We start from the raw sequence: 1153433 nt of genomic DNA on the forward strand, positions 1-1153433 counted from the left end.
AGGTGCCCCAATAGTAGACAACAAGGATGCATGCCTTGGCCTCATCCGAGATTTGAACCTGGGACCTCTCGTACCCAAAGCAAGATTCACACCCTTAGACCAACAAGTCTTGCATGCTATGGCTGAACCTTTGTGACTGAGAGACATCAGTCTCAGCAAAGTCAATAATAATAAGATGATTTACAGCAATGGACGACTGAGCTTTGACTTGATGCCCAGACTATGCTGACTTGTAAGAAAACAAAAACTGTTAATTTCCATGCTACTGCCTCTAAACGCAGGGTTTCCAGAGTTTGTGTCTCTAGAAAATGTAGCCATGCTTCCTCAGAAACACTAACACTCAAGCCTGGGGAAGGAAGCAAGAAGATGACTCCCACATTAGGTGATAGGCACCTGTCCCATCACTTTGCCACAAGCCATGCCATGAAGGTAAAAGCCAGCTCTGGAGAGCAGGTTCTCTGCCAAGTACTCACCGATGACCCTCTTCACATTTATTCTCTTGATCTATCTCCCACTCTCCCCCACCAGCTGTCTTTCTCTCTGGCCCCAGTAAGTGTCTCTTACTCTCCTCATTTTTGTTGACCCATTCAGATCCCATTTTTAGTTCACCCTCCCATTCCTACCTTTACTGTACCCCCAGTTTTTAAAACATTCTTAAGTTCAGCAACCAAACCAATTCCAGGTAAAGGACAAACTCGTGGCCTGTTACCTCCACAGAGCACATCACCAGCCAGACCAGACACAGCCCCTATGAGGAGAGGGGATAATAGAGCTTAAGGGTATATATTACCCTAACTACACCTCTACCCTTATATCCCCTACAGCGCAGCACAATGTCTTATACATATGGGTCCTTGGTAATTATTTATTAAATTGAAATGTACCTAGTGGTCCTCTCCTTTACTGTATTTTCTTCCAATTTCCCAGGATAGAAGTGATTCACACTGTCCTAGGATTCTCAGTGCACCCATCTCATGAATAAGGGCCAAAACTAGACCTCTAGTGGAGCAGACGTCCTGTGGCATGCTTTGCTCACCACTCTCCAACAGATGAATTCTCATGTAGGTGCCTGAGGTCACACAACTAGCATATGGCAGAACAAGAATTTGAGCCTGGCTCATCTGGTCCCAAAACCTGTTCTCGTTAAGACTGTGCTGTCTTCATTCATCTACATGATGTGGTATATGGAGGGTAATATCCTTCCTGCCCCCAAATGTCTCCCATACTCAGCAGGCATTATGCCCTGTCCCTGAAGAAGCTTTCAGGACTATAGTCATCAAGAGACCCCACCGATCCACCTAGGCCTGGGACTAGGGTGAGATGAGAAGTTGACTCTGCATGTGCATGACCCTCCTAAAATTATGTACCATAGAACTCTCAGTCACCTCACCCTGGTGCTGGTCCTAGATTCTCTTCAAGGATCTCCTTTTGCTATACTTAAAAAACACTATTTGAAGATACATAAAATTATCTCATTGGAGTGACATCACCCATATGACTAAGACATCCCTCATTTGTGTCCTCCTCCCACCTCAACAACAATTTGGCATCCATCCACAGACAGAAGTGTCTTTGTAGGAGCTGTCAGATCCAGCACCATTTGCCAAGGAACCAGGAGGACACACCCACCCAGGCATCAGATAATAGGCATAGAGACCTCCTTCCTGGCTGTGTACCCTGCAGTGACCCCAAACCAGTTCCAGTCCCTCTCAGCTATGGTGTGGGAGCCCCTGGAAAACAGTCTTAGACAATTACCCAGGGAAGAAAAAACCTTTGTGGAAGTCCAGGTTTCCAGTGAAGATGTTCCAGCATACCATTGGAAAGAGGGAAATACCAGTGTGAATGCATTAGAAAGGGTAAGAGGAACAGTTTGTTTTACCTGCATCATCCTTTCCCCAAGACGGCACAGCTCAAGGCCAAGAGACATCTTGGCCTGTGATTTCTCCTGTGGGGAGAAATGAGAGCATGTGAGTGAACACCTGGCTTCCCTAGCTGTGCAGGGTGCTGGCAAGGAGGTCCATTCCTCTCTCACTCCATCCAGAGACTTGAGTCATAAGCTTCATAAGTAGGGTGCAGGAAGACAGTGGGAAAGCAGCAGTTGGGAATCGTGGAGAGCATTAAAGGGATGTGATCCTATTAACAATGTCAAGGACTCCATCAAACCTATCCATAATTGCTGGAACACCTGGCCCACACGTCCTCACAACTGACACATGAGCATCCTCAGTGTTCCACGTACCTCATCCACACACACATACACCCACCCAGCGGCCAGCTCTCAAGACATACTACCAATGGCAGTGAGAGCAAGCTTTGGCAGGTGCCTAGTGAGCAGACACAGAAAGTCAGCCCAAATCTACAGACCAAGGAGACTCCATAAACTTGAGCCTTAGTACCACCTTCGGGAAAACAAAGGGGAAGCTGTCAGCACTTGATCTCCTCCCTTGTAGCCAGACAGAAGGCATATAAGGTTAAGAAATCTGCCACAAGAGGGAGCAAGAAGTGTGGAGTAGGTATATCCATAAAAGATCTGAGAAAGCCTCAGAAACCCTAGTAGGACTAATAAAAGGTATGCCTCTCCTGAAGTCAGTTAGTAAAGACAGAAGGTGGTGACTGTTACCTCAAATGCAAAGACAGCAACTCAAGACTTCAAGGAACATGAAAAATCAATAAAACATGACACCACAATAACCTTCTAGTAATCAACCCCAAAGACATGGGCATCTGCAATTTGTCTAATAAAGAATCCAAAATAGTTGTTTTAAGGAAACTCAATAAGCTAGTAAAGAACACATAAAGACAATTCTATGAGACCAGGGAGGAAAGCACTCGATGAGGAAAGAATAGTCTCTTCCATAAGTGGAGTTGGGGGAACTGGACAATCACAGGCAGAAGAATAAAACTGAAACCCTATCATGCACCTCTCACAAAAATTAACTCAAAATGGATTAAAGATTTAAACATAAGATCTGAAACAATAAAACTCCTAGAAAGAAACATAAGGAAAAATCTTCTTCACATTGGTCTTAGCAACAATTTTTTTGGATATGACACCAAAAACACAAGCAACAAAAGCAAAAGCAAAGTAAACAAGTGGAACTACATCAGACTGAAAACTTCTGCACAGCAAAGGAAACAGCTAACAAAATGAAAAGGAAAACCTAAAATATATTTGCAAATCCTGTATCTTATAAGGGGTTAATATCAAAAATGCAGTAAGAACTAATATAACTCAATAGCAATAATAATTATAACCCAATGTAAAAATGAGTAGAGGATCTGAAGAGACCTTTTCCCAGGAAGACATACAACTGGCCAACAGGTATTTGAAAAGATGCTCGGCATCACTAATCATCAGTTAACAGAAATCAAAACCATAATGAAATACCAACTCATGCCTGTTACAATGGCTGTCAAGACAAGACACACAAGAAACAACAAGTGCTGCCAAGGATGTGGAGAAAAGGGAGTTTTTGCGCATTGCTGGGGGGATTATAAATTGGTACAGCCACTATGGAAATAGCAGGAAGATTCCTTTAAAAATTAAAAACAGAGCTACCATACAATCCAGAAATACCACTTCTGGGTATATACCCAAAAGAAATGACATCAATATCATAAGGAGATATCTGCAATCCCATGTTCACTGCAGCATTATCACAATAGCCAAGATATGGAAATAATCTAAGTGCTCATTTACAGAAAAATGGATATAGGTATAGGTATAGATATAGATATAGATATAGAATAGATATATAGAGATAGAGATATATAGAGGTAGAGATATATAGAGATAGATAGAGATATATAGAGATAGATATAGATGATATAGATATAGATATAGATATAGATACAGATACAGATACAGATATAGATATAGATATAGATATAGATATAGATATAGATATAGATAGATATAGATATATAGAGAGAAAGACAATTCTATGAGACAATATATAGATAGAGAGGGAGAGATTCGGCCATGAGAAAGAAAGAAATCTTGCCATTTGCTACAACATGGATGGACCTTAGTGGCATTATGCTAAGTGAAAAAAATCAGAAACAGAATGATAAAAACTGTATGTTCTCACATGCAGAATCTAAAAAAGTCAAATTCATTGAAACAGAATAGAACGGTGGTTGCCAGGGGCTGGGGATGAGAGAAAATTAAGGGATATTGGTCAAAGGGTATAAATTTCCAGTTGTAAGATGAATAAGCTCTGGGGATCTAGTGAACAGCATGATGGCTATAGTTACCAGGACCATATTATATACTGAAAGTGGCTATGAAGCTAATCTTAAATATTCTCACCATAAAAAAAAAAAAAAGAAATGGTAATCATGTAAGGTGATGGAGGTGTTAACTAATCCTAATGTGATAATCATTTCACAATATATGTTTATCACATCATCATGTATATCTTAAACTTACACAATGTTGTATATCAACTATACCTCATTAAAGAGAGAAAAAATTCTCTCATTCCTATAAATTTATTTCTACTTTTTATCAGTTTTGTATATGTGCACAGTAGCCCCAAGATAAGTAGCAAAAGATATTCAGCATATTGCTTGAGCCAAGGTGCTGTCGAAGGAAAGAAGTCAAACCTTACAAAGCTATTTGCTATGGCTGATCCTATAATAAGGAATGAAAGTAAGAGAATATCAAGTGTCCAAAATGGGATAATTTTTTTCACTTTCCTTTACCATACCATTTAGTTTGCAGGGATTTTTTTAATAGTAAGCATGTGTTATATTTATAATGATAATATATAGTCAGGACTCTTTTTTAAAATAAATCTATATTTGCAATGGAAGAGTCTTGCCAACTAATCCACAATTTTTTTTAATGCTTATTTATTTTTAAGAGAGAGAGAGAAAGAGCACGAGCGGGGGAGGGGCAGAGAAAGAGGGAGACACAGAATCCCAAGCAGGCTCCAGGCTCTGAGCTGTCAGCACAGAGCCCGACACAGGGCTCGAATTCATGAACCGTGAGATCATGACCTGAGCTGAAGTCGGACAGTTAACTTACTGAGCCACCAGGCACCCCTCCACAATTCTTTTTGAGCTAATTTCTACATTGTAACTGACCTGGGGGACTGACTCTGTGGCAAGCCTGAAGACATGGGCCATAACGTCACAGAGGGAAGAACTTCTGTGGACTTCGTGGGATTCAACTTGGATTCTTTGTATACAAGTGCCCTTCCCCAGCACACACAGGGCCAATTCTCATGGCTTTAAATAAATTTTCAACTTGCCAACCATTCCTAAATTTGTCTCTGCAACCCAGACCTCATCTCAGAGCTCTAGATTCTGTATATACAACTGCTTATCTAACATTTTCATATATATATATATATATATATATATATATATATATATATATATATATATATTATAGGCATCTCAAAATTAATATATGCATTACTAAACTCTTGAATTTCCTCACAAAACTGCTCCTGTCTTGATGACTTCCATTGTTATGGGCTGAATTGTTCACCTCCCCAGTCAGGTTCTTACGTTGAAGTCCTAACACTTAGTACCTCCAAATGTGACCATATTTGGAGACAGTATCTTTAAAGAGATAATTAAGTTAAAGTGAGGTTATTAGGGTGGGCCCTAATCCAAAATGACTGGTGTCCTCGTAAGAAGAGAAAATGTGGACACCAACACTTACAAAGGAAAGATGACATGAAGACATGGGGAGCACAAGCCCATCTACAAAACAAGAAGCCTGGAACAGATTCTGCCCTCAGAAGGAACCACCCCTTCCAGCACCTGGATCTTGGACATCCAGACTCTAGAACTGTGACAAAATAAATTTCTGTTGTTTAAACCATCCAGTCTTTGGAACTTTGTGACAGCAGCCCTAACAAACTAATATACTATGTAAGCAGTTGGTACCACCAACCTCTAATAGCTAAAAGCCAGAAACTAGAGTCAGTCCTGAGATGCCTTCTTGCTCAGCCCCACATCCAATCTCTAACCAAGTCCTGTTGTGTCAACCTACAGAATACATCTCAATCTGTCTACTGATCTCTACCTCCATTGCCACCACTGGCCCAAACCACCATATCTATTGACAGGAACCATATCAGCAGCTTGATGACCAAGCATGATTCTTGTCAGTCACCTCTAGAATAGTAGGAATGGACTTCTGAGGGGAAACCTATAATTTCCTAAAGCTAGCTTAACAGGATAGGGGTGGTTAGGGCCAGATGTTAAAGAGGCAGGTGTCACAACTCTTGGCGGGTCCTGTGCCAGCAGCTGAGTGGGCCTCGAGCTTCTGACCAATTCTGACATATTTAGGCTTATTCTGACCCTCAATACCTGCCCCATTCTTTGAGCTTGACCTCACTGTGCAGACTTCAGATCCAGAGCCCTCAAGGCTTGCACACCCATGGATTCTTCCTTGCCCATCTACCTACCTGTCTGTCTTCTGGTTGTCTTCGTTCTGCTCATACCCTCAGCATGTGAAGGTAGCCAGCACTGCTGCCAGCCCTTCAGTTCTGCCTCCACCACCAGCTCCTTCCCAGAGTTTCTGGGCCTGGGCTTCAGCCCTTCGGTTGCTCCTCGGGCTCAGCACTTCCACCTATGCAAGGCATGCCCTTTTATTGATGGTTCCCCAACACCTATAAAAGAAAGGTCAATCCCCTCCTCTGCAACATGGTACACAACCACCTGGGCCCTGCTTACCTCACCAGCCCTGTCTTATATATCCCCCCTCCCCATTAGGCCACTCATTTCACACTTCCATGTTTTGTTCATGCTGTCCCCCCTGCTTCAAATGCTTGTCCTTCACTTTTACTCCTGGCTTCTCCAATTTGTTCCTTGAGATGCAGATCAGATGACCACCTCCCTCCATATTCCATCCCTCACCCTTCTATACCAGTTCTAGATGCTCCCTCCTCCTGCTCCTGCATTTCCTCTTCTCTCTGACTTTACCCATTATATATTAGGTATTTGTTTATTTTTTTCACCTTCATCACTCTACTGTGATTTCTTTGAGGGCACAGACCACTTCTTACTGACCCTTGTATCCCCAGGCCTAGCATAACTCCTCACACACAGTAGGTGTCAAATAAGTGTTGGTTGAGCCAAAATAGCCTGATTCAGAGACCAGTGAACCCTGTGTCCCAGGCGCCAGCCCACAACAGGGTGACACGTTTCACCCTCTCCACAGCAGGGTATCTGGCTGCTGCCTTTCCTGGACCAAGTCACATGATAGCTGCTACAAATGAAGTACACAGGTAATGTAGCCTAGACAGCTTTTTAAAGTTTCTCAAGGAAAAGAAAATTGTGAAATGCCCCACTGGGGCCAGGAAGCAATCTCTCCTAGTCCAGACTTGCGCCCAAAGCCAGCTGCTTGGGCAGGGAGATAACGGGGCCCCATGCTGAGCTGCCACCAGCAGACTCAGAAAAGTAACAAATTGACAACATTCAGGAAGAAGATTCCTCATTTCCAATAGTATCATCTATACCCTGTGGCATAAAGCACCTCCTGCCTTATTAACGTCTTTTACATTTTTTAGTGCTGAATCCAAGGTGAAAGGGAGGAGGGGGAGAAGGTACGTCTGTACCAGAGTCCTTTAGGAACCAGGAAAATGCCGTGGCAGAGATGAATTGTAGACCCAGAAATAGCATTTTTTGGATGAAATGTATAATGTTCACTCTTTCAAAAAAAATGTTTAATACAGCCCAAATGACATCATATCAGGTCAGACAGAGCACAAGGAAGGAAGAAAAATACTAAGCATGAGAAGGATTTAATATAGACAGGAGCTTTCTAGAATGGATTCCACACTGCACACACTGAAGACCAGAAAGAAAAATCTTCATCAGAAAGGGTGTCTCCCCTTACCACAGTTAAATACCAGCTGGATTTACTTAGGTTTTTATCTGCTGCGTTTCCAATACTAACATCAAAACTTGAAGAAGAATATTTAGCTAGTGTAGTCAAGCTCCCCCCATAGATATGCTTGCAAAGTAGTGGGGGGAGGACCTTATCATATTCACTAAGCCCAGTATAATTCACTCACACAGAACCCCATTCCCATTGCCCAAGACTTCGGTTCCCACGTTCCCCACCCCTGAAATCATAAGCAGCCCAATGTGTCACTGAATTACAGAATCCTAGAGATTAACATGTCTCCATTAGTAGTCTCTTGGTTGCAAGTAACTGTAGCCTACTCAATCTAGTTTAAGCAAAGAAAGGAGAGGGGGGGATTTTCTTTTAAGGCCACTAAGCTATCTTACAGAATCCAAGAGGAAGAATGCAGCCTTTCTCAGGAAAGAACTAGAACATGCAACTGGAAGTCATCATGATTTCGATTCCATCCCTCCTCTCTGATTTTCTCTGCAAATCTGCTTCACTGTCCTATTTCTGAAGAGTGGCATTTCCTGATCCTTACCCACAGGACAGATTGTGCAGCCCACAGCTCCTAAGAGAGCATGTTGCAGCTCCACAAGGAAACTAGGTAACAGGTTGTCCTCCCAGTTCAATTCCAAACTCCTAGAGAAGGGAATCTGATTGGCCTAGCTTGAGTTAGGTACCATCTCTGTCTCAATCAGCTGTGACTAAGGGGCTACATCCTGCAGTGCATATGGTTGCCTTGGGGTCACCCGGAGCCACTAGGAGCAGTTCCCAGGGTACTCCAGGGTAGATGTGTTTGTGTGCTAAGGTCCAGAACCAGCACTGTACAGTGAACCACTGTATCTCACCTAACCCTAACAGTGTGGATCCTGTCCAATCTCTGCCCAGAAATCTGAACAAAGTGAAGAAAGACACGGTGTTTGGAAAAGTGATGCAGGAGAAGGAGACTGAGATAGAGATAGATAAAGAGATAAGGTATAGGCATCATGAGATGCCAAGAAATGAAAAAGTAAGACAAGTGTTTTGGCATGGTTTTCAAATAATCGTTTATCAATAAAGAAACCACAACCATGGCTGAAATTTTAGACAGCTAAACAAGGGAGGTGCAGCCATGAAGAAACAATTCACACACAGAAACATGTGGAAAACTAGGAAGGGCAAGGAGGATATAACTGAAGTGTTTTCATCCACTGTGTTTATACAAAAGCGCTTATAATTTTGTTTTCCTTTTTCTACCTTGATGAAAAATTCTTGATTTTCATACTACTGTAGAACCAATAAATTCTGGTATGTATAGCATTACTGTTAATGATTCACATTTCTATTTTAATAAAGTTGAATCATGTGTAATTGCCATTTTCACACAACAAAACTGACAAATATCAGCAATTTCAAAATATTTTTCAAAATAATACATACACATATTTTAAATTTTTTTAATGTTTTTATTTATTTTTGAGACAGAGAGAGACAGAGCATGAGCAGGGGAGGGGCAGAGAGAGGGGGAGACACAGAATCTGAAGTAGGCTCCATGCTCTGAGCTGTCAGCACAGAGCCCAACACGGGGCTCAAACTCACAGAGTGTGAGATCATGACCTGAGCTGAAGTCGGACACCCAACTGACTGAGCCACCCAGGCGCCCCATATATTTTAAACAGAACTATGGATTTATCAATACTGGGGACTACTACCACTGCATCCCTAATTCAGCTTCTCAGAGACAACCATTTTTAATTTTTCAACAGTTTCTTCTGATGGCTTATTTCTAAATAATATTAGTCTATTCTTATTTCTTTTTTTGTTATTTTATTTTTTTTAATTTACATCCAAATTAGTTAGCATATAGTGCAACAATGATTTCAGGAGTAGATTCCTTAGTGCCCCTTACCAATTTAGCCCATCCCCCCCTGCCACAACCCCTCCAGTAACCCTCAGTTTGTTCTCCATATTTATGAGTCTCTTATGTTTTGTCCCCCTCCCTGTTTTTATATTATTTTTGTTTCCCTTCACTTATATTCATCTGTTTTGCCTCTTAAAATCCTCATGAGTGAAGTCATATGATTTTTGTCTTTCTCTGACTAATTTCACTTAGCATGATACCCTCCAGTTCCATCCACATAGTTGCAAATGGCAAGATTTCATTCTTTTTGATTGCCAAGTAATACTCCATTGTATATATATACCACATCGTCTTTATCCATTCATCTATCGATGGACATCTGGGCTCTTTCCATACTTTGACTATTGTCGATAGTGCTGCTATAAGCATAAACACGGGGGTGCATGTGTCCCTTCGAAATAGCATACCTGTATCCCTTGGATAAATGACCAATAGTGCAATTGCTGGGTCATAGGGTAGTTCTATTTTTAGTTTTTTTAAGGAACCTCCATACTGTTTTCCAGAGTGGCTGCATTCCCAATTACATTCTTATTTCTTGATATTTCTATTTTATACTTTATTGTCAACTTCCTCCTGTGGATGATATGAACCATCTCAATGCCATCAAACATATCAGATAACCTACCAGTTCCAGTAATTTTCCTGGAAACATTCCTACCAGAGACTTCCATCTCTCTGCTCAAATTTCACCTGGTGCTCTCTAGATCTGCAAACTAGCCGCAGTGCTGGAACTTCTCTTCCCTACCATCCTAGGAACTCCCTTTGTCTCTCTCCTGTGTTGCCTCTCCCCACACTGACCTAATGTTCTCCTCATTCTTAGTTTCCCATCTTGTTTTGTGGAACACACATCCAGTAGCTCTCTGAACATCATGCAAAGGAGATACGTTTGTAAGAACTTGTATGTCTGCAAATGTCCTTCTATCTTCGATCTTGATTAGTGGTTTGGCAGAATATGGAATCCTAGATTGAAATGTATCTGTCCTAGAATTCTGAAAGCTTTGTCTTCCTTGTAAGGTACCTACTGATAAGTTCCATGCCGTTTATGTTGTACATAACCTGCTTATTCTCCTAAGACAATTTTAAGCCCTTCTCTATATCCCTGATGCTCTGAAATTACTTGAAGATGTACTTTATAGTCAAACTCTATTCATTTATTTTGTTGGGACTTTAAAACCAGAAGCTCCTATCCTGGAAATTATCCTGTATTATTTCTGTAAAATTTCTTGTATTATTTCTTGGATAGTTTCCTCTCCTCCAGTTTTCTCTCTTGTCTCTTTGGGGCTCCTATTAGTCAAATACTGACATCCTGATCTGGTTCTCCAGTTCCATCTTTTCTTTCCTATTTTCCTATTTTCATCTCTTTTATTTTTTATTATATTCCTGAGAAACTGTCTTCCACATTATCTTCCTCGGTGTTGTCTTTGAACTCACTTATTGAATATAATATGAATTTTTATCATATTTTAAATCCCAGGAGTACTTCCGTGTCATATCCCTTCTTATCTCTCTAAGAATACCTCACATTACCTCTAAGGATATTTAATTATAGGAAGGGTTTTGTTTTTTTTTTTTAGGCTTTCTTCTTTCTTTCACATTTGTGTTTCTTTGGAGTTACTTTTTCCTGTTTGCTTCTTTGGGTCACTATCTTTTCTGGGAGAGATTTTTTACAGATGTCTGCTGATCCAACTATTAGTTGGTTGTCCAACTAACAGTAAAGTCCTAAAAAACTGAATGGAAGCTCTGTGTGTTTAGATGCAGTTTGTTGACTTCTGGGCTTTATAGCAGGGGGTCAGGTGGTGACCTAGCCACTTTGTGTGGGGGATTCCAAATATCAATGTCTGGAGATCTGTTTTCTCTTGTATTCTTTGTCCTTGTAGGTTTGTATGTTTTTTATTCCTTCTGTCATTTCAGTGAGATTTGAGTAGGAAAAAGAAATAAGTATATAGACCCATCACCTTGAGCTGAAAGTGCTCTATTACACTTCTGACCAGTAATCTTTTTCTTTTTTCTGGGAAATAGGGAGTTCACATGTATCCTTTGTGTCTCCAATACTGTGTTTTTGCCTGCTGGTGAATCAGCCCTCAAAAGTCAAGAATGTCCCTGTATCTTTTCCCCCTGTGTCTCTGAAGCCATCTCTCTGGGTAGAACCCACTTGTGGGTTCTCGCTGGTTTTTCTGCTTCCTTGAATGCAGAGAATAGTCAGCATCTTGAGGAATTTACTCACCATATCTTCCTCCTTCCTGCTTTAACTGAAGCAGCAGGGATATACTTGCCAGAACACACCTATTTATTGCCTGTACAGTTACCTTGATTCTCACAGTCCCACCTAGTCAACAATTCCAGTGTGACTTTGAGCCTGTCATACCTCATGGGGCCTTCTTTGCAGCCACCCCAAACCTGACAAGGAATATAGGCTTCCTATGGAGAGTAGTATGATTTGGGGGAGAGGGAATGAGAAGCATCTATTTTAAGGTGACTTTGGGGGCACCTGGGTGGCTCAGTCGGTTAAGCGTCCAACTGGATTTCAGCTCAGGCCATGATCTCACAGTTCGTGAGTTTGAGCCCCATGTCAGTCTACAGACTGATATCGAGGAACCTGCTTGGAATTATCTGTCTCCCTCTCTCTCTGCCCCCCCTCCTTCAAAAATAAATAAACATTAAAAAAAAAAAAAGACAACTCTGGGTTTTGCCCCAGCTTGATCAAATATTCAAACTCTCTGAGACTTAATTTCCTCATGTGTGAAATGGAGATAATATAGTGAACTAACATTATGTAGTGAAATAACATTTAACATAGTGAAATAACACTTCAAAGCATTAGTTGATAAGTGGCTGTATAGTGTACAGTGACTACTCTCCCACCGATGTTCTGCAACTAAAGGGAAGGATATCCACTGATGTAGCAATGGTTACCTTTGGGGACAAATGTGCTGCATTCTTCACCTTCTAAGGTCAAAGGACACTTCCTGAGTGTAAGACAAGAAAACCTGTAAATGGAGATACCATAGAGGAAGCAGATTTGGCCTTGTACATCACAGCAAATGAAAGAGCTCTAAGATGGAGGAGAAGGAAACGAGTTTGGGAAGAAAGAAGGAGACATCCTCTAGCAACCCAACTCCCCACCTCTCATCCCTGGGGCAGGGCCAGGCTGTGCAGAGATGCTCTGAGAGCAGAGGGGGCTGGGCCCTGTTCATCCTAGAGCTCTTAAAGTTGATGGGCAGCCTTGCAGAGATGACAGTAAGAGGCTATGGGTCTGGCTATAGGAATCCCAGGAGTTTCCATGGGTATGAATGGAAAGCAGAAGTTTGCTGAGAATGAGCACTTGTGAGCTAGCCTAGATGTAACCATAGCATAGTCAGGTAGGCCCCATAGCTGAGGCTGGGGAGGACAGATCAGAAGAAGCTCTCTACAACTAAGCTCAGGGTGACAAGGCCAAAAGTGAGGCCAAGTCAGCAGAGGAAGATACCCCTGCTCCCAAACTAAGCACAAACTGAGATGGGAAGAGAGACAAAGAGGAGCATCTGCAGGAGATACCTCATCAGTGAGGCAACCACAGGCCATATGCCCACCAACTCGATGCCACCAGGTCCTGAAGGCTCCTTTAACCAAAATGCATGAGTATGGGGGCAGGGGGAGCAGCAGACCTTGAAATGGTTACATTTTAAACCAGGAATGACCAAAAAAATAATATGTTGGGTTGAAAAGAGTTGAAATCCTGCTAGATTACATTTTTTTCTAGCAGCAGGAACAGGGATTTGCAAACTGTGTCCAATGTTAGAGAAATTTTTAGTTTCATTTCTTCTCATCTGAGTCTTAGAGGCTATTGGGACCATAAAAGTTATGGCCATTGCATTTGCTTCATATAGTTCTTACTGTGACTAAATGAGGTTCCATCCATGAAGTCCCTAACACTTGGCTTGGCACATAAAAAAACTCAAAAATGTTAGTAACACCCATTAGCCTTTGCCTACCCCTTCTAGAGTTAAGACTAGTGAACCTAGAAAAATAATGCAGGAAGCAAACACACTCAGCCTGGGAGCAGTGCTTACCCTGCTCGCTTGTATGCCCTAGGCAGGGGAAGCCTCCCCCATACTGATACCCCTGTCCGCATATTTATTTCCTGCAGAGCAGGTCAAGATGGGCTTTTGCTCTGATCTCCTATGGACTAATGCTTTCCCTCTGCCAACCACACTCTGAGTTCTCACTTTACCCAAAACACCACCACTTAAGATCATTGAATCATCCTCTCTTTTTTCCCTTTTCAATATGAAGCCTAAGGTACACCTACAGTCACTCTTCTAAGAATGTTAGATAAATAATGCAGTTTACAAAGACGCTCTATGTTCAGTTCAGCTGACTTTAAAGAGAGATGATGTGGAAAGACCCCACTAAAGAAGGACAAATTCAAAATATCTGTGGCCAAAATGAGGCGGTCCTGTCGAGAAGTTCCTTCTACCATCAGGAGGGCCCTAATTTCATACCCATGTAACAAGTTGATTCCCTCATTTTATAGGCCTTCAGCTGGGTCTGCAATCTGATATATCAATTTCTTTCTTCTAGGAAAAGATGAGCTACTAGGCAGCTGAAGATGAGATTTTTAAGAGAAAGTTAAAGGAATTTTATAGCCTGCTTTTGTCATCCATACCACCCCATGACAGCTGACCTCCTAAATACTTATTAAAATTAATATTGTTTGAGCAAGTCAAAAGAGAAGAAAAAACTCTGCAAGTCTATGCATAACATAACTCTCCCCTACACACAGCCTGGGACCATACACGATAGCATCACATCATGGGCTGCAATGTTGTTGTGATGGAAAGAACATTGTGCCAGGAATGAATAAACTCTGTCCAAATGGCCTTTTAGAATAACACTCCCAGTTTTAGAATCTGATGGTTCATTCATTCCACCTCTGTAATTTACCAGAAGCATCCACACACATAATATTACCATCTGGTTATTGTGACAATGATTTGGTAAAATCTCAAGTCAAACCAGCCCTTGCCCAAGACCCAGCAACAAGCCTGCAGTTGGCCCCTGCTATTACATACATAATACATCAAAGGCTTTGGTCCCCGATCCATAACTACAAAGAAGCCATGTCAACATGTACTGGGGTATACAATCAGTTAAAGGGCCCTCTTGTGCACTTGTGCAACTATAATGGTACTGCTCATACATATGATACATCATAATTTACAAAGGCACTTTTCCCAACCTTATTCCAATTAATCCTTACAACATTATAAAAGTAGGTACTGAGGCACCTGGGTGACTGAATCAGTTGAGCATCAAACTTGATTTCAGCTCAGGTCATGATCCGAGGGTCACATTGTGTATGGAGCCTGCTTAGGATTCTCTCTCTCTCCTTCTGCCCCTCTCCCGTGCTCATGCTCTCTCTCTCTCTCTAAAATTAAAAAAAAAAAAGGAGGTATCATTATCCCTATTTTATAGGGGAGGAAACTGGGGCTCACAGAAAATAAATGACTTGCCCTAAGTTACAGAGTTAGTAAGTGGTAGGGCCAGAATTTGCACCCAGGTCCCTGCTGTTGTATCTGCATTTGTTCCAGCAGCCCCTGTGGATTGTGGTAGGGCATAGTGATGTTATTCCAGTCACTCACTTTTGCCCACGACCTTCCCTACTTTTCAGGCAGCATTTAGGGCAGTCGGGCTTACTGCATTGGAAAGGAAGGGCATAAAAACCAAAGAACAAAAAAGTGAGTTTCCAGTTTTTGAGGTGAAAATAGAATTTTGGAACTTCTGGTAGAAAAAAAAAACAGCTTTAGATCTCAAAATCCTGGCTTCTGAGTACAAAAAGGCAGCATTTTGTACTAACAGTACAATTAAGAAGACATGCCTGAGGAAGAGCAAGTCAGTTCCCCAACCCAAAACTCCACAGGCCAGAAGGAGGCAGAGAGATGGAGAAAGAGCCACAGATTAATAAAGAAGTGGGGGCCGAGGACCCCAGTAGGGCTTCTGGATCTGAGAACTAGACCTTGCAGTGGATAGACTCTGAGGCGGGGGCTCTCCGTGATCTCTACCTCCTGGTACTCATCCCTCTGCATAATCTCCTCCCCTTTCGTGTGAGCAGGACCTGTTACTGCCCTCCAATAGAATACAGCAAAGGTGACAGAATGTACGTGATTATGTGTATGTGACTGCACAGTATACAATTTTAGTGCTATCTTGCAAGGATACACTGTCCCTGTTAACTGAAAAGCCAGCTGCTGTGCTGTGAGCTTCTCTATGGAAATGACCATGTGACAAGGAACTGAGAGCCTCCTCCAACCAACAGCCAACAAAAATCAGGCCCTCGGTGTGGCCGCCTACAAGGCACTGAGTACTGCCAAAGAGCATGCGAGCCTGGAACAAATGCTCCCCTGACTGAGCTTTGGGTGAGAGAGAACCCTGCCCTGGCAGCACCTCAAATGCAGCCTTGCAAAGGACTCAGCTAAGCCATAGCCAGACTCCTGACCCACCAAAACCAGGAGATAATACCTGTGTCTCGTTCTAAGCCTCTAGGTTTGTGGTAATGTTTGTTGTGCAGCAACAGAAGACGAGCACAGATTAGTTCAGGGATCTGTGGAAGAAGGGATGCATGCCATTCACAGGTAAGACCCAACAGGGTAAGTGAGGTCCTTGAGAGTTTCACAGCCCCACTGTGGTGCAGACCCAGTGGAAGAAAATGGTGGAGGGCATGTCTGAGCAAATAGGGCCTGGCATGGCTGTCCCTGAGTCTTCCTCACCCCGGAGAAACTCCAGAATTCACTCAAGGGGCTCAAGAATATAACTGAGGAGGAACAGCAGACAAGGAAGAGCTTCATGGTCAGAACACAGAAGGCACAGGCCAATGACACAGACATCTCTGCAGGTGCCGATAGTTCAGAATGCCAAGAATCACATCTGGTGGGTGCCTGGGTGGCTCAGTAGGTTAAGCATCCAACTCTTGATCTCAGCTCAGGTTATGATCTCACAATTGTTGAGTTTGAGCCCCATTATCAGGCTCTGCACTGAGCCTGCTTGGGATTCTGTCTCTAACTCTCTCTGCCCCTCCCCCCAAAAAAATAAATAAATAAACTTAAACACACACACACACACACACACACACACACACACATCTGGGATGTGTAACTTTACAAATCCCCAAAGCCAGCATGGACTCTTGCTGTGACCAAGACCTAGAGCTCTCCATGAAGCTGAGATATCTCCAACTCCCTGTACTTGATGCCACTCCAGGGACAAGGTGGGAGCTGGGGCAAAAAACCTGAACAATTGTGTTTAAACTGGAAATGGCTGCATCTACCTGGAAATAATTAGGATGCATGTTCTACCATCAGCGGAGGAGGAGGATAAGTAAACAACCTGATATTCCAGACTGATGAGTTTTAGAATAGCAGAAAAGGAAGAGGTCTTGGGGATGTGCAGGAAAGGTCAGTAGAGGCTTCCTGGAGGAAGTGACACCTGAGTTGAGATTTAAAAGATGAATTAAAGTGAGATTCTATGAATATAAGATTCCAAACTTCTACGGTTCTATGAGTTTAAGTTTTCAAAGTTCTGAGATTCTTTTTTGCTGAAGTCTGAAGATCAAGAGCTCCCTCCTGGCATTGTTATCTACTGGGTCCTGCTTGGGAGTGGTGGAAACACAAACTAATATATCTGAAATGTATCTGAATCAGACTCCTATTCCTCCTAATTTCCCACATCTTTGTCATCTCTGCCTGTAGGGCTTTCCTCCTTTTTTAATTTACTCTTTTATTTTAATAAAAGTTTCACATGCACATAATTTCAAGAGTCCAATTGTTTTGTAGGACTTATACGAAAAATAGTAGTTGCACACAGTGCCCTATCCGTCCCCCTTTCTCACCACCCAAGGGAACCCACTTTCAACCTTTACAAGACTGTTTTGGCCTTTTTCCTCTCCCATCTGTAAGTAACATACTGAGGTTGCTCCTTGATTTTTCAGATGTTCTATCCACTATACCCTGACATGGAAACTGAGACTCCTGCCACTCTCTCCAATCCACCACACACACACCTACTTCCTATCTCCATTCACTCAGTAGTGTTACTATATGATTTAAATTCACTGCACTCAGTGTTTACATTATTATGATTATGCAATGCTATTCACAACTGAGTCATGGGGCTTATGAAATATGGTTACTTTACTTTCTAATACATTTTGTTTTCCCTGGAGTTTATGATTGTCTTGGTCTTTCATTTGCTAAGTTTCCTATACCCTTATCATTCATTCAGCTGTGAACTCTTCTTCATATATGTAAATCTCTTCTCAATATGTTTAAACTCATTAGGCATTTTATCATTTTTTTTTCAACGTTTTTTATTTATTTTTGGGACAGAGAGACAGAGCATGAACGGGGGAGGGGCAGAGAGAGAGAGGGAGACACAGAATCGGAAACAAGCTCCAGGCTCCGAGCCATCAGCCCAGAGCCTGACGCGGGGCTCAAACTCACGGACCGTGAGATCGTGACCTGGCTGAAGTCGGACGCTTAACCGACTGCGCCACCCAGGTGCCCCATGCATTTTATCATTTTTATCTTCTTGAGTAATTGTCTCCAAGTCTTCTGACCCACTTGGGCAATCCAAACTGTTTGCATGACTGTCATCTAGGGAGTTCCCTTCACCATAGACCTGAGGATTCCTTTGTTTCTCTCCGGGGTTGGATTCTCTGTTTCTTATATCCCAGTTTGTAATGTCATATCCCATTTCATCATTTTTTGTATACACACATACATGTACACACACATACACACACATCCTTCCTGACTTCATGTACTTTTGCTTCCAACAACCAACACCTATAGCTCTTTGGAGGAGAACTACCCTTGGGTTACTAGAGGTGCTTTGCCTTAAGCCAGAGATCTAAGTGCCTTGGAATTTTCATCACTCACCCAACATGCCCCAGAACAGCTCTTATCCATTGATGGACTAGTATGGGAGCATGCAAGCCAGCTCCTTTGTTCAGGTTGGGAAAGCTCTCCTTAGTTGCACAAGAATCCACACCTCAGAGTCTTCAAGGCGGCCCAACCTGAAATACATGTCCTCCTTTGGTTTAATCCCTTGGTTTGTTGGAACATATCTTCCAGTATGGAAGACCTATGGTTTGAAAAATGTCTTACGCTACCGGCACACATAACTGACTGCTTGTCTGGTGTGTTAGTTTTATGTGTCAACTTGGCGAGGCTATAGTAGGCAGTTACTTAATCAAATGCTAATCTAGATGTTGCTGTGAAAAGTGTTTTATAAATGTGTTTAACATCTACAATCCTTTGACTTTAGATAAAAGAGATTGCCCTCAATAATGTGGGTGAGCCCCAGCTTACCAGTAGAAAGGACTTAAGAGTAAAAACAGGTTTCCTGAAGAAGAAATTCTGCCTCAAGACTGCAACATTAATTCCTGCCTGCATCTCCAGCCTGCCTTACAGATTGCAGACTTACCAGCTCTCCCACAGTCACATGAGCCAATTTCTTGGGGGAAAAAATCCATTTTTATATTTGCATAAATACATACAATTATACACTTATATACCCAATAAGGGAAATAGTGCCCATTGGCTCTGTTTCTCTAGAGAACTCTGATACTACTGGGCATCTGAGTCATCTAATGTTTTGATGGTGTTGCTTTATCATCCTATGCTACCTCCCAGTGCTGCTATTGAGAAGTCCAATATTATTCAATTCCTGACCCCCACTATAGAACCTGATTTTTCTCTCTGAATCTTTCTTCATTCTTACTGTTCTGAAATTTTATGGTGTGTCTTAGAGTCAGCTGATTTTCTCTCATTGTGTTTGACACTCAGCAGGACTTCTCAATTTGAATACTTGAATTTTTAATTCTTCAAAATTTCCTTGAGTTGTTTCTTTAATGATACATTCTTCTTTGATGTCTCCATTCTCTCTTTCAGGGACTTTTTAGTTTCTGGGTGTTGGACTGGTCCTCTAACTTTCTTGGATTGTCCCCCCTATCTTCTGTTACCAGACTTTTTCTTCTATCTTTGAGAGATTTCATCATATTTTTCTTCTTATCCTTCTATTGAGCTTATAATTTCATTTCTCATATTTTTAACCTCTAATAGATACTTGTTTAATAGTAATCTTTTCTTGCTTCGTGAATGAAACAAACTTTTAGTTCTCTGAGGATATTAGTAGTAGTTGTTTTTCACACTTTTTCCTTTTTTTTTAAGTTTATTTATTTATTTTGAGAGAGAGAGAGAGAGAGAGCACAAGTGAGGAAGGAACAGAGAGAGAGAGAATCCCAAGCAGGCTCTGCACTGTCTACAGAGCCCAATACAGGGCCCAAACTCTCAAACCATGAGATCATGATCTGAGCTGAAATGAAGAGCCAGACGCTTAACCAACTGAGCCACTCACCCTCACACTTTTTCCTACTGCAGACAATTTACTTGAAAGTGCTTGCATCTCTTTGTTTTAATCTCTCTCTTACATGTAAGATTTCTTCATACTATGCATATCTGAGACCAATCTGCTTAAGAGTGTGACTCTAAAAAGGTGACGGTAAGTCCCAAGTGTGTGACAGAGTTCATGAACCATCATCTTCACAGTAGGGTGATCTGGCTAGGCTGTTTGTCAGGGACCCTGATGTCAGTGTCTTTAAATCTTTCCACTTATCTGCCAAGCTTACCTTCTGAAATTTTGTATATCCCTAACACACACTATTTTAGAGATAACCCATCTGAGATAGCCCTGACTAGAATGCAGACTAGAATGCAATTAAATCTCATTAATTGAGATTAATGACCTCTGATGTTCTCTCCCTCCTATGTATCTGTAGAATGTGTTATCCAATCAATGACAAATACCAAAAAGGTGATAAGGGACACAAGAAGTACATCTCATCTCTGTAGAGCTATACCAGATGACAAAATGAGCCTAAAGAAAGGGAAGATGGAAGCTTCAAAGCAGCTGTGATGAGGAACAAATCCTGATTTGAACTCTAGTTCATGCATGCTCTTCCTCTAGCGACCCCAAGTGTATTGGGAGGAAATATGGGCTTTGGCTCCACAGACCAAGGATAATTCCTGTTTTACCCACTTCCCAGACATGTGAGTCAAGGCAAATTACTTAGTCTCCCCAAGCATTAATCTTTCCTTTGGAAATCCAGGTTGGGAGTCAATCCAGTTGTCCCCAGGACCCTAGACTTCCTCTGCCATTAGCCTAATCCATTCCATGACTGTCAGCTTACTTGCCTCTCACCCTGTGCTAACCATGGCTCATGGTTGACAGGGGCTGGGTCACTTACCACTGGGCTACAATAGGCAGCCCAAGACCTTGAACTCAGTGAATGCTGAACCAATGTTCACTCTCTTTCCTTTTATTTCCCGCTATGAACTAGGGATCATAATCTCTTCAGAAAACTTAATTTTTCAGTTTGCTTCTACGTAAACAGTGTCCACAGAGCACAGGAAGAAAGTCCAGAAGAAAAACAGAGAGAAGTTGATAGGCTGAAAGGAAAAAGCAACAACTGGAAGAAATTTGAGAAGAAAAAAAAAAATTGCACATGACCAAAACATGATTTAAAAAATAATAATAAGGAAGAGGATTGGAGGAAAGGAAGACCAGAGGATGCAGGTAAATTTGGATTCTGGAGAAGAAAAATAGAACATAATAGAACTATATGATTACAAGGATATAACATCTCAGTCTGGCTGAAAGCAAGGTTCTCCTTTATGCTGTCATATTGGTTTTGCCCAAAACTCTCCCTTTTAGTTAACTGGTCGTACCCCACACTCCCCCCATGCAGTATCTTCAATGGCTACCATTTCCTTCCATGAATCTATCTTCCTATCTCTGCCATAGTTGATTAAGTTAGTGGTGGACATCCATGGTCTAGACCAAAGACAGCCCTTCTCCAGAATGTTTTTCATTAATGTAGACTTAAAGAAACAAAACTCATGTGCTCTCAAAAGCCATTTCTCACCATGTGGAGAAAGCCCATCTGCACAGAGAAGCAGAGAAGGAACACCGGCCATGTTCAAGACCATGGATCAAATCGTTGCTGAAACCCCATTGTTCCCCTTCCCTTTTCACAGTATAACGGTTCAGTCTTAACTGATGTACATGACCCAATTCCTCCTTTTACCCAAGTCTGCTCAAGATGAGTCCCATCACCTGCAATCAAAATGGTCTTAGTTAACAAGACATATGTGAAGACTGTAATAAAAGCCTGCACTATTCATATACTTAGAGACATTTTTACATGTGCAAAATATCTTCAATCTTGCTAAGTCATTAAAGCAGGGTTAGGTGGAGAATGCTACTTACCCGTGTTTGTTACCATGACTCTCAGGAAATTAAACTTAGCAAAAACCCATCCTCTAAAAGTCCATGTTTCCAACTTCAGATTGCCCTTCCTTCCCATTAATGCCCACTTCAGTCTCCTGCACCACCAGTTCAAACCTTAAAGGGATACCATTTCTTTCCTCTTCTTTGACATCAAATCCAAAATAATCATCACTTCTAGATTCTACAAGTTTTGAAAGATTGTTCCTTCTCATAGACTGATACCCAGCATCTGTCTTCCAAATACTGGAGGTTAAAAAAAAGATACACTTCCAGTTTCAGTCAAGATAGAGTAAGTATAATCCAGCCTCCCTTTCCCACTGAATGCAATCAAAAATCCTGGACAGAATACATGGAGCTTCTATCTGAGAACTCTGAAAAGTAAACGGTGGCAGGTAGATTGGGGAAGGAAAACAGAACTCAAAGAACCACCAAAAGAATAGTGAGTTTTTTGGTTTCATCCTTTAGTGTCTTTGAGCCTAGACTCAAAGGCAGTTGGAAGACTGGAGCTGAGCACCAGCTGAGGACAGAAAGAACTCCAAGGGAAACGATCTATATTTCTGTTCTGAGGCGTAAGAAAGCAAGCCCCTACAGATCTGATAGAGTGGGTTGGCTTTGTTTGTTTTTTTCCATTCTCACTTCCTAGTCCATAGGCAATTTCATGCCAATACAATAGATGGGAGCAGTAGCCAGGTGGGCACCTAAAACTCTGAGAGAGAGTCCTCTCTGACCAGAGAAAGTGGGGTCTCCATAATATGGGGAGAATCCCCATTGCTTTTTTCTCTACCTATTCACTTATTTCATGACTGTGGGCAGTCACAGGAAGTGCATGGCAGAGTGGGCAGCTTTTCAGCCAGAGGTGTAGGAGAGGAAGACCTTGGGAGCCAACTAATATCTAGGGAGACTCCAGCCACAGGGACAAGTCCTGATAGGCCTAACTTCAGCAAACCATTGGTCTCATTCCTCTTGACAGTAATTGGTTTAGGAATGACATGGAATGCAAGTCTGGCCAATGAGATCTGAAAGGAAGGCTGCTGATAGTGAGGGCAGAAGGCAAATCTTGGTAAACGTTTCTCTTCAAATGGGAGAGAATAAGTCCTGATATTAGGTGTCATGTCCATGGACTAGAGTCAGAACAGCTGTGCTGGAACTACCATTGAAACTGACAGAAGACAAAGCTGATGCTCTGAGATTAGCAGAATGGAAAAATGGAAAGAACCTTCAGCCATGGAATTAACCAGTCTGGAGCTGCCCTGCCTGTGGGCTTCTTCATATAAGGGATAATAATTTTTCCCAGTTTTTGAGTAAACTGAGGAAAGATTTTCTGGAACTTTCAGTCAAGTTACCTTAGAGTTATACCTTATAAGATACATACAAGGCAAAAAGATTGCTAGACCAGGGGCATAAAGTCAGATCCTCACCCAAACCTGCCCTCATTCTACATTGTTCCAGATTCATTCTCTGAACCCTGGAGCAGAGCATTACTTAATCTTCCTCAAGGTTCAGAGGATGTATTAACTTAAGGAAAAGTGAGAAGTCTGTATCTGGAACACAGGGGGAAACTCCTCCTCGTCCAGACCATTCACAGATATTTGCAGCATCCTTATATTGGTTTCCTGCACAGGCAGCAGGCCCTACCCACAGGTGATAACCTAACTACAATAATAGTAGCAGTACAGAAATAGTAAGGTCAGCTCTCCAAGGAAAGGTAGAAGCATCCTATGTGTTTGAAAAGAATTTACTATGTGGATTACACATGTAATAAAGTTTTAACCACCATTTTTTGTTTTGTCAAATAGATGTTTGACTGTTTAAAGAATTATATAGGAAAAATATCCCATGAATTTAAAACACCCAGCTATTTACATCCATCTATATTTTTTCCAGACTCATCAAAGCACAGACACCATGTACATGAAATCTGTAAGAGTGACTATTCTATTCTGCATTCTGTTTTGCTTGCACTTAGCATGGTGATGTATGCACATTTTCACATATGTCTCCGTTTTAGCGGTCACAGAGAATTCTGATATACCATGCTTCTCTTAGCCATTCCCACTCACTAGGCATTTTGGTCACTTTCCATCTTTCCTTATAATGAATTTGATGCCATAAATATCTTTGTATAAATGACTTTTCTTTTCATTTGAATTATTACCTTAGGGTATATTCCCAAAAGTGGGATTACCAACTCAAAGGGTATGAATGCTTTCATAGTTTCCATTACAAATTGCCAGCTTGCACTTCAGAAAAATAGGGACAAATTACAGATTAGCCAGTAATGTGTGTGAGTTTTCAACACAGAAACTAATATAACAGGTCTTATTGATCTTATTTTTGTTGTTGTTAATTTAATATTGGCCCTCCATTGCTGTTCAAATCTGCATGTCTTCAATTACTATTCAAGCTAAACATTTTTCATGTTATTTTCCTATTTGCAGACAAAGAAATAAAAAGACATTTTGCTACAGCAAATCTACCCACTAGGATAATATGGAAACATTATAAATTGTAAAGGCAATACTAATGAAAGATGTTGCCTGTCATTCTTTATATGTAAACAATATCTTCATATTTTTTGATAAATGTTCACAAAGTGTCCAGGTCTTATCCATAAATTTGCATAATTCTGTATCTATTTTGAACCATAAGCCTTATTCATAATGATTAAAATGATTTTATAAGTTATTTCATTTAGTATTTTCTTTTGCTACCAAAAGTTAAAACTCTTTTGTAATTGATTTGATTTGCCTTGTTTCTGATGATATCTTCTATTGCTTTAAATATCGCAAATATATTTCTCCTCCATTGTAGAAATAAATATGCTATTTCATCCTCTTTTGATTTTTTTATGGCTTGTTTCATGGTCATTTGTAAGGTGCAAACCTGAGGTAAATTTCATTACTGCCTGGACTTCTGACATACATGGCTAAATTCTTCCCTTACAACATTAACTGAGAATAAGAACACCCAGCCATTTAGTTCTGTGTGTGGTGGGTTGGTACAGAGCAGCTCAGAGTTCAGGATGCTACAGTTCCATATGCTTCACCCTTCCACAGGAATCCCTACTGACCAGAAAGAATAAGTAATGGTGTTCATAAGCATCTTGAGATAGAAAAAAATGCATGCGTGCACACACGTGTACACACACACACACACACACACACATACACACATACACACACACACACACACACACACACACAGGGGTTGTTTTGTAATTTTTTAATGTTTATTTATTTATTTTTGAGAGAGAAGGGGAGCACAAGCAGGGGAGAGGCAGAGGCGGGGGGGGGGGGGTGGGGGGAGACACAGAATCCAAAGCAGGCTCCATGCTCTGAGCTGTCAGCACAGAGCCAGATACGGGGCTCAAACCCACAAATCATGAGGATCGTGACCTGAGCCAAAGTCAGATGCTTAACCAACTGAGCCAACCAGGCACCCGCCACACACATATTTTAATGTATGTCTTTCTGCATAATTTCTTATAATTGCATGTGAATCTACAATTATCTCAAAGCAAAAAGTTTAATTGAAAAATACTTTAAAATTCATGAAAATTTTGTAACATATTTTCTTTTAAATAAATAAATTTCCGGATTCACACCCGGGCTCTCAACAAAAGTCCAGAAGCTTGGAGCATGGCTATTCTTTACCAATTCTGATATTCTAGGAAAAAGTCCCCAGGTGGTGGGGTCTTTATCCTCAGCCTCCCATTATTTGAGGAGTCAGCTCTCAAACATTGCAATGTTAAGGCCAAAGGTAGGTTTAAAAGTGCTGGGTTTTAACCAAATTGCCAAATATTAAGGACCACAGCAATCTTGCTTGAAAGCCAGGTACCAGCTCTCAAGTAAACAACTTGTAGCACAGAAAATTAATATTTTAAAGCTGCCAACAGCTTCTTGCCACTGCTACAGTTGAGGCTTAAGTTTTGAAGCTGAGGAACTGTCATTTTGGTAACCAAGTGGATTTTGCATCCTAAAGTTTAAGCTGGAATTTGTCCTTGGGCACAATTTCTTCTTCTTCTACTTCCCTTTCTTCTTTCTATGGTGACCTTTTTAGTCATGCAGACAGAGATAAAGCAATTTCTTACCCCTTTTTCTGCAAGCAGCCCTGAATTGGTCAGGGCTTCAGATGTTAAGTATTCTGTTCACTAATGAAAATTTGGTTTACTTTTTAGCAGGACTGTGCCCTTACAAATAAATTATTTTAGAATATGAATTTAAGCTGCCCAGTCCCTGAAAATTACTGCTTGTTCGTGAAAAATATTTCCTTTCTTTATCTATCTCCAGTGTTTTTCCCCAGTAGATTGCCAGGCCAGCAGAAACATCAGGCCTGACAGTCTTCTCACCGTGAGGAGAGCATACCCGGGCTGAGCTTGGCAATTGCTCCCCAGCCTGGACAGTTGGAACCCTACACTTGGGGTTCTGCCCCTGCTACCATTGTTGCCTCTATCCCAAAGGCCCCGGGCCCTGAAGCAATCCAGCCATTAGGAGTACAGGTATGATTCGGAATCCCAATTCCACCACTGAATCCCTGTGTCACTTTGGACAACTCACTTTACCTCTCCTGACTCAGTTTCTTCATTTTCAAGACGGGAAAAGTAATACCTACTAGAGGGGTGCTATGAAAATATTAGTTTGCTCCCCCTGTCCCTCATCCTGGATTCAGGGGCTCTGCCATTCTTGTACAAAGAAGCTGGTGCTATGAAAATATTAGTTTGCTCCCCCTGTCCCTCATCCTGGATTCAGGGGCTCTGCCATTCTTGTACAAAGAAGCTGAAGTTCAGTTGGCCAAAGGGGATGATGAACAAGAGAAATGACCCCTCCTGCTCCATCCCCCACTGGATACACCAGCACAACCAGTTCTCTGCAGCAGCCACCTAGAAGCTCCTAAGTATGGGGAGAGCCCGGGACTACCTGCAGCCAAGAAATGCTGCATTGTGTCTGGAACCTCAGCTTGTCTGCCTTCCTTGTGATCTGCCCCTCCTCTTAGGTGCACAGAATTGCAGCTGACTCCAAGGCTGACCTTGGTCTTCCTCACATCCTGGCCAAGGAGACATGAGGATTCCTGAGGGGTACATAGCCTCTGCTCAATGGGTCACCCTTACTGAGCTACCTGTTCTAGCCCCTGCTCAGGTGGCCATCTTGGGCCAGAACCAATACCCTTAGGCTCTACCCCTCACTATATCCCTGGATCATCCTTCTACTCCTTGAAAGAGGTCTCCCCATTCAATAGCCCCCTACACTACCCTCAACACACACACACACACACACACAGGACCATACCCAGATCCCCTCAGATCCCCTCTACCAGTACTGTGTGCCATTACCAAGATTCTCTCCCTGTGTGCTTTGCTTCAAAAAGCTCTCATCCTGCAGCCTTCAGAGAATGATCCCTGGGCTGCTGGAAACTTTATCCAGACACAAGTATAAACAGAATGTCTGGGAGTTTATGCCCCTGGGCTGCCTGAAGCCAGTACATGACTGGTGCTATAGGAAAGCAACTTCTCTTCTCAATGAGAGGCAAAATGAGGGATAATTTGTGCTCCAGAGTACTGCAAAGGATCAAGCCAAAGCAGAAACTTCGCCTAAAATCACACTGTCCAGCTTCCTCTTCTTCCCTGTCCTGCTTATCCTACTCCCTTACAAGTCTCCCCAGGGAGCACTTCCTTAATAAATTGCTGGCACACTCCCTCTCATCTCAGTATCTGCTTCTGGGCAACTTAAGACACAACACTAGCTTGTCAAACACTCTCAAGAGACGCAAGGCCACCAGGTCTGAGCCATTTAACTGAGTGTGTTCTCAGGTATGTGTGTGAGAGAGTGAGAATAGGCATGTTGGTATGGAAGTACATAAGTATATAGGTGTGTTGCTGGAGAATGAATATATACATATAAACAAGTGTGTTTGCCTGTATTTATATGGGTCCGGATGTGTGTGTGTTTCTGTTTGCCAATGTGACGTAGCTGAGGAATGTGTGCGTACCACTGTGTGTGCATACAAGAGATGGTAGGTGCATGTACACATGCATGTGTGCTTGTATCTAGCTCTCCTTTGTGGGGGTTACAAGCAGAAGTAATTTAAAGCGTCTGAACATCTCCACAGCCAGCAGAACCTACATCTTTCTAACAGGCCAGCAAACAGTTGGGTCTTGGGCCCTTGAGTAACATAGCTTCCATTCTCAGTTAAGGAAACATCAGATCTACTTCCACACAAAGTCCACTGACACATCAGTGAAAGACTTGGAGAAGAGGGGTATCTGTGGTAAATGAAACCTGGACCACCAGGAAGCTAGGCCCACCCCCACATCATAACAGGGTTTGGCATACAATTTCCTACTTAGTATTATAAACCAAGACAAGTTTCTCATCCTCTCTGTGCCTCAGCTCCCTCATCTGAAAACAAAGATAATGGTAGCATCATTAGGCAATAGTAGTATATTTACTATATTCATTTGTTAGGGCTGCCAGAACAACATATCACAAACTGGGTGGCTTAAACAACAGAAACTTACTGTCTCATAGTTCTGGGAGCTGGAAGTCTGAAATCAAGGGTTGGTTCCTTCTGAGACCTCTCTGTTTGGCTAGTAGATGGCCACTTTCTCCTTCTGTCATCACCTCATCTTCCCTGAATGTATATCTATGTGTCCAAATTTTCTCTTTTTATCAGGACACCAGTCATTTTGGATTAGGGCCCACCCTAATGACCTTACATTAACTTGATTGTCTCCGGAAAGACCCTATGTCCAAATAAGATCACATTCTAAGGTACTAGGATTAGGACTGAAGACACAATCCGATCCCTAACATTTACCTTTTAAGGCTGTTATGAGGTTAAAATGAGTTAGTTTTTGGAAAGTGCTTAGCTCAGTGCCTGGCATATAGTAAGCCCTATGATACATTTTGCTATGATAATGATGCTGAATTATATCAACTTCAGAACTTTTGTGCCCTGTAATAATAAGACAGAAAAGGGGGTGCGTAATGCTTGTAAGAAAATTAAAAAGCTTTGTAACACACAAAAGGTGAAAGAAAAGACAAAACCCATCAAAAATTATTTACTCTCTGGTTATTGTGAAACCAATTTCCACCAGTCTGTGGAGTATTTGAACCTAGTTTGTGTGCCCCAAAACTGAACATACCAGGTGGGTAAAATGGACCCACTGTTCAACTCTTTAAACAAATATTTGTACTATCACTCTCCAAGGTTCACTTACCCACTGCCACTCCAGATAAACAAGTGAAACCAACCCAGACTGAAAATCATCAGTAAAGAGACAGAAAATGGAACCTTGTATCAAGACATCTCTTTTCTTTGTTAACTCACAGCCCTGAGATCACAGAACCCAAGAGAAAAGAGAGGAGATCTTTGAGTGCATTGTTGAGTTGCAGGCTCAGGGAGCTTCCAAGATAAATACTATAATGGCATGTTTATATTGTGTGGGCCAGTCAGGAAACACTGCATCTACTACTGGCCAAATAGAAATGGAAATTACTTCCTCCAGGACCCCCTAGTGGGAACACAGCAGCTAGGCTTGCTAAATGAACCACACAGTGGTGGTGTCCAATGGAAGACCTCTGAGCTGAATTCCAGCGTGGGTCATTCCCAGCTCCACTTCTGACCACTGACCAGCACCTCCAATTTGCCCTTGTGGGCCTGGGGTGGCATCTGCACCCACAGGCTGGGCCGGGCCATCATTGTTGCCTCAGCCAGCCAGCTATTGCTTCAAAGGGCTGGGTGAATGTAAATACAGTTATTTAATCTAATGCAGTTATTAATGTAAATGGGTAAATATTACAGCAGATGTATTCAGTTCTAAGTAAGAGAAAATCTAACTAACTGATTCAAACAATGCAGGCATTTATTTTTTGCTAACAAGAAAATGGGAAAAAGGTGATCATAGAGTTGGTCTGACAACCTAATGATGCCATCGAGGAACCAAGAGTGCCTGTGTTTCCATGTTCCCATCTTTGACTTGCTGGCTTTTGGCCCCCATGCTTGCAGCCTCACAGTTGCAGGATGGCTGTTCCTGGTAACACCACTTCTTCCCTCCGTCTCTCCAAGCAAGGAGTAGGAGCAGCTTCCTGCCATTGCTAATTTCTGGGTTGTTTCTTCCATCCACTGCTGGTCTTCTTAGCAACTCTACCCTCTGCTTAAACAACTTCCTGCATTAAATTCTTTCTGTTGCAATAACCAAAGTGATTTTGTTTTCTCAGTTAAAACCTGACTGCCCATGTGGTTAACACAGCAACAAACTCATGTCCCTAAAGAGTTTTAAAAGTACATACCTGAGGGGAAAACAAAGATAATTTTTAATAAAAGTTAACAAAACTTAAAGTAGACAGTAAGAAAATAATATTGAAAATGAAGCATGTGATCATATGACAATGGTAGTACCCTTGACAAGTTGAGAAGGTGGAAGGGGCCAGCACCCCTTCTAGCTTATTCAGTACAGGGCACTGGGACAAGGAAGGAGTGTGGCTCAAATTTAGCCTTGCTTCACTCATTGCACTATGTACCCTACAAGGGGCTTTTCTCAGGGAAGGGGCACTTTTTTATAACTTACCCAGAGGTGTCCCTAATTTTCCTTGGCTAGCCTTGGCCCTCTCTAGAGTTGCCAAAAATTATGAAGAAAAAAAAAAGGTGGGGGGGACGCCTGGGTGACTCAGTCGGTTAAGCATCCAACTTCAGCTTAGGTCATGATCTTACAGTTCATGGGTTTGAGCCCCACATCACACTCTATGCTGACAGCTCAGAGCCTAGAGACTAGAGCCTGCTTTGGATTCTGTGTCCCTCTCTCTCTCTGCCCATCGCCCACTCATGCTCTGTCTCTTTCGCTCTCAAAAATAAACATTTAAAAAAAATAAGGCCTACCTGACCACTAAAGAACTTTAAGGTTTTTAATGCTTTAGGAACACAAGGAGAAGGGACTATTAAGAAGGAGGTTCCCTGTCCAGAGGCAAGGCTGGGGTATTAAAATATGGAAAGCCTATCCTCTGGAGGAGCAGAGAGCAGCAGTGACTACTGCAGCCCTGCTGGAAGAACCCCTGTTACAAGGGGACCCACACCTTTGACAAGTGGCCTGTTCCCCATAGCTGCAGCCTTCTTTTCATTTCTTTTCTCTGTCATTCGGGAGGGCGGCCTTAGAACTTAGAAAATCAAGTTTGACCTCTGATGGCTTTAATAACAGCCCCCACCCCATGAAACAGCAGGACTCCAGAAACCCAGAAAGACTTAAGCACACACAGTTATTTCTGGGCATCCTCGAGGGGAGCGTGCAGGTACTCGTAAGTTGGTCTATGCAGTTGCCACCAAGCATCAGCCCTTCCTTCCTCTGGACCCCACATCTCATTTGTCCATATCACCTTGCCCACAAAGCTGCTTGCATGAGCCTCACTTCTGCCAGCCCATGGAGGAATGTCTCCCTCTATCCATGCCACAGATGCTATGACAGGTGATCCCAAAGCCACCTTCCAGAGATGCCCTCACAGTGCTGGGCCCCAGAAGTGGGAGAATGATCTCCTCACAGCTCTGTGCCTCTCCTCATCACCTGGGTCCCAAAGCAGCTTTGTCAGCACCCAGAGTCTCACCAAGTGGCCCCATCAACTCTTGGAGTACCTCCATCCCCACCTCTGGGCCTGGGCAACCTGGAGGAACCTGGGCACCAGCAGGGACCTCTGTGTCTTCCAGGGTTTCCCCACTCTCAGCCTACAGGGCCTCATGCCCAATATACTGACCTGAACTTTAAGCAGATACCAGACCCCCACTCAATCTCCCCCTCTTCCTTTTTACATCTCTTGCCACCAAAAAATCCTCTATGCTCTTCCAGTTACAAAGCAAAAATTCCCAGATACTGATATGTCTAAGAGAGAGAAATAGTACTATCTATATCAGCAGCCAACAGAAGACTTTCTGGTATACTTGGCAGAAGTATGCCAAGGAGGCCTCTCCTCAGCAGGGGAGGGTATTAAGCAGGGGCTCTGGAGAGTTAAAAGAAATATTGTAGTGGCACTTACTGCCTCCTGTTTGACCTCCATGCCTGCAGGTGGCGCACAGCAATGTCCCAGAGCAGGGGATATGCCCCGGCAGGTGGCCAAGAGTCAGACAGCCTCTACAGGGAGAATGGGGTTTGGAAGGTGGCTGTTCAGCTCCCTTCCCTCTCTGCTCTTGTCTCTCCTCTCTCCCCTTTCCTTTCCTTTGCCTTCATTTTTGCCTGCTTCTCCTTCCTGCTCTTCTACCTCCCTCCTCATTCCACTTTCTCTCCAGTACTACTTGTGGACAGAGCACTTTTCTACATGCTGTTAGAAGTGAAAAAGAAATAAAAGACACTGGTCCCACCCTTAGGGATTAATGAGATTACCAAAAAAAAAAAAAAAAAAAAAAAAATCTGCATGCAGAGCTAAAGCAGAAGGGTAGGACTGGGTCAGAAATGGCTGTGACCCTCTGAAATGTTTCTTCTTTGTTCACCTGTTAAAGCAGCCTTCGGGAAAGACATGTCCCAAAGAGATAACCCCATGGGATCCTTCTGGATCAGTTCAGAAGACAAAGGAAGAATTTTGGAACACTTGTTGATGTCTGCTCAGTGACACAACTGAATTTATCTAATAAAAAATAAGAAAGCACACAATTTTCTGTAAGGAACTCATCTATTTCTTTTTTAAAATATGATAATGTCCTGTTTGAATATGTTTTTAAAGTCTTTAGAAGCCTCAAGCACCATAAAAAGTAAGAGAGGGAGGGAGCCAAACCATAAGAGACTCTAAAAACTGAGAATAAACTGAGGGTTGATGGGGGTGGGAGGGACAGGAAAGTGGGTGATGGGCATTGAGGAGGACACCTTCTGGGATGAACACTGGGTGTTGTATGGAAACAATGTGACAATAAATTTCATATTAAAAAATAAAAATTAAAAAATTAGAAGCATCAAGCACCTTATTGTCAAAAACACTATTACATATAAGGCCCAAAAACTGTAAGGAAGACCACAAATATTGTAAATAGGAGTTTAAAAATTCACTCAACAAACTTAAGTTTGTATTCAGACAGAAGGGAGCTGGACATGAGAAAACTACTCCTTTCTAATTGGGAAAGGTCATCCTAAGGATTTCTAAGGTCAACATAGAGGAGTGCTCCTCTTTTGTACCAAGAAAGACAGAGGCCTATAAAGTACAAAGTTATTTTCTCCCTTATACAGAGGCAGGGATCTGGGCTCTTAGGGAAAGCTAAGTGCTGGCTGAAGGCATGAACCTTCCCAAGCTGTCTAAATACTATTGAGACCAGTGTTCTGGCACATCCCAGACAAAGCAAGCAAGAGTCAATATCATCTATCCCAGTCTGAGGGGAGGAACCAGGAATGGGTAAACAGAAGCAAGTTGGTTCTTCCTATGTTTTTGTTTCTTTAAATCCTACCCTAAACACGATAGTCTATCTAACACACATATATCATATTAATAAGAATCAACTCTGTAGTGTTTCTGGCTTAAATGCAGCTTTGGAAAAGGAAGCTGAATTCTCTTTCCGCTTCCCATGGCTATGGGAAGCCTAGTTGTGGACCCCTGTGATTCCCAGTGGGTACCTGAACTGGAAACACCCAGCTTCAGAGGATGCCTAGAATTATTTGGCTAATCTACAAGTTAACAGTAAATAGCACAACTCCTACCTAATCAAGGCATAGGGTGGGGGTCAAAAAAATAGCTGCCTAATCGGACCAATGACTTAGACAAAGCAAAGGGGAAATGGATAGCAGCACACATTTTCCTGTTGATAGCCCATAGCTGCTTCCACCACGCCTTTGGATTAAGAATGATGGACAGGAGAACTATCTTCTGCCAATTAATTCCAGAGTATAATTTGTAGCCTGGGCCCATCCTGGAAGATCCTGGGCTGCTAACAAACCATGACACTGCTTTAATTTCTCCTTTGCCCCCACACTTTATTAAAACCTGGAGTGGGTTCCATCAAATATCCCTTCAAGGGAAAAACAGAGAGAGGCAGAGAAATGGAGCAACATTTGTCTCAATGCAATATGAAAGATTAGAGTTTGCTGGATAAAGGGGGAGAAAGGAGGGGGTAGGAATTCTTGTGAAACACACGCACGCACAGGGACACACACACACACACACACACACACACACAATTTCTCTTTTGCAATGACCTCCTTATGCCCCATCCATCAGCCTGGGGTTGGCTTATTCTAACTAGCAGATTCCTTTATTCTGTATAACAGGCCCATCAGACACAATCTGCATGCCAATTACTGGCACAGACCCCTTGATACCAAAAAATGGAAATTAGCTGTCAAGGAAAGGCTTCAGCCGGCCAGGTCTCTTTCTTGCTCTCTATTTCCAGCTCATATACACACTCACTCTGCTCAGCGCCTGGCTCTCACCAGGGAGTCCCCAGTGGAAAAAGTCATCTAAAAAATACAAACATATTTTATTGTTATTAGTATTAGTTGCTGACTTTCTCAGTACAATGTGAAATTCACCAGTGGGCAAAAGCTGCTTAGGGCAGAAATGGGTGAGAGAGGTTGATTTCTGATAATTGCATTTCTTTGGGAGCAGATCAAGGCGTCCCATGAAAGGACATTCAAAGAAATGTGAGGATAAGGGCAAAAGAAAACAGACAAGGAATGGGATTCTGTAACCAAGATAACAATCAGAACTTTCACACTTAGGAATGGGCCTAGGCAGAGTTGAGAGGACAGAGGTGAGATGAGCTCCATGAACAAGCTTACATTACTGCTTTGCATCCTAATAAACTGTCACAAAGCCAGGCTGCGGCCAACCTGGAGGGCTTCCTATGGACACAAAATCACTCCAGTGTGTTTTCAACCCAACCTAAGCAGGCTGCCCACAAGGTTTCTGTCCTTATGCTCCCAGAATCTCCAAAAGACCACATCTTATGATAATTCCTCTTCTCTTTTTTCCAAAGTGAGTCACAGAGCAAGGGAGCTTGTTTTCCACAGTCCAAGCTGTCCAGGATCCATGTTGAATCTCATTTGGTGGGATAATGTAATTCATCTGGATCACTGTGACCTCAGAGTGGTGCCCTGGAAAATTCAGGGCACTCCCCTTCATTCAGGGACATATCCAACTTAATACCAGAGAGGACCCTATCCATAAAATTTTTAGTGAGGAGTATCTCTGTATTAAAATTTTAGTTGTATGTATCCATCCAACAACATTTTTCATTAAATATTTTCATTATCACACAAGTGTTCAAAATCTGGATTCCTTCACTGACAATTAGAAAATATCTTTACTTCTACACAAATTGTCTCTTCCTCCCATGCATTCTGGGAGTTAAAATTGTCAGCCAGGAAAATCTGCAGTTTTTTAATGCACAGCTTTCAGAACATGATGTAAAAACAGCTTAATTTGCCCAACTGAATTCCTACTATGTTCCTCACACCCAAATGTACAGTAAACATTTGTGGAAACAATGAATGAATGAATGCCAGGAGCTCAGGCAGGCACTGCAAATAGGTTGGTGAAAAAGACACATACCCTGACCTTGAGGAGCTCAAGGTCAGACCTAGTTGAAATTCCCCGTCACTCATTTCCTGTCCCTGTACATATTTTGTAGTTGGTGTTAACAAATGAGTCTCCTTGGCTTCCCCCAGAGGATTGCTTATGTGTTCTCTCACTCAAATTCTCTTCTTCAAGCTCCTAGTTTTGAGTTACTGGATTTACAAAAAGCTATTTACTTTCTCATCACCCAGAGGGCTCCTGACATCAAAACAAAAGCAATTTGGTTTAGGATCTGATGACATTTAATGTTCTAACCACTCCCTTCACTTCAGGGATGCTTCAAGGATGCATTTCTAGTTTTCCTCCTACTTCTCTGACTACTCCTTCTCATCCTCCTTTGAAGATTCTTCTTCCACTCCTTAAATATTAGTATCCCTCTGGGTCTGTCCCAGGTTCTCCCTCTCTCTTGTATTCAGGCTCTAGGACAACAGAAAAGGCAAGGAGACTCAAAGCAGACCCCCAGGTCTTTGGCTTGAACAACTGGACAAATACAGATCATTCTAGTTGGGCATCTTTGGTTGCTAGGAACAGAAATCCATTCAAACTAGCTCAAGAAAAGAAGGATTTCTATGAGGACACAAAGCATCTCAGAGGAATGCAGAAAACTTCTAGGCCTAGGGAAGGTGAAACCAAGGCCACTTCAAGACTCTCCTTCTCTCCCGTTAGTGGCTCCTCAGCTTCTCTAACTACCTCCACTCCCTTCTTGTCCTCCAATCCATTACCTCTGAGTTGCCCCTTTTCCCAAACTTCATGTACCCCTTTACTGCCATCCCAGACAAAATTCTACCACAGTCTTTCTGCTCCAGTGCCTACCATAAACTGAACACTTACTTGGTATCACTTAGATTCCCCAGAATGGCATCTGACCAGCCCAACTCACTTTTTGTGCTCCAGGCAAGCTTATCAATGAGCTGCCCTTAGATGAGGTGCACATCCCTGTGCCAATCAGCTATGACTGGGGCAGGGTCAGATGGCCTGCTGTCTATGTAGCAGGGGCTGTGCGTGAAGGAAGGTTCTCTAAGAAGAGAGTGTTGGTGAAGCAGTTATCCCCAAATGTGCCAAATACAGTGGTATTATTAAACACAGAGACTAATTCTACAAATATTCACTGCGAAAATGCTAAATGCACAGCAAGAGAAGAGGGTTGAGGCTTAAAGGTATGCCATTTTAGAGGAAATAGACTCAAAAGGACCAGCAGAAGTAGTTTCCATCACTTTAGATGTGGCAATCTAGGGAGAAGAGAGTTTTGACAAGTGCATTGGTTTTTTATTGCTGCTATAACAAATTGCCACAAACTTAGTGACTTAAAACAATGTAGATTTATTCTTTTACAGTCCTAGAGGTCAGAAGTCTGAAATGAGTCTTATGGGGCTAAAATTAAGGTTATCAGCAGAGCCGTTTTCCTTTTGAAGACTCTATAAAAACACTCCATCCCTTGCCTTTTCCAGCTTCTAGAGGCTGCCAGCATTCCTTGGCTCATGACCTAGCATTACTCTGGCTTCTTTTTCCATTATTATGGCTCTCCTTCCCTGAACTGGATTCTCCTGTCTCCCTCTTCTCCTTATAAGGATCCTTGTGATTACATTGGGACCACCGAGAGAATCCAGGATAATCTCCTCATCGCAAGATCCTTAACTTAATCACATCTACAAAGTCCTTTGTGCCATGTAAGGTAACATATTCACAGGTTCCAGGGATTAGGACATGGATATCTTTGGAAGGTCATTATTCTATCTACCATATGAAGGATATAGTGATCACACAGGACCAACACTGCCACTGGTCTGAGGAAAAGACACTGAATCCAGGCACAGTCCTCATCTGTATCCTTAAAAAAAAAAAAAAAAAAAAAACTGGTTTTTACAAAATGGAAGGAGTGGAAATTAAATGTGAAGAGATTAGAGGTATACAAGTGGTAAAGAAAAGGAGGCAGAAATGCTGACCACTCCTTTAAAAAGTCCAGCATGGAAGATGAAGACTACAGTCTGAGGGAGAATCAGGCCAAAGGAGGATAAAGAATGACACAGTCATTGAAATATGAAAGTTGGAGGCAAAGATCCTTCTGAGTCATGAGGAAGCAGAAACAGACCAAGTCTTGGGGTGCTCAGGCTCAAAGGTGCTTCCATGGAAATGCCCTGGAGGGGCCACAAGAGGAAAAGAAGTTCAACGTGATTCTTAGCATATCCAGCTAAGATGAGATGTTGACTCAACCTCCTTGACTCTCCTGAGCAGGCCTAGAGGTCTGGAAAAGGAACAAGCAAACATTGGAGATGGCTGGGTTGGAGGGTCAGCAGGATGACTTCATGCAGAATCTGGAAAGTGAGCTAGGCAGGGCTGCTAGAGAGAGCATAGGTAGAAAACCAACAGCAGAAAAAAAAAGGGGGGGGGGGGGTGCTGGGTACAAAGGGCAGAGAAGCCAGAGAAGGCTAGGCAGTAGAGAACTGAAGTGGGAAGGGAGATAGCAGCCTAGGTAAGGGTTCTATCAACACTTGTTGAGTGATGGCATGCATGGAAGAATGAAGAGCCAATCTATAGTTACAATGCTGCTTGTCTGCTGAGTGTGATGTAGGACATGGGGCTGAAGAGGAGGTGGTTGTGATTAGATGCGGGAGGCTGGAGATGAATGTGTCACATCACTAACAAGTTGCGTAGATGAAGGTTACTGGCCTTCTTGGATGACCCATATGCTTACCACAGTTTAATAAGCCCATGACCACCAGGAAAGAAGGGACTCAAGGTTATTCCATCACCTTTGACCAAGTTTTCTATCATTATTTAGCCCTATATCTTTCTCTGCTGGAGTACAGGGTGGTTATAAAAGACATCTTGAATGACTCAATTCAAGTAAACCTGAAATACAGTCTCCACTTGCCATGCAAATGTTTATCCAAGCTTGTCAGATGGACATTGGCAGAAAGCACACTTCTTCCCCCAGAGAAAAGAAAGATGTCACTAAAATTATCTTGGACTCCATAGGTGACATTAGTATAGCCAGACTGCAGAGCATCAAGTGCCAATTTACATGTTAGCTTCTGTTGTGCTAAATGGAAGAAATCATACCCTTGTTGTGTCAATTATGTAGGTGAGAAAACTCCCCCTGCCACGGGCCTGGCGCTGGCTGCACGTGGGCCCAGGGGCCACTTATCTGCTTGTATAGGTGGATTCTTTGCTGCTTGGCTCTAGAGGAAAATGCATCTTACATAAGGTGCTGCTCCATAGATAAGTCTGTTGTTAATATGCCTCAGACTGCCTTTGCCATGGCTATTATCACGGATACATGCGACGTACATCTTTTTTATCGGTGTGTATTGTACTTGTGGTAAAAAAATTAAAAAATAAAAATGGAAAAGAGACCACAGGATGTCATTTGTTATTTTTAAAAAAAGAAAAAATTTTTTGCTGCAGATTCAACCCATACCACATATTATCCCCGATGAATAAAACTGGAACATCAAACATGCATTAATCAAATTTGTGGGTTTTTCAGAATGGACTTTTCCATAGTTTAGTGTGAGTCAGCAGGTACTTGCAGGGCATTATGCCTGAGCTGAATGAACTTGTTAAATGCTCCCTGTTATGATTCTGTCCCATCATTATTGTTTTAAAAGGTAGAGTAATTTCCTCCCCCCTGCCAAAAATAAAGAGGATTTGATGATGAACTCTTTTAGCTGAGAGAATGGAGGAGGAGACATGGGGGCCCAGTGTGAATCTGGGCCATTTCTTCTTTAATATCCAAGAACTCATCAGTCTAGGGAAACAGAGGCAGCTCAACCTGACATTTGTTCCAATAAAAGCTGACTGTGCAGCAGAGGGAGCCCCAGCTGTACTGTTAGGGAACCTCTTCTGAAGACCCTGACCTGCCTGGGGGCTTCAGAGTTGTGGGAAACTGTTAAAAGGTGTTTTCCGGCAGTGATAAGATAATAATGCATTTTCCCATTTTCCTGGACCCAGGAAGACAGACACTTGAACAATAACCTGTGATGAAACCACCCAAGGAAGCCAGGGCCAGGAGGCCCCTCAGTGAGTTCAGAGTAACCATGTCTCTGCACCTCTGTGTCCCTATCTATGAGAGGCCCAGAGTGGAATAAATGACCAATGACATCCCCGTGCTGACTGTATGTGGACAGTGCCTAAGGGCCATATTTCACCACCGCTCTAGTCCTCTCCATACCATTTCTGGGCTTCCTTTCTCGGCAAGGAGCAGCTGAGGTGCTAGCTGGGGATCCCACTTAAGCTCTGGCTTAGCCCTCATCTCAAGAAAAGCCCAGATCCCAGACTAGAGTTGATACTAAGAGGAAAGGGTCTTCCAAGAGGCATAGAGACCCCAAAAAGGTGGGTCTGAGGACAATGGGTAGAGACTGAAGAGTCTGACATTCTTTCAAAAGAAATGTGAACCCTGGGTGTGGTCTGGCTGAGAGTTTTTTTCATCACTTGCCCAAGAGGGTGTACACTGATGGTTCCAGTTTCAAACAACATGCACAAGGGCCCAGGGAGGACACAACAGGCATGTGGAGGGGACATTCTCAATGCTCCACCAGATCCTCTTAGATCTCTTTCACCATTTCTGTATACCTCTCTCCTGGCTTCACCATGCTTTTGCCCTAATGGCCAGCAATCCACTTCTGGAATTCAGACCCTTCACATGGAGGTCAGTTTACAAGTCCTAGGCAGTACTGAATGCTGAGAAAGAGTCTTAGATATTTTCCAGAGCTTGACCCAGACCATCAGAATTCTCTCTTGCCTATAATTCATGTGTACCAGCACTCTCTAACCCTCTCACCTCTTTGGGAATACCATGACCCAACTGGCTGCCTGACAATCAGTGAACCATATTTATGCTGCCTTCTACATGACACTAGGCATAAAATGGTTAAATCAGGAACCCTAGTATCCCCACCACAACCCCACCACCCACACCCTCTTCCTTACCCTCAACTGCTAGGGCCTGGAAGCATATTTAATGGTGTCAATCACACAGAAAGTGCCATGATACCTGTGTTTTGTCCCAGACCCAAGATGAAGACTCTTCTATCCAATGTAATATTAAATGCCCCTCCCATTGTAGATTGTAGCAGCAGAGAACACTAAGCAAGGCAAGGTACCCAACATCCAGGCCCCAAAAACAGGCTGAGTGCTCAGGTTCAGGTATAGAGGCCAAGGAATGAGAGAGAACAAGAAAATAAGAGAATGGGAGTGAGCATGACACACACAACCCCTCCACTCACCCTTCTTGTCAGGCTGGCAACCATTCATTCCACAGTGTCCTGAAGTTAAGAACCCTGCATTCACTCATTTGAAAATGGAGTAATTGCCTATGTGCCTATCCACAGAAATTAGCAAATAAAAATTCAATATTTACAGATTCACTTTGAGTATGTACAGATACAAAGGAGCTTTCTGCCAACAGTAAAAGTAACTAGGTCCAATGTGAGTCCAAAATTGAACAAATTATACCAACTACCTCTTGGTCCACTGGATAAGGATAGCTCATCACCTTGGGGCCCTTGGGGGACCCTTCTTGTTATGCAAATTAAGGCCATATATATTTGGAAAGAGGATGCTAAGACCCCATGGGGATATAAGGTATATAGTACCTCATCGTATAATGCCCTGGAGGAGTGTAGCAGGGCTATATGGTGCAGTGAAGGCAATACCCCTGCTAGTGCCCCTAGATCTGCAGGAAGATGAACTCACCAGGGTAGTTAGAAACATTAAAGCAAGAGGATAGAGTTTTTATTTCAAGTTGGTAATCAGGCTCAAACGTAAAACTCTTAAAACAAAAAATCAACCTTCCAGTCTAAATAGAGTGGATCATGAAAGAGGCCTGGCACAGGCTGGAAGAGAGAATAAAGACTATTTTATTGGTAAACCATTCTAGGGGGATCTACCAGTTCCCCGAGAACTTTCTACCAGCCCTATACCCATTGTCCTTAGAGGTCGACTGAGACCGCATTCCAGAGTGCCAACCCACGCCTCCACTTCCTCTTAGCCCCGGCATAAGGTCCTAGATTGAAGAGCTACCCCACATAAGTTTAATACTGATTCAGTCAAGCTTCTTAAATCCAGAATAGCAACCACTTGGCAGCCCCTCTTCCCCAACTTCCCCCAGGACTGAGGGGGAATGCTCCTCCGAGTCTGGTCTTCTCTTGCATCTGGGGGAGAGGAGCAATTCGTGGCTGCTGAGAACGAACTGAGAGAATGCCTGGCACTCCGTGGCAGTCCTGGGTCCCTGGCTGTCCCCATAGCACCCTCCCCTCCCCCACCCCGCCCTCTCGTCAGCGCTGTGAAGCGACCATCTCTGCTGCGCCAAGCCCCACAATTCACACAGGAATCCACGTCGCAATCCGGGGCACAGCATCAGTCGGTCTGCATTACCTCTCCATAATAATCTCATATATCAAATCTGGGAGACCCCGGCTCTGCCTGTGAGCGACTCCGTTAGACGCTGAATATCATTATCAGAGCCCCTCGCTCCCTCGGCTTCGTATGCAAACTCCTGAGCTCCCTGGAGTCCTTCCCGAAGAAAGTGCCCTGCTCCACGGAGGACATTTGTTATTTTGCGGGAGAGGTCGCTGAGGCTCCACGGAGACCGAACGAAATTAACGGCAGCCGCCAGTTGGCGGCAACCAAAACCTACAATGACACCTAGTGGCCTCTCTGGGAACTGCAGCCGCTCTGGCGGGTTGCTTGGAAAGCCGCTCCGAAAGCTGAACAATGCCACTGGTCTAGATATTCACGAATACCCAGAAAGAGGACTGAGTGAGAAACAAATATTCACTTTTCAACACCCCTTTGGTGATAGATAAACCCACATTTAATGCTAAATATCTTAACATGTCAAACCGCGCGGGGCGGGGGGGGGGGGGGGGGGGGGGGGGGGGGGTTGGGTGGGCATATATTGAAGCCATAACTCTTTCATCCCATCTCAGGATAAAGCCAGGTCATTGAGAAAGAGAAATGGAGGAATCGAATCAAATGCATAAGTGGAATCCATCTTTACATTGCACATCTCTATGACTTAGAAATCAGTCCTACACATACTCACACAAATGTGCAAAGATAGCCATCGCATCAGTGTTTGGAATGAATGAATGAATGAATGAATGAATGAATGAATGAGAAAGAGAGAAAATAACGTAACGGCGCCATGTATATATGTTAACAATATGTATGTAACAATATGTACAATATACATGACAAGTCATACATATATACACAGTATACGTGATATGGCATTTTTTTTGTTATCATTACCGAATTCAATTTTACCTTTATTTGGAGTCTCCATTGCTCCTGATAGCAGAAAATGTAATCATGGTCTGTCCTGGAAGAAGTCAGGCATTTTATATTTCAACTTAGTCAATGCAGTTTTCTTTCCTCACCTTGGCTCTTAAATTTAGGGGCCTATTTCATCACATTTTAAGGGGAAGGTGTCTGTTCCCCAAATCTCCAAATGGAGGTTTATCACTGACCCCTCAGTCCCTGAGTCCCCAAACTTGATCTGGAGAGTTCTATAACCGCTTCATATATGATATCTAACCTCCAGGGGAGGACACATAAGGCTTCCCTTTTAGACACCCTAACTTTTTCGTTACTTCTTCCCCATCTTTCCTCTTCCTCCTCCTCAGCTTGATCTAGTCTGGGGATGGGAGGAAGGGGGAAAACTGTCAATATATAATCTTCTCTATCTTTTCTATTTTATAACTAAGATGAGAACTTTCTAGCTTAAAATCCAAGAATTTGGCATATTTCATCTGATTCCACTGTGACAGCTTCCTTAGAACGAGTATCTCCCATCTACCTTCTTAAATCCTGAGTGGAGGAGGGATCCAGAGTAAAGGCAGTATGGAGTGGGAGAACCATAACTGGTGATACTGCATGTATCATCCCATCTCAGAGAGAAAAGGATCTAGAAGGAGACACACCACATATTAACAGAACTTCACTGCCTCTTCTAGAAGACCTGAATCAGTGGGGCCCCAAACACTGAGACAGGTTGCAACACTTAGAAAACCTCCTGGAGTGAGCCCCTACTGTGTGCTGTACCATGTGTCTGAGCTCTAAATAAGAAGTGCCTCAAGTTCATCACAAGCTACAGAAGGAGGAGAAGCAGCAGAAAGTCTTCTCCCCCTCCCCAATGGAAAAAAAACAACAACAACAAAGACTTGTTTAATCAGTTTACAGAGAAAGAAGAAAATTGTAGAAGGTTATGGAGACTCCAGTCACATGTCCCCTATTCTCCTACCCTGAACCAAGGAAGGCAGGAGACTCTTATAACCCAGATGTTTCCTTTGATAGGAATATAATCTGGTGCAACACTGTCTCACAACTTCACTGATACTTGATCTCCTTTTCCTGTTCCCAGTGGGGCACGGTGCTGCTTGGGAGAGATTGTTTGTTTGTTTTTTACTACTTTACCTTCATCACAATCTGTGTACTTTTCAAACTGGAATTTTATTGCAATTATAGAAATGCTTCAGCCATTCCCTCTCCTACGTTCTCACTAGTTTTCTCATTCAGGAACTCTTCTTGGATGTGTGTTGGAATTTCTCAACTACCTTCTGTGACTAAACATCTTATACATATTTTTCATATTTTTATCTTCTGATGGTATATTATATGAAATTTCTATCTTTTGATTTACTCGTCTCTCATCAGTTATTCTAGCCTGTTCTTTACCCTATTTATTGTAGTTTTTTTACTTCCAATAGCAGTGTTTTTCATAATATTCATGTTTCATAATCCCCTGGTCTCCTTGCAGAGATGCTATTCCCTCCTTACCTCTTCAATATATAACATGATGCTAAACTTAAAAGTAATATTCAAATAGTATAACTCACCCATTGACAGGATATAAAAGGGTTGAGTTGTTGGACATTTCAAAGGATTTGTGAGGAAGATGTCTCTGAAGTGCTCCGAGTTTCATTGCCCCCAGGGAAGGGTGAAAGGGGAGCAGTTTATCTCTAAACCCCAACTTTAGGGTTCCATGCAGAGAACCCAATATGTGCTCCTTGCTGTTGGGGAATAAAGGGGATGGGTGCCTGGCTCAATTTGAGGAGGCCAAGGGCCTGCGAATGCTGAGTAGATGGCAGCATCTGGGAAAACCAGACACCAAGGAGGAAAACACAGCTGTGTACTAGTTCGGGTTCTCCAGAAAAACAGAATGAGAGAGAGAGAGAGAGAGAGAGAGAGAGAGAGATTATAAGGAATCAGTTTACATGATTATGTAGGATGAAAAGTCCCAAGATATACAGACTGGAGACTGGCAAACTGGAGACTCAGGAAAGCAATGGTACAAGTTTCAGTCTGAGTCCCAGTCTGAAGGCAGAAGACTGATATTCCAGCTTGATGACAAGTGAAGAAAGAATTCTTTCTTACTCAGCTTTCTTATTCTATCCAGGCCTTCAGTGGATTAGATGAGGCTCACATACTTTGAAGAGGGCAATCTGCTTTACTCAGTGCACCAGTTAATCAAATGTTAATCTCATCCAGAAACATCTTCACAAACACACCCAGAACAATGTTTTTCCACATGTCTGGGTATCCCATGGCCCAGTCAAGTTGATGCAAAATTAACCATCACAAGTCCACCCCTTGCCAATTTGGCTTTCACATGCCTCTCCTTAAAACATGCTTTATCTCCAGGGGTGCCTGGATGGCTCAGTCCATTGGGCATCCAACTTCAGCTCAGGTCATGATCTCACGGTTTGTGAGTTCAAGACCCATGTGAGGCTCTGTGCTGACAGCTCAGAACCTGGAGCCTGCTTCAGATTCTGTGTCTCCCGTTCTCTCCGCCCCTCCTCTGCTCACGCTCTCCCTCTCTCTGTCTCTTTCTCTCAAAATAAATAAACATTAAAAAAATTTTAAACATGCTTCATCTCCAAATAAAGATAATAAAAGGTCATAATGCCATCCAACATGATATAACTATTCTGCATATAAACAAAACCACACTCTTTCCCCAGAAGAGATAAAGTCCTTGAGTAATGTTTACTTCTCTTTGATATCCCATAACTTAAAATACTATGGGATATAAGGTTAACATTATTTTAATACTGATATACATGATATAAGGTCAGTATATCTTATGTTGCATGATAAAGGAATAAGAGAGGGAAGATTAAAGGTATTTCTTTTATATATTCACACACCTATAAACATTCATAACAATAAGGAGGAATAATTGTGATAGACTCCTCATTGCTGTATCTGGTCATGTGGTCATAGCTGGTATTTACAACTACCTTCTTCCGCTATCCATTTCCTTTGCCTTGTTCTTTACCTGCTGAGGTGACTCAAACCCTCATTCCTAAAAGGTCTGGACTGTTAGTGGTCCTGACTGGACTGGATTGTTGTGGTTTTCCGTTGAGTTCAATCATAGCACATGGTAACAATAGGAAACACCCTAAGGGATCTCCTATATTCCATACATTTCCTTACCTCCACTGTGGAGTAGGAGTGTAATTTCCTCTGGTAGTCAAAATCAATCACCCAGCATCACAGTAACTCCTTTCTTTGCCTGTTGATTCAGAGGCATGAGGACTATAGAGTAGCCAGGTGGCAGGCTTAACTTCCAGGTCAAGAGTCATTGTTTTATCTCTTTGTGGAGGCTTTCCTCCTGCTGTAACTAAGACCTCTAGGCCAGCAGAGCATAACGTCATGAGAACAGGAAGCCCAAAAATTTTGCAAGTGGGTCACTAGAGGTGATAATGAGTGGTGCCACTGCCATTTCCATCTCTTGATTCTTGGACCTGTGAGCCTCGGCTATGGGAAGAAGGGTACTACTTTATACTGGATATTGACTCAAAGCATAAAGTCTTATGAAGAACACTGTCCTAGCCTTGCAAAGGTATTGCCATCTAGATGGTACCATAACTGAGTCTTTAAAAGACCATTCTATAGTTCCATCAAGCCATGTGCTTTGAAATGGTAGGAAACATGGTAAGATCAATGAATTCCACATAAGCATGGGTTCATTGTGGCATTTCTTTTGCTGTGAAGTTCCTTGATCAGAAGTAATTCTGTCTGTGTGGAATATTATGATAGCAGATAAGGTGTTCTGTAAGCCCATGGGTGGTGGTTTTGGCAGAATCACTGTATACAGGGAAGGCAAATCCAAATCCAGAATAAGTGTCTATTCCAGTAAGAAAAAAGCTCTGCCCCTTTCATAATGAAAATGATCCAATATAATCAACCTGCCACCAGGTCACAAGCTAACCACCCCAGGGAATAGTGCCATCTGGGGACTCAATGTTGATCTCTGCTGCAAAATTGGGCACTAGCAGTGGCCACAGCAAGGCTGGACTTGGTGAGTGGAAACTCATGTTATTGAGCCTATGCATAACCTGTATCCCTGCCACCATGGCCACCTCATACATGAGTCTATTGAGTGAAGACAGAAGTGACTGGGGAAAGAGAACAGAACCCACAGAATGGATCATCCTATTAACTTGATTATTAAAATCCTTCTCTTCAAAAAAAAAAAAAAATCCTCCTCTTCCAAAGGCACCCTTTGTTGAGCATTCAATGGGACACAAATATCTTCATGTTTTTTGTCCATTCAGAGGAATCTAACCACAGAGCTCTTCCCCCAAATTTTTTGTCATCAATTTTTCTTTTTTTTTATTTAAAGTTTATTTATTTTTGAGAAAGAGAGAGAGAGAGCACAAGCAAGGGAGGGGCAGAGACAGAGGGGGAGAGAGGATCCAAAGCAGGCTCCGTGCTAACAGCAGAGAGCCTGATGCGGGGCTTGAACCCACAAAATAGTGAGATCATGACCTGAACCAAAGTCAGGTGCTTAACCGACTGAGCCACCCACATGCCCCTGTCACCAATTTTTCAATCATGTTCCTTCCAAGTCCCTGACCATCCAGCCAAACCATTGGCTACAGCCCATAAATCAGCATATAATCGCACATCTGGCCATTTCTCCTGCCAAGCAAAGTGAACCACCAGGCACATTGCTCAAAGTTCTGCCCACTGGGAGAGTTTCCCTCCACCACTGTCCATCAGGGATGTCCCAGAGAGGAGTAATAGTGCCACAGCTGTCCATTTTTGTATAGTACCTACATAATTATAAACCAGGCTCATGTCTTCACTTCCTCTGTCAACTGATCACAGGAAACTCCTCATAAGGCCAAAGGTTCAGGCTAAAAGGGAGAAGTCAATGTTCCAAGAGTGGGGATCACGGACACTTGGGCTACTTCCTCATATAACTCACTTGTGACGTTAGGGCCTGCTCAGGCCCAATCACATGTATATGCTACTTCCATTTCACGATGGAGTGCTGTTGTGTCCAACTTTATGGCTTGGTGTGTCAAATGATGCCCAGTTCATGACTGACAGTTCAGGTCACATGGTAACTTTGTTGCCCATGGTTAAGCATTCTGTCTCTACTAAATCCCAGAGCAGGCCAAGAGCTCCTTCTCAAAAAGAATGTAGTTATCTGCTGAAGATGCCAGAGCTTTGCTACAGAATCCTAAGGGCCTATGCAACGATTCACCTGTAGGGGCATGCCCAAGGCTCCAAACAGCATACTTACCTGCCACTGACAGTGCAAGCCCCATTGGATCTGCTGAAGCATATGGTCCAAGCAGCTGAGAGGCTCACATAGCAGCCTGGACCTGTTGCAGAGCTGTCTCTCATCTGGGCCCAACTCATAACTAGCAGCTTCTTGGGCCACTTGGTAAATGGGCTAGAGTAACACACTCTATGAAGAATATGTTACCTCCAAAATACAAAGAGGCCCACTAGGGAGGTGCCTGGGTGGCTCAGTCAGTTGGGCGTCCGACTTCAGCTCAGGTCATGATCTCTCGGTCCATGAGTTCGAGCTCCATGTCGGGCTCTGTGCTGACAGCTCAGAGCCTGAAGCCTGTTTCAGATTCTGTGTCTCCCTCTCTCTCTGGCCTTCCCCCATTCATGCTGTGTCTCTCTCTGTCTCAAAAATGAATAAACGTTAAAAAAAAAATTTTTTTTAAAAACAAAGAGGCCCGCTAGGCATTATGCCACAATTATGGTTGTAGGAGAGGCCAGATGCAACAATTTTACCCTTCACCTTGGAAAAGATATCTCAACAGACCCTGTACTACTGGGCCCCTAGAAATTTCACTGAGATAGAAGGCCCCTGAATTTTAATCAGATTTATTTACCACCCTCTAATACATACATATTTTACCACTAAATTTAGAGTAGTTGCTCCTTCTTGTTCACCAGATCCAATCAGCATCATGTTATCAATGTAATGGACCAGTGCAATATCTTGTGGAAGAGAAAGGTGGTCAAGATCCCTATGAACTTCCTTTCCTGGTTGTGGCACTAAGCGGTGAGGAGGTCTTCTCTACATTCACAGCCACACTGTCCATGCAGGTCTTTAGATGCAAGAAGATGGCCACAGCACTGGTGCACTGCTAATGGAGCAATGGCCTCATCAAGTTGAATGGACAGCCCCTGGAGATGATATAGTCTCACACACTGCAATACAAGCTACTGGACCTTGTTCTGCTTCTGGAAAAGGTGCACTTTGCCAGAGTAGACATCTGAGTCCAAGTGAAGGGTGGTGGTTACATGGCCCAGATGGATTTACATAATCCACCTCCAAAGCCTCAGTGGCCTATTATCAGAAGTACATGGATGAGGCTTCCAAGAAGAAGATCAAAGACATCCTCATCCAGTACCACCAGACCCTGTTGCTAAGTGATCCCCAGCACTGTGAATCCAGAAAGTTTGGCAGTCCTGGTGGCCATGCTCACTATCAGAAATCCTACCGATAAGCCCATCATGAGAATCAGGGTTCAACTTTATAACAAACAACTGTCACAGGGGAAAACAAATCTCTGTGAACTAAATTATGACACAGGGCTGGAAAGTTGATATACCCTTGAGGTAGGATAGTGAAGGTGTATTGCTGGCCTTGTCAGGCAAAAACAAACTGCTTTGGTGATCTTTACTAACAGGTATTGAGAAAAAAGCAATGGGCAGATTAACAGCTATACACCAGGTACCAGGGGATGGGTTGAGTTACTAAAGCAATGAAAACACCTCTGGTACAGCAGCTGCAACTGGAGTTACCACCTGGTTAAGCTTATGATAATCCATAATCCACTGCCATTCCCCAAGATCCATCTGTCTTCCAAATAGGTCAAATAGGTGAGTAAAATGGGGCTATAGAAGGAATCACCACCCCCGCATCTTTCAAGTCCTTGATGGTAGCACTAACCTCTGCAATCCCTCCAGGTACTTGGTATTGCTTTTAATTTACTGTTTTCCTAAGTAAGAACAGTTCTACTTGGCCTTTCCCATCCTAATAGCCCCCATTCCACCAATGATGGAACCAGTGTGGGGATTCTGCCAGCTGCTAAGTATATGTATTCCAATTATGCATTCTAGAACAAGGGAAATAAACACAGGATGTGTTCATGGACCCAATGGGCCCACTATGAGTCAAATCTAAATTAAACCTCCAGAGGAGGTTCCGGAAGATGGCGGCGTAGGAGGACACGGGGCTCACAGCGCGTCCTGCCGATCACTTAGATTCCACCTACACCTGCCTAAAGAACCCAGAAAACCGCCAGAGGATTAGCAGAAGGGAGTCTCCAGAGTCAAGCGCAGACTAGAGGCCCACGGAAGAGGGTAGGAAGGGCGGCGAGGCGGTGCGCGCTCCACGGACTGGCGGGAGGGAGCCGGGGCGGAGGGGCGGCTCGCCGGCCAAGCAGAGCCCCCGAGTCTGGCTGGCAAAAGCGGAGGGGCCGGACAGACTGTGTTCCGACAGCAAGCGCGACTTAGCGTCTGGGAGGTCATAAGTTAACAGCTCTGCTCGGAAAGCGGGAAGGCTGGAGGACAAAGGGAGGGAGAGCTGCTGAGCCCCCGGACGGCAGAGCTCAGCTTGGCGGGGAACAAAGGCGCCAGCGCCATCTCCCCCGCCCATCCCCCAGCCAAAATCCCAAAGGGAACCAGTTCCTGCCAGGGAACTTGCTCGCTCCGCGCAAACACCCAACTCTGTGCTTCTGCGGAGCCAAACCTCCGGCAGCGGATCTGACTCCCTCCCGCTGCCACAGGGCCCCTCCTGAAGTGGATCACCTAAGGAGAAGCGAGCTAAGCCTGCCCCTCCTGCCCCCGTGCACCTTGCCTACCCACCCCAGCTAATACGCCAGATCCCCAGCAACACAAGCCTGGCAGTGTGCAAGTAGCCCAGACGGGACATGCCACCCCACAGTGAATCCCGCCCCTAGGAGAGGGGAAGAGAAGGCACACACCAGTCTGACTGTGGCCCCAGCAGTGGGCTGGGGGCAGACATCGGGTCGGACTGCGGCCCCGCCCACTAACTCCAGTTATACACCACAGCACAGGGGAAGTGCCCTGCAGGTCCTCACCACGCCAGGGACTCTCCAAAATGACCAAACAGAAGAATTCCCCTCAGAAGAATCTCCAGGAAATAACAACAGCTAATGAACTGATCAAAAAGGATTTAAATAATATAACAGAAAGTGAATTTAGAATAATAGTCATAAAATTAATCGCTGGGCTTGAAAACAGTATACAGGACAGCAGAGAATCTCTTGCCACAAAGATCGAGGGACTAAGGAACAGTCACGAGGAGCTGAAAAACGCTTTAAACGAAATGCATAACAAAATGGAAACCACGATGGCTGGGCTTGAAGAGGCAGAGGAGAGAATAGGTGAACTAGAAGATAAAGTTATGGAGAAAGAGGAAGCTGAAAGAAAGAGAGATAAAAAAATCCAGGAGTATGAGGGGAAAATTAGAGAACTAAGTGATACACTAAAAAAAAATAATATACGCATAATTGGTATCCCAGAGGAGGAAGACAGAGGGAAAGGTGCTGAAGGGGTACTTGAACAAATTATAGCTGAGAACTTCCCTGAACTGGGGAAGGAAAAAGGCATTGAAATCCAAGAGGCACAGAGAACTCCCTTCAGACGTAACTTGAATCGATCTTCTGCACGACATATCATAGTGAAACTGGCAAAATACAAGGATAAAGAGAAAATTCTGAAAGCAGCAAGGGATAAACGTGCCCTCACATATAAAGGGAGACCTATAAGACTCGTGACTGATCTCTCCTTTGAAACTTGGCAGGCCAGAAAGGCTTGGCACGATATCTACAGTGTGCTAAACAGAAAAAATATGCAGCCGAGAATCCTTTATCCAGCAAGTCTGTCATTTAGAATAGAAGGAGAGATAAAGGTCTTCCCAAACAAACAAAAACTGAAGGAATTTGTCACCACGAAACCAGCCCTACAAGAGATCCTAAGGGGGATCCTGTGAGACAAAGTACCAGAGACATCACTACAAGCATAAAACATACAGACATCACAATGACCCTAAACCCATATCTTTCTATAATAACACTGAATGTAAATGGATTAAATGCGCCAACTAAAAGACATAGGGTATCAGAATGGATAAAAAAACAAGACCCATCTATTTGCTGTCTACAAGAGACTCATTTTAGATCTGAGGACACCTTTAGATTGAGAGTGAGGGGATGGAGAACTATTTATCATGCTCCTGGAAGCCAAAAGAAAGCTGGAGTAGCCATACTTATATCAGACAAACTAGACTTTAAATTAAAGGCTGTAACAAGAGATGAAGAAGGGCATTATATAATAATCACAGGGTCTATCCACCAGGAAGAGCTAACTATTATAAATGTCTATGCGCCAAATACCCGAGCCCCCAGATATATAAAACAATTACTCATAAACATAAGCAACCTTATTGATAAGAATGTGGTCATTGCAGGGGACTTTAACACCCCACTTACAGAAATGGATAGATCATCTAGACACACAGTCAATAAAGAAACAAGGGCCCTGAATGATACATTGGATCAGATGGACTTGACAGATATATTTAGAACTCTGCATCCCAAAGCAACAGAATATACTTTCTTCTCAAGTGCACGTGGAACATTCTCCAAGATAGATCATATACTGGGTCACAAAACAGCCCTTCATAAGTTTACAAGAATTGAAATTATACCATGCATACTTTCAGACCACAATGCTATGAAGCTTGAAATCAACCACAGGAAAAAGTCTGGAAAACCTCCAAAAGCATGGAGGTTAAAGAACACCCTACTAACGAATGAGTGGGTCAACCAGGCAATTAGAGAAGAAATTAAAATATATATGGAAACAAACGAAAATGAAAATACAACAATCCAAACGCTTTGGGATGCAGCGAAGGCGGTCCTGAGAGGAAAATACATTGCAATCCAGGCCTATCTCAAGAAACAAGAAAAATCCCAAATACAAAATCTAACAGCACACCTAAAGGAAATAGAAGCAGAAGAGCAAAGGCAGCCTAAACCCAGCAGAAGAAGAGAAATAATAAAGATCAGAGCAGAAATAAACAATATAGAATCTAAAAAAACTGTAGAGCAGATCAACGAAACCAAGAGTTGGTTTTTTGAAAAAATAAACAAAATTGACAAACCTCTAGCCAGGCTTCTCAAAAAGAAAAGGGAGATGACCCAAATAGATAAAATCATGAGTGAAAATGGAATGATTACAACCAATCCCTCAGAGATACAAACAATTATCAGGGAATACTATGAAAAATTATATGCCAGCAAATTGGACAACCTGGAAGAAATGGACAAATTTCTAAACACCCACACTCTTCCAAAACTCAATCAGGAGGAAATAGAAAGCTTGAACAGACCCATAACCAGCGAAGAAATTGAATCGGTTATCAAAAATCTCCCAACAAATAAGAGTCCAGGACCAGATGGCTTCCCAGGGGAGTTCTACCAGACATTTAAAGCAGACATAATACCTATCCTTCTCAAGCTATTCCAAGAAATAGAAAGGGAAGGAAAACTTCCAGACTCATTCTATGAAGCCAGTATTACTTTGATTCCTAAACCAGACAGAGACCCAGTAAAAAAAGAGAACTACAGGCCAATATCCCTGATGAATATGGATGCAAAAATTCTTAATAAGATACTAGCAAATCGAATTCAACAGCATATAAAAAGAATTATTCACCATGATCAAATGGGATTCATTCCTGGGATGCAGGGCTGGTTCAACATTCGCAAATCGATCAACGTGATACATCACATTAACAAAAAAAAAAGAGAAGAACCATATGATCCTGTCAATCGATGCAGAAAAGGCCTTTGACAAAATCCAGCACCCTTTCTTAATAAAAACCCTTGAGAAAGTCGGGATAGAAGGAACATACTTAAAGATCATAAAGGCCATTTATGAAAAGCCCACAGCTAACATCATCCTCAACGGGGAAAAACTGAGAGCTTTTTCCCTGAGATCAGGAACACGACAGGGATGCCCACTGTCACCGCTGTTGTTTAATATAGTGCTGGAAGTTCTAGCATCAGCAATCAGACAACAAAAGGAAATCAAAGGCATCAAAATTGGCAAAGATGAAGTCAAGCTTTCGCTTTTTGCAGATGACATGATATTATACATGGAAAATCCGATAGACTCCACCAAAAGTCTGCTAGAACTGATACATGAATTCAGCAAAGTTGCAGGATACAAAATCAATGTGCAGAAATCAGTTGCATTCTTATACACTAACAATGAAGCAACAGAAAGACAAATGAAGAAACTGATCCCATTCACAATTGCACCAAGAAGCATAAAATACCTAGGAATAAATCTAACCAAAGATGTAAAAGATCTGTATGCTGAAAACTATAGAAAGCTTATGCAGGTAATTGAAGAAGATATAAAGAAATGGAAAGACATTCCCTGCTCATGGATTGGAAGAATAAATATTGTCAAAATGTCAATACTACCCAAAGCTATCTACACATTCAATGCAATCCCAATCAAAATTGCACCATGATTCTTCTCGAAACTAGAACAAGCAATCCTAAAATTCATATGGAACCACAAAAGGCCCCGAATAGCCAAAGTAATTTTGAAGAAGAAGACCAAAGCAGGAGGCATCACAATCCCAGACTTTAGCCTCTACTACAAAGCTGTCATCATCAAGACAGCATGGTATTGGCATACAAACAGACACATAGACCAATGGAATAGAATAGAAACCCCAGAACTAGACCCACAAACGTATGGCCAACTCATCTTTGACAAAGCAGGAAAGAACATCCAATGGAAAAAAGACAGTCTCTTTAACAAATGGTGCTGGGAGAACTGGACAGCAACATGCAGAAGGTTGAAACTAGACCACTTTCTCACACCATTCACAAAAATAAACTCAAAATGGATAAAGGACCTGAATGTGAGACAGGAAACCATCAAAACCTTAGAGGAGAAAGCAGGAAAAGACCTCTCTGACCTCAGCCGTAGCAATCTCTTACTCGGCACATCCCCAAAGGCAAGGGAATTAAAAGCAAAAGGGAATTACTGGGACCTTATGAAGATAAAAAGCTTCTGCACAGCAAAGGAAACAACCAACAAAACTAAAAGGCAACCAACGGAACGGGAAAAGATATTTGCAAATGACACATCGGACAAAGGGCTAGTATCCAAAATCTATAAAGAGCTCATCAAACTCCACACCCGAAAAACAAATAACCCAGTGAAGAAATGGGCAGAAAACATGAATAGACACTTCTCTAAAGAAGACATCCGGATGGCCAACAGGCACATGAAAAGATGTTCAACGTCGCTCCTTATCAGGGAAATACAAATCAAAACCACACTCAGATACCACCTCACGCCAGTCAGAGTGGCCAAAATGAAGAAATCAGGAGACTATAGATGCTGGAGAGGATGTGGAGAAACAGGAACCCTCTTGCACTGTTGGTGGGAATGCAAATTGGTGCAGCCGCTCTGGAAAGCAGTGTGGAGGTTCCTCAGAAAATTAAAAATAGACCTACCCTATGACCCAGCAATAGCACTGCTAGGAATTTATCCAAGGGATACAGGAGTACTGATGCATAGGGGCACCTGTACCCCAATGTTTATAGCGGCACTCTCAACAGTAGCCAAATTATGGAAAGAGCCTAAATGTCCATCAACTGATGAATGGATAAAGAAATTGTGGTTTATATACACAATGGAATATTACGTGGCAATGAGAAAAAATGAAATATGGCCTTTTGTAGCAACATGGATGGAACTGGAGAGTGTGATGCTAAGTGAAATAAGCCATACAGAGAAAGACAGATACCATATGGTTTCACTCTTATGTGGATCCTGAGAAACATAACAGAAACCCATGGGGGAGGGGAAGGAAAAAAAAAAAAAAAAAAAGAGGTTAGAGTGGGAGAGAGCCAAAGCATAAGAGACTGTTAAAAACTGAGAACAAACTGAGGGTTGATGGGGGGTGGGAGGGAGGGCAGGGTGGGTGATGGGTATTGAGGAGGGCACATTTTGGGATGAGCACTGGGTGTTGTATGGAAACCAATTTGACAGTAAATTTCATATATTAAAAAATAAAAAAATAAATAAATAAAATAAAATAAAATAATGTAAGTAAAAAAAAAATAAAAAATAAAAATAAATAAATAAATAAATTAAACCTCCATTAGTCACATGACCTCCATAACTCCCTACCCTTGACTGGTAGGACACAATGACATTTTGGGTCTCCTGGAGTTAATTCAGAGTCAGTATCCAGTATCCTGGGTCAATTCAGAGTCAGTATCCAGTAATCCCCAAAGCCCTGATTATTTCCTTTCTCCAGTGCACAGTTGCCCTCCCAGAGGCTATAATTCCCTTTGGGGAAGGCTGGGAGGAAGACGAGTAGTATAAATTTTTGGTTGTATACCAAAGTCCTTCCTAGAGGGGATCTAGCCTCCCCTTCATTCACAGGGTTCTGGGTTTATAAACTGGCTCACATTTGGGAATTGATTGAGGAGCTGTGACTCTGTTTTTATAATTCAGGTTAAACTTGTTCACTTAAAAGTTTTCTTATACAGATCAAGTAAACATTTAGTAGGCTTCCCACCTACTTCTAGGAATACCACGAGCAAATAGCCAATGCCAGAGGTCAGTACGAGTTGGACTGTTCTGATTGCTGCTTTGACTCTGCTGTCCACTACAGTAACCACACTCACCTTGCCTTTGGCAGTTGAGCACCACCACTTCACCCCTGCCACCCCAAGATCCAATTACTCCCACTGTATTTAGGTTTCCCAATTTCATGACTACAGCTCTCACTAGGCCTGGTCTACAGAGAAGAGCAATCACAGAGTTCTACAGCAAAATGTATGTCTTCTGTACCTTCCCAGTGTGAGTGAGTAAATCTTAAATGACAGATCCACTCTAACATTCTAATCTCCCCAAGCTTTTGAATCCCTTTACGTTAAGCCAAGACAGGTCAGTCATTTCTAATTTGCTCACTGTGGGCCGCCTTTTGGTCCGTTTATGTCAACCAAACAGTTACAGACCTTCCTAACTCCTTGAGCTGCAACATAAATGCAGTATCTCTGCTTAGTGCATCTGTATCAATAAATCCCACATGATCCAAATTAATGTTCCTTCCACTATTACCTCACACCCTCCATTCCCACACACATTCCCCAGATTTCTGTCTACACAAATTAGAAAACTCAAGTAGTTCTTTTGGAGTATAGTGCATCTCCTTATGGGTCACACTTTGCACCTCATCTTTAGGGACTGGTGGGATTTGAGTCTAGTTATAGGTCTAGACACAAAGAAGGGAGGTGGAGGTGGGGCCTAAGGAAACTCACCATTGTCACCATTGTCTGGCAACTGCCTCAGGGGAGGGGAGGCCATTATAGTTTCCTCAGACAAGGCAAAGTTAATTCTCTCAGTAGGGAATCTCTACCACTAGAGGTGGGAAGGCAGCTTCTACTGGGGGGCAGGGAGGCCTCTTCCACAGGCAAAAAAGAGTCATCAAAATTTAGGGGCTCAGGGTGCCTGGACGGCTCAGTCCATTAAGCGTCTGACTTCGGCTCAGGTCATGATTTCGCAGTTTGTGAGTTCCAGCCCAGCACTGGGCTCTGTGCTGACAGCTCAGATCCTGGAACCTGCTTTGGATTCGGTGTCTCCCTCTCTCTCTGCCCCTCCCTGTGCATGCGCACCTGCTCGCTCACTCTCAAGCTCTGTCTCTGTCTCTCTCTCTGTCTCTCTCTCTCTCAAAAATAAATAAACATTTTTTTTAATTTTTCAAAAAATAATTTAGGGGCTCAAATTCCCCAGCTTCATCAGGGACTTCATCCCACACACCTCCAACCCAACTTACAGGATCCCATTCTTTCCCAGTATGCCCTCACTTTAATACCCTGCAAGGCTGGGAGTTCAATTTACATTATAATTCAGCCAATTGCAGGGTAAGATTCTGCATTTGATTTTCAGCAATTTCAACTCTTCAGCTATAGTAGATAAGAGTCTCCTTCAGGGCACACATAGAAGTTTTCAGGTGATTTACGTGGCATTTGAGCTGGGGATTCAAATCCCTGAGTTCATCCTTTTCTTTTGCCACTTTGTCCAGCAACATTAGAAGCAACCAGCCAATCTCATTAGATTTGTTATTTTTCAAAAAATGTTAGAAAGTATTATATACACAGTTACCCAGTTCCTTGATTAGTGGATGATTAAGAGCATCCAATAAAGATATTTTGTATATCTTTATTGCCAACTATGCCATGAATTATCAGTGTTCTCTTTACTAGAGGAAATAAAGTCATTAGCATCTTTAAATCTAATCAGATTAGAGAACCAATTCCAGAAACCCCAGAACCAATTCAGAAAACTCATCCTTAAAATTCTTTTCTTCTAGAACCACTCTATCAAAATCTGTATTGGTCTGGGAGATAGATGGGTGAATAGATATATAATAAGGAATTGGCTCATGTGATTATGGAGACTAAGAAGTCCCAAGATCTGTACTTGGCAAACTGGACACCCAGGACAACACTGGTGTAAATTCCAGTCTGAGTCTGAAGGCAAGAGAAAACTGTTATCTCTGCTTGAAAACAGGCAGAGAGAGAATTCTTTCTTACTCAGCCTTCTTATTCTATTTAGGCCTTCACTGGATTGGATGAGGCTCACCCACATTGGGGATGCCAATCTGCTTTACTCAGTCTACCAATTCAAACGTTAATCTCACTCAGAAAAACCTTCACGGACACACCCAGAATAATGCCTATCCAAATATCTGGGCACTCCCATGGCCCAGTCAAGTTGACATATAAAAGTAACCATCTAAAGCTGGAAAAATAAAATTAATTGCCTACATATTGGAGTTACAATCTGAAAACTTCAACAGAAAAGCTTACAAAGAGCTCACAAAAGTGCCCATAAAGAGTTTAGCTTTAAACCTCAGCCAGTCCCAGGGAATCCAAACCCAGCTTTCAACTGTTCCAATCACGTAAACCCTTCCCTGAGCCCCTTCTTGAAATCCAGTATCAGACAGGCCCACAATGGCAGCAGGAGAAGGAGGAAAAAGTAAAAAAAGAGAGATGGAAACAGACCACATACTTCCCCGAAGTAAGGGACCCCACCTGCTAAAGACAAAAGAAGGTTTCACCCTCATATATGTTCAAAGTTTTTATTACTATCTGGGAATAGGTGATTTTAGTTATGAACTGAATTAAAGTGATTGAATTAAAGTAACGATAGAGCTTTCTATCACCGAAGAGTGACCAAAAATGTCATCGATTGACAAGGAAAAAAACTACCCCCACTAGATAAATTTTAAAAGAGGGTGGGGGACACTCCATGAGTCAGTAGATTTTCAAAGCGATTACTTCCATCTCTTGTGTTATGAATTTTTCTGTTTGCTGAGTCTGTGAAATATTCCTCATAATGGATTCCATCATGTCCTTTGTCATTTTTCTTTTATAGCTCATTCTGCATGGGAGTGTTTTCCTCGAACAAGTCGTTCCACGGTAGGTACTTTTGCAGCTGCCTTAGCCCATTCTTCCCAGTTTGCACACCTGGGACCAGGTCTTATGTTCTGGAGTTTCAAGTGTTTGCTCTCAGCCAACAAAATTCCTGGTGCCACACTCCTGTGCAGAAACAGCCAGTTCTCATTTTTTAACAAAGATGTCCCTTTTTCTTCCTGCACCCTGGGCAATAGCACATTTCTGGAGTGTTTTCAGTCACCATTCACTAAGTAGACAAGACAACCAGCCCCAGCCCCATGCAGTGAGCACAGGTCCACTCTCCTGCCAAGTGTGAGGTACACTCATTTCCATTCCCACATGAGCTTTGAAGCCCAACCTATGTATACCCAGTTCCTTATACACTTGGGCTACACTTCATCAGCTTACTCCATAGATTTATTCTTCACTATTGGTCCACAAAGACCACGTGTGTGCATGCATGCATGCATGTGTGTGTATGTGTGAGAGAGAGAGAGAGAGACAGACAGAGAGACAGAGAAAGATAGAGAGTCCTCTGTGTTTGGAGGAGGTTACAGAGAGGGTTTGTGTGCTCACTCTGCCAACTTGATCATATTTCTTCAAGTCATGCCTCAGACACTGCTGAGCTACTAGACAAGCAGGTTGTATATCCCAGCCCAAGTCACCTCAGTTCAGCAACATAGCAGACAAGCCCATTTCTACAAGTAACTACATTTTGCCTTAGTGATGGGAGGCACTTGCTTATTACTGGCTTTGGCAGAAATCCCTCCCTCTCTTGTCCTGCCTGCTCAGAAGAGCGGACGCCTCTCCATGACAGCTGACATAGGACAGGCTGTTCCACATTCTGGAAAACACAGTGCCAGAAGCTCCCCCAAGCCCTCCCACACACAATAAGGAACTTCAGAGGTGACTCAGAACTTTCAGGTAAAATCTCAGACGCAGACGCTGATACCACATAGGTCGGCTGGCTACTCCAACAAGCTCGGAAGGCTCTGAGCCTCCAATGCTCTCACCAGGCTCCTATTCTTTCCTGCAGCTGCACCATCAGCCCAGCCTGGCTCAGCCTGGCTGATCAGCCCAAGCCTTGAAGCTCCAACAAACAGGGTAAGAAAGACAAGAAGAGGGGCCTGAGCACTCCCACTGGAGCAGGTAGAGAGTCCAGACCCAGAGAGGCAACATGGATGCCTCAGGAACCACATCTGCTTGACATAGAATCAGCCCATGGAGTCACACCCCTCAGGCCTCAGCAGCCATACACACCTTCCTTGAGAGCAGAGCAACTGGCCAATCAGCAAGAAGTTCAGCTGACTGGAATCACGGAGTACCAACTATCCACCAGACATTGCACTAAAAATTTTACATATATTTTCTCATTTACTATCTACCCACCATGATTGGGGAGGTAATGTTAGCTCCATTTTCCAGATGAGTAACTGAAGCTCAGAGAGGTTAAGTAACTTGCCCAAGATCACACAGCTATTAAGTGATAAGAGTCATAATTCAAACCCAGGGAGTCTGAAGCCAAAGCAGTGCTACTGGTCCCTCTGCTCTCACTGCCTCTGGCAGTGGGGTTCTCCAGGATGTTGAGCTAGTGCACCCCACATCGGTTCTCACGGAGAGGTGTCTGCTCCTCTGGGAGGGACAAGAAGACACTGGGCCTCTGTCTAGGCAATAGGGAGTAAAGGAAGGCTGCACCATGGAAAGCGAGAGACATTCTCCAACCGTACAGAGTCAGAGCAACAGGACCCCCAAGGATCCCATTTACCCTGGGGTCCCAATGTTCACCTGCAATCAAGACTCCCAGGTGTCTCATGTTGGAGGGCACCCCAAAGGTCCAGTGCAGCCCTACCCTTGCAAGGCAGTCCAGATGCCCCCAGCTCTGCCTTCAGGGGGAATATGGGCATTTGTGCCATTTAGGGCTTGGAATTAGGCAAGATGCCAGGTAACCCCAGTGGCCTACTTCTGTGACCCAGTCTCCCCCATAGCTGCCTGGTTGCAGGTCCCTGGCTTCTCTGACCTGCACTGCTGGCAAATGCACAGCCTGCATTGTGCCAGGCAGCCTTTGCCCACAAAGGCACTCCGGACCTTTTGGGTTCAGCCCAGTCCCAAAAACCTACATGGCCCCTGATGTGGAGAGTGCACACTCCCTGAAAATCTTTCCTAGGTGGTAGCTTTATACCAGTGACAGTCAGTCCCCACTTGGAATGGCTACCTGATGTTGTTCTGGGTTTCTCCAGCAAGCAGGTGTCTGTCACCGGAGGGTACCCGAGCAGCCCATGTGCGCCACCACCCCCCCCACCCCAGGCAAAACAGTCCACATGCCTCCAGCTCCACCCCCAGCGGGGAATTATGCACATTTGTGCAGGTGAAGGCCTGGAATTTGGCAGATGCCAAGTAGTCCCCCAAATCCTGTCCTGTAAGCCAGCCTCACCTAACGTTGTTCTGTCCCAGGACCTGGCTCCCCCGTCCTGTCCGCGCATGCACAATCACAGACCACAAACGGCACCTTGTTAGCAGACCCAGCACTTGAAGGGGGCACCCCTAGACCCGTGGGTCTCCAGCAGGACCCCACCAACTAAATGGCTTCAGGGTGTCGACAGCCCACAGCCTGAAGATATTTCTGAGGCGCCATTTGAAACTGAGGACGGCCAGTCCCTGCTCGGACCAGCTGTCTGACGGTGTCCTCGACTCTTCCGGCATTTAAGGCCCCCCAAGTGTCTCTTATTGGAGATTAATCTGACCTTCCCACGTGGCCCCACCGTGGCAAGGCAGCCCACAAGCCTCCAGCTCTGTTCCCAGGGGAGCTTGGAGCCTTGTACCCTCCACAGCCCCCAGCAACCTTGACTGGGCCTACGCGACACTTGCCCTGTACCAGGAACCTGGCTCCCCTGACGCGCACGGCTCACACATGCCCAGTAAGCACCGGTCAGCTTGCCCAGAGCAGCCCCGCCCCTCGAGGCCTGTGGAGCTCAGGTCGGTCCCAAACTAGGGTAAAGGGAGCCCAACTCCGCAAAACTTCTGTGGGGCAGCTGCTTTAAAGGAACAACAGCCAGTCCCCATTTGGACTGGCTGCCTGCTAAGGTCCCCGGCTTACCAGTCATCAAGGCTCCCAGATGTCTTTCAGGGAATGGTAACTCGGGCAGCCTGGTCAAGCACTCTAGCCTCCTCCAGCTTCTCTTTCAGGGGAATATGTGCATTTCCGTAGGCTAAGGCTTGGAATTAGGCAGATGCCAGGTAACCCCAGAAGCTCCATCAGGTAACTCAGCTTCTCTCTACAGCTGCCATGTTTCCGGTGCCTGCCTTCCCGCACCTGTGCAGCTCCCGCATGCGCAGTACACACCCCATCAGCCCACCCAGCGCAGCCAGGGCCCTCCAGGCGTATGGAGCCCAGACAAGCCCCAAACCACCTGCGCAGACTCCTGCGTGGAGGGATCCCACCCCCGAACATCTATCAGAGGCAGCAGCCTTAAACTTGCAACAGTCTGACCCATTTGGACTGCCTGATGGGGTCTAGGAGTTTGGCCACAATCAAGGCTCCCAGATATGTCTTATTGGAGGGTACCCCAACTGTCCAGAACAGCCCCCACCCTGGCAAGCAGTCCAGATGCCTCCAGCTCTGCCTTCAGGGGATATATGCACATTTGTGTAGGTTAAGGCTTGGAATAAGGTAGATGTCACATACCCCCAAGCACCTGCTCCCGTGATCTGGCCTTTCTCTACAGCTGCCCTATTCCAGATGCTTGGCTCCCCTGACCTGCAAGGCCTGGCATACTCATTTCAATCCCATCAGCTTTGGGTAGTCTGGGCACTCCAGGCCTGTAGCACTAGGCCAATCCCCAAACCCCTGTGTCCAAGGTCATACAGCAAGGAACCAGCTACATCATCAGGACAAAAATGTATCTCTAAACAGGAGCAGGCTCCAGTTTAGTGTTTCTGAATCCTAGGCACCTTCTCAATAGTTACAGTCTTTTGTTTTCCCTTTACTTTGTTGTTGTTTGCTTGTGTACTGAACAGCAGATTAGCAAACTCCCGTCCTCCCCCACCCCTCCAACCTTCCCCAGGAAATCCTTCTTCAAGTCATCCAAGGACCCCGCATCTGTCCTTTTTAACATTCCCCCAAGTGACTCTAGCATTCTGGGATCTGCTACTCCAGCCGCTCTTGCTCTCCTTGATTCTTTCCTCCTGTACCCATGCTTTTGGAAGGAATGGGCTGCCTCTTCTACTCTTTCCAGCTCCCTTCAGAGTTCCAGGCAGTGGGGCCTTCAGCCCCCACATTTAACACAGCCCTCCTGCCAGACCCATTGGCCTCTTCTCTCCACAGCACAGGATGCTGACAACCACCCTCTCCTTACAGTTCACCTCCCTCAACTTCTAGAAAACTACAAAGATAGAGAGAACGAACTGACCACCTCAGTTCTCTGCTCACACCTCTTAACCTCCCTGTACACAGACAGCCCCTCCCGCTGCAGGGATGGGCTCTGTGTCCTGTGACTGCTGCTCTCACTGCCTCCTGGACACATGGCACCCCAAACCTAATCCCAAAACAAACTCATCATCCTTGCCCCAAGCACAGGCCATTCCACCTTCCCTCTGTCATTCTTCCAGTTTCTTAGACCCTGGACTCGTGTAATTATTCTTCCTTCCTCTGTCTCTTTCATTGGCTAAGCCCATTGACTATAAGTAGGACCAAATACATAGTTTGTGGGTCTCCTGGTGCCTGAAGCAGAAAAAAGTCATTAAAGGCACATAAGAAGCTTTTTGCTTTCTTCTGTGATATTTTTCTATGCTTGTCCTAGTGGTTTTTATTTGCTGTTTAATGTGTTCTAAGTAAAAAAATATTATAATTTTTAAATATTAGCCAAATTTTACTGTTCATTTTTACATCGCAAATACCAGAGCATTTACCTCTTGCATGGAATCACCGAAATGACACAATTCCTCTTTCCTGGCTTGTCCCCAGACAGTGCCAGGAGCTGGCCAGAAGAGGCAGACTCAGGAAGTTTGGAAGGACAGGATCCATTAAACCTCAACTCCTAAAAGCATTAATCTTATGGGTCTTTTTAATACATGAGTATAATCAAAGATACTTTAATTGGAGTTTGATATTTTATGTGGCCTTGTCTGACTCAGGGTTTCAATTGGCAGGGTCAATCCACTTATGTTGTCCTTGAAACATAAAATTCTTTCTAACTGAGGTATTCTTGTGTATGCGTTTCTGTTTACTTCATCTATGCAATAGAGAAGACAGTAATACCAACATAATACACTTTTTTTATCTTCTCTTAGACTCCATTATTTAAATGCACTCTGCATACCATTTTAGACTCATGGCTTCTCAGATTTACCCTATGTCAACTTGGCTTGCTCTATGACAGTAAGCCGACACTCTTATTTCTGATGTTCAAGTTGTCTTAACTTTGCCAGTGGAAGCCCCTTTTAGATTGGCTCCAATGTCCTTTTGATTCCATTAATTTATTTAAACTCTCCTGCTTCCTGGTCTTGTTGTTCAGTTCTTCAAGTTCACCTTGAACTTTCGAAGTACAGAATCCGCCATTTCTCCCAAGGTGTTTTGGAGGGAAAAGAGAACTACAGACCAGAATGTGGAAGCTGAGATGCATTGTTGGGTGACATGTCTCCCTGGCCACTTCAGCAGACAAAGAGACAAAAGGGTGTATTTTTAGTTTACTATTTTTATTCTTTTAAAAGCATGAGTTCATATTGATTTTTCCAGCTCAGTTCTAACAATAAAGTATTCCTACTCAAATCCTTTATTCTACAATTGTATATCCTTTCTTTTATGCTAAAAAAAGTCTAGATTCCTAAAAAAATTAATATAATTGCTTATTTTCTTTGAAAAGAAAATAATTCTAAAATAACTTTACAACATTAATGTAAATTATCAAATTACCTAATAAAGTTCAACTTTTCTAATGCTTATTTTTTTGCTTGTTTTTAGGCCACATTCCACTAAAGATTTGCAAAAAACAAAAAAAAAATGTTTGCTCTAGAGTCATTTATAATCTCTCACTCTATTTGGCTTTGTGAGTCCTGGCACAGAGCTTTGATGCAACCATTTTCCTTCATTTTCTCTCTCTTTTTTTTTTTTAATGTTTATCTATTTTTGAGAGAGAGAGAGAGACAGAGCACGAGCAGGGGAAGGGCAGAAAGAGAGGGAGACACAGAATCCGAAGAAGGCTTCAGGCTCCAAGCTGCCAGCACAGAGGCTGACGTGGGGCTCAAACCCATGAACCGCAAGACCATGACCCAAGCTGAAGTCAGACACCCAACCAAATGGGCCACCCAGGCGCCCCCATTTTCCTTCATTTTCAATCTGAGAGCCCTAGCATTAGATTAGCCCACAGACCAAAGCTCTTAGTAGGTGGAGACTGGTAGCCACAAGGAGAAAGAATGTCCTCTGTAACACAAGATGATGGAGACACCTCTAGCAGTGTAGTAGCCAGAATTCTGCACAATGACTGCATTTCACCATTATCTGTCCATCTACAATGGCTTACCCCATAGGGATAATATCAAGACTGGTACACATGATTTCTGGCTGAAAGAACCAATTCTGCCTCCTGTTAACTAACCTATCCAATCTACATTATTTTCACACATTCTGTTGTTTCTTTTTCTTTTCTTGTAAAGTCCTGTTCTAATCTCCTAAGCTTTTTAATTTATCTTGCTCCTTTTATGAGCTACAAGCTCTCACTTCTTTTATAATGTTCAACGTTCCCTTACCAACCTAATACACGGTGTTATGTATTGTTACCTCAAGGTTTGCAGTGAAGAATCAAAACCAATTAGCGGTGTCTTAAGCCCAGAACTAGTCAAAGCTTTTAATTTTCTCGCAAAAGGATCGAGTTCTTTATGATTATCCAAGAACAGTACCTGTAAATGCAGAATCTTGAGATTTTACCTGAAATCCTTTTTGACTTATGGATCAAAATTCAGACTTTATTTCATATACATTATTATTGTCCTTATTTGAATTATTGATCAACATAGAGTAGAACTCCAAATTCTCCAAAGTCTTTGGAAAACACAGTTACCAATTACCTTCATTCTATACAAAATCCAAATTTGCCAAAGCCAAATAAGAACGTCATGAAATACAACTAGATATAGTTCAATAAAGTTTCAATTAAAAAATACATAGCCAGATATATCAAATTATATCACAATTTTTTGATGAATGAAACAACAGATTATTTCACCTTTAAACCATTCTCAGAAAGTTTAAGTGGAAACTTTTTACAAATTAATAAAATTTCCAGATTGTGTAGATTCTCATAGAACCCATTCATAAAAGATATCACTGTTTAGAAATGATACCACAGGGGCGCCTGGGTGGCTCAGCTGGTTGAGTATTCTACTCTTGATTTCGGCTCAGGTCATGACCCCAGGATGGAGCCCCTCATCAGGCCCTGTGGAGCCTACTTAAGATTCCCTCATCCTCTCCCCCTGTTCCCCTCTCCCCCACTTGCATGCTGTCTCTAAAAAAATAAAATTAAAATCATTAAAAAAAGAAATTATAGCACACTGCTCCATAGGACATTAACTAGTTAATGTTAGAGGAGACATCAAAATTCTGCCCAGAATCAAATATGTCATGCCCCAGATTCCTGACTTTGTAATCTGTAGGAGGGACTTCAAGTGAATCACAAATTCTTTGAATTTAGGATAAAAAGATTGATTATCTGGTTTCAGTTATCAATATTGTTGATTCCTCTTTCAAGTTTTGAATGGTATTTAATTAAAAAAAATGATTTTGGAATAAATGTGTTTTTTTGGGGGGGAGGGGTGATTTTTTTAAATGAATCATTAGCCAAAGGAAAGAACCGGCCCCACTTCTGGCATACACCCTGCTGATACCATACATGTCTCCAGAACCTAGGTTTTTTGCTTTTAGGCAGCAGGGTTAGAACCATCCCTCAGATCCAGCTGCTGCCTATCAGTTCTTCAATTTGCAGCTTGTCTTTGCTAACCCCAAATTAAGCTTCTTCTGCAGAGTTTAAAACTTTGTTAGAAAAAGGAATAAAAGAAAGAAAGGGAAGGAGGGAAAGAGGGAGGAAAGGAAGAAGGAAAAAGATGAGGAGGAGGGAAAGGAAGAAAGGAGGCAAATCCTTATATCTGACAAACAGCTTATCTCATAATTTAAAACTGAACTGCTTACAGTCACCCATATTTAAATTTATAGCATCTACTTGCTGCCATCTATCTGCTAACTTAAAACTCTTCACTTAAAATACAGTAATTCTTCACCCCATTGGCAATCCTCCACAATCTAGGCTTAATCTGAGGAGAGGGCGCTATTCCATTTTTATCTATTTCCAATTGCAAAACTCAGACGTGAAGGTGAGAGAGTGGAGATGGAGAGTTAACTTCATGACATGAGCCTCACCTGGGAAGGCCCTTCAGCCTTGTTAATGTAGGTGGGATGACCTCAGAGGGCCCTAGTTCTGGGGGATGATTTCCTAAGGCTAGAAACCAAAGATGATGTTTGTAGACTTAATCTTACACTGAGGCATCTCCAGGAAATGTGGAGACTTGGGGCCACTTCATAGATGACTGGTCTAAAGGACAGGAGCAAAATGTAGATGTTATTGAGGTTTGTGCCAGGATTTTTAAAGTAGTCATTATAAATTTCCACAAGGGAGTCCAATGGAGGGACCAGGGACAAGTATCTCCTCCACAGTAAGAGGATTTGTGTTTTTGCTCTTGGGACTTTTTTGCAGGTACCCAAGAAGGCTACTGCTCAGTTTTTCCTCCATGGTCCTTAACCGGGTTTTACAACCTCTCCTGGGCTTGCAACCTCTCACAGGGAGGCAGGAAGGCCTGCATCTTCCTTTTGGGAGCATCCTGCTCTCACATGTACATGCTCCCAGTTCAGGCAAGAGTGGGTTTTCCAGGACTTGAAGGTCCCTGGAACCCACAAGACAAACTGTAATTTGGGGTCAATTCTTGTATGCCAGTTTCAAATTTCACAGACTAGGTGTCACAGTAGTTTAACATGGCCTCACGGGGGCGCCTGGGTTGCTCAATCGGTTAAGCGTCCAACTTCGGCTCAGGTCATGACCTCACAGTCCATGAGTTCAGTGTTGGGCTCTGTGCTGTCAGCTCGGAGCCTGGAGCCTGCTTCAGATTCTGTGTCTCCCTTTCTCTCTGCCCTTCCCCTACTCGTACTCTGTCTCTCTCTCTGTCTCTGTCTCTCTCTCTCTCTCTTTCTCTCTCAATATAAAATTAACATTAAAACATTTTAAAAATAACATGAGCTCATGAACAATGGCCTGAGGAACACTTAAGAAAGTCAGTCTAATTTAGGGATAGGCTAGAAACAGGACACACAGAAGAAGAAACAAAAACAAAACAAAACAAAACAAAACAAAAATCTCTTTTTTTTAAGAGATAGGGAAGGACAGCATAGAAGAAAGAGGGACACCCAAGTAGGGAAGGGAATGCCACATGGGCAGAGAGAAGCCCCTAATGACATGCCGGAGACAGAGCCCCAGTGAGGAGATGGCGTCCACTATATTCTGAATCAACTAATGACAGCGGAGGTTTGTTAGAGGCCAAGCCCATGAAGTTTTGTAATTGAGTTCTCATTCTGGGAAACTTGTCTGAGTTTTCCTTTCTCAATCCAGGAAACTCTAGGCGGTTGGCTGAGTGGGAACACAAGAAGAAATTTTTCCAGAACTCAACACAAGGTGGCGCCAGACACCCGTGAACTTAATGAGGTCCCCTTCCAAGAGGGCTCCAGAAGCTTTGCAAAAGTTCCTGGAAGGGATCAATCAATTCAGACCAGATTCAAAGGAACCTAAGAGCTCTGCACCCACAGAGAGCCTAAGAATAAAATGAGGCATATAGAAAATAAGAAAAAGTATACACATATATATTATACATAGAGGATATGTATATTATATATATACATAACACATATAAAAGATAGGGAAGAGGCTAGACAAACTGAATCTACAAAGCCTCTGTAAAAGGAAAATAAAGGCATGTCACTGGGAATCCCTGGCAGGACAGGAAACAGGCAAGATGGAGGACTGGAAATGGAGAGCAGCCAGTGAAGAGGCTGTTGCAGATGTCCAGGCAGAAGAGAGTTGTGGCTTGGGCCAGGGATTGGTGGTGTTGGAGAAAAATGCCTTCTGACTGAGGTATTTACATTTACTAGTATTCTTCATTGATATGGTGAGTCAATAAGCCCAACATGACTACATAACAAGACTCAACTGAAATGCATTCTATTCATCTTTTTTTGAGAATTCACTGTATTAGCTTTGCTTTTTTTATGTGTTATTATGGACTCATGACATTTCAACTCTGCCAACTGATGTCAGCCAATATTCTCATTCTGATGCTCACACTGTCCCAACTTTGGCTGGTGGCGGCCCTTTTAGATTTCAAACGACCTAGTTATTTAAAGCCAGAAGAAATCTGGCCCAACAAGGTGATAAGTGTTCTGAGATTGCCTCATACTCTTCTGCCCCAGACCAGACATGAAATCAGACATTGTTCCAAGAAACCCTGGCTCCTTTGGGGAGAAAAATAGCATTAAAAACCATAATGCAGGCATTAGTGTGCATTATGGGGTAACATTGCTACTGGGCCATTTTGATGGGGAAAAAGCCAGAAAAGAAAGAAATTTGGGGGCCCCTGCCGGCTCAGTCAGTTAAGCATCCTACCCTTGATTTGGGCTCAGATCAAGATCTCACAGTTTGTGGGCTCGAGCTCACATCAGGCGTCATGCTGACAGCCCAGACCCTGCTTGGGATTCTCTCTCTCCCTCTCTCTGCCCCTCCCCCCGCTCTTGCACATGTGCACACATGTGTGCACTCTCTCAAGATAAAAACTTACAAAAAGAGAAATATATTTTTAATAAAGTGTTTTACAAAGGCATGACTGTGTATTGATATGTTCAATTCAGTTCTAACAATACATTGCTCCTACTCAAATTTTTGAGTCTACAATTGGCTTTCTCTTTCACCAATCCTGAAATCTAGGTTCCTATCAAAATAAATATAACTATCTACTTGCTGTATCTGACAACTTAAGAGAATATCTCCAAAAACAAACCAAAAAAAAAAAAAAACCACTATCAATACAAACGGTACAAATACTAAATAAAGTTTTCGTTTTGGAGAGGATACTCCTCAAGAGTTCTTCCCAAATTACTCCGTTCTAGAACTAATGGTAATCTCCCTCCCCTGCCCACCCCCCACCCCTGGCTATGTAAGGATGTAACTAACAGTTGTGGTTCAGTTGTTTCCATTCACTTTGATTTAGAGGAGGCTGCAACTTGCCCCCATCCCCATTTTCTGCTCTACCTTTTCATTTTTCATTAGACTTCCACACCCCCAATATGCCAGATAAGTCACTTAAAAATAATAATTACTATCATTATTTGATTTTGTATTATCTTATTATTCGTCTTTCCCCCTTCCCCTGTGGAAATGTAAACTTCATGGAGCGGTGGGTTTTGTTCACTGGACTCTGGCAGTTCCCTGAGGGCAGGGTAAGAAAGCTGGGTTTGGGGGCACGTGGGTGGCTCAGTCGGTTAATTGTCTGACTTCGGCTCAGGTCATGATCTCAGTTTGTGAGTTTGAGCCCCAAGTCGGGCTTTCTGCTGTCAGAGCCCGCTGGAGCGTGCCCTCTCTCTCAAACATAAATAAACATTTAAAAGAAAAAAAAAGAAAGAAAGCTGGGCTTGATTCTGGGGATAGGGGCATTCCATGGGGTTGAGAAACACCAAGGACTGCAGATGGTCAGTCTTCCTGTTCTGTTGTAGTTATAAACTGTGCCCTTTTCACTTCTTAAAGTTTTTTGTTTTTTGTTTTTTGTTTTTTTTAATTTTAAAGGGAGAGAGAGAGTAAGCAGGGGAGAGGGACAGAAGGAGACAGAATCTTGTTTAAAAAAATTTTTTTTAATGTTTATTTTTGAAGGAGGGACAGAGCGTGAGTGGGGGAGGAGCAGAGAGAGAGAGGGAGACACAGAATCCGAAGCAGGTTCCAGGCTCTGAGCTGTCAGCACAGAGCCCGACGCGGGGCTCAAACTCACTAACCGTGAGATCATGAGCTGAGCCAAAGTCTGTGAGCCGAACGAAGTCAGACACTTAACCAACTGAGCCACCCAGCCTTTTATTTTAATCTTTTTATTTTAATTTTTTTTTTTAATTTTTTTAAGTTTTTAAATATTTTTTTTTAAGTTGGGGCACTTGGGTGACTCAGTCGGTTAAGCGTCCGACTTAGCTCAGGTCATGATCTCGTGGTCTGTGAGCCCTGCGTCTGGCTCTGTGCTGACAGCTCGGAGCCTGGAGCCTGTTTTGGATCCTGTGTCTCCCTCTCTCTCTGCCCCTCCCCCACTCATGCTCTGTCTCTCTCTCTCTCTCAAAAATGAAAAAAATTTTTTAAAAATTTTAATATAATAAAATTTAATATAATATAATAATTTTAATATAATAAGTTTATTTATTTTGAGAGAGAGAGAGAGAGCAAGCATGCATAGTGGGAAAGAGTAGAGAGAAGGAGAGAAAATCTCAAGCAGGCTCTGTACTGTCGTCACAGAGCCTGACATGGGCTTGAACTCATGAACCATGAGATCATGCACTGAGCCCAAATCAAGAGTCAGATGCTTAACCAACTGAGCCACCCAGGGGCCCCAAAGAGAGAGAGAGAAAGAGAGAGAGAGAGATTGAGAGTTCCACCACTCTCAGCGCAGAGCCCAATGCAGCACTTGATTCCATGACCCTGGGATCATGATTGGAGCTGAAATCAAAAGTCTGTTGCTCAACCCACTGAGCCACACAGGCAGGCCCAAAGATTTTTTTTTATTTTTAAGTAATCTCTATACCCAATGCAGGGCTCAAACTTACAGCACAGAGATCAAGAGTCGCAGGCTCTACTGACTCAGCCAGCCAGGTGCCCCTCTTTTCACTCCTTAAAGTGTCACAGTTCAAAGAACCAGGTGATGGGGGTAAATGGATTGGAGGGGAGGAGAGGAGGCCTCAGGAGTCAGGATATAAGAACTCCAGGGGAGAGGGAATGACCAGCTACAGAGGAGGCAAGCCCTCTCCTATTGGGGACTAGCTCAATGTCTAGTGCATGATTGCAATAACCTCAGGGGGTGCATGTTTGGGAACTGGAAAGACAACAGAATAATCAGGAGAAATTTCTCTATACATATACGTGCCAGCAGGAATGGATACGCACTGGGACAAATTGTGAGAGGGACTCAAGCAGAGGGAAATCTTAACTGATTTCTGGATTCTAGTCCTGGACAGGTGACAGAGGGACAGCAGCCCCAGGGTGGAAGCAGGAGGAGGGAGAGTGACGACCAGTAGAGTAAGATGGCCTTTATTTTTACAAACTGAAAATATGTCTCCAATTTAGGCTAAATATAAAATCAACACATACTCTTCATGAAAGAGTCAAACAACACAGAAGCATATAAATGGTACAAAGGAAAAGATCTTCTGTAATGTCATCTTTCTGGAGAGTCCACCTCTGGCTACTTGAGACCCCACTGGGTGGAGAGGGAGTTGTAGGCCTCTATCTTGTAGGGGAAGCTATCTGGTTGAAACAGTTAGATTGTCCCCACCTCTGGGCTGGCTGGAAGGCGCCCAAGAATTTGGCATGGAGACAAACCAGCTCTGAGGCTCCAAAGCTGGGAGGGGGTGGGGGCTAAGAAGGGAGGCACAGGTCTTGCCCATCAAACCTTTTACTTCTCAAGAAACTTCCCTCTTTATTCCTTCTCTAACCCTGACTCTTTTCCTCACCTGGTAGGGAGAAGGGCAGGAAGAGGATTCCAGAGGTGAGTCATGGATGAACATGCTGGAAGGGGCTGAGGTCACCTTGAGTGAAGCTGTCTTAGGCAGGAGAGGTACCCAAAGGGATTTCCTGTAGAGCAAGGCCTCCAGGAAGATCCAGGATCACCCTGACCAGGTAAAGCTGTGGCCGGCTGCATCAGTCAGGGTTCTCATGAAGCCAGAAGCTGCCTGCTCTCCTTCCCTGTCCCATCCCCTACCTGAGGTCACCCCCACAACTCCTGACCAACGGTGGTCTTCAGGAGCCTCTCTGGACACAAGGTCGATAATGTAACTAGAACCCCAAAGACCACTTTTTTGGAAGAAGCCAAAAAGATTACCAAGGTGACCCTTTTTTATTTTTAATTCTATACTTTAACAACTCTACAGGTAAAGGGAACACAGCAAACATCACACATTATTGACATCCTCCTGCATTCTCCTCTCCTCGTACACGTACATTTTACCTGCCTTTAGTGTGCACACATTATTTACTCTTTACAGTATCTCATGAATCCACAGCATCCCATTTTCCATGGGCCTGGGGCCTCCCTCTAGGTCATGTATTGTAGAGCTGGCTGAGCCATTCACCTCCGCACAGGCATTTGGCTGGAAGCGAAGTCAACACTGTTGTGCCCATCCTTCCTTTCCTCTTCAAGGTTTCCTTTAGGAAAGTGGGATCTCCAAGCCAGCAGGTGTGAAGAGTTTTTACCATTCTTGTTACACTCTTGTTATATTCTGCAGAGAAGGTGAAACAATCACAATGTACAGTGTTGCCAGTTTCCCAGAGCTCTGCAAGTGCTGGATATACATATATATATATATATATAGTGGTTTAACGGTTGTATAGTGAATTCCCCCATTTCAAGTCACTTTCTCCAGGTCATTCGGTCAGTGAGTGGCAGACAGATCCAGTTCTAAGAGGCCACGTCTTCTCACCCCAACTCAGTGCTCTGTCTGCCAAACCACTCTGCTTCTGACAGTCGCTTCTAGACGTGGACCCAGCAGGCTCTTCTTGCTTTTCTTGTCCTTTGTCCATGGAGGAAAACTGAGCCACAGCCTTTCCCTTCCTTATTTCTGTGCCATGCCAACCAGCTTCTCAGTTTCAACTGGGCTCTTCCAAAGCCTGCTAGATCCAGGTCCTGAAGGGTTCCTCCGAAGACAGCATGGCAGTGGCACAGGCTTCCACCTCTTCCCTCCTGCAGCTGATTAACTTCTGGGGTGAATTGGTTATTTTCTGAAAAAATAATTTTCATTAATATTCATTCATTATCATGTCATAATATTCATTATGGTAGAATATTATACTACTGCTACATTATAGTAGCAATAAAGTAGTAGTCACAATCATAGAGAATATTGCAGAAATCTCAGCTATTTGATTAATTAACTTTCAAGCAGAAAAAAAAAAAAAAAAAAAGATAATTTTTAACCCCGGGATCAGGGGTTTCCAATATTTACTGAGATCATCCTCCAATTCACAGACCAGCAGATCTCTTGGGGCCCTGCTATGTCCATGCTCATCTCTCTGGGACACTGCCCCACAAAAGCCCAGAATGTAATTCTGGTCAAAAAGTCTAACCTCCTTCCACCAGAGAGCTCTGAAAATAATGACCTTGTGAGATGCTCGACATACAGCATGTGGCAGGGTGCCCAGTCCAGAGGGGGCGCTCCATAAATGGGAGTCCCTTCCCACTCATATTCGTGTTGTTACCATCTTCTCCCAGCGCTCCAATACGTATTCCTAACTGGCTGTAAAAGTGCAGGTGTCAGCATTTCAGAGGGACTCTCCCCACTGCTCCACCAAATTCACTAGGTTCTTCCACAGTTGTCTCCCACGACCCTTCCTGTCGTCACTCCAAGGAGGAGCACATGGGCACAGCAAGTAAGCAAGGGGTTCCTCCACCTCAGTGCCCAGGAGAGATCAGCTTCAGGGAGCCAGGTGCCCTTGATCCTTGTTTGCAAAGAGGCGGCTGCAGGGCTCAGTCCTAGTGTTCACAGGCATGCAACGGGGAAGGACAACGTACAGGGTCCACCGAGGGGGGAGTGCTGTGTGGAGCCCACCACCAATTCCCTGCTGCTGGTCCAGTCAGATCCTTAGGATACTAGCTACCTAAATCTGCAGCGATTACATTTGATTATTTAACTCTAGAGCAGCACTGTCCAATGGAAACATAATTTGAGCTATATAGACACCTTAAAATTCTCTAGTAGCACATTTTAAAAAGTAAAAAGGAACAGGTGAAATTAATGTTAATGTACGTTCTTTTTAAAATAAAATATTATTTTAATTTATGATCTATATAAAAATATTAATGAAATGAGTTTTCAAAGTCTATTGCATATTTTATATTTACAGTACATCTCAATTTGGACTAGCCACATTTCAAGGGCTTAATAGTCACACATGGATTGCGGCCACCATGTTGGAAAGTGTAGTTCTAGAACATGAAAGTAAAACAGCACAATCGCAGAAGTTCAGAAGGTATGAAACTCTCCTCCTGTAGGCTAGAACAGACTTTCAAGCAAGGCTCAGTTGATTTGGTTTTTAATCTGGATTAGTTTTCCACATTTAAAAATCAGATTTCCCATAAACATTTAGAGTTCTGGTTCTTCATTTAAAACTTGGAGATCCAGTAACACTGGTTCACATTCCCTCTCAGCAACAACATGCCAGAGCTGAAAAACAGCTGCCTTCTTTAGCTGGGACATGTTTGCCATGGTCCCCACCATCTCTCTCTGTCGAATTATGTTCACTGCAGTGCACTTTTTTTTTTTTTTGTACCTGTCTGGGCCCCAGAGGCATCTGAACACATAAATTCCACTTTCTACAAAGCACACTAAGCCAAACTTGGGATGGCCCACTGAAGAATGACTACCTTGGGGCCACCTTTATGCATACCCATATTCCTGTGGAATGGGACAGCAAGAAGAGAAAGAATAAAGTCAGTCATAGAAAGGAAAGGAAGACTCTTTCGCACCAAAGTCTCCATCCCTATGAAGCAATTATGGATGAAAGGCAAGGAAAAGAAATAATACTTTAAAATAGGGACTATACACTGAGCATTCTTTTTTTTTTTTAATTTCTTTAAAAAAATTTTTAATGTTTGTTTATTTTTGAGAGAGAGAGAAACAGAGCATGAGCAGGGGAGGGGCAGAGAGAGAGGGAGACACAGGATCCAAAACAGGCTTCAGGCTCTGAGCTGTCAGCACAGAGCCCAACGTGGGGCTGAACCCACAAACTGTGAGATCATGACCTGAGCTGAAGTTGGACGCTTAACCGACTAAGCCACCCAGGCACCCCATTTTTAAAAATTTTTTAATATTTATTTATTTTGAGAGAGACAGAGTGTGAGTGGGGGAGAGGCAGAGAGAAAGGGAGATATAGAATCTAAAGCAGGCTCCAGGCTCTGAGCTGTCAGCACAGAGCCTGACACGGGGCTTGAACTCATGAGCTCTGAGATCATGACTTGAGCCAAAGTCAGACGTTCAACCCATTGAGCCACCCAGGCGCCCCTGAGCATTCTTGATATAATTCTCTTTGCATATATATTTTTGTTTTAGACTGTTACTTGCTGATATAAATTTGAATGGAAAGAAAATCTTAATGGTGTATTTTAGAATTCAACCATCACCAACCGTGAAATTATAGATGTAGACATGAAGTGTTTAATCCAAACAGATAAATTAAACACTTACAAACTCCATAGGGCTTTTTGAAGAATTGTCAAGGATTTCCACTTGGTAATTTTCCAAAGTTTGATTAGAAAGATGTGTGGGTTTTGCAAAGATGGCTGGAAGTTGCTTTTTAGTACTTTAGAAGATTATCACTAAGGCAAATGTTGAAGTACAGCTAGGCTGTACTAAAGTCAAGGCTGCGGTAGGAGAGAGGGTGGTGGTGACATACAGCTCCAGAATCTGTTTGGGATTTAATGAACACTAGTGATTGAGTTCTCATACAGCACTATGGGAAATATACATATACTCAGAGAAATTGTTCACTGAAAACATCTAGGGAGAAAAAGAATAAAAATTAAAAACCTTATGGAAAGGAATGTGCACAGGAACAGACACCAGAATGATGTAGGGAGGATGGTTAAGAACAGAGAAGGGAAAGGTAGGCAAGGATAGTGGTATCTATCTCCCATGGATAAAAGTGGTCATATTCTCATAGAATATCCTTATTTCTGGTCTCCTCTAAAGTTGTTTGGTTTTCTCCAAACACTAGTTAAAAAAAATTTTTTTTAACATTTATTCTTTTTTTTCTTTTTTTTTTTTTTTTTTGAGAGACAGAGCGTGAGTAGGGGAGGGGCAGAGAGAGAGGGAGACACAGGATCCAAAGTAGGCTCCAGGCTCTGAACTGACAGCACAGAGCCCAACGCGGGGCTCAAACTCACAGACTGTGAGATCATGACCCGAGCCAAAGTCAGTCACTTAACCAACTGAGCCACCCAGGCACTCCTAGAGTGTGGCTCTTAATGCATTAGAATTCCTAGGACTTCTTGCCATTTGAGGGCTCTTCCTGTGTACCTGAAATTCTATAAGCAACTGGCCCTTTGCTCTGTCACTCACTTTGGGTCTTGGAAGGATCCTATGTCCCTCATCCTGCAGTAAGGACAGACCTCTGCTGGGCTGCTGAATGTAGACTAGAAGAAGAAAAATGAGAGAGTGTGTTAGGAATGGAATACCCTGTGAGTAGAGGGTGAGCATGAGTAACAGAGTTGAGAGGAAAACCACAAAAGATGGTTTGATGGAGTCCAGCCGAGGAAGGCTAAATTTTTTACCACATGTGGAAAAGAAGAGCTATGACCTGCCTCAGACAGGGATGCTATCCTACCGTTATCATTTTGGATTGGTCCAGGACCTTCTCTTTCACTCCACTTATGGTGGAGGAGCACTGATCAGACCAATCCTCCTACAGATAACAACTTTAAAAATTGGTCAAAACATGGGGCATCTCGATAGCTCAGTCAGTTAAGCATCTGACTCTTGGTTTCGGCTCAGGTTATGACCTCATGGTTTCATGGATTCAAGCCTTGCATCAGGCTCTGCACTCACAGCACAGGGCCTACTTAGGATTCTCCCTGTTTCTCTGCCCCTCCCTCACTCATGCTCCCTCTGTCTCTCTCAAGATACATAAACTTAAAAAAAAACTGATCAAAATATAAAATCAACTTCCTTAGGTCACTGGAGAGCAACGAACAGTTGACACTTGAAAGAAGATAACATCACTGGGTGAGTTTCACATTTTTTACAGTTCCCCGACTGAGGGCAAGTCTCTCTTGGTGCCATGAACAGTGACAGATATGGACGCAAACACAAAAGTTAGATGGTGAGAGGACCAGAGTTCAGTGTTAATGGACTGAACATTCCAGCTAAATGGCAGAGATTATTGGAATGGATTTATTAAAAAAATAAAATTTTAAGACCAACATATGCTGCTACAAGAGACACACTTTAAATATGAGGATATGGATAAGTATAAAGTAAAATGGATAGAAGATAGGCTGTTCAAACAGTAAATAACAAAAAGTTATACAGATATCAGGATAAGGAATATTGCCAGAGATAAAGCAGGACACTTTATGATAATAAAAGTCTCAATTATTGTTTATATATTTTTTAAAATTCATTTTTGAGACAGAGCATGAGCAGGGAAGGGGCAGAGAGAGAAGGAGACATAGAATCCGAAGCAGGGTCCAGGCTCTGAGTTGTCAGCACAGAGCCCAAAGCAGGGTTCAAACCCATGAACCATGAGACCATAACCTGAGCCTAAGTCAGATACTTAACCGACTGAGCCACCCAGGTGCCCCTAAAAGTCTCAATTATTAAGGAAGACATGACAATTATAAATATGCATGCACCCAAAACAGAGCATCAAAATACATGAAGGAAAAATTGACAAACATAGACACATCTACTCTCCTAGTTGGAGATTTTGTTGTCTCACTCTCAATAACTAATAGAACTATACCAAAATATCTGAACAGTATGATCAAATATTTTGACCCAATTGATATTTATAAAACACTACTCCAACAACTGCAGAAGACACATCTTTATTTTTTTGAGAGAGAGGGACAGAGAGAGAATGAAAGAGCACGAGCAGAGGGAGGGTCAGAGAGAAGGAGAGACGGAATCCCAAGCAGGCTCCACACCATTCCTGCAGAGACCTGATGCGGGGCTTGTGCTCAGGAACTGTGAGATCATGACCTGAGCTGAGATGAAGAGTCAGACGCTTACCCGACTGCAGCACCCAGGCACCCCCAGAATACACATCCTTTAATGGTCCCACAACTTTGAGCCCCTAGGGTTCTTGCTGAAGGGGAATAGGCCGGCCCTGCCCCCCTGTGTTTGCTATACCACGGTGCCTTCCTGTTTGGCAGTGAACCACTTAGTCATTCAGAGTGGGCTGGTGGGGCGCTGATGAAATGCACATTGGTAAGCAATGATGGAAAAGGGAAAATGAAATGAGTCAATATATAAAGACTTAGAACAGTGTCTGGCACTTAACTCTGCACCAGTGTCAGCTAAAGTTAGGTCTACGTAGAAGCGCTAGAAAGAGAAAGAGCTGGTGTTAGGATGACAGGGTGGAGGGTGTGGTGGAGACTGGGTCACAGGGAGGATTACTTCCACGTGCAGGGAGAGCATGGCCTGTGCTCGCAGGGTCATGCAGATATCATAAGAGTAACTCCTTCCAGAGTGACTCCAGGCTAATAAAGAACCATAGGCACTTCTGATTCTAGTTGCCTCTGAGAAGCTGACTGCTAACTCCCTCCTGCCAGGAGAGATCTGTGAGAAATCCCTGAGGTGACAGGGATGGGTTTGTTTTTGTTTGTTGTTGCTTTGTTTTGTTTTGTGCTGCTTTAAGTGTCGAGGTCTAGGTGGCATGGGGGGGGCACAGGAGTTAGCAAAATGGCACATAGGGAGATACTGGAGGCCTGCTTTGGCTTTCCTACCACCCTGGCATGGGCATAGGACCTACCCCCATTGGAGACTCAAACCTGCCTTGGCAAGGAGATGAGAAAACAGGTGGGGACCCCTAACCATGGGTAGTCTCTGGCCAGGTCCAGACTGTCCCCCAGCCCCCAGCCAAAGGCAAAGCATGGTCCATGCTTCACACACATGCACTATGCCCTGAGAACCAATGAGGCTCTTGGCATATGAGTTGAATATGTTGGGTTGGAACATGAATGGATGTAGCTGCTGTTTTAATTATGGCAAGGGACCAAGAATGCTCGCAGGTCAATACAGAAGTGTAAGATTGTGCGTGACTCTTGAAATGCCGAGCATCCTGAATGGTGTAACACACCTGCTCTCTTGGCTGTGCCAGGTCCTGAGGGCAGGAAGCAGTGGCCTGATGGGAGCCTGAGGAAGGCCACCACTCCCCAGAGAAGAAGGTTCTCTCTCAGCCCCTCTAATTAGAAGTGAATTCTAATTCACCTGGGTGGCTCAGTTGGTTAAGTGTCCGACTTCCACTCAGGTCATGATCTCACAATTTGTGAATTCAAGCCCCACATCGGGCTCTCTGCTGTCAGCACAGAGCTCAGATCCTCTGTACCCCTCTCTCTCTCTGCCTGCCCCCACTCTTGCATGCTCTCTCTCTTGAAAATAAATAAACATTTTAAAAAAAGAAGTGAATTCTTATAAATCCTCTTCTCTCCTCTTTGTGCAAATGCTTGTAAAGCCACAGAATGTGTGCCCATGCCAGACTCATCAAACTCCATCTGGTAAGCGTCATGCTGAAAGGAAAAAAGAATATCATTACCAAGGTGTCGGGAAGCACCACCACGGGGCAACAGGAGTGCCGGAGCAGCCGGCCCATTTTCCAGATGGAAAGGGGCACAACCACGAGGATCAGCATGAAGCCAACAAACCCAAACAGGGCCAGCGCCAGGGGGAGGGTCTCTCCTGGAAATGAGAAGATAAGAACAGGCTTAGGAGACAACAGAGAAGGTGAAGTCCCCCACCCTGGCCTCCCTTGCTTTTTCCTGGAGTTGGCTCTGCACATCGGCCAGGACGGCAGATGCCAACATCCTGAGATTTGACATCTGCCTTAGTGACTAAAATTACCACCATTAAAACCATTTTTCTTAGAATCCAGATTAAGGCGTTGTTTTCAGAAAGCCCCAGGGAAGATTAAAATCTTTTTCTTGGGAAGGGAAAGGGAGGAACATCATGTGTTAGGCCACTAGCTGTGTTAACACGTACCTCGGCGCAGCTGCCGGGAGGAAGGCAGAGTGCCAGGACACCGGCAGGATGAGGGGGAGGTGCCGAGAGAGAACAGCACAGAAGGGAGCTGGTGGTAACTGAAAACAAAATGTGTTTCACAATTTGCTCTTGGCATTGACTTACATTATGGAGGAAAATACTGACCTCAGAAAACAGTCACATTATAACTACGATATATCGAGCCCCTGCTATCGTTAAGTGACTTACCCCCAGTCACACAGCTAGGGCTGGCTCCGAAGCCCAGAGTCATTGTACTGAGCATGCTCAGTACATGCATCAGAAAGTGCCAGGTGTGAGCATCTGCAGATGCAGAAGGGGTGATCGGTTATGTTCCCACCTTTCTGTTCTGCGTGATGTGGAGCAACTCACTGGGCCCCTCTAGGTCAGACCCCTCACCCACGGTGTGAAGGGTGGCACAGCCAGCGAGGCCACAGAGAAGGCTGTGGTATCAGGTATATGGCTGGGGGCACTGTGCTCTGTTTCAGTGATTTTGTAAAATACTTCGGCAGTACACATCAAGAAATGAATGTTCATACCCTTTCATTTACTCCTCTGAGTGGATTCCAAAGAATAATTTCAAGGAAGGAAACAGTTATATGCAGAAAGCGGTTCATGGCGACATCTGGACTAGGGCAAACAGCCCCATAACCAGTCTCCCTCCGCACCTCCCACCACCTCCATGTATGCTCTGGTGTGTTTTGTTCATAGCACATACCACCAAGTGAAACTATCTCATTTGTTCACTTGTTTATAGCCCATCTCCCCAACTAGAGAATAAGCTCCCATGAGGGCAGGGGCTGCCCTGCTGTATCCCAGTGACTAGGCCAGTATTTGGCACATAGTCAATGCTCAGTAAGTAGTCACTGAATGAATGAATGAATCAATCAATCAATCAATGAACATCATCATCAAAAGCAAATGGAAATAACCTAAAACACAGAAATAGATCTAAATACCCCAAAATAGGAGACAAGTTAATATATTATGTGACATTGGCATGGTAGCTTAGGAATTCAGCTATTAAAATGGGAATTGGGATATACACAAATTTGTTCACTACAGCCTGATTTCTAATGGCAAGACTGGAAAGCACAGAATATATAATATACATTATAATATCATATATATTATATATATTGTTATATATATTTTGGCACACTGATTAATTCACTTATTATACATCTTCTTTAAAAATGAGGTAGGTCCAGATGCCTGAGTGGCTCAGTCGATTAAGTGTCCAACTCTTGATCTCAGCTCAGGTCATGATCTCACAGTTCATGAGTTTGAGCCACACGTCGGGCTCTGCACTGATGCAGAGCCTTTTCTCTGTCCCTCCTTTGCTTGTGCTCTCTCTCTCTCTCTCTCAAAATAAATAAATAATCTTTAAAAAAATGAGGCCTGTCCACATGTACTGACATGAAAAGATGTTCACAATATACTTCTAAGTGAAGACAAGTAAGGTACAGAATGGTAAGCACAGTACAGTCCCATTTTTGCCTATGAGTATTGGCATCACACAATGATTGGAAGATTCAACCACAAACTTGCCAAAGGAAACCTGAGTGGTGTGGGGGAGAATGGAGAACATGTACCTCTCACTTTATACACTTCTTTGTTGTTTGGATTCTTCACCAAATTTGAATCATATGAAAGTACTAAATTTTTTTAATTTTTTTTTTGTTTATTTATTTTTGAGACAGAGAGAGACAGAGCATGAACAAGGGAGGGGCAGAGAGAGAGGGAGACAGAGAATCTGAAACAGGCTCCAGGCTCTGAGCTGTCAGCACAGAGCCCGACGTGGGGCTCGAACTCACGGACCTTGAGATCATGACCTGAGCTGAAGTCGGACGCTCAACTGACCGAGCCACCCAGGCGCCCCAAAAGTACTAAATTTTTAAAATAATTATTTAAAGATGAAAATGTTACACAAAAATGTCATTTGTGGTGCTTGAGTGGCAGAATCATGGGATATGGGGTATTGTTTTGTTTCTTTTCAAAGGATTTTTTTTTAACACTGTAAGTTTTAGACTATAAAAAAGTCAAGGGAAAAAAGTTAGGTCAAACCAGGGGATTCTGCAGACTTTCCATCAAGTCCCTTCCAGCTGAAAGTAGCGGTGATATACAGTGGGGTGCCTCCTTGCAAGGTCAGACTCTCATACCTCTCTGGCACCCTCAGCCCACCCTGGTTCACAAGTGCTTGCAACATCAGGCCTCAGGCCTAGGGAGCTTTCAAGAGGAAAGTGTTCTAGACAGGTGCTCAAGTGACCCCAACAAGCCCCAAGGTGAAATCTTGCTTCTAAGAGAATTACAGGAAAGTATACTTTCACCACAGAAACCCACCCAGCTCGGGGGCAGGTCAGTGAAACCTAGGGCAAACTCAGAACTAAAGGAACCCAGCAGACAACCCGCATCCACCAGGAGGGGCCTTCACCTATGTAGGACTCCAGGAAACAGGCAAGCCATCCGTACCTTGCACCTTGACACATTCTGCCTGGCTGAAAGGGCTGTGTCTCCCGATGGCCTTCACGAATGTCTGGACCTTCACACAGTATGCAGCCCCTGGTTCCATGGTTTCCAGGTGCACCGGAATGCCCCTGCTCCTCACCACTTTGACATGTTCCTTTAGGAGACCAGAAAACAGTTATACCCTGAGGGAAGCAGGACAGGACAAGGCAAGAAGAGCCAAGGAAGTAAAGTTCTAGATATTTCCTTTCTGAGATGCATATAAAATGTTCCCTCTCATTTACTCATTCATTCATTCTCATGTATTTATTAAGTACCTACTATGTGCCAGGTACTATTGTAGGCACAGAGACATAGCATTGAACAAAATAAAGTCCCTGCACTCATGGAGCTTACATGGGGGACAGAGACAATTATAGGCCACATGGCAGGTGGTGATAGAGCTGTGAAGAAAAAGGAAGTAGGGCAAGGAGGTAGAATTATGAGAAGGGACTAAACAGAGTGGTTAGGGAAGTTCTTTCTGACAGGGTAACATTTGTGCAAACACCTCAAGTTCAGAAATCTGACTGAGCCGGGGGACTTGGCATGGCCAGTGTAGCCAAAGTGATCAGTTCACAAGAGCACTGGAGCCAGTAGGATATGCTTCCTCACCCATCCATCTATTTACCCATCTGACCACCCATCTGTATACCCCTCTACCTCCACCCACCCGGTGAGGCCTGTGCTCCACATTTGTACCTGTAGAGGCTTGTCTGGGCCAAGCCCCAATGACTCAGAGTACATGCTCCTCTCTCAGCACTGGCCCTGCCAGTTTCCAAGGGTGGGGAATGGGCTCCATCCCAAAGAATCTGAGGAAACTGCATGCTCCCTCCTGCCTAGGCCCTGATCTATCCCCATACTACTCCCTCTGCCTGGCTGGCAATGCCATGTCCTACCACTGAGCCCTGACCCAGCACAAGTAAATACTGGAAACCATTGTTATTGTCTGCCCCACCTACACATGTCACTTTTCAGGGGAAAACACCCAAATTACAGCCCCTGTTGAGTAGATGGTAGGGCATGTGCCTGGCCCCCAAGATACTACTGTGAGGTCAGGGGCACCCTCGGACAGCTCTGTTCATAGACTCTGTGAAAGCTCTCTACTGCCTCCTATCCAGATTTATAATGAAGGCTGTTTCCCTCATGCTGCCTACAGTAGCCTTTGTAAGTCATCTTGGATGGGGGTCTCTGGTGGGTCTGGCTATCCCTTAGTTCCCACTCGAGCTCTAGCCCTTCTGCTGCTTCTGTTTGTTTGGCCATTCACTCTGGGAGTGCCAACATCCCACCCAACCCAGTCTGCAGCAATTATCCCACAGTATGATGGGGCAGTGCCCCATCTAGGCATTCTGGGTGGCCAACTGGCCGCTAATTAGACAGGTTTATTCACAAGCCAGTTCCTGGCTCTCTGCCCCAACTTCTGCACCCTACCCAGATACACACCCTTAAGAGGATTGTGCCAGTCTCATATGCTTTTGAAATCATCTATATAATCTAGAACACTCTGGTCTGCTGTACCTAAACATACCAGGGAGAATGGCTGAGGAGACAGGCTGATGAGGAATGAGAAAGGCACTGAAAGATATTATGGATCGTACTATGTTAGAGTTTAGAGCAAAGAGGCAACCCTCACACCTCAGCAAATCTGGCCCGAGAAGGCTCCAAGCCAAAGCGTGGGGTGGACCAAAGCAATTCTTTCAAGAGGAGGCTCTAGGATTGTCAGTCTACTCCCATCTCTCCTTTCCCATCCTCCACCTAGGCCTGTTCATGCTCGGGCCACCCCCAGACAGTGAGCACTTTAGGGGCCGGCTTTCCTCGCCCACCTCTCAGAGGTCTGTGACTCCATCCCTGAGGCCCGACTCCAAGGCCAAGGCCAGAAGTCTCACCTTGGCACCAGGCTCCCTCCTCCAGTAAGCCACAAGGAACTCAAACTGGGACCCCAGGTCTTCCAGCTTAATAACCAGATGGAAGCCGTCCTTGGTGACATCCATCCCAGGTGGGGTAAGGATGGCTGTTGGCAAGACAGGGGGAGAATCAGAGCCAGCCCCAGACAGGACTGATTTCTGTCCTGAGAGACCAGAACCAAGTCATCAGTAGAAACATGCTAGGGTTGTAGGGAAGGGAGGGCTGTGATGTCACTTCTCAGCACGCAGAAACTGTACCATCATCTGCCGTGTCTGAGATTTTGCTTGCCATGGTTTCAGGTACTTGTGGTGGGGAGGGAAGCAGATGATCCTCCTTTTGATATACAATGAGAAGGTCAGTAGTTAACGCTATGTCACAGTGTCCGTGTCATGCACCTCATTCCATCTCATCCCTTAGGCATTATACCATCTCATATCACTACAAGAAGAAGGAGGGCCAGTATGGCACATTAAGGTGCTTTAAGAGAGGAGAGACCCCATTCACAGAACTTTTATTACAGCATATTGTTGTAATTGTTCTTCTGTTATTAGTTATTGCTATTAATTACTTACTGTGCCTAATTTAAAAATTAAACTTTACCATAAGTATGCACATATAGGAAAAAACATAGTATATATAGAATTTGATACTATTCTCAGTTTCAGGCATCCACTGGGGGGCTTGGAACATATCCCCTGCAAATAAGGGGGACCTCTGTATACCAATACTCTCTTGTACTTAGCAGGTGCTCAGTAAATGCTTTTTGAATAATGAGCAAAATAAAATTTTTTAATGACAAAGACTTACTATAATTCTTTTTCACTCTTCTCCTTGACCATAATAAAGTCCTCTGCTCTGTTCTTCAGAGGCATACATACTCAAGAAAAGTGACTCAGTACTCAGATAAACACTTCTTTCTGTTTTAAATTTTTATTTTATTTTTTTAAATCTTTATTTACTTTTGAGAGAGAGAGAAAGAGACAGAGTGTTGAGCGGGGGAGGAACAGAGAAAGAAGAAGATACAAAATCTGAAGCAGGCTCCAGGCTCTGAGCTGTCAGCACAGAGCCCAAAACAGGGTTCGAACTCACAAACAATGAGTTCATGACCTGAGCTGAAGTCGGACGCTTAACCGACTGAGCCACCCAGTCACCCCTCTGTTTTAAAATTTTATAATCCATGTTCTTCTTTTTACTTTTTTGGCAGAAATTTCTCCTCACCTTGACTCATCTAAGTGAGCAGATGCTATTTCATAATGCTTGCCAAACACCTGCATGAATTCAGTTCCATACTGAACAGTTGGGTCCATTCTTTGCCCCCCTGGAATGAACATACCCGGCAGGGACATGTGTATCACTGTAACTCAAATAAATCAGTGATATATACTGGCTGCTGATGACTTTCAAGCATCAGGAAATCAGCAACCTGTGGACGGGTTAGCCATTCTATTCTTGGTCCAAGAATTCTTCATCTCGTATTCTTACTAGGGATGCTGGAAAGTCAGAGGGCTTTACAAATTCCAGTAATCAACTCCAGAAATTACAGCTTAAACACAAACTCCCATCTTTCATATGGCTGGATCCCAAACAGGGCAGGAGCAGCCCCTGTGGATTCTTACCCATCAGCAGACCAAGGACAGAAGGGTGCACATAGTCAGCCTCCTGTCCCTGGCCGCTGATGACGGATCCATACTTGCCTATCAAATCTAGACACTGCATGACCACAAGGGCCACCCCAATGGTTGGCTTTGGCTTGGGAAGTACAGTGGTGTGTGTTCTGGGATAAATCCCCCTGCACTGAGGTCAGTGGATACTCAGAGGAAAGGCAGTTCCTAGAGGGAGTTTTTGGAGAGCAAAGCATTTCCTGGCATTTGAAGAGCTGCCTGGATAGTGGACAGGAGAACCGGGAAGTCAAGGACCAACTGCAAAACATAACCAGTTCAGAAGCTTCAGTTTTAAGTAAACATGATTAATATCGGATCCTCTCTTCTCCAAATTTATTGAGAATAGAATTAGAGAAAGTGACCTAAAGTCATTTCAGTTCAGAGGATAATTTTTTGACAGTGTTGAGGCAGGAACCTCTGTCCTGTACATTCTACATACTTATCTCATTTCATCCATCCAGCAAGCTTAGGAAGGTGGTACAGGTGACGTAATTGAGAAGTCAGAGAAGTTATATGACTTGCCCATAATTACATAGTTAGTGGCAGGAATTTGAGACCATGCCTTTCCATATTTCTAGACTCTTGTGTGGGGATATTTAGTCTCTGTATGAGTTGATCTCAAAACTAGCTATATATGAGAACAACCTGAGGAAGTTACAAACTCCCAGTGAACAAAATGCACACTAATTATTTAAATCAGACTCTCTGGGGATGGGCCCCAGACATGTGGTTCTAAAGCTCTGCTGTGACTGGAATGTGCAATCAAGGTTAAGAACCTCTACTCTCAACAAGGCTTCCCCTTAACTGGGGCGCCTGGGTGGCTTAGTCGGTTAAGCATCCAACTTCGGTTCAAGTCATGATCTCACTGTTCATAGGTTTGGCCCCTGCATCAGGCTCTGTGCTGAGAGCTCAGAGCCTGGAGTCTGCTTCTGCTTCTGTGTCTCCCTCTCTCTTTCTTCCCCTCCCCCACTCACACGCTGACTGTCTCTCTTTCTCAAAAATAAATAATCAATGAAAAAAAAATTTTTTAAAATAAGGCTTCCCCTTAAGAGTAAGAGAGCTTTTTCAGAAGAGCCTTAAAACAAGATTTTTCACATGCCTGGGGAGAAGTTAGGGTGACCCTTTTCAAAGGCAAAAGAACAGATTTAATACCCCTTTCGGAGTCATGATTCCGTCCTAAATCTGTAGCTAACTCCACCTATGCAGCGATCACAGAGGATGACATCTTCTACCTTCTGGTGCAGGTATAGAGGCTCCTTCCTGTTCCTCAGCTGCTCCTGCAGTAAGACCTTTTCCTGTTTACACAGGGCTTCTCGAGCACAAGTTGTTACTGCACACCATTGCCCACATAGTTTTATAAGCATTTTCTTATCTCCATCTGACCTATGCCTTCCTTTCCAACAATAGCTGCCAGTCCCCAGCGATGGTCTTGGCTATAGTCCCAGGATTCTAGGAGCTGGAGAGAGGTGGTGCTGGGTGCTGCCTGGGCACTGCACCCTCCAGTGACCCTCAGCCTCCGCCAGTGCCTCATACTGGGATCCCACTGCCCCCACGGTATCTGCTCTCAGTGCCCGGGGAAAGAGGCCTGGGCAGAGAAGCCCACATTTTGCACCAAAATTCCTATTGATATCCCATTCTGGGGGTCTCACTCCTGCCCGCACCTCTTCCTTTCTCGTCTCTCTGGCTCTCAACTCTGGGCATCCCCGAGGTAATAATAATAATAATAACACTTACCAGTAGCTGAGTGCTATGATAGGACAGCACTGCCCTGAACACTTACATAGTACACCTTATATGGTCCCCACAACTACCCAGTGAGGCAAACTGTTGCCCTTCTTATGGGTGAGAAGGCAGGGAGCCAGCTATCAAGTGGCTGAGCTAGGATTTGAATCATACCACTCTGACTCTAGAGGGCCAACTTCCCTTTCAAATCTGTCTTCACCTTCCTCAGCCCCTTCTACCTTGGCCTCCCTCATGTTCTGATTTCTACCCAATCCTTCCATGTTCCCCACCACCTGCAGACCCTGACAGAGACAGCCAGGAATGACTTCCAAAGTCTCTTCCAAAATGAGAGGGCATGTGGGAAGCAGTGGCAATTTTTATTTATTTATTTATTTATTTATTTATTTATTTTAGCGGTTGACAATTTTTTTTAATGGACCAGTTAGGGGGCATCTGGGTGGCTCAGTCGGTTAAGCATCTGACTCTTGATGTCATCTCAGGTCATGATGGAGCCCTGCATCGGCCTCTTGGCTATCAGCTTGAGATTCTCTTTCTCCCTCTCTCTCTGGCCCCTCCCCCACCCACACATGCACACCCACTCTCTCTCAATATAAATAAACATTTACAACAAATAAATAAATGGACCAGTTAGGACTGTTTGTGTTGAAGGCTAATTTGATGCTAACAAGAATTCTGAAACTCTCAGTGAATTTGGTTCCTGAAGGGGAGGCCAATGGGGATGGGGGAGTAAGAAGAGAAGTGCCTTACTTGAATTTCGATTGAAGGGAGGCTTCAGGGTGCTCCAGGCTGAGGTCTCTGACCCCTGGGTGGCCCTGACACGGAGATTGTACGGCACAGTGGCAGTGATGTCATCAGTGATGTCACACTCAGGACCTTTGGTGGGTGAGCACCAGCTGCTGGGGATCCAGACGTGGCTCATGTACAGGCTCTCGTACTCTCTGGCCAAGGAGAAGAGGACATCGTGTCATACCAGTCCCTTCTACCTAGGCTCAATGATGGGTGCAAGTAACTGCCTCACTGACCTGCTTTTTATGGATCAGCAAAAGAAGCATTTGCTCCTTTCTCCAGTTCCTCCATCCACCTCCTTCACCCACCATCCATACTTTCTTACTCCTTTTATCACGGGACAAGGGAAACCTAGGCATAAACCCCAATCTGTCCTGGCCTCTCCATCTCCACAGCACCCCCTCAATCTTGACTACTTTCATCCCTGGCTTTGCTGTGGTCTCCTGACTCAGCTTCCACTTCTGGTGTTCTTCAAACCATTCATCACTCAACAGATCGTAACATTTCTCTTCTTAATGGCTTCCAAAGCACTTAGAACAGAATCCAAACTCTTCCCTGGGACCTGTAACACTCTCTGGCCTTCTCTGCCCCTAAACATGATGTTCCCTCTACACTGGCCTCCTTGCCATTCCTCCCATGCTGAGCTCTTATTACCTTAGGACCTGTGACTACCTGTTCACTGTGGCTCAAATGTTCCATCCCTGCTGTTCACAATGCTCCTCCTGTCCTTCAGGTACCGGCTTAAACATATCTGAAACCGCCTAGAGCAGTGCGGCCCGATAGAACATTTTCCATATCGGTGTTGTTCAATATGGTAGTCACTAGCCACATGTGGCTATTAAGAACTTGTGATGTGACTCGTATGACTGAAAAACAGATGCTTTAATGTGATTTTAACTGATTTAAATTTAAGTAGCAATCTGTGTCTAGTGCTACCACACTGGACAGTGTAGACCTAGTGTATTTGATTCTTTACCATTTTACTGTCTGTCTCCTCTTCTAAATGGAAGCTCCCTATACCTAGAAATCTTGTCATCTGTACCCCTGAGCCTAGAGAAATGTCTACACACATAGGTGTTCAGTGTGTGTTTACTGTTAATGAAACATATTGAGAGCCTTCTGTGTCCCTGTCTCTTCTCAAGAGCTCTCAGAGCCTGGGCACCTGAAGAAGAGTAGATCCTGCCTAACCCCAGGTCCTGCTAATCTTTAGGATCATGATTTGTTTTGGCTCCTACAGGCAAGATCATAGTCAGGAAAACTGAGGCCTCCCCCACCTCCAAAAGATCTGTGACTCCAATGATTTATCCACCTCAAGTCAGAGCCAAACTCATTTCTTAAGATTTTCTTTAGCATTGGACAGTTGGCTCACTGTTGAAAAGAAGCTCTACCAGAATGTGTTTATACACACTTGTATTCCCAGAGAGCTCACTGTAAAATCTACAGCACAATTTCCCTTGCTTCTTCAACTGTCCCAATGCCCATGCAAACAGAGGAGGCAGATCGTGGAAAATAATCTATCCCTGGGCTCACCAAGCCTCCTTCAGCTCTGGCATGACGACTGTATCTCCAGGAATCAACTACTCTTTAAGGGAGAAAAATTAAAAACAAAACAAAACAAATCAAACTCACCCCTGGTACTCAACGAAATAGTATATTATTTCTCCAGGCACCATCACTGGGCTCCATGTCAAGAGATGCTTCATGTTGGTTGATTGTACAGAGAGGTTCTGAGGGGCAGGCAGGATGGCCACTCCATCTGGGATTGAGGTAGTTAGACAGGCTGACACTTGAACTCATATCAGGGGAATGTCACAGCTTCAAATTAGTATCTAATGAAAGGCCTCACATGTCAATAAAACTGAAACAATTCTAATTTTATCATACTTGCGTTAATGCTAAATTGTTGCTATCGTCATTGTAATTCTTCCTTTGGTGATAAATGGCATATTAAGAGTAATTATAATGGCTGATATTATTAAGCACTTACCATGTTCTATCTAGGCCATGTGTTACATTGTTACATGATTATCTCACTTAATCCTCATGATCATACTGTGAAGTAAGGACCATTGGTTTCTCCACTGTATAAATGAGAAAACTAAACCACATTATTTACAACTCTTATGTCAGATCCACCTAGATGCAGGCCTTGACTCTGCCACTGACCATGTGACTAAACCTATGCAGGTTCCTGCCCCTTTCTCATTACTTCTTTCCACTATTGCCACTCGGGTACCAAAGCACATCCCTTCACATCCCCCAAAAGTCAAATGGGGAATCAGCTGCCAGCTGGGAAATACAGGCTCAGGTCTGCTGTGGAAGGAATCCAATCCAGAAGGGCACCAAGCCAGATGGTAGACTCCACTCCAGGCAGACTGCAGGCCCCTGAGGCAGCTGGGACACAATCATCTGCTCACACAGGTGTGTGGTGTGCCCAGGGTGTGCACACAGTGGGTCTATGGTTTTCACACAGAATCAAAGAGACCTGTGAAACTGAAGCTGCACTCCTAAGGAGGTGGGCAGTCCTGGGATTCATCCCTGCATGCAGCCAAGGGTGCAGTCTGGATCTTCTGCTGTGGTTCTTCTCCTCCCACTTTGACACACCTCTCTTTTAGTCCCTAACACCTGCCTCCCTTTGCTGTTACAACCACAGTGATAACATCAGTAGCACAGTGTGGGGGGAACTGGGGCCCTCACCAGGGGCCTTTTCATCTCTGTGCTTGTGTCCAGATTGGCACCTGTTGTTCATTATCAAGCCCTGTGACCATGAGGGGAAGGGGGGCTGATGCCCTTGCTTCTCTAATGTAGGATCCCAGTGTTACACCTCCATCCTACTCTTGGCATCCACGATCTGCCCTGCAAGGAAACACCTGGGGTACCCACAGGAAGGCCTCTTACCCTCCCCACTCAATTTTGCAATCACCCCAGGGATGAAAAGAAAAAGAGCCAGCTGCAGTGGGGTGGCACAAGAGGGTGGGGCATGGTTCTCTCTGACATCCTTCCTCTGCTAAAGTATTCAAAATATTTCTCTAGTCAGATATATAGGTATCACATAGCTATGTAAATATACAGCTATAATTCATAACTTTAAGACTCTCAAAACTGAAATCTCCAGGCAATGGTTTCCCTGGAGAACACTACCAAATTTTTTTTTAATTAACACCAATTTTATACGACCTCTTCCCACAAAATAAAAGAACTTTCCAACTTATTTTATGAAGCCAGTATTACCCTGAAACCAAAATCAAAGATAGTATATATTTTAAAAACAAAAACAAAAACCAACAGAACAATATATCTCATGCACTTAGATGCAAAAATCTTGAACAAAATACTAGCAATCCCAACTCAATAATGTATAAAAAAGATTATACACCATAACAAAGTGGAATTTATTCCAGGTACACAAGGCTAGTTCAACATTTGAAAATCAATTAATGTAATCCACCATATCAAAAAGCTAAAGAAGAAAAATCCTACAGTCATATCAATTGACACAAAAAAAGTACTCATAATATCTAACACTCATTCATGATTTTAAAAAGAAGACATCTCTCTTCATGTTAAGAACAGCAGGAAGGGGCGCCTGGGTGGCTCAATCATCCAACTTTGGCTCAAGTCATGATCTCAAGTCATAATCTTGCAGTTCGTGAGTTCAAGCCCCATGTCAGGCTCTGTGCTGTCAGCTTAGAGCCTGGAGGCTGCTTAGGCTTCTGTGTCTTCCTCTTTCTCTGCCCCTCTCCCACTCATGCTCTGTCTCTCTCTCTCTCAAACATAAATTTAAAAACGTTAAAAAAAAAAAAAAAGAACAGCAGGGAGTTATCTCAATTTGATAAAGACCATCTACAAAAAACCTACTCATAATACCTTACTTAATGGTGAAAGACTTCAATGTTTTCCCCCTAAAATCAAGAACAAGGCAAGGATGTTCATTCTCACCACTTTTTTTTTTTTTTTAATTTACATCCAAGTTAGTTAGCATATAGTGCAATAATGATTTCAGGAGTAGATTCCTTAATGCCCCTTACCCATTTAGCCCATCCTCCCTTCCTCAACCCCTCTAGTAAGCCTCTGTTTGTTCTCCATATTTAAGAGCCTCTTATGTTTTGTCCCCCTCCCTGTTTTTATATTATTTTTGCTTCCCTTCCCTTATGCTCATCTTTTCTGTGACTTAAAGTCTTCATATGAGTGAAGGCATATGATATTTGTCTTTCTCTGACTAATTTCACTTAGCATAATACCCTTGAGTTCCAACCATGTAGTTGAAATCACCACTTTTATTCAACATAATACTGAAAGTTCTAGCAACTGTCATGAATCAAACAAAAGAAGTAAAAGGCATTACAGATTGGAAAGGAAGTAATAAAACTCTCCCTGTTTGCAGATGACATGATAGGCTATGTAGAAATTCCCATGGAATGAGGGTGTCTGGCTGGATCAGTCAGTAGAGCATGCGACTCTTGATCTCAGGATTGTGAGGGTGAGCCCCACATTGGGTGTAGAGAATACTTTAAGAAAATAAAGGGGTGCCTTGGTGACTCAGTTGGTTAAGCATCTGACTTTGGCTCAGGTCATGATCTTGCAGTTTGTGGCTTCAAGCCCCACACTGGGCTCTGTGCTGACACTACCGAGCCTGCTTGGGATTCTCTTTCTCTCTCTCTCTCAATCTGTCCCTCCCCCACTTAGGCACTCTCTCTCTCTCAAAATAAATACACTTGAAAAAAAATAAAAATAAAATAAAGTCTTAAAAAAAGAGAAGATCCCACAGAATCTGCAAAAACAAAAACAAAAACCTCTTACAACTAATAACTGAGTTCAACAAATATTATTATAGGATACAAGATAAACATAAAAAATTAATTGTATTTCTATATATTAGCAATGAACATTTATATACCAAAATTAAAAATGCTATTTACAATCACTCAAAAAAATGAAATAGTAATAAATCTTAGGTATAGAACATATCTAGGATCTGTAGAGAGAAAACTCCACAATGCTGGTCAAGGATTTCAAGGCCAAACTAAATAAATGGAGACACATACTGTGTTAAAGGCCTGGACAATTCAACATAATTAAAATGGTAATTTTCCCCAAGTTCATATACAGATTTAATGTAATTCCTATCAAAGCCCATCAAGGATTTTTGTAGATAGAGATAAGCTTTATCTCAAATGTATAAGAAAACAATTTTGAAGAAGAATAAAATGAGAGGAATAAATCTACCCAATTTCAAGACTTACAGTAATTGAGATTGTGTGGTATTGGCCAAAAAAAAAAAAAAAAAAAAAAAAAGACACATAGATCAATGAAACAAAATAGAGATCCCAGAAATAGACCCACACAAATATACTCAACTGGTTTTTGGCAAAGGCACAAAAGTAATTCAATAGAAGATGAATAGCCATTTCAACAAACAATACTAAAGCAATAGGACATCTGCAAGGCAAATAATAATAATACATCTCAACCTAAACCCTGCACCTTATTTTAAAATGAACTCAGATGGACCATAGAGGGGTACCTGGGTGGCTCAGTTGGTTGGGCATCAGACTCTTGATTTCGGCTCAGGTCATGATCTCACAGATGGTGAGATTGAACCTCGTAGGGCTCTGTGCTAGGATTGGAGCCTGTTGAAGATTTTCCTCTCCCTCTCCCTCTGCCCCTCCCCCTCTCACACACGCATGTACATGCACTCTCTCAAAAAAAAGGATAGACTGAATGTAAAATGTAGACTCTAAAACTTTTAAGAAAAAACAAAGGAGAAAATTTTCAGGGCTAGGCAAAGAGTTCTTACTCTTGACACCAAAACCTAGATTCATAAAAGGAAAAATTTATAGCTGAGCATCATCAAAATTAAAATCTTTTTTTTTTTTTTGGTTTATTTATTTATTGACTGATTTTGAGAGCGAGACAGCAAGAATGAGCAGGAGAGAGGCAGGGCAGGGGGCAGGGTGGGGGAGAGAGGATCTGAAGCATACTCTGTGCTGACAGCAGAGAGCCCAATGCAGGGCACGAACTCACAAACTGTGAGATCATGACTTGAGTTAAAGTCAGACACTTAACCAACTGAGCCACCCAGGCCCCAAGATTAAAATCTTTTGCTCTGCAAAAGAACCTATTAAGAGAAGGAGGAGACAAGCTACAGAATGGGAGAAAATATTAGAAAACTACCTATCTCACAAAGGACTCATGTCTAGAACATGTAAAGAACTATTAAAAATCAACAGTAGAAAAGCAAATAATTAGAAAATGGGCAAAAGACATGAAGAGACATGTCACTGAAGAGAATGTACAGATGGAAAATATGTACATGAACAGATGTTCAACACCATTTGCTATTAGGAAAATGCAAGTTAAAACCACAATGAAATAGCAACACACAGTTATCCAGATGGCTAAAATAAAATAAATAATTAAAAAAAAAAAAAAGACAAAACCAAATCCTGGTGAGGATGCAGAGAAAGTGGATCACTCATATATTGCTGGTGGTGATGTAAAATGGTATTTGCCATTCTGGAAAATACATTAGCAGTTTCTTGTAAAACTAAACTTATAATTACTATACAACCCAGCAGTTGTACTCTTGGGCATTTATCCCAAAGAAATTAAAACTTCTATCACAAAAGATCTGTACACAATGTCCATAGACAAACTGGAATCAACCTATATGTCCTTCAAGAGCTGAATGGTTAAACAAATTATAGAATATCCATCCATAGAATACTAAAAGGAACCAATTAGTGACACACAAAACAACTTAGGAATCTCCGGGGAACTTTGCTGAATAAAAAAAGCCAATCCCAAAAAGTTACATACTGTATGATTCTATTTATATAACATTTTGAAATTATAAAATTTTAGAAATGGAGAACAGATTAGTGGTTGCCAGAGGTTAGAAACAGTGGGGAAGTGAGGGTGGTAAGAGGGAGCTGGGTATAGTTATAAAAAGGCAACAGGAGGTATCATTGTGATGTCTGAACTCTTCAGTATGCTGACTGTGGTTGCAAACACACAAACGTATACACACACTTGTCCACACACACATAAACTAATGTGTACAAGTAAAACTGGAGAAATCTGGGGCGCCTGGGTGGCTCAGTCGGTTGAGCGCCGACTTCGGCTCAGGTCACGATCTCGCGGTCCGTGAGTTCGAGCCCCGCATCGGGCCCCTGTGCTGACAGCTCAGAGCCCGGAGCCTGTTTCAATTCTGTGTCTCCCTCTCTCTGACCCTCCCCCATTCATGCTCTGTCTCTCTCTGTCTCAAAAATAAATAAAAACGTTAAAAAAAAAAAAAACTGGAGAAATCAGAACAAGACAGAATTGTATCAATGATGTCAACATACTGGTTGTGATATTATGCTACCGTTCTCCAAAATACCACTGGGGGAAACTGGGGTCCCTGTATTATTTCTTTTATTTTTAAGTTTATTTATTTATTTTGAGAGAGAGAGAGAACACATGTGTGCATTCTCATGTGAGCGGGGGAGGGGCAGAGCTAGAGGAAGAGAGAGAATCCAAAGCAGGCCAAGTTGTCAGTGCAGAGCCCAACACAGGCTCCACCTCACGACTGTGAGATCATGACCTGAGCCGAAATCAAGAGTCTGACACTCAACTGACTGAGCTACCCAGGTGCCCCAATCCCTATGTTATTTCTTAAAACTGAATGTGAATCTAGAATTTCCTCAACACAATTTCAATTAAAAAATACAACCATAATATCATGACATATTAATAGTATTAATTCTGATTATATGAATGACAGGATATATTTTAAAAGATCATGATGGGTGCCTGGGTGGCTCAGTCAGTTAAGCATCGGACTTCAGCTCAGATCATGATCTCACAGTTTGTGGGTTTGAGCCCCGCATCGGACTCTGTGCTGACAGCTCAGAGAGAACCTGCTTCAGATTCTGTCTCCCTCTCTCTTTCTGCACCTCCCCTCCTCAAGCTCTGTCTCTCTCAAAAATAAAATAAACATTAAAAAGAGAGTTTATCATGATGGGATAAATTCAAAATGAAATGCACCTAAGAAAAATGTGAAGTTCTATAATTAGGTCCAGTCAATTAAATCAGTGAGGGAGACCTGTTTAGGGAGGGTAACCTGATGATTAGGTCACTTAAGGATTTAAGCAACACACTCTGAGGTTGAATTACCCAGTATGTCTTTCTTCATAAGAAGGCACCTAGGGCAGGAAAACAGCAAGAGATGTCCCAACCTTTAGGTGGTTCCATTGTGTTAATGCAATAATTTGCACTTGTGTGACTCTCTTCTACCTGTGGAACTTCACAGAATCCATTCACAAATCCATTGTGGGCAAAATAGTCTCATTCCTGTATCAAAATGAAAACTGCTGCTTCTTTTTGAGCCCTAAAGGTAATGTCTTTAATATCCTTATGCTATTTGTATAGTGTATTCCAAATATCATCTCTGTTTTGCCCAGGTTTATATAACACATGTACACTGGGTGTGAGATGGAAAAACAGTAATGCCCATGAACTACTGAGGCCAGGCAACATTTAATAGAGTTACATAGAAAGTACCATGGCACTGCATGAAGAATGATTCCTTTTCTGCTAGGACACTAACCAGGAAATAGGAAATGACTCTATGAGATGGAAACTCAAGCCAAAAGTGATTCTTCCCACCTTCAAAGTGTTAAAAAAAAAAAAAAATCCTCTCCAACTGTTACAGAATATGGTCTTGAGAACACAGTTAAGGGGAGAAAAAGAAAACTTTGTTATCCACACAGCATTCTCCTTTATAAGAATTGTCCTCAGTCATGTGTATTGAAGTCAAGTCTCTGAAGAAACCAGTTAAAAAAGACTCTACCTGATGTAAATGTGCAAGTGCAAAAACAAAGAATACAGTTGACCCTCAAACAACAAGGGATTGAACTGTGCACGTCCTCTCATACACAGATCTTTTTTGATAAATACAGTACAGTACTACAAATGTATTTTCTTATCCTTATGATTTTCTTAATGGCATTTCTTTTTCTAGCTTACTTTATTATAAGAATACAGTATATAATACATGTATTATATGAAATGTGTTAATCGACTATTTATGTTATTGGTAAGGCTTCTGGTCATTAGTAGCCTATTAGTAGTCAAGTTTTGGAGAGTCAGAAGTTATATGTAGATTTTCTATTGCACCGGGATTGGTATGTTGTTCAAGGCTCAACTGTATAGTCAAGGAGAAAGTAAGAGTAAACTTGGAAGTGTGGACAGGACAAAGAGATAAGCCACATTGAGGAGGGTGCAAAGTCTGGAAGAATTCGATCTCTAGCCATGATGGATAGGAATTTGCGCCAGAGTTGGAGAGAGATCCTGGAACCCTCTGTATAATCTTTTGGTTCCTTGTAAATATTTATGCTTTTTTTGCATAAAGAAATTTAGCATCTTAAAACAACGCACGTTTATTATGTTACAGTTCTGTAAGTCAGGAGTCTTACACAGGTCTCACTAGGCCTATGAGTTGGCAGGACTGCATTCTTTCTAGATGCTCCAGAGGAGAATCTATTTCTTTGCCCTTCCAGCTTCTAGAGGCTGCCTACATTCCTGCTCATGGCCCCCTTCTTCCATCTTCAAAGCCAACAATGGCTGATTGATTCCCTTTCATGCTTCAAATTTCTCCTTCCTTCTCTTCTGTCTTCCCATCTCTCTCTCACTGCACCCAGAAAAGGTTCTCAATTTTCATGTATTAGATTGGGCCCTCTCTGATAATCCAGGATAATCTCCCAGTCTCAAGGTTCCATAATATTAATCACATCTTTAAAATTCCTTATTCCATGGAGGGTAACCTACCGCAGGTTCCAGGAATTAGAGCATGTACATCTTTGGAGGACCATTTTTCTGCTTACGACATGGGGCTTACACTACAGAGGATATTGGCTCTATAAACGACACTATGCCCTAAAATTCCTCCCTCAAATACAGTCAATTATTATAAGAAAATTACTCTGTATACGAGCAGAAGAAGAAAAGGCCAAGGCTGAGCGAGGACATGGCTGCTGAGCAGGCTGCTGGCATCACTCGCTGCTGCAGTAACTGGTGCCTACAACCCAGCTTTAAAAGGTACGCAAACAAATTCATGCCTCAGGAAAGTGATAGATTATTTCATAGTCTTAAAGTATGGTCTTTGGATCAGCAGCATCACATTACCCACAAGCTTATTAGAAATGCAGACTTCAGGCTACAACCTACATTTTATTGAACCGGAATCTGCATTTTAACAAGATCCCCAGGTAATTCATACTCACATTAAAGTTTGAGAAACATGGGTCTAGAGGCTATTCTCAACCATGGCTGCCCCATTAGAATCATGAGGGAGATGGTTTGATTTTGTTTGTTTAAGTTTTGTTTTAAAATAATTTCAGACTTAGAGAAGAGTTGCAAAATATAGTACAGAGAGCTCCCATATACCCTCTACTTCATATACCCTTCTACTTCAGCCATCCATATGTACATAAGCATAGTACAATTATGAAAATCAAGATATTAACATTGATACAATATCATTAATTAAGCTTCAGGTTTTATTTAAATGCCACCAGTTTTTCCCCTAACGTCCTTTCTTTTTTCCCAGGAACCAATCCAGGATCCCACATTTAGTTACCACATATCTAGTTAGTCTCCTCCAGTCTGTTCTTGGTCTTTATCTTTATGACATTCCCTTTTTTAAAGAGTACTACTCAGTTGTTTTGTAGAATATTCCTCAGTTTGGGTTTTTCTGATGTTTTCCCATAATTTGACTGAGGTAATACTTTTTGGCATGTATTCACAGGGAGTACATGATGTTAGTATGTCTTATTCCTGGTGGTGTTAGGCGTCTCTAATGTAAAAAGTACCATTTCCCCCTTTGTAATTAATAAATAACTTAGGGGAGATACTGTGACACTATGAATATTCTGCTTCTCCTCAAACTTTCATCCATTAATTTTAGCGCTTACTAATGGCTAGTATTTGCAACAATTACTGCTGGGATGTTCTAGTTAATGGTGATTTTTCCGTTTATTAATGAGAATTCTGTAAGGAAGAGCTGTTCCTTCTCCTCTATTTATTTATTCATTTATTCCTTCGTTCAACTACTTATATTAGTATGGACTCATGAATATTTATTTTATTCTATTGTTACTTACTTTGTTACTCAAATAATTCCAGCTTTGGCCATTGGGAGCTCTTTCAGATTGGTTCCTGCGTCCTTTTGACTTATTCCCACTCCTCACTCTCTTTTTTCATGTTATTTTTATTAATAGAATTTTTATTTTTGGAATTATTTTAGATTTACAGAAAAAAACTGCAGACAGTACACAGAGTTTCTATATATCCTTCACCCAGCTTCCCCAATACTATCATTTTACATAACCATGATATATTTGTCAAAACTAAGAAACCAACATTGGTGCATTACTACTAACTAAACACACTTATTTGAATTTTGCCTGGTTTTCCACTAATGTTCTTTTTCCAATCCAGGATTTAATTAACGATACTCATTTCATTTAGGCCTCCATCCTTTTTGGAGCACTTTCTTACCACAAATGCTCTAGACTTGTATTTTCTCTGCCCAGTCCTGGAACAAACCACTTCTCTCAGAAGGCCCATCCAGGGAGTTTTGAAACATCCCAATGGCCAGGAAGCACCCTAGATTAATTAAGTCAGAATCTCTGGCTGTGAAACCCAGGCATTTAAGAGCTCTCCAGGTGATTGCAATGTGCATTTGAGTACCACTAATCCAGACCTTACCCCCCCACCCCCCGCCCCGTTGCCAAAGAGTAGTTGAAACTATAATAGTAAAGTCCCAAATGCCAAAGACTTAAATGTATTTCCCAGCAGGCCTTTAGGTTTCCTAAAGACAAGAGACTCCAATTTGTCCATCTATAATCAGCGCCTTGCCCAGAACCCAGCACATAGTGGGTACCAGAAGTGCCAAGTGATGAAAGCTAAGTAAGTGAAGCAAGGCTTGGCTCCCTTCATGAAATTAGCCTCAGCCTGACTTCCTTTTTCCTAATCCCCTATGTTGCTTTGGATATATTTGCTGTTAAGTAAAGGCTGCCCACCGCAAAGCCCCTGGGCAAAGTTTCCAGGCAGAAATCCTTGTTTCTCCTCCCTACAATGATGCCATGCTGGCTTCCTCCCACTGGGTCTGCTGTCAGCTCCCTTCATTTGGGTTCCTTTCTGCCACTTTCACCTCCAACGGTCTTTATGGCAAATGCTCAGAAAAGGTAGTACCATTCCTTTATTCCCTGTATTTTGTCCTCCCTTTTCCTGGTGTGCTTCAGTGTCTCAGCTGCTTCTGCAGAGAAGTGCAAAGGGCACAGGCTCTGGAATCAGCCAAACCAGAGTCAAATTCCAATTCTCCCACTTACGAGATGCATAAACTTGGGCAAATCACAGAACCTCTTTGAATCTCTGTTTCCTAGGATGTAACATGGGGATAACACCACCTACCTAACAAGATTGATGTGAGAAGTCAAGAGAACATTTTTGCTAATCTGGAGCACCGTGTGTGCTCAGAAATGGCCAGTGTGATTGTTGTGGGCATTATTAATGTTGTTGCTGTTGGTGGTAGTAGTAGTAGCAGCGGCAGTAGCAGCAGTAGTAGTATGGGAGTAGTAGTAGTGGTGGTGGTAGTAGTGGGAGGGGGAGGAGGAGGGGGAGGAGGGGGAGGGGGAGGAGGAGAAGGAAGGGGAGGAGGAGGGGGAGGAGGAGGGGGACAAGGAGGAGGACGAGGAGGAGGAGGAGGAGGACGACGAGGAGGACGACGAGGAGGACGACGAGGACGAGGAGGAGGAGGAGGATGAGGAGGAGGAGGATGAGGACGAGGACAAGGAGGAGGAGGAGGAGGAGGAGGACAAGGAAGAGGAGGACGAGGACGAGGAGGACGAGGACAAGGAGGACGAGGACGAGGAGGAGGAGGATGAGGAGGAGGAGGATGGTGAATAGACTGTACTAAACCCCTGACTTGTGCTTGTGCAGATAAACCACAGAGTGACCTCTGGAAAGACCAGCAATTACCTTTACCTCATTATAATAATAAAATCTCCACCCAAGGAGGAGCACACGGTCCATTTACCTAACATACACTGTATGTATAGGCATGTTGCCTTAAGGTGCATGTGTGACCTTATGCCCACGTCTATATACCATGACAAGGCCTCCCTATCTGAATATTCATCCTAACCCTAAATAAAAGGAACCCATTCACCCTTGGGAGTTACTGCTTTTGAAGCCATTCCCCCATGATCTCCTTATCTGCTGCAAATACAAGTTTTCTTTGTGCAACAAATGAAGCCGGTGCAGTTTCTGACTCCTCAAGAAGCGAACTCACATGGGTTCAGTTACATAACTATGTATGGTGATGGATGTTAACTAGATTTATTATGGTGATCATTCTGCAATATGTACAAGTACCAAATCATTATGTTGTATACCTGAAAGTAATATAATGTTATCTGTCAAGATACCTCAATAAAGGGAAAAGAACCTGGGGGGAAAAACGCTGAGCTTTCCCCTTCTCATTCGGCCTTCCCATCTTCTCCCTCTGGCTTAGTGCAGGGAGTGTTTTTCTGGCAACTTGTTCCACCAACTGATCAATCAGCTAACCGACCAATTAACCAACATGTTTAGCCTATGCTAGGAGGACACCAGAAAAGATGCCCAGGCCCTTCCCTCAGGTCAGTGCAATTAACAGAAGTAGCCCACCCAAGTAGAGTATGTGGGGTCAAGGGTCAAAGGGGAGAGTAGTCCAGCAAGAGTCTGAAAGAAGAGCGACCCATCCAGAAAGATGATAGGAGGTTGGGCCGGAGATGGTGTTTCTGGTGGGAAGCATCATAAAAGCCAGGAGGAGGAAATGAGGGTGTTACATGTCAGTGTGAAGACAGCAGCTGCCTGTAGTTTGTATTTGTTGTCAAGGAATAGTGAGAAATAGACTTGAGGCCTGAATATGCTGGGTCACGAAATAAACAGCAGATTTGAACACCATGTGTTGAGCAACTGGGACACTGGGAGCAACTGGGACACCATAAATCTGACGTTAAAGCCGATTCTAAACATTTGCAAATCACCTTAGCAGTAAGTTGTTGCCGAATTGAAACTAAAACAATTGGTTCTCAGTTAAAAAAAAAAAAAAAAAAGACAAGACAGGAAGTACTCAAGGCTCCTACCAACACTGCAAAGTGCCCAGTACCTTGGAGCATTAAAATTAGAAATTTCTCTTAAAGGTGTTTTGACATGAAGAAACATCAAAGACTAAAGAGCTTCAATTTTGGAACAATAAAGCATGTAGGTACAAGCAACCAGGGGTGGAGCAGAGAAAATTATGTAAACTGGTAGGGAAAATGCCCCAAACCAAATTTTTTAAAATGCTATGGAATATCCAACTGCTACTCTTTCTGCAGTGATCAGGAAAGAAGTCCAATTTTTGTAAGTCTTATACCCAATATCAAGGTTGCAAAGTAAGCCTTTTTATTCATGTGTATTTTGTTAGAATCTTTATCTTACTTTAACCTGTCCTTACAGATAACATCTCCAAAGCACACAAAGACTGAGATGACCATGTTGTGCCTTTTAAAACCAGATGAGATAAATAATAAAATGCATGGAGCTCTGCTAACCTTTAAACTATTTGTTCTGACATTTTATTTTTCTAGATTGTTCTGTGACCATTCGGAAAGAGATTTCCAACTAGAATGCTGGCTTTTGCTTTGTGATATGGGGATGAAGGTTTAGGAAGTGAGAAGCCTTTTTATAGAAACAGACATAAGATGCTCTACACATATATTACAACTCCAAATTCTGCTGAAGTTATTTTTCACCTTCTTAACCTATATTTGAATCCCAAGCTATTGGCTATATTCTAATTCGTACTTACCAATGAGCAAACATGGAATCAAGGTGTAGAAAAACCACATGATAAGACTTGCCAAAATTTCTTCTAGAACCGTAGAGGGGGTCTGTATTTGGTCAACTCAGCTTGACCTGGAACACCGTTTCTTTCCAGAATGAAGCATTCTGTCCATCTCAGCCATCCTTGCTTCAGAATGTAGATGTTGGAGCTGAGGTCTGAATTGCTGTGAAGCCTGAATTGTTCTAGGAGGAGCCAGCCCAGACAGCTCAGAAGGGGCGGGCTGTGCAGCACCCTCCTTTCTGTCCAAACCCATATATTGCATCAGAGGGAGTGGTCTAGGAGAGCTCCAGAGAAAAGATAACTCTGACGAGCTTCCATAGAGGCCCCACTGGTGGTGAGCCAGCAAGATTGTTTTACCCTCTCATCAAATAGCTATCCTCTTCCAAGTCTCCATCTTGTGAGTTCATTCAAGCTGAGTACTTATTAGCTCCTTGTGCTACATACTTCAGAAAAAGTAGTTAAAATATTTTCTTTCTAATATAAAATTTTTAAAAGGTCAGAAGGTAAAGAATATAGCTTTATATTTGCTTCTATTGGCAAAAAGAAAACCTGGAAGGAGATACAGAAACTAACAAGATTGGTTACCTTGGGGCAGAGAGAGAGGGAATCGGGAAGATGTAGGAGAAAAATGGGACTGACTCCTTGCAATATATTTTGTATGTTTGGGGGCTTTCCTTGGAAATTTTTTATTGTGGTAAAATACACGTAACATAAAATTTACCTTCTTGATCATTTTTAAATGTACAGTTCAGTGATATTAATTCAAATTGTGCAACCATCACCACCATTTGTCCCCATAAATCTTTTCATCTTGTAAAACTGAAACTCTGTATCTTCCTTCTCCTTAGCCCCTGGCCACCACCACTATACTTTCTGCCTTTATGATTTTGACTACACTAAGTATCTCATATAAATAGAATCACGCAATGACTTGTCTTTCTGTAACTGACTTACTTCACTTAGCATAATGTCATCTAGGTTCACCCATATTGTAGCATATTGCAGAATTTCCCTCTTTTTTAAGGCTAAATCATATTCCATTGTATGTATATACCACAGTTTGCTTATGCATTCATTCACCCATCAGTGGACATTTGAGTTGCTTCCACCTTTTAGCTATTGTGAATACGCTGTTATGAATATGGGTATAGAAACATCTGAGACCCTGCTTTCAATTCTTCTGGGTGCTGTATCTTTTTATACTGTGTGATGTATACATTAGTGGGAGAACATGGGTTTTAGAGTGCCACAGATTTTGTTTCCAGTTTCAGAATTTATTTGCAATATAACCTTAAGAAAGTTAATCACTTATTCTTTCAACAAACATTCACTAAGGGCCTACTGTATACTAGATCTGGGAATTCAATAGTTCCTGCCCTAAACCAAAAACTTACAAACTAGTGAGGAAGATAGGTATGGAACAAATAATAAATCAATATTGAAGATGAAGTGACAGAAATATAGGAGCATTAAGGTAAAATATCTAACCTAGCCTGGGGGATTAGAGAAGTCATCATGAAGGAAGTGACTTTTAAGCCGAGTAATAAATGCTGAAAAAAATTAGTGAGGCATGGTGTACTTAGGAAACTACAAGAAGTTTCATTCAAATGGAGAGCAGCAAGGCTGGGTAATGGGGCTCAAAGGCAGACAGAACCAGGATTCCAGACAGCTTTGAATGCCTTGTTGAAAGGTTAGAGTTCATTCTGAGAGCAATGAAGGTCAAAGGAGGGATTAAAAGCTCAAATCTGACCATGTTATTCCCTGCATTTGAGCTTTAAAAAGTTTATGACTGGAGTGGAGAAAACAAACAATAGAAGGGGCCAAACTGGAGGCAAGAGGACAAGGAGTAAACTATGTTGGTCAATGAGATGAGAGATGTTGTTGGCTTCCATTAGGTTTTCCTAGGTCTGTAGACAGAAGTGACTAAATTCAAAAGATGAAGGAGGTAGAACTGACAGCTCTTAGATTTAGAATGGATTAGGAGGGTGGAGAGGGAGAACATGACTTTCAAGTTCTAGGTTTGAGTAACTGGGTGGATGACAGCACCTCAATTGAAATAATGGAAAGGAGGAGGGAGAGGTGGTTTAAAGCCAGGCAGGGTTGAGGGTGGTACAGTAAAAGGTTGCATGTGTTAAGCTTGATACACTGCAACTTCAGATGCTTATGGGGCAGCTGCAGTCTAAGTATGTTAACGATCTTTGTCTCAAGTCTATGGGGGTGTCAAGGGTATGGCGCCATTTCCCCTACCTTCAGCATTCCAGTGGTAGCTGAGACCAGGAAGTGGGTGAGAACATTCAAGGAGAGTATGTAGATTAAGGAGACATGTGGATGTGCTCCTGGAGAAGACTCACATATAAGAACCAGCACAAGAAAAAAGAAACAGGGAGAAAAAATAGGTCACAGAAATAGCCCTGGAACAAACTATGGTCCTGGAAATGATGAAGGATGGAGAAATCAAGGGGGAGTGCAGAAGCGTCACTGAATTGATCGTTGAAAAATGTCCCCTGGATTTAGCACCAGGAAGGCCATTGTAATCTCACTAAGAGGAGTTTCAGTGGAGAGCTTGTATCAGAAGATAGTTGTAGGTTGAGAAGTGGATGGGAAAAGTAGTACTCCTTTGATGTGAAGGGGAAGAAAGCAACTCCATAAGCCTCATGTTTTCATTAACACAATAGACAATATTTTACATAGTAGTTGTGGGATTAAAGAATACAGACAAAACAAATTAGCCCAGTGCCAGGAAATCAGTAGTCTTCACAAAGCTGTATTAACCATTTGTAATATTAATAATGTTAACAATAAACACAGGGGTGGCTGGCTGGCTTAGTCAGTGGCAGATGTGACTCTTGATCTCAGGGTTGTTGGTTCGAGCCCCACATTGGGTGGAGATTACTTAAAAATAAAATATTAAAAAAAATACAGTAAATAGTTTACTCTAATTAAACTAGCCCTTTAGTTAGCTCTGCTAGCTAGCCCTTTCCAGCTCCCCATCTTATGGTTTGGCCCCTGGATCAGCAAAGAAAGGCTTCCAGTTCAAGATCTCTATTAGAGGGTAGTAGTTAAAAGAATGGGCTCTAGAGACACAATCGATTGGCATCTGGGATCTGCCACTTACTAACTGTTTTTTAGGCAAGTCATCTAAACAGTGTTTTAGTGTCCTCAATTATAATAGTACCTAATTCCTAGCACTGTTGTGAGGACTAAGTGAGATGGTACACTTAGAATAGAGTATAGCAAAGTAAGTCTACAGTAAATATTAGCTATATATATATATATATATATATATATATATATATATATATAATTTTACTACATCATGGTTTATAATATATATATATAATTTTACTACATCATGGTCAAGAACACTTGGTGGATACTCTCCTTGATCACAGCAATGTGAGTCAGTGGTCACATCTGTGTCCTGACCTCTGGTCACCAGCTGATTGTACAGTCTCTCACTGCTCCCCTGGCATCTGATACTGGTTCCCTTTGCCTTTGGGTCTGGACACACCCCAACTTGGGAGTGCTTCATATATGCTGGCCTCACCACCTGTCCCCAGTTTTATCTTTGTTCTCCCAGTCCTGGTTTCCTAATTCTTCTATCCTAAATCCCCTTCTGCCCACAATCTCCATGTGTTAAAAGCTAACAATAAAAGTCAACCTGTACTGGGTATCTACTATGTGCTGGGAATTGTCTTAAAGACTTTCCACAACCATAAACATTTCCACGTATTATACAACAGACTTGCGAGGTAAGATTTGATTTCCAACTTTTCAGATTAGGACAGAGGGCACAGAGAAATTTATTTACTGTATATCAGAAAGCCTGTCAGGGATGGAGACAGGAATTCCAACCAAGGTTTGCGTAACTCCACGTCCCTGTCACTCACCTTACTGTCCTGTAATGTGTCTGAGGAGCACAGTGTGGTGAGTGATCCCAGAGATTAGCAATGGTTTTAGGGAATAGACAAATCTCAATAGGGAATCCTAAGGATCTACCAATTTAGATTTGGGTCAGAGAGATGCATTCAGTTTAGCATTCCAACTGGGAGAATGGCATGAGCCAGGCCCAAGGATTGAAAAGTTGCAGGGAATACAGGAGAATGGAAAGGAAAAGGTAAGTAAACAGAAAATGAGACAGAAAAACACTTATTTACTTATGCTGTGGGGGAAGGAGAGTTATTCATCAGACTTTGGGTCTTAGGATAGTTAAGCACTATGAGTCCCTGTTAAGATGCCTGTCTGCCATGCTGACAAGGCAGTATTGCCTACCAATCCTTCACAAGCCACTGCAAGGAAAGTCTCTGTCTTGGGCTCAGCACACTCAAGGGACACTGAGGGCTAATGCTACCTGCCTGCCACAGCTTTTGAATGACAGTCTCTTGTCAGGACTGGTTCATGACTCAAGGAACTCAGACCATCCACCTCTGCTTGGGCCTGCCATTAGCGAGGACTTCTGGAGGGCTGTGCTTCACCTAGTTCTTATCCTGGCCTAGACTAGATATCCCCACTCTGATCTTGCCTTTCCTCTTCAGACTTTGAGGTACTTCTTTCTATTCCTTCTCATTAGCTGGTTGTGGTCTCTTGTCTATGCAACATGCCCAAGCCAAACTATCCTTTAACCTGTTTCCTGCACTTCTCAGGTTAATGTCTACTGCTTTCCAGAGTTGAAGGATCATCTAGGTCTGAAAACGAACTGCTGGAAAAATAAAACTATTTCCTACTATAAGCAAGTACAGTCTAGAAATAGGAATTTTTTTGTTACACTATTTGCCACTCAACTATTTGATACTTAATTATGGAAGAAAAGGAAAGGAGATAAGTTTTATGGAAAGGTAGAGAGGCAGTGGGTAGGGATTAGGAGGTTGATGGTCAAAGAAGAGATCCCTAAAAAGCCCTCTGAGTCCTGTAGGGCAGGGACTAGAATGAAGCAAGGGGCAGTAGGGTGCAAAATTTGAAGCACTCACTGTTAAGGTTGTGTAAGATAGGTCCTGGTGCCCTGGCATAGACTGCATTATCAATTACTTCATTCCAAAAACCATTCCTTGACCTTCTTGGCACAGAGTAGTTCCCTTTTCCGGGATTTCTAAGTATCTAAGTCCTGTGTTTTTAGTACATCTAACATTTAGTTCTAATCCAGTCTCAATTTTTTTAAGTTTATTTATTTTTGAGAGAAAGAGCGGGAGAAAGGCAGAGTGAGAGAGAAAGAGAAAATCCCAAGCAGGCTCTGCACTGTCAGTGTGGAGCCTGCTGTGGGATTTGAACTCAAGAATAGTGAGATCGTGGGGCACGTGGGTGGCTCAGTCGGTTAGGCATCTGACTTCGGTCAGGTCATTATCTCACGATGCGTGAGTTCGAGCCCGTCAGGCTCTGTGTGGACAGCTCCAAGCCTGGAGCCTGCTTCGGATTCTGTGTCTCCCTGTCTCTCTCAAAATTACACATTAAAAATTTTACAAAAAAAAAAGGTGAGCATCGTAATACAATTTTCAAATGATTATGGTTACTGTATTTTCACTCAACCACTGGTATAACCCCAGTGAGTTGTCAATGATTCTATTAAGTGGAGCACACTGTGCTCAAAGGTCAATTTTTTAAAAAAATGTTTATTTTTAAGAGACAGCGCAAGCATGAGTGGAGGAGGGGCAGAGAGAAAGGGGGACAAAGGATCCGAAGCGGGCTCTGCGCGGAGCCTGATGCAAGGCTCAAACTCATGAACGGTGAAATCGTGACCAGAGCTGAAGTCGGACATTCAACCAATTTAGCCATCCAGGTGCCCTAAAGGTCAATTTTTTTTTTTTTTATTAGAGGCTTCCTTTAATCACCCTATGTAAATTAACACCTCACTCTTACTCTCAACCCCCACAACCTGATGATCTATTCTTTCTTTAGAGCACTTCTCCATCAGGCATCACTAGAAAGGTAAGTTTTATGACAACTTTTAGACAACTTTGCCTATTTTCTTCACTATAACATTGCTAGCTCAGAACTCTTGATACTTAAGCATTCAAATATTTGTGGTGAGTTGGTTAGATGGATGGATAAATATCTCCAAAAGCTAAACACTGACACACAATCATACACAGATGTAACGGTTCAAAAATTATTTTTTTCATCTTGGCACCAAGTGATTAGCATATGCCCCAAGGAAATCAGTATTTGTTTTCTGTAACATCCTCGTTATCTATAATCTAGAAAACATATCAAAACAAGTAAAATTTGGCATTACACTCTCCTAGAAACAACAGGCTTGAATATTCAGGGATTACAAATTTCTTCCAAAGAATTCAAGAAAATCAATTAATAATCATTCCTCCAAAATAGAGAACACTTCAGTCTTATTCTGGAACCCACCCGTCACCATAATTTCCCAAAGGCTATCTGCAACTTTTCCAGATACAAATTTTTGTAGAGCCAGCCCAGAAATTTATTTAAACCAACTAGATAATCTTTACCTTAGATGTCCATTTTGTCTATTTATGTTTTCCTACTTCAGTCATTGATTCCAAAAGGTACCAGAAAACATGAAATAAAGGAAATTGGCTACTCTTTTTGTCTTCTGTGGTTATAACTACAAATAAAATTAGCAACATTACAAAATGCTGAGTCCAGCTTTACCTAGTTTTAAAAACAGCTTAAAAAGTAATTTGAGAGAAACATTTAAAAACAAGCCAGACCGGTAGGTAAATTAAATGTGCTATGCCACTGTAGGCAACAGGCCAATTCTGAAATATTTGATAATGAAAGCATCAACATACTGGCCAACAAACATTTTTAAAAGGGCACTTTGGCTTAAAACATTTACCTCTATGAACACGGCCAATTATAATCGAAACTCCTTCTGTCCTTCAAAATCTCACAATTTCATTTTAGGTTCTACTCCTTAAACAAAAAAGTCTTGGCAAACGGTGTACACTTTCAGATCAAAAGAACATCTCGTTAGTAAACTAGAAAAATGTATTTCGGTTCCTTGGTCACTTGGTTTAGGTCGTGTAACAAGAAATTAGGGTGTGGAGTATGCATAGCATACTGGTCTGCACGTGTTTAGAAGATGAGGGAGTTGAATCAGATAAACTTGCTGAACCAATAGAACCAGCTTATGAGAACACAGAAGCTTCCTACTTGCCCAGAGTAGAATCAAATAATGGTTTTCCCTAGCAGTAATGTTGTATTTTTTTTAAAAAGTCCACTGGATGCTCTTCAGAACATAAAATGAAGATGTCATTTCTCTTGTATCAAATGTCCTTTAAGGAAGAAATGACTACAGTTGTAAAACCATGATATTAAAGATGAGTTAAGTTAAAGCATGTTGTAATACTACATTTCTAATTTGCTGATTTGGACATTGCATCTAAGGTGTTTCTGAAAAATGAGAGTTTCCAGATTCTAAACCAAAAAAATCCATGTTACAGGAAAGATAGGGTCTAACAAAAACTACATTTGGAAACATGAACTGGGGGGGGTAAAGGTTGGGAAGTAGATTAATAGAGTTTTTTTGGGGGGGGTTTGTTTTTTACCAGGTACATCAGTAAACACAAGGGGACCATTCACATTAGGTTCTATCCAATAGTCACCTTGTGGGAATTCGACTCTAGGATTGCCAGCTTATTATTCAAGGTAAACCAGAATTCTGAATTTTATGTGAAATTCCCCAATTTTTAAATGTTAACAATTACTGTTTAAAGCACTGTGTGGGCTATATTCCTATTTGGCTGTACCCTGAACAGGGCACCTGGCCAAGATGTGGGAAAGGGGTAGTGATGAAATTTGGACTTTTCAACAAGGAAAAAGGCTGGGCTTGCATTGATGGGGCAGGGGAAAGAGGTTTCCTAATTCTCACAAAAGTACTTAAGCTGACAGTAGTGCCCCTACTTCTTTGCAATCTCTGGATTAGATGACAGAATGAGAGCATTAAAGCTGGAGATAATTTATGTGCCACAGATCTATAAGGATGGTCTTTTCCTAACAACCCAAGTTACTCATCTGCTAGGCCTTTTTCTTCTTCCAGCAATAGCAATGGATTAGTCTTCCTGTTTTCAGTGATATACCTGTGACACTGTCTTGAATTACACTACGCACCTGTGTTACTGTTCATAGTAAAAGATACATTATGTGTTCATATATATCCAGCTGAATCCTAACAACTTATGACCAATTAACAGCTACTGCAAAAAGCTATTCATTATTGAACTTATATAAAGTTCTGAAATAAGTTCTTCCAAGATTTTGGAGAAGTTATTTATAGAAGTGGGTTGGGCAGGGTTATGTGTGTGTGTTATCTGTGTTTAAATTGATGGCCAAGTGTCTCCTTCTATGTGGAAGAAAATTTCTGTAATACTGCTCTTCCCAGAACTCTCCTTAGTCTAAAGCAAGCACACAGAGGGCAATGTGGTATGATACAGGATGTACCAGGCTGGGAATAAGGAAACCTGGTTTCCAATAAAGTCCTGCTACTAGCTAGCTATGTACATGTTTTCTAAGGTTTTTTTCCTTCTTCTTAAAATTGCTCCAAATAAAATTCATGCTTATAAAAACAGCCATTGATGTAAAGACTGGTTTAAGACTTTTAAAAAACTGAAAAAACATTTAAGTACAAAATTCCACAGTTCCCAGTGAGGTTTTCATCCCATAATAACAAGAGCACACAATAGATATTATTGGCTCATCATCTCCCTGGCATTTGCAGGCCACCTGGTGCAAATCCACCTGGTCTTGAGAAACTATAGGACTTGAAAGAAGAAAAATGTGGCAACAGAAAAAGATGAATGATGATACCTTTTATATCTGTGTGGAATAGGTTTTCTCTTGTCTGCTTTGACAAATGGGAAGAGTTATACAGCCTGCTCTGCCTGCCTCACCTACTGGATGCTGTTCAAGCTCTGTTTTGTTGAACAATCATGTGCCCAACTCTGATGAGCTGAAGATGAGTAAACGCAGTGCTTCTTAACATGGTCATAGGGGCTATCTGGGAACTCTCTAGTTATTATAAATCTGACTGTGGCACATAAATGTGCAATCTACTTCCAGTGTTACCCCATTCCTAGCTGCTTTCTCAAAATCTTAACATAAGCTCAGCAGAGTTTGCTATAAATAGTTCGTGACTGTGATACAAAGTATTAATTGATTAAAAAAAAAAAGACTGGGGGAAAATGGAGAAAAAGAAAGCATTGTCAAATGTTTAAAATTAAATAAAAAGTTGTTTACTACCTAGTCATATTTATAACCACTTTAAAACTATTCTCAACTTCAAGTGATTTTATAGCAAAAAAGGTATGTATACATGACTTTTATTTCCATTACACTTGTCCACTAATAATCTTAATAAAAAAGGGAGACTGACAAAGAATGAAATATGAACTGAAAGGCTTTTAAAAGCAGATGTGATGAAAATGAAATATTGTACATCGATGTCTTAATTATATTTGCAGACTCCTGTTACTTAGTGGGAGAAGCCAGGGCTGCCACCCAGTGGCAATGTAAGTCTTTAAATGATTTTAAGATTTAAAGAATAAAAAATATTTAAAATAATTTTAAAAACACAAAACCAGAAACCTCATGAATTGGACTTCAATTTTAACATCAGTAATTTTGTTGTATGAAATGCTTATCTAGAACATACTGAAGAACAGAAACATTTATTTGCTTAGGAAGCACTGGGGAGTTTTTGAAAATATCGTATGATTTCCTAGTTAAGTTATATGGCTTTAGTAAGCATTTTAATTAAAATATTGAAGGTTACTTTGCTTAAATTTAAATTCCAGAATTAATAATGTGGGGTTGGGGAGCTAAGACCACAAAATACAGCTGTTTTCTTTCTTCTGTGACCTGCAGAAGTAGATTCAATACTCCAGAGTAGTCTCCCAAAACTTCTGCTTGTTAGTAAACAAAAACCTAATAGAAACCCCTGCAAAAGTAAGATTTTAAAAATAACTTTCTCTAACCATTTGGCACATTCCATTTTTTCCTCAGGTATAATCAATTTTAGTATCTCAGTCGACAAAACTCAAAGCTAAAAGGAGGAAATGAAAATAGTAGAAATACCATGCCTGGTAATTACTGATGTTCAGAGGTGGGAAGAAACCAAGTAACTCACTGCCTCCTATTTTCCCAACATTTGGCCACAGCTTTTTTCACACTGACATAGATATAAACATACCCCAAAACAAGATGCCTTGGTAAAATAACAACAGAGAAAGAATAATATAACACTAAAGCATCCACTTAGAGTTTGAAAAGCTAAGTATCTCAGACACTGTTTTATTCTCCTGAATAACCAGTTAAGAAAGAAGCACCCTCTCAAAAAATCTTAGAAATTCAGAGATTTTTGTTTCCAATAGCTGTAAATTAAAAGTATACAAGACATATTTTCTAACCTATATCCCATTTGTTTTGCTTTACAATGAAGACAATAATTTTTTTTTAAATGGAAGACACAACATCCTTGATATTTACAATGGCTTACGACAAATACCTGAAAATAATTTCTAATTTTCCATTTATTATTGCTATTTAGTCACAGAAAAGATCAACATTCTCCATGAAATTTATTTTAGCATATGCCATATAATGATATAATAATTTTATATGAAGAGAAACCACTGCGGAAATGACTAACATGGTCCCTTACAGGGAAATAAAGGGAAAAAAAAAAAACCAATAAATTCTTCCATATAAAGACTTCTGATCTGCATCATTTTCTCAAAATATAAAACCTTAATATTAGAAGCAAAAAGAAAAACAGCAAAGAAAACAATAAAAAAGAAGACCAAGGATAAGGAATTGCTTTGTGCAGATGCTTTGCATATGTAGTATATATGTATGGGCTGAGTTATAATAAAAATACTTATGTATTATAGTCATTCTCATGTAGAGTTAGAAAGCAATTTCCAATCAAGCATGACTGGACTGACATTTTCTCAGTCTTCAATTATGTGACGAATTATAGCTGTGTAGCAGTCACTTCTGGTCAGTATTATCATGACAAATGCTTGATAAGATACAGTTTTTCTCCTTGTTCACTTGTAAAAATTGGTGCCTTTTTGTAATGTTCTACAAGTTCTTCCATGGTGCTGAATTTACGCTGCCCAATACAGTAGACAGTCTCTTTTAGTTGAACTTTAAAATGCTTGTTTTTCCCTTGTGCTTTTAGTGATACAGAGAAATCATTTGGCTAAAAGAAAAAAACAGGTAGGGTAAACATTATGAAAGACATCTATTACCATTTTTATATTAAACTAATAATAGCTAAAATCTGAGCACTTACTAAGGCTCTAATTAAATTATTTACATAGATTATCTCCTTTACAACTTCTAACAAACCTATTTTAGAGATGACAAAACTGAGGCCAAGAGAAACTAAAAATCATCCATCTAGTTAATAAGAGAGCAGGATTCAAACTCAAGCAGTCTCCAAAGTCTCTTAAATAATATGCTCTAACACCCACCAGCAAATCCTTTAGTTTAACATCTGGGACACAAGAGCTAGCTTTTCTCCTATCAGACTATTGGAGCAACACATGAGAAAATGTGGGCTAATAGTAGCTATCCTACAGACTGAGATAATGCTCTGAATTCTCAGACAGTAAGACACTAATGAGAAATCATAAACTCAAATGCCTACAAGGGGAAAAAGACATGTAAACAAGTCAGAGTGGACAGACAAGGAGGAACAACAGTCCATGGCCAATCCAAAGGCCAATCCACTTAGCTGTGATTGCTGCTTTATAGGAATATAGGCAATTTTGGCAGGCCCTCCAATTTCAAAAGGAAGTCTGTCATCTGAATTTTTATAATAAATCTCAATATTTAAATACAAATTCAAATGTTTAAAAATATTGCTCAGGTCAAAGAAAATATGCCTGTTTGAGACCTTTACTTTAAAAATTCTACTGGTAAAATGGTGTATTTTGGCTAATATCAGTGCTCAATTACCCACCACAAGAAAATACATAGTATTCTGCAATCAAGCTACTTTCTGAGTTTTTTTGTTTGTTTGGTTTTTTTAACCTAACACTTTCCTGAACAGTCTAAAAGCCTCCATTTATATAGTTACTGCCAAAGTTTCGAACAGTGGGCTTCCTGGAAATACCCTATTCGTATGGTTACTCTTACTACCTGCTCTAGGGTCACTCCCTTCCTAACACCTATTACCCACTGCTTGTCCTAGAAAGCAGGACCAGGTCAGGCATCTAACAGAAAACAAATCCCACCACTCTTCCCTATCATCAATCCTGCTCTTCCTGAGGGGTAACATTTCCTGAACTTTGTATCAAGCAGTTCAATTAGCCTTGATTTCTCCCTCTTCTTTCCTCCCTCCCTCTTAAATATAGACACATCATATGAATGTGCACACACTCACACCAGACAGGTTTTCTTCTGACTTTCAGTCTTTTGCACAATCACACCTTCACCTCTGTACAACCAGATACACAGAAACAAAGCCAATACTAATGATCTGAAAGTGGAAAAGTAGTGGTATCCTTTTAAAAGGGAAAATAAAGACCATTTTAAACGGAAATAAGTATCATCAAATTTCTAATACCCTAACCAAGAGCCCATATAGCTATTTTCTTTCAATTTTTGTGGTTTTATAGTTTTACTGTTTTACTAGTGCTAGAATAAAATTATCTTTTATTGCAAATGCATTTCAAATACACTGAGTATTAAAATAGGTTTTTCAGGTAAATAATAAGTGAATTCCAACTTCCAAACAACCAGTTTATGAAGAAACTTAAATTTCAATTGTTTTAATTTATGGATTTTCTTTACTAGAAGGATGACAGTGCATCCAATATGCAATTTAAGACATGTTTTCCTAGTTTAGTCTACTGCATTGCTTTACTCTGAATGAAGAATCCAGGGTTCAACTTTCTCCATTTTTCAGTTTAATGCGACAGAAGGTATTTCAGAAATGCAAGACCAACAGACTTAAACAAGGCCGAATAATCCAGTGAGGTATCACTGCTGGGCTATATTTTATTCAAAATAAGGTTGGAAACAATACTGACTTTAGCTTTGGAACATGTTAAGTTTATGTCCCAACTTACTGCCTGGCTAATTTTAGGGAAGCAACTGAACCTCTCCAATTTTCTATTTATTTATTTTTTACTACTCAGAGCTCTATTTCCATTTACCTTTGAAAACCAACTTACCGAAGATTCACTATCACGAATGAGGAAATCACCTTCATGCCCTCTTTCATTTAATGCCATTTCTGCTTGATGCCTGGTGACCTTCCCATAATACCATGGATTGCCAGCAAATTTTCCAGTGAGTGAAGGCCTAATGTAATCACATTGCGGAGGTGATGGTTCCAAACCTGAGGTTAATGGATTATTCTGCATAATGGTAACATAGTTTTTTGGCACCAGACCAACCATTCCATTGATCTTCCTGCATTTCCACCATTCAGGGTCATTTTCAGGTTTTTCAATAACATCCATTACATCTCCTTTCTCAAAATTAAGTTCTTCATCATTGGACGAACTGAATGGGTAAAGAGCCTGTACCACATGCAACACTTGCCCAGTATTTAGGTTATTGACAACTGCTGCTAATTTCTCTGACAGGGAACCCACATGGTCACCCAAAGGACTGTCGCCTTCCTCAGTTACATAGTTTGAAGGGAACCATCCAACTTGTCCATTGTAGCTACCCCGCCACCACCCATCACTGCATTTCTCCATGACAATAACCTTTGTCCCTTTTATCAATGATAATTCATCTTCTCTCTCTGCCATGTAGTTAAATTTCACATAAGCAGGCATATTGAGGTCATAGAGGCGTTCCCCTGGGTCAACAAAGCTTTCATCAGCAGGAGATGCAGAATCTGGCACACTAGGTTTTCTTTTCACTTTTCCAATGCCTGTTGGTATAAAAAAGAGTAATAAGAGATTATAAGACAATGATAACCGAAAAACCCAATTCATTCATTATTAAAAAATATCCTCAACTCTGTAGTTCTTTTAAGCCTTTAAAGTTAGATAACAAATTTCTTTCTTCTTTTTTTCCCCTTTCTTTTTACATCTCCATGACTTGTTTATAACTGGAGGTTTGTATCTTTTGACTTCCTTCATAAATTCTCTTTTCATAACCAAACGTGTAAATGAAGTTATTGTATGACAGTTTACCTTCTCATCTTTTCTCTCACCAAAGGTGCTGAAATAATTGTGTAACATAATGACAGTTTTCCTAAATTAACAAGAATTCTTCCAAATGTAAATATAGATTATTTCTCTCACATCTACAACATAAGTAATGAAGGCTCCACCAAACCCATATTATTGTTTTATTTTATTAATCTTGATTCTACAATTAGCTGTACTGAAATAGAACAACAAATTACAACTTGATATGCAATATAAAATTGTAGTTATGTCTGGGTACTCCTTCCATTTGCTTTCTTAGTTCCCAGATCCATGTTTCCCTATTTACCTCATTATGTTTATTTTAAAATAATATATTATTTACTTGTTTGTTTCCCTCACACTATTCACAAGTATGCTCCTAAAGGACAGGATTTTTTTTTTACTTTGTTCACAAATATCACACCAAGAATCTTAGACAATGTTTAGTACATGGTAGATGCCTAATATATATTTGTTGAAAGAAGTGGGAAAAGCACCAAAGAATATTATCACCCTAAATATATGCTACATCAACTTTGGTCATGCATTTTCACTGCTGATCATTTCTTACACATAATTTTGTGTTGTGTTTTTACTGACAGAACTGAGGCATTTAAAAAGTTTCTCAAACCTTCTATCTTAAAACTCTTTATTACCCTCTTTTTCTTCATGCAAGTTTTCAACCTCCGATCCTTCTGGGTTCTTAAATACCATTGTTCCTGCTGCTTTTGGGACTCTTGACCATCCTTGCTTTCCTCCTTCTTATTCCCTTCTACTGTCTAAAATCAAACTCAGACCACTTCTATTCCAAAATAAAGTTACTTCAACTCTGCTACTCCTCTTGAACTACACCATTCTTTAAAGAGGTGTCTCCCTGGGGTGCCTGGGTGGCGCAGTTAGATAAGTGCCACGACTTCGGTTCAGGTCATGATTTCGCCATTCGTGGATTCGAGCCCCATGTCGGGCTCTGTGCTGACAGCTCAGAGCCTAGAACCTGCTTCAGATTCTGTGTCTCCCTCTCTCTCTGCCCCTGCCCCTGCTCGCACTCTGTCTCTCTCTCAAAAAAGAAAGAAACATTTAAAAAAATTGTTAAAAAGGTGTTTTTTCCTTCAACTTAAAAAAATTTTTTTTAATGTTTATTTTTGAGACAGAGACAGAACACAAGCAGGGGAAGGGCAGAGAGAGGCAGGGAGACACAGAATCCAAAGCAGGCTCCAGACTTTGAGCTGTCAGCACAGGACTGACACGGGGCTCGATCCCAGGAACCATGAGATCATGACCTGAGCTGAAGTCGGATGCTTAACTGACTGAGCCACCCAGGTGCCCCTCCTTCAACTTCTTTACCACTCAAGCACTCATTCCCTAACCCCTTATGATCTGGTCCTTTAATCTTTACCATTCTACAAAAACCACTCATTAAACCATTCTTATAAAAACTGTGTCATTTCTTTACTGCCAAATCAGTACCTTTTTAGAGTCCTCATTCTTTTCAAACTCTTTATGTGGCAACTAAGATCACAGATTACTCTCTCTACTGTTGTCTCTTTTAACTTCCCTAAAAGCCTCCTGCATTCCCTAGTGACTAAATATTCTTGTGTGCATCTGTCCGGGCTCCTCTAAACCTTGTTATAAAATTGCATCATACTTGTTTCTTGAAGACAGAAAACTAGAAAACTAGATCTTGGTACCTTTGTATCTCCAGTGCCCACACTAGTAATAGGAACAAAGTGAATGTTTGCTGAATGAAAAAGTGAATGATTTCTTATAGTTGAAAAGTGTTTCCCAAGATACAGTGCCTGGACTTCCACTCTACTTCAAAGAAATCTTATACTTTCATCTTCCACAACTTCTATATAGAAAACTCCAAGGTCTCTTTGCAGTTTTAAGCTCTTTCTGGAATTCAAGCACCACAATTCAGACATTGCTATACATCTACCAGATTGTACTCTTAGCACCTCAAGTACAACACTCTTTTCCAAATGAAACTAGCCTCTCCCATACCCATAAATCAACTCCCTCCCTCCCAACTTCCTTACTTGTGGTATTCATGATATCATCCTGAAAAATCCTCACATCAGAGATTTCTGACAGAATAGGGAATTAATTCTAGGGCTCCATCCATCCAAAAAACTAATTAATGAGCTGGCAGATACTGTCAGAATAAACTTCTGCAGCACTCTGGAATCTAGTAAAAAAAAAAAGAACTTAGAAAACCCTTACAAAAACTAGGGCAAGGCTTAGTGAAAAAAGCTGCTGCTCTGAAGTAAGAGAATGCTGTGGCATTTCAAATTGCCTGCCCACAATGGCTTTGAGGACAGCAACTGGCACTTCTAATGCCAGAGGGAGCTTATTCTCAAAGAATTGTGATTGTGAGTTTCAACCTGTCTGGCAGCCACGTGAAGGACTGGCACAATGGCTTGCCTTGGTTTCACTGGACCTGGAACATTCCCATTCTTTTACTGAAATCATTTAATTGATGCAGCACGTTGGGGTAAGGGACAACGACCAGGATAAGGAACAGATAGACTGAAGGAAGGAAAAGACAGAACAGCACCTTCAGAGGCCACACACGACAAAGAATACAGACTTTACAAAAACAGTTTAGGGAAGTCACTAAACAAGCAAACAACAACGCACAATTAGAAGCAACATCAAACCCTAGGAAGGGGGTAGAATCTGATACTAGAAAACTGTCAACCAAGAATTCTATAATTAGCAAAACTGCTGTTTAGAAATGAAGGAGAAATTAAGACACTCCTACATAAACAAAAATTGAAGGAGTTTGTCACACTAGACTTGTGCTACAAGAAATGCTAAATAAAGTCCTCCAGGCTAAAATGAAAAGACACTGAAAAGTAACCTGAAGCCATATGAGGAAATAAAGAACACAGTAAAGGTAGCTCCATTCATAAATATAAAAGCCAGTAGTATTAGACTTTTGACTTGTACATCCTTTTTTCCTATATGATTTAAGATACAAATGTAGAAAATAGTAATTTCAAATCTAGGTAAATGGGCACACAATGTATAAAAATGGAACTACAAAGGAATAGTTTTGCATACCAGCTAAATTTCCATTAATTTAAACTTGACTGCTAAAAAGTTAAGATGTTAATGGTAATCCTCACGGTAATCACTAAGGAAATACTAAAACATATATAAGAAAAGAAATGAGAAGGGAAAATGGTACATCAGAAAAAAAAATCAATTACAAAACAAGACAGTAATACAGGAAATGAGGAGAGAAAAGGCTTAAGACCTGTAGAAAATAAAGAGCAAAACAGCAGAAGGCCTTCCTTATGGGTAATTACTTTAAACATAAATGAATTAAAATACTGGATTAAAGGGACAGACACTGGCAGAATGGATTTAAAAATAAGATCCAACTCTATGCTATCTATAAGCACTCACTTTAGATCCAGAGATACAGACAGGTTGGAAAATGAAAGGATGGAAAAAGATGGTCCATGACAATGGTAACCAAAAGAGAGCTGGGGTGGCACAGCTGTCTGTTAGTATCAGACAACACAGACTTCAAGACAAAAGTTGTTACAGAAGATGAAGACAGACATTATATATTGATAAAAGGGTCAATCCATCAAGAAAACATAGTAATTACAAATATTATACATGCCTAACAAGAGAACCCCAAGACATACAAAGCAAAAACTGACAGAATTAAAGAAAGAAACTGACAGTTCTACAATATAGAGACTTTTTTAAAAGCACAAGAATGCAAAAATCATGGCACTAAACAGACTGCATAAAGGACACTTATTTACAATATGAGAGCTGAAACAAAAAAGGCAGAGCATCACCTTGTTCAACCTCAGCTGACAACATGTGCATCAGGCAACTCAAAATTTCTGCCACTCTGCACAAGTCCACAAAGGCATCACAACTATCGATTTGAGGGCTTATAAATAAGTTTTAACAAGGAGCCCAATTCACAAATATGGAATCTGCAAAAACAGGGTTAATCTATACTAGCAAACAATATAGCAGCATATTAACAGAAGTGTACATCATGATAAAGGGTGATTTGTCCCAGGAATGTAAGAGTAGTTCAACACATGAAAATCAACATTATATACTACATTAATACAACAGAGGGAAAAAACCCACATGATCGTCTCAACTGATACAGAAAAAGCAACGGATAAAATCTAACATCCTTTCACGATAAAGAGTATCAGCAAACTAGGAATATAAGGCAATTTCCTCAATATCATAAAGGGCATCTATTTAAAAAAACCTACAGTTAACAACACACTCAATGGTAAAAGACTGAAAGCTAAGATCAAGAACAAGACATGGATGCCCTTTCATCCACCTCTATTCAACACTGTACTAGAAGTGCTAGCCAGGGCAATTAGGCAAGAGAATGAAATAAAAGACATCCAAACCAGAAAGGAAGAAGTAAAATCATCTTTATTTGCAGATGACATAACCATATACAGAGAATATCCTAAAAAAATCCACACACAAAAAATGTTACATTAAACAAATTTAGCAGAGTTGCAAGATACAAAATCAACACACAAAAACCAGTTGTATTTCTGCACAGCAGCAGTGAACAATCTGAAGAGGAAATTGAGGAAACAATTCCATTTATAATAGCATTAAGAATAAAATACATAGGTTAAATTTATTAATCAAGGAGATACAAGACCAGTATACTGAACACTACAAAGTACTGCTGAAAGAAATTAAAGTAGACTAAATAAATGGTAAGACATTCTGTATTATGGACTTGAAGGCTTAATAGTTTTACATGGCAATAACTAACCAACGTGATCCACAGCTTCCATTTAATCCTTACCAAAGTTCCAATACTTTTTACAGAAATGAAAATGCTGATTCTAAAATTCATATGGAATTGCAAGGGACACCAAATAACCAAAACAATCTTTAAAAATGAAAATAAAACAGAAGGATTCACACTTCCCAATTTCAAAACTTACTACTCAGCCAAAGTATTCAAAACAGTATGCTACTGGCACAAAAGGACAGACATATAGACCAACAGAATAGAGGTGAGAGCCCTGAGATAAATTCCTACATCTGTGGTCAACTGATTTTCAACAAGGGTGCCAAGGCCATTTATGGGGGAAAGAATAGTCTCTTTAACAAATGGTGCAAGGAGAAACGGATATCTACATGCTAAAGAATGAAGTTAGACTCCTATTTCACAAACAAAAATTAACTCAAAATGGATAAAATACTCAAATATAAGAGTTAAAACTTTAAAATCCTCCAAAGAAAACACAGAGGAAAATCTTCATGACCTGTGTATTAGCAATGAATTCTTAGATTTGACCCCAAAAGCATAAGCAATAATAAATAAATAGGGCACCTGGGTGGCTCAGTTGTTAAGCATCCTACTTCGGCTCAGGTCATGATCTCACAGTTCATGAGTTCGAGTTTCACATTGGGTGAGCATGAGCCCCGCTTTGGGTAAAGCATGAGCCCCAGGTGAGCCCCATTTCTCTCTCTCTCTGCCCCTTGCTCACTTGTGCTCTCTTTCTTAAATAAACAAATAAATAAATAAATATTACAGTCTATATCCAGAACATCTAAAGAACTTAGAACCTAGCAACAAAAAGAACCTATTTCGACAGTGGACAAAACACTTGAACAAACATTTCCCCAACAAAGATATACAAATGCCCAAAAAGCACATGAAAAGATGTTCAACATCATTAGTCATTAGAGAAATACAAATCAAAACCAAAATGAAATACCACTTCACACCAATTAGGATAGCTATAACCAAACCAAACCAACAAAAAAGGAAAATAACAAGTGTTGGTGAGGATATGGGAAAACTGGAACCCTTCTTACACTGTTGATCAAAGTATAAAATGTTACAACTGCTGTGGAAAACAACGTAATGGTTCTTCACAATGTTAAAAACATAATTACCATATGATCCAGTAATTCCACTCCTAGGTATATACTCAAAAGAACTGAAAACAGATATTCCAATACTTGTACCCAAATGTTCATAGCTTCCCTATACACAATAACCAAAAGGTAGAAACAACCCAAGTGTCCATCAACAGATTAATGGATAAACAAAACACAGTACATACCCATTTAATGGAATATTATTCAGCCATAAAAGGAATGAAGCACTGATATATGCTACAACAGATAAACCTCAAAAACAAAAGGCCAAGTGAAAGAAACTAGACACAAGATAACATATTTTATGATTCCATTTACATGAAATAGCCAGAATGTAAATCCAGACAGACAGCAAGCAGATTATCAATTACCATGGGATAAAGAGATAGGGTAATGGGTAGTGACCGCTTAATGGGAATGGGTTGTTTTTTTTTTTTTTTTGGGGGGGGGGGGGGAGTCATAAAAATGGTTTGGAACTAGATATGATGGTTGCACAACACACTTTAAAAAGATTCATTTTGTTATATGATTTATACCTCATACAAATTTTCTTTCTTAAAAAGATTCCTGCATCAAATCCTTATTCCCTTTCTGCCAACACTTTCTATTCCCACTATTTGCACACTATTTCAGGCCCATTTTGTTGTGCTTGAGTCTTCAATACCCTCTAAACTAGTTTCCTTACTAATCCAATCTGTCCCACTTCTACCCATCATCCATCTAACTGTAAATATAGTTGCAATCAGATGATATTATTGCTCAAAAGCCAACAGTGGCTCTTCATACCTATCAAATTAAGAGAAGTACTCTTCCTAGAATCTATAGCCCTCTCCAGAATGTCCTCACCCTTCCTTTCTAGGCTTATGGTACAGAGTAATGAAAACAGCATCGACTTTATATGAGCCTTTGGGTTCAAATCCCAGCTATACCACTTACTGTGGAAATTTGAGCAAATGATTTCATTTTTCTGAGTTTAGAAATGGAGAAAACACCACTTACCATGATAGTGTTGTAAGAAGTGAATAAAATAAGGTAAAGTAAGAGCACAGTACAGATATAAATGTTAAATAAAAGATTCTTCCCATAATGCCCTGCAATTATCCTGTATCTTTCTTCTGCATGTTGCTGCCCAGTTCTCCCAGTACCATTTGCTAAAGAGACGGTCTTTTTTCCACTGGATACTCTTTCCTGCTTTGTCAAAGATCAGTTGGCCATTCATTTGTAGGTCCAATTCTGGGTTCTCTATTCTGTTCCACTGGTCTATGTGTCTGTTTTTGTGCCAATACCATACTGTCTTGATGATTACAGCTTTGTGTAGTAAAGGCTAAAGTCTGGGATTGTGATGCTGCTGCTTTGGTTTTCTTTTTCAGTATTACTTTGGCTATTCGGGGTCTTTTGTGGTTCCATATGAATTTTAGGAATGTTTGTTCTAGCTTTGATAAACTATCCTAAATCTTAATAAAAATGGGTCACTTAAGTCCCCTGAATAAATAACATTTCAATCTTCCTTTGCCTTATTTGCTAGTTTCTTCCCAAAACCTTATTAAAACTTCTCCCTATCAAAAACTTACCCATTCAAGAAGTGCCATTTCAAATTATTTTATTCATTTCCCATGTTATGTTTTCCAACATACTTCATTTCCCACCATCATCCGCCAATGATGTAAGCTCTCCTTTTTAAAGCACCCAGCACCCTGTACTTCTGAGGTACTTGTATGACAGCATACAAGTCTTTTAAGCTCATCTACTAGTCATCAGCTTCCGGAAAGGAGCATTCCATGTCTCAATAATCTTCTGCATTTCCTATGCTATTTAGAACTGTGTGCATACCAGATACTCAATAAACGTTTGCTACATTGATTAAAATTGAAGAGTGATATATATCCAAATTTTAAACTTGAAGCTAAAGGCTAGTTTCAAAATATTTTTTTTTAATTCTGAAAAAGATGTCTAAGACTAATTATACACTGTCAAAAAAAGAATGAAGAATTTTTGGACAGACTCATGGAAAACACTGAAAACAACCTATTTTAATCTCAGAGGCCAGAAATATTTCAGGGAAAAAACCATAAGCTTAGAATATTTGTTTTTCTATGCAACACAAAACCCTCTGTCTCTCTTGTGAGCATTTCTTCAACCTCACACTAATGCTACAGGCATATAAGCGCTTCAATACCCAAAAAAACTCATGCTCTTGAAAGACTCTGAGCCTTTGCCCACAATGTATTTTATTTCAAACACTTGCCACCCTCATTCCTCAAGACTCAAACAAGGTATCTTCTTCTCACTGGAAATTTTCCCTCTCTCCCCAAAACAGAACAGATATATTTCTCCTTTGTGGCATTACTGCTCTTTGTAAATATTTTTACCACAATGTTCAACCCTCTGTATACCCATATTTATTTCTTTGAGATCAAACACCATGTTTTTAATCACCTACTTCCACAGTCTGGCCCATATTAAGTGTTCTATTAATGTTCATCATGGGAATGACTGACAAATGTATGTATAATCGAAAGCTTGCCTTTTCCCCCCTCTGCTTCCAACTCTTTGGGAAGAACCTGTTTATTATTGCCCTCTCTCTCTATTTGCTAAAAAATGGTCCTTCCGATTTCTTGTTAACAATGAGAAAATGCATGGAAAAGTACTTTACAAAATTATACAAATGTAAATATCAGTTTCTCTTAATTTCTCAACTATGTTATAATCAGCAATAATGAGATCATTCCACAATAAGCAAGCTCCCTCAGATCAAGGTATTACCTTTTCTAAATTCTTCTCAACTTCATAGTTAGTCCTACACAATCCTCCTAATCTTAGTCTCTTTTGTGTCAAATCCTACTAATCCATTGCTTATCTGACTCTAATTCTTCCTCTACTCTTTAGTCATAATGGGTACAACTAGGAAAAGTCTAATGAAACCCTAAATTTAAATTTTAGTCCTGCTATTTACTGGTCAATTTGATCTTGGTCAAGTTATTTAATTTTCTTTAAACTCCAGTTTCCTGGTTTGTGAAATGGTGGTGTGTGGTAAATACCTACTGCATGAATTTAAAAAAAAAAAATTTTTTTTTTTTAAGTTTATATGTAAAGCACTCAGCACAGTGCATAGCACATGGCAGGCACTCCATTAATCAATAGTAGTTATTACTCCTAGTGCTTCTGGCACTTAATTTTTCAAAAACACTTATATATTTATTATTGCATTTTATAACTAGACCTGGCCAGAGTTGGAAGGGAATGCTCAGGTCTCAGCACTAAGGATGTGCACAATTCTGAGGCAGTCATTTTTGATGTGGGAAACAAAGGCAGAAGGAAATGGCAGATAAAATTAAATTTCCTTATAACCTGCAGCCTACTGACAAATACTTGAGGCTGGCAGAGTAAAAAAACATTTCTCCAGGAACTCCCTACTATCTTAACGTTAATGCTTTGCTAAAAAGAAGAACAATGCTAGCTTGACAAAAAACAAACAAACAAACAAAAAACCCTAGGCCTCCAGTATCCTTTGAGTCTTCTTTAGCAGAAGAAAATCTCTTTGGAAACGCCCTTTTGACTTTACCTCCCCCAACTCCCAAGTATATAACCAGTCACGGTCCCAGGGCAGCTCTTTCTGCCCACAGGTCCAGTCCCCGTGCTTTAATAAGACCACCTTTTTGCACTAAAGACATCTTCAAGAGTACTTTCTTGGCCATCAGCTCCAAACCCTGCCACCACTCCAAAACTTTATCAATTTTTATCATTAGCTTTTTTAAAAATAAAACCAAAAGTATTGGTATAGCTTCCAATCTTCCCCTCACTCTTACCCACTGGTCTTACTTCTTTCCTCCTATAGTACTGTTTCTTGGCCAAAACAATGTATTATTAACAAAGTTTTTAAGAATCTAATTTTTAAGAATCTAGTTGAGCATTGTGAATATTCCAGTCACATGACAACTGTCCTCTTCCTAAGGCAAATCTTTGTACCCATAACTACGTTTATGTAACCTGGTTTGCAGATCCTTGATACTGCAATACTGGATGCCAGTATTTGGAAGCATCTAAGTTTTCTCAATACCACAGTTCAAGTATGTATCTATCCAAAGTGGACAACTATGTCACATGTTTTATTTGGCCAGCACACACACACATGAAGTAGCTATTTGCATCCTTTCACTTGAACTGCAAAGATCTGAATTAATGTTATCATGAACTGCATTGAAATTCTTTAGCACCCACATTATCACAGCAGCTCTTGATAAGTCTTTTACTGATATAAAATCCTGCCAAGCCAGGTTCTCAGCAATCTTTTTAATTCCTTTTAAAATTTTTACTTTGGGGAGCCTGGGTGGCTCAGTCAAGTTGGGCATCCAGCTTCGGATCATGATCTCACGAGCTTATGGGTTCGAGCCCCGTGTCAGGCTCTGTGTTGACAGCTTAGAGCCTAGAGCTTGCTTTGAATTCTGGGTCTCCGTCTCTCTCTGCCCCTGCCCCGTTCATGCACTGTCTGTCTCTCTCTCAAAAATAAACATTAAAAACAATTTTAAGTAACTAAAAATTTTAAATTAGTTCAAATTAATTAGAATTTTACATTAATGTCTGTCCCGATTCACCTTGTTTATTTCTCAGTTTTTACGTTTCAAACATATATCTGAACCCAATGTATTATTTTTCCAGCATTAGCTCTTCTTTATTTTAAGCATGTCACTTTTCCTCCATCTAAATCACTGACTAAATAAATGTTCAATAAAAGGAAGCTGAAGAAAGTACTACTGATCCTTCTAATTCTTTAAGGAACTATATAGTTCTGTTCTTATGTTCCTACTTCTTCAAAACTAGTTCTCTTTCCCTCATGGATTTCCCCCTGATTTCTATCACACGTAAAACTCATCAGTGGTTTACCAGGATTATAAGACTTTCGGAATTAGAAGGGACTTCCCAGGATCATCTAGTCTTGCCTAACTCTCTCCTTCACAAATAAGGAATAAGAAATCAGGGAAGTTTAGTTATATACCTTCAACCACATGGCTAAGTAAGGGGTACATTTGGGAGCACAACTAGGGAATTCTAAATACATATAAATGGTGTTCTTTTCATTACAAGTTTATCTGACAGAGAGAGAGAAAAAAGTGCATGTGCCCATGAGCAGGGAAGGGACAGAGAGAGAAGGAGAGAGAGAGAGAGAGAGAGAGAGAGAGATTGAGAGAGAGAGACTGAGAGAGAGAGAGAGAGAGAGAGAGAGAGAGACAGGGAGAGAGAAAGAATCCCAAGCAGGCTCCACACTATCAGTACAAAACCCAACTTGGGGCTCAATCCCATGAACTGTGAGATCATGACCTGAGCTTAAATCAAGAGTCCGATGCTTAACCAACTGAGCTGCCCAAGCACCTTTCCCATTACAAATTTTACTTAAATTTTTGTATTTTTATCTGTTCATTTCATCTATATGAAATAAAATAAATTATTGTTTTTGATTATTCTGTTTTACCTAAAATCCTGAGCCCTCTTTTTTTATTCTAGCCACCACACAAAGATACACTGTATCTTCTACTGCAAAGCAAAATAAATTCAAGCTTTGGCTTGCTGCAGGTAATGAGAAAAGGAATACCTTGGTTATAAACCCTGACCCTCAGTCTACAAACGTTTTTAAGATTATCAACTTTCTAAGACAAAAGAGTAAATGATGATGTTATTATTGAATTGATAGTATATAATGAATCACCATCTTAATGATACAATATATTCTTTTTATACCATTTCTATAGTTGATTTATGGTCAACATCATTTACGACCAAACTGAGACATGAAATCCACTGTATTATCAATATTAAATAACCACTACCATCTACCTCCTCACCATGTTAAGTTCCATGAGAGTTAGTATTAGTTTTTCATTCTATAATTTTTATCTGGCTTGCAGTTGGCTCTCAAGAAAAATATGTTGATAAATGAATGAATAAATTAATAAGCTTTCTAAAAGGAAAACTAATCCAAAAAGTGGATCTAAAAATGTATTAACTTCCCAAAAAGTAAACAAAGGAGATCTATTCCAGAAGGATTCACTTGGCCACCAAAGTTAACTGAAGAAACAAATGAGTCTTAATAGTACAATTACAGTATTCTTTTCAACAAAGTACTTGCTCCTTTTCCATTTTGCCCTTTCCCTGAAATCTCTCAACAGGTTACTCTTTGTTTCCCTAGATTCCTTATGCATAAGAAACTTCTACAACAACTCCTCTGTTCATTTTTCTAGAAACACCAAGCAAATGTTCAAAGAGATCAAATCAAGTTCACTATCGTAAGATCATAAAAAGGCCATCAGCAAATATACACATTAGGCTCTTATAAGTTAGTATTAGTATTACTTTATAAAATGAACTCAAAAACAATCCCAATAATTCACCATGCTTTTCAGTATTTTCATTTTCTTTGGATGCAGCTGCTCTCCAACTCATTTCAAAATAGAAAATCTCACATTTACCAAAATAGCAGCTTCTAGCAATCTTACATTGATTAAATCAAAACATTCCTTTTACTGCTGCTTTATTCAATATTATTTTCTACACTGTTTCTCTAAAATCTAGGTAAAAGGTACTAAAACAATATCATGTTAATTCAAATATTGAGGCTGAAGGAACTTGCTCACCTAATCCGTTCGTTTCTTCACATTTTTAATATGTTTACAATTTAACACTTCAAATGTCTATGCTAAGTTCAAAGTTACCAAATTAAAACTGCAAACTCATTTATATCCTTTTCCTACTTATTATTTAAACATTGGAACTAAAGCATTTTAAAACTATTTTACTTATCAAGTCAAAACTAATATTTTATGAAGTATCACCATTTAGCTTATGTATCATAGACAATACAAAGCACCAGCCTATTATATAAATGCACCTGGTTCTCTCCATACAGTATTTCTTTAAATTCACTAAAGTGAAATATCTAACTCAAAAACTACAAGAAAAGTATGGATTTAATAAACAGATGAACTTACTGAAAAAATCTTTAAAGACGTTTAACCAATCCATTTTGAATAAAAACCCGTGTTCTCTTTTGTCAGTCTGTTAACACAGCTCAGGATAATTTCAGTGAGCTTCCTGGTCTGTTCTGCAACACTGAAACTCCCCACACCCAATCCATGTGACTTGGCCCACACCCAGGGAATAGAAAGCCTTTCTGAGGCTTCTCTCCTTCCAAAACTCTTTCCCCTCTGAACTAAAACAGAACCTGTAAAACAAGTATATCATCATGGCCACAAATGTTACCTTATTATTCAGCCTTATTTTGGAAGAAGCTTTAAAGCATGTATTTTCAGTAGTTGAAAATATATTCATGAATTCACGCTTTCTTTTGTTTTCTCCTTTTCTTTCTTAACTTTCAAACAAAGTCTCCACCAGCATAATCATTGTCAAACAAAACCATTAACTACATGGGACATTTAAGTTACCAAAAAGGGGGTTAGAAATACAAAGAGAAGGCAATCTGATACAAAAGGTGGATATACATCATTATAAAGGAGAACTAAAAATCATTAATATAAAACAAATGCTTTCAAGTACCCTGCAATATAGGCAGCAATAAATGTAATATAGTAATAAAGTTAACAGAGATATCCTAGAACTTAAAGTCTTGCCAAAATTATCTTAATAATATCAGAAAATAGTATACAAGGTTTCCCAGGAGTGTTAACAAATAATAAAAATTCTATCTAGTTAGGCTTTTTATATACATATATAAAATTGTTTTTTTTTTTTTTTTTAATGTCTATTTATTGAGAGAGAGAGAGCATGAGCAGGGAAGGGGCAGAGAGAGAGGAAGAGAGAGAATCCCATGCAAGCTCCATACTGCCAGCACAGAGCCCCATGCAGGACTGGAACTCATGAAACAGGAGATCATGATCTGAACTGAAATCAAGAATCGGACACTCAACAGACTGAGCCACCCAGGTGCCCCTATCTAGTTGGGCTTTATAAATTTATATGCAATAGTATCTAAAAGTGGGATATTTTTCTTCTTTGCTCTATGATATTAAGGTTTTTCACAATCTTTTGTTTACACATCTGCTCTAGTCCCAGGATATCAGTATCCTTTAAAAAGGAACAAAAAAGTCTATCTAGGTGTAGCCCTAGTCCTTTCTGTGTCTTCATCACTATGAGGCATACTTTCTTGATAGAAGTTACCTTAATTTTCCCCAATACTTCTGATCTACATGCTTTAAGTAAGTGTCCAATATTTACAAAATCAGAAGTATTCCTGATTCTAACTCTGGTGTCTTCAGCTAGTCAAGGAAAGTCTTCTGATTTTGTCTTCCACTTAAAAAACGAATACTAAAAACTAATAAGGGTGCCTGGGTGGCTCAGTCAGTTGAGTGTCCGACTCTTGATTTCTGCTCAAGTCATGATCTCATGGTTCATGAGTTCCAGCCCCACATGGGGCTCTGCGCATGGGATCAAGCCCTGTAATGGGCTCTGCACAGAGTGTGGAGCCTGCTTGAGACTGACTCCCCCCGCCCCTCTCTCTCACTCCCCGCCCCTGCTTGTGCTCTCTAAAATTAAAAAAAACCTTAATTAAAAAAAACTAATAATAATGGTCTCATTTGTAAAACCTTAAAATCATAATAAAAGGTAACCTCAGATACACAGTTAAAAGTTACGGTGAAAATTCAGATTAATAACTCGTTATTAAACTACCTTTAGAATACTGGAAATGTTATTATCACACAAACCAATATTCTAACATTTTATATTTACTTTGAGTTATACTATATTTTAGTTTTTGCTATTTGTCTTCTATTGCTGATAACTGAAAGAACACTCTAGTCTAGAATAACAATTATGTTTAAGAAATAAAATATAAAGCAGTTAGTCAATAATATTTCATATTTGTTAATCATGCCACATTATTCCCAAACTATCTCTGCAAGGAAAAATTTTACTTTCTCTTCTACATATAGACAAAGGACCACTAAGTAACAGCATGTTTGCCTGAATACCAAAAATGAAATTCTGTCCCTCCCAATTCCTTCCTGTCAGCTAAGGAGAGTTTAAATTAAAAGAAAAAAGAGGCCAGTCCTCATCTGTGCATATTTCCTTCCTATCAGCTCAGCCAAGCCCAGTGTGAAATGGGTTCCATTATCTCTGGTCCTAATGGAGGGCTAGTAAAAACAAACTACAGTTAGAGGCAAAAAAGAAAAACAAAATAGGAAAGACATCAGTTTGGTATATGCTAATCTACAGTAATGATTCACAATTTAAAACTCTCATCAAATGGAAGAATAAAATGATGGTTTGTTTTTGAGAGCAAAATTCGAAATGTAAGCTATTAAAGGTTAAAATACAGCAATATGCCAAGTTAAATAAGTTGCCTTAACGCCATGGAAGCAATTCTAAATCTCCCTCATTTATCCTTGTCTCACTTAAATGCAGAATCTACCTACACTCCAACAGGCACTCATGATTCAAGGAGTACAGGCTAGAAGTCAGTTCTGCTATTTAGCACCACTCTGGTTTGGCCCTTGAACATCAGCTAGATTTATAGAAAATACCCACTAACACTTATGACCTTTAACAGTCTTCTGACTTGAATACCTGCTACAAGCCAAACTTACCTGGCCTACCTGAAATTCTAGTCCTGGTCTTCTCTGGTCAATTCTGCCCAATGCTGCCAAAATTCTGTACAAAAAACCAAGCTCTAGCATCCATTTAAAAGAATGTATTGTTGGGGTGCCTGGGTAGCTCAGTCAGTTAAGCATCTGACTTAGGCTCATGTCATGATCTCATTCATGGTCTGTGAGTTCAAGCCTCGCGTTGGGCTCTGTGCTGACAGCTCGGAGACTGGAGCCTGCTTCAGATTCTGTGTCTCCCTCTCTCTCTGTCCCTCCCCCATTCATGCTCTTGTCTCTCTCTCAAAAATAAATACAAATTAAAAGAAACTATTAAAAAAAAAAAGTATTGTTGGTGTTTTAATACAAAATAACTTACCTAAGGTATCCTTTAGGTTTTTTACAATAGATGCTTTCCGAGCACTGTTTTTCCTTTCCACATAGTTAGAAGGCACAAAACCCGTTTTATTCATGGAGTTTCGAACTCGCCACCAGGATTTAGAGTCATCCAGAAGCCATAATCTCTCATTCTTCTTAATGTCCAGCTCTTGTTCTTGTTGGGCCACATAATCAAATTTGGCTATTACCACCACTTCTTCTGCCATCTTTCAGCAGCTTCAGCACTGTAACCACATAGAAAACATTTTTTATGAGGTTTAATTAATTAGTAGTAGTATACATGCTTTTCAAATGAGATACACCAAAACCCTAAGAGCCCTGAAAGGATTAAAGGAAAAATATGAAAAAACACAAAAAAAACAGGCAATACTAATACTAATCAAAACAAAACTAGTGTAGCTATATTAATAACACACAAAAGGACTTTAAGGCAAACCATTACCAGTAATAAAGAAGTTCACTACAAAAACTAGTTCAATACATAATAGAAGATGTTATGAAATATATTTAACAGCTAAACTTATATGTACCTATTAACATAGTTCCAAAATAGATTGATAGAACCACAGGAAAAGTAGACAACTCCATTATCACAGAGGACAATTTTTAACATACTCATCTCAGTATAAATCAAGGAGACAAAAAAAAATTAGTAAGGCTAGGTAAGAACTGACATCAAGGGGTGGCTGGGTGGCTCAGTGGTTAAGCACCAGACTCTTGATTTCAGCTCAGGTCACAATCTCACAGCTTGTGGGATGGAGCCCCGTGAGGGGATCCATGCTTGATAGCGCAGGGCCTGCTTCCTATTATCTCTCTCCCTCTGCCTCTTCCCTGCTTGTACATGTGCACTGTCTCTCTCTCTCTCTCAAAATAAACTTAAAAAAAAAAAAAAAAGAACTGACAGCAAAACTATTAATCTGATCTAATAAACATACACATATATTACTTCCAAAGATAATACAAATGGAATAAACATACAAATTGATCAAATGTTAGGCAATAGAGAAAGTCCCAGTAACTTTCAAGTACTTGGTATCCTACAACCATATTCTCTGACAACCATAACAAAAAGAGCTTTTTAAAAACCTCCTGTTTGGAAACTTCTAAAACTTTGAGTCAAAGAAGAAATTATAATAGAATTGTGAAAATATTTAGAGAAGTAAAGTAATAAAAAGACTACATAGCCAATCTGTGGGATGCAGCAAAAGGACTATATATAGAGAAATCCTAGTTGTAAATAGTTACATCAGAAAAATCAGAAAATCTTAAATTAATGAACTGAGCATCTGTCTTAAGCAGTTAGAAAAGTAAAATATAAAGTAGAAAAAATGAAGTAATACAAATAAAAGTAGAATTTAATGAAACAGAAAACAATGTTATAGGAGAAAGGCTCAATAGAATACAAAGGTAGTTCTTTGCCATGACTAAAAATGGACATAGTTTGGCAAGACTGATAAATGAATAAAGGAAAAACATACCCAAATACCAAGAATGAAAAGGGAGTCCTAATTATGGATGCTTCAGACATTCAAAACACCTGGCAATACTATAAGCAACTTTATTAATAAATCTGAAAACTAAAATGTGCAAATTTATAGAAAAATAAAAACTAAAAAGGTACTAGCATTCAATCTTAGTCATTAAGAAACCTTCCCATAATGAACATCCTGATGTTCATTAAAACCACACAGTTTTATAGGCAAGTTCTATTAAAATACAAGGAATTGTAATTCCAATTTACACAAACTCTTTCAGAAAAAAGAAAGGAAATTTACAAGTCTAACTCACTCTTGAACTTACTAGTTCAGCTCCCTACTTTCTTCAGAGAGATTATCATACATGAAAAGCTATCTCTGGCTTAGCAAGCAAATAAATTAAGCTTTTGGGTTTGGATATTGAATAGCATTCTCCTTTCTCAACAATGAAGCAAGTTGTTCAATGTTCTCAAAGAAATGCATTTTAATCTAGAATTCAACATTCACTAGCATTCAAGTGTAGATAGTTTTGTGTTTATAAGGTAGATACTTTTTGGGGGGCAATGCAAGGCCTCAAAACCTACCATATATTCTTTGGAAAGAATGACTCAAGTATGTAAAGCAGTGAAATAACTAATAATGCTAAAATAAGAGGATGATGTGGTATTAAAAAAACAATGAACAGGGAGAAATCAGAAAAATCAATTTGTATTCCTGCAACTTTTCTGTATGAAATTACTTCACTTCCAAATAAGTTACAACCAAGTCTAAATAATTACTAGCACATGATGCAAAAATATACAGCAATGAGTGATAAATTTTCTGAGGCAATAAAAAGCAGAGGATTTTTTTTTTTCGGGCATACTTAAGCACTGACTCTGATTCCTTCCCTGTGGGAACCTGCATGTGCGCACGCACGTGCGTGCGCACGTACACACACACACACACACACCCTTATAATTAATCTATAAATTTAATGAAATTTAATTGCAGGTCCCAGTGGAATTTATTTTGAAATGTGACAAACCAAGTTTAAAATTTACTTAGAAGAGTAATCATATAAAACCGGCAAATGATATTTTATTAAATTTAAGAGTTGGTGTGATGGCGCTGTAGGTTGTATACCCAGAACTTTCTCATTTCCTCACAATATCTCAATTATCCTTCTAATTGTCACCTCACTATTATTGTTTTAGCCATGCAATTGGGGAGGACTGACTCTAGCTTCAAAGCTCTATTTGGGTTAATCAAAGTCATTCCTTCCCATCAAAAGGATAATAATAAGGGAATTCTATAAACACTCCACACACATAAATTTGACAACTTAGAGGAAATGGACCAATTCTTCAAAAAATACAAATTATCAAAACACACTCATTATAAACTATATAATTTGAATAGCCCCATAACTATTCAGGAAATTAAATTCATAATATAAAACTTTACCCCCCAAAAGAAATCTTCAGGTCCAGATGACTTCACTCAAGAAATCTACCAATTATTTAAAAAACTTACACCAGTTCTACATTATCTCTTCTAGGAAATAGTAGAGGGAGAAATATTTCCCAATTTATCTTTGAAGTTGGTATTACCCTGATGTCAAAACTAGACAACAACAGTATGAAAAAATGACCAACCAATATCCCTCATTAATATAGATGCAAATATCCTTAAAAAATATATAAGCAAGTGGAATTCAGCAGTATATAAAAAGAATTAATATGCCATGATCCAGCAGGGTTTTTTCCAGGGATACAAAGCTGGTTCAATATTCAAATATTAAACAGTATAATTCACATTAACAAGCCAAGAAAAATCATATGAGCATATTACTCAATGCAGAAAAAGCATCTGACAAATTCAATACCCATGATAAAAGTTCTCAGAAAAACAGAAATAGAAGGGAACTTCCTCAACTTGATAAATGGGATCTACAAAAAACCTACAGCTAACAACATACTTAATGGTTAAAGACAGATACCTTCCTCCTACAATCAAGAACAAGGTAAAGATATCCACTCTCACTACTCTTATTCAACAAAGTGTTGTAAGTTTTAGCCAGTTCAGCAAGGCAAGTAAAGGATATAAACAACACACAGATGAGAAAAGAAGAAATAAAACTCTCCTTATCTGCAGAGGACATGACTGATAACACAGATTCTAAGAAAGCTACCCAAAAAAACCCAAAAAAAACAAAAACAAAAAAACTCCATCCCAGTACTAACTAGTGAATTCAGCAAGGTCACAGGACACAAGATCAACATGCAAAAATCAACTGTATTTCTATATTCTATGAAGGAACACATGGACACCAAAATCAAAAATGCAATACCATTGGGGCGCCTTGGTGGCTCAGTTGGTTGAGCTTCAGACTTTGGCTCAGGTCATGATCTCACGGTCTGGGAGTTTGAGCCCCGTGTTGGGCTCTGTGCTGACAGCTCAGAGCCTGAAGCCTGCTTCAGATTCTGTCTCCCCCTCTCTCTCTGACCCTGCCCCATTCATGCTCTGTCTCAAAAATAAATAAACGTTAAAAAAAAATTTTTTTTAAATGTGATACCATTTATAATTACTAAAAATGGGAAAAAAATGAAAGTGGTACAAAGCTAATAAAACATGAAGGAGACTATATGTTGAAAACTATAAAATGCAGATGAAAGAAATTAAAGAAAATCTAAAAGTGTTTTTGAAATGGAAGACACAGAGTAAGGACACTAATTTTTCCCAAATTGATACACAGGTTTACATAATTCTTATCAAAGTCCCAGCAAAATTTTTTTGCTTATATACACAGTATTATTCTATAATTTGGATGGAAGGGCAAAATAACTAGAATAAGCTAAAACATTTCTTGAAGTCAATATAAAATGATTTGGGGAAACTTATTATATAGATATAATAGTCAAGTTGTATAATATCAGCAAAGAAATAGACACGTATAACAATGGAAAAGAGAGTCCAGAAACAGACCCACAACAAATATGCCCAACTGGATTTTGATCAGGTATAAAAATTAATTCACTGGCTGGGATATAGGGGAGTTTTCTCAACAAATGTTGCTAAAGCAAAAGGACATTAATAGCCACCACCCAACCCCTAGCAAAAAAGTACAACACCTAATCTCACATCTTATACAAACACTAACTCAAAATGAATGACAACCTTAGATGTAAAACTATGAAATTTTAAGAAAAATATATCAGGATACAGAGCTAGGCAAAGAGTTCTTAGACTTGACACCACAAGCAAGATCCATAGAAGGAAAAACTCAACAATAGAAAAACAGAAGTAGAAAATGAACAAAAGACATGAAGAGACATTCACTGAAGAAGATATATAGATGGCAAATAAGGACATAAAAAGATGTTCATCATCATTAGCTCTTAAGAAAATGCAAATTAAAACCACATTGAAATGTCACACACACCTACCAGAATGGCTAAATTAAAACAGTAACAATACCAAATGTTGATAAAGATATGTTGAAACTGAATCACTCATACACTGCTGATGAGAATATGTTAAATGATACAGATGCTCTGAAAAACAGCTTGGCAGCTTCTTGTAAAACAAAACATGCAACTACCACACAACCAAGCAACTGTACTCCAGGGCATTTATCCCAAAGAAATGAAGTCTTACATTCACACAAAAACTTTTACCTAAATACAAAACAACTTTATTTGTAATAGCCCCAAATGGTAAACCACTCTTGTCCTTCAACAAGAGAATGGTTAAATAAACTGTGGTACATTCCATACCATGGAATATAATTCAGCAATAAAAAGGGGAAAAAAATAACTGATATATGCAATAACCTGAATGTAACTCCAGGGAATTATGCTGAGTGACCAAAAAAAAACCCAAATTAACAAAAACCAAAACCCAAAAAACACCAATCCCAAAGTTACACACTGTGTAACTCCATTTATAGGATATTCTTGAAATGACAAATCTATAGCAATGGTGAAGAGATTAATGACTGCCTAGGGTTAAGAAGGGAATGGGAATTGGGAGGGAAGTGGGGGTGGTTTTAAAAGAGCAACATCAGGGATTCTTGTGATGAAAATGTGTATCTTGACTATATAAATATTCATATATTGAATGTTATACTGTACTATACTTCTGCCAGATGTCACCATTGGGAGAAACTAAGTAAAGGAGACACTGGATCTCTCAGTAAGTTGTAAGATTTCTTATGACTGCATATGGATCTATAATTATCTCAAAATTAAAAGTTAAAAATAAAATACATTGATTAGAGATAAAAAAGCAAAACAAAAAATATAGAAATAATATTTTCACACTCCTGATGTAAGGAAGTCTTTTATTACCATGATTCCAGTATTAGAAACTACAAAATGAAATTTAAACTTTTTTACAGCAAAGGACAGTACCTACTGCTGCTGTAACAGATTATCATAAACTTAGTGACTTAAATTACCTTACAGCTCTGAAGGTCAGAAGTATGAAATGGGTCTTATGAGCTAAAATCAAAGTGTCAGCAGAGTTGTGTTCTTTCTGGTGGCTGCAGGGGAAAATCTACTCCTTGCCATTTCCAGCTTCTAGAAGCTGCCTGCATTCCTTGGCTCATGACTGCACCACTCTGGTCTTTAGTGTGATCCTCACATCTATTCTGCTCACTTTAACCTTTCTGCCTCCCTCTCATAAACACCTTTATAATTTACAGTGGCCCCATAAAGGTAATCCAAAATAATCTCCCCATCTCAAAATCCTTAACATATGCAAAGTCTCTTTAACTATATAAGGTGACATATTCGCAGGTTCTGGACATTAGAATGTGTACATCTTTGAGGAGCCTTTATTCTACCTCCCACCAACATCAAAAAACAAAGTTAAGAAACTAAGTTTAAAAACTGGCAAAGAACAGGGGCACCTGGGTGGCTCAGTTGGTTAAGCATCTGACTTCAGCTCAGGTCATGATCTCACAGTTTGTGAGTTCGAGCCCCGCGTCAGGCTCTGAGCTGTCAGCACAGAGCCTGAAGCCTGAAGCCTACTTTGGATTCTGTGTTTCCCTCTCTCTCTCTGCCCCTGCTCCTCCACCACTCTGTCTCTCTCTCTCAAAAATAAACATTTTTTTTTAATTGGCAAAGAACAAAAAAGCAATTATGGAAAAGAAAGGAGTCAAAAAGTACTGTAAAAGATCCACTTGAATGTCCTTACATAAAGAAATGAAAACTAAAATTGAGGCATTAGTCTTTACCTATCAGAGTAACAGAAAATAGCCCAAGTTTATTCAAAGCTCCCAGAATGTACAAAATATGCCTTCTACTACTTACTGGAATTGTAACTAAAAATTGATATAAAGGTTGTATCTTTTAATTATGGACATTTTCAACACATACATAGTAAGGAATAGTATAACGAACCCCCCACCTATCACCCAACTTCAATTATCAATATTCTGCCTTTGTGGTTTATTTATCCCCCCAATTTTTGGTGGGAGTGTGGAAATCCTATGATCTCACCTATAAGTACTAAGAGATAACACATACCCCATAAAAATTAGCAACTAATCAAGGGGCTTTTACCTTTTCTGCCATGGGCCTTCACCCCATAGCAAAAAGAAAGTTAAGTCTAGTAAAACCTATTACTCCTACTCAGAATAAGGTTTTAAATGCATAAAAATACAGAAGATTGCAAATACAATAAACTATATTGAAATTCAGCTATCAACATATTTTTTTAAAACTTGTGCCGTTAAAAGCACCTCCAATGATTCTTTCATTTCACTCAGTTTTGCTAAGTGTATTTAAATAAAAAAAAAAAATTTATAGTTGGTTTGAACCAGGATCTAAACTAAATCTGTATACTGCACTTTGGTTAATGTTTTAAATCTCCTTAATCTATATGACACAGTTCTCTTTCCCCACTATTTCCATGCCATTTATTTGTTGAAGAACCTGGCTTCATTTGTTCTAGAGCACTTCCCACATTGTGGATTTGACTGAGGTGCATCCTCATGGTGTTCCTTTATCTTCCCTATCTCCTATAAATTGGTAATTTTATCTAGAGGCTTTACTCCCCTGACCCACCCCAGGTTCTATTATTGTTTTTGCAGGAATACTTCAGAGATACTCATGTGTACTTATTGGCATAAAACTGGAGGCACCCTATATCTGGTTGATGTTTAAAATGAATGGTGGATTCATAGTATCAAACTGATTCACCTATCATCAAGCTCCCCATCAAACCTTTACCTAATGGTTTTATCAGCCATTGATGATCACTGCCCAGATCTACTATCTCCAAAATGATGATTTGCTAGCTCAACCTGCTTTAGGAAACTGTGAATGTTTTACTAAGAACATTTATGATTACGCTAATATACAGACCCTAACAGGAAAGACAGAATATATGCTTCTGTGTGGTTAGAACACCAACTGGATATAGTAGGAATATCTGCCCTTTGTCTTTGACATAACTCTTTCCAGTCATGTGTCTTTTTAACTTGGTTATTACATTTTAGGTACAAAAGTTTTCAAGAAAAACTTCACAATAATTGTCAAAATTTTAAATGCACATTTCTTTGAATCAGCAACCTACATACTACAGGAAAAAACAATGCAAGTATTTAAAGTTATGTAGAATGTTTGCTGTTTCACTGCTATGAAAAAGAAGGAATGAAATGTACACCAAGGGGCACCTGGCTGGCTCAGTCAGAAAAGCATGCAACTCTGGATCCTGGGATTGTAAATTTGAGCCTCATGTTATGTGTAGAGATTGCTTAAGGATAAAATCTTTAGGGGAGCCTGGCTGGCTCAGTTGGTTGGGTATCTGACTTCGGCTCAGGTCATGATCTCACAGTCCTTGAGTTCGAGCCCCGCGTGGGGTGGTGCTGACAGGTTTGAGTCTGGAGCCTGCTTCAGATTCTGTCTCTCTCTCTCTCTGCCCCTCCCCCACTCATGCTCTCTCAAAAATATATAAAAACATTTTTAAAAATTAAAAAAATAATAAAATAAAATAAAATAAAACCTTAAAAAAAAAAAAAAAGAAATGCACACCAAGAGTGTCTATAAAGTACTGGTATGGTAAAATGGCCAATAAATATTAAGTAAAAATGCAAATTCCAAAACAAGAGGATTATAATTCTACTTTGAAAAAAATTCCAATTACAGATGTTTGTATAGGCATTAAAAAGTTCTGGGAGGGGGAGGCCTGGATGCCCTTAGTCAGTTGAGCACTTTGGCTCAGGTCATGATCTCGCCGTTTGTAAATTTGAGCCCTACATCGGGCTCTCTGCTGTCAGTTTAGAGCCTGTTCCAGATCCTCCGTCCCGTCTCTCTGCCCCTCCCCTGCTCATGAGCCTGTGTGCTCTCTCTCTCTTCCTCTCTCTCTCTCTCAAAAATAAACAAAAAACAAAAGTTCTGGGAGGATATATTGCAAGCTGTAAAAGTGATAGCCTCAGTCAGTGAGTGGTAAGGTGGGTAAAACTTAGTCCGTACGCCACAGATCTGTGTGGTTTGAATACATATTACTTTATTTTTTCATGTTTTATTTATTTTTAAAGGAGAGAGTGCAAGCGGGGGAGGGGCAGAGAGAGAGATGGAGACAGAGGATCCAAAACAGGCTCTGTGCTGACAGCAGCAAGCCTGATGTGGGGCTCAAACTCTCAAGCCGTGAGATTATGACCTGAACCAAAGTCGGAGGCTCAACCAACTGAGCCACCCAGGCACTCCTACTTTATTTATTTATTTTTTAATGTACTATAAAAGATAAAACTAATGGAAAACTACCTAATAGGAACTGGCAGCCAAAATACAAAGTAGGGGTGAGGAAAATTGGGAAAAGTATGACAGAAAAAGCAATGTAAGAGAAATAAGGGTATGAAGTAAATTTGCTTTATAGTAGAACCACAACTAACACCTAAATAATTATAACATAAAGCAAAATAAAACAAAAACAAAAAAAGAAAATAGACAAAAACAAACAAAAAAAACCACTAATAAGTTAAATTTTCTCTGAAGATCATTTCTTCAGTTAGGTAAGAGTTAATTTGAATTTAGAATCCAGACAGTAGGAAAAACGATGTTATCTTTAAATATGACAAAACATTGTGATATTTACACGTTTACACTACAAGAGGGATAGCTATTTGAGGCCAACTGAAAAAGCAAAGTAATGCTTCCTATCTCATGTCTACCCTGAGGCATAAACTAAGAGTAGAATGGGTAGAAACATTTGCACTATTTTAACAGCCATTTCTCTCTTGATCTCTTTTAGCCAAGCTTAGTTCAAATCATATAAAATGAATATAATGTGAAAACAGGGAGTAAATTCACAAACTACATTTACCAAACTAAATGTTTCACTGGAGAAGAGGCTGTTTCTCAATTAGAGGCCTTTTGTGGGGCACCTGAAGTTGGCTTGGGCACTAACTCTTAATTAATTTTGGCTCAGGGCATGAGCTCACAGTTCATGGGATCCAGCCCTGTGTCAGGCTCTGTGCTGACAATGCAGAGCCTGTGTGGGATTCTCTTTCTGCCCCTCCCCTGCTCACATGTGCTCTATCAAAATAAATAAATAAACTTAAAAAAAAAATAGTAGGAGCACCTGGGTGGCTCAGGCAGTTGAGCATCCTCTTTGGCTCAGATCATGATCTCGCTGTCCGTGAGTTCAAGTCCCACAGTGGGCTCTGTGCTGACAGCTTGGAGCCTGGAGCTTGTTTCAGATTCTGTGTCTCCCTCTCTCTCTCTGTCCCTCCCCCACTCATGCTCTGTCTCTCTCTCTCTCTCTCTCTCTCTCTCTCTCTGTTAAAAATAAACATTAAAAAAAATTTTTTTAAGTAAATACGTGGGTGAATATAGTAAGATTATTTTTTATCTTCTAAATGCTTTAAAACATGCATAGCTCTTGAGAAGGAATATTATAATACCATCATGGGGGTTCATATGTATAATTCATATGATAATTATTATATAAAGTGGGAAGGGCAACGGGACCTATTTGGTTGTAAGGTCTTACGTTCTTTTTTTTTTTTTTCCAGGGAACATTTTGCTTTTTATTTTTATTTTTTTTTCAATATATGAAATTTATTGTCAAATTGGTTTCCATACAACACCCAGTGCTCATCCCAAAAGGTGCCCTCCTCAATACCCATCACCCAGTAAGGTCTTATGTTCTATTTGAAGTGGTAAAATATAAATTCTAGATATAATATGAAAAGTCAAGTATACATAGAATATTATAATCTTTAGGGCAATCACTAAAAAAATTGGACAAAGATATAACCAAAAACCAAAAGATACAATAAAATGGATACTAAGAAAGTATTCAAATAATCCAAAAGAAGAAAAACCTCCACAGTAAACAAATAATTAAACACAAATATATCAATAATTACACTAAATGGTCTTACACTAATTAAAAGACAGAGAGGTAGTTAGATTCAATTAATAAAAGACTATTAGAACCCCATTTTAAATATGATAGCATAAAAGTAAAAGATCATGCAAACAGGAATCAAAAGAAAGGTAAAGCTGCTATATAAATATCTGACAAAGTAGATTTCTGAACAAGAAAAATTACTGGGTACAGAAACAAGAGATAATGAGAAAAAGGTCAATTCACCAAAATGACACAACAATTTTATATGTATATGTACTTAACAGAGTTGCAAAATACACAAAGCAAAAATTATTAAAACTGAAAGAAGTAAACAAATCCACTATTCTTGGAAACTACAACTACTCTCAGTAATTCACGGAACATGTATAAAAGCAGCAAAAAAAAAAAAAAAAAAAAAAACCCAAGATTTAAACAACATCATCAACAAAGAGAATCTAACTGACTTACATAACACTATACTTAACAGCAACATAAACATCTTTTCAAGGGCACATGGAATATTCACCAAGACAGATCATATTCTGGACACTAAAATAAACCTTAATGATTGTAAAAAGAATTGATATTGTACAGCATACATTCTATGACCATGACAGAATTAAACTAGAAACCAGTGACAGAAAGATAACTGGAAAATCTCTAAGTATTTGGAAATTAAACACTACACTTCTAAACAATTCATGTTATCAAAGAGGAAAACTCAAAGGAAATTAGTAAATATTTTGAACTAAATAAAACTGAAAACACAACATATAAAAATTTTTTAGATGCAGCTAATAAAGTACTTACAAAGAAATTTATAGTATTGTCATTAATAAAATGTTAGAAAACAAGTCCCAAATCAATAATGGAAGTTTCTGCCTTAAAAAACTAGAAAAAGAGCATGTTAAACCCAGAGGAAACAAAAGGACATAATAAAGACCAGAAATCAGTGAGACTGAAATAGAAACTAGAGAAAAACCATTGAAACCAAAAGATGTTCTCTGAAAACATCAAGAAAATTGATAACTCTCTAGCAAGAATGACCAAAAAGACAAATTACCAATGTAATGAAACATAAATGAAAGAAACCTAAAACTAAAAACATAATGAAATACTGTTGCTATGGTCTGAAGGTTTGTGTCTCCCCAAAATTAATGTTGAAATCTTAACCTCCATAAGGTGATAGTTACTATGAAGCAGGGCCTTTGGGAGGTGATTAGGCCCTAAGGATAGAGCTCTCACGAATGGGATTAGTACTTTTGTAAAAGAAATCCAATACAACTCTCTAACCCCTTCTACCATGTGAGGATACAAGAAGCTTGCAACATGGAGGAGGGACTCACCTGACCATGCTGGCACCCTGATCTCAGACTTCCAGCTTCCAGACCTGCAAGCAGTAAGTTTCTGCTGTTTATAAGCCACCCGGCCTACCGTATTTTATCATCAGCCCAAACATAATGATACAGAAACTGGTACCAAGAATTGAGGGTACAGCTGTAACAAATACTTAAAGATGTGGGAGTGGCTTTCAAACTGGATAATGGACAGAATCTGGAAGTACAGGCTAGAAAAATTCTACATTGCCAAGAACAGACCATTAAGGGTAAATTCTTCTGAAGGCTCAGAAGTGGGAGACATGTAGGGAAAGCCTCAATCCTTTTAAGAGAATCCCTAAGTGGTCATGAACAGAATGTTGACTGAAATACAATGTTAAGAAAGAGACAACGGGGGCACCTGGCTCAACGGTGGCTCAGTTGGTTGAGCATCTGACTTCAGCTCAGGTTATGATCTCACAGTTCATGAGTTCAAGCCCCGCGTCGAGCTCTGTGCTGACAGCTCAGAGCCTGGAGCCTGCTTCGGATTCTGTGTCTCCCTCCCTCTGCCCCTTCCCAGCTCATGCTCTCTCTCTCTCTGTCTCTCAAAAAAAGAATAAACATTAAAAAAAAAAAATTTAAAAAAAAAAAAAAAAAAAAAAAAGAGGGAGACAATAGACCGAAAATGGAGTCCCTCATACTAAGCCCCTTGTCAGAAAACTAAGACTCAATACCTAGCATAATTGCAGTTTCAGTCTCTCCCAGAAATGTAACCTTTAACCAGTCGATCTGAAATTACCCGGTCAGCACCAGTGAGGTAATCCACCCAAAAGACCCCTTCCATTCTCCACAGGAAGGTGGCCTCTTTGCTAGAAACGTCCTTTTCCTGCCTTTCTCTACCAATAAAAGGCTTTAATTTTGTACAGCTCTTTGGAGTTCCTTTCTATCTGCTAGATGAGATGCTGCCCAATTCATGAATCATCAAATAAAGTCAGTAAGATCTTTACATTTACCCAGTCGAATTTGTTTTTTTAACAACAGTAAAGGCCAATCTGTAACATCTCAGACAGAAATAAGGTAAATGTTATTGGAAACTGGAGGAAAGGTGACCTTTGTTAGAAGATGGTAAGGCGCTTGGCTGAACTGTATTCACATCCTAGTGTTTTGTGGAAGGGTAGAACTTGTGAGGATGAAACTGGCTATCTGACTGAGGCCATTTCTATGCAAAGTGTTGAAATTGTGGCTTGGTTTCACTTGAGTGCTTACAGTAAAACATGAGAAGAAAAATATCTTAAAGATATAATTGTTAATCAAAAGGGAAGTTAATTTAAAAGGTAGAAATTCTCAGTCTGCTGTACTGCCAAAAAGAAAAAAAAGAAGAGAACGAGCGAGAGAGAGAAAACACTTTCAGAACAGAACACTACGAGTGTGGCAAGAGATTCTTTGATAGAGATTTGTAAAGGTGTGAACATGGGATTCAATCAGCCACCCCAGCAGGAAATAGCCAATATGAACTGGAAGGAGACAAAGATGAAAAAAGACTGTCAGTGTTCTTAGATTTAATAGGATGCGACATACAGATATGCCACTGCAAATGTGAGATACTCTTCAAGACAAAGGAAGAAGGACCCAAAAGGTGATTCAGAGATCATTAAGGCCACCTCCCCTTAGGGGAGGGGAGGGGAGGGGAGGGGAGGGGAGGAAAGGAAACACAACAGTACCAGGTGTCAATAAGGATGCAGAGCAATGGGAACTCACATTGCGCTTGTGGGGATGCAAAACAGTATAGCCACCTAAAGGGTAACAGTTTGGCAGCTTCTTATAAAGTTAAACATAGATTAACCATATACAATGTCCTTGAAACAGACTCAAAAGGCTATGTATGACATCCTGGACTACAAAGCGTGAGGGGGTGGGGCCTGGGTGGCTCAGTCGGTTAAGCTTCTGACTTCAACTCAGGTCATGATCTCACGGTTCCTGGGTTCAGGCCCCGCACTGGGCTTTGTGCTGACAATTCAGAGCCTGGAGCCTGCTTCAGATTCTGCATCTCCCTCTTTCTCTGCCCCTCCCCTGTTCGGTCTCTGTCTCTGTCTCTCAAAAATAAATGTTAAAAAAATTTTTAAATATATTAACAAAAAAAAGCATGAGGGGGTGAAAAACTGTTCTGTATTTAGATTGTGGCAGTGATTATGTAACTGTGTCAAATCTCAACCACACTCTAAAAAGTGTGAATCTTCCTGAATGTAAACTAAAATATTTGGCAGAAAATATTCACTGCTCAGTCTGATACTTTAAATGGACTTGTTTATATTCACATATGATTCTGTATCATCATGCAATATACATTCACTAAGTTTTGCAGATCTTCAAATGTTGACATTTTATTATAAAATATCATTGCATTCATACAGCCTCTGGAATCTCCAGAGTAAAAATGGAAATTAACATCTCTGTATAATGAAAATAGTCTGGTCTTGTAGACTCTTTAAAAGGTATGTTAGGAACCTCTAGAGAATTGCTAATCTAAATATAGTAATAATAACATCAGGCCAAACACCTAAAAATATATTCTTCCCCAACCTACTTTTATACATTTATTGGGTATATTTATATCTTAATGACACTAAGTCTGTCAAATCATGTTACCAATCATATTGTGTGTGATATGTAAACTATGAGGAAGGGTACAGTTTGCTATGTATATAGGCCATGATAAATATGACCATTTTTGGCAAGGCAATTGTTACATTCTGAGGAGAAGTATGGAATTAGCAAGTGATAGAAAAAAATTCTAAAAAGAAATCTCTCATGCTAATACAAATGCAATTTTAGACTCTCTTATAGTTTAACACATAACTTGACAATTTCCTGTTTCTGATAAAAATCAGCAGAGTGACAATACCCAAGTGACTAACTCCGGAAGTTTGGTTGGGTTACAGATCTTTCAGTAAACAATGAAGGGGGAAAAAAAAAATCCCCAAATACCTAACTTCAATATGCTGTAAGTAATGCAAAAAGACAAAGCAATTCATAAAATGATTTTATTCTATTCAATGTTTTAAGCCCTACTATCTTGTCAAGTAATTTTGATTGTTAAACACTCTTACAATGAAACAACACAGGTAAGAATCCCATCATGGGGAAAATAAAAGATTATAGGCTAGTCCGAAATAAAGGCTCTTAAAAAAAAAAAAAAAAAAAAATCAGGACTTTTTCTTTTTAAACAGGTCAAATAAAATGCCACCTTATTCTATTTAGTTTTGGAAATATCACTTTGAACATATCCCCAATAGAAGCAAAAAAAAAAAAAAAAAAAAAAAAAAAACCACAGGCACTAGTTCTGTGCATACCAAAATTAATTCAACAAATATTTACTAAGTAGTTTTTACAGACTAACAGGACACTGAGCTAATAAGGCCTGAGAGTAAAGAAAGGTATACCAAGCAAAACATGTTCTCAAAAAAATCAACTGTAATTCTATTTTTCAACAACTTATTTAATTAATGCTTTACTACTCCCTATATGATTATTTTGTCAGCTATCACAAAATTTTACTTATTACTCTGAATTATAAGCTGTATCAAGATCACCTTAAGAACATATCACCATTTTACACTCTGAAGAATATTACATTTTATATAATCTAAATAAGAAACCATTACACATTACCACTAAAGTGAAAGGAATAATCTTGCTAATATTACTAAATGATAAGTAATTATGGTATAAATCACCAATTATGAAAAAAGTAACATAATGAAGAATTTACTGGCATAATTAATACAACAAATGTAAACACATTAACTGATCTAATCCTTATTGTACTACATGGCAATTAAACCTAAATGGGTTGATAATCAACTATACTCATGTTTTTAATATGCATTTTTTAAACTGTGATACATATGATGGGCTGAATTTTTTCCCCTCCAAAATTCAGATGCTGAAATCCTATCCTCTAGTACCTCAGAATGTGACTGTATTTGGAGATAAGGTCTTTAAAGAGGTAATTAAGGTAAAACGAGGTCATTAGGGTAGCTCCTAATCCAGTAGGACTGGTGTCATTATAAGAAGAGCTGATTACCAGGGCACCTGGGTGGCTCAGTCGGTTGGGCATCTGACTCTGGCTTAGGTCATGGTCTCATGGTTCGTCCGAGTCTGGCTTAGGTCATGATCTCAAGGTTTGTGAGTTCCAGCCCCACGTCGGGCTCTGTGCTGACAGCTCGGAGCCTCTGTGTCTCCCTCTCACTCTCTCTGCTCCTCCCCCACGTGTGCTCTGTCTCTGTCTCCCAAAAATGAATAAATGTAAAAAAAAAATTTTTTTTAAGAAGAGCTGATTAGGACACACACTATGCAAAGACCATATGAAGACACAGAGAAGACAACCATCTACAAGCCAGAGAGAGGCCCTCAGAAGAAACCAATCCTGATGACAACTTGATCTTAGACTCTAGCATCCAGAATTTTGAGACAATAAACTTCTGTTAAGCCACCAATATGTGATACTCTGAAGGGCAGCCCTAGCTAACTGATACAATACACATAAAATTTATCATGTGAACCATTTTTAAGTGTCCAGTTCAGTGGCATTAAGTATGTTCATCATGTTGCACAATTATCACCACTACCCATCTCAAGAACAATTTTGATCTTGCAAAACTGAAATTCTATACACTTTAAATCATAACTCCCCTATACAGCCAAACTACCAAGTAAAATTAAGTGTAAGAATAACAGTCATTTTCAGACAACCATTCTCATAAAATTTAATTCCAATTTACACTGACTTAGGAAACAACCAGACAATATGTTCCAGCAAAACAAAGGAGTAAAGCAAGAAAAAAGAAGACACAGAATCTAGGAAGCAGGAAAACCAATGAATAAAGGCAAAAGGAATTTCCAAAATGCTAGCAAAAGTAAATTAAGATCAGAAGCAGATCTAGAATAAACAGTCCAAACTGGAGGATTCCAAAAAAAGAAAAAAAACTGGTAAAATTATCTGACAGATTAGGCTATTTATAGAACTGTTGGAATATGGGAAGGCTTAGCTATAAGTTCAAAGACAACAAAGAAAATTTTAAATGTAAACCATATAAATTTCTTATAATTAAAAAAATTACACAAGAAGTAAAATTTAATCATAGTAGATGGGTCAGCTATAAACAATATGTATGTGTTTTATATAGTCATAATGAAAATCCCGAATATGAATATACAATTTTAACTAAGACAATAAGGCTAAGAAAGGTTAAGAAAATAAATGGGGCACCTGGCTGGCTCAGTAGGTACAGCATGGGACTCATGATCTCAAAATTGTGATTTCGAGCCCTAGCTGGGTACAGAGATTGCTAAATAAATAAATAAATAACCTCATTAACCTTAACAATCAGTAGGTGTCTAAAATTAATCCATCAGGAGATAAAACAATTACATGTTTTTTATTTATCAAAGTAATACATGAATATAGTTTAAAATGTCAAATAGTACTATATGGCCTCTAACAAAAGTTAACAGTCCTTTGTTCTCCTCCTCCTTTTTCCTCCTGCTGGTCTCAAGAAGTCAACACTTTCAACTTTTTACACTGTTGCTTCTAAAAGAGCACAAAAAATTTTTAAGTGATTACTTCTTGAGGCAAGGGGGTAGAAAAAGGAGAGCAAAGGTCTGCTATTTTTGTTATTAGGCCTTTTAGCACTATTTGACATTTAAATTTTTTTTATATTTATTCATTTAAAAAATTTTTTTAATGTTTATTCATTTTTGAAAGACTGTGAGAGACAGTGCAAACAGGGGTGGTGCAGAGAGAGAGGGGGACACAGAATCCGAAGCAGGCTCCAGGCTCTTGGCTATCAGCACAGAACCCGATGGGGGGCTCGAACTCACGAACTGTGAGATCATGACCTGAGCTGAAGTCGGACACTTAACCGACTGAGCCACCCAGGCACCCAATGTTTACTTATTTGAGAGAGAGACACAGAGAGAGAGAGAGAGAGAGAGAGAGAGAGACACACACACACAAGTGCAAGGTGGGGGAGGGGCAGAGAGAGGGAGACACAGAATCCAAAGCAGGCTCTATCTAGTCTCTGAGCTGCCGGCACACAGACCGACATGGGACTCAAACCCATGAATGAGAGATCATGACCTGAGCTGAAGTCGGACGCTTAACCGACTGAGCCACCCAGGTGCCCCAGCACTGTCTGACATTTTCATCTATGTTCATATATTACTTTGATAATTAAGAAAAAATTAGAAAACCTCACTGATCCGTTAAAAATCAAACTTAAGTCAACCAAAATGGTGAATAGCTAGCTAGCTGACATTCAAGCTGTATGAGCATCCATTTTCTCTTCTTTTCATAGTAGTGTTTCAGCTTCCTTCTCAGACCCTATCCTCTCCATCCCTGCCCCCATCCACCAATTCTATATTGACATTCTTTAGGTGGAGTTCCAACCCAGGGGTAGTATATGCAATCAAGCACAGCTAATCAGAATATTAAATCCCCTTATTTCCTGTGACTAGTGAAGAATGGGCTTAAAACAAGTTGTTCATTCAGAAAGTTTCTTAGGATGTCTACAGAGGTTACTGGGAAAGCACTCTCTCTTTTCCCAACAGACTTAAACCTGAAAACAGAGTAAATGTCACTATACAGAACCCGACAATGAAGCTGAGAGGTGCACAGAGATTAGATTCTATTTTTTGAGCCTCCAATTCTAATTATTCCTCAACCCAGAATCTATCCCTGGATATTTCACTTCATAAACCAAAATTACTTTTCTGTTAAAACAAACAAATAGGGCCAATATACGATAACGAGCACCTGAACTGAAAGAAAAAAATAGAGTATCAAATTTGGTTTTTTGAAGTTTGTTTACATAATCTCTACACCCAGCGAGGGGCATGACTCACAGCCCCAAGATCAAGAGCATGCTTTCAAATGAGCCAGACCGGCATCCCAAGAGTGTCAAATTTAAAGGAAAAAAAGCACACTCTGTAAGAAAGACTTCAGAAGTAAGAAAAATGCAAAAGCAAGGATAAAATAAACTAAATGGACATTAAGAAAACCCTAATAGCAAGTACAGACATTCCCAAATTTAACAACTCTGTGTGTTATGTGTAAACACTCTGGACCAGGTTTAATGAAGGCTAACACTGGACTCTTTCATTGCCTGATTGTTGCCTCATAGCTCGCATGCATGCTCCCAGAAAGGGCCTGTCCCAGTTGGCTCTGCCTTATCGCCACAGCGTCCCCACCTGGCTGAAGTTGATGTCTGCCGACGTGAAGGAACAGATCTACAAACTGGCCAAGAAGGTCCTGACTCCCTCATAAATCAGTGTAATCCTGTTGCACAAGTACATTTTGTGACAAGCAATAAAATTTTGAGAATTCTGAAGTCCAAAGGACTTGCTCCTGATGTTCCTGAGGATCTCAACCATTTGATTAAGAAAGCTGTTCAAAAGAATCTTGAGAGGAACAGAAAAGGATGTTAAATTCCCACTGATTCTGATCGAGAGCTGTCTTCACTAGTTGGCTTGATATTATAAGACCAAAGGAGTCCTCTCCCCGCAATTGGAAATACGAGTCACCCACAGCCTCTGCCCTGGTTGCATAAATTTGACTATGTACTCACGCAATAAAATCATTGTCTAACTAGAAAAAAAAACTAACACTGAAAACGATGTGGATCTTATGAACCAAACCCCTGATTTAACCAAGCTTTCACCTGTGTATTATTTATCTTTCCAAGGCTCTACTATGTGCAAGACACAGTATGAGCTATCCAGCTTACAAAGATAAGTCTGTCCTGAAAGAGCTTACAAGCTAGTGGAAAAAGTTCTATTTCTTGCTAATACTACTTCATCTGTAATGCTGACTTACATTAAACTTATTCTGCTTACATGAGCATCACAAACTATGCCAATTGCATTTGTAAACTGGGTCTAATATACTGCGAATATTTATATACATTTAGATACACCTTTGACTAAGCCAGTAAAACCACCTGTCTTCACTTCTAGTTTCCAGATTCTACCAATTTTAAAGTATAATATAAAAACAAATGGTCTGCCTTTAACTCCAAAGGCCTTAAGAACAAAAAGTATAATGGTCCTAAGGAGGCAAGCTAGGTACCAGTATAAAAAAGACAGATCCAGAGAAGCAGCATAACAACTTTATACCCACTAGTTCTAAGACAAAAGCTGGGCATTCTGGTTTTATTCTCTTCCCATAAGTTAATGCCAAAAAGGGAGCCACTAATATTTGGAGAACGATTTTTCTACTCACTTGTGCCATCAACTGTGGAGGTTCTGCGAAAAACAAATAATCTTCCTGAGACACCGAAGTAGGGATTTCATTCAGTCTAGACTGTCTCTAACCCCTAAGAGCTGGGGAGAAAGACCCTCATAAACAAACCTGTCCTTTACCTAAGGGGAATGGAGCTCCACTAGGTGACTGCACCCTCAAAAACAAAATGGCAGTCAGAAACTAGAGAACAAAGGTCATGATAATAAAAGTAGATTTAGGTTAATCTCTTACATCTTTGTCACTATTATCTCTAAATTGATTCCATATTTGGCTATGTGGGCTGTAAAAGAAAAGGAATGAGAGGTTTAGATTTTCTAGATTTTCTAGAACTCACCAGCCAAGTTGACAGAATCCCCAAGAGGTTTTGGGTGAAAACAGCTTTAAGGGGGGGGGGGGGGGTGGCGCACATGTTGGTTGGGTATCTACTTCAGCTCAGGTCATGATCTTGCAGTTCAGGAGTTTGGGCCCATGTCAGGCTTGCTGCTGTCTGCGCAGAACCTACTCCAGATCCTCTGTCCCCACTCTCCCCCACCCTGTTCTTCCCACTTGCACTCTCTAGCTCTCTCAAAAATAAACATTTAAAAAAAATTCTTTTAAATGTTTATTTATTTTTGAGAGAGAGAGAGCACAAGCAGGGATGGGACAGAGAGAGGGAGACACAGAATTTGAAGTAGGCTGCAGGCTCCAGGCTCTGAGCTGTCAGCACAGAGCCTGACACGGGGCTTGAACCCATGAGCCATAAGATCACGACCTGAGCCGAAGTCGGATGCTCAACCGAGCCACCCAGGCGCCCCAAAAATGAATAAACATTTTTTAAAAATTATTAAAAGAAAAAAAGAAACTACAGCCTCTGAGATCTGTTTCAAAGAAAAAAGGAGTATAGGAACCAATCCAGGCCTGAGAACAGAAAACCCCACACCACTCTCACATTAAGTGAAGTAATACTCCACAGGTACTTGCAAACTGTTAGATTACCACATACAAAGGCCTAGGTCTTGAGGGTTAATTCTCTTCCACCATCAGTGAGCCATCTAGCTTCCTCAGGCTATCCCTAATCTGCAGGGCTGGGAGTTGTGTCCTAGGACTATTCAAATACTAGTTTGATAAATAAGGATCTTCCAAGTCCAGGATCTGCACCTGAAAGTGACTGCCTCCTTCAACTTTGTACCCTAGGCAACGTGCTTGCCTTGCTCTAGTCTCAGCTCTGCTCTACTGCTCCTAGAAATAAAACATACTTAACAAACAAGAGTTGCCATTAAACTGCCTTGCCATTAATTATGAGTCAAGGAATGTCACATTAACTTCCTTGAAACTCCATTTTCTTATTGGTAAAATAAGAGAACTGAATCAGATTGTATCAAAAAGTCTCCTGAGTTATATCAAAACTATGATCATATCAAAACTATTAACTAAATTTCTCCTTAAATTATCTGGACTAAATAAAACCAGATCTGTATTGTGTTTTCTAATGTTTTCATCATCTTAGCCCCTTGGTATTCTAGTCTTTACTCTTTAATATACTCTTAATTACCAAATCTCTTTTAAGTGTCATTCCAAGTCATGTTTCCAAAGTTGTACATATTTCCAAAAGAATACACACAGCACAGGGGACAGTGAAACTATCATTTCCCCATGCTATATAGTACAAATAAGGTTTAGATTATACCATCACATTTAGGAACCATATTCTCCTAACATATACTAAAACATGTATGTAACGTGAAATTCAGGACATATTTAACATGCAATTAATCATAATATGAGTATTTTCACATTAACTGCTATACTTAATTCTAATTCTCCCTCATGTTCTCCATGTGCTTATGTAATTTGTATTCAAAAATATTTTCAGGGCTTTACCACTTAAGCCTTACTATTAAAATTGGCTTATATCTTTATCTTTTGGCTTATGCATGCAATAGGACCTACCAGAGAGTTACAGAGAACCAGTACACTATCACTTAAAATTCCTAGGGGTGGTGGAGCCTGGGTGGCTCAGTCAGTTGAGCATCTGTCTCTTGATTTCTGCTCAGGTCATGATCTCATGGTCGTTAAGATCGAGCCCCAAGCTGGGCTCTGTGCTGGTAGCACAGGGCCTGCTTGGGATTCTCTCCCTCTTTCCCCGCTCCTCACCAGCTTGTGCTCGCTTGCAGGCATGCTTTCTCAAGATAAATAAATAAACATTAAAAAAAAATTACTAGGTGTGAAAATGCTTCCTAAAGTACAGTACTTATCTACTCCGTAGACACCTCACATTTATCCCTACAAAGTTTCTGCTTCTGTGCTCTATAATTCAGTAAACAGTAACACTATCAATCTAGTTATCTGGATTAATGAAACCCTATTCAGTCAATCCCTGCATCTCAATTGTTGTCCTTTTTACCTCCTTCATAGGACTCAAATGATTCCATGTTATCTCCATTCTCACTACCATCACCTTAGTAGTAATGAAGGCATTTGCCTCCTTAAGGTGTCTCTTGCTTTCCAGTCTTATCCGCTTCCAGTTGGAAGCATTTGGTTTTCTTCTTAGGAAAAAAAAGTATCAGAAAACAAGAATTCCTTCTTTTATGTATCTGCTATCTAGACTTAAAAACTAAGTAAAAGGTCTCATATGTGTTTATTTTGAGGTATAATCTGAAAAACAAGGGAAAAAAGACTAAGAACTCTGAAACTATAATGAAACTCCCTTTTGTAAAGCTATGAGAAGATTCTGGGAAGACGGTGGCATAAGAAGCCCTCCAAATTTGGTCTCTCCACCTAGACAACAATTGTACTAGCAGAATCTGTCTAATTGAACTATTTTACAATTTTGGAGACTACCCCAAGGCTTGAAACTTCCAGAGGAAGTCTTGGACTATGAACTTTGGTTAATTTCAGTTAGCTCAGCAATGGCTAGTAGTAGCATCTTCCACTCCCCAGGCCCATGCCACGTAGCTGTACATTAGTTCCAAGAGCAGCTTTCAAGAGTCAAAATGAGCAATAAGGATCCTGTCATCCATATATCAGGGATCTGTGTTCTGACAGTTGAACAATGCTTCTGATCACTGAGGTGCTGACAGAGGCATATGCGTGCGCGCGCGCACACACACACGCGCGCGCGCGCACACACACACACACACGCGCGCGCGCCAATTATGTAAGCCCTTTTCCCTCAGGCTGAAGAAAATCTAATCCACAGGGCTGGAGTCTTTTTTAACCTTCTCCTTTCAGGAGCCAGACACTAAATAACTAGTAATAGGGGTATTAAGAAAGTCACCACATATATCCAGAAAAAGGCACAAGCTCAGTGAAGACCTGAGGAAAGCTTAAGTTTATACTTCAAAGTGGTTCCTGGCACAGAGACAGTTTATGACAATAAAAACAAAAACCCAGGAAACCCTGGGGAAGAGATGATCTGATTTTCAGACTTACCACATTATTAAATTCACACATTCAGTTTTCAACAACCAATGTATCAGAAGGGATACAAAGAAACATGCAAGTATGATCAATTCAAAGGGAAAAACCAATAGTAACCATCCTGGAGAAAGACCAGCTGACAAACTCACCAAACAAAGACTTTAAACAAGTATCTTAAAGATGCTTAACTAACTAAAGAAAGTAAAGAAAATGATGTGTGAACAAAATAATAGTATCCAAAGAAATAGAAAACCTAAGAAATTCTCCAGCTGGAAAGTACAATTACAAAAAGGAAAAGTTCACCAAAGGGATTTAAATACAGATTTGAACAGGTGAAAGAAAGTATCAGTGAGCACGGAGACAGGGCAATTGAAATTAGCAAGCCTGAGGAACACACACACGAACACACACACACACACACACACACACCAATGAGAGAATAAAGGATCTGTGGGACACCAGGAAAAGAACCAACAGATGCATTGTGAGAGTGCCAAAAGGCAAAGAGGGACACTAAGGGGAAAAGAGATTATTTGAAGAAATAATGGCTGGGGCGCCTGGGTGGCTCAGTCGGTTGAGCGACCGACTTCGGCTCAGGTCATGATCTCATGGTTTGTGAGTTCAAGCCCCGCGTCAGGCTCTGTGCTGACAGCTAGGAGCCTAGAGCCTGCTTCGGATTCTGTGTCTCCCTCTCTCTCTGCCCCTTCCCCACTCATGCTCTGTCTCTCTCTGTCTCAGAAATAAACATTAAAAAAATTAAAAAAAAAAAAAAAAAACAAAAAAAACCAAGAAATAATGGCTGAAAATGTCCCAAATTCGGTAACAGACATGAATTTAAACATCCAAGAAGCTCAACAAACTCCAAGTAGGATAAACGCAAGAAATCTATACTGAGATATACTATAAATGAAAATATTAAAAGAGAGAATCTTGAAAGCAACAGAAGAAGTGAATGATCACATAAAAGGGATCCTCAATAAGATCACCAATAGATTTCTCATTAGAAACTTTGGAGGATGCAGGGCACCTCGGTGGCTCAGTTGGTTAAGTGTCTGACTTTGGCTCAGGTTACGATCTCATGGATCATATCAGGCTCTGACAGCTCAGAGCCTGGAGCTTGCTTCGGATTATATGCCTCCCACTCTCTCTGCGCCCTTCCCCCACTCATGCTCTGTCTTCTCTCTCTCAAATATAAATAAAAACATTTTAAAAAATAATAAAAAAAAAAGAAACATTGGAGGAGATAAGACAGTAAGTAGAGTTGACCCTTGAACAATGCAAGGGTTGGGACCCTTTCGCAGTCAAAAACCCATGTATTCTGGCTTCCCCAAAACTTAACAACTAATAGCCTTCTGCTGAACAAGAAACCTTACTGATAACATAAACAGTTGATTAACACATATGTTGTATGTTATATGCATTATATACAGTATTCTTATAATAAAGTAAGCTAGATGAAAGAAAATGATAAGAAAATCATAAGAGAAAACACATTTACAGTTCTGTAGTATAAAAAATCTGCGTAATAGGGAGCCTGGGTGGCTCAGTCGGTTAAGTGTCCCACTTCGGCTCAGGTCGTGATCTCACATTTGTGGGTTCAAGCCCAGCAATGGGCTCCACATGGACAGCTTGCAGCCTGGAGCCTGCTTCAAACTGTGTGTCTCCCTCTCTCTCCCTCTCTCTGCCCCTCCCCTGCTTGCACTCTGTCTTTGTCTCTCAAAAAATAAAACATTAAAAATAAATTTTTAAAAACCTGCATAAAAAGCAAAGGAAACAATCAGCAAAACTAAAAGGAAACCAACAGAATGGGAGAAGATATTTGCAAATGACATATCAGATAAAGAGCTAGTATCCAAAATCTATAAAGAATTTATCAAACTCAATACCCAAAAAACAAATAATCCAGTGAAGAAATGGGCAAAAGACATGAATGGACGCTTCTCCAAAGAAGACATCCAGATGGCTAACAGACACGTGAAAAAATGCTCAACATCACTCATCATCAGGGAAATACAAATCAAAACCACAATGAGATACCACCTCACACCTGTCAGAATGGCTAAAATGAACATCTCAGGCAACAACAAATGTTGGCAAGGATGCGGAGAAAGAGGATCTCTTTTGCACTGCTGGTGGAAATGCAAACTAGTGCAGCCACTCTGGAAAACGATATGGAAGTTCCTCAAAAAATTAAAAACAGAACTACCCTATAACCCAGCAATGCACTACTAGATATTTATCTAAGGGATATAGGTGTGCTGTTTCAAAGGGGCACATGCACCCCGATGTTTACAGCACTGCTATTGACAATAGCCAAAGTATGGAAAGAGTCCAGATGTCCATCAACAGATGAATGGATAAAGAAGATGTGGTATATATTTACAATGGAGTAATACTCAGAAATCAAAAAGAAATGTTGCCATTTGCAACTATGTGGATGGAACTAGGGGGTATTACGCTAAGTGAAATTAGTCCAAGAAAGACAAATATCATATGACTTCACTCATATGAGGAATTTAAGATGATGAACATAAGGGAAGTAATAATAATATAAAAACAAGGAGAACAAAACATAAGAGACTCTTAAATACAGAGAACAAACTGAGGGTTGCTGGAGGGGCTGTGGGTGGGGAGATGGGCTAAATGGGTAAGGGGCATTAAGGAGGACACTTGTTGGGATGAGCACTGGGTGTTATACATAGGGGATGAATCACTGGAATCTACTCCTGAAATCATTATTGCACTATATGCTAACCAACTCAGATGTAAATTTAAAAATAAATAGAAATTAAATTAAAATTAAAATTAAAAAGTAACAAATCTGCATTTAAGTTTACCTACACAGTTCAAATCCATGTTGTTCAAAGGTCAACCATAGACTGACATATTCAAAATACTGAAATAAAAAACTGTCAACTAAAATCCAATGTTCGACAAAACTGTCCTTCAAGTTCTTGCTCAGAAAGGAAACAGCACAGATGAGAAGGGAAGCTTCTCTTGCCCTCTCCCACCCAAATCCTCCTCTTCCTGAACCTGTACAGTTTAGGTAGAGATACAGAACATGGGTTCTGGGTGGTGGGGGCAGACAGGAACAGGCAAGAGAGCTTCCCGGAGGAGAAGACTGACAGGAAGAAACATGGATTCTACTTTTGTGCGCTGCGCCCCCAGTCTGCTTATCTGTTCCATCTGCAAGGACTATTTCACAGACCCTGTCACCATTAACTGTGGACACAGCTTTTGTACTCCGTGTCTCTGCCTCCTGTGGGAAGATCCCCAGCATCCTACCTGTTGCCCTGTATGCAGGGCAGTATCTCCACGCATGGACTTCAAAAGCATTATTTCTGCTGAGGGACAAGCTCGGGCTAAAAAAGAATCAGTTGCCAAGCAGTTACCAAGGTCTGCCAGGCAGGTGTGTTGGATGCACCAAGCACTAAAGAATATCTTCTGTCCAACTGACAAGAGCCTGCTGTGTTTGCAATGCTCTCATTCGCCAGGGCATACCACTCACATACACTGTCCAGTTTCACAGGTCGCTGAGCACTGCAGGGAGAAACTTCTGATGCAAATGAAATCTATTTGGAAAAACAGAGAAATCAGAGAAATATAAACAAAGAGTACAACTTACTTAGAGTATGGCAGGGTTTTGTAAATCTAAGGATGGTGATGATCAAGGCTGAATATCCTAAGGTGTACCAATACCTCCACAAAGAAAAGCAAAAACATTTAGAGAGCCTGGCAATTGAAGGCAAGATAATTTTTCATCGACTCTGGAGAAATGTAGCTAGAATGCTTCAAATGGGGAAACTCCTGAAAAGAATCTATGAGGAGCTGAAGGAAATGTGCCTCAAAGCAGATGTGCACCTGCTCCAGGATTTGGAAGACATCATAAAAAGGAGTCAGTTAGTGCAGGCGCACTTGCCCCAGCCTGTGGACCCACAGCTCAGTGAGTGGACAATCACTGGGATGTCTGAAAGGCTTAACAACTTCCGAGTGTATATTACATTTGATGATAACATAAGGAATTACCGTGTGCCTCTGTTTGAAGACCTGAGACGTTTGCAGTGCTGTCCTGACCAAGACCTGCGCCGCAGTCCAGCGAGTTCACAGTATAAGCCTTCCTGGGCAGCTCAGGCTGCCTTCACCTCTGGCAAATATTACGGGGAGGTGGATGTGGGAAACTCTCAGAATTGGATTAAAGGACTTTGCAGGGAATCCTGGACAAAACACCATGACTTGCTGCTCAACTCTGAGGGTATCTTTCTACTTCTGTGTCAACGTGGATAACCATTGCCGTCTCTTCTCTGCCTCCCTGCCACTGTGCCACTACATTCCAAGACCCCAGGGCTTGGTAGGGGTGTTTTTAGATTATGAATTTGGTATAGTAAGCTTTGTTAATGTTGCCAAAAGTTCCCTCATTTGTAATTTCCTTTCCTGTTCCTTTTCCTTCCCTCTCAGACCTTTCATTTGTTATGGACCCAAATGATCAGGAACAGCTCACAAACCTGACCAAGGTCTTAGCAATTTTAATAGCTGGGGAGGGTTCTATCCTGGTGACTTCTTGAGTGGGGAAAATCACTGATACCTCATGGTCTTGAACTTCATTTTACCTTCAGGAGATACATTTGCTGTATTATTTTTTAAAGTGGTGACACTGTGAAAGATGTACATTTGTCTTTTCTATTTTATTGAAATAAAAGTAATCGCTTTAAAAAAAAAACAAAACACTGTCCTTCAAAAGTGAGGGAGAAATTAAGACATTCCCAGATAATACTAGACAATAATTCAAGTCATATTAAGAAATAAAGATCTCAATAAAGGTAAATACATGAGCAATCATAAAAGATGGAATTATTGAAGGGAGCCTGGGTGGCTCAGCCGGTTAAGCATCCGACATCAGCTCAGGTCATGGTCTCACGGTTCATGGGTTCAAGCCCCACATCAGCTCTGTGCTGACAGTTCACAGCCTACAGCCAGCTTTGGATTCTGTGTCTCCTTCTCTCTTTGTTCCTCCCCTGCAGGCACTCTGTCTCTCTTTCTCAAAAATAAAGATTAAAGAAAAAAAATTTTAAAGATGGAATTATTGAAAATACAGTCTGCAACTCTATTTTTTTGTTTTTGGTAAGATTTAAGACACTAATAAACAATTTTTAAAAACACTAGTCTAAATTACTATTATTGTAACGTTGGTTTGTAACTCTACATTTTTCCTTTCTAGAGAATAGATGAGACTAATGCATTAAAGCCCAATTTCTGCCATTTGCAATAATAATTGTTTCAATACACAATGTTTAAAGATGTATATCATTTCATCAATGAATGGAAGGGGATGAGAATGAAGCTTATAATAGCAAAGTTTTTCTGTTATCAAAGTTAAGCTGGTGTAAATTCAGCAAAAGTAACAGGATATAAAATCAACACAAAAATCAGCCGCATTTCTAACACTAACAATGTTAGTAAACACTGTCAATGAACAATCTGAAAAGGAAATTAACAAAACTATTTACCATTTACAAGAGCATCAAAAAGAATAAAATCTTTAGTAATAAACTTAATTAAGGATGGGAAAGACTTCTACAATGAAAACTACATTGTGAAATGTAGAAATTAAAGAAGACATAAGTACACAATACAAACAGTTAACCATAATGTAAACTATGGACTCTGGGTATTATGATGTGTTAATGTAGGTTCACCAGTTGTAACAACTGTACCACTCTGGTGGGGAATGCTGATAATAGAAGAAGCTATGCATGTATGAGGTAGGGAGTATACAGGAAATCTTGGTATCTTCCCCTCAATGTTGCTGTAAACCTAAAACTGCTCTTAAAAAAAAAACACCCACAAACCTCAATTTAAAAAAAAGAGTAGAGGGAGGAGCCAAGATGGCAGAACAGCATGGAAGTTTTTTGTGTGTCTCGTGTACATGAAATACAGCCAGACCAACACTAAACCATCCTACACACCTAGAAAACTGATTGGAGGATTAACACAACAATCTGCACAACCTGAACCACAGAATTCAGCAGGTATGCGGTGCAGAGGTGAACTTGGGGAGTGAGGAGCAGGAAGGGAGGTGCTTTTGCGAGTGGAGAGAGGACGGAGACTGGCGGGGGGGGGGGGGGGGGGGGGGGGGGGGGCGGAGGGCAGAGAATATGAGAAAAGCACCTCTCCCCAAAAGCAGCTGGAGAGAAAGTGGAAAACTGGAAACAGCCGCAGGGGCTAAACTAAAAAGGGAGAAAGGAGAAAGGAGAAAGGAGAAAGGAGAAAGGAGAAAGGAGAAAGGAGAAAGGAGAAAGGAGAAAGGAGAAAGGAGAAAGGAGAAAGGAGAAAGGAGAAAGGAGAAAGGAGAAAGGAGAAAGGAGAAAGGAGAAAGGAGAAAGGAGAAAGGAGAAAGGAGAAAGGAGACGATTTAAATTCCATTAAGACTGTAAACAAGGGGAGCGCAAAGGCTGCAATTCCACAGCTTGATACCTGGCGGTGCTCTGGTGGGAAGGGCGAATCCCCAGGAACAGAGTGGGGTCCGGGAGGTTCTCAGGCCATACAGGGAAAAGCGGTTCCACTGCTGGAGGGCATTTGGTAGAGACTGTTGAAGCCACCTGATCCCAGCAGACCCCAGAAAACGGCCACATTCGCTGGTGCTGGAACAAGGTCGTTAAGGGTGAAGCCTGGTGCCAGATGTGTGTTGTGATTTTCCATAATCCCTGAAACACTGCTGCTACACTATCTAGCAAACTTTTTCTGGGGCGGGCTGGCACCTGGCCACAGTCTCGTGGCACTGGCAGCAGCAGGGTCCAGCAAGCATTCCTGGGTGCAGCCAACATTCAACCATTGCTCATTCAGCCATTGCTCGGTGAGACCCTTCCCGCAGAGGGGCAGAATGGGTCAAAGCCACAGTCCTTCAGAAGTAAGGGGGCGGGGAAAACAGCCGCATCTGAGACAAAACTCAGGAGAGAGGTACTGCCTGGCGCCTGGTCACGGACAGTGAAAAAGCAGGAGTGGACGAAAGGTGAAGACAGCGGATGAGTGTACAACTGCTGATCCGGGAGAACAGAGCTCCAAAACTAGAGACTGGGCAGCTGGGTGGTGCCATTTTCACTGCTCCCGCACATGCGCAAACGCACCTACAGCACCGCAACACTCTACCCGCAGTAGGCTAGCAGCACCATCTAGTGGAGAGCGGAGCCATTAAACTGAGCCCCGCCCAACTGGGCCAACTTCGCTCTTCAAGAACACAAGTCTCACTGCCTGCCTAGTTTATGGACTATGAAGCGCTACACAGTCTGACCTCTAAGGGAAAACGAAGTAATTTCGGTCGTACTTCAATCTGTTAGCAGGTTCATCTATTCAATTTTTTTTTTCTCTTTTACACTTCTTTTTCTTGAATACAGAAAGAGAAAAAATTCATTTTTATTTTCAATTTTTATTAAAAATATTTTTCTTTAATTTTTATTACTATATTTTTATTTTTGTGTAAATTTTTTCAAATTCTATTTTACTTCCATCATTTTGTTAGTCTACTTCAGTGTATTCAACTTTTCAAATTTTCAAACGACTTCCTTTTTTTTCTATTTTGTCCTTTTTTCTCTTTCTCGTTTCTTTTTCTTGAATACAGAAAAAAAAATTCATTTTTATTTTTAATTTTTTTAAAAATATTTTTATTTTTTTCTACTACATTCTTCCCTTTGCGTACATTTTTTCAAATTCTATTTTACTCCCATCATCTCATTTTAGTGTACTTCAGTGTATTCATTTTTTCAGATTCTCAAATGACTTCCTTCCACCCCCCATTTTTCCCTCTAATCTGTCAAACCACTTTCAACACCCAGACCAAAATACACCTAGGATCTAGCATCATTTATTCGATTTCTGTGTGTGCGTGTGTGTTTTTAATATTTTAATTTTAATTAAAATTTTTCTACCTCATTAATTTCTTTTCTCCCTTCAAAATTACAAAAATGAAGGAATTCACCCCAAAAGAGCATGAAGAAATGACAGCCAGGGATTTAGCCAACAAAGATACAAGCAAGACGTCTGAACCAGAATTTGGAATCATGATAATAAGAATACGAGCTGGTGGGGCGCCTGGGTGGCGCAGTCGGTTAAGCGTCCGACTTCAGCCAGGTCACGATCTCACGGTCCGGGAGTTCGAGCCCAGCGTCAGGCTCTGGGCTGATGGCTCAGAGCCTGGAGCCTGTTTCCGATTCTGTGTCTCCCTCTCTCTCTGTCCCTCCCCCGTTCATGCTCTGTCTCTCTCTGTCCCAAAAATAAATAAACGTTGAAAAAAAAAAAAAAAATTAAAAAAATAAAAAAAAAAAAAAGAATACGAGCTGGAGTCAAAAATAGATCGGAATTCTTTTCTGCAGAGATAAAAGAAGTAAAAAACAGAATGAAATTAAAAATGCGATAACTAAGCTGCAATCACGGGAAGAATGCAGCGGCGGCAAGGATGGATGAGGCAGAAGAGATAATCAGTGATACAGAGGACAAACTTATAGGGAATAATGAAGCAGAAAAGAAGAGGGAGATTAAGGCAAAGGAGCACGATTTAAGAATTAGAGAAATCAGTGACTCATTAAAAAGGAACATCAGAATCATAGGGGTCCCAGAAGAGGAAGAGAGAGAAACAGGGGTAGAAGGGTTATGTGAGCAAATCATAGCGGAAAACTTTCCTAACCTGGAGAAAGACACAGACATCAAAATCAAGGAAGCACAGAGGACCCTCATTAGATTCAACAAAAACCGACCATCAACAAGGCATATCATACTCAAATTCACAAAACACTCAGGCAAGGAGAGAATCAAGAAAGCAGCAAGGGAAAAAAAGTCCCTAACCTACAAGAGAAGATACATCAGGTTTGCAGCAGACCTATCCACAGAAACTTGGCAGGTCAGAAAGGAGTGGCAGGATGTATTTAGTGTGCTGAATCAGAAAAATATGCAGCCAAGAATTCTTAATCCAGCAAGGCTGTCATTCAGAATAGGAGGAAAGAAAAAGTTTCCCAGACAAACAAAAATTAAAGGGAGTCTGTGACCACTAAACCAGCCCTGCAAGAAATTTTAAGGGGGACTCTCTGAGGGGAGAAAAGATGAAAAAATATATATATATATGTATATCGATATATATATCGATATACATATATATATATCGATATATATATCGATATACATACATATATATATATATGTATATCGATATATATACATATCAAAAGCAACAAAGATTACAAAGGACCAGAGAACACCACCAGAAACTCCAACTCTACAAGCATCATAACGGCAATAAATTCATCTTTCAGTACTCACTCTAAACATCAATGGACTCAATGCTCCAATCAAAAGACAAAGGGTAACAGAATGGATAAGAAAACAAGATCCATCTAGATGCTGTTTACAAGAGACCCACTTTAGACCTAAAGACACCTTCAGATTGAAAGTAAGGGGATGGAGAACCATCTATCATGCTAATGGTCAACAAAAGAAAGCTGGAGTAGCCATACTTATATCAGACAATCTAGACGTTAAATAAAGACTGCATCAAGAGATGCAGAAGGGCATTATATCATAATCAAGGGGTCTATCCATCAAGAAGACCTAACAATTGTACACATTTATGCGCCAAATGTGCGAGCACCCAAATATATAAATCAATTAATCACAAACATAAACTCATGGATAGTAATACCATAATAGTAGGAGACTTCAACACCCCACTCACAGCAGTGGACAGATCTAATGAAAAAATCCACAAGGAAACAATGGCTTGGAATGATACACTGGACCAGATGGACTTAACAGATATATTCAGAACATTTCATCCTAAAGCAGCAGAATGCACATTCTTCACGAGTACACATAAAACATTCTCCAGAGAAGAGCACATACTGGGACACAAATCAGCCCTAAGTAAGTACAAAAAGATCGAGATCATACTGTGCATATTTTCAGACCACAACACTAAGAAACTCGAAATCAACCAAAAGAAAAAAGTTGGAAAGGTAACAAATATTGGAGACTGAAGAACATCCTACTAAAGAATGAATGGGTTAACCAAGAATTTAAAGAGGAAATTAAAAAGTATATGGAAGTCAGTGAAAATGATAACACCACAACCTAAAACCTCTGGGACGCAGCAAAGGTGGTCATAAGAGGAAAGTATATAGCAATCCAGGCCTTCCTAAAGTAGGAAGAAAGATCTCAGATACACAACCTAACCTTACGCCTTAAGGAGCTGGGAAAAGAACAGCAAATAAAACCCAACACCAGCAGAAGACAGGAAATAATAAAGATTAGAGCAGAAATTAATGCTACCGAAACAAACAAAAAAAAAAACCAACAGTAGAACAGATCAATGAAAACAGAAGCTGGTTCTTTGAAAGAATTAACAAAATTGATAAACCACTAGCCAGTTTGATCAAAAAAAAAAAAAAAAAAAAAAAGGACCCAAAAAAATAAAACCAAGAATGAAAGGAGATCACAACCAACACAGTAGAAATAAAAACAATAATAAGAGAGTATTATGAGCAATTATATGCCAATAAAATTGACAATCTGGAAGAAATGGACAAATTCCTAGAAACATATACACTACCAAAACTGAAAGAGGAAGAAAAAGAAAACTTGAACAGACCCATAACCAGTAAGGAAATCAAATTAATAATCAAAATCTCCCAAAAAACAAGAGTCCAGGGCCAGATGGCTTTCCAGGGGAATTCTACCAAATATTTAAGGAACAGTTAACACCTATTCTCTTGAAGCTGTTCCAAAAAATAGAAAGGGAAGGAAAACTTCCAAACTCTTTCTAGGAAGCCAGCATTACCTTGATTATAAAACCAGAGACCCCACTAAGAAGAACTATAGACCAATTTCCCTGATGAACATGGACACAAAAATCCTCAACAAGATATTAGCCAACCGGCTTCAACAATACATTAAAAAAATTATTCACCATGAGCAAGTGGGATTTATACCTGGAATGCAGGGCTATTTCAATATCCACAAAACAATTAATGTGATTCATCACATCAATAAAAGAAAGGACAAGAACCATATAATCCTCTCAATAGATGCAGAGAAAGCATTTGACAAAATACAGCATCCTTTCTTGATAAAAGCCCTCAAGAAAGTAGGGACAGAAGAAGCATACCTCGAGATCATAAAAGCCATATATGAACGACCCAGCGCTAATATCATCCTCAATGGGGAAAAACTGAGAGCTTTCCCCTTACGGTCAGGAACAAGACAGGGATGTCCACTCTCGCCACTGTTATTCAACACAGTATTGGAAGTCTTAGCCTCTGCAATCAGACAACACAAAGAAATAAAAGGCATCCAAATCAGCCAGGAGGAGGTCAAACTTTCACCCTTCGCAGATGACATGATACTCTATATGGAAAACCCTAAAGATTCCACCAAACAACTTCTAGAACTGATTCATGAATTCAGCAAAGTTGCAGAATACAAAATCAACGCACAGAAATCAGTTGCATTCCTATATGCCAAGAATGAAGCGACAGAAAGAGAAATCAAGGAATCGATCCCATTTACAGTTGCACAAAAAAACAGAAAATACCTAGGAATAAATCTAACCAAAGAGGTAAAAAATCTATACACTAAAAACTATAGAAAGCTTATGAAAGAAACTGAAGACGACACAAAAAAATGGAAAAAGATTCCATGCTCCTGGATAGGAAGAACAAATATTGTTAAAATGTCAATACTACCCAAAGCAATCTACATATTCAATGCTATCCCTATCAAAGTAACATCAGCATTCTTCAGAGCTAGAATAAATAATCCTAAAATTTGTATGGAACCAGAAAAGACCCCAACTAGCGAAAGTGATCTTGAAAAAGAAAACCAAAGCAGGAGGCATCACAATCCCAGACTTCAAGCTATACTACAAAGCTGTAATCATCAAGACAGTACGGTACTGGCATAAGAACAGACACTCAGATCAATGGAACAGAACAGAGAATCCAGAAATGGATCCACAAACATATGGCCAACTAATCTTTGACAAAGCAGGAAAGAATATCCAATGGAATAAAAACAGTCTCTTCAGCAAGGGGTGCTGGGAAAACTGGCAGCGACATGCAGAAGAATGCACCTGGACAACTTTCCTACACCAGACACAAAAACAAACTCAAAATGGATGAAAGATCTAAATATAAGACAGGAAGCCATCAAAATCCTCGAGAAGAAAGCAGGCAAAAACCTCTTTGACCTTGGCAGCAACTTCTTACTCAACATGTCTCCAGAGGCAAGGGAAACAAAAGCAAAAATGAACTATTGGGACCTCATCAAAATAAAAACCTTCTGCACAACGAAGGAAACAATTAGCAAAACTAAAAGGCAACCAACAGAATGGGAGAAGATATTTGCAAATGACATTATCAGATAAAGGGTTAGTATCCAAAATCTATAAAGAACTTATCAAACTCAATACCCAAAAAACAAATAATCCAGTGAAGAAATGGGCAAAAGACATGAATGGACACTTCTCCAAGGAAGACATCCAGATGGCCAACCAACACATGAAAAAATGCTTAACATCACTCATCATCAGGGAAATACAAATCAAAACCACAATGAGATACCACCTCACACCTGTCAGAATGGCTAACATTAACAACTCAGGCAACAACAGATGTCAGTGAGGATGCAGAGAAAGAGGATCTCTTTTGCATTGTTGGTGGGAATGCAAGCTGGTGCAGCCACTCTGGAAAATGGTATGGAGGTTCCTCAAAAAACTAAAAATAGAACTACCCTACGACCCAGCAATTGCACTACTAGGCATTTATCCACGGGATACAGGTGTGGTGTTTCGAAGGGACACATGCACCCCAATGTTTATAGCAGCACTATCAACAATAGCCAAAGTATGGAAAGACCCCAAATGTCCATCCACAGATGAATGGATAAAGAAGATGTGGTATACATATACAATGGAGTATTACTCGGCAATCAAAAAGGAATGAAATCTTGCCATTTCCAACTACGTGGATGGAACTGGAAGGTATTATGCTAAGTGAAATTAGAGAAAGACAAAAATCATGACTTCACTCATATGAGGACTTTAAGGAACAAAACAGATGAACGTAAGGGAAGAGAAACAAAAATAATATACAGGGAGGGGGACAAAACAAAAGAGACTCATAAATATGGAGAACGAACAGAGGGTTACTGGAGGGGTTGTGGGAGGGGAGATAGGCTAAATGGGTAAGGGGCACTAAGGAATCTACTCCTGAAATCATTTTTGCACTATATGCTAACTAATTTGGACGTAAACTTTAAAAAATAAAAAAATTAAATTAAAAAAAATTAAATTAAATTAAAATTTAAAAAAGCGTAAGAGGCACCTGGGTGGTCAGTCAGTTGAGCGTCCAACTTCGGCTCAGGTCATGATCTCACAGTTCATGAGTTCGAGCCCCACTCTACGCTTGCTGTTGTCAGCCAGAACCCACTCTGGATCCTCTGTCTCCCCCTCTCTTTGCCCCTCCCCTGCTCACGCTCTCTCTCTCTCTCAAAAATGAATAAACATTTTTTAAAAAGAGGAAAAAAGAAGACATAACTAAGTGGAAAAACATCCATGTTTATAGATTGGAAGACTTAAAACTGTTAAGATGTCAAGATGTCAAGATGTCAGTCAATACTATCCAAAGCAATCTAAAGATTCCATACAATTCCCAGAATTGCAAGAAAAAAATTAATCTTCAACCACTGCATGAGTCTCTAATTTTGTTATATTAAAAACTGATAGACAAGAAGTCAAAAAATAAATAAGGATATAGAATACTTGACTAGTAAAATGAGTTAAATCTAATCTGACAGCTGTATAGAGAATCTTTCAGCAAACAAAAAAATAAGGATATAATTATGTTCAAGCAAACTAAGAACACTTTCAAAAATTGATCATGCATTAAGAGTCACAAAGACACAAAATAATTTCAAAGAACTTATACCTAAGACTATACTCTCCACCCATAATATAATATTGATATTGCCAATAAAACATTTTTAAATGTTTGGAAACTTAAAAAGGGACTCCTAAACAAACCAAAAACAAAAAAAGAAAACCACACTAGAAATGATAAAATAAGAACTGAGCAACAATAAAAGTACTACATTATCAAAATGTGTAATTCAACTCAAATTATAGCCTTCTTGTACATGTAACTAAACAGCATGAATGAATATGCTTAACTAAGACATTTTTTAAAAATATTTATTTTTGAGAGTGGAAAAGGGGCAGAGACGGGGACAGATGATCTGAAGCAGGTCCCCACTGACAGGAGAGAACCCAAGGTGGGGCTCGAACTCATGAACCGTGAGATCATGACCTGAGCTGAAGTCTGACGCCTAACCAACTGAACCACCCAGGCACCACTTAACTAATACATTTTAAATCAAGAAACGAGAAAAAGACAACTAAGTAAATCAAAAGAAAGCAGAAGTGTATTAGTCATGTTTTTTTTTTTTTTCTATATTTATGATGGTCTGACATAGCAGGGTCCTTTGGACCCAGAGAGGGACTCTCCCTCCCAGGTTTACCTAATGCCTAGATGACAATTTGCCTGAGAGCACATTTCTGATACATAACCAAGTAATCCAAAGCCTATACCCCCTACCTATCATCTCCTTTCAAAAATTCTCACATACTAAACCTGTATTCCCACTGTTCTAACTCACCCTGGGGCCAGGTACTAGACAGCCAGAGACAAATCCTATCACCCAGAGCTATAAATTATTCAAATTATCCAAACCTCAACTTGCTCAGGCTTGCCTACCCTGCCTCATCCATTCCTTCCCGCTTAACCACAATAAAGGCTCTGGACATGCTTTCCCCTTGCTCCTTCTGCCTCCTGACCAACCTTGGTGCTTCTCCATGTGGCACCATGATGTGGCAGGGAATGCTGTGTCTCCAGTTGCTAGGAAACTGAGAAAAACCTTCTTCCTTCTGACAGTCATTTCTATTCTGTGGGCCTTACTCTACCTGATTAAAACATCCTGGTTATATTTCAAGATAATCCCAGAGAAGGGAAGAATTTCTCAAACCTAAGAATCAAAAATTATTACCTAAAAGGAAATAAACATGGAAAAGATTGAAAAATGAGTACATTAAATCCTCTTCTTTCCTTCAAATAAGTTGAGAGACTTAATCTACACTGATTTTAAGTGCAGAGTTTAATAAGGGGTGCCTGGGTGGCTCAGTCAGTTAAACATCCGACTTCAGCTCAGGTCATCATCTCACAGTTTGTGAGCCCAAGCCCCATGTCAGGCTCTATGCTGACAGAGCAGAGCCTGGAGCCTGCTTGGAGTTCTGTGTCTCCCTCTTTCTCTGACTCTTCCCCACTCACACTCTCTCTCAAAAATAAATAAATATTTTTAAAAATAATTTTTTTAAAAACAGTATAGAGTTTAATAAGTCTTTTTCTGGAGTGGGGGGGGGGGTGATCAAACCATTTTATTGAGGAACTTTGGAGAAAGGTTCAAGGGGAGGAGGACAAGGAGATCGTTATGTCCCTGGCCCAGGCAGATCTTCCCAGCTTCGCAGTCGCTGAAAGATCTAATGAATCTTAATAAATGTACAAAATACATTTTGTGTTACATTTGTGTAACTTATACCACAATGAAGCTCTAAAACATTTTTATCGCTCAAAAAGTTCCCTTGTGCCCCTTTATAGTCAATCCTCTCCCCCTAGCAACTACTGATGGGCCTTCCGTCACTATAGTTTGCCTTTTCTTGAATTCCTTATAAATAAAGTCATACAAGTGACCATATTAAAATTTAAAACTCACGTTCCTCAGATCCTCGTTATCAAAAACATCAATTTACTTTTTGAAAAATATAATAAAAAAGCTTACTAAAACTGAAAAAATTCTAGTAGGATTAGGATCACTGCAAAATACACACAGCAACTTATCAGACATAAAGCTGATCAGGTGGCGTAATGGGGTTGGGACTCTAGCACTGTGGAAGGCAGCAGAATTTACACTTACTTAAATGATATTGCCTTCCCTATCCAAAGTGTCCCTCAACAGTACCTCTGCCCAGAACCATCATCCAATGGCTTCAAAATGCTTGCTTTATCAAAATCCATCTCAACATCACCCCAAACCAAAAGATCTATTTAATGGTGAAGCATATGACCATGGCATCCAGTGGTCCTACCACATATAACATCACCAAGAAACTGTCAGACTAATAAAATGATGGAATGGTATACTAAAAGTTCAGCTAAACAGTCACCTTGTTGGTCTCCTAGGATGCAGTATATGCACTGAACCATTGGCTATGGTGTTATATCCCTAATATCTAGGATACATAAGTCCAGAAACCAAGGGGCACAAGTTGGATCGACACTTTCCACCATCAATGCCAGTAACTCACTTGTGGAATCTGAGTTTCCCCTTCCCATGATTTACAACTTCTCATATATTAGAAGTCCTGAGGGTACTGCTTCCACCAGAGGACAGTGAGGGTTCCATTAAACTAAAAAGGTATGACCACTACTTGGTCATTTTGGGCTCCTCATGTTGATAGACTAGCAGGCAAAGGAAGGAAAAACTATACTAGCAATGATAACTGACTCCGATTGTCATTAGGAGTTGTACACAACTGGGGTAGGGAACAGTCTGTCTGAAACTCAGAATGTTTCCATACTTGGTATTACAGTAAACAGAATGTTGCAGCAACCATGGCTCAAAAAGGGTAAGGCAACTAAAGGCTCAAATCCCTCAAGAATGAAAGTCTAGAAGTCACAAGCAACTTAAAGTAGCTGAACTGCTAGCCTAGCATAAGGGAAATAGAGAATGGGTGGTGAAAGAAGGAAATTATGAATACTTATTCCTGCTTCAATAACAGATGCAGCAGCAGGCAGTACTAGCTTGCACCAGTAACCCTTCTTAAATTTCTGTTGAAGAGCCTGCAGTGAATTAGATCCAAGTAGATCTGAGCAGAGCAAGAAGTAGATTTGTGGTAATTTGCTAAACAGCAGTAGGAAACTAATACACTAGCATCAAAGGATAGGCCAACAGCAAGAGGTGGATTCTGTCAGAAAGCTCTTCTATTTCACCTTCATGCTGTCGGTCTCTCCTTTGATGCTAGCTCTAACAGTAGTCTCCTACTGCTGTGTAACAAATTGCCATATATTTAGTGGCTTAGAACACAAATTTGTTATCTTAAAGTTCTAAAGATAAGAATTTCAAAACAGGTTTCACAGAACTACAATCAAAGTCTGCATTCCTTCAGGAACTCTAGGAGAAAATGCATTCCTTGTCTATACCAAACTCTAGAAGCTGCCTATATTCCTTGGCTCTCAGCCACCTCATGACAAATCTCTGCTTCCATTATCATATCTCTTAGACTGACATTTTTGCCTCCCCGTTATAAAACAAAGCTCTTTGTGATTACACTGGGCCCACCCAGATAATTCAGGAAAATCTCACTATCTACAAAGTCTCTTTTGTGACATATTCACGGGTTTAGAGGATTAGGATATAGACATCTTTGGGAGATCATTATTCTGACCACCACACCTGTCATAAGCTCAGGCTAATGGTTCCAGGTAAGTTTTGACTTATTCCCCACACAGAACACACTGGGATTCGTTTGCTTTCTGCTCTGGGGCTCTTTTGAGGCCATGAAGTGCGACAGCACAAGGAACCAACCCACTTGGCTGGCTCTTGTGTGGAATCTTAAAGTGGTGAAGGCAAAAGATTTTATACTACCCCAGGGCAACTGCCAACTAATGGAGAACAAAAGCAGGCAACAGTTTACTCCTGTCCATCCATGAGGAGACAATTTGAGAAGCACCTATATTCTCAGAAGTTCCCACTACAACTGAGCCCTAGTTGCCACAGCAGTTGAGTAATTCAATAATACATTCTTGTACTAGCTTTCCTTCTTATTTACCCTGGTCCTTTATTCTTGTTCCCTAGGATCACCTGTCAAATAAATTACCTGCACATAACTCCTTGCTTTTAGACTACTTTAGGGGAGATGGTGGGGAGGAAAACTAGTGAACACAGTTAGGTAAAGAGTTTTAGACACATCGATGGGAAACACAATGATTTAATAAAATGAAAGCTATAGGGGCGCCTGGGTGGCTCAGTCGGTTGAGAGTCCAACTTTGGCTCAGGTCATGATCTCACTGTTCGTGAGTATGAGCCCCACGTCGGGCTCTGTGCTGACAGCTTGGAGCCTTGAGCCTGGAGCCTGGAGCCTGCTTCGGATTCTGTGTCTCCTTCTCTCTCTGTTCCTCCCCTGCTTGTGCTCTGTCTCCCCTTCTCTCAAAAATAAAGATTTTTAAAAATTTAATTGATAAATAAATAAATGAAAGCTATATGCAAAGTAAGGGATCTAGTCTTGATACTATCATTCTAAAACGGAGTCAAATCTCTTCCCCAAATTTTATTTATCAATTGAAAAACAAATAGTTTAACTTCTATGATTATAGTTCATTTCACCTCCAATTTTTTTAATGATACAATGTACAGCATTAAGATTGCTTAAAGAGGACAAGAGAAAGACAGAGTTGTGAGATTATCACCAAAGAGGCCATCCAAGGAAATTTTTGAAATAAGCCAGTCAGAAGGTAATGTGGTTTGGATTTGAAAAGCAACAGAGAAACCAGAACCTTCATATACTGCTAGTGGGAATGTAAAATGGTACAGCCAATTTGGAAAACAGCTCAGCAGTTCCTCAAAGTCTAAACATAGTTAACCTTTAGCCTAGGAATTCCATTCCTAGTTATATGGCCAAGATAAATGAAAACATATATTCACATAAACACTTATAAAATGAAGTTGGACCCTTACCTTACACTATAAACAACAAGAACTCAAAATGCATCAAAGACACAAATAAGCTGCAAGCATAAATCTCTTAGAAGAAAACAAGGCAAAAGCATCACAACACTGAATTTGGCAGTAATTTCTTGGATCTGACTCCAAAAGAACGGGCAACAAAAAAAATAAACTGGACATCATCAAAATTATACTCTTTTGTGTATCATGTAATGGGAAATAATATTGCAAGTCATACATATGATAGGGGATTAATATCCAGAATACATAAAGAACTCTTATAACTCTACAGCAAAAAACCAAACAATCCAATTAAAAAATGGGCAAAGGACTTGAATAGGTATTCCTCCAAAGAAGATATACAAATGGCCAATAAGCACAAAACAGGATGTTCAACATCACTAATCATTAGGAAAATGCAAATCAAAACCATAATGAGGTAACATATTAGGACAACTATTTTCAAAACAGAGAAAATAAGGGTTGGAAGACATGGGCAAATTAGAACTCTTATGCACTGCTGGTAGGAATGCAAAATGGTGCAGTCACTGTGGAAAACAGTTTACCATTTCCCCAAAGTATCAAAAATAGAGTTATCATATGATCCAGCAAAAAAAAAAAAAAAAAAACAATGAAAGCAGGGTCATGAGTAGATATTTACACACCCATATTCAGAATAGAATTATTCCTAATAGCAAAAAAGCAGAAGCAAACAAGTGTCTATCGATAGGTGAATGGGTAAATAAAATGTGATGCATACAATCAGTGGGATTTATCACTAGCCTTTTAAAAGAAGGAAATTTTGACACCTGCTATAATATGGATAAACTGTGATGACATTACATTAAGTTAAATAAGCCAATTATAAAAGGACAAATATTGGATGATTCTACTTATATAAGGTTCCTAGAGTAGTCAAATACATAGAGACTGAAAATAGAATGTTGATTGCCAGGGCGGGTGCTGGAGGAATGAAAGAATGGGAATTTAGTGTTTAATGGATAGAATTTCATTGAAGATGAAAAAGTTGTGGAAATATATGGTCATAATGGTTGTACAACAGTGTGAATGTACTTTAAGCCACAGAACTATACACTTTATGTTATGTATATTCTACTACAATAAAAAAAATAAATGTTCATAGCAGTATTACTCATAATAGTAATAGTTTCTCCCATAAAAGGGAGAAACAACACAAATGTTCATCAACTGATAAGTAGATAGATAAAATGTGGTATATCCAGGGGTGCCCGGGTGGCTCAGTCAGTTAAGCATCTGACTCGGTTTCAGCTCAGGTTTTAGGAGTTCAAGCCCTACACTGGGCTCTGAGCTGAAAGTGAGGAGCCTGCTTGAGATTGTTTATCTCTCTCCCTCCCTCTCTCTCTGGCTCTCCCCCACTAGAGCTGTCTCTCTCTCAAAATAAATAAATAAACTTTAAAAAAGTGGTATATCTATACAATGGAATATTATTTAGCAATAACAAGGAATGAAGTTCTGATACATGTTTTAACATGGATGAATCTTAAAAACATTATGGTAAGTGACAGAAGCCAGTCACAAAGGACTACATATTGTATGATTCCATTTACATGAAATGTCCAGAATGAACAAATCCATAAAGACAGAAAGCAGATTAATGGTTGCCTAGGGCTGGGAGTAGGGGAAGCTAAAGAGTGATGACTAATAGGAATGTGGTTTCTTTAAGGTGTGATGCAAATGTTCTAAATTGTGGTGATGGTTGCAAAACTCTGAAAATACTAAAAGCCACTGAATCGTACACTTTAAATGGGTGAATTGTATCTCAAAAGAGCTTTTTTTTTCTTTTAAGCCAACAGACCAACAAGTGACTGAATGGAATTGTAAAATGAAGCAAAGGGATAAATAAAAGATAACTAAGAGAGGACAGAAACACCAGAGTTTAAATTCTTGCTCTGCCATTTATTATCTGTGTGACACTGAGCAAGTTACCTAAACTCTCTGAGCTTCAGTAACATCTACCTATGGGTGGCTATGAAAACTAAACAAAATAATACATAAAACACTTAGTATAGTAACTGCTATATGGCTGTCCTTCCCTCCCTTATCCTCCTACCTAATGCTAAAAATTCCACCACCAATTGTATGGATATAAATTCAATGATACTTATTATGTGAATTTTACAATTAGGAAGCCATGTCTCCCCTGGGTAGCAAATAACCTAAAAGTCACCAATTATATTTTAATGGCAAAGCTATTTTATTTTATTTTAATTCCAATATTGTTAACATATAGTATAATATTAATTTCAGGCATACAATATAGTGTTTCAACAATTCCATACATCACCCAGTGCTCATTACAAGTGCACTCCTTAATCCCCATCACCTATTTCACGGATCCCCCTACTCACCTCCCTTCTGTTAACCATCAGTATGTTCTCTATAGTTAAGAGTCTGTTTCTTGGCTTGTCTATTTTTTTTCCCTTGCTCTGTTTTTTTTTTTGTTTGTTTGTTTATTTATTTTTGAGAGAAAGAGAGAGCACAAGTGGGAGAAGGGCAGAGAGAGGAGACACAGAATCCAAGGAAGGCTCCAGGCTCTGAGCTGTCAGCACAGAGCCCAAGGGACTCGAACTCATGAACCATGAGATCATACCTGAGCCAAAGTCAGATGCTTAACCAACCGAGTCACCCAGGCTTCCCTCATTTGTTTTGGTTCTTAAATTCTACATGTAAGTGAAATCATCTGGTATTTATCTTTCTCTGACTTTTTTCACTTTGCATTAATGCTTTCTAGCTCCATCCATGTCATTGCAAATGGCAAGATTTCCTTCTTTGTAATGGCTGAATAAAATATTCTATTGTATCTATATACCACATCTTTATCCATTCATCAGCCAATGGACGCTTACATGACAAAGCAATTCTCAACTGCTAATTCACAGCAAGTTAAAACCCAATGCAAAGGAAAGATAAATTTAAACAGCTCTTTTCACCAATTATCTCTCAACTTCTTTATGTCTCCCCTTGTGTCTTCTTTCTTTACCTATTTGCCTTCTACCTTATCCTTTATTCCAAAGTTTTATTCTTAGACTGCTACTGATCATGAGAAAGGCAACATCTTACTTTTTTCCATTATAATAGATGTTAAGATATGAATATATTTCATATATAATGACTGATGATACAAGATATGATATAGTACCAAACTCTAATCAGCTAACCCACCCAAGTACCCTAAACAAAAAGATGAACAAACTTTAAAAGATGAGAATAAAAAGGAATGCAAGAAAGCTTCCATTTTCCCTTGTGTTAATGACTCTCATACTTGTTCAGCTGGAGATAGAATCCTGCAACAATTGGAATTTCTCCATACTATCCACAAGTGAAGTTCCACCACCAAAAAGAGTCAGATGCTTTAAGCTGGTATTAGTGCAATCTGACATATTAAACTATGCTTCCAATTTAAATATACTCTACTCTTTATTTAAATATACCTCCATTTAAATGTTAAATAATAATTTATTCAAACTATCTTAAAGGACAATGACTTTCCAAGGGGCATGTGCATTATAAATGCTTCCAGAATAAGACTGAATAAACCGATATGGTTAAGAAAAATAACCATTGTGATGACACAATTCCTACTAAAAACATTTCAACAAAAGTTCTTAAGTGGTATCTCTATATAAACTTTTAGTACAATTTTAACTTACTATAACATTTAAGAATATAACTCTAAAGTTGCTACAGAAGACCAGTACTTTTTTCTCCCTCTGCAAACTCCTTAATGCTCCTTAATCCCTAACTGTACTGTCCCATTGTATTTTACTTCAAAATGTTTATTGGACATGGTGCATGAATTTAAGTATATTAAGTGTTTTTAATACAATATATTAATAATCCTCACAACAATCTTAAGAAGCAGGTATTAATATCACCATTTTATAACCTTAATGAAAGGTTAATGAAGGTTCTAACACTTTAGAACCTTCAAATACATTATCACAAGGAATAGCCATACTAGAAGCACCCAAGCTAACCATCACTCTTTCCTAAAACTCTTTTCTGGTTTCCTTAACCCTATACTAAATTGGTTCTCTTCCTCCTCTCCACCTACTCCTCCTGGTCTCTATTTGTGGCTCCTCTTTTTTCTCCCCTTGAGTCATTTGCTCTTCTCAATGTATACCCTCCCTCCCAACAGATCTTCTATTTGTGTGTGTGTGTGTGTGTGTGTGTGTGTGTGTGTGTGTGTGTGTGTGCGCGCGCGCTCAGAACGGGCAAGCATGAAGGGGGGGGAGGGTGGAAAAAACGGGGAGGGGGAGGTTGAGAGAGACTCTCAAGCAGGCTTCACGCTTAGTGCAGAGCCTGACACAGGCTCAATCCCACAACCCTGGGATCATGATCTGAGCCAAAACCAAGAGTCAGACGCTTAACTGATTAAGCCACCCAGGTGCCCCAGATCATCCATTTTTATGGCTTCATCTTATCACTATTGGCCGGCTGACTCCCAGGTCTGTAATTCCAATTGTGTTCTCTAATCCAAACTATTATTCCTCAACATTTCTTCTTTCAATACCTCAAATTCAACATGCAACAATCCTAACCAGTTATAATCTCCAAAAAGCCAACTCTTCTAACCTTCTTACTCACGTCTGGTAATCACAAAGCATCATCATCCCATTCACCCAGACTCCCCCCCTTAAGTCACACAGCAATTTCTGTTGTGTTTTCCTTTGAAATGTCCCTCATTCATCCTTTTTGGTTCCACTGATACAGACTCCACTAAAACCCAAGTCCTCAGCAATTCATCTAAATTATCATGAGCTCTTCGTTATTATTCACTCTGGTCTCTCCACTTTGGTTTGTGTATAATAAATAGTCTTTCATTCATACAACACACTTATGAAATGACTAGCGTATGCTAAGTACTGGCTGGGCAGCAGAAATTGAACAGTGAGAAAAAAAGACATCTCTTTCTAGCAGAGGACACAGGAAAAGCAAACAAAATGTTCACATAAAAAATTATAGATTGTGACAAATGCTATGATACATACAAACACATTGCTTTCGTAAGGGACAGAACTAGAAGGGCTACTTCAGAAATTTAGTTAGAGATGGAATTTAGCTGACATTTTAAGATGAAAAGGAGAGAGTCATGTAAATATTTAGAGTTCTCTAAGCAAAGGAAACCACAAAACACATAGGTTCTAGGAGGGAAAAAGCCTGGCGTGTTTTGAGAAATGACCTAGTCTAATGTGGCTTGAGAATAATAAAGGAAAAAGTGATACAAAGTAAGGATGAAACAGACATAGGCCAGTTTTGTTCTATGCATTAAAAAAAGTCCTTAGGGGTACCTAGGTGGCTCCCTCAGTCAGCTAAGTATCCGACTCTTGGTTTCGGCTCGGGTCATGATCTCACACAATTCGTGAGTTCAAGCCCCACATCAGGCTTTGTGCTGACAGTGCGTTGCCTGCTTGGGATTCTCTCCCTCTCTCTCTGCCCCTTCCCTACTCACTCTTTCTGTCTCTCTCAAAAATGAACCTTAAAAATAAATTTTTTTAAATAAAGTTCTTAAACAGTTTTAAGCAAGAAGTTCTAATCTAGTATACACTGTGACAGAGACTGCTAGTGCTCATTAAGATCTGTGTTCTCCTTTCCTTCATTAGCACATTGCTATACTACATTTCCCAGTCACCCCTGTAGTTAGGTGGGATCATGTGACTCAGTTCTGACTAATGGAATCTGGGTGAAAGTGATACATGCCACTTCCAATATGGGGACTAAAAGCTTCTTCTATACTCCCTTCTCTTTTCAAAACAACCCCAAAAGCCACATGGTGGTAACAGTGATGACTTAAAAAGATATAGGAGCCTCTTTCCCTGAATGACTGCATGGAACAGAGGTATCCCAACTCCTACTCCATTACACATATACACTAGACTGTAATGTGAGAAAGTAATAGAAACCTCCACTGTGTTAAGCCACAAAGATTTGTTGCTCACTAGGGCTGTTAGCATACCATGACTAATACAGAAATCTTAAAAACATTTCTCTGCCTGCTCTATCAAGAATGAGTTAAAAGGAAAGAAAAACCACAACTGATACATTTCTGTCAAGACTCAACAACCACCCAATGAAAAAACAAAGAACTTAAGACATTTCTCCAAAGATATATAAATGGCCAATAAACATAGTACAGGATGCTCAACACTGCTTATCATTAGGAAAATGCAAACAGAAACCACAATGAGCTAAAACCCTATACCCATTAAGATGGTTACTATCAGAAAAAAGAAAGAAAGAAAGAAAATAACAAGGGATTGGTAAGGATTTGGAGAAATTGGAATCTTTGGGCACTGTTGATGGAAATGTAAAGTGTGCACTGTTGGTGGGAATGTAAAATGGTAGAGATCTTTCCTACAGATATAAATTTGTAAAGCATCCACCTATTGATACTACTTAAAAGTCACAGGACTGAGTATAAGAGGGAAGTAACTCCAGAACAAAGTTCTAAAATGCCAATATAAAAAACTAAGCAAATGAAAGATATCATTTATTCAACTCCAAATTCCTTGCAAATTTCCTAAATTAAATATGCAGACATCAGGTATTCTATTAATTTCACTGTCATACAGCTACCAATGCCTTCTTACCTGGTACAATCTGGACTTACTGCTCTTTTATTAGATAATCAGCATTCAGGGAATCCTCTTTACTATCACCTTAGGATTCCCTTTGTCTCTCTAAATCTGATTTCCTGTTTCCTGTATCTTTCACCTTCTCTTTTATGGAGGTTTTCTCCTTCCTTTTGGTGGGTAGAACAAATCACACATTAGCTTTCTGAGAAAGGAAGTAGGGAAGAGAAATTTGTGGAGACCTTGCATGTCTGAAAATGTCTACACTCTAAACTTATGCTTAATTTGACTGGGAAAACAATTCTAACTTGGAAATCATTTCCTCAGATTTTGAGAGCACTGCTCACTACCTTCTGGCTTGTGAGTGTGCAGTTGAGAATACTGAATCTTTGTAATGACTCATTTCCCCTACCTCTGGATGTTCTTTGTTCTATGTATTTCAAACTTTCATGAGGACATACCTCAGTGTCTATGTGTACTAGCTAGTTATTGCTCCTGGCTTCAAACCTAGTTCTCTACTCTGTAATGTTGGGAGGCTGGAACCCTATAAATCACATATCTCTTTTGCTAGCTGACTCCCTATCAGACTCTGTATTCTCCATACAAGAAAGACACTAGAAGACTAAAGGAGGGAACAAGGAGATACTCCTTCAGGTCAGCATCAACCAACAACCATCAACCAACAAACTTCACTCTGGCAACAGCAATGATTCCAGCAGCAGCAACTGACTCCAGTTAGCAATTTTTTTTTTGCTTTTGTGCTTTTCCTGCCATTCACAGACCACCCTAAAATACCTTTACTTTCTGAACAGGTAGCAACTCCTCAGAAGTTTCAGTTTCGGCTCCTCCGGACCACTCTTCATGCTTCTAAATCCCAAGATCTTCTTCCAGCCCTAGAAGCTAGTAATTTACTTCTTATAGTTACTATCTGTATGATACCTGAGTATTCCTTTAGTGTCTTTTCAGTTCTCCAGTTATCTAGTGTATTGGTTTTTGAGGGCTGCTATAACAAAGAAACACAAACTAGGTTGGCTTACACAAATATCCATCTCACAGTTGTGGAGGCCAGAAGTCCAAAATCAAGGTACTGGCGATGTTCTAGGTAACTAGGTAAGGATCTGTTCTAGGACTCTCTCCTAGCTTGTGGTAGCCTCAAGCATTCCTTGGCCTGTAGATGGCCATGTTCTCTCTATGCCTGTCTTCATCCAAATTTGTCTAAATTCCTCCACTGTTATTAAAGAATGCCAATCATATTGCATTAGGGCACACTCCACTCACCTCATTTTAACTTGATTTACCTCTGTAAAGTCTGTATTTCCAAATAAGGTCACACTCTGGGATGCTGAAGGACTAGGACTTCAACATATCTTTTTGAGGTGACACTATTCAACCCATAATATAGCTAAACAACTCTTTATATTAAATTCTGTTATAAGTAATGTGGTCTCCATTTTCCTGACTAGTCCCAGATTCAAGGTATACATTTATTTTCATCCATTTTCCTGAGTACCAAAAGGCCTCTCAATTTGTAAAATGGGGTTCCTCAACTCTGGGGATTTTTCTTCATTATTTCACTGATAATTTTTCTCCACTCTTTTCTCACTGGCATTTCTGTTATACAGAAATTCACCTCCTGGACTGACCTTTTATCTTTTTATAACCTATTTTCCATATTTTCCTCTATTTTATTAAAGATCTCTCTTTCAACTTCTTCTGTTTTTTCTTACTATTATGCTCTAATTTTAAAGAATTATTTTTTGTTCTGACTGTTGCAAAAAAAATTTTTTTCCAATTGATCTCATGTTAAAAGCTTACTTCATGCACCTGGTGATCCTTGATTGTCTGCTCATATTTAAAACTAGGGCCCTAGAGGCAGCCTGGCTGGCTCAGTCAGTAGAGCATGTGACTTTTGATCTCAGGATGGTGAGTTTGAGCCCTATGTTTAGCATAGAAATCACTTTAAAAGAAATGAATAAGTGAATAAGTGAAATAAATGAAATAAATGAAATAAATAAATAAATAAATAAAGGTCCTGGGCTGGAATGGTTGCAAGTAGAGATCATCATTCAGGTCATCATGATCTAAAGCCAAAAATCAAAACAAAACCAAGTAAAAATTTGCTTGGGTTGAGTGAATTATAATTATTAAAAGTTAATAATGGGTTCTTTCCATCATTTTAGAACCTGTGGAGGCCTGCTGGGAACAGGACTCCTAAAACGACAAATATATCTGGAAGGCTGTGGTCTAAGGCCATTTTTGCTGGCCATAAGCAGGTTCTCTGAAATCAGAGGGAACACACAGCTCTTCTTAAAATTGAAGGTGTTTATGCTCAAGATGAAACTGAGTTCTATCTAGGCAAGAGATGTGCTTAATGTACAAAGCAAAAAACACAGTGACTCTTAATGGCAAACTGAACAAAACCAGAGTAATCTGTGGAAAAATAACGTGCTCACAGCAACACTGGCATGGTTCATGCCAAATTCTGAAGCAACCTTCCTGCTAAAGCCATTGGCCACAGGATCCAAATGATACTATACCCCTCAAGCATTTACATTTACTGAAAAATAAAGGTGTAGATTTGTTCTCGTTTAAAGAAAAAAAAGAGTAAATATGGAAAATGAACCAGACCACAAAAATGTCTAACAGAGCCTCTGTGCCAAGACTACTGAAGAAGAGCTGAATAAGTCTTTCAATCTTGAACCTTCAGTTTCAAAATTCTCTTACATGGATCTAGACAAGGAACTGGAGTTAAAAAATGATGTGACTGGGGCAGCTGGGTGGCTCAGTCGGGCATCCAACTCTTGATTTCGGCTCAGGTCATGATCTCATGGTTCATGAGACTGAGCCCTGCATGAGAGTCCATGCTGACAGTGAATCCCTGCTTGGGATTCTCTCTCTACCCCTCCCCCACTTACAAGTACATTCTCTCTCCCCCAAAATAAATAAACTTAAAAAAAAATAATCTGACTGATGACAAGGAGTTTGATATCCCTTACAGCTGATACTCCTCCAACATTGGAAAGCATAATCAGTAAGACTGATGATGAAGAGGAGTCTTTTATTCTTGAGGATCTTACATTGTTAAACATTGATACTACTGATTCTCACTCCTATGATACTTCATCTGTAGCAAGTTCAGATAGTGGTGACAAGACAAACTTAAAAATGAAGAAGAAATTACCTGATTCTTTTTCACTCCTTGGATTAGGCAACATTCACTACTGAAAGGAATTTCTGCCCAGATAGGGTCTGTAGCTAACAAAGTAGATGCGGGCTTGCCTACAGCAATTAGTGTCCAATCTAATAGCAGCACATCTCATGAATTGGCTTAATATGTGATCAGAATCAAGCTTTGCAACTAGGAAGCACTAGTGTTTTAGGACAGTATGGAACCATCTCTGCCCTCAGTATCAACAACGATTACTCAAGACTTCTCTGTGGCTTTGCTAAAGGACCTACCATGATGTGGGATTTGGCCAATGGAAAACTTCTAAGATCAGTAACAGATGTTCATCCTCCAGGAATAGTAATATTGCATATTAAGTTTATAGATGATCCAACTCTTGCAATCTATAATGACAGCAGAGGCTGTTTTTGCATTGACATTAAAGAGCAATGGGAAAAAGAACATGTGAGTCTAGGTGTCTTTTAAGTGGTTCCAAGGGTGAAGTTTGCTGTATTGAGCCTCTCCATTCTAAGCCTAAGTTGAAAGATCCAGCTCATCACACAGTTTTTTCCTTATCAGCCATGGCATTCTTTTCTTAAAAAATTTTTTTAATGTTTATTTACTTTTGAAAGAGAGCACAAGCAGGGAGGGGCAGAGAAAGAGGGAGACACAGAATGCAAAGCAGTCTCCAGGCTCTAAGCAGTCAGCACAGAGCCCGACACAGGGCTCGAACTTTCAAACCATGTGATCATGACCTGAGCTGAAGCTGGACGTTCAACTGACTAAGCCACCCATGTGCCCCATGGCCATGGCATTCTTAACAAAGATACTGGTCACTGGATTGAAACAATCCCTGAAAGTGTGGATGACTTTTCCTTATGGATGGATGTATTCTTCCAGTGTTCCATAGCTGGCCTGGCATTTTGTGGCAGTGCATAATTATGTGAATCCCATGCTTGCCTTCTGCAGAGGAGATGTTGTTCATTTTCTATTGGTTAAGAGATGAAACTGGAGCAAGATATGTTACTAATAAGCAAAAAAAATCTTCACCTATACTATGATTTCATCAACCTTACTTGGATAAATTCATGCACAGCTGTACCCCTGAACAGACAAGTTGAACAGACAAGTTGATTGACCAGCAGACTTAAGAGGAATTGGAAACAGTGGAGATCTCAAAAGTTCAGTTGGTCTGTTAACAGCAGCCATTTCAAATCACCAGCTACCACAGGAAATGTCAGCCAGGCACTGGCTTTGGTTGGAGAAGGCTTGTTATCAATCTACCAGTAGCTATGGTGGTCAAATCTTTCATTTGGAGACAAAATCTGTTTATGTGATGATAAGCTGGAGAGACTGGGTCATCTCCTGAAACAAGACTGTCTTACAGAAGTCTTAAGCTCTTGCATGGTCTTTCTGTGAAGGAAAACGAAAAGAGTTGTGGGATTATCAGGGGATACCAGTAAGTGAAAGGCTATTGTTCCAGATCAGATGGTAGAAATCTATACCACTATGTAGAATGAGCTCTGAAAAAGTGTCCAGACCAGGGAAAAATCTAAGTGATGGAGCAGCATTTTCAGGACAGGATGCCTGTCATAGTTGATTACTGCTTGCTACTACAGCGGAAGGATCGTTTATTTAGCCAGATGTAAGACAAATAGAATTCAGGGGTCAAGGAGTGTTTTTGGAGTGCTTGAGTCATGTATTTTAAGTGATAAATTGGCAGGGATGACCCCCCCGGGTAATGAAAGATTTGATTGTTAACTTCCAAGATAAAAAATTCATGGAAAATGCAGAAGTCCTCATTGTACATATGGGTATCACCAGCCTAGATATTCAGCAGGTGTTTAAGAGAAAATTTATTAATATATGGAACATCATTCCTTTATTGATTATACTTACCTGACTGATTTGGCCTCACTTGCCTTCCATCAACCCCAATTATTTACTGAGAACTTCTGGTAAGATGTTTCTTAAACTTGTCTTTGTCAATGTATTTCTTAGGACTGTTCTTTAATTAAAGCTAGATTATGAACTCTTACAAATCATGAGTCTTCTACTTCTTTGACATCCCACAGAGCATTTAGCATAAAGTTTACATTTGGTACTTGTTCAATATGTTTATTATATGTATATATATGTGTATATATAGTAAAGTAAAATAAAATAATAGTAAGACCCTAAAAGCTGATTGTGAATTACTTACAGTTTTTCCTCTGGGGCTAGTTAAAAGAAGCATCCTGTAAGTTCCTACCTGATAGCCAGAATTCTGGGAGCCAAAAAGGAGAAGAGGCCTTAATAAGGGTCCCAACATTGAGTACATTTACTTCAGGTAATTCAGGTGTTTTCCATGGGACACCTCATCTTCAATTATGTCTAGTGCCCACCCCTCTCTCAGAGACACTATTTTGTCCTTTACAGAGGATAAATCTTCAATCTCCTGCTGAAGCAGGAAGAGGACAGGCACTTAGCTATACAAACTGATGAAGCGATCTAGGTTTAAGCAGCTTTTTTTCCTTTTTTTGGTAATACCTTACTGAGATATAACTCACATACTATACAATAACCCATTTAAAGTGTACAATTTAATGGTTTTTAATATATTCAGAGTTGTGCAACCATCAACACAATAAATTTTAGAACATTTTTACCCCACCAAAAAGAAACCCATACACTTGAGCAGTCGCACAAAACACTACTTAGCAATCAAGTGGAACCTGGAAATGAATTTGCATTTATAATAATCCTTATAATAATCCTTTGATTAGGTATCATCCCGTATTACAGAGGAGAAAAAAATGAGGCTTATAGAGGTCTAACCCCAAACAAACAGTGATGAAGCCTACAGTGGAATTTAGGCTGACTCCAGAATCTCTAAATTAGAAAATAAGATGTAGAATATGAGCATATTTTTTAAAAGTGAGCATGAGTTTGTATATTCACAGAAATAATTCTGGGGGCGCCTGGGTGGCGCAGTCGGTTAAGCGTCTGACTTCAGCCAGGTCACGATCTCGCCGTCCGTGAGTTCGAGCCCCGCGTCAGGCTCTGGGCTGATGGCTCGGAGCCTGGAGCCTGTTTCCGATTCTGTGTCTCCCTCTCTCTCTTCCCCTCCCCCGTTCATGCTCTGTCTCTCTCTGTCCCAAAAATAAATAAAAAACGTTGAAAAAAAATTAAAAAAAAAAAAAAAAGAAATAATTCTGGAACATACAAAAAATAACAGTGATAAATACTAAAACAAGATACCATTTACAGGAATTAAAGATAATTATACAAGCAATCTGTGATGAGACTGCTCATATAATTAAGACTAAACAGGGGCACCAGGTGGCTCAGTAGGTTAAGCGTCTGACTTCGGCTCAGGTCATGATCTCACAGTTGGTGAGTTCAAGCCCCACACTGGGCTCTGCGCTGACAGCCTGAAGCCTGGAGCCTGCTTCCAATTCTGTGTCTCCTTCTCTCTCTGCCCCTCCCCCACGCTTGCTCTCTCGCTGTCTCTTGCTCTCTCCATCTCTCAAAAAATAAATGTTAAAATTTTTAAATATAAAAACCAATTAAGACTAAACATAATTGAGTTTTTTGGCAGTGGAACTTAAAGAAAAAAACTTTTTTTTTTCCTACAACAATGTAACCCTGTTTCTCCCATTTTGACATGTGGCTCAAATGAAGTCTCCCTCTCATTTCTGGCATCAGGTAGAAAAATACATATATATACATATGTGTGTATATATATATATATATATACATACACACACACACACACACACTTCTATGTGTATATATATTACTGCCTAGAACAGCCTCTTGCCTAGAGCCAAAACTATTCTGCCAGTTACGATTTACCAACTAGAGAGGGCTGATGAACAGGGCTCATTTTTTTTTTAATTTTTTTTAACGTTTATTTTTGAGACAGAGAGAGACACAGCATGAACAGGGGAGGGTCAGAGAGAGGGAGATACAGAATCTGAAACAGGCTCCAGGCTCTGAGCTGTCAGCACAGAGCCCAACGTGGGACTTGACTTCATGGACCACGAGATCATGACCTGAGCTGAAGTCGGTGGCTTAACCGACTGAGCCACCCAGGCACCCTGAACAGGGCTCATTTAAAATAAGACTTGAGCCTATTGTCATTATGACAACTGTCCCTCTTCCCATTACTAAAAGTACTGATGCCTAAATTCTGCATTTAAGTGACAAAGACAAAGAACAATGTATCTATGTATATATTGCATGTTCCATGACTTATTTCTTCAATATTTTGCTATCCTACTCCTTGAGATTTTACATTACAATTATCCCACATCTCTGATAATTGAGTAGAACCTACCAATTCTTAGTCATAACTTCCATGATGTGCACTAGACTAAATTAAAATAAACAGCTTCAGGAAGTTCCAAAATTGTAAACTTAAGCTTGAGTGGGAGTAAAGTAGTAGTCTAGAAACAGCTTTATTAAAGGAAATCAGAAACTTTATAACAAGGGACGGGGTAAGCCAACTTTTCTCTAAAGGACCAGATAGTAAATATTTTGTGCTGTGTGAGCCACACACAGTCTCTGTCACATATTTTTCTTTTCTTATAACACTTTAAAAATGTAAAATCATTCTTAGCTTAGGACAGTACAAATAAGGTTTTTGAGAGGTTTCAATCAAGATAGTGAATTTAACACTTAATTTTTTTTTGAAGAAAATTAACACAGAAGGCAAAACATACAGGAAAGCAAACAATAGCAACAAATTTTTGTAACCAAAAAGAGACGACTGGTAACTACCTCAGCGAATTCCAGAAAGGTGAAGCCTAACCCAGTAATTGAAAAACCCAATTTATACCTTGGAAACCTCAAAGGAGTCAGGAACTAGCAGCACCTGCTACTGCTTAAACTAAGAAAAGAGGGAGTTAAATAAGGAAGACTGTGTGAAAGCTAAGAAGTGGTTAAAAACTTAGAAGTTTCCTCCCCAAATCTACCTGATGGTTGGCTACCTAACTCTGAACTGGAGGATCACCAGATATAATTAAAGATCTGTGTACCCTACCAAATGTGGGGAATGAGAAACCAGTCCCTTACACCAAAAAAAAAAAAAAAAAAAAAAAAAAGGCAGTCAAAACTTTAGCCTTCAAACAGAACTGTGTTTTCCCTTAAGAAAAAAACACCTTCAGGGTTTTCTCAAAAAAAAAAAAAAAAAAAAAAATGGCTCACTTGGACCACCATGCGATAAAGTTCAAAGTCTTTAAGTCCCCATTAATTCAAGCTTTCAATCTCACGATAACATCCAAGGATTACTGACACCTGAAGCAAACCTCCAACATAAAACTTAGACCAATTTAGAAGAGAGTCTCCAAGAACAAACAAGAAACAAGGGGGAAAAAAAAAAAGACAAAAACAAAACCAAAAAAAAGACATTTTATAGTCTCAGAAATTAGAAAAGAAAATGTATCTATGAAACTAGCACAGAATGCTCCTTATTAAAAAAAAATTTTAAGAGAACAAAGAGTTCTTGGGAAATCAAAATCTTGCTTGCAAAAATGAAAAATTCAACAGAAGGCTCAGGAAATAAAGTAAACCTCTCATATAGAGCAAACAGAGTAAGAAATGAAAAATAAAGGAGAAAAACAAATACTGAAGGAGTAGTCTGATATACAAATAGACTAGCAGAAATAAAATTTTCAGAAAGAAAAAGGAAGGAGAGGAAACCACTGTTACAGAATAAATTGTTTCCCCCTCTCCACATCCATCTTGAAGCTCTAACTCCCAATGTGACTGAATTTGGAGAAAGGGCTTTTAGGAGGTGTCATAAGAGTGGGGCCTTAATCCAATTGGACTGATGTCCTCAGAAGCGGAGCAGGAGGAGATAGACTACTCTCCTTACGGAAAAGCCTTGTAAGGACATAGTGAAAAGGCCGGTCTACAAGCCAGGAAGAAATCTCATCAGAAGCCAACCTTGATAGCACCTGGATCTTGGACTTCTTACGCTTCAGAACTGTGAGAAAATAAATTGCTGTTGTTTAAACCACCCAGCCTCTGGTATTTTGTTATGGTAGCCCTAGCAGACTAATATAACGATCAATGAAATAATTCAAGAGAATTTCCCATAACTAACAAACATAATTTTGCAGATCTGGCTGGAACAATGAATGTCCAGGAAAACGCACAAAAATACATGTACACCAAGTCACACCCTCATGAAATTTCAGAATACAAGAGATACAAAATTCCAAAAAAAGCAAAAAACATTAGGATCAGGAATCAGAATATCCTCGAAATTCTCAAAAGGATCGCAAGCCAAAAACAATGGCGAGGTCTTCAGAATTCTGAAAGTAAATTATTTCCAACCTAAATTCATCACTCACCAAAATCACGTGGGAAGACCAAAAAAAAAAAAAAAAAGATCTTGCATTCATTCATGCGAGATCTCAGCCTTTAACAGCAATCTACTGTGGGGTCAAAGTAGGGGTCAAAGCGACATGATTCACAGGAATTAAGAGATTTAACACAGGAGAAAGGCAAGGGGGATCACTAGCCTTATGGCAGAGACAGAAATCACCAAAACTGCCATGGACAAGACAGAAAGCTGCTCCAAGCAGGTTCAAAAACTGGTAGACAAGAAAATAATTATACTCCCAGATACATACACAAAAGAAATGAGTGTGTATGTCCACTGAAAGACTTGTAAGTAAATGTATATAGCAACTTTATTCATAATAGCTTAAAAAAAAACTAGGAACAAAGTATCCATTAATGGTGAATTTTTAATTGTAGATTTCATCAACAGAATACTACCCTTGGTAAGAAAGACCCCACTACTGCTGCATCCAACTTCATAAATGAATCTCATGAGCACAATATTAAGCAGAAGTAGTCACCCACAAAACATGTATAGTGTATGGTTCTATTGATATATTAAATTCAAAATCAGGGGAAAATAACCTGTAATGATACAGGTCAGAAGAGTAATTAACTTTTGGGGACAAGAAATAATGATAGGGAGGACATATGACTGAGCCTTCTGGAGCACTGGAAATGTTCTATACTTGACCTGGGTGATGGATGTATGTCTACAAATATAAAAACTCATTGAGTTATACAATGAAATTTGTGTACTTTGCTATTTTAAAAAATTTAACCATATTTTCTCTAAAAAGTTTTTAAGGAAATTAATGACATTTTCAATTGCATCCCGTAACAGGAATTAATCAAAAGGGGAAAAAAATTAAGGCTTTATACACAAAGATCTGTATTTCACAATTATTTACACTACGGAAAAAAACACCTGGAAATAACATTTAGTAAATGAGTGCCACACAAATGCTGGACCTCTCTGGTGTGAGAGAGAAATTATTTGGCCTCTTTCTATTAGCAGCAGCCAAATTTAATACTAATTGACCTAAGGGAGCCATCTGCCCATAGGGAAGAGCATGTTCACAGGTTCCAAGACCAAAAAAAAAAAAAAAAACCAAACCCAGCCTGGCAATAGAAGGCCCAAAGAGCAGCCTAAAGGAAAGGGAAAATGGCAAGAGATGCAGCTAGAAGTGGGCAAAAGCCAAACAATGGAAGGCCCTACAGGCCTTTTTAAGAATACAGAAGGGCACCTGGCTGGCTCAGTCAGTGGAGCATGTGACTCTGGATTATGGGGTTGTGAGTTCGAACCCCACAATGGGTGCAGAGATTACTTAAAATCTTTAAAAAGAAAAAAAATATGGAAAGGAAATGGGAAATAAAAAAAAAACACAGAAAAATTAAAGTGACTTCCCTAGGCAGCAGAATTGGGGGGGCGGGGGGGGGGGAGCGAATGGGACTGTACACATAGTATTCTAAATGTTTCTAAAAATAAAAAATGTTATCAAGAACATGTAGTACCTGTAAGCAATCAAAAATTTCTAAGGAAATTTTTCCAATGCTTGTTTAATTAATAGAATATTTCTGTTGTAAATATAAATTTTTATTTTGCTAGAATACTCAAAATACAGGGCATATTAATTCTTTGTTATATCAATTATTTGAGTTGATCTAAATGTAACATGATTTGGAAGTATGTACTGAAATTTTTGGAAGGCCAATTGTTAAAACAACAACAATAACTAAAAACCTTTTTAGACATATCCATTTTTTAAAAGCCATATTCTCACTGCTTTATTCAATTGGTCTGTTTGAGGAAAAGCAGAAATTATTCATACCATACTTCCATCCAATTCAGCAATCCTTAAATACAATTTCAGGAATACAGAACAAGATAGTATTTCAACAGTTTATTTTAGCAGATTATTTATTTTTAAATGTTTATTTATTTATTTTGAGGGGGGAGGGGCAGAGAAAGAGAGAGAGACTCTCCAGGCACCCGACAGCAGATAATTTATTTACACAAATAAAAAACATGCAATTATAGGGGCACCTGGGTGGCTCAGTTGGTTAAGTGTCTGACTTCAGCTCAGGTCATGATCTCATGGTTCGTGAGTTCGAGCCCCACGTTGGGTTCTGGGCTGACAGCTCAGCGCATGGAGCCTACTTTGGTTTCTGTGACTCCCTCTCTTTCTGCTCCTCCCGTTCATGCTCTCTTTCTCTCTCTCTCTCTCTCAAAAACGAATAAACACTAAAAAAAAATTTTTTTAATAAAAAATAATTTAGAAAACAATTATAAACCAGGAAATAAAAGAAAAACAGCTTCTAACCTGTTTCAAACCAAAAGAGGAAAACATTCCCTCCAGAGATATTTCACCTGACAGTTTTCTGTTCTACATTACACCGTTTAACTCTCACTACATAAATGTAAAAAAAAAAAAATACCAAGGCAACCCTATGCTGATGCTATTAACAGAAACTTTACAGCCAAAAGGAGAAAAAAATGTCAAGAACAAATATAAAAAAGCTTTGACTCCCGAAATGGAAATGTTTGCAGAATACTTTGCTCAATAAGCAGATTGCTCAATAATCTGCTTCCTGACAGATGAACAAGATGACAAAGTAGAAAAATGTAAAAGTGTTGCTGTTCTAAGAATCTAAAAGAGAAAAAGAACATTTAGCTAGATCATTAAATATAGTTATGTGATAAACCCTGCAGATTTCCTCCAAACCATTGCAATGTTCACATTTACTCTGAAGACACCCAAACATTCCGTCTCTTTGAATCAAGAGAGTCAAGTAAACTAACCTTCAGTAGTAATAGTTCTAAGAGATCCACTCACTTTTTAATGAATCACGGACTCCAACTATAGAGATGACAATATTATTTTTGTTAATGCTGTTAATACAGCTAACAAGCATAGAAAAAAAACTTTAAATCAGTTTTAATGATTAAACAATCCAAGTCATAAAGACTCCACTGCCCTTACATACAGGTTTTGAATCTAAATGAGAAGGCACAAAAACACAAAGTGCAAAGTAATGTGAAGCAAATAATACAAAACTACATTGCAAAATATGTGAAGTAGTATAACTTCATAAGAAATTCACAGAAGAGCACCTCCGTGATTTAAGTGTCCAACTTTGGCTTAGGTCATGATTTTGAGGTTTGTGAGTTCATGAGTTCCAGCCCTGCATCCAGCTCTGTGCCGGCATCACAGAGCCCGCTTTGGATCCTGTCTCCCTCTCCCTTGGTCCCTCCCCCACTTGTTCCTTCTCTCCCTCCCCCCTCTCAAAAATAAATAAACATTAGGGGCGCCTGGGTGGCTCAGTCGGTTAAGCGTCCGACTTCAGCTCAGGTCACGATCTCGCGGTCCGCGAGTTCCAGCCCCGCGTCGGGCTCTGGGCTGATGGCTCAGAGCCTGGAGCTTGCTTCCGATTCTGTGTCTCCCTCTCTCTCTGCCCCTCCCCCGTTCATGCTGTGTCTCTCTCTGCCTCAAAAATAAATAAAAGTTAAAAAAAAAATTTTAAAAATAAAATAAAATAAAATAAAATAAATAAACATTAAAAAAAATTCACAGGAAAAAAATTTTTTAAAGAATACAAAGAACTTGGGGCACCTGGGTGGCTCAGTAGGTTAAGCTTAACGGCTCTGATTTTGCCCCAGGACATCATCTCACAGTTCCTGGGCTCAAGCCCCACATCAGGCTCTGCACTAAGACTGTGTGATTCTTTCTCTCCACCCCCCCCTTTCTCGTGCTCTTTCTAAATAAACTTAAAAAAAAAAAAAAAAAAAAAAGAGCACTTGGGTGGCTCAGTCAGTTAAGCATCCGACTTTGGCTCAGGTCATGATCTCCTGGTTTCTTGAGTTCTGCCCCGAATTGGGCTCTGTGCTTGTGCTGTCAGAATGGAGCCCACTTCAGATCCTTTGTCCCTCTATCTCTCTGCCTCTCCCCTGCTGGCACGTGCATGCATGCACACTCTCTCTCTCTCAAAAATAAACATTAAAAAAAATTAAAATTGAATTAAAAGAAATACACAGAAGTTAACTTAGGAAATCAATGTTTGGGTTTCAGCTCTGCCATCATCACTAGATGTGTGAATTTTAGTGTAGTTATTCTGTATGGATTTCATTTTCCTTACCTATAAATCAAATGGTTGGAATTCCAATGTTCCTGCCATATTGCTTCATATCATGACACAAGCCCACATAAGATTAAAAAAAAAAAAAAAAGGAATGATAAAACAGTAAGGCTATGGGTTCAAAGGAAAGCAACAACACAGGGAACAGAAAGTTCTGGAAGGCTGCACTGACTTCAGGACCAAAAATTAAATTTCAACAAAATAGGATTTCATTTGCTACTTTGGTAATAATCTGGGGGGGTTTGAGGGGATTTCTTTTAAAGAATAAGAAGGCTATGGATAGGCAATCAAATTTTCAACAGATACGAAGGCAGACAAACACAAAGTCTAAATGAGAATCAGAGATTGGTTTAGTTAGGATGGACAGCTCCCAGAAAGAAATACCACTGTCATATGAAAAAAAGTAGGCTTTGTGCAGACTATTAGAAGATGAGGAATTCTGAAGTATACTCTGTAGGTAACAGGGAGCTATTGCTGGTTTCACAGTGACGGACGTGCTGGAAGCATTATTTTAAGATTAAGGCAGAAGGCAGAACATACTGAATAGAGAGAAAAGGTAGGCAGAAAACCTAGTTAAAAGCTAGTGGAAAGGAAAAGATACACGAAAGAAATTTCCAAAAAAATGGTGGATGAAAATTTGCCAACGTTATATTAATGAAAGATGTCAAAGACACAAGGTTTGTGTCTGGATAGCTGAAAGTATGGTATACCAAAACAAAGGCAGCATATATGGAATCAGTAAAATGAGGATCATCCAGATAGAATCATTGCCTTAAACAATCTTTAAACATCAGTTGTCTTCCTAAAACAGCACAGCCAAGTACTTATAAGGAATTTGTTAAATGCTTAGTGATTTCACGGAGTTTCCTCCAATTTTACTTAGCAACTAAATAATCACTTAATCTCCTGATGTAGGTAGAGAACATTTGGTATCTTTCCATATTATAAAGGTAAGTAAATTGTGAAACTTGTTAAACTGTGATACTACGATAGGAAAAAATGGACTGTATCCTGTATTTATTTTTTAATATTTATTCTTTCTGACAGAAAGAGAGAGAGAGAGGAGAAAGAGAGCGGGACTGAGGATCAGAAGCAGGCTCTGCACTGACAGCAGTGAGCCAGATGTGGGGCTTGAACTCATGAACCGTGATATCATGACCTGAGCCACCCAGGCCTTTCCAACAAGTGATTTATAACAATAATCACATCAAATCTACCTTGAGCTTTTTGGCAAGAAAGCTCTCAAAGGTCCAAAAGAAAAATAAACCCATAGGCATAAAGTATCATTCAGTATCTAACAAAACATTCTGTGTATGTGTGAAATTTTATTTACATGGACCTGAAAGCACTGGTGAAGCCTGGATTAAAAGATAATGTGCAGAAAAATAAAGCGGAAATTTAAAATGTAATACGTGAACAAGGACAGCTAAGTCTTGAGTACTCTGCAAATAGTGTTTACAGGTATTATAACTATTTCCTCCAGATCACAATTTTCCCAAAAAAGAAAATTCGAGTCTGTGATCAAGATGGAATAAAACTACTATTAAACAACCAATGCTTATTTCTTGAGTTACTATCAAACTGTGAATGGGAGCCTATTTAAGAACTGAACATTACTGACAATTAGCAAACAAACAAAACCTTCTTGGCTTATTTCCCCATTTACTTTGTGACCTTGATGAAGACTGAGATTCTAAAAAAAGTGCTTTCCAAATGCTTAACAAACTGTATGGTTGGTTTTTCATAAATTTACCAAAGTAGGCCTTCTAAAAATGAATACCTCTTGCAACATTTACCCGTTTTGATCAGACATTGAGCTTCTTCGCTCACCATCCAAGACGGGATTAGAAATTCTCAACTTCATTCTTTCCTAACTCCTACGGTTTCTTACCAAATCTAACGGGTAAAATTATTTTTAGGTGACCAGCTCATCCGTTCGACATTAACTTTAGCTCCTATAATGTTACAGTTCTCAACCCTAAGAAAATCCAGCTTCCCAAGCTTCTAACTGCAAATTTAACTTTTATGGAAGCGCCCAAGAAAACAGTACAAAACCAACTATTGAGATAATTTCTTTCTTTTACCGGGTATATTACACTTCAAGTCAAAAGCTCACAGCGCAAGCAACAAGCAAACGTACGTATGTACAGCAGGTCCACACAGTTAAAATAACCCAGATTTCCCGAGAACGAGGGAAACGGCGGGGGGGGGGGGGGGAGGGGGGGAAGGGCACAGGGCGCATCCCAAGGATGTCCACCCTCAACACAGGTTGCGGCTCCTTCCCCTTCTCTAGCGCTGGAGATGAGCGTGCCCCTTCCCTCCTCTACCAGGTCCCTACCTTCCCGGCCTCGGATTACGCCACAACAGCCAAGAGGACTTTTTAGGGAGGAAAAAGAACCGGGGGAGCGCGCACGCCGTATACTCGACCTCCCAGCCTCGCAAGAGCGGCCGGCCAGAGCGAGGCCTGGGGCTGCGCCACCCGGGGCACTGACCAGAGGGTCGCGCGGAGCCGCGGTGCAAACGCCCAGGCCCGGCCGAGCGGCCTCCCCGCCCCCTCCGGCTCAGCTCCGGGCCGGCAGACGGCGCCCGGGGAGCTAACTTCGCCGGAGAAGAGGAAGCGACGCAGCGAGTAACAGGCTGTGTGGACGTACGGGGGAAGGAACCGCTGTCTGCCGTCTGCCTGTCGGCAGGACTGTCTCACCTTCCCTCTGCCGGGTCCGTGCGGCCCCAGCTCACCTGAGGAGGGCACCGGGACGCCGCCGCGGCCGCCGCGATGGCCGTTACGGCACGAGGCCTCCGCTCTGCCGCCGCGTAGCTCTCGGGAGAGGGGCGGGAGGCGCGCGGCGAGCGGGCGGGGCTCCAGCACCGACTGGCCGGGAGGCGACGGGCGGATCCGCGCGGGCAGGAAACCCCCTCCCGGCACAATCCGATAGGCTCAGTCGCTCCCTTCCCTCCTATCCCTGAAGCGATGGCTGTCTGCGCCGCGCTCGGATTGCTCATGTCCGCATGTCAATCAAGCGGTGTGTAGGGCGTGGAGCTAGCTGAAGCAGCTCCGCGGAGAGAGAGCGAGAGGTTGGGAAGCGCTTGGCCTGACCCTGACTCTTGTCGCTTTTGCCTCTTAGGTTGCTCTGGCTGATTACTTTGGGCCTTTCTTCCTCAGTGCCACATTAGGGACTCCATAGCAGAAATTACTGCTTCCCAAGTTAAGCCTCAACTGTTCTGGGAACTCCCTTCTGGTTTCGGCACCTGAAAGAGGGTCTTGCCAGCAGATTTTTAAGGGCGGGGAGCAAAAACGAAAAACAAACCAAACGGCCTGAAATGACGACTTGAGAGAAAAATAGAAGACGTGTGGTTAATTTGAGCCATAAACCGAAATAAACTGAGGCTGAGGGCCTTGCAAGTGCCCTGGTGCGTGGATAGCTTTCCAGTCTCTGTGGTAGCCATTCTGTGAGGAGGACAATGACTTTCGGTGCCAGGTGTGCCCATTCTTGGGGACCCAGCCCCAGCCACCTGCCGGGTCATCAATAAGTTGGTTCTCCCCACGCCAGTACTACAGCCCCTCGCCCCCAGCGGGCATTATTCCTCCCGAACTATCTCTGTGGCTCCGCTTCCTTGACTCCTCAAGGAAGCTTGCTGTGTTAGGTACCTTTCATGAAGCACTGGTATTTTCCCCACCCAAGCTGTTAAAAGAGTTTGTCCGTATCCGTACCTAGATGGTAGACTCTGTTAAGTCAGGAACCATGTCAGTATTGTTTTTCTCCACTGCCTAGTACTTGATAAATCGTTAAGTAAATATAGTTTAAGTAAAAATTAATACATTTTCCTATCCCTTCTTTAATCCTGGCCCTGACCGTAACTCCCAAGAGTTCACACTTTTCTGCATTTAACTTCAAAATTATTCATTTGAGTGCTGATATGTATGGTTTGGTTGCTATTATTTAGGATCACAAGGTCAAGCACAAACCACCTATTGACCCCTTCCTGGCTTCAAGTTGGCTCCAACAAGTAAACCATGAAACTCTTGACAACAGCTATTCTATGTCTATGTCCCATTATTAGCATCCAAAATGAATAATGGAAGTGAATTTTAAATTTATTCTAAGGGTCTAAATACCTTTGCATATTTTATAGTGGCTATTGCAGTTATATCCCCTCCCAAAATTTGTATGTTGAATCCCTAACCTCCAATGTGATTGTATTTGAATATAGGGCCTTTAAGGAAGTACTTAAGACTTTTTGAGATGGTAAGAGTGGGGACCCAATCCTATAGGATTAGCGTTCCTATAGAAAGAGATAACAGAGAGCTTGCTATCTGCACCATGAAAGGACAGTGGCAAGGGGGCCATGTGCAAGCCTGGAAGACAGCTGTCCCCTGTAATTGACCATGCTAGCATCCTGATGTGGGACTTCAGCTTCTAGTTGTTGGTATTTTGTTATTGGAACCCAGGCTAACACAATAGTTTTATTTGTTGATACATCTTATAAAGTTATGGATTGAGATACTATTATACTCAGCTTCATTTTTGAAGCTGGAGAAAGGATTGTTCAAAGGTTAAAGCTGTTCCTCCAAAATCATACAACAAACTATTAGCAAAATGTGGCTCAGTTCAATTCTACTTACATATTTGACATGTGATGCAGTTGGAGGTGTTAATACAAATACTACAGGTAAAGTGGTTCTTGCCATCAGGTAGCTCTGTCTTAACCACTGCCTTAAGTGGGGAAAATAAACCCAGAAAAATATGCTGAAGTCATAAGTTTAGATTTTATTGTGTAAGGGAATATGTATGTCTTGAGTTCTGTGTGTCACCTATTTAAACAATAGAAGAAGTAAGAGAAAGAGTTTTTTAAAAAGGATTTTTGTTCCCATAAACATGTTTGTTTTGTTTTGTTTTTTCCTTTTAGTGGTCCTTCTTCAAGTTTCCTCATCACCCATTCTTACCAGGACATCTTAAAAAAAAAAAAAAAGAAAAGTTCAAAAAAATATGAAAAGGAGAAAAAGTTGAATAAAAATGATGATGAAACAAAAATAATGATGAAACAAAAAAGCATTGGAAAAGGGTAGATAGGCAAAAATCATGTATGAAATTGCATTATGGTGACTTAGAAGGAATGGAGTACATGTTGTCATGGGGTGGGAGTTGTCCCAGAGACTTCCTTTCACACACTCTCTCTCCCCAACTTCCAAACATAAACATGCGCATGGCTTCTTCTTCCTCTCTTTTAGCGGAACTCAACCAAAAATGGGAATCACCCCTGCTAATTAGTGCTGAGTGGACCAGGCACTAGCCAGAATCAGATGACAATAAAATTTGGGCCAAAACATATGACCTCTGGACTGGAAATGGGGCTTTGGAAATGTAAGCAATAGCAGGTCTAGGATAAAAACATGCAGGCAGCTCACTTCATTAATCCCAAAGGAAAGGATTTGGGAAGACAAGGAAGGGAAAAACAAGCCTCCGTATCTCAAGACCTTTCCCAGGAGACTTGATAGCTTATAGTTAGAAATGATGAGACAATGATCTGCTTGAGCATCACTGCTGGGTAGGACAGTTTAGGACAACAACAATGAAAAAAAAAGCCCTACCTGCTAATCAATAAGAAGTAACTAATCACAAGCTTGACTGTGAAGTATAGAAATTAGGGGACCCTGGTAACTAAATTTAATATCTGGACTGAGTATTGTTATGCCTTTACAGGAATTACTTCAACAAAAATTTATTGAGTCCTCTCTGTGGTAGGCACTGCAATAGGTGCTAGAGATCTGAAGATCAGTCTTAAACTGAAAGGAGCTCAATCCAGTGTCAGAGAATGAGCTTTAAATATATTTATTATTAATATAGTTAATACAGCTATAGATATGTACAGGGGAGCATTAAGCCACAGGGAGAGTTGTGTGGTCAGGCTAGTCAGGCAAATAAGAAGGCAAAGAAGAGAAGGGTTTTCCACATAGAGGGGCCTGCACTGAAAAAGGTATTACACAATCAAAAAGGTATTACACAACATTGCTGGAGCTGAAGATGACTAGAAATGTAAGCACTAGCAGGTTATAGAAATTAAGGACTTGATTCTATAGATGATAGGAAGCCATCGAAGGGTTTTTTTGTTTGTGATTATTTGTTTTCAGCACTTTAAAATTTCATTGTGTTGTTTTCGGGCCTCCATTGTTTCTGACGGAAAGCTAGCTGTAAGTTTCATTGTTTTCCTGTATGTCTTCCCCCCCCCCTCCCACCCCCACCCTGGCTGCTTTTAAAGTTTTGTTTCTAGGTTTTTCAGCACTTGCACTATGTTTCTAGGTGTGGCTGGTTTTCTTTGTATTTATGCAGCTTAGAGTTCACCTATTTCTCTAGATCTGTGGATTGCTGTTTGTTGTTGCTGTTTCCTTTTATCAAATTTAGAAAACTTTTGGCCAATATTTCTTTCTGCCCCTTTCCCTCTCTTTTCTGAGACATTTACATTTATGCTAGACTTCTTTGTCCTTAGTACCAGTCATTCTAGGCTTTGTTCATTTTTTTTTTTTTCAAATCTTTTTTCTTCTGTGCTTCAATTTGGATAATTTCTTCAATTTAGATAATTGAGATCCAGTGTCTGGTAATTCCTGAAAATCTGAACATTAACATTTTCCCAAAAGCACAGTGACCCTATTAATGACTGTGGGTTCCTTTGAGGAAAGTTTAGAGACATATTAGTCAAGAAGACAGAAATCACAAGATACTACAACAGGGAGAATCTGGTATTGGGTACTGAAGGACTGAAAAAGCAAAAAAGGGAGCGCTGCAGTAGACCAGAAGGATAACTGTACAGAGCAGCTATGGCCATTAGGGCAACTGAAAAAGAAGGGTCAAGGCTGGACTATAAGGTCTCTGACACTCAGAGGAATGACCCAGCTGAGCAGTAGCTCAGTTCCCTGAAAGGATGCTGTTTAACTGGTCCTCCAACCGCTGAGAGGGATAAGATGAAGCTGGTTGGGGATGGAGGAGTGCCAAAAGAAGCTCAAGGCTGAGATCAATTGCTGCTGCTGAAGCAAAGGACTATTGCTTACCGCTGGGGTAACAATGACAGAAACTGCAAACAAATAGAAAGGTGGAAATCCTTTCTCCCCTTCTGTCCTCCAGTCTCCCTTTAATGCCTTTTATTGGTGGGACCTAGTGAGACACCAGCTGGCACAGGAAAAATGTTCTTTGCAGGGTCTGAGCCTTTGCATCACAGAGGAAAGTACAGAAGGGTGAATCTGGAGCTAAGATACCTCAATAACAATATCTTAATAACCATATTAACATTTGTTGTGCTAAATTAGTAAAAATTGCCCAAATTAGACCCAAATTAATACTTTTACAGACTTGTATGTTTTTATACTTGTATGCTTATATGCTTTTACAGACTTGTATGCCCCTCTGAAAAGAATTTCAAGTTACCATGTTATAACAATTTTCTGCTATACTGTGATTCCTGTTACTGTCTTTAGTAAAGAGTACCTTTACGGCAGCTCACATATGTACTTGCTACAAAATCATAAACAAGGACAGTTTTGGAAAAGATTTGTAAAACTGAGGATAAATAGACCCTGCCCCCACATTACGTCTCCCACAATTAGGCACAAAAAGGCATAGACCAAGTAGAGCTGTCAAGAATCCAGTCTTCTCCCTACTTCCATTTTGTGTGCATTACTTAATGTAGCCTTAGCAAAGAGAAGACAAATTTCCTATTTGAAAGTAGGACAACCACTATGGTCATTGAAAAAGCAACACTATTCCTTTGTTCCCTCTTTCTTGCCTCAACTCAAGCTTCCTTACCCAACCCAATCACCCCTAGTTTTCTTTTTTCTTTAAATGTTTTTTTTTTCCAAATGTATATTTATTTTTGAGAGATCTCAAGCAGGGGAAGGGCAGAGAGAGGGAGACAGAAGATCTGAAGCAGACTCTGTGCTGACAGTGGTGAGTCTGATGTGGGGCTCAAACCCACAAACCATGAGATCATGACCTGAGCCAAAGTCAGACACTCAACCAACAGAGCCACCCAGGCACCCCTCACCTCTAGTTTTCTAATATAAATAGGTGACAAAACAGGGCTTGGTATTAAGCATTTTACCTTATTGTGTACTTTTCAAAAATGAATATTTTTGAATATTGAAGGATTTTTGTTGAACACTTGTAGAACATTGGGCATGAACATTTTTTTAGGACAACAGACGTTCCATTCAAAAGGGGTCATTTCCTCAAGTCTTCTGTTCTTTAGTGATGAAAGTTAACATTCTCCTACCACAATTACCTTTTGTTAATAACAGTAAAGACACTGGGTTCATGATGTTTCACATATTTATTAATATTTGTTTTTGAATATATTAGACTAGAATTTTCTACATCTGCATATATTAATTATATATTATATAGCACTCTGTCACTTATACAACACAAAACATTTATAGGTAAACATTAAAATGGCAGTATACCTATGAATAAGTGAATGTTAACAAAATAATAATCAAGTCTTCACTTGATGGGAGAGTCTAGGATTTCCTGATAATCCTGCCTTCTTAAATTCCTCCAATAAAGTTTATAACCAGCAAGGACAAAAACACTAATCATAATGATTACCCCTCCAAAAACATCATAGACACTAGGAAATATGTGTAACACTAGAAGCTGCAAGACCATAGCTACTACAATCTCCAGGTGTTGCACTGTGCTGACCAAAGCTGGATGGAATTTGTCCAAGGCATAATAAACTCCTAAGAATGCTGCAGTAGAACAGACACATATGGCAATGAGATAACTCCAGGTTTCTCCATCTAATGGGATGATGGGTTCTTGAAGAACAAACATAGTAGATATTCCCCAGATTGTCCCAGTCCAACCAAAGGTAAATAGTGCAGTCCACATGCTAATCTTCTCTTTAATGGATCTGTATACTATCATGGAAAGAGCAGTGGTCAGTCCAGCCATCACAGTCATAGTATACCCAAAGGCTTCTTTCCAGGCATTTAACAAAGAATTGTCTTCATCAACAATGTTGGGGATCATGACAAGACAAACACCTAAGATGCTGCAAACAACAGTAGCCATGTCAACATAAGCCATTTTCTCATCCACAAGTAAAAAAGCTAAAATGGCACTGAAGACTGTGGTTGTGGCTCTCCACATAGTGGTCCCATTGCTGGGAGGAACTATTGAAAATGATGTATAAGCACAGGTGATAGAAATGACATTGCATACACCATAAAAGAAGAGTCGTAATCTGTATCCACTGGGTCCAAAGGGCGCCTCCTGGTAGTAACACACAACTAACACAGACAAGACCTGCAAGACAGAACGGATAAAAATCAGTTCTAGAGATGGAACTTTAGAACGGTCAGAAACAAGCCTAGTGATAAGAGCTACACATCCATGAGCCAAAGCAGATCCAAACAGCACTATCCACATTTTTCTGGATTGAAAAATGTTTTTTTCTGCAAAGCTCTGGAACTGTCCAATATCATCCGTCATTGGGTCTTCCGTTGGTGGAGGTCGAGTATCCATGGTTCCAAAGAAAGTTCTTCCTTTTCTTTTCATTTCACTCAGTAGGCCTTTCTTTGGATTTTCTTCCATAAAATTTCCATAGTCTTCATTGATTTCTTCATATCCATCATCCCCAGGCTGGGGATAATGAGAAGTATATTTCACCATCACAGTGTTGGGATGTATTTTCACCCGTTTTTTAACTGGATATTTTTTGGAGGGAGAAGTATCCATTTCTTCAGATAAGCAATTCTATTTAAGAAAAAAAAAAGACAAATGTACATATTCATTCAGTGGAAATTTAATTTTAATTTCTATTATAATCATACACACCAATTTAGTAATAGAAAGTAGAGGTTGTTAGCAGGAGTTTTTAAAAAAAGTAATAGGAAGAGAAGATCTGGCTGTGCCTTATCAGATGTAAGAGGCCCAATGAAATTGTCTGCACTTTTTTCACTTTTATTCTATGTCTGCCCCTATTTCTCATTCTGCTTATTCTTTGTCTCGTGCAGCCCATTGCTTATCTTTACACCTCAAACAACTGATATTTTCCCATCTTTTCGTTCCTATGTGTTTCTCCACTCATCCAATAAGAAAAACACAGAAAAGTAAATAACAACTTAGATAAAATCTTTCCTTTCTACTGTGTTCCTTGTCTATTATAAATTTTAAGTGGATAAGTCCAATGTTTTTTGAATAATCCCTTCTGTATAATATCACATTTACCTCTATATTACTAATTATAGTCTTTTAGACATTTATTCTGGGCTCCCCATACATATTTAGATAGACAAAAATTAGAAAATTAATAAAATGGGGGTGCCTGGGTGGCTTGGTCAGTTAAACATCTTACTCTTGACCTCAGCTCAGATCTTGATCTAGGGATTATGAGTTCAAGCCCCACGATGGGCTCCGTGCTAGGTGTGGAGGCTACTTAAAAAATAATAGATAAATAAATAAACAAACAAACAAATAAATAAGTGGCTTTAGTGACAGTCATGCATTGTTGGTGTGTATTACATCTCTGATGAGCAATTGGTTAATATGTATTAAGATTTTGACTGAAACTACTCTTTAACTCAGCAATATCACTTCTTTTTTTTTTAAAGGAGCTTCAAGGTTTGTTGTTTTTTTTTTTTTTGTTCACTGTTTATTTATTTATTTTTGAGAGAGCACAAGTGGGGAGAGGGGCAGAGAGAGAAAGGAAGACAGAGAATCTGAAGCAGGCTCCAGGCTCTGAGCTGTCAGCATAGAGCCCAATACGGGGCTCGAACCCATGAACTGTGAGATCACGACCTGAGTCAAAGTTAGACACTTAACCAACTGAGCCACCCAGGCACCCCTCAGCAATATCACTTCTAAGATTTTATCCTGAAGAATTGACCACAAGATGCTTTTTATCTTATGTGTTTAAAAAAAGGAAAAATAATACATTTTTATATGTGCTTATATAACATACAGAAATTATGGAAAGATACAAAGTAAACTAAGAATAATTAGGGTAGAACAAGGAACAAGAATGGAGGAAAACATTTTTACTGTATACTTTTTTGTATTTTTATTTTTGAATCACAATAGTGTTCAAAAAATTAGATTACAAACTAAAACAAAATGTTCTGCTATTTTAGAAAAAGAGCATACAAAAAATTATGGAAAAAAATGTATGAATAGGAGGGTTCATTGTAGCTTACCCCAATGTCCCTTCATAAATTAAAATACTATGCTATACATCCATTAAAAACAAGACAGATCTTTATTGACACTGAAAGATGTCCATGACATTTTGTTGAGTAGGAAAAAAGCTTGTTGTAAGGATTAAATGAGATAATGCATATAAAAAATTTGGCACAGTGCAGGCACATCATGAATCCTCAATAAATGTTGACAAGAATTCAGTTTCCTTTTACCTATAATTAACTCTCTTAAAACACTAGGTATCTTCTACATTGTTTCTTTCCTCAAGACTTGTATCTGTTCACTCAGTTCTCTTTTCTGTTCATTCTCTCTCTCTTTTTCTAAGAACAATTTCCTATTTCCTTCCCAATGATTTCTCCCTTCTAAAAAAAAAAAAAAAGAAAGAAAGAAAAGAAACCTTTTTATTTTTTTGTCCTTATAACATACTCCCTGTCCTTGCCAAAAACTCACCAGTTCCAGGATCTTAAACCATGGTCTAGAAATCAAATCCTATTTTGTTCTTTGACACCATCTGGGTAGCCAACTGTCTCATTCCTCTTTACTCTTTTCTCTTCTAAACAACACCATCTTCAGTTGGAAGAAGTCATTTTAAAAAACACCACCTGTACATCCAAGTTTTTCACTTTCCTAGCCTGGACCTCCCACTTACAGTCATTCCTGCATATTGCTATCAAGCCAATATGATGTTCTTTTCTTCCAACTTTTTTTAAAATTTATTTTGAGAGAGAGAGAGAGAGAAAGAGAGAGAGCACACACAAGTGGGGGAGGGGCAGAGAGAGAGAGGGAGGGAAAGAGAATCCCAAGCAGGCTCCACACTGCCAGCGCAGAGACCACTGTGGGGCTCGAACTCATGAATTGTGAGATCATGACCCAAACCAAAGTGAAGAGCCAGACGCTTAACCAACTGAGCCACCCAGGTATTCCTTTTTTCTTCCAACTTTTATCATGTTGTGACTTCAGCTTCAATAATCCCAAATTGAATAGTCTTCATCTCCCACATAGATTTTCCTTCCCTAACCTCCTCATTTTTGTTTGCGATACCACCATTTCTCCGGTTCCCCAAACTAGAAACCAGGGAATACTCTCAATTATCCTTTTTGCTGTTATGCTTCCATTTGGTCATCAATCTTACTGTTCTTGTCTTTGAAATATTTCTGATTTTTCCTTTCTTCTCCAATTCCATTTTACCTTTGTGATTCTGGATCAGGTTATTGTGAATTCCTATCTAGAATATTGCAACAGCATCCTAACTAGACCCCTTAAATCCTAACCCTTCTCCCTTAAAATCCGTCTATATTATACCACTGCCACTTTAGTCTGTCTTTAAAAGATTCAAAACAAAACAAAAATTTCCCTTAAGCTTTCCCCACTTAAGAACCTACAGTGATTTTTTTTTTCCTGGCTACCTCACTGAATCTCAACTCTTTTGCTTGGCTCTCCAGACCCTACCTCATCTAGCCCCTATCAGTACTTGACTCCTTAACACACATACTGCTGTGATCAGTCCAGTGCCCTCCCTGACCTCACTCCCTACATGTACATGTCTAAGTCTTTATACTCATGAGTTTCCTCTGCTCCAACTTTCTAAACACTGCTCATTTTTTAAGAAGGGCCAGTCCAAATTTTGCCTTTTAGAAACAAGCCTTCCCTGGTCACTCTAGCCTCTTATTTTTTTCCTTTCTTGTTTAACATCTGCAGTAGTTCTTCTAATTTTTGTAATCTAATCATTTTATTATTTAGTTGTCTCAACTCGGTGGCATTTCATCTCCAGCTACTGTACTCAAATTTCTATCTTAAAATCTCCTTTCCTTGCGGGGCACCTGGGTGACTCAGTAGGTTAAGTGTCCAACTTCGGCTGAGGTCATGATCTCACAGTTTGTGAGTTCGAGCTCTGTGTCAGGCTCTGTGCTGACAGCTCAGAGAGAGGAGCCTGGTTCGGATTCTGTGTCTCCCTCTCTGTTCCTTCCCACGCGCACCCTGTCAAAAATAAAGATAAAAAAAAGATTTTTTTTAATCTCTTTTCCTTGCTAGTCAGCAAGTATCTTGATGACATCTCTGTTAGAACGCATAACTTCTCATGTGCTACCCATTGTTAAAGTTTTGTCTTATATCCATTAAAAACTTTCCCGTTCCCATTGCAGGCCAGATTTATAGCTCCAGGGGCACGGACAGGGAGAGAATGTGTTCTGCCATTTTGCTCCTTCTCCCATTCCCTCCCTTTGGAGTCTGTGGGACGGTGGTGACTCTGCCTCTGGGACACCTCTTCCATCTCCCTATTCTAGGCTCTAGCTCCCCTGGTATATTGGCACAGGGAGAAAGGAAAAGGAAAAGAACACATGTTTTATATTGGCTCCAGTTTTGTGGCTTTTTGATGTATAAACTTGGCTGTGCCGAACTACATTCCCTAGTTATTTAATCGAAACTAATCTGGGTGTTGCTGTAAAGGTATTTTGCAGATGTGAGAAAAATCCCTAATCAGTGACTTTAAGCTAATCAAAAGAAAGTGTACTCTGTATGGGCCTGACCTGATTGGGTGAGCCCTTTAAAACAGGGCTTAGGCTTTTCTTGGGTTTGGATATTCCAAATATTTAACTCCCTTAGGGTTACAGCCTACTCTCGATCTTCTTTCCTCATTGCCAGTGGGCAAAGCTTCAGCCTGTGCTCATGGGATTCCAACATGTTCTTGATCTTCTCTTCCTGACTGCCTGCCCTACAGACTTCAGACTTGTTTATCCAGTCCCCACAATTATATTAGCCAATTCCTTGTAATAAATCTCTTACTGATTCTGAGTCTCAGGTTGAACCCTGATTCTGACAACATGTTGGAATTCATTCTTTGATTGTTGTCTTTGTTTCTCTGTTAGCTCTGATAGGTCACTGATACTTTCTAGGTTGTAGGTATCCAAATTCAGGCTATCCTGGGGAAATTTTGTAGGGCCTCCCCAGTGCATAAATCCCTGATGTGACAGCACCTCCTCCCCTAGGGCTTATGGCCCACAGATTTTTGCTGCTAGGTCCTCTTCCCTGGAGGACATCTCTCTTGGGCAGGCACCAACAGTATTTACCGGAAACACATACCCTTACCACTCAGTGGAGTGTGCCGCTGTCCCCTTCTCTCCAACTTTATTTCTCTTCATTCAAACAAGCAAAGGGCAAATTAAAATGTGCTATCTAAGCAGACTTAGAAATGGAGAATGAGAAGGCACACTCAATCATCATACATAATCATCTGGTAACCTTTACCCTCAGTCAGCTATAAGAGGGGACTTGCCTCTCCTTTCTCCCATTAGGAAAAAGCATAACGTTTTTCTTAAACCAAAGACCATAAAGATAATATGATCCCTGTGACAGATAGTATTTTTCAAAAAGAACCACAAATCTAGTATCTCCTATATTACATGTTTGGTTGTGTTTTGTTTTTTTTTAATGTGAATTTGACATTATTAAATAGAGAGGTAGGGTCTATATCTCCTCCCATTAAAAGTAGGTAGGCTTCCGTGACTGTTTCAACCAATAGAGTATGGCACAAGTGGCATATTGTGACTTCTGAGGTGAGGTCATAAGAAGTGAAACCGCTATGCCTTCCTCTGGTAGCTCTGAGGCTACCAAGGTGTGAGGATGCTCAAACTAGCCCATGTAGAGAAACCATATAGAATGGTTCTGAAACTATATAAAGAGAGAGAAATGCCTGGCCACGCCCCAGCCCCCAGCTGCTCTAACCCCTTGCTGTTCCAACTGTAGCCACCCATCTGATTTCAAGTATATAAGAGACCTTGAGTCAGAATCTCCCTGCCAAGTACTTTCCAAATTCCTGATCTACAGAAACTATGACAGATAATAAAATGATTGTTGTTTAAGTTACTCAGCTTTGGAGTGATTTGTTACCTGTGGTAGATACCTGGAATACCAGTTATCCAGTGCCTTCCCCAGTATTTTAAGGCATGGGAAGGAGTAGGGATCTCAGTGATAATTAAAGGAAAGGACTCTTATATCTGGCCCTAACTGATGGACTTTCAAAAGTGGAGCATTTTGCCCTCCATTGTAAGATCATGGACACTAATTCCAAGATAAAAGTTTTATTCTACATCTTATTAGGCATACATTAGTGTATTTAACCTTAGTCCACCTGCATACTTTAAACTATTATTCACGTGGTGAAATTTTTGTTCATTTCTATTCATGAATTAGTTTATGACAGATATATTACTGGTATCTGTCAACACTATTAAATTTATATTGTGTCCCACTGATTCAAAAACCATCTTATAGGGGTGCCTGGGTGGCTCAGTCAGTTAAGTGTCCGACTTGATTTTGGCTCAGGTCATGATCTCACAGCTCATGGGATTGAGCCCCACACTGACAGCGTGGAGACTGCCTGGGATTCTCTTTCTCCTTCTCTCTCTGCCTATCCCCCGGGTGCATGGGAGCTCGCTCTCTCTCTCTCTCTCTCTCTCTTCCTTTCTCTCTCAAAATAAATAAACAGTTTTTAAAAAATACAAAAGCCATCTTATACTAAAGAGATACATAATAATCTTCTTCAGTCTCTCTAGTTTTGATTTAATTATAGTTTTCATAAAAAACAGTTCTTGAAAAGAACCTGAAATCCTGACTAGTTCTTACATTTTTGCACATGTAAGTCAACATGTATTCACTTCAATCAATATTAATTGAGGTACCATAAATTCAGCATCATGCTAGGCTCTATAAATATAAAGATAAAATAGGCATGGTTCCTGCACTCAGAGAGCTCATAGACTAGTGGAAGAGACAAGTAAAGTCAAATTTATTATTTTAATAAGTTAATAATGCAAGCAACTATATGAAGTTCAGGGAGAGGCTGGAGCACATACAAAGGGCATCTAACCCAGATAAAGGGGAATCTTAGCAAGTTTCCAGGTGAAAAGGATACCTGAATTGGGACTTTATGCATATGTGACAATTCGTCAAGTAAAAAGGAGGAGAAAAAAATTTTTTTCTAGAGATAAGAAATTTAAAAGTCAGAAAAGTTGTTTTTTAGTTCTGGCTCTGCCACCAACTAAAGTAATAATTATTCTATTTCAAGAGAAAGAGTTTTAGATGGTAATCATTGGGATCTTTTGATTCAACTCTCTTTAAAATCAGTTTGTGTTTTTTTAAATGTTTATTGATTGATTGATTGATTGATTGACAGAGAGAAAGACAATCCCAAGCAGGCTCTGTGCTGTTAGTGCAGAGCCTGACACAAGGCTAAAATGCTTGACACAAATGGATTAAAAGGATGCACAGTTTGGTGTCTGCTTGAACAATGGGGACAAATCAGTGTGGTCAGCCTGAAACCAATATTTTTTTCCCTAAGAGGCTCTGTTTCCTAAGCTACATTCCACAACATAAGGCCCATGATTAATTCTCTCCCAAGGTTGAGAAAATTAACACTGACATCCCTACTGTCTTGGTAGGAATCCTTGGGTCAATACCCTTATTATACTTTAAGCAAATGCTACTTGGTAGTGAGAGTTTCTTTCTTTAGTGACCAGACTGATCCCTACAGTGGTAAAAAGTATTAGCTATAAAACTGGCAACTACAATTTGATTATAATATTAGTGGTTTAAATGTAGGTACTAATGTAACATTTGACACATATGAATAAAATTGGCTTTTAAATAAACAAAAAGAACTAATAGGTTAGTACCTTAAACCTGAGCAGCCTCACCCTACAATAGCTTATTAACCCAATTTGCTTTGACAGTCTTGCCCCTGAGTGAAAATGATCACCTAACCGATCACCTAAAAGGGAGGACACAACAACTACCTTTCCAGGATATCGTGAGACATTAGGACATGCACAGGTTCTGTGCTGTTAAATATACCTCCTGAGAGAAGCCATTCCTCCCTCCAAAATGATGATGGGGGCCCATGTTCTGAGGCCCCAAAGGCTGTCAGCATGATTCTACCCATCCTTAGGCTGAACCCTGGCTGGCATAACTCTTAACACCGCTCTTTGAATAAGGATTCTTCTCCCTTCCCCACTGCAATTCCTAAAGGTCAGGGTGGCTAGAGGCAGCATTTAAGTTTGCTTGTAATTTATTAATACTCCTTGAGCCTGCACCTTTGTGTGCAAAGGCACACTGCTTTAGAGAAAAAAGAACTTGCTTCTAAACTCCCATCTCTCAAACTAGAAAATCACTTCTTAAACTAATAGAGTTTGAGAGACAAGAATATTGATAATAAGTGCAAAATAACAGAGTAGAAGATAAAGGACATGCCTTTTCTTGCATCAGGCACACTTAGGAAGTGAAGAATTTATCAGAAGTAATTGCCTTTCTTATAAGGTGTGATAATATTCATGTTGCATGTAAGTAGCAAATAATAAAATCAAATCATGAAACTGAACAGTTTATGAAGATGTAAAATAGGGCCTACAGGAAAAGTTAATTGTATAAGACTTCAATCAAATACTCAGGTTATATAGGAGCCCACCATAGGCAAATTTGACAGAAGAATAAATAATAAAAGAGGAGACATAGAGTCTCCTATAGTATAGACATATACTACAGTCATATAGTAGTCTCCTATGGTGAACCAACTGAATATTACCTCTATAAAAATATAAAAGGAAATTTCTGGAGCAAATTCTGAAAATCAGATGTATTACTTAGGACATATATACTATATGTAGTGGCAGAACTTGTAATAAAAATATCACTCATATTGCAACAGTTTATTGCTTGACAAAAAAAAGTCCAACGACCTCTCACTTAGGAAAACAAAATATAAGGCAAATAATCATTTCCCCTTTTGTAATACTTAGATTAAAGCATCCTTGCAATGAGCTATCAGAAAGAGACTAAGAAGACAAAGAAAACCTTGATCTAGCCAGACACCACAACAATATTTCAGCGCTCTAACAGAAACAATCAAAATAGGATAAAAGCAAGAATGGAAAATCAAATAGAATAAAGAAAGGCAAAACTAATGGCTTTAAAATCTAGTGAAAACAGAAGGAAGAAGGAAAGGTGGAAGAAGTCAGTGACAGTAATAACATCAAGAGCCAGGTATACTGATATTTACATTTGTATAGATACCGTGCTAAGCACTAAACATGGGTTAACTCAGCTTTGAGAGGAAGTGAAACCTTAGGAGGTTTAGGAGTAGGGAAGCATTGAAGAAACAATTAAAAATTTGGAGAAAGCTAATGGCCTACCTCACTTTGAACTGAAAGAACTTAAAAGGAGGTAAAAGAAACTAATTTGGTAGACATTACTGAATACACTCCATGTGAAGGACACCAGGTAGGCTATGTGGCACAGAGCAGGTCAGTAGGTTCTATTGTCAAAAAGAATTTGTGCCAGAGGGTTGTTTAGAACTTTTTCACACAGTACCCAAAATTAGTCTCTCCTCCCTATTCTGCTCTCCTTTCCTCTTCCCAATTCCCTCCCTCTTCCCCTACTTTACATTCTCAATTTGACTCCTGTATCCCACAGGAGCCCTGTCTGACATTCTAGCCTGGAAGTAGCTGTTTTCATGCAAATAATCTCAAGAAAAATATTTATCTCATTGCCTTAATGACAAAGTATTATCGCCATCAGGATCACATTCTGCTTTCATAGTAGACAAAACTATTTTCATTTTCTAAAAATCATAAGTTTTCTGATAGGTAATAGGAGTGATGATGACAAAATATCTGTATGGAAAGTAGGAGAAAAATCTCAATCACAAGACCACTTCTGCCACAGAGAATCCCACCCGAAAACTTGGCTTCTTGCCATCCAAACTAGTTGTACACATTTTCACTCCTTTGGGCCTTTTCCCTGTGCCACTTGGTACTCAGCCTCTGCCTCCTTTTGTCATTTTGTTCTCTTTGTGTATGACAATGTTAAGTTTTAAAAAGTAGTGGTTCCTGGGGCATCTGGGTGGCTCAGTCAGTTAAGCATCCAACTTCAGTTCAGGTCATGACCTCATGGTTCCTGAGTTCAAGCCCCGTGTCAGGCTCTGTGCTGACAGCTCAGAACCTGGAGCCTGCTTCAGATTCTGTGTCTCCCTCTCTTTGCCCCTCCCCCGTTTGCACTCTGTCTCTCTCTGTCTCTGTCTCTCTCTTTCTCGAAAATAAATAAAAGCATTAAAAATTTTTTTAACTTATAATTTAAAAAGGCAGGGGTGGGGCAGTGTGTGAGGGAGTTGTGGTTCCTCCTGTGTGGCTTGGAGGTGAGGGGGGAGGCAGTGCTAGGCACTGGTATTTTTTAAAACCTCCCTAGTTATCCGAATGTATAATTTCCTTGTGCAAGAACCACCTGAATAAATTATCCAAGGGCCCTTCTGGTTTTAAGATTTAACGAATGTGTTACTGCATAACTGAAGAAGACAGTAGCACAGGGCTAGAAAGTTACAACAAATCAAAACAAAACAGATAGTGAAGCCAGACTGCCTGGATTTGAATCTTAGCTACAGAACTTATTAAAATTATGACTTTCAGCAACTTGTTTTAACCTCTTTGCCTATTTCTTCTTCTGTAAAATTGTGATAATAATATTACCTCATAGGGTAGACTGAATATTAAATCAGTTAATACAAAAACTTGGTATCTGACATCGAGCAAGTGCTCAATTAATTTTAGTTTTTCTTTCACATTATTCTATCTGCCTGGAATGATCTGGTCCTCCTTTTTGTCCTTGTCTATCTGTTGAGTTCACATCTGTGCTTTAGTGGTTTGTCCAAGTGTTACTTCCTCCTTTGCAGTCTTCCTTGACCTCTCCCACCTTTGTGCCCTCACTATCCCTGCATTCATTTGTTTCTATCCTATCTTTCCCACCAGATGGTACACTTCTGGATAGCAGACTTTCATGCCATTTTATCCTAAGCTCCTAACACAGTAGCTGGCACATCCTGGCACTCAGTAAATATTTGTTGGCTGGAATGAAATGGATTTGGAAACCAAGAGGGAGACATGGAAAAGAATAGGGAATGATGTTAAGACTACTGACATCTCAAATAGCAAAAGCGAACTTGAGAAAGAAGAACAAAGCCGGAGATGTCATGCTCTCAGATTTCAAACTATAGTACAAAGCTACAGTAATCAAGACCCATATATGAATGGAATAGAAAAGAGATCCCAAAAATAAATCCACACATATATGGCCAATTAATCTATAACAAAGGACACAAGGGTATACAAGGGGGAAAGGCAGTGTCTTCAATAAATGGTAATGGGAAAATTGGACAGCTACATGCAAAAGAATGAAACTGGACCACTGTCTTACACCATATACAAAACCAAATTCAAAATGGATTAAAGACTTGAATGTAAGACCTGAAACCATAAAATTCCCAGAAGAAACCATAGGCAGTAAACTCTTTGACACTGGTCTTAGAAATATCTTTTTGGGGGGCGCCTGGGTGGCGCAGTCGGTTAAGCGTCCGACTTCAGCCAGGTCACGATCTCGTGGTCCGTGAGTTCGAGCCCCGCGTCAGGCTCTGGGCTGATGGCTCAGAGCCTGGAGCCTGTTTCCGATTCTGTGTCTCCCTCTCTCTCTGCCCCTCCCCCGTTCATGCTCTGTCTCTCTCTGTCCCAAAAATAAATAAAAAACGTTGAAAAAAAAAATTTTTTTTAAAATAAAAAAAAAAAAGAAATATCTTTTTGGACTAGTCTTCTTAGGCAAGGGCAACAAAAGCTAAAATAAAGGGGATTACATCAAGCTAAAAAGCCTTTGTACAGCAAAGGAAAGCATTAACAAAACAAAATGGCAAACTCCTGATTCAGAGAAGACATTTACAAATCATACAACCTATAAGGGGTTAAAATCCAAAATATATAAAGAACTTATGCAACTTAATATTTTAAAAAATAGGTTGAAAAATGGGCACAGGACTTGAGTAGACATTTTTCCAAAGAAGACATACAGATAGAAAATAGGCACATGAAAAAATGCTCAACATCACTAATCATCAGTGAAATGCAAATCAAAACCATGATGAGATATCACTCATACAACCCACATATAATCAGATTAGCTATTATCAGGAATGCAAAAAACAGTAAGTGTTGGTGAGAATGTGGAGAAAAGGGAACCTCGAACACTGTTGGGAATGTAAATTGGTGCCACCACTATGGAAAAACGGTATGAAGATTCCTCAAAAAATTAAAAATATAACTACCATACAACCCAGCAATCCCACTTCTGGGTATTTATCTGTAGAAAACAAAAACACCAATCTATGTTCACTGCAGCATTACGTACAATAGCCAAAATATGGAAGTAACCTAAGTGCCCATTGATAGATGAATGGATAAAGATGTGGTATATATATATATATATATATATATATATATATATATATATATACACACACATATACATATATATTTATGTATATGTAAATATATATATGGTGTGTATATATATATATATATATATATGGTGTGTATATATATATATATATATATATATATACATATATACCACAGAATATGACTCAGCCATTCAAAAAGAATGGAATCTTACCATTTGTAAGACTGGACCTAGAGGGTATTATGTTAAGTGAAATAAGTCAGATAGAGAAAGACAAATATGATATGATTTCACAAATCTAAAGAACAAAACAAACCAAAACAAACAGATTCATAGATACAAGAAACAAACTGTTGGCTACCAGAGAGGGGAGGAGTTCGGGGTGGTAAAATAGGTAAAGAGTATTAAGAGGAACAAACTATTTTATTTATAAAATAAATAAGTCATGAGGATGAAAAATACAGCATAGGGAATATAATCAATAATATTATAATAACTTTGTATGGTGACAGATGGTGGCTAGACTTATTGAGAGGATCAACTTGTAATGTTTAAAAATATCAAACTGCTATGGTGTATACTTGAAACTAGTAGAATATTATATGTCAAATATACTTCAATTAAAAAAAAAGGAAAAAAGACTACTGACATCTCTATAGGATCTCGTAGGCCCAGATATCCACTCAATCATTAATAGTCTTGGGTGACTGAAAGCCTTGCTTCCCTTGATAACACTACAGAAATTTTCCCTATTTTCTGCCTTTACCCTCTGTATTAGTGAGGGTTCTCCACAGAAACAGAATCAATAGGATGTGCATATACAGCCATATGTTGGAGAAATTGAAGGTTCAGTTCCAGACCATCCCAATAAAGCAAATACTGCTATAAAGCAAATCAAACAAATTTTTTGGTTTTCCCATGTGTATAAAACTAATGTTTACAGGCACCCTGGTGGTTCAGTCTGTTAAGTGCCCAACTCTTGATTTTGGCTCAGGTCATTACTTCATGGTCAGATCTCACATTTTTAAAAAATGTTTATTTGAAAGAGAGAGAGAGTGAGCAGGGGAGGGAGTGTCTCAGTGTTGATGGCTGCTGACAGATCAGATGGTGATTGCTGAAGTTTGGGATGTCTGGTGCAATTTCTTAAAATAAGATGACAATGAAGTTTGCTGCATCTGTTAACTCTCATTTAACAAATGATCTCTGTAGCACGTGATGCTGTTTGATAGCATTTTACCCACAGCAGAACTTCTTTCAAAATTGGAGTCATCCCCTCAAATGATCCAGAGACTAAGTTTACGTGATATTCCAAATCCTTTGTTGTCATTTCAACAATTTTCATGACATCTTCACCAGGAGTAGATACCATCTTAAGAAACCACTCCTCTGCTCATCTATAAGAAGCAACTCCTTAGCCATTCAAGTTTTATCATGAGATTTCAGCAACGCAATCTCATCTTCAGGCTCCACTTCTAGTTGTCTTGCTATTTCTACCACATCTGTGATCAACTTCCTCCACTAAAGTCTTGAAACCCTCAAAGTCATCCACAAGGGTTAGAATCAACTTCTTCCAAACTCCTGTTAATGTTATTTTGACCTCTTCCCATGAATCACCAATGTTCTTCTTTTTTATTTTTAGTTTATTTATTTATTTTTGAGAGACAGAGAGACAGCATGAGTGGGGGAGGAGCACAGAGAAGAGACAGAATCCCAAGCAGGCTCTGCACTGTCAGCATGAAGCTGTATGTGGGGCTCGAACTCACAAAATCGTGAGATCATGACCTGAGCCAAAACCAGGAGTCAGACGCTTAACCAACTGAGCCACCCAGACACTAATTTAAAAAATATTTTTAACACCAACAATGAAGCAACAGAAAGAGAAATTAAGGAATCAATCCCATTTACAATTGCACCAAAACCCATAAAATACCTAGGAATAAATCTAACCAAAGAGGTGAAAAATCTATACACTGAAAACTATAGGAAGCTTATGAAAGAAATTGAAGACACAAAAAAATGGAAAAAGATTCCATACTCCTGGATAGGAAAAACAAATGTCAATACTACCCAAAGCAATCCACATATTCAATGCAATCCCAATCAAACTTGCACCAGCATTCTTCTCAAAGCTAGAACAAATAATCCTAAAATTTGTATGGAACCAGAAGAGACGCTGAATAGCCAAAGTAATCTTGAAAAAGAAAACCAAAGCAGGAGGTATCACAATCCCGGATTTCAAGCTATACTACAAAGCTGTAATCATCAAGACAGTATGGTACTGGCACCAAAACAGACACTCAGATCGATGGAACAGAATAGAGAACCCAGAAATGGACCCACAAACGTATGGCCAACTAATCTTTGACAAAACAGTAAAGACTATCCAATGGAATAAAGACAGTCTCTTCAGCAAGTGGTGCTGGGAAACCTGGACAGCGACATGCAGAAGAATGAACCCGGACCACTTTCTTACACCATACACAAAAATAAACTCAAAATGGATGAAAGACCTAAATGTAAGACAGGAAGCCATCAAAATCCTCCAGGAGAAAGCGGGTAAAGACCTCTTTGATCTTGGCCGCAGCAACTTCTTACTCAACATGTCTCCAGAGGCAAGGGTAACAAAAGCAAAAATAAACTATTGGGACCCCATCAAAATAAAAAGCTTCTGCACAGCAAAGGAAACAACCAGCAAAACTAAAAGGCAACTGACAGAATGGGAGAAGATATTTGCAAACAACATATCAGATAAAGGGTTAGTATCCAAAATCTATAGAGAACTTATCAAACTCAACACCCAAAAAACAAAGAATCTAGTGAAGAAATGGGCAAAAGACATGAATGGACACTTCTCCAAGGAAGACATCCAGATGGCCAACCAACACATGAAAAAATGGTTAACATCACTCATCATCAGGAAAATACAAATCAAAACCACAATGGGATGCCACCTCACACCTGTCAGAATGGCTAACATTAACAACTCAGGCAACAACAGATGTTGGCAACGATGCGAAGAAAGGGGATCTCTTTTGCATTGCTGGTGGGAATGCAAGCTGTTGTAGCCACTCTGGAAAACAGTATGGAGGTTCCTCAAAAAACTAAAAATAGAACTACCCTACGACCCAGCAAATGCACTACTAGGTATTTATCCAAGGGATACAGGATGCTGTTTCAAAGGGACACATGCACCCCAAAGTTTATAGCAGCACTATCAACAATAGCCAAAGTATGGAAAGAGCCCAGGTGTCCATCAATGGATGAATGGACAAAGAGGATGTGTTATATGTATACAATGGAGTATTACTCAGCCATCAAAGAGAATGAGATCTTGCCATTTGCAGCTGCATGGATGGAACTAGAGGGTATTATGCTAAGCGAAATTGGTCAGTCAGAGAAAGACAAATATCATATGACTTCACTCAATGAGAACTTTAAGACACAGAACAGATTAACATAAGGGAAGGGAAGCAAAAATAATATAAAAACAGGGAGGGGGGCAAAACATAAGAGACTCTTAAATATGGAGAACGAACAGAGGGTTACTGGAGGGGTTGTGGGAGGGGGGATAGGCTAAATGGGTAAGGGGCATTAAGGAATCTACTCCTGAAATCATTGTTGCACTATTATGCTAACTAATTTGGACGTAAATTTAAAAAAATAAAATTAAAAATATTTTTAAATTTATTTAATGAATGTTCTTAATGGTATCTAAAATGACATATCTTTGGGGTGCCTGGGTGGCTTAGTCATTAAGCATCTGACTTTGCCTCAGGTCATGATCTCACTGTTTGTGAGTTCAAGTCCCACATTAGGTGAGCATGTACCCCGCTTTGGCAAATCTTTTCCAGAAGGATTTCAATTTACTTTGCCCAGATCCACCAGAGAAATCTCTATGTATGTCATCTATAACCTTATGAAATGTATTCCTTAAATAATAAGACTTGAAAGTAAAAATTACTCCTTGATCCATGGGGTTCAAAGTGGATGTTGTGCTTTCTTTCACCGTACACAAAAATAAACTCAAAATGGATGAAACACCTCAATGTAAGACAGGAAGCCATCAAAATCCTCAAGGAGAAAGCAGGCAAAAACCTCTCTGACCTTGCTCACAGCAACTTCTTACTCAACATGTCTCCTGAGGCAAGGGAAATAAAAGCAAAAATGAACTACTGGGACCTCATCAAAATAAAAAGCTTCTGCATAGCAAAGGAAACAACCAGCAAAACTAAAAGCAACCGACAGAATGGGAGAAGATACTTGCAAACAACATATCAGATAAAGGGTTAGTATCCAAAATCTATAGAGAACTTATCAAACTCAACACCCAAAAAACAAAGAATCTAGTGAAGAAATGGGCAAAAGACATGAATGGACACTTCTCCAAGGAAGACATCCAGATGGCCAACCAACACATGAAAAAATGGTTAACATCACTCATCATCAGGAAAATACAAATCAAAACCACAATGAGATACCACCTTACACCTGTCAGAATGGCTAACATTAACAACTCAGGCAACAACAGATGTTGGCGAGGATGTGGAGAAAGAGGATCTCTTTTGCATTGTTGGTGGGAATGCAAGCTGGTACAGCCACTCTGGAAAACAGTATGGAGGTTCCTCAAAAAACTAAAAATAGAACTACCCTACGACCCAGCAATTGCACTACTAGGCATTTATCCACGGGATACAGGGAAGGGACACATGCACCCCCATGTTTATAGCAGCACAATCAACAATAGCCAAAGTATGGAAAGACCCCAAATGTCCATCCACAGATGAATGGATAAAGAAGATGTGGTATATATATACAATGGAGTATTACTCAGCAATCAAAAAGAATGAAATCTTGCCATTTGCAACTACATGGATGGAACTGGAGGGTATTATGCTAAGTGAATTTAGTCAGAGAAAGATGAATATCATATGACTTCACTCCTATGAGGACTTTAAGATACAAAACAGATGAACATAAGGTAAGGGAAACAAAAATAATATAAAAACAGGGAGGGGGACAAAACATAAGACACTCTTAAATATGGAGAACAAACAAAGGGTTACTGGAGGGGTTGTGGGGGGGTGGGGAATGGGCTAAACAGGTAAGGGACATTAAGGAATCTACTCCTGAAATCATTGTTGCACTATATGCTAACTAATTTGGATGTAAGTTTTAAAAAATAAAAATAAAATTAAAAAAAATAAACTAAAAAAAAAAGTGGATGTTGTGTTAGCAGGCATGAAAAACAACATTAATCTCGTTGTATTATCTTCCATCAGAGCTCTTAGGTGACAAGGTGCATTGTCAATGAGCAGTAATGTTTTGAAAGGAATCTTTTTTCTTAGCAGTAGCTCTCAATAGTGGGCTTAAAATATTCAGTAAGCCATTGTATAAACAAGCGTACTGTTGTCCAGGCTTTGCTATTCCATTTAGAGAACACAGGCAGAGTAAATAAGCATAATTCTTAAGCTCTCTTGGTTTTTTGGAATGGTAAATGAGCACTGGCTTCAACTTAGAGTCACCAGCTGCATTGGCCCCTAACAAGAGGATCAGTCTGTCCTTTGAAGCTCTGAAGTCAGGCATTGACATCTCCTCTCTAGCTATAAAAGCCTTAGATGGCAACTTCTTCCAATAAAAGGCTGTTTTCATCTACAATGAAAATCTATTGTTTAGTGCAGCCACCTTCATTAATTAATTAATTAACTAGATCTTCTGGATAATTTGCTGCAGGTTCTATATCAGTACTTGCTGCTTCGCCTTGCACTTTTATGTTATGGAGATGGCTTCTTTCTTTAAACCTTACGAACCAACCTCTGCTAGTTTCAAGATATTCTTTTGAGAATAGCTTCCTCATCTTTCTCAGCCTTCAACGAACTGAGGAGAGTCAGGGCTTTGCTCTGGACTAGGCTTTGGCTTAAGGGAATGTTATGGCTAGTTTGATCTTTTTGGTTTTTAACATTTTTATTTTTTATGTATTTCTGAGAAAGAGTGTGAGCGGGGAAGTGGCAGAGAGAGAGGGGAGACACAGAATCCGAACCAGGCTCCAGGCTCTGAGCTGTCAGGACAGAGCCTGACGCAGGGCTCAAACCCATGAACAATGAGATCTTGACCTAAGTCGAAGTCAGATGCTTAACCGACTGAGCCACCCAGACACCCCATGGCTGGTTTGATCTTCTATCCAGACTACTCAAACTTTCTTCATATCAACAATGAGGCTGCTTTGCCTTAACATTTGTGTGTTCACTGAAGTAGCTCTTTTAATTTCCTTCAAGAACTTTGCCTCTGTATTCACCACTTGGCTAACTTTTTGGCACAAGAGGTCTACCTTACAGCCTATCTTGGCTTTCAACATGCCTTCTTCACTAAGCTTAATCACTTCAAGCCTTTGTTTGAATTGTTTTTAATGTTTGTCCGGAAGATGGCGGCGTAGGAGGACGCGGGGCTCACAGCGCGTCCTGCCTATCACTTAGATTCCACCTACACCTGCCTAAAGAACCCAGAAAACCGCCAGAGGATTAGCAGAAGGGAGTCTCCGGAGTCAAGCGCAGACGAGAGGCCCACGGAAGAGGGTAGGAAGGGCGGCGAGGCGGTGCGCGCTCCACGGACTGGCGGGAGGGAGCCGGGGCGGAGGGGCGGCTCGCCGGCCAAGCGGAGCCCCCGAGTCTGGCTGGCAAAAGCGGAGGGGCCGGACAGACTGTGTTCCGACAGCAAGCGCGACTTAGCGTCTGGGAGGTCATAAGTTAACAGCTCTGCTCGGAAAGCGGGAAGGCTGGAGGACAAAGGGAGGGAGAGCTGCTGAGCCCCCGGACGGCAGAGCTCAGCTTGGCGGGGAACAAAGGCGCCAGCGCCATCTCCCCCGCCCATCCCCCAGCCAAAATCCCAAAGGGAACCAGTTCCTGCCAGGGAACTTGCTCACTCGGCGCAAACACCCAACTCTGTGCTTCTGCGGAGCCAAACCTCCGGCAGCGGATCTGACTCCCTCCCGCTGCCACAGGGCTCCTCCTGAAGTGGATCACCTAAGGAGAAGCGAGCTAAGCCTGCCCCTCCAGCCCCCGTGCACCTTGCCTACCCACCCCAGCTAATACGCCAGATCCCCAGCAACACAAGCCTGGCAGTGTGCAAGTAGCCCAGACGGGACACGCCACCCCACAGTGAATCCCGCCCCTAGGAGAGGGGAAGAGAAGGCACACACCAGTCTGACTGTGGCCCCAGCAGTGGGCTGGGGGCAGACATCGGGTCGGACTGCGGCCCCGCCCACTAACTCCAGTTATACACCACAGCACAGGGGAAGTGCCCTGCAGGTCCTCACCACGCCAGGGACTCTCCAAAATGACCAAACGGAAGAATTCCCCTCAGAAGAATCTCCAGGAAATAACAACAGCTAATGAACTGATCAAAAAGGATTTAAATAATATAACAGAAAGTGAATTTAGAATAATAGTCATAAAATTAATCGCTGGGCTTGAAAACAGTATACAGGACAGCAGAGAATCTCTTGCCACAAAGATCGAGGGACTAAGGAACAGTCACGAGGAGCTGAAAAACGCTTTAAACGAAATGCAAAACAAAATGGAAACCACGATGGCTCGGCTTGAAGAGGCAGAGGAGAGAATAGGTGAACTAGAAGATAAAGTTATGGAGAAAGAGGAAGCTGAAAGAAAGAGAGATAAAAAAATCCAGGAGTATGAGGGGAAAATTAGAGAAATAAGTGATACACTAAAAAAAAAATATATATATATACGCATAATTGGTATCCCAGAGGAGGAAGAGAGAGGGAAAGGTGCTGAAGGGGTACTTGAACAAATTATAGCTGAGAACTTCCCTGAACTGGGGAAGGAAAAAGGCATTGAAATCCAAGAGGCACAGAGAACTCCCTTCAGACGTAACTTGAATCGATCTTCTGCACGACATATCATAGTGAAACTGGCAAAATACAAGGATAAAGAGAAAATTCTGAAAGCAGCAAGGGATAAACGTGCCCTCACATATAAAGGGAGACCTATAAGACTCGTGACTGATCTCTCTTTTGAAACTTGGCAGGCCAGAAAGGCTTGGCACGATATCTACAGTGTGCTAAACAGAAAAAATATGCAGCCGAGAATCCTTTATCCAGCAAGTCTGTCATTTAGAATAGAAGGAGAGATAAAGGTCTTCCCAAACAAACAAAAACTGAAGGAATTTGTCACCACGAAACCAGCCCTACAAGAGATCCTAAGGGGGATCCTGTGAGACAAAGTACCAGAGACATCACTACAAGCATAAAACATACAGACATCACAATGACTCTAAACCCATATCTTTCTATAATAACACTGAATGTAAATGGATTAAATGCGCCAACTAAAAGACATATGGTATCAGAATGGATAAAAAAACAAGACCCATCTATTTGCTGTCTACAAGAGACTCATTTTAGATCTGAGGACACCTTTAGATTGAGAGTGAGGGGATGGAGAACTATTTATCATGCTCCTGGAAGCCAAAAGAAAGCTGGAGTAGCCATACTTATATCAGACAAACTAGACTTTAAATTAAAGGCTGTAACAAGAGATGAAGAAGGGCATTATATAATAATCACAGGGTCTATCCACCAGGAAGAGCTAACTATTATAAATGTCTATGCGCCAAATACCCGAGCCCCCATATATAAAAAACAATTACTCATAAACATAAGCAACCTTATTGATAAGAATGTGGTCATTGCAGGGGACTTTAACACCCCACTTACAGAAATGGATAGATCATCTAGACACACAGTCAATAAAGAAACAAGGGCCCTGAATGATACATTGGATCAGATAGACTTGACAGATATATTTAGAACTCTGCATCCCAAAGCAACAGAATATACTTTCTTCTCAAGTGCACATGGAACATTCTCCAAGATAGATCATATACTGGGTCACAAAACAGCCCTTCATAAGTTTACAAGAATTGAAATTATACCATGCATACTTTCAGACCACAATGCTATGAAGCTTGAAATCAACCACAGGAAAAAGTCTGGAAAACCTCCAAAAGCATGGAGGTTAAAGAACACCCTACTAACGAATGAGTGGGTCAACGAGGCAATTAGAGAAGAAATTAAAATATATATGGAAACAAACGAAAATGAAAATACAACAATCCAAACGCTTTGGGATGCAGCGAAGGCGGTCCTGAGAGGAAAATACATTGCAATCCAGGCCTATCTCAAGAAACAAGAAAAATCCCAAATACAAAATCTAACAGCACACCTAAAGGAAATAGAAGCAGAACAGCAAAGGCAGCCTAAACCCAGCAGAAAAAGAGAAATAATAAAGATCAGAGCAGAAATAAACAATATAGAATCTAAAAAAACTGTAGAGCAGATCAACGAAACCAAGAGTTGGTTTTTTGAAAAAATAAACAAAATTGACAAACCTCTAGCCAGGCTTCTCAAAAAGAAAAGGGAGATGACCCAAATAGATAAAATCATGAGTGAAAATGGGATTATTAAAACCAATCCCTCAGAGATACAAACAATTATCAGGGAATACTATGAAAAATTATATGCCAGCAAATTGGACAACCTGGAAGAAATGGACAAATTTCTAAACACCCACACTCTTCCAAAACTCAATCAGGAGGAAATAGAAAGCTTGAACAGACCCATAACCAGCGAAGAAATTGAATCGGTTATCAAAAATCTCCCAACAAATAAGAGTCCAGGACCAGATGGCTTCCCAGGGGAGTTCTACCAGACATTTAAAGCAGACATAATACCTATCCTTCTCAAGCTATTCCAAGAAATAGAAAGGGAAGGAAAACTTCCAGACTCATTCTATGAAGCCAGTATTACTTTGATTCCTAAACCAGACAGAGACCCAGTAAAAAAAGAGAACTACAGGCCAATATCCCTGATGAATATGGATGCAAAAATTCTTAATAAGATACTAGCAAATCGAATTCAACAGCATATAAAAAGAATTATTCACCATGATCAAGTGGGATTCATTCCTGGGATGCAGGGCTGGTTCAACATTCGCAAATCGATCAACGTGATACATCACATTAACAAAAAAAAAGAGAAGAACCATATGATCCTGTCAATCGATGCAGAAAAGGCCTTTGACAAAATCCAGCACCCTTTCTTAATAAAAACCCTTGAGAAAGTCGGGATAGAAGGAACATACTTAAAGATCATAAAGGCCATTTATGAAAAGCCCACAGCTAACATCATCCTCAACGGGGAAAAACTGAGAGCTTTTTCCCTGAGATCAGGAACACGACAGGGATGCCCACTGTCACCGCTGTTGTTTAATATAGTGCTGGAAGTTCTAGCATCAGCAATCAGACAACAAAAGGAAATCAAAGGCATCAAAATTGGCAAAGATGAAGTCAAGCTTTCGCTTTTTGCAGATGACATGATATTATACATGGAAAATCCGATAGACTCCACCAAAAGTCTGCTAGAACTGATACATGAATTCAGCAAAGTTGCAGGATACAAAATCAATGTGCAGAAATCAGTTGCATTCTTATACACTAACAATGAAGCAACAGAAAGACAAATGAAGAAACTGATCCCATTCACAATTGCACCAAGAAGCATAAAATACCTAGGAATAAATCTAACCAAAGATGTAAAAGATCTGTATGCTGAAAACTATAGAAAGCTTATGCAGGTAATTGAAGAAGATATAAAGAAATGGAAAGACATTCCCTGCTCATGGATTGGAAGAATAAATATTGTCAAAATGTCAATACTACCCAAAGCTATCTACACATTCAATGCAATCCCAATCAAAATTGCACCAGCATTCTTCTCGAAACTAGAACAAGCAATCCTAAAATTCATATGGAACCACAAAAGGCCCCGAATAGCCAAAGTAATTTTGAAGAAGAAGACCAAAGCAGGAGGCATCACAATCCCAGACTTTAGCCTCTACTACAAAGCTGTCATCATCAAGACAGCATGGTATTGGCATACAAACAGACACATAGACCAATGGAATAGAATAGAAACCCCAGAACTAGACCCACAAACGTATGGCCAACTCATCTTTGACAAAGCAGGAAAGAACATCCAATGGAAAAAAGACAGTCTCTTTAACAAATGGTGCTGGGAGAACTGGACAGCAACATGCAGAAGGTTGAAACTAGACCACTTTCTCACACCATTCACAAAAATAAACTCAAAATGGATAAAGGACCTGAATGTGAGACAGGAAACCATCAAAACCTTAGAGGAGAAAGCAGGAAAAGACCTCTCTGACCTCAGCCGTAGCAATCTCTTACTCGGCACATCCCCAAAGGCAAGGGAATTAAAAGCAAAAGGGAATTACTGGGACCTTATGAAGATAAAAAGCTTCTGCACAGCAAAGGAAACAACCAACAAAACTAAAAGGCAACCAACGGAACGGGAAAAGATATTTGCAAATGACACATCGGACAAAGGGCTAGTATCCAAAATCTATAAAGAGCTCATCAAACTCCACACCCGAAAAACAAATAACCCAGTGAAGAAATGGGCAGAAAACATGAATAGACACTTCTCTAAAGAAGACATCCGGATGGCCAACAGGCACATGAAAAGATGTTCAACGTCGCTCCTTATCAGGGAAATACAAATCAAAACCACACTCAGATACCACCTCACGCCAGTCAGAGTGGCCAAAATGAAGAAATCAGGAGACTATAGATGCTGGAGAGGATGTGGAGAAACAGGAACCCTCTTGCACTGTTGGTGGGAATGCAAATTGGTGCAGCCGCTCTGGAAAGCAGTGTGGAGGTTCCTCAGAAAATTAAAAATAGACCTACCCTATGACCCAGCAATAGCACTGCTAGGAATTTATCCAAGGGATACAGGAGTACTGATGCATAGGGGCACCTGTACCCCAATGTTTATAGCGGCACTCTCAACAGTAGCCAAATTATGGAAAGAGCCTAAATGTCCATCAACTGATGAATGGATAAAGAAATTGTGGTTTATATACACAATGGAATATTACGTGGCAATGAGAAAAAATGAAATATGGCCTTTTGTAGCAACATGGATGGAACTGGAGAGTGTGATGCTAAGTGAAATAAGCCATACAGAGAAAGACAGATACCATATGGTTTCACTCTTATGTGGATCCTGAGAAACATAACAGAAACCCATGGGGGAGAGGAAGGAAAAAAAAAAAAAAAAAAAAAAAAAAAAAAAAGAGGTTAGAGTGGGAGAGAGCCAAAGCATAAGAGACTGTTAAAAACTGAGAACAAACTGAGGGTTGATGGGGGGTGGGAGGGAGGGCAGGGTGGGTGATGGGTATTGAGGAGGGCACCTTTTGGGATGAGCACTGGGTGTTGTATGGAAACCAATTTGACAGTAAATTTCATATATTAAAAAATAAAAAAAAATAAAAAAAAAAAGAAACCAATTTGACAGTAAATTTCATATATTAAAAAATAAAAAAATTAAAAAATAAAAAAAATAAAAAAAAAATTGTTTTTAATGTTTATTTATTTTTGAGAGAGAGACAGAGACAGAGCACAAATGGGGGAGAGACAGAGAGAGGGAGACAGAATCCTAAGTAGGCTCTAGGCTCTGAGCTGTCTGCACAGAGCCTAACATGGGGCTTGAATTCACAAACCGTGAGATCATGACCTGAGCTGAAGTTGGGTGCTTAACCAACTGGGCTACCCAGGCACCCCTCGAGCCTTTGTTTTAAAGTGAGAGACGTGCAACTCTTCCTTTCACATGAATACTTACAGGCCATTGTAGGGTTATTAATTAACCTAATTTTAATACTATACCTCAGGGAACAGGAAGGCCTGAGGAGAGGTGGGGGAACAGCTAGTCAGTGGAACAGTCAGAATACATATAACATTTGTTAAATTTGCCATCTTATATGGACACAGTTCATGGCACCTCAAAACAATTACAGTAATAACATAAAAGATCACTGATCACAGTTCACCATAACAAATATAACAATAATGAAAAAGTTTGAAATATTGTGAAAATTACCAAAATGTGACACAGACATTAAATGAGCAAATATTGTGGGAAAAATGATACCAGTAGACACAGGGTTGCCACAAGATTTCAATCTGTAAAAAATGCACACTAAAGAAATGTGCAATAAATTAGGCATGCTCATATACATTTGAGAGATTTATTTTAAGGAATTGGCTCATGTGATTGTGGTGCCTGACAAGACCAGTATCTTCAGGGTTGGCCAGCAGACTGGAAACCCAGGGAAGAGTTGCAGTTCAAGTCCAAATGGTCTGCTGGCAGAAGTCCCTTCTTTTCAGGGGATAGTAGTCTTTTCTTTTACGGACTTCAACTGATTGGATGAGGCCCACCCACATCATGGCAGGCAATCTACTCAATTCCACTGATTTTTTTTTTAATGTTTTCTTTCATTTGTTTTTTTAAGTAGACTTCACACCTAGGGCAGAGCCCAGCATGGAGCCCAGCACAGGGCTTGAACTCATGACCCTGAGATCAAGACCTGAGCTGGAAAAAAAAAAAAAAAAGACCTGAGCTTAGATCAAGAGTCAGACACTTAACTGACTGAGCCACCTAGGCACCCCACAATCCCACAGATTTAAGCGTAAATTTCATCCAAAGACACCTTCACAGAAACATGTAGAATAGTCTTTAGCCTGCCAAGTTGACACATAAAATTATCACAGCCTCATCCTCTGGTTGTCCTCCACATGCACAAAAATTCTGGCTATTTCAAACTACAGGAAACTCTTTCAAAATGTCATGCTATTTCATGCCTCTGGATTTTTACATATGCTATTCCTCCTTTATGGAATACTTTTTTCCTGCTTTTTTACCTTGTAAATTCCTGCTTATTCTTCAAGGCTCAGATGAAATACCACCTTCTCTGCAAAATTCTCTGGCCTACCTCTTACCTCCATCTACGTTATGTGCCCACACCCTCATTCTTTCATTATACCTTCAATAATAGAATTTACTGCACTGAATTACAACTATGTTTTTGTCTTTCTTTTCCACTAGACCCATGAGAGTTTTAACCCCACAGGTATTAAAATTAGGCATTTCTAATTTTTATATTTTCAGCACCTAGCACAGTGCTTGGCATCAGACAGGAGTTCAGTAAGTGCTGTTGAATGAATTAATGGATTATTTTTTTTTTTAATGAAGCAAATTTTGTTAAGAACAAAGTTAAGTAACATATTTAAATGAATTTAAATGGCTCATGTAACTCATGTAAGGAACCGTATCCACTAAAACACTTTACTGTCCTTAATAATATTTCAAGAATACACATTACAGTGTGCAGTTTGTCTATTAAGATAATTTGTTTTTTTAGCTTCTCTACCTCTGGCTCTGTTTCTGCTGATACGTCTCCCATATTTCTTTAATATTAAATTTCCCAGGCATAACTGGAGGTGTTCTTTAAGTAATATGTATCTCCTTTTCTTAAATAAACCATTTTCAATCACTGAGGAACGGTGCTGAAGAAACATGTCTCTCAGCATTTCCAGGCTGAACTTAGCTGCTATGTCCCTGCTTCCCAGTGCACACCTCACAGCTTGGCTCAGTCAGGTAAGTCCCACCCCCACAAACTCACTGCAGTCCCTCATCAGGCTTCCCTGGGCCTGTCAAAACAAGCTTCTGACTCAGAAGCTATTTATCACCATCAGATCTCTACATTAAAAAAAAATTGTATTCTTATTATAAAAGCAATATATTTTTATTGTACAAAATTCAGAAATGTGGAAAAGCAAACAAATAAAATAAAACCACTTGTAATCACCCAGAGATAATCACTGGTCCTTCCAGGCCTTTTTCTATTTGTGAACATTTTTTTTTCAAAAAAAAAAAAAAAAAAAAAAAAAAAAAGGCATCAAACACTATATCCCAGTGTATAACTTCCCCCATTCTACTTATCAATACATTGTAAATATTTTTCCATGTCACTAAATATTCTATAACATCATTTTTAATGGCTAGTTAACAAGGGTGTTGAACATAATAAGTCACTCATTAGCTTTCTGAGCGCTAAAAGGCAAATGGGATGACCACTGTCGCTGATTCTTTGTGCAGGGATACATCCATAACCATCATGGGAAAAGCCACATACGTGAAAATGAACAGAAAAAATTGTGAAGTTTTCCCACTGAATGTAAATGAAGAAATAGGTTTTGGTGGCTAGGGGAAAATTGTGAAAGAACAAACTGGAGATAAATCAAGATTATTCATGTTTGCTTCTTTGGTCTCCATTCACAACATCATCTATGGAGAGAAACTAGCTGAGACTAAAAGTAAAATAAAGTGTGTCTTCATTCATATTTTGTGTGTTTATTTAGGATCAACACACTGGTTTTGAAAGGATTTGCAGTAATCATTCAATGAGGGTTAAAGGAAAAATAAAACCACAGGAAATATCAAGCAGAGACACTTCCATACACCTGGGATGCACTCTTTTGGATTGTTTGGTCCTGAATATGGCTCTAGATTCTCTAACTATAATGATAGCTATGTTTATTTAGCCCTATCTCTGTGCCAGGCATGTGCTAAGAACTTTATTTCTCAATTAAAGGTAAAAAACAACTCTATGAAGTAGGTATTATAATTTCCATTCTACATATGAAAAAATGGGTTCAGAAAGTTTGGGTGACTTGCCAGTTAGTGAGTGACATAACCAGTTAATGATATGGACAAAATTCAGATCCAGATCTGCCTTCCCAAGCCCTTTCTTCTGTACTACTCTGCAAAGTAACCATCCATGGTGGGCAGAATAATGCCCCACTCACATCCCCACCAAAATGTCCACATCCTAATTCCCTGAAGCTTTGAATACATTACCTTATATGACAAAGGGGAATTAAGGTTGCAAATGGAATTAAGCTTTTAATCAACTGAGTTTAAAATAGGGAGACTAGCCTGGATTATCTGATTGGGCCTAATGTAATCACAAGTGATTAAAAGTGGAAGACAGAGACAGAAAAATCAGAGATGTGACAACAGAAGTAAGGTCAGAGAGATGCAATGTGAGAACTCAGCCTGCTGTTGCTGGTACTGAAGACAGAAGGGGGTCATAAGCCCAGGAATGTGGACAGCCTCTGACAAGCAAGGAAATGGATCCTTCCCTAGATCCTCCAGTAAGGAATACATGCTGCCAATACCATGGTTTTAGTCCAGTGATATCCATACTAGACCTCTGACTTACAAAACTGTAACATAATATTCCTGTAGTTTTAAGCCACCAAGTTTGTGGTAATTTGTTATAGCAGCAAACAAAACTCATACAACCATCATTCTGTGTCTAAAGATCCAATTGTATTCTTAGACAGAAGACCCACACATTTAGTACAAATGTGAACAAAAAAATTGCCTGCATGTAAACCCATGAGTTTTCCTACAAAATAATTTTTGATCTTCTTAAGATCTACAAAAATGTTGGATAAGACTACAAAGTTCTAGGTCAAGTGACATGGATAAGATTATTTTGTCCTAAGATAGAAACTACTTGCTGCTTGCTTGCCCCCTGAAATACTGTCTGAAATGTCGTGTTTTTAAGAACCACATCCGGGGCACCTGAGTGGCTCAGTCAGTTGAGCGGCCGACTTCGGCTCAGGTCATGATCTCGCGGTCCGTGAGTTCGAGCCCCGCGTCAGGCTCTGTGCTGACAGCTCGGAGCCTGGAGCCTGCTTCGGATTCTGTGTCTCCCTCTCTCTGACCCTCCCCTGTTCATGCTCTGTCTCTCTCTGTCTCAAAAATAAATAAATGTTAAAAAAAAAAAAAAAAAAAAAAAAAAAAAAAAAAGAACCACATCCTCAGGGCACCTGGGTGGCTCAGTTGGTTTAAGCATCTGACTCTTGATTTTGGCTCAGGTCATGATCTCACAGTTCATGGGATGGAGCCCCATGTTGGGCTCTGCACTGACAGGACGGAGACTGCTTGGGATTCTCTCTCTCCCTCTCTCTTTCTCTCTGCCCCTCCCCAACTTGCATAAATAAATAAATAAATAAATAAACTTAAAATAAATAAATAAACTTAAATAAATAAACTTAAAAAATAAATAAATAAACTTAAATAAATAAATAAACTTAAAAAAAAAACCCACATCCTCATGGATCATCTAAAAAAGAGTGAATTGGGGCGCCTGGGTGGCTCAGTTGGTTGAGCGTTCGACTTCGGCTCAGGTCATGATCTCACAGTTTGTGAGTTCGAGCCCCGCGTCGGGCTCTGTGCTGACAGCTCGGGGCCTGAAGCCTCCTTCTGATTTTGTGTCTCCCTCTCTCTCTGCCCCTCCCCCACTCATGCTCTGTCTCTCCCTGTCTCAGAAATAAGTAAACATTAAAGTTAAAAATAAATAAATAAATAAATAAATAATAGAAAAGTGAATTATAAAACATCTCTTTTTTTAAATTTTTAAAAAATCTTTATTTTTGTGAAAGAGAGAGAGGCACACAGAGTGTGAGCAGGGGAGGAACAGAGAGAGAGGGAGACACAGAATCCAAAGCAGGTTCCAGGATCTGAGCTGTCAGCTCAGAACTGACAAACTGTCAGTTTGACAAACTGCAGGGCTCGAACTCACAAACTGTAAGATCACGGCCTGAGCCAAAGTTGGATGCTTAACCGAATAAGCCGCCTAGGTGCCCCAATTATGAAACATCTCTTAATGGTTGAGCTAACTGGCCTCCTGGATGTAGTTATTAAATGTTGAATCAAAACTTTGGTTGGATGCTATCAAATAGGATTTTAGATTAATAACCAATATTGGAAAACAAGTCTAACCAATTCTGGAGGCAGCAAATCTGCATTTGAATTATGCCCCTATCATTTTCTACCTGTGCATACATCACCTAATCTTTCTAAACCTCAGTTTCCCCATCTGTAAGATTGGTTGATATTACTGACTTGAAAAGATTATTAATAAGGATTTAATGAAAATATAGATGAAAAGCATCTAGAACAGTTCCTGGCACATAACAGGTGCTCAATAAATACTAGCTTTCTTGTTTCCTATTTGTCAAATACTATGAAGATTTTGACATTAGCATAGAAGAGAGGCTTATTTTCCTCTCTGCTGTTTCTATAGCAAGAAGGTTATTATATACAGGTTATGAATTGCTAGATTAAGAATTTTTTAAGGATAAAATCATACATTCAGGGAAGTATGCCTGGAGGCCCAGCTTGAAATCTGCTCCTCCAGTCCTTCTACAGATTTCAGAAACTTCAGATTCCTTGTATTATATCTCTTTCTGATTTAAAGAATTTCTGTTACTTGTGACTAAACCCTGTCTCATACGCATATACATTAGCATACCATGTAATGTTTAAAATTGAATCCCATCAATCAAGGAACCTTTTCTGCCTATTCTGCTCTTAACAATACTTATTTTAACACAGATGCTAATAAAGCATTAATATTTTGAAATTTATGGAAAAGTATTCATTCACACATAATGGTGGTCTAATGAATCAAAAACTGAAGATAATGCCTTAAATTATTTTCTTGATGGCATAGGATGATATATAACAGTAATTCATAGCAGACAATTTGTCTACATTTTGATCCTCATGTGGTTATTGTTTGGGGAAAATAGCCTACAATTTACCAAGAAAGCTAGAGTAGATATTTGAAAGAATCAACCAGAATTGGTTGGCAGTCAGGCATAATAATAAGATTTCCTTGAAGATGGGTAGACAGCACTTTGAGCTGATACTGAAGAAATACATGTCAATTATGGTAAATAAGGACTTAGGGTTGCTAATTACAGGACAGAATCTGAATAACTCCTTCAAGACATTTTCTACTGGGAACCTTTTAAATTTTATGTGATTAGTTAGATAGTTCTCTGGAAATGCAGTTATCAAGATAATTTGATTTCTTTTAACTCCCTTGCACACTCTATCTACTCTCTCAAACACTTTTTTTTTTTAAGTAGGCTCCACACCCAGCATGGAGCCCAATGCAGGACTTGAACTCACAACCCTGACATCAAGCCCTGGGATCAAGAGTCAAATGCTTAACCAACTGAACCCTCCCCAGGTGCCCCTCCCCTAAGCATTTCTACTCAAATCTTCATCTAGGCCCACCTAGCAAATTCCATGCCAAGGGGCAAATATTAAAATTCACTCAGGGGGCGCCTGGGTGGCTCAGCTGGTTGATCGTCCGACTTCGGCTCAGGTCATGATCTCACCGTCCGTGAGTTCAAGCCCCGCATTCGGCTCTGTGCTGTCAGTTCAGAGTCTGGACCCTGCTTCGGATTCTGTGTCTCCCTCTCTCTCTGCCCCTCCCCCGCTCATGCTCTGTCTCTCTCTCTCTGTCAAAAATAAAAACATTAAAAAAAAATTCACTCAGACCTCTGATTTTTTTTTCAATGTTTATTTATTTTTGACAGAGAGACAGCACAAGCAGGGGAAGGGCTCTGTGCTGACAGCAGAGAGCCCATTGTGGGGCGTGAACTCACGAACAGTGAGATCATGACCTCAGCTGAAGTCAGATGCTTAACCAAATGAGCTACCCAGGTACCCAGACCTCTGATTTTTATTTATTTATTTATTTATTTATTTAATTTTCTAATGTTTATTTTATTTTTGAGCTAGAGAGAGACAGAACGTGAGCAGGGGAGGGCCAAAGAGAGAGGGAGACACAGGATCCAAAGCAGGCTCCAGGCTCTGAGCTGTCAGCACAAAGCCCTAAGTGGGGCTTGAACTCACAAACTGTGAGATCATGACCTGAGTCAAAGTTGGACACTTAACTGACTGAACCACTCAGGTGCTCCCAGACCTCTGATTTTTTAAAGTGCTCTTTCTGAAAAGGCTCAGAGGCACAGAAAAGTTAGAAGCTGCCATTGTATGACTCCACCTCCTCCCACATTCATGCTGGGCAGAATTTGTCAACACATCCCAAGTGTTCTGGATTGTGCACAGCCTAAGGTGGCTCCTTTAATCTGCCGCATCCACTCCCTCAGCAGATTCAGGTCCATCTAAAGGGAGCATGCCAAAGTCAGGATCTCCTTTGTGGCCCGGGAGTTCCATGAATAAGAGAGAGAGAGTTCTCATTAATATTTATGTTCCTAGCACACATAACACATTTAATAAATGCTCATAGGGGGAAAAAAAAAAGGTCAGTCCTGAACTGCATTCTACAACTGCTCCTAGAACTCTGTCCCATCTTGCTATCAGTTCTCAGTCTCACAGGTCTGCTGCTCATTCTACTTCTGTCCTGATTTTACTTTTGAGATCGTCCTCACACTGTTATCTTTGTCATTTAGCTGCAATTTTGACTCTCTGTGCTGGGACACTGGCTCTACATCACTGAGGAATCCTTCATGGTCTGGGTTGCCCTTGAGTCTATGTTGGCCCCATGCTGGCCCAGAATTGTCAGAACAACCCAGCAAGGATTCACCTGGGAGAAGGGACAACGTCTCTGCAGAGTTCTTGGGTTGAGAGAACTTTCATTTGTGCTATCTCATTGAAGAGTTTTCAATCTAAAAATAGGAAAGCCCTTGAACCTCATTTTTCATACCTCCTTGTAATTTGAAGCTGATCCTGAACTATCCAGCAAGGAAGAAATAAGGAAATGGCAATAAGATCAGATTGAATGAATGGAGTAAGCATATTCATGGAAAGACTGGCATTAAGTATTTGGAATATAAAAGACCAAAAAATTATTGGTGTTACTATTTTTTCCATTTTCATAATGTTTTGGTGGCTAGAATAAGCTATACTTTGAATTCCCTTAAGGGCAACAAGTATTAATATATTAGACATAGCTTTATGAAATAAGGGTAGTATCTTCCTTTATTTCAAAACACTTCAGTCATCATCTAAATATTTACCAGAAGTTTTATGACATTTTATTAAACTCTGTGTTAAATATGATTGCTTAATTAGTACTTTTCATTTATACTAGCCAGAAGTGATTACCTCCCACATTTTAGATTTTTTGGAGTAAAAAGATACATTTTTTTAATGTTTCAAAGTTTTTATTTAAATTTTATTTACTTAACATATAGGATATTCATTTCAGTAGAATTTAGTGATCCATCACTTACATACAACACCCAGTGCTTGTCACAAGTGCCCTCCTTAGTACCCATCACCCATTTAGTCCCCCCCCCCCACTATCCTCCCCTCCAGCAACTCTGTTATAATTTTAGAATGGACTTTAAATTGGCTATAAACTTGAGTATTTCCCATATGATTTGTAGACATGACTATATGGTGGAAACTCTTTAGGTACCCTAAAAATGTTATTTGGGGGGTTGCTGGGGATGAATTCTGGTCTTTATGTTCACATTATTTACCAGTAAGAAACATCTTGGCTCAAAAATTAGTAGGATATGAAAGTCTTTCATGCTACACATAGGCATCTTGTTCTTGAGGGAAAATAATTTACTTTTAGAGTCTGAGGAATGGCAAATTTGTTGCATTCTGGAATCTGGTATTAGTTCTCTCACCTTGACAGCCCAGCCCTTAGATAAGGCTCAGTTCTGTACTACTGGAGCAATAGCTAGCTTTTGTTTCTATAGCCACTGACTGCACCTCCTGACCCTGATAACCATCTTACAAATGCATCTTCTTGCTGAGAAAAATCAAAGGAAGAAAATCTGGGTGGCTCAGTTAATTGTCCGACTCTTGATTTCAGCTCAGGTCATGATCTTGTGGCTTGTGAGACCAAGCCCAACGTCAGGCTCTGCACTGCCAGTCCACAGCCTGCTTGGTATTCTCTCTTTCCTAGCTCTCTGCTCCTCCCCTTCCCCTCAAAATAAGTAAATAAACATTAAAAAACAGAAAGAAAGAAAAATCAAGGGATGAATGTGGAAGAATAAATCCAATTGCCCTGTCACCACTATACTTTGCTGGTGACAGGTCAATGAGGTGACAATTTCTGTGAGGTTCATTCCCTGCAGTGCTAATAAATGCACAACAGCACCAAAATTGCATGACAGCTCACCCATTCCAGGCTAGAAATAGATTTGAGGCACACAGACTCAACGATAAGCTCTTCAGCATGTTAGCTAACATAAGCTCAACAAAGAGATACTTAGGCATGAAAGAAACCTTATTCTGCACTGAAAAGCAGAAGCTGCCCAAGAGGGTGTGGGTTAAGGCTGCTTTGATAGGGCTAAGCCAGGCTGAAGCCAGGGGTATAGCAGGATGGGCTGGGGATGAAGGCTGCCTAATTGAACTAGGAAAGGCTGTGGACACTGGATTCCAAAGGGGGCCCGACTGGGAGGAGCAAGGGAGCTGGGAGGAAGTGAGCTAAGGTGTGGGATATGAGAACATAGGAGAGAGACCTGAGGATTTTTCTGGGCTATGTCAGTCTAGGATATATATCCTAGACAGTTTTTTTTCCTGGAGAGAAAATTACAGCTAAGAGACTTGGAGATAAGGTGAGGTAAAGAGACAGATTTGATGGGATGGGTGTGGAGTCGGGGCGGGAGATAGAAAGGAGAAATGGGAGAGATGCACCAAACAGGAGGCTTAGCCCAAGTTTGAGCTGGAGACTCTGGACAGTTCTAGGGCAGAAAGTTACTGAAGGGATGCATCGGGGATTATCAACTGTGCAAGAGCTGCTAGGAATCAACAGCTAGCTCTGGGAGGAACAAGTGAGAAAAAGAAAAGAACTAAATAAGAGCAGACAGTGGAGGGGAAAAGGGGTGGAAAAGGGGAAGTAGGGAAGGGAGTTATCAATCTGGTAGAGCTAAGCTAAACATGCACCTGTTTAGCAACTGCACCTGTTGCTGTGTAGGCAAAATCAAGGTGAGGAGCCTGGTTCCTCTATACTCAATTGTGGTTGATGACTTTAGTAGGCTGTAATGAACTATGCACACCAAGAAAGGAAAAAGTTAACTGAGATTGAAAGAAAGCCTTATTTGGCAGTTTTCAAACAAGCAGGTTGATTTGGCTTGTGTGAAGGCAATGATGCCTGATTTGGAGCAGAGCAATTTATGTTGCACCGTTTTAAAATCCAGTCTGGCACACTCTGATGAATATGTCGGCTGGCAGCTAAGAACTTGCTGGAATGTAAGAGTCTTTCACCATTTCTAATCGACACTTCCCTTTCCAGGAAAGAGCTTTTCTAATCTCTGAAGCAGTGGACCTATCAATTTGCATAAACTATGACATTCTCAGGAATACTGAGAATTTGAACACTGTGAATTTGAAAGATGAATTTATCCTCTACCACTTACTTTTCTACTGTCTTTAAAAAAAAAAAGCAGCATCAGTCTGCAGTGAATCAGCACCTTTAAAAATCACTTGTGCTGAGTAAATCTGTTAAGAGTGGCAGGGAGCCATCCTTAGAAGGGGGAGGGGCAGGAATAAAATGATCCTTTTCCATTTTTGTACGTGCCTAAGTGGTTAAACCACCAATTACATTAGATGCTAATTAAATGTAAAACAGATTTTAGGGCTGTTCTGATTTGCTTGAAGTATGAATGCTTGCTTATCCTTCACCTAATTCTCATGAGGAAGTATCAAACAGTCCAGGTGAGTTCAAAGAAGCCTACCAACCCCGCCCCACCCACCCTCCCAACCCCCACCACCACAGGACTTGCACCAGTCCCTGAACAAAAAAAAAAAAAAAAAGGAACACCAAGGATCAACAGAGTCTACTCTCAAATCCCTCAAATGCTACATACACTACCTGGTCACATTTGCCCTGTTCTTGCTGCTGTTTATCCACGAGAAAGCCAAGCCTGAAATCCCTCTTGAGGCTAAGACATATGAAAATACCACATGAATCAGATCAAAATTTCAAAAATTTGGTTTCATTTAATCATATCTGATTCTGCACACTATAGACATCACTCCATGAAATTACATCAGTCATATATACCATATACTATAATTCATTACACTCAAATAAGAAAAAACAATTAGGAAATGGGACCAGGGGTGCCTGGCTGGCTCACTCAGAAGAGTGTGTGATTCTTGATCTCGGGGTCATGAGTCTGAGCCCCACATTGGGTGTAGAGATTACTTTAAAAAAGAAAAAGAAAAAGAAAGGGTGACCAAATGTCATCTTGCTCCAAACCAAACCAAAAATCATATTTTGAGTGAAACCTGACAACACCTGGTTGGTTAAGCTGCATACCTAGATTTATTAAAATCACTCCCTTAAATGTCTATTAGAGAACACACACACATATTTATAATACTACTGCAAAGTTGAAAAGAGACTTTGCAAAGTCTCATCATTAGCAGAGACGCTGTATATGAAGGACAAGCATAGTATAATCTATCTCAGTAAGAGTTACTTTTACCAGCAACATGTATCAAAATTTTAAATGTGTGTACTCTTTGACCCAGGAATGCCATTTATAGGAATATATCCTAAGGAGATAACTAGTGAAATATATAAAGATGGCATGCAAGGATATTCATCATGGCTTTCTTTACACAATAAAAAAAAATTGAAAATAGCCTCATTAACCTTTAATGGGGGACTGGCTAAATGAAAACATCAATGCAATATTATGCAGTCATCCAAAAAGAGAATATATGCATACCTGATGACATAAAAAAAAAAAAACAACTTCATGTCACATTGCTAGTAAAAAAAAAAGGCATAAAAAACTATTCATAGTATGATTTTTTAAAATATAAAACAATTTATACTGTGGATGGTAGAACTTCAATTTTTTGGTACTTAATACTTTTTAAAAAATTTTCTAAGTATGTGTTTACTTCAAAACCGGGGTGTAGGGGGATCAAGCTATTTTCATCAGAGGAAAAAAAAATCATTATTCTATATTTCAGTCAGACCAGAATAGTCACCGAGAAAGCCAAATGTAGCTCTTGTGTGTCTGTCTGTACCTTCTGTTGGAAGCAAAACTGTGGATAAACAGTATCACAGAATTTGAATGGATAGCGTCTAGAATACAAACCAAAACAGAAGTGAAACACTACATAAACTTAGGAGGATGCCTTTATCATACATAGTGTTTGAAAGTAATTCATTGTGCACATTTGTGTGTCTATTACCATATTTTCATGGCTAACAAAAAATAATGATGATTCCAAATGGCAACAAATAATATAACTACCATTGGTTTTTTTTTTTTTACATAAGTTACCACTCCATAAGTCTTTGTGTTGGGGAAATCTGACCTGAACAGATGGACCTCATGCTGTTTTCTAAAACATAAACAGATTTCTGATCTTCTGGACCAGGAAATGAAGTCAGCACTAAAACAACAGACACTATCATCCATCTCCTAAATTCAACTTCAATTTCAATTTAAGAAGCTCCTAATAAAAGCAATATTTTCCTCTTTAGAAAGTGATAAGTTTTTGTCTTAATGGAATGTGTTCTTGACATAGTAACAAAACATAGTGAGAGATTAGTGGCACTGGAGATAGTGGTTGACTGAACCCTGAACCAAACCAATTTTGGAGAATTCCTTCATTGTGGTTTTTGGCCGGTGGTAGCATTTGGCTGTCTCCACCCTTCATTTTCCAAGTTTCTCACAGAAGGGGCATCCCTGAGGACTGCCACTCTACCTGGTTAAATCTTCATCTCATTAGCTAAAGGGCCCTTTTTCCTTACAACATCTTCATAGGAGCATTTTCACAAATAGATGCCCTTGGAGACTCAAAAAAGGACTCTCTGTCAAGTAATTAGCAGCGTGTCAGAGTTTTTGGGGTTTTTTTCCTGCTCTACCACTTTCCAGCTTTGTGACTTAAGGCTGTGAGGAGGCTGGTGGGGCCAGCAGGAAAGAGTCTGAGGAGGAGTTGGGGCCAAGGAGGTGGCCCATGAGGCCAGGGTATTGGTTATATAACAGGAGAATGAACCAATAATTAAATATTGAGGATAATGGGGGCCAAATTTCTCATCATCAGAAAGGAAATTACAAATAGACTGGAATGAAGCCTGTGGTATTTAGTGGAGTTGGAGATATTAGACTAAACTCATGGGTTTTAATATAAGTAGATGAAGAGATATAGAAATAGATATAGATGCATGTGTTTATGTGTTTGTAAGTTTCCTGGCTTGGTCTGCTAGGATGGTCTAAAAGTGATGACACCCCAGTGTTAATAACCACACCTAGCACCTAGATCTTGCATTGTCTACTAAAAGGAACCATGGCTTCCTGAAGAAATAGCTTTTGAAATGACTGCAATGGTTGGGTAAGAAAAGTACAAGATAAGCCTGAAACATCTTACACCAGAAAGTACTCCAAGATTAAAATAAGAGATGTCAAAAGAACCCAAGAACCAGCTTGAGTGAGATTTGAATGGCCAAATCTCTGACCATTTATTTTAGCATTGAAATCAATAATGACAGTCTGTTATAACCCATTGAATAAAACAGAAATCTACAAATCATGCTGGTGTAAATAAGTGAATTAATAAATAAATAAAAAGGAAGAAGAGAAAACTCTTCCTTATATAATAAAATATCAACTAATGAATAAAAAATAAATGTTGGGGGCACCTGGGTGGCTCAGCCAGTTAAGCAACTGACTCTTGATTTCAGCTCAGGTCTTGATCTCAGGGTAGTGAGTTCAAGCCCTGCATTGGGCTCCACACTGGGCATGAAGCCTACTTAAAAATAAATAAATAAATAAAAATAAAAATTGCAAGTACTGTTTCTACTGAATGCATAGGGCTTTTGCACCATCATACAGTTGAAAAATTATAAGTCAAATCATTTTTAAGTCAGGGACCATCTGTATATCCTCTACTGCATCTCCAGTGGACAGACAGCATTGACGCTGTTTGAACACCTACAATGACAGGAAGCTCACTCCTTCCCAAGGCAGCCACCTGGGAGTCATACTGATCGCTAGAAAATTATTTTTTTAACATTGTGTCAGAATCTTTCTCCATATAATTTCCAGAGGCTGTACCTATGTATTTCCTCTGGGGTCACTGATCAATTCCATCTTCCACATGACAACATTTCAATATCAGGAACTATTTCCTGCCTTCTACCTTCCCTATTGCAAGTCCCCCATTATGAGTTTTCTCCAAACTGAAAACCTCTTTTTTTTTTTCAATTATTTCATGTGTAACCATGGTTTTCAGTCCTCTCACCATCTTAACCACTCTTCTCTGAACATACACCAGGTTTTTATAATCTCTCCTATTCAGGAGACTCTGTTTCTATGGGGGCAGCCTGAGATCACACCAGGTATTCTGGCAGCCTCGTGCATTCATATTTATTCCTTCATTCAGTCAATATTTACTGAGTGCCTATGACGTGGAAGGCACTAGTATAAGACATTATGAGAGATAAGATTAGGAAGACACAAGCTTTCTCTTAAAATGCATGTTAGTTTGGGAGAAACAATATATAGTTACAAATGCCACAAAACAGACACAGAAACTTCTATACACAGTAAAAGGAAGGAACATCAGAGTTAGACCAGAGTCTAACATCAGAGTACTAAAGGACAATGCTAAAGTCATGACAATGCCACACTAGGCCTATTTTGTTTTGGGATAGTAAGAGAATTGATAAAAAGCAGAAGGTTGGGGTTTAAGCTACATTAAAAGAGAAAATTCCAAATTAAGAGAATTATCATACAGATCCAGAAGACACAAAAAGTTTATATAGTCCATTTTGCCATTGAAAACTCTGACAAAAGAATCAAAAATCATTTGTCCAGAGTGATTTACATGCAGCTCTATAAAGGCAAAATAAACAAATAAACTAGACTACTATAGGCTTATACCAAGTGCTTTACATGTAATGTTTTACTTAATCCCACAACAACCCTAACAAGGTAGGCACTAATATTATTTGCTCTTTTTTTTTTTTTTAATTTTTTTTTTAACGTTTATTTATTTTTGAGACAGAGAGAGACAGAGCATGAACGGGGGAGGGGCAGAGAGAGAGGGAGACACAGAATCTGAAACAGGCTTCAGGCTCTGAGCTGTCAGCACAGAGCCTGACGCGGGGCTCGAACTCACGGACTGTGAGATCCTGACCTGAGCTGAAGTCAGACGCTTAACCGACCAAGCCACCCAGGCGCCCCTATTATTTGCTCTTAAAAAAAAAAAAATTAAGTGAACCTCAGCCAGGTACAGTGACTTGCCCAAGCTTCCAAAGGTGCTAAACATGACAGCCAGGCCTCACATCCAAACCCTCAGCTTCCAGCCCAACTTGAGGCCATCAACCCCACAAAGCAATCTCTGGCGAATCTCTAAACACAAACTCACAATGCTCCTGGTGAGTTAATTGGAGAAGCCTCTCAGTAACCAATTGTTCCTCCCTGTGTTTAAGAACACTTTAGGTGCACCTGGGTAGCTCAGTCGGTTAGGTGTCTGACTTCGGCTCAGGTCATGATCTCATGGTTTGTGGGTTCGAGCCCCATGCCGGGCTCTGTGCTGCCAGCTCAGAGTCTGGAGCCTGCTTTGGATTCTGTCTCCTTCTCTCTTTGTCCCTCCCCTGCTTGTGTGTTCTCTCTCTCAAAAATTAATAAACATTTTAAAAAATTAAAAAAAAAAAAACACTTTCTACTGGGGGCACCTGGACAGCTCAGTTGGTTGAGTATCCAACTCTTGGTTTGGGCTCAGGTCTATGGTCCCATAGTCATGGGATCAAACTCTGCGTTGGGCTCCATGCTCAGCATGGACCCTGCTTGGGATTCCCCCCCTCTCTCTCCCCTCTGCCCCTCTCCCTTGCTCACACTCTCTCTCTCTCTCAAAAAAAAAAAAATTAAAAAGAAAACACACTTTCTACAGGACTCTGTTAGAGTCCTTGCCGTATGGTATTGCTGTGAGTTGCATATGTAACTTATGAATTATATAATCACCAATAAAGTGTTACTGTTCTAAGAATTCAACAAATGTTGGGAGTCCTCTGGCATAGCTGGCCTGCTTTGCAGAAAGTCACCCTCTTAGCAGAGACTTCTAATACTGGATCTGATTAGTTGTGGCGCTGAGCTTTGGTAATCATACTCCTGCAACCTGACTCTATCTTCTATCTCCTAACCCTAATTTAAGGGAATCCAAGAAGTAATGTGAGTATCTGGCTTTGGTTCACCACCACCCTCGGAAGCCTTACCATTGGGATTCTCACTCCCATTTAGAACAATGGCTCAGCTAGAGTTACACAGAGACCAGGGCAAAATAAATGGGAAATTACCTAATATTTCTTCGTTCCTTCGTCAAGTTCTTAAGGTCAAAGTTCAGTAAATCTGCTAATATTTTGGGATCTTAGATAAAAGTAAAGAGATACAAACCAAGTGATTTTGATACAGTCAGAAAATGATTAAATGAACTTCAGTAAAGATGACAGGTATATGAATTAAGTTCCTATATAATTTTAACTATGAAATAGTGTTAAGTGCCCATTGATCACATACAATTCTATTACAGCAATGACTGTAAGAGAAACCAGAATTAATAAACAATCTAACCTGTGTAATGGTATATAAGCCAAAATTTTAAAATTATATATGTATATTAAAATTTATAGGGCAAAATAAACTTTTGGTCCTCAGAAGAAAAAAAAAAACTGTGACCTCAACTTATCTCTGACATTTCCTACCAAATAGAAGGCTATTTCCTGTGTCTAGACTAGAAGGTAGATGGATGAAAAGTAAGAAAGGAGAGATACTACAGTGATCATCATTTTCCTTTCCATACCTAAGCCAGGAGCCAGCAGACAGTGACTGTTCATGTAACACTTTAGTTACTTGGAGAATCATTACTAAGGGCAGGATGGAAAAAAAAATATGTGTGGTGATAAGGGTACTTTGCCTGATTTTACAATCAAAATAATGCAGGAGAAACATGAAATAAGAAGGAAGATATAGTAGTGGCCCATAACATCCTGGAACTATGATTTATCAGAGTGTTTAAGAAATACCATCCATAGTGCAAGGTGGCCTCACCAAGGAAGATGAAACAAGACTCTCATTGCCAATGAAGTGCTTAAAAGCATTCAGGGGCACCTGTGTGGTTCAGTCAGTTCAGCGTCCAACTCTTGATTTCCTTTGGTTTGGGTTATGATCTCACAGTTTCATGGGTTTGAGCCTGGAGCCTGTTTGGGATTCTCCTTCTTTATCTGCCTCTCCCCTGCTCGGGCTCTCTCTGTCTCTCTCAAAATAAATGAATGAATGAATGAATGAATGAATGAATAAAATAAACGTGAAAAGGGGTGCCTGGGTGGCTCAGTCAGTTAAGTGTCCAACTTCAGCTCAGGTCATGATCTCATAGCTCCTGAGTTTGAGCCCTAAGTCAGGCTCTGTGCCGACAGCTCAGACCCTGGAGCCTGCTTTGGATTCTGTGTCTCCCTCTCTCTCTGCCCCTCCCCCACTCACACTCTGTCTCTCAAAAAATAAATAAAAACATTAAAAAACTTTTAATAAAAAGTTAAAAATGTATTATAAAAAAATAAGCTTAAAAAAAGTGTTCAGAATAAAAGGCTTGGTTAGTTAGAGTATGATTAATGACATCATCTTTTCCTCACCAACAAATTCCAATGCCAAACTGGAAAATTATATTTCTACTCAGGTCACCAGGAGGCAAAGACTATTCAAGCATCTAATAATCGGGGGTTGGAGGTGTGTCTAATCCTCATGATAACCACAAACTGTCAGATTGCTAGATAGGTCAACAACTGCTGAGATTAGCTAGGTCTGAAGCATGGATAGCAAAGCTATCCAAGTTAAAAGGTACTGGAGAATTCAGCTATTCACACCTGAATTAAAATATTGTGAACCTTACAAAAAGTCCAATCAAACTTAAATTTAATAATTGAATTATTTACATCTTTACATTTTCTCATTAATTTTGTGTCTTTGAAAATACTCTAATTTATGTAAGAATATGGAAAAAGGTATGATTAATCAATCTCCCTGCCAGTCTCCCAAATACTATTTTCTCTTGTGACTGAATTCACTAACTCCCATTTCTATTAGGTAAAGCAAAAATGTTAACCATATTAGTTAAATGAAACCAGTGTGTGACCATTGCCCCTCTTCAGGTTGCTTGGCCCCTCTACTTACAGCTACCCACCTCTTGGCTGGAGCTGATTGATAGATCTACCAACACAAATAAACAAAACTTAATAAATCCTACTTAGAAACAGAATTGGTGATATCTAAATATAATATGGTTTTAAGTTCTACTCCTTTGAAAATTTAATTGTGCTCTTTCCCTCACCAGAGAATACTTTTATAATCTTGGGTTGGGGAACTAGAATAGTGTTCTCAGTGTAACACCAAGGTGAAAAATCACAAAGAAAAAATGGACTGGTTTGACTCCATGAAAATTTAAATCATCTGTGCAAAAAAAGAAACCATAAAAAAATTTAAATGATTAATTAAAAACAACAATAGCAACAAAGGGTTAACATCTTTCATACAAGATGGGCTCTTAAAAACTCAAAAAAAATTGCACAAAGCCCATGAATAGGCAATTCACACAAAAAAATACACATAACCAATAGACATATGGAAAGATGTATATATGCACATTTCTATAAAAGAAAAACAAGAATTTAAAAAAGAGTGAGATACCTGTTTTGCCTCTTAGGTGAGTAAAATAGGAAAAGCTGATTATCTCTGGCATGAATGAAGAATCTAGAACATCATGCACTATTTTTGCAGGGCAAATTGTTATAAGAATTTTGGAGAATAGACAATATGCACCAAAATGTTAATTTTGCACCAAAAGTATTAATTCTCTAGCCTATAAATTTCATTTAAGAATTTATCCTAAGGAAGGAATATCATTACACAGATGTATATTAAAAGAATATTCAATATGGCACTGTTTTTATTATGCAAAAGTTGTAAATAATCTGAACTTAAATAGGATGTTGATTAATTCAATACTTACATGTATCAGATAAGAACATATCTATAGCTGTGTGTTAAAAATACCAGAAAAATAGATACAGTATGATTCTATTTATGATACACCAAATTTAACATGCACATTTTTTCACATTCGTAAAATTAAAATGCATCTTACAATTGACAGCATCTTGGGGCGCCTGAGTGGTTCAGTGGCTTAAGCGTCTGACTTCGCCTAGGTCATGATCTCCCGGTTCATGAGTTCAAGCCCTGCGTCAGGCTCTGTATCGACAGCACAGAGCCTGAAGCATGCTTTGGATTCTGTGTCTCCCTCTATCTCTGCCCCTCCCCCACTCATGCTCTGTCTCTCTCTCTCTCTTTCTCAAAGACAAATAAACATTAGGGCACCTGGGTGGCTCAGTTGGTTAGGTGTCCAACTTCAGCTCAGGTCCTGATCTCACAGCTCGTGAGTTCGAGCCCCGCGTCGGGCTCTGTGCTGACAGCTCAGAGCCTGGATCCTGCTTCGGATTCTGTGTCTCCCTCTCTCTCTGTCCCTCCCCTGCTCAAACTCTGTCTCTCTCTCTCAAAAATAAATAAACATTCAAAAAAACTGTAATTAAAAAAAAACAATTGACAACATCTTACATTCAATGAAATGTATCATTATTTATAAATTTAATAATCTGGAAGTCTGTATTCCAAACCAATATGCATAGTTACCTGTGGAGAATGTCTTACTAGAGGGTTTTATTTTCTATTCTGATGTTGATCTCATTTTTTATAATCAGCTACATCTTAGGATTTATTCCATAATAACAATAAAATTATTTCCATTTTGCTGTTCTAAAAGGTTTTTAAATCCCAGGAAAAAAAATAATACAGAATAGCTCATCAATGCTCCAATAACCAATCTTTTGTTTTTTGGAAAAAAGTTATTTTGATCCATGACAGATACCAAAAAATAGTATTTTTTAAAAATTTTTTAACATATTTGACCAAACTTATGTGTGCACATTCTTATGAATTTCAATGACATCAATTCTTAATTTGGCTAAAAAGTAGACTTTGTCATATTTTCCTTCTTATACAAAAAACAAAATACAAAAAGAATAGCTCCTTTTTTAAAAGATTGCATACTAACAGTTTAAAAATACTACAGGGGCACCTGGGGGTTTCAGTCAGTTAAGCATCAGACTTTGGGTCAGGTCATGATCTCATGGTTTGTGAGTTCTGTGCTGACAGCTCAGAGCCTGCAGTCTGCTTTGGATTCTGTGTCTCTCTCCTCCTCACCCACTAGTGCTCTATCTTTGTCTGTCTTTCAAAAATAAATAAACTATTTATTTATTTATTTATTTATTTATTTATTTATTTACTTATTTATTTTTATTTTAATGTTTATTCTTGAGAGAGAGAGAAAGAGACAGAGAGAGCATAAGCAGGGGAGGGACAGAGAGAGAGGGACACACAGAGTCCGAAGCAGGCTCCAGTTTCTGAGCTGTTAGCACAGAGCCTGACGGGGCTCGAACTCACAAGCCGTGAGATCATGACCTGAGCCGAAGTTGGACACTTAACCAACTGAGCCACCCAGGCACCCCCTAAAAATAAATAAACATTAAAAAAAATGTTTTTAAATACTACAGACTAGGGGCAGAAGCCTCTGACTCTTGATTTCAGCTCAGGTCATGATCCCAGGGTTGTGGGATTCTCTCTCATAGGGCCCCTGGGTGGCTCAGCTGGTTAAGCGTCTGTTGATTTCGGCTCAGGTCATGATTTCATGGTTCATTAGTATGAGCCCCGAATTGGACTCTGCGCTGACAGCCTGTTTGGGATTCTCTCTCTCCCTCTATCTGCAACCCTGCCCCTCTCAAAATAAATACATAAACTTAAAAAAAAAAAAAAAAGAAAAGATTCTCTCTCTCTCTTCCCCCTTTGGCCCTCTCCCTGGCTTGCTTTCGGTCTCTCTCAAATAATAATAATAATAATAATAATAATAATAATAATAATAATCATACAGACTAAAAAGCATTTTAAGGAAAAACACTTTCATTAAGTATCTAGAAATTAAATACATCATGTTAAAGAGCTCAAACTGAGTAATATGTTACTCCTCATAGAGGACATGTGCATATGTGAGTTAAAAATAAAGAACTACTTCTTACGAAGCTATCGTCAATAGAATTTTACATTTAGCAATTAATTTACTAAAAAGGAAGTATAACCTAGAGTCTAAAATATAATCTTTTATAAAACCATAAAATATGGCAGATTATCTTTTAATACAGAAAAGTGAATACTGATATAAATGCCAGAAATTAAAAGAAAATAATATGTATATATATACTGTGTATATATAGTGTATATATATATATGACTACATAAAAATTAAAATTTTCTATGGCAGCTTAAATACCATAAACAAAGTTTAAAAATAAAAAATCAAGAAAAAATTGCAACATATGTAACAAAGTCCTCATTATACAAAGAGCTCCTACAAACAAGAAAAAATACAAGCACACCAATAGAAAAATAAGGCTGGAAACTCACAGAAGAAACAATAAGCATGACCTATACAAACATATGGAAAATATGTTCTTTTTGGCCTATCCAATTGGAAAATACTTTTAAAAGAATGATAAAACCTAATAACCTAATTTTGGTGATAGTGTGAGGATACCAACATTCTAATTCAGTATTTATAGTGATATACACTAATACACACTTTCTGTAGCACAATCTGGAAATAGTGTTCTTCCAATACATATTTCATGAATACTTATATATCTAGCATTGTTGTAGATGCTGAGAACATGATAAAGAATGAAACAGGCAAAAGAGGAGACAGGAAATTACTGAACAAATAAATGAACAAATCAATGTGTTTAACTGACACATGTGTTAACCCAATGTGTTAACCCATTGAACTGACAATTTCACTTCTAGGAATTTGTTCTAAGAGTAGAACAAAACAAGTGCACAAATGTTTGACCAAATATGTTATTTGCAGAGGTGCCTGAGTAGCTCAGTCAGTTAAGCATCTGACTCTTGATTTTGGCTTGGGTCATGATCTCATAGTCAAGCCCAGTGGGTGTCAGGCTCTGTGCTGGGCCTGGTGCCTGCCTAAGATTCTTTCTCTCCCTCTCCCTGTACTTCTCCCCGCTTGTGCTTTCTGTCTCTAAAAAAAGAAAGAAAGAAAGAAAGAAAGAAAGAAAGAAAGAAAGAAAGAAAGAAAGAAAGAAGTAAAAACAAATATGTTATTTGCAGAGCTGTCTGTAATAGCATAAAACTGGAAATACATAAATATTCATAATTATGGCATTGTTTAAATCAATAAATTATGTTCTATCCACATAGTGCAATATTATGCAACCCTTAAGAATGATGACCTAGTTTTTATATGTATTGTTTTGAAAGATATTGGTGATAAATTTTATAATGCAAATGCAACCAACAGAAGATTGATCCATTTAAAATGCATGTATGTTCACCTAAAAGAAAATCTGTTTACAATGGTTTTCTCTGGTTTCTCTGGTTTTATGCATTCCTCTACTACCTAAATATCTTACAATAAGCATACATTTTATGAGAGAAAAATCATAGATATTGATGTTTTAAAAAATACATTATATAATCTTTATTGAGTCCACAAAGTATATACCACCAGTATATTTGAAATTGTCAGCATTATGACACATCTTAGTCATATTTTCTTCAGATTACAGCTTTCCGTACGATGTTATCTAGCTATTGTTCTCTATTAAATTTTTCATTAATTCTTTTTTTAAACTTCCCTTAAGATTTTTTTGTATATCAACTTTACATCTTTTTAGACTATCTTTGTTTCAAATTAAAATATGCATAAACACTTAATTGCTCAGCATAATACCAAACACTTTAATCCACAGGCTCTGTACTTTGGAACAGATGATTATGAAAATGGTTCTGCAGAGTTGAGAAACACCAGAGATGTCAGAAAATAAAGATGGATTACAAAAAAGCTCTGGAAAAAAAATGTAACTTGCAGCGTGCGATGGCATTGAAAACAGTAAGTGTATTTACATGTGCATTGTATTTGCGTGCATATACACCTACTTGAACCCTACAGATGCATACGTGAGAGTTCATGTTTAAGGTCGCCGTGAGTACTTGCATGTAAGTAATCAAACCTGTTACACAAATGCTTTATCTGCATCCACAAAAGGGAGCTACATTTGCCTTCACCTTATCTTCAGGAAACCAGCATTTAACCCATCTACAAAGGGATTCAGTGTCGGCCAGGCTCCACTCTGGCACCTGCTTTGGAGATGGGCTATTTTTGGCAAAGGTGCAGAGTACAAGGGTACAGGAAGCCCTAGCCCGAGAAGTGAGCCAACGAAGGCGCTTGAGGCACTTACTTCAGCACCAAGGACACGGGCAACCCCAATCAAAGTCCTTTAAGGCAGAATTGCCAGCGGAAACCGCCTCTCTCCAGTCGCCCCCAGCCCACTCCGCCCAGTGCGTCACTATCTCCGGACCCTCAATCGTCACCCGGAGGCAGTCTTTCCGTCTCGCTCTTCGCCAAACCCCGCGAAAGCCTGGATGGAGATGCAGGGCCCCACTCGCCCCAACACGAGTCTCCTTCCGGCTGGACCGCGCGACCCTTCCATCCTCTTCCTCCTCTCAAAAGAGGCCAAACGGGCGCAGTGTGGAAATTCTTCAGCGCCCAGAGGCCGGTCAGGGAGGGTTCGTGGTTCCCTCCCCGGAGCTGAGCAAGCTGAATGGACTTGCCCTGCTCCTCTAGCCAGCACACCTGGCCATAGCCCGCCCTTCCTCCAACTACGCCTTGCCTTCGCCTTTCGTTGTGGAAAAATTTCTACAAGCCATCTATTCTCCACGAAAATTTCAACCCATATGGACTGGCATTCCAGAATCACACACATAAGAGAAGAAAGAAAACTACCAATTCTTGGCTGTTTCTAAAACCATTCAGCATTTTTTAAAGTTTGGGTTTGAAACTGATCTCATGACGCCACAGGGACTCACTTGGGTGGGCTCCCGGGCCAGAGGAAAGCAACTACCCTAGCCTTTATCATGGAGGTTGGGGAAGGGCCCAATAGGTGCGACGGTGGCAGAACACGGGGGGCTCAGGGGCCCTAGCTGACGCTGACCCCGGCTGACCCCGTGTCCCGGTTCTCCAGGAGAGCAGTGAGGGGACCGCGGCCTTTCTGACGTCCAACAGAGCCCCATACGAAGGTTGTGAAGGAGGGCGGGGTGCCTCGCCCTGGGCCCCGCCCAACCCCAAAAGAGGGGCTCTGCCCCCTAGGTACCATGGCTAAAAGTGGGTGTATGGGGTTCGGGGTCGGCTCTCACTCCTTTCGGGTGGGGCGGCCTGGCAGGCAGCGTCAAGGTGCAAATCTGACGCTGCCGCCTGGCTCCGGGCCCGGTTACCTTCGTTTCACTGCGAAGAAGGGGCGCGCGGCGCTCCGGCCCGGGATGCCCGCTACCGCGCGCCTAGTCCAGCCTCTAGGACGGCTGTGTCCGCCGCGCGCTTCGCCAGGAAAAAACGTGGCCAGGGCCGCTGAGGCCGCCAGGCGGGGCGTGGAGAGGGGCGCCGCGGTGCGGACACTGCGCCTGCGCTCTCCGCTGCCCACTCCCCCGCCCCCAACGCGGCCAGGGCCCGAGCTGAAGACCGCCGGGACGCCCAGGATTTGTGCCTGAGCTGCGCGACTTCCCCTACCCGCGCGATGGGAGGGTCCAAGGCGCCGGGAAACTGCCTGCCCCGGACCCCTTTAGCCCACGCCCTTGGAGACGGCAGGATTGAAGCAATCGCTCGTCAGCTGGGATGACGTGGTCTTCTGGAAGGGGGCAGGGAGGCAGCCTCGGTCCATTTCCACCCATCTGTTTGTGTTTAGAAGTAGCTAGTCGATGCCTCGGTATTTAAAATATATGTCTAGCGTCGGTAAATCGTGGTCGCGAAAGGGCTTTGGGCATCCCTGAGTCCACCTGGCATTTTACCGATGAGATCTCTGACATAAGGGTCTTGACACTGCTGAGCTGGTTCCTGGACTCACGTTTATACACCCCATCCCGTGCGAAATGAATATAGTCTCTTGGAAACATACCTAGTCATAAAAGCAATGGTCTAGATGGGTCAAGAGGACAGGCAGGAAGGCAGTTACTACCCTAGGCCAGGCAACAAAGAATGTGGACTGAACCAAGGTGCTAGCTGTGGGAAAAGACAGAACGTGACTGCTGGTTTTTCTTCTGTCTCCCCAGATCCACTCTCCGTCCTGCTCTGTGACTCAGGGCTGACCTTTATGAACTACATCAGTTGTTGTTCAATAGCTTTCACTTGGTCTTGGCCAATGGGAGGCATCTGCGGGACATCACAGGGCAGGATAGTATTCAGGACCGCTCCCCATCTCCCCAGAGGGCCCTTCTGTTAGCAGTGGCTGTATTCTTTATCTGAAAGCCATTACTCCAATCCTGTGGCCCTCTCCTACAGTTCTCTCTGGATCTGGTTATCACTCACTGCCCCTGCCCCTTCAGGAATGGGGCTAGTAATGGCTCACAGAGGTTTCCTTTAACCTTTCCCACACCTTTAAAAGTCCCTTCCTTAGGGGCGTCTGGGTGGCTCAGTTGGTTAAGCGACCGATTTAGGCTCAGGTCATGATCTCACAGTTTGTGAGTTTGAGGCCTGTGTCGGGCTCTGTGCTGACAGCTCAGAGCCTGGAGCCTACTTCAGACTCTGTTCTCCCCCTCTCTCTACCCCTCCCCTGCTCACGCTCTGTGTTTGTCTCTCAATAATAAATAAACGTTAAAAAAAATTTTTTTAAAGTCCCTTCCTTAAATCCTCAACTACCCATGGGTGTGGCATGATCTTTTTCTTACCATTCCAGGACACTATAATTGATTTTATACTTCACTGTGGTTGGGAACATTCATGAGAAAACAAAACAAAACAAAAACAAAAAATTGTTAAAGAAAAATGTGTTTTTTAAAAGGTGAGATGTCTCCCACAGTCATCTTGACAGTTTTTTGGGCTCCAGGCAGCCATCATGCTAGGTGGTCTCCCCAGTGGGTCCCCCAGTGTGAGGGCACCAAAGACAATTTGACTAGACTCAAGAAAGGAATTCAGACCACTCATAACCAATGTGTTCATGAAGAAGCTGGGGATCATCTGAGTGTCCAGCATAATAGAACTTTTGGATGCCTCTTGATGTGAAGAGACAATTCAGATCTTTATGGAGCAAGTGCTGGTGCTCTCCCAACTGCAGCTGAGTTGCTTTTGAATGAGTCAATATTCTTAGGACACTTAAAAGAGTCCTGGGCACAGTGTCTGAAAAATGTGTTTATGAAGGAGCTGCTGAGTGAGGCAATTGTCAATGAGAGTATCTGGCCGTTTCTGTAGAAAACCCAAAGAATGCTCCCAAAGAGGGGAGAAATAAAAAGCAATAGAGTAACAGTCATTACATTGCCCCTAGCACTCCATATCAGGTTGGTCTAAATCCAGGGCCTGATCTTTTCTCTGGCTTTTAAAAGCAATCAAATTGGTTTAACTAGTTTCTTTCCCCCACTCCCCTTCAAAAAACACAGACAAAACAAAAAAGGCACTATTGTCGCAAAACTTACCCAAAGAGAAAGAACCCCAGGAGTAGCTGTTTGCAAACAGAATTAACATCCAAGTAAACACACTATTTGTACTGAATATAAATGACACCAGAATAGAAAATTTAACATGTATTTTCAGCCTTTCACCCTTTCAAAGAGAAAGGATCCTTTGTTGTTCAGAAAACAGCCTGGACATTAATTGCACCGATCTAGATAAGGAGAAGAGTTACAAAAGCAAAGAAGCCTCAGAAGGCTAGACCAATCTACAAAACTCAGCTAGATTTTATGTTTCTCTTGGAAGAAGGGGAAGGGAGGAAAAGAGCCAGGAAAGTTTTGAGTCTTGGAGTGAGAAAAATGAGGATGTAGAGTGAGCCAAGTTTAGGAGAGAAGATTTCTGAGAGATTTGAGAGGGTAAAACTAGGTATTTAAAATAGCTGCCTTTCTGAATGACGCTGAAAGATACTGAGAAACAAGGGAAAGGATTTTTAGATGTTTCTTTATATGTAACAAATTGATTTCTTTCCTGCATTGAGGGATTTTTCTTGCAAGTGTCAAAAACTCAAACTCAAACTGACTTAAGAAAAGGAATATTTGTAGCTTAATATTTGAAAATTACATATCTGTATAGATAGCTTCAGGTATGGCCAGAACCAGAGTACAAACAATGTCATCAGGCTATGGTCTCTATTCTCTTTGACTTCAAAGAGTTTATTCACATTTAGTGATTTCTTCCCACCTTCCCACCTTTCCCCAGTGTTCAATTTATGCCATCCTTATAGATAACAATTCAAGTAGAAACAGAGCATTTACCTCCGAGTAATTCCAACAAAGTCTTGGAATTATGTCTCATTAGCATTCTGGATCATATACCCAGCCATATGCCTTAGTCTGAGCACAAAGAATGGAGGAGAGCTCATTCTCCAAAGGAAAATCAAGGTTCTGTTATCAGAAGAAATCATATAGTGACGGGCAGGTGAAAAAGGACATGTTTACTACAGGTATTTCTCAAAGAAACTTCAGTTAAGATCTATATTACTTTTCAATTTTTTTTTATACCAGACTAGTGTTTCTTTTGAAAAGAAACATGTTGACATGAGCAGCAAATCAGCTTAAATGTTCTTTTGACCTAAAAAATAAAGTGAAATGTCTTGCCATTCCTATACGAAGAGGTACTAGAAAAGATTTTTTTAGTGTATTTTGTTCTGAGTTTCCATACACACATAGCCTTTATTTAAGTACAGAGGTCACAGTGCCCGGATGGCTCAATAGGTTGGCATCTGACTCTTGATTTTGGCTCAGGTTATGATCTCATGGTTTGTGGTATTGAGCCCTGTGTAAGGCTCTGTGCTGACAGCGCAGAGCCTGCTTGGGATACTCTCTCTCCCTTTCTCTCTGTTCCTCCTTCATGCTCTCTCTCATTCCCTCTTAAAATAAATAAATAAGCATTTTTAAAAATAGTAAAATAAAACAAGTGAAGAGGTCCTTTTTCTAGTCCCAGAAACAATTCAGATCCCTCAAAGTCCAAAGAAGTTTCTAGAGTTTCTGATTACCATTGTAGAAATACTTGCTTCTCCCATCAGCACCACTACTTCAATCTTACAATCAGACACAAATCTCAGTACTTATAGCACTCTGGGCTAAACAACTAAGATTTGGTTTGTATACCCACGCAGGAAGGCACACAGTAACACCAAATTTAAGGTGCATTCAGACTTCTATCAGCCTCAAGTACCTGGCACATAACCACACATCTTGAAATAAGTGAGGCAACTTAACTGTCACAACGTATAAGCACTTGCCTTAGTCTTCAATTTATATATAAAATTGGGGCACCTGAGTGGCTCATTTGGTTAAGCGTCTGGCTTTTGACTTGGGCTCAGGTCATGATCTCACAGTTTGTGGGTTCGAGCCCCATGTCAGACTCTGTGCTCAGAGTGCGGAGCCTGTTTGGGATTCTCTCTCTCCTTCTCTCTCTCTGCCCCCACCCTGCTTGTGTGTGCTCTCTGTCTCTCTCTCAAAATAAATAAATAAACTTTTAAAAATTATGTATAAAATAATACATATCTGTTTTCCCCAATCAATTCTTTCTTCATTATCATTTACTAATCTACTACCATATTTGTTCACTTTACCACTTATTAGATCTGTGCTTTAGATTCTTTATCAGGTAAGGGGGATAATAGTAACTACCACATGGGGGTATCGTGTAGATTAAACTCATATATGCAAAAGACTTAGGACAGTATCTGGCACCAATAAGCACTAAGTAAATGTTTGCTATTATGATAACAGAGGCCAAAAAGTAAATCCCTCTAGATATGTAAAATGAGTGAAAAAGTTTAGATGGAGATTATGTCTAAAGAACATGCTGTATAAAGAGAGTAGTTGCTAATTCTGCTTCAGAAACCATAATGAAATGTAAATTCAGTGTTAAAAGATTTTGAGATTTTTTTAAAAAGGGGTAGAAACCTTGATTTTTTGTGTGTGAAAATTTCTGATTATTAAAAATGCAAATACATTCATGATAAAAACACCCAACAAACTAGGAATAGGAAGAACTATCTGAACATAATAAGGACCATATATGAAAAACCCAAAGTTAACATTATACTCAATGGTGAAAGACTTTTCCTCAGGAATAAGACAAGAATGCTCACTGTTATCTCTTCTATTCAACATAATACTACAAGTTTTAGCCAGAGCAATTAGGCAAGAAAAAGAAACAGCATCCAAATTGGAAAGGAAGAAATAAAATTATCTCTGTTCATAGACAGCATGAGTTTCTATGTATAAAACCCTAAATATTCTACCAAAGGAAACTGTTAGAACTAATAAATGCATTCAGCAAAATTGAAGGACACAAAACCAATGCTTAAGAATCAGTTGCATTTCTATATACTAACAATGAACAATCTAAAAAGGAAATTAAGAAATAATTATATTCACAATAACATCAAAAAGAATGAAATGCTTAAGAATAAACTTAACAACAGAGACAAAAAACTTGTACACTGAAAATTATAAAACATCACTGAAAGAAATTACAGACAAAAATAAGTGGAAATACATCCCATGTTCACAGACTATAAGACTTAAATTAGTAAGATGTCAGTACAACCCAAAGTGATCTACAAATTCAATGCAATCCCTATCAAAATCCCAAAGATGTTTTTGCAGAAACAGAAAATTCCATCCTAAAATTCATATGGAAACTTAAGATATCCTGAATAACCAAAACAATCTTGAAAAAGAAGAACAAAATTGGAAACCTCACATATCGTAATTTCAAAACTTACCACAAAGCTACAGTAACCAAAACAGTGTGGTAGTAGCATAAGGGAGACCTACAAACCAATAGAGTAAGATAGAGAGCCCAGAAATAAACTCTTACGTACATGGTCAAGAAAACAGTGCCAAGACCATGCAATGGGGAAAGGACATCTTTTTAACAAATGATGTTTTGAAAACTGGATATCCACTAGCAAATAAATGACATTAAACCATGTGCAAAATTAACTCAAAATTGGTCAAAGACCTGAATATAAGAGCCAAAACTCTTAGAAGAAAACATAGGGCAAAAACTTTATCACATTGGATTTGGCATTGATTTCTTAAATGACCAAAGAAATAAATCAAAATGAAATGTCTTTTATGCATCAAAATAAACTGTCAATAGAGTGAACCAAAACAACACATGGAATGGAAGAAAATATTTGCAAATAATTTATCTGAGAAAGGTTTTTAATTCAACAACAGCTAAAAAAACTGATAAATTATCAAAAGACTCGAGTAGATGCTTTTTCAAAGAATGTATACAAGTGGCCAATATGCACATGAAGAAATGTTCAGTATCACTACTCATTAAGAAAATGCAAATCAAAACCATAATGAGATGCCACTTCACAACAATTAGTTATAAAAAACAAAACAAACATACAAAAGAAAATAGCCAGTATTGCCAAGGATGTGGAGAAATTGAAGCCCTTGTGCATTGCTAGTAGGAATGTAAAGTGGAACAGCCACTATGGAAAGTAGTGTGGCAATTACCCAAAAAATTAAAAATGAATTACCATATGATCCAGCAATTCTACTTGTTGGTACATACCCAAAAGAAATGAAAGCAGGGACCTGACAAATATTTATACCCTTATGTTCATAGCAGCACTATTCACAATAGCCAAAAGGTAGAAGCAAATATGTAGTGACAGATGAATGAATCAACCAAATGTGATACATACATATAATGGAATATTGTCCAGCCCTAAAAAGGAAGAAAATTCTGACCCATGCTACAACATGGATGAACTCTAAGGACATTAGGCCAAGTAAAATAAACCAGTCACAAAGGACAAATTTTTAAAAAATGTTTATTTATTTTGAGAGAGAGAGAGTGAATAAGCAGGGAAGGAGGAGAAAGAGAGAGGGAGAGAGAGAATCCTAGGCAGGCTCTCTGCACTATCAGTGCAGAGCCCAATGCAGGGCTCAAACCCATGAACCATGAAATCATGACCTGAGCAGAAACCAAGAGTCAGGCACTTAACTGACTGAGCCATCCAGGTGCCTCACAAAGGACAAATATTGCATGAATCTACTTACATAAGGTCCTTAGTCAAATTCATAGACACTATTTCAGAATGGCAGCATCAGGGGCAGGATGGGTGGGAAAATTTGGACTTAATATTTAATGGGTATAGAATTTCAGTTGGGAAAGGTAAAAAGTTCTGGAAATAGAGTGTTGATGATTGCACAACAATGTAAGTATACTTAATGCCAAACAAAAAATTAAAAATCACAGGTTCCAACCCTAGTGGGAGGCTGGAGACCTTTCCTCTGAGAATAAAGAGGAATGTTCCCTGAAGAAGACAAATCTGAAGGTCTACTCTGGGGGATATCAGGCACAGCTGAGGATAGGGAGATCCGTATGGAAAACAGAAGGATGTGAATGTTTACACAGTGAATATTGAAACCACCCGCCCTCTCTCCCTCTCAGCCCCCAGAAGACTGGGAGCCAGGTCTGTACTGTCCCAGAGACTAGAAGATCTTTCTCTGATTATTCTGACAAGCTCAAGAGAAAGACTTCAAATTCTGACATAGGGATTTGCTAATCAGTTGGCCCTACTAGACCACTGCACAGCGAAATCCACAACTGACAAGCCCCAATTAATGTTCTTAGAGTTTCCAGTCAGCTTTTTATGGCCCATCCTTAAATATGAGTGGAAGCCAAAGATCACCACACATCTAAGGAAAGCCTCAGATAGATCAAAAGAAACAAACACATAAAGATAACTTAGAGGAAACAGAGCCTATCCAGGGAAGAAAAAAAAAAAGTTTTTGATTATCAAATTTCTCAGATGGATATATTACATCATTAAAATAAGAAAAAGATGTATTTATAAGCTTTTTTATTTTTGAGAGAGAGAAAGAGAGAGAGAGCACGAGTGGTAGAGGGAGAGAGACGATCCAAAGCAGGCTCCATGCTGGGTGTGGATTCCCACATGGGGCTCAATCCCATGAACCCAAAATCACGATCTGAGCTGAAACCAAGAGTCAGACACTCCACCAACCGAGCCACCTAGATGCCCCGGAAAGGAAGTATTTACAAAAAGATAAAGGGTGTATTTGTAGAAAAGGAGCCTTAAAATTTTAAATGTGATAGTACAAATGTTTTAAAAACTTAATAAAAAGATTGAAAGAGCCAGTCTCCCATGATACGGAAGCAAAAGGACAGTAAGATGGAATGTTGGTAAGAAAAGATAAGAAAATTAGAAGGTCAAAAAACCTGAAAAGGTAAGAAGATTAAAATACCTGCTCAGGAAGTCCAACAGCCAAATAAAAAGTCCAAAAAGAGAGAACAGAGAACACAGAGGGAAGGAAATAATTCTTTTTTTTTTTAAGTTTATTTATTTATTCTGAGAAAGAGAGAGAGTGAGTGCACATGTGAGTCAATGGGGAAGGGGCAGAGAGAGAGAGGGAGAGAGGCTCCCAAGCAGGCTCCGTGTTGTCAACAAGGAGCCTGACCCCAGGGCTCAATCTTATGAACCATGAGATCATGATCTGAGCTGAAATTAAGAGTCAGATGCTTAACTGACTGAGCCCTCCTCCTCCAGGCACCCTGGGAAGGAAATAATTCTTGAAATAATTCAGGATAATATCCTACTTTACAAAGTGAAAGGGCCTATAAAGTACCCAGCACAGTACTCTAAAATAGACCCACATCAAGGCATATCTTAGTGAAATTTCAGAACTCTGGGAACACACAGAACATCTTGTATCTTCTAGAAAGAAAATAAACAAAAAATTTTAAATAGGCCATATTAAAAAAAAAAATCAGGAATCAGAATTCTTGGGCTTCTTAACAAAGCCCCTGTGATGTGCTCAGAGCTTCCAACCAAATTTTCAGTGCTCCGCTCTTAAATAGTTAAAAACACAGATGTGAGTTAAAGACAGAAGCCAAAGGAAAACTGTAAATGATGATAGCAGCAGACTGAGTCCAGTCTAAAAGTCTAAAACTCCCTCTCCTCTCCACTACTCCCTGAGAAGCCACAGGGATGGATGGAGCAAGAGCCAAAAACCTGCCTGGAAGCCTTCCCCTTACTCTTCCCTTAGGCTCCACCTCTGCAATAACCACTCTTCTGCACTCATTGCCCCATTCCCCCCCCCCCCCCCCGTCACACTGTCTTGACTTGAGGGCTTCAATCATGCTACTTTTCTTGATAGCAAACATTGTTAATTATGGCTCTGCCAGGGAAATAGGCAAAGATCCCAAGAGCTCAGGCCTTGACAGCAGGGAGCTGCACTTCTTTGAGGACAAAGAATCAGGCTAGATTTAGTGACAAATTCTAAATTGGTATAAGACTTTCCCATTTTCTTGAAGCATAATGCTCCATTGATTGCAAGCTGAGTCATATATTGAGCCTGCTTCTCACACTGTCAGCGGGAAGTGTAATTCCTGAATGACTCCCAGCAGACATTTATAGATTTTTCAGTCTGTTGAGTTATAAAAGACACCCAAAGTCTTTTTTTTCCTGAAGACCTTTAAATAAATTTTGATCTCAACAGTTAAGTCATTGAACATAATTATATGCAACACACTGGGAGTAATCTGCATAGAAGCAAGGGTTGAGGTAATGAGGACAGAAAAAATATCAAGTATGTGTGTACAGAAACAAGAGAGCTGAGGACTAGAGTTTCACCTTCCAATTTGCTCTTGTTTGAGACAGAAGGAGGAAATAACCATCCACAGAAAGAGAGGGGGCAAAGATGGGAATAAGAACCTGGTTAGCTTACCAGGACAGAAATTAAAGAGATTACCTGAAGAAACAGTAGTGGGCAGAATAAAATATGCTGAGGAGACCAAGAAGGAATGTAGCAGACCTAGTCAGTGCCCTATCCAGATAGTTTCAGGTCTTATAGTTACATGATAGGACTCCTGATTCCAATTGTCTAAGGGCCTTTGGCTGCTGGAAACCACTCTGAGCCATCAGTATCAAGCCAGAAACACTGGGGGAATTGATGCTTCTCTGTCCTCATTCCAATACAGCAACTATCAACCAATGACTGACTAGAGCAGATGTATAAACACCCCAGATCCCACATCTCTTACGATAACTTTGGGCTTATGCTCTATGCCAATTCTTAGAGTGCCCAGGCAAGATTTAGTTTTAGTTACTCACAGTGGTTACTGACTTGATAGAGCACCATTTATTTTGGCTTCCTTCCTTTTTCTTTCTCACTTCCCTACACTTCTACTGGTACTTCCTGGCATCATCTCCACATGACTAGAATAAGAAACAGCCATTGATAAAACAGCATGAAAGTCCTTGAAAGATCAAGATCAGTAGAATACAATAGACAGAAGCCATACTGCTGGATTCTAAGGGGATGGCTGGAAATGAGGAATTGGAGACAAAAATTGAAAACAACTCCTTCCAGAATTTTAGCATTTAGACAAGGGAAGGAAATGGAGGAATTATTAATGGGGCAATGGGATTGGGGGGAAAATGTGTTTGCATCTATCTAGGAGAGATCCAAAGCATATTTTTTAAACATTAAACTCTGGGACCATTTATGTCTTTCTGGAAGCTCCCCTCCCTTTCTAGGTTCACTTTCCACCTTTCTTCTGTTTTTATCATCTCTGGCTAGCTCCTCTTCTTCTTTGCCCAGATTTAAGTGTTTGTTTTTCTAAGGATTCTGCACCTGGTCCTCTCCTCATCTTTCTACATCCTCTGTCTGGTAATTTAATCCTCTTCTATGACTTAAACATCCACCTATAGAGTATTGATTTCCTAAACTTGTATCTTTAACCCAGACCCCTTTCCTGGGCTCCAGACCCATGTACTTAACAGCTTACTTTAAAATTATTCCTATTGGGGCACCTGGGTGGCTCAGTTGGTTGAACATCTCACTTCGGCTCAGATCATGATCTCAAGGTTCATGGATTTGAGCCCCATGTCGGGCTCTGTGCTGACATCTTGGAGCCTGGAGCTTGCTTCAGATTCTGTGTTTCCTTCTCCCTCTCTCTCTCTCTCTGCCCCTCCCCCACATGTGCTCTGTCTCTCTCTCTCAAAAACAAATATACATTAAAAAAATGAAATAAATTATTCCTATCTATCCAGAAGACACCTCAAATTAATCATGCAAAAATTGAATTTGCTACCTTCCCCTCAAATCGTTTTTTATTTGTATTTCATTGGTGGATGTACTACCTTTTATCTAGTTACTTATATCAGAAAAGTGGGACTCATCATGAACCCCGCTCTGTCTCTGATCAATCAAATCGGTCATTAAGTTGAATAAGTCCTTTCCTTTTCTTCAACATCTCCCAAGACTACTGATTCCTTCCATCTCCACTGTTCCTGCCTGAGTTCAGGCCATTATCATCTCTTGTATGGACCATAATGGTCTCCTAAGTAGTCTCACTGTCTCATTGCTTTTAGTCTTGGGGTGTGTGTGTGTGTGTGTGTGAGAGAGAGAGAGAGAGAGAGAGAGAGAGATCTTTAGATGGATGAGAGGTGTTCATGGTCAGAGTTGGGGAAAATTGTGCTAAGGACACAGCCTGAAAAATATCAGACTTCTGGGTACATTTGCATTTCCCTTTCAGTAGATTCAAAATAAGAATCTGCCCATGATCACCAAAGATAATGACTCCATTGGAATCTTTTCCTGGGGTTAGCCCCTGTGAATCAGGGTAGAGATAGGAAAGACATACCCTGGTATTTTGCGTCTATTGGTAACAGCCACCCAGCAGAGGGCCCAAGATTAAGAAGTAGAGCTGAATGAGGGTCATGATACAGACACAGAACGCTCAAGGTATAGGAACCCTTCTAAGACAAACATCTTCGAGTTTAAGGCAAAGGCCAACATGGCAAGACACAAGAAGAGGATTTCTTTCTCTTAGGAAATTCTTATTTACAAAGTTTGCTCTGGACTGGGGAGGCAGACATTCCCATCCCAGCTCCCACACAGGTCAGCAATAACATCTCCTAAGACAGTGGTCTTCAACTGGAGGCACGTGCTGCCCTAGAGGCCCATGAAGACTTTCCAAGGGGTTCAAAAGCAAGATGATTCTAAGAGAAGAATTTTCAGATCCTCAACTGTCTTCTTCTGTTCTAAATGATTGCTGTGGTTTAATATCCTGCACATTCTCCTTTCCTACCTACTATTTTATAGTTATTCTTCTCCCTCTTTACAAAAGAAAGGCACACTCCTCACCCATCCTGAATCCCACTGTGGTTCCCCCCAAAAAAGTATGCATGTGTTGTGTTGTGAAGAATTTGATTTTTTATTTTTTTTATTATTTTATTTTATTTTATTTTATTTTATTTTATGAAATTTATTGTCAAATTAGTTTCCATACAACACTCAGTGTTCATCCCAAAAGATGCCCTCTTCAATGCCCATCACCTACCCTACCCTCCCTCCCACCCCCATCAACCCTCAGTTTTTAGGAGTCTCTTATGCTTTGGCTCTCTTAGGATTTGATTTTTTGGTGTTGGTGCTGAGAAAGTGAACCATTGGATAAAAGCTTTCTGTGAGCCAGTTGTTTCCTATCCTTTCTTCAACAAAATTGAAGGATCTAATCAAAGTTATCAGCTGATATCTCAACAAAAATAATTTTTTATATCATATGGCTAGTTTGGGGCATACAATTTAAGAGGAGTTTGAAGCATTCAGTGACATTTGTTAATAACAAAATGCCTTCCATTTCCATCAACTTATTTTATTTTACCTTTTAGAGAGAAGAGAGAGAATATGTGCACGTGATGTTGGGAGAGGAGCAGAGGGAGGTAGAGAGAATCTTAAGCAGGCTCTGTAGTCAACAAGAAGCCCCACTCAGGGTTCAATCCTATGACCCTGGGATCATGACCTGAGCTGAAATCAAGAGTCAAAAGCTCAACTGACTGAGCCACCCAGGTGCCCCTCCATCATCTTATTTACACAAATAAGATTTCCCAAGGCTTGGGGCACCTGGCTGTTTCAATCAGTGGAGCGTTTGACTCTTGATCTCAGGGTTGTGAATTTGAGCCCCATGTTGGGTGTAGGGATTACTTAAAAAGAAAATCTTTAAAAAATAAAAAGATTTCTCAAGGTTTATATATAAACAAAAAATGTGATTGATGCTGAATGCTGTCTCATTCAAGCAATAAGTAATTTTCAGCCATGCACTCATGAACCAATTTTTAATTTTTTTTTAAACAGGCTCCATGCCCAGCATGAAGCCCAACACAAGGCTTGAACTCACAACCCTAAGATCAAGACCTGAGCTGACATCAAGAGTTGAAGGCTTAACTGACTGAGCTACCCAGGCACCCCCATGAACCAAGTTTTTAAATAGCCCTTCTCCTCATTATAATAGACTTCTTCTGATAAATTTTTATTTTTATGTTTAATATTATTTATCAAAGTTTGTGATATTTTTTTATTTGATTATGTGCTTATAGTAATTGTAATGATGATTCAATCCAGAAGCAATGTTTAAATAATTTAAGTCTAATGGTCATAGCAAATATTTTTAAATTCAACTTCCATTTATATACATAATTTTTGTCATGAAGAAGTACAGTATTGTAATCAATAAAAGCTTTTCAAGTATAAAGATATATTAGGATGAAATTCTGTGTAAAAAGTAAAATGGAAATATAAGTTAAAGGAGGAAAAAAAGGGGGGCACTGGGTGGCTCAGTTAGTTAAGCAGCCAGGTCTTGGTTTTATCTCAGGTCATGAACTCACGGTTTGTTGGTTCGAGCCCTGACTTGGACTCCACACTGACAGTGCAGAGCCTGCTTGGGATTCTCTCTCTCTCCCCCCTCTCTCTGCTCCTCCCCTTATCTCTCTCTCAAAATAAATAAATAAACTTTGAAAAAAAGGAGGTAAAAAAGAATGATTTAAAATTTCCCCTTGATAAAGAGGTTAATCATATATGTCTGAAGCGGATATTAGTTGAAGCAGGGTACCTAGTTGCTTTGGTATTTAGATTGCATTGGATTCATTTAAAAAAATTATATAACCATTCATTTTAAAATTCCAATATTCATAAAGTACCAGAAAGTATATCCTATGGAATGATTAAACTTTTGATAAACATTTTAAAGATCAACTTAAAAATACACAAAGGAATGCATAGTTTTCAAATTCTTTTAGGGAACTGAGGAATAAAATTCTTTGACTACCACGGAGTTAAGATTCTGCAAGCCAAGACAATTTCTATTTTGTTTTGTCTTAAATTAAGACCCAAGACCCAAAACCACCACCATAAAAGGGCTCCTGGTCCTGCTAACTGCTTGTTAGTACCAAGGATAAGCTTCTCAGCATTGAGCCAAGCTCATAGAATTCTATCTGCCCATTTCACATTCCATCACTTGATATTTGGCCAGCCACCTCTCTTCCCCTTACGTTCCACTCTGCCTCTTCTGTCGGCTCCAAACTAGAGCTATACAGGATCCTTGCAATTCCCCAAAACCTCCATTTCATACCTCTGGCCTTTGTTCAAGCTGCTCTCTCTGCCCAAGATGCCATTCCCCTCTCCCTTCCGTTCCTCTTCTCTATCCAACAGTCAATTTCTCCCATAAATTGTCATCCATAACTGACCTTAATTTAGGGTGACCAACCATCCAGTTTTCCTAGGACTGAGAGCTTTCCTTGGAATGAGGGACTTTCAGTGCTAAAATCAAGACAGTTCCATCCTGGTTGGCCCCTCTGTTATTACATGTTCAAGGGACTCACAATTTTTCTCAGAAAAGTGACACTAACTTTAGGTTGTTAATTTATGTTTTCTCCCTTCTGACAGATTTCTCACCTGTGGAAGACAATCACTCTTCCATATTCCAAGAGCACTTTCCTAGGATAATACAATTCAGATGCTTTAAGCATTTAAGTTACTATATTCCCAATTACCAGCTCTCACTGCATTTCTTTTCATATGAAATTTATTGTCAAATTGGTTTCCATACAACACCCAGTGCCCAGCTCTCACTTCAAAAAGCAGTTATTTTTGTGATCTTAAAAGAAACACTCTCTTCTAATTAATTAAACTCATTAAATTTGCATATTCAGTTCCTACCAGTGCATGCCTTAGATCATCACTTCAAAATAATTTGTCTACAAAGATCGGGCTCCTAATCTCCCAAAAATAAGTTTGAGAGAAGCATTATAAATTTTCTGTGAATGTATGAAGATGTGTTTGGGGGAGGTGGAAGATGGAGGGTTGAGTCTAACCCTTAGGAGAGTTTCCAGAATTTCCCCAGATCAGAATGTGGTCAGGAAGAGAGAAACCATAGAGACATACTACCTGACCAATTGCCTCAGTATCCAATCTGTACAGTAACCATAGTAACACCTATTTTATTGAATTATTGAAAGGATTAAGAGAGGTAGTGTAACAACTTGATTAGGAGCACAGATTCTGGAGCTAGGCAACCAGGGTTTGAATTTTGTATTTATAGCTTACTAGCTATGTGACCTTAGGCAAGTCACTTAACCTATTTATACCTCAATTTCTTTATCTGTAAAATGGTGATAACAATAGAAGCTTCTTCATAGGCTCATTATGAGAATTAAATGAATTACTATGTGCAAAGTGCTTAGAACAGTTCCTGGCACATAGGAATTAATGCATTAGTGCTTGTCAAGTAAGTGTATGCAAAGTGCCTGGAACATTAACAGGCACCTAGGAAATGGAAGGTATTGTTGTATTTATAGGCATTCTTTCTTAGAATAACTGGATTCAACAGAAGTTCAACAAATTGCTGAACCGTGAGAATAGATTTTCCAACTCTCCACTGAGAGTCTTTTGTTCAAATTATTTAAGGCTCACTGAGAAACCACTTTGAAAGGACAGTTTTGTTTTTGTGTTTTTTGGTGGTTTTTTTTTGTGCATTAATATAAAATCTGACAAGTGACAACAGAATTATTTTAAATAAATTGTTTTATATTCACAAGGCTATCCCTGAAGTTTTCATTGCAAGTGTTTGATTTCCGTCAATGTTCTGCTTGTCCAGGAAGGAAAGCCAGCATATGCAACACGGTTCAGGGTCCAGGTCAGCAGGCAGCCCTCCTCAGCAGGGCTCCCCTTGGTGCACAGGACTGTGAAACCAATTTTGGATTACCATGGTAACTAAGGGAGCATCTAGAAAATTCTCCAAATGAAACATTCATTCAGGGCTTCAATAGGCATGGCAGGAGCAGGAAAGGGAGAGGGCCAAAAAGGTACTGTCCCTGACCCAACCAAGTTCACAAGTCTGTTGGAGAGAAAGAGTGTAAAATAATCATTACCTTAGTTTCCTTGATTTAAAAATGCTTTTTTTTCCCTTTACACCTTAACACTTCTGAAATCATGTGTTGATGGATGAGTTCATTTAATGTCCTGGGGTCCTCTGACCTAGATATCTATTATTAATTTAATAGATTAAAAAACATCTTACAATCTATAGCTTTTTGGGACTGAAAAAATTTGGCATACTAGTGTGCCATGTGCTGCAACTGAAGCTCACACAAAGGATGGAAGGGGCCAAGCAGTGGGGGAGGGGAGAAGCAGCATGAGTGAGTGTAGTCCACTCCCTGGAAAGCTTTTTGTAAGCATCCTTGATTCTGAATTATTCGGATACAGAAAAAGATACTGGATTCTACTAACAGGATGCAGATCAAATTGCCTTCTCTTCTTCTCTATCTCTCCACCTCTGTTAAGTAAACATGGTAAACCAGCCTCCCCTTATGACACGCAGGTGGCAGAAAGACCAGAGAATCAAGGCTTGGTAGTGAGTGGCAAGGGAACACTGCCAACTTTTCAAGAGAAGGCAGAAGTTCAGAGTTCTATGAAGCATCTCCTGATTCAGGGGTGCTGGCATTTAAGCCAAAGTTTAAAAACATTGAGCAGGCCAAACAAAGCCCACTTGTGGGATAGATTTGGTCCAGCAGCTAACAATTTGCAACCTCTGCTAGCTAAGAAATTTGGACGGACATTAAGCTCTGAGTTTCAACAAGCTCTAAACAGGAAAAAAAAAGTTTTGGAGCTATTAGGAAACTGGGAATAGGCAAATGGCTCATCAGACTTAGGGGTCATTAGTCTGATTTCTAATTGCACAGATGGGGAAACTGAGACTTGAGAAGAGAAGTGCCCACGGGCACACAGTTTCAGGCAACAGGTGGCACTTGCAGCAAGAACAAGGAGACTCTTGAAAAGCAGGCTCTTGAAAAGCAGTACTCAGCAGTGGACTAGCTGGCATTTTCTCCTCTCCCCTAGGTCTCCCTTTTGCCTGTATGTTTCTGTCCTCCAGTTTGCAACTGTGACTGATACATATGTTCTCCACTGAACTCTGGATTCTCCCCCATTGGAATCCTGGGGACTGTCCCGGGCTTCATCTGGAGTCTCTGAACGGACTTCTTGGCCAGGAGCTGGCACTACTTCTGAGCCTGCTGGCACTGTCCCCCTCAATCCCCACCTGTTCCCAAGGCTTCTCACTGGGCCTGTCTCTAGCCCCCGCTGTGCTGGCTGTGATATACAGCTAGTAAGGGCTACAAATAGGGCTTGATCTCAGTCTGCCTCCATCCACTCAGACACGTGACTTCCCAGGATTAGTATTTCCCTGCAGAAAGAAAAGGTAAATTTGAATGTCATTTTGTGTGTGTGAACTATAAAGTGAATTTGAGAGCATTTCAATTTTGCTCTGTTTTGCCCTTTTTTGCCATCTTATAGTAAGGCCAACATACCCATTAGACAGAGCAAGTAAAGCCTATAGGATCCATGATACTTTTAAGGGTCCATGAAAATTTTAATTCTCTTTTAAAATAAAAATAAAATATAGTAATAACAAATACATAAATATACATAATGCCATTGAATTGTAAACTTAAAAATGACTAAAATGGTAAATTTAATATTATGTATATTTTACCACAACAAAAAAAGTAAATCCAGCCTGCATTATATTAACCTTTATTCCAACAGTCTTTTTTTTTTTAATTGAGAAAGAGTTGACACACAGGTGTGTGTCAGGTGTAGTTTCAATACAACATAGTGATTAAACAATTTTACATGTTATGCTATGCTCACCCCAAGTGTAGCTACCGTCTGTTACCATATGTTAGTATTATAATACCATTGACTCTCCTATTCTGTACCTTTCATCTCTGAGACTTATTTATTCCATAACTGAAAGCCTGTATCTCCCCCTTCCCTCTGGCAACCACTAGTTTGTACTTGCGTATCTTTCTGTTTGTTGGTTGGTTGGTTGGTTTGACAACACAATCTCAAAATATAATTTTTAAAATTTTTTATGGGGGAAGGGGCCCCAAAATTCAAAAGTGCCCAGGGCCCATGAAAGTCATAAGTCAGTCCTGCTAGTAGCAAGTAGTTGACTAATTCATATCAATGATAAGCTTTATAGTTTTGTTTTTGAAAAAAATTTTAAAGTTTATTCATTTTGAGAGAGAGAAAGAGCATGTGCACAAGAGCAGGAGAGGGGCAGAGAGAAGGGGAGAGACAGAGAGAGAGAGAGAGAGAGAGAGAAAGAGAGAGAGAGACTCCCAAGCAGGCTCTGCACTGTCAGTCACGAGTTTGATGCTTAACTGACTGAGCTACCCAGGCACCCCGATAAGTTTTGTATTTAAGAACCAAATCATATGCACTGAACTTCTTTCACTGGTCCTTGGCTTTGAGCACCTAACCACAAATGTTACATGTAGGACCCAGGTTCCCAACCTCTGCCATCTGGTGACAGCTACAGAGATTATTCAGGTGAAATGGTGAGTATAGTGGCTCAGAGAGTCTTGTTAGTTCCAGTCTCCCATATATGGTCCCCCCATATAGTACAGTCAAGACAGATTCTTGGAGATGGTCAATTTTACTCCAAGGGGCATTTTTAACAATTTTTTAAAAATTAGCACAGCACGAAGGACACCTGCTTTGTTCATGCGGTCAAGCGTCTGACTTCTGCTCAGGTCATGATCTCACAGTCCTGGGGTCAAGCTCCACGTTGGGCTCTCTGCTGACAGCTTGGAGCCTGGAGCCTGGAGCCTGCTTTGGATTCTGTCTCCCTCTCTGCCTCCCCCACTTGCACTCTGTTGTCTCTCTCTCTCTCTCTCTCTCTCTCTCAAAAATAAATAAAGATTTAAAAAAAATTTTTTTAATTAACATCGGGCGCCAGGGTGGCTCAGTTGGTCAAGGGCCCAACTCCTGATTTTGACTCAGGTTATGATCTCACGGTCGTGACATCCAGCCCTGTGTTGGGCTCTGTGCTGAATATGGAGCCTGCTTAAGATTCTTTCTCTCCCACAAACCATGAGAGACCCTTAGAAACTGAGAATAAACTGAGGGTTGATGAGGGGAGGGAGGGAGGGGAAAGTGGGTGATGGGCATTGAGGAGGGCACCTGTTGGGATGAGCATGGGGTGTTGTATGGAAACCAACTTGACAATAACTTTCATATTAAAAAAAAAAAAAAAACAGATTCTCTCTCTCCCTCTTTCTCTGCCCCTTCCTTGATCACCCACACCCACACTTTCTCTCTCTCTCTCTCAAAAAAGAAAAGTTAACAACCTCTCTCTTGGACTACCAAAAATCTTTTGGTGGTTATTCCTGACTTGACTTTGCTCCCATCCAACCCAGTATGATCTTTGCAAATACATCTCCCTGGAATAAGGATATTCAGTGACTCCCAAAATTTTCATTATGTCATAAAGCTTGATGGGAAGCATACATTTACTCAGGGCAAGTAAATTGAACCTGCTTTACTTTGGGCTGGAATTGTGCTAGCATGCTTGGTACAATTAATGTATTTTGAGAAAACAAGTGGATTTTTCTTCCAGATGCATAGTTTGTATTGCAATGAGGTCTTTCTCCCTTGGGGGAGAAATCATGAATATGCACTTGGAAGTGAAAAGGCATGAGGATCCCTGAAAGTGTCTCAGCAGAGTTTCCCTGATCCTTTTGGAAGGGCAATGTCACGCCAGCCCCAGAGAAATTACTGACAGTAAGAGAGGGGTAGGAGACAATGAAGAAACATCACATTAAAATTCAATGGAAAAGGAAAGCTTGTCTTGAACAAGGGTGAATGACTCAGCAAGAAATGTGTTTCCTGGATTTTAGTTACTGTTCTCTATAATTCCCATATTAAATAAAAAAGCAGATTCTCATTATCCACTTGAAGTAATTCCACTACTTACCAGATGGCAAAAAAGCAACACATTCCTTAGAATGTGTTTTAAATCCTAAAATGAAAACACTGCTTAGGATCACAAATGCTTGGCACATTTTGTCATTGAGAGGAACTTGGCCTTTGGCAGAGAGAAAGAGATTTTGGTTTTGAAGTCAATTTCTGCTTGTTTGTTCATCTCTGTAGTACATATCTAGCATTTCACATTCCTACACTCAATCCCCTTTCCTCTGGTGACAGTTACCACCAACCTTCCCCACTCTCCAGCTTTCTTGGGAAATAATAAATATACACCCAGCCCACTCAATTTATTTATAGGCTTATTAAATGTCTACTCTGTGCTATTCTGGACATAGGGTCTTACACCAGTGAACAAATCAAAGTCCTTGATGAAACATTCAGGAATTCAGGTTTATGTGGTATAGGTGGGCATATGATCTGGATTATCCCTTAATATAATCTATCCCCTTAAGTACCCATTTAATAACTGGCTCAGAAATGTGCAAGTGTCCTAGATGGGGTTCCCTCTAAGCAGAGCTTGAAGCAAGGATTCAGATGTAAAAAAGACAGGGAGTGCTCTCAGGAGAAACATGCAAGGGAGTGAGGGAAGCAAGATAGAGAAGAGAAAGAACCCAAGCAGAGAAGTAGTTTCAGATAAAGCCTGAACATTCAGGCCTGATATTTGGCCTGATTTTGTATGTGGAAGGGGAAGCTTGCCTCTGGAACACAAATTGTACTACAGAGTTGTTTCTGCCGTGAGTCAAGGCTGGCTGCCCTTTTGTAACTTCTTATCTGTCAGTCATTGGTCTAGAGAGAGGCTGTGTAACCTTCCAGGCATCTTTGGGCTAAGAGGTCCTTATCAACCAAGGGCAACTCTCATTAAGTCAAGGTCACAGGTTTTAGCTGTTAGCCACAGCTCTGAAACAGCTATAGGTGGTGGGAAGAGAGGTAAGGAAGGAAAGGGGTATACCAGCTGACAGAGTGGATCTGGGTGGAGCGCCAAAACCATCTACTACTATATTGTTCCAACCAGGCTAATCTTAGACAGTGAGAGTCTACTCTGAAAGTTTTTTTGGAACCATTGGGAAAATAATCTCTCCTTTCACTCATTGTGAAATTAGTAGGCTGCATGCCTGCAACTGCTTAAGCCCACAAAGAGTCAACTGAGAGGAAACAAGCTTAGGGAAATAAAGACAGAATTCTGAAAACATTGTTTGAACCTCACAACCAGCTGTACAATCAGGCAGATGGCCTTGACTGCAGGTGATGTCCAGTTAGGCAGGAGTCCCAGGAGCACAAATATTTGAAGGAAGAGCCAAGAAGGAGCACTTATGGAAGATGTTGGGAGGCCAGAGAAGTAAGAGCCAAATATAAGAAGAGGTTTTGAGCTTATGTCAGTAAGGCTTGCATAAATTCCTTTGGGGAATTAGTTTTCTGAAATATTTCAGGATGGCACATTTCCCCTTTCTCCAGATCTTTTGGAACTGTGAAATGGACATGTTTATTTTTGCCTCCAAGCCAATCCTTCCTTCTTAGAGATTTTGATGCCTTGTTTAGCTCCTACTTCTCCTGTAATCCCACTTCCTCTGGTCACATTTTCTTAGAACCAATGAAAATGACCTAAAGGCAACCAAATTCCCTGGTAATTTAAGCTGAGAAGTCCAGTGACTGTCTCTGATGGACACTTTAATTTAAAAAGCCATAGAGGGGGCGCCTGGGTGGCTCAGTTGGTTAAGTGGCCGACTTCGGCTCAGGTCATGATCTCGTGGTCAGTGAGTTCGAGCCCCGTATTGGGCTCTGTGCTGACAGCTCAGAGCCTGGAGCCTGTTTCAGATTCTGTGTCTCCCTCTCTCTGACCCTCCCCCATTCATGCTCTGTCTCTCTCTGTCTCTCTCTGTCTCAAAAATAAATAAACGTTAAAAAATAAAATAAAATAAAAAAAAATAAAAAGCCATAGAGTGTAGACCAAAATCAGCACATGGACAAACCAGCACCACAACCAGTAGAAAGGTAAAATAGTGGGAGAAGAGGCACCTTGGAAAGACAGAAGAAACTGGTCCTCACAGAGAAACAGGTTAATAGAGCAAATACAAAAAAAGCAGATACTAAGAGTCATGCAACTTCATGAAAACTAGAAGGGTAGCTTCATGTCCTGACTTTCTGTTTTCAATCCTGTGTCACAAGTACAGCCTCATTTCCTGCCCCCAGATGCTCAGGACATTGTCCATTGACCTCTTACAATAATGCATCCTTCATATAAGCGAACTCAAGTGACCTATTATGAGTCCTGTCTGAAATATGTGACAGAATGCTTATCACAACTATGTAGCCCATTAAATGGAGGTGTATTACATTTAGACAGTATCATAGATTGATTTATTGGCACCAAGCCTTCACCTTTACCTGCATCCACACCCCTTGCCATATGACTTCAAAGTTCCTCTCATTAGAGGCAGAATGTGTTTCTCCTTACTGTGTGAAATGCCTCTTGACTTCCTTTGGTCAAAAGGATATTAGCAGACATTATGCAAGCAGAAGCTTAAAATATGCTTATGCAGTTGGGCCTGCTCTCTTGTACCTCTGCCATCACCATGAGAAAAACTGTCCCCAGAGTGGTTGGCTTATCAGCCTGAGGCCCAGAGTGAACACATATGGAGCATATCTGAGCCCTACTCTTAATGAGCAGATAAGCACAGGTGAACCCACAGCTTGAAGCAGAGGGAGCCAACTAAATCCAGTCTAGATCAGTCAACTCCCAGACACACAAGCAAGAATAAATGAATTTGGGATGAGTTGCCACAAAGAATTATTGTGACTGTAGCTCACTGGCAGGTACACCGACAATTCCTGGAACATTTCAGCCCAATAATGCTATTGTACCTTTCCTACACTTACTGAAATTTCCTTGGCCTTCCATTCAGTTCACAGGGGACCTGTGTGGTGGGCCCAGCTTTGTGCATCAGGCTTCATAATATCCCAGCTGTCACGAAGTTCCACTGGACACATGAACTTTAGTTCTGCTGCTCACTCTAAAAACATCATTCTTCAATCTCATGACTCAACCCTAACAAGGTTGGTGGAGCTTATCTATAGCAGGTGCTAAATTTTGGAGCCTAACAGGAAAGCAGTGCCAGCTACCTTCTTTCTGCCACAGCTAGGCCAAGAGATAGTTAAGAAGGCAACCAGGCACTGATAGCTAATTTACATAAATTACTTTATTTAATCCTCATAATAAATCATCAAATCTGTTATATTATCTCTATTTTCCAATTTGATATTGAGAGAGCTTGAGTGGTGTGCCCAAGGTCATCCAGCTGGTTAATGGAAGAATGAATCAGGACTAAGTCTTCCATATTCTAGTTGGTGTTCTTTCCTCTGCATATATCCTAAATCCCAATGTGTCCAGTGCCCTTCAGTACACATCAGCTTAACCTAGCTAGGAGAGGACCCTGTAGTCATGGATTCTGATTTTCTCACTTCAGAGGGAAAATTAAGTGAGATTAAGGTGGAAGAGACTGGGGATTAGAATCCAAACCTCATGATTGAAATTGAGGACACATTCAGGGCACCAGGCTACCCCCAGCTCTTAGAAGGGACTAAAATTCTTTTGCCAAGGGAAAAGTATTTATTTAACAAGGGCAGCCACACTGTAAGAGAAACACAAAAATCGCCTGGTGATTGTCCAGTATATCCCAGTTTATGGAGCATTTGTGCATTGAAGATATCCTTTGAGGCTCCCACCAGCCCTGGAGATCACCAATTCCTGTGCCCTCTGCCAATTCTCCCTTGACTCTTGAAGTGATTCTGTGTCCTATTCAAAACAGAATTGAGACAGGATGAGGGCAATCTTCTGTGCTGACCTGTCAGTTCTGCCTCTGTATGTAAGCAGAGAGAGGCCCTTCTCAGAGGCTGTAGCTGCACTCACTCAGCCTCTGTTGGCTCTGTATTTCTTGCATTTCAAGGAGCTGCCAGTAGGCTGAGGGCCAGAAGAAGATCCCATTAAGGAATATGAAACATATGCTTCACTGCTCCTTTGTTGCTGTCAAGAAGACCGAAGAATTAACCATAAGTGAATTTCTGGAAGTGAACAAGGATAGTGCCAGAATCAAGAGTGCAAAAGAAAACTCCAATTAAAAAAAATTATAATATCCAAACTTGAAGAGACTATAGAGTTTCAAGCTGTTGGCCAACTGGTTACCTAGCAATGACTTCTCTCTCCCTTCTTCACACCCCAAAGTTTGAAAATGTTACTTTTGAGACATATCTTCCAAGTATTAGCAATATTTTTTCAACACTAGTTAGTGATGCATAAGAAATTCGAATAAAACTTTAAAAAATTGAAGTTAGAGGGTGCCTGAATGGCTCAGACATTTAAGCGTATAATTCTTGATCTCAGCTCAGGCCTTGATCTCAGAGTTGAGTTCAAGCCCCATGCTGGGATTGGAGCCCACTATTAATTATTATAATTAATTATTGTTATTATTAATTAGCAAATAATTGAAATTAGGATTCACCAACTGTATTTTTTAATTTATTTTTATTTTTTTAATGTTTATTTTATTTTTGAGAGAGAATGAGAGACAGAGTGTGAGCAGGGGAGGGGCAGAGACAGAGAGTGAGACACAGAATCTGAAGCAGGCTCCAGGCTCTGAGCTGTCAGCACCAGAGCCAGATATGGTGCTCAAACCCATGAGACATGAGATCCTGGCCTGAGCCGAAGTCGGATGCTCAACTGACTGAGCCACCCAGGCAACCCTCTCCAACTGTATTTTTACTTTTCTTAAATACAATGTCAAAGGCTACCCCCTTCCATCCAGACAGCTGGGCCATTCAGCTCTGGTGAGTTTCTCCTTTGTGAATGTCATGGTATGCCATGGTGAATACTACTAAGGTCCCCTTCAATGCAGGATTGTTGACCCAACTGCTTGAAGTGCTGTTGGCAAACAGTCTTTAGTCATCAGTCCCTTCAGGAATTGTCTCATCTGTAGAGATTAGCCTCAACCAAGGTCAGTTCTTCAGGGCTGGCCATGCCCAGTAAATAAAGATGCAGGAAACAAAATTCTGGCCACTTAAGCCTAACGTTGGAAAATTCTGAAAGGCCATCCTCACTCTGAAACTCTCTTTGAAGGAGCCAAGGCTACTGTTGGGCTTGCAACATAGTTTGATTTCTCCCTGTCAGCTCCTGCTTCCTTCCTATTCCTTCAGCAGGAATTGATCCCAAGGGCACTTCCCAGTAAACAGCCAGCACACTAACCTCCCACTCAAATCTGCTTCCTAGAAAATATAATTTGAGATAGTAAACTGTTCCCATATTTTTTCAACTTTTAAATAGACATTTTTTTTTTTTACAGCAGGTTTAGATTCACAGTAAAATTAAGCAGAAGGAACAGGAATTTCCTATATACTCTCAGCTCACCACACACATATCAAAATCTCCCCCACCCATTATCAAAATCCCACACCATCATGGTTCATTTGCTGCAAATGATAAACCTGCATTGACATATTATTATCACTCAAAGTCCATAGTTTATATCAGGGTTATATAGGTTTTGACAAATGTATCCATAATTATAGTGTCCTACAAAGCAGTTTTATTGCCTTAAAAAGCCTTTGTGCTCTGCCAGTTCATCCCTCCCTCCATCCTTTATCCCTGGCAACTACTGATATTTTACTGCCCCCATAGTTTGCCTTTTCCATAATGTCATACAGTTGGAATCATGCAGTATGTAGGCTTTTCAGATTGCCTCTTTCACTTGATAATATGCTTTAAGCTTCCTCGATATCTTTTCATGGCTTTATAGCACATTTCTTTTTAGTCCTAAATAATAGTCCATTGTCGGGATATACAAATCTCACTTATTCATTCATCTACTGAGGGGCATCTTGATTGCTTCCAAGTTTTGGAAATTATGAATAAAGCTGCTATAAGCATTCCTATGCAGGTTTTTTTGTGAACATAAGTTTTCAACTCATTTGGATAAATACCAAGGAGTATGATTGCTAGATCATATGGTAAGAGTATATTTTGTTTTGTAAGAAACTACCAAATTGTCTTCCAAAGTGGCTAAACCATTTTACATTCCCAATAGCATTGTAAGAGAGTTCCTGTTGCTCCACATCCTTGTCAGCATTTGGTGTTGTCAGTGTTCCAGATGTTGGCCATTCCAATGGGTGTGTAGTGGGATCTTTCTGTTGTTTCAATTGGCTTTCCCCTGATGACATGATGTAGAGCATCTTTTCATATGCTTATTTGCCACTGTATATCTTCTTTGGTGAGATATCTGTTAAGATCTTTGACCTGTTTTTTAACCTGGGTTGTTTGTTTTCTTACATTTTTCTTAATTTGGGTTGTTTACTTATTCTTAAGAATTAAATTTAAATGTAATTTAAATTACATTTAAAGAACAGTCCTTTGTCAGATGTGTCTTTTGCAAATATTTTCTCACAATGTGACTTGTCTTCTAATTCTTTTGACATTGTCTTTTGCAGAGCAGAAGTTTTTAATCTTAATGAAATCCAGTTTATTGATTATTTCTTTCACAGATTATATCTTTTGGTGTTGTATCTAAAAAGATATCACCATACCCAAGGTCAAAAGGTTTTCTCCTCTGTTATCAGTTAGGAGTTTTATAATTTTGCATTTTATATTTAGGTCTGGTCCATTATGAGTTAATATTTTGTAAAGGATATAAGATCTAGGTTTTTTGTTTTTTGTTTTTTGTTTTTTGCCTGTGGATATCCAGTTGTTCCAGAACCATTTGTTGAAAAGACTATCTTTTGTTTATTGTACCACCTTTACTTCATGTCAAAGATCAGTTGACTATATGAAAGTCTGGGGGCGCCTGGGTGGCTCAGTCGGTTGAGCGCCGACTTCGGCTCAGGTCACGATCTCGCGGTCCGTGAGTTCGAGCCCTGCATCTGGCCGCTGTGCTGACAGCTCAGAGCCCGGAGCCTGTTTCGGATTCTGTGTCTCCCTCTCTCTGACCCTCCCCCATTCATGCTCTGTCTCTCTCTGTCTCAAAAATAAATAAACGTTAAAAAAAAAAATTAAAAAAAAAAAAAAGAAAGTCTGTTTCTGGCCTCTCTATTCTGATCAATTTGTCTATTCTTTTGCCAATATTGCACTGTCTTGATTATTGTAGCTTTACTGTTAAATCTTGAGCTTGGGTAATGTCAGTCCTTCTTTTTTCTCCTCCTTCAATACTGTATTGGCTACTCTGGGTTTTTGCCTTTCCTTATAAACTGTTTGCTTATGGTTTTAAATTTAAATGTATTTTTTCCAGCTTTATTGAGATATAACTGACATAAAACATTGTATAAGTTTCAGATGTACAATTTGATGATTTGATAGACATATATATTGCAAAGTATGTGCCGCAATAAGGTTAGTTAATACATCCTTTGCCTCACATAATTAGCATTTTTGTTATTTGTTGTTTGTTGGAATATATTTGACATACATTATATTAATTTAAGGTATACAACATAGTGATTTGACAAGTTTATACATTATGCTATGTTCACTACAAGTGTAGCTACCATTTGTCACCCTACAGTCCTATTACAATATAATTGACTATATTTCCTATGCTGTACCTTTATTCCCATGATTTATCCATTCCATAATTGATAGCCTGTATCTCCCACTCTCCTTCACCCATTTTGCCCAACTTCCTACCCTCTGGCAACCTCAGTTTGTTCTCTGTATTTAAGGGTCTGTTTCTGCTTTTGTTTGTTTATTCCTTCGTTTTGTTTTTTTAGATTCATATATAAGTGAAATCATATGGTATTTTTCTCTGTCTGACTTATTTCACTTAGCATAATACTGTCTAGATCCATCCGTGGTGTCACACATGGCAAGATCTCATCCTTTTTATGGCTGAGTAATATTCCAGTGTCTGTGTATGTGTGTGTGTGTGTGTGTGTGTGTGTGTGTGTGTGTGTGTGTGTCTGTGTGTGTGTGTGTGTGTGTGATATCTTCTTTATCCATCCATCTATTGATGGACACTTGGGTTGCTTCCATATCTTGGCTATTCTAAATAATGCTGCAATAAACATAGGGGTGCATATATCTTTTTTAATTAGTATTTTTGTTTTCTTTGGGTAAATACCCAGTAGTGGAATTACTGGATCATATGATATTTCTATTTTTAAAGTTTGAGGAACCTCCATACTGGTTTTCACAGTGGCTGTACCAATTTACATTCCCACCAACAGTGCATGAAGGTTCCTTTTCTCCACATCCTCACCAACACTTGTTATTTCTTGTCTTTTTTTAAAGTTTACTTATTTATTTTTCACACACACACACACACACACACACACACACACACACGTGTGCACATGAATCAGGGAGGGGCAGAGAGAAAGGGGGAGACAGAATCTAGGTTCCACACTGTCAATGCAGAACCCAATTCAAGGCTGGAACTTAACACTGATGAAATCATGACCTGAGCAGAAATCAAGAGTCAAACACTTTAACCAGTTGAGCCACCCTGGCACCCCTTTTGTCTTTTTTATTCTAGTCTTTCTGACAGGTGATATTTCATTGTGGTTTTGATATAGATAGATAGATGATAGATAGATAGATAGATAGATAGAGATAGAGATAAAGATAGAGATGTAGATATATAATATATTGTATGTTTTGGATGTTAACCCCTTATGGATATATCATTTGCAACTATCTTCTCCCATTCAGCAGGTTGACTTTTCATTGTTCTCTATGGTCTTATTGTTGTGGTTCTTATGATGAGAACATTTAAGATTTATTCTTAACTGCACCTTTCAAGTATACAATACAATATTGTTAACAATGATCACCACACTGTCCATTAGATTCCTGGAACTAATTCATCTAAGTTTGTACCCTTTGACCAATATTTCTGCATGCCTCCCTCAGCCCAGCTCCTGGCAACCATCAATCTATTCTTTATTTATATGACATTGATATTTTTATTTATTTTATTTTTTAATGTTTATTTATTTTTGAAGGTGGGGGAGGGGCTGAGAGAGAGGGAGACAGAATCCGAAGCCAGCTCTGAGCTGTCAGTGCAAACCCCGACATGGGACTTGAACCCATGAACCATGAGATTATGACCAGAGTTGAAGTTGGATGCTCAACCGACTGAGCCACCTAGGTGCCCTGATATTGATGTTTTTGGATTTCACATATAAGTGAGATCACACAGTATTCGTCTGACTTATTTCATTAAGTATTCATCTATATTGTTGCAAATGGCAGAATTTTTTATTGCTGAGAAATATTTTATATATGTGTACATGTGTATATACCTGTGCCACACACATTTTCTTTATTCATTCATATATTGATGAACACTTAGGTTGCTTCCATGTCTTGGCTGCTGTGAATAATACTGCAACAAACATAAGAAAGCAGATATCTTCTCAAGATAGTGATTTCATTTCCTTGCCCATTTTTTAATTGGATTATTTGGAGGCTTTTTATTCTTGAGTTGTATATTTTGGATATTAACCCCTTATCAGATATATAGTTTACAAATATTGCCTCCATTTTTTAGGTTACCTTTTCATTTTATTGATTGATTCTTCTGCTGTGCAGAAGCTTTTTAGTTTGATGAAGTCCCACTGTTTATTTTTGCTTTTGTTCCTTTTGCTTTTGGTGTCAGATCCAAAAAATCATTGCCAAGCCTGATGCCAAGCTTTTTCTCTATGTTCTATGAGTTCTTCTAAGAGTGTTATGGTTTCAAGGCTGGTGGGTATGTCTTTAATCCATTGTAAAGTAGTTTTTGTGAGTGGTTTAAGATAGATATCCAATTTCATTCCTTTCTTTGTAAATATCCAGTTTTCTTAACATCTTTTATTGAAGACAGTATCCTTTCCCCATTGCATATTCTTGGGTCCCTTTTCAAATAGTAATTGAAAGTATATGTGTGGATTTATTTCTGGACTGTCAATTCTGTTCCATTGGTCTATGTGTCTGCTTCTATGCCAGGACCATATTGTTTTGATTACTATAGCTTTATATTATAGTTTGAAATCAGGAATTGTGATACTTCAATCTTTTTTCTTTCTCAGGATTGTCTTGGCTGTTAGGGAGTATTTTGTGGTTTCAAATGAATTTAGGATTGCTTTTTCTATTTCTGTGAAAATATCATTGTAATTTTAATAGAGATTTTTGCTTTGAATCTATAGATGGTTTTGGATAGTATGGACAGCTTTTTTTTTTAAATTTTTTTAATGTTTATTTATTTATTTTTGAGAGAGAGAAAGACAGAGCAAGAGCAGAGGAGGGGCAGAGACAGAGAGGAAGACACAGAATCCGAAACAGGCTCCAGGTTCTGAGCTGTCAGCACAGAACCTGACGTGGGGCCGAAACTCAGGACAGTGAGATCGTGACCTGAGCCAAAGTCAGACACTTAACCAACTGAGCCACCCAGGTGGCCCTAGTATGGACATCTTAATAATATTAACTTTTTCAATGTATGAACATAAGAAATCTTTCCATTTATTTGTACCTTCTTCAATTTCTTTTATCAGTATCTTATAGTTTTTGGTGTATAGAACTCTTATTTCCATGGTTAAATTTATTCTCTTTTTTTGAGAGAGAGAGGGGGCACAAGTGAGCGAGGGGCAGAGAGAGGGAGAGAGACAGAGGGAGACAGTGAGGGAGAGAAAGAGAGGCAGGGCTCACCCAAAGCACTGCTCAAGCTCACCCAATGCAGGACTTGAACTCATGAACCATGAGTTCATGACCTGAACTGAAGTCTGAGGCTTACCCAACTAAGCCACCCAGGTGCCCCTTTGGTTAAATTTATTCTTAAGTAGTTTATTGCTTTTGATGTTATTGTAAATAGGATTGTTTTCTTTATTTTTTTCAGATAGTTCATTGTTAGTGTATAGAAATGCAACTGATTTTTATATGTTGACTTTAGATTTTATTGAATTGGTTTATTAGCTCTAATACGTTTTGGCGGACTCTTTAAGGTTTTCTATATATAAGATTATGTCATCAACAAATAAAGACAAGTTTACTCCTTCCCTTCCAATTTGGATTCCTTTTGTTTCTTTTTCTTGCTTGATTGCTCTGGCTAGGACTTCCAATATTATGTTGAATAAGAATGGTAAGAGTGGGCACACTTGTCTTGTTCCTGATCTTAGAAAGAAAGCTTTAACCTTTTACCATTGAGTATGATGTTAACTGTAGATTTGTCATATACAAGCTTTACTGTGTTGAGATATGTTGCTTCTATACCCAATTTTCTGGGAGTTTTTTTTTTTTTATCATAAAAGTATGTCGAATTGTGCCAAGTGCTTTTTCTGCATCTATTGAGATAATTGTAAAATTATTGTCTTTCATGCTATTAATGTGGTGTGCTGGTTTGGACTGTCTTGTTTTCATTTTCATTTGCTTCCATATATTTTAAAATTTCTTCTTTAATTTCCTGTTTGATCCATTCAGTCTTTAGTAGGATTTTTTTTTAACCTCCATGTATTTGGGGGCTTTCCAAATCTTTTCTTGTGGTTGATTTCAAGTTTCATAGCATTGTGATCTGAAAATATGCATGGTAGGATCTCAATCCTTTTTGAGGCCTTGTTGAGGCTGTTTTGTGACCCAGTACGTGATCTATTTTGGAGAATGTTCTATGTGCACTCAAGAAAAATGTGTATTCAGTTGCTTTTGGATGAAAAGTTCTAAATATATCTGTTAAATCCATCTGGTCCAATGTGTCGTTCATAACCTTGTTTCCATATTGATTTTCTGCCTAGATGATCTGTACATTGTTGTAACTGGAGTATTAAGTCTCCTACAATCATGGTGTTATTATCTATACATTTTTTAATGTTTGTGATTAATTGATTTATATATTTGGGTTTTCCACATTAGGGGCATAAACAATATTGTTAGCTCTTCTTGATGGATAGACCCCTTAATTATGATATAATGCCCTTCTTTATTTCTTGTTACAGTTTTTGTTTTAAAATCTTTTTGTCTGATACAAGTATGGCTACTCTGGCTTTCTTTTGATGTCCAGTAGCATGATAGATGATTCTCCATCCCTTCACTTTCAATCTGCAGGTGTCCTCAGGTCTAAAAGGAGTCTCTTATAGGCAGCATATAGATGGATATTGTTTTTTAATCCATTCTGATAGCCTATGTCTTTTTATTGGGGCATTTAGTCAGTCCATTTACATTCAGAGTGGTTCATCATTTAAAGATATGGATTTAGTGTCACTGTGTTATCTGTGGGTTTCATGCTTGTGATGTCACTGGTCCTTTGTAGTCTTTGCTACTTTCCACTCACAGAGTCCCCCATAGGATCCTCTGTAGGGCTAGTTTAGTGGTCATGAACTCCTTTAGTTTTTGTTTGGGAAAGTCTTTATCTCTCCTTCTGGTCTGAATGACAGCCTTGCTTGATAAAGGATTCTTGGCTGCATATTTTTCCTATTCATCGCATTAAATATTTCCTGCCACTCTCTTCTGGCTTGCCAAGTTTCAGTGAACAGGTCTGCTACTACCCTTATGTGTATACCCTTGTAGGTTAAGACCTGTTTGTCCCTAGCTGCTTTCAGAATTCTCTCCTTAATTTTGTATTTTGCAGTTTCACTATGATATGTTGTGGTGTGGACCTGGTTTTGTTGATTTTGAAGGGAGTTCTCTGGTGCTCTTGGACTTGGATACCTCTTTCCTTCCCCAGATAGGGAAGTTCTCAGCTATAATTTGTTTAAATAAATCTTCTGCCCCTTTCTCTCTCTTCTTCTTCTTCTGGAATTCCTATGATATGGATATTATTTCATTTCATTGAATCACTTAGGTCTTAAATCCTCCCTTCATGGTCTAGTAATTTCCTTTCCCTCTTTTTTCAGCTTCATCATTTTCCATAATTTTATCTTCTGTTTCACCTATTCCCTCCTCTGCTTCTTCCATCCTCACTGTCACTGTATCTAGTTTTTTTTGCATCTCATTTATAGCATTTCTTAATTCATCATGACAATTTCTTCAGTCTTTGATATCTGTAGCAATAGATTCTCTGCTGTCTTCTATGCTTTTTGTAAGCCCAACTATTAGTCTTAGGACTGTTATTCTAAATTCTTATTCAGATATATTGTTTATATTTGTTTTGAGCAATTCTCTGACTGTCATTGCTTCCTGGATTTCTTTTTTTTTTTTTTTTTTTTTGAGGAGAATTCTTCCATTTCATCATTGTGGCTAAGTTTCTGTCTTTTACGTGTTTTAAAGGTGTTTTGCACCTGTGAGTACTACAATATTGAAAAGGGGTCATACACTGCCCAGGGCATGACTCTTCAGAAAGTGTTTTTGGAGTGTGTTGTGTGCCCTCTGTTGTTGTGTATTTGGCTGCTCTATCCCACTGGTCAGTCCTCTACAAAGCTCCTCCTTGCTCATTGTTGTGGATTGTTTGGATCTTCTACCAGGTGTGTTTGGATTTGTTCATTGAAGTAACCCTGGAAAAAAGGAAAGGGCAGGGAACTTGATTCCATACAAAGAGAAAAATGAAATGGGGGGGGGGGGGAGACTAAGCAGAGAATCAAAGAAACTATAAGGCTTAATCCAGGAAGAGAGAAAAGAAAATAAAGAAAAAGGAGATATAGAAAGGGTATAAAAAGAATAGAGTAAAAATGCCTGATTAAACAAAGAAAACAGAGAAAGAAAAAAATATACATATATAATAAGAATTGACCAAAAATCAAATCAGAAAGTATGAACCTGATTCCAAAGGAAAAAAAAAAAGAAGAGGGTAGAAAGAAAAAGAAAAGAGAAGAAAAGGAAAGGAAAGAGAAGAAGAGAAAAGGAAAGGAAAGAGAAGAAAAGAAAAGAAAAGAGAAAAGAAAAGAAAAAAGAAAAGAAAAGAAAAAACAAGAAAGAAACAGATTAACATACACAACCACAGGACAGTTGTCTGTTGGTGCCTGGGACCTGTCACTGTGTTGGCCCTCTGGTTCACTCAGTGTCAGTCCCTCTCCAGTAGATAAGCAGTTGCCAGGAATGGAGGGGCGGGCTTTGGTATAAGCGGTCCCACCTCCATTGGCAGGGCCACTATCTTATTCCCTGAAGCCCCACCGTGTTGGGGATAGGGAAAAAAATGGCGACACCCCAATCTCTCTTCCCTGGACTGGGTGGATCAAACCATGCTGTTCTGGCAGCCCTCACACAGGAGCACCAGCGGTCAGCTTGCCCTGCTCCACTTCTCCTGCGCCTCCTATGCGTCGGGGATTTAAATCCCCAAGTCTTAAGGGGCCTTGCACTGCATGACTGCATGGATTCTGTTCTGGTGTAGCACCACTTCACCCAGCCGATAAAGGGCCTTTGACTGGCAACTTCAGGGTCTTTTGTCCTTGGGGAGGAGGCAATAAACCCTTTTCCCACAGTACTCGAGGAAGGGACTGTTCTCTCTCGGTGCACCTCTGAGATCACTACCCCACCCCAGAGCTGGCTGCCTACCCACCAGGAGCATGCACATGGTGGCGGCCTCGGTCTGGAGAAAGTCGTGCACCCCTAAAAACTCTGATATTCAGCTCGTAAGGCTGTTTGCAAAGTAAAAAGTGACACTCTCCGTATTTCTCCTTCCCCAGTCCATGGCCTGGAGAGGTTTTTCTCTTGTACTAACACAATACCGCAGTCCACCGCCTCTCTGTTTTGCTCTCCCTTTTGTCCTTCGCCTCTGTGCCTATGCTGTTTTATCTCCCCCAATTCACGTACACGAACCTCTGTCCTGCCAAGCTGTCTCCCTCCACCTTTGGAGATTTTCTGTCACTCCACAGATTGATTTCCTGGGTGTTCCAAGTGTTCTTGCCTCAATACAGCTGTGTTTGAGGGCCACGGAAATCCCAGTCCCCCTACTTCTCTACCATCTTAACTCCTCCTCCTCCTCTTTTTTTTTTTTTTTTTTTTGTTCTTCTTAATGTAGATATTTATCACTGTAAACTTCTTTCTTATCACAGCTTTTGCTATATACCATAAGTTTTGGTACATTGAGTTTCCCTTTTCATTTGTCTCAGGTATTTTTTTATTTCCCTTTGGATTTCATCTTTGACCCATTAGCTGCTCAAGAGTGTGTTGTTTAATTTTCACATATTTGTGAATTTTCCAGTTTTCCTCTTGTTATTGATTTTTAGTTTCATACCATTGTGATCAGAAAATATACTTGACTCTTTCTGCCCATGGATACCGCCAAGTAAGCATTGTTAAAGCTTCCCCTCCCACCCCGTCATGTCTAAGTCAGAGTCTCCCAAAGAGCCTGAACAACTGTGGAAGCTTTTCATTGGAGGTTTGAGCTTTGAAACAACCAATGAGGGTCTGAGGAGCCATTTTGAGAAATGGGCAACACTCACAGACTGTGTGGTAATGAGATCCAAACACCAAGCACTCCAGAGGCTTTGGGTTTGTCACCTATGCCACTGTGGAAGAGATGGATGCAGCCATGAATGCAAGGCCACACAAGGTGGATGGAAGAATCGTGGCACCAAAGAGGGCTGTCTCAAGAGAAGATTCTCAAAGACATGGTGCCCACTTAACTGTGAAAAAGAGTTTTGTTGGTGGCATTAAAGAAGGTACTGAAGAACATCATCTAAGAGAATATTTTGAACATCATGGGAAAATTGAAGTGATTGAAATCATGACTGACTGAGGCAGTGGCAAAAAGAGAGGGCTTGCTTTTGTAACACTTGATGAACATGACTTTGGACAAGATTGTCATACTGTGAAGTAAGCAGAGCTCTATCTAAGCAGGAGATGGCTAGTGCTTCAACCAAAGATATTGAAGTGGTTCTGGAAACTTTGGTGGTGGTCGTGGAGGTGGTTTTGGTGCAAATGACAACTTTGGTCGTAGAGGAAACTTTAGAGGGCAAGGTGGCTTTGGTGGCAGTCAGTGTGGTGGTGGATATGGTGGCAGTGGGGATAGCTATAATAGATATGGTAATGATGGAAGCAACTTTGGAGGTGGTGGAAGCTATAATTATTTTGGCAATTACAACAATCAATCTTCAAATATTGGGCCCATGAAAGAAGAAAATTTCGGAGGCAGAAACTGTCCTCTATGGTGGTAGAGGCCAATGTTTTGGCAAACCATGAAACCAAGGTGGGTATGGTGGTTCCAGGAGCAGCAGTAGCTATGGCAGTGGCAGAAGGTTTTAATTACTGCCAGGAAACAAAGCTTAGCAGGAGAGGAGAGCTAGAGAAGTGACAGGGAAGCTACAGGCTACAACAGATTTGTGAACCCAGCCAAGCACAGTGGTGGCGGGGCCTCGCTGCCACAAAGAAGACATATTTTAGACAATACTCATATGTATGGGCAAAAAACTCGAGGACTGTATTTGTACTAATTGTATAATAGGCTATTTTAATTTCTGTTCTGTGGAAAGTGTAAAACATTGCAACACATAGTTTTAATGTAGGTTTTTTTTGCACCCATGCTGTTGATTGTTAAATGTAATAGTCTGATCATGACGCTGACTAAATGTGTCTTTTTAAAAAAAAAAAAAAAAAAGAAAAGATACTTGGTATGATTTCAGTCTTTTTAAATTTGCTAAAACTTGTTTTAAGACCTAACATATGATCTCTCCTGGAAAATATTCTATATGCTCTTGAGGAGAATGTGTATTCTACTGCTCTTAGATGTATGTTTTAATATACGTGTGTTAGATCTATTTGTTTTAAATTATAGCTCAAGTCCAGTGTTTCCTTATTATTATTTTTCTGTTTGGATGATCTTTCCATTGGTTAAGTGGTATTGGAATTCCCTATCACTATTATATAATCTGTTTCTTCCTTCTGATCTGTTAGCAATTTTTTTTTTATATATATTTAGGTACTCCAATGTTGGATACATATATAATTGTTATATAGTTTTGATGAATTCATCTCTTTATCATTATATAATGACCTCCTTTGTCTCTAGTTTTTTATTTACAGTCTGTTTTGTCTGAAATAAGTACAGCTATCCCAGCTTTCTTTTGGTTTCCATTTGCATGGAACATCTTTTTCCAACCCTTAACTTTGAGCTTATGTGTGACCTTGAAGCTGAAATGAGTCTTTGGTAGGCTGCATTTAGTTGGTTTTTAAAAGTCTATTCACTCCTGTATCCCTCGGGTAAATTCCTAGCAGTGCTATTGCTGGGTCATAGGGTAGATCTATTTTTAATTTTTTGAGGAAACTCCACACTGTTTTCCAGAGTGGCTAAGTGAAATAAGTCATACAGAGAAAGACAGATATCATATGTTTCATTCTTATGTGGATCCTGAGAAACTTAACAGAAGACCAAGGGGGAGGGGAAGGAATAAAAAAAATAAAAAAAAAAAAAAAGTTTAGAGAGGGAGGGAGCCAAAACATAAGAGACTCTTAAAAACTGAGAACAAACTGAGGGTTGATGGGGGGTGGGAGGGAAGGGAGGTGGGTGATGGGTATTGAGGAGGGCACCTGTTGGGATGAGCACTGGGTGTTGTATGGAAACCATTTGGACAATAAATTTCATACTAAAAAAAATAAAAAATAAAAGTCTGTTCAGCCATTCCATGCCTTTTGATTAGAGAATTTTATTTATATCTATTTAAAGTAGTTATTGATAGGTAAGGATGTAGTTTTCCAATCTTATTAGTTGTTTTTTTGTAGTTCCTTTGTTCTTTCTTCCTTTCTTGCAGGCTTTTTTGTGAATTGATGATTTTCGATAGTGGTATACTTTGATTCCCTTGTGTTTATCTCGTGTGTACCTACTATAGGTTTTTGTTTCATGGTTACTCTGAAGCTTACTTGATATATTTTGTATCTATAATAACCTATTTCAGCTGATAACAACTTCAATCATATACAAAATCTCTACCTTTTTACTACCCCCTCCATTTTATGATTTTGATGTGACAATTTATATCTTTTTACATTGTGTCTCTATTAATAAATTATTGTAGCTATAGCTATTTCTAATACTTTTGTTCTCTAGCCTTCATTCTAGAGTTAAATAGTTAACACACCACCATAGTACAGTATTAGAGTATTCTGAATCTGATTATACACTTACCTTTGCCAATGTTGTATATTTTCCTGTTACTAATTAGCATCCTTTTGTTTTCAGTTTGAAGAACTCTTTTAATCACTTCTTGTGTGGCAGGTCTAGTGGTGATGAACATCCTTAGTTTTGTTTGGGTAAGTATTTATCTTCCTTTTATTTCTCTCTCTCTCTTTCTCTCTCTCTCTCTCTTTCTTTTTATTTAAGTAGACTTCACACCCAACATGGAGCCCAACATGGCACTTGAACTCACAACCCTGAGATCAGGACCTGAGCTGAGATCAAGAGTTGGAATTTAACCAACTGACCCACCCAGGTGCCCCATCTTGCTTTCATTTCTGAAGGACAACTTTGCCAGGTAAAGCATTCTTGGTAGCAAGTTTCTTGTTTTTTATTTTCTGTTTTCGCAGCACTTTGAATATATCATCCTGCTCTCCTGCAAGGTTTCTGCTAATAAACCCATTTATCGCTTTATGGGGATTTCTCTTATAGGAGAGAATTATTTTTCCGCTTGCTGCTTTAAAAATATTTTCTTTGGGGTGCCTGGGTGGCTCAGTTGGTTAAGCATCTGAGTCTTGATTTTGGCTCAGGTCATGATCTCCTGGTTCATGAGATTCAGCCCCAAGTCAAGCTCCAGGCTGACAGTGCCACGCCTGCTTCAGATTCTCTTTTTCTTTCTCTCTGCCCCTCCCTTGCTCGCGTTCTCTCTCTCAAAATAAATAAACTTTTTTTCAATTAAAAAAGTAAAAATCTTTTCTTTGTCTTTGATTTTAAACAGTTTTATTAAAATGCATCTTTGAGAAGTTTGTTTTGGATTGAAATTTTGGGGTGACCCATTAGCTTCATAAACTTGGATGTCCAAATTTCTCTCCAGGTTGTGGGAAGTTCTCAGCCATGATTTCTTTGACTAAGCTTTCTATCCTTTACTCTTTCTCGTCTCCTTCTGGAGCTTCAACAATGCATAGATTGTTTATCTTAATGATGTCCCATAGACTTTCTTCATCCTCCCCCACCTTTTTTTATTGTTGTTGTCTTTTTAACTGGATAATTTCAAATGATCAGTCTTTGAATCATTAATTTTTTTTCTTCTGCTTGGTCCAGTCTTCTGTTGAAGCTTTCTATTAAATTTTTCAGTTAGGTAATTGTTTTCTTCAACTCCAAAATTTGTGGGAGTTTTTTATGTTTTCTATCTATTTGCTAAACTTCTTATTTTGTTCTTTTAAAAAAATTTTTTTTTTACTTTTATTCATTTTTGAGAGACAGAGACAAGAGCGAGACAAGAGCATGAGAGTGGGAGGGGCAGAGAGGGAGACACAGAATCCGAAGCAGGCTCCAGGCTCCCAGCTGTCAGCACAGAGCCCAACACGGGGCTCGAACTCACAAACCATGAGATCATAACCTGAGCCGAAGTTGAACGCTCAACTGACTGAGCCACCCAGGTGCCCCCTTATTTTGTTCTTATACTGTTCTCCAGATTTCATTAAATTGTTTATTTATGTTCTCTTGTAGGTCTCTGAGCATCTTTAGAACAATTATTTTGAATTATTTGTCAGGCAATTCATATATCTCCATTCCTTTGTGGTCAGTCACTAGAAGTTTATTGTTTCTTTTGTGGTGTCATGTGTCCCTGATTCTTCATAATCTTCATTCATAACCTTGCATACATGTCTGCACATTTGAAGAAGCAGTCGCCTCTTCTAGAATTTCTGGATGGACTTTGGAAAAAAAGACCTTCACTGTGACAGGGGCACACTGGAGCATGCTGTGATTGCAGGTTTAGTTGTGAAGGGTATGGGGGCATGTGGCAGCTCCAGGCCCAGGGTGGCATGATGATAATGGCTCAGGCAGCTGAGGTCCACAGCATCAACAACTGTGTGGTCTTTGGTGAATGCTGTGGGGAGTCCACAATGCCTGTAAGGACTGTTGGGTACTTCTAGGTCCAGCAGTTAAAGATCAGAGCAGGCACTGGGGATGGCTACAGCCAGGGATGTGCACTTGCCTGTCTGGGCCAGCTATAGGTGTCTATGTGGTGTCAGGGGCTGGTTGCAGACACATTTATAGTGGCAAGGGCCAGAGCCAGCAGCAAGGACCAGAGCCAACTTCAGGTATATAGCAGCTGTCAGCATGCACTTCTGTGACCACAGGGACTCACCACAGGCATTACACAACAGTGGATGCCAGTGACAGGAGTTGGGCCAGTGATGTACAAATGCACAGCTGGAGGGGCTAGCTGCAGATGATTCCAACAGTTCAGGCCAGTGACAGGAGACAGGGTTTGATCTGAGCCAACAAGCAGCTGTGGGGACTCTGGTTGTTGACCTGGACTCCAACAGCTGCAGAGTCTTGCCATAGATGCATGGCAGTGGAGGCTAGTGACAGGACACAGACCAGCAGGGGCAAGTACATAGCTGGAGGGGCCAGCTGCAGATGAATCCAGCAACACAGGCCAGTGACAGGAGATAGGGCCAGGTCTGGGTCCACAAGCAGCTTTGGGGGCCTTGGCTGTCAGCATATACTACTGTGGCTATAGGAGTTTGCCACAAGCAAATACACAGTGGTGGAGGTCAACCCTAGGGTCTAGGCTTGCATCTTACACTCATGGAGCTGCAGAAATAGGGGTTGACTACCAGTGTGGATCTTGGACTGGGAGGGTTCAGGTAGGGGGTCAGGGGAAGGAGTGAGGAGGTATTCAGGCAGTTGATGTCTTTGAATGTGAAAATCTGTGGGGCAAAAAACACTGAAATCTGCAAGGCATTCTCAGTGGCTGTTCTGGCCATCGGTTTCTTCAGTCACATAAGCTGCTGGAGTCCTCTGCAGAGCAGGTCACTGGGAATCACAGTGTCTCCCACTGTATGGCTGTTACTGGTAGCCCTTGCTCTTCTTTATTCCTAGCCATCTCTGTATGTTTCAACTTTTTTTTTTTTTTTAATATATGAAATTTACTGTCAAATTGGTTTCCATACAACACCCAGTGCTCATCCCAAAAGGTGCCCTCCTCAATACCCATCACCCACCCTGCCCTCCCTCCCACCCCCCATCAACCCTCAGTTTGTTCTCAGTTTTTAACAGTCTCTTATGCTTTGGCTCTCTCCCACTCTAACCTCTTTTTTTTTTTTTTTTCCTTCCCCTCCCCTGTATGTTTCAACTTTGACAGTGGGGTGAAACTGAAATGGGTCCTTTATGTATTGCCCCAAAAGGCTGGGGATGCTGGTTGTTCATCCCACTCTCCCTTTACTGGAGAAAAACTCTTTCTAGCTAGAGAGTTCTCATTTGGCACTGAGCAGTGCTGGTCTGGAGGATGGGATAATGTAGGCAAAATGAATCTGTTCTTTCTTCTCTTTTTGTGTAGTTGTTCTCAGGTTTTTTGTTCCAATCTTGCTTAAGTTTCTTTTTTAAAAAAAATTTTGATGTTTATTTTTGAGAGAGAGAGAGAGAGACAGTGTGAGCAGGGGAGGGACAGGGAGAGCAAGAGGGAGACACAGAATCTGAAGCAGGATCCAGGCTCTGAGCTGTCAACACAGAGCCTAATGTGGGGCTTGAACCCACAGACCTGAGCTAAAGTCAAATGCTTAACCAACAGAGCCATCCAGGCACCCCTTTTTCTGAGGTTTCTTAAGTGGATTCCTGAGCTCTCCCAGAGTTATTTTTGTCTGCAGACACTTGTCTAATTGTTGATTGGGAGGGGTTCAATACTGGGATTTTCTACACTGTTACCTTGATGACATCACCCTTATAAAATTTAGAATCAATTTGTCAGTATCTACAAAATAACTTGCTGGAATTTTTATTGGGATTGTGTTGAATCTATATAGCAAGTTGGGAAGAACTGACACTTTGACAATATTGTCTTCCTATCCATGAACATGAACTAGCTCTTAATTTACTTCGTTCTTTTGGATTTCTTTTTTTTTTTTTAATGTTTACTTATTTATTTCTGAGAGACAGAGGGGCAGAGAGAGACAGGGAGACAGAGAATCTCAAGCAGGCTACATGCTGTCACTGCAAAACTTAATATGGGGCTTGAACTTACGAACCATGAGATCATGACCTGAGCGGAAATCAAGAGTCGTATACTTAACTGACTGAGCCACCCAGGTGCCTGCCCCTCTTTTTGGATTTTTTTCATCAGAGTTTTGCAGTTTTTCTTGTATAGATATTATTCATGTTTTGTTAGATTTATGCTTAATTATTTCATTTTTGGGGTGCTAATGTAAATGGTATTGTGTCTTTAATTTCAAATTCTACTTGTTCATCACTGACATGTAGGAAAGAAATGGACTTTTGTGTGTTAACCATGTATCCCACAAACTTGTTATAATTGCTGCTTAGTTCCAGGAGGATTTTTGTTGTTGTTGACTCTTTCATATTTTCTACATAGATAATCATGTCATCTCTGAACAAAGTTTTATTTCTTCCTTCCCAAGATATATGTCTTTTATTTCCTTTTCTTGTCTTATTGCATTAGCTAGACTTCCAATATGATTTCAAAAACCAGTGATGAAAGGGAATATCTTTGCTTTTTTCCTGATCTTAGCGGGAAAGCTTTGAGTTTCCTGTGTAGGTTTTTTATAGATGTTCTTTATCAAATTAAGGAAGTTTTCCTTCTATTCCTAATGTGCTGAGAATTTTTTAATCATGAACTGGTATTTGGTCATATGCTTTTTCTCCATTTATGCCCATCTACAAGCCAAAGAAATGGACCTTGGGGGAAAAAAACAAACAAAACTTTGCTGACACCTTGATCTTGGATTTCTAGCCACCAAAACTGTGAGAAAATAAATTTCTGGTGTTTAAACCACTCAGTTTGTGGTACTTCATTATGGCAAGCCCTAGTAAACTAACACAGGGGCTAATCTTAAATACCTTTTAAACTGAAGACACTCACTCATTGGTATGTTATCAATGTTCCAGTTGTAGTGTGGTATATTTTGCATCTTATATTGTCTTTGTGTATATCGATATCTGACATTCAATCAGCCAGAAAGTTAAATACAGAAATTCTGACAAATTCTAGTTCATAGAGATTCCATAAAAAAAAATAAATGTTGTGTTACTAAGTATTTCCCCCAAATCCATGGATGACAATAGAATTACCTGCTTACAATTGTTCATGTGTAATGATTGCTAAAATATTCCACAGACTAACATACAGATCTATATATTTCAAATCATCTTTCCACTACCCACACACTTCTATTGCCAGGTTCTATAGACAACTTCATATGGTAATCAGCCCTCTAACCCAGTGCCTTCATATCATGAAGCCAAGTGAGTCAGCATTTTGGGCAATAGGAGATTTTAGGGAACCACTTCTAACCAGGACAGCAAATAATAAATTGCTACATATGAAATTGACTGATGAGCATATAAATACACTTCACTAAAAATTCAAACTAAGTGTTTCTCCAAATCAACTTCCTCTTAACCAGATCCCCAACATGCTCATGACTATTCCAACACTAAACAATTCAAGAAGTATAACACAGGAGAATCAAAAATGGAAAATCATTCCCTTATTTTTGTATGGTTTACAAAAATATATCTCCATAAAAACATACTACTAGGGTCCTTCCCAGAACTCTGGAAAAGGTCTGTACATGTCAGGGTGCCTGAAGCTTAAGCTCTAATGATTTCACGATAAATCTGCCTTTGCAGATTTGGACTTGACCCTAATGCTGATCTCAGGAACTCACCACATAGTCCTCTGACCTACCCACTCTTACTGCCTTCCTAATTTGCTGGTCTTTTCCCTCTCAGATGAGCACAAAATTTCACCATAACAATATCAAAATAATGCATACTTCAAGAGTTTCTGTCCTGTATCCATGCCCAAAGCCTGTTCTGATTAGGTTTATGTTTTTTTCCTGAGTCTCTAGTTTGCATTTTGATCACCTCTCACTATTGTCACTGTAGGAAGTGACACCGGTGTTCATAACTTTAGACACTTGAATAGAACCTGAAAGAGAGAGAATCATAGAGAAGATAGAGTCTAGGTCACCAGGGATGGGAAACAATGACTACAAACACAACAGCTTAAATCACAAGGAAAAGCTGGCTGGGTTTAAAAGATGATCTCTTTTTAATTATTTTCTTTTGATATTAAATGTGCTTTGTGTGAAAAGTAAAAATAGCACAGATAGGTTTAATATGAAAAGTAAGATTCGCTCCCACTCTGAAGCCCCAATCCCTTACCCCGTAGTTATTCAGTTAACCATGGTTAGTGATTTCCTCCGTGTGTTTATTTGAAGGATTGGTTTTAAGGGAAAGATGATGACTCTGGCTTGAGACACATTAAGTTGAGGATTATGATGGTGGCAATGTTCCAAGAAACAGCTGGATATTTTAAATAGGCAGTTGGAGAAGTAAGAGCTAATGAGGTAGATCTGGAATTTTTCTTCCTGCATTGTTAATGGTGTGAAAGTGAAAGAACTGTGAGGGAGAGAAATGAGAGATAGGAAAAAAGAGCACAATTCTCAACCATAGGCAACACCTACATTTCAGAAGTGGCCAATGGAAAGTAAGGCTCTTGAAGGAGAGAAAAGCAATGGTAGCAAGTCAAGAAAAAGTGAGAAATGCTTTTGAGTTTTAGTGACATGTAAACTCTGTTTCCCTGTGAAAATGCAATATAAATATAACTGGCAGCCAATATTTCTACTGACAAGAAACCTTATAGCAAACAAAAATGAATTTTGTGCTATATTTTACTACAGAACTTTCTGCTGCTTGGTCTTGTTCAGCAATCTACTGTAAGTTTCTACATGCTGGACTTTTGACCTCTTGTTTCCAGACATGTGGGAACCACAAGCTATCCACTTGCCTCAGCTTTCTTTTCATTTCTGCTCTCTGGCCATTGTGAAAACATCTCTCCTGTCCCATTGTGGTAAGCAGACTTCTGGGATGGCCTTAATGATCCCCAATTCCTGATGTTTAGAAGGACCCTGCAATTCTAATATTCAGCAATATCCACTGTTAACATTTTGACATATTTTCTCCCAGTCCTTTCCTTTATGTGTGTATATATAGGTATGTGTGGATATATACATAGCCAGCCATGTATATGTGCTGATAAGAAACAATCCCAAAATAGTGTCAAAATTGGTATCAAACTGTATCTTTAATCTTGTATACTAACTTCTACCATTTACTATTATTATATTATGATATTTTTTATGTCAGTATTATTGGAAAACAAAGAATATTTGAATTTCTATAAAAATGTTTACACACATGTCTGTGTATATGTGTGAATCATTTATCTTGTTCATCTTTTCTTTTTGACTAAATAAGTAAACTATAATAAATATCTTTATACATAATTGATTCTAGTAATTTATTTAATTCCATTTTAAAATTTCTTAGTATAAATTACGCAAAATAGAATTATTGACAATTAAGAGTCTTTATATATAATGTTAAGTTATTTTCCAGAATAATTCCACCATCCCAGGTGTGGAAGAGATTGTGTATTTACTATAACGATGATTTTCCAAAAATGAAAATACCTTTGTTATACTTTTTGATTATAAAATTAATATACATTAAATATATAAATTCAGAAACAGTAAATTGTAAAAAGAAAAAGAAAAAACACTCTCCGTAGATACTTACTGTTAACACCAAAAATATATATCCAGACTTTTTCTTTATATATAGTAACCTGATTTTGTTTACTTAATAGTTCTTTCCAAGCCAATAGATAATATGGGGATATAGTATCTTTTTAATAGGTACACAGTAATCTAGTATAAGGATATACTATAAATGGCTGTCTCAGATTGTGTCCCCTGAGAAGCAGACTCTGAGATAAATTTTAACATGCAAGACATTTATTAAGGAGTGCCCTTCATAGCAACATCTGTGAAAGGGAGGCAAAGGAAGCAGAATTGAACAGGGGGAGAAGTTAAAATGGGATGCAAGCCAGCTAAAGAGCCTCAGATGACCTCATAAGAAGTTCTGGTGCTGGACTAGCCTCTCAGATTTATCCCAAATTGGGCAGAGATGAACAGGCCTTTTTATAGCCTGGCAATGATCAGTCATGGATATGGGCCATCCCAGAAAGGCACATGCTTCCCTGCAGCTGAGGCAATCCCTGAAGCAGCTAGCAGCATTCCTAGAGAGTTAGGGTAACAAATTATTCACTCAAGAGGGATGTGGGCAGGGGTGCCTGGGTGGCTCAGTTGGTTAAGCATTTGACTCTTGATTTCAGGTCAGATCATGATCTCACGGTTCATGAGATCCAGCCCCCAGTCAGGCACTGTCAGGCTCTGCTTGAGATTCTCTCCCTCTCTCTCTCTGCCTCTCCCCCACATACATATGCCATGCACACTCTCTCTCTGTGTTTCTCAAAATAAATCAATAAACATTTTTAAAAAAAGGAAAAGAGGGATGTGGGCTGTATATGATGGTCAATATCCACCAGTCTACCCTTTGTTCTATCCAGATATATTTCTTCATACATGTTCTGGGAGCAGCAACACTACGGTTAGGGTGGGCCCCTTTTTCTTTGGGAAACTTAAAAAAAAAAAAGAAGAAGGTTGACGAAACAATCTATAATTCCTGGCCTAGCAGCTAGTCTTAGGGCTACAACTGATACTCATTATCTCCCTCTTGGTCTGTCCATTCTAGATTCCCCTTACCCTCAGCTATCACTCTTTCTGGTCTCAGTGGCTTACCTGGTGACATGACCTAGACCCTCATCCTTGAAGGGTACAAACTCCTAGTCACTATGCTTGTCTTGGGCTGATAGTGCTATACCTGTCCATTCATGGTCAAAATTGGACAAGGGTACATCACCAAGAGGTATTCAGTTGTGTTATCTGAATGCCAAACATATTTCTCCATGCCTCTGTATATAACCTTCTTATGCCAAAATGTTGACTCCTCTTCTTGCCTGCTGGTCTCTGGATTCAAAGAACACAAAGAGCTCAGTTTGGCAGCCATACCTTGTAGTTCAGTGGAAGTCTTACTGTGTTCCTTGGTAAAATTGTGCTCCGTTTGGAGACCTGTAACTCCAATCCTGCAGATCTCAGAGTTGAGAAACAACTTACCATGGATCTCTTACATTTCTGCACATCTTGCAAGAAGACACCAACAGCTTTAGTTCTGAGCTATCTTTTCAAGGATGTTGGTATACTGAACAGCCTTAGAAGATAGAGGTGGAGGTGGCTTCTTTCTTCAGAACAAAAGACAGCTTTATTTACTGTCCAGGATAATAAAGATTATGTCTCCCTCTGGGGAAACACTGGGAAGATTGTTTGATAAAAGATCAGAGTACCTCAGCCATGATGTAAACCCAGTGCATGCACAGGGTCTATCTAGGTTATTCCACTTGGGGAACAAAGAAAACCAATGCAAACATAAGTTTCATGATGCTTGCTGTGCTGTGAGCAATAAAATCTCCAGTTTCTGACCCAGGAGTCTCATGTCTTCTGCCACCATTCATAAGAGTGGCAGACTAGCTTGTTAGCTTGCAAATAGGGTAAAATCTCAGACCTTTCACAGTTCTTGACAACTATGTTATTACTAAGGGTGAAGGAATTAACATAGCCCTGGGGCATAAATGTAAATATATACTATTATCCATTCCTTATCAATGAAAACTGTTTCTCCTTTCTGAGATAGATGGAAAAGAATATACTTGTCAGTTAAAAGATCACATAGCATATACCTGTGTCCATGTTACTCTGTAAAAGTACAGAGTCCATGGACTCTGTACAAGATGTATCTTTCTCCAGAGTCAATGGTTTTTGCAGTGTCAGACCAGTGAATAAAAATGATAAGGATTCTTGGGGTGCCTGGGTGGCTCAGTTGGTTAAGTGTCCGATTATTGTTATTGGCTAAGGTCACGATCTCACGGTTGTGAGAATGAGTGCTACATGGGGCTTCACGTTGGTGGCTCAGAACCTGCTTGGGATTCTCTCTCTCCCCCACTCTCTGCCTCCCCCGGTCAGGCATACGCATGCACACTCACTCTCTCTCTCAAAATAAACTTTTAAAAAAATGATAGGGATTCACCACCTTTGCATCCTTTAGCTCTTTAAACGTAGCACTATTTTCCACCATTCCCCCCAGCAATATTGTTTTTTATTTGTATCTTGGCTAGGAGAGGGGGCAGTTTCAGAAGCTTCCAGTTGGTCTTCCCCATTATGATAGCTGTTACTTCATAGGCCAAGGACTCAGAGGGGTTTGCACCACCTATGAAGTATATAGGTTCTGATTATGTATTTGATGACTGAGGAAATAAGTAACATGTGGGTCTATAACCAGTGGCCTGACTGTAACCTAGACTTGGATAAGACTTCATTTATTACCTGACCCCCATATGCACCTACTCTCACAAGGGGACCATGACGAGTCTTTGGGTCTCCAAGTATCAGTGTCAATTCAGACTCTGTGATCACAGTCCTTGAAATATTTACATGTTCCCATTTTCCCAATGTACAGTTGCCTGAGTAAATAGCCTTAGGTACAAAGGTTTTGGAACAATTTGGGGGGAAAGACTGAGAAATCATTACTGTGTACATTTGCCATAGTGTTGCAGGTTCCTTCCTCACGGGGACTCAGTCTTTTCAGTTAATAGGCTCCAGGTCTAAAAACAGATTCACATTTTGAAACTTGGTAAGGAATCATGATGTTAATTGGGGTGACTGACTCAGTCTCCTGGCTATATATTTTTTAATTCATCTGATAATACCAATTGAGTAGTACCCTCATAGGCTACCCATCTATTTTTCCCCTCAGGACACCATGTTATATTAATTATCTCCATAATTCTTTGTGGATCACTTCCCTCTGACTGTTCTTCTGACTTTATATTACAATAATTGTACACTAAACACCACAATCTAGCCTCTATAATTTGGGGGTCTTATTATCTCTATTGCTATCAGTAAACCCAGTTCTTTAGTGGCTTCCTTTACCATCTGATCTGGCTTATAAAAAGTCACCACTGAGCCTTTTAATGAGACCGGTGCCCCTCACAACAGTACATTTCTTATGTCCTTGATATATGGTGCAGCCTCCTGACCTTCTGTAAATGAATTATCTGCTGGGGTTTTCATCATTACATAGTACATGGTCTCCAGCATAACCAGTTGTCCGGTCTTTTAAATTCTTTCTTCCAGTGTCTGTCATGGCAACTATAACATTTTAACATCATTTAGTATGGGACCATCACTTTTCCATGCTTCTAGAAACTGTCCTAATAGCAAATTCACACTGTCTCCTGGGATTCTCATTATGATGTTAAATCTTGAGTATGGGGAAAGTGCTCCCAAATCTTACTTCTCTGTTTTCCACCTTATGTTCCTTTTCTTTTCATAAAGCGCCCTCAAAATTCAGTTCTATACATACAATCTCAGTTTATGTTGACTAGCTATTCAAGTTCCTTTGGGGTATAATTCCTTTTCTCCATTATCATTTCCAGCATATGGAGACTTAACATCATTAAGGCCTACTGGACAGGAGACATCCTAGGAGCAAAACTTGAGAGGGAGGTCATTAGTTGTCTTGATAGGAAGAGGTCTCTTCATCATCTCTGAACAATGGGGAAGGGATAGGTCTTAATAGGGAAGTTTTGGGCTACTCCTGGGAATATCCTCATCTAATGTGTTAAGTCCCATTCTTTCCCACCCAAAGCCTTGACCTTGGCTTAGTGTACTTATTTGATTAGAAATTTAATTTTTGGAGCATAGTTCACCATGACTGAGTTTATTCTTTAGCTTACTTTAGTCTCCCACTGCAAGAGATGAGAACCACTTTACATGCTCCTGAAAAGACTTTGTAGTCTTTACTTTTAACTTTCAATTGATGATTAATCACTCTTAGCTTTTCATTATCTTTTTCTAGCACATCAATCTGTCTAAGAAATAGCTACCTCTTTTAGTCAGCTCAGACTACTATAACAAAATACCATTAGACTGAGGGGCTTGAACAAATTTATTTCTTATAGTTCTGGGAAGTCTGAGATCAAGGTACCTGCTGGTCAGTTTGGTTCTCAGAACTCTCTTCCTGGCAGGCAGACAGCTGCCTTCTCACATGTGCTCACATGGCCTTTCTTTGGCATGCATGGAGAGTGAGGGAGAGAGTGTGGGAGACGTAGCGAGAGGAAAAGGGAGACAGAGGAGGGGGGAGAGGAAGAAGGGAGGGAGAGGGAGAGAAAGAGATCTCTGTTTCTCTTCTTATAAGATCATTAATCCTATCAGATCAGGCTCCTACTCATATGACTTCATTTAACCTTGATTACCTCTTAAAAGTTCTCTCTCTAAATACAACTACACTGGGGATTCAGATTTCAACATGTGAATTTTGGGGAATCCATAGTACCACTCAATTTCACTGTCCTTATAGTTACTATTTTCCCCATATTTCTGAAATAGTTGATACATCACACCAGTTAATACATACCTTTCCGCTGGTATACCAACCTGATTCAGCGCCCATGAAAGTTTCAACAACTGGATGGTAATCTTGTGATAGGGGTCCTTATTGTCAGGTAGGTAGGCAGCTAATGCTCAAGCTCCAAAACCCCATCTTTGTGCCTGTTTTCTCAGATCTCAGTCCTGGCACCTACTGTCATAGGTTGGGTTCTCAGGGAACAGTATTATGAGACAGAATTTAAAAGGCTGGATATTTATTAAGGAGTGCCCTTAGGATTAATAGTTGTGGAAGGGAGGGGAAAGAAGCAAGATTGAGCAGAGGGAGAAACTGAGTTGCATGTTCCATAGGGAACTCAGGAGAAAAGAACTGACCTTCAGAGTTGTCTCAGGTTGGCTAAGATAGTCAGGTTCTTATGTCCCAACTTTGTTCAGTAATTGAATGTGGGACAACATGGGAGGGGGCCTAAACTCCAGCAATGTAGCTTTATGCAATTGTAGCAATCCTGAAGATACCAAAGGCTCTGTTAACAGTACACCCAGTTCCTGGGACAAGTCCTTATTGTAGGGGGATCTGGGCAGTGGATCGCAATGTTCATCACAGGGGTGAAGCATTTAAATGTTTCACTCCTGTTTCCATAGAGGGGAGAGAATTTCCATTCTCCTTGAGGAAAAAGAATGAGAAGTACTCCTCAGTGTCTCTCTCCCCAGGGAAGTAGGAATGATTTCTCTGATAGGTGAGATTATGAAAAGGAGTCAAGCTTGAAAGACTAAACACTTTCTGGGCTTTCTCTGTCTCTGTCTTTGTCTCACTCCCCTTCTCTCTGGCTTTCTTTTTACCTGGCTTGTCAGTAGGATTCAAGAAATTTTGTGCTTTTCAGTGTTATGAGGCAGGCCTGAATCCCATGGGAAGACCTGAGTTTGTCCAGTTCTGCCTATGACAAGGTGATGTATTCAGTTGTGGGTCACAGTGAGGAGACCAATAGCAAACCCATTTGCCAAACCAAACCTCTTTCTCTAATTGACTTTATCCAAGCTAATTTTTAGAAATTGCATTTATTATGAAAATTTCAAACATGACCAAAAGGAGAGAGAATAATATAATGAGTGAGAATATATTCAACAATTAAACAAACATCCAATTAAACAAACGTCTGGATTTTTTATTCAAGTCAATATTTTAATTTTCTTCTGTCTGACTGCTGAATCTTATTTCCCATTTGTTTCCATACTTGGAATGGGAATAAAATAGTAGTGCCATTTTAAAGATTAAAAAAAAAAATCAAGAAGCTTTACATAAAATTTGGATTTGTGACTGCCCCTAGGGACAAGAAAAAAAAGAAAACCTGGCAACAATGGACAACATAGCAACAACCAACTGGCTCTGAGAAGCAGGTACCTCTTTTAGACTGAGTACGAGCTCCCCCATAAGTCATAATCTCTACCCCTCCTCACAGAGAGGCCAACTGTCAGTTTGTCATTCACCATAAGGCTTAAATTCTTGCTTTTATTACACTGAGTTTCCCCCCTTCCCTCTACTTACCTATGTTATCTGTCTGGCTCCTGTAGTCATTTGAATTATTGGCCCTTGCTCTAAAGACAGGCTTTTTATAGTCTACCTAACAACCAAATTCAGTGAAACATAATCACAGTGTCTGAGCATCCAGCAGCTTTACTATAAGACAAAAAAAAAAAGTACAAAATATCCACCAGCAGGTAAATGGATAAACTGTAATATAATCATACAATACAATACCTACAGCAGCACTAAAAAGAAATGAATGATTGATGTATACATCAACATGGTCGAATCTCAATTATGCTGAGTAAAGAAATAAGACCAAAAAAAGTACATATGGTATTATTCCATTTATATAAAAGTCTAGGAAATGCAATTAACCTATAGTGACCAGTAGTCAGAAAGCAAAGCTGTGGCTGCCTGGGGATGGGATGAATAAGTGAGGTAGGGGGAGATGAATTACAACTTTTGGAGTTGATGAGTATATTTATTATCCTGACTGTGGTGATGGTTCTATAGGTTTATATATATGTCACAGCTCATTACATCACATACTTTGAACATGCACAGTTTACTATATGTCAATCATACCTTAATAAAGCTCTAACCAAACAAAAAACTCGAAACACAAACAAAAACCACACACACCAAGTATCTGCCATTTATACTAGTAGGTGCTTAATAAATTTCTACATAGATGTTACTGACAGAAGATATTTATACTCTTGCTTACGTTGATTCAGAGACAAAAATCTGCATTTCTGATCTTGATTGCTTACTATTAAATTTTTATCCCTAGGAATGTTGTAACACTCAGATTAAAGAGATAGTCTAAAACCTTCTGGAAATGGATAATAGTGGCTGCCTCTGGAAAGGAGAACTAAGATGTCAAGGGAAAAGGAAAAGCAAGTAACTTCCACTTTTTTAATTAGTTTGCATGCATATGATATTTATATTAAAAAGTTCTTTTTTAGAAATAACTTGATTATAAAAAACATGCACTAAAAGATTTGGAAGTGATTTGAATAGGTTTTCATAAAATATTTAATTTTATTGAGAGAGAGAGCAGGGGAGCGGCAAAGGGAGGGAGGGAAAGGAAAGGAGAGAGAGAGAGAGAGAGAGAGAGAGAGAGAGAGAGAGAGAATTTCAAGCAGGCTCCACACCCAGAGTGGAGCCCAACACAGGGCTCAGTCCTATGACCCTGGGATCATGATCTGAGCCAAAATCATGAGTCGGACACTCAACTGACTGAGCCACCCAGGTGTCCTCATGAAATAATTTAACCCAGAGATGATTTATAGCAAATAAAGTAAATTAAAAGTGTATAAGCTTCTGGTGGTGATGAGCAAATTAAGAAACTAGTCATTTATTAAGAATAAGACCACACTTCCATCCAATTTATCGGTATCACTGAATACTGGAAGACAGCAGATAATGCCTTTAGAGTTCTGAGGGAAAGTAAATCAGATCTACTGACCCAGCAGAATGAAAATGTTTGCAAATATTAAAAAACCAAAAGTTTCTTTCCCATTCTTTCATAAGTAGTTAGCAAGGATGTTCTCTAAAAAACCAAGAAGATAAACCAAAAAAGTAGACATGGATTCTAGAAAAGAGTGGCTCCAACCTTGGAGCAGAGTAAAGGGAAGTTCTCAGGTGGGTAGCAGGGTTAAAGAACAATTAGATTAAGTGGACAGAAAGCCAAAGTTTCATTAGGTGATTAGGGGCAATTACCAGGGGGCCAAAGAAAGAGAATATCTCTGTAAAAGAGTAGGGAAAATGAAAAAACTTGATACGACAAATTAGGTAAAATACACAGTGGGGGGAAAAAGGCAATTTGAAACTCTAGGAAAAACAAAGCCATATAAGAGTTTGTGGCCCAAATATGAAGCATAAATACTTATGCAATTGATAGTAAGGGAAGAGAATCCATTTGATGTTGATGTTCTGCACATTTTCCTTTGAGTGACTTTCTAGTGGTTCTGACAGAAGTCTTGTGGAGCAGAAAATGCAATCTTGGCACTCTCCTTAGCCTTGAAGTTGGCTGTTAACTTTGATGAGTCAACCCATGGACAGAATACAAACGACTTATTGACTATATTCAAGGGAGGTGAGTGAAAGGTGAGAAGGAAGAATGGAAATATTAAAATTGGAGTGTGGAAATAGTATCTACCTCAGGTTGAAATATTATTTAGAGTTTTATAGTATATCATTAAAAGTTGCAAAGATAACCAATAAAAAAAGGTAAAATTAATGTAACTGTTAAATGTTGGAGAAATGGATGTTAGCATAGTTCTTACCTTTTATGCCAGGAAGTCATTAGATATTCTATAGCTGATATGAGCATATTTAGAAATACTTAAGTAATCACAAACGAAAACATGTAAAAGAGGTTGGCCCCAGAGATTGATTCTAGAAGTAGAAAGCGTTATGATGTTTGTTGCTTTTCATCATAAATTCTTTTGTGTTATTTGATCCATTACAATTTAATTTGTTTCCTTCTATTTGTTGCCATGTGTGCATTTCCTTGACTAGAAAAAAAAATAGATGCTGTTTTTTTTTTTTTTGTTTGTTTGTTTATATGGAAACAATAGATTTTTTAAAGTTTTATTTAGGTAATCTCTATATCAAATGTGGGGCTCAAACTCACAAGATCAAAAGTCACACATTCTTCTGGTTAAGCCACCAGGTGCCCATGGAAACAGTATTTTAGACATCTATCCTATCAAGGATGACTCCCTAAAGTGGGTCAAGCTTCATTCCAGATCTTTTAAAATAAGCAATAAGGTGGAAATTCCAAGGACACACAGAAACTTGGAGTAAGCGAGTGGATGTTCTACTAATATTTTATTACCTACCATAAGGAATATATAAGAACCCTTAGCTTCTATCCACACTAGTTTTAGCCATCTGCTTATGAGATTTCTTTCTGAGAAGTTCTGGTCCTCCATTTTTGGGGGATAGGGTTTTGCCTGCAACCAGGTTACTGTTTCTGAAAAAGGAAGTATTTTTGTCCTTCTTATTACCAACCTTGGTAATTGATTGTTCATGTTTAGAAGGAATAGTGTTTCTAGTATTAAAAAAGGAATGGAAAAACCATGGGTTATTCTGATAGTTAGGCATGACACATTATTACCAACAGTTGGCAGCACACCTTATTGCAAGAGTAGGAAAGAAAGGGAAACTGTTTCTGATTTTTGCAAAGATCTAGCAATACAAGCAATAACAATTATCCTATAACCAAGCAAAAATGCAAAGGAAGAATACTTTATTTTGTGAGAGTAAAATGAGACAGTGGTCATAATCCCTAAAATACTATGTTACAGATATTTGCAGGCTTTGTAGAAGTAATGAAAGTGAAGAGTGAGAAAGCATAATCAGAGGACCTCTCTTTGGTCTAAATATCTAGTAGCTGCACCTAGAACTCTGTAAAGGGGGCAGGGAAGGGAAAAATCATGAGTAAAATGTTACTTTGAAAAGTCTTTCTTATAAGATCTATATGAGGAAAACTACAAAACTCTGATGAATGCAATCAGAGAAGAACTACATAAATGCAGAGATAGTCCATGTTAATGGATAAGAAAAACCAATATCAAGATATCAGTTCTTCCCAACTTGACCTATAGATCGATGCAATTCAATTAAAATCTCAGAAAGTTATTTTATGGATATCAACAAATTATTCTAAATTTTATATGGAGAAGCAGGGTGGGGGAAGGGTGAAATAGATAAAGGGCATCGAGTACACTTATCTTGATAAGCACTGAGTAATGTATAGAATTGTTGAGTCATTGTATTGTACACCTGGAAGTAATATAACACTGTATGTTTTATACTTCAATAAAAAAAAAAGAATAAAGTTTACATGGAGAAACAAAAGATGCAGAAGAGGCAGCACAATATTAAAGGAGGAGAACAAAGCTGAAGGACTGCAGCTATCTGACTTCAAGACTTACTATTAAGCTACAGTAGTCAAGACAGTGTGATATTGGCAAAAGAATAGATCAATGGAAATAGATCAATGGAACAGAATAGAGAGTCCAGAAATAAACCCCCTAAATATAGTCAACCGGTCTTTGACAAGGGAACAGAGGTGGTAAAATAGAGAAAAGGTAGTTTTTTCAATAAATGATGCTGGAAGAAATGGACATCCACAGGCAATAAATAAATAAAAATCTAGGCATAGATCTTACGTCCTTCACAAAAAATTAACTTAAAATGGATCACAGACCTAAATGTAAAATGAAAAATTATAAAACTCCTGGATGATAACATAGGAGAAAATCTAGATGACCTTGGGTATGGTGATGTCTTTTTAGATACAACACCAAAAATATAATCCATGAAAAAAATTATCAACAAGTTGGACTTCATTAAGATTACAAACTTCTGCTCTGCAAAAGACAATGTAAAAAGATTTCGAAGACAAGCCACAGACTGTGAAAAAATATTTGCAAAAGACATATCCAATAAAGAACTGTTATCCAAAATATACAAAAAAATCTTTTAAAAAATTAAAAAAAATTTTTTAAGTTTATTTATTTTGAGAGAGAGAGAGAGAGAGTGCAAGTGGGATAGGGGCAGAGGGAGTGACGGAGAGGGAATCCCAAGCAGACTCTACACTGTCAGTGTGGAGCCTGACATGGGGCTCAAACTCAGGAACCATTAGATCATGACCTGAGCTTAAATCAAGAGCCAAACTGACAGCCACTCAGGTGCTCCTACAAAGAATTCTTAAAATACAACAGTAAGAAAACAAACAACCCAAATTAAAAAATGGGCCAAAGATCTTAACAGATATTTCACCAAAGAAGATATATGGTGGCAAATAAGCATATGAAAAGATGCTCTACTACATGTCATCAGGGAAAAGCCAATTGAAACAACAGAAAGATCCCACTACACACCCATTGGAATGGCCAACATCTGGAACACGGACAACACCAAATGCTGACAAGGATGTGGAGCAACAGGAACTCTCTTCCAATGCTGTTGGGAATGTAAAATGGTTTAGCCACTTTGGAAGACAATTTGGTAGTTTCTTACAAAACAAAATATACTCTTACCATATGATCCAGCAATCACACTCCTTGGTACTTATCCAAATGAGTTGAAAACATGTTCACAAAAAACCTGCATAGGAATGCTTATAGCAGCTTTATTCATAATTTCCAAAATTTAGAAGCAACCAAGATGTCTCTCAGTACATGAATGAATGAACTGTAGTACATCAAGACAATGGATTATTACTCACCACTAAAAAACATGAGCTATCAAGCCATGAAAAGGCATAGAAGAAGCTTAAATGCATATTACCAAGTGAAAGAAGCAAATCTGAAAGGCTGCATACTGTGATTACAATTACATGACATTCTGGGAGAACCGCAACTATGGGGACAATAAAAATATTAGTAGTTGTTAGGGGTAAGGGAGAAGGAGGGATGAATATAGAGAGAATTATACAGAATATTATACAGGATATTTCTGGATAATGAAAATACTAGTATGTTACTATAATGATGGATATATATCATTATACATTTGTCCAAACCCACAGAATATACAACACCAAGAGTGAACCCTAAAGTAAATTATGGACTTTGGGTGATTATGATGTGTCAATATAGGTTCATCTTTGGTAACAAATGTATCATTCTGGTGAGTAATGTTGATAATAGGGAAGGAGGCAATGCCTGTGTGGACAGGGGTATATGGGAAATCTCCATATCTTCCTCTAGATTTTGTTGTGCCTAAAACTGATCTAAAAACACAAAGTGATTAAAATAAAAAAAGGTTTCTGTGAAAGGAATACCAGCCTTATCGTTATGAAAACAAGTTGGCTGAACATCTCTCACTTTAAGCAGAACTCTAAAGTCAATGGAATAATTTCAAATCTTCCTCATGCTAAAATTATTCAGAGAGGGAAAAACAGATAATTTTAAAGTTACTCTGCCATCTAAATAGTCACAAACTGACTCTTTGTGTTATAAGGGAAAGTTCATGTTATTTGTTAATAAACGTTAACCATTTATTCTGCAACGCATTTGTATTATATTTACATTACGCTTATAATACATTGATGTATAACTCTATAAATGCAATTTTCAAATATATAATATTAGATATCTTTTTTTTTAGGTGAAAAAAATTTTTTAAGTTTATTCATTTATTTTGAGAGAGACAGAGACAACATGAGTGGGGGAGGGGCATAAAGCAAGGGAGACAGAGAATCCCAAGCAGGTTTCACACCATCAGCATGGAGCCCTACACAGGGCTTGAACCCATGAAACTGTGAGATCATGACCCGAGCCGAAACCAAGAGTTGGACACTTAACCAACTGAACCACCCAGGTGTCCCTTAAATGTCTATTTTTGTACCAGGAAGACCAATAAATTGATTTGAAATAAAAGTGTAATGGGTGCAAAAGGGCACCTGGGTGGCTCAGTAGGTTGAACATCGACTCTTGATTTTGGCTCAGGTCATGATGTCACAGTTGGTGACAGATCAAGCCCCGAATTGGACTCTGTGCTGACAGTGAGGAGCCTGCTTGGAATTCTTTCTCTCTCCCTCTCTCTCTTTCTCTCTTTCCCTCTCTCTCTGCCCCTCCCCGACATACATGTGTGGCTCTCTCTCTCTCAAAAGAAATAAACATGAAAAAAAAAAAGTGTAATGGGTATGTGTGTTCTTCTCTAGACATCTAACCTACAAAGGTGAATCTTCAAAGTGGTCAGGGCTCATCTCAGATCAGTGGAAATGAGCAATGAGGTAGATTTCCAAGAAATGTGGACTAAGCAAATGGTTGTTGTACTGATACTTTATTCCCTACTCTAAATAATATTTAAGAATCCTTAGCTCCTGGGAAACCTGGGTGGCTCAGTTGTTTGAGCATCTGACTCTGGATTTCGGCCCAGGTCATGATCCCAGGGTGGTGGGATGGAGCCCCATGTAAGGCTCAGCGCTGGGCATGGAGCCTGCTTAAGATTCTCTCTCTTCCTCTCTCTCTGCTCCTGGCTCTCTGTCTCTCTCACACACACATAAAGATATAGATAAGAATCCTTAGTTCCTCCTCACACTAGTGTCAGATATCCTTTTTTGATGTTTTGTTCATACAAAATGGTTTGAAGCTATTCATGAAAATTGTGGTATTTGAAAATCTTTGCCAAGAACTTTGGAATCTTGATTAAGAATTTCACAAAAGCAAAGGCTCATGGGAAATGTGTGATTCTGTAACAAAGTCAACTCATTATAATACCTATTACTTTATTTTACCAAATAGCTAAACTTTAAATGTATCTACCCTTTGTTTACATTTATGATTTTTCAGAATAAATCAACTAATTTGAAGAATTTATAAGAAAATAGAATCTGGAAAAGGATCAAGGCATTTCTTGAATATCATTAAGTATTTTCGATTATATTTTATAAACCAGGAATCATAGAAAACTTTTGTCCATTTTTTTAAAGGGTGATGAATGAAAGACATCGACTTTTTAGAAGGCTATCATGATTCTTATGTGTAAGACAATGGGAGTTTGTGAGGAGGGCCAGCCTTGAATAAGGATAAAAGCAGTGGGAGAAAAAGCCAGGAATCTGAATAACAATATCATGGGAGTTTGGCTATTTTGAAGGAAAAGAGTCAAGACTAGCTCTACAATTCAGAACATAGGAAACTAGGTAATTATTTACAAACACCAGCTTAACTATTGAGTTAAGTGAGAGGGCAAAATAAAGAAAATTTTAGATTTCTCTAAACTCAGAAAGTTGATTACCCATGCTCTTGGATATTAAAAAAAAAAAATTGCTAAAAAGTTCTTAGCAAGATAAAAACAACACTGCAACAATACCAATGGCATTTCTATAAATGTTAATTTGTTTAATACTCATAGCAAATCTATAAGATAGGTACTACTGTTATTTCCAACAATCAGGGAAACTAAGCCACAAAGAGATTTGTCCAGGATCACACAGCTTTCCAGAGCAGTATGGTTCCCGAGTCCCGAGACTACAATGCTATTATTGAATAAGAAAAGGGCATTATTTAAAAAAATTTAAAAATGTTTATTTTTGAGACAGAATGAGAGAGAGAGAGAGAGAGAGAGAAAGAGAGAGAGAGAGACACACACACACAGCATGAGCAGGGGAAGGGCAGAGAAATAGGAGAAATAGGGAGACACAGACTCTGGAGCAGGCTCCAGGCTCTGAGCTGTCAGCACAAAGCTTGATGTGGGGCTCAAACCCACAAACTGTGAGATTATGACCTGAGCTGAAGTTGGACGTCCAACCCACTGAGCCACCCAGGTGCCCCCCAAATGCTTTATTTTAAATGTTTAAATTTGAGCTGGAGCTTCCTGGCAAGTAAGCTGAACATGAGGAATCTTAGTTAAGGAAAAATCAGAAACAGTAATTTTGGGAGACTTAAAATTTTTCTTTAAAGATTATTTATTTTGAGAGAGAGAGAACAGGGGAGGGGCAGAGAGAGGGAGAGAGAATCCCAAGCAGGCCCCGTGCCATCAGTGCAGAATCTGCCCCTATGTGGGGCTCAAACCCACAAACCGTGAGATCATGACCTGAGCTGAAGTCAAGAGTGGGCCTCTTAACCTACAGAGCCATCCAGGCACCCCTATTTTGGGAGACTTCCTAAGTGAAAGAATATAGTGGAGAAGAACAGAGAGCTAGGAGTTGAATTATTGGGTGGAAGAAAGAGGAGGAGCTAGCAAAGGAATAAGACCAGTAAACCAGGTGGGTTGTAGATAATAGGAATTGTCTTACAATAAAGGGAAATAGGGCTTTAAAGAGAGGATAGGGATTGGTATGCCAAGAAAATGAGGAATGAAAGAATGGCTGGAAATTAGAACTCTGTTGACCTTAAAGTGTAATTTCATTTTGCTGTTATAGCCTGATTAATACAAACTAAGGAATAAAGTGTAAATGGAGGTGGTGATTACACCCTGTCAGAAATGTGACAGTGAAAGGAACGTTGATAGTATCGTTACTCAAGAGAATAGTAGCACTGAAATTTTAAAAAGACAATGGAAACTGTGTTGAAAAGCAGAAAAGAAACTGACGGATAAGGACATGAAGATACAAGACCTTAAGAAAGTAGTGGTGGAAGGAAGTGGGAAGGGATGGCATTCATAGTCCAGGGAGGACTGGCTTTGGAGAGAAGTGGAGAACAGGCTAATTTGATGAGAATTTTTGAGATCATGAACAGAATGTGACTACAGATATTTTAAGATGGAGAGAAATCAAACCAGAATTGGGAATTCGAGCTTAGATTCCAGGAAACTAAATGAAGTTACCTATTAGTATGGATTGGGACTGGAACCTTTAATAAGGAAAGCTGTAAAGTCTTTGAGGAAAATATGAGAAGTCAACCAGAGATTAGTTAAAAAAAAAAAAAATTTATAGATGGGAGGCCAGTCACGAATTCATACCCGTCTAGGTCGACTGTGACTTCCTCCAGTGAAACAGCCGCACACTTTGTGACCTTTGGGAAAGAAACAGGTAATAGGGGTAATTTATTGGAAATTGGGTCTGAAGACTAAAGGATTTGAGGGATTCTAAGGCAATATTAAAACAGAGCTGGCTCTAGCAATAAAGAATTGTCATGAATGGGGCTGCTGACCAGGGAGATTAAGGATTCACTTTTGTATTGAAAAGTTGTGAGCAGGTGAAATGTAGGAGCCACTGCCACAGAAAGGCGGGTAGAAGAGGCGACGTTCAAGGACATATTTTGGTTACATTTCACATTAGTCAATACGTTCATTTCAGAGCCACTGAGAGTTGTCCTACGCTGTGGGAAGAGAACTCTCAAAGCTGAGGCTGTATTTTCCCAGTGCAGCTACATTCCTTTTTCACTAACTAGCCAATGCTGCCGCCTTATGCAAAGCCGGCACTACGGAGAGGATCTGCTTTACAGAGGCAGGGACGACGCCAATCGGCCTGGGGCAGGCACTGTAGCGTCTAGGTCGGCAAGGGAGGGCCCAAACAGTTCTCGAAACCTTTTCACCCTCGCTCGCAAAACCGTCTTCCCAACAGTCAACAAAAGGTAGCTAATACAATGCTAAGCTCAGAGGCCCTCGTTAGACCCAGGAGAGTTGGATGAAGAGCTTGGCACCTTCACTCCCTCCTATTTCCGCAGAGCGATTCCCGGACGTGGGGTGGAGGCAGCACTAGTCAGACGAGGCTGCAGGGAAGCGCCAGTCTCGCGACCTGGGGAGGGGCTTCAGTGAACCGGCCGGGGGCGGGCCTCCCTCCCAGGTCTCGGAAAAGCTCCGAAAATGGCGGGCGGCAACTCGGCTAGCAGGGCGCGCAGGCGCCACCGTGGCCGTCTTTCTGCCAGCCTCAGGCGGCCCAAGAACGGTCCACAACGCCCTCACCAAGAGGTATCCGCCGATTGCGATTGGCTGAGCTAGGCTACGGCTCCGTGTGGGGGCGGGGTCTCCACGCAGCGGCCACGTTTCCCGCCCCGCTGGTGCGCGTGCGCGCAATCCCCACAGGAAAGCGTTTGCGCGCGTCCCCGCTGCGGTCCCCAGCTCGCGCCTCAGCTCCCTCCCCTTTCCGGGCAGGCCCGTCCCGTCAGCTAGGCAGTAAGCGCCGCGGCCAGCAGAGGGCGGTCCGGACCCAAGTCTGCAGCGGCGCCATTGGCGTGTGGAAAATGCCACCAGATGGCGGGTTAGGATTGCAGCTCCGTTGAAGGCGCGGCCCCCGCTCCCGAACCCCCGGCGACCACCCCGTAACAACCCCCCCACATCGGGAATAACACACCGGAGACTTTTGGGGGGAAACTAGGTCGACGGCCGGCGGCGCCCGGATGGGCAGCTGAGGTGAGTGCGGGCGGCGGCGACGGCGGCGGGGGGCGGGAAAGGGGGAATGCGGCGGCAGCGGCGCGGGGGCTGGAAGCGCGGATCCAAGATGGAGGCCGGGCGAGAGCGAGAGAGCGAGAGAGCGCGAGCGAGGAGCGGGCGGGCGGGCGGGCCGGGCGCGGGCCCCGCGCGGGGGAGGGAGGCCGCGTGGGCCTGTGCGGGGCGCGGCGGTCGCTGGCCGTCCGGGCGCCCAGGGGGCGGCTGTGGGCGCGGCGGGCACCCCAGAGCCCTCGTCCCTCCCCACCCCTCCCGCGGGCCTGAAAATCGTGCCCCCGCCCGCTCGGGCACTACAGCGACGGGCGCGGAAGCCTTTGTGGCGCGCTCGGGCCCGCCGCCAAGCCCGCCCTCCGCCCTCCGCTCCCCCCCCCCCGCCCGGACTCTCGGGACTCGCCCGCGCCCGGCGGGGCCGGGCCGAGGCGGGCTGGTGCGAATGCCTTTCGCCGCCCGCCGCCCTGCGTTTCTGCGGTGTTTTAGCGGCGGCGGCGTCACATGACAACAAGCTCGCCTCAGCGGAGGGGCCTGGGGGTCGCTCGGCGTGGCGGCCGGCCGGGGCCTCTTCTTGGTGGGGTGGGGCAGGGGGCTTGCGACTGGGGGAGAGGGGGCTTCGAAGCCAGGCTTTCCCGCTGTCTGCCCTCCCCGCCCCCGACGGAGGCCTCACTGTAAAACGTGTCCAGACCGGAGCACTGCCCCGCTAGTTTGCCAATTCCCCGGGAGAAGAGGCCAATAAAAGTTGTTTTCCCTCCTTTCTCGGGGTGGGGGCGGGGTGAAGAGCTGGGAAACTGGAGTGCCTGGAGTTGGACCTGGGCCTCGATTGGAGTGTCTGAACTGGGTGCTTCTTGTGTGCTCTAGGGACTTAAAAAATTTTCAGGTCTTAGGATTGTCACGTCACCCTTTCTACCCACATTTGAAATGTTATCGATTCTCTTCACATTGCAGAGAATCGTGCCCGGGGCGTATAAATCATGGGATGGTTTTGGAAGCTTATAGACTCAAAACAATGCTGTTTGTATGTGACGGTAGCGAATTATTTGCTGTTAAAATTCTTAAGGTGATGAATATAGTTTATTCCTTCGCGTGGTCGTGACTAGAAAGGACTATATTTTTCATCTTCCTAGGAAATACAGTGTTTGTGAAAGTATTTGAATTAGTATCAAGAAAGTTGTGTGATTTGTAACTTGTGGAATTTGAATACGACTCTACCTTTTAGTTTTCCATGTGTGTTTTAAGAAAATTGCAAATTTTTATGGTGAAATATACGCAACAGTGAACATAAAAGGACTTATTTATTGTACGAAATATTGTGCCATGTTCTCATATTTACAGTGATGATTTCAGATTTAAAAAATTGCACAAGGGGAGAAATACTGAAAGATATGGAAAGGGTGTCTACTTTTGATTTTTGTGAACACATAACACCGATTGTTTTCTAAATAAAGTTCTGGGAAACCTACAGGTGTTTTGCTAATTTTTTTCTTCACATTTATAATAAATGTATTTTAAATTTATTCAAGCAGTTTACCGATGGTCATTTTTACAACCAGACTACTTTTGAGTGGAAATTTCTCAGTATCCACTTTAGTTTTGATGTTCTGACAAAGCTGAGTTACTGAAATAGATGTGAAAGGTGGGAAATTATGTTACTAGGATTGTTTGCTTTGAAGACAGTAATAAAATTAACTGTTGATTTCAGTGGCGTTTTTAAAGCTTTAAGGGGGCTGTGGTGTAGGGGAAAGAGCTCTGGAAGTTACTTTAAACATTCCCCAGGTTTATTGTCTTTGGGATATCACTCTCTGAGCCTTACTTTTCTCATCACTAAAATGGAAGATTATAAAGTATATGGTAGTTTAACAAAGCTTAAACATTTTATACAATTTTAGCTTTTCCCTTTGATTGTGGATCTGTGTATCTTCATGATCAGTGCAGTTGCATATAGTGTACTGGGGAAAAAGATACATCTTTTTTGCAGCATGGGTGCATGGGTACAAGAGCACCTGGCTCCAGGCATCAGTCACAATGGGTCTTACTGGCTCAGTGCAGTCTTTATTGCTTGTGGGTGTAGTTTTGGTCCCATCAGGGGATGATTTGCCTTTTGGGTGTTTTGCCTGATTTAAGAGAGGAGCTGGAAAGAGGAGTTTAATCAGTTAGAAAGTACAGACTGATGTCAAAATGGAGGTAGTTGGAAGTTCTCTTCTTCGATTTTTCCCCTTTTTTCTTTGCTGCTTAATCCTATAGTAAAGGAGTATGTTCCTTTTCATCCTTTCTTTCTTTTCTTTTTTTTTAAATTTTTTATTTTTAACATTTGTTCATTTTTGACAGCGCGAGCGGGGAGGGGCAGAGAGAGAGGGAGACACAGAATCTGAAGCAGGCTCCAGGCTCTGAACTGTCAGCACAGAGCCCGACACAGAGCTCAAACCCATGAACAATGAGATCATGACCTGAGCGGAAGTTGGGCACTCAACCAACTGAGCCACCCAGGCGCCCCGGAGTATGTTCATTTTCTTTTGACCTTTAGACTCCCCTTTAAGACCCCTTTTTAAAGCTCATCTCCTTAGGCCAGACCCACCCAAGATAATTTCCTTTTTGGCATACTCAACTGATTAGGGACCTTAAATACATATGCAAAATCTGTTTGCCATGTAACCACCACTGGAATGATACCCCATTATGTTTACAGGTCCCCTACACTCAAAGGGAAGGTAATTTATAGGATGTGGGTCATTGAGAGTTCTTAGAATTTTGCCTGCCATTGGGAAAGGGGTATCTTTACGTTTGAGTCTTTAGAATCCAGACATATAAGGAGAGCACAGAGGGAGAGCAATAACCCACTTGATAAATTTACTCATACTTACTTGTCTTTAAACCTTTTACTTTCCCATTATTTGCTCGTACCTCATTTTAAGTGCCTCCTTCTATAAAAATATTTTATTGCATTTAAAGGAAATTAAAAACTAGAATTAAAAAACTTCAGGTAATAAGGCAGTAGGAAATTAATTATCATTATTCCTTCATACCTATTGTTTTACCCATTTTAGAGATCAGATTGAATCTAATAAGGTAAGAGATTTTAATGCTTAAGCCATTAAGTGACAGGTAGATTCACATACTGATTGCAGCAGGCAATTGCTATGGCTTGATTGGTCTGCAGATTGTAAAGAAGTTGTTCTTACGAAAATAGTTATTTGTAAGGGTCAGAGATATTGTTGGTGGAACAAAGAAGGTAGCAGAAGGTGGTATGTGGGATGGTTTGAGTCCAAGAAGCAAAATATTTTCAAGAGGAGGCAATTAGGAGAGTTATAGTTAAGGATATCAAGCTTTAAAGAATAAAGAATTTAAAGAATATAGCTCTTCAATATAAAGAGTTAAAATTGTTAGGGGGATAAAATTTGATTTCTTAATAGGTGATATAATAGGGGCTTGGTAAATCTTTGTTAGCCGAATAAGCATATAAATTTTTAGAGTTAAGGTATTTCTACCTAAAGCAGGAAGTAGAGACCTAAAAGAATATTCTTACTTAAGCCCCAGGATGAGATGAATCTTGAGATGGGAATTAGGGGAATGCCTGCAGAGAAGGAGGGGTTAGCTTTCTGTCATTTCAATAGTTAAGAGGATAGGATCCCAGCTTCCTACCTTAGTGCTGAGAGAAACCCTGTTTTATTGAGAAATGGGATTCTTTTAAAGTGAGCTTTAAGTAGGTCATAGACCAGTTGGTTTTATAGAATCTTTTCTCCATATAATTCATCCCTTATTGCTTCCCTTAGGTTTTTCCTCCTCCTCTTTTAATTCTGTTTTTGCCAGTTTGTGCTTGAAGGACATCTTAAATCCTACTTTTTTTTTTTTTTTTTTTTTATAAAATACATTCCTTTGTGCTATGGGCAGAAAGGGTGCACTATTAAGTTGCCCAAATATCTCATAGAGTTTTGCTGTAATTAAACAGCTACAGTAATAGCTTTTAACTTGCTAGAAGCTCACAGGTAACAAAAAAATTTTATATTGTGACCCAATACAAACACACACACAGGAAATAAAAGTTTCATGAAATAGTATTTAGCCTTTATGTAGTGCTCTCCGATATTTTCAGATTTTGTTTTTTAAATAAAGAATGTTGGTTGCATCTCACCTAAGTGATATCGTGACTTCGAACTGGAGAGCAGTGAATTATACCTTGGTAATCAGGAGGGTGCCAAGTAAAACCATAAGAAGAAACCATTTTGCTTCTGTCAAATTGGCAAACATTAAACATTCTGATAATATCAAGTGTTGGTGAGAATGTGAAGAAATTATACTGCTTTTGGCAGTGGTATAAATTGACACAGTTAATTTTGCAGAAGAATTTGTTTTATCCTTGATTTCTAGGGTAATTTTCACTTGGAGTATTTCATGTTTCATATTTAATGTTTTGTTTAGGGGTTTGGAGATATTCATAAGGGATATTGCTTTGTAGTTTTCTTTGGTGGTAATGTCTTTGTCAGGTTTCAGTATATGGTTATGATGGCCTCATAAAATAGGTCTGTTTACTGAAATAATTTGTCTAGCATTGATATTCATTCTCAATTGAGTGTTTACTAGAATTCACCAATGGTACCACCTAGATAGGGATTTTTTGGGGGGGGGAGGGGGAAGGTTTTTGATAACATTCAAATTTAGTTTTGTTAGTAGACATATGGCTGTTTAGATTTTTTTCATCATGTCAGTTTTGATAAATTGTATTTAAACATTTGTTCATCTCATTTGATTTATTGATATAAATTGTTTACAAGATTCCCTTGTTATCCTTCTAATGTCTGTAGGATCTGTAGTGGTATCTTCTCTTTAATTTCTGGTGGTGTATGTTCTTTCTTTTTTTCTTAACCAGTTTTCATTCTTGGTTTACCAGTATTACTGTCTTTTCAGGTAATAACATTGCTACTTTTCTCCATTCATCTTCTCTATCTCATTTTTTTCTTTTCCTTATAATTTTTTTCTTCTACATATTTGCTCTTTTTTCTGTAGTTTCTTTTTAAAATATTTATTTTGAGAGAGAGAGAGAGAGAGAAAAGATAGATGGGTGAGGGGTAAAGAGAGGGAGAGAGAGAATCCCAAGCAGGCTCCATGTTCAGTGCAGAGCCTGATGAGAGGCTCAGTCCCACGAACTGTGAGATCATGACCTGAGCTGAAATCGAGAGTCAGCTGCTCAACAGACTGCTCCACCCAAGTGCCCCATCTCTTTTTTCTAGCTTCTTAAAGTGGAACCTTAGGTCATAAATTTTGGACATTTCTTGTTTTCTTTCCTTCCTCCCTTCCTCCCTTCCTTCCTTCCTTTTTCTCTTTAATGTTTATTTTGAGGAAGAAAGAGAGTGTGAGTGGGGGGAGGGAAGAGAGAGAGGCAGGCACAGAATCTGAAGCAGGCTGTAGGCTCTGAGCTGTCTGCACAGAGCCTGACGCTTGAACTTATGAACTGTGAGACCATGACCTGAGCTGAAGTCTGACATTTAACTGATTGAGCCACCCAGGTGCTCCATAGACATTTCTTGTTTTCTAATATGAACATTGAAAACTATCGATTTTTCTATAAACACTGCTGTATTCCACAGATTTTGATATGTTGTATTTTTGTTACTCAGCTTGAAGTAGTTTATTTGCTTTGTAATTTCTTTGATATGTGGATTACTTAAGAATGGGTTCAATTTTCAAACATTTGGGATGATTTTAGAGATCTTGTTATTGATTTCTAACTTAATTTCGAGGTCAGAGAATATACTGTATGATTTTAATTCCTTTAAATTTATTGAACCTTGTTTCATGGTCTGTGTTGGTAAATGTATCTTTCACACTTGAAAACAATGTGTATTCTGCAGTTGAGTGTAGTATTCTGTAAATATCAATTAGATTAAGGTGTAGCATTTTCAAGTCATTTGTGTATTTGCTGTTATTTTTGTTTGTTTTTTAATTTTGGAGAGAGGTCTAGTTCTTTTAGTTGCTGAGAGGGAGGTTAAAATATACAACTATGACTTTAGTCATAATTGCCTATTTCTTACAGTTATCTATTTCTCCTTTAATTTTGTCAATTTTTGTTTTATGTATTTTGAAACTCTTGTTTTTAGGCACATACAGTTTATAATATGTCTTCCTGATGAATTGATCTTTTTACCATTAAGAAATATTTTTCTGTATCCCTGGTAATACTTTTCAGGTCTACTTTATGTGATATTAATATAGCCACTTCAACTTTCTCGAGCTTACTCTTTTCATTGTATATCTTTTTTACTGATTTACTTAAAAAACTTTTTTTCTTTGTATTTTACATATACCTCTTGAAGGCAGCATGTAGTTGTTTTGCTTTTTTCTTCTTTCTGATAATATGGAAGTGGAATCTTTCACTTACAATAGACATTGATTATGTGGTAATGTCATGAATGGTGAAAGGCCTGAGATTTTACCCTACTTGAAGGCTAACAAGTTAACCTGCCACAGTTTAATGGATGCTGGTAGGAGCCATGGGGCTCCTTGATCAGAGGTAAAGAACAATGCATTACAGCAATACCATTAGTGGTAAGTGGCAGTGTTTATAAAGCACAGTATCCTGTGTAGTGTTGTATACTAATTTTTTCAAGTCCATACAGCTAGTTAATGACAGAATCAGCATTTGCATCAGATCTCTGAGCCCCAGTTTTTATGCACTATGGTAGTGTTAAGATCTGTATATGCAGTGGGGAAACTTGAATCCTTATGATAAATGGTAAGCATGCTTCCCATTTTCTTTGAAGGAGATGCTGTTTGTCTTTCCAAGATTGTTCACTATACTAATATTCTTGAAAAGATTGGGACATGGGCATTCAGTGCCTCTGTTTTGAAGATATGCAGAAAAGTGAGAGACCCATGGAGGATTGTGTCCCAAAACTGCCCAGTGAATTTTCTTAGTTTTCCCTATGTTATTTGTGATTTAGTTTTCCTTATATTTCTCATATGGCTACAACCTAGCCTTTCAGCTCTATCTCTGTACTATGCTTCTCTTTGAGTTTTTGCTTTCCGCAAATTGGATTAACATACCTGTATCCTAGCCTATCTTCCCATCTTTGTTCTGTTTTATATGTGTATTGAGCATTTACTATGTATCAATAAATGTTTTGCAGTAAGCTGATGAGGTAGTTATTGTTATCCATTTTATAGGTTAGATTAAATTTAATATTAATTAGATTAAACTTCCCAAGTTTGTGATGGGAGAGAGGCACAATGTAAAGAAATCTTTGGAGTATTGTTTGTTGACCTTAGTAGGGGGTATATGGGGTGTTTGCTTATAAAGCAAACAGTTCTTTAAACTGTTATTGAGATTTTATGTATTGTGCTGCATAATTGATACAGCTCACAAAGAAAAAAATAAAAAGTAAATACTGAATTGTAGGATCTGTCTGTGTAAAATCTTTCCTGATAACTTTGCCAGCACTTATCATCCTCTATATATTTTCATTTGTTCCAATTGTTTTATTGCATTTATTGTTGGCATCACAAGATCTGATAAGTGGTAGTGTTCGTGAGGCACAGTATCCTGTGTAGTATTGTACATTGATTGTCCCAAGGCTGTACAGCTAATAAATGATACAGCCAGTATTTAAGCCAGCCCAGGCTTACTTTCTGAATCCAGACTCTAAATCTCTTAAAAGGTCATTTTTCTCTCAGCCTCATTTTTGCATATTGAAATCCTTTGCATTTTGAAGTTTATTTTATAGAGATTTAGTTTTCTTCCCTGTTCCACCATATGATGGTTGTGTGGTCTTGGGTGGAACATTTAATTTCTGGAGGTCTTCGTTGTCTTATCTCTATGATGGGAATCCAGTTAAGATTTTTTTCGATAAATATTTTTGAGGGTCGACTCCATGATGAGTACTGAGTATATAAAATTCATAAATACATAGGTTTTGCTCTTAAGTTTCTGTTCTATTAGGAGAGATTAAAAACTAAAACAAAAACCCCAAAGCAGTAAAGGAAACCAACAGGAATAATACATGAAATGTTGTGCAGGGGGTTAGGTTCAAGATACTTTGGAAGCATAAAATGCAGAATTATGGGGAGCTGGCTTCCACCCTGAAATAGTAAATGGAAGCCACAAACAAGAGTCAGAAGAGTTTTTCAGCAGAGTCCCTTTCTTTTCTATTCATGGTGACAATAATTAAATATTACTGGTACTGTTTTTAGGCTCTCTGACAAAATTTCTCTTCTAATTGTTTAATTGGTTTAACGGTCCAGGTAGAGATTTGAGAGATCATTGCCTATCTTCTCAATCTTAGAGAGGCAGACAAAATGGGCTTTATACATAGTCAAGCATGAACATGACCTGGTTGTCCCTTTTGAGGTACCTGATTCCCTCTTACTCTCAAAGCTCTGTTGACCCTGATTATATCAGGTTATTAATTTTTCTGTCTCACGTATAGCAGTGAGAGGTAGGTGTCCTCTCTCCTCTAGTAGAGATAGTATAAAGTAGCAAATGTGCAGAAATTTTTATGACGTGCAGGATATAAAAGCTAAAAATATCTTAAGTTGTGTTCTACTTTATTATTAGAGCTTAAGTTCCATTTTGGGAGGAAAATGCATTTCTGTGTGTCTTACATTGTTAGGGATAGTCAAAAAGTTTGTATGTTTACAGGTGAAGGAAACACTATCCCATGATAAATGGCCAAGAAAGCCATTGTCTAAGAATTGCTAGCACCTGAGTCACACTGCCTGTATTAAAATCTTTTTTTTTTTTAATGCTTAATTATTTATTTTGTGAGAGAGAGAGAGAGAGCATGTGCGCAAGCATGGGACAGGCAGAGAGGGAGAGAGAGAATCCCAAGCAGGCTACACACTGTCCATGCAAAGCCCAGCAAGGGGCTTGATTTCACAAACTGCTAAGTCATGATCTGAGCTGAAATCAGGAGTCTGACAGAACCACCCAGGCACCCCACCTCTGTTAAATTGTAATGCAGCCCTTTCCTAGGTATGTAAACTTGGTGAGTTCTTTAACTTCTCTAACCCTCAGTTTTCTCATCTCTAAAACGGGAATAAAAGCATACCTCTGGAGGCGCCTGGGTGGCTCAGTGGGTGAAGTTGTGCGACTTCACCTCAGTCATGATCTCACAGCTAGTGACTTCCAGCCCTGTGTCAGGCTCTGTGCTGACAGCTCAGAGCCTGGAGCCTTCTATGAATTCTGTGTTTCTGTCTCTCTCTGTCCCTTTCCTGCTCGTGCTCTGTCTCTCTCTCAAAAATAAGTATGTAAAAAAACCAAAAAACCGAAACATACCTCTGTCATGGGTTGCTGTAGAAGTTAAAAAGTTAGCTTTTAACTATTAGACTGTATTGCATTGCACATAAATTCAAAGGACATTAATTTTGCATTTAAAAGGTGAATAAAATTATAAATGATGAGGTTACTTTCCAGAAGCAAAGAATTTTAATTAATTTTGTCTTATCAGCACATAGAACTACTATTAGATTAAAACTATTAATAAGAGTGGTTAGAGGATGAGATATTCTGGTTAACTAAGATGAGGTTTATAGCCAGAATTTTCTGCTTATTGTTAAACATATTTCAAAAATTAGGCTCATTTTTCTTTCTTTTTTTTTTTCCAATATATGAAATTTATTGTCAAGTTGGTTTCCATACAACACCCAGTGCTCATCCCAAAAGGTGCCCTCCTTGATACCCATCACCCACCCTCCCCTATCTTTTTTCTTTCTTAAGAATGTACTGCTTCCTGTAAAGGTATTGTAATCCTTTCTTGGTAATTGAGACATTTTGATGGTTGTAGTATCAGGATTATTATTTACAAATATTAGTTTTGCATGTGTAATTTTGCATACAAAGAGATTAGGAATGAATTTTACTGAGAGCAGAACTTATGTTCAAAGTTACATCTTTGAGAAAATTCTTAGACAAAATAAGATGGTGAGTGACTGCTTTGTCCTTTCATAAAAATGGGATACAAAGAACAAAACCCTCAAGTTTTTAAGTTATGAATATTTAGTATTTTATTTTATAAATGTAAAGGCAGCATGGTATTAGAAAACTAGCGAAGGGGTAGAGACCTGAGTTTTAATTACAGCTCTACCACTAATTAGCTATGTGTCTTTGAATCATTACTTCTCTGGGTCTCAGTTTCTTCATTGTGAAATTAGTGTCTTGGACCTAGTTTCCAAGATTCCTGTACATTTTTTAGTGTCTACTGAAAAATACTCAGGAAATCAACTCTGAATCAGGTAACGCATAGGTTTTGATTTGAAAGTCTTTAATTTTGAAATACCTAAGTGTATTTTCTGCAGGCTCCTTATGCCTTCTGATCTCCCATCTGGTTATTAGAAAAATTTGTGCTTTCTTCTAGCTGATAAGTGTACAGACCAAAACGTTATTATTTAGATAGTTATTTATAGCTTTTGGTGCCAGCTATGGGTGTGTGTTTGCTTCTTTATTTGGTGAGAAAGAGCTATATTAGCAACTGTTTTCATACAGTTTTATTCATTGTAAGTCATTCATGCATTTATTGAAATTTACAGTGAGCCATACACTGTGGGTATAAAGACATTAAAACAGTTCTTGTTCTATGTACAGAGAAAATAACTCATGACTTAGTACTTAACTGATACCTTCTCCATCCTTTCCTGATAGCCTTATTGCTCCTTCTCTCCCTCCTTTCCTCATATCCGGGGTTGGTCTAGGTGTACTTCCTTTGTGTTTTAGTAGTAATGCTATGCCAGGGCTGTCATGATTGATTGTAGAATTGGTGCTTTGCATAAAGGTGTCTGGCCAAGGGAGTAGGTGAGGACTGAAATCCAGATTTCATTCTGTTTGACAGACTGTCCATTTGCCTTTTTCACCTTTTTAAAATTCATCCAAAGGAGGCCTCTTTACCTAACTTTTGTAGTCGCATATGCTAGCATTAGTGTACCATTAAGAACATTCTATAGTGGTTTTTTTTCCTAGTCAAGTTTTATAGTATGTGATAAGTGCCTTGAGGTGATTTGATGAAATGAGCAATTGCTTCCTGAAAGTGAATTCTTAAGTAAGTTTTGAAAGAAAAGTGATAGTTAGCCAGTCAAGAGTGGGATGGTGGAGATAGGAATGCCATTTTAGGTGAATATAAAGGGACACGGTTGTGATCTAGGGTTGCCTGGTGGTTCTCAAAGTGTGGTCCATGCAGCAGCAGTGTCAATATTATCTGGGAGCTTGTTTAGAAATACATCTTCTTGGACCTTTCCCAAGTCCACCTAAGTTAGAAATTTTGCAGAGAGACATCAGCAATTTTTAACAGGTCTTTCTGATGTCTCTGATACATGCTGAAGTTTGAGAGGTACTACTATAGTCCACTTGTTGAGGAAGTGTTAGTTCAGTGTGTGTTCAGAGTATTGGTTACCTGTGGAGGAGTGATTAAAATATAGAGCTGTAAGTAGTGATAAGAATTCTTAGTGTGCCAAACTAAAGAGTTTGAACTTTGTCTTTAGGCCATTGGCTGCACATTAGAATCATGTAGGAGCTTTAAAAATATACCAGTGATTGGGATCTACCTCAGATCAACTTCCACAAATCTGAGTTTCTGATGCACAGTGAAGGTTATGAACTATATAATTGTCAGACCTTGGTTACTGATTATAATAGTATATACGTTTTTTGAAGGTGTGTTAAATACTGTATCTAGTAGCATAATAGTAATGAAATGGCACAGCAATCTTCTGTTTTTTCTTTTTCTTTTTAAAGAGAGCACAAGGTGGGGAAAGGACAGAGGGAGAAAGAGAGAGACTTAAGATCCCACAACTCTGGGAACATGACCTGAGCCAAAATCAAGAGTAGGATGCTCAACCAACTGAGACACCCCCAGGTGCCCCTAGATAGCACAGAAGTCTTATGTTGGTATTATTCCCATTTCACAGGTGAGGTATAGAGGTTAAGTACCTTTTCCCAGTATTACCTAGCTAGGAAGTGGTGAGTTTGAATACAGGGTTTTGTGACTCTAATCTCTGAAAGCAACCCTTTTTTTTTTTTTTTTTTGTAATGTTTATTTTTGAGAGAGCCAGTACCAGTGGGGGAGTAGCAGAGAGACAGAGGGAGACGCAGAATCCGAAGCAGGCTCCAGGCCCTGAGCTGTCAGTTTAGAGCCTGATGTGGGGCTTGGATTCACGATCATGACCTGAGCCGAAGTCAGATGTCTAACCAACTGAGCCACCCAGGCGCCCCTTAAAGCAATCTTTTTAAGCCAGGGCTCATGAACTTTGATTAGAACATAATCACGTGTTTATCTTCATTAACCTATAGGCAAGATTTGGCATTTTCTTTGATTTCGAATGTGTGCAGCAAATCACAGATGCACTAGCAATACTTGTGGTTTTGTTGCCAATAGAAATCAAGTATTTTTAAGTTGCAGATATTGCAGTTGTCCTAAAAACCATTTATCATAATGTGTACTTTAAAAATCAGGCTAATTGTTAGATGCAACTTCAGATCTTTTATTTACTGTGTCAGAGAAGCTTATATTACTACATCACAAATTTGCTTTTTTAGTTAACAATTATATTTGAATAAAATAGGTAATTCCTTAACTAAGCATGGTATCATTTGCTGAGTTTAGTGGATAGCTTGATGTTTAGGGTGGACAGGGAATGAAAAAGTCCATTTATTTGGTTATCTCTCAGAAAAGAGATCCTTAGAGATAGTCTCTTTTCTTCCCCACTCTTCTTTGACTTGTTAAATAGGACTGAAACCAAAATTCTTTGTTACATGTGAAAGTTACTAGATTAAAAAAAAATGTTTTGGGTTTAGAGTGCTTTTTTTTCTAAGCTCTTCCTAAAAAACTTAGAGAAGAAAAAGATACGCATTATCTCACCAGGCATTATAACTACCCTGTGGTCTGATACAGTGTTGTTCAATAGAACTTACTGCAGTGATGCACATGTTTAAGAAACAAAATTATATCATAGTAGTTAACAGCAATATAATAATATCGTATAATATTGCTAATAGGATTTCTTATACATCAAACACTGTTCTGAGCATTTTAATATGTTATGTAATTCTTACAACTCTGTGAGGTGGGTACTATGGTTAAGTCTCAGTTTGTAGATGAGGAAACTGAGACCCAGTGAAGTGATTTTCCAAAGGTCACATAACTAGTAATTAGCAGGACGAGGATTCAGACTGGCTATTTGGCTTCCTTTATGTTCCCTTTGTAATATCACTTTCCTCAAACTCCCAAATGCATTACAGAATGCTGTTAGAAATAGTATATTAAAGGTAATTTAAGAGAAATAATTTTGTTCTAATTATTAACTAAATATTATGTAGTACTTTATAGTATTTTGCCCTTTGTTGTTATTTGAGTCTAATCATGAACTCAGTTTACTATTTTATTTCCTATAAGTAGACTTGTATTAGATGTAGTAGGTATTTTTAGTAACCAACACTGATATTATTAAACAGCAATTTTGATCCCCCCTCCCCACCCAAGGTTAATTTAAAGCTGGGTCCAAAAACTGAATATTTAATATGATTATTTTGTTTACTGACATTAATTGCAATGTACTTCTGAGCTCATTTTGTGATGAATTGGTTTTGGTTAATGGATATTTGGCTTTCCCTAGTCAGTGTATATGAATAACTAATCTACGTTACACCCAGTATGTTCGTGGAGGTGCAGAAAGGGAAATATCTTTTGGGGACGGAGTTCTATTCTTAACCATATTCAGAGCAAGCTTGTGGTAGAGTGAGATTAAAAGGGGCAAGAGATGGGGGCGCCTGGGTGGCTCAGTCGGTTGAGCGTCCGACTTCGGCTCAGGTCATGATCTCACAGTTTCTGGGTTCGGGCTTGCTTTGGGCTCTGTGCTGACAGCTTGGAGCTTGGAGCCTGGAGCCTGCTTTGTATTGTGTCTCCCTCTCTCTCTGTTCCTCCCCCGCTCGTGCTCTCTTTATGTCTCTCAAAAATAAATAAACATGTTAAAAAAAATTAAAAAATAAAAAGGGGCAAGAGAGGTGGCATTTTTCGGGGCGCCTGGCTGGTTCAGAGTATGTGACTCTTGATCTCAGGGTTGTGAGTTCAAGCCATACATTGGGCATGGAGCCTACTTTAAAAAAAAAAAAAAAAGTGGTGTTTTTCATTTATCTGCTATTGGTATTGTGCTTAGTGCTTTACATACATAGTCACCATTTATTGAATACAGTCTCTTTATCACACCTTTCCAGTGCTTTAGGTTCATTACATATGGCATGCTACACAGCCCTTCAGAGAATATGATGTTGGCAAAGATATTTTACAAACGAGCATTGTTGGCTCTTCCTCTTTCTTGCATTTTCCTCCCCTCCACTTCAAGGGGGAATGATGGTAAATACAGGTGGGGAATGCAGTGGGGGTTGTGCTGAGGTTATCATTGATGCCAGTTCATCTGGTACTTAAGATTCTCCAGTTATAAGTTTGTTCATTTCATTTTGGCTACTTACTAGAAATAAGACAGACAAGATATGTCCTCATGTGAGAGACAGTCAAGAATCAGGTAAACATAATAATCATGTAGTGATTATGCTATATTGATGCATGTACTGATGAATGCTATAAAGGGAATAAATTAGTTACTGTAATGGGTAATAATGAGATATATACATATATACAGTCAGGAAAGGCATTTTCCAGGACATGAAATTTAAGCTGGGACATGCACAGAACCTGGGCGAGAATCAAGCACAAGGAAGAGGAGCAAAAGCAAAATTTCTATACCAGAAATGGCTGTGGTATTTTAGGAAGTGAGAGAAGGTCATAGTGACTATAGAGGGAGCATAATGCAGGAAGAGTGTTAGTGGTATTACATGGTTAGGTTAGAGAGGTAGGCCAGAGTTGGGATTATGTAGGGTATATTTAGGTTAGTAAGGGCTCTAATGAGTGTACATTTTATTATTTAAAAACATCCCTCTAATTCAGTGGTTCTCAACAAGTTACTTTGCTTCTTCCCAGGGGGCATTTGGCAGTATCTGCAGACAGTTTTGGTTGATACAACTGGGGCTGATGGTATATGCTACTGGCATCAGTGAGTAGAGGCCAGGGATGCTGCTAAACATTCACTGCACAGGATGGCCCCCTACAAGGAGTTATTACCCCAAAATGTTGATAGTGCCAAGGTTGAGAACTTACACTTCACCTGCTGTGTGAATATTAGATTTCAATGGGGGTGGAATGGAGGAGGGGAGGGTTAGGTTGTATTGGTGTGATAGTTCCTTGGGAATAGGGGTAATAATGGTACTAGTGTTTACAGTAGGAATGGTTTTGTGTTATGGAAGCTTACCTTTTAAGGAAATCACTGGGAGGTGAAAATTTGCATTTGCAGTGAGCTGTTTACCTAGTGTTAGAATTTGTTGAATGGGTAAAGAGGCAACAAGTTAAGAAATAGTTCTTAGGCAATATTATATAAGCTAAGTGATGAAATAAAAGTGATGAAATTGTGTACATGTGTGTTTTGAGGGTGTATGCCAGTACTAGCAGCACAGTTAGTACAGAGTAACGTTGTAGGCAAATATATCTTAATTTTGGCCAGACAACCTAACTGCCATTTTTTTCACATTACACTGTAAGTTCTAGTTTAATTTACATAGCTTTGAAAAACCAGTTTGCTAATAGTTTTGCTGTGTTAGGTTAAAAGGATGGTAACTGTCACCTAAAACAGATACACTGAAATTTTATTAACCAAAGCAGAGTTCCTGTATGTATAAATGGCGCATATATGCATGTGTATGTGAATATAATTTCTTCGATGTACAAAACCCAAATCTCTTACTACCACCACTTTTCAGCAGGAACACAGCTGTGGCGGTTTAGTTCAAGCCATAGCCAGACATCACAGAAACATCAGATACTCCTCTCAGGTCTGATAGTGACACTTTTTCTAATTAATTTCGCCCAAATCGTAGTCTTTCTTTTTTTTTTTTTTTTTTGAGATTACCTTTTCAGAGAAAAATAATTCATTGGTTAGGTTGCAAATACCCTACTATGACATTGTTTTACTTGTTTGGCACTTAAGTATGGTTTGTATTGTGAGAAACTGATAATTCAGGTGTGGTTTTCTTTTCTGTACTATTACGTGTCTTTAGGGAAGAGATGTGCTTTTGTGTGCTCCATAGCACACATACATAGCACAGTGCTGGGTGAAGTAATAGGTATTCAATAAATAGTACTTATGTTCAACCAAATTGAGCAATTTGATTTCTACCATAGACTATGCTTGGTTGGTCTACTTTAAGCCTTTTTTTTTTTTTTTTTTTAAATTTTTTTTTAACATTTATTTATTTTTGAGACAGAGAGAGAGAGAGCATGAACAGGGAGGATCAGAGAAAGAGGGAGACACAGAATCTGAAACAGACTCCAGGCTCTGAGCTGTCAGCACAGAGCCTGATGCGGGGCTCGAACCCACAGACTGTGAGATCATGACCTGAGCCGAAGTCGGACCCTTAACCGACTGAGCCACCCAGGCGCCCCTACTTTAAGCCTTTTAATTAGTGATTGTTACGTTATATATGCTGATAATATTCTTTCGTCAGATTCTGTTATTGTGCTATTTGTTTCTAAATCGTTTTAGCCACCTTTTCCTGCTTACTTTATTCATTCATTTATTACATGCTATTACTGGCCACTTTCATTCTAAGGTCAAGCTAGACAGAACTTGGAAATAGGAAGTAATTCTTTTGACATATGACCTCATTTTAAGCGGATACAAACACGCACAAATTCTTGTCTATTAAAAGGTATCGTATTGATGTGTTGGGTGACTAGCTTGATTACAATTAATGTTTTTGGTAAAGGTTCACTGATGCACCAAGATATTTGGAAGGTTCCTTTGTTGATTGAAAGTATCATTGGATTTACATAGAAATGTTGAGGAACAAATAGATTTGCAATTAGAATACTTTAAACATTTGGATGTTTGCATTTGGAACCTTTCTAGTTCTCTTAAAAAAGGAAAGTAGAATTGCGAGGAGCATTCCAGTTTCTAAAATAATAAATAGTACTTTGCTATAAAAGACCTATTCATTAATTTTTGTATGTTGTTGAACTTTTTTATTTTATTTTATTTTTTTACATAGCAATAGTTTGTTTTCAGTCTTAAAGAGTCTTTTAGTTCTTTGATAGCTTTTCTCTCCCTTCTGCCTTAATTTTCTTAGCTAGCCTGGCACCTTATTTAACTTTTGAGATAGGTTGAACTGCGGTGTACTTTTGTCTCTTTATTGTATTTGTCCAACATTCAACCATGGATCAGTTAATCTTTTTATTTCTGTATGCCTGGCTACTAAGCACATCTGGAGAAAATCACAACTTTGCAGACTGGAGCCACTAAATATCCAGCTCTCCGATCTTAATTGGACCCCCATCATTACCCAGTAATCCTTTTTTTTCCTAGTTAGTTCTTTCTCATTTCTTATAGCAGTTATTTAAAAATTTCTACTCTTCTTATAGCACCCTTCATCTCTCTCAGTAGATGATCTCATCTATTCATTGAGAAACTTAGATTTAATTATTTTAGTTCTGGAAGATGCTGAAATGATTGAAACGAGGCTGGATAGAGATTATCCTGACATTTGCTGTGCCCATCCTGTGGAGGCATGCAATAAACTAAGATATTTTAATTTAATTTAATTTATTTTTTTGGCAACCTCGACAGGACGCTGAGATATACATTTTAGAACAGAATTTGAAATATGTATCTTCAGGGTAATTTTGGTTAACTCTACTGTGAACTAATTTTAGTATAAAATCACTTTTTTCTCAATTACAGTTATATTCTCAGAGTAGTTTTGTGTTTTGAAATTGAAGATTAAAGGAAGTTCTATATTGTATAAAAGGTTCCAAATAATTGTCTTATGCCAATTTTTTAAAATTGCAGTATAACATATTAGTACATAAAGTACACTGTTTATAAGCTTGATGAATTTTTACCTGTGCAATCTCCTACATCAGTTTATAAAACATTTCTGGCATTCCAGAAAGTTTTCTCTATCTTTTCTCAGTTCTCACTCTCCCATTCCCATGTGTGTTCCAACTTTTGTAGCCACCAGTTAAATTTGTACTTTGTCTGGCTTCTTTTACTTATTAACATGATTTTTGTGAGATTCATCCATATAATGGCATGTATCAGCAATTCTTTTTTATTGCTATGGTAGTGTGAATTTTTGTGCATGAACATTTGGGCTGTTTTCATTTTTTGGGTATCGTGATAAAGCTGTTGTGAACATTCTTATACAAGTTTCGTGGTGAACATAAACTCTCATTTCTTTTGGGTGATTATATCTACAATGGAATGCTGGATCGTAGTATACTTTTTTTTTTAAAGTTTATTTTAAGAGACAGAAAGTAGGAGGGGCAGAGAGAGAGAATCCCAGGCAGACTCTGCGCTCTCAGCGCCGAGCCCCATGTGGGGCTCAAACTCACGAACTGTGAGATCATGATCTGAGCCAAAACCAAGAGTCTGATACTTAACCGACTGAGGCACCCAGGAGGCCTGGATCATAGTATACTTCTTAATACCACTTTTATAATGCAAACAAACATTAACTTCACCCTTATCTATAAGCAGTGTCATTCCTTTTGATAAAGGATACAAAAATACAAGAGAGCGTTAACTAGATTTTGTAGCAAGAGTCTAAAAGAAGGCACTTTTTTGTTTTCATTTACATGTGAAATTAGAATTCTTCATTTGATCCAAATTAAGCTACTTGTTTCTGTTAGTACTTCCTTCAGTATTGTTTATAAATATTTTATTTTATTCCTTTATTCACATTTGAACATTTTCCTCTGTTGTAGTCTGTTCTGATCCCGGTAAGATTATCTTCTTTATTAGAGAATTTCTCTGATTGCTCATAAGACTGCAGAAAATAATCATTGGTTTTCCTGGCAGAAACATAGGCCTTCTTGGTTTTATTGGGTTGGCCTTTTAGAGAGTGCAGTGAATAAAGTAGAAGAAGTACTGGATTCAGAGACTAAAGACCTGGATTTTAATCCAGGTCAGTGTGTTTATTAGCAGCATGCCCTTTTGTAAATTATTTTTACCTAACTCCCTCACTTGTATTGGAAATAAACATGTAATCCTGGTCATTTCAGAGGGTGTTGGCTAGTAAATGAGCTAATGTAACAGTGCTCTGTAAACTATGAAATATGAATATAAGCAGTTGTCTTTTTTGGGTGACCTTTTGTACGTTTGCAGATTTCTAAGCAGCCTTCATCCAGTTTGTAAAACAAAATACAAGTTGCAGTTTTCAGAATCATGCAGCAGGGCAGTAGTGTGTCTCTAGGGAAGGCTGACTGCCTGATGAGTCAGTTCTTAAGCGTGACAGGTACCAATGAACTATGTATCAGACTCTGGTTCTCAGAATTGATATGTTTAGAAGTTCACTTTATTTACATCTTGGAGTGATACAGGTTTCAGGTGTTTTCAAGTCTGGAGTATCACATTATTGATATACATTGAGAAATGTAACTTCAAATGAAATAGACTGTGCTCACCAACAGTGCCTTCTCTTGTAGGAAGACCTGTATCAGACACAGATTATAATCTGAAGATTGACCAGGAAACCTGGAATGAATCCAAAGCGAGTTGGATCATTTTAGTTGTCAGTGTTACTGAGCTGTGATAGCCTGACAAATCTGTCTGCACTGTAGCAGATCTGGGTCAGTATACTCTATCCAGGGACAGTGTTGGAGACAAACTGCCAAATTTAATTTGTTTGAACACTCCTCACTATTCAGTTTATTTGGTTTCAGCTTTCATCTAGTCATGGGCAAGATTTGGCTTCTGCTTCCTGTGCCACCTTGTATTTACTTCATTCTACAGATGACTTATCTTATGTTTGATTCTTCCTAATTTGATTCTCAAAGTTTTGTTGGTTTATTTATTTTTCCCCAGTATTTTATTTTATTTTATTATTTTTTTGGCGAGAGACAGAGAGGGGTAGGGGCAGAGGGCGAGACAGAATCTTAAGCAGGATCCATGCTCAGTGCAGAGCCTGATGCGAGACTCGATCCTACAACCCTGGGATCATGACGTGGGCTGAAATCAAGAGTTGGATGCTCAACCAACTGAACCACCCCGGTGCCCCTTATTTATTTATTTATTGAAAGAGAGAGAGGGAGAGGGAGAGAGAGAGCGAGTCCACAGCAGGCTCCACACTGATGCAGGGCTTGAACTCATGAACTGTGAGATCATGACCTGAGCTGAAACCAGGAGTCAAACGCTTAACCAGTCGAGCCACCCAGGTGCCCCCAAGTTAACTTCTTTAAGATCCATGTATCTACTTATCTTTTATCCCAGAGGCACTATAATCCTCCTCCTCCTTTCCACTTCCCCTTCTCCATCACACTTATGTAATTTACAACATGAAATACTCTCATTTTTAAGTATATAATTCAGGGATTTTTAGTTAATTTGCAAAACTATGCAGTCATCAGCACAATCTAATTTTATAATATTTCCATCACCCCAAAGGGAAACTACACCATTTGCAGTCACTTTCCTACTAAACAATTTTTTGTATGTATAAGTTTGCCTTCTTGGGACATTTCATATAAATGGCATCATGCAATATGTGATATTTTGTTGTGCTTCTTTCATTTAGCAATGTGGGTTTTTTTAAAAATTTTTAAAAAGTTATTCTTCAGTTTTACTTTATTTTCCTTTAGTTTTAGAGAGAGAAAGGGGGAGAACAATTGAGCATGTGTGTGCGTGTGAGCAGTGGAGGGGCAGAAGGGGAGGGAGGGAGGGAGGGAGGGGGAGAGAGAGAGAGAGAGAGAGAGAGAGAGAGAGAGAGAGAAAGAAATCCCAGACAGGCTCCTCACCATGGAGCCTGATGCGAGTCTCATCATGAGGCATGAGCCTCATGGAGTCTCACAACAGTGAGGTTATGACCTGAGCTGAAATCAAGAGTCAGAGGCTTAACCGACTGAACCACCCAGGTGCCCCAAATTTAACAATGTTTTTGAGGATGATACATGTTATAGCATGTTTCAGTACTTTGCTTTTTATTGCTGAAGAGTATTCCATTTGTTTATCTATTTATCAATTGGGTGTTGTAAGTAATGCTGCTATGACCATTTGTGTAAAAATCTTGGTGTGGACATACTTCATTTTTAGTGGAAGGAATTGATGGATCATCTAGTAAATTTATGTTTAGCTTTTAAGAAATTGCCAAACTCTTTTTAAAATCGTTGTACCACTTTATGTTTCTGCTTACCAGTGTATGAGAGTTTCAGCTTGCCCGCCTTTTTTTTTTTTAATCAGAATATTTAGGATGTGTATTTGATTAGATTACAATATCACATGACATTAACTGCTGTCAGCAAACAAGAATCCTAGCATCTCATGATTTTACTACTCCAGCTGGGAAAAAAATACTAAAATTCCACTTAAATGCAAAAATATGAAGCTGAATGTTTAAAAACCCAGATTTTCTGCTAGGTGAATGTGATTATTTGAAAAATTTCAGTACAAAAAGAAAAATTTCAATACAGTAAGTTAAAGGACTCCATAGAACAGTGGTCAAAATTTATCACTTTGTTAAAAACAACTTTTTTTTTAACTTTTAATTTTAGATAACTTAAAATCTGCAGATGAAGACCAAAAAGTTTAGTGAATCCTTGCATACTCATCACCCAGCTTCAAATTTGTTGTTATGCCCAGTCTTGTTTCATCTATACCCATATTAGCAACCCTCTCCCCCATATTATTTTGAAGCAAATTCTAGACATCTTAAAGATAAACATTGCAATTGTCCTACCTACAGCTGATCATAGTAATTCTTTACTATTAATAATTTGTTACTTTTGAAGAGTGAGATGCAGAAAGAAAAGTTGAAGTATGTCTATCTTTATTTAAAAATGTAAATACTGAAAACAGATCTCTAATCTGAGGAATTGGAATGCTTTAAAAAAAATTTTTTTTTTTAACATTTATTTATTTTTGAGGCAGAGAGAGACAAAGCATGAACGGGGGAGGGTCAGAGAGAGGGAGACACAAATTCTGAAACAGGCTCCAGGCTCTGAGCTGTCATCACAGAGCCTGACGTGGGGCTCGAACTCACTGACCGCTAGGTCATGACCTGAGCCGAAGTAGGCCGCTTAACCGACTGAGCCACCCAGGCGCCCCTGGAATGCTTTTATATAAACATATGAGTTTGTTTTTGTTTGTTAAGAAATCTCTTCCTTTTTTAGAATTTTTAGATTGTATATTTTCCTCTCCACCTCCAGGGGAAAAAAAATCTTGAAGTTTTGAGGGAGGCTGGGTTGTATTACCATTTGGTCCATTTACATGAGAATAAGTATGTTTGGAACACGGAGTGAGGTTAGAAGGAGTTTGCCGCTTTTTTTTTTTTTTCTAAAGTATGCTCCATGCGCAGCGTGGAGCTTGAACTCACTACCGACCCTGAGATCGAGTCACATGCTTTACCCACTGAGCCAGCCAGGTCCTCTGGAATCTGCCAGTTCTAGTTAGAATTTATTACCATTTTAGGAAAATGACTTTTATCATTTACATTCAGAATTCACTTGCGTTAAAAATTAAAGTTTTAAGTGTTACTTTCCATAATGTGATTCCTGATTTGGATTATAGAGCCCGTGGATATTCTCAGATCCATGGTCTGTTTTGTTTGTTTTCTGAAAACACTATAGGTTTTCTTTTCCTGATATGTAGGACTATATTTAGTCTATTAGGACTAAAATGCCTATAACATCAAAATCACTGGTACCTATTTATGGTAAATGGAGGGCTTTCATTTTAGTTCTACTGATCTATATGGGTACTCTGCTTTTTTTGAGCCTCAGTTGACTTGTGACGTGGAGATATTATAGTATCTGTTCTTAGTTCACTCATGATTGTCCAGAGGACAAAATGAAGAAGTTAAATAAGTGCATGTGGATTATTTTTTGGGTATAGGTGTTGGGACAGGGTTACCAATACTGTGTGGCTTTATGCTCTATGCATTTATAAAGAAGAGCAAAGACCAGACGAGAGACAGAGTGCAACTATTTATAAGGGCCTGTTAAGTACAATTGTGATGAGCCATTTAAATAAATTCCAACTTAATCCATAGGACAATGCTGGAAGGGATGTATTGTTATCTTCTTTCCAAACCAAGGTTCAGAAATGTGAAATAATTTGCAGAAGGGATATATTGTTTCCTCACTATAATATATGTGAAAACTAAGGCTTGGAGAAGTGTAATAATTTGGAGAAAGTCGGCTTACAACTAGTTACTGTCAGCATTGGAGCCCAGGACAGCTTTAATTTAAAAGTTTATGCTTCTTTCTACTATGGACCGTTGTATACAAGGGAGAGAATTAACAGATGTTTTTAACACCCCCCGCCCCCCCCTCCCCCCAAGCACTGAAATGTTAAAAGCTGCTTTGGCCAGTTAGCTAATTAGAAGGTAGTTGTAATATAGCCATATTTGTGGGTTTAGTCAGTAATTTATTTTGCTTTTACAGAAGAGAACTTGTTTGAGTCATGTTTTCTTGTCTACATGGCTAAATTGGGTTTGTAGGATAAGCATCATAGAAGCACATGGTCAAAGTTATGGATCATAGTAGTATTTGCAGAACTTGAGTTATTCAGGTACAAATGTCATCAATTTTGCAATAGGTATTTACTACCATTGCTGTTATTTACTTAGTGTGTTTTTAAAATTGTTGTTTTTCTCTGAATTCATTTCAAAAGGAAACGAATATATATTTATTATAGTGAGTGGGAAATTAATGTCACTTGCCATAAATAAAAAATAACTGTTAAAATCAGTAAACAAGTATAACTTAAAAAACTTGGTTAGCATAGCACCCAAAACTACTTAGATACTAGTGGTTTGCATTACTGCTCATTGGAAAACTCTTATTTGGAAGATTTAACCCTAAGGATTTTATCTTTTTCCAAGATAAAACAAGCTGATAAAGATTGATCGAAGGAAAGTGCAGGCATTTGTATTGGAGTAGGGTTGTGAAGCGCGATGGTCAAGAATTCTTGAGACGTTGTATAGTGCAATTTAGTAAGTTTATTTAAGAAGGATGGAGACAGGACTCATGGGCAGAAAGGACTGCCCTTTGTGCTGTATGAGGCTGGTAGTTATATGCTTAGTGCTCAAGGGAGAGGGGATGTGCAGGGAGTATTAGATCATAAATGTTTCTTTGATTTTCTACTCATACAACTACTTTAGCACTATTTCTCTGGTGCTTATCATTCAGTTTGATATTAACTATTGGTGAGATATGCAGGCAGTCATGAGACCCTTTAAGGATGTAGTAACCAGCACGTATTTGATTCTTATCGAAACTTGCATGCCATAGGTCAGCCTTACAGGCTAAAGGTAAACATTTTTCTGCTTCTATACTTCATCATTACTAAGCAAGAGCAAGGCCAGAGCAGAAACCATTTGTAATCAGACCAAAAGTGATGTCTTTATCTAAGTGATGGGAACCATTATAAGTTATTCATGTCAATATATATATATATATATATATATACACACACACACACCTTTGATATATATCTTTTTTAGCTACAGTAATTGTCTGAAATGTCTAGTAGACTTTTCACATTAATAAGCCTTTTGAGAACTTTTAATTGTGAAATAAAGCACATAAAGTGCATCAAACATAAATGTACTATTTAAATAATTATAAACATTATGAAATTCTTACTTGGTCAAGGACTAGAACATTGTCAGCACTGAAGAAACTCCTCCATGGCATGCCTATTTGCATTAAAGCCCTACCTCTTTCCCCTAAATGAACCATTAGCCTGACTTTTATGTTTATAATTTTCTTGTTTAAAAAAAACGTTTCTACCTAAGTCTGTATCTCTAAATGCTATATAGTTCGGCTTTGTCTGGTTTTGGATCTCATGTAGACATAATCACTCTGTATGTTTTGAGTATTGTTTCATTCACTCAGTAGCACATTTTTGAGATTTATCCATGTTGTGTGGATCTGTAGTTCATTTTTATTACTTTAGTATTCAATTGTGTGATTATACCACAGTTTATCCATTTTACTCTTGATGTGCATGAGATAATTTTCAGTTTGGGGCCATTACAAATAATGCTTCTTAAAACACTGCTTTGTATCTTTTTAATGCACATGTGTAGCCATTTCTGTTGGATCCATGTCTAGGAATAAAATCTCTTGGTCCTAAGGTAGACCAGGTTAGAAAATGACAGGTTGCTTCCAAGGTGGTTCTACCAGACTTTAAATTTGCCAGCAGTATATTAGAATTGCCTTTCCTTAATTTTCTCCTGAGCACTTGTTGCCAGCCTTTTAAAGTTTTAGCCATTTTTGAGCATTTTTATTTGTATTTTTACTGGCTATTATTGATGTTGAGCACCTCAACTTGGGCCTTTTTGATACGCTGTTTTGTAAAGTGATTGTTGTCACTTGTCCATTTTTCTTTTGGATTGTCTATATTTTGATTCATAGGGGCTCTTTATATAATCTGAATAGGAGCATTTTGTCAGTTTCAATAGATTACTAATATCTTCCATTCTGTAGTTGGGTGAGGTGCTTAAATGCTAACTTTTGGTGCAGAGAAGTTCTTATATATTTACATTTTTCAGTCTTTTCCTTTATGCTTAGCGCTTTTTTGCCCTGTTTAAAAATTGTTTTCCCTACTTGGAAATTATGAAGTTATTCTCCTATATCACCAAGAAATATTTACCTTTCCCATTTAGGGATGTACTTCATCTGGAAATGATTTTTGTGTATGTATAGCGTTAGGTCAGGTTTTAACTTTTTTTTTTCCATATAGATGGATATCCAGTTGTTCCAGCACCATTTATAAATAATGAGACACAGTGTCACAAAGCTGTCCCATTGCTCTGCAGTGTCATCTTTTTGTAATACATATCTATATATGTGTGGTCTGTCTCTGATCCTCCATCCTGTTAAATTAGTCTGTTTATCCTTGCCGTATTAATTGAGCTTAATGATAAGCCACACATGGGTGGCTTAGTCAGTTAACCCTCAGAGTCTTAATTCTGGCTCAGGTCATGATCTCAGGGTCATGAGTAAGTAAGGGTGAAGTTAATGTTTGTTTCCATTATTAAAGTGGTATTAAGAAGTAAACTATGATCCAGGGTGCCTGGGTGCCTCAGTCGATTAAGCATCAGACTCTTGGTCTTGGCTCAGGTCATAATCTCACGGTTTGTGAGTTCAAGCCCCGCATCAGGCTCTATGCTCAGGAGGCAGAACCTGCTTGGGATTCTCTCTCTGCCCCTCCCCTGCTCTTGCACATGTTTTCTCTTTCAAAAGTAAATAAACATTAAAAGTAAGTGATTATAAAAATGCAGCATATGTGTACCCTGCGACATTACTGAATTCATTTATTCTAACAGTTTTTAGGTAGTCTTTTTTTTTTTTTTAAGTTTATTTTTGACAGAGAGTGAGCGCGAGCGTGTGCGCGAAAACTTGAGCGGGGGGAGGGGTTACGGAGAGAGAGAGAATCTGCTGACAATGTGGAGCCAACACAGGGCTCGAACCCATAAACTGTGAGATCATGACCTGAGCCCAGATCAGGAGTCACACACTTAACCAGTTGAGCCACCCAGGTGCCCCTATTTGTGATTTTTCTAATTTTTTTTCTTGCAGTTGATTTTTAGTTTCTGATCATTGAGATAGGAAAAGATGCTTGATACATTTCAGTCTTCTTAAATTTATCGAGACTTGTTTTTGTGGTCTAATATATGACTTATCCTGGAGAATACTCCATGTGCACTTGAGAAAAACTATATTCTGCTGTTGTATGGAATTTTCTGTATATGCTTGTTTTTATGGAACTGATGTGTTAAGGTTGTTTCCTTTTTTTTTTTTTTTTTTAAACTAGATAATTACATTGACTCTTCAACTTTGACTACATAGATTTTTGACAGGGTGGTTACATTGATGTGAGTGGTGGGGTATTAAATCCCCCTACTATTATTGCATTGTATCAATTACTCCATTCAGATATGCTAATATTTGCTCTATACATTAAGGTGTTCCTGTGTTGTGTTTATGAATATTTAGAACTGTTGTATCTTGTTGCTGGGGATTGACCCTGTTGTCATTATGTAATGCCCATCTTTGTCTTATTACAGTCTTTGTTTTAAAGTTTATTTTGTCTGGCAAAAGCAATAAGTACCCCATCTTTCTTTTGGTTTCCATTTGCATGAAACCTCCATTTCTTTACTTTCAGTCTGTATCCTTTTCCATTTCTTCACTTTGTTTATATACATATAGTATATATATATGTGTACTATATATATATATACTATATATATACTGTATATACTATATATGTATATACTATATATATACTATGTATGTATATATTATGTGTATACTATATATGTATATATTATATATATACTCTCTCTATATATACTCTATATATATGTTTCCATTTCCATTTCTTATATGTATATAAGAGTGAGAGCTTGAACAGGGGAAGGGCAGAGGGGGAGGGAGAGAGACAGAATCTTAAGCAGGTTCCATGCCCAGTGTGGAGCCTAGATGCTTAACTAACTGAGCCACCCAGGAGCCCCTTTTTGTTGTTGTTTTTTTATTTATTTTGAGATAGAGAGTAGAGAGTGCACATATGAGTAGGGGAGGGGCAGAGAGAGAGACAGAGAGAGAGAGAGAGAGAGAGAGAGAGAGAGAGAGAGAGAGAGAGAATCCCGAGCAAGCTCTGCGCTACTAGTACAGAGCTGGATGTGGGGCTTCACTTCATGAACCCTGAGATCATGACCTGAGCCAAGATCAAGAATTGGTTGCTTAGCTGACTGAGTCACCCAGGTGCCCCTTATTGTTTTAAATCTATTCAGGCATTTTGTGTCTTTTAAAATATTTACTTCCATTACATTTAAACTAATTAGTAGGTATGTACTTAATGTCATTTTGTTCATTGTTTTCTGTTTTGTAGTTCATCTCTATGCCTTTCTTCTTCTCTTGCTTTTTCCCTTTTGGTTTGATGACTTTCTGTTTAAGGATAGCAGGTTAACTTCCTACTTTCAATAATAGTTAAGTTTGAATGCATTCTGAAACTGTGTTTTTACTGCCTCCCCTTTTAATGTTTTTAATGTGACATTTTACTTTTTAAAATTTTGTACATATCTTAATGATTGTAATTGGTTTTTTTTACCACTTCTACCTTTTAACCTACATATTAGCTTTATAAGTGATGAACCTACTAGTTTATCCTATATGTACCTTTACCAGTGAGATTTTTACACTTTTGTGTGTGTGTGTGTGTGTGTGTGTGTGTGTTTTCCCTTATAATTAATGTCTTTTCAGCTTGAAGAACAACCTTTAACATTTCTTGTAGGGCTGATTTAGTTGCAATGGACTCAGCCTTTTTTTTGTTTTTTGTCTGAACAGACTGTTCTCTCTCCTTCAGTTCTGAATGATAGCTTTGCTGGGAGAATATTCTTGTTGGAAGTTTTTTCCCTTCAGCACTTTCAGTATATTTTGTATCTTCCTTTTTGTATGCAGAGATTTTTCAGAGAAATGTGCTAATAGCTTTATACAGGTTCTCTTATATAGAAGAAGTTGTTGTCTTTGCTGCTTTTAAGATTCTTTGTTTCACTTTTGGCATTTTAATTATAATGTGTCTTGATGTGGGTCTCTTTGGGTTTATCTTGTTTGGAACTCTTCTGGGCTTCCTGGATTTGGGTGTCTGTTTCTTTCCAGAGGTTAGGGAAGTTTTTAGCCATTTCTTAAAATTAAGTTTTCTGTCCCTTTCTTTTCCTTCTGGAACCCTTATAATGTGAATGTTATTCTGCTTAATGTTCTGTAGGTTCCTTAAGCTTGATTTGCTTTTTCAAATAATAATCACTATTATCACTAATAATAGTGATGATGATGATGATTATTTTTATATTTATTTTCTCTGTTTTGTTGAGTTCCACTGCCATGTCTTCCAGATCACTGATTGTTTCTTCTGCTTCATCTAGCGTATTGTTGAACCCCTCTACTATAGTTTTCAGTTTAGTTATTGTATTTTTCAGATTTGGGAATTCTCTTTGGTACTTCCTTATATTTTCTGTCTCTTGCTGAAGTTCTTGCTGTGTTCATTGATTTCTTTTCCTGAATTCAGTGAGCATCTTTATGACCATTACTTTGGACTCTTAATCAGGTAAATTTACTTAACTTCCTTTCATTAATGTTTTTCTCCAGGGTTTTATCTTGTTTTGGTTGTAGCATTTTCCTCTGTCTCCTTTTGTTGCCCGACTCTCCATGTTTTTGTCTGGGTATTAAGCAAAACAGCTATCTCTCCCAGTCCTGAAGGAGTGGCCTTGTGTAGGAGATAAACCTTATCCTTTAAACAAACTTACCCTAGCTCTTGGCTTTCTCTTTAGCCTTTGTAATTGTCTAAGCAGCCTAATTTATTCTTTATAAGTTCAATTGTTGAGGAAGTGCCAAGATCTGTGAGTATTCCAGAGGGAGGGATCTCAGTCCACCTCTGGTTTCAGGCTAATTAGAAGCTAGATCTGTGGGGAGAGGCTTTTAATTTCTCAGAGATATACACAGTCCAGTGGGATGGCAGTCGTAAATCATGCTGGACTCCAGACCAGGCAATCTAGAGGTGTCCTCTTGGTGACAGTTGCAAAAATTGGGGCTCTTGGAGAGTATGATATCTTGTGTTAGATAACGGCAAGCTGTAGCAAGGCCAAGGGAGAACACAAAGATGGTGTCCACTGACCTACATTCCCTGAGAGCACATTTGTAGCCTCTTTGTGAGTGGCAATTCTGAATTATGCTCTTTAGGCTGAAGCTTCAGTACAAGTAAATAGACCTTTGCACAGAAAGACTGGGATGTGTTTCAGTCTGCTGTCTATGCAGTGCCCTGGGAGTGGTAGACTGCCAAGAACTGTCTCTCTGGTTCAGATCCATGGACCCCAGAAGCACAATCTTCTCTGGACATCAGGGCTAGGCATTAAAGGGTGTACCCTGCCTACACACAGCCCCTGGCTTTGGCAGGATAGTGGAGGTCATATGGGAGCAGAGCACACTTGGAAGTGTTAGCAGGTTAGAGGGAGAGTACAGATACGGCTCCTGCCAGCACTGGCGCTGGCAAGGTAGGAAGAGTATGCAAATATGGTATCTGTCAATGCCTCTGTCCCTGGAGGGAGTTCTAATAGTCTCCTGTACCTCAGGCTAATGCTTTTTTTTTTTTTTTTTTTTTTTTTGGTAACAGATATGAAGTTAGTTTTATTATATTTATTTTTTTACTTTCTATATTCATTTTTTATAATTTACATCCAAGTTAGTTAGTACATGGTGCAAGAATGATTTCAGGAGTAGATTCCTTAAGCCCCTTACCCACTTAGCCCATCCCCCCTCCCACAACCCCTCCAGCAACCCTCTGCTCTCTATATTTAAGAGTCTCTTATGTTTTGTCCCCCTCCCTGTTTTTATATTATTTTTGCTTCCCTTGCATTATGTTCATCTGTTTTGTATCTTAAAGTCTTCATATGAGTGAAGTCATATGATACTTGTCTTTCTCTGACTAATTTTGCTTAGCATAATATCCTCTTGTTCCATGCATGTAGTTGCAAATGACCAGATTTTATTCTTTTTGATTGCTGCATAATACTCCATTGTATGTATATGTGTGTGTGTGTGTGCGTGTGTGCGTATATGTGTGTGTGTGTGTGTATGTATGTATGTGTGTGTATACACACACACACACACACACACACACACCACATCTTCTTTATCCATTTATCCATCGATGGACATTTGGGGTCTTTCCATACTTTGGCTATTGTTGATAAACATTGGGGTGCATGTGTCCCTTCAAAACAGCATACCTGTATCCCTTGGATAAATACCTAGTAGTGCAATTGCTGGGTCATAAGGTAGTTCTGTTTTTAATTTTTTGAGGAACCTCCATACTGTTTTCCAGAGTGGCTGCACCAGTTTGGATTCCCACCAGCAGTGCAAAAGAGATCCTCTTTCTCCACATCCTCGCCAACATCTGTTGTTGCCTGAGTTGTTAATGTTAGCAATTCTGACAGGTGTGAGGTGGTATCTCAGTGTGGTTTTGATTTGTATTTCCCAGATGATGAGTGATGTTGAGCATTTTTTCATGTGTCAGTTGGCCATCTGGATGTTTTCTTTGGAGAAGTGTCTGTTCATGTCTTTTGCCCATTTCTTCACTGGATTCTTTGTTTTTTTTGTGTTGAGTTTGGTAAGTTCTCTGTAGATTTTGGATACTAACCCTTTATCTGATAATGTCATTTGCAAATGTCTTCTCCTGTTCTGTTGGTTGCCTTTTAGTTTTGCTGATTGTTTCCTTCGTTGTGCAGAAGCCTTTTGTTTTGATGAGGTCCCATTAGTTCATTTTTTCTTTTGTTTCCTTTGCCTCTGGAGATGTGTTGAGTAAGAAGTTGCTGCTGCCGAGGTCAAAGAGGTTTTTGCTTGCTTTCTTCTCAAGTATTTTGATGGCTTCCTGTCTTAACATTTAGGTCTTTCATCCATTTTGAGTTTATTTTTGTGTATGGTATAAGAAAGTGGTCCAGGTTCATTCTTCTGCATGTTGCTCTCCAGTTTTCCCAGAACCACTTGCTGAAGAGACTGTCTTTATTCTTTTGGATATTCTTTCCTGTTTTGTCAAAGATTAGTTGGCCATATGTTTGTGGGTTCATTTCTGGGTTCTTTATTCTGTTCCATTGATCTAAGTGTCTGTTTTTGTGCCAGTATGGTTGATGCTTTTAATATTAGCAAATGAATCTTCTTCAGTGATGGTCAAGGAGCTTTTCAAACTATCCCTTTTGTGCTGGCCCCCAGGGCAGTTGAGTTTTTATGTGAGCCCTTTAATAGTGAAATGTCTGTTCCCTATAATCCTCTAGTCCTGTGGTCCTCTGGGACCATAAGCCTCATTGGTTTTCAAAGATTGACATGTTGGGGGCTTATCTCTCTGGTGACGGTTCCAAGGGTTGAGGTGCCTGGTGTGGAGCACACCCCTTTGCTTCTCAGAGAGAAACTCTGTAGTTGTGAGATCCTTCCTGATTGTGGGTTGTAATGCTGGGGTGAAGGGGGGTGGGAGTTGGATTGTTGAGGGTGAAGGAGGGTGAGAGAGGATTGTTGAGGAGACTCTCCTTATCTTTCATGTCTTAATGTAGCACTTTTATCCTTTGTTTTGGAGGAGCTGTTCAGCTAGTTTTCATATCTTTTTCAGAGGTAATTTTATATGTAGCTGTAGGTTTTTTGTGTCTGTGGGAGGTGGTGAGTTCACGATCTTCCCACATTGCCATCTTGAACCACCTCCAATGTTCTTTTTAAAATGTTTGGTAGAGTTCACCAGTGAAGCCATCTAGACTTGTGCTTTTCTTTGGGAGTTTTTGAGTATTCACTTTCCTGTTACAGGCATGTTGAGGTTTTTTTTTCTCTTTTAGATAGTTTTGGTAATTTCCATGTTTTTACAGATTTGTCCTTTTCATTTAGATTATCTAATTTATAAGTGTGTAATTGTTCATAGTGGTCTCTTACAGTCCTTTTATATTCTGTGAAATTAAGTAGTCCTTTGTTCCTTCTTATCCAGGGGGATACATTCCCAGACCCCCAGTGACTGCATGAAATTACATGTAGTACCCCACCCTACCTATAGTGTTTTTCCTTATACAAACACAGCTATGATATATTTAGTTTATAAATTAGGCAAGAGAGTAAGAGTTTACTCTTACTCAAAAGCTCCTTGACCATCACTGAAGAAAGTAAGAGATTAATAGTAACTAAAAGTACAATAGAATAAGAGCCAATTTACTGTAATAAAAGGTATGAGAATGTTTTCTCAAAATATATTATTGTACTGTGCTTACCCTTTTGCTTGTGATGATGTGACATGATAAAATGCCTACATGATGAGATGATAAAATGTTTCTGTGATGAGAGAAGTGAGGTGAATGACATAGGTATTGTGACGTAGCATTAGGCTACTATTTATCTTCTGATAAGTCAGAAGGAGGATCGCCTGCTTTTGGACCATGACTGACCACAGGTAATTGAAATAGCAGAAAGCAATAAGGGTGTAGGGGCTGGGGGGGACTATTACAATGTCCTTTCATTTCTGATCTTATTTATTTGTATTTTGTCTATTTTATTCATAGTCTAGTTAAGGATTTGTCAATTATGTTGATCTTTTAAAAAGCCTAATTTTTAGTTTCATTGATTCTCCATTGTTTTCCTGTTCTCTGTTAATCTTTGCTTTAGTTTTTATTGTTTCCTTCTTTACGCTGGCTTTGGGCTTAGTTTGCTATTTTTCTAGTTCCTTAAGGTATAAATTTAGGTTGATTTGAGATAGTTCTTCATTTTCAATGTAGGCCTTTAAAGCTATAAGTTACTTTCTGAGTACTGCTTTTGTTGTATCCTAATGTTTGGGTAACATTTCTATTTTCATTTCTATTAACCTGAAGTTATTTTCTAATTTTCCTTGTGATTTATTCTTTGAAGTATTTATTAAGAGTGGATTCATATTGCTAATTTTCCAGTTTTTTTTTCTGTTATTGATTTCTAGTTTCATTCCATTGTGGTTGGAGAAAATACTTTGTAGGTTTCAGTGAATTTAAATTTATGAGGATTGTTTTGTTGCCTAACATAGAGTCTGTCCTGGAGAATGTTCCATGTAGACTTAAGAATATGTGTTCTGCTCCTGTTGGGCAGGGGGATGTTGAGTACATGTCTGTAGTATCTACTTGATTTACAATATTGTTCAGGTCCTTGGTTTCTTTATTGATCTTCTGTCTAGATGTTTCAGCTGTTGCTGAGAGTGGGCCTTTTGAATCTCCCAAGTATTACTATTCAACTACCTGTTTCTCCTTTCAGTTCTTATTGTTTTGGGGCTTTTCCCTTGCTTATAATTGTTATTTTCTTGTCAAATTAATCGTTTTTTCAATATGTAATATTTTTCTTTGTCGTTGGTAACAATTTTTGGCTTACAATCTGTTTTGTTTGCTATTAATATTGATACACCAGCTCTCTTTTGGTTACTATTTGCATGAAAGATCTTTTTTCATTTTTTTACTTTCAAACTATTTGTGTCTTTGGGTCTATAGTGAGTCTCTTATAAGGAGTATATTGTGGGATCATAGCTTTAAATACGTTTTGCCAATCTGTGTCTTTTTTTTTTTTTTTTTTTTTGAGAGAGAGAGAGAGAGAGAACACAAGGGAGGGGGGAAGAGGCAGAGGGAAAGAGTGAGAGAATTTTAAGCAGACTCCATGCCCAGTCTGGAGCTGATGCAGGACCTGACCAATACCAAGAGTCAGATGCTTAACTTACTGAGCCACCCATGCACCCCACTGATCTCTGTCTTTTAATTGATACGTTTAAGCCTTTTACATTTATAGTATTTACTGGTAAGAACTACCACCACTTTGCTATTTATATGTGGTCATTGAAGTCTCTGTTTTATTATCTTCATGGTCAGGCAGTGACCTGATAGTTCCTTGAGCTTTGATCTGGTAATGAAAGGGGGGAAAAAAGTCTTACATTTCTTTGATAAATGCTGTCCAGGAAGCCACTTTAGCCCTGTGGAATTGAAATAATGGCCAGCCTCTGTGCTAGTCTTACAGTTACCTGGCAGGCAGATCAAAACACATAACCCCATTTTTTGGAGAGAGTAAGTCCTTACTGCCCACCCTAGCACAGTAAGCTTCAGCAGGAACCTAAGCTGCCATACCTACAAGGTGTTTGCTTCCATGCTGGTAGATGAGGGGGTGGTGGCTGCTACACAAAATGCAGAAATTAACCAAAGTTTACCAGTCTCTTTCTTATTAAGAACTCTTGCTTTATTGCAATCATTTGACTAGAGTCCAGAGTTCCAAAATAATTCATTCTTTTAAGATTTTTTTAAAGTTTATTTATTTTTGAGAGAGAGACAAAATGAACAGAGGAGGGGCAGAGAGAAAGGGGGGACAGAGGATCTGAAGCAGGCTCTTGCTGACAGCAGAGAGCCCTATGCAGGGCTCAAACTTCCTAACCATGAGATCATGACCTGAGCCAAAGTTGGAAGCTTAACAGACTGAACCACCCAGGCGCCTGTGTAATAGTTGATTCTCATAGTTTTTGCCAGCTCAATATTGTTTCAGTGGTGGTTCTGATTCTTGGAGATTCTTTCTCTACCATCTTCTGTGATGTCACCTTAGCCTTTACTTTTATATGCAGTTGACCCTTGAGCAGTATGAGTTTAAATTGTGTGGTGCACTTATACGTGGACTTTCTTGGATAAATACAGTACAGTACTATAAAGTATTTACTTTGATTTTTAAAATATGATTCTCTTAACATTTTCTCTTTTCTAGCTTTTATTGTAAGAATATGGTATGTAATAATACAAGATGCAAAATATGTATTAGTTGACTATTATATTATTGGTAAGGCTTCTGGTCAATAGTAGGCTGTTAGTAGTTAAGGTTTGGGGAGTCAAAATTATATGTGGATTTTTCTGACTGCACAGGTCATTGCCCCAACCCCCTTGTTGTTCAAGGGTCAACCGTGTTGATATTTTATCTAAACAATTTGCTGGCCTAAAATCTGTGAATGAACCTGGATAATTGAAGTGAATTTTAAGTTTAAGTATTAGCAAACATACAGCAATTTATAAAGTCATATTTGCTGATTTAATCACTTAATTTAATATTGACCAATATTGGTTGGTCATTTTAGCTATTAGTGATTTTCAAAAAATTTTTTTTAATGTTTTATTATTTATTTTTGAGAGAGAGAGAGAGGCAGAGCATGAACAGGGAGAGGCAGAGAGAGAGAGAGAGAGAGAGAGAGAGAGAGAGAGAGAGAGACAGAATCTGAAGGAGCTCCAGCTCTGGACTGTCAACACAGAGCCCGACGTGGGTCTTGAACTCATGAACCGCAAGATCATGACCTGAGCTAAAGTCAGACGACGCTTAACCGACTGAGCCACCCAGGTGCCACCTGTTAGTGATTTTTATTTTAAAAAATAAATGTAAAACAATAGCCATATTAGGTTTGAATCAATCAAAATTTAACTTATATAGTAAAATTATGAGGGCAAAAAAATATTTCTTCATATCTTATATTAATTGGTGGACTTCATTTGAAGTTTCAATGGGTAAAAAGAATGGATTTGTAAAATGATTTTAGCTAGCTTTTATTGAGTGACTACTATATTCTTAGGACACCAAAAGATGTATTAGATCTGTTTTTATCCTCATATCATCCCTAGAAGATAGGCATTTTATCTTTCCAGTTGACGCTCAGGCAGGTAAGTGTATTTATTTGGTTGAGGAGAGGGAGGGAGCAGCATACCAGGTGTTCAGTCACAGAGGTAGGAAACAAGTTCGAGTTTTGTAGCTGTTTGTACTTTTTTGAGCTGCTTTAGATAATGGCATGAAATGACTTAGAACTTATCTGAAAGGGTAGAATGAGAACTACTTATTCTGTAGGACAATTTTCCTATAATGAGATAATGGGTACTGATGTTTTCACTGAAGTAAAGATTCTTTTTTAAAAAGATTTTTCACTAGTTGACCTTTGAACAACATAGGTTGGAACTATGTAGGCTGACTTGTATATACTGACTTTTTTCCAATAAAGATAGTGGAAGATTTTTTAGAGATTTGTGACAGTTTAAAAAAACTTGCTCACAAACCACATAGTCTATAATTATTGAAAAAGTTAAGAAAATGTTAGGCATGTCACGAATGCGTAAAATATCCTTAAGTAGTTGTTTATTTTATCATTTGCTACCATAAGATGTGTAGAATTCTATTATAAAAAGTTAAAATTTGTCAAAACTTAGGCACACAAATACTTATAGATCATACATGGTACCATTTGGAGTCAAAAGAAATGTAGATAAATATAAAAATGCAGCATTAAGTCATAACTGCATAAAATTAACTGTGGTACCTACGGTAGGTACTATTGTGATAATTTCATAATGACCTCATATTGCTGTTCTGGTGAACTCAAGTGTTGGAAGTATCTACTTAAAACACCAGGTGATGTTAATCATCTCTGCATGAACAGTTCATCTTTCCAGTAAGTTGCATATCACAGTAAAAAGTGATCTCTTGTGGTTCTTGTGTTATTTTTCATCATGTTTAGCACAATGCCGTAAACTTTGAATAACACCATGGGACCCATATGAAGTGCCACTAGTGATGTTGGAAGTGCTCCTAAGAAACAGAGAAGAGTCATTATGTTATAAAAAATATTTGAATTGCTTGATATGTACTGTAGATTGAGGTCTGTAGCTGGGTTGCCTACCATTTCAATATAAATGATTCTAGTGTAAGGACCATTGTTAAGAAAAAAGAAAATTCATGAAGTTGTTGCTGCAGTTATGCCAGTAGGCATGAAAACCTTGCACTTTTTGCAAAAATACCTTATTTTTTATTGAAAATGCAGCTTTTATGAGGATGCGTGATTTCTGTAAGAAAGGTGTACCTATATAGACTCTAATATGACTTGAGAAAAAGGGAAGTCGTTATATGACATCCTTAAACAAAAGGAAGGTTAAGGACCTGAAATTGGAGAATTTAGTGCCAGCAAAGGTTGGTTTGACAATTTTAGAAAGTGGTTTGCCTTAAAAAATGTCAAAGAGAACAGGATAAGCTGCTTCTGTTGACCAAGGACAGAAGACAAGTTCCCAGATGGAATTAAGAAAATCGTTGAAGGGATATCTGCCTGAACAGGTTTTTAATACAGACAGAAAATCCTTATTCTAGAGGGAGGGGGTGAAACCACAAAGGACATTTATTAGTAAGGAAAGCAGCGAGCACCAGGATTTAAGGCTGGGATGGATAGGCTAACTTAACTGATCAGGACTATCCTTATCTGTAAAGCCACTAACACCCAAACCTTGAAGGAAAAGGACAGTCAACAGCTGCCAGTCTTTTGGTTGTATAGCAAGAAGGCCTGGACGGTGAGAACCCTTTCTTGGATTGGTTTCATTGGTGCTTTGTCCCTGAAGTCAGGAAGTACCTTTGCCAGAAGGGATTGCCTTTTAAATAAAGTTCTTTTGATATCAGACAATGCTTGTGGCCACCCATAACACCATGAGTTGAACACCAGTGGCGTTGGAGTGGTCTGTTTGTCCCCATACACATTTCGAATTCATCCTGTAAATCTGGGGGTCAAAAGGACCTTTAACGCTTATTTTACATGGTACGTGATGGAAAGGATCATCAACATTGTGGAAGAAAACCCCGAAAGAGAGAACATGAAAGTCTGGAAAGATTACGCCATTGCAAATGGATGGCAAGAGGGGTGCCTGAGTGGCTTAGTCGGTTAAGCGTCCGACTTTGGACTCAGGTCATGATCTTGTGGTTCGTGAGTTTAAGCCCCGCATTGGGCTCTGTGCTGACAGCTCAGAGCCTGAGCCTGCTTTGGATTTTGTGTTTCCCTCTGTCTCTGCCCCTCCCCTGCTTGCACTCTGTCTCTCTCTTAAGTATAAACAAACATTAAAAAAATTTTAAAAAATGGATGGCAAGAATTTTATGAGATGCTTTTGTGTCATCATCATTGTCGCCTAAGTATTCATTATGTAGGACATTGTGTGCAAGACTTGTATGGAAATGGATAGCCTGTCCTTACATAGGAATCAATAAGGTGAGTGATATTTAATATTATATTAATAATGTTTTAGTTTCCCCACTGTTTTAAAATTTTGCTTTCAGAGAATTACATTACTGTACAGTATGTCTCTCTCTCACAATTGGAGAAACTGTGTATCAGCCTGTCATCACAGGAAAGTGTTTTTTTTTTTTTTTTTTTAAGTAGCAATGTTTCTTTAAAAATAATTTTTTTAAGTGTTAATTATTTTTAAGAGAGATAGAGCACGAGTGGGAGAGGGGCAGAGAGAGAGAGAGAGAGAGAGAGAGGGAGGGAGGGAGGGAGGGAGGGAGAGGGAGAGGGAGACACAGAAACAGAAGCACACTCCAGGCTCTGAGCTGTCATTAAAGAGTCCAACCCTGGGCTCGAACCCAGAAACAGTGAGATCATGACCTGAGCTGAAGTTGGACGCTTAACCAACTGAGGCACGCAGGTGTCCCCACCCCCTGAAAGTAGCAATGTTTTTAATGCTGTGTTATGAACTTGACTCCAATATTGTATGTCGTAACAGATTTATAATGACTCATTCTTTAGTGTTTAGGCTAGGCTACCATGAAGCAGTTGTACTGATTATACTAGGCTACCATAAAGAAATCATATTATTTCTTTGCTATCAATGATGAATTGTTATATTTGTAAATAACTATGAATTTCTGTTTTGTATTATCTTTTCATTTTTGATATCTAGTGTTAGTATGTATAACATCTACAGTGTTTTGTATCATACAAGACAGTACGGATTTAGGTACTGACAGATGATTCATCTTATAAATGGACGAGGTAAACTTACAGTATTGATGAATACAGCAAAGTGCTGTAAATTTATTTCCTCTTTATGACTTTCTTAATAACATTTTCTTTTTTCTAGCTTTATTATAAGAATACAGTATGTAATATATACCTCATAGAAAATATGTGTTAATCAACTCTTCATGTCATCGGTAAAACTTGACTTCACCAGTTCAGTAGGGTATATATGGATTTTTTACTGTTTGAGAGGGATTCAGGGTGTGCTTCCTTTAACTCCTGCATTGTTCAAGGGTCAACTGTGTGTGTATACACACATAGACAGTTGAAGATAGAATACTGGTGGTGGTATGTCAACTAGGGGTTAGGATTTAATCAGGAATCAAACAGTTAAAAGATAAAAATCCATTTTTATAAAAAGTTCAATATATTTTCCAGATAAATTGGGTATTTTAAAAATAGAATATACTTAAACCTTTTTAAAGATGTAGTCACTCAAGATAAGGATTATGTTTACTTAAAATATTTGAGATAGCACATTTATTATTTTTTTAAATGGTTCTTGAGGGACCTTGTTTCCAATTTCTTGCTAGTAATCCCATTATAAATAACAGAATAATTGGTTCATATATTCTAGAGCTGGAAGAGACTTTTGAGATAATTTAGTTCTATATACCCATTTAACGGAGGAGAAAACTGAGTTTGAGTTACTGAGGTTAGAAACCCACTCTCTAGTGATCCTTTTTCTTAAGTCTTCTAAATTGCTCAAGATTAGGAATGGAGGCTAGTGTGAGTATCCAGAAATTGTTTTCTTTAACAATTCTAGTCGAAGCTTTCTAGACAGAGGAAAAAAAAAAGTTTGGGAAGTATGCCAAAAACGAGAGGACCTAGAAGGACATTGTCATGTTATAGACATATAGAAGAACATAGCATATCAGAGAAAGGGAAGAAGAAATTATTCCTTTTCAACAACAGTGCAGTTTTGAATATTATAAATTTATAGGCATTAGCAGGTAAGAGGAAGACTGGAAAAGGATGTAACATGGTAACAAGCATAGAATTTTTAAGGTGGTTATAGGTAGACATGCCATCAGTACTTATTTCTTAGGATTAATCAAACCTGTTTGCTGTTAACTTCTTGGTTCCTCTGAAAATATTTTTCATTTAGAAAAGCCTGGATGTAGAGACTTACAGATTATGAATCACAAGCTGTAGTTATCATTTTGTATATTTTAATTCAGTGGCCATCAATCTAGTGATTGTAGTACATCAAAATGGTCTAGGAAGGGTTTTTGAAAACCATATACCCATTTATGTCTTCCTCTGATAAATCAGAATATGTAAATGTGTAGAGTCAGAGTAGAGAGGAAGATGCTACTTGTATTTTGGAAAAAACTACCCAGAGGACTTGCTCTGCATCAGTTCATTACCTGCTTACCAAAAAAGGAGTTAAAAAAGAAAATGAATAAATCAAACTAAAATCTTATGTTAAAAAGCAAAGAGACAAACAAAAAGCTGAAACAGGTCTATAAATACAGAGAACAAACTGATAGTTGCCAGATGGGAAGGGAGTGGGAAGATGGGCAAAATGGGTGAAGGGGAGTCGAAATACAGGCTTCCAGTAATGGAATGAATAAGTCATGTTATATATAGCATGAATAAGTCAAAGATGTAGCTTAAGGAATATAGTCAATGGTATTATAATAGCATTGAATGGTGACAGATAGTGACTACACTTTTAGTGAGCATAGCATAATGTATAGAGTTGTCAAATCACTCTGTTGTATTCCTGAAATTAATGTAACATTGTGTGTCAAGTATAATTCATTCAAAAAATTAAGTTACTTGATATACTCACTTCATTCATTAAAGTATTTAATATAAACATATCTGTCAAATAGAGAAAAGTAATTTGGCTGGAGTCTGAGCAAGAGAGCTTTAAAATAACGATGAAGGATAGGAACTTTAAAATATGTTTACTTAAAACGGAAACAGATTGTTGTTTTGGAGAGGAGATGTGACACAGAATGATGTATTGGGGAGGAGGATTTGTCCAATTATGTTTAGGAAAAAAAAAATAGAAGTAGTGAATTTTACAGATACACAGAAGTGAAATTTGAGTAGCAAATGAACTACAAATGATAGAATGAGAAATGGCCTTTATATTTAAAAAATTGTTTTAATTAAAAAATAATACAAATATGTTTACTAGGTGACAGGCTCTATTGTAGGTAAATCTGTGAACAAAGAAGGCAAAGATGTCTGTCCTAATGGAAGTTAAATTTCAGTTTGGGGAGGAGGGCACAGTATAAACAATAGGTAAGCGTAACTAAACTGAGAATTGATACTCTTGTAAAAGAAAAGGTAGAACAAGGTAAGGGAATTGAGAGTGTTGCTGGGTGGTAAAAGGTTGCAAATTTTATTACAGCGGTAAGAATAAACTTACTGAACCAAAGACCCAAAGGAGTAAATATCTGATGTAGATATCTGTTGGTGGAGAAAGAGCTTTTCAGATTATCTGGTGGTGATGTCAGTGTAGGAGGTTGCATAATACAAACCAAGAGTTTTAAGAAAGATTTCTAGGCTAGAGATATAAAATTGAGATAATCCGTTTAGATGATATTGAAAACTATAAGACCAGATGGGGTTATCTGTAGGCAGTGAGTATAGATGGTTTTTATTTGGTGCTGGGATATGTACTCCAATTTTAAGTGGTTGGGGAGGAGAGAGGAAGATCCAGTAAAGTTGCTACCAGCAAAGGAGCACAGTTAGAAGACATGGAAGCCAACAGATATTTTCATTTTTGACTATACTGCTGATAGGTCAAGTTAAAATGAGGACTGAATATTGACCATTGGGTTTAGCAACAAGAAGTTAATGGTGATCTCAGCTAGGTTTATAGTAGTGGGATTAGGTGGTAATGAGACGACAGATGTTGGAAATAGCAAGTATAAACAGTGGACTCCAGAGAAGGTTTTTAAAAGAAATTGAAAATGTGTTTCTATGCTGAGGTTAATTATTGAGTAGTGAGTGAAAAACTAACATAGGAAAAAGGTTGAGAAATTGTGGGGACACATCTTTCCAAGGTAACTGGAAGTGGGGGCAAAGGATCTAAGTGTAGCTGCTTGTTTGTGGGTAGATACGGGGTTTTTAATTTGTGGAACTTTTTTATTTAAAAAAAAATTTTTTTTAACGTTTATTTATTTTTGGGACAGAGAGAGACAGAGCATGAACGGGGGAGGGGCAGAGAGAGAGGGAAACACAGAATCAGAAGCAGGCTCCAGGCTCCGAGCCATCAGCCCAGAGCCCGACGCGGGGCTCGAACTCACGGACCACGAGATCGTGACCTGAGCTGAAGTCGGACGCTTAACCGACTGAGCCACCCAGGCGCCCCTTAATTTGTGGAACTTTTATAATGCTTTCAATTTTCTCTGTGAAGTAGGGAGCTAAGCAAAGATGGGAGAACGTTTGTTGTAGGATTGAAGGGAGATTTAATGTGGGTGAAATGGTTGTCCAGGACAATGGGAAAGTAGATGTTCATTATTTTTTCAGAGGTATATAAAATAGAATATGAGATCCACTTTATTCACTTTATTATCTACTTACCTTCTGAAGAGGTAACTACTATTGATGGTTTTGTCTGTATCCTTACATCCTGTTTTTTGTACCTACTTATGAATATGTGCTTGTATATTCATACAATTAAAAATAAAATATAACTAGGCTCTGTAGGGTTGAATGTGTTCAAGCCCTAACTACTGGAACCTGTGAATGTGCCTTTTGGAGGAGGAGTCTTTGCAAATATAATTTTAAGGCTCTCAGGATAAGGTTATCTTGGATTAGGGTGGTACCGAATCTTCCTTAGAAGAGAAGACACAGAGAAGCAGACCATGTGATGATAGTGAACATGGGAAGAAGGTGATATGAAGATGAAAGCCGAGATTGAAATCAAGCAAGCCACAAGTAAAAGGAACACTTGGAACCAACAGAAGCTGGAAGAGGCAAGGAAGAATTTTCTTCTAGAGCCTTTGGAGGTAGCAGGGCCCTGCCTACTCCTTGTTTTTGTACTTCTGGTCTCCAGAACTGTGAAGAGGAAATTTCTGTTATTTTAAACCACCAAATTTGTGATTATTTGTTATAGCAGTCCTACAGAACTAATACAGGCTTGTACTATACACTTCTTTCTACAACTTTTAATTTTTTATCTTGAGTACTTTTCATGTTACTGTGTAGGATAAGTTTTGTTCTTTTATAATAATTACATTGTATATTGGTAGGATGGATCTATTATGTATGACATGCCCATGCATTGTGCAGCATGGACATTTGGTTTATTTCTAATTTCTGATCCTTCAATAAAGAATTTTGGTTTTAGATCTTTGTTGCTCAAGTATATTTGTCTAATTCTTAGATCTGCGAAATATGCCCTCATAAAAGACTTTTAATTTATATTCCCACCTTTAGTTTGAGTGTTGTCAACACTGAATATTAGAATCTTTATCTGATGGATAAAAAATAGTATATTACTGTTTTCTTTAGCTTTTCTCTAATTGCTAATGAAATTAAATATTTTGTCATGCTTTTGACTGTAAAGGTTCCTAAAAATGAAGCTGATTGTTTAAAAGAAAGTATCAATTATTTAATAGACTTTATTTAATAGATTTTAAATGTTTATTTATTTTGAGAGAGAGGGAGTGAGAGGATCCTAAGCAGCTCTGCGCTGTGGGTGCAGAGCCTGACACGGGGCTCAATCTCACAAATTGTGAGATCATGACCTGAGCTGAAATCAAGAATTGGATGCTTAACTGACTGAGCCACCCAGGTGCCCAGACTTTAAGTGTATTTTTAAGAGACATGCATAACCTTCTTTTCTTTGCAGTTAACAGTTAATCTTCCTTTATTAGTTTAATCAAATGACAGAATAAGCCTACCCTAATATAAAATGCTTTAAAAAAAAGGGGGGGGGCTTTGTAATCTTTGAGGTCAAAAGTAGAACTTGTGAATGTAGTTTGACTTACCGAACTTAAAATATCAAGTAGTGTTGCAGTGATAAAACAGTTTAACTCACAGAAAACTGGTACTTTGTGACCATTAGAAAACCACTTTTGGTATGAAATGCAGCTCTTACCACTTAAAACTTTGAGTTCTAGATATGACTTGTCACACCACTCTTTGAACCCTCTGTCTAGATTTCTAATTTTCTTACTCCCCCCTCCTTTTTTTTTTTTTTAATTTAAAACTCCACTCTTTTATGTGTGTGTAGATTTAATGCCTGAAAGATACCTTTTATCTTTTTCTCACAATGTTGGGAAATCATCTTTTATGTTTTCTTTAGGAAAATTATGGCTTAGTTTATCAGTGAAAGTATGGATGTAAACCATGACAGCGACCTTTCATAATAAAAATCCTGTATTTTGTGAAAGTAAAAGAAATCATCATGATGGTCTTAATTAACAGTATATTCAAGGGCATCTTGGATGTTTTTAAATGAAGATAATTGAGGAAGAAAGGCTTATTGCTTTTGTCTATAATAATAGATTTAACAGAAAATAGGCATATTGAATTGAATTGCCACTTGGTATCCACTTTGAAATTAAGTAATGAATTAGGTAAGAAACTCCTGTATAAGCTATTCCTTCCGATACTGAGGATTTGATTCATTCCATGGCTTTTTAAAAATTTATTTATTTTTAAATTTTTATTTAATTTATTTTTTTAATTTACATACAAGTTAGCATATAGTGCAACAGTGATTTCAGGAGTAGATTCCTTAGTGCCCCTTACCCATTTAGCCCATTCTCCTTCCCACAGTCCCTCCAGTAACCCTCTGTTTGTTCTCCATATTTAAGACTCTCTTATGTTTTTGTCCCCCTCCCTGTTTTTATATTATTTCGGTTTACCTTCCATTATATTCATCTGTTTTGTATCTTAAAGTCCTCGTATGAGTGAAGACATGATATTTGTCTTTCTCTGACTAATTTCGCTTAGCATAATACCCTTTAGTTCCATCCACATAGTTGCAAATGGCAAGATTTTATTCTTTTTGATCGCCGCATAGTACTCCATTGTGTGTGTGTGTGTGTGTGTGTGTGTGTGTGTGTGTGTGTGTATTGTATATTGTATACACACACACACACACGACATCTTCTTTATCCATTCATTCATTGATGGACATTTGGGCTCTTTCCATACTTTGGCTATTGTTGATAGTGCTGCTGTAAACATTGGGGTGCATGTGCCCCTACAAAACAGCATACCCATATCCCTTGCATTAAACCCGGTAGTGCAGTTGCTGGGTCGTAGGGTAATTTTGTTTTTAACTTTTTGAGGAACGTGCATACTGTTTCCCGGAGTGTTAAATCTTTAAAGTTCATTTATAATGAAAAAATCCCAAATATTATAGATAGTAACTTAACAAAAAGATTCTCCATAGATGTTAAAGAAAACAGATGTTATCTCTCTTTCTCTGTCAGGGTTATTGAGGTAAACATTACAGTAAAATTTACTCTTTCATGAGTTTTGACCAATGGATTAGTTGTGCAACCATCAGCAGAATCAAAATGTAGGAGTTCTAACAATCTGTCATGTCCCTGTGTGGTCAGCTGTTGCTCCAACCTCACTTTCTGGCAGGGTCTGGTTTCTTTTCTCACCTCACAGCTCTTCCTCTTCCAGAATGTCCTATAAACAGAATTATCTAGTGTATAACCTTTTCACTCTAGTTTCTTACATTTCACTAAGTGTAATTCATTTAAGATTCATTCATGTTGCTGTGTTTATCAGTCCATCCTCCCTCTTTCCCTTCATTTCTCTTTCCTTTTCCTTCCTCCCTTCCTTCCTTACACAGCAATTTAGGTTCACAGCAAAATTGAGGTGAAAGTGCAGACTTTACACAGAGCCTCTACCTTCATACATACACACCCTTCTCACTAGCAACAGTGGCTTATTGTTTCTAATCAGCCTGACATGTCCTTTTCACCCAGAGTTAGTGGTTTACATTAGGATGAATCCTAGTTCATTCTTGCTATTGAACATTCTGTGAGGGTTTTTTTTTTTTTTTTTTAATGTTTATTTATTTTTGAAGGAGAGAGAGACAGAGTGTGAGTTAGGGGGTGGGGGCAGAGAGAGAGGGAGACACAGAATCTGAAGCAGGCTCTAGGCTCTGAACTGTCAGCACAGAGCCTGACGCGGGGCTTGAACCCACAAACTGTGAGATCATGACCTGAGCCGAAGTTGGATGCTCAACCAACGGAGCCACCCAGGTGCCCCTATGAGTTTTGATAAAAGTATAATGGCATGAATCCACCATTACAGTATCATTTATAATAATTTCACTATCCTAAAAATCTGTGCTTTTCCTGTGCATCCCTTCCACTCCTTCAGTCTTTGGCAACCACTTATCTTTTAATGTCCTCCATAGATTTGCCTTTATCAGGATGTCATATAGTTGGAATCATACAGATTGCCTTTTTTCTCTTAGTAATATTCATTTAAGCTTCTTCTTATCTTTTCATGACTTGGTAACTCATTTTTTAAAATTGTTGAATAATACCTCAGTTTATTCACCTGCTGAAGGGCATCTTGGTTACTTACAAATTTTAGCAGTTATGAATAAAGCTGCTATATACATCCATGTGAAGGTTTTTGTGTGAATATGAGTTTTCAGTTCGTTTGAATAACTTTCAGTTGTTGGATTGTATGGTGAGAGTATGTTTAGTTTTGTAAGAAACTGCCAAATTGTCTTCCAGGTGGCTGTCCTGCCAGCCAGTGTAAGAGAGTTCTTGTTGATCTGCATTCTTGTCAGCGTTTGATATTTTCAGTGTTACAGATTTTTTTTTCAGTTTTATATCTTTACTTGGCAATCAGTGATTAGTCCACATTTAACTATAGATTTTTTAACTTGGTGACAGGTACATAGGCTCCCTGTGTACCTTATTAGCTTATTTGGTGAATCTTCATCCTTTATCCTGGACAACTGCACCCAGATATGGTGTCGAACCTTCCTTTTTCCTTTGGCCCAGACAGCTTTGTTGAGCCTGGTGTCATTGTACACATCTGGAGTTCCCATCCTTTTCATGGCCAATTTCTGGATCCCTTTGAGTGCCCTGAGGTTGCATGCTTCTTGAAATCTACTCCACGGATGCACCTGTAAATGTTGATGGTGTATTCTCAGGTCACTACCTCGTTGATGGCAGAAAGGCCCTTCTTCTCCTTGCCACCTTCCTTGTGGGAGCTATTCTGACAGGCCCTGGTTGGAAAGAAAGTGTGAAGTACTGTGGGAGAGTGAAAGCAGCCAGATTTTGGCTCTTCTAATAAATGTGTTAGTGGTATCTTGTTTTATTGATGTTTAGTGTCTTTTCATATGCTTATATGCCACCTGTGTATCTTTTACGAGGTATCTAATCAAATCTTCTCCACATTGTTTAATTGGATTGTTCATTTTTCTTACTGTTGAGTTTTAGGAAGTCTTTGTATATTTTAGATACAGTCCTATGTCAGATATATTGTTTGTAAATATTTTCTCCCAGTCTGTGGCTTTGCTTATTATTCCCTTGACAGTGTCTTATGCAAAGTGGAAGTGTTTAATTTAACAAAGTCCCAATTTATCATTGTTTCTTTCCTCAATTGTGCCTTTGGTGTTGTATTTAAAATGTTGTCTCCAAACCCAAAGTCACCTGCATTTTCTCCTATGTTATCTTCTGAGAATTTTATTTAGGTTTGTGATCTATTTTGAGTTAATTTGCACGAAGGCTATAAGATGTGTGTCTAGATTCTTTGTACGCATGTGTGTGTGTTAATTTGTATCAGTACCATTTGTTGAAAAGATTCATGTTTTCTCCATTGTATCATCTGTACTCCTTTGTCAAAGATGGCTTGACTATATTTGTGGGTCTATTTCTGGGTTCTGTATAATGTTTTATTGATCTAGTTGACTGCTTTTTTGCCAGTGTCATACTGTCTTGGTTATTGTAGATTTATATTAAATTTTAGTGATAGATAGTGTCATTCTTCTGAGTTCGTTCTTTTTTTAATATCGTTAGCTATTCAGGGTATTTTGCTTCCCCATTCAAGATTTAGAACCAGTTTGTGGTATACTTGCTGAATTACTTGCTGGGATTTTGATTAGGATTGTGTTGAATCTACAGATCATTTGGGAAGCACTGACAGCATGAAAATATTGAGATTTCCTTTCCATGTACATGGAATAGCTCTTCATTTATTTGGTTCTGGAATTTCTTTCTTCAGAGCTTTGTGGTTTTCCTCCTATAGATCTTGTCTGTAGTTTTTAAGATTTATATCTAAGTATTTTTGTTGTTGTTTTGTTTTGGTAGTAGTATAAATGGTACTGTGTTTTTGATTTCACATTCCACTTGTTCATTGCCGGCATATGGGAAAGTGATTGGCTTTTGAATGTTAACCTTGTATCCTGCAACCTTGCTATAATAGCTTATTAATGTGGGAGTTTTTCTATTTTTTCAGTTTTCTACATAGACAATCATGACATCTGCTGATAAAGGCATTTGTTTGTTTGTTTATTTTGTCATTCTGTAGATCTTTAATTTCCTTGTTTTTCTTACTGCATTAGCCAGGACTTCTACTACAGTGTTGAAAGAGGGATGAGAAGGGATATCCTTGCCTTGTCCTTATTTTAGCAGAATTTCTGGTTTGTTACCATTAAGTATGAGTTTAAGCTGTAGGTTTTTTTTTTTTAATTGTGTTAAAATATATATAACAAAAAATTTATCATCTGAATTTTTAAGTGTATGTTGCAGTAGTGTTTAGTATTTTTCACACTGTTGTACAACCAATCTTAGAATTCTTTTCAAGTTGAAAATTTGAAACCATACCCATTAAACAACTCCCTGTTTTCTCCTCCCCATAGACCTTGGCAGCCATCCTCCTATCTGCCTCTATGAGTTTGACTAGTCCAGGAACTTTATATAAGGGGAATCATAGAATAGTTATCTTTTTGAGATTGATTTATTTCACCTAGTACAGTCCTTAAAGTTCGTCTATGATGTAGCATTTGTATTTCATTCCTTTTTAAGGTTGAATAATATACCCCACTATATATGTGTGTACACACACCACACAAACACACACACACACACACACACCACCAACACCAACACCAACATTATTATCCATTCATCCATCCATTTGGTTTGCTTCCAAATTTTGCTATTGTGAATAATGCCCCTCTGAATGTGGGGTTACAGATACCTCTTTCTTACCCTGCTTTCAGTTCTTTGGGTATATACTCAAAAGTGGAATTGCTGGATAATTTATGCCCTCTTTAATTTCTTTCAGCAGCATTTTGTAGTTTTTAGTGTATAAGGCTTTTGCCTCCATTACATTCATTCTTAAGTATTTTATTCTTTTGATATTATAAATGAAATTGTTTTCTTAGTTTAATTTCAAGTGACTTACATATGGTGTATGGAAACAGGTGATATTTCTGCATTGATTTTGTATCATACAGCTTTACTAATTCTTTTTATTAATGCTAAAAAGTTTTTTGTGTGGAATCTTTAGGATTCTCTACATATAATATGTTATCTGCAAAGACAGTTTTAATTCTTTTCCAATTTGGATGCCATGTATTTCTTGCCTACTAGCTGTGGCTTCTACTTCTACCACTGTTTTGAATAGAAGTGGTGAAAGTAGGCATCCATAACCCCTTCTAGATTTTAGAGAAAAACTTGCAGCTTTTTGCTACTGAGTGTGATGTTAGCTATGGGTTTTTCATACATGGTCTTTGTTATGTTAATGTATTTCCTTCTATTCCTCATTTGTTGAGTGTTTTAAATCATGAAAGGGTGTTGATTTTTTAATAAAATGTTTATTTATTTTGAGAGAGAGAGTGCGAGCACGGGGGGGGGGGGTCGGGGGGGGGGGAGAGTGTGCAAGAAGGAGAGGGAGAGGGAGGGAGGGAGGGAGGGGTAGAGAATGAATCCCAAGCAGGGTCCACACTATGCAGAACCTGATGCAGGTCTCAAACTCCCAAACCGTGAGATCATGAGCTGTGCTGAAATCAAGAGTTGAACACTTAGCTGACTGAGCTACCTAGGTGCCCCATGATGTTGAATTTTTAATTTTTATTAAAAGACATTATTTTTTTGTATTTATTTTTGAGAGAGAGTGAGAGACAGAGCACGAATGGGGGAGGGGCAGAGAGAGAGGGAGACACAGAATATGAAGTAAGCTCCAGGCTCTGAGCTGTCTGCGTAGAGCCTAACGTGGGGCTCGAACTCATGACCCATGAAATCATGACATGAGTCAAAGTCAGACACTCAATAGACTGAGCCACCCAGGTACCCCTGGTGTTGAATTTTTAAAAATGCTTTAACTGCATCAGTTGATATGGTCATGTAATATTTTCCTTTCATTTTGTTATTGTAGAGTGGCACCTGGCTGGCTTAGTTGGTAGAGTATGTGAGTCTTGATCTCTGGATGGTGAGCTTGAGCCCCACATTAAGTGTAAAGATTATATTCAGTTAGTGTGGTGCCTTACATTGATTTTCATGTGTTGAACTATCTTTACTTTCCAAGAATAAATCTTGTTTCGTTATGGTATACAGTCCTTTTAATATGCTCTTGAGTTTGTTAGTGTTCAGTTGAGTCTTGAAACATTAAAAAAAGTTATTTTTGTTTATATACTCTAGTCTTAGTAAATGCCAAGGGCTATGTTCATTTTTTTAAATGAGTTTGTATTGCCTGGTATTTCTTAATTATGACCTCATGCCTATATACTGCCTTATTTGGATTATATGCCTTGTAGGCAGATCCATAATATAATTGAATGGCTTAATTTCACATGAACAGCAGGGATTAATTTCACATATGCTCACTTAAATCATAATGAAATGTTGGTGAGTTTGATACAGTTTTCAGTTCTAGTATGGAAGATGCATATTCTGCAAGTAGTACATAGGTAAGTTGTCATTTATAGCATTCTGAATTATAATTCTTAGATTAATATAATTTAGTCTAATATATTACAATTTTAAATGATTTATTTTCCTCAGTATAATTGGTTGATGTTTCATTTTTCATATTTATGTATTCTTAACACTAAAGTTTTTGTGTGTATGCTGCAACAACCAATGTTTAGTTTTTTTTTTTTTAATTATATGTAAGTGTATTTCTTTCACCTTTATATTTGGCAAAATTATATCTTGACGTATCTGCTTAAGACGAAAAAGTATTTATCATTTTACATAAAGACATAAATAAGAATTTATCCCCTGTGCCATTCTTTTTGGCTTGGCTCTCAACTTTTGCTTTCCATTGTGTCAAATCTACACTCACCTCAGACTAAATCTGTATAAATAGCATAGTATTCTATATTGCCCCATATATTTATCTCTGTGTTCATATAATCTTAGGCAGATTTTATATGCCCAATTGTTGTCATGATGAATTTAAAAAAATGGGATCAAGGAGCTCTTGAATTGCTCAGTTGGTTGAGTGTCCAACTCTTGATTTTGGCTCAGATCATGATCCCAAGGTTGTGGGATTGAGACCTCTGTCAGGCTCTGCATTGACTGTGGAGCCTGCATGAAATTCTCTCCCTCTGCCCCTTTCACCGGCTTGCACTCTTAAATAAGTAAGTAAGTAAGTAAGTAAATAAATAAATAAATGGATTCTCACACATTTCTACTAGCAAAATTTGTGGAAAGCTATTTGGTAAAACCTGCCTTCAACCCAGCAATTGTACTTCTGTAATCTATCCCACAGAATTATAAGCATCTGGAAGTAAGGACATATATTCAAAGAGGCAACCTTGATCATTTTGCTAGTAGAAATGTGTGAGAATCCTTTTTTCTGTCTCTGCCAGAAATTGGGCTATAGATTTTAGGTGTAATGTTATACTTATATAGGTCTAATAGGGTGATGTTACACTTTTAATATGAATTTTCTTGAGTGTTAATGATTTCGAGCATCTTGTGTTTGTGAACATTTGCTTACATTCTTTTGTGAATCATTCTTTTCATATCCTTTGCCCAAATTCTGTTGTCTGTTTTTTAAAATTATGGTAGCTCACCGTATGTTAAAACATTTATACCCTGTTACCTGTGTTGCAAATGCTTTTATTTTCCCCATTTACAAAAACTTTTAATTTTTATATAAATCCCTTATACTTTTTAGTTTTGAGTTGTGAATATGATGTTGCCCAGACTCTTTTTCCACAGATTTTATTGTCTTTTCTTCACAATTCACGTTCATCTTGAGTTTATTTTTGTAAGTCTTACAACATTAGGGCACTCCATTTTTTCCTGGAAGCTTACTAGCACTTTAAAAAAAAGTTAGGTCATTCATTTTCTACTGACGAGTGATTGCCCTTATTGATAATAGTTGGTTTGTATATCAGTACTGTATTGAGTTGTTTTCTTTGATGATCTGTTTTGATACTTAAATCAGGTTCAACTTCTTTTTCATCTTTGGCTGGTCTGCAGCATTAGTTCTTATATATAAATGTGATAATTTCTTCTTTATAAAAACAAAATAAAACGCTTTATTTGGATTCTAATTTGAGTTACATGGAATTTACAAATACAGGGGACAACTGACATTTCTATGATAGTGCTTTCCAAATATATCATAGTGTTGATGCATTTAAATGAGTGTATCATTTCTGTGTATTAGTGCCAAATTATTTTATTATTCACAGTATTATACAGGTCTTGTTGCTGTTGTAGTGAGAATATTTTAATGTCACTTCAATTTCTATGATTGTTGTTTCTCCAGTATAAAAGCAGTTGATTTTGTGTATTGCTCTTTTCTCCATCCTTCAACTGGTGAATGGATAAACAGGATGTGGTATATTCATGTGATGAAATATAATTTACTCATAAAAAGGAATGAATTCTGATTCTTGCTGTAACATGGATGAACCTTGAAACCTTTATGCCTAGTGAAAGAAGCCAAACCCAAGAGTTCATGTAGTATATAATTCCATTTATATAGATGTTGAGAGTAAGTAAACGCAGAGAGATGAAAAGTAGATTAGTGATTGAAAGATTAGTAGATTAGTGATTTGGTATGATGAAAATATTCTGGAATTGGTGATGATTATACAACCTTGTGAATAAACTAAAAACTGAATTATATACTTTAAAAGGACTTTATGGTATGTGAATTATATCTCAGTTTTTAGAAAATAGCAGCAAATGTAATTGTATCTTAGGGTTGAATTTGGTATTAGATAACAGAAAACCAGACTTCATTGGCTTGATAAAATAGATTTTATCTTTCTTACATACTTGTTACTATTGATTCATTATTACAATGATATTATAACAGATGTTTCCATGATTAATTCTTGGCCTCTCTTTCATGTTTGCATATGGCTGTTATGGCTTCAGGGACTGGATTATAGAGAAGAAGAAGCAACAATGACTGTACCAGGAACTCCAAAGGAGTCTTCATGTCTCCGTGTCTGGACCATGTTAAATGGCCACTTGTGGCTGGAAGTTGTTTGGGGAAAAGATAGTGGGGAATGAGATTTAGATCTGAAACTTCCTGACCCTGAGCTTTCCTGTCTAGATCCTTATTTTGACTGAAGTTATTTAATGTTTCACAGTTAAAAAGGACATTTGTTGTTGGTTTCATAGTCTCATTTATATTTAAGAAGTTTTCCTAGTTCACTCAGTTTTTTTCTTTTTTCAAAGTCCCTTTTAAAGGGAAAGAAGGAACTAATTATTCAAGACTCCATTTAGCTTTATGTTTTTAAAGAGCTTTTTTGAATTAGAATTGACATACAATAAAGTGTACATCTTTACAGTGTACAATTTATTAGGTTTTGACATAAGTGTACACCTATGGAAATATCAGTCACCTCAGTCAAGATGCTTTTTAAAATACTAGTGTCCTCTTTTTTTAAAACTAAAAAAATTTTTTTTAAATGTTTATTTGTTTTTGAGAGACAGAGACAGAACATGGGTGGTGGAGGGGCAGAGAGAGAGGAAGACACAGAATCCAAAGCAGGTTCCAGGCTCTGAGCTGTCAGCACAGAGCCCAACGCAGGGCTCGAACTCACAGGTCGCGAGATTGTGACCTGAGCCAAAGTTGGACACTTAGCTGAGTGAGCCACCCAGGCATCCCTGGATTCTTTTTTTGATAACTTCTTACACTCAGCTTTACTGGGGAAATAGTGTTTATACAATGTGTGATTTTTTTAAGTGTATTTTTTTTAAGTATATTTGACACACAATGTTACATTAGTTTCAGGTGTACAGGTAATAGTTTCACTTTTGACAGATGTATACATGTTTGTAACCACCACCGCTAGGTAAAATGAAAAATATTTCTAGCACTCTAGAAAGTTTTCTTATGCCCTTTCCCAGTCCTTTACCCCATTACTACTCTTCTCTTAAGCAACCACAGGTTTACATTCTTTCATTATGTGGGACAGATTTTTTTTTTTAATGTTTACTTATTTTTGAGAAAGAGAGAGTGGAAGAGGGGCAGAGAGAGAGAGGGAGACACAGAATCTGAAGTAGGCTCCAGGTTTAAATAGAATTTTATGTAGGTATATAGAATCATATTGTGTACATTACTGTTTTTCTTTTGGCTTCTTTTGGTGAGGCAGTGTCTTTTAAGAATTATGCATATTGCATTTTTCAGTAGTTCATTCTTTTTTTTTTTTTTTTTTTTTAATTTTTTTTTCAACGTTTTTTATTTATTTTTGGGACAGAGAGAGACAGAGCATGAACGGGGGAGGGGCAGAGAGAGAGGGAGACACAGAATCGGAAACAGGCTCCAGGCTCCGAGCCATCAGCCCAGAGCCTGACGCGGGGCTCGAACTCACGGACCGCGAGATCGTGACCTGGCTGAAGTCAGACGCTTAACCGACTGCGCCACCCAGGCGCCCCAGTTCATTCTTTTTTTATTAGTACATAGCATTCCATTGTGTTTATTCATTTACCTGTTGGACATTTAGGTTGTTATCAGTTTGGGGAAATTATGAATAAATCTCTTCTTTTGAACAATTGTGTACAAGTCTGTGTGGTTGTAAGTTGTCATTTCCCTAAATAACATCAGTCTACATTACTGATATGTCTGTATGACTTTATTACCATTATTACTCTAAGGAACATCACGGTAATGTTTTACTATAATAATTTACTCTGTATTCATATTTACTCAGTTGATTCTGGAAGTCTTTCATAGTGCCCTTCCCCCTTTGTGTGTGTGGTTAATGGACTGTGTCAAGGCCCTTGGTTGTTGTGTCTTTGTTTTCTTTTAATGTATAATAAATTACTCTCTCCTTCTAAGATATTGACGTTTTAAATAGACAAGGCTGCTTATTTTTTAAATGTCCTAACTTGTTTTTAATTTTTTTCTCTAAATGTTTCAGAGGTATTCTTTAGCTTGTTACTTTATCTCTGTATTTCTTGCGAACTGAAAATTTAGCGTAAGCCCTTGATTAATTTATGGTCAAACTTTTTTTGTTGTTATTGTTGCAGAGGTAGTTTATGGATGATGTTGTGTACCTTATATTTCATCACTTCAGGGGAACATAAAGTCAGTATTTTCCCACTGTGATAATGAATCTGCTCATTTATTTAATATGATGGTAATATTTGCCAGATTTTTCCCTTTGCAATTTGTAAAGTGATATCACTACTGACAATATCTTTCATGTAATGGTGTCAGATCTATGGATGATCTTTACTTGAATCAGTTATTACATTAGGGAATGTAAAATGGTAATTTGCTAATTTTTCTGTTTCATCTACATTTATTTGCTGGCATTTTTTATTAAAAATAATTTTCCCTCTACAACCAGGGATGAATGATAGCTCTGTCTAAAAATGCAGGGAAAATGGTTATTTCTTTACCTTTAATTAATAGTTTATTCAGAATAAGGAGTTTTTCTTATATACATTCTTATTGTAGCAATTCAGTTTCTCTTTGTCTTTTTTGAGTACCTTTGTGGATTTATGTTTTTTTATATTTTCTGTAATCAGTTATAGTTATTACTTTCAGTGTTAACATTGTTCGAAATTTAGCCAGTGGGTTTCTTTTTTATGCATGGAGACAACAAAATTGGAGACCAAGAAGCAGTGTCATTCAATGAATAGGCTTTCAAATGAAAACTTTTTTCTCTTCTTAGATATTGGTTATGATAAAAGATTGAAATATTAAGGTAGTGACATTATACCATATACATACAGCATACTATAGGTCTTTGGGTTCAATTATATTACTTTTTTTTTAGAGAGAGAGCGAGAGCATGAGTGTGAGTCGGGGAGAGGGACAGAGGGAAAGAGCAGGCTCCATGCTCAGTGTGGAGCCTGATGTGGGGCTCGATCCCACGACCTTGGGATCATGACCTGAGCCGAAATCAAGAGTGGAACACTCAACTGACTGAGCCACCCAGGTACCCCACACAGTTTTCTAAACTTTATATCAAGCAGTCATTTCTGATGACCTAAAATTCATCTTGGTATAACCTTCAATTTTTTTTTTTTTTAGATCTTAACCACTCATATGTCCTACTTGTATTAAAATTAGTACCCCTTTTTCCTCTTCAAAATAAACTAAGAAAGGAAATATGTATTCATCCTGGGCTCAGTGCATACTCAGCTTTATCACAGGGTAAAGAGATGTTAAGGTAAAAACTAGTTATAACTAAGAATCTCCAGTAAACACAGTCATTTAGTATGTTTGAAAGCTAGTACTAGCTTTGTTATATCTTATGTTTCTGCATTTATGTTTTTTTATGTTTTATTTATTTACTTATTTTTTATTTTTTTTTATTTTTTTGAGAGAGAGAGTGTGCGCGCTTGAGCAGGGGAAGGGCAGAGAGAGAGAGTGACAGATGATTCGAAGCGGGTTCATCGCTGACAGCAGTGAGCCTGATAGCAGGGCTTGAACTCACAAACTGATTATGACCTGAGCTGAAGTTGGCAGCTCAACTGACAGAGCCACCCAGGTGCCTCTCGTTTTGCATTTATTGCAGTTAATTACAAAAATAAATAGATACATACATAAATGCAGTGTATTTATTGGAATTGTTGCATTTATCTGTTTATGTCTAACCTTTTGATACTCTTGAGATTTTTTTTCCCCCATTTCTGACAACCCAGTTATGCAGCTTTAATTGGTTTACATCTAATTTTGCTGTTCCTAGAAATTTAAGAGTAAACTGGTTCACCCTCTGTAGGGTTGCTCTGTATTTTGTTATATTCCTTATTTCACTTTCCAATTTGGTGGAACATAGCTATCTCCATCGGGATGTACCATCTATTAGGATCATGCTAAAAGTGTAATGACAGTGGTAAAGCCACTATAGGAGTAGCTAACATCACACTTTGGTTTTGGGAATCGGGTGTTCTTCCATCTTCCTTCTGGGCTAATGAGCTTGAATACTCCATGTTGGTATGCTCATGTTGGATTACCAGTTTAGGTGTCCTCTTTACTGTGGCCTTTGTCTAACAATACACTTGTATTTCAAAATCTGAAGTTTATTTGCTGTACTAATTTCTTTGTATCTTCCTGTGACTAACTTGTGGGTGCATGTATGCGCACATGGCCTGTGCGTTTGTGTGTGTGTATGTGTGTGTTGGGGTTGGAATGGAGGGGTTGGTGCATTTGCTAAATGCTTACTTTGTTCCAGGTTCTCTAGTTTTTGATTTTTACATCATGATGACAACATGTTAATTTCTGTGTTTCATTGTAAACTTTCAGTGGATATGTGTGGATGTCAAAAATACAAAATAGCAAGATTTTGTTATAGTCTTTTTCTTTCTCTGAATTGCATTGTTCAAAAAAACATTCAATATATACATATATACCTGTTTAGGCATATAATAAGTCTGGAAAGGTACAAATTGATCACAGTGAGTCCAGTTACCTCTGGGGTCATGGATTGTAAAAGTCTTACTTTATATTGTGTATCCTTATTTACTTTCTCACCTCCATTCCCCCAATTTAAGATTTTTTTTGTCATGTCAAAACACTCATATCTGTGTGTGCACACACACCCATTTAAAATGAGGTTTCTGGAGTGCCTGGGTGCTTCAGTCTGTTGAGCGCCTGACTCTTTGGCTCAGGTCATCATCCCAGGATTATGGGATTGAGCCCTGCATAGGGCTCCATGCTGAGCATGGGTCCTGTTTAAGATTCATTCTCACTCTCATTCTCATTCTCTCTCTCTCTCTCTCTCTCTCTCTCTCTTCCTCTGCCCCTCTCCCCTGCTGGTGCACTCTCTGAAAAACAATAATAATGTATTTAAAAATATATATAAAATGCTGTTTCCACCTTAACTGATGCATTATAGCAGGAGCAGAAATTTTCATTTTGTAGGTTTTACTTTTGTGAGCTAGTCTGAATTCTCATGACATTTCTGTTATTCTAGTTGGGCACATATGTGTTGTTTACAATGCCAGTTGCAGGTCAAGGAAATCCTTGCTTTGGTAAGGAGTTTAACAACAAAAAAGTAGAGAAGTGTTTCTGAATATTCATTTGAGTGAAACTCTAGAAAAGTGTTTTATTGGTGAGTGGGTTATGTGAGTCAGCTCATGTTTCAGCATCTCAATTTATTAGCACCTTGGAAGTCACTCAAGTGAGAACGTTAATTTATTCCTTTATTTCTTTGGTTCTTAAATCAGTGAGTTCATTTATATATGTTCATTTGTATCTGCTCATCATTTCAGTATATTACTTTCTCATTAAAATCCTTCTTAAAAGCCCTTCTTTTTTTTTTTTTTTTGAGACTTTCCATTTTATCTTTACATTTTTCTTAATCCTTTCAAAGGAGTTATCTAGAGATATATTGGGTCCAGATACTGACTTTGAGCCTTTATTTTATCTCTCTGCATTTGTGAAGATAGTAGGTGGTATTGAGAAACAAATAGAGTACTAGTGCTTGTCATAGATATATAAAGCATCTAGAAGAGAAAAGATAGGAAATATATGATATATATGTATATATATATATATATACACACACACACACACACACACATTATTTTGCAGTTTATTTTAAAGATAAAAAAAATCTCATTTAAAAATTAAGAGCTTATTTTTGTGTGGTTCTGGCACAGTTTTTGTAGATGTAAAACAAAAACATACAAAATCCACCAAGAAGAGGAAAATCCATCCATTCTTGAAACCCCTCACTATGGGTCAATTAACATACATGGCAACATGTGTTAGGATACATGATTCTTATTGAAAATACAGGTTGATTAAAAAAACAGGTTTGTTTTTTTTTTTAAGCTCTTCAAATTGAATATATTTTTGTTGTGGTGAATTAGGATCTTGATAGAATGTGTGAATACTGCAGTGCAGTCTAAAAATCACTTAATTATGAATCAGTGTTTTTCCCTGGCTTTGCCACTTATTTGCTTGGTGACCTTGACCTCATACATCAAATTGTGCACTTATTAAATGGTAGTTCTAGAGGTTTTCTTGGCTACAGGGTTCAGAAAACCAAGAGATAATGTGTAATTATGTGCTTTTAGCCACAGATGTTGCTGGTTATTTTGAATGATTCTATAAAGTTGAAGTGATTACTGAATAACTTGACTGTAAATAATTGCTGACGTTTATATAGAGAGATCATTGAAAGTTTCCTGAAAATTATATATGTTTTAGCTACTTTTGTGCTAAGTGCCATGATTCCACTAGTCAAATGTAAAGATCTTATCTGGAATAATTAAAGGCATATATTATGTTTTAACAGAGAGAGTGTTATTTGTAGCAGATGTTAGAATTTAAATGATTTTTTTCTTGTTAATAAGAAACTAAATAATTTTATGTAGTAATATGGCTCTGAAGTTTTGAGAAGAATCAGTTTGTTAGTTCAGGACCTTTTAATTAATATAAAATTTTGAAAGAATTTATTTTTCCTATTTACCAAAATCTCATAATATGAATTGTAAACAGTCTAGAAAATATAAGTAGCAAAAAGAAAAAAAGTTATACTCTTACCAACCACTGTTAAAACATTTTGATGTTTATCCTTCCAATCTTTATATGTGTTGCAGGATCAGGCTTATACACAAACACAAAAGTTAATTCTAAATATGTTTATTACTTTTTTCATTTAAAAGTTACTTTTTGTGACAGATGATTTTTGGATTCCTTTTAGCATTGCCGTTCTTAGTTCAAACACATCTTAGGGAGAAATATGGTAAATAAAACAGATAAATGTGGAGTTGCTCTGGTTGAAGGTAGGATGGAAATTCAAAGCTTCAGTGTTTGGCTTTCTTCACTAGCCCAGACAGTCTGTCTTAGAGGTACCTTTGAAGAACTCTATGCCTTCGTATAGGATGCATAGTTGAAAATCTCTACTAAATATTTTTTGTTTATTTATTTATTTAGAGAGAGTGCATGTGCAATGCACACATGCACGCAAATGAGGGAGGGGCAGAGAGAGAGGGGGAGAGGGAAAGAATCCCCATCAGACTCCACGATGTCCACGCGAGTCCGACGGGTTCAAACTCAGGAACCGTAAGATCATGACCTCAGCTGAAATCAAGTGTTGGTCACTTAACCAACTGAGCCGAGCCACCCATGTGCGCCTTGCTAAATATTTTTAATGGCTGCAGAGTATTTCCTTATATGGCATCTGTGATGGTCTTGTAGGTGTTCTGTTTAGCTGTGTTCTTGAAAGAAACCTGCCTGGAGTAATGTTGTTAGCTGACAGACTCCAGCTACAGAGACTTTTGGGATTTGTTGCGGCAGTGAGCCATGGCCACATTCTACCTGGGCAGCTCCTTGCCAGTAACTGAGCATAACAAACTGAGGGTGTAGCCATTTCATCTGAACTTGGGACTTTATGGTCAGTCTTTGCATCTGAGTTGCTTATTGGGCTGGCAGAGGAGCTGCAGGGACCTGAGACTTAACATAGTCATCAGACCTGCATCACAGCCAGAAGGCTTTCTCTGCTTGCTCAACTTTTCCTTCTCCCTTTCATTCTTCGTAGGCATTTCTACCAATGAATTTCTTAATTTCTAACTCCATCTTGGTTCATCTCACCAGACAACTTAATATGACACGCATTCAGGTGTGTGTGTGTGTGTGTGTGTTTTTAATAAATATACGTATATATGTACAGGTATACATATATTTGAGAGAGAGGGTGCAAGTGAGCAAAAGGCAGAAAGAGAGCGGAAGAGAGAGAGAGAATCCCATATGGGGCAGAGACAGAGAGAGAGAGAGAGAGAGAGAGAGAGAGAAGCAGGGTTCATGCTTACCCAATGTGGGACTCCCAGGTGCCCCTTAAATAAGTATTTTTAAGAGTTGTAGATAATAGTGTTCATGGTTTTAAAAAAGCAGAGAAATGTTCAAAATTAAAATTAAAATACCCTCCCTCCTCCCAACCCTCATTAAAAATTTTTTTTTCTGTTTATTTATTTTTGGGAGGTGGCAGGAGGGACAGAGAGAGAGGGAGACAGACTCCAAAACAGGCTCCAGGCAATGAGCTGTCAGCACAGCTGGCTTGAACTCCAGAACCGTGAGATCATGACCTGAGCCAAAGTCTGATGCTTAACTGACTGAGCCACCCAGGCGCCTCCCCCTGCAATCCTTATTTTTATACCTATGTCATATTCTCACTAATATAATGATTTCCTGATTTATCAACTTTAGGTACTATTACTTAACTCTTCTGAAATATAAGGGAATTAGTGTATTTAAAATTTCTTTTACTTTCCTCCCCATCTTTTAATTTTTAACTAGTGATGTTATTTTTACCTTGTCAAGGCTTTGTTTTCACTTAACTGTATCTATAATTTGGACTTTGCTTTGACTATAAATTGATCTTAAAGATTGAAGATCAGTAATAGCATTTACCATATTATAATTAGTTAAATATAATTTAGTCCTGAACCAGCTGATTTGATTGAAATATAAGGGAGGAATGTAATTCCATTAGCTCTGTCAAGGAAAATCTTCAAATTTTATTCTAGATGATCAACTATGTCTGTTCCTTTTGTTCATGTTGTCTTCTTTAATGGTTAAGAACATGAGCCATACTACTTGGGGTTGAATCCCAGCTTCAGCAGTTACTGGTTATGTGATCTTGAACAAGTTAAGCTCTCTGAATTGCAAAATTGGCATAACAGTTCTTATATTAGTTTTCTATTGCCATTGTAACAAATTACAACAATGTAACAACTCATAGTATTCATATTTGAGAAATTCAGTGGGTCAGGTTGAGTATCTGTAAAGTCTCACACAAGGGCCAAATCTGTTGGTAGGAGTGGTTCCTTTTTGGAATCTTTTGGAGAGAAACTGTTTCTTGATCATTTAGATTGTTGGCAGAATTGATGTCTAAGAAGTTGTAGGGCTGAACTCCTGTTTCTTTTTTGACTGTTGACATGAGGAGGGGAGTCATTCTCAGCTTCTAGAGTCCACTCACATTCCTTGGTTTATGGTCCCCTTCAGCTGAGAAGCAACAATGCAGGATTGAGTTCCTCTTGAGCTTCAAATTTCTCCTGCTGCTTCTGCTGATCTTTGATCTTCTGCCTTCCTCTTTTACTTTTAAAAAAGGGCTCATGTGAGTACATTTAGGTTTACTTGTGTAATCTCTGATAATCTCCCTATTTTTAAGTTCCTAACTCTTTTGCTGTGTAGTGAGACATACACAGGAGTAACAGCAGAGAGTAAAGATAACGGTGGGGCCAGAATGTTGCCTAACCGTGATGCTCCTTTAGGCCTCTGTGATCCATATCCATCTCATAAAAAACACATTCACCTCATCCCACGGTCCCCAAGGGTCTCATCCTATTACAGTATCAATTCAAAGTTTAAAATGTCAGCTAAATCTCATCAGCTCCTAAGTCCCAAATCTTGCATCTAAATCAGATATGAAGGAAACTTTGTGGACCTACCTGTGAAACTAAAGAAACAAATAATTTCATCCAAAAATACGATGGTGGTACAGCTTTAGGATGACAGTTATAGACAGTTTAGTTCAAAAAGGGAGAAAATAGAAAATAGGAGTCAAGTCTTTAGTAATTTCAAAAGCCAGCTAGGAAACACCACTAGATTTCAAGGCCTGGGAATAAATCTTTGTGTATTTTGCAGCTTTACCTTCTGGGCTTACCCTCTCTGGTTACTTTTGTAGGTTTTCCATCTTTTTTTCCTCAGATTTGCTAAATCTTGGTTGTCTGTGCATACTCATGAAAGAAAGGTTAAGTTGGTCAGTTTAGCGTAACTGGAGCGAGTTTCTCTGCTGCAGGTTTTTTCATTCATGTGTTTGTCTATAGACTGTGGCATGTAGTAGGCTTCTTTATTTATTCTAAGACATGCATTCTCAAAGGGATATCATATCAATTGGGAGAGTAAAAAAATTTTTTTATGGATAAGCCACAGATACACATACAGTATACAAACATGCAGTACATCTGTGGTACTAAAATTTCTTGGAGGGTATGGTTGGGGGTAAATATCTAAAAAAAAAAAACTCCTTGAAGGTCAATAATGGAAAGAAATGTGGAAAAATGGTACTTACATGATTGAGGAGGAGGCAGACTGTTATGTACCTACAATTGTCAAACTAATCATAGCTTATTTGGGAGAATGGAGTGCTTTAGTGGCTCAAGTGCTGCTCTGCTTTTCTTTCAGGCCTCAACATCCACCCTAGGAGCCCTCCACTGAAGTGCACACTGTATTTAAAGAATTAGTTTTCTTTTTTTGTGATCCATAGTATAAAATGTTTTATACTGTAACAGTATACACATGTATTTACAAATTTATAAATACATAACTGAGCAAAAGTTTTATGAAACTGTACATACCTCACATTGTATTTTCTGTATTTTCTCACATTTAAAACACTTTTTTTTAATGTTTATTTTTTTGAGAGAGAGCGCGCGCGCGCATGCGGGAGGGGCAGAGAAGGAGGGAGACACAGAATCCTAAGCAGGCTCCAGGCTCCGGGCTCCGAACTGGAACCTCTAGATCATGACCTGAGCTGAGGCTGGCTGCCCAACCGACTGAGCTACCCCGGGCACGCCTGTATTTTCTGTTCTATTTTAGATCATTAAAAATTGCTACTTGTAACCCACCAAAATTATTTTGCACCTGTAGTTTGAAGAACACTTTACTTGGACTTAATCCTGAGGCTGATAGCTGTTGCTCTCAGCTCTTTCTCTTTAAGCAGGGAGAGGAGAGGCCAAGTTGACTAAATCATTTGGAATGCAGTTCTTTAATTACTGATTTATTTAGTTATATCCTTGATGAAATCCCACCCCTACCTCTTGCTGGTTATATTTTAACCTCTCCTCTCCTCTCCCCGCCCCTCCCCACCATCCCCTCCTTTTCTTCCACTCTTCCACTCTTCCACTCTTTCTTTCTCTTTCTGAGAGAGAGTGCTAGCGGGGGGGAGGGGCAGAGAGAGAGAGTCCCAAGCAGGCTTGGCACTGTCAGCATAGAACCCTATGTGGGGCTCCAATTCGTAAACCCTGAGATCATGACCTGAGCCAAAATCAAGAGTGGGCTGCTTAACTGACTGAGCCACCCAGGTGCCCTGCTCACTTTTTCTTAATCTGATCTCATTTGTTCTGTATTTTCAAGGTGTTACCCAGAATTTTTGACCTGTTGACAGAATGCTTTTTCTCCCATACATTTATAATTTGATTTATTTTCTTTGAGTTTGTTTAAAAATAGAACAAAACAACTTCCTGTCTATCTGAAAACCAGGAGTGGGAGAAAAGACACATTTTGTGTGCTCAGCTCAGTCTGCCATCTTGAATTGGAAGTCCTGTAGTTTATTTAACAGTTTGCATGTGTTCTATATTTTGGTGTTATCCAGTTTTTCTGAAAGCTCATTATTGCTAAACTGCATGCATAGCCATGATTATTTTTAGGAATGATTTTAATATGTTGACTACCCATGTGACATATATACTTGTGTGACCTGTAAAATCTTTAATTCCCCTTTTCATTAGTAATAATTTGTTGGGTCATGGTTAAGTGAGGCTGTTTCTGGTGAAGTGTCAGAGGTTTTTGAATTCCAGTTTTGCCACTTATTAGCTCTTTGCCTTTAGGCAAATTACCTAATTTGCTGTACCTGTTTTCTTACTCTAAAGCAAGGATAACAGTATCTACTTCATAGAATTGTTGTGAGAATTAAATGTTAAGGCATGTGAACAAAGCTCTTAGGACAGTGCGTGTCATGTAGTAAGAATTTAATGTTATTTGTTTATATCATCATCATAACCATACTCATCCACACATATATATTCTCTTTCTTAAAAAGAAAATAACATATATTTTATCTTCTTGAATGCCTTTTATCTAGGCTTCATAGTTGAGCCAGTTGTTCCTTTGTTTTCAGCCTACTTCATTTTCATTAAAAAAAGCCTAATTCATTTTTGTTTTGCTGGAATTTTTAGGTGGGATATTGGCATAACTAAGAATGAGCTGAATCAAGGAAAGAAAGGTGAAATGTGACTAGAGAAACATCAGTTTGTTAGGATGAAGGGTTGGAGATTGCCAACCATATTCACTTACATGGGCTACATGGATAATAAAGGTAAGGGATATAGAAACAGAGTGGGTTAGAATATTGATCCTACAACATACTAGCTATATGTCCTTGGGTAAGTTACTTAAGTTTTCTGTGCCTCAGTTTGACTATCTGTAAAGTGGAGATAATAAGGGATATTGTGAATATCCCATGAATTAACACATACAAAATTGCTTAGATGTACTTAGTTGTTAGTAGTGTTAATATTTTCCTAGGATTTTGAATTTAGGGTTTGGTCTCTTGTTCAGAGTTTGTGTAAGCATTAGGAATGCAGGGTTGAAATAAAGGGTGAGATTTTTATATTGAAAAGAGAAATGTACTGTTTCCATTCTTTAAAGATGGAATAGCATTTAGGACAAAGGAATTATCTAGGTTAGTAAATACTACATTAAAACAGCAGTACTTCAGTCATTGGGCCTAAGGTTGTTCCTGGAGGGTCTTAGGAGCCACACCTAGTCATTGCTAAGGTAACTTGTTGCTATTTCTTTCAACAGCTAGCCAGTTAGTACTCAGTTTTTAAAATCCTTCCTTTGAAATTGTACAAAATTTAAAGTTTAAAATATGTAAGAAACAGAACCTTATATCATTTTATAGTTTATAGTTTCTTTGTAGAGTTTATTACTCAGAATATTTCCTCTCCAGTTTTTGAGTATTAGAGTGAAGTTATTAGACATTCTGGTATGTTTTATCTAATAATCCTATTCGTAGCAATTTTTTTCCTAACTACATAACACTTTGAGTAATACTTTTTATTCTGTTTACTTACATAAATTAGATGTTTGAGTATAGTTTTGGAAATAGATTTCTCAGTAAATCTAAGTTTTGTTTACTATTTTTCCCTTAAATTATGGACGTTCATTTAGTATCAACTTTGAAGTTACTTTGCAGAGACAAGTTTTTTTGGAAGGTTTTTTTATTACAGAATTGCACACTGTTTAAATGACTTTGCTGGTTAACTCTGGCTAACTGTGCCATCTCTTTATGAGAGGGAATTTCCCCGGGATACTCTGAAGAAGATTGCTAAAAGAATGATTTTTCTGGAAAACGGTAGATATTTCTTTTGCATCTAATACATGCATGTGACATACATGCATGCACACACACGCCATATGGATGTTGAAAAACGTTTTGGTCTACCACATTTAAGGCCAACACTTTCATTAGTAAAATTGCATGAAAATTTGGCAGTTTATTAGAGCACATGTTCGTTCATTTGTTACTCTTGATGATCCATTGCTGAATGTAGTTCTGATCATTCTTTATCAGTTTTGTACATTACTAAGCATGGTATTCATTCGTTCTGTGTTATTAATTATAGGCTTGATTTTGAAATTTATACCTACAGTAGCATTTGGTTCAAGAATATCAAGTATCCCTTTTGCAATGAAGTAGTTGCTCTGTTAAGGTAGTTGAGTTTTTTGTTTCATTTGGGTAATATGCTATGTTGAGCTTTAGTTGTTAATTGATAGATGTGGTATCCTCTCTGTGAGAGCTTTTAAAATGCATGACACGTATTTCGGAAAGCAGCTGTTGCTATGGCAACTCTCGGGTCACTTGCAGCTCAGCTTACATGATTGGCTGTTAATGGAGTCTAATATGCTTGAGAAGAGAATTGAGCAAATGAAAGAGGGTTTTGAAGGAATCCTCTTAAACCTCTTGAAGTTTAACTGAACAGCGCATGAAAATTTAACACTTGTATTACTGTTATATAATTGTACTGGAAGTAGTTTTATGAATAACGAAGGTGAGACAGGACGAATTTTTGGAAAAAAACAATTTTCCAAACCCTTTGAAGAATGTTGAAAGCTTCTCCTGTCCCCTTTTTTCATTTTACCATTGTTTAAAGAAACACTCTTCACAGCTATCAGTTACATTTTGTATTCTACCCTTTGTAGCACCTACCTCAGAGGCGTTAATTAGCTTGAGTCATGAGAAGGTTGTTAATTGTGCTGGGTCAGAAAGAATGGTAGTATCAGGAATCATGTCTAAATTTACTCTGGTCATATGAGTTAGAGTCTGATCTGACTTGAATTCTTAAGGTAGTCTTATGAACCTGCCTCTCTTAGGGGTATGTGAATGGTGTGAAAAGGCAAGTGGTGGTATGTACTTTGGGGTTTTGAGGCCTATAAAGTAAGTAGAAAGAAGTCTAATTGAGAACTGCCATAGTAAAATTAATAGAGTCACGCAAATGACACAGTAATACCTGTCTTGTTAAATGATGGAGTTTTCATCAATATCTACCTACCACCCACCTCCTTTGTAACTATGGTGCTAGAATGAAGACAGTTTTACCAATTTTGGCAGTTACATAATATCAAGTGTAATTAAACTACATTGTGTAATTTAAAATTTAGATTAAATGCATTAAAATACTAAGTTAACATCATTTTAGAGTACTTTTACTTTGTAAAACCCGTGTCAACTGGCTAGTTCAGCAAGTATAGGAAATAGGACTAGGACATGTAGCTTATTTTAAGTATCTGCTGTTTCTATTTTATATTAGGGTTTTTAAAAATTGATTATGGTGGTAGTGTTGACATTGATACATTAAATAAATTATAACTGTTGGTATGGATTAGATTAGATTTTCTAATTTTGCTAGCAAAAAAACCTGGTGATTAAAAAATTAATCAGCACTTATTCAGACCCTAAATTACCTTTAGTTTATTATTTCCTTTATTAAGGAAATACTTTGGGATATTAAAGAAACACTTTTCATAATAGACTACATATAAGTATAGAGTTTTGATAAAACACTTTAGAGGTTCAGTAAACACTTAAACCCCAAAATCTGTAAGTTCATCATCACTATGACCTCTGGAAATATTTTAAAAAATAATTAAAAAAATTTTTTTTAACATTTATTTATTTTTGAGAGACGGAGAGAGACAGAGCATGAGTGGGGGAGGGGCAGAGAGAGAGGGAGATACAGAATCCGAAGCAGGCTCCAGGCTCTGAATTGTGAGCGCAGAGCCTGACGCGGCACTCGAACTCATGAACCCTGAGATCATGACCTGAGCCGAAGTCAGATGCTTAACCGACTGAGCCACCCAGGCACCCAAAAATCATTTTGTTTTTAAATGCCTGGTGACTATAGGTCCAGGTCTGCCTTAGCACTTCTGGTAGTAGTGGATTATGCTGTTACCTAATATAATTATTGATAGGATTTATATTTTATCAGGAAATATAAGGAAAAGTAAATGAAGTCACGTATAAATCTGTAACTCATAGGTAGCCACTGTCAACATTTTAGTGCATTTCCTTTTCAGTCTTTCTGTGCACAAATGTATATAAAACATATAGTGGAGACCATCCTTTGTGTATTTTCCTTCTGTAATATATCATAAACACTTCATGTTTAACTTTCTAGAAATATTTTTAATGATACATAAAAATATTTCACAAGTAAATGCTCTCCATTTGTAGCGCTTAGGTTCTTCCAGGTGTTTTGTTTTGTTTTGCTAGTTCATAACAGATAAACCCCTTTTCTCCAAGTAAATATGTTTACTTTTCTTTTTATTTTAGCATAGAATGATAGAATAGGAATCACAGAATCAAAGATTATTGAATTACAAACGTTTCAATATGTATCAGTTGCTTTTTAGAAGAACTTTTAATATTTTTGATTTGGAAATTTAAAAAATGTACTTGGTGGACCTCAATTGCAGAGGGTTGAATCAATTTTGTTCTCTGTTCATAACACATGGTAATTCTTGACTAGTTCAAGGGGTTGATTTCATTTTATTTCCTTTTATCTGCATTATCCGCTCTTTTTCTTCTCTTCTCATAGGCATTCATTTAATATGCTTGAGGTGTGTGTGTGTGTGTGTGTGTGTGTGTGTGTGTGTATATGTATATATATATATAATGTACATATATATGTGTGTTCTGTATACATACATACATACATACGTTTATTGGTACACATTCTTATAAAACATGTTGTGTGGGCTTTTTCAATTTCAAACATAGAGTAGAATTGGCATCCTTTTATTATTTACTCTCCCCCCACCCCACGCAACATTGTGTTTTAAAGTACTATTCATGTTGCACTTTGCCTGTCTTGTTTCATTCACTCTAATGGCTTCCATAGTGTGCATTAGTATTCCATAGTGTGCATCTGCCATGTTTCCATTACCCCAGTGTGGTGATGAACACTGTGATTCCTCCAGCTCTCTGCTATTGCAGACATTTCTAAAAAAGAGCATCTTTATACATAATCCCCTTATGGATATGTATTATTCAACTGGATTAGATGTATACATACCCAGTTTCACTAAATACTGCCAGATTTCTCCTCTGAGTAATTGTACCAGTCTTTACTTGCAGTAGGGGTATATGAGGATTCCTATATTTCTAGTATAGATAAATCCCAATACCAGTGTGGTGAGTCCTATCAAAATTAGTAGGAAAGGTAGGCATAATTTTTTTTAATCTAGCTACTTACCTCCAGGTTGCAGAAGTGTAATTGTTTTCTAGTAACTTCTCTTCAGTCTTTCCAGGTTGGTATCATTGCAGTGTTTTTGCCAAGTAGAATAGTGAAGTGGTTAAGAGCATATACTCTGGATCCAGTCAGTTTGGAGTTGAATCCTGGCTCTGTTGTTTAGTAATTGGGTGACCCTGCACTTTGTATAGGGTTGCTTCAGTTTTGTGATTTGTAAAATGAACTTAGGGAAGTTTTATGCCTTTGTGAATACATGTATAATGTTAGAATAGTGGCTGGGCACACAGTAAATGCTACCAAAGTTTAAAAAATCCAGCTGAGATTTAGAATGGAATTGCATTGAATTGATACATTTGAGGGAGAAATCACATCATAATTTGCCCTATCCAAGTGCATGGAATAGCTCTCCAGTGATCAAAACTTTCTATGTATTTTAATGAAATTAGATTGTCTTTTGTTTCTTCATGATACTTATTCTTTTTTTTTTTTCTTTTAAGTTTTATTTTGAGAGAGCTAGTATGCACGTGGCACATGGTAGGGGCACAAAGGGAGGGAGACAGAGAATCCCAAGGAGGCTCTGTGCTGATGCCGGGCTTGATCCTATCATGGTTGAACTGAGCCAAAAATCAAGAATCAGATGCTTAACTGACTGAGCCATCCATATGCCCCCATGGTACTTATTGTTCTTGATCACTAGCTCTTAATTTTGTTTGTGGGGGCACAGAATTTGATATTTTAGATTTTATATTATCTGGAGATATTTTTGGTTGTCACAGCTTGGGAGATGCTACTGCATCTATTGGGTAGAAGCCAGGGATACTGCTAAACATCCTATAGAGCACAGGCTAGACCCCAGTTATCAGCTCAGTATGTAATAATGCTGAGGTTAAGAAACTCTGTTTAGATATGATGTTGTGAATGGTGTTTATTTTTATTTTCTAATTGGCTATTGCTTTTTGAGGGAAATGTTACAGATTTTTCTGTTACCTTGTATCTGGCAATCCAGCTGAATTTTTTCTCATCTGTAGATTGGGATAAGTTTTCTATGTAGATGCTCTGCTCTCCTAATTTCTCATTTTTCTTTCCTTTCTCTCCTTCATCTTTTTGTTTTAATGTTTGTTTATTTTTCTTTTTCATTATGTATTATATTTCAATATTTTATTCCATATTATTACATTATATGTATTCACTATATTTAATATAATGTATTTAGTTTAATATAGTTAATATAACATTGTTAATATAATTTATTTAATATATGCAATAGAATATATATTTTAAAATACACTAATAAAAAGATGGAATTTAGTTTCTAACAAATGTTTCTACTTTTCATTCTTTAGATTTTTTTTAATTTCTTTTTTTTTTTTTTTTTTTTTTTAATTTACATCCAAATTAGTTAGCATATAGTGCAGCAATGATTTCAGGAGTAGATTCCTTAATGCCCCTTACCTGTTTAGCTCATCCTCCCCCTCCTACAACCCCTCCAGTAACCCTCTGTTTGTTCTCCATATTTAAGAGTCTCTTATGTTTTGTCCCCCTCCCTGTTTTCATATTATTTTTGCTTCCCTTCCCTTGTGTTCCTGTGTTCTGTGTCTTAAAGTCCTCATATGAGTGAAGTCATATGATATTTATCTTTCTCCGACTGACTGATTTCACTTAGCATAATACCCTCTAGTTCCATCCATGTGGTTGGGAATGGCAAGATTTCATTCTTTATGATTGCCGAGTAATACTCCATTATATATGTACATAAGTACCATATCTTCTTTATCCATTCATTCATCGATGGACATTTGGGGTCTTTCCATACTTTGGCTATTGTCGATAATGCTGCTATAAACATTGGGGTGCATGTGTCCCTTTGAAACAGCATACCTGTATCCCTTGCATAAATGCCTAGTAGTGCAGTTGCTGGGTTGTAAGGTAGTTCTATTTTTAGTTTTTTGAGGAACCTCCATACTGTTTTCTAGAGTGGCTGCACCAGTTTGGATTCCCACCAGCAGTGCAAAAGAGATCCCCTTTCTCCACATCCTCGCCAACATCTGTTGTTGCCTGAGTTGTTAATGTTAGCCATTCTGACAGGTGTGAGGTGGTATCTCATTGTGGTTTTGATTTGTATTTCCCTGATGATGAGTGATGTTGAGCATTTTTTCATGTGTCGGTTGGCCATCTGGATGTCTTCTTTGGAGAAGTGTCTATTCATGTCTTTTGCCCATTTCTTCACTGGATTATTTGTTTTTTGGGTTGTTGAGTTTGATAAATTCTTTATAGATTTTGGATCTGATATGTCATTTGCAAATATCTTCTCCCATTCCGTTGGTTGCCTTTTAGTTTTGCTGATTGTTTCCTTCGCTGTGCAGAAGGTTTTTATTTTGATGAGGTCCCAATAGTTCATTTTCGCTTTTGTTTCCCTTGCCTCTGGAGACGTGTTGAGTAAGAAGTTGCTGTGGCCAAGATCAAAGAGGTTTTTGCCTGCTTTCTCCTTGAGGATTTTGATGGCTTCCTGTCTTAACATTTAGGTCTTTCATCCATTTTGAGTTTATTTTTGTGCATGGTGTAAAAAAAGTGGTCCAGGTTCATTCTTCTGCATGTCAGTGTCCAGTTTTCCCAGCATCATTTGCTGAAGAGACTGTCTTTATTCCATTGGGTATTCTTTCCTGCTTTGTCAAAGATTAGTTGGCCATATGTTTGTGGGTCCATTTCTAGGTTCTCTCTTCTGTTCCATTGATCTGAGTGTCTGTTTTTGTGCCATAATGTTTATTTATTTTTGAGAGAGGGAGCGTGAGCAGGGGAGGGGCAGAGAGAGAGGGAGACACAGAATCTGAAGCCAACTCTAGGTTCAGAATCTGAAGCCAACTCAAGCTGTCAGCACAGAACCGAGTGTGGGGCTCAAACTCACGAACCGTGGAACTATGACCTGAGCTGCAGTCAGATTCTTAACCAACTGAGCCACCCAGGCGCCCCATCGCCTTTTTTTTTTTTTTTAAATCTTTATTTTGAGAGAGTGAGCACACACGTGAGTGGAGGAGGGGCAGAGAGAGGGGGAGAGAGAGCAATTTGGCACAGTCTGTGCAGAGTCCGTCTCGGGGCTTGATCCCAGGAACCTTGAGATCATGACTTCTGCCAAAGTCAAGAGTGGGACGCATAACTGACTGAGCCACCTAGGTGTCCCCTCCATCTCGTTTTCTCTTATAGTACTGTCAAAGACCTTTGCTATTAAATGGTAGCAGTGATAGTGGGTATACTTGTCGTGTTCCCAGCTTTATGGAAAGAGTTTAAAATTTCTTAACATCAAGTAACACCAAAAATGTAAGGGTATCAATCTCATTTTACCTTGCCATTATTATTACCACCAAAGATGTGTTCTTGAGGAAAGAATGCTTAACTTCACTATTGAACAAAGATATAACAATAAAGCAATAATGAAATGATATTTTGTATTGCACTAGTGATATTAATATTTCTACAAGTGCTTTGGTCATGTTTCCTCTGTATTTTTGTCTTGAATCAGTTTTTTAGTTTGTTTCTGTGTTTTTATAAATTAAGACTTACTGAAATGTTAGCACATTGGCTGTTTTTTGTGGTTGGTTGTTTCCTTAGCTTGCTTATTTGTTTTTATGTGCAGAAATATAATTTTTAATGAAGTCTAATCTTATCCTTGGTAAGATCTTTTATTGCTTTTAGGCACAAGAAGATTCTTAATTTCTTAAAACTTTCTTCTATCAGTAACATTTTCCTGGTTAAACAAGGCTATGCTTACCAATTTTTTTCCCTTTGTTCTAAATCACCCACCTCACTTCAGGTTTTACTTTTTTTCCTGAAGTGGTAGATTGATAATATAACCTTGTTTATCCACTTTGTTCCCTTGCAGTCTGCCCATTGGTTTACAGAGAGCTCAGGATTTTATGGAGGTACCTTAGGGGCCATTGGTGATATGGCACTGAAGTTCAGGCTTGATAAGTGTACAGGGATCTAGACTTCCTACCCAGATTATTTTTGTTTTTACATTTCTGACTGAATGATCCACTATTAACTTTCACTTCTAAAACTGAGCCTATTACCTTTACTGTTTCTCCTGGGAGAGTGCTTCCTTCCTCAATTCTTTATTCAGCTTCCTTTATTTGTCTTTTGTGTTCATCCACCATTCTCTAATGTGTAAAATTTGAAATGAATTGCTTTCAGTAGCACTTTATGATCCATCTCATCCAGTTTACTGCTAAGAGTTACCAGTTTGGCCTTCATATGGTTTCTTGAACGTCTCTCTCTGTCTGCTGCTAGCACCATGGTTGAGTTTCTTCACATCTCCTGCCAGTACTATAATTACCTTATAATTGGTTTTCTTGTATCTAGGCTTTAATCCCTCTGGTCTTTCCTATATCCTGCGTGAAATTAATATTTATAAAATATAGCTTCATTGGACAAAAGTCTTAAGTTTCCTGAACTGCCAGTGAAGGCCTTTCACAATTTGGCTAGGCTCTGGGAGGTGTGTATATGTAAGTGTATGTATACGTAATATAGTAATGTATTCCTAACAAGTTACATTCAGGTCTTGATAGATCTTTTTTAAAAATCTTACATTTTATTCTTATTACATGTAATATTTATTTACAGTAAGTACAGAGAAGCAAAAGCAAGGAATAAATGTCCAATTTTACTATTCAGAGATAATCATTAGTCACGTCCTTTTTTTTTTAATGGTTATTTTTTTGAGAGAGAATGAGAGTGTGAGCAGGGAAGAGGTGGAGAGAGAGGGAGACACAGAATCCAAAGCAGGCTCCAGGCTCTGAGCTGTCAGCACAGAGCCCAATGTGGGGCTCGAGCCCACAAACTGTGAGATCATAACCCGAGCTGAAGTCAGATGCTTAACCAGGTGCCCTATTAGTAAGGTCTTTTAAAAATGAACTACAAAAGAGCCGACTTTTTTTTCCATATTTATCCTATGTGTGTTTTGTTTAGTTTGTACATAACTTTTAAGTTTTGTGTTGTTATGAACTTTGGAATCTTTATTTTCTATTATTTTTATTTTCTTTCTATAGAAATTTATGCATTTTTCTATATTAGCTGTCTTACTGAAGTCCTTATTAATTCTAACTGGACTCTTTCAATTTAACAAACAATGTTGAATAGAATGTTTCAGGTACAAAATAATATGAGCAAAGGCATGAAGGTGTGAAACAGGTGCTTACAGTGAACTACAAGTAGTTGGGTATTACCGGAGACATAAATTAAAATGTTAATTTGAAATGTTGGAATTAAGGCTAGGAAGAGCCATAGTCTTAAGATTTTTGCTTGCTGTGTTTAGGAACTTGAATTTTATTCTACAAATGATAGATATTTGGAATGTTTTTAAACAGGAATCTGGTGTGATTAAATTAGTATTTCAAATAATCCAGTCTGGGTATAGGATGGAGGATTGAATTGTGGGAAACAAGAGTTAGGAGACTATTGAAATATTCATGGGGACACTGGGAGCCTTTATTAACGCAGTGTGAATAGGATTAGAGACGAAGGGATAGATTTAAGATACATTTTACTGGTAAAATGGGCAAGATTCACGGGAGTTCACCCTGATCTCAGGGTTTCTGAATTTTCAGCTTGTGTGACAAGATGATGAGATGAATAATTATAAGGAAAAATATAATTTATTTTATTTTTTTAAAGTTTGTTTATTTTGAGAGGGTGCACATGTGTGCATGTGGCCAGGAAGGGCAGAGAGAGAATTCCATGCAGCCTCCATACTGTCAGCATGGAGCCCCATGTGGGACTCAAATCCATGAACTGTGAGATCATGACCTGAGCCAAAATCAGGAGTCCGACGCTTAACTGAGTGAGCCACCCAGGCACCCAGGGAAAACATAATTTTAAAATTTAATTTATTAAATTATTATTTTTTTGAAAGGGAGGTGGTGTATTCTTGAGAAGAACAGCTCAATTTATGGCATGTCATGTTAAAAGTCTTAATTTTGCAGCTAACAAAATGTGTATATGAGGCAATGGTAAAATCAGATCTGAAATATTTTGTGGTCATTTAGATACTTTTAAAAATTAGCATTAACATCCCCCCCATTTTTTTTTTGTAAGTAATATCTGCATCCAGTGTGGGGCTCAAACTCATTACCCCAAGAATAAGAGTGGTATGCTCCACCAACTGAGCCAGCCAGGCCCCCTGCATTTACAGCCTTTTTAACTGCCTAACATACTTAAAGGATTCATCATGTCCATATCCCATAGGTTAAACAGTTTATTGTTGGCAGGGCAGGAGTTGGGGAATGTTTTGGGAGGTTGGAAGAGGGGCATGTCTCCCAACCTAGGTGACTTAGTGACTTCAGTGGTGGCTGAAAACCATGGTCTATGAACAAACAGACTCTTAAATATAGAGAACTTACGGTTGCTAGAAGGGAGGTGGGTGGGGAAATGAGTGAAATAGGTAAAGGGGATTAAGAGGCATAAAATTCCAGTTATAAAATATATGAGTTACGGAGATGAAAAGTCAATATTGTAATAACATTTTATGGTGACTGCACTTATTGTAGTGAGCACTGAATAATGTATAAAATTGGTGAGTCAATATGCTGCACACTTGAAACTAATATAACATTGTATATCAATTATAGTTCAATAAAAATATCTTACAAGTTAAAAAAAAAACAAACCATGGTCCAGTTGAAAGGGATACTATGATGTGGGTACTTTTTTTTATTATGAGCTTTTTATTAAGGGTAATTTCAAGCATTTGCAAAAGTAGATGAATTGTATAGTGAATCACTTTGTAGCTATTACCCAGCTTCAACATTAATAAACTCAGTATTGTTTCATGTGTAAACTTTTGATTCTTTATTCATTTGAGGCAAATCCTTGACATTGTATCATTTCATCTGTAAATAATTTAGTTGGTGTCTATTAAAGATAGTAACTTCAAGAAACATTAAAAGCATCAGTAATCATTTTATAACATCATAAAATATTTCCTAGTGATTTGAAAACATAGTTTCGGCAGAGAATTAGAAGTAAAATAAAAATTTTAAACTAGGGGAGGGAATGAGAAAATAAAAGCTGCTTTTCTAGGAAGGAAAACAAGGAGTATGGTACTTAAGAAGGATAGGGAGTTTTAAGTGTTGTTTTAAGTGATGGGGACACTTGAGTGGTTTGTAGGCTTGGGGGAAGAGTGGAGAATGCAATATTGACATGGGGGGATGGAACAGGAGCAAGAGGAAGGATATCTTATTTACTGTGATAACATTTGAAGGACAGAGAATAAGTGAGGAAGAGGCAAAAAGTTGAGCAGATAGTTCATACTAATTGACCTCTTTTTTTTTTTTTTTTTTTTTAAATGAACTTCAGGGAGGGTGGAGGTTGGCTATAGGAAAGGATCTTAAGAAGAGTGAGAATTTGGAATAGTTGTTGAAGAGAATGGGAGAGGGAATCCATCATAGACAAATAAAAAGATTGCTTTAGTGGGATTAAGATTCCACCTGAAATTAGAAATCAAAATTTAGAGTAGTACAAACTTTCATGTCTCTGTGGTTCTTTTCCCAACACCACAGAATTGCTTGGTTGTTTAAGAGAAGATAGTGTGTGGGATTATTTTAGGCTTAGACTTTTATATTACAAGTCCTATGGAAGAACCCAGGGGCAAAATGTGTTTGTGAGGAAGTGGTTTAGAGGAACATTCATGTATATGCTTACTCAGGAAAGGACATGACAAAGGGACAAGTAAACTGTAAGGAGTAAGTGCTAGGCTGTGTGTATGAAGTTGAGCTGACACAAAAAAGCTGTAAATACTGGAAGATGGAGTCAGATTGGTAAAGTGTATGGCTGTGAAAGTTGATAAATGAAGTCCAAAGGCTGTGTGAAGGTCTTTGGAATTGATAAGGTTCAGGAATCTCAAGACTTGAGCTCTAGATAAATGTTGCCCATGGTGGTAGGACATACGGTAGGACAGAAATCTGACCCACATGCGAACATCTTCAACAAATGTGAAGAGCGGTGCTAGGTGGTCAGGAAGTGAGTAGATGATAGTGGTGAATAAGATTAGAAGGTGGTATCCCTGTGGAGGGTGGGAATGATAATGATTTAGGAGAGACAGTGGGTAACCAAGAGAATTCAGAGTGTGGGATAGTATTTGTTCTAGTTTTCATCTGTGTTCCAGATAACTAAGATGTTTCTACATGAAAATGTCTGAGACCTTGTTTGTTCCCATAAAGCTGAACATAGTCATGTATAAGTATAAAACAGGGCAATTTTGTAAATAGGTCCCCTGAATGCCATGGTCTGTAAAATTCTAGGAATCTTGGTGATTTATCACTTGATTCTGCTAATGTAACATTTGAAATGTTCAAGAGATACAGAAATATGGAAGAAAAGGGAAATGTGGTGGTCGTATAGTTGATATGGAGGCGGGGAATGGCGTGAGCACAGGCAATTGGGGCGGAAGACCACAAAACTTAACATTTTACATATTATTGAGCATGTGGGTAGGGGGTCGTTGGAGAAGAAAGGTAGTAAGTTTTAGCACCAAAAAAACTTACCTTATGTTTAGCCTTTTCGCTACATTTTCCTAAGTAAAACCTTGCTTTTCCCATAAAAGAATATCCCTTATAAACCCTTTTGGTGATGGGGAGATATACAGCATTGTAGCTCTGAGAAGTGAAATCAAGGGAGAGTTTAGTATATAATTTGGTTTGCCATTCAATATGCGAAAGTGTTTTGGGACTTAATGTAAAACATCAGTTTTCCTAGACATTTATAACATGGAATCATTTACAATCTACAGATTCTGGTTAGTAGAGGTTTTGCTGTAGTCTCTGGAATACCTAATGGTTAATATAAGCACATGACTGAAATATTTCATTTGTGTAGGAACTGATACAGATGATTGTAGTAGACTGGTAATTAAATGTATCAGCCTGCATTAACTTGATCATCGTGTTAAACTATATTAAGCTACAACAATGACAGTATCCTAGAATTTTGTACTTAGTACAATAGTTTTTGTATCTTCACTAACTCCCTGAATCACTATCATTGATGGTAGTAAGCTTGGCAGTGGGGAATGCTAGAGAAATAAAGGAATCTGACCAGAGTCGTCCCTGGAGTATATTTAATCAAGATGATTGCCTGGGGCAGCTGGCAGGCACGGTGCTCCTGTGAGTAGTGATCAAAGCGTATGGTTATGATTGTTCTGAGATTTTGATACATACACTTCACCTAACTTTTCTTCTGCACCCTCAATTTTATAGTCCCTGGGATTCTGAGAAGCTTTCTATTGGAATACCTCTCCTTAAAAGTTTTTTTTTCTCCTCAAATTAATTTTCTCCTAGTTGTGAGCATACTATTTACTTATCAGTAAATATTACAATTTATAATCTACAGTTTAATATCATAACAATACATTATCTTGACTTAGCTTGCAGTGACTAAATTAGTGTCCTTTGGAACTCATGGTTTGTGATCAGCCAAATCTCATGGTGTGATCATGGGCTATAAAAATGTTAATTATCCATAATGAAATAGCATAATATAAAAATTAAGTGTCTAACATTTTGGTGTGCAAAATCTGAGAAGATTCTCTTAAGGTAAGAAAGAGTTAAGAATCACGTAGTTTAGGGGCGCCTGGGTGGCTCAGTCGGTAGAGCGTCCGACTTCAGCTCAGGTCATGATCTCACAGCTTGTGAGTTTGAGCCCCACGTCGGGCTCTGGCTGACAGCTTGGAGCCTGGAGCCTGCTTCGGATTCTGTGTCTCCCTCTCTCTCTCTCTCTGTCCCTCCTGTGCGTGCTCTCTCTCAAAAATAAAACATAAAAAGTTTAAATAAAAAAAAGAATCACGTAGTTCAAAGTTAGGCCTATTAAATTGTCCGCTGTCTCTACCATTGCCACATGGCCATATTATTTAAGTAAACAAATACCTCCATTGTCAAGAAAAATGCCCCAGCCTTTTACCTTGGCCATTATACTTGTACATTCTTTAAGTTGTAGCTCCAATATTACTCCCTTAGAAAGTCTTTTTTTCCAAGATTTTATTTATTTTTATTTTTTTTAAATGTTTGTTAGAGAGAGCGAGCGAGAGACAATGCACGGGAGGGAGAGAGGCAGAGGGAGACTGAGACAGAATCTGAAGCAGGTTCGAACGAGGGGCTTGAACTCAGAAGCCTTGAGATCTTGACTGAGCTAGAGGCGGATGCTTAACCTACTGAGCCACCCAGGTGCCCCCTTCCAAGATTTTATTTAAATTCAAGTTAGTTTACATATAGTGTAATATTAGTTTCAGGTGTAGAATTTAGTGATTCATCACTTACATATAACACTCAGCGCCTGTTACAAGTGCCCTTCCTTTTCAAAAAAAAAATTTTTTTTTTTTACATTTATTTTTGAGAGAGAGAGAGAGAGTGCGTGCGCGCGCGCGTGAGCGAGAGGGGGAGGGGCAGAGAAAGAGGGAAACACAGAATCCAAAGCAGGCTCCAGGCTCTAACCCACAAACTATGAGATCATGACCTGAGCCAAAGTTGGACGCTCAACCAACTGAGCCACCCGGGTGCCCCACAAGTGCCCTTCTTTATGTCCGTCACCCATTCAGCCCATCTCTACACCCACCTCCCTCCAGCAGCCCTCAGTTTGTTCTCCACAGTTAAGAGTCTCTTATGGTTTGCCTCCCCCTCTGTTTTTATTTTACTTTTGGTTTTCCTTCCCTTCCCCTATGTTCATCTGTTTTGTTTCATAAATTTTACATATGAGTGAAATCATACAGCATTTGTCTTTCCTTACCGACTTACTTCATTTAGCATAATACACTCTAGTTCCATCCACGTTGTTGCAAATGGAAGAATTCATTCTTTTTGATGGTGGAGTAATATTCCATTGTGTATATATACGACTTCTTTATCCATTCATCATTTGATGGACATTTGGGCTCTTTCCATACTTTGGCTATTGTTGATAGTGCTGCTATAAATATTGGGGTGCATGTGCCCCTTCTAATCAGCATTTTTGTATCCTTTGGATAAATACCTAGTAGGGCATTTGCTGGGTTGGAGGGTAGTTCTATTTTTAATTTTTTGAGGAACCTCCATACTGTTTTCCAGAGTGGCTGCACCACTTTGCATTCCTAGTAACAGGGCAAAAGTGTTTCTCTTTCTCCACATCCTTACCAACATTTGTTGTTTCCTGAGTTGTTAATTTTTAACCATTCTGACATGTTTGAGGTTGTATCTCACTGTGGTTTTCATTTGTATTTCATTGATTATAGGTTGAACAGTTATTCATGTATCTGTTAGCCATTTGTATGTTTTCTTTTAAGAAATGTGTGTTCATGTCTTCTGCCTGTTTTTTTGATTGGATTATTTATTTTTTGGGTGTTGAGTTTGATAAGTTCTTTATAGATTTTGGATACCAGACCTTATCAGATATGTCATTTGCAGATATCTTCCCCCTGTTCTGGTTGCCCTTTAGTTTTGTTGATTTCACTGTGCAGAAGCATTTTATCTTGATAAAATCCTAATAGTTCATTGTTACTTTTGTTTCCCTTGCCGTCAGTGACATGTCTAGTAAGAACTTGCTGCAGCCGAGGTCGAAGAGATTGCTGCCTATTTTCTCCTCTAGGATTTTGATGGTTTCTTATCTCATATTTAGGTCTTTAATCCATTTTGAATTTATTTTTGTGTATCGTGTAAGAAAGTGGTCCAGTTTCATCCTTCTGCATGTTGCTGCCCAGTTTTCCCTACACCATTTGTTGAACAGACTTTTTTCCATTGGATATTCTTTCCGGCTTTGTCAGAGATTAGTTGACTATATAGTTGTGGGTCCATTTCTGGGTTCTCTATTCTGTTCCATTCATCTGTGTGTCTGTTTTTGTGCCAGTACCATACTGTCTTGATTACAACTTTGTAACATAGTTTGAAGTCCAGAATTGTGACGCCTCCCGCACTGTTTTTCTTTTCTTTTTTTTTAACGTTTGTTTCTTTTTTTGAGAGAGTGTGCATGTGAGCAGGGGAGGGGCAGAGAGACAGAGAGAGAGAGAGAGAGAGAGAGAGAGAGAGAGAGAGAATGAGTCCTAAGCAGCTCTCCTCTGCTCTGTCTCATGAAATGTGACATCATGACCTGAGCTGAAATCAAGAGTTGGATGCTTAACTGACTGAGCCACCCAGGCACCCCTGCTTTTCTTTTTCAGCATTACTTTGGCTATTCGGGCCTTTTATGGTTCCATACAAATTTTGGAATTGTTTGTTCTAGCTCTGTGAAAAATATAGGTGTTATTTTGTTAGGGATTGCTTTAGAAAGTCTAAGACTCTCCTTTTAAAGTACTTCTCACAATCTGAAATTGTCATGTTTATCCTTTTATTTATTGTCTGATTCTATGAACTAGAAATACCATCTTTTTTTTTTTATTTTTTATGTTATTGTTGAGAAAAATCACGTGAGCAGGGTATAGGGGCAGAGAGAAAGGGAGACAGAGGATCCAAAACAGGCTCTGTACTGAAAGCACAGAGCCTGATGCGGGGCTTGAACCCACAAGCCATGAGATCATGACCTGAGCTGAAGTTGGATGCTTAACTGACTGAGCCACCCAGGCGCCCCTGGGTTTGAACATTTTTGATATTTTGAGGCATGTAAAAATATCATTGGTTTTAATAGTTTTTTTTTTTTAACCTCTGCAAGGATTTATTGAAATTCCATTTGCTCCACGTTAACAGTCTCATAGAACTCTATGGGATAGGAAAATAGTTTTGTTTAAGTGCAATTTGATTATACTTAGTTAAAATAGTTATCATAGTCTCAATCTTCAGGAGATACAGACCATATTGAGTAAGGGAGGGGAAGGGGAACCTACATAGCACAGATGCCCAGCTTTTACTAAGAATACTTAGTAAAATTACTAAGTATAAACACATGTTTTGAACCTGGGGAGAAAGTGGGAATATCAATTTGGTACAATATGTTACCTGGTTTTCTTCATGTTCTGGGATGTTCTCACGTGTTGTATTGTACGTTAGTGTACAATTGGGCAGTTAGTTTGGATTCTTCTCCTTCCCTCCAGAAATAATTTTAGTCTTTAAGTTGCAAAAAAAAAGTTTCTCTTCTGTACCCTTCACATGGCTTCTCCATCTGCCACTGTCTTCCATAACCACAACATAATCATCAAAACCAGAAAGTTAACTGATACCATACTATTAACTAACATGCAGACCTTATTCATATTTTATCAGTTGTCCAATTGATGTACATTTTCTGATTCAGAATCCAAACTAGGGTCACAAATTGCATTTAGTTGTCATGTTTCTTCTCTAACATAGCACGGTTCTAAGTCTTTCATGACCTTGACACTTGAGGAGAGTACTGGCTCATTATTTTGTAGTATGTCCCTCAGTTTGGGTTATCCTGTGATTACATTCAAGTTTTTCCTTTTTGGCAAGAAGACCGTGGAACTGAAGGTTCCCTTCTTTGTTCATTGTATTGGTGGGAGGCCCCTGCTGATATATTGCAATGTTCGTGGTGTTAACTATGATCCCTTGGTTAAGGAGGGGGTTGCCAGGTTTCTCCACTGTAATATTACTATTTTCTTCTTTCTAATAATTAATCTCTTGTAGGGAGATACTTTGGGATAGTGTGTAAGTTTCTTACTACACTTTTGCCTACCAGTTTTAGTATCTAATGATTGTTGTCTGAAAAAAAATTATGTTTATCAAATGGTGATTTTTCTATTTCTATCATGCCTTCTACATTTACTTTTGCTACCGTAAAAAAAAAACCTTTCTCTTTTTCCCCCCGTTTAATTTTTCATATAATTTCTTATTTACATCATTATGGAATCTTAGATAATGGTCCTATTCTGTGGTTCTATTCCATTATTGGTCAGGTTTTTCTAATACCAGTGTACAAAGATGTTTCAGAATTTAAGATAAAATGTTACCTAATGGTGGATCAATAGATTTTTTTTTAACATTTTATTTTTATTTTAGAGAGAGAGACAGAGTGCAAGTGGGGGAGGGTCAGAAAGAGAGGAGACACAATCCAAAGCAGGTTCCAGGTTCCAAGCTGTCAACACAGAGCCCGACAAGGGGCTCAAACTGATGAACTGTGAGATCATGACCTGAGCCGAAGTCAGAAGTCCAACTGACTGAGCCACCCAGGCGCCCTGGATCAATAGATGTGAAGAGAACTTACACATAGCTCTCCCTAGATTTAAAGTAACAACACATAATTATATACTTTATTATTATTTTTTTTTAAATTTTTTTTTCAACGTTTTTTATTTATTTTTGGGACAGAGAGAGACAGAGCATGAACGGGGGAGGGGCAGAGAGAGAGGGAGACACAGAATCGGAAACAGGCTCCAGGCTCCGAGCCATCAGCCCAGAGCCTGACGCGGGGCTCGAACTCACGGACCGCGAGATCGTGACCTGGCTGAAGTCAGACGCTTAACCGACTGCGCCACCCAGGCGCCCCCACAATTATATACTTTAATTCAATCACCAGCATTTGGTTATTGTATTTCCAATTGTAAAAGAGGTTTCCAAACCAAGCCACAAAGTAATGAACCACTAAAATTTTATATTTTTTGTATGGTTTGGACCTCACTCTTTAAAGTTCGTTTAGTTTAATAATTAATTAAGAACCTATTTCTTCCTAATCATGTTCCCACAGAATTTGTTTTTCTACTGCTTCATCAAACTTAATAGGCATATATTCTTTCTCCAAGAAATTTAGAATCTACCTATCATGGTCTCTTTGTATTTTTTCTGTCTTTCTGAATTTTAAGTTCTTAAGAGCAGGTGCCATAATTTAGACATTTTTAAGTTTGTGGGTGTTTTTTCCCATTGAAACTAAGCATATAGAAAACTATTGGAGAATGTCTCCTGAAGACTACATGTTCATATTTAGCCCAGAAAACAGAAATGTGCTTGTTGCAGTGGGAAAGGTTTATTATGTTGTTTTTGTTTCAAAATTAGAATTAGTGACATAGAGCCAGTTTTGCAAATTAATGCTGTACAAACGGAGTTAATAAAAGATGGAGATAGTGATTATATGGAAACAGAGTGGATTATATAAGGTATTGACTTGATCTATAAATTATGGTTCAAATTTTAATTAAAAAATTTTTTAAATGTTTGTTTTTGAGAAGAGACACAGAGTGCAAGTGGGGGAGGGGCAGAGAGAGAGGGAGACAGAATCAGAAGCAGGCTCCTGGCTCTGAGCTGTCAGCACAGAGCCCTACACGGGGCTTGAATTTATGAACCATGAGATCATGAACTGAGCTGAAGTTGAATGCTTAATGGCCTGAGCCACCCAGGCGCCCCATTCAAATTTTAATTTTTAGCTTTTGTTTATGCAAAGTTTTATTTACTGGATTAATATACTCACACATATTTTGAGGGTAACTGGAAAAAAAAAGGTTTGCCTTTAGTGATGTTTTCTTCACCAGATTAAAAATAATTACCATTTGTGTTTATTTAAAAATTTTATACTTTTTTCCTTAGGATTGCAGTCAGGTGATGGTTGTTTCCACACTTGAAATAATTTTTATATGAAAATCATGGGGCTATACAGCTTATTTTGATGTTTTTTTTACAAAGTCGTTTTCCCATAAGTATTTTTATTTTTGCAGAAATTCTTTTAACAGTAGATATTTGTTTTAGACAGAGAACATGTTTGGAATATTTTTATTGTTCCCCATCTGTAGTCACTAAATTGGTGATATATACTGTTTTTCATAATGAAGTTGTTAGTTGTCAGACAACTCTTATTTGTATGAGTCAGTATATCCATTAGGAAAATATTTATGAATGTAAATTTTAGGTGAGGAAAATTTAAATGGTGGTGGTATTTTAATTTTGGTCAAACTGTAATTTTAAAGGATCATAATGCAGTTTTCATATAAAGCACACGGATATATAAACATGAGTTCCAATTTTGACAAACGTCTGTCAATTTTCTGTTTGCACGCATTTTTTTCTTACATATTGTAGTACAGTGTGATTTCATGTAAGACAACTTTTTTTTCTTGGGGTTCCTTTTTCTTGCTAGCTGATGGATTTTTTTTTTTTTTTTTTAAGTTTTTGTTTTAATCACACGGTGCTTATCACTACAGGTGCACTTTTTAATCCCCATCGTCTATTTAACCCCCTCCCTGCCTACCTCCCCTCTGGTAACCATTAGTTTGTTCCCTGTAGTTAAGAGTCTGTTTCTTGGTTTGTCTCTTTCTCTCACTTTCTGTTTTTTGTATTTTGTTTTTTTTTTTGTTTTTTTTGGCTCATTAGTTTTGTTTCTTAAATTCCACATGAGTGAAATCATATGGTATTTATCTTAGTCTGACTGATTTATTTTACTTAGCATTATACTTTATAGCTCCATCTTGCACATGGCAGGATTTCATTCTTTTTTATGACTGAATAATATTTAGTCAATATTGTGTATATATAATGCATACTCTTTATTCATTTATTAATTCATGGATATTTGGGCTGCTTCCATATCTTGGCTGTTGTAAATAATGCTGCTATAAACTGCTATGTATCCCTTTGAATTAGTGTTCTTGTATTCTTTGGGTAAATACCCAGTAATACCATCAGTAGATTTTAGGGTTCTATTTTTAACTTTTTAAGGAACTTTCATACAGTTTTCCACAATGACTGTACCAGTTTGAATTCCCAATAGTGCATGAGGGTTCTTTGTCTCCATATCCTTGCCAACACCTGTTGTTTCTTGTGTTTTTGACTTTAGCTGTTCTGACAGGTATGAGATGGTATCTCATAGTTTTGATTGGCATTTCTCTGATGATGAGTGATGTTGAGCATTTTTTCATGTGTCAGTTGGCCATCTGGATGTCATCTTTGGAGAAATGTCTGTTCAATGGGCTTCTGCCCATTTTTAATTGGATTATTCGTTTTTGGGTGTTGAGTTGTATAATTCTTTACAGATTTTGGATGCCGATCCTTTGTTGGTTATGTTATTTGCAAATATCCTGCCCCATTTTGTAGGTTTTAGTTTTGTTGATTGTTCACTTCTTTGTGCAGAAGGTTTTTATTTTGATGTAGTCCCAATAGTTTATTTTTCCTTATGTTTCTCTTGCCTGAGGGGACCTCTAGAAAGAAGTTGCTACAGCTGATGTCAGAAAAATTACTGCTTGTGCTCTCTTCTAGGAGTTTTATGCTTTCAGGTCTCACATTTAAGCCTTTAATCCATTTTAGATTTTTTTTTTTTTTTTGCATATGGTATAAGAAAGCGGTCCCGTTTCATTCTTCTACATGTTGCTGTACAGTTTTCCCAACACCATTTGTTGAAGAGACTCTTTTTCTTACTGGATATTCATTCCTGTTTTGTCAAAGATTAATTGACCATATAATTGCGGGTTTATTTCTAGATTTTCTGTTCTGTTCTATTGAAACATGTGTCTGTTTTTGTGCCAGTACCATCCTGTTTTGATCACTACAGCTTTGTAATATAATTTGATGTCTGGAATTGTGAAGCCTCCAGCTTTGATTTTCTTTTTCAAGATTGCTTTGGCTATTCAGCTTCTTTTGTGGTTCCATACAAATTTTAGGATTGTTCTAGTTCTGTGAGAAGTGCAGATGGTATTTTGATAGGGATTGCATTGAATATGTAGATTGCTTTGAGTAGTAAAGACATTTTAATAATATTTGTTCTTCCAATTCATGAGAATGGAATGTCTTTCAATTTCTTTGTGTCATCTTCAGTTATTTTCACTAGTGTTTTATAGTTTTCAGAGTACAGATCTTTCTTTGGTTAGGTTTATTCCTAGCTTTCTTACTATATTTGGTGCAGTAGTAAATGAAATTGTTTTCTTAGTTACTCTTTCTGCTGCTTCATTATTGTTGTATATAACTGAAACATTTCTATAGATTGATTTTATATCCTGTGGCTTTACTGAATTTGTTTATGAATTCTAGCAGTTTTTTAGTGGAGTCTTTCAGATTTTTTATTTTAGTATCATGTCATCTGCAAGTAGTGAAAGTTTTACTTACCTACTGATTTAGATGCCTTTTACTCTTTTTATTTTTGTTGTCTGACTGCTGTGGCTGGGACTTTATGTTGAATGAAAATGGTGAGAGTGGACATCCTGGTCTTATACCTGACCTTAGGGGAAAGACTCTGTTTTTCCCTACTAATGTTAGCTGTGAATTTTTTTTCTTTTTTCTTTTTTTCTTATTAAATATAATTTATTGTCAAATTGGTTTCCATACAACGCCCGCTGCTCATCCCAGCAGGTGCCTCCTCAATGCCCATCACCCACTTTTTCCCCTCCCCTCCCCCAGCATCAACCCTCAGTTTGTTCTCAGTATTTAAGAGTCTCTTATGGTTTGCTTCTTTCCCTTTCTGTAACTACCCCCCCCCCCCCCCCACCCCGTCTTCTGTTAAGTTTCTCAGGATCCACATAAGAGTGAAAACATATGGTATCAGTCTTTCTCTTCCTGGCTTATTTCACTTAGCATAATACCCTCCAGTTCCATCCACATTGCTACAAATGGCCAAATTTCATTCTTTCTCATTGCCAAGTAGTATTCCATTGTATATATAAACCATATCTTTATCCATTCATCAGTTGATGGACATTTAGGCTCTTTCCATAATTTGGCTATTGTTGAAAGTGCTGCTATAAACATTGGGGTACAAGTGCCTCTATGCATCAGCATTCCTGTATCCCTTGGGTAAATTCCTAGCAGTGCTATTGCTGGGTCATAGGGTAGATCTATTTTTAATTTTTTGAAGAACCTCCACACTGATTTCCAGAGTGGCTGTACCAGTTTGCATTCCCACCAACAGTGCAAGACGGTTCCCGTTTCTCCACATCCTCTCCAGCATCTATAGTCTCCTGATTTGTTCATTTTAGCCACTCTGACTGGTGTGAGGAGGTATCTCAGTGTGGTTTTGATTTGTATTTCCCTGATGAGGAGTGACGTTGAGCATCTTTTCACATGCCTGTTGGCCATCTGGATATCTTCTTTAGAGAAGTGTGTATTCATGTCTTCTGCCCATTTCTTCACTGGATTATTTGTTTTTCAAGTGTGGAGTTCGGTGAGTTCTTTATAGATTTTGGATACTAGCCCGTTATCCGGTATGTCATTTACAAATATCTTTTCCCATTCCGTCGGTTGCCTTTTAGTTTTGTTGATTGTTTCCTTTGCAGTGCATAAGTTATTTATCTTGAGGTCCCAATAGTTCATTTTTGCTCTTGTTTCCCTTGCCTCTGGAGATATGTTGAGTAAGAAGTTGCTATGGCTAAAATCAAAGATGTTTTTGCCTGTTTTCTCCTCTAGGATTTTGATGGCTTCCTGTCTCATGTTTAGGTCTTTCATCCGTTTTGAGTTTTGTTTGTTTGTTTGTTTTACAGAAATAATTAATTTTATTGCTTTTTTTGTTTCCTACCTCCATACTGTCATTTTTGGTCTTTCCTTTCCACTCAAAGAGTCCCTTGTAATATTTCTTTCAGGGCTGGTTTAATGTTCATGAACCCCCTTTAGTTATTACCTATCTGGGAAACTCTTTATTACTCCTTCTATTCTGAATCATAGCTTGTTGGATAGAGTATTCTTGTTGGTTTTTCCCATTCTGCACTTTGAATTTTTCATGGTACTGTTTTCCGACTTAGAAAGATCATGCTAAAAAATCTGCTGATTTCCTTCTGCTGGTTTCCTTTATAGGTAACTGTCTTTTTTTTTTTTATTCTTTTTTTAGTGCTTTTAATATTTTTTTCTTTGTATATTTCCACCCACCCCCTTTTTTTCAAGTAGGCTTCATGTGCAGCATAGAGCCTAATGTGGGGCTTGAACTCATGACTCTTGAGATCAAGAGTTGGATGTTTAACCAACTGAGCCACCCAGGCTCCCCAATATATTCTTCTTAGTAATTTGCAATATGTCTTGGTGTAGATTTGCTTTTGTTGATTTTGTTGGCGGATCTCTGTGCCTACTTAGTCTGGATATCTTTTTCCTTCCCCAGATTAAGGATTTTTTCAGCTATTATTTTTTCAAATAAAATTTCTGTCCCCTTTCCTCTCTCTCTTCTGGGACTCCTGTAATACAAATGTTACTAGGTTTAATGGAGTCACTGAGTTCCCTAAGTTTATTCTCCTATTGCATAATTCTTTTTTTCTCTTTTTTGTTCAGCTTGATTACTTTCCATTACTCTGTCTTCTAGGTTATTAATTCATTCCTCTGCTTCTTCTAGCTTGTTGTTCATTATATCAAGTGTGTTTCTCATTTTGTTTTTGAGCCCTTTATCGCTGCTATGTTATTTCTTATCTCTGTGTTAATGGTTTCACTGATGTCTTCTACTCTATTCTCAAGCCCAGTGAGTATTATGGTTATTGCTTTAAATTCTCCATTAGGTATGTTACTTACATCTGTTTTGCTTAGATCTCTGGACATGGCCTTGTCTTGTTCTTTCATTTGGGAGAAATTCCTCTGTCTTCTCATTTTGTCTAAGTCTCTGTTCCTGTTTCTGTGTGTTAGGAAAGTCTCCTATGTCTGCTCTTCTTGAGCATAATGGCCTTATGAAAAAGCAGTCCTGTAGTACCCTGCAGTATAGTGTCTGCTGTTCTCCAGGACTGGCGCTTCCAGGAGTATCTCCATTGTGTGCTTTGTGCACTCTACTCTTGTGTTCTGGACATTTTATCCTTGAGGCTAGTCGTCTGCAGAGGTTCTCTTTGCCAGTTGTTGGCAGTGTTTGGTTCTTGGCCTAAATGTGGTTTGTTTTAAGTAGGTATACTCTGGTCTGTTTGTGAAATGAGACCTTTTGCTGCCACCAAAATGGTGGCTTGACAGAAATGGATGGGGAGACCTGGTGGTGGCAGGGGTTTAGAACAGTCTTCCTGTGGAGGGGGCCCACCACTTTGGGACTGAGGCAGGTGTGCCTGGGAATAGCAATTCTCCTGGAGTGCTGTGGGGTGGGACTTGTTGTAAGCCAGTTAGGTATCACGTGTTCATGTTGCTTTGGTTCCTGCACATGGCTCTGTATTTATGCTGAGGGGCAGGGGGAGGGAAATGGCCCTTGCCAGTTCTTTTTTTCCTGGAGGATTCTCCCTGTAAACGCTTCTCAGGGACACACTTTGAGATGAACAACTAGCCTCCCCACTGTGTGCCTGAGGCACTCTTCATAATGCTGTTTCTATGCTGTAAGTCCACAGACTGTTTACCCCTGCCTTTTCTCCAGGTGTCATGCACTGCCCTTGGAAGTCTTTGAAAGCCAAACCTAGTGACCTTTACTACTCCAGTCCTTAAGCCCCACTGGCTGTAGAAACTCAGGATTTTTGGGCCCTCTCACCTTCCAAGCCAGTTGCTATGGGGATTCGTTTTCCCCCATGTGCTCCCCTGTGTGCTAGTTGGTCTCTCTTCCTTCTTCACAACCGTGGCTCCCTGCAGCAGCCATAGTCCATTTCTCTCCCAAGCTGTGTGTCTTCACTTCCTACCTTCTTTGGTGTAGCCTCTTCTCTACCTTCAGTTGTGGTGTTTCTTCTGCCATTCTTCAGATTGATTCCTGGGGTATTTAGGATGATTTGATAGTTATTTAATTGTATTCGTTGGACTAGTGACCGTAAAGTTCTCTTACTTTGCCATCATCCTCCCTTCTCTTTAAAGAAAAAGGCTGATGGCATTTTTAATGTTCTTTTAAATTTAGAGCAACCAATCAATAACATGTCTATTTGTGATCAATTATTTGTATCCTTTACATGACGTAGGTAACTTTGGAAACCTTAGTATTTACATACATTTATTTAAGTTAAAAATTTTCTTTTAAAGATGCTAATGATCATGTATTTACAGTGGTTTCTTAAATTTTGATTGAGTTGTATTAATACTAGAGATATGAGTGAATGTCTGCCACATATCTATCTTTTAAGCTCCTGTAGTCTTTGAACTTAGTTTCCAATGTGCTCTGGTGTTTGGTACAGTATTTTATATTTGATTCTTTTCTCTTGCTTCCTCTTTGTTTTTATAATTTGACTCCTGTTTGTTAGATTTGTTATTTTGTAACTTCTTATCCTTCATCAAAACTCGAGTTTGGATCTCTCCAGTTGGTGCTCTTAGGTTTTTCTGCCTTTTCACTTATTATACTTGCCTTAGTTGTATTCCTGAAACCCAACTCATTACTTTGGCCTGGATGCGTTATTCCATAGAGAGGAACCAGATGTGGAGCTTGCCATGATCTGACTTCCTTTTGTGGTCCCAGTGTTCAGTAGATGTCCAGAAATCAGAAATACAGTTAAATTAAAAGGTAAATTATATAATAGCTATGTAAGCAGTTAGAAATCATAATGAAAAAAGACCTGATACATAATAGAATTAAGAACAAGCTTACTTAATTAGTTGTTTATTTACCACTTTATTGTTACATCCTAATGGCATGGTACATCTTTATGTTTTGCACTTGCTAATTAATAAGCCCCTTTTCTGGGTGCCAGGTACTATACAATTCTTTAGAAGCAGAAAGAGAGGACAGTTCTTTCTAAAAGATAATAAATCTCCAGAAGAGCTAGAAATGCCAATTAAATATGTGGCAAATTGCTGTGAACTTAAACTACTCCAGAAAATATAAAGTTTGTTAATTAAAAAAAGACTAACATGGAGTAATAAAAGTAAGGAACTGAATGAAATTTGTAACACTCCTAATTACAAAATAATACATTTACACACAGACAGGATGTGTGGCAAAAAGTGCCTCAGTTGTATGTACAATGTGGCGTGAAAGCTTTTAATTGTGAGACCTAACTCTGCCTAGGTTTCAAGATTAGAGCTTCCCAGTTTGCTTCAGGAAGAATAGGTTATGTAGCATGAGGTAGTATGTGCACATACGCAGAAGCAAAAGAAGTGGTTTTGTAAGAGAAATAATAAGCACTTTGGAATTAAGACTAGAGTAATGGGAGAGGAGCACTGAAGTTGAGATTGTAGGAGAGTGTTAAGGTTCTTGGTGCAATTACATGGTGTTGGAATGTAAGAAGATAATGTTGGGGGAATATTCAAAGTAAAAGAAAAACATATGAGTAGATAAAGAGAAGATGTGGAGGCAGGATTTTGGGAATGAAATTTAATATGTTTATCATGGAATTTTCAGAGCTTAATGTGTAAAGCTTTTGGGAGAGACTAGTTAATACAGAAAAAATTAAAAGCTTGGCATTTTCCATTAGTTCATCTGAGTTGTGTATATTGTATGTGTATAAGATTATTTGTGGGGACTTTATCACACTTAATTGTCTTCCATTCTGATGTACCCTACTCTTTGGTCTCATCCTCTAGCCCCTGCTTGGCTTCCATCTTCCCACTTCACCAGCTTTAGGTGTCACTGCTAAATGAGTTCACTGAGAATTCAAATCTTACCTCTTTTTGTTTTTTTTATTTAAAGAAAAAGCTCCTATCTTTGGTTAGTTTGTTAACTCTGGGGGCTCTCCTCATGTTCAGTTTTTCATTCTCTGCTTTAAAAAAAAATATTCATATGTATATGCATGCATGCAAATCTTGTTTATTTGACAAAAATTTACTAAGCTTCAGGGTTTAAGAATATGGCAGTGAATGAAAAAGAAAAAAAAATAGTTGCCCTCCTAGAGCTGACATTCCTTTACATTTTTGTCTGCTCCTTCCTCCTATAGCTAGGAGTTAATACTTATTTATGGGCACTCTTAGAAATACTCTCAATAACCATTTGAAGTTTGCTTCTTTTATTATTCCTCTTTGAGAGATGAGAATACTGAGGCATAGTAAGTTCAGTTAGAAAGCATATCTGTTTTAAGAGCCTGGATAAACTCTGAAACCACTCTGCTATATTTCTTTTGATATTTAAGGTTATGTTACTCAGAAATGCTAAGAAGGATACCTTTTTGTAATACGTAATTAGAAGAGAAAGCACTATAACAAATCAACTTGGTATTACTGATGAACCTTTTATCTCTGTCCTGTTGAGCACATAATTCAGTTCTGTTGTAAATTATCCTTCTGTCTAATACTTGAGATTTTTTAGATTAATATTTTCAAAAGTTTACTACTCCCCCGTTTCTTGTATCTTAATGTTGCCTATTTCCTATTTGGGCCATCTTGTAATATGAATTGCTAAGTACCTTGGAGGATCCGTTCTATTTTGGCATTCTTTTTATTCAGTAAAAGAGCTAGAAAATTTTCTCATTTATAATTGACCTTTGAACAACATGGGAGTTAGGGAGTTAGCAATCCCTCTTGTAGTTGAAATTCTCCATATAAGTTTTGACTGCCCTGAAACATAACTACTAATAGCCTACTGTGTATCATAAGCCTTACCGGTAACATAGGCAGTCTGTTAACACATATTTTGTATGTTACATGTTTTCTGTACTGTGTTCTTACAGTAAAGTAAGCTAGAGAAAAGAAAATGTTATTAGGAAAATCATAAGGAAGAGAAGATACATTTATAGTACTGTGCTGTATTTATTGAAAAAAAATCCATGTGTAAGTGGACCTGTGCAATTCATACCTGTGTTCAAGGGTCAACTGTATGGGCTAAATTTTACTGGGAAGAGAGATTCAGATTTTATTTTCTTGATTAAATGGTAGTTAAGTTCTTTATAATATGAAGTATATACTCAAGGGTGTTGTACTGGACAAAAATTTTTGTTAACATCTTTAATTTGATATCATAAACAGGTAACAGAATCCTAATTCTAGTAAAAGTAGTAAGTGAACATATTCCTTCTTTGTTGGCACAGTGTAGTACTTACTCAAATTGTTGAAAAGCAGTTTTAGAAATAATAATACCAGTTTAATCATTGCCTTATAAATCATATGGTACCCCACCACTACCTGTGTGTGTGTGTGTGTGTGTGTGCGTCTGTGTGTGCGTCTGTGTATGCATGTACATACAGATTTGCTGCTAAGACATTCTTTAAGACAACTTAGGTTAAAAAACTAGGAATGATAAAAGAGGGGTCTGAATTAGATTGTATTCTGTGTCTTTGCCTACAGAGTGAATTCCTCTGATTAATGAATAGGATCTTGTACAGGTGAAAATGCATCTAATTAGAAATAAACTATACTTCAGATATTGCTGATATTGCTCTTTAACCTTTGTTCTTAATTCAGGTAATAAGAATTTATAAAACAGTTTTATACTTGTAAATGAACAGACTAGGAATTATATTCTGCATCTTTCTTCTCTCCTCATTTGTGGCAGTGAGTTCATGACAAACGGAGATACTGAATGTTTAAGTAGAAAGGGCATTGTGCCTCTGTATCTGAATACACATGTACTCTTGCATACATGTGCTTTATTTATTTAAGAAAATTGTTTTAATGTTTATTCATTTTTTGAGAGAGTGAGAGACACACAGCATGAGTGGGGGAGGGGCAGGGAGAAAGACAGAATATGAAGCAGGCTCCAGGATCTGAGCTGTCCACACAGAGCTTGATGGAGGGCTTGAACCCATGAACCACGAGATCACACAACCTGAGCTGAAGTTGGATGCTTAACTGAGCCACTCAGGTGCCCTATGGATGTGTACTTTTTTAAGTCCACATAAAATATGAGATTGTCCAGGGAAAAGTAATGTTAAGGTATAAAAACAAATTAGCATCTGTTGAAAACATTAAGCTACTAATAAGTTAATTTTTTTTAAGAGACTTTATTTTTAAGAGCATTTATAGGGTCACAGCAAAATTGAGCAGAAGATTCAGGGGCTTCCTATATACCACTTGCCCCCACATAAATACAGCCTTCCCCACTCTCAATATCTTACAGCAGAATGGTACAACTGTTCGGTCAGTGTACCTATATTGGCACATCATCATCCCCCTAAGTTCATAGTTTAAATTAGGGTTCGTTGCTGGTGTTATATATTCTTTGGGTTTTGGTGAATGTATAACGACACTTCCATCTTTATAATACCATATAGAGAAATTTCATTGACCTAAAATTCCTCTGTGCCCTGCCTATTCATTCCTCCTGCCCCCTAACTGCTGGCAAACACTAATCTTTTTACTGTTTTCTTAGTCTTGCCTTTTCCAGAATGCTGTGTAGTTGAAATCATATAGTATGTAGCAGTTTCAGATTGGGTTCTTTCAGTTACTGACATACATTGGCTATTCCTCCATGGCTTTTCACGACTTGATAGCCCATTTCTTTTTAGGACTGAGTAATATTCCATTGTGTACATCTACCACAGTTTGTTTATTCACCTCCTGAAGGACAGCTTGGTTGCTTCCATGCTTTGGCAGTTATTAATAAAGCTGCTGAAAGCATCTGTGTGCAGGTTTTTGTATGGAGATGTTTTCACTTCCTTTGGATGAATAAACTACCTTAGGAGTATGATTACTGGATCATATTTTAAGAGTATATTTAATTTTTATTTTTTTAATGTTTTTATTTTTGAGAGAGAAAGAAAGTGAGTAGGGGAGAGGCATAGAGAGAGGAGGACAGAGGATCTGAAATGGGCCCCACACTGACAGCAGAGAGCCTGATGCGGGGCACAAACTCACAAACTGACCTGATCATGACCTGAGCAAAAGTTGGACGCACAACTGACTGAGACATGCAGGTGCCCCAGTTTTGTTTTTTTTTTTTAAAGTTTATTTATTTTGAGAGAGAGAGGGAGGGAGAAAACAGGTGAGTGGGATGGGATAGAGAGTGAGGGAGAGAGAGAATCCTATGCAGGCTCCTACGCAGGGCTCAAACCCGGGACCCTGGGATCCTGGCCTGAGCTGAAATCAAGAGTTGGATGCTTAATTGACTGAGCCACCCAGGTGCTCCAAGAGTGTAATTTGAAAGAAACTGCCAAGCTCTCTTCCAAAGTTGCTGTATCACTTTACATTTCTTTTGCTTCTTATCTTTGTCAGCCTTTGATATTGTCATAATTCTGGATTTTTGTCATTCTAGTAGGTGTTTAGGGGTATCTCACTGTTTTTTTTTTTTTTTTTTTTTTTTTTTTTTTTTTAATTTGCAGTTCCTTAGTGACATGTTTGAGTATCTTTTCATATGTTTAACTGCCATCTGTGTATCTTCTTCATTGAGGTCTTGGTTCATATATTATGCCCGTATTTTAAATAGGTTGTTTTCTTGTGGAGGTTTAAGAACTCTTTGTATATTTTGAATGACACTTCAGAAATTTAAAGAACAAAAATGTTTTTGCAATAGTATTTACCAGTTTGGGAGTTGTCTTCTCATGTTCATGACAGTGTCTTTTGCAGAGCAAAAATTTTAAATTCTGTTGAAGTCCACTTTATCAGAAAATTTTTTCATAGCTTTGCCTTTGGTGTTGTATCTAAAAAGTCATCATCATACTCAAGGGATCTAGATTTTCTCCTATGTTATCTTCTAAGGGTTTTATACTCTTGAATTTGCATTTAGGTCTTTGACCCATTTTGAGTTAACTTTGTGCAGAATGTATGATCTGTGTTAAAGGTTTTTGTTTTTGTTTGTATGTTGATATCTAGTTCCATATGTTGAAAAGACTGTCTTTTATCCATTTTATCACCTTTGCTCCTTTGTCAAAGATCAGCTTACTGTGTTTGTGTGAATCTATTTCTGGGTCCTTTCTTCTGTTGATTTGCTTGTTTGGTTTTTTGGTAATGTCACACAGTTGTGTTTACTATAGTTTTATAGTAAGTTGGGTAGTGTTACTCTTCTAACTTTTTCTTCTCTCTTTATATTGTGTTGACTATTCTGGGTCTTTTTGCCTGTATCAGTTTGTGGTATACACAAAATAATATGTGGGATTTTGATTGGAATTGTGTTGAATCTATAGATGAAGTTGGGAAGGATTGATGTCTTGACAATATTGAGTCTTCCTATCTGGGATGAAATAGCTCTCCATTTACTTAGTACTTGGATTTTGTTCATCAGAGTTTTATAGTTTTCCTTATATAGGTCTTATCCATACTTTGTCGGGTTTATACCTGTTTTCTCTTGTTTTTTGGTGCTAACGTAAATGGTATTGTGTTTTTAATTTCAAATTTCAATTATTCATTGTTTGCTTATATGAAAGTTATTGACTTTTATACATAAGCCTTGTATCCTGTAGCCCTACTGTAATTGCTATTAGTTCCAGGAGGGTTATTTATTTATTTATTCTTTCAGATTTTCTACACAGACTCCTATAGACAAGAAAGCTTGATTTCTTCCTTCCCACTCTGTATACCTTTTATTTCCTTTTCTTGTTTAAATGCATTTGGTTAGACCTTTGGTAAAAAGGAATGGTAAGAGGAGTTATCCTTGTTTTGTTCCTATTCTCAGCGGGAAAGTTTGTAGTTTTTCACTATTATGTAGGTTGTCAGGTGTAGGATTTTTGTAGATGTTCTTTATAAAGTTGAGGAAGATTTCTATTTTACTTGCTGAGAGGTTTTGTTTGTTTTTAAAATCACGGATAGCTATTGGATTTTGTCAGAATGCTTTTCATTCACCTATTGATATCACCGTGTGATTTTTTTTCTTTTATTATTGATGTGTGATAGGTTACATTATTTGATTTTCAAATGTTAACTAGTCTTGTATACCTGGGGTAAATCCCACTTAGTTGTAGTGAATAATTCTTTCAATACATTTAAAATTCTTAATTTGCTAATATTTTGTTGAGGATTTTTACATCTGTGTTCAGGAGAGATATTGCTCTATAGTTTTTTTTGTAATGACTTTGTCTGGTTTTGGTATTAGGGTAATGTTCTCATAGAATGACTTAGAAAGTATTTCCTCTATGTCTCTAAAAGACATTGTAGAATTGGGGTAACTTCTTCCATAAATGTTTGGTAGAATTTACTGATGAACCTGGTGAACCTAGTGAATGTGGTGTTTTTTGTGTTGCAAGGTTATTAATTATTGATTCAGTTTTTTAAATAGAATAGGCCTATTCATATTTTTTGCAGGTAGTGTCTTTCAAGGAATTGGTTTATTTCATCTAAGTTATCAAATTTGTGGGAATAGTTCACGGTTTTCCTTTATTATCCTTTTACGTCATGGGATTTTGTACTGATATTTCCTCTTTCATTTTGGATTTTAGTAATTTGTGTCTTTATCTTTTTTTTTCTTAACTAGCCTGGTTAGAGGTTATTGATTTTATCGATCTCAGAAACAGCTTTGGTTTTAGTTATTTTCATTGTTCATTCACTGTTTTCAACTTCTTTGATTTTTCTGCCCTAATTTTTATTATTTTTCCTCTGCTTGCTTTTGCTCTCCTTCTAGTTTCCTAAGATGAAAGCTTAAATGATTGATTCTAGATGATTTTTTTGTAATGTATGTATTCAGTGCTATAAATTTCTCTTAAGCATTGCGTTTGGCTGCACCTATAAATTTTTAGAGTTGTATTTTCATACTCATTTAGGTCAAAATATTTTATTTTTTTTTAAAGTTTTTAAATTTATTTTGAGAGTGTGTGTGTGGATGCATCATGCGGGGGAGGGGCGGAGAGAGAGAGAGAGAGAGAGAGAGAGAGAGAGAGAGAGAGAGAAAATCCCAGAACAAAAAGCAGGTCTAGATATCCCGAACCATGAGATATCATGACCTGAGCCCAAATCAAGAGTCAGACACTTAACTGACTGAGCCACCCAAATGCCCCTAGCTCAAAGTATTTTAAAATTTCCATTGAGATTTCTTTGACTAGTGTTAAGTGTGTTGTTTAATCTCCAAGTGTGTTGGGATTTTTCAGCTATCTTTCTGGTAGTGATTTCTAATTTAATTTCATTATAGTGTGAAGTGTACACTGTATGGTTTTTATTCTTTCAAGTTTCTTAATGTGTATTTAATGGCTTATAATGTGGTCCGTCTGATGACTGTTCTAAGTGAGGTTGAGAAAAATGTGAATTAATGGATGAAGTAGTCCATAGACGTTAGTTATATCCAGTTAATTGGTGAAGTTACTGAGTTTACCTGTGTCCTTAGTGATTTTCTACCTGCTGTTTCCTATTGTTGACATTTCTTAGAAATTTGACAGAATGAGGGAAACAACTCTTTTGCACTTTATTTTGAGGGTGAGAACTGACTGGAGAAACAGAAGGGTCATGATGAACCTTTTGAAGTGGTAATCAGGTTAGCCTAGAGGACAACATTCCTCTTTTTTTAAAAATTTATATCCAAGTTAGTTAGCATGTAGTGCCACAATGATTTCAGGAGTAGATTTCTTAATGCCCCTTAGCCTAGAGGACAACATTCCTCTTTTTTTAAAAATTTATATCCAAGTTAGTTAGCATGTAGTGCCACAATGATTTCAGGAGTAGATATCTTAATGCCCCTTACCTCTTTAGCACCCCCCCCACCCAGGAACCCTCTGTTTGTTCTCCGTATTTAAGAGTCTCTTATGTTTTGTCCCCCTCCCTGTTTTTATATTACTTTTGCTTCCCTTCCCTTGTGTTCATCTGTTCTGTGTCTTAAAGTCCTCATATGAGTGAAGTCATATGATATTTGTCTTTCTCTTACTAATTTTGCTTAGCATAATACTCTCTAGTTCCATCCATGTAGTTGGGAATGGCAAGATTCCATTCTTTTTGATTGCCAAGTAATACTCCATTGTGTGTGTGTGTGTGTGTGTGTGTGTGTGTGTACACACATACACACCACATCTTCTTCATCCATTCATCCATTGATTGACATTTGGACTCTTTCCATACTTTGGCTATTGTCGATAGTGCTGCTATAAACATTGGGGTGCATGTGCCCCTTTGAAACAGCATACCTGTATCCCTTGGATAAATGCCTAGTAGTGCAGTTTCTGGGTCGTAGGGTAGTTCTACTTTTAATTTTTTGAGGAACTTCCATACTGTTTTCCATAGTGGCTGCACCAGTTTGGATTCCCACAAGCAGTGCAAAAGAGATCCTCTTTCTCCACATCCCCCCAACATCTATTGTTGCCTGAGTTGTTAATGTTAGCCATTCTGACAGGTGTGAGATGGTTATCTCATTGTGTATTTGATTTGTATTTCCCAGATGATGAGTGATGTTGAGCATTTTTTCATGTGTCGGTTGGCCATCTGGATGGAGGACAACATTCCTGATGATGAGAAATGTACTTTAGATATTAGAAAAACTTCCAGAGAGAGATGGGAGTGAGGAGAGGGAGGAAGAGACGTTTTTTTTTATGTAGAGTATCTTCAAAACCAAGCTAACTGTGAAAAAAAATGGGGAATTTTCATTCTTGAAAATCAAAATTAACACAGTGCCTAGCATGTGGGCAGTATTCAGTAGATACTTATTTAATGAATATTGGGTGTTCGCAATATTAAGGAATAAAAGGAAATCCAAATACTTACAGAGCAATACCAGTGTAAGGAAGACAACTTATAAAATGGAATGGATTTGTATGTGATTAAGGATGATTTATAAAATTGATAGAACTATAGCAGTAATGTTAGAATAACTTATGAAAAATATACTCAATACAAACAAGGCTTTTAAAGCTATGATTAAAACAAAATAATTAGGTAAGTGTTGGCATAATGTAAACTGAAAGACTGGAATTTATCATGTATTTACATCTTCTCCACTAAGGAAATATTTTTAAAGCCGTGCAGAATACATGAGTCAAAATATATAGATTTCCAAGACAATGTTGGGTGTGCTCAATAAAATAAGACACTCAATGAAAAGAGTGAGTAGGGAATAAGAATGCACCAGATTATTTTTCTTAAGTAAAATATCCATTAATTGAGATTTTTGAAATCTTGCAAATGCCCTGAAATCATCATTAGACATCTTGGTGTATGATCTAAAAGCCTGGTGTGCACTTTATTTTCAAAGCAAGGTGATTACAGGCTAGGGCAGGAAAGGTGAACTGATGTGTGCTACCTTCTAAAGGTATATTGGTGTAAAACTGAAACCATACTAGTTTAAGTAAGCTTAAATATATAGGGAGTATACTTTTATATTTAACTAATTCAACGTATACTGGTAAAATGAGTGTATATTGGTACGGTATTTTTAGAGAGAAATTTGGCAGTAAAAAATTGTATGAATTTTTATACATGTTCAACACAAGGAATCTGTCCTATGAATATGTTTGTGCAATTGAGGAAGGATAGATGACAGCATTGTTTACAGTAGTAAAAAATTAGAGTCATGCTAAATTTTCACTAAGGAATGTTTTCAATTTTTTAAGAGACCATTTTAAAGTGTATAAGTATTAACAAAGAAAACAAATGAGGTAGAATGTCCACAGTGCTTTTCTGAGTGTAAAATGCAAATTGCATAGAAATATGTAAAACATTGAATTTTATATAAAGTTGTGTAAGCTTGTATGTTTATAAGAATCAGGTGATAGGAATCTTCTGACTTTGTTCTTTTTCCAGATTGTTTTGGTTCTTGTAGTTCCTTTTTCTTTTTGTATTTATTTGGGAATAATTCAATAATTTCTACAAAAAATCCTAGTTGGATTGAAAAGAAAAGTTAATTTGCATGCAACATTTACCCTCTGTTTCTATTATGCGGTCTCTTTTTAGTCCGTCCTCTTGTCTCCCAGTCTCTAACAACCACTGATCTGTTCTTTGTTTCTGTAGTTTCCCACAATATCTTATAAATGGAAGTAAATAGTATGTATATAGTCTCTGCACTTGTGATTCATTAATATTGTGGCATGTATTAATCAGTAGTCTTTTCCTTTTAATTGTTGAATAATATTTCACCTTATGAATGTACCTTATCATATATCCAATCATTTGTTTCAGGACATCTTGGGGGATGTTTTCAGTTTTTGGCAATTAGGAATAAAGCTGCTATAAACATATGAATATATGTTTGTGTATGAATGTAGGCTTTTTTTTCACTTGGATAAATACCTAGGAGAGGCATTCTTTAGTCATATGGTTAATGTGTATATAGTTTTTTAAGGAGCTGCCAACCTTCTTTTCAAAGGGTTTATACTATTTTTTATTATCTTTAGCCATATGTGAAAGCTTCCATTGTTCTGTCTCCTTACGAATGTTTGAAATGCTCTATCTTTTTAATTTTAGTCATTGTAATAAATGTTTGTAGTATTATTTCATCGTAGTTCGGATATCCATTTCCCTAATGGTAAATAAATAGCATCCATCTTAATATTTGTCATCCATCTATCTTCTTTGGTGAAATGTCTGTTTAAATCTTATACTCATTAAAATATGTTGGGAATTTTTTTTTAATTTTTGACTTTGAGAGGTCTTTATATATTTTTATAAGCTGTTTGTCAGATACATGATTTGCAGGTGTGTTCTCCCAGTCTATGACTTGTCTTTGCATTCTCTTAACAGTGTCTTTTGCAGAGAGAAAAGATGAAGTCCAAGTCATATGTATATATTTTTTGATGGATGGTTTTCGGTGTCATATATAAGAACTCTTTACCTAACCCAAGATGACAAAGCTATTCTCATACTTTTTTATCTTCCAGTTTTGTGATTATAGCCACCCTGATAGGTGCAAAATGGTATTACATTGTGGTTTTGATGTGTATTTCTCTAGGGACTAAGGATGTTGAGCCTCTTTTAATGTGCTTGTTGGCCAGTTATATATTTTCTTTGGAGAAGTGTCTACTTACATCCTTTGATCATTTTTTATTGGATTTTTTTCCTTGGTAGGTTGTAAGAATATATATTTTGGATACTAGATTCTTATCAGATACATGATTTGCACATATTTTTCCCCCATTCCTTGGCTCTCCTTTTCAGTCTGTTGATAGTGTCCTTTGATGCACAGAAATTTCTGATTTTGATGAAGTCCAGCTCGTCCACTTTTTGTCTTGCTGCCTGTGCTTTTGGTGTCATACGTAAGAAATTAATGCCAAATACAGTGTCATGAAACTTTTGCCCAATGTTTTCTGAAAAAAGAGTTTTATAGTTTTAGCTCTTACATTTAGATTTTGATCCATTTTGAGTTAATTTTTGTATATGGTGTATGGTCAGGGTACACCTTCATTCTTTTGTATGTGAGTATCTGCTCTTCCTAGTGCCATTTATTGAAAAGATTGTCCTTTGCGTATTGCATGGTCTTGACCCCCTTATGAAAATTCATTTGACGGTTTATGTGAGGGTTTATTTCTGGGCTCTCTATTCCATTGTTGTTTGTCTTTATCTCAGAAACACAGTCTTGAATATTGTCACTTTGTAGTAGGTTTTGAAATCACGAAGTGTGAGACCTCCAACTTTGGTCCTCTTTTTCAATATTGTTTTGGCTTTTAAGAGTCTCTCCTTTGAGATTCCACTCGAATTTTGGATGGAATTTTCTATTTCTGCAGAAAAGTAATTGGTATATGGATATCAGGTGCATCAAATCTGTAGATTGTTTGGGCAGTGTTGACCTCTTAACAATATTAAGTTTTTCCATTCATGAACAGAGTATCTTTTCATTTATTGGTATATTCTTTCATTTCTTTCAGCACTGTTTTGTAGTTTTCAGTGTACACGTCTTTCACCTTGGTTGTTTATTTTTAATTATTTTATTCTTTCTGATGCTGTAGTAAATGGAATTTTTTCCTATATTTCCTTCTTGACTTGTTCGTTGTTAGTGTACAAAAACAAAACCAATTTTTGCATATTAATATTTGTATCATGTAACAGTGATAAATTTGTTAGTTAAACAATTTTTGTGTTGTTTGCACTCTGCAGTTTTAATTTACTAGTATTTTGTTTTTGGTTCTTTGAGATTTTCTGTATATAAAATATTATGGCATCTTTGAATGGAGATAATTTAATTCTGTTTCTGTTTGGATTCAGTTATGTCTCTTTCTTGCCTAATTGTCTCTAGTCTCTTTTTTGCTAGGACATATAGTGGTACATTTTTAAAGCTTTGGTGAAAATGGACATTACTGTTTTCTTCCTGATTTTAGGGGGAAAGCTTTTATTTTAGTCTTTCACCTTTGAATATGAAGCCACCTATATATTTTTCTTTAAAAAAATTTTTTTTTAATGTTTTTATTTATTTTTGAAAGAGAGAGAGAGCATGAGTGGGGGAGGAGCAGAGAGAGAGGGAGACACAGAATCCAAAGCAGGCTCCAGGTTCTGAGCTGCCAGCACAGAGCTTGATGCGGGGCTCGAACTCACAAATTCTGAGATCATGACCTGAGCGGGAAGTCAGACGCTCAACCGACTCAGCCACCCAGGCACCCCCCTATATATTTTTCATAAGTGCCCTTTATCATATTAAGAAAGTTCCCTTTTTAGTTTTTTAAATACTTTTATCATGGAAGAGTGTTTTAGCTTTTTGGTTTCCCTTGGGATTTTGCCAGATACTTTCTGTCATAATTTGAGATGATCATATAGTTCATTTTTCTTTCTTTCTATTGATGTGTTAAATCCACCGATTTTTCTAAGTTGAACCACTCTTGCATTCCTGGAATAAATCACACTTGCCCATGATATATTTTACATTTAATTTGTAGTTGTATTCTGTTTGCTTGTCTCCCCACCCCCACCCTGCCCCAGAATTTTTACATCAGTATAATGTGTTCAGATTTTCTATTTTTTGTTGAGCCAGTTTTGGCAGTTTGTGTGTTTCTAGGAATTTGTCCATTTAATAATAGGTTGTGTAATTTGTTGGCATAAAACTGTCCATTCTAGTAATTTTTTTTTATTTCTATAAGGTTGATAGCAATATTCCTACCTTCATTTGTGATTATAGTTATTTCATCTTGTCTTTGGTATTTAAAGTCTTTCAGATTTGTTGATCATTTCAAAGAACCAGTTTTATCTCATTAATTATATCTTATTTTTCTAGTCTCCATTTTGTTTATTTGTTTTAATTTTTATTATTTCTTTTTCTAGCCTTTAGGTTTAGCTTGCTCTTCTTTTCCTCATTTCTTCAACTGAGTTAGGTTACTGAATTGAAATTTTTTTTAAAAATGCACATGTATACACCTAATATTTCCCTCAGAGCACTGCTTTTGCATCTCCTATTTTGACATTGAGACTTTCTGTGGCCTAATTAGCTCTCCTGGAGAATGTTTATTTGTACTTGAGAAGAGTATGTATTCTCTTTTGGGGTTGAGTGTTATATATATATTTGTTAGGTCTGGTGGGTTAATGGTGCTGTTCAAGTTCTCTGTTTCCTCATTGATCTAATTCTGTGTTTTATTAAAAGTAGTGTATTGAAATCGCCATTATTATAGTACTATTTCTCCCTTCAGTTCTGTGTTTCTTATATTTTGGAACTGTGCTGTTTGGTGTAAATGTATGTTCGTGATTGTAATATCTTTCTGATGAATTCTGCCCATTTATGTTGTTCTTTGTCTCATAAAAAGTTTGGACTTAAAATTTATTTTGTCTCATATTGGCACAACCACTCCAGCTTTTCTTTTGTTTAGTCTTTGAATAGAACATTAAAAAAAACTTTGTTTTAATATTTATTTTTAAGAGCCTGAGACAGAGCACCAGCTGCGAAGGGGCAGAGAGAGACAGGGAGACACAGAATCTGAAGCAGGCTCCAGGCTCTGAGCAGTCAGCACAGGGCCCGAGGTGGGGCTCTAACCCACAAACTATGAGATCATGACCTGAGCCCAAATCAGATGCTTAACCAACTGAGCCACCCAGGCGCCCCTAGAATATATATTTTTTGCATGTTCTTATTTTCAATTTCTTTGTGTATCCAAGTCGAAAATGAATCTGTTGTAGACAGCATGTAATTAGATCAATTTTTAAAAATCCATATTATGCTGTTCTGTCTCTTAATGCTGATGAGTTTGATATGTTAACCTTAAAAGTAAAACTGTCAGTTATTTTACCAGCAAAAGTTAGAGGTTTATTTGGGAATAACAGAGAATTGCAATCTGAGACAAGAAGTTATGGCAAAACTATACGGAAGTTGAGAAAACAAAGGAAAGGAGTTGGAGATAGTGGGAGGGCTGTTAAAAACTCCATTGGTGTAAACTCAGAGTTCTAAGTATAATGGCTTCTTATTGGCTGAGTTGTGAATGTCTCTGATTGGCTAGTCTGTTGCAGGTAGAGGAAGAAACTTTCCATTCTCCTGCTAAGATAGTAAAGTAGTAATGCAATGTCCATCTCTTCTTGCTGGATCTGCAATTAATGTTGGGTACTGGTTGTGAGAGTGTTCTTTTTTGCTGGGCTCCCAAAACCATTCTAAATGATATTTCCTTTTTAAAAACTTTTTAAATGTTTATTTTTGACAAAGAGCACAAGTTGGGGAGGGGCAGAACGCTAGGGGGACAGAGGATCTGAAGCCAGCTCTATGCGGACAGCAGAGACCTCGATTTGGGACTTGAACTCAGGAACTGTGAGATAATCACCTGAGCGGAAGTCGGACCATTAACCGACTGAGCCACCCAGGTGCCCCTCCAGTGTTGTTTCCTTTTATTAATTTCACAAATATATTTAAAGTGATCACTGGTAAGAAAGGATTTTTGCTGTTTTACTGTTTGTATTCTATGTCTTACATCTTCTTTGTTGCTCAGTTTATCCAAAACTGCTGTCTTTTGTGTTCCATCTTTTCCTAGTATACCATTTTCATTTTCTCTATATTTTAAAATTATTTTTTTAGTAATTATCCTGGTAATCATAATTAACATTCCAAATTTATACACCAGTAGTTTGAATTGAAAGTAGCTTAGCTTTAATAGCTTGTAAATTTCTGATACTATCTCTATCCCTTTTCCTTATGTTATTGTTATAAATTATATCTTAAAATTTTTTTGAATTCACATATCATTAACATACTGTGTATATTAGTTTCAAGTGTACGATATAGTAATTCAGTATTCTCTACATTTTCAGTGCTCATCGTGATAAGGATACATTTAATCCCCTTCACCTATTTTATCCACCCCAACTCACCTTCCCTTTGGTAACCATTACTTCTCTAGTTTAGAGTGTACATTTTTGGTTTGTTGCTTTTTTTTCTTTGCTTGTTTGTTTTGTTTCTTAAATTTCCACATATGAGTGGAATCATACGGTATTTGTCTTTCTCTGAGTGACTTATGTCACTTAGCATTATACTCTCTAGGTCTATTCATGTTGTAGCAAATGGCAAGATTTCATTCCTTTTTATGACTCAATACTTGATTATGCATATCACCTATACTTCATGCATTTATTTACTGGTAGATACTTGGGCTACTTCCATAATTCAGCTATTGTAAATAATGCCACAATAAATGTAGAAGTGCACATATCCTTTTGAAATAGTATTCCCATATTCTTTGGATACATATGCATTAGTGGAATTTCTGGATCATATGGTAGTTTCATTTTTTATTTTTTGTGGAACCTCCATACTGTTTTCTATAGCAGCTGCACCAGTTTGCATTCCCACCAACAGTGTATGAGGGTTTCTTTTTCTCTACATCTTCATCAACACTTGTTTCTTTGTGTTTTTGAGTTTAACCATTTTAGGAGGTATGAAGTGATATCTCATTGTGGTTTTGAAATGCATTTCTCTGACAATGAGTGATGTTGAGCCATCATTTCATGTGTCTTTTGGCCCTCCTCATGTCTTCTTTGGAGAAATGTTTGTTCATCTATTCTGTCCATTTTTAATTGGATTATTTGGGACTTGGGGTGTTGAGTTGTCTAAGTTCTTTATATATCTTGGGTGCTAACCCTTTAACAGATATGTCACTTGAAAATATCCTCTCACATTCAATAAGAGGTCTTTTAGTCTGTCACTGTGCAGAAGCTTTTTATTTCGATATAGTCCCAATAAGTTTATTTTTGCTTTTATTTCCCTTGCCTCAGGTGACATATCTAGGAAAATGTTGTTACAGCTGGTATCAGAGAAATTACTGCCTATCTTTCTCTTCTAGGATATTTTTAAATTTCAGGCCTCACATTTGGGTCCTTAATCTTTGAGTTTATTTTTGTGTATGGTATAAGAAAGTGGTCAAGTTTCATTCTTTTGCATGTAGCTGTCCAGTTTTCCCAAAAGTATAAATGATATCTTTATACATGTGTGTCCAACAGCATAGTAGTTATATAGTTATTGTCTTAAAAGTTTGTCTTTTAAATCCTACAGGAAACAAAAATATAAGTTACAGGCAAAAAATATTTTCTTCTGTAAATATTATTTTTCTGCATTTACTTCTGTAGTTACTTTTGCCAGTATTCTTTAATCTTTGTATGGCTTCAAGTTATTGTCGGTTTATTGTCTGTTAAGGACTTCTTTACCATTTCTTGTATGGTAGGTGAGTTCTAGCAACAAGTCTCCTCCATTTTTGTTTTTCTAGGAATGTCTTAAGTTTTTCCATTTTTGTGTGATAGTTTGTTGGATATAGAATTTTTGTTTGTGGGGCATCTGGGTGGCGCAGTTGGTTGAGCATCTGACTTTGGCTCATGTCACAATCTCGTGGTTTGTAAGTTCGAGCTCCACATCGGGCTTGCTGCTGTCAGTGAAGAGCCTGCTTTGGATCCTCTGTCCCCCTCTCTGTGCCCCTCATCAGCTGCTACTCCCTCAAAAATAAATAAACATTAAAACAAATTTTTTTTGTATGGCAGTTTTTTCCCGACAATTTAGATATGCCATCCTACTGCCTTCTACCTTGCATAGTTTTTGATGAGAAGTTGGCTGTTATTCTTAATGAGGATTAGTTAGTTGTATGTTATGGGTCATTTCTGTTTTACTACTTTCAGTGTTTTCTCATTGTCTTTGGCTTTCATTATTTGACTGTAATTTGTATCTGTGAATCTCTTTTGAGTTTGTCCTATCTAGAGTTGTTTGACCTTCTTGAATTTGTAGATTTCTGTTTGTATAAAAATTGGAAAGTTTTTCATCAGCACGTTTTCAGATAGTCTATATTCTTCTGATAGTTTGTCCTCTGAAAGTCTAAGCCTAAGTTTTGTTTTACTCAAAGATGATTTCTGTCAACCTCTTTTCCTATTAATGGGCCGTATTTTTTTCTTTGTATGCCTTGTGATTGTTGATGTTAAAAACTGGACATTTTCAGGGTGCCTGGGTGGCGCAGTTGGTTAAGTATCTGACTCTTGACCTCAGCTCAGGTCATGATCTCGCGTGTTCATGACTTTGAGCCCCGTGTCAGGCTGTGCACTGATGGTGCGGAGCCTGCTTGGGATTCTGTGTCTCCTTCTCTTTGCCCCTTCCCTGCTTGTGAATGGTCTTTCTTTCTCTCAAAAAAAATTTTTTTTTCAGTATCGTAATATGATAACTCTAGACACTAGATTCTCTCCTTTTCCCTGAGGTTTATTGCCTCTTGAGGGCTACAGCCGTGTGTTTAGTGACTTTTCTAAAGTATTGTTTTCAATTACTGTACTCATTGTCATGTATGGTTAATGAAATTTTATAATATCCGTAGGCAGCAGTTAACTTATAGATATTTTGAGCCAATGGGAATCAAAAGGAAGAAAAGCAATCTTTTGGTCTTGGCTATTTATCTGTAGCTGAGGTATTCCTTCAAAGGTTAGCCAGGTTGCTTACTGCTCTGCCTTAGTCTTTACTTTGTGCTTACACAGAACCCAAAGATTAGCTAGAGTTGCAAGCCTGTGTCCTCTCATGTCTTCTGCAAATACGCTTCTGGCCCTGGGCATGTATGTAGCACTTTGGGTTTCTTGGTATATGTGATTAACTCTTTAAAGCCCTTGATCCCCAGAATATCTTCTTCCTTAGCCTCCTTATTCTGAAGCTTTTCAGATTGTCTGCTCTTTGTCACATCCACTGTCTCTTGCCTCACCTGTTTGTAGTGTATGATTTCAGCTTCCTTGGAAAGATGATAGTCCAGAATCCCTTCAAAACACACAACCACAGTTTTTGAGAACAAGATCCATGTTCTTATTTTTGCTACCAGAAAGATGCACCAGGAAGTTGGTCTGTCATCCCTATGGATACTGTTGATTGTGGGGGAGGGGAGTTGGTAGAAAAACAAAATTATACAGTGCTTTCTTTAAAAAAAAAAACAAAAACGATTTTGAGAGAGAAAGCACACATGCATGAATGCTCAAGCAGGGGAGGGGCATAGAAAGAGGGAGAGAGAGAGAATTCCAAGCAGGCTTTCTGCTGTTAGCACAGATCCCGATACAGGGCTTGGTCTAACGAACGATGAGATATGATCTGAGCTGATACCAAGAGTCAGACGCTTAGCTGACTGAGCCACTCAGATGCCTGCACAGTGCTTTTCCTTACCACATTTTAGCAGGCTCTTTGTTAGGTACTCTTTTCTCTGTTATAATTTGTTTTAAATTTCAGATGTCTGTAAAATTTGATTTTGCCAGTTTCACAAACCTAAGACTTGCTTTACTGGAAGGGCTGGTTCATGAAGCTTTCTACTCCTTCATTTTCCATGAGATCAGTCTGTCCTTTCGATTTGCAAAGACTATCACCGAGTATATAAATCAAATGTTTATTTTTTTCTCTCAGCACTTCAAAGATGTCCTTCCACTGACTTTCAGCTTATATAGTTTTCAACAAAAAGTCTGATAAAATTCTTATCTTTGTGTTTCAGTGTGTGAGAAAACCTATTTCTTTGCTTCCTTTTTTCCTAAAGTTTATTTTTATTAGAGAGAGAGAGAGGGAGTATGCAGGGGAGGGGCAGAGAGAGAGGGAGAAAGAATCTCAAGCAGGCTCTGCTCTGTAAGTGCAGAGCCTGACATGAGGCTTGAACTCACAAATTGTGAGATCATGACCTGAGCTGAAGTTGAGTCAGATGCTTAACTGAGTAAATCACCCAGGTGTCCCTTTAACTTCCTTTTTGTTTCCTTAGCCTTTGGTTTTTAGCAGTATATATATTTTATAGTATTTATTCTAATTGGGAATTCCCTGATCCTGTATTTGTGTTTCAGTATCTTACATTATTTTGAGAAAGTTCTCTTCTATTATTTCTTTTACCCTGTACTTTCTTTCTCTTGGAGTTCCAGTTTTATATACTTATGTGATTCCTTTGATACTGTGTCATGGTCTGTCTTGAATGCTCTGTTTTCTCCCACTTTCCCTGCCCTTTTTTTTTCCCCCCTTAATAGACTTTATTTTTTAGAGAAGTTTTATGTTAACAGCAGAATTGAACAGATGGTAGAGAGATTTCTCTTATACCCTAGTTCTCACATGCATCAAGCCTCTCTGACTTTCAGGTTTTCATACCAGACTGGTACATCTGTTACAATCAATGAACCTACACTGACGTGTCATTATCGTCCAAAGTTCATAGCTTACATTAGGTACACTTTGGGTGTTATATATTCTATGGGTTTTGATAAACGTATAAAAATTACATGCAGCCACCTTAATGGTGTCATACAAAATAGTTTCACTGCCGTAGAAGTCCTTTGTATCTGCCTATTTATTCCCTATGTACTTTTTACTTCTGGCAACCACTCATCATTTTATCATTTCCACAGTTTTGTCTTTTCCAGAATGCCATGTTGTTGGAATTATGCAGTATGTAAATCTTTCATATTGGCTTCTTTCACTTAGTAATAAGCATTTGAACGTTCTCCATGTCTTTTCAAGGCTTGCTAGCTCATTTCTTTTTAGTGCCAAATAATATTCCATTTTCTAACTGTACCACAGTTTGTTTATCCATTCACCTCCTGATGAACATCTTGGTTGCTTCCATGTTTGGACAACTTTAAATAAAGCTGCTATAAATATCTTTGTGTAAGCTTTTGTGTGGACATGAGTTTTTAATTTATTTGATAAATATCAATGACTGTGTTTGATAGTACTGATTGATTATAGTCTAAATATTCTAGCATATTCATTTCACTTTAAAATAATTTTATTTTACAAAGGATTTAAATATATTTTTTCCCTAAGAGGAAATACGGATAACCAGTGGGTACATGAAAAGGTGCTGAATATCACTAATCATCAGAGTAATGCAAATCAAAACTACAATGAAATATCACCTCACAGCTGTTAGGATATCTCTTATCAAAAAGACAGGAGGTTAATAGTGGTGAGGTGGAGGAAAGGGAACCTTTTATACTGCTAATGAGAATGTAAACTAACACAGTTTCTATGGGAAACAGTGTGGAGGTTCTGTGAATAATTAAAACTACCATATGATCTAACAGTCTTACTTCTGAGTGTATTTCTAAAGGAAATGGAATTATTATCCTGACGTATCTGTACTCAAATGTTCATAGCAACATTACAGTAGCCACTGTATGGAAAACCTGTTTGTTGATGAATGAATAAAGAAAACCTGGTACATTATTTGTGTATAGGAACAGTATTCAGTCTTAAAGGAAATCCTGTCATTTGTGACAACATGGATGGACTTGGAGGCATTATGCTAAGTGAAAGAAGTGAGAGAAAGACAAATGTCACATGGCGTCACGTATACAAGTTGATTTCATAGAAACAGAGAGTAGAAATGTCATTGCCAGGGGTTAGGGGGTGGGGGAAATAGTAAGAGGTTGGTGAAGGGGTACAGCTTTCAGTTATAGATGAATATGGTCTGAAGTCTAATGTGTAACATTACCTTGTGTAATATGGTAATATATAGTTGATAACGCTGAAGTGTATAATCAAAATTTGCTAAGAGAGTAGAATTTAAATGTTTTTACACATAAAAGGTCAGTATGTGAGGTGATAGATATGTTGATTAACTTGATGGGGGGGGTAGAAGACCTTCACAATGTGTACGTATATCAAATCATCACATGCATACAATTTTATTTGTCAATTATACCTCAATAAAATTGGAAATAAAATAATTGTCTTATTTTTTTTTTTTAATTAACAGGATTGACTTTGAAGTTATTTAAAAAGTTTGAGTTGTACAGCACTTGATTCTTTTGCTACATTGTGGAAAGACCTCTTCAGCAATGATTACTTCAGAGTTACCAGTATTACAGTAAGTATTATACTTTTCCTCTATTTAAAAAAAATACATGACACTTTTGTACATGAAATACTTCTGTAATCACATCAAATAGGTTCTCTCATAGTTGAGCAATATGTCTGAAGTCAAACAGCAGTTAGACTGTACAATTACCATATCCATCCAGGGCTCTTACTATTGTTATAGGAGTATTTTTGTGGTATTGAGCAAAGAAGAGGTTACTCTTCTTCTCAGGGGTCAGCACACTATGATCCATGGACCAAATCTGGCATGCTGCCTATTTTTATAAATAAAGTGTTACTGGTACAGAACCATGCTCATTCCTTTACACATTGTTTGACAACTTTAGTGCTACAAGTTGTGATAGAGAATGAATTGCCTGCAAAGTGTAAATATTTTGTTGGACCATTTATAATAGTTTATAAACTCCTATCCTATATCCTACTGTTTCTCCAACACATACCCTCCCACCTCTCCCCACCTTATTTTCCCTGAGATTCAGATCATTGGACCATTCTGACTGCCAGAAGTAATATTAAGGATATACCAAGTTGGCATTTCTGATGGCATCTCATTAGATTTGTTGGAGTTGTAGGACAGATCTAGAATTGGGTCTTATTTTGTTTTCTTTGGGAAATATGTTCAATGTAGTAGCAGATACTTTTCCTTTTAGAGATTTCATCAAGATACAAATTAGGAGTCTGCATACTGTGATCCTGTATGAGAACAGTGGTTTAGATACAATGAAAGTGATCAACAGTTTGTTTATTTATAATTTTTAATGCCCCTGTTCATTTATATACCTCTTTCCCCAAGAGATTGTAGGCACCTTTTAATTGGTTTCCTGGCCTTGTGTTTTTCCTCCAGGTATCTAAGACAAAAAAGGCTGTCTAGATTTCTTTACTGCTTGGAAAGCCATCAATACCTATCCTCCTTCTTTCTGCCAAATATAGGAGATTAAATTTAAGCCCTTTCTAATTACTTAACTCCTGTGTCTTTATTACTCCCTAACTTAAATGTATTACCAAGTTAGGAGGTCCTCACATAGTATTTTCTTTCTTCTTTAAAATCTTTGTCCTGCCTGCAGTGCGTACTCACCTGTGCTCTTACCTGGCCAATCCACTAATCCTGTAAGTCTTAGCTGATGTATTATGCCACCAGAAAAGCTTTTTTTCCCCCTCAAAGTTAGGGTAGGTTTCCTTTTGTGCTCCTGTAATGTTCTTTGCTTTTTCTTCCAGCACCATACTTAACCTAATGTTTTATAACTCGTGTTGTTTCTGCCTGAACTGCACCTTTTCATCTTGTTAATTTTTTTTTTTCTTTTTTTTTTTTGAGAGAGAGAGAGAGAGAGAGAGAGAGAGAGCGAGCGTGGGTGGGGAAGGGGCAGAGCGAGAGGGAGAAAGAGAATCCTAGGCAGGTTTCATGCCTAGCACAGAGCCCAGTGTGGAGCTTAATCTCAAGACCATGAGATCATGACCTGAGCCAGAATCAAGAGTCAAACACTTAAATGACTGAGCCACCCAGGTGCCCCCACTTTTTTATCTCATATTATTGTATATTAGGCAGGCCCTTAGTAAGTATCTCTGATTAAATATGGCACAGAGATTGTATTTCAATAACTGTTGTATTTAAAGAGAAATTGTATTGATACAGTGGTATTTAACATTGTTTTTTGTGTGTAACTGATTTTTTTTCATAGAAATGAAAACCTGTATTATGATTATGGGTAGTGGATAGTGGTGATCTGTGAGGTGGGTGAAAGAACTTTGCTTTCAGTCCATCAGTGGGAGATAGTACTCTTGGTCGAGTTGAGATCTGAGAAACATTTATTGAGGCCATAAAGTTTTCTGAGGATTTTGACATATTTTAGCAACATACATGATCTTGTTTAATCCATCCAGCCAGCAGTGTCATGTTTGCTTTGTAAGTGAAAGGAAATATGTCTCTTAGTATTTGTAAACTTGAGTTTCTATCATTTGTAAAGTGAAGACAGTTTACTAGAAACTGATCTCTACAGTCTCCTCAAAAACAAACAAAAATATTTTGATCCGGCAATTCTTAATGTTTATTTCAAGAATGATTTTTCTTTTCTTTTCTTTTTTTTTAATTTTTTTTTTAATGTTTATTTTATTTTTGAGACAGAGAGAGACAGAGCATGAGCAGGGGAGGGGCAGAGAGAGAGGGAGACACAGAATCTGAAGCAGGCTCCAGGCTCTGAGCTGTCAGCACAGAGCCCAATGCGGGGCTCGAACTCACTAACTGTGAGATCATGACCTGAGCCGAAGTCGGACGCTTAACCGACTGAGCCACCCAGGCGCCCCAAGAATGATTTTTCTGGGGCATCTAGGTGGCTCAGTCAGTTAAGCGTCTGACTCTTGACTTCAGCTTGGGTCATGATCTCACAGTTTGTGAGATTGAGCCCCCATATTGGGCTCCATACTCACAGCATGGAGCCTACTTGACATCCTCTCTCTCCCTCTCTGCCCCTCCCCTGCTCATGCTCTCTTTCTCTCTCTCTCTCTCTCAGAATAAATAACATTTAGAATGATTTTTAATGTAGACATGAGAAAGGTAATTCCAGTGAATGACCTTGTTATTTCTTGTTTCACTTAGATATTATTATCACTGATAAATTTTTGACCTTAGTGCTATTTACTATTAAGCATTGTCAAATATTATCAGTTACCATATATTTTTATATTCTACTACATAATACAGTTCTTGGAAGTATGTTAAGTTCTGGAGGAGAAAGCATATAGTAGAGATTCAGTCCATACTGTCATGAAGCTTGTATAATAAATATATGTTAATGAAATAATCGCAGATATATAGAGCTGCTATCATGGGTGCTAGGAAGTTAAATTAGAGAATTTTGTGAGAATTTTACCACATGCCTTCATTTAGTGTTCTTTTCTCTGGAAAAGACAGTTGAGCTTAACTCTGAACTGAAGGAACACTGTGGGGGAAGAAGAAGGAATAATGGTGTTAATTCCAGACTGAAGGAATATGGCATGTACAGAGACCTTGAGTTAGGAGGAATCATGGTATATTTGATAAAGTGAAATAAAACTGTACTTTTTCTTTTTTCAGGGTTGGTGATAGAGAGTGGCATGAGATTAAGGCTTAGGAGCAGAGTGGGGCTGTATCGTACAGGGACTTGCTTAAATGATGGCAAGAATTTTGAGTTTTTCTTCTTAGGAGCAGTAGGAAGTCACTGTCGAATTTTAAGCATGGAAGAGATGCATGGGAGAGATTCAGAAAATCACCCTTCATGCAGTATAGTGATTATTTGGGAGGGGCAAGAATAGAAGCAAGGACACCTATTAGGAGGATATTGTAGTATGCAGGCCAGATATGTTGATAACTTGAACTGACGTGATTACAGTGCAAATAGAGGTAGACAGAATTTAGAGAGTTTTAGGGGATAAAAATTCATTCTTAGAAGATTTCATCTGATTTTTTATTTCTTTTAATTTATGTCTATAAATGCGAACATTAGAGATTGGCAGGGTTTTTGTAGGCTTTTATAGCAGTTAGTCAAAGTTTGAGTTTGCCTACCCTTGATCAAGTATTCTTTGTCTATCCTAGAGAGAAATTTGTTGCTGTGTAATAAGAGGTAGTGTACAAAGACAGTTGTTTTAGTTCTGTAATACTGTAAAGCTAGAGACAATCTAAGTGCTCATTGACAGGGAAGTAATTAAATAAATTTCACATATATTATGGGATACTATTCAGAAATTCTGTGTATTTGTATGAAGATTCCTGTTAATTAAAAAATTTAAGGGGCACCTGGGTGGCTCAGTCAGATGAGTGTTGGATTGCTGATTACGGCTCAGGTCATGATCCCAGAGTCTTGGGATTGAGCCCCGTGTCAGACTCCACAAAAATAGAGCCTGCTTAAGATTCTCTCTCTCTCGCTCTTACTGCCTCTCTCTTTCTCCCTGTGCCCTCTTCTCCACTGTGCATGCATGTTCTCTCTCAAATATAAAAAAAAAAAAAAGAAAAAAATTAGGTCTTGATCTAAACCATCAGTAATGTTAGTCTGCACATTGAGATTCAGAGTTAGGGTGTGGTGATGTGAAACTCTTATATTCTCTCTATTGCTTGAAATTAAAAAATATGTATCATATATTCTAATAAACATGCATACACATGTGTATACTAATTGGAATGTAGTAGTTATTTGTTGGTAATAGTCATCACCTTTTAAACTGACTGTAGTTGTCAGAATTAGAAAATAAGTTGTACCTTACTCTTCTATGAGTAATGTGTAGTGCTCAAGGATAAATTATTTTCACTAATGAGTCACATATTCTGTGGTGTAACAAACCTGTTCCTGTAGTTGCTTAGTGATTGCAAGCATCAAAAGCACTAGTAGATTCTATCCACACAAGATAAATAGAAAACATAATATTTGCATTCTAGTATCCTGACATGGAGATAGAGAATTCAGGTTTACCTTGAGATCTAAGTGGACTGTGGTGCTTACTAGGTGTATGACTATGGACAAGATTATCATGTTTTCAGATCTTTCATTTATTTTTGTAATTGATACAGTTGTGTTTTCTTACAAGGTTTTTGTGCATGTTTATTCTAGATCATGTATAGAAACAAGCACACAGTACATATATGTAAACATAAACTATTTGGTGCATATTGAGGAAAAAGCAGTATGACTTATTGTTTTTTTTTTTTTTTAATTTATTTATTTTGAGAGAGAGAGAGAGAGAGCGCCAGAACCTGTGCACATGTGACTGGGGGAGGGACAGAGATAAAGGGACAGAGACAGAATCTCAAGCAGGATCTATGCTATCATCGCAGACCAATATGGGGCTCGATCCCATGAATCAGGACATTTTGACCTGAGCCTAAAGCAAGAGTTGGATGCTCAACTCATTGAACGACCCGAGTATCCCTGATTTATTACTCTTTAGTAGAGATGAGTAAGATCAGCTAGATCAGGAATCAACTACTGCTAATCATGCAGACACCTGCTTTTATGAATACTAAAGATTTTATCTTCAGAAAGAGAGAGCATGAGCAGGGGAGAGGGGTGGTGGGGGTGGAGAGAGAGAGAGAGAAAGAGAAAGAGAATGAGAAAGAGAATGTATCTTAAGTAGGTTCCATTCTCAACACAGAGCCTGATGTGGGACTCAATCTCACAACCCTGGGATCATGACCTGAGCTGAAATCAAGAGTCGGATGCTTAACTGACTGAGTCACCCAGGTGCCCCTATTTATAATTTTATGTTTATTTTTGAAAAGTTTTTCAAAAACTTCCATTCCAGTATAATTAACATACATTGTTATATTAGTTTCAGGTGTAAAATATAATATTCACTGCTTTTGTGAATCCTTTGATTTTTATAGACCTACTTATTTTTACTGCTTCCTACATTTCTTACTCTTGCTTACTCTTGCTTTAGGGTATTTCCTTTCCATTCAGAGAGTTTCTGGAAAACTCTTTAGTTCTCCTTTTATTTTGAATGATGGCCTTCCTGGATAGAATAATTCTTGGTTGCAGGTTTTTTTCTTTTGGCGTTCTTAATATATTTTGCCACTCCCTTCGGTCTTGCAAAGTTTCTACTGAAAAATCAGCAGATAACCTTATGGGGTTTTCCTTTTATGTAACTGTTTTCTTTTGCTGCTTTTATAATTTTCTCTTCATCACTAGTTTTTACCATTTTAATTATTAGGTGTCTTGGTATGCACTTCTTTGGGTTTGTTTTGTTGGAGGCTCTCTGTGCCTCTTGGATGCGGATTTCTGTTTCCTTCCCCAGATTCAGGAAATTTTCAGGTATTATTTCTTCAAATAAATGTTATGCCCCCTTTTTTCTCTCTTCTTTTTCTCAGATCCCTAATGCAAATGTTATTATGCTCAATGGTGTCACCAAGTTCAAGTCTCTTTTCATGTATTATTACTATTATTATTTTTTGTCCTGTTCAGCTTCATTCCTTTTCATTACTCTATCCTCCAGGTCACTGATCCGTTCTTCTCCTTCTTCTAGTCTATTTATTCCCTTAGTATATTCTTAATTCTAGTTATTGAGTTCTTCATTTCTGATTGGTTCTTTTTCATATTTTCTATCTCCTTGTTAAAGCTCTCTCTGAGGTCTGCTAGTCTTTTCTAAAGTCCAGTGAGTATCTTTATGACTAGTACTTTAAATTCTTTCTCAGGCATATTTTTTCTGTTTGTTTAGATCTCTTGCTGTGATTTTGTCTTTTTTTTTTTTTTCATTTGAGACACATTCCTCTTTTCTCTCACCTTTTCTGATGGTTCATGTCTGTTTCTGTGTTTTAGGAAAGACAGCTACATCTCCTGTTGAAAGTAGTGGCCTTATGAAGAAGAGGTCCTGTAGTGCCGTACAGTGCCGTGTTCCCTGTTCACCTAAACCTTTCATTTCAGTGGTGTCTCGTTTGTGTGTTGTATTGCCTTACTTTTGTGGCTGAGCCGTATTTGCCTGCAGTTTGGTCATCTGTAGTGGCTCTCCTTGTCTTTTTATGTGCAGGTTTTGGTTTCTCTGTTATTAGTGGGCCTGTCTGGGGTGGCCTTGGGATTGAGTTGGGTCAGACTGGGCATTTGCCAGAGCTGTAGTGACAGCGAACTGCAGGGCACTCTACCTTTGCTGTTCCCTGAGAAGCTTTCATCAGTGGGCAAGGCCTGCAGTCAGACCAGCTGTCTACCCCCAGCTCACTGCCAGGGCCTGAGTCATACTGGTGTGGGTCATTTTCTTCCCCTTTGCCCAGGGCAGAGTCACTTTGAGGTGTTTCTGGTCCCTATTAGGGTTGCTTGCACACTGCTATGCTTGTGATACTGCTTTGGATAGACTCCTGTGGAGGCTGGGTTGGAGGGGGTGGGTCCACAAGAGATCTTAGACTTGAAGGTGCTGTTAGTAAGCTAGAAGGAGAGTGTGTTTGCACTGGTTATGCAAGTGTCTATGTATCTAGGCTGAGTGATGGTGAGGGAAATGGTGTCTGCCAGCAGTTTTGTTCTTGGAGAAATCTCCCAAAGATCCATACCTCTCCAGCAAATGCTTTGAGATTAGTAAACAAATCTCCCTCTCATACACCCAAGTCATTTTTCAACCTACTGTTTCTGTGCTATATCTCCACACGGCTGTTTGGGGCTTTTTTTTTTTTTTTTTTTAAAGGGTGGGGACCTAGTATCTTATTGCCCTCCAGCCTTCCCAATGCCAGCCTGATGATTTTTAAAGTTCCGGGTATTAATCCCTGGTGATTGTAAGAATTTACAAAGTTGAGCCTCTCAGATTTTCAAAGCCAAACGTTATGTTGATTAGTCTTGCTAATGCAGGTCCCCTGTTCTGGGTGCCTCGTGTGCCTAGTGTGGTGTCCAATATCCTCTCTGTGTCTATAGCATCCCTTCCTTCCATGGACATTCCTGTGGGTCCATTTGGTTCCCAGTTAGTTCTTTGCCCTTCTTACCTTTTTGGATATGGCCTCTTCTCTACATTTACCTATAGAGAGTCTGTTTTGACAGTCTTCAGGTAGTTTTCTGGGTTATATATGCTGATGTGGGTATTATTTGCATGTATCTAGAGGTTGAGGTGAGCTCTTCCTACTGCTCCATCTTCCCCAGAAGTCTCAGTTCTTTTTTCTGTGCACAGTTTTAAATACCAGGTCATCTTTGAAGATTTGCAAGTAGGGAGGTATCACGATACAAGAATGTTACTGGCATTATGTGTAGAATGTCCTGGACGAGGGAGATAGAAATAGATAAGTTGAGATTAATTCAGGGAGTGGTGATTATGGTAATAATCATGGAAAGAATTTGGAGAATTATTATATGGAAGATAACATGATTGCCCTTGTTAGCTGATGGCACAAGAGGAAGATTGATATGATTCTAAGAATATAAGACAGGATAACAGTGACCATAATAAATTTGCATACAACTTAAAGTACACTCCTGCATTAATTAAATCAGGTAGTTAATTGTATTGCCATGAGCAGAGAACTAGAGATAAGTTAGTGTTGGACTTAATTTTGTATGTGGTATTTGGTGAATTTGATAGGCATTCAAAGAAGCTGTTAACATGTGAAGTTAAAAATCTTCAATTGTAGATGATCAGGTCCATTGATAATATATTGAAGTTATTTGCATAGAAGCTATACATCAAGTGGATGAGATCTTCCAGAGAACGTGGTATGAAGGGAGGAGTGGTAGACATTACAGACTTGAGCTTCAAGGAATCAATACAAAAAGGAAATGGAACTGAGAGCATTTGTTGAAGCAGATGAAGAAATAATAGGTTGTGTGTTGGACTCACTATTTGCTGTGTTCCCTTCATTGTATTTGCAGTTTTATAGATCTTTTATACTGTTAGTAGTATAAATTCTAGCAAAGAAGTTGTTAATACTATTGCAATGGTATGCTGGAGCCATCTTGTATTGTCCTGGAGAGCTGAAAAGTAAATTTCCAGAAATTTTGTGACCCTACTAAAATAACAATGTCTTTATAAAAAGTTAAATTATATAAACTTAAATCTAAATAAATCATATTAAAAATAAAAGTAAAAGTAATAAATCCTCAAAACTCATCACTTCCTGATTATTTTATGTTACTGTTTTCTACGCTCTGGAAGTTTATATTTACACCTATTGTATGTATGTGTGTATTTGTATACACCTATTTTATTTAGTGTGTACTACTGCTGTTTATTCTCAACTCTGTTGATATCACTTTGGCAGTTTGAAATTGCTGTGGTAATATTTACATTATGAAAATCAGCAAACACTACACATCAGGGCTCAATTTATTGTTCTTTCATTTGTCTATAAACTTTATTAAGTTATGGAGATACTGTTAATAATGCAGATTAAATGGAAAGGTGTATCAGTTTATATCCATTACAATATGATAGAAAAAATAATTGAGGAAGTATCCTTCCACTATTTGAGAACTGTTACCTGATTCAGTAAAGACATTGTCCACAACATTGACCAGTGAGTGAAGTTTTAACAAATGTCTTTGTCATATCCCCTGTATCCTATTCATTAAGTGAACAAAGATATCCGTGATTGTTCATATCGGGATCCTGTTTGTTCATCAGTTACAATCAAAGGTTAGCTATAGATGCATCTGTGACAAAATTATTGTTTTATGTGAATCAATTAGTTGTATGGGATTTATAATATTATGTGGGGTGCTTGGGTGGCTCAGTTGGTTGGGCATCCAATTCTTCATCTTGCTCAGGTCATGATGTCACAGTTTGTGAGTTCGGGCCACATGTTGAGCTTTGTGCTGACAGTGTGGAGCTTGCTTAGAATTCTGTCTCCTCTCTCTGCCCCTACCCCATTGGAGCTCTCTCTCCCTCTCAAAATAAGTAAATAAACTTAAAAAAACCAAAAGAATATTGTGTATTTTATTGTCAGTAAATTCGTTTTATAGAACCATTATTTCAGTAAAATTTCTAATCATTAACGTGCGTAATTTTTTTGAGGAGCCAGTTGTTAAACTTTTACTAGCACGCTACTAACTATTCATGATTTTATAAAATAAAATTCCTCCCAAGACTTAGGTTTTTTCTATTGAATAATTCATCTGTCATAACTGAATTTTCATTTATATTTTGTATAGCAGCTGCCATTTCCACAATGATTTCCTCCTCTTTGTTTCCCTTTCGATATGGGGATTCATGTCACTCAATATTATGTGATATTGGCAGGAAGGGTAATATTTTCCTTTTCCTAAAGATTTTTTCTGCAAATGGAAGAAAAATCCTTCTTATCAGCTGTATACCAGGAAGTAAGGAAAGTAGTGGAATAGAACTGCATTGTATATATGAATTAATTTTGTTCACTAAAATAATGTATCACATTTTCTAGGGATTCAACTAATGAAACTACTGCCCATTCTGATGCTGGCAGCGAACTTGAAGAAACTGAGATCAAAGGAAAAAGAAAAAGGGGTCGTCCTGGTCGGCCTCCAGTATGTATTATGCTTGCCTTTGTTCTTGTAATGGTTACTGAGTAAAGGAGCTTGATATAAGCTTTCTGTTAATTCTAGTTCTGTTAATACATCTTTTAAAATTTCAGCAGCATATTAGAGATTCTTGAAAACTTTGCTTCATGAATTGGATTGACAATGATCTGAAAAAGGAATTTGATTTTAGTATCATTTCTGCTCTCCATGCTTCCCTTGTAATAAATAAATTGTGATCCATGTGAAGACGTGGAGAAGATGATTAGATTAACATGAAATGAGATGTAGTTAGTTATGACTTTCCTGCTTTTTAGATGCAACTCTGATTTGTTGTGAGCTCTTAAGTGTGCATTTTGGTAGTATTAGTTTGGGATTTGGACCCAGTCTCAGAATATATTCTTACTGATACATGACTGAGAAGTTTAGAAGAACTCTGGGTGTCCTTACTTTGAGGAGGTATCTTTATGTATTGTGAGTACACTGGTTATTATTTAATTTAAGGTAGCATAAGCTCTCAGAGATCATAGTATCATTCACTGTGTCAGGGGTTAAGGTTTGTACTATTTCGCACTCAATTTTACAATCTGATTTGGTCTTCACAATTTTTTTTCTATTCATGAAAGTTTTTGTTACGGAAAATTTCACTCTCCTTTTGTGAGAGGCATACTACAATGAATTCTCCATATAACCATTACCCAGCTACCACAGCTATCAAGTCATGGCTAATCATGTTTTATCTCTCCATCCCTTATTTCCTTCCCATGTTATTTTCAAGGTCATGCAGACCTCATTGCATCTGTGAATATTTCAGAATGTATCTCTAAAAGATAGGAGCTTCCTTTTTCTTTAAACATTTTTTTATTGAAGTATAGTTGACATAGAATGTTTTTGGGTTTCTGGTGCACCACATAGTGATTTGACAGTTCTATACATGATTCAGTGCTTACTACAATAAATGTAATTACTACCTATCACTATACAGTGTACCTACAGCATTATTGACTGTATTCCCTATGCTGTATTTTCTATTATTGTGATTAGTTTATAACTGGAAGTTTGTACCTCTTAATCCCCTTTACCTATTTTGCTCACACACACCCCTTCCCCACCCTGCCAATCTTTCCCCTCTGGCAACCATTACTTTTATTCTCTGTATTTATGAGTCTCTTTCTGTCTTCTTTGTTTTGTTTTTTAGATTCCACATATATGTGAAATCATAGGGTATTTGTCTTTCTCCATCTGATTTATTTTAGTTAGCATACTACCCTGTAGATCAATCCATGTGGGATGGATGTTTATTCATTTGCTATACAGATAGAAAGATTTCAGTTTTCGTTATGGCTGAGTAATGTTCCTGTGTGTGTGTGTGTATCTTACCTTTATTCATCTTTCAATGGGCAATTGAGTTTTTTTTTCTAAATCTTAGCTATTAAATTTTTTTTTTTTAACGTTTATTTATTTTTGAGACAGAGAGAGACAGAGCATGAACGGGGGAGGGTCAGAGAGAGAGGGAGACACAGAATCTGAAACAGGCTCCAGGCTCTGAGCTGTCAGCACAGAGCCCGACGCGGGGCTTGAACTCACAGACCGCAAGATCATGACCTGAGCCGAAGTCAGACGCTTAACCGACTGAGCCACCCAGGCGCCCCTAAATCTTAGCTATTATAAATAATGCTGCAATAAACATTGGGATGCATATATCTTTTTGAATTAGTGTTTTCATTTTCTTTGGGTAACTACCCAGTAGTGGAATTACCAGTAGTGGAATGTCATTTCGCATTTCTATTTTTGTTTAATTTTTTTCATGTTTATTCATTTTTGAAAGACAGAGGGAGACAGAGCACAAGCGAGGGGTGGGGGGCGGAGAGAGAGGGGGGACACAGAATCTGAAGCAGGCTCCAGGCTCTGAGCTCTCAGCACAGAGCCCGACGCAGGGCTCGAACTCATAAACTGCGAGATCATGACCTGAGCCGAAGTCGGAAGCTCAACTGACTAAGCCACCCAGGCGCCCCGACATTGCTATTCTTAATTTTTTTTTTTAATGAATTTGTTTTAATGTGTATTTATTTTTGAGAGAGAGAGAGACAGAGTGCAAGCAGGGGAGGGGTAGAGAGAGAGGGAGACACAGAATCTACTAAAGCAGCCTCCAGGCTCTGAGCTGTCAGCACAGAGCCTGATGCAGGGCTCGAACTCACAAACTGTGAGATCATGACCTGAGCTGAAGTCGGACACTTAACCAACTGAGCCACCCAAGTGCCCCTATTTTTAATTTTTTTGAGGAACTTCCATACTGGTTTTCATAGTGGCTGTACCAAAAACATTCCCACTAACAGTGCATGAAAATTCCCTTTTTCCACATCCTTACTAGCACTTATTATTTCTTGGTTTTTCTTTTTGTTTTGTTTTGTTCTGTTTGTTTGTTTTTAATATTAGATATACTGACTGGTGTGATGTGATACCTTATTGTGGTTTTGATTTGCATTGTCTTAACAATTATTAATGTTCAGCATCTTTTTTTTTTTTAAGTGTTTATTTATATTTGAGAGAGAGACAGAATGCGAGTTGGAGAGGAGCAGAGAGAGAGGGAAACTCAGAAACCGAAACAGGCTCCTGGCTCTGAACTGTCAGTACAGAGCCTGACACGGGGCTCAAACCCATGGATCCAGGAGATCATGACCAGAGTGAAATTGGATGCTTAACCGACTGACCCACCCAGGCGCCCCTGTGTTTAGCATCTTTGCATGTGTCTGTTGGTCATCTGTATGTCTTCTTAGGAAAAATGTTTATTTAGGTCTCTGCTCGGGGCATGATTAGTTTTTTTTATTAAATGATAAGTATCATTATCATATCTCAAGATAACTATTATATTAGCAGCACCAAATAATCAGTTTAAAGTTTATAATCATTTCATAAATATTATCATTTTTACTTATTTTTTTCTTTTTTAATGTTTATTTATTTATTTTTGAAAGAGAGAACAGGAGACAGGCAGAGAGAAGAAGAGAGAGAGTATCTCAAGCAGGCTTCACACTCAGCACAGAGCCCCATGCAGGGCTCAAACTCACAGAATGTGAGGTCTTGACCTGAGCCAAAACCAAGAGTCAGATGCTTAGCTGACTGAGCCACCCCAGTGCCCCAATTTTTAAAGTACAGTTTGTTGGTTTGAATCATGATGCAGATAAGATCCACTTGTTGCAATTGATGATTATGTCAACCAATTATTGTATATATGTCCTTGTGACTTAAGACTCTTTTTTTTTATGTTATTGCTGTTATGTCCGTGTTTGCCTTAGTTTTTAATTTGCTTCAGTGAAACTCTATAACCTTTAATTTTTGAGCAAAGTCTTAAAAGAAAGGATGAAGGGATGACTTCTACCATTTTCTCTATACTGGCTTTTGTCCTCCACCTTTATTTAGAGGGAAAAAATTGTGGAGGAAAAGACATAACATTAAAATCACTCTTTATAATACCTCTTAATTCTGTTAGAATATTTGGTGGTAGAATATTCCTTACAAAAGTATTTTGGGAAAAATGAAAGTTTTACACTTAGAAGCTGGAGACTATTCTAGTTCCCCTTACCACCACTATATGATTTTTCTGAGGCTGTGGCAAGTTACATTGTTTTCACTAGGATTTGTGGGTTATAGGTGCAAATGGGAAATAAGACTAAATGTGATTGAAGGTAGGAGAATAAACTGTCTATGTGGTTGCTTACTTGAATTTGTTCTCCTCCAATTGAAATTCTTTACTTCATAAGATTGTGCTTTAGTGCTGCCTTCTTCAAGAAAACCTTTTTTTTTTTCTAAAAGAATTTCTCACCCCTTCAGCAGGCTATTGTGTTATTCTTTAGAACCTCTCTAATTTTGATATGTCAGTAACTGCATTCCTGTAATATTTTTGCTTTCCTTGTTGAAAAGGAGTATGCATATCCTAATTTAGCTGTTTTATGGGTAGAAGTATGATTTTTTACTAAAATTACCATCCCATAATCTAATAGGTAAATAGTATACGTTCATCCCATATTTATAAAATTGAAAAGGATTTTACCAGGGTAGGGTGGTACATTCTAGAGACTTGTGTTAGTTAGACTTTCGTCCATATTTTCACACTTATTAATTCACATGGGCATCTATACTCCCACCTAACTCAACCCCATTTCTTAATGTTTGAAACAATGCAGCTTGCTGAATTTCTACTCTGTCTTTGCACTAAGCTGATGCTGTTTATGTCATTTAACTGTAACATCAGTACTATGAAACTGTGTTATAAGTGATCTACAATGTAGAAAACAAAAATAGGAAGTGGTAGTTTGCCCAAGGTCACACATAGCATATAAATGGCAAAGCTAAGTTTTGAACTCACATCTTAAACTTCTGAAAGTCCTTATCTCAAGAATGCCAGGGGCACCTGGGTGACTTAGTTGAGTGTTGAACTCTTGATTTCAGCTTAGGTCTTAATCACAGTTTGTGAGATCAAGCCCAGTGTTGGACTCTCTGCTGACAGCATGGAGCCTGCTTGGGATTACCCTCCCCCCCTTCCTCCCCCAGCCGCCAGCTTGTTTGTGTGCGCGCTTTCCCTCCCTCTCTCCCTCTCTCTCTCCCTCCCTCCTTCCCTCTTTCCCTCTCCCCCCTCCAATAAACATTTTTTAAAAAAGAATGCTGAACTACCAAGCTGTTAATTTATATTGAGAGATCTGATCGTCAGTATGATCAGATTTGACACATCTGCTCCAGTACCTGTTACGAAGATTGCTTAAACATTTTCAGTCAGCTGGCTCCACTTTTGACAATTCAGAGTTTCAATTGATACATGCTTTGTTTAGCCGTTTTAATACTGTTTATATTTGAGAAGACTTCATGATCTCTGGTTTTGTTTACTCAGCCATATGAAAACAAATAGTATAAGGACTTTCTGTTACAGGTAGTATTGTTTTCATTTCCAAATTCTTAGGGGGCATCTCATTATTGGTATTTCTTTTTGGTATACTATTATTTCAGAGACTTTTGTTTATTATTAAACAACTACTCTTATTTTGTAGTTGTCCTGATTGATGTTTGTTATTGTAGCTCTCTACCCAAATGATTAACAATCTCTAGCAAACATTGTGTCATGTTTATACTAACCCTATGATTGTATTAACAAATGCTAGACATTATTTGGTTTACACACACTACTCCCTTGGTGATCACATCCAATCTCATGACTTTAAGTACCATGTCTAAGTTTATGTCTCTCAGATTTATGTCTCCAGGCTGGACTTAGACTCCAAAGTTATCCACATGTTTGTTGATCATCTTCATTTAGATATTTAATGGGGCTCATCTCTTCTGTGAAACTTCCTCTGGTTATTTATCTGTTACTAGAAATTATCTGCCTCTTAATAGAACCCTTCTATCACTTAAACCACATTTTTGTGAAAAATATTTTTTTACATACTATATTTTACTATATTATATTACAGTTATTTGTGTTTCTGGTTTTCTTTTAATTATATGTCATTATCTTCCCTCTTATTTTTATTAGGGGCAATCTTTCTGAACTTCTTTATATTATTATCTGGATTTGTCATGGGAAAATCACTCTGGGGATAATGAGGATAAATAGACCTTAGATAAGATCAAATGGATTTTTTATGTTCTTACTCCCTACCTCCTTTATAACCAATGGTAAAGGTTTCCTGGTGTGAGAATTGTGGTTTATTTCCCGTATTTATGGAGCTTAGTTCATACTACTTATATACTATATATGCATAATAATGTACATGTGTGTAACTCACACAAACATTTCTACACATATACAAGCTTACTTGTAATAGAATGTCATTTGTAATTGTAAAAGATCCAGAAGAAAGAAATGTTGATTGTCAGTGGGTTAATGGCTAAAAAAAATTAATGTACATCTGTGCAGTGGAACACTGCAGCTTTTGAAAAGGAATTAAGATATTCTGTAGGACAGGAGCACCTAGGTGGCTCAGTCGATTAAGTGGTCTGACTCTTGATTTCAGCTCAGCTCATGATCTCATGGTTTGTGGGATTAAGCCCCACATGAGGCTCTGTACTGACAGCATGGAGCCTGCTTGGGATTCCTTCCCTCCCTCCCTCCCTCTCTCTCTCTCTCTCTCTCTCTCTCTCTGCCCTTCATCCCCTCCCCCAAAGTAAAAAACTTATGAAAAAAATATTTTCTAGGACATACTGTAGATTAAAAATTGTGAAAATAGAATGATGCAGAGCTGTGCATAAATAACTTAAAATATAATAGGTCTTTGGAAATACATATATGCATTTGGGTTTTTTCCAATTTTTTTTTTTTCTGGTGAAATACACCAGAAATGCCAATTTAACCATTTTAACATGTATTCAGTTGTATTAAATACATTCATAATATTGTACAGTCATCACCACCACCTCCAGAACTTTCTTCATTTTTTAAAACTGTAACTCTAATAAAATAAATAAGACATAGGGATGCAATGTATAGCATAGGAAATAGTAGTATTGTAAGAACTTTGTATAGTGACAGGTGATAGCTAGATTTATTGTAATGATTACTTTAAAAAAAATTTTGTTAAATGTTTATTTTTGAGAGAGGGAGAGACAGCACGTGAGCAGGGGAGGGGCAGAGAGAGAGGGAGACACAGAATCTTAAGCAGGCTCCAGGCTCTGATCTGTCAGCACAGAGCCTGACATGGGGCTCGAACTCACGAACTGCTAGATCATGACCTCAGCCAAAGTCGGATGCTTAACTGACTGAGCCACCCAGATGCCCCTTACTTTTTTTTTTTTAAAGGTTTATTTATTTTTGAGAAAGAGACAGAGTCAGCTGGGGAGGGGCAGAGAGTGAGGGAGACACAAAATCCAAAGCAGGTTCCAGGTTCTGAGCTGTCAGCACAGAGCCTGATGTCGGGCTTGAACCCAGGATTGATGAGCTCATGACCTGAGCTGAAGTTGGACATTCAACCAACTAAGCCACCCAGGCGCCCAGATCACTTTGTAATATATATAAATATTGACTCACTTTGTAGTACACCTGAAACTAATATAATATTGCTACACTTCAGTGAAAACAAAAATGTAAATGTCTATACCCATTAAACAATAACTCCCTATTCCTGCTTTCCTTAGCCCCCAGCAGTCACCATTTTACTTTTTGTTTCTGTGATTTTTTTACTAAGTACATCATATAAGTAGAATCATACAAATATTTGGCTTTTATGACTTGCTTCTTTCATTTAGCATAATGTCCTTTGGGTTTATCTATGTTATAGATTATGCCAGAATTCCCTTCTTTTTTAAGGCTGAATAATATTTCATTGTGTGTATATACCACATTTGCTTATCCATTCATGGCATCAAATGGACACTTGGGTTGTTTCCAAGCTTGAACTACTGTGAATGATGTTGCTGTGACAATGAGTGTACTAATAACTTTTTGAGTCCCCGCCTTCAGTTCTTTTTGGTATATATTTATTTGAGTTATTGGTCGATTATATGGTGATTCTATTTTTAATTTTTTGAGGAATTGATGTACTGTTTCCCACAATGGCCATACCATTTTACATTCCCATTAACAGTGCAAGAGTTGTAATTTCTCCACATCCCCTCTAAGAAGTTTTTTCTCTTTTTATCACTAGGTGTGAGGTTCCATTTCATTGTAGTTTTGATTTGCATTTCTCTAATGATTAGTGATATTGAGCATTTCTTCTTGTGTTTAATGGGCTTTGGATATGCTCTTTGGAGAAATGTCTATTCAAATTCTTTGCCAATTTTCAAATCAGGTTCCTTGTCTTGTTGAGTTTTAGTAGTTCTTTATATATTCTGGATATTAATCCATTATCAGATATATGATTTGCAAATATTTTCTCCCATTCTGTGGGTTGCCTTCTGCTCTTTACCCACTGGATGGTTTTGGCACCCTTGTCAAAAATTATTAAAACATATATGTGAGGGTTTGTTTCACATACATAGGCTATTCTATTCCACTGGTTTGTATGTTTGCTTTTATGCCAGCACCACACTGTTTTGATAGTGTAGCTTTGTAGTAAATTTTGAAATCAGAAGTATGTATCTTCCAGTGTTGGTTTCTTTTTCAGAATTGGTCATTTGAGATCCTTTGAGATTCTCTTTGAATTATAGAATGGGTTTTTCTGTTTCTGCAAAAAAGGTCATTAGGATTTTGATAGAGATTGCATTAAATCTGTATGTTGGTTGCTTTAGGGAGTATTGAGATCTTAATATTAACTCTTCAAGTACCTGAACATAGAATGGGTTTCCATTTATTTATTCTTTAGTTTCACATGCAGTTTGTTCAGATGATGTCTAAGAAATGAATAGTATTGTTTGCCTCTTAGGAAAGTAGATGGTGGCTTGAGGGCAGGAGTGGGCATGTTTTCATTAAAGTTTAATCACCTTTTAAATTTTGGGCCATGTGAATGTATTATTTAATGAGGAAAAATAACATTTCCCCCTTGCTCTCATCACACACACACACACACACACACACACACACACGCCTACACATACGTGCACACACACACTTGTGTGCATACACACTACTGGGAAAATCCTATCACTCTAAAGAGTGAGCACAGAAACAAGACTTATTAGGAGGAGCCAAAATCTAGAGTCCAGCTAAAAAGAATGAATGTGTGAAATAATGCTGGATTTAGGCAACTTAAAATTTATCATCCTGTAAAGAGGGAGCTGATATGGTAGATGACTGAACAGGTAGTAAATGATAACTTTATTTGCCATGCTGAGGAGTTTGGATTTTTTATTGATTGCTGGTTATGAGGGTGACTAAAGAGCAGAGAAATAGGGAAGTGATGGGATTAGGTTTGTATTACAAGAATTAATGTGTTTATAGTATTAGAATAGTGTGGAATTATTCAGCAGAAATAGAATATGAGCTGCATCTGCAACTTAATATTTTCTAGTGAGTTACAAAAAAAATGGGTAATGCAATTAATTTAATCAGTATAATATGTTATTTCATCATGTAGTCAATATAGCATTATAAATGAGATTTCATATGTGATTTTTCATAAATCTTTACAATCTTGAGGATATTTTATACTTACTGCACATTTCGTTTTTGACTAGTTATATTTCAAGTGCTCAATTTGCTACATGAGGGTAGTGGTTACCATGTTAGAGAGTACAAGTATACAGAATCAGAGTGTAGTTAGAAGACAGTATCTGTTCCAGTAATTGGAACAGAAAAATTTAATGTCAAGAATGATTAATTATTAAAAAGTCCTTAATCATTTGTCATTCTGGAATTGCAAATTAAGACAACAATGAGACAACAACTTTATACCTATTATAATGGCTGAAATCCAAAAACCTGACAAAGGTACAAAGCTGTCAGGGTTACAAAGCATCAAGAACTCTCATTCATTGCTGGTGGCAATGCAAAATGTTACAGCTACTTTGGAAAACAGTTTGGCAGTTTTTTACAAAGCTAAACGTGGTTTTATCATATGATTCAATAATCATGCTTCTAGATGCTTACATAACTCATTTGAAAATTATGTCTGCACAAAATCCTGCACGTGAATACATATAGCAGCTTTATTCCTAATTGTCAAGAAATGGTGACCAGGATGTCCATCATTGGGTAAATGGGTGACAGAATGTGTACATTCATACAATGGAATATTATTTAGGAATTAAAAATTTAACTATTTAGCCACTAAAAAACATTCATAAATCTTAAATGCATATTGTTAAAGGGAAAGATACCAGTCTGAAGAGGCTACATAATATATGATTTAATTATATGACTTCTATAAAAGCCAAACCTATAGTTAGGTAAAAGAATTCATTGTTTGCCAAAGAGAAGTGGGAGGATTGAATGGGAGAAGCACAGGGATTTTTTAAGGTGGTGAAACGCTTTCCTGCGATACCATATTGTACATACATGGCACTATGCATTTGTTAAAACTCATTGAACTTTACAGAAAAAGTGAATTTTATGAATACAGATTTTAAAAAGTCACTTAGGAGTTTAAGTGGATACCAGGATGGAATGTAGAATATGATAAAGCATTCTAATGCTGTTTGAAGTATTTGAAACAATGTCACTAGGGGAAGTTGGGCAGGAAGTTGCTGACTTAAGTAACTTTTGATATGAATCTGTAAGACTAAAATCAAAGAAACTACATTGTATATATAAGCAATGTAATCTAGTTAATAAAATTGTTTCTGTTGGGGTATGATTTAACAGCTCTAATACTATTATATTTGTATACCAGTGGGCACCAGGTTTCTCACTGTTGAGGCGGGACCATATTGATTAGTAATGCAGAAGATGCGTACTTATGGTAATGGATTAGAGGTGGACATACCAATATGAATTTATATTTAGCTTAACATAGATAATATATCATTACATACAGAGATATTTATAGTTATGTGTATGTCTATGGAACATGTATTTCTTTGTCTGCTTAAGAGCCTAGAAGAAGGACACAGTATCAAGGAGCAAAACCTAGCCCAGATCTTCATCTCTAATGTCATTCTCCAGTAAAAGGAACCAGAGCTCCTTGGAATATTGGTTGGTTCTAAAATTGAGGAAGGGGATATACAAGATGAGCCTGCAGAATATTGTGCTGCCGGAAGGTAAACAGTAAGACACACATAGATGAGAATATGTGAAATGAATGCAGGAGCCATGAAAGATTTCCCAGTGGTCAGAGCTGAAACAGGCTGAGCAACAGAATAAAAGTGTTGAAGTGTACCCCAAAGTATAAAATAAATTTTGATGAGTCCATTACTTTAAATAATTGAATAAATGAGTGAGAACAGACAAAAATCCCATACTAAAAATTCCTAAGTAATTTGTGTAGATACTACCCACCCCCCCACCACCCAAGAAGGTGGAGTATAACTCCCTGCCCCTTAAATATGGGATGCACATACTGTCTTTCTTCCAAAGGTACATTGGAAAGAGGAGGGAAAGTAACTTTACAGTGGGGAAATCTAACAAATATCGCCTCAGTCAAATGATTAAGGTCAACATTTACAGTAAGAAATCATTATGACAGTATATACCTTTGATATGAGGTCATAAAAATAACACTTTATCTCTTACATCTTCCTCTTAAAACCCTTAACCCCAGTGTAGTGATGAGAAAAACATCAGACAAAACCTAGTTGAGGAACGTTGTTTAAACACCTGACCAGTAATCCTCAAAACTGTCAAAGTCACCATAAAACCAGGGAAAGCCTGTCAAAGCCAACAGGAGCTTAGGGAGACATGACATAAATGTAATATGGTATCCTGGATGCAGTTCTGGAACATAAAAAGGTCATAAGGCAAAAACCTAAGAAAATCTGAACTAAGTATGGACTTTTGTTAATCTATCAGTATTTGTTCACTATCTGTATCAGATGTACCATACAAGTGGTAAGGAGGTAATAATAAGGGTAAGTGGATATGATGTATTTGGAAATGTTCTGTACTGTCTTCAGTTTTTTTGTAAAAAAAACAGATTTACAGATGGGATGTGATGTTAATTGAAGAGTAAATTCTGTCAGGCAGGAATATTTGTTTTATTTATTGTTGAATTTCTAGTACCTAGAATAGTTATAAGTATGTTCACTATATATTTGTTACATGACTAGATAAGAAATATTTGAGGACCTCTGTAGAGAAAGAAGTTGAATATACAGTATTTCCAAGCAATGTTTTATTAAATAAAGTTTCTGAAGAAATAGGAAAGAATTGAAAGTATAAAGAGGGAGATGTCAAAAGAGGGAGTGATTAAAATCTTCAGCATTGGCATTATTGTGTAAAACACTAAATCTTTTTATAAATTTTCCTGTCTTATATAGCTTAAACTACCATTTGCACTTTAATTTATGGAAAACAAATTGTAAAGCTTCCTTTGGTCAGGAATTAAGTCTCTTATGTGTAGTAGTTCTTAGTACCTTTCACTGGTACTTTGCATAAAAGCAAAGTGTACCTGTATTTAATTGAATTTTTTCCTCATCTTTTATTCAGTCTACAAACAAGAAACCTCGAAAATCTCCAGGAGAGAAGAGTAGAATTGAAGCTACTGTTAGAGGAACAGGCCGTGGAAGAGCTAATGGGCACCCTCAACAGAATGGTGAAGGGGAGCCTGTCACACTATTTGAAGTGGTGAAATTGGGGAAAAGTGCAATGCAGGTAAATTTTAAGTATTTTTGTTTTATTTACAAAGCAATATAGTCAGTAATCTATGTGGAACCTATTAAGTGATGTTTTATATATTTCTGCTGATGGTATAATTAAGAAGTTTAAGTTTGTCTTTGTTTTACTTGTTTTGTAAACACTGTCACAAAGGCATTTTGTTTAATGGTAAGATGCACTTTTCGATTACAGTGTACTGAGTAAAATGACTTGCATATGATAGCTGCCTAAGAGAAGATTTATTGCTGTAGTCTATTTTTTAGAATTTCACTTAATATAAGTAACATGTGTATTGAACAATATTTAAAAGAAAAAAGTCTATAAAATAGAATTCCTATGTAGTGAACTAGGAATAACCACAATTAATAGTTCATGATTATTTTATGTGTGTATGTGATTTTATAACCTTCTTTCTCCTCTCTCATTAAGTTAACAAATATTAAATATTTTGCAAAAGCTCTTATTTATTGACTTCTAACTAATTCATTATAAGGATTATAAGGATAAACCTTATTTTACTATTCTTTTAGTACGTCCTTACATTTTTTTTTACTGTTATAGAATTTATTCATTGTTCATATTTATGTCTTCAGATCTTTTTTCATTTTATTTATTTACTTAAAAAAATATTTTTAAGGTTTATTGTTGAGAGAGAGAGAGAGAGACACGGAGTGCAAGCCAGGGGAGGGGCAGAGAGAGAGGGAGACACAGAATCTGAAGCAGGCTCCAGGCTCTGAGCTGTGAGCACAAAGCCCAATGTGGGACTCGAACTCATAAACTGAGACATCATGACCTGAGCCAAAGTCAGACGCTTACCCAACTGAGCCACCCAGGAGCCCCTCTTTTTTTCATTTTAAAACACTAGAGGTAAAGTAATTTGGTGAAAGGGTATTTCTTAACTCTGTGATAAATATCACATTACTCCCCCCAAAATTTTACTGGTGTATCTTTCACCAGAAGTGTGCCTAGCAACACTTAAATTTAGGAATTATTTGATAACATATGTGAAAATTGTAATCCAGAATAATTTGCATTTCTTTGATCACCAGTGATTGATTAAAGTTATATATGTTTATTCACTATTTGCTCATTTTTGATACTTCATTTTTAATTTCTTTAAAATTAGGTAATTTATGGGGGTGCCTGAGTGACTCAGTTGGTTTAGTGTCTGACTTTGGCTCAGGTCATAATCTCACGGTTCATGAGTTCGAGCCCTGTGTTGGGCTCTGTGCTCACAGCTCAGAGCCTGGAGCCTGCTTCAGATTCTGTGTCTCCCTCTCTCTCTGTCCCTCCCTAGCTCACACACTCTCTCAAAAATAAACATTAAAATTTCTTTTTAAATTAGGTAATTTTTGAAACAGATTTACTCTTACAACTTTTTATTTAGTATACTTTTTATTTTCTCCCTGTATATCCTTTTGCGTTAAGGGAGTTTAGTCTTTACTGCTTTTTATGTATGTAACCAGATTGATATGATCAGGAGTCTTGGAATTTGTGTGGGAAGGGAGGGAGGTGGAATAGTGTGATGATGCTAATGGTAAAAGAAACACTGAACTTCCAGTTATCTGAAGGAATGAACAAACTATAAGTTACATAAATAAGATTTAAAAATAATAGATGTTTTATTTTTGAGATCTGCCTTATGGCTTTCCACCTTTAGGTGGAAACACAAGTAGAAAAATGAAGGAAGTTTATTTTTATGTATAAATTTAAACATTGCATTTCTGTACTTTGCTTTCATTTTTTTTCACGTAAAACTTTATTTTGCAAGATATTTGTATATATAAAGATACTTTTAATGTATATAGTATTAAAGGTCAATACCAGCTTTTTAAAAATATGAAAACATCTTTAATATTTATTTATTTATTTATTTATTTTTCAACGTTTTTTATTTATTTTTGGGACAGAGAGAGACAGAGCATGAACAGGGGAGGGGCAGAGAGAGAGGGAGACACAGAATCGGAAACAGGCTCCAGGCTCCGAGCCATCAGCCCAGAGCCTGACGCGGGGCTCGAACTCACGGACCGCGAGATCGTGACCTGGCTGAAGTCGGGCGCTTAACCGACTGCGCCATCCAGGCGCCCCACATCTTTAATATTTAAATGTTTGTTTATTTTTGAGAGACAACGAGCACAAGCAGGGGGAGGGGCAGACAGAGAGAAGGAGACACAAAATCTGAAGCAGGTTCCAGGCTCTGAGCTGTCAGCACAGAGTGCAGTGCAGTACTGGAACCCACAGACCATGAGATTATGACCTGAGCCGAAGTTGGATGCTTAACCGACTGCGCCAACCATGCACCCCCAAAATCCTTAAAGTTTAATGTCAATAAAATCTGGCCTAGTATTTGAAACAAACAGGAACTAAAACAAATTTTTCATTTTTGTCCAGAGTTCTATATTTTTTATTCTTATTACTCTTCCCTAATGCTACTTCATACTAACAATCTTTGCTTAAATTCTTTTGAACTCACATTTTGTGAAAGGTAAAGATAAGTAGTTCAGACACTAATGCTTTCCATAATTTGGTTTTAACCCACCTTTTCAACTTTTTGTCTCTATTCTTCCTTGACCTCTGCCTAAAACATTTTTTACTTTGGTATAATTTTTTATTATTCATATTATATTTTTGTTTCCTAGCTATGTTCAAATTAATCTACAAACTTCTGTGATTTTTATTTTTCATTCAGCATTCTATTGTGGGATTTTTTTCCTCTGTGAATTTACTTTGTAATTTTTAATGTTTGCATACTGTTTCTTAACATGGCTTGGCCATGATTTATTTAAACAGTTTTTATTTGGGTTGCTTTATTCTTAAAAAAGAAGTAAGGTACAAACTATACTACTAAAACTAATTTACTATCCATATAAACTAGAATAGTTTTATTCTATTAAAAATAGTATTTCTTTGAATCCTCCTATATCCTCCTGAAATCTACATGTGGGAGTGTTTTTGTAACAAATTCCTGAAAGTAGTTGCTGAATAAAGGGAATACATGTTTAAAAAATTGATAAGATTCTTTTGTTGAAAGTAGCACACTAATCTTGCTGTTTATTACCTCATTTCAAACAGAAAGTAATGATAGATAAAATTTTAAAAAAAGAATGCAGACATTAATGAGTTTAGAAACTAAATGTTTCTATGCTTAAAGTAGAAGATAACATATAATGATAAGTAGTATTGGGTTTAGTGTAGAGAAGCAGGTACTTGTAGCCAAGAGTTTGGTTCTTGTGTGTTAAAAGGAATAAAAATGTTTCATGAAACATAGAGGAATAGAGTCAGGCTAATTACATGAAGCCAGGGCCTAACATGAGTCTCTACACTTGCAAAGGAGTCTGAAGAAAGCCACTGATAACTGCCACATAAGCTAAAGCTTCTGTTTAGGGTGATCATATATCTCAGGATACCTTTCAAACCCCTAGTTTATGCTTATTGTCTATGTAGTTATTAATAGTAGAGACCTTTTTAATAGTCAGGAGGGTCTTCATTTGGATAATAACTTGCTCTAAAACCTCATTAATGGGAAATCAAGGGCTAAAGAAAGGGAGAAGGCAGACAGTTCTTAAAACCAGGACCTGGATTGAAATGTCTGCTTCACTTATGGTGACTGGGTCTTTAAAAATTCACAATATTACCTTAGAGCAGGAAGTTCTAAGCCCACATTATATGATCTGGTTCTGCAGTGGAGTGACCACAATGAGCAGAGGTGATCACAAAAACTTTAGATGGGGAGGGATGAGTAGTAAAAGAAATAAATAAGTATATTTAAGATACTGGAGAGATGAAAGAAGAAATTGTATGTAACACAGAAAGGGGGTAAATTTAGTAAATTAGTTTTGCTGAAGGAAATGGATGCCATCAAATGTAGAATTCAGGAATTGACCTTCATTAGGCATTCATTTATAATGTAGCCCAGAGAAGTAAATAGGAAAGAGCAGCTCTGAAGGGTTCCAGAATATGCCAGAGGAGGAAGTCAAAGGGAATAGAAAAGACATTGTTTTTTGAAGAGATAATTTTGGAAAAATTTCTTTGACATATTTCCTCAGATCTAGAGTTTGTTCTCAGAAGTGAGCAAGGTAAGTGAAAATAATTACATAGCTCTTAATAGTATAGTAAAACTGCAGAACAGGGAGGATTAAAAAAATCTTGAAATACTTCATCAAGGAATACTTGATCCTATTGTCTGACTCCAGTACATGTAATATTGAAGTACAAAAAATAAATTCCCCTTCTAAATTATACTTACAAATGTAAAAAGGTACTTTTAAGTAATTCTTGTGATAAAGAGGAAATATACAGAGTTGATGAGTGAATGTTAGTGAAAGTACTGCTAGTAAAAATAGTGGGACCAGCTAAAGTACTACTTAAATAATATACTGTCTTAAATGTATTAATATTAGCAAAAGCAGTAGAAACTAGAAGAAACAGCAAATCTGAAAGTACTTAGGAAGAAAGATAATTAAAGTAGAAATGGAAATTAAATAGAAAAAGTGGTAGAAAATTAAATAAAAATATTAACAATTTGAGGTCAATACATTTTTAAGACCTAGAGGTTTTATCTTACAAATGCAAGGATAGTTTAGTATTAGCAAATCTTTTACTATAATATACCAAATGGAAGCGGGAACCGAGCCTTATCTGAACTGATGCGAAATGTTTAGAAAAAGCATTTGATAAAATTTAGGTGATGCTTGTGATGAACAATAACTCTTGGTGAATTAGGAACAAGAGAGAAGTTCCTTATGTAGGTAAGGGAGATATAATATTATTTATATTCACAGAATACATAATTGTAGAAATTTTGGGATAAATGGTCTTTGTAGACCATTAGAACTAATGAAAGTGTTCATTGGGCGGGCACAATTCCTAGAGAGAAAATAAACATTAAAAAAAAATCAGCCTTCTGTATAGCAGTAATAATCAATTAGAACATGTGATAGGAAATAAGAGCCCATTCAAATAAAGTACTGAGGATGAGAGAATAAAATTTTGGCTGTAACAGTATAAAACACTGTGTCACACTCATCAGATTGAGTAACATTAAAAGGATGGAAGATGCTAAGAGTCAGTAAGGCACTAGAGTGCCAACTGTTCTGAGTATAAATATGAAATAACCCCTTTGGAGAAAAATTTGGCAGTATTAAGAAAAGTTGAATGACCTATCCATTTTGCATTCATTTGGTAAATATATAAGGAGTACCTACACTGTAGAAGCCACTTTTTTTTTTTTTTTTTTTTTTTGAAGAAAAAAATTACTTTGAAGATAAAGCAATTCAATTCCTAGAAGTAACCTCTAGAGAAATTTTGGTATATATAAAGGAGGCAAATGCAGAATTTTTATTGCTGTTTTGTTTGTAACAGCAAAAAATTTTAAAAAACCCTAAATGTTTATGAAAAGGACAATTGATAAATAAAATGTGGTATATTGGAACACTTAAATTCTCTATAGTGATTGAACTAGAGCTCTAGGCACCATTATGGATATATTTCAGAAATGCATTTTCTTTTTTTTTTATTTTTATTTTTTTAATACGAAATTTATTATCAAATTGGTTTCCATACAACACTCAGTGCTCATCCCAACAGGTGCCTTCCTCAATGCCCATCACCCACTTTCTCCTCCCTCCCTCCCACCCCCATCAACTCTCAGTTTATTCTCAGTTTTTAAGAGTCTCTTATGGTTTGCCTCCTTCCCTCTCTGTAACTTTACCCCCCCCTTCCCCTCCCCCATGGTCTTCTGTTAAGTTTCTCAGGATGCACATAAGAGTGAAAACATATGGTATTTCTCTTTTTCTGTATGACTTAGCATAACACTCTCCAGTTGCATCCACGTTGCTACAAAAGGCCATATTCCATTCTTTCTCATTGCCAAATAGTATTCCCTTGTATATATAAACCACAACTTCTTTATCCATTCATCAGTTGATGGACATTTAGGCTCTTTCCATAATTTGGCTATTGTTGAAAGTGCTGCTATAAACATTGGGGTACAAGTGCCTCTATGCATCAGCACTCCTGTATCCCTTAGGTAAATTCCTAGCAGTGCTATTGCTGGGTCATAGGGTAGATCTATTTTCAATTTTCTGAGGAACCTCCACACTGCTTTCCAGAGCGGCTGCACCAGTTTGCATTCCCACCAACAGTGCAAGACGGTTCCCGTTTTTCCACATCCTCTCCAGCATCTATAGCCTCCTGATTTGTTCATTTTAGCCACCCTGACTGGATGAGGTGGTATCTCAGTGTGGTTTTGATTTGTATTTCCCTGATGAGTGACGTTGAGCATCTTTTCACGTGCCTGTTGGCCATCCGGATGTCTTCTTTAGAGAAGTGTCTATTCATGTTTTCTGCCCATTTCTTCACTGGATTATTTGTTTTTCAAGTGTGGAGTTCGGTGAGTTCTTTATAGATTTTGGATACTAGCCCTTTATCCGGTATGTCATTTACAGATATCTTTTCCCATTCCGTCAGTTGCCTTTTAGTTTTGTTGATTGTTTCCTTTGCAGTGTAGAAGCTTTTTATCTTGATGAAGTCCCAATACTTCATTTTTGCTTTTAATTCTCTTACCTTTGGAGTGTGTTTTTAAAGGAGAAAGCAAGCTACAGAATGATACATAATACATTGTTCCACTTATGTAAAGCATAAACACGTACATGAGATTATTTAAAATCAAGTTGTTGATACTGGTTACTTACTGAGAAGATAGGATAAAGAGAATGGGATTAGAGAGGTGTATGTGGGGTGCTACAACTGAAACTGAAAGAGAAACAAAAAGAAACAAGTGTGGTTGTAAAATGTTAAGTGTTTTTGAACCTGAGTGCTCTTTACCTTCCTGTCTTTCTTGTTTATTATCTGAAATAAAAATAGATAGGTGTTTTTGAAATGCTTCCCCAAAGGAAGACTTCTGTATTCAGTGTGTTTGGAAAAGGACCATATCCCTTCCCCTTTGGAGAGGTACAAAATGTGAAGGCTTTGATAAAATTTGTATTAAAGGACCTGATTTCTTTTGTTTATTCAGCATCCTTGATTCCTACAACTATTTATGACTTTACTGTTGTCTTATCTTTTCTCCCGATCAGAATTGTAAAGAATCCATTTCACTAGCTAAATAGAGACTTGTGTACCTCCTATAATCCAAGGCTTTATATTCAGAACTAAAACCACACTTTCATCCTCATGGAATATATTCTCATGGGAAAAAGATGTAATAGACTGCTTTAGTGAAAGGGATATACAGGGTGGGTTGAAAACACTAAAAGTTCACTTAGGCCTGTCTAGAAACAGGGTCATGGAAGGCCTTGCCTGAATAGATAAAACTTGAACTGAGACTTGACAGAGGAGTAGGAATTAGCTATGCAGTGGCAGAGAGTATTTCTTACAGTAGAAACAGGACAAGATGAGATCTATACCTCTGACCACAGATGGCATAAGATATTCTAGTAAAAATAGAGCTGAGAGAGGTTAGATTATGAACATTGATTGTTTTGACTTTTTATGAAATTGATGGCATTTTACAAAGAAAAAGACTTCATCGTATTAGCATTTTTAGAAATACTTTTCTGGATGCAGATTAGATAATGATTTGGAGGGTGTAGGGCTTGAATCAGACTTTTTTTCTTACTAATCTAGTTTTTTTACTGATCCGATTGGAAAGAAATGCAAGTTCAAATTTATAGAGTATCAGTGAGGATGAAGAGGAACTGACAGATTCTATAAATATTAAGGCTTTGGAATGATTCTGAAAGATGAGAAAAAGGAAGGAATCTAAGATAATTTCTAGTTGTTTGACATGGTGGTGTTCACTGAAAGAAAATTTGCATGAGGAGAGGTGTTGGAGGATAGGTATGGGAATAATTTGGTGTGGGCATTTTGACTTTGAAACATATGTTGAATTTTGGAGCATTCATGCTACTTAATGTAATGGATATTTGTCATTGTAGTAGTTATGAGCTTAGTCAGCATTTAAATGAGTGTCTATAATCCATTGTCATTTGAATTTTGTACCTTCAGATATCAGCTAAAAACGTTGGATTTACATTTTATTCATTCAACAAAAATTCACCAAAAACTGATTATTTCAGGCATTGGGTTAGGCGCTAGAGATATAAATGAACTAAACTTGCCCGATCCTTGCCTTCATAGATTTTCTATTCATACAAGGGAAAGGAAATCCATCCTACTAATCAAATGATCTGATAATATGTCATGAGAAACTATAGATTAATAGTAATCATCTTAGTGTACTAATAATAACTTCTATAAATAAGAAATTGGAGTCAGACTGTAAATCAAATGTACATAATGACACAGTTTAGTCTTCTCTTTGATTTTTTTAAAAATATAATTTATTGTCAAATTGGTTTCCATACAACACTCAGTGCTCATCCCAACAAGTGCCCTCCTTAATGCCCATCACCCACTCCCCGCCCCACCCCCCCCATCAACCCTCAGTTTGTTCTCATTATTCAGGAGTCTCTTATTGTTTACCTCTTTCTCTCTAACTTTTTTCCCCCTTCCCCTCCCCCATGGTCTTCTTTTAAGTTTCTCAAGATCCACATATGAGTGAAAGCGTATGGTATCTGTCTTTCTCTGACTCTGAAAGGAAAACTGGTTTTATCCATTTAAATATGATTGCCATGTGTCTGGGTGGCTCACTTGGTTGAATAGCCGACTCTTGATTTTGGCTTAGGTCATGATCTCATGGTTTGTGGGATTGAGCCCTGTGTGATTAGCACGGAGCCTGCTTGGGATTCTTTTTGCCCCTCTACCACTCACTTCCTCTCTTAAAATAAATAAGTAAAAAACTTAAAAAGAAATATAATTGGAAAGAGATATGGGTGTCTTAGAGAATAGTTTGTCAAAGAGGGAGCTTTGTTCTGATGTAAAGAAAACTTGGACTTTTAAAGGACATTGATTTTTTCCTAGTCTCTAATTTACAAATGGAGTTGTTGCCAAATCTCACATATAAAATGCAGAGGAATTCTTCCCAAGATTTAGCTGAGTGCATTTTACTCTGTGACTACACCAAAGAAAGTGAAAAAGCACCTTTGAGTTTATTTATTAAATCTTACCTGTTAACTTGTGTTTGAATTGATAAGTTATGTAATGATTTCATGGAAGTTGCATGCATCACTGAGTAATTACTAAAATGGATAAAAGTGTTAATATAATAACGTTTGAATTTCTAAATGTTCATTGCAAAGCTTGAAAGTTTCAGTAAGTGTTAAGATCCTTGATGAGATGGACATTGCTAGCTCTGCCTGTTTTGAGAAGAGGGCCAGGGATGAATTACTCTCCCAATAGAAAGCAGTCTCAATATACGCTTCCATGGATGTCCCCTGCTCGTAATTTCTACAAGGATAAGAACTGGTCAGAATATTTCACAATTTAGAGCCTTAAAACTCTTAGGTTGTTTGAGAAGAAGAGTAAGGAAGTTCTAAACATAAACTTTGTCTCCAGTTTTTGTGTGTGTTTTGTTACATAGTATTTTAATTAGTTGTTTTTTTCAAAGCACTTTAGTCTTGATTTCCCCCACTTTCTTAGAATGAAAAGTAATATATACAGAATGTTTTAGGGCAGTAGATGTAAACTGCTTATTTTATTTCATAACCATTTGAAAATCCTCAAATGATAGGTTGATATTCACTTAAAAGTAGGGTTTTTACTTAAAAGTAGGGTTTTGGGTTTGTTTTTTGTTTTTTTTTTTTACACGTAATTAGAATGTCTCTCTGAAATTAACTTTGTGGTATTTTAACCTGTTCTTAACAATTTAGCAGCTATATAAGAGTAATTCTACATGCTATAAAAGTTATGCATGATAGACATAATTTCTCTTCTCTAACCATTCTGTACCAGAATTAGTGGTAGACATCTCTCTTTCATATAGTGATTCAGGGATCATGCTCCTTCCATTTTTTGGACCCTCTTTCCTCTAGAGCCACAGTGTTGTTTGCATTCAGTGGGTGGAAGGATAGAGAGAATGGAGTAGTACCTACTTCTTAGAAGCTTTTGGCTACGAAGGTGATGGTGATCTGGGTAATGTAATTCATGGCTAGGTACTTGCTTTCCCATTTTTGTACACACTCTGGAAAGGAGAACACAAATCTGCATGCCACAGTTACTTTTAGATAATTAGAGTGAAAGATATGCAGTAAATATTTTATTTTTTTCAGAAGACAGTACATTGTAAAAGCTGGTTAGTGCTAGGATAAGAGCATTAATTGTGTATGAGTTATTTAGAACTTAAGTCCTAAAAGCTAGGAACTCTAATTAAGAATTTTCATAGCCTCTATTCAGTTACATCCAAAGGTACCTACCAGTTTTCACATGTTTAGCTTTGGTAAATACATTGCTGTATTGTTCCAGTACTTATGTCATGCTGTGCCTTAAACCTGGGTGTTCCAGGTAGTATTAATTCTCTTCATGATATCCACTAATCTTCCAAAGGCATCATCCACATTTATGTCATCTTTTATGCAGATGTTCAAAGGCTGGACAAGTAAGTAAAGATATGACTGTTACTATCTGTATCTATATATATTTATATCAATATAATGGTTTTATTTTATGAAGTCATTTTTAGGAAAAATGCCTTTATGTACATTCTTACAAGTATTTGTATTATTATTAATAATATAAGAAATATGTTAATATAAGAAATAATACATGAAATGTGGTAATTTCTACTAGTTTTGTTATCAAAGAGGGGGACCTAACTTATTTTAATGCTTCTGGCTAAAATACCTTACTTATACTTTCAGTAATAATTGAGTGTGCTTGTACCATTTATTATGCTGTGTACTAACTTTAATCATATATAGTGCAGATCTCTTTCCCCTACCCACCAAAACACTTTACAAATTCTTTTTAAACTGAAGAAAATTATATATTATATATATGTTGAGGTAATTCCTTACTATATATTTGCTAGGCTTTGCATTCCATCATATCCATCCGTATTTCTTAGATCTGCTATATCACTTCCTCATCATTCAGAACTAGGCATTTCACACCTTCACTCCATACTATATACAACAGCAGATTATTCTTCAGTTATTAAACACTGGCAGGATATCTTTTTTTAAGATGTTATTTTAAAAATCCTTTTAGATCTGTTTGTTTTCCTGGTATTTAGTCTCTTCATAAATTACAGAAGGATTCCAGAAGGAATCCCAGATTAAGATGGAAGAGAAAAAATATAGCTAGGTTAACTTAAACTCTAGGTTTTCGGCTACTTGAGCAGAAGTTCCAGGATAACGTTCTATTGGTGGTTGAAGCTAGCCTGAACACAAAGCAGTTGGAAGTAATTTAAGAGATTGAAAAGACATATTGTAGGATTTAGGATAGGCTTTTTGTAGCATAATTATTAATAGCACCATCCTTCATCTTTTAGTAAGCGTCCTGTTTGTGTGACAAATTATATTATGAAATTTAGAGCTTGCTTTTCAGTGGCTTAATGTGGTTCTGATTCTGAAGGTATTTTATATTGAAGATATTTTATAAATAAAAATAGATTATTTTATTGAGTTCTAGAATATGTTATGTTAAAATTTAGGTTAAGGCTGGGGAAGAGATACAAGGAGAAGGATTCTGAGAAGTCATGCTTTGATCCAGGAAAGGCCTTGCCAAACATATGTAATGTCCCTTACCCCAAATTAATCATGTTCTTTTAATACATGTATTAGAAAACTTACCTAAGAAAGTGCTGCTTAGAATAAGATGCTTAGGTTAATAAAAATAACTCATTTGGACATTTTTAGTTGATTTCTTTTGATACAATTATCTTTTATATTAAAGAAGGGATGTGACTGTATAAAGAAGCATAGCAAATTGAGAATGGTTCCACAAATTCTTTGATACTAATTCAAACAAAAGAGAAAAATATAGGCATGTAATAATGAGTGTCTCTTCCTCCTTTTTCCCCTTTTTTCTTACTATTAAATTGTTGGCATCCCATTCTGATCTCTCAAATTATATTTTGAGATTTGCTGGTTCATGAAATATTAACATCTTGAATTATTAAATTATAGAATCCAAACTTAAAGTCTAATATCATACCATTAGCAAGTAGCAGAGAACATTTGCTTTTATTTTTCATTAACAGCTCCTGCTGATGGCTTACTGAGAAATAGGGGGTAAAAGTTAACTATTATTTGAGAAGCCTCTTATTCAATATGAGGCAAACTCCCTTAGCTTTGCTCAAAGCGTGGGGGGCCTTCTCCAGTCTAGTTTAATACATGAACTGCTCTTACACCAGACACTAGGTACATACTTTGGATGCCTCCTTACTCCCCCTAGATTGTTTTTGATTATCAGGAAATATTGTAAGCACTTTTTGTATTCATCATATCACCTTCCATAGTAAAATGTATATAGTCAGCACCTAGTAAATTGTTGGCAGAGTTTTTTTGATGTATAATTTTAAAATATTACTACTTTTTTTATTTATCTTGCATTAAACTCTTATCAAAAAGCTAGGAAAAAATTTTAGAGGAAGAAAAGTACTACCCATAATCCTAATTTTTGATGTTTTGGTATAGGTGCTTCTGACTGGTTCAGTCAGAAGAACACATGACTATTGATCTTAGGGTTGTGAGTTCAGGCTCCACGTTGGATGTAGAGATTACTTAAAAATAAAATCTTTAGGGGCACCTGGGTGGCTCAGTCAGTAAGCCTCTGACTCCTGATTTCACATGGGTTATGATCCCCGGGTCACGATCCTGGTGTCGTGGGATCGAGCCCTGTGTCGGACTCTGTGCTGAGCATGGAACCTGCTTAAGATTCTCCTTGTCTCCCTTTGCCCCTTTCCCCTGCTCATGCTTGCTTTCTAAAAATAAATAAATAAAATCTTAAAAAATAATATTTTGGTGTATTTCTATGTGTTCTAGACTTATATTAAAATTATACTTGTATGAAAGTAGAATGATTCTTTCCCTATTGGTATTTTATTTTATTTTGGTATTTTTTGATACAGGGCTTTTCACCGCACAGTGTTTCATAATTTGTGTTTCTGTTTTGATTGTTTTGTAACTTTCATTTTAAATAAAATTAGACATTTAGAAATCTTGATGCCCATATCATTTTCTTTATAAGTGATTCATATAACTAGTACTACTGGATCAAAATACATTATTTTAAAGGTTTTGCAGAAATATTTCCAAATAGCCCCTTAATCCTATCAGCATTGAAAATATCTATCTTGGGGGCACCTGGGTGGCCAGTAGGTTAGGATCTGACCTTTGATTCTGGCTCAGGTCATTATCTCATGGTTTGTGGGACTGAGTCCTGCATTGGGCTCTGCTGCTGACAGTGTGGAGTCTGCTTGAGATTCTCTCTTTCCCTCTCTCTCTCTGCCCCTCCCTTGCTCTCACGTACTCTCTCTCTCTCAAATAAACATTTAGAAAAAAAAAATACATAATTTGCAATGCCAACAAATTGGACAACTAGAAAAAAAGAAGAAATTCCTAGAAACATAAAAACCTGAAAACTGACTCAGGAAGAAATAAAATGTGAACAGACTGATTACTAGCAATAAAATTGAATCAGTAATTAAAAAAAAGAAAAACAACTCCCAACAACAAAAAAAAGTCCTGAACCAGATGGTTTCTCAGGTGAATTCTACCAAACATTTAAAGAGTTAATAACTATACTTCTCAAACTATTCCAAAAAATACGAGGAAGGAAAGCTTCCAAATCATTCTATGAGGCTAGCTTTACCCTGATTCCCAAGTCAGGTAAAGATACTACCAAAGAGGAAAACTTCATCCCGGTATCTCTGATGGACATAGATATAAAAATCCTTAACAAAATAATTAACAAGCTGAATCCAACAATACATTATAAAAATCATTCACCATCAACAAGTGGGATTTATTCCAGGGATGCAAAGAGTGGGTCAGTATTCACAAATCAGTGAGTGATACATTACATTTATAATAAGAGGAGGATAAAAAACATATCTCAGCAGATGCAGAAAAAAGCATTTGACGAAGTACAACATCCCTTCATGATAAAAACCCGCAGCAAAGTAGGTTTAGAGGGAACATACCTGAACATAATAAAGCCTATATATGAAAAACCCACAGCTAACATTATACTCAATGGTGAAAACTGAGCCCCTTGCTTTTAAGATCAGAGATAAGAATGTCCACTCTTACCATATTTATTCAACATAGTATTGGAAGTCCTACCCAAAGCAGTCAATGGAGAAAAAGAAATAAAAGTCATCCAAACTGGTAAAGAAGTAAAACTGAGTATTTGCAGGTGACCTGATACTATATATAGAGAGAACTTTATAAAGATTCCACCCAAAAACTATCAGAAGTGATAAGTGAATTCAGTAAAGTCATAGAATAAAAAATTTACATACAGGAATCTGTTGCATATCTATACACTAATAATGGAGTAGGAGAAAGAGAAATTAAGAAAACAATCCCATTTACAATTGCAACAAAAAGAATAAAATACTTAAGAATAACTTTAACCGGAGGTGAAAGACCTGTATCCTGACCTGAAATCTACTTAATATTGATGAAAGAAATTGAAGGTGACACAAACCCATGGAAAGATACTCTATGTTCATGGATTGGAAGAACCAATATTGTTAAAATATCTGTACTACCCAAAGCAATCTATAGATGTAATGCAGTTCCTATCAAAATACCAACATTTATACTTGTCAGGATGACTAAAATAAAAAATACAAGAAATAACAAGTGTTGACAAGGATGTGGAGAAAAAGGAACCCCTATCCACTATTGGTGGGAATGTAAATTGGTGTAACCACTATGGAAAACAGTATTAAAAATAGAACTACCATATGATCTAGTAATTCCACTTGTGAGCATTTGCCCAAAGGAAATGAAAACACTAATTTGAAAAGGTACGTATGTCCCTATGTTTATTGCAGCATTGTTTATAATAGCCAAGTTATGGAAACAACCCAAGTGTCCATAGATAGATGAATGGATGAAGATGTGGTACATACATACACACAATTTTACACAGGCATTTAAAAAGAGTGAGATCTTGCCATTTGCAACAACATGGATGGACCTAGGGTATAATGCTACATGAAATACAGGGAAAAACAAATACTGTATGATCTCATAAAGTATTTAAGAAACAAAACAAGTAAACAAAGAATGGCTAAAAAATAAAACAGACTCTTAAACACAGGGAACAAATTGGTGGTTGCCAGAGGGGAGTCGGTTTGGGTCATGGGTGTGAAATAGATAAAAGGGATTAAGTGTACACTTATTTTGATGAACATTGAAAAATGTATAGAATTGTTGAATCATTGTTGTACACCTCAAGCAAATATGACACTGAATATTAATTGTACTTGAATTAAAGAAAAATTCATTTTCCAAAACCTTGGTAACACTAAGACTCATCATTTTAACATAGTATTTGTCATTTTGAGAGAAAAATGGTGGCAGTTCAGATTATCAGAAATTTGTTTCTTTGATTAAAAGAAATATTTTCTGAAATATTTATTGTCCAATTATGTTTCCTTTAAAAGTTTTAAAAAAATTTATATAATGCAGAACCAATAAAAACTTTAGGGATTATTTTTGGATTGAGACTTATAAGTTAAAGTTAATTAGCCAAGAAAATTCTGACAGTGACTAATGAGGAGCTCACTCTGCTAATTAGTAGACTGTATCATAAAACTACAAAAAATATTAGTGTTAAGTCATTGGTTCAACAACTGGCAGATGAATCAGTTGAACACAAGCAGACCTAAGTATATATAATAATTAAAAATTGTGTTCCATCTGTCCCTTTCCCTTTGTAGTTGATAACTGATTAACAACTTGAAAAAAATAGATTTGTTACATCATACCATACACCAAAGTCTAGATGTAGTAAAGAAATATAAAGAGTAATATAATGAGGCAATTTTAAACGCTCTCTCTGCGATGAATGCCTTGCTGGAGGATGTGTACATGCTGCATTGTGCACGGGGGTGTGCAATGGCTCCCTCCCCTACAACTCGGGGAGGCAGCAGCCTTGGCCTTCTGCTCTGTCTTTGCACTGCTTCCTTCATGTCCCTGGTCTTTGCAGGCTGGTCCACAGTGCCACGGTGGTGAGTGGATTGTGTGAGATGGAGTGGCAGATGGTGGCCCTGACAGAACATGACGGTGATGATGAACTCAGGTGTTTTAAGATGTCCATCATGTTACCTCTGAATAAAGTATGGTTATTCTGAAGCCTAGGTGGGGCAGTACCTTTTCACAGGTTAGGCAGTAATCTGGTGACTGAAGGGCTGAAATTGGGGATTTACCCTCTTTGAGAAGTGCTGTTGAGATGTCTGGGATGCCTACATAATGGCTCCTGCCACTTTAATCTACAGGCTGTGATGAGAAGTGAAGAGCCACATCCTTTCTCTGTGGCTGCTCTGCATTTTGCTAACACAGAGGATGTCTCCTATCTGGTGTTTGGCAAATTCTAGGAACTTCATCTAGCTTTACTGCATTAGCCTGTGAGCAGCTGTCACCTTACTGGAGGGGAAAAACTGCCTAGAAATTTTGAGACTCTTACATATCATTTAGACCACTTTGACTTCTTTATCATAAACGAATACTTGGTTTTGTCAAAAGGATTCCAATAACATACTTCAGAGCAAAAAATTTTAAAAAATTTAGAAAAAAATTTAGATGAAAAATTGGATTTAAGGCTTATAAGGCTATAAAAGCAAACAAAGTAAATATTTTACTTATTTAAATACTTTCAATACTTAGCTTCTTACCATTATATAATACTTATTTTTGTTTAGTGCTTCTAATCTTTAATGTCAGTTTGGTGTTAATTTTGCCATTTCAGCCTTTCTGTTTCGATTTATTTTTTATCTATATCTTTATTTTCTTTTTATAAACCGAACTTTATTATTAAGCAATACATGTACATGATTTAAAAGAAAAGTCATATGGCACAGTGACCCACATAGCAATCCTCTCTCTTTTCCTGCCCACCCCCAGTCCTGCTCCTTAAAGTTTTCATTTCTTTTCATTTTTTTTCTGGTATTTATTCCACATAATTTTAATTTTGACAACCTTGTATTAAGTGAATAGGATTATCAGGAAGTAGCAAATACATTTAAAGCCTTAGTAAGACATATGTAAAATAGAGGTTGGGAGATAACCCCCTAAATAATGTAGAGACCAGTGGCTATCTCAGTGAAGTATCTTGCCATTCCATGGTTGGGGATATGTCATAAAAGTAGTGAAGTAGCATGATAATTTTGTGTAATGTAAAGATGATGAAGGTATCTGTAGACTTGTGGTGGACAGACTCAACTGTGACCCTCATGGCTCCTTTCTCTTGGTATTATTCATGCTCTTTACCCCTTCTTTTGCATTGAGAACTGTGGCTTGCTTCTAACCATCAATTCTAGCAAAGATAAGGGGAGGGCGATTCTGATTACGTTATGTTATATAAGATGCTGTCTTGCCAGCACACTTGCTCTAGGGATTTTCCTTCTTGGTTTGACAAACTGATATGTTGGGGAAGCCCGTGTACAAGGAACTATGGGTATCTTTTTGGCTTGGAGAGTTGTGTCCAGTCACCAGCAGAAGGTCAGGTACAAGGAAATAAATTTTTTCAACAATGTAAACAAGCTTAGGAATGGATTCTTCCCCATTTGAGCCTCCAAATAAGAATATAGAACAGTAAACACCTTGATTGCAGCAATGCGAGACCCTAACCAGAAGATTTGGGTGAGTTGTGTCTAGACTCTGAATCACAGAAATTGTGAGACAATAGATGGCCAAGACAACTACACGAGAGCAGGAAAATTAACATAGCACAGAAGCAACACTGGGAAGGTATCCTTTCATCTCTTCTAGGCATTATGTAATGACTTACTTTGGTCCTTTTTAATTGGAGAAAAAGGCATTAGCTTGGTTATAGTAGCTGCATATCAAATGCTAGGGATTGCAGTTACAGTGAAAGTCACCACCTGATTAAGTTTATGATAATCCATAGTTGTTCTTTATGATCTGTCTGACTCTTATGTATGCCTAACTGGTGAGTTTAACAGGGATGTGATAGTTTTCACCACCTTTGTTTCTCTGAAGTCTTCGATGAAACCTTGCACTCACTCCAGGGATATAGTATTGCTTCTGCTTTATTGTTTTGGTAATAGAGGGAAGTTCTGTCAACTTCAGACATTCCTACCATTATACCCCTTACCTAATGCATAAAGTCCATATTGGGGTTCTTCCAGTTGCCAAGTATGTCTGTTCCAAGTAAATATTTAGAAACCAAGGAAATAACCATAGGATGGGTCATTGGACAATTTATGCTATCAGCCAGACTTGATTTACATCCCCATGTATCACCTGACCACCATAAGCCCCTAATTTAACTAGTAGACCACAGTAGCATTTTGAATCCCCAGGAATTTAAGGTCATTTGAGAGACTTTGTTTATTTATACATGAAATGTGTAGATGTTTCCTTTTAACAATGCTCAGTACCTTTAATTAATGGCTGCAAGTCTCTGGGGAAGGATTAGAGGATGTGTGGTGTGTGCGTGTAATAGTTATGCAAGATTTTTCTTCAAGGGACCTGGTCTCCATCTCATTTAGTGTATTCTGGATCTGTGAGCTAACCCATAATTGACAAGTGGTGAGAAAGTTATAATTCTCCACTGTGTTGGTTAATACAAATTGGACTTCTGGCTACTGGATCTAGAATTTTTTCTGTTGTATATATCAAATAGTATTATGGAGGCCTTTGGCCTGTTTTGTTCGTAGTTTTGTTCCTAGGTGTACTCCAGTCATTATCTGTTGCCAAAGATCTCTGTAGATCAGGACATTCTGATTACCAGTATGTTCCTGCTGCTCTTAACAGCATTACATTCCTACCTTATCTTTAATGATTAAGTGTGGCCACTTGGGCTGTGTTTGGATCCCATCATCTCCACTGAAACCTGAGAGGTTTTCTTAATGGCTGCATCCCCTACACTTATACCTGGCTTACATAGGAGACTAACCACAGACCTTTAAAAGAGTATGCAGGCTCTGGGCTGATGGCTCGGAGCCTGGAGCCTGTTTCTGATTCTGTGTCTCCCTCTCTCTCTGCCCCTCCCCCGTTCATGCTCTGTCTCTCTCTGTCCCAAAAATAAATAAAAAACGTTGAAAAAAAAATTTTAAAAAGAGTATAGATCCACCTTTTACTAATGTGGTTCTCACTGCCATCTGGGCTCTCTTGTGGAGCATAGTTGAGGAAGAGTAGGGGTATGAAATTCTTACATAATTCCAGTCCCATATTCCTAAATCCCTAAATCATTGGATTCTTTACTCCTTCCGTATCAGTGCCAGGGAAGCTCTGTCCCTCAACCTTTAAAGGCTACTTTTAGCTCACCAACCAGTCATTTCTAGCTACGTGAACTAACACATTAAATTTGGAGTCTCCAGTAAGTGCACCCATATCCATTAGTTTGGCCTGATGTAGCATTATATTCCATCCTCCTTGGTCAAATGCTTCTAGAATCCACTCCCACATGTGGCCCTTGAGTTTCTGTTGAGTATGTAAGCTATTTCCTGCTGTGTCGTTGTGTGTACATGTATTCCTGGAGCATACTGAGATTTGACCCTAGTTATGGATATAGTGGTAATGGGGCTGGTTGTGGGTCTTAAAGAATGAGCATCCCCCTTCAAGGCATCTGCTTATGTGAAATAATCAGATTTTTCAAGCCAAGGAAAGCTAGTGTTCTCAGACACTGGGAAAGCAAACTACTTTTACTGGTATTGGAGGCTTCCAATTATAAGTGCAGTTTAGGGGAATTGGGAATGAGGACAGATTCAAAATTGTTAAGTTTCATCTAGGACAAACCAGATATCTCTCTTCTCAGTTTCAGAATCCCATTTATTCCTGATCCAGGTCCTAATTTTCAAATGAGAAACTTGATGAGACTGAAATTCAACTGTTGTTGTAACTCAGCAACCTACACAAATAAATTTTTGCCTTGATTTTCAGCATTATCAGTCCCATACCTACAAGAAAGAAGATAATTCTTTCAGGGGAATCTTAGAAGCTCTCTGGCTCTCTCATTGTCACTTAAGCGTGAGAATGGACTTGAACCTGTCATTTTCTAAGTTCTCAGGTATACACAGAAGGGTAGATTTGTTACATCATACCATACACCAAAGTCTAGATGTAGTAAAGAATTAAATATAAAGAGTGATATAATGAAACAATTTTAACTTGTAACAACTTGTTTAACAATTGTGAAACAGTTTTAACTTTAACAACTTGTACTCCTGTCCATAGTCATCATTACTGCCATAATGGCAAATATAGTGGCCACTTAAGCTTTCAAAGAATGTGCTTGAGTTGGTGCTTCATCACAGTGTACCAAAGGTGATAGCTTGATTGGTTTTCTGAAACTACTGCATGCCATAGATTACGATCATCCCATTTCCTTGGCAAAGAGCTCAGCCCTATGCTTAATCCTAAACACATGACCAAACCAGTCCCCAAATCTAATCTTTACTGGTTTATATTCTAGAACCACTCCTTGTTCTGAACCTTTCTGGATTGAATCAGGAGTCAGAAACCACACAGTTTCTTGAATTGGTATAATTATATATAATTAGTAAACTATGATAAAGGAATAACTATAAAGATGTAAGGATAACTCTCATTTTTTAAAAATGTTTTATTTATTTTTGAGAGAGAGAGATTCACAGAGTGTGAGCAGGGCAGGGGCAGAGAGAGAGGGGGAGACACAGAATTCAAAGCAGGCCCCAGGCTTTGAGCTGTCAGCACAGAGCCCGACGCGGGGCTGGAACCCACAAACCGCGAGATCATGACCTGAGCTGAAGTTGGACTCTCAACCAACTGAGCCACCCAGGTGCCCCTAAAGATGTAAGGATAACTCTGAATGAGACCCTAGGGCTTAAAGAAATTTCTCAAGGAGAGAAAAACTTGGATTCGTGGGGGTCCCCTTCCTCAGGCTTGGGTTTGGACCTTGTTGGAGAAGGTGGGTTTGCAGCCTGTTGAATGACAGAGTTCACTGGATTGCCTTATGCCTTAGCCAGAGCTGGTTTACATTTGCTAGGCAGCAGGAAACAACATTCTGAGATACAGTTGTGTTGGTTGTGGTGGACAGTACTACAATGGAAGTTGAGGTACTGCTGCCAGATGAAACTTTGAGCAGGCCATTGTCAGTGTTAGGAGGGCTGCATCAAGAGGATAATCATCCAATCCTAATCTGGGGCACAAAAATTCCAAAGAACTGCACACTCTTAGCATGAGGAAGAGACAGACCACCACCGTTGGACTTTGCAGCAAGAATAAAAACACAAAACTCTTAACATTTTGAAACCAGGAAAAGAAGTCCCCCTTCCTCCTGGACTATCCTTCCAGAGCTCTGTGCTACTAAAGCTTAACATAGTGCTTACTGTGAAGCAGAAGTGCTTGTAAAGTCTAGTCCATTATTACAGAGCAGATACCGCTGGGGTAATTTTGGTGCTGAGGCACAATAAATTGGTTTTCCTCAAGTGTCTGGTGGTAGCAGCTATTTGCATATCTTTTTTTTTTTTAAACGTTTATTTATTTTTGAGACAGAGACAGAACATGAATGGGGGAGGGTCAGAGAGAGAGAGGGAAACACAGAATCCGAAACAGGCTCCAGGCTCTGAGCTGTCAGCACAGAGCCCGACGCGGGGCCTGAACCCACAAACCGCAAGATCATGACCTGAGCCGAAGTTGGAAGCCCAACCAACTGAGCCACCCAGGCGCCCCTATTTGCATATCTTAAAAGAGAGGCATTGAATGTAGATGGATGCTCTGTATGTGGAGGTAGAATTTGTATATGTTGTGTTTAATTATTGGTGCTGATATTTGTAAGATTTTATCTTTTTCCTTTGAATTCATAAATTTTACCTATGCTTATATGTGTCATTTTCCCATTCTGACAGAAACTAGATAAGCCATGTTAATGTTCAGATTTAAATCTTTTATTGATAAGGTAGATTTTCCTCTTAAAATGATCAGCTTAATTGTGTTTCTTCCTTGTCTTTCCTTCTTAAACACTTGTATATGTTAGATCTCCTATATACATCTGCCAAGTATTTTACTCCTTTCCTTGTGAATTCCTTTTGTATATTTTTCTTTCATGTTGAGACTTTTCCCCCCACTGAACTTCTAGGACACTAAATTCATTTTCCATTAAATTCATTTTTCCTTTTTTTCTTCTTTTTTTTTCTTTTTTAAGTAGGCTCCATGCCCAATGTGGGGCTTGAAACTCACAACCCTGAGACTAAGAGTCACATGCTCTACTGATTGAGCCAGCCAGGTTCCCCCAGTGATTATTCTTTCATTCAGCTAATGAGTATTTAAATTCGATTTTTTTTTTAAACTTTTAGAACGTTCTTTCTGCTCTTTAAAGTTTCCATCTGTTTCAAATATACCTAGTATAATGTTTTTTTCTCCTTCGTGTTTGGTAAGTCTTTTAGGCATATTATTTTGCTTTGACTTCTATTTTTTTTTAATATTTATTTTGGGAGAGAGAGAGAGACAGAGAGCACCAGTAGAGAGAGAATATTTCACAGAGAGAATCCCAAGCAGGCTCCAAGCTCAGCATGAAGCCAGTCCCACAGGGGGCTCAGCCCCATAACCTCAGCTGCTATCAAGAGTCTGGCAGTCAACTGACTGACCCACCCAGGTGCCCTTTGCTTTGACTTCTTAAGGCTTGAAGTTTGGGTGGTTACGTCAAATTATTAGGATCCCTCCTTTGGCACAAATTCACATATAAATACTGTCATAGTCTTCATTCCTATGAGTATCACATTAAACAACAGTTCTGCTAATTGGATAGTACTTTCCCAGCCTTAAGACTAGGAGGTAACTCATCTTATTATAGTGATCCCTTGTGGTTCTTCTGAGGCCAATAATTTATTTTTTTTAATGTTTATTTATTTATTTTAAGAGAGAGAGTGAGCAGAGAGAGGGGCAGAGAGGAGAGAGTCCCAAACAGGCTCTGCGCTGACACTGCAGAGCCTGACACAGGGCTTGATCCCACAAACTGTGAGATCATGACCTGAGCCGAAGCCAAGAGTGGTTTCAGTGGACTCAGTGGACTGAGTCATCTAGATGCCCCTGAGGCCAAGAGTTTATAGCAGGCCCTCCTAGGACCATATACCACAGGGTTTCTACTGTCCCAAGGAAGATTAATCTCTAAAGCCTCCAATTTTTGAAGGAACAAGAAGTTGCAGTCTTCCTAGGTTTTTTTTTCCTGAAACCCTTTGGGCCGGTATCTACTGATCTCATGTTTAGCTCAAAAAGTAACTTAATTTTGTGCTGTTACTTTTCTCTGACAACCCCTAAAAGAATCCATAGACTTGCTTGCACCCTGAAGGCATTGCTACCTTGCTTGCCCTAGCAGTTCTGTCCTGAATGGAAGTGTGATGGAGAGGGAGAGTGCATCAACTTATATTCAGGCCCTTATTTGCCAAAATTTCTCAGATGAGAGCTTCTGCAAGATAAATATCACAAATGTAAAGACATGTTATGAACTGGAGAGATATTATAAACGCTTGACATTAAGAGCAATGATACTTAATGTGTTATTTTAATTTTTATGTACCATTCCTGTACCATTTTATTTAGATACACTATTACAGTACTCAGGCTTAAACCTAGGTAGGTTATCAAATTAAAGTGAAAAGTATACTTGTTGATAATGTCTTTCTGTTTCGAATCAGATAGTATTAAACAAAAGACAAAACTAGTATCAAGTGGAAGTATGAAATTTGCTGTGTATGGGACATTATGTTTATTTGTCTGAAAAATGGTATTGAAATGCTGTTGTAACCTATGATTCCCTTCCTAACTATGGAATAAAATCTGTCCTGCCACTTCAAGGGTCACAGCATTTACCTGAGCTTAAAATCAAATTTTTCTTAATTTATGCAATAATATAGTTAAGTAGAAAGGCAGTGATGGGATCACATTGGCCAGAAACTGCAGTTAGTTAATATGGGAGGAAAAGGAGTGGGAATGAAAGAAATAGCGTTACATGTGGAGGATCAATCCGTTTTTCCCTTGAAGTGTTAACTTAAAAAACCAAAACAACAACAAAAAAACCAAAACAAAAAAGAGTCAACAACAGGAAAAAAAAAGTCCTTGGAGAGCTCTGAAAACCAGAACATTTTAGCTTATACCTGAGGGTAAAATAACAGTCTAGTCTCCTGGAGTAATAACTGTAGTCTGCCTGTGCAGTATTTACATTTACATTTATGGAAAGCATGTACTCCATATTGCTAAAAGCTACATGGAAAAAAATCATTGAAATAGTAATTATTATACAGTTATTTATTTAAGATTTCTAGTTAGGGCCTTTAGTTTATAATGTAGCATGTTATCTGTGCCATCTGCTTTTGTTTCTCCAAAGCAAATGAATTTACTCTTAAGCAAGAGTATAGAATACTAATTCTTTGTGTCCTTGTCTGCTTAACCAAGGTCTTATCAAATAGCCTGTTGAAAGAACTACATTTATCTACTAGAGTTTGAAGAATATGCACTCACTGTACTGTGTAGAGATCCAGATTGAATTGATTGAGCTTTCCTTTAGGTTTAGCTTATTAAAACCTTAGAAGAAAATTTAAAACTCATTTTTAACTACAACATTGACTTATTCTATGCCACATATTTGTATTTTCTCTTTGAAACCCTGATTTGTTTTTGTTGTTTTCTCTTTAGTTCTTTCCCAGTTTTTAGAATGTTATTTTTCTAACTGCCTAAAATTATTTATTATCCTCTAATAGAATATGAGAAAACTGTTACAGCAAATGTAATTATTTTTCTCATTTTACTGTAATCTGTGATTCAAATGCTGCTTATGGTTTTCATGAGAATATGTGGCTAAGTTCTTAGAGATTTTCTTTATAGTAAAGTCTCAGACTTGAACGTTTTGGAATGAAGTGAGGGCAAGCCTATCAGTGTCACAGTTTGAATTTTTTCATACCTTTTTCCATGTTACTTTATATGTATGTGTATGTGATGTTATTTTAAATGTAGAATCATATATATTTCTTTATTCACTTAGTATGTCATAAACAACCTTTTATGTAATTAGTGCTAACATAGGTATAGCTCATTTGTATTAATAGTTATATTTCATTTTACTGTATGTATATGTCATAATTTAGTGAAACATTCCTTTGTAGATATTTAGATTGCTAAGCTGTTTTGCTCCAGTAAATAGTACTACAATATTCATGCAAGTATTTTTTCTGTGAAGGAAGAAGCCTGCATATGAATATTTGTAGCCAGAGGGGCAGCTTTTGGCAGACGTTACTGTCCACTTACCAAAGTTTTATTTTTCCCTTTTCATAGTGGAATAAGTTCAAGGAGGGTATTGGCAAATGGACACTCAGTGTCTCCACTCCCCTTTCTTCGCAATGTGGCTAGTTAACAAGTTCTTGCCAATGAAGTATTACCCAATGTGATATGTATGACTTCTAAGCCTGAATTATAAACATCTGCCATGCTTTTCTGTGTTTTTGTTTTCCATCAGCTGGATACTGATTTCTCAGGGTCAACCTTGGAAGCCTCTTATAGAGAGTAACAGAGCATCTGTCAGCTTGGGTGCTGGAATGATTGTGTAGCTATAACTAGTAACGTAGATATTCTGTTTAGACCTTCTCTTTGAGAGACTGTAGGTATATTATCATTGTGGGGTGTCTGGCTGACTCAGCTGGTAGAGCATGTGACTCCTTTAAATTTTTTTTTCAGAGGAGGGACATGGGGAATGGGGAGCATGGGACTCTTGATCTCAGGGTTGTAAGTTCCAGCTCTATGTTGGGTCTACGTAGAGATTATTTAGAAAAAAAGAAAAATGAAGTATTCTTCCTGATAATCTTGAAATTATACTGCTTATCTTTCCCTACTCCCTAAATGAGGACAACTTATATAAGAAAATGTAATAGTTTCTTAAGGTGGAAGCTTAATCATTGAATTAGACCTCTCTTTTGTAAGTATTTGAAGCTGTATATTTCCCACTAAGCATTGTTTTTCTGCATTCTACAAATTTTGATAATGTGTTTCATTATCATTCAGCTCAAAACATTTTTTAATTACCAAACATTTGAGGATATTTTAGATGTGTACTGTGACATCAGTAAGACTGATGTCTTACTTAAATCCATTATGGTCAAAGTATGTGCTCTGTATTTTTTTAGTCCTTAAAAACTCATAGAGACTTGCTCTTTGGTCTTTTGGTAAGTGTTCAAAAATGTATTTAAAGACAATATGTATTCTACAATTGTTCGTGTTGTGTTTTATAGATATATTATTAGTGCTTTTCAAATCTTCTATATATTTACTATTTTTATGTTTATTCTAACAGTTACTGAGAGATATATTTAAGATATGAAACATGATTATGAATTTGCATATTTCTTTTAAGTTCAGTTTTTGTTTTATGTATTTTAAGAATCTTTTTATTTGGTGTATAAAACTTCAGAGCTGTTATATCATCATGATGAATTTACCACTTTATTGTTATAAAATCTATCTTTTAATACTTATACTACTCCTTGTCTTGGTTTCTACTTTGATATAAAAATGGTTGTAACAGCTTTTTTATAGTTAAAGTTTGCAGGATATATATTTTTTCATTCTTTCAGTATAACCTGTCTGTGTTTCTATATTTAAAGTGTGTCTTGTAGATATATGTGATTAGGTCATTTTATACAGTCTGGGTGGTCTCTGTTTTTTAGAGGGAATGTTCAGTCCATTTGCTTGGTTTTTAGTTTTCTTAGTCTGGGAAGTTTTTATTTTGCTTTTATTTGAAAGACATTTTTTGCTAGGTAAAAAATTCTGCATTTTTTCCTTTTTTCCTTTATTGAGATATAATTGATGTACAACATTGTGACTTGATATATTTGTATATTACAAAAGATTACTACTATAGTTTAGCTAACACCCCCATTCCCTTGTATTATTTCCAGTTATTTTTTTGTGGTGAGAACATTTAAGATTATAGAATACAGTATTACTAGCTATAATCACCATTCTCTATGTTGCCTCCGAACTTGTTAATCTTCTAATTGGAAGTTTGTACCCTTTGACTGATTCCTTCCCATTTTCTCTATTTCCCAGTCCTTTGTAACCACCACTCTATGTCTGTTTTTCTGTTTGGCTTTTTTTAGATTCCTATGGAATAAGTGATATCAGACAGTGTATATTTTTCTCTCTGTGACTTATTTCACTTAGCATTATGACTTGAAGGTTCATCTGGGTTGTCACAAGTGACAGGATTTCCTTCTTTGTCTTGGCTGAAAAGTATTCCAGTGTATAGATAACCACATTTTCCATTTTTGTTTTTTGTTTGTTTTTGTTTATTGTTGTTTAGATACCACATTTTCCTTATTCATTCATCTGTTGATGGGCACTTAGGTTGTTTCCATATTTTGGCCACTGTGAAAAATGGTGTGGTGTACATTAGAGTGCAGATATCTCTACAAGATCCCTCTGTTTTATGTTTGTTTTTGATGTCACATTTGCATTTTTATATTGTGTATTCATTAAATTTAAAACTATAGCTATTTTTAATATTTTTGTCCTTTAATCTTTATACTAAAATAGTCAACACTATCCTATTACAATATTAGGGGGTTTGAATCTAACTATCTCCTTACCTTTATAGTGTGTTGTATATTGCCACACGTTTTCATGTTACTAATTAGTGTCCTTTTGTTTCAGCTCGGAGATCTCTTTTCAGCATTTCTTGTAATATAGGTTTAGTGGTGATGAATTCTCTCAACTTCTGTTTAGGAAAGGGCTTTATTTCACCTTCAGTTTTGAAGGACAGTTTTGTTAGGTAAAGTATTCTTGTTGACAGTTTCTTGTTAGCACTTTGAATATATCATTATAGTTTCTCCTGGCCTGTAAGATACCTGCTGAGAAATCAGCTGATAGCCTTATTGGGGTTTTGTTTTATGAGAGAATTACTTTTCTCTCTTGCTATTTTAAACTTCTCTCTCTACAGTTTTAGACACTTTTATTATTATGTGACTTGGAGAAGACTTTTCAGTTGAAATTTTGAGATGAATTTTTAGCTTCATGAACTTGGATGTCCAGATCTCTACCATGTTTGAGAAGTTCTTTGCCATTATTTTTTTATACATATTTTATTTTTGATGTAATTATAAATGGGATTATTTTCTTAATTTCTTTTTCTGATTGTTCATTATTAGTGTATAAAACCAACAGATTTTTGCATATTGATTTTATATACTACAACCTTACTGAGTTTATTAGTTTTAACAATTTTCTGATGCAGTCTTTAAGGTTTTCTGTATATATTATCTGCAAATAGTGAAAGTTTTACTTCTTTCTTCCTTACTGATTTGTATGCCTTTTACTTCTTTTTCTTGCCTAATTGCTCTGGCTAGGACCTCCCATACTGTATTGAATAAAAGTGATGATAGTGGGCATCCTTGTCTTGTTCATGATCTTAGAGGAAAAGCTTTCATCTTTTTACCATTTAGTAGGTTATTAGCTGTGGGCTTGTCATATATGGCTTTTATTATGTTGAGGTACATTTCCTTTGTCCTGCTTTGTTGATAGTTTTTATTATAAATGGATGTTGAATTTTTTCAAATGCTTTTTCTGCATCTGTTGAGAAAATCATAGGATTTCCATTCTTCATTTTGTTCATATGGTATACCACATTGACAATTTGTGAATGTTCAACCATCTTCGCATCCCTGAAATAAACTCGACTTAATCATTGTGTATGATATTTTTGATATATTGTTAAATTCAGTTTGCTCATATTTTCTTAGTCAGTTTGCATCTATGTTCATGAGGGATTGAGGGATATTGGCCTGTAATTTTATTTTCTTTTGGCATTATTGTCGTGTTTTGGTATCAGGGTAATGTTCACCTTATAAGTAAGTTTGGAAAAGTTCCCTCCTCTTCTATTAGAAAGGATTTATATTAATTCTTCTTTGAATGTTTGCTAGAATTCACCAGTGAAGCTGACTGGTCCTGGACCAGTTTTTTAGGATGCTTTTGATTACTTATTCAGTCTCCTTTACTAGTAAGTGGTCTGTTCAGATTATCTGTTAGATCATGGTTCTATCTGGGAGGTTTCTTTCCTAAGAATTTATCCATTTCTTCCAGGTTGTTCAATTTGTTAGCATATAATTGTTCATAGTAATATCTTATAATCCTTTTATTTCTATGGTATCAGTTATAACATCTCCTTTTATTTCTGATTTTGAGTCATCTTTCTTTTCTTCTAGATGAGTAACTAAAGGTTTGTCAATTTTGTTTATCTTTTCAGAGAAGCAGCTCTTAGTTTCATTGATCTTTTCTGTTATCTTTTTAGTCTTTATTTCAGCTCTAATCTTTGTTATTTCCTTTCTTCTAACTTTGGGCTTTACCTGTTCTTTTTTTTTTCCTAGTTCCTTTAGGTGTAAAGTTAGTTTGCTTATTTGAGGTTTTTCTTGTTTCTTGGTGTAAGTATTTATCACTGAGAACTTCCCTCTTAGAACTGTTTTTGTTGCATCCCATACATTTTGGCGTTACCTTTCCATTTTCCTGTGTCTCAAGGGTAGAAGAAAGGAATAGAGAAGAACTACAAAGATAGCTAGAAAAACACTAACAAAATGCAGTTAGCCCATACTTATCAGTAATTACTTTAAATGTAAATGATAAATTTGCCAATCAAAAGACAAGGAGTGGCTGAATGGATTAAAAAAAAAAAAAAGACCCATCTACTTGTTGCTGTAAGAGACTTACCTTAGATACAAGGACACACAGGGCCACAAATCAAAGGGATGGAAAAAGGTATCCCATGCTAATGGAAACTAAAAGAAAGGTGGATTAGCTATAACTATACCTGCGAAAATGGATTTTATAATAAAGATTATAATAAGAGACATTGAGTCATGTTACATAATGATGAAGGAGTTAATCCAGTAAGAAGATATAGCATTTGTAAATATTTGTGCCCCCAACATAGAAACACCTAAAGATGTAAAGAAAATATTAAGAAACCTAAAGGGAGAAATGTTCAGCAATACAGTATTAGTGGGGGCTTTAATACTCCACTTATATCAATTCACAAATTATTTATACAGAAAATCAATAAGGAAACCTTAAATGACAGGTTAGACCAAATGGTCCTAACAGATTTGCAGGACATTATGTCTGAAAGAACAGAGTACACATTCTTCTCAAGTCACATAGAACTATTTTCCAAGATCATATGTTAGTCCAGAAAACAAGTCTTAATAAGAATCAAAATTATACCAAGTATATATTTTATGTCCACAGTAGTGTGAATTACTAGAAATTAGTTACACAAAACTGGAAAATTCATAAATATGTGGAGATTAAACAACATGCTGTTGAACAGATGTGTCAAAAAGAAATCAAAAGAGAACTTAAAAAATAATTTGACCCATTATTTTTTAAAATCAGCTTTCTACATTTTCCTTCTCTCATTTCTCTTTGGGACTCCAGTGATGCGTATGTTATTTCTTTTGTCAGTATGCCATAATTCCCATAAGCTTTCTTCATTCCTTTTCATTGTTCTCTTTGCTCCTGCATTTAGATAATTCTACTTGATCTGTGTTGTAGCTTACTGATTTTCCCTTTAGCTTATTCAAGCTCACTGTTGAAACTGTCTATTGAATTCTTCATTATAGTCATTGTATTCTTCAGGTCTAGAATTTCTGTTCTGTGCTTTCTTACGTTTTCTTTCTTTGTTGAACTTCTCATTTTGTTATATATTTTTTTCTGATATTATTGATTGCTTATCTGTGTTCTCTTGTAGCTCTCTGACTAGCTATAGAATTTTTTTTTAATATGGAACGTGTTATGAGTTTGCATGTCATCCTTGCACAAGGGCCATGCTAATCTTTTCTGTATCGTTCCAGTTTTAGTGTATGTGCTGCAGCAGTGAGCATGAGAAACTGTTTTGAGTTCTTTATTCAGCATTTTCTGGATATGCATTTTTTTGGGCCAGTTACTAGAGGTATACGGTATTCCTTTGGTGGAGACATATTTCCCTGATTCTTCATAATCATGAAGAATCATGTTTTCATGTCTATGTATTTGAAAAAGCAGTTACCTCTTCCAGACGAAAGAGGGATTTCCATATGGGGAACCTTTCACCTTTGTGTGAAGGCACACTTAATCATGCACTGACCCTGGGTCTAGTGTTGTAGGGTGAGAAATGTGGCGTATGGTGGCACTGGGTTTAGGAAGGCATGATGTCTTTCATGCTCAGGCCACCAGGTTCCTCTGCATTGAACCGATTGATCTTTGGTGAGCACTGTGAAAGATCTGCAGTGCCTGTGAGAGCTGTTGGGGTCCTAAGCAACACTTCCAGGTTTGGTAGCTAGGGACCAAAGCAGGCAGTGGTGGTAGCCAGAGCCAGTGGTGTGCACACACTGAGCTGTGGTGGGCAGCTTCAGGTATCTATATGGTGGAGGAGACCTGTCTCAGACACAGTTTTAGTGGTGAGTATCAGTGCAGGTAGCAAGGCGTAAAGCCAGTTATGGGCTCCCTGGCAACTATGGACCCTGGTTGACAATGCCCCTCCTGTGGTTGCACACTCTCCCTCCAGGCATGCACTCTGCAGTGGAGACCGTGGAAGGGAGCTTGAGTGAGGGAGTATAGATATGCAGCCTGGAGGAGCTAGGTACAGGTGGGCAAGGTGGTACTGGACAGTGACAGAAGGCAGGACCTGATATGAGCTGCAGGGTTTCATGGCTTTCTGTATATTCACCAGTGGCTGTATGTTTCCCCCACCTTGTGCGTGCATGCTGCAGTGCAGGTCAGTGATGGGTGTTAGGACAGTGGTGCACATAGAGGGGCTAGCTCTGAGCATGGGCAACAGTGTTCAGAGATGGGGGGTGCACTAGGCTGGTGTCTTATACTCATCTAGCTGTAGAAGCTTAAGTTGGCTGCATGTGCAGCCCCTTGGCTCCTGTGTGTCTGAGGAAGGACTTAGGTGACTGGCTTCTTCTACTTATGTAGCCATAGAAATCCTGCATGGCTGTGGTACAGATCTGGTGGTGGCAGGGGAAGGTTTCAGAAAAGGACTCATGCAACTGGTTTCAGCTAACAAAACTACCCAAGGGTGGAAAGCTGGCAATATCTGTGGGAGTCCACAGTGGCTGTGCTAGCCTTTGGCTTTGTCACTTGTGAAATATACTGAGTTTGTCTGCAGAGCAGGTCTCTGTGAACCATGATGTCTCCTGGTGCTTGTCTGCTATTAATAGCTTCTGCTTTTATTCATTGTTCCTAGCTGGCTCAGTACATCTATGAGAGAGTGAGGCAAGAATCTGAAGCAGGCTCCAGGCTCTGAGCTGTCAGCACAGAATCTGATGTGAGGCTTGAACTCATGAGCCATGAGATCATGATCTAAGCTGAAGTTGGACGCTTAACCGACTGAGCCACTCAGGTGGCTGGGAAATTTCTTCTGAGCATTTTGAACTGTGTTAGGTTGGGGGATGGGATTGTGCAGGCAAGATGAAGTTGCCTTCCTTCTCTTCTGTGATTATTTTAACTTATTGTTAAAACATTCTGTGTGGACTCTAGTGGTCTCCTGGGACTGTTTGTGTATTGCTGTCCAGTTGTTGATCTTTGTGGGATCATAGGGAAGGAAGCTAGGTTTTTTTTGCCAACTGATGGGCGGTTTTTTTTTCTTTCAGCACTTTAAATATGTCTTTCCTTAATCCCCTGGCTTTCATTCTTTTTGATGAGATGTGTACCATATTCTTATCCTTTGGTCCCCTTATCCTTACCCTATGGCTACTTAAAATTTTTTTCTCTATTGAAGATTCCCATAATTTAATTTTGATGTGCCTTATATAAGTTTTCTGTTTTATCCTGTCTCACAGGCCAAGGCCTTATATATTATGAAATACTGTATAATCCACTCACCTATGCCCATACTTGGCAGTGCCTCTAACAATCACCAGTGTCTGCCAATCCAAGAAGGATTTATCTCTCTGGAGTTCAGTTCTTTAGATTCTTTTGCCTTCACCCCACTCTTTTAAAAGGTGTAGTTTTTGTCCTTTAAGATGAATAACCAATTACACAAGAATCATTTATTAAATTTACCGCCTTTTCCCTCAAAAACTTAAGTATCCCCTTTGTCACAGCTTAAATTCTATATATAATATACCTGGATTTATTTCTGCACTCTATTTTCTTATATTACTTTTCTAGTTCTGTGTTATTTTCAGTCTATATTGTTTTCAGTGTCTTTGTGTTAAATTTTGATATTTATGCAATTCCCTGTTCACTAGTTTTATTCAGAATGTTTCTGGGCTCCTCACATATAACTGGTGGGATTATAAATTGACACTTTCACTTTGGGAATTGAAGAAAATGTACTCACCATCTTCAGAGTGTTTTCACAATACTGGGCCCCATGTAGAAGTGGAGAAATGGTTCCTCTTTAGCTTTGTGCCATACTTCCTTACTTTGTTCAGAAAGCATTTCTGCTTGGGTCATCAATTTAAAAATCACTTGACCTGCTTTATCCATTCTTTGTCTTCACCACCATTCTTAGTCAGTCATGTCCTTGACACATTATTCTGCCGAGCTTAACTTTCAACAGATACTATGATATCCTTTCTTTTTTTTGTTTTTTTTTAACCCTCTTCTACAACCATGTATTCTTTCTAATTTTCTGCTTACTTTTAAAGTAAATCCTCCCAGACATCAATGTGAAGAAATAGAGATACCTAGTGTTCATGAGCAGTTTTAAAAAGTTCTCTCTTTTCACATGGAAGAAGGGAATGTGGTTGCTCTTCACTAGAAGAGGTTGTTAAAGGAGGTATGTGCTCAATCAGAATGGTTAAATTAATAGGACTGATAATACATAGTATTGATGAGGATGTGGAACACCCAGTCTCATACATTGGCAGATCTCATAGATTGTTGGTGGATGTATAATTTAATACACCTGTTTTAGAACATTGGCATTGTCTATTAAGTATCTACATACATGTGTTCCATGTTAATAGTTTGGCTACTGGGTATATATACAACAGAAACAAGGGTTGATGTCCATCAAAATATGTGTACAGTCATATTTACAGCAATTTTATTCATGATAGCTTTAAAATGGAAAGAGCAGTCATGTCCTTTACCAGTTCAATGGGTAATAAATTGTGGTATGTTAAATAATCAGATGCTATCTGGAAATTCAAAAAAAAGGAAGTAGTGGTACACATAACAGCTGATACAACTTTGATTGAAAGAAGTCAGATATAAAAGATAATACTATTTATATGAGTTTCAAAAACATGTCCACTGTTAAGGAATAGTGGTTAAACCCTCTGGGCTTGGAATGGTTACTGATTAGAAGAGAGCATTAGGGAGCCATTTCAGTTTTGGAAAGGCTTTATATTTTCATACTGGTTATGATTACACAGATTTGTATATATTTGTAAAATTTCATCAAGGTGTAACTTAAGTTTCCTATATCTTACCGTGTATAACTGTACTTACATACAAAAGTAAAAATTGATTTTAAAAGTATTTAAAAATTATTTTCATAGATTTTCTGTAATATCCTTCCTCCACCCAAACAAACCTCAAACAATGTAGCCTACAAGTAGGCTGCATGGAATCACATTAAATTGGCTAACAATCTGGAAAGACTTTATTGATAGAACTTGAAGCGTTTTTTTAATTTTAACCCAATACATAAAACTTATTTAGGTGATTTTCTATATCCTCTAGTTTTTATAATTTTCCTCATCAACATACCTTTCTTGAATTTATAATTAGGTAACTAGTTGTGAACAGATTGCTCATCCATTTATGTTTCTTATACATTTGCAATATCTAAAAGTTATTTTGTACATTTATCTTTTGTTATCTGTCTTAACCAATTTTTTTCCGGTATGAATCTTTTGAGTCCCTTTACTAGAGACTATTAGGTATTTTTTTCAACTTTTGGAAAGGGAGAATTCTCTTTATCATTTAACTCATTTTTGGTTTTACTAAAAACTTAAAACCTGTGTCAAATAATTAAGGATACATCCTTGCCTTGTTCCATTTTGAGTTGAAATGTCTTGAGCATTTCAACAATAAATATATTTTAGTCTTTGTATCTTGTTTGTATATATTTCATCTAACTTTACTTTTTCTGGAAGTTGTTTATTAATCTTGGCTGTACTTTTTTGTCACATACCATTTTGAGATCTAGTAATTTCATTTAATTTTTTCTCCTTTATAATTGAATTATTTGATTTCCTAATATTAACTCATTTTTTCATTCCTGACAAAAATGCATTTTATATATGGTGTGTATTCTTTTTATGCACTACTAATGAAATAGATTTTTTGATATATGAACAGTTTCTATGTGTAAGTGTATTTAGTTTAGCTTTTGTATTTTCACAATGTGGTTTGAATATTAGTATCTATAGTTGCTTAATAATTATTAAACTAGTCAGTTTTGTATTGTGTTCCAGTTTAAACAAGTTTTTGAAACCTAGTAACTCATCTTTTAATTTTCTTGAAAAATAAAGGAATCTTTACTTTTATTTGGCTACAGAGAAATGATTTCGGGTAAGTATTTTAAATAGACCACACACAGATAAAATCACAAACTTTAAAAAATTTATTGGTTGTAATACCAATTTTTTTGAGTTTTCATTTTTATGTATTTTTTTCCTACAGTCTGTGGTGGATGACTGGATTGAATCATATAAACAAGACAGGGACATCGCACTTCTGGATTTGATCAACTTTTTTATCCAGTGTTCAGGATGTCGAGGTACATAATGATGGAATAAATAATGTACATTGAGTCTGTCAGTCCAGCAGTGTCAAATTATTTCACCTTTCATTCATTATATATAATCCATCCTAGTACAATGTGGTGATCTTTTTCTCATAAAGAAAATTATTGTTATTTAAAGCTGTTTCATTTTTTTTTGGTTCAGTTTTGCTACGAAAGAACAGATCTATAAAATTTTATGAAATTTTCAAGGAAATCTAAAATTCATTTGAAGAATTTGAATTGATTTTTTATATCATAAGTTTTTATGATTAATATTTACTGATTGATAGTATTTCTGTTTGTGCTTCGTATTAGGAATTTTGGTAGTTCCTAGTATTCATTATTTTGTTTTCTTGTCAGTATGTATATTGGTCCTCATTGCATAGATTAAGTACGTGGACCTTAAATAATTTGCTTAAGGTAACATAAGCACCAGAATCTGGTTTCTTAAGTTTATCATCTGTTTGATATCTATAGATAGTTTTTTAAAATAATGTAATTTTATTTTTATCGTATTGATAACTGATATTTTTCTTCTCAAGAATAGATAAATCCTAACAGATTATGCTGTGTTACATGAGAGGGGGGATTGGGAATCAGCATTCTTTGCTTTCCAGTGCAGAAAGTACAGTGATCTTTTATTGAGATCACTGATTCAGTTGATTTCTTGAAGACTTTATTTTTGTTTGTCACTCACAGTATTGACACAAGTTGTTTATCAAATATTTACAGAACACCTCTATCTTGTACTAAGCAGTGTTCCAGAATATACCTAATGTTATGAAGATAGTCTCTGCCCCAGTCAGTATTAGAGTATGTATAGTTTTCAAAGGAGGCTTTATTATAAGGAGCAAAGAGGGAAATTATTCCAGTAGTTAGTATAAAGTGCTCAGTGCCACCTAAAGAGTAATAACACTGGTTACTATTTAATGACAATTTAATGTGTCATGCTCTGTGCTTTACATACATTGACTCATTTAATATATTGGTTAACAGTTCTGTCAGGCAGGTATGATTTTATAGAAATTTTTGGACATCATACAGTTAGTTTAAGTGCCAAACTCAAGTTTCGGAGTCAGGCTTGTCTCAATCTGGAGTCTGTGTCCCTAAGGACAGGATACTGTGGGAATACCAAGGAAGGGCTTCTGATCTAGCCTAGGCTTTGTATCTCTATGTATGTGTGAATGTGGGAGTATTTGTAAGATATGTGCATCTTAGAGGAAAATCTCTGTGGTGAGACTGAGACTGTGTAAAAGAAAGTTAAGAGGGCCAAGAAAGGCCAAAGTTAACAGATTGGGTATAAATGCCTCAAGACAAGAAAGCAGGGTACTCTCTTGGACATAGAGTTTGAACCTGAATCTTAGAGCATTGAAATTGATGAAGAGTGGCAGGAGATTATGCTGTTGGGAGGGAAAAGACTGTTAATTTTGCAGTCTTAAAATTGGTAAGTCAAAGCACGAGTGACATACTTTAAGTGAACTATCTAATCTATGTAAGTGTTCTGTTGGATTGTTTTGATTTAAAAATTTATTTATTTTGAGAGATCAAGAGAGCATGGGTGGGGGAGGGGCAGAGAGAGAGGAAGAGAGAGAATCCCAAGCAGGCTCCGTGCTCAGCACAGAGCCAGATGTGGGGCTGAGTCTCACCACTGCAAGATCATGACCTGAGCTGAAATCAAGAAGTGGTCGATTAACTGACTGAGCCACCCAGGCACGCTGGTTTCGGTTTTGGTTTTAAAACAGTTGGTAGTCTCTGAATTTTTTCCTTTTGTAATTCCCAGGAATCAAAAAACCAAAAAGCTTTAAAAGATATGAAACAAAAAGTCTTTACCATTTCCTGCCTTCCCATCTACTCCAGAGTTAACTGCTTTTAACTATTTTGTTGTATATCATCTGTCTGCCTGTCTGTCTGCATTATTTATCTAATTTCCATACATGTAAGTAGGAATATATATTCTTTCCTTCCCCACTACTCTTACACAAAGGATAGTGGTATATTGGGAGCTTTTTCAATCCAGGATCATAGCACTCCTTTGTGTGTATGTATGATAATTTAGTTTAACTGGTCTTCTATTAACAGGCCTTTCATCATTTGTAGTCTTCTTCTATTACATACAGTACTGTAATGAGTTATGTTGTGTATACCTTATTTGCTCTTTGTGGAAGGATGTCTGTGGGAAAATATATTTGTAAATTTTGTTCGATATTGCCAAACTCCTGCTCTAAGATTGTACCCATTTTTATTCCCATTAGTAATATATGAGAATGTTTGTTTCTTTTCAGTTTTTTCAACAAAGTGTTCTTATCAAATTTTGGAGTTGGTCTTATAAATGATTGAAAAATGATGTACCAGTGTGATTTTTTTTAATTGAGTTGAAATTCACTTAATATACAATCAACCATTTTGTTGATCTATCTAGTTATTTATTTTTATTCTTATAATTAACCATTTAATGAAAAAAATTTTTTTAAGCTTATTTACTTATTTTGAGAGAGAGAGGCAGAGAAAGAAGGAGAGATGGAGAATCCCAAGCAGGCTCTGCAATCAGCACAGAGCCTGATGCAGGGGTAGAACTCCTGCATGACCTGAGCCAAAACCAAGAGTCAGACGCTTAACCGACTGAGACACCTGGGGGCACCACAATTAACCATCTTAAATTGTACAGTTCAGTAGCTTTTAGCATGTTTACAATGTTGAACTACTTCTCTCTAGTATTGCAACATTTTCATCACTCTCTAGTATTGCAGGGGGATACTTCATATTCATTAAGTAATCATTCCCCATTCATCTGTCCTCCCTCCTTTAATGCTTGGCAAATACTAATCTGTTTTCTGTTCCTGTAGATTTGACTGTTTGGGTCATTTTATATTAAAGTAGTTGTCCAATATATGACCTCTTGTGTCTGATTTCTTTCACTTAGCCATAATGCCTTCGAGGTTTATCGAGGTAGTCGCATGTATCTATAATTCATTCCTTTTTATGACTGAATAACTTGGTAGTGTAGATCACAATTTTTTAATTTATCTGTGGGTGGACATTTGGGTTATTTCTACCATTTGGTTATTATGAATGCTACTCCTATAAACATTTATGAACAAATTCTGTTTGAGTACTTGGGGGTTGCCAGATCATATGGTGATTCTGCTTTTTCTTTTTAGGGAACCATCAAATTATTTTCTACAGCAACTACATTTTATATTCCTCAAAAAAATGTATGAAAACTCTTATTTCTTCACATCCTCTCCATACTGTTTTCCTTAGTGGCAGCGCTAGTTTACATTCCCACCAAGAGTGTACTAGGATTCCCTTTTCTCTACTTCCTCGCCAACTCTTGGTATTTTCTAATTTTTAAATTTTAACTGTCCTAGTGGGTGTGACGTGGTATCTCATTGGTATCTCATCAATGATCTTGAACATATTTTCATGTGCTTTTTGGCCATTATATGTCTTCTTTAAAGAAATGTGTTTTCAAGCCCTGTGTTCATTTCTGACTTAGATGGTTTCTTTTTTGTTGTGCATTGTAAGAATTCTGTATATATTCTGAATACTAAACCCTTATCGGATATATAACTTGGAACAATTTCCTTCCCATTCTGTAGCTTGTCTTTTCACTTTCTGAAGGCTGTCCTTTCATACTTAAAACATTTAAATTTTAATTTGGTTCATTTTATCTATTATTTATTTTTACTCATGCTTGTAATGTCAAATCTGAGAGTCCATTGCTAAATAAAAGGGCATGAAGATTTATCCCTATATATTTTTCAAATACAGACAGTCCCCAACTTATTATGGTTCAACTTGTGATTTTTTAACTTTATGATGGTGTAAAATAATATGTATTTAATAGAAACTGTACTTTGAATTTTTAATTTTGACCTTTTTCTTGCCTTAGAGATACATGATAGGATACTCTCTCCTGATCCTGAGCAGAAACAGTGACCCACACCTCCCAGTTAGCCCCACAATAATGAGGGTAAACAACCAATACACTTACAGCCATTCTTTACCTCTACAATCATTCTGCTTTTCACTTTCTGTACAGTATTCAATAAATTACATGGGAAATTCAACACTATATTATAAAATAGGCTTTGTCTTAGGTGATTTTGCCCGTCTGTAGGCTAATGAAGTGTTCTGAGCACATTTAAGGTAGGCTGTGATATTTAGTGGTTTGGATATAGTAAGTACATTATTGACTTAATAGTTTCAACTTACATATGATGAGTTTATCAGGATGTAACCCCATAATAAGTGAAGGAAGATCTTTGGTTTTATAATTTGAGCCTTTTAATTAGGTTGTTGATCTTGGCTAATTTTTTATATGGATGGTTTTAATTTGTATTTCTCATCTGAGTGAGGCTTGAGAGCTATTTCTATTACTTTTTCTTTGAATTTTCTGTTTCTGTCCTTTGCCAATTTTCTTTTCTGGTGTCCTCTTAGTTTCTGAAGAGGCATCTTAAAAAATGGATTTTAAAATATTTTGGTATGAGTCACAGAACAATCTTTTCTCATTTCTAAATGTTTATTTTTTAACCTTTTTTAGTTTATTTTGAGAGAGAGAGAGCTTGCACGCGTGTGAGCAGGAAATGGACAGAGAGAGAGGGGGAGAGAGAATCCCAAGCAGGCTCTGCAGTGTCAGCATGGAGCCTGACACAGGGCTTGAACTCACAAAATGTGAGATCTTGACCTGAGCCTAAACTAAGAGTCAGATGCTTAACCGACTAAGCCACCCAGGTGCTTCCTTAAATGTTTATTTTTGAGAGAGAGTGAGAGCATGTGTGTGTACACTTGCACGAGCAAGGGAGAGGCAGAGACAGGGGAAAGAGAGAATCTCAAGCAGGCTCTGCTCTGTCAGTGCAGAGCCTAGTGTGGGGCTCAATCCCTCAAACTGTGAGATACGACCTAAACCTAAATCAAGTCAGATACGTAACTGACTGGGCCACCCAGGTGCCCCTAGGAAGATCTTTTCTTGTTGTGATTAACCAAGAAAGCACACTGTTTTCGCATCAGTGGAATATAATAAAAATCCAGAAATATACCCAAGTACTAATGAAATTTTAGTAAGAATATCTGAAAACATATGAAAGAAGAGAATGGCAAATTACATCTACACTGAGATGTTATTTTTCACCTCTCAGGTTGGTAACTTTAAAAATTACAATGACGTTTTGGTTAGGCTGTTAGAAAACAGTCACTGTTATACTGCTTCCTGGAATAAAAATTGATACATCTCTGATAGAAAGAGATTTGGCAATATCTATCAAAACTACATTTGTTTTTTATCCAGCCACCCTACTAATGTAAATTTGCCATGAAGATATAACTCTAGAATTAAGAAAATAAATGCACAGGGTTACTCAATACATTATTATTTGTCCTTTCAAAATATTGGAAACAACCTAAATGCTCATATATAGGAGAGTGACTAAGTAAATTGTCAAAAAGAATGACGAAGATCTCTGGACTGATGCAGGGAGACTCTCAGGATACATTTTTAAGGATGAAATACGAAGTGCCAAAGAGTGTCTAAAGAATGCAACTTTCTTGGGAAGGGAAAAATGGAATATAAATGTGTATCTTTTCTTTTGAGCAAAAAGAAACAGAGGAAAGGCAAAAAAGAATATTGACTGGCTACCTGCAGGGTGTGTGTATATATATAGATGAAGTGGAAAGCTTAGAGGGAATTGGGGTGAAAGGATGATACTTAAATTTGAAATCCCTTCTTTTAAATTGAAGTGTAGTTGACATATAATATTGTACTAGTTTCAGGTATAACAACACAATGGCTTCACATTTACATACATTATGCACTGTTCACGTCAATAAGTATAGTTCCCATCTCTCACCTATACAAAGTTATTACAATATTATTGACTATATTTTCTATGCTGTACTTTACATTCCTGTGGCTTATTTTATAACTGGAAATTTTTATCTGTTAATCCCCTTCACCTATTTCACCCATTCCCCCACTTCCTTCCTCCACCCCTCTGGCAACCATCAGTTCTCTGTATTTGTGAGGCTATTTCTATTTTCTTTGTTCATTTGATAAGTTTTTTAGGCTCCACGTATATGTGAAAATGTGGTATCTCTCTTTGACTTGTTTCATATAACATTATACCCTCTAGGTCTATCCCTGTCATAATGGATTTCCATCCATTTACCATGCTGATGGTAAAATTTCATTCTTTTTTATGGCTGAGTAATATTCTATTGCACGTGTGTACATACACACATTTTTTTCTTTATCCATTCATCTATCGATGGACATTTAGGTTGCTTCTGTGTCTTGGCTATTGTAAATAATGCTGCAGTAAACATAGGCAAGCACATATCTTTTCAAATTAGTATTTTCATTTTCTTCAGGTAAATACCCGGAAGTAGAATTATTGGAAAAAAAGATATTTCTATCATTAATCTTTTGAGGAACCTCCACATTGTTTTCCTTAGTGGCTCACCAATTTGTATTTTCACTAACAATGCAAAGGGGTTCCCTTTTCTCCACATTTTTGCCAGCAATTTTTATTTCTGGTCTTTTTAATACTGGCCCTTCTGACTGGTGTGATGTAATATCTCATTGTGGTTCTGATTTGCATTTCCCTGGTGATTTGTGATGTTGATCCTCTTTTTATGTGTCTTTTGGTCATCTTTATGTATTATTAGGAAAAATTCTATTTAGGTTCTCTGCCCATTTTTAAAAGATTGATTATTTTGAGAGAGAGAGTGCAAGCAGGGGAGAGGGGCAGAGGAGAAGAGAGAGAATCTCAGGCAGGCTCCCCATTCAGCATGGAGCTGATGTGTGGCTCAATCCCACGACCCTGGGATCACGACCTGAGCTGAAATCAAGAATTGGACACTCAACCAAGAGTTGGACACTCAACCAACTGAGCCACCTGGCCCCCATCTCCCCATTTTAAAATCTGATTATTTGTTCATTGGGGGTTGAATTTTATGAGTTCTTTATGTATTTTGGACATTAATCCAAAGGACCATGATTGCAAATATTTTCTCCTATTTGGTGGGTTACCTTTTTGTTTTATTGATGGTTTGCTTCACTGGGCAAATGAATTTTAGTTTGATATAGTCCCATTTGTTTATTATGACCTTTGTTGCCCTTTCCTGAGGAGGTAGAGCCCAAAAATTACTGGTAAGACTGTTCGGAGGTTTACTGCCTATGTTTTCTTTTAGGAGTTTTATGTTTTCAGGTATTACATTTAGGTCCTTACTCCATTTTGAGTTTATTTTTGTATATGGTATAAGAAAGTGGTCCAGTTCTATTCTTTTATGTGTAGCTGCCCAGTTTTCCCTGCATCATTTATTGAAGACTGTCTTTTCACTGTTGTATATTCTTCCTTCCTTTGTCAGAGATTAATTGACCATATATATATGAGTTTATAATGGACTCTATTATATTGATCTATGTGTCTGTTTTTGTGCCATTACAATACTGTTTTGATTATTATGGCTTTGTAATATAGTTTGAAATCCAGAAGTGTGTTACCTCCAGCTTTGTTCCTCTTTCTCAAGTTTCTTTGACTATTTGGGGTCATTTGTCGTTCCATTTGAATTTGAGATTTTTTCTTCTAGTTCTGTAAAAAAATGCTGTTTGTATTTTGGTAGGGATTGTGTAGGATCTGTGTATTGCTTTGGGTAGTATAGACATTTTAACAATATTACTTCTTTCAGTCATTGAGCATGGCATAACTTTTCATTTATTTGTGTTGTCTTCAGTTTCCTTTATCAATATCTTAATAGTTTCAGAGTATAGGTCTTTCACCTTTTTAGTTAAATTTATTCCTAGGTATTTTGTCCTTTTTGATGCAGTTACAAATTTTTCTTTTTGCTAGTTACTTATTAGTATATACAAACATAACAGATTTCTTCATATTAATTTTTTATCCTGCTATTTTACTGAATTTGTTTATTAGGTCTAATAGTTTCTTGGTGGAGTCTTTAGGATCTTCTATATATAGTGTCATGTCATCTGCAGATACTGACAGTTTAACTCCATCCTTACCAATTTGGATGAATTTTCTTTCTTTTTCTTGCCTGATTTCTGTGACTTGAACTTCTAGTCTATAATGAATAAAGATGGTGAGCATGGACATCTTTGTTTTTTTCCTGATCTTGAAGAAAAAGCTTTTAGCTGTTTGACCATTGTGATGTTAACCAATTTGTTGTATATCGCCTTTAGTATGTTGAAATGTGTTTCTTCTATATCCTGTTCAGAGTTTTTATCATGAATGCATGTTGAATTTTGCCAAATGCTATTTCTGCATCTCTTGAGATGATCATAGGATTTTTATCCTTTATTTTTTATTTTTATTTATTTTTTTTAGAGAGGGTGAGCCAGGGAGAGGAGAAGAGGGAGAGGGAGAGAATCTTAATTAAGCAGGCTCTGTGCTTGATCCCATGACCCTGGGATCATGACCTGTGTTGAAATCAAGAGTTGGACGCTCAACCAACTTAGCCACCTAGGCACACTGTTTTATGTTTATGTTTTATTTTGTTAATGTGGTCTATTACATGGGTTGATTGATTGCAGATTGCAGATATTGAGCCATGCTTGCATCCATGAAATAAATTCCACTTGATTATAGTTAATGGGCCTTTAATATATTGTTTTATTCAGTTTGCTAATGTTTTGTTTAGGATTTTTGCATATATTTCCATCAAGGATATTGGCCTGCCATTTTCTTTAGTGTCTTTGTCTGCTTTTGGTATATTTGTAATCCTGGTCTTGGAGAATGAATTTAGAAACATTTTTTCCATTTGAATATTTTGGAATAGTTTCCGAAGGATAGGTATTAAGTCTTTAAATTTTTTTAATGTTTATTTATTTGTGAGAGAGAGGGAGAGAGAGAAGGAGCGGGGGGGGGGGGGGGGGGGGGGGGCAGAGAGAGAGGGAGACACAGAATCTGAAGCAAGCTCCAGGTTCTGAGATGTCAGCACAGAGCCCAATGTGGGAATCAACCCATCAACTGTGAGATACCATGACCTGAGCTGAAATCAGGGATACTTAACCAACTGAGCCACCCAGGTGCCTCAGATATTAACTCTTTTAAGAGGTTTAGTGGAGTTCACCTGTGAAGCCATCTGATTCTGGATTTTGGTTTGTTAGGAGTTTTTGGCTACTCATTTGGTTTCATTACAGGTAATCTGTCCAGATTTTCTTTTTTTCTTCCTGAGTCATTCTTGAAAGATTGTTTCTAGGAATTTATCCATTGCTTCTAGGTTGTCCAGTTTGTTGGTGTTTAATTTTTTGTGGGAGTCTCTTATCCTTTGTATTTCTATGGTGTTGGTTGTAATTTGTCTTTCATCTCTGATTTTTTTAAGTCCTTTCTCTTTCTTTTATAGTGTGACTTAAAATTTATCAATTTACTTGATTCTTTGAAAAGAATCAGATCTTAGTTTGATCTTTTCTTTACTCAGTAATTTTTTCCACTCTCTTGTCATTATTTCCTTCTTTTTACTGACTTTATGCTTTGTTTTTCTTTTTGTGTTTCCTTTAGGTGTGAAGTTAAATTTGTTTATTTGAGCTTTTATTTTGTTTCTTGAGGTAGGTTTGTATCACTATAAACTTCCTTTTACATCTGACTTTGTTGTGTCCCAAATATTTTGAACTGCTGTGTTTCCATTTTCATTTGACTCGGGTATTTTCTGATGTATTGTTTGATCTTTATTGATGCATTGGTTGTTTAGTACAATGTTCTTTAGCCTCCATGTGTTTGTGGGTTTTTTCAAGTTTTTGGTTTATAATTGATCATTAGTTTCGTAGTGTTGTGGTTGGAAAAGATGCTTGATATGATCTCAGTCTGCGCTTATATTTATTGAGGGTTTTTTTGTGACCTAACAAGTGATCTATCCTGGACAGTGTTCTAAATACCCTTGAAAACTATATTCTCATGAATTTTGATGGAATGTTCTGTATATACCTGTTAAGCCTGTCTCATTTCTCAACTCTGTCTCAACTCTATTGTGTTGTTCAAAGCCAGTGTTTCTACTAGGTGCTGAGTTTCTGGCTGAATGGTTCATCCAGTGGTGTAAGTGAGCTGGTAAAGTCTTCTACTGTAACTGTACTAATGTCAGTTTCTCCTTTTATGTCTCTAAATACTTAATATATGTAGGTGTTCCTATGTTTGGTACATAGATCATTAAAATAGTTACATTTTCTTGCTAGATACATTGCTTTATCATTAGGTATTGCCTTTCTCTGTTGTTTCAGTCTTTGTTTTGAAGTCTATTTTGTTTGATCTAAATAATTGCTGCTACAGCTTTTTAAAATTTTTTTTGTTTCTGTTTGCATAGAATATCTTTGTCTCTTTATTTACTTTCAGTCTGTAGGTGTTCTGAAATCTGAAGTGAATCTCTTGTAGTCAACATATAGATGGATCTTTTTTATTTTTATTTTTTTTAAGTTTATTTATTTTGAGGGGGTGGGTAGAGAGAGAATCCCAAGCAGGCTCTATGCTATCAGCACAGAGCCTGACACAGGGTTCATTCCCACGAACTGTGAGATCATGACCTGAGCCATAATCAAGAGTCAGATGTTTAATGGACTGAGTCACCCCGGCATCCCCAGATGGGTCTTTTTTATATACACAGTTGCCCTGTCTCTTGATTACATCATTTTATTCCATTTACATTTGAAGGGGTTAATTATAGGTATGTAGTTAATGCTGTTTTGTTAACTATTTTTTGGTAATTTTTGTAGTTCTACCCTGTTCCTATCTTTTACTCTCTTCCCTTTGATTTGATGACTTTTAGTATATGCTTTTTTCTTTCTCTTTAATTTTTTTATGTCTGTTGTAGGTTTGGTTTGTGGTTATCATGAAGCTCATATATAACATTTTATGTGTAACTATTTTAAGGTGATGGTTGCTTAAGTATAAACACATTCTAAAAGATTGCCTTTTATTTCCCCTTCCATGTTTTATGTAAATGATACCATATTTTACATCTTTGTATTTTGTGTATTCCTTAATGAATTATTGTAGGTAAAATGGATTTTAGTGTTTTTGTCTTTTAACCTTTATACTAGCTTTATAAGTGATCTACTTCATTTCCTGTATGTTTACTTTTACCAGTGAGATCTTTTATTTTCATAATTTTTGTACTTCTAGTAATGACTCTTTCTTTTCATTTAATGAAGTCCCTTTAGAATTTTGAGTGATGATGAACTCCTTTAACTTTTGCCTGGGGAACTTTTTATCTTTCCTTTAATTCTGAATGATATCCTTGCCAGGTAGAGTATTCTTGGATGTAGGTTTTTTTTCCTTTCAGCGCTTTGAATGTATCATGCAACTTCTTTTGGCTTGAAAAGTTTTTCTTGAAAACTCAGTTTATGGTCTTATGCTGGTGTTCTTGTATGTAGCTAATTGCTTTTCTCTTATTCCTTTTAGGAGTTTTCTTTTTGTCTTTATATATATATTTAAATTTATTTATTTTTTAAAATATAATTTATTTTAAAATATAAAATACTTTTTAAAATATAATTTATTGTCAATTTAGCTAACATACAGTGTATACAATGTGCTCTTGGTTTTGGAGGTTGATTCCCATGATTCATCACTTACATACAACACCCAGGGCTCATCCCAACAAGTGCCCTCCTCAATGCCCATCCCGTTTTCCCCTTTCCTCCACTCCTCCCCCATCATCCCTCAGTTTGTCTCTGTATTTAAGAGTCTCTTATGGTTTGTCTCCCTCACTGGTTGAAACTTTTTTCCCCCCTTCTCTTCCCACATGGTCTTCTGTTAAGTTTCTCAGGTTCCACGTATAAGTGAAAACATCTGTCTTTTCTCTGACAGACTTATTTCACTTAGCGTAATACCCTCCAGTTCCATCCATGTTGTTGCACATGGCAAGATTTCATTCTTTCTCATTACCAAGTAGTATTCCATCATATATATATAAACTGTATCTTTTTTATCCATTCATCAGTTGATGGACAGTTGGGCTCTTTCTATAATTTGGCTATTGTTGAAAGTGCTGCTGTAAACATTGGGGTACATGTGCCCCTATGAATCAGTACTCCTGTATCCTTTGGGTAAATTTTTAGTAGCGCTGTTGCTGGGTCGTAGGGTAGTTGTATTTTTAATTTTTTGAGGAACCTCCACATCGTTTTCCAGAGTGGCTGCACCAGTTTGCATTCCCACCAACAGTGCAAGAGGGTTCCTGTTTCTCTACATCCTCGCCTACATTTGTTGTTTCCTGAATTGTTCATTTTAGCCACTCTGACCAGTGTGAGGTGGTATCTCAGTGGTTTTGATTTGTATTTCCCTGATAATGAGTGACACTGAGCATCTTCTCATGTGTCTGTTGGCCATCTGGATGTCTTTTTTGGAAAAGTGTCTATTCATGTCTTCTGCCTATTTCTTCACTGGATTATTTGTTTCTCAGATGTGGAGTTTGGTAAGTTCTTTATAGATTTTGGGTACTAACCCTTTACCCAGTATGTCATTTGCAAATATCTTGTCCCATTCTGTCAGTTACCTTTTAGTTTTGTTGATTGTTTCCTTTGCAGTGCAGAAGCTTTTTATGTTGATGAGGTCCCAATTAGTCCTTTTGCTTTTATTTCCCTTGCCTTTGGAGAGGTGTCAAGCAAGAAATTGCAGCTGAAGTCAAAGAGGTTGATGCCTGTTTTCTCCTCTAGGGTTTTGATGGTTTCCTGTCTTACATTTAGGTCTTCCATCCATCTTGAGTTTATTTTTGCGTATGGTGTAAGAAAGTGGTCTAGTTTCATTCTTCTGCATGTTGCTGTCCAGTTTTCCCAGCACCATTTGCTAAAGAGACTGTCTTTTTTCCATTGAATACTCTTTCCTGCTTTGTCAAAGATTAGTTGGCCATACATTTGTGGGTCCAATTCTGGATTCTCTATTCTATTCCATAGGTCTGTGTGTCGGTTTTTGTGCCAATACCATGCTGTCTTGATGATTACAGCTTTGTAGTAGAGGCTAAAGTCCGGGATTGTGATCCCTCTGCTTTGATTTTCTTTTGCACCATTACTTTGGCTATTCAGGGTCTTATATGGTTCCATACAAATTTTAGGATTTTTTGTTCTAGCTTTGAGAAGAATGCCGGTGCAATTTGGATTGGGATTGCATTGAATGTGTAGATTGCTTTGGGTAGTATCAACATTTTAACAATATTTGTTCTTCTAATCCATGAGCGTGGGATGTTTTTCCATTTCTTCATGTCTTCTTCAGTTTCCTTCATAAGCTTTCTATAGTTTTCAGCATACAGATCTTTAACATTTTTGGTTAGGTTTATTCCTAGGTATTTTATGGTTCTTGGTGTGATTGTAAATGGGAACGATTTCTTGATTTCGCTTTCTGTTACTTCATTATTGGTGTATAGAAATGTAACTGATTTCTGTACATTGATTTTGTATCCTGCAACTTTGCTAAATTCATGTATTAGTTCTAGCAGCTTTTTGATGGTCTTTTGGGTTTTCCATGTAGAGTATCATGTCATCTGCAAAAAGTGAAAGTTTGACTTCTTCTTTGCCAATTTGAATGTCATTTATTTCGTTTTGTTGTCTCAATGCTGAGGCTAGAACTTCCAATACTATGTTAAACAACAGTGGTGAAAGTGGACACCCTTGTCTTGTTCTTGATCTCAGGGAGAAAGCACTCAGTTTTTCTCCATTGAGGATGATATTAGTTGTGGGATTTTCATATATGGCTTTTATGATGTTAAGGTATGTTCCTTTTATCCTGTCTTTCTTGAGGGTTTTTATGAAGAAAGGATGCTGTATTTTGTTAAATGCTTTTTCTGCATCCATTGACAGGATCATACAGTTCTCATCCCTTCTTCTATTAATGTGATGTGTCATATTGATTGATTTGTCAATATTGAACCAATCCTGCAGTCCAGGAATGAATTCCACTTGATCATGATGAATAATTCTTTTAATATACTATTGAATTTGATTTGCTGCTAGTATCTTGTTGAGAATTTTTCATCTGTGTTCATGAGGGATATGGGCCTATAATTCTCCTTTTTTGTGGGGCCTCTGTTTTGGGAGTCAAGGTAATACTTGATTCATAGAATGAGTCTGAAGCTTTCCTTCTGTTACTGTTTTCTTAGAATGGCTTGAGAAGGATAGGTATTAACTGTGCTTTAAATGTATGGTAGAATTCCCCTGGGAAGCCATCTGGCCAAGGACTCTTATTTGTTGGGAGATTTTTGATAACTGATTCAATTTCTTCAGTGGTTATAGGTCTGTTCAGATTTTCTATTTCTTCTTGTTTGAGTTTTGGTAGTGTGTGGGAATCTAGGAATTTTTCCATTTCTTCCAGGTTGTCCAGTTTGCTGACATATAATTTTTCATAGTATTCTCTCATAATTTTTTTTATTTCTCTGGTGTTGGTTATGGTCTGTCCTTTTTAATTCATGATTTTATCTATTTGTGTCCTCTTTCTTTTCTTTTTAAGAAGTCTGGCTAGGAGCTTATCAATTTTATTTTTTTCCAATAACCAACTCTTAGATTCATTGATTTTTTTCTACTGGTTTTGTTTTGTTTTGTTTTGTTTTTTTGGATTCCATATTGTTCATTTCTGCTGTAATCTTTATTTTCTCTTCTTCTGATGGCCTTAGAGTTTCTTTGCCCTTTTCTGCTTCTAGTTCCTTTAAGTGTGCTGTTAGATTTTGTATTTGGGATTTTTCTTGTTTCTTGAGATAGGCCTGGATTGCAATGTATTTTCTTCTTAGGACTGCCTTTGCTGAATCCCAAAGGGTTTGGACTGTTGTGTTTTCATTTGCATTTGCTTCCATATATTTTTCAATTTCTTCTTTAATTGCCTGGTTGACCCATTCATTCTTTAGTAGGATATTCTTTAACCTCCATGCATTTGGAGGCTTTCCAGATTTTTTCTTGTTGATTTCAAGATTCATAGCATTGTGATCTAAAAATATGCATGGCATGTTCTCAACTCTTTTGTATTTTTGAGGGCTATTTTGTGACCCAGTATGTGATCTATTTTGGAGACTGTTCCATGTGCAGTGGAGAAGAATGTGTATTATGCTGCTTCTGGATAGAAAGTTCTGAATATATCTGTCAAGTCCATCTGGTCCAGTGTATCATTGAGGGCTATTGTTTCTTTATTGATTTTCTGCCTAGATAATCTGTCCATTGTTGTAAGTGGGATATAATGTCATCTGTAGTTACCGTATTCTTATTAATAAGATTGCTATGTTTGTGATTAATTGATTTATATATTTGGGTGCTGTCAAGTTGGGAGCATAAACATTTACAATTGTTAGCTCTTCTTGATGGTTAGACCCTATACTTATGATATAATGCCCTTCTTCATCTCTTGTTACAGCCTTTAGTTTAAAATCTAGTTTGTCTGATAGAAGTATGGTTACTCGAGCTTTCTTTTTACTTCCAGTAGCATGATAGATAGTTCTCCATCCCCTCGCTTTGAATCTGAAGGTGTCCTCAGGTCTAAAATGGATCTCTTGTAGATAGCATATAGGTGGATCTTGTTTTTTTATCCATTCTGATACCCTGTGTGTTTTGATTGGAGCATTAAGTCCCTATACATTCAGCATTATTATTGAAAGATACGGATTTAGTGTCATTGTGTTATTTGTAGGTTTCATGCTTGTGGTTATGTCTGGTCCTTTGTAGTCCTTGCAGCATTCCACTCACAGAGTCCCCTTTAGGATCTCTTGCAGGGCTGGTTTCATGGTCGTGAATTCCTTCAGTTTTTGTCTGGGAAAGCCTTGATCTCTGCTTCTGTTCTTAATAACAGCCTTACTGGATAAAGGATTCTTGGCTACATATTTTTCCTATTCAGCACATTGAATATTTCCTGTCACTTTCTTCTGGCCTGCCAAGTTTCAGTGGACAGGTCTGCTGCTACCCTTATGTGTCTTCCCTTGTAGGTTAAGTCCCATTTGTCCCTCGCTGCTTTCAGAATTCTCTCTTTATCTTTGTATTTTGCCAGTTTCATAATGATATGTTGATGAGAAGACCTGTTCTTGGTAAATCTGAAGGGATTTCTCTGTGCCTCCTGGATTTGGATGTCTGCTTCCTTCCCCAGATTATAGCTCAATTTGTTCAAGTAAACCTTCTGCCCCTTTGTCTCTCTCTTCTTCTGGAACTCGTATGATACGGATATTATTACATTTCATTGAATTAGTTAGTTCTCTAATTCTCCCCTCATGGTCTAGTATTTTCTTTTTCTTTTTTTTTTTTTAATTTTTTTTTTAATGTTTATCATTTTTGAGAGAGAGAGAGAGAGAGCAAGCAGGGAAGGGGCAGAGAGAGGAGACACAGAATCAGAAGGAGCCTTCAGGCTCTGAGCGCTCAGCACAGAGCCTGATGCGGGGCTCGAACTCAAAGACCGCAAGATCATGACCTGAGCCGCAGTTGGCCGCCCAACCGACTGAGCCACCCAGGTGCCCCTAGTATTTTCTTCTGTATCTTTTCCTCTCTTTCATCATTTTCCATAATTTTATCTTCTTTTTCACTTATGTTCCTGTCTCCTTCTTCCATCCTTGCTGTCACTGCACCTAGTTTATTTTGCACCTCATTTACATTTCTTAATTCGTTGTGACTTTTTTAGTTCCTTGATCTCTGCAACAATAGATTATCTTTTGTCTTCTATGCTTTTTCAAGCCCAGTGATTAATATTATGACTAGTATTTTAAATTCTTGATCATATACATTGTTTATATCTTTTTTTAGCAATTGTCTGTCATTTCTTCCTGGAATTTCTTTTGAGGAGCGTTCTTCCGTTTTGTTATTTTGGCTAGTTTTCTGTTCCTTAGGTGTTGTAATAGCTTGTTATGTGTCCTGCACCTGCGAGCACTAGTGTATTAAAAAGTGGTCATATACTATCCCGGGCCTGGCTGTTCAGGAGGTGTTTTTGGAATGTATTATGTGCTCTGTATTGTTGCAACTCTGGTTGCTTTATCTCCCTACTTATAGGCATGGTTTGGACCTTCCACCAGGTGTGCTTTGATATCTTCATTGAAGTAACCCTGGAAAAAAATTTTTTTAAAAAGGGAGGGGATGGTGGAAGAAGTCTTGTTCCATACAAAAAGAGATGTGACAGAGGCGGAGAAAAAGAAAAGAAGATTAACGAGGCAGAGAAACTATGTGGCTTAATCCAGAGAGAGAGAGAGGAAAATAAAAAGGAGATACAGTACAAGTATAAAAAGAATAGATTAAGTATGTCTGCTTAAACAAACCAACAACCAGAATAACCAGACTAGAGAAGGGAAGAAATAAGAGGAAGAAAAGGAAGGAGAAAAAAAACAATAACTACATATATCTATATATATCTATATATATATATATATATATATATATATATACACACACACACACACACAATATATATAATAATATAAAATAATATAAAGTAATAAATACTATATATATATATATATATATATATATATATAAAAAATAAGAATTGACCAAGAATTAAATCAGAAAATGCAGAACCACTGGTGCCTTCGAACCAGTGGTTGCACTGGTCTGGAGGAGGGGCTGTCTGGTGTGGTCAGTGTCAATCTTGCTCCAGTAGATACACAGTTAACAGGCGCCGAGAGTCATGGTTTGGTGTAGGCTGGTGCACCTGCACTGTGGGTCCCTTGTGCATTGTCTGAAGCCCCACCTTGTTGGTGATGGGGAGAAGAATGGCGACACCCCCGTCTCTCTTCCCCAGACCAGGTGTTCCCTAACCATTCTGTTCAAGTTGTTTTCACAGTGCTGTGCCAGGCGCCAGCAGGCTGGTTTCTTCCGCTCCACCATCTTCAGTGCCTCCCAGACACTCGACTGGGTTTCAGACCCCCATATCTTAAAGGATCCCGCCCCGCACAGTTCTGGGGTAGTGCCAGTATGCCCAGCCAGCCAACAAAGGACCTCTGGCTGGCAGGCACAAGCAGGGTCTTTTGTCCTTGGAACAGCTCTTTGCCTTCTTCCCACAGCACTCACTGGCGGGGATTGCTTTCTCTGACTGCAGACTGCACTTTTGAGCTAGTTACCCAGCCTGTGGCTAGCTCCCCTCTTCCCCAGGCTCTCCAACAGGGCAGCCAGCCCCAGTCTGGAGAAAGCGCCCCTTAGAAATTGGTTCTTTCTCCATTTTTCTGTTCCCCATCCGTGTTTTTTTCTCTTGTCCAAATACAGTCCTCTACTTCCACAGACTGTCTTTCTCTTCCTTTTGCCTCTCTGCAGAAAGTGATCTCTCCCCTCCATTCCTATGCTGCCCGTTTTATCTCTCCCAGTTAACAATTATGCACCTATGGCCCTCCAAGTTGTCCTGTGGGCTCCTGGAGATGTCTCTGTCACTCTGCAGCCCAGACTTGGAATTCCAAGTCCTCTGGCCTCAACACTGCTGTGTTTGAGGACCGAAGGAACTCTGGGTCCCCCTACTTCTTCGCCCTGTTTGCCGCCTAAAACTCCTCTTTTTATCTTTAAATTTTGCATTTTAGTTATTTGTCTTCCTGTGGGTCTCCTTGGGGTGCATCTTGTTTGGGACTCTCCTGTCTGTACCTGGATGTTGGTTTCCTTGCCTAGCTTTGAGAAATTTTCAGCTATTTTTTTCAAATTAGTTTTTTATCCTTTTCTGTCTTCTGTTTTTGGGATCTTTACAATGTAAATACTGATACTCTTGATGTTTAAGCAGAGTTCCCTTAACTTCTTCTCATTTTTTAAATTCTTTTTTTCTTTTTTCTTTTCAGCCTGGATGTCTTCCAGATCACTGATCCATTCTGCATCTTCTAATCTGCTGCTGATTCCCTCTGTTGTCTGTTGCATATCAGTTATTCTTCAGCTTTGATTAGTTCTTTTTTATATTTTCTATCCTTTGTTCTCACTTAGTTTATCCACTCTTGTCTCATTTCTGGTGAGCATCTTCATGACCATTATTTTGAATTCTTTATCAGGTAGATTGTTTATCACTATTTCATTTAGTTCTTTTTCTAAGATGTCTTGTTTTTTCATTTTTCTGTTTCTTCATTATGTGTTAGTCTCTGTGTATATTTCTATATATCAGGTAGTCAAGTACATCTCCTGGTCTTGAAACTAGTGGCCTTATGTAGAAAGCATTCTGTGGGGCCCCTTAACTCAATCTCCCGAGGTCACCAAAACTAAGCACTTCAGGGGTTTCCCCTGTGTGGGCTGCATGTGCCTTCTCTTGTGACTGTGCTGTGTCTGCTGTGGTTGTGCTTTGTGGCGTGGCTGGCCTCTAGCCCAGCCAGCTGCAATTAGTTTTTTTATCTACTATAAGCACACTAGTGGAGAGGAACATCTCCTGAACTGGCTCACTGTTCTGTCTGCAGCTTCTGCCGTTGTTCTTTTGGGTGTGATTAGCCCCCAGCCACAGCTGGCTGAGAGGCCTAGCTGCAGCTATCTTATTAATGCTGGTGGTGAGGGTTTTTCCCCCTTATCAGGGCAGGAGTTGCTTTGCAAGGATCCCAGTCCTGACCAGGGCTACTTGCCGGTGTGACAGGGCAGTAGTCACTTTGTGGGGACACTGGTTTCAACTGAGGTTACCTTCTGGGTATGACTGAGCAAGAGCTGCTTCGGTGTGTGCCAGATGGTGCTTGTGCCCATGGAATCACCAGGGCGTGACAAGGGGTGCCAACAAGATGGAGAGTGTTAGAACTGGCACTTGTCATCTCATTGGTCCACCTACGCTGAAGGAGAGCAGGAAAAATGGTGCCTGCCAGCACTTCCGCTCCTGGAGGAAGTTCCTACAGATCCCTGCTGTTCTGGCACCTGCTCTAAAATTAGTCAATAAATCTTTGCAGTGCAGGTGCTTTGCACACTGCTATCTCAATGCTGGATCTCAGAATGAATGATAGTGTGTACTAGCCCATTAAGAATATTCTCAGTTTCCTATAGTCGTCTTGCTCTTCCAAAGTTAAGCTCTACTGATTTTCAAAGACAGACTTTATGGGGCTCATCTTCATGATACAGATCGACAGGGTGTCGGTATTGACTGATGTGGGATTTGACCCTCTTATTTCTCTGTGCGTGTGATAACCCTTTTGCTTGTTGGGCTGTTGCACTGTTTTTTGCTTTTTGTGGATTTGTTTTGGTGGTTGCTATCGTTTGTTTCTGATTGGGCCCTGCCCTTCCTACCCTTCTCCAGGTGGCTTTTTCTTTATATTGTTAGCTGTGGAAGAGCTGTTCAGGCTTCAGGTCATTTTCGGAGTGAGTTGTAGTATATATACAGTTGTAGCCTTGGTGTGTCTGTGGGAGGAAGTGAACTCAGGATCCTCATACTTTGGGATCCTCCCAAACTCCTTGAACATTCTGTTGGATACTCCTGACTTTTGGAGTTATCTTAATGTTTCACGTATTCAAAACAAACAAAAAACAAATCAACCAACCAAAGATGTAGGGAAAGTCCTAAGTTGTATGCAAATGAAAAGAGAAACCATATACCTTGCCATACCATAAATAACAGCCACACTTTATAGTGTAAAAAGTACTAAGGTAAAGTAACTTTAGAATTCGGTTTTTAGGCTTTCAAACTAGTAGGATAATGTTTAAGGAAAACAGACTAGTTTGCCTAGTCTCAAAATGTCTTCTTGCAAGATACCTATTATTTACAATGGGTAAAATAATAATCTTACAGTGTATAAGCAATAGATACCACCATAACCAAATGATGAAAGCAGATATTTCCAGTTATTTAACTAGTCGATAACATGTGCTTCCTAGAATGCATTAGGAGAACTCAACTTTGGGGCAGCCAGGTGGCTTAGTCAGTTAAGCATCTGACTTCAGCTCAGGCCATCATCTCCTGGTTCATGAGTTTGAGCCCTGAGTCTGGGTCTGTGCTGACAGCTGAGAGCCTAGAGCCTACTTAGGAATCTCACTCCCTCTCACTCCGTCTCTCCCCCACTCACGCTCTGTCTCTCAAAAAATAAATGTCAAAAAAAAAATTTTTTTTTTTTTAAAGATGAACTCAACCTTGCTCCTGTAGTTTTCTTGCCCAAAGGGCAAAGCCTGAATCTACTCATGAGGAAACATCAGGCAAGCTCAAATTGAGGTATTATTAAAAAATAAATACTCTATACACCTCAAAAAGTCATGTTGTGAAATACAACTTAATTACTCAGAAACTATTCCAGGTTAAAGACTAAAGAAACATGACAAATCAATGCAGTGTATAATTTTAGATTTTTTCTTTTGACATAAAGGACATTATTGAGACAAATAACCTATACTGCAATTTGAATTAGTTCTGTGCATTAGAACATAATACGTACTGTGTCATCAATTTCATGGTTCAGGTGATTACGCTGTGGTTGTAAAATAGATTGTTTTGGTTGGGGTAAATATACCACTGAAGTATTAAAGAATAAAGTGATATGTGAAGAGTGAAAGAGGGATAAAACAAATGTAAAGTATTTACTTCTGGGTATTTGGTGATGAGTATTGAGAAATTCTTTGGACCTTTCTTACAACTTTTTTGTAATGTCTGAAAGTCAAAGTTAAAAAGAAGAAAGGAAAAAAATTTTAAATCGTAAAGCTAACATCATGCTCAAGGGAAACTAGTAGAGTCATTTTCACAGTGAGACAAGCAAGGATGCCCACTCTCACAACTCTTTAGCATTACATTGGTGATACAAGTCAATACATTTCAATAAAATGAAGTAAGTATGATACCTAATTCAAAATACTGTTGAATATTTAGAAAGTTTAACAGAATTTGCAGTATTAATACAATGAGTAAAATAATTCAGTAAATTATTGGGCTTGTAGAGTCAATATAGATCAATTAAAATGTTTTGTTTATATAGGAATAGCCAGTTAGAAGAGATAATGGAATTAAATAGAAATCCCTCCCCCTCCCTTTTCAGGTTTTTATTAAAATTCCAGTTAGTTAACATACAGTGTAATGTTAGTTTTTAGTGTATAGTATAGTGATTCAGCACTTTGATATAATACCTGGTGCTTATCACAAGTGCACTCCTTAATCCCCATAACGTATTTCACCCATCTCCACTACCCACCACCTCTCTGGTAACTATCACTTTGTTCTCTAAAGTGTCTGTTTCTTGGTTTGTCTCTCTCTCTTTCTTTCTCTGCTCACTTGTTTTGTTTCTTAAAGTGCACATATGAGTGAAATTATATGGTATTTGTCTTTGTCTGACTTATTTTGCTTATTACTCTCTAACTCCATCCATGTTGTTGCATATGGCAAGATATCATTCTTTTTTATTGCTGAGTAATATTCCATTATATATATGTACCACATCTTCTTTATCTATTCATCATTTGATGGACACTTAGGCTGTTTCCATATTTTGGCCATTATAGATAATGGTGCTATAAACATAGGAGCGCATGTATACGTTTGAATTCATATTTTTGTATTTTTTTTAACTTTAATGTTTATTTTTGAGAGAGAGATGGTGACAGAGTGCAAGTGGAGCAGGGACAGAGAGAGGGAGACAGAATTAGAAGCAGGCTCCAAGCTCAGAGCTATCAACTCAGAGCCCAACGTGGGGCTCAAACCCAGGAACTGCGAGATCATGACCTGAGCCAAAGTCAGATGCCCAACCAACTGAGCCACACAGGTGCCCCTTATATTCTTTGAATAAATACCTAGTAATGCAATTACTGGATCATACAATAGTTCTATTTTTAACTTTTTGAAGAACCTCCATACTGTTTTCCAGAGTAGCTGCACCAGTCTGTATTCCCATCAGCAGTGCAAGAGTGTTCTTTCTGCACATCCTCACCAACACCTATTGTTTCTTGTGTTGTTGATTTTAACCATTCTGATGGTGTGAAGTGATAATCTCATTGTAGTTTTGATGTGTATTTCTCTGATTTTGAGTGATGTTGAGCATATTTTTATGTGTCTCTTGGCCATCTGTATGTCTTATTTGGGAAAATGTCTATTCATGTGTTCTGCCCATTTTTAATTGGATTATTTGTTTGGGGGGGTGTTGAGTTTTATATGTTCTAGGTAGATTTTGGATACTAACCCTTTATCAGATATGTCATTAGCAAATATTTTCTCCCATTCTGTAGGTTGCCAGATTAGTTTTATTAATTGTTCCCTTCACTGTGCACCTTTTTATTTTGATGAAGGTTATTTTTGCTTTTGTTTTCTTAACCTCAGGAAACTATCTAGAAAGAAGTTGCTCTAGCAGATGTCAAAGAGGTTATTGCCTGTGTTCTCCCCTAGGATTTGATGGTTTCCTGTCTCACATTTAGATCTGTCATCATTTTGAATTTATTTTTATGCATGTTGTAAGAAAATGGTCAGTTTCATTCTTTTGCATGTGGCTGTCTGGTTTCCCCAACAGCATTTTTTTTAAGAGACTTTTTTTTTTTTTCTATTGCATATTGTTTCCTTTGTTGAAGATTAATTGACTGTACATTTGTGGGCTCATTTCTGGGTTTTCTCTTCTGTTGATCTGTGTGTCTGTTTTAGTGCCAGCACTCTACTGTCTTAATAACTCCAGGTTTGTGATATAGGTTAAAGTCTGGAATTGTGATGCCTCAAGCTTTGTTTTTGTTTCAAGATTGCTTTGGCTGGGGACGCCTGGGTGGCTCAGTCTGTTGAGCATCCAACTTTTAATTTTGGCTCAGGTTATGAACTCTGGTTCATGAGTTAGAGCCCTACATTTGGCTTTGTGCTGATAGCGTGGAACCTCCTTGGGATTCTCTCTCCCTCCCCCATCGCTCTCTCTCTTTCTCTCAAGGTAAATAAAAATAAACTTAAAAAATAAATAGGTTCCTTTGGATATTTGTGGTCTTTTGTGGCTCCATACAGATTGTAGGTTTGTCTGTTTTAGTTCTGTGAAAAATGCTGATGATATTTTGATAGAGATTGCATTAAATGTGTAGATTGCTTTGGGCAGTATAGACATTTTTAAACATATTTTTTTAAATGTTTATTTATTTTTGAGAGAGACAGAATGCCAGCGGGGGCAGGGCAGAGAGGCAGGGAGACACAGAATCTGAAGCAGGTTCCAGGCTCTGAGCTGTCAGCACAGAGCCAGATGCGGGTCTCGAACTCATGAACTGTGAGATCATGACCTGAGCCGAAGTCGGACGCTTAACCAACTGAGTCACCCAAACACCCCTGGTAGTATAGACATTTTAAATAATATTTTTACTTTTATTCCATGAGCTTGGAATGTCTTTACATTTGTTTATGTCATCTTGAGTTTTCTTTCATCAGTGTTTAATTTTTTCAGCATATAGGTAAAAGACTCCCTTTTTAAGATAAAAATAAGGAAGGGGCACCTGAGTGGCTCAGTTAGTTAAGCATCTGACTCTTGATTTTTGGCTCAGGTCATGATCTCACAGTTTGTGAGATGGAGCCCTATGCCTGGCTCCATGGGGACAGCGCAGAGCCTGCTTGGGATTCTCTCTCTCTATTTCTCTCCACTCCGGGCAGCCCTTCTTCTTTGTGGCTCTAGTTTCACCACTTTCTCATCTTTACCCTGCAGTCTAGTGGATGTTATTGGTTTCCTACTTTAGCTATCTTAAGTTGCATCATCACCCCTGTTTGTTTCCTTAAGTCTGCCCACACATCTGTAGTGTCCTCATTAAAACCTCTTCATTTGAATCATTTGGAGTGAATTGCATTTATTGCTAGGAATCCTTAGAGTATAGTGACTGATTAAGTGTGTAATAATAGAATGTATCTAATATCAGTGGAGTAGGAAGGATGGGAAAGGAAATGTTGATTTGACTTATAATTGCACTTTAAAGCTATAGAACTTTATAGAAGTTCATAGGAATAAATTTTTAGGAAGCAACGAAGACAACATAGATTGATGGGATATATTTATGATACTATGCATACCAAAATAAAGATAGGTTTTGCCTATATTTAAATATTATTATTGTTTAATACACCCATGATATAGGCATATGTATTTGGGTATATGCTAATACCAGTATATAATACATTTCAGAAATATATATTAGTATTGATAAAGAGTTTTCATTGACAAATGTGCTGGTTTTTACTTAATAAAGGGTGTGTTTATGAAACTTGTGATTTGTAGGTTATAAGTAACTGTTTCTTAATTGGTTATAACAAGTAATGGCTCCGTTATGCAGTGTTTGTGCCTAACATTGGACTTCTAGATTCATGAGGGTCTTCTAGAAGTGCAGGTTTGCTAGAGAATTATTAGGGATCTCCTTCTAAGGAACACTTACTTAACTCCTAACGTGTCCTGAACTTTCCCATTTTGTAGGCCAGTTAGTGTTTCAGTAATATTTTCATGGTGTTTGTAGCTACTTCCTTTTTGAGGTAGTTAGTTCCAGCGTATTTATTTGTGTCCTAACAACCTAGGAGTTTTTTGGGAAAATAAACACAATTGAAATGAAAATAAAAATTGTATGCTATTCTTAAATAACCATAATTAGTTACTAATGGGTATATGTACCCATTGGGTACTGTACAACTTATTAAACTTTAGAAACACTCTCCTTTCCTGTTCTGTATTAGTTTTCCAGCAGTATTTATGAGGACTCAATGATAGAATCTAATCAAAACGAATAAAGTATGATCTGATTTTGAAACTGGAAATTACCTCATGCTAATAGCTCCTGTTGTGCTTGACAAATGTTTGATTTTCCTGTGTTTCTCTTTGAAAATTTAAAATACCTCACAATTGCCGTATGAGTTCGCTTCGGTAGCCAAGGGCATCTCAGTTCACAGTTTAACCAGTGACTGACAATACCCCAATTCCTCTGCCCTTCAGGTGAGATAACTGTGAAGTCCATGACCTACTCAGATTTTCAGTTTCCCAAGGAGTTTAATTAGGCTCCAGTTATCCATGGCAGTGATTGGCTAGATAATGCACTTGTTATTGTCTGCCTTTCTCAACTTGTTTCATTTCCCGAATCCATTACCAGTACTATATGGGATCTTCCCCCAAATAAATTACTTTTACTGGTATCTTAATAGTCTCAGTCTCTTTGGGAGATAGAAACAGGTGTTTGTTATGGTTTATTACATATCAATCCATATGCTGTTTCAAAGTCTACTTTAATGAATTCTTTGCATGCACAGTGTATATAGATCAATATTATTTTTCTTAAATCCTTTTTAATTGTGTCATCTTATTTACACAGAAGACTAAATAAACTATAGATATACTTCTTACAGAGTATTTATTTTCTGAATCCCGGTGTAATCAGTACTCCGCTCAAGGAAAATAACATTGTCAGGACTTCAGAAGACTCCTTCTCTTATGTCTTGTGTGCTCCTCCTCTATCAAACCACCTCCATTTTCCACAGAGATAAATACTACTTTTATTTTGTGATAATTATTTCCTTGCTTTTCTTTATAGTTTTACCATGAGTGGATTTATCCTTAAAACAGTTTAGTTTTTCCTTTCTTTCTTCTTTAGATAATTAACTGTATGTTCTCTTTTGTACATAATTAACTGTACCTACTCTTTGTCTTTTCCCACTCATATATTTGTTCTATTTATGAGATTCATTTATGTTTCCTGTACCATATTTCACTTATTTTCATTGATATAAAGCAAACAATTCTTTGGTCTGGTGGGCTTTTCTCTGTATTGTAGAACGTTTAGGAGCATCTCTGGCCTCTACCCATTAGATGCCAGTTACACATTCCTGTCTCTCCTTCCACAGCCCTTTCTCCTCTTGACGATCAAAAATGTCTGCAGACAGTGTTAAAAGTCCCCTGAGGGGCAAAATTGCCATAATGTGAGAACTGACCTAAAGTATTTAGTATATGAATATACTACTTTATTTAAATTTCCCATGCTTGAAGGTAATTGGGTTGTTTCCAGCTTTTGGATAGGATCTACAGTGCTACTATAAGCTAGCTGTCTTTGGTACATATTAATGCAGTGTCCATATATATAAGATGCTATAGTTTGTATACTGAGAAGTGAAATTACTGGGATATAAGAGATGTGGCTTTTCCAGGTAATGCCAGACTGTTCTCTGAAGTGATTGTAGAAATACCTTGTCTTTTTGTATTTTCACATACATTAATTTTAGAATTAGATTGTCAAATTCCATAAAAAAAACTGTTGAGTTTTGAATAAAATTATATTTAATTTGTACAGTATAACAAACTTCTCAATCTCCATAATTGTTGACATTTGGGGCTGCCTAATTATTTGTTATGGGGAGCTTTCCTGCATTGTAGAATATTTAGCAGCATCTCTGACCTCTAATTCTAAATGTCAGTAGCACCCTACCCCAACCTTCAGTTTTTCCTATCTGTGGGGAGTGAGAAGCAAAGGTTGAGAACTACTGCTGTATAAATAAGGAGGGGTGAATTTACACCTTTATAAAATGAAGTTTTCAAATTCATGATCTTTGAGTATATTTCTCCATTTACATCTTTATGTTTTCAGTCTTTTAGAGGGTATTTTTGCGTATGAGTGAAAAGGTTTCATACATCTGTTACTAAAATCTGTATTTTTGGATTTAAACATTTAAAAATTATTATAAATAAGTGTCTTTTTTTAAAGTAGACTTTATTTTTTAGATGAGTTTTAGATTTACAAAAAAAATAACCCCAAATTATGGAAAATTCCCACTTCCTCTCCTTTCCTCTCTAACCTTCAAGTTTCTTCTATTATTAACATGTTTACATTAGTTTGGTACATTTGTTACAATTGATAAACCAGTATCAGTACATTATTAACTACAGTTCATAGTTTACGTTAGGGTTCTCTCTTTGTGCTTCAAAGTTCTGTGGATTTGTCTGTGGATTTGTATTATACAATGTATAATACATTATACATTACATAATGTATACATTAATGTATACATTGTATACATTATACAAATGTATAATGTTATATATCCATTATTCTAGTATCAAAGTCAATAGTTTCAATTGCTCTAAAAAGCTCTACTGTTTTCTTCTGGATATCTCTTTCCACTCACAGTTCCCCGCCCCTCATTCCTGAGTACCCCCCACCCCTTTTTTTTTTCTTTATGTTTAGTGATTTTTGAGAGTGCAAGTGAGAGAGGGCAGAGAGAGAGGTAGACAGAGGATCCAAAGCAGGCTCTGCACCAAGAGCACAGAGCCCGACACAGGGCTTGAACTCACAAACAGTGAGATCATGACCTGAGCTGAAACCAAGAGATGCTTAACTGACTGAGCAATGAGTACCACATTATTTCATAATGTTAAGTCTAACTGCCTTTCTTTTTTTTTTTTTTTTTTTTTTTAACGTTTATTTATTTTTGAGACAGAGAGAGACAGAGCATGAACAGGGAGGGGCAGAGAGAGAGGGAGACACAGAACCAGAAGCAGGCTCCAGGCTCTGAGCCATCAGCCCAGAGCCCGATGCGGGGCTCGAACGCACAGACCGCAAGATCATGACCTGAGCTGAAGTCGGTGCTTAACCGACTGAGCCACCCAGGTGCCCCATAACTGGCTTTCTAAAATGAATTCACCTTAATCATGATGTGTTATATCTTTTAAATTATTGCTTGGTTTGGTTTGCTAATGTCTTGTTTAGGGATTTTTATATTTGTATTCATTGATGAGATTGGCCTGCAGTTTTCCTTTTTCATTCTTTCCATCTCAGATTTTATTATCAAGGCTTTGCTAACTTTATGGAGTGAGTTGTGGAGAATATCATCTTTTTTTTGTTTGTTTTCTGGAAGAGTATTTGAGATTGGAATTGTTTCCAGCACATTTGGTAGAATTTGCTATTGAAACCATATGGGTCTGAATTTTTTTGTTTTTGTTGGAAGATTTTAAATTACTGATTCAATTTTTTAAACTGATTTAGCAATATTCAGATTTGTTTGTTTTTGACAAGCTATATTTTCTAGGAGATTATCCATTCTTTTTGAATTTGCAAATTTGTTTAATATTGTTATTTGTAATAGGTGTAATAGCCCCTTCTCTTTTTATAGTGCGTATAACTTCTTGTGATATTCCTTTTCATTAGTTCAATGCAAAATGTTTTCTAATTGTTTTTTTTTCTTTGATTCATGGATTATTTTAAAAGCATATTCCTTAACTTCCAAACATGGTATTTTCTAGTTAACTTTTGTTATTGATTTCTTCCTAGCTTAATTGAATTTGAAGCCAGAGAAAATGATCTGTGTGGTTTTCATCCTTTTTAGTTCATGTAGACTTGTTTTAAGGTCCTCTGGTCAGTTTTTGCAAATGTTTCACATGTGTTTGAAATCTGTCTGTATTATGCATTAAAAAAAAAATTTTTTTTTAACTTTTATTTACTTTTGAGACACAGTGCGCACAAACGGGGGAGGGACTGAGAGGGAAGGAGACACAGAATCCGAAGCAGGCTCCAGGCTCTGAGCTGTCAGCACAGAGCCCTGTGTGGGGCTCGAACCCACGAACCTTGAAATCACGACCTGAGCTGAAGTTGATGCTCAACTGACTGAGCCATCCAGGCATCCCTTATGCATATTTTAAGTGCAGTTGTGTCCATTAGGTTAAGATTGTTCAATAATTGTGTTGACATATTTCATATCCTTTTAATCTATTATTTACTTTTCTAGCAGTCACTCAGGGACGTATTTTAGAATCATGATTGTAGGTTTATATATTTCTTCTTGATTTCTCCTTGAAGGCCTTCCCCTTCCATCATTCTCTTTTTCATGTCCTCTCCCATCACCTGCTTTGTTATTAGGTGCCTAGAAATACTCTAATATTTTCTATAACTCAAATATTTTACATTTATTTAATGATCCTCTTTATCTCTGGTAGTGCTTTTTTCTCATATTTCATTTATTTGAATATTAATAAAGCACACCTCCTTTTATGGCTTCTTTCTGGCCCAACTTTTTCTGATTTTTTCCTTTCATTGTTCTTCTATCCTTACTGTTTAGATGCATTTTGTAAACAGCAAATAGACGGATGGTATTTTTTTATTCAGTCAGAAAACTATTTTTCTTTTAACTGTATCGCTTAATCCTTTTTACATTTAATGTAAACAGTGGATGTTTGGATTTATATCAAACCAGTGTTTGTTCTCTGTCCTGACTGCTCTATGTATTTTTTTATTTTGCTTTTTCTTTCTTGCCTTTAGATTCTTTGAATTCAGAAGAATTCATTCCCCCCCCCCCCTACTTTTTTGGACACTTTGTACTCTTTGCATGCATTCAATGGTTACCCTAGAGAGTATAAAAATCATAATTAATGTAACAAAATCTAAAATGTAATTACCACTTTTACCCTTTTCCTAGAAAGTACAAGGACCTAAAGCAATAATTCTATTTACTTCCTTGTGTTGTATTTTAAATCTATTTAGTTTTCCCTTTAGTCATTATTATTTAAAGAAATAAGGTAGTTAATTTTTTTTTTAGCTTTACCGTTATACACACCATTGTATTTGTTCTTTTTTTAATGTCATATATATCTGAGATCACTTCTGCCTAAAATGCATTGTTTGGAACTTCCATTGATCTTCTATCAGGGATTGTATAGGCTCTGTTGGACTTTTTTTAAAGATTTATTTAACTTGTCTTTATTTATGAAAGTATATTTTGATGGATAGATCATATAACATTGGCTGTCTTCCTATTGAAGATGTTTTACTGTTTCCTGGCTTAGACTGTTGTTGAGAACTAGGAATAATAATTTTCCTTTCTTTCAATACTTGTTTTTCCCAAAGCTTAACGTTTCTCTTTGTATTCTGGTATTCTGCAGTCTGACTATTATGTTCTAGGTATAGAACATATTTCTTTAGATTGGTGTCTTTCCTCAGTTATCTTTTATTTTTTTATTTTTTTCCAATATATGAAGTTTATTGTCAAATTGGTTTTCATACAACACCCAGTGCTCATCCCAAAAGGTGCCCTCCTCAATACCCATCCCCCACCCTCCCCTCCCTCCCACCCCCCATCAACCCTCAGTTTGTTCTCAGTTTTTTAACAGTCTCTTATGCTTTGGCTCTCTCCCACTCTAACCTCTTTTTTTTTTCCCCTTCCTCTCCCCCATGGGTTTCTGTTAAGTTTCTCAGGATCCACATAAGAGTGAAACCATATGGTACCTGTCTTTCTCTGTATGGCTTATTTCACTTAGCATCACACTCTCCAGTTCCATCCACGTTGCTACAAAAGGCCATATTTCATTCTTTCTCATTGCCATGTAGTATTCCATTGTGTATATAAACCACAATTTCTTTATCCATTCATCAGTTCATGGACATTTAGGCTCTTTCCATAATTTGGCTATTGTTGAGAGTGCTGCTATAAACATTGGGGTATAAGTGCCCCTATGCATCAGTACTCCTGTATCTCTTGGGTAAATTCCTAGCAGTGCTATTGCTGGGTCATAGGGTAGGTCTATTTTTAATTTTCTGAGGAACCTCCACACTGCTTTCCAGAGCAGCTGCACCAATTTGAATTCCCACCAACAGTGCAAGAGGGTTCCCGTTTCTCCACATCCTCTCCAGCATCTATAGTCTCCTGATTTGTTCATTTTGGCCACTCTGACTGGCGTGAGGTGATATCTGAGTGTGGTTTTGATTTGTATTTCCCTGATAAGGAGCGACGTTGAACATCTTTTCATGTGCCTGTTGGCCATCCGGACATCTTCTTTAGAGAAGTGTCTATTCATGTTTTCTGCCCATTTCTTCACTGGGTTATTTGTTTTTCGGGTGTGGAGTTTGGTGAGCTCTTTATAGATTTTGGATACTAGCCCTTTGTCCGATATGTCATTTGCAAATATCTTTTCCCATTCCGTTGGTTGCCTTTTAGTTTTGTTGGTTGTTTCCTTTGCTGTGCAGAAGCTTTTTATCTTCATAAGGTCCCAGTAATTCCCTTTTGCTTTTAATTCCCTTGCCTTTGGGGATGTGTCGAGTAAGAGATTGCTACGGCTGAGGTCAGAGAGGTCTTTTCGTGCTTTCTCCTCTAAGGTTTTGATGGTTTCCTGTCTCACATTCAGGTCCTTTATCCATTTTGAGTTTATTTTTGTGAATGGTGTCAGAAAGTGGTCTAGTTTCAACCTTCTGCATGTTGCTGTCCAATTCTCCCAGCACCATTTGTTAAAGAGACTGTCTTTTTTCCATTGGATGTTCTTTCCTGCTTTGTCAAAGATGAGTTGGCCATACGTTTGTAGGTCTAGTTCTGGGGTTTCTATTCTATTCCATTGGTCTGTGTGTCTGTTTTTGTGCCAATACCATGCTGTCTTGATGATTATAGCTTTGTAGTAGACGCTAAAGTCTGGGATTGTGATGCCTCCTGCTTTGGTCTTCTTCAAAATTACTTTGGCTATTCAGGGCCTTTTGTGGTTCCATATGAATTTTAGGATTGCTTGTTCTAGTTTCGAGAAGAATGCTGATGCAATTTTGATTGGGATTGCATTGAATGTGTAGATAGCTTTGGGTAGTATTGACATTTTGACAATATTTATTCTTCCAATCCATGAGCAGGGACTGTCTTTCCATTTCTTTATATCTTCTTTGATTACCTTCATAAGCTTTCTATAGTTTTCAGCATACAGATCTTTTACATCTTTGGTTAGATTTATTCCTAGGTATTTTATGCTTCTTGGTGCAATTGTGAATGGGATCAGTTTCTTTATTTGTCTTTCTGTTGCTTCACTGTTAGTGTATAAGAATGCAACTGATTTCTGTACCTTGATTTTGTATCCTGCAACTTTGCTGAATTCATGTATCAGTTCTAGCAGACTTTTGGTGGAGTCTATCGAATTTTCCATGTATAATATCATGTCATCTGCAAAAAGCGAAAGCTTGACTTCATCTTTGCCAATTTGGATGCCTTTGATTTCCTTTTGTTGTCTGATTGCTGATGCTAGAACTTCCAACACTATGTTAAACAACAGCGGTGAGAGTGGGCATCCCTGTCGTGTTCCTGATCTAAGAGAAAAAGCTCTCAGTTTTTCCCCATTGAGGATGATGTTAGCTGTGGGCTTTTCATAATGGCTTTTATGATGTTTAAGTATGTTCCTTCTATCCCGACTTTCTCAAGGGTTTTTATTAAGAAAGGGTGCTGGATTTTGTCAAAGGCCTTTTCTGCATCGATTGACAAGATCATATGGTTCTTTTCTTTTTTTTTTATTAATGTGATGTATCACGTTGATCGATTTGCGAATGTTGAACCAGCCCTGCAGCCCAGGAATGAATCCCACTTGATCATGGTGAATAATTCTTTTTATATGCTGTTGAATTCGATTTGCTAGTATCTTATTGAGAATTTTTGCATCCATATTCATCAGGGATATTGGTCTGTAGTTCTCTTTTTTTACTGGGTCTCTGTTTGGTTTAGGAGTCAAAGTAATACTGGCTTCATAGAATGAGTCTGGAAGTTTTCCTTCCCTTTCTATTTCTTGGAATAGCTTGAGAAGGATAGGTATTATCTCTGCTTTAAACGTCTGGTAGAACTCCCCTGGGAAGCCATCTGGTCCTGGACTCTTATTTGTTGGGAGATTTTTGATAACCGATTCAATTTCTTCGCTGGTTATGGGTCTGTTCAAGCTTTCTATTTCCTCCTGATTGAGTTTGGGAAGAGTGTGAGTGTTTAGGAATTTGTCCATTTCTTCCAGGTTGTCCAATTTGTTGGCATATAATTTTTCATAGTATTCCCTGATAATTGTTTGTATCTCTGAGGGATTGGTTTTAATAATCCCATTTTCACTCATGATTTTATCTATTTGGGTCATCTCCCTTTTCTTTTTGAGAAGCCTGGCTAGAGGTTTGTCAATTTTGTTTATTTTTTCAAAAAACCAACTCTTGGTTTCGTTGATCTGCTCTACCGTTTTTTAAGATTCTATATTGTTTATTTCTGCTCTGATCTTTATTATTTCTCTTCTGCTGGGTTTAGGCTGCCTTTGCTGTTCTGCTTCTATTTCCTTTAGGTGTGCTGTTAGATTTTGTATTTGGGATTTTTCTTGTTTCTTGAGATAGGCCTGGATTGTGATGTATTTTCCTCTCAGGACTGCCTTTGCTGCATCCCAAAGCGTCTGGATTGTTGTATTTTCATTTTCGTTTGTTTCCATATATTTTTTAATTTCTTCTCTAATTGCCTGGTTGACCCACTCATTCGTTAGTAGGGTGTTCTTTAACCTCCATGCTTTTGGAGGTTTTCCAGACTTTTTCCTGTGGTTGATTTCAAGCTTCATAGCATTGTGGTCTGAAAGTATGCATGGTATAATTTCAATTCTTGTAAACTTGTGAAGGGCTGTTTTGTGACCCAGTATATGATCTATCTTGGAGAATGTTCCATGTGCACTCGAGAAGAAAGTATATTCTGTTGCTTTGGGATGCATAGTTCTAAATATATCTGTCAAGTCCATCTGATCCAATGTATCATTCAGGGCCCTTGTTTCTTTATTGACCGTGTGTCTAGATGATCTATCCATTTCTGTAAGTGGAGTGTTAAAGTCCCCTGCAATTACCACATTCTTATCAATAAGGTTGCTTATAGTTTATGAGTAATTGTTTTATATATTTGGGGGCTCCGGTTTTGGCGCATAGACATTTATAATTATTAGCTCTTCCTGATGGATAGACACTGTAATTATTACATAATGCCCTTCTTCATCTCTTGTTACAGCCTTTAATTTAAAGTCTAGTCTGTCTGATATAAGTATGGCTACTCCAGCTTTCTTTTGGCTTCCAGTGGCATGATAAATAGTTCTCCATCCCCTCACTCTCAATCTAAAGGTGTCCTCAGATCTAAAATGAGTCTCTTGTAGACAGCAAATAGATGGGTCTTGTTTTTTTATCCATTCTGATACCCTATTTCTTTTGGTTGGCGCATTTAATCCATTTACATTCAGTGTTACTATAGAAAGATACGGGTTTAGAGTCATTGTGATGTCTGTATGTTTTATGCTTGTAGTGATGTCTCTGGTACTTTGTCTCACAGGATCCCCCTTAGGATCTCTTGTAGGGCTGGTTTAGTGGTGACAAATTCCTTCAGTTTTTGTTTGTTTGGGAAGACCTTTATCTCTCCTTCTATTCTAAATGACAGACTTGCTGGATAAACGATTCTCGGCTGCATATTTTTCCTGTTTAGCATACTGAAGATCTCATGCCAATCCTTTCTGGCCTGCCAGGTTTCAAAAGAGAGATCAGTCACGAGTCTTATAGGTCTCCCTTTATAAGTTAGGGCACGTTTATCCCTTGCTGCTTTCAGAATTTTCTCTTTATCCTTGTATTTTGCCAGTTTCACTATGATATGTCGTGCAGAAGATCGATTCAAGTTACGTCTGAAGGGAGTTCTCTGTGCCTCTTGGATTTCAATGCCTTTTTCCTTCCCCAGTTCAGGGAAGTTCTCAGCTATAATTTGTTCAAGTACCCCTTCAGCACCTTTCCCTCTCTCTTCCTCCTCTGGGATACCAATTATGCGTATATTATTTCTTTTTAGCGTATCACTTAGTTCTCTAATTTTCCCCTCATACTCCTGGATTTTTTTATCTCTCTTTCTCTCAGCTTCCTCTTTTTCCATAACTTTATCTTCTAGTTCACCTATTCTCTCCTCTGCCTCTTCAATCCGAGCCGTCGTCATTTCCATTTTGTTTTGCATTTCGTTTAAAGCGTTTTTCAGCTCCTCGTGACTGTTCCTTAGTCCCTTGATCTCTGTGGCAAGAGATTCTCTGCTGTCCTGTATACTGTTTTCAAGCCCAGCGATTAATTTTATGACTATTATTCTAAATTCACTTTCTGTTATATTATTTAAATCCTTTTTGATCAGTTCATTAGCTGTTGTTATTTCCTGGAGATTCTTCTGAGGGGAATTCTTCCGTTTGGTCATTTTGGATAGTCCCTGGAGTGGTGAGGACCTGCAGGGCACTTCCCCTGTGCTGTCTTGAATAACTTGCGTTGGTGGGCGGGGCCGCAGTCAGACCTGATGTCTGCCCCCAGCCCACCGCTGGGGCCACAGTCAGACTGGTGTGTGCCTTCTCTTCCCCTCTCCTAGGGGCGGGATTCACTGTGGAGTAGCGTGGCCCATCTGGGCTACTTGCACACTGCCAGGCTTGTGGTGCTGGGGATGTGGCGTATTAGCTGGGGTGGGTAGGCAAGGTGCACGGGGGCAGGAGGGGCAGGCTTAGCTCACTTCTCCTTAGGTGATCCACTTCAGGAGGGGCCCTGTGTCAGTGAGGGAGTCAGATCCACTGCCGGAGGTTTGGCTCCACAGAAGCACAGAGTTGGGTCTTTGCGCGGAGCGAGCAAGTTCCCTGGCGGGAACTGGTTCCCTTTGGGATTTTGGCTGGGGGATGGGCGGGGGAGATGGCGCTGGCGAGCGCCTTTGTTCCCCACCAAGCTGAGCTCTGCCCTCCGGGGGCTCAGCAGCTCTCCCTCCCTTTGTCCTCCAGCCTTCCCGGTTTCCGAGCAGAGCTGTTAACTTATGACCTCCCAGACGCTAAGTCGCGCTTGCTGTCGGAACACACTCCGTCTGGCCCCTCCGCTTTTGCCAGCCAGACTCGGGGGCTCTGCTTGGCCGGCAGGCTGCCCTCCCGCCAGTCCGTGGAGCGTGTACCGCCTCTCCGCCCTTCCTACCCTCTTCCGTGGGCCTCTCGTCTGCGCTTGGCTCCGGAGACTCCGTTCTGCTAATCCTCTGGTGGTTTTCTGGGTTATTTAGGCAGGTGTAGGTGGAATCTAAGTGATCAGCAGGACGCGTGGTGAGCCCAGCGTCCTCCTATGCCGCCATCTTCCCCCAAAGCCTCAGTTATCTTTTAAAATATTGCTGCTTCTCATTTTCTCTTCTCCCTCAGTAACTTTGTTTAAACTTTGCATATTGTTTTCTTTGTACCTTTTTGCATTTTTGAATTCCTGTATTCCTTTCTGTGTAATATTTCCCCTGTCTTCCAGTTCACTTACTTTTTTTCATCCATGCCAGTCTGTTTCAGTTACTGTGTTGGTCATTTCTAGAAGTTAGAGTTATGTGACTCTCTTTTATAGGAAAAGAAGTCCATGGAATTGTTCCCTGTGGCTATTCATTCGGTTTTGTATTTTCCTTTTTTAATATGGTGAATCTTTTACAGTCTATATCTGATAATTCTAATACTTGAAGTCTTTGTGAGTCTGTTTATACAGTCATTTTTGCTTATTCCTTTGCATTCCTTTCTTCTTGGAGTGTTTAGTTACTTTTTATTCCAGGCTCCACATTTTCTCTCCAACTTATTAGAAACCTAGGTAAGGTACATTCCTCTAGAGAAGATTTAGCATTTGCTTGACAGGTATCCAAGGGTACTACAAATCGACGACTATTTACACCTAAGTCAAGTTTGCAGTTTTCTGGATCAGATTAAGTGAATTTAGGATATTTGTGAGAGCACCAGTGTTTGACTTCTATCTCCCAGGTATCTGTATTATAAAAAGGTTTCTTGGGGCACCTGGGTGGGTCATTTGGGTAAGTCTGTTAATTTCAGGGCAGGTCATGATCTCATGGTTTGTGGGATTGAGCCATGTGTCAGGCTTATACTGACAGTGCGGAGCCTGCTTGGAATTCTCTCTCCTTTCTCCCTCTCTCTCTGCCCCTCTTCTGCTCTTGTGCGCGCTCTCTCTCTCTCTCTCTCTCTCTCTCAAAATAAATACATAAACTTTTTTTTTTCTGAAGTTTTCTTTATGGATCCCAGTGTATGAGGTATTAGATTTACTGCTGGTTTAACTTTATCTTACAAGTGAAATCCTCTGAGCCCCACTTCATAAAAAAGTTGTTTCTTTTAGACCCGTCACCTGAGAAGTCCCAGCTTGTGCATTATAGGCTCAATAAATATTATCAGAGAAAAAGTGATTTTAGCGCTCTTTCTGTATCTTGCTTTCTCCTTTTAGTTTGTCTTTATCCTCAAGGTTTTAGATGTTTTTCAAAATGTTTTTCATGTTTTTATTAGCATTTCAGGAAAACTGTTTATATAAATAATATTTTGTATAGTACTACCATAATCAAAACTTTATATACCAACTTAACATATTTGTTCCCTTGGATAATTGTGTATGTGTAAATGTAGGCCATAATTTTGAACCTTCCACACTTTGGACATATTTTGTATATTTATCTTTTATATTGTTGCAATTTCTACTTTCAAGGACTCTAGTCTCTTGGCACTATTTAAAGTCTTAATTTCTCATTCTTATGTTTTTGGAAGAACTTTCAAATGTAGACATATTCAGATATTGTTTTAGGAATTGTGCATTGAAAACCACAGATAATCCTGATGAGTTTATTATTTAGGAAAAGTTGTTGGTTATACAGAGTACAGATTAAGAATTATTAAAATAGGAGAATGGAACGAGAAATATTTTGGTATATTTTAGCCTCATTTTTCTAGGCCCCATGGGTTTCTAAAGGGTTGTATATATATCAAATTTTTGTGCCCTAAGTTAGTCTTTAAAAATATTATAAGAATCACACAAATATAGTCAACTGATTTTTTTTATTTGAAGATATAAAGGCAATTAAAATGGAGAAATAATCTTTTCAACAAATGGTACATGAACTATTGGATATCCATGGGGAGAAAATGAACTTAAAGATCTTACCCCTTTCTTAAGTGAAATGTAAAACTCAAAATTTCTAAAATAAAACGTAAGAGAAAGACTACATGACCTTAGGTTTAGTGATGAGGTTTTGAGGTTTTTAGCTGTAACAACCAAGAGTACATGGAAGCCCATGGAAGAAACATTTGACAAGTTGGACCTTATTAAAATGTTTCTGCTCTGCAAAAGACATTATTGAGAAAATTAAATCATAGACTGAGAGAACATATTTGCAAGACACATATATGGTAAAGGACTTGTAATTAAAATATACAAGGAGCTCTAAAAATTCAGTGATAAGAAAATAAACAGCCCAATAAAAAAGTGGGCAAACACCTGAATAGACATTTCACTGAATAAGACATTTCACAGATGGCAATTAAACATGCAAAAAGATGCTCAACATCATTTGTCATAAGGGCAATGTGAATTAAAACAACAAAAAGAGGGGCGCCTGGGTGGCGCAGTTGGTTAAGCGTCCGACTTCAGCCAGGTCACGATCTCGCGGTCCGTGAGTTCGAGCCCCACGTCAGGCTCTGGGCTGATGGCTCAGAGCCTGGAGCCTGTTTCTGATTCTGTGTCTCCCTCTCTCTCTGCCCCTCCCCCGTTCATGCTCTGTCTCTCTCTGTCCCAAAAATAAATAAAAAACGTTGAAAAAAATTTTTAAAACAACAAAAAGATATCACTACAGCTATTGGAATGGCTAAAGTCCAAAAAACTGGCAGTATTGATCACTGTCAAGATGTGAAGGCACAGGAAATCATTGTTGATGGGAATGCAAAATGGTGTAGCCATTTTGTACAATGTAGACATTGTAACAGTTTCTACATTTTGTACATTTTGTACAATGTAGACATTGTAACAGTTTCTTACAAAACTAAACATAACCTTACTGTAAAATCTAGTAATTGTGCTCTTAGGTGTTTACCCAACTCATCTGAAACATGCCCACACAAAAACCTGCATGTGTTTAATGTAATTATATTCATTAATTACCAAAAATCGGAAGCAATCAAGGTGTCCTTTAGTAGATGAAAGGGATAAACAGTGGTACATCCATGAAATGGAATATTATTCGGTTATAGGAAGGAATGAGTTCTCAAACCATGCAAAAAGCATAGATGAGTCTTCAATAGGTATTGTGGGGTGAAAGAAGCCAGTCTAAAAAGGCTACATACTATGATTCCAGTTTCTGTTACATTCTGGAAAAGGGAAAACTATAGAGATGGTAAATAGATCCATGTTTGCCAGGGCTTTGGGGAGGAAGAAGGGTTAAATAGGTGAATCATAAGGGGTTAGGGTGGTGAAACTATTCTGTATCATGCTGTAATGGTAGATACATGATACTATGCATTTCTCAAAACCCATAGAACTGCTAGAACAAAAAGTAAACATTGATGAATGCAAATTTAAAAAAAACCACTTAACGAGGTCATCCCGGTTTAAGTCAGACTAACAAAAGAATCAAACTGTATTACAAACACATGAAATAACCTCACTGCAGGGGTTTGGGATAAAAGTACTGTCCTAAATACTTAAGAGTAGAGATTATAAGACTAAAGGCAAAAGGAACTGTATGTAAGGATGGTACTCTAGTTGGCAGTTATTTTCCATTGCGGTATGGAAGTCACTATATATGTGTATACAATTTTGAAATCACTATACATATGTATAACTGGAATTAAAAAATTAAGTAAGTAGATAGTTGATGGTGGGAACCAGAGTTTTCACTGTTTGAGATTTCACTGTAGGAAATTATAGATAAAAGCAAGGGGAGAACTCTGGAATATTCCGTGTGGTGTGTGTGGTCATGGAGTTGAAGATATTAGTATAACTCATATATAGCTTAATATAGATACATATGGCTACATACAGAAGTAGTTACATACATATATATTTCCTTGCTCTTTAAGCCGAGAGGGCCTAAAAGAAATGACATTACACTAACAATGAGCCGGTAGCAAGGAACACGCTTAGCATATAAATCTTGGCTTCTTTTTTTTTTTTTTATTTTTTTTATTTTTTAATATATGAAATTTACTGTCAAATTGGTTTCCATACAACACCCAGTGCTCATCCCAAAAGGTGCCCTCCTCAATACCCATCACCCACCCTGCCCTCCCTCCCACCCTGCCCTCCCTCCCACCCCCCATCAACCCTCAGTTTGTTCTCAGTTTTTAACAGTCTCTTATGCTTTGGCTCTCTCCCACTCTAACCTCTTTTTTTTTTTTTTTTTTTTTTTTTCCCTTCCCCTCCCCCATGGGTTTCTTTTATGTTTCTCTTGGCTTCTTATTCCATTCTCCAGTTGAGGAAGTCAGGGATCCTTACAGCAATATTAGATTCTAAGACTGGGACAGGGAATATACAAGGTAAACCTGAAGCATTTCATAGTTTCTGAAAGTAAATAAGTGCTCAGTGAAAACAAAACAACAGTGAGGGTTTGTCAAAAGGACATAGGAACCAACTGAAAAGAACCCTACTCAGTAGCCAAAAGTGGAACAATTTGAGCAACAAAATACTGTAGAATTGGCTTATAATGTAAACTATAAAATATTCATGAGTCCATGTTATAAATAAATGATTGAAAATGGAGCAAATGGGTAATAGACAAATCTTTCATGTAGAAGAATTCAATGTAATTTATATAGATACATATATAAACTTAAAGACAAAGAAGCATAATTTGTTACACGTTTAGGTGTGGGCTGTACATAGTGACTTCTTTCCAAAGAATACAGTGTGGAAAAAGGGGAAAAATATAACGTACCTTGGAGAAACTTGACAAATTCTACCTCAGTTAGATGATCATGATTAATAAACACATGACTAAAAAATACTTTTGTTTTGATACAATTACAATGGCACTTTTTCTTTGATCTTTCTCTCAAAAACCAAAAACCGTATTTAACCATCACACAAACCCAAATTGACAGACATTCTGTAAACTGCCTGACTGCTCCGTAACACCATTATGATGATCAAAAATAAGTTAGAAACTGTCACAGTGTAGAGTACCCTAAGGAGACACGACAACTACCACCTTTTGTGGTATTCTGGATGAGATCCTGGAACAGAAAAAGGATATTAGGTTAAAAGTAAGAACATCTGAATATGACTTTTAGTTAATATTATCAGGTTGAGGGGAGAAAGAATTTGAGAAAGACAATCAAAAGGTACAAACTTCCTAGTTAGTAGATAAATAAGTACTAGGGATGTAGTGTAAGTGAATGACTACTGTTAATACTGCTGTATGATACATAGGAAAGTTGTTAAGAGAGTCAATCCTCAGAATTCTCTACACAAGGAAAAATTACTTTTCTAATTATATCTATAAGAAATGATGGATATTAACTAAACCTGTTGTGGTAATCATTTCCAATATATGTAAATCAAACCATGATGCGGTGCACCTTAAACTTGTAGTGATGTATGTCAATTATTTCTCAGTGAAGCTAGGGGAAGAACAAAAATGTTATTAATATCTGCTCATTAGCTGTGACAAATATACAATATTAATATGAGATATTAACAGTAAGAGAAACTGGTTTTGGTGTTTATGGAAACATTTTGCACTGTGTAATTTTTATGTTAGTCTAAAACTATTCTAAAAAAGTATGTATTTTTTAAAACATTGTGGAATTCAGTTTAAGGAAAATTCTTTGAGACTCTTATTAAGCCCAACCACCTAGTTTTTTTTCCCCTTTTTAATCATATACATAAAAGTTCAATGAAATAGAAAAGAGTGGTGCTCTAGAGAAAGATGAGAAAGTCTTAGTGGCAAATAAATTGTGAGAGAGTCTTTGCAAAGGTATACTTGAGATTATTTGGGACCTTGTAGTGACACACCTTTGAAGTACAGCTTAAAGAGTACGACTTGATCATTTATATATGCACTTTGATAGGAAAATACAAAGTAATCCTAAATTATCTCACACATTTAAATCCTAAATTATCTTATATATATTATGTAACTGAAGTCAGATATGTAGTGTTGGCTCTCAACAAGGTACTTATAAATAAAAATGTTCACTCTTTAATTTATGTATTCTTAACGTTATGGGGAAGTTCCCTTGTGCTCTTTTTCCTTTGCTACTTGGAGATGAAACCTGGTTCTACTTAGATGATAACCATTGCACTCATGGTCTAATTTATGAGAAAGAAACATAATTCAGCATTTTTTTCCCCTGCATCTCTCACTCCCTAGTTTTTGCTTTTCCATACCATGCTATGAAGAGTAATTCTTCTTTAGAGTTATTCTTTACTGCCACAATTTAATTTTTGTCTTCAGTTCCCTAAGACTTAAAATCTTTGGCTGATATTTTTCTTCTAATATGCTGTTGTTACCTTTTTGAGTTCTCCAGTTCCTTTAATAATAACCTGAAAATTTGGGTCTTTCTCCACAAAAGTTGCACAGACCTAAATTTTCATACAAAAGGTCCATAGATATTTAGGAATCCATGTGCCATAGATTAAGAAGTCCTGCTTCTCTTGAATCATGTTAATATTAGTAGTAATGCCTGAGGTAGCAGATGGACATTTTAAAAAGTATGTTTATTTTTTTCATTGCCGTTTCCTTTAATTCTTATGTGGACTGAAGATGAAGATATTAAAAAAAAATTCTTTTTAATGTTTATTTTATTTTTGGGAGAGAGAGAGAGACAGAACACAAGCAGGGGAGGGGTAAAGAGAGAAAGGCAGAGAATCTGAAGCAGGCTCTAGGCTCTGAGCCATCAGCACAGAGCCCAACGTGGGCACAGACTATGAGGTCATGACCGAAGCTGAAGTCAGGTGCTTAACCATCCAGGCACCCCTTGAGGATATTTTAGTAGTTGTTGGAAGATTTGGTGAAAGTAGTTTGAAACATCACCGTTATAAGACAATGCTTGCTTTTGTTCCTGGGCTATACTGACATGGCTAAACCAAGCTCCAGAATTAAGCTTGAAATGATCATTAAAAAGCAACCAAAGTATCTGTCTATCTTTCCCCATTCCCTTTCCTCAACAGTCACTGCAATCTTAGGTAACTGTTAAATTCTGTATTCTGGTATGCAGTGTTTCTTTAGTAAATACTTCTCAGTTTTAGTAGCCTCAGCATTTCTTCTCCTTTTTGACTTAGATTTTGTCTTGTAATTTATCCATACTTTTTTCAGTCTTTCTCCACTTTATTTTGATGTATAATGTACTGTTACTTAAAGTAAAAATGAAGCAGAAGATGAGACTACCAAAAATTTTCCTGTCATGTGTATGAATTATCTCTGGTCCATCACCAGATTAGGTTTTTAAATTAATACTTTATAATCCAGTCTTTACAATAAAAGCTTTAAAATAGAAAGCTGTTTCATACATGGTACAATTAGTAAGAAAGCTCTTAGGAAGGCTCTCTGTTAAACACTCTTAGGCAGTGTTAGTATATAACACCAGTAATTGGTTTGGTTTAGTAATTTAAGGGAGCCAGGTTCAGTAATTTGAGGGAACCAGAATGTTAGTATCATAAAAGATATAAACGCAGAAGGGCCTTTTGTTGTATTTGGGTAGTTGATTTGCTGCTCAAAAAGTTCTGTATGTGGGGTGCCTGGGTGGCTCAGTCGGTTGAGCGTCCAACTTCGGCTCAGGTCATGATCTCGCAGTCTGTGAGTTTGAGCCCGGTATCAGTCTCTGTGCTGACAGCTCAGAGCCTGGAGCTGCTTCAGATTCTGTGTCTCCCTCTCTCTCTGCCCCTCCCCACTCATACTCTGTCTCTCTGTCTCTCTCTCTCTGTCAAAAATAAATAAACATTAAAAAATATTTTTAAAGAACGTTCTCTCTGCTTTCAGTCTTTTCTTCTGTCTGCTTCTGTACCTAGTTGGAAGGATACAAACAAGGCTAGAGTTCTGGCTTTGGATCTCATCATAGAATAGAGTAAGGGTAAAATTCAAAATGAAGAGGATGAGATGAGACCGTGTTCTAAACCATGGGGTTCGTGTAAATGGGGATAAGAATTTGTGGGTTCCTGCTTCTTCGGCATTGACTTATCACCTTAACTCATCGTTATGGTGGATTCTAGACATTTTGGAAAGAGATGGTTAGTGTCTGGAAGTAAAAGCTTTGGTCTGGGTGCTTAGAAAACTGCTGACGTTGCTTAGTTCTGGAATAAAAGAGATGACTGGTCTCATTCTTCAAATGGCAATAATCTGACAACATGCACAATTAGGGATCTGGCTTTCAGTGGAGCCCAAAAACTCGAGCTTTTAGCTTTCCTCTAAATGGGCAGGATAATCTTTCAAAAAAGGAATGCTCAAAGTAGGTGAGCATCTTACATGCATCTTGCATCTTACATGCTATAAGCACAATACTAAATTCTTTATACTTGTTTTCTTATTTTGTTCTCATATCATCCTTAGTCATTTGTTCCACATTTTTTTTTCAGTGCTGCTTATGTACTAGGAATTACAGCATTGAACAAAAAAAATCCCTGCATTGGTATTCTCACCACTTTAAGATTAGAAATCTGAGTTTTATAGAAAACAGTTGATTTTTTCAGTCTCCTATAGCTTAGTAACTGGGGGAGCTGAGACTTAAACCCTACTGTGTCTAATGCCAAAGATTTTAAATGACCCTACGATGACTTCTTGAGGATTCTGCTAAATGTGTGGTTGCTATAACCACAGTTAAAGTTTCTTTTCATTGTTGTCCATGTCACTAATTTTGCCAAAGATATGTTCTCCAGCCTCATTTTCATATTGCTTTTCAATTTCATTTTTTGTGTTCTATAATAGCCTGGTAAGTAAAACATAAAATTTCACATTTCTGGCAAACTTAAATGGAGCATTCTTAGCCTACCCTCTAATGAGCGCATATTGGTAGTGACTACACAAATGCTTGACAGGCAAAAATTAATAGCAGTCTGTCCTTCAGTTTAGTTTTTTAACATTTTATTTTTTATTTGAAATGTATTCCTTATTTTGAGTAATACATTTATATAGTTCAAATTTCAGGAAATGCAAAGGGTATGCAATATAATACCTCCATTATATCCCTAAACCTCAACCATATATTTCTCTTTCCCTGAGGCAACCACTTGTGCCAGATATTTGTGTATCTTTATAGAAATATTTTAAATCATATATTATCAAATGCATAAATATTCCTTTTTCATTTATGAATATATCCTACAGATCTTTCCATATCAAGCATAGACCACTTTATTGTTTTTGACAGCTGCATGGATTCCATTGATTTTAGTCAGTTAAAAGTAGTGGTTAGTCATGGACCCTGTAGCCAGACTGTCTGCGTATAGACCACGAATCTGCTACTGGGAAACCCTGTTTGCAAGTTGCTAAATCTCTAGGTGCCTCAATTTTCTCTTCTATAAAATGAGAGAAAAGTAGTACATTCTTCTATTGTTGTGAAAAGTATTGTTGTGAAAAGTAAATGTTTTAACTTATATAATAGGGCATATTTATTAGAGCAACGCCTGGCAGATAGCACCCAAGTGTTAGCTGCCACCACCATCGTCATTATCATCAACACTTGCAGTTATTAATCAGAATCAGAATTATTTATGGGTATATGTATTTTTCCTTTTGCTATTACAAACAGTGTTTCAGGGAATAACCTTGTACCTTCGTTATTTCATATGTGTGTGAGTTTATGGATTTTTCGCAACAAGTACAATATCCAGGCCAAGGAGTATGTAAATTTGTAATTTCGGTAATATTTGCCAAATTGCATACCATAGGGATTGTATCAAGTTATGTTCTCTCCAGCAGTTTGATAAAATTTAAGTGATCAGTAACTTGATGGTAGTTTTTTGATGTTATTCTATTTCTGGAATTATTGATAGTTAAAAATGACACTTTTGAAAGTTCTTCCTTTATCTTCATTAGAGGTATAATCCTGTCAGTAGGGCTTGATCAAACAATCTTTTATTTTTTCATGTAAGATACGTATGTTGGTAGATTATTTGAAGATTCTCGCAGATAGTGTTTTAGAGAGTGGAAGATAATCTATTTATTTTTCATTCCTTATTTTCATATATTTCTGTTTCTCTGAATCTGAATTATTTCAGATCTTTAATTTACTTTTAATAGCTATTCATTGTCAAAGCTTAAAATAGTAGAGAGAAGACTTAAGATGTTAGGCATATTTCAAGGAACTATAGAGAATACAAAGATTAATAAGTAGTATTCTGCCATACTTTTCTCTGGTGGGTAAGCTAGATGTGGGCCATTTCCAGGTTAGAAAATGTAGAAAAGGACAAAAAAAATGTGTAGGACAGAACTTTGGAAATAACCTGTATTCAGGTAAATAAAAGTGAAAGAAATCAAAGTAAGCCATTAGAGAATACAGTACAAGGATATAGTGTTAATAGAAATCAATATAATGGGCAAATGTTTTCAATAGAATATGTAGGGTATTACTAAAGAAAGACTGTTTGATGTAACAATTGGCAGATAATAGGTGTGAGGAAGCAGTTTCAGTAGAGTTGTTGGACCTAATGGAAGAAGAATGAACAGGTAGAACGTAGTAAGTAAATAGGCCTATGTATCAAAAGTCATTGTGACAGCAGCAGGATTTTCTTCTTTAAAAAATTTTCAGTGACAGGCTCTGTTCATTTTCAAAATTACAGCTTTAAACATCTGATTTTACTTTATTAGTAATTGTTACTTATATATGGTAGTCAATTTTTTTAGAAGTTTATTTATTTATTTTGAGAGAGAGAGAGAGAGAGAGAGAGAGAGTAGAGAAGGGGCAGAGGGAGAAAGAAAGAGAAAATCCCAAGCAGGGATTGAGCCCATGACCCATGAGATCATGACCTGAGTTGAAATCAAGAGTTACATGCTTAACCGACAGAGCCACCAGGCGCCCCTAAATATGGTAGTTATTTTTAAAGATGCTAAGCATGAGACTGGTTTTTATGTTGTTTCTAATGCTAGTTGTTGTTTTGTTGCCTTTCACTTTACAATATTAAATTAATGCAGCAAAATATTCCTCCCTTTATGAACTAACTTGGTAGTCCATTGTAATTATAGTTAAGACTCCACTGTATATGAAAACTGCCATATCAGTCATGGAAACAAAATAGAACATTGTTTAATAATTAACAATAACGTGTCACTTTTTAGTGAACTGGTATGATTAGTGTTGTCCTTTTTCTTGAGTTCTTTAAAAAATCAGTATTACCTGGGAATGCAAACTGGTACAGCCACTCTGAAAAACAGTATGGAGGTTCCTGAAAAAATTAAAAATAGAGCTACCCTACAACCCAGCAGTTGCACTACTAGGTATTTATCCAAGGGATACAGGTATGCTGTTTCAAACAGACACATGCACCCCAATGTTAAATAGCAGCACTATCAACAATAGCCAAAGTATGGAAAGAACCCAAATGTCCATCAACGGATGAATGGATAAAGAAGATGTGGTGTATATATACAATGGAGTATTACTCGGCAATCAAAAAGAATGAAATCTTGCCATTTGCAACTATGTGGATGGAACTAGAGGGTATTATTCTAAGCGAAAATAGTCGGAGAAAGATAAGTATCATATGACTTCACTCATATGAGGACTTTAAGACACAGAACAGATGAACATAAGGGAAGGGAAGCAAAAATAATATAAAAACAAGGAGGGGGACAAAACATAAGAGACTCTTAAATATGGAGAACAAATGGAGGGTTACTGGAGGGGTTGTGGGAGGGGGGATGGGCTAAATGGGTAAGGGGCATTAAGGAATCTACTCCTGAAATCATTGTTGCACTATATGCTAACTAACTTGGATGTAAATTTAAAAAAATTAAAAAATTTAAAAAAATCGGTATTACCAAGTTATAATTTCCATACATTAAAAGTTGCACATTTTAAGTGTACAGATAGATGACTTTGAGAAATGCATATAGCTATTTAATGACACTCCAAAACATAAAATATTTCCATCTCTCCAAGAACAACTAATTCTTCTCATGTTTAATAACTTAAAAATCTCATTTTATTTCTTTTGCTTGCTTAGTACTTTATGAGAGTAGATTTACTTGTCATCTCTACAGCTTGGTGTAGGGATACCTGTTGGTAGTACTTAATTCATTGTACTGAAAATGAACAAAAGAGCTATATAATAAGTAACTAAAACATGGTTAGAAATGGTTGTAATTAAAATGATGAGAAAGATCTCGTTTTTTTCATTTTACAGATTAATAAAAAGTCAAATTAAGTTTGATATGCGAAATGTGCCACTGTAGTCTTTTATTGGGACTCTAAATGAAGAGCACACTTTGATGACTTTTAGTGGCTGTCAGTTGTTCCATGCTCTTTCTTGTAAAAGTACAGTACACTTTAGAGACTTTTCCTTCTTACATTCTTAAATGTAATTTGAATTGGAGCTGCTAATCATTGGCAAGGAATCTGTCAGAGGGTATAAAGTATTTTCTTATTGATTCATTGAGTCTTATTCCTGTAATTTTTATCTTGAATATTGACATGTATAGCGTTGAAACTGAACCTTATGTTATTATTAGTTCAATATTCTCTGTACTCAAGGTAGATTTTGAACCTTATTTTATTTTATTTAAATTATGTTAATTTTTAACAGAAGTCTTTGATATAAACCACTCTTACTATTTTCAGAGTGGTAATATTTATATAGCCATACTTGAGATAAAAATTATATAGCTAACGTAAAAGTAATACTAAAGAATGAGAGAGAAAGGGGTTAACTTTGTTTTTTGTTTGTTTGATACTTAGGTTGAAGTTACTGAGCTATTTTTCATGTTAACAGAAAACAGATTTAGCTGACATGTATTAATTAGATTAAGGAACACTTAGTTTTAATTTATAGAGGAATATTCTGATGATAATCAGCTATATGTCTGGATAGCACCAGTCAATCCTTATATAAATATATTGTTTTTTTGTCTTTTCCTGCCCCAACACTCCTCTCAGTTTTTCCCCCCTCATACTTATTTGCAGAATATTCAGGGATTTTTAAAAATGTCTAAAGAACTTTGAAGCTCTTAAACAAGGGATTCCTTTAGGTAGGAGTTTAGGGGAGGAGAAATACCCAAAAACTTTCAAATAAAATTTTTCAAACATTGGTCAGATTAAATTTAATGTTTAGCATGGGATAGAAAAGGATTAACTGTAAAATCTGTTGTTCCACAGGTACTGTGAGAATAGAGATGTTTCGAAATATGCAGAATGCAGAAATCATCAGAAAAATGACTGAAGAATTTGATGAGGTATAGCATTTCAATATTTATACAAATTGCCAACTTACACTTTTAAAATGGTGAATATATTTTAAGTTTTATTTTGATTCGGTGTTTAAGAGAAGATACTCTGTTCTCATTTATGTAATAATCCATGCTACTAATTCTATAGTTAACAATCTTTGGGGATTTCATTGCATTGTATGGAGGTATCACTTAATGACTGGTAACTGATAAGGATAATAAAATTAGTGGTGTGAAGTAGAAGTTGGTTCTGGACATTCATTCTTGAAGACCATCTAAAATTCCTAAATTTATGAATACATCTCCAATAGTTTTATGTTCTGTGGAATTAGTCATATTAAATGCTTTAAAGAAAAAAGGATTTAGAGGTCAAATAAGTGTTAATAGCCTGCATGTTATACCTGTTTAGAGATTGTCAAAGCACATTATTTAAGGTTCTTAGAAATCCTGATGGAAAAATAGGCTGCTTAACTTCATGTAATCCAGAATTCCTAAAATGATGTGCATCTCTCCTTACTTCCCCACCCCTCACTCCCTTTTTCTGTGTTCCTGTAAAACTTAAGTTTCTGTTTGGGGCAGTCTACTTTAAAATATTCTGATTTCCACTTAGAATACGTATTTTCTTAAAAGAAAAAATTGTATGTGTTTTCTTTGCTAGTCTTCACAGATTAATCAGCTTTACACTAATGAAATGTGTAAACACTTTCACAATTTTGTTTGTTTATGGTGAACTCATTTCATGTCATGCTCTATGCCACCATTAATTCTAGTTTTAACATTCTGCCTTTTGATTTAAATAAGATTTCTATTTTTTGTAGGTGTTCCCTTTTCTTGACTTTAAAACTAATAACAAAGATTTTTTTTTCCAGATCCACTCTGTCAGTGAGGTGGGCTCAGGCTTTTTTTTTTTTTTTTTTTAGTAGGAATATTTATATTTAATTGACAGAAGTATTACACATGCATGGTAAAACAAACACATGTCACAAAATACATATCTTTCTCATCAGGTGTTCACCTTTATTCTAGTGATACACACCAAAACATTGTCGTGTGCATCTTTACAGAAACATTCTGTCAGTGACTTTCATGCTGTTTAGTCACATTCTCTGGGAGGGAGGGGAGACCTTACTTTGTGACCTATGTCTATATGTCCATAATCACTTGTCTTCATTTCTGCAATCCAAAACGTTCTGAAATTCCAAAGGACTTTCTTCCACAATTTAATGGTGGCAAAACCTAGCCCCAACTTACCTGAGGCTATTCATTACAATTTTTATTACCTCAGTCAGCGTGAATATTTATATTTATTCCTGGTGAAATATTAAGGTTCTCGATTACAGGGGGCTGCCCCAAATTCTCTTGGGTTGTGATGGAATGAAAATAGATGCATTATGTTAACTTCTCAAATTCAAAAATTTCTGGATTCTGAAATAATTCTTGAAATTACTTTTCATTTAAAACTAAGGCTTTTATTGTAACTTTGTGAGTTTATATGTGGCAAATAGAAGATAACCAAGCCAGATTAAGGTGCAAGTAGTAGCTTTACTCACCAACTACTGTAATAACTACCATGCCAGGCTTGCAACACAAGTGATTGAGGTCACAGATTAAATAGTATGCATATTGGACCTTCAGGGCACTATATAAGAGTTTAAGACAGTAGTTCCCAAAGTTTGCTGCATATTAATAACACCTGGGTATGTTTGGAAACTGATGCCTGACTCTCTCCCTTATCCCCAGACCTTCTTATTTAATTTTTAAGGCATGCATCCAGGGCATAGGGATTTTTAAAAGGTCACCAGCTGACTCCAATGCACAGCAAAGTTTGGGAGAGATTTTGAGAAAAAACTGAGATTTAAGTTATAAAAACACTTCATATAGGAAAATAGTATGAGAGAAAATACACTGAAAATTCAAAACAAGATTATCATTGCTTTGTATTAAGATATTGAGATAAGTAGGGGAAGATGAGGAATTCAGCAAAATGAAGATCATGATGTACCCAAGAAAATATTCCTGTGACTATTGTCAAATACTCAGGTATTGGAAGAATAGTAAACTGTTATCAAAACTGATAGTTAAATGCAGCAAATGAAATTACTCAAAAAGTGTTCATATGGTTAAATATTTTTCTCCCAATATTTGAGAAGAGTGACTAAATCAAAAAAGAATTTTTTAAAAACCACCATTTTATGAATAATTCATGAGGTTAAAGGGATACAGACAGCATAGGGAATATAGTGAATGATACTATAATAGGGTTGTATGGTGACAGTGGTAGCTACACGTGTGGTGAGCATAGCATAACATATGAAGTTGTTTTATCACTATATTGTACACCTGAAACTAAGGTAACATTGTATGTCAACTATACTTCAATAAAAATATATAAATAAATGAATGAAAATAGGAAAGATTCTTTAAAAAAATTATTTTTTGTCCTGTTTGACAGTACAGCTAACACAGTTTTATTAGAATATATTCATTTAAAGCAGAATTATATATTAATTATTTTCTAAGGCTATTCATTTTATCACTAAACATTTTAGCAAGAAACTGCGTTTAAATGCTTACATATTGTTAAATATACAGTATTTTATTGTTTTTGTTTCTTCAGAATACTGTATAGGTCATTTAGTCCCCTGGGAGTGGAAGGAGGTTAGTTTTGGTAAAGTGTATTTTTTTTAATGGTTATTTTATTTTTTAATTTTTTTTTTTTTACATTCATTTTTGAGAGACAGAGACAGAGCACAAGTGGGGGACGGGCAGAGAGAGAATGGGACACAGAATCCAAAGCAGGCTCTAGGCTCTGAGTTGAGCCCAGTGTGGGATTTGAACTCACAAACTGTGAGATCATGACCTGAGCCGAAGTGAAGTTGGACACTTAACCGACTGAGCCACCCAGGCGGCCCAGTGTTTATTTTTGAGAGATAGAGAGTGAGAGCGAGTGTGTGGGGAGGGGCAGAGAGAGAGGGAGACAGAGGATCTGAAGCAGGCTCCCTGCTGACAGCAGAGAGTCCAAGATAGGGCGCTCAAACTCATGAACTGTGAGATCATAACCTGAGCTGAATTCAGTGGGACACTCAACTGACTGAGCCACCAGGTACCCTGGTAATTTGTATTTTTTAGTAAAATTCAGAAAGATCTGATAATAAGATCCACTGGATCCTGAGAGCTTAGAGCAATGTCTGCTTCATAGGGAGTAGCCATTGAAATTTTGTTGCATAAATCTGTATATTATATTATAGCATAATAAAAATTAGATAAATGAGAAGTAGTTTCAGTTGAAGGTGTTTATATTTGGGTAAGGTGGTCCAAGAGTATTTACTGCCTGAGAAGGTATAGTGTAGCTACTATTCCTTATTACAAACTGATTCTGTTCTAATGTTCATTACTTTTTTTTAAGGCTTACAAACCTGCACATAGCCAAAATGCATTGTAATTGTAATGGCAACCTAATTTAGAAATATATTAATTCCTGGAGCAGTCTGTAGCTCTTTAGAGTTGGTAGATACATTCAGTTCCTTTTGGAGCCCAACATATAAAGCAAAATGTAATAGTATTACTGCTATTATTATTAGATTATTAGAGTCACATCTGCAAATGTAAACTCTTAAGTTATGTGTTCCAAAGGCCAATTTGCATAGTTTTCATATATGGAAGTGTGGCATCTATGTGTAGGGAAACTTTGCAACACAATATATTACTTACTTAGTGTCTTAAATTCTTGTCTGTGTTATTTTGTGTTATATTGCTCACAGAGTTTTATATATTGTGCCCTTGTGTAATGAGTCCAATTTATCCAGAGTCTTGTTTTTTCTCCTCTTGTTTCTAATCTTGTGTGCTTCTATGGATTTGTTTATTTAAACTTAAGTATAGAACTGTTCATTTGTTTATCCATTTGAGCATTTACTAATCAAAGGATTAAAAATTTTAAGAAATGTAAAAATGGTTAAATAGTATACAAACTGAGAAAATAAAAAGGAAATGCCAAAGATATTATCTCCAGTCCCAAATTAAAGTCTAATTTTTTATTTTATACTCCATCAATAAAATATTTTTTAGTCTGTTGTCTTAATAGTGAATACCTATGATAAAACTAAATTATTAGTCTCCCCTCTTCTCCCTCTACTCCATGCTTCTTCTCAAAAGGGTAGAGTTCTTATTTTGTAGGGAGAGTACTTAAGAAGTAACTACCTGATAAAAACCTAAATCTTGCTTGTAGGAGTTATTTATATCAACAGCATTCCAATGTATTAATTAGAAGTAACTTTCTAAAATAGCTCTTATATACCAGAATGTATGAGTATGTGATTTCATAGTCAGCATATCTCCTGTGTTCGACCCATTCAGAAAGTCAATACAGAAATAGAATGCTAGTTTAGTAATTTAGAAAGATAGATTACAATGAAAATAGTTGTAAAGAGTATAAATGGTCAATCCTAACTCATATCTATAAGGAAATCCAAATCATGATAGAAAGAGGAAATGGATCAGTAAAATATTTTTAAAAGATGAAATTGAATATCTAATAAAATTATGTTGGTTAACTCACCCTAAAATGGATATTGTCTGTTATTCTTAAGTCTTTCTGTTGCAAATTAAAAGTCTCAATCTAGCTTTATAAAACGGACGTCACTACTTGGTAACTACCTTAGTTCTGAACTAAACCTTATTTTCTAAATATCTGATAAAAATAGACAAAAGGTTTTTTTCCTTCTATCTTTGGTAATCAGAAGACAGTATATAGACCTCATTTCTTATATTACAGTGTGGTTTGCAGCATATGTTTGTTTATAGAATTAAATGCATACATTGCTAGATCAGTTTCTTATCAGATGTTATTAGATCATCGTGGCTTTAACTTTAATAGTGGTGTAAGATGAGCTTATAAAAGCAATGTTAGTGCCTTCATATTTTTTATAATTCACTTCTTATTACGTACTCAGATTTTTCTTTTTGTTTCTGTTTTTTCCCGAAATCTGTTTCCATTTTCTGAAGAGTTAAAATAAATATTTTAAAGTATATTTATATCCATTGCATTGGTCATATGCAACTTACAAAATGAATAAACCAGGAAAGAGCATCATAATACTAGCGTAAGTGTTATAATACTAACCCCCTTGAGCATTGAACTCTTCTTATTCTTTTCTCTTGGGCTACCTCAGATACCTTTGTGACACAAACCCGTTTAAAATGTGGACCTAGTGAGGGCATACAAAGCTTATTCTATATATTAAATATTAGTAGTAATTTATTTCTTAATTTAATTAAAACTAAAGAGCAGTTTTAATATTTTCTTGCAGTACACCACTCAGTTTGTGTTGTACATATCACTTTGGAGTCTGTTTCACATTGAGGAAGGTAAACAGAATATTAAAGAAAGGAAGCAAAGTTGGAGGTGAGAAGTGCCCAGAAAAGGAATAATCACATAGAAAAACTCATGAAGAGCCAAGAAATTGTAATCTTTTGTAAGGTGAAAAGGTACAAAATAGTTTGGAGACCAGAGGAAACATGTTGAATGAAAAGTAATAGTAAATACTTATGCTTACTATGTGCCAGGCACTGTTGTATATTCTTTACATATATCTAATAATACACATTTTATGAGATAGGTCTTGTATATCATTACTATCTCCATTTTACAGATGAGAAAACTGAGGCAAAAGGTGTTAAGAAACTTGGCCTGAGGTCCCACCACTTAGTAAATGAATTAAACTCAAACCATCTAGCTCCTTCATACTTATAACCACTACCCTATTCTGCCTAGTATACAACTGCAAGTATGTAACCTGAAGTAGCTGGAGAAAGGGTCACTCAAGTAACAATTTTGCTGTCTCCACTTAGACACCTTCAGTCATATAATAAATTTCCAGCTGTTTTTATTACCAGATGTCTTATGACTGACCAAATAAGTTATGGAATTAAATTAGTATCTTTTTGAAAGGACCAGTTATATTCTATTGATATATGTTAAATCTATTTGGAGTTACGCCATTCCATTATATTGTTTGAAACATCAACTCTCCTTATGAGAAATGCTTAAATGAAGTAATCATAAGCCAACAATAACATTTGTGTCAGTGGGTACTGGCTTAAATCCACATCTGATTGTGATTAGTCATGATGAACTATGTATTGAGATTGTAATTACACCCTGGACATTGCAAGATTTTTATTTTTCAGTTTTAAAATATATCTAGAGGGGTGCCTGGATGGCTCAGTTGGTTGAGCATCTGACTCCTGATTTTGCCTCAGGTCATGATCCCAGGGACGTGGGATCCAACCCTGCATCTGACTCTGTGCTGAGCATGAAGCCTTCTTAGGATTCACACTTTCTCTCCCTCTGCCTCTCTCCCCTGCTCACTGTTTCTCTTAAAAAAAAAATTAATTAATTAATTAATTAATAAAATATGTCTATAAAACATGATTTTACAGTCATATAAAGGAACCACATTTATATTTGCTAATCATTATGGACACCTTTTAAATTACCTAGCTAAAGCTAGGTATTAAAAATTGTATTTCTTGGGGCACCTGGGTGGTGCAGTTGGTTAAGCATCCGACTCTTGATTTAGGCTCAGGTCATGATCTCATGGTTGTGAGATCAAGCCCCAGGTTGGGCTCCGTGCTGAGCATGGAACCTGCTTGGGATTTTATCTCCTTCTTTCTCTGCCCCTCCCCCTCTCAAGTGCACTCTCTCAAAATAAATAAACATTTTCTAAAAGCTCTATATCTTTTATTGATTTTGTATAACTTATTATTTTAACAGCTGCTAAATGAACTATTTAGTCTTTCAGACTTATTTATATAGGATTTATTTTTTAATATTCACTTTAATATTCACTTCAATAAACATCCATTGAACATAACATTTGTCTTAGGAACTGTATATTTAGAGATTAACAAGGTTATAGCTCTAGAAAATGAGTTCATGTTCTAAATGGGGGGAAAGCATTGTAAACTAATAGCAGTAATACCTTGACACATTCAGTAGTTGAGAAATATAACACCCCGTGAGAACCCATAGGGTGAATTAAATTTTCCGAGATGTGGGAGCATCACAAGTTACTTAGCCCTAAAACTAGGTTTTAAAGATCAATAGAAGTTCACCAGAAAAACCAGGAAGGAGCTTATCAGAAAGACATAGTTTGGATGTATAGGAGGAAACAGATACGAAACTGGAAAATATAGATTATGGTAACTAATATTTTTTTAAGATTTTACTTGATTTTTTAAAGTAATCTCTATGCCCATTGTTGGGCTTGAACCTACAACCGCAAGATTCAGAGTCTCACATTCCACCGAGTGAGCCAGCCAGGTGCCCCTATTGTATTTAATACTTATAAATAAGCCATCCCCAAAACATTTTTGTGCTCCTGAGCATACTAAACAATGTCTTAGATAAATGCTGGACTTACAGAGATAAGATAGAGGTTTGAAAATTACAACAAAAATTTTATAGCATTGACTTGTAGAATTTATCTTTCCAAATGTATTTTTGCATTATTTCTTTAATTGGTGTATATATACCAGTTGAATTTCTTGATACTTTAAGGCTGAGGTTTGCCAGAATTGGAAGAGTTATCTTAGGTTTAATTAGCAGAGGTCTGATAGTAAAGAGCATATTCTCTTTAATTGCATTATGGCAGTCAGCCAAAATAATCTGTCTAAATAATTAATCTTTATGGCTATTTAACTTAAAAACAAAAGCTCAAACAATATACTTAATAACCAATTTTATTTAGGCCACTCAGAATTTTGTTTTATAAAAATCCACTGGATCTTTCCAAGGATAAGTAATAGGTCTTTTTTTTTGTTCCCTTGACACACAGTTTTTACGCATTCTAACTTTTTGAGGGAAAGCAAAAGTGAAAAACTCATCCAATCACTGTGATATATAAGTTCACAGGTGATTTTGCATCTTAAATACTGACTGTAACATTGTGATAATTTAGATAATGGTACTCCAGAATTTGGAATTTCTCCTAGTAATTTCAGGAAATGGTATTCTCAAAGATGTTAATGTGGATAGTTTCAAACACGTTTTAGTGTACTCATTTAAAGAAATCATGTGTCATTTGATATACCCAAAAGAATATATGTAATATATATATATAAGTATATAAATCTGCCACCCCCAACCTAACTGAAATACTGCTAATACTACCCAAATATCTTTGTGCTCCTCCATTCTCCCATTCCAGTGCTTCTGGAGGTAATCAAAATCTTGGATTTTATAAAGTTTTCTTTTTCTTTTTGATAGATCATTTATTACCTTTAACAAAGTGTTTGTGAAGATCTATGGATGAGTAGAGAATCAGCCAGTGAATAAAATACATCGGCAAAATATTATAGTATGACAAATGATAGTAAATGCTATGCAGAAAAATAAAGCAGAGAAGGGCGAAGAGATTGGGAGTAGAAGAATGAATTTAAATAGGATAGTCAGGAAAACCTAAGAATGTGACCTTAAGTAAAGACTTGAAGGAGATAATCGAGCGACCATGGGTATGTCTAGGGGAAGAGAAAATTTCAAATGCACAAATGTCCCTGAGGCAGAAATATATATATATATATATATATATATATATATATATATATATATATATATATATATGGTATTAGAGACAACAAAGAAGCCAGTGCGGCTAGAGTGCACTGTTTTATATGTTGCATTTGATTGCTTTGTTGTCAGTACTTTTCCAAGATATAAAACAGTTCCTTCACATTTTTTTTCTTTGCATGGCATTAACTTTTAATTGACCACAATGTAGTTGTTTTGTAAAATATCCCACATTTTTGTTCCTTTAATTTTTTCCTCATGGTTTCATTTAACTTGTTCCTAAATCTCTTGTATTTTATAATTGAAAGTTAGGTCTAATGACTTCATTAGATTTTTTTGCAAGGAAATTTCATAGATGATGCTGTGTACTGCATGTTAGGTCACTGTAGATAGTATATGCAATATCAGGTTGTTTAGGTAGGTTGCTACAATTGGTCACTTGTTTACTGTGATCACCATTGAATCTTTTTGTAAAAATGCTTTACATTTGCAACTATCAAATATTGGTACTCTGTTACGCTTATGCCACTCAACTTGCCACTCAGTGGTTTTAATATCCATCGATCTGTTTCTGAAATTTTTTATTTATTTTGAATGTAGAAACCAGTGTGTCCTGAAGTCTGGAAATAGGATATTCTGTATCAGTTGTTTATTAAAGGGTATTGGTCTCTTATGGGACTTAGTAATTAGGCATCCCTAAACAAAAGAGTTATTCTTCCTGCAGGGAGTCAGGGGCAAACAATTCATTTTTGTTTCCAGTTGTGAATAAACCCAACAGTTAATCAAACCAGAAATAAGTCATTTTTGTCCAATAGTCATTTACTTCAGTAGATTTTATTAGTATTTGAGTATATATCACATCTCTCCTATTTGGTCCATCATCATCATTACTACCTTAGTTAGGCGCTCTCTGTCCCGCCTCCTTCATTTTTGGATCTCTTGGCAGCAGTCTCCTTGCTCCATTTCCTTCACCTTTACTTCCAGTTACTCTCCACAGTGGAACCAGAAATATTTTTTAAAGCTCACATCTGTTCATGAAACTTATTTGCCCAAAATTTTTCAGTGGCCACCCATTATCTCCAGAATAAAGCTTGGCTTTACTTTAATGAAGACTTTATATGAGGAAGGGGCTCCCTGTGACTTGGCCCCATCTTTTCTCTTGATTACTACCACAAAATCTGGCTTAGGTTGCCAAACTTAAAGTAGTTCTGTAATCTCATTGTCATAGCTTAGCTTTGTTTTATAGGCACTTGCTAATGTTATTGCTTAGAATGCTGTTGACCCTGTTTCCCCTGCCCAGTTGCCTTTGCAGAGAATTGACATTCCTTCCTAAGTAGTACTGTGTACCCTTATAACGTTCCTATCATTGTACTTAATTTACTTGTTTATTTTTTATGTGTCCTTCTTTTCAACTAAAGTAGAAGTTCTTTAGAGTATGGGGGGAAATGGGAAGAAGTTAGCCAAGAGTATAATCTTCCAGGTGTATAAGTTGAATAAGTTCTGAGGATCTAATATACAGCATGGTGATTATAGTTAATAGTACTATGTTATATACATGAAAGTTGTTAAGAAATCTTAAATGATCTCACCAAAAAATAAGAAGTGAGTAATGTAATGTGATAGGATGTGTTATGCTAATGCTATGGTGTTAATCATTTTGCAGTATATAAATGTATCAAATCAGCTTCTTTTATACCTTAAACTTAACAGTGTTATATATCAATTAAATCTCAGTAAGGCTGGAAAAAAATAAAGTAAAAGGTCTTAGGAGAAGATCTTGTTGCGTTCATCTTTGTATGTTAAGAACTTGGCATAGGGCCTGGAGCATATTTATTGCTCAGTAAATACCTGAGTAGATGGACAGTTGGGTGGATGGATACTTTCTCCAAGTAAGTGTTTACACATCACCATTTTAAGCAGTCATAGTAATATGTCTTTGGGTAAGTATGTTGAAATTAGGTAACCAAAAGCCAGTTTCACCAAAAACCGGTGATTTTGTGTGTGTGTGTGTGTGTGTGTGTGTGTGTGTGTGTGTGACATTGTCCATCAGCTGAGTTAAACAGTTCTTTTTGTTTTTGTTTGGCTTATTTTTATTTTTTTAATGTTTATTTCTGAGAGAGAGATTGAGCAGGGGAGGGGCAGAGAGATCAGAAGTAGGCTCTGTGCTGACAGAGAGCCCATTGTGGGGCTCAAACTCCTGAACCATGAGATCATGGTATGATCCAGTGTCAGATGTTTAGCTCACTGAGCCACCCAGCTGCTCTTCTCTTGGATTTACTCTTAAAAGAGTATTTTATCTCTTCAGCTATCTATAGTTTGTGGCCAGATTGGGTTCCCAAATATCAAATGTTTAGGGATTAGGTAGTTAACCTTCCAACTCTGTCAGCTGAATGAGCTCTACCTTGCAGTGGACCTCTCTTAAGATTGTTGCTCTCATCTCAGGGGCTCTAAATTTTGTACTTTTTGTTGCTGGCTCTTATCTCTGAGGGTTGGTATCCCTTTACTTCTTTCCCCCATCATTGTCCCCAAAACTTCCAAAATAAACTTTTCCATTAGTTGCTTGTGTGTCCATTTGTTAGCAGAACTCTAATGTTCTTCCTTGGAAGAGCAATGACTAGATAATCCTTATGTCCTCCAAGGTTCCTATAGTAAACTAGATGAAGCTCCATTGTAGAGTTAAGAATATGTGGACTTCACAGTCCCAGAACTAGAACCCTATATGTCTGTTACCTAGGACAACTTCTTAAGATCTTACTTCTCTTATCTTTATATATACCAGTGTTTACCACAGTATACTGATAATACAAAATTACGGATGTGACAAGTGCATACAATATAAATCCTAGCTATGTTATGTTTTGTACATGGAAATTTCTCCCCTTATAGTCATCTAAATGTATTTGGAGAAACTGCTTTCTTACTGGACCTTTTTGGTTTGCTCTCTATTACCCTTCTTGCAGATTTCTGCCTGATACTCTTGCACCATGAGCTTCTTTCTTCCTTTCTATACTTGTCTCGTATTTGATATTGCTTACTTTTCATTAGTTTATTCAATAATTTCCTTGTGCAGAGCATCATAGTAAAACTGCACTCAAAGAATTTAAATACTAGTGGATAAGGTATTTAGGCTACTTGATAATTATCTTTATTTTGCTATTATTATTTTGTTTTCTTAGCTTTGCTAAAAAAAGAAATTATTGCCTTGTGAAGGAAGTTAGTTTTCAGTATACCTCTGCCCTTCAATTCTAGACAGTTCTTTTTTTTTTTTTTTAAGTTTATTTATTTATTTTGAGAGACAGCATTTGTGTGTGCATGGGTGTGCGTTTGTTGGGGAGGGGCAGAGAGAGGGAGAGAGAGAATCCCAAGTAGGCTCTGTGCTGACAACGTGGAGCCCAGTGCAGGGCTTGACCCCACAAACCATGAGACCACGATCTGAGGCGAAATCAAGTTGTGTCTGATGCACAACTGAATGAGCCACCCTGGCGCCCCTAGACAATTATTTTTACATGGCATGTATAAATGTGTCTAACAAAGAGAAATTTATAACTGGTATTAGAGTAAAGCAAGAAACTGTCTTTTGAAGTAGATACAGATTTTTCTTTCTTTTTTAAAAATGTTTTTCCTTTTAATAACTTTTTGCACAGTACAAAAATTTAAAAAGGATATAATAGTATACATTGTCAGTTTAGTTAGGAATTGAGCTAGTTTTGTGTTCTGCTGTTGATACCGTCTTTAGTGTGCCATAATCTTCATATTTCTCTGTTTTTCAGATTTTAACAGTAACTGCTGTTGCCTTGTTCATAGGATACCCAAAGGGGGTTTTCTCAGTATTCATGCTCTACCCTCAGCTTTCAGCTCTCTTGTTCTCTTGTGGCACAGAGCACTCCTACCCCACACTCTTGCGCCTCCATCTAGTGGTAGACTGGTGTTGCTTTATTGCCTTCTATTATAATGAGGGCATGGGGACTCTATTGTCCTAGTTCTAAGTCTTTTTTTTTTTTTTTTTATGTTTATTTATTTTTGAGAGAGATAGAGCATGAGTGGGGGAGGAGCAGAGAGAGAAGGAGATACAGAATCTGAAGCAGGCTCCAGGCTCCAAGCTGTCAGCACACAGCCTGATGCAGGGAGGGCTCAAACTCACAAACCATGAGGTCATGACCTGAGCCAAAGTTGGACGCTTAACTGACTGAGCCACCCAGGTGCCCCTAGTGCTGAGTCTTAATCATGCCTTTTGTGCCTGGAGCCCTTGAGGGACCCTCTCAACTTTCCTGGCCATTATTTCTGTGACAGGCCTCAGGTGGTTTCCTGTCCCCTTCCCAATGCTATCAAACCTCTGGTTTGATATTGGTATTAGGATTCAGGGTCCAGGCCAGTGTTTTGTCTTATTCTCTCCCCCAGATGGAAGATTTCTTCTTTTACCTTCTCCTAGCTGCAGTGATTCTTTGCCTGGCTATGGTGGTGATTCAGTTTGCGGACTCACCTCCATCAGATTGTCTTTTAGTTTGCAGGGGACGAAAAGCCTGGAGATGTGAGCTAGGCTTCTTACCTTTCCCACAGCAATTGAAGATCATCACCTGCAAGTCTGCACCAAGAGAGGTGCTCTCTGTTCTGCTCTGTCTCAGAATTTGTTTTTAAGTACCCACTTGAGACCTATGGAAAAGAGCTTTTGAGTGAGTGTAAACTCCTTGTTGTACCACTGTGACAAACTAGCTCACACTTCATCTTTGATAGTTCCTTAAAATTTTAGGCTCATATCTTCTTACTCATTTTTGTGGAGACCACCTTTTCTTCTTAGGCTGTGCCATACATGATAGAGCTTGTTTGTTTGATCTCTTCTTGGAGGGGCTTATTCTTTGGAATGATAATTACTTCAAGATGGGCTCAAGAAAACTTTTGTTGTTGTTGTTGATTCAGCTTATTCTCATTGTTGGTAGATTTCCACATTCTAAGTGAAAGCCAAACCCTATTGTTATGCTTTTGGATTTGCTTTTAATGGTTTTTTTTTTTAATACAAAAATTAATGCTATGTGGTTGAACCTATTGGTCTTTTATGACTTCTAATTTTTGTATTGTGTTTAGTAAAAGACTTCCTCACCCTGAGAATATTCTCCCATGTTGTCTGCCATTTATTTTTCTTTTCTTTTTTCCTTTTTTTTCTTTTTTACTGGTTTTAGGTGTTTTGATTCATTTAGGAATTAATTTTGGTGTAAGGTGCAATATCTGTCTAATTTTCTTTGTAATGAAAAGCCAAATGCACCAAAATCACTCACTGAAAAATTCATCTTTCCCCACTATTTATAATTCTACCATAACAGTAGGATTGATGCCTGTAAGTAGTAGAAAATTTGACCAACAATGGCTTGAATTCACAGGAGTAATTTGTCTTATGCAAAATAAATCTGGGAGTAGGTAAAACATTATTGTACTGCCTCTCAGCAGTGCAGAGACCTAGAGTTTTTCCGTCTCCTGTCATTTTTATCTCCATGCTTGTCCCCTTGATGGTTGCAAAACCACTGTTGAACATCCAGCATTACACATGAGTTTTAGATCACTGAGAGGGGAAGGGACAAAGGACTGAAGATGTCATACTTACCTAGTCTGGTCATGTTAAAGGCTTTTCCAGAAGCCCCACCTAACCAAATACATGTTTTTTCCTCAGATATTTCTTGCACATTATTTTCCAGACCACTAACGAATCTCCTATCATTAGTAGGACTGTTCTTTCCTTCGATTCATTAGCTGAATTGTTTAATTAAGGTAGAAAATATTAGAGGTCTCTGGGTGGCTCAGTCCGTTGAGCATCTGACTCTTGATTTCAGCTCAGGTCATGATCTCATGGTTGGTGAGTTTGAGCCCTATGTCAGGCTCTGTGCTAGCAGCAGGGAGCCTGCTTGGGATTCTCCCTCCCTCCCTCCCTCTCTCTACCCCTTCCTCATTCACGCTATCTCTGTCCCTCTCAAAATAAGTAAATAAACTTAAAAAAAAAAGTATTTGGAGCACCTGGATGGTTCAGTCAGTTGAGTGACTCTTGATTTTAACTCACGTCATGATCTCACAATTCATAGGTTTGAGCCCTGTGTTGGGCTCTTTGCTTGCTGACAGTATGGAGCCTGCTTGGGATTCTCTCTCCCCTCTCTGCCCCTCCCCTGCTCATGCTGTGTCTGTCTGTCTCTCTCAAAATAAACATGAAAAAAACTTTCTAAAGAAGTATTTAAATTTAAAAAAGAAAATATTAAATATATGCAGCTAATAACTTCACTCATAACTAATTTTCTAGCAGAGTTTGGCCTAGAAAAAACCATATAGCTATAAATTGAGAATATTCAGGCACCATGTTCACAGAATTTCTCATTCTTTGCCTTGTGAATTTACATTTCTCTACCAAAATGTTTTAGGCTAGAGTAGGAAACCTCTAATTGGGTTCATTGTCAATTTCATGTTTTAAACAAGATGACACAATCTGGTAATATCAAGAGCCCATATTAGATTTTTATTCTTTGAAAAGTTGATAAATCTGCTCTGTAAAATAGAGTTATAGAACCCGTATATTGTAAAACTGGAAGAGATAAGGTTGCAGTTTCGGATATGAAAAATTAGGTTTGAACTTCTTAATGAAATGCTTATACTTTTGAATCTCTCAATTCTTAAAAATTCTATTTAAAATAACTGAAAGATGCTATATGCTACAGGAATCATGATTCGTTTGACCTGAATTCAGTAGCAGATATCCTTTCTAGTCTAAACTTCTTTAATATTTTTGTTTCCTACTTCAAATTATCTCAACTAGGATACAAATTGGAATCACTTTTTTTTTTAATGTTGGCTTAGAATAATGAATTAAATTCTGGTTCTCAGTAACAATTTTGAATACTTTATGAATTATTTAGTTGTGGGAGATCAAAACAAACAATAAATATAAAGTCTTCAGTGTACCTTCAATTTCTGTCCACATCTACTTTTGAGAAAAAAATGTTGGTTTATACATGGGAAAAAAAACTTTGATCAAATTGATATCATATGTCAAATTTAATAATGTCCTTTTTATCCTTTTTAGGACAGTGGTGATTATCCCCTTACCATGCCTGGACCTCAATGGAAAAAATTTCGTTCAAACTTTTGTGAATTTATTGGAGTCCTGATTCGACAGTGTCAGTATAGCATAATTTATGATGAGTATATGATGGACACAGTAATTTCCCTTTTGACTGGTTTGTCAGACTCCCAGGTCAGAGCTTTTAGGCATACAAGTACCCTTGCTGGTAAGTAACCACATTTTATTTCTTTTTCAATTAGATTTGTTAAATGTTCTATTCCAGTTAAAATTTATTTAGATTAAGTATTTAAATTAATTGCTGTGCTCCTGAAAAATACCATCTCTCCCCTCCCCCAAATTCATCTGAATGGCTTATGTTATCTGTTTAGATAAGATATATGCTGATTTTGATAACTGGCATTTGATTGCCTTGAGAATGAAAATGGAAAATTTCTGGCAAATTTCAGCAAATTTCTCTCTCAACATTTAATTACTTTCATATATCATTATTTCATAATTCAGGATATTTTAGGAGTTCATTAGGCCATATTCTTTGATAAACCCCAAAATTAGTAGTTGAAGTTTGAGATTCAGTCTTTTTTTTTAATTACATTGCTTTATTGCTCATTATTATACCTAAGTGTATAAATTTTTGTTTTTATATTTGACACAATTCCATCTAATTGCAATCACTGCACAGCCAGCATTCTTCTCCTGCTGTAATAACTTGATTGTATCTAACTGTAATGTCTCTGCAGTCAGTTCATTTAGGTCAGCTATAGATAATCTGAGGAATTGACAGGTTAGTTTTCACTTTTATTTTCATTTTAGAATTATCTAGAGAGTTCTCAGCTAAGTATATTCATTTTTTCCTTGTTTCTTTCCATAACAAGGCAATTTTATTAATTTAGCAATTGTTCTATTTTCCCTCAACTACTTTAACTCTGCTTACCTAAAATGACTGTTCTTTTTGATCTGTGATGTCGAGTATACACACGTGTGTGTGTACATGCACCTATGTGTAAATACTCCCAGATTACATCCTTTTTAGTAGCAGTGACTTTATATTCATCTTACACATTATCATAAGAAACGCCAAATTTAATTTTGTTAATTACATTTCATCTTGCATTTACATTGTATTTCTCATTTATCAAATATGTTTGAAACATTGGTTCTCAAACTTTTGCATGCATCAGAATCATCTGTGGAGCTTATTAAAACAGGTTGCATGGACTTACCCCCAGAGTTTAACTTTAGGTTATACTGATGATAATACTTTGGGGAATACACATTGCAAACCCCTGGTTTAAAATTTTGTCATATTCTGGCTTAATCAGTTGCCTAAAGCTGTATATTACCTTGGGTCATCCATACTTTTGTCCATTTCTCTTTTTTCATTTCTCTCTTTTTTTCTTATTTTAATGTGATTAATCCATATTAGTGTCCATTATTCTTTTAGTTACATGTCTGTATGAAACATGAAACAGTTTAGTAAAACCTTGGATTGCAAGTAACTTGTTTGTGAGTGTTCCCTGAGACAAGCAAACATTTCTAATACATTTTAACTTGATAAATGAACGGTGTCTTGCAATACAGTGTCTTGCAATACGGCATCAGTATGTGACCCCGAATGTCACATGATCACGACCGAGCCAGTGGTTCTTGAAATTTGCTTTGATATACAAGTGCTTTGGATTACAAGCATGTTTCTGGAATGAATTATGCTTGCAAACCAAGGTTTTACTATATTTGCTTTTGAGAGTAATATTTTTCTTATTATTAGGAAAAGAGGAATATCTACCCAATTTTTTTAAAAAAAGTAAAATAAAAATACAGTTATATTGCTGAAAAAAATTTCTGTACAGGACACACATCAGATACCTTAAATTCTGTGTTTTGAGAGTATTTTCTTCCTCATTATTAGGAAGAAAAAGAGATCTTATACCCAAGATCCTTTAAAGATACTGTAAATACACTATTATTTTTAAATTATCTGATGCTATACATTTTCCTTTCTAATTTCATGACTTTTGCTATCTTCTGCATTTTAGTTTGCTCTTTTTTTCTTTATATGTTCTATTTAGTTTTCATCTTACTTTCTCCTATGCAGTAATGCCCATTTAGCTGGTTGTCAGATGCATGGTAAATGCAGCAGTTTGAAATAAATGGAACTAAACATAAAATAGAAATTGCTTCTAAATAGTCCAATTTGCTCTCATAAAAAGTTTATATTTTCATCTCATAAGACCAGGAGAGAAAGGAGAACCAACAATGGAGGAATGAAGGAATGCCCAATGGAGGGCAAATGTTAAATGCTGTCCTGCTAATAGAACTATGAAGTAATAATTTATACTAAAAAGAAAACAAAAGATTTTGCTTACAGATATTGAGAGAGAGAATAACCTGGAGCTTTTCTGTAGGGGCAAGTTACTTCTCTTTAATCCAGAAACCTGTGTGTATTCTGTATAAAAGATTAAATATATGCCACATACTGTATTTAAGAACATAAGAGAATAATATAGAATATTTTGACTTTTAAAATGTCTCAGTTTCCTGAAAAATGCACTTAATTTTCATTTGCATTTGTTCTCCACTACAGTGTAAACAAAGTATTACATTCTTTTACTGACTTCATAATGGTCCATTCCACCTCCTTTCCATTGGCCTGTTTTTAGTGACTTTTATTATTGTATTGTTTTCCCTATTTTTATCCTTTTCATGACCTATATATGTGTTAATTTTAAATATTCTTAAATATATTTTAATTATGGCTCTTCTGTTCCTTTTGAGTTGAGTAGCTTCCTCCTCCTTCCAGTGCCTTTCTGTCTTTTCCCACAGTTTACTCGTGATCATGATAGCTTTTGAAACTGCTTGATAAATACCATTTTGTTTTTACCTAAGCTCTTTGTATATCATGATCTAGCCTATTTCAATTTGAAATTATTTTTAAAAATATGATAAGAAAAATGGAAGGAGATCAACATATTTCTACTGATTTTTCAAAAGTAGAAACTTAATTTTCAAGTCATTTTCAAATTTACTTCAAAATATTACTATATGACTAATTAATGATCGTATCTCCCAAGGCCCAGTTTCATAAAATGTGGGACATATCAATCACCCACCCTTCAACAAAGCACAGAGATCTTACTGAGGACTTAATTCCAGACTAGATAATAATTATCCATATTTTCAAGAATTTTTTTTTCTCATCTTTGCCCTCCTCTCTCTCTCTCTCTCTCTCTCTCTCTCTTTTTTTATGGTATGTATGCAAGGGGCAGATTAAAAGATAATCATTTTTATTCACTTTGCAGGACGAGTCTTGGGGACTAGATAAAATGGGCAGGAACATTTAATCCTCTGCTTCAAAGACTATGTGCATGGACAGTTACAAGGCAGTTATGGCCAGATATGATTATCGGCTTTGGAATAAAATGCTCCTTGACATTGCTTATATCTTAGCTGAGAAGAGAGACAATCAGGTTAGTTGTTCTGTAGGGTACAGATGTGATGAGTTGCAGAGCTTGATAAGTCATCAGAGTGATCTTATCAGTAGCACTTTTAATTGGTTTTCCAGATAACTCATTTTCTTATTCAGTTAAATAATGTGTCCCGTATTGTCAGTGTTTATGCATTGCATTTAATTGTATACTTTTTACCATATTTTTATTAAAAATTTTCATCATTCTGTAGTTCTTTAGGTCTGTTTATTCTACAGTTACAGTAGTCTCGTTTTTCCATTGGAGGTAAACTATGTTTCCTCTTTATTGAAATTCTTTTTGCTGTTAAATTTGAACAGACTGTTAGCTATTACATTTTCTATTTTCCTTATTATTTTTTCTGTTCTCTTAATTGGAATTTTAAAACATGCTCTCCAGTTTGTTTGAGGTAGTACTTTAGGTTGCAGTACAGTTTTCATTAACTATTAATCTTTAGAATTAAGTGCCCTTATTTCTGTTCTAAATAGCTTCCTCAGTTGCGCATATTGGAACATAGCTTGTGGATGTAATTTAAATAACATTTTGTCCTTATTTTGGTGGATTTAGAATCTGAGACTGGGCACATTTAATTATTCCTCAATTTGATGAAATTTTCATGAGGTAATAATCTGTCTTTTTTCCTCGAAGGTCAAAAAAAAAAAATAGCTTTGTTGTTTGGTGTTATGAAGATAATTCTACTCTCAAAGAGTCTGTTTTTCAGATCTATAGTTACATTATTTTTAGACATTTGCTTTAAAAATGTATGCCAATACTTTATAAAGTGTTTATTTCTAATTTTTGTTAGGTGGTAATTTGTAGGATAAGTAATGTTGATGTAACGTTATTTTTTTTTCTGTTTTCTCACCTATATGATTTTCTTTTATATTACAAGTAGATTAATATTGGCTACCACTCACTACTAAGGTGAAAATGCTAATTTGGACAAAGAGGATTAAGAACACAAAATTATATTAATAATAGCATGGTGATTTATTCTACTTTTTTCTGAGATGAATTCTGGGAAAATTAGAAAATGTGGTTAAGATCATCATATGAGAGTCAAGTGGTCTCAGTATGCTGGGTAGCCAGACTTGACCACTGGTGAAGTTAATAGGTCACTCTCAGACCCTTGGGGGAATAAACATTTCTTTATACCTTATTGTTTAACATTATTATGTTTACATATAGTTAATTTTATATTGACGTATGATTCATTGCTGATTATCATTTCTTACGAAGTCACAGTCTCTGGACTTCTACTCTGAAGAAATATACGATATATGAAATTGCTTTGCTCTCCAGCCATAGATTGAAAATCACTTTGCATCAGTAAATTGGCATCTTTTCTTTCGCTTTCAGTTGCTGAAACCATATAATATAGTGGTTCATAGAATGGGTTCTGCACCAGACTGTCTGGATCCACATCCCTCACTGCCTTTTACTGGTTTGGTAACTTGGACAAATCTTTAACTTTCCTGGCCTTTCTTCACGTGCAAAGTGAGGAATATCATAATAGTGATCTCATTAAGAGAAATTAGGAGAGGCGGGGGCCTAGGTGACTTAGTTGGTTAAGCATCTGACTCTTTTCAGCTCAGGTCATGATCTCATGGTTTGTGGAATTGAGCCCCTGTCATGCTCTATGCTGAGCATCGAGCCGTTTGGAATTCTCTCTGCCCCTCTCCTGCTCAGGCACACTTGCTCTCTCTCAAAATAAATAAAAAAGATTAAAAGAAAGAAATTAGGAGAGCACAGACCAGTGCCTGACATTTAATAAGCTGTTCCTATTATTCTGTAATGACAAGAAGAGCTAATAGTGTTGGCAGTGTTTTACTTCATGTTTTTATTCAGAACATATTGAGCACCTACTCTTAGTAATAAAAGACATTGCCAATGAGGAAATCAGAAATTAGATCTTTCAAAAACTCCTGTTAAGAAAAAAATAATTAAAAAAATAATAAAAACAAAACTAATAGCATGCATTTTTATTTTTTGTCTCGTCTTTTATTTTATTTTATCTTTTAATTTTGTCACAAATTCTCTTTATTACATTCAGTTAAGTGTTTTGGAATTCTTAACTAGACAATATTTTTGGTTTCTATGGTTAGGGCTTGACAATTTTAGGTCTGACATCATCAAAAAGCAGACTATAGAGTATAAATAATCTCTTCATTCTTTCTTATGTTCATTTTTTTATTCTTCTAAAGTCTTACTTTCTCATTGCTTTGTACTTTTACCATTGTATTTTTTGTTTTGTTTTTTTACTTCATAACCTTTGTTTGTTTTTATTAACCTCTGCCCTAAAGATAACAGTTCCCAGTTTTCCAGAGTTTGTGAATAGACCTTAAGTGTTCTCAATAATTGACCAAATTTGTGAATGCCACTATATCTCTAGCTGTATCTGTAAAATACAGTAAACTTTAAAAATTCAGTGATGTAAATATTTACTTCAAATATGTAAATATAGGTATCTATAGTAATGTGTTAAGTTTTCTAGTTAACTATCATTTTCTTAGGTTTATCTTTTTCATCAGATATGAAAATTAGCTTTCTTTTGGGGGCTAGCTTTTATAAAGAAATCATGGTTTTAAAATCACTTTACAAACATTGCTTATCATTATCTATTAGCTTGGTGACCTTAGACAAATCACTTCTGTGCCTCACTTTCCTCATCTGTATACTGTTAATACTAATAGTCCCATCTTGTAGGAATGAAAGGCTTAAATGAATTCGTGTTAAATGTTTAACATATAAAAGTCACCCAGTAAAATTGATACTATAACTACAACGGAATGACAGAGCTTGCTTGGCTTAGTTCTAAAGAGGGCAGAGAAATTGAGAAAATTTTTTGTATATATTTCATTAACAATTCCATATTGTACATTTAAATGTTTTCTGTGCATATAAAATTACTATAGTGATATATTCAGAAAAGGAAAAAAGTACAAAAATAAAAATTACCCATAGTTCTACTTATCATTGTGCCCAGAATATGTTTGTATTTCCTTTAGTTTTTTTCCTCATAAGCATAGTTTTGAGGGTTTTTTGTTTCATTTTTAAGCAAATAATAGTATCAATTTTATAGCATGTATTTTCTGTGCTTTTAATTTTTATAATCATGTATGATAAGGCAGTCTCATTTTCTAAAATCTTGATGTCCTTTAAGTTTCTTAACTTTTCTGCTATTATTTGAATTTTTTGGAAAAGATGGTGACCTATTTTTGGAAAAGAGAGTGACCTGTTAACTTCACCAGCGGTCAAGACTGGCTACCCAGCATACTGAGACCACTTTTCCATCTTTCCCTGTCATCTTTTGCTTTCTTTCTTAATTTATTCTCTTCTTTTTGGTTAGCTTATTTTTTGATAGCTTTGAAAAGAGGTATTGGGGAAGTATATATTTGAGATTTTACATGCCTGAAAAGTATATTATATACTCATGTTTAATTCTCTGACCCAATATAGAATTCATCATTGAAAATTATCTTCAGAATTTTTCCTCTAGCTTCCATTGTTGCTGATTATCATTTCTTAACAAGTCAGAAGTCCAGTGCTGTTTCAGCTTCTGATTCTGATCCTGTTTCTTTGGAAGCTTTTAGATTTTTCTCTTTATTCCTGGTGTTCTGAAATAGCATGGTGATACACTCTGATGTGTATTTATTTTTTCCCTTTCATTATTCTTGGTACTCTTTTTTGAATACCTATTGCTTGGATATTAATCTCTTTAATCAATCCTCAGTGTCTTATTATTTCTCTTCCATTTAACATTTCTTAGTGTTTTTTTACATTTTTCTTATACTTCCTCAAATTTATTGAACTTAATTTTGACCATCATATAAGTTTCTTAAGAGTTCTTTCTCCAGGTTTATTTTTTAAGTATTAGTTCATGGATGTAATATCTTCTCTTATATCTTTGATACTGTTCATTATTATTACTCTGAAGTTTTTTCTGCTCCGTACTCTTTTCTTCTGAATCTCTGCTCCAATCACTCTCTTTCATGTTGGAACCTTTCCTCAAATAGCTATTTCTTGGTATTCTGTTGCTTAGAATGTGGCACTACAAAGGCAGTTAACAGAGGGGCTGTGTATGTCTCTGTGAACGTGTTGTATTTGACAAGGTAAGGCAGTGGCTTTGTCTTCTTTGGTGAGCATCACTGTAGGACGGTTATGTGGTCACCTGGCATTTTCATTGTAGACCCTAAACTGTTGATCATTATTTTCCCTGGGAAAGTTCAGCTTCTTTGCAGGAGGATCTTTCAATCTACTTAAGTTTAGTTGCTGTCTACCATTTGGGAGTTTGGCAGGGTGAAGCAGCATCCAGGGCAATCTGGACTTCACTTATATCCCTCTGATTTGTTTGATGATTCCAAATCTCTCGCTAATTTTGTTGAGAGAATAAACTTTCTGGACTTTCAAGATGGGTGTGTGGGGGAAAAATTGCTTGACTGCCCTAGGTTGTTGGAGTAGAGCCTTAGGGATTTAATTACTTATTTTATAAACTTTGACTTTAGACCTTACTTCCCTCCTTCTTCTATGGAACCTGGTATTACTAATTCCTGAATGCTTCTGGATTCTGAAGAATGAAATGTTTGTTTGTTTGTTTTTTTCTTTTTTATCTTCTTTTAGATATACCTAGTTGTATTTCCTTTTTTGACCACTTGGTGTGATTTGTATGCTCTCTGCTTACTTTCCTGCTTTCCATGTACACATATATACATATATTATGGTTTGGGTTTACCAGTATTTTTCTTAATTTATTGAAGGTGAAATTTGTTTTCTCCTTATTATTTTGGTTGGGTTTTAAGAGATAAAGGGAATGGTTAAATCTCTATCTTATGGGGGTGCCTGGCTGGTTTAGTCAGTAGAGCATGCAACTCTTAATCTCAGGGTCATGAGTTTGAGGCCCATGTTTGGCATAGAGTTTACTTAAAAATAAAATTAAATGAAAAATTAAAAACAAACTGTCATTTGTAAAGTGGAAGCTTTTTGTAAGCTTTTTTGTTTGTTAAAATAAGCTTTTTAAAACTAAAGGAATATAATCATCCCTCTTTTAAAAATATAGTTTGTCCCATTATCAAACATATTTCTTTGGTATACAGTATTAGTTTTCAAAAGTGTATTTCAGGGGTGTCTGGGTGGCTCAGTTGGTTAAGCGGCCGACTTTGGCTCAGGTCATAATCTTGCGGTCCGTGAGTTCGAGCCCTGTGTCAGGCTCTGTCCTGACAGCTCAGAGCCTGGAGCCTGTTTCAGATTCTGTGTCTCCCTCTCTCTGACCCTCCCCTGTTCATGCTCTGTCTCTCCCTGTCTCAAAAATAAATAAACATTAAAAAAAATTTTTTTTTAAGTGTATTTCAGAAATAGATCATTAAATATAAATGCAGTTTTTTAGATTTTGTTTTTATGTTTAGGAACACATAAATATAAATTGTTGGATATTGATTGAAAGAGTCGATGTCTACAATCTTAATTTCAACCATCCCATTTGCCAATAACCACTTCTTTTTGTTTCAGTGTTTTTCCTCTGTGTTCCCAATTCAAGTATTGTTTATCTTTCATTGGGACTTCAGATCCTTTGATGCCATATTTTTAGTGTTCTTCATACCATATCCTCATTTCCTCATTTCCTCAGTTTTCCTAGCATAGATCATTTTCAACTAGATTTATTATAATCCTGTCTGTCTTCATATCCTCAACATCCTTGCCTCTGTTTCCATCATGCCTCCTTTGAAAACCCTATATTACCACCTGCTTCGTACCTGTACCAGAGCGCTTGAAAGTGGCTGAAGAAAAACATATACTTGTAATGGCTAGGCTTTAGATTTTTCTCACAAGTGGACCTTTAATGTTGCCTAGAAATCCCATTACAGCATTCTACTCCATATTATTCCTACTTTCTTACAGGATTATTTCATACCTTCTCCTCAGACCTGTAATATCTCCTATTATCTTTTTTTCACTGATTTTTTAGCTGATTATTTTAATTGCTTAATAGAGTCAACAGAGAATTCTTCAAGGATTAAACCTACTAATCTAGGTGCAGCTATACCAATATTCTCTACTTTTTCTCTTACTACAGTTACTTCTAAGGTCAGTCCTTGCCTTTGTTCAGTAGATCTGAGCCCTGTTCTCTCCCTCAAGAACTTTGCTCTTTTCTCTCTACTGGCTTCAGTTCCCCCCTTTTATTAGATAATTCTTATCATTATACTAATATGCCTTAGTTGCTCTTATCTTTTAGAAACATTCTCAGTTAAGGCTCTCTAGAGACACGGAACCAAGAGAAGATGTACTTACTGATATATACATACATACATACACACACACACACACACACATATATACATATATATGTGTATATACATACACACACACACACACACACACACACACATATTGAGGAGGGGGAGGGGTTTTTTAAGTTTATTTTTAATTATTTTTTTTCTCAGAAGACAAATGTTTTAATAATGAAATTTTTTTTCCCCAAAATTTTTTTTTTTTTTTTTTTTTAAATTTTTTTTTTCAACGTTTGTTTTTTTTTTTTTTTATTTATTTTTGGGACAGAGAGAGACAGAGCATGAACGGGGGAGGGGCAGAGAGAGAGGGAGACACAGAATCGGAAACAGGCTCCAGGCTCCGAGCCATCAGCCCAGAGCCTGACACGGGGCTCGAACTCACAGACCGCGAGATCGTGACCTGGCTGAAGTCGGACGCTTAACCGACTGCGCCACCCAGGCGCCCCTCCCCAAAATTTTATGGTGTAGTATTGGTTTCAAGAATAGAATTTAGTGATTTCTTCACTTACATATGACTCCCACTGCTCATCATACCTCCTTAATACCCGTCACTGGGTTTTAGCCCATCTACCACCAACATCTTTCCTTCAACCCTCAGTTTGTTCTCTGTTGTTAAGAGTCTTTTATGATTTGCTTCCTTCTCTTTTTTTTTTTCTTTCCCTTCCCATATGTTTGTCTGTTTGGTTCCCTAAATTCCACATATGAGTGAAATCATGTGTTATTTGCCTTTCTTTGACTGATTTATTTCTCTTGGCACTATTTCTCTTATACAGTATAGCTCCATCCACATCATTGCAAATGGCAAGATTTCATTCTTTTTAATGGCTACTATTCCATTGGATATGGATGGATGTGTATGTGCGTGTACGTGTACACATTCATCAGTCAGTGGACACTTGGGCTGTTTCCATAGTTTGGCTGTTGTTGATATTGCTGCTGTAAACATCGGGGTGCATGTATCCTTTCAGATCTGTATTCTTGTATCCTTTAGATAAATACCTGGTTAGTGCAATGGCTGGATCATAGGGTAGTTCTTTTTTTAATTTTTTGAGGAACCTCCATATGGGTCTCCTTAGAGGCTGCACCAGTTTGCATTCCCACCAACAATAGGAGGGGGTTCCCCTTTCTCCACATCCTCACCAACATCTGTTGTTTCCTGTGTTGTTAATTTTATCCATTCTTACAGGCATGAGGTGGTATCTCATTGTGCTTTTGATTTGTATTTCCCTGTTGGTGAGTGATACTGAGCATCTTTTTATGTGTTTGTTAGCTGTCTGGCTGGATGTCTTCTTTGGAGAAATGTTTATTCATGTCTTCTGCCCATTTCTTCACTGGATTATTTATTTTTGGGGTGTTGAGTTTGATAAGTTCTTCATAGATTTTGGATACTAACCCTTTATCAGATACGTCATTTGTAGATATCTTCTCCCATTCAATAGACCACCTTTTAGTTTTATTGATTATATCCTTTGCTGTGCAGAAGCTTTTTATCTTGATGAAGTCCCAGTAGTTCATGTTTGCTTATGTTTCCCTTGCTTCCAGAGATGTGTCTATTAAGAAGTTGCTCCAATGAAGTCAAAGAGGTTGCTGCCTGTGGTCTCCTCTGGGATTTTGATGGTTTCCTATCTCACATTTAGGTCTTTTATCCATCTTGAAGTTATTTTTGTGTTTGGTGTAAGAAAGCGGTCCTGGTTCATTCTTCTGCATGTTGCTGTCCAGTTTCACCAACATCATTTGTTGAAGAGACTGTCTTTTTTTTCCATTGGATATTCTTTCTTGCTTTGTCGAAAATTAGTTGACTATGTAGTTATGGGTCCACTTCTGGGTTCTGTATTCTGTTCCATTGATTTATATGTGTCTGTTTTTGTGCCAGTACTTTATTGTCTTGATGACTACAGCTTTGTAATACACTTGGAGTCTAGAATCATGATGCTTCCAGCTTTGCTTTTCGTTTTCAGGATTGCATTGGGTAATCAGGGTCTTTTGTGGTTCCATACAAATTTTAGGATTGTTTGTTTTAGCTCTGTGAAAAATGCTCATGGTATTTTGATGGGGATTGCATTAAATGTGAAGGTTGCTTTGATTAGTGTAGACATTTTAACAATGTTTGTTCTTCCAATCCATGAGCATGGAATGTTATTCCATTTAGTTGTGTCTTCTTCAGTTTCTTTCATAAGTGCTTATAGTTTTCAGAGTATAGATTTTTGACCTTTACTTCTTACCTCTTTGGTTAGGTTTACTCCTGGGTATCCTACAGGTTTTGGTGTAGTTGCAGATGGGATAGATTCCTTGATTTCTCTTTCTGCTTCTTCATTATTGGTCTTTAGAAATGCAACTTATTTATGTATGTTGATTTTATATCCTGCAACTTTACTGAATTCATGTATCACTTCCAGCAATTTCTTGGTTGAGTCTTTTGGGCTTTCTACATAGAGTACCATCTCATCTGTGAAATAGTGAAAGTTTGACTTCTTCCTTGCCAATTTGTATGCTTTTTATTTCTTTCTATTGTCTGATTGCTGTGGCTCATACTTCCAGTACTGTGTTAAATAGCAATGGTGAGAATGGACATCCCTGACTTGTTCCTGACCATAGAAGAAAAGCTCTCAGTTTTTAATTGAGGATGATATTAGCTGTGGGTCTTTTATATATGGTGTTCATGATGTTAAAGTATGTTCTCTCTATCCCCGCTTGATTGAAAGTTTTTATCAGGAATGGATGCTATACTTTGTCAAATGTTTTTTCTGCATCTGTTGAGAGGATCATATGGTTCTTATCCTTTTTGTAATGTGGTGTATCATGATGATTGATTTGTGAATAGTGTACCACCCTTGCAGCTCAAGAATAAATCCCACTTGATCATAGTGAATAATTCTTTCAACGTACTGTAGATTTCATTTGTGAGAATTTTGTTCACAATTTCTGCATCCATGTTCATCAAGGATACTGGCCTGTAATTCTCTGTTTTAGTGGGCTCTTTGTCTGGTTTTGAAATCAAGGTAATGCTAGCTTTGTAGAATGAGTTTGCAGTTTTTCCTTATTTTTCTATTTTTTGGAACATTTTGAGAAGAATAGGTATTAACTCTTTAAAACATTGGTAGAATTCCCCTAGGAAGTCATCTGGCCCTGGACTCTTATTTGTTGAGAGTTTTTTGATTACTGACTCAATTTTTTTGCTGGTTATGGGTCTGTTCAAATTTTCTATTTCTTCCTGTTTCAGTTTTGGTGGTTTGTATGTTTCTAGGAATTTGCTCATATCTTCCAGATTGCCTAGTTTTTTTGCATATAATTATTAATAATGTTCTCTTATAAATGTTTGTATTTCTATGATATTGGTTATGATATTTCCCCTTTCATTTGTGATTTCATTTATATGGGTTCTTTTTTTTTTCTTTTTGATAAGTCTAGTCTACTGGTTTATCACTTCAAGGAAACAGTTCTTATTTTCATTGATATGATTTTTTTGTTTCTATATTTATTTATGCTCTGATTTTATCATTTCCCTTCTTCTGCTGGCTTTAGGCTTCATTTGCTGTTCCCTTTTTTTTAAGGTTATTTAGTCTGAGAGAGAGAGAGAGAGCGTGCATGTACACGTGCAAGAGGAGGAGAGGCAGACACAGAGAGAGAAAGAGAATCAATCCTAACCAGGCTCCACACTGCCAGTGCAGAGCCCAAAGCAGGGCTCATACTCACAAAACTGTGAGATTATGACCTGAGCCAAAGTCAGATGCTTAACCAACTGAGCCACCCAGGTACCCCTTGCTTTTCCTTTTCTAGATCCTTTAAGGTATAAGGTTAGGCTGTGTATTTGAGACTTTTCTTGCTTCTTCAGATAGGCCTATATTACAATATACTTCCCTTTAAGACTGACTTTGCTGCAACCCAAAGGTTTTGCACTTTTGTGTTTTCATTTTCATTTGCTTCCATGTATTTTTTAATTTCTTCTTCAATTTCATGGTTAACTCATTTATTCTTTAGTAGGATGGTCTTTAATCTCCATGTATTTGTGGTCTTCCCAAATTTTTTTTGTGATTGACTTCAAGTTTCAAAGCTTTATGTTCTGCAGATATGCATGGTTTGATCTCAGTCTTTTTACTTGTTGAGGGCTGATTTGTGACCCAGTATGTGATCTGCTCTGTAGAATGTTCCATGTGCACTCGAAAAGAATGTACATTTGCTGCTGTAGGATGAAATGTTCTGAATATATCTGTTAAGTCCATCTGGTGCAGTGTGTCATTCAGAGCTGTTGTTTCCTTGTTGATTTATGTTTTGATGATCTATCCATTGTTGTAGATGGTGTGTTAAAGTCCCCTAATATTATTGTATTATTACCATTGAGTTACTTTGTATTTGTTAATAATTGATTTATGTATTTGAGTGCTTCCATGTTGAGGGCATAAATATTTATAATTGTTAAATCTCCCTGATGGATAGACTCCTTAATTATGGTATAATACTCTTCTTCATCTGTTATATTGTTTGGTTTAAAATCTTGTTTGTCTCATATAAGTATGGCTGGTCAGGCTTTCTTTTGGCATTCATTAGCATTATATATGGTTTTTCATCTCATCACTTTCAATCTGCAGATGTCTTTAGGTCTAAAATGAGTCACTTATAGGCAGCATATAGAAGGGTCTTCTTTTTTTATCCATTTTAATACTCTTTGTGTTTTGATTGGAGCATTTTGTCCATTTACATTCAGAGTAATCATTGAAAGGTATGAATTTAGTGCCATTATGCTACCTATAAGGTTGGTGTTTCTGATGATGTTCTCTGTTCCTTTCTAGTCTTTGTTGCTTTTGTGGTCTTTTTTTCCCCCAACTCAAGGAGTTCCCTTTAATATTTCTTGCAGGTCTGTTTACTGGTCATGAATTCCTTCATTTTTTGTCTGGGAAACTCTCCTTTTACTCTGATTGCCTTGCTGGATAAAGTATTCTTGGCTGCGTACTTTTCCCATTTAGCATGTTGACTATATCATACTACTCCCTTCTGGCCTGTCAGTTTTCTGTGGACAGATCTGCTGCGAACCTGATCTGTCTTCCCTTGTATGTTAACAACTTTTTTTTTTCCCTTTCCTCATTCAGGATTCTTTCCTTGACTGTGTATTTTTGAACTTCACTGTGATATGTCTTAGTGATGGCAGCTTTTGTTGAATTTAATGGGAGGTCTCTATGCTTTTTGTTTTTTAATGTCTGTTTCCTTCCCCAGATTAGTGAGATTTTCAGCTATAATTTGCTTAAATAAACCTTCTGGTCCTTTTTTTCTCTTCATTTTCTGGGACTCCTGTGATACAAACGTTATAATGCTTTAAGGAGTCACTGAGTTCCCTGAGTCTACATTTGTGATCCAATACCTTTCTTTCCTTCTTTTTCAGCTTCATTATTTTCCATAGTTTTTATCTTTTGTATCGCTGATTTGCTATTCTGCTTCATCCATCTTCATTAGCATTGCATTCATTTGGCTTTGCATCTTGGTTATAGCATTTTTTATTTCTGCCTGACTAGTTTTTAGTTGTTTTATCTCTACAGTAAAGGATTCTGTAGTGTCTTCTGTGCTTATCTCAAACCCAGCTAGTTTCCTCATGATTACTGTTTTAAATTCTGGTTCAGACATCTTACTTTTATCTGCATTGATTAAATCCTTGTGACTTCTCTGTTCTTTCTTTTGGGGTTAATTCGCCTGTCTTCTCATTTTGTCTGGGTTACTTTCTGCATTTGATTGTTAGGAAAGACCGTTGTACTCTTCCAAGTAATGGCTATATTAAGACGAGGTTCCCCCCCACCAGCCCCCAGAAAAGGAAGCTAGATTCTAGGTGTGTTTTGGTTTGTTTGTTAAAAGAAGCTAGATCCAAGGGTGAAAAAGGAATGAAGATAGATCCTGTTTCCCCTCAAACTGAAGCTTTCCAACACTCTGTGATCAGTAGACTTGGTGCATGCGAGGGGTCTGTGCCAGGGAGATGTATTTCAGTAAGTTGGCTGACAAAATTGTGGGAACTGGCAAATTTGAAATCTGTGTAGGACAGCAAGCTAGAGGGAGGTTGGAGTTGTACAGCCCTTACGCAGAATTTCCTTCTCCAGGAAACCTTAGTTTTTTCTTCTTAAGGTATTCAACTGACTACATGAAACCCACCACCTTATTGAGGGTATCTCCTCTACTTAAAACTGGCTGATGTCGCTGTTAACTATATCTATGAAATACCTTCACAGTAACACCTGGATTAGTATTTGATTCAATAACTAGATACTGTAGCCTAGCCAGGTTGATACATAAGACTGACCATTACATTCTCCCTTGTTTCCTCATGCCTTTCTTCCTACAGTCCTAATACTCTCCTTTTCTTCGCAGCAAATCTCAATTATTTATGTTCACTCCTTTTTGTCTTCTTAATTCTCTTTAAACACACTCCAGTCAGATATCTGTTTCTGCCACTTCATTGTTTCTGTTTAGTCAGCAGTTACCTCTTTATTGTCCAAATCACAGGGAAGCTCCCAGGTATTACGTTTCTCTCTCAGTAGACATAGCTACTTCTTCCTTCTTAAGTCACTGTCTGAACTTGTTCTGTGGAATACACACTGTCATAATGGATCTTAAAAAGCTAAACTGTAAATACTGAATTATCTCAGAACTCAGTCTTCAGACCTTTTTATCTTTCCTGTCTTTATTCACTCTTTGGTGAATAAAGTGAAAACCAATTCCATAATTTTATTATTTTTGTTAGAAAATAATGATGGTGGAAGAGGTAATATAGTCACATGATTTATATATATGGTAAAATGTCATTCACCCATGGCTCTGAGCTATCAAATTATCTTCTTGAAGGCAACCAAATTTGGCAGTCTCATAAATTTTTTTCCAAAGATTATGAATATAATAGCACATACATATTGATTGAGAGGCAGTATGTGATATAGTGCTTAAGAACTTGGACTGTGGAGCATAACTCCCTGTAATCAAATTCTGTCTCTGCCCAGTTGCTGGCTGTGTAACTTTCAAGTCTCTTAGCTGATCTTGGTCTCAGTTTTCTCCTATGTACAAAAAGAATAGTTATAATATACTTACTTGTTTGAGTTATGAGGTATAAATGACTAAGTATGTGTAAAGAGCTTACAAGAGTGGCACATAAAAATAAATAACATTCCTTTTTTCCATAAATGATAGCATTGTATACATACTCACAAGCTTCTTGCTTTTTTTTCCCCCATCAACAAATGTCTTGATAAGCTTTTCTTTTCAGCACATAAATCATGCCTCATTTTTCATTGGATGATGTGTTGTTTTATTTGCTCTAAATAATGTCTTTGATGATGACTTCAAATATATATCTACTGGATATTTCCACTTAGATACCTAATAAAATCAAAGCTTTCTAATTACCCTTGTCTTTTCTTTTGATCTTATTTTCCTACATTATAATCTATAATTTTTTTTTTAGCTAAATCTTCAGAATCTCTCTACCTATTGGTAACGCTTTACTTCACGCCAGCATTGTTGTACTGAGTTGCTGAAAGCCAACAACTTGAGAATCATTATTCCAAACTTTTGGCAAAATATTTTCAGCTCCTAGTGTTCTCCTATTTAGTCTTCCTTCTTCCACTTTTACTCTTCTATAATCTGTTCGCACAGTGGTTTTAAATGCAAATCAAACTATTTCTCACCCATACCATATTTTCTGGTGGGTCTTATCTGCTTTAGATTTAATTCCTGAGTTCTGACTAGATTCTAGTAGAACTCTTGTAAACTGGTCTCTTGATTTCTTTCTTACTCTCATCTCCTGCCTCTGTTTCTGTGCTTCAGCTACATTAAATACCTTGCTCTTTTATGAGTGCCCTCTTCATAACAATTTATCTTATAACCTTTGGACTCCTTTATCCTGGAACAATGTTCTGTCATATAATCATATACTCATCCCTTCACTTAATGGTCAAATGTGAACTCTGCAGAGAGGCCTTCTTGCCTGTGACTACCCTTTTTACCATACTTTTTTTAAAAATTCTGTATTTTTCATTATAGATTTTTTTATTAACTGGCATACTTTTTTCGTTTGTATATTCTGTATTAGTTTATTATGTTCACTAACTTAGAATGTAATAACCATGAAGATAGATACTCTAATTCACTTCTGTACTTCTAGTTTGTAGTAGAATAGTGGTTACGTACATACTGGATTGATAGGTGAATGAGGAAGCACTAAATAAGTTTTTATTAAACTCTGTGGTATTAAGGCTAATTTTTTAATTACCAGTCTTTCACAAGCTAATACTTTTGTAACATGCAAGCAAATGAATTATATGTTTCTTAGTGTCATATTATTAGTCAGTAGACATACAATCATTGTCAGATTGTTAAGAACATTTCTAAAAACTTACTTTCGAATTGTACTGATAATCAACTGTGAATAAACCTTTTGTGGTCAGCACCTATTTGCAGACCATACTATGAGTAGCACATCATTAAAACAGGTTTGCCCTTCTATACCCAGTAGTTAAAATTTGAAGGCTAAATGAAGTATTCTTCTCTTCGGCAAACAAGGAGAAACTACTTCATAGCCAGTGTCACAGAACCAGGCTGAATTCCTGTAGGATTATTAATTTATAAAATAATTCCTTTAGTAATACTGGTGAAATTTAATTAGTGCTCACTCTATGTAGGAATGAGTGTTTTTCACTGGACTCAGATATCACAGTCCCCATGTTATGTATGTGTCATTAAATTAGCAGTCTCTCAGTAGCCATTTATTTGCTAATTGTTGGTAAATGAAATGAAAATTTCAGTTGAAATTTGTTTTACAGATCAATAAGCATTTTATCTCAGTAAATACTGTTATATCCTGTCTTTTTGTGAAAACATATTGACCATTTTGCATTATGTTTATATGTCTAGGATGGGAAGAGGGTCATTACACAGTGGCAGTTGGCCTGTGGGATCTGGGTTCATAAGGAGATATGTAGCTAAAAGCAAAAATCATTAAATTGAAGAAAATTTGTGTCTCAGCTTCCACTAAGGAATTCCAGCCAGGGTTGGTGTTAATTTTAAAGCTTTTCAACTCCTTGATATATAAGTCATTTTGTTTTGGGGACCTGGAGGTATATCCTGAATTAAAACTCCAAAGGGTATGATTTTGTATGCTCAGGACAAACTCTTATTACACTATTATCCATGACTTTGGGCAGTGTGAATGCCCCAGATCCCTCTTGTCTTTGAGCTATTCTCCTTTTTTATACAGATTAATCTAAAAAGTACTTTTAGGGGTGCCTGGGTGGCTTAGTCGGTTAAGTGTCCAACTGCAGCTCAGGTCATAATCTTGCACTTCATGAGTTAGAGCCCCACCTCTGGCTCTGTGCTGACAGCTCGGAGCCTGCAGCCTGCTTTGGATTCTGTCTTCCTCTCTCTCTTCCCCTCCCCGCTTGTGCTCTGTCTCTCTTTCACTCTCTCAAAAATAAATAAACTTAAAAAAAAAAAAGTACTTTTAACTTTCACAGTATCATCAGATACCCTGACAGTGTGTAAAATATTGTAAAATCACTAGCCTGTATTTTGAAACACGAGAATATTTCTCAACTTACTATTGTGAGACACTGTATCTTAGGAAGAAGTATTTTAATTAAATGTATTTCTAAGTAGTTACTAACTTAAATATATTTGTTTACATCTTGTCTTATATTTTAGCTTAAAGGCAGCAATCACTATTAACATGGAGTTGCCAAAAAGCATACAGAGTTTCAGGTTAACATTTTATATATGTATATATATATATATATATAGTGTGTGTGTGTGCGCGTGCGTATAGATAATAGATGTGTTTAACTAAAGGGAAATCATAAGTTTTAAGAGAAATGCATGCTCCTATATAGTTATGGATGTTTGCCGATAAGTGGATCAGTATTCCAAAACATTGATCAGTTCATTTTTTAAAACTGCACATTCGTTCATACTTGCAGATGAATAAATAACCTAGAAAGAAAAAAAAGGAAGTTTTTTTTACCAGCACAAACTCTTAGTCCTTTGTCAGTATTTTTCTACACTATCAATAATGAAAATAAATATGAGTAGAGAAAAGTTTAAGGTTTGTGTTATACCTGTTTTTCAGATGACTTGAAACACAAGTTTGAAAATAAAGATTTGCAAATCCAAGTGAACATTTAAAAGTACATTAACACTGTGAGGAAAATAGGTCAATCAGAAGTTCACGGGGTACATTTTTGATTAATGAGTTTGGTAGGATCTGTATTTCAGGGTTTGGGAGTTATGCTATTCACTGAGAACAAACCATCTTTGTGGGTAAGGGTCATGAATTGATTGTAAATATCTAAGCCATCTTTGAAGTGTCTAAAGGTATTAAAGATGCAATTGTATACACAGAACTCATGGGCAGAAGAAAAACCTAACATGCATATTTGAAGGTCGGGAAGAGGGGGTGTTAAATTCTTCCTGCTGCTAATTAGGATGGAGCTGATTTTAAGGAGGAAAATGTTGTGAACTAAGCTATAGAGACACTAAGGCACAGAAAATTATGTTGCAGCCTAAGATCGTGACTTTATTTCTATAAAGTTAAGTTTTCTTTTTTTAATTTGTTATGCCGGAGTTGTAAAACATAGAAACTGACTAGTTTGTTTCCTTCACCCATTTCCATTATAAATTTGTTATCTTACGGATGAAAATCTTATTAATAGGTGAAAACCATAATCTTCCTTTATTTCATAGCCATGAAGCTCATGACTGCGTTGGTGAATGTTGCCTTAAACCTCAGTATTCATCAGGATAACACACAAAGACAATATGAAGCTGAGAGAAATAAAATGATTGGGAAGAGAGCTAATGAAAGGTTGGAGTTACTTCTTCAGAAACGCAAAGAGGTAAGTTTCATACGATCTTAAAAAGGTATGTGTGATTTTGTTTTTTGTTTGTTTGTTTTTGATGGGGCTGCGTGTGGCTGTGTGTGTGAGAGAGAGACAGAGGGACAGAGGGAGGGAGCAAGTGTGTTGTATGTATTTTAAATTATTTATTTAAGTCAGATGTGTGATCTCAAGGTTTCAAATTAAACTGGAATGTTCAGCCACTGATTATCTGAGTGCTGTCTGATGGCTGAAGAGAATCATAAAACAATCCTATGTTTGAAAGAAGGTAGTCTAGGGGTCAGGTAACTCAGAAAGATTATCAGGCTGTGAATTCAGAAAGCATAATAAATAGTATGGTCAGAGCTGGGTGCTAGCAAAGCTGCCCTTCTAGAAGGAAGCCAAAGACTACTTATTAGCTGATGAATAAGGCATTCCTATAAATAAGATTGGTCTCAGTTTTACACTGCAATTTTCATGTATGTGTGTGTGTGTGTGTGTATATATATATATATATATATATATATATATATATATATATATATATATATATATCTTGAAAGTGTTTTAAACTGGGTTTTTAGTAGGTAATATTTTTATTTGCCCAATAGGAAATCAAATTTTAAATATACAGTATTTTAACTTGAAAACAGAATAATATCACATTGCTACAAATAAATTACTGATGAATAATGGGTTATAACAGGCAACACGAAACGCAAACTAATTTTAAATTATTACCCATGCTGTATTAGGGTGCTAGCTGGGGCTGCTGTAACAGATACCAACACAGACTAAGTGGCTTCAAGTTGAAGATAACTCCAGTTTCTCCATGACTTCCGTGTGTCTGTGTCTCTAAATTTCTGCTTTCTATAAAGACACCAGTAATAATGGATTCAGGACCCACCTTACTTTAGAATGACCCCATCTTAACTAATTACATCTGACACAATCCTATTTCCAAATAAGGTTTGAGGTACTGGGGCATTAGGACTTCAGCATATGAATTTCTGAGGAACACAGTTAAAATCATATATAATACTTGAAATTTTGTGAAAGTAAATTTTGGAACTGTGCATCAGTAAGTACTATTAACCAAACTGTATGCCTCTTATAAATTAATTTTTTATATAATAAAACATATAAAATAAAAAAAATTATTTCAGTAAAACTGAAATAAAGCATACAGCAAAAGAGTAAGTCTGAAGGAATTTTATTCTCACACTCTTATATGTAATAAAAGCAAATTATTTCACTGAGTATTACTACACAAGAGATTATAATAAGAAATATCACTTGGAATGTAATTTTGTATAAGTGCTTTTGTTCCTCTTGAGCAGTAACTAAGCTCAAACTTTAACTATGATCAGTAGTATTTCCTGAATTTTATATCATTACTAGACTATTTTATTTTGTTGCTGCATTCTATGACTAATGGCGAGGATTGCTTCTATCTTCAATTATGCCTTCTGTATTGGGAACTTGGCCTAGTCTCAGTTATGGGCTAAACAGATGCAGAGTAATATTTGGATACTTTAGGTCGAATAGTAAGTTTCTTTTATAGTGGCAAATATGATCAAGGATGGCCTGCTACCAAGAGAGGCAAAACAAGCCAGGGGCCTGACTTTGTTGGAAGAGGTATAGAAATTGAGACTTCTTAAAAACAATAAAAAGAAAGAAAGACAGACAGAAATTGAGGCTTCTTCTCAAAGCAGGTAGTATTTTGGATATTGGAATCTGGCCACATTTAGCCACATCACACTTTTGTTAGTTACTGTGTGTATGTATGTGTAAAGAGAGACAAAGAGGTTCTGAAGTCAGTTTAGTAAAGCTTTTGAAGTAATGCAGTAGTACTGGTAATTTCAAACAAGTGATGCACAATAAGTGAAAAAAAGGATTGATTATTATTCAGAATGAGAATAACTGGGAATTAAAAATAACTGGAACTGTTCATTTCAAATAAAATGATCAGGATTTAACTTTTTTTGTTTTTTCATTTCAGCTACAGGAAAACCAGGATGAAATTGAAAATATGATGAATTCTATTTTTAAGGGTATATTTGTTCATAGATACCGGTAAGGAATTTTAAAAATCACTTAGATTTTTAACTTAAATAATTTATTGCTTTTTTTGTAGTCCTAGGTAATTATAAAAATAGGAAACCCTCTATTTGTTTTGTTCTTTGGGAAACAGCTTTGGCTCTAAAAGCTAAATAAATGTCATACTACTGTTGTGGAAGAAATTGTTTTTTGTTTTTAAGTTTATTAGAAAAAGAGCACAAGTGGGGAAGGGGCAGAGAGAGAGAGTGAATCTAAAGCAGGCTCTGCACTGTCAGCATGGAGCCTAATGTGCGGCTCAAACCCACAAACCATGAGATCATGACTTGAGTTGTAACCAAGAGTCAGATGCTGCACCAACTGAGCCACCCAGGCACCCCTATTGTGGAGGAAATTGTAACACTGCCATACTCTTTTAAGTTCAGATCATATATTGTTAGAAGCATTCAGTATATTTGGATTTATACTGATGGACTATTTATTAATAGGATATCATTAAATTAATGTGGTCTTAATATAATAAGATGTGATTGTCTTGATATTTGAAAAAATTCAATGCCCTGCTTCCTGTCCTGTGATACTCATCTTGTTTCATGGTCAAATTAACCAGGAGTGTTTTAAAAATACATCTTTGAAGATGGGAGAAAAGTTGACAAAAAAAGGGCACCTCTGTAAATAATCAACAACTCTTCTTTACCTTCATCTATACACATGAAAATAGAACCAAAGTATTTTTGTCATGCTCCATTGCAAGCCAGTTTAGTCTTTCTGTGAAGTTTTTAATTGTTGACTACATTATTAAGCAGCATATTTCACAGAGAATTAATGAATCATCTACATTAACTTGCTATGTTCTTTTAGTTAGGCATGATGTATGTTTAGGTAGATAGACACAGATAATAGAAGCACTGTTTTTAGATACATTTGAGACTTTTAATTGGCCAGTTAATTTATTTATTTATTTATTTATTTATTTATTTATTTTTAATTTTTTTTTTTAATGTTTTATTTATTTTTGACAGAGAGAGAGAGACAGAGCATGAGCGGGGGAGGGTCAGAGAGAGAGGGAGACACAGAATCCGAAGCAGGCTCCAGGCTCTGAGCCATCAGCACAGAGCCCGATGCAGGGCTCCAACTCACAGACCGCGAGATCATGACCTGAGCCGAAGTTGGACGCTCAACCGACTGAGCCACCCAGGCGCCCCAGTTGGCCAGTTAATTTAAAAAGTTAGTTAAAACAGGGAAATCCATTAAAAAAAAAAAGAAGTGTAGTTTGATATTTTAACTTAAACGTCTTGTTTTAATTCAGAGTATGAAAAAGACGTTTAATCTTCTTGGTAATTTTTTTAATGTTTATTTATTTTGAGAGGGAACATGCCACGTGAGTGGGAGAGGGGCAGAGAGAGGGAAAGAGAGAAACCCATGCATAGCATGGAGCCTGATGTGAGGCTTAATCCCACAAACCATGAGATCATGACCTAAGCTGAAATCCAGGGTTGGTCGCTCAACGGACTGAGCCACCCACACACCCCCTACCTTTTTTTTAAATCTTCTTGATATTTATACAAAGAAAAAGAAAACACTAACTTGAAAAGATATATGCACTCCTATGTTAATTACAGCGTTATTTATAATAACCAAGATATGAAAACAACCTATAGGTTGATGAATGGATAAAGAAATTTTATATATACAGTGGAATATTTTTCAGCCATTAAAAAATAATGAAATCTTGTAATTTGCAACAACATGGATGGACCTCAAGAACATTATGCTGAGTGAAATAACTCAAGCAGAGAAGGACAAATACTGTGGATTATATGTGGAATCTAAAAACAACAACAAACTCATAGGTACAGAAAACAGATTGGTGGTTGCCAGAGGCAGGATGGATGAGGAAAATGGGTGAAGGGGGTCAAAAAGTAAAAAGGATAAAAAAAGATGAACTACTGAACAGCACCAGAAGTTAGCTTGCTGTTATCTAGTAATTTGTGACTATCTGCTGTATTATTAGGAAATTTAGGCAAGTTTAATAAATTCGCACCTAACTTCTTGAATGAATAATAGAACTTTTAGAAGAAACCTGGAAGATTACAATGCACTGGGAAGGGGTATCTGGGGTGCTCAGTGAGTTAAGTGTCTGACTTGATTTCTGCTCAAGTCATGATCTCATGATTCATGAGATCGAGCCTTGTGTCAGGCTCTGTGCTGATAGCACAGAGCCCGCTTGTGATTCTCTCTCTCCCTCTCTCTCTGCCTCTTCTCTGCTCATGCTGTCTCAAAATAAATAAACCTTTTTTTTTTTTTTTCCTTTAACACACTGGGAAAATGTGTTTAATAGCTGATTAAAAAAAGATACTGAGAGAGACTGTATAGCCTGATAGGGACACACATCCTGAAGTTGGAGATGTTTGGGATTTGGGGAACTAAACCAATCAATTAAAAAAAAAAAAAAAGAAAAGAAAAAAGCCACCTGTCTTTTAAATAAACTTAAGAATAAGAAAACAAAATTATTTATATTTACTCACAGATTTACCATTTCCAGCTCTCCTCATTCCTGAGTTTCTCTGTTATTGCTTTACTTCTGCCTGTTTTATTTTTTTATATGAAAAACTCTTTATTTCACCAAAAAAAAAAAAAAATAGGACCAAGGCCTTTAATTTCAGTATGGAATATTTGATTATAATTTCATATTCTCTTTTGTTCATAAACTACACATGTAGTAAGTTATAGAAAAGTTAATTTTTTAAAAAGCCAGAATTTCCAGGGACGCCTGGGTGGCTCAGTCCGTTATGTGTCTGACTTAGGCTCAGGTCATGATCTCACAATTCGTAGGTTCAAGCCCCGCATCGAGCTCTGAACTGACAGCTTAGAGCCTGGAGCCTACTTCAAATTCTGTCTCCCTCTCTCTCTGCCCCTCTTCCAGTCATGCTCTGTCACTCTTTCTCTCAAAAATAAACATTAAAAAATTTTTAAAAAACAAGAATTTCCATATATTTGCCATGTAGTCTTTTTCTATTATAACTTTATAAAGGTATAATTAATGTAAAACAAATTACATGTTATATAATTTTTTATAAGACCTATATATTTGGTCCTTTGGAACTTTTAGTCATACCTGCCAACCACTGGAGGGCTGGGGGACTGAAGGTTGAATCAGCTGATGGCAATGGCTTAGTCAATCATGAATATTCAGTGAAACCTCCATAAAAATCCAAAGGACTGGTTCAGAGAGCTTGGTGAACACAAACAAAGTAACACACCTAGAATGGGCATGAAAGCTATGTGCCCTTTCTCCATACCTTGCCCCGTGTATGTCTTCATCTGGCTATTGATTCAAATCCTTTATCATATCCTTTAGTTAATTGGTTAACGTAATTGTTCCCCTGAGTTTTATGAGCTGCTCTTGCATATTAAAAAGAATATAAAGAGGATGTGGTTGGAACCTCCAGTCTAATAGCCCATGGGTCACAAGCACAGTAACAAAAAGCCTAGGGCTTATGATTGGCATTTGAAGTGGAGGATAGAGGACAATCTTGAAGGGCTGAGCTCTTAACCTGTAGAGTCTGATGCTGTGTCCAGGTAGACAGTGTCAGAATTGAGCTGAATTCTCAGAAACCAGTAAGTATTGTTGGTGTGTGTGCGTGCAGGCAAAAACCCATGCCCCAAATTCAAATTGGGTCCAGGAACCCAAAAAGAGTTGGTGTCAGACACAGTTAAGTGCCTAAGTTTTGACATATATACACCTGTACAACTACCACAAGCAAGATAATGGAATATATCCATCATCCTGAAAAGTTTTCTCTTGCCACTTTGTAATTCCTCCCTACCTCCCTTTCTTCCAGTCTTCCCCTGCTCTCCAGAATCAATCAATTATCAATTTGCTAACTGTTTACATTTTTTAGGATTTCATAGGAATGGAATTATACAGTATGTACTCCTGATTTTTGTTGTTGTTTTCATCTGACTTTTTTCACTAAGCCTAATTAGTGTTCATAAGTTTCATGAGTTTTAATAAGTTTTTCACATATGCCTTTTATCAGATTGAGGAAATATCCCTTCTGTTCCTAGTTTTCTGAGAGTTTTTATTAGAAATGAATTTTGGATTTTGTCAAATACTTTTCTACATCTGTGGAGGTTGGTATATATGGTTTTTCTTTTTTAAGACTGTTAATGTGAACTAAATTGGTTGATTTTATAATCTTAGCCTTAAATTCTTTGGCTAAACCCACAGTCATGATAAATTTTTCTTTCTAAATAAATTTGCTAAACTTTTCCTAAGAATTATAGTTCTGTGTTCAAGAGAGATCTATATAGATCTTTTTTTTAATTTTTTTTCTTTTTAAATTTGAGAGAGAGAAGAGAGCATGTGCATCAACAAGGGGGAGGGGCATAGGGGCAGAAGGAGAGAGAGAATACCAAGTAGGTTCCACGCTCAGCACGGAGCCTGACACAGCGCTTGATCCCACAACCCTGGGATCATGATCTGAGCCAAAATCAAAAGTCAGACACTCAACCAACTAAGCCACCCAGGCTCCCCAAGAGAGATGTGTATCTCTTAACTTTTAATTTTATTGAATGTCTCTGACTGCTTTTGGTACTGTGGAAATGCTGGCTTTGTTGAATGAGCTGCAATGTGTTATCTCCTTTTTAATCATCTGGAAGAGTTTAATAATATTTTTTTTTTCACATAGGCATTATACCATTGGGACTGAGTGTTTTCTTTGTAGGGTTGTCTTTAATTGCAAATTAAATTTCTTTAATAGATAGATATAAGTCTTTTCAGTATCAAGAAAATGATACGTTGATCTGCGTTGTTGAATTATATTCAACAATTATCAGCATAAAGTTGTTCATAAAATATCATTGGTTTCACATCTCTCATACCGATTGTATTTATTTTTCTTAAAAAGTATGATTTTGGTTACATTGAACTCTATTATTTTTCTATTTTCTATCACATTGATTTCTGCAATTTTATTTCCTTTTTCTGCTTATTTTGGGTTTCATTTACTCTGCTTTTTAGCTTCACAAGGTGGAAAGTGGGGTAATTGATTTGAGGCCTGTTTTCTAACAGTAGAATTTACTGCTATAAATCTCTCTTAGTATTGCTTTAGCTGTATCCCCTAAATTTGGATATGTTGTGTTTCCATTTTCATTCAGCTCAAATACTTTCTAATTTCCTTTTTGACTTGTTTCCTTGACAAGAAGAAAGTATTTAGTTTACAAACATCTGAGAACTTTCTGTTATTGATTTCTGATTTAATTCCATTGTAGTCAGAGAACATACTTTGTGTAATTTGAATGCTTTCAAATTTATTGAGTTGTGTTTTATGACCCACAATATGGTCTATCTTAAGAAATGTTCTATTTACTCAGGAAAAATTACATACTGTGCTTTTGTTTTTAGGTCAAAATCTGTTAGTGTTGTTCAAGTAATTTCTATCCTTACTGATTTTCTGTCTGTTTATTCTAACCAATATTGAGAGGGTTTTTGTAGAAGTACTTTTGTATTCTTGATTCAAGTCCCTTATCACATAAATGGTTTGCAATTTTTTTTCTTGCCTGTGGCTTTGTTTTCATTTTCTTAATGATACCTTACCTTTTGAAGAGCAAAAGTATTCCATTTGAAGGAAGTAATTTATTCACTTTTCTTCTGTGTACATGCTTTTGATATCTGTGAACATTTTTCCTAACCCCAAATTTTTTTCTGTGTTTTATTCTAGAAATTTAATAACTTAATCTTATAAGTTAAAATATATATAAAGTTAACTATTATGTATTTTTTGGATATAAGGCTATAAGTCAACTTTTTACGTATAGATATTCATTTGTCCAAGCACCATTTGGTGAAATACTACCCTCCTCCAATTGAATTGCCTTGGAGCTTTTTTTCTTTTTTTAAGTAATCTGTACAACCAATGTGGGGCTCCAACTCATGACCCCCCAGATTAGGTTAAGAGTCCCACACTCTACTGACTAAACCAGCCAGGTACCCCTCCTTGGAGCTTTTCTTGAAAACTAAATGAACATGAATGCAAAGATTAATTTATGGATTTTTCTAATCTGTCCTTATACCCATACCATCTGTATTGATTAAAGCTTAGAGATATAATTGATGTAGGACCTGTAAGTTTAAGTTGTACAATGTGATGATTTGATTCACATATATGATGTGAAGTGATTACCACAGTAAGGTTACTTAACACCTCAGTTGTCTCACGTAAGCACCTTCTTTGTGTGGTGGTGATTACATTTAAGATTTTCTCTCTTAGCAACTTCCAAGTATGTAATAAATACAGCCTTTGTTAACTATAGTCACAATGCTGTACATTAGATCTCTAGAACTTACTCATCTTATAACTGGAAGTTTGTACTCTTTGACCAACATATCTCCATTTCTGTCATTCCCCAGCCTCCAGCAACCACCATTCTACTCTATTTCTTTGAGTTTGGCTTATTTAGATTCCATGTATAAGTAGAACATGCTTACTTGTCTTTTTTCAGAGTACCTTTAAAAAATTAGGTTGTGTTAAATCCTCCTACTTTGTTCTTTTTCAAAATTATTGTGACAATTATAGATTTTTGTATTTCTATGTAAATTTTAGAGTCAACATGTCAATTTTTAAAAAATTTGTATTTCTTCATTTTGAGAGAGAGAGAGAAAGAGACAGTGCAAGCAGGGGTGTGACAAAAAGAGAGCAAGAGAGAGAATCCAAGCAGCCTCTACGCTGTCAGCACAGATCCCATCATGGGGCTTGATCTCATGAACTGTGAGATCATGACCTGAGCCAAAACCAAGAGTCGGATGCTTAACCAACTGAGCCAGCTAGGTGCCCCCAGCTTGTCAATTTTTACATAAAAGTCTGCTGGAATTCTGATGGAGAATATGACTCTATAAACCAATGCAGAGGGAATTGCATTTTTCACATTTTGAATCTTCCAATCTATGAATAGAGATTGTTATCTCCACTTGTTTAGATATTCTTTAATTTCTCTTGGCTGTTTTTCATGATTTTTCAAGTACAAATCTTACACTACTACTTTCATTAAATTTAGTTTAAGTGTTTTCATTTTTTATTCTATTGTAAATGAAATTGTTCTCTTAATTTCTATTCTAGATTCTTCCTTACTAATGTATAAAAAATACAGGTGATTTTTTTTTTATTCCTTCAGAATTACAAGATACTTTCATTGTTCTATAGTCTTGAGATTTTGTTTTTGTAGATTATTTAGGATTTTCTACATAACATGTCATGTCATATGTGAATAAAGACCGTTTTAATTCCTACTTTCTATCTAAGTCTAAACACTTTCTATTTCTGTGTCTTTAATTTTTTTTTTTTAACTTTATTACACTGGCTATAGAACTTCACTACAAAACTGGGTAAAAGTGGTAAGAGAGGACAGCTTTCCTTTTTTCCTAATCTTAAGGGGAAAACAGCCTTTAATGTCAGTAGCTATTAAGTTTTATATTGATACCCTTTAGTCAGATGAGGAAATTCCCTTGTAACCGTATTTCATATGTTGTTTTTATCATGATTGACTGATTTTATTTTTTTTCTGTTTCAGTTAAGATGAAAATACAGACTTTTTCCTTTATTCTGTTAAGATAGTGCATTATATTAATTATATTAATTGATTTCCAGATATTAGACCAATTTTGTATTCTGGTAAAAATTCTACATCATCCTGATACATAATCCTTTTACATGCTGCTGGATTCAGTTTGCTAATATTTTATTAAGGATTTTTGTGTCTCCTCTCATAGGGGGGCATTAATCTGCTAACTGGCCTCATAGAATATCTGGGAAGTCTTCCCTTCTGCTCTGTTTCCTGAAAGAGTTTATGAAAGATTAGTATTATTTCTTTTTTATTAATTTGATCGAATTCACCAGTGAAGCCCTTTAAGCCTAGCTGGTATTTTTGGATGATGATTTTCATTTACTGATTAAATATCTTGTTACACATTTTTCCTGTTTGTTTGTTTTTTTTAACATTCATTCATTTTTGAGACAGTGCAAGTGGGGGAGGGCAGAGTAAGAGGGAGACACAGAATCCAAAGCAGGCTCCAGGCTCTAAGCTGTCATCACAGAGCCCGATGCGGGGCTCGAACTTATGAACTATGAGATCATGACCTAAGCCAAAGTCAGAGGCTCAGCCGACTGAGCCACCCAGGTGCCTCTGGTTTTTCTGTTTATTGATTCATTATAGTAATTTTTGTCTTTCAGACAATATGTCCATTTCATGTATATTGCAGATTTGATGGCATAGTGTGGCTTTTGATAGATATTTCCTTGGAATCCTTTTTATTTCTGTAGGATTGGCAGTAATGCCTATTTGATTTTTGTTTGTTTTTGTATCTTCTTTCCTTTTTGTCTTAGTCTAGCTAAAGGTTTATCCATTTTACTGATCTTTTCAAAGATTGAACTTTTGGTTTCATTGACATTATTTATGTATTTTTTATTTCACTGATTTTTGCTTTATTCCTTATTTCTTTTCTGTCTGATTGCTTTCGTTTTAATTTATTCATCTCTTTCTAGTTTCTTAAGGTAGAAACTGAGGTTACTGATCTTATATCCCTCTTCCTTTCTTATCTAGCCTTTTAAGGCATAAATTTCCCACAAAGCACTGCTTTAGTGACATAGCAGGATTTTTGATAATGATATATTTTAATATTTATTCTATACAAATCATTTCCTTATTTCTGTATTGAGATTTCTTCTTTGACTCATGGGTTATTAAGTCTTTTGTTTAATTTTTAAATATTTGGAGATCTTCCATTAATTTCTATTATTAATTTCTAATTTAACTTTGTTGTGGTTATTAAACATACTTTAAGGGATTTCAATCATTTTACATTTAATGGGACTTGTTTTTTCCCTATCCTTTTGAATTATTGAAAAAAAAAAATAGTTCCATGCCAAAATGCCATAGGTTTCTACTGTTTTAACCCAAAGGTTGACAACATTTTTGAATAAATGCTTCTCAGTTCTTTTGGTTGATTTCCAGGAAGCTGAAATGATTGTTTTTGTCTTCATAGTTCTTTTTTGGGAGAAAACATTTCCCAACCACTTCACTCTCCTATTGCCTCACATTCATTTTTAAAAGATATTCTCTCTTGTTATGGAATTCTAGGTTGACATTTTGGGATTTTTTTTAGCACTTGAAAGGAATTGATCCACTCTCTTTGGTTTCCCTTGTTTCCAACTAGAAAGAAATCTGTCATTCTTTTCTTACATATTTTATAGTTTATTTTTTTGCTGTGATTGCGTTTAAAAGTTTTATCGCTACAACTAGTAGAGATAACCAATGCTGTTAACCTATTCTGTTACAATGTTTTTTGCTGCCATTTTCTTAATGTTTGTTTCATCTCTTCCATGCTCTCTTCAAACATACATACTTGTTATAACAACTGTTTGAATGTTTTTATAAATATTCATCTACTTTTTTCTTAGACATGATTATGTGTAATCCTTATTTTTAAGGTTTGTTATATGGACCAGAGCAGTATTTTGTCTAAGACTAATTTTCTCCCAATACTAAGATAATAGCATTTTCTGAACTGAACTCTACTCTGAACTCTAGCCCTGTGAATTGCAAGGTTTTTCTGCTCTGGCTCATTGGGACACAAAATACTCCCAGCTCTGCATGTGCTATCTCCTCTCCCCATTCTTTCCCCAGCTTTAGGTGGTTTGTTTGTGTGTGTGTGTGTGTGCTTTTTAGTATTCAGCTGATGAGGATACAGTCTTTGTGCAGATCTTCAGAGGTTACTATCTATGTACATCTCTCCCCTCTGATACTATGCCTTGTAAAAATCTAGCCACTTTGTACTCTAGAGTCCCAACTCTTTCTCCTCAACTCAGGGATATACCCAGCCTCTGTCTTGGTTCCTCTGCCAATACTGCTACCTGGCAGGCACCAATCTGGTGCATTCTGAATTACCTTATTTGTTACCCTCTCTCAAAGATTACTGTCCTGCTCTGCCTAATAGCCAACATCTAAAAGTCATTATTTTATATATCTTACTCAGGTTTTTAGTTTTTTCAAGTGGGTATATAAATCCTGTCCATCGTGACTCAGCCATGCAATCTTAGTACGGAATCCATATTATTTTTTTATTATTTTACCTTAGTCTTCAATGCTAACTTTACGTAATTTTTATTTTAGAGTTTCACCCTTATTGAATCTTGCCAAAGCTTCAACTAATCATTCTCATAAAAAAAATTCTTTAATTTTGTTACCCTATTGATTTTTATTTAATGAGGCCTTAAATAAACTAGTATTCATCTGTCACAGCTTACTTTTGATACATTAAAATTTTAGCTGTGTGAACCAGAATTACAAACAGTTGAGAATGTGACCTGCCTTCCAAAGTTATCAGTTAGAGGTACCAATCATTGATTTTTCCAGAAGTATTACTTACTCTGTAAAGGGGTGATGTTACTGCATGTACGTACTAGAAATAGAAGGTGCTGTGCAGTGATGGCACTTTAATGCCTTGAGTCTCACATGCTACTTTAATGTCAGACAAATATTGAATATTGGAGTGGCTCAGTCGGTTAAATGTCTGACTTTGGCTCAGGTCATGATCTCGCGGTCCGTGAGTTTGAGTCTTGCATCAGGCTCTGTGCTGACAGCTCAGAGCCTGGGGCCTGCTTCAGATCTGTGTCTCCCTCTCTCTCTCTGCCCCTCCCCTGCTCACACGCTCTGTCTCTGTCTCTCAAAAATAAATAAATGTTAAAAAAATTATAAAATAAAAATATTGAATATTAATCTATATGCTGGTAGATCTAACTACTAATTTATAGGAGATAATGGAAAATAGAAGAGCTTTTTGTATGACTCCATCTTCATGGTATCATTTTAGCCCAGAATGTAATGAATTATACAGACCAAAATGACCCATTTCCTTCAACAAATAAATGGCATATAATAAGAACAAGTAGGTATAAAAACACAATATAAAATATTGGATATGAAAAATATATTTATGATATAGATAGATATTTAGTGAACAAGATACACTCTAGACTGTTGAAGGCACAATTAGTGAATTAGAATATAATACTGAGGATTTAACCCCAGCAAAGAAGATATGGAATAACATTTCTAATACATGCGGGATTGTTTGAGAGGCTTCATAAGTCCTTTACATAGGATTCCAAAAGAAGAGAAAGGTATTGGAAAGAAGTGGTATTAATGAGAAAGCTGAAATTTTATAAAATCGGTTAAAATAGAATTGTCAGATTGGAAAGACTTAATGAGTATTGAGTAGGTTAAGAAAATATTTCACTTTTAATCGTGCCATAGTCAAAGTGCATAACATGAAACATTATGAGAAAATCTTAAAAGCAACCAAAAAAAAGACTATTATTTCAGTGGTGGAACACACCATAAGAACAAACAATGGAAGAGGAGGTAACAGAGCAAAGATTGCAATAATTTGAGAGGACAAAAAATGGATGTCTTTTGTTCTCTTTTACTTTTTTATACTATAGTGAAACATTTTGTAATAATGTTTTCAGAGTTATTATACAATACTGTGTTATGATTTATTCTGAGCAAATTGCCATCTTTTTAAAATTTTAGTCATCTTCCTAATATTTTTTTAAATTTCTTTCTAACATTTTTGAGAGGGAGAGAGACAGAGCACGAGTGGGGGAGAGGCAGAGAGAGGGGAGATGCACAATTGGAAGCTGGCTCCAGGCTATAAGCTGTCAGCACAGGGCCCCATGCAGGACTCAGACCCATGAACCGCAAGATCATGACCTGAGCTGAAGTCGGATGCTTAACCAACTGAGCCACCCATGACCCCTAATATTTTTCATTTTTTACTTAACCTGTGTGTCAGGTTGATAGTTCAAATGTGAATATAAATTAAAGATACTGTTCTTTAAAAGTTAATGTATTCTTCACATTCAACTTTTAATCTTATGCCTTAAACTTTTGTTAATAGTAAAATAGTGAGTAATGCAGGATAGCAGATAGCCATGTCACCTGTTCTGTATGAACCTCTCAGTGATGTAGTGCCTTTCATTTTGTCACTATTTTCACTAAAGGATAATGGAATAAAAATGAGGTGAAAAATATTTGCAATTTATAAAACTATTGTATTTCTAATGCATTTTAATCATCCTGGATAATCCAGGTTGATCATTATTTGATTATCCTGAAATAATTAAATGAAAAATCTGGATTTAACTAACAGAAAGGAGAGTTGCAGCTCTTCAGGTCTGCTTTTAAACATTACTGCTTCACAGAATCCTTCCTTGACCCCATCTTCACCCTTCTAACATTTTTCTGTGCCTCTGTGTTCCCTGTACTGCCCTTTACTAACATTTATCATTTGCTTAGATAATTTATTTTAAGTTAAGGTCTTTATTAAGTTCTTGTTCTCAGTCTAATAAAGGATACAGTATGACTTTTCAGTAATTCTTTAGCTGTTCCTTTCGCTTTTGGGCTATTTTTTTTTTTAATTCTTCAAGTTCTAGTTTAGAAAATATAATTTTTTTAGCCAAATATTAGTGACAAAATTGGTTGAGACATGAATTCATTTTGTGCTACAATTTAGATAGCAGCCTTCTTGGCACTTGTAATTATTTCTCACTCTAGAGCTCTCATGAGATTCCTTGTACATGAGAGATAATTGTAAGTGTCACAATGCCCATATTAGCCAAGAGTTATTCTCCAAAATTTGTATTGCAGTCATTTTAATTTAGTCTACTTCCTTACTGGGAAAGCATCTGTAAGAGTAGTACAAGAAACATTTCATTAAAATACACTGGAGTTAAATTTCATTTTGTTGTAAGCAGAAAATAATTTGAATTCCATCTACCAAGAAAGCAATTCAAAATGAAAACTTTAAAGTCTATATATTAAAGAGCCACATCTCCCATAAAGGCACACTAACTGTGAAGGTCAGTAAATTAGATAAGTTTTTCATAGAAATGAACATAATTTTTTTGTGCTGTGACATAGAGTTACAACAAAGGATTAATCACCACAGAATTATTATTTTCTAGGTTTTTTTTTTTCTTTTTGAGTTCAAAAGTAAAGTGAACCTGACTTCAATTTTAGTTGTTCATTTCAAGGCTGCAATACCACAATTATGAAAATTAGTTAATCTTATGATTGCCTTTTACACCTTCCCCTGTTGTACTAACTTTTTTACCCCCTTTAATCTTTGCTTTGGAAATTCCCAAATATCACGTAAACATTACTATTTTTTTTTAATTTTTTTAATGTTTATTTTTGAGAGGGAGACAGAGCACAAATGGGGAAAGGGAGACACAGAATCTGAAGCAGGCTCCAGGCTCTGAGTTGTCAGCACAAAGCCCAGTGTGGGCCCGGAGCTCATGAGCCATGAGATCAGGACCTGAGCTGAAGTCAGATGCCTGACCAACTAAGCCAGCTAGGCACCCCTAAACATTACTTTTCCAAATGGACTGAGGGTGTTGGAAATAGATATTAAGGTGTTAAAAAGAACTTTAATATGAAAATCAAGGGTTAGTGGAATATTTCAAAAACATACTGCATTTTTATTGTACACTTTGCTCAAATAAAATGTTCATAGAGGGCAAGAAAGCTATATCTGGTAATAAGAGGATATGACAGAACTAACATCACAGGAGCTTGAAAGAACAATCAGTGTTGTTATTTAGAGTAAAATGAAGGCATTGTAAGCATAGAGATGACCACAGACATGTAGATACTGATGCACTTAAGCTATTTGGACTAAGGAAGAACTCACTCATGGACCAGACTAGAAGATTGGTTATTGGTATGGGTCTTCGATAATAGTAGAAAGTAATGATATGTTTTGTCATGTAACAAACCACTCCATGTGGTTGATTCTAATATGGCTTACTTAGGTGGCTGGTGGCAGAAAGACCCCAGTTGAGAAAGACTCACCATGTGGAGTTCTCTTTTGGGCAGCTAGAATGTCCTCAGGACATGGCTCAGAGAGAGTGATCCAAGAAAGTGAAGTCACAAAGCAGAAGTCACGATCTCTTTTATGACCTAACCTCGAGTCAAAATCCATCATTTCTACCACACTATATTTGTTAGAAACAAATTACTAAGTATACCCACATTAAAAAAAATAAGAATGTATCTCTACAAAAAACAATTAACAAGGAATTTGTGGACATATTTTAAAACTACCACAAAGGAGTTCTAATTTTATGTATAATCTGTGATTACATAATATAATTACCTATAGAGAATGATTAGTCTAACAGGATGGTATCAGCAGGCAAAGTGGATTGGAATTTCAAAACCTGAACAGGAAACAAATTGCCTCGGGACTTTTAATAGTAGCAGAATGTGCTGTCTGACCACACATAGTCAAATTGTAAGTCTAGAAAGGATATTAAGAAAAATTTTTTTAATGTTTATTCATTTTTGAGAGACAGAGACAGCGCACGAGCAGGGGAGGAGCAGAGAGAGAGAGCACATGGAATCTGAAGCAGGCTCCTGGCTCTGAGCTATCAGCGCAGAGCCCGACACGCGCTCAGACTCGTAAACCATGAGATCATGACCTGAGCCGAAGTCAGATGCTCAACCAGCTGAGCCACCCAGGAGCACTGGATATTAAAAATTCTTTAGTTAAGGGGGGGAGGGGTCAGACTGGCATCTGAAATAGACAAGGATTGGGATTCCAAGAAGACAAGTTGTATCAAAATGTTGGCAGTGCATGCAGAGAGGATCTATTTCCAAGAACATAAGCTTTTAGGAGAATGGTAAGACTAATAATCATTAGAAATTAGACTTAGACATAAAGATGGTTATAAAAAGATTTTGAACAAGATTTCTCTCCTGAAAGCTATAAGCCTTTGTCATTTCTAGATCTTAATACCAATACACTCATGATGTTAATACCAATAGTAATGGTATTCGTATTGGTAATACCAGTGGCAATGAATGGAAGAATGTTTGAACTGTGTATATGTGCAGTTACCATACTTAGTAGTCTTTGTAGGTTTTGTTTTTTTCTTTTTAGTTTATTTGTTTTGAGAAGGAGAGGGAGGGGCATAGAGCCAGAGAGAGAGAATACCAGGCAGGCTCCACGTAGCTCTGTGCAGAGCCATACTAGGGAGTGTGAAGCACTGACAATGAGACCACGACCTGGACTGATATCTAGAGTTGGACTATTAAGGGGCGCCTGGGTGGCTCGGTCAGTTGAACATTAGACTTCGGCTCAGGTCATGATCTCCCAGTTCACGAGTTTGGGCCCTTCATTGTGCTCTGTGATGACAGCTCAGAGCCTGGAGCCTGCTTCAGATTCTGTTTCCCTCTCTGCCTGCTTGCTCACTCGCTGTCTCTCAAAAATGAATATATGTTAAAAAAATTTTTAAGAAGAAAAGAAGAGTTGGACTATCAAAAGTCTGATGCTCAACCAACTGAGCTACCCAGGAGCCCACAGTCTTTGTAATTTTTCATCAACATACTATACCCATTATTTTGTCTTCAGGCTGCTTTCGTAGTATTGTGTAATAAACAAACAAACAAACAAAAACTTAGCCTGTTTTTTAACTTTCTGGATTTTGGGTGGTTTTTTGTTTTGTTTTGTTTTTGGTTTTTTTTGTTTGTTTTTTAGGATTGATTTTTACAAGGGTAGTACAGTAGAGAATAAGTGTAACATACCTTTGGGAGAGTAAAGTGATAAGATTTGGGTGTTTTGTGATTGTTTTATTTATGCTGTTACTGTTTTCATATGGTCAACCCAGTGGAAGACAAAATACATGAAATTGTAGTTCACAGAGATGGAAATATATATTAAATAGTAGAATAATACCAAGTTGGGTAAGGATATGAAACGCTAATTTGTGGAAAAGATTGTTAATATCTAATAATGCAGAAGATGTATATCACTCCTTTTCCAGAAATTTCACTTCTAGGTATAAAAAGTGTGTTACAGACTTAGTTGACCATATCCTAACATCAGATACACAATAGTTCAAAAAAAATATTCACTTGGCTTACCTCATGTGACACTTTTTTCATATTTTCTATCCTAAATCCTTTGTTTTTCACTAAATAAATGTATTTCGTAATGTGCTGATAGGTAGTCATATACTGTTTGAAAACACTACCCTACGTAAACTTTCATACGTGTGCACAAGAAGGCATATACAAGAATGTTTATGGCATTCATTGTTAATAAAAGCAAAAACTTGGAAACAGCCTAAATGTCTGCCAATGAGAAAATGTATAAATAATTTATAATAATTTCTGTATATGCAGAAAGGAGAACTGAACATCATTTTTGGAGAGGATACCTACAAGATACTATTTATGTAAAGCTTTAAAATCTGTAAAGCTATATATATGAACTTAAAGCATAAAGATACAGAAGGGAGCGTTTATGGAAGGTTTAGTACGTGCCAGGTGTGTTCATTCTCACAGTAACTCTGAGCTCTAAGCTAGGTACAGTTATTATAACTATTTTACAATTGAGAAAATCTAAGAGGGAAGTAACTTGCCTAAAGCTACATAGCTAGTAAATAGTGGAGTTAGGATTTGAACTTAGTATGTCATGCTCCAGAGTCTGTACCATTAGCCTATGCAATAGGATCTTTCCATAAGAAAAAGGCATTAAAAATATGTAGGAAAACTAAAGATTGTAATTTAGTAGAATGGCTTTGAAAGAGAAAATTTCAGGGCCCCTGGGTGGCTTAGTCGGTTGAGTGTCCGACTTTGGCTGAGGTCATGATCTTGCAGTTTGGGAATTCGAGCCCTGCATCAGGCTCTGTGCTAACAGCTCAGAGCCTGGAGCCTGCTTCAGATTCTGCGTCTCCTCCTCTCTCTGTCCCTCACGTGCTCATGCTCTGTCTCTCAATAATAAATAAACGTTAAAAAATTTTTAAAAAGAAAGAAAATTTCTCACATTTTTATTCTTGAACAAGGGGACTTAGAAGGATTGAGATTTATTAAAACAGAATCAAATACCAGAATTCTGTATTCTGAATTCTCTTTTGTCATAAAAGAGAAACTAAGAAAAGCTCCCGAATTAACAGTAAAATTCTAGCTGAATTATTGCCAGATTAGCAATTAATTAACAGATGATTGATTGTCTTTTTTAAATTGGAGAATTAAAATTACCTAAAATTCTAACTTACCTATATATCGTAAATCAGAAACCTCGAAGATTGAGCTACAAAAGAAAGTTAAGATTTATCTTACGATCTTTAATATGATTTTTTAAAGCTATAACTAATAACCTGTTAAAAGATAAAGTAAAAATATTAAAATTGTATTTGTTCGTGGTTCACAAATTTTACAGTAGGAAAATCATCCCAGGAGTGTTATATTAGATGCTTAAAGTGAGATGAAAAGCCATCTGGGCACGGTGCCAGAAACCTGACTTTTGGTACACTTCACAGTGTAGTCACCAGGATTGTTCCCATTTTAACTGTGAATTATTAGGGCAGTTACTTCAAGGTTTTGGTTTTTAAACTACTGTACATTTTCAAATAATATATGCTTCCATCATTTTCCCTTATAGATACTAATTTGTGTTTTGGTCATGTTTATTTTCTCTTAATTCAGTAGATGTGTGCTAGCTTAAAAGATTCATAATTATTTAGAGAAACAATTTTTGAGTTCCATATTATTCTGTGTTTAGATGATGGTATGCTGGTTTCCTCAGACTTAACATGTTTCTTGACTCCATAATAGTTGTAAGGCTTTCAGAAAGCTCCCAGGTTTCCTAGTCCAATGAAAGTAAAAGCAAAATTGGATGATTTCCAGAAGCATATTTTTTTTTCAGTTTGGTACTGGTAATTTTTATTTTATAGAAGACATCTAAAAAACAGAATATACTAAAACTGGAGGATTTTTTAGAGTGCAGATATAAATACAGTATTAGGAAAAATGTTAATATTTACTTGCTGTAAATGAGTATGAAGTACATTCTAGCTTTGGATGTTAATCTGAGGTTTGTCTGGTTTTCTTCTCTAGTGATGCTATTGCTGAGATTAGAGCCATTTGTATTGAAGAAATTGGAGTATGGATGAAAATGTATAGTGATGCCTTCCTAAATGACAGTTACCTAAAATATGTTGGCTGGACTCTTCATGATAGGGTAAGTTACTGTTTCAGACTTTGATAGAAGATATGCTTGTTTCAATACTAGAATGCTAGGAATTATGATGGCATTAGTTGAGTTTTTGTTTTTAAGAGTTGTAATAATATGAAAATTTAAGATGATACACCTAAATAAATTGTTCATTTGATGGCCATGACAAAACTTGAGACATTGGCCTGTGTGGAAATTCTGTCTTAACTTACTATAATACCATCTTAAACCAAGTTGACAACCTAGTACATCTAAAGTTTTAAGAAAATATACCATCCCAAGAAGCTAATTCTCTTTTTCTAGCTTGGAATCAAAAGAGATTCCTTGTTTCTCTTAATATACAACAACAACAACAAAACCTTCTTGTTTTGAATCTGTTAAAGCCATATGACAGTAGAGTATTTTATAAGAGTTGAGTAGATTTGTTGGATTTTAGAATATTTGATCTAAAAATCCATTTTTATTTCTGTGCCCCTAGAAAAGGCGCTCATTTTGAAAGGAATCCCACATTATCAAATGCTGAATAAGTAATCCTCAAAATAACCAAGGGGAGGAGTGACAAATTATTGGAATTTTTATATTGAATGACCTGATATTCTATAACTTAAATTGCCAGATATTCACGAATAGAGAAACCTTACAATTTATCTTAAATTTTTAAATGCAATTATATTATTAGACTTTTAAGACAATTTTGGTAATACTCTAAGACTTATTTTTTATGTATTACCATTATCAGCCTGTAGGGCATTTACTTTTTAAATAAAAGCATGCTAAATATTACCAAAGATAATTTGAAAACCACAAAATTTCATATATTATAATAAAACAGCCCAGGGGATTTTACAGACCACTTTTGCTATAAGAAATAGTTCAGAGTATAGGGAGATCATCACCCGTTGGTTGTTCAACCCCACAATTACTAATTTTTAATTGATGATTATAAGGGGTTCTTATCCCCTACCTTATTTGAAGGAATATCCAGTTAGTACACAGTGAATTTTTTCCTGAATATTTATCTTTGCTGCAATTCAGAATCCTTTTCTCTACACTAATAAATCCCAAGCTTTATCCTATGTTTTCTTTCTTCTAATCCTTGTGTGGAATTCAGGACTTTCACAGCTAAGCCTCATCTCAGGTTTATCCAATTAAATTTTATGCATTTTGAGAGAAAGAATTATACAGTGTGTCCTCACAAGCATACACGCATGGCTAAATCCAACAAGACAAACTTTTTAGTAGGAATAAATTTAAAGTCTTGTATTTTTATTCCTCACCACTACCATACCAGTTTTCCTTCTTCTCCTCCCTCCTCCTATCTCCCTAATAGAGTATCCTACTAAATTTAAGTAACAGTAAAATTGCCAGTTTTAACAGAATTTATGTAGGGCTGCAAATTCTGGGGAAGACATATTTGTTGGGACTTACCAAAATACACTTTAAAATAAATCCCAAAACCATGTTTATAGGAGTTTTCTGTCCAGATAAAGGAAGAGGGAGGGAGGTTTTGTACATTGTTGATAAAAGGATATGAGAATACTATTTTCAGTAGAACATTTTTATAAACCTCTTTTACAATTACTTTATTTAGAAAAGAGTGTCAGTAGTAAGTAATCCCTTCTAAGCTTTCCTTTTTTCACTCTAATGTCACTGAAATCTTGCACTTTTTTCCATATGAGGACTGTAGTCATTTGCTTTCTCTCCTTTTTAAAAAAATTTGTTTTAATGTGTTTATTTGTTTTGAGAGAGCTCGTGTGCACAAGCAGGGGAGGGGCAGAGAGAGAGGAAGAGAGCGAAAACCCCAAGTAGGCTTCACACTGTCAGCACAGAGTCTGACACAGGGCTGTCACTCACGAACTGTGAGATCATGACCTGAACCGAAATCAAGAGTCCAACACTTAGCCAACTGAGTCACCCATGCGCCCTTCTTTATCTCCTTTTAATCATCTGTTTGAAAGTGCTTATTCTATAGGCTGTGGCCTCTGCCTTCCAACCTGTTCTGTGCCTTTTCAAATGAGCTGATAAAATTCCTGTCTTTTTTTAAGATTACATTTTAATTATAAATTGCATTTTTTGTTTTATTGAGATATAATTGACATAACATTGTATTAGTTTAAGGTGTACAACATAAAGATTTGATATTCCTATGTCTTGATTTCAGAATATCAGTCCACATTCCTCAATAAGACAAACTTTTTTCTTAATACTGCAAGTTCATTTAAATTTTGTTGTATAAGTTTTGGTCAATAGAAAGACAAGCAGTCTCTAACTAAAGGAGTTATTTATTAGAGATTCAGTTCATCTTTCTATTGACCAATACTTCTAATTTCTCTACTCGGTTTTTTTAGTTCTTTCATTGATGGTGACACAAAATAGGTCTAATTTAAATTCAGCTGTGATAATCTCTGTGTTCTAGACTAAATATCCTAGTCTCTTTACATTTATGCTCATGACACTAGATTACCTTTCTCTTTCCTTTACGGTTTGTCAGTATTGCTCTTTATTGTTTTTGCTTTTAGCTCTCTGTAAAATTCTTCTTTCTTGCCTATGCTTGATACCTCATATCAGAATCTCTGTAGTGCCTGGGTGGAACCTATTTTCTGTTGTTCCACCCCATTTCTTCTTCTCTGTGTTGACTCATCCCATAGCCTCTTTAAGTTCATCTAAAGCCTTTTTAGCTCTTTATATGTCAAGCAAAATGATACTTGACGCCTATCACCAGGGTAGAAATTCATGCCCACTGCATCTTGAAACCAGGTTTGCCAAGGAAAAGACAACACAGTCAAGCACTGGATGGAGCAATGTTTTACTCACATAAGAGGGGACAGAACAATATTGACTTCACTAGTGGGCCTTGGTCCTCCATGGCCAGCAGGTTCCAACCAGCAATCAGCATGGGACAGTTGCCCTGCATGTACCTCTCTTATGCCACAAAACTAAGGACCCTGTCCTCTCCCCTGAAGAGAGAGTTTTAGTAGTGAGTTTGGCCAGGTGCCTTGTGACTCACATGGTTAAGAAGACCATGGGGACCTACAGTGAGTCTGAAATAGGAATGATATTTCCACAAAAGGCAGTTATCCCAGCACAGGTTGCAAAGACTCATCTCTTGATAAGGAAATGTTCCAGGCCCACGGCCCATTCTTGTGTAGCCAAGTAGGGGTCAAAAGAATGCATGCAGAAGACTACCTTTCCCAGAAGTCCACACCTCACCCCTGCTTGGTCATCAAAGTGGCAGATAAAGCAAATCATATCCTGTAGGACCATTGCCCGCTCCAAACCCGAAGACAGAATTAGGTCCGATAGGGTCCTTGAACAACCTATATGGATGTGGATTGCTCATACAGCTTCCCTGTCATTTGGAGATGGCACTTACCAGCGTGCTTAAGAGAGCCAGACCCAGGAGAATGATCAGGCTTCCCTGTAGGATGGTGCTCAACTAGAAACCCCAAGTGCCTAGATTAAGCCAACTAAAGAGGTTAAAAACTAAGTCTGAGGGCCTGTGAATATACAGCTAATAACCATCCCATCTGAATGTGGATATTCACCAGCTCAGTTTTTAACTTGTATTATTGACGTATGTACACACATGCCACACTTTTCTACACCAGATGATCGAGGGCTGTCACCACACTGGCTAGTGAGTTCATTGAGTCTTGTTGATCTTGAGTGGCTTACACAGTAGCATTAACTATTTCTGCCATGGTTAAGGACAGGTTGTATACCATTTTTTCTAGGGCTACATACCTATACCCAGTATTAGAATTTGGATAATTGAATGAAACCAGTGGTTAATTTGTCTTCCCAGGAGGGAACTGTGCACCACTCTGTGGTGTGTCAGCAAAGCGTGTCCTTTCCAGCCCTCTCTGCAGTTCCTGACATGGACAGTGAGGCAATAAAATCTTTCCCTTGGAGGCATACATTCTGTTGTCCATTGGAGTCCACAGAGAAATACATAATACAAGAGTGTGGGTGACATACACCAGGGATTTGTTCTCAAAATGCTGACTCGTCTCAGCCTGCTTTTGCCATGTGGTTACCAAGAAAGAAAATTTACATATTGGGTGTCCACATCCAGAATTTCGATAAAGATTAGTAATAACCATTCTAGTACAGGGGTCTTTTTTCTGTCACATCATAGATGATATTAAAGCAGGAGACTCCAGGGGCGCCTGGGTGGCTCAGTCGGTTAAGCGTCCGACTTCAGCCCAGGTCACTATCTTGCGGTCCGTGAGTTCGAGCCCCGCGTCAGGCTCTGGGCTGATGGCTCAGAGCCTGGAGCCTGCTTCCAATTCTGTGTGCCCCTCTCTCTCTGCCCCTCCCCCGTTCATGCTCTGTCTCTCTCTGTCTCAAAAATAAATAAACGTTAAAAAAAATTAAAAACAAAAATAAAAAAAATAAAGCAGGAGACTCCAGAGTATGCTTGCATCTGGACTGTATTGAAGGACTCACCCAGTGATTTGACCCATTGATAACTAAGGAAGGTCTAAATAGTTGTAATTGGCCAGGACATTATAGTGGGAATGCAGGGCAAGAGGGACTTTATTCCAGAATGACAAATCCAGCATTGGTTAAGTTTCCCTTCTCTTACTGTGGCTGTACGGATTTTTATCAAGTTGTTGTTGTACCAGGCATTCTGTAGCAGAGGATTCTGTAGGAATGAGAAGAAAGAGTAATGTTCCTCCCTGTCTTCTACTCCATGAACCTCCTGAGGCCAAAGATGCTTCGGTCTACTACTTGTGCTAATTACTTAGGTGTTGCAACCCAGGCTATCTGCCCCAATCCTGATGCTACTATCTTTTTGAGCACCCAGTGTCATTGTTGCTTGATCCATACTTTTTGGCCTTAATTGGCCAATCCAGAAAGGGAGGTCATGTGCTGCACATACTTGACATTCCAGTAATATCACCCACCTGATCTGAAGGGTCAAATGTTCCCCAACACTACTAGAAGGACACTAGCACTGTGGTATTTCTTGGTTTTGTCTCCTACCCTTATGGTTTCCCATAGAAGGGAGGTGCCCAAGGGAAGCATCACATCCAGAGTAGGGTCAGGGGGCCACGTCCGGTGTGCTGTGGCAGCCAGAACTGCAAACCAATACACCAAGGGGAAAAAAGAATGACTGCTATACTGAGATTGGTATTTTGCAGGCATAGCCTAAACACATGGCTGCCTACTCCCTGCCCTCCACCGCATCCAACCTCGGTATTTCCCAGCATGCATCATAGTGCCATTTTCCCCTTGTACTGCCGTGCACTGTTTAGTAGCCATACAGCCCTAGTCAGATGGGGGTACCAATTCATTAGCAGGCTGTCTTGGTATTCTTTCTTTAGTTGCTGTGTAAGTCACCCATTCATTCATTTAGTGGCTCCATTGGCATGAAAGTGATAATATGCATAAAAAGTTCATATTCCATGAGAATATATACCCATTGTTGTCTTGCTTGGGCAATGAAGGATATTCCTTGGTCAGAGTGAAATCTTTTAGGGCATCCAAAAATATGACATAAGGTTTGTTCAAGGACAGCTATGATAGTTTCAGTCAGCGTCCAAATGTCAGACTGGAATAGGAATACCATAGTCTGAGTAGGTGTTAATGGCAGTGAGGCAGCATCTGTGCTCATGGCTATGGGTTGGGGATACAGTGTGATCAATCTACTAGACCCAGGTGGGTCCCCAGTCCTTGGTTAATGTGTCCCAGTTCTCTCTAGATGATTTGAGTATATTGAGAAGAATCATAAGATTGCACTGCATCCTTAGTCTTGGTGTCTTCCAGGGTTATCCCTTGGGCTTTGCCGCATTTTTCACATATGCAGTGGACTCCCATTTCCAGTTCATAGATATACCCAGTGAGAGATTGTTGCAGCCTGCAAGGCACAAGGTGGATTGGCATAAGAGTGCTACTTATGCTTTTATTTTAAAAGGTCTTTTGTCTTGACTATCCACATGAGTGACATATTTTTTTCTTTATAGACAGTAAGCTGCTGCCTTGGTTCTTTTTCCCATACGGGACATCCCTTAACAGTCTAGTCTTTTAGTTGCCATTCTCCTAACCATTGATGAGAGCCTGTGAGTTGGTAAAAATGTATCATGGCATGGTGGTAGGGGTGGCCTGTACAGCTATCACCAAAGCACAGAGCTTGGCCCATTGGATAGAACATCCACATCTTGTCTCAGTCAAAAGATGGCCATCTCTTGGCCAGGTGGCAACTGCAACCCAGCAGACCCTATCTGCTTTAAGTTCCACAGGGCAGTCAGTAAACCATGGCTTACAGTCACCAGGCACATTTTAAAATCTTGTGCCCTAGGTAGCCTTAGGAGAGGCCAGAGCATCCCCTATAGGTTCTTTGTGCCTTTCTGGTAAGCTGGCTATTTGCTTATGGAGCCTGCTAGTCCCTTGGGATTCTGTCCAGGCCTTATATTGGGTGTACCATTTCCATTTTATGATTGAACTTTGGTATGAGCCTTTCTAATTTTATTGGTAGGCTTTGTAATTACCCAAGTGAAAATAGACAGTTCAAGTTGTAGTGTTTGTGTATAGCACTCTGGATGTAAGATGCTCCATCTCTATTAGTGCCCAATAGCAAGCAAGGAAATGTCATTCAAAAGGGGTGTATTGGATGGTAGCTTCTGGAATTTTGCAGATCCAGAGTCCAAGAAGCCAGGGCACCACAGTGGCAATTTCCTTCTGCCACAGACCAATCAGTATGTTAGGGGTGTGTGGAAACCTGCAGTTCCATCAGTCTAACAAGTTTCAAAGGTCCCCAAAGCTGTGTCTGGGCCATGGCTTGTTGAATAGCTTCCAAGGCCTGCTGCAGCAAAAGACTTCATTTAAAATTGGTGCTTTAAGGGGTACCTGGGTGACTCAGTGGGTTGCGTCTGACTCTTGATTTCAGGTCAGGTCATGATCTCACAGTCAAGACATTGAGCCCTGTATCAGACTCTGTACTGGATGGTGGAGCCTGCTTGAGATTCTCCCTCTCCCTTTTGCCCCTCCCCCCTTCGTGTGTGTGTGTGTGTGTGTGTGTGTGTGTGTGTGTGTGTGTGTGCGCGCGCGCGTGCGCTCTCTATTTTTCTCTCAAAATAAATAAAATTGGCTGCTTTGTGGTTCATCTCAATTAAAGGAGCCAAGAAAGCACCCTGGTGGGACACATGCTCTTTAATTACTCAAAGAGGCCCACTGCTGTTGGGATTCCTTTTCATTAATGGGTGCTGCCGAGGCCTATATTTTTGTTTGATTGTCTCTGGGATACTTCTTTAGTTTCCAACCCAAGTGCCCCCTAATAATTGCACCTGATATGCCAGGCCCTGGACTTCATCTAGTTTTATAGTCACATTGGCAGTAATCATTTCATCAGTGACTTAAGTATAGCACTGCAGCCACATGTTTTTCAGTTAGCCCTACTATCAGAATGTTATTAATGTAATGGATGACTAAAATGTCAATGAGGACTTGGGCTTATTGAAGATCAAGCCCTAGTCAATAATGACATATTACAAGAAATAGAGTAAAAGTGTATGCAGGCTGTTTTGTGTGAATGCAAATTGGTCCTAATCCTCTTCATGCAAAGGGACTGAGTAAAAGTCATTAGCCAGATCAGTAACAGTGTACAAGTTTTCCCTATGGGTTGCCACCATTGTGTACTGATGACAGTATCAGGGGCCAAAGCTGGAACTTCTCCATTTAACCTGTGAAAATCTATCAACCTCCATGCTCTGAGGCTTTCCTAACTAGCCAGACAGGGCTATTATATTATGACAGGATGGCTATCAGCACCTCTGCTTATCTTGTCTTGAATTAACAGAATAGTGTCCTTTTCCCCATCATGGATTCAGTATTTTTTGTTGAACAGTATGCAGTGGTTTGGGCAACTCTGTAGTTTGCAAGGAATGTACCTGGCCCATTATGCTTGAGTCTGTCCTTGTTGTGGTGCATACCCCTTGAGGTGGCGATGGCATTCAATACTACACATAGTCAGAATGTTAATAACCTAATTATATACTTAGTGGTGGGGACTACAATCATCAGCACACAAAATGGTCCAGAGGACCCCATCCACAAACACACGTGGACTTATCCATCATGGGTAACTACACCATCCTCAACCATCAAAAGCTACTCCTACAAGGACCTAAAATTATTGCCATTGGAGTACCAGTACCCAAGGGCTCCCATAAAAGTCTGAATTCCACCTCCACCTTCATTCTGTCCTGACAGGGGCATAGGGCCTCTAGTTTCAGGTAGGGACTCAGAGACCTTGGCCCCATCCCTAACTGTGCTGTAGACATTTGAGTCTACTATGCCCCATCATCAAACGTGCACCAGTCAGGGTGCATGAGGCTCCCCTGGGTCCATCCACATCTGTCCTCCACTTACAGAGAAGGACTTCATTTCAACAGTTTTGTTTTCAGCAATGCCATCAGTGGTTTCACACTAAGTGAAAACTCATCTTATTTGATGCGTGTAGGCAGCCAGGTTCAGGAGACATTTCCTACATGGGACCCCTTTACTTCTCTCAGAGATCAATTGTGACCCCTAAGACACCATGTGAGTTGGGAGTTGGCATGAGAGCAGGAAGGCAGTCAAAAGCCAGAATATAGTTTCCATACTCTTTTGAGAACCCACCTCACATTTCCACCCTCATCCATTGCACCAGCTCATCCTTGTTGTTAGAGAGATAATCCACATGCCATTTGTCATCATATGTCCAGAGGGAGAGGCCAGTAGTTCAGTCAGTCCATCACTACTACCCCATCTACAGAACTGGCAGGTCTTTTCAGTGGGGCTAGCCCTTTTGTGTCCACCATTTCATGGTGTTTTATTAGCAGCTCTGGATCTCTTGGTAAGGAAGTGTTCCAGGCCCAAGGCCCATTCTTATGCAGCTAAGTTGGGGGTCTTTACCAAGTTGAGGGTCTAAAGACGGCATGCATAAGACTGCCTTACCCAAGGGTACATAACAAGTCCCTTTCAATATTACTCCCTCTCTTCTTACCAAATTAAAAAAGAGAAAAAGGAAAAAAATGCATACAAGGAAACTTTTAGAAGTGATGGATATGTTATTGCCTTGATTGTAATATCATGCATGTACACATATGTCCAGATTCATCAAACAAACATGAATTTTTTCCTTGTGTATCTGTTATGTCTCACTAAAATTCTTAAAAATAAAAAAGACTTACTTCTCTCTACTCTCTTCCACTTGCTGCATACAAACACATCTTTTTTTATACAATTTATTTATTTTTTATAATTTACATCCAAGTTAGCACATGGTGGAACAATTTCATGAGTAGATTCCCTAAGCCCCTTTCCCGTTTAGCCCATCCCCCTCCACAACCCCTCCAGCAACCCTCTGTTTGTTCTCTATATTTAAGAGTCTCTTATGTTTTGTCCCCCTTCGTGTTTTTATATTATTTTTGCTTCCCTTCCCTATGTTCATGTTTTGTATCTTAAAGTCCTCATATGAGTGAAGTTGTATGATTTTTGTCTTTCTCTGACTAATTTTGCTTAGCATAATACCCTCTTATTCCATCCACATAGTTGCAAATGGCAAGATTTTATTCTTTTTGATTGCCGCATAATACTCCATTGTATATAAATACACCACATCTTTTTGATCCATTCATTCATCCATCGGTGGACATTTCAACTCTTTGGCTATTGTTGATAGTGCTGCTATAAACATTCAGGTGCATGTGTCCGTTTGAAACAGCATACCTGTATCCCTTGAATAAATACCTAGTAGTTCAATAGCTGGGTTGTAGGGTAGTTCTATTTTTAATTTTTTGAGGAATCTCCATACTGTTTTCCAGAGTGGCTGCACCAGTTTGGATTCCCACCAGCAGTACAAAAGAGATCCTCTTTTTTTTTTTAAACATTTATTCATTTTTGAAAGAGAGAGCACAAAGGGGGGAGGGCTAGAGAGAGAGAGGGAGACACAGAACCCGAAGCAGGCTCCAGGTTCTGAGCTGTCAGCACAGAGCCTGATGTGGGGCTTGAACTCACAGACCATGAGATTATGACCTGAGCCGAAGTCGGCCGCTTAACCGACTGAGCCACCCAGGCACCCCCAAAAGAGATCCTTTTTCTTCACATCCTCAACAACATCTGTTGTTGCCTGAGTTGTTAATGTTAGCCATTCTGACGGTGTGTGGTAGTATCTCAGTGTGGTTTTGATTTGTATTTCCCTGATGATGAGTGATGTTGAGCATTTTTTCATGTGTCAGTTGGCCATCTGGATGTCTTCTTTGGAGAAGTGTCTATTCCTGTCATTTGCCCATTTCTTTACTGGATTATTTTTTGGCTGTTGAGTTTGATAAGTTCTCTATAGATTTTGGATACCAACCCTTTATCTGGTATGTCATTTGCAAATATCTTCTTCCATTCTGCCAGTTGCCTTCTAGTTTTGCTGATTGTTTCCTTCCCTGTGCAGAAGCTTTTTATTTTGATGAGGTCCCAGCAATTGTTTTGCTTTTGTTTCCCTTGCCTCCAGAGATGTGTTGAGTAAGAAGTTGCTGCAGCCAAGATCAAAGAGGTTTTTGCCTGCTTTCTCCTTGAGGATTTTGATGGCTTCCTGTCCTATGTTTAGGTCTTTCATCCATTTTGAGTTTATTTTTGTGTATGGTGTAAGAAAGTGGTTCGGGTTCATTCTTCTGCGTGTTGCTGTCCAGTTTTTCGAGCACCACTTGCTGAAGAGACTGTCTTTATTCCATTGGATATTCTTTTCTGCTTTGTCAAAGATTAGTTGACCATATGTTTGTGGGTCCATTTCTGGGTTCTCTATTCCGTTCCATTGATCTGAGTGTCTTTTCTTGTGCCAGTACCATACTGTCCAGATGATTACAGCTTTGTAATATAGGTTGAAGTCCGGGATTGTGATGCCTCCTGCTTTGGTTTTCTTTTTCAAGGTTGCTTTGGCTATTCGGGATCTTTTCTGGTTCCATACAAATTTTAGGATTGTTTGTTCTAGCTCTGTGAAGAATGATGGTGTTATTTGGTAGGTATTGCATTGAGTATGTAGATTGCTTTGGGTAATATTGACATTTTAACAATATTCTTCCTATCTAGGAGCATGGAATCTTTTCCCAGTTTTTTGTGTCTTCTTCAATTTCTTTCATAAGCTTTCTATAGTTTTCAGTGTATATAGATTTTTCACCTCTTTGGTTAGATTCATTCCTAGGTATTTTATGGGTTTTGGTGTAATGTAAATGGGATCAATTCCTTGATTTCTCTTTCTGTTGCTTCATTCTTGGTGTATAGGAATGCAACTGATTTCTATGCATTGATTTTATATCCTGTGACTTTGCTGAATTCATTGATCAGTTCTAGCAGTTTTTTGATGGAATCTTTGGGGTTTTCCATGTAGAGTATCATGTCATCTGTGAAGAGTGAAAGTTTGAACTCCTCCTGCCTGATTTGGATGCTTTTTACTTCTTTGTGTTGTCTGATTGCTGAAGCTAAGACTTCCAATACTAGGTTAAAAAACAGTGGTGAGAGTGGACATCCCTGTCTTGTTCTGATCTTAGCGGGGAAAGCTCTCAGTTTTTCCCCATTGAGGATGATATTAATGTTGGATCTTTCATATATGGCTTTATTATCTCAAGCTATGGTCCTTCTATCCCTACTTTCTTGAGGGTTTTTATCAAGAAAGAATGCTGTATTTTGTCAAATGCTTTCTCTGCATCTTTTGAGAAGATCATGTGGCTCTTGTCCTTTCTTCTGTTGATGTGATGAATCACATTTATTGTTTTGTGGATACTGAAGCAGCCCTGCATCCCAGGTATAAATCCTACTTGGTGATGGTGAATAATTTTTTTAATGTATTGTTGGATCCAGTTGGCTAATATCTTGTTGAGGATTTTTGCATCCATGTTCATCAGGGAAATTGGTCTATAGTTCTCCTTTTTAGTGGGATCTTTGTGTGGTTTTGGATCAAGGTAATGCTGGCTTAATAGAGTTTGGAAGTTTTCCTTTCATTTCTATTTTTTGGAACAGTTTCAAGACAACAGGTGTCAACTCCTCCTTATATGTTTGGTAGAATTCCCCTGGAAAGCCATCTGGCCCTGGACTCTTGTTTTTTGGAAGATTTTTTTATTACTAATTTTGATTTTTTTACTGGTTATGTGTCTGTTCAAATTTTCTATTTATTCCTGTTTCAGTTTTGGTAGTGTATATGTTTCTAGCCATAGAATTTACCCATTGGTTTCTAGCCAAGGAATTTACCCATTCCTTCCAGATTGCCCATTTTATTGGCATATAATTGCTCATAATAATGTCTTATTATTGTATTTCTGCTGCAAACACATCCTCTTCTTGACAGGCCACCTGCATTTGGTTCATTTTAACTCTTTCACTGTATTCCTATTGGGAGTATTCATATAACACAAATGCATTTTAGTAAAAATTAGCATTTCTTCTAGAAGCATGAATTATTGTCCCTTAAAAATACAACTCATTATGATATCATGCTACACAATAATTTTTACAGCTCTTAACATTTTCTTTCAAAAGGAATTTTGCAAAAATGTTGATTAGCTAGAGCGTGTGACAAATATGCCCAGCCTCTTCGTTCAGCAAATCATTTCATCTGTGTTTCTTTTCTGTTTTCATATATTTGTATATTTATTCATTCAAAATTATTTATTGAGAAGCATCTATGTATTAGGCACTGTGTTAAACAGTATTCACATTTGAATAGAATTTTGTGTAATGGAAGACAACAATGCTTTTAGATAGTATAATAGAAATAAGCTTCAGAGTATAGTAGAAACCCAAAATAGATCCATTACCAAAAAGGCAACTGGAGTTTTCATCTAAGTTATTTTATAGTTTCTAAAGTGCTGTCATGGGTACCATCTTATTTAATTAAGTTCCTGCATTGTGGGCAGGGCATGTTATAGGTAAAGAACCAAGACTTAGGAAGAGAGGCAGTCAGTTGAGAGGCATGACTGAATAAAGTGAAGTACGATTCAGTTAGTGTCTTTGCTCTACCTATATTTGGCTGTGGAACTTGGATAGTCATTTCATCTTTGATGGCTTTCTTTTCTTTTTTTTTTCTTTTATTTTTTTAATGTTTATTTTTGAGAGAGAGCGCGAGCTGGGATGGGGCAGAGAGGGAGACATAGAATCTGAAGCAGGTTCCAGGCTCCAAGCTGACAGCACAGAACCTGATGCAAGGCTTGAATCCATGAGCCACAAGATCATGACCTCAGCCTAAGTCAAATGCTTAACCTGCTGAGCCACGCAGACGCCCTGATGGCCTATTTTCAAATCTATAATTGGAAAGAAGTGAGGAAACTACCTATATGCTATCTTAGATCTGGGGTTGTGATTTTATGCTGGGAGAGCTCTCCTTAGTCTTTGGCTCATCCATTGTTGATTTCTTGGGAGTAAATATATCACATAATACTTTTTTTGGGTTTCTCCCTATCTTGCCTCCAGGAAGACCATCTCCTTTGAGCCATCTCCATGAATCTCTGGACTGCCCTTTGACTTTGCTGCTCATTAACATATTTATGCCTCCCTTGCGTCTAATGGTTACGTAATTCTACCTTGTCTCTGCTATTCTGTGCTCTTATCTCCATCGCTACCAGAAGCTAAATTTTGAGTGTCTCCTGTCAGCCCTAGTCTACAGAACACTATCACTCTGGATCTTCTCAGTAATGTCTGTGCACCCATCACCAGTATTTTCCTTATTGCCTTGGTAAACAGAGTATTCTCTGGGCCCTTATGAGGAACATATTCAACTGGTAGGTCTTCTGAGCTTATATAATAGATCCTATCCGGCATGCTTTTCTTTGTCTTTAAATTTCTTCCTTTCTCATTGTGCCACAGTGATTCTGGCATCTCTGTTTCATTTAATATTAACCATTGCTTTTTCCTAGAGCTATCCAGTAATGTGTTAGGCCATTTCCAAAGGCCCTTACAGGGCCTTACATCCTCTTTCAAAGGAGACTGCCCTTTATCCAAAAACTCTCCCACATTCTGTTTTCTGTTCCCACACCCTCAGCAACCACCGACATATTCTCCTGGTTCTTGCTGGTTCAAGTTGCCCCATTCCTATAGCACTCCGTAGCATATATTGAGTTACTAATTTCATATTAAAGGGTCATCTTAGAGGTCGTCCTGCCCTGGAGCAAGGAGATTGGGCTGTTTTATCCTGTATCATTCCCCACTGGCTGTAGGCCTTATCATGGAGGAGGGAAAGGGTTTAGACAGGAGGACACTGTGGAACATAACCTCCCAGGAATCTTTGTGCCAGGTGATTCCTTTCAAGCATGGTCATTTCTCCAGAGAGAGGTGCAGCTATGAACCATTAGCAGTCAACACAGGAGCAAGTAGGAAGATTAGCCTTGTATATTAGGATATGGGGATCTGGGTGGGGCATCAACAGCATCTACTACAGGTGTCTCAAGTTCCTCCTATGTGGTCGAGACTTTACCAACAAACATCATCTCATTCAGTGATATGCTAGAGATAAAACTTGAATCAGGTTACAAGACATTATGCACATCCCCTTGCAAATACGAGTTCCATAACATCTGTTGTTGGTAGCTTGAAACTGGCTGTAGATGGAGTATTTACATCACAGAAATCTGCAAATGCAACAGTTCAGGGCCCCATCCCCCAGAACTGGTTGTTCAAACTTTGACCAGCATACACCTGCATTTAATCCTTACTACAACTTTATGAAGTTGGTTTCACCATTTAATAAATGAGAAAACTGAGGATCAGAGTGATTAATATACTTGCCATCTCTCATGTTGCTAATAAGCTATAGAATTCGAAATTAAATCTAGTTTTGTTTGATTCTAGAATGTGGACTTCTACTGTTATAGCACATTGCTTTTTTTTTTTTTTTTTGAACATAGAAACTTCAGTCTTTTTTGAATCCTTTGAGAGAGTTGGCTAAATTTCTAGGTGATCCTCAATATACTTTGATCACAAACATTTTCTATTCCAAGTTAATGGCTTAATTGAAGATACTCCTCTAGTAAATAGCAGCCTCAGGACATTTCACTTTATCAGTTTGTTTCTGTTTTAAGCATTCTTCTCTTTACCTGTTTTCTTTCCTAACTCCTCTTTGTGGAATGTAAAATGCACCCAGAAAATATTTGTTAAATGAAAAAATGATGACCCTATAATATGAAATTAGTTTTTTCTATGGGATTATTTAATAGTTACATAAAGGGCAAATTAGCATACCCCGCTCTAATTAAAATCATAGGCTAAACATTTTCCCAAAATGCCACAGTACCGTGTGAGAAATACTCTGTTGAATCAGAGTTGATAAATGTTTGAAAAAGGTGTAGCTTACTCTCAAGCAACTAAGGGATTTTCAGTGAATTTTTAATTAAATAGAAGTGCAACACAGACTATACAATTGTTCAGTTCTACCCTATGTTACATTATTATGTAAATTGAATAGTTAAGCTGAAAATTACTTTAGTCTTCACATAGACTTAAATCTTTTCAACTTTTGTGGTGTGGAATTGACTTCTGTTGTGTTTTTATTTGTATTTCTGAAGCAAGGAGAAGTCAGACTGAAATGTTTGAAAGCTCTACAAAGTCTATATACCAATAGAGAATTATTCCCCAAATTGGAGTTATTCACTAACCGATTCAAGGTAAGCATCAAAAATGCTTAGCTTATTTTGTTTTTTACTTTTAACATGCTAGTTCTAGCTAGTTTAGCAAATAACCTTACCATAACAAGTGTTTAGCTCATATTCTTTTCTACATATTTTTTAAATAAGCCTGTATTAAATAGATTAATGAATCTCTGCTTTACAAAAGATATTACCAACATGAGTTCTTATGTATTGCCTTCAGCAGAAGGCTCTCCTGCTTTAAAATAATATTTTCTTTATGTACAACTTTTTATAACTATATTAATTTTGTACATGAAGTGTTATTAGTCTCGGTATTAGGGAATGCCAGTTGATGAGAAAGATTTTAGATTATGAACATTTATACTAACCACCTCCTTTATATGTGTAAGACTATGATAATATGGTTTTAAGAGTAAAGCTTTCTATTTAATCTACCATTAATCTTGCATATACTTCCCAAAGATATTCTCTTGGGTCGGTCCCAATTTATTTTCTGCTCATGTTTCATTTGATTTTTAACTTTTTTTTCAGGATCGCATTGTATCAATGACACTTGATAAGGAATATGATGTTGCTGTGGAAGCTATTCGATTGGTTACTCTGATACTTCAGTAAGTATATTTGTTAATAATTTAATCTTGATATTTTAATGTCTTTTTCCCAGCTTTATTGATGTACTTCACATTCATAACCCTAATATATATTGTTACCACATTAGGTTCTACTTTTACATTTTAAGGAAATGTTTTCTGTTTTTCTCTCTTTTTGTTTTTTATTTTGACTTTGTTTGTTTCTTCAATGTAAAAGTTTTCTTTTGCAGTCCAGAGGAAATATCAGCAAAGTAAATACCTTTCTATTTTTAAAAAGAGAGCAAGAAAGAGAAGGTATCCAAAGGGATAGGTTTTTCAAATAGGCTTCTTTGGAATGGTATAGAAGTAGGGGAAGGGAAATAAGCCATTTAAATTGTGTCATTCGTATGATAGAGATTTTTTTAATAGCAGTAGTTTTTATCTATAGAGCTTTGACTAAAAACTGGGAAGAATGCATGTGAGAGAATGCATGTCTTAGCAAAATCATTACAAATCCTTCTCCCAGTTTGTTACATTGTTTCTATCATACACCATGTACCATCTGTACCATGTCTACGGTTTTGATCTTTTTTACCCCTTTATGCTCTAGTACCATATTCTTTATCATTGTAGCTTTATGATATATGTTATAAGCAAGACCTCCCCTTTTTGGTTGATTCCTTTTTCTTTGCCTTTCTTTTTAAAACCACTAGCTACCTGTGGATTATTTTTCTTCTGTATGATTTTTTTAAGTACATTTGTCTAATTCCTCAAAAACTTTGGCATTTTAAATATTAGAATTGCATTTGGGGTGCCTGGGTGGCTCGGTTGGTTAAGTATCTGACTTCGGCTCAGGTCATGACAATCTTGCGGTCCATGGGTTCGAGCCCCGCGTTAGGCTCTGTGCTGATAGCTCAGAGCCTGGAACCTGCTTCAGGTTTTGTGTCTCCCTCTCTCTGCCCCTGCCCCACTCACACTCTGTCTCAAAAATGAATAAATGTTAAAAAATTTTTTTTTAAATATTAGAACTGCATTTGTTACCAAACAATCTTTCATTCCTAACTGCTGACTCGGAAAGCCAAACGAGTAAACCTTAGTGTTCTGCTGCAGCCATACTCCATCCCAAGGAATAATGAAGCAACTGGACAAATCGAAAGCATAGCTCCTGTCTAGATTTGCCAGCACTGTTGCCAAACGAACTCAGAGAAACTCATTGTAAGAGAAGCCAGTACTCAAGAGATGAGGGCTTGGAAAAGAGAAAGGGAGAAGTTTATTCGGGGTGCTGGCAGCCGAGGGACGTGGCAAGCTCAGGTCTTACCAACTAACTTCTCCATCAGCAAGATGGACACCTAGAGTTTTATAGGGAGAGGCTCTGGGGGTTACGTACAAGAGAGCAGGCAAATAGCGCATCATCATGGACGAGGATCAGTATGTGTTCAGCCCACCATCATGGACAGGGGAGGGATGTGTGGGATGTGGTCTTCCAGGCATTCTGTTACTTATCAGGGCCTTTCTGGTCTGGCAGTAGGGATGTTCCAGTCATTGCAAAACACCTTTAGCAGTGGTGCCTCAAGAAGCTGTGATAGGAAATCATCACAATGGGTTTGGTTAGAACATGTTTGGTGAGAGTTAAGCTGTCTTCTCTGTTTTTGGTTTTAACTATTGAGGTCTGTGGTTGAGGAAAAGGGCTGGCTAACACATTGAATTTTATGATAGATTTAGGAGAGAATTCAGTTTTTTACAATTTTGTGTCATTTATGCATTAAAATGATGCATTTCTCTATTCAAATCTCATTAGATATTCTACATAAGGTTTAATTTTTTCATAAAAGTATTTCTTAGGTCAGTTCTGAAATATTTTATGGCTTTGTTGTTATATGATTAGTATTTAGTGTTAATGATATTTTCTACCTGATTATTGCTGAGACATAGAAATGTTTAATTTTTATGTTAGTCTTATACGTGCAACCTGTTAGAACTCTCATGTATTCTGATCAATTGTTAATTCTTTAGAGTTTACTATGTAGATGATATATATATCACCTGCAAACAATTTCAGTTTTGTCTCATTTCCTCACCTTAAAACTTTGGCTTCATTCTCGTGCTAATTGCATTAGGCAGGACTTTGAGCACTGTAATGTATCACTGAGAGTGAACCTTTTTGTTCTTGTTCTAGGATGGCATCTAACGTTCTTGTTGCTGTGATTTCTAAGATAGGTTTTTGATATGTGATAGAAATCACTTTGTACTGTAAATTTTCTGGGAGGTTCCTTTCATGTATTGATGAGACTGAATGAAATTAATAATTTGGTGGTAAATCACCCTGGCATTTCTAGAATAAATCATATTTGAACAGAATATATTTGGTTTTATTGTGCTTTGCTTGAATACAGTGTCATATTTAATATCTTGGGATTTTCACATCTGTGTTTATGTCTAAATTTGACAGAATTTTTTTGTCCTTTATCCAGTTTTGAAATCTAGGTTTTATCCTCTTTGTAAAATTATCTTCAGTAATTTCTTGCCTTTCCTTTCTGAAACAAATGTTCTGTGACAGATTAATACTTCCTTACAATTTTGAGAGTATACTCTTATCAAAGCCATGTTACTTTTGAATTTGAGGAAAAAAAGTCTTTGATTCCCATTTTTACTTCTTCATTGGTTATCTGTCTAAATTAACTTTTATTTCTTACTGTACTAATTTTGGCTTTTAGAAACATTTTTTATATATCAGTTTCATCACAGTTTTTAAATTTTATAGTTGATATTTTTATTACTCTATAAAACTGTGCTATGTCTCTTTTTCATCTATTTTATTTGTATCCTCTTTTTGTTGATCAGTCATGTCTGTCTTACTATTTTTGTTTTTGAGAGACAGAGAACTTGAGCAGGGGAGGGGCAGAAGGAGAGAGAATCTTAAGCAGGTTCCATGCTCAGTACAGAGCCTAACGCAGAGCTCAATATCATGACCATTGGATCATGACCTTAGCCAAAATCAAGAGTCAGATGCTTAACTGCCTGAGTTCCCAGGCACCCCTGTCTTACCTTCTTTTTAATGAACTAGCTTCTTTAAGTCATTTGTTTCATGTTTTCTAATAATTATACTTAAAGTAATGAATACGCTTTTAAGTACTCTTTTACTACTTTTCAAAAAAATTGGACATAAAGTGTTTGTATATACATTTAGTGAAAAATATTTTGATTATCTTTATGATTACTGATTTAATTATGGATTATTCAGTGGTAGGTTTCTGTTCCTTCCAAATCAGATTGTCTTAAGTTGTCCTTTTTTATTTTATTGTATTATCTGAGAATGTGTTCTGAGTGGTTTGGTCATTTTTCTGTATTTTCTAAATATGTTTTAAAAACAACTAACTGCGTGTACAGTTATGTATTTATATTCATTACTTTGAATTTATTTAAATTACCTATATCTTCGAAGTTCTTTTCAAGTCTATTTTAAAATATTTGACACCCTAGTTATTGTTTCCTTGTAAATTTCACAAACTTACCAGTATCTTTCCCTCAAATAAAAAAATACTTGACATTCACCTGTCTGTTTTGTTGGAATTGTCTGGAGTTTAAGATATGTATTGTTAAGGGTGTGTGTGTGTGTCCATCCATCCTTGTGTGTCCTTTATCTAATTTCAATACTTGCTCATTTAGACAAGAGTAAACTTCCCTTTGATATTTCTTCATCCTTTGTTTCTGTGGAAGAGTAATTATTTCGTAGACTTCTTCAAGATTATTTCTCCTGCTGGTTTATTTCTTGAAGAATGTTTCAAATCATCTGAGACCTTGTTGGCTAAAAAATCCTACTTTCTTCACACTTCAGAAAATGGTTTGGCTGGTTTCAAAAGTCTAGTTTTAAGGTTCTTTTCTCCATTTTCTTTGGAGGAGATTTGGGTACAACCTTCTTTAAAAGGTACAGTTATGCCCTCCAGCTCTATCAGATATCCTGATTCATTAGGTACATTGGTCCTTTTAGGGATTCCTCAGAGATCTCTCCCCACTCTAGGTATTTGTGACTTCAGTTTCCCGAGTAGATGGTACCTCCTCTGGCTATTTACTTTTGAGTCTCAGCCCCTGACTTTCATATTTCCTCTGTTGGAGTTGCTTGCCCTATAGGTAGTCTTGTTGGGCAAAGTCTTTTAAAACTATTCAGACTGGCTCCCTTCAAGTATTCCATATCCAGGCTGCAGGTAACACAGCCATTTATGAATGGTCCCCTTGTACCCCTTCTCATCTTAATTTACTACCATGTGTTGCTCCAGTCAGCTTTTCACATTTACACTTTTTTAAGTTCTACACCTGGTACCATTTCCTTAAACCTCCTCACAATTGTAAGGGATGTTTATAAAATTTTTATAGTGGTTCTCTGAAACTTTGGCTCTGATTTCTCTGGGGGAGGTTTCGGAGTTATACAATACTCTGACATTTTCTCTTGAAAGAAATACTCTCTATCCATTGTATTGCTCAATCCCCGGATTTCTGTTTGTATATTATTTTTGTGAGTAATGAGCTGAGGATCACAAAACCAGCTTTCTAGTCTTTGACAGCGTTTGTATGAAATGATCTGGCCTTATTTCTCTTGGCTTATGGGATCTCTATCAAAATAACATGTAAAGTCACATGTAATCCTGTTATATCTCCTTTAAATTCTTTTTCTATCTGTTAATTTTCCTTCTTTGGGTATAGATTATTTTCTTTTCACTTATAAATTTGGGTTCCTGAGTTATCTCATTAAATTTTGTTTCCTGTGAGTTTAACTTTCTCATAAAGGTATTAGCTAATTTAGCTGATGTCATCATATAATTGGGGGAAGGAATAAAACTTAGGCCTTAGCCTTGTACCTCTCCTCATAATTTAGGGGTATGAGTTGGACATGGGCAAAACATTTCTGCCTCAAGACAGAAAACCTCTGGTTATAATTTGTAACTTCTCCTTGACACTGTTAAAACTGTCTCCTTCAGTGGTAATCTCATGACTCTCAGAGTATGGAAGGGAAATACAGGGACGTGTAGGTCATGGGCTAGCCAGTCTGCCTAAACATAGTGTTAATTTTTCAGTGCCTCTTGGTTCCAACACAACCCTATTGTAACCCTCCCATGCTATATTTGGCTACTGTTTTTGCTTCACAGTGGAATTAGAACAGGCATTGATGAGAGGGGGAAAATATACTTAAAAAAAAAAAAAATGCTCTAACCTGTTTGCCATCCTTGATACGCAGCCCTTTTTCATTCAGAACTACAGCCTCTTATACTGTGATGCAACTACCTTCTTTTGCTGCAAAGGTTACTCTGATTTTCTGGTTATTTGACAGTTCCTTCAACTTCCTCTTCTGAGGCATATCTAGGATTGAATTCTGAGGAATGAACTTCTACCCCTACATCTTGTCAAGTACCTGTACAGCCTGAGAATTCTATACTTTATTCATTGTTCATCTCTAATTGTATCAGACCTTTTTAAACATGTTAATAGTCAGGAAATGGATGTTCCTTTTTTGGAAAAAAATTAAAAACACATTGCTGCAAACTAAGAAATGGCTCCTACTTTAAGAATACATGAATAGAAAGATGAGGAATTTGTGTAAGTGAAGGAATGGTTTTGACTACTGAATCCACTTTATATAGAAAGAAGACAAAGTGGTATTGTAAATATAGTGATAAAATATAATTTAAAATGGATATTTTTCTGGGACACCTGGCTGGTTCAGTCAGTGGATCATGTAACTCTTGATCTCGAGTTTGTTAGTTCAGGCCCCATATTGAACGTAGAGCTTATTACTTAAAAAGAAAGAGAGAGGGAGCAAGGAAGTAAGAAAAGAAAGAAAGACAGTTCTGGAAAGAAGAGTTACCTACTATAATAATAATTTAACTGTGAAATGGACAGATATATTCCTAGTGCCTGTCAACAAAAATGTTAGGCACATTTAAAGAAATTTAGCTAATGTGGGCTGCTATATCCCAAGGTGTATGTACCATGGGTGTCTATGTGTGGAAAGAAATGTGGACATTTTATTTTCTTATTTTATCTGTATTTTCTGAATTTTACATAATGATGATTAGGTATATTTTATAATGAAAGAGAAATATACTTTCAAAGTAAGATTAAAAGAGACAAAAATAAAGTCAGTATGCATTGAGTTTTTATGAACTTTACAAAATTTAAGTAAAGATAGAACTGAAAGTAAACATTTATTTTGGCTCAGATGTTGCTTTCTGAATTTTTCAGTGGAAGTGAAGAAGCTCTTTCCAATGAAGACTGTGAAAATGTTTACCATTTGGTGTACTCAGCACATCGCCCTGTTGCTGTGGCAGCTGGAGAATTCCTTCACAAAAAGTGAGTTAATGATCTTTGAAAACAGTTTCTAATTTTGCATTTTGTTTTGTTGTTGTTTTAGAGTTAGTGGAAGAAAGTAATAGTGACTAAAAACAGTGCTACAAGTGGCCACTTCAAATTCTGGGGACTATAATTTTCTTACAACCTTATGTGCATATCACGAATCAGATCCGCATAAGAATGATGTCCCTTGTGACATACTCCTTTTCCCTGAAATCTAAAAGGATGGTTCTCAGCTAGAGGTGTGAGTGGAGATTGGGGAAGTGCATGAAGTTTATAAAAGCTCCACATGAAGTTTTATAATTTATATTTCATTTCACCAGGGTTTTTTTCCCCCCCTCTCTTAAAATTCTTAGTTCTCATCACCTTCTCAACATTTGTAATCTAAAATCACCTTCAAAATGCCTTCCAACTTTTCATGTTTTTTTTTCACTTTTTCTATGGGGGTGAAGATTATTTTGACCAGTAATTTATAGTGATTCTGAAAGCTATACAGTTGCGGTTTAATTAAAAAGCAAAACTTTTATCTTATTACTGAAAAGGCTTGAGCTAATGAGATTTTATGAGTATAATTGTTCTTATGCAATACATTTTGATGGTGGCCTACTGTATGTTCTATAATTTATTAGTAAATCACTCTTAAAGTATAAACATATTTGGGAGGGGGCTGTGTTTTACTTTGTTTTTGTTTTTTCGTTCATAGATTTAACTTAGTGACTTTGATCATTGGCAGGTGAACCCCAAAAGTCTACTACATGTAGTAATTTGTGATATGCTAAGCACAGATATAAATCATGCACCAGCCATCTGTTGTGCATGGGTGATTAACTTTCATAATGAGCAGGCCTAGCCCTCCATTCAGCATCTGCATCTCAGTGCTGCAGCAACAAACTGTTGTGTACTCACTGGTACTTCTCAAAGTGGGAAAAGTTATTTCTATGTGAAAAATCTTTCTTTAAGACAGAAGTTGGCTACTAGTACATGCTGGTAATGAAAATAAGGAAGAATGTCCAGATTTTTCAAGCATGACTTTTTTTAAAGTAATATATTGAATTTGCCACTGACTGTGACATCTATGGCTAATAGAACCGTTCTCTTTCCATATTTATCTTGAGGTGTTGTCTGTCACAAATATCAAGGGTGTACTATAGTCTTAACTTTTCTTCCTTTTCCAGGACTGTTATATTCTCATTAGCGTCTGTTCTCTACTTTACTTTTCAAAAAGCTTTGTGTTTTTAGAATTTATTGCTTTTATAGTTTCTGTGAAAAAATACATTATAGAGGTTGGTTGGTTCTCTACAGAATAGAGGCCATAAACTGGCAGCACTTGTGTCAGAAAGACCCTTTGATATATCTTATTTTATCTACATTGTATTTTGCTAAGTTTGAAATACTTGCTAAAAAGTTTAAAATTGGAATGTTCTACATTAAAAGCCACAAGTGTAATAAGCCTTTGTTATTTCTTATTTCTTTGTGAAAATGAAGCCAATTCCTATTCAAATGGAAGGTTCACTCAAAGCTTGTTCTATGCCCTTGCTCTGGAGATACAGTTTGAGAACTTTTGATTCTTAATGATGTCTTTGAGCATTCTCCCATCATTTAATATTGTGATCTTTAAAATCTTAACAAGTAAGCTGTAGAATAGCCCCAGGAGTTCTATGATTAAGTTTAGAAGAAAATATGCATGCATGCACATACACATTTAGTCTGTTTTGCAGCTTAGTTTATAAGCTTATACACAAGGTTAACCATACATCCATAAATTAGTAAAACATATCTGAAATGAGTACTTTAATGTCATCAAAAGTCTATAATTTAGTTTTAGAAAAATTAGGTTAATTCCTCAGTACCTGATATAATTATCTAATTTTGTACATTTTAGTTATAAAGGACCCTCATTTTTTTCCCATTTATTCTTTCCTCTGAAAGCCACCCAAGCAAACAGAACTTTCTCTTAAACCAGTCTGATAGCTATGCTGATGTAGCTTCAAAGTAATGCTCTAATCTTTTCCCCCTGCCATATAGCTTCCCCTTCCCTTCTCCCCCAAAACTCAATTTCTCTGTACTCATTTTCTGCTTGAGATTGGTTTATTTTTATGTTATTCTGTACTCATTTTCTGCTTGAGATTGGTTTCTTTTTATGTTATATGAAATTATTCTCTTTATTCAGTTATTTAGCCTCTCATCTGAAAGGCCCACTGTAATTTCCATAATTAAACCATCATACACTCTATCCCTATTTCTACTGTTTTGTTTTTCCTTATAACACCTGAGGTAGCATATATTTACCTACTATTTATTTCTGTCCATTAGAGTGAGAGCTCAGTGAGAATTGGAAGTTTGTCTTTGTTCACTGTTATATCCCATTTAGCTAGAGCAATGCCTGGGAATAAGGCACCTATAGCAGTCCTTAAGGTTTTTTTTAGAATAAATCTTAATAGCCAATGAAAAATTTCAAGTCATATTTTCATCATATTTTAGAAGTTTTGTCACTAAGTGATATTTTTTAAAATTTCCAGTTTATGTCATTTTATTCTGTAGTTAGTACTGTTTTTAGGTAATGAGCTGAAAAGAATGCTAGAAACAATTGTTACAAGTGTAAATTTTTATAATTGTTGATAGAAAATTTGGTTAAATTCTTTAATAACCTGACTCTGAAATTAATATTTAAGAAAATAGGACTATTTAAAATTATATATTCTAGTATCATATAGGATAAAACAGTTTATATTTTTCATAAATACTGAATACTGGTAAGTTAAAAAGCTTCCTTTTACAGTGTATATATGATTGAATTGTACAAAATTCTTTAGATCTAACCATTTTTTAGCCTATAAAAATATCAGTTACATGGTTTGAAATAAATCAGTAACCTGATCTCTGATAGGTTGTTTTTTTTTAACACTGAAATAATTTGCACAGTGAAGGAAAAGACTAAAATGCATATCTATGCAGGTTTGTAACACTCTTGTTTTGTTACTTATTTCTAGGCTGTTTAGCAGACATGATCCACAAGCAGAAGAAGCATTAGCAAAGAGGAGGGGAAGGAATAGTCCAAATGGGAACCTCATTAGAATGCTGGTTCTTTTCTTTCTTGAAAGTGAGGTAAATTTTAACATAGCTCTTTGTTTTATTTTTGTATTAGATTAAATTTTAAATAAAATTGTCATTTAATTCATTGCAATTAATTGCTATTTTTCAATCCTATGAAAATAAGCCTGTTTCTTACAGAATTGCCTGCATGGATTTCCTGATTATAGAATCTCTATTCTGCCTTTTGTAGGAGTACATATGTAGGTGTGGGTCAACACTGAATAGAGGCTAACAGTTTTTAAACTTTTATAATATAGTACTGCATACCTGTTTGTTGTTCCTCTTTGTTTTTCTTGAATTTCTGCCTGTAGCTTTTAAATTATATAAAGAGCCTGTGAAAATTGTCAGGTTGTAAATTAGTTCTAACTTGTTTGAAAATTACATTTTTTAAAGACAAATAAAAGTATGAATTTAAATGTTTTAATTGAAAGATTATAATCTCCATTAGCAGTATTTCCATGTGACATTTTGATGTCAGTTATCCTTAAATAATTTTGTAATTAACATTCATAATGTAGTGTCAATCAGAATCTGCTTCCACAAGTGAACTTTGGTTTGCCCACTAAAATGCTCTTTGGTATTAGAACTATATTTCCTACTGCTAGTATGACACTGAGGGAATGGTAAACTAAACCTAAAGAGAGTTCCTGAATGAATAAACTACTTGTCTTAGAAATGAGTGGGAACAGAATTACAAAGAAAATGGAGAAAATCTAGAAATCTTGGACCCTGAATTTTACTTGGAAAAATATTTTTGGTTTGTGTCAAATGTCCAGGAAGGTAAGATACTTCAAAGATTCTTATTCAAATTTGAAAGTACTGAAGAAACTGTAGGAATGAGAAATAGACAAACAGGCAGCTTATATGAAAATTGAGATCAGAGAGAATTAGGAACTGTGTCAATGGAATGAGTGGAGTTAGGGCAAAACAGGGCAGAAGAGTTACTGATATTTTTTAAGCAAATTGGAATGAACAGAAAATGAATAAAGAAACAAAACGTCTGGAGAGTTACATTCGAGTAAAGGATGTTTTTGGAATAGTGTTTTAAATACATATAGAAATTACATGGGGAGCTTGTTAAATAGCATACCAGTTCTATTCAGTAGCTTTGGGGTGTGGTGTAGCATATTCTAAATATTTTTAGATGCATATTTATGTTGTTTATGCCTCTGGTCCAGAGACCGACTACACTTTATGTTGTAAGGGTTTAAAACATTTTCTTAACAAAGCAAGTGTAGATATAGAATGGTGTAAAATACAAAATACTTGTAAGGTTTAAGATAAAACACTAAATACTCAGTAAATATCACCCTTGTGATAGGCCATTTCAAGTTATACCTTTAGCCATATAGGTTTTAAAGGAGCATGATTAAAAGTATTAACAGAAAATCAGGTTCTGTATGAAAATTTGACTTTAATAACAACAATAGTTTCAAAAATTGATAGGGATGAGATATGCAAATGATATTTTTTTAATGCTTATTTATTTATAGGTTGGGGGAGAGAGAGAATCTCAAGCAGACTCTGCATTGTCAATGCAGAGCCCGACTCAGGGCTCAGTCTCAGGAACCATGAGATCATGACCTGAGCCAAAATCAGGAGTTGAACGCTTAACCAACTGAGCCACACAGGCATCTATGCAAATACTATTTAAACTATTTGTTGAAAAGTTTAAGGAATATATGATAATTTGGACTACTGATCTTGATTATTAATTGAAGGAAAAATTTTCAAATCTCTGAAAGCTCAAGGACTTTTTGATATTTTAAAAGGTATAAGTACTTAGTTTTATAGTTTTATAGTTTCATTTTTTAATTAAAGCAGTAATTTATAATGTATATTACTGTTCTATTTTCAGGTGGCATTACTGTATTCCTATGCTTGCCGCTGTTTACTGAAATGTTGTAAGAAGATTAAAATATATTTCCCACTCCTCTATGGCATTCTTTTCAGTTGCAGAACGACTGCAAATCATTTATTTTTTAGTTGGTTCATAATCATAATATGTTCTTTATGCCCTCCTCTGTTTCATAAGAAACATTGTTTGTTAAAATCTTTCTTCTTGCCCTATAAAACTAGTGTACACCTGGAGCTGGATGCTTGTTAAAGCCATACTCTTAGGGTGGGATTCTGATGGTGTCCTACTCTGAATTATTCTTTGTTTTGCTACAACACATTAATTAGTAATATTTTAGTAATAGACTTATATAAAGTGGAGTTGCAAGAGACCCTAGAAGTCATAACATAGAATGAATCCAACTTAGGGGCACCTGGGTGGCTGGCTCAGTCAGTTAGCGTCCGACTTTGTTTCAGGTCATGATCTCACAGTTCAGTTCATGAGTTCAAGCCCCGCGTTGGGCACTCTGCTGTCAGTGCAGAGCCTGCCTCAGATCCTTTGTCCTCCTCTCTCTCTGCCCTTTGACCCCCACTTAAAAATAAATAAACATTTAAAAAATATTAAAAAAGAATGAGTCTAACTTATAGATGAGTTAACTAGTCAATTAACTAGGATTAACTGGAAGGATTATCCTATTGCTTTCCTTTTTTTTTTTTACTGGATGACAAGAGTGACATTTTAGTAATAGAATTCTAAAATACTGAATTAAAAGAAGTTTATAGTCCATGGAGTAGCTTCCATGAATTACAGGTGAAATAATGGAGATTAAGAGATAGGTCTAAACTAGTTGTTAATTTTCTTTTCTTTTTGTATCAGAAAGTAACATTTTAAAGCCAATACAACCTTTATAGCATTCAGTGATTTCAATGATAAAATACCTTGTGTATTTTAGATGAATGACAATCAGTACTTGAATGTGGTAAGTCCAGGTTCCTAATGTGACCATAGAACTTACTATAGAAACTGAGGCTTTTCAGAGTGGCAAAAATGCTATTAATAATTATTCCACAGCAACTAGCATAGCCTAAGACATTGCTAGATAACATACAGAAAGATGGTCACCCTCCTTCTAAGCATATGAAATGATGAAGTTAATTATATCAGTCATTTAAGACAGAAAATTAACAGATTTATTGACATATCCAAGAAATCTCTACAGAGTGATCATGAATGATAATATATGAATAACTTTTTTTTATGTATTCAAGATACAACAATAACTGGCTCTATTTCAGCAGAGAATAAAACCCCGTATAAGAGTATTTAGAATTTTAAGCTTAGTAATTTGGGATAATTATTTGCACTGTGAATGATTTTTCATAAAAAGAATCAAAATAAGGTTCCATTATACAGTGAACTCCTTATTGTATTTAACTACTTGGCAGAAAAGTCAGCAGGCAGAGAAAATTTCAGTTAAAATATTATGAGTAATTTTGAAGCCAATTAAAGATGAATCAGAATGTACCCAGAAAATTGTAATTACTCACCAGGGAAATGAGATTAATTTGTCTTACATATAGGTTTAAAGGAGAACCTATGAAATAAATTACACTCAGATATAGAAGAGTAAAATCCACCTTGATATAGATATAATTTTATATATAATCTTAATTTATATGTTACATATAATTTATAAATAAATTTAAATGTAATTTTAATTATTTTGATACACAGTGACTCTTTATAGAGTTACCTTTTTTTAAATCTAATTCCTGAAGAATGCTTCCTGAAGTATGCTTCCAGATACTTGATTTTCATGCTGTTTTTATAAAATTATGATACCAGAAACTATTTTTAGAAAATTTATTTTTGTTTCATTGTTAGTGCTCCACATGCTTTTTATTCCCAGGATTTTTTATAGCCATTGAGAATGCTTCAAGGCCTTCCTTTCGATAGCTTTATCTTTCACTACCAATAGATCCTTGGTATAAAGTGTCTGAAAGATGATTACAAGCTTTTACTGGCCATGTTAGAATTTTTTTTTTATCAGACATGGACTTACGTGGTATTCTTGAGGAGATTTGAAACTAGCAAGTTATGTGGTCTTCACAGATGCCCCAAGACAGAGAGACTGTATCATAAACATTATGTCAAACTAATTCCTGACTGATCATGTTATACTAATTATTGTTGCTAATATTGGTGAATTTGAAAGTCATAATCAGAAAATGGGCCAACACATTGTCATGTCCTTCCAGTATACACATTCAGTTTGCAAGAAGTGGTTACTGGTGTTAACAGAAGGGTTCTACTAAGCCACCATCTTAACTAATCAAAAAGATAAGGAAATTGTCAAAGAAGTTAGCAACTACATTGAGAGTATTGGCTATCACATACAAAAAAATTTCTGGAACAATGACAACATACATACCTGAGCTAAGTTTTAATATGCTGTGGTTCAAGGCATAGAGAAATCATTTTTTAAAATGCCAATGGTAATAGAATTATACTATTTAAAGCCTTGAATTGTGCCAACAACTCATTCACCTGAAAACTTCATGCTGAATATCTCAAGATGAAAGAACTGTGAGGAATTTGTGAAAGCTATAAAGTACGTTATTATGAATTCTATTAGAGTTAAATAACCCGGAGTCCCATACAAGGCACAAAATTAGAGGGAAATTTTTAGAGATTTCCTGGTAGATATCTGAAATAAAGCAAAGGTCAGAGCAGAACAGGCTAGTAAAAGGATTAAGCTATAGGTAGTAATTAAGTGGCTGCCTTTAGTTGAGCTTATTCTTCACTTTACAAGTATATTTGGGATGTGGACCTCCTGAGAACAAAGGAGCTGATGTATGCCCCAGATAATTTACAGCCACCAGGAGGAACAGGGAACTTTGGCATTCAAAAGACATTGCATACCTACAGGTTAGAGGGAAAAGGCTGCCCGATTATAGATTCTAGGTTCTCTCTTTTCACTTCCCCTGTACAACCAAGGAACCCAGGACCTTGCAATCAGACTTAAGAAAGGGATTCTAGCTACCATTATTCTTGAGTCTGGAGTATTAACATTACATGAACTAGCAACCAAGAATCACTGAAACTTGAGCAAGCATAAAACCCAACATATTGATGAAAGTTTTTGATTAATTCCCCTGAATGTAAGAGGTTATTATGAAAGAGGAGGGGAGTTCATAGAACTTAAAAACATGATTTCCAAAATTTAGAGGTGAAGCAGCTCATTAAATGGCCCACATGAACCTAGTCAAAGATTGACTATAGATTAAACCATGGGATTTTTCCAGAAGATGGAACAAAAGAATTGTGAGAAGGAAATTAAAAGACAGGTAGTACAGATTAAGTTTTATCGTCTAGTTAGGAGTTCTGTGGAGAGAATAGAGAAGAGGAACTAATCTAAGGACAGGCAGTTAAAATGTTTACTACCCATGACCCTATATACAGAGTATTGCTTGAGGATGTTTTCTAGAAAAATAAAAAACAAATACACGAAAAGGAAAATAAGAAATGTTAGTAACATTGGTGAGCAAATAAATCTGAAAAAAACTAAAACTAAACCTAAATATATGATAGTGAAACTTAAGGCAAATACCTAAAATTATTCTTAAAATGTGGGAGTGTAATGTCAACTTAAATGAAGAGAAGTAAATAAATGTGTTAGCGACCTTAGTGATGGAAAATAGACGTTAGAAAATAAACTGAAAAAAGCACAGATAAGACAAGAAAATGTCATCAGTAGAGCACAGGGAATCAGTTGCCAGGAGAATTTCCAATATCAGTTATCTCAGTAAATGTATAATTGGATTAACATGCTTTATAAAAGGCAGATTGTCATTTAGGGTGAAATAAAACGAAAAGTACTGTTTTTAAAACATTAATCAACACAGGAAGTAAACACAGGAAGTAAACACAAATAAACACAGGAAGTAAACAAGCTGAATAAAGGCTAGATATAATTAACAAATGCTTAAAGAAGGCTGGGGAGACAGTATCATATAAGATAAGCCAGAATTGAGAACCAAATATATTAAGAGAAAGGAGGTTTTATATGTATTGAAGGTCTAATCCACCAAAAATATAATTGTGAATCTTTTTTACACCTGTTTTACAGACGTATGTAACGTGCACATAGGCATAAAAGCAAGTTTATTGAACATGGGGGAGGAGTTAATTGTGATGAAGTAGACAATAAAATCTATTATTTTAACTATTTTGAAGTGTATAGTTCATTGGCATTAAGTACAGTTACATGACTGTGCATCTATCAATGCCATCCATCTCTAGAACTTTTTAAAAATCTTCCTGAACTGAAACTCTGTACCCTTAAATAATAACTCCATTCCAGCATAGGTTTTAATAGCTACAACTTCAAAATGATTGATTTTTCTGTTTTCTGCTGCTAATTTTCATTTTTGAAATCAGGTTGTACACCACTTGTACCTGTCATTGTTGGAATGATGCTACTGATGGCCTAGGAATAGTTTTCTAAGATATGTAAATTTGGAAAGTTTGAATGTATCTTGCTGTAAACTTTTGCCTGTGTTCTTTCTAAGCAGAGATGGTAATAAGTATTATCTACTCTGGAGAAAATCATTGGAAAACTGTGTGTGCATATATGCATGTGCATATTTATGTGTGGCTTTCCTGAGGCATTTGAGGAATGGAAGATTTGAAATACGATGGAAATGAAGTATAGAATTAAGGAGTGCAAATGAAGCAGAACTTTAAATATATCATCAAAATGCACATAGAAGAATTAATGATAGAATTAGGAGTGAGGAAGAAAACCAGCTCACTTCTCAGTTATGCCAGTATATCAGCAAACAACCAGTACATCTAGAAAGGACACTTTCATACATTTTGGGACCAGTATTCGTGATGTGAAAACTATTGTCTCTCACTAGTACAAGCACATAAAACTGAAGTAAGAATTGTATGAAATAGTGCTTAAACTTTATATGTGCTATATACTCTTTTCTATTTTTTTTTTTTTAATATTGGTCTCAATGTATTAAATTAGTTTTAACAAGAAACTAGTTTGAGCTTCGCTGGATGTCATGAGCCTCAAGGGTGGAAGAACATTTTTACAATAAGGGTGGAGAAGTTAGTTGTAGTAGCAGAAATCAGAACAACACCAACATCTCTACTTACCTTCTCTGAGGAGCTTTTTGAGTAATATTCTTCATGGTGTAATAACTAACAAGTGGTAGAGAGTATACTGTGAAGTGTTTGATGAGGAACATGAGAGTGTTTGTTAGTGTGGAAACATAGATTCCAAAGAAGATTGTCAAGAGTAACGAGCAGCAAAAAATTGGTTTGGGGTGAGATGGGAATGCATTGAGTTAAATGGAAATTACAATACGAAAGAAAAGAAATACAGTAGCTTAACATAACATTTTGACCTTGACCAAGATGAGAGATGTAAAGTAAGTAATTCTGACACCAAATTTTCAAATGGAATTCTGGGAGAAAGGAATATATGTCCTTTTTTAAAAAAAGCTAGTTCTAGAAACAAATCAAGAATAATGAAAAGTGACCTTGATCTAATTTATAATTTCAGGAATTCTGTTAAATAGTTATACTTTCAGTTTCCTCATCTATAAATGATGCCGTTGGACTAGGAGATAGATCCTTAACCTTACTACTGGAAAAAACAAAAAATTATCAAGTCTTCATACTGCATCCCCATTATTTACAATGACATACAAATATGTTTATTGTTTTCTAAGTGGCTCTTGGAAATATTGTGACCAAGCCATTTCAATTATGAAGAAAATGGTTTATCAAATTGAAATATTATTAGTAGTTTCTTCATTAAATGTTCTTCAGTCACAGTTGATTTGTTATTTTTAGTTACATGAACATGCAGCCTACTTGGTGGACAGTTTGTGGGAGAGCTCTCAAGAACTATTGAAAGACTGGGAATGTATGACAGAGTTGCTATTAGAAGAACCTGTTCAAGGAGAGGAAGGTATAGTATTTTGACAAGTTGATTTACATGGTGTTTGGGGTTTTCATGAATAATCATACCATCCTGTATAGGTCATTTCTTAAAATTAAATATATGTAAGCACACTATGTGTCTTTTTGCAAAGAGAACAGTTTGTTTCCTCTAACAAGTGAGAATATCTCTATAGTTTATAGAGTTTATAACATCTCTATAGTTTTTAGAGTTTATAACATCGTTCTAGATTAAGACTGCTACCATGCTGCACAGTTTTTAAAAATCCATGTGTTGTGTAATACTCAAAAAAGTTTTCTTTATGCTGATTTGAGACACAAAATACTGATGTACTTCATATAAAAAAAAAAAATGTGCCCCTAGAATTTTACTGTATTTATGTGTGAATTTGGAAAAGGCTTTGACACATAAGGATTTAATTAGACCAGAGCCATCCCCTTTTGTTATATTTTCTTAAATATTAAAACCAGGAAATAAAAAATAAAGTCATTTACCTAGTTTCAAGAAATAGAAATAATTGTTATATGAAAATTTCTGAAGTATGTATCTTACTACATGTTAAATAATTAATATGAACAGCAAAATGGATATGTATATTTAATAAGGTATTTATATTCTAATTCTAAAAGCTTATATGAATATGAGCTCCTTAAAACTAGAAATGCTTTTTCCTACAAATGGTTTGTTTTTCAAACTAACCCATGATAATACTTTAAAGAACTGCTGTTTTACTTAATCCATACAACAGACCTGGAATATGGACACTTTGATATAAGTGACACTTGGGGTGAACCAAACATGGACTTCAGAATCAAAAGAAATACATTCAGATTTTTAACTCTTCTCTTTTGTCACTAGAATTCTCATTTTTTTTCTGATTGTTAGCTTCTTTTTCTTCATAATACAGAGGTTATTTTCTTTACATATCTTATGTGGGTTTTGTGAGGATTAAATAAGATAGTATACTTTTGATTTCCTCTTCTGTTTCCCCTATTTTTTTTTTTTTTTTCTGTGTGGTTCAGCCCTCTGGGATATAAGAATAAAATGAGCCATCTCCTGCAATAGACTACCTGAACAGGTCACTAGGAAAGTGATCATCCCCTGGTGTTCTTTCTAAGCAGTGATGCTAATTGGCATTATCTACTCTGACTTTAACAAATTCAGTGAGAGAAACAACAGGTATGCATCATATACAAATACACTCCAGTAAAGTGGCTCACATTGCCTCGTTTAAACAAATATTTGCCTCACAACCTCATTCTTAATCTGTAACAAAAATCCTTCCCCAGATTTTCCCAGACCTTCTATAAGGTGCAGGTAATTATAGTATATTTGACCCTACTTTATAATTTACTTTATTCTCATGTGTTTTTCTCCCTGGATATCCTTGTTAAGAAGATGGCCCTATTTCAAAATTGATGGTCCAACTAGTTTCACTAGGTCAAATTCTCAACATTACTCCAAAATTTTCTCTTTATTTTACTTACACGGGTTCCTGCTACATTCACTGACTTTATGCATTCTGTTTCTAGTGAATCTTACCATTTTCTCTAATAAAATACAGTCTAGTCAACACTTGAGCAAAGTGCCTGCCATACTATATAGTAGTACGTTCCATTCATTTTTTTACCCTTGACTGTTTCCATAGAATCAGCGTATTATCAGAGTGGGTTAGAACTTGTTGTTTTTTCTTTTTGTCATCCCATGCTCTATAAGGTTATTTCCAAGGAGAAGAAGGGAAGCAGAGGAATATAAATTACGGAAAGAATAGACAAAGTGCTATGCTTTGGTACTTTTAACCTTTTACTCATTTAAATAAGATATGTCAGTCAGTCAGTAGTAATTACTATGTCAGTTGTCAAGGTGTTTTGCATGGATTTATCTTGTTGAAATAACTATGTACTCTTAGATGTTTTGTGATTTAAGTTTAGTTGACATTGGGTTTAACTTCAGTCAAGAAGTTAGTTTGGTTTGGCGTGACATAGGTTTGTTTAGTTTGATTTTAGCTAGAAAAGTGAGTTAAAATGGGAAAAAAGTTTTTTTGTTTTTTTGTTTTTTAATTTTTTTAACGTTTATTTATTTTTGAGACAGAGAGAGACAGAGCATGAACAGGGGAGGAGCAGAGAGAGAGGGAGACACAGAATCCGAAACAGGCTCCAGGCTCTGAGCTGTCAGCACAGAGCCCGACGCGGGGCTCGAACCCACGGACCGCGAGATCATGACCTGAGCCGAAGTCGGACGCCTAACCGACCAAGCCACCCAGGCGCCCCGGAAAAAAGTTTTTAAGTGAACCCAAGTTTTAGGATATGAAGGCAAGGCTGAAGAGATTATGAATAACAAGCACAAAACTGTATCTATATCATGACCCCACTTTTTTCACACATTTGTTCACATGCATGCTGTGCCACATACTAGCTCAGGCATGGAATGGCATCCAAAGCAATCTTCTTTGCTAGTATTTAGCTGTATTTTCTGATAACAAAATACCACTAGTAACCTTTATTTTTGAGAGTGATTAGAAATTAAGTTATGTTTTAGGTAGGTGGAGTATGACAGTGGATGAAAGTTCAGTTAACAGTTGGAGACAGAGGACTGAAATTTGGGGAAACAGATACATTGTTAAAGATTTACAATAGCAGGGGCACCTGGGTGGTTCAGTCAGTTAAGCGTCCGACTTCAGCTCAGGTCATGATCTCACGGTCCGGGAGTTCGAGCCCCACGTCGGGCTCTGGGCTGATGGCTCAGAGCCTGGAGCCTGCTTCCAATTCTGTGTCTCCCTCTCTCTCTGCCCCTCCCCCGTTCATGATCTGTCTCTCTCTGTCTCAAAAATAAATAAACGTTAAAAAAAAATTAAAAAAAAAAAAAAGATTTACAATAGCAGTTTAAATCATCATATCCTAAAGAATGCCTCATGGTGTTTTTAAGGGTCAAGTTGTGGTGGTGATGGTGGTGGTGGTGTTTTGTTGATGTGTGTGTGTGTGTGTGTGTGTGTGTGTGTGTGCGCGCGCGCGCATGCGCGTCTTAGCAAAATCAAATTACTGGATAAATTTTTAGTATAATATGAGGGCCTGGGTAACAGGTAGCCAGGTAACAAAACCATAACTAAGTCATTTGACTTATGTGGTTTTCTGCTTCTTCATCTGTTAAAAAGAAAATCCCAAAAAATCTAGTGTAGATAATCTTCTGTGGTCATTTCTGCTAGTAGAATTCTAGTATCTAGGTACTGGATAAAGTATATATGGGCAAATAGAATTCTTCAAAGCAGGAATCATTAATTTATTTATAATTTTAAAATATTTATTAACCACCTTCTGTATTCTAACTGTAACACTAAGCACCCAGGGTGAATTCCTGAGCAAGGTCAGCTCACTGCCCATAAGAAGTTTACATTCTCTTAACGAAGGCAGATCAAAACCAAGTAAAAGAATAATTTAGGAGTTAATAAGTGTGATGGATGATAATATTATGAGGGGTCCATCTTCAGATTGAATCCCTAAAGGAAGAATTTGCTGAGGAGGCCACCTGTGAGTCAAGAAACTGAAGGATGAAGGGGTGCCTGGGTGGCTCAGTCAGTCAGGCACCTGACTTTCGCTTAGGTCATGATCTCACAGTTCATGGGTTCAAGCCCCACATCGGGCTCTGTGCTGACAGCTTGGAGCCTGGAGCCTGCTTTGAATTGATTCTGTGTCTCCCTTTCTCTCTGCCCCTCCCCTGCTCATGTTTTCTCTCTCTCTCTCTCTCTCTCTCTCTCTCTCTCTCTCTCTCTCTCTCACACACACACACACACACACACACAAACACACACACAAATATTAAAAAAAAAAAAGAATCTGAAGGATGAGGCGGCTAGCCATGGGAAGTATCAAAAGAGAGCCTCCTAGGTAGGGTAGATAGCAATTACAGAGGATCTGAAGCATGAATGATACTGTGTTTCAGTAGCTGCAATAGCTAGAGTGTAGTGAACCAATGGCACAAGATGAGATACAGGCAGAAGCCAGATAATGTAGAACATTTTAGCTTGTAAGGAGATTTATTTAGTTCATTCTAAGTAATAGGCATGCAAAGATTTTAAACATGGGAGTGATATGATCCAATTCATATTTTAAGAAAAATGATATTTGCAAACATCATTTGGAATAGGCCGAAGACCAGTTCGGAAACTGCCATGATGGTCTGTATGGGAAATGATAATAAAAATATAGAAGAGGAAGATAAATTATAAAGAAAAAAAAAAAAAGAGCCCATGGCTGAGTTTTAAAGATTGTTGCTAGGGGACAAAAGCAGGAAGGGCAAGAGAGACTAAGAGCCTCTAGCAAGCTATATAAAAAAGGTAGTAAGAAATTATTATACCCTATAGAAGCTCAGTAAAAAGGATGTTCAAGAGACCTGGGGATAATAACATATATTACAGAGAAGAAGAAAAACTGCAAAGATTATTAGTTTTAGTGGTGATTTAGGTTGTTGGTGACTTTTAAGCATTTCTTTTCAATCGTAGTCAGGGAAAGACGCCACAGTTCAAGGTGATGTGAATAAAACATTAGTGAGGAAATGGAGATAATGTACAAAGAGGTTTCCGAAGCTTTAGAAAGTTGTATAGTTACCTGATAATTCATAGTGCAAACAGCTACCCATTTCTTACCGTCACTGTGGCTGTTTGGCTCTTGTCTGTGACTTATGGCTTGTTATGCTTTCAAATTTTATTATTTGGCTTGGCTGTCATATCTCAAAGGGAATTTCAATTAAATTGTAACTGTTTTGAGTTTACCATGTCTAAATAGATGATTCAAAATTATAAACTAACAAAATTAATGTCATTGGACACTGTAAGGTTGGGTTATTCTTCAACACTAAAGATTTTTATACAGAGTAGGGGAATGTTTCTGTACTTGTTAAGTTCTCTCTCCTCATTTTCTACACAACTAAATTTTCTTCATAAGTAAAAGAAAATACATTTAGTTCATAGACAAACTTGTCATTCCTTTTATCAAATGTGAAAAAGTATAAAATTCTAGAATCATAAAAATAGAAACTTAGTTGTTTTATTGAGTGGGAAGCTTTTTTCCTTTTATTTGGATCAAGGAGTATAAATGGAAGAGCTGAAGCTATTTCATGTGGCTTTCCTAAGACAGGCTGAACTTCATGTGTTTTTCCTAAGACAATTAAAATGTTAAAACCAAAAAATGATTGCATTAAGATATCCATACATCATATTATACAGGATGATTTTAGTACAGAATAAAAAGGACAGGATTTTATTATGTCTTTTCCTTCTCATTGATATTGACCATTTTTTTAATAATCAATATAACTTCTAAAGCTTAATCTCTTTTAATTTATACCTAAGTCTGTCTCTATAATCCCCGTATCTTTTGGCCTTTAACATAAATAAGTATACAGAGAAAGGGGGAGAGAGGCAGACAGATAAAATTAAGCTATTCAAATCAGTGTCAAATTTCTATCTTTAAAAATATATAGGAATGAATTCGATAAGAAAAGTACCAAATCAGTGTGAAGAAAACCATAACATTTTGTTAATTTGACATCAGATAAGATCTCAAAAATAAAGAGCTATGCTATGTACCTGACTGAAAATATTACAAAAATGTCCATTCTTTCCGTGTAGTATATAATTTTTTTTTTCAGTACCAATGCAAGAAGTGTCTGAGTGGCTCAGTCAGTTGAGCACTCAACTCTGGATTCTGCCTCTGGTCATGACCCCGGGGTCATGGGGTCAAACCACGCGTCAGGCTCCACACTGAGCATGGAGCATACTTGGGATTCTCTTTACCTCTGCCCACTCATGCTCGCTCGCTCTCTCTCTCTCTCTGTCTCTCAAATAAGAAAATAAAATAAAATACCAGTTTGAATTCCAGTGGGTTTCTGCAAGTTCTTCAAGATGAGATGAGAGGAGGAAGTAAGCAAAATGATTTCATATAAAATGTTTTCTTTTGTTTAAAAGGATAGTGCTTGGGGCGCCTGGGCGGCTCAGTCAGTTAAGCGTCCGACTTCAGCCAGGTCACGATCTCGCGGTCCGTGAGTTCGAGCCCCGCGTCAGGCTCTGGGCTGATGGCTCAGAGCCTGGAGCCTGTTTCCGATTCTGTGTCTCCCTCTCTCTCTGCCCCTCCCCCATTCATGCTCTGTCTCTCTCTGTTCCAAAAATAAATAAAAAACGTTGAAAAAAATTAAAAAAATAAAAAAATAAAAGGATAGTGCTTAAGAGCACAGACCCAGGAATCAGACTACCTGAGTCCATGTCTTGACTCCACTACTACCTGAGTACTTTGAAAGTTACTTAACTCTGTGGCTCATTTTCCCTATCTATAAAGTGTGAAGATATTAGTTCTATCTCTTGGAATTGTGTTGAAGATAAAACAAGTTAACATACAAATCACTTACAACAGTGCCTTACTCATCATAAGTGCTTAATTAGGAATGTGTGGGTGGCTCAGTCAGTTAAGTGTCCAACTTCAGCTCAGATCATGATCTCGCGGTTCACAGTTAGAGCACTGCTTCAGGCTCTCTGCTCATAGCTCAGAGCCTGGAGCCTGCTTCGGATTCTGTGTCTCCCTCCCTCTCTTTGCCCCTCCCCCACTCATGCTCTTGTCTTTCTCTCTAAAAAATAAACATTAAAAAATTTTTTTTCAGTGCCTAATTAATTGTTTGCTATTAGCATTATAGAAATTAGAAAATATTTAGAAAAAGGCCTGGGTAAGGGAATCTTGTTCAACTAAATGTTCAGATTAGTTGAATTAAGTTATATATTAAGGTGTAACACATTATAAAGCAGCTATCATCAAAATAGGATGGTGTTGTAATAGAAATAGACAAATAGATTAGTGAACCTAAAGAATCCAGAAATCGTCTAACCATATATGATAGAGCCTAAAACATTTTTTTAAATGTTTAAGTGGGACATTTAAATGCAGGGAAAGCTGGTTTACTTAACAATGGTGGAGGCATAATTGGCTGTTCATCTGGTGTAAGAATAAATAGGCCATATTCATGCAACCAGCAGAAATAAATTTCAGACAGAATAAATTTATAAAAGCTAGAGAGAGAGAAGAAAATGAATTAGAAAATATATTTTTAGGGACGCCTGGATGGCTCACTCGGTTGAGCATCTGACCTCAACTCAGGTCACGATCTTGCAGTTCACGCATTCAAGCCCCACTTCAGGTTCTGTGCTAATCTCTCAGAGCCTGGAGCCTGCTTTGGATTCTGTGTCCCCCTCTCTGTCCGTCCCTCCCCCCACCCCCGCCTTGCTTGCTCTCTCTTTCCCTCAAAAATAAACTTTTTTTTAATTAAAGAAAATATATTCCAATAATCTCTAGGACAAGGAGATCTTTGAAAGCAATGCAAGAAACCTAGGAGCCTTTTTGTATCTGTATGAGATAATAGATGTTCGTTAACTTTGTGATAATTTCACAATATATGTAAGATCATTATGCTGTACAACTTGTACAGTGTTATATGTCAATTATATCTCATTAAAACTAGAAAGATAAAAAAAAGCCAGAAGCCATGAAACAGTACAGATGTAACTTTGTAAAAATTAACAATTTCTGTAAAAAAAAATTCTAACAAAAGATACCCTAAAGATTCTGGCATCAAAAGGACAAACTAGGAGAAAATATTTGCCTCATTCAAAAGACAAAGTTACTACTCCTTATACGCAGGAATTCAAGAAAGGTGAATAGCAGTAGAAAAATGGGCAAAGAATAAATATAAAAATCTCAGAAAAAAGTTCTAAGCCAATAAAACAAGAAAATACATTTCACTGATTAGTACAAAGGAAGAAGCAAAATAACGAAATAACGATTTTTCAAATTGGCAGAAATTAAAGGGATTTATGACATTTCGTGCTGGCTAGGGATATGAGGAACCAAACATCATTGCAGTTGGAGGTTTGAATTTCCATAAATAACCTTATATTTATTTTAACCTTTGACACATTACCCTGTCTCAGAATTTATTCTACAGAAACATAAGTATCAGTTACATAAATATATGTGTGTTAATGATATTTGTTACTGCATTGTTTATAGTGACAAAAATTTGGAAACGATTTGAGTAAAAGGTAGAAGAAGGTTGACTAAATTGTGGAACACTTATGTAATAACATAATTATGTAAGAAATTATTCATAATGTGTACATAGTGACTTGAAAGATATTCAAAATCTATTATTTTTTTAAAATATGTAGAGCTCACTTTTTATTTAGAAAAAGATATCCTATTGTATGAGCTTTAAATGATGAGAAGGAAATATGGTAAAATTTTGGTATTGCCTAATTCAGAAATATGGTCTTAGACTGGGTATTAGAAGAAACCACTGTCCTCTTTTTCTTTACTTTCTAATTCTCTTTCATGTTTGACTTAGGATAAGCATATATTACTTCTTTAAAAAAAAAAGTATAGACTTAACTTCAGTCTTTAAAATAACCAGTAATAAAATATGTTTGCAGTTTTTTATAACTGTGTGTTCTCTTTAATACATGGTTATTATAAAACTGTCTACTCATACTAATGCGTTTTGTTTCACTTTAGCAATGTCTGACCGTCAAGAGAGTGCTCTTATAGAGCTAATGGTTTGTACAATTCGTCAAGCTGCTGAGGCACATCCTCCAGTGGGAAGGGGTACTGGCAAGAGAGTAAGTTAAATTAGTGAGAAATCTACCAAAAGACTTTTAATGTAATTAACTGTCTTAAATATTTGAAAATTTTGATGGTATATGTATGCATAAAAACATGGAATTTCTGTAAAGGATACATGCTATGGTGCTTTGTCATTATATACTGTCTACTGCACTTAGGTTTCAAAAATAGATTCTTTTCTTCCATGTTCCCAAAGCACCTGTACCTGCTTCTGTTCTAGTACTTTAATAATTTTCACATTCATATCTGTTAAAAATGCAGAAAGGCTCTGAAAGCAAACTGCCTAACTTTACTCTTCCATTTAGCAACTATTTAATCTTCAGATAGTTGATTATTTTCTTTGTGTGTTAATTCTCTTATTTGTAATATGGGGCTAATAATGCAAGTTTTATTGGTTATAAAGATGAATTGAGATAGTCATTGATGGAAAGACCAGCTCTGGTGGTGTGCAGAGGTAGGTAATTTCTCTCTACAAAAAAAGAAAAAATGAAACTGCAAAATTTGTCAAAAAAAAACTTATCAAAGAGCTCTGGAAGTTCACCAGAGATAAAAAAACAAATTGAAGGATTTGTTTTTGAAAAGCTGCTAAAGCTTCAGGTAAAAGCAACAGGAGTCTGCTGCCTTCTTGCCTGGGATTATAATGCACACACACCCATCCACAAGGTTGATGTCGTGTTACCAGAGTGGTACTGTCTGCAAAAAACAGCAGCTTTGCTTGCAGAGGGGGCAGACTCAATATGGTACAAATGGCAAAAGTCCAGAGCTTTGTGAACTAAAAATGGCAAACATGGTAGAAACAAACAAGGAAAACCCACAGCTGTGATATTCAGAGGTTGTGGTCCCAGATGGGAAGAACAGTGGACCAGCCAAGAATCTAAAAAATCCTGGAAATGAAAAAGCCATAAAAGGGTGAGATGAGCTCTCCATACATCACTGGCTGACTGAGAAACCTGAGAAAACCCAATGGAAAATAAAAGTCAAAGCAAACTTAGGTATTAGCTGGACTTTTTTTTTTTTATTAAGTTTTTTATTTTAATTCCAGTACAGTTAAAATACAGTGTTATGTTAGTTTCATATGTACAATATAGTGATTCAGGAATTCTGTACATTACTCAGTGCTCATGATGATAAGTGTACTCTTTAATCCCCAAATGCCCCACCCACCTCCCCTCCGGTAACCATCAGTTCCTTCTCTATAGTTAAGAGTTTGTTTCTTGGTTTGTGTGTGTCTCTTTTTATTTTCCTTTGCTCGTTTGTTTTGTTTCTTAAATTCTACCTATGAGTAGGATCATATGCTATTTATCTTTGTCTTGACTTATTTCACTTAGCATTATACTCTCTGGCTCCATGCATGTCATTGCAAATGTCAAGATTTCATTCCTTTTTATGGCTGCATAATATTCCATTGTGTATGTATACAGTATCTTCTTTATCAGTTCATCTACCAGTGGACATTGGGCTGCTTCCATAATTTGACTATTTTAATAATGCTCCGATAAACATAGAGTTGCATGTATCCCTTTCAGTTTGTGTTTTTGTGTTTTTTGCATTTTACCCAGTATTGCAATTACTAGATTGTGGAACAGTTCTATTTTTACCTTTTTGAGGAATGTCCATACTGTTTGCCACTGTGGCTGCACCAGTTTGCATTCCTACCAACAGTGCATGAGTGTTCCTTTTTCTCCACATCCTCGCCAACACTTGTTGTTTCTTGAAGAAGTGGCTGATCTTTGAATATACTTTCTAACCCAGGTCTCAGAGGGGAGAAGCCTTATATGTTGGAAGTATTTAAGCACCAACTCTGCCCAAATCATTGATTGACCAGGAATCTATTGAAATACTGAAAACTCTTAGGAAACAGGCTTTAAAACAAAAATAATGAAAATTCTAAGCAGAGGCCACATACATCATGGGAGAGACAGATTATATATACATTTCAGGTTTAAGATTACTTTTTTAAGTAATGAAACTCAGAAAAATCAGTTAAAAATCCATAATTGCTTCACCATATTACCTAAAAGTGTTGGCTCTTCCAGAAAAATTACAGCCATGCAAAGAAACAGTAAAATGTGACCATACTCTGGGTGAAAAAAGCAGACAATAGAAATGGCTTCTCATTAGGCCTAATTATTGGATTTAGCAAATACTTCAGAAAATACGTTGAAAGAATTAAAGGAAAATATGTTCAAAGAATTACAGGAAAATATGATAACAGAAATAAGGAATCTTAATAATGAAAAAACTTAATGGAAATTCTAGAGTTGAAAAGTACAATGACATTTCAAATTCATTCTTTGGGTTTAACAGCACATTTGAGATGACAAGAAACATCCTACATGAACCCAGATTAATAAAAATCATTCTGAAGAACAGAGAGTAAAGAAGACTGAAGAAAAATGAACAGAGCCTGAGAAATATGTGAAACAATATTAAGTGCATCAAGTTTGTATAATGAGAGTTCCAGAAAGAAAGGAGAGAAAGAGGAAAGAAAAACACTTGAAGATATAATTGCCAAAAACTTCCCAAATTTGGTGAAAAACATAATCCACAGATAAAGAAGCTTTACAAAACTCAAGTAGTGTAAACACAAAAGATTCATCTCTGGACAGGATAGTCACTGTTGAAAGCCAAAGACAAAAAAAATCTTGAAAGCAGCGAGAGGAAAAACATGTCATGTAGAGGGCAATTGTAATAAGATTACTAATTAATTTTTTATAAGAAACAGTAGAGGCCAGAAGACTGACAGAATGAAATATTCACTGAAAGAAAAGAAAATTGCCAACCAAGAATTCTAAATCCAGTAAAATTACCTTTCAAATATGAAGGTGAATTAAAAACATCCCCAGATAAATGAGAATTTAGAGATATGTTGCTGGAAGACCTGCCTCAGAAGAAATACTGAAAGAAGTCCTTTAAGCTATAAAGAGTAATACTGGATGTTAATTCTAATTCATAGTAAAGAATGAAGAGCACCAGAAATAGTAACTATGTGGGTGGCTATAAAAGGCCATGTATATTAATATATCTTTTTTTCCTCTTCTTTAAAGGGATGTAAGATTAATAAAAGCAATAATTATAGCACTAAAGCATTAAGATTATAAGATATGCAGATATATGTGACAGCAATAACACATATATAATAACACACATAATAAAATAAGGGTAAAGGAAATGGAATTATATCGGAGCAAAATTGTTGTATTTTGCTGTAACTCAATATTAATCTAAAGTTGATTATAGTAAACTAAAGAAGTATATTATAATCCCTAGAGCAACTACTGATACCCAAAGAAAATGAAAGCAAAATCAACAAATAAATTATAATAGTATACTAAAAAATGTTTAACTCCAAAAAACATAGTAAAGAAGGAATGCACAAAAAAAGATGAGACGTATAGATAGCAAAATGGCTGACATAAATGCAACCATATCAAAGCTTACATTAAATATGAATGTACAGAGATCCAAAAAGTAAAAATAGAGAAAACTATGGACTGGCTATGGAAAGATAGTAAGGAGTTATTGTTTAATTTTGTTGGAGATGGCAAGTTTTATTCTTAAGTCTTCATCTGTTAAAAACATACACTGAAATATTTATGGGTGAAGTGAAATGATATACCAAGAATTTGCCTTAAAATGCTACAGGAAATTAAAGTCTTTAGGAAATTAATGAAGTAATAGTGACAGAATGAGTACTTTTTAAATTTTTCCAAAATAAAAGTTTTAAAAACTTTATGTGTTGTTCCAACTTTAACTGAGCCCTTTCAGGCTAAACATTTCTTACCCTTTTGACTTGTGTTAATCATTTTTTAAGCACCTTCTTGCTTTCTCAACAAGTTCACTTCCTACTATTGCTATGTAAAAAAATTACTTTAAAACTTAGAGACTTAATAAGGCTTTATAGTCTCATACAGTTTCTGTGGGTCAGAAACTTGGGAGTGCCTTAGCTGTTCTTTTGGCTTAAGGTTTCTTATAGGTTTGCATTTAAGATGTTAGTCAGGGCTTTAGCCTCTGAAGATTTTATTGTTATTTTACTGCTTCTATAAATGGCTTACCTTACATGACTGGCGAGTTAGTGTTGATTGTTAGTGGGAGGCTTTAGAGCCTCACCATGTGGACATCTCAGTAGGACTGTTTGAGTGCTTTCAGGACATGGTTGCTACCCCCTCCCCCTGCTCCCAGAGTGAATGATCAAAGTGAGAATAAAGCAGAATGAATGAACCAAAGGAAAGTAAGGTAGACTTCTGTGTCTTTTATGATCTAGTTCTCAAAAGTCACACAACATCATTTCCACAATCTCCTATTGATTACACATGTCAGCCTTAGTCACTGTGGGAAGAGACTGCAAGGGCATGAATACCAGGAAGGAGTTACTGGGTGTCACTTGACGGCTGATTCTTACATTACCCTAGCATGGGAATCTCCAAGAAGCCCTGGTTCCTTTTAATAGAGTAGTATTTAAAGTTAAAATCTTGTCCCTAAGAGTACTCACTGTCAATTGATTATTATTTCTGATAGGCATTTTGAGTATACAGAGCTAAAAATATATATGTATATATTTCTCTGTATATATCCATATATACTAAATTACACATTTATGTTGATATTTATGACTTAAATTTAGCATAACAAGGTTTTTCCCTCTTTGATTTTGTATGTTTTTTCTTTTATTTTTTGGAAATATGTAAAACATTTATGTAGTTAAAAGGTGAAAAACATGTAAAAATATACATTCAGAGGAGTATTACTCGGCAATCAGAAAGAATGAAATCTTGCCATTTGCAACAACATGGATGGAACTATAGGGTATTATGCTAAGTGAAATTAGAGAAAGACAAATATCATATGACTTCACTCATACATGGAATTTAAGATACAAAACAGATGAACATAAGGGAAGGGAAGCAAAAATAATATAAAAACAGGGGACAAAACATAAGAGACTCTTAACTATAGAGAACAAACTGAGGGTTGCTGGTGGGGTTGTGGGTGGGGGAATGGGCTGGCTAAATGGGTAAGAAGCATTAAGGAAGACACTTGTTGGGATGAGCACTGGGTGTTATACATAGGGGATGAATCACTGGAATCTACTCCTGAAAACTTTATTGCACTATATGCTAACTAACTTGGATATAAATTTAAAAATTTTTTAAATAAAAAAACATTCAGAGAAGTCTTTGATACACGTTTCTCCCTCCTACCAGTAACCATTTTTATTTGTTTTCAGATTATCCTTTCAGTATTTCATTTTACAAGTATAGGTAAATGCATGTACTCCATCCTCCTTTCTCTCACTTACCCTCAAAAGATAGTATATTTTGTACAGTGTCTGTACCTTACATTTTTTATTTAACAGTATATCCTAGATATCACTCCATAACTGTATTTGGAGATCTTTATTTTTTTATGGCTGCATAATATCCATTATGTGGGTACACTACTGAGAGTCTTTTGGGTTGTTGCCAGCCTTTTACTATTAGAAATAATGTGTAGTGAATAATCTTGTGTCATTTCATACTTGTACCATGTGTGTTGGTGGGGTAGATTGCTTCAAAGTGAGATCATTAGATCAGAGGAAAGATAGGTATACAGTTTTGTTAGATACTGGCAAAGTCTCCCTTCATACGTGGTATTCCATTTTTACCATCCCATCAGAGATACTGTGAGGATTAACTGAGTTCGTGCATGTAGACTGCCTAACATGATTACTCAATCAAAGACAGCTTTTTCCCTAAAATCAATACTTAGACCTTTCATACATTATCAAATGAATTTCAAGACTTCTCAATACCCTGAATACATTCCTAGATGTATATTCCACTTTATATGTAGTCCTTTTTATTACTTTGTGCAGAACTAAATACATACTTGGTAAATCATTCCAGAGTGATTATTTTGTATTTTAAGAGGTAGAAAAACAATATTAAGTTCCTGGAAGAAGAATCAGATAGGAGGCCCTATTCTTTCACATTCTCAAACATCTGTGAGAATGAAGACCATTCTCAGCAAACTATCAACATTCCAAAAAATGTTGACATCGCTCTGAAGGGATGCACTACTATTGTGAAGGATGCCAGACAAACCCTGCAAAGAGACTCAGTCTCCTTGGAAAGAAAAAGAAGAGGCTCCAAGTTGACAAATGGTGGGCAAATAGAAAAGAAATGGCTCTGGTTCGCATTATCTGTAGTCATGTACAGAACATGATCAAGGGCGTTACACTGGGCTTCCATTACAAGGGAGGGTCTTTGTATGCTCACTTCCCCAACAACATTGTTATTCAGGACAGTGGTTCTCTTGTTGAAGTCTGAAATTTCTTGAGTGAAAAATACATCTGCAAGCTTCGGATGAGGCCAAGGTGTTGCTTGTTGAGTATCTCAGGCCCAGAAAGATGAGTTAATTCGTTAAGGAAATGACAGTGAACTTGTGTCAGATTCAGCTGCTTTGATTCAGAAAGCCACAACAGTTAAAAACAATATCAGAAAATGTTGGGATGATATCTGTGAAAAAAAAAACAGTTCAGCAGCCTGATGAATAAGATCTAAGTTTTCCAGGGGTGCCTGGGTGATTCAGTCGGTTAAAAGTCAGCTCTTTTTTTTTTTTTTTTCCTAGTTTATTTATTTATTTTGAGAGAGAGAGCGTGTGCACACCAGTGTGAGCAGAGGAGGGGCAGAGAGAGGGAAAGAGATAATCCCGGTGTCAGTGTAGAGCCTGATGCAGGGCTTGATCTCAAGAACCATGAGATCATGACTTGAGCCTGAATGCTTAAGTACAGTTAATTTACTGATCCACCTAGGCATTCCAGGCATCTAACTTAATGCTTAAGATTCTCTCTCTCCTCCCTCTGCACCTCCCCGCACTCTCTCACTCTCAGACAATAGAAAAGATGTCCCAGCTACAGAAACAGCAAGGTGCCAAATGATTTCTCAGACTTATTTGTGGTATTTTAAAGATACAATAAAAGCTGTATTGATTTTTTTTTTTAAATGAGGGTTTACATTTATTAAGTGGTAATTTATATTGGAATGTTTCTGTTTTGTAATACCATTCAACATTATGATCCTAAGTTCCTTCAAGATAAATACAAAATGCAGAATATCTTGGGGAAATTATTATCTTGAGTGCAGAGATATTGTTAGTGTATGCGTCAAAAAATAAGTGAAAATTTATTAGCTGCTGATAATATAAAAGCATTACTTTCTAAAGTATTTTCAGAAAAGTGTATTTAACATAGGGGAGATTACTGTTAACATATTGAGGTTAAAACTCTGGAAAAATTGTTTCACCATTAGTTCTAATATTTTTATGTTGATAATTGGTTTTATAGAAGTGTTTGTTTTTGTTTTTATTTAACCTAAACAAGTAGTAATTTATCTAAATTTGGGTGATTCTTAAATAAGTAGTTATTTCATAAAGTAATACTGCATGTTAACTAGAAATAAGCGTAAAACTAGAGATATTTGTTTTAGTAGTTTGTTAAGCTCCTCTGAAAATTCTCGGGTACGTTATCTGCCAGTGCTTCATTGTTCTGTGTAACATTCTAGATTTATAAATTAGTATGTGACATTATGTTCTTTACCCATTTAAATTTATTTCTAGGTGCTAACTGCCAAAGAGAGAAAAACTCAAATTGATGATAGAAACAAATTGACTGAGCATTTTATTATCACACTTCCTATGTTGCTATCAAAGGTATAGTTTCATTTACATTTCTGTGCTAATATGCCACTGAGTTTGCTTATTACACTGAACTATTAAAGTAGTCACTTCTTTTTTCTTTGCTTCTCTTCCTTCTAGTATTCTGCAGATGCAGAGAAGGTAGCAAACTTGCTACAAATCCCACAGTATTTTGATCTAGAAATTTATAGCACAGGTAGAATGGAAAAGGTAAGACACTGTGAAATTGAAATTCTATTATAGTCAGTTTAATTAACTAGATTATTTCATTTCATGTAATCTATAGGCTTATAATTTGACAGATGCTTATTTTTATTAATCTAAATATCATAGTTTTTTTTTTTTCCCCTCCTCAGCATCTGGATGCTTTATTAAAACAGATTAAATTTGTTGTGGAGAAGCATGTAGAATCGGATGTTCTAGAAGCCTGCAGTAAAACCTATAGCATACTATGCAGCGAAGAGTATACCATCCAGAACAGAGTTGACATAGCTCGAAGTCAGCTAATTGACGAGTTTGTAGATCGATTCAATCATTCTGTGGAAGATCTACTGCAAGAGGTCTGTTTTAAAGTTAATGTGTATATATGTGATAATTTTGGCTAATAGTTATTCAGAGTTGTTGAATGTGTAAATTGTTTCCATTTTAAAGTAAAATCTAGTAGAATTGCCTACCTCTTTCAGATCTTAGCATTATTGCAGCTGTTCATCCTGTAAAGATTAGCCTTGGTTATACTTTATTTTAAACACCTATTCATAAAAGCTAAATTTTTTCTCTTTTAAGAAATACCTTTTTAAAGTCTGGCTTTTCTTAATTCATTTTTTCATTTTTTATTCCTGGAACCTAAATTACATTTTAATATTATTCAACTCCTATAATGTACTAATGAATACAACATAAAAATTAAGTGTACTTACAAGGAACAGCCACTCACCAGTGGTGTGCCCAGGATAGCAGCAGACCTCTCCCAACTGTTTTTTTTTTTTTTTTTAATGTTTATTTTATTTTTGAAGGAGAGAGAGTGAGCATGACCAGAGGAGGGGCAGAGAGAAAGAGGGAGACAGAGGATCTGAAGCCCCGACATGGGGCTCGAACCCAAAACTGAGATCATGACCTGTGTTAAAATCAAGAGTCTCACACTTAATCAACTGAGCCACCCAGGCACTTCTCCAGCTGGTTATTTTTATAATTATTTTTGTGATTCCCATTTCTTGCCCTCTTCCTCCAATCATTGTAAGGCAATTTGGAACCCCCACAGATTTCTGTGCTTTGATGGCCAGACTGATAGGATTTTCTTTTTAATCCATGTAACCAATTTTTCCAACTTCTAATTTTTAATTTTAACTTCTGAGTTTTATCAACCATTTTTTATTTTTCATTGTGATTTTGAGCTACCAAAGGAACTGACAGTAAAATCTTTGAAGTAACCATTAAAATCTTTAAAGCACGTACCTTTTCACTCAGCAGTTTCAGTGAACTTATGCTAAAGTATTAATCAAAAAAATGTACAAAGTTAACATTTATGACATTGTTTAAAATGCAAAAAATGGTTATCTCTGGGTATTACAATTATGGCTGTTATTTTTTATTTTTTTGCTTATTTGTACCTTGTTTTTTACCAACAGTGAATATGTACTCTTTATATAATAAAAAAGAATTCTTTTAGGCAGTAAGCATTAACAGACTTTCGTGTGAATTTGAGGGTAAGTAAAGTTATGGTAATGAAGTGATGTCTTTTTTTTATTTATAGGGAGAAGAAGCTGATGATGATGATATTTACAATGTTCTTTCTACATTAAAGCGGTTAACCTCTTTTCATAAGTACGTCATTTTATTTAGATTTAGTTAATAACATATTAGCCAACGTAAAATAGACTGTTTTGATAATATTTGACATCTGTATAACAATGGAAAATTTTAGACAAATATAGAGATGTTATGATTTTTCTACTATTCAGATTTTCTCTCTATAAATTATTGGTTTTTATTATTTGATTATTTAAGGAGTAAGATTTATCATTCAAGTGTAACAAATGTACACTGTACACTGTAAAAGTTTGTTAATCAATATTATTAACACATTAGATGGGCTTACTCTATAAGCTAGAGGTTTTTTTTTTTAATTTTTTAATATTCATTTTTGAAAGACAGAGACAGAGCATGAGTGAGGGAGGGGCAGAGAGAGAGACAGAGACACAGAATCTGAAGCAGGCTGCAGGCTCTGAGCTGTCAGCCCAGAGCCCAATATGGAGCTCAAACTCATAAACCTTGAGATTATGACCTGAGCTGAAGTCGGACACTTAACCAACTGAGCCACTCAGGCGCCCCATAAGCTAGGTAGAGTTTTATAGGTATAATTTTCAATTGATAGCTTTTAGAAATCTTAATAAGAAAAAAATTTGGGAGGAAGCCATGAAAGTTCATCTAAGTGTCATTTTCAAATTGTAATTTACATGTCCCTTGTTAATGAAGTGTGTTTGCTCCATAAAGAAAGGAAAATAAAGATCTTTGTTGTCTAAAGAATGTTTAAGTGTAGCCCTTACATTAATGAACACTTCAGATTTCAGAAGCAATGTCTAAAATCTAAGACTTTTAGATTTTCTTTTTACACAAGTACATTTTTTAGACTTCTATGGAGAAATAAACTCTTAGTTTTAAAAATATTTTGACATTTCAAAATAAAAATTGACAACTAATGTCAAAACTCTTATTTTAAAAAATATTTTGACATTTCAAAATGAAAGTTAACATTCACTGATCTATTTTTAGTAGAACTCATGAGAAAATAAAATGTCAGCATTATTTCAATTAAGAAGCCTATAGCCACACTAAATTTCGAGCTTTGCCATATTTCCTTTCCCCTATTTCTGTCTTTCTTTATCTCTATTTTATGAATACAAATGTCTTTTAAAAATACATATGGGGGAGCCTGGGTGGCTCAGTCGGTTAAGCGGCCCACTTCGGCTCAGGTCATGATCTCGCGGTCAGTGAGTTCAAGCCCTGCGTCGGGCTCTGTGCTGACAGCTCAGAGCCTGGAGCCTGTTTCAGATTCTGTGTCTCCCTCTCTCTGACCATCCCTCGTTCATGCTCTGTCTCTCTCTGTCTCAAAAATAAATAAACATTAAAAAAAAATTTAAAAAAAATACATATGTATTTTTATGTTTTGAAATTATGAATGTATTTGTTAAAATGTGTTTTAAAATATACTAGGAAGAATGAAATGGAATACAAGCTTAGGTTGACTATGTAGTAGTAACCTTCATTGAAAGGTGCGAATTTTTATTGTTAATTAGTTTCTTTTAATTAATTCCTAATATCAGCTTACATATTTTGTCTCCTCTCCCCCTTCATCGTCCTTGTCCCTCTTTCCCTTTTCCCTTTTTCTTCCTTTTTCTTTCCTTCCGTCCTTTTTTCTCTACTTCCATCCTCTTTACTTCTTCCTTTCTTTCTGAGTACTTGAACATTTTTTATCCATCTTTTTTGATTCTATAAGAAAATGCAGTTAGTTTATACTTCTGCCTACTCAAACTGAGTTCAGATTTCAATTTTCTTCTACTCTAGAATAAAGTTAATGCATTTTTGTTTATTTTAGTGCTCATGATCTCACAAAATGGGATCTATTTGGTAATTGCTACAGATTATTGAAGACTGGAATTGAACATGGAGCTATGCCAGAACAGGTAGGAGTTTGTTGATATTCCTTCTTTGTCCATTTTAGAAGATGAAGCTTCTCTGAGATCACACAGGATTATTAAAAGCCTTACATAGAAAGTATACTCCTTAAATGCAGATGCCTCTTTTGAGAATTATTGCTATAGTAATTGAATATTACTGGTAGGTGTTCATGATTGGATGTTACTGGTAGGTGTAATATATCTTCAGGTTTGAACAGAAAAAAGTAGAGAAACTTTTTTATAATGTATTTTAAAAATTTAATACTAAAGTAAACATTATTGTTCTTTTAGGAAAAATCCCATTAGTTTCCATAGTAGTAACTTCAAAACTTGATTCAGTTTGATGAAAATTCCTAATTATGGCTATATTGTAGGTACTGTTCTAGATATTGATAATGGTAAGCCTGAGTACGGCTTACTTTTTATAGTAGAACCATAGTTAAGTAAACTTGGAGCCTCTATTTAGATTTTAGACCTTTTTGCCTTCATATGTAAGTTGGAATGGAAAGGGCAGGAATTCACCAAATTTCTCTAGTCTGAAAGACACTTAAAATAGTCAATTCTATATGAGAATTAAGTTGTTAATTGTTAATTAACAGTTACAGTTATTACAGTTGTTAATGGTTACATGTAATGTAGTTAATTTTAATTGACAATTACATATAGTTATTGTTACTTAGCAATAACAATCTGTTGTAAGAATTAAGAGTTCTTTTGTATACTGCATATACTCATTCATTAGACCAAAATATCAACCAATAGTGAAGTATAGGTGGTGTTTAGGGGTGGTCTCATGTATTTCCATTTGGTAATGAATGCTTAAATACTAAAGCAGTAAGAATTTCAGCAGGTATAACAATTATGATTTCATATTAAAAGTTAATCACAGAAGTATACTTTCTCATTGTCTGTTTATATTCTCAAGCTGTTCTTTAAAGTTGAAAGGGATAGAGTTGAGGTATTCCTTGTTTTGGTTTCCTCATTTTCCTCAAGAAGATAATGAGAATAGCACATCTCTGTTTCATCTGGGGATTATAATTATGTCAAAATTTATTTTTAATTCACTATACCATCATTTATTGTCGTAGAACTGACTTGTGACTTCTTTGGTTGTCTTCTTTGATTATCTTGGTTTTCTCTTACTTATTTTCTTATTTCTTCCATTTTTAATTTCTTAGAGTAAGAGAACACATACATGTGACATTTGCTTATACTTTGTTACTCTTAACACATACTTTCTTTTTTTTAATTCAAGTATAGTTAACAGAGTGTTATATTAGTTTCAGGTGTACAATATAGTGATTTGACAGTTCTGTATATTACTCAATGCTCATCAAAAGTGTACTCTTAATCCCCTTCACCTCCTTCACCCATCCCCCCACTCACCTCCCCTCTGGGAACCATCAGTTTGTTCTCTAAGGTGAAGAGTCGGTTTTTTGATTTGTCTCTTTTTTTGTTTTGTGTTTCTGTGTTTTGTTTCTTAAATTCCACTTATGAGTGAAATCATGTAGTATTTGTCTTTTTCTGACTGACTTATTTCTCTTAGTATTACATCTTCTCATTCCATCCATGCTGTTGCAAATGTCAAGATTTCATTCTTATTTATGACCCATAATATTCCACTGGTGTGTGTGTGTGTGTGTGTGTGTGTGTGTGTGTGTGTGTGTGTGTCTGTGTGTGTGTGTGTGTGTGTATAAACACACATGCATATACATGCATACATACATACCACATCTTCTTTATCCATTTATTTAGTTGATGGATGCTTGGGCTGCTTCCATAATTTGACTATTGTAAATAATGCTGCAGTAAACATAGGGGTGCAAATATTTCAAATTAGTATTTTTGTATTCTTTGGGTAAATACCCAGTAGGAGAATTACTGGATCATTTTTATTTTTTTGAGGAATGCTGCACCAGTTTGCATTCCCACCAGCAGTGCACAGATGTTTCTTTTTCTTTACATCCATGTTTGCACTTGTTGTTTCCTGTTTGATTTTAACCATTCTAACAAGTGTGAGGTGATATTTCATTGAAGTTTTGATTTGCATTTCCCTAGTGATAAGTGATGATGAAAATCTTTTCATGTGTCTGTTGGTCATCTGTGTGTTTCCTTTGGAGAAATGTCTGTTTCTGTCTTCTTCCCATTTTTTAATTGTATTATTTGTTTTTGTGGTGTTGAGTTGTGTAAGTTCTTCATACATTTTGGATACTAACCCTTTCTTTATCAGATATGTCATTTGCAAATATCTTCTCCCATTCCATAGGTTGTCTTTTAGTTTTCTTGATTGTTTTCTTCGCTGTGTAGAAGCTTTTTATTTTGATACAGTCTCAATAGTTTATTTTTGCTTTTCTTTCCCTTGCCTCAGGAAACCTGTCTAAAAAAATGTTGCTGTGGCTGACGTCAGTGAAATTACTGCCTGTTCTCTCTTCTAGGATTTTTATGGTTTCAGGTCTCACATTTGGATCTTTAATCCATTTGAGTTTATTTTTGGGTATGGTGAAAGAAAATGGTCCCAGCCTCTTTCTTTTGCATGTTGTCCAGTTTCCCCAGCACCATTTGTTGAAGAGACTTTTTCCCATTGCATATTCTTGCCTCCTTTGTAAAGATTAATTGACCATAAAATCATGGGTTTATTTTGGTGCTCTCCCTTCTGTTCCACTAATCTATATGTCTGTTTTTGTGCCAGGACCGTACTGCTTTGATTACTACAACTTTGTAGTTTATGTCAAAATCTGGGATTGTCATCCCTTCAGTTTTGTTCTTTTTTTTTTCAAGATTGTTTTGGCTGTTCAGGATCTTCTGTCACAATTTTAGGATTGTTTTTTCTAGATCTGTGAAAAATGCTGTCGGTATTTTGATAAGGATTGCATTGAATCTGTAGTTTGCTTTGGGTAGTATGGACATTTTAACAATATTGGTTCTTCCAATCCACAATCATGGAATATATTTCTATTTGTGTCGTTAGACATGTCCTTAAAACTTTAATCATGTATATGAAGTTTTAGTGCATCACTACTAGATTGTGCTCTTGTTTGTTTTAGCAATAGAAACTATTTAGCAGTCAGCAGCTCTTAGAAACATGTCTTTAGATACCTACAATTGAAAATCTGGAAAGTATACAGAATTCAACCAGTTCTCCATAAGACCATACAGGCTCACTTTTGTAGATTGCCACTCTGTACTTTAAAATTCAGAGAAAATACCCTTTTTGAGTAAAGATAACAAATAACTACCAGAATGTTTGTGATTGCTTACCTTTAGTTATGCTTAATATTCTGAAGATAATTTAAAATTAATCGTCTAGCAGTTTTGGGTAATTGTATTGTCCATATGCTTGACTGTTTGTTTTCCATGGTAACCGTTTTAACTAGAAGTTTCCTAGTCTTCTGAGTTATTTTTTTTTTTTCTTTCCTCTTCCACTGATCTCTTTTCTCATGCCAATACTGTTTTAACTATTACAGGTTTAGAATATGTAAGACTGAAGTTTAGAAGAATTTACCTATTTATAATAATCTTTTAACTCAAATTATAGAAGAGTTACATAGAAAAATAAACTCTTATTTCCTTCATCTGATTCATCTATTGTCTCAAGTTTTCCACAGTTGCATACTCGCAAGCTTTCTCACTTTCTCTCTATATATATTATATATTTTATTTTCATATAAATATGCATATGTAACACAGTAATATTCTTTTTTAATGTTTTATTTTATTTTTGAGAGAGAGGGAGACAGTGCACAAGCAGGGTAGGGGGAGAGAGAGAGGGAGACACAGAATCTGAAGTAGGCTCCAGGCTCTGAGTTATCAGCACAGAGCCCAACGCGGAGCTTGAACTCACAAGCTGTGAGACCATGACCTAAGCCAAACTCAGAAGCCCAAACGATGAGCCTCCAGACACCCCTAATGATACTCTTCATAGCAGTTTTCCCCCAGCCCAGAATTCAAGCAATAATAATACATTGCATCCAGTTTTTAATGTCTTTTTTTTTTTTTTTTTTTTTTTTTGGTACTTTTAATCTGGAATGCTTTCTTGTTCTTTGTGTTTCATGACATTGACACTTTGAAGATACAGGCTAATTATTTTATAGAATGTACTCAACTGGGGTGACTGGGTGGCTCAGTTGGTTGAGCGTCCGACTCTTGGTTTTTGGCTCAGGTTGTGATCTCAGGGTCGTGAGATCAAACCCCACTTTGGGGCTTAAGAGTCTCTCTCTTCCTCTGTCCTTCTCCCTGGCTTACACACACTCTCCCTGTCTCAAGTTAATAAATATTTAAAAAAATAATAAAAGAATCTCCTCAACTTAGTTTTGTCTAATCTACATGTTTAGATTCATTCATATAATGCATTCTCGGTAGAATGCTACAATAAATGATATTCTGCCCTCAGTGTATCACATCAGGAGGCACATGATGTCATTTTGTTTCCTATTGTGATATTAATTTTGATCACTTTAATAAGGTAGGCTCTGCCAAGTCTGTCCTGTGTAGAGTTTCCATTTTCTTTTTTAATGTGGAAAGATTTCTTAAGAATATTCCTGTTTCTTATCAAACTTTGATATAGTGTTAGCATCCATTTATGATTCTTGCCTCAGTCATTTATTTCTCTCATGGTCACAAATGAAGTAAATAGTGACTTTCCATCATTTATTTATGTCATTTATTTATGTCATTTATTTATGTCATTTATTTGTTGGCCCTCTGCTATAAAGAAGAACTTGCCCTTCTTCGTTCATTTATTCATTTTTTAAAATTCATATAGACTCGTGGATTACTACTTTATTCCTATTCTGTCCAGCTGGTTAAAATTGAGTTCTATTGTTAATTTATTTTGGTGTTCAAATTGTTGTAGAATTAGACAGAGGGAGTTGCTTTGAGACCTCCTCCTCCTGTGTGCTTTTAAATATTTTTTTGAACACTTTGGAGCAAGAGTATGGCATCTGGCATCTGTTTGTGTCCTCCCCTATTCTAATGAGTTTTTAACCTACAAAAAGTATTAAAAATTATTACAGTTCTATAACACAGTAAACAATCCACATTTCAGAATTTATTGTAGTATTTCTTTTCTTTTTTTTTTTTTTAAGTTTATTTATTTTGAGAGAGAGAACACCAGCAGGGAAAGGGCAGAGAGAAGAGAGGGAAAGAGAATCCCAAGCAGGCTCTACTGACCGCGCAGAACCTGACGCAGGGCTCAATCCCACGAGGAGTGAGATCATGACCTGAGTCGAAGTCAGTAGTTGGATACTTAACTGACTGAGCTACCCAGGTGCCCCAATTTGTAGTATTTCTTCATATAATTTTTTGTAAAATAAAGGCAAGAAATATTTAAATTCTCCCTATTTTGTTTTGTGATTTTATGCCTATTGCCTGTTGGTGTCCTTGTAAGTTTATACCTTGTTTTAGATAACATCTATCAAAAATAAAATATTAAACTTCTGCTTTAATATATAGTTGCCAGAATTGTCTGAATTGATCCTACAAACTGAAAGCCAATAGAGAACATTTGTGAATTGTTTTGGTAAATATTTGCTATATAACAAGATAGTGAGAGTAAACCCATAAAGAGGAAGGGATTATAATCACAGGTCACTAACTCTGGGCTTCTCAAGGCATCAATAATAGAAATTTTTTTTTGTACTTTTCACATATAGTAATATTTTAAGTCTTTACATGTATACATTTGTTTAAGCCTTATGACAACCCTATAGGATATGTATGCCTTTACTATTTTTATTGATGATGAAACTGAAACATCGAGATACTAAATAACTTGCCTAATGTTACATAGCTGTTGCATATCCACTCAAACGAAGCTTTTAAATTCTTTTCAGTGTCTCTTCACATTTCTTGCTACTAATTTGCTACTGCTGTTTGCTATCCCATCCCTTCTGATGTTTGCCCCATGTCAAACTTTTTTTTTTTTTAATCTTTTTATTTTGTCTAAACATCTTTTGTATTTTTTCAGTGGGAATTGTGGGGAGAGATTAAATGCTTGTACTTGATCATCGTGAACTCGTAATCAACACATTTCTTTAGAATGAACATAGGTTGAGTTTAACTTCAGTAACATTATTGCTGTTGGATAGATTATGACTTTCTGTGTAAATAATGCAGTCATACTGTCTTTAGAAGAATGCTGATATGTTCCTTAGAAGACTACACACTTTTTTCCTTGACTGAACTTAGAAATTATTTCAGTTACTCACTTCTGACTATTCCTTGGGCATGTTATATCAAAATTTGGCTACCACCCCCACATACATCCAGATTACCACCTACCTTTTTATTATTGATCAAAAATGTGTTTGAGTGTCAGATCCTAAGGGAGGGAATATTAGAAGCATCCTTAATCTCAAGAGATTTTTATCTTTTAAAAAATTCTACCTCCTCAATATCTCTTTTGCCACCATTGTTTTAGCCCTACTATCATTTTCTTAGTTTAATCCTTCATATTTTCTCTTGTGAATCACAGTAGTAGTTACCTATTTTGTCTTAGTAACCTTAGTTTTAACCTTTTTCTAATCTAGGCTCTGTTCTAGTAATTCTCAACTGTATGTATGTATCAGAAAACCTTATGGAGTTGTTGGATGTTTTATTTTTTGTTTTTAAATACTCACATACTTTCAAATACCATTGTAGACTAATTTGGTGTAATCACTTTAGAAAGTTACTTGTCAAATTCTTATCAAAATTAAAAGCAGATATACCCTTGATTGACATTTATAATTTAGGAATTTAGACTACAGATATATACTTGGAGATGTGTAGAAAGACATAGGTACAAAGATGTTCATCGTAGCATTACTTATAAAAAATTACAACTTGAAATAATCTAAATTTTGATCAGGAGAGAACCAGTTAGCTTTGGTAGGATAGTTTTGATTCTATGCAGTGCTATGTCACTGTAAATTTTAAAATGTTAATATTATTTATGTTAAATATTCTATGTGAGAAAATTTAATGAAAAAGGCAAGGAGTAGAATGGTTATATAAATTTAAAGAGGTGATAAGATTTCAATATACAGACACCTGTTAATTGACAGATTGTATCTGGGATGATACATAAGGAACTGTTGAACAATGGCTTTCTTAATGGAAAACTAGAGATCTGTAGTGTTCAAGAAACTTAGTTTGAATTGTATACCATTATACTGTTGGATATTTCACTATGTACATCAATTGCTTTTTAAATTTAAAAATCTGTTGTTGAGTAATGAATAACTCAAAATTGACATTTGAAAACTGTGTACGGTTTAGGGGCGCCTGGGTGGCTCAGTCAGCTGAGTGTCCAACTTAGGCTCAGGTCATGATCTCGCAGTCTGTGAGTTCGAGCCCTGTGTCGGGCTCTGTGCTAACAGCTCAGAGTCTGGAGCCTGCTTCAGATTCTGTCTCCCTCTCTCTGCCACCCCCCCGCTCATGCTCTGTCTCTCTCTGTCAAAAATAAATAAACACTAAAAAAAAATTAAAAACTATGTACGGTTTATAATAGCACCAAAAAACATGAAATAACTTTGGCATAAATCAACAAAATGTGTGCAAGATCTGTATGCTGAAAACTACAAAACACTAATGAAAGAAATCAAAGATTTTAATAAATGAAGATTATATCATGTTCATGAATTAGAAGACTTAATATTGTTAAGATGTCACTTTTCCCCAAACTGATCTTAGGTTGACTAACACAATTCCATTTAAAATCTCTGCAGGATTTTTTGTAGAAACTGACAACTTGATTCATACAATTTATATTGAAGGGTAGGGGTGCCTGGGTGGCTCAGTTGGTTAAGCGACCGACTTCGGCTCAGGTCATGATCTCACAGTTTGTGAGTTGTAGCCCCGCGTTGGGCTCTGTGCTGACGGCTCAGAGCCCGGAGCCTACTTCGGATTCTATGTCTCCCCTTTCTTTACCTGTCCCCTGCTCACGCTCTGTGTCTCTCTGTCTCTCATTAATAAATAAATGTTAAAAAAAATTATATTGAAGGGCAAAATAATTTTTAAAAAGAACAAAGGTAGAATATTCACACTACCTTAAAGACTAAACAGTAACTTTGACAGTGTGGTACTGAAGAAAGGCTAGACATAGATCAAAGGAGCAGTATAGGGGCGCCTGGGTGGCTCAGTTGGTTGAGCGTCCGACTTCAGCTCAGGTCACGATCTCATGATCTCGCGGTCCGTGAGTTCGAGCCCCGCATCGGGCTCTGGGCTGATGGCTCAGAGCCTGGAGCCTGCTTCCAATTCTGTGTCTCCCTCTCTCTCTGCTCCTCCCCCATTCATGCTCTGTCTGTCTCTCTATCTCAAAAATAAATAAACGTTAAAAAAAAAATTTTTTTTTAAAAAAACAAAGGAGCAGTATAGAGAATCCAGAAATACATTCACATATATGTGGTAAGCTGATTTTTGACAGAGGTGCTAGGGCATTTCTTTGGAGAAGGGATAACCTTTTTAACAAATGGTTCTAAAATGAATATATATATATATATATATATATATATATATATATATATATATATATATATATATACACACACACACGTATATATATATGGGGAAAAAAAAGAATCTCAGTTCACACTTCATACCATCTACAAAATTAACTCAAAATAGACCTTTAGACCATAAAACTAAATGCACCACCTGTAAGTATAAAACATCTGAAAGTACACACAGGAGAAAATCTTTGTGACCTTTAAGTTAATCAAAGATTTCTTACATACAACATCAGAAGCATGATCCATAATTTAAAAATTTCAAAAATAACACATTCAGCAAAATTAAGCACTTCTGCTCTTGAAAGATAGTGTTAAGAGAATTGAAAATACAAGCATATAAGACCAAAAGATATTTACAAATCACATATCTGATAACACTTGTACTCAAAATGATAAAGATCTCTCAAAATTCAGTGGTAAAAACAACAGATAATTCACCATAGAAGATAGATGACAAACACATGAAAAGCAGCTTATCTCATTAGTCATTAGAGAAATGCAGATTAAAAGCATGATGAGATTTAGAAAGCAGTGGAACTTGTATGTTGCTGGCAGGAATGCACAATGGTACATTCACTTCAGAAAGCAATTTGGCAATTTCTTATAAAGTTAAATACACACTTACCATCTGGCCCAGCAGTCCATCTCCTGAGTATTTATCCAAGAGAAATGAAAACTTAAGTTTTCACATAAAAACTTTTTTTTCACATAAAAACCTATACTGGAATGTGTATAGCAGCTGTATTCATAATTGCCCCAAACTGCAAACAACTCAAATGTCCATCAAGTGGTGAAGGTATAAAAACAAATTATATTATCATCCATACAGTAGAATACTTCTCAGCAATAAAATGGAAGGTACCACTGAACCACTGTCATGCAACAACATGGATGAGTCTCAGTAACATACAGAGTCAAAGAAACCAGATGCACAAAGCTATGTGCTGTACAATTTTATTATACATTTTGGAAGAAGCAAAACTTACAGAGTCAGAAAACAGAAATCCAGAATGGTGCAGGGAGCTGACTACAGAAGAGTATGGGGGAATTTGAAGGATGATGAACTGTTCTATTTCTTGATTGTTTTGATGACTACCTGGTGATACATTTGTCAAAACTGCAGAACTGTATGTTGAAAACAGTAAAATTTTTTTGTATATAAATTATATCTTGATTTTTTTAATGCACAAGGACAAAAATAAGAGTAATTATTGCTCATACTTAATGAAGTCCATTTCAAAGCCTGACCAATGTATGTTTTGAAGTTTAGAAAGCCCCGGACCAAAATGCAACCATAAGAACAAAAGAAAACATTTATCACATGGTGGAAATTTCAGAACCAAGAGCCTTAGGTAGAAAAGTTTGATATAACCTTCATTCTTATTTTTCAGCTCTCTAGCAAAGTTATATATAATGGCTGCCGATATTATTTAAATTAAAATTAGTTGTTTAAAACGATTATTGGACTGTTTTTGTTGACTCTAAATCTTCAGGGGTGCAACATGAAAATTTCTATTTTTTAATCTTCATAGATCCTTCAGAAGCATGGCTAGAGTGAAGTACATCTGCTCTCTTAGAAGACAACATATAGTGTTATACCATGTTTTAAAAGTTCAAAAACTAGAAAAATCAAACAGTGTATTTTCCAATGATATGTATATGTGATAAAACTATTTTTTTAAGAGCCAGGACATGATATATATGAAATTTAGTAGAATGGTTTGCCAGTCTTAAGGAATAGGGGAAGAGATCATAGATGGATACCAAATTATTGATATCATAGTAGTTCTTAAATTTGGTAGTCTGTTCATAGGTTAATTTTATTATTATGCTTTATAATACAACTATTTTGAAGTATCAAATATTACATTAAAATATCTTAACAAAGAACAAATGGAAGCACTTTTCTTTGTTCTTGCAAATGGGATATTTTTGAAACACCTGATCATGTTACTCTTCTGTTCAGATATGAACATGTTACTATCTGTGCATTACCTAGCATTCTTAGGATAACACCCAGATTTTTTTGTCATACTGAGGTGACCATGTTGTTGTCCACAAACAAGTGTACTTTTGAAAGTGAAAAGGAGTACTGTTAATAATTATTCCAAGACGTAGGCATAAACCAGGATATATAGTCACTCTTTTATAAGGCCCTTTGTGATTTGGTTTTTGCTGATCTAGCCTCAGTATATGCTTATATTTACTCTGTATCAGACTGTTCACAGTTTATTGGTGAGGCTTTTTTTTTGAAATTGCTTTTTCTTCAACTTACATTGTCCCTTTGTTGCCAGGTTAAATCTTACATCTTTCTTTAAAGATTTAGTATATACACTTTTGCTTCTCTAGAAAGTTTTTCCTAACCATATTACTCTTCCTGGCTAAGACAGGAGTCCTTCTTCTTGCCCCTTAACACCTGACCCTGCATGTGTACACTTAGTCAAACCAGTTACTAAATTGTTACAGTTGAAACTTATTTTCCATCTAGATTATTCTCTAAGATCAGGTAATATATTTGTTTTAAGCTCCTAGTCTAGCAGAAGACTTGGATACTGAGTAAAACATCTGTTAGAAAAACAGAGCTCTTATTTTTCAGACTACAGTTTTAAAATGCCATACAATTATATCTCTGATTAGTTTTTATATGCCTCTCTTAAATAACCTTTCTTTATGTTTCCCCATCTTTTTGTTGTGTTAATTTTTTTTTTGTTTTGTTTTTATAGTAAAAAACACATAACATGAAGTCTACTCTCAACAAATTTTTAAGTCTCTAGTACACTATTGTTAACTATAGGTACAATGTTGTATGGCAGATCTCCAGTTTCATTTTACTTTTTAAGTTCTTTATATTAATGTTCTTAAGCTTATGTCATTTGTTGCAGTAATTTACCAATGGGAATTTTTAATTTTATTATATCTTGTTGTCTGGTATATAAATATTCTTTACATAATCAGAATTATCAGTTTTTTGTTTGATGTCTTACTTGGAAAGCCTTCCCACACGTTTCTAAGTCATTTAAATATTCACTTCTTTTTTTTCTTGTGTTTTAATAGTGTTATTTTTTATAATGTTTAGGGGGGGCACCTGTGTGGCTCATTCGGTTAAGCATCTGACTCTTGGTTTCAGCTCAGGTCATGATCTCATGGTTCGTGAGATCAAATCCCACGAAAAGAGGGATTCTGTCTCTCTTTCTCTCTGCCCCCGCCCCACTTGCACTTTCTCTTTCTCTCAAAATAAATAAACTTAAAAAAAAAATGTTTGGAATCTATTTGCATAAATTATTCATTTTACTTTGAATATGTTTTTAAGTGACTATTCTTCTCTTGGAATTATGAATGTTCCCTACTTTCACCATTTTATGTGGACCAAAATTCTGTCTCCACTAAGTATTATGTTATGGTTTCTTAATGATTTAGGAATGGTTGAGATGTTGTATATGTTGTTTGGACAATTGTTTGCTTGTATTACTAGAGAATTTCAAGGTCAGCAGCAGAAATTGCTAATTGGATCTTTCAAGCTGATCAATGACATGAAAAGTGGCAAGATCTTTTTTGATGTTAAAGCCTACATTGTTTGGGAAGAAAAGGCTAGTACACATGAACTGTTTAAGAGTAGGCCTAAGGTTGTATGATGTGAATGCCTTGGCAGTGTCCTTTTCACTATATGCCAAACCCTCTTTTGGAGATCACTATGAAGAAATCTCACTAAAAGAGATTATAATATTCCACACTGGACCTTATCATTGACATACCACATTTTTCTTCATACTCTTCCTTGTTTTAAAAAAATTTTTTTTAACGTTTATTTATTTTTGAGACAAAGAGAGACAGAGCATGAACGGGGGAGGGTCAGAGAGAGAGAGACACAGAATCTGAAACAGGCTCCAGGCTCTGAGCTGTCAGCACAGAGCCCCACGCGGGGCTCGAACTCACGGACCACGAGATCATGACCTGAGCCGAAGTCGGATGCTTAACCGACCGAGCCACCCAGGCGCCCCACTCTCCCTTGTTTTAAATACTACTTGGAACTTATGAGAAAGCTTGACAGCAGAATTCCAGGGTCCAAAACTGTCAAGGATTAATATGCATTAGCCTGGTGTGTAATCCATTCCTTGAGAAGTCTTTTAATTTCTTAGTTGCAGAAGTTAATCTTTTACTATTTGTATTTTTAACTCTTTTTTACTCTTACGATGATTTTTTTTTTTTTAATGTATAGTATACTACGGCCACTGGTAATACAATGAATGGGATGATTCTTCATTCTCAAAGCACATGTAGAACTTAGGAATCTTTCTTCTCTATTAAAGAATTATTTGTTACTTATCACTATGACTTGCCTTAATGTTTTTGCTTTTGTTAGCATTTTCTCAAGAAAATTATTACTGCAAACTCTTTGCCATATTGACTATTATTTTTAATTATTATATGGTAAAACTGACCTTTTTTTCTTTTATGTAAAGTTATGAATTTTAACATGTGCATAGATTTATATAATCACCATCACAAGGGATATCACATATCTATTTTTTTCTTCATTCGATCCCTTTATAATTAGATGCTTGCCCTACCTACAACTCCTGCAAACCACTGCTCTGTTTTCCATCACTATGGATTTGTCTTTTTAAGGTTTCCAAATAAATGAAATCATAAAGTGTTGTAACCCTTTAGAACATAAAATCTTTCATTGAGCATAATGTCTTCACTGACCATAATGCCTTTTAGATTAATCCATATTGTTTGAATCAATAGTTGGTTCATTTTTTAATTAATCGTTGGTTCGATTCTACTCCATTGTGTGGATACAGCCGTTTGTTTTATTCATTCACCTGTTGAAAGGCATTTGGGTTGTTTCCATCTTTTCGCTGTCACAACTAAAGTGAACATATGTGTACAGCTTTTTATATGAACATAAGTTTTCACTTCTCTAAAGTGAATGCCCAAGAGCATAGTTGTAGGTATTAGGGTATCAGTGTGTGTTTGACCTTATTAGAAACTGCCACACCATTTTCCAGTGTCTGCACCATTCTGCATTCCTTCCAGCAACGCGAAAGTCCCATTTGTTCCGCATCCTTAGCAGCGCTTGATTAGTTTTTACTTTAGCCCTCCTTGTAGGTATGTAGTGGTATCTCATTGTGCTTTTAATTAATGTACATTTCCTTAATGCTAATGATGTTAAACATCTTTTCATGTGCTTATTTGCCAGCCTTACATTCTTCTTGGTAAAGCCATGTTGATTATCAATTTGCATCTAAAGACTTTTTTTTAAGGGGATATTGTCACGCATGTTAACCTACTCTGAATATGATAGAAAAACCAGTATTGGATATGAAAAGCAGACTAGTATGAGGTTGAATTTACTCTCGTGTCATGCATGTAGCCACTAAAAAAATTGATCCTCCAACCCCTTAAAGTCTCTTGCAAACAGAAAAGTGAAACAACCCCAATTTATCCCACAGTCATTATGTGGATTTTCAGTATTTTAAACATGCCCTGTGCATGTAGTTAATATATATCTACACATGTATATATTACGTGTGCATAATCATTTTTCTTATTATTCTATAGTCATATTGTATTTTCCATAAAAATTCAGTTTTTCAAAACATAAACATTCTAGGAGCTTGTAATTTAGTCTTCATTTTTTAATTATTTTTTTAAATAATTTACTTAGAGAAAGCAGGGAAGGGGCAGAGAGGGAAAGAGGGAATCCCAAGCAGGCTCTGCACTGTCAGCACAGAATCTGACATGGGGCTCAAACCCACAAACCATGAGATCATGACCTGAGCAAAAACCAAGAGTTGGACACTTAACTAGCTGAGTCACGCAGGCACCTCCCCACCACCTTTCTTTATTTACATATAATCCTACAGTTCATCTTTAGGATATGTGCTATCATTAGCCAGAAGTTGATTGATTCTCATTAATTCAATCTGTTAATCAAAGATAAAGAGCTGTGGTTCCTTTAAATAGGTAAAAGTAATTATTAAGGAAAAGGGCTAATAAATAATTTTATGTTGATTATGGTAATGCTAACTGCTATAATTAATCTCAATATCTCAGTGGCTTAACACAATAGAAATTTATTCTCACTCTTATAAAATGCAATTAAGGGAAGTGGGGTGTCACTGCACCACCCAGTCATTCAAGGACCCAAGGTCTCCTGGGTCATTGGTATCCTGCTAGCAGATAGGAGAGTAGAAAATAGAATAGGCACTCCTGCTTCTTTACTACTTTTGCCCAGAAGTGTGCAGTATACATTACTGTGTTCTCCCAGGAACAGTGTTAGCTCTTGGAAACAGGAGGCCAGAGGGGTAGGTTTGGAAGAAATTCTTTGTCATCAGCCCTATACTTGATGTATTATTGGAAGACCCTCTCCAGGGAGTCAAGGAAAGGGAGAAGGACTGTGGTCCTCACCAGTTAAAACAATCTCTTTTGGCTTTTTCTGTTTTTTGTTGTTTGTCCTTTTTGTTTCATCTGTCTCTACTACAGAAAAATTAAGTTGCTGAATAAATGATGTCTGGACAAGTTAGTATAACATCACTAGTATGGAGGATAATGATGTAAAGCCAGGAAGAAAGCATTCTAAATTTTCTTTTGAAATGGGATCAGGTATATTGTTATATAATTATACCTGTGAGAAGACAGAATGCTTCCTAGTCAGTGAAAGTGAGCTTTTTATTTTAAAATAATGCAGTAGAGCCTTTTTGAAGTAAACTCATGATGAATACTGACATATGAAACAATAAAATGGGGATGCTGTATTTGAAATAGATATTGGAGTGGCCAAGTGTCTGCTTCCCTCATAACCATTTCTAAGATACTTCTGCAAAACTTTGGAACAGTTTGCATAACTTCCTAGTATATAGGTCAATAGAAATGTAGAAGGAAAGGAAATTATATTTGTGATGATTAGGAGAAATGGTAAAATTAAACTATTCTTCAACATTACTTTTTTCTGTATCTTAATTTCCTACTGATAATGTTATTTGTATATTACTTTTCCGGTAGTTTAACAATTCAGGTTGTTTCAAATAAGAATTTTTTTAATATTCTCTTTTCCTTCCACACAAATCACATTACCAGTGTACCTGTATTCTAAATTAGAGGTTATCACAGTATGTCTCAACCAGTACATGTACGCATATTGAGCATTTCCTGAGTATAATGAGGTGATTTCTTTAGCATTAAATGTTCATAACTTGACAGTGTTTCGGTAGTCTTGTTTCTGACATGAGTCAGTCATTTAATTATTACTATGTTTGATAAGATCCTGACATCATCTTATTGATGTTACATCAAAGGCAGCACTACTTATCTCTCTAATTCTGATGAGTTATTTTCAGTGGTGAATAGGTGTATTGGAGATATGTTTTGCTTATGTGATCTGGATCCTAAAATTTTTGAAGTTCAAACCAGCTAAAATTTTAACCACTTTCTTCACATTCTACTTACTGATTTCTATTTTGATTTATTATCTACATATATCTCTTCTTATAATTTTTACTTTATCAAGTGGGGAAGATAATAGAGATACTATAATGGTGGAATATATTATTAGATAATGCTTTATTGCAATAAAAATATATCATGTATTCAAACAAAAATGTAGTAAAAGGCCTATCCAAAATGAAATTATTCTATAGTTATGATTCTTAACCAGTTTTATCTTCCTAAATTCTGTTATTTGTCTCTGAAAATAGGGACAGATATTTCATAGAACAAGAATTCAGTGCCAATAGAAAATGAAAATGTGCCTATGTCCATTAGTATTTAGAGAAATGTAAGTTAATACTACATTAAGATAGTACTCTTGGTACTATCTACCATAAAGTTAAACATGCACACACTATATAATCCAGCAATCCTATTCGTACAACAGTGGCCCTCAAAGTATAGTTTGGAGAACCCTGTTAGTTTCCAGGACAGGTCTTTGAGATCAAACTATTTTTATGATAAGAGGAAGATATTATTTGCTTTTATAATCTCACAAATGTACATTGAAGTATTGGTGTCATGTCAAAGAATATCCACATTTATCTATAAAGACTACTAAAATGTAATTCTTTTTCCAGCAATCTGTGACACTGGAATTTCTTCACATACTTCAATCAAAACAGCATATTTTAATAAAATGCAGAAGCAGATTTGAAACCCTGTTTTCTATTGAGCTGGACATTAAAGAGATTTGCAAAACTGTGAAACAGTGCCATTCTTCCCACTAAATGATTTTCATTTTAGAAAATTTAGTGCTTTTTCAGAAATATGTATTCTTTATTATATGATTTGTTCATTTTAATTTTTTTAAGTTTACTTATTTATTTTGAGAGCAAGAGAGACAGAGAGCACATAAGTGGGGGAGGGGCAGAGGGAAGGAGAGACCAAATGCCAAGCAGACTGCATGCCATCAGTGCAGAGCCCAACATGGACTTGAACTCACAGACTGTGGGATCATGACCTGAGCCAGTAACAAGAGTCAGACATAACAAACTGGGACACCCAGGCACCTCTATTAATTTTTAAATGAATTAATATGTATTTGAAACATTACTTATAATTTCTAATATGATAAATCTGTTATATAATTCACATAAACAAAAGCAATTTAGGTTTCTTTGAAAGGAATTTTTTAGTAATTTTTAAGAGTGTAGAAAGGTCCTGAGAACTAAAAACTTCAAGAACCTCTTAGCTAGACAAATGCATATATGGGTACCAGGAGACATAGAATAAGAATGTTCATAGCAGCATTATTCATGATGGCCTCAAACTATAAGCACTGTAAAAGCTCAGCAACAATGGAATGAATGAATAAATAGGATATTCTAAATATAGTATAAAGAAATAATGAACTATAGCTATATGCAGCAATGTGTATGAATCCTAACTGTAAATGTTAAAATGAAAGAAATCAGAATCAAAGTAATACATATTACATGATTCCATTTATATAATATTCACAACTAGACATAATAAACTCAGTATTTAGAGATGGAGACTTAGGTAGATAAAATGTACTGACTGCCTGATAAGTCAAAATGACTATTAGCCTTCCTTAGAGGGAAGGAAAATATTGGGAGAAATTGCTGGCAATGTTCTGTTTCTTGATCTGGGTGGTGGTTACATAGATAACTTTCTTTATATTAAGTTATTAAATGTTTTATGTACATTTCTGTATAAGTGTTCTATTTCATAGTAAAAATGCTTTAAAACAAAAGTAATCATTATAAAATTTGGATAAAACTTATTTCTTCAGTCTCCCTTTAAAAATCTGTGCAAACTATTCATAACAGTAGATTTTTGTTTAAAACATAGTGTTATTTGGGTCCATATTTATCAAGACATGTTATATCTTTATTCTCTAGATTGATATGTTGGTCTTTTTTTTAACCAAATATTATTTTACACATTCCATTAATTCTACAAAAATTTGGACTTGAAACCTTATTATAAGAAAAAAACTATGATAAACATTGTTAATACTGTACAAACATAAATTATGTCTCATTTGTTTGAATTTTTTTATTTGATACAGATAGTCGTACAGGCACTGCAGTGTTCCCATTACTCGATTCTTTGGCAGTTGGTGAAAATTACTGATGGTTCTCCTTCCAAAGTAAGTAAGAGTTTCTGAAGGCAGAAGGGTTATTACTAAAACAAAATAACCTTGTTTAAATCATTATTTAATAATTTATTGTTACCAGTTATAATAAATTATAATTTTTAATAAAATATATAATTATTGTTATCAATTTTGCTTTATCCTATGAGTAAGTATATTTTACCTCTTTGGAAGATAACCAGTTCTTCAATAGATGCAGAGTTGTATAGATACACCAAGTTAAAAGTCTTATAAGGAATAATTGTAGTGGAAACCACAAGAGCTCTGATAAATGGCATGCTATTTAAAAGAAAAATATTGAAGGTAATACTGTGTAGCTCTTAGTTATTGAATTATGGCACCTTGGGGCCCAAACTAAACAACATTCTTGTTAAAAACAAATTGTTAGATAAATTTTTTAAAATTTTAATCTATGCATGGCCATTCGAAATAAAGGAAGTACAAATCAGAGATTAAAATGAAACTAGGATCTAAGAGAATCAAATCAGAGCCTAAAGCCTAGTTAACCTTGAGGATATTGTCTAATCTAGACAAATCCCAAGGCCCTTCCAAGGTGGAATATCTAATGGGTAGCACATCTCCCTGATAAACTTGGGATCCTAAAGAGCTACTTCCCACACAAGGATAAATTAGAAATAAGCCCACACCAGCTCCATTCATGGGGGGATGTAAGGAAAATAGCCTGTCTTAAAATTTGTCATTGATTAAATGGGAGAAAATACGTCTTTCATGAAAGTTGATAACCATGAGCGAGTTTTCATATAGGTTCCCACCCTAAATTCATACTACTTCAGTGCTCCATTAAAAAAAATTTTTTAAAGCAAATTAAGATTTTGATTTAAAATATTTGTGGTAGTGGTATCTTCAAGCACCTAATAGAATCAAATGTGATTCCTTTTTGAAGGAATTTGTCTCTAAGAGGCAAAGAAAATTTAAAGAAAAATGAGCTTATAGTAAAGACTACTCAACTAAAAAGAAAATGAGAAACCATGAACAGAACCATGAACAGAACCATGAAGAGAATCAGACCAAAAAAATACTATTTATATATTAGAACTGTCTGATACAAATATATTTCAGTTGTCTCATGAAATGAGAAAGGCTTGAACATAGGTGTAAAAACAAATACTTGATAAAGAACCAAATAAAAATATTATGTTTACATATCCTCCTCTTAATAAAACAGGTGCTATTCAACCAGTAAAGAAGGCTAATAATACATCATAGAACCAACAACTTGATATGGAGCATTCTTTTCTTTCCTGTTAATAATTTGAGGATTTTTCTGCCTTTAGAAAATACTTGGGGTTTTATTTATTTTCAGTTAGAACAACAGTAATATATTGGTTAGCTGCCTCATTTTTCTATTTTATTTACAATGTTAGTCTTAAAAAGCAAAAATCAGAGTTAACCTTTTGTTAGTAACAAAAGTCATTTAAAGGTGTATTACATTTTCATGTCTTTGAAATGTTCTTTAATATGGCAAAATTAAAGGAGCTTGAATATATGTAAGTTAAAATTTGATAGCAAGAGTGTGTATATTACACACAATTACTTAATTTTTACTTTGATTTTTCCATCTGATTTTGGCATTCAGTTTTTTTCCACTTAGATTATTTAGGTTATCTGAGCTCTTTATAATTTGGCTGGATATTGATACTTGTATTTAAGTAAATTGGAATATATATACTTGTTAAAAATTTAGCATAATTAATGGTTAATTCCTCTATTAAGTTTAATTGCAATTTTGTTCTTTTATAACTATATTCCATAATTGGAGTGAGACTTATTCTTGAACCCACTTCTTTGAATGTTTTCTGTTTTTTTAAATCCTGTTACGGTAGAATTATTTTGAGATTCCTTACCTTTTTGTTTAATTTCTCACACATTCTTCTAATAAAAGATATCTTCATTTTTTGTCATTAGTCATAATACAGATTTTGTAGTTGTCATTGCCACAGTGGCAATGCAGCTTTTGTGGTCAACACTGATTTTCTTTATGCTAGAAAGAAGGCTGCAGGATCTTTTAGGTGCTTTATTATTCAGTTGATTTCTGTTTATAGTCTTGTGTGCATTCATATCATATATGAAATTCTCCTTACTTTAAGTGTCTCTCTCACATTATTTCTTCTCATTTTGAAGTTGTTGGGTTTTTTTTAACCAAAGTGTATTCAGTAATTAATCGTTGTGTGTTGTTTATATCTATAATTTAAAAGTAATTCTCTAAGTGATAATCTTGAAAAGCATGAATCTTCAAAACACAAACTTTAAAAGTCTCTCATTGCTAAGATTTCTCCTTATAAAACAGTTGTATTGATTTTTATGCATAGTAATAACTAGTTCATGAATTGCCAAACTTTCTAATCCGCTGTATGATGTAGAATATCTTTGAAACTTTAAGATCTTTGAAACTTTAAAAACGTAAGCTTTGTATGCATTTAATATATATTATTACTATCGCATTTGTTATCAGCTTCCTAACTGTAGTTCCAGCCACATCATTAGCTTGTTGTATAAATAACCTTGAGGCAAATCACTTGGATAATTTTAAAACCAGTAATTTATGTCATAGCATTTTATCTATTGTGAATTGCGTTCCAGATATTAACAACTAAAATAATCACGTACGTGTGTCAGGTTACTTATTTATAAAATTGAAAGTTATATTGGGCCAATTTTTTCTAGCTCTAAAATTCTTCAATCTGCTAAGGTTAATAACTTCCTTAACTGCAGATGTCTGGGTAGATATGTAAGAATCTCAACAGTGATTGGCTCTAGGAAATAGAAATTCTTTGGGGGCAGGCATAAGGAGATAAATTTACTTTTTGCTTTATACCTTTTGATACTGTTTGAGGGATTGTTTTTATTGATGATATCTAACAGTGATAATTTTATCACAACAACTTTCAAAAACTACTAGTACAAAAACATCTTGATTCTCCATCCGAATCTTACGTTTTGACTTATCATATATAACTCACAGAGTTGTTAAACTTGGATGAATACTAGAAAAATGCCTAATGTGTCCTGTATCTTATTTGTTGTAGCAACATTATTCTATTGTTTATAAATGTGATATTAAAGCTATAAGGAAGTTTGGAAATGATTTGATGGAACCTGTTGTAGATAAGGCCTAGAAGAGGACATTGCTGTTAATATTTGTTGATGTTTTACATCAAGTGATTTTGTAAATCACTTGAATTAAATGCTTTAATTATGTCTTCCTAATAATTCTAAAGTGGATGTTATGATAACCCCATTGTACTGGTAAGGAACCTGATACTTAGAAACATTGGGACTTGACTAAGATCGGAAACTTAGAGCACAATTCTTTTGAATCTCAATCGAGTAGTTCTTCTGTTAGCACTTTTTAAATTCTTCCGTTATTAAGATTTTAATACAACTAGTTCTAGAGAGTTTTGTTGTTGTCGTTGTTATTGTTAAACAAATTTTCTAAGGACACTTTGGTTGACTACTTGCTGAACACAAGCTAACAATGTGTGTTAATCAGTTGGATACTGAAGTTATGTTATATAGCCACTTTTCATCATTCTGTATCCCTGAAGAGGATACATTTAAATGAGAAGTGACTGTGATTTTAAATGCCTCAGTTTGTAATGCCCAGTGGGTTACAGTTTAAGTATACAGTTATGAGGTCTTGTTTTTGATTAATAAATTGTTTATTAGTGTTTGGTGTATAATATAAAGCAGAAAGGTTTTCATAAATTTGGCCTCTATTATTGGAGTACTTGTTCATTGTAAAAAATATATAAATAAAATTTCTGAATCTTACCACCTATGGATAACCACTGTTGATATTTTGGTGTATTTTCCTTCAATACTTTTTCTAACATATTTCAGTCTTATTGAAATCATAATGTGTTTGCAGTTTCCAAAATTTTGTGTCTCCTCTACAATCAACATTTCCTTCAGTTATTAAGTGTTTATAGATAATATATTTAATGTATGCACGATAGTCCATTGTATAGCTCTTCCATGATTTATTTCACCACTCTTATCTCTTGGATATTTAGGTTGTTTAAGCATGTTAAGAAATAAAATTAATGCCATGATGGACATTCTGGTACAAAAGTTTGTTCTGTGTTTTACATTGTTTCATCCTGTATTGTATTCTTAGAAATGGAACTGCTGGGTCAAAGATGGTACATACTTTTAAGGCTTGATTTGTATTGCCAAATTGCCTTTCAGAGAGTACTTTCTAAAATTTATTTTTCTTTTCTGTTGTCATGAACATGGTCATTCAGAAATTTATGAATGGTAGTTATATTTGAAGTTTAAATTCAACACAACAGTGAACACTTTTATAAAATAAAGTATGTGAGAAGACTATATCAAGAACAGGATTAGATCTTTATTTGAACTGGAAGTGCATTGGGTTTCACCAATGGGTATTTCCTCTGTTCCCCTAATTTCCAGAGTTGAAGCTCTTTGGCAGTCACACAGGTCATGCTCAGTATACTTTGCTCCGGTGCCCCCTAGTGCTGGTCCTGTAGAAGCAGCCTTCAGTTTCTCTTCTCTAACAGAAAACATCCTTCTTCCTTCAGCTCCTTCTGGACATATACAAAGACATTTAAAGAGCCAGGTAAATAAGAGTTAGGGCTAATATAATGCCCCTATTGCCTTTTTTGGCCTGGGGATCTAGAATTTATCCTAAGTATTTTTTTCCCTCCTGGGAGGAGCTGTCCTACTCTCTCTAATCTTAAATTTGTAGCTCTCTCCCTTACCCTGCATGTTCCTAAGACAGTGGTAGACAGGGCCTGGGGCAGACATCCCTGCCTTTTGGACCCTGGCCCTATTCCCTAATCTTTTAAGTTAAAGAAAATCAGCATCCCTTAGGTAACTGTAAGTCACATTATTTTTGAGGTATTTAGCTGCAAAATTTATTCCTCCATTACCTTCTTGACTGAAGAGTCTCCTCTGCAGAGTCCAACTTGTTTACCTCCAAACAGAGGTAAGGGAAGGGAAGAGTTAGGGTGAAGGTGGGACCTGAAGATGGCCAAGCTCAGTGAGGAGACATGTTCAACCTTGCTATTCTTTATACAAACATACATTTTTAGAAATGTACTAGAAATAGTCTTAAAATGTGTAAAAATCTACAGGCGGCTTTCTACACCTCTTTCTTTTCCCTTCCTAGTCCTTTAAAATAACAAAAATAAGAGAGCTCACTTGGGACCTTGCTCCAGATTCCTAGAATCATAAAATACCTCTCCATCTGCAGAGTTAACTGCTTTGTATGGGGAAGGAATGGGGCCAAGAATGGGAAGTAATAGTTGTCTCTCTAGGAACAAATTTTTAGTAGCATATAACCATTTTACTTCATTCTTTTCTTCTTAAATCTTTAACCCTTACCTTTTATTTCATGAGAATTCCATCCTCAGTAAGTATCTAGTTAATTTAAAGCCTTTCCTTTTGATTGTTCCAAGACTTCATAGTCATTCTTTGATAGTTGTGTTTCTATTAATATTAAGTCCTATCTCAGGTGCCTCATGGCTGGTCTAGGAAAGTTAGGGGAAAAGGATCCAGATCTTGTTTAATACCCTTTTCTTGTTCAGCTCTCAGAATGTTCTCTGAAGGAAAAATAAAAAGTCTGGAATACTGAAGTAGATGACTGTTTATACCAGATTCCAAACTTCTCCAAAATGTTATATATAACATTCTAAAAATCTCTGAAATCAGAAGTAAATATGTTCAACTTAGAAAAGAACTTACAAGCCATGATTCTAACATTCCATTAAGAATTACATGCTGTTTGCAACCCTATTCCTCCTGGGCCTCCAGTTTTGAACATTGCTGTCTGGTGGGGAAAGACCATGTAAGTCTTCCTCAAGCTTTACTAGCTTGTCCAGTCAGGTGCTGTTTCTACTTACACGGGGACAGTGGTCTTTAAAGCACCTAATTTATAAACACTGAAACTCCTTAACATATATAATGCCTTTCATATAAGTAGTAAGCCAGGACTGAGAAGATCTGTTCTAAGTAACAGTTATTATAATGTAAAAGTATGTTTTAACGGAGCTTATTTGAGGTCTAAAGCAGTTTTAAGAATGTTTAAATAAAACATAACATTTCCCACTTTCTTGTACAGAGATTGGAGATTTGCCTCACCAGAATAAGTGATAAAAGAAGTTTACTTTCCTCTGTCCATTTAGAATAGAAAGGAAATGTGTGTTTTATATTCTACTTAATATCCTCTGATATCATAATGCCTTTTCCTTCCTACAATAGGTTTTTTGTTTTTCAAATGTTTTTTCCAGCAGCCATTCTAAAATTTCTAGGTATTTGTTATATGATTTCTTGTCACATACCCAATTCATATATATATAAGAAGCTCCTACTTTGTAAATAAGGTATATTTCCAGAATTTTTTGTGTCGGAGCATTATCTTTGGAGTTAAATGTAAGTTTGAATTTTGGTGCCATTTTTTACCTCCTGTGGCAAAGATAAGCAAGTTACTTCACCTTTGAACCTGAGTTTCCTAATGGGTATGTGATCGATCACTGTTGGATATGGTTGTTGGGAAGATTGAATTGAAAAAAGTGTTTCAGCAAACAATAACTTTGTTTTGATGGCATTAAACTGAGTCCTTGTCTATGCTTTCCTAGTCTCCCCTTTCACAACCAAGAATGGGTGCTAAATGAACTATTATCTGAGGCTGTGGAAGTGGGTAAACATGCTCAGTAGCTAGTGTAGAGAAAGAACATGGTAGTTGTTTGTTCTCCATCTGTATCTTGGAATGATTTGGGAATTCAGGTCTCTCACTTTGGTCCTAACAGTCGCTACTTTTCCCCTGCCCCTATGATTCCTCCTTTAGCTTCCTTCATCTTGGTACACTATAGGAAGGAAGTCAGAAGATGTTTTGGAACTACAGTAGGCAGTTTAAGGGTACCTGCATCATAAATGGATTAATCTGAGGCAATGGCAAGAGTCAGCAGGTGGGGATTCAAATTACCAAGAACAGCAACAACACTGAAAACTAGGTATTACATTTGGGGGTTAAATATTCAGTAGTTAATTTACTGTGTATTCACAGAAGGGGCACACCCTGTCCCCATCCCCCAAAAGAGAAGCTAGTAGCAGCTGTTCATACAAAAAAGCGGTTTTAAAGGGTTTTTAAACATGGGGTTGAAACATACGAAAGCAGTTTTAAACATAGTGTGTACCCCACTACAGTGGTGACACTTTTTACTATGTCTCTTGCTCACTGATGTATCCCAAGTGAATGAATATAGTTTCATTTGTTTTTATCATATTTAATGTGAATAATCACTTATTGGGCTGAAAAATAATGAGCCTCACTATGTGTTAGTAAGGGTGCTAAATACAGGTAAACATAACACAGTTTATACTTCAAAGAGCTTTATAGCCCAGTACAGACAGGACATACTACAGGCCATGGGCCAAATGTGGCCTGTCCCCTGTTTTTATAATAAAGTTTTAATGGAACACAGCATGCTCAATAATTTATGTGCTATATAGGGCTGCTTTTATATTAAGTGTCAGAGTTAAGTGGTTGGAACAGACACTGTATGGCTGATGGAGCCTAAAATATTACTATCTGACCCTTTACACAAAAAGTTTGCCAATCCCTGGCTGCGTAAGGTAACCCCATGGTCTTGTTTGTCAATAACCCTATTTGTCTTTTCTGGGTAACTAGTCTTGTGCCCCTTTTTTGTCATGAACACTGATCACCAAATTCTTTACAGGCTTTATTTTCATGTCCTGACATCTTTGACCTGGTCTTGGTCCTTATTTTACAACTTTTCTGTTCTATTTATGCCCATTCTAAAAATGTGTATTTGGCAGGTAATACTGAATGAATTTTATGGATGTACTACTAGTTTTTCTGTGGCTTCAGTTTCTGGCTGTGGTTATCTTAAGGGTATTTCACAGCTGTAGATAAAAGAACAACTAAATTTAGTCTTTCTCTCGACATGTAAAGTTGTGATACATAATAAAAAGGAATCACAAAAATGAAGAAAGCTAAAGGAGAAGTCAGAGTTATAGGGGGAAAATAGTGACTGTTAGGACCAAAGGGACAAACTTAACTTCCCACATTATTCCAAAATGCAGATGAAGGACAAAATCTACCATGCTGCATGTCAGATCTACAGTAGCTACATATTCGTGTGTGTAGGAACTAAACTCTGACCTTTCTCCACTGACTATAATCATGTTGAGATACTTGGTTCTTAAGGCACAGTCTACATTTAAGATCTGTTTTTCTTCTCAAGATGTTAGAGTAAGTCAACTTTGAGCCTTTGTGCCTTTGAGAAAACTTCTTTCTAATATGGCTTATATGATAAATTCACCATCTTAATTATGCCAGCCTTGTTCAAAATTTTTCATTGCTGAGATTTTGCCGACCAGGGTGTAAAACATTTTAATTCCTTGAAATTTTGGTTTCAGTACTACCAGGAAGAAAAAACCAAAAAATGAAAAACTTCAGCCAGGCTAGTTAAGCAGCTTACAAAATGGATATGAAAGAATCTAGCCCCAAGATATAACTTAAGACTCAGTATAATCTTATCACCTGACCCATTTGAATTCCTTTCCATAGCTACTTTAGGGAAAAGTGTTCATGATGCCAAGCTGCTTTCTGAAAATAAGAGACAATACTGTTTCATTTAGGAAAAAGTGTTTGAAAAAAAGTACCATATACTTAGTTTATATATAGCTTATCCTGGACTAAGTGGCAGATTACTCTTCTGTTCACTGTGTTTAGTTCTCACCTCTGTAATTCAGGTACTCTGGCTAGAAAGGGAATTTATAAGTAAAGTACCATCCTATTAAAAGTTGTAGAGGTACTCCCTAAATATTCTAGTTTCTTAAAATTGCAGTCTGGATAATCAGCATATCTTGTTCTTGGGTTATTATTTTTCAGAGTCCATCAGGTTGACTGGCTGTTTTGTTTATATGTAAATATACTTGAGTAATTTGAGTTTCAAATATCTTACCTCCATAATGCCTGTTTCCTCAACATAGTAATTTTCTCAATTTATAGAAAAAAGCCATTATAGCAAAATGGTTAAGAGCACAGACTAGAGGCACACTGCTTTGGTCTTTGGGCCTGCATTTAACATCTTTGTGCCTGTTTCTTCATATATAAAATGGGAGTGATAATAATATCAGTACCCATCACAGTTATGAGGATTAGTTAAATTTAATTCATGAAAAGCTAAGATGAGTGCCTGGTACACAGTAAGTGCCAGTAAATGTTAATTTTATTATTATTGAATTCTAGCCCAGAAAAATACCACATACAAAATGCTCTTGTTTATTCAGTGTAAGTTAAACATATTTAATTTTTTTCACAATGACTTTACAACTATTACAACAGGAGAGAAAGTATTTCATTCCAGAATATGTGGAATGTAATAAGTTTTCTCAAATTTTAAAATAGCCAGTGGCTTATATTTAAATTTTTTAAGTTTATTTCTTTATTTTGAGAGAGAGAGAGAGAGTGCGCCAGGGAGGGGCAGAAAGTGGGGGAGGGACGGCTGTGGGGAAGAGAATCCCAAGCAGCTTCTGCACTGTCAGCAAGAGCCCAACATGGGGCTCGAATTCACGAACTGTAAGATCATGGCCTGAGCTGAAACCAAGAGTCGGATACTGAAACCAACTGAGCCACCCAGGTGCCCCTCAGTGGTTTATATTTTAAAGGAGTTCAAGTAAATTACTAATTTTTGTGCCTTTAAAACTAAGCTCTTATTATTGGCCCTATTTAGAATCTTTTTATGTTTTTATTTTTTCTTATCCTTATTCTTGTTTTTTAAGAGACATTAAGAATAAAGCCCATTCTGTGAAATTTACCTTAATACTTGAGCTTTAAGCTGGCAAACCCTGAACCTCTTTTAAAGTTTTGATTGAACATCCTGAAAATTTCTCAAGATATTTATTACCACATATCCCAGAAGTGGTTGCCTGCCTTAACTTAGCACAATCACAGCCTTGGGAATCATCATTCCAACTATTTTAATCAAATGAAATATTGTAAAGTGAATAAAAGCACTGTATTCTGAAATCTACAAGAACCTAACGTCTCTTCCCAGCTGTTTAAAGGGCTTTACCATATAAGATTTAGTTAAAATATATAGTATCTCTGCCCATTTACCTAAAACTATTAGTTTTATATTTCTCTTAATGGAATCGAACTGACTATAATTAAATTAATTTTCTTGAGCACTCAGATAATATTTAAGTTGCATCCAAATCTAGTGCAAACTTTACTGCTAAAGGCCTTTAGCTTCTATTTTCTTGGTTGCTTCCCATTTCCAGTTTCTTCTTAAAATACTTCTACTGATTAGTCATTGGTAGGCTGCTTACTTAGTTGTGATGTTAAATTTATAATTCTTCAAAAGAATTGGCAAGTTACCATTTTACATAAGACACATCTGCTTTATGATCGACCTTTAAAGGAATATTTGGCTTCAACTCCAAAGATAGCTGATTCCCTAGACTGCTTCTTTGCACGCTGAGAAATTTAAGGAAATAAAGGAGCATTAATACCTCCTAGCACCATTTTTTCAAACTCTGTTTAGAGTTTGATAAAATGAAGATATTACACATTGACCCTAGGATTGTGATATCATCTGTATTACATATACTTGCATTTCATTCAGTAAGTATTTATTAAACACCTGCCGTGTGCCAAGCACTATTCTAGGTACTAGCAATGGAACAGTGAACAGTCATTCTTTGAATACTGGGAGGTTTATTACCACTTAGCACCTGTCTTGTTCTCATTTGAGTGCCTATTAGTGAATTCAGCAGAATCACAGAGTACCATAGAATCTCATAGTTCAGCTGTCTTGTTTATAGATTTTTAAACTCTGTAATTCTGAGACATAAAATAATTGACTAAGATCATAGAGCTAGTCAGTAGCATGGCTTGCTTTTTTTCTTTCAGTTATTTATTCAGCAAAGAGTTGCCTTCTTTTTCTTCCATTCAAGAAAATGGAAGATTTCCACTGCAGTCTGACTTCAGCCCTTTTAATTCCATTAAAAGTTTTCTCCCCAAGATCACTCACAACCTCATCATTGTTTTATGGGATACTTTCTAATCCTTAGCTTGTCTTTTCTGTTATGGCATTTGTCACTATTAAATTACTATCTCCATTTTTTAATGTTTTTTTTTTTTTTCCTTAAAAACATTTTCTGGGGCACCTGGATGGCTCAGTTGGTTAAACATCCAACTGTTGATTTCAGCTCAGGACATGAGCTGATAGTTTGTGAGATTGAGCCCCACATCTAGCTCTGTGCTGACAGCATGGAGCCTGCTTGGATTATCTCTCTTCCTCTCTCTCTCCGCCTCTCCCATCCACTCACATGTGTGCATACCCTTTCTCTCAAAATAAACATTTAGGTGCAGCTGAGGGGCTCAGTTGGTTAAGCCTCTGTTGATTTTGGTTCAGGTCATGATCTCATGGTTTGTGAATTCGATCCTTGGAGTCAAGTTGAGATTCTCTCTCTCTGCTCCTCCCCTGCTCTTGGTTTCTCTCTTAATAAGTAAACTTTAATAAGTAAATAAACATTAGAAAACCATTTTTTAATGTTTTCTTTCCAGAATATGCTATATTCTTCTGGTTTTTATTCCTACTCATACCATTTCTTAGATTTCTTCATATGCTCTTCTTTCTTATCCATCTGTTAAATGTTGGTGTTCCCCAAGATACTTTTGTCCACCTTCTCTACATATTCTCCTTGAGTGATCTCATCTTCTTCCATCATGTCTGTTGCCGTTTAAATGCCGAGGACTGCCAAATCTTTATTCTTAAATTCTTTCCCATGGCCTTTGAACTCCTATATTCAATGGCCTACTAAACATCAGTAGGATATTTTTCAGGAATCTCAGATCATCATCTCTAAAATTGAACTATTATGTTAGCATTTTTGTGAACTATTACATTAACTATTTCAGTGATAAACACCATAATCCACCTAATAGGTGACTACCTGGAAATTTAGGACTCATCAACAGCCCCATTCTGATTAGTTCCTAAATTCTTTGCTGCTGCTTTATAATTTCTCTTCAGTCTATTCACATCTTCACTGCCAACATTTTATTTTCAGACCCTCATTCTAAATTATTCCTATGGCCTTTGTTAATAGTAAGGGAACCAGAGAAGAATGATTAAGAGCATGGACTACTTTAGAGTCACAAGAGTAAGATAATCCTACATTTGGATCCTTACCCTATCACTTAGAATCCATGGGTGTTCTGAAGTTGTTTCCTCATGGGTATAAAAGGAATATTAACACTTACTTCATATGGTGATTGTGAGATTTAAATTTATGGCCAGTAGAACACAGTACTTAGCACATAATTAGCACTCAGCAGAACATTGTATTTCTTATTAACTAACCTCCCTATTCCATATCATTCTCCATTCTGCTTATAATATTATTCTTTAAAACAAAATTGTAGCACTCTCATAATAAAGATTCTTCTACAGTAGTTCGTTATTGCTAGTAGATGATTTAACATGGAATTTTAAATGATCTCCTGTTTAAATGGAAATGAATCCTGTTTTCCTCTTCAGCTTTCTCTCTTGCCACTCACCTCCCTATTTGTGTCCCAGCCACAATAAATTAACAGCCTCTCACAAGCATGTTCAGGCTTTTGAACATTTTGTGCCCTCTGGGATACCTTTTTCTATATAGCTGGATAATTTTTAGTTGTTCAGAGCTCAGCTTACATGTTACCTTCTTTGGGAGCCCTTCTGTGACTACTTTTGACTCTGGATTAGGCTTTCCAACATAGTATTTCTTACATTCTGTTGCAGCTGACTGTTCTCTTGTCTGTTTCCCCTAATGTATAATGAATCTTTGAAGTTAGAGAAGGTCAAAGAATGTTGAGTTTTGGTTATTGGGTGTTCATCTGCAGGAACATGAAAAGTTTTTAAGACAGCATTGTTTTGTTTTTTTTTTTACTATTCTGCACAAAATGACCTTATTCCTTCTTCCAAATACTACACTCATGATAGCAAAAGGAAATGTGTATAATTTTTTAAGTATCTTTATTTGGGATGTGAAGATCCCCAAAAGGAATTAGTACTGTCATCTACACAAAGAGTAGCTTTAAGAACTTTAGTAACAGAATACTTTTTAGAAGTGATTTCTACATCAGCCTAATTTAATTACTCTTCATTACTACTTTAAATATCGATGTAATACTGAATTATCTCATGTGTCTTCCTCATTAGTGAGAATATGAGCTCTGATATCAGACAATCCTGGCTTCAAACTCTTGCTAATAATGACTACTACTAATCAATATAAATGTTAGATTATGTAACACTAAGCCCTCAAACCAGTGCCTGACACATTTAGGTGCTTGATAAATTTAAATTTCCTTTTATATTTTTTAAATGTTTCACATTGAATATTATATGGCCATCTAATTAAATCCTGTTCACTCATTCAATTTTAAATTAAAGCCCATCCTTTTATAAAAGTCCCTCCAGCTCAGCTCTCTCTGCTACAGTTAGAGGTAGTACAAAAAAAAAAAAAAAAAAAAAAAAAAAATTGAACATTTAATTACTCTGTGATTAACCTAATTCCCTGCTAGGATGTTAACCCCTTGAGGGCAAGGACACTGTTTTAAAATTATTTTTTCTCAAAAAACATTTAGTTTTCTTCCCTTGACATTTTGCAGAGTGCTGAGAATATGGGGGAAATTAAGTGCACATTTGTTGCTTAATGATTTTTTTTTTCAGTGTGCTGCTCTGCCCCCTCACCTTACTACCAACTAGTATGTATTTTGGAATGTCTAACAATTTTAATATTAACCCAAGTAAACCATATTTATAAAGGAAAACATGTTGGAGGAAATCATACTGAGCATTCCATAGCTAAATAGAATTGAGTGTTTGGGATTATGCCCCTTCCATTAGGATAACTAGGAAATAACTATATGATTTGGTTCCCAACAATAAATTTGGTTTTATGAATTTCCTTAACAGTAAGTCAATTGGCTACTTCCATTTATTATTTCTTACGGATCAGGTTTATAGGATATTGTAATTCATGTTTGCAAATTTGAATGTGTCTTACAGGAGGATTTGTTGGTATTGAGGAAAACAGTGAAATCCTTTTTGGCTGTTTGCCAACAGTGCCTATCTAATGTTAATACTCCAGTGAAGGAACAGGTAAGAAATTATCAGTTAAGAGCTCTCAATAAAAATAACTAAATTCATTGAAGAACAGTAAGAAGATGTAAATTTTTTATGACCATTCTTAACGTACAGATCTATCCCTAACATTTATGGAACCTGGGACAAAAGTATGGATGTCTGAATATTTAACTTAACAAAGCAAGCTAACAGATTTGTTTTATGTCTTTTTATCTAGACAAATACACTATCATAATGACCTGGTTCCATAATTCCTGATTCCTGGGACTTCTATCCCAAAACTGGGAGGGTTGAAGCTGGCCTGTGGTCCACCCTCCTCTGACCTTACCCTCTTCTCATCACACCAGGAAGAACTTCTCACACATGCATGTTAACACTTCAGCCCATAAATCCAAACTGTCAACATTATCCCCTCAAACAGCCACCCTGAGACCTGGAGTACACACACAAATGATATAGTCTCCCCAGAGAAGAGGGCTGTGCAGGCTTTGATAGCAGAATCAGGTCTCTTAGGGCAAGGAATCCCTGAGTCCCTGTACTTGGATAGTAGGAGTGCAGGTGGATATATCCCACTGGTTTAGCAGACTCCTCAATCCTTGGGAAGGGCAGCACAGCCCAAAGAGGGTCAAAGCAGAGCCCGAGGCAGTACTGTTTCCATGAAGCGATTTTTAAAAACTGTTTAATTATACTATTCTTCTGGTAAGTACTTTTATATACTGTTTTATATAAAAACTTCTATATACTGTTTTATATAAAAGAGAATACTTTTTTCCATATTGTTCTTTTCATCGTAATGTTGGACTAGAAAATGTCTAGTTAATTAGAATACTGTAGTACTCACATTTTGCTATCCCTTCTAAGTAGGTTATCACATCTATTAGTTATCTATTAAGTTATCAGCATCTAACTTAAATGGGAACAGAGATGGTCTTCTCTAAACCTTATTCTCTAAACCTGCTGAACCCCATCAGTGAGTGCTGTCTAAAACTACCAAGCTTAGGACATTTAAACCAAAAATACATTGTTTGTGCATCATCACTGGTGATGTCCAAAACTGTGGCCTGTCTCTCCCTCTGCCTCTGCCTCTCCCTCTGCCTCTGCCCCTGCCCTCTGCCCTCTCCCTTGCCCTCACCCTCTCCCTCTCCCTCTCCCTCTCCATCTCCCTCTCCCTCTCCATCCCCCTCTCCATCCCCCTGGATTCTCCCTCTCCCTCTCTCTTTCTCTCTCTATATATATCCATCCCCCTGGATTCTCTTCATGCTCCCCTTTTCAAGTGGCTCTTTCTGAATATCTTTAGACATTTAGTAGTTCATGGTGGTGTAGTCAGAGCATGAACTGCCATGATTCTTGCTGGAGGTAGACAGCCAAGTATGCACTCATCTCCAAATACATACCAAAATTGTGTTTTCCCATAGAAATCAATATTTAGAACAGGGTAAGTGAATTGTTTTGAGTTACCAGAGCCCTCAATTATCCTACAACAAAATCATTCAGTTACAGTAAACTGATAACACAGACTCATTTCATACCATCCATTAAATAGGGCAAATTTGACAACATTATCATACTGTTTCTTTAGGAAATATATTGAAAATTCCCTTATGTGATTAAACTTGTGGCAAGTTGGGGCGCCTGGGTGGCTCAGTTGGTTAAGCTGCTGACTTCAGCTCAGGTCATGATCTCGCGGTCCGTGAGTTCAAGCCCTGCATCGGGCTCTGTGCTGACTGCTCAGAGCCTGGAGCATGTTTCAGATTCTGTGTCTCCCTCACTCTGACCCTCCCCTGTTCATGCTCTGTCTCTCCCTGTCTCAAAAATAAATAAAACGTTAAAAAAAAAATTTTAAACTTGTGGCAAGCTTTCATATAGTGATTTTTATGTGAATGGTCTTAAATTCAATTTTAAACCTACTGAAAGATTTTTTTTTAAGTTTATTTTTGAGAGAGAGAGAAAGAGCACAAGCTGAGGAGGGGCAGAGAGAGAGGGAGACACAGAATGTGAAGCAGGCTCCAGGCTCTGAGCTGTCAGCAGAGCCTGATGCAGGGCTCAGACCCATGAACCATGAGATCATGACCTGAGCTGAAGTCAGACACTTAACCAACTGAGCCACCCAGGCGCCCCCACGTTAGATTTTTTTAAAGCAGAATCCTTAAATAGTAGCTTTAAGATTTAGAGTACTGCATTGTAATTTGTTGACTAATACAGTTTGTCTTAAGATTTATGCTTATTATTTGATTAAGAAGTATATGATTGATTTCTGTCCTCTGTCATAATTTATTCTGTTCATTTTGTATTTCCACAATTAGCTTTAAGTCATTTTTCTTAACTTCAAGTCAAAATCTCTTAACTGTTTTGAATTAATACAGCCATGTAAAAGAAATAGATTATGTTTAGGGAGGAAAAGTCTTAAATGGGACTAGTATTTAATGAGAAAAAGTATATTCAATAAGTTTGGAAATTAAAACTAAATACTCAGTTTCTGTTATGGTATTGTTAATGAAGTGCATTTAATTTAGTATGTTTTCATTAACATTGATCTCTAGTTATAGTTATATTTATATATTACATTACTGATGAATTAATTCCCTTTGCATTCTAGGCATTCATGTTACTCTGTGATCTTCTGATGATATTTAGCCACCAATTAATGACAGGTGGCAGGGAAGGCCTCCAGCCTTTGGTGTTTAATCCAGATACTGGACTCCAGTCTGAACTCCTCAGTTTTGTGATGGATCATGTTTTCATTGACCAAGACGAAGAGAACCAGAGCATGGGTATTTGTAGTTATTATCTCATCAATATAATATTGATTTTTTTTTTTTTTTTTTTTTTTACCTATCACAAAAGATACTAGGAAAAAAATTCAAATTCAGTCCTAAAAAGTACTAGCATTTCTCTCTTTTAAAAAAGAGTTAATGCATTCATGTGGTTCAGGAACCAACAAGAATAAAAATGTATACAGTGAAAGTCTCCCTTCTTTAGAATAGTACCCCAGAGGTCTTTCCCTGTCACTACATACAGAGCTTCTTTTTTCTTTTTCCAACAGCTATAGCATAATTATTCTTTATAGCATAATTTATGTCATATGTCTCCTATTGATTGATGTTAGGCTACTTTCCAATCTTTTTTTTCTAATGTTTATTCATTTTTTGAGAGGGAGAGAGTGTGCATGAGCGTGTGAGCGGAGGAGGGGCAGAGAGAGGGAGACAATCTGAAGCAGGCTCCAGGCTCTGAACTGTCAGCACAGAGCCCAACATGGGGCTCAAAGTCACTAACTGCGAGATCATGACCTGAGCTAAAGTTGGACACTTAACAGACTGAGCCACCCAGGCACCCCTAGTTTTCAGTCTTCTGCTTATTATAAATTATACTACGGTAAATGTGTACATTTGTCATTTCCCACATGTGCAAAATGTATATATAGGATAGATATGTTCCTAATTGAACTATGTCCAGGTTCACAATTTCTCTAAAGGAAAGCATCCAAGTTCCTTTCTATTCCTGAGAATCACCATATATTTCTTAACAAAATGTAACTGTAAGGTATTAAGTGCTAAAAGACTGTTATCAAACCTTACCAGTCAGAATTATGCTGAACCTGCATAATGATAACATAGCATAATTAGGCTGACTATAAATAAATGTTATATAGGATATTTGTGAAATAGATTATTTCAGCTGTTTAAGATCTGTAGTATATCTAATCTGCAGATCTGTCTGGTGCTATTAGAGTGTTCTTTACTTAACAGAACATTTTAGAAAATACTCAGTTGTGAAACAAAATCTCTAGAGTCCATTTTAATCACAGGAGATAAAATTTACCTACTACTTGTCTTAAGCAAAAAGATTTCCAACTTCTCGAAGCTTTGGTGCTTCACAGCAGGAGTAATTAATGGAAAGGGAAGAGAAAAGTTGAGTAAGTTCTTTTCTGAATATATACATGTGAAGAAGGAAAGAAAGAACACTCTCCAAGTATGGGCAGGCCAAGACATGGGAGCGTCAGTACAGAGCCTAAAACAAACATTAACATGTGAACATCTGGAGCCTTATGAAGAAATTTTTTCTGGGATCAAAGATAGACAAGCCAGTGGGACCTGAGAATTAAAAAACTGAGGAAGAAACACTTCTCATTTGGAAAGTATTTGATAGTAAGCTTTGTTTTAAAAAATGTATATATGCATAAATGTTTTGCAAAATGTATAACATAACCATGTTTAGGACAAGCACTGAAAACTAACACCTCCATATATTTCCATTACTCCCCGCATATTTCTTTCTAAAAGAAAACTTTTTCTCTATGTCTTAAACATTTCCAGAAATTTCTTCTCTGTTAAAATATAGCTAATAGCATGTAGAGAATATTGAAATGAGAAGAGATAGCATCTTCAAGATTGACAGACAACAGTATTATTAGGATAAAAATATCAGAAAAAGAATTTATATATGATTTGCTTATCTTACGCAATCTTTGTTGTGACAGTCTCTTGGAAGTAGGAACCTTGGTACCTACTAAATGTATAATCAGTGTAACTAAATATACCACCCTAAAATAATCACAATTTTTATCTTATCTAAAACTGAATGGTACTACTTGTAAAGTTATAAGCCAGTGTTTGATTATACAGATTGTCTATTTTGTTTTACCTTGTATAAAGGGCCAAAGTTCATAACGAATTTATTTTCTGTGGTTAGAGGGTGATGAAGAAGATGAAGCTAATAAAATTGAGGCCTTACATAAAAGAAGGAATCTACTTGCTGCCTTCAGCAAACTTATCATTTATGATATTGTTGACATGCATGCAGCTGCAGACATCTTTAAACACTACATGAAGGTATAGTTTCATATCCTTATTTTTCTCCTTCCATCTCAGTGGCAGAGAAATTTGCAATTAAAATGAAAAGATGAGAACAGAAGCTAAAATTCACAGCTTTTACCTATGTATTGTTGATGATTTTCTGATATATTTAAAGTTTCTCTCTTTTATAGAAATATAAGCTTTTTGTCAATCTGTTCCATTATATCAACCCCATAATGTGGGAGATCTTCACATTTATCGGAAGAACACCTTTTTGTTTCCATGAAGCTTTATAGACTCTCTTGATAACATGGAAGAAACCTAATCTGTCTTCCTTATGACATCTCTTCAAGACATTTTTATATGCCTACTATATACCATGCTGCCTGCCAGGCACTGAAGTTATAAAGATTTTTTTTTAATTCCATTCTAAAGTAGTCTAAAGGCAAAAAGACTGTCAACAATTAGACAATTGCATTATATAGTATAACCAAGGTATGTATAGGGGTTCCTGGAAATATATAAAACAGACAATATATGTTTCTTTATATATTCTAAAGAAATATAAGGGTTAATGGAAATTGCTTAGAGGTGACTTCGGAACTAAGTCTAAGACACTAAGCATAAATTAGTAAGCAAAGAAGTAGTGGGAGGACTTGTGGGCAGATTGAACTTCATGTACAGACAAAGGAATGTGAATTCTTTGTGGGAAATGCAAGTAATTTGATGTGACAACAAAGATTGCTTACGAAAGTGGAGCAAGAGATAAGATTTAAAGAAGGTGTCATTAGTGACTATATGCTGTGTGAGAAGCTTGAATTTTTTTCCTCAGGGTGGTAAGGAAACGCTGAAGGGTTTTAAACCATTCTTCATATGATAGGATTTTGGTAGGTACTCACCTTCCTGGCTATTTGCTTTCCTTAAGCTCCATTTTGTTCCCGACCCTCTAAAAAAGCATTGCTCAGAAATCTTTATGACAGGCAGACTTCTCAGTTTATGTGTTTTTACCTTGTTCTCCTGACGCAGATAGTGTTTTGTTTTGCGCATGTTCAGAATATTGTGTGTGCCATTGATCCACTTGCATCTTTATCCATGTTTAGTTATGTATGGTCCAGTTCTAGGTAGGATAAATAGTAATTAATTCATCATATTTTGCTGAACAACTGCAGTGTGACCAACACTGTGTTGATAGCCAGAGATTTAAATAAAACATGATTTCTGCACTAAGGAGCTTACAGGTTAATAGGGAAACTGAAATACAAGCATAATATAATGTAACATGGTAATAATGAGTGGCTGCCTTTGTTCTGTGCAATTTATATATGAGATACTGTTCTGAGGCTCTTTCATTATGTTTGTTGTTTACAGTAATCCTGTCATTTACAGATAAGGAAATTAAGGCTCAAAAAGGTTAAGTAACTTTCCATGGTCACATAACTATTATAAATAGCAAAAACTGGAATTTGATTCTAGGTTTGTCTAGCTTCCAAGCTTAGCTCTTCCCACTAAACCATAAAACCTCAGCACAATTATTGTAGTGGTAGATGTACAAATTACAAAGCAAACACAGGATATAGAAAGAGACCTAACTGAAAGGAGTCTGAGATGGCTTCCTAGCATAATATCTAAACATTATGTTTGGATGGATAAATATGAGTATACCATGGTTTTTCCTTTTCATCCCTTTATAATACTGTATTGATTTCAAGAAATGAGCCTTATCCAAAATTTATTATCATCCTTAGCAATTGTTGTGCTTCTCATTAAAAGCTGTAATCTTTTTGAGAGTATTCTGATAGTTATTTGCTACTCTTTGTTATATACCCTTAGGTGTATATATATAGCTTTTTGCCCCAGTTCTCTGTATGACCATTACAAATCTGAATTTATTAGAGATCTCCCTGTTTAACCACTTTAGTGTATTATTGTATCTTTCTCTTTTTTTGCACCTTATATCATGGAAGCATAACCATCTTTTTTGTAAATTATAAAAATCCAATTACTAAGCTAATATATTACTTTTTCACATAAGTTGTAGGTTTTTAGGCTTTCACTTGGAAATAACATCCAGATTTAATGGCTTTAAATAAGGCTTTTTTAAATTATTTACTCACAAGGAAAATTTTTTAAATCCTATATCAAAAAACTGAATTGTAAAGGAATTAGTTAAATTTTTCTCAGTCACTATCGAACAAGTCATTGTTTTTATTTTTTATAATAGTAACATACACACATGTGGTGGTGACAGGGAATGAGATAGAACACAAAAGTATTTAAAGTTAAGTCTGTGACCCTAATCTGCCCTTCCCACTTATTTAGGCTCACTCCCCAGAGGTAAGCAGTTTTAATTGTTCTGGTTTTAGTTCTTTGCTAAGTTTCTACCAAAGTTCTGTTTGTTGATTTGTTACCTTTTAAGTGATGTCTATTGAATCCGTATTATAGAGAATAAGGAATTTTGTTTACCTATCTTCCTCTTCTACAATTCCCAGTTTTCAGTTTTATCGTTAACTTTCACTGTTTCTTAATCTTAAATATCAAATGTGTATTCCTTTAACTTTAGACAATATCTTTTGTCTCTCATTATGTTTAAGATGAAGAAATTAAACACCTCTGAACTCCCCCTTCCATTTTTTTCACCAATCTACTTTGTCTCATGAAATTTCAATAATTTTAAAGCTGTATTTTCTTTCTTTTTCTCATAGTATTACAATGACTATGGTGATATTATTAAGGAAACACTGAGTAAAACCAGACAGATTGATAAAATTCAGTGTGCCAAGACCCTCATTCTCAGTTTACAGCAGGTAAGAAATCTAAAGGAAAGAGGTAAAGGTTAGAATTAATGTTACTGAGTACTTTTATGGGCTTAGTATGTACTAGGTATATTTTACCTCACTTAAACTAGGTCATTGTTTAAGTAATAATAAGTAGTAATTAATACATTACTATGGATACTTTCTGGTACAAAAACATGTGTTATCTGTCTTTTCTTTTGGAAGATAGTCTTATAGTACACATTTCAAATAATGAAATCCTACTAAAGTTATCTACTCTTGGACCAGATGAAATGCAAATGGATATTTTAAAAAGTACTCATCTAAAAAGAAAAATACATAAATATTTTTTTAACATATTTAATGAAGAAAGGGCAAGAATAGTATTCAAATAATGAAATAGGTCACATATATAAATCAGAGTCCCTAATAAATGCCTCATGAATTAATACAGAGATTTCAGGAGGTAGGTGGGGCTGTAGGTTTGTGTATGTAAACTTAAATACATTTATATGTCAACCAGCCCTATGAACAAAGTTAAAAACAAATGACAGGTTGGGGGAAATATTTTCAATCATACTTAATAAATCCTACAAATCAATAACAAAAACACATTCCTTAGAAAAGTGAGCAAGGGATATGAAAAGCCACTTTTCAGAAGAGAAATCTTATAAAACAATAACCCTATGAGAAGAGGCATAACTTCATTAATAATTAATAAAGGGATGCCTGGGTGGCTCAGTTGGTTAAGTGTCTGACTTTGGCTCAGGTCATGATCTTGCGTTCTGTGGGTTTGAGCCCCATGATGGGCTCTGTGCTGACAGCCCAGGGCCTGGAGCCTGCTTCAGATTCTGTGTCTCCCCCACGTTCACGCTTTGTCTCTGTCTCTCAAAAATAAATAAAACATTAAAAAAATTTTTTTTAAATAATTGATGAAATACGAATTGAAACAAAGAGATATTTGTCACTGATGAACAGATTAGCATGAATTTAAATCATTGTTAATACCAACAGTTGATAAAGATGTAGAGAAAAAGGGTCTTTTGTGAAAGAAATTGCTATTGCCAGGGCACCTCGGTGGCTCAGTTGTCAGTTAAGTGTCCGACTCTTGATTTCAGTCCAGGTCATGATTTCACAATTCGTGAGTTTGAGCCCCACATGACTGTCAGCATAGAGCCTGCTTGGGATTCTCTCTCTCTGCCCCTCCCCTGCTCTCTCTCTTTCTCTCTCTAAAAATAAATGAAGTAAACTTAAAAAAAAAAATTTTTTTTAAGAAAATTCTATTGCCTTCTTGAAATACAATTTTGCAGAATATATCAAAATTGAAGATAAATACTCCTTTTAAAAGTCACTTTTTGCTGCTAGGTATCTATAGAGGTACATGCAGGTACACACAAAGATATGTATGTAAAATATGTTTTATTGTAGCAGTCTATAATATTGAAAGATTGGAGATTCAGCAGAAGAATGGTTAAAGTGTGAAACTCTGAAGTAGCTAAAAGTTTTAAGACAAAATATTAAGTGAAAAATAGCAAGTTTTGGAGAAAGGGGAAGCTTCATGCACTGTTGGTGGAAATCCAAACTGGTACAGCCACTCTGGAAAACAGTATGGAGGTTCCTCAAAAAGTTAAAAATAAAACTGTCCAATACCCAGCAATTGCATTACTAGGTATTTACCCAAAGAATACAAAAATACTAATTGAAAGAGACACGCACATTCAAAGAGGTACACACACACACACACACACACACAAAAATAAACAATGGAATATTCCTTAGCCATAAAAAAGAGTGAAATCTTGTCATTTGCAGCAGTGCGGATGGAGCTAGAGACCATCATGCTAAGCGAAACAAGTCAGAGAGACACCCCATATGATTTTTCTCATGTGGAATTTAAGAAACAAAACAGATTCTTAACAGAGAACAAACTGAGGGTTGATGGAGGGGAGGTAGGCGGGGGGATGGCTTAAATGGGTGATGGGTAGTAAGGAGGGCACTCATTGTGATGGGCACTGGGAGTTGTATGTAAGTAATGAATCCCTAAATTCTACACCTAAAATTAGTATTACACCCTCTGTTAGCTAACTGGAATTTAAATAACAACTTGAAAAAGCGGGAAAAAACGGAGCAAGTTTCAGGACAAAATATATAGGATAGTACCATTTATATTAGAAGTTTTGTGTATGTGATATATTGGTGTGTCTAAACTAGTCTAGAAAACCTTGAAACTTTAACATAAATTACCTTTGGAGAGAAGAATAATATTTAATGGCACAGAGGAAGGAGAACTTTTATTTTTATATTACTTGAATTTTGCACAAAGAGATATTTTTTGTATTCATTTTAAGTATACATTTTAAAATTTAAGGCTATTGTGTACAACCATTTCTGAAAACATTTTGAAGTTTAAAAATTTATAAGTAATTATCTGTAAATAAATTTGAAAATCTTTTGAAGACCTGCTGTTTCTAGTCATGACACTCTGTTGGTGAAGAAAATGAGAAGGTGGACAACATAATTACTAGAAGAGCCATTTCAATGGAATGGTATGATTAGAGTGAACTGAGAGATTGGGAGTGAGGAGGTGAAGAAAAACAATGTAAACAATCCTTTTTAGGATCTTTGCCATAGAGAGAATCAAAACGATGCATTACTAGCTGACATAGGAGATAGAGTTAAGTTATGGGTTGTTGTTTTTTTTTTTATGTTGGTTTCTTTTTAAGATGCATGCAGTTAGTAGAGAGGGAATAGTTAAGGATGCAGGACAGAGCCGTAAGCATGAAAGCAAAATTGCTAAATAGGTAAAATGGAGTGAGATCTAGTAAATAAGTAGGGAGTGGCTTTAGATGAAAGCCTGGACTATTCATATCTTATAGGGAAGACAGATATGTATAGCTAAATTTAAGTGTCTGATCTTGGTGGTAGAATGATGATAGCTTTTATATTCTTTAGTACTCCAGATTTATTTGGTTGTTGTTATTCTGATACAATATGTGCAATCTATGTGTAATTTATAAAATCCCTCCACCCAGCTTAAGAACCTTTTTGTATATTTTGTTGGTGGGTAGGAAAAATCACCCCATATATCCAAATGTCTTTTTTTACATAGTGTTCTTGTCTAAAGATATAATCAGTGAAAAAAACCAACGTTCTGAACCGCATATATCGTATATTGCCATCCTTATGAAACAACAAAAAGAATACGTAAATGTTTATGAATATAAAGTATATTTCTATAAGCATATTTCTTTTCCCCCAGCCTAAAATACATTATTTTTTTGTTAAAAAGAAATAAAGTCCTAGGGCACCTGGGTGGCTCAGTCGGTTAAGTGTCAACTCTTGCTTTTGGCTCAGGTCATGACCTCCTAGTTTCATGAGTTCAAGCCTCACGTCAAGCTCTGCTCTGGCAGCATGGGCTGTATGAGCTTGTGTGGGTTTCTCTGTCTCTGCCCCTCCCCCACACGTGCTGTCTCTGTCTCTTGCAAAATAAATAAAGAAACTTAAAAAAAAAAAAAAAAAAGAAATTCCTGTTCACATTTAATCACACAACTAGCATGAAAATGAGCTCAAGAAATTAGTAATGGTAGATGACTTGGAGAAGGGGAACAGTGTGACTATGGTTAAATATAAGGAGGGAAATTTTAACATGTGCCTTTTAAATATTTTTAAATTATATTACCTATTCTGATAATAAATGAAATAAATATTTCTTAGCTGTAGATTTTTCCTCTTTTTTTCTTTCAACCAGTTGTTTAATGAACTTGTCCAAGAGCAAGGTCCCAATCTAGATAGGACATCTGCCCATGTCAGTGGCATTAAAGAACTGGCACGTCGTTTTGCCCTTACGTTCGGACTGGATCAGATCAAGACACGAGAAGCAGTTGCCACACTTCACAAGTGAGTGAGCTGAATAAACCCTTTATGTTATAAAGAATTTAGTTTTACTGGAATTTAACTGAAATAAATGTTATTTGACCCATTTTTAAAGTGACAAATGATAGAATTTTTAAGTTACAATAACTTCAGAGGTTGTGTCATCTAGTTATTCTCAACTAGGAGGGCCTTTTGAATTTGAAAAATACTTCAACTCTCTATTTTGTCATTTATAAAGAATAGAAAGTAAAATTTAACAAAATATCTGGTCAGTGAGAAAATGTTATAGGAGACATGGGTTTAAAAACACTGTACTAATTTGGTCAACTTTATTTCATAACTAAAAACTGAATGACAGAAAATGTTAAATACCTTACGTTTAAATACCTCATATAGCTGCTTGGTCCCGTGACCCAACTCTGAGAACCAAAGTTTCTGACAATCTAATGCCCTTTCCAGGGTATTGTGTTACCCCTATAAGATACATACAGGAATTTAGCTTTGTGGTTATTCAGCTATTTTTTATATTATTTGCTACAACTAATACTTTTCTACTGTAAATAATAGAATACTAATAGGTATATATGTCATACAAATTAACATTGTTTTGCCCTTCAAATTTATCGGATTTTACTTCCTTCAGTGATGATTTTCCTGCCTTTTCAACTACTTTGAAATTCTAGCCTATTGAGAGAACTACACTACTTATCTGGAAAAATAAGATGTTATTTTCTTTTACTTCAGGGATGGCATAGAGTTTGCCTTTAAATACCAAAATCAGAAAGGACAAGAATATCCCCCTCCTAATCTGGCTTTCCTGGAAGTATTAAGTGAATTTTCTTCTAAACTTCTTCGACAGGACAAAAAGACTGTGTAAGTTACTTTCATCATGATACCCTTGTAATTTTAAATGTTTTATTTTTTGGAAAAATGTTAGTCATCTAGATATAATTACTGTTGATAACATATGCTCTGATTGTTTTAAGGAACCATAGTTTTCTTGCAAGCATCTGTATAATTGTTCTTTCACTGTTCACCTTTAGTACTCCAGAATTTGCAAGATTAAATTGAGTAAGTGGGCAATGACTTCTTTTCTTATTCCACAATTCAAAGAAGTAGGAACATTGGCTTAGCCATTGTGTAACCCTTTCTTTTTTCCTCTTACATTAATTATATTTTAGTTTTACAGTTGACTCTTGAACAACATGGGTTAGGGGTGCAGACCTCCTCACAATCAAAAATCGTGTTTTAACTTTTTTTTAATTTAAAATAAAAGGGTATTTATTAAATTTTAAATTTCACACTTTTTTAATGTTATTTTTTATTACTTAAATATAGTTGACATACAATATTATGTTAGTTTCAGGTATATAACATAGTGACTCAGGAATTCTATACATAACACAGTGCTCACCATGGTAAATTTAGTAACTGTCATGATACAACATTATTACAGTCTTATTGACTATACCCTCTATGCTGTACTATGTAACTTTTGACTTCCCAAAAACTTAACTATTTGTAGCCTATTAATGACTAGAAGCCTTACCGATAATAGTTAACATCTTTCATATGTTATATGTATTTTATGCTTTCTTATAATAAAGTAAGCTAGAGAAAAGAAAATGTTAAAGTCATAAGAGAAAATATATTTATGGTATGTAGTGTATTGAAAAAAAATCCACATTTAAGTGGACGTGCACAATTCAAATCCATGTTCAAAGGTAAACTGAATTTTTTATTTGACTTGGTCCAAGAAGATTGATTTATTTTTCTATTTTTTTATTTTTGATAACTGATAATAGTTTAAAGAAGTAATATATGCAGTTTTCATAAAAAATATTGATGGGATACTGAATTTTATGAATTTGGTAGAAAGGTATATCAGTTGTAATAATGCTAAATAAACAGAAATTTGGAGAGACAGTTAAAAATCATATGAATATGAGTGATAATTCTAAGGAGAGATGCCGACTTCATTTGGTCAAAAAAGATTTATTAAACAATATGGTCAGGTACTGTTGTATAACTGTTATTCTAGTATGCCCAGGCAGCGAACAATACAAAGTTTCTAATGTAAGGGGGACACAACATAAAATAGGAACAAGAGTCTCAGGCACTGAAATAGAATAATATGATAGAGAATGAGTGATGTTGGGTATTTGTGTGTGTGTGGGGGGGGGGGGTGGTTAGTTTGAAAACTTATTTATTCTGGGCATTTACAGATATACATTTTCCTCTGAGCATTACTTTAGTTGCATCTTACAGATTCTGATATGTTGCATTTATGTTTTCATTCATCTCAGTGACTTTCTCATTTTCTTTGTGATGTATTCTTTTATCTTAGTTATTAAGGAGTATTTTATTTAATTTCCACATATTTGTGAATTTCCAAATTTTCCTTCGATTATTGATTTCTCATTTCATTACATTGTGGTTAGAGAACATGAATTTTTTTAATTAATTTTTTTAATGTTTTATTCATTTTTTTGAGAGAAAGAGACACAGTGTGCAGGGGAGGGGAAGAGAGAGAGGAGACACAGAATCTGAAACAGGCTCCAGGCTCTGAGCAGCCGGCACGAACTGTAAGATCATGACCTAAGCCGAAGTTGGACGCTTAACCAACTGAGCCACCCATATGCCCCGAGAACATGCTTTGTATAATTTAATCCTTTCAAATTTATTCAGGCTTGTTTTATAGACCAATATATGGTCTATTCTAGAGAATGTTCCATATGTACTTCAGGAGAATATGTATTCTTCTGCTGGTGTTCAGTGGTGTTGAGGTATCTGTTAGGTCAGGTGGCATATGGTTGGTTTTGTTTTTTTTTTTTTAATAGCGTTGTTCAAGTCTTCTATTTCTTTGTTAATATTTCGTCTAGTTCTATCCATTATTGAGGGTGGGGTATTGAAGTCTCCTCAACTATTACTGAATTGTTATTTTTCCTTTCAAATTTGTCGATTTTTTGCTTCATGCCTTTTGAGGCTAGCCCTTTTGTTAGGTGTATTTATGTGTATACTTGTGCCTTCCTGATGGATTGACTCTTAAATAGCATTATAAAATGTCATTCCCTGGCTCTAGTAACTTTTGTCTTATTCTATTTTGTCTGATACTAATATAACCACTCCAGTTGTATTTTATTTACTGTTTGCATGGTATACTTTTTTTCCATCCTTTCACTTTCTGGCTTTTTGTCTTTGAATGTAAACTCTGCTTCTTATAGATAGAGTGTAGTTTGATCATGTTTTGGGTTGTTGTTTGTTTTTTTTTTCTCTAAGTAGGCTTCACACCCAGCACAGAGCCCACTGTGGGGATTGAACAAGACCTGAGCTGAGATCAAGAGTCAGACACTTCATTTTCTGCCATTATACTGTTTGCTTCTATAGATCTATTTTTGCTATTTCCTCCCTTATTGCCTTTTTTATATATTTTTTAAAATTATTTTTTAATTTACATCCAAGTTAGCATATAGTGCAACAATGATTTCAAGAGTAGATTCCTTAATGCCCTTACCCATTTAGCCCATCCCCCCTCCCACAATCCCTCCAGCAACCCTGTTTGTTCTCTGTATTTAAGAGTCTCTTATGTTTTGTCCCCCTCCCTGTTTTTATATTAGTTTTGCTTCCCTTCCCTTATGTTCATCTGTTTTGTATCTTAAAGTCCTCATGTGAGTGAAGTCATATGATATTTGTCTTTCTCTAATTTCACATAGGGTAATACCCTCTTGTTCCATCCACGTTGTTGCAAATGACAAGATTTCATTATTTTTGATTGCTGAATAATACTCCATTGTATATATATACACCACATCTTTTTTATCCATTCATCCATCGATGGACATTTGGGCTCTTTCCGTACTTTGGCTATTGTTGATAGTGCTGCTGTAAACATTGGGGTGCATGTGCCCCTTTGAAACAGCACACCTGTATACTTTGGATAAATACCTACTAGTGCAATTGCTGGATCATAGGGTAGTTCTATTTTTAATTTTTTGAGGAGCCTCCATACTGTTTTTCACAGTGGCTGCACCAGTTTGCATTCCCACCAGCAATGCAAAAGAGATCCTCTTCCTCTGCATCCTTGCCAACATCGGTGGTTGCCTGAGTTGTTAATGTTAACTGTTCTGACAGATGTGAGGTGATATCTCATTGTGGTTTTGATTTGTATTTCCCTGATGATGAGTGATGTTGAGCATTTTTTCATGTGTTGGTTGGCCATCTGGATGTCTTCCTTGGAGAAGTGTCTGTTCATGTCTTTTGCCCATTTTTTCACTGGATTATCTGTTTTTTTGGGTGATGAGTTTGAGAAATTCTTTATAGATTTGGATACTACCCTTTATCTGATATGTCATTTGCAAATATCTTCTCCCATTCTGTCAGTTGCCTTTTAGTTTTGCTGGTTGTTTTCTTGGCTGTGCAGAAGCTTTTTATTTTGATGAGGTCCCAATAGTTCATTTTTGCTTTTGTTTACCTTGCCTCCAGAGACATGTTGAGTAAGAAGTTGCTGTGGCCAAGGTCAAAGAGGTCTTTGCCTGCTTTCTCCTCTAGGATTTTGATGGCTTCCTGTCTTACATTTAGGTCTTCCACCCATTTTGAGTTTAGTTTTGTGTATGGTGTAAGAAAGTGGTCCAGGTTCATTCTCCTGCATGTCGCTGTCCAGGTTTCCCAGCACCACTTGTTGAAGAGACTATCTTTATTCCACTGGATATTCTTTCCTGCTTTGTCAAAGATTAGTTGGCCATGACTTCTTTTATATTAAGTGGATATTTTCTAGTGTAACATTTTACTTCCAAATTATTTAAAATTTTTTTCTTTTTAATGTTTATCTATATTTGAGAGAGAGTGTGAGTGAGTGTGAGCAGGGGAGGGGCAGAGAGAGATGGAGGAGACAGAATCTGAAGCAGACTCTGAGCTGTCAGCACAGAGCCCACTGTAGGGCTTGAACTCACAAGCCATGAGATCATGTTGGACACCCAACTGACTGAGACACCCAGGTGTCCCTTACTTCAAAATTACTTAATTGTACTTTTTTAGTTATGTCCTTAGTGGGTTTATGTAGGCCTTAAAATATACATCTTATCAAAATTTCTTCAAATTTACTCTAGGGAAATATAAAAACTTTACTTCTATATAGCTTTTCTTTTCTTTTTTTAATGTTTATTTATTTTTTTGAAAGAGAGAGAGACAGAGCATGAGTAGGGTAGGGACAGAGAGAGAGACACAGAATCTGAAGCAGGCTCCAGGCTCTTCTGAGCTGTCAGCACAGAGCCCAACGCGGGGCTCGAACCCATGAACCGTGAGATCGTGACCTGAGCTGAAGTCGGATGCTTAACTGACTGAGCTACCCAGGTGCCCCTATATAGCTCCATTTCTATTCTTTTTTGTGTCATTATTGTTACACATACTGCATCTAAATATGTTACACACCCAACAATACATCATTATAATTATATTTGATATAATTGTATGTCTTTTAAATATACTGAGAGAAGAAATGGAGCCAAGTATACATTTATTATAGAGTTTGTTATAGTAACCTTTTTTTTAATGTTTATTTATTTTTGAGAGAGAGTGTGAGTAGGGGCAGGGCAGAGACAGAGTGGGACAGAGGATCCGAGGTGGGCTCTGCTCTGACAGCAGAGCCCGATGTGGGCTCAAACTCACAAACCATGAGATTGTGACCTGACTTGAAGTTGGACACTTAACTGACTGAGCCACCCAGGGGCCTGTTATATTATTAATCTTATTTGCCCTTTCTGGTTCTCCTCATTTCTTTCTGTGGATTTGATATACCATCTGGCATCATTTCCTTACACTAATATATCTTTGCTCCCACCTATTTCTTTTGTATTTATTATCAAATATATTACATTTCTATGTTATTGGCTCAACAATACAGTGATACATATTATTTTATACAATTCTTGTTTAAATTAGTGAAAAGAATAAATATGCAATTATATTGGCCTTCATAACTACTTAATAATTACCTTTTAGCTCTCTTTGTTTTTTCATGTGTATTCTCTGGCATCATTTGCTTTCAGCCTGAAGAACATCTTTTATTGTTTCTTTTAAGTCAGGTCAGCCAGCAACTAATTCTCTATTTTTATTCCTTCTGGGAGTGTCTTTATTTTATCTTTAGCTTTGAAATAGAGTTTTGCTAGATAAAATATTCTGATTTGATAGTGTGTTACTTTCAGTACATTGATGATGCTGTCCCACTGACTTCTGGCCTCCATTGCATCTGATGAGAAATCATGAGTTACTTGCTCTTCTTTCAAGAGTTTTCCTTTAGTGTTAGCTTTTAGCATTTTGCCTATGATGCATCGGGGTGTGGGTCTTTTTGAATTTATCTTGCTTGGACTTTGTTGAGCTTTGATAATGTGTAGATTAATGTTTTTCACCAAATTTGGAAGTATTAACTATTATATCTTTTTTTTTTTTCTATTATATCTTTAAATGCATTTCTACTCCTTTCTTCTCCTGGTATTTCCACTACACCTATCAGTGCACTTAATGGTATCGCACATTTCTGAGGCTCTGTTCATTTTTCTTTATTCTTTCTCTCTGCTCTTCAGAATACATAATTTCTACTGATATATATTCAAGATTACCAACTATTTATTCTGCCAGTTCAAATCTGTTGAGCCCCATAGAGAATTCTTAATTTGTTATTGTAATTTGCAACTGCAAAATTTCCATTTGTTCTCTTTTTATCATTTCTTTTTATTCTTCTTATTCTCTATTTAATGAGATAGTGACATATTTTTCATTCCTTATGTATATATTTTTTTAGTTCTTTGAACATATTTAAAATATTGCTTTGCAATCTTTATGGGCCACTGTTTTTATTGCTCACTTTTTTACTGCTACATGTAGGTCATATTTCCCTATTTCTTTGCATGTCTCATAATTTTTTGTTTAAAACTGAACAATTTAGATAATATGTTGCATACATGATACGTTGTGAAATAATTTAGGTACACTTCATACCAATTCGCTGCACCCCTAGAGATTGATGTTGTTTGCTGGGTCATTTGTTTAGAGATTTGGATGAACAAACTATGAAGTCTATTTCTCTTACAGTGTGCAGCCTCTGCTATCCCTACTCAGATTTTTCCCCTTTTTTTTTTTTTTTTTTTTTTTTTATCATTTGGCTTGAATTCCTAGGAGTCAAGCCTATGTCAGCATTAGACTCATTAATCAAAGGTTGTGCTTAAACCCCCTTGGCCATTTAGGTTTTTACTTTTTACTCTTTGTTGTGTGTGTCGCTTGAAGACTGCTGTCACAATTCAGGGGTGTTATTTTGCTCCACAGTCAGCCAGAAGACTAGCAGCTTGGAAGTTCCCTCTCTCATTGCTTCTGAGAAGGGGCAGCCTTGGGTATGTGCAGTCTTCCAAACTAACAGAGAACGATTTGATTTGATTTGATTTGATTAAGCTTAATTTTTAGAGAAGTTTTAGGTTCACAGCAAAATTGAGGGGAAGGTAAGGAGAATTCCCATGTATCACTCTGCCCTTACACATGTATAGTCTCCCCATTATCAGCATCTACCACCAAGATGATACACTTGTTATAATTGATAAACCTACCTTGACATATCATAATCGCCAAAGTTCATGATTGGTTACATTATAGTTCATTCTTGAAGTACATTCTGTGGGTTTAGACAAATGTATAATGACATGCATCCATCATTATGGAATCATACAGAGTATTTTATTCACTTCCCTAAAAATCCTCTGTGCTGTGCTTGTTCATCTTTCCTCTCATCACCCAAACCCTAGCAACCACTGATGATTTTACTGTTTCCATAGTTTTGCCTTTTCCAGAATGTTATATGGTTGGAATCACAAAGTATGTAGCCTTTTCAGATAAGCTTCTTTCACTTAGTGTAATATGCATGTAAAGTTCCTCCATGTCCTTTCATGGCTTGATAAGCTCATTTCTTTTTCATGTTGAGAATTATACCATTGTCTAGAAATACCACAATTGATTTAGCCATTTACCTACTGAAGGACATCTTGGTTGCTTCCAAATTTTGGCAATTATGAATGAAGCTGATATAAACATCCCTGTGTAGGTAATTGTAAGGACTTAAATTTTTAAGTCTTTTGGGTAAATACTAAGGCTTGTGATTGCTGGATCACATGGTAAGAGTGTGTTTAGTTTTATAAGAAACTGCAAAACTATCTTCCAAAGTTTCTGTACCATTTTCTATTCCTATCAGCAATGTATGAGAGTTTCTTTTGTTCCACATCCTCACCAGGATTCGGTGTTGTCATTGTTTCAGATTTTGGCCATTCTAATAGGTGTATAGTTGTGTCTTATTTTTTTTTTAATTTTTTTTAATGTTTATTTTTGAGAGAAACAGAGCGTGAGTGGTGGAGGGGCAGAGAGAGAGGGAGATGCAGAATCAGAAGCTGGCTCCAGGCCCCAAGCGGTCAGCACAGAGCCCGACACGGGGCTTGACCTCACAAACTGAGATCATGACCTAAGCTGAAGTCAGACACTTGACCCACTGAACCACCCAGGTGCCCCTAGTTGTGTCTTATTTTAATTTTGCATTTCCTTGATGACATATGATGTGGAGCAACTTTTAATGTGCTTAATTTGCCATCTGTATATTTTCTTTGGTGAGGTATCTGTTCAGATGTGTAGCCCATTTTTAAATTAGGTTGTTTGTTTTCTTATTGTTGAGTTTTAAGAGTTGTTTCTATATGTTAGATAGCAATTCCTTTATCAGATATGTATTTTGCAAATATTTTCTCCCAGTCTGTGGTTGTCTTCTCTTTCTCTAGACAGTGTCTTTTGCAGAACAGAAGTTTTTAATTTTAATTAACTCTGCCTTATCAATTATTATTCCAGGGACCCTGCCTTCGGTGTTGTAAAAAGTCATTGCCATACCCTGGGTTATCTAGGTTTTCTCCTATATTATTTTGTAGGAGTTTTATAGTCTTACATTTTACATTTATAAATTTTACATTTACAAAATGGTTTATAATCCATTTTGAGTTGGTTTTTGTGAACAACGTAAGCTCTGTGTCTAGACTCATTTATTTGCTTTGCACATCCAGTTGTTCATTTATTGAAGAGACTGCTTTTACTCCATTTTATTACCTTTGCTCCTTTGTCACAAAGATCAGTTGATTATATTTATGTGGGCCTGTTTCTGGGTTCTCTTTTCTGTTCCTTTGATCTATATGTCTATTCATTGGCCAGTACCACACTATCTTAGTTACTATAGATTTTTTTCTCATTTTTCCAGCCTTATTGAGATAAATTTGACATATAGCATTGTATAAGTTTAAGGTATACAGTATGATGATGGTATACTTATATTTTGCAAAATGATTTTACTGTAGCTTTATAGTAAGTTTTACAATTGTATCGTGTCAGTCTTCGAACTTAGCTGCTCTCCCTCAGTACTGGCTATTCTGGGTCTTTTGCCTCTCCATATAAAACTTAGAATCCACTTGTCAATATCCACAAAATAACTTGCTGAGATTTTGGTTGGAACTGCATGGACTATATAGATCAAGTTAGAAAGAACTGACTTAGTACTTTGTCTTTGTAGGCATGAACATGGAATGTGTCTCCATATATTTAGTTCTTTCATTTCATTCATCAGTTTTGTAGTTTTCCTCATATAGGTATTGTATATTTTTTGTTAGATTTATATCTTAATTCATTTTCAGGGGTGCAGATGTAAATGGCTTTATGTTTTTAATTTCAAATTCCACTTGTAACTTTGTATCCTGCAACCTTGCTGCAATTGCATGTTAGTTCCAGGAGGGATTTTCTGTCAGTTCTTTAGGATTTTGTACATAGACAGTCGTGTCATCTGCAAATAATAACTGATTTCTTCCTTCCTACTCTGTATACTTTATATTTCCTTTTTTGTCTTATTGAATTAACTAGAATTTCCAGTACAGTGTTGAAAAGGATTGGTGAGCAGGGACATTCTTGTCTTATACCTGATTTACTGGGAAATCTTCAAGTTTTTCACCATTAAGCATGTTAGCTATACGGTTTTTTGTAGATTGTATTTATCAAATTGAGAAAATCCCCTTTTATTCCTGATTTAGTGAGAGTTTTTATCAAGGATTGGTGTTGTGTTTTGTCAAATTCTTTTTCTATATTTATTGATAAGATACTGATTTTTCTTCTTTAGCCTGTTGATGTGATAGAATATATTAATTGATTTTCAAGTGTTGAACCAGCTTTGCATACCTGGGTTACATCCCACTTGATCATAGTGTATATATTTATTTTTCAGTACATTGTTGGATTCAGTTTGCTCATATTTTGATGAGGATTTTTGCTTTATATTCACGAAGATAATTAGTCTGTAGTTTTCTTGTAATATCTTTGTCTGATTTTGGTATTAGGATAATGCTGGCCTCGTAGAATGAGGTAGAAAGTACTGCTTCTGCTTTTGTCATCCGAAAGAGACTGTAGAGAATTGGTAGGTTTATTCCTTAAACATTTGGTAGAATCACCAGTTAACTCATTTGAGCTTGGTGCTTCCTGCTTTGGAAAGTTATTAGTTATTGAATCAATTTATTTAATAGATATAGGCCTTTTCAGATTGTCCATTTCTTCTTGTGTGAAATTGGCAAGTTGTGTGTTTCAAGGAATTGGTCTGTTTCATCTGGATTATCAAATATGCAGGCACAGATTTGTTTATAGTATTCCTTTATTCTCCTGTTAATGTCCGTAGGATTTGTAATGATGTTTTCTCTTTAATTTCTGGTATTAATAATTTGTAGCTTCTCTTCCCCCCAGCTCTTTTAGGCTGACTAATCAATTTTATTGATCTTTTCAAAGAACCAGCTTTTGATTTGCTGATACTATGTATTGCTTTATGTTTTTAATTTCATTGATTTCTACTCTAATTTTTAGTGTTTCTTTTCTTTCACTTTGGATTCAATTTGGTCATCTTTTTCTAGTTTTCTAGGGTAGAAGCTTCTAGATTATTGATTTTGGATTTTTCTTTTCTGATATGTGCATTCAATGCTGTAATTTCCCTCTAACCATTGCTTTCACTGCATTACACAAATTTTGAAGTGCTATTATTTTCATTTCATTTCCATTTAAAATTTCCCTTGGGATTTCTTCTTTGTATCATGTGTTAAAGTATATTCTTTAATCTCCATGTATCTTTCTGATACTGATTTCTAGTTTAATTCCATTGTGATCTAAGAGCAGACATTGTATGATTTCTGTTCTCTTAAATTTGTTAAGATGTGTTTTGTGACTGGGGTGCCTTGGTGGCTCAGTTTGTTGAGCGTCCAACTCTTGATTTTGGCTCAAGTCATGATATAACAGTTCCTGAGATCAAAACCCCACATTGGGTTCTGCGCTGACACCTCAGAGCCTTCTCGGGATTCTCTCTCTGTCCCTCCCCTGCTTGAGTGCATGGGCTCGCTTTCTCTCCCTCCTTCCCTCACTTGCAAAGTAAATAAGTAAAAACATTAAAAAAAAAAAAAAAAAGATGTGTTTTATGACCTAAAATGTGATCTCTTGGTGAATGTTACAGGTGAATTTGAAAAAAATACGTATTCTGCTTTTGGATAGGATTAGTCTTGTAGATGTTAATTATATCCACTTGACTGATGGTGTATTTGATTTCAACTATGTCCTTACTGATTTTTCTGGCTACTGAATCTGTCCATTTCTGATAGAGGATTAAGTCTCCAACTGTGATAGTGGATTCATGTATTTCTAATTGCAGTTTCTCTTTACAATTAGTTTTGCCTCACATAGTTTGATGCTCTGTTTTAAGGCACATACATGGTAAGAATTATTACCTTTTTTGGAGAACTGACTCCTTTATCATTATGTAATACCCTTCTTTATCCCTGATAACTTTCTGTACTTTGAAGTCTGCTCTGAAATTAATATAACTACTCTTGGTTTCTTTTGATTAGTGTTTGCATGGTATAACTTTTTCCATCCATTTACTTACTTTTATTTTATATGTCTTTACATTTAAAGTGGATTTTTTGTAGGCAGCCTATACTTAGGTCATGTTTTTTGATCCACTCTGGCAATCTTTTACTTGGTGCACTTTTATACCATTGATGTTCAGATTGATTATTAATACAGTTGGATTAATACCTAACCATATTCCTTACTATTGCTGTTTGTTGCTCTTATTTTTTTGTCTTCCACTCTTTTTCTGCTGTTTGTAAAAAGTTTTAATTAAGCATTTTATGATACCATTTGTTCTACTTTCTTAGCATATTGATACTTTTTTTTAAGTGGTTGCCCTAAAATTTGCAATGTGCATTTACAATTAATCCAAATCCACTTTTAAATAGTACTCTATCACTTCATGAATAGTATGAGTACCTTATAATAACAAAATAATCCTAATTTCTCCCTCCTCTCCCTTGTATCATTGCTGTCATTCTTTTCATTTAATATATAAGCATATGTAATCATATATATCTATGCATATACGTGATATATACATAAGCATACATAATCAAATACATTGTTGGTATTATTTTGAACAAAAATTTCCTTTGTTAGATCAGTTAAGAAAAATAAAAGTTTTTATTTTAGGGGTGCCTGGGTGGCTCAGTTAAGCCTCAGACTTTGGCTCAGGTCACCATCTCATGGGTCATGAATTTAACCCCCGCGCTGGGCTATGTGCTGACAGCTCAAAGCCTGGAGCCTTTTTTCAGATTCTGTGTCTCCCTCTCTCTCTGTCCCTCCCTGCATGCTCGCTCCCTCTCTCTTTCTCTCTCTCACAAAAATAAATAAATATTTTTTAAAATTTTAAGTTTTTATTTTACCTGCACTTATTCCTTCTTCATTGTTCTTCCTTACTTTATATAGATTCATGTCTGTGACCTATATTACTTTCCTTCACTCTAACGCACTTATTTTAACAAATTTTGGAAAGCAGGTCTACTGGCAACAAATTCTCTCAATTTTTATTTGCCTGAGAAAGTCTTCATTTTTCCTTCACTTTGAAGGAGAGTTTTGTAGGGCACAGAATTTTAGTTTGGTGGGGTTTTTCTCTTAACACTTTACTCCACTCTTTTCTTGCTTGCATGGTTTCTGAGAAGTTAGGTATAATTCATATCATTATTCCCCTGTGTGTGAAGCATTTTTTTTCCTCTGGCTTCTTTCAGGATTTTTCCTTTGCCTTGGATTTTCTATAGTTTGAAAACAGTATGCTTAGATATAGTTCTTCTGTCATTTTATCCTGCTTGGTATTCTCTGAGTTTCCTGGATCTGTGGCTTGATATCTGACATTAATTTGGGAAAATTCTCTGCCATTTCTGGGTTTGTTTGTTTTTTTAATTTTTGTCTGTTTGTTTATTTTTGAAGGAGAGAGCATGAACGGGGGAGAGGCAGAGAGAGAAGGAGACATAGAATCCAAAGCAGACTCCAGGTTCTGAGCTGTCAGTAAGGAGCCCAACGCAGGGCTCAAACTCATAAACTATGAGATCATGACCTGAGCCGAAGCTGGATGACTTAACAGACTGAGCCACCCAGGCACCCCTGCCATTTCTGTTTTCAATTATTGTTGCTGTTGTTCTTTTCTTGCTTCCCCTTGACATTCTCAATATGTTAACACCTTTTGTAGTTGTATTATAGTTGGATATTCTAGTTTCCTCCATCATCATTCTCTTTGCTTTCAGTTTTCAAAGATTATGTTGTTGTGTCCCCTAGAGCAGAGGCTTTTCCTTCAGCTGTGTCCAGTCTACTGATAAACTGATCAGAGGCATTCTTTGTTTCTTTTACAGTTTTTATCTCTAGCATTTCTTTTGGTTCTTAGGATTTCCATCTGTCTGCTTTTGTTGCTCATCTGTTCTTGCATGCTGTCTACTTTTCCCATTAGAGCCCTTAGCATATTGATCATAGTTGTTTTAAATTGCCAGTCTGATAATTCTCATATTTCTACCATGTCTGATTCTGATGTTTGCTCTGTCCTTTGAATCATAATTTTGCCTTTTGGTATGCCTTATAATTTTTTCTTGATTAGCAGATGTGATGTACTGGGTAAAAGGAACTACTATAAATATACCTTTAGTAATATAGTAATGAGGTATGGGAGGAGGGGAAGCAATCTATAATCTCAGATTATAGGTTTGTGTCTTAGTGAGCCTGTGCCTCTGGACTGCGAACTCCTCAAGTATTTCTCACTTTTTTCTTAACCCGTAGTTGGGACATAATGGGTGGAGTGGGCTGGAGTTGGTATTTCCCTTCCCCCGGATTGGTTAACATCCAGTAATATCCCAGTAAGTTGTGCTCTGCTTTACCAGTTTCCCCTGAGGAGAGGCTTTGTTAAAAACAATATACTCTGGCAGATTTCAAAATGATATCCTTTTCCTCTCCCCTTGCTAGAAGCACAGAGGAGTTTGCTCTAATGTTTACTGTGGAAACCTGGTTGAACTTCTGGAGGTAAATCTCATATTATGGGGAGGTCCCCCTGGACTGGACCCTGGACAGGGTCCTCCTGGAATTTTGAACTCTCAGACTTGTCCACAGTGAACCTCCAACAATTTGTGAATTAAAATTTTTTAATGTTTGTTTATTTTTGAAGAAGAGACAGAACATGAATGGGGGAGAGGCAGAGAGAGAGGGAGACACAGAATCTGAAGCAGGCTCCAGGCCCTGAGCTATCAAGCACAGAGCCTGATGGGGGCTCAAACTCAGAGCAGTGAGATCATGACCTGAGCCGAAGTTAGATGCTTAACGGACTGAGCCACCCAGGCACCCCCAGTTTGTGAATTACAGCTCAGGTTTTCCTACTCCAGCACTGGTTCTCAAGTTAGTTTCCACTAGTGAGTTTGTTCCAATAAGCTGTTGCCTCCTATATTCACATATATCTCCCAATCTTGGGGACAGCTATTTTCCTCCCTTATGGATCCAGGAAGTTGCTGATTTTTTAGTCTGTTGACCTTTCTACTTGTTAGGATGCAATGACAACTTTGAAACTCCTTACATGCAGAACTGGAAAATAGTCTACTATGATTTTATCTTTAAGTCTGGCTTTCTAAGAGTTCCTCTTGGGTCAGAGCAGCTTATTGTTCAACTAGTATTTGGTTAGCAGTTGTGCTTAAGCCCCTGGTGCCAGTGAGGCTTCTTCCCTGTGTTGATAGGTCAGTGTGGGGCCTGGGGAATGATTTCAACACTGCCCTCATTCCCTGTTCTTTTTGCCCATGAGTAGGTGCAACTTAAGCATATGTGCAGAGCCTTCCCAACTTCCAAGATTGTCTGTGATTCCAGGAGGGCTCTTCTTGGCTAGCTTTTCTCTCATTTTCTCTCTTAAATTTCTGGCTTATCTACTCTCTTTGGTTGCTGGGCAGAACTTTTATGCCATTGAACAGGAACTGGGGGTGGGACAGCATCCCTCTTCTCCCAGAATAACACCTCTATTCTGTGAGCAGGGGACCAGGGGTAACCCCTCATTGTCAGCTTGTCCCTCCAGGTGGTCTCTGCCTGCTGTGCCTAAGAGAGAGTCACTACTTGACAAGTAGAGGATGGGGAAGAAGGAAGCCTCCTTCCTCCCAGCTGCTGTCCAGAATAGTGTTTCTTCCAGGGCAGCTCCGGATGAGAAGTGAAAGAAAGAGGGAAACCCTGTCTTCTTATCCATGTCTACCCAGAGTAGAGCTCCTGGAGTAATGCCTTCATAGCACAGGACAGTGGTGGAGAAGAGGGGACAAAGGAGGGGAACAGGTTATGATGCAAATGCAACAAACCTTGTTTTTACTGAGATTTAGGAATTTTCTTGAATAAATGTTTCTCCATTTGCTATGTGCCCTTAGGACAGTTTCTAAAGACTTTAAATGATTGTCTTTTATCATTTTCACCAGTTAAAAAATTGTTTTGCTGGGAAGAGGATATCCCTAGTTCCTCTCTCCACCATTATAGAAATCCTGCCCTGGTTTAAACAGTTTAAAAAAAAATTCAATAACCTATTGAGCTAAACTTCTGATTTTTTTTTTTTTAACATTGGCCTAGGAAGGACTACACACACACACACACACACACACACAGCCTTAGTAATACATTCACCTATTTAAAAGCATTCCAGTGCTCACTTCAACAGCACATGTACTAAAATTGGAACAATAAAAGCATTCCAGGAATATGTGCAGCAAAACCTTACATTCTCATCCCTCTTTTCCAAAGGTAACCACTGTTAACAGTGTAATATGTACCCTTAGGAATTCTTCAGAACTTTCAGAGAGACAGCCTCAGTCTATGAAAAAATTAAATAAGTGATACATGAAGTGCTTCTATGAAAATCACTGTTTCCTTTGTTGTGTTTCTAGTCATTCATACCTAGAAAAATTCCTTACGGAGCAGATGATGGAAAGGAGAGAAGATGTATGGCTTCCACTTATCTCCTATAGAAATTCGTTAGTCACTGGAGGTGAAGATGATAGGATGTCTGTTAACAGTGGAAGTAGCAGCAGCAAAACCTCCTCAGTAAGGAATAAGAAAGGACGACCCCCACTTCACAAAAAACGAGTAGAAGGTAAGTCTACCTTTAACCTATGAGACAAGTAGTTTGCTTACTATTGCAAAGGTAAATAAAGTGACAGATCTGTTGAAGCAAGGTAATATTGTTAAGCATATTATTTCCTTGTATATTTGATACATACTCAAAGGTTAGAACAAAGTGGAACAGAAAAGGGTCAAGGAGAAAGAAGTTAGAAGAGCATGAAACACAGGGAAAGATACGTACAGAGAAAAACAGAAAACATTACAAAGGTTTATAAAATTGATCTCCATATCATAGACCCTCTAATACATTAAAATTTAAAATAAGGCGTAGTCATAACGTTAATTATCAAAATTCATCCTAATATAGAAGAGATTCTGATAAGCTAAGGGTAGACCTGTGCAGCAAATTGAACATGACCAAAACAACTTTCGATTTCTACCCCAGGAATATAATTTATTCTTGTGCATTAAAATAATGATAGCTGACTCTGGTTTTATAACTCTCATGGACTGTGGGAAACAAGGAGTTGAACTGTCATGAAAATGTGAAAATGCGTAATTATTCATATATTCAAAAAGACTAAAAATTGCTTTATTAGAGCATTACTCTTAAACTAAGAAAACTCAGAGCAACTGGTGGCTCAGTCACTTAAGCATTTGACTTTGACTCCGGTCATGATCTCATGGTTCATGAGTTCAAGCCCTGTGTTGGGCTCTGTGCTGACAGCTCAGAGCCTGGAGCCTGCTTCGGATTCTGTGTCTCCCTCTCTCTCTCTGCCCTCTTCTCTCTCTGCCCTCTTCTCTCTCTGCTTCTGACCCTGCCCACACTCTGTCTATCAAAAATAAATAAACATTAAAAAAAATAGAACTACCCTACAGCCCAGCAATTACACTACTAAGTATTTATACAAAGGATATAGGTGTGTTATTTCAAAGGGGCATATGCACCCCAATGTTTATAGCAGCGCTGTCGACAATAGACCAAGTATAGAAAGAGTCCAAATGTCCATCGACTGATGAATGGATAAAGATGATGTGGTATGTGTGTATATATATATATATATACATACACACACACACACACACACACACACACACACACACAATGGACTATTACTTGGCAATCAAAAAGAATGAAATCTTGCCATTTGCAACAACATGGATAGAACAAGAGGGTATTATGCTAAGCAAAATTAGAGGAAGACAAATATCGTATGACTTCACTCACATGTGGAATTTAAGATACAAACAGATGAACATAGGGAAAGGGAAGCAAAAATAATACAAAAACAGGGAGGGGGGAAACATAAGAGAGTCTTAAATACAGGGAACAAACTAAGGGTTGCTGGAGGGGTGGTGGGTGGGGGGATCGGCTAAATGGGTGATGGGCATTAAGGAGGACACTTGTGATGAGCACTGGGTGTTATACATAGGGGATGAATCACTGGATTCTACTCCTGAAATCATTATTGCACTATATGCTAACTAACTTGGATATAAATTAAAAAAGAAAAAAATATTTACAGAATTAATGTTAAAGATTTTGTGTCAAGTTTTGTCTTTGGGATTTAAAATCTTTTGGTTCAGAGAATGAAAATACTAAACCCTCTCTGTAGTGTAGAATCCTAAACTTCTCTCTAAATAATGACTGAAAAAAAGAAAACTTGCTGTATGTCAGTTTGAAATTTACCAAGCGACTAACGTAGGTCATGTGCCCAGAATCCTTAGGCAGCAGTTTCATCTGTTTGGAATAAAGATGAGAAAGCCTTGTAAGAAGTGTTTTCATTGAGGAACCCTTAGGGGTTAGCAGGATCTCCTCAAGAAGAGTGAGTTCTTCCTGAAGTTATTCATTCATCAAGTCTTTACCAAGCGCCTTTCAAAGACCTGCAAAATGCTGGAGATTAAGTATTAATAAAAATGCTCAGGGGTTCATGGGCGCCTCAGTCAAACATCTAACTGTTGATCTCAGGGTCATGAGTTCAAGCCCCATTTTGGGCTCTGTGCTAGGCATGAAACTTACTTTAAAAAATGCTCATAGTACAGATGGGAAGACAGAAGCAGGCAATTTTAATTCAGCAAGGGAAGTGCTCTGATGGGCCAAAAAGATTTTCTGGGTACATACAGGGAGTGATCAAACTCTTAATGAATCAGGCAAGATTTTCTGTAAAATATGGTATGTAGTAGAGCTGAAACATGGGTTTACCACGTTAAGAACCTAAATGGTACCATTTTTACAAAATTTTAAGTGCAGCAGAAGATAAAAGTTAGGAATTAAATGTTGAAACAAAAGTGGTATGAATAAAAGAAGATGAAACCTCTTTTTGCTGATTAAAGATTCAATAGGGAGTTTCAGATCACTGGAATGACATTAACAAGACAATAGGTAAGTATTTTCAGGAACTGAGAAGCCTATCCAGAACATATACATATGTCTGACAATTGTTGAAACACTGAGAGGTGGGATGCTTGATAGCAAATACAGAACCTAACATGCACACATCTCTGAGACTTAATGGAGGAAGAAAAACAATAAGATTCATACTGTGTACTTTGTGATTGAAATTTTTTTTTAATTCTTCAGAAGGGAAAGCATAGCAGTAATACTTTTAAGTCTTCCCATATTAGGAAAATAACTTAGAATGTTTGTGGTAGAAACTTTATAATTATGTAACATTATATCAGGCTATAGTTTACATATGCAAATAATGCTTTAATCTGTTCAGATCTTCATGAATTATCTTCAGAAAAAGGAAGAAACACTTCCTGGTCCCTTGACAAAATTTAATTTTAATTAAAGAGATAACCTATACAGTTGACAGATGACCTGCCAACACAGGCCAGTGTATAATTAAATCCTTAGTAAGTAGGAATGATTCTATTTCCTCTAGAAGTTAAAGGAGAATGGGAAGTGGGGGCTGGGTAGGATGAATGAGGAGGGCTTCCCTAAAGAGGTAGAACTTAGAAGCATGAAAACAGTGAGCCTCTTAACCCATCCCCATATTGAATTGCCTGGAAAAAAGTTATTTCTCTAGTGACCAATGTCCCAGTTGTGCAGTGGGATTTGCTGATTTGTCAGTAAAGGCCCACCAGACTTTAAGTGCTGCTACCTGGGGCCCCTCTAAGACCCAGCAAATAGGCCCTTTATTGTTTGAGTAAAGCAAGGTTAGAGGGATCTCTGGCTGGCCCCATTCTTCCCTTCCTGTGGTTGAATTAATCCTTATAGATGGAGGGATTCAGAAGAGAGGATAATGTAAGAATATATAAGCAAACGGAGTTTTGGAAGTTTAGTAACTTACAGAAAGTTACACAGGCGAGTGGTATAACTGGGATTCAAATTAGACAGTTTAACCCAGAAGCCACGCTCTTCTAGTCTGTTCTAGAACTTCTACCAGAGTTCATTCCACTAATGATATGTTGTGACTCTAACTGGAATTTTACAGATGAAAGTCTGGATAATACATGGCTAAACAGGACTGACACCATGATTCAGACTCCTGGGCCCCTGCCAGCACCACAGCTCACTTCCACTGTACTGCGGGAGAATAGTAGGCCCGTGGGAGAACAGATTCAGGAACCTGAGTCTGAACATGGTTCTGAACCTGACTTTTTACACAAGTAAGTAGTAAAAATTTATTTTCTTGGTATAAAACCTTTAATTGTTAAAGAAAGAAAAACCTTCTTAAAGCATGTTATTGGTCAGTTCATAAGGAAAAACCACAAGCAGAGGCTAAATAATTTGTATTAGAAGATACATAAGTCTGCCAACACTTGTGGATATCAGTTACTCAAAGCCCAAAGACCTTTAAAGCATGGTGCATCACTAAGTGCTGATTTCAGTTGGAGTTTACAGATTATCATTGGGCAGGTCTGTTTTTTCTCAGGGACTTGCAAAAAAGACATGCAAGTTACTTCCTTGGAAAGAAAGCCTTTAAGAGTCTCTGCTAAGGTTGTACTAGTCTGAACAAACAAATAGACTATTCCTTTTATCATTCATTAATAGCATTTTGTCTTGGTCAAGTTTATATTTTAAACTTAAACTGTTAGGGATTAAGGTATTTGTCAAGATATTTGATAAATTCTGAGAACAGTTGCCTTTTCTCTAAGAGAGAATCAAAGTCTTACCTTTTTCCATGCTAGTAGTAATTAGTATGTTTTCTAGTACCATGGCCCCAAACATTTTGGAAAAGGCAAGATAATGGTACAACTTTTGCTATAAAAGAACTTTTTCTTTGTTGTTTTCTATCCAACTATGTAATTCTTCTAGTTTCTTGTGTTTCTACTCATTGGGGTAAAATGCTGTGATTTACTCTGATGGGAAAGAGAATTCTCAGTTAAAATCAACAAATTTAGCAGGTTGGAAATGGAAAGAGGAAATGTTAGAATTTTTCAGATCCTGGGTTTTCAGAAAGCCTCTTTGCTCAGAGGATCTGCCTTTCTTCAAAGCTAAAAGGATAATCATTGTCAGACAGCCACTGCGTAACAGCATTCTTAGAGGGTAGTTTGCCTTATGACCAACATTCTCACCCTGCTTCTTAGAGGGTGGATTCTTCCTTATTTGAGCAGCCTGTCTTACTTCCCTGACTTTACCACTTGTCAATTCCTCCCCTCTGTGGTCTACTTTCCTTTCCCTGCTGTAGGTTTGTTTATAGGTTTAATCAAGGTGGTAACACTATATGATATAAAGACAGCTGCTCATGTGACAGATGTTATCTACTAAAAATCATTAAGGTTTACATCCTGTAAAATTCCCAGGAGGCATGTTTATGCAAGTGTCCATGTACCAGTAAGTATAGAGGACAGGTGAAAATTTGACCCAGCATGCACCTGACTCCAAATTTTTTCAGAAGGACTGAGAAAAAAATGTGTTAATACTTTCCTTGTTCAACTCTGAAGAGCTCTTCCCACAAGGCCAGCATCCTTTCTGTCCCTTAGGGGACTGGCTGTCCAGGCAGGAACACTTGTTCCAGGGCAGTAGCTGGATACAGAGGTCTCAGAAGCAGTCTCTTGTTTGGCAGAGATTTGGGGAACAAAGCTGATGAATTAAGCACCTGTAGGGGAGGGAAAGGTTTTATCCAATCCTCTTAGGATCCCTAACTGGGTCTGAAAATTAAATGGACAGATCAACAGAAAAGGATACACATTTTATTGAGTGTTTAACATGTCCAGGGGAGCTTTCAGCAGAGAATGAAGGCCTGAAGAATTGACAAGACAAAGGGGTTTGTACTAGGAATAGTTTAACTGAGACTATGTAGTCTACATTTTCCTCAACTAGGAAGGTAAGGGTTAGTTTAACTAGTAGGAAGGTTTGTTTGCAGATTGCTCTGGTACCATCTCTGAGTTGATAAGAGTCTATCTCCCATAAAACAAGAATTCTGCCTTTAAGCAGAAAAGGAGCTTTTTCTGTGTTTACCACTTCTTAATTGCCTTCAGCTCAAAATAACTTTTATCTCAGAAGCAGTATTTTGGGGTGACATACTTTGGTTTCCTTTACAGCTAACAACTGGCCACAGCCAGCTTCTCTTAGAGACTTAGGCATCTCTGAGCAACTAACTGCCATTTCTGCAAAGGTAGATCCTTCAGTAATGGTCTGTCTCACCCTTGACTCAAGTAAATCCAGCTAACTCCCCATACTCGGGGATTAGGCACCCAACGGTGGCTTTCTTAGCATGGGACTGATGAGCGAAATTCATCTTCTGCCATAAATGAATAATGTATTCCTATTCCCTTAGTCCTCAGATGCAGATCTCTTGGTTAGGCCAGCCGAAATTAGAAGACTTAAATCGGAAGGACAGAACAGGAATGAACTACATGAAAGTGAGAACTGGAGTAAGGCATGCCGTGTAAGTGTTACATCAAGTATTGTAAAAACATAATGACTATGTGATGCTGGTCATTTTGTGGAATGACTGGTTTCCTTTGACATTTGGTCTTAGAAAAGGAGTTAAGATCATAATTCAGGATCTCCTGTGCAGTGTAGAATAGGAATGGAGGGGGTGGGCTTCGGAAGCTTTCAGCATTTAAATCCTAGTGCTGCCACTTGCCAGCTGTGTGGCATTGGGCAAAGTCTAAAACCTCTGTGCCTCAGATTCTCCATTTGTAAACATGGGATAATACTACCAATCACATAGTTTTGTGGGAATTGACACATAGCTAAATAAATGTTAACTTCTTTTGTTGTTATTGCATTTAAATTATACTTCCTTTTGATGAGATGAAATCTTGAATGAAACAAATGAATGATCCTTAATTATCTTAGTAGTTCAGGATCATAGTTTGTGCAGCCCATGGATTTTAACTGGAAAATGTGCTTTTCATTGATTATAAGACCTAATATAAGAAAGAGCCAGGACTCCACATTCGATGAGTCTGAACAGTCTTCTGACGATGGTTTTTCCTTATCAGTCGGGGCCTAATGGAGGAAGATGCTGAGCCCATCTTTGAAGATGTGATGATGTCATCCCGGAGCCAGTTAGAAGATATGAATGAAGAATTTGAAGACACCATGGTTATTGATCTGGTAAAGAAACTCAGTACATTTTCTTCTTTTAAAATATGTGAAGGCATCGGTGTAAGATGATGCTCTTGTTTGCAGAAGCCCGAGGAGAGAGGTATGGAGGTGGTAACATAGAATAGCAGCAGGCAGGACCAGTGTCACCCTTATTAGGGCATTTGGATGAGCTGTGTTTCTCAAGCTTACTTTCTAAGCAGTCAGATTGTAAATTTCTGGCAGTAATGGAAACTGGTTCCTTACCTTTTTGAGAAAGGGCTCTCACTAGATCTGCCTTTCAGTATAGTGTACATCTGGTCTCTTAAACTAACTTGGAGTCTGATGATATATAGAGTGTGTTCCAGCACAGCAACCAAACACCGAATATGGACCATATTTGTTTAGTGTGGAAAAAACATCTTTGAAGCAAGGAAACCTGAATATGGACTAGGTGTAGGTGATATTAAGAAATTATTGACTTTGTCAGGAATAGTAATGCATGGTGGTTATGGTTTTTTTTTTTTTAATTTCCATCAGAGATTCATATTGAAGGTAGTTATAGATGAAATGACATAGAAAAGAAAAAAAACCGTGAGGAGACTCAGTGAAACAGATTGGTCAAAGATTTGACAGTTGATGAAGCTAGGTGATGAGTACATGGTAGTTTATCATACCACTTTATGTATTTAGGGCTGCTATAACAAATGCCATTGACTAGGTGGCTTAAACAATAGAAATTTTCTCACAGCTCTGAAGGCTAGAAGTCTGAGATCATGGTGTCAGCAAGATTTATTTCATTCTCAGGCTTCTTTCCTTGATTTGTAAATGGCCATCTTCTCCCTTTATCTTCATGTGATCTTTCCTCTGTCTCCTTATAAGGATATGAATCAGATTAGAATTGGGGCGCCTGGGGGGTTCAGTTGGTTGAGCAACCTACTTTTGATTTCAACTCAGGTCATGATGTCACAGTTTGTGTGTTTGAGCCCCCACATCGGGCTCCGTGCTGACAATGCAGAGCCTGAGTAGGATTCTCTCTCCCTCTCTCTGACTCCCTACCCATGATCTCTCTCAAAATAAGTAAAATAAACTTAAAAGTTAAAAATTTTTTGTTTTATCCATTTTTGAGAAAGAGAGGACAGAGTGTGAGCAGGGGAGGGGCAGAGAGAGACACAGAATCCGAAGCAGGCTCCAGACTCTGAGTAGTCCGCAGAGAGCCCAAAGCGGGGCTCGAATCCACGAACTGTGAACTCAGGACCTGAACCAAAATCAGATGCTTAACTGAGTGAACCACCCAGGTGCCCATAAATTTTTTTAAAAATTAGAATCCACCCATATGACCTCATTCTACCTTAATAGCCTCTCTATAGGTCCTCTGTCCAAATAACAGTCACATTCTGCGGTACTGGGGGTACCTCTTCAATATATGAATTTGCCAGTGGAGGTGGGGGGGACATAATTTAGCCTGTAACATTCTTTTTTATAGGTTTAGAATGTTCCATAATGAAAAATTTTTCTAAGAAATGTAAAGGAGATCATATGCCTCCAGTCTCTCCCCTCCCATCAGTAGCTTTCCATCTACCTGCTTTGGGGAATTTAGGGATCAATTTTTATAATCATTCTACGATTCAAAGACATGTTGTATGTTTGTAGGCCCCCAAATTACATGCATTTACATGTTCAGCTTATTCATTGTAATTTGAAATCCTGTTTTTTTAAGGTGGGGGCTCCATGTAAAAGCCACATTCTTTTCATTTCAAAATTAAATCTTTAGTAGCTCTATTCTGTGATACCATCAGAAATATTAGCTGCTTATTATCACAGTGCATTGTCTTACTATATCTCAGGAAAACATTTTGGCTTCTTTTTCTAGCCCCCATCAAGAAATCGGCGAGAGAGAGCTGAGCTGAGGCCAGATTTCTTTGATTCTGCAGCTATCATAGAAGACGATTCAGTAAATGTTAAATTATTACCACTTTTTATTTATGGTTTCTAGGTCTTGCGTATGCATGAAATTAATTGTGTTTTCCATTTTTCTAGGGATTTGGAATGCCTATGTTCTGAAGTCTGAAGAAAATTTACAAATCTGGAACTCTATTATTTAGAGCTAGAGGCCTATATACTGTGATAGCTTGTATGGGGGAAAAAACACTTTTGATGTGATCTGATTTGTTTTTTAATCAAATGATTGAGGTCAATCCCTTTTTGCAGTGACAGAAGAGGAGCATGTAAATTACCCAAGGGAATGTTGGTGAATGTCACCTCAGAAAGACTGACCTGAAAAATCATTTGTGTCCTAATATTGGACTTATCCCAATACAGATGTGTGTGTTTTTCTGGAGGGAGGAAAAAATTTTAAATTTTTAAAACAACTGTCAAGATAAACACTGTTATACACCTGTTTTATGAAACTCAGCATTGAGTAAAAAAAAATATTTTTAACTTTATTTTCCTGTTGTACAATTTAAAAACCGTTTTAACATTTTGCCTTTTTATGTTTTAAAAGCTAACCATTTTTATTAAACCTATGAGTAAGCAGCTCATCCTAATTGCCGAAGAGTGTTTTGGAGCTCACTGGATTTGGTTGACCTTGTGGAATACAGAAATGCGGAGGAGCAGAATATCGACAAGCTAAGATGAAATTCTGACAGTGCATCTCTGCCAAAAACCACACACCCTCTGTGGATATGGATTCCCAGATTTTATATACTCTTGAATAAAAAGGTTTATTTTTATTTATAAGGGGGCATAAAATAAGAAATGTCCACGCAGCCATTTTCCAACAGATGCTGTGCACCATTCATTTTATATAGAATAGGGAGATTCAAATACAGTACATTTTCTATTGGTATTTGTTCTGTGCATTTTTAGCAACTTCTACCAGCAAATAAAGTATTCTCAGAAAAACAAAAATGGTTCTCAAGTTATCAGTTTGCTGTTTTTACTACTTATTTCATGCCCTGCCAAATTCAAGTTACATAAACTTCCGTTTTCTTAAAAAGATAATCATGAAAAACTTCTTTGCCATTCAAAAGTAATTTTAAGTGTAACATAACTGTGTCTACTTCCCATGCACTTAATACCTTATGCGCTAATTTTGTGAATTAAGTTTACCAATTATAGAAGTATGTGCTGCATAGAAGTCTGTGCTTAGAGGGTGAAGTTCCTAAGCTTACCTTGAAATACAGCTACATTTCAGTGTTAAATGTGCATATTAATTATTTTGGGGAAAGAAATTATGAATCTTCAGGACAGCCTTCAATGGTTTAGAGTTACATTCTGCTTAGACTTTTATGACTTGCTGCTATTGTTTTAAAAAGCCCACTTAGTTTCTTACTTTCTGATTTTTAAAAGTAAGCCTCAATTCCAAACCAGTCCATCCACAGCTGTTTCTGGGCTGGTTTTTAAAGTAGCTGCAATGGAATCATGAGGCTTTCCCTTCTTACCAAAAATGAAAAGATTTTTTTTTTTTTTTTTTTTTTTTTTTTTTTTTTTTACTAATCTGTGCACCCAATAATTGATTATCTTTTGTTGGGAAAGGAAATGGATTATTCTATTCATTCTTTTAGTAAACACAAAACAGATTTTTCTCAATATTTGTACAGTTCTGAAAAAAACCTGGTCACCAAAAATATTTTATCTGCTAATTTAGTAATTCCTGGGCTCCAGTTTGAGGGGTTGGGGTCTCACTTTCTTCCAGAAATGTGGACCTCACTGGACATGAAGGGGCAGGAATAACTGGACCGTCCACCAGCGTCACCCCTGCCTGTGGTTCTGGCCAGGGAGGAAGCTGGGAGGTGCCTTGGCACATGCACAGATTGATCCTTTGCTTGACAGTTTCATGTGGAAATCAGATGCTGACTTAGAATTGTAGACTACATGCAACAAAAAAAAAAAAAAAAAGAAAAAAAAAAGGCTTAATATCTACTCAAATGGGTTTGCAGTTCAGTTTGAAGTCAATCGAATTTTTGTATTTTCAGTGTCTCCTTGATTGGTTTTGCTAGTAATTCTGTAAATTGTACATTTGCAATATGAGGTTTTTTTCCTTTTGTACAATTTGAAACTGATGCTTCACCTTTCCTTTAATAAACTATTCAAAATCAGGCTTGTCATCCTATTGTTCTTACTATGTAAAGCTTCAAAGATGATTTTATGTCCCAATGCTCTTGAGAGTTTGCTCACTCTAATCATTTAACTGTATCAGTTTTGTTTTGTTTTTAAAGGAAAGAAATTTAGGACTAGTTCATTATCTTTCATTAATTGGATTTCCCTGGAGAAAGTGGGTAGGCCGAGTTGTCTGTGATTCAAGAGGAGGTCTCTTGCAGGCTGAATTCTGAAGGAGGCATTCAGAGTTTGTAGCCTGGATCCTGCCCTGGCCACATATCCAGCACCAAGGCTTATGCATGGTTCCCCCTAACAAACAGTGGCCTTTTAAAGATTACTTGGATTCTATAGGGCCATGTAAGTGAGAGTTTCTTGATACTGGTGCCAGACATCACTCTTAACAAAGGTCATGCCCTGGGGCACCTGGGTGACTTAGTTAAGCATTGGACTCTTAATTTCAGGTCAGGTCCTGATCTCCCCGTTTGTGAGACTGAGCCCCTGTGTCAGGCTCTGCACTAATGGTATGGAGCCTGCTTAGAATCCTCTCCCTCTCTCTCTCTGCCCCTCCCCCAGTTGCCATTCTCTTGATCTCTCAAAAATAAACTAAAAAAAAAAAAAGTCATGCCCTACACTTCATGGGCCTGGCCATGTTCTTCGGGCTGTGTTTGTTAGATGGCCTAAAATGTCTGCAGGAAAAGCAGGGATATAAGGGCTAAATCAGCAGGTGAGCTCTCTGGGCACAGGAGGAAGATAATAAGGATGGGTCTCCAGCAGCTCTCATCTTTACAAGCTTATGAGACTAGACCAGGGCTTTACTCAGTGCAGCTCTACCTTGGGACAAACTTGGAAACCTCCCAGATGTGACTTAACTCACTCTTTTGGCCCTGCTTCCAGAAAAGAATCCATCAAATGAACGGTGTCTTCATGGAAAATAAAGGCTTAGTGCCTCCCCTTTAGGTTTTTCATAGCAGACCAAGCTCCAGTAAGGTTCCAGCCCTGCCCTCCTAAGTGCCTTGCTCTATTGGGGTCTTTATTACACATCACTTTTTGAAGGACAGCTTTCTGCTCCCAAGGACATGTAAAGAAGGTTTTTTACTCACCACCCAGGAGAGTGTGGACATGGTCAGAACTTCCCTACTAAGACTGCTACATCTACCCAAATGTTCTGGCTAGACTCCATAGGAGCCCCAAACTGAGGCTCTGCCCGTTAAAGTGGCCATAGGTCCTGTGGCGGAGATCCCACACCCACAGAGGTGCAACAGCATGAGGACCAGTAGTTTCTAGCCACAGCTGTCTAGAAATCCTTTAGAACAAGAAAGACATAAAATATTCACATCTGTCCAACAGGTTAAGTCTAGGCTGCTTCAACTACATCAGAAGTGTTAACTCGGGCGCCTGGGTGACTCTGTTGAACATCCGACTCTTGATTCCGGCTCAGGTGATCCCAAGAGTTGTGGGATCCAGACCCACTTTGGGCTCCACCCTAGGTATGGAGCCCTGCTTAAGCCCTGCTTAAGATTCTCTCCCACTCTCCCTGACTCTCTCCCCGCACTTGCTCGCTCTAAAGTGTTAATACATGGATGAGTGTCCTTCACGGTCTTCTCTAGGTAGACCGTATCTAAAACACCCCGAAGCAACCAAAAGCATCAGTGAACTCACAGGCAGAGGACTCAGTAAGGAGACAAAACATGGTCAGAAGAGAAGCTAGGAGAACTTTCTGCAAACACAAGCAACTGGAAGGCTGCATTGTGAATTTACTCCCTATTCGAGCAAATCAAGTAAGGACTGACAGGCCATCATGCATGAGGTAGGAAAGCTTTCTAAATTTAATAGCTCTTCAGGGTGAGACAATTCCAGTGGAGAGAGCCACCACCTTTCTCACTCCCCTCTTAGGAGTTCATCCCACCTACTACATCAGTTGGAAAGCAGTGTTCTGACTGGTTATAGAGATATGTGGAGTTGAGACAAATCTGCCTGGGTTCAAATCGCAGCTTCACCACCCTAGCTTCGTGGCTCAGGATAAACTGGTTTACTTAAGGCAAGAGGAGCTGGGGCAGGTGCAACAGGACCCTCCGTACCTCTTAAACTCCATCTCCATTCTCACCATATTACCTGCTCTCAGTCTAAAGAGAGACACTTGGGGCTCCTGGGTGGCGCAGTCGGTTAAGTGTCCGACTTCAGCCAGGTCACGATCTCGCGGTCCGTGAGTTCGAGCCCCGCGTCAGGCTCTGGGCTGATGGCTCGGAGCCTGGAGCCTGTTTCCGATTCTGTGTCTCCTTCTCTCTCTGCCCCTCCCCCGTTCATGCTCTGTCTCTCTCTGTCCCAAAAATAAATAAAAAACGTTGAAAAAAAAAAAAAAATTTAAAAAAAAATAAAATAAAATAAAATAAAGAGACACTTGCCACTGCTCTGCTCAGTAAACCCAAGTCCTCTGGTTAAAGCCCACAGTTTTCTTTTTCCCCTTAAAGACCGAATACCACCTGGGAAAGGCATTCCTAAACAACAGCCACTGAAAATACTCTGCCACCATTCTCATGGCATTCTGTCATCCACAGAGGCTGGTCTACTTGCAAGGTCTTGCAGCTTTTTGTTTCCTTGGCCACCAGCTTTGTTTATTGGTTATTAACCATCTCCATTCCAAGGCTTCCCAGAAGTCTCTTGCCCAAGTATTTTATTAGGCTGGTTCCTCTGTCTCTTAGGCCCAGGAACAAGCCCTTCTCAGCATCAGATTTCACAAACTAGTAAAACACATCTTGGACCCCTTCCTCAAAAAGGAAAAACAAAAAAAACCCCACAAACTTGTATTATTTTCATATAGATGATAGCACAGTCATCCTCCAAGCAGTCCAAATCCTAGGTTAGCTGACCCCAGAAATTGGGATTCGCTAATCAATTTTAAGCAATTGAGCCACATGCTAACCAACCTGCATGGCTTCTTAGGAGACCTCTAAAAGCCCAAGAATCGGCCAACCCCTTTCCCACAGTTTATAACCTTTCTGCTGGTGCCAAAGAGGAACATAAAGAACTTGTGTCCAGTCTCTGCCCCCTTGAAACTCACCATCTACTTAGAAAGACAAAAATACTTACACAGAGAAAAAAAATGCACACTCAGATGCTTAAAAAAAAAAAAAAGAAAAAAAACTGCAATAAGCAAAATCAGTTCTAGCTCACAGGTTGAGAGGAACTAAGGTCCTTGAGCATGAGCAAACTGGAGCTATTTAGCAAAAGGATGTCCCAAGGGGGAGGTGACAGGGCTGTGGGCTAATGACCAGAGTGAAAGGTCCTATGCACTGGAAGTGCTAGAGCAGAAGAATGCAACAAAATCCAGACCTGAAATTAGTGTATTAACTTGGAACAAGATTTCTAACTTGAAGGGTAGGCCACAGAGAAACACCAGTAAGGACACCTGCAAAAGTACTTAGTGTTTGAAAATTTGACAGTATGATAGCATGGCAAAAAAAAATTATTTCAGGAAAAAATGTTTTAAAAAAAAAAAAAAGAATCCATGAGTCTAACAAATACTTAAAAACAGAAAAGAAACCTCTTCTGGCACAGTAACAAACTAACAAATACAACATTTTAGAATCAACAGATTCTACAGTATGGCTGATTGAGAGGCAAGAACCATCAATAGGTACTAAAACTACTGGATGAAAATTTGTTGACGGGCTTAAAGAATGCCCCCAGATCAGTTATTAATTACAAACAAAAAATGGTAACCTTTGCAGCCACCACCTTAACCAAGTGATGAGTCAATTTCATCAATAATGGAAAAAACTAGCATCATGTGCTTCTTATGTGATACATAGAAAGAACATTCTTACCTGGTCTGAACATCTGGAAACAATCAGACAAACCCAAATTGAGGGACATTCTACAAAATAACTGGCAACCATTCTTCCAAATTGTCAATGTAATGAAAGACTGTAAGGCAATGAGCCTTGTTTCCTAGGAAATAAATACATTTGGCAGGGTGGGGGACAAAGGGTCATGGTTCTACAACTTACTTAAATGGGTCAATAAAAATAATAATTATGTATTTATGGAAGAGAATACATAGTATTCTATATACTACATTCTATATACCATACATAATAGCATATGCTATTATACATATAGTAAATGTAGAAAATTAAGTGGATACCCTCAGTGAAAGATATACAAATACCACTCCTGCAATATTTCTACAGGTCTGAAATTTTCCAAACTAAGTTTTCTAAAATGTGACAACACATTTCTGAAAAGCATTTAATATAGGGTACTATATCCCATATGACTGAGCATCTATTCTGCCAGATACAACTACAAACATCCTCAACGATTCCTAGAGGAATTGAGGGCATTTTATTAAATATTATTTATGGGCTGCCTGGGTGGCTCAGTCGGTTATGTGTCCAACTTTGGCTCAGGTCATGATCTCGCGGTCCGTGAGTTCGAGCCCTACATCAGGCCCCGTGCTGACAGCTCAGAGCCTGGAGCCTGCTCTGGGATTCTGTGTCTCCCCCCCTCTCTCTCTCTCTGCCCCTCCCCTGCTCACACTCACTCACTCTCTCTCTCTGTCTCTCTCTCTCAAAAATAAGCGAACATTAAAAAAATAAAATTAAAATAAAATAAAATTAAAATAAGGAAATAGGGGCGCCTGGGTGGCTCAGTCGGTTAAGGATCCAACTCTTGATTTCAGCTCTGGTCATGATCCCACGGTTCATGGGATTGAGCCCCACGTCAGGCTCTGCACTGACAGCAAGGAGCCTGCTTGGGATTCTCTCTCTGCCCCTCCCCCTGCCTGTACTCTTTCTCTTTCTCTTTCTCTCTCTCTCTCTCTCTCAAATAAGCATTTAAAAAAAGGGGAGGGGTGTGGAATGAAGGCTAACCAGGTTAAGTATGTTGCCCTAAAAGCTTATTATCTTACCTACAGAGAAAAACATCTTGGGGGAAAAGGAAAATACACAGAGGTGTCAAATAAGGGTCAGCTCTAAGTGACAATACACTGTTTTCTTGATTTTTCAGATTTATACCGTAAAAAATGAAATTTGTGCTCAAAAAATACCAGTTACGCAAATTTTTAATAAAGCAATTAATTTTACAGTAAGGCACAAATGAAATCTTCCTAGGATTTAATAAACAGCCATTTCAAGTTATTACTGATATTTAGATTTCCAGGTTTCATGATTGCAAAAGGCAGAGATGGGTGCAAATGGCCAGGCGGTAATTGGCTCTTGGTTAATTTTCCTTTGATTCGTTTACAATGGAATATTTGCATGTTTCCTCCAAGGGCGCTGTACCTTCTTGCTGGCTAAGACATCCAGGTCAGAGCAGATTCGGGCTCGTGTGGAGGAAGGCTGGATGATATCATCCACAAATCCTGGTGAAGCACAGAAAAGGAAGTAGATCATCTGCATCCCCAAATAAGGCCACCCCCCAATCTGTGCTCAGCCTGGGCACCATCTCTGGGGTGTGAGCAGGACCCAACTTGATATGAGAGGGCACGGGCCCTGTGAACCCTCCACCACATCCCAGGAGCATCCCCGTTCCTCTGGCAGGGCCTCAACTTCTGGCCTAGGACTACTTGGCAAAAAAAATGCAATCTGACCCCCCTTGCTGCCAAGATGAAGTCAACAGGAAATAAAATTAAGAAAATATGTCTGTATTTTCAACAATCAGTACACCTTCCTCCTACCCCTGTAACACAAGTCCCTTTGTAATGTGATTTCATCACCCCTCATACCAAGAACTGGATTCAATTTTACTTGTCCTTGTGATTTGCTTTGGCCAACAGAATGTGGCAAAAATGACACTATGCAATTTCCAAATCTAGGTCTCAAGGTGCTCAGGACACCAGCAAGCATGGAGTGGCCAGGTTCAGAAAGAGAAACCATGGGGCACCTGGGTGGCTCAGTCAGTTAAGCATCTCACTTCGGCTCAGGTCATGACCTCATAGTTTGTGAGTTTGAGCCCCACCTCAGGTGAGCCCCGCTTCTCTGTCTCTGTCCCTTGCTCACTTGTACCCTCTGTCTCAAAAAAAAATAAAAATAAAAATAAATAAGCAACCTGTGCAGAAAGCGCCTACTGCCATTACCAACCATGTAAGTGAAGCCATCTTGGACTATCCGGCATAGTCACTGACTATCTGTGAATGACTGATCCCAGGAAAGACCAGCAGGAGAACCCCCTAACTGAGCCCAGACCAAACTGCCGACCCTCAGAAACATGAGCAAAAAAAAAAAAAAAAGTTGGCTGTGTCAGCCACTCTGTTTAGGAGTGGACTTTTACACAATATTAGGTAACTGAACACCACTAGCCATTTCAGCAATATTGTTTCAGTCCTTGGTGACCAAAGCAGTGTATACAATGTCCAGAGACAACCCCCAACCGTCACCAGTCTCCAGATTCCACAGTGAGGGCAAAGGGCAGTGATGTGAGACTTTCTGGAGCAAAAGGATGAGCAAGTGACCCAACAAATGCCCAACACCGCCCTCCCCACCACAGTCCCTACCTCTCACTGCAGCAGGAAAGGGGTTGGCAAACTTCTCAATATACTCTGCCTGAGCTGCTTCCACATTCTCATGCCCTTTGAAGATGATCTCCACGGCCCCCTGTCATAGGAGAAGTTAATGAACTTAACTGGCAGTCCCAACCCAGGTGACCTCCCTCAAACCACTATCACAGTGTGTGGCTGTGAACTTCGAGGCCACAGTGCCCCGGCGAGAAATGCCGGCTCCAGGCACCAGGGTACAGAGGTGAGCACTGCTGGAGTCAACCAGCACGATCCCACGGGCTGTGATCCAAAGTTCAGTGTGGCCCCAACAACAGGCAGCCCAGGCAAAGCCAGTCACTTGTCTCCCCAAATTCCATCCTATTCCATCCAATTGCATCTATCCTTCTTTCAGGCCAAGATGTTTTGCCCATTTTCCATAGTTAGATCCATGGTCCCCTGAATCAGGTGAAGTAAAATGCTGTTTTCCTTCTTCCTTATCCTCAGTACACAATTCAGTGGCTCTGGGGCCCTCCCTGGGAGAGGAGATGGGAATGGGATCACAGGGAATGTCCAATCCTCCCAAAGGCTAGTTCAGTTGACTCAACCCTTTCTGCTTTAGTGACAATCTCAAAACCCACTCAGCATCCCCCCCTCCCCACCCCTACCCCCACCCCCCAAGCATGAAGACACCAGCATGTGCCTAAAGTGACAGTGCAGGACAGGAGCCAGAGCTGACCCAGGGGTCAAGGTGGGGACTCGCCAAGGTCTAGGTCCCAACTCCCTGGAATCCTGGCCCATCCAAGGGGTCCGGGCCTCTCTCCACATTTCGTAACTACAAGCTCCTGCTGGGAAACGACCAGTACCTGGATCCAGGAAAAGGGAAAGCTAGAGGTCCTCACCTTTGCTCCCATGACTGCAATCTCCGCTGTAGGCCAGGCATAGTTGGTGTCACCACAAAGGTGCTTGGAGCTCATGACATCATAGGCACCACCATAGGCCTAGAACAAACCCAAATGCTGAATGTTAGAGCCTGAATCAGATCATATCCCTGAAAGACTCTAGGAAGCCAAGTGAAATGAGGACAAAAGGAAAAGTCCTCCTGAGCTACTGAAGGCCCAGTGTCTCTGAGGCTGGGAAGCCAGCGCAGAGAAAACACAGGCACAGTCCAGAGGCCTTTCACAGCTAATGTTCACTGTCTTTCCTGGCTCTTTCCCACTGATGCTGTCATTTCCCAGACGTGACCACCAACATATCTGCAGGGTGTGTCCACAGGGCTATAAATGTTGCCTGAGCTCCAAAGATCTTTTTAAGGGTCAGCAAGGTGTACTCCTCTTCCCAGCCCCCCTGAAACTCTTGGCCAGACCTCCAACCATGGCCATGCTGCTAGAAGTGTGTGGGCTCACAGCCTCTGATACCAGCTCTTCTCACCTTCCTGGTGATGACTGTGACTTTGGGCACAGTTGCTTCAGCAAATGCGTAGAGAAGCTTGGCTCCATGCCGGATGATGCCCCCATATTCCTGTGCTGTGCCTATGTCATGAGGAAGAGTTACAAGATACAGAAGTCCTTACAAGGTATGCCTGTCACTCTCAGCTATGAGGTCTTCCCCTGCTCCCCAGAGGGCCAGGAGAGAGCCACTCACCCCCCACAGCCCCATCTTCCAGACACCTAGAATATGGAGAAGTCACAAATCCTTAGAGAATTTTACAAAACCTCCAAATTAAGTGGGTGCCTTACTGGGCAAAACTACCTCTCCTCGCCCCCCTCCTATCAATGACTTACCAGGCAGAAAGCCAGGAACATCAACAAAAGTGATGAGTGGAATATTGAATGCATCACAGAATCGGACAAAACGAGCCCCTTTCACAGATGAATTAATATCCAAACATCCTAGAATGAGAGAGATTATCCATGCTGAGCTTCTGGGCAATTCCCAGCTCTACCCCCAATGGGAATGTGCCCTCAGGAACCATTCAGAGCTGATTTCTATGGAGGCACCAAAGTCTCCTCACCAGGGAATGTAAAGGGAAATCCTTACACTCCAGGAAAGACAGGAGAACCCACCGGGCAGTGGCCAAAGAGGGTCCAAGAGTGGACCCTCAGGCTCTCTTGCCGGGAGCACAGTCTATTGCAGGCAGCTAGACTGTGCCTCATTAACTGAGGTTTATATACCCACCTGGGGTACAGCCTGACTTGTCCCCATGGAACCAGTAGTGAGAGGTATCATTCAATAGCTGCTGTTAGAGACTCCCGATAGCCTGGAATCAGATTCACCAGTTACAGCTATGTGCCCTTGGGAAATGACTTTACCTTTCTGAGCCTGAGGTTCATCACCTGCAAAGTTGGGATGTTACTACCTCCTACCATGGTTTCAAGGATTTAAGGAGGTGGTATCTGTAATGTGTGCAGAGTAAGAGTTCAGTTGCTAATAAGTCTCCTCTCCTAGAATAGTTCCCAACATACTGTATGAGGCCAACATTCCCCTAATACCACAACAAGATTAGGACATCGTAAAAGAAGAATGCAGACCAAACAAAATCCCTCACGAACACAGATGCAAAAATCCCCAAGATATTATGAAATCAAATCCAGCAATATATAAAAACACTGATGCACTCTAAGTGGGGTTTATCCCAAGAAGTCAAGGCTGATCTAATATGTGAAAAAACCAACAAAATTACTAAATAGAGGAGAAAAACCATATAGGCTTTTCTTCCTCAACAGACAAAACACATCTGACAATTCAATACTCAATCATAATTCAAAACAAGCAGTAAACTAGGAATACAATGGAACTTTCATAATCTGACAGAGTATCTACAAAAAAGCTTATACACTCATTGATAAGAATAAATAAATTCCTAAATGATCTATACCAGTGCTGGCCAAAAGAATTTTCTGTAATTATGGAAATGTTCTCTGGTTGTGCTATTTGACATGGTAGCCACTAAAGCTATTAAGCACTTGAAAAACAGCTAGCACAAATGAGAAACTAAGCCTCTAATTGCATTCAATTTTAATTGTCTATACTATTTAATTATCTTGAAGTTTACTAAGCTATCATACTGAACAGATCTAGATTTTCAAGCAATTACTACCAAAATCGTAGGCATTCTCTTACAGAAACTGATAGGCAGATTCTAAAATTCATATGGTAATACAAAGGAAACAGAATAAACAGTTTTGGGGTTTTTTTAATTGGAAAACTTATACTAGTTGACTTCAAGACTTTCTTACAAAGCAGGATTTCTGAACCTCAGGGCCATCTGTATTTTGGGCTGGGTAATTCTTTGTTGTGGGGGGTTGTCTTGTGTGCAGAAGATGTTTAGCATCATCTCTGGCCTCCACCCACTAGATGCCAGTAGCACTCACTCCCCTACAACCCACACCTGTGACAAACAAAACGGTTTCCAACATTGTCAAGTGTCCCCAGGATCCTGAAACTGCCCCAAGCTGATAACTATAAAGCTACAGTAATCAAGACAGTATGGCACAGGCATCAAGGTAGACAAAATGGTAATGGATACATTGTGAAGAAATGGACCCACACAACTGATTTTAGACCAGGTATCAAACCAATTCGCTGTGGAAAGAAAGTCTTTTTAACAAATGGTGATGGAACACTTAACTGTCTATATGGGGGGGAGGGGGAACATAAAAGTAGACTATTTCACTCTATAAACTATATACAAAAATTAATTCAAAATAGATCATAGGCCTTAACATAAAACCCAGAACTACAAAGCTAGCCAATGATATCGGACCATCTTTGTTTGCAACCTTGTCATAGGCAAAGATTGTTTGGAAAGGACACAAAAAGTTCTAATCATAAATAAAAAACATTGATAAATGGGACTTCATCACATGTTTAAAAATATGTGAGTCAAAAGACACAATTTATTGAAGAAGTCACAAATCAGGAAAAAAATATATTTGCAATATGCGTATCTGACAAGACTCCCATCCAAAATATATAAAGAATGCTAGAAACAAAAAGAACTCAAAAAGAAAAATTGGCAAAACTTCCCTCTTACTAAATGCATTTTTTGAGAGGACAGAAATGTTCCGTATCGTGTTTTGGATGGTGATAACAAGGTTGTATACTACTGTCAAATTATCAAAACCTATTAAAATGAGCATTTGAAACCTGTGCATTTTATTGTGTGTAAATTGTAACTCAATAAAAATGTTTTAAATCTCCCCTCTTTCCTCTCTCTTCAAAATCTATGTTAATGACCTGAAATAAAAAATCTGAGTGATAAGTCCCAGAATAAAAACAATTCTAAATTAAGAAACTGCAAAAAGTATCCAGAAGCTATACTTAAACTGAAAAGCAAGATGGGCACCGACAACCAGAACATGATGGAATCACTGGGGAAATCAACACAGGAATGGAAAGCCTGCAGCCCGAGTGGCCATGGGACGGGCTCCAGGACCAGAGGCCCGGTCTTAGCATCTGAGGCCTCGTCCCAGAACTAGACTGAGCGCCTGGTACCCAGAGAGAGCCCAGTGAGCACTGGCTAATTCCTGTAAGAAAAAATGAGACCTGGAACAGAAGCCCCCTATGTAAGCCTCTGAAGCTGTCTTTTAGTAACAGGGAATGATTAAGTCCATAAAACGCATGAAGCTTTTTTTCAAAAAAGCAGTAATCTACTGAACTTCCACATCTTGCCACTCCATAAACATAACAAAGAATTTCTAAGAAAAGGGGAAGTCAAGGAACCACCATGGAATCAAGCGTTCAGGCTCCAGCCAGGTTGGGCAGTGGGACGGACATCCTAGATATCTATAGATACACTTTCGAGGACAAGACAAGCAGTTTCTTAAAAAGTGGGCTTGTCAAAGTCAACCTGTGCTGCAGGCCATCAGGACCCACAGAGGTAGTCATGGGATGAGAAAGATCTTGAAGCAGACACAAGAAATCATGTGAAGTCCATGCCAATGACTGACACAGCTCAAAGGAGAAACTAAAAGGATGTATCAACAGTTAAGAATTTACTGGAGGAACAAAATGCATTTTCAGTGTGTGTGAATTCCTGACTTTTAAACACTTTTTCTCAACAACAAAATGGTGGGGAAGTCAGCTCCAAACTCCTACCCTCCGACAAAAACATCACAAAAGAATCAGAAACCCTGGAACAAGTGAAGGTTTACCAACCACCAAGAGAAAGTCAAATCAAGAAACAGGCAACTTAAAAATAGTAGGAAAGCTTTGTGACATTCTTAATTACACCTGCCCCACTCTCTCCCTAGTTCTAGAGGGAATAAAGAGTCAGTCACAAATTATCACATAGGTGTGTTCTAATTTGTCTGAAAGATTTTCATCCCTGCTTTACCTAACATGGAGCTCACCAGGCCAGAAAGTGGCAGACATTGCTCAAAAACAAAGAACCACCTGCAGATGCTTGAGACTGCCTAAGGCCTAGGAGGAAAGAACCAGGGACAGAGATTCTTTAGAAAATTAGGGCATTCAAGAACACCTGTGTACACAGGGCATTTCAGAAAGACACAGATATGCCTAGGACCAGATGCATGCTCAGAAAAGACCCAGGAAAAGGGAATTAGAAAATATCTTGAGAGGAATGAAAATGAAAATACTTTACAAAACAAATAACCTAAGAAGACCTTAAGTTTTAACAGTGGGCTGATCCGTAAGTTCAGTTTAAGTCTGGCCAAGTGTTGAAGAGGAGCACCAGCACAGGGCCAATTCTCAAAGACTAGATGAGGTACTTTCTTGTTTGCCTGTTTTAGTAGCTGGCATTCAAGGATATCACTGTCAAAACACTAGTTGGACACAAGCTAAGGCAAAGAAACCTCCATGACCACCTACAGCAAGGAATATAGTCTGCAAAAATAATTGGAAAACGGCACTAGACAATGGCTATTACAGCATTCAGTGATCAACAACAAAACCTAGAAAAGGGAGAGAATATGATTTCCAGGATCAACACCTCATAATATTCAAATGTCCAGTTTTCGACAAAAAAATAACAAGGCTTACAAAGAAACAGGAAAAAAGCCACTCAAGTGAAGAAAATTAACTGACAGAATCTGTCCCTAAGGAAGCCCAGACACTGAACTTATTAGACAAAGACTTTAAAATAATGGTCTTGGGGGCAACTTGGTGCTTCAGTTGGTTAAGCGCCAACTTTGGCTCAGGTCATGATCTCATAGTCTGTGGGTTCGAGCCCTGAATCGGGCTGTGTGCTGACAGCTCAGAGCCTGGAGCCTGCTTTGGACTCTGTGTCTCCCTCTCTCTCTGCCTCCCTCCCTCAAAAATAAACATTATAAAGATTTTTATAGGGGTGCCTGGATGAATCAGTTGATTAAACATCCAACTCTTGATCTCGGCTCAGGTCATGATCTTATGGTTTGTGAGTTCAAGCCCCACGTCAGGCTCTGTGCTGACAGCTCAGAGACTGAAGCCTGCTTCGGATTCTGTGTCTCCGTCTCTCTCTGCCTCTACCCCATTTGTGCTCTCTCTCTCCCTCAAAAATGAACATTAAAAAAGTTTTTTTAAATTTATAAGTAAACAAATGAAAAAATGCCCAAAGATTTGAAATGAACTTCTATGTACAGCCTGGTACATAGAAGTACCATCAGAGTCAAAGTGCACATGAGCTGGTAATAATAACTTCAGATATAAGGCCAATGTCCATTTTTTTAGAATAGGAGAGTCACACTAGAGCTTCCCTAAACTATTCCTGACAGTGTAGTGTGCATTAAATCAAATAGCTTTGGGGCGCCTGGGTGGCTCAGTTGGTTGAGCATCTGACTTCGGCTCAGGTCATGATCTCACGGTCCATGAGTTCGAGCCCCGCGTCAGGCTCTGTGCTGACAGCTCGGAGCCTGGAGCCTGCTTCAGATCCTATGTCTCCCTCTCTCTCTGCTCCTCCCCTGCTCACATGCTGTCTCTCTCTCAAAAATAAATAAAGATTAAAAAATTTTTTTAATCAAATAGCTTAACAGTTTTGTCTAAAAGCATCAATAATGTCAGTTATAAGCTAAGAAGTCACATCTCAAAGCCATTGTCATCCTCTGTCTTCAGAATTATTCTAATCGTTTATACATCAGGTCTGTTCCATCTTAAACCAACAGACAGATAAACAAAACCAATGAAAGGAACCAGTGATTGAGTCCAACAGCAAAACCATTTAACCTCAGTTTTCCCTCTAGCTTAGTCACCCACTGTCTCTTTGTTTAGAGTGAAATATCTGATAACAGTGCTCTCTAAAGTAAAATGTTAAGAATCAGAGAAACTAGGTGTGGAGTGCATGGAAACTCTATGCTATCTAGAAATTTTGTTATAAATCTAAAACAACTCTAAAATAAAAAGTTTATTTAAAAAAAATTTTAAATATCTTAAAGATGGTCAAAGAAAAAAAGAAAAACATGAACAAAGAACTTTAAAAATCATGAAAACAATGTATGAACAAAATGAGAATACCAATAAAGAGAAAGAAATTATAAAAAGGAACCAAACAAATTCTGTGGCTGAAAACTACCATAAATGAAATAAAAAATTCACTACAGGGGTTCAAGAGTAGATTTGAGAAAATAGAAGACACGATTGGGAAACTTGAAGATAATTTATATTATTACCCAGTCTTAACAAAAAGAAAAGAAAAAAATGAAGTGAACAGAAACTACAGATCTACAAAATACCATCACTTGAACCAATATTTGCAGCAAGGCAATACCACAGGGAGGAGAAAAAGGGACAGAGATTACCTGAATACGTCCAAAAACTTCCCAAATTTAAGACATGAAGCAACAAATCAAAGAAACTAAGTAGAATAAACACAAACAGATCCCCACTGAAACAGATTATCATCAAATTATTAAAAGATAAAGACAGAATCTGGGGGCACCTGGGTGGCCCAGTCAGTTAAGTGTCCAACTCTTGATTTCAGCTCAGGTCATGATCTCACGGTTCAGGTTTGAGCTCCACGTGGGCCTCCATACTGTCAGTGGGAAGCCTGTTGGAGATTCTCTCCCTCTGCCCCTCTTGTACTCATGCTCTTTCTCGCTCAAAATAAATAAACTTAAAAAAAAAAAAAAAAAGGTAAAGACAGAATCTTGAAAGCAGCAAGAGAGAAGTGACTCACCATATACAAGAGATCCTCAATAAGATTATCAGTTGATTTCTGAGTAGAAAAACCACAGAGGCAGAAGACAATGGAATGATGTAAACCACTGAAAGAATAAAACTGTCAACCAAGGACTCTGTTTGGCAACCTGTCCTTGAAAAATGAGGGACAAATTAAGACATTCCCAGATAAACAAAAGCTGCAGAGTTCATTACCACTAGGCTTACCCTACGAGAAATATTAAAGAGAATCCTTCAGGTTGAAATGAAAAAAAAAAAAAAAATACTAGACAGTACCACACAAATTATGAAGAAATAAAGATTTCTAGTAAAGGTAACTACACAAGAAAACGTAAAACACAGGATTATATTTTTGATTTGTAAAACCATTTATTTCTTATGTGATTAAAAAAACAAAAGAAGTCCAGAAAGTTTCACTGATGAATTCTACAAATTACAGCAATTCTCTACCATCTCTTTCAGAAAAACCAGAGGGAATACTTCCTAACTCATTCTATGAGGCCAGCATTATGCTATTACCAAAACCAGACAAACACATTACTAGAAAACTACAGACCAATGACTCTCATGAACACAGATGCAAGAATCCCTAACAAAATAAAAGCAAATCAAACCCAGCAACGTTACTGTATCAACAGGCTAAAGAAGAAAAGTTACATGAACACATCAGTAGATACAGAAAAGGGATTCACAAAATCCAACACTCAGTCATGATTAAAAACCCTCTGCAAACTAGGAATACAGGGCTGCTTTCTCAACTTGATAAAGAACATCTAACAAAAAATCTACAGCTAACATCACACATAATGATGAAAAACTAGAAGCCTTCCCACTAAGATCAGGCATAAGACAAAAATGTCCCCTCTCACCACTTTCCAAAACTGTACTGGGAGTCATACCTAATCCAATAAAGCAAGAAAATATACAAAAGGTACACAGACTGGGAAGGAAGAAATCAAACTGTCTTTGTTCACAGATGACATAATAATTTATGTAGAAAATCCTAAAGAATTGACAAAAACACTGCTGAAACTAATAAGCAATTATAGCAAGGTTGCAGAATACAAAGTTAATATACAAAAGTTAATAACTTTCCTATATACCAGCAGTGAATTTGAAACAAAGAACACAATACCATTTACATTAGCACCCACCATTCAAAAAAAGAAATACACAGGCATAAAATAACAAAACACATTATAAAATCTATATGAGGAATGCTACACAACTCTGATGAACAAAATGGAAGAATTAAATAAATGGGGACATATTCCATGTTTATGGATAGGCAGACTCAATATTGTCAAGAGGGCAGGTATTTCCAACTTGATTTCTTAATTTAACACAATTCCAATCAAAATCCCAACAAGTTATTTTGTGGATGTTGACAAACTGATTCTAAAGTGTATATGGAGATGCAAAAAAAACCCCAAAAAACAAAAAAACAAAAACAAACCTAGAACAGCCAACACAGTATTGAAGGACAAAATAAAGTTGAAGGACTAACAACACCTAGCCACGAGACTTGCTATAAAGCTACAGTAATCAAGACATGTGGTACTAATGAAAAAAAAACAAACAGACCAATGGAACAGAACAGCAAACCCAGAAATAGACCCCAAGAAATATCAACTGATCTTTGACAAAAAAACAAAGGCAATACAATGGAAGAGAGATTGTCTTTTCAACAAGTAGTGCTGGAACAACTGGACATCCACAGCAAAAAAATTTAGACACAGACCTTACACATTTCATAAAACTAACTCAAAATGGATCCAGAGACCTAAATGTAAACCACAAAAGTGATAAACTTCTAGAAGATAACACAGGAGAAAACAAATAACCTTGGATTTGGTGGTAACTTTTTAGATACACTACCAAAGGCATGATCTATGAAAAAGAAATAATTGATAAGCTGACCTCATAATTAAAAACTTCTGCAAAAGGCACTGTCTAGAGAAAGAGAAGACAACCACAGACTGGGAGAAAACATTTGCAAAATACACATCTGATAAAGGAAATGCTATCTAACATATACAAAGAACTCTTAAAACTCAACAATAAGAAAACAAACAGGAGCACCTGGGTGGCTCAGCTGGCTGAGTGTCCAACTTCAGCTCAGGTCATGATCTCACAGTTTGTGAGCTCAAGCCCCATGTCAGGCTGTCTGCTGTCAGCACGGAGCCCACTTCGAATCCTCTGTCCCCAGTCTCTCTGCACCTCCCCCACTCACATTCTGTCTCTCTCTCTCTCTCTCTCTCTCAACAATAAACATTATAAGAAAAAAAAAACTGATTAAAAAATAGACTAAAAGGGGGGGGGGGGGACTAAAGATCTGAGCAGACACCTCACCAAAGAAAACATACAGATGGCAAATAAACACATGGAAAGATACCCCATGTCATACGGCATCAGGGAAATGCAAATTAAAAGAAGATACCAGGTCTTTTGTCTGGACTGCTGACATGCCATCCAGACTGAGGAAGACCTGGAAACTTCGGGGTCATGTAAGCCACGGCCACAGCAGCATCAGCAAGCACCGGAAGCACCCAGGAGGCTGGGGTAATGCTGGTGGCATGCATCATCACAGGATCAACTTTGACAAATATCATCCAGGTTACTTTGGAAAAGCGGGTATGAGGCATTACCACTTAAAAGGAACCAGATATTCTACCCAACTGTCAACCTTGATTAAACTGTGGACCCTGGTCAGTCAGCAGACACAGGTAAATGCTGCCAAAAACAAGACTGGACTTGTTCCTATCACTGATGTGGTGCGTTCATGCTACTACAAAGTTTTGGGAAAGGGAAAGCTCCCCAAACAGCCTGTCATCGAGAGGGCCAAATTCTTCAGTAGAATTGCTGAGGAGAAGGTTAAGGGGGGAGGGGGGGGAGGGGGGGAGGGCACCTGTGTCCTGGTAGCTTGAAGCCACATGGAGGGAGATTCATTAAATACTTACAAGTGAAGTGAAAAACAAAAAAAAAAGATCCCACTACACACCTATTAGAATGGCCAAAATCCAGAACACTGACAACACCAAATCCAGACAAGGATGTGGAGCAGCAGGAACTGTAACTCCTTGCTGGCAGGAATGCAAAATGGTACCGCAACTCTGGAAGACAGTTTGGCAGTTTCTTACAAACTACACATACTCATACTATGCAAGCTAGCAAGCATACTCCATGGCATTTACCCAAATGAGCTGAAAACTTATGTCCACACAAAAACCTGCACACAGACATTTATAGCAGCTTTACTCATAATTGCCAAAACTTAGAAGCGACCACAATGTCCTTCAGGAGGTGAACAGATAAGTGAACTGTGTGGTATACCCAGGCAATGGAATATTACTCAACACTAAAAAGAAATGAGCTATCAAGCCATGAGAAAACATGTAGGAAGCTTAAATGCATATTACTACGTGAAAGAAGCTGATCTGGAAGGGCTACATACTCTAACTCCAACTATATGATATTCTAGAAAAAGTAAAACTATGGGAGGGGTACAAGGATCAGTAGTTGCCAGGGGTTCCTAGGTTATCAGGGCTGGGAGAAAGGAATGATGAACAAGTGGAACGCTTAGGACTTTTAAGGCAGTGAAACCATTTTTTATGATGCTGCAATGGTGGGTTATATACTATACATTTATCATACCCAGAGAATATATAGCACCAAGAGTGAACCCTAATGTAAATACAGACCTAAGGTAATTATGGTGTGTCCATGTACATTCATCAATTGTAACAAATGTACTACTCTGGTTCAGGATATTGACAGTGAAGTAAGCTGTGTATGTATGATAGAGTATTATGGGAACTCTGCAGTTTTCACTTAATTTTGCTCTGAAACTTAAAGAGCTCCAAAAAATAAAATTTATTTTACCAAAGGGATTATATACCATGACCAACTTAGATATACTCCAATAAAGCAAAAGTGGTTCAACGTAGAAAAAAATCAAACAATATAATACACCACATTAATAGAATGAAGGACAAAAACTACACGATCATTTCAAATGTTGCAGAAAAGGTATACAAATCTATCAACCTTTCATAAAAGAAAAAGAAAAGTACTCAGAAAACTAGGAATGGAAGGAAATTTTCTCACCACGATGAAGGCATTTACGAAAAACCCACAGCTAACATCATATTCAGTGGTCAAAGACAAAGTTCTTCCCCTAAGATCAGGAACAAAATAAGGATGCCTGCTTTCACCAATGCTATTCAATAGTGTGCTAGATGTTCTAGCCAAAGCAACTAGACAAGAAAAAAATAATAAAAAGTATCCAAATTGGAGATGAAGAAGTAAAAACTATTTGCAAAAAACATGATCCACAAGAAAGCTCATAAAGCTAATAAGCTCAGCAAAGTTGCAGGTTGCATGATCAACAAACAAAAATCAGTTGTGTTGTCATCTTTCCATATACTAATAATGAACATTCCAAAAAGAAAATTGAGAAAGCAATTCCATTTGCAATAGTATCTAAAAGAATAAAATACATAAAAGTAAATTTAACCAAGAGGTGAAAGACTTATACACTAAAAACTATAAAACACTGCCAAAAGAATTAAAAGACCAAAATAAATGGAAAGATACCTAAAGTGATCTGCAGATTCTATGCAATCTCTATCAAAACCTCAACATCCTTTTTTGGAGAAATGGAAACACCAATCCTCAAATCCATTTGGAATTGCAAGGAGCCCCAAAAGTCAAAAGAATCTTTACAAGGGACATGAGAGGACACACATTTACCGATATTAAAACTTACTACACAAAGCTGCAGTAATCAAAACCAGCATGTGAATAAACATAAATAGACCACTTAAATAGTATTAAGAGTCCAGAAAAAAACCCATACATCTACAGCCCCTTGATTTTTGAGGACGCCAAGTCTATTCAATAGGGAAAGAACAATCTATTCAACAAATGGTGTTGGGATAACTAGATTTCTACACGCAAAAGAATCAAGTTGAGCCCTTAATGCACACCATATATAAAAATTTACTCAAAATTGGTCAAACCTAAATGTAAAAGCTAAAAGCATAAAATTCCTAAAAGAAAACACAGGGAGGGGCTTCATGATGTTGGATTTTTCAACAGGTACTCCGCCAAACACAAACAAATTGTATATTGGACTTCATCAAATTTTAAAACTTCTGTGCATCAAATGACATTATCAAGAAAGTGAAAAGACAACCTACAGAATGGGAAAAAATACATGCAAATCACATAGATGATAAAGGCCTAATAAATATCCAGAATATAAAGCACTCATACAACTCAACAAAAAACAAGTAATTAAAAATGCACAAAGGAATTGAATAGATATTTCTCCAAAGAAGATATACAAATGGCCAATAAGCACATGAAAAGACGCTCAACATCACTAATTATTAGGGAAATTTAAATGAAAACCATAATGAGAAAATATTCTACACCCCATTAAGATAGCTATTATCAAAACATACCTGAAAATAACAAGTTCAAGCGACAGTGTAAAGTAAGTGGAACCCTTAGGCATTGCTACTGAGAAAACAGTGCAGCCACTGTGAAAAACAGTATGATGTTTCTTAAAAAAAACAAACAAAAACAAAAACATAAAATTACCATATGACTCAACAATTCCACTGCTAGGTGTATACCCAAAAGAACTGAAAACGGGGATTCAAACAGATACTTGTATACCAATGTTTACTGCAATATTATTCACAATAGCCAAAAGGTGGAAACAACCCAAGTGTCCATCACAGATGAATGAGTAAACAAAATGTGGTATATACATACAATGGAATATTACTTAGCCATGAAAAGCTAAAATAAAGTTCTGATACATGCTACAACATAGATGAACCTTGAAAACATATGCTAAGTAAAAGGAACCAGACACTAAAGGACAATTACTATATTATTCCACTTACATGGAATATCTATAATAGGTAAATTCATAGAGAGGAGACTTAGATTACCAAGGACTCAGGGGTAGGGTGGAAAGGGAGTCATTTCTACTTGAAAAATTTTTGGAAGATAGTGGTAATGGCAGCACACGGTATGAATGTAATTAATGCCACTACATTATACACTTAAAAATAGTTAAAATGACAAACTTTGTTATACACATGTTTTACCATGGTAAAAAAAAAAATTAAAAAAAAACCAAACAACTTTTTTTCTAAAGAAAAGGAAAAATTGCCATGACAGACATAAAAGATGAGGCTGGGTCAGTAAGGGAGTGCATATTTCTCCTATACAGTATTCAAAACAAACCTACACAGGAAACAGGAGGAAAGCAGTGTCTATAGTCCCTATCCCACACCTCCAGCCACACCCAGGGCGCAACCACAGAAGAGTGCCCCTGACCTGGCTATAGCTCAGCTCTGGCCATGTCAACGGAAGACACAGGAAGATGCTGTACCTGACACCACTGAACAATGGATTTAAAACTACGAATAAGACACCAACACCCCCACCCTCACTGAACTCATAGTTTAGGGGCGAGACATGAATCTAACTAGGGGAGACAGAAAGCAGACCTCTGAAAATGTAAAAACCATCTTAAGCTGAAGAAAATTGCCTATAAACCCTTAAAAAATAAAATTATGAGAGAAGCATTGTGAGTTATGAACAATTAAAAAAGAGCTTTTTTTTTTTCTTTTTTTTTTGAGAGAGAGAAGTGCTCACAAGAGTGCATGGGTAGGGGCAGAGAGAGAGGAAGAGAGAGGAGTTCAAAGCAGGGCGCAATCCCACAAACAGTTGAGATCATTACCTGAGCAGAAATTAAGTCAGATGCTTAATCAACTGAGCCACCCAGGCGCCCCAAGAAGAGAGCTTTTACAACAACATTTCCCTGAGTTTTTTCTCTGGCCATGGAAGACTCATCTGAGGAAAAGGCAGAAGGCAGACACCACACCCCGCAGCCATGGCCCCCAACTGCCACCTGAGGTTTGTGAGAGCCTCTTGTACCTACCTGAAGCCACCTTAGGTTGGTTGCCAACAATTCCAACAGTCCTCCCGTTCATTCTTGCAAAACCCACAATGATGTTCTTGGCATAATTGGGCATGATCTCAAAAAATTCTCGCTCATCGACAACCTGCAGGGATAAATTTACACCTGAGCTCAAAATGATAAAGAGCCAGATACAACATTACAGAATGACAGACACAGTACAGAACGACCGAGCTGGACAGCCCCGACCCCACCTCAGTTTCTCCAGGGACAAAGGACTGGGGGCAGTGGCAGCACCCATTCCCTGCTGGAGGGGAAACCCTCTTGCACACTGCTGGGGAAGATACACCAGCACAGCCTTTTTTAAGGGTTCTATTTGAATTTGGCATTATTTTACTCTTTCACCTTATTTAGAAATCATTTCAAACTTAACATAAAAATTTCCAGAATAGTAAAAAAATAAAAAGTATATATCCAGATTCTCCATTTCTTAACATTTTACCACATATGCTTTGCCATTCCCTATCCCTCCCACCTACCTCCCCTTTCTCTATGTATTTATATATACACACCTCTCTCTACATATGTACATATATATGAATTTTCTCAACTATTTGACAATAAGTTATAGACATGATGTCTCTTTACCTCTAGATACCTCAGTATGCATCTCCCAAGAACAAGAACATTCTCATAACTACAATCAGATTGCCAAAATCAGGAAACTAGTAACACCACTACTATCTATTACAAAACCTTATTCAAATTTTGCCAGTTATTGCAATAATACCCTTTACAGCAACAACAGTCTGGTTCTAGAGCCTAACCTGAGAGCACGATGTGCTTGCAATGGTCTGTCTCTGTCTTCGGCCAGCATCATGATCCCAGGGCCGTGGGATCAAGCCCCGAGTGGGGCTCCATGCTGAGCCAGAAGCCTGCTTGGGATTCTCTTTCTCCCTCTGTCCCTCTTCCCCACTCCCTTCCTCCCTCCCTTCCCTCTCTCTCTCAAAACAAAAACAAGAAGCTGTCCCAGAGGACAGAGCTAGGAAATCCACAAATACACACACACACACACACACACACACACACACACACACACACACACATTTCTAAAAGTAGTAAGAAAATGCTCAGTTCATACTAATGACTGCAATTCTAGATTCCCCCTTACAGTAGACATCAGACTCCTATTATCTTCCAAATGGACTTATTTAATCCTCAAATATTGAGAAACTGGTGTCAGAACTGCTACCCCATATGATTGCCAAAAAAAACACACTAAAATTCAGTACTCTACAACTATTTGTTACTGGACTAAAGATATATAGTCAAAATACCATGTTCAAAAGTTATTCATTTGAAATATGGGTTAATTTGTTTTTATCTTAAAGGTTTTCCCTCGGTCTTGATTTTAACATGTAAACATTAATATAGTTTAATGTCACTCCCCATCCTTTCTACCCTAATTCCATCCATCCTGCCATTATTTTCTGATTTATCTCTCATGTGTGCAATATAGAAATGAGCAAATACATGTATTTGTTTTGTTTTGTGTTTGTTTTGGAAAACAAATCGTTTTAATTTCCAATTCTATCATAAATGGAAAGTGACCCACTACACACACTGTTTAGCACTTCAGGTTTCCTCACTTAACAATATATCCCGAGAATCACTCCCTATCAGTTCACAGAGATCATGCTCACTTTTTCCTGCCTATTACTCGACTGTGTGGATGTACCAAGTTTACTCAACCAATCTCCTTTGTGTTGTTCACAGCAACTTAAAAGTTAAATCCAGGATGCCTAGAATATTTTGCAATTGCAAATAACACAACAGTAGTAACCTTGTACATCTATAATTTTGGATGATGAGAATCAGTATATGTTCAGTGTCAACACCTGAAAGGGGAACTGCGGGGTTCACATGTAAATATGCCCATTTAGTCTTAGCAATTACATTCCCTTCCCAGTAATTTATGAGAGGGTGCTTTGCCAGACTTACCAATGGAAAACGTTTTTAAGTTTTTTATTTTTTGCCAATCTGACAGATGAGAGAAATGATGACTCAATGTAATTTTAGCTTTCATTTCAAACATAATGTGTCAAGTTGAAAATCTTTCCATATGTTTAAGGTCTATTTTATATACATTTTTGTGAGCTATCCATGTTTCTTGCCTTTTTTTCTATCAATTTTGGTCTTTATTTCCTCAATTTTTAAGAGGTTTTTAAAAACATATTAGGGATATTATCTTTTATTTGTGATGTACACTGCAAATATTTCCTCCTACTTGGTTGTCTTTTAACTTTCTTTATAGATTTTTAAATTCTTTACACAGTCACACTTACCACTTTTTTTTAAACAAAACTGAAACTGGATTTTGAGTCATATTCAAAATCCTTTCGCTACCTTCCCCTGAAGTTAGGAAAATCCATCTACACATTCTTTTAGTGCTTACATGAATTTCACTTATTATATTTAGTTCTCTGATCTATCTGTAGTTCATTTTTGTGTATGATATAAAGTACAAATCTAATTTTGTATTTTTCTAACCAGCTAGCTATCTAGTTGTTCACCACCATTTATTAAAAAACTAATCTTTGGGGTTCCTGGGTGGCTCAGTTGGTTGAGTGTCCTACTCTTGATCTCTGCTCAGGTCATGATCTCCTGGTTTGTGACTTTGAGCCCTGCATTGGGCTCTGCTCTGATGGCATGGAGCCTGCCTGGGATTCTGTCTCTCCCTCTCTGCCCCCCCCGGCTCTTTCTTTTTTTTTCCTCTTCCTCTAACTTAAAAAAAACAAAAAAGTTTAAAAAGCTAATCTTTGCTCCTAGAATTTGAGATAATCTTACCGTATTACCTATATTCTATATGTACTTGGATCTACTTCTAGATTTTCTATTCTGTCCCACTGGTTTATGGAACAGCACCACACTGTTTTAATTACAGTATGCTTTAATATGGGATATGGCCATAGTCTTTCTTTTGCAGTATATTCCTAGTTATTCATATGAACATCTTTTTCTTAAACTGAGGGAAACTTTAGCGTTTTTTAATTAAAAAAAATTTTTTTAATGTTTATTTATTTTTGAGAGAGAGCATGCACACGAGCACGAGCAGGTGAGGGAAGAAAGAGAGGGAAACAGAATCTGAAGCAGGATCCAGGCTCTGAGCTATCTGCACAGAGCCTGACAAGGGGCTCAAACCCATGAACTGCAAGATCATGACCTGAGCCTAAGTCAGATGCTCAACCAACTGAGCCACCCAGGCACCCTTTTAGTCTTCTTTTTAAATCAGTCTAATTTAAAAACAAGTTGAAGTGAATCCCTATGAACTTTTCTATGAACTTGTCTAGTTGTATTTTAAAATTTTTGTTTCAGGGGCACCTGGGTGGCTAAGTCTGATTAAGCACCTGACTTCAGCTCAGGTCATGATTTCACGGTTCATGAGTTTCAAGGCCTGCATCGGGCTCTGTGCTGACAGCTGGGAGCCTGAAGCCCCTTCACATTCTGGGTCTCTGTCTCTACCCCTTCCAATTGCACTCACATGCGTGCTCGCTCTCTCTCTCAAAAATAAACATTGAGAAAACTTTTTAAAGATTGCTTTAAATTTACAAACTACCTCAGGAAGAACTGTTTTTATGATGTTAACTCAACAACCAGAACAAGGAATGTCTCTTCATTTGTTCGTCTACTTTTATATCTTTCAGAATTTTAAAAATTTCTCCCATAGGGCTACTACTAAATACTTAAACTTCTTTCTTTGTATGCTACCATAATTGGTTATTGTGTTGATGACAATATGTATATGTCAATTTTATATCTTTTTCCCTGGTTATTGTTTCCATTTCATCATACATTCTGTAGCATTTTTTAGTATACCAGATCAACTACAAATGTAGCTTAGCTTCTTTTCCAAGGCTTTTGCCTTTAGGTGATCCACTTCTTGTCTCATTGCATTGGCTAATATCTCTACTAAAACATTAATAGTGGAAATAGTAGGATTCCAACTTTGTAGACAGAAGGGAGCAGTATGTGCACTTGAAAAAAATGTGTATTCTGTTTTTGGATGAAATGTTCTATATATGTCTATTTTTTATCATTTAAGGCAATATTCACATTTGCTTATTGATTTTCTGTCTAGATGATGTAGTCCACTGGTGTAAGTGGGGTATTAAATTTCCTTGCTATTACCATAACTGTCAATTTCTTTATGTCTGTTAACATTTGCTTTTATGTATTTAGGTGCTCCAGGGTTGGGTGCATAGATATTTATAATTGTTATATTTTCTTGTTGGATTGGTCTCATTAACATTATGTAAGGGCCTTTTTGTCTCTTTTCTTTTTCTTTCATGACTCTGGCTAAGGTTTACCTATTTTATCGATCTATTCAAAGAACCAGCTATTGTTTTCAGTGATCTTTTCTGTTTTAAGTCTCCAATTATTTCTATCTGATCTTTATCATTTTTTTCCTTCTACTAACTTTGGGCTTTGTTCTTTTTTTTTTTTTTTTTTTTTTTTTTTTTTTTTTAGCTCCTTTATGCCTAGGGTTATAGTGTTTATTTGAGATTTTTCTGATTCCTGAGGTAGGACTATATCCCTATAAATTTCCCTCTTAGAACTGCTTTTGCTATGTCACAAAGGCTTTGGACCATTGTATTTGCAGTTTTCTTAATGTATTTTTTTATTTTATCTTTGGTTTTCTTGTTGACTTACTGATTTTTTTAATAGCCTGTTGTTTAGCCTCCATTTGTTTATAGTTTTTGTTCCTCCCACCTCACCCCAGTAATTGATTTCTGGTTTCATACTGTGGTGGTTGGAAAAGATGAATGACATTTCAGTCTCGTTAAATTTATTGAGATTTATTTGGTGACCTAACATATGATCTCTCCTTAAGAATGTTTCATGGGCACTTGAGGGGGCACCTGGGTGGTTCAGTCAGTTAAGCATCCGACTTTGGCTCAGGTCATGATCTCACAGTTTGTGAGATCGAACCCCACATCAGGCTCCATGCTGACAATGCAGAGCCTGCTTGGGACTCTCTCTCCCCTCCCTCACTCGCGCTCTCTCTCAAAATAAACAAACGTAAAAAAAAAAAAAAAAAAAGAATTTAAGATAAGAATGTTTCATGTGCACTTGAAAAGCATGTGTATTCTGTATTTGGATGAAATATACTATATATGTGTATTTTTATGTATCATTTAAGGCTACTGTTTCCTTATTGATTTTCTGTCTGATCTATTCCAGTGGTGTAAGTGAAAGAAAAAAATTATAAAAGATCAGACAGAAAGAAATGGAGACTTAAAAAAAAAAATAGAAAAGATCACTGAAACCAAAAACTGGTTCTTTGAAAATATAAAAGAGGTTAACCTTAGCCAGAGTCATGAAGGAAAAAGAAAAAAAGAGGACCAAAAGAAATAAAATAAAAAATAAGTAACATCCCATGCCATGGAAATACAAAGTATTTTAAGAGACTACTAGGAAAAATTATACACCAACAAATTGGATAACGTAGAAAACATGGGTAAATTCCTAGAAACATACAACCTTTCAAAACTGGATCAGGAAGAAATTGAGAATTTGAACAGATTAATTACTAGTATCAAAACAATTCATAATCAAAAAGCCCTAACACAAGCCCAGTACCAAATGGATTGACAAGTGAATTCTACCAAACATTTAAAGAATTAATACTGGGGCACCTGGGTGGCTCAGTCAGTTAAGCATCTGACTTTAGCTCAGTTCATGATCTTGCAGTTCATGAGTTCAAGCCCTGCATCAGGCTCGCTGCTGTCAGCATGGAGCCTGCTTTGAATCTTCTGTCCCCCTTTTCTCTCTGCCCCTTCCCCATGTGCTCGCTCACTCTCTCTCTCTCTCTCTCCAAAATAAAGATTAAAAAAAATTTTTTACTTAATACCTATTTTCCACAAAGTACAAAAAAAAAAAAAAAGAGGAAAGCTTCCAAATGACATTTTATGCAGCCAGTATTACCATACTGATCCATACCATACCATACTGTCATACCAAAGCCAGACAAACACTTCACAAAAAAAGAAAACCACAGGCCAATACCCCTGATCAACATCAATGCAAAAATCCTCAACAAAATATTAGGAAACTTCATTAAACAATACATTATTTTAACTAGATCACTCACCACGATCAAGTGAGATTTATTCTGGGGAAACAATGGTTCAATATTCACAAAATCAGTAACATGATACATCATATTAACAAGATGAAGGACAAAATTATATGATCATCTCAATAGATGCAGAAAAACTATTTGACAAAATTAGACATCTGTTCATGATGAAAACTCAAAAACTGAAAAGCAGCCTATGGAATGGGAGAAGATATTTGCAAACAACATATCTGATAAAGCGTTAGTATCCAAAATCTATAAAGAACTTATCAAACTCAACACCCAAGAAAACAAATAACCCAGTTAAGAAATGGGCAAAAGACATGAATAGACACTTCTCCAAAGAAGACATCCAGATGGCTAATGGACACATGAAAAGATACTCAACATCATTCATAATCCAGGAAATACAAATCAAAACCATGAGATCAATCTCACACCTGTCAGAATGGTTAAAATTAACACAAGAAACAGGTGTTGGCAACGATGTGGAGAAACAGGAACCCTCTTGCACTGTTGGTGGGAATGCAAACTGGTGCAGCCACTGTGGAAAACAGTATGGAAGTTCCTCAGAAAGTTAAAAATAGAAGTACCCTAAGATCCAGCAGTTGTACTGCTAGGTATTTACCCAAAAGGTATAAAAATATGGATTCAAAGGAGTAATAACATGCACCCCAATGTTTATAGCTGCATTATCAACTGCCAAACTATGGAGAGAGCCCAAATGTCCACAGACTGATGAAGGATAAAGAAGATAAGGTATATATACACAATAGAATATTACTCAGCCATCACAAAGGGTGAAATCTTGCCATCTGCAACAACATGGATGGAGCTAGAGTATATTATGCTAAGCAAAATAAGTCAGAGAAAGATAAATACCATATGATTTCACTCATATGTGGAATTTAAGAAACCAAAGAGATGAACATATGGGAGTGGGGAGAAAAGAGAGAGGGGAAACAAACCAAAAAAGACTCTTAACAATAGAGACAAACCGAGGGTTGATGGAGGGAGGTGAATGGGGGATGGGCTAGATGGGTGATAGGTATTAAGGAGGGTACTTGTTATGATGAGCACTGGATGTTGTATATATTTGATGGATCACTGAATTCTACCCATGAAACCACATTGCACTGTATGTCAACTAACTAGAATTTAAACATTTGAAAAAAAATTTTTAACTCCAGAAAATTAGTTTAAAAAAATTTTAACGTTTATTTATTTTTGAGAGAGGGGGCAAAGGAGGGAGGGAGGGCAAGCGAGCATGAGCCAGGCAGGGGCAGAAAGAGGGGGACAGAGAATCCAAAGCGGGCTTCACACTGTGAGCACAAAGCCCACTGAAGGGCTTGAACTCACGCCTGTGATATCATGACCTGAGCCAAAAATCAAGAGTCAGCCTCCCAACCAAGTGAACCACCCAGGCACCCAAGAAAATGAGTTTAGAGGGAACATACCTCAACATAATAAAACCCATACAAGAAAAACCCACAGCTAACATCATACTCAATGGAGAAAAACTGAGAGTTTTTTAAGATCAGGTACAAGTTGGAAATCTACACTCTCATTTTTATTCAACATAGTATTGAAAGTACTAGCCACAGCAATCAGACAAGAAATATAAGGCATCAAAATTATAAGGAAGAAGTGAAATGTCATTATTTGCAGCTGAAATGATATTACACATAGAATATCCTAAAGACTCCATTGAAATACTATTAGAATAAATGAATTCAGCAGTCACAGGATGCAAAATACAAAGAAATCTCTTGTATTTCTATATACTAGTAACAAAGTAGCAGAGAAATTAAGAAAATTCCATTTATAACTGCACCAAAAAGAATAAAATACACAAGAACGAACTTAGCAAGTAGGTGAAAGACCAGTACCCTGCAAACTAAAACACTGATAAAAGATGATGGGGCACCTGGGTGGCTCAGTCAGTTAAGCATCCAACTAGGTTCTGGTAATGTTCTCATGGTTTGTAGGTTTGACCCCCGCATCCAGCACTGTGCTAACAACTCAGAGTCTGGAGCCTGCTTTGGATTCTATGCCTCCTTCTCTCACTCTCTCTGTCCCTCCCCCACCCGTGCTCTGTTCCTCAAAAATAAACAAACATTAAAAATAAACAAATAAATAAACCACGGATGAAAGAAACTAAAGATGACACAAACAAATAGAAAGGTATTCTATGCTCATGGACTGGAAAAATTACAATCGTTACAATACCCACATTACCCAAAGCAATCTACAGTTTCAATTCAATCCCTATCAAAGATACCAATTGTATGTTTCACAATACTAGAATAAATTATCCTAAAATTCATATTAAACATAGCCAAAACAATCTTGGGAAAAAAAGAACAAAGTTGGGAGTAACACAATCCCAGATTTCAAACTGTATTACATAACTATAATAAGCAAAGCAGGATGGTACTGGCACAAAAACAGACACATAGATCAATGGAAGAATAGAAAGTCCAGAAATAAACTCTCACTTATGCAATAAATGGGGAAAAGACAGTCTCTTCAATAAATGGCACTGGGAAAACTCAACAGTTACATCCAAAAGAATGAAACTCAACCACTTTTTTACATCATAGACAAAAATAAACTTAAATAAAGAACTAAATATGAGACCTGAAAATAAGGAACTACTAGAAGAAAACATAGCCAGTAATTTCTTTGACATCAGCCTTAGCAACATTTGTCTAGATGTGTCTCCTCAGGCAAGGAAAACAAAAATAAACTACTGGGACTATACCAAAATAAGAAAGCTTTTGCACAGCAAGAGTAACCATCAACAAAAATAAAAGGCAACCTACTGAATGGGAAAAGACATTTGCAAATGATATATCCAACAAGGGGTTAATATCCAAACTGTAGAAAGAACTTCTTTGACTCCACACCAAGAAACCTATCAATCCAATTAAAAAAGAGATCGGAATAGACATTTTTCCAGGAAGACATACAGACTTAACAGACACATGAAAAGATGCTCAACTTCACTCATCAGGGAAATGTAAATCATTTCCACAATGAGATATCACTTCACATCTGTTAGAATGGATAGTAGCAAGAAGACAAGAAATAACAAGTGTTGGCAAGGATACAGAGAAAAAGGAACACTTTTGTACTGTTGATGAAAAAGTAAACTGGTGCAGCCACTGTGGAAAACTGTATAGAGGTTCCTCAAAAAATTAAAAATAGAAATACCTTATGTTCCAGGGACACCTGGGTGACTCAGTCAGTTAAGCATTTGACTCTTGATTTCAGCTCAGGTCATGATCTCATGGTTCGTGAGACCGAGCCCCACATCAGACTCTGCACTGACAGCATAAAGCCTGCTTAAGATTCTCTCTCTCTCTCTCTCTCTCTCTCTCTCTCTCTCTCTCTCTCTCCCTCTCTTCTCCCCCACCCCCGTCTCTCTCTCTCTCTCTCAAAATATTAAAAAAAAGAATGAAAGACCTTGCTATTTGTGATAATATAGGTGGACCTAGAAAGTGACTTAAGTCAGACAAAGTCAAATACCATAGGATTTCATTTATATGTGGAATCCAAAAAGCAAAACAAACAAAAATCAGAAACAGACCTATAAATACAAAGACCTGGTAGTTGCCAGAGGGGAGGGGTGTAAGTAATGGGCCAAATGGGTGAAGGCAAATGGGAGGTATAGGTTTCCAGTTGTGGAATGAATAATTCATGGGGATGAAAGGTACAGCAGAGGAAATACAGTCAAAGGTATTGGAACAGCATTCTATAGTGACAGATGGCAGCTACACATGTGGTTATTAGCACAGCATAGTGTACAGAGTTGTCAACTCATTATGTTCTACACCTGAAATTAATGTAACATTGTGTTAACCGTACCCCACTTAAAAAAAAAAAAAGCTAAAACAAGAAATATCAGAGAAAACCACTGTAATAGATTTCATTAAACTTGTGAGACTACAGTGCAAAACCCTATGCAGATAAAATGGAATACCTAGAAGAAATAGATAATTTTTTTTAACAAATTTACCTCATCTGATCCCAAAGATAAAGTTTAAAGAGCCATTAACATTAAAGACTAGAGGAAGTTATCAAAAAGCCACTCCTCCCTGACACAGAAGACACTAGGTCCTGACAATTTCACAAGAGAACCTCTACCGTATCTTTTAAGAGCAGATAATCCCAATGCCATTTAAATTATTAGAACATAGAAAATCTGCAAATTCTTTTAGAACACTTAATGAACTTAATTGTGTTCTCACCATTCCAAATTCATAGGTTGAAGCCTAACCCCCAATGTGACTGTATTTGGTAAGAGAGCCTTTAAGGAGATAAAGTGATTTAAATGAAGTCATAAGGGTGGTGTCCTAATATGACAGAACTGGTATCTTTTTAAGAGAAAGAGACACCAGAGAGTTCTTTCCTCACACACACAGAAGAAAGGCTACAACAGGAAACAGCAAGAAGAAAGCCATCTACACCCCCCGGAAGACAAGCCTCGCCAGAAATTAAGCCTGTTGTTAATTTGGTCTTGGATTTCTAGCCTCCAGAAATATGAGAAAATTAATTTCTGTTGTTTAAGCAATCCAGTCTCTGGTATTTTGTTATGGCAGCGCTAACAGACTAATACATGAAATAAGCACACCATGGATACCAAAAAACCTAAGTTTAAAATACATCAAAAAATGGGGTGCCTGGGTGGCTCAGTCAGTTGAGCATCCGACTTTGGCTCAGGTCATGATCTCGCGGTTCGTGAGTTTGAGCCCCACGTCGGGCTCTGGTGCTGACAGCTCAGGGCCTGGAGCCTGCTTCAGATTCTGCATCCCCCTTTCTCTCCACCCCACCCCTGCTTGTGCTCTGTCTCTCTCTTTCAAAAATGAATAAACATAAAAAAAATTTTTAAATACCTCAAAAAAAATCAGCAAATCAGCTCATTATCACATGACATTGATGCAAATATCCAAAATAAGATATTATCAAAATATCAAATTCCTTTTACTCAGGAATATAAGAAGAGTTTAATATTAGTAGATCTATTAAGATAAATTCATAAATAGATCTAGGGGGAAAAAGATCATTTCCATAAATGCTGAAAGCATTTAAAAGATAATCAATACTTCCTTGATTTAAGAAGAAACAGGTAAACAAGAACAAAAATTAAAATAGAAACCAGTCATAGCTTTGTTTACACGAAAAAAAGATAAAATCAGGGGCGCCTGGGTGGCTCAGTCGGTTAAGCGTCCAACTTCAGCTCAGGTCAGGATCTCGCGGTCCGTGAGTTCAAGCCCCGCGTCAGGCTGTATATAATACACAGTATTATATGTTAATTATATCTCAGTACAGTTGGGAAAAGATTCAAGAGGAATCCGCTGAAGCTCTCAGGAACTCTGTTGCTCTTGCCTCTTTGGTATGCTGGGCTGCAAACTTTAGCTTTATCAGATATGTCATTTGCAAATATCTTCTATTCAGTATGTTGCCTTTTGGTTTTGTTGATTGTTTCCTTCACTGTGAAGAAGCTTTTCATTTTGATACAGTCCCAATAGTTTATTTTTGCTTTTGTTTCCCTTGCCTCAGGAGATCTATCTAGAAAAATGTTGGTTGGTATGGCCAATGTCAGAGACACTACTGCCTGTGTTCTCTCTTAGGATTTTTAAGGTTTCTGGTCTCCTATTTAGGTTTTAATCCATTTTGAGTTTATTTTTGCATATGGTGTAAGAAAGTGGTCCACTTTCATTCTTTTGCATATAGTTGTCTGGTTTTCCCAATACCATTTGTTGAAGAGACTGTCTTTCCCATTGCATATTCATTCCTCCTTTATCGAAGATTAATTGACTATATTGTGGGTTTATTTCAGGGTTTTCTATTCTGTTCCATTGACCTATATGTCTATTTTTATATACCATATGACAGCTGGTGTTACTACAACTTTGTAATATAATGACAAGTCTGGAATGGTATCATCTCCAGTTTTTTTTCTTTTTCAAGATTGTTTTGGCTATTTGGATATCTTCTGTGGTTCCATACAAATTTTAGTATTGTTCTAGTTTGGTGAAAATGCTGTTGGTATTTTGATAGGGATTGCATTAAATCTGTAGACTGCTTTGAGTAGTATAGACATTTTAGCAATATTCTTATAATCTATGAGCATGGAATGCCTTTCCATTTCTTTGTGTCCTCTTGAATTTCCTTCAGAGTACAGGTCTTTTACCTCTTTGGTTAAGTTTATTCCTAGATATTTTATTGGTTTTGGTGCAATTGTAAATGGGATTAATTTCTTTTTTTTTTTTTTTTTTTTTACATTAAACATTGGCATTTTATTTATTTTTTTTTATATTTTATTTTTTTTTATTTTTTATTTTTTTTTATTTTTTAATATATGAAATTTACTGTCAAATTGGTTTCCATACAACACCCAGTGCTCATCCCAAAAGGTGCCCTCCTCAATACCCATCACCCACCCTGTCCTCCCTCCCACCCTGCCCTCCCTCCCACCCCCCATCAACCCTCAGTTTGTTCTCAGTTTTTAACAGTCTCTAATGCTTTGGCTCTCTCCCACTCTAACCTCTTTTTTTTTTTTTTTTTTCCTTCCCCTCCCCCATGGGTTTCTGTTATGTTTCTCAGGATCCACATAAGAGTGAAACCATATGGTATCTGTCTTTCTCTGTATGGCTTATTTCACTTAGCATCACACTCTCCAGTTCCATCCATGTTGCTACAAAAGGCCATATTTCATTTTTTCTCATTGCCACGTAGTATTCCATTGTGTATATAAACCACAGTTTCTTTATCCATTCATCAGTTGATGGACATTTAGGCTCTTTCCATAATTTGGCTATTGTTGAGAGTGCCGCTATAAACATTGGGGTACAGGTGCCCCTATGCATCAGTACTCCTGTATCCCTTGGATAAATTCCTAGCAGTGCTATTGCTGGGTCATAGGGTAGGTCTATTTTTAATTTTCTGAGGAACCTCCACACTGCTTTCCAGAGCGGCTGCACCAATTTGCATTCCCACCAACAGTGCAAGAGGGTTCCTGTTTCTCCACATCCTCTCCAGCATCTATAGTCTCCTGATTTCTTCATTTTGGCCACTCTGACTGGCGTGAGGTGGTATCTGAGTGTGGTTTTGATTTGTATTTCCCTGATAAGGAGCGACGTTGAACATCTTTTCATGTGCCTGTTGGCCATCCGGATGTCTTCTTTAGAGAAGTGTCTATTCATGTTTTCTGCCCATTTCTTCACTGGGTTATTTGTTTTTCGGGTGTGGAGTTTGATGAGCTCTTTATAGATTTTGGATACTAGCCCTTTGTCCGATGTGTCATTTGCAAATATCTTTTCCCATTCCGTTGGTTGCCTTTTAGTTTTGTTGGTTGTTTCCTTTGCTGTGCAGAAGCTTTTTATCTTCATAAGGTCCCAGTAATTCACTTTTGCTTTTAATTCCCTTGCCTTTGGGGATGTGCCGAGTAAGAGATTGCTACGGCTGAGGTCAGAGAGGTCTTTTCCTGCTTTCTCCTCTAAGGTTTTGATGGTTTCCTGTCTCACATTCAGGTCCTTTATCCATTTTGAGTTTATTTTTGTGAATGGTGTGAGAAAGTGGTCTAGTTTCAACCTTCTGCATGTTGCTGTCCAGTTCTCCCAGCACCATTTGTTAAAAAGACTGTCTTTTTTCCATTGAATGTTCTTTCCTGCTTTGTCAAAGATGAGTTGGCCATACGTTTGTGGGTCTAGTTCTGGGGTTTCTATTCTATTCCATTGGTCTATGTGTCTGTTTGTATGCCAATACCATGCTGTCTTGATGATGACAGCTTTGTAGTAGAGGCTAAAGTCTGGGATTGTGATGCCTCCTGCTTTGGTCTTCTTCTTCAAAATTACTTTGGCTATTCGGGGCCTTTTGTGGTTCCATATGAATTTTAGGATTGCTTGTTCTAGTTTCGAGAAGAATGCTGGTGCAATTTTGGGATTGCATTGAATGTGTAGATAGCTTTGGGTAGTATTGACATTTTGACAATATTTATTCTTCCAATCCATGAGCAGGGAATGTCTTTCCATTTCTTTATATCTTCTTCAATTACCTGCATAAGCTTTCTATAGTTTTCAGCATACAGATCTTTTACATCTTTGGTTAGATTTATTCCTAGGTATTTTATGCTTCTTGGTGCAATTGTGAATGGGATCAGTTTCTTCATTTGTCTTTCTGTTGCTTCACTGTTAGTGTATAAGAATGCAACTGATTTCTGCACATTGATTTTGTATCCTGCAACTTTGCTGAATTCATGTATCAGTTCTAGCAGACTTTTGGTGGAGTCTATCGGATTTTCCATGTATAATATCATGTCATCTGCAAAAAGCGAAAGCTTGACTTCATCTTTGCCAATTTTGATGCCTTTGATTTCCTTTTGTTGTCTGATTGCTGATGCTAGAACTTCCAGCACTATATTAAACAGCAGCGGTGACAGTGGGCATCCCTGTCGTGTTCCTGATCTCAGGGAAAAAGCTCTCAGTTTTTCCCCGTTGAGGATGATGTTAGCTGTGGGCTTTTCATAAATGGCCTTTATGATCTTTAAGTATGTTCCTTCTATCCCGACTTTCTCAAGGGTTTTTATTAAGAAAGGGTGCTGGATTTTGTCAAAGGCCTTTTCTGCATTGATTGACAAGATCATATGGTTCTTTTCTTTTTTTTTTATTAATGTGATGTATCACGTTGATCGATTTGCGAATGTTGAACCAGCCCTGCAGCCCAGGAATGAATCCCACTTGATCATGGTGAATAATTCTTTTTATATGCTGTTGAATTCGATTTGCTAGTATCTTATTGAGAATTTTTGCATCCATATTCATCAGGGATATTGGCCTGTAGTTCTCTTTTTTTACTGGGTCTCTGTCTGGTTTAGGAATCAAAGTAATACTGGCTTCATAGAATGAGTCTGGAAGTTTTCCTTCCCTTTCTATTTCTTGGAATAGCTTGAGAAGGATAGGTATTATCTCTGCTTTAAATGTCTGGTAGAACTCCCCTGGGAAGCCATCTGGTCCTGGACTCTTATTTGTTGGGAGATTTTTGATAACCGATTCAATTTCTTCGCTGGTTATGGGTCTGTTCAAGCTTTCTATTTCCTCCTGATTGAGTTTTGGAAGAGTGTGGGTGTTTAGAAATTTGTCCATTTCTTCCAGGTTGTCCAATTTGCTGGCATATAATTTTTCATAGTATTCCCTGATAATTGTTTGTATCTCTGAGGGATTGGTTGTAATCATTCCATTTTCATTCATGATTTTATCTATTTGGGTCATCTCCCTTTTCTTTTTGAGAAGCCTGGCTAGAGGTTTGTCAATTTTGTTTATTTTTTCAAAAAACCAACTCTTGGTTTCGTTGATCTGCTCTACAGTTTTTTTAGATTCTATATTGTTTATTTCTGCTCTGATCTTTATTATTTCTCTTCTTCTGTTGGGTTTAGGCTGCCTTTGCTGTTCTGCTTCTATTTCCTTTAGGTGTGCTGTTAGATTTTGTATTTGGGATTTTTCTTGTTTCTTGAGATAGGCCTGGATTGCAATGTATTTTCCTCTCAGGACTGCCTTCGCTGCATCCCAAAGCGTTTGGATTGTTGTATTTTCATTTTCGTTTGTTTCCATATATGTTTTAATTTCTTCTCTAATTGCCTGGTTGACCCACTCATTCGTTAGTAGGGTGTTCTTTAACCTCCATGCTTTTGGAGGTTTTCCAGACTTTTTCCTGTGGTTGATTTCAAGCTTCATAGCATTGTGGTCTGAAAGTATGCATGGTATAATTTCAATTCTTGTAAACTTATGAAGGGCTGTTTTGTGACCCAGTATATGATCTATCTTGGAGAATGTTCCATGTGCACTCGAGAAGAAAGTATATTCTGTTGCTTTGGGATGCAGAGTTCTAAATATATCTGTCAAGTCCATCTGATCCAATGTATCATTCAGGGCCCTTGTTTCTTTATTGACTGTGTGTCTAGATGATCTATCCATTTCTGTAAGTGGGGTGTTAAAGTCCCCTGCAATGACCACATTCTTATCAATAAGGTTGCTTATGTTTATGAGTAATTGTTTTATATATCTGGGGGCTCGGGTATTTGGCGCATAGACATTTATAATAGTTAGATCTTCCTGGTGGATAGACCCTGTGATTATTATATAATGCCCTTCTTCATCTCTTGTTACAGCCTTTAATTTAAAGTCTAGTTTGTCTGATATAAGTATGGCTACTCCAGCTTTCTTTTGGCTTCCAGGAGCATGATAAATAGTTCTCCATCCCCTCACTCTCAATCTAAAGGTGTCCTCAGATCTAAAATGAGTCTCTTGTAGACAGCAAATAGACGGGTCTTGTTTTTTTATCCATTCTGATACCCTATGTCTTTTAGTTGGCGCATTTAATCCATTTACATTCAGTGTTATTATAGAAAGATATGGGTTTAGAGTCATTGTGATGTCTGTATGTTTTATGCTTGTAGTGATGTCTCTGGTACTTTGTCTCACAGGATCCCCCTTAGGATCTCTTGTAGGGCTGGTTTCGTGGTGACAAATTCCTTCAGTTTTTGTTTGTTTGGGAAGACCTTTATCTCTCCTTCTATTCTAAATGACAGACTTGCTGGATAAAGATTCTCGGCTGCATATTTTTCTGTTTAGCACACTGTAGATATCGTGCCAAGCCTTTCTGGCCTGCCAAGTTTCAAAGGAGAGATCAGTCACGAGTCTTATAGGTCTCCCTTTATATGTGAGGGCACGTTTATCCCTTGCTGCTTTCAGAATTTTCTCTTTATCCTTGTATTTTGCCAGTTTCACTATGATATGTCGTGCAGAAGATCGATTCAAGTTACGTCTGAAGGGAGTTCTCTGTGCCTCTTGGATTTCAATGCCTTTTTCCTTCCCCAGTTCAGGGAAGTTCTCAGCCATAATTTGTTCAAGTACCCCTTCAGCACCCTTCCCTCTCTCTTCCTCCTCTGGGATACCAATTATGCGTATATTATTTTTTTTTAGTGTATCACTTAGTTCTCTAATTTTCCCCTCATACTCCTGGATTTTTTTATCTCTCTTTCTTTCAGCTTCCTCTTTCTCCATAACTTTATCTTCTAGTTCACCTATTCTCTCCTCTGCCTCTTCAAGCCAAGCCATCGTGGATTCCATTTTGTTTTGCAATTCGTTTAAAGCGTTTTTCAACTCCTCGTGACTGTTCCTTAGTCCCTCGATCTTTGTGGCAAGAGATTCTCTGCTGTCCTGTATACTGTTTTCAAGCCCAGCGATTAATTTTATGACTATTATTCTAAATTCACTTTCTGTTATATTATTTAAATCCTTTTTGATCAGTTCATTAGCTGTTGTTATTTCCTGGAGATTCTTCTGAGGGGAATTCTTCCGTTTGGTCATTTTGGAGAGTCCCTGGCGTGGTGAGGATCTGCAGTGCACTTCCCCTGTGCTGTGGTGTATAACTGGAGTTAGTGGGCGGGGTCGCAGTCCGACCTGATGTCTGCCCCCAGCCCACTGCTGGGGCCACAGTCAGACTGGTGTGTGCCTTCTCTTCCCCTCTCCTAGGGGCGGGATTCACTGTGGGGTGGCGTGGCCCGTCTGGGCTACTTGCACACTGCCAGGCTTGTGGTGCTGGGGATCTGGCGTATTAGCTGGGGTGGGTAGGCAAGGTGCACGGGGGCTGGAGGGGCAGGCTTAGCTCGCTTCTCCTTAGGTGATCCACTTCAGGAGGAGCCCTGTGGCAGCGGGAGGGAGTCAGATCCGCTGCTGGAGGTTTGGCTCCGCAGAAGCACAGAGTTGGGTGTTTGCGCGGAGCGAGCAAGTTCCCTGGCAGGAACTGGTTCCCTTTGGGATTTTGGCTGGGGGATGGGCGGGGGAGATGGCGCTGGCGCCTTTGTTCCCCGCCAAGCTGAGCTCTGCCGTCCGGGGGCTCAGCAGCTCTCCCTCCCTTTGTCCTCCAGCCTTCCCGCTTTCTGAGCAGAGCTGTTAACTTATGACCTCCCAGACGCTAAGTCGCGCTTGCTGTCGGAACACAGTCTGTCCGGCCCCTCCGCTTTTGCCAGCCAGACTCGGGGGCTCTGCTTGGCCGGCGAGCCGCCCCTCCGCCCCGGCTCCCTCCCGCCAGTCCGTGGAGCGCGCACCGCCTCGCCGCCCTTCCTACCCTCTTCCGTGGGCCTCTAGTCTGCGCTTGACTCCGGAGACTCCCTTCTGCTAATCCTCTGGCGGTTTTCTGGGTTCTTTAGGCAGGTGTAGGTGGAATCTAAGTGATCGGCAGGACGCGCTGTGAGCCCCGCGTCCTCCTACGCCGCCATCTTCCGGAACTCCGGGATTAATTTCTTAATTTCACTTTCTGCTGTGTCATTATCAGTGTGTAGAAATGCATCAGATTTCTGTATGTTGATGTTGAATCCTGTGACTTTACTGAAATTGTTTATCAATTGTGGTAGATTTTGGTGGAGTCTTCAGAGTTTTCTATATATAGTATCATGTCATCTGCAAATAGTGAAAGTTTACTTCCTTCCCAATTTGGATTTTATTTATTTATTTATTTACTTACTTATTTAGATGTCTAATTGCTGTGGCTAGCACTTCCAGTACTATGTTGAATAAAAGTGGTGAGAGTGGACATCCCTGTTTGTTCCTGACCTTAAGGGAAAAGCTCTCCATGTTTTCCCATTGGGTATGATGTTAGCTGTGGGTTTTTATATGAGGCCTTTATTATGTTGAGGTATGTTCCATCTGAAACTACTTTGTCAAGGGCTTTTATCATGCATGTGCTTTGTCAAATGTTTTTTCTGCATCTATTGAAATGCTCATATGGTTTTTATCCTTTCTTTTATTGATTGTTTTGCAAATGTTAAACCACTGTTGTAGCCCAGGAATAAATCCCACCTCATCATGGTGTTTGATTTTTTTTTTTTTTTTAATGTATTGTTGGATTCAGATTGCTAGTATTTCACTTTTTATACTTTCGAGACGTATGGTCTCTTTGCCACTCAAAGAGTCCTCTTATATTTCTTGCAGGGCTGCTTTAGTAGTCATGAACTCCTTTAGTATTTGTTTGTCTGGGAAACTCTTTATCTCTCCTTCTATTCTGAGTGATGGCCTTGCTGGATAGCATATTCTTGGCTGCAGATTTTTCTCTTTCAGCACTTTGTATATGTCATGCCACTTCCTTCTGGTCTGCAGTTTTTCCTTAAAAATCCACTGATGTTATGGGGTTTCCCCTTATATGTAACTATTTTTTTTTCCTCTTGGTGCTTTTAAAAGTTTTTCATTGCACTGCTTTTGCCATTTTAATTACTGTGTGTCTTGGTGTGGACTGCCTTGTGTCAATTTTTGGGGGCAGGGGGTGCTCTCTGTACCTTTTGCATCTGGATATCTGTTTCTTTCCCAAGATTAGTGGTGTTTTTAGCTATTACTTCTTCAAATAAATTTTCTGCCTGCTTTGTCTCTTCTTGTGGATCTATAATGCAGATATGATTATGCTTGATTGAGTCACCGAGATCTCAGACTGTTTTGAATTTGCATAATTTTTTTCCTTTCATTTATTCAGCATGGTTACTTTCCATTACTCTGTCTTCCACATCATTAATTCCTTCTTTTATCCAGTCTATTTACTCCATCAAGTTTATTTTTAATTTCACTTATTGTGTTCATAATCTCTGATTCAGTCTTTATATCTTTGTGTTTTTAAAGTTTTTAAAAAATTTATGTTGAGAGAGCACAAGCATGAGTGGGGGGGGGGGGCAGAGAGCAATGGGGAGAGAGAGAGAAAATCCCAAGCAGGCTCTGCACTGTCAGCTTAGAGCCCAATGAGGGGCTCAGACTCCCAAACCATGAGTTGATAACCTGATCAAAATCAAGAGTCAGACACTTAACTGACTAAGCCACCCAGATGCCCCTAGTCTTTATCTCTTTGTTAAGGGTCTGACTGATGTCCTCTACTCTTTTCTCAAGTTTGGTGAGTATCTTTATCATGACTTTACATTCTCTATCAGGCATATTAGTTATATCCATTTCACTTAAGTCTCTTGGTATGGTTTTGGCCTATTCTGTCATGATCTCACGGTCCGTGAGTTCGAGCCCCGCGTCGGGCTCTGTGATGACAGCTCAGAGCCTGGAGCCTGTTTCAGATTCTGTGTCTCCCTCTCTCTGACCCTCCCCCGTTCATGCTCTGTCTCCCTCTGTCTCAAAAATAAATAAAGGTTAAAAAAAAAATTAAAAAAAAAAAAAAGAAAAAGGAACCCTCGTGTGCGCTCAGTGGGAATACAAAGTGGTGCAGCCACTATGGAAAACGGTATGGAGGGGTGCCTGGGTGGCTCAGTCAGTTAAGCCGCCGACTTCGGCTCAGGTCACGATTTCGCGGTCCGTGAATTTGAGCCCCGCGTCGGGCTCTGTGCTGACAGCTCAGAGCCTGGAGCCTGCTTCAGATTCTGTGTCTCCCTCTCTCTCTGCCCCTCCCCTGTTCATGCTCTTTCTCTGTCTCAAAAATAAATAAACGTTAAGAAAAAAATTAAAAAAAAAAAAAAGAAAGAAAAGAAAACGGTATGGAGGTTCCTCAAAAAGTTAAAAATAGAACTACCCTACAATCCAGCAATCGCACTATTGGGTATTTACCCCAAAAACATAAAATGCTAATTCAAAGGAATACATGTACCCTTATGTTTATAGCAGCATTATTTACATTAGCCAAGATATGGAAGCAACCCATCAATAGATGAATAAAGAAATGTGTGTGTGTACACACACACATGCGTGCGCGCACACACACACGCACACACACACACACACACACACACACTGGAATATTATTCAGTCATGAAAAAGAATGAAACCTTGCCATTTGCAATGATATGCATGTAGCTAGAGAGGGAGACAACCAAAGGCCAAATTCCAGTGAGGAGGAAAAAAGAGACAAAAGAGGTTTAAATGAAAGGGAAGAAAAAGACTTGGACAGCAATTAAACACAGATATGGGTTAAGAGGGGGTTTTGCTAGCGGGACAAGTTAAAGGGAGAAGAAGTTAAGAGATTTATACAAATCAATCAGGCAAGTAAGACCCCAGATGGGGAAGGATGATGTCAGAAGTTCAGGTAGAGGAACCTCATTCTGTAAGTCTGGGGAGACATGGAAGGACAGTGGGATGCAGCAAAAGGAGAATCAGGGGACCTGATGACAGAGACCCTATTTTACCTTCTTTAAACTTAAAACTTTTCTTGGACTTAAAACTACCAATGCCATGTATACTTTTGCTCTCCATCTCTCTCAATCACACAGTGAAGTTCCTGAGGCAGGGATTTTACCCTTCATGGTGTCCTATAGTTACAGCACTGAGAACAGTGCCTGGTCATTAGTATCCGGCAGAATGGCAGAATCCAAGCTGGACCAAAAAGGCAGAGGCCAGGAGGACTAGGGGCTCCAGAGGAATGGGAAGAGTGGAACTGGAGTCAGGGAGCAGAGGCAGTGGGAGGGAGACAGGGGCAAGTATGCAGATATGGAGAGTCCTGAAGGCTGAGGTCAGAGAAGGGCATGCTCTTAGCGAGGTATATTTTTCACAGCTCAAATGGTGCTCAACAGGCTGAAGAACTGAGCAATGAGGAGGAGCTGAATCTGGCCACTGCTGCTGGCTCATGCTGGTTCCCCAAAATACAGGAGAAGGAATAGGTCACTGGGAGAGCCGTAAGTCTGGGAAAAGTTGGAACACAGATGGCTCTTGGGCACATCAAGCAAGGACTGCTGAGAGCACAGCATGCACCTAAGAATGTGCAGGAGACAGTGGCCATGTCCCAGCTTGCCCCAACACTGTTTCACTTAATGATCCGGGAATCTGCCACACCAAGAAAAAGGTGGTACAAATGACTCTTATCATCCTCAGAACCACACATTCCCCATCTAACTTGTCAAAGGATACCTTGTGTATCTCTAGAGAAACAAATGCCCTCTAGGCATAAGATTCCAAAGATACCTAACAAAAAGACTCCCTGGTTTCGACTCCAGACTTTGGGGTCATCGACTCTTCTCCCTGCACCTCACAGTGCTGTCTAAAGACCCCTGAGACCTCCTGACCCAAGTGGCTCCTCCTACCCCCACCCCTCAGGTCCAGGAGAAGCAGTAGAAAGGCTATCGCCACTATTTCTTCCTAGAACACACTAACGAGTGGCCCCTGTTCTGTGCCCAACCCATGCTCTGCCTCTGTTGCCCAATGTTAAAGCCTGTGGATTTGGCATTTCCTCCATATGCCAAAGCACAGGACCATGGATGTGGCTGAGCTAGCACAGACAAAACCAGCAGATGTGGCACTTACAGAGTGTATGATGTCCACCATGTTGTAGGCTTTGGTCGATTCCAAGGGGACAATTGTGTCAAGCTCAGGAACCATACGGTCACTTTGGACAGAAAAAGAAGCAGATACAATCAACACAGGAAGAGCCATTTGCCTTCTTTTTTTTTTTTTTTTTTTTTTTTTTTTTTTTTAAATATTTTTTTAAGTTTATTTATTTTTGAGACAGAGAGAGACAGAGCATGAACGGGGGAGGGTCAGAGACAGAGGGAGACACAGAATCGGAAGCAGGCTCCGGGCTCTGAGCCATCAGCCCCGAGCCCGACGCGGGGCTCGAACTCACGGACCGCGAGATCGTGACCTGAGCTGAAGTCGGACGCTTAACCGACTGAGCCACCCAGGCGCCCCGAGCCATTTGCCTTCTGTGGCTGGGGGATGGGAGTAACGTGGGAGCAGAGCTGATTCTGTCCCTGCTGGGCTTGCAAAGTAGTCCCAAAAGATGCATTCCTTTCTTACCACCATATCAAACTGAAAGGAGTTTGATATTAACCCAAAAGATCTTTGTTTTCATTCAGAGGGAAGAAACGAGCTTATTCTCCTGAATGTGGTTCCTTCATTTATCCCCTCTGAATACCTCCTACATTCCAGGTACAGTATGGGGCACTACAGGACACTGTAGTGAACAAGACACTGTTCTAGCAAGTCCTACTCTCACTTTCTGAGACACTGAAAATAAAAGAACAAGGACTTGGAAATGCAAAAGCAGAGTTCTGTTACTCAACATTGTGGGTTCATATTCCCTGTTGGAAAATAAACCTGCTAAAGCTCCTTTTTAAAAAAGCAAAACTGGGGTGCCTGAGTGGCTCAGTCATTTAAGCATCTGACTCTTAATTTCAGCTAAGGTCATGAACTCATGAGATCCAAGTCCCATGTCAGGCTCTGCTCTGAGCACAGAGCCTGCTTAAGGTTCTCTCCCTCCCTCTCTTTCTGCCCTTCCTCTCTTGTGCTCATACTTTCTTTCTCTCAATAAAAAAATGAGATACAGTACATTTAATTTTTAAAAACTAAATATTAAAAAAGTAAAACTGCAGCCCCCCTGGTGGGGAGAATCACTGAGGACTAACTAGTCACCCAGGCTCATGGCGTTCTGCTTCCTCATGCACCTTTGTGGCTGAGCAGAGAGCCTGACAGGGCCCACACCCACACCACAGGAGGGCTCAGCAGCAATGTGTCACTCTCCCACATGCTCTCATCCCCTCCTGCTCATGCAGGCAGGCAGGGACTGTTCTGGCCCTGACATGTGCACCTGGGCTGAGGTTTGACTTTGGTAAAAGCCACATGCCTCAAGCCCAACTTCCCAGAGAACTCCACATAGGGGGATACTGGGTACAGCCCTACCAGATAAAGTCCTCCCTTATTTTTCATTTGCAACTTATACATACAGCTACTCTTGGATCAATGGAGAGGAGATATGACTGGAGCTAAGCAGGCTATTCAGTCATTCCTAAGCCCCTGGGCCCTAATACCTTCAAATGATGTCGTAAATTTTTCAAGAATCCCAAATAGTACAGTTGCTCAGAAAAGGACGCTGTGTCCATCGTTCTGGGCCTACGACCACCTTCCTTTTCAAGTCTACACATAATATACCACTGGTTAGGTCCCCTGAAGAGTGGGGCTGAGGCATGTGGAAGCTCAGGTCCATTCCACAGAATAGTGTCTAAAAATGGCTTCTTACTAGGAGACAGAATTCTAAATTTTTTCTGCAAAACAAAGTCCAGGCCAAGTGAGTTTGAAGTAGTTGGAGTCTGAAGTTTGAATCTCAGAATGGAAACAGAATGGAGAAGAAAACAGCCAGAGATCTGGATCAATAGTTCCCCAAATGAGCCTCTGGCTCACTTGATGATGTAACCCCATGAGGCAGTGGCCCCAATAATAAGGAGAGAAAGTGTTTACTAGGTGGCCAACAATACACCTTCCCCTGGACTGCCCGGGCCTCTGGCCACATGCAGGTGGGCATAAGCACATTTTCAAAAGGGCATGCTGTCTACATCATTTCACATTTCATGTCAGAACAAAAAATATTTCCAATTCTGGACAAATCAAGACTTATAGAACTGGGGGTGGGGGCACTTTTTACTCCCAAGTTATTTTTCAGATGTTACAGAGAGGAAAAAAAATGAATACAAATAAAATTCTTCCTTTCTTTGCTCCTGTACCCAGACATGCCACCACCATGCCAACACCTAGGAGCCTCACTGGCTCCACTCCATAATCCACTCCAAGCTGCCCAATAGGGCAGAGCCTGGAGGTGCTGCCAGGGCAGAGGAGCTAGAAAAGGGTAAGTCAACCTGCACAACAAGAGTTGGTTCCCTGGCCTGTAACTCACCTGGGATCATGGCATTCACGGATGGGAGCTGGGTCCTGGTTGCTGAGGGGCAGATAGTTGAAGAACTCCCGGAGATTACACAAGGCATCAACATCATTTTCAAAAGCTCTGTGGGCAACACCTGAAAAAAACAGAGGGGCTATAATAGGCCTAGACACCTGTCAGCCCACAGATGCTGTTTCATGTCCACCTGCCACTCCTAGGGCATGTTGGCAGGAGACTGTAGTAACACCTCTGTGAGGAAGGAATACCACACATCTTCAGGCCGACCTTCAATTTATGCAATCTGTTCCCTCTGCTCTGTACCCACACCTCTGCAGGGTCACTCCTTTCTTTATTCCCTGCAGCCCTCATGTGCCTCCCCATCCTTGTGGGAGCTCTCTTCATACCCTTCCCTGCAGCACTGGTCTGTCCATTTCCTTGTTTCCTGCATGACATCTCCTCTAGAATATCAGCTGTAACAGGGTAGAGAACAGGCCCATCTTAAACCACTATAGTCCCACATCAAGAATTACACCTCACTACAGGTCACTTAGCTTTCAATACAGCTGAAAAACAAAAAAATAAAAGAATAATGGCTGGCACATAATGTCATGGTACTCAGCAACGGTGGAGGGGAAGGTGGGGAACCACCTGCCCTAGTGAGGAATGAAGCCATCATTCCTCAAGAATACTCTGAAATCACAGAACGGCCAAATAACGCCACAGACGTGACAAAGTAGGGCCAGAAACTCTCTCCCAGAATCCCTGCTTCCACCATTTCCCCTACCATCTCTTCTCACAGCAGCCAAACTGGGCTTTTTAAGCCAGATTATGCCATGTCTCCAAACACCCTCTTGCTGTTCACTCAACATGCCAGCCACTTCCCTTCCTCAGGGCCTTTGCATTGCCTATCCCCTCTGCCTGCAGCGTTTCTCCCTTTGGTGTTCATGCAGTTAACTCCTTCAGATCTGCTCAACTGTTACCCTCACAGTGCAGCCTGCTCTTACCACCCTATTTCAAACTACAGCAACCCCAGGCCCTGTTCTACTTTTCCAGAGCACAGATTACCTTCTACCATACTATACAATGTCCTTATTTTAAGTTTATTTACGGTCTACATCCTGTACTAGAATATAACCCCATATGGGCAGGGATCTTTGTTTCTTTCACAAAGGTATTCCTAGCACATAGAATAATGCTTGACACACAGGCACTCAATGAATATATGCTGAATGAATGTTTCGTGTTCAACACAGAATTCTTTTATTCAAGAAATACTTATAAATTGGTGAGGCCACCTTAAAGGACAGCATGGTAGTTCCTCAAAAAGGGAGAGTTACCATTTGACCTAGAAACTCCACTCCAAGGGAAACAAAAACATGTCACACAAAACTTGTACATGAATGTTTACAGCAGCATGTTCACGACAGCCAAAATGTGGAAGCAATCCAAGTGTTTAACTGATGAATGAATAAAAGGTGGTATATTCCTACTCTGAAATAATATCCAGCAATAAAAATGAGGTACTGATCCATGCTGCAACATGGATTAACCTTAAAAATGTTATGCTAGATATAAAAAACCACTCACAGAAGACCATTATCACATGACTCCTAGACAAAGGAATAGAAGGTAGATCAGTGACTGCCTAGAGGTAGACTATTTGGGGGAATATGGGGAGCATATGCTAATGGATGCAGGGCTTTGAGGGGCAATAAAAGGTTCTAAAGTTGTGGTGATAACTGAAAAACACTAAGCACATAAAATCATTGAATTACATACTTTAAATGAGTATGTCACAAATATAAAATGTAAACTGTACCTCAATAAAGCTGTTTTAAAAAGAAAATGATATGTATAGGTCTTGCTCTGGAGATATACAGGTGAATACCTCAGATGTCACCAATACTTAACATTATTTTAGATCCCAGTGGAAAAAAAAAAAATCTGGGGTGCCTGGGTGGCTCAGTCAGTTCAGAGTCTGACTCTTGATTTCAGCTCAGGTCATGATCTCACAGTCGCGAGATCAAGCCCTGCATCAGACTCTGCACTGAGCATGGAGCCTGCTTAAGATTTTCTCTCTCTCTCTCTGCTCCTCTCCCCCGCTCACACTCTCTAAAAATAAATAAAAAATACTGCTGCCATTTAAGCCCTGAGACAAGAGTGAGAGGACCAGCTGTGGGAGAATCAGCAATGAGAAGGTTCTGATTCTAGCTGTGTGCTGGAGACTGCTAAACAGAGCTGACGGCTGAGGGAAAGGAATGAGTCAAAGTTGATGCCAACCTGAGGTGGGAGAGGAAATGTATAAATTGGTCACACCGGCTTCTCACTGCTTTGAAATCTTTCCAAGAGGCAATTTCTCCTGCCTTCAGTTATACTGCTTCTGGTGTCATAGACAATCCTTACGCAACTTGGTGTCTTCTTCCAAGAAAATATGAAATTCCAAATATCACTCTAACAATTCCCTGCACCCAATTTTATGCCACTCTATATAAACAATACCCTTTGTTTCAACGCCCACATACAGAATAATCTTTACACATTTTGAATTCAGCATGGGTAACACATAACCCCAAAGAGGTGAAAATGTGGGCCATGACCATCACATTATGACTGTACCTGACCAAAAGCAATTGGTAACACTGCCATCTCAGACATACCCAACTTTAGATTAAAAAAAGTCACACTAGGGGCGCCTGGGTGGCTCAGTTGGTTGATCGTCCGACTTCGGCTCAGGTCATGATCCCACGGTCTGTGAGTTCAAGCCTCGCATCGGGCTCTGTGCTGACAGCTCAGAGCCTGGACCCTGCTTCGGATTCTGTGTCTCCCTCTTTCTCTGCCCCTCCCCTGCTCATGCGCGCTCGCTCGCGCGCTCTCTCTCTCTCTCTCTCTCTCTCTCTCTGTGTCAAAAATAAATAAACATAAAAAAAAATTTTTTTTTTAAGTCACACTATTTTTTTTAAAGGTCAAATGTTATAACCACCATTCCAGTTACTTTTAAAATTTTAAATATCAAAGCTTTAGTAGTAACTGTTTTTGTTTTAACTAATTTGAGGTACTAAATCTATCTTTATTATTATATCTATAGTAAATATACCATACCACAGCCCTCTCAAATTCTGCCAATTAAGTGATATTTATAAAACATTATAACTATTCTCTTGGGCCTGCTTCTCAGTGTTTAAAAACAGTTAAGGTGAGCCTCAAGGCCTCTAACCTGACATGGTGGTATGGGTCCTGGCACCACCGAGCTCCTCCTGAGTAACATCCTCATTGGTGACAGACTTCACAACATCCGGGCCAGTGATGAATAGGTAGGAGGTGTCCTAAAATCAGAGTTCCAAAAGAATCAGTCTCAGAACACCAGAGCTACATGGAGCCTTAGAATTTACACAGCCAAGACAAATGCAGAGAAGTTAGTGATGTGGGGACAGAACCAGATTAGGAGGTCACTAAGAGATACCTATCCAAACTAAAGACTCAAAGTTTCCTTGTCTCACTACCAACAAAATTGTTTTTTCCCCCAAATATTTTATTTTTCAGTAATCTCTACATCCAACATGGGGCTTGAACTCAGAACCTGGAGATCAAGAGTCGTATGCTCTACCAACTGAGCCAGCCAGGTACCACAACTAACAAAATCTTCACTGCACGGTTTTGTCTCAGCAAAATTATCAGCCATGTGGCTAACACTTCAGGGTCATTCATTTGTAAACACCTTAACAGGAGGCCTTATTCAGAGATTACTGGGCACCACCATTTTTCTAAAGCACTTCATGGGATTCTGTCCTTAAAGTCTAGGTACTATTATCACCCCCATTTAAAAATGAGGAAACTGAGTCACTGTGACAGTATACAGTTTACCTAAAATTAACCAACCATCATAAGTGAAGCCATTTGAAGACCATGATAATCAATGCTTTGGTGTTTCAAAAGGGTGACAGACTTTTTAGTTTCTAATTTAAAGATGAAGGGAGGGGCGCCTGAGTGGCTCAGTTGGTTAAGCATCTGACTCTTGATTTCAGCTCAGGTCATGATCTCATAGCTTCAGGAGTTCAAGCCCCACAACAAACTCTGCACTGACAGCGCAGAACCTGCTTGAGACTCTCCCTCTTTGTCTGCTCCTCCCCTACTCGCACTCAGTCTTTCTCAAAAATAATCAATAAAAAACTTTTAAGATAAAGGTATAGTGTAAAAAACTTAAAAAGAATAGAAGAACAGTAGAATATAAGTCTATATCCAAGCCCTTATTTCCAGGCCTCTAATTTCCCTCCCCAAAGGCAACTACTATCAGTTTCTCTCCTTACAAAGACATCCATACATATGTGAAGAGTAATAGATAGATAGATAGACAGATAATCTGTCCTTTTATTTTCTTTCCAGACAGTGTTCTACACAGTTTTGAATCTTCTTGAAAACCATTCCCTATCAGTATAGTAGGATACATATAATAATTTGTCACCTACCAAAAGTCATTTAGAATATGTCCAGTATTTTGCTATAACAAGCATTTCTACAGTAAATATCTTACTAGAGTCATCTCTCTCAGCTCACTGTTCATTTTCTTTGCCCATTTTTCTATTGGAAATTTGTTTTTGTGTACTGAGGAATTAGTCCTTAGACTATTATGTGTGTTTTATTCAGTCTATTTTATGGATCCTTGGCTTGGAATGCTACTAGAAAGGTCTTTCTTCCCTATTCCACACAGACTTATAAATAAATGTTCACAGAAGCATTATTTGTAACAGTAACAAACTGGAAAACAACCCAATGTCCATCAACAGGTGAATTTCAAAATAATTATCCCAAGTGAAAAGAGCCAGCATCCACCCATTCCACCCCCCCCCCAAAAAGGTATACAGTTTTTGTATGTTTTATACATGGAAAATGTCATTTTGTATGATTCTGTTTATGCAACATTCTAGAAAATGCAAATTGGTTTATTGTGATAGAAAGCAAATGAATGTTTACCTAAAGACAGGGCTGAGAGGTAGGAGAAATGGATTACAAAAATACAGGAGGAAACTTTAGGGGGTTGGTGGCTATGTTTATTATCTTGACCATGGTCATGGCTTCACAACTGTATGCATGTGTCAAAACTCAAACTGCACAACTTAAATATGTGCAGTTCATGATACAATTATGCCTCCAAGTTGCAAAAAATGTGGGAATGCAAAGAGCCAAGAATATCCCATGCCACTTGAAGAAGAATAAGGAGGGACAACTTGCTGTGCCAGCATTTGTTACGCAGCCAGTGTAATGAAGACAGTGTGGTACTGGCACACGGACAAGCAAACAGAGCAGAAGAGCTCACTGAAACACTCTTGTATACAGACACTTGGTTCGTGATACACGTGGTGCTGCGGAGTAGGAAAGGACTTTTTTTTTTTTTTTCCCAATAAAAGAATCTAGCTAACCATGCTGAATAAAATGAAACTAGCCTCTATTTCATACTATGTGTAATTTTAATTCCAACTAGAATTAAACATAAATGTAAAAGGCAAAATAAGCTTTTATAAAACATAAACAATCTTCATCACTTTGAGGTTGAAAAAAGTTCTTCAAGAACTAAAACACATTACCCATAAAGTATAAATTTCACTTTGGTTCTCATATCAAAAGGACACAGAAGCAAGCCTAAATGGACTCCCACTGACTAAGAGAGAGGCAATTTGAGCATGAAAACAAATAATGCTAACAATGAATTAGAAACCACTGAGTAAAATAGGAAATCCATGAACCCACATTAATAATAAATCCATGAGGGGAACTTGGATGGCTCAGTTAAGAGTCCGACTCCTGATTTCCAGTCAGGTCATGATCTCATGATCATAAGATTTGAGCCCTGCATCAGGCTCTGCATTGGGTGTAGAGTCTGCTTAAGATTCTCTCTCCCTCTGTCCCTTCCCTACTTGTTCACACACTAAGAAAAAATTAATAATAAATCCATGAAATAAACAAATGCCCAAGAATATAGGGCTCTTCCTTAGAAATGGATGACAAATGGTACAGTTGATAAATATCAATTTTGTGAAAATTGGTTTGGACAAGTATCCTCAATAGATGCTAAATCAAGGAGCAAAGTATAATGTGGAATAGCATGCTTGGATGATGTCAAAGTATCTCCCAATGACTATTAATTAGTTACCAAAAAAAAAAAAAAACCAAAAACAAACAGTAACTATACCACAAAGAAACCAAATAACACCTTGAATGAATAGTGATCAAATTAATATTGCCAGTGAGGGGAAGATAGACATCATTTGTCTCTAGATGTGATCAACTGACCAAGATACATTGCTTATGTAGCAGACAGACTGGGTTACCCAACCTGAATCTAATCATAAGGAAACAGATAAACACAACTAAGGAACAACCTAATAATTTGTTTTTGTAGCCTTCAAAAATGTCAGCACCATGACAAAACCTGAAGAAATGCTCCAGATTAAGGGACATTAATAGGATAGGACAACTAAATGCAATATGTGATCTCCAAATGGATCCTGCACTGGAAAAAGAAAATGATATAAAGGACATCATTGGGACAACTGACCAAACCAGAATCTGAATGGTAGACAAAAAGTATTACAAAGGTAGATTACATATTGGGCACACATAAAACAAGTCTTAATAAATTTAAAAAGATGGGGCGTCTGGGTGGCTCATTTGGTTAAGCTTCTAACTCTTGATTTCAGCTCAGGTCATGATCTTACAGTACACATCAGGCCTTCCATTGGGCTCAGCACAGACAGCGCAAAGCCTGCTTGGGATTCTATCTCTTCCTCTTTCTCTCTCCCCCTGCCCCCTCTCAAAATAAACATTAAAAAAAAATTGTTTTAAGATAAAACAGTTTTTAGTATTCAAATCACAATGAATGAAACTAGAAAAAGAAGAGCTGGAAAATTCAAGTATGTGAAAATTAAACATCACACTTTTTAAAAACCACCGTGTCTCCCTATCAAAATAACACCAGCATTCTTCACAGAGCTAGAACAAAGAATCCTAAAATTTGTATGGAACCAGAGAAGACCCCAAACAGCCAAAGCAATCCTGAAAAAGAAAACAAAAGCTGGAGCATCACAATTCCAAACTTAAAGATCTATTACTAAGTTGTAATCAAGACAGTATAGTAGTGGCACAAAACCAGACACAGAGATCAATGGAAAAGAATAGAGAACCCAGAAATGTGCGCACAAACATATGGCCAACTAATCTTTCACAAAGCAGGAAAGAAGATCCAATGCAATAAAGACAGTCTCTTCAGCAAAATGGTGCTCGGAAAACTGGACAGTGACATGCAGAAAAATGAACCTGGATCACTTTCTTACACAATACACAAAAATAAACTCAAAATAGAGAAAGACCTAAACGAAAGACAGAAAGCCATCAAAATCCTAGCAAATACCTCTTTGACCTAAGAGTCAGCAACTTCCCACTCAACATGACTCCAGAGGCAAGGGAAACAAAAGCAATTAACTACTGGGACATCATCAAGATAAAAAGCTTCTGCATGGCAAAGGAAACAATCAGCAAAACTAAAAGGTGATGGAATGGGAGAAGATATTTGCAAATGATATATCAAATAAAGGGTGAGTATCCAAAATCTATAAAGAACTTACCAAATTCAACACCCAAAAAAAATAAACCCAGTGAAAAAATGGGCAAAAGACATGAATGGACACTTCTCCAAAGACATCCAGATGGCTGACACATGAAAAGACGCTCAACATCACTCATCATTAGGGAAATAGAAGTCAAAACCACAATGAGATACCACCTCACACCTGGCTAAATTGAACAAGTCAGGCAACAACAGATGTTGGCAAGGATGCAGAGAAAGAGGAACCCATTTGCACTGCACTGTTGCAAGGATGCAGAGAAAGAGGAACCCATTTGCACTGTTGGTAGGAACGCAAACTGGTGCAGCCACTCTGGAAAACAGTATGGAGGTTCCTCAAAAATGAGATATAGAACTAACCTATGACCCAACAATTGCACTACTAGGTATTTAAAGGATATAGGAATGCTGTTTTCAAGGGGCACATGCACCTCAATGTTTATAGCAGCACTATTGACAATAGCCAAAGTATATAAAGTGCCCAAATGTTCATCAACTGATGAATGGATGAAGAAGATGTGGGGTGTGTGTGTGTGTGTGTATACATACACACATATACATACATACAATGGAATATTACTCAGCAATCAAAAAGAACAAAATCTTGCCATTTGCAACAATGTGGATGGAACTACAGTGTACTTTGCTAAGTGAAATTAGTCAGAGAAAGACAAATATCATATTACTTCACTCATATGTGGAATTTAAGATACTAAACAGATGAAAATAAGGGAAGGGAAGCAAAAATAATATAAACACAGGGAGACAGACAAAACATTAAGAGACTCCAATACACAGAACAAACTGAGGGTTGTTGGAGGGGTTTTGGTTGGGGGGATGCGGCTAAATGGACAGGGGGCATTGAGGAGGGCACTTGTTGGGATGAGCACTGGGTGTTATATGTAAGTGATAAATCACTGGATTCTACTCCTGAAATCATTATTGCACTATATGCTAACTAACTTGTATGTAAATTAAAAAAATAATGAAAGAAAATAAACTTAAAAAAAAGAGCGTCAAAGAGAAAAATCAAGTGAAATAGGAAAATAGCCTGAGACAAACTGAAGTGAAAACACAACAGGGAAGAAAAATCCCAAATAACATAACTTTATACCTTAAGGAAAAAAAAAGAACCAACTAAATCCAAAGTTAGCAGAGATTAGCACAGAGATACATGAAAAATAGAAAAGCAAGATATAGATAGATATATACACACACTCCTCAAGGGAACCAAAAGTTGATTTTCAAAAAGACTGGTAAAAATGACGTATCTTTTGCTAGGTGGACTAAGAAAAAGGGACTCAAATTACTAAAATAAGAAATGAAAATGGGGACGTTACTACCAATTTTACAAGAAATAAAAATAAATACATACATACACACATACATACATAAGAGCCCTATGAACAATTCTACACCACATTGGATAACCTAGATGAAATGGACAATTCCTGGAAACAACTTACCAAGACTAAATCAATAACAAATGGCTTCACTAGTGAATTCTACCAAACATTTCAAGAAGGATTAAAATCAATCCCTCTCAAATACTTCCAAAATAATTAAAATAAATGGAACACTTCTTAAGGCCCAGCATTACCTTAATACCAAAGCCGAAGACACTACAAAAACAAACTACAAATCAACATCCCATAGAAATACTGATGCAAAAATACTCAAAATAATGACAAACCTAACTCGACATTTTAAAAGAATTATACAAGACCAGAATTTTTTCCTGACATGCCACTGCGTAAAACAGCATGATTTTTCCTAAAAATATTAAAGAGAAATAACATTTGATCCAGTAATTCCACTCCTAGGTGTATGCCCAAAAAAACAAACACAGGGATTCAAAGAGATGCTTGTACACCATTTGTTGCAGTATTATGTGCAATAGTCAAAAGACGGAAACAGCTCAAGTGTTCACTGACCAATGAATGGATATACAAATGTGGTGTATCATACAAAAGAACACTAATAAGCCTTAAAAAGGAAGGCTGATAAAAACTAAAAGGCAACCGACAGAACGGGAGAGGATATTTCCAAGCGACATATCAGATACAGGGTTAGTATCCAAAATCTATAAAGAACTTAGCAAACTCAACACCCAAAAAACAAATAATCCAGTGAAGAAATGGGCAAAAGACATGAATAGACACTTCTCTAAAGAAGACATACAGATGGCCAACAGACATAGGAAAGAATGCTCAACATCACTCATCATCAGGGAAATACAAATCAAAACCACAATGAGATACCACCTTACACCTGTCAGATGGTAAACATTAACAACTCAGGCAACAACAGATGTTGGAGAGGATGTGGAGAAAGAGGATCTCTTTTGCACTGCTGGTGGAAATGCAAACTGGTGTAGCCACTCTGGAAAACAGTATGGAGGTTCCTCAAAAAATTAAAAACAGAATTACCCTATGACACAGCAATTGCACTACTAGGTATTTATCCAAGGGATACAGGTATCCTGTTTCAAAGGGACACATGCACTCCAATGTTTATAGCAGCACTATCAACAACAGCCAAAGTATGGAAAGAGCCCAAATGTCCATTGATGGATGAATGGATAAAGATGTGGTATATATATACAATGAAGTATTACTTGGCAATCAAAAGGAATGAAATCTTGCACAAAAATTGTGCAACTATGTGGATGGAACTAGAAGGTATTATGTTAAACAAAATTAGAGAAAGACAAAAATCATATGACTTCACTCATATGAGGACTTTAAGAGACAAAACAGATGAACATAAGGGAAGGGAAACAAAAATAATATAAAAACAAGGAAGGGGACAAAACATAAGAGAATCTTAAATATGGAGAACAAACAGAGGGTTACTGGAGGGATTGTGGGAGGGGGGGATGGGCTAAATGGGTAAGGAACATTAAGGAATCTACTCCTGAAATCACTGTTGCACTATATGCTAACTAATTTGGATGTAAATTTAAAAAAATTTTTTTAAAAAAAGGAAGGCTGATAAATGTTACAACATGGATGAACTCTGAAGACATTATGCTAACTGAAATAAGCCAGTCACAAACAGGCAAATGACATATGACTCCACAAATTCACAGAGAGAATGGTACTAGGAGTAGCAGGTAATGGTAAGCTAGTGTTTAGTAAGTACAAAGTTCCAGTTGGGATAGATGAAAAAATTCTGGAGATAGATGGTGGTGATGGTTGCACAAAAATGTGATTGCACCTAATGCAACAGAAATGTAACTGAAATTTACCACTGTAAACTTTTTTGTGTATTTTACCACAATTCTTTTGAAGTACTGTGTCAGTGTTAAACTCCTTGAATAACTGGTTGTGTAAGAAAATATCCTAATTCTTAAGAATTATATACCAAAGCATTAAGCAGTAAAGAGACATGATATGTACCACCCACTCACAAATGGTTAAGAATTCTAGGGTACCTGAGTGGCTCAGTCAGTTAAGCATCTGACTCTTGGATTTTGGCTCAGGTCATAATCTCACAGTTTTGAGATCAAGTCCCTCATCGGGCTTCGTGCTAGGCATGGAACCTGCTTAATTAAGATTCTCTCTTACCCTCTTCCTCTGCCCCTCCCCCACTCACACTCTAAAACACACACACACACACACACACACACACACACACACACAAATGGTTAAGAATTCTGCAAATATGAATTTCAAAATAAAGACTCTTCAAAAAATCTGTTCAAAAGCTAGCATTAAGAGGAGGAAAATTGCAAAATTACAGCATGGGAGAAGACAGGTACAACATACAACTGATAAAGAACTTATATCCAGAACATACAAAGTACTCCTAAAAATAAGGAAAAAAAAAACACCACAATTTTTAAAATGGGCAAGATAGGGGTGCCTGGGTGGCTCAGTCAGTTAAGCATCCAACTTCGGCTCAGGTCATGATCTCACAGTTCGTGAGTTCGAGACCCGCATCAGACTCTCCGCTGACGGCTCAGAGCCTGAAGCCTGCTTCAGACTCTTGTCTCCCTCTCTCTCTGCCCCTCACCTGCTTGTGCGCTCCCTCGTTCTCTCTCAGAAATAAACATTAAAAAAATTTAAATGGGCAAAATAGATGAACAGGCATGCCACAAAAGAAGAAACATGAGAAGGTGCTAAACCTCATTAGTCATGGAAATGCAATGAGAAATCACACCACATGCAAACTGGCATAATTATATTAATAAAGGTGCTGGCAAGGATGTGGAACAAGTGAAATTCTCAAACATTACAAACAGAAGTGTAAACTGCTGCAACCTCTTTACAGAAGAGTCAGGCATTACCTAAAAAACCTGAAGGTATGTACATCCTATGACATAACTGTGCCCTTGAGAACCTAAAATCGAGATACAACTATAAGAATGCTTAAAGCAGCATCAATGGCAATGGCAGAAGTCTTTAAACACAAATGGTAGTAGAATGAATAAGTTAATATACTACGGAGCTATTAAAATGTATGAACTACATTTACAAAGAACATGGATAAATCTTAAAGCCAACAAGTCACAGCCATATACAAAAGAATGAACGAAAGAATGAATATCCTTTCACCTTACATGAAGGTCAAAATAAGCAACACTAAACCATGATTTTTAACTGTAAATCAAAGCAAATAAAAAAAATTACCATAAAAGTTGAGGTAATAACTCTGGACAGGATGAATGGAGGCAATAATGATTAGTACAGGTAATGGGAGCAGGACTCTGGCGACCATTTCTTGATCTCAGTGTTATTTATGTGGATTTGTACTTTGTAATTGCTGAACTGTACATATTTTACGTACCTCCCTAAGTATGACACAATTAACAATGCTCAAAATTTTTTAAATTAAACAGGTGAGGAGGCAAAGAAGAATCAAGGAGACCAGTTAGAAGGATTCTGCAATAATCCAGATGGGGTGCTTGAATCTAAACAGCAGCAGTGTAAATAGTAAGAAGTACACAACAATCTGATTTTAAATTACATCCTAAAGTAGAGAGACTATGATTTCGAACTGAACTTAGCATTGGACAGAAAAGGCAGAGTTAAAATACTGCAATGTTTTGGTTTTTTTTTACCTGAGCCAGTGGAAGGCCATTTACTGAGATGAGGAAGGCTGTCAGAGAACACTTTGGAGGAGACTTGTTAGAGACCAAAACCCATTAAGTTTGAGACACCACTAACGTCCAAATGGAAACACTGGTAAGCAACTGAGTATGTAATTCTAGAGTTCAGAAGTGTTTCATTCCTGAAGACACAGATAGGAGAGTTGTCAGCATAGAGATGGATATTTAAAGTCTTAAGATGGGATAAGATCACCAAGAGAATCAGAGAAGAGACAGAGGAAGAAAACCAAAAGACCATGGTACTTTGATGTTTCAGAGGAAGGAGTGATTAGGTAGGTCAAATGCCAAAAAGTCAAGTAAGATGATGACTGAGAAATGTCAACTGGATTTAGTAATGCAGGAATCTCTGGGGTCTCTGATACAAAAAAATTGACATCATGGGTGACCCTGAATAGAGTAATATCCATTTCATCATAAACTAGCTATCCAAGTATACTCAGATCTATTTCCCAATTCTGTTCCTCTGGTCTACTTACTTACAAGTTGATTAAACGGTTATTTTCACTCTATATTTTATTACCTGGCAGGGCTAGCCTTTCATTACACTTCTTTCATGGACTGTCTAGTCCTTTAAGAAAAAACAAACAAAAAAAAACCAATCTGTTAGCATTTTTACTGTAGTTGCATTAAATACATGACATACTTAACATATAGAATAGTTAAGACCAGATGATCAGTTATGGAGGACAAAAGAAGGCTGATGGCACCAATATGCAGACATTAAAGAAAGTTCTGCAAGTAGAGGATGGGAGTGCTTATGATAACAACACATAACTGAGAAAGCATACAAAAAAAATCCAGAAATCAGTATCATTTCTATACACTAATAAAATATCTGAAAAAGAAAGCTAGGACATCCACAATAGCATCAAACATAAAAAAATATTGGAAATAAATTTAACCAGGATGCTTGGGTGGCTCAGCTGGTTAAGCATCCGACTTCAGCTCAGGTCATGATCTCGCAGTTCATGGGTTCAAGCCTGTCGTTGGACTCTGTGCTCACAGCTCAGAGCCTGGATCCTACTTCAGGTTATGTGTCTCCCTCTGCCCCTCCCCCACTCACACTCCATCTCTCTCTCTCTCTCTGTCTCTCTCAAAAAATGAATAAATGTTTAAAAAAAAAAGAAAGAAAGAAAAATTTAACCACAGAAGTGAAAGATCTAAACACTGAAAACGCTAAGACTTTGGTGAAAGACACAGAAGAGAACACAAATAAATGGAAGAGATCTCAGGTTCATGGATAAGAACACTGTTAAAATGTCCATTCTACCCAAAGCCCTCTATAGATTCAATGCAATTCCTTTGAAAATTCCAGGGACATTTTTGACAAATAGAAAAAAAAACATCTAAAGTTTGCATGGAACCAAAGACCCAGAACAGCAATCCTGACAAAGAAGAATAAAGCTGGAGACACCACACTTTTTTTTTTTTAATCTTTATTTTTGAGAGAGAGAGAGAGAGAGAGAGACAGATGCAAGTAGGGGAGGAACAGACAGAGAGGGAGACACAGAATCTGAAGCAGGCTCTAGGCTCTGAGCTGTGAGCACAGAACCCGATGTGGGGCTGGAACCCACAAACCACAAGATCATGACTTGAGCTGAAGTTGGACACTTAACTGACTGAGCCACCCAGGCGCCCCTGGAGGCACCATACTTTCTGATTCCAAACTATAATGCAAAGTTACAATAATAAAAACAGTATGGTACTAGCATAAAAACAGACATACAGACCAACAGAACAGAGTCAAGAACCCAGAAGTAAATCCTCATATATAATGCCAACTAATATTGACAAGGGAGCCAAGAATACTCAATGAGGAAAAGACCATTTCCTCAATAAATGATTTTGGGAATACTGGGTAAGTACAGGCAGAAGAATGCAATCAGACCCATATATTCGACTGCTCACAAAAAATAACTCAAAATGGATTAAAGACTTAAAGACCTGAAACCATAAAACTCTTAGAAGAAAACATAGGGAAAATGCTCCTGGATACTGATCTTGGCAACAATTTTATGGATAGTACACCAAAAGCAGAAACAACAAAAGCAAAAATTAACAAGCAGAATATCAAACTAAAAAGTTTCTGCACAGCAAAAGAAAATCAACAAAATGAAAAGGCCACCTACTGAATGGGAGAAAATATTTGCAAACCATGTATGTGAAAAGGGGTTAATATCAAAAACAGTTAAAGAATACCTATAACTCAATAAAAACAAAAATCAAAAATGAAAACTATGTGAGGTGAAGAATGTGTTAAATAACCTTATTGTGATAAACACTTCACAATATATGCATGTATCAAGCTATCACACTGTACACTTTAAACTTACAGTGTTATATGACAACTGTATCAATAAAGCTAGAAAAAAAATTTTAATGAACAGAAGATCTCAACATTTTTCCAAAGAAGACATACAAATGGTCAACAAGCATATGAAAAGATACCCAACATCACTGATCATCAGGGAAATGTATATCAAAACCAAAAAGAGGTATTGCCTCAACCTGTTAGAATGGCTATTATGGAAAAGACAAGAAATAACTGTTGGCAAAAATGTGGAGAATAGGGAACACTTGTGCACTGCTGGCGGGAATGTAAATGGATACAGCCACTATGGAAAAACAGCAGGGAGGTCCCTCAAAAAATTAAAAATACAATTATATGATCCAACATTTCCACTTTTGGATATATATCCAAAGGAAACCATCAGCAAAACTACAAGACAACCTACTAAATGGAAAAAGATATTTGCAAACAACATATCTGATAAAGGGTTACTAAAGAACTGATACAACTGAACACCCTAAGAACAATACAATCAAAAGATGGGCAGGCGACATGAACAGATAGTTCTCCAAAGACTACATCCAGAGGACCAACAGACACATGAAAAGATGCTCAACATCACTCATCATCAGGGGAATGGAAATCAAAATTACTACAATGAGACCTTACATTAAAGGATGTAGAGAAAAGGAAACCCTTATGCATTGTTGGTGGGAATGCAAACTGGTGCAGCCACTGTGGAAAACAGTATAGAGGTTCCTCAAAAATTTTTTCAAAAAACTACGCCATGATCCAGTAATCATACTCCAAAGAATATGGATTCTAATTCAAAGGGATACATAACCCCTGTGTTTATTGCAGTATAATTTACAATAGCCAAATTGTTGAAGCAACCCAAATGTCCACTGATTGATGAATGGATAAAGAAGATGCAGTGTGCGTGTGTGCATGCATGCATTCATGTGTGTGTATGTGTATGTGTATATATGTATGTGTATGTGTATATGTATATATATGTATATATATACTATGAAATATTCAGCCATCAAAAAGAATGAAATCTTACTATCTGCAAGAGCTAGAGAGTACAATGCTAAGAGAAATAGTCAGAGAAAGACAAACACCATATGATTTTACTCACAGGTGGAATTTAAGAAACAAAACGAACAAAGAAAAAAAAAAAAAAAGACAAACCAAAACACAGACTCTTAACTATAAAGAACAGATGGTTACCAGAGGAAGGTGGGTGGGGGGATAGGTGAAATAGGTGAAGGGAATTAATAGTACACTCATCATGATGAACAATGAGTAATATAAGGAATTACTGAATCACTGTATTGTATACTGGAAACTAAGATAACACTGTATGTTGACTACACTGGAATTAAAATTTTATTTTATTATTTTGAGAGAGAGAGTGTGTGTGCCTGGGGTAGGGTCATGGGGTGGGGGGAAGGGGTGGGTAGGAGAATCCCAAGCAGGCTCCACACCCAGTGCAGAGCCCAACATGGAGCTCAATCCCACGATGATGAGACAACGAGCTGAACAGAAATCAAGAGTTGGATGCTTAACCAACTGAGCCACCCAGGTACCCCCAGAATTAAAATTTTTTTAAAAAAGGAAATGAAATAAGCACCTCAAAGAGATATTATCTGCACTCCAATGTTCACTGTAGCATTACTACAATAGCCAAGATACAGAAACAACCTAAGTGTCCAAAAACAGATAAATGAAGAAAAGAAGAAACGCACATTATTCAGCCATGAGAAAAAAGGAAATCCTGCCAATCTGTGACATGGATGGACCTTGAGAGCATTTCACTCATGGCTTATTATTATTAGCCATGTATAAATGCATATGCTAAATGAAATAAAACCAGAAAGAGACAGACAATGTATGATCTCACCTATGTGTGGAATCTAAAAAGCTGAACTCCTAGGGGTGCCTGGGTGACTCAGTTGGTTAAATGTCTGACTCTTGATTTTGGCTCAGGTCATGATCTCACGGTTTGTGAGATCCCACACTGGACTCTGCACTGACAGCAAAGAGCCTGCTTGGGAATCTCTCTCTTTTTCCTCTCTCGGCCTCTCCCCTGCTCGCTCACCTGAGTGCCCTATCTCTAAATAAATAAATAAACAAACAAATATTCTTTAAAAAGAAGCAAAAAATCTGGATTCCTAGAAACAGAGTAGAATGGTAGTTACCAGCAGCTGGTGACTGGGGGAATGGGGAGGGAGGTGCTGGTGAAAGGTATAAACTTGCAGTTATAAGATGAGTAAGTTCTGGAGATGTCACATACGCGCAGAGTGACTCTTACTGTTAATACTGTATTATACACTTGATAATTGCTAGGAGAGTAGATCTTAAATGTTCTCACCATAGAAAAGAAATGGTAATTATCTGAGGTGATGGAGGTGTTAACTAAGTAACACTACAACGGTAATTATTTTTGCAAAATATAAGTTTATCAAATCAACACATCATACACCTTAAACTTATACGATGTTATATGTTAATCATCTCTCAATAAAGCTGGAAAATAACCACAAAGAAAGAGGGAGAAAGCCATGTAGAATGAACCCCACTATATTCATACATATATAGTGAATGGAATAGCATGAGATGACAAGGGACACCAAGACAGCCAGAGAGGGGAGAGGAGAGGCCAGGGACAACAGAGTAGAGGCAAAGGGAAAGAATGTTGCTAACACATGGAGGGAAATGCATGCTAAAGATCACTTACAGTGACACAGAAATCACTGATGACCTTTAAAAAAACAGGTTTAGTGGAGTGAGGGGACAGAGCCAAATTGGAATGTGTTAAGGAGAGTGGGAAGATAGGAATAGGGCAATAGCCACAGGGAGATACAGACTAGGGGAGGACTTTTGTGTTAGTTTTTAAGATAAGAAATACCTGAACATGGGTTAGTTCTGATGGGAGGATCCAGTACAAAGGAAGAGGCTGAAAACAGTAGATGAAAGAGAGCAAACAGAAGTCTGGCTACTGAAAAAGTGTGAGGAGTCTTATTACAAAATGTGCATGAATGTAGGGAGAGCGGGAGAGAATGTCCTTAGCCAAAAGAATTGACACCTCTGTTCCTGGCAGGGAGAAGAAGGCTGGGTTAGCTCAGATAGGTATTGTATATATTGACTGAGTGGGCAAAGTATAGGGAATTCTGCTTTGTTCAGGAAGAGAAGTGGTCATCTTCATTTTTAAAACCACCTCTGTTGAACATACAGATTGCTTTCAATCCATCACAAAAAACAGAGTATCTGGATCAAAGTTTCGAAACTTGTCAATTCCTACTGCCAAACTACCCTTGAGAAAAAAAGTGTTCCTTATTTACATTCTCTCATTTACATTGTTCTCCTCATACTAGAAGACTAGCTTTTCTCTCCATCCTACTCCAAATCAGTCTTGGAATTTATTTGCTCATTACTGTTAAATGTATTTTATAAAGAAAAACTAATTTTTTAAAAATGTTCTCAAGTTCAAGTATAATGCAAGTTCTTGTATAAATGCAAGTAGGCCTGATTTAAAATTAGAAATATCTTGATAAACCACTAGCCAGTTTGGTCAAAAAGAAAAAGGAAAGGACCCAAATAAATAAAATCAAGAGTGAAAGAGGAGAGATCACAACCAACACAGCAGATATGCAAACAATACTATTGTGAATACTATGAGCAATTATATGCCAATAAAATGGGCAATCTGGAAGAAATGGACAAATTCCTAGAAACATATACACTACCAAAAGTGAAACAGGAAGAAATAGAAAACTTGAACAGACCCATAACCAGTAAAGAAATTGAATTAGAAATCAAAAATCTCCCAAAAAACAAGAGTCCAGGGCCCGATGGCTTTCCAGGGGAATTCTACGAAACATTTAAGGAAGAGTTAACATCTATTCTTTTGAAGCTGTTCCAAAAAATAGAAATGGAAGGAAAACTTCCAAATTCTTTCTATGAAGCCAGCATTACCTTGATTCCAAAACCAGACAGAGACCCCACTAAAAAGGAGAACTATAGACCAATTTCCCTGATGAACATGGATGCAAAAATCCTCAACAAGGTATTAGCCAAATGGCTCCAACAATACATTAAAAAAATTATTCACCAGGACCAAGTGGGATTTATACCTGGGATGCAGGGCTGGTTCAATATCTGCAAAACAATGAACATGATTCATCACATCAATTAAAAAAGGACAAGAACCATATGACCCTCTCAATAGATGCAGAAAAAGCATTTGACAAAATACAGCATCCTTTCTTGATCAAAACCCACAAGAAAGTAGGGATAGAAGGATCATACTTCGAGATCATAAAAGCTGTATATGAACGACCCAACATTAAATCATCCTCAATGAGGAAAAACTGAGAGCTTTCCACCTAAGGTCAGGAACAAGACAGGGATGTCTACTTTCGCCACTGTTATTCAACATAGTGTTGGAAGTCTTAGCCTCTGCAATCAGACAACACAAAGAAATAAAGGGCATCCAAATTAGCCAGGAGGAGGTCAAACTTTCACTCTTCCCATTTGACACAATACTGTATATGGAAAACCCTAAAGATTCCACCAAACAACTGCTAGAACTGATTCATGAATTCAGCAAAGTTGCAGGATATAAAATCAATGCACAGAAATTGGTTTCATTCCTATTCACCAACAATGAAACAACAGAAAGAGAAATCAAGGAATCAATCCCATTTACAATTGCACCAAAACCCATAAAATACCTAGGAATAAATTTAACCAAAGAGGTGAAAACTCTACACACTGAAAACTATAGGAAGCTTATGAAAAAACTGAAGAAGACACCAAAAAATGGAAAAATGTTCCATGCTCCTGGATAGGAAGAACAAATATTGTTAAAATGTAGATACTACCCAAAGCAATCTACACATTCAATGCAATCCCTATCAAAATTAAACTAGCATTCTGCACAGAACTAGAACAAATAATCCTAAAATTTGTATGGAACCAAAAAAGACCCCGAATAGCCAAAGCAGTCTTGAAAAAGAAAACCAAAGCAGGAGGCATCACAATCCCGGACTTCAAGCTATACTACAAAGCTGTAACTATCAAGACAGTATGGTACTGACACAAGAACAGACACTCAGATCAATGGAACAGAAGAGAGAACCCAGAAATGGACCCACAAACGTATGGCCAACTAATCTTTGACAAAGCAGGAAAGAATATCCAATGGAATAAAGACAGTCTCTTCAGCAAGTGGTGCTGGGAAAACTGGACAGCGACATGCAGAAGAATGAACCTGGACCACTTTCTTACACCATACACAAAAATAAACTCAAAATGGATGAAAGACCTAAATGTAAGACAGGAAGCCATCAAAATCCTAGAGGAGAAAGCAGGCAAAAACCTCTCTGACCTTGGCCGCAGCAACTTCTTACTCAACATGTCTCCGGAGGCAAGGGAAACAAAAGCAAAAATGAACTACTGGGGCCTCATCAAAATAAAAAGCTTCTGCACAGCCAAGAAAACAACCAGCAAAACTAAAAGGTAATCGACAGAATGGGAGAAGATATTTGCAAATGACATATCAGATAAAGGGTTAGGATCCAAAATCTATAAAGAACTTATCAACCTCAACACCCAAAAAACAGATAATCCAGTGAAGAAATGGGCAAAAGACATGAATAGACACTCCTCCAAGGAAGACATCCAGATGGCCAACCGACACATGAAAAAATGCTCAACATCACCTCATCATCAGGGAAATACAAATCAAAACCACAATGAGATACCACCTCACACCTGTCAGAATGGCTAACATTAACAACTCAGGCAACAACAGATGTTGGTGAGGATGCGGAGAAAGAGGATCTCTTTTGCATTGTTGGTGGGAATGCAAGCTAGTGCAGCCACTCTGGAAAATGGTATGGAGGTTCCTCAAAAAACTAAAAATAGAACTACCCTATGACCCAGCAATTGCACTACTAGGTATTGGATACAGGTGTGCTGTTTCAAAGGGACACATGCACCCCCATGTTTATAGCAACAGTATCAACAATAGCCAAAGCGTGGAAAGAGCTCAGATGTCCATCGATGGATGAATGGATAAAGAAGATGTGGTATGTGTGTGTGTATATATATATATATGTGTGTGTGTGTATATATATATATATATATACATATATATACACACACCCCCCCTACATATTTATATACATGTATACACACACACACACACACACACACACACACACACACAATGGACTATTACTCGGCAATCAAAAAGAATGAAATCTTGCCATTTGCAACTATGTCGATGGAACTCGAGGGTATTATGCTAAGCAAAATTAGTCCATCAGAGAAAGATAAATATCATATGACTTTACTCATATGAGGGCTTTAAGAGACAAAACAGATAAATATAATGGAAGGGAAACAAAAATAATATAAAAACAGGGAGGGGGACAAAACATAAGAGACTCTTAAATATGGAGAACAAACAGAGGGTTACTGGAGGGGTTGTGGGAGGGGGATGGGCTAAATGGGTAAGGGGCATTAAGGAATCTACTCCTGAAATCACTGTTGCACTATATGCTAACTAATTTGGATGTAAATTTTAAAAAATAAAATTAAAAAATTTTTTCAAAAAAATAAGTAAAATAAAATTTAAAATATCATTCCATAAAAATTATGTACTAAAGATATACACCTCTCAAAATGAAGTTAGAAATCAGATTTACCATTACCATTATAAACAATATGTAATGAAATGGCAAAAAGCTGAAAAAATAAAGGTAGGACATAAGAAACAACTTCCCAATAGATTACAGGAAAGCCTACTGTGAGAAACTTCTTAAAAGGATTCAGTAAACAATCATCTGTCTGGGCAGATAGGATCCTTTGATTACTTGGAAATCATTTGCATTTCAAATCAACAAGTAAAATCACCCACCAATGAAGTACACAAACACATTCTGCCAAAACCTTCTCTCCACTAACATCTTATCATTACTATGCTGAAAGCCAATGACAATGCAGATAACTCAGATCTAGGTCAGGGATTCTTTTTACTGCAGGTGAGTTACTGAACAACTCTCAAAGGGCAGGAGAAACAGGCCCTTCCTTCTTACCTTTACCATGAACGTAAAGTCTGTTAGAGCTGGGGAATACACGGCCCCACCAGCACATGGGCCCATGATGAGAGAAATCTGAGGGACGACTCCAGATGCCATGACGTTCCTCTGCCAAAAGAGAAAGATAAGGCGTCTTGTTACAGAGGTGTTCATTGCACTAACTGCAGAAAAATAAAGGCAATAATAAAATTACATTTGGCTTTTAGTCACAGAAATTCTATCCTGGAGGCAAGAGACCTAATCAGTACAGTTTCTTCCAGAATTATATATGTGCAATTTCTCCACATAACAGATGGGATTATTGGCATATTAATTTCTGGGGCAAATACCCTCTCTCCCCTCCCTGACAGTAGTTTCCCAAAAGCTCCAACAGGACATGAGCTCGGAGTGACTCCCATCAATTTCACCCCAGCCCCAAACACACCTCAAGCCCAGCACCCCTACCTTCACAAAGCTGGCTGAAAAAAATGAATGAAAGCCTTAGGCAGGAGGTACAAAGCCAACACTTACCGTGGAGCCATGACCTCTAGTTGGAGTCCCTTCACACCAACCACAGAGGGTACCCAGCAGTTAGAAGGCAAGGTTAAGAAGCAGGTGCAACTTTACTCTGTCTTCAATGTCTGCCCACCTCTAGACAGGGTATATGGAGAAAGGGAGGTAGCTGAAGCCAGAAAGTTTCAATGGGGGAAAAGGTATGCAAAGGGCCAAGCCTCAGGCCACCTCTGGGAAAGAAAGGAATGGGACTGAAAGACCCAAGCAAGATGATACTCCAATGACTCCTTGCCCAACTCCCAACTGTTTTCCTTCCCCTCAGCTCCATCAGCATAAAAGAAGCATGTCCACTTTTAGCCATGTCTAGGCTCTGAACCCAATTTTTATAAATCATAGGACATAGCTGAGAATAGCACAAAAAGCCATCTAATAGAGAGGATTCTGGGAAGATGGCAGAGCAGAAAGCACCAGGAATCTGTCTTCACCTAGACAACACCTGGACTGACATAATCTATGTGAAAAAACTTTTTGAAACTCTAGAGTCTATAGAAGGCTTCCAACTCCCAGAGGAAACTTTGGGGAATAAACTGCAGTTAATTTCGGTCAATTTTAGCTCTTAGCACAACAGCAGCTACTCATCCTCTGCCCCCTTAGCCACAAGGCAGGCAGCGGTAAACATACTCCTGGAGCAGCTTACACAGAGCTTTCAAAAAGAGCCCAGGTAGACAAAAAGCACTCTGTCCTCCAAATATCACGGATTGCCCACTGCTGAGATTCTGATTACACAAATGTAGTTAGAAAGGACGGTGGCCATTGTGGTTCTACCTCCCTACCTCATTGCTGCAAGCCCCTGTCATTCCAGCTCAACATCCCTAATCATTAGGGAAATACAAATCATAACTAGAATGAGGTATCACAGGGGCACCTGGGTGGTTCAGGCAGTTAAGTTTCCAACTTTGGCTCAGGTCATGATCTCATGGTTCGTGGGTTCGAGCCCCGCATCAAGCTCTGTGCTGTAGTTTAGAGCCTGGAGCCTGCTTCAGATTCTGTGTCTCTCCCTCTCTCTGCCCCTCCCCCACCCACTCACTCGCACTCTCTCTCTCAAAAATAAACATTAAAAAGAAAAATCTTTTTAGAAGGTTGTGTTATAGGTACCACAACAGAAACACTGGGATAGCTACTATCAAACAGAAAACAAGTAATGTTGGCAAGGATTTGGAGAAATTGGAACCTTTGCAAACTGCTGGTGGGAATGTAAAATGGTACAGCCACTGTGGAAAACAGCACAGAGGTTCCTCAAAAATTTAAAAATTACCATGTGATCCAGAAATTCCGCTTATAGCAATATACCAGAAAGAATGGAAACCAGGGTCTCAAAGACATATTTGTATTGTTTTTTTGTTTTGTTTTTAGAATTTATTCCGTCACTTGAACCAATGTAAGAAACAAATTTTATTTTGAGAGAGATATGTGCATAAGCAGGGGAGGGGGAGGGGGAGGGGGAGGGGGAGGGGGAGAGAGAGAATCTCAAACAAGCTCCACACCCAGCATGGAGATGGTCACCGTAAGGGAGAGAGATGCTTAACCGACTGAGTCACCCAGGCACCCCTCAAAGAGATATTTGTACACCTATATTCATAGCAGCATTACTCACAATAACTGAAACACAGAAGCAACCCACTGCCCAATGGATGAATGAATAAACAAAATGTGATATGTACATACAACGGAGTATTATTTAGCCTTAAAAAGAAAAAACTTGCTACAACATGGATAAACATTGAGGACATTATACTAAATAAGCCATTCACAAAGACACAAATAAATACAATATTATTTCACTTATATAAGGTACTTAGTCAAAATCATACTGACAAAGTGGAAGACTGATTACCAGGGACCTGGGGGAGGGAATAACAGGGGAAACTGCTTAAAGGGTATAGAGTTCCAGTTTGGTTTTGTTTGTTTGTTTTTGTAATCTCTATACCCAATGTGGGGCTCGAACTCACAACCCCAAGGATCAAGAATCACATGTTCTTCCAACTGAGCCAGCCAGGCACTCCTAGAGTTCCAGTTTTGCAAGATGAAAAGAGTTACCCAGATGAATACTGGTGACAGTTGCACAACATTATGGATGTATTTACTACCACTGAATGTACACTTAATAATGGTTAAATTGGTAAATTTCAAGTGTATTTTACAACAATAAAAAAAGTTGAAAAAGTTGTCTATACTATGCAAAAAATATCAAGGTACACAGGTGAACTTCCAGCTATGGCAGAGTGAATAGTTTAGAAAACTCTCCTCCAAAACAACAACTATAAAACTGGTAAGAATTATCAAAAACAAACATTTGAAGGCTTAGGAACCCAACCAAATATTAACAACTTGAGAAGTGTTTATTGATTTAAAGTTAAAAAAAAAAAAAAAAAAAAAAAAAAAAAAAACCTGCTAAACTTGAGCTAAGAGCAGTAGCATTCTTAACTCAGGCTGCTACCACTGCCCAAACCAGCTCAATGTCCTTCAGGGTAAAAGAAAATAATACCAGATGGTAATTAAAATCCACAAGAAGCAAGTAACATCATGTGATTAAATATATAATACTGTATAAATATAGTTCTGTCTTGATACTTTAAAAGATTATATAAAGCCATAATTTTAAATAACTTATAAACCTAGCAGCAAAGTGTTAATAAGAAAACAAAGGGGGGTAAAATGGAGCTATATCAGATCAAAGATCCTATATTTTACCAGAATTAAGTCAGTTTCCATTTGAAGTAGACTGTGATCAATTAAGATACATATTGTAACCCTTAGAGCAAACACCCATTAACTCAACATAGTTTTGTTTTGTTTTGTTTAAGTCAGAGGAATTAGAAAGGTATACTAAAAATATGTGCGTAACATGGAAGAACTGGAGTGACATCACAGAAGATGCTAGAACAAGAAGTTCTAAGAATCTGCCTCTAACCCACTATTGAGCTAGCAGGAACTGTCTGAATCAACTATTTTGGAACCCTAGAGTGTAGTGGAACCATCCCTCCCCCACCCCTGCAACCCCTTGCGAGGGGATTGGCAGCCTATGTTCCTACTGCAGCTAGCTGGTGTCAGAGTAAGCAATAAGAACCCTGTCCTCCAAAACTCAGTTATGTGTACTGATTACTGATCATGGTTTTTGATCAATATGGGACCAGCAGAGAGGCTGGCAACTGTTTGAACCCCGACAGATTCAAGTAGCTCCCTGGCTGAGATGGGATTTAAAGAGACAGTTTCTCTTCTGGGAGCCAGACTTTTAAGGAAATCTTTGTCAGCTGACGGACTGCCAGAATCTTCAATGACCACACTAAACATGTAACATATTTTGCAAAAACAGTTCAGAAAGTCACAAATGGATAGATTCAGCCCCCAAGAAGGAAAACTCTGTAGTCTCTAATGAGTGAATTAGATTTCCAACATTACCAGAAATACACATAATTTCCAGTACTCAACAAAGAAATTACCAAACACATAAACAGGCTACTATGGGCCATTCACAGGAAAAAAAAAAAAAAAACATTGCTGAGGAAGCTAAAACATTGGAACTGTCAAAGATGTTACAGCAATGGTCTTAAATGGTCAATGCGCTAAAGGAAATCATGAGGGGGGAAAAAAGGGAAATCAGCAAAACAATGACAAAATGAGTATGCCAGTAAAGAGACAGAAATAAAAAGAAACCAAACAGTAATTCCGAAGCTGAAAAGAACAAGACCTGAAATTAAAAGCTTACTAGAAGGGTTCAACAGCAGACTTCAACAAGCAAAAGAAAAATTCAGACAACGTGAAGACACTGAAACTATTCAGTCTAAGGAGCAGCTAGGCAAACAATGAAGAATAATGAACAGCCTAAGGAATCTGTAAGGATGCATGACATGTACCAACATACACATTACAGTTATCTCAGAGGAAGAGGCAAAAGATTTCAAGAAATAATGGCTGAAAACTTCCCAGATTTGATGAAAGATGTGAATATACACATCCAAAAATCTCTGAATTTCCATGCAGATAGGATGAACTCAGATCCACACCAAACTCACATTACATTCAAACTGCTGAAACCTAAACACAAGGAGAGGAATTTGAGGGCAACTAGAGGAAGCAACTTGTCACATACAAGAAATCCTCAATAAAATTAACAGTTTACTTCTCACCAGAAATCATAGAGTCCAGGGGTGCCTCAGTGGCTCAGTCACTAAGCATACAACTTTGATTTAAGCTCAGGTCATTATCTCACAGTTCATGAGTTCAAGCCCTGCATTGGGCTCTATGCTGACAGTGCAGAGCCTGCTAGGGATTCTCTCTCTCCCTCTATCTCTCTGCCCCTTCCCTACTTGTGCTCACTCACTCTCTCTCAAAAATAAATAAACTTAAAAAAAAAAAAAAATCATAGAGTCCAGTGGGATATTATAGTCTCAAAAGGAAAAAGAAAACTGTCAAATATATCCAGCAAAACTATCCTTTCAGAATAAAGGAAAAATTAAGACATTTCCAGACAAAAGCTGAAGGTTGTTTACAGTAGACATACAAGAAATGCTACAGGTCCTTCAGCCTGAAATGAAAGGACCATAGTAAATACCCTGACGTCATGAGAAAAAATAAACACTAGTAAATGTAATTTCCTAAGTAAACATAAAAGGCAGTGTTATTTTGGTACTTTGGTTTGATTTGTAACATCTTCCTTCTTCCTAAGGTATTTAAAAAGCAAATGCATGGGGCGCCTGGGTGGCGCAGTCGGTTGGGCGTCCGACTTCAGCCAGGTCACGATCTCGCAGTCCGTGAGTTCGAGCCCCGCGTCAGGCTCTGGGCTGATGGCTCAGAGCCTGGAGCCTGTTTCCGATTCTGTGTCTCCCTCTCTCTCTGCCCCTCCCCCGTTCATGCTCTGTCTCTCTCTGTCCCAAAAATAAATAAATGTTGAAAAAAAAAAATTAAAAAAAAAAAAAAAAGCAAATGAACAAAACAAAAATATAAATCTGTTTGGGTACACAACATATAAAAATATAACTTATGGTAACAACATGGAGAAGGAATAGAGATGTATAAAAGCAGAACTTTCACATACTATTGAAGCTAAACTAGTATTATTCAAACAAAATTGCTGTAAATTTAAGGTGATAATTTTAATTCCCTAGGTAATTACTAGGGGAAGAATGATGAAAATGAAAGAAGTGAATCCAAACGGCACACTTAAAAAAATGACACTAAAGATTAATAGAGGAACTGAGGAACAAAAGAACGTAACACAGAGAATAGGTAAATAGCAGAAATAAAACCTTTATTAGTAATCATATTAAATGTAAATGGATTAAATTCCTCTATTAATATAGATTAGATTTAAATCTAGTTTTTAAAAAATAAATAAATGCAAGTAAAATAAAAATCTAGTTTTTGATGGTAATATAGGAAAATCCTCAACTCACCCCCTCCCAACACCACAGTGAGTCTACAGCTACATATGGAACAATTTCCTCTAAGGGGGAAAAAAAAAAACACACACACATAAAGGCTAAATGAGTGACAACTACACAGAAGAAAACTACACATAGGCAGATATGAGAGACTGAGGCACACTATCACCATAAACTCCACCCCACCTCTGGCACAGTGTCCCACAACCTAGGAAGGAACTCAAAACCTGGACCTTCTCCCTCAGGAACAAAGAGTTAGAACCCCAAATTGAGAATCCCAAACTTTTAGGATAAACACCTGAGAGATAAGCCCCCAAAACACCTAACTTTTAACTTACCAGGGCTCATGTCCTGAGACCCACAAGACTGAAGCTATCTGGAAAACCACTTTTGAAGGGTGGCTTACACCCTCAAACTCACCCCAAAGCACAACTCAAAGGCAGCAAATTGCACCCAGACTTACAGTGAAGGTGGCTCACATGCTTATATAAAAGCATCAGCCTGAGAGGCAAACGTACACACACACACACACACACACACACACACACACACACACATCTAGGAGCCTGCCTGAACACTCAACAGGAATGGAGGCTGAGGGGACACCATCCTTGTGGTCTCTTTGCCATGCTCCAGAACACCGGCGTCTCCCAGAAGGCAGCTCTTGAATACACCTGGTGCCCCAATTTTTGCAGGGGCCATCTAGGGGACCGCTCTTGCTTACTTGGTTCTGGAGGCCAGAGGACCTTACATTCCTGGTCTCATGGGACTGTAATAATTGGTGTGACCCAGAAAGGAGCTCACACCATTGAGGACCCTAATTTCTGTGACTGTTTCTAGGGGACACCTCGACATCACCTGACTCTGATGGCCAGTAGGACTTAGACTCCTAGGATCTGCAGGACTGTAACCAAGGAGAAAAAGCTCTTAAACAGCCATAACCTACAATGCACTACAAGGAGCAATAGACCCAGGAACTGTGTGTGAAGGAGGACTGTTAGTTCATCATCATGACTGCAGTTGTAGGGCAGACTTTTTTTTAATTAGGGATGTATCTTGGGGCCAACTGTAATCCTTTCCAGAGACCTCAAAGGGCAGGCAGTATCTTTGCACTCAACCTCTAACAGGCTCCAGTTTACCACTGTCCCCTGTAGGAGAGCTTTTACACGTTTACTAATCCTTCTCAAACTCCTCCAAAAAAACAGAAGAGAGGGGAATTCTTCCAGACTCATTTTACAAGATCAGAATTACCCTGATAGCAAAACCAAAGATGACAGAAAAAAAGAATTACAGACCAATACTCTTGATAAACACAGATGCAAAAACACTCAAAATATTAACAAACCTGATTCAACAATACATTAAAAATATATACCATGATCAAAGTGGGATTTATTCAAGGGATACAAGCTTGGTTTAACATCTACAGTCAGTCACCAGCATATACCACATTAACAAAATGAAGAATAAAAATCATGATCATCGGAACAGAGGCAGAAAAATTTTGACATTTGATAAAATTCAACACCCATTTAAGATAAAATCTCTCAACAAAACAGGTATACAGAGAACATACCTCAACATAATAAAGGCCACGTATAACAAGCCAACAGCTAACATCATACTGAACGGTGAAAAGCTAAAATCAATTCCTCTTAGATCAGCAACAAGAAAGATGCCCATTCTCACCATTTTTATGCAACATAGTACTAAAGTCCTAACCAGAGCAAGTAGTTATACATACATACACACACACACACACACACACACACACACACACACACACACACCATCCTAATTGGAAATAAAACTATTTGCAGATGACATATTTTATATAGATATAGATATATAGATAAAGATATAAACACTCAACCCTCTAGTGGGTCAAGGTATTCAGTGGGAGCAGCCGAGTGGTAGAAGGAGCCATTACAGAAGCTGAAGTTGCCTATTAAGCTGATCAAGATGACAACCTCCCAAAAGCACAGAGACTTTGTGACAGAGCCCATGGGGGAAAAGCCAGTGGGGAGCCAGCAGAGACTGGTGAAGTCTTGGGCAAGAAGCTGGAGAAAAGGGGCTTTGACAAGGCCTATGTGGTCCTTGGCCAGTTTCTCATGCTAAGGAAAGATGAAGATCTCTTCCAAGAATGGCTAAAGGACACATGCAGTGCCAAGGCCAGACAGTCCCAGGACTGCTTAGGTGCCTTCAAGAGTGGTGTGACGCCTTATTGTGAGGCTCTCTGGGGAACACCCAGCCCCAAGGCCCAGCATTGAGTCTCAGAGTTTACAATGTAGGGACTCCTCCCCTGTCCTCTACAAAGGAAGAGATTTCTGTTGTACTCAACCTCTGCTGTACTTCAAAATCTTTTGGAAGTTCTCTCCCCCTCCGGAAATTCTCCCTCTTGCATGAGTCTCACTTTTCCTTCCCCTGCCAGTTTCATGTCAACAATTCTCAGCCTCTTCCAGTGGATTCCTGGCCCCTCCCAGACCTCCCACTCCGACCTCCACCTCTGGTCTGTTTTATGTTCTTCGGCTCCTTTCTTAGCAGAACAGTCACTGTCCTTAAAAAGTTTTTTAAATCAATAAAATCAGTGGCCTTCAAAAAAACAATAAATAAATCCTAAAACTGAAAGGTTCTACCAAAAAACACTATTAGAATAAATTCAGTAAAGTTGCAGGACATAAAAATCTGCTGCATCTCTACACATTAATAGGTATTAGAAAAAATAACAATAATCCCATTTACAATTACATCAATAAAAAATAAAATACCTGGGCACCTGAGTGGCTCAGTTGGTTGAGCATCTGACTTCAGTTTAGGTCATGATCTCGTGGCTCCTGAGTTCAAGCCCCATGTTGGACTCTGTGCTAAAAGCTCAGAGCCTGAGCCTGCTTTGCATTCTGTGTCTCCCTTTCTCTCTGCCCCTCTCTTACTCATGTGTGCATGCTTTCTCTCTCTCTCTCTCTCAAAAATAAACATTAAAAAAATAATAAAATACCCAAGAATAAATTTAACCAAGGATCTATATGCTGAAGCCTCAAAACATTAATAGAAGAAACTGATGAAAACACAAATGGAAAGATATTCTATAGTTATAGATGGAAAGAACAAATTGTCCATACTACCCAAAAGCAATATGTACATTCAGTGCAATCCCTTATCAAAATTCCAATGGCACTTTTTTTAGAAACAAAAACAAAGAATCCTAAAATTTCTATGAAACTTTAAAAGATCCAAAATAGGGCACCAAAACCCATTAAATACCTAGGAATAAATCTAACCAAAGAAGTAAAAAATCTACACACTGAAAACTATAGGAAGCTTATGAAAAAATTGAAGAAGACACCAAAAAATGGAAAAATGTTCCATGCTCCTGGATAGGAAGAACAAATATTGTTAAAATGTAGATACTACCCAAAGCAATCTACACATTCAATGCAATCCCTATCAAAATTAAACTAGCATTCTGCACAGAACTAGAACAAATAATCCTAAAATTTGTATGGAACCAAAAAAGACCCCGAATAGCCAAAGCAGTCTTGAAAAAGAAAACCAAAGCAGGAGGCATCACAATCCCGGACTTCAAGCTATACTACAAAGCTGTAACTATCAAGACAGTATGGTACTGACACAAGAACAGACACTCAGATCAATGGAACAGAAGAGAGAACCCAGAAATGGACCCACAAACGTATGGCCAACTAATCTTTGACAAAGCAGGAAAGAATATCCAATGGAATAAAGACAGTCTCTTCAGCAAGTGGTGCTGGGAAAACTGGACAGCGACATGCAGAAGAATGAACCTGGACCACTTTCTTACACCATACACAAAAATAAACTCAAAATGGATGAAAGACCTAAATGTAAGACAGGAAGCCATCAAAATCCTAGAGGAGAAAGCAGGCAAAAACCTCTCTGACCTTGGCCGCAGCAACTTCTTACTCAACATGTCTCCGGAGGCAAGGGAAACAAAAGCAAAAATGAACTACTGGGGCCTCATCAAAATAAAAAGCTTCTGCACAGCCAAGAAAACAACCAGCAAAACTAAAAGGTAATCGACAGAATGGGAGAAGATATTTGCAAATGACATATCAGATAAAGGGTTAGGATCCAAAATCTATAAAGAACTTATCAACCTCAACACCCAAAAAACAGATAATCCAGTGAAGAAATGGGCAAAAGACATGAATAGACACTCCTCCAAGGAAGACATCCAGATGGCCAACCGACACATGAAAAAATGCTCAACATCACCTCATCATCAGGGAAATACAAATCAAAACCACAATGAGATACCACCTCACACCTGTCAGAATGGCTAACATTAACAACTCAGGCAACAACAGATGTTGGTGAGGATGCGGAGAAAGAGATCTCTTTTGCATTGTTGGTGGGAATGCAAGCTAGTGCAGCCACTCTGGAAAATGGTATGGAGGTTCCTCAAAAACTAAAAATAGAACTACCCTATGACCCAGCAATTGCACTACTAGGTATTTTCCAAGGGATACAGGTGTGCTGTTTCAAAGGGACACATGCACCCCCATGTTTATAGCAACAGTATCAACAATAGCCAAAGCGTGGAAAGAGCCCAAATGTCCATCGATGGGTGAATGGATAAAGAAGATATGTGATATATATATATATATATATATACACACACACACACACACACATATATATATACAATGAAGTATATATGTGTGTATATATACACACACACACACACACACACACAATGGGCTATTACTCGGCAATCAAAAAGAATGAAATCTTGCCATTTGCAACTACGTGGATGAACTCGAGGGTATTATGCTAAGTGAATTTAGTCAGTCAGAGAAAGATAAATATCATATGACTTCACTCATATGAGGACTTTAGGAGACAAAACAGATGAACATAAGGGAAGGGAAACAAAAATAATATAAAAACAGGGAGGGGTACAAAACAGAAGAGACTCATAAATATGGAGAACAAATAGAGGGTTACTGGAGGGGTTGTGGGAGGGGGGGATGGGCTAAATGGTAAGGGGCACCAAGGAATCTACTCCTGAAATCATTGTTGCACTATTTGCTAATTTGGATGTAAATTTTAATAAATAAAAAAATTAAATTTAAAAAAATGAATAAAAGATCCAAAACAGGGGAACCTGGGTGGTTCAGTTGGTTAAGTGTCTGACTTTGGCTCAGGTCATGATCTCATGGTTCCTGAGTTTGAGCCCACATCAGACTCCATGCTGACAAAGTGGAGCCCGCTTGGGATTCTCTTTCTGCCTGTCCCCCACTAATGCTCTCTCTTTCTCTCAAAATAAATAAATAAAATCATAAAAAAAAAAAACCTTAAAAAAAAAAAAGATCCAAAATAGGCAAAGCAATCTGAAGAAAGAAGTAACCTGGAGGTATTTCAAGCTATATTACAAAGCAATCATAATCTAAACAGTATAGGACTGAATTAAAGATAAGACACAAACCAACAGAAGAGAGCACCCAGAAATAAAACCACACATATATGGTCAATTAATTTATGAGAGAGGAGCCAAGAATATATAATGGGGAAAGGACAGCCTCTTAAGTAATTAGTGTTGTGAAAATTGGAAACCCACATGCAAAAGACTCAAACTAGACCACTGTCTTACACTATGCACAAAGATCAATTCAAAATGAATTGAAGACTTGAACGTAAAACCAGAAACCAAAACTCACAGAAGAAACCATAGGTAATAAGCTCCTTGACATAGGTCTCAGCAATAATTTTTTTACTCTGACACCAAAAGTAAAAATAACAAAAGCAAAAATAAACAAGTGGGACTAAATCAAACTAAACGGCTTCTGCATAGCAAAGGAAACCTTCAACAAAATGGAAAGGCAATCTACTGAATGGGAGAAGAGATCTGCAAATCATATCTGGTAAGGGGCTAATATCCAAAATATATATAAAGAACTCACCCAACTCAACAGAACGTGGGAATTAAATTACACATGGGAAATCAATTAAAATATGGGAAGCTCTGGGGCAAGTAGGTGGCTCAGTCAGTTGAGCGTCCAACTTCAGCTCAGGTCATGATCTCATGATGTATGAGTTTGAGCCCTGCATCGGGCTCGCTGTTGTCAGTGCAGAGCCTGCTTTGGATCCTCTGTCTCCCTCTCTCTGCCCCTGCCCCACTTGCTCTCGCTCTCTCAAAAAAAAAAAAAAACATTAAAAAAATATATATATGGGAAGATGTGATAAGACATTTTTCCAAAAAAGACATACAGATGGCCAACAGGTACAAAAGAAGATGCTCAGCTTCACCAATCATCATAGAAACACGAAACAAAACCACAATGAGAGGTCACTTTACTCCTACTAGAATGGGTATTATCAAAAAGACAAGAATTAACAAGTGTTGGTGAGGGTGTGTAAGAAAGGAACTCTTGTGTACTGTTGGCAGAAATGTAAATTGGTGCAGCCACAATGGAAAACACTATGGAGGTTCCTCAAAAATTAAGACTAGAGCTACCCTAAGATCCAGTAATTCAACTACTGGGTATCTATCTGAAGAAAACCAAAACACTAATTTGAAAAGATATCTGCACCCCTAAGTTCACTGCAGCATTGTTTACAATAGCCAAGATATGGAAACAACCTAAGTGTACATCAATGGATGAATGGGTAAATTGTGGTACATAGGTACAATGGAATATTATTCTGCCATAAAATAGGAAATCTTGCCATTTGCAACAACATGGATGAACCTCGAGGGCATTATGCTAAATTAAATGTCAGACAAAGACAAATACTGAATAAGATATAGGTGGAAACTAAATAAAATAAATGTATATATATATTTAAGAAGCTTACAGATACAGAGAACAGATGGGGGCGGGGAAGACAGGGAAACAGATTGGGAAGATGCTTTTCAAGTTTAAATAAATTGAATAAAAAAATTAAAAATTAAATTAAATTAAAATATCTCCATATTTTTCCACAGGAACCTCACTTTAGAGATGAGGACACAGAATAAAAAAAAACATTCAGTGAGTGGAGAGGAGTTAAAAATGCCAGAACATCACGGGGACCCTAAGCTTGTCTCATCCCTGAAACACAGCTTTATTTGCATCAAACCATTTTGAACACCTAAGAAACTGATCTAAGGATTAATGGAACAATATGCATAATTGGAACCAGAGAACTTGGCAGGTACATGGTGTGGAGAGGTGAGAGCAAAGTCACAGAGCGACAGAGGGTAGGGAGCCATTTTTTTGCAGAGAGAGGTCAGAGAGAAAAAGAGAAGGTCGGGGGGAGTGCAGTGCATCAAGATCGTGCATGAAAAGCACTCCCTCTGACAGAGAAAGAGAAACATATCAACTACCAAAACTGAAATTGGAAGAAGTAAATTTGAACAGACCCATAATCAGTAAAGAAATTCAACTAGTAAATAAAATTCTCCCAACAAAAAAGTCCAGGGCCAGATGGCTTCCCAGGGAATTTTACCAAACATTTGAGGAAGAGTTAATACCTATTATTTAGAATTTGTTCCAAAAAATATAAAAGGAAAACTTCCAAAGTCATTCTATGAGGCCAGCACTACTTGTTTCCAAAACCAGACAAAGACCCCACTAAAAAGGAGAATTACACACCAATCTCACTGATGAAAATGGATGCAAAAATTCCCAAGAAAGCAAACCGAATCAAACAATACATTAAAAGAATTATTCACCACGATCAAGTGAGATTTATTCCTGGGCTGCAGGAGTGATTCAATATCCACAAAATCAATATGGTATATCACATTAATAAAATAAAATATAAGAACCACATGACCCTCTCAATAGATGCAGAAAAAACATTCAACAAAATACAACAGCTTTTCTTGATAAAAAAAATCTCAAGAAAGTAGGGATAGAAGGAACATACCTCAAGATCATAAAGGCCATATATGTAAGGTCAATGGGGAAAAATGGAGAGCTTTCCCTCTAAGGTCAGGAACACAAAAGGGTTGTCCATTCTCACCACTACTGTTGAACACAGTGTTGTAAGTCCTAGCCTCAGCAATCAGACAACAAAACGAAATAAAAGGAATCCTAATTGTCAAAGAAGTCAAACTCCCACCCTTCGCAGACAACATGATACTCTACATGGAAAGCCTGAAAGACTTCAAGAAAAAACTGCTAAAACAGATACATAAATTCAGCAAAGTCACAGGCTATAAAATCACCATACAGAAACCAGATGCATTTCTATACACCAATAATGAAGCAGAAAGAGAAATCAAGGAATCAATCCCATTTACAATTGCACCTAGGAATAAACCTAACCAAAAAGGTAAAAGATCTGTATGGTGAAAACTATAGAAAGCTTATGAAAGATATTAAAAACACAAAGAAATGGAAAAACATCCCACGCTCACAGGTTGGAAAAACAAACACTGTTAAAATGTCAATACTACCCAAAGCAATGTACACATTCAATGCAATCCCTATCAAAACACCAGCATTCTTCACAGAGCTATAACGAACAATTCTAAAATTTGTATGGAACCACAAAAGACCCTGAAAGCCAAAGTAACATTAAAAAAGAAAACCAAAGCTGTAGGCATAATTCTGGACTTCAAGCTGTATTGCAAAGCTATAATCATCAAGACAGTATGATACCAGCACAAAAACGGACACTTAAATCAACAGAGAATCCAGAAATGGACCTACAAATGTATGGTCAACTAATCTTCGACAAAGCAGAAAAGAATATCCAATGGAAAAAACACAGTCTCTTCAGCAAATAGCACTGGAAAAACTGGACAGCAACATGCAGAAGAATGAAACTGGACCACTTTCTTACACCACACACAAAAATAAACTCAAAATAGATTAAAGACATAAATGTAAGAATACCCAAAGTATAAAATTCTTGAAGAAAAACAAAGGCAGCAAACTCTTAGACATCAGTTGTAGCATTATTTTTTTCATCCTTCTCCCCAGGCAAGAGAAACAAATGCAAAAACAAACAACTAGGGCTAAATCAAACTAAAAAGCTTTCGCACAGCAAAGGAAACCATCAACAAAACAAAAAGACTACCGAATGGGACAAGTTACCTGTAAATCACATATCCATTAAATGGTTAATATCCAAAATATATCAAGAACTCCTTTAATTTAAAACCAAACCAAACCAAGCTCCAATTAAAAAATGGGCAGAGGGCCTCAATGGACTTTTCAAAAGAAGATATACAGATGATCAATAGACACAAAAGATACTCAACATTTTTGATGCAAATCAAAACCACAATGAGATATCACTTCGTACCTATCAAAATGGCTAGGATTGAAAAGACAAGAAATAACAAGTGCTGGTGAGGACATAGAGAAAAGAGAACGCTTATGCCCTATTGATGGAACGTACATCAGGTCAGCCACTATAAAAAACAGTATGTAGGGTTCTCAAAAATTTAAACATGGAATTACCATATGATCCAGCAATTTGAGTATTTATGGCAAGAAAATGAAAACACTAATTCAAAAAGATATACGCACCCCTATGTTCACTGCTTTATTTACAATAGCCAAGATGTGGAAGCAACTTAAGTACCCTAAGCAACCTAAGGTAAAGGAATGCCTAAAGAGGTAATGTGTGTGTGTGTGTGTGTGTGTATAAAAAAAAAGAAATCATGCCATTTGCAACAACACAGATGAACCCAGAGGGTGTTATGCTAAGGGAATTAAGTCAGAGAAAGACAACTACTATATAATTTCACTTACATATGGAATCTAAATTAACAAAACAGAAACAGATGCTAACATGCAAAACTAATGGTTGCTAGAGGGGGTGGGGGAACCATATAGGTGAAAGGGATTCAGAAGTACAAACCTCCAATTATAAAATAAACTCCTAAGGATGAAAAAATACAGCAAAACAAATACAGTCAATATTGTAACAATTTTGTATGCTGACAGACATTAATTATACTTACCATGGCAAGTATTTCATAATTTATGTAAATGTTAAATCAATATGCTATACACCTGAAACTATTATACATCAACTATACTTCAATTAAAAAAAAAAGGGGGGGGAGGGGTTGTTTTATAAACATAAGCATATAGATCAATGGAAAAGAACTGAGTCCAGAAATTTTTTTTTTAATTTTTTTTAACGTTTTATTTATTTTTGAGACAGAGAGAGACAGAGCATGAACGGGGGAGGGGCAGAGAGAGAGGGAGACACAGAATCGGAACCAGGCTCCAGGCTCTGAGCCATCAGCCCAGAGCCCGACGCGGGGCTCAAACTCACAGACCACGAGATCGTGACCTGAGCTGAAGTCGGACACTTAACCGACTGAGCCACCCAGGTGCCCCTTGAAATTTTTACCTTTATGGCCAATTCATTTTGCACCAAAGTGCCAGGACAATTCAATGGAGACAGAATAGTCATGTCAATAAATGTGAGATAAGGATGAATTTTGACCCTGACCTCACACTATAGACAAAAATTTTATATGTATCACAGACCTAACATAAAAGAGACTGGACAAAATATTCATAACTTTGTATTACTACACAGAGTTCTTACATAGGACAATAAAAGTATAATCTGCAAAGGAAACAAACTGAGTTTTTGGAATTCAACACTTAAAACATTTCTTTCTTAATGGTGACATTTGAAGTGAAAAAAGAAGAGCCATAAGACTAGAAGAAAATACCTGCAAACTATGTACTTAATAAAGGACTCATATTCAAAATATATGAAGAACTCTTACAACTCAAAACCCAATTATAAAAGGAGCAAAAGATCTAAATAGACATTTCAGCAAAGAAGATACACATAGGAAGATGCTTGGGTGTTTCAGTTGGTAAAGCATCCGACCTTGACTCAGGTCATGATCTCATAGTTTGTGAGTCTGAGACCCATGTCAGGCTCTGTGCTGACAGCTCAGAGCCTGGAGTCTGCTTCTGATTCTGTGTCTCCCTCTCTCTCTGCTCCTCCCCCACTCATGCTTGTCTCTCAAAAATAAATATTAGAAAAAATGTTTTGTAAAAGACATACATATGAATAACATGTACATGAAAAGATGCTCAACATGATTTAGTCAGCATTGAAATACAAATAAAACCACAATGAGTTACTACAACATACCATAAAAATGACCATAATGAAAACAACTGAAATACTCAAGGGTTGACCAGGATGTGAAGAACCTGAAACCCTGAATATATTGCTTGTGGTAATGTAAACTGGTAGTCATTTTGGAAAAAAAATTGGCAATTTCTTAAAAACTCATAAGCTTATCAGACCCAATAATTCCACTCTTATGAAAAACTTTGTTCACACAGAGAGTGATACACAAATGTTCACAGCATTATTTATGACAGCCAAAAAGCTGAAACAACATAAACATCCATCAACTGATAGATAAAATGTGATATATCCATGTAACATTATTCAGCAATAAAAAAATGACAACTGACACAAAGTACAATCTGAATCAACCTCAAAAAAAATTATGTTAAGTGAAAAATGATACAAAAACCGTAGAGACAGAAACTCAGCAACACCATCAAGCAAAATAACATTCACATTATAGGGATCCCAGAAAGAGAAAGGGGGACAAAAATTTACTTGAATAACTGAAAACTTCTCAAATCTGGGGAAGAAAACAGAAATCCCGATCAAGGAGGCACAGAGAGTCCCCAACAAAATCAAGCAAAGGAGGTCCACACCAAAGCCTTGTAACTAAAATGGCAAAAAGCAGGAATAAACAGAGCATTTTAAAAGCATTTAAAAAGAACAGTTAGATACAAAGGAAACCCCTTAAGGCTATCAGCTGATTTTTCACCAGGAACTTCACAGGACAGACAGTAATGGCATGATGTATTCAAAGTGCTAAAAGAGGGGCATCTGGTGGCTCAGTCTGTAGGGCGTCTGACTTCGGTTGAAGTCATGATCTCACAGTTCGTGAGTCTTAGCCCCATGTCAGCTCTGTGCTGACAGCTCAGAGCCTGGAGTCTACTTCAGATTCTGTGTCTCCCTCTCTCTCTGACCCTTCCTTGCTCTTTTTCTCCCTCTCAAAATTAAACAAACATGAAAAAAAATTTTTTTAATAAAAAAGTGCTAAAAGAAGAACATCTGTGGGACGCCTGGGTGGCTCAGTCAGTTGAGCATCCGGCTTGGGCTCAGCTCATCATCTCATGGTTTCTGAGTTCGAGCCCCGCATCAGGCTCTGTGCTGACAGCTCAGAGTCTGCAGCCTGCTTCGGATTCTGTGTCTCCCTCTCTCTCTCCCCCTCCCCTGCTCACACTCTGTCCCTCTCTCTCAAAAATAAACAAACATTAAAAAAAAAAATTAAAAAAAAAAAAGAAGAACATCTGCAACCAAGATACTCTATCCAGCAAGCTATCATTCAAAATAGGAGATATACAGTTTCTCAAACAAAAACCAAAGGAGTTCATCACCACTAAATCAGCCCTACAAGGAACATTAAAGGGGACTCTTTGAATAGAAAGGACAGATCATAAGAGTCAGTAGGGGGCACAAAAGCAGTAAAATTAAGTGTATTTATAAAAAAAAAAATCAGTCAAGATATACACAAAGTAAAAGGATGTAAAGTGTGACACCATATACCTAAAACGTGGGGGGGGCAGTGGAGTAAAGAATGGGTTCAAATTTAAGGTATCATCAACTTAATATAAACGGTTATATGCAGATGTTATATACCGAGTGGTAACCACAAACCAAAAACCAATAATAGATATGCAAAGAATAAAGAGAAAGGAATCCAAGTATATCACTAAAGAAAGCCAGCAAACTATGAAAGAGCAAGAGAAGAAACAAAGAACTACAAAAACAACCATAAAACAAGTAACAAAATAGCAATATATGCCTATCAATAATTATTTTAAATGTAAATAGACTAAACACTCCAATCAAAAGACATAGTGTGACAGATGGATAAAAAATCAAGACCAATCAATATGCTACCTTCATATCAGACAAAGACACATGCAGACCAGGGTGCCTGGGTGGCTCAATCAGTTAAGCATCTAACTTCAGCTCAGGTCATGATCTCATGGTTCATAAGTTTGAACACTATATAATCATCACTATATAATCATCAATAGAACAATCCAACAAGACGATGTAACAATTGTAAATATTTATGCATCTAACATGAAAGCACCTAAATACATAAAGCAGCTAGTAACAAATATACTCTATAGTAAAACCGTAATAGCAGGGGACTTTAACCCCCAACTCATATCAATGGATACATCATCCAAATAGAAAATCAACAAGGAAACCATAGTTTTGAATGAAATACTGAACCAGATGGATCTAATACATAGTCAGAACATTCCATCCTAAGACAGTGCAGTACACATTCTTTTTAAGCACACATTTAACATTCTACGAATAGATCACATATTGGGCCATAAAACAAGTCTCAACAAATTCAGAACAACTGAAGTCATATACATCTTTTCCAACCACAACACTATGAAATCAACCACAAGAAAAAAATCTGTCAAGAACACAAAGCATGGAGGTTAAATAATATGCTACTAAACAATGAATGAGTCAACAAAGAAATCAAAATTAAAAAAAAAAAAAAAAAACATGGAGGCAAATGAAAACAGTCCAAAATCTTGGGGATGCAGCAAAAGCTGTTTTAATAGTTAAATTTATAGCAATAGAGGCCTACCGCAAAAATGAAAATCTCCAATATGCAACCTAACCTTACACCTAAAGGAGCTATAAAAAGAACCAAACCCAAAACCAGCAGAAGGAATTAAAGAGTAGCGCAGAAATAAGTGAAATAGAAACTAAAAAAACCAATAGAACAGATCGATGAAACCAGGAACTAGTTCTTTGAAAAGATCAACAAAATTAATAAACCTTTAGCCAGACTCATCAAAAAAAAGAGAGGACTCAAAAATCAGAGATGAAAAAGGAGAGGGATGGTTGGGTGGCTCAGTCAGTTAAGTGACTTGCTTGGGCTCAGGTCATGATCTTGCAGTTTGTGAGTTCGAGCCCCGTGTCAGGCTCTGTGCTGACAGAGCCTAGAGACTGCTCCAGATTCTGTCTCCCTCTCTCTCTGCCCCTCTCCCTCTCATGCTATCTCTGTCTCTCAAAAATAAATATTAAAAAAAAATTTTCTAATAAAAAAAAATGAAAAAGGAGAAATAACACCACACATATACAAATAATTGTAACAGAATATTATGAAAAATTATATGCCAACCAACTGGACAACCTAGAAGTGGAAAATTCCTAGAAATTTAACCTCCCAAACTGAACAAGGAAAAAATAGAAGATTTGCACAGACCAATCACCAGCAATGCAATTAAATCAGTAATCAAAAAACTCCCAAGAAACAAAAGTCCAGCACCAGACTGCTTCATGGGTGAATTCTGCCAAACATTTAAAGAAGAGTTAATAACCATTCTTCTCAAACTATTGCAAAAAATAGAAGAAAAGCTTCCAAAAATCAGTCTATGAGGCATTACCCTGATACCAAAACCAAGATGCTACAACAAAAAGAACTACAGACTAATATTTCTGATGAATACAGATGCAAAAATCCTCAACAAAATAGTGGCAAACCAAGTCTAACAATACATTTAAAAAAATCATTCACCACCATCGATGGGATTTACTCCTGGATTGCAACGGTGATTCAGTATTTGCAAAATCAACATGATACACATAAGGTCAGTAAGAGAAAGAATAAAAACCACATGATTTCAAAAGATGCAGAAGTAAACATTTGACAAAGTACAACATCCATCCATGATTAAAAACAACAAGGGGCACCTTGTTGGCTGGGTGGCTCAGTCGGTAAGTGTCCAATTTCAGCTCAGGTCATGATCTCGCAGTTTGTGAGTTCAAGCCCCACATCAGGCTCTGTGCTGACAGCTCAGAGCCTGGAGCCTGCTTCGGATTCTGTGCCTCCCTCTCTTTCTGCTCCTCCCCCATTCACACTCTGTCTCTCTCTCAAAAATAAACATTAAAAAAAAAATTAAAAAAAAAAACACTTCTACAAATAGGGTCAGAGAGAACATACCTCAACATAATAAAGGACATATATGAAAACCCAGGACTAACATTATACTCAATGATGAAAAATCGAGAGCTTTTCCCCTAAGGTCAGGAACAAGACAAGGATGTCCACTCTCACCCCTCTTATTCAATACAGCATACAAAACAGCCACAGCAATCAGACAACAAAAATGAGGCATCCGAATTGGTAAGGAAGAAGAAAATGTAAGACCTGATACCATTAGGGGTGCCTGGGTGGCTCAGTCAGTTAAGTGTCTGAGTCTTGCATATGACAGGATACTATATACAGAAAACCCTATAAAGACTCCACCAAAAAACTACTAGAACTGATAAATGATCTCAATAAGGTCACAGGATACAAAATCAGCATCAGAAACCCACTGCATTTTTCTATACACTTATAATGGAAGTAACAGAAAGAGAAATTAAGAAAATAGTCACATTTACAATTGCACCAAAAAGAATAAAATAGCAATGAGGTGGAACACTTGTACTGTGAAAACTATAAAATGCTGGTAAAAAAAAAAAAAAAACAAAAAACTGAAAACAATACAAATGGAAATATATACTATGTTCATGGACTGAGAAAAATTGTTAAAATGTCCATACTACCCAAAGCAGTCTATAGATTTAATGTAATCCCTATCAAAATACCAACAGTAATTCAGAATTAGAATAATCCTAAATTGTATGGAACCACTCATATCCTGAGTAACCAAAGCAATAAAAAAGAAAAACAAAACTGGAGGTATAACAATCCCAGATTTCAAGTTTTATTACAAAGCTGTAGTAAACAAAACAATAGGATACTGGCACAAAAATACTTAGATCAATGAACACATTAGAAAGTCCAGAAATCAACCCACAATTATATAGTCAATTAATCTTCAACAAAGGGGGCAAGAATATGCAATGGGAAAAAGACAGTCTCTTCAACAAATGGTGTTGGGAAAACTGGACAGCTATATGCCAAAAAATGAAACTGGACCACTTTCACCACACACAAAAAATGAACTCAAAATGGATTAAAGACCTAAATGTAAGACCTGATACCATTAGGGGTGCCTGGGTGGCTCAGTCAGTTAAGTGTCTGAGTCTTGATTTTGGCTTAGATCATGATCTCACAGGTTCATGGGATCAAGCCCCACATCTGGCTCTACCCTCACAGAGCAGAGTCTGCTTAGGATTCTCTCTCACTCTCTCTCTCTCTCTGGCCCACCCTGATTATGCTCTCTCAAAATAAATAAAACATTAAAAAAAAAAAAAAAAAAAGACCTAAAACCATTTAAGTCCTAGAAGAGGGGGCACCTGGGTGGCTCAGTCAGTTAAGTGTCCAACTTTGGCTCAGGTCATGATTTCACAGTTTGTGATTTCGAGCCCCATGTCAGGCCCTGTGCTTACAGCCAGAGTCTGGAGGGTTCTGTGTCTCCCTCTCTCTCTGCCCCTCCCTGCTCATCAATAAATAATGAATAAACATTAAGAAATATATAAAAAATAATAATAAAGTCCTAGAAGAGAGCACAGGCAGTAATTTCTCTGATAGTGACCATAGCAACATTCTTCTAGATAGGTCTCCTAAGGGAAACAAAAGCAAAAATAAACTATTGGGACTTCATCAAAATAAAAAAGTTTCTACAGAGTGAAAGAAACAAATCAATGAAACTATAAACAACCTACTGAATGAGAGAAAATATTTGCAAATAATGTATCTGATAAAGGGTTAGTGCCCAAAATATATAAAGAACTGATATAGCTTAACATTCCAAAAACAAATAATCCAGTCAAAAACTGGGCAGAAGACATGAACAGATATTTCTCCAAAGAAGACATCCTTAGCCAACAGGCACATGAAAAGATGCTCAACATCACTTATCATCATGGAACTGCAAATCAAAACCATAATGAGATACCACCTCACACCTGTGAGGTGGCAAAAATCAAAAACACAACAATAAGTGTTGGCAAGGACACGAAGAGAAAAGCACCTTCATGCACCACTGGTGGAAATGCAAACTTGTGCAGCCGCTGTGGAAGACAGTATGGAGGTTCCTCAAAAAAAAATTAAAAACAAAATTACCCTATGATCCAGTAATCGCTCTGCTGGGTATTTACCCAAAGAATACAAAACACTAATTCTAATTCCAAGGGATATATGCACCCCTATGTTTACTGGAGCATTATTTACAATAGCCATATTAGAGAAGCAACCCAAGTGTCCATCAATAGATGAATGGATAAAAGTGATACACACACACAAACACAGGAATATTACTCAGCCATAAAAAAAGAATAAAATCTTGCCATTTGCAACAACATGGATGGAACTAGAGTATAATGCTAAGTGAAAGAAGTCAGAGAAAGACAAATACCATGTGATTTCACTCATATGTGGAGCTTAAGAAACAAAACAAACGCAGGGTGCCTGGGTGACTCAGTCAGTTAAGCGTCTGACTTCAGCTCAGGTCATGATCTTGCAGTTCATGAGTTCAAGCCCCGTGTTGGGTTCTGTGCTGAGAGCTCAGAGCCTGTAGCCTGCTTCAGATCCTGTGTCTCCCTGTCTCTCTGTCCCTCCTCCACTCAGCTCTGTCTCTCTCTCAAAAATAAACAAACTTAAAAAAAAAAAAAAAATGGGGGCGCATGGGTGGCTCAGTCGGTTAAGTGTCCAACTTCGACTCAGGTCATGATTTCACGCTCTGTGAGTTCCAGCCCCGCGTCAGGCTCTGTACTGACAGCTCAGAGCCTGGAGCCTGCTTCAGATTCTGTGTCTCCCTCTCTCTCTGGCCCTCCCCCATTCATGCTCTGTCTCTCTCGGTCTCAAAAATAAATAAACATTAAAAAAAATTTTTTTTTTAAATAAATAAATAAGTAAATAAAAATGAACAAAAGAAAAAGACAAAAAAGACTCTTAAGTATACAGAACTGATGGTTACCAGAAAGGAGCTGGGGGAGGGAGATGGGTGAAATAGGTGAAAGGGATTAAGAGTTCACTTATTGTGGGGTACCTGGGTGGTTCAACTCAGTTAAGTGTCTGACTTTGGCTCAGGTCATGATCTCATGGTTCATGAGTTCGAGCCCCACATCGGGCTTTCTGCTGTCAAGGCAGAGCCCGCTTCAGATCCTCTGCCCCCCTGTCTCCACCCCCCCCCCACTTGCACTTTTACTCTCTCTCAAAATAAATAAACTTAAAAAAAAAGTTCACTTATCAATAAGGAGCACTGAGTAATGTATGGCACTGTTAAATCACTACATTATACACCTGAAACTAATACTGTTGTTAATTTTACTGGAATTCAACAAGTCACTGAATTACATGCTTACATTGCTTCTCAGCCTTTTGGCTAAGATCAAGTGTAGTATCTGTTCTTTTCAGAGTTACATGCTTACAATGGATGGATTTTAGGGTTTGTAAATTATACCTCTTATAAAACTTCCAAAAAAATGTTAAGGTCATAGAGGAAAAAGAAAAACTGTCCCAAATTAAAGGAAATTAAATAGGTAAGACAACTAAAGACAGTACTTAATCCTGGACTGGATGGGGCATAGGGGTACAGGAGAACAGCTACCATAGGCTTTATTAGGATCACTTGATGAAATCTGAATTGCCATAGATAAAAATATTGATGAATTCATATTAAATTTCCTGATTTCTATTACTGTACTCATTTTATCACAGAATGTCCTTGTTCTCAGGAAACACACAATGAAGGCTTTAAGGGCTAAAGGAGGTACAATCTCCAGTTTATTCTCAAATGTTTCAGAGAAATATAACCTGCAAATATATACTTATGGAGAGAAATGATAGAGCAAATGGGCAAAATGTAAACAAGTGGTGAATCTGGGTAAAGGGCATACAGGGAGTTCCTTGAACTGTTTTTGGAATTTTTAGGTAAAATTTGAAATTTTATAAAAATTACAAAAAAAATTTTAAACAGTACAGTAGCAGGAAGTGGCTGGAGCTGTAGAAATGACAAGCAGCATTAGTAAATAATTTATTAAAGTCACTGAAGCCTATCTCCTGAAAAGAAAACACAACACAACTTGCAGCCTATACTCACAAAGATGGGTTAGACTAGGAGATATTCTAAAACCCTGATAACCTCTAAAATGTGGGGATTTACTGCCACTTCTCTTATGGCCATGCTTTCTTTCCTTCATTTCCAACACAGGCATGACTACCAGGTTAGGGGGCAAAGGAGATTTTCCAGGCCTAAACTGTTCTGACTATGCCACCCAAAGTGCTAATTCTCCCCAGTAGGTTATTCCTAGAGCTCAAGATTAAAGATTAAAAAGTAGGTTCACAAAGTGGCTTCTCAACGAACATGTGTATTCCCACAACTAGCAGAGCAGCTTACACAAATACACATTTTTCTGATGGATCACAAAGGGCAGTAGCCAGGGATAAAACATTCATAAGCCTGCAGGCCAGGGAGATGACAAGAACAGCTGGCCTGATTAGAAACAATGTCTGCCTGTCTCTTTCCTGCCTTCTCCCTATTTCCTCCCCTCCCCAGAAATACAGACCTCTCCCTTTCCTCAAGTTTCCATCTGGCAGTATCTCTCTCCCTTACCCCAACCTCCTTTACCTTCTTATAACATACTTCCTACTTCAAGTAATACATCTAATCTACTTTTGTGTTTTTCATTTCTTTCTTTGTAATTTTAGTTTGTAAGTAAGCAGAAAGATCTGATATACTGTTCATCAAATGTTTCTGAATAGTGGGATTTGGCTGATTTTTCTTCTTTGTACTACAACTTGAACTTCATATGATGATATTGTGTTTTAAACAAAATAAAATACTATTTTTTTAATTCCTAATTCTAGCAAATCAATTCATTTTAAACTTTCATAATATTCCATGTCCCTTGCTTTTGAGAAAAATAATTAGGTGATTTCCCCTATAAGTGATCTTTAATTTTGTTTTCCCCTAAGAGTTGCCCTCTGTGATAAAAAAAAAAAGTAAACCCTCTCCACCTACTCTCTTGCTTTTTGTACACCTTCCATGCCTTCCCCAATGACACAGGAAGAAGCCACAGAACAGACACAAGGTAGATAACAAGGAATAGGGATGGGAAAGCTCTAACCAGGGCACAGCTTAGAAATTAAGCCTTGTATTATTTTATTCTGTAAATGCTATTAACAGGTTTCTTACCAGAAAAATGTCTGCATAGCCAGCCAAAGACTCTACTCCCTCTTGGATCCGTGCTCCCCCAGAGTCATTCAGTCCAATCACTGGAGCCCCCACTGTCATGGCCTGGTCCATGATCTGAGACAGCAAAGCAATCTTTTATGAGACAACTGATCCTTTTATCAAAAACAATTTATAAAGTACCATGGTGTTTTCTGGAAAATGTTCCAAGTGCACTTTTCTTTTTAAATGCTCATTCTGAGAGAGAGAGAGAGAGGAGAGCACGCGCATGTGAATAGGGAGAGGGGCAGAGAGAGAAGAGAGAGAATCCCAAGTAGGCTCCACACTGTCAGCACAGAGCACGATGCAGGACTCAATCTCATGAGCCATGAGATCATGACCTGAGCTGCAATCAAGAGTTGGATGTTTAACCAAGTGAGCCATTTGGGCACTCCTAATTACACTTCTCAAAACAGGAATCATTAACACTGGCTTCATTCCCCATGATGATTAGGTACCTCCATGGAAAACAGAACCAAAATTTTAAGGGCTGATTAAAGCCCTTCAGGCATCCAAGAGCCAAAGCACTTCCCACCAGCAGGGGATAAGACTGCTCATAGCAACCATTTCTGAGCCACAGGCCCAGGCTATAATATTTTCCAGTATCCAGTTTTGTTCCCAACTTTTTTTTTTCAAGCAGGTTCCATGCCCAATGTAGGGCTTGGGCATGGCCTTGAGAACTCATGACCTTGAGATCTCATGACCTTGAGATCAAGAGTCACATGTTCTACTGGCTGAGCCAGTCAGGCGTCACCACCTACCCCTGCCCCCCTTACTCTTTTGAAAGAACTGACACTAAGCACAATAACAAAATAGTATTTTTATGAAAGTACATGTAGATCCATCTGTTAACCAGAGCCAGGCCCAAGCCTGATTTCACTTGCAATAAGGCATATTTTCCTCATGGGTCAGTAGTTGAGGGCTTAATAAGCAACATTCCTAAGAACCCTTTTCAGTTCACAAAGTACTTCCGCTTCCATTATCTCATTCAACCTGATAACAGAGGCAGTGAAAAGAAAAATTAGAGAGGATTAAAAGTTAAGTGATCGGCCCAAGGTTTCAGAAATAATACATGACAAGATCACATCTAGAATCCAGGTTTTCCATTACACAGGGAAGCACTGCTTGACTATTAACAGTCAACCGTACCTTTAATTCCACATTTCTCCAAGTATGATCTATACTTTTATTCATCTCCAGAGCATCTCATCACTAGCAGTGGGGGTTTTTTAGGTTTTTTTTTTAATTTTTTTTTACATTTATTTATTTTTGAGAAACAGAGTGAGACAAAGCATGAGCAGGGGAGGGGCAGAGAGAGAAGGAGACACAGAATCTGAAGCAGGCTCCAGGCTCTGAGCAAGTGGTCAGCACAGAGCCTGATGCGGGACCCGAACCCGCAAACTGTGAGATCATGACCTGAGCCGAAGTTGGACACTCAACAGACTGAGCCACCCAGGTGCCCCAGCAGTGTTTTTTAAAATACCATCATATAATCCTTGCACTGTTCTTTATCCTTTAGTACCTGGACTCTCCACCTAGATCATGGGCTCTTTACCTGGAGTCTTCAGAATCCCAAGGGGTCTGTAATAGATTTCGTCCATGCAGTGCTTGGATGGGAAAAAATTTAATCTTTACCTTTATTAACTCTAGCTGATCTTTAACATACCTTTTAATTATGAACACAGGAAACAAAATCATTATTTTATGAGAAATACCTGTGACTTTATATTAATAGAAGCCACGGATATTTTTATGTCACACTAAAGTTGCAGATATCTTGAAGTAGCATTTTCACTCATGCCTACTTTGAAACTATAGAGGTTTAAATGCACAGCTAAATCTTGTTATTTGATAAATTTGAAAGCACACAGATTACAAATAGGAGTGCCTGGGTGGCTCAGTTGATTAAGCATCCAAGTCTTGATTTCAGCTCAGGTCATAATCTCACAGTTGGGGAGATCAAGCCCCATGTCAGGCTCTGTGCAGACAGTGCAGAGCCTGCTTGGGATTTTCTTTCTCTCTCTCTCTCTCTCCCTCCCTCCCTCCCTCCCTCCCTCCCTCCCTCCCTCTCAAAATAAACAAACATAAAAAGCATGAATATTACAATTGTAATTTTTTTTTAATATTTTTTAATTCTTTGTAATCCTACATATCTTATGCATGTAAATCATTACCAGGTTGCCAAAGGGATCCATGATACAAAAAATGTGAAGAATTCCTGCCTTGGACTAAAGGGATGTTTGGGTCTGCACCCACCCCACATACACAGCTCATTGCCTTGCACCCCAATATTTAATATGAACTATGTGACTGATGAAAGTACTGGGTTTTCAAGATTAAATACTTACTTTGCAGATCTTTTGGGCATGTGCCCCAGACAGACTACCTCCAAAAACTGTAAAATCCTAAAAAGAAAACAAATCAACAAATAAAATATAGTCACTAGCCAGGAATGAAAAGCCAGGAGGAAGACAAAATGAAAAACTCTTAGTCAAAAGTTTTTGAAGGATTTTCAGGAGTTCAAAAAATTAGGAATGGTCTTTTATTCACTATTCTATGGAGTAATTTGTACCTTAGAGGGAATTCATGTATTGTCAACAGCAAAAGACAGTCTTTGCTCTACAAAAATGAATCCTAGCTCTCTAAGGAAAACTTTTCATGCAGAATTAACCTGAAAAATCAGATTCTATAGATGTCAGGCAGGCAATTCTATTACTAGAAATATTTGCCATTCTGGGGCTCCTGGGTAGCTCAGTCAGTTGGGCATCCGACTTCGGCTCAGCTCATGATCTTGCGGTCCGTGAGTTCGAGCCCCACGTCGGGCTCTGTGCTGACAGCTCAGAGCCTGGAGCCTGTTTCAGATTCTGTGTCTCCCTCTCTCTGACCCTCCCCCGTTCATGCTCTGTCTCCCTCTGTCTCAAAAATAAATAAACGTTAAAAAAAAAAAAAAAGAAAAAGAAATATTTGCCATTTTGACGAGAGGTTAAAAAAAAAAAAAAGACAATCAGAGCCCTCACGGCTTCCTCTTGCTTATGGAATTTCATTACCTTCTGATATAAAGGGCTTCTTGTGGGAAGGACCTCCTTTCTAAAACCACCTCAAAAAGCGAGTAATTAAAAACAGAGTCAGCTCAGGAGGACAAAAAAAGAAGAGGAAACAATGGCAGAGGAGAGAGTGAACAACAAACTCAGGGGAACTGAAAGCACAAAAAGAATATCTGACTTGGAGCAAATGGAAGCCTATATACTGCAGGGGGAGTAACCACAAGGATGGAACAACCCAGGAACTATAGGAAGGGGGGGGGGGCAGGGGAACAGACTGATAAAAACTCTGGGTTAGGAGCAGTTGGACCCCACAGGGCCTCTCCTTCACCTTGAGAAGAGGAAACATTTATTCTCTAAAGCAATTTCACCAGAAGGACTCTGGATTCACAATCACCAGTGGCAAAAGAAAGCAAAGGTGAGGCTAAAAACATCTGAGATTAGGAACCTATACAAGAATAGATTGTCCTCCCCCAGAACATACCTATGAACAATTATCAGTCAAGAGACTAAGGCTGCTTCTACAGAAAAGCAGAAGATCCCCAGAAAAAACAACTGCAGATATTAACATTTTGGGGATCAGTACAAAAAACTGGCTCATCACTCCCTACCCTAAGTATCCTTCAGGGCTTATTTCAAATGCCCCATTTTCCCTAAAGCATTCCTCAAGGCTGAATGTGATCGTCCACTGTCCCGGGCCCACAGCACTTACCCAGAATCACTCTTGCCCTCATCTGTACAGATCTCCTGTTCTGCCCCAATTTATCTACAAAATGAGATTAGGTTTTTCAGGGCAGGAACTCTGGCTCAGTCATCTCCCTCTCCTTGCCCCTAATCCTCATCCTACCCTACCCCACGGGCATAAGAGGTAATCAAAAGTATCAATTCAATGAATTTTGTATTTGCTCAAAAGTTAGAAGGTTGAGTCCAGAAAGTACAATAACTTACTTTGTTCTAGCTATCTTATTAATAATTCCTTCTGTACACGTTTTTGCATCTTTCTTTCTGTACAAGTTTTTGCCTAGCTCTCATAATTTCTTCTAGTTAAGTAGTTGGTAGACCCATTTATAACAGTTTTAAAACATGTCACAGGTAATTCATTAAGTGAATAAGTACTAAGTACATTTAAAATTAATCAGTTATTTAATAGTGAACCCATAATTTTAATATTTAACAAGCTTTATAATTTTAGATCTGTAAAAGGAACTAAGTATTTAGAATTATACGTATACTTCCATGTCTTGAGGTGGAGAGGGGTGGTAATCAAACCCAAAATAATAAAGTGTTAGTTTACTATTAGCTGCTGTAACAATTACCACAAATTCAGTGGTTTAAAACAACACAAATTTATTCTCTTCACAGTTCTGTAATTTAGAAGTCTTACATGGGCCTCACTGAGCTACTCTCAAGGTTAGCATGATTAGATGTCTTTCTGGAGGCTCCAAGGGAGAATCTGTTTTCTTGCCTTTTCCCTGTTCTGGCGACCAAATGCATTCCTTTGCTCATGACCTCCTTCCTCCATCTTCTCAGACACCAATGGCAGGTGAAGCCCTTCCCAGCACATTCTTCCGACCTCCTCTTCTGCCTCTCCTTCTTTTAAGGACCCTTGTGTTTATATGTGTCCACCTGGGTAACCCAGCCTACTTTATTTTAAGGCCAGCTAATCAGTGACACTAATTCCATCTGCAGCTTAATTCTCCTTTGCCATGTAAGGTAATATAGTCACAGGTTTTGAGAATTAGGAGTTGGACATCTTTGGGAGCTATTCTGCCTACTATATTTTCCTATGGTTTCAGTGTGAAGAAACTGTATCCGTCCTTATGAAGCCTAACAAAACTTGTTTGAATAGTTTCATGAAGCCCAAAACTGAGGGGCCTATGTTCCTGAGACTCAAGTCCCTTCCACCCAGGCTGCATTCACAGCACTCTCTTAGGCCCACACATTGCCCAGGACATGGATGCCCTCCAGGCACACACCCAACCCACCAAGAAACATCTCATTCACTTAGAATAAACTCCTGGTTCCTGGGACTTTTTACATGATTACTGCCCTGTGATTATCCCTAAAACAGACTCAGGATTCTGAGAAAAACACATACTATGGTAGAATATTCTGGACACATGCACTGAAAAACAAAGTATATCCCTCTTCTGCCCCCACTACAGGCAAGTTTTCATTCCTCAAGACTTTCTTCTCACATAGTTGGTCCTGGCTCTGCCCTCCAGGAAAGCTCGGCCTATTCGAGTTATTAAATACCTGACTGAAGACATAAACCAATCTTCCATTGATTCGGCCCCGTCCAGTGACCACACTGTCTCCAGGAAACTACCAGAAAAACAGAAAAATAAAAGTTAAAAAAACCAAATACATCTTTTAATGAATTTGACAATTATGCCCGAATGAAAGACCAAAAAAATAAAATAACCCACCCTAAATTTCTTAAAATTCAATATGAACCAAGAACATGAAGGAATCTCCCCTTCCCCTTCTCAGCTCTGCAATAGCAAGCACTAGGCTACTGGTTCATCAACAGAGGTAACGGACACTATAGTTAGGCCTCATCTTCCTTCTTAACAGTAAAATAATCAAGACTCCCCCTAGGGCCACTGCTACCAAATGCCACAGGAAGGAGAAGGGCATATAATGACACATGGCAACTCTAGAAAGCCACACACCCCACCTCCAAGCCTTAGGGAAAACCCATCATTTTGCTTGGAATCCTGGAATATTGTGTAGCCCATAATGACTCAAACGGAGCCAGCTGATGCGATGCCAAATTCACAAATCTTTGGTGAATAACAGCATATATACAGACCTGAAGAAAACTGATCAAAAATGAATCCAGAGAACTCTGCATACCATGGAGAACATCCAATTAAAAAAAGTGTCGGTGACTCTGACTTTAAAAACTCCATAAAGTCAAAGTGTCAAAAGAGGCAAGTGGTCCTGCTTTAGGGGTCTCTGGTGCCTAGATGGACCAGAACACAACCAAGACATTTTCGCCTTTCCTTCTAAGTTTGTCACTCCATACCTGCAAGAACTCTGAACCCACAACCAGAGACCTGGAAACTGGGCCATAGTCACACTGCACAAGGTATGAACAGTCCCATTCCATTCCTTCATCTGCAAAGGTAACTGGGGGAATCTGGAGGCCCAATAGTACTTCTTCAGAGGCACTCTTACAGTTTCAGCCCTCTAACTTGAAAACTATTAAATGTACCTTGAGTTCCAGATGGCCTTCATTATTAGGCTAATGAGTAGGTCAGCAGGGCCACGGCTAGACAGTGCAACTTAGAGGCTCACACCACCATTGTAAAAAGATACCTTATTCTTATCAGCAGCCATTCCAAAATCTGCACATCTGTGTTCCACAAACATGTCGCTCTCAACAAAACTGCCAGGGTCCAGCAAGAGGCTGATCCGCTCTCTGGCAGTCAGCTTTCCCTAAAATACAACAAAAACCATTCAGTCATGTCATCATAGAGAAGGTCAGTAAGCAAGGAGTGCTTGTGAGTGGGCCACGAAGACAGGTTTTGCCCCTTCACCTCACATGAAAGCCTCTATTCCATCAACCCACCCAAAACACTGGTGTTATCAGTAGATATCAGCCAGTAAGTAAATCAGGGCAGACAGGCTACTCCAGGAGCTACCAACTGTGGAGGGTAAATAAGGAAGTGGGAAGAGGAAAAGATGGAGAGAAGTGGGGGTAAGGAGAGCCTGACCCTGGAACAAGATAACTAGTTACACAAACATTTACTGGAGACCTAAGGAGTAATAAAAAGAAGAATGGAAAAGTAGGAGGTGGAAAACTAAATCAGGCTTACTGAAGGGCCTAAGGCTACACCCCCACATTCACAAGTTTCTTCTAGGGAACCCCACACAAACTCACCTCACTAGTGTCCAACCCCAAAGACACTTTCAGGACTACTTCCTGGTTCTTCTGCCTCTTCTATGGCTTCTCCTACTATCCTACATTGGGGCTCGGCTTAGAAACCCCACACCTGACAGTGATACTATAATATGGCAACAACCCCACAGCAGGTAGTGCCTGAGATGAAAAGGAGTTAAACAGAGTGGTAAAGAGCTCATGTGAGAGGAGTGAAAAATTGCTTCTTGGAGAGGAGGTTGGAACCTTCAACTTATCAAGAGCCTCTGTTGCTTGGACTCTCAAGCCCTTAGACTAAGCCAAACACCCAGGCCTACTGTCCTCTGCCCTCTCTCCACCCCAGGGAAAAACCTCAAGTTGGCTCTTTTTTCCCCCCATAATAAAGCAGCCAAAGCCAGTGAGGTCGTTTTAAAACAGACAAGCGTATACACTGTTGTGTGGAGTAAGTTTTCCAGAAAGCAATTTAGCAACATATATTAGAGTGTTCAAAATATTCCTATCTTTTGACCCAGTGATTCCGTTTCTGGAAATCTATCCTATGGAAGTCATCCAAAAATTGCTGAAAAGGGGGTGGAGTGGGGGATTTAAATCAAGTCAGCCTCCTAAGTCAGCTCTGGCAAAAGAAAAATAGTTTCTGGAGCCTGCATCAAAACCCAGTAGGGTCCACCTAGCGAAGAGGTGGGGTGATGTTCCAGGGAGAATTCAGCAATGGGCCCCAATACAAAGCGTGCACAGGAGCACTGCCAGGCCTTTCCAAAGTATGATGTAAAAATTCCTTCAACCCAGACAGAGCCACCCCAGGGGAGGAAGGGAAAGCACTCCTGGCACCACACACAACGAAATATACATCTTGCTCCCAAGAGTTAAGAATTATTACTATCTTCTGTTTAGAATAAACTGACTCCTCAGGATTAAGTAACTTGTCAAAAAGGAATGGTCACCTTCATGTTCTTGTCAAATGGGGATTTCCATCTAAATCAACACCTAGAATTCAATCAAGAACTAGTTCGAATTTCCTCACTGAAGACCCCCAGCCTTCCACCCCAGTCACCACCCCCAGGCTTGACATGTGCCTCGGTGCCCTTCACCGCTAAGAATTTCACTTCTGCATCTTCCCGGTTATTTAACTTACTCAGCACAAAGGTCCAGTTTCACACACATGTCAGTGACGCACCGCGTGAGCCTATTTCCAAGTCCCTGGTCACCCATCTGGGCCTCAGTTTCTCCTGCTGATAAATGGCCACCCAGCTTATCTCTGAAGGCCAGCTGTAATTCTCGCCTCAAAAACCTCCCTGCCTCCGTCGCGCATCGTGCCTTTCCTACCCAGCATGTCTATGCATGCTGAGATCTTAAAGGCGTTCAGCCAGCATTGAGGAGGCAGAAGTTCCCACAAGATCCGGGAGCTCAACCCACCCCAGATTAATGTGAGAGTTTGCCCAAGTTTCTTCCCCCACCATATGCTTCGATTTTCCTGTTACCATGATGGAGCAAGAACCGTATACTACCTACCACTCTTCCTCCGGGCATGAGAAGAACACGCAGAATTTTTGTTTTGTTTCGTTTTTTTATTAAGTGCCCGTCATCGCTTCTGTAGCTCTACCAATAAGATTGTGAGGGGGAAAATACTATTTTCTCCTTTCAATAAACTGACTCCTAGCGATTAACTGGTCCAAAAGTTTATAGAAGTTAAATGGTGAGTTGTCTGGGGCCGAGCAGCTGCGACTAAAAATCCAGAAGTAAAGCACAGGGCAATGAGGCACAAAGGTGCTTATTCTCGTTTTACCTGCCATTTGGTGAAAGGCTACAGGTTCTCAAGGTGAACCCCGCCCCTCCTCGGCATCGCGCGGATTGGCTGAAAGGACTGGGGCGCCGCGAGCCGGCAACTGTGTAATAGGTTGCGAACGCCAGGGGGATGGTCGGGTCCCCCAGGACTCACTCGTTTATGCTGTGCGTCGATGCGACGCTGGCCTCCTCCCAGCAACGCGGCGCTGCGCTTGTTTTCGATGCGCTCGTTAACCGAGACGGGCTGGCTACACAGGCTGCGGACAGCACCGCGGAGACCGCCCACCACAACGCTGAGTCTTGCTCCAGCCGCCACCACGCGCATTGCTACCGCCATCTTTGCTCCGCGGCGAGCTCCCAGCCCCTGCGCCTGAGTACGCTTCTGCGTCAAGCATGGGCATCGGATTCTGCGCCTGCGCAGCATGGGTGGGACGTAGAGAGCCTATGGGCTGGACGTCACAGCACGCTTAGGAGAAAAGCCTGAGAGTTTGAGTCTCCCTACCGCTCTGGGACATCATCCTGAGAAGGATAGTACTGTCCTCAGATCTGGTGCCTTTCTTGCTGCACAGAAGATGGATTTAATCCTTGCTCTTTTCTGGCTACCTTGACCTCGAATTTGGTCGTCCCACCACCTCCAGAAAATGAGTAGGTAATAGGAGCTAACCAACATGTATTAAACACTGCCAGGTGTGGCTTAAAGCACTCACGTGCATTAGCTTATTATCCTGATTTCACAGATGAGGCAAATGAAGCACAGAGAGGTAGAGTGATTTGATCAAGAGCCAACACTAAAGATGTGGTGGAACCAGGATTCAGACACACAGACCAACTATGTGCCGCACTTAACCTCTAGTGGGTAGTTCTCAAAATGTGGGCCCAGCAGTGGGAACAAGTGGGAAATGCAGACTTTCAAATTCTCATACTCCGCCCCAGACCAACTGAATTAAATTCTGAGGGAGCAGCCAGCAATCTGTTTCACCAGACGACCTCTAGGTGATTTTGACGCCTGCTAGATTTTGAGAACTACTCCTCTAGGAATTTAGAACTGAACTCTTAGGAGCTTGTCCATCTGTTTCCCCAGCTAACAAGCAGCTCTTTAAGGCAAAGTGCAAGGTGTCTATTTTGCATTCTTAGCTACAGAAAACTACTAAAATTGATCATTAAACCCTCCAAGCTCCAGCTCACAGCTAGAGCCTTCATAAAGTCCAAATTCTGGGTTGGGACTTTGATGTTAATTCAATTCAGCAAATCTTTTTGAGCACCTACTATGTGCCAAGAACTAACCACCAGTGTTTTTCATATTTCCTGGAGTAGGAATTGTTCACCTAGCATGCAAGGAAGCTGAGAGTCCAAAGTCTGAGGTTGTGTGACTGGACAAAGCCTACCTGCATGTGCCTGACCCCATAGTAGATGTTGTTGGCCCGGCATCTGGGTCCCTGCTTTAAGAACCTCATCAACCTGGAGAGAGAGACAAAGGATCTGCCTGGTAGCACAGGGGAGAATTTGGGCAAGGCTGGATGTGTCAAGAAGAGTAGCTCTGAAATGTAACTGCATGTAGCATATAAAGATTCCCATACGGTTCTACCATCCACTTTTTGGGAATGGTGGTAAATGAGACTGCAAAGCAATAACAGAGTTAAAGTATGAAGAATTTTGCCATGTTCAGAAATTGGGAGTTCATTTGGGCTGGGGGCCATGAGACTCTTGTTCTAACATGTTTTGCAGATCCCTCTCCAGTGGCACATCTCACACTGTGGTAAGATTGGTTAGCTCATTTCTCAGCTAGATTCCCAAGTCAGAGGGCATAAACTGTGGCTGGCTTGCTCACCACTGTAGCCCCTGCACCTAGAACAAGGCCCTGTACATAGGAAGCCTTCAGAATGTATTTGCAGAATTGAATTGAGCTAGCAGAAAGGCAATTGCATGTGGCTCAAGAGGTTTTTTCCTACACCTATGCATCCTTCCAGGCTCTGCTCAGGTATCATCTCCTCAAGGCAGTACTCTGATCTCCCTTCTGCCTGGGTTAGGGAAAGTATCAGTCCCTCAGGAAAGCAAGGAAGTTTTTCTTATTTAACTTTCAATAACCAGTGGTTAGCAGAAAGCCCAGTCCATAAATAACTGTTAGACTGAACCCAATTTTTCCCTCTCTCTCCACTTTCCCTTTCCCCTCCTCTCATTCTTCCTCCTCACTGTTTTAGTGCCCTACCATGGGTATTATATATACAGTCCTATAGATCTATACTGTTATTCTTTACCTCAGACGGAATTCCCAGCCTAGGATGGGTGGAGGTGGGGTAGAAGGAGGGTTGAACTACCTGGTAATTTCCCTCTGGAATCCTAGCATACTCCGAGCTGTTTTCCTGCCCCTAGTCCTCCTTGCTTGCATTATTTCTCCATTTTGAAACAGAAGTCACCCTGACCTAGCTGTTCTATCCTAGTCAGTGATCACTGTCAGTGAAGATGGGTGAAATGGAAGGAAGGAGTAAATTTGGAAAAGGTCACACATATTTGGGTGAGCGTGTTATCCAGATCTTCTGAGAAGCAGCTGCCAAGAAAGGAATTAAATGTGCAAGAAATCAATTAGGGGAACGACCTGTGAGAGAAAATGGGGCAGCAGCTGGGAGAGGCTGGGAGAACTATCAGATTGCAGTACAAGTCTGAACCCCAGCCAAGGAGAAAGGGAAGGAAAAAAGGTGATTAGGAGCTCCTTAGACTACTGTGCACATTTAAGGAAAGTTCAGCAAGGCTGTCAAGGAGTCCTAGAGCCAAAATATTCCTGCCCGTGCTTGGCTGGTATCAGCGCATGAGAGGTGTGGCCTCAGTACAAATGCAGCAATTAATTTCAGATCAGTCAATTACTCTTAATGCAATCCGGGTGTCTTGTCACCTTAGCAAGTTTGAGGTGGTTGAAAGTAAAAGGGTGTGAGAGGAAATTTTGGAGAGGAGCTGCCATCCGTATGAGAAGAGAGGATTTTTAAGATGTTTCTTATGCCTTATGAATGTACTTCTCTCCTTAGTGTTTTATTTTTTAATGAAAAAAAAATGAAATGCTTTAGTTATTTTTTTTTTTTCTAGACTGCGTGCCTTGGACTGCTAAGATTGGGTCATAAGAACCCTGTCTTTAAATTTCAGTTAAAACTGTATTATTGGGCGTTTGGGTGGCTCAGTTGTTTGGGCATCCGACTTTGGCTCAGGTCATGATCTCACGGCTCTGGGTTCGAGCCCCACGTCGGGCTCTGTGTTGACAGCTCAGAGCCTGGAGCCTGCTGCGGATTCTGTGGCTCCCTCTCTCTCTGCCCCTCCCCCTCTCATGCCCTGTCTCTCTCTCTCCTTCAAAAATAAATAAACATTTAAATTTTTTTTTAAAGAAACTGTAATTATTAAGAACTGGAAACTGTTTTTCCCACACCACACACCAAAATCCTCATCTTTTCTGACTCCCTGAGCTCTGTGGGAAATGAGCAGAGCTCTTCTGTACCTTTTCCCAGAGGCACTTCCAGGCCATTCTTCCACCATTGTTGAGCTGTTCTTTCTTTGAAGTTTTTGCCATCTGTTGGTGCCACCTTTCAGCATTTTCTGACCTCCACAACACACACCCCTCTCCCTTCTCCTGTGATTTCCACATAAGGCTCACTTTCCTCCTCTCTCCTGCTGTATTATTCAGGGGTCTCCAGAGAAAGAGAACCATTAGGATATATGTAGTTATATGTATGAAGAGATTTATTGTAAGAATTGGCTCATGTTGTTATGGAGGCTAAGAAGTCATGCATTCTGCTATCTGAAAGATGGACCAGAGCAAGTAGGCAAGAAAAAAATAAATATGCAAGAGGCACCGAAATTGGAAAGAAAGAAATAAAACTGTCACTATTTGCAGATGACATGAAATTATATAGAGAAACACCTAAAGACTCTAATGAAAAACATTAGAACTAATAAACTCAGCAAAGTTGCAGGATAAAATCAATATACAAACATCCACTGTGTTTCTATACACTAACAATGAGCTATCAGAAACTAAGAAAACAATCCCATTTACAATTGCATCAAAAGAATAAAATATCTGAAAATAATTTTAACCAAGATAAAGGACCTGTGTACTTCAAACTGTAAGAGGTTAATGTAAGGTTGGAGAAGACATAATAAGTGGACAGAGATTCCAAGCTCATGGGTTGGAAGAATTAATACTTAATGTGTCCATACTACCCAAAGCAGTATGTAGATTCAATGCAATCTGTATCAAAATTCCAATGGCATTTTTCATAGAAATACAATTAAAAAATACTAAATTTGTATAGAACCACAAAAAAACCCAAGTAGCCAAAGCACTCTTGAGAAAGAAGAAAAAAGCTGGAGGCATCACACTCCTTGATTTCAAAGTATATTACAAAGTTACAGTAATCAAAACAGTATGGTATTGGAAGAAACACAGAGTGCCTAGAAGTAAACCCACACACATATGATCAATTAATTTATGACAAAGGATCCAAGAATATACAATGGTAAAAGGACAATGTCTTCAATAAATGGTGTTGGGAAAATTATACAGCCACATGCAAAAGAATGAAACTGGGACGACTACCAAATAGCATACACAAAAATTTACTAAAAATGGATTAAATACTTGAATATAAGACCCAAAAATCATAAAACTCCTAGGAAAAAAACATAAGCAGTAAGCTTTTGGCATAGGCCTTGGTGATGATTTTTTGATTTGATGCCAAATGTAAAGGCAACAAAAGCAAAAGTAAGTGGAACTACATCAAACTAAAAGTCTTCTGTGTGGCAAAGGACATCAACAAAATGAAAAAGCAACCCACTAAGTGGGAGAAAATATTTGCAAATCATATAGCTAATAAAAGGCTAATATTCAAAATATATCAAGAATTCATACAATTCAGTAAAAAAAATCAATCTTATTTAAAAATGGACAGAACCAGGTCACCTGGGTGGCTCAGTCAGTTGAGCATCCAACTCTTGATTTCAGCTCAGGTCATGGTCCCAGGGTCATGGCATGGGGTCCCATGTCCAGCTCCACGCTGGGATTTCATCTACCCCTTTTTCTCTCTCCCTCCCTCTCTCTCTCAAATAAATAATTTAAAAATTGCCAAAAACATAAAAATGGGCAGAAGATTTGAATAGACATTTTTCCAAAGAAGACAAACAGATAACTAAAAGGTACAAGAAAAGATGCTCAACATCACTAATTATCAGGGAAATGCAAATCCAAATCATAATGAGGTATCATCTCACACCTGTTAAAATGGTTAATTTCAAAAAGATAAGAGGTAACAAGTGTTGGTAAGGATGTGAAATACCCTTGTGTACTGATGGTGGGAGGGTAATTTGGTGCAGCCACTATGGAAAACAGTATGGAGAATCCTCAAAAAAAAATTAAAAATTGATCTACCATATGATCCAGCAATTCCATGTCTGGGAATTTATCCAAAGAAAATAAAAATACTAACTCAAGAAGTCATATGCACCCCCATGTTCATTGAAGCATTATTTATAATAGCCAAGACATGGAAACAACCTAAGTGTCCACTGACAGATGAATAGCTAAAGAAGTTATGAGATATAATATCAAAATATTCAGCCATGAGAAAGAATGAAATCTTGCCATTTGTGACAACATGGATGGATCTTTAGGGCATAAAGTGAAATAAATTAAACAGAGAAAGACAAATACAGTGTGATTTAACTTATATGTGAAATCTAGAAAGAAAGAAAGAAAGAAAGAAAGAAAGAAAGAAAGAAAAAGGAAAGAATAAAACCAAGCTCATAGATACAGAGAATGGATTGGTGGTTGCCAGAGGTGGGGGGTGGGGAGTCAGTGAAATTGGCAAAGAGGGTCAAAAGGTAAAAATTTCCAGTTATAAAATAAGTAACTCATGGGGATGAAATGTACAGCATGGTGACTGTGGTTAATAATACCACATTGTATTAATGAAACTTGCTAGGAGAGTAAAGCTTAAAAATCTCATCACAAGAAAAAAATGTAACTACGTATGGTGACCAGGCTTGTTATAGTGATCATTTTGCAATATATACAAATATCAAATTATTATGTTGTACCCCTAAAATTAACATTGTATGTCAGTTATACCTCAATAAAAAGTGCTCTGTAATATTTATAGTTTATTGCATGTTTTTCATATATATCAATGAATATTAAAGATCAGATGGTTTTATTTTTTAAAAAAGATGGAGAACCATGAAAGCCTGCGTTGCAATTTAGTCAGAGTCCAAAGGTCTGAGAAAGGGAGAGCAGGAGGGTTAATGGCATAAGCCTGCATCTGAGTCTGAAAGTATTAGAACTAGAACATGGACGTCCTAGGGCAGGAAAAGATGCATGTCCACCACCATTCTTAAAGAGTCCATTCAGCCATCATGCTGATATGCCCTGGCTCCCTGGCCTCAGAATTCCTCAGCTTTCTCAGCATGAAAGGCCTTCAACTCTGTTCCACTTTAGCCACCAACACACTGGACCTTGTAATCCCTAAAAATTGCTCCACTTCTAAGAGCTGTAACCAGGCACTTTTCTCAACCACCTCTGTTCCTCCTACTGTTCCCAAACCCTTTCTTCACACTGCACCTGGTCCATGCCCTCAATATAACACTTTGGTTCCCTCTGTGTAGGTATTTAAACTCTGCCTACTCTAACACTCCTGTCTCTCAAACACTTGAATTTCCATCATGATCACCATGTGAAGGCCCAACGCTTCTTTTAGATAACTCTGACTTTAGTCAGAGACACCATCGGTTGCTGGCAGAAGTCACAAAAATCATACCAGTTATATTAATTTCCTAGAACTGCTGCAACAAATAACCACAAAATTGGTGCCTTAAAACAACCAAAGTTTATTCTCACAGTTCTAGAAAGAGGCCAGAAATCCAACATCAAAGGTTGGCAAGGCCACTCTCCCTTCAAAGTCTCTAGAGGAGAATACTTTCTTGCCTTTTCCAGCTTCCAGAGGTTCCTGGTGTTCCTTAACATGGGGCTGAGGAACTCCAATCTCTCGTCCATCTTCACACACCCTTCTTCCGTTTATCTCCATGTCTGTGATCTCCCTCTCCTTTTTTTTTTTTCTGGTTAGGACACCATTCATTGGATTTAGGGCCCACCTCAAATCCAGGATGAATTTATTTTGAGATCATTAACTTGATGACATGTGCAAAACTCTATCCTATTAAGGTCACATTCACAGGCACCAGGGATTAGGGATTTAAATATGTCTTCTTGGGGGGGGGGGACACAATTCACTACACTATACTAAATCACTGATGATTCTTGCTATTTCTTGCTGTTCTCTTCAACCCCATCTCTGTGTATCCAAATCTAATGTATCCAATTCTAAGCATCACCTCTTCCACTATTTCCCCTTATAAGCAACTTCTCTTTTCTCTAAACTCACATCTGCTCCCCACCCCACCCCCTGCTCATTTATGGCTCTCATCAATTTCTACCTTGTATGGGTGCTATCTATATAAGAGAGCTTTACACTTTCTCTGGCTACCTGGATTGCAGAAAGTGCTTCCCTACTGTCCCATCGGCAAATTTCACTTTGGAAACTTTGGTCTGGCTAGAATCATTTGTGTTGCTCCTGCCATCACTGAACATGCTGCCCTGGTCCCTCTATCTAAAGGTCCCTGTCTTTCTCAACCAACAGAACTTTAGTGATTCCTCTTCCCTAAGCAGTTCCCTGCTCCTGCCTCTTAGCTTCTCCTTTTCCCCTGTCCTCTGCTCAGCAATCTGCCCCTTCTCTACTTCCCCCTCTCAGTCTCCCACCTTTTTCAGACCTGTGAAGCATAGTTCTGCCCCTTAGGCCACCAGTTGCTTCCTTATTCTCTCCTCCACCAGTTCAGTACTTCCTTGGAGGTCTTCTCCAACCTCTGTACCTGACCCACTAGATATCCTTCACTTTCTCCAAGAATACTCTTCACCTTCCTGGCTTTTCTTGAGGTATTAGTTCACTTCCTTCTGATACCCAACAGCTTTTAATCCCACAAAAGTTGTGCACTCTTCTCTTTTTCCCACAGTTTGTCCCTACTTCTATGAGTCCTTGCTTAATATGTTGCATTAAAATTGCTTGTTCACGTTTTGCTGACCTCACCCTTCCCACTCACGTTATAGTTTATAGCTATACTGAGGTTTGGATGTATGTGTTCAGAACAGTGAAACACTGGGTACACTAGCTGCAATGGTTAAAGGTATGAAAAGGGATGGAGATTCAAAGAGTCTTTGAGCTCACAAGGACAGTTCCATTATTGCCTTTCGAATATAGTGATTCTACCACCCTTGAGGATGCCCTTTCTCTTCTCAACCAAAAGAGTCTTAGTGATTCTCTACATTTCTGGATACTGGATTTTGCATTCTAGATATTGTATATTACATTTAAGCTAAAATGAAGCCATGATACAACAAGGACTCTTCCTTTTTCTCTCACCCTCGTCCTTCCTAGCCCTCTTCCAACTACTTAAAAAGTCTAAGAGTCATGATACTAGATTAATAAATGTTTCTTTTAATGAGTGCCTTTGCCTCCTAACTTCTTTTTCTTTCATAATTCCTGCTACAATTCTAAAAGTCTCTATGGATTATACTAATTTCACAATCATTTCTATTACAATAGATGATTTTAAACACTTGGTATGAATTATGCTGTTCTAAAGCAATTACAATTAACATCTAGAACTGGAAAAATTAACTAGATATGACTCTACTGGATTATGAGCTTCTTTAGAGGAAGGATTTTAGGGGTGCCTGGGTGGCTCAGTCGGTTAAGCGTCCAACTTCAGCTCAGGTCATGATCTTGCCATCCGTGAGTTCGAGCCCCGCATCGGGCTCTGGGCTGATGGCTCAGAGCCTGGAGCCTGCTTCTGATTATGTGTCTCCCTCTCTCTCTGCCCCTCCCCCGTTCATTCTCTGTCTCAAAAATAAATAAACGTTAAAAAAAATTTTAGAGGATTTTATAATTCATATTTCTATGTTTCCACTGCCCAATGGGTCCTGATATATGAAAGATATTCGATCACTGAATGAATTGTGTTTCTCCCTACTCCAGTTTCTCTTGAAAAATGAAATGATCTGACCCTCACCTCCATCACTAGAGGCACCTTCTTTCTCATGGGGCTTGGGGAACCTTGTTTTCTGAAGGTGTTGTTGACGTTTGAGGCACGCTTACTGGGGAACATCAAAAGTAATGAGTATCATCAAGGTATAGTTCATACCATCCAATTCCCCCCAGATTTCAACCTTATAATTAATGCAAGTGTGCCCTGAATGAATGAGAGGAAGAAGGAAGGAAGCTTGGGAGGATACATCTTAGATTGCAATGCAGTCTAAGGAAGGTCAGCAAGAGAACTGATTGCCACTATGTACTCTCTGCCATCACACATGGTTTGTTATTTTGTCGAGAAGGAAGGACAGAGAACAGGAGGGAGGGTAAGAGAGAAAGAAAGCAAGGAAGGAGGAAAGGGAAGGGATTAAGTAAATGCTGATGTAGTCTTCACTTACAGAGTCAAATGGTCATAGGCTGTAAGAAGCCCTAGAAAGAAGTACTGCAGTAATTTAAAACTTGGTGAAGCATTTCTGGTGCAATGTAAGAACGTGCTCGATGCCATCAAAACTGAATGCCAAGTGACACTCACAAGCAGTGTAACCAGGAAAATCAATCTCTGAGCTATAATTGTCATATTTATAAATGGCAATAATAACACTGACACTATAGAATACTTGGAAGAATTAAATTAAGTTTGATAGCATATGTAAAGTGCCTATCACAGTGGCAGGTATGTATTAGGTGCTTAATAAATGGTAATCCTAGAGACTCTAGTTTGGGAGGAGAGTACAGTATAGATGGGACGGATAGTGTAGATGGAAATTGGTTCTGGATATATGAAGAAGAAAATTAATTATTGGAAGGAGGAAATTGTCAAAGGAAGCTGGAAAAAAAAAGTAAAAAATCAAGTGAATTGAGAAGCAGGAAAACACAGAGAAGCTCATGCCACAAGAACAGTCTGGTTAGGATACTGACCTAAAACCACTGTTGCCAGGCCTTGCTGCCACTGCCCCTGGATTCTCAAGGCCATACCACCACTGTGAATAGTTTCTATATTGTCATGTATTTTTGCATTACTCCCACATTCATAGTTTTGACTGGGAATGCATCAGATTGTCAGAGACTAAGTAACATGCTTACACCCCAGCCTGAGAAGGATCTAACCCGTTTGGCATCAAGAATCCCATAATGGGAGACTCCTTCTAAATAAAAGGGAGTTAAGATGGAAGTAGCCAAGGGGCACCTGGGTGGCTCAGTCGGTTAAGCATCTGACTTCGGCTCAGGTCACCATCTCGAGGTCTATGGGTTCAAGTCCTGCATTGGGCTCTGCACTGACAGCTCAGAGCCTGGAGCCTGCTTTGAATTCTGTGTCTCCCTCTTTCTCTGCCCCTTTCCTGCTCATGCTCTGTCTCTCTCAAAAATAAATAAATGTTAAAAAAAATTTAAAGATGGGAATAGCCAAAAGAAGGACAACGATATCTGTATTCTTTAGTATAATGCTAACGACTAAAACAAAACCCCAAATTTCAGTGACCTAACGTAAATAAGAGAAGCTTACTGTTCACTCATGTAACATTCCAGTGTAGGGCAGTACTGTTCACTCATGTAACATTCCAGTGGGCAGCTTTCCTCCATGTGGGAGTTCAGGGACACAGGCTTTTCTCATCTTGTGGCCTCACCATCCCTAGAGTCCTCTGTATTCAACTGGAGACCATGAAGGATACAGGTAGAGGAAGAGTTCTGCTTCTTTTTTTTTTTTAATGTTTATTTAAAATGTTTGTTTGTTTATTTATTTATTTAGAGAGAAAGAGAGCAAGAAGGGGAGGGACAGAGAATCCCAGGAAGGCTCTGCACTGTCAGCACAGAGCCCAGTGCAGGGCTTGAACTCACGAACCACAAGATCATGACCTAAGCCCAAATCAGGAGTGAAATGCTTAGTCAACTGAGCCACCCAGCGCCCAGGAAGAGGTCTGCTTCTTAAACACCCTAGCTACCACTTGATATAGGGTCAAGCTTGGGAATGTAGTCCCTTGCTGGCCAGCCACTTTCCAGCAACAACTCCACACTATAGAAAGTTTGTGGCTGGCGGGGGGTGGGGGGAGGTGGGGATCCACTAACCTTTGGTTGGTGGATAGCTGTCTATGCCACAGCCTCTGCTGGGTCAATGCATATGGTAAAATATATAGAGAGTAGGGCAGGGAATTGGGGATTAAAGGACCCTGAGAAGACGAGGAACCATTTGAGTAGGTGATTTGGGGAGTGGGAAATGGGATAATACACTGCGAAGTTGAAGTAGGTGGGGAACATTAATTCTAGGGTATAGGATTGTCTGAACAACTCAGCACCCTTAACAACTTCTTTCCCATGACGGTTGAATTGAAATCCTTCTACGTACAGGGCACTTGGTGAAGCACAGAGATTAGCAAAGGTGACATAATGGTAACCATCTCCAGAATGCTTCTAAACTAATTGGGAAGATACGTACATAAAAAGATAAGTTTTGTTTTCTGGGTAGCATTTGGGAAGTAGTGGGAAGTACTACACTTTAAGGGTTCAAAGTGGGAAGTTATCACTGACAGCTGGAAGCTTAGGGCATGTGTTTAGTCCAGGTCCTTCAAGAAGCTGATGCCAAGATAGGATTGAATGTGTAAGAAATTTATTCGGATAAGTGCTTGTGAAAGAAAATGGGGAGGGAGCCATGGGAGTCTGGGAGAGCTTTCAGACTGCAAACATAAGGCAAATCTGACCCTGGGTGAAGGAGAGAGGAATGAAGAGAAGTCAGGCTGGGTGGAAGCATTTTACACTGTAGAGCAGGTTAAGGAAAATGGAAAGAGACCATCAGGGAGGGGCAGTGAGGTGGCTCAGTCGTTAAGTGTCCAACTTCAGCTCAGGTCATGATTTCACGGTTTGTGAGTTCCAGCCCTGCATCTGGCTCTGCACTGACAGTGTGGAGCCTGCTTGGGGTTCTCCCCCTCTGCCCCTTCCCCACTTGTGCACATGTGCTCTCTCTCTCAAGATAAATAAACTTGAAAAAAAAAAAGACTATCAAGGGAATCCTTGAGAAAAATCACCTGTCAGATGAGTCCCACATCTCTCAGGAAGGGCCTGCTTCAGTTTCCCTGCTACAGTCAAGCATTGCCTGGGTGCAGCCTGCAAGATACGTAGCCTCAGAGTGAACCAGCCATGAAAATTCAGAGCGCTGAAGCTGGGGCCCTTGGTCAATTACTCTTGCAAGTGGAGTTCTGAGAGGTACATTCTCATGGCTATCATAGCCTACTCTATGCTTCACACAGATCTACCTCTTTCCCACAGGTTTGGGAATCAGTTCCTCCATGCTTCCTGTGGTCCTTTCTTCCTGAGGGTACTTAGTGGAATTCTGTTGCTGCAGTTGACTTCAGGGTCATAACTGGTACTCATCCTCTCGGTCCTTCACTATCCATTCTCAAATCCCCACACCTTGACAGGTATTGGTGACTTACCTGGTAGTGTGACCCAAAATTTCATTCTGTAAGGTTTTGAGGTGTTGGTAATCACACCTTTCTTAAGGCAGAGTTGCTTCCTATGTCCATTGATAGTTACAACAAAGCAAGAGAATACCAGGAGGCACCAAAGTGGAATACCTGACTTCCATATGTGTTCCTCCTTGTCCCCATTGTATAAAAGCACTCCCCCAACCCCCGCTGCTGATCAGGGTCAATTACCCTTGCTGGATGATAATTCTTCTCTCCTGTTGGTTCCTGGACACATGGTGTTCAAAGTGTCTCGGCAGCAGCTGTGGTTTGTAATTCAATGGGATCTTTGCCATATCCCCTGGCAAAATTATGCTGTCTTTGGGGACTAGGACCTCTAATCCTGCAGAGTTAAGAGTTGCGGGGACAGGAAGCACAAAAAAATCCCTCCATGGGGCATTTGGTGTGATAGTAAGTAGAGTCACTCCTGCTTCTATCTCTTGGTTCCCAGACCCACGTATTCTCACTATTGAAGACAGCACTATATAGAGGTCTGTGATTTAAAACATACACTGTGTCCGGGGCACCTGTGTGGCTCAGTCGGTTGAGCGTCCGACTTTGGCTCAGGTCATGATCTCGCTATCCGTGAGTTCAAGCCCTGCGTTGGGCTCTGTGCTGACAGCTCGGAGCCTGGAGCCTGTTTCAGATTCTGTGTCTCCCCGTCTCTCTGCCCCTCCCCCACTCATGCTCGCTCGCTCGCTCTCTCTCTCTCTCTCTCTCTCTGTCAAAAATGAACATTGGAAAAAAAACATATACTGCGTCTTATAGGGCCCCACTCCTCAATCCAGACCGCTGCCTCTGTACTGTACTTCAGTGCTGTTAGGTCATTTTAGACCTGCTTTGGCTGAGCATTTTAATGTCTCTGGAGCTCTGCTGCTCTAACAATTAGGTCTTCATCCTGCCACTCAGCTGTGCATTCCCTTCCCCTGACAGAGATAAAGGTCTCTTTGTAAGCTCTCCCAAAGGCCCTATGGCTCTTTCACTTAACCAAAAACTGCTTATTAATGGCCCTCAGTCCCTCATGATTTCTCTGCAAGACGTCAATACAACTTACAGTGATCACCCAATTTTACTATCTTTGTAGGCATTGTCCCTCCCCCTGCCCTATGTTTTTCAAATGCCTGCATCATCACATCTGCCACAACATTCCTCTCCACTGGGACATTCTCCCAGGTCAACACTGGTGAAAACTTCAGCAGTTGAGCTACCATTTGTGCCAGGAAGTACCTATGTCTCATTTACTAACCAGGGTGGCAACCTCTTTGCCTGATGGGCAGTAGGTGAGCGAGTCCAAATTCCTATCTTGCCCCTTTTTTCTTGGACCACTCTCGGTACCACTTGTGTTTGTCTGGGTCCCTAAGAAATGGATGCCAGATAAGATTAACAATGCACTGGGCACTGAGCACCAAGTGTTATATGTAAGGGATGAATCACTGGGTTCTACTCCTGAAACCAATGCTACATCGTATGTTAACTAACTTGAATTTAAATAAACAAAAATTTTTTAAAAGATTAACAGTGCAAGAAATTTATTAGAGAAAATGCCTATAAGAGAAAATGGGGAGGCAAATAAAGGAGGCTTTGAAAGCCAAGAGACTACAATGCAAGTCTGCTCCTGAGTGAAAGAAGGAAGGCAGGAAGAAAGGGAGGAGGGAAGGAAGGAAGTTTGGATGGAAGCATCGTACATCCCAGTGCAGTTCTAAAGCAAGTTAACAGGATCATTTGGGATTTCTCAGTCACTTGTCAGAGGACTCTGGTATCTCCCAAGAATGGGCCTGTTTTAGTATATCTGCCATGCTCAGTCATTGGCTGGGAGCAGCCCAAGGAAGCAGAACCATGGCACAAACACAGTGATAAATTTCAGAGGGTAGTAGCTGAGGCCTTCAGTCAATTATGCTCACTGCATTCAGAGATCTGAGAAGTGTATCTTCATGGCCACTGCATTAATCTTCACAGAGGAGGCAAAATAGGATCAGGGCCTAGGAAATAGGTAGGATTTAGTGAAGCGGTGATGGGCAGAAGATACATTCACTGACCATAGATAGGTAGGCAGAGTGTACTATTGTGTTCTAGATAAAATAAATAGGGCACCTTATCTGAAGGACACCTTATCTAAAAGCCTCATTTTAGCAGTGTCTTAGGAAAAAATGTTGGAGAGGTAGGTAAATATAGAATACCTTGATTAGCAGGGTAAGAAATTTAGACTGCATTCTATAGGCATTGGGAAGCCATGGACAGTAGATCTACATTTAACCTAACCTCTCAGTAGAACTAAAAACTAATGATCCTTCTGTCCTGTTTTACTTCCTCCTTCCAAAAAAATCCTCTGGCTTCCTTGATGTAACATACTGCTAGCTTTCCTCCTGTATCATTTGCCACTCATTCTCAGTCTCCTTTGTGCAGTCTCCCATGACTTGAAAGTGGGTGGTTTGCCCAAGTGAGAATATAAATGGAGTAGAGCAGAGGTCTATAGGTAGAATTAGTTATTTCATTAATCAATCTATCCAGGCACATATTTCATGATAATGCTACTCTCAAACCTAAACTCTTTAATGGCTTCTCAATGTTCATATGATAAGACAAACATTCTTAATATGGCCTGTAAGACCCTGCACAACCTAGACCCTACTGATCGCTCTGACTCATCAAGTACCATCCCCCAATATCTGTTCCAGTCACACTGGTCTTCTGACAACTCCTCAAAATCACCATCTTTCTCCTTCTGCAGGGTCTTTGCCTTCACTAGGTGGAAGGCTCACCTCATATTTCAGTGTGACACTAGTTACAGAAGCCTTCCCTACTTCTTTACCGAAATCAGATCTTCTGTATATGCCTCAGTACTGTGCTCTTTTTGTTTGTAATTATCAAAGTTATCATTTTATATTTATTTGTGTGAATATCTGATTAATGTCAGTGGTGTTAGTCTCTCTATGCTGTAAAGACACATGAGGGCAAGCACTGTGTCTATACTTTTATTCTTTTTTTATCACTTAGGACAACAACTAAAACATATTTAGCATAGTACCATAGATAATGAATTCATGAATGAATGATCAGTAGTTCTTGAGCAGAGGGGGGTGGTGATGTTTGTGCAAAATAGAGTTTCAGATAACTTAATAAGTAAATACTGGTTAAAATGAATTACAGGTTAGAGAGATTTAGATGACAGAGTCTGGTTAGAAGTCAATTATAAGGCAGAGGTAAAGACAGTGTATTAAGGTATAAGCTAAGTTGCTGTATTAAAGAACCCCTAAATACAATGGCTTCAATGAAATAAAAGTTTATTTCTCTCTCATGGATGTCTTCAAAATTTACCTGCAACAGGGACACCCAGCTGGCTCAGTCAGAAGAGGGAGTGACTCTTAACCTCAGGGTTGTGAGTTCAAGCCCCATGTTAGGTGTAGAGATGAAACAGATTACCTGCAACAATATTTACTAGAGTATTATTTAAATAGTGATAAATTAATAACCTCAATATCCAACAATAGCAGTATATTTAAGTAGATTGTGGCATTGTTATTCAATGGAATAGAATAGCCATCACCTCTTAAAAAGGCACATTTGTAGGAGTACCTGGGTGGCTCAGTCAGTTAAGAGTCTGACTTCAACTCAGGTCATGGTCTCCCAGTTTGTGGGTTCCAGCCCCATGTTGGGCTCTGTGCTGACAGATTAGAGCCTGGAGTCTGCTTTGTATTCTGTGTCTCCCTCTCTCTCTGCCCCTCCCCCACTTGTGCTTTGTCTCTCTCTCTCTCTCAAATAAATAAATCAACTTAAAAAAAAAGTTATATTTGTAAAACAGAGGCTTTCACACTTCTGAGTGCATCAGAATTACCTGAAGGGTCTGTTTAAACACAAACTACTGAGCTACTGCAGTTTCTGATTCAGTAGGTCTGGGGCAGTGAGCAAGAATTTGCATTGGAGTACCTGGGTGGCTCAGTTGTTAAGCATACAACTCTTGATTTCGGCTCAGGTCATGATCTCATGGTTTGTGGGATGGAGCCCCATGTCGGGATCTGCATTGACAGCAAAGAATTCTCTCTGCCCACCCCCACTTGTCCTCTCTTCGCTTGGATTTCTCTCTCTCTCTCCCTGCCCCTCCCCCACTTGTGTTCACAAGCCCTCTCTCTCTCTTAAAATAAATAAATATTAAAAAATGAATTTGTATTTACAAGTACTTAGATGATGCTGATTTTGCCAAGGACCACAATTTGAGAACCACTGTTGAAGAAGAAAATTTAACGACATGGAAAAATGCTTATAGCATATTGTCAATTGAAAAAAAGATTCCAAAATAAAATTATAGTCATGATCTCATTTTGGTAGAAAAATATATGTATTTATGTACACATCAATAGAAGTCTCTTAAGACAAACAAATTGCTAACAGGTTTGTTTATAGGTCTCTTTTGTGTTTGTAAATTGTTTGTAGTTAACATAATAAAGTAGTTTGTTGTTTTCACTTTTTTTTATTGTGGTAAAACACACATAACATAATAGTTACCATCTTAACCATTTTTAAGTGTCCAGTTCAGTGGTATTAAGTACACTCACATTGTTGTGCAATCACCACCACCATCCATCCCCAGGACTCTTTTCATCTTGTAAAACTGACACTCTATACCTATTAGATAATAACTCTCTATTATCCCCTCTCCTCATCTCCTGACAACCACTATTATACTTTAAGTTTTTTTGAGTTTAACTCTTTTAAATACCTCATATAAGTGCAATCATAATAATTGTAATAAAGTGATTTGCTGTTGCTTTTAAGAAAAGGAATTGACAAGACTTGTGGGGAGTGGTCAAAGTGGGAACTCCAAGGTTATACGCTTTAGAGAAAGAGAAAGTGAAAAAGACATAGAAAAGAGTAAAGTAAGTTCTGGATATTGGGAAAATGATCATGATTTGGGTTTGGATATATGCATTTTAAGGTGACTGCAGAATATCTAGGTGAAAATGGAAGCAAGAAGTTAGAGACATGAATTTGAAGCTCAGAAGAGATATCAAAGTAGAGATATTGATATAATAGTTATTTAAGAAGAAGGAATAGCTTAAACCATTTAAGTGGATGAGTTGCCAGAGTGAGAGTATGACATAAGAAGGGCTAATGACTGTGGCCTGAATTCATTCTTTCAACTACTCATTCATTCATTCAAAAATAAATGAACTAATATTTCAAGCTTTCAAAATACTTACAGTCTAATAAGTGAAACAGAGATGTAAATAGCTGATTTCAATTTAGGGGTATCTTAAATATCAAACTGAAATGGGAGGAAATAATCTGCAAATGAGAAAGAGAAAGAGAATACACAGAAATAGGAAAACAGTGCAAAATCACAGAATAATGGAGAATGTTTTCAGAAGGGAGATGTAATATGATAATTTTTTTTTCAGACAGAGCAGTGAAGGAAAGTAAGAGTTAAGATTTGGTAAATTAGGCTGATATTGTTGAATGCTGCCAATCCTTTATTCCAGGATTGGAACTTAGGGCCCGCAGCTAGGGACAATGAAGCTGAGGACCTCAAACGTTGCAACCATCTTCCTCAGGACCAAGAGACAATAAAACTAGCCCTGCCACCAGCAGCCACCACCCCAACCCTTTCTCTCTTCCCAGTTCACAGAAAAGGAGAGAGGAAATAGTCAGAGTCCAGCCTTACGGTTGTGGGTTTATGGCAAGAGGCTTTTGGTTCCTCTCACAGGGGAGCCATGCTTTTTCTCTATTCCCAACATCAAGTGAGGCTGGAGTGGAGGTGGGTGGGAAGGGGAAGCTGACTCCTGATTGAACATATTCTTGGGCAGGTGACTCGATCTGAGCAAAGGCAAAGAAACTGAAGAGAGATGTCAAGCAGGGATTGGAGGTGTGCTATGGAATAGTCTAGTCTAAGGTCCCACCATTTTGTCATAGCAAAGATGAGTATTTCCTGTTTGATGGGCCTTAACGAAAGTAACTTGGATTGAACCATTTTGGCAATACCCCACTTAAGGGATCTATCACCACAAAAGGGTCCTAGCTGCAAGAGGCTATGGGATAGAGTGTTGGGAATGGGAACCAAAGAGGCTCTGGAAGTGGCCAAGCCAGAGATAATTCTCCCACATGAGGGCACATGGGAGTGAACATTCAGAAGTAGTCCTAGAAAAAAGCAGATGCATCCCCTAAGAGAGATTCTGAACTTGGATGCCTGCCACTCAGAACTTCAGTTGGTAGTTAACATTAGCCAGACAAGCAGTGGCAACCATTAGTGAGAGATTTAGTCCTTCTCAGTTGAGCAGACAATTGTACAGGTCCACCTGATCATTTGCAGGGCCCAGGGCAAGAGTACCACTGGCAGCCCACATACCATATGTGTACAAATTTACAAGTTATAAATCAAACTAACAAACTTTTAAATAAAATATGTTTCATCCTCCTACTCTGACAAGTATATTTTCAAAACAACATGAAAGGCCAGGTTTGAATTTAGAATTTTTGAAATTCTCGGAGTCTCACTCCAGAATGTGGCAGAATTTGTCTGCCAACCATAAATCCTGGATCACCTCCCTTCTCTTCCTACCTTGACACCTTCTCATTCTTCAAGGATACTAACTGGCCTCACCTCAACCCAAACATCCAATCTCTATTACCAACTGCTGTCTTTTGACCACTTCTCAGGTCTTGGGCAAATCTCTTTTCCTCTGTGGACGCCTCAACTTGACAGGAAGAAAGGCATTGCCACAACTGCCCTTTCTAGTCTGGGCCTAAGAATGCTACTGCACTTGTCCCTTTTCCTCTTTTTTTTTTTTTTTTTTTTTAAGTTTATTTATTTTGAGATAGGGACAGAGATAGAGATAGAGATAGAGAGAGAGAGAGATAGAGAGAGAGACAGAGACAGGGAGAGAATCCCAAGCAGGCTCTGGCTGACTACACGGAGCCCAACATTGGGCTGCATCTCATGGACCATGAGTTCATGACCTGAGTCAGATCAAGAGTCAGGCACTTAATGGGCCGATCCACCCAGGCAACCCCGGAAAGGACATTTTAATATAACATTTTTGAAAGCAGTGATTGAACAATAAATAAGTCAAACAGTGGGACACTCTGCAGTTTTGAAGAATATAGTTTCAGCAAAGTGGTAGAGAAAGATATCTTACTTCAAGAGTTCAAGAAGGGGTCCCCAGTGGCTTGGGTGGTTGAACGTCTGACTTTGGCTCAGGTCATGGTCTCACAGTTTGTGGGTTTGAGCCCTGTGTCGGGTTCTGTACTGACAGCTCAGAGCCTGGAGTCTGCTTCAGATTCTGTGTCTCCCTCTCTCTCTGCCCCTCCCCTGCTCACTACTCACACTCTGTCTCTCTGTCTCTGTTTCTCCTTCTCTCAAAAGTAAATAAATATTTAAAAAAGGTTTTTAAAATTTTTTTTTAACATTTATTCATTTTTGAAACGCAGAGAGAGACAGAGCGCGAATGGGGGAGGGGCAGAGAGCGAGGGAGACAACAGAAACAGAAGTAGGCTCTAGGCTCCGAGCTGTCAGCACAGAGCCCGACGCAGGGCTTGAACTCATGGATCTTGAGATCATGACCTGAGCCGAAGTCGGCCGCTCAACTGACTGAGCCACCCAGGCGCCCCTAAAGAAAAGTTTTTTTAAAAGAGGTCAAGAAATTAATGGTTAATGAAAGAAAGGAAATGAGGTTGAGCTCTATCAAAAGTTTGACAGATTAGAGAGAAAGAGAGAATATGTGAAAGATGGTTTTTGAAGCATATGGCATAGCAAGGCAGAAGGGGGGATATATATATATATCAAGAGGGGTGGCAGGCTGAAGAAGTAAGCCTTGGGAAAACCATTGAAGAAAACCCTGGAATCCAGAAACAGAAGGGAAGAATGCGTGATGGGGAATTATGGAACATTTTGATGTAGAGAAGGTCTTGATTCTCTCCTTAAAATAGAGATAAGGTCCTTTCCTGTCCCTAAGCAGCTCCCTTTCTCATTTCATATTGCAGCAATTTCAAACTTTCAGCACTCACTCAATGTACTTTTTTTCCTACTTTCCCTAATAGTAAAAGAGCAAAATGTTGAACAAATTTAAGACTGAGCCTCCTTTGATCCCCTGCTTGACTCAACCTGCTTGACCAGAGCAGTCTCAGTTGTGCAGTATTAAGCCCTGGAAAGTAAGTTGACCAGCAACCCTCAGCTAGCACCCCCCGGCCGTATGGAAACAGGTGGGAGTTGTAAAAAGATATACATTGTCCTAAGACAGATAGAGACCTTAGATAATGGAGAAATAGCCTCCAGGGACAAACGGGCTGTGTTCCAAAAATTCAATTTTAAATTGACTGTTTGGAATGCAGAACACATTTTCCCTTAGAAACAATGCTATGAATAATTGCAGTTATTTTCCCAGGGAAGTCCACACAAGCTTGTTTAACCCATAATGTTGCAGAAATATCTGCTAAGACATTTTGGATTTACATTGAGTGCATCCCTAAATCCTTACCACTCTGAATTATAAATTAGCTATGTACGTAGCTGCCACTTCAACTAGACTGTGAACTCTTTGAGGGCTGGAAACTGTTGAATTATTCATTTTGTGTTCTGAATGCCTGGCATATAACTGACAATAAATGTTGGTTGCATAAATGAATGAACAAATTTAATAGGCATTTGAATAGAGTTGAAAGTGTGCTAGGGAATAAAAACAGTAACATTTAGTGGGTACCTTAATAAGTGTCTGGCACTGTATTAGGCAGATGACCAATAAAGCAAACTGCTTTGTTTGGGCTAGAGGTAGGGAAGATGCTGAAGGCAATTTAATATTTAAGGTATAAAGTGGGTGCTAGACTTGCTAAAAAAATGTTTTTGGATGAAGCAAGTGGATAGATGTACAGATTTGAAAAAAGTCACAGAAAAAATATCAACAGGAGTTGATATGCAAAGGGAAGCAGTTCTTTTCAGGGGCTCTAAGACCAAGGAGGGGAGATGTATGACCACAGCTAAGGAGGAGAAGATAAGATTTGGTAACAGAGAACAGTGGTCAGGGAAAAATGAAAGGACTGGTTTGGATTCGGCCCTGATTTACTTTCCCCTGGTTTATTGCTCTCTGTAAAGAGGTATTTGCTCTGGCCAGTCTCTGAAGATTTGTTGTTAGTTTAGATTAAAGTATTATCACTCTCCCATAGATTGAGGTTGATCAGATTGATTTCTTTCCACAATGACAGTAAGTGCTTTTTAAAATTTGGTAGAGATGGTGTTTTACCTGGGTGGCTGTAATACAATATTATAAACTGGGTGGCTTTAACAGCAACAACACTGCTCACAGTTGTGGACGCTAGAAGTGTGAGATCAGGGTGGCAGCATGGTCACTTGGTGCGTGTTCTCTTCTGGGTTGAAGATGAGGCTGATTTCCCATTTTATCCTCACATAGCAGAGAGACTGAGGGAGCTCTCTGGAGTGTTTTGTAAGGGCACTAATCCCATTCATGAGGGCTCTATTCTCATGACCTAATTGCCCCTCAAAGGCCTTACTTTCTGATACCATCATGTAGGGGCTGGGATTTCAGTACGTGAATTTGGGGAGCAGGTGAGGGCACAAACATTCAGTTCATAAGAGATGAAGATAATACTGAAGGCAGTGGAGTGGAGATACTAGGAGGTCAGGGAGAATGCAACCTGGGAAGGTGAGAGAGGGAACATGACTTCTGGATACTTTTGGTGGAGAAAGAAAAAGGGTGGGGGGCAGAGAAAGGAGGGTGGGGGGGGGGAAGGGAGGCAAACAACTATTTCATAATTTTATAAAGAGACTAACCACTCATAAAGTCTCTCTGACTTACTGCCAGCCTGATCTTTGTTCTTTGAAAGTATAGCTACAACTACTTATGCATTTCCTTCATTGTCCTCAAAGTGCTTAAGTACAATCAATAAATACTTGTTGATTGATTATTCTGAGTATTTCAAATCAATCCACACTTCTGGTTTTATTAAGGATCTTAGAATCGACATTGATCAAGCTGAGATAAGAACTGTCTCTAAATTTATAAGACATTTTGTGTATCTCCCTAAGGAAAGGCAAACACTTGTCCATGCCTATTTTGTATCTTATACTGTACTGGGGAGTTTACTTACATTACTGCATTTCTAGTAATTTATCATTGTTTTAACAATTACCGAGTACTCATTATATGTCAAGCCCTATGCTAGGCAATGATGATAAAAGGCAAAGAGGGAGACACTCTGACTTTCTAGTAGTTATAGTATGATAGGGAGAAGGCAGGGTAAAGCCAACAACTGCCATGTAGTTTGAGAAGTGCAATAAAAGCAGCAAGGAGTTGGCAACATTGGAGGATGGAAAAGGTGAGCTTTAACTTAAAATAGGTAGGAAATACAGACAATAAGAAGGAAACAAGTATTTGTTGTTCGTCTGAAATGAATATTTAGCTGGATGCCAAGAGGAGCCTGAGGAGACATGACTACACGTAATGTGATATCCTGGAGGGATCCTGGATCAGAAAAAGGACATTTAGGAAAAAACTGAAGAAACGTGAATAAAATATGGATTTTGTTTAATAATAATGTATTACTATTGGTTAATTGATTGTGACAAATATACCATACTAATGTAAGGTGTTAATAATAGGGAAATGGAATATATGAGAACTGTCTGTACTATCTGTACAATAATTCTGAAAATTAAAGATTGTTCTCAAGTAAAAAGCTTATTAAATTTTTTTAAACTGGTATCTTGTATTCCTTAGATCTAGCAACCCTAACATTGTTACTGCCAAATAATAATTAAACATAAAATATGAAAAAATTATATTCAATTGATAACTTGAGATTTGAGTTACATTATATATGATTTCTCCTAAATATTTGATCCAAACACTTCATTTTCTATAAATAGTTCATTTATTTTATTTTTAGGCAAGCCTCCAGCAACCAAATAGTTAAACCAGGCACTATATTTCAATGAGATGCTTTGCCTCTCAGTGCCATAAACTATCACCAGTTGTAAGCAATTTCAGACCCTAAAAAAAAACTGGTTTAAGTCCCCCCCCACACACACACACACACAAACCATCAATAAAATTAATTTTAATTTGGGTTGTGCACATCTCAAGTGATTAAAAAAATCCAGTTATGAGAAAATCAGCAAGGTTAAGGGCCTGCAAGTAATCACTTGATAATTTATGTTGTCTGAATGGAAAACAGTACTGATTATTTTACTCTCCACGTTGCTCCTCTGGAGGAAAACAACCTGTGGTTTGTGGAAGAAGTTAGAGTCTGAAATAAAAATAGAAATGTATAATGTGACAGTTTTACTTTAAGGTGAGCTTAGAAAACATCACTTATCAACCAACCAACCCAAGGAAGATGGGCTTTTAAACAAGAGAATGAATTTGAGAACACTTGTCGGTTTCCAGATACAAGATGACCAAATATACTTTGCACAGCTTTAATTTCTGCTTGCTACCTAACAAAATTAGGAATTTAATTATTATGTAATTATTACATTATTTATACTTATTACATTATTATTACTTATTAATATGTAAGTGCAGATAATATACTAAAATAAAACTGTCTTCAAGTGGCACTAGAAATTATCGGAAGTTATATGGCTTCTCAATTTCTACTTTAAGTAGCAAGTCCCTAAAACTGTTTGTGCCCCAAAAGATATGTCATAAATTTCGCTTTGCAAGCGTGTGTGCACGCACATTTATTTTGTGCAAAAAACTATGCTGAAGAGCTTTGGTGTTATCCAGAGATAAAAAAATGGTTCCTGTGCGGTTTTGTACTTTTTGAGGGGAGGGGAATCCGACGTTAAGTTAAGCTTTTGTTTATTTATATGTGTCCTGGTCTCCTACAGAAACAACAGGCAAAAGCTTGTTTTAAAAGAAACCCAATACTTTCAAGGACTTGGGTCTGTTCTGAAGCAGGACGGTGGCTTCCTCAACAGATCTATTCACAAAGAAGGGTTAGGTCGGCTAAAGGAGCCAAAAGAGGGGTTCGTTTTGCTTTGGAACCGGACAGTGTCTCCGTAGGAGCTCGGTGAGGTACTGATCGGCGCCCCCGGAAGATCGGGCCGCTAGCGTCCGTCCGACTCCAAAGACCATAGGCCGCGGGAAGAGCCCTGCTCTGATGGACAGGAGAGGGGAGGTGGGTCCAAGCTCCAACGCTTACAGACCGCCTGTCGGGGTCTTAGTGACCTCAGGCTGCCACCGACGCAGGACGAGACCCTAACCTAGCAAATGTCGCTTGCACGCCGGCTGGGCGCGCAGCCACGCAGATTGCTGCTGGCCTACGCTTCTCCGGGAGCGCAAACAGGCGCGGGCAGCGCCCTTTCCGTGCTAGGGCAGCGCGGTTCTAGGAGAAAGGCCGCGAGGGCGGGGCTTGGGGCAGTGTGGAACTATTTCCTCAACAGTGGTCAGTCAGGGCGAGGAGAGGCTGTCAGGGAGGAGCGCCACATGGCGCGACTAAGGCCGGCCTCATCGTTGGCGGGCACCGAGGAAGCAATGTAGTGCGAGAAGCCTACAGTCCACGCCGTGGAAAGATGGGTCAACCAACGAATGTTTCACCCCAGCCCACACGCCTAAGAGGGAATTTGAGAGCGCTTGGGGGAGGGGCGGAAAGAACAGGCGGCTTGCAGAGGGCATGCTCAGTTCTTAGAGCCGTAAGTGGAGAGCCAGGCATGCGCAGTGAGGCGAGGGTGGATTGGCAGCCGGGAGGGGCTGGCGTGAGCGGGCTGCTGTGTTTATCCGGTTTTCTGGGTGGGCGGTCAAAGCGCACGCGTAAGGGCGAAAGGCAGCGGAGCTGGGTAGTGGAATGCGCATGCGCGGAGCGAGCCGGTAGCTCTGGGAGGGTGTGGAGGGGGCTCTTAGAGGAGAAGCAGGGGAAAAGGGAAGCGAAGGGAAAGGGAAGGGCGGGGGGAGGGGTGAGAGTGTGTTCTGCGCATGCGTGCGGGCGCTAGCGACGACGGCGGCGGGGGAGTCTCGGGGATGACAGTGGCTTTGCCCGTTGGGGTAACGGTCGTCGTCGCCGGCAGGGCCTGAGGCGCCGCACAGCCCGCGGGATTCATTAAGGCCGCAGCAGCCTGGGCCCTACCGAGTTAGAGTGGCGCGTGGAGTCAGGGTGAGGGCGGCGAGGCACGGGGGGAGGGGCCTGCGGCGGGGCCTTGCCGTGTGCTCTGGGCGGCGGCGGGGCCTGGCGGTGTGAGCGCTCGCCTTAGTTGCGGCCGGGCGGGAGCCGTGGGCGGCGGCGGCCGTCGTGCTTGGCGGCGGAGGTCTCCGTGTGCGCGGCGCGGAGAAGATGGCTGGGCAGTGAGGGGGCGGCGCTTGCGCCTGGTGACCTCGGAGTGAGCGACTGAGGAGCAAGGGGCGCCGCCGCGGCCCGGCCGGGCCTGCTCCCCGCCCCCTCCCGCTGCCGCCGCCGCCGGCCTCTCCGGCCCGCGCACTTCCTCTCCGGCCCTCCCCTAGCGGGTGGGGGACTCTCCTGCCCGCTTCGCCACCTCAGGGAACCGCGGGGCTATAACCGCCAGGGCGGAGAGCCAGGCGCAGTCCGGCCCCGCGTCCGATATGGAGAGAGCGGCGGCGGCCTCCGCCAGCCGCAACTGCAACGTTCGCCGCCGCCGCGGCTTGGTGCACTAGATTGAGGAAGCCGACGCCCGAGCCGTCCTCTTTGCGGTCGCCCCTACCTCTGCGTCGTGCGCTGTGATGGAGTAAGGACCCTGCAGGGCGTGAGAAGCGTGCCCGCTCCTCGGACCGGGCCGGGGCCTGCTCCCGCGCCCGCTCAGCTCGCCCTGAGGAGGTGCCTCCGTGTCCGGAGATGCAGCGAAGGCCGCCCGCCGAGCCGCGGGGCTAGACTGAGCGCCGAGTCCTGACCCGAGCGCCGAAGCTGCTGCATTCTTCGTTCGCCCCGAGGCTGACTGGAACAAACTCGAACGCTGGTTTCCCTTGCTCTCTCTCTCTCTCTCTCTCTTTTTTTTTTTTTTCGTCTGCAAGTCTCAGGGACGGAGGAGGGGCGCCAAGGCCCCATGTGTGGGAGTACTCCTTCAGCTCCACAAACTTGCGCGGATTTTGGTTACTACTTTGGCCAGTGGTTCTTCTCTGATTTCCTCCGAATTGTTGCAAATTCGCCGTTGTTCCCTGGCTGCTTACAAAGTTGGATCCGGAATTTTTTTTCAACCGGGAGCCATCGGTGTCGAAGTGTCTGCAATGAACCCCGTGAATGCTACTGCTCTCTACATTTCCGCGAGCCGCCTAGTGCTCAACTACGACCCCGGAGACCCCAAGGCGTTTACAGAGATTAACAGGCTCTTGCCTTACTTCCGACAGTCCCTCTCTTGCTGTGTTTGCGGTGAGACGCTTTTTATTGTTCCCTTTCAGTGCTTGTTTTAGAAAACCTGGGCAGTGGTAGCAAGAACGCTTTGGTGGCATGGTGGTTTGTACTAAGCTTTTGTTATTTGTGCATTAGTGTATGGTCATTAGTTTTCAAACTCGTCAAAGGATTTTTGCCCGACTTTTCAGAAAGACAGCCCTTCTAAACTGTTTTGTACGGCGGCCTTAAGGTTCAGAACTGTTTAATTCGTCTCGGGTCAATTCCTTGCCATTTCTGGTGATGATATAAATGAGTTGAAGTATGTTTGCATATTGCTGCCTTTTTTAAACCTTTGATACAAGAGCTGACAATACCTACCTTGGTTAAACGTGGTTAAGCCTGGTTAAAACATGTACATGTGGCGTGTTTGCATTTCCCCAAACTGGTGTTATGTGTGGGTGGTAGTATAATCTGATGCACCCACAGCTGTGAACTCGGTGCAGAACTTTCCCCCGTGTTCTTCAACAAATGCTCTGACAGTTTGACGGTAAGCAGTGAGCCAAGGAAGACTGATAGTACTCTTTAGCTGGTGGGATTTTTACAGGAGTGTTTCTGTTTTGTGGTTTTAATACGTTGTGGACTGGTAGACCGTTATTTTAGGTCCCCCCCCCTCCCGAAAATATTATTTTGTGCTGGGTAGGATATTTTCAAGTTATTTTTGAGAGATGAATATATGCTAAGTTGTTTAATAAATCGAAATGTCTCAAAAGCGCTGATAATTTGGATTAATTTTGCACCTATGATAGTTGTTTTTCATAAAACCTGGACTAAAAACATTAATACAAGGGAAATGGCAACTATCAAAGAGGGAAAAAAAAAGAAGCAGTACTATATTCTATTTCATATTCTGCCCCAAATTTTGAGGTTTTGCTGATCCACTCATTTAGTCAGAACTTGATTAAGCATTTCAGCCTTTCACTTTATATTAGATAAAATAAATTTTGTAGCTATGGTATCAGAAAGAGGACATGGTATTCATTTGAGAATTCTTCAGGATTTTCTGAATAGCTCTGGGGCATGGGGCATGGGGCATGGGGCAAGGCACTGAAGGGGATGCAGAGGAGATGAAGATTGTGTTTTTGCACCCCAGGTACTTAATCTCATAAACATTTAAGTGTTAGAATGTGATTAAGTGCTACTGTGACTGGTAACAGACACTTAACACCTTTAGAGGGAAGCGTTTGCCCTGGGCAAATCACCACTGCCTTGGGCCTCAGTTTCTTAACATGTAAAATAAGAGTTTTGGGCTAGATTCCAAGTTTCCTTTCAACTTAAATTTTATAAATAAGAATTTGCTTGGTTTCAGTGTACTCCCCCATTCCACTTCCACTTTCTATGGAGTGCTTCTTTTTATGTCTGAACAGCTTTTGATAGTTTTTGAACTGAGGAGATAGAGCTGCTATAACTTCCTTTTCTTTTGCGGGGTTCGCTACTCTTGTATGGGAAAGAGAGGGCAAAGGGTAGCCCACCCTGGCCTGTTAGAACAGCAATAGAGAGTGATATCATTATCCAGGTAACACTTAAAGATCTAGTAGGCCTCCTTTTTATTAGGGGGATGGGACTTAACCCTCTAATTTAAGGGGGAAGTGGTAGTTTTGAATCGAGTAGGTGTTTGGAATTTTAATTTCTTATCAGTTGCTTCAGGATAGTTGTGGTCTAAATGAACATTTTTCCAAATTCTAGCTTGGATTTTAAAACATGAAATTAAAGATAAATCTACTTTAAAAAAAATCCAATTGCAGCTTTATTTTTTTTTTAAGCTAGTCTTGTCAGTACGAGGGGGATTTTTTGGTCATTATTTCTTTCTGTTCAAGCTTTCCTATGGAAAAGATTTGTGGGTTCTATTTTTTCCCCAATTATATTGAGTAGCTGCCATAAATTTCAGCAATCTGGGTGTAGGTTCAGCCTGCCTTCTCTGACCACCCCCCCCCCCCATAAGTCTCTAGTTGTCAAGAGATAGGAAGAAAAAAATTGGTTATTTGAATCAGATCCAGCATTTAATCATCTTGTATCAGGTGCTGTCCTAGATTCCTTTTCTTAGCTGAAAATCATAAATTCATTCAAGTTAATAGGCCATGTGTATTATTTCATGAAGATAACAAATACGTAAAAGTTTAATTATATCCTGGTGCCGTAAATAGGGAGTTTCACCAGGTTGTCTGAAGTCTGACCTAGTACTACCTTTTCAGCCTTACATTTAACTGCCCTCTTACATAATTTCTGTGCTTCAGCCAGGCTGTTTTGTTTTTTCTAAACATAAATGCCCTATGTCTTCCTCCTCTTTACCCCGCTTTTGTTCTCTGAAGTTTCTTCTGCCTAAAATACACTTTTTTTTTCCTCTGTGGTCTAACTCCTCAATTTCCTCCCTCTTCACTGAATTCTTCCTTGCTCACTGCAAGCAAAAAGTCGTTTGTCCTTTGAACCTCTGTAACCCTTTGTTCCAGTCATAAGCACTTAGAACTCTTCCAGTGCAGTTTTTGTATCTAATTCTTCTGATATCTCAGGGAAAAATATTATTTTTTGTACATTTTTGTGTTTCACCTGCCTCATCCACTCTCTCCTATCCAGGCACTTGTGTTTATGACGGATTCGGGAACAAAATGAGAGTCCTACAAACTTTGCAGTTAGGTTCATATCTTGGCTCTTCTATTTACTGTGTGGGAAAGTCTCTAACTTTGTGGCTCAGTTTCCTTTATGAAAGGGGATAGTTACACCTTCAAGTTTTTCTCCCAAATTTGTATTCTACATGGGTTTATTTTTAAGTGGAGAAAAACTTTTTGAACCCATGAGAACAAGCCTATGGACTTGTTGTCTGGCACGTATTATAAGCTTAGTATTCCACCCTTGTACAGAACTAGAGAAAGGTAGAAGGAGGTGAGGGAAGAGACTGTATTGTCAGGTCAGTTATTGTCAAACCTAGATTATTCACTGAAACTACAAGTTTTGTTATTGTGGTACTTTGAAATGTTAATTAGCTGATTATCACTATTTGTTTTTCAGTTCCTTTGTGTATTTAAACTGTCTGAAGCTTCTAGTGAATGGGATAGCAGTGCTCCAGAGAATTACTGTACTTTCTAGGCCAAAGAAACAGTGACCAAGACAGTATTACTGTGGATGCTATTTTTGTGTCTCTTCTTTCCCCTTGTTCTACAATGTTGGACTTGGCTTTATCATTTATCAGAAAGTAGAATTTCTTTGGCTGGCATGAGATTTGATAAATTCTGCCCTAGGGATTTTAAGTTTTTCATTAAACTTGTAAGTCCACAAATGATACAAGGTTGGTATATAGAATCAAATCCTCTTAGAATTGGAAGGACACAGTAAGTAGAAAAATATCAGTCCGAGATATTTGGAGTCCTGTAAATAATCATGTTTGAATCTCTACTCAGTCACATGGATAGTTTGGTGTTTTAGAGTCTAGAAACAAGGTGGTTTTGGCTTTGGATTTATTGAAATTGTGAAACCTTTTGGGCATCCAGGTTCTCATTTATAAAATGGAAGGGGGCTATAGATTAGTGTTTCCCACTGACATAGGGTTACTTATGCTGACCAGGTTTTTGTTTTGAGTGTTAAAGACTTAAAAACCCTATCATCTTTTACAATTGCTATTCTTATTTTCCACTAGAAAGGAGATAGTTCCCTGAGGGTGAGCACCTTGCTTCTATTGTTCAGTTTAACAGCATTGCACCTGAGAGTTACTGGCTCAGCACGTTTTTGTTGAATGGATGAAATTAGCATTCAAAAGAAAGTTTCAGAGTAGGGGAGATGTGGTCTCAGAATAAAGTATATGCCTTAAAATTAAGTAAATTAGTTTTATGAAAAACTACTTTTAATTTTCCTTACTATTCTCCTTTGCCATTGTTTGTGGACCCACATTATAATTAGTGTGGTAGATGATCCCAAGAATATTTTTCAGTTACAGAATTGTCTTCTTTTACCAGAAATACTTTTTGGCTGAGCATACAATTTATAATTAGCAAGAATCTTCTACAGTGAAATTTGAACATACAGCTTGGAGTGATTTTTTTTTTTTTTAATGTTTACTTATTTATCTTGGGGGAGAGAGATTTATTTTGAGTGGAGCAGGGGAGGGGGAGAGAGAAAGGGGGAGAGAGCATCCCAAGCAGCCTCCGTGCTGTCAATGTGGAGCCCCACGAGGGACTTGATCCCATGAACTGTGAGATAATGACCTAAGCTGAAATTAAGAGTTGAATGCTTAACTGACTGAGTCACTCGGGTGCCTCCAGAGTGACTTATTTTAAGTTATTTATATTTTATTTTTAAGCTGCTTATCTCTTAGGTGGAAGCTAAATTAAAAGGCCATTTGAATAATTATACATAGATCTTATGCTGTTTTATATTTACATATTTTCAAGCATTAGTTCTTTGATACGTAAGAACTTATTTTTATTGTACTTAAAGTCAGTGTAATTAAAATTTTTGATTGTAATGAATGTGTAAAGTTTATCATCTTAACCATTTTAAAATGTACAGTTCTATAACACTAAGTAAATTTATGTTGTTGTGAAACAGAATTCCAGAACTTTTTCATCTTGCAAATCTGAAACTCTGTATTCATCAACTAACTACCCTCCTCTGCAGCCCCTGGTAACCACCGTTCTACTTTTTGTCTCTCTGAATTTTGCTACTCTAGGTACTTTATATTAATGGAATCATACGGTATTTGTCTTTTTGTGAATGACCAATATAATGTCCTGAAGTTTCATCCATCATACAGCATGTGTAAGGATTTTCCTTTTTTTAATTAAAAAAAAATTTTTTTTTTACGTTTATTTATTTTTGAGAGGCAGATCATGAATGGGAGAGGGGCAGAGAGAGAGGAAGACACAGAATCTGAAGCAGGCTCCAGTCTCTGAGCTGTCAGCATAGAGCCTGACGTGGGGCTCGAACCCACAAACCATCAGATCCTGACCTGAGCGGAAGTTAGACGCCTAACCGACTGAGCCACCCAAGCGCCCCTAATTTTTTTATGTTTGTTTGTTTGTTTGTTTATTTAATGTTTGTTTGTTTTTGAGAGAGAGAGAGAGAGAGAATGAACAGGGGTGGGGCAGAAAGAGAGAGGGAGACACAGAATCCGAAGCAGGCTCCAGGCTCTGAGCTGTCAGCACAAACTCACAGACTGCAAGATCATGACCTGAGCTGAAGTCGGACGCTCAACCGACTGAGCCACCCATGCGCCCCTGTTTATTTATTTTTGAAAGAGAGACACACACGAGAGTGCGAATGGGGGAGGGTTGGAGAGAGAGGGAGACACAGAATCTGAAGCAGACTCCAGGCTGTGAGCTGTCAGCACAGAGCTGGATACCGGGCTTGAACTCATGAATGGTTCAGAGATAGAATGAGATCCGACCTGAGCTGAAGTCTGTTGCTTAACTGACTGAGCCATCCAGGTGCCCCAAGGATTTTCCTTTTTTTAAGGCTGACTAATGTTCCATTGTATGTTGTATACCACAATTGTTTATCCATTCATCAGTCAATGGACTTTTGGGTTGTTTCCACCTTTTGGCTCTTGTGAATATGTTGCTGTGAACATGGGTGTGCAAACAACTCTCAAGACCCTGCTTTCAGTTCTTTTGGGTATATACCCAGACATGGGATGGTTGGATTGTGTATATAGTATTTCCATTTTAATATTTTTGAGGAACCTCCTGTTTTCCATAGTTGTTGCATCATGTTACAATCCCACCAATACTACATGGGTTCCAATTTCTCCATATCGTTGCCAGCACTTTGTAAAAAAAAAAATTTAAATTTATTACAGAGAGAGAGAGACAGACAACACAGGTGGGGGGGAGGGGCAGAGAGAGCACAAGACACTGACTGAGCCACCCAGGCACCCCCACTTTTTTTTTTTTTTTAATAGTAGCCATTCTAATGGGCATGAGGTGATATCGTGGTGGTTTTGATTTCCATTTTTCTAGTGATGTTGATTATCCTTTGATATGCTTGTGGGCCATTAGTGTTATTTTTGGAAAATCACTATCATTTTTTATCTTGAAAAGATAACTCATCACATCTTTATTAATTACCTGTTCAAAGTGCTGGAATAGTAAGATGAATAAGACACATCGTTATTACCCATGTTACTCATTGTTACGGAGAAGACAGATGAGTAGACCAACAATTACTGCCGAAGTGTTGTGCTAGAGTCACTTATGCCAAAATCTCAAGCATCATAATAGAACATTTGTAAGTTAGCTTTTGTTGCATGTGTAAAAGTTTCAGAAATTAATCACAAGTGAATTTTTCCCTCCATGTAACTTGTTTTTTGAATACCTGTTTGGGTCAGAGTTTAAACATACCTGATTGGTGTTAAGCAGAATTTGGTTTACCAGTTTTTTTTCTTGGGACTTAAGTTCTTTATGGAGCATTTATTTGGTAGGTTGATAAGGAAGAACAATATTTACTAATTTGTCTTGGCAGATAGATATACTTTTATTTCAGATATATTTATTTAACTGTTTTCTTTTTCTAATAAAAATCTTTCTATACTTTTCCCTTTTGGTATTTTAAAAACTAGTTCATTTATTCATTCCTACTTAGGTATGTTTATGCAAAATGAAATTGCCTTGGGGAAAGGACTTCTGAGTCCTTGTATAAGTGTGTTCCAGATGCTGAAAGAGATGAAAAGAGGTTTGATCCACAGTTCATTGTCGTATGACATAACCACCTGAAGTGTTAATAAATACTAGTTTAAATAATGGTTCAAGATAAGCAGTACAGTACTGTAGAATTAGGCAGTAGAAATTGTTTCAGTTTGGTGAGATCTAGAAAGTATGGAGGTTGAGATGGGCCAAGAAGAATGGTGAAATTGGTGGACATTTTCAGCAAGGTTAGAGGGCAGAAAGTCAAGTTTATCTGTAGTTGGAATTCTTGTAGGAGAGACCTTGCCCTGTTTGTTGAGACTCAGGGGTCTTTGTTTGATGAGCCCTAATACCCCCCAAAATATGCTCTGTGGGCCACCTAAATCAAATCACCTAAAGGGCTCCATAAAATCCAGATTCCAAGTTATCATATCAGACTAATTGAATTGGAACTCTGTGAGCAGGTTCTTGTAATCTGTGTTTTACCTTCACCATCTTGATATGGGGAGGGGGTTTTGCAAATCACTATTGTAAGCATTTGAGAAACAGCATTTAAAAAAAAATGTTTTTTTAATGTTTATTTTTGAGAGAGAGAGACAGACAGTGTGTGAGCAGGGGAGGGGAAGAGAGAGACACGGGATCCGAAGCAGGCTCCAGGCTCTGAGCTGTCAGGACAGAGCCCGACGTGGGGCTCGAACCCACAGACCGTGAGGTGATGACCTGAGCTAAGTCAGACACTTAACTGACTGAGCCACCCAGGTGCCTGTGAGATGGCATTTTAAAAAGAGAGTGTTGTGTTTGAAATTCTGTTTTGGGATGGGTGCCTGGGTGGCTCAGTCCGTAAAGCGTCAGACCTCAGCTCAGGTCATGATTTTGAGGGTCACAGGTTTGAGCCCTGCGTGGGGCTCTGTGCTGACAGCTCAGAGCCTGGATCCTGCTTCAGATCCTGTGTCTCCCTCTCTATCTGCCCCTCCCCCACTTGTACTCTGTCTCCCTCAAAAATCAACAAACAATAAAGAAAATTGTTTTAGGAAAGATTAATTTGGGGGTAGAATACGGTATTGATTATTAGAGTATGGTGAAACTTTCAATTACGAAGGATAACAGATGTATTTGTATTAGATAGAAGCCTGAATAGTGGTGCGAGTGGAAAAGGAACAACATCAGATAATTACGGCTATGGTTATCATAACATTTGAATTCTTTGTTCTGTATGTATTATACTTTGCTATGGTTAGGCATATTTTACTGTGAATAGATGAAATGAGACATTTTCCACCCTCAAATTTACAATGTTTAGCACAGTGCTTTCACATAACACCTGATAAAATGCCCTGAATTGTATTGAAGAACTGACAAAATCTGGCAGTTTAATACAGATGCTTGGGAAAGATTAAAGGAGGCAAAGGTAGCTTAGATATCAGAAGTGAAGTCAGGAAGGACATTGATTTTGGAAGGACATGAAGTATTTAGATAGGCTGGTTTGGAATAATATAAAGACAACCTAATAAAATATTCTTCAGGGATTTAGCAGTTTGATACAGGATTTTGGTCAGGTGTTTGGGAGAGGTTGCAGGTAGGATAGGAATTAGAGTGGATTAGGTGTGGGCCTGAGAAGGATGAGACGTTGTTGAATAATATGATGATCCCTGGGGATTGGGGTTATAAAGAAGTATTGGAAATTAGAAAAGGATAGAAATACAATGTATTTGTTTTATAATCTTTTTATTTTGTGCCCTTTTTTGTTGATTTTTGTCTGTTCAGAATTTTTAATTTAATTTTTTTTTTTTTGTAAATTTACATCCAAATTAGCATATAGTGCAATAATGATTTCAGGAGTAGATTCCTTAATGCCCCTTACCCATTTAGCCCATCCCCCCTCCCACAACCCCTCCAGTAACCCTCTGTTCTCCATATTTAAGAGTCTCTTATGCTTTGTCCCCCTCCCTGTTTTTATATTATTTTTGTTGGAAACGTTGATTTTGAAAATAGTTTTATATGTCTGATATAGTAAAACAGTCAACATACCTTCTGAGATTTGAGGTTTTCGTTGTCATTCTCAGATTAATTATAACATCCTGTCCTCCTTTTTTTGCATTCCTTGTTTTCTTTGTGCTTGCATAGCATGACTTTAATAATTGGCTAATGCCTTATTATACTGGCTTCTCTCAGAGTCCACTCGGCTACTTTTATATATGATTAATTGGAGGTTTTGTGAGTTTTGATGTACTTTCTAAATTTTATCTTTTATTTTAAAAAGTGATATTTCAAAATTTTATTCTAGTTTCTCATTTTCCCGTGTCCAACTGTCACCTTTGACTTTTCTCTTTTAAAGATTAATATTTTGTTCCCTTATCAGGAAATTAATTTAGATAAAATTTTACATTAATTCCTATATACCTTATCTTTCATTTGCTCTCAGTCCATTATATTTTAGCAGAATTATTTTTATTCATTGCCTTTCTACTCCAGATACTTTGAATTTTTGAAGTTAGAATATCTGGTTTTCTCAAGTTTTTGTCTTTTATTTTTATTTTTTACCGCTTATTCATTTTTGAGAGACAGAGTGCAAGTGGCAGAGAGAGAGGGAGACACAGAATCTGAGGCAAGATCCAGGCTCTGAGCTGTCCTCACAGAGCCTGATGCAGGGCTCATGAGATCATGACCTGAGCCAAAGTCAGATGCTTAACCAACTGAGCCACCCAGGCGCCCCTCAGTTGTTTTAATATAATTTTCTAGCTTTTGTGTTTTGTGTTGCTGACTTTAGCTATCAGCCTTTGTCCATACAGAAAATGTGCACTTAAAATGATGTCTGGTCTCAAATTTGGAAATAATATTTTCTGGCAAAGCTTAGTGGTTTTGAAATTTTTTGTATAACCATTAAAGGCATACCTAAAGTATGGGTAGGTGGTCTAGTGTATAACCTAGTCAATCTTGCTAAATGCTGTTCCTTTGAAATGTAAATGTCTACTTGATGTGAAATTTGGGACTCTGGCCAGATATAATACAGAAATCTAGGATTAGAAGGGAGCATTCCAATTCAGGCATCCTTGTGATTTCTGAATACCCTTTACAGTTAATCGCTTGGTTGTCCGGCCTGTGACTGAACATATTCAGGGTATGACATATGATGTCCTACTCATCAGAAGCTGTGGGCTGTCTGAGGGATCCCTTTATGGTGTCATTGAGCTTACCAGCTCAATTTTTACATCGGTCACACAAGGAAGATATTACTAGGTTGTTCTTCATGATGACAATTTACAAAGCTTTAGGCAGAAAGGACCACAAATCATACAGCCATTTTTTTCACATCAAATAATCTTTTCTGTAATATTCTTGAAAGTTCATCCAAGGCTTTTCTTGAATACCTCTAGGGTAGGGAGCTGAATTAAATTCTGTTCTACAAAATAACTATATCATTGACAACTTTTAAAAAGAACTTTCTTTTTAGAAAGTTCTTCCTTCCATTTTCCCAAGCCTCCTTTTTTATAATTGTTTCCTACTGATTTTTTTTGTTCTCTGGAACAATTCAGGAAGTCTTTGATAAAATTTTGACCTTCAACTGTTTGGAAGATGGTTTTGTTTTGTTTTGTTTTGGTTTTGAGAAGAGTGCAATTGGGGGAGGAGTAGGAGAGAGAGAATCCCAAGCAGACTCCACACTAACGTGGGGCTCGAAGTCACCGTGAGATCATGACCTGAGCAGAAATCAAGAGTCAGATGCTTAACTGACTGAAGACAGTTTTCATGTTTTTCCTGAGAAGTTAAGCATCACTAAATTACCTGTCCTGGAAGCATCCTGGTTTCGGTTTCCTCTGAAAGTGTGGATTTTGGTGTCCATGCCCATAGTATTTTGGAGGTGGTTAGATGGCATTATCTACTTTGACAATTTGGACAAACTATTTAATTTCTTTCTCATTTGTAAGGTGAAGTTGTTGGGTGAATTATTTAATTTCTCTTTTTTCATTTGTAAGATGAAGTTGTTGGAGTAGAGCAGAGATTTCGTTGTGAACTTGGCTCCCAGACATTTTTTAGCTTGGCTAAAAATTTATAGAGTTGGTGGCCAACGTTTTAAAATCTAGAGTTCACTTAAAACCCCAAATTTTAGGTATCTCCTGGAAAATTGTAAAGTCTGGCAGCAGTGGATACCTTGTGGCATGGCATCACTGGCTGTAGTTGAGAGGGGGTTTGTCTTGGGGGTTGGAGGTTTGCCCTCTCCAGTTTACCCTTGGTCTCGCCTAACCTTTGTTGCATTTATTTTTTTTTAACTTTGCATGCTTGTCGCTATAGGCATTAGGATTCTTAATCCTCAGGAATGGAGGATTTTGTAAGGTCTACTGTGCCCTAGATACTATCTTGAGCCATCGAATTCTGATGTGATCTTGAATTATTTTGTGAAACCTTACCTGGATCAGAATCAAGACTGCTTTATCTTATGCAGTCAGAGGACATTTGTTGGTTCATAGTATTTCAGAACAATTAAGACATTTTCACAAGTTGGTTATAGTGTTGTCCATATCTTCTCTATCCTTACTGATTTGTATTTTGTCCGTTTTTGAGAGGTGTTGGAAATCTCTATAATTATGGATTTGTCAGTTTGGAGTTTCATAAGTTTTTGCTTCATGTATTTTGAAACTTTGTTTTTAGGTACATAAAACAATTTTGAATATGTGGAACATGGTTATATAATTTTTAATGTTCTGTTTTTATTAATTCTGTCACCTGTTACTTCTAGGTTTGCTGTATTGATTTTTTCTGCTCATTATGGGTCATATTTTCCTACTTTTTTGCGTGCCCAGTTAATTTTGATTCAAAGCCAGATACTACAAATTTTACCTTGTTAAAATTTTACCTTACTGATGGATATTTTTCTATTGTAACTGTTCTTTATTCTTGGGATGAGCTTTGTTCTTGGGATAAGGTTAAATTACTTGGAAAGAGTTTGATCCTTTTGAGACTTGTTTTTAAGCAGCCTTCGGGGGTTAATTTTTTTTCATACTACTGAGACAAGAACCGTCTGTACTCTCTCTGATCCCTTGTGAATTACGAGTTTTCTCACTCTGGGTGATGCGAATAGGTGCTGCCTATGAGTTATAGGCATTGTCCTCTTTGCTCCTTTCTGGGGGTTCTTCAGCCTGAGGTAGTTTCCTCATACAAATGTGCTCATTAGTACTCAGCTGAAGACTTGAAAGAGATCTTGTATAACTCTTATCTATAGAGAACAACCTGATGGTTACCAGAAGGGGGGCAAGTGGAAGGATGGTGATTTAGGAGTGATTTGTGATGAGCACCTGGTGATGTATGGAAATGTTGAATCACTGTATTGTACACCTGAAACTAATACTACACTGCATTTTAACTAACTGGAATTTAAAAAAGAAAGACCTTCTATAAATCTCTAGTGCTCTTTCACTGTGCATCTCTCATCTCTAGTACTCTGCCTGCAGGAGTCAGGGTGTCTTGTCCTTCCAGCTCTGTTCTCTCACTTCAGGGAGACCATGAGGCTTGTCTGGGTTTTTCCTCCTTGCTCTGTGGCTTGAAAGTGCTCCAGGCAGCAAGCTGGGGCAGTTGTATGGCTCAGCTTGTTTGTTCACCCTCTCACCATAACTGTTCTGTTGCCCAGTATCTGAAAACCATTGTTGTGTTCAGTTTTTTGTTACTTCAGGTAGAAGAATAAATCTAAATATTCCATTTTGTCTGAAAAGAGATTATATTCTAAACTTATGCTGTCCCATATAGCAGCCACCAGCTGTTGTGATGGTGTAAATTTAAATTAAATTTAGTTGATGCAGTTCTTAGTTATAGTTAGCTTACATCTAAAGTGCTCAGAAGCTACATGTAGATAATGGTTACCTCACTGAATGTTGCAGATATAAAAGATTTCCTATCATTGGATAAAAGTCTACTGGACAGTGCTATTACAATAAGAGAACTTGGATTTGTTCATGAGCATTGAAAGGTGCCTTCACTCGTTTCATTTCAAGATTTTATTTACTTTTTTATTTTTATTTTTTAATGTTTATTCATTTTTGAGAGAGAGACAACTTGAACAGGGGAGGGGCAGAGAGGGAGACACAGAATCTGAAGCAGGCTCCAGGCTCTGACCTGTCATGACCTGAGCCAAAGTTGGACACTTAACTGACTGAGCCACCCAGGCACCCCTCAAGTTTTGGTTTTAAGACATTTAACTGGATGGGGTTATGAACAGATCACTGGAGCTCACCACTGTATGCTTATAGAACAATTTCCCCAAATCTGTGTTAGTGAATTGGATTCAACAAAGTGTTCCACAATGTTCGTGTATTAAAAGTTTCTGATATTTAAAAAAGAAGTGTTTCGGGGCGCCTGGGTGGCTCAGTCAGTTAAGCATCTGACTTTGGCTCAGGTCATGATCTTGCTGTTTGTGGGCTCAAGCCCCGCATTGGGCTCTGTGCTGACAGCTTGGAGCCTGGAGCGTGCTTCGGATTCTGTGTCTCTCTCTCCCTCTCTGCCCCTCCCCTGCTCATGCTCTGTCTCTCTGTGTCTCTCAATAATAAATAAATGTTTTTTAAAAAAAAAAAAAAAAGGTGTGCTTACACGGTTTACCCATCACTGTGTCCAAATGGAAAGCTTAAAAAAAAAAAAAAATGGTTTAACTGTTTCTATTCCTTTAAAATAAGGCAGTTGAGGAGATGCCAGGTGAATACTGGACCAAATAGTGGTGCCATAACCAGTTAATGATTCTCTGGAATCCTTCCATCTGCTATGCGTATTTTAAATTGTTAGTCATGTTATTTTGTTATCTCTTAGTCATACTGTTTTAGTTCTTTTAATTCTTCCTATATCCGTTCAATGGGCCACTGGTTAGGGACCAGAAACATTAAGAAAATTAAGTTGGTATTGAAATACTGGGTAAGGAGCATAAAAATATTGATTCTGAATATTTGCTTCATGATTATTATTCATGTTCTTTAAATTGTCTGTGTTCTAATATCCTGCATATAATATAGACAGTGTATTGGTAATTACTCAAAAAGCAATGTTAAAGAAAATGTAGTGATATGCAGTGTGGCCTTTTATTTTTAGAGAATAAGAATTACTTACACTTGAAGTGTGTTATTTGAAGTGTTAGCAAATACCAATCTGAAGTCACTCTTAATTCATCACTTAGTGACAAAACACAGAAACGGTTAAAAAGTATTTTTAGTAAAAAATACAAGAATTCCAAACACTAAGTCACATTCTTAGTTTTATCCTTGTATAATGTATTCAATTTTAACATATGTTTTCAACATTCATGAGTTTATAGACAAGATAAATCATTTTAGAGTAGAAATGTCACCCAAATGCATTTTGTAACACAATTTAAATAAAACAGGATGTAGCCTTTGTTAGAAGTTAAGAATTTGTAGGTTTTCTTAAAATGAACTTTATAGCATAGTCTTTACTAAAATCCTAATTAAAACTTTTTTGCCCCAAAATTACTTCATCAGATTTCCCACTTAAATGATTAGAACAAATCCTCCCAAATTCTTGTTACTGTGAAAGATGGCAGTAAGACAAAAAAGGTGAAAGTATCTTTAGTAGTTCCCAATTCTGTTTGTGCACAGGAAATTACTTGAGAAGATTTAAAAAATGTACATTCCTGGGGTGCCTGGGTGGCTCAGTCAGTTAAGCATCTGACTCTTAATTTTGGCTCAGGTCATGATCTCAGGGTTAGTGAGATCGATCCCCACTTGGGGCTCTGTGCTGACAGTGTGGAGCCTGTTTGGAATTCTTCTCTCTGCTCCTTTCTTGCTCGTGTTCTCGGTCTCTCTCAAAATGAATAAATAAACGTTTTTTTAAAAAATGTATATTCCTGGGCAGCTTCTCCAGAAATTCTGGAGTAGGCCACATAGGTGATTCTAGTATTAACCCCTAGATGACAGTAGTGTGTATTGGAATACTCTTCATGTCCAGTTAATAGGTGCACTTTAAAAAAAAGTAACAATGCTGTATTAGGCCAGTTTCTTGATAGTATTCAGTTTTAAGACACTAACATATTTTGGGAATACTCTCCAAAGGTTATTAAGATAAACCTCTTTATGTCTTCTGGTTCAGTGGAACACTAGTTTGAGGAATTTGGATCTAGATTTATATTGACTAATTTGGTGAATGTTTGGTTGATCAACTTAATTGTGACTAATTGACCAGCCTTTGTTCTTACTGGTATAATTTAATAAAAGACCATCATTGCTTTGCTAAAATACGAAAATAGTGGAATATTACCAGAGTGCTCTGTAACTGCAAAACACTATAAAAATCTCTCGTGTAATTATTAAAAATTAAAAGAGAATGTCAGACATCACTTATCTTAATAGAATATGAAATGAGGTATAACTTGAGTTTATGAATATGTTGTGGGTCTGAGTGGTTATACATCATTCATTTAATAATCTGTGGTGTGTTTGGGTTTTTTTTAGTTTATGATAGTAGTTGGCTGGTGAAGCTTACCTTGTATAAAAACTATTGACATCACCAAGAGTATCAGAAAGTATTTTTTCATAGTTTTAGGTTAACCAAAGACATAAAAGTTAAAGAAATTCTGAAGTTTTTAAAAAAAAAATTTTTTTTTTTAACGTTTATTTATTTTTGAGACAGAGAGAGACAGAGCATGAATGGGGTAGGGTCAGAGAGAGGGAGACACAGAATCTGAAACAGGCTCCGGGCTCTTAGCTGTCAGCACAGGCGCCCGATGCGGGGCTTGAACTCACGGACCGCGAGATCGTGACCTGAGCCGAAGTCGGCGCTCAACCGACTGAGCCAACCAGGCTCCCCAAGAAATTCTGAAGTTTGACCGCTCAGATATTTGGTGAAGAGCTTGGCTTGAGTAACGTTCATTCTTTTAAAATTTGACTGTTAGTTTTCATTTCACAGCAAACTAGTTTTATTCCTTTCCCCAAACCGGAAATAGATTTTTCTTTTTCACCCCACTGCTTTCTTGGCATACATGTTTAGCTGTCATTCGTGTCATTGTAGTAGTACTTACTTAAAATGATATAATTGTTGTAATAAACTTTATAATAATTGGTTAAGTTTATAATTATTGGCCAAGATACTCTACTCTGTATCACCATTTTTAGTGATTTATGCATATGTGTCATATTCTTTCCTTCCTATCTTTAGTTAAAATGCATATTTTTTTGTCATACCAGGGAGCTAATGGGTGTGGCTGCTTGAATAAGAGAACTAATATATTTTTTGAAACCTTAGTTTGTTATTTTATTAACCTGTTGATATTTTGAGGCATATATTTGCTTTTTGGTTTACTACTAAAATAAACGTGTCGAAGTGTAAGAGAACCTATTTTTTAAGTGCTGTTCAGTCTTCAGTCAAAGACTTAAGAAAAACAGACCTGGATTAGGAGTCTCTACCAAGAGGAAAATAGTGCTGTCTTCTTAGGAGAGTTGTTCTGTGATCTGAAATTCATTTCTCTTTGACTTGAGCTCATTATTCTTTATAGTAGCAATCATGCTTATGAATTTTGCCTAATGAAAAGATTTTTAAGAGGTTTAGGCTTCAACATATGCCTGCAAAACTATATTTGGCACAGGTTTTTTTTTTTTTTTTTTTTTTTTTGCAAGACTAAAAACTGGCTTTAAGAACAGTTTTAATTGTCCAAAACAGTTAATTCGTTTGTGTTCATTTGTTAAGTGATATGTATGATCTTCTTATGGTGTTGTCATTTTTGTTCTTAACTGAATCCAGAGATTATTTCCTTGTATGTTTCTAGGAGATATCCTACTAGTTATTGTTTTGAAAACATTCGTTACATCTTTAGTTTTGGAGTGTAATTTTGGTGCCGTAATTCAGAGATGTAAAAAAGGTCATAGAATCCTTTTTTAAATGGGAGTGGTAGGCTCTATCTATCACAGTAAGTGTCATGTAGCTGGGCCTCAGAAATTGTTTAATGGATTGAGGAAAGAGAAATGCTTTCTTAAATGAAGGTAGCCTAAAAAGTTAACTCTTTGGCAAAGGTGAAGAATGGGGATATTTAGGTCAGTGGGTTGGATTATGGAAGGATTATTGAGACCTTATGTCAGACTTTTGACACTGGTTAGAAGTGTATTTTCCCACTCCTTACGTGTACATTAATACTGCTTTTGGAGACTGAATGTAGGCTGGACTATCTCATTTTAATCATAGTAGTTTAATACGTATGTATTTACTTATTTTGTATGATAGGTTATATGTTTGTACACATTTAATGTATACACAGAGTCTTCACTTAAGGTTTCTAATGTTGTAACTTCTTAGACTGGTACGTAGACTAAGCTTTTTTGTTGGAATCTCTTTGTAGGAACATAGTGCAGTGCTTTATATAGCATATGTGTTCACTTGGAACATTTAAGCTTAACTTTAGAAATTGAACTTCATTAGAAATTGAAGTTGGTGTATAGAGAATCCAGGCAGGACTCTTGTAGCCTCAGTTTCTGTGCAGTAAGGATTTCCTGACCCTCACAAAACTATTGTTGAGCATCCATCCTCCCCTTACTGTCACTTTTTCTGTCCTACCCTACCCCCCACTATGCATTATTGCCAGTACCCATGCCTGTTTCTTCTTTCCCTTCAAAAGGTTTCACATCTTATGGTTAATAATTGATTCTTCTATGGCCCAGTTTCAGTGATCATTCTTTTTGATGAAGGAAACTGAAATGTCTCAGTGGATGTCATGGACTTAATAGCAGAAGTAGGGATGATGCTGGGTAAGTAGAAAAAACCCTAGGTTGGGAATCAGTAGATTCTGCTTCTATTTCTTATTTTCAGTAACAAGCTGTGTAATCTTATGAAAGTCCATCTTGGTTAAAATGGCACAAGTTGATTTCCAAGGTCGCTCCCAGCTCTAATGTGCTTTTTGTAATTCATTCATTGTACTTTATTAGGTGCTGGCTTATGTGCCAACATGGGCTTAAAAATAGAGAGCTAAATAAGTTTCTAGCCTTGAATGAAACCAAGTGAATGGTGACAATATATTGTGAGAAGTGATATATTAGGCGACTGTGCAGAGTGCTTTTTTAAATAAGCTGCGGGGTAGGAATTAAGGAACGCTTCCTCTTGGAGGTCATATTTGAATTGATTTTTAAGAATAGTTTACTTCACAAGGAAGGAAGGACATTCTAGGAAGAGCAATTCACAGAGGAATGAGTAAGCATGGCATGTTTTGGAGTGTCCAGTGGTAGCTGAGGATGGAATATGGAGTTTGTATGGAATGGAAAGGGGATGGAAAAAGCTTAATGGTATGAAGTTTTGGGTGGGGAGGTTTGGTAGGGGCCAGATTCTGAAAGGTCCTTGGATTTTTAAAGGCTGCTTAAAGGTTTTAAAGGCTGGTTAAAGGTTTTTTGTTTTACATTTTTTATGTCTTTATGAGGGGTTTTGAAAAGAGAGACAAAATCAGACTTGTGTTCTAGAAAGATTACTTGGTGGTAGTGTGGAAGGTGGCCTGGAGCAGGTGAAGTCAAGGCAGGAAGAGAAGCTAGAAAACTTGCAGTATTCAGGGTGAGAAATGGTGAGGGTTCAGTTAAGGCAGGAGTAGTCATGGGGATTAAACCTGAAGGGTGGACCTGGCAGACTTAGAAACATGCAGTGAGACTCTGGAGCCCAGATGTGGAATTCTGGTGAAGAGACTAGATGGTGTATCAAGTTTATCTAGTTTGATTTCTGGGTGAATAATGTCAGCATCCAAGAGAATAAGGGATGCAGGAGGAGGAGCAGGTTTTTAGGTGGGGGGTTAGGGGAAGTATGTTTATATTTCCCCTTGTTTAGTTTGAGTGATCAAAGGAGAGATGAGATTCCTGGTAGGCAGTTAGATAAATGGGTCTGGACTTAGGAGAGAAGATTAGAGCCAGAGGTAAAGATTCAGTTTATAAATGGTAATTGAACCAGCTTTATGGGCAAATCACTCTGGAAGGAATGTGTGGAGCAGTTTTTAACTTGGGGTATCGTATCTCTCCTTCAGAAAGATTCATGATCCCTATGAGATTCCATACAGCAATTTGTTTTTTTGCCTGTGTGTATAATGAGATTCTCAAAGGGGTCTGTGAACCAAGATTACTGTGGAACACTGGAATGGAGTAAGAAGGATGGATCTTAATATAGAAACATGGGGAATACTGAAATTAAGGAGACGACAGAAGAAGAAGTTGTAAGACGTTGAGGAGACAGTGTTAGGAGAGAACAGAGGAGAGCAACCCTTCCTTTTAAGGAAGAATGATCAACAAGAAATGCCCATTGGTTTGAGAGCAGCAATTTTTACCTTCCTTTAGAAGATTGAGTCTAGGGAAATACTTTAGTATATGAACAACTGGAAGGGAAATTGCTATAGGGAAGGAAGGTTGAAAGTAGAAATGTGAAAAGGTATGAATAGTTAGGTGGGTAACTGATGAAGGGAGGATTGGAGCCAGAGCAGTAGAGGATGGAAGACTTACCTTGGAGGAAAGAAGAAAAGGGTGTTTGTGTGTGTGTATGTTGGACAGGAGTGGGTGTGAGGACAGTGGGAAGTGGGGAAAGAGGGAGAATATTTAAATATGTAAAGCCTCTGGTAATTTGCAACATTTATTGGATTTTATTTTGAAACTTTTATAGAAAATTTCAACATACCAGATAGAACTTTCTGTGACCTCAATAATTATTGATAGCCAATGGTAAGACTTTTGATACACTCTATGAATCTTGCCATAAAATCTTATAATCATCAAATTTTAGGACTGGAAAGAACCTAGATAGTCACTTTATAGCTTTAATAAATGGAGGACCAAGTCTCTTAATTTTTTTTTTTTTTTTTTTTTTTTTGAGATAGTGAGTGGGAGCGGGGGAGGGTCAGAGAGAGAGGGAGACACAGAATCTGAAGCAGGCTTCAGGTTCTGAGCTGTCAGCACAGAGCCTGACAGCGGGGCTCAAACCCGCTAACCGTGAGATCAAGACCTGAGCCAAAGTCAGATGCTCAACTGACTGAGCCACCCAGGCACCTCAGGCCAAATCTCTTTTAAAAGCACATCATTATTATTCATTACATATATTTACTCAAAATTGATCAGATTTGGACAGTTAACAGAATTAACTAATTATAATGAATGCCATATATGCACTACCCAAATCCCCACTCAAGATTGAAAGACTTCATTCTCTTAATCACTGAGAGTGTTGCTGGGGCTGTCAGACCTTCCTGGGAATTGCCCTTGGACGAAGAGAACCTCTCAGTCAAGCTCACACCCCTTCCTGGGAGTAGCCTGTGTCTGAAGACCAGTCTATTAAAGACCTGGGTCCCTTGCCTCAACGTAGGGCATCCTTAAGCCCCATCTTAGTTCTGAGTTTCAGAGCTTCCAGTGGGGTCATCTGAGGCCTTTGTTGTGATTCTATCCCAGCCTAACTTGATCTTTGTCAGCTCCTTCCTTTTCCTTCCTTTCTCTGCAAGTGGTAATCCTGAGTGCCCCAGGGAAACTTCTGGCACACTTAAGAGTTTGAGTGGCTAGGGACCTGACTTCCAACACTGATGAACTTTAAAATTTCTTTTGATTTATAACAGATTTGCCAAACTTTAAAGGATTAACATCTACCAGTTTTCCATGTTTCTGGGAAATATCCAGGCAAATGTTGAAAGATAAAATTGTGTAATAATGTAATAAAAAATTTAATTTTATAGTGCCAAACATACAGAAAAAATCATTAGGACTTGTTTTAGGATGGGATAAAAAGAGGAATACTTTCTTAAACATGTTGAACAAAGATCTTGGCATTTAGTTAGCTTTTTCCCTCCTTCTCCCATCATTCATTGTTTGTATTTCTGCTGTCTTGTTTTTATTGCCTATGTAAATTGAAAGTTGACCTTCACCCCATTTGAGATCAGACTCATGTTTTCATTGATTTTTCTTGAGAATTTTAAAAATATGGCCAATTTTTCTTTTGTGGTCATACTGTAGAGAATGGAAGTCTATGAAGTCTATTTGAAACAAATACGGTTAGATTGAGTCTATACAAAAGTCTTGCCCTCATGGTTGAGGAAAGATGTGCCTAGCAGAATCCAAGACTACATTCCTAAACAAAATACTTGATTTTCTGCCTGCAGCATTTTGAGAGTGCCTTTCCAAGATCAAGTGTGCCACCTGTCATCATTCAGTCAAATGTTTTGTCATTGCTATAAGTTACCATCCTGTCTTGGATCCAAAAGCTTCAGAGCAATGTCATTTGGCTGGCAACAACATTCTTCTTGCTTTTAATAAAGCTCCCCTCTCTTTGTCAGTATTTCTTTTTGTTTATGTGACTGTAGACATATTCAAGGTGGTCAGTGAAGTTATCTGTGCCATTTGGAAAGGAATGGCTGATGAAATGTACCTTAACTTATTCAAAAGTAATTGCTTGATTCAGTAATATGCGTGAAACTGGAAAACTTTCTATTTAAGAACTCTACTTTTTTTGAGTATTTTAAGATAACCAGTTAGTACTATTTTTTTCTTAAGTTTCTTCAGGAATGATTTTAAGAAAATCTTGTGGAATATAATGATTTCATTTTAGTAAGTAAAGTTTTGTCATTTATTCTTTTCTTCCCTTTGCTTTATAACTCTAATAAGAGTTAATGGTTGCTTTTTATTTTCTAATTAGTTTTGATATGGGTCCATTTGTTGGGAAGCAAATCTAGATTGTTAGGGAAACATTTTACTGAGTTAATATATAGGAATGTATCTTTTGTGGTATCTCTTCTGTTTTTATGTTGCTTGCGTTATCAGCAAAAACAAAAAACTGCTTCCTGTCTTTTGTAGAATGCCACATGTTTTACAATTGATGGGTTCTGTACTATTTTAATTTTTCTCTTTCATTATTTTGGTAAAACTGGTTGAGGTATTATTTAAAAAGATTGATCTTTTTTTCCCCTCTTCCCAGATATTTTCCCATATATATAAGTATTGTAAGATTTGTGTCTTCTTGTGGATTCCTTGAGTGTTTAATATTCTAGTTTCCAAGAATGCTTCTTGAGAAGTGGTATTACGGTTTTAATCATTAACCATGACCTGCCTGTGTGCATTTTTCACTTTCTGATAGTGGCATTTCAGGATGTTGTTCATGTGAGTCTTTGGCTAATTTTTCCTGATCCTCAAGTATCATCTCAGATACAAGTAAGATTTATATAAAATTACTTGCATTATTTGAGGTTATTGATTAGGCAATCCTTGTTGCTATAATAGAAGCATTTCTGGGAGGAGTTCTGGAGAGGGGTTGGTGATAAATACAGAATGTTTTGGTTCTGATAAATGCTCTTTTGTGCATATGCCATTTTACTTAGAATTATATGATCCATTTTTGTCAAATGCCAAAATTAACCCATTGAGATAGATTAATTCCTTAAACCATTTTCTGTTTTTTTTAAGTTTATTTATTTATTTTGAGAGAGTGAGTGCATGCTGGAGGGAGGCAGGGAGAGGAGGAGGAGAGAGAGAGAGAGAGAAAGAGAGTAAATCCCAGCAGGCTCTCCACACTGACAGCTCAGAGTCCATTGCAGGGCTCAATCCCACAAACAGTTGAGATCATGACCTGAGCCGAAATCGAGTCAGATGCTTAACTGACTGAGCTACCTAGGTGCCCCACCATTTTCCATTTTTTTAAATCAGTTTTCGTTTTACAGAAATTACTTACATTGGGATCTTTTTTTCCCATATAAACTCTAAAATGAGAACCAGTGATTCTTTAGTCCCTCTGTTGTTCATGTCTAATTTGTTTATATTACATTTTAACCTGTAGTAGCTTTTGCCATTGTAGGTTTTATTTTATTGTTATTGCCAGTTCCAGTGTTCACTGGATCATTTTTTAGTCATTAACAACTTTTGCTAAACATTTGAGCAATAACCACTTTTTCTTTTTCTTGTGTCCCCTCTCTGCACTCCCTAAACTTAATTTCCCCCAGTAATCTGGTGAAAATATTAGTGGAGTTAAGTGCTGTCACAGTTAAAGTGGAGAAGCAGATCTTGCTTTTGTACCTGAGTAAGACCTAATTTACTTGGTAGTCTGCATGTCAACATAAAATGTATAGTATGGCTACTTTTACCAGTGGTATTTTGAAGTGAATGAATTGCCAGTTAGTTGCTTTTTTAAAAATTGGGATCATTTATGTGTTTAGAAGAGTTTGCTCAGAGATTAATGATATTCTTGTTTGCTTATGCCAGGGAGGAGTGCCTTTTCCTTGAATGGAGAAGGGGCAAGCTGATGTGGGACCTAGTTAAAATTTGTTTATTTATTTTGGTGGTGGTGGTCTTTCAAACTTTAGCTGCTCTGTAAATCTTGATGCATTTATTCTCTTCAGTGGTAGGGATAAAATGCATGGCAACCAATCCAAATGCTAGCTTTGATATACTAATACTGAAAAGTAATGATTTGAGTCATGTATGTTAAATCTGTGGGAAAGTTTTATGGCTAAAAAGCATGTTTATTGAGAAAAGTGTAATTTATAAAATCTGTTTAAAAAATTTTTTTTTAGCGTTTATTTTTGAGACAGAGAGAGACAGAACATGAACGGGGGAGGGTCAGAGAGAGGGAGACACAGAATCCGAAACAGGCTCCAGGCTCCGAGCTGTCAGCACAGAGCCTGATGGGGGGCTCGAACTCACGGACCGTGAGATTATGACCTGAGCCGAAGTCAGATGCTTAACCGACTGAGCCACCCAGGCGCCCCTATGAAATATGTTTTGATGGCTGAATTAAAGCCCTTTTCTAGTGCTTTAAAAGTTTTTTCTCAAAGCTAAGTATGGCTTAAAAATTACTTAGATTGTTGATTTAGGTGTGATAATGGCATTGCAGCTTAGAAGAAAAAGTATTTTGTAGTGATTAATACTGATGTTTATATATAGAGAAGTGAATTAACGATCTGGGACTTGTTTGAAATACTTAACAAAAGGGTATATGAAGCAAATGTAGCATAATCTGGATAATTATTAAATTTGGGTGGTAATATATGAGGGGTAATTGTACTATTTTCTGATTTTGTCTGAAAATTTTATTGTAATAAAAAGTTTCACAAAATTAAGAACATTAAAAAATCTGGTATTACGTATATTAGTAAATTAATTACCTGCAGTTCTGTATTCCTAGAAATTCCTAGAATTGCCATTGTGGTAATCTAAAACTAAGACTTAGTTTCAAATTATAATTGGCTGATTTGGGGATGGGAACAGTTAATAAGAGGGAGAACAGATAAACAATTAGTAACTTTTTTTAGTTGAGAAGTAAAAAATGAGTATTGAGTCGTTAGTCTTTTGGGGTCAGTATAGCATCATTTAATGTTTAAAACAGAGCACATATTATCAAATTCATTTAGTTACTAGACAACTTGTATTATGTAAAGGAAATATTTCCTGTGATATATTGCAGGTTCAGGATTCAAGGCAATGCAGTGAGAAATTTTTCTATCACGAACAATACATTTTTTGAAATCAGATGTGTTTTTTTGAGCAAGTTATTTTTTGCACTTGAATGTGAAACTATGTGGAATATGATCAAAGCTAAAATTAAACTTTGCAAATTCTCCCCGGTTTTTTTTAAACTTAGAAAAAATTTTTAACTTTGTTTATTAAAAAAAATTGTTTATTTTTGAGAGAGAGGCAGTGTGAGTGGGGGAGGGGAAGAGAGAGAGGCTCTCTGAAGCAGACTCCAGGTTCTGGGCTGTCAGCACATAGCCTGACACAGGGCTTGAACCCACGAACCATGAGATCATGACCTGAGCTGAAGTTGAACGCTTAACCGACTGAGCCACCCAGGCACTCCAAGTTTATTTATTTTGAGAGAGAAAGAGCACAAGTGTGCACGAGCCAGGGAGGTGCACAGAGAGAGTGAGAGAATCCCAAGCAGGCTCCCCCGTGCTGTCAGTGCAGAGCCCGCTGTGGGGCTCAAACCTACGAACCATGAGATCATTACCTGAGCATCAAGAGTCAGATCCTTAACCAACTGGAGCCACTCAGGTGTCCCTCCTCCTCAGTTTTTATAGTAGAGTCTGCAGTGAGTGATACATTTCCCCTTGATTCATAATGCCCATCCATTTTATTTTCTATGTTAGATGTATTTTTACAGTTGTAGAAGTGTTATCTAACATTTCTTTTTTTGGATGGTGGGGAGGAGTTTCCTTGGGGGCATATAATAGGTATATGGGTAACACTTACCTAGCTCTAAGAACCCCCTGAATCTTTTTCAATTCTTCCTCCTATTGCTGGAGCTGCCTTTGTTGTGAAGTGTAAAGAACCCTCTGGGAAGCTTTTGGGAGTTAGGATGATTAGCTGAGTGCATAAAACAAGATTGCCTAAAGGCATCTTTAATGGTACGTTACAGATCAAAGTATTTCTGTTGGGGAATGATTGGACAATCCAGTAGGTAATACGAAACCAGGTAATGGAGATTCTTAAGAACTCAGTGGTGGTGGAATACTGAATCAGAGTTTTTGGATGCTTTCTAGTCTATTTTCAGTTCTCAGTATTAGACATACTCTCTTAATACCTCAGAAAGGGATACAAAGATGTGTAAGGTATAAATCCTTTAAGGTGTTTGGTATTTCAGGGGGAGTTTTGATTGAAGTGACTGTTGTAAAGATCAGTGATAGAATGAAGGCAGTCCTTACCACTTAGCTTGTACAGTTTGCATATTATTAGGGGTTACAAAATGATGACATTCAAATTATATCATGTGTTCTTCATTTATTAGCTGCAATTATTCCTGTAAAGAGAAACTTTTCATCTATGATTGGGTTACTTGGTAGTGTAGTTGATATATAGTTAAGTCAGAATACTTGAAGAATGCTTGCTCTTTATTTACCACTTTTGAAAGTATGAGCTGGTTCACTAGCATCCTGAAACTGAGTTTTCCTTTCTTCCTTCCTTCTTTTCTTCTTCCCTCCCTACCTCCCTCCCTCCCTTAAATCCATCCATGAACTCAGAGATTTGAACTTTTTAGATATGCTTCATTCCATTTTATTTATGCATGTTCAGATTTGTTCATGTTTGGTCAGCAGGAACCTCTTCAGGTTTGCTCCTGAGTCCCTTTAACACAGTTATGATCTTTGATAATTTCCTTGCTTTCTAGTAACAAGGTAATCAAAATTCATCTTGTCTAATTTATGTCACAGTTCTGGAAACAGTTATTTGTCCAAGAAGCCCTGATTCCTTTGAATAGGAAATTGTTTTTCAGTACCATTATCTGAGTTTATTGCTACTGGGGTTAGTCCCTTGCTTCCAGGCCTTTTCAGTGTGTAGTGCTAGGAAATCTCCATATTTAAGAAGAAAACATGAATTTATACTGATAAGTCAATTGAAATTCAGAACTACAGGATTTTCTGCTTAACTTTTTCTATCTTCTGACTTCTTCCTACTACAAAAACCACAAAAAACAGACTTTCAAGGATATCCACATTTACTTTATCCTACAGTAGACATCAACACTTTCACAGTAACTACTGACACTTACCAACATTGCGATTACTGAAAAAACAAAACAAGGATGCTAGGATTAGTCAATTTTCTGTGTTACAAAGTCATTTAAAATAGTTAATCTTTGAATGGTTATACCATCAATTTGGTATAAAATTATAATTACTTGTTTTTCATTTTTAGGGATTTCTTTTAAAATTTTAGTTTGTGGGGTACCTGGGTGGCCTTGGTTGAGTGTCTGACTTTGGCTCAGGTCATGATCTCATGGTTCGTGGGTTCTTACCCACATTGGTTCTTACCCATGTTGGGTTTTGCACTGATATTGCAGAACCTGCATTGAAGTAGTCTGTCTCCCGCTCTCTCTCAAAAATAAATAAACATAAAAAAAAAAAAATAGTTTGTTATATAATTATGTAAAACATTTACATGGTTTGAAAGTTAAAAGCTACAAAACAGGTTAAACCCAGAATAGTGTAGTTCTTTCCCTGTTTGCTTTGTTCGTTCTCTCCAATAAGTAGGGTATTCTTTTAACCTTACAGCTTATTCTTTTAAGCATATACATATGTATCTCTATATTCATATCTTCCCCATCCTACCTTAAATAAATTCAAGGGTATTTATTCTAAGAAGTCTTATATTGAGTGGAAGGTTGGATTTCATAACTACTGGTGCTTTGTTTTTTTTGTTTTTGTTTTTGTTTTTTTAATTTTAGAGTTGTGCAACCATCACCCTGCCAGGATATTAGAACATTTTCATCACGGCCAAAAAGTTCCATTGTGCCCATTTACAGTTAATCCTGGTTCCTGGTCCCAGCCCTAGGCAGCCACTGTCCACTTTTCTGTTATTTCTAGATATTTTATATAAATGAAATAATACAGTAATGTACTATTTTACATCTGGCTTCTTTCACTTAGCATGTTTTTAAAGTTAATCATGTTGTAGCTTGTATACCAGTGGTTCTTTTAATTGCTGAACAGTATTCTGTTGTATGAATATATACATTTTGTTTATCTTACCAGTTGATGGACATTTGGATTGTTTCCAGTTTTTGTCTATTGTGAGTAATGCAGCTTTGCATATTCACATTTATATGGATGTATATTTTCATTTCTCTTTGAGAAGGTTCCTAGGAGCAGAATTCCTGGTTTATATGGTAAAATGTATGTTTAACTTTTTAAAGAAACTACCAGACTGTTTTTCAATGTGATTTATACTTTACATTCTCACCAGCAATACAGAAGGGTTCTAGTGTCTCCACATCTCTGCCAACTGTTGGTGTACTTTCTGTCATTTTGAATTTATCCTTTCTAATAGGTGTGTAGCAGTGTGGTAAGGTTTTACTTTTAATGATACTGAGAATGTGTTCATGTGCTTATTAGACATTCATTTTTTTTGGTGAAATGTTTCTTTAAATCTTTTGCCCATGTTTAATATAGAGTTGTCTTTTTACTCATTTGTATGAAATGTTTTAATATGTTATAAGCCCCTTATCATTTACTTTTTCAACTTTACATTTACAAATACTTTTTTGTATATACAAATACAAATGTATTTTGTATATACAAATACAAATGTATTTACAAATACATTTACAAATACTTTTTCACAGTCTGTGGATTATCTTTTCATTTTCTTAATGGTGTCTTTTGAAGCACATATTTTTAATTTTGTGCAAATCCATTTTATATTTTTTTCCCTTTTGAAGATTGTGTATTGATGTCACATCTAACACTTTGCCCAACCCAAAGTTATGATTTTCTCCTGTGTTTTTCTTCTAGAATTTTAGGTCTTACGTTTAGGTGTTTGTGATCCATTTTGAGTTAATATTTGTGTGTGTTGTAAGATAAGGATCTGAACAGTTGTTGGTTTTTGTTTTTGGCATTTGAGTATTGAATTGTCCCACGTGATGTGTGGAAAATACTCTCCCTTTTGAATTATCTGGGCGCTCGTTGCACAAATCAGTTGACTATAAATGTAAGAATTTTCATTCTGGACTCTCTTTTCCATTGATTTATATGCTTATCCTTTTGGCACTACCACATTGTTTTGATTACTGTAGCTTTAAAGATGATTTTGGAATTTGATAGAATAAGTCTTCTGACTTTGCTGTTTTAAAAAATTGTTCTGGCTATCCCAGGTCCTCTGATTCCCTAAGAATTTTAGAAACAATCTGTCAATTAAAAAACAAAACGAAACAACTCACCTGAGATTCTCATAAGGATTACATTGAATTTATAGATCAACTTGGGATGAATTTTCTTTTTTTTTTTTTTAACTTTTTTTTTTAAACATTTATTCATTTTTGAGAGACCGAGACAGAGCATGAGCAGGGGAGGGGCAGAGAGAGAGACACACAGAATCTGAAGCAGGCTCCAGGCTCCGAGGTGTCAGCACAGAGCCCAACGTGGGGTTCAAACCCACAAACTGCAAGATCATGACCTGAGCCAAAGTCGGACGCTTAACCATCTGAGCCACCCAGGCGCTCCGGGGTGAATTTTCATCTTGTGTTTAACCTGGGCTTATGCAGCCTCAGGCTGCTAAGAACTGTGCTGTTTGCCTTCTCCAGCTGAGTAGCTTCTGAGAAGTCACTTTGAGTGATCATGTCTCTGGGTCTTGGCTTTATCCTCTGCACTAAAAATGGAGTGAGTCCCCTGCCATCACAGCAGCTTCTGGTCCTCATAGGGTAACACTGATGGAGCTGGGTGGTGGTCAGGGAGAACTGGGCAGCCCCAGACCAGAACACCACAGATTCTCAATGTTGTTAGTTGAAATCAAGCTTATTTTATTTTATTTTACTTTATTTATTTTGTTTTATTTTTAAAAATTTTTTAATATTTTAACTTTTTTTAAATTTTATTTTTTTAAATTTACATCCATATTAGTATAAAAATCAAGCATTTTTCAAACATAAATGCTTCTCAAATAATTTTATGTCTTTGGAAATGAAAATGACTCATTTTGTAAAAAAATTTTCAGGTTTATAATTGCTTTTAAGGGAGAAGGTTTGCTGATTCCACTTGCCTATGATTCAAAGTACCTTCTTTCCTATGCCTGAGTCTTAAATTACATAGTTTGTATGAGAAAATAGGTGCTGCTTTGATTTTATTGCTAACTATTTGTCCTGAATTGAGGACCAAGCACATTGCTTCTTTGAGGAGTAGGATGGAAATAGGGACTGAATCTAGTTGCTTTCCCCTTCCTGACACACAACCTACACAGGTCATTTTTAATTTGGGAGTTATATCTGGTTGGAAGACTATTTTCACTTTTATACGATACTGCTTTACTTCAGATATTTGTGGTTTATGACTAGGATCGTTTGTATTTTGTCAGAAGAATTTGAGTCAGGTAATATGCCCCTTTTTTCCTTTTGAAACATTTAAACATAATTTTTTTTTGTCACTGTATTTTGATTTTCTGTAGGAGAACAATTTGAGTTTAGTGTAGTACTTCCTTTTTTCTTTTGATACATGAACATAGTTCTTTTTCATCTTAACTATATTTTAATCTTTTCTTAGTTTATGATTAGTGTATATAATGTAAAATGGTTTGAAATTATACTTTTTTGGGTGAAGATGCCTTGGTACTAATACCCTTCAACAGAGTTTAATGAGGGTGGGGACTAAGTGTCTCTCTTTCCCAATGTTTAATACAAAATAAACAGTATGATTTTGTTCAGTACGTTGTAGCATTATTGTGTTGCATTAGGTTGAAGTTCCAAGGGTTTTAAGCTTAGTTTGTGCTTTTGGTGACTGATCTTCACCTCTTTATAGCCTTTGGAGAAGAGCATAAGAAAGTGGACCAGAACATACTGTTTGGGAGAGAAACATAGAATCAAGGAAGATTCTGGTTTGAGATAAAGGAATGGGGAATATGGCATGGAAGTGAAGTACACTATTGAGTATTTTTCCATTTCCTGTAAGATCTGTTTTTTGTTACCTGGTCTGGTGAGTTTAACCCATCTCAATAGATTACTTAAAATCTCATCTTAACTTCAGTATACGAAGTCATAAGTTTGTTTTACTAAAATCTTTGCTTTCCTCCTTTTTCCCTCTTAGGACATTTGCTACAAGATCCTATTGCACCCACCAACTCCACCTGCCAACATTATGTCTGCAAACCTTGTAAAGGCAAGAAAATGATGATGAAACCTTCATGTAGCTGGTGCAAAGACTATGAGCAATTTGAGGAAAACAAGCAGTTAAGCATCCTAGTGAACTGCTACAAAAAACTATGTGAATATATAACACAGACTACATTGGCACGGGATATAATAGAAGCGGTCGACTGTTCTTCTGATATTTTGGCTTTGCTTAATGATGGATCATTGTTTTGTGAGGAGACAGAAAAACCCTCAGATTCATCCTTTACTTTGTGTTTAACACATTCCCCTTTACCTTCGACCTCAGAACCCACAGCTGATCCTCAAGCTAGTTTATCTCCAATATCTGAAAGCACCCTCAGCATTGCTATTGGCAGTTCTGTTATCAATGGTTTGCCTACTTATAATGGGCTTTCGATAGATAGATTTGGTATAAATATTCCTTCACCTGAACATTCAAACACAATTGATGTATGTAACACTGTTGACATAAAAACTGAGGATCTGTCCGACAGCTTGCCACCTGTCTGTGACACAGTAGCCACTGACTTATGCTCCACAGGCATTGATATCTGCAGTTTCAGTGAAGATATAAAACCCGGTGATTCTTTATTACTGAGTGTTGAGGAAGTGCTTCGCAGCTTAGAAACTGTTTCAAATACAGAGGTTTGTTGCCCTAATTTGCAGCCCAACTTGGAAGCCACTGTATCCAATGGACCTTTTCTGCAGCTTTCTTCCCAGTCTCTTAGCCATAATGTTTTTATGTCCACCAGCCCTGCACTTCATGGGTTATCATGTACGGCAGCAACTCCGAAAGTAGCAAAATTGAATAGAAAACGATCCAGATCAGAAAGTGACAGTGAGAAGGTTCAGCCACTTCCAATTTCTACTATTATCCGAGGCCCAACGTTGGGGGCATCTGCTCCTGTGACAGTGAAACGAGAGAGCAAAATTTCTCTTCAACCTATAGCAACTGTTCCCAATGGAGGCACAACACCCAAAATCAGCAAAACTGTACTTTTATCTACTAAAAGCATGAAAAAGAGTCATGAACATGGATCCAAGAAATCTCACTCTAAAACCAAGCCAGGTATTCTTAAAAAAGACAAAACAGTAAAGGAAAAGATTCCTAGTCACCATTTTATGCCAGGAAGTCCTACCAAGACTGTGTATAAAAAACCCCAGGAAAAGAAAGGGTGTAAATGTGGGCGTGCTACTCAAAATCCAAGTGTTCTTACATGCCGCGGCCAACGCTGCCCTTGCTACTCTAACCGCAAAGCCTGCTTAGATTGTATATGTCGTGGCTGCCAAAACTCCTATATGGCCAATGGGGAGAAGAAGCTGGAGGCATTTGCTGTGCCAGAAAAGGCCTTGGAGCAGACCAGGCTCACTTTGGGCATTAATGTGACTAGCATTGCTGTACGCAATGCTAGTACCAGCACCAGTGTAATTAATGTCACAGGGTCCCCAGTAACAACGTTTTTAGCTGCCAGTACACATGATGATAAAAGTTTGGATGAAGCTATAGACATGAGATTCGACTGTTAAATCAGTGGGTCTTTAAACCTACCTCTGGTAGGGAAATAGCTACAGTTTTACGGCAGCTATGGTTTTGTTGGTTTAACTTGCCGGAGCTCCTGCATATAGATCACTTGTATCAAGTGTTTTCATTGCTAAGTTATATGTGTTAGTGTCGGGGAAATAGTTTGCAGATAATGGAGGAGTAACCCTACAACTATATGTCCTTAGTTCTTACAGAACCTCATAGTTTGAGAACAAATGCTGATGCAACTGATTTATACAAAATGAACTTTGGCAAGGAAAATAACATTAACCTCATTGTTTATGGTCATGCTTTGTGCATAATCAAAGTTTATGATTAAAGTGTAAGGAAGTGGTATCTAGTCAGTCCATAAAGATTGTGCTAATATTTTGTGAAAAAGTAGCCATTAGTTTGTTCAGGAGACTCAGTGCTGCCTTCAGATGCTATTGATGTTTCTCCTGTTGAAAAGCTGATGTGTCCAGCTCAACCTTTGTGCTGATGTAATACCATTTCTGATCATGAAAATTGGCTACTGGTGTATGTAGCAGTTCTTAAATCAGCAGTATTATGAAAGAAAATTTGCCCCTCATTAGAATGTTGAAATCTGTCTTTTAAAAAGTGAACAAACTGAAATTCTGTCAGACTGCAGATGTTTAGCTGTTTATGCTATAGAACTCTTCTGAATTGAGTCCCTTTTATAGTTAACGTCTGACTCATTTCTAGGAAAAAATTTGAAATCCTTCCTTCACTTTTAGCAATGTTATGATTAGATAAATGAAGTGGAGAAGAGCAGTTTTATTCTGAAGGTAATTGAATTTAGATTATAAAATGTGACAGAATTTTAAAAAAAATTATAAAAATTTTTATTTAGAAGTTGGGATTTATTTAAAATAATTTTGGAATAATGCCCCAAAACTTAACCAGATTTATGCATTGTATTTATTGCTATTGGCCACTTCTTTGATTTTTTTTTTTTTTTTTTTTGTTCCTCTGATAGTTTCATCCTTTATTTTGAATATGCTCCTTCTCTTTTCTTTCTCTTTCGGTGCTATTTGTTATGAAGGCTTCTTTATAGAGGCCAAATAAAAATGCCTTTTTATGAAGCCTGTGCATTTAGGTAGGTTTGAAGCTAGGAGGTTGTTTTTTTTTTTTTAGAATGCTCTTTTGCATGTAAAGCACAAACTGTGTTTCAGTTTAAATGCATGTCTTCCCTTTAATTTTTATGGGGGAGACAAGTACAAACATTCTGTTGAAGGGAAATCTAGTCAGTTGCTTGAAAAGAGCACAGCCCAAACAAAACAAGGACTGACTAGGTTGTAAAGAAATGACCTTATGATTTAAAAGAAGAATTGCTGCTTTGACAGTGCTTATTTAAAGAAAAATACTGCTGGAAAATTTCCAATTTCTACTACGTTCACCATCTCTGATGAGATCTGACATGTTGAAGTTATGTTTTGATTTGGCACACAGCATGTTCAATGATGGTTACTCACCTAGTACAAGACATGGAGAAGAAACCTTTGGACACAGAGCAGATGACACCTCCTTCTGTTTTGTAGTGTATCCTGGTGTCATTTTCTGTGAATGTGGTCAGGTAGAGTTGTTTTTGTTGTTGTTGGGCCTTTTTTTTTTTTTTTTTTTTTTTTTTTTGTCTCTTTTGGTGGGGTGGGGGTGGGCTAAAGCCATAGGAAGAAAAATGTGATGTATGTGTCCAGTATGTACTATTTTGTTTTTGTTTTGCAAGAAGAGTTGAACTATTTTTGATAACAAGAGTAAATGGTGGAAAATGCTTCTTAGTTGTCTTGTCTTTATTTGCTTTCCAAGTTTTGGAATTTTATTTAATTCCTCTAAGTGTTAGCAGTGTCTTATGCAACATGTATTTGCCTAAAGTTTGTAACAGTTTTGTGTTGAACTCGGATGCCCTGCTATATAAACTTGTAAATCTGTTCTTTATTCACTAATGATCACTGCAAAAATGACTAGAACTGAGATTGTACACATGGATGATTAGGATATATTTTGCAAATCTCCCAAACTTTCCTAATATTATGATCTTAAAATTCATAGAATACTTTATTGCTTCCCAAGTTTGATAATTTTAGTTTTGTGTTTTTTGATGCATGGGAGGTTGGCAATATAGACAAAGCGGAAATCATTAGTATGTGAGGGCCTTGATTGTTATGTAATATTGCCAATGATGAATTCAGGTTGTTTTTAGCACAAGTTTCTCTTTTTTATGCTGGTATTCTCACTGCCACATTTTTGGAAACCTGTATTACACCTTAATTCTATCAATAAATGTTAGTTTTCTAATTCTATGTTGTAGAATACTGAGGAGTTTGGGATAGCATGCTCTGAATGGCCTATATTATATACATCTGGGGAAGAATAATTACAGTGCCTTGATTTTTATATTGTTTTTCTTTATACCATGAGTTATTTAGGAATGCTGACCAGTGGCTAACTAGGGATGATTAAGAAATTATTACTGAAGTAACTGGATTTACTTTATCAGGATTTGAAACCACCAAAACAATAACAGCTTTTAATATGACACATCTTCATTTGTTCTTTGAGTCTTTGTTATTGTACGTAATCAAATGATCTTTCACCTTATTTGGTAGAGAATTTTTATAGCTGGTGATTTATCTTTTTGGTTAGCTTCATTAAGTCTACATTTCTGTGCAGAGCTATAATATGGATCTAGGATAAAGAATTTCTTTTATTTCACTCTGTTCTTAGTATTCTTGAAACAATTCTGTGGTGACCTTGAAGAAAAGTCTTATAACAGATGAAAAATAAAATTTTCTTTCCTGTATCATAGGTGACAAATACAAAAATGCTTTAGAGAATACTGAGTTCAAAGTATAGTGTTGGAATCTAATACTTGGATGATATTTTAACTTTTCTCCCTCCTTTCTAAAAAAGTTTTAGTTACAGTTTTTTAAAAAGAATACATTATATACAAGGCTAAAGTTTTTGATCCTTGTAAACCTCTTATTCCCAATATCTAGTCCTCTTCCTTATTCCTCTCCAGAGGAAATCCCTTCTCAGTTATGAGGTGTTATCCTTCTAAATCTTTCTTTATAGTTTTCCCCAGGGGTTCAGAGTTATTCTTTGAAACTCAAATTTACAGTGTTACTCTCTCAAACATAAAAATGAGTTGCAAGGGTGAATAAAACCAAAAGTGTGTAGTGATTATCTTCGTGAACATGGTTCATATTTGACAACTTGTCTTTATTTAGTTTTGCAAAAAGGGAAAAACAAAAACAAGTCATGCAGGTTTCTCCACCCAAACACACTTTAACATTTCCAAAAACTGAGCAAATGCCTTACCTCATTAGATTCTAGAATTTTATAAATACTTTGACACGGTGACATAGATAAGATGCAGAGAAAATACACGGAATTTCATTAGTTTGATTACCTCGGCAATTAATGTTATGAAATTCATTTTCATTGACTAGCATTAAGACCATGATAACCTTCAGTTTTTATCAAGGAGTCAGAGATATTGTAAAAACTTGAAATTTCCAGTTGGGCAGTAATGATTATATTTAGTGAAATCTTTACCAGAAAGTCATATATATACTGTCCTAGTTCTCAGAATTCACATTTCTTACATTCAACTCTTAGGAGTACAGTAAAACGCTTCTGTCTGAAAATACGTTACTTTGGGTAACCTAAATTAAAATAGCTTTATCTTAAATGGAATGATACTGTTAGCTGTTACTTTTTATAATTACAGACTTTTGAAACAAAGTACAGACCAAAGTAAAAGCAAGAGGATTTCAGTAAGGAGACACAAGGTACAGAGGTAAAAAGCCAAATAGTATTAAAAAAAAAAAAATGTATATTGAATTTTTTTACTTTTTGTTGAGGCTTAGAAATATTTTAGACCATTATGGATAATAAAACCTTTAAATCCTATCTTGGCTAATTAAAAATTATTTTTAATATTTTATGTGAAATAAAATTGCTCTCTCTCCCTGGTAAAAGGGTGGATGAGATAGATGGTAAAGTTCATGTATCACAAATACATAAACTTTTAATCCTAATTTACTAGTCTATTTAAGTTACTGCATATAATTTTTCCTAAAAATTTAGTCATTTTTAAGCTTTTAGTTCTTTGTGAACTGTTAGATACCAAATTTTAATATTTATGCTTTCTGTAACAGTTAAATGGAAGATTAGTTCTGATCATAAAAGGTAAAATAACAGCAAACTGTATCAGTAAAATAACTTTCGGTTGATGGTGCATTTCCTAAATTGCCCTTATCTCTACTTTTTGCCTACCATAGCCCAAAGTTTATTTCATTGTTTGACTTTCATACCAGTAAGGGGGAACCAAAGCAGGGTGGCAAGGGAAGCTATTCTGACATTCAGGACTGTGGTTAAAGCAGAAAACCCAGGGAAAAGGTGATGACTTTGACAGAGATAGTTGTTAAAAAGTTTCTCGGGGGTTTCTTTCACTTACGCTATTAGAAATTTCCATCCTTTTAAATAATTTATTTTCAGTTTTTAAGGATATTGCAGGATTTGGCTGCATTGTGGCTTGCTAAAAAAAAAGGTAGAATTCTGTAATGAACACATCTACTATATAGTAAAGATGAAACTGGTTTCCTTTATGGGTGGCATTATGGTTTTCTTCCATTTTTGTGCTAAATACTGAGGTGATGGAATATTTGAAATAGTTTGTTTTCAACATGAATGGATAATGTTTAGATTGAGGCCTTTACTGTTGGCTTAGTGTAATATTCAGTGATGAATACATCTAGTAAAAATTTTCATATATCACTAAGTCTTCAAGTAGGCCTTTTGATAGGAAATGTAGATGGGGGGCATCAACTAATTTGAAGATTAATAAGTCATTCAGTAATTCTCCACAAATGTTAGATAAAAGGAAATTTTTTCAAGTATGAGTCAAATCCTGTACTTAGAAGTGTTTTTCATCCTATTTTATATAAGATCCACAGTCAGGATGGGGAGAGATTATGCAGAGCTTGCCAGCAAGGTTGGAAGGCCCAGTGGTTACAATACCTGAGGATGTAAAGTGACTAGCAGTTTGGCAGGTCATTGTGAAATTACGTTAAACCAAGTAATAAGTTCAAGATCTTTGAACTCCAGTACACATATTAAAAAGTCTGAGATGTTCTGGCAGTGCTTTTATTACCAGGGGTAAGTCACTTCTGGAGGCCTTTTAACTGCTTTCTCAAGTTCCAGAGTTTTTCTGACTCAAGTTTTCTGCAAGGGAAGGCTTCTTCTGGGCTCCATAGGAGCCCTGAGGGACCTCAGGGATGCTGGACAACAGAGGCAACTCCTGCTTTTGTGCAGAGAATTGTACTTGGCACTGTCCCCAAGAGATCGCTGGTACATTCAGGGGTGAAGAGTGCGGATTCACAGACTTTGGAAGGTGATGTATATCACTGTATTTGTTTGGAGAAAAAGGTTTGTAAGGGGTTTGAGGCAAACTGGAGGAGTCCCCCAAATTGAGCATGTGTATCCAGATCTATTGCTTAATGTCTTAAAGTTCCTAGTGCAGATACACACTTGCAGAAATCAAAGCCTTTAAAAAGCAGTATGCAAACTGGAGCATCTCCACAAGAAAAAGATTTAAAATACATATCTCTTTCATGTAGATCTTGGCAGCTATTCTTCATCCACTGACTGAAGCTTTCCACATTTCTCTGAAAGGCTTGAGGTTACTATTTGACTTTTATTGCCTTTGTTTCCAATTTCAGAGGGAGAGACAGGTTCTTCCGTTTCATAATCTTCAAAGGAGCTGAAAGAACAAACAAAAGTGAGTTACCGATTGAAAAAAAACAAAACTTCATTGTTTGGGTAGAAGTCAATATGGCAAACTAGACACTGGAAACTACCAGCTTGCAAAAGTACCCTCAGTTGCTAAATGACAGTTGTGAACAACTGAACCATGCTGGAGGAGACCATGCTTTCATCTAGAATAGAAAACATACTTTCTGTGTTCCTTAAAGCCCAAGTTCATGTTAGGATTTGTTGAAAATTTCAGTGCTGTATCTAGCTTTCCCTAGGAGCGTTGGTATGAATGAGAGCATTATGGAGGCGACTAGGTTAGGGAGGGTGTGAGGTCGATAAAGTACAACTTTATATTATAGACTGCCTTCATTGAAGTGGCTTTCATGCAGAGTGGGGAACGTTCAGCTCAAATTGCTTTATAGCTTCTTTGGTTTCCAAGAAGTACATTTAGATGTGCAAGTGTGTACATAGAGTAGGTTAAAGCCTATTGACGGATTTCCTTCCGTTCTTTACAGAACTCCCCAGCATATTCCCTCTGCCTACTCCCCTTAGAAGTTCTTGGAATCCCCTGAGTTCCATTATTTTCCAGGCTATTCTTGACGGTGGCCTTAAGCAGGGATGACAATATTATATCTAGTGGGAATGATGGCTGCTTGAAGTATTGATAAATAATATGCTGAGGCTACATCTAGGCCCAGAGAAATCTACATGATCGTTATTACCAATGTTTGTTACAGTATTTGGCATCACTAGCTTATTAAAACCTTACCATTTGCAAGGACTTTTTACAGAGGATCTGTGCAGAAATTCCTGAACATAATAGTTCTTTCATCAAAAAGGTACCAAGGCTGGCTAATGTAACCTATGGTGAGACAGGTATACCCAATAGTAGAGGTGGTACCTATTCAACTCTAAAACATTTTTGAATAGAGGGTAGAGAATATTAAACCAACAAACAAAAAGCCTAGCTGATGTTTAGAAAACTTCTTGAGTACCAATTCATGATCCTATCAACCATTATTTACAACATCATTTTGCAGAAATACCCCATTCTATACTTTGTTTCCACTCTTCTCCCCATCTCCTTGAGGCCTCAGTGTAACTGGCATCTGTTGGATAAGGAGGCAGAAGGGAGGGTAACTTTGCTTTAAGGGTTGATGGTTGAGCCTCCATTACTGGACCAAAATTCTCAAAAGCTAATTCTAGCAATGCAGTGTCAGATGTTGTGCTTATTTCCTGTCAAGAGTGAAAGACATTTTCTTCTCAGTGCAGATCTGGGAGTAAGTTCAAGAGGTCTGAACTGAGACTCATTCAATAAATATCTAGCCCCTTCCTACCGAGCTTGTACTATAATGGAGGCCATCTGGAATAATGGTTAAGTGGTTTACAGCCTTAGAGCATGGGCTTTGGAAAAGTCAGGTTCCAATCTCAGTTTGATCACTTAATGTTATTTTGGGTATGTTAACACCTCTGCATCAGTTTCCTCAACTAATGAGGTAATAGCAGTTCCTACCCCCTCATAAGGGTCAAGTGGAGATTGGGTGAGAGGACCTACTATTTTCATGATAGAGAAGTGTTCGGGCTTACTACTGGAGCAGGATGGTGACACCTAATCCTATTAAGGGGTCAGGGTCACATTGTGTATGTTATTTGTGAATACAAATTTTTACAGAAGTATTTTTTCCCATTGTAGCCTCATACCAGAAATGGGATTTCTAGCAATGGATTTGATCCGATGTAGTACATAAAGATATCCTAATGCCCTGTGGGTTGCATACAGAGGAAAGCCACCTGCATTTCTTTTGTACTTTCAAGGCACCAAGAGCAGTACTATGCATGGAGGCTTTGGAGGAATCTTCTGGATTGAGGGAGCTCATTTAGAATCTTTGTCTTTTTTTTTTTTTTTTTTTTTTTTTTTGTGATGTTTATTTTAGAGAGAACATGAGCAGGGAAGGGGCAGAGAGAGACAGAATCCAAAGCAGGCTCCAGGATCTGAACTGTCAGCACAGAGCCCGATGAGGGGCTCGAACTCACGAACTGTGAGATCATGACTTGAGTCAAAATCAGATGCTTTAATGGACTGAGCCACCCAGGCACCCCTAGAATTTTTTTATCAGTGTCCTGGAGACTTCTCGTACTCTACCTCATTGTTTCTCAAATGGAGGCGATTCCCCCCACCCTGGGACATTCGGCCATGTCTGGATGCATGTTTGATGGTCACAACCGGGTGGATTCTCTACTGACATCTAGTTGGTAGAGTTCAGAGATGCTGCTAAACATCCTATAATGTGCCAGACGACACCTCACAAGTGAATTATTCAGCTTAGAACATCAGTGGCACTGAGAAACACTGCTCTAACTCTTGCCCCTTCAGTGTTAATGCATCCCCGAATTCTGGACTAAGCTCTTCTTATTTTGTACTTCTCTGGACGGTCATTCTTTCTTATGGCTTTATCCACCACTTGTTTACCTGCAGTTTCTAAATGTACAAATCCAGCCTCAGCCTCTAAGTTGGAGACTGCCATGTATCCAACTACCTACTCTTATGGCCCTTCCATTATGGCTGTATATACAAAGCTGAACTCCTCCTTCCCACACCCTGGCTCCACCATAATCTACCCCTTTAAAGCCAGAAATCCAGTGATTCCCAAGTTTCTCTTCCCTCCTTTGCCTTCCCCTTTTCAAGTCCAGCCAGTTTCTTATACCACTTAGAATAATACCTGGACACAGTCCTGCCCCTCTCTCCCCATTGCCACTGATTTAGTTCAGGGCACTGTATTTCATTGCTTGGATTGCAATAGTTTTCTAACAACTGGTCTTCTGCCTTCACTCTTGTCACATACCCTTTGCTATTGGCATACCAGGCTTTTTAGCTTGTCAAAATGGGTTCTGGTCTTGGGACCTAATGCCCTTGTACATGTTCTTCTGTGGCCTGCAGCGACCTTACCTTTTGGTTAACTTGTTCTCATCTTTTAATCTGAAATGTCATTTAAAAGGTTCTTGGTTCCCAGTGCCTGAGTAACCACCATCTCTTTTGTTAAATTTTTGTTTAAATTCCAGTAAACGTAGAGTGTAGTATTAGTTTCAGGTGTTCAATATAGTGATTAAATACTTCATACAATGCCGGGTGCTCATCACAAGCACCCTCTTTAATCCCCATGACCATCTCTTATTTAGATGTTTGCAATGGCTTCCTTATTGGTCTCCCTGCTTCTATTCTTGTACCACTAGCAATTTGAAGATTACTATCTTCAAAAACTGGAAATGGGATTATATTACTTTCTTAATTCTTTTTTAATAGCTTCCCGAGGCCCTGCATGATCTGGCTCCTGTGTATCTTTCCAGCTGTATTTCCCTATTGGTCATTATATTCCAGTCATATTGGCCTTTTAAAATGTCCTCAACACACTGTTTCCTGACTCAGAGCCATTGAATATATTTTTCCCTCTCCCTAGAACATTTTTGCTCCCTGCTTTTTTCAGAGCGATTTCCTTCTTAACCTGTAGGTTCTCATCATCTCAGGAATTTTTCTCAGCACCCTAAATTGTAAGTCTCTTTCCATTATTGGCTCACTGTTTCCTTCACAATTACATAATTAAATGTCTGTCTTCTCCACTTGATTATAAAATATCCATTTGCCAACTCACGAATTTCCTTGGGCTATAGAATAGTGCCTGGCACTAGATGCTCAAAATGATTAATAAAAAATGATGTCCTAAGTAAGGCTCTTGTGAAATGATACATTGAGTTGTCAGGGAAGGCTGAAGTCAGTAAAATGGTGAGAGTGCAAAAGTCATCTCGAAGTCACTTAAGTTAGAACTGTGAGAGTCTAAACTTTATCCTGTTCTCTAGAAAAATTCCTGAGAGAGAGAGAGCTGATTCCTTCTAAATGACCACTTCCAGGTTTACTTGTAGGTAACTGGGATTCCTCTGGGCACAAATGAAGATTTTATGAAATATTCTCTGTTAACTGGCTATTTTTGAATGAGTAGCAGGGTCAGAGGATTGAAGCAGAACTCCTTGGGTTCACAAATAGTTCATTAGAAAGCCTATGTATCAAACTGAGAAGAAATTTAACCTAGTATTAACAGGGTTGTTAGTATAAGGAAAAATAATGGTCATATATTTTTCCTAGCAATATGTTGTCTTTAAAAACCTGTTCCCCTAAGTTTTTCCCTCTCAGATGAGCAATTTCTGGACAAAAGTATTAAGGCTGGTTCTGCTGATTCCTGGAATTAGTAGAAATAATGATTGGCACATATATGGTCAGAAAAAGGATTTGTGCGGTTTCAGGGTTTATTTGGGAATTGTGGTCTGATTCTATTTTTGGGATTCTATTTTCAGGGGTAAAGGGCAAGAATATCTGATTCAGGGTTTGAGGAAATTTAAGACACATGTTGGCTATAAGCATAGAATAAAATGTTAAGTAGTTCTTTAATTTGGAGTCTCTAATGCTTTAGAAATAGGAGTGGATCAATCTTACCTTTACACCTTTAAATCCTAAAGCACTTACGTAAAATGGATTAACTGAAATACTTGGGAAGTTGGACATTTGGATCAATGAATTTCCTTATTGACCCATTCAGTAACTAGAAATTTTGTTCCAACTCTTGCTAAAGTTTCTTAATATGTACTACTACCCACTCTTCTTGCCTCAGAAGTTGATCTCACTTCCTTTTTGGTCTCTTGCAGTTCCCTAGGGTCGTAAGCCATCTGTTGTTTATTCTTACTTAGTTCGTGTGTAGATAGCATAAAAATTTGGGTTTAAATATATTCTAATTATGAACTTGAAGGGAGGAATAGGGTTCATTCATTTTTATTACTAACCACAGTGCCTGGCATTAAGTGCCAGTGAATATCTATTGAAATAAAATTGGGCTTTGATTTGTTCAATGCAGAAAAAAATTAAAACTATATTATTAAATTCAGGTCTATATAAAGGTGCTGTTTAATGAGCACTATAAAACATAACTTAGAACTATTCTTTTAAGGCTGTAACTCATGCTTTAGAATATTAATTCCTTTTTCTCTTCTCATGCCCCAATATACATACATGTCACCTCCCCTTCCCCCTCCTGCCCCATTATGCCTGCTCCTCTTAAATTTTCCCACTTTGCTGAGGACAGTCAGGCTCCACACAACTCCTTACTCCACACTTGACTCTTATTAGCTGCAGTCCTGGAAGATGATCTGGTGGGTTTGGGACTGGCCTTTTTTGCCTACAGCACCTTCTTTTCCAAAGCTGGTGGAAGTAACAACTCTTTAAAGGAATAATTCATATATTTATATTTAATATAAGGGGAAAAGCTACCTTTAAAAATATTCAGTAGTGCACAGTTCTGAATTCTCTAAATGTCCAATAATAGGGAAATGGATGTGAGTTACTGCTTGAGAACACTTCTGAATCATTAAAAGTCATATTTTTGAACACCCTAGTAGAATTAAGCATCAAAAAGAAGTATACTAAAGTGTAAATAATGGTTATCTCTGGATGACTGAACCAAGGGTGATTTAAATCTCTTTATATTTTACAGTTTTTGTGCAGCAAGCTTATATTTTTCTACTAATCAATAAAAACACAAAACAGGTCTCAGTTTCCTAATATAACAACATGGAGGACCCTTTTGCCTGTTTTACATAATTGTTTTATTGCTGAAGTTTTTTCTGCAATTTCTTTATTGCAGAAATCATAAAAGTGTTAATTATAAAGAAATTTGGCATCCTAACTTATTATCTTCATATAGGTGGCACATACAGTTGAACTGGTTTATGTAACTGGTACCCTATCTGGTTTCCTCTATTATGACCATTCAGTACCTTGGATTTATACAAATGGTGTTGTATGCTGTGATCACGTTGTGTGTTAGAAGTGATAATTCACAATTTTTGCAGCTTCTGTGTTTGCAGTCTTTCACCTCATTGAAATCTGGAGTCATTACTAGGTTATTCTTGAAAGCATCACCTAAGTACCAGCCTTGAATCAGGTGGTACAGGTTCCTGGCACAAAGGCTACTTATGGTGTTTGTTAGATGGTAAAGTAGATGGAGAATTTCAGGTTGTACTTAGAGGGTCAAAATGTCTGGACTCCTGCAGTTATCCTTATAGTGAGGTGAGGGTGGCTGCTGGATGATTGTTGCCTTCTGTGTCACTCAGTAAACATTTGCTAAGGATCTCCTACGTCCCTAACATTTTGCTAGGTGCTGTTATTAACAGATGAATGAAACAATGTTCTTTGCCCTGGAGGAGCCCAGGTTCTAGTGGGAAACAACTCCATTTTTTCCAGCACTTATATGCCATTGTTGGATACATTATATGCATTATCTCCAATCCTCAGTATAGTCCCATTGTTTATGTAACAGATATTTACTGTGTGCCAACTGTGTGCCCTGGGAATGACGGGAATAAGGTGGGTAGTGGAATGGTGATGTTATAGCTGATTAAATTTTAGTTCAGAGAGGTTATGTAATGTGGCCAAGATCACAGAGGTGGTAGTAATAATATCCATTGTTTATTACTGATTACATAGGTACTATCCCTAAGGGCAAAGTATAAAGATATTTACACATTATTTATTTAATCCTTCAATTTAAACAGCTCAGTGTGGCAGGTGGTATCCTCATTGTATAGATGATGCTGAAGCTTGGATGCCTGGGATTACACAGCTAGTAAGTGCTAGAGCAAGGGTTTGAAATTATTAGGTTTGTCTAACTCCAAATTCCATGCCCTTAACCATGATGTTATATCTCCTCTCTTCCCATACAGGGAGTAGTAACAGTAGTAATAGCTACTATTTATCAGGTATCTACTATGTGCCAGGTGTTTAGATATATTATCTTAGATTCTCACAACCACTTTGTAAGGTAGTTGCTGGTGTCTTTGGAAACTGAGCCTCAGGAGTCAGATAACCTGTCCAGCTGGTGAGTGGTAGGTAGAACCAGATCTATCTGGCTCCTTCCTAAGCCTCTGCTCTTTCCATAGTACTGCCATTCTTCCTCCATTTCTAATATTTGAGTCTGGTAATTTTTGTTTACAGACTCACCCTGATGTATTTGTAATTCCTCTTGAGGGCTTCATCTCAAGGTGGTGTAACCTTGGGATTCTGAGTCTGGCCTTACTTTTGAAAACCACATCAGTCAGCTATTAACAACTGTAAACCCGTCTATTCCTCTGACATTCCAGTTCTCACTCTACAGGGTATGGCTATTGTAAGCCTTCTCTGCCCGCAGGACCTCATCACCCACGTGTGCTGTACGGAGGCCTTATCTTATCTGCTACAACATGAGGAGTGTCCAGCAGAAGCCTCTCATATACACTGATCGAATTTCATTACACCTGGTCCCTGCATCTCCTCTTGTGACCCCTCACCTGTACTTCTGTCTGCATCCCTTTGCCTCCCCTCTCTTGCCTCCAGACACACTTCTCTGAGCACCACAACTGGAAAAAACTTCTGCTTGAGCCAGTTATTTACTCTCTAGCTGCCATCAGTTTCTCTTTTTAGACTAACAAACTTCTAAGTAGTGATGCCTGCTATCTCTATTTTCTCCTTTTGTGGCAGGTTACAAAACAGTATGTAGTATAAATTACATTTTTTGTAAAACAAATTGTCTGCATTCAAATGTCTAGAAGGGAGGACAGGCTATGCTATCTCTGGATGGTGGGTTTAATTTTATCACTAAAAAAAAATTTTTTTTTAAACTTCTTACTTATTTTTGAGAGCGAGCATGAGCAGGGGAGGGACCAAGAGAAAGGGGGACAGAAGATCTGAAGTGGGCTTGGTGCTGAGAACAGCAAGCCCAATGGGCTCATACTCATGAACCGTGAGGTCATGACTTATGCCAAAGTCGGACCCGCAACCAACTGAGCCACCCAGGCATCCCTGGATGGTGGATTTTAGATGAAGTTTTTTTGTTTATCTGTATTTTCTACCTCTTCTGCTGTGTATACATATCACCTGTGTATCACATATTTAAACATATTACCTATGTAAACAGATAACACTTCTTTTTCCTGTTTATTCAAGTAATGTATGTTTGTTAAAAGAACTTATAAATTATAGACCAGTATAAAAAAATACTTGCAATCCCACAGCCCAGAGTTAATATTTTGTAGCCTTATCTTTTAGATTGTATATATAGATGTACAGATTTGTAATAATGAAATTATAATTTTCTAACCCCCCCATGTTAGTTTTTGTGTAAGCACAAATTTAAATGTTTGCATAATATGACACATACACAACATGATTTATTGAACTACTCTGTTGTACATTTGTGTTAGTTTGATTTTTAAATTTTAGAATGACCAATGGCCAATGCCAGTTGTTTGGATAGGACAATTCTATCCAAATTTCTGATTATTTACAATAGATACCCCAAACTGGAATCCTGAGTGAAAGGGTATAAATTTAGGCTGTTGCTACATATTGTCAAATTACTTTCCAGGGAGGTTGGGCCAATTTTTCTACCAACAATATCTGAAAGTGCTTATCTTACTGGACAGTGAGCCTAGAGTGAGGTGTTACTGTAGGTGTGCTTCTTCTGTGAGAAGCACTCTGAGAACCACAACTGGAAAAAATACTTCTATGAGAAGCAGTTAAAATACTTTAATTGCATCTGTTTGTTTTCCTTGCTTAGGCAGGAATCCTGTCTGTTCTCCAATATCCGATAATGCTTAGTATATAGCAGGACAGCAATCATTTACTGAATTAATATTATCCTTTAACAAATTATCTTTTAAAAATTGTTGCCAATAAGCCAAAAACTTTTTGACTTGTGCTTTTTAAATATTTTACTGAAATATAACGTACATGGCATATGTAATTCACTGATCTTAAATGTTCAGTGTGTTTTAGTAAATTTCTACAATTGTGCAAACAATACCACAATCTAATTTTATAACACTTTCATTCTTCCATCTGCCTCTCTTCTCCTTTGTGCCTGTTGGATTCACTCTCCACTTTCATTCCTGGAACTAGGCAACCACTGATCTGCTTTCTGGCTCTATTAATTTTGACTTTTCTAGAAATTTCATATAAATGGAACCATATAATATGTAGTCTTTAGTGTTTGGCTTCTTTCACACAGTGTTATTTTTGAGAGACTCAACCATGTTACTGCATGTATTAGTTCTTCTATTTATTGACATATAAATGACATACAATGGGTTACTTATATTCATAAATTTTGACTTTCTGTATATACCTGTAAAAGCATTACAACATTCAAGATCACAAAACTATCCATTCCCTTGCCTCCCAACCAAAGTTCATGCCCCTATATACTCACTGCTCCTCTCCCCCAAGTTAACCACTAGTTTGTTGTCATGATAGATTAATTTGCATTTTCTAGAATTTTAAATAAATGGAATCAAATGGATTATACTTTTTTGTCTAGCTTCTTTCACTTAGCTTATTTTGAGATCCATTCATACTGTGTTTATCAATGGTTCATTCCTTTTTTTTTTTTTTTTTTTTTTTTGCTAAGTAGCATTCCATTTTATGGATATATTTTATCAGTTTACCAGTTTGATGGATATTTGGATTATTTCCAGTTTTGGGCAACTATGAATAATGCTGCTATAAACATTCACGGACAAGTCTTTGGGTAAACATTTTTCTTGGGTAGATTCCTAGGAGTGCAACTGCTGATTCATATGATAAGTGTATGTTTAACTTGTTAAGAAATTGCCAAAATTTTCTAAAGAGAATATATAATTTTACATCCCCATCAGTTCAATGTATGAAGTTCCAGCTTCTCCACATTGTTGCCAACTAGTGATTTTAGCTGGTGTATCTACACTGTGGTATATCTCACTGTGGTTTTAATTTGTATTTTTCTAATGTCTAACAGTGTGGAGCATCTTTTCATATAGCTATTTGCTGTTTGTATCTCTAATTGTATTTATTCAAATCTTTTGTCTGTTTAAAAATTAGGTTATTAGTCTTTTTATTACTGAGCTGTAAGAAATCTTTTTATATATTTTGGATATGAATCCTTCCTTTATCAGGATGTTTTGGGAATATTTTCTCCCAGTTTTTTCCTTTTCTTAATGGTGCCTTTGGAAGAGCAATAGTTTCTAATTTTAAAGGAAGTCCACTTAATCTAAAAGTAATTTTTTATTGCTCTTTGCCTGATCCAAGGTCACAATGATTTTCTCCTCTGTTTTATTCTAGAAGTGTTAGAGTTTCTGCTCTCACATTTAGGTCTTTTATCCACATGGAGTTATTTTTGCATATGCTGTGAGGTATGGATTTTGGTTCCTTTTTTTTATGGATATCAAGTTATTTCAACATCATTTTTGGAAAGACTATTCTTTCTCCACTGATTAAAAATTTGCCATCCATAATAGGGTCTATTTCTAGAGTGTTTAATTGATCTATGTATATACATGCTAATATGCCAAGGTGTCTCAATTGTTTGCTTTATAGTAAATTTTGAAATCAGGCAGCCTAAGTCCTTCAATTTTGTTCTTTTATTATTTATTTTTATTTTAAAAAATATGTTTATTTATTTTGAGAGAGAGAAAGAGCGTGAGCAGGAGAGGGGCAGAGAGAGAATCCCAAGCAGGCCCTACACTCAGGATGGAGCCCAATGCAGGGCTTGATCATGAGATCGTGACTGGAGACGAAATCAAGAGTTGGATGTTTGAGCCACCCAGGTGCCTCAAGTTGGTTCTTTTAAAAAAGAGTTTGGCTATTTTAGGTACTTTACACTTCTACATAAAATTTAGGATCAGTTTGCCAATTTCTACAACAAAAGCCTGCAGGGATTTTGATAGGGAATTTTGGTAAATCTGTAAATTTGGGGAGAACCAACATTTTAACAATACTTAACTTTCTAATCCCATTTAGGTCAGCACTGTTTTGCAGTTTTCAGTGTGCAAGTATTATAGTTCTTTGGTTATGTTAATTTTTAAATATTTTGTTCTTTTTGATGTTAATGTGAGTAGAATTATTCTTTTTATTTGGATTTCCCTACTGGATTATTCACTGCTAGTATATGGAAATACGACTAAGTTTTGCATATTGAACTTGTGTTCTGAGATCTTGCTAACTGCTAATTCATTAGTTCTGATAGCTTTCAGGTAGACTTATTAGTATTTACTGTTGTCAGGTTACATAATCTATGAATAGTTTTACTTTTTCCTTTTCAATCTGAACACGTTCAGTGTCTTTTTCTTGTCTTACTGCAGAAGATAGGAGGACCTAAGTTACAATGCTGAGTAGAAATTATGAATAGAGGGGCGCCTGGGTGGCTCAGTCGGTTGAGTGTCCGACTTCAGCTCAGGTCACGATCTCACGGTCCATGAGTTCGAGCCCCGCGTCAGGCTCTGGGCTGATGGCCCAGAGCCTGGAGCCTGCTTCCGATTCTGTGTCTCCCTCTCTCTCTGCTCCTCCCCCGTTCATGCTCTGTCTCTCTCTGTCTCAAAAATAAATAAACGTTAAAAAAAAAAATTAAAAAAAAAAAAAAGAAAAATTATGAATAGAAACATCCCTGCTTTGTTCTTGATCTTAGGTGGGGGAAGGCATTCAGTTTTTTACCGTAAGTATGATTTAACTGTAGATTCCTTTTATCCTGTTAAGGATCCTTCTGTCTTTACTTCTATCTTTACTTCTATCCTTACTTCTACCCTTCTATCCTTACTTGAGTGAGAATTATTGTGAGTGGATGTTTGATTTTTGTCAAATGCTTTTTTGTGTGTCTATGGAGATTACTTTTGTCATTTATTAAAAAAATTTTTTTTAATGTTTATTTTTGAGAGAAGAGAGAGAGAGAGTGAGTGAGCATGAGCAGGGGAGGGGCAGAGAGAGAGGCAGACAGAATCTGAAGTAGGCTCTAGGCTCCAAGCTGTCAGCGCGGAGCCTGACTTGAGGCTCAGACTAACAAATGGTGAGATCATGACCTGAGCTGAAGTCGGACGCTTAACTGACTGAGCCACCCAAGCATCCTTATCATTTATTAATATGGTATTCAATAGAGTTTTGGGTGTTAAGCCAGCCTTCTGCTCCTGGGATGAACCCCACTTAAAGTATAATTGCTGGATTTGATGTGCTAATTTTTTTAAAAATAATTTTTGTATTGAAGCTCTTAAGGGATATTGGTTTGTAATTTTCATTTCTTGTAGTATCTTTGGCTTTGGTATCGGGTAGTACTGGCTTTATAAAGCAAGTTTGGAAGTGTTCCCCTCTACTGTTATTTTCTGAAAGTATTTGTGAAACACTGATATTTTTTTCTCCTTAACTATTTGACAGAATTTAACAGTGAAACCATCTGGACCTGGACCTTTGGTGAAGACCTTTAATAACTAGTTCATTATCTTTAGTTGATATATAGTCTATTTAGATTTTCCATTTCTTCTTAAATCAGTCTTGGTAATTTGACTTTTTCTAGGATTTTGTTCCATTTCACCTAAGGTGTGAAATTTATTGGGATGAAGTTGTTCATGATATTTCTTTGTAATTATTTTAAGTTCTGTAGTGTCTGTAGTGATGCCTCCTCTATTCCTAATTTTGTTAATGTATGCCTTTTTTCCCCCCCTTAATCCAGCTAAAGATTTATCTTAAAATCTTTACAAAGAACCAACTTTAGGTTTCATGAACTCTTTCATATTGTTTCCCTATTTTCTATTTCATGGATTTCTACTCTGGTCTTTTATTATTTCCTTCTTTCTACTTATTTAAGCTCTGGTTTGCTTTTTTCTAGTTTCTTAAGGTGGAAACTTGTATTATTGATGTCAGACTTGAGGCATACATATTCCTCTAAGCATTGCTTCAACTGCACCTCATACGTTTTCATATGTTCTTTTATTTTCATTCATTTCACAGTAATTTTCAGATTCCCTTTGGTTTCTTCTTTGACCCATGTGTCCTTAAAAGTGTTATTTAATTTCCAAATATTTTGGGATTCCCTGATTCCTGTTATTGATTTCTACTTTAATTCTATTATGGTCAGACAACATAATTTATGTAACTGTAATCCATTTGGATTTATTGGATCTTATTTTACTCACTTATCATATGGTATGTCCTGGAGAAGTTTCATGTGCACTTGAAAAAAATGCCCATTTTGCTATTGTTTTGTGGAGGGTTCTTTATATATTGATTAAAGTACATTGTGCTGTTCAATTCTTCTGTATCCTTACTGTCTATCTAGTTCTGTCAGTTACTGAAAGAGAAGTTGTTGAAATCTCCAACTATTCTGACTTGTCTGGCAATTTTTGTTTCATATATTTTGGGGATTCTGTTCAATATTTAAATACATTTAAAATTATTATAATTTGGCTACTGTATTTTAACTGTTGGTGAAGTGGGAATTTTCCTGTTTCTTTCCTGGGTGAAATTTCTGTCTTCTGACTGTTTTAGAAGTGGTCAATATTCATGTTCTTACTGTTGATTTTGAAGAATGTGATTTTTAAAATAATTTTTAATGTTCATTTATTTTTGAGAGAGAGAGTGTGAATGGGGGAAGGGCAGAGACAGAGAGGGAGACACAGAATCCAAAGTAGGCTCCAGGCTCTGAGCTGTCAGCAAAGAGCCCGACATGGGACTTGAACCCACAAACTGTGAGATCCTGACCTGAGCCGAAGTAGAACCCTTAACCGGCTGAGCCACCCAGGCACCCCTTGAAGAATCTGATTTATAAAAGAATATTATTGATCATATGATGCAGTCCAATTTGTTTGTCTTTTGGTTGTGATACAGAATTTGTCACTTCCTAAATGTCACATCTAGAAAGTATTTCCTTATAAATTTCTCCCATTACTTTTAAGCTCTGAAAGTCTATTTACCTAACACGCAGACATTAGTTTCATATGCACTTTTTTTCACCCACCACAGAGGGCAACATTTTACTGACTAGTCTTTTCATGACGCATTTAAGACACTGTCTTTATCATACACACACGCCCTGTAGTCCACCACACCTTTCTTTCCTAAACTCATTACTATTCTTGTATATTTATTGTTCTATTTAGAATTAGCTTATCAAGTTCCACAACATATTTTGGGGAATATATCAAATTAACGAATTAATTTTAACATGGTGAATTGTCTTACACCTTTTGGTAAAATTTTATATTTTCTTCATATATATTTTCCAAGTCACTTTTCTTCTTGATATTAATGAATGGGATTTTTCCCTATTGTATTTTTAACTGGTTATTTCTGGGGTGTGGGATTAACCATCTTTATCATTAACAAGGTACTCATCTCCAGTTTGCTTAGTTTTAAGATTTTTTTCCAAACCAGAAAATGTATTAAATTTTATCATATGCCTTCAGAGAATCAGTTTATATTTTGTGTTTGTTTTCCTTAATTTGTTAATGACAGACTTTACAAAGTTGAACCACTGTAGCAGTCTTGGCATAAACCCCACTTATGATGTATTCTTTTATATACTGGTGGATTTGACAACTTATTTAACCTTGTGTGGTTCAGTTTTCACATATGGAAATGGGATATCAGCATCTACAAAAAAAGGGTTTGTGAGCACTCAATGAATTACAATATTTAGATTAGTGCTTGGTACATAGTGTGCTGTGTGTGTGTGTGTGTGTGTTTGTGTTTATAAATTAATAGATTTATTTTCGTTTGAATAAAATTATTTAACTTCTTCTATGTACTTAGGTCTATACTGTCATCCTTTCTCATGCATTTTGAGAGTAAAACCTAATCAATTTATTTTAGTCCACAGGTTACAAATTTCCCCCTGTCCAAATCTCATGTTTTAATAAATATATAATGCATAGTTCTAAAAAGACTAGAATTTGAATTTTGACTTCCACTTTAACAGTTATTTTGAAATATATTTAGAGTATTTTTCAACTTTATTTTTAACTTTCTAGGTATGTGTATTTTAACTTTTTGTTGTTAATTTAAGGTTACATTTTAAGTTGTTGCAATTTCCTTCATGCCTTAATAAATAGGCACTTTTGTGATGGCTCCATGTGTATTTCTTGGGTACCAGGTATACTGTTGAGTACGTCTTTGAAAACGTTCTAATTTCTATTTTCTTTCTTTCTTTCTTTTTCTTTCTTTCTTTCTTTCTTTCTTTCTTTTTCTTCCTTCCTTCCTTCCTTCCTTCTCCATTTGATTTGTTGGTTTTTACAAGACTGCGATGTCAATTTTGCCTTGTATTTCTATCAGATATATTTTATGTTGCATAAAGTTCATGAATTTATTCTCATGGCCAACTGTTGAAATACGGGGAAGTCTCTTTTAAAGCTTTAAATTCTACTTGTCTCATTAATGTTACCATACCTGATTTATTCTTGTTACTATTCATTTGACTTTTAACTCTGTGTTAGGGATGGATCTAAAGAATAGTATACAGTTTGATTTTTAATTCAATGTGAATTTTGTTATTGACACTATATTTGGACTTATTCTGGCCATTTATTTTGTACTGTCTATCTTTTTGTCTCTTCTTTCTTACTATGGTGGACATCCATTGTTCCTTTATTGGAATAGTATTCTCCTTTTTTATGGCCATTTTCTTTTTAAAAAAATTTTTTAAATGTTTTTATTAATTTTTGAGAGACAGATACAGCACGAGTGGTGGAGGGGCAGAGAGAGGGAGAGACAAAATCTGAAGCAGGCTCCAGGCTCTGAGCTGTCAGCACAGAGCCTAACTCGGGACTCCAGCTCATGAGCTGTGAGATCATGATCTGATCCAAAGTTGGACGCTAAACCGACCAAGCCACCCAGGTGCCCCTATGGCCATATTTTCTGATTTCCCTTTGGAAAACATGGTTTGGATAGACCTGATCCCTGTAGAAGCTTGGTTCTAGGCCTCCTTCAGGAACTGGTTCAGGGATTGGACCGAAACTAAGCCAATTAGAGCCAAAGGGACACAAATCCTAGGCTTTGGTTGGAACTTAGGGGAAAGGGATTTTGTCATTTATTTGAACTTGAAGCTATTAAGTGATCATCTTGCTGCCACATATGAAAAACTTGCTAAGTGTGAAAAGATGAAAGAAGAATATTATCTAAGAGATGAAAGAGATGAAATCTGAGTCTCTAAAGTTAGTACTACCCCCTGGACTTTTCAGTTCTGTAAGCCAGTATTTCTGGGGTTTTTTTTTGTTTTGTTTTTTGTTTTGGCTTATGGTTAGGATACTTGCCACCAAAACAATGCTGATAACACGCTTGTCTTCTAGTAGACTGAGTTTAGCAGATTGAGTTTTCTTTACCCAATTTTTCTCAGCTTAATAATCTATTGTCTTTTTCTAAAAAAATGATTAGAGAGGTTTCCATTTTGTTTTTATTAGTGGTTGACCTTAAATGTTTAATACACATATTTTAACTCTCTAGTCATTGTTAGAGAAATATAAATTCATCAGCGTTAATACTCTCTAATAAAGATTCACAGTGTATTTCCCTGACCTCTTTTTACTCTTAATAGTATGTGATCAGTATTTTTTAGTTCTAAGAATAGATTTTACTAATTTTGTTGCTCATGCTTGTTTCTTGCATCCCACTGTTTCCTTGAGGATCTGTTTACCTTTTTGCTGAAGAGTATCCCTTAATACTTCTTTCAGAGATAGTCTGTGGTTGGTAACTTTTTGCATCTTTGGATGTCTGAAAATGTATTTATTGGGCCCTCATATTTAAATAGGAGTGGAATTCTAGATTTAAAGTTATTTTCTTTGCAGTAATTGAATGATATTGCTCCATTTCTTTTTGCATTCACTTTGTAGGTAATCTGTTTTTTTTCTGTCTGATAGATTTTCAGTTCTTCTTTATCTTTTATGTTCTGAAATTTCACTCTAGTACAGGACTGGCAAACTACAGTCTGTGGGCCAAATCTCTCCACTTGTTTTGGTATAGCCCAGTTTCCTAAGAATGGTTTTTACCTTTTTAAATTTGAAAAAAAAAAATATCACAAGAATATTTCATGACATGTGAAAAAATAAAGTTTATATCTCAGGGCATATTAGTAAAATTTCATTGGAAAACAGCCACATTCATTTGCTTACATATTTTCTATGGCTACTGTTATAGCCATATATATGTCAGAGGTAAGTAGTTGTAACAGAACTGTGAAGCCTAAAATATTCACTACCTGGACAGAAAAAATTTGCTGGCCCCTGGGTATATTTTTATTTGTTTAAACAGAATTCTGGGAATTATCTGGCTGTTATTTCTACTGGTTTCTATAAAGATTTCTTACTGTAGTATCATAATATCCCAAATCAAAAAATTTTCATCTGTGTCCATTCTATTATTCAGCTCAATGACTGTGTTTTTCATTTAAAAATTTTTCTTTCAATTTCCAAGAAACTGGTCTTGTTTCAAGAGGGCAGTATTCTCTTACCACTCCAAAAATGGTAAATAATACTCAACTTGAGGCCTTGTTCTTATTGCTGTAGTAAATCGCCTTCCAAGAGTGAAAGTTCTTCCATTTGTTGAGTATTTTATTACTTCCAACTGTTTGATATTTGTCCACTTTTCTATGTAGCTGGGAACAGACCGCTCCCTCTGTTTGCACTGGCTTCTTATTAGGAGGGGGCAATGAGAGGTTGCTAGTGTTTTCAATGAGAATGAGGGGCTAGATGGACCATGCTGCTGGTGTGGATATTTCAGTGGTTGTGCTTTCTCTGTTCCAAGATCCCACACTCTTGTCTTTCCTTTAGGAATAGGATGAGATATACAAGGTTTGACCTACCTGGACACTGCTGCTTCTCATCTCCTTGCGTGGAGTTTTCAGCCAAATTCAGGTATGGATCATCCTTAAGTGCTGCTTCCTTTATTTGTAGCAATTATCTTCTGCATGCTGCTGCACAGACTGCCTCTTCAATCGGATCCCATCTCCTTTTCGTCTTTTAGTCCACTGAAAGTTTCTCCTCTTAAGTGGTGCTCTGTATTTTCAAATGGTGTGAGAGACTGAAAACTACAGTATGCTTTCAGACTACCTCCTTAAAATGAGAAGCTGGTCTGAATTACAGTTACTCTTTAGAGGTCCACTGAAGTTTTGTTTGTAGCCTAATATATATTTTGTAGATGGCCTATGGACAAAACCTACAAAGGTATTTTATCTATTTTCAGGGTATAGTTTATTATGGCTGCAATAATAGGCTCCAATTTCTCCTTTTATTTTCTTTTTGGAGTTATTGTTTCAAAAATCTGATGCTGTCAGATGCATAGTTTTTTTGACTATTCATTTTTTTTTTCTTCCAAGATTTTATTTAAATTCAAGTTAGTTAACATATACTGTAGTATTGGCTTCAGGAGCAAAATTTAGTGATTCATCACTTAACATATACACCCAGTGCTCATCCCAACAAGTACCCTCCTTAATGCCCAACACCCATTTAATCCATTCCCCCCACCCACCAACTCTCCACGAACTCTCAGTTCTCTATAGTTAAGTCTTATGGTTTTCCTCCTTGTTTTCATCTTATATTTCCTTCCCTTCCCCTATGTTCATGTGTTCTGTTCTTACATGCCACATATGAGTGGGATCATAGGATATCTGCCTTTCTCTGACTGGTTTTGCTTCACCTAACACACTCTAGTTCCATCCACGTCGTTGCAGTTGATGGACATCTGGGCTCTTTCCATAATTTGGCTATTGTTGAAAGTGAGGCTGTACACATTGGGGTATATGTGCCCCTTCGAATCTGTATTTTTGTATCCTTTGACTAAATACATAGTAGAGCCATTGCTAGGTCGTAGGGTAGTTCTATTTTTGAAGAACCTCCATGTGGTTTTCCAGAGTGGCTGCTCCAAAGCATTCATTCCTTTTTAATGCAACCTTTGTTATTAATACAAAATTGAATCCTTTCCTTTTAATAAGTGAGTTTATTCCATTTACATTCATTGCCTTAGTTCTGTCATCTTCAGGCTTTGTGGTCTGTGTTTTTCTTTTCTGTATACACATTTTCTGATTGAATTGGAATAGTCTAGCTTTGGTTTTTCAAGTGTTAAATTAGTATTCCTAAACCCTCAATTTGACTTATAGCTTTAAAGGGTATCTACTGAGGTTTTGCCAGTGAAATTTACACATACTTTCTTCCTCTTTTCTACCTCCCATTTTCATTTAAATTGTTATTTCTAGGATGTTATACATATATTTCCTCTTCCTCTCTACATCCTAGTTTTACATTTCTTTTTTCCAGATCTCTATTCTTTCTACATTTGAATGGATTGAATGCTATTTATTTCTTTTCCCCAATGGTTGCTACATTTCCAGGCTCTTTATTTTGGTTTGTTTCTTGGTTTTATGATTGTCTTTTTTATAGAAGAGCTCATGGGTGCTATATTCCCTTCAGTTCTTACATGTTGAAAATACCCACTTGTGTTTTCATGCTTGAATGTCATCTGGGGTTAGTATAAAATTTGAGATTATAGAAATTTTTTCTCTGAAAAAGTTGTATGTGTTGTTTTATGATCTTCTAATATTCATTTTTACCATGAAGGTATCTGAGGCGAGGGTGATTTTATTTTTCCCTTGTCTGAGGACTTGACTTTTTTAAGTGGAAAAGAAACCCAATTAAAGTTTCTTTCTTAAAGTTAAAATCAAGTTAGTTAACACATAGTGTAGTCTTGGCTTGAGGAGTAGAACCCAGGGATTCATCTCTTACATATGACACTCAGTGCTCATCCCAAAAAGTATCCTCCTTAATGCCCATTACCCATTTAACCCATCCCCTCACCCACCTCTCCTCCAGCAACCCTCAGTTTGTTCTCTGTATAGAAGAGTCTCTTATGGTTTGCCTCCCTCTGTTTTTCTTATTTTTCCTTCCCTTCCCCTGTGTTTATCTGCTGAGTTCCTCAAATTCCACATGAGTGAAATCGTATGGTATCTTTCTCTGACTGATTTCACTCAGCATAATACCCTCTAGTTCCATCCACATAGTTGTAAATGGCAAGATTTCATTTTCATTGCCGAGTAGTATTCCAATGTGTGTGTGTGTGTGTGTGTTTATATGTATATACATGCACACACCCCACATCTTCTTTATCCTTTTTCCAGTGGATGGATATTTGGGCTCTTTCCATACTTTGGCTGTTGTTGATAGTGCTGCTATAAACATTGGGGTGCACAGTGCCCTTCAAATCAGCATTTTTGTATCCTTTGGATAAATGCCTGGTAGTGCAATTGCTGGGTTGTAGGGTAGTTGTATTTTTAATTTTTTGAGGAATATCCATATTGTTTTCCAGAGTGGCTGCAACAGTTTGCACTCCCACCAACAGTGCAAAAGGGTCCCCCTTTCTCGACATCCTCACCAACATCTGTTGTTCCCCAAGTTGATTGTAGCCATTCTGACAGGTGTTTGGTGGTATCTCATTGCGGTTTTGATTTTTATTTTCCTGATGATTTTTCATGTGTCTGTTAGCCATCTGGATGTCTTCTGCCCATTTCTTCACTGGATTATTTGTTTTATGGATGTTGAGTTTGGTGAATTCTTTATGGATTTTGGATGCTAACCCTTTATCCAATATTTATCTTTGAACACCGGCAAATTCACGACATATATTGGGAATCAATAATTTTCAGTATTTCCTGGATATTGTATGACTTCTGACCTTTTGGATTTCAGGAACTTTATTTAAAAAAAAAAAAAAAAGCTTTTCTATTATCTTTGAATTTTTTGTGTTCCATTTGCTTTGTTGTCTAATACATACTAAGATCCCTGTTGTTTTCCTTATGTATACCTAATTTTCTTTCTTACACTTTACTATTCCTTCTTGATCTTTTTTAAATGTTTGCTTATTTTGAGAGAGAGAGAGTGCCCACATGCATGTATGAATGGGGGCAGGGCAGAGAGAGAAGGAGAGAGAGAATCTTAAGAAGGCTCAGCATTGTAAGTGCAGAGCCTGACATGGGGCTCGATCTCATGAACTGTGAAATCATGACCTGAGCCAAAATCAAGAGTTGGATGCTTTGCCAACAGAGCCACCTAGGCTCCCCCTTACTTGATCTTTTAAAGCCTTCCTCCACATTTCAATTTTTTCTTTATAATAGTCAAGAAATATACGTCCACAAAATGATTTGTAATGTTTACATGGAATTATACTATGTATATGCAGGATAATTTTATTAATCTTCCTATCAGACCTTCCAATTTTTCACTATTATAAACAACCACAGATGCTCTTAACAGTAGTGATGCTGCTTCATAAGTAACCTTACTCTAAGGAAGCTCAGTGCCAAAAAAATTTTAGATTATGCTTATGAATACACTTGCCTATCTTCCCTTCTTATTCAGTCAGGCTTAAAATAATGATGAATGATTTTTCTGGGTTTCTGGGTCCATGACACAAAAATAAGACCCCAGTTTTGTGAGTAAGCATATTAAGGATATCTCAAGATTAAAGAAAGTAGTTTGGTGATGGCTTCTTCAGTACTCTCAAAAAAGATATTGAAGACTTAATGGTAAGCATGTGAAATGTAGAATCTCTGTTGGCATTTGTACTGAGCTGGATATTTGATGTTTATCCTTCTAGATCTACTCTCCCCTTAGCTAGGTGGATAAGGAGGCTGATCCAAACAGACTACATGAGTTCTCTTATCTTCTTGTTTCTGGTTGGAAACCAATGAGAAGTGCCATCAGGATACTAAGGGATATGAGCAAAGTGAAATTGGGTATTTATTCTAGCAGCTCTCACCTAGATTGCCATAGTTTGACTAAATTCCATTACTGAAGGTCACAGCTCCTGTCAGCTCTCTCCATATACTTACTCTCTTTGGGTTCTGATGATGGTTTTATCTCCTTGTCCTTTTAGACCTAAGGATGGAAGTGGCTCCCCACTGTTGCTAGTTCTGGGTGTCTGCATTATTTCTTGTTGGTTTCTCTGAAACCCTCCTCTGTTTGCTATACTTATAGAAATTTGTCTTACATATGTATAAAATTACATGTATATAAGATTATTCATTAGAACATTTTATTTGTCATAGTGGCATAACTGTACAGTAGAATATTGTGCAGCTGTAGAAATACTTAGAACATTCATCAGATACATGCATGAAATAATCTCCCATTTGTTGGGCTTTTAAAAATTTTTTCATGTACTCAAGGCCCCCAAAATATTTGTGAAGCTTTATTTATACCTCAGTAATTGTAAAATACAAGTGTTTTTGGTTCACCATGCTGTCTTCCCAATCTTTGTTATTGTTTTTGTCTTTATTTAGGTTTGATACACAAAAATTATATGCATTTAACAATTACACCTTGATCAGTGTGGATATATGCATACATCTGTGATACCACAATCAAGGTACTCCAAAAATCTGTTCACCTCCAAAAATTTCATGGTATTTTTTTGTGTGTGTTTTGTAGGAAGACATGAGATTTGTTCTCTTAACATTTTAAACTGCAGAATACCCACATTTTTAACTATGGGCACTAAGTTGTATAGCAGATCTCTAGAACTTACTCATCTTCTATAACAGAAACTTTACATAAGTGTGGAAAAAGCAAAGTACCAAACAGTTAATATACTATGCTACCATATGTGTACAGAAAAAAGAAATAAAAGAATGTATATGTGCTTTTTTATATATACACACGTATATGAATGTATGTATGTGTGTATATATATATATATGTATAGGAAATAAAGTGGGAGGGTGTCTTTGGAAGGACACGTAAGAAAATGTGGGAGAACCTAGGTGGCTCAGTCGGTTTGAGTGTCTGACTTCGGCTCAGATCATGGTCTCATGGTTCGTGAATTTGAGCCCCATATCAGGCTTGGTGCTGTCAGTGCAGAGCCTGCTTCTGATCCTCTGTCCCCCTCTCTCTGCTCCTCCCCTGCTTGCACCCTCCCCCAAATAAATAAATATTAAAAAAAAAAAAAAGGTCACAGTGATTGCTTCTAGGGAGGAAAACTGGGCAGTAGGAAACTATCCTTGTTTCTTTGAATATTAAAACATATGAATATATTACCTATTGAAAAAATATTACATTAATAAGAATTAAGAGCCTTAGAGGAACTACAAAAGAAATCACTAGAAGATGGTGGAAAGAGCCAACAAATTATAAAGTTGCCGAAATGATCTAAGCAATGAAAGTCTTGAATAGTTTCTTACCATGATCCCTTTATGGAATTATATATACCCTATTACAAATTTGTTGTAGAAGTAAATTCTTGTTCAGTGTTGAATACAAAAAAACATGTATGGTAAAGATTTGTTTTAAACATGGTCACCTTGATTATTTAAAAGAGCTTCAGTTCTTTTAGTCTCATCCTGTTTTTACAGCATTTTAGTAAATGCTAAATGTTTTTACAGCATGTGATATCACTAACAAAGTAGAATGACTGCACGATGATCTTAGCTTCCAGTGAAAAGTACAACTCCATTAAAGGAAATGGGACACGAGAAGAGTTTTAGGAAATTAGTGAAGAAGGGAAGATTGCTGGAAAAATATTCTTTCAACTAAAGTTGGTTATAATCAGGATATCCAAAAATAAGAAAGGATTACTAGTTTGATTTTTTTAAAGATGGTTTTACCATTCCTGATATGATTACCCCTGTTAAAAAAGTTCTATAAGACCCAGGGACCTCACTCACCCTTCCTGGAACTGTGCTTGGGCAGATTCCTCTGCAACAAGAGTCTCATACTCCTCAGCTGCAAACCTGTCCCAGTCAGAGGGCTCAGGCCCCTCATTCTCAACATCCTGATTGCAAAGAGGAAAGGAAACAAAAATAATCAAAGACAAAGAATTGGAGATTGGTTTTCTTCAGTGAACATTTGTGATGACCTGCCTGAAAATATTTCATTTTAACATGTTAAGAGAGGTGCTAAAGTAACACTCTTAAAGTGATTTGTATGCCTCCAATCATAAAATTATAGTGAACTCCTCAGCAGTGAATTCTTTAGGTCTAGATTCTTTAGCCTTATAATGAGAGACCTTTGTCTGGGCTCTTCTCCCTGGCACTTTGCACACCAGCTATCTGGAGTGACTTGTGGTTTACATATGCCCACCTGAAACAGACCATTGCTTCCTCCCCTCCCTGGCATATTTTTATTGCTTCTGTAAAAGCCAGCTCAGATACCATGTCATCTGTGCTATTTTCCTAGAAAGAGCCCTTCTCCCCCAAATAATTTCCTTTGCTATACTGTACATGCTCGATTGCTACTTTTTGCTCTTCTTTTTATCTCTATATGACCATATGTCTCTTCAACACAGTCACTGGAATTTACTGAGCACTTTTTGACTAAAAATGTTCTCTGCAGATCAGAATAAATCTTGATATACTGCCATCTCTTACAAATTTTATAAAGGGGGAAAAGGCTATATACATTTTCTTTTCCTTCTCCAACCTGGGCAGTATCTTGGATTATATATTCCAGGTAAAATGCTTTTCCATAATTAAAATGAGTTATTAGCACTGCCCTCAGATGTAAGGTTAGTCGTGCCCAGAAGAATGTAAATACCTAAATACTGACCATACAATATGATTATGATACTTAACTCATTTTAAGAACCCCTACTCCATCCTTTTGACATCTTTGAAACTTACATCTTAGATTTATAATTGGCAATTTTTTTTAATGTTTATTTATTTTTGAGAGATAGCACGAGTGGGGGAGGGGCAGAGAGAGAGGCGGACACAGAATTGGAAGCAGGTTCCAGGCTCTGAGCTGTCAGCACAGAGCCCGACATGGGGCTCAACCTCACGAACTACATGACCTGAGCTGAAGGTGGACACTTAACCAACTGAGCCACCCAGGTGCCCGGGAAAAAAATTTTTTTTTAAAGCTAGTAATAATGTGCCTTGATATGCCCCAAGATCAGGCATAGAATATTTGTTTTTAGAAGGTGATCTTTGGGGGTGTCTGGGTGGCTCAGTCAGTTGAGTGTCCAATTCTTGATTTCAGCTCAGATCATGATCCCAGGGTCATGGGATTGACCTTTGCATTGGCTCCACACTGAGTGTGGAGCCTGCTTGAAATTCTGTCTCCCTCTGCCCCCCTCCCCTGCTTGTGCTCTCTAAAATTAAAAAAAAAAAAAAAAAAAAATTAAAAATAACGTATGTGGTGCCTGGGTGGCTCAGTTGGTTAAATGTCTAAATGTTGGTGTTGGCTCAGGTCATGATCACACAGTTTTGTGGGTTCAAGCCCTGCATCGGCTCTGCACTGACAGCGTGGGGCCTGCTTGGGATTCTCTGTCTCACTCTCTGCCCCTACCCCACTTGTGACTGTCTCCGTCTCTCTCAAAAACAAATAAACAAACTTAAAAAATAATAAGGTGATCTTTGTATTCTTACTACTATTTAGGTCAACATGTAGAAGAAAAAGACTGAAAGTTTCTGGTAGTTGTATTCCTGTAGGACTCAACTCAAACAGTCCTTTTCTACTAACAGAATTAAAAAAAAAATTTTTTTAAAGTTCTGACGGAGAGAGAACACAAGCAAGGAAGGGGGCAGGGGTGGGGGAGAGAGAATCCCAAGTGGGCTCTGCACTGTCAGTGCAAATGTGGGGCTCCACACAGGGCTTGAACTCAAGGACCATGAGATCATGACCTGGGTCAAAACCAAGAGCTGGATGCTTAACCAACTCGACTGAGCCATTAGGCACCCCCACATAATTTTTACTTTTTAAACAAGAGAAGGGGAAGTGCTGATATTATTATTATTATTATTATCATTATTACTATTATTATTTTGACATAGACCATATGTTCAGGGCTTTTTGAGGGTCCACAGGTTTTTGTGTACGCGTAAGGGTGCTCATCTCTATTCAGGTGTAGAATGACTTCAAACTGATAGTCATGCACAACAGTCATTAACACTTGAAAAAGTGTTTTGTTATCTGAGGGCTATTATGGAGAATGTCTAGTTTTCATTATGATTGGGAGAGCTATTTACAATGTAATCCTGGAAATGAATGGTACAGTTAACCCCAATATACTTTCTAATACAGATGGTTCTATTGATACATTTTTTTTAAAAGTTAGAAGGACAAATTTTTTTCAAAACTTATTTGTAACTAGTGTCTAATATATAAGTATACAGACCACAAAATTCACTCAGTGATAGACAGATGCAGGTTACCTAAACTTGAAGATTAGCTATGGAGAGACATGTGCTCTAGGTCCTTTTTTCTCTCTTTTCAGTAGGTGAGAAAATGTTCTAATTGTTACCTCTTTAAATACAAGATTCTCACAGGGAAAGACTGTTTTTATCTGTGGCACACAACCCCGGATACTGCAGCCTTCAAAGGAAGTTAAAACCAGTACCTTCTGGACCGCAAAAGGATCTCTCTGTTCATGGTCCAAGTATTTCTCCAGATTAAAGAAAGTATCATAAAAAATGTGTGCCATTCTGCATCTCTTCAGATCTCGTAGTGTTATTTTGCCTATGTAAAAACAAATCCAGTAAATTTCAAGAACTTTTTGGCAAGTGAAAAAAACTTTTACTGAAGTTTAAGAGTATACGAATATGCCAATTTTATTATATAAAATCCCATTTTTTTAGGTAAAATGGACATAAAATTTACCATTTTAAAGTGTGCAATTCAGCAGCTTTTAGTACATTCACAGTGTTGTACAACCGTTACCACTACCGAGTTCCATAACATTTCCTCACTCCAAAAGGAAACTCTGTACTCAAGCAGACCTTCCCCATCTCCTCACCCAGCCTAGGGCGATCACTAATCTGCCTTCTGTTTCTAGGGGGAAATTTCTTAAACTTGATTTGCCATTAGTTGTTGGTTCTAAACTAGTGGTAAAGGAGAAACTTAAATATTTCTGTATTTGGGAAGCCAGTATGGAAGACTCTGGAAGTTCAGTAATTTGGGACAATCCAGGATTAAAGGCCCCCCTCTGTTACATAGGTGAGTAGTGCAGATGGTCTTTTACTCAATCTTACCATCACTGGCTGGCTTCACCAGGTCAAGCATCTGGCACAGCAAATCATGGAATGGCAAGGGCTCAATGCCCATGGCTTCCATCCGTTCACATTGCTCCTCATAGAAGTACTCCAGCTCATACATGGAGAGTACACCATCTCCATCCATATCCATGCAGCGGAACCAATACTCAATGCTAGAAGATAAGGACACTCGTTAGCAATGGCCTGGTAAGGTCCTTTATTCACCCAGATTTATTACTGCCCATGTTTCTTTTAAAATAAGTTAGTATGTGTATATTTTCTTTTAAAATAAGTTAATATGTGTATACTTGAGACTTAGAGGAACACAGTTTTATAAAATTTGTTAGAAAAACTGGCCAGACCCCTTCTTCCCTTTATTTCCCTTCCCCAGAATCAACCACTTTCAATACCTGATTATTTTGGTTTTTATATTTTCAGATAAGATGCCTATATTGCTCCTTCCTTACATTTCTGTTTTAAGAACTGTGTATTAATTTCATACATTGAAAAATGAGGTTTTAGCTCTTCTACCTCTCTTTCTACTTTACCTACATGCCCTCCTGAACCTCGTAATATAAATTACTCAACTTTTTCTTTTATCTCTTATTTGCTTAGATTTCTGTGTACATGTTACTATTCAGTGCCCATATGTGCCAGTTTTCTACATCCATAATCATTCTCATCAGGGTTCTATGAATTGGATTTTCTTGATGAAGTCTTTCTTGCTTCCTTCTGACCTACTTTAACTGCACTGGTTGCTCTCTAGACTGGATTCATGGTTTCATCCCAGGGATTCCTTTCACCTTTCTCTTATTTCTTGTATCTCACACTTTCCTCATTCTTGGTTGACTTCCTTGTTTAGTGTAACATATTCTTCGGTAGCTTCCTAAAAAAAGGGAGTGAGGCACATACATTTTCTGAGATCTTAGATAGTTGAAAATACTGTTTATCTGCCTCCTAACTTGGTTGATATTTTGGTTACAGAATTATACCTTGGTGGTGCTTTTCCTTCAGAAGTTTAAAGGCAGTGATTCACTACACTATCTTCTATCTATCCACTATTGTTGAGAAGTCTAAAGCCATGCTGATGTCTGATCCTTTGACTATAGTAACTTTTTTTTTTTTCCTTTGAAGCCTATAGAGGTTTCTCTGGGTCCTTGGTATTTTGAAATCTCATGATGAAGTATCCTGGTCTGGGTCTAATTCATCTACTTTCTTGGGCTTTCTGAGAGCTTACTCAATTTGGAAGCTAGTATTCTTTAGTTCTCGGAAATTTTCTTAAATTATTTCTTCCCTGCCTCTTTTCACCCTTATCCATTCTTTTTTTCTGGAACTCTTGTTATTCACATCTGCATGGTCAAATATGGTAGTCACTTATCCACATGTTCCTAGTCCAATTTGAGATATCTTGAAGTGTAAATACACAACAGATTTTGAAGACTTAATATGAAAAAAAAGTAAAACATCAATATTCTTATATTGATGAGATGTTGCAATAACATTTTAGATATAGTGGATTAAATAAGATATTTAATTACAATTAACTTTATGTTTTTCTACATCTTTACTGTGGCTAAATTTCCTTTATAGTTTTTTAAAACATTTTTAGTAAAAACTGTATTTAAGGGGTACAATGAGATAATATATACATTGTGAAATAATTACTACAGTAAAATTATTTCACATATCATCTCCTCACTTAGTTATATTTGGGGGGAGGGGGATGAGAAGACCTGAAATCTACTCTTAGCAAATTTCTAATATTTAATACAGTATTATTAACCATACTCACCATGTTGTAGGTTTCATTCTAACTGCAACTTTGTACGCTTTGACTAGTACTTCCCCATTTCCTTCTTCCCTCAACTCCTGCTAACTAAAATTCTACTCTATGACTCTTTGTGTTTGACAGTTTTTAGATTTCACATGTAAGTGAGATCATGTGGTATTTGTGTCTCTGTGCATGCCTTATTTCACTTAGCATGGTGTACTCTGAGATCATCCATGTTGTCGCAAATGACAGAATTTCCTTCTTTTTAAAGGGTGAATAATATTCTAGTGTGTGTGTGTGTGTATCCCATACTTTCTTTATCCATTTATCCACTGAGGGACATTTAGGGTGATTTCATATCTTGGCTACTGTGAATAATGCTGCAGTGAACATAGGAGTGCAGGTACTTCATGATATTTATTTCAGAGTTCTGATTCAAGATGGTAATGTAAGAAGATCCTGAACTTTCTCCCACGTAGACACACCAAATCTACAGCTACATATGGAACAAGTTCTTCTGAAAAGACTCCTTAGAACTGAGTAACTCCTACACACTGTGCAGACAAGAAAACCCCGCATCTAAGTGGGTAGGACAGGCTGACACACAATCTCACTATAATCCCCACCTCTGTCATGGTGACCTACAATCAAGAGGAAACTTAAAACCTGGAACTTCTTCCAAGGAGTGAAGGGTTTGAATCTCATACTGGGCACCGTAACTCTTAAGACCTGAAACTAAAAGATGACTCCCTAAAACATCTAGCTTTGGAAATCTCTATAGAGCTTGTGTCCATGAGACCCAAAAGGGTACAGTTAAGTGAGAAATGGCTCGTAAGGGGCTTATGTGCTTGGACTCACCCATGCTAGCGACCAGTGCAGAAGCAGCCAATAGACACCCAAACTTTCTGTGAAAGACACTCATTTCCTTATCTTAAAGCCTTGGCCTTAGGGCAGGCATCTAACTTAAAACACACATCTAGGGGCCTGCTGGGGTACTCTCTGGGGACAGAGGCTAGAGGATACCATGTTCACTCTTCTCCTCTGCTGCACTACACAGTGCCACTATCTCCTGGAGGGGAGCTTTTACATGCATTTGGTGCCCTGTTTTTATGTCTGGAGCCCTGCCTGGTATTTGCAGCTGCCACCCAGGGATGCTCACCGATAGCCTGGCTCTGGTGGCCAGGGGGGCTTGTGTTCCTGGGCCCCATGAGACTGTAACAATAGGAGACCTAGTTCTTAGCAGGCTACTATATCCGGGGTACTGCACAGACAAGAGGCTGAAACATACTCTCAGGCTTTCTGTGAAAGAGGGCTATTTGCTTGTGTTGGAGTTTCAGCCCAAAAGGTAGGTTTCAGGTTTAGCACACATCTAGGAGCTTATGGAGTTGCTTTCAGGGTATGGAGGCAAGTGGTTGCCATCTTTGTGTTCTCCCTTTGTCTCATTCCAGCTGCTGGTATCTTTTAGAAAGGAGCTGATGCACTTGTATGGTACCCCAATTTTGGAGACTGATGCCCAGGGGATACTTAAGATTGCCTAGCTCTGGTGGCCAGTGAGGCTTATGTTTGTGGTCCCACAGGACTGTATATATGTGCATACTTTTAAAAGATGACAACCAGCCTCCATCTAGGTGCTGAAATCTTCCCCTCTGGGATAATGACAGGTCTTGGCACAACCTCGACTATTAGAAGCCATTAAAAATAAAAGAGGATGCTTGGACAATTAAAAGGTTTAAGATACAAGGGCTAGGACAGGGTTGAACAATAAAGTTTACCTACTACACAAGGCTACTATTCAAGACTTGGAGAGGTGGTTATTTTATCTAATGCACAGAAATCAACACAGTCAAGCAGAATGATGAAACAAAAAAATATGTTCTGAATTAAAAAATGAGAAAACCTCAGAAAAAATTCCTTAATAAAACTAAGTTAAGTGATTTACCTGATAAAGAATTCAAAATAATGGTCACAAAGATGCTCACTGAACTTGGGAGATGAATGGATGAAGACAGAACTCAGAGATGAAAAATATAAGAATGTACTAAACAGAAGTCATAGAGCTGAAGAATATAATAACTGAACTGAAAAATACATCAGAAGAGTTTGAAACCAGACTAGATAAAGCAGAAGAAAGGATCAGTAAACTTGAATACAGGGCAGTGGAACTCAATCAGAGCAGCAAAAAGAAAAAAGAACGAAAAATGTGAAAAAAATAGAAGATTAGGGAATACTTCCAAACTCCTTTTACAAGGCCAGCAGTACCCTGATAACAGAACAAGGACACTATGAGAAAATTACAGGCCAATATTACCAATGAATACAGATTCAAAAATCCTCAACAAAATACAGTAAAACCTTGGATTGCGAGTACCTTGTTCTGTGAGTGTTCTGTAAGACAAGCAAAATTTCTAATAAATTTTAACTTGATAAACGAGCAGTGTCTTGAAATATGAGTAGTACGTGATGCCGAATGTCACATGATCACAACTGAGCCAATGGTTCTTTCCTCCCTCCCTCCCTCTCTCTCTCCTTTCCTCCCTTCCTCCCTCTCTCGGTGGGATTGTATCCTGTTTTTGGATGCTCGGTCTCAGGTTGTGGTGTTTGGCAGGAATCAGTGATTTTTCAGAATGTTGGAAGGTTCCCACAGTTGGTACTAGTGTATTTTTTGTCACTACAAAGCACCTATGGACAGTCCTTTGCTTTTCCATGCAAGACTAAGCTTAGGAATGCTTTACTTCATTCGAGGTCAGGCTGCCTGCAGATATAGACCCTTTCCTTTGCTGCCTTATTGCCAGTTACATTAAATATAGTATATGACAAGAGTTTATTAATACTGTACTCTAGTCAGCATCCATGTGAGCATATACAATGGCTCCCATGCAGAAAAAGGTTCCACTGAGCCAAGACAGCAGTGATTCTGTTAGCGATAGGTGAAATTCATCCTATACAATAAGCCTCCTTTCTCTTGTCTTCCTCACACCAGCCATGAAGGTTTTCAAAGGTAAGTGCCAGTTAACTTATTTTTCTTTACATTTGTTATTTTGTATCAGATTATAGTATTGTAATCATTTTTATATGAGTATCTTTGGGATGTGGAATAAATAATCTGAATTTCAATTATTTCTGTTTTCAATTTTTTTATTAAAATTAAAAAAAATTTTTTTTAATTTTGAGAGAGAAACAGAGCACAAAGCGGGGGTGGCAGAGAGAGAGGGAGACACAGAATCAGAAGCAGGCCCCAGGCTGAGCGGTCAGCACAGAGCCCACCATGGGGCTCGAACCCACAAGCTGTGAGATCATGACCTGAGCTGAAGTTGGATGCCTAACTGACTGGGCCACCCAGGCGCCCCAAGTTTCCATTATTTCTTATGGGGAAATTTGCTTTGATCTATAAGTGCCTTGGATTACAAGCATGTTTCCAGAATGAATTATGCTCGTAAACCAAGGTTTTACTTGTATTAGCAACTGAAATTCAACGGTACATTAAAAGGATCATAAACCATGATAAAGTGGGTATTCCGGGGTTGCAAGGATGGCTCGACATCTGCAAATCAATCAATGAGATGAAATTAATGAAATGAAGGATAAAAATTACATGGTCATGTCAGTAGATGTAGAAAAAGCATTTGATAAAATTCAACATCCATGTCTGATAAAAGCTCTTAACAAAGTGGGGACAGAGGGAATATATCTCCATATAATAGGTCATGTATGAGAAGCCCACAGCTAACATCATATTCAGTGGTAGAAAGCTGAAGGCTTTTCCTGCAAGATCTAGAACAAGACAAAAATACCCACTCTCACCATTTTTATTCAACATAGTACTGGAAGACCTAGACAGACCAATTAGACAAGAAAAAGAAATAAAAGGGAAGGATTTCCCTTTTTTCCCCAAATTGGACAAGGAAGAGGTAAAACTGTTAACTCTGCAGATGACATACACAGAAAACCCTGAAGACTCCACCAAAAAAAGTGTAGAAGTAATAAACTCTATAAAACTGCAGGATGCAAAAATCAATACAAAGTAGAAAAAGAAATTAACAATCCTGTTTACAGCTGCATCCAAAAGAATACAATACCTGGGAATTCATTTAACCAAGGAAGTGAAAGACTTGTACACCGAAAACTATTAAGACACTGATAAAACTGAAGACCTGCATAAATGCAAAGACAGTTCATGTTCATGGATTGGAAGAATATTGTTAATATTACTCAAGGCATTCTACAGATTCAGTGCAATCCCTATAGAAATTCCAATGGCATTTTTTTTTTTTTTTTAACAGAAAGTGAACAAACAATCCTAAAATTTGTATGGAATGACAGAAGACCATGAATACCCAAAGCAGTATTGAGCAACAAGAAAAAAGCTGGAGATTTCACACTACTTGATTTCAAAATCTACTACAAAGCTATAGTAATGAAAACAGTATGTTATTTGCATAATAACAGACACATAGGTCAATGTAACAGAATAGAGAGCCCAGAAATAAACCCACATATATACGGTCAATTGATGTATGACAAAGGAGCCAAGGATATAAAATGCAGAAAGGAGGGGCGCCTGGGTGGCTCAGTGGTTAAGCATCTCACTCTTGGTTTCGGCTCAGGTTGTGATCTCATAGTTTTGTGGGTTCAAGCCTTGCATCAGGCTCTGAGCTGACAGCATGCAGCCTGCTTGTGGTTCTCTCTCTCTCTCTGCACCTCCCTCGCTCATAGTTTTTCTCTCTCAAAATAAACTTTAAAAAAAATGGAGAAAGGATGGTCATTTCAACAAATGGTGTTGGAAAAAACTGCCACATGCAAAAGAATGAAATTGGACCACTATCATATACGATACACAAAAATCAACTCAAAATTTATTAAAAACATAACAAAAGTATAAAACTTCCAGAAGAAAATATAAGCAGCAAACTCTTTGATATCAGTGTTGGCAATAACTTTTTGGCTATAACACCAAAAGCAAAGGAAATCATCAACAAAATAAAAAGGCAATCCTGAATGGGAGAAAATATTTGCAAAGTATATATCTGGTAAGGGGTGTATATCCAAGTATATATAGAGAGGTCATACAACTCAATAGCAAAAACCAAACCAAACCAAACCAAACAAACAAACAAAAAAACTGATTAAAAAAATGGGCAGAGGGTCTAAATAAACATTTTTCCAAAGACACCCAGATGGCTAGTAGGTACATGAGGAGATGCTCTACATGACTATCAGGGAAATGCAATTCAAAAATATAATGAAGTATCACCTCACACCTGTTAGCATGATTATTATCAAAAAGACTAGAAATAACAAGTGTTGGTGAGGAGAATGTGGAGAAAAGGGAACCTATGTATACCATGGTGAGAAAGTAAATTAATTCAGCTACTATGGAACACAATATTGAGGTTCCTCAAAAAATTATAAACAGAATTTCCATATGATCCAGCAATTTTACCTTTGGTTATTTATCTGAAGAAAATGAAAACATTAACTTGAAAAGATATATCTACCCCCCCATTTTCAACCCCATGCAGCTAAGATATGGAAACAACCTATGTGTCCATTGATGGATAAAGAGGGAAAATGCAGTATATATACACAATGAAATATTATTCCGCCATAAAAAAAGAAATTATCTGATTAAAAAAATGGGTGGAAGACCTGAATAGACTTTTTAAAAAAAAGGTTTATTTGTTTTGAGAGAGTGAGCACAAGCAGATGAGGGGCAGAGAGAGGGAGAGAATCACAAGCAGGCTCTGCAGAGCCTGACACAGGGCTCAATCCCACAAACCATGAGATCGTGATCTGAGCCAAAATCAAGAGTCTGATGCTTAACTGACTGAGCCATCCGGGCACCCCATGAATAGACATTTTTCTAAAGAAGACATATAGATGGCCAACAGACACCTGAAAATGTGCTCTGTATCACTAATCATCAGGGAAATGCAAACTAAAAACACAATGAGATATCACCTCACACCTGTGAGAATGGCTAAACTAAAACACAAGAAAAAACGAGTGTTGGCGAGGATGTGGAGAAAAAGGAACCCTTATGCACTGTTGGTGGGACTGCAAACTAGTGCAGTCACTGTGGAAAACAGTATGGAGGTTCCTCAAAGAATTAAAAATAGAATTACCATATGATCCAATAATTTCACTACTGGTATTTACCTAAAACAACACTAATTCAAAAAGATATATGTATCCCATGTATACTTCAGTGTTATTTACAACACCCAAGACATGGAAGACATCCGTCCCCTGACAGATGAATAGATGAAGAAGTGGTTTATACATACAATGAAATATTACTCAGCTATAAAAAAGAATGAAATCTTGTCATTTGTAAACAGCATGGATGGAGTAGAGAGTATAATGTTAAATAAGTTGGTCAGAGAAAGACAAATTTGTATGTTTTCACTCACATGTGAAATTTAAGAAACAAAGCAAGCAAGCAGAGAGAAAAGAGTCAAACAAAAATCCCAGATTCATAAATAAAGAGAACAAACTGGTGGTTGCCAGAGGGGAAGTGGGTCTGGCAGGATAGGTGAAATAAATTAAGGGAATTAAGAGTACACTTATCTTGATGAGCACTGAGAAATGTATAGAATTGTGAAATAGTTATATTGTATACCTGAAACAAATATAACACCATATGTTAATATAAAAAAAAATACCAAGGAATGAAATTCTACCATTTATGACCACATGGATGGACCTTGAAGACATTGTGCTGGGTGAAATAAGTCAAACACAAATACTCTTATGATCTCACTTATATTTTTTTTTTTTTAAATTTTTTTTTCAACGTTTTTTATTTATTTTTGGGACAGAGAGAGACAGAGCATGAACGGGGGACGGGCAGAGAGAGAGGGAGACACAGAATCGGAAACAGGCTCCAGGCTCCGAGCCATCAGCCCAGAGCCTGATGCGGGGCTCGAACTCACGGACCGCGATGATCTCACTTATATTTGAAAACTAAGAAAAAAAAACAACTGAGGTCACATATACAATGAAAAGATTGGTGGTTACCAGTGTGGAGGGTGGGATGGGCAAACAGAGTGAAGGTGGTGAAAAGGTACAAGTTTACATTTATGATAAGTCCTGAGGATGTAATGTACAGCATGGTGACTTTACTGCATATTTGAAGGTTGCTAAGAGATCTTAAAAGTTTCTATCACAAGAAAAAAATTTTGTATCTATATATATATGGTGAATGTTAAGTGGACTTACGTTAGTGATCATTTTTTAATATATATGAATATCAAATCATTATGTTGTACATCTAAAACTATCATATCAATTATACCTCAATATAAAAATAATTTTTTAAGAAAAGAAGTTGGAATTGTAGTGAAGTAATTTGAGGTCAGTCTTTGCAGCCTGTACTTTTAAGAGCCTCAAGTTAGAAAAAAATTTGTTTTACTTATTTACTGTGGTTAAAAGCACCATTACATTTGCTTATAAATCAGTCATAATTTGAGAAAAGATAGATTTTTTTTGAGCCTCAGAAATTGTCCCATTTGCTACCAGCATATTTTCCATTTTGGCACAGTAACGGTAAATGAAAAGAAAGATAGATAGTGATTTCATCATCTTTGGATACATATACAGAAGTGAGATTACTGGATCATATGGTTTAGTTCTATTTTTAATTTTCTGAAGAACCTCCATACTGTTTATTATAATGGGTGTACCAATTTATATTCCCATCAGCAGTCTACCATGGTTCCCTTTTCTCCACATTCTTGCCAATTCTTAGTGATGTTGAGCATCTTTTCATTTACCTGTTGGCCATTTATAGGTCTTTTGGGAAATGTCTATTCAGAGCCTTTGCCCATTTTTACTTTTATATATCTCTTCCTCCCCGCCTCCCCCAGTTTTTAAATTCTAGCTAGTTAACATACAGTGAAATATTAGTTTCAGGCATAGAACTTGTGATTCATCACTTACAACACCTAGTGCTCATCACAAGTGCTTTCCTTGATACCCATTACCTATTTAACTTATCTATCCCCCCACACATCACCTCTCCTTCAGTAACCATCAGTTTTCTATCGTTAAGAGTCTGTTTATTGTTTTGTCTCTTTTTTCCCTGTTCACTTATTTTGTTTCTTAAATTCAATATGAATGAAATCATATGGTATGTGTCTTTCTCTGACCTATTTTGCTCAGCATAATACTCTCTAGCTCCATCCACATTGTTGTAAATGGTAAGATTTCATTCTTTTTGATAGCTAAGTAATATTCCATTGTATATACATACTACATCCATTTTATCCATCAGTCGATGGACATTTGGGCTCTCTCCATAATTTGGCTATTGTTGGTAATACTCTTCTAAACATTGTTGTGTATATACCCCTTTGAATTAGTATTTCTGTATCCTTTGGGTAAATACCTAGTAGTGCACAACAATTGTTGATCCTAGGGTAGTTCTATTTTTAACTTTTTGAGAAACCTCCACACTATTTTCCAGAGTGGCTGCCTCAGTTTGCATTCCCACCAACAGTGTAAGAGGGTTCCCCTGTCTCCACATCCTCAACCACACCTGTTGTTTCTGGTATTGGTAATTTTAGCCATTCTGACTGGCATGAAGTGGTATATATCACTGTAGGTCTGATTTGTATTTCTCTGATGATGAGTGATGAGTGATGTTGAGCATCTTTTCATGTGTCTGTTAGCCAACTGTTTGGTCTTTGGAAAAATGTCTATTCCTGTCTTTTGCCCATTTTTAAACTGGATTACTTTTTCAGTATTGAGTTTTAGAAGTTCTTTATATATTTTGGATAGTCACCCATTATCAGATAAGTCATTTTTAAATATCTTCTCCCATTCTGTGTGTTGCTTTTTAGTTTTGTTGATTGTTTCCTTCACTGTGCAGCTTTTTATTTTGATGTAGTTTCAAAAGTTTATATTTGCTTTTCTTTCCCTTTGCCTTAGGAGACCTATCTAGAAAAATGTTGCTATGGCTGATGTCAGTGAAATTACTGCCTGTGCTCTCTTCTAGGATTTTTATGGTTTCAGGTTTCACATTTGGGTCTTTAATCCATTTGAGTTTACTTCTTATGGTGAAAGAAAGTGGTCTCAGTGTGGTGCCTGGGTGGCTCAGTCAGTTAAGCGTCCAACTTTGACTCAGGTCATGATCCCATAGTTCGTGGGTTCAAGCCCCGCATCAGGCTCTGTGCTGACAGCTTCGAGCCTGCAGCCTGCTACAGATTCTGTGTCTCCATCTCTCTGCCCCTACCCCCGCTCATGCTCTCTCTTCTCCTTCAAAAATAAACATTAAAAAAAAATTTTTTTTAAAAAGAAAGTGGTCCCAGCTTCTTTCTTTTGCATGTTGCTGTCCAGTTTTCCCAACACCATTTGTTGGTTCATTTCTGGGTTTTCTATTTTGTTTCACTGATCTATGTGTCTGTTTTTGTGCCAGTACCATACTTTCTTCATCACTACAGCTTTGTAATATAGCTTGAAGTCCAGAATTCTGATGCTTCCAGCTTTTTCTTTTTCAAGATTGCTTTGGCTATTTGAGGTCTTTGTGGTTCTATACAAATTTTAGTACTGTTTGTTTCTAGCTCTGTGAAAAATGCTGGTGGTATTTTGATAGGGATGGCATTAAATGTGTCTATCACTTTGGGTAATATAGGCATTTTAACAATATTTGTTCTTCCAATCCATAAGCATGGTATGTTTTTCCATTTCTTTGTGTCCTCCTTAATTTCTTTCATAAGTGTTCAATAGTTTTCAGAGTATAGATCTTTTACCTCTGGTTAGTTTTATTCTAGTATCTCATGGTTTTGGGTAGAATTGTAAATGGAACTGATTCCTTGATTTCTCTTTCTACTGCTTCATACTTGTACAGAAATGCAACGGATTTCTGTACATTGATTTTACCTTTGGCCATTTTTAAATTGAGTTTTTTTGTTGAATTATTTACATTCCTTATATATTTTGGATGTTAACTTATCAGCTATGTGGCTTGCAAATATTTTCTTCCATTTTGTAGGTTGTTTTCACTCTTGATTGTTTCCTACTAAAAGTTTTTTAGTTTGATACGATCCCATTATTATTATTTATTATTATTATTATTAATTGGCCTGTGCTTTTGGGTCCTATAAAAATCAAATTGCACACACCAATGTCAAGAAACTTGTTCTCTGTTTTCTTCTAGTAGTTTTATAGTTACAGGCTTTACATTTAAGTCTTTAATCCATTTTGAGTAGATATTTTTAAAATTGAGACAAGTGTCCAACTTCATTCTGCATGTGGATAACCAGTTTTCCCAGCATAATTTATTGAAGAGACTGTCCTATCCCCATGTGTTCATGGCACCACTATCATCTATTTCTGGGCCCTCTACCCTGGTCCAATAGTCTATATTTTTATGTTAGTACCATGCTTTTTTGAATAGTATAGCTTTGTAGTATATTTTGAAATTAGGTAGTGTGATGCCTCTAGCTTTGTTCTTGTTGCTCAAAACTGGTTTTGCATTTCTCAGTCTTTTGTGGTCCCAAATGAACTTTAGGATTGTTTTGTTCACTTTTGTGAAAAATGTCATTAGAATTGTGACAAAAATTGCATTGAATCTGTAGACAGCTTTAGGTAGTATTTTAACGATATAATATTATATATATAATATCAATTGTTAATTATAATAATTCTTCTAATCCATGAAGATGGGATAGCTTTCCATTTTTTTGTGTCCTATTCAAATTATTACATCAAGATTTTATAGAGTTCAGTGTACAGATCTCTAATTTCCTTGGTTAAATGTCTTCCTACATTAAAAAAAAATTATTTGATGCTGTTGTACATGGGTTTATTTTTCCAGATATCATTAGTGTGTAGAAATGCAACTGATTTTTGTAGGTTGATTTTGTATCCTACAGCATCACTAAATTAGTTCATTGGTTCTAATAGTTTTTTGGTGGTCTTTAGGGTTTTATATATAAAATTGACCCTTGAACAATATCAGGTTGAACTGCATGGGTCCACTTATACATGGATTATTCTTGGTCAGTACAATACTGTAAATGTATTTTCTCTTCCTTATAATTTTCTTAAGCTTTTTCCCTCTAGCTTACCTCATTCTAAGAATGTAGTATATAATACATGTAACATAAAAAATATGTGTTAATCAATGGTTTATGTTATCAGTAAGACTTCTAGTCAATCATAGGATATTAGTAATTAAATTCTGGGGAGTCAGAAGTTAAATGTGGACTTTTGACTTTGTGGGAGGTCAGTACCCCTAACCCCTATGTTGTTCAAGAGTCAACTGTGTAATATTATGTCCTCTGCAAAAAGAAAAAACTTCTTCCTTTCTGATTTGGATGCCTTTTCTTGGTCTTGCCTAAAAATTCTAGTTAGAATTCCCAGTTGAATCAAAGTGGCAAGAGTAGGCATCCTTGCCTTGTTTCTGATCTTAGAGGAAAAGCTTTCAGCTTTCACCACTGAGTATGATGGTAGTTGTGAACATATACACAACCTTTATTTTGTTGAGATACATTCTTTCTCTACCCAGTGTGTGTGTGTGTGTTTAAATCATGAAAATAGTGTGAATTTTGTCAAATGCTTTTTGCATCTTTGGAGTGGATCATACAATATTTACATTTCTGTTAATGTGGTATATGACACTTACTGATTTGTGTAGTTGAACCCTCCTTACATTCTAGGGATAAACCCCAATTACTCATGGTGTTGATCCTCTTAATGTGAATTCGGTTTGCTAACATTTTGTTGAGGACTTCTGCATCTATGTTCATCAGGGCAATTGATCTATAATTTTCTTTTTTTGTAGTGTCCTTATCTGGTTTTGGTATAAGGATATTGCTGGCCTCGTAAAATGAGTCTGGGAGTGTTCCCTCCTCTTCAATTTTTGGGAAGACTTTGGGAAGCACTGCATTTTATTTTTCTTTAATTGGTAGAATTTACCTATGAAGCCATCAGGTCTTTTTGGCTTTTCTGTTTTGGAAGGTTTTTGATTACTGACTCTATCTCCTTACTCATTACTGGTCTGTTCAGATTTTCCATTTCTTCGCGATTCAGTCTTGGCAGGTTGTAGGTTTCTAGGAATTTATCCATTCTTGGTACATTATTTGATTTATTGGCATATAAATCTTCATAGTAGCTTGTGATATTATTTCTATGGTATTGATTGTAATGTCTCCTCTTTCACTTATAATTTGAGTCTTCTCTTAGTCTACTTAAAAATCTGTCAATTTTATCTTTTCAAAAAACTAACTCTTAGTTTCACTGATCTTTTTCTGCTGCTTTTCCTAGTCTCTATTTTATTTATTTCTTCTCTGATCTTATTTTCTTGCTTCTGCTAATTTTGGGTTTAGTGTGTTCTTTTTTAGTTTCTTGAGGTGTAAAGGTAGGTTGTTTATCTTTTTCTTACTATAGGCATTTATTGAAGGTCCCTCTTAGAACTGCTTTTGATGCATTCCATTAGTTTTGATATATTTTATTTCCATTTTCATTTGTCTCAAGATATTTTGATTTCTTTTCCGATTTCTTGATTAATTGATCATGAGTGTTTTTACTTTCCACATATTTGCAGTTTTTCTCCTGCTACTGATTTCTAGTTTCATACTATTGTGGTTGGAAAAGACACTTGTTATAATTCAATATACTTAAATTTATTGACTTGTTTTGTGGACTAAAATATGATCTGTCCTGGGGAATTCTCTTTGTGAATGTGTATCTTGTTGCTGTTGGATGGAATGTTCTTCATATGCGTGTTAGGTCCATTTGGTCTACAGTGCTGTTCAAGTCTGCTGTTTCCTAATTTTATGTCTAGATGATCTATCCATTGTTGCAAGTGGGCTGCTGAGGTCCCCTATTATTGTATTGCTATTTTCCCCATCAAATCTGTTAATACTTACTTTATACACTTAGGTGCTCTGTTGTTGGGTACATATATATTCACAATTGTCATATCCTCTTGATGAATCGACTCCTTTATCATTATATACTGACTTTGTCTCTTGTGACAGTTTTTGACTTGGAGTCTATTTTGTCTGATATTAAGTAATGCCATCCTGCTCTCTTTTGGTTGTCATTTGCATGGAAGATTTTTTCCTATCCCTTCACTTTTAGCCTATATGTGTCCTTAGAGCTGTAAGAGTCTTTAGTAGGCAGCATATTGTGGGATCTTGTCTTTAATCCATCTAGCCACTCTGTGTCTTTTGACTGGCTATTTTGATCCATTTAAAGTAATTATTTTTATGTAAGGACTTACTATTGCCATTTTGTTAATTGGTTTCAACTCTTGTGTATTTCTGTTATTCCTTTCTTGCTGTGATCCTTTGTCATTCACTGATTTTTTTGTAGTGGTATACTTTGGTTCCTTTATCTTTTGTGTATCTAATTTATCGTTTGTGTATCTACTTTTCTTTTTGGTTAACATGAAGATTACCTAAAACCTAGTTGTAACAATCTATTTTAAGTTGACAATAACAAGTTCAATTGCATATGAAATCTGTATGCTTTAACTTCTCCAACATTTTGTTATTGATGTCACAACTTATTTTTCTTCTATATTGTATATCTAGTATCTAATTATTGTAGTTTTTTGATACTTTTGTCTTTTAAAACCAGAGTTAAAAATGATTTAAGCACTTTCATGCTATTATTGTAAATTTGACTTTATTTTTGCCCTTACAATGAGTCTCATACTTTCATGTTAGTTAGCATTCTTCCTTTCAACTTGAAGAACTCTCTTCAGCATTTCTTGTAAAGCAGCTCTACTATGATGAACTCCCACAGATCTTGGTTGACTGAGAAAGCCTTTATCTCTTCTTTATTTCCGAAGGACAGCATTGCCAACTATAGTGTTCTTGGTTGGCAGTGTTTTCTTTTGGCACTTTGAATGTATCATCCCATTCTCCTGGTCGGCAAGGTAGTCAAGTAAGAAATCTACTACTAGGAATTCCCTTGTATGTGATGAGTTGGTTTTCTCTTGCTGTTTCAAATTATGTTTTTGACTTAAAAATTTTTTTTAAATGTTTTCTTTTTGAGAGAGAGTGTGAGTGACAGAGGGGCACGGGGAGGGGGGAGAGACAGACAGACAGACAGAATCTGAAGCAGGCTCCAAGGTCTGAAGTGTCAGCACAGAGCCTGATGCAGGGCTTGAACCCAAGAACCGTGAGATTATGACCTGAGCCAAAGTCTGATGCTTAACTGACTGAGCCACCCAGGTGTACTCCCACTCCTTTAAAAAAACTTTAAAAATTGTTTATTTTTTTGGGGGGGGGGAGGAGCAGAGAGAGAGAGAGCGAGCAAAATTCTGTCTTTGACTTTTCAGAATTTGCTTATAATGTGTCTTAGTGAAGATCTCTTTATATTTTATCTGTTTGGGGTTCCTTGGACTTCATGAATCTGGATGTTCATTTCCCTCTCCAGATTAGTAAAGCTTTCTGTCATTATTTATTTAAATATGTTTTCTCTCTTTTCTTCATCTGTTTCTTCTGGGACTCCTATAATGTGTTTATTGTTTCTTTTAATGGTGTCCCATAAGTCTTGTAAGCTTTTTGCCCTCTTTTTCATTATTTTTTTTCCCTTTTCTTTCCTTTGGTTAATTTCAGTTGACTTGTCTTAATGCTCACAGATTCCTTCTTCTGCTTGAGTTGTTGTTGAAACTCTCTGTGGAATTTTTCAGTGCAGTTATTGTATTCTTCAGCTCCAGAATTTGTTTGGCTGGATTTTATGGTTTCTCTCTGTTGCATTTCTCATTTTCATCATGTTTTGTTTTCCTGATTTTGCTTAGTTCTCTGTTTTGTCTTATAGTTCATTGAGAATCTTTAAGATGACTGTTTTAAAGGGCGCCTGGGTTGCTCAGTCAGTTAAGGTCCAACTTTTGGTTTCAGTTCAGGTTATAATCTCACAGTTTGTGAGTTCAATCCCAGCATCAGGCTCCATGCTGGAGCCTACTTGGGATTCTCTCATTCTCTGCCCCTCCCCTCTTGCTTGCTCTCTCAACATAAATCTCAAAGAAAAAAAAAAGATGATTATTTTGAATTCTTTGTCAGGCAGTTTGCAGATCTCAGTTTCTTTAAGGTCAGTTACTGGTGCTTTATTTTGTTCCTATGGTGGTGTCACATTCCCTTGGTTATTCATGATCCTTGTGACACTGCATTGTTGTCTCTGTATCTGAAGAAGTAGGTATCTCTTCCAGTCTTTATCTTATTTATTTACTTAATTTAGTTATTTATGAGAGAGAGAGTGTGTGCGCACACACAAGAGCAGGGGAGGGAGAGAGAGAGAAAGGGAAACATAGAATCTGAAGCAGGTTCCAGGCTCTGAGCTGTCAGCATAGAGCCCAACACAAGGCTCAAACCTGTGAATCATGAGATCATGACCTGAGCTGAAGTCAGATGCTTAACCAACTGAGCCACCCAGGCGTCCTTCTTTCAGTCTTTAAAGACTGACTTTGGCAGGAAAGCCCTTTGGCAGTTTGTCTGCTCAGAAATTCTGGGCACGCTGTCTGATGGGGTCTGTGGGCAAGTTTGTGGCTCGAGTCCTCAGGAAGCCCAGGCCAGCTGGTGAGCAGGCCTGTGCCTGGGTCCATGGGGGCTGACCTGGTAGTTAAGTGGGTCTGGAGCCTAGGTCTGCAAGGAGTGGCCTGTTGCTGGAATGGGTCTGTGATGTCAGAAATATAGGTCTGCAGTGATGGACCTGGAGCTTGGGTCTGTGGGGACTGGCCATTGTTGAGGTCTACTGCATTTTGCTGGAGCTTGGGGATGGGTTGCCTGTGGCTGGTCTGGCACTAGGGCAAGCTTATGGCTATAAGGGCCAACCTGGTGCTGAATGAATATGGTGGATGGTTCTGCAGTAGTCTGTTTGGAGCCTGGAACTGTGAGGGCTGGCTTGGTGCTAGAGTGAGCCTGGAGCCTGGGACTACAGGTGTGGGTCTGGAGCCTGGGTCCATGGGGGCTGGCCTGACACTGGGGTGGGCATAGGGGCTGGGTCCACTGGTGCTAGCCTGGTGTTGCTGTTTATTTGGGAGGGTCTAGTGCTGGGGTCCACAGTCAAGTTGGGTGCTCACTTCACTCCTTCCCCCATGTCTCTCTTCATACTGGGCTGCCTAGGCTTTGGAGATGGGGTGACACAAGTAATGTGAGGTTTTTCCTTTCTGCCCTCTTCATCTTTTGTTATTTCTGTGTTCCATCCAGGTGCTGCAATCTCTTACCTGCAATCCTTAGCTCTTCTGAAGGTATTTTTGTGCATGGATAGTTGTTCAAACTGATATTTCCGTGAGGAGACAAGCAACGGAAACTTCTATTCGGCCATCTTGCTGTCCTCAATCTTTTGTAGCTAAATTTCAAAATTACATGCATGGCTTGTATCATATTTCAGTTTCCAGTTGTGTTTGAACTTTTTGGGCTGGTTCTCTAATTTTCATATTTTGTCTCTATTTTCTGTTGTTTCATCTTTGTTGTTGTTCTTTCTGAGAGGTTTATTTAGCTTTATCTACTGAACATTCTGTTTTTTTTAAATTTCTGCTATCATAGTTCTGATTTTCCATGGTTTTTGGTTCCTTGAATGTTCCTTTTATAAAAATATCATTTTGTTCATGTTCTGTGAATATAATTTCTTCTATTACAGTGTCTTGTTATTGCTGCTGTAGGTTTCTTTTCCCTGAAGTTGTCTGTTTCATCCATGTCGCTTTTCACCCCTTCTGTTTGGTCTCTACCTTTTATTTTATTTTTGTTAATGTTTATGTTTTAGACAGAGAAAAGAGTGTGGGTGGGGGAGGGGCAGAAAGAGAGGGAGACACAGAATCCAAAGCAGGCTGCAGGCTCTGAGCTGTCAGCACAGAGCCTGATGTGGGGCTCCAATTTATGGACTGCGATATCATGACCTGAGCCAAAGTCAGATGCTTAACCAACTGAGCCACCCAAGAGCCCCTAGTCTCTCTACCTTTTATGTAAGAGGTTTCACTCAGATATTCAGAGATCCTTTGTACTCTGCTCATATTTAAGAATAGACACGAGGGCAACTGACTGAGTTGAGTGTCCAACTCTGGATTTCGGCTCAGGTCATGATCCTAAGGTCATGGGATCAAACCCCATGCCAGGCTTTGCACTGAGCATAGAGCCTGCTTAAGATTCTCTCTCTCTCTGCTCCTCTCCCCTGCTCCTGCTCTCTAGCTCTAAAAATTAAAAAAAAAATAAAAAATAAAAAATAAATAAATAAATAAATAAAATTTAAAAAAGGGTGGATGCTAAAAAGGTGATTGGAAGTTCTGATCTATGGGTTTCTTGACTCTGAGCTTTACTATAAAGTAATCTGGTTAGGTTCTTTCCTTGGAAATGATCCAATGTCAAATCTTCAGGTCTTTATTCTTAGTTTCTGGATTCTCCAGAAAAGCATCTTTTAGTCACCTGCATGGAGGTTCAGAACAGGTTGCTTGGATTCTGTACATTGAGTGAGGAATGAAGACTGGGCATCCCAGCATTCAGTATGTATATACTCACTTATTCTGTTTTCAATATGTTACTCATACCTTCAATTGTGTCCCCCAGTTTAGAGGCCCTCTATTTTATATTTTCCAGGGAATAAAGTACCAGTCTTCTGCCTGGGCAGAGATGATCTGGAGATCAACTGTTAAAACAAACCTTCCTAAATTCTCCTGATTTTTGGCTTTACCTTTATTCCACCCATCCACTTCCAAGGTCCCCCAAGTCCTGAATGTTTGGAGGTTTTTGCTGGGTATATACAGTTGCTTCCTGGTCTTTAGCTCTGTTAACTTAGGATTTAGGTAGTCTGCTAACTTTATTTGCTTTCAGTTTCCAAATACTTGTTTTCTCTTTTTTCCTTTGTTATTATGAATTTATTCTTTTTTTCTTAAAATTAAAAAAAAAAATCTCTACACCCAATGTGGGGCTAAAACTCATGATCCTGACATCAAGAGTTGTATGTTCTATCAACTAGCCAGCCAGGCACCCCATGAATTTATTACTTACAAAAACTCTCTTTACTGTCATTTTAATGGAATTTCAAGAGGAACCAAAAGCACTACGTATAACTAAACTGCTATCTTCACTTGGTAAGTTATTCATGCTATATTATGGCCACTATCATTTAGCATTATCACTTGGAGTAGCAAGTTTAGTCATGTCATTAATTAATTACAAAATATGAAGCCAACAGCATTAGCTGGTGACAGGGAAAAATATTTCTAAAAGACCACTGATTCCTGGTACAAAGTAAAACTTTTCAAGATAAGGTTCTAGGAAACTCTTGGTTAAATTCTCATTTGTAGTCCTTGATATATTTAATGGTTTTAAAAATTATCTTTTGAGGAGAGTAAGGTGAAATTAATTAAGTTGTGACTATTACTTTCAAGTAAGTCACACTAAAATCTATGTGTACCTTTATTGAGAGAGATGAATTTTCTACTATTGCAATAAGTAATACTTGCAAATTTCTTTTGGGAAACCTATTTTTAAAAATTGTATCAGCTGACTGTTTAATGATACCATTAAAGAACAGAGGGGACATTCATTGGATACAATGAACATGAGGCAATAGTTTGGCTGTGGTGAGATCCAGTCATATCACATCTACTCTAAGAGTTTTAGAAGTTTGAAAAGAATACTACCCCACTTTAAAATATTTCCAGATTGTCAGAAAAACCTTGAGGAGACAGATCTCATGAGCAGAGCATTACAATAAATGTGGCAATATGTGGTTGCTATACCATGTGTCATTATTTTTTTAGAAATAATGTTTTGTGTTGTACGAAAAGGGGTTTGACCAGTCTCTAAGGTCTCTTAGTCTTCAAATTACTTATTACTTGTCTTAAGATAATAAAACTAGGACAGAAGGAAGACTCTTAGTTTTGACAAGTACCTAATAGGACTGCAGTGAAAGGCAACTTATTTTACTGAGAAATATAAACTACTATAGTCAGTTGCACTTTAAGAACAAAGATAAAAGAGTCTACATGATAAAGCTTAAACTGATACTTTAGCAAATCTTTGTAACACATAAGAGATAAAGAAAGCTAGGAGGCAAAGAGACATATATTATTGCCTTGATATTTGCCAAAGTGACAGGACAGCTGCCTTTAAATGTTTGAGAGTATCATGGATAGATGAATAAGATATAATTCAGTGAATATTAGCATAAAAAGAGGGGTGCCTGGGTGGTTCAGTTGGTTGGGTGTCTGACTTTGGCTCAGGTCATGATCTCATGGTCCGTGTGTTTGAGCACCTCACCAGGCTCTGTGCTGACAGCTCAGAGCCTGGAGTCTGCATTGGATTCTGTCACCCCTCTCTCTTTGCCCGTCCCCGGTTCATGCTCTCACTCTCTCTCTCTCAAAAATAAATGTTAAAAAATATATATTAGCATAAAAAGGATCAGTGTACAAAAGAGAGATGTTTTTAGGCTTAGAGATAGAAAAATGAACAACATACCTTAGTTATTTGTCCCTGAAAGTTTAGCAGCAGAGGCTGCTGGCTGGCTAAACCAGCCATATAGGACATGTTCTGAGGGGATTTTCTTATTGGAAATACCAGGTACTCTTTAAAGCTTTTTCTCTTCCAATGCAGATTTTTTTTTTCTCTACTAAAGGTAGTATTTTCTCAGAGTCTATAAGTAATGACTATCCATTGTAGGAAAATGGGCAAACAGAAAAGCACACAAAAGGAATAACTACCCAGAGAGAACTAGTGTTAAATTTTTACTACATTTGCCACTGATTTTTGGTTTTAAAGCATAATTATATGACAAATTATACAACTGTAGATATAAACAAGATTACTTTCTGCCCCTGTCCTCAGGCTGAATGAAATAAAATTCTGGACCAAACATTTCTTACCCTGATAATTCCTGTAAGCCACTGAAGAGGAAAGTTATAGGAAGCTCCATTATTGCTTAGGGATTAGCTAAATATACATTCCTTTGAATATTCAGTATAAATATTTTAGTGCCTATAACTTCAAAGGCACTGGCCTAGTCCTCTCAGACATAAAGGTGAAGGAGATAGTTGCTGGTGAGGACACCTAGTTAAAAAACCAAGGTATAAGCAGAATGTGATAAAAAACAAAACAAAAATGAAAAACAGTATAGAAGGATGGTTCAAGTTTACACCAAAAGAAGGGTTGTAAGAACCTGTTCACAAAAAATAATCTATCCAAAGATAATTTCCTTATCTAACCCTGACAGAACCAGACATAGGAAAGACTCAAGATCTGAATTTTATAAGTAGTATTTTACACAGTACTCATCACAGTTTATAGCATTACTTTTTTCAAGAAACTAAATTTTCCACCCATATCTTTCATAAGGAACAAACTTGATTTCTGCAAAGTGTTGCTTATTATGTTTTGTTACATAAGAGTTTGGTTTTGATACAGACATTTCCCTTGTTACTTTTAACAGTGAGACTTAATTGTCTTTTGCTTACATTCTGCTTTAGTAAGGCAACATGAGCATTAACAATACACATACTGGGTGCCTAGTAAGTGCCAACAGAAGCCAAGGAAACATATCAACAAGTCAAAATTAGAGGAGTTCTTCACGACTGGCCAAATTTTTAGTCTCTTAAGCATTTCAGGACACCAAGAGAACTCTCTATTAGGGATTCCACAGCCTAGTTGTTAAGATAAACATTGCAAACATGCTGTCTCATAACAGACCATACATCAGAGTGATAAAGAGCCCAGGATCTTGAGTCATAAAGACCTGGATTTGAATCCAAGCTAGGTCACATATTAGCTGTGCAAGGTTTCAGAGCTTGTTTCCTCAACGGTAACATGGGATCACTAAATTTATAGTGATATTGATGAGGGAGCGTGGGGCGGGCTGAGGACAAAGCGCAAGCTAGCCTCCCTCACCCACACCAGGTTGGATGTGTGTGATATTCCTCAGGCACTCTCAGCTGCCCAAGGACAAAGCAAAGGAAAGAAAACCAAAGGCCAGCTGATAGAGATCACAGTCCTGCATGACATGAGTCTCTATCAAATATCTTAGTAAATTACAAGAAAAAGGCAATCTTATCAATAGCCTAATCTCCAGAAACCTATAGACTCAGTTTCCCCGGAGCTCCAACATCACCCCATGGTGATATGGGGAACAAAAACAAGAAGGAAATATAGATAAAATTAAATTTCCTTATAGCTTGCAGCCTATGGACAAATACTTGAGGCAAATACAGAGTGTAACATTTCTCCAGGAACCCCTTGCTGTCCTAATGTTAATGCTTTGCTAGAGGGAAAAACAACCTTAGCTTGACAAAAGCCATGCTCAGGTATCTTAGGAGTCCTCTTTAGCATATCCAAGTCCCTCTGGAGGCCACCCATTTGACTTTACCTCTCCAACTTCATAGTCTATAACTAGCCACTCTTCACAATCCCAGCTCAGCTCTTTCTGCCCATGGGTCCTGTCATCATGCTTTCATGAAATCACCTTTTTGCACCAAAGACATCTTCAATTCTTTCTTGGCTGTTGGCTCTAGACCACCCCACCATCACCCCAAAACCTCATCAATATGAGGATTAAATAATCCATTGCATATAAAACACCTGTCATCTAGCAAAAAATAAAGCCTCAACAATATGTTAGCTTATTAAACAGGAGAAAGGCAAGAGGCATGGCAGAAAAGGGGCACACAAAAAAGCTTCTGATCCTAAAAACTTCCTTTGGTGAAATTCCTTTAAGTAGAGATCCAGTTATGGATCACGATATGACAAGATGACCTTAAGAGTACTGCTTCTAGCAATGATAAACTAAGTATTTTGGATTAACCCTCCCATTGATGAAATTTTGAGGAAAAATACTGTCTGAAGGCAGTGGACTAAATTAACAGGGCAGTGAAGAATTATGGCATCCAGGTCTAGAAGGAAATCCTGAGAGGAGTAGCCTAGTATTTGGGACCATCTTTCCTTTGGGGTATCTGCTGATTCTGGAAGGGGAGCCTGAGAGGTTGAGAAGCTGAGGGTTTTTTTTTTTTGTTTTTAAATTTATATTCTAGTTAGTTAACATACAGTGCAATACTGGTTTCAGGAGCAGTATTCAGTGATTCATCACTTGCATACAATAGCCAGTGCTCAAGGCAACAAGTGCTCTCCTTAATACTCATCACCCATCTAGCCCATCTCCTACCCACCTCCCTCCATCAATTCTTCAATTTGTTTTCTATCATTAAGAAGTCTCTTGTGGTTTCCTTCCCTCCCTACTCCTCCCCCCCCCCCCCACTTTCCCATATGTTCATCTGTTTTGTTTCTTAAATTCCACATATGAGTGAAATCATATGGTATTTGTCTTTCCCTGATTGACTTATTTTGCTTAGCATTATACATTCTAGCTCCATCCACATAGTTGCAAATGGCAAGATTTCATTCTTTTTGATGGCTGAGTAATCTTCCATTGTGTGTGTGTGTATCTATCTGTACACACACACACACACACACACCCCACATCTTTATCCATTCATCCATCGATGGACATTTGGGATCTTCTCATAGTTTGGCTATTGTTGATAATGCTGCTGTAAACACTGGGTTGCATGTGACCCTTTCACATTTCTATACACCAATAATGAAGCAGCAGAAAAAAAAATCAAGGAATTGATCCCATTTGCGGTTGTACCCAAACCAGTAAGATACCTAGGGATAAACCTAACTAAAGAAGTAAAAGATCTGTACTCTGAAAACTATAGAGCACTTATGAAAGAAATTAAAGAGAAAACAAAGAAATGGAAAAGCATTCCATACTCATAGCTTGGAAGAACAAACACTTAAAATGTCTATACTACCCAAAGCAATCTACACATTTAATGCAATCCCTATCAAAATACCACCAGCATTTTTTGCAGAGCTAGAGAAGCTGAGCTTTGGTTTGCTATTATTTTGTTAATGAATTTTGAGTCTGTCTTCATGAGGGATGTTGGGCTATAGTTTTATTATTTTTTTGCATGTGTTTGGTTTTGGTATAAAAATAACACTGGCATCTTAAGATGAGTTGGGAATTATTCCCTCTTTTTCTATTTTCTGGAAGAAGTGGTATAGAATTCGGTATTTCATTTTCAAATGTTTAGAAGACTGTAATAGTGAAATTATCTGAGCCAACATTTATTTTTCAGAACGTTGTTAATTATGAATTCAATTATGAATTATGAATTTTCTGTATGACTCCAAATCCTGGGCTCTTTATCAATATGATGTATGGTCTGTTATATGAGATAGCATGTTTGCATGTTTATCTCCTTAACAGCTAGGATGTGGAATCCCTAACGATTATTCAGGTTATGTTTTTTTTCCTGCATAAGTTTTACTAATTTGTGACTTTAAAGGAATTGGTCCACTTAAGTCATTACTTTTATGTAATTTCTCGAGACATATTTTTAGAGCCACAGGTTGTTTAGAAGTGTGTTGTTTAGGGGCACCTGGGTGGCCCCGTGTCGGGCTCTGCTCTGATAGCTCAGAGCCTGGAGCCTGATTTGGATTCTGTGTCTCCCTCTTTCTCTGCCCCTCTCCTGCTCACATTCTCTCTCTCTCTCTAAGATATATAAACATTAAAAGAAAAAAAGTGTGTTGGTTAATTTCCAAGTGGGTAGAGATTTTCCAGTCATCGTTTTCTTATTTTTATTGTTATTTTCTTATTTTTATATCAATTCCATTATGGTTAGGTAATATATTTTGTATTATTCCAACTCTTTTTAACGGCTTTATTTATACTAAATGTATAATTCAGTGGTTGTTAGTTTATCCACAGAGTTGCATAACCATCACTACAATTGATGTTCATCACCTCCAAAGAGAAACTCCATACCCATTAGCACTCATTCCTCATTTTCCCCTAGGTCCCTCATTTTTTTTTTTTTTTTTTAGAATTTAAAACAGTTTTATTAAAATAAGCACATTATATAATAGCATGGCCTAGGCAACCATTAACCTACTTTCTGTATCTGTAGATTTGCCTATTTTGGACAACTCATGTAAATGTATTTATATAATATGTTGTATTTTGTGACTGTTGTCTTTTAATTTGCATAACGTTTTCAAGATTCAACCATGTTTTAGTATGCATCAGTACATTTTTTCAATTGCCGGATAATATTTCATTATATGGATATATCACAATTATTTATCCATTCATTAGCTGATGGATACTTGGGCTGTTCCTATCTTTTGGCTATTATTTTTTTTTAATGTTCATTTATTTATTTTTGAATGAGAGAGTGAGTGGGGTAGGGGCAGACAGAGAGGAAGAGAGAAAATCTCAAGAAGGCTCTGCACCCTTAGCAGAGAGCCCAAAGCAGGGCTCGAACTCACTAACCACAAGATCATGACCTGAGCTGAAACCAAGAGGTGGCTGCTTGCTTAACTGACTGAGCCAACCCAGGTCCCCTCTTTTGGCTATTAATAGTGCTGCTCTGAACATGGGTGTATAAATTTCTGTGTGAATATTTTCATTTCTCTTGGGTATCTTCCTAGGAGTAGAACTGCTGGGTCATATGTTAACTCTATGTTTAACTCTTTGAGGAACTGTCACAATGTCTTCCACAGTGGCTGCAACATTTTACATTGCCAATAGCATTTGAAGGTTCTGATTTTTCTACATCCTTGTCAACACTTATTGATTGTAGCTATCCTAGTGGCTATGATGTGGTATCTTATTATGGTTTTTATTTGTATTTCCCTGATTAATGATATCAAGAATCTTGTTACAGGCTTATTGGCCATGTATATACCTTCACTGGAGAAATATTTAGATCTTTTGCTCATTTTTAAATTAATCTGTCTTTTTATTATTGAGTTGTACTTTTTATATATTCTAGATACAAGTCATTTGTCAGATATATCATCTACAAATATTTTCTCCCATGCTGTGGTTGTCTTCTTGCTTTCTTGATGTTGTCTTTTGAAGCATGAAAGATTTTAATTTTTTTGAAGTCCAATTCATCCATTTCTTCTTTTGTTTGTGCTTTTGAAGTCTTATCTAAGAAACCATGGCCACAAAAATTTACTCTTACATTTTCTTCTAAAAGTTTTATAGCTTTAGTTCTCACATTCAATTTGTGATCTACTTGAGCTAATTTTTGTGTATGATGTGAGGTAGGGTTCACATTCATTCTTTCCTATGTGGGTATCCAGCTCCCAACACCATTTCTTAGGAGACCATTTCTTCCCCATTAGAATTATCTTGGCATCCTTGTTAAAAATCAAGTGGTCATAAATGTGAGGATTTATTCCCAGACTCTTAATTCTCTTTATCTACATGTCAATCTGTATCCCAGTATCACATTGTCTTCTTTAGTTCAGCTTTGTATATTTTGCAATCAGTAAGTATGAATCCTAAGATTTTGTTCTTTCTCAAGATTGTTTTGGTTATTCTGATCCCTTTGTAGTTCCATAGGAATTCAAGAATCAGCTTTTTCATTTCTACAACAAATAACAAAAAGTAGCTGGGATTATGTTAGGAATTGCTTTGAATCTACGAATCTATTTGCAGAGTACTGCCATTCTAACAATTTTAAGCTTTTTGATCCATGAACATGGGATGCCTTCATTTCATTTAGATTTTCCTTAATTTCTTTCAACAATGTTTTATAGTTTTCACAGTATAAGTTATATACTTCTTTGTTAAATTTATTTCTAGGTATTTTATTCTCTTTGCTATTGTAAGTGGAATTATTTCCTTAATTTTTTTATTGCTTGTGCATAAATAGATTTTTTATAAATTGATACTATATCCTGCAACCTTATTTAACCTTTACTGAGCTCTAACAGTTTTTTTTTTTAACGTTTATTTATTTTTGAGAGAAGACAGTGCAAGCAGGAGAGGGGCAGAGAGAGGGAGACACAGAATCTGAAGCAAGTTCTAGGCTCTGCATTGTCAGCACAGAACCCAATGAGGGGCTTGGACTCATGAGCTGTGATATCATAACCTGAGCCAAAGTCAGACACTTAACCCAGGTGCCCCTCTAGTAGTTTTTTAGTCGATTTCTTGGGATTTCTGATATAAACTATACTCAAATAGATAGTTTTCCTTGTTCCTTTCCAATTTGGATGCTTTTTACTTCATTAGCTTGTCTGATAGTCCTGGCTAGAACCTTCAGTACAATGTTGAAAGAATAGACATCCTTATCTTTTCTCTGATCACAGGAAATAGATTTCAGTCTTTCACCTTTCACTAGTTGTTAGCTTTGGGTTTTTCTTAATCAGGTCAAAGAAATTCCTTTCATTTTCCAGTGAAGCCATCTCAGCCTGGGATTATTTTTCCTAGCCAGAGTTATTTCATCTAGAACCAGTATAGCAGTTTATGTCCCTCCAAGAATTTGCCCATTTTGTCTAAGTTATCTAATTTGTTAGTATAAAGTTGTTATATATGTGTGTATGACAATCCTTTTTACTCCTGTAAGGTCAGCATTCATGTTACATCTTTTATTCTGACCTTAATAATCTGAATGTTCTCTTTTTTTTCTTGATCAGTGTAGCTAAGGCTTGCTTCATTCATTCATTCATTCATTCATTCATTCATTCATTCATAAAGTAGGTTTCACACCCATCCTGGAGTCCAATGTTGGGCTTGAATCCACAAATCTCAGATCAAGACCTGATCCAAGATCAAGAGTCAGACACCTAACCGACTGAGCCACTCAGGTGTCCTGTAGCTAAGGCCTTATTAATTCTTTAAAAAAATCTTGATTTTTGGTTCCATTGATTTTATTATTTTTCTATTCTCTACTTAATTTATACACTTCAATCTTTCTTCTTTCCTTGTGTTTGCTATGCTTAATTTCCTCCTTTTTTCCCAGTGTCTTTTTTTTTTTTTTTAACGTTTATTTATTTTTTGAGACAGAGACAGACAGAGCATGAATGGGGGAGGGGCAGAGAGAGAGGGAGACACAGAATCGGAAGCAGGCTCCAGGCTCTGAGCCATCAGCCCAGAGCCCGATGCGGGGCTTGAACCCACGGACCACGAGAGCGTGACCTGAGCTAAAGTCGGACGCTTAACCGACTGAGCCACCCAGGCGCCCCCCCAGTGTCTTTGAAGTAGAAAGTTAGGTTATTGATTGGTGACATTTCTTGTATTTTGGTATACGTGTTTAAAGCTACACATTTTTCTTAGTACTGCATTTGCTACATCCCATAAGTTTTGGCATACTGTGTTTCCATCATTCATCTTAAACAAAGCTTTTTACTTTTTCCTTCATTTTCCTTCCTTTCAAATTATTTCCTTTTGGGGCACCTGGGTAGCTCAGTTGGTTTAGCGTCCGACTTCAGTTCAGGAGATGATCTCATAGTTTGGGAGTTTGAGCCCTGTGTCAGGCTCTGTTCTGACAGTGAAGAGCCTGGAGCCCACTTTGAGTTCTGTGTCTCCCTTTCTCTCTGACCCTCCCCCACTCACAATCTGTCTCTCTCTCTCTCTCTCTAAAAAATAAACATTAAAAATTTAAAAAAAAATCTACCAAGAGATTCAAATTATTTCTTTTGATGTATTAGTTTTTTTTCCCACTGGTTATTTAAGCAGTGTGTTGTTTCTACATGTTTGTAAACTCCCAAGTTCCTATAAGTTATTGTTAATTTTATTTCATTATGGTCAGAGACTATGCTTTGTATGACTTTACTTCTTTTTATATTTATTTGAGGCTGTTTTACAGCCTGTCATATATTCTATCCTGGGGAATATTCCATGTGTACTTGACAAGCATATATACTCTATTGTTCTTAGGTGGAGTATTCTATAGATATCTGTTAGGTCTATTTGGTCTATAGTTTTGTTTGTACTATTGTTCATGACTTCCATTTCCTTGTTTATCTTCCTCCTGGTTGTTCATCCACTGAAATACCCACTGAAAGTGGGGTATTGAGGTCTTCAGCTATTATTGTTGAATTGTTTATTTCAATTCTGTCAGTTTTGTTTCATGTATTTTAGGGTTCAATGTTGTAAGGTGCATATGTTTCTAATTGTAGAGTCTTTCTGTTGGACTGACTCTTTTATCACATAAAATGTCCTTTGTTTCGGGTAACTCTTTTTGTATTAAAGTCTACATTCTCTGATATTTATAAAACCACTTTAAGTTTCCTATGGTTGTTGCTTGCATGACATATCTTTATATTTCCTTTTCCTTTTTTCTCCCTTTTGGATCTTTAAATCTGTGTCTCATATAGACAGCATATAATGGTATTTTTTTTTTACATTTATTTTTGAGAGAGAGAGAGGGAGAGAGGGAGAGAGCGCGCACGCACAAGTGGGGGAGGGGCAGAGAGAGAGGGAGCCACAGAATCCCAAGCAGGCTCCAGGCTCCGAGCTGTCAGCACAGAGCCTGATGTGGGGCTCAAACTCACAAACTGCGAGATCATGACCTGAGCCGAAGTTGGAGCCGATGTCAGAGGCTTAACCAACTGAGCCACCCAGGCGCCCCAATTGTATATTGGTTTTTAAATCCAGTCTGGAAAACCTCTGTCTTTTGATGGAATATTTAATCCATTCACATTTATAAATTGTTATTATTGATATAGTTGGAATAAAGTCTGCCATTTTACTTTTTGTTTTCTATCTGTGTGGCATTTTTCCTATGTCTCCTTTACTGCTTTCTTTTACATTAAGTGATTAAGTGATTACATTAAGTGATTCTAAGTGTAACATTCTAATTCATTTAATGATTTTGTTCACTATACATTTTTGAATTAATTTTCTAGTGGTTTCTCTAAGGGCTTGCCATATACATTTTTATCTTATAATCTACTTCAGATTTCTTCTTTTTTTTTTTAACGTTTATTTATTTTTGAGACAGAGACAGACAGAGCATGAACGGTGGGGGCGGGGGGAGGGGGTCAGAGAGAGGGAGACACAGAATCCGAAACAGGCTCCAGGCTCTGAGCTGTCAGCACAGAGCCCAATGCGGGGCTCGAACTCATGGACCACGAAATCATGACCCGAGCTGAAGTCGGCGGCTTAACCGACTGAGCCACCCAGGCGCCCCCAGATTTATTCTTAATTCCAGTGAGATACTGAAATGTTACTCCTATATAACTCTCTTCCTTCTTCTTTTTATGCTACTATTGTTATTCATATTACATCTATATATATTACTATATATATTTATATTAATATATAATATATATTAATTATATATTATAATATATAATATATACTAATTAGTATATGTATTACCAAAACTATACTGGTCTAATTATTACTTTTAATTATACTTTTCTATTATTATATATATAATATATAATACATATATTATAATATTAATTAATATACACACACACATTACTATATATATATTACCAAAACTACACTGGTCTAATTATTACTTTATGTAACTTATGTTTTTTAAAGAAGCTGAGAGAAGACTGAAGAACTATATATTCGTGGTTTGTTATATTAATCTTCATTACCATTTCTAGCTCTCTTCATTTGTCCTTATGGGATAATAAGGTTCCAGAAATAGGAAAATATAGATGAGAATTATTTGAGAAAAGCTTTTTCATAACTGAGGAAATATGAAAGATAAAAGGTTGTTGAGAGGGTTAAAAGAACACTGAGAAGGGAAGAATTAGAAAAAAGAATAGCCTTCAAATCTTTGGAAATTTAGGTGATCTAACTGAAACAACCTAAGCTTTCAAAATAATAAATTAATGATAAATTATAAACATGCATACTACATACGAAAAAATGCTCAACATCACTCATCATCAGGGGAATGATGAAATACAAATCAAAACCACAATGAGATACCACCTCACACCTGTCAGAATGGCTAACATTAACAACTCAGGCAACAACAGATGTTGGCAAGGATGCAGAGAAACAGGATCTCTTGCATTGTAGGTGGGGATGCAAACTGGTGCAGCCACTGTGGAAAACAGTATGGAGGTCCCTCAAAAAATTAAAAATAGAACTACCCTATGACCCAGCAATTGCACTACTAGGTATTTATCCAAGGGATACAGGTGTGCTGTTTGAAATACCCCAATGTTTATAGCAGCACTATCAATAATAGCCAAAGTATGGAAAGAGCCCAAATGTCCATCAATGAATGAATGGATAAAGAAGATGTGGTGTGTGTATGTGTATATACATATATATATACATACACACACACACACACACACACACACACGCACACACACACACATACTGGAGTATTACTCAGCAATCAAAAAGAATGAAATCTTGCCATTGGCAACTACATGGATGGAACTCGAGGATATTATGCTAAGCGAAATTAGTCCACCAGAGAAAGACAAATATCATATGAGGACTTTAAGACACAGAACAGATGAACACAATGGAAGGGAAGCAAAAATAATATAAAAACAGGGAGGGGGACAAAACATAAGAGACTCTTAAATATGAAGAACAAACAGAGGGTTACTGGAGGGGTTGTGGGAGGGGGGATGGGCTAAATGGGTAAGGGGCATTAAGGAATCTACTCCTGAAATCATTGTTGCACTATATGCTAACTATCTTGGATGTAAATTAAAAAAATTAAATTAAAAAAAGAGGAAAAAAACCATGCATACTTACTAGCATGGAACTATATTGTTAGGTGAAAAAGTGTATCACAAATCTATATAATATGATACCATTTAGCATAATATATCTTTTGGTGCAGGGAGGAATAGGAGGAGAAAGAGTTGGGAGAGAAGGAAAGGGAGAAAGAGGAGTGAATGGATATGTACCAATATTAAATATGGGTCATGGAATTATGAATGAATTTCATATTAAGGTTTTTGAATGTATGTAGTTTAAATATTTTTATTTTATATATTTTTAATAGCTTCATTATTAAATATAAAAAACTTTAATATTTTTTGTATTTGTTATAAAATAAAAACAGAAATGAGCAAAAGACATGAAAAGGCAAGTTGGCTAAAATGAAATAAAAAAGGCTGAATGGTATGAAAAAATTCAGCCTCATTAGTAATCAAAGAAATGCAATATACATAATACTGAATTTTTAATTTATCAAGTTGGAAAATATTTTTAAGAGGAAAATACCTAGTGTTAGTAATATGCTGTATCTTGTTGATAAAGGTATAAAGTGACAAAACTTTTCTAAAGACCAACTTAATAATTTTTATAAATTCCCCCCAAAATATCTATACCCTTTTAACCTAAAAATTCCATTTAGGAATACTTACTTATTTACTTATTTTTAAAAAACTTTTAAATTTTATTTTAGAGAGAGAAAGCAGGAGTGTGGGATAGGGGCAGGGGGTGGGGGGGTGGGGTGAGAGAGAGAGAGAGAGAGAGAGAGAGAGAGAGAATATGAATCTCAAGCAGGTTCCATAATCAGTATGGAGCCCAATGAGGGTCTCAATCCTACAACACTGGGATCATGACCTGTGGTGAAATCAAAAGTCGGATGCTCAAGTGAATGAGCCACCTAGGTACCCCTTGGAAAATTTATTTTAACGAAGAAAGTAGTGAGTGTTACAACTGTTTAGCTGCAACTATTGTTTTGGAAAGCAATCCATCAAAATTTTGGAGTGCATGGTAATTAAGACTTAATCCAATGGAGCTAATCTTAATGTCTAACATGTATGTAACAATATATGAAATAGACCATACAATATATACCAACTTTTTTAATAGTGTCTTATTCTGAGTGTTAGAATTAAAATTTATTTTCTTCTGCTTACCCATGTTTTCTAAATTGTCTCTAATGGACAATAAATTATTGTTTGAAATGGAAAACAAAGTTATTTAAAAATAATCTAATAGGCTGCCCAATAAATAGCTTAGATTTCTACTTCATTGAATTCTTTTTTAAAAAAATTTTGATGTTTATTTATTTCTGAAAGAAAGAGAGAGCGTAAGTGGGGAGGGACAGAGAGGGAAACACAGAATCCGAAGCAGGCTCCAGACTCTGAGCTGTCAATATAGAGAGCCCGAAGTGGGGCTTGAACTCATGAACCACGAGATCATGACCTGAGCAGAAGTCAGATGCTTAACCCATTGAGCCACCCAGGTGCCCCACTACCTTCACTGAGCTCTAAACCATATATCCAATATTTAGATAAATACTTCAACCAACATGCACACAGTTGAGTCAGTTATACTAGCAAGGAGCACCAAAAACTGTAGCCTCTCCCTCCCTTGGTACTAAGCACAAACTATGTATTGGGTATTGTGTTATTATATAAGCTGGGAATAAAAAGAAGAGAGGGGCCTAGATTTTTGGCTTAAACATGAGACTAGTGGCAACAAACACACGTGTAAACTCAAAACTACAAATCAAGGTACATTTGAGAGTGCCAAGGAAAGGGAAAGATGATTCTAATTTATCTATACCAGTCATCCACAATTTGCTCTTCTTTCTCTCTCTGATTTATTACTGAACCATCAAGATCATAAAACAACAAAATTCACAATATATATTCCTACATTCTGTATAAAGTAAGTCCTACTTATTCTTCAGAGCCAGCTCACATGTTACTTCACCTTAGTTTCTGGGGGTAAAAATACTTCTCTTGATATTTTATGACTATGGATTCAGTCTAAGAGGGCAGAGAGTAAGTCTAATCCATCTTGGTACCCCTATGTCAAGATGGCATCCAATGGATATGCATCATCAATTTTTTAAGCTTTGTTTAAGTGTTAAGTGTTACTGGCAAAGGAATCTTAAGAAGTCGTACCTGGTTGGGTTCCTTTTGTCTTCCTCAGAGATCAAAAACCAAACAAAATCTGCATAGCTCATTCTTCCCTCTTTCTGTACTGTTTTTCCCCTGAAGAAAACATATCATTATCAAGTTTCCTGAACAATTACTCGGATGAATTTAGTAGGATGACAGACTAAGAAATAAAGCAACACCTTCTTTGGAAATTAAGTTAAAAAAATTAGAAGGCTATAACTAAAATTTAAATAAAAAGTAAAAAAAAAAAATTAGAAGGCTGGAAATCTTACAAAGGTTACAAAACCTATCCTGTTTTCAAAGGCCTAGAAGGGTGAAACCAGAAGACATTTGCTGGTATGAAGAAAGAAGTCTGGTTTCTAATTTGAATGCAAATAATCACCAGGATCAAATACCTTTATCTGTATTTAGGTAAAGGATTAATGTCTGTATATAAAGAATTACTGCTGTCTTGTATGAAGCCATGACATACATGTCATGCATGACATGTATGAAGCTGTGCTAAAATGAGATTGTTAAAGTATTACCTGTAATTCATTTTTAAACTCAGATGCTTTTTCTTACCTTGTTACTGCCCCAGAAAATATCCTTTCAATAATTCTGTTTGATGAAGCTAAATGCAAATAAGAAAGTACAAAGCTAGTTAGGAACATGTTCCATAAAGGCAATACTTTGGGCAAATTTATTTTCAGTAGCTATGAGCTAAAACATAATAATCTTCTATAACAAGAATATGAATATTTAAATTTTTACTTATGTATAATTTATATTTTTGAAAGTAAGAATTTGAAGTGGCATAATCAATCATTAAAAAAAAGAATAGGCAAATGATTATGCCTGACAGCTGTGATGTATTAATATAGTTGAGCGTCCTAACAACTAAGACAAAAACGTAGAGGATTTATATGATCTTGTATCTAAGACAATTTTCCTCTAAAACAAGATAAATTTTATCCTTGTATTAAATTCAAGGGGAACTGATCAGCAACTCCTAAGATAAGGGACTCTGAGTACAACAATGGAGAATGCTTTCAAGTAGAATTTTATAGAAGATACCTAAACATACCACAAACATACTTTTCATATATTCTTATTCCATAAAAGTCCAGGACATAACATACAATTTTATCTTAAGATAGCATGTTGCTTTTGATGGTAGATCCTAGAGAATCTATAGCAGTGTACCTCATTGTTGGTTCAAAATAACCAAAGCCTTTAGTTTTACCAAAAGGCTATGTCAATAGATCTCAGACCTAGGGATTTGGTGAGGACAGAATCTGTTCTTTTAAGAAGTGCCCCAGGCAATAGCATGTACACTAAAATTTCCAAATAAGTGATGAAGTTATTAGACAGTAGCTATTAGCATCTAATTCTTCTGCATACAGTTAGGTATAGTCAACCTAAAGGTAAAATTAATTTGGCTGAAGAATGTTGGGAATATGGGTGTCAGTAGAGCCATGCCTGGCCACAAAGCTTATATAAGGACCCTCTAGACTTTGGTGAACATTGGTTTATAATAATTTGTACTATACAAACAGAGGGCTGTATAGGAAAGGCATGGACATTTAATCCCAAAGCTAAAGTCTTTTTTACATTTGGAAGGTTTACCCTAAAATTGAAGATCATGTTGTCCCATTTAGGACAGGCTAATGGATTGCCAATTATGTAGTTTTGATGGGCTCTTCATCATGCAGGCTTAGATGCCTACTTATTTGGACATCATCACTTTAATATACCTCTATTGAATTGTTATGTGTATATATACATTTTGGAACCTAATGAGAATTATGATTGTATCAGCTGGAGAGAGTGCTTTAGAGCCCATAAGGTTTGTATGACCTCATGTTACACAGATGATCTGGCCACTGGTGATTAGAAGGTGCACAGCTAATAAAGCTGACCCGATATGCCTGTGAATATCTCCATCTTTATGCTATTCTGGTGACAGCAAGATTATGACTACTTGAAGAAGGGAGGTATAGTACTAAAATGCTTGTTCATCAATAAGTACATCTGAGTATTTTCTCTTGATACCTGGTTGGCACCTGAGAATAGAGAGGAAGGACTCTTTTTTATATATGGAAAGTTCTATGATACTTAAGATCATATAGAATGAAACTCTTCTTAAGATGCAAACATTTAATCACAGAGATACCAAATAACAGAAGTGAAATTCAATGTATTTAAGATTTGTACTCTGCTACACCTAAAGGGCTAAAGGCTGATTTAAAATAAATAGCAGTGCCTGAGAAGACATTTAAGAATAGAACAATCTTATGAGAATCTTATGAGACAATCTTATGAGAAAAGAATGAGTCAATGTATCTTGGTGCTTGAGGAAGAATATTTGCAGGTAATAGGTTATCAGTTTATTAACTGGTAAAAATGAAGCAGAAGGAGTAGTATCATGTGATGTTTAATATTTTTGTTTTCTGATAAAAGAAAACACACAAAATTCATCTGCGGAGAAAATATCTATTCTGGATCTAAATTCCAAAAGTAAATTGTTATTAGTCCTTGAAAACACTGGCATATTATTTCATCCTTGTCTGTTTATAAATACTGTAAAATGGGAAACTTACAGGGTGTACATACACTCTCTTTCAAATAAACTACATAGGAATGGATCTAATTCAACTCATCACTAGAAAATAAACATCACAGAGTGCCTTGGTGGTGCAGTTGGTTAAGCATCCAACTCTCGGCTCAGGTCATAATCTCAATCTCCTGAGTTTGGGCCCCACATGGGGCTCTGCACTGACAGTGCAGAACCTGCTTGGAATTCTCTCTCTCCCCTCTGTCTCTCCCCTGCACATGCTCTCTCTTTCTCTCCTCTCTCTCCCAAAAACTAAAATAAACATACTAATTAATTAAATTAATCAAAGACAATCAAAACAAAGACTCTAATTGCTTATTTACCTTAAGTCCCTTCTCCTACACTTGCCTTCTAAATGAAAAATCGATACCTTCACTCATTCCCACTTAAAAATTCTTGGCTCTTTAAAGAGGACTTGATGGGGCACCTAGGTGGCTCAGTTGGTTGAGTGTCTGACTTCGGCTCAGGGTGTGAGTTCGAACCCCACAGCGGGATCTCTGCTGTCAGTGTGGAGCCGGCTTTGGATCCTCTGTCCCCTCCCTCTTTGTACCTCCCCCACTCGCTCTCAAAAATAAATTAAAAAAAAAATTTTTAAAAAGAGGACTTGATTAGATAAAGAATTTAAGAAATGGGAATTTCTCATTCATGTAACAATTCAGACAACTCTTGCCTTCTTCAAAATAGTTAAGTCTTAACAACTATAAAACACTCACCCTGGTCATTATATCGAGATAAATCAGCCTGGCTGATGTAGAGGTCATGATCACTATCTAGCTCCCAGAATTTACAATAAATAACATAGAAATGTTCATAGGAGAAGTAATCTGTGATTTGGTTTATATCTTCCTCTTCTTCCAAAAGGGCTAGAGTCTGAAATAAAGTATGAAGAGAAGGATTAATTTATTTTAAAATTATGAAAACCAGCTTTGGCCATTATATAGAGTCTAATGAAGTTTTATTTTAAATTTAATTAAAATTTTTGGTTTTGGTACTAAACCAGGAACTGTAACAGGCAACCTCATCCTACCTTTAATCAACTGACCAATCTATAAGCATTTACAAACTCTGTATTATGCTTAGCAAAGGGATAGATGCTGTGGAGGATTTAAAAGCAGGGAAAGGGAAGGACTGTTACCAAGGAGACTGTATCCTGTCAGAGGTCCCCAAACTAGCAAACCAGAACACACAAGAGGCTGAAATAGATGGTCATGAACTGACATTGCTTTTAACTTTCCAAAATTATGAAGACTGGGCATCTCCTCTATTATGTAGAGTGGAAGTCTACATACAGGGTTTGGCTTTGTAATGAGATCAAGTTTACTATAAAGGAGACTTATGTATGGTACTGTGCTGATGTGCAGTGGCCTGGTGTGGAAAGTATGGGGGATGGAGCTGCGGGGCCCTAAGCTGGAAGTAAACCGGGGTCTCCCCTGATTCACTGTGTACCCTGATGGAAAACATCAGAAACAATAATGCTAATCCCAGGCTTCTTAACAATTCTTACAATTATCATGCAAGTGGGCAGATAAATAGAGATGTTTTCAGAAATGAAAAATTCAGAAAGATATAAGAAACCATAAGGAAACTTAGGAAATAGAAAAAACAAAATGAGATGGCAGAAGTCAGATCAGATATATCAACAATCACAATAAATATAAATGAATTGAGTCTCCATATTAAAGCATTTTCAGATTGAGTATAAAAACCAACCCCCCCCCCCAAAAAAAAACAGATCTAGATATATGCTATCCATAAGAGATAAGTCTAAAATAAAATTTAAAAGGAAAGCTAAAAAAAAAGACAAATATTTACTAGCTAAATCTTAACAGCAACAACAAAAAAAACATGTCAATATGATTAGAAAATACAGTGGAATTAAAGATGAAAAACATTATAAGGAACAAAGATAACTATTTCATAGTGCAAATAAATTACTTCGATAAAAAATTATGTTCCAAAATGTAAATACTGGGAAACCAATATGCCCTGACAAGCTGAGAACATAAATTATGAGACTAAAACTACTTAATGGAAGATTCTGCTGCCAGTAAAAATTATAAAGTCTACACAGAAACAAAGGAAAACCATGACATGGTAAAAGCAAAATATGGTATATAAAATTATACACACTAAGAATGTGTAAAATTCATTTAATCTGCACATATATATGAGACAAGAAAAACACATACAAAAATGTTATTAGCTGTAGCAGGGTGATAAAACAGGAATTTTTTTTTGTTTTCCAAACAAGGCTTGTAATGTTTTGTTTTACAAAATGTTCTTTAACATGTATAAAGCAGAATATGTACATTAAAACAAATCTTGAGAAGCAGCTCTCATTTTAACCTACTGGATTGTCATAAAATGAAAAAGATGACTTCTGCTGTTGGTGAATGTGTGTGAACTAGTACAGGTTTTTGGCAGGATCTATCAGACTGAAAATGTACATACCATTTGATCCAGGATTTTCCCTCCAGTAGTCTATTCTAGAAAAATTTTTTTAAATTTTTTAATGTTTATTTTTGAGAGAGACAGAGGGTCAGCGGGGGAGGGGCAGAGACAGAGAGGGAGACACAATCCAAAACAGGCTCTAGGCTCTGAGCTGTCAGCACAGAGCCCAACGTGGGGCTCAAACCATGAGATCATGACCTGAGACAAAGTCGGATGCTTAACCGACTGAACCACTCAGGCACCCCTATTCTAGAAAGATTCTTAACAGGAGGAAAGTACAGGGATATGCACTGCATCTTTCCAAAGAAAAAATATGAAAATGACTTCAACATCTTCTAAAGGGAAGTATGTAATTTAGTTACGGTAGAACCATACCACAGATTATGCAGAAGAATCATAAAAATGAGATAGATTTATATGAATGGAAATGAAAAGAATGTCAAGATATACCATTAGTGGAAAAAAACAAATTAACAGAATAATGATCTCATATATTACAAAACCTCGTAACAGTAGCCATACAAAATAAAACTGTATACTTCATGTAAACATACAAGGGAATAAAACCACAGATAATGTGGGTTCTGTCTGGGAAAAGGAATGAAATGGCAGCGTAAAGAGATAAATAGTGACTTCTGCTGGTTATTCTAGATATGTCACATACTTGAATGCTTCATGAGCATATACATTACGAGCATACATTCATGAATAATGCACTAATAGGAAGAATAAGGAGAGGGGTAGGGGAGAAGGGGAAAAATTAAACCATGTTCTAGGAAGAACATTTGAGTTCCGTTTCCAATTCAATCACTTACTTGCTGTGTGATCTTACCTGTCATTCAACCGTATCTGAGCCTCAAATTTTATCATCAGTTAAAAAAAATATATATTATAATAATGCTAGAAACTATAAACTCTAATGTGCTTCAGGAATGTGAGGGATTATCATCATTCTCAAGGTATGAAGCCTTTTTTATGGAATTACTGCCATTTTGACCAATCCCATATTACCTGCTGAGAGAGGCAGGCACCAGGTGTTCAATAAATATTAACAATCACTGTGATGATTACTATTCATTTTAGAATAAAAAAGGTGTGTATATGTATTATGGGCTGCTCATTTTGCCAAGTCTTCATTACTTTGTCTCAGATGAAGACATGGAAAAATAAAGAGTACATAAGGTGGTATTATTACCCTAAGCTTCATTTAGTATGATTCATTGAAAATAAAATATTTCCTTTCAACCATGAACCATTCTTTAGATTAATAGAAGCTTCCACAGTCAGGCACGAAGATTACCTCAGTAAAAGGCTCCCACTAGTGGTCAACACTTTCATAGTAGGTAAAATAAATAAAAAAATTGAATGAAATGTGTCTTTCTTAAAAGAATTTTTAATATTTTTCTCCACTCCAGTAGGAGCTGGATAAAGAGTCATTGCCAAAAGGATCACGTTAAAATCCCTCTATTCCTTTTGCAAGGTCTTTCCTAACCCAGCCTGCCAGGCTGCATCACTGGTCAGTCTCTGCAGAGCCACCAGCCAGTAGACTGTTCCGTTTGAGACTTGAGACACTTTCATGCTTATGGGCCTTTGCTTATACTGCTCCCTCTATCTGGAATCCCCTTCTAATTTTTGACTTTGATAAACTCCCAATATCCTCCAAGGTCAAGATCACATGTCAGTCCTGTGAGGCCTTCTATGCATATTTGTTATCCATTTCTGTGAAAATTTTCCTCAGGTGTGACTGTGTGCTTTTCTTTTACTCCACATGCCTCGATACAAAAATCTCTGGTTATTCACCTTTGTTACCCCCAACACATCTCAGGTTATCTGATAAATGCTTAATGACTGAAAGTAGTGAAAGTGCTTTGCATGCAGTAAGCGCTCAAATACTTGTTAAATGAACTAATAGTATTATTTAAACTGCTCTTTTTTTAGGTTTATTTATTTTGAGAGAGAGAGAGCATGCATGTGCGAGCAAGCAGGGAAAGGGCGGGGTGGGGGGGAGAGAGCGAGAGAGAAAGAGAGAGAGAAACCCAAGCAGGCTCCATGCTCAGCACAGAGCTCAACATGGGGCTCAGTCCCACGACCGTGAGATCATGACCTGAGCCAGTATCAAGTCTTGGACACTTAACTGAGTCACCCAGGCTCCCCTTAATTGCTTTTATACATGAATTCCAATGAGAGACCTACTTGCAAAAAGTTGCTTTTTCTTATTTCTGTCGAAGTTATTTTTCCACTCCAAGATCTGTTGACTGTGTAGAATATTCTCTGAATAACCTGGTTCCAAAAGGAAAACAACCAAATAAAAAAATTGAAGATAACTATTACTTTACCAAAAGCCATCTTATGAATGTACCTTGAACAAAAAGCTATGTTTTGGTTTTCTGATTATGTCAAGCGTAATTTCTAATAAAAATTAACACTGTATTTTAAAAACTAGAACCATGTAATTTACATCTGCCCCTATAATTCCAAGAAGAATAAAAAGATATTCTTTGTTCATAAGTCTGCATTCCAGCTGCCTACATGTCACTTTATTTAACTCTCATCTTATACATTGATGCCTGATTCAAGCAGTGCTTACTGGGCTGGATGTTTTCGGAAGGTAAATGAGGTAGGAAATACACACTGGGTTGGCTTAACAATTGGTGGGTCAGAAGAATGGCTCCCAACATAGTCTGATTCAAGAGGGCATTATTCTGGTTATTTTAGCCTTATTCACTAGAATCTTAAAGACTTCCAGTCTTCCAGCCTCTCTCTGGAAACTCAAATACATCTGGGATATCTCCTACCAAGTCCATGCTTGGCCATGAACAATTCTGTTATTAGCTAGGGTTTTAAAAGAGCTTAACAACAGATGGGAAACTCTGGAGAAGACGGTGGACAGGACGAGAGAGGAGGGAAAGGGTTGCAAATGTGTTTGAGATTGACAACGTGTGTTGTGGTACAGGAGAGTACTGGAGAAGGAAGACAAAGCTGCCATCCTGGAGGGAGGAGGCCACAGTGTATTCCTAACAATTTTACCTGGGGTTATGCCCACCCATTTAATTTCCCTTTGATCAGCTACTTTTTTGTTTTTTTTTCTTTTCTCAAAAAAAAAAAAAAAAAAAAAAAAAAGGCAGCAAGAGCACCTTGAATAGTTTTTGACATTTTGCCTTTGATTTTGATTGTCAAATAAAACAGAAATCCTGTATCATTGGTGGTTTTATCATGGAAAAGATTAGATCCTTTTTAAAAGTTATTTGGTGCAAGAAGAACAAAAAAGGGAAGACATTTGGACATCTACCCAAATAGGCGTAATGGGGGACTACACCACCATTCCTCTTCTGGATTCTTTAGCAAAGACAGTGATTCTCGAACAGAGCAGGGAAATACCAGCCTCAGAATGAAGGCCCAAATTTCTGTTGCCCAGCTTTCCTTATCCTACTCCTGCTATCAGTGCTAACTCCTGACCCTTCAAAATCTAGCTCAACTTGCCAACTCCACAGGAAGCCCTAAAACAGGGACTAGGGTAGAGAGAGCTCTGTCTTCTGTGCTCCAATTGTCATGCGAGTCTCCTTCCGTTCATCCTGTGGTTATATTCTAAACACACTGGTGTGGTCAGACACCTATCATCACCTCCAAACTCCAAAGTACCAGGTCTTTCTTGACTTGCATCCCAGTGCCTGATAATGGTGCTTTGCATACATCAGATAGCTAATAAGTGCTTGATACATTTTTTATTTGAGGAATAATTGACATACATTAGTTTCAGGTATACATGATTACATATATTTATATACTGCAAAATGATCACCATATATAGTTACAGAATTTTTTTCTTGTGATAACTCTTTACTCTCTTAGCAACTTCCAAATATGCAATATATTTGTATTTTTGTGCTGCATATTATTAACTATATATAGTATATACAGTATTAACTATAGTCATCATGCTGTACTTTATATTCCCATGACTTATTTACTCTATAACTGGAAGTTTGTACCTTTTAACTCCCTCTTCACCCATTTTGCCCCACCTACCCCCTGCCTTTGGAAACCACCAATCTGTTTTCTGTATCTATGAGCTTAACTTTGTTTTTTTTGTGTGTGTTTTTGGATTCCACATATAAGAGAGATCATACAGTATCTGTCTCTGACTGACTTATTTCACTTAGCGTAATATTTTCAGAGTTGATCTGTGTTGTTGCAGATGGCAAGATTTCATGAGTTAAGGGTGCCAACCCTGGCCATGTGTGCAGTTGAAACTCCACATATACCTTTTGACTCCCCCAAAACTTAACTACTAATAGCTTACTGTTGACTAGAAGCCTTACGAATAACAAAAACAGCTGATTAACATATATTCTGTACATGGTATATGTACTGTATAACTGTATTCTTACAATAAAGCTAGAGAAAATATTAAGAAAATCATAAGAAAGAGAAAATATATTTACAGTGCTATAAAGAAAATCTGCATATAAATGGACCCATGCCGTTCAAACCCATGTTGTTCAAGGGTCAACTGTATGTATATACCTCATCTTCTTTATCCATCCACTGAGGAACACTTAGGTTGTTTCCATATTGTGGCTACTGTAAATAATGCTGCAATGAACATGGGGTGCATTTATCTTTTTGAGTTGGGATCTTTTTTTCTTCAGATAAATACCCTGCAGTAAAATTGCTGGATCATACAGTGATTGTATTTTTAATTTTTTGAAGAATCTCATACAGTCTTCCATAGTGGGTGAACAAATTTGCATCCACACCAACAGTGCACAAGGGTTCCTTTTTTTCTACATCCTTGCCAACACTTGTTATTTTCCTGTCTTTTTGTTATTAGTCATTCTAACAGGTGTGAGGTGATATCTCATTGTGGTTTTGATTTGCATTTCCCTGATGATTAGTGCTGTTGAGCACCTTTTCATGTACCTGTTGGCCATCTGTATGTCTTCCTTAGAAAACTGCTTGATAAATTAATGAGGTTTGAGAGTTGTGTAACAAAGACTTTCATATTGTACCTGTGATAAAGACATATGGGTTGGATTTGTAGCTAGTTGAATAACTCTAGTCAGCATTGTAAGTAGCAGATGGATGCCAACCCAAGAAAGGTCTCTAATTAGTATTTCATATAAATCAGTACTGTTGTTTGTGACTTACAGATAGATAGATGGCATATAAAGTGTACAGAAAACATAAAACAGAGAAGGGTAACTATATTCAAAATTATTGTAAAGGATACTATTAATTTAGTAATTTTTACTCTTGAGGAAAAAGTAAGACTAGAGTGTACCTGTGACCATGATCTGAATGGCTGACTATCAGGTGGGAGAAGCAGCTGATTTGTCTCTGTGTTGCACCAGAAGCACAACTAAAACTACTGGATACTCCTTACACTAAAATGCTTTAAAATAAGTAAGAATTTCCTAAAATTAGCCCTATGAAGCAATGGGTTGTATAAAGTAGTAAGGTTTCTTCTCACCACAATTATTTAAAACAGGATTCCTGCATTAGATTCAAGCTAGGACTAGCTGGTATGTAAATTCTCTATTGGCTCCAATCATTCAGAATCTGACTTGAGGTGCTTCAGGGCAGAAAATGTGGCTTACTCAACAATGCATTCTTAACACTAGCTTGGCAAAAGTTCATATAAAAAAGATGGAGGCTTTTTAGCACAGAAATTATATATATGAAAATAAACATTAAGAATACCATTGATCATAGTTCCATGACTCCTCTCTCAAGTAAAAGTCAATTTCAATACATATTATTACACCAAAGTTTTATATGTTGATTATATTTTTATCCTTATTATTTGATTTTGATTATCAATTTTCTTAACGTTTGAGTTTCCTACCAATATTTAATATTTATATACTCTTCAAATATATTATTTTGGGATGTACTGTGTTACACTTAAAATCATAAAGTTTTGATCTGTATTTATTTTTGCTTATTATTCATTTTTTGAAAGAATTTTTAAAATTAATATTTTGACTGTTAAGCATTTCCTATTTTTAGCCCCTAACTTATCTAATAATATTAAAAAATGTATTCCTTTTCCATAGTCTAAATCTCTTTATTCAGTTGCCCCACTTCATCAGCACGTTTATTGGTTTCCACATTACTGATTCAGCATTTTAGCTTATTTAGGTAAGGATACCATCTAGTGGTGAGAACATGTAGCTGCTTGGTTCTACATCAATTACCCTTGTTTTTCCCCTAATTTTGTTCTACAACTCTTAGGTAAATAAAAAAGAAATGAATCCCAATTTTAAAACTAGTAAACAAAATTTAAAAATTAATAATAGTAAGAATAATTGTTTATTAGCAGTGAGCGGAATGAAATTCGACAAATTTGTTTTTACCACGGGACCTCCAGTTAACTTGATAGTTTGACTCTTAAATCAGTTTCCTTTCTTTTGCTTTGTACCTATTGAGCTGGAAACCTCTAATTTACAAGTATAGGTCACCAGGAATGCAAGTAAGTGTGTGGTGGCTCTATCAGACAGGTTTTGACAAGTGGATTGGATGAAGACAAAGAAATTAGAGATTGCTCATTGTAGGTAACCTAAATGCAGATGAACAGACTCAAATGCTGGAAGCATGGTTCTTCTACCTGACAGGAAGTGGTGAAAAGATTCTTAATCCACTCTGGTTAATATGGCTCTGAAAAGTATTTCTTCATGGTCTTCTGCAGAATGTGGACTTAAAAAAAATCTAATACACATTTCTTCCTTTCTCTGTCAAGAGGAGAAGTTCTCAAGGGGAAAGAGGCAAGCTGTTAGTAATCAGCAGTCTCCACCACAATTTAGTCATCTTAGGAAATATCAGTACTTTGTCCTCAGCAATTAAAATCCTGGCATTTTGGTCTGAAGTGATGGCTTCAGGCCAATCAAGACATTGAATACATTGCTAAGACATCATCAGAGGAAGCCAGAGAATGTCTTTGCTGCCAGCACCAATATCACACAGAAGTATTTTCAATCTCATTGCTTATTTTAAAAACTCCTATGAGCACCTCTTCCCTCAGAAGTCAGCATATGCCAGTTAGGATAAGCAGTATCTTTTATTCACTGGCAATTTCTTTGCATGGCATGTGAAACTGTAAACTCAAGACTGTAAGTTGCTAGTATTTCCAATTTTCATTTCCATTCACTTTCAAGAGACTTATTTTTCAAATGCTAACTTGTCTCTGGAAATAAAGAAGAATACGGAGTAATTTTGGGTGCATTCTCTTGAGTAGTGATGTTCTTTTTTCTGTATGCATAGTTGGTGCTCTGTCCTTCCGTCTAAAAACAGCTGGCAAAATAATTAACTAAACAAATGAAAAGCCTTTTCCTATAGCACAGGTTTTTAGTGATAAATAGAAATAAAAAGTTGACCAACTTTTCTTCATCATATGAGTGCCACACATAAGCTAATATTTGAGTCATACTTTGTGTCAGTTTCTTTCAACTAAACAAAGTAAAATAACTGAATAATTCTGACACGCAAACAAAAGAATATACTAATTGTTCTACATCATATGGTACTGAGATTATACAACATTCAATAAATTAATTTAGATTTTTCTGAGATAGCTGTCTTAAATTTCAAGCTTGATCTTCCTAAGTATCTTAGAAATAGCATGATCTGATCAGTTTTTGCTACGAGCAGGATAGAGAATGATGCCTCTCTCATTCACTTTTATGCCGTTAACAACATTTCATTAATTTCATACTAGAAAACCTATTTTGCATTTCTTCTAGAAAAACTCACTGTACTCTGAAGTAATGCATAAGTTCCAATGACTTCATGCCATTATTTGACCAGATTTCCCAATAGAAAAGGCACTGGGGAGAATAGATAACCAGTCCTTTAACAAAATTCTGTTTCCAGATATTCATGTGATACATTTTATATGCATTTTCTTTATTTATTTAATTTTTAAAAATGTTTATTTATTTTGAGAGAGAGCGAGCGAGCATGAGTGGGGAAGAGCAGAGAGGCAGAGAGAGAGAGAGAGAGAGAGAGAGAGAGAGAGAGAGAGAGAGAGAGAAAGAGAGGGAGGGAGGGAGGGAGGGAGGGAGGGAGGGAGGGAATCCCAAGCAGGCTCCACACTGTCAGTGCAGAGCCTGTAGCAGGGCTCTAAACTACCCAGGCGCCCCTGCATTTTCCTTTTTTAGATGGCACTATGAAGTTATCACAATAGATGCACTTATCTTAGTACACAGAGATTCATATTCTACAGTCTCAGTTGGATCTTGTTTACTATTTATGATATGATGCTGTTTTGAATCACCCTGTTATCATTATTTCATCACAATTGTTTTATACTTTTGTAATTCTTTTTTTTTAAGTTCTTTATTTTTTAAATTTATTTTTTGTCAGAGAGAGACAGAGCATGAGCAGGGGAGGGGCAGAGAGAGAGAGACAGAAACAAAGAATCTGAAGCAGGCTCCAGGCTCTGAGCTGTCAGCACAGCCGAATCGACTGAGCCATCCAGGTGCCCCAGTATTTCTGAGTAATGATGGATTTAGTTTTGTGAATTGGGGATAAAGAAGCATAATAATAACAGAGTATAAATTTTAAAGATATAAATAATATGCAAATGCCATGAAAATGTGTGAGCAGAGGTAATTAATTGTATTCTGTTAAGTGACCAATTTAGTTCTCTTTGTTCAATGATTAACATGACAGAATTTCTAGGAAAATATGAATTATATGTGAACAAAACTGTTTCATGGCTTTTTATTCTGAAATTATAAAACTTCCTGGAGACCACTTGCTAGATGACCACAGACCATCATGGGTCCAAGGATCATACTTCAACAAATAGAAGGTGTAGGGAAAGAAAATTTATCTCTACTTTACAATTCTATTATTTAAACATCTTTTCTAAGAATAAATTCCAATAAAGAGTTCCTCTGTAGACAGAATTTTCTGAATTGGTAGAAGGTTGAGATGGATTATCTCTAAGATCTTTTCCAGCACTTAAGATTTTAAATTATGCTATTAATATGCCCTGGATTTATAGAACAATCAACAATCAGAACCAATAATTCCCTATGGGATTGAAGCCAGAGTTAATGTGTAGAATTCTTAAGCATATATAATTTCATTTATTCACTCAATAAATACTGTGTATCTAATATGTGCTAGTCCTTATTCTAGGTATTGGAGATTCTGCAGTGAAAGATATAGACAAATTCCCTGCTCTAATGGAGTTTCTACGACAGAGAAGGAGAATTTAAAATTTAAATATCAGATGATATATGAGCTAAGAAGAAAAATAAAGCAGAACAAATGAATAAAGAGAGAGTACAGGGGCGGGGGCAGAGGGAGAAGAAGGGTGAAGAAGAAAAGGCCTCACTAATAAGGGAATATCTGAGCATATAGCTGCATGAAGTAAAAGAGCAAAGTCATGCAGAAATCTGTAGGAAGACTATTTCAGGCAGAGGAAAGAGTAAGAAAAAAGCACCTGAGGCAGTGGAGTTGGTTTGTTCCAGGACACCACTATGGCCAAAACACAGTAAAGGAGGGGCAGGGTAATAGGAGAGATGAGATTACATATGTTGTAAGGGTGTCTAAGGGTGTGTGTGTGTGTGTGTGTGTGTGTGTGTGTGTCAGGGGTTTGGGGGGGGGGGGTGGTATTAGGGAGAGTCTTGGCAAGGAAGAATGTTGGCTTTTACTCTGAGATGGAAACCACTGGAGGGTTTGAACAGAGGAGTGACATGATCTTACATTTTCAAAGGATTACTCTGCTTTGTGGGACTTTAGGGCAATGAAGGTATAAGCAGGAAGGCCAATTAGAAGTAATCCAAGTGAGAAACAAGGGTGACTGTACCAGGGCGACTGTGGTGGCAGGAATTTAGTACAGTGGTGTGGTTAACAGTCAAAAATAACTTGAGATAGTCTTAGAAGACAGTGACACCTTCTGGCTCAAAGAAAGACTTACAAAGTTTCACAACAGAAGAGAGCCAATGTAAAAGCCAAGAATGAAGTTCCTAAAGGAGAAAAATGGTAGTATTCTGTAGCTTGACAGAACCCAAGATATTCATGGTCAACAAAAAGTACCCTGAGAAGGTTCTCCTCAGAGGGGACGCCTTGTAATATTATTTGAAGATGTGAGCCAGATACAAGGGCTATCTCGCTTGAGTGTGGCTATGACAGAGGGGTTTGTCCTGGGGCTCATCTTTGGAATTCCTCTAAAGATACTCTGGGAGCTTGGGCAAAGATGCCGATGTGGTTGCAATGTGCACTCCAGGTCTGTGTGCTCTGACTCATAATTCATGCCTTGCCTATGACTAGTCAGCATGTTCTGTTAAATTCTTATATGATTTGTTTTCTAATTACATGTAGCTATTTCTCATTATCATTTCCGGTTCTAACTTTGAGACACATCTTTTTTCTGGGAAAGGGTTATGAAATTTCTTTTCAGTATTATTTGCAAATGCTAAATGTCAATATCAATAACAAAGCAAAAAGGTACCTCACAAGACCAGACAGGATGAATATATTACTCTAATTTTGTAGACAAGAGACCTCTTAAGACTTAGTACTTATAAGAAGGAAAATAGACATAAATCATGAATTCAATTTTACGGTACCTTCCTTCCACTTAAAATAATCATTATAGTCCATGTTACTTTTTTCATAAAGATCTGAAAACCTGAATAGTAGACAGTGATAAAAAGGAAACTTGGAGAGTTATATTAAGACAAAAGTGGACGCAGCCTACCGTGGTGATGTAGCGAGAGTGGAATTCTGGAGCATCTTTCAGGAACGTGAGGCCAGGGTGTGTATCTACCACATCCTAAAGAAGATTAAGACCAAAACCAAATTAACAAACACACCAAAAAACAAAATAAAAAAACTAAACGCCAACAGAATTTTTCTTTCCTGTAGAGTAAGTAGCCAGTTGAGCAAACCTGCTATTTTTGGAATACTGAACAATGCACTTAAAATTTAACACTTTATTAAATACAAATTTTATTACAAGCATACTTATGTGTGCTTTTTGATATGCTAGTATACTTCAATAAAACATTAAAATTGTAATTTAACTATATTTGGTGGTTTGTGAATCAAATATCTTAGAGATATGTAATTTTAACATGTCAAGGCATGTCAGGGAAATTCACCACACAGATTCTGGGGTAGGGGTGGTTAAGAGAAATTTACACACACAAGTGACAAGACACAGCCAACTATAATGATTCTTTCTTAACCTAGAGACATGGGAAATACCTGAGGAAAAAAAATAGCCATGTAGCCAAGTAGTTTGAAATCTATGTTAAATTGTATGGGTCAGCTAATGTCCATCAGAATAACTGTGTGGACAAATCTATTTTTAATTTAGGATTTTAGTTTTATTTTATTTTATTTATTATTTTTTTTAAAATTTTTTTTTAACGTTTATTTATTTTTGAGACAGAGACAGAGTATGAATGGGGGAGTGTCAGAGAGAGAGGGAGACACAGAATCAGAAACAGGCTCCAGGCTCTGAGTGGTCAGCACAGAGCCTGACGTGGGGCTCGAACCCATGGACCGCGAGATCATGACCTGAGCCAAAGTCGGATGCTTAACCGACTGAGCCACCCAGGCGCCCCAGATTTTAGTTTTATTTTAAAATCTGCTTTTTCTCATGGAAGACTATTAGAATTTTAAAACCCTGAAATACCATTTTTCTTCTCTTTTTTCTTTTTAATGTTTGTTTATTTTTGAGTGAGAGACAGAGCATGAGCGGGGGAGGGGCAGAGAGTGAGAGGGAGACACAGAATCTGAAGGAGGCTCCAGGCTCTGGGCTGTCAGCACAGAGTTTGATGTAGGGCCCGGACTCATGAACTGCGAGATCATGACCTGAGTTGAAGTTGGACACTTAACTGACCGAGCCACCCAGGCAACCCAACCATTTTTATTTTCTAATTAAATTTTAAAGCACTTTGAATAAACCTGGAAAACCTATTGGAGATGATTACTGTTAATTTAATAACCAGAGGCAACAGCAATGCCAACATAGATATAATCTATTAATTGGTTATAAATGGACAGACATCAATTATTATCGCTTTTCTTCAATTCTTCAGAATGGTTAGCTATACATACCTACCAACACAGTCTCAAAGCAATGGACCTTACTATTTAACTTTTTATTTGGAAATAATTTTAGACCAAGGGAAAAGTTACAAAAATATTAGAGATTTCTATGCCCTTCTCCCAGCTTTCCATAATGGCAACAACTTACAAACCATAGTATAATGATCAAAACTAGGAAATGAACATCGGTACAATACTACACTACAGACATTATTCAAATTTTACCAGCTTTTCCTTTAGTGTTTTTTTCTGTTCCAGGATCCTAGTTTAGTTCTTGTGTCTCACTGTCTCACGGAACTCTGACAGTTCCTCAGTCTTGTATTTTATGATTTTGACATTCTTAATGAGTCCTGGTCAATTATTCTGTAGAATGTCTCTCAACATGGTTTTGTCTGTTTTCTCATGATTAGATTAAGATTACACATTTTCAGCAGATATATGACAGAAGTGGTATTGTGTCCTTTTCAGTCATATGAGAGTATGATGTAGTTATGTCTTATATCTTGTAGAGTTAATATTGATCACATTTGGCTGAAATGGTGACTGCTGGGTTTGCTATCTTATTTTCCCTCAATAGTTAATAAATCTTGTAGGGGGAGATACTTGGAGACTCTGCTAATATCCTGTTTCTCTGCAAATTTTTGCCCAGTGATATTAGCAGTCATTTGTAGAACCTATGACATTTATACTGTGGTGTTTATTTTGTATTTTCCTCATTATTTCTACATTTATTAACTAGAATTCTTTTATAAGGAAGAGCTATCCCTCCTCTCCCACATATTTATTTGTTCAGTTCATATCAGTATAGATTCATGGGTATTTACTTTATTCTATGGGTTACAATCCAACACTATCATTATTTATTTTGTTGCTCAAATTGATATTGCTGTGGCCACTGGGAACTCGATCAGGTTGGCCCCTGTGTCCTCTTGACATGCCCCATCCTTTTGCAAGCACTTTTATACTTTCTGGTATCACAACATGGTCCAGGCTCATATTATATTTTCCTTGTTACAATCCTGGAATCAACCCTTTTCCCCAAAGAGCCCTGGGTCCTTTATTGGAAAATGGTATTTAAAAACCATGTAGAAATCTGGGTGCTAGAGGTGCTCATTACTTCTAGGGTGTCACTGCTCCTGGACCCTCTTAGCAGGAAGAACTAGGAATATATGTATGTACAGCAGTCCTCCCCTTATCTGCTGGGGAGATCTTCCAAGACTCCCAGGGGCTGCCTGAAATTACAAACAGTAGTGAACCCTATATATACTATGTTTTTTCCTATACATATGATAAAGTTTAATTTATAAATTAGGCCCAGTAAGAGGTTAACAACAATAATGAAATACAATAATTATAACAATATACTGCAATAAAAGTTATGTGAATATGATTTCTCTCTCAAAATATATCATTGTACTACTGTACTCACCTTTTAACTTGTGATATGAGATGATAAGATGCCTCACGGTGAGATGAAATGAGGTGATTAACTTAGGCATTGTGACGTAGCCTTGGGCCACTACTCACCAACTGACATTATGTCAGGAGGATCATCTGCTTCTAGACTGCAGTTACCTCAATAACTGAATAAATGAAACTGCTTATAAAGGGGGAACTCCTGTATACTAATCCACGCATACACACTTCTATTTCTTTCTATATTTATCTATTTATGCTAAAAACTATGTAATCATATAGATAATGGGTTCTAACCACAAGGTTCATTCTAACCTTCCCTCTTTCCTTTGTAACTTTAACGCAACGGCCAACCTATACTGCACTGAGAAACAAATTTACTAAAGAGAGTACAGTATTTGTGCATAGTTCTTTTTGTCGTTAGTCATATGGTATCCAATTAAAATACTGTTTTCCAGGGTTACTTAGGTTAGCTCTCTCCTTCATCCTCTTTGATGTGGTTATAATACAGTTTAGTTCATTTGCTACTGTTTATTATTTTATTCTGAGTTTCTTTCCCACAGTTACAGGTTGATTTTAATTCATTATTTCTTAGAGGGAGAGTATTTGAACATTACTATGGTTCTACAAGTCAAAGCTAACATAGAATTGACATCATAACAATTTCAAGTTCTCCCACTCGTAAAGACCTCTCTCTCCATTTATATAAATCTTATTTCATGTCTCTCAGCAACGTTTCGCTGTTTTTAGTGTACAGGTCTTGCACACCTTTGTCAGATTCATCTCTAAGTATTTAATATTTTTGGGTGGTATTACAAATGGCATTCAATTTCCAATTTCTGTTGCTGGTATATGGAAGGAGAATTGATTTTTGTATTCTGATCACGTCATCTGTAAACTTTCCAAACTCTCTTACTAAATACAGTTTTAGCAGCATCCCACAAACTTTGACATGTTTTCATTCAGTTCAAGATAATTCTTAACTTTCCTTTTGATTTCTTCTCTGACTCATGGGTTATTTAAAAGTGCTAGTTATCAAATATTTGGAGAATTTTCAAAGATCTTTCATGATTTCTAATTTAATCCCATTAAAGTCAAAGAAATCCTTTATTCTGTGATGATTCAGTTTATGAACTGAATTTTGAAAATTTATTGAGATTTCTTCTATGGCTCAGAATATGGTCTATCTTGGTAAATATTCTGTTTACATGTTAAAGGAACGTGTATTCTACTGCTGATTGGTAAAGAGTAATATAAATGTCAATTAGGTCAAGTTGGTTCATAGTATTGTTCAAATGTTCTATATCCTTATTGATTTCTCTCAACTTGTTCATTATTGAGAGCAGCACATGGAAATCTGCAATTATAATTGTGAATGTATCTTTGCAGTTCTATCAGATTTTACTTCATGCATTTTGAAGGTCTGTTGTAAGGTCCACAAACATTTATTTTTATCTTGTTTTTAAAAATTTTGTTACCTAATATTTTTTTTAAATTTTTATTAACTTTATTATTTTTTAATTTACATCCAAATTAGTTAGTATATAGTGCAACAATGATTTCAGGAGTAGAGTTCTTAATCCCCCCCTCCCACAACACCTCCAGTAATCCTGTCTGTTTTCCATATTTAAGAGTCTCTTATGTTTTGTCCCCCTCCCTGTTTTTATATTATTTTTGTTTCCCTTCTCTTATGTTCATCTGTTTTGTCTCTTAAAGTCCTCATACAAGTCATATGATATTTGTCTTTTTCTGACTAATTTCACTTAGTATCATGCCCTTGAGTTCCATCCACGTAGTTGCAAATGACAAGATTTCATTCTTTTTGATTGCTGAGTAATACTCCATTGTATATATCTACCACATCTTCTTTATCCATTCATCCATCGATGGAAATTTGGGCTCTTTCCATACTTTGGCTGTTGCTAATAGTACTGCTATAAACACTGGGGTGCTTGTGCCCCTTCGAAACAGCATACCTATATCCTTTGGGTAAATGCCTAGTAGTGCAATTGCTGGCTAGTAGGGTAGTTCCATTTTTAATTTTTTGAGGAACCTCCATACTATTTTCCAGAGTGGCTGCATCAGCTTGCATTCCCACCAACAATGCAAAAGAGATCCTCTTTCTCCACATCCTCGCCAACATCTGTTGTTGCCTGAGTTGTTAATGTTAGCCATTCTGACAGGTGTGAGGTGGTATCTCATTGTGGTTTTGATGTGTATTTCCCTGATGATGAGTGATGTTGAGCATTTTTTCATGTGCTTGTTGGCCATCTGGATGTCTTCTTTAGAGAAGTATCTATTCATGTCTTTTGCCCATTTCTTCACTGGATTATTTGTTTTTTGGGTGTTGACACTGATGAGTTCTTTATAGATTTTGGATACTAACCCTTTATCTGATATGTCGTTTGCAAATATCTTCTCCCATTCCATCAGTTGCCTTTTAGTTTTGTTGATTGTTTCCTTCGCTGTGCATAAGGTTTTTATTTTTATGAGGTCCCAGTAGTTCATTTTTGCTTTTGTTTCCCTTGCCTCTGGAGACGTGTTGAGTAAGAAGTTGCTGTGGCCAAGATCAAAGAGGTTTCTGCCTGCTTTCTCCTCAATTATTTTGATGGCTTCCCATCTTACACTTAGGTCTTTCATTCATTTTGAGTTTAGTTTTGTGTATGGTGTAAGAAAGTGGTCCAGGTTCATTCTTCTGCATGTTGCTATCCACTTTTCCCAGCACCACTTGCTGAAGAGACTGTCTTTATTCCATTGGGTATTCTCTCCTGCTTTGTCAAAGTTTAGTTACCCATATGTTTGTGGGTCCATTTTTGGGTTCTCTATTCTGTTCCATTGATCTGAATGTCTGTTCTTGTGCCAGTACCATACTGTCCAGATGATTACAGCTTTGTAGTATATCTTGAAGTCCGGGATTGTGATGCCTCCTGCTTTGGTTTTCTTTTTCAAAACTGCTTTGGCTATTCGTCTTTTCTGGTTCCATACAAATTTTAGGATTATTTGTTCTAGCTCTGTGAAGAATGTTGGTGTTATTTTGATAGGGATTGCAATTGAATGTGTAGATTGCTTTGGGTAATATTGACATTTTAACAATATTTGTTCTTCCTATCCAGGAGCATGGAATCTTTTTCCATTTTTTTGTGTCTTCAAGCTTCTTATAGTTTCCAGTGTATAGATTTTTCACCTCTTTGGTTAGATTTATTCCTAGGTATTTTATGGTTTTTGGTGCAATTGTAAATGGGATCAATTCCTTGATTTCTCTTTCTGTTGCTGCATTGTTGGTGCATAGGAATGCAACCTATTTCTGTGAGTTGATTCTATATCCTCCGACTTTGCTGAATTCATGCATCAGTTCTAGCAGTTGTTTGGTGGAATCTTTAGGGTTTTCCATACAGAGTATCATGTCATCTGCGAAGAGTGCAAGTTTGACCTCCTCCTCACTGTTTTGGATGCCTTTTATTTCTTTATGTTGTCTGACTGCAGATGCTAAGACTTCCAACACTATGTTGAATAACACTGGAGAGTGGACATCCCTGTCTTGTTCCTGACCTTAGGGTTTTAGGTCTCAGTTTTTCCCCATTGAAGATGATATTAGCGTTGGGTCATTGATATATGGCTTTTACGATCTTGAGGTATGATCCTTCTATCCCTACTTTCTTGAGGGTTTTTATCAAGAAAGGATGCTGTATTTTGTCAAATGCTTTCTCTGCATCTAATGAGAGGATCATATGGTTCTTGTTCTTTCTTTTATTGATGTGATGAATCACGTTAATTGTTTTGCGGATATTGAACCAGCCCTGCAGCCCAGGTATAATTCCCACTTGGTCGGTGAATAATTTTTTTAATGTATTGTTGGATCTGGTTGGCTAATATCTTCTTGAGGGCTTTTGCATCCATGTTCATCAGGGACCTCTTTCATTCTTTTTTTTTTAGCTTTTATTATTTATTTATTTTTATGAAATTTATTGTCAAATTGGTTTCCATACAACACCCAGTGCTCATCCCAACAGGTGCCCTCCTCAATACCCATCACCCACTTTCCCCTCCCTCCCACCCTCCCCCCCATCAACCCTCAGTTTATTCTCAGTTTTTAAGAGTCTCTTATGATTTGGCTCCCTCTGTCCCCCTTCTTTTTTTCCTTCCGTTCCCCCACGGTCTTCTGTAAAGTTTCTCAGGATCCACATAAGAGTGAAAACATATGGTATCTGTCTTTCTCTGTATGACTTATTTCACTTAGCACAACACTCTCTACTTCTATCCACGTTGCTACAAAGGGACACATTTCATTCTCATTGACAAGTAGTATTCCATTGTGTATATAAACCACAATTTCTTTATCCATTCATCAGTTGATGGATATTTACACTCTTTCCATAATTTGGCTATTGTTGAAAGTGCTGCTAGAAACATTGGGGTACAAGTGCCCCTATGCATCAGCACTCCTGTATCCCTTGGGTAAATTCCTAGCAGTGCTATTGCTGGGTCATAGGGTAGATCTATTTTTAATTTTTTGAGGAACCTCCACACTGTTTTCCAGAGTGGCTGCACCAGTTTGCATTCCCACTGACAGTGCAAGAGGGTTCCCGTTTCTACACATCCTCTCCAGCATCTATAGTCTCCTGATTTGTTCATTTTAGCCACTCTGACTGGAGTGAGGTGGTATCTCAGTGTGGCTTTGATTTGTATTTCCCTGATGAGGAGCGATGTTGAGCATCTTTTCATGTGCCTGTTGGCCATCTGGATGGCTTCTTTAGAGAAGTGTCTATTCATGTTTTCTGCCCATTTCTTCATTGGATTATTTGTTTTTTCAGGTGTGGACTTTGGTGAGTTCTTTATAGATTTTGGATACTAGCCCTTTATCTGATATGTCATTTGCAAATATCTTTTCCCATTCTGTTGGCTGCCTTTTAGTTTTGTTGATTGTTTCCTTTGCAGTGCAGAAGCTTTTTATCTTCAAGAGGTCCCAATAGTTCATTTTTGCTTTTAATTCCCTTGCTTTTGGAGATGGGTCAAGTAAGAAACTCCTGCGGCTGAGGTCAGAGAGGTTTTTTCCTGCTTTCTCCTCTAGGGTTTTGATGGTTTCCAGTCTCACATTTAGGCCCTTTACCCATTTTGAGTTTATTTTTGTGAGTGGTGTAAGAAAGTGGTTTAGTTTCATTCTTCTGCATGTTGCTGTCCTGTTCTCCCAGCACCATTTGTTAAAGAGACTGTCTTTTTTCCATTGGATATTCTTTCCTGCTTTGTCGAAGATGAGTTTGCCATACTTTTGGCCATGCTCTCCAGTTCTGAAGTCTCTATTCTATTCCATTGGTCTATGTGTCTGTTTTTGTGCCAATACCGTGCTGTCTTGATGATTACAGCTTTATAGTAGAGGCTAAAGTCTGGGATTGTGATGCCTCCTGTTTTGGTCTTCTTCTTCAATATTACTTTGGCTATTCGGGGTCTCTTGTGGTTCCGTACAAATTTTACGATTGCTTGTTCTAGCTTCGAGAAGAATGCTGGTGCCATTTTGATTGGGATTGCACTGAATGTGTAGATAGCTTTGGGTAGTATTGACATTTTAATAATATTTATTCTTCCAATCCATGAGCACGAAATGTTTTTCCATATCTTTATATCTTCTTTAATTTCCTTCATAAGCTTTCTATAGTTTTCAGCATACAGATCTTTTACATCTTTGGTTAGGTTTATTCCTAGGTATTTTATGCTTCTTGGTGCAATTGTGAATGGGATCAGTTTCTTTATTTGTCTTTCTGTTGCTTCATTATTAGTGTATAAGAATGTAACTGATTTCTGTACATTAATTTTATATGCTGCAACTTTGCTGGAATCATGTTATCAGTTCTAGCAGACTTTTGGTGGAGTCTATTGGGTTTTCCATGCATAATATCATTTCATCTGCAAAAAGTGAAAGCTTGACTTCATCTTTGCCAATTTTGATGCCTTTGATTTCTTTTTGTTGTCTGATTGCTGATGTTAGAACTTCCAACACTATGTTAAACAACAGTGATGAGAGTGGACATCCCTGTTGTGTTCCTGATCTCAGGGGGAAAGCTCTCAGTTTTTCCCCATTGAGGATGATATTAGGTGTGGGCTTTTCATAAGTGGCTTTAATAGTGTTTAAGTATATTCCTTCTACCCCGACTTTTTTTGAGGGTTTTCATTAAGAAGGAATGCTGAATTTTGTCAAATGCCTTTTCTGCAGCGACTGACAGGATCATATGGTTCTTTTCTTTTCTTAATGTGATGTATCACATTGATTTGCGAATGTTGAACCAGCCCTGCAGCCCAGGAATGAATCCCACTTGATCATGGTGAATAATTCTTTTTATATGCTGTTGAATTCAATTTGCTACTATCTTATTGAGAATATTTGCATCCATATTCATCAGGGATATTGGCCTGTAGTTCTCTTTTTTTTGCTAGGTCTCTGTCTGGTTTGGGAATCAAAGTAATGCTGACTTCATAGAATGAGTCTGGAAGTTTTCCTTCCCTTTCTATTTTTTGGAACAGCTTGAGAAGGATAGGTATTATCTCTGCTTTAATTGTCTGGTAGAATTCCCCAGGGAAGCCATCTGGTCCTGGACTCTTATTTGTTGGGAGATTTTTGATAACTGATTCAATTTCTTTGCTGGTTATGGGTCTGTTCAAGTTTTCTATTTCTTCCTGTTTGAGTTTTGGAAGTGTGTGGGTGCTTAGGAATTTGTCCATTTCTTCCAGGTTGTCCAATTTGTTGGCATATAATTTTTCATAGTATTCCCTGATAATTGCTTGTGTTTCTGAGGGACTGGTTGTAATAATTCCATTTCATTCATGATTTTATCTATTTGGGTCATCTCCCTTTTTTTTTTGAGAAGCCTGGCTAGAGGTTTATCAATTTTGTTTATTTTTTCAAAAAACCAACTCTTGGTTTCATTGATCTGCTCTACAGTTCTTTTAGATTCTATATTGTTTATTTCTGCTCTGATCTTTATTATTTATCTTCTTCTGCTGGATTTGGGGTGTCTTTGCTGTTCTGCTTCTATTTCCTTTAGGTGTGCTGTTAAGATTTTGTATTTGGGATTTTTCTTGTTTCTTGAGATAGGCCTGGATTGCAATGTATTTTCCTCTCAGGACTGCCTTCGCTGCATCCCAAAACATCTGGATTGTTGTATTTTCATTTTCGTTTGTTTCCATATATTTTTTAATTTTTCTCTAATTGCCTGGTTGACCCATTCATTCTTTAGTAGGGTGTCCTTTAACCTCCATGGTTTTGGAAGTTTTCCAGACTTTTTCCTGTGGTTGATTTCAAGTTTCATAGCATTGTGGTCTGAAAGTGTGCATGGTATGATTTCAATTCTTTTATACTTATGAAGGGCTGTTTTGTGACCCAGTATGTGGTCTATCTTGGAGAATGTTCCATGTGCACTCGAGAAGAAAGTATATTCTGTTGCTTTGGGATGCAGAGTTCTAAATATATCTGTCAAGTCCATCTGATCCAATGTATCATTCAGGGCCCTTGTTTCTTTATTGATCCTGTGTCTAGATGATCTATCCATTGTTGTATGTGGGGTATTAAAGTCCCCTGCAAGTACCACATTCATATCAATAAGGTTGCTTATGTTTGTGATTGTTTTATATATTTGGGGGCTCCGTATTCGGCACATAGGCATTTATAATTGTTACCTCTTCCTGATGGATAGACCCTGTAATTATTATATAGTCCCCTTCTTCATCTCTTGTTACAGCCTTTAATTTAAAGTCTAGTTTGTCTGATATAAGTATGGCTACTCCAGCTTTCTTTTGACTTCCAGTAGCATGACAGAGAGTTCTCCATCTCCTCACTTTCAATCTGAAGGTGTCCTCAGGTCTAAAGTGAATCTCTTGTAGACAGTAAATAGATGGGTTTTTTTTTAAATCCATTCTGATACCCTATGTCTTTTGGTTGGAGCATTTAGTCCATTTACATTCAGTGTTATTATTGAAAGATATGGGTTTAGAGTCATTGTGATGTCTGTAGGTTTCATGCCTGTAGTGATGTCTCTGGTACTTTGTGGTCCTTGCAACATTTCACTCACAGAATCCCACTTAGGATCTCTTGCAGGGCTGGTTTAGTGGTGATGAATTCCTTCAGTTTTTGTTTGGGAAGACCTTTATCTCTCCTTCTGTTCCAAATAACAGACTTGCTGGATAAAGGATTCTCGGCTGCATATTTTTTCTGTTCACCACATTGAAGATTTCCTGCTAGTCCTTTCTGGCCTGCGAAGTTTCAATAGATAGGTCTGCCACTACTCTTATATGTCTACCTTTGTAAGTTAGAGCCTGTTTATCCCTAGCTGCTTTCAGAATTTTCTTTTTATCCTTGTATTTTGCCAGTTTCACTATGATATGTCATGCAGAAGATTGATTCAAGTTACATCTGAAGGGAGTTCTCTGTGCCTCTTGGGTTTCAATGCCTTTTTCCTTCCCCAGATCAGGGAAGTTCTCAGCTATGATTTGTTCAAGTACACCTTCAGCCCCTTTCTCTCTCTTGTCTTCTTCTTCTGGAATTCCTATGATATGGATATATTTCCGTTTGATTGCATCACTTAGTTCTCTAATTCTCCCCTCATACTGCTGGATTTTTTTATCTCTCTTTTTCTCAGCTTCCTCTTTTTCCATAATTTTATCTTCTAATTCACCTATTCTCTCCTCTGCCTCTTCAATCCGAGCTGTGGTTGACTCCATTTTATTTTGCACCTCATTTATAACATTTTTTAGCTCCTCATGACTATTTCTTAGTCCCTTGATCTCTGTAGCAATAGATTCTCTGCTGTCCTCTATGCTCTCTTCAAGCCCAGTGATTAATTTTATGACTATTGTTCTAAATTCTTGTTCCATTATATTGCTTAAATTGTTTTTGATCAATTTGTTAGCTGTCGCTATTTCCTGGAGTTTCTTTTGTGGAGAATTCTTCCATTTAGTCATTTTGGGTAGTCCCTGCAGTGGCTCCAAACCACAGGGCACTTCCCCTGTGCCGTCCGGAGTAACTTGTGTTAGTGGCAAGGCCTCAGTCAGACCTGATGTCTGCCCCCAGCCCACCGCTGGGGCCACAGTCAGACTGGTGTGTACTTTATCTTTCCCTCTCCCAGGGGCAGGACTCACTGTGGAGTGGTGTGGCCCCTGTCTGGGCTACTTGCACACTGCCAGGCTTGTGGTGCAGCTTCGATGGGATCTGAGTTATTAGCCAGGGTGGATCTGCAAGGTGCACAGGGGCGGGAGGGGCAGGCTTAGTTCGCTTTGCTGTAGGTGGTCCCCTGTGGGAGGGGCCCTGCAGCACCGGAAGGAGGCAGAGGGATGGATCCACAGAAGCACAGTGTTGGGCGTTTGCACGGGGCAACCAAGTTTGGTCATGGGAACTGGTTCCCTCTGGAATATCATCTGGGGGATGGGAGAGGGAAATGGCACTTACCAGCACCTTTGTTCCCCCATTGAGCTGAGCTCTGTCTTCCGGGGCTCAACAACTCTCCCTCCTGGTGTCCTCTCATCCTCCCCACTCTCTGAGAGCAGAGCTGTTGACTTTTAACATTCCAGATGCTAAGTCCCGCTGGCTGTCAGAACTCACGGAGTCTGGCCCCTCTGCTTCTGCAAGCCAGACTTCGGGGGCTCTGCCTTGCTGGGCGGGCTGCCCCTCCAACGCCCTGGCTCCCTCCCATCAGTCTGTGTAGCATGCACCGCCTCTCTGCCCTTCCTACCCTCTTCCATAGGCCTCTTGTCTATGCTTGGCTCCGGAGAGTCCATTCTGCTGGTCTTCTGGTGGCTTTCTGGGTTATTTAGGCAGATGTAGGTGGAATCTAAGTGATCAGCAGGACGAGGTGAGCCCAGTGTCCTCCTATGCCAGCATCTTCAGCTCTTGAATCTTTCATTCTTGGTTTTATTTATTTATTTATTTATTTATTTATTTATTTATTTATTTATTTATTTATTTATTTATTTAGGTCCTTTCCTTTTTCCTTTTGATCAAACTGGCTAGTGGTTTGTCAATTTTGTTAATTCTGTCAAGGAACCAGCTTCTGGTTTCAATTGATCTGTTCTACTGTTTTTTTGGTTTTGATAGCATTTATTTCTGTTCTAATCTTTATTATTTCCTGTCTTCTGCTGGTTTTGGGTTTTATTTGCTGTTCTTTTTCCAGTTCTTTAAGGCGTAAGGTGTAAGATCTGAGATCTTTCTTCCTTCTTTAGGAAGGCCTGGATTGCTATACATTTTCTTCTTATGACCACCTTTGCTGCGTCCCAGAGGTTTTGGGTTGTGGTGTTACCATTTTTATGGGCTTCCATATACTTTTTAATTTCCTCTTTAACTTCTTGGTTAGCCCATTCATGCTTTAGTATGATGATCTTCAGTCTCCACATATTTGTTACCTTTCCAAATTTTTTCTTGTGATTGATATTGAGTTTCATAGCGTTGTGGTCTGAAAATACACACGGTATGATCTCCATCTTTTTGTATGTGCTGAGGGCTGATTTGTGTCCCAGTATGTGGTCTATTCTGGAGAATATGCCATGTGCACTGGAGAAAAATGTATATTCTGCTGCTTTAGGATGAAATGTTCTGAATATATCTGTTAAGTCCATCTGGTCCAGTGTGTCATTCAAAGCCATTGTTTTCTTGTTGATTTTTTGATTAGATGATCTGTCCATTGCTGTGAGTGGGGTGGGTCCATAAACATTTAGATTCACCATGTTGTTATACTGAATTGTCATATTCTTGAATATATGAATTGTTATATTCTTGATGAATTGATCCCTGTATCATTCTTATTTTAGTCTTCATGAATTGTTACGTTCCTGATGAATCAACTGATCCCTTTATCTTTCTGTAGCAACAGTATTTACTTTAAAACTTTGTCTGATACTAATACAGCTGCCCGGCTTTCTTTTCTTTTTGTGGCAAAAAACCCAACATAACAAAAAATTCATCCTCCCAACAATTTCTGACTGTATAGTACAATACTGTCAACCACTTATCCATTGTTGTGCGACAGGTCCCTCCCACTCCAATTGTGCATAAATGAAACTCTACACCCACCAAACAACTCCCTACACACCCTCCCCACCCTAAGCTCTGGCAAGAAATTCTTCCTAGGAGTCTGACTACTTTAGATACCTCAAATATGCAGAGTAGTGCCGTATCTGTCTTTTTGTACCTGGCTTATCTCACTTAGCATAATGCCCTCAAAGTTTATCCATGTTGTTGCATGTGATGGAATTTATTTTCATTTTAAAGGCTTGAGTAACAGCAATCAAAAAGAATGAAATCTTGCTATTTGCAACTACATGGATGGAACTAGAGGGTATTATGCTAAGCGAAATTAGTCAGAGAAAGACAAATACCATATGACTTCACTCCTGTGAGGACTTTAAGACATAGAACAGATGAACACAAGGGAAGGGAAGCAAAAATAATATAAAAACAGGGAGGGGGACAAAACATAAGAGACTCTTAAATATGGAGAACAAACAGAAGGTTACTGGAGGGGTGGGAGGGGGGATGGGCTAAATGGGTAAGGGGCATTAAGGAATCTACTCCCAAAATCTCTGTTGTACTATATGCTAACTAACTTGGATGTAAATTAAAAAAATAAAAAATAAAAAATAAAGGCTGAGTAACACTTCATTATATGTATATACTACATTTTCTTTGTCTGTTCATCATCTGATGGACATTTAGATTGCTTCTACCTCTTAGCTATTGTGAATAAGGCACAATGAACACAGGAATGCAAAGACCTCTTTGAGATTGTTTCCAATTCTTTTGGATATATACCCCAAAGTGGTATTGCTGAGCCACACAGTAGTTATATTTTAAATTTTTTGAGGAACCTTGATACTATTTTCCATAGAGACTGTACCATTTTACATTCTAACCATCAGTGTGTAAGTATTCCAATTTCTCCACATCCTTACCAACAGTTTTTTTTAAAAGGATAGTATCCATTCTAACAGGTATGACGGGATATTTCACCGTGGTTTTGATTTGCATTCCCCTGCTTATTTACTGATATTGAACGTCTCTTCATATGCTTGTTAGACATTTCATCTTCTTTGGAGAAATGTCTATTCAAGTCCTTGCTCTTTTAAAATCAAGTTATTTTTATTGTTGCTGCTATTGAGTTGTAGGAGTTCTTTATATACTGGATATTAACCTTTTATCAGATATGTTTGCAAGTTTTTTTTTTTTCTTTTCACTCTATAGGTTGCCTTTTACTATGCTGATTCTTTCCTTTGCTGTGCAGAAATTTTACAGTTTGATGTAGTCCCATTTGTCTGGTTTTGCTTTTGCTGCTTCTGCTTTTTTGGTCATATCAACTAAATCACTGCCAAATCCAGTGTCATGAAGTTTTCCCCCTATATTTTCTTCTAGGAGATTTATAGTTTCAGGTTTTACGTTTAGGTCTTTAATCTATTTTGAGTTAATTTTTGTATGTGGTATAAGAATGTAACTTCTCTCTTTTGCATGTGGATATCCAGTTTTCCCAACACTATTTGTTGAAGAGACCATCCTTCCCCACTGTAGTCTTGGCACCTATGCTGAAGATCATTTGGCTGTATATGCAAGAATTATAGCTTTGCAATATGTTTTGAAATTTGGAAGTGTGAAGCTTCCAGCTTTGTTCTCCTTTCTCAGGATTGTTTAGGCTATTCCAGGTCCTTTGAAATTTCATATGAATTTTAGAATTGTTTTTTATATTTCTGCAAAAAATGCCATTGGTATTTTTAAAGTTTACTGGGGAATAACTGATATACAAAAAAATTGCACATATTTAATACATACAATTTGATGAGTTTGGACATATGTAGCCATCATAGGAAATCATCACCACAGTTAAGGTAATGTAGTAACGTATTCATCACCTCCAAAAGTTTGTTGTTTTTTTCTCTTTTGTCTGTTTGTTTTGGTAAGAATACTTAACATCTATTCTTTTAACAATTTAAATTGCACAATACAGTATTGTTAACTACATGTACTATGTTGTACAGATGTCTAGAACTTAATTTGTCTTGCATAACTAAAACTGTATCACTGAACATCTTTATGATTCTACTTATATGAGGTATCTAAAATAGACTCATAGAAGCAGAGAACAGAATGGTGGTTGCCAGAGGGTGGGGGAAGGGGACATATGGAATTTTGACAGAGCTTGAGCTGATCTGGATAGACTGCTCTCAGTAGAATGAGCATTTAACAATATTAAATCTTTCAATCCATGAACACAGTATGTCTTTCCATTTATTTGTAAGAGCTTCCTTTTGATTAGTGTTAGCATGCCATATCTTTTTCTCCTTTTACTTTTAATCCATTTGTGTTTATAATTAGAGTACATTTATTTCAAGCAACATATATTTGGGTCTTGTTTTGTCTAATCTTTGCTTTTTGAGAGTATTCACATCACTTATATTTAATGTGTTATTGATATTGATATGGTTAGGTTTAAGTTTATCATGTTTTTTGTCCCATTCATTCTTTGTTCCCCTTTTTCTTCCTTTCCTTCCTCCTTTTGAGTTTACTGACTACTCTTTATAACACATTTTATTTAAAAGGTTTTGCTTTTTAGCTGTAACTGTTATTTTCAGTGGTTGTGTCAAATTTACTAATCATATCATTTGCAATGCTTAATCTGCTATTAAACCAATCTGGTGTATTCTGCACCCCAGACATCTTAGTTTTCATCTCTGCAAGTTCAACTTGGGTCTCTTAAAATATGAATCTTCCATGTCTAACTTTCTGGATATAGTGAATTCAGTTATGACAGCTGTTTTAATGTACTTATCTGATTCTAACATCTGTGTCAGTTCTGGGTCAGTTTCAAATGATTTTTTTCCCCTTATTATCTATGGTATTTTTCTGCTTTTTTGCATGGCTGATGACATCAGCCATTATGAATTTTACCTTTTTGAATGATAGATGTTTACATATTCTTATAAATATTTTCAAGTTATGCTCTTTTTTTTAAATGTTTATTTATTTCTGAGACAGAGAGAGACAGAGCATGAGTGGGGGAGAGGCAGAGAGAGAGGAAGACACAGAATCAGAAGCAGGCTCCAGGCTCTGAGCTGTCAGCACAGAGCCTGACACGGGGCTCGAAATCACGGACCGTGAGATCATGACCTGAGCCGAAGTCGGTCACTCAACCGACTGAGCCACCCAGGCACCCCCTCAAGTTATGCTCTTGGATGCTGTTAAGTTACTCTGAAATCCTTTCATTCTTGTGGATCTTACTTTCTAAATTGGTTGGGCAGGACCTAGCAATGCTTAATTTAGGGCTAATTATTCTCCATTACTGGAGTAAGACTCCCATGACTATTCTACCCAGTCCTGTGTATTATGAGGTTTTCCAGTCTGGCTGGTAGGGACAAATACTATTCCTGGCTCTGTGTGTGACCCAAAGGTATAGTACTGCTCCCTCTAATTGTGAATAGCTGCTTTTTTTTAAAAATTTTTTTAACGTTTATTTATTTTTGAGACAGAGAGAGACAGAGCATGAATGGGGGAGGGTCAGAGAGAGGGAGACACAGAATCTGAAATAGGCTCCGGGCTCTGAGCTGTCAGCACAGAGCCCAACGCGGGGCTTGAATTCACAGACCGCGAGATCATGACCTGAGCTGAAGTTGGCCACTCAACCGACTGAGCCACCCAGGTGCCCCTGAATAGCTCTTTCTTTAGCTTTGGTTACTTTCCACACATACATCTGCTGACCAGTACTCTGCTGAATACTCATGGAGTATTTCTAAAGACGTATGGAGCTTTCTCCCTGGTGCTCTGTCCCAAGTATTCTCACCACCCTGGTCCTCCTAGCTCTCACCTCTGTCTCCTAAAACCAGGGAGTCTGTCTCCTAAACCCATGGACTCTGCCTGGAGTCCCCATTCCCACACTGTGCCCTGAAAACTCTTTCAAGGCAGTAAGCTGGGACAATCCTAAAGCTGACCTTGTTCACAGTTTTCTGTCTCTCAGCAATCACTATCTTCTGTTGCTAGATATCCAGCATCTTGAAAACCATTATTTTGTATTTCTTGCCTGATTTTTTAAAAATTGAATTGACATACACTATTATATTGGTTTCAGGTGTATAACAGTGTTTCAACATTTATATACATTATAAATGATCATGATAAATCTAGCAACCATCTGTCACCATATAAAGTGATTAATATATTACTGACTATATTCCCTATGCTGTACTTTACATCCCTGTGACTTGCTTATTTTATAACTGGAAGTTTGTACCTCTTAATCCCCTTCACCTATTTTGCCAATCTCCCCAACCACCTCCCCTCTGGCAACCACCAATCTGTTCACTGTCTTTATGAGTATGTTTCTGTTTTGTGCTTTAGATTCCACATATAAGTGAAATCATACAGTATTTGTTTTTCTCTGGCATTCACCCTCTAGGTCCATCCATGTTGCTGTAAATGGCAAGATTTCATTACTTTTTAAGGCTGAGTAATATTCAATTGTGTGTACAAACCACATCTTCTTTACTCATTCATCTATTAATGGACACTAGGTTCATTCCATATGTTGGTTATTGTATATAATGCTGCAGTGAACATAGGAGTGCATATAGCTTTTTGGATAAGAGTTTTCATTTTCTTTGGAAAAATACACAAAAGTGGAATTGCTGGATTGTATGATTTTTCTATTTTTAATTTCTTGAGGAAACTCCATAGTGTTTTCCATAGGGGTTACACCATTTACATTTACCAATAGTGCACAAAGTTCTGTTTTCTCCGTATCCTGGTCAACACTTGCTATTTCTGGTCTTTTTGAAGACCAGCTATTCTGCCAGGCAAGACGTGATATTTCATTATGGTTTTGATTTGCATTTTCCTGATTAATGACAGTGAGCATCTTTTCATGTGTCTACTGGCCATCTGCCATGGAAAAATGTCTATTCAGGTCCTATGCTCATTTTTTAAGTTGAGGATTGTTTGTTTTGGTGTTGAGTTATAGGAGTTCTTTATATATTTTAAATATTAACCCTCTATTGGATATATCATTTGCAAACATCTTCTCCAATTTAGTACAGTTGCCTTTTCATTTTGTTGGTGGTTTCCTTTGCAGTGTAAAGCTTTTTAGTTTGCTGCAGCCCCAAGTGTTTTTGCATTTGTTGCCCCTGCTTGAGGAGACAAATCCAAACAAGTATTTCTAAAAGTTATGTCTAAGAGTTTACTGCTTATGTTTTCTTTTGGGAATTTTATAGCTTCAGGACTTATATTAAGGTTTTGATCCATTTTGAGTTTATTTCTGTATATGGTATAAGATAGTAGTACAGTTTCATTATATTGCATGTAGTAAAAACTCCTAATTTTGTTGATTTTATTCCATTTTTTGGTCTCTATTTTATTTATTTCCACTCTGATCTTTATTATTTCCTTCTTTCTCCTAACTTGGGTCTTTGTTCTTCTTTTTCTAATTTCTTTAGGTGTAAGATTAGAATGTTCATTTGAAAATTTTCTTGTTTCTTAGGGCAGGCTTGCATCATAAACTTCCATTTTAGAACTGCTTTTGCTATGTCCTATAGATTTCTGAATGTTGTGTTTCCATTTTTATTTGTCTCAAGGTATTTTCTGATTGCCTCTTTGACTTCCTCACTGACCCACTGGTTATTTAGTATTATGTTATTTAGCTTTTGTGGGGGTTTTTTTTGTGTTTGTGTTTTTTTTTTTTTTCTTAGTCTGAATGTGTCTTTAGGTCTGAAGTGAATCTCTTGTAGGCAGCATATAGATGGGTCTTGTAATTTTTTCTTGTAATTGATTTCTACTTTCATACCACTGTGGTTGGAAAAAATGCTTGATATGATTTCAGTCTTCTTAAATTTACTGACACTTGTTACGTGGTTTAACACAATCTATCCTGAAGAAAGTTCCATGTGCACTTGAAAAATAATGTGTATTCTTCTCTTTTTTTGATGGAATATTCTATATATATCTGTTAAGTCCATCTGGTTTAATGTGTTGTTTAAGCTCACTTGTTTGCTTACTGATTTTCTGTGCAGATGATTTATCCATTGATGTAAGTGTGGTGTTAAAATTTCCTACTATTTTTAAGAGAAATTGGAGTAAGATAGAAAGATGGCGGCAGAGTAGGAAGACCCTAGGCTCATTTCATCACATGAACACAACTGCCAAATCATCCTAAATGCCCCAGAAGCCAACCTGAAGACTGACAGAACAAAGTCCATAACTAAAAGGAGAGGAGAGGCTACACTGAAGAAGGTAGGCCACACCTGCTTTATGGGAGAAACAGACTGCAGGTGCTGCAGAAGGGAGGGAGCCATGGTTGCAGAGAAGGATGAGAGAGAGAAGAGCATACAGGGTGATGTATAAGGGGAAGGTTTCCCCAAAGCCATTGGCTTGGAAAATGAGAGGGCTGAATTCTGTGAGTCCTTGCAACCAGCAGGACTTAAAGCCTGGAGTTTTAGAGGCCAAAGGGCTTGGGATAGAGGCCAACAGAGACTGTGCTGCTCCTGGAGAGAAGGCAGGCAAACAACCTAAAGGTAAAGAGTACTGAAACAGCAATTTGAAGAACACCTGGAGCACACAGTGGGGAGATTATTTGCTCTTCTTAGAGTGCGAACCTGACAGGCAGTGTTCATGGAGATGCCTCTTCAGGAACAAAGGAGCTAGCTGGCACTATTTTCCTCCCCTTCCCCTCAGCATAAACATAGAGCCACCTGTGGGAAGAAGCACAGAGCTGACACTGGCTGCCTAAGTTGATTACACCAAGCTCCACTCCACTGTGCTCTGACTGGTAGGACTGCCTTTCTCAGTCAAGCTGCTTCAGTCCCAGTGCAGTGGGCCCCTCCTCCAAAAGACCAGTACAAACCCCTGCCCACACCATGTCTCCCAACCAGAGAGTTCTGTGGAGCCTCAGTTTTGATGGAGTTGGGTGTCAGGCCTCGTTGCAAAAGCAGACCAGAGCAACCTAGTTAAAACTTGCCACATTCATGCCAGGCACCAAACACTGCCCACAGTAGGCAAGGAGAGCCTCTGCAGGTAACTGGCCTGAAGGACAGAGCAGCCAATAGTAGACACACAACACACAATAGCAGAGTAATGCAGCACACACTGGAGATACTCCCTGAAGTATCTACTAGGCACTAAGTGACCTCTTCTTCCTAAGGCCATTACTTTCAGAAGCAGGAGACATACATGGTTTTTCTAACACACAGAAGAAGGCAGAGACTTAGACAAAATGCCAAGATGGAGGAATTTACTCCAAATGAAAGAACAAGATAAGGCCATGGCCAGAGATCTAGGCAAAACAGATATAAGTAACATGACTGATGAAGAATTTAAAGCAACAATAATAAGGGCGTGAGAAAAGAATACATCAGTGAGATCCTTACCACACAGATAAAAGAGTTAAGAAATAATTAGAGGGGCGCCTGGGTGGCGCAGTCGGTTAAGCGTCCGACTTCAGCCAGGTCACGATCTCGCGGTCCGTGAGTTCGAGCCCCGCGTCGGGCTCTGGGCTGATGGCTCGGAGCCTGGAGCCTGTTTCCGATTCTGTGTCTCCCTCTCTCTCTGCCCCTCCCCCGTTCATGCTCTGTCTCTCTCTGTCCCAAAAATAAATAAAAAATGTTGGAAAAAAAAAAATTAAAAAAAAAAAAAAAAAAAAGAAATAATTAGAGATGAAGAATGCAATAAATAAGATTGGAAACACACTTGATGCAATGAGCAGCAGGCTAGAAGATGCAGAGGAATGAATTAGTGACCTAGCAGACAAACTAATGGAAAATAATGAAGCTGAATAAAAGAGAAAAAGAATTATGCAACACGAGAATAGACTTAGGCAACTCAGTGACTCCATCAAACTATTGTTTTAATAACTTTTGTATTATAGGAGTTTTAGAAGAAGAGAGAGAAAAGGGGGCAGAAAATTTATTTCAAGAAATAATAGCAGAAAATTTCCCCAAGCTGGAGAAGGAAACAGACATCCAGATCCATGAGGCACAGAGAACTTCCATCAAAATCAGGCCAACACGAAGACATAATTTAATTAAATTTGCAAAATACAGAGATAAAGAAAAAAATCTTAAAAGCACTTAGACATAAGATGTCCTTAACTTACAAGGGAAAATCCATAAGACTAGCTGGAGGTTTCTCATCAAAAACTGAGCAAGTCAGAAGGGAGTAGCATGATATATTCAAAGTGGTAAATGGGAAAAATCCACAGCCAAGAATACTCTATCCAGTAAGGCTACCATTCAGAACTGAAGGAGATATAAAGAGTTTAGACACACACTAAAGGAGTTTGTGACCACTAAACCAGCCCTGTAAGAAATATTAAAGGAGACTCTGACTTAAAAGAAGATCAAAGGTGACAAAGATAAGAAAAGATCCCAGAAAATCTCCAGGAAAAATGACAAAACAAGTAATAAAATGGCAATAAATACATATCTATCAATAATTACTTTGACTGTTAATGGACCAAATGCTCCAATCACAAGACATAGGTAACAGAATGGATAAAAAAACAAGATCCATGTATAATACACTGCCTACAAAAGACTCATGTTAGACCTAAAGACACCTATAGATTGAAAGTGAGGGCATGGAGAAACATTTATCATGCAAATGAAAGCTGGAGTAGCAACATTTATATCAGACAAATTAGACGTTACAACAAAGATGTAAAAAGAGGCAAAGAAGGGCATTATATAATCATAAAGGGACGCCCCAACAAGAAGATATAACAACTGTAAGTACTTGTTCACTCAACATGGTAGCGCTCAAATACATAGAACAATTACTAAAAAACATAAAAGAACTTAGAACAACACAAGAATAGTAGGGGACTTTAACACCCCACTAACATCAACTGACAGCTCATCTAAACAGAAAATAAACAAGGAAACAATGGCTTTGAATGACACACTGGACCAATGGATTTAACAGATATATTCAGAACATTCAAATCCTAAAACAGCAGAATACACATTCTTTTCAACTGCACATGGAACATTCTCTAGAATAGATCACACATTAGGTCACAAATCAGGCCTCAACAAATACAAAAAGACTGAAATCATACCATGTACCTTTTCTGACCACAGCACTATGAAACTAGAAGTCAACCATAAAAAAAATAAATAAATAAAGGAAAAAATTTTGGAAAGACCACAAATACATGAAGGTTAAATAACATGCTACTACACAATGGATGGGTCAATCAGGAAATCAAAGAAGAAATTAAAAGAAAAACATGTAAACAAATGAAAATGAAAACACGATGGTCCAAAACCTTTGGGATGCAGCAAAAAGTAGTCATAAGAGGAAGTATATAGCAACACAGGCCTATCTCAAGAAGCAAGAAAAATCTCAAATATGCAACCTAACCTTACACCTAAAGGAGCTGGAAAAAGAACAAATGAAGCCAGCAGAAGTAGTGAAATAAAAGAAATTAGAGCAGAAATAACTAATACAGAAACAAAAAATCCCAGTAAAACAGATCAATGAAACCATCAAGGAGCTGGGTTTTTTTGAAAAAATTAATAAACCCCTAGGCAGACTTATCAAAAAGAAAAGAAAAAGGACCCAAATTAATAAAATTACCAATGAGAGAGAAAAAATCACAACCAACACCACAGAAATACAAACAATTATAAGAAAATATTATGAAAAATTATATGCCAACAAATTGGGCAATCTGAAAGAAATGGATACATTCTTAGAAACATATAAACTACCAAAATTGAAACAGTAAGAAACAGAAAACTTGAGCAAACCAATAATCAGCAAAGAAATTGAATCAGAAATAAAAAATCTCCCAACACACAAAAGTCCAGGGCCAGATGGTCCCATAGGCAAATTCCACCAAAAATTTAAATAAGTTAATATCTATTCTTCTCAAACTATTCCAAAAAATAGAAATAGAAGGGAAACTTTCAAACTCATTCTCTGATGCCAGCATTCCAAAACCAAAGACCTCACTAAAAAAGAGAACTACAGAACAATATCCCTGATGAACATGGATGCAAAAATTCTCAACAAAATACTAGCAAATTGAATCCCATAGTACATTAAAAGAATCATTCACCATGACCAACTGGGATTTATTCTTGGGTTTCAGGGGTGGTTCATTATTTGCAAATCAATTAACGTGCTAGACATTAATAAAAGAAAGGGTAAAAACCATATGATCCTCTCAATAGATGCAGAAAAAGCATTTGACAAAGTACAGCATCCGTTCTTGATAAAAACCCTCAACAAAGTAGGGATAGAGGGAGCATACCTCAACATCATAAAGGCCATATACAGAAAATCCACAGCCAATATCCTCAGCTGGGAAAAACTGAGCTTTTCCTCTATGGTCAAGAACAAGACACAGATGTCCACTCTTACCACTGTTATTTAATATAGTACTAGAAGTCCTAGCTTCAGCAATCAGACAACAGAAATAAATAAAAGGCATCCAAAGTGGCAATGAAGAAGTCAAACTTTCACTATTTGCTGATGACATGATACCCTCTGTAGAAAACCAGAAAGACTCCACCAAAAAATTGCTAGAAATGATATCCCAATTCAGTAAAGTTCCAGGATACAAAATTAATGCACAAAAAATCTGCTGCATTTCTATACACCAATAATGAAGCAGCAGAAACAGAAATCAGGAATCAATCCCATTTATAACTGCACTAAAAATCATAAGATACCAAACTGGTAAAAGATCTGTACTCTGAAAACCATAAAACACTGATGAAAGCAACTGGAGATGACAGAAAGAAATAGACATTCCATGCTCATTGATTGTTAGAACAAATATTATAAAAATGTCTATACTACTGAAAGCAATCTATATATGTAATGCAATCACTATCAAAATACCAAGCGTTTTTCATAGAGCTAGAACTAGCAATCCTAAAATTTGTATGGAGCCACAAAAGATCCCGAATAGCCAATGCAACATTGAAAAAGCAAAGCTGGAAGCATCACAATTCTGGCCTTAAGTCATATTAAAAAGCTGTAGTGACCAAAGCAGTATGGTAAAGGTACAAAAACAGATGCATAGATCAATGGAACAGAACAGAAATCCAGAAATGAACCCACAACTATATGGTCAATCTTCGACAAAGCTGGAAAGAATATGCAATGGGAAAAAAGACAGTTTCTTCCAACAAATAATGCTGGGAAAACTGGACAGCAACATGCAGAAGAATGAACTTGGACCACTTTCTTACACCATACACAAAAATAAATTCAAAATGGATGAAAGACCTAAATATGAGACAGAAAACCATCAAAATCCTAGGGGAGAAACCAGGCAGCAATCTCTTTGACCTTGGCTGGAGCAACTTCTTACTAGACAACATCGCTGGAGGCAAGGGAAATAAAAGCTAAAATAAACTATTGGGACTTCATCAAAATAAAAATCTTCTGCACAGTGAAGGAAACAATCAACAAAATGAAAAAAGGCACCCTACAGAATAGGAGAAGGTATCTGCAAGTAACATATGTGATAAAGGGTTAGTATCCAAAATATAAAGAACTTAAAAAACTTGGGGTGCCTGAGTGGCTCAGTCAGTTAAGCATCCGACTTCGGCTCAGGTCATGATCTCAAAGTTCATGAGGTCAAGCCCCGCATCCAGTTCTGTGCTGATGGCTCAGAGCCTGGAGCCTGCTTCAGATTCTGTGTCTCCCCTCTCTCTCTGCTCCTCCCCCACTCATGCTATATCTGTCTCTCAAAAATAAATGACCATTAAAAAAAAAATAAAAAAGAACCTACAAACTCAACATCCAAAAAATGAGTAATCCAATTAAAAAACGGGCAGGAGACATGAATAGACATTTTTCCAAAGAAGATATACAAAGGGGCAACAGACACATGAAAAGATGTTCAACATCACTCATCATCAGGGAAATGCAAATCAAAACTACAATGAGGTAACACCTCACACCTGTCAGGATGGCTAAGATCAACAACACAAGAAATAACAGATGTTGGCAAGAATGTGGAGAAAGGGGAGCCCTCTTGCACTGCTGGTGGGAATGCAAACTGGTGCAGCCACTCTGGAAAACAGTATGGAGGTTCCTCAGAAAGTTAAAAACAGAACTACTCTATAGTCCAGCAACTGCACTACTATGTATTTACCCACAGAATACAAAAACACTAATTCAAAGGGATATATGCACCTCTATCTTTATAGCAGCACTACCTACAATAGCCAAATTATGGAAACAGCCTGTCGATCAACTGATGAATGGATAAAGAAGGTGGATACAGTATATACTATATGTACACACACACACACAGGAATATTACTCAGCCATCAAAAAGAATGACATCTTGCCATTTGCAATGACATGGATGAAGCTAGAGAGTATTATGCTAAGTGATATAAGTTAGAGAAAGACAAATACCATATGATTTCATTCATATGTGGAATTTAATCAATGAAATAAGGAAACGGGGAAATAAGGAAAGGGGGAAATAAAGACAGTGGCAAACCAGGAAACAGACTTTTAAAGGTAGAGAACAAGCTGATGGTTACCAGAAGGGAACTGGGTGAGGGGATGGGTTAAATAGGTGATGGGGATTAAGGCATGCACTTGTTGTGTGATGAGCACCAGGTGGTGTTGTATGGAAGTGCTGAATCACTATATTGTACACCTGAAACTAATATTATCTTGTATGTTAACTAACTGGAATTTAAATGAAAACTTAAAAAGAAAAATACCCCCCTCCCACTATTTTTATATTACTGTCAATTCTTCCCTTATTGTCTGTAAATATTTGCTTCATTTATTTAAATACTACACTACATTGGGTATTTATAGTTGTTATATTCTTATTGGATTCCTTTATCATTATGTAATGCCCTTCTTTGTCTCTTGTTACAGTCTTTGTTTTAAAGTCTATTTTGTCTGATAAGTATAGCTATTCCAGCTTTTTGTTTCCATTTGCTTGGGATATCTTTTTCCATCTCTTCACTTATAAGTCAATATCATGTAGGCAGAGTGCAGGTAGGTCTTGTTTTTTTTTATTTTTTTATTTTTTCAATATATGAAATTTATTGTCAAATTGGTTTCCATACAACACCCAGTGCTCATCCCAAAAGGTGCCCTCCTCAATACCCCTCACCCACCCTCCCCCCTCCCTCCCATCCCCCATCAACCCTCAGTTTGTTCTCAGTTTTTAAGAGTCTCTTATGCTTTGGCTCTCTCCCACTCTAACCTCTTTTTTTTTTTTCCTTCCCCTCCCCCATGGGTTTCTGTTAAGTTTCTCAGGATCCACATAAGAGTGAAAACATATGGTATCTGTCTTTCTCTGTATGGCTTATTTCACTTAGCATCACACTCTCCAGTTCCATCCACGTTGCTACAAAGGGCCATATTTCGTTCTTTCTCATTGCCATGTAGTACTCCATTGTGTGTATAAACCACAATTTCTTTACCCATTCATCAGCTGGTGGACATTTAGGCTCTTTCCACAATTTGGCTATTGTTGAGAGTGCTGCTATAAACACTGGGGTACAAGTACCCCTATGCATCAGTACTCCTGTATCCCTTGGGTAAATTCCTAGCAGTGCTATTGCTGGGTCATAGGGTAGGTCTATTTTTAATTTTCTGAGGAACCTCCACACTGTTTTCCAGAGTGGCTGCACCAGTTTGCATTCCCACCAACAGTGCAAGAAGGTTCCCGTTTCTACACATCCTTGCATCTATAGTCTCCTGCTTTGTGCATTTTGGCCACTCTGACTGGCGTGAGGTGATATCTGAGTGTGGATTTGATTTGTATTTCCCTGATGAGGAGCGACGTTGAGCATCTTTTCATGTGCCTGTTGGCCATCCGGATGTCTTCTTTAGAGAAGTGTCTATTCATGTTTTCTGCCCATTTCTTCAGTGGGTTATTTGTTTTTCGGGTGTGGAGTTTGGTGAGCTCTTTATAGATTTTGGATACTAGCCCTTTGTCCGATATGTCATTTGCAAATATCTTTTCCCATTCCGTTGGTTGCCTTTTAGTTGTGTTGGTTGTTTCCTTTGCTGTGCAGAAGCTTTTTATCTTCATAAGGTCCCAGTAATTCATTTTTGCTTTTAATTCCCTTGCCTTTGGGGATATGTCGAGTAAGAGATTGCTACGGCTGAGGTCAGAGAGGTCTTTTCCTGCTTTCTCCTCTAGGGTTTTGATGGTTTCCTGTCTCACATTCAGGTCCTTTATCCATTTTGAGTTTATTTTTGTGAATGGTGTCAGAAAGTGTTCTAGTTTCAACCTTCTGCATGTTGCTGTCCAGTTCTCCCAGCACCATTTGTTAAAAAGACTGTCTTTTTTCCATTGGATGTTCTTTCCTGCTTTGTCAAAGATGAGTTGGCCATACGTTTGTGGGTCTAGTTCTGGGGTTTCTATTCTATTCCACTGGTCTATGTGTCTGTTTTTGTGCCAATACCATGCTGTCTTGATGATAACAGCTTTGTAGTAGAGGCTAAAGTCTGGGATTGTGATGCCTCCTGCTTTGGTCTTCTTCTTCAATATTACTTTGGCTATTCGGGGCCTTTTGTGTTTCCATATGAATTTTAGAATCGCTTGTTCTAGCTTCAAGAAGAATGCTGATGCAATTTTGATTGGGATTGCATTGAATGTGTAGATAGCTTTGGGTAGTATTGACATTTTGACAATATTTATTCTTCCAATCCATGAACAGGGAATGTCTTTCCATTTCTTTATATCTTCTTCAATTACCTGCATAAGCTTTCTATAGTTTTCAGCATACAGATCTTTTACATCTTTGGTTAGATTTATTCCTAGGTATTTTATGCTTCTTGGTGCAATTGTGAATGGGATCAGTTTCTTTATTTGTCTTTCTGTTGCTTCACTGTTAGTGTATAAGAATGCAACTGATTTCTGTACCTTGATTTTGTATCCTGCAACTTTGCTGAATTCATGTATCAGTTCTAGCAGACTTTTGGTGGAGTCTATCGGATTTTCCATGTATAATATCATGTCATCTGCAAAAAGCGAAAGCTTGACTTCATCTTTGCCAATTTGGATGCCTTTGATTTCCTTTTGTTGTCTGATTGCTGATGCTAGAACTTCCAACACTATGTTAAACAACAGCGGTGAGAGTGGGCATCCCTGTCATGTTCCTGATCTCAGGGAAAAAGCTCTCAGTTTTTCCCCATTGAGGATGATGTTAGCTGTGGGCTTTTCATAAATGGCGTTTATGATGTTCAAGTATGTTCCTTCTATCCCGACTTTCTCAAGGGTTTTTATTAAGAAAGAATGCTGAATTTTGTCAAAGGCCTTTTCTGCATCGATTGACAGGATCATATGGTTCTTATCTTTTCTTTTATTAATGTGATGTATCACGTTGATTGATTTGCGAATGTTGAACCAGCCCTGCATCCCAGGAATGAATCCCACTTGATCATGGTGAATAATTCTTTTTATATGCTGTTGAATTCGATTTGCTAGTATCTTATTGAGAATTTTTGCATCCATATTCATCAGGGATATTGGCCTGTAGTTCTCTTTTTTTACTGGGTCTCTGTCTGGTTTAGGAATCAAAGTAATACTGGCTTCATAGAATGAGTCTGGGAGTTTTCCTTCCCTTTCTATTTCTTGGAATAGCTTGAGAAGGATAGGTATTATCTCTGCTTTAAACGTCTGGCAGAACTCCCCTGGGAAGCCATCTGGTCCTGGACTCTTATTTGTTGGGAGATTTTTGATAACCGATTCAATTTCTTCGCTTTATGGGTCTGTTCAAGCTTTCTATTTCCTCCTGATTGAGTTTGGGAAGAGTGTGGGTGTTTAGGAATTTGTCCATTTCTTCCAGGTTGTCCAATTTGTTGGCATATAATTTTTCATGGTATTCCCTGATAATTGTTTGTATCTCTGAGGGATTGGTTGTAATAATTCCATTTTCATTCATGATTTTATCTATTTGGGTCATCTCCCTTTTCTTTTTGAGAAGCCTGGCTAGAGGTTTGTCAATTTTGTTTATTTTTTCAAAAAACCAACTCTTGGTTTCGTTGATCTGCTCTACCGTTTTTTTAGATTCTATATTGTTTATTTCTGCTCTGATCTTTATTATTTCTCTTCTTCTGCTGGGTTTAGGCTGCCTTTGCTGTTCTGCTTCTATTTCCTTTAGGTGTGCTGTTAGATTTTGTATTTGGGATTTTTCTTGTTTCTTGAGATAGGCCTGGATTGCAATGTATTTTCCTCTCAGGACTGCCTTCGCTGCGTCCCAAAGCGTTTGGATTGTTGTATTTTCATTTTCGTTTGTTTCCATATATTTTTTAATTTCTTCTCTAATTGCCTGGTTGACCCACTCATTCGTTAGTAGGGTGTTCTTTAACCTCCATGCTTTTGGAGGTTTTCCAGACTTTTTCCTGTGGTTGATTTCAAGCTTCATGGCATTGTGGTCTGAAAGTATGCATGGTATAATTTCAATTCTTGTATACTTATGAAGGGCTGTTTTGTGACCCAGTATATGATCTATCTTGGAGAATGTTCCATGTGCACTCGAGAAGAAAGTATATTCTGTTGCTTTGGGATGCAGAGTTCTAAATACATCTGTCAAGTCCATCTGATCCAATGTGTCATTCAGGGCCCTTGTTTCTTTATTGACCGTGTGTCTAGATGATCTATCCATTTCTGTAAGTGGGGTGTTAAAGTCCCCTGCAATGACCGCATTCTTATCAATAAGGTTGCTTATGTTTGTGAGTAATTGTTTTATATATTTGGGGGCTCCGGTATTTGGTGCATAGACATTTATAATTGTTACCTCTTCCTGATGTAATTATTATATACATTATTGTATATATGTATATATACATATATGTATATATGTAATTATTATATAATGCCCTTCTTCATCTCGTTACAGCCTTTAATTTAAAGTCTAGTTTGTCTGATATAAGTATGGCTACTCCAGCTTTCTTTTGGCTTCCAGTAGCATGATAAATAGTTCTCCATCCCCTCACTCTCAATCTAAAGGTGTCCTCAGATCTAAAATGAGTCTCTTGTAGACAGCAAATAGATGGGTCTTGTTTTTTTATCCATTCTGATACCCTATGTCTTTTGGTTGGCACATTTAATCCATTTACATTCAGTGTTATTATAGAAAGATACAGGTTTAGAGTCATTGTGATGTCTGTATGTTTTATGCTTGTAGCGATGTCTCTGGTACTTTGTCTCACAGGATCCCCCTTAGGATCTCTTGTAGGGCTGGTTTAGTGGTGACAAATTCCTTCAGTTTTTGTTTGTTTGGGAAGACCTTTATCTCTCCTTCTATTCTAAATGACAGACTTGCTGGATAAAGGATTCTTGGCTGCATATTTTTTCTGTTCAATACATTGAAGATCTCGTGCCAATCCTTTCTGGCCTGCCAAGTTTCAAAAGAGAGATCAGTCAAGAGTCTTATAGGTCTCCCTTTATAAGTTAGGGCACGTTTATCCCTTGCTGCTTTCAGAATTTTCTCTTTATCCTTGTATTTTGCCAGTTTGACCATGATATGTCATGCAGAAGATTGATTCAAGTTACGTCTGAAGGGAGTTCTCTGTGCCTCTTGGATTTCAATGCCTTTTTCCTTCCCCAGTTCAGGGAAGTTCTCAGCTATTATTTCTTCAAGTACACCTTCAGCACCTTTCCCTCTCTCTTCCTCCTCTGGCATACCAATTATGTGTATATTATTTCTTTTTAGTGTGTCACTTAGTTCTCTAATTTTCCCCTCATACTCCTGGATTTTTTTATCTTTTTCTCAGCTTCCTCTTTTTCCATAACTTTATCTTCTAGTTCACCTATTCTCTCCTCTGCCTCTTCAATCCGAGCCGTCATTTCCATTTTGTTTTGCATTTCGTTTAAAGCATTTTTCAGCTCCTCCTGACTGTTCCTTAGTCCCTTGATCTCTTTAGCAAGAGATTCTCTGCTGTCCTCTATACTGTTTTCAAGCCCAGTGATTAATTTTATGACTATTATTCTAAATTCACTTTCTGTTATATTATTTAAATCCTTTTTCATCAGTTCATTAGCTGTTGTTATTTCCTGGAGATTCTTCTGAGGGGAATTCTTCTGTTTGGTCATTTTGGATAGTCCCTGGAGTGGTGAGGACCTGCAGGGCACTTCCCCTGTGCTGTGGTGTATAACTGGAGCTGGTGGGCGGAGTCGCAGTCAGACCTGACGTCTGCCCCCAGCCCACCGCTGGGGCCACAGTCAGACTGGTGTGTGCCTTCTCTTCCCCTCTCCTAGGGGTGGGATTCACTGTGGGGTGGCGTGGCCGTCTGGGCTACTTGCACACTGCCAGGCTTGTGGAGCTGGGGATCTGGCGTATTAGCTGGGGTGGGTAGGCAAGGTGCACGGGGGCAGGAGGGGCAAGCTTAGCTCGCTTCTCCTTAGGTGATCCACTTCAAGAGGGGCCCTGTGGCAGCAGGAGGGAGTCAGACCCGCTGCTGGAGGGGTGGCTCCGCAGAAGCACCGCGTTGGGTGTTTGTGTGGAGCAAGCAAGTTCCCTGACAGGGACTGGTTCCCTTTGGGATTTTGGCTGGGGGATGGGCGAGAGAGATGGCGCTGGCGAGCGCCTTTGTTCCCTGCCAAACTGAGCTCTGTCGTCCCGGGGCTCAGCAACTCTCCCTCCCTTTGTCCTCCAGGCTTCCCACTTTCTGAGCAGAGCTGTTAACTTATGACCTCCCAGATGCTAAGCAAGTCCCGCTTGCTGTCAGAACACACTTCGTCCGGCCCCTCCGCTTTTGTGAGCCAGACTCAGGGTCTCTGCTTGGCCGGCGGGCCACCCTCCGCCCCAGCTCCCTCCGGCCAGTCTGTGGAGCGCGCACCGCCTCTCCGCCCTTCCTACCCTCTTCCATGGGCCTCTTGTCTGCGCTTGGCTCCGGAGACTCCGTTCTGCTAGTCTTCTGGTGGTTTTCTGGGTTAGTTAGGCAGGTGTAGGTGGAATCTAAGTGATCAGCAGGATGCGCGGTGAGCCCAGCGTCCTCCTAAGCCGCCATCTTCCGGTCTGTGTCCGGTAGGTCTTGTTTTTTAATCCATTCAGTCACTCCGTGTTTTTTTATTGGAACATTTAGTCTATCTACATTTAAAGTAATTATGGGGGCACCTGGGTGGCTCAGTCGGTTGAGTGTCTGACTTCGACTCAAGTCATGATCTCACGATTTGTGAGTTTGAGGGCTGTGTTGGGCTCTGTGCTGACAGCTCGGAGCCTGGAGCCTGCTTCTGATTCTGTGTCTCCCTCTCTCTCTGCCCTTCCCCCACTCACGTTCTGTCCCTCTTTCTCTCAAAAATAAATAAACATTAACAATTAAAAAAAATTAATTATTGACAGGTATGTACTTACTGGCATTTTGTTCATTGTTTTCTGGTAGTTTTTTGGTGGTTGGATGACTTTCTATTCTAAGTTAATGGTCGCTTAAGTCCTAATATATTCTAAAAGCACCATATTTTTAATCCTCTGCACATCCCCTGATGTTTTATGTATTTGATGTTATATTTTACAACTTTTTATTTTGTGCATCCCTTAACTATTGTACATATAGTCGATTTTACTATTTGTCTTTTAACTTTCATACTAGCTTTATAAGTGGTTGAGCCACTACCTTTACTGTATGTTTGCTTTTACTGGTGAGGGTTTTGGGTTTTTTTTTCATAATTTTCTTACTTCTAGTTATGGCCTTTTTTTCTGCTTAAAGAAGTTCTTTTAGCAATTCTTGTAAGGCTGGTTCACTTCAAAAAAGTTTAAAAAAACTTAAAGAAGTTAAACTTCTTTAATTTTTGTCTGAGAAACTTTCTCTCTTTCAATTCTGAAATATAACCTTGTTAGGTAGAGTACTCTTGGTTGTGGGTTTTTCATTTTTCCTTTTCCTTTTAGCACTTTAAATATATCATTCCACCCCCTTCTGGCCTGAAAAATTTTTGCCGTAAAGTTAGCTCATACGTTTATGGGCGTTCCTTTGTGGGTAGCTAGCTGCTTTTCTCTTGCTGCTTTTTAAGATTCTTTCTAACTTTCCTTTTAAAAAAAAATTTTTTTTTTAACATTTATTTATTTTTTAGACAGAGAGAGACAGAGCATGAACGGGGGAGGGTCAGAGAGAGTGGGAGACACAGAATCTGAAACAGGCTCCAGGCTCTGAGCAGTCAGCACAGAGCCCGAGGCGGGGCTCGAACTCACATACCGCGAGATCGTGACCTGAGCCGAAGTCGGACGCTTAACGACTGAGCCACTCAGGCGCCCCTCTTTCTAACTTTTCACATTTCAATTATTACGTGACTTATGTGGACCTCTTTGGGTTCATCTTGTTTGGGGCTCTCTAAGGTTCCTGGACCCAGATGTCTGTTTTCTTCCTCAGGTAAAAAAATTTTCAGTTATTATTTCTTCAAATATGTTTTCTGCTTTTTCTCTCTTCTCCTTCTAGGATCCCTCTAATGCAAATGTTGCTAAGCCTGATGTTGTCTAAGAGGTCCCTTAAACTATTCTCATATTAAAAATTTTCACTCTGCTGTTCAGCTTGGATAATTTCCACTACTCTGCTTTCTAGATCATTGATCCATTCTTTTGCATCCTCTAACTGCCGTTGATTCCCTCTAGTGTATTTTTTCATTTCAATTATTGTTCTTCAGTCCTGATTGGTTCCCTTTAACATTTTCTCTTTGTTGAAGTTTTCACTGTGTTCATTCATTCTTCTCTATAGTTCTAGTGAGCATCTTTATGACCATTATTTGCACTCCCTATTAGCTAGACTGCTTATCTCCATTATGTAAAGTTCTTTTTCTGAGGTTGTTTTCTGTCTTGTTCTTTTATTTGAAACACATTCCTGTCTCCTCATTTTGTCTGACTCTTCTTGTTTCTATGTATTGTCTGACTCTCCTTGTTTCTATGTTTTAGGTAAATCAGCTACATCTCCTGGTCATGAAGGAGTGGCCTTATGTAGAAGGCATCCTGTGGGGCCCAGAAACACAGTCTTCCCTGGTCACTAGAACCAGATCTCCAGGGGTGACTGTGTGTGGCCTGCATGTTCCCTCCCTTTGTGGCTAGGCCACAACTTCTGTGAGGAGGGCTGTCCCCAACTCCCCCGGGTAGGAGTAGTTTTTGAGGGTGCAGGTCCTGGCTGAGGCTGCCCACTATGTATGATGGGATGGGAACGGCTTTGGAGGCAAGTGTCATTCCTAGACTAGGGTGCCTACTGGATGTGGCAGGGTGGGAGCTACTCTGGAGGGGGCCTGCTGGGGAAAGTCTGCAAGGGTTAATGCTAGAATGGGGCAAATGGTGCTAAGAAGGAAGATGCAGAGTGTCAGAACTGGCACCCACCCACATTTGGGCCAGCTAGGCAGGAGGGCAAGAAAATGTAGCCTGCCACTGCTTCCATTCCAGGAGAAATTTCCTACTTTCTTAGTGGTCCAACATCATGTCTCTTGGGCAAAGGAGAAATGAAGTTAAATGGACTTTCTTTTCTTACTCTCCATCAGTTGTTTATAATCGTGCCATATTTCAGTTTGTTTCAAGCTTAAAACATGACTGTCTTATATAGTTTTTTTCAGTTTTCTTGGGAGTTTTGAATTGCTTTTCTTTAACTTGTTCATACAGAATGCTGTGCTGTCAGCATACCCTCTAGTTTCTGTTCTCAAATATAATAGTACTGCATGGAGTAGCTCCTCCCCTCCCTATTCCCCTTTATTGAGAACTTCCCAGAGAAACCCCATCACCTTTTCTATTCTGGACTGGCTGCTCTTCAGTTGCCATCTAAGGTCTTCCCTTCACTGCTTCTTTGGATTGAATCCACTGTTTCGTGGATCATATATTCCTCTTTCTTGGTTTACTTAATTTGACATAGTATATATATTCAAGTAACTCTAAGAAGACAGCAGACAAACTTTCTGCTGTTTTTTTTTTTTCCATGTTTGTTTATTTTCGAGAGAGAGATCTGCGCTGTCAATGCAGAGCCTGATGTGGGGCTCAAACTCATGAAACTTGAGACCATGACCTGAGCCAAAGTCAGACACTTAACCACTTAACCAACTAAGCCACCCTTTCTGAAATTTTAAATGTCTTTATTCTAAACCTCATATCTGACTGATAGCTTGGCAGATATTGGAAATCTGATTTCAAATCCATTTCCCTAGAGTTGCCAAGGAGAATCTAACAGCACCTCAATTTTTGTTCCTGTTAAAGGAACCTCGTTTTTCTCTCTGAAAGGTTTTAGTATCTTGTTTTCATCAGTTTTTCTAAAATTTCAAGATGATATGTTTATGTCTGTTTCTTTTTTTTTATTCATTGTACTTGGCTTTTTTCAAGCAAAAGGCTTGTATTCTATATAATTTCTTTAATTCTGTGGGCAAGAATGGAGGGAGCAAGAGAAGCTGGGGTGGGAGTGTCAATTTCTATTTTTGATTAGATGCTAGTTACACAAGCATGTTGTGTTTCTCCCAAAGAGGGAAACAGGGATCCCAAGGAATCCTACTGGGTTCCAGCTCTTTGGACTCATCACCCCAGTCTCTCCAATTCTCTCCATTCTGTATTATTTCTTTTAATTTTTTTTTAATGTTTATTTATTTTTGAGAGAGAAGGAACACGAGTGGAGGAGAGGCAGAGAGAGAGAGAGGGAGACAGAGAATCTGAAATAGGCTCCAGGCTCTGAGCTGTTAGCACAGAGCCCAACACGGGGCTCAAACTCAGGAACGGCGAGATCATGACCTGAGCCGAAGTCGGATGCCCAAACGGCTGAGCCATCCAGGTGCCCCTCCATTCTATATTATTTCTGTGATGAGTTCCTTCTCTCCATTTTGTCCTTTTTTCTTCTCCAGACTCCAGTTAGTTGTTGAAATTCTTGTCTTTATGTCGCGTCCCTCCGTCTCCCCTGCCCCCCCCCCCCGCCCCCTTGCGAGATATCCTAAACTTTAGCTTCTAGGCCTTATGATGAAATTTTAAATTTTGGTACATTTTAAAATTCTAACAGCTCTTTCCAGTGGTTAGCATTCTGTTTTCATAATATTCTATTCTTATTTTAGATAATCTCTCTGAATATAGTAATTGTTTAAAAAGACTTTATTTTTTAGAACAGTTTTAAAGAAAAATCTGGAAGACAGTATGAGAGTTCCCATATATGTTGCATTACATTAGCATTTATTATAATAAGCAATTATAATAATGTTGATATTATATTACTATTATGAGAGACCCTACTTTATTCACATTTAGTTTTTGTCTAATATGTTTTTTCTGTCCCAGGATCCTACCCAGGATCTCCTATTACACTTAGTTGTCATATCTCCTTAGGCTCCTTTGGCTGTGGCAATTTTACAAATTTTCCTTGTTTTTGATGACCTTGACAGAGGAGTGCTGGCCAGGTACTATCTAGAATACTTGTCTATTGGAATTTGTCTTAGCATGCTTTCTTGTTTGTTATTTTGTTTATGCTTGTGAATAAAATGCCAGGCTGCACTTTACTTTTGGGAACCAAATAGAATCAACTGGTCCACTGTTCTATATACCACCCTTCAATGAATCCCCATTTCTAATAGTTCCCGTCAGATCTGCCAACCCTGAGTTTATAGCTACTTTGGGATCCTGCTGAGAGAATAAAGGAGAGCAGCTCACTTCTCCACTGCAGCCCATACATAGCCCCTCATTCTGGGCTGTGGTTTCCGTAGCTTGCTTCTGCCGCCTTTTTTTTTTTTTTTTTTTAATGTTTTTATTTATATTTGAGAGAGACACACACACAACACAAGCAGGGGAGAGGCAAAGAGAGAGGGAGACACAGAATCTGAAACAGGCTCCAGGCTCAAGCTGTCAGCACAGAGCCTGACATGGGGCTCAAACTCACGAACCGTGAGATCATGACCCGAGCCAAAGTCAGACACTTAACCGACTGGTGCCCCTTCTGCCTTCTACCTTAAGAAATATGGAAACCTCGGGGCGCCTGGGTGGCTCAGTCGGTTGAGCGCCCGATCGGCTCAGGTCACGATCTCGTGGTCCGTGAGTTCGAGCCCCGCATCGGGCCCCTGTGCTGACAGCTCAGAGCCCGGAGCCTGTTTCAGATTCTGTGTCTCCCTCTCTCTGACCCTCCCCCATTCATGCTCTGTCTCTGTCTCAAAAATAAATAAAAACGTTAAAAAAAAAATTTAAAAAAAAAAAAAGAAATATGGAAACCTCTTGACAGTAATTTTTTTCTCCTGCATTCTTCTTTACTATTCCATTTATTTTCATATGTTTATTCTTTTAAACTCCTAGACTTTAACTTCAGAGAAGTTTGGGACAGAATGGAAGGAGAATGTATCTATTCAGTCTGTCATCTTTACCTGAAGATTCCACAAGTCCATTTGTTAAAGAAAAATAAAATCTCTCCTAATAAGCAAAGGAAGTATAAATGTCCACTAATGCATAATTACAGTTTTATTATTATTTGTAATTCTCTTGATATGGATTTAATTTAAACTCCTGGCAGAGGTTTTATTAAAACTTCTGGTAAAACTCAGGATAGGGTCCCCACAGGAAAAAGACTTCACCCATGTGAATCTTTCATGAAGGGACTACGTGTAAAGTCATGGGCAGGTTAAGGGAACACACAAGGGAACGGTGAGGCACCAGGAACAAGCAACAGAAGGATACCCTTACAATCCCTACAGCCAGAGGGACAAGGCAAGGAAAAGAGTTATAGGAGCGAGGTAGGCAATAGAACTGTGGAGAAGAGGCCACTCAGCAAAAGCTGTAGCATATAGATATGGTTGCTGTGCTGAAACAAAGTGGGGAAGAAATGCCCATTCCTGGCAGTAGGATCCACTGACCAGACCCAACCATAAGCTAGTCAGGGAAGAGGACACAAAATATGTAGTTTGTAGGAGTCAGAGCAGGGTCAAGAATGGATCAAGAGGTGGATAGAGAACTGTTATTAAAACCTAATGTTTTTTACTGGCACACAGACACTCAGATTAATGGAACAGAATAGAGAACCCAAAAATGGACCCACAAACGTATGGCCAACTAATCTTTGACAAAGCAGGAAAGAATATCCAATGGAATAAAGACAGTCTCTTCAGCAAGTGGTGCTGGGAAAACTGGATAGCAACATGCAGAAGAACCTGGACCGCTTTCTTACACCAGACACAAAAACAAACTCAAAATGGATGAAAGACCTAAATGTTAAGACAGAAAGCCATCAAAATCCTAGAGGAGAAAGCAGGCAAAAACTTCTTTGATCTTGGCTGCAGCAACTTCTTACTCAACACGTCTCCAGAGGCAAGGGAAACAAAAGCAAAAATGAACTACTGGGACCCCATCAAAATAAAAACCTTCTGCATAGCAAAGGAAACAATCAGCAAAACTAAAAGGCAACTGATGGAATGGGAGAAGATATTTGCAAACGACATATCAGATAAAGGTTTAGTATCCAAAATCTATAAAGAACTCATCAGTGTCAACACCCAAAAAAACAAATAATCCAGTGAAGAAATGGGCAAAAGACATGAATAGACACTTCTCCAAGGAAGACATCCAGATGGCCAACCGACACATGAAAAAATGCTCAACATCACTCATCATCAGGGAAATACAAATCAAAACCACAATGAGATACCACCTCACACCTGTCAGAATGGCTAACATTAACAACTCAGGCAACAACAGATTTTGGCGAGGATGCGGAGAAAGAGGATCTCTTTTGCATTGTTGGTGGGAATGCAAGCTGGTGCAGCCACTCTGGAAAACAGTATGGAGGTTCCTCAAAAAATTAAAAATAGAACTACCCTACTAGCCAGCAATTGCACTACTAGGCATTTATCCAAGGGATACAGGTATGCTGTTTTGAAGGGGCACAAGCACCCCAATGTTTATAGCAGCACTATCAACAACAAAGTATGGAGAGAGCCCAAATGTCCATCAATGGATGAATGAATAAAGAAGATGTGGTATATATATACAGTGGAGGATTACTCGGAAATCAAAAAGAATGAAATCTTGCCATGTGCAACTACGTGGATGGAACTCGAGGGTACTATGCTAAGTGAAATTAGTCCATCAGAGAAAGACAAATATCATATGATTTCACTCGTGTGAGGACTTTAAGACATAGAACAGATGAACATAAGGGAAGGGAAGCGAAAATAATATTAAAACAGGGAGGGAGACAAAACATAAGAGACTCTTAAATATGGAGAGCAAACTGAGGGTTATGGAAGGGGTTGTGGGAGGGGGGATGGGGTAAATGGGTAAGGGGCATTAAGGAATCTACTCTTGAAATCATTGTTGCACATATGCTAACTAATTTGGATGTAAATTTAAAAAATTAAAAAAAACTTAATGTTTTTGAACAGACATTTATCTAAAGAGACATATAGATGGCTAACAGACACATGAAAAGATGTTCAACATCATCAATCGTCAGGGAAATACAAATGAAAACCACAGTGAGATATTACCTCACACCTGTAAGAACAGTTAAAATCAAAAAAATAAATAAGAAGTGTTGGTGAGGATGTAGAGAAAAGGGAACCCTCATGTGTACTGTTGGTGGGAACGCAACTTTGTGCAGCCACTATGGAAAACAGTATGGAGGTTCTTCAAAAAATTAAAAATAGAATTACCATATGATCTAGTAATTCTACTATTGGGTATTTACCCAAAGAATATGAAAACACTAATATGAAAAGATACATGCATCCCTATGCTTATTGCTGCATTATTTACAATAGCCAAACTATGGAAGCAACTCAAGTGACCCCTGACTGATGAATGGATAAAGAACAGGTGGTATATATTTATATGTATGTGTGTGTACACACACACACACACACACACACACACACACACACACACGATGAAATATTATGCAGCCATAAAAAAGAATTGAAACCTTGCCATTTGCAACATGAATGGACCTAGAGGGTATAATGCTAAGTGAAATAAGTCAATCACAGAAAGACAAACATTATACAATTTCATTCATATGTGAAACATGATTGTTGGGTGCACTTTTGATCTGTATGTTTTTTGTGTATATATTATATTTCAACAAAAAATTTACCAAAAAATGATGGCAGCCATGAATACAACTGAAAAAACAAAACAAAACAAACTATGTTAATGTATTTTTCTGTCCTTCTTTAGGCATCCTCATGAACAGGTCAACAAAGATTTACTGGAACAACTAAAACAATGATAAGCATTCAACAGACATGAAAAGACAGACCTTAGCTTCAAGGAATTTGCAATCTGCTTAGGAAAGCCAAATATTTAGACATGAAATTAAGAATATTAATAAGCAACGTATCAGGCTATGAAGAATGCTATAGTAAAAAAAGATCCAATATTGGCATGTAACTGATTCTTATTGGAAGGCCTAGATGTAAATACTCCTCAAGTGGGCCCTTTCTGTTGGGCATAGGTCAATTAGGCCAAGTAGGCCAAATGTCTGGTTTCAGAAGGTGTTTCAATGTTTCCTGTGGTTAGACAAGGGGGAGGGTGAGTGGCACCCCTTTCTCTGCTTCAGTGGGAGTTGCCCTGTTTTATCTGTTTTATTAAAACTATGGGTTCTGTGTTAATTTTCATTTAACAAGAGGATTTTATTGCTAAAATGAGCTTGAAAGCCACTCTTCTACAAATCTGACTTCTAGATTTGTATATCTCAATTGACATATCTTACAGCTGAAAAATATTTAAAACCTCTGAAAACTCTAAAAATAAAATCCATTTTTAGAAGGAAATGAAAATTACCTGAAGTAAAGGGATAAAATCCTCCTGTTCTAGAGAGTTGCAGCTGGGTTTTGCCAGGAGACAGATAAACTTAGAGGCATCATCATGATGGTTATTCAGCAACCTACAAAAGAGACAACTGCTTAGGAAGTCTGGCTACTGTGAACAATGTCTACAATATCAACAGTTGCTAATTTCAGCCTGAACTGAAGGCCATTTAGATCTAGAATCAAGTTCTCTCTTTTCAAAGATTAAGAAAGGGAATTTTTCTACGTTCTTTTAAGTTTTTAAAGTTTATTTATTTATTTATTTACTTACTTATTTGAGAGAGAATGAGAGAGAGAGAGCAAGCAGAAGGGAGGGCCAGAGAGAGAGGGAGAGAGAGAATCCCAAGCAGGCTCTGTACTGTTAGCACAGAGCCCAATGCTGGGCTTGAACTCATGAACTGTGAGATCATGATCTGAGCCAAAATCAAAAAGTCAGATGCTTAACCAACTAAGCCACCCAGGAGCCCCTCCATGCTCTTGATTTTGTCAAAGGGACACCTCAAGAAAAGCTCAATAACAAAATGGCATATTATTTTTGTAAAATGTTTCTGGGGCTAAGACCACAGGATCAACTAAACTAATTGCAGGGGAGGGAAAATGTCCATTCAGGGTTGGCACAGGACATCCAGGCCCAGAACTCTAGAGCTACCTGCCAGCCAGGAGAGAATATATCAGTTGGACTACTATGCACCACATAAGACAAAGACTTCTGTTTGCCCAGTTTGGCAGACATATTCAGGGCCCACCTGATAGAGGGTTTCTGAAATTAGACTTTGAAGGGCCAATAAAAAAAGAAAAAAAAAATGAATGAATGCCCTTTTAAGTCTTTAAGCTCTATGAATTCCTCATGCCCAACTAATACTGGACATTTCCACTTAGTAACTATACTCTGACAACAAAGTTAAAGTATCAAAAAACAAATTTTATATCTTCCCGTCAAAGCCAGTCCTTTTCCTGGACATCTATTTTTGTTAAAGGTAGAAATATCCAAATTATCTGGGCTTGAAATTTGAAGTCATTTTAAACTTACTTCTTTTCCTTATTTTATGCACATCCCATTAGTCTCCACATTTTCTTGTTTTTCTTCATTACATTTAGTGAATGCTAACTGTGTGCCACTTGTGTCTAGCCTTGAAGATACTTTGGATTCAGAGAAAATAAGACACAGTTCTGTGCTCTGTAAACAGTTTATAGTCTAGTGAGAGTGCTACACCATTAAGATTATACTGACATACTCAGGTTATACTCTGTCATGCGACAGAAGTAATAAGCATGGGTGTCATGGGAGGACACAAGAGGGCCAGTGAGATTCCCTAGAACTGGTAAGTAGGAAAGAAGGATGCTGTGGGTCAGGAGGGCTGCAAGTACAAATGCCTGGTGTGAGAGTGTGTGGAATATTTTGGCAGCTACAAACACTGGGGTGGTAAGAAAAGTGGACATGAGCATATAGGATTGGCCTTTTTATGTTAGATCAGGAAGACTTGGCTTTGGCCTACTCCATGGAAGAATTTTAACTTGGACAGTGACAAGATCAGATGTGCTTTTCAAAAATATCAAGCAAAAATCCAACTATGGGCCTGAGCATGGATAGTAGCAGTGGGAGATGAAGACAAAGGGGAAAATCTGGTTGTAATGAAAAGGACAGGGTAGTTGATTGGTGTGGAGGGATGAAAGGAAGGGGAAGTCCATAACGACTCCTAGGTTTCCAGCTTGGATCCCTAAGTGCTTGGAATACAGGATGGGAATACAGGAGTCCTTAGGAATATTTCCTCAAAATGTTTTATACAACCATTCCCTCTTTTCTAATGCCAGTGTACTTTTGAGCTCAATAAGGGTCTTATTACTTCATGCTGAGACCAACAGAAGGAAAAGGGTCAAAACAGATTTCAGTGTTCATCCAACCTTAAAACACAGGCAATTCATTCCGAAACATTCTTTGATTATATAATCCTCTTTTTCAAAAATGTTCAGTAGCTCTCTACCACTTATACGAATAGTCTAACTGCCTCAGTTCAGCATTTAAGGCTCTCTGTAACTAGATGGGAGCCTGCCTACCTATCTACCTTACTACTTTGCTAAATGAAACTTCCACTCCAGACAGCTGGCCTGGTCCATTATTCTCTAAGTGTGCCATGTGCATTCTTGCCTCTTTGCCATTTCTCATATGATTCTACTCTCCTAGAATACCATCCCTCTTGACTTTGCTATTGGAATGCTGGCTATTCTTTAAGGTTCAGCTAATAATGCAAGTCTTTCAAAAAGCCTTCTCTCATAACTAAATTCTTTACTGATCTTTGTACTGTTTAATTTATTGTATTATATTTACCATTGTACTATTAGTTTGTTTTTATTTCACTGGCACTTAAAGGGCAGACACAGTTATAGACAGGTCTTTTTTCTTCCTTAGCAGCCAGCACAGTGACTTTCACACAGAAGATTCTCAAAAAATGTTTGTGATCTAATGGATGTATACTTAAAAACTGACTTCATTTGTGATTATTAAAGTTATAGTATAATTTGTATATGAATTCTCCTTATCATTCTTTAGCATTCTCAAGGCCTCTACAGTTAAACATGTATACATTTCAGAAAAAGATTAGTATGTAATAAATGCTGATGGGAACCACCTCCTAGGATTAGAAAATGGTTGGGATGATCACAATAAAAAGGTGGTGAGATCTTTGTAAAGGAGCACTTTTATAAAGAAAGGATAGCACAGATGAGAGATACTCTGAGAGGAAAAAGGCAAATCAAGAATGGCTTTTTCTGACCAGAAGCATGAAATAGAAAGAAAAGGTGAATTATGATTTCCAGCTGATGATAGTGGCCGGTAAACTCTATATGGAAGAGAAAAGGAGATAAATAAAAGTTGTGAAAGCTGGAGAAAGAAGGTAAACATAGCTATTTTAAACTGGTATCTTTCAGAGCTCTTAAAACAAAATACTGTTAAGAGACAAATCATACAGTGACATTCAAAGGTAAGTGAAAATAAAGCATAATGAAGCTGGATCAATATTACTTGACTGACTGAGAGGATCTCTGCCACAAAGCAGGTAATCCAGGAACTCAAAAAAGCCATGGAGCAATGTCTTTCCCCTAAAAATGTCCTGACTGTAATAAAATAGATATCAAGTATAGATATGAAATGGGCAATAAGGCAGGGAAAGGAGGGAGGGCAGAGGCAGGGGAACAAGAGCCCATTAAGGTGTTCATCCTCAAAACATTAGGAGGAGGGCTAGGAAGCCTCCATCCCATGAGTACTGGGATAGCAGGGAAATTATTTCTTGTTATTCTGTGACTTTTACATGTGACTTCACTTTTCAAGAATATAAAGAGCCTATTATGGGAGCAAGTCAGCTTGTGTATGCATATGCCAATATGTTTAAATTCTATGTCATTATTTGCCCGTAATTTTTTTGTAGTTGAAAGTTTTAATGTACTATACTTAAGCCCAAGTCACCTTATGCAAAGGGTAAAATTGGTAAAAAAAAAAAAAAAAAAAAAAAAAAAAAAAAAAAAATTGCAAAAATAAACACACATCTTCAAGATCAGTATGATAACTCAAACCATCATGCTCAGCTGCTTAGTCTCCCCAAATAGCCATATCTGGGTCTCCCTTAAAGCACCTCTGCTTTTAAAAGGCATTTTATTACTATTTTTAATTATTTTATTTTATTCTATTCTATTTTGAGAGAGTGCATGAGCAGGGGAAAAGGGCAGAGAGAGAGAGAGAATCTTAAGCAGGCTCCAAGGTCAGCACAGAGGGTAACCCAGGCCTGGATCCCACAACCCTGGGGTCATGACCTGAGCAAAAATCAAGAGTTGGATACTCAACCAACGGAGCCACCGAGGCATCCCTTAAAAGGCATTTTAAAAGCCAAGATACAGACTCTTAACAACAGAGAACAAACTGATGGTTACCAGGGGTGACAGTGGTAGAGGGATGAGTGAAATAGGTGATGGGGGTTTAAAGAGGGCACTTTTTGTGATAAGCCCATGCTGAATGGTAGTGTTGTACACCTGAAACTACTATCACACTGTATGTTAACGAACTGGAATTTAAATAAAAACATACAAACATAAAATAAAATAAAATAAAATAAATAAAATAAAATAAAATAAAAGGGCATTTTAAGAACGCAGAAAGGAGCTCCCACTAGAGGGCGCTCCAACCATTTTAGTGTGGGTCATAAAATAAGACTAATATACAGACATACACTTAATCTAGTCACAGAAATGTTTTTTCAAATGAAAAAAGACAGGGACAGTTAGTCATGCTGTATGACTTCATAAACAGTTTCCTGTAGTTACCTAAAATGAAGACTTGTGCTTTGTGTCTTTTTTCCCCTTTGCCTTTTGTAAAAATATCCTTTCCCTAGAGATAAAATTAAAATGATCCATCTCAATAAAAGAACACAGCTAGGGCGTCTGGGTGGCTCAGTAGGTAAGCCTATGACTTCAGCTCAGGTCATGACCTCACGGTTTGTGAGTTTGAGCCCTGCATCGGGCTCTGCACTGACAGCTCAGAACCTGGAGCCTGCTTCAGATTCTGTGTTTCCCTCTCTCTCTGCTCCTCCCCAACTCACACTCTCTCAAAAATGAATAAATATTAAAAAAAAAAAAAAAAAGGACACAGCTGCTGTAGCTGCTGCTGCTGCTGCTCTACCTACCAACATAAATGTCCACCTTTTCAGTGACACACAGTCTTAAGACAAAAAACCTGGCTGTTATTAAGATTATGTGGTTAACTACAGGTAACTCAAGTTGGTTAACAGTTTTCCTTTGCTATAGTCACCCTTTGGCTCACAAATGTAGGGTTCTAGAATATTCAGAATGACCTAAAATAATTACTTCTTTCTGGCTCTAATCTCTTCTGTAATAGACTACTTCCTTTTTTTTCAATCTCTCAGCTTATTCAAAGTTTTTTTCTGAAACAATTATAACTCACTTCTTGTCGCTTTCACAGATTGTTAGATGACCAACAATGCTGATCTCAATGGCTAAAGGTACCTCTGACAAGAGTTGTGCAGCATCTATATTCTTTCTACCCTTGGTTCATACTCTATCCAGCTAAGGCTTTTTCAGGGCCTGATATTTACCAGGGTGAAAGAAGTTAGCTGAACAAAAGTTAGAACATGTATACATTTCAAGTTCTTTAATTCTGCTACTGTTACATGCTGATTTAAAATAACAATAATAATTAGGACATGATTGGACCACCCAGCTAAAGTCTTGGCTTTACTGGTGGGAAAAGGAGAGGGAATCCAAGCTGACTTCTCTACTGTTCAGGCCCTAGGCTCTATTTCCTTCCTGTAGGTTCTAGGCTGCCAGAAATACTGATGATAAATACCCTAAGGGGAAATGCCAATTCTTTTGCTGGTTCACTCCTGTTAATTAGCACTTTTATGCTATTTCTAGCCTCTAATGAATTCCCTGACTTTTATGACTACTTATCAACACATGTAAAAAAAAAAAAAAAAAAGGTATTTCTTAGATTTTATCCAGCAGTTTTCTATTTGCTACAGGAGACGTGGAATGGTGATCATGGCACTGACTTTGAAGTGTCAGCTAGATAGTGTATGAGGAATGATTCTCCTAGGGCCCTTTTAGTTCTTGGTATTCAGACAACTTAGAACTATTCCCTGTAACAAAATGACTAAAATTCACCTGGACAACATGAAGCATTTTAACAGTTAGCATTGGTATGGTTCTTTAACAAAAAGTTCATTAACTGATAGGAGTTCTATATACTCTTATAGCTGTTGTTCTAATGTAATGCAGAAAGAACTTGGTGAACTCAACTTGCTGCTAGATTTTTAAAAATAAGAATACACTTATCAATCACCTACTATTCTCAAGCATTATACTGCTAAGGGCTTTTTAGGTGGCATGAAGGGATCTGTGTGCTGAATTCTGCTATTATATGTTGATTTTAAGTAATAATAATGATGACGACAATGAGGATAACAGGTGAATGGCATTTCCCAATAGTTTACCAGGAAGGGTATCTAGCCCAAAAAATGTGAGCAGAACACATGTAAACAAGGCTATAAACATATGTAAAGAAGTCCGGTCAGTTAAGAGGTAGAAGGGGCAAGCTGTGACATTCTCTTAAAATGTATAAATATATCAAGAAATAACTTATAAAGAAGAAGGAAGAAAAAAAAAAAGAAGGTTAAAATGAAAGAAAACTTGTCAGAGGTGAAACAGGTGATGGGGATTAAGAGTACACTTATGACGATCCGTGACATCATAGACCTGAGCTGAAATCAGGAGTTGGACACTTAACCGATTGAGCCAACCAGGCGCCCCCGGAAGCTGTATTTTTGACATGACACATATGGTCTGCTCCCCTTAAAGGAGAGTCTACTTTTTTTTTAAAGCTTAATTTTGAGAGAGAGAGAGTGAGCAAGCGCACACACGGGAGTGGGGAAGGGGCAGAGAGAGAGAAAGACAGAGTGAGTTCCAAGCGGGAACTGCACTGTCAGCATAGAGCCTGACATGGGGCTTGAACTCATGAACTGTGAGATCATGACCTGAGCTGCAATCAAGTCAAGCACTTAACCTACTGAGTCACCCAGGTGCCCTGAGGAGACTCTACTTTTATGCCACTGCTACCAGAGTCAAATTCTAAGACCCAAATTTAACAAGTAAAACTAAGAAACTATCAAAGAGTTACTAAAAAGGTATCTTTGAAGATCTCTTTCACTGATTAGAGACATGTAGATAAAGATTATGGAAAAAATTTGTGTGGTTATAAATAAGTGTGAATCACTGAATTTTACTTGTTGAAATAAAGGGTAAAGAAAAATTAATGAATGTGTAAAATAAGTGACCTTTAAAAAGCACCTTGTGAGAACCAGACAATTCTTTGCCTAGCCCTGGAGTGACTGGTCATATACTTACTTTCTCCACACGGCAATGAATGACTGTGCGGACACAAATCCTGTCCTCTCTCCCCCTGCAGCCCGGAACATGGGGGCTTTCCAATAAAGAGGACAGCCACAGAGCTGCAAATAAAACACAAATACAGTGTAAGCCAAGGGGTGTTGAAATGATGACACAGCCAAACAATGGGCCTTTGTGGCTTTTAGCCTTTGTGTCACAGGTGCTTGAGGGAGCCAAACTGGGGCAGAAGCAAATACATCAGCTATGGTAGATTCAGAAAGAGACAGAGGGGAAACAAGAAGATTCCATGTTTAATGAAGGAAATGGAAATCCATCTGACCTTTTCTCCAAGATCATCTACAGTGATATGTCTTTCCCTTTCCTGATAAAGTAACCAGTCTCCCTTCCTACCATTCTCACATCATATATTTTCTACCTTCGAAAAAGAAAAATGACTGAATGTCATGGTTGTATATGTCCTACAGCCAGCCACATTTAATACTTGGTCACTGGTATTAATATACTCTCCCACACATCTCCCTCTCTTCTTTGCCTATTATGTTATTAAGCCCCAGGGTCAGGAAGAACTGGAAAAGTCTAGATTGCTCAAGAAAATAGCCATCTAATTAAAAAAAAATTTTTTTTTAAATATTTACTTATTTTTGAGATAGAGATAGAGAGAGAGACAGCATGAGGGGGTGAGGGGCAGAGAGAGAGGGAGATACATTATCTGAAGGAGGCTCCAGGGTCCGAACTTTCAGCACAGAGCCTGATGTGGGGCTCGAACTCATGAACCACAAGATCATGACCTGAGCCTAAGTCAGAGGCTTAACCAACTGAGCCACAAAGGCACCAACTCCCCCCCACTCCGTGCCGCCACCCAATTTTTTTTTTTTAGTGTTTATTTATTTTTGAGAGAGAGACAGAACATGAGCAGGGGAGGGGTAGAGAGAGAAAGAGAAAGAGAAAGAGAAAGAGAGAGAGAGAGAGAGAGAGAGAGAGAAAATCCAAAGCAGACAGGCATCTATTTTAAATGGTTATAATTCAGGTAAAAGATTAAAGATAAAAACTAAACACTATCATTTATTTATTTATATATTAGAAGCAACCACAAATGACTACATATAATAGAAGCCTTAGGAGGTGCTGGGAATGAATATGAAACTGTAATACTCTAAAAGGTGCTGATTTTGTTTCTTCAATAAAAAGCTATTTCTTTCAATTAATTATACTCTTACAAGAAAGACTTCTTACCAAATTTACCTACTTTTTTCCTAGAGGGAAAATTCTTTCAAGTAATAATATCTAAATAATAGCAGAGAAATAGTCTCTGAATGTTCTCAATTTTGTATATGCACATAAAACATACTCCCAAATTTGGACCCCTTCAAAGAGGTGTATCTTGTAATTAAAGACAGTCTTATTATTCATATTAGACACAGAATCTGTTGAGCTTTCATCATTCTAAAAATGGAAGCTTTTCCTTTGGAGGCTCACTAGATGTGAATCCATACTGGATTCTAGAGAAGCTGTTCCTGGTGTGAAGTCTCAGTGCATGTGGAATCACCACAGAAGCCTGAAGAGTATCTCGTCTGAGATAATGACTCTGAGTTATGATGACAGAACACCCAAGGTTGCTGGATTCATGTCGGAGATGAGGATATGGAAGGTGAAATTCAAGCCATGGGAGGTAAGTACAGGGCAGAATTAAGAGGCTGCTCCTGCCTGGGCCACTAAAGCAAGCATGTTCTGCAAACAGGGTAGACCTTAAGATTTCTTAAGTCCAAAGGTCAAATACCACCAATGAGGTCGGGAATGAGGGAAAGGTGTTGCTTAGCAACCAAATGGATTTTGCTTATTGTGTAAATTATGATTGCCAAAGTACAAAGCTCACAATTAATATCCTTTGGGTGGTAAACTGTCAAATCCACTTTCCAATTCTCCCTTTCATGCAGAATGGTAGTTTACCAAGAAAATGTTCTTAGATATGACAGGCTACTGGCAACTGCTAGGAAAGCTTAAAAGAATAGTCTGTATTATAGAGGCAAGAGTGCAGAGCCCCAAACGGAGAAAGTACATAGAGGGAGAGATTGGAACTGGCTTGCCAAAGTGCTTGAAACTCCCACCATTATAGTCACTCACGGATTTTTTAGAATTGGAAGGGCTCAGGAATCTTCTAGCTCAACTTCAGGAAGTGGTTACCATTCTTAGCTGAAACACTACCTGGGGCTGTGTGCTGACTACATCCTGTGGGGCTACTTCCACTATTAAACAACTTTCTTTCGCTTGAATTATACTCTTTTCTCTAGAAGACTTCTGTTAAAATGCATACATGTCAGCTCCTAAGGAGTAGTAAGTGACAGAGAGACCAACACATAAATTTCTATGTCAAAGGCAAAATCAAAGGCAAAATTCTAAGAGATAATGTATAGAATGGATATGTTTTAAAATAGATTGGTAAGGGCTGGCCTATTTTTCTCATAGTGGGGTACCCTAAGTAGCCATGTATTAGGCAGCAGGAGAGTATTAGTCCTTGGAGAAAATGACAAAGGAAAAAAATGCAATGCAGATGTTACACTTTGGTTACTTAAAAAAATGTATGGCCGGCTGCACCTGCTCAAAAATCAAAGAATTAAGATAAAGGGAGCCAGGAGATCAATAAGAAGCCCAAAAAAGTAAATGATATTAATCCGAGGGCAGCAGAACAGAGACTTTAACAGAGGAGAGAACAAGTCAGTGTCAAGACTTTTTGCAAAGGAAAAGAATGGATGACAAGTGGGGATATGGAGAGATACAGAAAATGGGGTTAGGAAACTCAGATTTAGGGGAGGTACCAAGAGTCAGTCTATGGTAATCAAAGTTGCTGGAGCAAGGAAAACTGAACATCTATAATTTGATCGAAGAATGGCCCAACAACATAAAGAATTGAAAGCAAGTTGTTTAATGAGTCAAACAGGAAGAGATGATTACCTAACACATGTGGAATGTTCTTTAACATTTTAAAATGTTATTTCATTCGATCATCACATGATCCCCACAAAGAAGAGGGCAGGTATTTTCAGCCCATACTGGAGACGAAGAAATAATGATACAGAGAAGTTGGCTTACAGGACACAGGCATGACAGGTCAAGGCAGTGCTCCCTCAGCCAGAAAAGAGGAGCTGACAGTGTATGGTTCAGAAGACAGCCTCACTCTTCTTCCTCAACCTCCTGCTAGAGGCCAAAACTCAATGGCGAGTCTTCTGGCCCAGTCTCTAACAAGCACGTTTCTTACTGTTCTTCAGTGTATGTTCCTACACTGCTTTTCTCTTAGATTCATTCTCTAGATTAATTTCTTCTCTGTCATCACTTAGAGCTGTGGAAAAAAGTACAAACTACACACTGAGAATTTAATCAGAAATTGCGATTAACTTCTCTAAGGCTGTTTGAGGTCAAAGATGAATGAGCTAAACTTCACCAACAGATGCAGATTTCATAAACATAGTGTTTTCTTTGCACTTCAAAAAAAAAAAAAAAAAAAAAAAAAAAAAAAGACCCCAGTCCCTACAGCTACACTGAAGTGGCACTAAGAGTGGATTGCAAACTCAAGCTGGCCTTCCAAAGAGCTTTATAGACTACAAGAATTCAGAGAAGTGTTCACTGATTGCTCCAACCCCCTCTTGCTTCATTGTCCCTTAAAGGCTGTCTTTCTTCTCCTTTACCTACAACCAGCTTGTCATGAGAATCCAAGCACGTGCAGCACAGGTGCTACAGGCATAGAGTCCACTGCCTAGTGTCAGAGAAGACCAATCTGCATAGTAAAAAATAACTGAAAACAGGACTGCTTCGTGCATGTTAAGAGCCACAGCCAACTAAATGCTGGATGAAATGTGGATTAGCTAAATGGAAGAAATGATTAACTAAACTTTTTAAATAAATGATTTTTAGCTATACTTGTGGTGAGCATAGCATAATGTATAGGCTTGTCAAGTCACTATGTTGTACACCTGAAACTAATATCTAACACTATGTGGCAGCTATACCTCAACAATAACAAAAATAAAAAAATAAATGATCTAAAAAATGAAGAGGCAAAATCCAATAAAATGAACTAATAGAGTAAGGCAAAACAAAACAAGACAAACCAATACACTTGTGATACCTACTGAGGTTACTATGTACCCATCTTCATTTTTATATGCAATGTTAGTTTTAACTTTTTGAAGTATGACCAATTTACCCTGATGTGTGAGCTGACAATTAAGGTCTAAGAGCAATGAACACAAATGCCTGGTACTCATGAAGGGAATGGAGGGCTACAATCAAGTATGATTCAGACAAGTTATTCAGACAGTACATGTATACTGGCTATTGTGCCACATGACAATTTGGTGTAAGCGGTACATTGTTATATGTTACTATTACCAGGGCTAAACACAATTTTTAAATTTCTCTATGTTGTCAGCTTCAACACTGGCAGTTTTTCCTGATATCACATACGGATTGATCCTCATTACCTAGAAAGAGCAAAGTCCTTCCTCTGACTCCCCAGCATGCACAGACCCCTACCCTGACTGGACTACATTCTTTCCTACACCTCTCTTGACCATCTGTGGAGTCCTTAGCTTTTCTGCTCTCTTCTCACTGAACCATGGAGCAGGGCAAGGGCTACCACAATACAGGGGTGGGAGGACCAGAGTAGGAGTGGGGAGACAAGGCAACAGAAAGGCAGAGGAGAATAGGACCCTCAGTCAGGGGTTGGGAATATTCAGAGGAAGGCTGAAGTCCTACAGGACTTGTATTCCAAACAGAACAGGCTATAGGTCTCTGTCAGTGAGGCACTAAATGCCATCTGGATTGGCTTTCCAGATGTGGTGAGCCCAGCACAGCACCAGGGAACTACTATGTCCCTTAATCTGGACAGTTTCTCCTTGTCTGCCTGCCTGAAACAGTCCACGTAACTGCCTGTTTCTCTCTCACAGTCTCCAGGTTAGAAATAACCGTTTGGCATTTATGCAGTTAACATGTTATCTCTAAACGTAGATTTCATTCAGCCTTGCTGAATTCTGTCTTTTGGATTTAGATTCATGGTTCCAGCCCATTCAGATAATTTACCATCTTGGCTCATAGAGTTGCCATCTCTCAAAGCTTTGGGTAAGAAAATGGCAGTGCCCTGAAAGAACCTGTGATTTATTTGGGTGGATACTGACTGGAAGTTTGCTAATGGTATGTTAGCATATGTTCAGGGGAGATAACATATGGTATAAACAGCACAACGCCAGGAGTTGGAGGACTTGTCTCCTGACGTGTGCTAGTTCTGTGACTTCAGGTACTCATGGGACTTTAGTTTCCTCATGTCTAAAATAAGTAGAGATAGGTGAGTTCTTATTTTTGCAATGTCAGTTTACTTTTCATTAGAAACATCTAAGGGATCAACAAGCAAGTTCTAAGATGGGGGGGTGAACAAAGGGGGAATAAAAGAATTCCTTTTCACTTCCCCTAAAACCACTCTATTTACAAATTATTTAATAGTAGTAGCAAATGTTCTGACAGCAGGTAGAGAAAAGGACATGGCATGACTGGAGTAGGGATTTGGGGACTTCTCCAAAGACATGATAGAAGTTAGGTCTTAAAAGATGGGTTATGCGGGGGTTGTCAGGAGTGGAAGCCCATTATGGAAGGGAGAAGTATGAGAGCCGAAACGCAGAGGCATGCCTGTGGGAGGGCAAGTAGGTCAGGCTCATGCAGGTAATAGTAGTTTGGGCTTTATCTTCAAGATCAGTAGTTTCCAAACTTTAAAATATTATTCCTGAAAGTAGGGGAACTGTGAAAGTGTGCATGGGGTCTTGGGACCTTCAACTTGGTCTCCTACTTGCCCACATGCAAACCTTAGTCTACTAAATCCTTCTGCCTCTTGCAGCACCACCTGAAACCACTGCTAAATCCTGAGATATGATCTGACTCTTCAATTTACATGCATGATAAAAATAAAACCCAAACAAAACAAAGTACTGCTATAGATGGGAGGAATCCCTGAATACTGCTGAGCTAGGGAATGGCATGATCAAATAAAATCTGATTCTGTGCTCAGTATTAATTGTTCTAGGAGACTGGAGATGGAGGATCCAGTTACTGAAGATATTCAGTTGTCCTAGCATGAGAGGCTAAGATCTTAATTAGAAGCAGGTGGGTATACTGGAAAATATTAAAGACTTGGTTCCTAGTGGAAAATCCATTTATTTCTGAGTAGAATTAGTGTTGAGCTGGCCCAATCATTCCTTGCCTGGCTCAGGGAAGAGTTATGATTAATGGGTAAGAACGAAAAAAAGATTCATATTCAATACGAGGAAAAATTTTCTAACAAGTAAGGATATTTAATAATGAAACAGGTTGTTTGGCAAGATAGTGAGCTTCTGGTCACTGAAAGCATTCAAGCAGAGAATGAATTTATGTGTTAATGATGTCATGGGTGGAATTCCTATCTTAAATGGGAAGATGGACTAGAAGACCACTAAGATTTTTTCAAACTTATGAGTTCCATGAAATAGGACCACAGATGATATATCAGGATCAAATACATTTTTTCAACATAGGAAAAAACCTAGCCATGCTTAAAAGGAGACCAAAGAGGCACTGAAGAGAGGAAGACTGGGATTGCTAGAGAAAGAGAGATTATACATTATTTAGTAGTTATATTACCTTTGCAATTTTTCCCATTTCATAGATGTCTGCTTTCTGATCTTCAATATCCATGAAAGCAGTTTCAATTTTGCTTAGAGTCTGTTCATGGTTACTGCAGGCATCTGGGAGTCCTTCAGGAAAGTAGAACCGTGGAATGTTTATGGACAATGGTGCATTCACAACATTATTCACATGAGGAACAGGGGAGAGAGGTCGGGGACTACTTGGAAAGGTGGCTGTAGGTGGAAGTGGTGTTCCAGGTTTCTTTTCTGGTTTATTTTGAATCTGGAAGGAGAATGTGATTATGAAACACAGAAATTCTAAACAGCATATACTTCTTGAAAGTCCTCACCAGTAACAAGAAGTTGGGCATAAATACAAGCAGCCACAATTAGAGACAGTAAGAGCTCACTCTACTGTAGAGGATGACAAGTGTGCTTCTAGGGAATGCCTATCCATACTAAATAATTAATTATCTGTCAATACCTGAATTTACACGGATTTATGCTTTTAAAATCCTACAGTACATTTCCCATCAATTATGTGCCAGATATTTAAGAGTAATGTTAGTTGACACATTAAGAATCTCAAGCTGTATTCTTAGTCTGTTGGAAAAGGAAATAATAAATCCTTTTTGAAGACTATTCTTCACCTTTCTTCATATTTCTACCTCTCCTTCAACAGGCAGACAGAATAAGTTCTTTCAAAATACATAAATCTAAAATGTATTGGTCGGGGGTATCCTTTTACCTTTTTCTCTCTAGTTTGACTTTGTCTAGGTAAAATCACTGCCAGTTCATGATGCAGAGAAAAGTCTTGTGAAGAAAATTAAAGCATTTTAGTTTCGGGATATCTTCCACCAGACTGATTTACTTGCCCCTTGGGGCATGCCATTTTTTTTCCATGATACACATTACTTTCATTTTTGGTAACCTCTAAGAGGCAAGGATCATGGTCATTAATTTCATCACGGCCAAACCCCATTCATAGCTTATTACCTCACTTATAGTTTATATCATTCCTTTTTCCAAAAAGGATTTGAGGTGTTATGCCATATGGAGACATGAGAAAGGAGAGAGCATAAAAGTGAGGTAGGGGAGGGAGGAGGGCAATGAGGAGATTAAGATTATCCATGATTTAGGGGAGGGGAGGTACACTAACATTCAGGTAGAGGACTACTTTACCAATGAGGACTAAATTTAGTTCTGAGCTTCCTAACAGAAAAAGCAAAAGAGATTCCATGAAGATTTTCAGAGTTTTAAGTTCTTCTCTTAATTTTGACCAAATTATCTATCAAGGCGCATGAGCATGGCATTGTGTTATATACTACATGAAGTATGAGAGATGGACATGACTGTTGACTACCATGAACACAAAATATTACTCAAATATTCATTTTCTTTAAATTGTGCTAATGCCATTCTTAAAATTTGAATAATGATTTATCTGAAGTAGTAGATCTGAATATCATATTTCCTTTTGACATATGGGCTCATAACATGATCTTTACATTCAGGATAAAAATCTTGGCTACCCTTGAAAAGCATGAGTATTAGAGGAAGATAAACTTCATTCACACAAATATGTGATTTAATCTGCTTTTGTCATACATGGCCCGTCTCAGGTTAATATCTGACACTAATACATAGAATGGAGTCTGCTCATACATTACTACTATTGGGGACATTAAAGTCCAGTTGGTCACACCAAGACTTTACTGCAGTATCAGAATGTCACCCCTATAAAGCAAAGTCAAGGAAGAAATGGCACAGAGAGAAGTGAGGCTCATGAAATATGAAAAGCTTAACAGAAAACAGTGATGCTTAGCTTCTGTGACCTCAGGAAAGTTACTTTACCTTTTAGAATTTTAGTAATAAAGCAGATTATAACCCCTACTTCTTAGAAGTTGTTGTGAAGATTACAGGAAATTACAGGAAGTAACATAGGTAAAAGGTCCAGAACAGTGCTAGGCATAGATATGTCCTTATTTAAGAAAATGAGTCATAAGGCCAAAGCATGAGATTCTCAAAAGATTAAACATAATTTAGCATGATCCTTCAGATTCAATAATAAATAAAATAATCATTTACATTTGTAAAACACTTTAAAGTTTACAAGCCACTTCTGATTTAACAAATTGATAATCTATTCTAAGTAAACATTTCTCTCTGCTTTAATGCTAAATCTGTAAATATTATTACACAGTCCCAGGAGTCAACAACAGTAGACACTGTTCCTAAACTTCTACAAGAAGGCATATAATTCTTCAGAGGGCTTTACATTTATATATAAATAGGTCATTTATATCACTGTCATTCCCTTTCTGTTATTCTATGCTCAAAGAGGTTTATGAGACTACAAGTATACAATCATGAAAATTCTTTTTTTCTTTCCCCAAAATGTTTCCCATGGTGTGACATCCTGGGAAGTTATAACCATAGGATTAAGACCACTGGTGCCACTGTGGATGAAGCCCAATTGTTTCGTGAGCACATGCTAGTGGAGAAGGTTTAGAACAAGACCTTCTATATTAACTCTACACTTTTACTTTGACAGAAATAAGTAACAGTTGAGAACAAACCCTGGCTACCTGTCACGGTTTTTATTTAAAGGGGAAATATTCAGTTATATAAGGTACCTTCTTCTCCTTACTGTACTTCTTAACATGAAGCAATTCACTGATTGGCAAGTATTTATCAATTCATAGGTTAATCCCATATTTAATAAAATTGATGTTAATATTTAAAAGGGAAAAGAAAAAATGCATTTATTTTGTACTTTTATGTGTTATCAATTTTCTTTCCACTGAATTAAATGAAAGACACATAATTTAGTTTAATAAAACTGACCCTTTATAAATATTATAGATTAAAAGACAGTAATGCGAAAGTTGTCAGATTTACTGGCAAGTTTAGCATCTGCTCATTTTGAATTAAACTGTATCATTCAAATTTAGAAACAGCATTAATATAGAACTAGCTAGGTAAAATATCTCAATTCTACATTTCAGTTTTAGCCTATAAACATAGTATCATTTAGATATCCTTACACTACTATGTCATTGTAGCATTTCCAATATTTGACCATTTTTGACTTTTTTTTTTTTTTAAAGCAACTTCATATGGTTCACTCAATTTGAAAGTACCCTGGATCAGAATAACTATAAAACTATGGTTTCTTGTTGGATTCTGGGTGACCATCACTTATATGACCCTTGATTTGTATTGTATTCAAGGTGAGGCAAGTTGTTTGGTAAAACACCGGCCTTATGGGTATAAGCAAGTAAGCATGGGTTCCACAAAGTTGTCATCACAGGCAGAAATGACTTACTATCACAGCGTGCTGAGGGAGGACAACCCAGAAATTAATTGCCATCCTTTGCTACCCACATATATTATAGCACACCCACACAACTGTCTATATATATAACTAGTTCTTCCTTCAAAAAAAAAAAAAAAGAGATAACCAGGACTGATACTTTAAAAACAATTCATTACAGATGTAAGTATGTTAATACAAACATAGTTTATCGATTCAAAGTGCCAACAAGAAATTCTAATTTCTCAAAGAGATTTCTATTAAAATTTGTAAACTGTAAAATATTTGTTAAGGTGTATTTATTGTCTCTAAAACTAGATTCCCTCTCTACAAGAGAAAAATGTGAGTACTGTACTTCAGGTCCAGAAGGTCTATTTTTAAACCTGTTGGAATCTCTCTACAAATAGCTTTCTGCAAATAGCTGAATAGAGGACACAGATTAATTCCTTGCTCTAATATCAAGTGAGCTGTAAAATTATTTGTAAGTTAGTTCACTGGGTGGTTTTATTAGTAATAAAAATAGTTTAAAAGAAACACCTAAGTTCCAAACCTGTGTCTGCTGAAATGACTTCAGCCGCTTCTTAAACCTTGATGGGAGAACAAAATCACAGCCCCTTGCCAGGAAAGCTAACTCTCCCCTTAAATCCGGGTCCCTTCGTAGAGATGTTTCCTTGATCATCATCTTTGAAAAGTGGATGTTTACTTAGCAACTGTCCAGCACACTTCTGAAGATAGTCAGATTTAATAAGTTGTCAATCTCGTCAGGTAGAAAGGTATTTTCTTCTTATCTCCAAAAGAAATTAAGTTCAAGCATTGTGCTCTCCCAGTCTCCAGGGACCACAATCCATGCTTGTACTGACATGCAGCTGGTTCCCAAATATAGCCAGTGGCTCCCAATACCTGCTCATAATTTTCAAGTTAGAAACACGCCTGCAATGGGCTTGTTGCTCCTTGTAGATAGCTTTGTGTCAAACTGACCTGCACATGTTGAGAATACAGAGCCTTCTGGGAAAGGAAGCAAGCACCCACTACTCTAGCACCAAAGTTAGAAACATTACAGTTGGACCTAAAAATAGCAACTTCTCAGATAATGCTAACTTCTTAAACTCAGAGTATATGAGGTGTCAATCCATGTAAATCAGTTTCTCCTCAAACTATTAGAAAAAGAACATGTAAAGCTTTTTTGGTTTTGCTATTTGGTATTTTTTGAAAAAAGAACAAGCTGCACTTCAAATTTGAATCTATAATTTTAAGAATAGTTTTTTATTTCTTATTTGAAGGGAAGCAAATATCCCAAACCCTCTAGGTATATCCAGTTAAAATATGGAGAAAAACAAACTTCCATCCTGAAATGTTAATACAGAAAGATCTGTTGGTCTTATATTTTAAAATTAGATCATTTTTTCCTGGCTTGTGTGTAGAAAACTATCTTAGTTATCTAATATACCTTTTTGGAAGTGATTCTGGATCTGGGCACATTTGAAATTTATTGTCAAAGTATTGGTTAAGAAAGTGGAACAACTGAAGGGCTCCTGGCTGGCTTGGTCAGTTAAACATCTGACTCTTGATTTTGACCCAGGTCATGATCTCATGGGTTCATGACTTGAGACCTCCATTGGGCTTTGTGCTGAAAGCGAGGAGCCTGTTTGGGATTCTCATTCTCTCTCTCTCTCCTCCCCACCCGACCCCCCCCCCCCCCAACCCCGGCTCCTTCTCTCTCTCAAAATAAAGAAATATACATTAAAAAAAAAGTGGGAGCGCCTGAGTGGCTCAGTCGGTTAAGCATCCGACTTCAGCTCAGGTCATGATCTTGCTGTTCAGGGGTTCAAGCCCCACACGGGGCTTTGTGCTGACAGCTTGGAGCCTGGAGCCTGCTTCGGAATCTGTGTCTCCCTCTCCCTCTGCCCCTCCCACGCTCACACTCTGTCTCTTCCTCTCTCTCATAAACATTAAAAAAATTTTTTTAAAAAGTAGAACAATTGGATGCCATAAGAAAGCAGCTTTAGATACATGTGAGTGAAACCTAGCTACGATAAAGGTACAAAAAATGATCAAATGGCAATGACATATGTCTTGAATTTGTGAGACATTCTTTTTCAAGGACCTTTAAAGAAATCGCAAATTTTTAAAATATTCTATTATTTTATTATATACTAAATATCTGCCTTAGTCATTTACAAATAAATCTTCAAATATCCTCTTCAATATTTATTTTCAATCACATTATTCAATCAATATTTACTTTCTATTTCTAGAAAATATAAACCAAATATCACCAAATAACCCCCTAAACCAAAAATAGCTCACAGAGCTCACAACTGTCTTCTCCTGAACTTTTGTCTAATTTAGTGGGAATTAAATTCTTTGGATTTCCACTGTTTCCTACAACTTACCTTTTTTCTTGATTTCCTTTCAAGACATTCTGACAATACTCGATAATGTGTACATTGGGCTTAAAAGTCTAAACCTGTGGTTTTCAAATTTTTTTCTTTCAAGCTGTGGGAATCCTCCACTCATACAAAATCATACATGAAAGCTTTCAATATATAGTATGGCTGACAGAAGATTACAACTGAAATCATTAGTCTAATGCTTTAACTTGGGCCCTTCCTTCTCCCCCCATTTCCTATCACTGGGCTTACATGTTAACTCTGAGCTCTCCAGTGTTCTCTGATTTTTTTTCCTATACTCTTATACTCTTGCCTAGAATGATCTTTTCCTTCATTATTTACCTCCAAATTAAAACATCAAAAAAAGTGTGTTGTGAATGGCACTAGGTCTTGGACTTATGATTTAACACTTTTTCAAATAACCACATCTTAAATTACATTCCCTCTGTTCTTCCCAGCAGCAATGTGTGGCCTTAGAGGGGTGGCTTTTCATCCCTTTCCTGAGAATGCTCCTCCTCAAATGATATATACTCTAACCACCCTTCAAAATCCAATTCAAATTTTACCTATTTCATGAAAGCTTCCCTGACTATGTAAGCCCTCTTACTACAATTCTCTTAATGAAATAGCGTTACCCTTAAATGACCTCCACTTAACCTTTTCTTTGGGTTAGTCAATGATCTCCATTTCTCCTTTATTATTATTATTTTTAATGTTTATTTTTGAGAGAGAGAAACAGAGCACAAGTGGGGGAGGGACAGAAAGAGAGACAGAGAGACAGAGACAGAGAATCCAAAGCAGGCTCCAGGCTCTAAACTGTCAGCACAGAGCCCAATGCAGGGCTCAAATTCAGGAACCATGAGATCATGACCTGAGCTGAAGTCAGACACTTAATCTACTGAGCCACCCAGGCGCCCCCATTTCTCCTTTAAAAGGAAGAACCCAACGCCTGGAACACACTGATTCATGGCTAACAGTTTCTGTTATGCTCTCATATATCTTATCGCAGTAGTTGAGTTGTATGCTTATTAAGAGTTGGTTGTGCTTGTACCCATTTGTTTATACTGGTTGTAATTTTTACAGTAATTATTCAATTCAATTACATGTTACATAAATTAATGAAATGTGACTGTGTAAAAAAAAAAGTTGTTTCTAAAATTCCTAAAATTGAAAATAAAACCTCTAAGTTGAACTGTTTTATAGATTCAGTAAAGGCAAACTATTACTAAAATTTTTTTGCTGTAAAATTAGGTGAAGGTGAGATAAAGAACAAAATCATTAAAATTGAGAAGGAGTCCATATTGGAATTGCTTCACTACTAACTTAAGTTCCTTCGTCACTTTAAAGAAGCTGAAGCTGAAAATCAATCAATAAATGTACTGAGTGTGATTTATTAAAGAAAGATGTCATGGAACTTCAACTTCCAATCATAACACTCAAAGAAAAGGCTTTGGCCCTCTATCAAAAGATGTGAATAAATTGTTTTGAGTTAAAAAAAATGTTTAATATATACATGCTTTATAGTACATACACATAAAATGTGTGATACTCTACTGAGTAACTATCAATCCCAATAATGTTCAAGTAAAAAGTGCTTCTATTGCAGTATTTTATAATCTGAGAATTATTTTCCAAAGAATGTAAACTCTTGAGGGTAAGGTCAATTTTATAGTCACTCAACAAATATTTTTCTAGCCATTTATTATATGCAGACACTTTGCTGGGTACTGAGAATATGGAGATAATAAATAAATGGTCTCTTCTTTTCCTTACCATACCTAGTACAATGCTGGTTTGGAGCAAAGGACAACAAATATTTTCATTTTATTCACTTCCCATAAATCTCTGAAGTTTCAAAGTCAGAACAGTGGTTAAAAGCCTGCTCTGCGACATTTTCTAAAAATTTCTTTAATTAAAAAAATTTTTTTTAAGTTTATTTATTTTAACAGACAGAGCAGAGGAGGGGCAGAGAGAGAGAGAAAGAATCCCAGGCAGGTTCCATGCTGTCAGTGCGGAGCCCGATGTGGGGCTTGAACTCACGAACCATGAGATCATGACCTGAGCTGAAACCAAGAGTTGGATGCTTAACCAACTGAGCCACCCAGGTACCTCTTGTTTTAAATTTTTTTAATGTTTCTTTACTTTTGAGAGAGAGAGACAGAGAATGAGCAAGGGAGGGGCAGAGAGAGAGGGAGACATAGAATACAAAGCAGGCTCCAGGGGCAGAGAGAGAGGGAGACATAGAATACAAAGCAGGCTCCAGGCACTGAACTGTCAGCACAGAGCCCCATGTGGGGCTCAAGCCCATGAACTGTGAGATCATGACCTAAGCCGAAGTTGGATGCTCAACCAACTGAGCCACCCAGGTGCCCCTTTGCTACACTCTTAAGTAAGAAAACATTTCTCCATATCTTTTGATGAAGTGAGCTCTCCTGTTTTTATTTACTCAACTGCTTTACAAAGAAATCAGAGGGAGAAAAGACCAGGCCCTTCAAAGGGCTTAGGAAAGAACTGGTCTGTATCAAGGAGTTATTGATGGAAAAAGACTATCATGAAGTATTTGTGTTTGTATGGAAGTATACGTGCTTGATCCTAGAAAGGATCTCAGAATGTGTTAGTCTTAAAACTTCTTAGTTTCGACAAGTATATAATCGAAAAACAGTTGCGAAGAACATGGTTTTTAGAGTGACCTCTTCTTTACTGGGAAATGATCAAGTATCAGGAATTTCACTACAAAACAAGGCTTATGATCTACTCTATCTTCTCTACCTTGATCATAGGAAAAGTACAATCCATGGGGCTGGGTGTTTCTGGGTGAGAGGTTTCCCTTGGAGGGACTAATCAGAATGAAGAAGAATAGAAAACTATTAATATGTAGTTTACAAATCCAGTTTGAAACCACAGCAAGGTTGGAACTGTGGGCAATTATAATGGAAAGAGTCAACTGTAATGGTCTTCCCAATGTCCTTCTGGAATAAATCAGGAGATCTTTTCTCCTGCCTTCTGCAACATATATGAAGTCCATCCGAACAAGATACCTAGCTAACAGTAGGTGTTTCCTAAACAGTTACCTGAATCTCTTCTTGACCTGTAGACTATTCATGAACATACCCTGTCTGAAGATAAAGGTTCGTCCTGACTGGACAATGTGCTCAACCTGGGTCTTCAAGGCCACTGTGTTAAGAAAGCTTGACCAGAGCATGAAAAAGACTCATACTCTCTTGTGGGGATGACTGGGATCCATCACTTGATACCTCAAAATCCAGCATCTAGGCTGGGGTTCCTTTCTTGCCTTTATATTTGTTCCCCCAGAGCAAACGTGATTGAGCACGGATGAAAATCTTTCTCAAGGAGAACCAGCTGGGGTGGGTTCCTGGCTACAGGGTTTTACAAGTTCCCTGGCAGGGTTAGATGGAAGAGGCTGGCCTCTGCTAACACCCTAAAAAGCAAAGGGTTTTTTTGTTTTGTTTTGTTTTAAAGAATAGCCTTCTAAGAAAAGCAAGAAAAGGTACTTCCTTACGATGTTCTGAAAGGACCTACAGCATTGAGAAGTCAGTCTTGAAAGAGCCTGTGCCCTCAAGGAAGGGGAGACTGGGAAGGACAGAGGAGAAAAAACTGTGTGTGACACCCAACACATTACATTTTTGTAGAATTCATTCTTTGACGCTTAATCTGAAACTCAGGATTGGTTTTCTAGAGCTTTCTGAATTCTAATTCCTGCCCTTCCCCTTTTAGTGAAGACAATAGTGGTATATAATATTAATTCTCTCTCTGGAAAGAATCAGCTCTAAGGGATGTTTAAAAAAAATGGGTGGATTAAACAGGACAGTGACAAATTTGAACAATTTCCTGAATAAGCAAATCACTTATTCTGACTTGTATAAAACTACTAAACAGTTAATACAGTGTGTTGTGCCAAAATAAGTCTAGTCTCTATTTTATAAACAAAGTTGTAAAGTCATTCACCAGCCTCAGCTGAACATGGCTATGAAGACTGAGATGATACCGTCAACCAAGAGTGAAGAAGGCCTGTGGGGTAAACCAGGCAGCAAAGCTGGGAAAATCTGAGTGACAGAAATACATAGCACAACAAGCCTGGGAAGTAAGCTCAGTTGTGCTGAGTAATAGAATAAGGTTGAGAAATACAGCAGAGTCACTGTGAAGTGACACCAAAGATTCTGCTCAGAAGATACTATAGGAAAAAAAAAAGTTACATATTAAAGAGAAAGTTTTGCTTCATCAGGAGGGTACTTCTGATTCAAAAAAGGAAGCTAGCTGACTGTTTTGAAAAATTTTAAAATACTAAGTCAAAAGACTTTTTTTCTCTGTCCACACAAAAACTTGTACATAAATGTTCACAGCAGAGTTATTCATAATAGCCAAAAAAGTGGAAAACAACCTAAATGTTCATTAGCTGATGAAGGAATAACAAAATGTGGTATACTCATACCATGGAATATTATTTAACCATTAAAAGGAATGAAGCATTGACACATGCTACATGATGAACCTTGAAAACATAATACTAAGTGAAAAAGCCAGATACAAAAGACCATGCATATAGCGTAAGATTCCATTTACATGAAATGTCCAGAATAGACAAATCAAGAGAGACGCAAAGTAGATTAGTGGCTGTCAGGGGCTGAGGGGAGGAGGGAATGAGGACTAACTACTAATGAATACAGGTTTTTGGGGGGTGATGAAAATGTTCTGGAATTAGTGCTGATGGTTGCACAGTCTTGCTGAATATATTAAAACCTACTGAATTATGCACTTTAAAAGGGTGAATTTTATACTATGTGAATTATATCTTGAAAAAAGACTTCCTCAACTTGGCTCTAATTAGCAGAGTAGTTAAAAGAGGTAATAACTTGGAATCATAGACTTTGTTTAAAATACCATTGCAAATAAACTTTAAAAGAAGAAATTGATTATAAGCTAATTAGTTAATTACTCTTAATCTTAAATTTTTATGTCCTTCTCCTTTAGGCTCTAACTTGGTGATTTCTCTTGTTTAATAGCTTGTTTCGTGTTAGTAATGTTATTTTATCTTAAAGAATGGACACTAAAGTGGGGAAAGAAGGTTGGTGGCAGTATCTATGGCATCTTTGCTACTGGCCTGATCCTTGAGCCTTAACTTTATAGGATGCAGCAAACTAGGAGATCTAGTAAGCATTTTGTGTCTTCTTTCAGTTGACTCCAAATGACAGGAACATATTTCATGACTAATAACAGAAAGAACCTACAAATCTAATATTCTGCCTCTTGGTATTCCTAATACTTGGGGGCAGATGTTCTTCTAGGATCTGGGGCAAGGAGAGATAATTAAGAGTCTAAAATTATTAGGCATAATAATTCTTGGATCACTAGAATTTCTAGTTCCTAGAGTTCTCTGTCCTCCTTCGTCTGCTTTTCTTCTTTCCCTCTTTCAGGAATTACTTCAATTAGATTGCTTATTATAGAGCACAAGAATTCATTTTAGCCTGTATTAGAAAACTGAAGTTAGAAGGAATAGAAGGTCTGCAATCCACTGACACTACCATGTTACCTGTCAATGAACACAGAGTGACAGAACTATAAAATACCTTGCCCCAGTGTCTTTGGGGTGTGTGTGTGTGTGTGTGAGAGAGAGTGGGGTGGAGTAGGGGGAGACTTCTCAGTAATTTTGGGTGAAGGCTGAATTCGCACATGTCAAATGAGAAGGCTATCACTGATGGTCAAAACTCTAGTGATGAGTATTATATTGCAAATATAACAGCTGATGGAGCTGTGCTTCTTGGATGCCACAGTGCCTTTTAGATGTCTTGTTTTAAAGATGGGAGAATTGCAGCATGTTTATCTGCTTATGGGAAGACCTAGTAAAGGGGAAAAATTGATGAATGCAGGAGGGAAAAAAAAGGACCAATCAAGGAGGAGAGTCCCTCAGTTAATAGGAGAGAATGGACCTATAGCACAAGTACAGAGGTTGGTCTTACATAGGTGCTCAGATCATTCACGTATAGTAACAGAAAGAAAGGGAGAGAGTATATGGGTACTGATATGGCTAGGTAGCTGGCTAAAGTTCTCCCCTCTGATTGCTTCAGTTTTCTTAGTAAAATAGCAAATAAGGTCATTAACTAAGGGCAAGAATGGAAGAAGAGATGTTCAAAAAGAGAGAAGGTATGAGTCATTTACGGAGTGGTAAAGTGAGGGATTAGGGAGCTGTAGTAGGACTGCTAGACAGTACTAAAGGCCTCTTGGAGGTTTGTGGCCATGAATTTAATGCAAAGACCACTCGGTTTTATTGTGTGATTTTTCTCAAGCCAAGGTTAGCTGCACAAATAAAAGCTCAAAATAGAGAACACAACTTAACCCAAGCTGTAGTTTCCCAGGTGAGTACCATGAAATGAGGGTAAGGCAAAGAAGTAGACAGTATATTCAGCAGAGTGATTTTAATGATGAACTATGGCAGTAGCTCTCAAACAAGATCATGCACCAGAATTACCTGAAGGGCTTGTTAAACCACAATTGTTGGGCCCATCCTCAGAGTTTCAATTTAGGGCTGGGACCTGAAAATCTGCATTTCCATCAGATTTGATGTGATGCTGATGCTTTTTGATGGGAGTCATTCTTTTTAAACCACTGACATAAACACAGAAGCAGAGAATGAGTAGGTGAAGGACAGGACAAGCTCACTGGAGAGATCAAGGAACTGAAAAGCTTGTGTGTATTGGATGCTTTATCTACTGAAAACTCACAACGATTGCAGCAAAAATAGTATTGCAAAGTGTCATAGAGCCAAGACAGAAAATCTTCAAGAAATAAGGGAAATGTCCTAGGAGTAGAAGATGACTGCAATCAGGAGGGGGGTGGGGGGTGAGTCTGATGACATTAGTTCAAAGTTGGAGGGGATAGTTTCAGGGAGTTAGAAAAAAGAATAGTCCAGAAGCAGCAATAAAAGGCAAGAACATTCACTGCCCCTCCAGACCCAATGGAGGGGTGGTGAAATGGGAAAGAAAAAATACCAACATTTCACATGGCTATCCTTGGGGAGAGATGGATGTCAGTTAAAACAAGGAGGTAAAGGGAATGTTTAGAAAGAGTTTGATGGCATAAGAGATTCTGCCAGTGAATGAGTTCAAGAGGGAATGGGGAAAAGATTTCATGAGCTGGGAGGGTTGGACATGGACTGAGAAAAGAGGGTGTACAAGAAGAGAGTGAGGAGGAGAGTGACAATCTGGATTCCTGGACTTCTTCTGGTAACTGGTGTAAACAGGGATGAAGAGCCTATCAGATTAGCCCTGATGGTCTTAGAGAGGAGTGAAGCTGTTGAGTGTTGGGCAGACCTGTGAGGGATGCATGAGGGCTTAACAGGAGCAAGCTGAGTCCTGGAAGCTCCTTTTCACTCCTGCCAAGGGTGGTGTGGAGGTTGTGGAGGGACGACACTCATCAGGAGCGCCTGGATATCTGACTCTCAAATTTTACTAGAATTCTAGGGGAACACGCATAATTTGAAGCACGTTTACTCCCAACTTTTTTGTGTGCAAACATATTAATAAAAAGAGATCACACTGATACATCTGTCTTGCAATTTACCTTTTTTTTAAGTTCCAGCAGGGCTTGAACTCATGACCCTGAGATCAAGACCTGAGCTGAGATCAAGGGTTGGGATGCTTAACTGACTAAGCCACCCAGGTGCCCCTACAATTTACACATTTTTAATCATCTATTTTATCTTGACCATTTTTCTACATCAGTATATATGTATCTACCATTTTTTTTTTTTTTTTGATACAGGTGGGGACATATCCAAGACAGCTGATGTTGATTAGTTAGAAAAAATGGAGATTCAAGACAACCTGACCTCAAAAGCCACTAAAGGTGGAGTGGGAAATACAGGTTGAACTCATTCTGCAAATTCGTATTTGCCACTGGCCAGATCCCATTACTTTTATTAATCTATACTGTGATTAAATTAAATAGGAGGGAAGATGGTTTCCAACTGTATTGCTGAGTGTTTTTATTTCTTCTTAAAAAAATTTTTTTTAACGTTTATTCATTTTTGAGAGACAGAGCATGAGCGGGGAAGGGGCAGAGAGAGGGAGACACAGAATCTGAAGCAGGCTCCAGGCTCTGAGCTGTCAACACAGAGACTGATGCAGGGCTCGAACTCACCAACTGTGAGATCATGACCTGAGCCGAGTCGGACGCTCAACCGACTGAGCCACCCAAGCACCCCTGAGTGTTTTTATTTCTATCCAAACGCTGAACCAAAGAAAACCATTAGTACCTATAAAGCTAGGGGAGAAGACACATTTTCCCTCAACGATAGGACTGGTTAATCTCAATGGAGGCATGGATATCAACCTGGAAAGTAAAGAGAGGGAAGCATTTATTCTAAATGCTCCAGAATAAACTTTCAGTAAGGTTCCCAAAGTGAGCTTTGCTATATTTTTAAGTTTATTTTCATAATTATTATGCATTTAAATATATATACAAAATTACACAATATCTAAACTTTGAGAAAACCAAAATGTTAGATCATTACCCTAGCAAGGCCCTTTAATTCTTTCGGAACGATATCTCAGACACAAATTCCTGATCAGGGTCAGAAGAGAGCAGAGTTCTAGTAACAGCACAAATCCTGCCCAACTTTCTCTGACCTTCTTGGGCATCCCAACAAAAACGAAACAAACCAACAACAAAAAAACCCACTCGTACTGATAAACGAAATGGTCTGAAAAATTATTCCCCAACCTAAATTCAGGGAGAAGAAGACGGGAATGGGAAATAAGAATGGGAAAAGGACAATGAGACGTGTAAGTATTGCTTAAAGAGCAAGGATAAACTTTTGGAATTTAAACAGCTAGTATGGAGGTTCTACAATAGAGCCTGGTGGTGCAATGGTGAACAAGAAAGCACCCTCTCCTCAATATGCCTACAGTCTATAATCAAGAGATTTCTAACCTGCAGTAAAGGGAAATGGCCTATACTCTTATGGGATTTTCCCCTATTGCCAGGAAAGGTGATGGGACCTTTCCCAAAACACTACAGATTTTTAGGTGTTAAAAGCTAGAGAAATTAAAGAGGCCAGAGGCTGAATGAGATATTGAGCCTTGCTGAGGTACTGTCCTCGTGTCCTAGGACGATACTAGGACCTGACCTCAGGTCCTCTTGCATCCCTCCTTGGGAATCAAAGGACAGAGAAAGAGCTGGCATTCAGGCAAGTGGGCAGTGTCCTTTTGAGAAGGAGGCAAAGCAGGCAAGCAATAATTCAATTTGATTATTCATTCACTTATTTATTCATTCAACAAATAGTTATTTAATGCTACTATTTGCTAAATAAAGGCAAACAGAAGCTAGTGGCTCAAACACAAAAACCTGAGGGGGAATCACAAATCTCAAATCTCTCTGAAAATTCCTATTTTAATATTCAATTTTTATTAGGTGTACATTTGGGAGCTGGAGATCACATTTTTGGAGGCTGAAGTGGAAAAAGAGAAGGCAATGTATGAATTGTCAGATAGATTACTTGCTTAAATTCTGACTCTAAAACTCTGGAAAGCTGATAGGAAACAGGTCCCACCCTCTTACCCTTTATCTTATTAGTGTGGACTCTACTAACTGGGAATTCAAAATAATATAAGCAGACCAACCTGATATTTCCCTTCATACTCTCTCAGAAGGAAGTTTTGATAAACCAATTTTGGTCACCCTTGATCAAGATTAGGCTACTACAGAGCTTAGGTTTGACAGAAATAATGGCTTCATGATTTACCCATCTAGTCTTCCCTGAGACCAAATGCTTACATATGTAAGACAGATGGAAAGGATTAAGGTACGTTTTGATATCTTAGAATGGAATGGAATAGAATGGAACCGGTCTAAGTCACTATGAGAAATAAACCTCTAATCTTAGTATCATGGACACTGTAATACACCAAGAACTAGGTAAATTAGTAAGTAATTAAGTAAATTAGTTGAATAAGAGTAAGGTATTCATATCCAAATCCAATCTCCTCCAGGGAAACTTCCTTGAATTCCCCAAGTGGGATGTATCTCTCCCTACTGGGAGTTCCTATAGTACTTCATTTGTCTCTTATGTAATCTATTCTTTCTACTTTGCCTCACAGTAAATAGCTCACCTCCCCTATTAGATTGTGGGCTCCACAAAGGCTTGTCCTGTCTAATTCATTTTTATCTCCTACTGTGTGCTGTACATACTTATGCTATTTTTAGCATTTTAAAGTATTTTAGCAACCTCCATTTTGCATATCAATTCTGTATTAACTATGTTGAAATAAATTTATGGCCGAAGACAGAGCCACTCCTGTCTGGGTGCACGTAAGCAAACTAAAACTTAGATAACATATCCCTGTAAATGCTCTGTTTGACCAGAAACACAGTATATTCACACTGCCATTCCTCCAAAGCTAAGCCACCTCTGGGCCTCCTCACCCCAGACAAATTGACTATGTGGCCCCAGTCAATCAGATGTTTTCTACTTGCCTCTTCCTTGTTCTTTATTCTATAAAAAGCTTTTTGCCTTATGTCCCATTTTGCAGTTCTCCAAAAGGAGACTGTCCACTTCACAAAGTGTGTAAGTTTGTTTGTATTACCTAAATCATCTTCTTTAATAATTTTTTAACAGTTTTTGGTGACAAGGAATGAGATCTGAAGTTGACTGCTACCTGTCTATGGCACAAGTCATACTGGCAAGGCACCTGCTGAACTTTGAGTTTATGGTTTCTCTCATCATTACTGTGAGCTGGGGTAAGTCACTCAGATTTGAGCTCCACTCCCTTGTGTCCATCTCTCTGGTCCAAACAAACTTTATTTAAAAAGTATATAAGTTTATATTGTTTCTGGAAAGGTTTTGGGGTAGTTATATTAGGAGTCCACAATGGGTGGCAGCTGTTAGGGGACTCACAAAGCTTCGAGGCAAGTTCACAGCATAAGCTGCTGGGGGACTTGGGAAAATAAGAGAAGAAATTCTAACTGTTTTGATCATCAAAATAAAAATCTAAGTAGACACAAGTCAGACCATTAAAAGTCATCAGGGTGTCCACCAATATGAAGAGATCTTCTGGGGAAAGGAACACTCAATCTACTGCTAATGCGAATCTCAGAAACTAAACCCACAAAACTGGTGGGCACAGGGCAAGCACTTAAAACCTGTTAGAGCACCCATCACTTAACTCTAAGACTCTTGTGCTAGGAGAAGTTGGTCATGGCAAAGGTTAGATTGACATTAGGTCACCTGCCAACCTCAAGAAAACTGTGCAACAAGGTATACTGTAAAACACCAAAAAGTACCCAATCCAGCAGCACATCCCTCTTAGGTACTAATTTGGCACCAAGAGACCCAAGATTAGCGAAATAAATGGGATCCTCAAGTTTCAAAGAATTAAGCATGCAACCTTTCAACACACCTGCTTATTTTATGTCTAAGAACTGTGATCCTAGAAGCTGCAGGTATTTACAAAAATGGCAACATCTTACAAAGACAACCTAGAATTACACTGGCCATTATGGGAGGCATTCCAATTAGACAATCATTCATTTAAGAAGTTCACTTAAAAACAAGGGTTCTCAAATCAAACAAACAGAAGGGGATACCTATTTCAAGTGAGAGCCTCCAAAAGACTTCAGAATTCCAAAACAGCTCCACCGAAAGGTTCACTGCAAAAGGCTAACGAAAAATTAAAGACACGAGAAGTTCCTAAAGACTAGAATACTGAAGTAACTCCTACTGCTCCCCTCTGTCCTTTATTTGAAAACTTTCTGGTATTCCTGTGTCTGGATGGTCTTTGCACTCTGGAGAGAATATAAGAGGGTAAACAAAAGTCCCCCAAATCAGTGTCCTTAAAACTGCAATGGATCCAAGGCCAGAAACCTAAAACTTTGGGCCTCTCCCATTATATCCTTATAGGGATCCATCATGAAAACAGTGGCCCAGAAATTGATGTCTCATTTGCAATCAATGGGAATGGGAAAAAAGACAGTTTTCAGAGGTCTTGTCAAATTTTCCACACCAATTCAAATGCCCTCCATATCTGCTGCTGAAAGAGAATTCCCATATAGGCCCCTCCCAGAGTTAATGGGACTCTGAGGGATCCTCTGGTAAACTGCCACCAATTATTCCCTTAAGCCTCTAAGGGGAAACTAAAATTAAAGAAAAAACTTGCCAAATTCTAGTAGATACTAGGACTACACTCAACTTTAAACCCCATTTGCTCCTGAGCCTGCAGATAAGACAGATCTTAGGAAAACTGGCAGAAGCCAGCAAACGGTGAGAATTCTTACCATAGTCAGTTCTGGATCTCTGTAGTGCTCAGTCAAGAAAAGAAGGTCAAATTTTACTCTGTCCCCTCCTTTCTAAATGCATACCCTTGTGAATTTGGTTTTGGGGTATCCATTGGTTATTGATCCCTTCTCTCCCAGGGACAGCTATTTCCTTCTTGTCTTGTTGTCTTCAGAACTTGGCTTAGCTTTCTGCCTGCCTTGCACACAGAGGTTATCTGTTATTGTGTATGCAGGCAGGTCAATCGTCAGATTGGAAGCCCAATGAATGGCTGTAAAAAATATGGGTTGCACGCCATTTGTGGCTAGGGTCCTACCAACTGCTGCCAGCTCTTAGGGGGAACTGTCTTTCTTTTGGTTATCTTCGGAAGTGGCTCTGGATCTTGGGAGGGTACTATCTTTTGCACCCTCTCGGGGATGTGTCTTGCATCCAAGGGGTTGTTTAGTACAGCCAGAAATATTTACTGTTTGTCCCAGATGAAACCTGATAAGATATTTGAAAAAAATTTTTAAGTAGTTCTATGGTCAGAAGTTGGCCAAATTGAGGGGCACCTGGGTGGCTTGGTCAAGTGTCTGACTTCAGCTCAGGTCATGATCTCGTGGTGTGGGAGTTTGACTCCCACATCGGGCTCTGTCAGCACAGAGCCTGGAGCACGCTTCAGATTCTGTGTCTCCCTCTCTCTCTACCCCTGCCCCTCCCCTGCGCGCGCGTGCTCTCTCTCTCTCTCTCTCTCTCTCTCTCTCTCTCTCAAAAATGAACATTTAAAAAAAAAAAAAAAAAAAGAGGCTGGCCAAATTGGAAGCTGATATTTAGAGCCAGATAGAACTTTTTCTTTAGATCTTCTCCCCTAGGCTAAATGAAACTATGTATCCGGAGGGGAAGGAAAACATTCCAAAGAGGAAAAGAGCTCTAAATCTAGAACACAGAAATCTTTTGATTTGTAGCTTAGTTGAAGATGTCCCTAATACAAAGTAGCAAAATGATGATAACATAGTTGGATGGGTAGGTCAACACATTAACATCACCTGGGTTACAACCTGCTTCCTTTAAAGATTGAAGAAGGCAACTGTCCTACAAATGAAATCTTTTTAACAACAGAGAAAGTCCACCTATCTTTTTTTTTTTTTTAATTTTAAATGTTTTTATTTAATTTTGAGAGCAAGCAAGCGAGCAAGTGGGGAAGGGGCAGAGAGAAAGGGAGACACAGAATCTGAAGCAGGCTCCAGGCTCAGAGCTGTCAGCACAGAGCCCAATGTGGGGCTCTACCCCATGAACCATGAGATCATGGCCTGAGCTGAAGTGGGATGCTCAACCAACTGAGCCACCCAGGTGCCCCTCTTTTTTTTTTTTTTTTAAACCAATCTTCAAACCTCCCATATTCATCTCAAAAGGCTTGAGTGTACTGTAAAAATTCTGGCCTTAGGAACCAGAAGTCCTTCTTGTAGGAACTTGCATTCTTTTTCTGTGCCTTTGAAATGTATATGTTCTACCTGGTCTTCTCTAGGAGCCAAGGTAACTCTTAACAGAAGAAAAGAAAAGAAAAAAAGAGGAAGGGCTACTTAGAAACTAGGTGGATGAAAAATCTTAAAAGTCTTCTCCATAAATATTAGTAAGCTATCTGTGCAGAAAACCTTAAAACTTATCCCTTCTGCCAGAAACGCAATTGGATCCAATTGTTCTTTTATAAACTAGTGAGTTTTGCATTATCATCCCTGTCTCATGGCTAAAATTTTAAAGCAAAACCTGTAAGATCTCTATTTGCGTCTATTTGTATGTTTTGCATGTCTATGGTTATATGTTATGGATGGTTGATATTTTTCTACCTCCAGATAGTACTGCCAAAATTAATTTGTAAAGAAGCTCTACTGGCTTAAAATTTTTTAAGTGTTTATATGAATCAAGTATATATTCTCAGAAATACAGAAACTAACCCAAATGTTTTTCAAGTTCACATAATCCAGGATAATCTCTGGGGAGAAAAACTAATTTAAGTTTGTTGGTTTAACTGAAACAGGCTTGTCTTTAGGACTATTAATATTAAATATAATGCAGACATACAACTTTTATTCTTCTAAGTTTACTAAAAGTCAAAAGAGCTCATGTTATCTCTGTTGCAGAATCTGTCAGCAAGAAAGACAATTTAAGATGATGGTTAAATGTTTAATGCCTCATTAACGTGTCATGTAATCTTAACATAATTGTTAAGAACAAGTAAGCTAAACAGATGTAAGCAAAAGTTTATAAATGGACTTTTCAGCAACAATTATGCTCTATAGTATGCCTACTTAAAAACAGTGTCCAAAATATTTTTGGTAACTTGAAACCTTAAAATTATACTGAATTAAGTTAAATTATGGCTATTCATTGAATATGGAGATCATTTCCAAGTAAGATAAATTAATGAAACATCAATTACTGAACACAAGTTTATCTACTTTTGGCTTCCTTTTACACAGTAACTAAAATAATTGGGTTTGTTAGTAAACACATTTTGTGCCACACTGAAATTTTACTAGGAGGAAGCATATACTTCTAGAAATTATGAAATGTTTTTATAAATTTGCTAGTCCATAGTCCATTACTGCTTGCTTCTTTTCACTAGCAATTAAGGGTTCTAAAGGTTAAGAATTTTAATTAATATACACAATGAGAACTACTGAAATATAAGGGTAAAAGAAAAACAATTGTATATTAAAAAATGGTAAGGAAAGTAGAACGTGTTTTTTTAGATAGGGTATGAAGGACATGAATTTTTGTTTTTTGCTTTTTTGGCAAGAGAAAAAAAGTAATTTTGTTCAAAAGTAAAATAACTGTTCCAGAATAAGAAAAAAAAAAAAAATAGGACAAAATCTGAATGGATATAAAAAAAAAAGTCATGGAAAGTGTGTGGAAAGGAATCCTGAGAAAAGAACTTTACATGTGGTTAAGCTGGCTAAGATTGGAATGGATTTATTTAAGTTAAAAAGGTGAGTTTAAAAAAAAAAAAGTTTTAATATCTTTGATGCACTGATACAAATTAGATTTTGGTTTTCTCTCTGTTAAAAGAACAAAGTGTTTTCTTAGATTAATAGTCTGCTCTTAATTAAAAAAAAAATTGTAAACAAGGGTTTTTCTTTCCTTTTTAAGTAATCTACCTTGTCAGCAAAGATTTTTTGTCTTACCAAAATAATTTACTATGTTTCACACTGTCTTTATCAGGTCTTTGATTACTTAAGAAAACCCAATCTTCTTGATATTAAAAGGGCCAAGTTTTGTTCACAACTGTGTAACCTTATGTAATTATCTTTAATTTTTTCTATTGTCACTTTGCTTAAATAGACAAGTATTATTTCATAATGAACTGTGATCTTATTTATTTTAATGTTCAAACCTTATGACATTTTGAAAACTTTCCAAAATCAAATTCTAAATGGGAGTTTTTTTTGTTTTGTTTTGTTTTAACCTCAAAATGACTGTAAAATTTGCCAAAGGCCCTGGAAAATCTAAAGGGACTTGTCTCTTACCTTGTAAAAAAGAGATGTTAAATTAATTGGGTTTATTTGGTATGTTAAATCACACAGGAAACATTTTCAAATGTGGTAATAATAAACCTTCTTAGGTTGTATTTGTATGGTTGCATGCTATTAATATAAGTGTTCTAGATTTTATTAAATTCCTAAAAATCTGATATGTCCTGGTATAATATTACCAGTCATAATTCCAGTTACCTTAGAATGTTGTATGTCACAGAAATAATCAAATTTCCTGGTCAATTCTAGTATAAAGGATTCTCATCAGATCTTTAATCATGGGCATTTTTAAGTCTTTTGTAATTTATGGATAGTTATTGTTTTACTCTGACGCTTTTGCAAAGGTGAGATTCATGGAAAGGGCCTTACCAAGTACTCTCAACCACCAACACCACTGCCAAATTACAAGGTATCAAACCTTGGGTGCCTACTTCACAACTGAGGAAAAATCTACCCAACAGCTGGTCCTATGCAAATGCCAGAGACCTCAAAATCCAACTGACTAGGAAATAGCTGACATGGAGTTAGACTGCTTCCTCCCAAGACATCAGATCAAGAATGTTTCTTCCTTCTCTCTTTGATCATCTTTTGCCTAAATCTCACGAGGGTATTTGTGATTCTTTGCCCAACCTTTTCCTTTTCTAAACCTGAAAAGATAATGCCATGTTCACGTATTTCAGGCCACTGCTAAGTGGTAATCCAACCTCCACCCACCTGCTGAATTTGCAAAGATGCTGGTGATCCTGTAGTTCTCTCTGTCCATTACAGTTTGCTCCCTGATTTCCAGTGCCTCAGTTTTTCTGAAACAAGCTCACTGGATAAACATTTCTGGGGAAGTGGAGACACAGTTACACAAAATACATAAACAGGTTAACTGGCTTAAAGAAGTATCTCCACTTTGGGGATCATTTCTTGACTCATTTGATATTAGCTGGTTTGCATTATGGGTACCCTGGCTCATTCGTGCTGTCCAAACCATGGGATTGTTTTGTTGCTAATTATTATTATTACTATATTACATTCATATATTATTATAATAATTATCTCCCTAATATGCTGCATATTCTCCAAAGTTTAAATACATGTGGAGAGCCACTGACCAGCTGACAGATGGTCTCTCTCAGACTGGAATGACAAAAGAGAACAGAAGAACATAACCAGCTCCTAGAATAAAAGCCTGACATCATCACTTGTGAAAACTACATGGAGACCTGAAGAGGCAATGGTAACTCAGAGTCATGCTAAGACTGATATTTTTGATGAAACCTCTAGAATGGTCAAGAGGATGATCAAATGGAGGACTTTGGAAATAAATTTATAAGCCCAAGATGGAGCTGTTCCTGCCAGGAATGCCACCTGGCAAAGCAAAACTTAGATAACTCGTGCCCTGTAAAAGCTCTACCTGACCAGAAATGTAGTATACGCACACAGCCAATTCTTCAACACCAAGCCAACTGTGGGCCTTCTCAACCTAGACAAGGTTGACTGTGTGGCCCTCGCCAATCAGATGTTTTCCATTTGGCTCTTGTTCTTTATTTCCCTATAACATCCTCTTTTTTTTTAATTAAAAAAATTTTTTTTGAATGTTTATTTATTTTTGAGAGACAGAGCATGAGCAGGGGTGGGGCAGAGAGAGAGGGAGACAGAATCAGAAGCAGGCTCCAGGCTCTGAGGTGTCAGCATAGAGCCCGATGCGGGGCTCAAACTCATGAGGTCATGAGATCATGACCGAGCCAAAGATGCTTAACCTACTGAGCCTCCCAGGCACCCTGATCTTCATTATTGAAATAGGTCCAGCTAACGTTCACGCTTGCAATTCTTTGATGGTAGTTTTACTCTTTACTCTTGAAATTAATAAAGTTATTTCTTAAAAACACTGAAATTTTTAATTTGTACTTTTTTAGTAATTCACACAGTTTTCCCCACAATTAGTTGAAATTTGTAAGGTTTCACTAGACTTAAATATTATAGTGGAGTTTTAAAAAAAATTCTTCCTCTTTCACTGATGAATCCTGCCTCATTCCCTCCATTCTTTTAATTGAGGCAAACAATGATAGAAATTTTTTCCTGGATTTTTTTTTTTTTTTACTAAAATTAAGTAAAGATAATTTTCAAGGGAGACTAGGTTTTATTATTTTAACTTGTGAATAACCGCTAACAGGCTATTGCTCCATACAGCTAAAAACAGACCCAAGATGACTGTAATAACATCTGCTGGTGGTAATAAAACACAGAATTAAGGTATCATTTATTATGTGAATTACCAAAGCAGTACAGTTTCTAAGTGTTTTTTAAAAAATTATATTACCTTCTATGTCAAAACATGTCCTCAGTAATTCACTAATCCAAAATAATGAAACCCTCTGAGAGCTCAGGCACATCCCCCTTTCCTTCCTCTATAGGGTGTTCTGTTATTCTTGTTCAACTCATTTTTAGGCCCATCTTCACACCTCAGCTATTCTAGAACCTACAGGGTTGTTTCCTGTCAGTTAAAGGCTTTGTGAAGAAAGCATGTATTAAACCTTCATTTGCCAGTCAATGATATCAATAATTTAACAGTGAGAAAGAGATGAAAAGGAAACTGTTTTAAGTGGGAAAAGTCAGAGACGGATCATGACTAGGGAGGAAAGGGGAGAAACGCTATGTAGACCAAAACACACGATGAGAACACATGATGAAGAATTTTGAAACTCTGGGCTTATTTTGCTATTTCTACTGGTATACTATCTGACTATCATTGATAATTAGTTTTTGTTAATGGTATTTAATGATGTTTTCAAGATTTCCAATGCCTTTAACAAAATATCACATCAAGAATGGTCTGATATGGTGGAAACAGTATCTCTTAAATTTTCATGTATATATTAAATGTGAATATCTGGGGATCTTGTTAAAATACATATTGATTCACTAAAAAAGAAATCTTTTGATCAAATAATATCTAGATGAGGAGTCAGCAAACTTTTTCTATGAATGTCCAGATAGTAGACATTTCAAGCTTTAAGGTCTCTAACTACTTAACTTAGTAGGTGGAGGAGAAAAGCAGTCAGATCATCTGTAAACAAATGGGTGTGGCTGTGTTCCAATAAAACTATTTACAAACATAGGCCGTAGGTCAGATTTAGCCCTTGGACCACAGATTGCTGACTCCTGATCTAGACCAGTATCTAGATACCTCTTTATCAATCCCTCAGTATCATATTAGTATTTTCTATTTGATTATCTCTCCCAATACAGGTTTGAATTAGATTTCTGGACAAAAAAATACTTGGACAATAAATACTGCTTCCTCTTGAGAAATTATTTTGAAACACATGTTAAAATACTAATGACCTATAATATCATCAAGTCAATCTTTCTTCTCAGGGATAGTCACCAATGCACCTCCTATATGCCCCATTACATAAAGCTTTTAATTGAAATGTTTTGAATTGGTAAATTTTTGCTGTCAAAAGTTAAAAAAAAAATAAGAGCGTAATTTAACATTTTTTACTCTTAAAAAAAAAAAGTTTTATTCTTTAAAAAAATACCGTGGGACTCCTCTACTTAAAAGCCTTCTTGGGGCATTGGGTGGCTCAATCAGTTAGGCAACTAACTCTCGATTTTGGCCCAGGTCACGATCATGGTTCGTGAGACTGAGACCCATGTCTAAATATCCACTGCACTCTCAGCGGGGAGCCTGCTTGGAATTCTCTCTCCCCCTCTCTCTGCCCCTCCCCTGCTTGTACTCTCTCACAAAACAAATAAACATTTAAAAAAAAGCCTTCTTGGAGTGGCTCTGGGTGGCTCACTCAGTTGAGCATCCGACTTCAGCTCAGGTCATGATCTCACACTCCGTGAGTTCGAGCCCCACGTCGGGCTCTGTGCTGACAGCTCAGAGCCTGGAGCCTGCTTCAGATTCTGTGTCTCCCCCTCTCTCTGCCCCTCCCCTGCTCATGCTCTGTCTCTGTCTCAAAAATAAATTAAAAAAAAAAACATTAAAAAAAAACATAACAAAAACAAAAGCCTTCTTTAGCTCCCCACTCTAAGAGTTTAGCATAGCACATAGGTCATTCATAAGTTGGCCCCAACCTACCTCACTGATTTTATTTCCTATTACTGTTTGTTCATGCTCTTCAAGAATAAAAAACATGACAAATAACACTGTAAAAACTTACAGGAGATAAAACACTAACTTCAGGGTAGTGGTTATTTCTGGAACGGGATGTGGAAACTAGGGAGGGGACCTCTAGGATTTCAACTATATCTGGGATGATTTTTGTTTTAAACAATGATGATGATAATAATGCAAATATTAATAAACAAAGATCTGAAGCAAATATGATAAAATGTTAAGATTTGACAAAGTAAGTGATAATAAGGAGTGTTTTTTCTATCATTCACTATACTTTTCTATTTGTTTAAAATAGGCACTGACAGGGGCGCCTGGGTGGCTCAGTTGAGCGTCCGACTTCGGCTCAGAGTGTGATCTAGCGGCTCCTGGGTTCGAGCCCTGCATCAGGCTCTGTGCTGACAGCTCAAAGCCTGGAACCTGCTTTGGATTCTGTGCCTCCCTCTCTCTCTGCCCCTCCCCTGCTCTCGCTTTCTCTCTCTCCCTCTCAAAAATAAACATTAAATTAAAATAAATAAAATGAAATAAAATAAAATAAAATAGGCATTGACAACATACACTCTTGTGGGCCAAATTTGGCCCACTCCCTGTCTTTTAAGGCTTAGGGCTAAGAACAGTTTTACATTATTAAAGGGTTGTTTAAAAAAAACAAAGAAGTCTAAGTGACAGAAGCCTTGTGACCTACAAAGCCTTAGATATTTACATCTGACCCTTTGTAGAAAATATTTACCAACCCTGGTTTAAAATAATTCATAAGAGCCACCTGGGTGGCTCAGTTGGTTGAGCATCCGACTCTTGATTTCAGCTGGGATCATGATCCTGAGTTTGAACCCTGCATCAGGCTCTGTGCTGAGCATGGAGCCTGCTTAGGATTCTCTCTAAAATAATAATAACAACAACAATAGTAATAATAATTATTATAATTAAAATACTAGTCATTTCATTTTAATTGAAACGTGCAAATTATTATTATTATTCATAGGAAGCAAAGAAAGATTTAAAAAAAAGAGAACAAGTAGGAAGGCATCTGAGTCAAGGAAGAATGGTTTTATTTTCTTGCGTTAAGTATCTTCAGGAGTTAAACATTTTATATCACCTTTCTCTTTAAATTAGCTTTTTATGAATTACTTTTTCAACTTTTATCAAGAAATTTCATCAAATTTTATTCTGTCTTATGGTAATGGGACTTATTTAAAAGAGTGATGGGAGACTCTTAATGAGATTTGATCTTAGTCCATACTTGTTCAAAAACTGGAAAGCTCATTTAGAGCCCAGTGTGGGATTTTTAGTTAGGTGTGCTTAGACTGGGAGGGTCAGAGGGGACCTGCTCATGAGCTGTCAGCCAGGAACATAGGAGAGGTATTACATGGGACTTATTCTTGGCCTCAGGTTCACATTTTCTACTTTCTTTTCAGATAATTTTTTCTTTTCTCACAGAAGATAATGGGGGAGAAGGGTTAAATAAAATTCAAAACACTGTATTAAGGTAAGTTTCTGGTTATAATGGTTGTGAGATGTTGGAATAGGTCAGTGGAGAAGGTGAATTATTATTATTATTATTTTTTAATGAGCAGACAGGTTACTGAGAGGGAAACAGTGAGATAATATATCTAAATATCTTAGCATGCCTTAGCTTACAAGAACTGTTAGCTCTTATATTATTACCATTTTGAGATTTCTATATAGGTATTCTCTTTTCTTTATAAAATATTAAGCAAATCACTATTGCCTATGTACATTGAAAGCATTTTCCTCTTATTTTTGTAATTAATTTCCAGTTTCTCCTCCCAGCATAGACCAACTTCACTAAAGATATTACCAGTTGTAAATCAATGAATGAGGAGACTCACAGATTTCACAGAAATGCTCAGTGAATGAGAATATCTAGACCCAAATGATCATTTCATAACCTTAAGTATGTACGTATAGCTTTAAATTTTAGTGTCGCTGATAACTACAAATGTGCATAGCACAGCCACAAAATAAATACAATGTAAAAATTATTCATCTGATCACAATATTTTTTCCTACTTAAATGAAAATATTAATGAGAATGTTAAAATTAACATTAACTTTTTAACTTGGTCATATATATGCCACCTCTAATATCCAATTATTCTTTTTTAAATTTACTATAAAGACACACAAAATGGCATAAAAATAATATAAAAAAGTACTAATGATCCACCACCAGATTATGAAATTACTAACACTACTGAGGTCCCCTGGACATCCTTCCTCAGTTCCATCTCTCTTCTTTCCCCAGAGATTAATTTAATCATTGTTCTGAACATTGTATTTGGTGTGTCCAAGTATTTCTTCATAGTTTTTGTACAATGACATAACCTCTAAATAATTCACATCATCATTTTACAATTTATTTTGTTAATTTGGATATATGTGCCATATGTCATACATTCACGTGGTAGAGACAATGCTCACTAGGTATATTCTATATGCTTCCCTGTGTTTCTTAGCTTTTGGGCTGAAATCACTGGACTGTGAGTGGATGGGAAGTGTGTCACATGTGGGAATAAGGCAGTAAAAAGCAACATCTCTTTCTTCCCCATCCTCTGTGAACTTATAAGTCATGTATTCCAGATGGGACAATGGGGCAGCTATAGGAACACAGAGCATCTATCACCCTGGGTCCCTGAGTGAGGTGGAGCAGAACCTACTGCCAACCCATGTTAGACATAGAAAACGAACAAGAAATAACTGTTGTGCTAAGACATACACACATACACCCAAGGGGGAAGATAACTGCCTTTCAGGAATTATTAAAGCTATACTACCAGTAGCAGGGTAGATTCAAAGCCTTTTGAAAACACTACTATCCTGTGACCCTAGAATGGTATTTATTCCCACTTGCATGAAGAAGCAAATCTCATACACTCTAGTCTTTACCTTCTTTGAAGACCCTATTTTACTAACAACATTTTCAGACAAGGGCCTACATGTTCATGAACTGTTTCCGGTATGTCAGTTTCATTTTCTCAACTAGATGTTAAAGTCTTTAAGGAATCATGTCCTCCCTTTTTTTGGTACCCCACACTGCACTTTATAGTCTACACATGCATATATTGATGCATGGCTGACTGGAAGTATAAGGATTAATATTAAATGCCTAATTTGTGTAAGGCACCTTGCTTGTATTTCACCTAAGTTATCTTGATCCTTATTATTTCCATTACACAGATGAGGATATTAAGGCTAAGTAACTTTCCTTTGGTCACAGAGCTAGAGAGATGAAAGGTGTGAGGAGGGCAATTGAAATGTCTGCCTAACTCTAAAGCCTTGCTTTTTAGTTCTTTTTTTAATGAACTGAATGAGACCATGCCTAGCGTAAGGCAGGAACTTTAGTAGAATATGAAATGGTTAACACAAATAGTATTTATTCACAAGTTCTGCACACATTAAAACATTTCCATGGATACTTGTCAGGACTCCAGATTGTTGGATCTTACCTTGATCACCTCTGGGGTCTGCTGAATCAAAACCACTGAAGTACTTTCTTTAGCTTTATCACCAACAGGACTTCTACAGACTGATAAATTGGCCTGGGAGGAAGTGGTCAAGGTTTCCTGTAGAATCTGCATCATTTCCTTTTCTTGTGATAGGCTACCTCTGCCCGATTTGCATTCAACTAGTTCTTGAGCAAAGTCTTCAATGCTTTCTAGAATTCGTAGTAAGAGGACTCGATCCTCCTCCTCTATTTTGTGTCCATTGGTTTCAATAATCCTTGTTAGACAGGAAGGCGAGACTTTCTCGGTGGCTGCAGAGACTTTAGATTTAGGTTCAAGATCTATAGGAAGCTGACTAGTTAATGGACTAGGACTACTTAGAGAGTTAGAGCTTTTACCTTTGGCAAGTGGCTCTCTTAGAGAGGTCTCCATTTTCTGTGAAAATGATTCCAAATCCATTAACAATTTATCTATCTCCTCCTGGCTGTTAAGATTCATAAAATCTCTGTGGCCTCCCTCTTCAACTTTAGGAACTTTTGATTTAAAATCCTCCTCAGGTAGATTAACAACTGGCTTCTCAAATATCTTACCACTTTCATTTTGCACAGAGGCAGGACATTTTTTAAGATGAGTAACACGGTTTGAAAATTCTGCTTTATCTTCATTTAACAATTGACCAGGTCCATTCTCTGCCCTTTGTCCTTTATCTGATGCTTTCTTTCCATCAGACTCTTCTTCAATATAAAGGGTTTCCATTAGGTCACTAGAAGAAACATTTTCTAAAGGGTTCATGGTTAATGACTGTGATTGAAGCTGGGTATCTTTTAGGGTTCTGGGATCATTTACTTCAGAGTTATATAAGGGATTTGTAGAGTTATTTGGAATGGAACTTACAGCGTCTGTTTTCCTAGAACTGTGTTTGTCATCTTGCAGTTCTATAGTTTGAAACTGTCCAGAGTCAGGGGCTGAGAGCTGGACAACATCTTCATATTTAGGGGGTTGTTCAGTGCCAAATACTGGGGAAAAGGGAGTCAGTTGTAAACTGGGCATATTACTGACGAGTTCTGTTAAATCTATAGCATCATTATTCCCAGGCTGCATGAATTCAAACGGTAGCTTTTTCAGATAGGATGCTAACCTGGTCATTACATTCATATAGACAGTTTCAGAGCTAGAAATTGCATCATTACCATTTCCTTCATTGATGCTACTCCCTGACTTTTTCTTTATGCATTGTTTTATGATATCTGTGCATTTTTTCAAATCCTCAGAGCATTTCAGCAAGATGTCCAAGCACATCTTTATGTCTGTTCCAGAAGAAAAATTATCTATTTTATGTTTTTCCAAAATCTGAGTAACCAGGTCTTCTTCAGAGAAGTTGTGAAGAAGCACTGATGTCAAGTTTGCATCAAGTGAGTTTCTATGGGACAAAGATTTTTCCTCAACTGAGGAACTCCGGAGTAAACCAAAGGATGGGGAGTTCCCATCATTGTTATAATGGCCACAGAGCAAGTCAAAATCAACTGACCTCCTATTAAATGAGTCAGACTTAACTTTTCTTCCCTTTTTGTAAGCTGCATGGTTAGAGTTTTTGAGCTTTTCAAAGGAAAATTCTTTTATTTTCCCGCTAGCAAAACTGATTGCTTCTCCTGCAATGTCTTTTAAGTTACAGGTGTTCTGAAATGTAGATCCTTTCTTGACCCTGGGTATGCCTGTTAGGGCCTGCTGGTGATAGTCACCCTCAGCTGAGGAAAACCCATTTTCGTGGGGTAGAAACATAGAGTTCAGATCTGCATCTTTGAACTGAGACACAGGGATGTGCAAGAGGTCTGCACAAACACTATGATGTACCACAATGCAATCAACTCCATGTGTAAAGGTGTGGCAGGTTCCAGTGCAATAATGTATAGCTTGCTCAAAACGTCGGTCTATCACCACACTGCTGTAGTGGTTCACAGTACTGACTACAAGTCTGTAAGTTGCTGCCATAATATCGAATCCACTCAGTGATGGGAGTTGGAATCTTCTAGAACTTATTTCAAGTAAATCCTCTTAACTTACACTCAGGTGAAAATATACTTGATGACAATGTTCAGTGGTTTCTTGCAAATAAAATGACCTTTCCCACAAAGAAAAAAACATCTAAATTTGAGGTTTGGTAACTGTCAGGATACAGTAGCTACTGCACATATGTGCTTGTATTATTAGCAAGTCTAATAATTTAATAATTGTGTTCTTTAGTTTTATTTAGTAATCTCATAATACTGTAAGTTTATAAAATCGTCTTTTAGTTCTTCAGCAGTTCTATGATGCAGAAACTTATTGCCATAAATTTACTGTCATAAATCTTAGTTGGAAGTACAGAAGTATTGTGATAACTCAGTCCTCCAAAGATTTAAATGATCCATTTTTTTTTGTGAGTGACAAACCTAAAAAAAAAGAAAAGAATTTTAAAAATACGATTTCTTAATACTGAGAGTTCTTTTATTTCCTCTTTTGCCCCCCCACTGCAGTTAATCACCAAGCCTTATTCTTTGCCATATCACTGCTTATCTTTGATTCATGTCTTTGTTTCATCACACCCTGTACTCCTTACTATGAGAGTATTACTACCTCAACTCTGCCTTGTTACAACTGCCTTCCAGTTGATATTTCTTACCCTACCCTCCTTGCCACCTTACACAACACCAAAAAGCTTAGATTTAGATGGCTTTTTTATCCCTCACCGTTCAAGAATTCACACTCCTGATCTCCATCATGCATCCTACACATCCTAAATAAGTCTTGACTTATTTTCAAGACTTTCAACATCTGTTCCCATCCACCTATAACTTTATATTCTGCTATGGCCCTGAACCAACCTTTTACTTCCATCAACCTAATCTTCTCAAAGACTGCCAACACACAGTGCTTGTCCTTGATTCTATAACTTCCTCTATACTTGGAAATTATTCTTTCATCATCTTCCCTTTTCTTACCACCTAAGAAAGAAACAGCCTTCATTACTGCTCTTGATCCTATCCTCTCAGACCCTGCCACATGCAGATCTCTTATTACCAAATGGACAGAGTTTACTTAATCATCCTGACTAAAAAAAAAAAAAGGCTTTTAAACCATGCTGTGGATACTTTCTAAAAAGGTTCAATTTACTTGCTCAATAAATACTGAGTGCCTAGGGTGCCTGGGTGGCTCAGTGGGTTGAGTGACTGACTTCAGCTCAGGTCACGATCTCACGGTTGGTGAGTTCAAGCCCTGTGTTGGGCTGTGCGTTGACAGTATGGAGCCTGCTTCAGATTCTCTCTCTCTCTCTCTCTCTCTCTCTCTCTCTCTCTCTCTCTCGGGCTGTGCATTGACAACATGGAGCCTGCTTCAGATTTTCTCTCTCTCTCTCTCTCTCTTGGGCTGTGCGTTGACAGCATGGAGCCTGCTTCAGATTCATTCATATTCTCTCTCTCTCTCTCTCTCTCTCTCTCTCTCTCCCTGCCGCTTCCCTGCTCATTTTCTCTCTCAAAAATAAACAACATAAAAATAAATATATACATACATACTGAGTGCCTACTATATGCCAGGCACTTGTTAAGTGCTAGGGATACAGCAGTGAATAAAATAAAGTCCCTATTCTTATGGAGTTAATAATCTAGTTGGAAAAAGAAAAACAACATGTATGTAAACATGTAACTTAAACATGGTGACATGTGCTATGGAGAAAAATGAAGCAGGACAGGGGTTCAGAAAGAATGAGAAGGGTTATAATGCGCAGTCAGGGAAGACCTCACTGACATCTGAACCAAGACCTGAAAGAAAAGAGAGAACACACTGAGGAGGCATTTTGGGCTAAATCATCTCAGACAGAGTTAACTATAGGTGCAAAGGCCCTGAGGTGAGAGTATGCTTGATTTACTAAAAGAATGACAAGGAGGCTAAAGTGACTTGGACGGAGAATGCAAGTGAGGTAGTGTGGAAGGTAAGGTCAGAAAGGAAAGGTGGGAGTCTAAATCATGCAGAATATGTAGATTCTTATGATGAATTTGGCTTTATCCTGAGCAAGCTGGGAAACAACTGATGGCTACTGAGCAGAGGAATTACATGATCAGACTTACATTTTAAATTGGTAATTTTGGCTGCTATATTCAGAAGAAACTGTGAAGGAGCAAGACAAACAGCAGAGAAACAAATTAGAGGCTACTGCAATAAACTGGGCAAGAAGGCTTGGGGGCTTGGAGCAGGAGAGTAATAGTGGAGAAGTTTAGATGCTGTATCTATATCAAAGGTAGAGCCAAATAGGATTTGCAAAGGATGGATGTGCAGTATTACTAAACCAAGAATAATGCAGTGAAGCAATGATAGTAAGGAGATGATGATGGAAATGAAGGACAGCATCAATTTCACTACATCATCAAAAGCAGTGGCATTTTAACAATGACAATCTTTATCCACTTAATGAGAAAAAGAACTTTAATTTCATTTTTATTTCTTCAATCCTAGAAAACTCTTTTTTGCTTATTACATTTCTTCTTTGGTAAATTGTCTCTTCCTATCTTTTGGTCATTTAGGTATTAGAGACTTAGTGAATACACATAAATTAACTTATGAAGAACCTTTTATTTTGTTGAATTCTTATGCTAGAGTACATTTCCTGGCTCTCTGGATTCAATGATTACTCTGTTTTTACGCCAGTCCTACCCTATTGTAATTACGGTTGTTTTAAGTTTTACTGTTTTTGCTTCCCATATCCCTAATTATGATTTTTTAAATTTTATTTATTTATTTATTGAAGGGGGTGAGGGGCAGAGAGAGAGAGAGAGGGAGAGGGAGAGAAGTAGGCTCCACACTGTCAGCATGGAACCTAATGCAGGGCTCAAACTCACGAACCATGAGTTCATGAAATCAAGAGTCGAAATCAAGACTCAGATGCTTAAGCAACTGAGCCACTTAGGTGCCCCACTGTCTTTTTTATACTCCAAATATTCTTTGATGGTCTTCCAGATGTATTTTTTGAGTTGTCAAGTTTTAAGAAAAAATGCTATTGCAATTTCATTACAATTGCAATAAACTTCTGAATTATTTTGAAGAAACACTGACATCACTATTAATATTCAGATTTTCTACCCAGGAAGATCTAAATCTTAATTCCAATATTCCTTTAGTTCTGTCTTTGTGGTTTTCCTCAGGTGTGTCACCCCCCCACACCCATCTCATTCTTATCCTTCAGTGTCTTAACTTTGTTGCTACGTGAATAGATCTTCAGTTACTGCGTTTTCCTCTACTTCCTTGCCTTCCAATCTGAGATGGTGGCTTATATAAAACTATAGAACTAGCTCTCATGAAGGATGAAGCTGAAGCAGAAAGAAGTTCCATAGTAAAGGAAGTGGCCAGTAATTCTTAACTGAAAATGCAAAGAAGCCAAGAGGTGTTTTGGGACAAAATACTAGAACATGGCAATAGAAGGAATTACCTTTCCGAGAGATGCACAAAAGAGGGGGAAGAAATAACACCAAACGTGAAAACCTATGCATCTTTTAGAAATCCAAAATTTTTCAAGAGCTTTTGGGTAATGATAAGGGATGAAAGGAAAGGAAAACAAGGGATATTACCAATAAAGTATATTTGGATAATTATGTAAGAGATATTAGGACTATATCCTAATACAGTTGATAATATAGGTGATAAAACTGGTTCAGAGGCAAAATACATGAGTGTTAGAAAATTTAAATATCCAGAAACCTATGAATATGTGATAAATTCCTAAATTAACATAAGGACTATTTCTCTGAAATTTGAGAAATTAAAAAAGTATTTCTCTAACCTTTGATATAACCAAAACAACCAGTTGATAAGGTAACATGACAGAAAACACAAGTATTCATGTGTATATACCACATGAATTTGAAATAGTTAAGGAAGAGAGAACACTGGCTTAAGACAGACATGTGCTTTTAGACCAGCATTGCCCAATAAAACATTCTGTGTTGATGGAAATATTCTTTATCTGTTCTGATGTAAATCCCATTAGCCACATGGAGTTATTGGGCACTTTAAATGTGGCTAGTGTAACTGAAGAGCTGAATTTTAATTTTATTAAAAAATTTTTAATTTTGAAATTATTTTAGACTCACATAGAAGTAGCCACCATATTATACAGAATAGGAATGTAGCTTTCAGAAATTCTAAGACTTTAAAAGAAAAGCATGACAAAAACAGACACAAAGACCAATGGAATAGAATAGACACTCCAGAACTGGACCCACAAAAGTATGGTCAACTCATCTTTGACAAAGCAGGAAAGAACATCCAATGGAAAAAAGACAGTCTCTTTAACAAATGGTGCTGGGAGAACTGGACAGCAACATTCAGAAGAATGAAACTAGATCACTTTCTTACACCACTCACAAAAATAAACTCAAAATGGATACAGGACCTGAATGTGAGACAGGAAACCATCAAAACCCTAGAGGACAAAGCAGGAAAAAACCTCTCTGACCTCAGCTGCAGCAATTTCTTACTTGACATATCTCCAAAGGCAAGGGAATTAAAAGCAAAAATGAACTACTGGGACCTCATGAAGATAAAAAGCTTCTGCACTGCAAAGGAAACAATCAACAAAACTAAAAGGTAACCAACGGAATGGGAAAAGATATTTGCAAATGACACAGGGCTAGTATCCAAAAATCTATAGTATCCAAATAGTATCCAAAATCTATAAAGAACTCACCAAACTCCACACTCAAAAAACAAATAATCCAGTGAAGAAATGGGCAGAAAACATGAATAGACACTTCTCTAAAGAAGATATCCAGATGGCCAACAGGCATGTGAAAAGATGCTCAATGTCACTCCTCATCAGGGAAATACAAATCAAAACCACACTGAGATACCACCTCACGCCAGTCAGAGTGGCTAAAATGAACAAATCAGGAGACTATAGATGCTGGAGAGGATGTGGAGAAACGGGAACCCTCTTGCACTGTTGGTGGGAATGCAAACTGGTGCAGCTGCTCTGGAAATCAGTGTGGAGGTTCCTCAAAAAATTAAAAATAGATCTACCCTGTGACCCAGCAATAGCACTGCTAGGAATTTACCTAAGGGACACAGGAGTGCTGATGCACAGGGGCACTTGTACCTGAATGTTTATAGCAGCACTTCCAACAAGAGCCAAATTACAGAAAGAACCTATATGTCCATCAACTGATGAATGGATAAAGAAATTGTGGTTTATATACACAATGGAATACTACTTGGCAATGAGAAAGAATGAAATATGGCCTTTTGTAGCAACAAAAGGATGGAACTGGACAGCGTTATGCTAAGTGAAATAAGTCATACAGAGAAAGACAGATACCATATGTTTTCACTCTTATGTGGATCCTGAGAAACTTTACAGAAGACCATGGGGGAGGGGAAGGAAAAAAAGAAGGGGGACAGAGGGAGCCAAATCATAAGAGCCTCTTAAAAACTGAGAATAAACTGAGGGTTGATGGAGGGTGGGGGAGACGGGAAAGTGGGTGATGGGCATTGAGGAGGGCACCTGTTGGGATGAGCACTGGGTATTGTATGAAACCAATTTGACAATAAATTTCATATTAAAAAAATAAAAGAAAAGCATGAAGAAAAAAATATATGGCAAAAAGGAAGATTGATAGGTTTTAAAAATGCAATTTGATGAAGTTGCCATAGGTAATTTCACTGAGAAAAAAAGTGGGAAGAAGAGTTAAAGAACTAATTGCAAATTTAGTTCTCTAAGTTAAAGTTTGGAAGGGAAGTAATTGGAAGAGGGAGGAAGCATATAACAAAGCCAAACCCCAAGGGGTGGCACCAATTTGAATGAGAAGTTTACAGTCTAAAATGATTTGAGTTTTTTTTTTTTTTTATATAAAATGCTAAAGAAACCAAGATTACTTCCCTGGTATTTAGTTCAGATCTGTGGGTGTCAAATTCTGCCCTTTTATTCAGACCACGATTAACTGATGCCCAATTGTTCAGCTGGAATCCTAGACATGGAATCTAATCCAACCAGTCTCAATCAGAGAGATCATAATCTTTGTAATTCAGAACCCCCATGCTATCTTATGTCTCTAAGTGAAAGTCAGGCTACATGGGTTTGAATCCCCACCCTGCCACTAACGGCCTTACATAAGCTGGTTAATTTTTGTCAGCTGTTTCACCCTCAAAACAGAGATAATAACAGTACCCATAACATGAGGCCTAAGTGAACATGTCAAATGCTTAGAACAATGCCTAAGACAAAAGAAATGCTCCATCACTGTTAGCTGTTGTTGGTATAGTTAGTTCACTCATCAAACATTTCCTACTCTGAGTCAGGCCCAGAATAATTCATTACAGTGGCCCTGAGTGTACTTACTGTTTGAGGGCAATGAGAAAATCAAGCACAGTGGCAATCAGGAGCAATAGGGTTGGGCTTCTGTTTTCCCCCATTTGCTCTCACAATTAATACCTTTTCTTGTCAGAAAAGGTAGAAAATGTTCTTAAGCAAAAAACATAATTACCCATAACACCATTCAGAAATAACCAGTTAATATTTTTATGGATAGATATACCGACATTTTCTTATGAAAATTTATAAATGTGTATTTTGTACAAAAATTTGACAATACTATGTACTTTAAAACTTACTTCAAGTTAGCAATATCTCATGAATATATTCCATGTCAAAACAGATCTAGATCATTTTAATGGATATATAATATTCTACCATATGGATATAATAATTTAGATATCTACCACTGCTATACTTTTGGGTTTTTTATTATTTTTTGTCTTAAATAAATAACGACATTCTATACATACACTTTACATAGTTGTCTATTCTTTTTAAAAAAATTTTTTAGGGGCGCCTGGGTGGCGCAGTCGGTTAAGCGTCCGACTTCAGCTCAGGTCACGATCTCGCGGTCCGTGAGTTCGAGCCCCGCGTCGGGCTCTGGGCTGATGGCTCAGAGCCTGGAGCCTGCTTCCGAGTCTGTGTCTCCCTCTCTCTCTGCCCCTCCCCAGTTCATGCTCTGTCTCTCTCTGTCTCAAAAATAAATAAACGTTAAAAAATAAATAAATAAATAAATAAAATTTAAAAAGTAAAAAAAATTTTTTTAAACACTTATTTATTTTTGAGAAACACAGAGAGAGTACAAGTGGGGGAGGGGCGGAGAGCAAGGGAGAGACACAAAATCCAAAGCAGGCTACAGGCTCTGAGCTTTCAGCACAGAACCCAACCCAGGGCTTGAACTCATGAGCTATGAGATCATGACCTGCACTGAAGTCAGATGCTTAACTGACTGAGCCACCCAGGTGTCCCCCCCTTTTTTTAATGTTTATTTATTTTTGAGAGAGAGAGAGACAGAGCATGAGCGGGGCAGAGAGAGAGAGAGAGAGAGACAGAATCTGAAGCAGGCTCCAGGCTCTGACCTGTCAGCACAGAGCCTGATGAGGGGCTTGAACCCACAAATTGTGAGATCATGACCTGAGGCAAAGTAGGATGCTTGACCAACTGAACCATCCAGGCACCCCTATTTTCTTAAGATATATTCTAAGTAGCAGAATGCCAAGTCAAAAGCAGTGTTGTGTATGTATGTGTACACATCTTAAAGATTCTTAGTTAGATATACAAGGTCAATTTTTCCTCCAGAAAAATGACAAATTAATACTTCCAATATCAGGGTAGGATTGGACCCATTTCCCCATGTTCTCCTTGAGAGACATCACTCCTTTAAATCTTTGCTAACTTGACAGATGAAAAAATGGAAGCGCATTGTTTTAAATTGTGCCTGAACACTCTTTTATTTACCTCATAGACATTCTGTATTTTGTGTTCATTTGTGAAGCCTTTCTTTATGCCTTCTTGTCTATTTTGAAAGAGAGCATCCAAATTAGACTGAAGAGTCAGGCAAGACTTCCCAAATAAGGGAAGGATGTACCTAGTTTTGAAGGATCAACGAAAATTAGACAAAAAGGAAAGAAGAATACTCTAGACAAAGGAAAACATATTTGTGAAAGCTCAGAGGCCTAACAGGGCACAGTTGAGTTTGGAACTACAAGTAGTTCCAGCTGATTTCACTGGGGGGGAGTGTGCAGACAAGCAAGAGGGGAGGAAACCAGAAGAGCAGCAGGAACTAGACCATAGACTGGTTTGTATGATAAATTAAGAGCCTGAACTTAATTCTGAAAATCATAAGTAAAAGACCTTTTAGGCTGGGGAGTAACAGGATCAAATTTATATTTTAGAAAGATCATTCTAGCAGCTGAATGGAGACATGGAAATCAATTAGGAAACTATTGTAATAATCCATGCAAGAAGTGGTGAGAACCAAAACCAAGTAGGTGGCAGTAGTTAACAAAGAGGAGGGCAGTGATTAGATAGTCAAAGAAGAAGAATTCACAGAAGAGGAGGAGGAGAAAATGAGAGGGAGGAATCTTGTGTTTAAGGCTTGGGTTTTAGGGGACTAGTGTTGCTACTCCCAACACAGACTTTTTGCTTTTGTTTTAAGGGAGGGTGACCATAGAAAAATAGAGTGTTTTTCTGAATGTGTTGCGTGAAGAGGTACCCGTGGCATATGTAAGTGGCGAATGTGCTGACATGTGAATAAAAAAATCTGGAGGACAGCAGAAAGAACTGGGTTGGCAATGCAGTCCTGAGAGGTTACTCAGGGTGAGTGCATACAGTGAGAAAAGTTCTGGGCTGAGGACAGAACTGGGATCACTGGCACTTCTGGGTTAAACAGAGGAACAGAATTTTTAGAGGAAACATAAGAAGGAAGAGCCAATAAGTAACACAGAAACCAGGAGAAAGCAGTCTCATGGAGGCTGAAGGAGAGACTCAAAATGGAGGTCACTCGTATTGGATGCTGCTGAGACGTGAAAGCAAAACAAAAATTACCCACTGGATTTGCCAATGTGAAGATCACTGGTAACCTTAGCAAGTGGGATTTCAAAGAAATTCCAGACTATGGGATAGTCCCAAAGACAATGTATGCACAAGAGTGATAAATACAAACACCTGTCAACATAAGTCCAAAAAACTCTTTCAATTAGTAAAAAGTTCTAAATGATAAGAAAGCATTGTATCATAGTTTTGAATTTTTTCTTTAAAAAAAATGTTTATTTATTTTGGGGGGCGGTACAGAGAGAGAGGGAGAGATTCCAAGAAAGCTCTGCACTGTCAGCACAGAGCCAGACATAGGGCTTGATTTCATGAACCATGAGATCATGACCTGAGCCAAAATCAAATCAAGGGTTGGATGCTTAACCAACTGAGTCACCCAGGCACCCATGAATGTTTTGTCTTAATAGCACATGAAATGAGTGTTTCAAACAATCTTTGACTCGAAATATACAGCACAATTTTTCAGTCTGAACATCTGTTGTATCGAAAGTAGAGAACAGAATACAGATGTCTCAGGAACTTAGTTAATTATTCTGCATATTTACATTGATTCCACCTCAGGTCTTGCTGTGTCTGTGTGTTGCTCACCCACCTCCCAAGCCTTTTGTCTCTCCTGGTTCTTTAGTACCAACAAACTGCCTAAGTGGTTCATATCCAATTTCAGAGTTCATTCAGCACTTATTATTTCTTCCACTTTAAGTGGTTTACAATTAGTCTCACAAGTACCTTCCAGTGGCTCCATGTATTCCTCCATAGAAAACTGCTATATGGCTATTTCTGATGAAGTGGATTTGTTGTGAAACAAAGGTACAGAAGCTGCAGACAAAAGTTAGGAGGGAGAGAACTGGATTTTGAAAGATAAGAGCTTACAATGAAGAAGGGATTAAACTAGACCTTATATTCAAAAAGGAATTCTATAAAGGCACAGAGATATCAAAAGGCCTTGTGTGTTTGGAGAATTATAATGAGTTTGACATTGCTGAAATTAAAAATGTACAGCATAGATTTTCAGTTTTAAGGTATCCTCTAACCAGTAAGAATAAAAACAGGAATGTAAATTCCATATTCAAAGACCCTGACTCCTGTAACCCCAAATCACTACATTTGAAGATAGAAAACAGAAGCAGGAATGATTAGTAAATGACTTAGCAGAGTAGGGGAGGAAGGCATACTAATGTCAAGCAAACCAATTCACCCTGAACAACACAAAAAAGGTCTAGGTTTAGAAATGGGCTAGGATAGGGGCGCCTGGGTGGCTCCCTTGGTTAAACATCCGACTTTGGCTCAGGTCATGACCTCACGGTTCGTGAGTTTGAGCCCCGGGTCAGGCTCTGTGCTGGCAGCTAGGAGCCTGAAGCCTGCTACGGATTGTTTCCCTCTCTATCTACCCCTCCCTGGCTTGCACTCTGTCTCTCAAAAATAAACAAACATTAAAAAAAAATTTAAAAAAAAGAAAAAAGAAATGGGCTGCACATAGGGGGACTGTTTGAAAGTCCACAAAGGAATAGACCTTCCCAGTCTCTCTCCACAAACTCATAAAATCACCCCTTCACCCTTTGGAAGAGAGAACGTTTATTTGCTGGTGAAAAAAAACTTGAACCAGGAAAGCACCAACCTCAGGGGCAGACAGAGAGGATGGTAAAGGACTGGAATTTGAGTAAGTCTACATTCTGAATAAGCCCACTTTCCCCTGCCCAAGTCTAGGTCCCTAGAAACCAGGCTGATTACCTCTACCTCCTATCCACCAATGTGGATTAAAGAATCCTTTACTAGAGATTAGAAATCCCATCTAACCACATCACATTACAGTGAAGTCTAGTAATTGACAAATGTTACCCACAGAGAGCTTCCTCTCAGCTTTCTGGAGCCTCACTCTCATTTTAAATCAACTTTACTGATGTGTAATTTACATACAATAAAAATATACATATTAAGTGTACAATAAGATTTAACAAGGACCATGTAACCACTGCCGTAAAAAAAAGACAAAACATTTATGCCATCCTAAAAGTATCCCTGTGCCAATCATTTCCCCTGATCTGCAGTATCTGACAATCACTGATCTGATTCTAGGTCTTCATACAAATGTAATCATGCAATACACATACTTTTTAGTTTGGTTTCTCTCACTTAACATAATGGTTTTGAGATTCAGGCATGTTACCGCATGCATCAGTTGTATATTCCTTTTTACTGCTTAGTAGATATTTTACTATATGAATGTATCAAAATTTGTCTTCTCTACTCACCAGTTGATGGACATTTGAGTCATTTCTGGTTTGGGTTAGCATGAATTAAAGCTGCTACGAACATTCAAGTAAAGTCTTTGTGGATATACATTCATTTTTTCTGGGTAATTAACAGTGGAATTACTGAGTCATGACAAGTGCACATTTAATTTTATTTATTTTTTTTATTTATTTTTTTTATTTTTAAATTTTTTTAATATATGAAATTTACTGTCAAATTGGTTTCCATACAACACCCAGTGCTCATCCCAAAAGGTGCCCTCCTCAATACCCATCACCCACCCTGCCCTCCCTCCCACCCCCCATCTACCCTCAGTTTGTTCTCAGTTTTTAACAGTCTCTTATGCTTTGCTCTCTCCCACTCTAACCTCTGCACATTTAATTTTATATAAGCATGTAGAACTGTTTCCCAAAGTGGTTCTACCATTTCACATTTTCATCAGCAATACTTGGGAGCTGTAGTGTCTCTATATCCTTTTGGATACTTATCGGTTACTTTACTTTTATCCATTTTAGTGGATATGAAGTGGTATCTCACTATGGATTTAATTTGCATTTCTCTGGTGACTAATGATATTGAGCATTTTTCATATGCTTATTAACAATTTAGATATATATTCTTTTATGAAGTGTTTATTCAACTCTTTTAGGTTGTCTTTGATTATTGAGTTCTAGAAGCACATTTGTATATTTTAGCTATGAGTATTATCTTCTGGTCTTTGGCTTTCAGTTTCTTAGCAGAAGCTTTTGAAAAGGAGGTCTTAATCCTACTAATTTCTAATAATCTGATGAATCAATTTCTCTTTTGTAGTTAATAGGTTGAGTTTGAAGATCACCCAGTAGCCATTTGTTCAAAAGACTATCCTGTCCCCACCAAAGCCTATCCCCATGTTGGAGTCTTTGTTGAAAAATAGTCATACACATAGGTTTATTTCTGGATTCTCTCTCTTGTCTTTATATACTCCGATTCCATTTTGTCTTAATTATTATACTTTGAAAAACCTCACAGATGAACCCCATATCCTAGAAATATTGAAAAAACTAAGAAAAAGCTAGGTATGTCACGAATGCATAAAATATATGTAGATAGTCTACTTTATCATTTGCTACCATAAAATATATGCAAATCAATTAAGAAAAGTTAAAATTTATCAAAACATACACAAACACAAACCATACATGGCACCATTCCCAGTCAAGAAAAACATAAACAAAAGTAAAGATGCAATATTAAATCATAACTGCATAAAATTAACTACAGTACATACTGTACTACTGTAATAATTTTGTAGCCATCTCCTGTTGCTATTGCCATGAGCTCAAGTGTTACAAGCATTTACTTGAAAGGCCATATGACACTAATCATCTCTATGAAAGTAGTTCTTCTCTCCAGTAAATTGCATACTGTAGTAAAAAGTGACTGCTATTAGTAGTTAAGTTTTTGGAGAATCAAAAGTTACACTCAGATTTTCAACTGCATGGAGGGTTGGTGCCCCTAACTCCCATGTGGTTTCTAGGGTCAACCGTAGTAATGTAAATCCTCATTTTTTTTTCTTTTTCAAAATTGTTTTGGCTATTCTAGGTCCTTTGTACTTTCATATCAATTTTGGAATCAACTAGCCAATCTTCACAAAGAAAACCTGCTAGGATTCTGATTGAAATTTCATTGACTCTAAATCTCCATGTGTTGACAACAGAGATCTTAATATCAAGTCTCCAATCTATATAATCCATGAACACAACACAGCTCTCCATTGATTTTAGATGCTCTTTAATTTCCTTCAGCAATGTTTATGGGCCTTTTATTAAATTTATTCCCAAGTATTTCATATTTTTGATGCTAATGCAAATGATACTATTATTTTAATTTCATTTTCCATTTGTTTATTGCTGGTAGGTAGAAACATAGTTGATTTATGTATATTGATCTTGTCACTTGCCACTTCATTAAATCCATTTATTACAGTATTTCTTGGGTAAATACCCTGGGATGCTCTATGTAGACAATCATGTTGTCTGACAAGAGAGATTGTTTTATTTTTTCCTTTACAATATATACTGTCTTACTGCCTACTATACTGGCTAGGATCTCTAGAACAATATTGAATAGAAGTGGTTGGTTCAGAAATCCTTGCCTTATACCTGATCTTAGGGAAAAGTATACTATCTTTCACCTATTAAGTATGATAGCTGCAGATTTTTTGATAGGTATTCTATCAGATTGAGAAAGTTCTCTTCCAATTTGTTGAGTTTTTAAAAAATCTCACATGGTTATTTAATTTTGGCAAATACTCATTATTCTGCATTTATTGAGATGATCATAATTTTTACCTTTTATTTTGTTAATGTGATGAAAAACGGGCAAGAGAACTGAAATTTATATTAGGAAGGCAAGACCTGATGTTTAAAATAAATGAATAACAAATTTGCAATATATGCATTTATAAATATGGAGGCAAATAATGAAAGAAATAGTTGAGAACAAATCCACAGTGGTTATCTCTGAGGAGTGGGCCAACTTGAGAGTAGAAACTAATATTTAAGTCTTTTAAGTGCTGATACTTTAATACGAGAAATAATATATAATATTTGATAATAAATTTTTAAAATTACAAATGAGTTTTAGAGAGATGTGAACATGAGGTGGGTGAGGTGAGTGTGTGTAAGGGTACAGGGGAGATGAATGCAGCTTCAGGCATGGTGGTTTGGGTGGAGTATCCAGAAGACATTTCTCATGCAGAAGGATATACTTGGCAGTGAAGAGACACGAGTTGAAATAAAGATTTGGGATAAGCACCAGACTTTGTGGTTTTAAAGCCACAACATGGACAACACTGACCAGGCACCCATGGAGTAAAGGGTCAAAGGCAAAACTCTGAGGAAGGCTGCCACGTACAGGGGGAGGAAAAAGATGCAAGGAAGGAGACAGAGAATGAATTTTTAGAGGGCAGGAAGAAAACCAGCCCAGAAAACACAGAAGTCAAGGGAGAAAAGTATTTCATTCTTTCAACATGCTGAATTACAAAGATTTTGCGTGCAAAGCTTCTCTTTTATAGGTGTTTCTCCCTAATTTCATGGAAAAATCTGGGACATTAAAACCTTAAACAAAATAAATGTAATGATGGAAAACAGAGATTGGTGTTACACATATTTTTTTATGTTGCTATTTATGTGTTCTATTTCAGGAAACATCTGCAGCTGAGAGTATGAGGTACAGAACTTCCACTGCTTATCCCAACTGCTGAAAGGGTTCAGGAAGAAAATGATCAACAGAAATCACAGACACAAAAGAAAATTGGCTAATATAGCCACGTCATTTAGATGGGACACGTGAAGATGCAAAAGGGAAAAAAATTATAGAAAAATACCTACAAACTTTTTATTTAACAGAATACACAAGGTGCGATGATTCAGAAGTAATGAGTCATTTAGAAATAATAAAACTATCAGTCTGCCTAGAAAACACAGGCACTATTTGGTGGATGACTCAGTATGGAAACTGATCCCAAGAGAACAATTTAGAGGAATACAAAAACATATACCATTGAACTACTTGGAAGATAAAAAAAGGAGACCTGAATATTTTATGTTATGTTCACTTCAAAAATAGGTGAGAAAGTAAATTAGGAAATCTCTTAGAAGGCAAGATTTTTCTGATGCTCCAAGAAACTGAATACATGAATATGAAAGACAATTAAAGCTTTAGGTTCAGGGCTAATGTCTTAATAATAAGACTAAAGATAAAATAAGAGTATCTCAGCAGCAGGCCTACTTTGACCATATGGGAATTAGAAAGTGTTTAAAAATTTACCTTTATTTTTACTCCAGTGGAGAAAAGGAAATGTGGCTGAGGGGAAAAGTGCCAGGTCAGTGATCAGGAGCTCCTCATCCCAGCTTAGCTTCTGTACTGACCATCTCAGTAAATTGGTCAAGTCGTTTCCTTCACTGGCATTTGATGTTCTCTTCTGGGAAAACAAGACAGAAGATGGCTCTGGGGTCTAGGGAACATGAGGAAAAACAAATTTTTTTTTCCTGTTTTGAATTAGGAAATAGCTGTATTTTGCTAAAAAACTTTTTTTATTATTTGATGTAGAAAAAAGTATAATGAACTGGCTATTAATTTTTAACGCATGTAAATTGAAAAGCTAGTGATATCCTTTAGTGGCTCTGAAAGGAAAATTTACAGGTTAAAGTTCTACTATTCTAGTCTATAATTTTTAAAAATTATTATATATTCAAAAACTCAACAATAGTTCTTTCTGCCAGTAGTATTTCACGTTACTTTTATTTAAATATTTTCCTTTTCTAAGTCTTTTTCTTATTTTGGAGGCGATCATATAAAAATAAAATCATATTCTATTGATAAAAATAATTTGACACTTTGGAATAACATATATTCAACACAATGCAAAAAACACTTGAGGGACAGGTACTCTTCAAGATGAGGAAAACACGAATTCAGTGATTTTTGCCTCAAACAGCTTACAACACGAGTAGGCAGAGAAAGAAGACAACTAACCTTCATATGAAGGAAGGCATCCCAGAAAGGAGGACTGCAAAGTCTAGTCCTAGGGTAGAGTAGAAGTAGCTGGCTACAGGAAGAAAGGGAAAAATGCCTTGTGGACAAAGAAAGCAAGGCAGGAAGTGGCATGAGATGTGTGAGGAGCTACCAGGAGTTTGGTATTATTCCAGAATCAAATATGAAGACAGGCTTCGAGGCAAGTTCTGGTCAAAGTTGACAACAGATTTTAATTTCATTTTTATTAAGTAAATTATGAATCTTAAGAGATTTTATTCACTAATGCATATTAAGTACCCAAAATGTTCAGGACACTACAGAAAACAAACAAAGCTCTTGTCTTGTAGGAACTTATGGGATAAAAGAAATGAAACAAAAAGAATACATCAACTTATTCAATAGGTATTTATTGAGGCTCTCCTGGTCCCTGATGAAGATCACATTCTAGGGATAGTTCCTGTTAGAACATAATTTTTACATCTTCCTTTCCCTTCCTGCCAAGTTAAATTTGGTACAAGTGAGCAGAGATGCTTGTCAGAGCCAAGTGGGCAATTCTAGAAGATGACCAGGAACCTGGAGTAAAATAAATAGAAACAACTACTTTAATAGGATGATAAGAGAATAGGGGAAAATCCCAAAGTATGGCATGGCTGTAAGAAAGCCAGGGAGGGGGCTTAGAATTGAGTTCAATGCAATTTGGATTTGACAGATCAAAATTGTTGCTTACTTTTTTTTTTTTTTAAGCTTACTTATTTGAGAGAGAGCGAGCGAGAAAGAGAAAGGGGGGCAGAGAGAGAAAATCCCAAGCAGACTCTGCACTGTCAGTGCAGGGCCTGATGTGGGCTTGATCCCACAAACTGTGAGATCATGACCTGAGCCAAAAACAAGAGTCAGGTGCTTAACTGACTGAGCCACCCAGGTGCCTCTGTTGTCTACTTTTTAAATAACAGTTTTAATCTTCATAAAAGTAATAACTGTAGAAATAAAACTTACCTCCCGCAAAAATAGAGAGTACACACATGCGATTAACACAGAGTAAAAAAAAAAAAAAAAAAAAAAAAAAAAAAAACAAACACACACCTAGAGAGAGTATCAATGTGAACATTTTTGTAAATGTCATTTTTTGGCTTTATGCATATATACACAACATAAACAGATATGAGGATTTTTATGAATGTGTTTTTTGTTTTAATGGTTATTTTTGAGAGAGACAGCACATGCACGCAAGTGGGAGAGAGGCAGAAAGAGAGGGAGACAGAGAATCCGAAGCAGGCTCCAAGCTTTCAGCACAAGGCCTGACATGGGGCTTGAACCCACAAACCCTTGAGATCATGACCTGAGTCAAAACTGGATGCTCAACTGACTGAGCTACCCAGGCGCCCCATGAATATGATTTTTTTAAAAACAAAAATAAGAATTATAGTTTATTACCTGCTTTTTCCACTTAATATAGGGAAACATCTTTCCATGAAAATAAAAATGTACATCATACATCTTATATACCAAATTTACTTACTGAATTCTCTACTAAGGCACATTATCCTGTACAATAAGTAAGGTATAGAAATGAAGCAAGCACCAAGAAAATGATAAAACTGACTTTAGCTGTGGCAGCATTCTGAATATTCTAAAGGTGGAAAGAGATAAGACATATGGGAGCTCATGAGATTTTAGTGTTCCAGACATAAGATGAATAATGTCTGAATCTGAAATTCTTTGTGGATAAAAACTTTCCAAAAGGGAAACAACAACAACAAAAAAAGAGACTGCAACCCAGCACACACTAAAAATGAAGTAATTTCAAATCTTCACATCTGCAGAACAGATAGAATGTCAAAGCAAGTACTCAGACAACTAAAAACAGTGGGTGGACTGGCAGGGAAAATCCAAGTGCCATTCTAGCGGTCATCCACAACCACAGCTTTCCAAGGAAGTGACAGAGCCCCCCAAATTGTGCTCTGACAGTGTATTAAGCCTTTCTGGTGAGATGCTAGGTAGACTTAAGACCACCTCCATTTCCAGGGGCACCTGGGTGGCTCGTCGGTTAAGCGTCCGCCTTCGGCTCAGGTCGTGATCACACAGTCTGTGGGTTCGAGCCCCGCATTGGCTCTGTGCTGACAGCTCAGAGCCTGGAGCCTGCTTCCGATTCTATGTCTCCCTCTCTCTCTCTGGCCCTCTCCTGCTCGTGTTCTGTCTCTCTCTGTCACAAAAATAAATAAAAACATTTAAAAAAAAAAAAAAAAAAAAAGACCACCTCCATTTCCTCGTGTTTAGGCAGGCTCTGTGAGTTGCAAAGTATGCTGGTCAGAGTTCCCTTGGAAGCTGCCAATACTAGGCATTTCCCACTGCAACCAGAATAGCTCTCTTTCATCTGTTTTATATATTGGATCTCCAAAAAATATTTCATTTGAAAAAAAAAAAGTTCCACAGCTCAACTATACACTTAAAATCACACAGGATTAAAGAAACATAACGTTCACCCTTCAGATTGTGTTAATAAATATAAAAACGTAAATAACGGAGGGATGTGAAAGTTACCATTTAACACCCTAGTTAAACACAGCATCACCACTAGCTGTGGGACAATCAGATAGTATGTACCTCTCTCAATATGATGCAATGTGAAGATCAAAGTATTACTTACGAAGTTCTCTTGCCAAAAATATTTAGCTTTAGCCAACTTTGGAGATCTAATGTCCAGTTATAGGAAATGTGGGCAGTAGCAAAATATGTTACTACCATAAGGAAACAAGAGAAATTCAAGGTATGGATCATTTTATAAGACAGTTGGCCTGGTCTGTTCAATAGGCCAGTACCATGAGGGAAGAAGTACATGTGTGGAGATGAGCTGGGGGGAAAGGAGGTCGAGGAAAACCAACTATAACAGCTCTGTGTTCTGAGGTGGGAGGACATCTTAACTGTTTCAACAAGAATGAGAATGCCACTATGACTGGACTCGGACTCTTGCTGGGTGAGATGCAGAGCTACTGAAGAACTCTGAGCAGAAAAATGACACGATCTGAATTACTTTTTAACAAGACCATTCTAGTTGCTGTGATAAGAGTTGACTACAGGAGACAAGGGAGAAAGCAGGGACTCCAAAAAGGAGCCAAATACACCTGGAATAATCCAGGCAAAACATGATGCTAGTTCGGACCAGTTGGTAGCAGGGGAAGCATGAGTAGTAGTCAGATTCTGAATAGAATCTGAAACAAGAGTCAACAGAACAGATGTGTGAGCTTTGTGGAAAAGAGGGAGGTCAAGATGAATTTACGGGTTGATTTTTAAAAACTGTTACTTTTTTGTTTTGCTTGAACAACTGGAAGAAGAGAACGGGCATTTTCAGACTTTACCGCAGGAAGAACAGAATTGTCAGTAGGAGAGGGAGTGGTGGCAAGGAAGGTTACTAGTTCAGTTTGGGATGTTACTTTTGAGATGCCTGTGGACACTCAGGTACAGATATGCAGAATGCTGCTGGAGAATCAAGTGTAGACTTTAGGGGAGAGATTTGGGCTGATCCAAATTTGAGTCACATTTAAAGCCTTGAGACTAGAGGAGATGATAAAGGGAGGGAATATAGAAAGAAAAGAGAAAGAAATATATAGAAATGTTTATTCTATAATATATCATATTCTACAAGATTCTATAAATTTCTGTTAGAAGAAACATCCAAAGGCTGGGCCTTCTGGTACTCAAATACACAGAGCAGTACTATCCAAAGGAACTTTCTGTGATGATGACATATTTATATATATGTTCCATTCAATAGGTAGCCACCATCCACATATGGCTATTGAGCACTTGAAATATGGCTAGGCAACTGAATAACTGAAAATTTATTTTAAATAGCTACATGTATCTAGTGGCTACAGTACTGGAAAGTGCAGCTCTAGTTTGAAGAAGTGACAAGGAGTCAGGGGAGAAGTCTGAAAAGAAGTGGCCAGAGAGGGCTTGTGAGACAATTCTCTACAGGTCTCTCATGTTTCTGCATACATTACAAGCAAGGCATGATCTTAACAGCGATATGATATTATATATTTGATATTAGAAGCCAAGTGTAGAAGGTGTTTCAAGGAGGAGAGTGATAACTCTGCTCCTGAATGTTAAGTCAGATAATTATTGAGAAATGACAGATATGGACATCACTAGTAACTGATAAGAACTTTTTTTTTTAATTTAAATTTTGGTTAGTTAACATATAGTGCAATATTGATAAGAGCAGTTTTGATGGAATTGTGGGGCAGAAATCTGTTTGGCTTGGGTAAAAAAAAAAAAAAAAAAAAAAAGAAATGGGAGAAGAAAAACTAGCAACAAAATGTAGACATTTCTTTTTCAACTTTTACTGTGAAGTTCAAGTGAAATAAGACAATAGAGGAGAAAGTGGTGTCAAGGAGGATTATTTTGAAGATGGGAGCAATAAAAGCATATTTTTTCATGCGTAAGACAATGATTAAGAAGGGGGTAAATTGATATGAAAGAATTATGAAGACCTTAGCTAGGCTGGTTCTTTCACAGCAATGGGAGAGAAAGTAGGGTATATGAATACCGCTGCAGGTACTAGGTATCTGTGGTGGTAAAAGCTTGTAAAAGCTCTTTTTTTTCCTGTTTCTTTTCTGAAATAGGAAGCATGGTCATCAGTTGAAACTGAAGAGTGGTGAGGAGATAGTGAAGACATGATGAGATCGAAGATATGCAATAGTCATTTAGGAGGAGATGAAACAGAAAATGACTGGAAATCTAGTATGACTTCCAGCAAATGTCATGGGTCCACTTGAAGTTATGATCATTAATTTAATGCAAGCTCAGCAGCATGGTTTTACAGGCAAGGAACAGGCAAAGAATTAGATTTAATCAGCACTGTAGTTTAGCCAAGCAAGACTGCTGAAGTGAGAAGTGCAAAGGGATTAAGGATGTTTGAAAGGAACAGATGATAATACTGATGATGGAATCTAAGCCTCTTTCCTATCTCCTGAAATCCTTCCACTGAACCCTGTGGGACTCATAGGGAGATACCAGCAAAATCCTCATATCCTGGACCTCTTCTCAGAAGCTTTCTTCAGCTTCCTTTGCCTTCTTATTTAAACTGAAACTGGGCTCTGGGCTTTCCCCATGAGGACACTGCTTTCCTTGTAGCCCTCTTAGATGATGACTCTTTTTCTCTTCCATGCCATTCGAACACGAGGCCTGGTAAATGCCTTTCTTGTTCTTCATTGCAACTTCCAGTCCAAATCCCTCTCCCCAAATCCCCTGCTCAGAGTTATGTATCACTAGATTCTACCACCCACTAGCCTTCCTTATTATGGTATCTAAGTTTCCCTTTCATTCCTTGATGAGTTTAGCTTTCAGTTCACTGTCACTCCAACACTATTTGTTACACTCTAATTGATTTCAACACCAAATAGATAATCCATCTGATATCCTGGCCTCTTAGTTTCTTGACCTTATCTCCACAATGATAATTTTGTTGATATTGTTTTCTACCGTGTCTCAGCCACTTTTTCTCATGGTCATACCTTAAGCTTTTAGAACATCTAAAAGTATCTTTTAATACCCATATACCTGAAGAAAAATTTACTGGTGAGTTCAGAGTAAGACCATCCCTCTGTAGGCCCCCACTGGAGGAATCAAAGGAATGGATATACATCAGACATAAGACCACCTCTACAGCAATTCTGCTACCATTAACAACAGAGAACAAGGAGTGCAAGAAAGGAAGAACTAGGTATGCTTCCTCTTTTTGGCCTTTCATCTTGGGCTTGTATTCCTTAGATGAGAGGAAGAGGTATATGTGAAGGGTTGGGGTAGAGGCAGAGGCATGCTGCTATGCCTACTGACCCTTCTTATACTGGGCTCTCAAAGGGAAGATTACCATTATTACGTCATCATTTTTAAAGTATGCATAACGCCAAGTATTGTGCTGAGCACTTAAAGGTATTATCTAATGTTCTTATGCCAACGTTGAGATTAACATTATCTCCATTCCACAGATGAAGAAACAGAGGCTAAGAGAAATTAAAATGGAAATACTGATCTAGGCCCAGGTTTCTCGAACATCAAAGCCCCTCTGTCCTATAGCATATCCATATTAAGACTAGTGGATCTGGGGTAGTCAATATGTGGTCCCTGCCATACTCCCAGATTTCTCAATTTCTAGGAAAAGAATGGTCTTGAAATCTTGGTAGACATTAAGAAGACAGGAAGGGGGCACCTAGGTGGCTCAGTCAGTTGAGCATCTGACTTCAGCTCAGGTCATGATCTAACACTCTGTGAGTTCGAGTCCCGCATCGGGCTCTGTGCTGACAGCTCAGAGCCTGGAGGAGCCTGCTTCAGATTCTGTGTCTCCCTCTCTCTCTCTGCCCCTCCCCTGCTCATGCTCTGTCTCTCTCTGTCTCAAAAATAAAAACATTTTAAAAAAATTAAAAAAAAAAGAAGACAGGAAGAATGGAAGGAAGGAGATAAATATATAGAACACTGAAGTTATTGTAGTAACCTGAATTACAAAAACAAGGTTTTTTTTAGCCCCAATTTTATTTTTTAGAAAGCTCGAAAACCTAATAAATTTATTAGTGAGTGATAAAATTGTGACACATAAAATAGACATATAAAAGAAAACCATAACAGATATAGTTAATGGAGTAAAATTTAAAGTCAGATTCATAAAACCAATGAATAATATTAATGCTACCTATCTGAACTTCCGACTGTATTACCAGACTATAAGTATATTCCTATATTACCAAACTTTATAATCATAATTAAGAAAATGAGCTTGTTCAACAATAAAATTGACTCAGACATAATTAAAAGCATATTCACAAAAGGGATCATATCCAGAAATAGAATTATATATAAGACATGCCATAATGCCACAAATAAAGCATAATTTTTCAGAACAAGTGACCTGTGAGATTAAATCAACAGGAGAGAAATGGAAAATGCAGAAGACTTTAAATGTGGAAGAACTGCAATTATCAGGGCAAGAAAAAAAATGTAACACAACAGTGAAATAAGAGATTTGGTTTGGAGAAGACACATAAATACAAAGGCACAGTGCAAAGATTCTCTGGACAGAAGAAAAAACTTGGAAGTAATTTCCATTTATTCACAAAGTATTTATTAGGCATTTATAGCACTGCTATCATTTCTCAGGAAGATGAAAGGATTCAGGTGGCAGTGTGATAAATCAGGGATGAAGCAGAGATGGGTTAAAATCCACTGCAATTTATACATCCTCATCTCCCCAACATGTAGCCAGCACACAGTATAAAAGAGGATTCAAAAATATTTTCTTTTTTGTTTTTTGCGTTTGTTTTTTTTTTTTTTAGAGAGAACGGGAGAGGGAGAGAGAGAGAGAGAGAGAGAGAGAGAGAGAGAACACCACAAGCGCAAGTGGGACAGTGGCTGAGGGAGAGGGAGAGAGAGAATCTTACACAGGCTCCAAGCCCAGCATGGAACCAGAATTTCATGACCCTGAGATCATGACCTGAGCCGAAATCAAGAGATGGATGCTTAACCAACTGAGCCACTGGCACCCCAACAATATTTTCTTCATGTATGAACTGTCAGATGCTGTGGAGTTACCCCAAACGTCAAATGGGGCAGGGGAACAGGGCAAAAGCCCAAAGGAAATATCTCCAGGTAAAAAGGATATACAGATTCTTTTGAGCTGACAACTTTCACAATTTTTAGATGTGTCCCTTTAGGTCTCACATGAGTCCTTCAACAGAACCCACTGCTTCCCCACTTTTCATGTTTTGCCCTGGATACAGCTCGGGATTTTATTTTGTAGCTCCACTGATCCCCTCTAAATAATCAATCTTGACATATCTTAAGTCTTTATCACAAATAAGATAATTTATTTTTGCATTGATCCAATAAGTCTCTGAGCTTGCCCACTGAAGAGCTCATGAAGCACTGTCTGCCTACAAAACAGTTTCAGGCAAAAGAAAAAGGCTGTAGTCCTGTGGGCTCAAGAGGAGTCCCTAAATAAAACACCCGTGAGGCACAAGTCTGAATCACTACCTCTGGTGGGGTTCTGTAGTTATGATTTCAGCAAAAAATTTTTTTCATTCAATATATATGAAAGGAGTGTTGTTGGGGTGGCAGTGGGGGAGCTGGGGAAGTGGATACTGAGATCAGACAGGAAGGCAGAACTGAGAGCAAGGCTCAACTGCAAGAAGCCCAAAAGAGACATGATAGAAGTCCAAACCAAAAGTCCAAAAGCAGGTATGGAGGTTGAGCACAGAGTCAGAAATTTGACAGCAGAGTGTTGAGAATAAAGAGCTAACTGCTGTAATAGAGCAAGTAAGTTTATTCATGACTTTATTGGCTGATCATACATGTGACATGTCAGACTGAAATGACAAGTCCAAGTCTAGGGTCAGAGAAGCCACCAAACCTACCTCATTGACTTGTCATTTGGTTTCAGGTACCCTGAGACCCCTGAGACATTCCTAAAGTTCTTTATTCAGCTGACATTCTACATGTGGGACTGAGGGATTCCTTATTCTGCAGATGAGGGCTAGCAAGGGTTTACTATTAATTACTTATTGGATAGACAGACCACCTCATAGTCCAGTACATACACAATCAGAATATGTTATTGAGGGCATTTTACCGGTACCTTGGTAGGTGTTTAGAAGTCCATAAAAGTGGAATGGTTATCTGCCATAAATATAGGCCATCTCTGGAATATAAACTCACTCAGTAAGGTCAACCCTACCTCCAAAATCTCTCAGTTTTGACTTTCTCATTGCTAGAAGCTGGCCCAAATGATCATCTCTCACCTGCATTACTGTCACAGCCTTCTACCTGGCCTCTGCTTCCACTCTTGCCTTTCCATACTCCAGTTATTCTCCACACAGCACAAAAGTGATAAATAACACGGTGAATTGCTCTCCTGTTTCAAATGCTCCATTTTGAACAAATCTAAACTCTTCTACCACAACCTAATATAGCTCCAGAATCTGCCTACCATTTCTCCTACTTCACCTTGCACTGCTTTCTCCCTGGCCTTTTTTCAGTTCCTCCAACAGCCTGTTCCTCTCTCCTGACCAAGTTCATCTCATTACTCTGTACTCCACTATCCAGTTTACTGTCTGTATATAGCACTTATCATTACCTGGAACTGTTTTATTTATTGTTTACACATACTGTATTATCCCTACAACGCAATGTCCACTCCACAAAAGCAAGGAACTTGTTGCTTGTTCACCACTGTCTCTCAGTGCCTGGCACAGAGGAAGCATTTAATGAGAAAGAGAAGGAAGAAGGGGGCAATTTGCTAATTGCTCGGCAATTTGCTAATATGCTACTATTTATTCTGTTTCCTTGGCCAAGACCTAGACTAGTTAAAAAGTCATCTTTTATCATCAATTTAAGGAGGAATTGATTGATGCTATCTAGGATGAAGGGGTCCTCTTGGACATTTCTGATAACTGCTCAGCTTAATCTTGTGTCTTACCTGATGAAAAGGTTTAGCATATGCTTTGAACCTAAGACCAGCACCCCTGGCCCCCATTACAAATGCCCTAGTACTGAGAGGCAACTTTATAACAAATCAGAGACAGAGAGCACAACTGGTTATAAAAGAGGACCTTTTTCCTAGTCTAGGCCAAGCATACAAGAAGTGGTAGCAGGAAAGTAACCAGGAACTGGAAAGTATGTGATGCACAGAACTGCCCCATTGAGCCTATGACTTAAGGCAGGCCAATTACATTTTCTCTCCTGGCTACTTGGAACTGAAGCACTGAAACACTGTAATAAGCTGAGAGTCCTAGATCTTAAAGGTCCTTCAGATTTGACGACTAAGGCCACTGTTTGGGGGCATCCATTATAAGCAACATGGCAGGAGAAGCTGGTATTAAGTAGAGCAGACATAATACAGAGAGAAAGAAGCACGTTTCATTTCCATGATAGCTGGCTGTACTTAATAAAATTAGAGCAAACTGATATATGTCCTATGTATTTTTATTATAAACAGGCTTTTTAACTGGATATTTATCATATCTTTATATGGATTTCATATCTTTAACTGGATATCTTTAACTGGATATCATATCTTTAACTGGATATTTATTCTTTAAAACAAATTTCTCTGACATGCAAACATACATGATTCTTCCTTGATTCTACTCATACAACTTCATCCTCTATTTTTCTTTAAGCTCTTGCTTTCATAATACTCTACTTCCTTCCTTCACTTGGTCTTTCTCTTCATTAAATCTGTAACCAAAAAACCCATCATATGTAAGTGAATACTTACCATGGTTTTTAGCTGCCAAGAATCTTTTGAACACTCTAATCTTTGATTATAATGAAGGGAGCTGAGCAATACACATGCCCATCTATCTGTCCACTTTTGAAAATGGATTGAAAGGGGGAAATTATTACCCTCTTGAAAGTGAGTAGCAATGTTGTACTTTTCAGCTAAAGGGCCTCATCATAGGATACTTCATATCCCTACATTGTGATGATAGTACATGTCTTTTCCAGTCTGGCCATTCTGGATCCAGGCAGGCCCAAGCTGACATCAAATAGCACAATTTCAGTGCAGATCAGTGTTTCTCAAACTTTTTTGACCAATGAGCTTTAAAAAGTAATATTGCAGGGGCATCTGGGTAGCTCAGTCGGTTAAGCATCCAACTTAGGCTCAGGTCCTGATCTCATGGTTTGTGAGTTTGAGCCCCGCATCGGGCTCTGTGCTGACAGCTCAGGGCCTGGAGCCTGCTTGGGACTCTGTGTCTCCCTCTCTCTCTCTCTGCCCCTCCCCCCCCCCCTTGCACTCTGTCTCTCTCTTAAAAATAAACATTAAAAAAACCCTTTTTTTAAAGTAATATTGCAAATCTCCTTAGGAATTTAAAAAGTTTTGTATGACACATGATAAAACAAATTTAAGTAAAATTTTCTATTTTAGGTCAACATATTATTAAAGATTTGTTACAAGGTTCACATGGTAAAGTCTTTAATTATGCTGATAATATCTAAGGACAAGTTTTGACTTCTACTCACTGATGAACTGTTTTATCATGTAAAGAAAATCATATGTTGTCCAGTGAAATTATCAAGAAATTGAAAGATGGATTTTTAACCAAATGTATTAAATTTAAAAGATGGGGACTTAGCACCAAAAGTATACTGAAATGTAGGCTGAAATTTCATTTGTATTATAGCATCCAAAATAAACAGATTTTTTAATGTTTATTTATTTTTGAGAGAGAGACAGAACGCAAGCCAGGGAGGGGCAGAGAGAGAGGGAGACACAGAATCTGAAGCAGGCTCCAGGCTCTGAGCTGTCAGCACAGAGCCTGATGTGGGGCTCAAACACACAAACCGTGAGATCATGACCTGAGCTGAAGTCTGGCACTTAACCGACTGAGCCACCCAGGTGCCCCAACAAACTGATTTTTAAAACTGATACTTGAGATTCTTCTGTAAGTCGAAGGTTAGTTTTTAAATTAATTAATTAGTTAATTAATTAATTTTAGAGAGAGACAGAGAGTACAAGCAGGTGAAAGGGGCAGAGGGAGAGACAGAGAATCTCAAGCAGGTTCCATGCTCAATCCCATGACCCTGGAATCATGACCTGAGCTGAAATCAAGAGTCATGCTCAACCAACTGAGCTACCAAGGCTCTCCTAGTTGTTTTAAAATGTCAACATAGGAGAGATGGCTTTATGCTACACTTTGAGAGAAGTTCTCAGCAAACAGTACATTGTAGATTTTTCTTACCAATAAATGAAAAGCCAAATTGGATTGAATAACCCCATATTTTTTCCTTTTTCACATTTTCAATTGCTTAAGTTTTTCTTTTTTAGAATTTTAAATACCTAAGCAGAGGAAGATCAATTACAATAAAATAAACATCCAGCTGTCTACAATACCACTGTATAGTTAAGTTGATAAATTTTAAAGCAAACCTCTTCCTAATTTAATACAACATGGAGTCTTTCAATTGACAATCCATCTTAATTTGATTAGGCCCCTTCTATATTTCATGAGATTCAATAGCATGTCTTTACTTTGCTATTTATATTTAGTGAACCGATCCAAAATTATTTTCTCTAGAGTGACTTTAAGAATAGGCAATAGCAAATACCAGTTATACACATGTATGAATACCTGTATAACTGTAAACATAAGGCATGCCTAGCTAATGTTTCTACATTATAATGATTTAAAAAAACCCAATTATTTTGAAATAATTACAGATTTCAAGAACTGAAAAGATAGAACAGAGAATTCCCTTATATCCTTTACCCAGCTTCCTGTAACCATGTAGCTTGTTTAGTATTAGAGACATCTTGATGTTTTATAAAAATTTTCATCAGATGAATGCAGCTTATGTATTCCATAAAGGACATCTTGAAATAGTTTTTCAGAATTATCATTTTTTATGCTCATTAATTTATGACGTTTTGACATCTGTTTCACACATGTTCCACTTTTAAGCAATAGCCAATTATGAGTACAAATTAAACTATACTTATGACTAAGAAACAACAATTAAAAACAGCCTAATGGTCCTTCTGAAAATCTTCCAAAAAAACAACAAGGGGAAGAAAGGCTTCTAAATTCATTTTACAAGGCAAGCATTACCTGGACACCAAAACCAGACAAGGACCTTACAAGAAAAGAAAATTATAGGCCAATATCCCCGATAAATATAGATGCAAAAATTCCTCAACAAAATATTAGCAAACCAAACTCAACAATACAATGAAAGGATCATCTACCATGATTAAGCGGGATCTTTTCCAAGGATGCAAGGATGGTTCAACATCCACAAATCAACCACTGTGAAATACCGTATTAACAAAATAAAGGATAAAAACTTAAAATCATCTGCATCTTATAATGCATCTCAAGATGCAGAAAAAGTATTTGACAAAATACAACATCCATTCACAATAAAACCTCTCAACAAAGTGGGTATAGAGGGGAATGTACCTCAACAAAGAAAGCCCATGTATGACAAGCCCATGGCTAGCAACATACTAAGTGGTTAAAAGTTGAAAGTTTTTCATTTAAGAACAGAAACAAGACAAGGATGCCCACTCTTGCCACATTTATTTCTCACAGTATTGGAAATCTTAGCCAGAGCAATTAGGTAAGAAAAAGAAATTTTATAAAAGGCTTCCAAATAAGAAAGAAGTGAAACTGTCTCTGTTTGCAAATGACATACTACATATATAAAAAAAACTCTAAAATGCCACCAAAAAACTCATATAATAAATGAACTCTGTAAAGTTGCACGATACAAAAATCAACTGAGAAAACTCAGTTGTGTTTCTATACACTAATAATAAACTATTAGAAATTAAGAAAACAATCCCAGGGTGCCTGGGTGGCTCAGTCGATTAAACGACTGACTCTTGGTCTCAGCTCAGATCATGATCTCACAGTTTGTGAGTTCAAGCCCCACATCGGGCTCCATGTGGAGTCTGCCTGAGATTCCCTCTCTCTCTGCCCCTCCCGCGTGTGCGTGCACTCTCTCAAATAAACTTAAAAAAAAAGTACCATTTACAACTACTTTCTCTTAAAAAAAAAAAAAAAGAATAAAATACCTAGGAATTAATTTAACCAAGGAGGTGAAAGACCTGTACACTGTAAACTGAAAGATACTGATGAAAGAAATTGAAGACACAAATAAATAAATGTATATATATTCTATGCTCATATATTGGAAGACTTAACATTGTCAAAATGTCCATAACTACGCAACCTACAGACTCAATGCAATCCCTATCAAAATTCCAATGGCATTTTTCAATTCCAAAATTTGCATGGAACCACAAAAGACCATGAATAGCCAAAACAATCTTGAGCAACAAGAAAAATCAGGAGGCATTACTCCCTGATTTCAAATTATATTACAAAGCTACAGTAATCAAAATAGTGTGGAATTAGAATAAAAACAGACACATAAATTAATGGAACAGAATAGAGTCCAGAAACAAACCCACATATGGTCAATTAATTTAGACAAAAGAGTCAAGAATAAACAATGAGGGAAACAATGATCTCTTCAATAAATGGTGATGGGAAAAGTCAATAACCATACACAAAGAGTGAAACTGGATCAATATCTTACACCATACACAAAAATCAACTCAAAATGTATTAAAGATTGAATATAAGACCTGAAACCATAAAACTCCTAGAAGAAAACACAGGCAACAAGTTCTTTGATAACAGGTACATGAAAAGGTGCTAAACATCACTAATTATCAGGAGAATGCAAATCAAAATCACAATGAGTTATCACTTCACACCTGTTAGGGTAGCTATTATCAAAACACAACTAATAACAACTGCTGGTGAGGACTGGAGAAAAGGGAACACTTGTGCACTGTTGGTGGGAAAGTAAATTGGTATAGCCGCTATGAAAAACAGTACAGAGGTTCTTCAAAAATTTACAAATATAACTACTTACGACCCCACAAGACCACTTCTGGGTATTCACCTGAAGGAAACAAAAACACTAACTCAAAAAGATATCTACACCCTCATGTTCACTGCAGCATTATTTACAAAAACCAAGACATGGAAACAACCTACGTGTCAATTAATGGATAAATTGATACAGAAAATGTGGTACACACACACACACACACACACACACACACACACACACACACAATGAGAATATTATTCGGTCATAAAAAGAAGAAATCCTGCCATTTGTGACAATATGGACAGTCCTTAAGGGCATTATGCTAAATGAAATAAGTTAGAAAGACAAATACTGTGTCATCTCACTTATGTGAGATCTAAAAAACCTCCCAAGAAAACAAAACCCAAACTCACAGATACAAAGAATAGACTGGTGGTTGACAGAGGTGGAGAGTAGGGGGTGAACAAAATGGGTGAAGGTAGTCAAAAGGTACAGACTTCTAGCCATAAAATAAGTAAGTCTTGGGGGATATAATGTACAGTACGGTGACTACAGTTAATAATATTCTATTGTATATTTGAAAGTTGATGAGACTAAATCTTAAAAGTTATCACAAGAAAAAAATTGTAACTGTGTGGCAATGGATGTTAACTAGACATTGTGGTGATCATTTCACAATATATATGTACATTGAGTCATTCTGTTGTACACCTGAAACTAATATGGTGTTCTATGTCAATTATATCTCAATAAAACAATAAAAACAGTGTAATGGTCAAAAGCCACCAAAACAAATGCTCAACTGACAACTACTAGAGCTCATAATCACATTCAACTAGTATCTCGTAACCACTGTTCACATCACATCAAATTGTTTTTAAATAGTAAAAGCATTTAAATAGTTTATTATTTTTCAGAAAGCAGTTATTAATAAAGACACTATTACTGCCGTCACTGATATGAATTAATTCTAAGATCAATTTATAATCTAACTCTAAAATTTTGCACAGAAGAGAAAATGTGCAGGAGTCAAGACAATTTTAGGGTAGGGGGACAAAGACAAAGTAATAGCAATATATGTCCCTTAAACTGAGCAATGGGTACTGAGCAAATGTTCATTGTATTGTTATACTCTTCACCTTATACATGTTTTCCAAATATTGTGCTACAGCCATTTAACCTTTAATTTCTAAAAAAGAACAAAGAAAGAAGACCTTGCCTCACCAAAAATCACATTATAAAACTACAGTAACTAAAGGTATATTATTGGCAAAGAACCAAAGATCAATGAAACTAAACAGAGTTCTAAAACCAATCTATGCATATGAGAATTTATTAACTAATAATTTGACATGCTACTTGTTATGAATGGCCAACTGAACAAGACTCCTCCTTCCACTATGCATAAAAATAAATTCAATATAATTAAAGACTTAAAATTTTCTATAAGAGTATAAGAAAATATAAGATTCTATGTTTAGATCTCCAGGGCAGGAAAAATGTCCATTAAATAGTAAAAAAAAAAAAAAAAAAAAAAAAAAAGCAAAATCAAAAGTCACAAAAGCAAAGACAGTTAAATTTGAGATCAAAATTAAAAACTATCACAAACAAAGGGAGAGAACTTGAACAGACTGGAGAAAAATGTGTGCCATTTTTATATTAAAGATGAGTATCTGCAACACAACGAACTCCTACAAATAAATAAGACAAGTATTTGTTATGCCACATATAACAGAAAAACCAAAAATAAGAGTGATTAAACAAGACAGAAGTTAAACTTCTCTCTCATGCAAAAGAAGTTAAAAGTTGGTACAGTGACTCCAACAAATGGTCAGGGGCCCACGTTTTCTGGCTCACTGAGCTACAAAGATAGTTCTACTTTCCTAGGACAGCCGGCCGTTAGAGCTCCATCACTGCATCTGTGTTCCAATACAGGATGGGTGAGGAATGAGGAAGAGAGTGCCTTCTCCCTTTAAGGAGATTTCAGAAAATCACACCAAACACTTTTGCTTGTGTACCATCAGCTAAAACTCACATGGTTGTACTTAGCTCTTAGGAGACCAAGGAATGTAGTCTTCTACAATGGGCATCAATGGGCTTGGCTAAAAGCTGGGGTTCCCACTACTGAAGATGAAGGAAGAACAGATCATAAAAGGTAACTAACAGTCTTTGTTGTGCTATCCAAAAAAAAAAAAAAAACAAAAAAACAAAAAAAAACAGAAAAAGAAATATAAATGGTCAAAACCTCGAGAAAAGATATTCAACCACAGAGAAATAAAAGTGAAAACAAGGGGGCATGAGGTTTTAAAACTTTTAAGAGAGGCAAAAATTTGTTAATTAGTGAAGGCATGAGGATTTTTAGATTTACGTTAATTTTTTTTAAATAAAGAAATGTACTCAATACTGCTACTGTGACTGAAAAATAAAGGAAATATTATTGAAAAACTGAAACACATTACTGTTTTTAATTATGTTTATAATATTAGTATAGACACTTTGGGGACCAATTTGGTAGTATTTTTTAAAATTTTGATTATATGATTAGATGATCCAGCAACTCCATCTTTCAGATCTATGCAATACAAACATCACACATCTGCATAAGTACAAAGATGTTTGTTCATCGCAGTATTGTTTAAGAGAGAAAAATCGGAAATGATCCAAGTGTTTGTTATTATGGGACATTAATATTCTTCATAGCACTATTGCCACTACCTGAAATTGTATAATTTATCTATTCATTTGTCATTTAGAAAAATCAGCTCATCTTGGGGCACCTGGGTGGCTCAGTCGGTTGAGTGTCCGACTTTGGCTCAGGTCATGATCTCACAGCTCGTGAGTTCGAGCCCTGTGTCAGGCTCTGTGCTGACAGCTTGGAGCCTGGAGCCTGCTGCAGATTCTGTGCCTCCCTCTCCCTCTGCCCCAACCCACTCGCATTCTGTCTCCGTCTCTCTCAAAAATAAATAAACATTTAAAAAAAATTTTAAAAAAGAAAATCAGCTTATCTAGGAAAAGAGCCAAGGCAAGAAGAATATACTTATATAATACCTGCTGGTTAAAAATTCATTAGAAATAATGCACTGTGTTTTAAAAACGGCATATCAAAACAAGCACCATTCCAGGCTATACTAACAATAACCCATGATAATGCAGACAGGTTGAAAAACTGATGAAGCCTCTGAACTTGCTATCAAGGGAGACTGGCACTAGATGTGATCTGTTTGCCCTTTTCTTTAGGGTCTGGACATCTCACAGTAGAATCAACACTCTCTCTCCATTATATGTAACTCTTAACTGCCTTTAATATGTAGATCCCAATACTGCTACCAGTACCAGTTGAGCCTCTTCCACTCACTGAGCAGGGCCTACCATGGGGAAGAGGTCCCAACAGAACTGCCAGAATACCAAGACGTACTATGTGGAAGGAAGACAAAATACTGACACCTGAGCCACAGTACTTGCGGGGAAGGCTTGATACAATAGGAGCATTGTGTTCATCAGAACAGTATTACAGTATCCATCTCCAAGACTGTAAAATAGGGACCATGCCTTTGATCCACAAAATGGAAAGGATAAGTGTGCCCTTGCTAAGTCCCTCTCCATTCATGGCCGCTAATCTCTGCTTTTTATTTCTAACCTCACAGACGAGCAGTTTTCAAATTGCTTTTTTAACTGAAGAGACTCTTCAACTATAAACTTAAAGACAAACAGGAGGGAGAGGAATAGCTTTAGTGCTCAGTCTCAGGGGGTGGGGTAAGAGGAGCACCCAGACTAAGGAGAGCTCTGGGAAGCAGAGTTTGAAAGGGAAGGAGATAGGGAGTACTGGAGAAAGTGAACTTTAGCAAAGACCTGGGGGAAGTGAGGGAGAAAGCTTTGTAGATATGAGGGGAAAGCAAAGTCCCTGAGGCAGGAACATAACTGGTTTGTTGGAAGAAGAGCAAGGTGCCATTTGTGACTCGGACAAAGTAAGCACAGTGGAGAACAGGAGATGAAGCCAGAGAGGTAAGTGGGGGTTTAGATTCTGTAGGGTCTTGTAGGTAAGCATAAAGCCTCTGAGTGAAGAACTTACTTTTAATAGGGTCCCTCAAGCTGCTGTGTTGAGAACAGGCTGTAGGAGAGCAAAGACAAAAGCAGGGAAGAAAGAATTAGGCTATGGCAATTATTCAGGTGAGATACGATGGCTTGGAAAAGGTGGAAGCAGGAGAGATAGTGGTATATGACCGATTCTAGATACATTCTGAAAGTAGAGCCAACAGAGTTTGCTGACAGACTGTGGGAAGAAAGAGAAAAACAACCAAGGATGACTCAAGGGTTTTGGTCTGGGCTACTAGAAGGGAGCTGCTATTTACAAGATGGGACAGACTACAGGAAGAGTGGGCTTTGGAGGGGAAAATCAGTTCAGTTTTGAGAGGTCTATTAGATATCCAAATGGAGATATCAAGCAGGCACTTTAATATCAGACTATAAGATTCAGAGGAGAGGTCTAACTTGGAGATAAAATCTCATAGTCATTGGAATGTGGCTGATGACGTATAGATGGTATTTAAAGTCATGAGACCAAGTGAAATGCAAGGAAATAGGGTTGATAACGAAGAACAGAGGTTTGAGGAGTAAACAGCACTCCCAACTTTTAGTAATCAGGAAGATGATTAGGAACTAGCAAAAAGACTGAGAAAAAACCCTCTAGTAAGGTGGGAGGAAATCCAGAGAAAGCACTGTTCTGGAAGCTAAATGAAAGAAGAACAATCTTAACTGTGTAAAATGCTGCTGAAAGATCAAGTAAAAGACTGAGAACTGACTCACTGGATGGAGTTACAATGTGGAGGGCTTGGTTGGGGAGGGGAGGTAAAGATGTGATTAGCAGGGACTCAAGAGGGACTAGGAGAAAGCAATTAGACTCAGCAAGTTAGACAACTGTAGAAAGGAACAGATTTAAAGAGGGATGCAGGGTCAAGAGAGTCTGGTCTTGTATGATAAGACATTATATCTCTATTATTTAGTACAGTGCCTAGCACATAATGGTAACTCAAGAAATATTTGTTGATTGAACTGAGATTACTAGCCACTGAATCAGGAAAGTCTCAGTTCTAGCCATTTAAAAGCTGATAGTGAAATGTGAGGATTCCTGGTCCAGTAAAAAGAACTGCCTTTATTCTTCTACGATGCCTAAAAACTCCTTACTTTTAAAAACTATGCTTACACACCCAGGACACCTAAATTTGAGAGGAACAGCAACAGAATTTGACAAATACTCTACAAGGAAAGAGACTTTCAATTTTGGATAGGTTCAATCTCTCCAACTACCTCCTGCATCAGCGACCCTGTGACTTTGCATTCCGGGTACAACATGATCCCCAGTCCTCTATGTCATGACTCACTATGCACTACATGGACGACTTCTGGTGGTTGATGAAGGACACTAACTTATAGAGGCCTTGTGCAAGTGAGATATGTATGTGGCAGAACAATAACAGTCACAAGTATTTTAGTGACTTTTTTACTGTTCAATATACACCCTCTCTTTTTAATGTTACAACAACTTTGTGACACAAGTGTTTTTATCACTTTCATTTCACAAATGAAAAATGTAGGGTTGAGAACACATGCCCCTTCAACAAATGGTGCTGGGACAACTGGATATCCATGCAGAGGAATGGAGTTGGACCCTACCTCATATACAAAAATTAACTCAAAATAGATCAAAGACCTAAATTTAAGAAAACTACAGACTCTTAAGAAAAATAGGGGTAAACTGACATGACCCTGGATTTGGCAATGGATTCTTAGATATGATACCCAAAGTCTAAGAAACAGCAGCACCTGGGTGGCTCAGGTTATGATCTCACGTGAGTTTGAGCCCCACATCAGGCTCTGTGCTCTCAGCGCTGAGCCCACTTTGGATCTTCTGTCTCCCTCTCTCTGTTCTTCCGCCCCTCACTCCACCCCTCCCTCTCCCTCTCCCCTTCTCTTGCATGTGCCTATGTGCTTGCTCTTTCTCAAAAATAAACGTTAAAAAAAGTGTAAGCAACAAAAGGAAAAAGGACATAAATTTGACTTCATCAGAATTAAATGCTTATATGCAAACTACTATCCAGAAAATGAAAAAGCAGCCTACAATACAGGAAAAAATATTTGCAAATAATACATCTGACAAGGGTCTAGTATCCAGAATACATAAAGAACTCTTAACAACTACTCAACACCAACGAGACAAACAATCCAATGAAAAAATGGACAAAGAACTTCAATACACATCTTTCCAAAGATATACAGGTGGCCAACAAGCACATGAAAGGTGTTTAGCATCATTAGTCATTAAGAGAACACAAATCAAAATGACGAGCTACAACTTCACACCCACCAGGATAGCTATAACCAACAAAACAAAACAAACAAACAAAAAAACAGAGGGTGGGGGGTTGAGTTAAATAGGTGATGGGGATTAAGGAGTGCACTGATGTATAGACTCGTTGAATTCCTATACTGCACATCTGAAACTAATATTACACTGTTTATTAACTGGAATTAAAAACTTTAAAAATAACAAGTATTGACAAGGATATGGGGAAACTGGAACTTCAGAACATTGCTAGTAGAAATGTAAAATGGTACAGCTGTCATGGAAAACATTTTGATGCTGCCTCAAAAAGTTAAACATCGAATTACCATATGACCCAGCAATTCTGCTCCTTTGTGTGTACACAAAAGAACTGAAGCAGGTATTCAAGCAAAAACTTGTACATAAATGTTCCTAGCACTATTTACAATAGTCAAAAGGTATAAACAAACCAAATATCCATCAACTGATAAATGGATAAAATATAGTACATCTATATAACTGAATTATTCAAAGGAAGCAATGATTATTAAAGGAAAGGAATACATGCTACAATATGAATAAACCTTTACAAAATTATGCTAAATGAAAGAAGCCAATCACAATAGTTCACATTTGTATGATTTCATTTATATGAAATGTCCAGAATAGGCAACTCCATAGAGAAAGAAGCAGATCAGTGGTTTCCAGGGAATACTGAGAGACAGGAATGGGGAGTGAATGCTTAATGGGTAAAGGGTTTCCCTCTGAGGTGTTAAAAATGTTCCGGAGTTAATGGTGATGGTTGCATAATATTGTGCATGTACTGAGGGTCACTGCATTGTATACTTTAAAATGGTTAACTTGGTTAATTTTATGTGAACTTTAACTCAAAAAAAAAATCACACACACAAAAATCACACAGCTGACACCTGACACATCATGGCTTCACATGCAAGAACAGACTCCAAATCCTCTATCCACTCAACCATCCTATTTCCTCTGCAAACCAAAGAAGCTCTGGACCACGATGGCAATGACCTTTCCCCTTTACCACCATCCAGGCACAGTACCTAACTATATTTATGACAGAATTCCTACAATTGCCCAAGCACATACAAGTTTCTAAACAAAATATTTTCTTATCATAGGTACCCAATATAAACTTTTGTAGACTGAGGTCTGCTATTCATGTCATAAAGACATCTGTTATACAGAAGTCAACCATCACATCCACCTAACACATCAAATAATAGTAGCTGTGAAGACTAATCCCTCACAGAATGGCACTCTTGTTTGCAAAGAGTATAGCAATGGGGCTTATGTCTTCAACTAATCAACACCATTCTTCACTAATAATCCTTGGCATTTCCCAACCGCTCTGGTTTCTGTTCTGCTGGTTCTGTTCTGTTCTGGTTTCTGTTCTGCTGGTAGATCAAAACTCTTTAACCTCCTATGCCAGGTTAAAGTTGCCAATGAGGCAGAGATGTTTAAGAGACAGATCGGTAGTGGCCATGTGCATGACAACCCACTCTAGACAGCCACTTTAACCCAAGGTTTTCAAGGTAACTGCATTCCAGCATTCACACAACCTTTTGGAAACCAGTTTATTCAGTGCTCTCTTCTCTTTGAGCTCAATGAGGGCCTCTTCCAACTTATTTCAAAGTATGAGAAATTTTACATATATGCAACTGGAAAACCAGCTATAATATCAAGTTAAATGGATAAAGTACAGCTGCAAAAATTGCTCCTGGGAATCTGAAAGCTAGATACATATTCCCTGACATAGCCGAGTATTCCATTTTCAACAAGCCAACAATCTGATATTTGTTCATCAGTTCGATGGGAGGATGATGTCAGAGTCACTGGAGCCCTGCTGGCCTTTAGGAGCCCTGTGGCTTTTCAGATAAGAAAGAGACTAAGGGCCTAATCACTAACATCTGAGTCTCTAACGTCCTGGCAAAATTATCTCCTCAGTGTAAAGCACAATGTCTCCAAAACAAATACAAGCAAGACACCTCTAAAATGGGGAGAAGGGTAATCAGGTACCAATGAGTTACCTCCCTCAAGAGTTAGATGCATTTAGGTAACCAACAAAGACTGAACACCTGCCATACAGACATATAAGACACCTGACCTTCCCTCATCACCTCCCTTCTCGGGTCAACTCAAAAGATTTCCCCAACATTCATTCTTTCCATTTCTTTACTTTCTACCTACTTCAATCTGGTTTCTGCCTCTTCCAATCTAAAATGGTTTCACTGAGGTCAAAGACTCCATCTGGCTATATTCAATAGGTCATTTTCAATCTACATCTTGACCTGATAACTTCTCTCTTTTTTAAATACGCTCTTCCCTTGCCTTTTATGACACACCTTAAACTGGAATTAGATTCTAAAGTAAATCCCTAAGACAAAAATCAAGCATAGTTTAAATTACTCTTGAAATCCTTTAAATGGACCATTAGATAAAGTATAGCTATTTTTTTGTGTGTACATACACTCTACACAGTAATGAACAGCATATATAATACAGGACATACAAGACAAACAGTAAGTATACATGCAAAATAAACTTCATTCTCTCTCATCTAATTAAAAACATCTTCAAGTGTATTGGATTAAGTTTGCATACCTTAACTGCAAGATCCCATTCCACTTATCTCTCTGGCCACTTCTCATCCCTTTCCTGGAGCTACCCTCCTTTACCCAACTGTGAAACACTGGGCGTGAGCTCTCTTCTTAACCTCTGTCAATGGTTCTCAGTTTCTACTGCTCAGTGGAATCACCTGAAGAGCTTTTAAAAATCCCAGGCAGCAATTTTTTTTTAATTTTAATTTTTTTTTTCAGGAGAGACATGAAAGCAAGTGGAGAGGGGGAGAGGGGGAGAGGGGCAGAGGGGCAGAGTAGAGAGAATCACAAGCAGGCTCCATGCTGTCAACGAGGAGCCCACTGTGGGGCTCGAACTCATGCACTGTGAGATCATGACCTGAGCCAAAACCAAGAGTTGGTCACTTCACCCACTGAGCCACCCAGGAGCCCACAAGGCTGCAATTCTGACCAAGTAAACAAAAACAGAAATTTCTGGTGTGGGTTATCAGCATCAGTATTTTAAAATTATCCCATATTTCTAATGTGCAGCCAAGATAAGAATCACTATTCTATACTCTCTTCCTAAAGCAGGGATTACACACTTAAGTGCCTACAGGGTCTGACAAGTAAATAAACAAAGTAGGCCAGGCATAAGTTTTAAGGAGTGGAGGGCTCGCTGGTAAACAGAAAGCAGCTGGGATCAGTGGTGACTTAGCTCCAATCAATTGTTCCCATATGGGAAAGCCAGCTCAGTAGTGCTACATTTTCCTACCTTTTTTTTTTTTTAATTTTTTTTTTCAACGTTTTTTATTTATTTTTGGGACAGAGAGAGACAGAGCATGAACGGGGGAGGGGCAGAGAGAGAGAGGGAGACACAGAATCGGAAACAGGCTCCAGGCTCCGAGCCATCAGCCCAGAGCCTGACGCGGGGCTCGAACTCACGGACCGCGAGATCGTGACCTGGCTGAAGTCGGACGCTTAACCGACTGCGCCACCCAGGCGCCCCCATCTTCCTACTTTTAAAGAAAAGCCCCAAATCTAGATTTTCGTGGGAAATCTTTAGATTTTAAATTATTGGCAACTAACTCAAAATTAAACAACAAAAACTACTCTGCGAAAAACAAAACACATCTGTAAGCCAGATTCAGCTGTGGGCTTTGGATTCACAACTTCTGCTCTTGGCAATTCCATCCACACCCTTCAATTTACACCTAAATATCTGTGTCCCCAGTTCAGCCCACTCCTCCAAGCTCTGGATTTGAATTATCTAAAGTTTATGTGCAATCTCCATTTAGAGGTCTCACCAGTCCCAAAGTGAACTGTGATTTAAACCCACTTCAAAACTATTCATTCTTCTAGTGTTCTCTACCTCAGGTAACAGCCCCACCATTTACCTGGTTGGGCATGCCAAAACCCTGGGAGTCATCCTACCCACCTATTTCTCCTTCTTACTGTTTATAGCATATTATTAAGTCCTATCAGTTATGCTTATTAAATATATCTCCTGTATCCATCTACCTGTCTCCATTTTCTGTGTGACTACCATGGTCCCAGTTACCATCTTTTCTTTCCTACCTCTCCACAGTGTCTTAGCTCAGGCTGCCATAATAAAATACCATAGCCTGGATTACTTAAACAAAAGAAATGAATTTCTCACAGTTCTGGAGGGTAGAAGTCCTGATCAAGGTCTGGCAAGGTCAGTTTTCTTTTTCTTGCTTGCAGACAACCACCTTCTCACTGTGTGCTCACATGGCTTTTCCTACCTCCTTTTCTTATAAGGCCACTAATTTTACTGAATTAGGGCCCCACCCCTTTGACCCTGTTTAACCCTAATTACCTCCCAAAGATGCTATCTCCAAATATAGTCACATAGTGGCTAGGACTTCAAAATTTAATTTTAGGGAGACAAAATTCATTCTATGCACAAAATAACCTTATTTAGGCTCAGTTATCTCCCATAAGCACTTATTTCGTTCCAAACCATTCTCTCCAATATGATCAGACTGATCTTTTACAAATATTTACACGTGTGTATGTACATACTTGACCCAACAATTCCACTTCTAGGAATTTATCCCACAAATATACTGACATATGTGAACTGGTATATGCATGTACTATTATTTATAGTAAATTACTAGAAACAATTTAACTGTCCATCAATAAAAGAATGGTTAAATAATCTGTGGTATAGCCATAAAATGGAATACTATACAGTCATTAAAGAGTAAGGAAACTATATATTAAAATCAAAAGACTTCCAAGACATTGTTGAAAACAAGCATAATAGTATGTACAGTATGCTACCATATGTGTAAATAACAGGAGGAATGAATAATATGCATTTGCTTGAATGCCCACAAAAAATGTCTAGAACAATACACAAAACTAGTACCAGTGGTCATCCCTTTGGAAGGTGTAGGGAAAACGGCAGCTGGGGAAGGAAGTAGGACCCACTGCAGACATTCTGATTTACTGGGCCTGGAGCATGGCCCAGGCACTACTACTGTATTAAGTGCCTCTTTTGATTCTGATGAACAGGCTGGACTGAGAACTTCTGCTCAAAAAAGTCCTTTACCTACTTTCCCAGACTCATTTTGTATCATCCTGCCCTTATCATTCTCCTTGCTCCAGCCACAGTGGCCTCTGAGGTCCCAGGAAAGGCCCTATTCTTTCTGCCTGGAATACTGTCCCCCTAAAATTCACTTTATAACTTTTTTTTTTTTAAGTATTTAGTTTTTAAAAAAATTTTTTTTTTTAACTTTTTTTTTTTTTTTTATTTATCTCTGAGACAGAGACACAGCATGAACGGGGGAGGGGCAGAGAGAGAGGGAGACACAGAATCGGAAGCAGGCTCCAGGCTCTGAGCCATCAGCCCAGAGCCCGACGCGGGGCTCGAACTCACGGACCGCGAGATCGTGACCTGAGCTGAAGTCGGACGCCCAACCGACTGAGCCACCCAGGCGCCCTTAAGTATTTAGTTTTGAGAGAGACAGAAACAGTGTGAGCTGGGGAGGGGAAGAAAGAGAGGGAGAGAGAGAATCCTAAGCAGGCTTTGTGCTGCCAGCACAGAGACTGATGTGGGGCTCGAACTCCCAAAACCATGAAATCATGACCTGAGCTAAAACCAAGAGTTGGATGCTTAACTGACTGAGCCACCCAGGTGCCCCTATAACTTCTATTCTTCCTTTAATGTCTACCTCAACTTAAAGGTCATTTCCCCAGGAAACTTCCCCTAGTTTCCAAACTAGGTCAGGACCCTTATTTTATGTACTCAGAGCACCCTGTACTTCTCCCAGAACTTATCACAATTTTATGAGGTATTTGTATCATTACACATGGGTGCATCTGTAATGTCCAGGAGTACAAAGACTACAGCAGTCGCTTTTACCACTATACTGCCAGACCTAAACTAGCATCTGGCTGGCAAAGTAGGCCTTTCCTCAGATATTTGGTAAATAAATGAACGACTGCTCTGCCCTCAAGTTTAGGACAGTAGAAAATCAACACACAAGCAAATGAAAACAATACAGGGTCACTAGTGTTAAGGCAACAGTCTGTTTAGAATAGTGGTTCTCAACTGGGGGTGATTTGGGGTTCTCTCAGAGGACGTGTGGCAATATCTGGAGGCATTTTTGATTGTCATAACTGTGTGGGTTGTGTGACTGTTATAATTGTGTGTGTGTGGGGGGGAGGTACTACTGGTATCCATTTAGTAGAGATCAGGAAGGCTGCTAAATGCAGCCCTAAAATGCAAAGGATGGCCCTTCACAACAATGAATCATCTGGTCCAAACTTTCTTACACCATATACAAAAATAAATTCAAAACTGATGAGACCTAAATGTGGGACAGAAAACCATCAAAATCCAACAGAAAAAAAACAGGCAGGAGCTTCTTTGACCTCGGCCGCAGCAACTTCTCACTTGACATGTCACCAAAGGCAAGAGAAATAAAAGCAAAAGTGAACTACTGGGACCTCATCAAAACAAAAAGCTTCTGCACTGCAAAGAAACAATCAACAAAACCAAAAGGCACCTGTTAGAATGGGAGAAGATATTTGCAAATGACATATTGGATAAGGGGTTAGTATCCAAAATATATAAAGAACTTACCAAACTCAACACCCCAAAAACAAATAATCCAGTGAAGAAATGGGCAAAAGACATGAATAGACACTTTTCCAAAGAAGACATCCAGACGGCCAAGAGACACATGAAAAGATGTTCAACATCACTCATCATCAGGGAAATACAAATCAAAACCACAATGAGATACCACCTCACACTTGTCAGTATGGCTAAATTAACAACCCAGGAAACAACAGATGTTGGCAAGTATGTGGAGAAAGGGGAATCCTCTTGCTCTGTTGGTGGGAATGCAAACTGGTGCAGCTACTCTGGAAAACAGTGTGGAGGTTCCTCCAAAAATTAAAAATAGAACTACACTACGACCCAGCAATTGCACTACTAGGAATTTATCCAAAGGATACAAAAATGTTGATCCAAAGGGGCACATGCACACCAATGTTTATAGCAGGGCTATCAACAATATATATGTGTATATATACACACACACACACTGGAATACTACTCAGTGATGAAAAAAGCATGAAATCTTGCCATTTGCAGCAACATGGATGGAACTGGAGGGTATTATGCTAAGTAAAATAAGTCAGAGAAAGACAGATATTATATGATTTCACTCATATGTGGAATTTGAGAAACTTAACAGATGATTGATCATAGGGGAAAGGAAGGTAAAATAAGATAAAAACAGAAGGAGGCAAACCATAAGAGACTCTTAAATACAGAGAACTGAGGGTTGATGGGGAAGGGGTAAATGGGTGATGGGCATTAAGAAGGGCACTTGTTGGGATGAGCACTGGGTGTTGTTATATGTAAGTGATGAATCAATGGGTTCTACTTATGAAGCCAAAACTACACTGTATGTTAACCAACTTGAGAATAAAAATTTTAAATATTAAAAAAAAGCATTATCTAGTCCAAATTATCAACAGTATCATGAATTAAAACCTCTAATTTAGACAATGGTACTGCACAAAAGGGCAATTAACTACTCCAGGTGGTAAGGTTTCTTGGGGGGATGAGCAGTGGTGGGTAAATGTTAAGAGAAGTTTTGGTTGTGTGTTGAAAAGTGACTGTGGCTATTAACAGTGGAGACTATGTTTGCTAGAGGTAATGAGGAGTCTATGAAGAGTTTAAAAGTAAAGTTATGGTTTGAACGGGAGCCCCCCTCAAGTAATCCATACTCCAAAATTACTCATCTCTTTTATTCCCTTCTTGCTGAAACAAAACTTTCATTCTCTTAGGGCAGCTGGTTTCAGCTAAAACATTAAGCTCAAATTAATTCAGACTAAGATATAGTCAGATAGCCCCTTCACTCTCCAGAATGTTAGCTGCATTTTAAAATATGCAAATACTTATGAATACAAATAAACCTTCAACTGATTAATGTTCAGGCTGCTCCTGGATAAAACTATTTTTGAACTCATCAGCCAGGTTGATTCTGGTAAAGACTTCTTCAAAGCTTTCTATTTTAAAAAACTACTTTGTTCCCCCTGTCCTCAATCTCTGAGCTCCCAGTTTTATAAAAGATCCGAGTTTCCTCCACAGTATCTCAAGTTCTGTCAGAAACGATAGGAGAGCCATTTGGATGCAATAAATGTGAATACATTTTATGGATAAATTAGGAGTGGTCTACAGATTTTTTAAAAGGCTTTCAGTAAAAGTGATGAATATTTCTGAAAGGAATGAAACTACGATAAGTTTAACGGTATCACCAAGAAAGCAAACTGTCTTTTACTACAACACAAGCCTGCTGCCTACTGAGCAGGATGCACATGCTCTGACCTAGTATGGCAATTCTTAGGGTCTCAGCACTGGGTGCTCTGTTTACAAGAAACTGAGGCCTGAGACTAATAAAGAACAAAGAAAAATGCCTGGCACCAAAGGTTTGGGGGGATGTTTTCTACATGAGTGATTTGAGGAGGAACATTTCTTCAGATTTTGGAAAGCACTAGAAATCGCTCTTTTTTGCTTACGTGTTAAGATTTTTTATTTCATGTTTCAGACCATTTGCTAACAAGAAAATACCTTATAATTTACAAACAGCAATTTATCCTCCCTTACATTTACTGACCACTAAAACCGGGTAAAATTTCCTTAAGCTTTACCAGAGTTGGGGGATTGGGAATAATGTGAGCACAAGAGAGTTCAGATGCAACATCAACTCCGAGCCCCGCCAGCTGGTTTCCATCGAAAGGTCCCCCGGGAGAAAGCCCCTCCGAGGCGGCGGCCAGGGTCGGCGCGGGAGAGACCCACTGGGGCGGTTCGAGGGCGGCCGCAGGGCAGGGTCGGGGTATGCCGGGCCTCCGTTTACCTTTGTTTCAGGTACTCCTGCTTCCAGCCGGGCCGGGGATCCCGCCCGAGGCCCCGAGCTGGTGACACATCCTTCTTTGGCCAAGTCGGGTTGAGGTTGGGAGGGGGCGGGGAAGGAAAATAAAGCCTCAGCGCCTAACGACGTGACTCTCAGTTCTTCCAAAACGTTGGCATTTGTTTTCCTGCCAAGCTTTCCTGTTAACAAGTTCCCGAGGGCTGTGCGGGCGAACTGGCCTGGGAGCCCCGAAAGTGGGAGGGACAAGGCCGTCCCCCGCCTTCCCTCCTCTGTGGGCGCCCCCGAGGCAGGCGGTTTCCACACCTCCCGGGCTGCCACGGCCCGGGACAGAGCTGGGTGTGCACAGGCGCCCGTGCCGCCTCAAACCCCGACTCCCAAGGCTGTGCCCGCCGGCCCAGCGCCGCGCGGCCCCTCCGGCCCCGCCAGCCAGGCCGTCCCCGCCCCCAGGCCCCGGCCCCGCCTGCTCGGGCCTCCGCGCGCCGCCCCTCGGCCTCACCACAACCCTCGGGCAGGGCCGGGGGCGCCGAGGCTCCAGGCCACGCGGCAGACGTCCCCGCGCTTACCTCAGTGCCCGCGGCTCCTCCTCCGGCTGCTGCCTCGGCTCGAAGACGGCGCTTGCCGCCAGGACTCTCGGCGGCGCGGGATCTCGGCTGCGAGTGCGGCGTGTGAGGAGCAGAGGCCCGATCGCGCCCCGCCCAGCCGCCCGTTCCCTCCTCCCCCTTGTGCCTACCCTCAGCCGCGGGCTTGACGCCCCGCCCCTCCCCGCCCGCCCACCACGCTCCGCCCACCCCGCCGACCGAAGCGGGGAAGGGGCCCGCCAGGGGCGCCGCGAGAGCCGCGGTATCCGCCGCCAGTGGGGTCTTTTGGTACGGCGGCTCCGCGGGGACGCGATTTGTCGTTCTTACTACTATCTGTCAGATGCGAATATCTCGCTCAGATTTGTTACTACTGTGATTTTATTGCGATTATCATTTTATAGTCGTTGTTATTGTTATCTTCATGGGTTCTTTTCCCCTCCTGGAGGCGACGGGATGGTTCCAGGGAGGCCAGAGATGGCGGACACGCAGCCCTTGCTACCGACCGACGCCCCAGGTCGCTCTGATACTCCCTGTGGCCCGCACCTGTGCCATGTTTCCTTGTGAGGAGTACAACCTGTGTGAATTTTGAAGGAAGATTTATTTTTAACTATTGTGAAATTTTACACAAATGCAGAAAGCCATGTAAACCTAAAGCACACCTTAATGAAATAATTATGCGACACACACCCTTATAATCACACCCCAGATTTAACGCTATGTGAAATGGGTAAAAACAAAAGTTCATCCATATCAGGGAAGACATAGCCTTGGAAGGGCCTCCCAAGATTCTCCTCCTGGTAACTACCACAGGAAATCAAAGGCCATCTGCCCATAATCATAACCTCTGCAAGAACAAATGGAAATTTCCGCAGAATTAGAAACCTCCAATTAGGATGTATTTGTAAAATTCTCAGTTACAAATATCAATCAAAAAAGCATGAGTAAGGAACATCTAGGAGCCAAAGATTAGGTTCGGGGCACCTAGGCTGTCCTCACTGTGTGTTACTGGCCCTTAAAACAACACCAGGCATGAAATAGGTGCTGTGTACTTATTTCGCAAAGATTTGCCTATTGAAAATTTCCCCTAAGGTCAGTTTTTCGAATTGCTAAAATGATGTCCTCTGTGAGATGTCTTGATGCCTTGGGAAGAAGCCATAATGATTTAAACTTTATACTGCTTTCCAGTTTTAAAGAAGCCCCTTTAAATTATGGTATCATATTTTAGATTTAGAGCAGTCCTGTGAGAAAGGCAGGGCAGGACAGAAGGGTTTTGCAAAGGTCACAGTGCAATGCATACCTGTAAGAAGAAGTACATAGCAAACTATAAAACAGTTTCAGTATTGCTGACCCTGCCAATCCCTACTGGATTCCTGATTTGCCTTGACAGTTTTAGTGCCTGAGTTTTTACATAAGGACTCTTTTGGTCCCTTTGCCATACATTTATATGCAATATGACTTGAATTTATAAAGGACAGAATACCTAACTGGAAATTTGATTTAACAGGATGGAGTCAGTCTTTCGGTCATGGGCACCTTGGTAAATGGGCTAGAGAGCTATCAATTTGCTACCATTAATTGAGCACCCTGGCTCTGTGATTGGTGGTGGGAATACAAAGAATATAAAATAAGTAAGACACAATATTTGCTCTCCAGGGATTATAGCCAATGAGGGAGAAAGATTTGGAGATAAGTGAGGGTTTAATTTATTTGGATGGGAACAGTCCTGAGCACAATTAATTCTATTAGGTGTCCTATTCTATTAGGACGGCATAGGGCAAGACTTCTCAGACAAGAGAACATCAGATTTGTTTAAATTGTGAGAAAATGTCAAATATTGCAAAAGTAAAGAGAATAATATAATGAACTATTACATATTCATTACTCAGTTTCAACAATTATCAGCCCTTGGCCAATTTGTTCTTTCTGAACCTCACCTTTTCTTTCTCTTCTTGGATTATTTTGAAGCAAATCATAAGCAGCGTATTATTTTACTCATAAATACTTTACTATGTATCCCTAAACAATACAGTATATTTTTGATAACAACCACAAAACCATTACAATGTCTTTAAAAATTAAAAATTTCTTAACATCTAGTCAGTGTTCAAAATTTCCCAGTTTTTAAAAAAAAAATTTTTTTTTTTATGTTTATTCATTCTTGAGAGAGAGAGAGACAAAACACAAGTCGGGGAAGAGGCGGAGAAGGAGACACAGAATCCAAAGCAAGCTCCAGGCTCTGAGCTGTCAGCACAGAACCGACGCGGGGCTCAAATCCACCAACTGTGAGATGATGACCTGAGCCGAAGTCAGGCGCTTAACCGACTGAGCCACCCAGGTGTCCCCGGTTTTCTTTTTTTTAATTTAAATTTTAGTTAACTTACAGTGCAATATTGGTTTCAGGAGTAGAATTCAGTGATTCATCACTTACATTCAACACCCAGTGCTCACCATAACACATGCCCTCAATACTCATCACCCATCCCTCCTCTATCAACCTTCAGTTTGTTCTCTATCATTAAGAGTGTCTTGTGATTTGCTTTCCTCTCTTCTTTTTCCCCCTTTTCCAATATATTCATCTGTTTTGTTTCTTAAATTCCACATATGAGTGTGATCATATATTTGTCTTTCCCTGACTTACTTATTTGGATTATCATAATACATTCTAGCTTCATCAACATCATTGCAAATGACAAGATTTCATTCTTTTTGATGGCTAAGTAATATTCCATTATATATATATATATACATACACACACACACACACATTCATATATATACATATATATGTATATATATGAATGTGTGTGTGTGTGTGTATGTATATATATATATATATGTACACACACCCCACATCTTTCTTTACCCATTCATCAGTTGATGGACATTTGAGCTTTCTCCATAGTTTGGCTATTGTTGATAATGCTGTTGTAAATACTGAGGTGCATGTACCCTTTCGATCTGTATTTTTATATACTTTGGGTAAATACCTAGTAATGCCATTGCTGGATCATAGGGTAGTTCTATTTTTAGCTTATTGGAGGAACCTCTGTACTGTTCTCCAGAGTGGCTACACCAATTTTCATTCCCACCAACAGGTGCAAGAGGGTTCTCCTTTCTCCACCCCTTGCCAACACCTGTTGTTTCTTGTGTTGTTAATTTTAGCCATTCTGACAGGTGTGAGGTGGTATCTCACTGTGGTTTTGATTTGTATTTCCCTGATGATGAGTGATGTTGAGCATCTTTTCATGTGTTTGCCATCTGGATGTCTTCTTTGGAAAATTGTGTATTCTGCCCATTTCTTCTGCCAAATGTCTTCTGCCCATTTTTTAACTGGGTTATTTGTTTTTGGGGTGTTGAGTTTGATAAGTTCTTTATAGATTTTGGATACTAACCCTTTATCAGACATGTCATTTACAAATATCTTCTCCCATTCCATAGGCTACCTTTTAGATTTGTTGATTGTTTCCTTCACCAGGCAGAAGCTTTTTATCTTGATGAGATCCCAATATTTAACTTTTGCTTTTGTTTCTCTTGCCTTCGGTGATGTTTCTAGCAAGAAGTTGCTATTGCCAAGGTCAAAGAGGTTGCTGCCTGTGTTCTCCTCTAGGATTTTGATGGTTTTCTGTCTCACATTTAGGTTTTTCATCCATTTTGAATTTATTTTTGTGTGTGGTGTAAGAAAGTGGTCTAGTTTTATTCTTCTGCATTTTGCTGTCCAATGTTCCCAACACCATTTGTTGAAGATACTGTCTTTTTTTCCATTGGGTATTCTTTCCTGCTTTCTTGAGGATTAGTTGGCCATATAGTTGTCCAGTTTTCTTATAAAATGTTTTATTTAGTTTGTTGCTTCAAGTCAGGATCTAAACAAGTTCTTCACATTGCATTTGGTTAAAATCTCTTAAACCCTTTTCTTTCCTTGCACTTTATATGTTGGAGAAATTGATTGCTTATCCTGTAGAGTTCCCCACATTCTGTACTTTGCTGATTTCACCCCTGTGGTGTTAACATGTTTCTCTACCTCTTTTCTTCTCATAAACTGATAATAGAACTAAAGACTTGATCATATTTAATAAAATACAATCCATGATTAAGTTAGAAAAGTCAATTGTTCAAAATCAGACCCAGAACTGTCATGGGTATTAGAATTGGCAGACAAGTACATGAAAACAGTTACTGTAACTGTATTCCAAACGTTTAAAAAGTTAAACAGAGACATGAAAGATCTTAAAAAAGAGCCAAATTGTAATTCTAGAGATGAAGACTATAATGTCTGAATAAAAATGCACTGGATAGGATTGATGGTGAGTTAGACATTGCCAGAGAAAAGATTAGTGAACTTGAAGTCATACCAATATAAATTATCCAAAATTAAACATATGTAGGGGGGAAAAGATTTTTTAAAAAATGAAAAGAGCATTCGTGAGCTGTGGGACAATTTCAAGTGGCCTAATATATATGTAAATGGAATCTCCAAAGGAGAGAGATGGGACAAAAAATATTTGGATAAATAATGGTCAAAATTTTCCAAAAATGTTTTTAAGTTTTTATTTTCATTACCTGCTTCACATTATAACAAATGCACTCTTAAATACCCATCACCTACTTCACCCATCCTGCCCTCCCCCAAATTTTCAAAATTTTTAAAACCTACATACTCACAGATCTAAGAATTTCAACATACCCTAAACACAAGAAACATAAAGAAAACCACATGAAGGCATATCATAATCAAATTGCTCAACATCAGTAGCAAAGAGAAAAAAGGAAGTATTATGCACAAAGGAACAAAGAAAGGATGACAGCAGATCTCTTGTCAGACACAATACAAGCAAGAAGATAGTAGAGCAACATCTTTAAAGTACTGGAAAAGAAACTATCAGTTTAGAATTCTAGTGTCATCTAGAATATCTCTTAAAAGTGAAGACAAAATAAAGACTTTTTCAGACATACAAAACGTAAAATAATTCATCACAGCAAACCTGCACTACAATAAATGCTAAAGAAAGTCCTCCATGCCCGAGGAAAATGAAACTAGATGGAATTATGGATCTACAAAAAAGAAGGGTGAGTACAAAAATAGTAACTGCCATGAATAAAAATATAAAAAAATAAAATTATTTTAAAGACATTAAAATCTCATTAAAACAAAATGACTACTTAAACAAAAATAACAACAATGTACGATGAGTATGATTGCCAGATAAAGTACAGGATCCCAAGTTAAATTTGAATTTCAGATAGATGTTACTTTTGTAGTATAATTATCTCTAAATATTACATGAAACACACTTATTTTTTAAAGTTATTCATTGTTTATCTGAAATGTAGACTTCACTGGGTGTCCTGTATTTTTATTTGCTAGATCTGGCAGCCCTAATTTTGAAGTTTATAATATAAATAACTAAAATATATGACAAAAAACAGCAAAAAGGCCAGAAATAAAAGCATAATAGTATAAGTTTCTTACACTATACTTATACCTGAAGTGGTATAATTTCACCTGAAGGTAGATTTTGATAAGTTAAAGAATTATACTATCAACCCTAAAGCAACTACTGAAATAACAAGGCAATAATAAAACAACAAATTCAACTAATCCAAAAGAAGATATAAAAAGAGGAAAGAGCAACAGAGAAGAGATTGGAAATATAAAAAATAGTTAAGACGATAGACTTAAACCAGATCATACCAATAATCACAGTAAATGTAAATGGACTGAACACTCCCAATTAAAAGGCAGAAATTGGGTTTAAAAGGAAATACAACAAGATGCTGTTTACAAGGAATGCACTTTAAATGCATAGACATAAACAGGTTAAAAGTAAAAGAATAGAAAGAGATTTACCATGCAAACATAAGAATACTAGCCAAAAGAAAATATTTCACATAAAGAATATTGCTAGGAGTAAATAATTTCATTTCAAATTATGAAGGGATCAATTCATCAACAGGACATAACAATTGTACATGTTTATGCATTTAATAATAGATATTCAAAATTCATGAAGAAAATATAGATAGGAGCAAGGAGAAATAGACAAATCTACAATCAATCGTTGTAGATTTCAATACCTTCTTCCCAGTAATTGATAGGACAAATTGACAGAAAATCAGCAAGGATATAGAAGACTTGAATAACACTATCAAGCAGCTTTCCTAATTTATATTTGTAGGACACTCCATCTAATAACAGAATTCACATACTTTCCCATTGCACACAAAATATTTACCAAGATAGACCAGATTTTGTGCCATAAAACAAATTTAAATAAATTTAAAAGAATTCAAGTCATACAAAGTATGGTCTCTGACCACAATGGAATTATATTAGAAACCAATAACATGTCTAGAATTCAGTGTATTTCCTTCTCCTTCCCCTAATTCCCCAACCTGTTCCTTCTTATGTGTTCCTTTCCTATCTTAGGTCAAGATCTCACTGTCCACTCAGTCACTTAGGAGAAATTCTTAACTCCTCTTGCTCCGTCATCTTTCTTATAGGACAAATATCCAAATTTTGACTTTTCTTTCAAATTGTTTCTCAAACCTGTTTGCTCCTCTCTGCCTCTATTACTGCTTCCTCTGTGATCAGTGGATCAGGTCATCGCCATGTCTCTTTGTGGGCATGTACTAGCCACCTAACTGGTCTCTCTGCCCTCCATCTTGCCCTCTTTTAACTCACTCTCCACATGTGGCTGAACAGTGCACAGTCTCACATTCTTATAGCTTCCCAGCACCTGTCATATAGCTTTCCTTTATTTGGGGAATCTCTACTGTTAGGAGCCCTGACTCTTAAGGTGGGATCCAGAACTCACTTTCCCCACATCCTTTGCAGCTAGAGGAGGGTATGGTGATCAAGGCTTACTCAAATGTACCACATAAGATTATAATTAAGAAGAGCACAATGTGAGGGGCGCCTGGGTGACTCAGTTAAGCTTCCAACTCTTGATTTCATCTCAGGCCATGGTCTCATGGTCATGGGATCAAGCCCTACATCAGGCTCCACACTGGGTGAGGGGTCCGTTTGGGATTTTCTCTCCCAACCTCTCTACTCCTCCCCTGTAAACACACACATGCTTTCTCTCTCAAAATAAATAAATGAACTTAAAAAAAAAAAGTCACAATGTGAAGAAGCAGGCCATCCACACAACACAATAAAGTCATTGGATATATTTGCAAGAGAATCCAGAGATGTTGTTTCCTTATGTGGTAATGTGGTTACTGTGGGAAATCCAAAAAGTCTGAAGTTTGTGTTTGATTTTCTTTTCGTTTTCTCCTTCCTTCCTTCATTTCTTCTTATAACAGCTTTTTAAAGACCTAAGTCACATACTGTACAATTCACCCATTTAAAATATAAAATTCAATGGTTTTTGGTATATTCACAGAGATGTACAATCATCATCAAAATCAATTTTAGAACATTTCACTAACCCCAAAGAAACTCCATACTTTTAAGCCACTCTCATTTTCACTCATCCTCCCTCCTAGCCATAGGCAACCACTCATGTACTTTTTATATTGATAAGTATTCTGGACATTTCACATAAATAGAATCATATGACATGTGACTTTTGTTTCTGGCTTCTCTCATATATGTGGCATAATATTTTCAGGGTTCATCCATGTTTTACTGAACCATGTATCAGTACTTTATTCCTTTTTATTGCTGAATAATATTCTATTGTATAGCCATACTATAGATCATTTATTCATTCACCTCTAAATGGCCATCTACATTGCTTCCAGTTTTTAGCTCTCTCAAATAAGGCTACTATGAACATCCATCTATTAGCCTTTGTATGGACACATGCCTTTATCTCTCTTGGTTATATATCTAGCAGTGGGTTTTGTGGGTCATATGGTAACTCTGTGTTTAAAGTGTTTGATTTTCTTTGCTTGAATGTTAATGGAATGGTTTTTGTGAGAACCAGAATGTGGGAGAAGTTGATTTTTTATTTCATCATTTGAGGTTTTTTTTTTTTAATTTTTTAATGTTTATTTTTGAGAGAGAGTGAGACAGAGCATGCACGGGGGAGGGCCAGAGAGAGGGAGACACAGAATCCGAAGCAGGCTCCAGGCTATGAGCTGTCAGCACAGAGCCCGACGCGGGGCTTGAACCACGAACCGTGAGAACATGACCTGAGCTGAAGTCGGACCCCTAACCGACTAAGCCACCCAGGCACCCCATCATTTGAGTTTTTTAACGTACATGGCAAGCTTTTGTATACAGAAAGGAAAAAAACCTGAAAACATGTATAGCTACTTTTGTTTAATAAATGTCAAATTTATCAAAGGTATCCAGTTTTGAAATCTAGTTTTTCTTAGACCTTTAGTGTAACTTAAAATTTTATAATTTTATTTATAAATGTATTCTCTTATAACTTAAAATTAGTTTATAAATATGGTAGATTAAGTTACCTAAACATTTATTATCAACTCAATTAGATTCTTAGATTTTTCAAACTATAACTACAAATGTAATATATTTGATTATTTAAAGCACTTCAAACATTCACTAAGCAAGCTTACAATTCTAATAAACCAATATTCCTAAGCACTTAAACTCTATCTACAAACCTAATAACTCTTAAGTTATAGATTTAGTACCTCAGATTCTCTGAAAAATCCAATCATAATCAATTCAACTTTTACATATCTCAAGTTAAAATCCCCAATCTACTATAAATTAAATCCTTTTAAACATTTAAAATTAAAATCACAAGTCTAAACTCAACATTTCAAGTACCCCACCTGTAATATAAAATACATTCAAATTTCCAAGGGGATTAAAGAATAAGCTATTCTTGAATTCAACACAAAAGGTGTTAAATTGTAGGTTTGAGTCACTTTTTCACTCTTATTTGGAGACCGTAAGGTTGGCTAGAAAAAATTCAGCAAAAGTGAGGAATCATATATAATAGTTCATACATAGTTTGACATTTTAAATTAAATCCTTAGAACATATAAATGTTTAGTGTAGAACATGTAAATTCACTTCATTTTCCATACCCCTTCTTTGAGTAGTCTGTTAACTGGAGTTCCAAGACATCTTTGCTGCATAAACCACTCTCATGTAGTATCCTCCGTTATTTCGGGATTTCCATAATTTTGGGATTATGTTAAAACAGAGCAAAAAGTTTAAGTTACTTGCAAAGCAATATAAATGTGGACTGATTTTTCAATTTTTAATTTTCCTTGCAATCTTTCTTTAACTGTCTTGTCCACTTTTGATTTAAGAATTTTTTTAGTAAGTTGCCATTAGTTAGTCTTTCCAAAGCATTCATCCTAATTTTCATAGAAACAACAACCCTTTTTCCATACTTGGATTTCATGGTCCTTTGTCATATTTCATTAAATTAGATATTTATAGTAGTAAGCACAATTAACATCTGTAGATCTGGAAACAAATGCCCCTGATTCTTGGTATGTGTTGTGCTCAAGTAATGGGAACAGAAAACGTCAGTATACTAGAAAAGGACTAGCTGTAAGTGCTTAGCTATGAGGTTCCTGGGTACCAACTGGTATATTTACAGAAGGAATGGAGAATGCTGGTTAATCTAGTGATTGAGCTGAGTGAAAGTTGGCTTAAAAATCTTCTTTGTTTTTCATAATTTTAGAAGTTACAATTTACATACAATAAAATGTATCCTTTTGAGTGAACAATCCTATGAGTTTTGACAAACACTTGCAAAAATAGAACATAGATCACTACCACGATCAAGATAGACAATATTTCTGTCAGCCCCCAAAATTCCTTTGTGCCACTCCTTTGTATTCAATCTCTCCACATCTTCCCTTCCCCTGCCCCCTAGACCCAGCTCCTGGTAGCCACTGATCTTGGTATAATTCTCTGGAGATTCTTCCAAGTTGTGTGTATCATTAATCTATTCCTTTTTATTACTGAGTACTATTCCATGTTATGAATGTACCACAGTTTATCTGACTATTCACCTATTGAAAGACATCTAGATTGTTTCCATCCAGTTTGAGGCTATTATGGAAAAAAGCTACTAGAAGCATTTGCATACAGGTTTTTGTATGAGCATAGTTTTCATTTATCTGAAAGTGATATGTCATTGTTGTTTAAATTTTCATTTCTCTAATGGTTAATAACATTCTTTTATGTACTTATTTATCACCTGTATATTATGTTTGGTGAAATGTCTGTTTATCTTTGGCCCATTTTCTAATTAGATTCTCTGTTTTTTCACTGCTGAGTTTGAGGTTTCTTTATTCTAGATACTAGTCTTTTATCAGATATGTGGTTTGCAAGTATTTTCTCCTAGTCTGTAGTAGTTTGTCTTTTCATTCTTTTAATAGAGTTTTTGCAAAGCAAGTTTCTAATTTTGATGAGGTCCAATTTATCAATTTTTCTTTTTATGGATCATGTTTTCATGTTAAGTCAAAGAACTATTTGCCTAGCCTTAGATCCTAAAGATTTTCTACTATTTTTAAAATAAAAGTTTTAGTTTTACATTTTATACTACATCCATGATTCATTTGAGTTACTTTTTTACACAAATACGTGAGGTTTCCCTCCCTCCTTCCCTCCCTCCCGCCCTTCCTTCCTTCCTTCCTTCTTTTCCTTTTCTTTCTTTGCCTTTGAATGTCCACTTGCTACAGTACCATTTGTTGAAGTGGCTATCCTTTCTTCATTGACTAGCTTTTGAATGTTTGTCAAAAATCAGTTGAGGGGCACCTGGGTGACTCAGTTGAGTGTCCGACTTGATTTTGGCTCAGGTCATGATCTTGCAGTTTTGCAGGTTCGAGCCCCACATCGGGCTCTGCACTGATGGAGTGGAGACTGCTTGGGATTCTGTCTCTCCCTCTCTCTCTGTCCTTCCCCTGGTCATACTCTCTCTCTCTCAGAATAAACAAACATTAAAAAAATCAATTGGGCATCCCAAGAGCCCACATTGTGGTTTCTAATATCATTTTCTCGTAAAAGGAATATGGCTCCTTAGAGAAATGGTTTATTCTAGAACTAGGGAAGAATATATATAAGATAATACAGTTGCATTTTGTAGTATTAGAAAGTAAGGAACCAAAAACACATGCATGGGGTATGTCAAAGGTGGACAGAACATGACTAGAAGAGGTCCTAATGACCCAGGTTAGAACAATTTGAGCAAAAAACAAAGTAGAATTGGATTAGAGCCCAAATACCCATGAATCCATACTGAAACAAATGATTGAATAATAAATATATGGGAGAGAATAGACAAATATCTCACTCAGAATTCCAAATGATTGATGCTGATACTTTGTCCTCAAGGAGAGGAACATAAATCCCCACTCCTTAGGTATGGGCTGTGCATAGTGACTTCTTCCAAAGACTATAGTCTGAAAATAGGGGAAAAGTAACTTCACAGTAGAAAAATCTGATAAACCTTACCTCAGCCCAACTCAATATCAAAATCATAAATCATGTTGATAAACACTTACTCTTAATATGATGTGATAAAAATGGCACTTTGCTTCTGTAATCTTTCTTCCCACAACCCATCACTCCAGTCTTACCATGAGAAAAACATCAGACACATTCCAATAGTGGAGCATCCTACAAAATATATGACAAATATTCTTCAAAGCTGTCAACGTCATGAAAAACAGGGAAATCTGAGAAATTGTCACAGACAAGAGGAACCTAAGGAGACATGACAACTAAAAATAGAGGGAATCTGAATACACAGTGACTATTAGTTAATAATAATGTATCAATATTTGTTGCTTAATTGTAACTGATGTACTATACTAGTATAAGATGTTAACAATGAGGGATACTGGGTGCACTATATGGGAACTTTTTGTGCTATCTGCTTAATTTCTCTGTAAATCAAAAACTGCATTTAAAAATAACGTATTTTTAAAAATCATTTTGGCATATTTGTATGGCTCTGGTTCTGGGTTCTCTACTCTGTTCCATTGATCCATTTGGCTATTTGTTTGCCAATAACACACCGTGTTGATTACTGTGTGGTATTGTCAGAGGGATAGCTATCTAGTAGGCCTTAAGAATTGGGTGGGTTTTGCCCATTTTTAATTGAGTATTTTCTTATTATTGAGTTTTGAGAATGTGCCAGCATACTAGAGAGAAGCCCACTGGCTGTGAGTGCCCATTATGCCTTAGGACCAGTTGGTAGTTTTTATAGAAGGAATGGAGAATGTTAGTTAACTTAATAATTTACGTGAAAATTGGTTATAAAGGCTGCTATTATTTTTATTTCTAGATTCCATCCCAGAGTGGAAAGGATGTATACCCGATTGAGATAACATTATTTACTTGGAGAAGATGTGAGACCATTATCTACCTATAGATTTGAGTTACTTGTTAAAGGTTAGGGCCCCGGGCCCTGGATCTAGGTTCACCATCCAGAATTATTCCTCCTGAACCACACCTTGACAAGTCAGATCTCTTCTTATATAGCTGGGCTTTTTAACCAAGAGAATCCCTAAGTACATGCCTTTCAGCATAACCTAGTGAATTGCACAGTTCCCTAGGCATACCTAAAATTATATTTTGAACACTTTCCCCCCCCCACCCCCAAAACCTTTTTTCAAACATTTTTGGATTTGGGTTGATAGGATTCTGCACCCCCTTCCCCCAATGCTGCTAGTCTGCAACTGCCTAATGAAAGAGTTCTTAACAGTTTTGCCCCTACAGACCACTTTGGCAGTCTGGTGAAACCTATGGATCTCTTCTTATACTAATGTTCTAAAATCTATTCCATAAAACACATAGGATCACAAAGGAAACCAATTACTGAAATATAGTTAGCAAAATACTAAAACAAATGTGTGGTACATTTATATATGCTTGTTGCTGTCTATTAAATATCAAGATCTCATGACAAACTTAATTACTATCATAATTTCACAGTAATGATGAACAAAAATGATGTTTCAAGATATTTGCAGTAACCATACAGATTATTAATTGAAAATATCTATAAATTCTATCAGCGACCAAGCCATCAGTACTACTAACACAGCTGTGGCTGGCCCACTGCCTCTATTCATAATCAAAGGGAATGCTACATTTTCAATCACAGGTTAGTGAAAATAAAGATGTGATTTTTTTTTCTCCATTTGAGTTTGTGGCATAATGGAATTCTGTTTCTGTTCTCTGAAATTCTTCCACATTTTCCACATTTTAAAATTTGTCTCTCCTATTACTATTTTCTGTTCATTTTTATTAATTCCTCTGGGATGAGTATTAGAAGGAGATTGAAGGAGTGAAGGAGATAGGTGAGTGCAGACTTGGTTCCTGGAATGGATGTCTGTCATTCTCCCCCACCCCCTCCCAACCTTTCTGTTACTCCCACACTCAGTGCTCTGCCTCCTTGGCCCAGCCAGCTGTTTGCAAGCATCTCCCCAACTGTGAAAAACAGCCGTAGCCCCTCTGGGACTCTGAATTGGTTTTGTGGATTTATCTGTAAGATGTGCCCATAGCTAGCTGTTTTTTCTTCCTTATGATCCTGAAACTTGTCATGCTGGAAAAGGGTTTTGCTTCAGACATCCTGAATCTGGGCAGGCCCTTTGGAATGTGTGAGAATTCACATTGTTTTCCAGTTCCAATCTCCATAGATCCTTGAAGGCAAAGTAGAACCACGTATTTAAATATTACCAATAAAGCAAAATATTGAAGACTTGGTATGGAAAATGAGTGCTCAAGGATATAAACAATATATCACCAGCACTGTGAAGTTAAACAATGAAGGCAATTATTTTCCTAAAGTGGGGACAACGGTTTAGCCTCTGCAACATTCTTCTGTCTTCAGTTCCAGTGCCTGGAGACAGGCAGTACAGTGGGACTGTCAGTGGTGCACAAGTACAAGAAGTGTTTTCTGCCTTTGGTGACACTACTGTTTTTACAGTGCCTTTCTTGCTGTGGGACTCTTGTTGATTTCTGCCTTAGAGGTTGAGGGCAGAGATGTTCTAGTTCTCTTGATGAGTTCCCAGGGGACTAGGAGTGGCCTGGATTCTGGCCAGGGCCATTTATTCTTGAAGAAATTAGAAACCAGTGGGAGATTGCTCTGCTTATTCAGAAGGAGTGAGAAATAAACTAACATGTGACAGGGCATGGAAGTTTATCTTCATCTAGACAAACTTTTATTTTATAGGTCTATAGAGGTGATAAAAATGAAGGCCAGGAGAGCAAGAATGGCTGGTAGAAAAATGAGAGAGAGAGAGAGACAGAGAGAGAGAGAGAGAGAGAGAGAGTGAGAGAGAAGTTTCTATCTAGCAAAGATGGTTTTCATGTAGAGTTAGGATTCTCCCCCTTTTATTTTCTCTCACAGTTCTTTAAAAAAAATTCAAGAAATTTTAGAATATATAAGCATACATAAAAGTAGAGTTAATGATGTAATAAACATCCAAGTACCCACCATCCAAATGACACAAACACTCCAGATACCTGAAGGTAGAAGGAAGTGCTGATGAGCCAGTGAAGAAGGCCCAAGGAGAAAGAGTCCCCATTGAACCATCTTCCTGGTGCAGAGAATGTGAAGCCACCAGTCAAGTCAGAACTGGTGTATCTCCTTCCTTTCTTCACTGACAAGTCCCTACTTGGTGGGGGGAGAGTAAAAGGGGAGGTATCAAGTGGGACAGGAAGACAGGTAGAGAGAGCAGAGAGCACAAGGCCCTGCTTCCTTTTCCTGCCGAGGGCTGCCAGGCCCAGGCTGGGGGAGGGGGAGATCTACCACTAAGTAAAGTTGTAAGCTTTGATGATCTCAGGGATTATGAATTACTAAACTGAGACTGTGTTTGTGATTTAAAATGAGTGTGGGACTTGTCTGTTATTTAAGGGTGAGTGGAAGAGCCACGGGACACACAGAGTTTTCATTTAGGAGCAGGGAAGGTGACTTCTACTGAATTCATGTTTAGAAATGGCGGGAGACAAACCCAAGTGGAGTTTGACTGCCAGGAGTCTTGCTTGTTCTACATACCATGTGGAAAGCATTTAACCAAACTTAAGATGCCATCCAGACTAAGGCAAATTATAATTTTAGATGCTATCAGGAAAGAAAAAAATTGCTATCTGTGACACATCAAAATTAAGGCAAAAATCCATGATGAAGAAAAAAGCAAATTTTAAATAAAAACTGGGTCAGTATTACTGATTTTTCCTTTTGCCTGCGGCTTCCATATGTCTTGGCATGGCATTGCCACTGATTATTTTTTTTTAATTTTGATATTTTGCTCATCATGGCTTTTTGGCATTAATTTTGTTTTAAAAATATTCATTAAAATATATTTATCTTGTTTTTTGAATTTTTTTGTTGCTCAATTAAAATTTTCATCTGAGGCAAGTGCCTCACTCACTTCACCCACATCACCTCTATCCTTTGGGAGATAGGGATGGGAGGGGGTGAGTAGAAAAAAAAAAAAAAAGAACAAGAAGGAGAAGGAGGAGGAGAAGAAAAGAAAGAAAACAAAGAAAGATCCTTTTGTTTATTTTCTTGTCCTTGTAATCATAAATGAGAGAAATAGTTTGACAAATTTCCCTAAAAGGGATCTCTTTAAAGTTCTTGCTGGAAAATATCAGAGATGGTCTAATTGATAGCTTCAGATAACACTGAAGAGGGGAGCTCTAATCTTGTGAAGACCCAATTTATTGCCTGGATGACAAAAGTCCACAATAACTGGCTAAATTGGTGCTTTCAGTGCTGTTGATATTAAAGTACGAAGCAAAAATCTTGTTGTGTTTATTTCCTCATTCCTGCCATTTAAGGAAATTCCCTCTAGTACCAATGAAAGTGTAAAAGGAGATTTATGATACTTGTGTGTGATAATAATACCTGGTATATAGCTCTCTACCATTTTCATCATCTCACTTAATTTTCATATTTCTCATTCAGTTCTCAAAACTACCACAGGGAGTGGGCAGCGAAGGTATTGCCGCATTTTATGGATTAGGCATTAGCTTCATTTTTTCATACGAGGCTGGCCCAAGTCACATGACAAATTTTCTACAGAATAGAAACCAGAACGTTGATCTTTCTACTTCAAGGACAGTCTCTTTCCTGCACGGTGTTGTGTGCCACTGAAGACATGTGGAGACACTTTAAGTGGCCGTGTTTGAGGGATTGCAGCTATAATCTGAGCTGGTTAGCAGCTGATCTCCCTGAGGCTATATCCAGTCTCCTAATGCTGTTTCATATTAAACAGGTTTGAGAGTGAGTCACTTGGCTGGCACAAACCAGCAAAGTGATTGCTTCAGCTCTGCTTGGAAACTCTAAATCCTCCCTTTGCCTGGGGGTAGCAGACTCAATGCAAACCTCAGCTATAATACTGTGGCAGCTCTGGGGCTGACTTTGTGTTTCACTTATAGAATTTCAGGCTTCATTTAGCATTCACCCCTTTTCCCCTTCCATGCTTACAAGGTTTGGTACTGAGTTCTCTCATGCTAACACCTCTGTCTACACATGTTTTTCTTTGTTTAGGTAATGCTGGAGTGGAAAAGAAGATATGTCCAGCCCAAGGAGCTCTTAGTCAAAAAGGAAAGGAAGCCCTCAATTAACCATAGTGGGCTGCTGCCTGACAGCCAGGTGAGCCTTAGAGGTGATAGAATTCTGATCAGTTCAAGGAGGCAGTTTGGATTTTCTGTTTCTTCTTGTCTAGCACAGAGGCATAGGTGGCTCTTGGTAATTGATTTGGGAGCTAAAAAAAAATCCCCTCCTAAGCTCCGGTGGAGAGAACATCTGGCTCTCCTTGAGCTAGAGGGAAATTAGGTGGCCTCTCCCTCATTTGCCACCCCATGCCCTATATAGATGTGTGACATACCACTTGCAAGGTTTTGTGTTATGTTAAATGTCTGTTCTCCTGCATTTTTTTTTAAGTTTATTTATTTATTTTGAGAGAGAGAGAACACAAGTGGGGAAGGAGCAGAGACAGAGGGAGGGAGAGAGAATCTCAAGCAGGCTGTACAAAGCCTGATGCGGGGCTCGAAATCACAAACCGTGAGATCATGACCTGAGCCAAAGTCAAGAGTAGGATGCTTCACTGACTGAGCCCCTCAGGTGCCCCTGTTAAATGGCTGTTCTCCCCTGTTAAATGTTTGAGCACTTGGAGGGAAGAGGCCATGTCTTATTTTATAATCCCCCAAAAGTTGGGTCACCTTGTTAGCAGCTTTATCATTGTGTGACATCCAAGAGTAAAACACAGTTCCAATCACAAAGAAGTTCATAAACTCTCCAAGAGACTGTGGGCAGAAATTACAAACAGACACACACACACACCTCACACACTCTCCATGCTATTCTGGCCTTCAATGATCCGTCTTCACAAGTCCATTCATTGACCCACATGCTCCCAATTTTCTCACCACCTCAACTCCAACCTCACTCATTTGTTCTCCCTCCATTCCCCTCTCCTCCGATCTTTGCTCTCCACTCCTCCAGTCATCTGTGGCTCAAGTCTTTATTATACAGTCTCCTTTGACTTCTTCCAATTATCTCTTCTACCCATTCTCTTGATCAGCACAACAAGGCTCCAGAAGTTTAGTATGTGGGCTCCTTACAGGGGCTAAGGGTGTGGCTATAAGGAGAGGAGGAGGCTGTGAATATCTATACATTAATATTTTTGTCTTTGTCATATTTGTTTCCTTAGCACCTAGCTCTGCATTTGGTATGTATTGGGTTTTCAGTAAATAATCCATGAATGAAGAATTATTAGCCTTTACCCAAATGAATCATCAGAACTGTTTGAGTGCCATCCCTTTCAAAAAGAGACTGGCAGACCAATAGTTTTTGTCTCACCACATTTTGGCTCTTTTAAACCTGCAGGCAGAGGTGTCAGGCTCTCTGCAGTCATCTTCCATCAGGGAGGTGGTAATTCCTTCCAAGTTCTCTTGTGCCTGGGTGCCCAGATCATTGGCATCCCAAGTGGTATGTGGTGGTAGAAAGCCTTGTCCTTGTGTGTCAGCCAGGTGGATGGGGACTGCTTCATACCTTGATCCTGCCAGCCTGTTTCCTGAGACTGGGCCCTTGTGCCTCAGTGAATGAAAGGCCTCAATAAATCTCTTTGACCCAGAGCCCCTCACTCTGTTGATCCAGTTTTTTGAGTGGGCTCCTCCTATGATTCCCAAGCCCCCGCCGCCATCACAACGCCTGGTCTGTTACATTTGGCCCAGATTTTTGTCTTTTGTTGTCGATCCCCTTTTCCCTCATCTCTAGATTTATTGCCCTCCATTCCTATTCTTTTTTACAATCTCCTAGCAACCATTTGCCTAACTCTTTACTGGATACAAACTTTGACAGTCATGGTTATACAGTTCTTGTTATCAGCTTTAGAGAGCCATGGCTCAAAGGGAAGAAGGAAGAGGAAAATGGTGCTTGACATCTGAACAGCAAGGCCTGCCTGTTATGGCCAGAGATTTGATTTGAAGGTTAGCATTAATACATTTTGGCAAGAATATTGGCTATAAATGACTTTATAATTTGACGTTAAGATATATTTCTATGTTATGGTAAAAGAAAAAAGTGATATAAGAGGGATGGAGAGTTAGGTTGAGATGGAGATAATTCCCTGAAGACATTATGACCATTCTTTAAGAAGAGAAGGCATCAGGATAGGGCTGACAGAAAATATATTTGTTGGATAATAAAGTTTTAAATTATTCCTGGCTAGGATCTTCTAAGTTCTACTGCTCCAACACTGCTCAAAATCTAATTGGGAGGTGATGGTGGCATCTCTGACTCTATCAAAATCCAAGTAGAGTTTAACTATAGGCATCTGATGTGCTTTTGTTCAGACTTGGTAGTCATTAAATATTAGCTAGCACCTGGGAAAATCTTAAGATTATCTGGATAATGTGAACACTAGTAGAAGTATTATTTTATTAATATTTATTTTATAAGTAGGTGAATAAGTAGGTGAGATGGTGAGAGCAGATGGGAGATAGATTAGAATAGAATTGAGGAACTCATGGGATAGCACTTTAAATGAGGCCAAAGCATAGTTGTTTTTGTTTTCCTTAAAAGAGAGAACTGGAAAATGGTGTGATAATGGTTTTCTATGGGGTATGAGAGTTTAAGTGGGCAGAGTTGGAACAGTTGTGGGTAATGATTGCATTCAGGGTGAAGTCACAGGAGTGGCTGGTAAAGGGGAGAGGAGGCAGAGGTCACATGTAACCTACACGTGTAAGGAGAGTTTCACTGAGGTCCAGTGAATGTGGAACAAGGGACCGAGAGAAGGACAGATGAAAACCATGGCCACAACGAAGGGTGGAGAGTTTTTACAACTGAATGAAGAATAAGGGTTTGCACGTGGTAATGTGGAGCCAGAAGAATACCTACACCCTTTCCCAAATCATACACGTGGGGTGTGTGAGGGATGGAAGAATAAGCATCCTCAGTCCCAGGCAAAAGGCAGGGTCCTTCAAGACAGGTCATGTTTCAGTTAAGGCAGGAGGAGAAAGGAGCCCAGCAGGAACATTTAACATTGTAGGCAAGGGAGCTTATCAATGGATGAGGGCTCCAGAAGGCCAGCAGAAAGGGTTGGGTCATGGGAAGGGAAATGTAAGAGGCCGAGCCAAGGGGGAAGATGGAGGTGACAGTACCAGGAAGACAGGCCATCAGAGGGGCTGGCATTTAGGGTGGAGGTAAACTGTGCCGGTGGTGGAGAGTAAGACAGCATTAACTAGACTAGAGAGTCTGTGTGGGCTTCCAGCATAAGGGATTTCTAAGCCCCTGCAGAGAGGGTGTCAGGTGTTGTTCAAGGCTAGGTGCTGCCCACTGTCAGGGTCTAGTCATCAACCAGATGCCTTTTTCCGAAGCTCCAAAGGGATAGAACATGGTTGTAATGTTATTTTGTGCTTTAGCATGGGCCAGCCTCATGTAAGGAAGGTAGAATTGGTAGACTTGGGGTGAGTACCAAGTAGACAGCTTGGAACTGTCCTGGTGACCTTTCTGCCCAGGCCTCGGTTCTTACATGTTCTCAACATTGTGGCCCCCTGAACAAATTATCATGGGAACTCCCCAGACCCAATGGCTTACTCTCGGAAAATGCAGCAGCTCGTCCTTCATTTTCTCTCTTTCAGGTGGCAGACTGGTCCTCCCTGGCAGCTCTCTCTCTCTCTCTGAACTCCTAGCTCAAAGATATCTTTCTCCCTTCTCTGCAGGAGAGGGCAAACACAAAGCAGCTCTTTGTTTAGGACTTGAAAACTCAGTGTCTCTTTTCAGCTAATTGGAAGGAAGTATTTTTCCATTCACTTCACTTTCTTACTGGAATTTGCTAACTGGAGCTGAGTAGCTTAGTTTGTATGTAAGGTTTGTTCATTAATTAACAGCATCCAGTTCTTATCAGGACTTAATATCTAACTGAATACTAGCTAAACCAGAAAGAGGGCTCAAAATTGCTGGTAGGTTCTGCTGTGATGGGACATGACCTCCAACGTGGTGTAGCAGCTCTGTTTTCTCTGCTGGAAGCCATTCTGAAGATCTGGACCCTCCAAGGAGTATAACCTGAGATGTTTGGGGATCCTCGACAGAGATCAGGGATAGCTACCACTTTGCCTATTTCTTGTAATGATGAAGTGAGACAAATGACTCAGGATTCTGAGAGAAAATAGTCAAAAGAGTATTTTTTAAATTATTTTTTTCCAACAAGTCCTTTTTACTGTCTATGCAAGAAAACACTGAATAATTGCTAGCTATTGCCTTGCTGTTTTCTCTGCTGATTGTGATAGGCAGAATTTGGGTCCCAAGATTTTTGCTCCCTGATAATACTCCTGTGCTTATGCTGTATTAATTGAAAAAGAGGCTTTGTAGATGTAATTAAGGTTACTAACCAATTGACCGTAAAATAGGGAGATTATGTGAGTGAATCCAATGTAATTACGTGAGCTCTTCAAAGCTGAAAGCAGAGGAGGAAGCAGAGAGATTCTGCGTAGGAGAAGAATTTGATGTACTATTGCTGGATCTGAGATGGGGGGGGGGGGCACATGCAAGAACCAGGGAGAGGCCTCTTGGAGCTAAGGACAGCCCCCAGAGGACAATCAGCAAGCAAGCAGAAACCTCAGTCCTATAACAGCAAGGAACTGAATTTTGCCAATAATCTGAATGAACTTGGAAGTAGATTCTTCCCCAGAGCCTCCAGAAAGGAATGCAGCCTTGCCAACACTTAGACTTGGGCCTTGTGAGACCCTAAACAGAGAATCCAGTCAACCCACGTGTACCTGGACTTTTGACCTACATAAACTGTGAGACAGTAAATATGGATTGGTCCAATTTTCAAAGCTTATGGTAATTTATGGCAGTAATAGAATATGGTTACGTGGGCTTTCTGTCTTTTGTTCAGAAGGGGTGAGCAGTGAAGACCTTCCCTTGTTGGGAGGAACTAACTAAGCAAGGGTCTTCATGGCAAGGTTCTGTGGGCGAACTCGGTCACTGTGTGCAAAGGGGTAAAGTGGCTTGGCCTCTTGTTTTATAATCTAGATCTGTGCAGTTCAATATAGTAGTCACTAGCCACAGATGGCTTAAATTGAAATTTAAATGAATTGAAATGAAATAAAATTTAAAACTCTGTTCCTCAATTGTATTAGCTACATTTTAAGTATTTAATATTCATATATGACTAATGGCTACCGAATTGGAAAGCACAGACAGAATATTTCCTTTATTGCAGAAACTTCTATTGGATGGTTCTGGTCTAGATGAGTCACAGTGATGACATTCGACTGCAATTTTCTCATTTGGAACACTGAGAGGTAGGATTCCTCTGCTCTCTAGTAGAACTATTACAAAGCAGAATGCATGCAAATTTCTCCCGTCTGAAGCAAGAAATGAATTTTGTGAAAACTTTCATGTCTCTACTTTCTTTCTTTATCACTTGCAGAAATTCTTCCTGGGGATAGAAAACCCTGGACTTGCAGTTGAATGCTCTGGGAATACCAGGGACAGGGTATCAGGCCTCACATTCTTCCAGATGAAGGAGGGGTTACAATGTGATAAATGGCCAAGAAGTACCCTGGCTCTTGCTACAGGATTCTCCAAGGGTATCCTGCTACACTGAGACAAAGGTAGCTGCTGGGGCAGGCCACTAAGGTTACCCATGAAGCAAACAAACCCTAACAGGCTATAGCTGTTAGACTTGCCTCCTTTATTTTTAAAAATGTTTATTTATTTTTGAGAGACAGAGAGAGAGGGACAGAGTGCTGGCAGGGGAGGGACAGAGAGAATGGGAGACGCAGAACTCGAAGCAGGTTCCATGCTCTGCGCTGTCAGCACAGAGCCTCATGTGGGACTCGAACTCACAAACCGTGAGTTCATGACGTGAGCTGAAGTCAGAAGCTCAACTGACTGAGCCACCCAGGCACCCCTAGACTTGCCTTTTTATGTTGTTTTTCAAGGCTCCAAAGTGACACTAACCTATAAGGGAGAAAAGAGTCTTATTCTCTCAGGAGACTGAAGCATCTAGCTTTCAGATCAGACTTCTGCCTCAGGCTTAAACAACAAAACTTGAGCCATAAGACTTCCTGATCAAACTCACTTATAACTTGTGGTTGCAGACTAAAGCTTGCAGGTTGAAGAGGTATGGCACAGACACAGGAAAGAGTGTGGCTCTGGGGGTTAGAAGACCCAAGTCTGAATGCTGCATCCATATTGTTGTGTTACCCTGAGCTAGTTAATGAACCTTTATGAGCCTCATTTTTTTTTTTTTTTTCATTTGTGAAAACAACTGGAGGATAACAATCTCTGATTCTTGGGCTTGTTGTAGGGTTGTTGTGAGGATTAAAGGAGAGGAAAGCACAGATTGTCTGGCACACTCGAATTTCTCAGGGAATAGTAGCTAATGTTGTCACTCACACATGTGTCAGCCCCAGGGTATATCAAGAAAGATCATCTGTCTGATACCCTGGCCAGTCACAGGTGTGGTCTTGTCTCCATTCCTACCTCACTCAGTGCTCCTGGGGCCATACCCTCAACCCAGTCATTTCAACAATTGCACTCCCCACAAAAAACCAATTTCAATGGTTACTGTGGAGATGGCAGGACGTACTGGATTTAGAATTCATTTTGAAGGTAGAGGTGACAGGGTTTGCGGAGCACATGGTAGGTGCACAATATGTATTTGTTGAGTGAATGGATACACAGAGTACTCTGGATTGAGGCAGGACTTTTTCCTGGACTGGATGAATTATTCCTGTCATTGACAGCCCCCCTCCCCTGCTCTGTTCTCTTTTCATGTTCATTTGCAGTTGTCTGATGATTAACACTTTGTTCCACATCCTCTGACTCTAGGGAGGGGTGTCCTGAACATTGAACACTAGGATATTGCCACTGGAAAATAGCTACAGCTCTAACTTAGTGAATTGAAGTTCTGGAATATTTGTAATTCTCTTGTTAGTTTTCCTCAATCTGACCATCTATCTTTGTGCTGATAAAGTTGAGCTCCAAATCTGAAAACTTGAGGCCCAAACTCTGGAACATGGTGGTCCCACACAGTCCTTTCACTCTCTTGGACCCATTCTGAGCCATTGGTTGGACTTTTTTTTGAGAAATTTCTCTCATCTTAGCAATATGGGCTTCTTATGACTCTTCAAATTCATCATTGTTAAATTTCTAATATGTGGAATTAATATAATTGGGTAGGAACTCAGTTATTGTCAGAAGACTTACAGCGTTCTTCTTTACTCCCAGGTCCTTTTCTTCAATCCCAAAGGCAACAATAATGCCTACCAGGGCCAGGACAGGGGTGAGGCAAGTGCGGTGCCCAAGGCACACATTTAAGGAAGCATTCATCTCAGTGCCATAGAAGTGCAGGGTGGCAACTGAGAATGAGGGCCTCCTGAAGTGCTGTGCTCTGAGCACCTCGATTGTCTTGCCCTCGTCTGCCCCTGATGCCTACAGAGAAGCAGTTCGGTTTATTAACCAGGCAGCTGTATGGGGCTGAGCCTGAGTGGCTCAGTCAGTTAAGCGTCTGACTTCAGCTCAGGTCATGATCTCATGGTTTGTGAGTTCCAGCCCTGCCTCTGGCTCTGTGCTGACAGCTCAGAGCCTGGAGCCTGCTTTAGATTCTGTGTCTCCTCCTCTCTCTCTGCCCCTCCCATGCTCATGCTCTGTCTCTCTGTGTCTCTCAATAATAAATAAATGTTTAAAAAAAATTATTAACCAGGCAGCTGTAGCATTAAGAGCAGGACCTGTTCCCCACTGTTTGGCCAGGACTGTGCAACAGAAAGCTGCTCTCAGAGAAAGCAAATGGGATGGAGAGAAGCCATTTTCTGGGAAGCTCTGCCAATTTAGAATTAAAACTGGTAGGAAAATGGTGACGAACATTATAGAGGTTTGCTTCATGATCAACTCAACAAGCTACTGGGATTCCATTTGTTGAGGGCTACCTGATCTAGTGATCATATCTATAGCATTTCTATTGTGTTTGCAAGTTTTCAGATACAGCATTTAAAAATGCTTATTCTTAACTATTTTCTGTGCCTTGTTTTTACATGTTACCAAAATTAACAGAACAAATAATGGCTGCAGTGTGAATGCTCTGGACAATCAGGTAAGGGCTCCTTTTTAAGGTTGGGTTAACAAATTTCATTTTCAAAATGAACCCAAATTGACTGAGTGATTCTAAATTAGCTCTTTAGTTTTTGCCCTTACCCACTGATAATGCCACTATTAATTTCAATTACTTACAGGCAACATTAATTCATGTGAAACAAGAACAGCGATAAAGACAGAAAGGAATAAATTACTTGTTGGAAGACAGAATGACATTTGACTGGCACAGAGATTTTTTTCTTTCACACACTTTGTGCTTTGACATTTCACTTGGCACAAACATTTCACAAATTCTTGACCTAATCTGATGTACTGTTGTTTAGCAATTGCTGACATGACACGTTTTAACCTCAAGCTCACTGGATTCCAAATGTTACCTTTTCCTGTCAATCAGGGTTGGATGACCTCCAAAAAGCAACCCAGTCAAAAGTCTGTGTACCTAGGGGGTTAAGGATACTTACCCAGAAGGGAGAAGGAACAGCTTGAAGTAGTAGTTAGGGGAGAGCCAGGAGAGGAGGTATCATCCAAGGTAATTGTGGGGTGGAAAGAGGGCAGAAGACAGATCCCTAGAGAACCCCATCATCTCGAGAGAGACAACATCCCCAAACACAAAATATCTAGGGATAAACTTAGCAAGACATAGGTGGGGAACACATGGCAAAAATGTGTAACTTAGAGATAGAAAGATTCACATAATTGATAAATACATTAATCTTCCTAAAATGAAGTCTGTATTGTATAAAAATGTCATTTCTTCTCAAATTACTTTTTGGGTATAAGCTGACTCACTGCCTGTGGGTATCGGGCAGAAGTCATGTTCATATTAATACCTAGATTTTGCTAGCTCATTTGCTTCTTTTGACATCTGCCTCTCAGGTCTTTATTCAAGAACAAGCCAACTCACAATGCTCTGCTCTCCTTTTTGTAGGGCTGGAACAGAAATCCTGTCAGTTTCAAGTAATAGAAGAACTCCACCATCAGTGATTTAAATAATAAAGACACTTAATTGTTTCCCATCATCTTTGCAGTGGTTGGTAGTTCTAAGAGTGATGCACACTGGCTTTCTCAAAATCACTAAGGACCTAGGCTCTGTATTTCCACTTTTGCCAACCTGGGAAAATTTCTCTTGTTCTCAGACTATTGCCTTGTGGATGTAAGTCAGAAGAACCATAGCTCCAAGCATAATGTCTACATATAACCACATTCAAGGCAGGAAGAAGGGAACAGGGACGAAAAGGATTTCTTTGCACAAGATGGTGTATTTTTTTTTTTTTTAATCAGGCAAGACAAATCTTTCTAGAACCACTCCCAGCAGACTTCTCCTTATATCTTCTTGTCCAAAGCTGTGTTATATTGCCCACCTCTAGACCAATCAGGCCAAGGTGGACTGCAATTGCATGATGGGTTTTGATCAAACATGATTCATCCATAGCTGGGAACATGGCTGCCAGAACAAAACTGTGGTTCCATTAGCAATGAAGAAGGGGAAATGGGTGTTGGGTAGGCAGCCAGCAGAATTTGCCCAAAGATGCAATACCACAGGTATTTGAGAGACGCCTCTTACAAGACCACCACTCTGCTGGCTGCTCCGGACTTTTTTTGGTCTGTAAGTCACAGATACTCTCCTGAGTGGCTGTTCCTAGCCCTCAGAGTATCAAAGCTGTTTGGCTGCCCACAGGAAAAAGGGGCAGAGTGGTCTTCTCAGCAGTGTGCGCGCCATGTTGCCTGCATCCCACAGCAACAGTCCTTGTGTCTGATCTTGTACAGGTGCTCATGGAAATAGCTCCTGCAGCTTCTCTTCCATGGTGACTTTGTGGCAGACACACCTGCGGGTGAGTCACTCAACATTCATTCTCATCTCTTTTCTCCCACCTCCATTCTAGAAGCTGGAGGCTAACCACCTTTTTGTAACCTCCTTTACCAAAAAAGGTAGTCATTTCTGTGACAGTTTTGGGTTCTGCTATGTGAGCAGAAATTGCTAGGGGTTCTTAGAAAACCTTTGCTTTCTTGATAAGAGGTGTTGGCTTCAGCTTGGATCTCAGTGCTACTTATGTTTAACATGATCCTGGTCAAAGTATTGATGGGATTATTAGGGAGGATGACAACAAAATTATTCTAGAGTTTACTTGGAAGAATACAGAGATGAGAATAGCTAGAATATTAGCTTTACTAAGGCAGGGATTATATAAAAGCAATTTCCTTTTTGTTCCTTCCGATGCTTTTATGCTTTGAAAAGGCTTCCTAATTCTGAAATCCATTAAATATTTGTATTTTTCTGGTTTCATTTTTTATATTAAAAAAACTATGTATCAGATATCACCATATACAAACTTATGAGGTGAGCAATAAACTGAAGAAGTCTCCCTGTTTCATCTGGTGACACAGGAACACAGTATCAGAGAGTAGGGGCAAAAGTCAATGTTACTGGAATATGGGGTCTTCTTTATACTACAGGCTGGTGATATTATTGTTCCCATTTATCATCATAGTCATCATCATCATCATCATCATCATCATCATCTCCATTTTGTCAATGAGTAAATTAGGGAGTTAGAGTTGCCTAAAATCAAGTGGGATGCACTGAAGTCCAAATTCAGGTATCTGATGATAAAAAGCCAAATTTTGTACTCTTTCTATCATACCCCACTGCTGATGAAATGTTAACTGAGAAGGGTTAACTTTCCAAATGAATTAGACATAATTAGAGGAGTAAGGCAGGTGAAGGTGATTTGAAAGATATGGAGAGTAGGAGGGATATATATTAATGTGTGTGTGTATACATATATGTATATATTCCATCTTATGTATATAAGATGGAAATGACACTTATCTACACACAATATCCAAAATTGGGTCTAAGATCACTGGCCAGTAGGAAGGGTGAACCCCAAATCCGTGTTGCCTGTGACCTGTACTGAATTCCTGGTCACACAAAGCCAAGGCAGCGAATGGTGGAAGTGCACAGACCTTTTACATTAGACAGATCTTTGTTGATCTCCTTTCATCACTTACTAATCACATGTCAAAATGAGGATAAAAACTGAATCCTTAAGTAATCCAACCACAGGCTTCATAAGATTGCGATGTTTTCTTCTCCAAGGATACTGAGGTTGGGGCTCTTGTTCTGTCTTTGGCTTTCTGCTAGATCACATTTCCAGACCCAATGGTATATTCTCAGAACTACATTTAAAGATGTAGGTGTAGCAGTGAAATTTGTTTCCCACAAGACCCCAGTAAGCACAATTTTATTCAGGTTGCAAAGTATCAACCCAAATTCTATGCATTAAATACTCCACACTGTTTTTCCTGCCTTGACATTGCGTAAAGATTGCACGATTGCACCACAGCCATCCAAAGAATAGTATTTTTTTTATAGGTGTATTATATTTAACAGGAGTGTGTATTGACAAAGGTAAAACTCAATTAAATAAAAACGATTATGCTCACCATGGATAATTTCTATCATTACATTCATATGGCTGAATAATAAAATCCACAATGGAATAGTTCCATTTAAAACTAATGTTGCTCAATTTATGGCCAGCTTTTCAAAATCTTAACTTCAATTACTTTCTTACTCAACACAATTATAGCCATAAATAATTTGAATTGATTAAATTTGAAAATGAAAAATCCAATTTATGAAAGGTTACCAAGCACACTAAAATGTAGCAAATTTCTATTTATAAGTATATATCAGATAGCACATGAAAATTGGCTTACATTGTTTGTAAAGAAATTACTTTTTTCTGGTTTTATTGAAAAATAATTGACATATATCACTGTATAAGTTTAAGGCATACAATGTGATGGCTTGATTTACATATATTGTGAAATGATTACTGCAATAGAGTTAATATCCATCTTTTCATATAGATACAATAGGAAGAAAAGAAAAAAGAAAAAAAAATTCTCCTTGTGATGAGAACCCTTAGGATTTACTCTTAACTTTCCTATACATCCTACAGCAGCATTAGCTATAATCATGATATACATTTTACATCCTTAGTAATTATTTATTTTACAACTGGAAGTTTGTATCTTTTGATCACCTTCCTCCATTTTCCCCTCCACCCATCCTCTGCCTCTGGTAACCACAAGTCTGATCTCTTTTTCTATGAGTTTGTTTTGTTTTGTTTTGTTTTAGATTCCACATGTAAATAAACTCATACAGGGTTTGCCTTTCTCTGTCTGACTTATTTTACTTAGCACAATGCCTTGAAGTTTCATCCATGTTGTTACAAGTGGTAGGATTTCCTGGTTTTTCTTTTTTTGTGGCTGAATAATATTCCTTTGTATGCATATATGACACCACTTCTTTATCCATTCATTCAGCAATGTACACTTAGGTTGTTTCCATGGCTTCGCTATTGTGAATAAGCTGCAGTGTATACGGGGTGTATATTTTTGAATCAGTTTTTTCATTTGATTTGGATATATTCCCTGAAATGAAATTACTGTATCATATGGCAGTTTTATTTTTCATCCTTCGAGAATCCTCCATACTGTTTTCATAGTGACTATATCAATTTACTTTCCCACCAGCAGTCCACAAGGGTTCCCTTTTCTCCACATCCACACCAACATTTGTTATCTCTTGTCTTTTTGATGATGGCCATTTTTTTATCTTTTATCTTTTATTTTTTAAATAGTTTATTTTTAAATTTACATCCAAGTTAGTTAGCATATAGTGCAACAATGATTTCAGGAGTAGATTCCTTAATGCCCCTTACTGATGATGGCCATTCTAACAGGTGTGAGGTAAAATATCTCACTGTGCCCTCTCTCTCTGCCCCTCCCCCGTTCATGCTCTGTCTCTCTCTGTCCCAAAAATAAATAAAAAACGTTGAAAAAAAAAAATTTAAAAAAAAGGGGCGCCTGGGTGGCGCAGTCGGTTGAGCGTCCGACTTTAGCCAGGTCACGATCTCGCGGTCCGTGAGTTCGAGCCCCGCGTCAGGCTCTGGGCTGATGGCTCGGAGCCTGGAGCCTGTTTCCAATTCTGTGTCTCCCTCTCTCTCTGCCCCTCCCCCGTTCATGCTCTGTCTCTCTCTGTCCCAAAAATAAATAAAAAACGTTGAAAAAAAAATTTAAAATATCTCACTGTGGTTTTAATTTGTATTTCTGAAATGACTAGTGATATTGAGCATCTTTTTTTTCATGTTTTATTTATTTATTTATTTATTTATTTATTTATTTATTTATTTATTTCAATATATGAAATTTATTGTCAAATTCGTTTCCATACAACACCCAGTGCTCATCCCAAAAGGTGCCCTCCTCAATACCCATCACCCACCCTCCCCTCCCTCCCATCCCCCATCAACCCTCAGTTTGTTCTCAGTTTTTAAGAGTTTCTTATGCTTTGGCTCTCTTCCACTCTAACCTTTTTTTTTTTTTTTTTCCCTTCCCCTCCCCGATGGGTTTCTGTTAAGTTTCTCAGGATCCACATAAGAGTGAAAACATATGGTATCTGTCTTTCTCTGTATGGCTTATTTCACTTAGCATCACACTCTCCAGTTCCATCCACGTTGCTACAAAGGGCCATATTTCATTCTTTCTCATTGCCACGTAGTATTCCCTTGTGTATATAAACCACAATTTCTTTATCCATTCATCAGTTGATGGACATTTAGGCTCTTTCCATAATTTGGCTATTGTTGAGAGTGCTGCTATAAACATTGGGGTACAAGTGCCCCTAATTGAACATCTTTTCATGTACCTGTTGACCTTTTGTAGATCTTCTTTGGAGGAATACCTATTAAGTTCATGCAGAAATTCTTAGTACAAGTAATAAGATAATAAAGCACCAGATTATCAAACTGATCAATGACAGACCTGAAGATGATCACAATAATTATTTTCATAAGTAAAAATGTGTGATGTAAGAATTTGTATTATTTATCCTTTTCTGATATTTAATAATGAACAGGAAAACTCAATTACAAATGGCATTCTTTTCCTAGTTTAGTGTATTGACTTTTATTTTACAATAGCTCTGAGCTATTGCTTTGATGTCTTTAAAAGCTATAATTTTGCTACAAACCTTGAAATTAATTTAGAAACAAGTTGATGTCCAATTTCTCAATGCACAAATAGAGAAACAAGCAGGTAAAGCTAATCAAAATGTCTTGGTATAAACATATTTAAAGAATGTGGAAAAAACATTTTCACTTCAGATGGTTCTTAAACATTTATAATACCATATTTATATGAGAGACACACATATCAAGGCAGTTCCTAGTACATAGTAGATGCTTAGGAAATATTTGTGGAATAAGTCCTTAATGCACTTTCTCAAACAAATAAGTCTGCATTACCATGCCAAAGAGGCACTTTCTAAAAATTATAGATTTTTAAACATTAAAAAGTATTCAAATGATGTGTGGCATATTTACTGGAGGGGGTAGGGCACAAAGTCCTCAGGCAAATATTCCTTCATATCTGTTTTGTTTGTTGCACAGAATGTCAATTTTAACTACCTTTTTCAGACCCCCCTCCATTTCTGCACCTGTGAACTTAAACTCAAATATTATTAGAAAGGTTCCATCCTTCCCCTAGGAAAGCCACCCTTTTCACTTCTTATTTTAGAAAGAATCTCTGTTGGATTAGATGAGCTTCTACAATTTTCTCTGGTTTTTCAAAACTTCTTACAAAACTTCTTTCTTCTGGGCCCCCAGACCTGAAATAATACTATATACTGAATTCTTCTTTCATTTTCAGGTGATTCTACTGCTATTAGTGGGTCATAACATTTGGGTTTCCTACATTCATTTCAGGTCTCCCAAACCCATATAATTTTATCTCATGTCTCATTCCAAAAGTTTAGTCACTATCGAATCAATCTAATTGCATGTTTACATTATTAGAGTTAAAAAGAGCTTTCTTTACTAGCCTACTGGTTTCACACCTGTTCTGGTTTGAAGACATAGAAGGCATCAGTCCTTCTGGGCGTATCATCAGGGAATAACGGGGATCCCTGAGCAAAACAGGCTCCATGGTGGCTGGGGTAGGGATGGGGTACAATGAGCAGGGCTAGAGCACCTGAAGATTCAGCCATGCAGAGCTCACAACAATTACTTGAACAGAATTTACTCAAGATTTTTATCTTTGGTGGGGGTAGGGAGGGTGGGCATGAGAGGTGTCACAGAATAGAATAATTGGCTTCTGCCTCTCAGCTTCTTGCCTCTCGAAGCTTTCAGAATACCCTAATAAGTACCAGACAGTGCAATTCCACTGTACCTAGTCCCCCTGTAGTGGATTGTCTACCCATTTCCCCTTTCCCCCTTCCCAACAGGCCAACTTTTAGGTAGTAACCCACCTTTCCTCACCTACTCTCCCACAATCTGCTGCAGAAGGGAAGTTGATTCCTGCTTTGGCTCCAAGTCTGGGCCTGATTGGTCCAATGGACTCTCAACCCCTTTGTCAGAGATTGGGAAAGGAATGGGCACGTGACCCAGTTTGAGCCAATGAGATGTGAGGAGAGGTTTGCTGAGACTTGGGGGAAGGACTTCTTCAATTTCTAGGAGAGCTCCTGGCAGCCGCTGGTGCTGTCTTCCGACAGCTATTGTTTCATATGGTTGCAGGGCCAGGCTGGTAGCAGCAATCTTGCCTCCAGCTGAGGAGTAACCCAAAACATAGAGGAGGGCATTGTTGGAGGACAGAGGAGGGGAATGCATCCCTGCTTTTTAATCCATGATTTGGGACGTTAGTGTTTGTCCTTTCCCTACTACCCTTGTCTCCATGAAGAGTTACTTCTAAGAATAATTGTAAAATATACACAACATAAAAATTCACCTGTTTTATTTTAACTGTTTTACGTGTACAGTTCAGTAGCATTAAGTACATTTGCATCGTTGTGCAACCATTACCACTATTCATCTCTAGAAGTTTTTCATCATCCCAGAGTGAAACTCTGTATCTACTAAACATGAAGAGGGACTTTTTTAAAAAAAGCTTATTTATTTATTTTGAGGGAGACAGAGACAGTGCTAGTGGGGGAGGGTCAGAGAGAGAAAGAGAGAGGGAGAATCCCAACAGGCTCCCCACTGTCAGCACAGAACCCAAGCAGGGCTTGAATCCACAAAGCCATGAGATCATGACCTGAACCGAAACCCAGAGTTGCCGCTTCAAACTGAGCCACCCAGATGCCCCAAAGAGGGATTTTTAATTGGGCTGGATTCTAGAGTATGAGCTCTTGCTTCCTACAGGAGGTCACAGGGTGTTTGAATGTCAGACACATAGGGTGGCTTTCTCTCTGGCTTTTCTTTCCACCCACATAGTAGCAGGAGGGATGACTTGGGTCAAGGCCTGGCTCTGTCGGGGAGGTCTGGAAGTCTTGGTCCCTCCACTTCTTTTTTATAAGAAAGTACTGAGAGAGAGGGCTGGTGGTTGGTTAGACAAAAAAATAATTGTTTGTTGTTTATCTGAAATTCAAATTTAACCCACCTCACACACACACACACACACACACACACACACACACAGTGCACACACACACACACACACACACACACACATATATATATATATATATATATATATATATATATGTATAAATTTTTTTTCTGCCCCCTATATTTTTATTTGCTAAATCTGGTATGCCTAGTTAAGGAGAATGCAGCCCATTGAATTTGGAGGAACCCTAACAGCAGCAGTGGACACCAGTGCCTGGCAATAAGGATCAAAGGAGAAGCTGGTTATCTTGGCAGAGACTAGCATGGAGAGAGGATTATGACACTCCATTTCCTCATTCCAGTTGCCAGGATGGAACATTAACTGTACCTCACACCCCACTTGACCTTAGATTGTGTGTGGGTGTTGGGGGATGAGAACAGAGAGAGAATCCTGAACTGGTTGACTATTAACCCAAAAGGACCCAAGAGAAAAAACCTGAAGGTGACTGAATTACCCTGCATTGGCAAGATTAAGCAAAAATGAAGACTTAAGCACTTAGTTCAGTTATAGTGTAAGAAAGTCACATTTTTCACATCTGAGTCTGTGAGTGAAAATTTGCACCTGCTACAGAAAAAGATGGGACTGATGAGATTATCTCAGAGGTCTCTTCTATATGAACAAATCCGTAGCTGTAGGGATGAGGCTTGAGGCTCTTGAAGGAAAAGGAATACATGGACTAGGTGGGAGCGGGGGCATTTAAGAAACCCCTATTGAATGTCTGGTTACAGAAGACCCAGGAAATGAGCATGAGTGGGAAGAGGTGTGAGGAAACCATTGTGTGTTTAAGCTGTCCCTGTGTTTTCAGTTTGTTGCTTCTTAAACATTTAAAGTTGAGAACTTGCGGGGCATCTGGGTGGCTCAGTCGGTTGAACATCTGACTTCGGCTCAGGTCATGATCTCGCAGTTTGTGAGTTCAAGCCCCACATCGGGCTCTGTGTTGACAGCTCAGAGCCTGGACCCTGCTTCAGATTCTGTGTCTCCCTCTCTGACCCTTCCCGCTCATGCTCTGTCTCTGTCTCTCAAAAATGAATAAACGTTAAAAAAAAAATAAAAAAAAATCAAGTTGAGAACTTGCTAGAGTAATTATTAACAGTGAGAGGCAGTTGATTTTCTCTGATTAAGCTGGTTTAAGAGCCGTTTTTTTAAAAAAATTGTTGTAGTATAGTTGACATACAATAAGAGCTCTTTTTTTAAAATTTTATTTATTTATTTTGAGAGAGAGAGAGCAAGTGGTGGAGAGGACAGAGAGAGAGAGAGAGGGAGAGAGAGAAAATCCCAAGCAGGCCCCATGCTGTCAGTGTGGAGTCCGACGCAGGACTTGAACTCTTGAACCATGAGATCATGACCTGAGCCAAAATCAAATGTTGGATACTTAACTGACTCAGCCACCCAGGCACCCCAAGAGCTGTTTTCTTAAGAGAACTATGAAAGGATTTTCTAGAGGATGAACTGGTGAACAAGCACATTTAAACAGGGAGAGCCACAAAGGACGAAGAAAGTCTGAAACCAAGAGAATTGTTGCAGGGTATGCCATGTTTAGCTTCCCGCATAAGCAAGCAGTATATCCTGCAGGCACCTTGGGTTCTCCCTGGCTGCAGAAACAGTGAAAGCCTTGGTTGGGGTCTCCCCCAGCCCTGCAGAAGAGATCTAGTGCCAAGAGGGCAGCTTTGTGCTCTGCTCAGCAGCCCCACTCTCATCAACAACCAGAGAGCATGGCAGTGACAGGTGCTGGCAGGAGCTGGAGCCAGCAAGGCTGTTCCTGCCCAGTGAGGAAGAGGTGAGTCATGGCGGTTGGTGACCAACTCCCTTCAGGGGAACCCCGTGGGCTGACACAGAGAGCAGGGGTGAATTGTCAGGCTGGAGCACACAGGCAAGCAGGATGTAGCTGATGCCCACCAGTATATATCAACCCTATTGATCAACAGTCACACCTACAGCTTTATATATGAAGGAGGGAGCACTGGTGGTAGAAGAGCCTTGCCATATATATATATATATATATATATATATATATATATATATATACACACATATATATATACACATATATATGTATACACACACACACACACACACACACACACACACATATGTTTATTGGCTTTGAAGGCCCTTATAAACTCTATGGAAGGCTAAGGGTAGAGGTGGGCAGAAGCTATAAACATGTCACCCTCAATTTTAAAGGTTGCCACTTGTGAAGAGCAATGAGGAATGAAAATTGACGTATTGGCTACTCCCACTGTTAACTAGCAGGCTTTCGTTTTTAGATGGTGGCTTTTGATACCAGCCCTTCTGGCAGAGATTACTGAGTGCTCTGCACTAAATCTGGGAAGACTTGTCTGACAGGAAACACCTACCTAATTGAGAGATTCCACCCCAAATTGGAACGAATGGGGAGAAATAAAACCATGAAGCCAGGTTTCAGGGAAGATAACCACTATAGCACAAAAGGAATATGAAAACAGAGATATTTCAGGTGGAAGCATCCAGTAAATGGGTTAGAAGCAGTGTCCTTAGGCTTTAAGATCTGTGCACTATAGATCAGGTACAGAACCTGAGAAACAAAACGAATTCAACATTTTTACACAGTGAGGTGAACATAATCCCATGGAGATGAGGTGCAATGGGAACCAATGGCTGGCCCAGGCCTGTCATACCTGTGAGAAGAGTGTCAGCAAGACTAAAGCTCAGAACAAGCCAAAGCTTGTAGTTAAAAAAAAAAAAAGGTAAAGACAAGAAAAAGAGTTTTAAAAAACTATGTTTGGGGAAGTAGAGCATGGTAGGTGTAGGCCTGCTGTTTGGGAATTCAGTGCAATGTTTGCAGATGATAAAGACCGAGGGAGAATGACACTGAGTGTTGTTTCTGTCCCCTCCAACAAGAGAGTGCTTTTCAAGCTCCATAGAGCCCAACTAATATACAGAGGAGAAGGAAAGGTAGGGGAAGTGGTCCAGCCTCCGAATACTTGTCAGGGATGTGCTTGCTGAAAAATTTTTGTTAGTTAATTGGGTGCAAAAATGAGGTATGGCCAGGAGACAAGAGATATTTACACAAAGGGATTTGAGTACTTATTTTAGAGGATCCCCTTTATGTGGGCTATCCTTCCCCAGCACTCATGGGAGTACCTGCCACGCTTAACAGGCTGGCCTTGCCCCGCCACCTGCAAATCGTCTTAATGCCAGGTTACAGAGAAAAGGCATGAGAGAGTTAAACCAGCATATTACAGAACAAGGTCAAAAGCCCTGCTGGCTTCTCATTCTCAAAGGTAGGTGCATGGGGCAGAAAAGGTAGAAGGGCAATAGGAGGTCCTCTGGTGCTGGGGGTAGGGGAGGGAACGACCATGTCATTCTCTGCTAAGCTGACACCTGTTCTCAGCAGGTGAGTTAATCACTAATCTCTTAAAATAGCAGCTTGTTCCCTAAGCATTCTGGGTTCCTAGTAAAAAAGGCTCTTCAATGGTTTCTTTTAAAGAGTCATAGCCAGTCCTAGTATGAAACGCTGGGTAAATATTTTGGATAGCACGAAGAATTTAAAAAATTAACTTTAACCCCGTTTTCTAGAGATAGCCTCTGTTAACATTTTCTTTTATAATGTTTATTAGTTTTCTCTGATAATAGCAGGGCATATATAGGATAAAAGTTTGGAATAAAAAGAAAAGCTTGAATAAAATAAAAACAACTTGTGATTCCACCACTGCTGATATTTTCATGTTTTCCTTCCAGTCTTTTTTCTTTGCATACACACACATACATACCTAGATAAATTTTTAGTAAACTATGAACCATGCTGTAATGCAGGTTTGTATCCTACTTTTTGCACTTGAAATCATATCCTGAGCATTTCCCTTATCATTAAGTGCTGTTTAAGAGCACGATTATAATTGCCATCTGTTATTTTACTGTGCCACAGTTCATCTAACCATTACTTGGCTAGTTTCCAGTTCCTCGGCATTGTAAATAAATGCTGAGGAAAATAATTGAAAATAATGCCATTAGAAACATCCTTGTGTGAAAATCTTCACTTAGGATCGTTTTCTAAAGCTTGAATAACTAGATCAAAGACCATGGACATTTTTGAGGCTTTCACTACATAATGCCTTGTCCTCCAGGAAGGTTGTGTTACCTCCCTCCCCCCACCCCCCACCCCAAGAGGCAAGTGAGTGCCCATGTCTTGTCAACTTCTATTAGATTTGCATTTTCTGTCTGATGCTTCAAGGCCTCCCTGCTTTGTGCAATCCCATCGCGCCACTGCCATCTTGTGTTCTCCCTCGGTGGCTTTTCTAGGGAGAGAGGACATTCTGGTCCTTGGAATATTTGAAATGCTCTCTCTAAATATTCCTCTAAAGACTTTTACTGCCCCATGGCTATTTTTATGTTTGCTTTGAGGTGATATGTATTTCCCTTGGTCTGAGCAGCTGGCTAACTCCTACTTATTCTTCTGGACCCAGTTCGGACCTTGTATCCTCTGCAAAGCTTCCTTTGACATTCCAGGCAGGTTAAGGAGCCTCACCTCTGTACTCCCCTGAAGTCCTTCCCATGTCAAACCATTTGTCAGATTGTGCTGTGTGCTCGACTGTCTCCTCTCCAGATGTGAGCTCTCTGAGGGTAGGCACATGTCTTTTTTTTTTAACTCTGTCTTCAGTGTCTGACACTGCAGCTGGCAGACATGGATATTCAATAGATGCTGAATAAATGCTTACCTTATTTAAAAAATCCTTGAAGATTCATCTTTATTTCTAATTTTTTAAATGCTTATTTATTTTTGAGAGAGAGAGAGAGACACAGAGTGTGAGCAGGGGAGGGGAGAGAGAGAGAGAGAGAGAGAGAGAGAGAGAGATGGAGGGAGGGAGGGAGACACAGAATCTGAAGCAGGCTCCAAGCTCTGAGTTGCCAGCACAGAGCTCAGTATGGGGCTCAAACTCACAACCCGTAAGATCATGACCTGAGCCGAAGTTGGACGCTCAAGGAATTGAGTCACCCAGGCGCCCCCATCTTGTATTTCTATACCCTGTTCTCCATCCCATTCTCCCTATAAATATATATTTTTCTGATTATAGAAAGCAGTTCTATTTATTTTATTTTACCTTATTTTTGCAGCTTTGAGATATAATTGACATATAACATTGTGTAAGTTTAAGGTGTACAGCATGATGATTTGATACACATATATATTGTGAAATGGTTACCACAATAAGGTTAGTTAACACATCTATCACTTCACATAGATACCTTTTACGTGTGTGTGTAGTGAGAACTTTTAAGATCTACTTTCTTACCAACTTTCAAGTATATGGTACATTGTTAATTATAGTTGCTAAGCTATACATTAGATCCTCAGGGCTTATTGGTCTTATTTTTTTAAAGTTTTAAAATTAATTAATTAAAAATTTATTTATTTATTTAAATTCAAGTTAGTTAACATACAGTGTAGTATTGGTTTCAGGAAGAACCCAGTGATTCATCACTTACATATAACACCCAGTGCTCATCCCAACAAGTGCCTTAGAGAGAGAGCAAGTGAGTGAGCACGAGTGCAAGTGGGTTAAGGGCAGAGAGAGAGGGGGAGGGAGAGAATCTGAAGCAGGCTCCATGCTGTTAGCACGACCTGAGCAGAAATTAAGAGTTGGACGCTTAACTGACTGAGCCACCCAGGTGCCCAGGACTTATTCATCATATAACTGGAAGCTTTTACCCTTTGACCATCACCTCTCTATTTCCTCTAACCCCTGCAGCACTGACAACCACCATTCTATTCTCTGTTTCTATGAGTTCAGCTTTTCTGGATTTCACACATAAGTGAGATCATACCATATTTGTCTTTCTCTGTCTTATTTCACTTAGTACAAAGCCCTGAAGTTTCATCCATGTTGTTGCAAAAGACAGGGATTTCTTTTTTATGGTTGAATAATATTCCATTGTATATACATGCTACATTTTCTTTATTCATCTATCAGTGGACCCTTAGGTTGTTTCCATTTCTTGGGTATTGTAAATAATGCAATGAACATGAGAGTGCAGATATCTCTTTGAGATAGTGATTTAATTTCCTTCAGATATATACCCAGAAGTTGGATTGCTGGATCATATGGTAGTTCTATTCACAGTTTTTGAGCAACCTCTATACTGTTTTCCATAGTGGCTATGCAAGTTTATATTCCACCAACAATGCACAAGGTTATCTTTTCTCCACATTTCTGCCAACACTTGTTATTCCTTGTCTTTTTGATGATAGCCCTTCTAATAGGTGTGAGATGATATTTTATTGTGGGTTTAATTTGCATTTCTCTGATGATTAGTGATGTTGAGCACATTTTCAGGTACCTGCTGGCCATCTGTATGTCTTCTTTGGAAAACTGTCTATTTGGGTCCTTTGCCCATTTTAAAATTGTATTATTATCATTATTTTATTATTATTATTTTGCCATTGAGTTGTAGGAATTCCTTATATATCTTAGATATTAACCCTTTATCAGATACATGATATGCAATTATTTTCTCCCATTCTGTGGGTTGCCTTTTCATTATGTTGATCAACCATTTCTTTCTCTCTGAAGAAGCTTAAAATTTTTTTTAATGTTTATTTATTTTTGAAGGAGAGAGAGACAGAGAGTGAGCAGGGGATGAGCAGAGAGAGGGAGACACAGAATCCGAAGCAGGCTCCAGGCTCTGAGCTGTCAACACAGAGCCTGATGCAGGGCTCGAACTCACAAGCCATGAGATCATGGCCTGAGCTGAAGTCAGACGCTCAACTGATTGAGCCACCCAGACACCCCTGCAGAAGATTTTTATTTTGATGTAGTTTATTTCTACTTGTTTATTTCCTCTTGTTTATTTCTACTTTTATTGCTTGTATTTTACACATCATATGCAAAAAATTATTGCTGAAACCAATGTCAGGGAATTTTTCCTTTTGTTTTCTTCTAGGAGTTATATGGTCTCATGTCTTACATTTAAGTCTCTAATCAATTTTGAATTAATTTTTGCCAGCAGAGTAAGATAGGGGTCTAGTTTCTTTCTTTTGAATGTGATTGTCCAGTTTTCCTAGAGCAATTTATTGGAGAGGCTATATTTTTCCCATTGAGTATTCTTGGCTCCCTTGTCAAATATTAGTTCATTGAACACGCATGGGTTTATCTCTGGGATCTCAATTCTGTTGTATTGGTCAATGTGTCTGATTTTGTGCTAGACCCACACTATTTTAATGGCTGACTATAGCTCTGTAGTATAGTTTGAAATCAGGAAGTGTGATACCTCCAGCTTTGTTCTTCTGAAGATTGCTTCTGCTATTTAGGGTTTTTTGTGTGTGTGTGTGTGATTCCATACAAACTTTTAGAGTCATTTTTTCTATTTCTTAAAAAAATGCAGTTTGAATTTTGACAGGGATCACACTGAATCTATAGATGAGTTTGGGTACTTGGCAGTTCTTAATCTTGCTTGAGAATCTAGAGTTGATTTGAGGGACCCAAAAAAAGAAAGAAGAGAAGAAAAGGAATGAGGAAAAGAGAGAAAGAGGAGAAATAGATCAGAATATAAATTGTTATAGTTTGCATTCCATCTGATTTTACAGCTTACAATGTTCTTTCATACAGTTGTGGCTTCCTTCTGAAAAGGACAGACCTTCATGCTAGATGTTGTGATGGTACTCTGTATCATCTCCCAGAGCACCTCTCACAGTTGTTGGCATACAATTGTTAGTGATCACTAATACACCCCCAATACCTAGCACAGTGCTCAGTGCATTGTAGCTATTTATGAACTCTGAGAAAAAGCATTATCTACATCTTATATCATTAAAGAGTTGACATTTCAATCTAGGGAACTGTATTCCAAGTTCGGTGCTCTTTCCAGTACACATCAGCTAATGTAGTGGACCTTTTTTTTTCCCTCATGGGAAAAATATGAAAGCACAGGAAAAATGGAAGGGGAGAATAACTGAGGGAAAAAAGAGAGGGGAGGAAGAAATCATAGAGATGAAGAGCAGTGGTTTGAAATTGACAACTTAATGAGGAAGTGAGGATAAATATAGACTCGCTAAAGATGGACTTTACTGAGCAGGACTGCCTGACACCCAGGAGTGGATGTGTGGTAAGGTGGACCAAAACTATAATTTCCATGCTGGATTCATACACATGCACCAGTAATTAAGAAGTGTGTCCTGCCTGTGTTATTACTAGAATAAGTACTGCAGCAGGTAGTCTGCTAAGAGGAAGGAGAACCAAGGACCAGGGTTTAGTCAGGATAACAATATAGGACTTCACCACCACCTTGAAAACTCATTCCAGTTCTTCTTGTTGGTTTCTCTTTTAAGAGAAAGGGAGGCTGGCCTAGTAGCTAACATGGAACAGGATTAAGTAACCAAGTACAGACCTGAGATCCTAGGGCTGGATTTGGAAGCAGAAAGTGATAAGGGTATGGCTCATCCACAACCCGAAGGAAATCTTCAAATGAGCTCACATTTGAGGGAAAGAAGTAGATTATAGTATCCATAGTCAAGGACTCCTCTCCCACCTCAGAGGCAGCTTAGGGTCTGAACTAGAAACTGCATCCCTCTAATGTGCTTCTTAGGTGGCAGAATGGGCCATCAACAGGACTGTGGCAGCTATTTAGGCTTCCACTCACGGTGTTTCAAGACCCCAGTATGGGTGAGATAGAACCCAGCATTTGAGTGTTAGGAGATGGTCTCACATTTGCTTCCTTTAAGGCAGACAGAGAAATCTTGTGACAGCTTACTCTCAGGTACATAGTCTTCCTCATAGTCCAGAGCTACACACCTCTGGTGGATATTGTATTTACTTGTGTGCCTCCAAATCCTCTCATTTTCCTCATTAGCTATGATGTACAAGATGTCATGAAACACTGCCCTAGCCAAGACTCTTGTAGGGAGGAAGGATTAAGTGTGAATATGGACATGTCTCTGTCTGGGAAACTTCTCATTACCTAGACCCAAGATTTATTAGAGGGGGCAGATAGATCTAGTCAAGTTCACTCGGCAGCATCTCTGCAGGTACAAGAGAGTCATGACTTTCAAATCTGTTAGGCCAGTGATTCTTAACATTTAATGTGATAAGATCTCCTTGCAGGCACATTAAAACAGTTTCCTGGGCCCTTTCCCCAGAGATTGTAATTAGGTAGTTTGGACTAGGGCACACGAATTTACATTTTTGATGAACTCCCAGCTGATGCAGTGCTGCTGGTCTGAGGCTTCCACTTTGAAGTTACTCCAGAAAAAGATGAAAAAAAGCAGGGAGATGGGGCGTGGAGACAGTGAACTACCAGAATCTCTAGGATGTTCATTTGTGTCTGGGATAGCCTTGTGTTTGTGTGTGAGTGTGTGCGTGTGTGTGTGTGTGTGTGTGTGTGTGTGTGTGTGTGTGTATTGTTTGGGCTTTGCACAGTCTGCTTTTTGCTCTTCCCTACACAATGAGGAAACTAGTTCCTAAAAGTTTACAGGGGCAGAAAATGGAGACTACGGGATAGAGAGAGAGCTGGAGAGCTGACAGGAAAAGTAGAGGAAGGAAGCACAGGGCCTAGTGATGGAAGAGTTTTCCAGATAGTTTTTGGGGGAAGTGTCAGAGCAGCTGTGGGGAACGAGGGAAGTAGATGGGAGTAGAGAGAGAATTTATTTGCGTGCCGTGGCTATCAGGGAGCCAGGGTATGAACAGAGGCAGTGCAAAGGTGTCTGAGAAATGTGAGAAAGAACTCAAGTAATGTTTTTTAATTAAAAAAAATTTTTTTTGAGAGAGAGAGAGAGTATGAGTGGGGGAGAGGGGCAGAGGCGGAGAGAGAGAGAATCTTAAACAGGGTCCATGCTCAGCATGGAGCCAGATATGGGGCTCAATCCCACAACCCTGGGATCATGACCTGAGCCAAAATCAAGAGGCACACACTCAACTGACTGAGTCACCCAGGCACCCCCAGAACTCAAGTTATTTTGAAATTAATTTTTGATTGCTAGATGGCATTATCTTAGGGTGTGAAGCTGTTCTGAGTCTTTGGGTTCACTATGGTTATAGTAGCATGGTAGTTTTGTTTTTTAATTTAAATTCAGGTTAGTTAACATACAGTGTAGTATTAGTTTCAGGAGTAGAATCCAGTGTTTCATCACTTACATGTAACACCCAGTGCTCATCCCAATAAGTGCTCTCCTTAATGCCCATCACCCATTTAGTCCATCCCCCCAACAACCTCCCCTCCAGCAACCCTCAGTTTGTTCTCTGTATTTAAGAGTCTCTTATGGTTTGCCTCCCTCTCTTTTTATCTTATTTTATTTTTCCTTCCCTTTCCCTATGTTCATCTGTTTTGTTTTCTAATTTTCACATATGAATGAAATCATAGGATATTTGTCTTTCTCTGACTTATTTCACTTAGCATAACACCCTTTGGTTCCATCCACATTGTTGCATATGGCAAGATGTCATTCTTTTTCATCGCCGATAGTATTCCCATTGTATATACATACCGCATCTTCTTTATCCACTTGTCAGTCCATAGACATTTGGGCTCTTTCTATAATTTGGCTATTGTTGATAGTGCTGCCATAAACATTGGGGTGCATGTGTCCCTTTGAACCAGCATCTTTTTAAAAAATTTAAATCCAAGTTAGCATAGAGTGTAATAATGATTTCAGGAATAGAATTTAATGACTCATCACTTACATATAACTCCCAATGCACATCCCAACATGTGCCATCCTTAATGCCCTTCACCCATTTAGCCCATCCCCCCACCTAACACCCTACCAGCAACCCTCAGCTTATTTCTGTATTTAAGAGTCTCATATGGTTTGTCTCTCTCTCTCTCTGTTTTTATCTTATTTTTCCTTCCCCTCCCCTTTGTTCATCTGCTTTGTTTCTTAAATTCCACATATGAGTGAAATCATAGGATATTTGTCTTTCTTTGACTGACTTATTTCATTTAGCATAATACACTCTAGTTCCATCCATGTTGTTGCAAATGGCAAGATTTCATTCTTTTTCAGCGCTAATATTCCATTATGTGTGTGTGTGTGTGTGTGTGTGTGTGTGTGTGTGTATACACATACATATATGTATATGCATGTATATACACATACATACCATAGCTTCTTTATCCATTCATCAGTTGATGGACATTTGGGCTCTTTCCATACTTTGGCTTTTGTCGATTATGCTGCTATAAACATTGGGATGCATGTGCCCCTTCGAATCAGCATTTTTGTATCCTTTGGATAAATACCTAGTAGTGCAATTGCTGGGTCATAGGGTAGTTCTATTTTTAATTTTTTAAGGAACCTCCATACTGTTTTCCACAGTGGATGTACCAGTTTGCATTCCCACCAGCAGTGCAAAAGGGTTCCTCTTTCTCTGCATTCTTACCAACAACTGTTGTTGCCTCAGTTGTTCATTTTAGCCATTCTAACAGGTGTGAAGTAGTATCTCATGTGGTTTTGATTTTGTATTTTCCTGATGATGAGTGATGTTGAGCATCTTTTCATGTGTCTGTTTGCCATCTGGATGTCTTCTTTGGAAAAGTATCTATTCATGTCTTTTGCACATTTTTTTGCTGAATTATTTGTTTTTTTTTTTTTGTGGCGGGTGTTAAGTTTGGTAAGTTCTTTACATATTTTGGATACTAACCCTTTATCAGATATGTCATTTGCAAATATCTTCTCCCATTCTGTCAGTTGCCTTTTAGTTTTGTTGATTATTTCCTTTACTGTGCAGAAAGCTTTTATCTTGATGAGGTCCCAATAGTTCATTTTTTGCTTCTGTTTCTCTTACTTCTGGAAATATTTCTAGTAAGAAGTTGCTGTGGCTGAACTTGCTGCATTTTCTCCTCTAGGATTTTGATGGTTTCCTTTCTTACATTTAGGTATTTAATCCATTTTGAATTTATTTTTGTGTATGGCATGAGAAAATGGTTCAGTTTCATTTTTCTGCATGTTGCTATACAGTTTCCCAACACAATTTGTTGAAGAGACTGTCTTCTTTTTCCATTGGCTATTCTTTCCTGCTTTGTCAAAAGTTAATTGCCATACATTTGTATGGTCTATTTGTATTGAGGTCTATTTCTGGGTTTTTATTCTGTTCCGTTCATCTGTGTGTCTGTTTTTGTGCCAGTACCATACTATCTTGATGATTACAGCTTTGTTATACAGCTTGAAGTCCGGGATTGTGATGCCTCCAGCTTTGCTTTTCTTTTTTAACATTACTGTGGCTGTTTGGGGTCTTTTTCTGGTTCCATACAAATTTTAAATTGTTTGTTCTACCTCTGTGAAGGATGCTGATATTATTTTGATAGGGATTGCATTAAATGTGTTGATTGCTTTGGGTAATATAGATATTTTAACAATATTTGTTCTTCTAATCCATGAGCATGGAATGTTTTTCCATTTCTTTGTTTCTTCCTCAATTTCTTTCATAAGCTTTCTATAGTTTTCAGCATACAGATCTTTTACCTGTTTGGTTAGGTTTATTCCTAGGTATCTTATGGCTCTTGGTGCAATTGTAAATGGAATCAATTCCTTGATTTCTCTTTCTGCTTCTTCATTATTAGTATATAGAAATGCAGCCGATTTCTGCATATTGATTTTATATCCTGTGACTTCGCTGAATTCATGTATCAGTTCTAGCAGTTTTTAGGTGGAATCTTTTGGGTTTTCCAGTAGCATGGTAGTTCTGATATACCATATGCTGGAAACTGGGGGACCCAGAGCCCAACCCTTCCTGTTTGTCCCTGGGCCAACTGTTGCAATGGTTCCCTGCTGATACTTTGTCTTGAGGCCCTCGTGCTGTTATCCCTTCACACACAGCCATTAGGCTAATTAGCCTAAACTAGACCTCTGGTAACAATAGCTAACCTTCAGTGACTTCTGCCACAGAGCCCTAGTGTTAGAACAGGCTCTCATTTCCCCTCCTACCCTCTGTGGAGATTATTACAATTTCCACTGACTATTGATTTTAACTGAAATACCATTCAAGGCAGTCTAGGCTTCATATTTCCTTGTTTCTATAGATGTTTCCAGTATTCTTTCCAGCCACATGTACCTCACATTCTACACCTCTTTTCCTTGGACATTTACTTACAGTTTCCCACCTATGTGACCTTGCACATGCCATTCCTGCTAGCTGGAATGCTTTCCTTACCATATCTGCCTAATGAGATAAACCCATTTTTCAAGGTGTAGCTCAAATGCCTCATATTTTAGGAATCTTCTCTGACCATCTCAACTCATCCTTCTCACCATGGATCTTTCTTTGTACTTTATTATACCATAAACTCTGCTTATATTGTAGTTGTCCATGTTCCTCTCAACTTGTGTCATCCAAAATCATGGCCACTAGCCACATGTGGTATTTAAATTAATTAAAATGAAATGAAATACAGTTTCACTAGTACTCAGTAGCCCATGTAGCTAGTGATCACTGTATTGGACAGCACAGTTAGAGGACCTTCCACCATCACAGGAAGCTCTATTGGACAATGATGGGACCATATATCATTGACTCACTCTCATGTTCATTAAAAAAAAAAATTAGTTGCATTGGATCAATTAGAATTTTATTGGTTATTTTGTACTGATTTTCCACACAGCACTGGAGCTTTATATTTTTAGCTTTTAAAAAAGTTTGCTTTTTCCTCTGAGGATGGGCTATGTTCTGTTGAAACAAAATCCTGTCTCCCCTTTCTGTGGGTTGCCTCCATTCCGGAGCCTTTCTGAGTTGTTTGGTGTACCATCTTCCTCTGAGATGGGGCGTGGGTCACTTTCCACTGCTTAACCCTTGACCAGCATTCATTAATAATGAGGCCTAGGCTTTGGAGGAAAGAACAGAGTCCTGTAACCCTTAGGGTTATACTACCACCCAGGAAAGGCTGCCTATCCTTCTAGACAGATCTTATGCCTTCAGGGGGCAAAAAACATGGACAGAAGGACAATTAGCAGTGGCATTTTGAGCAATCCTTTCTCATTAGCTTCTTTCAAGACAGTTGTCTATGTGTAGAAGAGGCTTCTGGGAACGACCCACAGGGTCAGAGTGACCACAAGAGGGCACCAGCGCACCTTAAACAGACTTTACCTTCAAAAACCTCGGGACCGTTTCTTTGCGTTGCAAGGGCAGGACACCAGGAACACACACCAGATCGGAAAGGAACAGAGAAAAAGAAAAAAAAAAAAATCCATCACGCTTTATGTCTAACTGGAAAGCCTGCTTACTATATATTTATGCATCCAGGACCTCCTTAAATATAGGAATCACAAGACAATAATAGGCAGACAAGAAATTAGATTGAAAATACTTCAAATAAGAAAGTGAATAGGTCAATAGACTTTAAAACAGAATAAACCTCACTTTGAAGCAAGGTAGCTATGGAAACATTACTGAAATCATTCTGTTACTTCATGGCTGCAGTGGTTTCTGCAGCCAGAAAATGCTGTCAAGGGAGAACAGAATATTATTTTCTTTTTTCCCCCCTCCAGTTTTATTGAGAAATAATTGACATATAAGTTTAAAGCATACAGCATGATGGTTTCATTTACATATATTGTGAGATGGTTCTTATAATTTTCTTATAAATAATACAACACAGGATCCTATATGGAAAGTTGCAAGAAATTAGATTTCAGAGGTAGAGATGTTTCGATAAAAATACCAACAGCTTTAATTTGGTTTCTGATAACTTAGCTCTGGATTTACAGTTGTTAAGTTTTTCTCTATTTCTGTTTTCTGTTGCAGAAAGAGCTGCTGAGGGGTTTATTTCCATATCTCTGGATATCATATACACACCTATGTGTGTACATTTAGCATGGTTGATAGAAGTCACCCTTACCCGTGGTATGGCCCATGAGAGGGCAAGTGACCTATATTTATCACTTAGACAAGGGTTTACATTTTTTTTTAATTTTTAACATTTTTATTTATTTTTGAGAGACAGAGAGGGACAGAGCATGAGCAGGGGTGAGGGGCAGAGAGACAGGGATACACAGAATCCCAAGCAGACTCCAGGTTCTGAGCTGTCAGCACAGATCCTGATGTGGGGCTTGAACCCACAGACCCTGAGATCATGATCTGAGCTGAAGTCAGATGCTTAACCGACTGAGCCACCCAGGCACCCCTGGGTTTACTTTTTTGTAGTGGGTAGGCCTGGAGCTAGGTTGCCTAAGACCACTGGGTTCTGCCACTGACTCTCAGAGACCCTATACCAACAACACTTGCCTGTAAGTTTCCCACCAAGCCTCAGTGAGCATGTAAAGGTAATTATACATGGCTGTTCACTGACTATGCTCATCATGTAGGTGGAAGTGTGGGTAAACAAAGTAGGCTGATATAAGAGGGTTAGGTGTTAGTAAGCAGGGTAAATGTAGTACATGTCCTAGAGATATGGTAAATGTCATGGTGGTGTGTACTTGGGACTAAAAGTGAAATTTTTGTATTATTATAAGGTCATTCAGCTAGGAGGATAAACACCTCTTCTCCCCACAGAGTTTCAGGGGAGCTATATACAATATTAGTTGGGAACAATAATAAGTTGGGTATCAAATACCCAATATGACACAATGTAGCATGCTGTAGTGGAGAGCATGTGGAGAAAGTAGAAAGGAAAAGAACAGAGTAGCCCTACCTAATTATTAAAACAACAACAACAACAACAACAACAACAACAACAGTGGTCCATTCAATATCTTGAGGGTGAGGGTGGTGTAGGAATTTTGTATAGTCAAAACTTGTCCTAGGCAAAGAGATCTGAGGTTCCTCCTAAGAAGTGGATTTAGTACTTTAGGGAGCATCACAATTACCTAGAGGGCTTATAGAAACACAAGTTGCTGGGTACCATCCCACAGTTTCTCATTTGGTAGGGCTGGAGTGGGGCCAAAGAATTTGCTAACAGATTACTGGGGATACTGATGTCTCTGGTTCAGGGACTGTGCTTTGGAAACCATGGCTCTAGAGCATGGTAAGTGGTTTAGGTAAAATACCAACAATGTGAGTGTGATATGGATTTAATTCTGTCCTTGAATCAGAAACCTAACAAAGGGTTTATTACTTAGAAAAATTTATGATTCACATATTATACAATTCCCCCATTTAAAGTACATAATTCAATGGTTTTTAGTATGTTCACAGTGTGCATACCTCTGTTAGTTAACTTTCATCACCCCAAATGGAACCCTGTACTTATTAGCAACCATACCCCATTCTTCCCCACTTTTTTCAGCCACAGGAAACCACTGAACATTTTCTGTCTTTATATATTTGTCTATTCTGGACATTTCATGTGAATGGAATCACACAATATGTGGTCTTCTGCTACTGGCTCCTTTCACCTAGTATAATGTTTTCAAAGTTCATCCATGTAGTAGCATGCACCAACATTTCATTCCTTTATATTGCCTAGTAATATTTCACTGTATGTATATAAACCATATTTTATTTATTCATTCATTAGTTGATTGATATTTGGATTGTTTCTATCTTTTGGCTATTATGAATAATGCTGCTATGAACATTCATGTACAAGTTTTTGTGTGGACATGTAATTTCATCTTTCTTAGGTATATAGCTAGAAATGGATTTGCTGGGTTATATGATAACTCTGTATTTAGCATTTTGAGGGATTTCCAAATTATTTTCCAAAGTGGCTAAAATTTTACAATTTACATGTCCATCAGCAGTGAGGGTCCAATTTTTCCATATCCTTGTCAACCCTTATCTTTTGATTATAGCTATTCTAGTGGGCCTTAAGTGATATCTCATGTTGTTATGATTTGTGTTTCTCTGATGGCTAATAATGTTGAGAATCTTTTCATGTGCTTATTAGCTATTTGTATATATTCTTTGGAGAGATGTATATTCTTATCCTTAGACTATCTTAAAACTGGGTTATTAGCTTTTTTATTATTTTTTTTTTTTAACTTTTTTTTTTTTTTAACGTTTTTTTTTTTTTTTTTTTTTTGAGACAGAGAGAGACAGAGCATGAATGGGGGAGGGGCAGAGAGAGAGGGAGACACAGAATCGGAAGCAGGCTCCAGGCTCTGAGCCATCAGCCCAGAGCCCGACGCGGGGCTCGAACTCACAGACTGTGAGATGGTGACCTGAGCTGAAGTCGGACGCTTAACCGACTGAGCCACCCAGGCGCCCCAGCTTTTTTATTATTGACTTGTAGGAGTTCTTTATATTCTAGATATAAGTTCTTTATCACAGATATGACTTGAAAACATTTCTTTCATTATGTGTGGGTTGTCTTTTCACTTTGTTGATGGTGTCTTTTGAAGAATGAAGGTTTTTTAAATTTTGATGAAGTAAATTTGATTTACCCATTTTTAATTTTATCAATTTGCTTTTGGTGTCACATCTAAGAAACCAATGCTTAATCCAGTGTCACAAAGATTGACTTCTGTGTTTTCTTCTAAGAGTTTTATAGTTTTAGCTCTTATGTTTATGCCTATGATCCATTTGAAGTTAATTTTTGTGTATGGTGTAAGGAAGGGGTCTAACTTCATTCTTTGGCATGTGGATATCCAGTCATCACCCATTTACTTTTAAAAATGGTAAATAAAGGAAAAGAAAATTAGAGCCACCAAAACTTCCTTTTCTGGGAGTTTTTTGAATATTAATGTGGTTTGGATACTGTTTCTTTCTGTGGCTTTGCTCACAACTATCAAATACACTCATTCATCCTATACATACTTACAGAGCATCTACTTTGTGCCAAGCATGTCTAAGTTGCTGGTGATATGGCAATAAATAAAAGCAAATTCTTTGCTTATATGTAGCCTATGAGCAAATGAGGAAGATGAGTTTAAGCAAATAAATGAATAAATATTTAATATACAGCAGTAGTGATAGGTATTTTGAAGATAAAGCAGAGTAAGAGGGTAGAAGTTATGTGGGATTTGGGGAGAGAATACTATTTTATATTGTGTAGGGAAGTCAGGGAATGCCTCTTGAAAGTGGTCACCTCTGTTTGGTGACTTGAATTAAGTAAGGGGGCAAGCCATGGAAATATCTGGAGGACATGTTCCAGGCAGAGGGAAGGGAAAATGTAAATTTCATGGAGCAAGAGTGTGCTTCGATTCTTCTCAGAAGAGTAAACAAGGCAGTGAAGCTAGAGTGTGATGCACGAGGGGAAGTTGGGTGGAAAATAATGTTGGAGAGGTAGTCAGGGACTAGACCGCTGGCAAAACCAAACTGCCCAAGAGTTTTCTCATCTTTTGCCTGGGAAAGCATTTTGACCTACAATATTTGCATTGGCCTTAAACAAAAGTCAATACCAGGGGTGCCTGGGGGGCTCAGTTGGGTGTCCGACTCCTGCTCAGGTCATGATCTTGTGGTTTGTGAGTTTGAGCCCCACATCGGGCTCTGGGCTGACAGCTCGGAGCCTGGAGCCTGCTTCAGATTCTGTGTCTCCCTCTCTCTCTGCCCCTCCTCCACTCACGCTCTCTCTGTCAAAAATAAGTAGACATTAAAAAAAGTTTTCAAAAGTCAATACCATTCATTCTCCTTCTTTGAATCTAGCACTTGCCTCAAAACTTTTAGTAAACAAGTTAAGAATAAAGAATACAAATAATTGTATGAACATAATTTTAAGGAATGATTTCCTTAAAAATAAATAAGCAGAAATCAAAGTAATCAGAGTCCTTCTTTTGTTTTTCATGTGATTTCCATTAACCAAACCTTCCCCCTTTCTTTGTTTAAGGTCTGTGGCCAGGTCTGCTGGCTGCCCACCAAAAATCTCCTCTCTTTTCCAATTTAGTAATAGGAAGAACTGCTCAGACACAGACTACATTTTCTCAAATTCTGTTGCAGTAGCTGGGTCCATGTGACCAGTTTTAACCAATGGAATATGAGTGGAGGTGATGTGTACCACTTTTAAGCTGTGGCCTTTAAGAGGCAGGTGGACCTTTTCCAACTCTTCCTTTTCACCAGCTGAATACAGAGACAGCAGAGGATGATGGGGCTCTAGAGGACAGTGTAGCCACAAATTGGAAGGAGACAGGGTCCTTGAATCAGTATGTGATGAAGAGTTTCCTGGGGCACTTGGATGGCTCAGTCGGTTAAGCGTCCGACTTCAGCTCAGGTCACGATCTCGCGGTCTGTGAGTTCGAGCCCCGCGTCGGGCTCTGGGCTGATGGCTCAGAGCCTGGAGCCTGCTTCCGATTCTGTGTCTTCCTCTCTCTCTGTCCCTCCCCCATTCATGTTCTGTCTCTATCTGTCTCAAAAATAAATAAACGTTAAAAAAAATTAAAAAAAAAAGAGCTTTCTGCTAATTCAGAAATGCTTGCCTCATATAATTATGTGGGAAAATTAATATTTCTTTTTGTGTTTGAGCTATTCTATTTGTGAATAAGTTTGTTACAGCAATTTAGCCTACTGTAACTAATATAAATTCAACTTGGACAGAAAGACAAAAAATAAACTACTTGGAACACCAGACCAAAGGGAACTAGGATGGAGAACAAGGTTAGGGGTTGCCTTGGTGGCTCAGTCAGTTAAGCTTCTGACTCTTGATCTCAGCTCAGCTCATCTCATGGTTGTGAGTTCAGGCTCTACACTGGGTTCTGTGTTGAGTATGGAGTCTCCTTAAAAAAAAAAAAAACAAAAGTAGAGAACAAGGCTAGATGGGGATCTAAGAAAGAGGCATCTGGACTGGGGAGGTTTATGATCAAATGGCTTTCCCTCTCTGGTTGTATGCATTGATATTGTATGGGAAAAGAGCCTTTCATCTTTGCTGTGCCCTTGGCAGTGGAGGTGAAGGAGTGGTGTGGGGGTGGTGGTGGAAGTGTGGTAGCGGTAATGGGGCATGGAATGACTCCTGAATGTGTCTTCAGGAGCACAAGGACAAGTGGGCAGAGATGGTGCCTGATCCAGGTAGGGCCACTGGGCTCTGCGCATTTCTATCATCTCTCTTCTTTTTTTTTTTTTTTTTTTAATTTTTTTTTTCAACGTTTTTTATTTATTTTTGGGACAGAGAGAGACAGAGCATGAACGGGGGAGGGTCAGAGAGAGAGGGAGACACAGAATCGGAAACAGGCTCCAGGCTCCGAGCCATCAGCCCAGAGCCTGACGCGGGGCTCGAACTCACGGACCGCGAGATCGTCGCGGGGCTCGAACTCACGGACCGCGAGATCGTGACCTGGCTGAAGTCGGACGCTTAACCGACTGCGCCACCCAGGCGCCCCCTATCATCTCTCTTCTGCCAATGAGCTGCAGACATCTCCACAGACCATAAACAGGAACTTATTGGTTCAATAGAACACTGATTTCTTTTTTTTTTTTTAACTAAAAGAATGAAAATCTTTATTAGGCACTGTAAATGGCATTCAATCTTCAAATTCACCTCATCAAAACCTAGCCACAATCACTCAAACTTAATGGTTCATTCTCACCAATTCATGGGTTACGGCAAAACTCCCATCAACTTACACTATATTACATTGAGACATTGAGATGCCTACAGAGCTCTGAGGACAGGGAATGAAGAGCTACACCTCATTTCTGATCACTAGTGAGCACTCTAACTGTTAATGGAAGGAGAGGTCATTTGTATGAGGCAAAGAGAATTCTGGAATGATGGCACTGGCCATAAGGTCCCATGGTCACTAGTGAATCTGGCCCAAACTTTGCTGAGAAAAGTAGATGAAGGCACTAACTTTGGGTAAGTTAAATAAGTAAAAGATGTGGTGAATTTAGGTGAGTGCAATAAATGGTGCTGGCCAAATTTTGTCAAATGATTTGGCAATTTAAAGATGAGAAATCTGCCTGTAACCTCACCTGTATTTGTACTTGTGTTTTCTATTCCTTTTATTTCTTTTCCCCTAAAAAATTTTTATTTTTATTTTTAAAGTTTATTTTAAAGTTTATTTTTTGAGAGAGAGAGAGAGAGAGAGAGAGCACGAGCAGGAGAGGGACAGAGAGAGAGAGGGAGAGAGAATCCCAAGCAGACTCTGCACTGTTAGCATGGAACTCTCTGTGTGGCTCAAACTCATTAACAGTGAGATCATGACCTGAACCGAAATCAAGAGTCAGCTTAACCGACTGAGCCACCCAAACACCCCTTCCAGAAGAATTTTTAAAGACAAAAACTGGAAAAAAATTTTCACTTTATCTCAGTTGGACCAAGAGAAAAAAGATGCTTATTAAAATTTAAGCCAAGATAGGTAGGAAGAATAAATGCCACCGAAAGCAATTGTGATGCTGGCAGAGATCATCTCTCTTAGAGAAGTGAGGTGCTGAGATAAGTGAAGACAGGTGTCCTTCCTGGGGGAGCATTAAGGATGGAGATGGTTGGTTCTCCTGGAATTTTCCTTCACAAATTTCTGTGTGTGCTTTGTGTGTGTGTGTGTGTGTGTGTGTGTGTGGTTGGTTGTTAACTTTTGATTTGGAAATAATTTTAAACCTATAGTACAGTTGCAAGAATAAGAATAGAACATGGAATGCCCATGTACTCTTTCCCTGTATTCACCTATTGTTAACATTTTGCTGGATTTGCTTTATCGTTTGTGTGTGCTTGTGCACTAACATATACATACACACGCATAATTTTTTCTGAACCATTTGAATGAAGGTTGTAGACATCACTGCCTTTACCTTTAACTACCTCAGTGTGTATTTTCTCAGACTAAAATAGCCTCTTGACCATAATACAATTGATTTGCATTATAATACAATGCACGACACAATTAATTTAATATTAATGCAATACTTTGATCTAATCTAGCTTCTATATTCCTTTTTTCTTCAGTTGACCCAGTAATGTTCTTTATAGCATTTCCCCCCTTCTAGTAATGGGCCCAGTCTAGGATCAGGCATTGCATTTAATTGTTACGCTGTTTTAGTCACTTTACAAAAATGTTTATTGATTTATTTTGAGAGAAAGAGAATCCCAAGCAGGCCCCACGTTGTTAGTGCAGAGCCTGACAAGTGGGGCTCCATCTCATGAACTTGTGAGATCATGACCTGACCTGAAATCAGGAGTTGGATGTTTAACTGCCTGAGCCACCCAGATGCCCCTTTAGTCACTTTTAATTTGGAACATGTCTATAGCCATTATTTTTCTCTGAAGACATTGGTATTTTTGAAGAATTCAGTATTTTTTAAAAAAAGAATATTTTTCATTTTGGGCTTGTCTGATGTTTTCCAATAGTTAGGTTCGGGTTATGCATTCCAGGGATAAATTTCAGATGGTGCCACGTCCAGAGGCATGTATAGTCTGACTGCCTCTCTTTGGTGATGCTAATTTTATTCACCCACCTTTAAGGAGACCCTTTAAAACCATGCAGATATTGTGCTCCTCATCAGGATTCCCCTCCAGATTTAGCAAACTTTGATGATTCTTGCTTGAACCAATCTTTGCCCTGCTGGTTACAAAGTGATTTCTCAACTCCTGTAAATCCCCACATTTACCAGTTGGCATTTGGTGTTCCCTGTAATTTTGATTCTGTTATAAGAGCAACTTTCCTCATAGAACTCAGAAAGAACTGATTCCCATTATGTACAAATTTGAATTCTATTTTTGTGCATAGGAATAGGGATGTTTTACCCTTATATCTGACAACCTACTAAAATAAGATTGCAGAAAAAATTTTCTTAATCTTGGCTTAAAAATATTATACTTTGTTGAAATATTATGTAGGTAGAACGGGGGTTGTGAATGAGTTGGAGGTCTTTAGCCCTTATTAATTAACAGCCAAGTAAGAAAATAATAAACAGTTGACTACTGTGGACAGAAAGGCTGGTTGAAGAAGGTCTTCCTCTTTGTGTCAAATCACCTTCTTACGTGAAAAGGAGAAAAGCCACTGTGTGTGTGTGTGTGTGTGTGTGTGTGTTCCACACCATATATACTATGTGGCTTGACTGTAATTTCTCTTCTTGGCTGTTGGCAAATGGTGCGGAGTAGAAGGTCAGCCTG

General features: G+C 37.9%; 9 protein-coding genes, 1 long non-coding RNA gene, 1 other non-coding gene and 5 pseudogenes across 35 annotated transcripts; 10 read left to right on the plus strand and 6 right to left on the minus strand.

The window, feature by feature from the left end:
* Positions 1-48804: 48804 nt before the first annotated feature.
* LOC122229906 lies at positions 48805-49586 on the plus strand (annotated as a pseudogene).
* Positions 49587-74262: 24676 nt separating this feature from the next.
* IL20RB (interleukin 20 receptor subunit beta) lies at positions 74263-105690 on the minus strand. Of its 4 annotated transcripts, XR_006207131.1 has the most exons (8): positions 104933-105690; positions 91684-91810; positions 90016-90206; positions 85846-85970; positions 83930-84080; positions 80997-81139; positions 76928-77146; positions 74384-74465 (listed from the first exon to the last, which is right to left on the minus strand). XR_006207131.1 is itself a non-coding variant. In XM_042955234.1 (7 exons), the coding sequence occupies exons 1-7, from the start codon at positions 104970-104972 to the stop codon at positions 74358-74360; spliced, it is 885 nt and encodes a 294-aa protein (XP_042811168.1). In that variant the 5' UTR covers positions 104973-105690; the 3' UTR covers positions 74263-74357. The 4 variants fall into 4 exon arrangements, 3 of the variants coding, with proteins under 3 accessions (XP_042811168.1, XP_042811170.1, XP_042811169.1); XM_042955234.1 differs by lacking the exon at positions 76928-77146 and having other exon boundaries at positions 74263-74465; XM_042955236.1 differs by lacking the exons at positions 74384-74465; positions 76928-77146 and adding an exon at positions 81440-81537 and having other exon boundaries at positions 81003-81139.
* Positions 105691-111525: 5835 nt separating this feature from the next.
* NCK1 (NCK adaptor protein 1) lies at positions 111526-200758 on the minus strand. 8 transcript variants are annotated; one of them, XM_042903591.1, is made up of 5 exons: positions 200580-200758; positions 162107-162393; positions 134968-135211; positions 118117-118829; positions 111526-116135 (listed from the first exon to the last, which is right to left on the minus strand). In XM_042903591.1, the coding sequence occupies exons 3-5, from the start codon at positions 135191-135193 to the stop codon at positions 115941-115943; spliced, it is 1134 nt and encodes a 377-aa protein (XP_042759525.1). In that variant the 5' UTR covers positions 135194-135211; positions 162107-162393; positions 200580-200758; the 3' UTR covers positions 111526-115940. The 8 variants fall into 8 exon arrangements, with proteins under 8 accessions (XP_042759525.1, XP_042759527.1, XP_042759524.1 ...); XM_042903593.1 differs by lacking the exon at positions 162107-162393 and having other exon boundaries at positions 200615-200758; XM_042903590.1 differs by lacking the exon at positions 162107-162393.
* Positions 154275-154730, plus strand: LOC122198792 (annotated as a pseudogene).
* On the plus strand, positions 161958-163304 carry LOC122198789 (tripartite motif-containing protein 77-like). Its single transcript, XM_042903589.1, is given in 3 exon segments — positions 161958-162405; positions 162408-163086; positions 163088-163304. Coding segments are annotated over 3 exon segments (1344 nt in total).
* Positions 200759-206271: 5513 nt separating the features above from the next.
* On the minus strand, positions 206272-256532 carry SLC35G2 (solute carrier family 35 member G2). 2 transcript variants are annotated; one of them, XM_042955400.1, is made up of 2 exons: positions 256459-256532; positions 206272-207624 (listed from the first exon to the last, which is right to left on the minus strand). In XM_042955400.1, the coding sequence occupies exon 2, from the start codon at positions 207604-207606 to the stop codon at positions 206368-206370; it is 1239 nt and encodes a 412-aa protein (XP_042811334.1). In that variant the 5' UTR covers positions 207607-207624; positions 256459-256532; the 3' UTR covers positions 206272-206367. The 2 variants fall into 2 exon arrangements, with proteins under 2 accessions (XP_042811334.1, XP_042811335.1); XM_042955401.1 differs by lacking the exon at positions 256459-256532 and adding an exon at positions 255426-255473.
* A 62141-nt stretch (positions 256533-318673) lies between these two features.
* Positions 318674-720997, plus strand: STAG1 (stromal antigen 1). Of its 7 annotated transcripts, none has more exons than XM_042954675.1 (34): positions 318674-318986; positions 432834-432944; positions 442779-442881; positions 454880-455044; positions 490723-490819; positions 540398-540474; positions 556089-556293; positions 576535-576686; positions 578668-578741; positions 596688-596811; positions 612330-612428; positions 612945-613024; positions 619217-619324; positions 622315-622429; positions 630126-630243; positions 638781-638884; positions 646485-646577; positions 646683-646772; positions 646943-647122; positions 648313-648383; positions 650155-650242; positions 668255-668335; positions 682417-682509; positions 685091-685265; positions 687184-687323; positions 689990-690091; positions 693810-693958; positions 694679-694807; positions 710236-710441; positions 713851-714025; positions 716140-716250; positions 716813-716927; positions 718768-718848; positions 718935-720997. In XM_042954675.1, exons 2-34 carry the CDS (start codon positions 432916-432918, stop codon positions 718956-718958), a joined length of 3753 nt encoding a protein of 1250 aa, XP_042810609.1. In that variant the 5' UTR covers positions 318674-318986; positions 432834-432915; the 3' UTR covers positions 718959-720997. The 7 variants fall into 7 exon arrangements, with proteins under 7 accessions (XP_042810609.1, XP_042810605.1, XP_042810607.1 ...); XM_042954671.1 differs by having other exon boundaries at positions 318675-318986; positions 646919-647122; XM_042954673.1 differs by lacking the exon at positions 318674-318986 and adding an exon at positions 383796-384840 and having other exon boundaries at positions 646919-647122.
* LOC122198976 lies at positions 485875-485981 on the minus strand. Its single transcript, XR_006193261.1, has one exon. It is a non-coding gene; the product is annotated as a U6 spliceosomal RNA (small nuclear RNA).
* On the plus strand, positions 639556-645483 carry LOC122230375 (annotated as a pseudogene).
* A 5022-nt stretch (positions 720998-726019) lies between the features above and the next one.
* On the minus strand, positions 726020-824812 carry PCCB (propionyl-CoA carboxylase subunit beta). Of its 3 annotated transcripts, none has more exons than XM_042955658.1 (15): positions 824425-824812; positions 821927-822046; positions 820859-820927; positions 817910-817966; positions 815526-815639; positions 789416-789526; positions 770503-770611; positions 767304-767424; positions 764942-765023; positions 742547-742670; positions 729255-729362; positions 728902-729002; positions 728373-728471; positions 727492-727591; positions 726020-726360 (listed from the first exon to the last, which is right to left on the minus strand). In XM_042955658.1, the coding sequence occupies exons 1-15, from the start codon at positions 824692-824694 to the stop codon at positions 726239-726241; spliced, it is 1707 nt and encodes a 568-aa protein (XP_042811592.1). In that variant the 5' UTR covers positions 824695-824812; the 3' UTR covers positions 726020-726238. The 3 variants fall into 3 exon arrangements, with proteins under 3 accessions (XP_042811592.1, XP_042811594.1, XP_042811593.1); XM_042955660.1 differs by lacking the exon at positions 824425-824812 and adding an exon at positions 823998-824030; XM_042955659.1 differs by lacking the exon at positions 821927-822046 and having other exon boundaries at positions 824425-824810.
* Positions 738048-738509, plus strand: LOC122230376 (60S ribosomal protein L27a-like). Its single transcript, XM_042956172.1, has one exon. It carries the CDS (start codon positions 738048-738050, stop codon positions 738507-738509), a length of 462 nt encoding a protein of 153 aa, XP_042812106.1.
* LOC122230023 lies at positions 797314-797581 on the plus strand (annotated as a pseudogene).
* On the plus strand, positions 813694-813796 carry LOC122199081 (annotated as a pseudogene).
* Positions 824813-849710: 24898 nt separating the features above from the next.
* Positions 849711-885155, plus strand: MSL2 (MSL complex subunit 2). 2 transcript variants are annotated; one of them, XM_042955657.1, is made up of 2 exons: positions 849711-849933; positions 881251-885155. In XM_042955657.1, the coding sequence occupies exon 2, from the start codon at positions 881331-881333 to the stop codon at positions 882840-882842; it is 1512 nt and encodes a 503-aa protein (XP_042811591.1). In that variant the 5' UTR covers positions 849711-849933; positions 881251-881330; the 3' UTR covers positions 882843-885155. The 2 variants fall into 2 exon arrangements, with proteins under 2 accessions (XP_042811591.1, XP_042811590.1); XM_042955656.1 differs by lacking the exon at positions 849711-849933 and adding an exon at positions 849942-851157.
* A 712-nt stretch (positions 885156-885867) lies between these two features.
* Positions 885868-1097717, minus strand: PPP2R3A (protein phosphatase 2 regulatory subunit B''alpha). 4 transcript variants are annotated; one of them, XM_042955652.1, is made up of 15 exons: positions 1097581-1097717; positions 1066593-1066746; positions 1049648-1052073; positions 1020588-1020854; positions 1013928-1014031; positions 1006996-1007098; positions 965555-965629; positions 957037-957123; positions 953106-953262; positions 950361-950409; positions 949800-949889; positions 915429-915604; positions 914798-914916; positions 912126-912232; positions 885868-888619 (listed from the first exon to the last, which is right to left on the minus strand). In XM_042955652.1, exons 3-15 carry the CDS (start codon positions 1051631-1051633, stop codon positions 888487-888489), a joined length of 3453 nt encoding a protein of 1150 aa, XP_042811586.1. In that variant the 5' UTR covers positions 1051634-1052073; positions 1066593-1066746; positions 1097581-1097717; the 3' UTR covers positions 885868-888486. The 4 variants fall into 4 exon arrangements, with proteins under 4 accessions (XP_042811586.1, XP_042811587.1, XP_042811589.1 ...); XM_042955653.1 differs by having other exon boundaries at positions 1066593-1066779; XM_042955655.1 differs by lacking the exon at positions 885868-888619 and having other exon boundaries at positions 912122-912232.
* On the plus strand, positions 886578-906405 carry LOC122230024. 2 transcript variants are annotated; one of them, XR_006207250.1, is made up of 3 exons: positions 886578-886654; positions 888579-888637; positions 906244-906405. It is a non-coding gene; the product is annotated as an uncharacterized LOC122230024 (long non-coding RNA). The 2 variants fall into 2 exon arrangements; XR_006207251.1 differs by having other exon boundaries at positions 886578-886646.
* Positions 1097718-1153433: the final 55716 nt, after the last annotated feature.

Source organism: Panthera leo, chromosome C2 (assembly GCF_018350215.1).
Source record: "Panthera leo isolate Ple1 chromosome C2, P.leo_Ple1_pat1.1, whole genome shotgun sequence".
NCBI lineage: Eukaryota > Metazoa > Chordata > Mammalia > Carnivora > Felidae > Panthera > Panthera leo.

What these genes read in the sequence shown, in the direction of transcription:
- IL20RB (XM_042955234.1), bottom strand. Translation starts at nt 104,972, where the DNA reads ATGTGGTTTTTCTACACCTTGATTCCATGTTTGCTCATTG. An exon ending in GATTCCATGTTTGCTCATTG is followed by an intron (nt 91,811 to 104,932) that starts GTAAGTACGAAT and finishes CCTCAATCCCAG; the next exon opens with ATGGAGTGGCCATCCTGCCT. An exon ending in GGAGGGAGCCTGGTGCCAAG is followed by an intron (nt 84,081 to 85,845) that starts GTGAGACTTCTG and finishes GGTCTCCTAAAG; the next exon opens with GAACATGTCAAAGTGGTGAG.
- PPP2R3A (XM_042955652.1), bottom strand. Translation starts at nt 1,051,633, where the DNA reads ATGGCAGCAACTTACAGACTTGTAGTCAGTACTGTGAACCACTACAGC. An exon ending in TTCATTGCCGTGTGGAGAAA is followed by an intron (nt 1,007,099 to 1,013,927) that starts GTAAGTATATGA and finishes TCTCTTTTGTAG; the next exon opens with GTTGCTGAATAACCATCATG. An exon ending in CAAGCACAGTTCCAGGAAGG is followed by an intron (nt 888,620 to 912,125) that starts GTGAGTGAGGTC and finishes TTGTTCTTTCAG; the next exon opens with CTCCTTTGAAGATTATGAAA.
- LOC122230376 (XM_042956172.1), top strand. Translation starts at nt 738,048, where the DNA reads ATGCCATCCAGACTGAGGAAGACCTGGAAACTTCGGGGTCATGTAAGC.
- SLC35G2 (XM_042955400.1), bottom strand. Translation starts at nt 207,606, where the DNA reads ATGGATACTTCTCCCTCCAAAAAATATCCAGTTAAAAAACGGGTGAAA.
- STAG1 (XM_042954671.1), top strand. Translation starts at nt 432,916, where the DNA reads ATGATTACTTCAGAGTTACCAGTATTACA. An exon ending in ATATTTGTTCATAGATACCG is followed by an intron (nt 578,742 to 596,687) that starts GTAAGGAATTTT and finishes TTTCTTCTCTAG; the next exon opens with TGATGCTATTGCTGAGATTA. An exon ending in TGGAAGATCTACTGCAAGAG is followed by an intron (nt 647,123 to 648,312) that starts GTCTGTTTTAAA and finishes TTTTATTTATAG; the next exon opens with GGAGAAGAAGCTGATGATGA.
- PCCB (XM_042955658.1), bottom strand. Translation starts at nt 824,694, where the DNA reads ATGCTGCGCAGGCGCAGAATCCGATGCCCATGCTTGACGCAGAAGCGT. An exon ending in ACTTTACGTTCATGGTAAAG is followed by an intron (nt 770,612 to 789,415) that starts GTAAGAAGGAAG and finishes CTCTGATTTTAG; the next exon opens with GACACCTCCTACCTATTCAT. An exon ending in TGGTGGACATCATACACTCT is followed by an intron (nt 742,671 to 764,941) that starts GTAAGTGCCACA and finishes TTATCCCTGCAG; the next exon opens with GTTGTCGATGAGCGAGAATT.
- NCK1 (XM_042903593.1), bottom strand. Translation starts at nt 135,193, where the DNA reads ATGGCAGAAGAAGTGGTGGTAATAGCCAAATTTGATTATGTGGCCCAA. An exon ending in AAACCTAAAGGATACCTTAG is followed by an intron (nt 118,830 to 134,967) that starts GTAAGTTATTTT and finishes TTATACCAACAG; the next exon opens with GCATTGGAAAAGTGAAAAGA. An exon ending in TTCGTGATAGTGAATCTTCG is followed by an intron (nt 116,136 to 118,116) that starts GTAAGTTGGTTT and finishes TTTTTCTTTTAG; the next exon opens with CCAAATGATTTCTCTGTATC.
- MSL2 (XM_042955656.1), top strand. Translation starts at nt 851,016, where the DNA reads ATGAACCCCGTGAATGCTACTGCTCTCTACATTTCCGCGAGCCGCCTA. An exon ending in CCTCTCTTGCTGTGTTTGCG is followed by an intron (nt 851,158 to 881,250) that starts GTGAGACGCTTT and finishes TTTCCCTCTTAG; the next exon opens with GACATTTGCTACAAGATCCT.